Genomic DNA, 1,153,433 nt, shown 5'->3' on the forward strand with positions numbered 1-1,153,433 from the left:
CCCATGAAATTTGGGAGATGTTAGGATGCCTTGGTTATATAAGGAAACCTCTGATCCCCAGAAGCGATGTAGAAGGAACTTCCAGTGTTGTGTTGGTAACATATAACAGCCGGCTTTCCAGGGGAAAATCCATTTGCTGATTCCCATGGTATGAATACTCCCACAATGGCTGATTTTTAAGCTACCAATGTGATGTCACGGAGCATAATCATCTTTGGAAAGCCACGCATGTTGGCTGCAACATACTGCTGGAGTTTCGTTCATTACAGGATGGTGAGCACTCCAGCTGGAGGTCTCAGCCACAGGGAGGATGGCCACTGTCAGGGAGGAGACCCCTATATCTATGGCCTCTCTCAGCTCCTTCTCAGTGCAGAAAACTCAACCTATGTATGATACTTCTCCCATCATCCTCAGCCTAGAGGGCAGGACTGTTTGCAGATCTCAGGGAAGCTTCATCTGGGGCTAAGTTTGGAAACTCTACTCTTGGAGAATTTCAAATTTCCATGTCACTGTGTCCAGTTTTACCGTCCTCTTGAAGTTTTGCAGTCTGAAGTGCATTTTCGATGAAAACTTAGGGGGTCTATGTTGGTTAGAATGATTTGAGCACAAGTAAGACAGCACCCTTACCCAATTTGCTTAAATGATGAAAAAATAAATACTCAGAGAATGAAAAATCCCAATATAAGAAAGCACCAAGATTGATTAACTTAGAGGATCAAGTATGTCAAGAGTTTTGTCTTGAGCAGCTGGATGTATGGTGATAAAATTTTCTGAGATGGAGATGGCCAGGGATAAGAGTCGCAATTTCAGATGAGAAGTAAGGAGTGGGAAGAAACGCAGGATGAATCCCAGATTTTGACTTGTGGGTCATTCTTTTAGACTAAAAATACAGAAAGTGAACTAAGCTCAAGGAAAAAAACTGAATTCAGTTTTGGACAAGTTGAGTTCAAAGTGCCCATTGAGACATCAAAAATATATGCAATTATCCAGGTCTAGAATTCAGGAGAGATTTCTAGATGTAGATAAAGATATGGACTTGGTGATTATAGTAAAGCCATCCAGGTAAATAAGAACATACATAAGATGAAAAGGGCAGAAAAAGACCAATATCAAAACTTTTGGGAAACTGATATTTATGAGGAAGAGGTGCCCTAAAAGGAAATTGAAAAGGAATCGTCAGAAAGGTAAGAATATCAGGAAATTATATGAAACAAGGAGCATCATTTTAATCAAGGCAAGAGTTATAAGAAGTGAGCAATACATTGAGTGACAAGTAGGAGCCAGATGCTGGAGATCCTTAAATGCCAGGGAACACATCCACTGAAAATAAAGGGATGAAAAAAGATATTCCATGCCAATGGAAACAAACAAACAAAAAAAAGAGCAGGAGTTGCTATACTTCTATCAGACAAAATAGATGTCAAGAAAAAAACAACTATAAGAAGAGACAAACAAGGTCACTATACAATGATAAAGGGGTCTCAGGAGGTGGAGGTTGCAATGAGCTGAGATTGCACCACTGCACTCCAGCCTGGGCAACAGAATGAGACTCTGTCTCAAAAAAAAAATGATAAATAAGTCAATTCAGCAAGAGGAGATAACAATTTTGAATAAATGTGCACCCAACACTGGAGCACCCAGATATATAAAGTAAATATTGTTAGAGCTAAAGAGAGAGCTAGGCCCTGATACAGTAATAGCTGGAGACTTCAACACCTCACTTTCAGCACTGGACAGATCTTCCAGACAGAAAATAAACAAAGAAACATTAATCGGCACTATAGACCAAATGGTTCTCATAGATATTTACAGAATATTTCATCCAACGGCTGCAGAATACAATTCTCCTCAGCATGTGGATCATTCTCAAGGATAGATCACATGTTAGGTCACAAAACAAGTCTTAAAACATTAAAAAAGTTGAAATAATATCAAGCATCTTCTCTGACCACAATGGAATAAAACTAGAAATCAATAACAAGAAGAATTTTGGAAACTATACAAATACATGCAAATTAAACAATATGCTCCTGAATCACCAGTGGGTCAATGAAGAAATTAAGAAGGAATTTGAAAATGTCTTGAAACAAATGATAATGAAAACACAACATACCAAAACTATGGGATATAGTAAAAGCACTACTAAGAGGGAATTTTATAGTTAAAAGTACCTACATTGAAAAAGAAGAAAAACTTCAAATAAACAATCTAACAATGCATCTTAAAGAACTAGAAAAGCAAGAGCAAAACAAACCCAAAATTAGTAGCAGAAATGAAATAATAAAGATCAGAGAAGAAATAAATAAAATTAAAATGAAGAAAACAAAAGATAAAAGAAACAAAAAGTTGTTTTTTTTAAAAGTTAAACAAAACAGAGGCTGGGTGTGGTGGCTCATGCCTATAATCCCAGCACTTTGGGAGCCCAAGGCAGGAGGATCACTTGAGGTCAGGAGTTTGAGGCAAGCTTGGGCAACATGGTGAAACCCTGTCTCTATAAAATATACAAAACTCAGCTGGGCGGGGTGTCCATGCCTGTAATCCCAGCTACTTGGGAGGCTAAGGCAAGAGATTCACTTGAACCTGGGAGGCAGAGGTTGTAGCAAGCTGAGATCATGCCACTGCACTTCAGCCTGGGTGACAGAACAAGACTACGTCTCAAAAAAAAAAAAAAAAAAAAAAAAGGCAAACCTTTAGCCAGATTAAGAAAAAGAAGATAAACAAACAAATAAAATCAGAAATGAAAAAGGAGGTATTACAACTGATACCACAGAAATTCAAGATTATTAGTGGCTACTATGAACAACTATATGCCAATAAATTGGAAAATCTAGAAGAAATGGACAAATTCCTAGACACATACAACCTCCCCAGGTTGAACCATGAAGAAATCCAAAACCTGAACAGACAAATAACAAGCAACAAGATCGAAACCATAATAAAAAGTCTCCCAGTAAAGAAAAGCACAGGACTTGGTTTCACTGTTGAATTCTATCAAACATTTAAAGAAGACACAATATCAATCCTATTCAAACTATTCCAAAAATAGAGGAGGAGGGAATACTTACAAACTCATTTTGAGGTTAGTATGATACCAAAACCAAACAAAGACACATCAAAAAAAAGAAAACTACATGCCAATATCTGATTAATATTGGTGCAATAGTCCTCAACAAACTACTACCATACCAAATTCAACAATACATTAAAAAGATCATTCATCAGCTGGGCGTGGTGGCTCAAGCCTGTAATCTCAGCACTTTGGGAGGCCAAGGCGGGCGGATCACGAGGTCAGGAGATCAAGACCATCCTGGCTAACACGGTGAAACCTCGTCTATACTAATAATACAAAAAATTAGCCGGGCGTGGTGGCAGGCACCTGTAGTCCCAGCCACTCGGGAGGCCTAGGCAGGAGAATGGCGTGAACCCGGGAGGCAGAGCTTACAGTGAGCCGAGATCACGCCACTGCACTCCAGCCTGGGCGACAGAGCGAGACTCCGTCTCAAAGAAAAGAAAAATCATTTATCATGACCAAGTGGAATTTATCCCTGGGATGCAAGAATAGTTCAACATCCACACATCAATCAATGTGATACATCATATCAGCAGAATGAAGGACAAAAATTATATGATCATTTTAATTGATGCTGAAAAAGCATTTGATAAAATTCAACATCCTTTCATGATAAAAACCCTCAAAAACCCAGATATAGAAGGAACATACCTCAACATAATAAAAGCCATGTATGACAGACCCACAGCTAGTATCATACTGAACGGGGAAAAACCAAAAGCCTTTCCTGTAAGACCTGGAGAATGACATGGATGCCCACTGTCGTCACTGTTATTCAACATAGTACTGGAAATCCTAGCTACAGCAATCAGACAAGAGAAAGAAATAAAAGGCATCCAAATTGGAAAGGAAGAAGTCAAATTACCTTTGCTTGCAGATGATATGATCTTACATTTGGAAAAACCTGAAAACTTCACCAAAAAACTATTAGAACTGATAAATTCAGTAAAGCTACAGGACAGAAAATCAATACCCAAAAATTAGCTTTTTTAGTAGCATTTCTATATGCCAACAGTGAACAATCTGAGAAAGAAATTTAAAAAGTAATCCCACCTAATAATAGCTACAAATAAAATCAAATACCTAAGAAATGGAGAGGCTCGAGGAGCGGGGGCGGCCGAGCGGCGGGAGACGGGGGCGGGCGGCACAGGCGGAGCCGGGGCCATGGAGCCGCCGCTGCCGGGCTAGGCAGGTCCTGCCCCGCCGGGCCCGCGGCGATGTCGGGCTACCCGCGCCGCCCGGGCGCCACCCTGCTGTCCCGAGCCCGGAGCCTCGCCATTCCCGACGATGACAAATTTGAAGATCTTGAAGAGGCAAATCCATTCTCCTTTAAAGAGCTTCTGAAGACCAAGAACCTCGGCCTGTCAAAAGAGGACCCAGCCAGCAGCATTTATGCAAAGGAAGCCTCGAGGCATTCACTGGGACTTGACCACAACTCCTCAGCCTCCCAAACCGGGGGGGTATGGCCTGGAGTATCAGCAGCCATTTTTCGAGGACCCGACAGGGGCCGGTGACCTCCTGAATAAGGAGGAGGATGAGGACACCTGATGGAGTGGGGCCTACCTGCCGTCCGCCATCCAGCAGACTCACCCCGAGAGGGTCCCTGCCAGCACGTGGCCCTGCAGCACATACCTTTCCTTTTTCTCCACCCCGTCGGAGCTGGCAGGGCCTGAGTCTCTGCCCCCGTGGGTGTTGAGTGACACTGATTCTCGTGTCTCTGGCCTCTCCGGCAGGGAGTCCTAGCGCAGACTTTGCGGCTCATGGAGAGTCTCCGGGATACAGGCGCCTGCGGACGCTGCAGATAAGTTACGACGCACTGAAAGATGAAAATTCTAAGCTGAGAAGAAAGCTGAATGAGGTTCAGAGCTTCTCTGAAGCTCAAACAGAAATGGTGAAGACACTTGAGCGGAAATTAGAAGCAAAAATGATCAAGGAGGAAAGCGACTACCACGACTTGGAGTCGGTGGTTCAGCAGGTGGAGCAGAACCTGGAGCTGATGACCAAACGGGCTGTAAAGGCAGAAAACCACGTCGTGAAACTGAAACAGGAAATCAATTTGCTCCAGGCGCAGGTCTCCAACTTCCAGCGAGAGAATGAAGCCCTGTGGTGCGGCCAGGGCACCAGACTGACAGTGGTGAAGCAGAACGCCGACGTGGCCTTGCAGAACCTCCGCGTGGCCATGAACAGCGCACAGGCTTCCATTAAGCAACTGGTTTCCAGAGCTGAGACACTGAATCTTGTTGCCGAAATCCTTAAATCTATAGACAGAATTTCTGAAATTAAAGACGAGGAGGAAGACTCTTGAGGACCCCTGGGTGTTCTCAGCATGAAGCTCCGTGTATGCCCTGAAATCACCACCGCTTGATCTAAATGTGCAGTTGTGTCCTTAAATATGCAGTCTTCACCCAGAGTAAAGTGTTTATCGCAACAGTCCAGTGTCGTGCCCTCAGCCAGTTCTTGGCCACCGCAATGGGAGCAGCCCTGGCCGAGCTGCCTCTGTGGTTTCTATGCAGCCCTTCTTGGCGAAATTCCTGCGATCTTATAGATTCTAATGAGGAAGACATTGTCATAAAAACCAGCGATTTTAAGAAAAAGAGCGGTTCTGGAATCAATGTTTTCCAATCCCATCCCAGAATATCAGTTGTAAGATAAGTACAATTGATTGTCCTTGATTTCATAAGTAGAACAAACACTAAATGTGCCTCTGGGATGGCCACCCTGGGCAGGGACCTGTGCCTTCCGCCGACACTCAGGGCTCCCTCTGGCTCCCAGGTCACTCTTGTGGCCCCCAGCGGGCGGTCCCTGCGGTCATGGCCCGAGTGCGCAGGGGCCACCGTGTGGCTGCTGCTGTCTTCCCCGCGTGGCTGCTGCTGTACTCCCCCAGGACCCACGGGGACCGAGGTCACACATTCTGTGCTGTGAAGCTGTCCAGATGCGCCTCTTTGGCTGGGGGTTCTGGTGGACGTTTCAAGTGGCATTTTGTACAATGCAGTTTAGAATTCAGGAATTTCAGGTATGTGCAGAGCCCACCCGGATCTGTGAGGTCCCAGCTGTCTTTCTGACGCCCTCCCGCAGAGGGAAGGCAACCAACACTAAATGCCTTTTTTCCTATCGATTTTTTTTAAACTTTTTTTCCCTCCTGTTCCAATTGATAGCTTTCTTCTTTAATAAATTCTGTAGTTCACAAAAAAAACCTAAGAATTAACCAAAGAAGTGAAAGATATCCATAATAAAAACCATAAAACACCAATCAAAGAAATTGAAGAAGACACCAAAAAATGGAAAGATATTCCATGTTCATTAATGGGAAAAATCAACATTGTTAAAATGTCCATACTACCCAAAGCAATCTACAGATTCAAAACAATCCCTATCAAAATACCAGAGACATTTGTCACAGAAATGGAAAAAATAATCGCACAATTTATAAGCAAACACAAAATACCCAGAATAGCCAAACTGTCCAAAACAAAAGGAACAAATCTGGAGGAATCACATTACCTGACTAAAAATTATACTACAAAGCTAAAGTAACAAAAACAGCATGGTATTGGCATAAAAACAGACACATAGACGAATGGAACAGAATAGAGAACCCAGAAACAAATTGACACACTCACAGTGAACTTATTTTTTACAAAGGTGCAAAGAACACACTGGGGAAAAGACAGCCTCTTCAATAAATGGTGTTAGGAAAACTGGATATCCATATACAGAAGAATGAAACTAGACCCCTATCTCTTGCCATACACAAAAATCAATTCAAAATAGCTTAAAGACTTAAATCTAAGACCTCAAACTATGAAACTACTACAAAAAAAATTGGGGAAAATGTCCAGGACATTGGTCTGGGAAAAGACTTCTTGAGTAATATCCCACAAGCACAGACAATCAAAGCAAACATGGACAAATGGGATCACATCAAGTTAAAAAGCCTCTGTGCAGCAAAGGAAGCAATCAATAAAGTAAAGAGACAACCCAACAAATGGGAGAAAACATTTGCAAACGACCCATCTGACAAGGGATTAATACCTGGAATATATAAGGAGCTCAGACAACTCTATAGGAAAAGATCTAATAATCCAATTTTTAAAAGGGCAAAAGAGCTGAATAGACATTTCTCAGAAGAAGACATATAAATGGCAAACAGACATATGAAAAGGTGCTCAACATCATTGATCATCAGAGAAATGCAAATCAAGACCATAATGAAATATCATCTCACCCTAGTTAAAATGGCTTATATCCAAAAGACAGGCAATAACAAATGCTGGCAAGGATATAGAAAGAAGAGAACCCTTGTACATGGTTGGTGAGAATGTAATTTAGTACAACCACTATGGATAACAGTTTGGACTTTTCTCAAAAAACTAAAAATAGAGCTATCATATGATCCAGCAATCCCACTGCTGGGTAGATGCCCTAAAGAAAGGAAATCAGTATTTCAAAAAGGCATCTGCACTTCTATACTTACTACAGCACTGTTGACAATACCTAAGATTAGGAAGCAACCTAAGTGTCCATCAACAGAATGAATAAAGAAAATATGGTACATATATGGAGTACTTCAGCCATAATAAAAGAATGAAATTCTGTTATCTGCAACAATGTGGATGGAACTGGAGGTCATTATATTAAGTGAAATAAGCCAGGCACAGAAAAACAGACATTGCATGTTCTCACTTATTTCTGGGATCTAAAAATCAGAGGATGATTAATGGGTACAAAAAAGTTAGAAAGAATGAATAAAGTTGAGTGCAGTGGCTCATGCCTGTAATTCCAGCACTTTGGGAGGCCGAGGTGGGCAGATCACTTGAGGCCAGGAGTTCAAGGCCAGCCTAGCCAACATGGTGAAACCCCGTCTCTACTAACAATACAAAAATTGGCCAAATGTAGTGTACACACCTGTAATCCCAACTACTATGGAGGCTGAAACACGAGAATCACTTGAACCCAGGAGGCAGAGGTTGCAGTGAGCCAAAATCACACCACTGCACTCTAGCCTGGGCGACAGAGAAAAAAAAAAGAATAAGACCTAGTATTCGATAGCACAACAGGGTGACTACAGTCAATAACAATTTAATTGTACATTTTAATATAATTGAAAGAGTATAATTGGATTGTAACACAAAAGATAAATGCGTGAGGGGATGGGTGCCCCATTTTTCATGATATGACTATTATGTATTGTATGCCTGTATCAAAACATTTTATGTATCCTATAAATATATATGCCTACTAAAACCCACAAAAAGTAAAATAAAAATATTTTTAAAATAAAAAAATAAAATAAAATAAATGCCAGGGAAGAGGTTGACTCTTTACCCAGCTCCTCCATGATGAGTAGTGATGATGGGTGTATTGGATGTGCTGGCCATTGACGGCTGAGCCTCCCACCTCTGCAGGGGAATTAAAAAACAATGTGGGCCAAGGGTCCAGAATCTGAGATTTGGAGGAAGGAAGCAGAGAATGACCTTTTAAGAATATGTTTCTCATCAAAAATATGTCATATAAACCAAATCACCACTGACTTGGATAAGCTGAAGAGTAAAACCCAGAATTTCAAGAGCTGTCATTATTTTGCTTGGTTCTTCTAATCAGACCTTCAGCAATGACAGAGGACAAAAAAACATCCCCCAGGAATCCTGCTGGTCTAGCCAAGTCTAAAACTAACCAAGGCTCATCCAATAGCCTCTACCATGAGCCTCTGTTGTAGAGCTTTGGCGCCACATGGACCATGAAGCTTTTTGTTTACGTTGCAGAAGGAGCCGTCAGGCAAGTGCAGAGAAAGATCTGTCCACCTTTCCATTACAATGTTCCACAAGAAGAAGAAGACGGCCTGAGGCAAGGGGAAAGCAGACATCATGACTCTCTTAAACTTTGGCAGCCTTACCTTCTACCATGCCACTGTGGTTTTGGGAGAGGTTTAAAACTAAGCTTCAAAAACAATTACAAAGGAAGGATCTGGCTAAATATAACCACACAGGGAGACAGAGATGAGGCGGGTCTGTGCAGAAGACATTGGGGTGCATGGAGAGTGTGTGAGCATGAACGTGGGGGAAGGCAACTCGGCTGACGTCTTAGTGGATAGCGTGTATTAGGGAGCCTGTGTGTCACCAGAATATGTGCCTCTCTGTTTGAACTGGAAAAGCAAATAGCAATTCAGACTGATAGAAAGATGGTTGGTAACTGGCAGCGTGTTTATGAACATCTGCATGAAACTGTGCTTGGCATAAACACATTGCAGACACACAATGTGTGGTTGCTTTCAAACAGTCCTAAAGTTCCAAACACTGACAGAAGCCAGAAGCTGCAGAGACTCAACTGAGGGATGAACTGGATCCATCTGCTGCCCCAGGAATGGCTGGCCTGAGAACTCCGTGCTTGAGAACCTGGCTGGGGAGACAGAGAAGAAAGAGCAAGGTAAACACAGCTGATGGGGAAGTTCTTTGATCAAAGCTTTGGCCAACCTTCCCCCTAGCCCCCAGTGTCACTCCACACTGGGTTCCTCTTCCCAGTGGAAGGTGAGTGAATAGGCAGAGAAATCTTAAAGAGAGAGACCACCTCCAGGGATGGAAAAACCAGAGCCTGCACAGCCTTGATATCCTGAAGCTCAAGAAGCTGTGGGTGAGCTGAGCCCTCTACACTTCCTTTCCAGTGGAAGAAGACAGGCCCCTTCTTTCTCTTGGCTTGGTGGTGAGGCCTAGTGTCTCCAGTGGGATCAAAGAGGCAAAGAAAGAAGGTCACAAGTGAAGAGGAACCAAGAAGGGGTCAAGGATAACAATTAGTCCTAAAAGTAAGGTAGGTCTAAGGCTAAAGGTATGGCACCAAAGCCAATGGAAGAAGAGGAAGATCTACACCAAAGAGACAACCTCTGCTAGCTCTGTCCAGTCCTGCCCTGTCCAGCGAACTACTGCTGGGTGCTACAAAAGCCAAGAAGACATGATTCGTAAGCTCCTGAAGCTCACTGGTTTCTAGACAGCAGGCGATTACAAAGCCTAATAATATATGAGTGCCAGAGGTGAGTGCAGGGTGCTAGGAGCAAACAGAGGAGCAATCCTAACCTTGCCTGGAGTCCCGAGGAAAGCCTCCTGGAGAAGACGGATATAGGTTCTTTGAGGGCAGGAACAATATTGTGTACATGCATGCACACGCATGTACACATGTGTGATATGCACCCTCCTCATCCCTGCACAATATTTTGCATATGGCAGATACTTAATAAAGGCGAATCCTAATTCTTGAGTGAATTCAAGAATTAATTATTTTTTCTACTATGTCTGCGAACATTCCTCTGCTGTCTTCCTAAATCTTGTTCCTCTTGTTTTCCTTTGCTGGAAATATCCAAAGAGCTTCATTTGGGGGTAAAATCCAGCAATCTGAGTGTCAATAAGTTATAGAAATGGCCATTTTATGACATTAGACAAAATGAGAGAAAAGTATACATGTAGCCCCCAGTTAGAACGGGAAATTACCATCATTATGCTCATAATAGAGCATTTGTTGAATACTCACTGTGTGCTAGTTGCTGTTCTAAGTGCTTTAAGTATGAATTTTGCTAAATCCTTTAATCCCCACAGCAGCCCAGTGAGGTGAGGAGTATCGCAGGTTTAGACTCTTACACACAGAGGGGTCGTGTAACTTGCTCAAGGTCCCAGGGCAAGCAGATAGTGGAGCCAACACAGTCTGGCTCCAGAGTCTGTAACTTATACTACATCCCACTCTCAGGACTGAAAACTTGAAAATTCAAGCATCTGGAATTTTCACTCTAATGTATAGACCAGAGATCACTCATTATTTAAAAACCTTTTGTGGCCGCATAATCTCCACCAGTTCATTTTTCTCTAACACCCTCTGTTTCCCTGTAGGGACTGACAAGTCCTAAATTCAAAGAGCTTTATAGTTGGTCTCTTTTTCCCAGGCTTTTATTCCAGTGATAATAAATGTACAGCATAAAAAAAAGATACTGTTAGAACCATGGGACTCATCCTTTTCTCCATCGGATAGTAGGGACAAGTCAAAATCCTACTGCATTCTGGCAATAGGAGGTCAAGAAGGCCTGGGCACCAGGATAAAAGACCATAATAACAGAGCAAGCTTTCCTGGCCCCAGGTAAGTGTTTGTGCTTTGGTCTCACTATCTGAAAAATGGAGCGGATGATCTTTCAGCCTCATTAGTGCACTGCAAAGTTAACAAACCCATGTCGGTATCTGAGAGGTCTATATGCTCTCAGAGGAAACAAAGATGACTAAGATGTAGTAACCCAAAAAACATCATTAACAGTGACTAGTGTCAATCTTCTTTGATTCTTTCTAAGTATTAAAATCAACATGGGCCAGGCACAATGGCTCACACCTGCAATCCCAGCACTTTGGGAGGCTGAGGTGGGCAGATGACTTGAGCCCAGGGGTTCGAGACCAGCCTGGGCAACATGGAGAAACCCTGTCTCTACAAAAAAATACAAAAGTTAGCCAGGCGTGTCCCAGCTACTTGGGATACTGAGGTGGGAGGATCACCTCAGCCTAGGGAGATTGAGGCTGCAGTGAGCCGTGATCATGCCCTTGCACTTCAGCCTGGGTGACACAGTGAGAGTCTGTCAATAAATAAAATCAACATGAATCAAAACTCAAACTATTACTATAGAGCGGTAAAGAATAACCAAGTGAGGCAAAGGGGACAAAGAGGACACTGTGAAAGGCCTCTGTGGTAGCTATGGACATCCACATACACAAACGTATTCAGTAGGGAAGTATCCATGTGTGGGTCTGTTCCCTCATCTCCATTACATCAGCTTTTCCTATGGGTCACCATTTCCCTTCATTACTGAAACAATTCTTCTTTTCCAGAAGCAGACACTGTGGTTACCTAAAGCATGGGGCTGAGGTTTTGTACAGAATCCCAGCTCAAACCCAAGTGGGAGTCACAGCCTGATGTCAAACCCCAAGGACAGATTTCAGACATATGAGATGAGTCTAATTTCTACTTTGCTGATTATCATAATCTGTAAGATTATACCACACATAACATAAATCCTATTCGGTCTTTCCACAAGTATTTATTCAGTGTACATACCATGTGCTAGGGATTGTTCTATGAACTGGGGATACAGAATTGAACAAAATAGCATAGACTCTGCATCATCACCCCTGCCCTTATGGAGTTTACATTTCTAGAGGGAGAGACAAATTAGCACTCCCTGTAATAGAACATAATATGGTTTGGCTGCGTCCCCACCCAAATCTCGTTTTGAATTGTAGTTCCCATAATCCTCACGTGTCATGAGAGTGACCCGGTGGGAGGTAATTGAATCACAGGGGTGGTTACCCTCATGCTGTTTTCATGATAGTGAGTGAGTTCTTCTGAGATCTGATGACTTTATTAGGGGCTTTTCCCCCTTTTGCTCGGCACTTCTCTTTCTTGCCATCATGTGAAGAAGGATGTGTTTGCTTCCCCTTCCACCATGATTCTAAGTTTCCTGAGGCCTCCCCAGCCCTGCAGTACTATGAGTCAATTAAAGCTCTTTCCTTTATAATTACGCAGTCTTGGGCAGTCCTTTATAGCAGCATGAGAATGGACTAATACAGAAGGAAGTCAATATTAACAAAGTATTGATCTGTAGTCCTATGAGAGGAGTAAATGCATTCATGATAGTTTGTCTTCTTCATGTATCATTTAAGAAATTAACACTAGATTTCTCAGTGCTGTACAGGATTCTAATGAACATTAAAACACGACCCTGCAGCTTGTGTCGTATGGAAATTGAGTGATTTAGGTAGTTACCATCGTACTTTTTTTCTCTCTTCTCCTCTTCATATAGAACAGAGACACCAAGGGTATCAGTTCACTATGAATTATATCCAAGGGAGACGAAAAAAAAAATCCAAATGGAATACTGAAAGCAGAGGTCCAGCAAGTAGAACTCAATCCTGTACATCATTTGATCAAAAAGGGGTTTACTGAATGCTGAATGCCTACGATGTGCCTAAGGCTTGTGCTGTGTGCTGTGAGAAACCCCAGAAAGTGTTATGGCATGAATTCCACCCTCAGAGACAAAACAGGAAACAATTAGTGAATAACACAGAAAAATTATTTTAGCTCTTTATGACAGCACAAAGCAAAGGATACAAAAATGCATCTAGAGGTAGTTTTCATTTTCCTTTCTAAGGTAAATCGGGACAAAATGCTAATTCACCTGGTTTGATTGACAACTGATACTCCCAGCAGGAGACCAGGCACATTCAGGGACATTTTTCTTACTCTAGCAGCAGTTAGCCTGAAGGCAAGGGATGGGTGGAACTTAAGGATCTCTGGGTTTTCTAGATCAGGGCCCGGGAGAAAGCTGTAGAGGTCTTTTTGGCAAACGTGGAATATAAACGGAGCATGCTGTCTCTGGCTCCTTCCCAGCCCCAGCATGGACTACAGACACAATAACATGGTACACACTTCTACTGCTCTAGGGCTGCCGGGTGACCTGCAGGCTCACCTGCACTGTGTATCTTCTGCAGAAAAGGACATCAGCTTTGTGCTGGTATCATCAGGATGTGCCCTGTAGCTTTGCAGAAGTTTTCTACTCTTGAATCCTATTAACTTATGGCTCTTTGATATTTTTGTCCCCATGGCTACTAAAAGCAATGCATTTAAGCTAAATTGCTATTAGTAACATTTTCCCTTTTCATTAGATGGCATTGGAATTTGGAAAAACCAGGAAGACGAAAAAGAAAAGAGAATAAGGAGAAATGATGTGAAAGAAAAGGCTGCTTTCCTATCAACTATTTCCCCCAAATGAAAATTTGTTAAGGATATTGCAAAGAAAATGGGTGTGGCCTCATCCCTGAAACCACATGAAACATTGTGTTTCAGGCAGCTGGGAGGGAGTGCCTTGAAGGTCACTGAGTCAGATTCAAAACCTCAAAGTGCAGGCTTTCCTCGGGCAAGGGATGAGAGAGGCACCCACACAATGGTAAGTGAGCAACAGAATCAGCTGGACGCTCAAAAAGACCATTGTCTTGAGCACCGAGGCAGCAGAAAAAGAGAGCGCTGCTGGGGCTCTCCTGGAGCTCGGCTGATGCAGGAGGTCTGGAATCCACAAAGGCCAGGTAGCTCCGGAGGTCCTCATCTATTCAGGCAGCAGGCAAGGGCTCTCTTGGCCCTTCCAGAGGACTGCAGAGTGACCATGTCTGCTTGGCTTTCAGCCTGCTGTTGAAGATGTTGGTGAATATCACCTTATCGACATCATCCAAAGTTTGCTGGGTGTTGGTCCTGGGCAGGGCAGAATCCTTGATGTTAGAAACACAGAAGTCGGGCTTCACCTCTGGCCTCTGGACTTGGCTTTCTTACTAAAGGGATAAGACATATGCTTTACAACTGTGTTTTATTGATTTTTATTTACTTATTTTTTTTTTTTTTTTTTTTGAGACAGAGTCTCGCTGTGTCCCCCAGGCTGGAGTGCAGTGGCGCGATCTCGGCTCACTGCAAGCTCCGCCTCCCGGGTTCACGCCATTCTCCTGCCTCAGCCTCCCGAGTAGCTGGGACTACAGGCGCCCGCCAACACGCCCGGCTGTTTTGTATTTTTAGTAGAAACGGGGTTTCACCGTGTTAGCCAGGATGGTCTCGATCTCCTGACCTCGTGATCCGCCCGTCTCGGCCTCCCAAAGTGCTGGGATTACAGGCGTGAGCCACCGCGCCCGGCCTTATTTACTTATTTTTTTGAGACAGAGTCTCACTCTGTCGCCCAGGCTGGAGTGCAGTGGCGCAATCTCAGCTCACTGCAACCTCTGCCTCCCGGATTCAAGCGATTCTCCTGCCTCAGCCTCTCCAGTAGCTGGGACTACAGGTGTGTGCCACAACGCCTGGCTAATTTTTTTTTGTATTTTTGGTAGAGACAGAGTTTCACCATGTTGGCCAGTCTGGTCTTGTACTCCTGACCTCAAGTGATCCACCCACCTCGGCCTCCCACAGTGCTGGGATTACAGGTATGAGCCATCGCGCCCAGCCACAACTGTGTTTTAGAGAGGCTCATGAAAGCCCTTCATGCCCCCTATTGTCCTCTTGAGGATACTTTTGCTCCTCTCCTCTGAAAGACAGAAAAAGTTATCCCCATCATCACTGTAAGTGTGGTCTTTGCTATGCCTGAGAAAAGTGAGATCAAAGTGCATTTTCTTCTACAATACTAGACTAGCAGGTTGTATCCATAGAGGCTGGACTTGAGGGGCAAGTCCATGAGCAATGAAGAGAGAATTTTGTGCCAGTCCAGTCCTTTCCCATTCAGTTTGGCAATGTTTGGTTAGGACACGGTCAAAGGTAAGAAGTTGACTCATCTCATTCTAATTTATGAGCCCCTTCTACATACCAGACACTCTGCTAGGAACTTGCATATTAAGTTGAAAACCACACATTTCCTCAGGGAACTTTCAAATGGGTTGAGGAAATTAATACAAATATAACACTAAAAGAATTGTATATGAATAGATCCGTCTCTCCTTTCCTGACTTTGACTTCCCTCAGATTCTATATGAAATTCTAGTAAATATGGGCTTACCTTTGTACATCTCTTCAGAAATGCAGAATAGTCAAATCTTGTGCACACAAATTATAAGTCATTCTTAAAGCGGTAAATGAGGAAAAAAGGAATGGAGAGTTGAAAATAGGAAAAGGAGGTAAAACAGGGAGTGTAAGAAGTAGACATGTTTGCATTGAAGTCTTGACAAAGTTAAAGTAGGTGAGTGTGGTGCAGTGAATGACGTCCACTCCAAAGTCATGTCACTCACAATCTTAGAATGTGACCTTATTTGAAAATCGGGTCGTTAAAACATGATGAGGGTAAACATTGAAATACGATCATACTGGATTAGGATGGGCCCTAAATGAGAAGGTTCTATTCAGAGACAGAAAAGAACACAGAGTCACACACAGGAAAGCAGGCTGGGTGAGGACAGAAGCACAGATTGGATGCTGCTGCCACAAGCAAAGGAACATCAGCAGTCACCAGAGGCTGGAGGAGGAAGAGGCAAGACAGGGTTCTCCCCTAGAGCCTTTGGAGGGAGCGCAGCCCTGCTGATAGCCTGGCTTTGGACTTCTGACCTCCAGAAATGTGAGAGGATAATGTTTCGTGACAATTTGTTATTGTGGCTGCAGGAAACACAAGGAGGAAGGGTAACCAACCAGGTCCTTAGCACTGGGAATTGGCCTGAGAGGAAGGAGGTTGCTAAGATGGGAAAGAGGAGTTGACAGGTGTGCTTCTGCACACAGATACCAGGGCCATGCCTGAGGCGATAAACCCCGGGAGCTGGGTAGAAGGGCTGACAATTACCCACTGAGCTGGGCCTCATTGGTTAAATAAGATTATCCTAAACCTTTCTATCTCAAGCACCAACTTACTTAACATCTCTGAATCATGACAGAATTATAAAAATGTAATGCAGCCACAAGCCAGGGAGCCCAACCTGGCAAACCTCATGGGCTGAGAGTCAGGCCCATGTGCCCCCTGGGCCAGTCACAGTCCTATGATCCCAACCTGCACACTGTAGCCAGTGGCCCGGCAGGCAGAACTAGAGGGGTGGAAAATCAACAATCCTAAGTCTGCAAGGCAAGAAGACATTGAATATGCGGATGGAAAATGAGACTCAGAAATGGAAAACCTCTCTGCATGCATATTATCTGCAACAAGTCACAATAAATAAGCAAGCATCTCCTTGAGACTGCAGGAAAGAAAATTTAACACTTTTTTTGAAGTCAGGAATGGTAAGTGAAAATTGAGTGCTATATCCACTACTACTAATTTAAAATGTGCAAAATATCAATCGCATTGTCTTTATTTAGACATCAGCTTTGATGATTAAAGATGAGTTTCCATAAATTTACCCCCCCTCAGAGCCTTATTTTTCCACGTGATCTCAAGTTCTGCAAAAGAAAAATGTCCTTTCTCCTTACCAAAACCCCTGTAGTGATTCCAGCCTGATGAAAAAATGCATTCAGGCCCCTAAACTTAGGCAAGCTAACTAAAACATTTACATGGGACTGTGTTGACATGTGACATATTCTGCAACACTACCTCCCCCTATCTTGTCACCTGCTCCTCACCTCCTTGGGTGACAGGAACTGGTATGTGCCTGTGTTCAATTAAGCATTTGATGAACTAAAGGGGACGGAATGGAAAGGCTGGCAGAAAGAAAGCCTTCGAGAGGAAGAACCACTGAAGGGGAAATGACAGATGAACAATCCAGGGTGGTCAGAGGTGTTTATGGGGAGAGATGGAAAATCACGGTGCTGCAGGCATTGACAGCGATCATAACATCACGTTAAGGGGTTTAAACTTTATTTTGTAGGTGATAAGGAGCTACCAGAAATGAGTAGTTGTCATCCTAGAAACTTCACTCTGGCAGCAGAAAAGGATGAATGCTTTTGTGCGAGAGATGACGGGTTAAGTTTAAAAAAAAATAGGGAGAGGCAAAAGAGCAGGTAGGAGTCCAGTTGGTCCTAGTACAGAGAAGAGATGAAGAGGGTCTGAACTAGGGGAGTAGGAGCAGGAATGGAAAAAATTAAAGAAACAATTTGAAGTAGAATCAACAAGATTTGGATGGTCGGTGGGAAGGGTTATTTTTTATCTGAGCCTGAATTCTTCCCACCACCCACAAAAGAAGAATCGCACGGTGGCTCATGCCTGTAATCCCAGCACTTTGGGAGGCCGAGGCGGGCGGATCACGAAGTCAGGAGATTGAGACCATCCTGGCTAACACGGTGAAACCCCGTCTCTACTAAAAATACAAAAAAATTAGCCAGGCACGGTGGCGGGCACCTGTAGTCCCAGCTACTCGGAAGGCTGAGGCAGGAGAATGGTGTGAACCCAGGAGGCGGAGCTTGCAGTGAGCCGAGATCGCGCCACTGCACTCCAGCCTGGGCGACAGAGTGAGACTCCACCTCAGAAAATAAATAAATAAATAAAATAAGAAGAATCCAGGACAGAGGTGTGTGTGCAATTTGTTTATTTGGGAGCAAGAGTGAGGGATCAGGGCAGTGGAACAAGAACAAATGAAAAAGAGAAACAAGGACGCCACTAAGTGACTACTAAGTTAGCAACTGCTGTGGCTGACTGGAGCTTGATGTCTCGCTAAGGCCTTCCAAGGAGCCTTATGAAATGTGTTATCCCTTGGCTTCCATCTCCATTGGTTTAGGGTGTCCCCATGGGCATCACTCCCCCTGCACTTGAAGCTATGCATACAAGACAGCTGAGCAGGCTCCTGGCTCCTCAGGTGTCCATACCAACACCAAAGAAGCCCCAGGGCAAGACACGAGAGGTTCCTGATGTGAACCCAAGGTGCGTGTCACTGCAGCTGGACTAAGCTGGTAGCAGCCTGCTTGGAAGTGGTCAGCCAGGCAGTAGCTGGAGCAAGAGGTTGGGCTAAAGACATGACAGAAAAGGAGCCAAAGGTGACTCCTATTCCCAGTGAGGCCATTCATCAAGACATAAGGCCTTTAGAACAGGGGAGGCAATCTGGAGGACAGTTTTTACTGAAGTTTGTGTGGGAATGTAAGGCCTTACATGGGCTCCCCCTGCGCCCCCAGTGTTCTGACCTCACCTACCTTCTTCCTCTCACTCACTTGGCTCCAGCTGCTGCCTCCCTGTTCCCCCTCAGACACACCATGCACACACCCCACTCACAGCCTCCATAGCTGCCATTCCTTTTGCCTGGATGTCCTTCCCCCCGAGCCTCCTCATTCCCTCACACCCTTAAGGTCTCTGTTCAAATGCTGGCTCATCAGAGAGCCCTTCTCTGACCACATTAGGTAACAGTACCTCCTACCATAATGCTCTTTTTACTCTGCTTTTTTCTTCATAGAATGTCTCCATTTGACACATAATTATTCATTTGCAAATGGCTCTTCCCCTTTCTCCACCACAGTGTAAGCTCCATGAGGGCAGGGACTGTGTATCCTGCTGCATCCCCAGCTCCTAGAACAGTATCTGACATGTAACAGGAACGTTCAATAAATGTTTGCTGAAGGAATGGATGCTTACTAGCTCAGATTGGTACATGTGGAGTTGAAGGAGCTCTGGCACCTGGGCAAAAAGGCTCATTGGAGATATAAGTGTGGACTGGGAAAATGCAAGTGGCTGAGATCATCAGAGCCTGTGACCTGGGCTGGCTTTGCAGGTATGTCATTCGTGTGTCACACAGCCCCTGCTGTTCTTGTGTGTTTGTGTGTGTCTGTGCATGTATCCCCGTGCCTTCAGGAGAGCCCTGTGCTTGGTTTAATGCTCTACTGTCACTATCTTGAAATTCTGAATCATTATGTTTTTGAATTTGTGTCTTGTAAGTGAGGTCCAGTGGGACAATGGAACATCTGCATGAGCAGAGGGGATACATGTGCCCATCGTTCCTTGCTGCTCCCTTTGTGTGATGCCCCATCCACGTGGAATTCTGGTGGCCCCATGATGTATGGGAGATTAATGGGACTCAGTGAGTCCAAGGTAAGAGTACTATGTCTATGACTGAGTCAGCTGGGGCACTGGCAGCCCCAAGAGGACACTAGAACTTGCTTCCTATACAAGAAGGCATTGACATTCTAAAAGGACAATAGTTCCTTTTCCTTTCAGTCCTCTCTTACTCATGAGTAAGCCAAAGTTAGAAGGTGCTGGTAGAATGTGCATGGATCAAGAAGTAAAATAAAAGCAACTGAGTTAGTTTTATGCAGTATTTTCACTGTTCTGGTAAGAACAAAACACACAAAGGCATATACAAGCAACAAAATAAAAATTGTATAATTTCACTGATTCTGCCTATGAGTTAAATGCTCTTACATCTGCACTGTGAACTGGCATTCCCCGATATGACGATGAGTGGTAAAATTGATGCTAATGATTTAAAAGTACATTTAATGATTTTGTTTTTCTTTACTTAGAACATTAATAGAAAATAAAAAAATCCCATAACAAGTCAAGAGTCCAGGAAAGAAAGGAAAAGGCTTCATATTTTACTACCTTTATCAGCACTTTTTTCCCTGCTTTTTGAACAAGAGGCCCTACATTTTCCTTTTGCACTGGGCCCTACAAATCACATAGCCTGTCCTGCCTTTGACTCCCACGAAGGAGGCAAACTCAGTCTCAAACACAGGTCCCACTTGACGATAGGCAAAGTGTCATTATTTTATTTGGGGGACAGCTGTGTGTGTGTGTCATTGTTTTATTTGGAGGACAGCTCTGTGTGTGTGTGTGTGTGTGTGTGTGTGTTCAGTTTGCATCAGGCCGTGTGTGTGCGAACCGAGGATGGCTGTGTGTTGGAACGCAGATGTAGTAATACTGCCATCTTGTGTTCAGCGTGGCGCACAGCACATAGCTCCATGGAAGGCTCACAGGCATGGGACCTGGGGCTGCTTCCGGAAGTGCTAAGGCCATCCACACTCTAAGGCCAAACCGGTAAACCAATAGGATTGCTATTCCGCTGGTGGCCTTTAATGAAGGCAGATGTGTAATGAGAACAGAGGTTTCACCCACTATCCATCACACCATTTCAGAGCCAGGGTTGAAATGCGTGTGTGTGTGTGTGCATGTGGTGCATGTGTCCCCGTGCCTTTTGCTCTCCTTCCACCAGTTCTTTTTCTTTATTCTCGCTTTCTTCCTCTTTGTAGTTCCCTCTCATAGCCCAAGAAGTCTGGTTCTTTTGAGCCATATCCAGCTGTCACGTGGAAGTCCCATGATGAAGCACCAGGGGAGTGCATTGGGGCGGGTGTTCAGGCCCAAGAATGCCAGTGACTCAGCTGAGGCCAGCTCAGAACAAGCACACACCAAGTAAACATTCTTACTGTGTGGCACCAGGGGCTGCAGTCAAGTTAGTTTTGTAACTTACCGGTTATAAAATAATGAAAAGGAATAATTAATTAGTCCTCTCAGAAAACAGAGAAGTTAAGGAAATGATCATTCCTGTATTAGGTAAAGATTAGACAGCAAAAGGACAGTTTACTTGATGGCATACACAGAAGCCACAGAAATGAAGACAAAGGGAAGAATGAATGGCTTGGTACTAAATATGAATGAAGCAAGCATCCCCGAATTCTTAATTTCTTGCTGCTTTGGTCAGGGTTCGGCCTGTGCCTGTCCCCAAGAATAAGCAAAGGATATGGTTGGGGACCAGGAATGACCCCTTCCTATATGCCCCTTGAAAAACAGATTTTTCAAATACTTTGGGTGAAATAATATAAATATAAAAAGACAAGAACAGGTTAATATTTTTAAATCAACACATACTTAAATCTAATAATAAAAATTATAGAGAAATTGGAAAATTTTAAAGACCATAAGAATAACCAGTAATCTGCTCATCTCTACTCTTAATATTTAAGAGTAGCCTTTTTTAATTTATCTATCTATTCTATACCTACACCTGTATCTGTAAATATATATATATTTTAAAATTAGAAACCCATCAGATTTTTAAATTTAGGATTATAACTTGATTTCTTAATTCATTTAACTCTCCACTTACTGTTATTTATTTGTTGTTATAGATAAGCCAATGATAAATGTCCTTTTATATAAAATTTAGAGTTTCTCAGTATTTCCTTGGAATAGATTCCTCAAAGTGGCATAATTGGGTCAATAGTTACAAACTTTGAAAAGACTTGCCAAATTGCTTCGCAGACAAGTTATGCCAATTTATATTCTTATCACTCAACTATGAAATTACCTATTTCCTTACACCTCTGACAACGCTGAATTTTTTTTAACCTTTGCTAATTTGCTAGCTTAAATAGATCTCATTATTTTAATTTGCATTTTCTTGGACACTAGTGAGGCTGAACACTTCTAATGTTATTAGACAGTCTGAAAATTGTATACTAAGATTTAAAAGTGTAAAAAATATATTCAGCTAGGCATGGTGACTCACATCTGTAATCTTAGCACTTTGGGAGGCCAAGGCAGGCGAAATGCTTGAGCTCAGGAGTTCAAGACCAGCCTGCGCAACATGGTGAAACCCCGTCACTACAAAAAATACAAAAATTACCCAGGTGTGGTAGCCCACACCTGTAGTCCTAGCTACTTAGGAGGCTGAGGTAGAATCACTTGGAGCCCACGAAGCAGACTGCAGTGAGCTGAGATCGCACCACTGTACTCCACCATGGGTGACAGAGTGAGACCCCATCTCAAAAAATAAAAATAAAATAAAACAATAAAAATTAAAAATATATTCATTTTTATTTTCTTCTGTTCTTTAAGCCTTTGTTAGTATTTACCTCTTTATCTAAAATTTGATATGTGGTAAGAGATGAAGATATAATTTTTCCCAAATCTTTACCCAGTTGTTCTAGTACTAGTTGTTTAACAATTTTTATGCTTCCTTTAATACATAACCAAATTCTAATTGCACTGGAGTTTCTATCTGGCCTATCTATTCTATTTCATGTAACTGTCTGTTGATTTTGGCACCAGTACCACATGAGCTCAATAACTATGGCTCTAAAATGTATGATATATTAATATCCGGTAGGGTAAGACTGTTCAGTACTTTTTTGTTTTCAAAAATGTCATGGGGTGTGGTGGCTCACACCTGTAATCCCAGCAATTTGGGAGGCCGAGGCAGGAGGATCTCTTGAGCTCAAGGAGTTTAAGACCAGCCTGAGCAATATGGCAAGATGAGACCCCATCTCTACAAAAAAAATACAAAAAATTAGCTGGGTGTGGTAGCGCTGACCTGTAGTCCCCGCTACTCTGGAGGCTGAGATGGGAGGATTGCTTGCACCTGGAAGGTTGAGGGTGTAGTGAGCTGTGAACCAGCCATTAAATCCAGCCTCGGTGATAGAGCCAGACCCTGTCTCAAAAAATAAAATAAAATTCATGGTTTTCTATGAGGGAGTTTCTACCTCTCTTCCATCCACTCATCTTATATATAATAAATATGTAAATATTTAATATGAATATCTATCAAATATGCAAATATTTAATATGAATATCTATCAAATATGTAAATATTTAATATGAATATATTAAATATGTAAATATTTAATATGAATATATTAAATATGTAAATATTTAATATGAATACATAATAAATATATAAAAATATATATAGATTAAAATAGATATATATTTATCTATTTCAGTATTTCCTTGGAAAAATTCCTCAAAGTGGCACAACTGGGTAAATACATATCCTTATTAAATATAGATAAGGATATACATTTAATATATATTTATGATAATAATATATACATATATTTATATAGATATATTAATAGATTATATATAATAAATATATTTAATATATAATATATTTATTTAGAGTAACATATTATATACTATATATTTATAAAATGTTTAATATATATTAATATATAAACACATATTTCTATATTACAGTATATTATGTATTAATAAATATATATTTATATATTTATAAGAAATATATTTATAAATACATAATATATATTTATATTTAACTATATATAACCTAAATATATTTATATATTTATTATAAATATATATTTATAGAATATATAGGAGTATTATATATATTGAAGTATTGACTAAAATGGCATGAAATCCATACACTAATCAATTGATACATTTTATAAGTAAGAATTCTGTGACAACAGTCAGGCCTTTATCCTGAGCCACCGTTCCTCCAGAGGACAACATGGAGAGAGGATTAAGGGCATCTGCCTTAATATAGACCGAGGCGGGTGGATCACGAGGTCAGGAGATGAAGACCATCCTGGCTAACATGGTGAAACCCCGTCTCTACTAAAAACTACAAAAAAATTAGCCGGGCATGGTGGTCGGTGCCTGTAGTCCCAGTTACTCAGGAGGCTGAGGAAGGAGAATGGCGTGAACCTGGGAGGGGGAGCTTTCAGTAAGCCGAGATTGCACCACTGCATTCCAGCCTGGACAACAGAGCCAGACTCAGTCTCAAAAAAAAAAAAAAAAAAAAAAAAAAGCATCTGTAACGTTCTTAGCTCAGCTGGCTTGGCAAGTTACCTAACCTCTCTATGCCTCAATTTCATTATCTATACAATAATTCTTATAATTTAATTAGGCCCAGAATAAATACAGCAACATAACCATCTCTCACAATCAAATTTAAAAACAATTAACTCTCAAATTTTATTTTATCCACCCAAAAAGTATTTTTAAGCCTCCAAAGGAAAGAATATAAGGAAAAGGCAAAGGTAATATAACTGTCCTTGATAGATAGCTCCACTTGTGTCTAAATCTATAATCCCCAGTGGAATTACAAGTATCAGAAGGGTTGGATTTTTTTTCAGTCTCCGACCTGACACATACTTACACATTCATATATAACAGGCATTTAGTAAATATTTTCTGAATGATTAAATGAATTATGATGGTTCTCCTGATTCTAATATTCCAGGACAGTAAAGACAATAGCCTTTCCCACATTCTCTTAAGTGGCCAGAGAGAATTAGAGACTCCTTGGGAGAATTCAAGGTAAACCGAGACTTCTTCAGGCCCTGCCAAGTGGCCCACACACTAAGGGGGGAGTGCACACTGGGGGGTCTGGGGGGAAATCTTAGGCTGTTTTAAAAAACCAATACAATTAATTAAAGAAGACCCTGGAGTCTTGTCTCAGTATTTCAGTTTCCTGCCTCACTCACACCATTAGGTTGCTTTAATCTCTTCTTCAAGTGAAAAACAGCCTAACAAGATCCTAATGCTGTTTAAGACATTTGTACACACATGTTCATAGCATTATTCACAACAGCTAAAAGGTGTAAGCACAGCAAGTGTTAATGACAGATAAATAGAGAAACAAAATGTAGTGTAGCCAAACTATGGAATATTACTGAGCCATAAAAAAGAATGAAGTGCTGAGACATGCTGCAGCATGGATAAACCCTGAGGATGTTATAAGTGAAAGAAGCCAGTCACAAAGACAAAACACTGCATGATTCCAGTTATATGAGCTACGTAGAGTAGTTGAATTCATACGGACAAAAAGTAGAATGGTGGTTGCCAGGAGCTGAAGGGAAGGGGGAATGGGGACTTATTGTTTAATGGTACAGTATTTCAGTTTTGGAAGATACCAAGTTCTGGAGATGGGCAATGATGACAGTTGCACAGCAGTGTGAAGGTACTTAATGCCCCTGAACTGTACACTTAAAATGGTGAAGATAGGAAAATTTATGTTATGTATATTGTATCACAATTTTTAGAAAAAAGTTACTCATGCTGTTTAAAGATGCTTTCAGAAGTTGCCAGATAGCTGAATATGTGGAGGTTTCTGGAAGATGGCCCCACCAGGAAAGGGCATGGATGCTCCAAGCCCCATCCCCCATACCTTGTCCTACACATCTCTTCCACTCACTGTTCATCTGTATCCTTTTCAGTATCTTTTTTTTTTGTCTTGCTGTGTTGCCGAGGCTGGAGTGCAGGGATGCAATCTTGGCTCACTGCAACCTCTGCCTCCTGGGTTCAAGAAATTCTCCTGCCTCAGCCTCCCGAGTACGTGGGATTACAGGCACCTGCCACCGAACCCGGCTAATTTTTGTATTTTTAGTAGAGACTGGGTTTCACCCATATTGGTCAGGCTGGTCTTGAACTCCTGACCTCAAGTGATACACCTGCCTCAGCCTCCCAAAGTGCTGGAATTACAGGTGTGAGCCACTATGCCCAGCCTCTTTTTAATATCCTTCATAAAATCAGTAAAAAGCCAGCAGGGCTGCACTAGCAGCTTCCAGGGCATGAACATCTCCAGCACCCAGAAGAGTTCTGGATCCTGGGCTACCTCTTCATCCAACAGTATTTTGCCATCTTTGAAAGGGCAAACGATCAGGTTGGCCTAACTCCCATGGCTTAAGTCTAAGTCTTTCTGACCACTTTCCAGGAAGATCTGGCCTAAGTCCTGTGCCCACTGTAGATGTATATAATTCTCCTGACTGTTCTTCCTATGGGATTGTAGAGGTGAACTCTTGCCCTGTTCCTGGTCAAACCAATAAGGTAGAATTATATCATAACCTATAACAGCAACAAAAAAGATGCTTTCAGAACTAGTTTTCCAGAAAGGAAGAAAAGACCAGAGTGCACAGAGCTAGCTCACCTATTTCATGACCTGCTTATAGAAGATGACCCCAACTGTGGGGAGGGAGAGAAGGGTATTACACGGGCTTGAGTTAGGAACAGATGCCTGCCTGAGGCCAGTCTAGTTTTCTGATTTTATCACAACAGGGTCTCATGTTATGTTTACCCGCCAGCTGGCCTATCAGACCCTCCCCATCCATTAGATATGGTCCGATACATTTGAACCTCTAAAGAAGAGTCTACATTCGGCTCTCCTTCCTCCCAGAAGGCTCCTGTGTAGCAATGCAGATATGTAATTAGCACATGGGCATCGCTCCACTTCATCCACCAACACATGGAAGATACGGGTACTTGCCAAGCTAATATATGCTTCTCCATACTCTTCTATCAGAACGGTAGGTGCGTGGTACTTGCCTTACATCCACACAAAGGAAAGTGGCCCCTCTAAGAGTTCATCGCAGAAGAAGGACAGCGGCTCTAAAGATGACCTGAGGGCTAGTTTCCTGTACTACAAACTGAAAATAGCAGTTTTTAAATGGCAGTGCCTCCACCAAGGACAAACAAAATGTTTACGTCCTTTTAACCTAAAATCCCAATACAGATAGTTTATATATACACACACACACATATATATATAAACCCAGACATACAAATGAACTATATCATTGCCATCGTCAACATCATCATCACACCACCATTATAGTGGAGAAAAGGGAGAGATTTGCAGGATCTATAAGAGAGACGGCAGAGGAGGAGGAGATGGCAATAATTCCTAGGTTTCTATCCTAAACCAAGTGGAGTATATAGAAGGTGCATGTTGAGCGGAATGGAGAATGCAGTGGAAGAGAAATTGGTGGGGGCAGACTGGTAGGTAAAGGCGGAAGGAAAGGAGGAGAGGAGAGACACAGGTAGTTTAACAGGGTGTGTAAAACGGAAGTCTTGTGCCCACTGTAGATGCATATAATTCTCCTGACTGTTCTTCCTATGGGATTGTAGAGGTGGACTCTTGCCCCTCTTCCTGGTCACACCAATAAGGTAGAATTATATCATAACCTACAACAGCAACAAAAAAGATGCTTTCAGAACTAGTTTTCCAGAAAGGAAGAAAAGACCAGAGTGCGCAGAGCTAGCTCACCTATTTCATGACCTGCTTATAGAAGATGACCCCACCTGTGGGGAGGGAGAGAAGGGTATTACACGGGCTGCAACACACGGGGAGAATCAGGCTGCGCCATCAGCATCAACGCGGCGCCTTCAGATTTGTCATTTGCCCAAGTTCCGTGAAATATCGCGAGAGCTCAGATCCCAAAACTAACCCCGCTTTCCTGTAGGCTACATTCCCACCCGCCTCCCTGCTCCGCCCCAGGCGGCCCAAGCCCCGCCCCTCGCGTCCTGCGCTATTCGGCAGTGTCAATAAAGTTGCAGCGGTTTGTAGTTTGTAGCGGACAACATGGCGGCTTTCATGCTGGGCTCGCTGTTGCGGACGTTCAAGCAGGTCAGGCCCCTACTTTTATCCACACCGCAACCCCTCACCTCTGAATCTCATAACCCACGGGTCCCCCACGGCTCTGCCACCTGTAGTGCTCAGTGAGGACCTGTCCAGGGGTTCTCCTTCCGCCCTCTTCCCCTCTGGGGCTTGGTTCAGGGGAGGTCCGAGCTGCAGATGTCAATTTGGTTTTCGTAAGCATATAACTAACTGGTATTGAAAGATGTGAGATTGACTCCGATTTATAAGGGAGTGAGTAGATAGGAGACGAGGTCCGAGGATTGAGCTCTCAGAGACTTGTAACGTTAAGAGATGAGAACCGTGCAAAGAAGACTGAAAGGAGCTGTCAGCTAGGCAGATGGAAAACTAGGAGAGTGGGATGGCCGGGAAGCAAAGGATGACAGAATTTCAAAGTGTAAGGAGTGGGCAACTCTGCTCAAAGTTGATAAATCAATTAAAAAGAAGTGCTGAGAATTGGTTGAAGAGTTTAGCAGTGTGAAGGTTGTTGGAACCTTAATCACAGCTGTTCTGATGGTGCTATAGGGACGAAAGCGTTCAAGAGAATATGAGGAAAGAAATTGGAGTATAGATAAGCCTTTAAAGGAGTTTTGCTGTAAAGGAGAGCAAAAAAGTGGGTCAATAACCGGGGCGGGGAGGGGGGTTGTTTTAACATGGCAGGGAAAACAGCATGTTTGTGTATGAAAGAGAAAGATCCCATAGTAAAAATTGATAATGTAGAAGAGGGAAGAATTGCTAGAGCTGTACCTTTATGTAGGCAAGAGGCAATGGAGGCTGGTTCGAGTGCAGTGGTGTTTACAACTAATTGATCACAACCAGTTACAGATTTATTTGTTCCTTCTCCACTCCCACTTTTTCACTTGACTAGCCCTAAAAAAGCCAAAAGCATTAAAAAAAAAAAAAAAAAAAAAAAAAAGAGAGAGGCGATGGGGTCATGTGCATGAAGTTTGGTCTTAGGAACCTGGACAGTTCATCTGTAGCAGTGTTGTTCATAGAAATATAATGTGAACCACATGTGTAATTTAAAATTTTTCTAGTAGCCACATTTAAAAAGTAAGAAATAGATGAAATTAAGTTTAATATAATATTTTATTTAACCAGGTATATCCAAAATATTGTGGTTTTAACATAGAATCAATATAACAATGACTTATGAAATAGTTACATTCTTTTTTTTCATACTAGATTTTCAAACACTTAAAGCATATCTCAGTTTGGATGCTAAATTTCCCATCATTAAAATGGAAAATATAGTTCTACCAAAATAATACAGTTGTTTAATGTTTACAATGCTTTGGTTTTGAATTTTAAATTAATTAAAATAAAGAATTACATTCCCCAGTTGCACTAGTTATATTACAAATGTTTAATACCCCTATGTGGTTAGTGGTTACTCTGTTGGACAGAGTGGATCTCTGATAACAGGAGCAAATGTAGAACATATGATACAGATGCTAGTAAGTGAGTCACTGTGATGGTGAGCATTTATAGAAATGCTCTTTTGATTTCTAATTTTATACTTAAGGAGAAAGTGAAGTCATCAGCTGAGTGTGAGGATGTGGGAGCAAGTGTCAGAGATTTAAGGGGAGAGAGACCCTGTAAAAGAGTTGGAAATGGACAGAAGGAATGGTCCGGAGAATTGGAGTAAGTACAGAGAAGTGAGAGAGGGGCCAGAGAGTTGATGGTGTATTCAGGAGAACACTGTATTTATAGAACAATGGAATCCAGGCTGGGTGAGAGAGGAAGACAGGAAATCAAAAGCTGAGTGAAAAAAAAGTGAAAAATGGTAGGATCAATGGATTGAAAGTCCCAGAAGGATTGTTATTAGGGTGTTAGAAGGAGCAAGCTGGAAAGAAGTGATAATGAGATATACAAAGTGAGATAATAGCTTGCACTTATTAATAATAAAATACCCACGACGTGGGCATGGAATTGAATAGTTAAACAAGAGTGGAGGACAAAAGTCATTGAAGGAGAGGTGTTAAGAAATCAGAGTGATCAGGGTATAATTTCATGTATATTGAAATCACCAGGAATTAAGATAGGAACAATATTGGAGAGAGTGACAGTAAGCCAGGATCCAAAATCATGGAAAAATGAAAGAGAGTGGCAGGGGCTTTGGTAAATGACTGCAACAATGAGAGGTAGTGGAAGGTAGTAAGCCCAATGGCATGAGTCAAAGCCAGGAGCTTTTAGGAAGGAAGGAGAACTGGAAGCTGCAATGAAGATCAAGGAAGACACCTATCCCATCTCTAGGCCTAGTTATGGAAGAAAAAGGAGCTACAGGAAAAGCTGTGAGGAGGGATTTAAAATTCGGCCAGAGCAAAAGGTGAAGGAGATGTCAAGAGAAGTTGAGAATTTAAAAGATTTGATGGTAGACCATGGATTGAGAGGGCCTAGTGGAAAGGTTTTAGGAGCTGAAGAGGGGTGAGAGATGGGGGCAGGATAAGATGTGTACAGAGCAGAATAGAGTGCGGCCTTAATCTATAAAGCACCATTATAAGCTGGTAAGGAAATACACCACAGTAGAAATGCAGACAAAGGACATAAAAACGTTCACAGAAGAAATAATATAATAGGCCAATAAATATTTTATTTTAAAAGTGTATTACTTTGGGATTTCAAGACCAGCCTGACCAACATGGAGAAACCACATCTCTACTAAAAATACAAAATTAGCCAGGTATGGTGGCACATGCTTGTAATCCCAGCTACTCGGGAAGCTGAGCCAGGAGAATCACTTGAACCTGGGAGGTGGATGTTGCGGTGAGCCACGATCGTGTTATTGCACTCCAGCCTGGGCAACAAGAGCAAAACTCCGTCTCAAAAAAAAAAAGGAAAAAAAAAAAACAGATATTGCTTTTCTAGTAAGAAAAAAAGGTATGCAAAATAGAGTGAAAGACTATTTTTAAAAACTAATAGAAGTCTTCTAGGAGAATTTGATTAGGAATACTTTGAAAAAGAATTCAAAGAAGAAATGCTTAATCTTGTTTTCTAAATCTCCTGTACCCTTAATTTCACAGGTAAAAGCAAACCCCACATTGCCCCTCAATGTGAATGGTTTCTTGCAGCCAGAATGATTTCTCCTTGGTCTTATGAATATAACTTGTTCTTTTCCATGTTTTGTTTGGACAGACTACCTTTTCTCCCCTCCCCTGTCCCCACTTTAGTCAAAATTCTGTCAGCATTTCAATGTTGAACTGCTGTCAAGGTTTCAAAGCCCCTCTTTCTGTGACAAGCATTTCCAGCCATGGTTACCAAGGCATTCACTGGACTCAGTCATATGCCACATCAATATTTAAATTCTATTCCTGCTTATCTTTTTTTCAAAAGGTGATTGCAGAATTGTTATATTTCCCCAGGGAACTTTTGTTTAGTAATGTGAGCACTGAAGATGTTCAATTTATCTTTTGTTAATAGATTGAAAAAATGGTGGCTTTCTATTTATAGTATTCTTATTTTCAGTTTTATATTCTGCTATACATATATTTCTTTTATAAACATCAGTTTTCGGAAGCCATCATTTTTCTGTAGGGGCAGTTTAATTAATATGTAATATTTCCTCTGGTTTGAGAGAGACTTAACGTTTCTTGTGATCTATACTCCTTTTGCCTGTACTGTCAGTCAGAACTATAAATTATCACCATGAAAATGTGAGACAACAAGGAATATACTGTCTTATTACTGGACAACTAGTGCTGAGAAGTATTAGGTCAGTGATAGTTTTAAAGTACCCTTTGACCTAGCAGTTTTGCTCCCAATAATTTATCCTCATTGGGCACAGTGGCTCATGCCTGTAATCTCAGCACTTTGGGAGGCCGAGACGGATGGATCACTTGAGGTCAGGAGTTCAAGACCAGCCTGGCCAACATGGTGAAACCCCGTCTCCACTAAAAATACAAAAAAAAAAAAAAAAAAAAACCAGCCAGGTGTGGTGGTGGGCACCTGTAGTCTGAGCTACTCAGGAGCCTGAGGCATGAGAATTGCTTGAACCCAGGAGGCATAGGTTGCAGTGAGCTGAGATTACGCCACTGCACTCCGGCCTGGGTGACAGAGCTAGATTCCATCTCAAAAAAGTAAAATAAATAAATAATAATATATCTTCAAGATATATAGGAATACATATGAAATGATTTCCAAGACATTATTCACTGCGGCATTGTTTATAATGATAAATAGTGAGGTCTGTCCAGCAATACATGGCAGGTTAAATTATGATGCTTCTATATAGTGGATTATGCAATATGAAGAAAATGGGGAAGCTTTTTACATTCAGATATTGAAAGATCTCTAAGGTATATTGTTAACTGAAAAGAGGGAATGAAAAATGGGAGGGGAGTATATACAGACAAAAATCTCTGAAGGATATACAAGAAACTAGAAACAGTGGATACCTGTGGGGCATGGGAGTCATTGGGCAGGTGAGGAATGAGGCGGGGGAAGACTTTTCACTGTGTGTCTTTTTATACCTTTTTGATTTTTGAACCATATGACTATTGGCCTAAGTACAGGTCAAACAGAATAATAAAAATTTCTGAAAATCTGTCTTTCACCTTCCAATACATATGTTATTGCATTATATTATTATGATTTTGACTTAATATACATCCATAAAAGTTATTTATTCTGAATTAGGAAGTCTATTATCTTAAATTATTAAACTGATCTAAAACAACTCTTAAAAGAATACTAGATGATAAATAGTGGCAGAAAGAGAATTGCAGGGTTGAGGAACACTCAGAATGTGGTCCTGGCTATCCTTCACTTGTCCCTTGTCTCTGTCTTTCAGATGGTTCCTTCATCAGCTTCAGGCCAAGTTCGAACTCACTATGTAGACTGGAGAATGTGGCGCGATGTGAAGAGACGAAAAATGGCCTATGAATATGCAGATGAGAGGCTACGTATTAATTCACTCAGGAAGAATACCATTTTGCCAAAAATTCTTCAGGTTAGCTCATTAAGATGAGTCCCTTTGTACCACAAGATCATTAACTCACATCAGATCACTTTTGATACTGTTGTTGTGACTTGGTATCAATATAATTTCTGGAGAATAAGATCCACATCAATATAAACAAATAGCCTTGAAACTGATTTTGTTGAGTTTCAAATTAAAGACTATTCACTCCTAACTAGCCTTACAACTGTTTCATTATGCCAGCCTTAGAAAGTACTGGTAAATTGGGTGGTTATTTTCACCTAAGGTCTCTCCCTGACTTCATCCCAATTTTTTTTTTTTTTTTTTGAGATGGAGTCTCGCTCTGTCCCCCAGGCTGGAGTGCAATGGCTCAGTCTCAGCTCACCGCAACCTCTGCCTCCCAGGTTAAAGCAATTCTCCTGCCTCAGTCTCCTGAGTAACTGGGATTACAGGCGCATGCCACCATGCCTGGCTAATTTTTGTATTTTTAGTAGAGACAGGGTTTCACCATGTTGGCCGGGCTGGTCTCGAACTCCTGATCTTGTGATCCACCCATCTGGGCCTCCCAAAGTGCTGGGATTACAGGCATGAGCCACTGTGTCCAGCCTCATCCCAATCTTTTAACTGGCAAGGCATTGGGAGGCATTGCTGATGTTGAAGTCTGTGTGCCTAGCACACGGCCTAAACTGTTCCTTACCCAGTACCATTCTGAGCCTGTCTTCCTGAACTCCCTTGCCCACCTCTGTGTGCTGAAGTGCCTTTCCATTAAGGCTTACTTTCTTGTCACCCTGCTTGGCTTTTTGAAGCATGAAGTCCTGCACCTAAGTGGTGATGTAGCATATCTGCATTCAAAAGGCTTATCAGGGAGATATAAATTAAACTCAAGGCCTCTCAAGTTATTCAGAACTCAGATTTTTAAAAAACTACATTTAGAGAAGTTGGCAGAATGATATACATCCTATTTATTACTATGGTTTCTTTTTAGTCTTGTCTGGATTAAGCCAGATGAGCAGAAAACTGAGGGCCTTGGACCACTGGGTTATGGCTTATACTAAAGTGGCATTAAGCTACTTTCCTACATTTAGGGAGTAATAAGAAGTGACAGGCCAGGCACAGTGGCTCACGCCTGTAATCCCAGCACTTTGGGAGGCCAAGGCCGGCAGATCACCTGAGGTCAGGAGTTCAAGACCAACCTGGCCAAACCCCGTCTCTACCAAAAATACAAAACTTAGATGGGTGCAAGTGGCACACACCTGTAATCCCAGCTACTCGGGAGGCTGAGGCAGGAGAATTGCTTGAACTCGGGAGGCAGAGGTTACAGTGAACCGAGGTCACGCCACTACACTCCAGCCTAGGTGACAGAGCAAGACTGTGTCTCAAAAAAAAAAAAAGGGCGGGGGGCCCCTGAGAAACTGAGCTCAAGACATTGATCATAGAGGCAGGGAAGCAGGATGGTGGTTGCTTGGAGCTAGGAGAACTACGGGGTATGGGGGGCAGGGGGAAATCAGGAGATACTGGTCAAAGGGTATACTTTCTGTTGTAAGATGAATAAATTCTGTGGAGCTAATGCACAACACCGTGACTATAGTCAATAGTACTGTATTGTGTACTTGAAATTGGTAAGAGAGTAGATCTGAAGTGTTCTTACCACACACACACAAACGGTAATTTTGTGAGGTGAAGGATGCATTCATTAACTTCATTGTGGTAATCATTTCACAATGTATATGTTTAGCAAATCATGACATTGTATGCCTTAAATATATGCAATTTTTATTTGTCAATTATACCATAATACAGCTGGGGGTGTGTTGTTTGAGTACCTTTATGAAGACACCCAGAAGACATGTCTCTGGTATGACTAGCAGCAATAACTGTGCAGAGTCTGTGAATCATGTAAACTGATCATGGTTCTCTGCTGCCTGCTAAGTAGCTTACAAGTCAAATTTATGTCCCAGTTCTAATTTCACAGCATGCACTTTTGTGTCCTGAGGCTTTTATCTTTTCTACTCTCATTTCTCTTTGCCCCAGTTTCCTCATTTGTAAACTGCCTTAAATCTTTCAGGGAACAAGAAGGGGTATGTATCAATCAATCAGTCAATAATTTCTAGCCATTCTTTAAGGTCCACCTCCATGAAACTTGGCTTCAATCTTCCTGCCCAGTCATTTCTCCTCTCTAGTTCCTTGTATAGCATTTATTGTTTACTACTCAATGGCTCAATCATGTTGTTTTTTGTTGTTGTTGTTGTTGTTTTTTGAGATGGGGTTTTGCTCTTGTTGCCCAGGCTGGAGTGCGGTGGCACGATCTCAGCTCACCACATCTGCCTCCTGGGTTCAAGCGATTCTCCTGCCTTAGCCTCCCAGCCAGATGGGATTACAGGCATGCGCCACCACACAGCTAATTTTGTATTTTTAGTAGAGACAGGGTTTCTCTATGCTGGTCAGGCTTGTCGTGAACTCCCGACCTCAGTTGATCCGCCCGCCTCGGCGTCCCAAAGTGCTGGGATTATAGGCGTGAGCCACTGCACCTGGCAATCATGTTGTTTTATGTAATTCTGTTAGTTCATAATGGTAACACATGCATAAGCTTTTACGTTAATTTTTGGCTTTTATATACTTTCATTTAATTTGTGTTATTTTAATGTGTTATTTTGCTTGCAGCACAGGGTCCATCTACTTGTTAGCACACTTATCAGATTAAAGTGAATGTTATGAACACTCACACTCTTGAACACATACATAAGAAGAAATTTCTACTGACAAAACCTGAGCCCTAGCTACTGCTATAATCCCTACTTTTCTCCCCTCAACCACTTTGCCCTTACCTGATTCATCCTCTGCCTTGCAAATGATTTTTTAAAAATATAAACCTCATCTGATCTCTCCCCTTTACTTCTCCAGTTGTCAGAATCTTTACCATAGACATCAGGGCTCCATCTGATACTCTCCTTCCTCCTCTAGTCTTATCTCAAGCCACATTCCCTCCTATTTGATCATCACCCCAGAGGTTTCACTTTTGTGATTCAAAAAACAGGAGGAGGCAACAGAAATATATACACATACTTTACAAATGAGTTAAACAAGAGTATGTAGCTGCACTATTTATATTCACTCAAATCGTAAGATGACCATCAAATGTAGGATGGATAAATGAATTATGGTACTCATGCAATGAAAATTACCTGCCAGTGGCCAGGCGCTGTGGCTCACACCTGTAATCCTAGCACTTTGGGAGGCCGAGATGGGCAGATTGCCGGAGCTCAGGAGTTTGAGACCAGCCTGGGCAACGTGGCGAAACCCTGTCTGTACTAATAATACAAAAAATTAGCCGAGTGTGGTAGTGCACACCTGTAATCCCCGCTACTCGGGAGGCTGAGGCAGGAGAATCACTTGAACCCAGGAGGCGGAGGTTGCAGTGAGCGGAGATTGTGACATTGCACAATCTGTCACCCACAGCCTGGGTGACAGAGCGAGACTCTCTCAAAAAAAAAAAAAAAGAAAAAAGAAAATTACCTGCAAGTGAGAAGGAGCAAAATACATGTGCAACAATGTAATGTGATCTGTGTAATAATGTGATTTCCCTTAGGATGTGGCTGATGAAGAAATTGCTGCCCTCCCCCGGGATAGCTGTCCTGTTAGAATCAGAAATCGGTGTGTTATGACGTCCCGTCCGCGTGGTGTGAAGCGGCGCTGGAGGCTTAGTCGTATAGTCTTCCGTCACTTAGCTGACCACGGGCAACTTTCTGGGATTCAGCGAGCGATGTGGTAAATGAGCTCCAGCACCTATTGAGCTTGCAGGGAAGCCAGTTCCAGCAAGCAAAGATTTTTTGAATAGACCAAACCCTAATCTCTACAGGGGCCCAGTACAGTTGTTTGGCCTACCTGATGCTATCTCTAAACTACTTTTAAAATGAAGAAATTTGGGCGTTTCATGTCAGTGAATTATCTTTTCTCTTGGACTTAACAAACATACTGTTCCCGTACATAGTGCAGAGTAGTATAATAAATATTTTCTGTGAATGTTTTTTATACCCTCCTTTTAAGTTTAATCTTTTAATAACATAGAGGGGTTTTTGTATTTTTAAGAGCATTATTTCATAAAATGTTATCTTATACATAATCCAACTAATTGACATGTAGCTCATTTATGGCAGTTTGTAATCCTGGGCTAGCTTTCCTGACCTGCAGAGCTCCCCTTACTATTATTGTTAGATAAGCAGTAGATAAACAGTAGATTGGATAGCAAGGCTGCTGTTCTGGATTATCTAATGCTCCACTTCTTCTTGTGATGGCTGAACAAAAGAACCACTAAGTGTTTTCTTGTCCATCCTTAAGGGACTTTAAAACAAATTATGCCTAAGTCCTTGACAGCCTCCATCCAAAGAGGAAAACTTTGTTGGAACAGTATATATTCCCTATTTTTATGTTTATTTAATCCATAACAGAAATGAGTAAGGGTAGCACAAAGTTCTCATTCAGTAACTCAACAATGTGATCAGCCCAGTGATGAAAATATACATATTGAATGGAAGTACCTACTTAACATCAGGAAAATATTCCTGGAGAACTTAATAAATCAGGAGGTGAGGGGTGAGATTTTTTTCTGCACACAGAGGGCACAAAAGCACAAAGAAGCAAAGGCACTCTGTAGCATCAGAAAACCACAGTCACTCCAGTAGATCAGAAATACGAAGCACAAGACAAGGCCCGTATTGTGGAGGATCTCACAAATCATGTGAAGGAATTAAGACTGACATACCAGGTATTAGAGTTTTAAGCACAGGAATGACATTATCAGTTTGTAATACAGGTAAGTGACAGCTGTGTGGCAGATGGCCATGAGAGGAAAAGGCTACAGGCAAGACAACCAGTTAGGAGGATGTCTTAATTGTTGAGGAAGATGGGGGCCGGGTGCAGTGGCTCATGCCTGTAATCCCAGCACTTTGGGAGGCCGAGGCGGGCGGATCACAAGGTCAGGAGATTGAGACCATCCTGGCTAACACTGTGAAACCCTGTCTCTACTAAAAATACAAAAAATTAGCCGGGCGCAGTGGTGGGCGCCTGTAATCCCAGCTACTCGGGAGGCTGAGGCAGGAGAATGGTGTGAACCCAGGAGGCGGAGCTTGCAGTGAGCCGAGATCACGCCACTGCACTCCAGCCTGGGCGACAGAGCGAAACTCCGTCTCAAAAAACAAAAACAAACAAAAACAAACAAACAAAAAAATTGTTGAGGAAGATGAAGGCCTGAACTAACATTGTGGTATTAGTAGAGGAGAGAGGACTGATTTTTAAAGTTATAGGAAAGAAAATTGGGCAAGACTGATTCTATCTAAGAGGTAAAGATGGTTCTCTGGGTTCCTGATAAGAGTGTCTAGATAGATGGTAGAGGGCAATTCTAAGAGGGCAACTCCAAGATAGAAAACTTGGAAAAAGAACAAATTTAGGGGAAACAGAAGATAAGCGAGTTCAGGTTCCAGTCATGCGGTGTTGGAGATGCCTGTGTCATCTGATGAAGACTAGTACGCAGCTGGATAGCAGAGTCCGAAACTCAGGTGGAGATGAAGTTGTGAGGGATTTATCACAATCTAGTTTGGATTCCTATTTCTTAAATATGTATGACAACTTACCAACTGGAATGTTCTAGCTAATATCTCAACTTAGAATCCATCTCACTACCAATGGGCAAACACTTGTGTTCTAAAGTTACTTGAAAGTAGTTTATACTGCCAACTTGATATATATACGTGCTATAGTTTGAACATTTGTGTACTTCCAAAATTCACATTGAAATCTAATCCACAATGCGTTGGTATTATTAAGAGGTGGGGCCCTTAGGGGTGATTAGGCCAGGAGTGCTCCTCACTCATGGATGAGATCAGTGCCTAAGAGGGCTTGAGGGAGAGAGTTTGTCCCTTTTACCCTTCCGATACTGTGAGAAGGCACCGTACTGGAAGCAGAAAGCAAGCCCTTACCAAACACCAATCTGCTGGTGCCAAATCTTAGACTTCCCCAGCCTCCAGAAGTGCAAGAAATAAATATTATTTATAAATTCTTAGTCTATGGCATTTTGTTACAGCAGCGGGAATAGACTAACACACAATGTGTTGATAGGTTTAGGGTCATGTTTTACTTTTTAAATCATGTTAAATTTTACATGGTTCTAAAGTCAAAACTCTAGAAAAAGTTACATTCACAGAGTAGCTTCCATCCTCATCTCCTTCCTTCCCGTTAACAATTTTTATTAGCTTTGGGTTTACTCAAGTTTCTTTTTGAAACATAAGCAAATACACCTATGTGCATACATTCACATTTCTCACCCTTTCTTACACAAATGTAGTGGGTGTACCATAAATGTTCTGCACTTTGCTTTTCCACTTACTGTATCCTGGAGACCATTTTACATTATATAGAAATCTTCATTGTTTTGTGACTTAAGTACTCCCTCATGTGGATGCACCATAATACATTCCTGTTAAATAGACACTTGGGTATTTCTAATCTTTTGCATATAGCATTCCAAATTTTTGTAAATGTACCTTTCAGAGCCCAGAAAGAAGTTAAAATTCTGAGTCAGAGGATAAATGAATATGTCATTCTGATGGTTATTACCAAGTACTCTTTTTGAGACAAGAATCTTACTCTGTCACCCAGGCTGGAGTGCAGTGGCATGATCTCAGCTCACTGCAACCTCTGCCTCCGGGGTTCAAGTAATTCTCGTCCCTCAGCTTCCCAGGTTCAAATGATTCTTGTCCCTCAGTCTCCCAAGTAGCTGGAATTACAGGCATCTGCCACCATGCCCAGCTAGTTTTTATTTTCAGTAGAGACAGGGTTTCACCATGTTGGCCAGGATGGTCTCGAACTCCTGACCTCAAGTGATCCACCCACCTTGGCCTCCCAAGGTGTTGGGATTACAGGCGTGAGCCGCTGCACCCGCCCAAATATTCTTGTTAACCAAAGTTTAACTTTTTCATTTCACTCCCATATATGTGTCCTTATTTCTCCACAGGCTCAACTCAATACTCTTGTTTTTAAACTTCTTTTTCAAGTGAAAGGTAAAAACACTGGTTTATTCTCTTCTGAACAAAGTGAGCATCTTTACATGTTAAAGGTCACTTACATTTCTTTTTGTATGAAGTATTCTTAATTATTGGAATCTTCTCAATACATTGTTTGCCTTGGGTTATGGTGGGTTTTTTCTTGTCCTATAAACATTTTTATGTAGTTAAAATTGATGAATAGTTTTATTTCTTCTAGGTTTTAAGTCACATATAATATAGTTTTCCCTCATTTTCTTCTAGTATTTGTATGCTTTCATTTTTACAATTAGATCTTCAGGCGGCTTGGACTGTATCTATATGCCTATTTTCACTTATCTTAGTATCATTAAAAACCCATCTTTACCCCACTTTTACCATATTCTGTAACTTTCGTATGCATTGTGTCTGCTATTCTATTCATGTGTCAACACCAATTACAGAGGCATAATATGTTTCAGTATTTACTTACAGCTATCCTATATATAAGCTGTTTCTGTATTTTAAATCCTCCCACTTCTTCCAAATTCCCATATTAATTGTAGCTTTAGTTTACCCTTCTGGATTTTTCCTGTGTGTCTAATGGCTTTTTTTTTTTTTTTTTTTAAATGAGACAGGTTCTCAATCTGTTACCCAAGCTGGAGTACAGTGGCATGATCATAGCTCACTGCAGCCTTAAACTCCTGGGCTCAAGTGATCCTCCAGCCTGAGTAGCTGGGATTACGGGCGCCAGCCTTCATGCCTGGCTTCAACTGCTTTCTCTGATCTAACTGTGTTGGCTAATACCTCCAGTAAAATATAGTAATAGAGATCACAGGCACTGGTCCTGACTTCAGGGGGAATAGGAGTAATTCCTACTAAAAGCATGATTTTTCTGACGTACTCCTAGACAAATAAATCATAAAACTGTTCTAATGAAGAAAAACTTAACTTTATTGAGCATAGGAATAGACGGGCTTTCAAATTATTTTTTGCTTTATGGTTATTACTTTTATAAACCATCTGATCCACGGCAAAACTAACTGGTACCATACAAAGATGTGTGTCTATTATTGTCATGTTTAGATTTAGTTTCTATTCCACATTCATTGACAAATACATTTAAATCTAGATAGAAACACCTGTGATTGAATTAGTGCATGGTAATGCATGGCATATACATTGCTTAAGGTGGTAATAAGGGTCAGATGCTCTATAGCAACCTTCAAGCACAGACACCGATTTGCATTTTATGTAAAACTTCAGGTTTTACTCAATTTTTACACTGGTGGAAGCTGATGTCAGTAACTTAAAGGCAAGCAAATACTTTTCCAATTCTTAGCTGAAAAAAAAAATACACACACTGTAGCGTTTTTATTGGGCAAGACTTGCTTTTTGTATTTCACATAAGAATGCAATATAACCCTTCCTTGAACGAAATGACCAGGGTACTAATAAAACCATCTTTGCAGGAGTGTTTAATGAGCCTATTTTATTTAAATAAATCCTCCAGTAGGAAATGGAGAATTCACTGCCTTTACTTAGAAGGCTATGTAAATAGCTATCTGTCAAATTTATATATGCAGCTCACCAATATTCCCTTACTGGAAACATCAGTATTTCCACATCACATCACAGTTCCAGAAGGACTTTAAAGTCTCAAAATTCCGTGTCTCCTTTGGCTTGCTTCTCTCTTGATTCCACCCAGGCTTTATTAATGGTTCGCTTCATATCATCATCTCCATCTTCATAAATTTTCTTTAGAACATTCATCAATCCCTCACTAGGATCTGTTTCAGTGTCATAGGAGGGCTTCCTTTAAAAAGAAAACATATACAACAATGGAGAAACGAAAGCACCGGAAGATACTATAATTCAGGTTGTTAACATTGGCAGGAAGTAGAGGGGTAAGAGGGAAGACAAGAGTACCCAAAGATATTCACAATCAAAACAGCACGCACAATTTCATCTTAATGAAAACAACACACACGTACCAAGCATGCACACACTTGGTGCATGAAAGAGGTCATCAAAATAGTAAGGGGCTATTTTTAGGCACAGGGATTTCCCATGGTTTTTTTTTTTTTTTTTGAGACAGTCTTGCTCTGTCGCTCAGGCTGGAGTGCAGTGGCACAGTCTCAGCTCACTACAACCTCTGCCTCCCAGGTTCAAACAATTCTGTCTGCCTCAGCCTCCCGAGTAGCTGGGATTACAGGCACATGCCACCATGCCCGGCTAATTTTTGTATTTTTAGTAGAGACAGAGTTTCGCCATGTTGGCCAGGCTGGTCTCAAACTCCTGACCTCAGGTGATCCACCTGCCTCAGCCTCCCTAAGTGCTAGGATTACAGGCGTGAGCCACCCCACCTGGCCTCCTGTGATTTTTAACAGGTAAAATAAGGATTTGATTTTCTAACTTGTTTTCATTTTTTAAAAGCATGTTTCCTCATAATTTGAAAAAAAAAATTGAGGGAAAATCATAAACATTACACATGGATGTACCCTGAAGCTCATGTATTTTTTAATTAGAAAAACTCTCCTCTTAAGCCTGAGATAGAGAGATCTGGGCCTGGGTCTTGAATTAATTTAGTCAGTACCTCTAGAAGATGAACTGACCTAGAATGCAAGTATCACTGAATAAACATTTTTAAAAGGTCATTATTAAGAAGGATAAAAATATTTTATCTTTTTCACTATAAACCAGTGACAATGAAAACTACGCATCACAAGCATCTGAGAAATTTAAAACATACAGGGGTACCTAAGCCTCTCTCGAACTACTGAAATAGAGTATCTGGGAATGGGCACAGTTATTTGTATAGAAGCACAACTGCGCCTAGGGTTAAGAACCACACTGAAGAGCCAACCCTTAACTACAAAGAACTTAAAAAGCAACTTGCTGGACACGCCCTCTTCAGTAGTTTCTGACAGTTGAAAGCAGAAATATATTATCCATAAAGACAAACTATTAAAAATCCATGATCTCAAACAATACACTAAAATTCTTTTAAAAAATGAAAGTAGACTCACTCTTTTTCTTTGCACTCTTTTTCAACCTGGGTCAGGTAATCCCACCTTGTGTTTTCCACTTTCTTTCTACACAATATAAGAACTGTATCAGTCTTGACCTGGAAGAAAAGCGGGAAAACAAATACAGCTTAGAAGACATGGAGATCAGCATGAATATTTAGAAAACAATTATTTATTAAATTGATCAAGTCCCTAGTATGTATAGACTTATTTTGGGTGCTAGTAATACTTGTATGAATAGGCCAAAATCTGAACATTCATAGTGTGAAAAGACCATAAATAAGTAAAACTTGAATACCATGATATCCTAGAAAGTGCTATCAAGACAAAGCGGGTGTTAATGGGGGTGGGGGCAGGAACTTCATTAGGAAGGCCTCTCTGAGGCAAAATCTGAGCTGAAGCCTAAGGTCAGGAGAAGGCAGTTGGCAGAGCATGTAGAATGGCTCCAAGATGGGATGATCTTGGTGTGTTTGAGGAGCAGGAGGAGTGGCTAGCTTTTAGTGACTGAAAAAGACAGTAATATAATAAGAGGGGTCAGGGATAGACAAGAAACCAAGTCACATAAGGCAGTAAGGGGCAAGATGAGGCATTTGAAAGTGAGAAAGAAGGGCAATGTACAGGTCTTTAAACAATGATCAATACGACTTCTAGGGATCTTTTGGTACTCTACCTATGGGACTAGTGGATGCAGAAGGGTGCAGTAAGACAGCAAATCCAACTGTATTTGAGTATCCCCCGTAAGCTGTTAAGTAATTATGTATTATAAAAACAGATGGCAGAATGGCATGTCTATATCCTAATGCATTAAACTTCATTTATCCAAATTAGGCAGAAAAGAGGGACTATCTGATTTAGTAAAAATTACAAAGAGTAGTTTTTAAAAGACAGTTTCCTTATTTTTTTTTTTTTTTGAGACAGAGTCTCGCTCTGTCGCCTAGGCTGGAGTGCAGTGGCACAATCTCAGCTCACTGCAAGCTCCACCTCCCGGGTTCACACCATTCTCCTGCCTCAGCCTCTCCAAGTAGCTGGGACTACAGGCGCCCGCCACCACGCCCGGCTAATTTTTTGTATTTTTTAGTAGAGACGGGGTTTCACCGTGGTCTCGATCTCCTGACCTCATGATCCGCCCGCCTCGGCCTCCCAAAGTGCTGGGATTACAAGTGTGAGCCACCGCGCCCGGCCTTCCTTATTTTTATAGCTGCTTCTAACTCCAAGGAGGCTAAGTGCTTAAGACCTCCTTTTATGTATACGAGTATTATGCACAATGCTAACACTAGCATTAATTTAAGCACTTTACACATGGTATTACACTTCAGTGTATCATTTCAACTTTGTGAAATAAATTATTACTATCGCATAAATGCAGAAACTGAGGCACAGAGTGATAAAGCTGCCAAAGGTCACAAACAATAAGCTGTAAACCTGGCATAAAACTCAAGTCTCACTCTTAACTACTTTCAAACGTTTACTTCCTCCCTGATTTTAATGGAATATTCTTACAATAGCCTATTCTTCTACAAAAGGAGTTGGCAAATGTTCTCTGTCAAGGGCCGCATAGTAAATATTTTAGGTTTCATTTAGGGCCATATGGTCTGCTGCAGCCACTTAACTCTGCCATTGTAGCACAAATTCATTCCAGTTCATCTCAGTTCTAAATCAGCCAGGTTCAATTTGGTAAGGTTTCACAATATTACAACCAAAAAGAGCACACTCACTTTTTTTGAACTGCCTTCCACAGAGATGGGTTTCAAGAGATTGTTCACAATCATGGAGTAACTCTTCCCATTTAGATTCTTTACCAACAGATCAAATGACCTGCAACACAATGGTGAATACATCATCTTTCTAGTTCTATGAAAGGTACTCTTACTCCATAGTTATTGTGGAAAAAAGCTGCTGGCTTTCTTTCAGGGTGTGCATTTGGCCAGTTAACGCTCACCTCTTCAAAGTAGTTGTAAAGGATAATTAATTCTAAATTTAAGAATTTTAAAAACTGCAAAGAAAAGAGTCTCAAGGCAATGTTGACTGTTAATGATCACTGTCTTTCCCATTATAATGAGAACTCACCTCTCTGTGAAATGCACCTGCACATTCTCAGGGGGAACTTGATGAACTCCAGTTAAGGTAATGTAGATTTTCACAAACTTATCTGACTGATCCCATCCTGGCAACGACAACAAAAGATGGGACGTAAGTAAGCCTCTGAAACTATCTTTAGAACAGCAAATGCACATGGCTCATAACTCAGGAAAGTAGAATTATGAAAATCCAGTCATATAAACATGAAAAAATTTGAAATATAAGAAACTTTTTAGGTTGAGAAATGGAGCCTCAAAGCAGTTAAGTACTCTACCCAAAGTTAGGCATCTAACAAGTGGTAGAATTCAGATTCAAATCCAGGTTTCTGAATACAAAACCTATGCTCTTTTTATCCCTCAGAATAAAAATATGATCACTAAATACATTCTTTAAGATTAGTTCATTTACGGCTTTTATGGAAACAATTTTGTCCTACATCTAAATACTGGTAGTTCTCCACTAAGCTGGATGGCTAAGTATCAATACTAATTCCATAACCACTTCTACTTCTGTAAGTAGTCTAACAAATGGAATCCTAGCTCTCTTAATTCCTTTCCAGGGCAAAGTAGAATGTAAAAGACTCCAATTCTTCATCCAAATCTGACAAACCTACTGGTATCTATTAAATGCCATTTCAGTATGTATTATCAAACTACCAGCACGTCTCTAACCTAGAACTCTGTCAATATAAAAGACATATATATATACTTCACAAAATACCATCACATCTGTAGAAAATAAAAAACTTCACAAAAAAGCATCTTCTGTTTATCAAGAATATATACATACATATCCCTATTCCTCACTTAGTCCTACAGAATAGAAACATGCCCCATCCTCCATGACGTTTTTCACATTGCATGCCTATCTCAAAACATCTCATGTACCCCATAAATAAATACACCTACTATGTACCCTCAAAAATGAAAAAGAAACATAGTGTTGATGAAAAAATGCCCTAGTGGGTTCCAGAGAACTTCATTTATTAATAGTTTCTCCCCATTCAGTCAGTCCATCCTCCGGATCGACAAGTTTCTCCCTCAACACAAATCTATGTTCCTGGTTAAAATACCATAATCCTCAACACCTTCAGACCAGTTTCCTATACTCAACTGAGTAACTGAGTACACAGTGCAATTTCCTATAGTACTATATAGCACATCTCTTAAGCACGACATACACATGCTTTTCACTATAACAATACTCAAAATAGATCATGCCTTCCAAGTCTCTATTCACGTCCTCTGCTCATGCTGTTCCCTTCCTTTTTGACTTGCTGAACGTACAACTCATCCTTCACACTCAAATCTAATTCTCCCTGTTCCTCACCTCCAGAATTACTTCCTCAGCTATGTTACCTATTATGTGCTAGACATTATTAGCACAAAGAAAAACAAGACTGTCCTTGGAGCTCATCACTCATATTCAACTTGCGCTGCCGCCAAAACAAAAAAGTGTATACACCATTGAAGGAAAACAGTATTACTACATTGTTACACTATGAGTTATACGTCAATGTCCCAACCACAACATGAGCAAGGATTGAGTCTTAGTCATTGTTGTGTATCCGTAAGTCCAAGCACAATAGTGATACACATTTAGGTGCTCAAAAATATTTTCTGAATTTAACTGGATTCCTCTCCTCAGTTAATTGTGGTGGTTGGCAGAGTGAAACATAAAACATGATTAAAAACCACCACCACCACCACCACCACCAAAGCTGTGCCTCATATATACTGAACAATTTCAGAATAAGTTTGTTCCTTGTTGTTACATTTTGTAGTAAATCACTTTACTCTTGTTAACAGCTTCTAGAATGCATCCTTTCCTATTTATATCTAAAAAAAGTTTTATTAAATAAAAACTGATGGGTCTTGCTCCAAGCCACCAAAAACACAGACTCAAAACTCACTGGGGATGAATTTGTTAGACCACTATGAGGAATAGGTTGCTCGGAGGCAGAACTGGCTATAAGGAAGCAAGTCATACCATAATTACTGATTTTCACCGTATAGCCCGTTGTAATGGGAGCAACCACAGCAGCTGGTTTTTCATTATCAAGAAGTTCTGCTTTCTTCTGTGATTTCTGTTGCATCTTGTTCTTGATTTCTGTCTCAATCTTGGATTTTTCAGCTGTAAGAGCATCACGTACTCTTTTCCTAGTAGCCTTTTCCAGCAACACCTTTACCTCTTCTAGATCTTTCTGTAGCTGTGTTAAGACAAAAAATAAGTTAGCTATGATAAATAAGGAAATGGCTTGATATTGTGCTTATCACTCATTTCAACTTACTGAAATAAGCACTAAGAATTAAGAGGTTCATCTAAATTTTCTAGGATTGAGTTGCAACTTCAATTCTTCCCTCTGGCTTATTAACTGTAATTAACTCAAGTTTCCTTTTTTTCAAAAGGAAAACTTTGAACAATCTTGAACAAACAATAAATAGGTCTTCAAACCTAAATTTTCCAGTTTATGTTTTAAAATATTTACAAGAAACGTCTGCGACTTAAAAAGTAAAACAAAGAATTTTTTTGACAAAGGATTCATAGATTTCCTTGTAACATCTAATCCGAGTGTCATTAGATGTTAGACACTTTTAAAATATTTAAGAGATGAGAGAACATGCAGTGACCGTGGTAAAATGCTATATAGCAAACTTAACTGAGGTAATGAATGCTCCACTTTCTGTCACTGATTGGTCTTCATTGATCTTCCCACCTCAATACGTCACATAAAAAAAGTCTTAATTTTTAAGACAAAAGATTAAAAAAAAAATTTCTGCTTTTGAGGAAGTCTTGCTCTGAAGCTGGGTCAGTCATACACTCAGAAGTGTAGGAGGTGGTTGCACAGAAGGTGACAAAAGACCGAAAATGCAACATACTCTTGGAAATTATCTTTTTAAAAAGCCACCACGTTCTCGTTTTCTTCTCATGCCAATCCATCATCTATTAAAGTCTACTACTTTCTACTTTCTAGAGATAGGGGCAACATTTTATGAAATTCAAGAGTTAAAGACAATGTTAGAAAATTATTGAGCCTAAGTTTTTTTTCCCCCAATTACCCTCTGACATACTGCAAATACACAAGATCTTTCCAAACAGCTGTTTCACTTTTCTTACAGTAACTTTACACTCTGGCTTGATACTAGCAACTTGACCAAAAAAATCTTGTGTCACAGCTTGATTATATCAAAAGCTCAATTTAAAAAAGTCTTTTAGTGCTTTATAACTTAGAATATCAGACGCACAACAGAGTTTGAAAGCCTGTTTCTTAATAGTCTTATAAAATGCAATAACAGAACTAATTCTTTTCTTTTACTACAAGTCTTTTATTATCTCATTTAACTCAGATGCCCTAGTTTTGCCTATCTATAACAGATGACATGGTATTAAAAAGTTCAACTCTGGCCAGGTGTAGTGGCTCACACCTGTAATCTCAGCACTTTGGGAGGCCAAAGCAGGTGGATCACTTGAGGTTAGGGGTTCAAGACCAACCTGACCAACATGGCGAAAGCCCGTTTCTACTTAAAATTCAAAAATTTGCCGGGTGTGGTGGCACGTGCCTGTAATCCCAGCTACTCGGGAAGCTGAGGCAGGAGAATCGCTTGAACCCAGGAGGCAAAGGTTGCAGTGACCTGAGATCGCGCCATTGCAGTCCAGCCTGGGCAACAAGAGTAAAACTCGGTCTCAAAAAAAAAAAAAAAAAAAAATCAACTCTGCCCAACCCTCTTGTCCACACTCTCGACCCTTCCAAGAACAGCTCATACTACTATGACAAAAAATATTGCAAACTCATCTTTTGAGCACAGAACCAAGATGTTTCAGTTCAAAGTAATATTTTTATTGTAATGGTTTCAAAAAAACGCTGATTCTACAACTCCTAATTCATAATAAAAATATTGAAATGTAAAATTAAATATATTAAGTCTAAGCAAGAGGTTTTGCTTTTTGACTGAAATAGGAATACTTTATCTAGCAGAATCAGAAAGGTACTTCGAATTAGGCAAGGGATTCCCCCAATGGCTGAATTCCCAAGCCCTCTTTATTGCCAGTTGTGACTCTAAAGTACTCTTTTTATTATGAAGTATCTACTGAAAAAACTTAAAACTCAGTTCCTCAGTTCTGTTATTGGCAGACTTGAAACCAACAAAGGTGATTCCTTTGATGCTTTTTCTGCACAAATACTTTAAGATGTCCTAGTTTCTTATCTAATTTATCATGTAATTTTCCTTGCCTTCTTGGCATGTATTTGTTTTACGTATATAAAAATTTTATTTTCCTTTTATCCCTACCCATAACGCATTCAAGCTTTATCTTCCTATTTCCTAATTTTTCACTGGGAGGCATTAATACCAATGTGTCTCAAAAATGGGCAAAGGAATTCAACACACATTTCTCCAAAGACACAGAAATGGACACCAAGAACATTAAAGATGCTCTACATCGTCATCATTGGGTAAACGCATATCAAATTCCCAAGATGCCACTTCACACCCAGTAGGATGGTATCATAAACCGAAAAAGAAAAATAAACACCCCAGAAAATAACAAATGTTGATAAGGATGTGGAGAAACTGGAAGCTTCAAACATTTCTTGTGGGAATATGATGCAACCACTCTGGAAATAGTCTAACAGTTTCTCAAAAAGTTACCATATGAACCAGTAATTCCACTCCTAGGTATATACCCCAGAGAACTGAAAACACATCCACACAAAAAACTTGGATACGGTACTCGCAGCAGCATTATTTATGCTAGTCACGAAGTGGAAATAAGGCCGGGCGCCATGGCTCACACCTGTAATCCCAGCACTTTCAGAGGCGAGGCGGGCGGGCGGATCACTTGAGATCAGGAGTTCGAGACCAGCCTGGCCAACGTGGTGAAACCCCATCGCTACTAAAAATACAAAAATTAGCCGGGCATGATGGCACGTGCCTGTAATCCCAGCTACTCAAGAGGCTAAGGCAGGAGAATCCTTTGAACCCGGGAGACGGAGATCGCAGTGAGCCGAGATTGCGCCACTGCACTCCAGCCTGGGCGACAGAGCGAGACTCCATCTCAAAAAAAGAAGTGGAAATAAATGTCCATACACGGATGAAAGGATAAACACAATGTGCCATATGCATATAATAGAATATTATTTAGCCATAAAGAGCATGTGTACTGATACACGCTACACCATGGATGAACTTGAAAATGTTAGTGCTAAGTTAAAGGGGCCAAAAAACAAAAGGCCACATACAGCGTGACTCCATTTATATGAAATGCCTAGAATAGGCAAATTCACAGAAAGTACAAGATGAGTAGTTGTCAGGGGCTGAGGGAGGAATGGGAAGCAATTGTTTAAAAGACACTAAATGGTTTCTTTTTGGAGTGATGAAAATGTTCTGAAACTAGACAGTGGTGACGGCTGCACTACACTGTGAATATACTTAACAAAATACCTGAATTGTACACTTTAAAATGGTTAAAAACTTGAATTTTATCTCAAACGAAACAAAAATGAAGTGCCCTTAAATGTATATTTCTAAGTACCTAAACTGAGAACGATCTCTACTTTCAAGAGGACTAACACTGAGCTATCCACCTACAAGACTGTGAAGTTCTCTCCTAGGGGCACATAGTACCCAAGACCTACCTTAAAAGACTTGTCACAAGATACCCAGATTAATACTGGAACACACAAACCTCATAGTTTTTCTTCATTTAAAGAAAAGATTTTGAGTTAAAACAAAAACAAAACAAAAGCTTGGGATTCCTCAGTACTTGTTTTCATAAAGCAAATCTAGTTAATACACACCCAACCCTTAACTGTGAATAACTGTCCCGTCTTCACCTCCCACTTAGGCCAGGAAATGAGCAATACAAATACTATCATTCCCATTTTCTAACTGAGCAAACTAAGTCTCCACAAAATTTAATTCTCCAACGTTCAGAGTTTACAGAGGTTTAACACAGGCCATTCGCTTTCTAACTATTAATTACAACTAACTTTCCAAGTTATTTATTTTAAAAATCACATATAGCAGATTGCTGTTTGCCAATCACTGACTTAAACACCTAGAAATCAGATTTTTTAACAACCCTATGAAATGGATGCTACTGCGACATAGAGAAGCTAAACAACTTGCCCAGAGTAACACAGCTCCTCGTGTGTAGAGAAAACATGACTAAGAGAATTCAAGTGCTAGCACCGAGAACTCACCTTCCAACCGCCCTCTACCAAGAACGACACTCATGTTTGCACCCAGCTTTGCTTGAATGAAGCTTCCTGTCCACTGGCTGGGAAACCAGGGCAGAAAGGGCCTGAGGAACACGCGCAAGGGGCCGCTCTCCCAGACCCACTCCCCGCACCGCCTGCACGGAGAATCGCCGCACACCCCCGCTCGGGCCGGCAGGCGGATGGGGTGCGAGGTCGAGGGGAAACGCGGCGGAGCCGACGGCGCAACAAGGCGCGAGTGAGGTGTCCCCCGGGAAGGCGGCGCACCGACTGCCGCGGGACCGGGTCGCCGCAGGGCGGCTCAGCCCACGGAAACGGCGATGGGGCAGGAGGCTGGCGCTGCAGGTCCAGCCGGGGGACATGAGGAAGATAGGGCCGGACCACTTACCTCTTCTGAAGCCATGGGGGCTGGGTCAGGCTGAAGGCCCGAGCTGCAGCCGCGCAGAGGAAGGAACAGGAAATGTCGCGCCGAGCCCTCAAACCGAGCGCAGACGCCTACCCACACGAGTCGCGGCGCCGCAGCCTGCGCGCACACCGACCCTGCGCGAGATCGCGGCCCGCCTCCGGCACGCGACGGATCTCGAACCTTCGCGAGGCAGCCACCGCCACCGCCCCCCGCGAGCACTCACAGCCCGCCAAGCCTAGCCCCACCCACCGTTCCCCGCCTCGCCGAGCCTGGCTCCACCCCGCCCCGCCCCGCCGAGTCTGGCTCCGCCCGCCTGCCGAATCTCCTAGCAACGCTCAAGTCTCGCGAGCGAACCCGCAGTCCGAGAAGAGTAATGTCTTCCTCTCCGCGCTGACAACTTTATGGATTATAATTTGACCGCGCTGGGCCACGCTGCGCAGTCGCAGCTCGGAACCGCTGCCTAAACCCAGCCCCGGAAATAACGTACCGATCTTCGGAGTCCAAGTCGGAAGTTGACTAGAGAGTCACCTGCTTCCGTCCGCTCTAGAACACCAGACACACCACGCAGCCATGTTGTGTAAGGTTAGTCTCTCAGCCTCCGCGAGAAGGCGGCAAAAAATGGGGAGGAGCAGCCTGGTTACGTTGAAACGAGAAAGAACGGATATGTTAAGCGTGGAGGGCTCCTGATGGTAGCGGTTTGATTTTCTGTGAGTTTGGCGCGGTGGAGACGTCACCGCGGTCTATCAGCTCCGACGTGGTGGCGTCATCACTGGCCGCCGTAGGAGGTGGAGCTGCGTTGGCCACGTAACCGGGCCCCGTAGCGGAAGCCCAGGTCAAGGCGCTAACAAAAGGGCTGGCCTATGGCCACAGTTTCAGGCCATCCTTTCTGTTGTGGACTGTTGAAGCACAATTTCCTGGTGCTTTCGCCCCTTTCACCGACCATTTCAATAGTCCGTAGTTCTCGCCTGGGTTTGGATTCGGTATAAGTGAGCCTGTTTACCATCAAAGAAAATGGTGAAATGCCTTCTGGAGATGATGTTCTCTTCTGGTTCTAACCCTGCCACTCAATGAGACCCCAGAGAAGCCTAGTTTTCAGATTATTCTAGTCCTTGGCAGGCTCAAGATGTCAACAACACGGTTGGAAACAACCCCTGAGAGGTCACATAGCGCGCACTCAGCTTTATAGATCGTCCAAGGCAGCGATTAGAATCAGCATCTCGGAGAGGAAAAAAAGCTGTTAGCGAAATGGAGGCTGACCATTATCTGTAGTAAAGAATCGGAAGTACAGTACAAAAATAAATTACCGAAACGCAACATGCGTGAATTTCACACAAAAAAATGAAGTTAAGGGAAAGAAGCCAGACGTAGAAGAGTTCATAGTGCGTGGGTCCATTTAAAAACTAGCCCATGGTGTTAATGAGCATAGTGGGGAGGACAATGACATGAAAGAGCCACCAGGGGGCTTTTGAGGTTCAGGTAATGTTTCTTGATTTGGACACTGATTATAGATAGGTGGGTTCACTTTAGAAATCTCATTGAGTTGTAAAAGTATATTTATGTACGTAGTTTTTTCTGTAGATTATGCTTAAGGCCCGGCGAAGGGGAATTTGCCCAGGTAATGGAAATATTACACCGATACATAGAATTGTCAAAGTTTATGGGATGAACTCCTAAGAGCTGTGTATTTTAGAGTATAAATTTTTTTAAGTGTCCAACCCATAGCCTGAAATTATTAAGTACATAATTATATAAAAACAAATATCTCATGGACCTAATGCAGTGAACAGTTACCTCGTTCTTTTAATTGCTCAGGCTAAGGAGTCATACCTGAGTCTTCTGTCTCAGGCCTTACATCTTATATAACAAGCCTTACTGGCTTAATCTTCAAAATATGTAGCGAATTAAACGACTTCTCACAACCTCTGCGTCTACCACCTGACGGGGTTTGGGACATGCTACCCAAAAATATGGCACCTAGACATACTGAATACTTTAAACTGAAGGAATTTAAGAAAGAACATATGCAGGAATGTCTCTAACTTTCTTGCACCTTTCTGTTCTGAAGCAGGACGTAATACCCTCATGTGAGAGTTGCCCTGTCTATACCTGGAATAAAAGTAACATCTTTATCTGTGAAAACACAGGGACATAGAGACGAATATGAACATCAGGCCTTGCTGAGTTTCCCTCCGTTTATTACCCTTAGATCACAGTCTTTTAGCCCCATCACATTTTCCCACAATTCTCCATTCTTCTTCAAACCTACTGTAAACAACACTAAGGTTAACTATTTATTTGGGTCTTCATTTCTTTATGAAGTTTCTATGTTACGTAAAACTAATATTAATATTTATGCTTTTCTTTTGTTAATTTGTCTTTTGTTACAAGATCCCCAGCCAATGAGCCTAAAATGGGTAGAAGGAAAGGATATTTCTTACCCTACACACCCAGGTCCAAGCCATCATTATTTTATCTGAAATTTATCTTCCTAACTGATTTCTCTGCTTCCCCATTGTGCCTTTAGAGTTAGTTTTCCACAGAGCAGCTCGAGATACCTTTTCAGATCATTATATCCCATTGCTTAAAAACCTCTAACAGCTTCCTATTAGGCTTAGAATAAAGTACAAACGCGTTAATGTGAACTTGAGTGTTTTACGTATCTTATCTCACCTTTATGAGCTTCATGTCAGAATCCATCTCTCACCACTCTTCCTTCCCTGCTCCCTGATTTAAACAGTGTGGCATTTTTCTTATTCATTGAACCCACTGAGTTTGCTCTTGCCTCCTAGTCTGTACCCAGCTTTCTCTCTACCTGTAATCCTCTTCCTCCAGTTCATCACACAGATCATTTCTTCACTCTATTTAGGTCTTTCAGAAGTAACACTAAGGGAGGCTTTTCCAGACAATATTATGCAAATATAAATGGACATGTGGCAAATACTTTATTCGACTCATTAATGTTACTGAGAGTGTATTTGAGTAGCCAGGTATTTATAGGCAATTTAATAATGTTGTGTTAGTATAAGGTGGCAAGGTTAGATACAAACCTGTTAATGTCTCACAGGGTAATAAACTATAACTTTTGGTGTTATCTGTTCCACTGGAAAGGAAGTAGGGATTTGCATTCTTACTGGACAAAAATCTACAAGTTAATGTATAGATTCAGTATAGGACTTTTAAATCAGTAGTGAACAATGAAATGAACAAAGTACAATCCCCTAGTCCTTGGTTTGACACTGAAAGGACATGCCACTCACCTTTTTGCCTTGTTTCCAAAGTTTGGAATAATTTTCCTTTCAAAGTGAAATTATTTCTCATTCAGTAGTCCTATTGCAGGCAGCCTTTACTGCTTCCCCGTTACTGTACCTGTCAAGCTTACTCATGATTTCCTAACTGCCAAATTCAATGGATATTTTGAATTTTTAATTTTTTTTGCTATGACTTATACTGTTCCCTTGGGGCTTGTCAGCAGATAAAGAAATGACCTTCTGGGGACTGTGCAAAATATGGAATGCTTAATGAATTTGTGTGTTATTCTTGTGCAGGGGACACACCAGTCTTCTCTGTAGATTACAGTTTTAGTGTATATGCTGTTGAAGTGAGCACTTCTGAGTAATTTTGATTGTTTTACTTTTTATGTGAAATTTCACATTGTTTAAAATACCAGGTGGGGGCCAGGCATGGTGGCTCATGCCTGCAATCCCAGCACTTTGGGAGGCTGAGGCAAGTGGATTGCTTGAGCTCAGGAGTTTGAGACCAGCCTGGCCATGTGGCAAAACCTTGTCTCTATAAAAAATAGAAATATCAGCCAGGCGTGGTGGTGTATGCCTGTAGTCCCAGCTACTTGGGAGGCTGAGGTGGGAGGCACTTGAGCCTGGGAGGTGGAGGTTGAAGTGAGCTGAGATCATGCCACTGCACTCCAGCCTGGGTGACAGAGCAAGACCGTCTCAGAAAACAAACAAAAAATACCACATGGCCAAATGAAAGATGTCTGTGGTCTGAATTTGGGCCAAAAGCTGTAATCTTACAGTCTTTGATTATTTGTTAATACATGCTGAATTCCAAGAGGAGCTGATCAATCTCTTGGGATTTCACTTGGGTTCCATGGATTCCCAGAACAAAATGCAAATGCAAATGAGATATGATTGGGATTCTCTGCACACTATCTCCACTTTCATAAGTGCCTCTGAAGTTTAGTTTGAATTATATAATATCTCCTATCTTGCTGTACCTTAAAGGACTAACAGCAGCTACCTGACCCAGGATTAGCCAATCATATTTTTTCCAGAATTTGTAATTGGAACTATTGAGATGGTAGTCTTCTGCTGGTAGTTTGAAGAGAGGATATGTAAACTTGGTAGCTGTGTACTTAGAAGCAGAGAAAGCCTGTTTTCAGAGAGAAGAATGAAGCAGGTAAGTGTCATCTGGAAGGACAAGCAGAAGCACAATTGTGGGAACAGTTGCTTTCAGAGTCCTGATGGCATTCCAGCCCCTTGTCCTAGTGCGTTCTGGCTCAAGTGTTTGGCCTTTGGGACCTATGATACAGATATCCTATTTCCTTTTAATTAATTGCCTCTTAAAATTACTATTATTAAGCTAGTTTGCAAGGGTTTCTGCTAGTTGGAATAAAGGAACCTCAGTAGAGAGGAAAATAAGGCGCTTTGTGGTGGTGCTGCACAGGGTATCATTTTGCAGGGTATATACTGTGTGTTTTCTAAGTTGACTGGAGTCTGGGGTCAGGTGTAAGAAGTGTTACATAAACATTGGGTTCAAATGAGTCAGAATAAACTCAACTAAAAAAAATAAAAAAGACATACATGGACTTCAGAACAAATGTTTATTACTGCTTAATGGGGCCAAAGGGGCAACACAAAGCATTGAAAACATCACTGGCTCACAAAAACAGTCACCTTGTTATCTTCTCAGTTGCATTTGTTTATTTCACAAGGCTTCATTCACACATAAAAACAAGATACTAATCCAATTCTTGTTCATAACGATTATAAAAGTAAACATTTGTTGGGACAATGTACAATAAATTGCACTTTTTAGACAAGCATTACATTTACATTTATAGAGTGTACTATACATAATACATGGAATTATGGAAACATCTAATTGGTCATTGTTTATAGAGGAAGAGGCTGATCACTAACGTTTATTTTGTAGTTAATTAGTACTGTTCAGACTAATCAACTCCTTTATTCTAGAACCTGTTTTCATTAGAGATGCCATGGACAAAATAATGGAATTCATAAAAATAGACAATTCAGAATCTCTGCTACCTCCTCTGCAAGGGAAAGGTAGGAGTTAGAAAGAAAGGAAGTGGGGCTGACTGAGAAACTTTGTCCCTCATTTGAACAAAGGATCCATGCATTATGCAAAATACCAAAAATAGAGAAACTGATACAAAAGGCTTTTGGGACATCTTGGATCTGGGACCATCTCCAGCCTTATTCTTGTGCTTTCATGACACCAAAGTCTTTCGATGCATTTATATTCTCACAATTCAGTCCACATATTTTATCCCATATATAATATATAGTTATTAAAAGTTACACAGTTTAATGGAAAAGATTTTACGTTAACTAATTGCCAATGAAAAAGGAAAATAACTTAAAATGTTCACCTTCTACTCAATGATTCTTTTTTCTTAAGCTTTTCAGAATACCACTAATGACAAACCAGAGATGGAGGTAGGAAAAATGGGATATATTAATGAAATGTTTTTATAGCAGGCAGCAAAGTCAAGTGGAGATAAGCTTGACATATGTAGTCTTTTAGATGCAAACTGAGAAAGGAATGCCAGACAGCTGACTGCAGTCACTAAAATCTCCTATATGTCCACTTTTCTCATTACAACTCAAGATCAGAATCTCCTACTGAGGTGCAGCCAAGGTTGAAGTCATCATTTTGGTCACTTTTGAAAGATAAAGAATTTGCTAAGGTAAAGGGCTTTGCCTGTATTAAATGGAAGCCATTATGAGAGAGGAAGAATGTGTTGGGACAGTTCTAGTTCAGTGTGACTATCAGCATGGTGACTAGAAAGAGTTTTATATCTGGTTGTAGGAAACAGGCTGCAGAGCTGTGGTCTGGCCTTCTGGCTTTCATCATCATTTCTTGAAATCTCAATGTGTATTTGGTTGTGTGGTACCCAGGTAAACAAAAGAAGCAGAGATACTCTATATAAAATTCTTCCAATTAAACACACATACAAACCTAATAGTGTTCAAATCATACAACAGAATTTCTTCACTCTCTCATTTGTAATTGGAGCAAAGGAGTCAGTATTTTGGAGTGTTTTTAAGGGGCAAGTTATATAATATAACATCTTGCTAATCAAATAAAAGTGCTCTTTCCCAGAAGATAAACAAAACCAAGGCATTTAATTTTTTAAATTTTTTTTTTTCCCTTAAAGGGGCCCCCTAATCAGGCAGCTACCTAAGTGTTTGATGCAAAGGTTGGTGGAAGAGTTAGTAGACAGATTTTAGTGAAAGTAAAAGGCGGCTTAAACCCCTACATCAGTTACACGTGTGATTCTCCTTCTGGGTGACTGGCTGACTCCTTTAAAGATCTAACTCTGTCTCCTCTGCCCAAATCTGTATTGTTTTCTGTTGGTTTTCTCACTTCAGCTAGGAAATAAAGCAACTAGTTATTAACTGGAAAATATTTTAAGAAAATGGAGCAGGGGTTGGAGAAAAATAAATATTAATACACCCTAGGAAAAAAATGAAAGAAGATACATACTATTAAATATCCCCACATCCATACAAAGGTTGCTTTTCTACTTTACTCAGGACATTTCAGAAAGCCAATGAAGAAGAAAGTACTAATTTAACAGCTGGGAGAGGGGCAGAAGACACTGGTTGAATGGCATTCCTATTAGTGTTCCTGATAGGCACTCATAAATAAACAGAACATTAAGTAACTGAGAATTTCTTTGCATTAAATTATATGTAACTAAATATAACCAAATTTTGACATGGTTCAGGATGTGGGAAGCTAGCAAACATATGCACTGCAAAATCCAGCTTGGTTTCTTTCAGATTTAAAGACGTGTTTAGATTCTCAAGATATAAAAGCTGATGAACTGAATTATGAAGTTGAATTTCATTCATTTAATTTTTTCTACAGAATTTAATGAAAATAGAAATGATCAATTCTTAGATACTGCAAATATTAGATTTTCAGAGGAATGTTTTATACAGAGTGCATCCTAGGAAAGGATGAAAAACACGAGAATGTTTTGAAACTTTCCTGGATATTTGGCTGGTTAATCTCTTCTAAATGAAATTCAAGAGAAGAGATGCAATTCTCAAATATATCTCAAAATAAGTGAAATTAAAACTAGGAGTTACTTCATGCTGGGATGCATGAGTTTTCCAACAATAGACAGTGAAGGACATATTGTTTGGAATATTGCTATTATAACATATTGTATGAACAATCATATCACATACCAAATTCTGAATTTTCTTTGTTTCTAGTCTTTACTATTGCTACTGACTCAAAGGCATTGCAGTGAAGGAGAGTTTAGGCTTATGGTACCAACAGGCATACCCAAGTATGATATGGGGCTGGAGAATAAAAAAAAAAACAACTATGTATTGCCCTCATAATGTTTTGAAAGAGCTAAAAGAAAACTCAAAAGATGGACTTATCAAACTTTGAGAGGTATGTACCTGGTGATTTTTCGAGACGGAATTTTGCTTTTGTCGCCCAGGCTGGAGTGCAATGGCGTAATCTTGGCTCACTGCAACCTCTGCCTCCTGGGTTCAAGTGATTCTCCTGCCTCAACTTCCCGAGTAGCTGGGATTACAGGCGCCCACCACCACGCCCGGCTAATTTTTGTATTTTGTAGTAGAGATAGGGTTTCACCATGTTGGCCAGGCTGGTCTCAAACTCCTGACCTTAGGTGATCCACCCATCTCAGCCTCCCAAAGTGCTGGGATTACAGACGTGAGCCACCATGCCTGGCCAGGGGGGGATTTTTCTTTTTAAAAGGAAAGGGACTATGAAGTTGAACAAGGTCTTCAGATAAGGGATTGACCTAGAGCCATTATGTTTCTCCCTCACCTACTATTATTTAAAGAAAACTATGCACTTTAGGCATTCTGTGGAATGTACTTATTTTTGTAAATTGAAACAAGCTCTGCACAGAACCATGAAATTCACAACACAAAAGAGCATCTTTAATTTAGCTGGCCATTTGATAAGGCAACTGTACAGGGCTTCTTGGAATCAAAGCGTAAAGTACCAGTAAAGCTAACAGCCTATACTAAATGATTTACAAAAACAAGTGCCAAGATAACATTTTCTAGCTATTATATTTTACAAAAAAAAAAAAAAATAGCTTATCTAGACCACCATGTAGAGAATGTTAAAGCCAACAGACACTTGGAACGCTGGGTTATGTTCCTTCCTGTTAAGAAAATAAATTTTGTAATGAAAGATGTCAGAACAACAACAAAAGATTTATGTAAGAAAAGTATTATCTGATGAGTATAACATAACAATCACATCAGTTTTATGGGCTGTAGAGAATATAAACACAGGTAAAGGGGATTTCACTTTTTAGAACATAAAAGATCATTTTAGAGGAAAAGATCCACTGTGAGCAACTTGGTGCATCCTCCTGGGGTGTAGATGGCTCTTATTTGATTCTTCTAAGGGTGTGTTACTTTTAATTGCAAAATATGGCACAGATGAGAATCATTCTGGCACTACAGAGTTTAAGATTCTTTGCAAATAATATGTTCAACAATGAGGCCAATGATGAATATCAACAAATGTAGTTTGGTTGGTGTGAAAGGATCAGAGGCCTCCAAAATAGTTTATAAAATAAAAATAGTTTGCTCTTATCAAATAATTTCCTGGAAGGACTATTTTTATAGGCATGTTAAATATAATTGAAAAAATATTTCCACTAATTTTTAAACAATAGCTTTACCTTTCCATGAGAAAGGTTTTATATTCAATCAAAAATGTTACAAATGCATTTGTATCTCTTTATGGGTACAAAGGACACATTTTCAGGGAACTACAGAAATCAGAAAAAGTTGCCCAGCATTAAACTAAGATGATGTGAGTCTGACCTCTATTTCCCATTTCAGTACTATGTCCTTTAACAAAGTTACAGTATTGTTAGTGTTTCCTTAGCAAGCATGTATCAACGTTAAATGAAATACTCTGTCTCTGGTTCTATATTCACTCTGTTCAGCACAATGGCTGAACCTGGGGCTTTTTAGGCGTCTCTGGTAAAGGCTCCCTAAGTCTGTAAGGCGCAATATCCACCTTTAACTTTATAATTGCCAGAAGTCACATCTGTGTCCATACTTAGGCATACTTAGGAACTCACAAGTCCCATGTGGAGTTCTTAAAAGGATCTGTTAGAATACCACAGCCCAAATGATCCTAACCTACACTTATTAAAATCTCAGTTCCTTTTACCTAGTGTATAGTCTGAACAGCCCGTCTATTCTTGGCACTTCATTTCCAGATGTACCGAACAGAAAATGAATGTAAACCAATGATCGCTGATTGGTTCTTTCCTTTGGACAGGATTATCACACCCCTGGGAATCAGGCTCAGGAGGAAACCTGAGAGCGGTCATGCCTGGCCCCACAGTGTGTTTTATCAGAATAGATCCTGAAAACTTAAGATGTTTAGGTTTCAATTTTTTTTTCCTGTGACAAAGATCTTATCACTTCAACCTTGGAATAACAGATGTCTCCATTTTTATGTAAGATAAAAATAATTATGAATAATTAGTTCTAAATAAGGATTTAGTTCTGAATTACTTATTTCCAACTAAACATCAGGCAAACAAAATAGTATGTAATACTATGATGGATCTGAACATGGCCTTCCATGAAGCTGGAAAATAGGTATTTAACATAGAACAGGTCAGTTTAAATAACATCCCTTTGAAAAGTGTCATACAGAAAGAGTGAGAGCTACTGAAAGATTCTGGCTTGTTTTCTGGCCTCCTTGACTTTCCTTCAAAGGGACACCAGGAAGAATCCTCCCAGATTTCCATTGCTTTGAACATTGTGCTCTTGTGCTTGGGTAAGGCTGGAACTATGTGCTCTCCTTGGGTGGCTGGGTGACCGGTGCTGGCTGCAATGGCTGGGTGCCCGTGGCCGTTTTGATAGAGTTTAGGGTTTTGCTAAACCAAGAGTTTTTCGCAGCTTGGATTTCATTCATAAGGGCTCCTCTCTGATGTTCAAGTTCCTAATTAAAGCAAGAAAATCATCTGAGTTTGTTTTCTCTTTGCCAATAAATAAATAAAAGTGTACAGCTTTTTGGAGTCTCAAGGTATATACTGCCAATTTTCCTCCCACAAAACCCAGGAGAGATTGAATTGGCTTCTTAGTACAAGGATAAAGTTAAGAACTAAAAGATATATCAAAAATCTAGAATTTGTGCTTTCTTTCAACAGTGAAAGAAAACCTCATTTTATTCTTTTTTTTTTTGCTGCAAGTTAGGTCCAAATTTAGATTTAGGTTCAACCCGAGATAACAGGTTTAAAAACCACAAATAAATGTAAACATATGGATGAATTTTTACTGATAGTATAAGCATGAATGAATTCCAGTTCCAAAGAAATAGGCTTTGCCCTAAGAATGTCCAAGGTCAGAGCAGACACATGGTGGAAGCTGGCTGGTGTGGTGGAGGCTGGCAACATGGCAGCCATGGTGCTGGTAGGGATCACTGGGAAAATGAAATGAAGAGTCCATCAGAAGCCAGGACTATTTCTAATTGTATTATGCTCCAATATGGAGAAAGGTAATGGGGAAAGGGGTTTGACAAAATGAGCTAAAGATAAAAAGAAGCTCTAAAGGAAAGAACAGGTGTCAGCCAATGTGTGACTCTCAGGGTAGACACAGCAGAGGGGGTTTGGTTTTTCATTTTCAGGATCAGCCACTGAAGTGACCACATTCTGTGAGAAAGGATGTAAGCAAAAAATCTCAGGGTAAAAAAACCAAAAAGCATATGCTTAATTAAGTTCCCATAAGATATAATTTTAATTATTAAAATTTCATTTAAAATTATATATTTGTTTATATCAGCGTTAAGAATACATGATATAAAATGTGATTATGCAGGACACATTAGCAGACAGAAAATGTATTCATCATACAATTCTAACCTAGATAGGTATATTCTGAAGTACTAGAGTATCCTGGACCATTAATTGTTTATTCTTTCTTGTTGTTCTTTTATCAAATCACCAACCTGAATTTTACACTTGGCCTCCACCAACTGCAGTTTGGTTTGTGCCAGTTCCAGTTCCATCTCTCTCAGCTGCTTCTTAAGTGAGTCCTTCTCATCATCCGTTTCAATTCCCTGGTCCCCTCTGCTTGTGGCTGCTAGTTTCAAAGCACCCTCCTTGCTGAAAATGTCACTGCAGTGTTTGCATGCCATCATCTTACCCTAAAGTATCCAAAAGAGATAACCAACATCAAACTATTCCATAGGCTAAATCACTTTCTGAAACAATTTATGACTTTTTTAGATGCTGCTTATTGTCATGGATGCAGGCCCATTTCTGAAGGTTATTTTTCTTGTGCTGCAATCAAAATCATTAGTCAGCCCGAACCCAACTATCCAAGACGGGTGCTCCTTTTTCCTGAAGTATCTCTAGAATTACCCTAGAAATAGAAAGTATTGTAGCATCTCTTTGAAATCTGTTCTAGAAATTTTATGCTATCATTATTCTTACTAGATGCCAAGCCCCACACCAAATGCTTTACTTGTAGTATTTCACTTAATCCTAGAACAACTGTATAAGTAAGCACTATCATCCTCATTTCATAAAGAAAGAAACTGAAGAGTTTAAAGAACTTGCCTATAGTAGACTGAGGAAGGTCATCATGACTAACCTAAATCTACCCTTGCAACAAAGCACATGTCCTGTTGTTGAGTTTTAAGCAAAGAAGACCCCTATTGTTAAAAGTAACAAAAGTAACTCCAGCCGGGCGCGGTGGCTCATGCCTGTAATCCCAGCACTTTGGGAGGCCAAGGCAGGCAGATCACAAGGTCAGGAGATTGAGACCAGCCTGGCTAACACGGTGAAACCTCGTCTCTACTAAAAATACAAAAAAATTAACCAGGCGTGGTGGCACGTGCCTATAGTCCCAGCTACTCGGGAGGCTGAGGCAGGAGAATCGCTTGAACCCGGGAGGCGGAGCTTGCAGTGAGCCGAGATCGTGCCACTGCACTCCAGCCTGGGCGACAGAATGAGACTCCATCTCAAAAAAAAAAAAAAGTAACTCTACCACATGCCCGCATTGCCAGTCGGGCACACAGCACTGAACAACAGCAACTGTTTTCCAGACAATAGTGCTGTTGTTTTCTTAAAACTATTTTCAAACATAATTCAGTGCAGATAAAAGATATTACACGCTATTTCTACTTTGATGCCCTACTGCTACAACAAGCTCAGTGTGTCCATCACCGTGCCCATCCTTCTCTCTTCACACACACAAAAAGCAACTCTCCACTACACTTCTGTGCCACTGGGCATGTCTCCACCATTGGGGCCTGAAGACTTTGGATCATCTTTTCATTAGCTCCTCTTTCATCCCATGTCCAGCTGACCATTTTCTTCCTCTTGGGCCAGGTGCGGTGGCTCACGCCTGTAATACCAGAACTTTGGGAGGCTAAGGTGGGTGGATCACGAGGTCAAGAGAGCGAGACCATCCTGGCCAACATGGTGAAACCCTGTCTCTACTAAAAATACAAAAATTAGCTGGGCATGGTGGTGCGCACCTATAGTCCCAGCTACTCGGGAGGCTGAGGCAGGAGAATGGCGTGAACCCGGGAGGCGGAGCTTGCAGTGAGCTGAGATTGCGCCACTGCACTCCAGCCTGGCGAGAGAGCAAGACTCCGTCTCAAAAAATAAATAAATAAAAATAAAAATTTCTTCCTCTGACATGTCTGAGCTCTTGCCATTCCAGGCCAAATCCCTAGGGGGTCACCTTCTCAGTACTCACTGGCTTCCTTCTCATCCCATCCATAAACCACTCTTCGTATTCCTGTTCATTAATATTCATTAGACATGTAAAAACAAAACTTATCACTCACTTAAGAACCTCTGAGAATAATTAGCCCAATATAGGCATATTGTAAATATTTGTTGTGTATTTACTGTTGACTAAAAATGTTAAAGAGATAGCTTTTGATCTGAGTCTTAAATGATTAAAGGTTTACTGAGCTGGCTAAGTAATTTTATTAGGTTGAACCACATGAAGAAATAGATTGATCACATAAGAGGGAGGATGACATTTCAGCAAAGAGAACACCACCATGTGCAAAGACATAGCATCTTCAGATAACTTAAAAGAATTTAAAATGGCTTAAGCAGAAAGTGATTCAACAATGAGCGAGATGAGAGATCCCTGTGGCCAGGTCATAAAGGTCCTTAAATGCCATGTTGCTGAATTCTGATTTTATCCTACAGAAAATGTATTCATTTACTCTACCGAGCCTGGTGTTACATGTGAAAGACAGAGCAATGTTTGACAGAGCTGCAGTCTGGCAGACCTGCTAAAATGTGGTGGATACTGCTGATTCTCACCCAATATCCATTACTCCTTCTTCCTTACTAACAGACCCTGAGTTTGAGCTGGCAGTGTGTCTAGATAAAAAGGTGACACTCCCTAAATTCCCTCAAAGCTGCTATGTAAGCAGAAGTTTAGAGGGGAGCTTATAAGAAGGCTGCTTAGAAAGAGCTCACCCAGGGGAATGAGGCCTTTATATCCTGCATCTCCTTTTGGACTAAAATTCTGCCATAGAGTATGGGTGTGATGGTGGGAGCTCTAGTTGAAAGGATTGGTTTTGGGCTGGGCACGGTGGCTCATGCCTGTAATCTCAGCACTTTGGGAGGCCGAGGTGGGTGGAACATGAGGTCAGGAGTTCGAGACCAGCCTGGCCAACATGGTGAAACCATGTATTTTGTATTTTTCTACTAAAAATACAAACATTAGCTGGGCGTGGAGGCACACGCCTGTAATCCCAGGTACTTGGGAGGCTGAGGCAGGAGAATAGCTTGAACCTGGGAGGCAGAAGTTGCAGTGAGCCGAGATTGTGCCATTGCACTCCAGCCTGGGCGACAGGGCGAGACTCCGTCTCAAAAAAAAAAAAAAAAAAAGGATTGGTTTTTAGTTGACCTTGAGGATACAAGTCCACATGAAGATGTAGGTCACTAATGACTGATTAGCTTGGGTTACTAATGACACCAAGGATATACCTTTCTAGTCCTAGGCTGCTTTTATGTAAAATAATCAACACTTTTTATGTTTAAGCCAGTGCTATTTTGGGTTCCCTATATGTGGCCAATCTAATTCTGCATTGATACACAGAGTGATAGTCAAATATCACTTTATATTTGGGAACACTCATTCTGATTATAGTGTAAAGGATGAACTGGGGGGTGATCATGACAAAAGAAGGTTATTACAGGAAACTGAAAAAACCAAAAGCTATTTATCATACCAAATGAGACAGAAAGAAGCACTAGAGAAAGGGGAGGTAGTATAGTCTAACAGCTAATGTTATTGACTTCAGAGTGTGACTTCCAGGCTTAAATCCTGGTTCTACTAGCTGTGTAACCTTGATCAAATGAATTACCCGTTTGCGGCCTTATCATCAATAAAAAAGAAGATATACTGTATTTTTCTTTTTTTTTTTTTTTAATTTTGTACCAGGCTCTGACTGTCACCCAGGATGGAGTGCCATGGCATGCTCACAGTTCACTGCAGCTTCAGCTTCCTGGGCTGAAGTGATCCTCCCACTTCAGCCTCCTGAGGAGCTGGGACTACAGGTACATGCCACCACATCCAGCTAATTTTTGTATTTTTTGTAGAGATAGGGTTTCACCAAGGCGCCCAGTCCAGGAGTTTCACCAAGTTGAACTCCTGGACTCAAGTGATCCACCCACCTCAGCCTCCCCAAACTGTTGGAATGACAGGCGTGAGCCTAGTTGTCTTCTTTATTCTGGCTAAGACAAGTTTACATTCCTCTTCCTGAATGTCATGGCCTTTCATTAGCTAGTCTTACCTACTTAGCTAATATTTTCCTCTGTTCCTTAATACTTATTCTAATCACATCAGTCTCTGTAATGAGACACTGAAATACTCATTCCTATGTTTGGGTCTTCACTCACATCATTTCTTCTATAATGTTCTGTTTAAACACTTCTCTCTAACTAATTTCTGTCCACCCTGCTTTAGTCCAATCTCCATAAAGCCTTTTTTGGTCTATAGTTCTCATGATTTTGTTTTCTCTACAACACTGATTGTCAGTGTGATCCAACTTAGCACTTTGTTTTTTGTTTTTTTGAGATGGAATCTCACTCTGCTGCTCAGGCTGGAGTACAGTCTCGGCTTACTGCAACCTCCACCTCCTGGGTTCAAGTGATTCTCGTGCCTCAGCCTCCCGAGTAGCTGAGATTACAGGTGTGAGCCACTATGCCTGGCTAATTTTTGTTATTTTTAGTAGAGACAGGGTTTCACCATGATGGCCAGGCTGGTCTTGAACTCCTGACCTCAGGTGATCTGCTCGCCTCAGCCTCCTAAAGTACTGGGATTACAGGCGTGAGCCACTGCACCTGGCCCAACTTAGCTCCCTTGAACTGCTTCCTAAGTTCTTAATTTGCATGTGTACATAACTTGTCCTATAGGAAAATTTTAAGCTCCTTTTCATGTGTAATTTCTATAACAAAATGGCAGTCTAATAACTATGCACATAGTATATGCTCAATAAAACCTTTACTGAATAATCAGTATAAATTCTCATTTTGTTACTGCCATAAAGATTTCAGTTTAGCATTGAGAATATATGGACACAGAAGAGGGGAACAACACTCACCAGGGCCTGTTGTTGGGGGTGGGGACTGAGGGGAGGGAACTTAGAGGACAGGTTAATAGGCATGGCAAACCACCATGGCACATGTATACCTATGTAACAAACATGCACCTTCTGCACATGTATCCCTTTTTTTTTTTTTTTGGAAGAAATAAAAAAAAATTCACTTCAGGAGAGTTAACCCCTTTATGCCATGACACTTCATCAACTGAATCTTGGTCAGTATGCCTATAATGTACAAAGCGTGGTAAGTGCTAACTAGAAAGAAGTGCAAAAGTAGATCAGAAAGGGAAGACACAAACAACAAATTTTAGCACATCAGAGAGGGAGACCACCAAACTCTATACTCACTAAATCTCTCATTGATATTTTGTAACATGAGTAAGAAGAAAATACTTTTGGAATACAAGGTCTTGTATGTCAGGTACTAATCTAAGCACTTTATATACACTATGTACTTTATATTCATTATCTTATTTAACATTCAGAATGATTTTTTGAGGCAGGTAATGTTATCTCCATTTTATAGAACACAAAATGAAGCTTAGAAAGGTTAAATCACTTCAAGATTGTTAAATTATATGCTAAATTACTTACTACACATTTATTTACTAGTATGAAACCTGAACATATTCAAATAAGATGATGTCAGTTTTCTGTAACACTGATCCCAAAAGTTGACTATGACAACATTGCCTCTTAAGAATACCAGTCCATTGGTTTACTGTTGTTTCTATGGAATAAGCAATCTGTTTTTTTCAAATAGAGCATCAACATAATGCATTTTACCACCAGGGGGCAGCAAGTAAACAAATGCCACAGGTTTTCTTTACAAATAAACCTCTAAAAACTTAATGCAAGAATCAGTTACCCAACACATGTTTTTCCAGCTGAGTTCTATATTGCCCATGGTGTTTACTTATAAAGAGAGTGATGGGATGATCCTACTGAGTCCCATACTGAAGCCAGATCAATGCAGGCTCAGTCAGATGTGGGCTGCTGAGGGTTCTCAGGTTCACACCACCCAAGAAAGCTACATGGCTCATCTCAAGCTCTGGGGCTTCTTGTGACAATGTCAAATCCTAACTTCTTTCATGTTAGCTGCCTCTGACAGTACATATGATTAATGGGAGCATCATAACCTTTCAGCTGGTAGGGAAGACAATCACACCTGGTCAGAAGAGAGGTATCCTAGTCTCCATAATTCCTGTTAATAAATCCTTTAATACAAAATGGTGGTGTTCAGGGTTCTTTCAGGTACTTACAAGCCTGTGTGACTTTGAAATAAATTTTATCACAGGATGATTTCACTCCTTACCTTTACCGCTTCCAGCTCCTCCTTGCTGGCTGCTTGCTGTTTCTCCAGCCTGGTACTCAACTGCGAACAGATCTAAGGATGAGAAAAGAGCCTTTTACTAGAAAACAAAACAACTCTTGCAGCATGTACACATAACTACTTATCAATTCATATGTTACGCTAGCACATCTGATCCTAGAAGGAATTTTACAAATGAATAGCACTGCAAATGCCAGTCATTTCGGAAATGAGCAGCAGAAAGCTGGAGCGTTCCATATGTAAAGCACACTCTACCTTAATTAGTAGAAACATACAGGGAGTAGATTTGGTTTCTTTCTGTCACTAGCCTGTGACTGGTTCAAGTGAATTCCTGGCCTCACTTTTGGAATTAACCTGTAGAATCTTTGCTGAGTATTCACTTTCTACAAGTTAGTATGCTGAGAAAATCTTGATGAAAAGAATTCTAGACAGAAATATCTCCTGTCTACTGTCATGGAAAGAACCTGCTTTCAATCACAAAAGTTTCCTTAAGAAGTGGCAGAGTGACGTTCTCACTCATATGTGGGAGTTGAACAATGAGAACACATGGACATAAGGAGAACATAGGGACATAGGGAGAACACATGAACACATGGACACCAGGGCCTGGTGGAGGGGTAGGGGACTAGGGGAGGCATAACATTAGGCGAAATACCTAATGTAGGTGATGGGTTGATAGGTGCAGCAAACCACCATGGCATGTGTATACCTATGTAAAAAAACTGCACCTTCGGCCGGGCGCGGTGGCTCAAGCCTGTAATCCCAGCACTTTGGGAGGCTGAGGCGGGCGGATCACGAGGTCAGGAGATCGAGACCATCCAGGCTAACACGGTGAAACCCCGTCTCTACTAAAAATACAAAAAATTAGCCAGGCGTGTTGGCGGGCGCCTGTAGTCCCAGCTACTTGGGAGGCTGAGGCAGGAGAATGGCGTGAACCCGGGAGGCGGAGCTTGCAGTGAGCCGAGATCGCGCCACTGCACTCCACCCTGGGGGACAGAGCAAGACTCTGTCTCAAAAAAAAAAAAAAAAAAAAAAAACAAAAAACTGCACCTTCTGCACATGTACCCCAGAATTTAAGGTATTAAAAAAAAAAAGAAGTGGCAGAGTGGATAAAACAAAGTTAAAATGACCAGAAAATAATACAGACTAAAACTCTTATTAAGTAGGTTTGGCAACATAGCATAGAAATTAAAAACTTAGCTGCTGGAGTTAAATGTGAGTTTAAGGCAGGCCAACTCCATTTCTTTATAGCTTTGTGAGCTTGGGCAAAGTCATTAATCTAAGACTCAGTTTCCTCATGATTAAAAAGTGCTGTGCTATAGCAATCAAGTGGAAAAAAAAGTATGCAAAGGGATTAGCATAGCACCTGGCCAATAGTAAGTGTACATTAAATAAAATATATTATTATTATTGATTCTGAAATAAGGTGCTAACAAGTATTAGAAATGGTAGAAATAGGTGCTTTCAAAGGAAAAAATCTAGATAAGTATTGGATGTTCAAATCCATTGTCTGAAATAAGAATCTTTTATTTTAGAAAAGTGGATGAAAGGTGGGAGGATCGCTTGAGCCCAGAAGGTCAAGGCTGCAGTGAGCTGTGTTCAGGCCACTGCATTCCAGTCTGGGTGACAGAGCAAGACCTTGTCTCACACACACACACACACACACACACACACACACACACACACACAAGATGGAATAACGGAATGTGAAATTTTAAAGTACAATTTTAGATAAAAACATATATGATCTACCTCTATTATCAAAACAGACATTAAAAAAAATCCCAGTCTACTCAAAAATAGCTCTGGAGATGAGGACTTGCTTGCTGAGTTCAGTTTGTTGAGTTTCATTCCAATTTCTCCAGATCCAAGCCTGAGGAACCATTAGTAGGACTGTATTGACTGATGTTAAAAAGAAGAGATCACCATGGTAGATTCTGCAAGCCTTAAACCCTTTTAAATAAACCAAAACATTATGCATAGAGCCAGTAATAGCCAATTCCAACTATAGAATGCATTTAGATTGTGTCTTGTATCCTTATCTTCAAACAGATGGGTCTGTTGCCTTTTGCATTATTTCAAGGGCTTGCCAGATAATATTCAAGAATAGTCCCCAGGATTACTATTTAAAGAGTGCTGCATTTGGTGGCCACCCATAGCATAATCTGGCAATGAAAAACATGCATTTGTAGCAATGGGAAATTCCATATTCCACAGCACATAGTCTTTAATGTTCCTTGTATTGGTTAATGATGTCTACCACCTCTTCTCCTAGATGCCCACATTCAACATCTCAGATCACCTTCAAGGTTTTCTCTTGTCTAGCAAAAAAAAAAAAAAAAAAAAAAAAAAGAAAAGACTCTCTTTTGTGTCTCCCTTTTCTCTATTTTCATTAGTTATTTAGTTCAGGGACCTGGTTCTTCTTACTTGGACTCTGGTATTCGTGGTCTGTCTCCTTGGTTCCACATTTCTTACTGGGACAGATTAGTGCCAATAATATGTCTTTGATTATGCCACTTTCCTGCTCAAAAAGATCCTACCACAAACAAAATAAAATCCAAGGTCCCAAGCCTAGTCCTGAAGACTTTCCTTTATCTGGACCCTAACGTCCCTTTGCTTCTCTTTTGTACCGGAATCTCTTACCAAATGAATTATTTTTCTCTTCACTCATCTACTTCTATGCCTTTGCACATCCTATTCTCTCTTTTCTACCATTTCCATCCTCTTCTTGATCTTCTTTATCTCTACAGATCCAAGTCTCATATCACCTTTGAAGCACAGCTCAAAAGGTTTCATTTCCCACATGTAGTAAGTTTCCCTTCCTCTTATTTCTACATAGGTATTACCTCCACATTATATGATAAGCTTCTAGAGAAGAAAACTTGAATTCATTCATCTTTTTGTCTGTCAAAGTATTAAGCCTCACAGAGAGCAGGCATTAAATAAACATATCTTGATTATCATGGAAGAGTAAAATAGCTCTAAAGTTTTATTTCTCAATCTTCTGTGAATATGCGGATTCCTTATGGAAAGATGTTCATAATGTATTAGTGAACTAAGGCTAGTTACAAAAAAATAGGATAATACAATTCATCCTGTTTATATATATTATAAATTTATTTATAAAGCATTTGTATAGCAACAATGCATATTCAATATATTACAATGATTATTTCTAGCTAGAAAGATTGAGGGAGATTTGTTTTCTTTATGCTTCTCTGCACTATTCTAATTTTCCACAAGAACACAAATTTAATTTATAAGCAAAAAAACACATTTTTTAAAAAAGTAAGTATCAGACTTCAGTGTCCTATGTGAAGTAGAAGACCCCAGGGAAATCTTTAGATCAGAAGATGGCATATGGTACTTTAATTCTAGAAACCTGGAATTTGAACAGATCACTCAGGGTCTCAGCAATGAGAGGAATCCTTGCCATGTCCAGCCAACAGGAAGGACAAGAAGATACCAGTAGATACCAGGAAAGGCCGCTTTCTGAGTCCACTCTGGTGATGGGGCCAGAAACATCCTCAAGAAGATGAGCCCTTGGTTAAAGGCATTTTAAGGTTCACAATAGAAAGCTTCCTGCTAGCATTGGCCTGCAGAGGGGAAGGCCACATAGCCATGTGGGAAAAAGAGTGCCTACCACATTCTGTACCGTGGTAGCAAAGGACACACTGATCCCCTAGCTACTGCCATTTAATACAGTAATTAAACTTCACAAAGAGGCAAATGTTCCGAGTGTGATCTGCTGGAAATTAGCTTCTGAGTAAGGCAGAAACAGGATCTCAGTAGTCATCAAAAGGTTTTTCTATTCCTCTAAATCTACCCAACACTGTAAATAACCAATAGATTGTTTTGGTCAGTTAGACCTCCCAAGTTATCAGTTATAAGTAATAAGCTATAAGTAATAAGTTATAAGTATGTCTAACCACTGTCTGCTTCAAAGGAGAGAGTGAGTCACCAAATTTAATAAATCTGGAAAACTATTCTGGAAACCTTAAAAACAAAAATATTTATTCCCCAAAGAAAAACAACAAAATAATTACTTTTTATTTTTATTTTTTTAGAGACAGGGTCTTGCTCTGTTGCCCAGGCTGAAGTGCAGTGGTGCAATCATAGTTCACTGCAGCCTCAAACTCCTGGGTACAAGTGATCCTCCTGCCTCAGCCTCCCGGGTAGCTGGGACTACCGGCACACGCCACTGTGTCTGGCTAAAAAAAATTTTTTCTTTGTAGATATGGGGTCCTGCTATGTTGCTCAGGCTAGTCTCAAACTCCTGGCCTCAAGCAAAAAAAAAAAAATTACTTTTATAGCAGCAAACTATAACTAGCTCTGTGTGCCACAGAAGTACATTACCTGTTTATACTCAGCAATGATAGCTGTAGTCTTCTTTATTTCATATTCTGCCTTCTCTAGCTGTTTCCTGAAGACTTCTTTTAGCTAGAAAGAATAGAATGAGAAATATCAGGATTCAGCCAAAATCTTAATAAATTTTCACAAACATCTATATTCAAATCTGTCTGATTCATAGTAACAATGGTAACAACGTTAACTATATAAATTATCTTCATGGAAGCTGCATCTTGATAATCTGAAAAAGTCAATCATCTGCAGAGATACAGAAACCTTACTTTCTTTTCTGTAAAATATGAGACATGTGAACAACACCATTATAAAATTGCTTATGCTTGCTACTTCTAAACATATTGCTAAATAAGTGTCCATTCAGAAGCTATCTTTATCCTTATAAGAGTCTAAAACAGGCCGGGCACGGTGGCTCAAGCCTGTAATCCTAGCACTTTGGGAGGCTGAGGTGGGTGGATCACGAGGTCAGGAGTTCGAGACCATCCTGGCCAACATAGTGAAACCCCGTCTCTACTAAAAATACAAAAAAATTAGCAGGGCGTGGTGGCGGGCGCCTGTAGTCCCAGCTACTCGGGAGGCTGAGGCAGGAGAATGGCGTGAACCCGGGAGGCAGAGCTTGCAGTGAGCCGAGATGGTGCCACTGCACTCCAGCCTAGGGGACAGAGCCAGACTCTGTCTCAAAAAAAAAAAAAAAAAAAAAAAAAAAAAGTCTAAAAACATCAAGGCAATACTGCATGTTAAATTTATTACTCTTGACGCTATAAATTACTGAAAAAAATCATTGTAGGCCTCCTTACTTATAGTCTACCTTTACTGCTGTTACCTCTCTGGAGGCAGAAACAAGAGGCTTTGGGGACTAGAGTTAGAAAAGATGGGGGAAGATAAGAGCTTTTGAGAAGGACAGGAGATTCAGGGACTAAAGAAACTGACTTTAGAAGGAGCTAAAGTGACACATAATGGCAGGTACTTGTTACAGTCACTGAAATGTTAAATTATGAATGCTATAGTTACAACCACAGTTATTTTTGTGGCCCAGCAGCTCTAGAATTCTAGGTATAGGGGAAAATTAAGGTGATAGAAAAGCTCAGGTGCTACCAGATACAAAAGAAAGAATTAAATTCTGCAAGTTGTTGAACAAACAAGTAATGAAACAAACAAAAAACAACTCTGCTTAAACTTTAAGTACATAATCAGAATAAAGAGATGCGTTCTGCACTAAAGCATCCCAAATTATTAATGGCATATACTCTGTAATTGCTAATTCATAAATTATTGCAATTTATAATTGTACTCCTCATTAGATTTCTGAATTTCTTCATATCTGTTAGATTCTAAAATTCTAAAAGCAATTGGTAAGTTATACTGATCTACACTCAGTTGTTTATATTGATCTTTATTCTCTATCCAACATAATTTAAGGACATAAACGATAACCTTCTCGCCTCCCACGATAAGGCCCCATAGATGTTAGGACAGACTTGGCTGGCTGAGAGTCTTTGAGCAAGGGTCACTAAATTTATCTAAACCATAGTTTCCTCATCTGAAAATGAGAATAATCCCTATTTTACAAGGGTACCATAATGATTAAAACAGTCACACACAAACAGACGCACACGGAGGGGAGGAACTGCAAAGCATCTTGGGTTGTTCTTGCAACATACTAGGTGAGTATTCAAGTGTCACATTCCTTCCCATTTTAGGTATCAATTGCTTACAGGCTAGTATATGTCTATGGAACCACGGAGCAGGTAGAACCTGGGTTAAATTTATTTGCCAAGAGCTTTATGCCTCATCTAGAGTAGCTTAAGTGGCCCAAAGATGGCAGGAAGTAAAGAAAAAACAAAACCCATTAAGGAGCCTAAATAATCTAAAACTGAGTAATCAGCCCCTGAAAATTTTTGAGTAGGTAAAAAATATATATCCTGGGTGGCTGTAAACGCCAAAGACTCATTAAATCAGATTCCAAGGAAAAAGAAACCATGGAACACTTTATAAAGTCTGGAAGGTGCTAAATGACACACTCCTCCACATGTAACTTTAGTGGAACTTTTTTTCTGGTTGCTTGGATGTAGATCTTTGAAATGCTTTATGCTGTGCTTTAAGTTTAGTATTACTGATGTCTCAGAATGAAACTCATTAAAATAAGCTAATCACGATTTGAGATGCTTCCTCACTTTATAAGTTAGCTATATTAGTAAAATTCAAACACACTCTTGGCAGAAGACTTCAATTGTTTGTGATGAAACTCTGACTCATAATCTAATCTGTGTCAGGTCCCTGGCTGGGACTGACAGGGGTAGAAAACATTGATGAAGCAGCATGTTCTTCCTTGGGGAAGCGGAGAGCTCCAATTCCTTGGGCCGATAGGCCTCTCTGCCCGTCCTATAGTGCTTTGCACTGGTGGCATTTTCTGGCTAATTAGCCTTACAGCTCCCATGAAGAGTGTAGGGTGCTAACTTCAAGGCTGGTTCCCAAAATGTTTCTTTATATTCCCCCAGGAAATAGGTTTGAAAGCAGCTCCAGGAATACTGATGCTGCTTAAGGTGTAAATCAGGAAAATGAAGTGTGACTGATTGAGGCAGGGGCTGTGTGGCAACTCCCAGCAGAGATCTCTAGGCTTTCGGTTTAACAATGCTCATAAACTACTTCAGAGAAGTCAATTATCTTGGAGATACAACACAAAATTTGCAGATTCGTCAAAGCTCTTGGATCATAATTCCAAGTTACTAAACTTAGAGAAAACTCAACACTCTTGCTAAATATCTCAGTAAAGGCAAATTCCTAAAAGCTGTTCAAGGGTAGAAATACTGCCTCCTCTTTTAACACCCTTCAAAAAAAAAAAATGTCAGAAATGTTGGACAAAAATGTTGAGTAAGTACACTCAACTACTTACATTACTGCTTTAACATCACCTTTGATTTAGAAGAAATTTAATTTTCCTTCTTTTTTATAGTATTAATTCCCTACCAACATACTTTTGTAAAGAAAAGCCTACATATTCCTTTTACCTGGGCAGTCTCTTCCTCTTGCTTCCTCTTCTCCTCTTCAGTCTCCACCAGCCTCTGTTTGGTCAAGAGGAGCTCCTTATTCAACACATCTGCCTTGTCTTCTGCCTGCAAATCATGGTACATCACAGTCATACAGAGGGTAAAGAAAGTGTGTGGAAACTTTCTCCAAACCCAATCTTCAGTTGCTGTTCCAAAATTATTGCAAGTCATTCTTTTCCCTCCTAGCTCAACCAAGGGATGGCTGCTTTCACTGAATGCCAACTATGTGCCAGCTAGTTGGCACACATTATTTCTAATCCACACACCAACAATAATTTTACAGATTATGACAGTGAGGTTTGGAAAGATCCAACAAACTGTCTGGGGTCACACATCTAATACAGTCATGATCTGAATTCAGATTTGAATAACATCAAAGTCCATCCTCCTTCTAAATGCTTCTTACAGATTTTTAGATGTTACAACAGCACTCACTCTGTATAGATGGATCTGATGAAGGGGTAGAGCCTCACATAGAAACTTTCAACTGATGGAGAATGGGGGTTGACTCAGAGAGGAGGAGCAGACAGGCTGGTCTGAGGACAACAATTAGGTGGCAAATTCAAAGACTAGCTGAGGTAAACCTGCCCACATGGCCACTCACACAGGGCAGTGAGTCTAGTAAGGAGAAATCAAGACCAAAAACCCATGATAGAGCCATGAAGAAAATGGAAATATGGACCAGGAACCCAGGAAGAAAAGATCATATTTCTAGAATGATGATGTCTATTTAACACGTTGGACTCTCACCTTTTAGGCCTTGGCTTCAAGTTCACATGGCAATGAAGCATGCCCTCAGCCCTGGCCCACTCACCCTCATCTAAATTAGCTCCCCTATCTAAATCTCTCATATTTCCCTTAATAGGACTGTAATGACAACTTACACATGGGATTTATTTGTCTTGCCCACTAGGCTTTAAGCTCCAGGAGACAAGATCTATATCTCTTTTGCTCATCACTCTATCCCAAGCACCAAGCCCAATGCCAAGTACAGAATAGGTGCTCCCTAAGTACGTGGTGAATGAAGAGGTGTGGCTAAGTCATTGCAGATGTAGACTGCATGCAGTGGAGATGGCAGAAGGCCACAGGATGAGTTCAGCAGGGAGAACCCAGACACAGAGGAGAGGCAATTATGTGAAGAAGCTATCCCTGGCTGACAGCAGCAAAATGTTATCCAAGTAATGGTGAAAACTGGCCGGATGGCCTTCTGTCCGTCTTCTGCCATATCTCCCACATGTCCAGATGGGCCAGGCCAGCTCAGTCTGCTGAGGACTGGCCAGGCGGCCTTCTGTCTGTTTTCTGCTGTGTCTCCTGCATGTCCAGATGGCCAGGCCAGCACAGTCTGCTGGTGACTGTAGAGAAACTGCATTCCAGCTGCTCTGCTTGCCCTGTCTTCTGGCTCCTGATGGCTCATAGCCCAGTGGTTAGAGCTCTGTTTGCAGATCATTTGAAACCGTTGGGTAGTTAAGGCGAAAAAGTCCCTTAAAAGTCTTTCAGACTCTAAAAATTGCTCTGATGCATTAGATGTTAGGGGGGAAAATCTAACAGCAAATTAACACACTAAAATGAGAGGTAGACCTTGAGAATGCAATATGAACACTGCAAGTCAAGTTTTCATAAGTTGTAAGTCACCTGATGTACATCATGAAAGCATGTGGCATAAAGTACAGCATTTTAAAAGAAAAAAGAGAAAAATAAATAAATAAACCATGGAAGCACAAAGCTTCCATTCTAGAGCCCCAAGCCAGATGACTGACTGAGGTTACTCACAAAGCAGGGAGACCCTCCCCAAAGTCTCTGACAGATAGGCACAGAGTGGCACTTTAAGAGCAGCTGTACAGCCGGGCGCGGTGGCTCACACCTGTAATCCCAGCACTTTGGGAGGCTGAGGCGGGCTGATTGCGAGGTCACGAGATCGAGACCATCCTGGCTAACACGGTGAAACCCCATCTCTACTAAAAATACAAAAAAAATTAGCCGGGCATGGTGGCGGCTGCCTGTAGTCCCAGCTACTCGGAGGCTGAGGCAGGAGAATGGCGTGAACCTGGGAGGCGGAGCTTGCAGTGAGCCGACATCTTGCCACTGCATTCCAGCCTGGGGGACAGAGCGAGACTCTGTCTCAAAAAAAAAAAAGCAGTTGTACTGCTCATTTCAGTGTTCTTAAAAACTGAACCAACTCTCTCCCTGTAACTGCAGCCCACTGGTTCACGTTCTACCCCAGAATGTTTGAGCCCTGCTAATAAAGAAGACTGCAACTAAGCCTTCCTCTTACAGGACCCACAGCAATTTCCACTTTGTGAAGAGACTGATCCTTTCATAATGTTCATCATGATACTGAAATAAATGGTTTTTTTTTTTCAGTTTGGTCTCTTGGAGAGCCATCTAAAATTTTACCATTTTGTAAAAATGTTTTAAAGTAAATGCTGGCCGGGCACGGTGGCTCATGCCTGTAATCCCAGCACTTTGGGAGGCTAAGGCGGGTAGGTCACCTGAAGCCAGGAATTCGGGATCAGCCTGGCCAACATGGTGAAACTCCGTCTCTATTAAAAATACAAAAATCAGCCAGGCATGGTTATGGGCACCTGTAATTCCAGCTACTTGGGAGACAGAGGCAGGAGAATTGCTTGAAACCAGGAGATGGAGGTTGCAGTGAGCCAAGATCACGCTATTGCACTCCAGCCTGGACTACAGAGCTAGACTCTGTCTCAAAGAAAAAAAAAAAAAGAAATGAAAGAAAAAGAAAAGGGGGAAAAACACTTCCCTGAGGAATTTTTTTCAAAAACACCTAAATGTTTATGCTAAGAAGACCTATTATTTTTATTTGCACATTTTCTGCCGAACAGTCTTCATTAGGTGAAGATTAAGGCAACTTCACTTATTTCTACTGTTACCATATACAACATCTGCAGCAATTGTTGTGGGTCCTATAGGGAAGAGTCCAGTTTTCCAGGAAGCTTAATCCACAGTTTCTCCTCTTATGTTAAACAGAAAAGTAGGAGCAATTGTTCTGTTCATCAAAGGAGGGCCGGATCTGAAATAACTTGAGTATCCCTCTAACAGTGGTCTTTTGAATCTTTGTACAGCCAACCACTATACCTCACTTAAGTAGGAATTAACTTTAATGTTAATGAATGAAATGCTAAACACAAATTCTACTTTTGAGCCCAAATTATAAAGCCTTCACCATATTTTTTTTTTTTTTTGAGACAGAGTTTCACTCTGTCGCCCAGGCTGGAGTACAATGGTGCGATCTCGGCTCACTGCAACCTCCACCGTCCAGGTTCAAGAGATTCTCCTGTCTCAGCCTCCCTTAGTAGCTGGGATTACGGGCGCATGCTGCCACGCCTGGCTAATTTTTTATATTTTTAATAGAGACTCGGTTTCACCATGTTCCCCAGGCTGGTCTCGAACTCCTAAGCTCAGGAAATCCACCTGCCTCGGCCTCCCAAAGTGCTAGGATTACAGGTGTGAGCCACTGCGCCGGACAGCCTGCACCATAATTTGGTAAGATTGAGAGAAACATTGTCATTATCAAGTCTAAATACTTACCAATATCTTATATTGTCTCATTGATACTGAAAGTTTTAATTGCAATCTAAGGCTTCTGCTACATATGTATGAGAGAAACAAGCACTGCAATGTGTGATTTAATCATGAATCAACCAATTACCTCAGTCCTAGTATCAGAAATGAGGATCTTTGAGAAATGATTTCTGAAAGAACTAACCAGGCCAGTCGTTCAACTTAAAATAAAACAAAATAATTTTCCACTTAGTCCATGTAGCTTCTGGTCTAACAGAACTTGCTATGGTGAGAGGGAACCTAGACCTCTGGTCCTCAGCAGGACAGTACTAATCATGTCTCTTCTCTTTTGTTCCTTGCAAATAGGGAAGGACAAGAAGGGCCTGAAAGCAGATAGCAAACAGAAACTGAAATGGAGATGTTGTGCTTTTTTTCACTTCTAATCACTGAGAAATCTTTATTTAAGGAATCCGAGAGGGCGAGTTCTCAGAGAGGAAGGCTCTGTCAGAGGGAAAAGCTGAAGAGCCTTTGGTGCCCAGGAAGCCTGAAATTAGCACTAAAATGGTCAGAGTAAGGAATGATTTATTTTTGCAAAGAACCTAATTTCCTAATTAATGTTTGTTTGCTTACATATTGTCTTAAATACAATCTGCTTTTATATTTGTTTAAAGTTTGCCAGTGTTTTGCTATTTTAATGAAGAGATCTGATTTTCATGAACTGGGAATGGGAAAGTACTGGGCAAACTAGGTGAAGGCCTGCAAAGCCAGTACTTTTCACTCTCAGGCTAGGGTCCTTCCTAGAAGACTGGTGGGGCAGGTCACTTCAACTGCAGGGACAGCTTTTTGGTAAGCAAATAAACCCCAATGAGGAGGAAACTGCAAAATCAGAAGTTAGGAGGAAATATGCATGAAATAGCAGTTTTTATTCTTTCATCTAGATTCTTTCATCTAGATAAAAAGCTCCAAAAGGGAGGGTCCAGGCCATGCTTACTTTTCTTAAAAGAGAGGGAAAGAGAGTCAAGGAGGGAAGAGAGAAGGGAGAGGAAGAATGAAGGTCTGATGGAACCTTTTCTTCAGGGGCTGTTATAGCACTCACATCATGAGTTACCCTGGTACTCAGTAATCAATTACTTCAGGAATAGCTATAATGGCAGTGACTCCAGACTGACTCAAATAAAGGATTCTCTTGGTGAAGAAATGATTTTTAAGATAATATTTTTTTCTGATTATTAAAGTTATATATATTAGTATTATATTCATATATAATATGTATATTATAATGTTCATTATTTTTCTGATTTTTCAAAGTTCTAATGCTCATTTTTAGTTAACCTATGGTGGTTAGGTAATTTAGGGTCTTTCTATAAATTCTAAATGGGAAAAAACTATAAAGATGAATATAAAAATTATATTTAATCTTACCACCCAGAGATTCATAGCAGTAACATTTTTATGTATTTCCTTGTGGGCTTCTTCCCTACCTAGGTATACTATGGTCCCCTTCCCTATAGGATAACCCAGTGCCAGCCAGTAGCCCTTGAAATTTAGATGCAAACATTATAAATGTTTACTGTTTACAGAAAAAAAAGTATTTAAAAAAATACTATATCATTATTTTCCCATTAAAAAAATTACTCCAGAAAGACATTTTACAGTCAAACTGTCATTCTCCCCTACTAGTGAACATAGATATAATATTTCTATTTTTCATTCTTATAAGTAACACTGCAGTAAACAACCTTGTATATACATTTTTTTAAACAGATTTTTTTTTTTAGGATAGCTTTATAAGTCAGAGGATCTCTAGTTTCCTCATCTATATAGTTTCCTCATTCATGAAATGGAGGATTAAAATAATAACTGCTTCCTGGAGTCATTAGGGAGATTAAATGAGATGATGTTTATAAACTGCTTTATTTAGTGCTTGGCACATAGTGAGTACATAGTAAAATTTAATTTTATTATTGCTTAAACCTTTTAACGTCTTAACACATATTACCAACTATATTTCCCAAACAACTTTGAAACTCTCCTTAGCTCATTTCACTGCATCCCCACTGAATCCAACTGTTTAAAAATTGTTTCGTTTAGTCAGCCATCCTAAGAAAATTATTAATGGATAAAAGATTCAAAATGGCAGAATCAAGTGTGAATCAAGACCATTTGGAAAGTTAACATAGAACCAAGACTTTCATTATAGCACTGACTTATCTCAACAGTCTCATGAATACAAAAATATGACCACTGAGGTAAGGCTGAATTGACCCTGATTGAATGGAGATCCTGCTACCTTCTTTGTTTCTGACTCTCCTAGTCACATATTTCTCATACCACTTCTCACAGCTTCCAAATGGGTGGGCTGAATGAGGTTTGTGGTTAACAGGGCCACAACTTTTTAAAAAAACCATTCTCTGGGCAGCTTTTTCTACCTTCCATATCCTGTGTCCCAAGCAACACAGTTTTTGTTTTTGTTTTTGAACTCCCTTTAGTGCCAGCTCTCTCAGTGTCCTCCTCTCCCAGATATAGCACTGTTTTCCTGAACATGGGTCTTATCTCCAACTTTACTATGGTTAGAACTTTTGAGCCACAGAATTGGCTATCTGTATGGGAAAAAAGAAATTGTGGCAGGGGCCATTTTCAGCTGTCCTTTAATTTTAAACATTTAAGCAGATTTATGTTATTAATGAATTTGTATTTTTAATATTGTCAATGCATACTTACACCACAGGTAATGACTCTTTTACAGATTCAACAGTCTGAGTGTCAGTTTTTCTGACCGTCCACTATCTGTTGGGAATATTTACTTTATAGAAGTCAGAAAATAGAGTGGTAATTTTAAATCTGCACGAGACTGCTTCTATATTGCCAATACTTCTGAAAATGCTAGCAAGAAAAAACAGGAGATCCTAAGACTGTCACCTTAGTTGGAAAGAACAAGGGATGCTAAACAATTTAAGGTCTTCCTAGCAACAGCTAACATTCAATGAACACATACTATTGAAGTGCCTTACTTATTTAATTGTTATCTCTATGAGATAGACACCTTTTTATACCTATAGACAGCTTAAGAACTGCTCAGGGTCATATGGTTCGCGGTGGTGGTGCCAGCATTCACAATCAGGCAGTCTGGCTCTCAGCCACTCAGATGCCTATCAATCTAACAATCCAACTCTTAATGTAGGTACTTCATGTAAAAGTTCACATTTATTATGGAGAAGAATTCTTACTGGAACAAAAAGTAAGGCACCTACTGTTAGAGTGGCATTAGTACAGGTATATTCTTGGTGACTGATGTTCTCAGATAATTATGCTGACAGTCATTGGTTCAGGAAAGGTATCAACAAAGACATAACAGAGTTTAGAGGTATAAAGAAAGTATGCCACACATGCTATTTAGAAATGACCCAAACCGTTCTCAAAGGCTTGTGTTTTCCACTCTCTCCAATTAACACAAACTATCCCTGCCACTCGTCCATTCATCAAGAACAAAGTCGAGAACAAAGCAAGTTTGTGGGGACGGTGGTGAGGGCAAATTGGTCTTTGCCCTGAGGAAGTCATCATAGTCTCATTTCTAAAGTTTACCTGATCCAAGTCATTCCGTAGAGCAATTTTGCTTGTTACTAGTTCATGGGCGAGGTCATCATTCTCTTGTTCCAACCTCATGCTGGCCTCCTGTAATCTTCGGTTCTCCCTCTGCAGAAGAAGAACAATAGCCGGAGGTGGGCATTAGTGTCTGGACATACAGAAACGAACAGAACTGGTGAGGAAAAACAAGCAACAAAGTGAACTTTCAAAGGTGTAAAAAGGAGAAGGCGCAAGTGGCACAGGAAGGCAGGATTGCTGTCTGGGAAACAACAGTGAGTTTAGCTAGCGATGCAGCTGCAGTTCTCTACCCGGTGAAACTTGTCCCTTAAACTCTCAAGATGGAACTTCATTATAAAAAATGTGCCACAAAGAGCAAACTTTCTGAACATATCCCCCCCGAATCCTGTGAGGTTTTTACATAGATCTAGAACACAGACACAAACAATTCTTTATTTGAAACATGCACAGTAGTCTCACCCTTGACCTCAAGAGAAACCACAAGACACAGTAGGAATGAAACAGGGGAAAACCACTAGACATTTCTTTAATTGTTTTTCTAAGACAGGGTTCATATTGAGTATATTTAAGAGCACTAAATCAAGAATCATGACACATGGGTTCATGACTTTGCTAACAGCTGACATTTTTATTCTTTAAGAATATATTTACTTTTCTGAACCCTATTTTTGTGTGAGAGCAACAGTCTTAAGATACCTAGTTTTTTTGTTTTTTAAAAAACTTCAGATTAAAACATTCTGGGTAAAATAAATTACTGAGGATTTCTGCTCCCAACGTTGAAAAATCTGAAACAAAGTTACATGATATAAAACCAAAAACAAACAAAAAAACGAAAAAAAAAAAAAAAAAAGAAAAAAACCAAGTCACTAATTCTTATGAAGCAAGGTCTTTCCTTAACTAAACACACTTGGTGTGTTCACAACTATTTTCAGAATAGCTATTTCATGTCTTCCATTCCAAAGTACCAAAATTGCTTTCTTTGCTACTGTTAACAGTTATAGGAGATTCAAAAGAGAGCTGACAGGAAAGACTAATGTCATGAGACCTTCCTGTTTTTCAGATTTACACTTCTAACAGTGTTTTCTGCAAAGGTGGCAAAAACTCAGACAAAGCAGTGACACAAAACTAGAAGACAAATATATGTTTTGGAAGACAGTTTATCATAGCATACCAGGTAATGTGAAGTTAATTTTATCTTCTATATAACAACCTGGTGTTTGTTATATTGAAAGAGAAGACGATTTCTTTCTTTTTCCTGTTTTTTAAAACAAGGGTTAAGAAACACATGGTAAGGGCAAAGTCTGAGGGTTTCACAGAGGCAGAGGATCCATAAACAGGGAAGGCCATCAGAGAAGTTACAGGATGAAACTGCACCTTGATTATACCAGCCACCAGGGCCCATTTCTGTCTTTTTTTTTTTTTTTTTGGAAAAAAATTAGAATAGTTGGAGAATGTTAAAACATTATTGAAAAACATATCTACTAAAAAAGAGAAAAACAATCCCAAATCACTTTAATACTTTAAATAAATTCACGATAGAATTCTACTCAGTGTTAAAATACTGGAGAAGGCTGGGTGCAGTGGCTTATGCCTGTAATCTCAATACTTTGGGAGCCTGAGACCAGAGGATTGCTTGAGACCAGGAATTCAAGACAGCCTCGGCAATATGGCAATACCCCATCTCTACAAAAAAATTTTTTAAAAATTAGCTGGGTACAGCTGGGCGCAGTGGCTCATGTCCGTAATCCCAGCACTTTGGGTGGCTGAGGTGGGTGGACCACTTGAGGTTAGTTCAAGACCAGCCTGGCCAACATGGTGAAACCTCATCTCTACTAAAACAAAATACAAAAATTAGGCGGGTGTGGTGATACACACCTGTGATCCCAGCTACTCAGGAGGCTGAGGCAGGAGAATTGCTTGAACCTGAAAGGGAGAGCTTGCAGTGAGCCAAAATTGCACCACTGCACTTCAGCCTGGGCGACAGAGTGAGTGAGACTCCATCTCAAAAAAAAAAAAAAAAAAATTAGCTACGTGGTGTGGTGTGCACACATGATCCCAGCTACTGGGGAGGCTGAGGTTGGAAATCACTTGAACCCAGGAAGTGAAGGCTGCAGTGAACTGTGATCATGCCACCGCACTCTAGCCTGGGTGACAGAGTGAGAACCTGTCTCAAAAAAAAAAAAAAAAAAAAAAGAAAGAAAGAAAGAAAAAAAAATATAATAACAGGAAATGCTTACACTGCCTTGTAGGGGGAAAAAAACCCCGATAAATAACTGGAGAATCTCATTATAACAATATAAACAACAAATATTAACTGTAGGTAGTGAATTTTCTTTATTGTTGTCCTTGTCCTTTTAAAAATGTTTTCAAGTTTTCTACAATGAATATATATTTGTAATAGGATTTTAAAAATAGTTTTATTAAGAAAAAAAGCAATTCAGAATTTTAATTCCATTGGAAGGGATAAGATGCCAAAATGAGAAAAAAAATTTTAAGTCTACTTCTGTTAGAAGGTCATATTCTACACAAAACCATATTGGATCCTCGTTTTTGACCAAGATATAATGTAACCCCTCAGAAGTGGTGCCTTGTGAGGAACTCTTTCCCTAGATGTTCCTGAGAAAACTGTGATGCTCTTGTAAAGGCAACTTGTACTCATCAGATTCTGTCTGTTCCCTCAATCTACAGAAGTTCCACCCTCCCACAGAAGCATAATAAATGTGGAGACTAAAAAACAGATTTCTAAAAAGCCAGAGCTTCTACAATGAAATCTTTCAATTTTTGCCTAAGTAACACAATTTCTAGCAGGGGCTGGAGAGTTAGCCTTTATTTCTGATATATCTATTACTCCTTTTCATGGAAAAAGAAACATATAGGAAACTTAGATTAAAAAAAAAGATTTGAGAAGCTTTTTCAATAAATTTCCTCCTAGCCAGGAAAGAGTAACAATACCAGCACAATTTCAACATGACATATTTCACAATGCAGGCTACTTAGCCAGGGAAGAGATTTTTCTCATTTCTTGATAAATCTCTTCAAGAAACTAAGATAAGACTACTTCAATAGGTATTCCTGAGTTAAGTGTCCTATTGCTATTGAAATTGTACTTGTATAACCCCAAAGTACAAAAAGCTCCCTCGACTATTATGTACATTACATTCATTTGTCACAAGTGAAAATGTTGCCACTACCAGTTTTTCAGGTTACAATTACGTGCTTAGAATTGAGTTAAAGTAACCTCCAAGTAAAGTCATAGGATGTTCATGGAAAAGTAGTTTGTTCAAGTATTTAGAAATCATACCAGGTAGCTACTTCACTGTTGATTAGAGATAAATGTCTAATGGATTATCTGTTATATAAGAAAGAGGTGTGAGTTCAGCTGAAATTCTGACTAGTAATTTCTCATTACAATGACTGTTGCAACTGAAACCCTTCCTTACAGACACACAGCTAAAGGGGCAAGGGCAAGGGTGGGAAAAGATTTGGGAGAAAAACTGAGTGTCTCAGGGTACCTGCAAAGCAAAATAGCCTAGAGGGCACGCCTACTGGCTTTTGCTTTAGCAAGAAGCTTCAATTTGGTGTCTGCAAAGCAAGCAGCACAGTGGGAAGTGTCAGACTCCTGCTCTGCACTCACAGACAAGTGGGAAAGCAAGCTATGGGACCAAAAATGCAGTATCATCCTCCAAAGTATGAACCCAGGGTGAGTGCTACTGAGCACTACAGTGAGACCCTGCTATGAGATGGAGATTTTCTACAAAGAACTTGCCCACACTTACCTACTGAGGGCTAAACAGAGCTTATATTAACTTGGCTGTCTTTTACAGTTCTTCTCCAGGAGCCAAAACCGTTTTCAGTACTGACCGATTCTAGAGAAAGTTTGCCTGTATGCTAGAATGGAGAAGAGAGTTTGGTTTTGATGGTCTTAGGAAAGGCAGTAACCCTGCTTGGTTCATTTTGAAATGTTGACAAGGGTTGCCCGTGGGAGACAGATTTAAAGTCAGCCCCAATAACCTAGTCAGCCCAGAGAAATTCACATGCTGTAAGTTTGCACAAGCAGATGTGCTGAATGCTCAAAGCCTGTAAACAAAACAGGCAAACTGGCTCCCTCTTGCCTTTCAGAAAAGATTACAGGAGACACTGCTTACATAACTCTTAAAACTCACATCACACTGTCTGAAACATATACTCCCCATCTCACACAACTGACACCGTTTGAACAAAAAGCAGATAACAACTGTCCTCATAGTTTCACCCCTTATGGGTAGGAGATTGTACAGCTGGGAAAGTTTGGTTAGTAACTTTTGGGAGGAGGATACTGCATTTTTCAGAGACAGACACGGATGTTACAGACATACATAGATTAAAAAAAAAACTTACCTCCTCAAAAGTCATAGACCAACTACCGTTTTCAATCATAGGTACAAAGACAATTAAAAAAAAAAGAATATCCAATGAAATTGAACACCTACTAAAATTTTTATAAAATGGCAATAACAAAACAGACACTTCTTAATGCTCTTTTGCTTTTCCTTCGAGTGTCATATAACTCTAAGTTCTCTCTGTGACTGCAAACATTCAATGGAACAAAGATACTTGAGGCAGCCAGTGGGCAAGTCTCAACTCAGGAAGACTCATATCCTCAAACTCCTCCCTCTCCACATTGCTGTTTACAGTTTGCATGAATGACTAAAATGCTGTATGTGGAACTATTAAGGAACTACGGTGTGAGGTGTTGATACTGTGTTGTTAAAGCTGGGTGGAAGGAACTTCCTTATATGACAAGGTCAGAAATCTTGCAAAATAGTTCATCTTCAGACAAAAGAATGAAATTGCTGGGCAGGGCAATGCAAAAGAAAAATGGATCCTGGATCTCATGTGTACCTGGGGGCTGAAGTCTGGGTGAAGCAGTTCAAGGGATTGTGAACGTTATTTATTTCAAGATGAGAAACCAGAGAAATGTAAACTGGTAATTAAAAGTAAAGAAACTAAGCTTTAAAGGAAAAAAAGATGAGGAGGGAGGCGGCTTTATAAACCCTAGCTCAATATTTTGGGTGTTGTCTGCTGCTATGATGAATTCTTGGCACATGTTTTTAAAGACTTTTAAGGGTCAGGAGAAAATGTTTTCCTAAAAGACTCAGTGCAAATTTATTAGCAACAACACTCTCAACTCTCACATATTTTCTTTTGGATACCTCTTTTAAAAGAGTTGACAGCTATCATATTCAAGTTTTCAAATGCCTACAGATAAAATGTTTAAATATCTATGTTGTCCATAATGAAGATCTGAGAAAGAAAATATGGATATTTGAAGCTTTTGTGCTTCCCTCCTTTACTCATCACATCCAATTTTATCTTTGTAGTGGAAAATTTCAAATTTTTAAATGTCAAACTAAAAACAAAATCTTGTCAGTAATAAATGACAGCTGGCCAAACAGACTGCATTTCTTTTAGCGCTTAAAAAACTATCTTAGGTTATACTCTTGCACAGGGATCGGCAAACTTCTAATGTAAATTGCCAGACAGTAAATATATTAGGCTTTGCAGGTCGCATGGTCTATGTTGAAATTTCTCAGCTCTACCAGTGTCATACAAAACCAGCCATACACAATAAATAAATAAACAGGTGTGGCTGTGTTCCAATAAAACTTGGTTTACAAAAACTGGCAGTGAGCCAGATTTGGCCTATAAACCACAGTCTGCAGATCCCTGCTCTACTCTAGTACACAAATCAAATTTTCAAAAAGCAAATGCATTCTAGATGATAAAGAAACATATTAGTGTCAGGTAATTTTCTCAGTAATACTTAAACAGAAAAGAAAACTTTCTAAAAATTAAAGTTTCTTGAAAACTCTGAAGATCATCAATAAACATACTAGAAATTCTTAGTGTGCCTAAAGCATATTCTTCCCCCAAGGGTTAAGTATAAGGGACTCAGTAGAGCAGCATTGTTAGAAATCGCCCACTCCTTATTAGCTATATTGCTTGAGAAGCCAAAAGGATTTAGTTTTGCATCTTCACCATCCTATAACAATGAACCCTCTGGGTTATCCAAGCTCAAAGACAAAGTGGAAGCCTTCTGAAGTTTATCATTAAGTTATCATAGGCATATATAAACCATCGTTGTGTCTATTACTATTCCTTAAAAGCACATTATTTCATAACATAATATTTCCAAGAGCCAACACAGTTTTTGGGATGTGAAAAAATAATAAAATGTAAGTTTATTTGCTATGGCAGAAAAACTTTTTTTTTTTTTTGAGACAGAGTCTTGCTCTGTCACCCAGGCAGGAGTACAGTGGCACGATCTCTGCTCACTGCAACCTCCGCCTCCCAGGTTCAGGAGGTTCTCCTGCCTCAGCCTACCGAGTAGCTGGGACTACAGGTTATGTGCCACCACACCTGGCTAATTTTTGTATTTTTAGTAGAGACAGGGTTTTACCATGTTGGCCAGGTTGGTCTTGAACTCCTGACCTCAAGTGATCCACCCGCCTCAGCCTCCCAAAGTGCTGGGATTACAGGTGTGAGCCACCCCGCCCAGCCAGAAAAACATTTTTCAAAGACAGATTCACTTATCTTGACTCCCCTGAGTAAGAAAGGGTCCAACAGTTTTTTTTAAAGTCTACTCCCTCTTTTTTATAGGTAAGAAATGTATCCTAATTTAAACTTTTCTTCATTTGTCAAGTTTAAAAGAAATGTGAAAATTAAACTATTGCATTAGATATTTAAGGATGGCAAAAAAGTGGCCGGGCGCGGTGGCTCACGCTTGTAATCCCAGCACTTTGGGAGGCCAAGGCGGGCAGATCACGAGGTCAGGAGATCGAGACCATGGTGAAACCCCGTCTCTACTAAAAATACAAAAAAAAAAAAAAAAAAAAAAAAAAAATTAGCCGGGCGTGGTGGTGGGCGCCTGTAGTCCCAGCTACTCAGAGAGGCTGAGGCAGGAGAATGGCATGATCCCAGGAGGCGGAGCTTGCAGTGAGCCAAGATTGCGCCACTGCACTCCAGCCTGGGCGACAGAGTGAGACTCTGTCTCAAAAATAAATAAATTAATTAAAAAAATTTAAAAAAAATTAAAAAAAAGGATGGCAAAAAAGTACAATTAAGCATTATTTCAAATATTTCATTTGTATTATTTTTACTATGCATAATAGCTTAATTTGAAATTACATGTAGGAGCAATTGCTGTACAAAAACCAGTATGTGCAAGAAAAAACTCTGTGGAAACATAGAGGAATCATTTTCTTTGTTTAAATTACATTTTGATTTTAAAAATTACTATGTTTAATCTCAAGAATGAGGTTAAACATTCTAAATTTAATTGTACTGAGCATGGATAAGACACTTCAATTAGAAATTATGTATTTATAATAATATCTGTGTCCCAAACCCAAGAGAGTTTAAGCATTCCAGTTTCTTTTTAGTATTTTCCCATCTAGAACAGGTAGCCTTTATTATGCTTTGGGAGATTCACTGAATTTAATTAACTAGCTGTGTGTGGGTGTGTGTATTTTTTTTTTTTTTTTTTTTTTTTGAGATGGAGTCTCACTCTGTCGCCCAGGCTGGAGCGCAATGGCGTGATCTTGGCTCACTGTAGACTCTGCCTCTTGGGTTCATGCCATTCTCCTGCCTCAGCCTCCCAAGTAGTTGGGACTACAGGTGCCCGCCACCACACCCAGCTAATTTTTTTTTTTTTTTTTTTCAGTAGAGATGGGGTTTCACCATGTTAGCCAGGATGGTCTTGATCTCCTGACCTTGTGATCTGCCCGCCTCCGCCTCCCAAAGTGCTGGGATTATAGGCGTGAGCCACTGCACCTGGCCCTTTTTTTTTTTTTTTTTTGAGACCGAGTCTGGCTCTATTGCCCAGGCTGGAGTGCAGTGGCATGATCTTGGCTCACTGCAACCTCCCCCTCCCAGGCTCAAGCGATTCTCATGCCTCAGCCTCTCGAGTAGCTGGGACTACAGGTGCTTGCCAGCACACCCAACTAATTTTTGTATTTTTTAGTAGAAGTGGCGTTTCACCATGTTGGCCAGGCTGGTCTGGAACTCCTCATCTCAAGTGATCCACCCACCTCGGCCTCCCAAAGTGCTGGGATTACAGGTGAGAGCCACCATGCCCGGCCAATTAGCTGTGTTTTTTAAGGCTTAACTCACATTTGTGCAAGTAGTTCTTTAATTAAACCAGAAAAGCATATCAGTCTCCAAAGGTAGATGAAGGCTACAGATCTCCAAAAAGTACCATCAACTGATACCATCACTAGAAAACTTTCCTCACAATAGAAACAATTCATCTCTTTAAGATAGAAAATATTTTAATTTCTGAAATTGGTAACTTTGCTTCTTAAGGGCTTAGTTACTGGTTTCTGAAATATACTAAAACAGCTACACATATTGATAAACGTGTGTTTTCTGGGAACCTGTATAAAAATGAAAACATGCTTATTCTACAGCCAAATCTTTATCCTAATTTCACTTCATTAGAAATCAATCACTAAATTTACAAACCAAAATGTTAGAGTAGACAAAGAATTTTACACAAACCTGGTCAGGTGCAAGTTAAGAAGGAAGATAAAAGGGATTTGAAATAAACATTCTACATTGTTCTTTCAAAAAAGTTTCCTTTCTGTCTCTTGGAATCTAGTCATGAAGAGAAACAGAAAGAGTAAAGGCTATAAAGAAGTCATTATGGTGTTCACTGAGTTTAAAATATAAACTGATGCCAAGACCAGGTAGCACAGGCAGTGCATATATGTGTGTGTATTACCTACTTATATATGTTTATATGTGTGTATACATATAATGTACAACATATGTTCTATCTGGAAATTAATGGGCATCACTAAAAATTAATGTACCACCCACTGTGTTGGCTTTTATTCTACAAATATGGACACACAACAGGAAGCTGTCCCTCCTGCTTCTAAACAGGTACCTCTGGTGTGTCTTAGGGTTCATGAAAGGAAAAGGGTAGGCTAAATGACAATCCTCCTGGAACATTCTGCTTTTTTTTCCTTTGGAGATGTAATTCACATACCATAAAATTCATGTTTTTAAAATGTGCAATGTAATGATTTTAGTATATTCACAAAGTTGTACAATCATCACTACTTCCTAATTCCAGAAGATTTTCATGATACATCGAGTTTTAAAATTTAAATTTATACTGACATTATTTCATCTCTTTCTTTGTGGTTGAGATTTAAGTGTTGAATAAAGGTGACTACAGGGATATAACCTGAGCATGAAGATATCTGCATATGTCATAAAAATAGACATAAAACACATGTTTACATAGATACAGCAAGAAGTATGACTGTTGAGAGCTACCTCTACATTGCTGGATATTTATTCCCACCTCTAGGTTCCCTGTGATAGCCCTTTTACGTATGCCACCATGTCTAAAAGAAATAGCATTGAACTGAAATACCTCTTAAAATATCTTATTATATAACATATGTGGGCTTTAAAAAATAAATTTCCCACAACCTTCTAACTCTCTTGTCATATGGCAAGCAAGGGTGCGGAAATGACTTTTTAAGCAATATAGATTCTAATGTTGAGGAGGGGTTGTTACTGAACTGGTGCAAGTTCTCACTCAGTGCCCTCAAAGATCTTCCCAAGTCAGTCTTTAAGAGTTTACATTAACTGGGTTCCCAGTCCAAGATCTATGAATTACAAAGTGCTCATTCCCAGGACAGAGATCTTATTCTTCACAGGATTAAATTTAGAAGATGTAAAAGGTATTTTCTAACTTTGCTACTTTAATTAAGATAATTATAATATGGCTTCTTAAACTACATATTGATCATCTTACAAACCAAACATGTTGATGGTTAGAAACTTATGTTGTTGACTGCCACCTTGAAGATGTAATTATAATCTAAGAACTATAAATTTGCCAAGTGTATTACCAGGACAAATGCCTAGACATTATTAAAAGAGTACAGAGACATTCGATGAATGTACTGACAAGTTATCACAATAATCTAAAAGAAATAGCAATAGAGGGTATCAGATATGGGCAAATAAGAATCAACAATACTTGAACTTAAAACGTAATGGCTGCTTTCAAAACAAGAAGTTTAATCCTACTTTGATCTCTCAATAAAAACTATACATATTGATAATCTTACATGTTATAAGTACTTTAAAAATAATGTATATCTTACTATTAATGTATACATACCTGCTTTGTCACAAAAAAGGATTTAAGACACAATAACAAGTTCAATTCCAGCCTGATTTTAAATGTACAAGTTTGGTCTTCCATTTCTCTCTTATTTTAAAGCACTCTTCACAGAATTTATTCATAATAATGGTAGTAATAAGAAAATCAGAATGATATTAGCAAAAGGAGAGCTTCATTTTGGATGCTTAATAATAGTTTATAATTACTACCTTCAAGCCTTTCTAAAGCAGCATGCTATGTGATTTACATTAAAAGCTGGTTTTATTGAGGGGATGTTGGTGGTGAAAATTAGCTTCAAACATTATCTGTTAATAAATAGTTATCTGCTATAGAAGTATGTAGGATTTTATAATCAGATCTTGAACCACTTCTATAAGCAAGGGGAGATTATTGGTTGGCAATACTTGAGAGAAATAAGATCAATCAATAAGGGACTAGAGGGGAAGACCCACATAAGGTGGCATTATTCTAGTAATAATTGCATAATCTGTAGTAGTAGGCTTCATAAAATAACAGCCATTTATTGAACACAACTATGAGCTGAGTCCTTAACATACAGCATCCCTCATCCTTGTAACAATCCATCAAGGAATCAGAAACACTATACCTTTTACAGATGAGAAAGAGGTTCGATAACTAGTCCAAGATGCCGAATGATGGCATAGGGATTAAAACCCTCAATGTGGAGTCCAAATCCTGTGCTCTAAAAAATGAGCAAGATTTGAGTTCAGGTCTGACTACAAAATCTACATACTCCTACCATGTTCCTCTGCACACATCCCATGCTATTCAATTCAGCAACAGAGATAAGATATTCTGTGTGACTATGCTGCCTATGTCCAGCTCTGACCACATAAAGATAACTCTAGTTACAAAAGTGGAAGTCATCCCAATGTGGGTGATTTAATTAATAATGCCACACAGTCCATTTCTTGGCAGGAGATTTTGGCACTGCTGCTCAGTGCTGACAATACAGTATTTTTTTATCTTAGTGTATTGATGTGGAGGGAGAAGGAGCTATTACGTATCTGTGTGAGTCTGAAAAGTTAAAGCATGTTGAAGAGAGACGATATTTTACTTGGAAAAAAATAAGTTGGAAATAAGTGTTTCCCAACACTGCATCCTGGGAACAGTGTTGCTAATTACCATTGAAGAGATTCACAATTAATGAACGTATTAAAATGAAATTATTTTGATTTTGAAACTTCATACTTTAAGTCAAATATCACTGTTGTTATAAATTCATTTGTGGAAATAAATGTTGCAACAAACACCATTACTGTGCTCAATATACCTTTGTGATTTTTATTTTTCCTTCCAAGTGAGTTGGTATTTTTAACATGTGCTACAGACAGAGGCAAGTTTGAAACATCCTTGTGTCAGTCTTGGAACAGTTCACCTGCTAAAAGTCTTTGTGGATATGATCATGCACAGCTAAAACAGTACTTTGCCATTTTTCCTTTTTGTTTCATTTTTGAAAGTAGAAAGCCACTTTCTTTTTCCCCTCTCTTTCTCTCAGCTTCTTATGAAGATTCCCAGTATAAATGCAACAGCTGGAGTTACCTACAAATATACAAACTGAAAGAAAAGAAATATTATGGTTGGCTATTTGGGAGTCTCCTGAAATGAAAACATACCTGGACAGTTAGCATGATCAGAGTGCGTCTAAATCAATCAAGGAGGAACAGAGGGAATTGAACTTGCCACAACTGCTGCTTTAAGAGAAAAAAAAAAAAAGGTACTTTGCTGGGAATGGTGGCTCGTGCCTGTAATCCCAGCTACTTGGGAGACTGGAGTGGGAGGACTGCTTGAGGCCAGGTGTTCAAGACCAGCCTGGGCAACACAGCAAGACTCAAGTCTCATTTAAAACAAAAAAGAAGGTACTTTGATAGGTGCAACATATTTCTCATACCTTGTATCTATCCATTGGGTCTTCCTGTTGCAGCTGACTCTCTCGCATTGTCTGATATTCTTTCTCATATTTCTTCAGCTTCTTGGTTGGTACCTGCAGGGATTTGAGGAAAACCATGTTAGACAAGGACACCATTTATGAAAAAAAATTCAGGTGTGTTTGCTAGTTAAATTTCTGGCATTCTAAGGAAACATGCTCAACTGAAAGTTAGGAGAAAAATAGAGATTCCAGAGTAGGGGTTGGCAAACTTTTCCTGTAAAGGTCCAGACAGTATATATTTTAGGCCTTGTGGGCCATATAGTCTAAGTTGCAAAGATTCAACTCTGTCATTATTACACAAAACCTGCCATGGGTGATACCTAAACAAATGAGCCTGGCTGTGTTCCAAGAAAATTTACAGAAACAGGCTACAGTTTGTCCACCTCTGTTATAAATAATATTGCTGATGTCACAACCTTCTCTTGTTAATGTATTTAATAGTGCTATTAATTTTAACTTTCTTAAGTATAATTCATTCATATCCTTCTATTATGTTGAAAATGAAAATTATTATTTTATACAAGTAAAAAATTGAGCTACAAGAAATATTCTAAAATGGCCTGGGCGTGGTGGCTCATGCCTGTAATCCCAGCACTTTGGGAGGCTGAGGCGGGTGGATCACTTGAGGTCAGGAGTTCAAGACCAGCCTGGCCAACATGGTGAAATCCCGTCTCTACTAAAATTACAAAAATTAGCGGGGCATGGTGGTGGGCATCTGTAATCCCAGCTACTCTGGAGGCTGAGGCATAAGCCTGGCTTGAACCTGGGAGGCTGAGGTTGCGGTGAACCAAGATTGTGCCACTGTACTCCAGCCTGGGTGATACAGCAAGACTCAGTCTCAGAAAAGAAAAGAAAAATATTCTAAAATGGTGTTAGTATACTGAAAAGAAAGGAGGTTTTAGTGTGTGACAATGAAAACTCAAATATAGAATCATTATGCTGTATGAGATAATAGAAAGTCATCTAAACAACTCATTTATTTCTTGCTAAAATTATGTCATCCATAAAAGACAGTAGTTTACTCTTTTCTGAAAAAAGACTAGATTCCAATGGACTCTTAGAATTTTAAAAATAAACAAATAAGCACAGCGTAGTATAAAAGCCCTCAGTAAACAGATATTTAACCTCTCTTTAGGGGACAGTGGTGCACGTCTATAGTCCCAGCTACTTGGGAGGTTGAGACGGAAGAAGTGCTTGAGCGCACAAGTTCCAGGCTGCAGTGCACTATGACGGCCACTTACTGTAGCCTGGGCAACAGAATGAGACCCTGTCTTTTAAAACAAACAAACAAAAAAACTCTCCTAGCCTCACTTTCTTCATCTATAAAATAGCAGGTAAACAAAATTTCTACCTCATAATGGTGTCAGGAGAATTAAATGAGTTAACAGAGAAGTTATCTAAAACAATGCCTGGTTCATGGACATTTAAAAAAATTTTTTTTTAAATAAGTATTCAATCAAAATTAACATATTAGAACTTATTCTGTTCCATAATACATATTAAATCTACTTTTAGCCTTTCTTTGGACAATCAAAGTTATAGAATTCCTTTACTTACATTATTTTATTTTAACTTTTGTAGAGATGGGGTCTGGCTATGTTGCCTAGGCTGGTCTCAAATTCCTGGGCTGAAGCGATCCTCCTTCCTCAGCCTCCCAAAGCATTGGGATTACAGGCATGAGCCACTGTGCCTAGCCTATGATTCCTTTAAACAGCAACACCTTTCCTTAATGTTTTTGTTGGGTTTAAGATTACAAACGTGCTATGTTGCAAACTTCTTGCGTACTCTGAGAAGGCAAGGATGATGTGTTGCCCTCAGTATCTGCCATAATACCTAGCGGTATTTGGCTCATACTAGGCCCTCAACAGATTGTTCCTTGTTGAGTTTAAGATATGGTATTTAGAAAACATATACATATGAGTGAGAGAGCAAAAGAGAATGGAAAGCATCTAGCATGAATATAAAATTATCTCACAATTTCCTTATTTTCATTAAAATGAGGACAGTACTAATTCTCTGGCATCTGGCCAGATAATTTGTTACATAAAAAACAAAGACACCAGGTGTCATTCCCCATCTTATTCTAATTACTTTGTTCTTCTTATCCAGGAACACTATGAAGTACTAGAATTATCTGCTTCTGACCACAATTGGGAAGTTTCACAAATTCAGTCCAAACCTGATAGATGATACCAGTCAACAACCACATTATGAGAATATTCATCTGGCTGATGGGGGAATGTCTCCCCAGCCAAACAAGGAGTGAGGACATTTTCCAGGGTGTAACTGAATTGCAAAGCCACTGTTGAATATTGTTATGAGAAACACGAATCCTTTATTACTCCATCTCCAGAGACCTCTAACAAGTATACTGTGACCAACTAGAGTGCAATAGAAAGGAAAGCACCACCTGCCAACTGTGTAGCCTCACAGATCATTAGATAAACAAGGGAAATATACACAATCGTGTTAACAAAATGACGACATTATTTTTCTTGGCTTTGATAGCAGTCTCAATTTCTTTTAGTTTTATTTTCTCTCTATATATTAATCATACACTGAGAAAACCAAAAATAGACTCTGAAGAAGTAGTTGCAAATCACTAGCACTAAAATAGCCCTGGAGCTATAGAAAAAGGGGAAGCTTCAGGGTTTTAAGCAGTAACAAGGTGTCTCCAATGTTTCCCTAGGAGCAGATACAAGGGCCAAGGGGAGCAGCTAAAGGTATTGTGAGGAGACAGCCTACTCCAGGAGCCATTTTCCCACCAGATCGGAAGTATTCCAGTATTTTTACAGCAGGAATACCATACCACTGGACACCAGGCTGAGTATTAATTAGTCCCATGTGGAAGTATTTTCTACATGGTTCTAAAATGGATCTACTCACCGGTGACTGAATTACGTACTGGAAGCTTGTGCCTAGAGAATTCTGAAACTATAGTTTTAAACTTCAAACTATTATCAATATTTTCTTTACATGTAAGAGAAAAAAAAGTCCTTTTAAAGGGATATTTTTACATGTCCTTTTAAAAGTCACTTTTGCTACTTATATTAAGAGGTTCATTTCAAAGTGAAATATTAAAAAAAAAAAAGGCAATAACACTCTCAATAAGCTAATCCTTTCCCATCTGGCTGAGATTCTAGGATATTTGGCTTCATCTTGTTCAGGGAAACAGAGCAGGTTCCCAGAACAATATGTTGCTAGGAAACCTTCCAAGCTTATTTATCTTGTGTGTGGGGTGATACTGAGCATCCACCTGTGTGATTGGCACAATGTAAAAGAGGGGAAAAGGGTGGAGGAGGAAGAGACAGGGGAGCTGATATGAAACTCTTGTTATTTATGAGGTAATCAAAGAAAATAGATTTTCAGTTTTTAAACCACATTTCAGGACAAACTTGATTTTATTTTAGGGAATACTGAATGGGATACAGACGCTTGAAATTTTTCTTTCTGGAGAAAGAAATTTAAAAACCTCTCAGGTAATTAACATTTATTGTTCCCCTTTCAGGGGGACTATCCCCACGGATGATCAAAGGTCAGTTCCTGGTCAACATAAGTAAACAAGCTTGTTTAAGATAAATTTCCCTACACTCCCTTGTACCTACTCCTTGCCCAATGCCTCAGGGTTATAGAATAGCTGCCTTCAGCTATTCTCCCCCGGGGCTCTGCAGAACCTTCTGACCTTTCAGAAGGTTTGTGTCCTTTCCCTATAGTTTTTCCCCACCACTCTGACCGATATCCCACAGTGTCCGCTCATATTTTCTATTACGTTTCATTGTATTCCACAGTGATTTCGCAGACCCTCTAAAATGATTTCATAACCAGCAGTTTGAAGGACACTGCACGAAATGAAATGGGCTTTTTCATCTATTCCCCTGATGATAATACTCAGAGCGTTATAATTCTAAATCACTGGAGAAGCTTTATTAACTCTACTTATTATCAATACCCTCACCTGTCATTACAGATCAGAGTGGGTCCTTGTCAGCTGTTATCAGGAAATACAAAGAATAGAGCTTAATGAATTTAAGGCAAAGGGGAATGGTAGGGGAATGGCGAGGGAGTGTTAAACAGTGACCTTCAATAACAGTAAAAGACAGAGCACAATAATTACTTATTTGCCTTACTCAATATTAGTCATGCTGGCCTCAGATGGAGATATGGGAGGGGAAGACTGAAAAGAATATACCCAACTTTCTTCATTCTCCATGTTTTCTCTCTTCTTCTCATTTAAGGTGTTTATTTCATATTTGTATATATGACTCTTGCAGATTGAATATATATTAATTGTGTTGTATATCAATAATTATCGGAAGAATTTGCCTTAATAATCTTCATCTCACTAATCATATCAACCAGTGATATCATCCTATTTTGTATTCTTACTTTCATATCTTATTTTGAATACTTACTAATATTTGAATTTCACATGCATTAGTTTTTCGTTTGTTTTTTTTTTTTTTTTTTTTTGCACGCCACCATGCCTAGCTAATTTTTGTATTTTATTTGAGATGGAGTTTCCCCACGTTGGCCAGGCTGCTCTTGAACTCCTAACCTCAAGTGATCTGCCCTCCTCAGCCTCCCAAAGTGAGTTATTTCTAATAAAACTTATTTTGGCCAGGTGTGGTGGCTCATGCCTATAATCCCAGCCCTGTGGGAAGTCAAGGTGGGTGGATCACTTGAGTTCAGGAGTTCAAGACCAGCCTGGACAAAATGGTGAAACCCTGTGTTTACAAAAAATACAAAAATTAGCTGAGCATCGTGGCACATGCCTGTAGTCCCAGCTACTTGGGAGGCTGAGGTGGGAGGATCACCTGAGCCTGGGAGGCTGGGTTGCAATGAGGTAAAATCATGCCACTGCACTCCAGCCTAGGTGACAGAGTGAGACCCTGTCTCAAAACAAAACAAACAAATAAAAACATATTTATTTACTTACATATAAGATTTGGTTAAGTTTCCTGATTATCAAACTCAATCTTTTTTTTTAAGAGAGAGGGTCTTGTTCTGTTGCTCAGGCTGGAGTGCAGTGGTGCAATCACAGCATACTGTAGCCCCGAATTCCTGGACTCAGGTGATCCTCCCACCTTAGCTTCCTGAGTAGCTGGGACTATAGGGGCACACCACCATGCCTAGCTTTTTTTTTTTTTTTCGGTAGAGCCAGGGTCTCACTATGTTGTCCAGGCTGGTCTCAAAATCTAAGGCTCAAGCAATCTTCCCACCTCAGCCTCCCAAAGTGCTGGGATTACAAGTGAGAGCCACCATGCCTGACCCAAACAAGATCTTTGTACATTTAGGAGTTCAAGGGCTTTGTATATTTAGGAGTGCTTTTCAACACCACAGATCTTAAACTTCGGATCATAATTAACGGAATAACAGAACTCTTAAATAACAAATTTGAAACTCACTGTAGTAACTTGAAAAGAACTTACACACAGAAAAGAGAGAAATAACAGAATACACATGTAAAGATTTTTCAAGTTGGTCCATGCTCTGTAACATATATGGCATGATCTTTGGCATATCCTGACTTTATGAAATAGTATATTAATTTTGTGAAAAGTTGGTTTTGCATTTAAGAAGAGAAAAGAACCTGGGCACTACCAGTGTTTCTCAAGGTAAGATATTATTGGCATTTTGGGTGGAATAATTTTTGGTGTAGACTCCGCTCTCCATTTCTGAGCCCATGGCATCCCTGGGTCCATTTATGATTTCACCTATTAAATGTCAGTAGCGGCTGCCTGTCACTGTGACAAACAGGATGCCTACAAACCTTTCTAAACCAGGTGTGGGTGTTGGGGGCTGGTAGGTTTGAGGGGTACATGCTTGAGAAGATGTGGGATTCATACTAAAAGCCTCTGAGCTAAACTATCAATAAAGACAAGAGGAGAGGCCTGGACCAGTGTGCAAGGTTTTTAGCACTGCACTGATGTATTCAGATGTCCACTTCCCTCTGCTTTGTTATTTGTTAGCAGTTATTGGCACTAAGTATGGAATTCTTTCATGTCAAAAAATTTCCTAACAGTTTTAAGCCTATAATTTAGAAAAATCTATATTTAATCCTGCCAGCAACTCCATGAGGGAAGTATTATTTGGATTTTACAAATAAGTTGAGGATAGGTAACTTTCCCAAGATCATACAGCTGGTAAATAGTCAGAAATGAAATCCAGTTGGCCTCCAGAGCCTGCCCTCTTTAACTACTTTGCTCTACTGCCTGGGACCAGATGATTAAAGTAAAGCTGTTCAAGAAGTTGCCAGTCTAGACATAGTGCCAAATATGTGTCTAGTTATCATCTAGTTTCATAAGCGCAATAACAGATATTTATAAAAGGTACAAAGATGATCAAGAAGAAATTTGTGGGACAGAGGGTTGGAGAGGGAGAAGCACCTCAGTGAGGAGGATTTTCATGATGACTGGTTTATGCAAGCTTCCTTGCCCAGTTAAAACACAGAGCATTTCTCCTGTGCTCAGTTTTAACATTGGGCCAGTCACTTCTAAGAGCTATCATTCAAGGTTTGATGAATCAGCTTCTGTAATTCAGAAATGAAAGATACAAAAATATTAATTTATGGATGCAAATACTGGTAAAGTACATCACTGTGTTTTTCTTTTTTAAAGGCTGATATGACCCAAGTTAACATTTTCTGAAGTGAAGACTCCTGGTGCTCAGTTCAGGTGACTAGAAAATTAATAGGCCAAAGGTACTAGCCATTATGTGCTACTCTTGCTCACTTCAGACAATTTCTTAGGATGAATATAAATTATTTCATTTAATATATTAATCAATGGGCAGAGAAAAAATAGATATGTAATATAGTATCACTTTCCTTGGAAATTTGGGGGTTGCTGAGAGTTTCCAAGTCAGAGTCACAGTTATTTTTGCAAGGACTTATCAAGAGATCTGGACATAAAGTGGATCAGTGGCAACCAAAATTCTAACAGTCAGTTTGCAGTAGTATAATGGACTCGAGAAGAAACAGATGAAAAGGAATCAGGAGAAGGCATCCATCAAGAGGAGGGACACGTCCTATAGGCTTCACTTAATCCTCTTCATAGTGGTCAGCAAAAGAAGTCACTTTGACTCCTTTTAAGCTTTTAGCACTAGGAGGAGAGGGAACTTATTAAACAATGATATTTTGCCCCATGTGTCTTGAGTGCAGGAGGAAAACCTTCAGAGAATGTAAGAGCCTGTAAATAATTATTAGTTGTATTCTAATACTTAAGGAACATAATGGTTTAAGGGGTGGGGACAAAGGACATACTTATCTCTTGCAACTCTAATTTCCAAGGCTTATTACAGACATCAAATTCCCAGGCATTCCCCTCCTGAATTCATACTAACATACAATCTATGGTGCTGTACTTGTTTTAATCTCATCTGACATGTCTAGCTTTCCCAATTACTCAAGCCTAGTGGTGTGCACACTTGTGACATGTACCTGGACCTTTATTCATGAATAATTATATGACATGAGCCACTTTCCAATGTTTGTGGCTTACTCCAGAATGTAGCATACTCATCAAAGTATCTTTGAGAGCTTCTGAAATACTGATTTGTACTTTATTTGCCACATTCTAGTATAAGCTGTGGTCCCAATGCTGTAGCAATTTTGGGAGACTTGCATTTTATAGAATCTGCTTACCTGTTCATTTTTAATTCCTCATCTTCAGTCCTGTAAGTCTAATCTTGTATAATATTTTTTGGAACTCCTTGGCACTTCTGCTTTAGGTATTTCCTATCAATAAATAATATCTGGAGGTAGAGGTAGGACAACTCCTAAATTTATAGTTTTCAGCCCAGAACTTCTACTAAGCTTAGCCTGCATATCCAATTGTGAACTTCCTATCATCATTTGGATGGTTAACATTCAAGACATTTAAACCTGGACTAATACCCCACCTTCTACCCCCAATTTGTTCTTCTCCCACGGTTCATCTTCCATCCAGAAGCTCAAGCCAGAAACCCACAAGTCACCATTTTCTGCTCCCTCAACAAATGCTCAGGCAATCCATCACTAGATTCTATACTGTATGCCTCCAAAATATCTATCTTGTTTTTCTTTTGAACTTCATTGGCAATGCCCAATTCAAGCCATGATCACCTTTCATCAGAACTAGTGCCATAAATTCCAAAGTGGACTCCCCATGATCATAGTTGCTGTACTAAATCTTTTTGCCATTGGGCAGCCAAAGTAATTTTTTCCAGGATGCAAATCTGACATCATTTTCCTTCCTAACATTTTCCAATTGCTTCCTATTGCACTTAGGATAGAGAAATACTTGGCTCTGCTGGTCCTATAGAATCTAGTCTCTATCTATCTCCCCTTCACTCTCTTTGCCTATATTGTGCAAAAGTGTGGTTTGTCCATCCCAGGAAGTACATAAAACTATCCAAATAGGTACAGAAAGCAAAAGGTGATTATTAGAATTTCATGTTCTGTTTTTAGAACATGAAAATAGTCAGGAAGGACTGTTTTTATTTCATCTTTTAAAAAATATTTGTGCTTATTGTAGTACAGGTAGCTAATTTATTTAAAAATGAATATACATATATTGGTGGTATGGGCTCATATGACTTTCATTCACAAGGATCACAATCAAGAGTTTAAAGACAACCAGTCTCTGCTCCAGCCACACAGGACTTCTTTTAGTACCTTTACTACATCATGCCCTCCCCTGCCTCAGGCTTCTGCTGGGATGGATCTAGCACATTCACCCTAAAATTCTGATTCAGAAGATCTGAGGTATGATCAGGCACCTCTATCTTTTTTTTTAATCTTAATGTTAATATTTGTGGATACATAGTAATTTAATATATATATGGGGTACAAGAGATAGTTTGAAACTGGCATGTAATGTGTAATAATCAAATTAGGCAAAATGGGGTAGCGATCCCCTCAAGCATTTATCCTTTGTGTTACAAAGAATCCAGTTACACTCTTTTTTTTTTTTTTTTTTTTGAGGCAGGGTCTCGCTGTGTGGCCTCGGCTGAAGTGCAGTGCCACTCACTGTAGCCTCGACCTCCTGGACTCAAGTGATCTTCCCACCTCTTAGCCTGTAGCTGGGACTACAAGCACCTGCCACTATACCTGGCTAATTTTTTTGTATTTTTTGTAAAGACAGGGTCTCGCTATGTTGACCAGGCTGGTCTTGAAACCCTGGGCTCAAGTGATCTGACCTCCTCAGCCTCCCAAAGTGCTGGGATCACAGATGTGAGCCACTGCACCCAGCCCAATTATACTCTTTTAGTTATTTTTAAATGTACAATTAATTATTATTGACTGTCGTCATCCTGCTGTGCTATCATACATGAGGTCTTATTCATTCTTTCTCATTTTTTTTTTGTTCAAGTACCTTTATCTTTACAAAGCTACTCAGGCAATTTTGATATACTGCCCATCTGAAAACCACTGAACTAAACATTAAGCACTAGAAAGGGAGAAGAGACAGGCTAGAGAAGCTTTTATGAATTGGCCTGAGAACACAACCACCACTTCCTAAGGGAATATCCATTCTGAGTTTCAAACAACCAATTTATAAATAAATTTTAGGAGAGAAGAAATTTGTAAGATCAGGAATGACTATTTTACTGTCCCAAAATATTTCAAGAATCTATGTATATAAGCAGCTTGGTTATAAGAATAAAATCAAGTTTTAAAGAAGAGAAAAACCATATTCTTCAAGCACAATTATTTGAGCAGCAGTTTCTCTTTGATACTTTATTTGGGGTGGTTTAGAAATTAAATAGGCTGGCTGGGTGCGGTGGCTTACACCTGTAATCCCAACACTTTGGGAAGCCGAGGCAAGTAGATCACCTGAGGTCGGGAGTTTGAGACCATCCTGGCCAACATGGTGGAACCCCATCTCTACTAAAAATACAAAAAAATTAGCCAGGCATAGTGGCTCATGCCTATAATCCCAGCTACTCAGGAGGCTGAGGCAGGAGAATCGCTTGAATCCAGGAGGCCGAGGCTGCAGTGAGCCAAGATCGCGCCATTGTACTCCAGCCAGGGTGACAAGAGCGAAACTCCATCTCAACAAAAAAACGAAAGAAAGAAAGAAATTAAACAGGCTTGGCTGGGCGCGATAGCTCACACCTGTAATCCCATAATCCCAGCACTTTGGGAGGCTGAGGCAGGTGGATCACCTGAGGTCAGGAGTTTGAGAGTTTGAGACCAGCCTGATCAACATGGTCAAACCCCTTCTCTACTAAAAATACAAAAATTAGCTCAGCGAAACTCTGTCTGAAAAAAAAAAAAGAAAGAAATTAAACAGGCTTGCATTTGAAAACTTTCTCTGCCAAATACTAGCTATATAATTTTATGAGCAATTTACTTAAACCTCTTACTCAGAACTTGAATTGTTTATGTTTTGTAATAGGGTAACACAAGCAACTACCATGACCATCTTTTTTAATTGAGCACAAAATGCATGCCGCAGCACTGGCCTAAGCACTGAGCACATATAAATATAAATATAAATATAAATACAAATATAAATATATATATATATTTTTTTGAGATGGAGTCTCGCTCTTTTGCCCAGGCTGGAGTGAAGTGGCGTGATCTCGGCTCACTGCAACCTCTGCCCCCTGGGTTCAAGCAATTCTCCTGCCTCAGCCTCCTGAGTAACTGGGATTACAGGTGCCTGCCACCACACTGGGCTAATTTTTGTATTTTTAGTAGAGACGGGGTTTTACCATGTTGGCTAGGCTGGTCTCAAACTCCTAACCTCAGGTGATCCACCTGCCTCGGCCTCTCAAAGTGCTAGGATGACAGGTGTGAGCCACAGCGCCCAGCCATCATTTAGCATTTTTTGTATTTCTTAAGCCTCACAAAGAAACTGGGGTGTTACTATATCCATTTTATAAATTGAGTAAACCAAGAAAGACTAAGTAACACACATAGGCCCCATAATAATGACTGACCCTACAGGCTTTTGTTTTAAGAGATTGGGTCTCACTATGTTGCCAGGCTGGCTATGAACTCCAGGGCTCAAGGAGTCCTCCTGACTCAACCTCCCAAGTAGCTGGGACTACAGGCACATGTCCCTGCACCCAGCTACCCAAAAGGTCTTTTTGACACCAAAGTTAAAGCCTTAATCATACACTATGTTACTTGACTATCATCTACATTGCCTGTCATCTAGCCAACATGCATAGCTCTCAAACCTAGGACCTTTGATAAGCCTCATCAGTAGCCTGCAGCAGTTAACTGAGCTAATCAACTCAAGGATGGAGGTGCTGTTAATGCATAACTGAGAGGTAATGAACCTAAGATATCTGCCACATTACCAGGCATAACGTAGGAGATTAAAAAAAAAAAAGAAAAAAGAAAAAGAATACCTTTACTTTGATCTTTCTGGGCAAGCTAGGAAAAAAAAAAAAAAGAGAGAGAGAGAGAGATGGCCAAATAGACTCTGGGGTGGTTGAATCAGGAATTTAACTCTGGGAGAAGCCTGCTTAAAATTCCATAAAGTCTTAAGAGGGGGCAGACTGAAAATAATACATTTTTCCTCCTCTCACAGCCTTCTGAAAAGAAAGCATTGAGAGCATAAACCACTCAGAAGATTTACAGCTTAAAGCAGATCACCTTAAGGTACTGGAATCAGTCAGTGCTTAGATGGAACATTTTTTGAGGTCTACATCTTCACTGAGTGCCCTTCTTCTCTATTTCCTATACTTCCTTGTTTCTTTCTGTTCCCACTGTGTCCCATATGGATTTGTACAAATAATGCTGGGTTCTTTTGTTCACCCACATGCAACAGTTGCTGCTGGATCATAACCATTCCTTCTATTGGTTTTAAAATCTGTTTTTCTCCGATTCCTTACACTTGAAGGAAAAAAAAAAAAGGACATTTAGCCTGTTTTTCTTTTAAGCAATAAAAATTCTTCTCTCACTGTATTGATTATTCTCAATGTGGGGCTAAATTGTGGAAATTCTGATTCTTTTCCTCTTTGCAAAAATTAAGAAGCAGTAATATCAAGTTAGTATACCATGTTGGATGTTTTTTATTTCTTTTGGGGGAGGTGCTCAAAATCCATTGTAAATCTCAAGTAGAAATCTATTTGTAAATGAGTTTTTGGTTAGAAATTTATCACTTAAAAATTTTAGTACAGTATTTGGAGAGTAATGGAATGACTACCAAGCACTAAAAATTGAGACAGTAAGATGGCATGCATTAAATCTGGTTACATGTTGAATTGTATTGGTCTGATTCCAGGGAGTAGAATAACCAGATATAGTTCCAAAATTGGACCACAGAAAGCTGATACAGCTATGCATTCAGAGTGAGTTAATTAAGCTTATTTAAACACAGACAATAAGAGAGGAGAGAAAGAATGATGGGAAAACCAAGTAGGACACTGTTCTCTATTATTATCAAGTGTTAACTTCATTATAATAGTACTGGCTTTTCCACCATTAAATGCTAAGAAACCTGAAGCATTACTTTTATGTCAGTTGTCGCTGGCAATTAGATCAAAAGTAAATACATATCGCTTGCTAAAAATACAAGAGGCAGAAGGCTGTAGACATTTATGCTCTAAGAAATTTAATTTGAAACTAATGTATAAGACAACCTGAGTAAATCTGACTTTAGAGAGATTCAACTTTACTATACCAGATTATATGAGAAGGACAAACAGTGGAAAAGAAAAATGGAGAATTTTACTGTATTCATCCATCTATAAAGACAGTAAGTAAAACTGGTTAAAAGTCATCACTAGCAATATTAAATTGCATGAAGATTGCACTGACTTTTTTTTTTTTTTTTAATTTTTTGAGACAGGGTCTTACTCTGTTGCTCAGGCTGGAGTGCAGTGGTACAATCACAGCTCACTTCAGCCTTGACTTTCCAGGCTCAAGAAATCCTCTCACCTCAGCCTCCTGAGTAGTTGGGACCACAGGTATAAGTCACCACGCCTGGCTAATTTCTTTGTAGAAGTGGGGTTTCAATGTGTTGCCCCAGCTGGTCTTGAACTCCTGGGCTCAAGTGATCTGTACACCTTGGCCTTCCAAAGTGCTGGGATTACAGGTGTAAGCCACTACACCTGGCCTTGCATTGCCATTTTTATACATCAACTTCTTAGCTTGGGAAGATAAGCTTATCCATACAACTTTGCTTTTGTTTTTTTTTGTTTTTTTTTTTTTTGAGACAGAGTCTTGTTCTGTTGCCCAGGCTGGAGTGCAGTGGAGTGATCTTGGCTCACTGCAAGCTCCACCTCCTGGGTTCAAGCGATTCTCCTGCCTCAGCCTCCCGAGTAGCTGGGATTACAGGTGCACACCACCATGCCTGGCTAATTTTTTTATACTTTTAGTATAGAAAGGGTTTCGCCATGTTGGCCAGGCTGGTCTTGAACTCTTGACCCCAAGTGATCCGCCCACCTAAGCCTTCCATAGTGCTGGGATTACAGGCGTGAGCCATTGCATCTGGCCACAACTTGGCATTTCTAAAAATGATTTATTCATTCACTCACTCAACAAGTATTTATTTACCATTTACTATGTAGCAGGCAAAGCCGTCCTGGAACAAAGGCACAGTCTATCACCTGGAGGATTTTACAGTCTGGTGGGGAGAAAGTCTTTTTTTTTGAGACGGAGTCTCGCACTGTCGCCCCGGCTGGAATGCAATGGCGTGATCTCGGCTCACTGCAACCTCCACCTCCTGGGTTCAAGGGATTCTCCTGTCTCAGCCTCCTGAGCAGCTGGGATTACAGGTGCCCGCCACCACATCTGACTAATTTTGTATTTTTAGTAGAGACCGTGTTTCACCATGTTGGCCAGGCTGGTCTCGAACTCCTGACCTCGTGATCCGCCTACCTCAGCCTCCCAAAGTGCTGGGATTATAGGCATGAGCCACCGCACCCAGCCTGGGAGAAAGTCTTAAAAGAAATAATCACAGTATAAATAAATACCGTATTTACAAAGTAAGTTAAGTGCTCTGAGGGAGAAGAAAAGGTGGAGGGATACTAATACATGGCTCTAATTTTTATTGCTTCTCTGAGGAATGACAATGAAGCTGAGCCTTGAAGAGTAGGTTAGCCAGTGAGGATTAGGGAGAAGGGGTGTTCCAGGCACAGGGAACAATGAGCACAGGATGACCAAGAGCAAGACTGGGTACATAATTTGCAGGCTCAGTGCAAGGTAAAAATTGAACACAAAAACTAAGAATTTCAAGCTAGTGATAGAGCATTCAACCAAGTATGAGGACCTATGTGACTGCACAGGTCACACACACATTAAGCCAGTTTTGGAAAAGGATGCATGTTTAAGGGACTTAAGGCCAGTTGCTGGAGCACAGTGAGGGGAGGGATTGCTAGCTGAAGAGTATGAGAGGTACACAGGAACCAGTCCAAGGTGCAGGGCCTCCAGGGACCAACCTCACAGAGGTTCATAGTTTCCCCAGATAGTTAGCAAAGAGCTATTGTGTAAGCAAGGCTGTTACGTAATCATTCTGCTGGGTGCTAAGAGGAAGACAAAGAAGATAGTTTCTGCTTTTAAGGAGCTTACAAATAATTATATAATTTAGGGTAGAATGTGACAGGTTCCACAAGAAAGGTATAAGCACCAATATATGGGGGCTTCAAGGCATGAGGATTACTCAGTTGGAAGTGGAGAACTGCAAAGCACACAGACAGAAGGACTGCACGCTGACTGAAATTAGCATACTTCTGCCTTTGGAGCTATGATTTAACCATATCACTGCAGGAACAGCAAACACATCCAGCACTTCCTATGTGCCAGGCACTGAGTGCTATATGCTTTATATGTATGAATTCATTTTAGCCTCACATCTCTGAAGTAGGTGCTATTCTATCATCTTCATTTTACAGAAGAAGAACAAAGGCACAGAAAGGTTAAATAGCTTGTCCAAGGCCACACAGCTAGTAAAGTGGGGATTAATTTGATCCAGGCAGTCTGGGTTTAATATCCTTGTTTTGAACTATTATACTATACTATCATCTTACTAACATTAAGTGTTTTATTTTGCTTTGGTTTTTAAATCTGTGTGCTATAATTGCACCTCCTTTACTTTTCTCCTGGTGTACTTGGTTAGTTATATATACTGCTTCAAATTGGCTAGGAAATACAGAACAAGAGAAATAATTGTCCTAAATATTTGTCCTTCTTTATTATCTAGAGGCAGATTTGGCCGAACAGCAGTATGAAATACATTTAGGTATGAGTTTCTGAAAGAAGACAACATAGACAGCACTACTTTCCTCTGCTGTTGACGTCAGTCCTAGTGTGTCTTTGCACTAATGGCTAACTAGAGCCATGTAGTTATGGACAGTTACTCCTGACTCCCTTAGAACTATGAACAGTGAATTAATGGAACTCTAAGAACTCACACATTGGCTCCCAGTGTCCCTATGACCCAAAGCTGGATCTGTTCCTTACAGAATTGGTAAGTACATGCATGTGCTCATTATAACAAATATCTACTGTGTACAAGGCACTATGCCACATGCTATGTGGGATACAAAGAAAGTTATGACACAGTCCTTTCATCAAGAAACTTACAATAAATTTTAAAATTTTATTAATGCCATAACAGAAATATAAGCCTCATTCTATGATGGTGTAGAGGAGAATGAGTTCACAAATCCATCAGGAAATTTAGGATAGACTTTAAGGAAGAGATAGCATGTAAGCATCGTCCTGGAGGGAGGTTTTGCTATTGACCATTCCGAAGTGTCAGGGTTTTTTTTGTTTTGTTTTGTTTTGGTGGCAGGAGGAGGAGGGTATATATCAGTGCCTCCAAAGACTGAAGATAGGCATGGCCATAGGTCTCCTCACTACGTTTCTACCAGGTAGGAAGCATCTTCTGTTAGGTGATAGTCAACAGGCCCAAACAGTGCTCTGCCTCGGGTGACACTGTGCAGGCATTAGGCTACCTGGCTTGCCAGAATCTTATGTGCAGTTCATGTGCCAGAGGAACCTGTATGGTATTTCTAAGCAATCCAATTTGAAATTATTTCTGACATCCTTTATGCTAACTAGAAAACTCTCTGGTGTAGATTTAAAGATAAGCAGGTTAAATTTACAGTAGTTATGTCCTCATTAGGGTATTTCCAATGCCAAACAAATACCCTTACATTATGTATTCCCATATCAGTGTTTCAAATGTTAATCAGTCGTGTCCAGGGTGTAGACTAACTAACACACTGTGTAGACTGAGGTGTTTTAATGTAAATTACAGATAGTATGAAAGTAGGGTAGGGCTATGAGAGGGGTACAGGGAGGGACAAGATGTTCCAGATGGAAAGAACAACTTGTTATTGCTTATATCTTTCCTCATACCTAAAGGAAACTTCTGTAAGCAAAGGCATGGAGCTACAAAATGTGGGCCTACTAAATGTGCTAAGCAGTTAGTTCTGTTTGTTTGGGTGAGGAGCTAGATGACCTGGCATAAGGTACCTGCAGAGCAGGCCGGAAAGAATACACAAGCCAGATTGAAGACTGTCTAGGTTGCTGCCAGTCGCTGAAAGCATGAACCTATTTTGGTAGTTGCTAGCGCAGTGACCATATTTTCTGAAATAAAAACCAGGCAGATGGTCTTAACAGATGTTTGCATCCATTCTGGATATGAGAAGCAATTTGGAATACGAAAGAACCTAAAATACTAAAAGTTTTTGGATTGTTTTAGTAGCCGGGCTTATAAGGCAGAATATCTGACGTTAGAACTGTCTTTTAAAAGAAAAGTCTTGTCACAATGATGTGAAGAGATCACTGAGGTTTTAAAATAGTAAAAGGATCAAGACTGTTTTTACAAATATGAATCTGGAAATCATGTATATGCTAAAGTAGAAGGGAAGATAAAGAAAAGAAGAAAGGGTTAGGTGTAGTGGCCACACTTGCGATTCTAGTATTTTGGGAGGCTGAGATTAAAGGATCACTTAAGCTCAAGAGTTCAAGACCAGCCTGGGCAACAAAGCGAGACCCCATCTCTACAAAAAATTAAAAAAAAAATTAGCCAGGCATGGTCAGTGGTGTGTGCCTGTAGTCCCAGCTACTCCAGAGGCTGAGGCAGAAGAATCCCTTAAGTCCAGAAGTTTGAGGTTGCAGTGAGCTATGATCGATCATACAACTGCATTCCAGCCTGGGTGACAGAGCAGGATCCTGTCTCAAAAAAAAAAAAAAAAAAAAGAAAGAAACAAACAAACAAAAGGAGAAAGGTAGCAATTGAAAGGACATTTAGGAAGTTATGAAAATAAATCAGGAGAAAGGGACTTTGTGAAAAAGGCGACAGTAGAAAGGGAAAGGAAACAAGTTTTCCTAGTCATGGGAATCAGTCTATGTCACTCATGTAATAATCACATATGGCTGTTATGAGCTATTCCTGGGGTATGAATTTTCCAAACTCCACTGGGATGCCTTAAGGAAAAAATTCAGCCTTACTTACAGTTGGTATCTACTGCAACCCAACATAAACCTAAAGCAGATTTATTCAATTACGCATATTCTTACTGTCTCGTGATTCAAATGGAATTTGTTAATTAGTTAAATGTTGGAATAAAAGAAACAGATAAAGACTATGCCTATACATTTTCCTCAAGTACGGGTGTTACAGGAGATATGTGATGACACAGAGCTGATAAGTGGAAAAACACAGAAATGCACTTAATATAGGATATTCTTGTTACCTAAATGAGAAAATTGTGATAACCAATTAAATTTGGCAGTTTTCTCTGATATGTTTGACAGAGCCAATAATTACCTCTGTTCTGTGGGGCAATTTCTAAAATAATGCATAAGAATAAGACTATTTGAGAAGACCTTTTATACTATGCAATTGGAGCATTCCCTAAATCAAAACTCATTTCTTTTTTTCTTTCTTTTTTTTTTTTTGTGAGACAGAGTCTCGCTCTATCACCCAGGCTGGTGCAATCTCAGCTTACTGCAACCTCCGCTTCTTGGGTTCAAGCAATTCTTCTGCCTCAGCCTCCCAAGTAGATGGGATAACAGGCACGCACCACCACACCCAGCTAATTTTTGTATTTTTTTAGTAGAGATGGGGTTTTGCCGTGTTGGCCAGGCTGGTCTCAAACTCTTCACCTGAAGTGATTTGCCTGCCTCAGTCTCCCAAAGTGCTGGGATTACAGGCATGAGCCACCACACCTGGCCCAAAATTCATTTCTTTAATCTTGGATAGAACAAACATGACAGGAAAGTTAGAACACCAAGCTTGCTAGATTTTTAACACATAAACAACAGATATATACCTATCAATCCATCAAAGTATGTTCAAGATAATTCTCATTTCAGAAAAAACGGTAATATCAAACTTTCTAAAAATTGATTAAAAAAACGAATCATTTTTTATGTACAGAGTAAATCAAATGAGACTCTATCTGAAATTAGGCTTGGCCAAACACAAGTAAAGGAAAGACCCTAAGATTAGCTTATTTTGTGTGCCTCTTTAAGGTCCATCTACTGCAGTTTACACATAAACGATTGCTCTTCAAAGTCTGGGGTGGGGTGTTATTTATGTTCCCATTTCTATGGAAACTGTGGGGAGGCATAAAAAATATGGTATGGGAAAATGTGTATTTCAACCCTCACTTCCCTTCTACGCGTCCAGCCCAGCCCTCCTCATTTCCAGGGGAACAGGAGTTGAAAGACCTCTGGCAGCTGAAAGTAAAAGCTCACTAACGGATTGCAGCTGTTTGACTGTCAGCTGAGAACTGCAAATGACAGTTTATGGCGGCTGTTAAAATTTTTAAATGATGTTTTCCCTAATAAATCCCCCACTGTAATAATTTACAAGGGGGAAACTGACTATATAACTAGTGCAAGGAAAAACACTCAATGGGATCTTCTGAAGCCGAGTCTGTTGCTGCCTTTCATAATTCCAATGTCATTGATCATTTTTCAGAGAATGACTGCAATAGGAAACACAGTGAAATCAAAAGTACCCTCATCAACTCACTCTGTCACAAACTTCCTCCAAATGGTGGGTGTGGAAAAGTACTCGGTAACTAATTAAACTGAGGATGGATGGAGAAAGGGAGAGGGAGGAAGAATCTAATTTAACATTTAAACACTATTTAATTATATTTTATTACAAGAAACTATGTGAAGATTGTCAGCTACCCACAGGGTGGGAACACTAATCCTGGTGAATGTGCTAAAATCTAGACATAAGCCTTAGCAGAGAAATCTACAGACATCCAGTATTGCTATCCAAATCACCTGAATTCAAGTAGTGAGGTATACCTGTTATTTCTTTAGTAATTGAAAAGGACAGGGTAAAACTTGCTAAAAATCACCCATTTCCCCTCTACATCCAAGGGCTTTGGAATACATATGTAAAATTATTTATAGATGGAAATCTGTGTTATATGCTTTTAGCTCAAGGGAAATATCCTCATTAATAACCTGAAATGTGACAGGCACAGTGGTTCATGCCTGTAATACTAGCACTTTGGGAGGCTAAGGCAGGCAGATCACGAGGTCAGGAGTTTGAGACCAGCCTGGCCAACATGGTGAAACCCCATCTCTACTAAAATACAAAAAAAAAAAAAAAAAATTAGCTGGGCTTGGTGGCGGGCGCCTGTAATCCCAGCTACTTGGGAGGCTGAGGCAGGAGAACCACTTGAACCCAGGAGGTGAAGGTTGCAGGGAGCTGAGATCGTGCCACTGCACTCCAGCCTGGGCAACAATGTGAGACTCTGTCTCAAAAATAATAATAATAATAATAACCTGAAATGAATGCCCTCATATAAAACACATACAAAGTTTGAAAAAGAAAAAATACATAATTCTTTTTGTTTTACATGTACATAGGTCAACTGTGTCTCTGAGCTACTTTTCATTGTTTTTGGAGAGGTTACTATCCCAAATTCTTCACTCTAAGTTGGCTTCTACTCACACATGCATCAGGCAAATACAAAACCTGAATATTTTCTTTTTTTTTTTTTTTTTTTTCCGAGACAGAGTCTCGCTCTCTCACCCAGGCTGGAGTGCAGTGGCCGATCTTGGCTCACTGCAACCTCTGCCTTCCCAATTCAAGCAATTATCCTGCCTCAGCCTCCAGAGTAGCTGGGACTACAGGCGCGTGCCACCATGCCCGGCTAATTTTTGTATTTTTAGTAGAGACAGAGTTTCACCATATTGGCCAGGCTGCTCTCAAACTCCTGACCTCATGATCTGCCCTCTTCGGCCTCCCAAAGTGCTGGGATTACAGGCGTGAGCTGCTGCACCTGGCCAAAACCTGAACATTTTCTAATGTGATTCCAACAAAATGGTGTCAAGAGTATTAACTAATAGGATAAGGGGGAAATATTCTAACAGATCTTTGGGGCCAGTCTTCTTATTCTTACCAAAATCTCTAAGGTGGTATTTCCAAGATAAGAACAAACTGGAGGAGCTCCAAGTTAGGACCTCTGGTTTTTCACTGTTGATTTTAGTATAGTCTTATTCTGTTTATTTCAAGAAGCACATGTTGAGAACCTACTTATCAACCAGCACCAGGCTGGGCACTGTGGCTCATGCCTGTAATCTCAGCACTTTGGGAAGCAGAGGCAGGTGGATCATTTGAGGTCAGGAGTTTGAGACCAGCCTGACCAACATGGTGAAACCCCATCTCTACTAAAAATACAAAAAAAAAAAAAATTAGCTGGGCCTAGTGGCACATGCCTGTAATCCCAGCTACTCAGGAAGCTGAGGCAGGAGAATTGCTTGAACCTGGGAGGTGGAGGTTGCAGTGAGCTGAGATCGTGCCACTGCACTCCAGCCTGGGTGACAAAGACTCCATCTCAAACAAACAAACAAACAAAACAAAACAAACCAGCACCAAGCACTGTAATACATTTATGACAGTTTCTAACTGCAAGATATATATATATATATATATTTTTTTTTTTAATGAAGTATTGCTATTTAAAAATTAATCTTGGGCTGGATGCAGTGGCTCATGCCTGTAATCCCAGCACTTTGGGGGGCCAAGGCAGGTGGATCGCCTGAGATTAGGAGTTTGAGACCAGCCTGGCCAACATGGTGAAACCCCGTCTCTACTAAAAATGAAAAAAATTAGCTGGGCGTGGTGGCAGGCACCTGTTATCCCAGCTACTCGTGAGGCTGAGGCAGGAAAATCGCCTGAACCAGGGAGGCAGAGGTTGCAGTGAGTCGAGATCACACTAATGCACTCCAGCCTGGGCAACAAGAGCAAAACTCTGTCTCAAAAAGAAAAAAAAATTAATCTTGGCTGGGCTTGGTGGCTCAGGCCTGTAATCCCAGCACTTTGGGAGGCCGAAGTGGGTAGATCACATGAGGTCAGGAGTTTGAGGCCAGCCTGGCCAACACGGTGAAATCCTATCTCTACTAAAAATACAAAAATTACCCAGGCGTGGTGGCAGGAGCCTGTAGTCACAGCTGCTCGGGAGGCTGAGGCAGAAGAATCACTTGAACTCAGAGGTAGAGGTTGCAGTGAGCTCAGATTGTACCACTGCACTCCAGCCTGGGCAACAGAGCAAGGCTCCATCTCACAAAAAAAGAAAAACAAAAACAAATTAATCTTATAAAAATTATGGTCCTTTTTCATTCTCACTATAGACCTTGATGTACAGATGGTTGTCCTAAGACAATTTTTTCAAATGTCACTTATAGTGTAACATATAATTATATAAATGAAGCTATAAAATGCAAATTAATAATTGAAAAAAATGAAAGTGACTTATATAAACATGGGATCAAAGTAATAAGCTCTGGTACTTTCTAATTCTTAGTAAAGTTTCATCTTTTCATAAGCAAATATTTACTGGCTAACATCTTGATTAGGTTAGTGTTAGGGAGCACTTTGTTGTCTCTATAAGGTGTACAGTAATTTAGGTTCATAACATAAATCTGCCAATTTAAAGAATGCTTCAATTTATTTATTTATTTTTTGAGAGAGGGTCTTGCTGTTGCCCAGGCTGGAGTGGCACAGTGACATGCTCATGGCTCACTGCAGCCTTGACCTCCCAGGCTCAAGTGATCCTCCCACCACAGGAGCTGGGACTACAGGCATGCGCCACCATACCAAGCTAATTTTTGTATTTTTTGTGGAGACAGGGTTTCGCCATGTTGCCCAGGCTGGTCTTGAATTCCTGGGCTCAAGCAATCTGCCTGCCTCAGCCTTCTGTGTAGCTGGCACCACAGGTCTATGCCAGCACTCCCAGCTAATTTTCTTATTTTTAGTAGAGACCGGGTCTTGCCACATTGCCCAGGCTGGTCTCGAACTCCTGGACTCAAGTGATTCTCTTACCTCAGCCTTCCAAAGTTGTGAGATTACCAGTGTGAGCTACTACACCCAGCAGAAGCTGCTCTTTCCTTGCTAAATATCATCATGTCCTTGGACTTTGTGATCTCATCAATTCTAATATCAGCACTAGTGGTTGGCTTTTTTTCTGGATATATTTTCTACCCAGAAACAAAGTTAAATTTAAATCTACATACTGCAAAAACAAGTGTGCTTATCAAGACTTACTTTTTTTTTTTTTTTTTTTTTTTTTGGTGAGACATAGGTTTACTCTTGTTGTCCAGGCTGGATTGCAATGGCGCAATCTTGGCTCACCACATCCTCCGCCTTCCAGATTGAAGCGATTCTCCTGCCTCAGCCTTCCGAGTAGCTGGGATTACAAGCATGTGCCACCACGCCCGGCTAATTTTGTATTTTTAGTAGAGACGGGGTTTCACCGTGTTGCCCAGGCTGATCTCGAACTCCTGATCTCAGGTGATCCGCCCGCCTCGGCCTCCCAAAGTGCTGGGATTACAGGCGTGAGCCACTGTGCCCGGCCAAGACTTACTCTTTACCAACCCTCACTGGGCATATATTGACAATCAGGACTTTTACAAAATTACAAAGTGTTACAGTGTCATGGCTCTTAAGGTAATCTCACAAAAATGTTGAAATCACAAATGATAATAAATTAAAAAGTCTACTATGTTATAATTTTCAGAATTTTAAGTCTTTCATGTTTCCTTTTTCAGTGTTAATGATTTTCTGAGACACATTTTCAAAGGATTATTTATAAGAACGAGACAAAATTAAGCCAAAGTCCATATTACATGAAACTTCATCTCCTAGGCTTTGTAAATGTGAGTGGGTATATGTTTATGTGTCTTGTTTCTTGTCTGGAAAAAGTCAGAAGTACTATATCTAGATATTCTCAAAACCTTAATCACATAAACTCAGAAAAACAGAACTCAAAGATATTTACAAAAATTTTGCAGTAAGACAATAAAAGCCTCCTTGAGAAGAAAGACAATGAAAAATCATAAATATGAATCACCTTTAAGAAGAGAATCAGCTTTAATTCAAGGGAATCTTTAATTTAAACTGAAACTATTTTAAAATTCAGGTTCTGTGTCCTAATTATCCCTTTTTGCTGACAGAAAAGCTAAAGGATACAGGACATATCTGACCCAGGAATCTAAGCAAATAACATACTACCTGGCTAATCCAGTTGAGGTGAAGGTCACAATACTGAATTTGAATATGCTGTGTTCTCTACTGTAAATAAAGTATTTTGTTTATCTTTTCATGCCACTCAAGAAAAACAGATAAAACTTTCTTATTCTCAAATTGCTTTATACGGAGCCTATCTTATTTACCTGAAATGTAAGCCTCCATGTCTATATATAAGTAAAATTTGTGAAGCATATATATGTATACACACACACACACACACACACACACACACACATATATATGAATGAGATAGGATATCACTCTGATTCCTAGGCTGGCGTGCAGTGGTGTGATCTCAGTTTACTGAAGGCATGACCTCCTGGGCTCAAGCCATTCTACCATCTTACCCTCCTGAGTAGCTGGGACCACAGGTGCATGCCACCACTAGTAGCTAATTTTTGTATTTTTTTGTGGAGATGAGGTTTTGCCATGCTCCCCAGCTGGTCTCGAACTCCTGGGCTCAAGCAGTTGATCCACCTACCTCAGCCTCCCAAAGTGCTGGGATTACAGGCGCGAGCCACCATGCCTGGCCTTGAAGCATATTTTTGATACTGTAGAAAACACAGCCAGTACAGGAGAGTAACGGTTCATTAATTGTACATTCTTACATCAGATGTGAGCTTAAAATAAGTAAAAACTGTACACCTTTCGGCCGGGCGTGGTGGCTCATGCCTGTAATCCCAGCACTTGGGAGGCCAAGGCAGGTGGATCACCTGAGGTCAGGAGTTCGAGACCAGCCTGACCTACATGGTGAAACCCCGTCTCTACTAAAAATACAAAATTAGCTGGGCGTGGTGGTGCATGCCTGTAACCCCAGCTACTTGGGTGGCTGAGGCAGGAGAATTGCTTGAACCCAGGAGGTGGAGGTTGCAGTGAGCTGAGATCGTGCCATTGTACTCCAGCCTGGGCAACAGAGCGAGACGCCATCTCAAAATAACAACAACAACAAAAAAACAAAAACAAAAACTGCAAAACTTTTATTTCTTTGATATTAATTTCTGGCCCTTCCTTTAACTATTTATTAACTGTAAGGATTTAATTAAAACGTTTCTATACCAAAAAGACAAAGCACAGTTTAATTCGTGTATAATTCCTTGATTTTCCCTAGAGGACTGGGTTTTCCACGGATGGTGGGTTGAACTGGATAATTATTCCAGTCTTGATCCATATGGGAGGACTTCATTTCTAGGATGGCTCCAAAGCCCTAAAAAATGGTACCAAGACCTTGACAACCAAGGAGTCTTCATTATGCCAGAGATAACCTAGATGCAGGATAGAATACTAAGTTGAGACTCTATCTCTCCTTCGGATAGTGGGTCTCAAACAGTAGTATGTGCCAGAATTCCCTAGAAAGCTTGTTAAAGCACAAATTGCTGGGCCCCATATCCAGAGTTTCTGATTCAGATCTGAGATGGAGCCTAAGAATCTGCATTTCCAAGAAGTTCCCAGGGGGTGCTGATGTTCAGATCACATTTGGAGAACTTCTGCTCTAGTTTCTCCCTTTAAGGTAAACTCTTCAGTACTTTTCAGTCATTCAATTTTCTTTGGTATCCAAACCCATGAAAACAGTGCAGTTTTTCATGTGCTTGGGGAGACCTGGCTCAAGCAACGTAATGAGGGCATTTATGAACAGTGGCAGCCTGACACGGATGTGTTGGAGCCCAAGCACAATGTCAGAAAGGCATGTATGGAAGGGTGCAATCTGGCATGTAGCATTTTAACAGGGTGAGGAGGGCAACCACACAATTAAAGAGGTGGCTACTTGGCAAACACTGGGGGATTTATCAGTAAGTTCAGGATCCAGAAAGATGAAAAACTAGAATGAGCTCTGTGGGGTTGAAGAAATACAGGTGCAAATGCATATAAATGTATGTATGTGTGTGTGTGTGTGTGTGTGTGTATGTATGTATGTATGTATGTATGTATGTATGTGTTTAGTCCCTAGTTCTGTCTGCTGAGAAGATCTAGAAGCAACAATACATATCCAGAAGCAATGAGCAAATCTGCTGCACAGATCTTGGTTGCTATATATCAGTGTCTACTAAAAAGAACCAGGGCTAGTTGGAGAAATACCTGATTCTAGGGCTAGTGCCAGGAAAGTACAAAAAGAGCCTGGAATATCTTGCTTTTCCAAAAGCAAGTTACGCTTGAAGAATAATGGAAACATGTCAAAAGGACACAAAATCCATCCTGAAGGAGCTCCCAGTGGCCAAGTAGGGGATAATTTCAGTATTAAAATAAATAATGGTAGCATAAGATATAATACTGAATAAACAGGAAATCATGATTCTATATATAAGTGAAATAAATTGAAAGTTTTATTAGGAATTGGATATTTATATAATTTCAAAGTACTTCTCCACAAAATTCTTATTAGTCATGAAGGGAAGCAGAGCAACTTTACATAAAGAACCCTGCAGAAATCACCTTGGTCAAATGATCAGAGTAAGCATCACCAGCCAATGAGACAAATTAAAATCATACTCCATCTGATAGAATGAATGGGATGAGAAAAACAGCATCACTTCTATAATATTCTTGCTCATGATACATATCCTAAATCTAATCTTAAGGAACCACCAGACAAACTCAAATGGAGAAACATTCTACTAAATAACTAGCTTGTCATCTTCAAAAGTATAAACATTATAAAAGTCGAAGACTGAGAAACTATTCCAGGCTGAGGGTGACTAAGGAGAGAGTTAAACACAGCATCAGGCTCAGCATTCTTCTTAAAAAAAAAAAAAAAGTATTAAATAAATGAATAAACATCCCTCTTTGAAAACTTTAGAGAAAAGGATCACTTCCTGGAGTGGTTTCCTTCATCCTATATGAAAGAAAAGTGCCAGATGATTCCTCTGGGTCCTTTCTAATTTACCAATTCTACTCTGTTTACTATCTAACTGCTTATCTGTCATTCAGAGCTCAAGGTATAGTCAGCGTTTTGAGCAAGTATAGCTCAAAACTTCACTGGACAGGCAAAAAAAAAAAAAAAAACATACCAAAAAAGCAGTCTAAGGAAATTTTATAATTTAAATCTTATTTTAAATGGTAAGCAGGCAAGCCTCAAAAATCTACCCCTATGTACAAAATGGAAGGCAAACAATGTCTTCTACCAGAGAAGCCAACATGTACAATCTTTCACATGGTATTTCTCCACTTGACTGTAGGTTCAAACAGGAAGTAATAAAAAGCAATATATTTAATTTTTTTAGGTGAAATATTAACAAAGACTTCTGGTATAAAATAGAAGTCATCTTTTGCTTTCTTTAGTGCACAGGAGACCAATGGCAAGTGGTAAACGCACATCTAAAGTACCATCAGTTTATTTTATAACTGAACTTGAGATGGCTACAGCTTACAAATTCATTAAAATTTTTAATACCTTTAGGCAAAGAGCAAAATAGAACTACGTGGCTGAGATGACTAATATAGCCTAGTAAAACATATGACAATAACTGTTTCTTCCCTAGTCTCTTTTTAAAAAAACATGCAAGTCTTTCCAGGGCTGAAGCTAGGTTTAATTTGGCTCAGAAGTACTGGCTTCTATTTAGCTTGAAAAGCCTCACAAAGAAAATCTCTGAAAGAGGATCAGTGAAACAAAGCATTATCTGTTGGAAGTCATAAGGAATGACTTCCCTTATTCAAAGCATTCAAAGCTAGGCTTAGAACTAGGGTATTAGAATATCAGTCTCACCATTAGCAGCAGGGATTCTGATTTTTATTTTCAGAATATAATGCAAAGAATATCCCATCAGCTTTGCCTTTTAAATAAAATGAGAAATATTCATCATATAAGAAAATACCAAGTTTTGCTGGACACATATTCATTCCCATCACCCACAGTATATTGTAAAATACCCTGAGAATAAAATTATAAATTAAGAGCATTCACTCTGCTTACTTTGTTACTCTGTTTTAAAAGAGGGGACAATGATGGGATGATTTTTAAATGTTTCTGGCTAAAGTAACAAAAAAAAAATCCCACTAAATTTGGGGTTAAAAGCCAAACTATCCCCTACTTGGTAAATTAGAACATGGTAAGTTCCTTTACTTGGAATCTGGTTGTTTCATATTCATTTGAATTTTAAAAATGCACCCACTATTAGATTATTAATTTCAGTGGGTCTGACATCAATATTATGGTTATGATTTTAAAGTCCTTATGTGTTAAGATATATACTTAAGTATTTGAGTAAAATGATATGTCTGAAATTTTTACTTAATACTCCTGCAAAAAAAGTTGGGGAGAGATAAAACAAGAAAAGCATGAGGCTGAAGGTTACTGAAGCTGGGTGATGACTACATGGATGTTCACGGTGCTCTTCTCTCTACTTTTGTGTATGTTTGACAACTTAAAAATGGGTTCATAGGCTGGACACAGTGGCTCATGCCTATAATCCCAGCATTTTGGAAGGCCAAGGTGGGAGGATTGCTGGAGCCCAGGAGTTTAATACCAGCCTGGAGAACACATTGAAACCCCATCTCTACAAAAAATAAAAACAAATTAGCCAGGCATGGTGGCATGTGACTGCAGGCACAGCTACCAGAGAGACTGAGGTAGGAGGACTGCTTGAGCCCAGGAAGCCAAGATCCTGCCATCTGACACTGTACTCCAGCCTGGGTGACAGAGCAAGATCCTGTCTCAAAAAAAACAAAAAGTTTGATCTGGGTGTGGTGGTATATACACTTGTAATCTCAGCTACTTGAGAGGCTGAGGCAGGAGGGCTGCTAGAGGCCAGGAGTTCAAGGCCGGTCTGGTCAACAAAGTGAGTCCCCATCTCATAAGTAAATACATAAAATAAAAATTTTTAAAGGAGTTAAAGAAATTACTTTTAGCAGCCAGCCATGGTAGCTCACACCTGTAATCCCAGCACTTTGGGAGCACAAGGTGAGTGGATTGCATGAGCCCAGGAGTTTGAGACCAGCCAGAGCAACATGGCAAAACTGTCTTTACAAAAAAAAAAAAAAAAAAAATCTGGCATGGTGGTACTCAGGAGGCTGAGGTGGGAGGATCACTTGAGCCCAGGAGTTTGAGGCTGCAGTGAGCTGAGGTTGCATCACTGCACTCCAGCCTGGGAGACAGAGCAAGACTCTATCTCAAAAAAAAAAAAAAATTTATTAAATTTTGCTTTAAAATCAGTAGAGATGAACACACTTCCTAAATTTCTTATTTATTTATTTATTTATTTAATTATTTATTTACTTATTTTTTGTAGAGACAGTGTCTCCCTCTGTCACCCAGGCTGGAGTATAGTGCAGTGATATGATCATAGCTCACTGTAGCCTCAACCTCTTGGGCTCAAGCGATACTCCTGCCTCAGCTGCCTCGTAGTTGGGACTACAGGCGCATGCCACTACACCTGGCTGATTTTTAAAATTTCCTTGTGGAGATAGGATCTCATTATGTTGCGCAGGCTGGTCTCAAACTCTGGCCTCAAGTGATCTTCCCTCCCAGCTTGGCCTCCCAAAGTGCTGGGATTACAGGCATGAGCCACTGTGTCTGGCCCCTAAATTTCTAACTAATTAAAGCAGACAAACCAGTCATATTTTTTTAGCTAACTGAGGAATACAATCCTTCAATACTGACAGTTGAAAGTGAGGAAGAGAGTAGTAAATAAACCAGGAGAGTGTCATCTCAGACAATTTCCTTCCAGCATCCTATTCTCAGTTACTTCCAGTTATTCTTTTGTTTACCAAATACAACTGTTAAAACCCCAATAAACAGCCAATCTTCTTTTTCATTATTATTGTATTTTAAGTTCTAGGGTACACGTGCACAGTGTTCAGGTTTGTTACATATGTATACATTTGCCATGTTGGTGTGCTGCACCCATTAACTGGTCATTTACATTAGGTATATCTCCTAATGCTATCCCTTCCCCCAGCCCCCACCCCACAACAGGCCCCGGTGTGTGAGATTCCCCTTCCTGTGTCCAAGTGTTCTCATTGTTCAATTCCCACCTATGAGTGAGAACTTAACAGCCAATCTTCTTTACAAGGTGGGGTTCATAGTGGAAAAACATGACAAGAGAATTAGGATAGATATTTAAAAATCACTGCTATATTTGTTTGTTTACATGTTTGTACCCCAGCCAGCCAGAGAGATCCTCCAGGGTAGAGACAGGCTCTAACTAGTTCCCAGCACTAGCACTGAGCCTGGTATATAGCAGGTAATCAATAAATATTAACTGACTGAATGAATTCAAAAGAAAGAAAATCCCCAAAGAGAGGAAAATAGAAAAAGCTTCTTCATAAAGAGAGAAAAAAAGGCAACAAATTTGCAAAAGATTGCAGGTCAATCTGTTTCCCTCAATCAGTAGACAATCATTGCAATCATTTCCGGAGTTCCCTAAGGCTCCACCCAGGACTCAATGTAGATAATGAAATTAACAGTTAACAAGGCTTTTGCTTTCATTATTTTCCTTTTGGAATAATCCCTTTCTCTTTTATCTCAATCATTGCCTGTCTGCTTATTCTTTTGTTTATTCATCTATCCCTTCTACGTGAACTGAATACCTTCACTGTGTTAGAAATACAATGGTGAATAAAATAGTCACAACCTTCAAGATACTAGATACAACTCTAGTAGATGAAATAAATATATAAATGAATAAAGACCACACAATTTCAAAAGATTACAGTTTATATGGCATAGGAGGGTGTACAAAGATTCAACGGTCTACTCTATCTGGAAGTTAGGACATATATTATGGAGGTAGATAAGGCTTGGCTGGGCCTGGGAAAATGAGTAACTGCTTGACAGCTAGACAAAGAGAGGAATGCTAAATAAAGGCCCCAAGGAATGACTGATTTGCTGGCAAATCAGTGGGAAGTAGAGTGCACAAGAAGGGTCTTCAAGGCTGGCGAAGGAAGGGCCAGATCTTGAAGGGCCTTATAGGGCACAGTAAGGAGTTCAAATTTGTGAAGGCTACAGATTAGGGAATCACTGAAGGATTTTAATCAAAGGAATTTTCTGCTCTGGCAGGTATATGGAGAATAATTACGCAACAAAGAAAGAATAGAGAGGCAAGGACAATATTGACAATGACAGGATCTGGTCACTGGGCAGCTGTGAGCAATGCCTAGATTAGCTCCTACGATTTTAGGCTGAATGGTACTATTCTTTGAAACAGGGAAGTGAGATGAAAGAGTAGCTTTAGAGGGGTTCAATTTTACATTTCAGATTTTTTAACAGCTTCATTTTTACTATTTAAAATATTATTTTAAAAGAAGAAACATCATCCAGCTGTGGTGGTGGGCATCTATAGTCCTAGCTAGTTGGGATGCCAAGGCAGGAAAATCGCTTGAACCCAGGATTTCGGTGCTATAGTGCGCTATGATCACGCCTGTGACTAGCCATTGCACTCCAGCCTGATCAACATAGCAAAACCATGTCTCTAAAATGTCTTTAGAAAGAGAGGAAATATGGCTTGGTGTGTTGTCTCATTCCTGTAATCACAGCACTTTGGGAGACCAAGGCAGGAGGACTGCATGAGCTCAGGAGTTCAAGACCAGCCTGGGCAACACAGCGAAACCCTATCTCTAATTTAAAAAAAGAAGAAGAAATATTACTATAATTCACATATTAAAGGATAAAAATCACAAATTCATCAACAGATACACAAAAAACACTTAATAAAACTAAATACCTATTAATACTAGGTTGGTGCAAAAGTAATTGCAGTTTTAATAATTAAAAATCTTGGCAAATTAGTAGAATTTGAATAGACTAGAATAGACTATTAACTATTAACCCAACATAAATTATCAGTCTGAACCTAAAGCACACAAAATCTTCAACAGTGAAATCTTAAAAACCTTCCCTTTAAAATCAGGAACAACATAAGGATGCTTATTGTCATGGCCTCCCCCTTTTTTTTTTCCTTTTTTGAGACGGAGTCTTATTCTGTCACCCAGGCTGGAGTGCAGTGGTGCAATCTCAGCTCACTGCAACCTCTGCCTCCTGGGTTCAAGCGATTCTTCTGCATCAGCCTCCGGAGTAACTGGAATTACAGGTGTGTGCCACCATGCCTGTCTAATTTTTGTATTTTTAGTAGAGACGGGGTTTCACCATATTGGCCAGGCTGGTCTCAAACTCCTGACCTCGTGATCCACCTGCCTAGGCCTCCCAAAGTGCTGGGATTACAGGTGTGAGCCACCGTGTCCAGCCGTCATGGCCGTTTTAACAGAGAAGTTACTGTTGATGCAGTAAGATGATATAATAAATATAAAGTTAAAAATTAGAAAAGGCAAAAATCTTCATTTTTTACAGATGATTGTAGTCATTTAATTAGAAAAATCTAAAACAATATATTGATAAAACAAAACCATTTAGAAAGACGTTAACAAGTTTGATACAAGATTAATTTACAAAGTTAATAGTATGTCTATACACTAGCAACAACCAATTTAAAATGTAATAAAAACAGAGCCCATTCATTCTTACTACAGAAACTTAAGGTCTTCGGAAATAAATCTAATGATAAAACCTCTATGCGGAATTTTCTAAAAACTTTTGTTAACATAAAAGAGGGCTTAAATAAAATGGATGGGGAGACTGAACAATATTAAGATATCAATTCTTCCAAAATTAATTCATAAATTTAACACACTTCTATTCAATATCTCAAAGGATTTTTAAAATATGAGCCTTGACAAAGTGATCAAAAAATTCTTACTGAAGAGCAAAGGACCAAGAATAGTGAAACAATAATAAAGGAAAGGGCATTTGCTCTACTAGACATCAAAGATTTATAATAAGTTTCACTAATTGAAACTGTGACATACTAGCTCAGGAACAGGTCAACAAATCAGAATTAAAGAGCCCAGACACAAAACTAAGGCAGTATTATTACAAATTGGTGGGGAAAAGATAAGTTATTTAATAAATGTTGGTCAGACAACTGGCGATCAAAATGAGAAAAATAGGCAGGGTATGGTGGCGCACACCTGTAGTCCCAGCTACTTGGGAGGCTGAGGCATGAGAATCACTTGAACCTGGGAGCAGCGGTTGCAGTCAGCCAAGATCACACCACTGCAGCCTGGTAACAGGAGTGTCTAAAAAAAAAAAAAAAAAAAACCCAAAAAACCAAAATAACAAAATGAGAAAAATCAGGTTCTCTATCTCACATTATATTTTTTTAATTGCACAAAAAACTAAAAATCAAAATAAGAAAAACAAATATTCAAAAAAATTTACATATAGAACATTTTCATCTTTATGAAAATCTATAAATTCAGTTTTTTTGTTTGTTTGTTTGTTTTTTTGAGACGGAGTCTCGCTCTGTCGCCCAGGCTGGAGTGCAGTGGCCCAATCCCGGCTCACTGCAAGCTCCGCCTCCCGGGTTCACGCCATTCTCCTGCCTCAGCCTCTCCCAGTAGCTGGGACTACAGGCACCTGCCACCAGGCCCGGCTTTTTTTTTTTTTTTTTTGTATTTTTAGTAGAGATGGGGTTTCACCGTGGTCTCGATCTCCTGACCTCGTGATCCGCCCGCCTGGGCCTCCCAAAGTGCTGGGATTACAAGCGTGAGCCACCGTGTCCGGCCAAATTCAGTTTTTAAAAAGAGGATAATTAACAATTCTTCTCCTCCTCCTCTTAAGTCCTTATCATCTATGATTCATAAGGAAGAAATTTAAAATATGAGACCAAAAGTACAAATCATAAAAGAATTACAGACCAAATGCCTTGCCATGGCCTACAAGGCCCTCCCCTACCTGGCTCGCTTTCTCCCCCGCTATTCTCCATCTGGTCTCCTCCACTCTCCTCTTATCTCACCATGCTCCAGCCTCCTTGTGGTTCCTCCAGTACATCAGACATGTCCTGCCAAGGTTTTTTCACCAGCTGTTTTTTTTTTTTTTTTTTTTTGAGACTGAGTCTCAAGTCTTGCTCTGTCTCCCAGGATGGAGTGCAGTGGTGCGATCTCGGCTCACTGTAAGCTCCGCCTCCCGGGTTCACGCCATTCTCCTGCCTCAACCTCCTGAGTAGCTGGGACTACAGGCGCCCGCCACCACGCCTGGCTAATTTTTTGTATTTTTAGGAGAGACGGGGTTTCACCGTGTTAGCCAGGATGGTCTCAATCTCCTGACCTTGTGATCCGCCCCCCTCAGCCTCCCAAAGTGCTGGGATTACAGGCGTGAGCCACCAGGCCCGGCCCACCCGCTCTTTTCTCCTTTGAACATTCTTCCCTCTATCTAGCCATGTAGATGGATCACTCCCTTGCTTCAGTCAAGTCCTTGCGCAAATGTACCTTTTCAGTGAAATCTACCCTTACTACCCTATTTAACACTGCAGTCTTCCAGCACTACTGATCTTCCTGACCTTGTCCTATTTTTTCCATATTAGTTATCTTCTAATATACAGTACTATGTATCTTTACTTAGGTATTGTGTTTATTGCCTGTCTCTACTTAAACTTAAGCTCTACTAAGTAGGGAATTCTCGGGGTCTGTAATAGTGACTGGTTTTTCTTAATTTGAGAGTTAACATGTTCCAGGCTTAAGGAAAGTCATCATAAGTTGACACCATCGTGCCAGTTGAGATTATCCTTTGATGCAAGGCTCTGGGGAAGATGGGAAGGACCAGATCTAAAGCAAGGTTGACTAGATTAATGTTGAATAGCAGGGGGACAAAATCTTTTCTGGGCCTGGAGAAAAGTAATGCATCTGAGCAGAATCCAATTACCCTAAATGCTCTGGGAAGTAGGAAGCAAAGTCATCCTTTAGAGTTCTCCATAAATGCCATTTCTTTCTTGAAGTCCTCCCTTCTGATTCTGCAGTAAGAGATGCTCTTTCCCCTTTTCTAGATTTCCATAGTACTTTGTATCTTTCTTTCTTTTTTTTTTTTTTGAGACAGAGTCTTGCTGTGTCGCCACATTGGAGTGCACTGGCGCAATCTTGGCTCACTTCAACCTCTGCCTCCCGGGTTCAAGAGATTCTCCTGCCTCAGCCTCCCAAGTAGCTGGGACTACAGGCACGCACTATCATGCCCGGCTGATTTTTGTATTTTTAGTAAAGATGGGGTTTCACCATGTTGGCCAAGATAGTCTCAATCTCTGGACCTCGTGATCCACCCACCTCAGCCTCCCAAAGTGCTGGGATTACAGGTGTGAGCCATCGCGCCCAGCCAGTACTTTGTATCTTTCTTATGAAGCTTACTAGACTGTCCAGTAGTTTGAAAGTGAATGCTTACAAGACCTGAACCAGGTGTAATAGCATAGTCATATTTGCATCTCCTAATGAAACTACTCAGCAGTGTAAGTTTTGACTAAATACTTTCCTGATTAAATCTTAGAAGTGACAAAAGCTACAATTAAACAAACTGACTTTTTCTTTTTTTTTTTTTGAGACAGTCTCGCTCAGTCTCCCAGGCTGGAATGCAGTGGCATGATTTCAGCTCACTGCAACCTCCGCCTCCCAGGTTGATGCGATTCTCCTGCCTCAGCCTCCCGAGTAGCTGGGATTACAGGCACGTGCCACCATACCCAGCTAATTTTTGTATTTTTAGTAGAGATGGGGTTTCGACATGTTGGCCAGGCTGTCTCAAACTCCTGACCTCAAGTGATCCACCCGCCTGGGCTCCCAAAGTGCTGAGATTACAGGCATAAGCCACCGTACTTGGTCAACAAACTGACTTCTAAATGTTTGTTTATATACAATATCCTCAAATAATTAACATTATTATATAATTTGGCTATGTGTCACTTATCCAGACAGGGCACTAGGGTAAGGCTTTGAGCTCCAGTTCATTGAGGAGGTGCTGAAATAAACTATTTAAAACCTTTCATTGTTTTTGAAAAATGGTAATCTATTCAATAAAGCCTCCATATACACTTTATATGTCTTTATTACCCAATAAACATTCACTGAATACCTACTGTGCTTTACACAAATCAGTCTTAAGGTTGATTTCAGTTTTCTCCAATATCTAGATAGCCAATAAATAATGGTAATGATAATAATGACTAACATTTACTGAAGATTTCCTATGTCCCATGTGCTGTTATAAGCATATAACACAACTTACCTTATTTAATCCCTACAACTCTATAGATGTGCTCTACTTTTTTTTTTTTTTTTCTGAGATAGGGTCTTGTTCTGTTACCCAAGCTGGAGTACAGTGATGTGACCATAGTTCTGCAGCCTCAATCTCCTTGACCCCCCAAGTAGCTGGGACCACAGGCATGTGCCACCATACTTGGCTGTTTGATATTTTTGTAGAGACAAGGTCTCCCTATGTTGCCCGGGCTGGTCTCAAACTCCTGGGCTCAAGTGATTCTTCTACCTGGGCCTCCCAAAGTGCTGGGATTCTAGGCATGAGCCACTGTGCCTGGCCTATGCTCTATAATTGGCTACATTTTATAGAACAGGAAATCAAGGTTCAACAAGATTAAGTTGATTTGCCTAAAATCACACAGCTGGTAGCTGGCATAGAAGGGATTTGAACTAAGACAGAGCCCACACTTTTAACCACTACACTGAATTTCTTCACCAGAAAATGAAAAGTTTTAGTATACTTGAGATGTGAATATGCATGAGTTCCAGTTTTAGAAATAATGTTATCATTGCTCTTTTAGATAGAGGAGACCATGAATATCTCACAAAATGATCAAATCCCTGGTCTTTATTCAGAAACATTTCTCTTCTAATACATTGATAGGTTATGTTCTTAAACCCCAGGGTGAGAAAACAGTGGTGGGAGAGAGAGCCACTGTCTAAGGAACATGTCAGGAAAGAAGACTGTGGTTTTAAAAATTGAAAGGCAGCTCTTGGGTCCTTGCTTCCAAGATGACAAATAAAGAAGGAACAATGGTCATGCCAAAAAGAGCTGCAGCCACATGCTGTCTATTTGCTGCATAAACTGCGCCTGATGTGTGCCCAAGGACAAGTCCATTTTAAGAAGTTCATCATTTGAAACATAGAGGCTACAGCTGTCAGGGATTATTTCTGGAGTGTCTTCGACGTCTATGTGCTTCCCAAGATGTATGTGAAATTGCGTTACTGTGTGAGTGGTGCCACCCATAGCAAGGTAGACAGGAATTGTTCTTATGAAGCTGGAACACCCATTTTTAGGCCTCCAGGTGCTGCCCTACAACCACTACCAAGCCTGTGTAAGAAGCTGAGTTTTTAAGGACTGAAGAAAAGCTATCTTCTGGAGAAAAATAAAATGGAAATTATACTTTAAAAAATTGAAGGGCAGAGTGAATGTATCAAAACAGCATCCCCCATATTGATTTCAATAGTGTTTCAAAAGTGGAGTTTAGAGGGAAACTGTACACAAAATACCTAAATCTGAAAATCACAATTCAGTTTAATAGCATTTAGTGCTCACCTACAAATGCATTCATTACATTTTACTAACTAAAGAGGATTCAAAAATGTGCATCTTTAGGAAGCTCATTAGGGAGGCAAGATTTATATATATAACACAAGACAAAAAATTCAAACATGACAGATCATAATAAATAAATACATGGTTCAGAATGTAAATGCTATGTGATAAAGTTCAATTTTCGGCATATTTAGGCAGTTCGTTAGCAGCTGATAACTAGCTTTATAAAACTAGAGATTTCCACATTGATTTCCGGATTACTTTGAAACAATTGTAATTAATCTTGATCTTTGCAGAAAATAATCTCCTTAGGGGCTATTAGTTGATGCTCACATCTCAAAAGAGGGAAGAACTCTAATTTTATCCTATAGGAAAGACTATGCCCATGTGGAGGTATTTTTACCTTGAAGAATTGTACACCTTTATTATATGTCTCAGCATGTGATAATGGTAAGAAAGTTTGTAGGTCTATAAAAAACAAATGTATCTGTCCACAATATCTTCGTAAGAGAGAGGGCAATCGGAAGGACAGCACTAAAGTAGGCTGATTAAAACAGGTTTAAACAAAACAAAACAAAACCCAGATATGCACATTAATAATGTGCTATTGGCGAGGTGCAGTGGCTCACGCTTGTAATCCCAGCACTTTGGGAGGCCGAGGCGGGCGGATCACGAGGTCAGGAGGAGACCACGGTGAAACCCCATCTCTACTAAAAATACAAAAAAATTAGCCGGGCGTGGTGGCGGGCGCCTGTAGTCCCAGCTACTCGGAGAGGCTGAGGCAGGAGAATGGCGTGAACCCGGGAGGCGGAGCTTGCAGTGAGCCGAGATGGTGCCACTGCACTCCAGCCTGGGCGACAGAGCAAGACTCCGTCTCAAAAAAAAAAAATAAAAAATAAATAAAAAATAATGTGCTATTAGTGACGTTATTAGTTTGCTAGGGCTGCCATAACAAAGTACCACAGACTGGGCCGGGCGCAGTGGCTCATGCCTGTAATCCCAGCACACTGGGAGGCTGTGGCAGGCGGATCACAAGGTCAGGAGTTTGAGACCAGCCTGGCCAACATGGTAAAACCCCGTTTCTACTAAAAAAATACAAAAATTAGCTGGGCATGGTGGCATGTGCCTGTAATCCCAGCCAGTTAGGAGGCTGAGACAGGAGAATTGCTTGAACCCGGGAGGCAGAGGCTGCAGTGAGCTGAGATTGCTCCACTGTACTCCAGCCTGGGCGACAGAGCAAGACTCCGTCTCAAACAAACAACAACAACAAAAAAGCAAAGTACCGCAGACTGAAGGGCTCAACCAACAGAAATTTCTTTCCTAACAGTTTTGGAGGCTAGAAATCCAAGATAAAGGTTGTTGGCAATGGTTGTATCTTCTGAGGCCTCAATTCATGGCTTGTAGATGGCCATCTTCTCCGTGTATCCTCACATGATCTTTCCTTTGTGTGTGTCTGTGTCCAAATTTCCTCTTCTTACAAGGACACTAGTCATATTGGATTAGAACCTTCCCTAATGACCTCCTTTTACCTTAATTTCCACTTTAAAGACTCTATCTCTAAATATAGTCATATTCTGAGATGCTGACTATACTCCAAATATAGTCATATTCAACATATGAGTTAGGGATGGGGTAAAGACAATTCAACTCATAACAGTAGTTGATATGGTTTGGCTGCATCCCCATCCAAGTCTCATCTTGAATTGTAACTCTCAATTGAATTGTAACTCTCACTTGAATTGTAATTCCCACATGTTGTGAGAGGAACCTGGTCAGAGGTGACTGAATTACGGAGGTGAGTCTTTCCTGCGCTGTTCTCCTGATAGTGAATGAGTCTTACAAGTTCTGATGGTTTTAAAAATGGGAGTTTCCCTGCATCAGCTCTCTCTTTGCCTGCTTCCATCCATGTAAGACATGACTTGCTCCTCCTTGCCTTCTGCCACGATTGTGAGGATTCCCCAGCCAGGTAGAACTGTGACTTCTCCATTAAACCTCTTTCCTTTGCAAACTGCCCAGTCTCAGGTATGTCTTTATTAGCACGTGAAAATGGACTAATACAGTAGTTAGGCCACTAACATTGGAGTTAGATCTGTTTTGAGTCACAGTTCAGCCACTTAGCATTATGACCTGGACAAGATGCTTAACTTCTCTAAGCCTTGGTTTCTGCATAAGGCTGTTGTGAAGAATAAATCACATTATAATCCACAAAAGTGCTTATGGTCCAACGCCAAGCATACAGTATACACCCAATAAATGCCAGTTTTAAGTTCCTGGTGACCCCAAATAAACTTTTATAACTCTACTTACCTGATACTTAACACTTTTCATTAATTTGGTTTTAATAGTTCTTTTTGTTTTGTTTTGTTTGTTGTCCAGGCTGGAGTGCAGTGGCATGATCATAGCTCACTGCAGCCTGAAACTCCTAGGCTCAAGTGATCCTCCTGCCTCAGCCTCCCAAGTAGCTGGGACTACAGTCATACACCACTGTGCCCAGATAATCTTTTAATTTTTTTTTTGTAGAAACACTGTGTTGCGGCCGGGTGCGGTGGCTCACGCTTGTAATCCCAGCACTTTGGGAGGCCGAGGCGGGTGGATCACGAGGTCAGGAGATCGAGACCATGGTGAAACCCCGTCTCTACTAAAAATACAAAAAAGTTAGCCGGGCGTGGTGGCGGGCGCCTGTAGTCCCAGCTACTCGGAGAGGCTGAGGCAGGAGAATGGCATGAACCCGGGAGGCGGAGCTTGCAGGGAGCCGAGATCGCGCCACTGCACTCCAGCCTGGGTGCCTGGGTGCCTGGGTGACAGAGCGAGACTCCGTCTCAAAAAAAAAAAAAAAAAAAAAAAAGAAACACTGTGTTGCTTTGTTTCTCAAGCTGGTCTTGCATTCCTGGACTCAAGCAATCTTCCCACCTTGGCCTCCCAAAGTACTGAGATTACAGGAGTAAGCCAGCATGCCTGGCTTAAAAATAATTTCTTAATTTTTTTATTACACTAAAATATTTTTAATTACTTTATAAGATAAAAACTTCCCCTTGGAGAACACCAGTTCTTAGAACTCTGAGCTGCCATATAAGACATTCAGGGCACCATGCTGTGAAGAAGCTCAAGACATATGGAGAAGCCTAAGTAAGTGTTTCAGTTAATGGTCCCAGCTGAGCCCTATCTTTGAAACATCCCACTTCAGGTGCCTGACACAAGAGTAAAGAACCATGGATTGGCCGGGTGCGGTGGCTCACGCCTGTAATCCCAGCACTTTGGGAGGCCAAGGCAGGCAGATCGCCTGAGGTCGGGAGTTCAAGACCAGCCTGACCAACATGGAGAAACCCCATCTCTACTAAAAATACAAAATTAGCTGGACATGGTGGCGCATGTCTGTAATCCCAGCTACTCGGAAGGCTGAGGCAGGAGAACCACTTGAACCTGGGAGGTGGAGGTTGCAGCGAGCTGAGATCGTGCCATTGCACCCCAGCCTGGGTGACAGAGCAAGACTGTCTCAAAAAAAAAAAAAAAAAAGAAAAAAGAAAAAAGACAAGGTCTTGCTCTGTAGCTTAGGCAGATGCAGTGGCACGATCAGAGCTCACTGCAGCCTCTAACTCCTAGGCTTAAGCAATCCTCCCACCTCAAGCCTCCTGAATAGCTGGGACTACAAGCACGTGCCACTGAGCAAGACAAATTTTTAAATTTTAATTTTGAATTTTGTGTAGAGATCGGAGGTGGGGGTCTCACTTTGTTGCCCAGGCTCTGAATCCTTTTCTTCTTTTTTGAAAAAAGATCTTGCTCTGTCTCCCAGGATAAAGTGCAGTGGCACAATTTTGGCTCACTATAGCCTTGACCTCCTGGGCTCAAGCAACCTCAGCCTCCCAAGTAGCTGGGACTACAGGTGCACAGCAATATGCCTGGCTAATTTTTAAACTTTTTTTCTAGAGACGAGGTTTCACTATGTTGCCCAGGCGGATCTCTAACTCCTGAGCTCAAGCAGTCCTCCTGCCTTGGCCACCCAAAGTGCTGGGATTGCAGGCGTGAGCCACCATGTCTGGCCCTGTGTGAATTCTTGCTCCGCAGATTCTGTTGAGCATAACTCCCATTGTTTCATGACACTGTTTTGAGGTGGTTTACAATAAATACTCTAGGACTACAGATTAAAGATAACTGGAGCTATGGAATCAGAAATGTACAGATTATAGATAATAAAGTATATTTCACATAAATATATACATTATAGATAACTAGGGCTACAGAATCATAGAAACAAAGGAGACTATAGAAACTAAAATATATAATAAACTCCTTCATTTTAAACCTGAGGAAACTAAGGTCAGCCCACAGTTGCCTGATGAGTGACATACACTTAAGTCTCTTTGCATCCAGTCCTGGGATTTTTCCAAAACATAATTACTTCATTATAAGTTCTAAATTATAAAGGCCTCTTATATTATTATTCAAACTGCAATATTTCAGGATGAGAAGACTCTGCTTTCTGTTTGAGGCCAAACATAATTGTATTTCTGGTTACAGACAACTTACCCCTGTATCCCTGACACATGACAGGCACTCAATACACGTATACATGTTTTTTGGGCTTTTTTTTTTTTTTTTTTAAGACAAGAGTCTCACTCTGTCGCCCAGGCTGGAGTGCAGTAGCACGATCTCAGCACACTGCAACCCCCGCCTCCCAGGTTCCAGCAATACTCCTGCCTCAGCCTCCTGCATAGCTGTGATCACAGGTAATCGCCAGCATGCCTGGCTACTTTTTGTATTTTTAGTAGAGATGGGGTTTTGTCATGTTGGCCAGGCTGGTCTTGAACTCCGATCCACCCACCTCAGCCTCCCAAAGTGCTGGGATTATAGGCGTGAGCCACCACGGCCAGCCTCAATACATATTTTTTGAAGTGAAGAATTACTATATCAAGGTAGCCACAAAAACTGTAAATAGTGCAGCTTAGATCTGCAGTGGTTGTGTTTGGAAAATTAAAATGGCATTTTCAGTTTAGAAATAACATTTATAAAGTCATAACACTATAACTGCCTCCCCTTCCACCAGTTGTTAAATTCTGGAAATCTCACTAAAGGCAGTCTTTGCAATCACCACAACAGTGTCTCCAATGTAAGTCCTCAATGTTTGTCTTCTGATGTATACATAATATCAACATATACATACAATACATTATATATTCTGATGTATATATAATATCAACACATATTTATAAATCTATAATACTGATATAATTGGAAGCACAACCTGCCAATTTCCTCTAAGTGTGCATATTCCCTGATATGAACTGAATGTTTATGTCCTCCCCAACCCACTCCCACACTGAGATACTGAAGCCCTAACAGCCAATGAGATGGTATTTGGAGGTGCGGCCTTTGAGAGGTAACTAGGTTTTGATAAAGTCATGAGGGTGGAGCCCCCAAGATTATTAGTGTCCTTATAAGAAGAGGAAGAGAAACCAAAACTCTCCCTCTCTGCCATGTGAGAATACAACAAAAAGGTGGCTATCTGCAAGCCAGGAAGAGTTCTCACCAGGAACCAAATCTGCTGGAACACTGATCTTGTATTTCTCAGCCTCCACGACTGCAGACATAAATATTCATTGTTTAAAGCGATACTGTATATGGTGTTTGGTTATGGCAGTCTGAGTTGACTAAGACACCTGCTTGTTATTTAGTAATGTAAGTCTTAGTTGGGCACATGGCCTTCAGCTAAAGATTATGCTTCCAAGTGCTGTTTGCATCTAGGTATGGCCAGTGACAAGTTTTCACCAATGGAATGAAAGAAATTAATATGTGAAACTTCCTTCAAAGGAAGAGATATGCTCTCCTTTGAGATGGTAGAGCGAGTCTGATTTCCTGACTTCAACGCAGCCACCGTATCAAATTTGGATTGTGTATACTGAAACTGACACTAAAAGACAAAAATGAAGATCTTTCTTGTTTAAGCAACTGTCTGGTTAGATCTCTTTGTTAATTTGTTGTATTTTAATACCAAAAGACTTCATATTTGTGACTATCATATTTTCCCTTTTGGCCCTTTTCCCCTCTTGGTTGACATGCTTATCTTCTATTTATTTATCTGGCTTATGAATATAAAACTTTGTTAAGCTTCTGGATCACTCTTTTCAGCGATGTTTAAGTGTTATGAGGTCATTTCAGGTCCCATCATTGGCAAGATTGCATGTAAAAGCAAGAAGGTGAATTCAGAAACATTACTGTGAAAGTCTTAACAATCTAGCCAGGTAAAGAGAGACATATAGATTAACAGAACAGAATTGAGAGTTCAGACATAAACCCTTACATTTATGGTCATCTGACTTTCAACAAAGTTGCCAGGGAAATTCAATAGGGGAAAGAATAGTCTTTTCAACAAATAGTGCTGGGATAATTGGAGGATAGCCCTATACAAAAAAAAAAAAAAAAAAAAAGTATGTAGACCCTTATCTCATACCATACAAAAAAAAAAAAAACTAAAGCAAAATTTATTATAGCCTTAAATATAACAGTGAAAACTATAAAACATTTAGAAGAAAACATAAGAGAAAGTCTTTGCAATCTTGGATTAGGCAAAGATTTATTAGATGACACCAAAAGCATAATCCATAAAAGAAAAAAATTGCTAAGTTATTAAAGCCTTTGCTTTTCAAAACACACCATTAATTTTTAAAAAGCCACAGATTGGGAAAAAATATTTATAAATCATATATGTGATAAAGGACTTATTTCTGTAATATATAAAGAACTCTCATGACTCAATAGGAAGACAAATAACCCAATTTAAAAATGGGCAAAGGCTGGGCATGGTGGCTCACACCTGTAATCCCAACACTTTGGGAGGCCAAGGTGGGCGGATCATGAGGTCAAGAGATCGAGATGATCCTGGCCAACATGGTGAAACCCCATCTCTACTAAAAATACAAAAATTAGCTGGGCGTGGTGGCGTGTGCTTGTAGTCCTAGCTACTCGGGAGGCTGAGGCAGGAGAATCGTTTGAACCTGGGAGGTGGAGGTTGCAGTGAGCCGAGATCGCACCACTGCACTCCAGCCTGGTGACAGAGCAAGACTGTCTAAAAAAAAAAAAAGAAAAAAGGGCAAAAACTCTGAACAGACATTTTACCAAAGAAAATATACAAAGGGCATGAAAAGGGGCTCAACACTGTTAGAAAATATAAATAAAAACCTCAAATGAGATACTACTACACACCCACTAGAATGGCTATAGAAAATGATTGACATCAAGTGTTGTTGAGGATATGGAGAAACTGGAATCCTTATACATAGCTGGTGGGAATGTAAAATGTTATAGCCACTTTGGAAAATAGTATGGCAATTTCTTAAAAGTTAAACATAAACTTACTATACTCAGCAATTTCACTCCTAGGCATCAACCCAAGAGAAATGAAAACATATGTTCACAGAAAAACTTGTGGGGAACATTCATAGGAGCATTATTCATAGTAGCCAAAAACTAGAAACAAGCAAAAAGTCCATCAACTGGTAAATGGATAAACAAAATGTGGGCTATCCATACAATGCACTATGCAACAAAAAGGAACAAGCTACTATTATGCAACAAAAAAGAAGAAATAACTGTTACTTACTACAGCAGAGATTAACCTCAAAATCATTAGGCCAAGTAAAAGAAGCCAAGTACAAAAGACTAAATACTGTATGGTTCCATTTATACATACATTCCATTTATATAAAAGCAGATTAGGGGTGACTGGGTCTGGGGGGTAGGATGAGGGCTGACTGCAAATGAGCATGAAGGAATTTTAGGGAGGTGTTCGAAATACTCTAAAACTGGATGTGATGATGGATGCATAACTCTGAACTCTACTAAGTTGTATAAACAGGTGAATTTTATACTATATAACTTATACCTTTATAAGGCTGTTGAAAAAGTAAAAAAAAAAATCTAGCCAGAATCTTTCTGCAGACAGTAAAGAAAGGGAAACCACTGTATATTAATATAAAGCTTCACCAGTCCTTTGTAGGACTGTTCCTACAGACTCATATGTATGCATTTAGAGGTATTATTGTGGCAGAGACTCCTAAAGTTGTACTTCAGCATCCACTCTGCTTCTTCCTTTAGTAATAATCCTTCCTGTCAACTGGGCTTGTGGTTATCCATCTAAAGATGATCATTCCCAGCCATCCCTGCAGCTTGGTATGGCCATATGATTAGGTCTGGTTGGTAAATAAAAGTGATATATGTCATTTGATACTTGTGCCCCTAAAAGGGAAGGGATGTGTTCTCTCTTCCTTTCCCCTGTTGGCAGGGAGATGGTAAAAGCTCTAACAAATCCCTGAACCCATCGATGGAAGCAGCTTGAGAGGAGGCAGAGGCACCCACCATACTGGCCTTGGACCCCTCAATCCTAGACTGTATGTGAGAAAAACCACTGGATTTTAGGATAATGCAATCACAGTTTAGAAAATAAAGAATGGAGTTCATCCCTTAACTGTACGTATGATAGGCAGCAACTATCTTTACGGACTGTTTGCAGACCAGCCATAAGAATGTTCTTATGTAATTGCAGAAAAATTTATGCAACAACTTCTGTTAGTTTTCAATATTTAAGATCTGTGGTAGATAAATATACTGGGAAATCTATCCTGGACAATAGTATGTATCTAAAGTCTATGTATTTAAAGAGTGTTCCTCAAAGTTATTAAAGTTTGAGAATTTGTTTCTTTTGAGTGTTAAGATCTATTTTCTGAAACAATGAGTGGCCAGTCATTTTTATTGCATACAAACACTGGCATTAACACAGCACTAAATAAAAATCTGTTCTTTTTCTTTTCCTATAGTTACTCCGTTGAAACTTTATGACAGTCATATAGTACAAAGAAACCCTTTGCAGACAGCTCATTTATAGGTAAGTATTTATTTACTTGCTACTCAATTTAAAATACGACCATGGCAGGCAACCAACCGGAAGAAGAGCTAAAAGTTTGAAAGCACTGCCCTTTTCTCTACTATAGAAGTTACGGGGTCAAGCCTTGGAAAATTTCCACAAAATAAGGCTTTGCTAAACATATTTACCTTATCAGAAAGATTGTATCTCAAAAAAGGTATGTTGTTCTTCAGGCAAGACAAGAAAAACTGCCTGTCCTAATCGACACTACACAGGGACAAACTTCTATCGCTAGAAACACAAGGTTTAGTGCTGCTATCCTTCTCACACAGCAATGATATGCAAGGCAAAGGCTCTGGAGGAAACCATCAAAATCTGTGTAGTTATATTGTTTTATTATATAGCTCTTAGAAATAAGCACGTAGAGGTCGGGCGCAGTGGCTCACACCTGGTAATCCTAGCACTTTGGGAGGCCAAGACGGGCAGATCACTTGAGGTCAGGAGTTCGAGACCAGCCTGGCCAAAGTGGTGAAACTCTGTCTCTACTATAAATACAAAAATTAGCCAGGCGTGGTGGCATGCACTTGTAATCCCAGCTACTCAGGAGGCAGAGGTGGGAGAATTGCTTGAACCTTGGAAGCGGAGGCTGCAGTGAGCTGAGATTGTGCCATTGCACTCTAACCTGGGTGACAGAGTGAGACTTCGTCTCAAAAAAAAAAAAAACAACCAAAAAACAAAAAACAAAAAACAAACGAAAGAAATAAGCATGTAGACAGTAAACTATGCTGGATATCCCTACTTACACCCAAGGGTACTGTCTGTGCCATATATAATAAAGAGACAAAAGCTTTCACACAGTGCTACACAATAATTAAACTCTGGTTACTGGTGCTGCTTAATGAGGAATATATCACATGATGATGGAATAAAAGCAATCAGAAGCTGATACTATTAAAATGGCACATATTTCAATAATTTTCAGGGTTTAAAAAGTCTAAAAACGTATGACTACATATATCTGGATTAAATTTTACTGTTAAATGAATCCCTTTCTGACAATCTAGAAGAGACCAGAATTCAGTGATTTTCAACAAATTAGCCTCATCTAAGATTCACACACATTTTCCATATGAAATAAATTTTTCAGATTAGACACAGCTGGCACTCTACCAGATTCCATTTGTGCCCTATTAATATGCACTTGGTTATACTTTGCTTTTTAAGTCATAAGACATTTCTAGATATGAGTATGTTCTTTTCTGAGAATACTGAAACTTCGTGAAATTGGCTGGGTGCAGTGCTCATCTGGCCTGCAATCCCAGCACTTTGGGAGGCCAAGGTGAGAGGATCACATGAGGCCAGGAGTTCAAGAACAGCCTGAGCAACAAAGCGAGGCCCTATTTCTACAAAAAAATGAAAAAGTTAGCCGGGCATGGTGGCATGCACTGGTAGTCCCAGCTACTCAGGAGGCTGAGGCAGGAGGATTGCTTCAGCCAAGAGTTCAAGGCTGCAGTGAGATATGTTAGCACCACCACTGCACTCCAGCCTGGGTGACAGAGAGAGACCCTGTGTCCAAAAATAAATAAATAAATAAATAAAAGAAACTTAAATCAAAGACTACATATTTTTTTCTGATATTTCTTGTGATAAGGCATGATACATCCTAGCCACTTATAGATAGTTCCAGCTTATCGAATGATGAAACAAGTATCCAATTCTTTGGGCATATCTTTGAGTTACTTTAACAGGGCAATAGATGTGAGCTGATCTGTCCAGATTCTCTTGCTTGGTTCCTATGGTGTGACAAATGTGAGAGGCTACTGGCAGAGAAAAGTAGTAAAATCTACAGAACAGAACACAGTCATCTGTTTCATTTGGATATGGAGCATATCCAAAACTCTGAGAGGAGTTTAAAAATCACTGTTTCCACAGTCATCTTTATGGCCATTCTACGCCATCAAGGCAAGCATAGTGCAACTCTGGAAGCAGTAAGCACCTCCTACTGCTCAGTCATGTGTCTCTATGTTCAGCAGCTTAGAAGAATCATAGGATCATCAAGGGAGCTTTAACTTCTATAACAATAATAATTAGATTACATATATGAGTATTTGAATGGGCTATATTTAACACCTTAAAATTTAATAAGATGGACGGCTGGGCGCGGTGGCTCACGCCTGTAATCCCAGCACTTTGGGAGGCCGAGGCGGGTGGATCATGAGGTCAGGAGATCGAGACCATCCTGGCTAAGTCAGTGAAACCCCGTCTCTACTAAAAATACAAAAAATTAGCCGGGCGAGGTGGCAGGCGACTGTAGTCCCAGCTATCGGGAGGCTGAGGTAGGAGAATGGCATGAACCCGGGAGGCGGAGCTTGCAGTGAGCCGAGATCGCGCCACTGCACTCCAGCCTGGGCGACAGAGCCAGACTGCATCTCAAAAAAAAAAAAAAAGAAATTTAATAAGATGGTGTCATTACTAACTAGATAATAGGCTCACAAAATTTATCTCCAGTCTCCTAAGCACATTCTCAGATTTTATAAGTTTTAGTGAAAAATCCCAAAATATCCTTTATAGGTGAATGGGACCCTATTTCATAGAAAGATAAAGCTTAGAAAATGTAACAAAGTTATTCAATTCACACAAATTTGCATTAAATTTAGCTATTATTTCTGTGTCAACAAAGCCATTTGCACTCATTATTACATAAAAGTTTGCTTTCTTTAAAAAAAGCAAAAATAGTGAGACTTCAAGCAAGTTTAAAACTTTTTTAACAAAAACACTTTCTTGAAAGTGAAAAGACAACCTGCAAAATGGAAGAAAATATCTGTGTCATGTAGCTGATAAGGATTTGCTGTCCACAATATATAAAAAAGCTTACTTGACAATAAAAATAAAAAAATTAAAAAATAGGTAAAAAAATCTGAATAGATATTTCTCCAAAGATATACAAATGGCTAATAAGCACAAGAAAAGATATTCAACATAATTAGTCATTAAGGAAATGCAATCCGAATCACAATGAGATGCCACTTCACACGAACTAGGATGGCTAGAATCAAAAAATGGAAAATAACATGTTAGTGAAGAGTGGAGAAATTAGAAACTTCTACATTGCTGGTGATAATGTAAAATGGTTGAGCTGCTGTGAAAACAGTATGGTGGTTTCTTAATAGTTAAATATAGAATTATTTAAGCAAGCAATTCCACTCCTAGGTATATACCCAAAACAACTGAAAACAGGGACTCAAACAGATACTTGCACAGATCGTCTCTGACTTACAATTATGATTTTTGTATGTTGATTTTGTATCCTGCAACTTTACTGAATTTGTTTATCAGTTCTATCAGTTTTGTGGTGGTGTCTTTAGGTTTTTCTATGAGTAAGATCATGTCATCTACAAACAAGGCTAATTTGACGTCTTCCTTTCCAATTTGGATGTCCTTTATTTCTTCCTTTTGCCTAATTGCTGTGGCCAGGACTTCCACTGTTATGTTGAAAAGAAGTGGTATAAGTGGGCATCCTTGTCTTGTTCTGGTCCTAGGAGGAAAGGCTTCAACTTTTCCCCAGTCAGTACAATGTTAGCTGTGGGTTTGTCATTTATGGTCTTTATTATTGAGGTATAATAATTCCATTATTATTGAGGTACATAATCATTCCTTCTACTTCCATTTTGATGAGGGGCTTTATCATAAAGGGATGCTGAATTTTACCAAATGCTTTTTTGGCATCTATTGAAATAATCAAATGGTTCTTGTTATTGGTTCTGTCCATGTGATGTACCACGCTTATTTATTTGCATATACTGAGCCCTCCTTGCATCTCCATCTCTTTGATGGGAGACTTTAAACTACAGCTTTGATCTCATTACTTGTTTTTTTTGTTTGTTTTTTTTTTTTTGAGACAGACTCTTGCTCTGTTGCCCAGGCTGGAGTGCAGTGGCGCGATCTCAGCTCACTGCAAGCTCCGCTTCCCAGGTTCACGCCATTCTCCTGCCTCAGCCGCCTGAGTAGCTGGGACTACAGACACCCGCCACCGTGCCCAGCTAATTTTTTGTATTTTTAGTAGAGACGGGGTTTCACCGTGTTAGCTAGGATGGTTTCAATCTCCTGACCTCGTGATCCCACCTCGGCCTCCCAAAGTGCTAGGATTACAGGCATGAGCCACCGCACCCGGCTGATCTCACTACTTGTTATTGGTTTGTTGAAGTTTTCTATTTCTCATGGTTCAGTCTTGGTAGGTTGTATGTGTCCAGGAATTCCTCCACTTCTAGGTTTTCCAGGTTGTTCATAACAGTCTCTAAAGATGCTTTGTATTTCTGAGGTTTCAATTGTTACATTTCCTTTTTTGTTTCTGATTTTATTTACTTGGGTCTTCTCTATTTTTTTCTCAGTCTAGCTAAAGTTTTGATTTTATCTTTGCACAAAAACCACTTTCATTTTGTTGATCTTTTCTATTGTTCTTATAGTTTTAATTTATTTTATTCCATTTTCATTTGTTTCAAAAAATTTTTAGGATGGGCACAGTGGCTCATGCCTATAATCCTAGCATTTTGGGAAGCCAAAGTGAGAGGATAGCTTGAGCTCAGCAGTTCAAGACCATCCTGAGCAACACAGTGATACTTCATCTCCACAAATATTTAAAAAAATCAGTCAGGTGTATGGTGGCACATACCTGTAGTCCCAGCTACTTGGGAGGCTGAAGTGGGAGGATCACTTGAGCCTGGGAGGTAGAGCTTGCAGTGAGCTGAGATCATGACACTGCACTCAAGCCTGGGTGACAGAGTAAGACCTTCTCTCAAAAAACAAAACAAAACAAACAAAAAAAACTTTAAAAAAAATTTCCTTTTTAGTACTTTTTTTTTTTTTTTTTGAGATGGAGTCTCACTCTGTCGCCCAGCTTGGAGTGCAGTGGCACGATCTTGGCTCACTGCAACCTCCGCCTCCTGGGTTCAAGCTATTCCCCTGCCTCAGCCTTCCAATTAGCTGGGACTATAGGTGCGTGCCACCGCACCTGGTTAATTTTTTTTTTTTGTATTTTTAGTAGAGATGGGGTTTCACCATGTTAGCCAGGATGGTCTCAATCTCCTGACCTCGTGATCTGCCCACCTCGACCTCCCAAAGTGCTGGGATTGCAGGTGTGAGCCACTGTGCCCGGCCCCTTTTTGGTACTTTCATTGACCCATTGGTTGTTCAAGAATATCTTGTGGCCAGGCGCAGTGGCTGACGTCTGTAATCCCAGCACTTGGGGAGGCCAAGGTGGGCGGATCACCTGAGGTTCGCGAGTTCGAGACCAGCCTGACCAACATGGTGAAACCTCATCTCTACAAAAAATACAAAAATTAGCTGGGTGTAGTGGTGGGCACCTGTAATCCCAGCCACTCAGGAGGCTGAGGCAGGAGAATTGCTTGAACCCAGAAGGCAGAGGTTGCAGTGAGCCAAGATCACATCATTGTACTCCAGCCTGGACAACAAAGTGAGACTCCCTCTCAAAAAAAAAAAAAAAAAGAATATGTTGTTTAACTTAACTTATTTAATGTGTTTGTGTATTTTTGATGTTCCTCTTGTTACAGATTTCTAGTTTTATTCCATTGTGGTTGGAAAAGATACTTGATATGATTTCTTTTTTAAAAAAATATGTTCAGATTCATTTTGTGGTCTAAGATATGGTCTATTCTGGGGAATATTCCATGTGCTGATGAAAAGAATGTGTATTCTGCAGCAGTTGGGTGAAATGTACTATAGATGTCAGGTAGGTCTAGTGTGTAGTTTAACTCTACTGTTTCTTTGCTAATTTTCTGTCTGGATCATCTGTTGCTGAGAGTGAGGCTTAAATCCCCTACTATTACTGTATTGCAGTTTACCTCTCCTTTTAGATTTAACATCTGCTTCATATACTTGGGAACTCTGGTGCTGAGTGCAAAAATATATAATTGTTATATCTTCTTGCTTAATTGACCCTTTTATCATTATATAGTGACCTTGTCTCTTTTTACATTCTTTGATTAGTGTACTATTTTATCTGATATAATTGTAGCTATTCCTGCTCATTTTGGTTTCCAGTTGCATGGAATATATTTTCCCAACCCCTTCACATTCAGGCTATGTGTGTCTTGATAGGTGAAATGGGTTTCTTGAAAGCAGCATATAGCTGGGTCTTGTTTCTTTATCCATTCAGCCACTGTATGGCTTTTAATTGAAGAACTGAGACCATTTATACTCAGTGTTATTATTGATAAGTAAGGATTTACTAATGCCACTTGTTGCCTGTCTTGTGGTTGCTTTGAGACTCCTTTCTTCCTACCTAATAGGTAGTAAATTTGTTGCTTTTATTTTTAGTGAATCTATTATAGGTTTTTTGCACTGTGGTTATCATTAGAAAAAAAGCATCTTATAGATATAACAAATTATTTTAAAAAGATGACAACATAGGGGCCAGGTGTTGTGGCTCATGTCTGTAATCCCAGCACTTTGGGAGGCCGAGGTGGGTGGATCACTTGAGTCCAGGAGTTTGTGACCAGCCTGGGCAACATGGCAAAACCATGTCTTTACAAAAAATACAAAAAAATGAGCCAGGTGTGGTGGCACACACCTGTAGTCCCAGCTACTTGGGAGGCTGAGGTGGGAGGAAAACCTGAGCCCAGAAGGTCAAGGCTGCAGTGAACCATAATCATGCCACTGCAGTCCAGTCTGGGTGACAGAGACCCAATCTTAAAAAAAAATTAAAAAGATCACAAATAAAAGAACAGAAACAGGCCAAATAAAAAACATGACAAAATTCTACTCTGCCTCCCCCTTTTGACTTTCACTTGCCTCATTTTATATATTTTTCATTATCTAGCTCTTAACAGGCTGCTGTAGCTACTGCTACATGACAGTAACAGAGTATTTTGGGTTTATCTGTATACTTAATTTTACAAGTGTGTTTTATATCCTGAAAACTTTTTTTTTTAACCCATTAGTGCTTTCTTCTTTCAAATCAGAGAGCTCTCTTTATTTCTTGTAAGATGAGCCTGGTGGTGGTGAATGACTCAGTTTTTACTTGTCTGGTAAAGATTTTATATCTCCTTCATATGTGAAGGATAATTTTGCTGGGTACAGTATTCTTGAATGCAAGTTTTTTTTTTCTTTGAGCACTTTGAAAATGTCATTTCATCCCCTCATGGCCTATATGGTTTTCCATTGAGAAGTCTATTGCCAGCCAAACTGAGATCCTTCATATGTTATTTACTTCTTTTCTCTTGCTGCTTTTCGAATCCTCTCCCTATCCTTGATCTTTGAGAGTTTACTATATCCCTTGGGATATCTTATTTGGGTTGAATCTGTTTAGTGAGCTCAGGCTTTCTTGTACCTGGAAAGTTTTCTATTACTATTATTATTATATTAATTTTTATTTTTTGAGATGGAATCTCATTGTGTCACCCAGGCTAGAGTGCAGTGGCGCCATCTCAGCTCACTGCAACCTCTGCCTCCCAGATTCCAGCAATTTTCCTGCCTCACCCTCCCCAGTAACTGGGATTATAGGCATCTGCCACTACACCCAGCTAATTTTTGTATTTTTAGTAGAGATGGGGTTTCACCTTGTTGGTCAGGCTAGTCTCGAACTCCTGACCTCATGTGATCCGCCTGCCTTGGTCTCCCAAAGTGCTGGGATTTCAGGCATGAGCCAATGTACCCAGCCTATTATTATTTTTTGAATAAGCTTTCTAGGCTAGGCGTGGTGGCACATGCCTATATTCCCAGCCCTTTGGGAGGCTGAATTGGGTGGATCACTTGAAGTCAGGAGTTCGAGACCAGCCTGGCTAACATGGTGAAACCCTGTCTCTACCAAAAAATAAAAAAATTAGCCAGGCAAGTTGGCACATGCCTATAGTCCTAGCTACTTAGGAGGCTGAGGTGGGAGAATGGCTCAAACCTGGGAGGCAGAGGTTGCAGTAAGTGGAGATGGTGCCACTGCACTCCAACCTGGGTGATAGAGTGAGATCCTGTCTCAAAAGAAATGAGTAAGCTTTCTACCCCTTCTTTGTTCTGCTTAGCTCCCTCTTGAACACCAGTAATTCTAAGATTTGGTCTTTTGAGGCAATTTTCTATATATTGTAGGCTATCTTTTCATTCTTTTTCTTTAGTCTCCTCCATGTATTTTCTTTCTTTCTTTCTTTCTTTTTTTTGACAGAGTCTCACTCTATTACCCAGGCTAGAGTACAGTGGCGTGATCTCAGCTCACTACAACCTCTGCCTTGTGGGGTCAAGTGATTCTCCTGCCTCAGCCTCCTGAGTAGCTGGGATTTCAGGCACCTGGCACCATGTCCAGCTAATTTTGGTATTTTTAGTAGAGATGAGGTTTCACCACGTTGGCCACGCTGGTCTCGAACTCCTGACCTCAAGTGATCCACCCGCCTTGGCCTCCCCTAAAGTGCTGGGATTACAGGCATGAGCCACCACACCCAGACTCCTCTGTGTATTTTCAGACAATCTTCAAACTCACTGATTTTTTTTTTTTCTTCTGTTTAGTCCATTCTACTGTTGAGCACCTTTAATGAAGTCTTCTGTTCAGGAAATGTATTCTTTAGTTCTAAGATTTCCATTTAATTTTTTATTATTTCAATCTTTGCTAAACTTCTCTGATAAATTTCTGAATTGCTCTTCTTTGTTAGGATGGTGATCACTGAGTTTCCTTAAAACTGCCATTTTGAATGCTAGGTCACAGATCTTACAAATCATCACTTAAGGCTAGTGACTGAATTTTTGCTCTGTCTCTTTGGAAAGGTCATGGTTTTTGCACTGAAGGATTAGTTATTTATTCTAGTGTTTGCATTGAAGAATTAGTTATTTATTTCAGTATTTTCTGTCTGGCTTGTTTTGGTTTTTTATTATATATATATAGTTCCTTAGCAAATCTTTACTACTAGGTCACTTCCTCCTTTTTGGCTCTTGTGGCACCTTAAAGCCTAGGTTCACCTTGACTCTAGTGCATGATTGGAGTGCTGCCTGTCCCAAACTAGGGAGTTCCCAAAGAGATTAGACCAGCAGTGTGAGAAGGCTGGCTAGAGGTTCCTGTCCAAGGAACCTATGAAATATACCTCTCTCTTCTCATGCCTGTCATCCCAGCACGTTGAGAGGCTGAGGTAGGAGGATCCCTTGTGCCCAGGAGTTTGAGACCAGCCTTGGCAACATGGCGAGACCCTGTCTCTACAAACAAATTTTAAAAATTAGCTGGGCGTGGTGGCACCCACCTGTAGTCCCAATACTCAGGAGGCTGAGGTAGGAGGACTGCTTGATCCCAGGGAGTTGAGGCTGCAGTGAGCTGTGTTCATGCCACTGCATTCCAGCCCGGGTGACAGAGGAAGACACCCCTCCTCCCCCAAAAAAAAGAAAAGAAAAGAAAAAAAGAAAGAAAGAAATGTACCTCCTATAGAATAGTGCTACTGAACAGCCATTTTTATGTGGCATCTCCTTTGGCCTAGTTACAAAGCAGAGTTTTCAGAGCTAGGGATGATAGTCCCATTTCTCCCCTTTGTCTGCCTGTCCTTGGGGGAATATTCTTCCCTTTAGGCAGTCATGATGCTTCCTGTGGGTTAAGGCAAGAATAGGTCTCCTGCCAGGTAACCCAGTATGGTGGGAAAAGATGGTTGATCAGCTCAATCTCTCTTTTTGTTTTAGAGACATGGTCTTGTTCAGTCACCTAGGCTGGAGTGCAGTGGTACAACCATAGCTCACTGGAACCTTCAACTCCCAGGCTCAAGTGATCCTCTCACCTTAGCCACCAAAGTACAGGGATTATAGGCATGAGCCACCACACCCGGCCTCAATCTCACTTTTTCTAGTGTAGAAACTGTAAGTTGGGGAAAGATTTTCCTCAAGCTTATTGCCAGGCAGAATGGGGGAGAGAGCAGAATCTTGGATACGGAAGTTCAGTTCTCCTACTGACTGCTCAGAGTTGTTGCTAGCAAAAATGTTGGCGCTATGTATTTGTTTTTGGTTTTCTGTCGGGGAAGGGGAGAGTGGAGGCAGCTTGCTTCCATGTCACCATTTTAAAATCAGAAATCTCCCTAGGAATTTTTTTTTTTTTTTTTTGAGACAGAGTTTCCCTCTTGTTGCCCAGGCTGGAGTGCAATGGCGCGATCTCAGCTCACCAAAACCTCCACCTCCCGGGTTCAAGCAATTCTCCTGCCTCAGCCTCCCAAGTAGCTGGGATTACAGGCATGCACTACCATGTCCAGCTAATTTTGTATATTTAGTAGGGATGATGTTTCTCCATGTTGGTCAGGCTGGTCTCAAACTCCCGACCTCAGGTGATCCACCCGCCTCAGCCTCCCAAAGTGCTGGGATTACAGGCGTTAGCTACTGCACTCAGCCAGGAAATTTTTTTATCCACTTCTTATCCACCTATATCCAGTGTTATATGGCTTTATATGGTTTTATATTCAAATCCTCATGCTATACTGCTTTATATTCTAATTCCAATTCATTTGCTCAGAATTCTCTTTCCCCATCCCCCACATGAATGTTTTTTTTCCCATATGCACTGTCATACATTACAAAGTCCATTGTCAAATACCCAAATAGAACAGCAGAATTTGTGGAAGGTCTGTGATAAAGAAAAATGCATTATCTGTATTAAAAGAAGTTTCTCTTTATATTATACTCAGACACACATTCCACTCATAATCTGAAGACAAAGGCTCATGTATTTCACCAGATGCACATTTCATAAACCCAGAGTTGTAATGAGACAACTCCAACTACAGAATGATCTGTATTTCTATGGCATATCGGGGTGTTGAAGCTTTAGGCACCCAGGTGAAGGCAAATGCCTTTGGAAGGATATTTACACTTATGGTACTTGTGTGTCTTGGAATTCTAGGAAGTTTCCCAAACTCTCCAGGAAACAAGAACTGGTCTGTTGCCTCTATATCTCTAATATACAGGATAATTTATTTTAGAAGATGCATACAATGGAAAAAAAATTACAGCCGCTGGAATCAGAGACTGGAATTTGGAATATAAATCCCAGCTTTGTCACTGAGTCCTGATGTCTTAGCCAGTTTCCTTAACTTCCCATAACCTTAGTTTCCTCACCTTTTAGATTAGTTTCAGAGATCAATCCAAGATGGCCAATTAGAAGCAGCTGCGGTCCATTACACTCATGGAGAGGAATGAAAAAGGAACAGTGAATTCAGCACTGAAATATCCAGGTGGTTGCACTGGGACTGACTAGGCAAACCACCTGACCCAGAGAGAACAAAGAAAAGCAGGGTGGGGCCGGCAGGGCAGTGACAGCCCACCCAGGAGTGGCATGGAGCCAAAAGAAACTCCATCCCCAGCCAAAGGAAACAGTGATTGTGCAACCCCACCTGGGAAACCACACTTCTCCCACAGATCTTTGCAACTCACCAATCAGGAGAGTCCCCTCATGAGACCATGCCACCAGGGCCTTGGGTCTGATACACAGAGCTATGTGGAGTCATGGCAGAGTAGCCACTTAGGTACATGCAGAGACTCAGGAGTTTTAAATACTCCAGCCCCAGGATTCCCAGAAAGGTGGGAAATCCATCTGTTATATCCCTAGGAAGGGAGCTGAATCCAGGGAGTCAAGCAGCGACTGTGGGCCCCACTTCCACAGCACCTCACAAGTTAAGACCTACTGGCGTGGAATCCCAGCCAGCCAATGGCAGTGGGTTAGAGTCCATCAGAGACAGCTCTGAGATCCGGGGTGGGGAGGGGCAGCCACCATCTCTATGGTTCAGTCAAGTCAGCCGCTCTAGTCTGCTAGCTGTGGAGAATATAGGTGGTCCAAACAAGGAAGTGACCTCCTCCAACACAGCATACCTGCTCTACCAAAAAGCAGCCAGACTGCTTCTTTGGGTGGGTCCCTGATCCCGTTCCTCCTGACTGGGTGACAATTCCCAGTGTGGGTCTTCAGCCACCTCCTACAGGTGTGTGTGGGCTGGCAAAAGGTCAGTATCCCCCTAGGATGGAGCCTCCAATGGAAGGAGCTGGCTGCCACCTTTGCTTTTTCTCAGCCTACACTGGTGATACCTCCAGGTACAGGAAAAACTGAGGCAACTCGGGTCTGGATTGGACCCCCAGCAAACCACAGCAGTCCTACGATAGATAGAGTGGCCTGATTGTTAAAAAGAAAAACAAACAGAAAACTACAACAATATCAACAAAGACCCCACAAAAACCTCACTCAAAGGTCAGCAACCTCAAAGATCAAAGGTAGATAAGCCCACAAAGATGAGAATCAATGCAAAAATGCTAAAACCTCAAAAAGCCAGAGAGTCTGTTCTCTTCCAAATGACTGTTAACACTTCTCCAGCAAGAACACAGAACTAGGCTGAGGCTGAGATGGCTGAAATGACAGAAGTAGGCTTCAGAAGGTGGGTAGTAATGAACTTCACTAAGCTAAAGGAACATGTTATGTTGTAACCTGATATGGTTTGGCTGCGTTCCCACCCAAATCTCATCTTGAATTGTAGTTCTCATAATCCCCAGGTGTCATGGGAGGGCTCAGGTGGAGATAACTGAATCATGAGGGTAGTTTCCCTCATCCTGTTCTCATGATAGACAGTTCTCATGAGATCTGATGGTTTTATAAGGGGGGATTCCCCCGTTACTGGGCACTCATTCTCTCTCCTACCACCACGTGAAGAAGAACATGTTTGCTTCCCCTTCTGCCATGATTGTAAGTTTCCTGAGGCCTCCCTAGCCATTCTGAACTGTGAGTTAATTAAACTTTCCTTTATCAATTATCTAGTCTCGAGTATGTCTTTATTAGCAGAGTGAGAACGAATTAATACATAACCCAATGCAATAAAGCTAAGAATCACGATAAAACAATACAAGAGCTGATAGCCAGAATAGCCAGGTTAGAGAGGAACATAACTAACTAATGGAGCTGTAAAACACAACACGAGAACTTCACAATGCAATCACAAGTATAAACAGCGGAATAGACCAAGGCGGGGAAAGAATTTCAGAGCTTGAAGACTGTCTTTTGGAAATAAGACAGGCAAACGAGAATAGAGAAAAAAGAATAAAAAGGAATGAACAAAACCTCTGAGAAATATGGGATTATGTAAAGAGAATAACTATTAACCTATGACTGACTGGGGTACCTGAAAGAGATGGGGAGAAAATAACCAGGTTGGAAAACATACTTCAAGATATCATCCAGGAGAACTTTGCCAACCTAGCAAGACAGGTCAACATTCAAATTCAGGCTGGCACAGTGGCTCACACCTGTAACCCCAGCACTTTGGGAGGCCGAGGCAGGTGGATCACTTGAGGCCAGGAATACAAGACTAGCCTGGCCAGCATGGTGAAACGCTGTCTCTACTAAAAATAGAAAAATTAGCTGGGTGTAGTGGCTCACACCTGTAATCCCAGCTACTCAGGAGGCTGAGGCAGGAGAACAGGGCCTGGAGGCAGGGAACACAAGGCCGATCTACACTGATGTCCTAAAACTGTATCAAGTGAAAGCACTTCAGTAATGACAGGAATGTGAATGGCTTTGCAACTTCACTTCATCCTCTCCACAACATTTACACTTTGTAACTTCACGTTCATCCTCTCCATTTACCTAGACCACACACACACCAAGCAACATCCTCTCCATTTAAAATAGGGCACAGTCTGAGTAAATGACTCTGTGACTTCATTCTCTTCATTTACATAGAATATATGCCAAGTAACCAATGGGAAACCTCTAGAGTATTGAAAGTCCAGAAAATTCTGTAAGCGGGGCTCTTATGCTCAGGCCCGCTCCCACACTGTGGAGTGTACTTTTGTTCTCAGTAAATCCATGCTTTTGCTTTCCTCACGTTGTGTGTGCATTTTGTCTAATTCTTTGTTTGAGATGCCAAGAACCTGAACACCTTCTACCGGCAACCTTCGCGTACATGTAGTAATTTACTGGAATACCTATGGGCATTCAGAGGAATTCACTAATTTTCTGGTGGACAGTTCTAATTCCTAGTTTTGTTTTTCCCAAATTGAGTTAAAATCTGTATCTCTAGTAGCTTCTACTCATTAACCGTAATTCTGTCTTCTATTTCAACTTCTGCACTATAGTCCTTCAGGAATCTCAAGATTATTCTACCCCCCAAACATTCCCCTCTCCCAGTAATCGCTCTCTCCTCTCATGGGATTTGCTTTACCAGCCTGACTTCCATTCTAGTTATATCCCATGGGTTTCAGTATCATGACATCCATGATTATGATTGCTTTCTTGTTCATTTTCGATGCTTAAAAAATTTTCTATATTACCTTTATAATGACAAAATGAATTTTATTTCAAAAAAATACACATAGGAGTCATTAGAATACCTTCTCCAAAATACTGACTAAAATATACCTCACGACAAAATTGATATTGAAATCTGAAAAGAAAAGGAAAAGAACAGAGAGCAGGATGGATGAGGATACTCTGTTACTTCTTTCTAGACATGATACTCTCAGGGTGCATAAACTCACATTAGGAATCTTTGATCTGAAAGGGCTAATCCAAGTCCCCTACTCTAAAAATGAGAAAATTTAGAACTAGGAAGATCAAATGAATTGCTCAAGTTTAAATAATTGGCCTAATGTTTTTGATAGAGCCACAAAATTAATGACTGCCCTGCTTAAAATCTTTTGAACAGTTTTCCACTGCCCTTTGCATAAAGCCCAATTCCTTATCATAAATAGCAGGGTTCTTCATAATTTAGTTCCTAACGTCTTTTCCAGCCTAATTTTAAGCCCCTCCTGAGCTCTTGAGCTCTCCTCACCTTGCAGTCTATGATCCATTTATCTAATTTCTGTAAGCATTTTTTTTGTCTGTTTGGTTTTTTTGTTTGTTTTCTCCCCAAAGTCTCTGCAGTTTAAGTTCTTTTTTGCATATCTCTGAGGCTGAATATATTTCTCTTCTTCCTAGAACACGCTTTCCCATAGCCTCACTCTCTTCAGCTGACTAAATCCTACTCATTCTTCACATCTTCTCTGACCCCTAACTTGGATTAGTTCTTGCTACATGTTCCCAGAGAACCTAGGGCTTCAAATTTAGATGAGATCAGAGGATGTTCCCAGAGGATTTAGAACTCCCTCTCTTTAAAAAACTCATACCCTTTTTTTGAGTATGTGTTTAATATCAATCTTGCCTGCTAGACTGTAAGCACTGTGAAGGCAGGAATGGCATTTGCTTTGCTCTTTTAGTCTTAGCACTAACACATTACTAGGCACAAAGTAAATAATAAATATTCCATTTTAAAAAGGCTTAAGTTAGCTCATAATTGCTAAAAATGCTTATTAAAACATTGTCAACATGCTATACAGTCACTATTTAGTATCCTTGCAATAGACCAAGGCTCCCTTTCCATGTATAAAGCACAAAGCCCAACACAGAACTGCTGTGATTCAGGCAAACATAATTACTTTATTATCCAAATAGTTAAAAGAAAGTAAATAAAAATCTGATAACAATGTCAATCATTGTTAATCATTCACCTTCAAAATCCATGCTCCAAAAATAAAAGAAACTCTAATTATAGATTTGACATCTAACTTATCACCTTCCTAAGAAACTGTTACAGTTTAGAAAAGTTCAGATTCTGATCATCAAAGGGATATATAAACAAAGGAATATTGTATGTAACATCTAATGAGGGAGTACAAAGCACAAATGCCATGCATTTGGAATAATTATTAAGAGCACAGCCCTAAAGCCAGAAAGCCTGTGCTCAAATCCTGACTTTACCATTTTCCAGCACTGTGACCTTGAACAAGTAACTTAATCTGTGCTTCAGATTTACCACCTGTAAGACAGGCCTGAAAAACTGTACTTACTTCATCCAACTATCATTTTATTTTGTGTCTGTATTAGTGCTATTAAGATGAAACCTAGGCTATCATACTGCAAGATTTATGGACTCTGCCTTTTACGTTCTTCTTATGTCAGTTCTGTTTCATCTCAACTTGTTCGTATAATTTTCTTTTCCTACTCCAAATCTCCTCATTGAAGTCAGTGAGAATCAAAAAATGAAATTAATTATCTCCCTTTTTTTTTTTTTCTTTTTTTTTTGAGATAGAGTCTCACTCTGTCATCCATCCAGGCTGGAGTCCAGTGATGCAATCTCAGCTCACGGCAACCTCCACTTCCTGGGTTCAAGAGATTCTCCTGCCTAAGCCTCCCGAGTAGCTGGGATTACAGGCACCTGCAACCAAACTGGCTAATTTTTAATAGAGACACGGTTTCACTATGTTGGCCAGGCTGGTCTCAAACTTCTTACCTCAGGTGATCTGCCTGCCTCCCAAAGTGCTGGGATTACAAGTGTGAGCCACCATGCCAGGCCAATTCTCTCCCTTTGAAGAATATCAAACACACCAACAGGCAAGTACATTTTAGTGTTATATGGGAAAGTCTCTAAAAGCAGAGTAAGACTGAATCTACAGAAGCAGATGTGCCATGGAGACACTTAAAGCAATGTGGTCAGTACAATGTCAGCAACACTGCTGCCAGTCATCATGGCTTTTATCTTAGCATAGGTGGGTCCAGGCTCCTGAGGTCAGAAACAGGCTGAAACCTATTGGCTTGGCTTAAATAGATCAGAGATAAGTGAATATTTCAGTATAAATTAATAATGATTTCATATGATTTTCACACATGTTTAATATATAAGCAACTACTACATTAGTTAGTAGATTAAAGAATTAGAGTAGGCTCGTCTTAGCCCAAAATCTCCTCAAGCTGATTAGCAATTTCAGCAAAGTCTCAGAATACAAAATCAATATGCAAAAATCACAAGCATTCGTATACACCAATAACAGACAGAGGGCCAAATCATGAGTGAACTCCCATTCACAATTGCTTCAAAGAGAATAAAATACCTAGGAATCCAACTTACAAGGGATGTGAAGCACCTCTTCAAGAACTACAAATCACTGCTCAACAAAATAAAAGAGGACACAAACAAATGGAAGAACATTCCATGCTCATGGATAGGAAGAATCAATATCCTGAAAATGGCCATACTGCCCAAGGTAATTTATAGATTCAATGCCATCCCCATCAAGCTACCAATGACTTTCTTCACAGAATTGGAAAAAACTACTTTAAAGTTCATATGGAACCAAAAAAGAGCCTGCATTGCCAAGTCAATCCTAAGCCAAAAGAACAAAGCTGGAGGCATCACGCTACCTGACTTCAAACTATACTACAAGGCTACGGTAACCAAAACAGCCTGGTACTGGTACCAAAACAGAGATATAGACCAATGGAACAGAACAGAGCCCTCAGAAATAATACCACACATCTACAACCATCTGATCTTTGACAAACCTTACAAAAACAAGAAATGGGGAAAGGATTCCCTATTTAATAAATGGTGCTGGGAAAACTGGCTAGCCATATGTAGAAAGCTGAAACTGGATCCCTTCCTTACACCCTATACAAAAATTAATTCAGGATGGATCAAAGACTTAAATGTTAGACATAAAACCATAAAAACCCTAGAAGAAAACCTAGGCAATACCATTCAGGACAACAAAAGCCAAAATTGACAAATGGGATCTAATTAAACTAAAGAGCTTCTGCACAGCAAAAGAAACTATCATCAGAGTGAACAGGCAACCTACAGAATGGGAGAAAATTTTTGCAATCTACTCATCTGACAAAGGACTAATATCCAGAATCTACAAAGAACTCAAACAAAGTTACAAGAAAAAAACAACCCCATCAAAAAGTGGGTGAAGGATATGAACAGACACTTCTCAAAAGAAGACATTTATGCAGCCAACAGACACATGAAAAAATGCTCATCATCACTGGCCATCAGAGAAATGCAAATCAAAACCACAAGGAGATACCATCTCATACCAGTTAGAATGGCGATCATTAAAAACTCAGGAAACAACAGATACTGCAGAGCATGTGGAGAAATAGGAACACTTTTACATTGTTGGTGGGACTGTAAACTAGTTCAACCATTGTGGCAGACAGTGTGGCGATTCCTCAAGGATCTAGAACTAGAAATACCATTTGACCCAGTGATCCCATTACTGGGTATATACCCAAAGGATTAGAAATCATGCTGCTATCAAGACACATGTACACGTATGTTTCCTGTGGCACTATTCACAATAGCAAAGACTTGGAACCAACCCAAATGTCCATCAATGAAAGACTGGATTAAGAAAATGTGGCACATATACACCATGGAATACTATGCAGCCACAAAAAAGGATGAGTTCATGTCTTTTATAGGGATATGGATGAAGCTGGAAACCATCATTCTTAGCCAACTATCACAAGGACAAAAAACCAAACACCACATGTTCTCACTCATAGGTGGGAACTGAACAACGAGAACACTTGGACACAGGAAGGGGAACATTACACACTGGGGCATGTCATGGGGTTGGGGGGGTGGGGAGGGATAGCATTAGGAGATATACCTAATGTAAATGACGAGTTAATGGGTGCAGCACACCAACATGGCACATGTATACATATGTAACAAACCTGCACATTATGCACATGTAAGAACTTAAAGTATAATAATAAGAAAAAATCTTCCAAAAACAACAACAAAAAAGAATTAGAGTAGGCTGAATGCCATTTCACCCTCGGTGGAATTATTACTTTTGTCTTAAATTGTTTTTATTTGTTTGCCCCTTCTAGATTATTTAGGGGAATGTAACAAGTGGCACTTAATAGTGGGATACTAATAGCACTTCAAATTTGTATAGCCTATAAATATTTTAAATACTTTATTCTCAAGTTGAATGGTTTCCATTATTTTCTCTAAACAAACTTGAATGAATGAATAATTTTCATTCACTTATTCCATTTACTTATTTGACAATTTTAGTAGAATATCTACCATGTTTTGACCTGATAAGGGTTCAGAGGAAGTCCTCGTCTTTTGGCAGGTGTCTGTTAACAAACAACTTGGGGCCAGGCGCGGTGGCTCACGCCTGTAATCCCAACACTTTAAGAGGCCGAGGTGGGCAGATCACTCGAGGTCAGGAGTTTGAGACCAGTGTGGCCAACATGGTGAAATCTCATCTCTACTAAAAATACAAAAATTATCTGGGCATGGTGGTGGGCACCTGTAATCTCAGCTACTCAGGAGGCTGAGGCAGGAGAATGGCTTGAACCTGGGAGGCGGAGGTTGCAGTGAGTCGAGATCGTGTCACTGCACTACAGCCAGGGCGACAGAGCAAGACTCTGTCTCAAAAGCACACACACAAAAGAAAACAAACAAACAAAAACAACAAAAAACCCAACTTGGTTCTAGTCTCAACAGTCCTCTCCTGCACCAAATGTAGTGCTCCAAGCTCCATTTCGATCCATAATCAGGAAATGTGAGCACACATTCTAACATAATAGGTGAAAGTCTTTCCTAAGAGAAAAATGAAATTGAGAGCTTAGCCAACTCAGTCATGCCCTGTTAGATAAAATATATTTATTTTCCAGCCTTCTCTTTCCTTTTTGCACCCTTCCCAACACTACAAAAGGTAGTCAATGAAAACATTTAATTCTTGTGTAACAATCTTGAGTGCTAAAGTTAAACCTTGTTTCTCATATCTTTGAAGAGTTCAAGTCAATAACAAATTGGACTACACATTTACAGATGCCATTAATACTTTAAATGGAAGATATATTTCCTGTCTCTTTAGTAAGAAGGAAGCTGAGCAGCCTACACCCAAGCAATTTGTACCTTTCAGGCAGCAGCAATAAAAATGATCCTTTTACGTGAAGGAATAAATTAATGTGTGACTGTTAGGTTGGAAAGCACTGTAGAACTTCTGGTTAAATGTTAACTATTTAGAGGAATTATCCTGATTCTAGCATTTATCACATATTGTGTAGTTTTAACACTGCCTCGCAGATATGGAATCCCAAATTATCAAAATTGTGGTCACAATCTATTAGCTTGGTGGACTTTGACAGATAGCTCAGTAAATGCACCTGGGACCTTCCCTCCACCCCAGCCCTCCCTCCAGTGTAATTTTTAGGATGTAATTACAGAGGAAAAAAAGTTTTGAATGTACCTTAATGCACTTCCCTAGCAGCAGGATGCATGTGCTCAGAGTATCAGTGACTTGGAGATATTAACTCGTATACTCAAAGAACAGTCTAGGAAGGATTTGTCACAAACTGTTCCAACAGGCCCTACAAGTGGAAGACTTGCTATTAATAATATTAGGATTCTTCCAGAAGAGGGCTTTTGAGTATGAAAAGTTAACCTCCTTCCAAGTATTCTATGTGGCTGATAGTTGTCGAGATCCTGATTAGGAAGTACCTGCTAGTGAAGTGTTGCAAAGAGGGAAAGTAGCACATGTTATTTGGATCTATCTAAAAGGCTTGTAGTGAGGCCCTTAAAGAAAATAAAACAGTTCTTTCTGTCTTTAAAAGACATTCATATATTTTAGAGAAGATATTTGTTGTACAGCTCTAGGTCAACAATTATGCTGTAATTTATGCAAGTATAGGCATCACTTTTGTCTTTTTCTTTCTTCCTAGAAGGAATCACAAGAATCTCTTAACAAGTGATTGTCTTTGGAAACCGCTTTGTATTTTCTATTTTATTTTAAAGGCATAAAAGTCCAAAGAGAAAATAATAGTCACCCCACATAATTAAACATTCAGCTTGCCAATCCACGCACAGCCAGGCTAAGCCTGTGATTTCAGTGGCCAAGAGAACTGAAGCAGTTTTTAAAACATTTATAATTATTTGTATTGTGATTCCAAATGGGTGATCTGGAGAGATGTTTCGATATATCTGATTCTTGAAGAAATTATGCCAAATTAAACTTCGTATTCACTAATATCAGTATAAAGTGGTATGCATACAGGGCCGCACAATGATGTATTATAAAAAATTTGTCACCAATCACTTTCCAATACAAAATGATAATGGACAAATCAGAAATGAGGTAGCCTGGCTGGGCATGGTGGCTCATGCCTGTAATCCCAGCACTTTGGGAGGCCGAGGCTGGCGGATCACCTGAGGTCAGGAGTTTGGGGCCAGGCCAATGTGGTGAAACCCTGTCTCTACTAAAAATACAAAAAAAAAAAAAAAAAAAATTAGCTGGGTGAGGTGGCGGGCGCCTGTAATCCCAGCTACTCGAGAGGCTGAGGCAGGAGAATCACTTGAACCTGGGAGGCGGAGGTTGCAGTGAGTCAAGATCGTGCCATTGCACTCCAGCCTGGGCGACAAGAGCAAAATTCCATCACAAAAAAAAAAAGAAATGAGGTGGCCTGAAGCAATAGCAATATTCACGTTTGCAAGTGATGGATCATCCCAAAGTGGATCAGCTTTAGCAGCCTCATCAGATAAGAAAATGTACAGGCCAGGAACACCAACCACCAAAGAATGGCATGTAAATACTACCCTTGAGTTCCATTCAATCTTCTTTTCAAAGCTGAGACTATTGAAACTTGGAGAAACTTTTGTGAAAACCAGTAACTTACAAAGTAGAAAAGAAGCTGGAAGGTGAAAAAGCTGGCACAAATAATGCTGATGAACAATTTCGTGTTGATATTCATATTTCTTCAACCAGGGGTTATAGTGGTGGAGCTGGAAATAGAAACTAATTTCTCCCTCTGACTCTCCACCTGGTTCCTTCCCACTAGACTTTTCAGCAATCGTGGCTAAAAATGGGACCCACTTGATAAGTGTAATGTGTCCCGGGGTGAGTCACTCACGGGCGGAGGCTGAGTCCAGGCGGGAGAGGGCAGTGGGTAGCTACAAGCCTCTGGTCATCCGGCCCGACCCGAGTGCTGGAGCTGGCCAGAACCACCACGCGAGATGCTTGCAGGACCCAGGGAAGCCGCGGGCTCTGGGCCGGTTGGAGGTGTAGTCGCAGAGGCTCCAGCTACCGCCGCTGCTACCGTGCCCACCCAGACTGTGGGCCACTTTGTATTTTCTAACCCACCTAATACATATATTGATTTTCTTTTATTGTTTTATAGACAACAGGAATTATTTGGATAGGGAGATTACCTCAGAGTAGTAAACTTATGAGTAACTTCTGTATTTTCTTTCTGTGTTTCAGTTTTTATTTCTATGTGTTTTCAAAATTTCAAAAAGAAAACCTCATTTAAATCCAAGAAAAGTCTGAGTGTGGTGGCTCACGCCTATAATCCCAGCACTTTGGGAGGCTGAGGCTGGAGGATTGCTTGAAGCCAGGAGTTCAAAACCAGCCTGAGCAACATAGCGAGACCCTATCTCTATAAAAAATGTTTTAAAAATTAGCCAGGCATGGTGGCATGTGTCTGTAGTACCAGCTACTTGGGAGGGTGAGGTGGGAGGATCAAACCTGGAATTTCGAGGCTGCAGTGAACTATGATCTGATCACCACTGCACATGACCCTGAGCAACAGAGTAAGACCCTGTCTCCAAATAAACAAACAAAAAAAGCAAGAAGAATCTTTAGGGACTACACCTTTTTGGCAAACTTCAATTTAAATAAATACACACAAATAGCTGTTCTTTTAATAAAATATATTAATCAACCTTATTATATCATTTCCCTACTCAAAACCTTCATTTATAGAATTTAAAATAACAGTTACTCAGCATTACATACAAAACCTATCATGATCAACTCCCACTCTCTATTTCCTGGCTTACCCCCCACATTTTAGCCAGATGGAATAAGTTAAAAATTCCTCTTGTGCCATCTTTCTACCCTGTGCCTCTCAAAGTGCTATTCCGTCTGCCTGGAACATCTTTCCCGTCACCTGACAACCTGATAAATTCCTATTTTTTCTTAGATTCCTGTTCAAAAGTTTCCACCTTTAAATAGGCACAGATATACACTGCTGGTGGGTATATTAACTAATATAACCTTTAAGGAAAACAATTTGGCCTTATCTATCAAAATTACAAATGAATGTATCCTTCAACCCAGCAGTTCCACTCCTAGGAATTTAATCTACAGATATACTCACACACTTTTGTGAAATGTTATATAAGATTACTCACCGCAGTATTGTAGGAGCAAAATATTGAAAACAACCTACATACTCAGAGTGGGAGGGAGTTGGTTACACATATTATAGAAATCTATACAGTGAAATACTATGCAGCTTTCAAATGAACAAGGACACCCTTCGTGAACTGACATAGAAAAATCAACACATACTGTTAAGTGAGAAAAGTAAAGTACAGAACATAAAAGGGACACCAAAAGCTCTGTAAAAAGAGAACACATATAAATTTGCTTGTATGTATAAAAATATTTATAGAAGGATCCTTCAAAAAAACTACTGAAACTGCTGGGAAAACAGGAATGGGTAGGTAACTTCACTGGATATCATTTCATATTTGTTGAAATTCTGATACTGTGTGCATGTATTATTTATAAAGTAAAATTGTAAGAGCTTAAAAATCTAAACCTGTACTTTAAAAAGTGTCTACATCTTTATGAAAATATATCTAATTATCTCCACCACTCCTTTATTCAATAATTAGAACCCTACTGGCTGCTGACACTATGTGCCAGGTACTATGGTAGGGAGAGAGAGAAGAAATAAAACAACCCACAAGGAAAATGAACTTCAGTGTACAACTCAGAAAAGCAGATAGAATATCCCATTTCAGTTAGTGCACAGGATGCAAGGTGTGACAGGAGCATATAGGAGAAACAGCACCTACACATTTCTAACAGTGCTCACATCACTGACTCATACATGGCTGTTTACATGGCTGTCTCCCAAACTGGACTGTTATCTCTTTGACGATGTCTCAAAGCTTAACACAGTGCTATGCAAGTAGAAGGTATACATGTTAAATGAACCACTAAATAAAGGTATAACAGAAATAATCACTGCATTTTTTGGTTTGTTTGTTTTTTTGTTTTTTGAAACAGTTAAGAGCTAATTAAGGCTGGGAGTGGTGGCTCACACCTATAATCCCAGCTCTTTGGGAAGTCAAGGCAGGAGGATCACTTGAGCTCAGAAGTTCGAAACCAGCCAAAGCAACATAGTGAGCCTCCTTCTCTACAAAAAGAAAAAGGAAAAAATTAGCTGGGCATGGTGGTGTGTGCCTGCAGTCCTAGCTACTTGGGAGGCTGAGGAGGGAGAATCACTTGGACTCAAGCATTTGAGGCCGCAGTGAGCCATGATTGCACCACTGTACTCCAGCCTGGGTGACAGAGTAAGAGACACTATCTCAAAAAAGAATAGAAAGGCTGGTCACAGTGGTTCATGCCTGTAACCCCAGCACTATGGCAGGCTGAGGTGGGAGGACTACTTGAAGCCAGAAGTTCAAGACCAACCTAAGCAACAATGTGAGACCCCCCCCATCTCTACAAAAACAAACAAACAAAAAAATTAGCCAGGTGTCGTGGCATGCACCTGTAATCCCAACTACTTGAGAGGTTGAAGCAGGAGGATCATTTGAGCCCAGGAGTTCGAGGCTGCAGTGAGCCATTATCACGCCACTGCACTCCAGACTGGGTAACAGAGGAACCCTGTCTCAAATAAAAATAAAACAAGGCCGGACACGGTGTCTCACGCCTGTAATCCCAGCACTTTGGGAGGCTGAGGCAGGTGGACCACAAGGTCAAGAGTTCGAGACCAGCCTGCCCAATATGGTGAAACTCTGTCTCTACTAAAAATACAAAAATTAGCCAGGTGTGGTGGCAGGCATCTGTAGTCCCAGCTACCCGGGAGGCTGAGGCAGGAGAATGGCTTGAACCCAGGAGGTGGAGGTTGCAGTGAGCCGAGATCACGCCACTACACTCCAGCCTGGGTGACAGAGCGAGACTCCATCTCAAAAAAAAAAAAAAAATTAAAATTAAAAAATAAAACAAAAATTTAAAAACAGAAAACAAAAGAACTAATTAAGTACTCAGCTAGACTCTAACCTGATTCCACAATCATAAGAACTTAGTATATGGGTCTAAGGATAAAAAGATTTAAAAATAAATTCCATATCTTATGCATACACACACACATAAATGTATTTAATTGTCACAAACATACTGAAGATTATGATTATAACTATGTGGGATTTCATCTTCCCCCAATATATTCATTAAATATGTACAGAGTGTGTATAATTCCCCTAGGCACAATGCTGGGCTGGAAATACAATGTTAAAAACAGAAATAGCTGGCCGAGCATGGTGGCTCACGTCTGTAATCCCAGCACTTTGGGAGGCCAGGTGGGTGGATCACTTGAGGTCAGGAGTTTGAAACCAGTCTGGCCAACATGGGGAAACCTCATCTCTACTAAAAAAATACAAAAATTAGCTGGGCGTGGTGGTGCACACCTGTAATCCCAGCTACTTGGGAGGCTGAGGCATGAGAATCACTTGAACTCCAGCCTGGGCGACAGAGTGAGATTCTGTTTCCAAAATAGAAAAACCTGACATAGGGAAGTTATACGTTAATAAGAGATTAATTAAATAATCACACAAGTAATTTTCTATACCATTAAGAGGAAGAGAGAAAGTGGAAGGCACGATCAAGATTTCTCCTAGCCCGCTGTAAGGAAAGAAAAGACTTGTAAAAATCTTTGTGTCTCAGACAGTATCAGATAAAGGTTATATTAGGGGTATGTGGAGGGAATTCTTTGAATTGAACTTAGATGGAAAAAAACCCTTTATTTTCCTGAACCTCTAACTGAAATTTATCAATTCCTTCCATTATAAATGTAGCCAATAATCCACTGTGTTATTTGTGATTTTGCCACCTATAGATATCACAGATATTTTCATTCACGTTATATGTATTACATATATCTCATAATTATTTTGCAATTATAGTAGCCTCACTACCATTTCTTGCTATTTAATGTGTTTAATAAAGAAGTTCTTATTACTATGTCATAAATCTGATTTCTGTCTATTTTTGTAATCATATTTTTTTTTTCTTTTGAGATGAAGTCTCGCTCTGTCCCCTACGCTGGAATGCAGTGGCGTGATCTCAGCTAACTGCAACCTCTGCCTCCCAGGTTCAAGCAATTCTCTTGCCTCAGCCTCCCAAGTAGCTGGAATTACAGGCGCGTGCCACCATGCCCAGCTAATTTTTGTATTTTTTTGGTAGAGATTGGGTTTCACTATGTTGGCCAGGCTGGTCTTGAACTCCTGACTTCAAGTGATCTGCCCCACCTCAGCCTCCCAAAGTGCTGGGATTACAGTGTGAGCCTCTGCACCTGGCCTATTTTAGGAATTGTATTTAAATACAATTGATTTCCTTTGTAGTCTTATCTATTTTATTTTACGCATTTAAAAACATTTTTTTCTGATAAGGGGTCCATGGACTTAATCACACTGCCAAAGGAATCCACGACTCCCCCCAAGTTTTTGCAGATCCCTGGGCTATAAATATGGATCAGGTTGAGACAACAATGTTGGCATACCCTAGAAACATTGGCAAGAGATTTCTGTTTCTTAATTACCTTTGGAAGGGAAGGGGAAAAAAGAGTGCCAATTCACTTTAAAGTTTCAAGTAAAATGAATAGTGGTAAAAGACTGGTAAGTCTGAATTTTCAATTTTATCCCATTTTTCAATGAGTACATGTCATTTTTTGATGATGAATCTGTGGATGTGCAATTTTTATGAATATTATGTAAGTGTACTATTGAGAAACACAGTGCTTATATATTTTACACAGCTAACCTAACCATGGTGATCATATGAAGGGTCAATTAGGTCAATTATATATGTGGTAGACTATTGTTCAGCAAATATTCACTTTCCCCTCCCACAACCCCTATTGTGGAGTACACTTTTCTTCTCCAGTATGTTGGAAGTGGCCTTTTGATTTGTTTGGTCAATGGAACATGGACAAAAGCCAAAGCGTGAAGCCAGGCATGGTGGCTCACACCTGTAATCCCAGCACTTTGGGAGGCCAAGGTGGGCAGATCACTTGAGGTCAGGAGTTTGAAACCAGCTTGGCCAATATGGTGAAATCCCATCTCTACTAAAAATATAAAAATTAGCTGGGTGTGGTGGCACATGCCTGAAATCCCAGCTAAACAGGAGGCTGAGGCAAGAGGATTGCTTGAACCTGGGAGGCGAAGGTTACAGTAAGCCGAGGTTTCGCCATTGTAGTCCAGACAGAATGAGACCCTGTCTCAACAAAAAAGAAAAAAAAAAAAAATTAAATGGTGGCAATGCTGCCATAAAAAATGTAAAGAAAAAAGTTATGAAAATCTCTATCAAATTTGCCCTTAGACTGCTTGACACATTTATTAATTTACTGCCCCTCTTAAGAAAACTGAAACTAGAAGGCATATGGATTTCAGAATTCCGATGCAAACAAAGAGCATTAAAGGCCTTAAAGCAAAATTGATAATGGAAGTTTTAAGTAAAAACAAATGTTTAAGTTAGTATGTAGCAATTTTTATCCTTCTTCTCCTGAACCAACTTTTTCTATAAACCAGCTACAGCCCTGACTGTGTCGGATAAGAGGGCTTCTCCCCGTCTCTACAAAAAATACAAAAAATTAGCCGGGCGCAGTGGCGGGCGCCTGTAGTCCCAGCTACTCGGGGGGCTGAGGCAGGAGAATGGCGTGAACCCGGGAGGCGGAGCTTGCAGTGAGCCGAGATTGCGCCACTGCACTCCGGGCTGGGCGAAAGAGCGAGACCCGTCTCAAAAAAAAAAAAAAAGAGGGCTTCTATATTTCAGCCTGCTAGAAATCCTACTGTGGTTATTACAATTATAGGGCTATACTGTTTTATTTTGTTTGCTGTAAATCCTGTTTGTAAATAAGCTTGAAGTCCTTGCAATGAGTTTGAGTACTACAATTTGATTACATGTTGAGCTTGCGCACTGTGATGAGTTTTGATGTAATATTGGTTTCTCGCTGGGTGCGGTGGCTTACGCCTGTAATCCCAGCACTTTGGGAGGCCAAGGCGGGAAGACCACCTAAGATCGTGAGGTCAAGACCAGCCTGACCAACATGGAGAAGCCCTGTCTCTACTAAAATTTCAAAATTAGCCAGGTGTGGTGGTGCATGCCTGTAATCCCAGCTACCCAGAGGCTGAGGCAGGAGAACTGCTTGAACTTGGGAGGCACAGGTTGCAGTGAGCTGAGGTCATGCCATTGTACTCCAGCGTGGGCAACAAGAGCAAAACTCTGCCTCAAAAATAAAAAAAATTGGTTTCTCTAATAATTTAATCACCATTTTGTTTTTATTTTTTTTGAGATGGAGTCCCGCTCTGTCGCCCAGGCTGGAGTGCAGTGGTGTGATATCGGCTCACTGCAAGCTCCGCCTCCCAGGTTCACGCCATTCTCCTGCCTCAGCCTCCCGAGTAGCTGGGACTACGGGCGCCCTCCACCATGCCCGGCTAATTTTTTGTATTTTTAGTGGAGATGGGGTTTCACTGTGTTAGCCAAGAGGGTCTCGATCTCCTGACCTCGTGATCCACCCGCCTCAGCCTCCCAAACTGCTGGATTATAGGCGTGAGAACTACGCCTGGCCTTAATCATCATTTTAAATTTCTGTTAACCAGGCCAGGTGTGGTAGCTCACGCTTGCAATCTCAGCACTTTGGGAGGCCGAGGAGGGAGGATCACTTGAGCTCAGGAGTTCCAGATCAGCCTGGTCAACATAGTGAAACCCCATCTCTACAAAAACAAAAAATTAGCCGGGCATGGTGACACGCACCTGTACACCTAGCTACTTGGAAGGCTAAGGAGAGAGGATCACCTGATCCCAGGAGGCTGAGGCAGCAGTGAGCGACAGACCTTGTCTCATTCATTCATAAATAATCAATTTGGAATAATAACTAACATACACATGCCACTTTCTATGTGCTAGGTATCCAGTGCTTTACATATATTGACTTAATTTTCTTAAGTGCTTTACATATATTACTGATTTAATTTAAATTTAAACTTAATTTTGATTTAATCTTACAGGTACTACTAACATGATTCCTGTAAGAGTTAAAGAAAGAGGAAAGAAACACGAAACACGGCTTGGCAGTTAAAGATAGGTTTACTTTAGATACAACATGAGAGGGGCTTCTGGCCAATTTCAGTCAGGAGTACTTTCTCTTACAGACTCCAATTTTACAGATGAGAAAAATGAAGTTTGAGATTAAGTAATCTGCCCAAAGTCATAGAGCTAATTGCAGATGAGGTAGGATTGGACCCAGGCAGTTTAGTTTGAGTGTGTGCTCAGGGGCTCTGCTCTATACTATCACAAAACTCACCTAACATTATTCGGTCAGATTCTCACCAAAGAAATATGTAGTTGTGATTCAGATGGTAGAACTATAAATGTGGACGCTGTGTAGCAGCAATATTCTGCCATAGAAATAAAGAAGCCGAGAACTTGCAGACAGAGAAATAAAGTAGATGTCAAGAGAGAAGTTTTAATTAGATGGCAAGAGATAGGGAGAATGGTTGCCAGCATCAGTCCAGTACCAGCTCTGTTGCCTAGATGAACTGCCCTTGCATTTAAAGGAACACACCTTGTTGTCCACGTGATAAAATCCCTTTCTTGTTTAAGATAGCACAAGATTTTATTACTTGCAACTATAAGAACCTTAACTCATTAGAACTGAAATTGATAAAGTAGTGCCAAAATATGCACTTGCTATGTAACAATGAGAATAAAAAATATTCAGATAACATTTTTAAAAAATATGGATGAATCTTAATTGTTATGTTTATTCTAATCAATATTTGAAATGTATATCTAGTAAAGATTTAGAAATAACAGTATTGATTTTATTGTTTTCTCCATCTCTGACATATGGAATTGCTCTGAATTTTGTTTTTTAATTTGGCATGCTTGATGAAATCTGTGCCAATCCGATAAGGAGGAAGTAATTACAGAATGCTTACCCTCATCTCCCATTTATAGAACAGAGAAACTGTAGCTCCAAGAAAGAGCTCCCTTCCTTTGCTGGCACAGTGCTGCTATTTTGGTTTCTGTCAGTTAAGAATAGCTATCCAGTGCCAATATAGTATAGCCATGTGTTAGTCTGGTTAAATGGCTTTTGTTAAAGGGCAGTGTTCTAACCACTGGACAATCAATTCTCTTACCGTGATACTGTGACCTTGAATTTCTAGATGTGGAACATGGTAAAGCCAGAATGGGTCATTTTTCCTCCATTCTATTCTTGATAACCTAACTTTCCCATTCCCAAAGGCTTTTGACACTATAACAATCTCTACTTTTGTATGGCTGGAAGCTTAATTTTCAACTTATCTCAACCATTTACTCTTCTCATAACATCAGTTGCTGCTTCTTCCTAAATAATATTCATGTATATTCCCTTTGTGAGAACTAACCAACATGTGTAGACTAATTTCTTTATTTACACTCCCACTGTCAAGTGTCTAAGTCCAGACGCTTGTCATGTCTTTTTACTTGCATTGCTCTAATGTCCTTTACAATTTTTTTCCTTGGTCAATGTGGGCCCTGCCAGTCCATTACTGCAAGATTCCTGCTGCAGTAATTGAGCTCATCTACTCATCAGAAGGTTTGACCTATACATACTCCCTTCTATTGGTTCTACATTCCCTTCCCACCCTTCTGAGCTCACACCTAGGATCTTCAGCACCATCTTCAGGGCAGAAGGCTTCAAGTTTCCTGTAGGACTGGTATCCTGATAGTGATTCCCTAATTAAGCAAAGTAATTCTCCAGGGTAACCCAACTAGTTCATTGTCTCCTTTTGTCCTCCCCACTCCTCCTGTGTCTCCAGGGTGCCTTATCTATTCATCCCACTTCTTCCTTTAGACCTTCTCCAAATAGTCTGATTAGCTCCTCCCTTATTAGAAAAGGAGACAATTAGTTACAGCTTTCACTGTGCTAAATACTTTACAAGTGCTCTCAAATAACCTCACGGTATTCCAGTGAGGTAGTCCTATTATGTCTCTCAGTTTTCAGGCGAGAAAACTAAAGCTTTGAGAAGTTACTTAGCTCACTGGTAAGTAGCGAATCTAAAACTTGAACTGAGAACTGTGTAACTTTAAAGCCCCCAGTAGAGGCCAGGCATGGTGGCTCACGCCTATAATCCCAACACTTTGGGAGGCCGAGGCAGGTGGATCACCTGAGGTCAGGAGTTCGAGACCAGCTTGGCCAACATGGTGAAACCCCATCTCTACTAAAGATACAAAAATTAGCCGGGCATGGTGATGTGTGCCTGTAGTCCCAGGTACTCAAAAGGATGAGGCAGAATTGTTTGAACCTGGGAGGCGGAGGTTGCAGTGAGCAGAGATCAAGCCACTGCACTCCAGCCTGGGTGGCAGAGCCATACTCTGTCTCCAAAAAAAAAAAAAGTTCTTATGTTCTGCTAGTAGTGACTAGGCTTTTGTTTAGTTTATCACAGTAAACAATATTGGTCTAGGTAATTTCTTAGTTTGCTCATGTGTGTATGATATGGAAGATGTAAGAAGTTATGCTTGGCTTCCTTATTTTTTTTCTTATCTGTAATTTATGTAAAGGGGTCTGTGATTTTCTTGCATCATCATTCATTTTTAAGGACTCAATAGGATATAATCATATTTTCCAAAGTGTGGATAGAGAGATTTCTGAATTCAATTTAGTGGGTCATAAACAATTAAAGCCTTTAAACAATTGAATAGAACAGAAAAATCCCCTTCACACGTAACATGTGGCAACAGTAGGTATTGTTTAGTCAAATTTTCTTTCAGTTTTGTGTATGTAACAGCTTGCAATGTATATTTTACTACAGATTCCTATCAATAACCTAAGAAAGGCACAGGGTTACTTGTGAATAAGAAAAAAATGCAGTATCCACACCTGAGAACCACTGTATTTAATGGGATTTTTACCATTCAAGGAATCAAAACACCTCCCATTATGCAACAAAGTCCAATTACAGAAAGATATTTAATTAAGCCTGTACTAAGAAAGTTTCTAAATACCCTTAATAATGAACCCAAACCTAAGGAGGATTTTTATAAGTTAGCAAGAGTGTGATTTGCTTCACAGTGCAGTTATCAGATTGAGAAGCAATTTTATCCTGTAGAAAATCTGAGAATTTCTTTCATTTGATTTAAAATGTCCATCTTGGCTGGGCGCAGTTGCTCACACCTGTAATCTCAGCACTCTGGGAGGCCGAGGTGGGCAGATCAACTGAGGTCAGGAGTTTGAGACCAGCTTGACCAACATGGAGAAACCCCGTCTCTATTAAAAATACAAAATTAGCCGGGCATGGTGGCGCATGCCTATAATCCCAGATACTCAGGAGGCTGAGGCAAGAGAATCTCTTGGACCCGGGAGGCAGAGATAGCGGTGAGCTGAGATCGTGCCATTGTACTCCAGCCTGGACAACAAGTGCGAAACTGCGTCTCAAAACAAAAAAACAAAATGATGAAAAAATGTTCATCTCAAAGCAAAAAATTCAATATGGAATTAAAAGCAAATGAGGCCAGGTATGGTGGCTCACACCTATAATCCCAGCACTTTGGGAGGCTGAGGTGGGTGGGTCACTTGAGGTCAGAAGTTCAAGACCAGCCTGGCCAACATAGTGAAATCCTGTCTCTACTAAAAACACAAAAATTAGCTGGGCATGGTGGCTAGCACCTGTAATCCTAGCTACTGGGGAGGCTTAAGCAGAAGAATTGCTTCAACTCAGGAGGCAGAGGTTGCAATGATCCCAAATTGTGCCACTGTACTCCATCCTAGGTGACAGAGCGATACTCCATATTAAAAAAAAAAAAAAAGAAGCAAATGATATATATTTTTATCTTGCACAATTTTAGAATAACTTTTCCAGATGAACCAAACCCAAATATTACCTCCAAAAGACGATTTTAAATTTCAAATCTGATAAAACTAAATATCTTCAGAAAGTTTTATAATACCCCAAGATCTGCATTATTTAAAAGTTTGATATATAAAACAATATTATGTGTTTCTATCAGAACTCCAAGGCTTTTCCATATTAGTCAACAAATTCTATTTAAAAATGAGCTACAGGGTTGGGAGTGGGAATTCCCTTTGGTGCAGCTAGGGTTGCATTGAGGCATAACACACACACAATCTACAAATGGAAGAGTGTTTCCTGGTAAACACATTTATATTAATTCATTCATTTTTTTTCTCCCTCCCAGTCTTTTATGTGCCTGCGTCCATACACATACACACACACAATGTCCTATACTTATTGAGCATAGGATGTTCCCTATGACTTGGTCACTGTCCACCTCTTCGGCCACCACTGTCCTCTACACTCTGCTACTTCACATCTCTGTATTTGTTTCTTCTCTCCTTTGGCCTAGAAAACTCCTGTTAGTTTTTGGCCTAGAAAACTCCTGTTAGTTTTTGAAGACTCAGCTCAGACCTCTTAAGAGGCTCTTGGCTGGGTGTGATGGTTCATACATGTAATCCCACCACTCTGGGAGGCTGAGGTGGGAGGACTGCTGGAGCCCAAGAGTTCAAAACCAGCTTGGGCAACATAGCAAGACTCTACCTCTTTAAAAATAAAGTTAGCCAGGGGCAGTGATGTGCACCTGTAGTCCCAGCTACTCATGAGAGGCTGAGGTGAGGAGATTGCTTGAGCCCAGAACTTTGAGGCTGCAGTGAGCTATGATCACACCACTGCACTCAGGCCTGGGTGACATGGTGAGACCTTGTCTCAAAAAACGAAGAGAGGGAGGGAGGAAGGAAGAGAGGGAGGGAGGGAGGAAGGGAGAAAGAATGAAAGAAATTAAAAAAAAAAGAATTCAGAATTCTGTTTCATTTCTTTATGATGGTCCTGTCAAGATCCTTTTTTTTTTTTTTTCTTTCTGTAGAGATGAGGTCTCTCTATGTTGCCTATGCTGGTCTTGAATTCCTGGGTTCAAGGAATCCTCTTCCTCTTGTATTGGCCTCCCAAAGTGTTGACATTACAGGCATGAGTCACAGCACGTGGCCATAATTCTGAATTCTCTGGATAAGCTTTCATGGTGGAATATTGTAAAATCAATGACTAAAATAAAATTTAAAGATTATCTACAACCGTGGATTATCCTATCCTGATTCAGTTATAGTGTATATTGTAGTTAACTAAGGGGTTGGCAATAATCTTCATATAATATATGTAATTATAAAAACATAAATTATGTATATTATACAAGGAAAGCATGCAACAGGCCAGATGTTTCTCTATTAACACTTCCAGAAATATATTATGTTTTTTTTTTTTTTTTTTTTTTTTTGAGACAGAGTCTTGCTCTGTCTCGGCTCACCATGACATCCACCTCCTGGGTTCAAGCATTTCTCATGCCACAGTCTCCTGAGTAGCTGAGATTATGGGCATGCGCCACTATGCCTGGCTGATTTTTGTTATTTTTAGAAGAGACAGGGTTTCACCATGTTGGCCAGGTTGGTCTTGAACTCCAGGCCTCAAGTGATCTGCCCGCTTCAGCCTCCCAAAGTGCTGGGACTACAGGCATGGTCCACCACACCTGGCTGAGTATATTACAGTTTTATTGAGTATATTACAGTTTTATATCTGTTTTGCTTTTTGCAAATCTTTTTGCTTTTTTTTGTCTTCCAGCTGATTCTTTTAAACTGCATCTCTACAAAAGTGGAGAGAATATAATGAATCACTATGTATTAATACTTATCACCCAGTTTCAAAAATTATCAACACATAATCTACTGGTTCATTTTGAATCTCTGCAGACATTTCATCCAAAACTATTCAATATGTATCTCTAAATGACCATTAAAAAAAAATCATAGTATCAGCTGGGTGCAGTGGCTCACACCTGTAATCCCAGCACTTTGGGAGGCCAAGATGGGTGGATCATGAGGTCAGAAGTTTGAGACGATCCTGGCCAACATGGTGAAACTCTGTCTCTACTAAAATACAAAAATTAGCTGGGCATGGTGGTGTGCACCTGTAGTCCCAGCTACTCGGGAGGCTGAAGCAGGAGAATCACTTGAACACGGGAGGCAGCGGTTGCTGTGAGCTGAGATCGCACCACCGCACTCCAGCCTGGGAAACAGAGCAAGACTCCATCTTTAAAAAAAAAAAAAAAAAAAAAAAAAAAAAAAAATTAGCCGGGCGTGTTGGCAGGTGCCTATAGTCCCAGCTACTCAGGAGGCTGAAGCAGGAGAATCACTTGAACCTGGGAAGGTGGAGGTTGCAGTAAGCCGAAATCACGTCACTGCACTCCAGCTTGGGCAATGAGAGGGAGACTCCGTGTCAAAAAAAAAAAAAAAAAAAAAAAAAATCAATGCACAAAAAATTACATAATTCTCTTAATATCATTATTAAATACCTAATGAGTGGTCAAATTTTTCCCAATTATCTTACAGATCTTTTTATACTTTGTTCAAATTAGCATTTAAACAAGGTTGATTTATTACATCTGGTTGATAGAACCCTTAAGTCTTTAAAAATCAATCTACAGCTTTCTCCTTTATTTTTTTATTTTTATTTTTTGTAATTTGTTGTTTCAAGAAATAGCCATGTTTTTAAGGTTCCTGTGCCTTAAAATAGAGAAGTAGGGCTTCATACTAGTTAGGTTTAAATGTTATGATATACTCTTTCATTCTGTTGTTTGTGATGAGTCCTATTAAATATAATAAACAAGAAGTTACTACAATTGTAGTTAAAAAGTTGATTTTGGGGGCCGGGCGCAGTGGCTCATGCCTGTAATCCCAGCACTTTGGGAGGTGAGGCGGGCGGATCACCTGAGGTCAGGAGTTTGAGACCAGCCTGACCAACATGGAGAAACCCCATCTCTACTAAAAATACAAAATTAGCCAGGCATGGTGGCGCATGCCTGTAATCCCAGCTACTAGGGAGGCTGAGGCAGGAGAGTCGCTTGAACTCAGGAGGCAACAGTTGCGGTGAGCCAAGAACGTGCCATTGCACTCCAGCCTGGGCAATAGGAGCGAAACTCTATCTCAAAAAAGTTGGTTTCAGAGTAATAGATCGTTGATATCTTAAACTCAATAGCCATTATAATGATGACATCTAAGAGAAGAAACAATAAACACTTGCAAGAACTTCCGTTTTTGATTATGCCAGGACATGCACACACACTAAGATCCTTAGAGAATGGTAAATTTTTTTACAAATATTAAAGCCAAACTAAAATTGTACTGTTATTTTCCTAACAGTTCTTCTTAGTAATAATTTACGACCCTGAAAGTTACCTGATTTTTAGGTAGCTCAATTCTCAGTTGATGTTATGACTCACTGGTAGAAATGTTACACTTCTATGAGCCTCAGTTGTATGCTATGTAAATATAACTAGCCCCTACCTGATAATTATATACATATTTACAAGGCAGAAACTTAAGACAAAGTGATATTTGGCACTCTAAAATTCCTCTCAACCTCATTATATATGAAAGCATCAGCCTAACATTTTAAGTGTGCTACTGTTATATGAGTGTTTAATTATGTAAATAAATCTTTGAAAACCTGTAGACATAACACAAAGCCAATAGCAAGTTATGCCTCAGTTGCTACAGGAGTATAGATATCATGTTAGAAAAGAAAATACAGTCCCAGAGTAGTGTGCAAGGCACCACCTACCATAGACCTGGGCTTGCTGATGGCCACCAGACTAGTGAGGAAGTCTTCATCGTGCAGCTGGCTGAAAACATGGGCGTCATAGGCTACCATAATGGAGATTTCTTCCATCATCTTGCCAGCTGGCCTTTCCACAGCAGCAGCTGCTGTCCCAGCTCCAGACCAGACTATCCAAGGAAAAATCCTACTGCAGCTCAGTGCCAGTGTACACACCCACCTGAGTTCGAGGGGGTGGAGTGTCAAAAATCCAGAAAGAAAGAGAGAGAAAGAAAAAAAAAAGCGGCTGCTATCACAGGCTTGGCTAGCAATTCACCCCCAGTAGGAAACTAAAGGAGGTTTCTTATCTATGCAGGAAGTATACACTATAAACACCTTCTGCATTTATAACAGAGAAGCTGGAAAATTCAAGTTTTGGAACCCTTTAAACTTCAAAAAAGAAATAAAGTTTCCTAACTAGAAATATCCTGTAGCAGTAACAACAACAAAAAAAACTGATTTGTGTTATGTTCTTGGTAATTAAAAATTTTCATAATAGCTCATCTTCTTACTGCAGTATTATTACATGAAGATTGTTCTTGGAGGAGAGGTAAATTTTCTTAGTGTTCTTACCGCTTATTTTTTTGTAACCTTAGAAAATAAACAGATGAAAACCATTTTAATTTCTCAGAATTTAAAGAATTCATAGTACAGTTACAAATGACCTCCTGAAGTATGAAAAAAAAATTTTCCCCTCTGAGTATTTCTGTTAAAGAAAAAAATGCCAAAACATAAAAATGAAACAGGGACAGCGGTATCAATTAATAATCATTATCCCTTTTCCTACTAAAAAAAATTAAGTATTTTAAGCATAATTTAGTTTTGTGTTGTTATTCAGAAAGCAATACAAGGGTCTCATTTATAAACTGGTTGTTTTGCTCCCATAGATAAAAGTTCTCTTCATCTTTTATCTTTAAGGCTAGAGGTTTCTTTTAATTATTCAAATCAGTAGATAGCCATTAACTGTTGGTAGCTTAACCGTCAGTAGTGCTTTTTAAATTACAACTGGAGACCATAAATGAACTGCCATATTTCCAGATGAAAAGTTTGAAAGCTGCCCATAATCACCATTACAAAGTTGCTTGATCAGGAAATATAATGTATACTAATTTCATGGAAGAAGGATTAAGCAAATAAAAATGAGGGGAAGACAGATAAGGCTTCTCTGAAGTTGTTTTTCAATATTCCTAATTAAGCTAATATCTTCCCTGCTTTTTCTAGATCACGACACTGCAGTATTTACTATGAGAAATATTATTTGTTAGAACTAGAAATTAATTTGGCAATGTTTGTCTAAAATCAAAAGAAATAAGCTACTGGTTGAAATGTTTAGTCTTCATTACCAATAGCAGGATTATGTTATCTAAATTTGTTTGCTTTTCAGAAAACAAAACTCAGAATGAGATCTATAGTGTTATTTTCCCATGTTTTCCAAAAGTATTTTTTTCATCTATGTTAACATGATTACTGATATAACACTTTGTCCCATTTAAATGTAATTAGTAGAGTTTTACAACTGCTATAGCATTCTAGCTTATAAGAGCGAGCACAAGGAAGGAGGGAAAAGCACCTTATTTGCTAGGAAACAAGCAAATCTAATAAGCTTATTTAAACCAAAAAATGCAATATTTTAAATAAATCCGCAAGATTAAAACAGCTTCAAACTGTGTTTGACCCTTGTTGGAGTCAGTAAAGCATTTTTACTTCATTTTTGTTCTACAGCGCTGCTTTGTCTGTTAAGCATTATTTTCATTAACATTTTTTTCCTGCACATTTATCCTAACGCTGACTAACTAGGTAAAAATTAAATGATAATCAAAAGACAAGGCATTATAAGGTGTCCAGGCAGTTCATACCTTTTAAAAACTCCTTATCTTTTCAGAAGTACTTTAAAAGATACTGTGAACCTCTTCATGCATTCACCAGCACCAGAAGATTTCAGATTATCTTGCAACATTTTCTAGATGTGAAAGCAATTCCTCTTGCTTTCATATTTTGCTTTGCTATACAGTGACTCAGAGCTTCCACGCATGGATATCTGAATAAGGTGCACTGACAAAGACACCTGTTGTGGAAGGTAAAGAAAGTACTTCCCACAATGCCTTACTCCCTGCTGGCAACCACTCAGGGGCAAACAAGAGTTATAACCGCAGCTGAGCAGCGCCTATGCACCCTGGGAGAATGCATTCAGCGTAACCATAGGTAATCTTCTTGGTTACGAAGAACCCTTATAACCCAAAAGAAAAGGACCAGAAAAAACAGTTTTAAATAGCACCTAGAGGTGCTGCTGTACATTAAACTCATAAAACGTTTATGGCATCAGGCTATAAGCATGCAAAAACATTTTTAGAAAAATAATCAAAGGCTGTAAAAATAGTTTAAGTTTACATACACAAAAACTACTAACTTCAAATAATTCAGTCCTTTTAGAATTCTACACAGGTTCTTAGATGTTTTTAAAAGCTTCTATAATTTATTACCTTCAACAGATTGTTCTAATTAGCCACAGTGACTAGAATTATTAATAACATGTCATTTCTAAACCCAAGTGGTCCTCTATTGCAGCTGCAGTGCACAGATTTTCTTGAGCAAGGACACTGTAAGTTTGATTTGCAATCTTCACCTTTTGTCACCCTTAAAATGTTCCTTAAAGTTTACTTTACTTTTCAGAGTCTGGGAAGGAAAAATTCAAGGTTTCGTTTCCCCTTATTAAGTGTACTATATTTGCGGTTCCAACAAAAAACATAAACTTCGAAAACTGATGATTAGAGAAACTGTCACTCTACTGTCATTTTCTCCAGTCTCAGAAATAACAGCTACACCAATACCCTCCAAAACTTCAGAAGCCATCGTACACAGTCCTGTCTACGAACTCTTGTTTTACCATCCCCCCAACCCATTGATTCCCTGAGTTGTTTACACCTGAGTTTCTGCAGTTATCGCCTTCACACCACACAACTGCATTGGAAAAAAAAAAAAAAAAAAAAAAAAAAACAGGAGGTAGTGGTGTGGAGAATTACCTGAGATCAAGGGCTGTGGTGTGGACAATACCATTTGTCGCTAAAACTTACCAGGAGAAGAGTATCAAACAGGCAACAGAAACCAGCCACACTCCCGGTAACCAAATAGATGGTCCCCAGTTCAAGCAGGAACTAGCTAGCTGTCTGTCCCCGGGCAAGTCATTTAACTTCGCTAGGTTTCAGTTTCCTCATGGTCATGTAAATTGAGAGGGAGAGAATAAATCCCTGGTTTCCACATGGGTATAGAAAGTCAAAACCAATGTGTCCTATTCCTATTTCTTCCTATCAAATAGGTTTATTTGATAGAAGATAGAAATAGGTTTATTTGATAGAAGATATCAAATAGGTTTATTAGATAGAACCTATCAAATAGGTTTATTAGGTTTATAAGCCCTTTCTGGATCTTATTAGAAAATGTTTACGAATAAAATATCTCCAATGATTTTTTAAATGCTGTTCTGAGATTTTACACTGAAACAGTATTCCATACTAGTAGCTAATTTTGTCCCAACAGTCATCCTTCTAGAACTATTCTTTTTAACAAAAGCATACCTGGGTCATACTATGAGTCAAATAAACCATCTATTCTCAAGTGTCAAATTTAGAAACAGCCAAAACAAAAATCAAGAAAAGCTTGAATAAGATGTGCTATTTTTCTATTGTTGTGTTCTCTCCAATGCAGCAAAGCAGCTTCATTATGGGAGTAGCATTTTTTTACTCATCAGTCAAAGCAGCAAGTATAAAAATTATCTCACCTCACCGGGCACAGTGGCTCACACTTGTAATCCCAGCACTTTAGGAGGCCCAGGTGGGTGGATCACGAGGTCAGGAGTTCAAGACCAGCCTGGCCAATACGGTGAAACCCCATCTCTACTAAAAACACAAAAATTAGCCGGGCGTGGTGGCACGCGCCTGTAGACCCAGCTACTCGGGAGGCTGAAGCAGAATCGCTTGAACCCGGGAGGCAGGGGTTGCAGTGAGCCAAGATTGCGCCACTGCACGCTAGCCTAGGCAACAGAGGGAGATTCCATCTCGGAAAAAAAAAAAAAAAAAATTATCTCAACTCAGGAGAGTAGCAGTCAAGACCTTTTTCCTATATCTCATATTCTACTTATTGAATATTCTCATCACGTCAGCCATAAAATCAGGATCAGATGGAAAGAAAGACAAAATAACTACAAGAGAAACACGGCTTAGGCCAGGCACGGTGGCTCATGCCTGCAATCCCAGCACTTTTGGAGGCCGAGGCAGGTGGATCACGAGGTCAAGAGTTGGAGACCAGCCTGGCCAACATGGTGAAACCCTGTCACTAATAAAAATACAAAAAAATTAGCCAGGCATGGTGGCGTGTGCCTGTAGTCCCAGCTACTTTGGAGGCTGAGACAGGAGAATCGCTTGAACCCAGGAGGCAGAGGTTACAGTGAGCCGAGATTGCACCACTGCACTCCAGCCTGGGCAACAGAGCGAAACTCCGTCTCAAAGAAAAAAAAAAAAGAAATATGGTTTAGAGGACAGAAAGGTCTTCTGCAACCCCCATATAGATGGGTAGTGCCCTGGAGAAACTCTGTTCCTCCTGCATGACTGGCCCTCCTCTAATCTTTCATGAACATTCTTCCAGATGTTCCTAAATAACTCTATGCAAACATTCACAAAGAATACATGACTCAATGTTAAGGATCTCCAAAATGACAAAACGTTCACAGTGTTCACAGTGAGATAAATAACTATAAGAAAGGCTGGTTGTGGTGGCTCACACCCATAATCCCGGGGGGCTGAGGGAGGAGGACTGCTTGAGCCCAGTAGTATAAAACCAGCCTGGGCAATGTCAGGCCTCTGAGCCCAAGCCAAGCCATCTCATCCCCTGTGACTTGCATGTATACGCCCAGATGGCCTGAAGTAACTGAAGAATCACAAAAGAAGTGAAAAGGCTCTGCCCTGCCTTAACTGATGACATTCCACCACAAAAAAAGTGTAAATGGCCGGTCCTTGCCTTAAGTGATGACATTACCTTGTGAAAGTCCTTTTCCTGGCTCATCCTGGCTCAAAAAGCTCCCCCACTGAGCACCTTGCGACCCCCTACTCCTGCCCGCCAGAGAACAAACCCCCTTTGACTGTAATTTTCCTTTACCTACCCAAATCCTATAAAACGGCCCCACCCTTATCTCCCTTCGGACTGAGCCCGCCTGCACCCAGGTGATTAAAAGCTTTATTGCTGACACAAAGCCTGTTTGGTGGTCTCTTCACACGGATGCGCATGAAAGGCAACATAGTGAGACTACATGTTTACAAAAAATTAAAAAATCAGCCAGGCATGGTAGCAAGTTCCTGTAGTCTCAGATATTTGTGGGGAACCCAGGAGGTTCAGGCTACAGTGAACTGCAATTGTGCCACTACACTCCAGCCTGGGTGACAGAATAAGACGCTGTCTCTTAAAAAAAAAAAAAAATAGAACTATAAGAAAGATAAAATTCTATAATACATTCTTAATTACAGAAAATCAATATTCCAAGCAGGTTTCTATCTACTCTTAGCAGTGTACATTACAAAACCCATGTGCTCTAAGTGAGATAACAAAAGAGAAAATATGAATGAGAAACCATAGAAATATCAGAAGAAAGCTTTTCAGAATTTGTATTTCAGAATAGTCTAGTAACACCTACTGAGTTTTTACAATGGGAAAAGAACAAGTAAAAGATAAGTAAACTTGTTCTCTTTAAAATTATGCAAAGGTAAATAAAGAACACCATTATTCTTGTGTTGAATACCAGCCATTCAGCTCATTATCTTTCCTATCTCTCCTAGCAGTTGCTAGGAAAATTCAAAACCTCAGAAAACAGATTGTTCAAAAAAAGAAAAAAAAAAAACCTAGCATTAAACTAAAAAAAGAAAAACCAGTGGGACATAAATACTTGCTTAACAGGTATGCTGGGTATCTTGCTGCCTCATTTGCAACTCACCACAAAGAATGAGGGTGAGGTAGATTCCAGACTATGAAAGAATAGATGCAACTCTTTAACAATTCAGCTTTTTACCTCATTTGAAACTGAAATCCACCGCCATCACATTCACATTAAATTTTACCTAACCAAAAGTAAATGTTTCAAGTGCTTGTAAGCATTCACTGATATTTGTTATCACCCAAAATAAAGAGAGTTTCATACTTACCTGAAAACATGAGTAATGCTTCACTTTGTCTCATTTTAAGCAGAGTGCACAACTGAATTCTAATTACAAATAACGATATATTAATTTTTTTTTTTTTTTTTTTTCGAGACAGAGTCTCGCTCTGTCTCCCAGGCTGGAGTGCAGTGGCGCAATCTCGGCTCACTGCAAGCTCCGCCTTCCGGGTTCACGCCATTCTCCTGCCTCAGCCTCTCCAAGTAGCTGGGACTACAGGCGCCCGCCACCACGCCCGGCTAATTTTTTTTTGTATTTTTAGTAGAGACGGGGTTTCACCATGGTCTCGATCTCCTGATCTCGTGATCCGCCCGCCTCAGCCTCCCAAAGTGCTGGGATTACAAGCATGAGCCACCGCGCCTGGCCAATACATTAATTTCTAAAGCATTCAAATAATTATGTAAAACATTTCACTAACAATCAAATGAAATGAAACCATTTCACATGATATTCGTTTTTTCATAAGATCAGAGGATAGGTTTAGGAAACAGCAATAGGATTTCATGCAAGTGCCCATTTCTCTCAAGTTTTTCTCCCAGCCTGGATAACTCCCTTTCCAATGGGACCTCACATGCCTGCATTATGTTATGTACTGGCAGCTTGCAGCAGGGCACTTGGTTAAATCCTGCAGTTAAAACTTGACAAGTTTGATGGTATGTGAATTAAATCTTAATTTATTTTAAAAAAGCAACTCAGGCCAGGCGTGGTGGCTCACGCCTGTAATCTCAGCACTTTGGGAGGACAAGGCAGGCAGATCACGCTGTCAGGAGTTCGAGACCAGCTTGGCCAACATGGCGAAACCCCGTCCCTACTAAAAGTACAAAAATTGTCTGAGCGTGGTGGCACATGCCTGTAATCCCAGCTACTCAGCAGCCTGAGGCAGGAGAATCACTGGAACCCGGGAGACGGAGGTTGCAGTGAGCTGAGATCGCACCACTGCACTCCAGCCTAGGCGACAGAGCAAGACTCTGTTTCAAAACAAGAAACAAACAAACAAAAAAAACTCAAAATTTACTAAATGCTTATAATGTGCATAAGGGGGGTTACAGATTTTGTAATCTAGCAATACAAATAATCTATAACAATGAATATTTACTAAAAATGTTATAGTCGGCCGGGCATGGTGGCTCATGCCTGTAATCCCAGCACTTTGGGAGGCCGAGGCAGGTAGATCACGCGGTCAGGAGATCGAGACCAGCCTGGCTAACACGGTGAAACCCCGTCTCTACTAAAAATATAAAAAAAATTAGCCGGGCATTGTGGCAGGCGCCTGTAGTCCCAGCTACTCGGGAGGCTGAGGCAGGAGAATGGCATGAACCCGGGAGGTGGAGCTTGCAGTGAGCCAAGATCACACCACTGCACTCCAGCCTGGGCAACAGAGCAAGACTCCATCTCAAAAAAAAAAAACGTTATAATAATGGCAGCTAATATTTAACAAGTATTCACTATGTCCTAGACACAAAATCTCATTTCATCTTCACTGTAAATCAATAAACTAGATACCATAATTATTCCTTTTTTGTAGATAATTAAAATATGGAGAGGTGGCCGGGCGTGGTGGCTCACGCTTGTAATCCCAGCACTTTGGGAGGCCGAGGCGGGCGGATCACGAGGTCAGGAGATCGAGACCACGGTGAAACCCCGTCTCTACTAAAAATACAAAAAAATTAGCCGGTCGTAGTGGCGGGCGCCTGTAGTCCCAGCTACTCGGAGAGGCTGAAGCAGGAGAATGGTGAGAACCCGGGAGGCGGAGTTTGCAGTGAGCCGAGATTGCACCACTGCACTCCAGCCTGGGCGACAGAGCGAGACCCCGTCTCAAAAAAAAAAAAAAAAAAAAAAAAATATATATATATATATATATATATATATATATATGGAGAAGTTTTGTGATTTGACTCAATACCTACAGCTAGAAATAGAGCTGCTAGGATAAAAAAAACAGGTATCAGGTGTGTCTGTTTCTAGTGTGCAAGCTAAAGGATAAGGGAAGTAGGCAAACATATACCAGAATTAGCCATGTGCCAAACACTGCTGCTTCTCAAACACTGATGTCTCCTTCACACACATACATAGGTTACAGACTATAAAAAAAGCTATGTCTGTCATGTAATACAATAATTAGTGATATAGGACTGTAATAGAATGAAGTCCCTCTGCAGATGGGGAAGCCTTCATGGAAAAGGTGGATTGAATTTAGATAGGCAAAGTAAAATAATTTTTTACAGGGAAAAATGAATTTAGAATGACCATAGTGGTAAACTGATACTGGACACAGTAGAAGTTACGAAGGCAGATTTAAATTAGCCTATGGTAGTTTGCAAATATCAGGTCAACAAATTAGGCCAAAGCCAGTCATTGAAGATTACTAAATTCCTGCTTTTCTAGCTTCAATTTATGCTGTTAGAGAAAGGAAGTGTGGGCTCCAGAATTTAGAATAACCTGGTTTAATATTTGGCTGTACCACTCACTGGCTATTTGACTGTCTTAGTCTGTTTGGGCTGCTACTAGAATAAAATACCATAGACTGGATAACTTATACACAACAGAAATTTATTTATCACATTTCTGGAGGGTGGAAGATTAAGGTGCTGGCAGATTTGGTGTCTGGTGGGAGCGTGTTTTCTAGTCACAGGCAGAGGTCTTCTCTCTGTGTCCTCACATGGTAGAATGAGGAAGGGGTCTCCTTGGAGTTTTTTTTATAAGGGCACTAATCTCATTCAAGAGAACTTAACTCGCATGATCTAATCACCAGTCAAAGATCCCGTCTCTTAATATCATCACATTCGGATATTTCAACATGTGAATTTTGGGGGGACACAAACATTCAGTCTATAGCAGTGACCATGAGCAAATTACATAAGTTGTCTCAGTCCTTGGTTTTCTCATCTGTATTAGTACGTTTTCACACTGCTAGGAAGAAAAACCCCAAGACTGGGTAATTTATAAAGGAAAGAGTTTTAATTGACTCACAGTTGTACATGGGTGGAGAGGCCTTGGGAAACTTACAGTCATGGCGGAAGGTGAAGGGGAAGCAAGGACCTTTTTCACATGGCAGCAGGAGAGAGAAGGGAAAGCAAGGGAAATGCCAGACGCTTATAAAACCATCAGATCTTGTGAGAACTCACTCACGATCACAAGAACAGCATGGTGGATGCTGTTCCACTCACCTCCCATGATCCACTACCCCATGATCCACTCACCTCCCTCCCTGGACATGTGGGGATTACAATTTGAGATGATATTTGGGCAGGGACACAGAGCCAAACCATATCATCATCCACAAAATGAGAAAATAGTAACAATGCAGTGAGGTACCTGACTCTGGAAAGCATTTGATGGATGTTGGTTGTTACTATCAATATTAATAAAAATGATGTACAGGGGGCAAAATTATTTGATGAAAACTAAAGAGAAGAGGGAATTGTAACCTTTAGAAATGGGGCAGGGAGTGAGGTTCTCAGTATACGAGAACACAACCAATGCCTCCATTTTTTTTTTCGTATTTCCTTGTCCAGGAGAGACGAATAACAGTGTCACACAATTTCAATCCTCTACCAATTTTCCATAAACAACTACATCTTTCTGGACGCTGATTTATTTGGGAGTAATTTGGTAATTTACACGAGTCCTTCTGTTAGAAATGACTGAGACAGGTTAGTGGAGGTGAAGTCTTGATAGGGAGGCCTGTGGGGTGGTGGGGCACAATCTCCTACAGTTTGCTGCCCTCTCCAGTTTCCTGACTACAGTGCAAACAGAATTTAATCAATTACCTCTCATTAAATTGAGCAACTATGAGAAGAACAGGGAAAAAAGAGCATTTGTTATATAATGATATTAATCTATTGTAACTTGATCAACAAAACACCATTACTATGGGCTATCATGTGAAAATAAATAATCCTTCTTCATAACTATATTATAATAAGGTTTTCCACAGTTCATTTTTATCTTGAGTCAAAAGAAATACCTTGTGCAATGGTTTAGAGCAGCAGCTAAGTCAGAAACTAAGAACTGACCAACAAACCACTTCACTTCAAAGATGTCAACTAAGTTTCCATCAGAGGTAAATGGGGAAGGGGGAGAGAAATAACACATATTTAAAACCTACTGTGCTAGGGAGGAGCCAAAATTTCATTATCTCTTTTAGTTCTTACACAATACTTTGTAGCAGGTTTTATTATCCCAATTTCACAGAAGAGATACTTACTCTAAGAGTTTAAGCAATTTAGGCTGGGTGCGGTGGAAATCATGCCTGTAACCCCAGCACTTTGGCAGGCCAAGGTGGGTGAATCGCCTGAGGTCAGGAGTTCGAGACCAGCCTGGCCAACATGGTGAAAACTCATCTCTACTAAAAATACAAAAAAAATTAGCTGGTCATGGTGGTGGGTGCCTACAATCCTAGCTACTCGGGAGGCTGAGGCTTAACCCCAGGTGGCGGAGGCTGCGGTGAGCTGAGATCATGCCACTGCACTCCAGCCTAGGCGACGGAGCAAGACTCCATCAAAAAAAAAAAGAGTTTAAGCAATTTAAAGTCACACTACTTTGGCTGGGCTCAGTGGCTCATGCCTGTAATCCCAGCACTTTGGGAGGCTGAGATGGGAGGATCACCTGAGATCAGGAGTTTGAGACCAGCCTGGACAACATTGTGAAACCTCATCTCTACTAAAAATATAAAAATTAGCCTGGTGGCATGCACCTGTAATCCCAGCTACTTGGGAGGCTAAGGGAGGAGAATTGCTTGAACTCAGGAGGTGGAGGTTGCAGTGAGCTGAGATCATGTCACTGCACTCCAGCCTGGGCGACAGAGCAAGACTCTGTCTCAAATAAATAAATAAGTCACACTACTACTAAATGAGAGTTATGATTAAACCCAAACGTGATTACAAAGGCTCAGGTTTTTTCCCATCTACATCAGGTTTGTCACAAATGAAAGCAAGAGAAAAGACAGGAGATTCAATTCACTTTTGAATAGCCCATTTGGAAATCCTGAAATAGAAGTTTTAAAATTTCTAATGGTAGACTCTATATTTCTCTTATCTTAGTATTTTGCTCTTAATGTTGTATCCCTATATAATGAAAATATGGGCTGAAAACTTATATTGCATCCAACAGTATCTATCCATCTTTTTTTTTTTTTTTTTTTTGGCGTGATCTTGGCCCACTGCAACCTCCACCTCCCAGGTTCAAGCATTTCTCCTGCCTCAGCTTCCCAAGCAGCTGGGACTATAGGCGCACACCACCACACCCAGCTAATTTGTGTATATTTAGTAAAGACAAGGTTTCACCATGTTGGCCAGGCTGATCTCAAACTCCTGACCTCGTGATCCGGCCACTTCAGCCTCCCAACATGCTGGGATTACCGGCGTGAGCCACCGTGGCCGGCTATCTATCATTTTTGAGACAGGGTTTCTTTCTGTTGCCCAGGCTGGATTGCAGTGATGCATTTACAGCTCACTGCAGCCTCAACCTCCTGGGCTCAAGTGATCCTCCCACCTCAGCCTCCACAGTAATTGGGACTACAAGTGCCACCACTCCCAGCTAATTTTTAAATTAAAAAAAATATATATATTTTTTGAGACAGGGTCTCACTATTGTCCAGGGTGGAGTGCAGTGGCACGATCACAGCTCACTGTGGCCTCGACCTTCCAGGCTCAGGTAATCCTTCTCCCTCAGTCTCCCAAGTAGCTGGAACTACAGGCATGCACTACCAAGCCTGGCTAATTTTTTATATTTTTAGTAGAGAAGGAGTTTCACCATGTTGCCCAGGCTGGTCTCGAATTCATGAACTCAAGCCATTCACCCACCTCAGCTTCCCAAAGTGCTGGGATTACAGGTGTGAGCCACCATGCCTGGCCTGTAGTAGGATTTATTATATAAGGCATTTGCAAATATGAAGAGAAAGAAGACTGAAGGCAATTTATCAATTCCTCCTCAAGTTACTGATGAATGCAATACACATTAACAGACTGCTATAATAGAAAATATACCATGTGAATTGAGGCGACATTCTTGTCAGTGATGGCTTCCATGATGTTAAAAATTGGCTTTATGTATGCTTTAAGAGCAATAGTAAATTGCTTAATGGTCTAAAATAAAATAATAAAAAGTTTTTCATAATTTTAAAACAGCTGTCATAGTGGTGGCAGTGGCAATGCCCAGAACATTCTAATTTCATTCATTTGAATGACAGTTTATTTTTTACGTTAAATCTAAAATATGTTTTTATATTTCTGTAGATAGATATAGAGGGAAAGATGAGAGAAGGAGAAAAAATAAATGTTATGGTTGAAGTTTAAACTCTTTGAATACTGGCAGGCTGGCATCTCTCTCTCTCCCTCTCTCTCTCTCTCTCTCTCTCCCCCTCTCCCTCTCTCTCTCTCTTCCTCCCTCCTTCCCTCCCTCCCTCCCTCTCCCCTCCTCTCTTTCACTCTCTCTCAAACATACATATCTCTTAAAAATTATTTTTGTCCTAAACTATTTGGCAGATATTGTCTTTGTATCAGATTACTTACTAAGTATGAATCTTTAAACTTCACTCTAGTTATCCCACATTGTTCTCTTTGTAGAGTGGTTGACAATACAAATGAGATATGAACACAGTTGAGATGTGAACATGATACATATAGTCTTACAGATTGCAGTTTATAAATAAGCTCTATATTAGTCAATTGTAGATGAAATGTTCTATTATTTATAATTACTATAGCTACTAATAATCTAATATTGCCTTTTTAAAAAAGTTACAGGTTCTAGCTATGTTGCCCAGGCCAGACTTGAATTCCTGGGCTAAGCAATCTTCTCACGCAGCCTCCCGAGTGGGTGGGACCACAGGCACAAGTTACTGTGCCTGGCAATACTGCTTTAAATACACTTTATTTTATGATAGGGTAATGTCTTACTGAAGATACTCCATTAAAACAAAAAAATCTCTGATATGTATAGATGATAATTAATCATTACACAAAATGATATCTTAGGAGTTCTTGCCTGTGAAAGAAAATATGCTATAAATTTGCCCAAAGCCTCTCTGCAAGATAGAATTCTAATGCAGCCATTTTGTAAAGGAGCTTCATTCTGAGACAAAAGTAACTCTTTGAAAGCACAGTTTCTCTTTAATGTAGACTCGCTTAACACTATTAATATAAGTTGCCTGTGTTCTTTTTTGAGAGGGAGTCTTGTTCTGTCACCCACGCTGGAATGCAGTGGCACCATCGCGGCTCACTGCAACCTCCACCTACTAGGTTCAAATAATCCCCTGCCTCAGCCTCCCAAGTAGCTGGGATTACAGGCGTGTGCCATCATGCCCAAGTATGTGTTCTTTTTACTGCTAATATTTTTGTGCAAGTGGCAAGTGGTCTTCTTTTATTTATTTATTTTATTTTTTTGAGACGGGGTCTCACTCTGTCACCCAGGCTGGAGTGCAGTGGTGCGATCTCTTGGCTTACTGCAGCCTCAAACTTCCCAGGCTCCGGTGATCCTCCCACCTTAGCCTCCCAAGTAGCTGGGACCACAGGTGTGTGCCACCACATCCAGCTAATTTTTGTATGTTTTGTAGAGACAGGGTTTGGCAATGTTGTCCGGGCTGGTCTCAAACCCTTGAGCTCTGGTGATCCTCTCCCCAGGCTTCCCAAAATGCTGAGATTACGGGAGTGAGCCACCACACTAGCCTGATGCAAATGGTCTTTAATGTCTCAATACCACAGAATGCAAAGGGCGCAGTAAGCAAATTTGCTGGTATTTTGTTTTTACTTCAGGGCAGTTGAACAGAAACACAGTTGATATGGTTTGGCTGTGTCCCCACCCAAAGTCTCATATTGAATTGTAATCAAAATTGTAATTCCCATGTGTTGGGGGAGGGACCTCATGGGAGGTGATCAGATCATGGGGGTGGTTCCCCCAAGCTGTTCTCATGATAGTGAGTGAATTCTCATGAGATCTGATGGTTTTAGAAGGGGCTTTTCCCCATTTTGCTCGCATTCTTCTCCTTCCTGCCACCATGTGAAGAAGAACATGTTTGCTTCCCCTTCTGCAATAATTGTAAGTTTCCTGAGGCCTCCCCAGCCATGCTGAACTGTGAGTCAATTAAACATCTTTCCTTTATAAATTAACCAGTCGCTGGTATGTCTTTATTAGCAGCGTGAGAATGAACTAATATAAGAGTGAAGAAAACAGGTCTGAGATTTGGATAATAATACAGCTTTATATGTCATAATGGGGAGACTTAACCTCAGACAAGTAAACACACCAAGGCTAAATTAAGTATGACACGACATTGCAAAATGACAGCACCACTCATACCCTCAAACCTTAGAAAACCCTTAGCTCAGATGACGCTTCTGAGATACTTCTGCATCAAACAACCAAAAGTAAAACCATCACATATAAGTAATAGCAATGACTTCAATTTAATTTCTAAATTCCTTCTCCTAAAACCTTAATATATTTCCTCTAAAATAATTAGCTTACCATTAAAAAGAAATATGATAGAATTCTGTATCCAGTGAATTAGAAAACTTTTTTTTTTTTTTTCTGTGACAGAGTCTTGCTCTGTTGCCAAGGCTGGAGTGCAGTGGCATGATCTTGGCTCACTGCAAACTCCACCTCCTGGGTTCAAGCAATTCTCCTGCTTCAGCCTCCCAAGTAGCTGGGATTATAGGCACACACCACCACTCCCAGCTAATTTTTGTATTCTTAGTAGAGACAGGGTTTCACCATGTTGGCCAGGCTGGTCTCAAACTCTTGACCTCGTGATCTGCCTGCCTTGGCCTCCTAAAGTGCTGGGATTACAGGTGTGAGCCACCATGCCTGGCCAGAAAACATTTCTTTTTTTTTTTTTTTTTTTTTTTTTTAAGACAGAGTCTCGCTTTGTCACCCAGACTGGAGTGCAGTGGCACGATCTTGGCTCACTGTAAGCTCCGCCTCCCGGGTTCACACCATTCTCCTGCCTCAGCCTCCCAAGTAGCTGGGACTACAGGTGCTTGCCACCATGCCCGGCTAAATTTTTGTCTTTTTAGTAGAGACGGGGTTTCACCATATTAGCCAGGATGGTGCCAATCTCCTGAACTCATGATCTGCCCGCCTCGGCCTCCAAAGGTGCTGGGATTACAGGCATGAGCCACCACACCCAGCCCAGAAAACATTTCTTAACTCAGCAAATATCATTGATAGGGTATTCTGTTAGAAAAGATTAACTAAAGTAAATGACAAATACAGCAATGCTACTAAGAGGTTGAAGGGAGAAAAAAGAAGTTCCCGTTAAATACACTGTTTTTCTTTCTTTCTTTCTTTCTTTTTTTTTTTTTTTTTTTTGCTACAAACAACTCGTGTACAAATTAATTATAAAAATGCAGGCCAGGCACAGTGGCTCACCCCTGTAATCCCAGCACTGTGGGATGCCGAGGTGGGTGGATCATTTAAGGTCAGGAGTTCGAGATCAGCCTGGCCAAGATGGTGAAACCCCATCTCTACTAAAAACACAAAAATTTGCCAGGCATGGTAGGTGCACCTGTAGTCCCAGCTACTTGGGAGGCTGAGGCAGGAGAATCACTTGAACCCGGGTGGCAGAGGTTGCAGTGAGCCGAGATCAAGCTACTGCACTCCAACCTGGGCAACACAGCAAGACCCCATTTAAAATTAAAAAAAAAAGAATTAATCATAAAAATGCAGAAATCCGAAGAAATGCCAAAGTGAAACAACTTCCTCTTGGATTTGATGGTTAATACACAAATATATAAATTTAAAATAAGTAAATCCTCCAAGCCTTTACTAGATACCTAGGTCTATAAGTTATTTAGGCAGCTGCTAAGCAACATCCTCTTCCGTAGGGCTAAAGTGCATGAAATTAGCAGGTTTTCAGGAAAAGATAAATTGAATAAAAAATTAGGGAACAGCCAAAGGAAAAAGCATTAACTTGCTAATTAGGCTGTAAGAGAGGTTTAGTAAGATTTTTAGCAATAGTTTTTATGCATTTCATTTTCTACTAGCACCAAATGAGATGGTACTTTAACATATTAATATTTTAATTCATAAAATTAAAATTAATATTTTATTAATTTTAATTTTATGAATTAAAATATTAATTTTAATTCATCATAATTAATAAAATATTAATTTTAATTCATAAAAATCACTGTTATGAAACAGTGATCATTATATCCACTTCTACACTTAAAAACTTAATTATATAATTAAGGTATTGGATCAGGATAACTGGGGTATCCTGATCCAATGCCCCAATTACTACTACTAACAATGATCTCCATAGATCCCTTTCTCTAACAGTACTGTTTTTCAAATCACCAGTTTCAGGGTATGTCACACCCCTGGGTTTGTGCTTAAAAAAATTTTGTTGTAACATGAAATCAGTAAAGATACAGCTTCATGATGCTGCTTAGAAACTACTAGATCTCTCTTTGACAAGGGCACCGAGGAGAATACACAATGGGGAGAGGACAGTCTCTCCAATAAATGGTGCCGGAAAAACTGGATCTCCACATGCAAGAGAATGAAACCGGACCCTTATCTTATACCATAACAAACATTAACGTGAAATATTTAAAGACTTAAATTTAAGACCTGAAATCACAAAACTCCTAGAAGAAAACTTAAGGGAAAAACTCCTTTACACTCATTTTGGCAATGATTTTTTGACACAAGCACAGGCAATAAAAGCAAAAATAAACATGTGGGACTACATCAAACTAAAAAGCTCTGCACAGCAAAGGAAATAGTCAACAAAATGAAAATGCAACTTAGAAAATGGAAGACAATATTTCCAAACTATATATCTCATGAGGGATTAATATCCAAAATATTTAAAGAATTCATATAACTCAACAGCAAAACACCAAATAACCCAGTTTAAAAATGGCCAAAGGATCTGAATAGATATTTTCCCAAAGAAGTCATAAATATAGCCAGCAAGTATATGAAAAGGTACTCAACATCATTAATCATTAGAGAAATACAAATCAAAACCATGAAATATTACCTCATACCTGTTAGGATGGCCATTATTTAAAAAAAAAAAAAAGATAACAATTGTTAGCGAGGATATGGAGAAAAGAGAACCTTTATACACTTTTGGTGGAAATGTAAATTGGCCCAGCTACTATGAAGAATAGTACAGAGGATCTTCAAATATAAAAAATGGAACTACCACAGCAATCCAACTTCTGGGTATGTAACCAAAGGTAATGAAATCAGCATAGTATCTCGAAGAGATATTTGCACTCCTACATTCGCTGCAGAATTATTCATAATGACCAAGATATAGAAATATCCTAAGCATCTGTTGATGGATGAATGGATACAAAAAAGGTGGTATATATATTTATATTTATAGATATACATAATAGAATATTATTCAGTCATAAAAAAGAAGGAAATCCTGCCCTTCATGACAACATGGATGAAGCTGGAAGACATTATGCTAAGTGAAATAAGCCAGACACAGAAAGACCAATATTATATGACTTCAGTTACAGATGGAATCTAAAAATGTCAAACTCACAGAAGCAGAGAGTAGAATGGTGCTTGCTCCTTGTCGAGGGATAAGACAGATGGAGAGATGTTGCTCAAAGGGCCCAAATTTCAGTTATAAGATGATAAAGTTCTGAGGATCTAATGTACAGTATGGTGACTACAAGTTAATGATACTCTACTGTATACTGAAGTTTGGTAAGGGAGATGTAGATTTGCTAGATCATAAGTGTTCCCACTGAGAGGTGACAGTGTGCTGGCAGTCCTCACAGCCCTTGCTTGCTCTCGGCGCCTCCTCTGCCTGGGCTCCCACTTTGGCAACACTTGAGGAGCCCTTCAGCCCACCACTGCACTGTGGGAGCCCCTTTCTGGGCTGGCCAAGGCGGGAGCTGGCTCCCTCAGCTTGCAGGGAGATGTGGAGGGAGAGGCACGAGCGGGAACCGGTGCTTGCGGGCCAGCTGGAGTTCCGGGTGGGCGTGGGCTTGGCGGGCCCCTCACTCAGAGCAGCCGGCAGGCCCTGCTGGCCCCAGGTAATGAGGGGCTTACCACCCAGGCCAGCGGCTGCGGAGGGTGTACTGGGTCCCCAGCAGTGCCAGCCCACCGGCGCTGCGCTCGATTTCTCACTGGGCCTTAGCTGCCTTCCCACAGGGCAGGGCTCGGGACCTGCAGCCCACCATGCCTGAGCCTCCCACCCGCTCCATGGGCTCCTGTGCGGCCCGAGCCTCCCCGACGAGCGCCACCCCCTGCTCCACGGCGCCCAGTCCCATCGACCACCCAAGGGCTGAGGAGTGGGTGCGCATGGCGCGGGACTGGCAGGCAGCTCCACCTGCAGCCCCGGTGCAGGATCCACTAGGTGAGGCCAGCTGGGCTCCTGAGTCTGGTGGAGATGTGGAGAACCTTTATGTCTAGCTCAGGTATTGTAAATACACCAATCGGCACCCTGTGTCTAGCTTAGGGTTTGTGAGTGCACCAATGGACACTCTGTATCTAGCTGCTCTGGTGGGGCCTTGGAGAACCTTTGGGTCGATACCCTGTATCTAACTGATCTGATGGGGATGTGGAGAACTTTTATGTCTAGCTCAGGGATGGTAAACGCACCAATCAGCGCCCTGTCAGAACAGACCACTGGGCTCTACCAATCAGCAGGAGGTGGGTGGGGCCAGATAAGAGAATAAAAGCAGGCTGCCCGAGCCAACAGCGGCAACCTGCTCGGGTCCCCTTCCACACTGTGGAAGCTTTGTTCTTTTGCTCTTTGCAATAAATCTTGCTACTGCTCACTCTTTGGGTCCACACTGCTTTTATGAGCTGTAACACTCACCACGAAGGTCTGCAGCTTCACTCCTGAAGCCAGCGAGACCACAAGCCCACCGGGAGGAATGAACAACTCCAGACGTGCCGCCTGAAGAGCTGTAACACTCACTGCGAAGGTCTGCAGCTTCACTCCTGAGCCAGCGAGACCACTAACCCACTAGAAGGAAGAAACTCGGAACACATCTGAAAATCAGAAGGAACAAACCCTGGACACGCCGCCTTTAGAACTGTAACACTCACCGCGAGGGTCCGCGGCTTCATTCTTGAAGTCAGTGAGACCAAGAACCCACCAATTCCGGACACACCACCACACACATACACACACACACACACGTTAACTATATGGGGTATTGGATGTGTTAATTAGCTTGACTGTGGTAATTATTTCACAATGTATGCATATATCAAATCATCACGTTATATACCTTAAATATAAATAATTTTTATTTGTCAATTATATCTCAATAAGGTTGGGAAGGAAGGAAACTATTAGATCCCTAAAAACTTTGTTCTTTACTATCAGCATTTTGGAATAACTTTTTTTTTTTTTTTTTTTTTTGCAGATCTTACTATATCAATTCAATAAGTAAAGAAGAATGTTGTTTAAACTACTGGGTATAACAATGGAAACTCATTAAAAAGGAAATAGGCAAATAACTGAAGGGAAAATTACTGTGGAATTTCAAATGTTGTGAAGGAGATAGAAAGTGGAATATACAGTTTTATTATTTTGAGGACTCAAGGGAAAATTCCCCACCCTACCTCTCTCTACTTGTCCTTTACTTCATTTTTAAAAAATCATTTGATTTTTTATTTTTTTTGAGACAGGGTCTTGCTCTGTTATCCAGATTGGAGTCAGCTCACTGCAACCTCAACTTATCTTGCCTCAGTCTCCCAAGTACCTGGGACAGTAGGTGTATACCACTGGGCATGGCTAAGATTTACATACATAAAATATCCTTCCACCTCCGTCTCCCTAGTCATTTTTTAATATTGTGTTGCAAGTTGTGTAAATGGTGCCAGGATACAATTTCTAATCCCCTTATTCACTAAATCATTTCTTTCCTGATTTTCGTAAAGTCCACATTGAGCAAACCTTGATGCAAAAGCTAGTGAGGGCCATAAAAAAACCACATAAAGAACCTACATTTGTGATGAATTTTGTCATGAAGGAGGTGCCTTGTGTCTGGATTGTGATCATGTAATCATGCCTCCTCGTATTAATCCTGCAACCAATATACCATGTGAGCTTAGATAGTGAGGCTCTTACTTTATTTGGAAAAAAAAAAAAAAGCACTAGACTAAATGATTGGTCAAGTCTACTGAAGTTTAACAGTCCATGACATCATTTTAAAGCATACTGCTATATAAAAATTGTTATTTTTAGTTTTCTTTTTCTTTTTTAACTTTTAAGTTCAGGGGTACATGTGTAGGATGTGCAGGTTTGTAACACAGGCAAACGTGTGTCATGGGGCTTTTTGCACAGATTATTTCATCACCCAGGTATTAAGCTTAGTATCCATTAGTTATTTTTCCTGATCCTACCCTCTGCCCTCTGGTAGTCCCCAGCGTGTGTTGTTCCCCTCTATGTGACCATCATTTAGCACCCACTTGTAAGTTAGAACACACAGTATTCGGTGTTAGTTTGCTAAGGATAATGGCCTCCAGCTCCATCCATGTCCCTGCAAAGGACATGATCTCATTCTTTTTTATGGTTGTATAGCATTCCATGGTATATATGTACCACATTTTCTTTCTTTCTTTTCTTTTCCTTTTTTTTTTTTTTTTGAGACAGAGTCTCGCTCTGTCTCCCAGGCTGGAGTGCAGTAGCGCAGTCTTGGCTCACTGCAACCTTCACCTCCTGGGTTCAGGCCATTCTCCTGCCTCAGCCTCCCAACTAGCTGGGACTACAGGCACCCGCCACCACGCTCAGCTAATTTTTTTTGTATTTTTAGTTGAGATGGGGTTTCACCGTGTTAGGCAGGATGGTCTCGATCTCCTGACCTCATGATCCGCCCGTCTCGGCCTCCCAAAGTGCTGGGATTACAGGCGTGAGCCACCGCGCTTGGCCTCACATTTTCTTTAAACAGTCTATCACTGATGGGCATTTAAGTTGACTCTATGTCTTTGCTATTGTGAATAGTGTTGCAATGAATATACGCATGCATGTGTCTTTATAACAGAATGATTTATATTCCTTTTGGTATATACCCAGTAAAGGGATTGCTGGGTCAAATGGTATTTCTGTCATTAGGTCTTTGAGGAATCGCCACACTGTCTTTTCCACAATGGTTGAACTAATTTACACTCCCATCAACAGTGTAAAAGTATTCCTTTTTCTCAACAACCTCACCAGCATCTGTTATTTTTTGACTTTTTAATAATAACCATAATTGTTATTTTTCAAAGATTCTTTGATCTTTAAACCTGCTCAGATGAGACATTTATTACCAGATAGTAGGATCTTTTGCTTTCTTTTTTGTTTTCCTGTAGTAATAATAAGTGTCTCAGGCCAGACTTAAGAATCTATTGTGAAGGTCTAATAGTCTAGGTAAGGATAAAAGGCCAAGAGTCAGCAAGCAGTTGGTAATGGTACACATGGCTGAACTATGACATTATAATGACCTTCATTTTATTTTCACAACCTCTAGAATTAAATACAAGAAGACTCTCCAAATCATAGAACTCAGCTGAGTCACAGAGTCACATACGGAAGAGTTTTTCAATCTTGGCACTATTAGTATTTTGGAATGGGTGATTTTTGTTGTGGGGAGCTATCCTATGCATTTAAAGATGCTTTGCACAATCATTGGCCTCTACACACCAGATACCAGTAGGATCTCACAACCCAAGGTTGTGGCAACCAAAATTTCTTCCAGACATTGCTAAATGTCCCCTCAGGGCAAAATCACTCTCTGTTGAGGACCATGGATATACAGTATATTAAAATTACCAGTCTAGTGTGTGGCTTATGCCTGTAATTCCAATACTTTGAGAGGCCAAGGGCAGGAGGATCACTTGAGCCCAGGAGTTCAAGACCAGCATAAGTAACATAGTGAGACCCCATCTCTACAAAAAAGTTATAAAAAATTAGCCAGGCATGGTGGCACATGCCTGTAATCCCAACTACTTGGGAGGCTGAGGTAGGAGGATCATTTGAGCCTGGGAGGTCGAGACTGCAATGAGTGCCACTACATCCCAGCCTGGGTGACAAAGTGAGACCCTGCCTAAAAATAAACAATAAAATAATTAAACAATAAAACAATAAAATTAAAACAATAAAATAAAATACCATTATAGAGAGGAGTTATTTTTCACCCCAAATTAACTTTTAACTATTAGACTCTTAAAAATATTTTTTATGATTTCAGACCAATCTGATATTGTTTCTGACCCTACTGAAAATTGTCAGTAAATGAGTCACTGAATTAGTATCCGTGAAAAACTTTCTTTCATTTTGAGAAGGTTCTTGCTCTCATAGATTACAACAAGAATACACACACTCTTAAAATTAGGAAATCACAAATCAGTTACTGACAAGTCAGCTGTGGGTGTCTCATTGTTATCAATATTATCAATACATATCATTATTAATTATATGTTGGTACAGATATTATTGAAATTCATCAATCAGTTCTATATAGCAGTATCTGTGAATTTCAGAGATAGGAGGGTTATAAAGGGTTTTCAGATTCTTATGTATTCCAATCCATGGTTTATTGATGAATTTATCATCAAAAAGATGATAACTATATTTACTCATAAATATAAGATACAATGACTTCACAGAGTATTGGAATTGGCTTTAGAGATTATTATCTACTGCCTGATTTACAAATGGGGAAATGAAAGCCTAAGTCTGAGACAAATGAAAAAGCAAAAATAAATTTCATTTTTAAAAATGAGGAAAATAGGAAATGGAGAGCATAGCAACAGAAGGAAGCAGATACAAAGTCAAGAGAGAAAAATGTCTCTAATAGTGTGTGCAGGGTGTGACAAACCAAAGCATCATAAATGGCGGCTTTCAGGCCCTGGGACTCATATAGAACAAGAACAAGGCAGGTGCTGGGTATAATTTTACAGCTCTGAACAAAGTCAGTACTTCCTATCAAGGGAAGTTGTCTCTGGTGCAGTCCTGTAAAAGCAGATGACAGTGGGCAGACAGAATTTCCCTGGGGCAGTGGTAGAATTTGCTATTTTATACCACTTGATTTAACTTGAGATGTTGTTGTTTGGTTGGGTGGGAAGAAGGGTGTACTGAGCACATTTTACACTTTTAAATTTTGAAAGTTTTTTTCATGTGTTTATCCTGGGGCTTTTAAACCCAAAGGTCTAACTTTTTTTTTTTTGGAGACGGAGTCTTGCTCTGTCTCCCAAACTGGAATGCAGTGGGGGTGATCTCGACTCACTGCAACCTCCGCCTCCCGGGTTCAAGTGATTCTCCTGCTTCAGCCTCCTGACTAGCTGGGATTATAGGTGCGCATCAGCACGCCCGGCTAATTTTCGTATTTTTAGTACAGATGGGGTTTCTCCATGTTGGCCAGTCTGGTTTCAAACTCCTGACCTCAGGTGATCTGCTCACCTCAGCCTCCCAAAGTGCTGGGATTACAGGTGTGAGCCACTGCACCCGGCCTCAAAGGTCTAGCTTTTAATGTAAAATACATAAAATAGAAAAGTAAAAGGTATGTCCAGTAAAACAGTGGTTGACCTTTGGATGCTTCTGTTCAAGTTTAAGTTGTATTTTAAAACCATCTAGGTATTCCAAAGTATAATTGGCTAGTCTAATCTGAGAGCATTTGTATGGGGCTAGAAGTATATATTTTAAAAATATGAGCACAAGTTGTCTTTCTTTCTTTTCTTTTTTCTTTTTTTGAGAGGGAGTCTTGCTCTGTCACCCAGGCTGGAGTGCAGTGGCATGATCTTGGTTCACTGCAACCTCCGCCTCCTGGTTTCAAGAAATTCTCTGCCTCAGCCTCCCGAGTAGCTGGGGTTACAGGCGCCTGCCACCATGCCTGGCTAATTTTTTGTAGTTTTAGTAGAGATGGGGTTTCACCATCTTGGCCAGGCTGGTCTTGAACTCCTGACCTTGTGATCCACTTGCCTTGGCCTCCCAAAGTGCTGGGATCACAGGCGTGAGCCACTGCGCCCAGCTTGTCTTTCCATTTTAACTGGCCAACTGAAAAAGCTACGCTCTGCCAGTACAAACAAAAATAAGTCATTGCATGAATACCAAGCCATCATTAAAAATAGACTTAAAGAAACTTCAAATACTAAAAAGTAGTTTATATAACTTTACCTTTTCAAGTGGGACTTCAGTTAAATTCAAGAGAACACACAAGTTGCTAAGTGCTTCCTATGTACAAAGCAGAGTGCTACACATCTGGGGTAGCAGAATGAAAAACTCAAGAACTCATATTTCTATAAATAGTCTATAGTAACAAACTGAAATTTCTATACATAATGAAAATAAGTGAGTTAATCCCACATTCTCCACACACACAAAAATACCTTTTAATCTAAATCCACTTCAAAATTTCTTTGACTTGAGACTTTCTTTTCAAAAACCTGCTGTAAACAGGCTCTCAAGAACCATGTCTTTGCTTAATAGGGGCAGAAAACGGGGCCCATAGAAGTGGAATGCTTACTTAAGGATCCTATGAAATCACAGGTGGAATTTAGACTTACGTAAGAGCTGGACAGGCCCTCTGGAGTCTTCTAACTTAACTGCTTATGTCAAAGGCCTGGTATCACATAGCTATTCAGTGGCAAAATTAAGATGTGTAGCAGCCCTTCTGACTCTTTTTTTTTTTTGAGACGGAGTCTCGCTCTGTCGCCCAGGCTGGAGTGCAGTGGCGCAATCTCGGCTCACTGCAAGCTCCGCCTCCCGGGTTCACGCCATTCTCCTGCCTCAGCCTCTCCGAGTAGCTGGGACTACAGGCGCCCGCCACCACGCCCGGCTAATTTTTTGTATTTTTAGTAGAGACGGGGTTTCACCATGGTCTCGATCTCCTGACCTCGTGATCCGCCCGCCTCGGCCTCCCAAAGTGCTGGGATTACAAGCGTGAGCCACCGCGCCCGGCTTCCCTTCTGACTCTTAAGCAAAGGCCCTCATGGAAACTAAAACCATGTCTTGCTCTTGGTTTATGTCTAGGATACAGTTATTCCTAGTGTTCCACAGAGCACAACTGAACTCTTGGAGCTAAATAAGGTGGGAAGAAGCTTCCTCCAGTGTCTTTCAGACTGGAGAAGCTCTAAGCTTGAATGGGGCCTTCAGAGTGGTCTACCTGGCTGCCTGGTTCAGACTGGCTATGACCCTCCGGAACAAGGCAGAAAATAGATTGGTCTCTACTACTAGAATATATGACCTATGCTCAATGGTAATTTGACTTCCCACACTTAATATAAAATAAGGTTCCTGACTTTATGTAATTTGTTCTTTATTGAGAATATCATAGGGAAAAATATAACTTGAAAAGGGTTTACATAGGAAAGAAAGAGGGAGCATTAAAAAAGGCATTTATGGGCTGGGTGTGGTGGCTGACTCCTGTAACCCCAGCACTTTGGGAAGGTGAGGCGGGTGGATCACTTGAGGTCAGGAGTTCAAGACCAGCCTGGCCAACATGGCGAAACCCCGTCTCTACTAAAAATACAAAAATTAGCCAGGTGTGGTGGTGCGCACCTGTAATCCCACTTACTCAGGAGGCTGAGGCAAGAGAATCACTTGAATCCTGGAGGCAGAGGTTACAGTGAGCCAAGATCGCTGCGCTCCAGCCTGGGTGACAGAGTGAGACAACGTCTCAAAAAAAAAAAAAAGCATTTATATTGAGTCTACTGCAGTTATAATTTAAAAAGTAAAAGTTTTTTTTTTCAAATTCACTGGTGGAATCTATAAATCTGTCACTCATTTCCTGCTTGCTTAGGCCCTTAAGGGTCTAACTCATTTCCTGAGCTGAAACTAGGTAATGGAAAATACTTAGAATAATAATCATCCAGTGAGATGGGCATTTGGCATCTATGAACCCAAAATATATTCTTGCTCGTAATTCCCTTCAGTAATTTATATGGTTTCTAAAGGAATAATCTCACTTTTACAATGAAAGGTCTTCGCTTAATAAAACATAGTAAGGCATTTCCCCTAGTGTTTTATGAATAAGGGCATGCCTCTGTGACATTCTCTAGCCTCAACACCTATGTAATATAAAGCCTGGAAGTGTATTACCTGCTTTCCTGCCAAACAATTCATTTATGAAGTCAATGAACAAAAAATAAAAACAAAAACATGAAGTCAATATTATTACTGTGACAAATCTGAGATTTTTATATTTAAGTGATAGAAATCTGTTATTTAAGCTTATTATACCACCTATTTGCAGTACTGTCCCGAAGCTGCAGAGGCCCAAATTAGTTAAGGCAAACTACAGTGTGCTGATGCTGGATGTACTATGGGCAGCCTGCAATCTGACATTCATTATACTTCTCAAAGTCTCATTCCCACCAATTTCTTTATCTCTGTGGACCGTACATCATTATTGACCATAAGCATTCCTCTGTCACATCTGTTGTAAGATGGAGGGTTCAAACTGTATTTAGCCTAGGAGAAGCATTATTCAGAAGATAAACACGCCAGAGGAAAACCCCAAATGCAGAGAGAGCCAAACATGACTTTGAGGTGATCTGTACCATACCCCCCTTTCCTTTAGCAAAGCTCATCAAGAGTTATCTTAGAAAATAGTCTACCAGAGTCAGGTTTGGGCTTTGGAACAAAGCTAGCCTTTTTGTTTTTTGTTTTTTTTTTTTGAGACAGAGTGGAGTCTCGCTCTGTCACCCAGGCTGGAGTGCAGTGGCGTCATCTCGGCTCACAGCAACCTCCGCCTCCCAGGTTCAAGCAATTCTCCTGTCTCAGCCTCCTGAGTAGCTGGGACTACAGGTGCGTGCCACCATGCCTGGCTAATTTTTTGTATTTTTAGTAGAGACAGGGTTTCACCGTGTTAGCCAGGATAGTCTTGATCTCCCGACCTCGTCATCCGCCCGCCTCAGCCTCCCAAAGTGCTGGGATTACAGGCGTGAGCCACTGCAACCAGCCCAAAGCTAGCCTTTGAAATGAGACCTAGGTTTTCAAGGAACTCACCTCACACAACTCACTTGTGAGTTATATATAACTCTGAAACCTAAGCTCAGAAATTTCAATTTCTTTTAAAGTAGTATCTGTAAAATATGGTTTATACAGAAAATAAAGCTCAGTATAATATATAATTTGACTAGATGATGTCAATCATGTTTTACTGGATGTTAAAAAAAAACAACAACCCAGCCTCCTTTCTTTCAAGTGGCATTCTTATCATATTATGCAAATTATTACCTTTTTATAATTGAGACACCAATCAGTGATAAAGCTATTTTATGTGTTTTGGCACAAAGCATTAATATAATTTTTGCTACTCTAAATGCCTCAATCCACAACAGAATCAGCAATAATACAGTTTCATTCCTTTTAGAAACATTAAAAACAAAACAAAGCAAAACATTTAATTTCATTTCCTAAAGATAAATAACCAACTTCTGCTAAAAATGATCAATATTATCTTTAAAGAAACTTGACTATCCTAACAATATAGAAACATTTTTCTACTAGTGACATGCCTTTACAGTCATTAAAATCAGTTGTTTAAATTTTTCTTCATGGGTTCTGCTTTTTTTTTGTTTTTATTTTTTTTTGAGACCAGCTGTTGTTCTGTCACCCAGGCTGGAGTGCAATGGCATGATCTCAGCTCACTGCAGCCTCTGTTTCCTGAGTTCAAGTGATTCTCTTGCCTCAGCCTCCCGAGTAGCTGGGATTACAGGCCCACGCCAACACGCCCAGCTAATTTTTTTGTATTTTTAGTAGCGATGGGGTTTCACTATGTTGGCCAGGCTGGTCTCGAACTCCTGGCCTCAAGTGATCAGCCCGCCTCAGCCTCCCAAATTGCTGGGATTACAGGTGTGAGCCACCATGCCTAGCCGGGTTCCATTTTTATCACAGATAAATCTTTTTATAATACACTGTACATAAGGCAGAAGCATTCCTTGAGCTCAGCAGGCTTACAAGTCCCTGAAGTCATCTAAGAAAGAAAAAACTGGACCATGTAACTTACTGGCAAAAAGAAAAAGCATCAAAACTCAGTAACAGAGAGTCACAGTCTTATTGCACTTGATGATGGGTGCTATGGACTCCTGATGCTGACTTGCAGCATTTCTGTTGTGTGCTTTTCTACTCAGAATGTGAAGTGATGGGAATCACAGAAACAATTCCCCACACTCTTGAATCCTCTGACACTCTTCAGAGACCTTAACCAATATGTTTCTTCTCTGTGGTTCTCAAAGTTACTTTTTCCAGGTAAAAGTTTACAAAAGTACAATCAATTAAATAAAAAGTAAATAACAGCTTTCCACACCATTAAATTAAAAGAATTAATTGAAAGGTAAGTTCTAGTGTACAGCAACTTAAAAGGTAAACTACCTTTATTCAGTCTTGGATAAAATTGCCAATGGAACAAAATTGGGTTAATTTAAGTGAAACTCTAGAAAAACTAAAGTAGTCAAAGAATTCCAGTGTTACTTGATTGCACTATCATATCAGAAATTTCTCTCATGACCATTTAAATCCAGGTCACATAAACCCAGGAATTTTTAGAAAGGTAGGAGTTAATTTCCTAAGACATCCAAAGAAAAGGCCAGGTGTGGTGGCACACATTGTAATCCCAACACTCTGGGAAGCCGAGGTGGGAGGACTGTTAGAGCCCAGGAGTTCAAGACCAGCCTGGGCAATCACAGAGAGACTCTGTCTCTATCAAAAAAAAAAAAAAAAAAAAAAAAGGCTGTGCATGGTGGTGTACGTCTGTAGTCCAAGCTACTCAGGAGACTGAGATGGGAAGATTGCTTGAGCTTGGAAGGTCAAGGTTGCAGTAAGTGGTGACTGTACTCCAGCATGTGCAACAGAGCAAGGCCCTGTCTCAAAAAAACAAACAAAAAAGAAATGGCAACTTCTTCATTGAAAATACAAGATTATTTAAAACAGAAATGCCAAAAAATTGCTTCTAAGACTATAATCTGAAAGAGGGAGACAGAGACAGGTATAAAAAATTCATTCTCTACACAATTGGAGTAAGTAATGAAAAGGGAGCAGAGCATATTCTACTTATGTCACCAGTGGAAACGATGCAGCCTCTGGCTGACACATGACACCATTCCACGGGCTCTGCAGCTGCTTGCTTTGACACTACCCATCACACCCAGACTGGAGGGAATATGGCTCCCATCTCTAAAGCCTCTGAAAGCCCACATGTATTAAAGTTTTAGAACGTAATTTTGCTCTATTAGTTTCTATTCCTATATAACAAATTAAGCAGCTGAAAACAATATCCATTTATTATCTCACATCTCTGTAGGTCAGGAGTCCCAACTGGGCTCTGCTCAGGGTATCACAAAGCTGAAATCAAGAAGCCTGTTGGGCTGGACTCTTATCTGAAGACTGGGGAAGAATCCACTCTCAACCTCTTTCAGGTTTTTGACAGAGCTAGTAGTTCCTTGAGGTTGCAAGGATTTGGCCAGTTCCCTTGCTAGCTGTCAGCTGGGAGCTGCCCTCAGCTCCTCAAAACTACTTGCCTTCTTTCTCAAGTGGTCTCCTCCACTTTCAAAGCAGCTATTGCACATTGAATCCTTCTCATACTTCCAATCTCTTTGACTTTCCCTCCTGCCATTAGCCAAAGAAAGCTCTCTGCTTTCAAGGCTCATATGATTTGATTAGGCCCACTCAGATAATCTAGGCTTAAATTCCCCATTTTAAGGTCAACCGTGCCATATGGCAAAACATAATCACAGAATCAGTAATAGAGCATCATATTCATCATGATTCCAGGAATTATGGTGGGACATCTTTGGGGAAGGGAGGTATTTAAGAAATTATGCCTACTACATTTACTGAAAATTTAAGGTAAACATAATAACAAAAGCCAAATAGTGTTGTCAACTTGTTCAAATGTAAAACAAAGATGTTCTAAATTCCTCATACTTGGATGAGTACCATATGCAAATGGTACAAAATACAAAAGGTATAAAAGATATACAGGAAAAAGCAAGACTTCTTTCTAATAATGTCCTTCAGCCCCAGTTCTGTTCCCTGGGAATAATAACTGTTTACTAGTTTCTCATGTGTCCTTCCAGAGATATCAACATTTATTAAAGCATGTGTATTTGGGAGGACTGGGTTGATTTATTCCTGAAAGGTTTGGTAGAATTCCCCTGCTAAATCACCAAGGCCTCAGTAGAAGAAAGTTATTCTAGGGTACCCCGGAGGTTTCCTGCGCTGGTGTTCCCACGTGTGGCGTGAACTGAGGGCATCATGTTATGAGGAGATGGGGGCTGCGGTGACTCGCAGGATCAGGAATTTCAACCTAGAGAACTGAGCGGAATGGGAAATCAACAAGATGAAGCCCTCTCCCGCTCCCAGACACCCCTCTACCAATAGCCTCCTGCGAGAGCAGATTAGTCTCTATCCAGAAATTAAGGGAGAGATTGCTCATAAAGATGACAAGCTGCTGTCATTTCTAAAAGATATGTATGTTGATTCCAAAGATCCTGTGTCTTCCATGCAGGTAAAAGCTGCTGAAACACGTCAAGAGCCGAAAGAATTCAGACTGCCTTTCGGCCATTACTTTAATATGAGAAATATTAAGATCATTCCCAAAGGCAAAATTTCCATTGTAGAAGCATTGACACTTCTCAATAATCATAAACTTTATCCAGAAACATGAACTGCTGAGAAAATAGCCCAAGAATACCATTTAGAACAGAAAGATGTGAATTCAGAAGTCAAAATCTTCCCTCCTGAAGACAAGAAAACAATACAATCAAAATGAAGAAAATCACAACAATTTCCTATGTGTACTTCTCATCCTGTATATTTTCTCATTTTTCACATATTAAGTTATGTTAATTACCATATGTTTAATGCTAATTGTGAGAGCATACTCTTAATATTTATTGAGCTCCCTGACTTTTCAGGATTGCCATAGAATGTATTTTGTTTTCTTTTAATTTGGCATAGGCATATTTTATATGTACATGTCAGCATGACTAATCAGTACATCTGTACCTTTATTATAAGTAAAAGAGTTAGCATGTTATTTTAGGCACATCATACCAACTTTTAAATTGGTCATATGGTCCCTTGGGAAATATCCTGAATCCCTCATTCAAGTTTTACTTCCAGTTTAGGAGTTTAGTTCATTCTTCATATATGATAGTGAAAGTAAAAGCTTTCCTGACTCTTAAGACTGTGACATTTTCTTGTTAGGGAAAGATACTTGATAGTGAGGTAGACTAACAGTATTTCCCAAATAAAGGCACACAGGAAAAAATTACGAATCAATAGAATCTGATTAAAATTACTACTCCAGGGAATAAGAAGTATCAAGGATTTATTTTATTTTGAATTGGTTTTAAGTATGGAATAATTGTTTTTACAGTTGTAAAAAGTAATTAGTGGTGTTTACAAAATGTTGGGAATTTTTGCTTTGACAAACAAATAGGTAAGTCCCATGGCCTTCAGAGAGGCAGGCAGCAGCAGAAACTTTGGAAAAAGTAACACTTCTCTGGATTTAACATGGAAATAGAAAAATTTAAAGAATAATTAAATAAGAAAACCACGGTAAATGAAATTTAGTGATTATATATAGTTTTGGATGTTAATGCTAGTTGAGAGAAGAGAGAAAAAACATCAAGTAGAAGCAGAGAACAGGATCATTGGAAGGGACCTGAAAAACTGCTGCTTCATCCATTTTAGCAAACTTATGAGCACACCATGTACTAGCACTAGGATCTTGAGTGAGATTGTGTGAGTTTAGCTCTGCCTAATATATTACTATTGTGGGATCTTTGGGAGACTGTGTATCCTCTTTGAGATTGAATTTCTTCTATAAAATGAGCATACTGCTACCTTACTTAAATTTAAGGGTTATCATGAAGATAAATGAAACAGTAAAGGACTACAAAGGGCCAAGCAAATATGAATTATTTATGCAGTGGAGAAACAGGCACCTGGGGAGAATATATGATCTACAGTTCTGTAGTTTATGACCTAACCAGTCTCAGAATTTAGGTTTTCAAATCCTAGTAGTGTGTTTTTTCTGTTGTGCCAAAAAGTAGCACACCTCAGGAGAGGGAAAAGGTGTGAACTGTGGGTATACTGGGGTTATCAGTGCTTCTGAGGGAAGACAGGCATCACTACTTCCCAGAGATGCCCCTGGAAATGATATAGAAGATGCTGAAGAATTCAACATGATGACGGAAGGAGGCATTTGTAGTAATGCTAAGAATAGGAAAATGGACTAAGTGGAAAATTTGTAAGCATGTTTTGAATGTAGATTTGTTATGTGAACAAATTATATACCTAGTTTATTTTTGGTTTAACATAATAATTCTTTTGAGAAAACATGAAATAACTACTCAATATAAAATGCATTTTAAAACTCGTATAAATCAGTCAAAACTTTATTCCTTTTATCATAATGGTCACTATTTGGGTCACTAGTGCTATTTCTGAGCCATCTCCTATTGGTATCTACATTGTGGTTAGGCAGCTGTTATATGGTTTCACATGACAAAATAAAGGACTTCCTATATCAAAAAAAAAAAAAAAAGAAAGAAAGTTATTCGGTGATAATAGTTTAGATTTTCTAGTTATCTAAAGTTAGTACTGATTTTTTCAATTTTCCTAGAAAATCATCCATTTCTTCTAGGTTCTCAAATTAATTTGCACAGGATTCAGCAAAATGTTTTCTTTTTTTTTTTTTTTTTTTTTGAGACGGAGTCTCGCTCTGTCGCCCAGGGTCGCCCAGGCTGGAGTGCAGTGGTGCAATCTCAGCTCACTGCAAGCTCCGCCTCCCGGGTTCACGCCATTCTCCTGCCTCAGCCTCTCCGAGTAGCTGGGACTACAGGCGCCCGCCACCAAGCCCGGCTAATTTTTTGTGTTTTTAGTAGAGACAGGGTTTCACCGCGGTCTCGATCTCCTGACCTCGTGATCCGCCCGCCTCGGCCTCCCAAAGTGCTGGGATTACAAGCGTGAGCCACCGCGCCCAGCCGAGCAAAATATTTTCTTAGGATTCTCTTCTATTTTTATCATTTCCCCATTATTTCTTGGTTTATACTCTTTCCTGTCTATTTTTTCATTTTATAAACTTAATATCCTATTTAAAAACATAATCAGCTCTTTTATTTAGCTGATCAATTTTTGTCTAATTTATTAACTTTTATTCCCTTCTTTTGCTTTTTTATGTTTATTGATAATTTTTCTAACTTTGAGGTAGATATTTAATGGAGTTATTTTCTTTCTTCATTAAGATAAGTGCCTCTGAACTCTATTTTAGCTCCATCCCACAAGTTCTGATATGTAGTGTTTTCATTATGCTTTTGTTTTAGATTTTCTATAACTTGTTTTGTTTCTTCTGATCTAAGAATTATGTTAGTAGAAATTTTAAAATGTCCAGGTGATGATATTCTTTTTCCTAAGTTCTAGTTTTATTGCAATGAGATCACAGAATGCTGTATATATTTACTTTGCCTTTTGAAATTCTTTGAAATTTTCTTTACGGTCTATTTTTGTGAATGTTTAATTTGACATTCTTAGTTTTCAGGATACAAAGCTTGACAAATCTCAGATATTTACTTCATTATTTTATTCAGGTTTTCTTTCTCTTAGTTGTTGTCCACTTGATCTCTTATGAACTAAGAGAAGTGAATAAACATTCTTATCACTACTATGTAACTATTATTCTTTATATTTTCTGTAGTCACCTGTCTTAAACAATTAGGATTACATACATTGCTTTTTGCTATTCAAGGTCAATATGTTCTTGGGTGGCCACAAAACTGCTATTGTTCATCAGTCCTTGCCCTGGTAACAGAGCTAAAATAATAAACATTGAACTCATAGAGCAGTTATACAAATTAGGATCCTTTGACCACAAAGAATAGAGACTCAGTAAAGTTGTCTCAAGTATCTGTGTGTGGATGTGTATGTGAGAGGGGTAACTGGGAACAGTTACTGTAAGGTTTCATATGAAAATAAGGAACAAAGGTATGTTTTGTGGCTAGGCCTTATGGGAACTCATGGAAAGTAGTTTAACCAGGTCTCATGAAAAGTATAGGAACATAGATGGAGAATTTCAAGTTGTAATTTCAAGTTGTTCAGAATCCAATAGATAAGTAATGATGTAATTAGTTCTTTATTCCCTTGGCAGCAATAATTTGTTGACCATCCTCTTCCCCCACTGATACAATTTAAATATACGTATCTACCCCAATCCCTACCAACATACACACACACACACACACACACACACGTAAAAAAGTTCATGACTTAGCTCCTACTTACTTGCCACTCTTGCTTACTCATGGCTTGTACTGACTCATGTCATTCTTGTCTGCCTCTTTTTCTAGTTAAGCAATTGGTGTTTGCTCCTATCAAATAATACTATTTCAAATTAAAAATTTCCTAAGAAAGAACATCTGATCAGTCCACTATGTCACTATCATCACTTAGATAAAACACTTGTACTAGGTCGTTAAATCTGTCAGCCTTCAAGCTACCTGAGTGCTTTAGATCAAATGTTCTGAGATGTGGTCAAGATGGTAATGTCATGCAATATAGAACATGGCCATCTATATGTATCTAGCTAGAGTTGGTATCCTTAGCAAGAGGCTACAGGTAGGACCCCTTAGGAAAGGACTCTGGGTATACAGATACTCTTAGATTTCGCCTATCCAATATAGTACAATTGTTAAGCTTTCCTCAGTTCTGATGACCAACATTATGCATTTTATCCTAGGTTCTCTATGATTAGCAAGAAACATTAGTCTTGAAACAGATATGCTCATTTTATTGCATTTTAAGTATTTCTTTTATATTTACACATAATCACTGCCAAGATAAATGTCCATATGCTATACCACAAAGGCATGAGAACTTAGCCTGGCCAGCTAGAAACTTTTTGGAAAGAGCTATATCAAATAGCTACTACTGCTAGTTTTCAAGGGGTTAAAGGGATTAATATATCTACTTCTATAAAGAGACTATCCATTCACTAGGCTCAAGCACTAGTATACCTAGAATAAATTAGGGCTTACTTATAATTACATTTCTGCCACCTAAGACCACACAGACAAAAGATTTTTTATTTCACTTTTGACAAATCAGCACTGAATTTAGGTCTGCTCATAACAATCCCTATGAGAATAGCTTTTATTATCATCCTATAAAATGGGAAAGAAAATAATTCTAGATGCTAACAATGCCATCATTCTAGATTAGGGGTACACTAGATTAAGAGAATAAACTCCTATTGTTTTAGAATTTCAACCAGGACACAGCTGTAAATTTCAGCCTGGCTTGGCATCTGAACTGAGGCAATAAATGCCATATTTGGCATAGCATTTGTTTGCCCAAATCTAACCATATGCCACTGGAATTGAAGAGGAGGCAATTCTCCACAGGGCCAGAATGTATTCCTTTAAAGCTCCCGTGGGGGCATGCTCTTCCACCTGTCCCTGTGTGTGAGATTTGCCCAATTCTTGTAAAACTATAAACTCTACCAATCATAAAAATAATCTGATAATTTTTTAGAGTACACAAGTTGAAGATACATTCATCAAACAAAGGTGATAAAAACTTAAGATCCTTACACAATAAATATCATAATGAGAAGTTTCTCATAAAATTATTTTCAATTTCCAGGTAATGACCTATATCTTATAGACATATATTGATGTGGTTAAAAATAAATTCTTTATAGTGAATAATACAGAAAATTCATTCTACAAGGAACTTTTTTTTTTTTTTTTTGAGACCGAGTTTTGCTCTTGTTGCCCAGACTGGAGTGCAATGGCACGACCTCGGCTCACTGCAACCTCTGCCTTCTGGGTTCAAGCGATTCTCCTACCTCAGCCCCTCAAGTAACTGGAATTACAGGCATGCACCACCACGCCCAGCTAATTTTTGTATTTTCAGTAGAGACGGGGTTTCACCATGTTGGCCAGGCTGGTCTTGAACTCCTGACCTCAGGTGATTTGCCCACCTTGGCCTCCCAAAGTGCTGGGATTATAGTCATGAGCCACTGTGCCCCACCTGGAACATTATTTTTATTAGTCAGATACATACCACACTACTTTCAGCATTCATTTGGTTTTCATCCAAGGAGTTACAGAGCACTTATAATATCATTTTGCCAGCAATCATGCTGGGTGTTCAGCATATGGAACTGAATGTACCTCATACCTTTCCTCAAGAGAAGGAGCGATGAAGCCAACAATGCAAAAATACTGGTAAGTAAATATAACAGAGAACAATGTCAGAGTATGTTTAACCAGCTAATCCATTGGCCAAAGATGCAGAGGGCACATTCTGGCTTCAGCATGTCCTATCAGAGATATGTCACACTTTTCATAATCTCAAAAGCGTTTACCTCAAGAGATATTATGAAATCTACTATCAGATGTACAAAGGAAGAAAACATATTTCTCATCTTTGATTTATGATTATTTTGTATCCCAGTGTAAAAACTTGATTATTAAACTGGGCAAGAAGAGAGAGATCAAGATTGTCATCAAGTCTCTGTTTTACAATGAGGGTGCTATTAGCAGGTGGAAAGAAATAGCTATAGAAGAATACATCTTTGAAATGAATTACTGGGTCAGACAGAGGGAGAGAGAAAAACAGATTATCTGATATGGAGCATAGAAAGAAAGTATATCCTTCAACTCCTCTCTCATATCTCAAACATCTTAGCTTCCCTCACTCCCTGTACAAACCTCCTAACATCCTAATCTACTCAAGTTGCCTGGTCATGCATGACAGAAAATATATGTTGAAAAAAAAGAGAAAGAAAAGAAATAAATGGGAATAAAATTATGTTCTTGATACCACCTTGAAATAAAATTAACATCTTTTAATATATGCTAGCTGCTGAAGCAGTTGAATTACAGAATCTGAATGATTTAAAATAATAGTTTTTTTTTTGTTCATGCAAAGTTAAGATGGCAGAAAAGTAGGCATGGGGATTCTGAACCATGCAGTCATTTTAGGAATTTCAACTGAAGGTGGTTCTGCCACCCTCAATGTGTGGCTTCCGAGGTCACTTTGGGTGCCAATATCCAGTTGACATAAGGGATAGAGAGCATGACAGCTGCATAAGAAATTTTTTTTTTTTTTACATAACCAGACCAAAGGAAGAAATGTACATCACTTTTATTCCCATTCCTTGGCCCAGTCTCAGTCACATGCCTATACTAATAAAAATGAATTTTTATTTCACTTTTGACAATTCAGAACTGATTTTAGCTTGCTCATCACAATCCCTATGAAAACAGGTTTTATTATCATCTTATAAAACAGAAAAGAAAATAATTTTAGTAGCCAGAGGAGGCTTGGAAATATAGTCCAGCTGTGTCAGCAGAAAGAAAAGAAAATAGATTTGGTGAACAGTTAGCCAATCTCTGCCACAGTGTCTCTCTCCGAATATTTTACTTTATCTGCAAATTCATCCAGCTCTTCTGTCCTAGGAATGTCAATTTAAATAAATGGTGTATTTATTGCACTGAAATTCTACTACTTAAAAATTTGCCTCTCAGTGAAATTTACTATAAATTGAATTGCCTATAAAAGGGAAGTTTTCATTATCATTACATCCTGACTTGTTCGATTATGAGTTCAACTAAGAATATTTTAAAAACCTCTTTAGTTCTATTATATCAAACAGTGGTACTATCTCCATTAGCATTCTTTATTTATCAAACTTAATATTTCTAAAACTGAACTCTTGATCATTCCCCCCTCCAAATTTCCTCCTGACTTCCTCAGCTCAGAAAAAACGACTTCTGGACAAGCAGTTTTTCAAGTCAGGTGCTTAGGAATAACCCTTTATATTTTACTCACTCTCAAGTCTTTCATCTAATTTATCAGCAGGTTAGATATATTTTACCTTCAAAATGTATCTTTAATCCATTCATTTCTTCCAGTTTCCTCTAATCCAAGTCAGATCTCCCTCTCACCTGGATTACTGCTACAGTTTCCTCTCTCCTTCCATCTTTAGAGAAGAACCCTTCAAAAGATTTGCAGGATACAATTCAAACTCTTTTTTTTTTTTTTTTTTTTGAGACGGAGTCTCGCTCTGTCACCCAGGCTGGAGTGCAGTGGCGCAATCTCGGCTCACTGCAAGCTCCGCCTCCTGGGTTCACGCCATTCTCCTGCCTCAGCCTCTCCGAGTAGCTGGGACTACAGGCGCCCGCCACCACACCCGGCTAATTTTTTGTATTTTTAGTAGAGATGGGGTTTCACCGTGGTCTCGATCTCCTGACCTCGTGATTTGCCCGCTTCGGCCTCCCAAAGTGCTGGGATTACAGACGTGAGCCACTGTGCCCGGCCACAATTCAAACTCTTAACCAAGGCCTTTGAGGACCTGCATGAATCTGGTCCCTGGCTTCATCTCCAACCTCATTTTCCAGCACTTATTTTGTTCTATGTGTACCAGCCTTTTATTTTTTTGGAAAAGGCTAAATACCTTTCTTACTGAGGGCCTTGCAATACAGTATTGCTTGTCTAGAGAGTTTTATGCTTTTCTTTTTATGATGAAATGTACTTGCAAATAAAAATATAACTGATATATATGACTCCCACCCATTCAAGCACTAAGGCCAAGACAGGCAATTATCCCAACAGCATGTCTGTGGGAAGAACAGGTTTATGGAGGGGATGGGCTTTTTTCTCCTAGTTCACCTATTGACAGAGAAGTCTTTGAGAGTCCTGGCTTTGCCTTTTGTCCCCTGCACAAGATCTATTAAAACCCATGGTTTTGGCCACCAGGGATTGACAAATGCCCAGAGAAAAAAAAAAACAGATTTAGAATTTACTTCTTTTTTTTTATTTTTTATTTTTTTATTTTTTTGAGACAGTTTCACTCTTGTTGCCCAGGCTGGAGTGCAATGGTGCCATCTTGGCTCATTGCAACCTCCGCCTCCCAGGTTCAAGCGATTCTCCTGCCTCAGCCTCCCAAGTAGCTGGGATTACATGCGTATGCCACCACACCCTGCTAATTTTGTATTTTTAGTAGAGACAGGGTTTCTCCATGTTGGTCAGGCTGGTCTCAAACTCCCAACCTCAGGTGATCTGCCTGCCTTGGCCTCCCAAAGTGCCGGGACTACAGGTGTGAGCCACCGTGCCCGGCCTAGAATTTACTTCTATATCAGGATTCAGACTTTCTCATAATTCCTGGCTTCTAAAAATATTCCTTATTTTCCTACTAAGCCACACACGAAAAATTTTTAATTATTTTAGGCAGAACTTATATTGACACCAAGTCTACTATTTTTCCAGAAATAAAAGCTCCTCTAAAAGCATACTTAATTATTCCTCTTCAGCTGGTTAGCTCCTATTGGTCTGTTAGGGCCTCAACTTAAAATGTCACTTCCTCAGAAAAGTTCTCCTTGATCATCATTCCTCAATCTAAGTTAGCATCCCACTATTTTCTATCTTATAATAACTTTCTGTTTCCTTTTGTAACATTTATCACAACTTGCGATTTTATATTATTTTTGTGTTATCTGTCCCTTCCATTATCCTGAAAGCTTCAGGAGGATAGGAATATTTTCTGTTGTGATCATAACTGAATGGAGTGCCTACTGCAGTACTAGGACCTAGTGGGTACACAATAAGTGGTAAAAATTAAGTGAAAGAATGAGTGGATGCCATGTAAATGATGATACTGCATTAGAGCAGTTTTAAATTCTGTTACTGGGCTGAGCGTGATGGCTCACGCCTGTAATCCTAGCACTTTGGGAGGCTGAGGCAGGTGGATCACTTGAGCCCAGGAGTTCGAGAACAGCCTGGGCAACATGACAGAACCCTGTCTCTACTATATATATATATATATATATATATATATATATATATATATATATACACATACACACACGCACACACACACGCAAATTAGCTGGTTGTGATGGCATGCGCCTGTAGTCCCAGCTACTCCAGTGGCTGTGGTAAGAGGATCTCTTGAACCTAGGAGGTTGAGGCCGTAGTGAGCTGTGATCACACCACTACACTCTAGCCTAGGTGATGGAGTGACACCCTGTCTCAGAAAATAAAAATAAATACATTATGCGACTGATAAATACTGGCAGTAATAATCCACTTTTAAATTTTGATTGCCTTCAGAAAATATTTAGTAAAGTGTAAGATTAGTACAAAAATAGTGAGTAAAAGAGGTAGTAAAGCAAAGACTCTGAAACCATACTGCCTGGATTCAAAATTTCGCTTTGTCATTTATTAGCCAAGTAACCTTCATTAGGGACTTACACATTCTAGGCCCGTTTTCTGATCTATAGAATTGGGTCAATAAGAGTATTTACTTCATGGTGTTGTGATGATTAAATGATAAACATGCCAGGCATACAAGGAAGCAGGACATAATTGCTATGGTGGTTGCTATCATTACAAAGTTATTGTTAACCAACGCACTGCTTTCAAACAAAAATGGCAAACAGCGTAGAATCATAAGGGAAAAATATGTAGGAGTGGCAAACTGGAGAAAGGGACCTTGGGTTACAGATGTGCCAGCAAAAGTCATGAACACACAGAGACAGCCAGGAGGAAGGTAGCCTGTAGTGGCTGTGGGTGTGCCAGCACATGGATGTAACTGACATAGAGGTCAGAGGAGAAGGGGCTGCTGGAGGGAGCCTGAAATGGGTCTGTGATCTCCTTTTGCAACATGCTCATAGCACTTAGTTCCTAAGATCCATCACCAACTCTCTGTGGGGAAGGATATCTTTGGATCTCTTTTTGGGCGCAGTTCATCTAGAATAGTGGGGAACATCAGCCAAAGAGACAAAATGAAGTTGTGCACCTTTTGACAGCAGCAAGTATCTCTGGGCATTAAAGGCAAGTTTTGTCTAAGGTAGTAGTTTTCCTGACAAATGCAGTACTCTACTCATGGATCTCTTTTTTCTTTTTCTTTTTTTTCTTTTTTGAGACAGAGTATTGCTCTATTGCCCAGGCTGGAGTGCAGTGGCATGATCTCGGCTCACTGCAACTTCCACCTCTCAGGTTCAAGCGATTCTCCTGCCTCAACCTCCTGAGTAGCTGGGATTACAGGTGCCTGACACCACACCTGGCTAATTTTTGCATTTTTTATAGAGACAGGGTTTCACTATGATGGCCAGGCTAGTCTCGAACTCCTGGCCTCAGGTGATCCGTCTGCCTTGGCCTACCAAAGTGCTAGGATTATAGGCATGAGCCACCGCACCTGGCCTGGATCTTATTTTTCAAGACAAAATACTAGATCTTTTGAATTTTCTTTTGTATTCCTTCTTGTTTCCACCGCATTTTTCTCCAAATACTGAGAATGTATTACATGATCTCCTCTCCTGTGCTTACCCCCAACTCCACTCTCCTACCTTAGGTCTTAGATAAATCTAAAGTTAAGTCACTAGAATTTGGATCTTGTGATATTTCATTGACTATACAGGTCTGATTATTTTATAAGGAACAAAGTGGTAGCCTTTTGTCTAGATATAAACCTAGTTCTTTTTTAGTCACCTAGAGGTTCTACCTGTTAACCTTCATGAAAAATTTACATTAAGATGAGTCTAAATGTATTATCCATAGAAAGAATCTAAGGTTATATCTGTTGGCATAAAATGACTAATACTGAACCTTGAGATGAATTAAAACAAGAACAGATTAACTAGGGCCAATCAGAGTCTGTCTATAGCAAAACACTGAATAGTTAGGTTGATATTATATGGAAAGCTTTTATTTGGTTCTCTCATATTTTCAATTGGTCAGTGTCAGAGAAAGAATTTCCAGTTGTCCTTTCTTTAAGACAAGGTGGACTCATCCTCAGGAGAAAAAGGGAAACATTTACCCTGAAAAACCAATTGCAATATTCAACTTTAACTTCCTATTTAAATTGGAATATATGAATTTAAAGGTCAGCTGCTGCTCTATCTTGGCTAAGATGTAGGTACTTTGGGAGACTCAGAGTACTCTCAGTCTTTGATTGCAATATTCTCAAGTGCTATTTTCTTTTTTTTTTTTTTGAGATGGAGTCTCGCTCTGTCGCCCAGGCTGGAGTGCAGTGGCGCAATCTTGGCTCACTGCAAGCTCCGCCTCCCAGGTTCATGCCATTCTCTTGCCTCAGCCTCCCAAGTAGCTGGGACTACAGGCGCCCGCCACTACGCCCGGCTAATTTTTCTGTATTTTTAGTAGAGACGGGGTTTCACCGTGTTAGCCAGGATGGTCTCGATCTCCTGACCTTGTGATCCGCCCGCCTCGGCCTCCCAAAGTGCTGGGATTACAGGCGTGAGCCACCGCGCCCGGCCCTCTCAAGTGCTATTTTCTTAAGAAAGTGTTCATGTTCATTTTGGCAAATGTACTCTCTTCCTCCATTGATTTATGTTGTCTAAAACATTCTTTTTAGAGTTAGCATTGTTCAATAGAACAATGAACCAGCACAACCAAAAGATACCAAAGTATTGTCAAATTAAAATAAAGTTAAATAAACAAAATTGAAAATTTCCCTCAAATCTCCTATAAATTATTAATAACCATGAGATAGACAACTTAAACAACTTTGAGCCTTCTCTGAACTCTGGAAACCCACCTTTCTGATGTATGATAGAATCAGTATCATAGGTTAGATGTTCCTTGTAATCAGAGTATCTCTACTCAAATGTTATTACCAATTCATAATCATCTACTGTTTCTGCTATCAGAGACCCTAAACTGATGCCAGGTTCACTCATTCATTGGTTTTGTGAAGTATTTTTGTTTTGTTTGAAAAATAACAGCTCACCAGGTGCGGTAGCTCATGCCTGTAATCTCAGCACTTTGGGATGCCGCGGTGGGCAGATCACCTGAGGTCAGGAGTTCGAGACCAGCCTGGCCAACACGATGAAACCCTGTCTCTACTAAAAATACAAAAATTGGTGAGGCATGGTGGCACATGCCTGTAGTCCCAGCTAGTTGGGAGGCTAAGGAAGGAGAATCGCTTGAACCTGGGAGGCAGAGGTTGCAGTGAGCCGAGATCGTGCCACTGCACTCCAGCCTGGGAGACAGACTGAGACTCTGTCTCAAAAGAAAAAAAAGAAAAATAACACCTCATGGCAAAAAAAATTCAAATTATATAAAAGGAAATTATTAAATCACATTATAAATAAAAATAAATAGATTAAATTAAATAAAAAGTATTAACGAGTAAAAGTGAATTTTATTGAATGGCAAGGAAGTCTCCTTTCCACACCAGACTTTCAGCTCTCTCCTCAGAAACTAAGTTAATTTTTTTTTTGTGCTGAAACACAAATTTTCCATGCATGAATGTGGCAGATTGTTGCAGGAATGGCTTCTAATCAGTCATGACTCCTGGTATCCCTTTCCCTTGTGGTGTGTTTGAAACAGCTTGATAAGTGTTTGTGCACTGGGTCTTGCCTTCTTGAGAACATGGATCACAGTATTGTAAAGACACTGAGCATGAATAAGCATGGGGAAAGAGGGGCCCTGTTCTAAGCTGTTCCAACAGTTGAATGCTACCACATGAGGGAATCCAGGAGATACCAACAGAAGAACCACCTAGCCAACTCAAAGAATCATGAAGAATACTGTTTTAAACCTGTAAGTTTTGGGATGGTTTGTTATACAGCAATAGATAATTGATACAATGTGCAACCATAAATACGCAGATATACTCATGACAGTCTTTGAATTTATGAAGAAAATAAATGGATAATTATGAAATGCATAAAAGAAATTGTACATCAAAATATAAAATGTGATTATAACTTCATACATAAAGACGGAACTAACTAGTCTATCATTTGTGATCTATTAGTAATCATATTACATTAGTAATATTAGTAATCTTTTGATTATAAACTCTTTTAATCTGATATTCTACTCTGTTTTAAAGTCTGTGGCATATACATCTTAGCCTCAATTCTTTCAACACAGTTATTTTGATCACACACGACTAAATGCAAATGAAACTTGAAAAAACTTTTAGTATCCTAAAATCACTGTATAATAATCCAAAAAAATCTAGTAGGGATGAGGAAGGGCATCTGGTTATCCACAACATCAAGGAAGAATGATGACCTTCTATCTAAGTCTTAACAGTCTGGAATGGTGGAAAATTCACAAATTTATATTGCATGATCCCTCTAAGCTACACAGTATAATAAACACCACTCTTAAAAGCAAAATTCAGACAGATTTCACTTTTTATTTCATTTTTCTATAGGAATAAGCCTGGAATACCACTCAGTGTAACACTTGAGGATTTTCCTGTTTATTACCAGAAGTATTTTCAGGGAAAATGAAAAGCCCAATATTCTTCATCTTCTGTAAACAGGGTTTGCTACCTCAATAAATACAAATAAATAGTAGATGGACTCTTTGATTCATCTACTATGCTAGGTGTTGGTTCAGGCATCTAGGGAGGGGCAAGGAAGAGTCACAGCCTTGAGGACCTCACAATGAGAGAAACTAGAGTCATAATGACTAACTTGGTTGTACACTAATTATGGACTGCATTGTGCCAAGTTTCTTATTCATATTATCCTATTTATAATCTTGATAGCAATCCTATTTCATAGAAAATAGGAACTCCATTTTACAGAAGAGATAACTGAGGTACAGTAAGTAACGTGCCAGAGATTAAAGAGCTACTAATTAATCGGAAAAGGCTAAATTTAAACTCCAACAATGTGGCTTCAGAAAACCACGTTCTTAACGCCAACAGTGGTGCTCTAGTGTAGGAATTGCCAGAGTCAGAATAAATAACAGCCTAGGTTTCCAGAGTGGGTGATGTTTGACCTGCATCCTAAAGGGTAAATAGGAGTTTGCTTGACTACATGGCTACAACAAGGAATTAATTTAGCCAATGCTTCACACATGTGTTTAATTTAATTAATTCTTACAACATCTCTGTGCAGTAGGTGTTAGCTTTTCACGATGAGGAAGCTCATACTCAAGGAGATCAAGTAACTTTCTCAGGATCACTCAGTAAGAACTGGAGCCAGAATTCAAACCTAGACTTGTCCACTCCCAAAGCCTCTGCCTTCTCCAGGCACTCCACAGACAGAAAGCAACCTAGGCAGAAGAAACAGGATGTGACAAGGCCATGGCATATTGGTATGAGTGAAAGGGAAGTGTGCCAACCTGAGGTGTGTGGGATTGTCTTGCAGGTAACAGGGAGCTTCAGTGTCCTCTGAGGAGTGATAAAATGAGGTTAGTTTTCCAGACAGACAACTCAAATGGTAGTCTGCAGAGGAAACTAGAGGGGACAGAAACTAAAGCCAGAGAGACCAGTTATGAGACAGTTAATGGCACTCCAGACAAGCAATGTCAGGAACCTGAAATTACAAATTCTGATGGCTCTAAGAAGATCCTACTATGTCAGACAATCTTCAAACTGTTTCCTTCACAGAAGCAATGTCTGCCATCTGGCTTCTTAAATAATGGCCATCCTAAAATTTGGTCAAAATTTAGGGATAAAAGTTTTTATGTAAATAATTCTAGAAAGTAAACTAAGTCCCTGTGTCCTATATAGTATTCAACATATGTTGTTGCTTAAAATACTCTATTATAATACAACATAGACTTTCTTCTACCACTGGACATTGTGCAAAGATATAACTTACTTGCACAATTCACTGCCTCTCTTTTAGGAAAAGAGAGGAATAAGGGAGGTTGTGGTCGGCATAAGATAGGATACAATATAAAAGCAGGATTATAAGAAAGTTAATGCAACAAGACCATACTAGAACAGGGTATATAAGGTAAATTAGAACTTCTAACAAGCTATCATGCATGCCAGAGAAAATTCCTTGCCAACCAAGTGGGCTGATAGAAGTGGAGGGTGGAGCTGTAAAAAAAATAGGATCTTTTAGATCATCTGAGAGTTTAGAGAAAATGGGTGATGTTGGGTATGCTGACAAAAATAGGAAACTGTCATGTGTTATAAGATATTGGAGGTATAGCTCAGAGCTGCCAAGCAAGATTCACGTTCAGAAGAGAATGTTTTCAGAGAAATTGAGAAGAAATGTGCACTCAGTTACTATGAGAACAACACTGTTATGGGGCGAATTGTGTGCCCCCCCAGTTAATATGTGGAAATCCTAACTCCCAGTACCTCCAGTATCTGTATTGGGAGATAAGGCCTTTAAAGAGACAATTAAGTTAAAATGGGTCCTTAGGGTGGGCTCTAATCCAATATGACTGGGGTCCTTATAAAAAGAGATTAGAGCTGGGCACAGTGGCACATGCCTATAGTCCTTGCTACTCAGTAGGAGGCTAAGCCATGAGGATCGTTTGAGCCCAGTAGTTCAAGATTGCAGTGAGCTATGATCACACCTGTGACTAGCCACTGCACACCAGCCTGGGCAACATGTTGAGACACCATCTCTTAAAAAAAAAACAAAGAGAGAGAGAGATTAGGACACAGATAATATAGACAGAGGAATAATCATGTGAGGATACAATGAGATGGTGACCATCCCATGTGGAAACCAAGAAAAGAGGCCCCAAAAGAAATCAACCCTGCCAACATCTTGATCTTGGACTTCTAACCTTCAGAACTGTGAGAAAGCAAATTTCTGTTGTTTAAGCCTCCCAGTCTATGCATCCAACCAGCCTAAACACATATGAAGAAATGCTCATCATCACTAATCATCAGAGAAATGCAAATCAAAACCACAATGAGATACCATGTCACACCAGTCAGAATGGCTTTTGTTAAAATGTCAAAAAATAACATGTTGGCGAGGCCTCAGAGAAAAGGGAATGCTTATACATTGTTGATGGGAATGTAAATTACTCTAGCCACTGCGGTGAACAGTTTAGAGATTTATCAAAGAAACGTTGAATTACCATTTGAACCAGCAATCCCATTACTGGGTATACACCCAGAGGAAAATAAATTGTTCTACCAAAAAGACACACGTACCTGTATTGAGTTCACCACAGAGCTATTCATAACAGCAAAGACTTAGAATCAAGCAGGTGCCTATCAACGGTGGACTGGATAAAGAAAATGTGGTGGCCAGGCGTGGTAGCTCACGCTTGTAATCTCAGCACTTTGAGAGGCCGAGGCAGGTGGATTACCTGAGGTCAAGAGTTCGAGACCAGCCTGGCCAACATGGTGAAACCCCATCTCTACTAATAATACAAAAATTAGCTGAGGATGGTGGCACACACCTGTATTCCCAGCTACTCAGGTGGCTGAGGCAGAAGAATCACTTGAACCCGAGAGGCGTGAGCCAAGATTGCACCATTGCACTCCAGCCTGGGCAATGAGAGTGAAACTCTGTCTCCAAAAAAAGAAAAAAATAAAACTGAAATCACGTTTTCTGCAGCAACGTGGATGCAACTGGAGGTCATTATCCTAAACAAACTAATGCACAAACAGAAAACCAAATACTACATGCTTTACTTATAAGTGGGAGCTAAACATTGAGTACACATGGACATAGAGATGGGAACAACAGATACTCGGGACTACTTGAGGGAGGCAGGAAGTGGCCAAGAGCTGAAAAACTACCTGTTGTGCACCAAGCTCACTATCTGGGTGAGAGATTCCTTTGTATTCCGAGCCTCAGCATCTCGCAATACACTCATGTGACAAACCTGCACCTGTACCCTTGATTCTTTTTTTTTTTTTTTGAGACAGAGTTTTGCTCTGGCGCCCAGGCTGGAGAGCAGCGGTGCCATCTCCAGTCACTGTAACCTCTGCCTCCTGGGTTCAAGCGATTCTCCTGCCTCAGCCTCCCGAGTTGGGATTACAGCTGGGATTACAGGCATGCGCCACCACACCCGGCTAATTTTGTATCTTTAGTAGAGATGGGGTTTTGCCATTTTGGCTAGGCTGGTCTTAAACTCCTGGCCTCAAGTGATCCACCACCTTGGCCTCCAAAGTGCTGGGATTACAGGTGTGAGCCACCACGCCTGGCCATACCCTCGATTCTAAAATAAAAGTTGAGTAAAGAATCCTTCCAGTGTGTATTTATTTTGTTAGGGCATCCCTAGAAAATGAATGCAGATGTAAAACAGCAGACATGAGAAACAGAAACAAAAGTATGGCCTCTTCACGAACCAACTTTGTAAGAAACTTCAGCTAAAATTTTTCAGGATAAAAATAGCAAGAGTTGGCTGGGCGCGGTGGCTCACGCTTGTAATCCCAGCACTTTGGGAGGCCGAGGCGGGCGGATCATGAGGTCAGGAGATTGAGATTGAAACCCCGTCTCTACTAAAAATACAAAAAAAAATTAGCCGGGCGTGGTGGCGGGCGCCTGTAGTCCCAGCTACTCGGAGAGGCTGAGGCAGGAGAATGGTGTGAACCCGGGAGGCGGAGCTTGCAGTGAGCCGAGATTGCGCCACTGCACTCCAGCCTGGGTGACAGAGCGAGACTCCGTCTCAAAAAAAAAAAAAAAAAAAAAAGTAGCAAGAGTTAGTAGGAAGTATGGTGACCCTACGGGTTAGGGATAACGGGATAAGGCAGTGCCTGGAAAGGCTAACACACTGATAAATCTGTTGAACTTGTGCCACAATGAGAACGTGACGCTTCTCCTAGCCTAAATTACTAACAGAACACTATGTTTTACCACCTCTTTATATCGTTTGTACTCCAAGATTCCCTCACATTATAAACACCAAAAAAGCAAAACCAATAATGAGTATTTAAAAGAGACTATATTAACTACATATGCAGTAATGATTTGGGTAGGAAGTGCCTCAGGCTGAGAAAAAAGGCAAAAGGTAGATGTTCTAGATGAAAGAAATAGCTCTGTTCCTCTCACAGGTTGAAGTAACAAAATCCCCAAGTCAGAGGGTTTGGCAATGAGAAAAGAATGCCCATTTAATCACAACTATTAACTACAGCAAGGAATATAATTTCCTCCTTAGTAGTTTGTCTTTAAGTGGAACTTCAGAAGGCTTGACAAACAACAGTTGGAGATATGTGAACAACATTTAAAATATTTCGCTTTTTTTTGGTTGCTATGGTCATTTACATGTTGCTTCCACCATTTCAAAAAAAAAATTTTTTTAGGAACAGTAGGGGAGAGAGGAGGAGAGAAAAAGGCCCAAGAGTAAAATAAGCAATTTCTCTAGAATATTAATTAGATTTAGTTATTTGCAAGGTAAATGGATCCGAGTTGGAGAAATGAAAATATGAATAATTACTCAGCAAATCTAATATAATTACATTTTATATTCCCCAGAATAGAGGCATTGGTATCTGAAACAGTTGTGCTTTAAGTGTTTAGAATATACTAAACCCTCAGGATCCAATGCCCCAGCCTTCCTAATGTAACTTATTTGAAACACCTAAGACATTTAAGTTTATTTCTTATTTATTTAGAGACGGAGTCTTGCTCTGTCGCCCCGGCTGGAGTGCAGTGGCACGATCTCAGCTCACTGAAACCTCCCATCCTGGGTTCAAGTGACTCTCCTGCCTCAGCCTCCCAAGTAGCTGGGACTATAGGCATGTGCCACCATGCCCAGCTAATTTTTGTACATATATATGTAGATATGTATATATCTATATATATATATTTTTTGAGACGGAGCTTCTTTCACTCTTTCACCCAGGCTGGAGCGAAGTGGAGCGACCTCAGCTCACTGCAACCTCTGCCTTCCAGGTTCAAGAGATTCTCCTGCCCCAGCCTCCCTAGTAGCTGGGATTACAGGCACGTGCCACCACACCTGGCTAATTTTTGTATTTTTAGTAGAGACGGGGTTTCACCCTGTTGGCCAGGCTGGTCTCAAACTCCTGACCTTAGGTGATCCACCCACCTTGGCTTCCCGAAGTGCTATGATTACAGGTGTAAGCCATTGCACCTGGCCTAAATTTTGTATTTTTAGTAGAGACAGGGTTTCACCATGTTGGTAAGGCTGGTTTCAAATTCCCGACCTCAAGTGATCGGCAAAGTATCCCAAAGTATTGGGAGGCAAAGGCAAGTATTACAGGCATGAGCCACTGTACCCAGCCAATTTCTAATTTATTTTTACTGATACATAATAATTGTACATATTTATGGGGTACATGTGATATTTTGCTCCACGAATGCAATGTGTAATGGTTACATCAGAGTACTTAGGATATCGATCACCTCAAACATGTATCAATTCTTTTTGTTGGGAACCTTTTGAATCTTCTATTTTGAAGTACACAATAAATTATTAACTATAGTCACCCTGATGTGCTACTGAATACTATAACTTATTCCTTCCATCAAAGTGTATGTTTGTGTGCCCATTAACCAACCTCTCTTCATTTATTTTTATTGTTGCCTAAAAGAATGAAATTAAGGCCGGGTGCGGTGGCTCATGCTTGTAATCCCAGCACTTTGGGAGGCCGAGGCGGGCGGATCATGAGGTCAGGAGATGGAGACCACGGTGAAACCCCGTCTCTACTGAAAATACAAAAAAATTAGCCGGGCATAGTGGCGGGCGCCTGTAGTCCCAGCTACTCGGAGAGGCTGAGGCAGGAGAATGGCGTGAACCCGGGAGGCGGAGCTTGCAGTGAGCCGAGATTGCGCCACTGCACTCCAGCCTGGGCAACAGAGCGAGACTCCGTCTCAAAAAAAAAAAAAGGAATGAAATTAAATTATTTCCAGGGAGAAGCAACAAGGGTTCAGAGGAATGTTTTCTTCTGTAAATCAGATCCCCAAACACAAATCATGAAGCACACTTTAAACATAATCTTAATATGAATTCAAGTGATAATAAATAAATAAAATAATTCAAAGAAATGTGGAATCACGGTAAATAGTTGCGTGAAAATTATTGATTACTGCTGTTCCCAATAGTGAAGACAAGTTCTAATGTTATGGTCAACTCTGATAAATATAAATCACAACTACTGGATAAAAGGTAATTGGCAAAACACTTCAGAAAGGTAAACAAAATATGGAAACTCTTATTTAAGAGCATAATCATTAGGTTTTGATCCATTAGAAGACTGCTGGGTGTGAATTAGGTGCAGGGAAAAAAGAAAACAAAGTTTTTGAAGAAAAATAAACTACTAGGTGAGATAGCAATTCTGATGTTCTTTTTGTTGTTAATTATGCATAGAATGCACATAGTTCCAATTTTGGAACGTCTATAAAGGCATAATGCTCTATTCCTATGGTTTACTATTTCGTTTTCTAAGAAAAGAGTTGCCCAAATATAAATCAATTTTTATATCCATTAGTTTACCCATAAAGTTAATTTTAAAATGTATGCATGGCTTTCTTTTTAATGAACTGCCAGAAAATGACTGGCAGAAGTAGGTATAGGGTAGAAATAAAATGGCAGAAGCAAATAAAGGAGACAAATGTGTTCTAGCTCTGGGGTCCCTACCACCAGGCCAGTGGACCAGTACCGGTCATTAGGAACCGGGCCACACAGAAAGAGGTGCCTCATGGGAGAGCAAGCATTACCGCCTAGGCTCTGCCTCCTGTCTGATCAGCAGTAGCATTAGATTCTCATAGGAGCGTGAACCCTATTGTGAACTGCACACGCAAGTTCTAGGGATCTAGGCTGCTCCGTCTATGAGAATCTAATGCCCTCCCCCTCCACCATGGAAAAATTGTCTTCCATGAAAATGATCCCTGGTGCCAAAAAGGTTGGAGACCACTGTTCTAGCTGATTAGGAAGGGCCACAAAAGCTGAGTTTTTTAAATGTGGAAGGTGCCTGATGCCTAAGCATCTGGAGCTCTGACCTGTTTCCTCTGCCTGTTATCAACTGTTTCAGAACGTGTCCAACATTAACATGTTCCCTGCTCACTGGGAATAAAACAAAACAATACCCCAATCTAAGGTGCACTGAAGACTATGAGTGTTAATAGAAGTCTCAAAGGCAAACAGTGGCAAATGCTTTGATATAGAAACTACTTTATTATCAATTTTTTTTTTTTTTTTTTTTTTGAGACACAGTCTTGTTCCGTTGCCCAGGCTGGAGTGCAGCAGTGCAATCTCCGCTCACCACAACTTCCGCCTCCCGGGTTCAAGTGATTCTCCTGCCTCAGCCTCTCAAGTAGCTGGGACTACAGGCGTGCACCACCATGCCCGGCTAATGTGTATTTTTAGTAGAGACAGGGTTTCACTGTGTTGGCCAGGCTGGTCTCCAGCTCCTGACCTCATGATCCACCCGCCTCAGCCTCCTAAAGTGCTGGGATTACAGGCGTGAGCCACCGCACCCAGCTTTATTATCAATGTGTTAATTATCACATCTGTATCCTATAACATGACAACATTTCTCCAGCATAAGATTATGACACTAAACCTAACAACTCAAATGTGGTTGTCAACATATAGAGGTCTTTATAGAAAAGGAACACAAGATGTGTTTTAATCAAAAGTGAATCTTTTCAATGGTGTACATAAAAGCACACATTTTAGATCCATGAAGTTGACAAAAACTTCTGCAGGACCTCAGTGCTAATTCAAAGAAAGCCTCTATTTCAGAGAGTACATTCTTGTTCACGTACAGCAACAACAGCCAGGAATAAATAGCAAACAGCATGAAGAAATTAGAGGTAAATTGCTTTTAATGCAATTGTTCTTTACAGTTTTGCTCTACTGTGAAAGTTATTTTCAAAAACATTCAAATCCAGTTACGAATATGGAGGTCTTAGAAGAAAAAAAATTAAATTCTACATAAAGGAATCTACCACTGTCTCATTAAAAACATGATTTGTGAGGGGTAAGAACAAATTGTATTTGCAACTTTGGAAGAGTAGAAAATAGTCCAGCACAATATATAGGTAATTGAGCTGGAGCAGAGCTTAGAATTTTCTGAGGCAAGTAGGTGATAAGTAACATCTTATCACTGGTAGCTACCTCTCTAGCATGGAGTAGGAAGACAATTTTGGTGTGTGAGAAGATGCTGGGTCAGGATTCTGTTTTTAACCATGAGTGCCCTTCCTCATTCCCTCATTCCCCCTACTGCACTGCCTCTGCCATCTTTGTCTATTCCTCCCACAATGCATTTCCAACCCTTAATCATGTGATCAGAGTAAAATGGTAGTGATGGTAGCAGAATTATTAGGACAAAGAGAAGCAAATCATAGGAGGTGGCCATGAATGCCAAAATAGGCCAAAATAGTAATTGGCATGGTTTTGCTGCGATCACTGGAAATTATGAGCACAGGGCAGTTTTTTTTGTTTTTTTTTTTTTGAGATGGAGTCTCACTCTGTCGCCCAGGCTGGAGTGCAGTGGTGCAATGTCAGTTCACTGCAACCTCCGCCTCCCAGGCTCCAGCAATTCCCATGCCTCAGCCTCCTGAGTAGCTAGGATTATAGGCACGTGCCACCATGCCTAGGGAAATTTTTGTATTTTAGTAGATACGGGGTTTCACCATGTTGGCCAGGCTGGTCTTGAACTCCTGAGCTCAGGCGATCTGCCCGCCTCAGCCTCCCAAGGTGCTAAGATTACAGGCGCGAGCCCAGGGCAATATTACTTTCTAGTATCAGAAAGCTCTCTTTAAAATATATGAATTTTTGAGAAAAAGATGCTTTTTATCTTGGGCAAACACCAATAAGTGAATTAATCTCCTCTTCCACCATTCTTCCTGAGTCCAATAATTCTTTTTTTTTTTTTTTTTGAGACGGAGTCTCGCTCTGTCACCCAGGCTGGAGTGCAGTGGCGCAATCTCGGCTCACTGCAAGCTCCGCTTCCCGGGTTCACGCCATTCTCCTGCCTCAGCCTCTCCGAGTAGCTGGGACTACAGGCGCCCGCCACCAGGCCCGGCTAATTTTTTGTATTTTTAGTAGAGACGGGGTTTCACCGTGGTCTCGATCTCCTGACCTCGTAATCCGCCCGCCTCGGCCTCCCAAAGTGCTGGGATTACAAGCGTGAGCCACTGCACCCGGCCCTGAGTCCAATAATTCTTTGTTCCCTTCTCCCAGGCCCTTTTCTTGTAGTCTTTCAGTCCCATCTATCTTCACTCTCTTTTCTATTAATTAGACTCCATTTCCCATCATGTCAACCACTCTCCTGCTATTAGCCTCATCTCCTCAACCCTGTGGTGTACCAGTGTCAGAAACTACCAGCTCAAAAGTGACTCTTAATATTCAGAAATTGAGTGGGGCGGTTAAGTCATTGGTAGCTTGAAATTTGGCCATGGTGGGAGTATTCATACCATGGAAATGGGCAAATGCTACAAATCAGGGATACCTCTTTCTCTACTACCTCTTACTCCCCAACCCAATATACGGTTTATTAGCACGACACTGCCTGGCCCCATGTCCTTCCTTTGCCTCATATTGGCAAACCTCAACTGTGGTTAAAATAACTGTCTGTCTTCTTCATATATACATTTGGATTACTAAATGTTTCTAGAGAAAATTACAAAACACTGCAGATTTTTGCCACTATGAACTCATAGTCTACAACAATATAGAGTAGCTGTTCTTTTGAGTTTTTCCAGTCTAAAAGCTCTTCCATGTTTCTCAAAGCTGCCACTTTACTGCATTCCCTTCATCCTAGATCCTGTTTAACAGAAACAACAGAAAACTTCACATGAAATATCCTCAATTTCTTCCTCACCAAACTACACATTTACCATTTTCCCCATCCTTCCCTTGCCTATTCCCTCCAGCTTGTAATGAAAGGTCCATTCTTTTGAGATTAATCCCTTACCTCCTTAGTCCTTTTCCTGTTAATATATTTCCCTTTCTTTATTTAATCTTTAACTTTTCTCTCTCTGTGGGCTTTTCCTTCTTATTGGTAGATGAAGTGGTTTGGTCCCTGGATATCAACCGTCATCATTCTCTGAACTACAGTCACACTGGCCTTCTCCTAGTTTCTACAACTTACTGTATTCTCTCCCTCTTCACAGGCTTTGCATATGCTGCTTTTCAGTCTAGAATACCTTGTAATCTCAGTTCAAGAACGCTTTTCCTAGATCATTGAGTCAAAGTCAGGTTCCTTTGCTCTCATATATCTTTATTATATCTCTTCTGAATATTTATCTCACTCTGTAAGTATACATTTATTAAGGTGATTAAATTAACACCGTGAATTCCATGAGCTCTGAGAGCATATGAGTTTTGCTCAATCTCATATTCCCTGGGTCTATCTGGTACAATGCCTGGCATATAGTAGGTGCTCAAAGAAGAAATTAAGATTCATTGAAAATTTTTTAACATTAAAGAATCATCTTTCTCATCCTCCAAAAATCCATCTTAGTCTCAACATCCTCTTATCTCTCTCTCTTGTACTTACTCATCTCTCTCTCTCTCATACTTACTCTCAGGCTTGCTATCTCTTTTTTTTTTTTTCAGAGACAGGCAGGGTCTTGCTCTGTCACCTGGACTGGAAAGCAATGACACTGTCATAGCTCGCTGCAGCCTCCAACTCCTGGGCTCAAGCCATCCTTCCACCTCAGCCACTCCAGTAGCTAGGACTCCAGGCATGTGCCACCATGCCCAGATAATTTTTGGGGTTTTTTTGAGACAGGGTCTCACTCTTGTCACCCAGGCTGGAGTGCAGTGGCATGATCTTAGCTCACTGCAACCCATGCCTCCCAAGCTCAAAAAATCCTCCCATCTCAGCCTCCTGAGTAGCTGAAACTAGACACATGTCACCATGCCTGGCTAATTTTTTTTTTTTTTTTTTCTGGTAGAGACAGGGTTTCGCCATGTTGCCCAGGCTGGTCTTAAACTCCTGGGCTCAAGTGATCCACCTGTCTCAGCCTCCCAAAGTGCTGGGATTACAGGTGTGAGCCATCACACCCGGCCTTTTCAAATATTTTGTAGAGATGGGGTCTCACTTTGTTGCCCAGGCTGCTCTCAAACTCCTGACTTCAAGTGATCCTCCTACCTCGGCCTCCCAAAGTGTTGGGATTACAGGTGTGAGCCACCATGCTCAGTCCAATTACTGGCTATCTCTTCCATTTTCCATCCTCTCCCCATAGTAACCTTCTTAGAAAAACAGTCTCATCTTCATTTCTCCATTTACTCACCTGCTATTTATTCCTTGAATCATTGGCTTTTATTTGTCATAACTTAACTGAAACTACTTTCATTAAGACCATTAAGGATGTCTTTTCGTTAAATATTGCACAATAGCCACTTTCCACTTCTCAGTACCTTATACATGACCTCTAGGTACCACTGACACTTGTTCAACTCCTTCCTTCTTGAAAACAAACACCTTTTCCCTTAGTGTTCACATTCATACTCTTCTGGGTTTCTTCCTGCCTTCTAGTCTCACCAGCTTCTATTACCTTGTCTGTATTTTACATATGAATGCATCTATCCTCCACCCTTCTCTCTGCTCATTGTGTATACTCCTCTATAAGAATTCACCCACTCCCATGGTTTCAATGCTGATGACTCCCAAATGTCTACTTTTAGCTCAGATCTCACTTCAGTATCCACCTGCCTATTGGATATTTATATCTACTTGGATATGAGTTGTGGATATGTACCACAAACAACATATTCAAAACTTAACTCATTATCTTTAGTGCTTATAATTTGTTCTCTTGTTTGTTTCCTTTCTCAGTGTGATTTCCACCAAGTTGCTTAAGTAAGAATCCTAAGTGCTATCGCTGGCTCTCTTTATCTGCCCTGATGCTCACATGTAATCATTAAAATCTGTTAATTTTATGTCTTGAATATCTCTGGAATTCATCCATAATTTCTTCAGCCCATTACAAAAACTCTGGTCTCTTCTCACCTAGATGACTGCAACAGTTCCTGAAATGGTCTGTCATCAACACCGAATCTTAAACCTTTCAATCCATTCCCACACAGCAACCAGAATGACCTTCCTAACAATAACCTGATAATTTATGTTTCCTATTTTAAATCTTTCAGTGCTTGTCACTCCCCTCAGGATAAAATCCAAATTGCTTACCATGGTTTACAAGGCTCTGCACAAGCTGGCTGTCTCCTGCTTACCTCTCTAGTCTTTTCTCTATCTGCTCCCCTAACTCCCTCTCCCTCCTTGCAAGCTACTCTCCAGTCATGACCTACATTCAGGTCTTGGGCAACTCCATATTTTTTTTTACCTATGGGCTTCTGCATACTCTCTGCATGCAACATCCTTCTCCCTGCCTTGATACACTCCTTAACTCCTAATAATCTTTCAGATTTCATTTTAACTCTTACTTCCTCTGAAAAGTCCTCTTGGCATAGTCCCTGGGACACAACAGGCACTCAATAAATAACTTTTCTTTCCTAATTTTCTTCCTTTAGGTTAATGTCAGATTTTGCATTTTAATTTTGCTCAAATTATTTTACTAATAAAATACAAGTGAAATAAGCTAACATATTTTAAAAAGCTCTATTATAAAGCTCTACCAACAGAAAATTTTGGATGATTGTGCTTATGAACTTTGCTACTACTGAAGTCCATTGTAAATACGGTACTTGGAACATTATTCCAAATAAAAATCAACTTAAAAACAAAACAAAACAAATAAAAGGACTGACCGAGTGCAGTGGCTCACACCTGTAATCCCAGCACTTTGGGAGGCCAAGGTGGGTAGATCATGAGATCAGGAGATCGAGACTATTGTGGCCAACATGGTGAAACCCTGTCTCTACTAAAACACAAAAAATTAGCCAGGCACGGTGGCACGTGCCTGTAGTCCCAGCTACTCGGGAGGCTGGGCAGGGGAACTGCTTGAACAGGGGAGGCGAAGGTTGCAGGAAGCAGAGATTGTGCCATTGCATTCCAGCCTGGTGACAGAGCAAGACTCCATCTCAAAAAAAAAAAAAAAAAAAAGACTTGTTTCTTAACCTTTGGAGAATAATTCTCAGGAAAAGTTTACATGGCCATAGAGCTAAGCTACATATGCACCTATCTGAGCTGTAAGGAGGCATAAAATACTGAATCATAAACAACCAATCAAATACCTGACGGTTTCTGACCAACAGGAATGGTAATTTCATCAATTCAACCTGATACAATATAAATGGTATTGAATAAAAATATGTAGAAAAACAGGTAATCAGGTCAAGAATTATAAAGATTATGTGTATATGCACTTATTATGAGGCCTGGTGCGGTAGCTCATGCCTGTAATCCCAACACCTTGGGCGGCCAAGGTGGGTGGATCACCTGAGGTTGGGAGTATGAGACTGGCCTGATGGAGAAACCCCATCTCTACTAAAAATACAACATTATCCGGGTGTGGTGACGCATGCCTGTAATCCCAGCTACTCAGGAGGCTGAAGCAGGAGAATTGCTTGAACCTGGGAGATGGAGGTTTCAGTGAGCTGAGATGGCACCATTGCACTCCAGCCTGGGCAACAAGAGCAAAACTCTTATCTCAAAAAAAAAAAAAAAAAAAAAAAAAAAAAAGCTACATATTATGTTACTAAGAAAAACAAAATGCTCATATGTTCATACAAAGAAATTCAAATTTCTGGTAATTCAGAGTCTCTGAAGCCAAAATCCAAGTTTAAGAAGCTCTGCAATGGCAGCATTTTTAACTATAAGGCAAAAATCAAATTGTGATATTTAATAAAAACTGACTCCCTGGGAAAATACAGGATATTTATATTAGGCACTTTAAACATCTTTTATTTAGGTCTTGATTTCAATATTAAAAGTAACCAAATGACTATTCAAAGTAAAGCCTGATGGGTCAATATGTTTTCTGATTTTGGCCTAGTTGAAACCATAGGAACAGAAGGGTATTAGAATAACTTGGAGTCACATTTGTTAAATTACCAGTTTAGAAGCTATTGAAAATGTTCCTGATATTTAATGTCATACAAGTTTTGGAAAAATAAAATTATTTATCCAATCGAATGTGCTTTATTAACAAATCTTGTTGGTACACTCACAGAAATAAACCACATACGGAGTTAACAAGTTATTTTTTGCTTGCAACTGCTGCATCTATTTTAAAGCCAGTTTCAGTTTCACTGAAATCACTGGTTACAGTTCCTTAAAATTAAAGGAAAGTGATTATTTTGGGGGGTAATTAAATGGGAACATGTCCATTCAAAAAAGGTACAACTATATACAACACCAACTTTGAAAATAATTTAAAAATTTTTAAAACTTGATTACTTTTGGCAGAAATTTTATCTTTAATCTTAAACAGGCTATGGATAAGGAGTTAAACTTTCTTGCCTATTCCATGCCTGCAGTCACCTTTGTCCACGAATGCTTTGTCTAACACGTAAGTCTCAGTCTATAGGTCCATCATCTCCTAAAATTTCCAGCTGCCAGCACAAGCTGCTGTAATGATGGCATGATGACTCACATCCTTACCTACACATGCACTTCCATTATTCATTGTAACACCTTGTCATCTACAGCCTCTCATGGGTTGTGGTAGAACAGAGTGGGGAACGGGGAGGTGGTAGGAACAGTGGGATAGGTCTTAGTGTTTTTTCAAAACTACAAACTATTGTAAAATCGATTTAGTGGGTTGTGGTCAGCCTTTTGGTTTGGGGATTTTCTTGGGATCCGGGGAGAAGTTTAAAATAGAATAGAATACAATATAATAGGTTGGGCAATGGTGGCTCACACCTGTAATCCCAGCACTTTGGGAGGCTGAGGTGGACGGATTACTTGGGGTCAGGAGTTTGAGACCAGCCTGGCAAACATGGTGAAACCCTGTCTCTACTAAAAGTACAAAAATAGCCGGCTGTGGTGGCACATGACAGTAGTCCCAGCTACTCAGGAGGCTGAGGCAGGAGAATTGCTTGAACCTGGGAGGTTGCAGTGAGCAGAGATTGTGCCACTGCACTCCAGCCTGGGCAACAGAATGAGACTCCATCTCAAAAAAAAAAAGGAAATACAATACAATAGAAAAAAAACATCAGAGTGCCTCAGTGTAAGGGTAAGTATCTCTTCAGTTATGCATGTATATAAGTATGTACATATAGTCATGGTCTTGACATAAAAGCAACCAAAATATAGGTCTTGGTTTAAAAACAATTTTAGACCTTTGGATTGGAGACCTACATTCTAGTCCCAGCACAATCCCAGCCCAATACTGGACTACTTATGTCTTCCTTCTTTCAGTTTCACCTCACATCTGCCTCGCAATCATTCACTCTACAATTATATGTTATAAATGAAATGGTGTCCTGTGGATACTGTCTTAAATATCCAAGACAAAGGCATTCTCCTTAGATAATGCAAAGAAAACCCCACAAAAAACTATTAAAACTTTACAAATTATTAAATTATTAAAAATTTTTAAATTATTGAAACCTTATTAAAAGCTTTAAAAATATTCATATTTACCTATTCATGTCCAAAAAATTTATTCTGGTTGTACCCAGCACTTCCCTTCCAGGAGCAGTCCATTTGGATTATATTTTGAACTTGTTTTCTAACATTTTGTGCTTCTCCATCTCTCAGATCCCATGTTTCTGGACTGATAATAACTAGCCACCTCCAGGAACTTCATAAATTATATTGGAGAAAAAATTTTTCCCTATACATTTCATGTTTTTCAATTGTTTTCCTGGGTTTCTTTTGTCCTCAGTGACTTGCCAATCCTTTGAGATTTCCCTTGAAAACATTTAACTTTTCACCTTACCTGTACCTCTTATTTTCTCTTTTTTTTACCTCTCTTTTATTTCCTACTCAGTATTATTCATAAATAAAAATTAGGTTGCCTTAACAGGCATTGACCCAATTTACAATACTCCTCACTGGACAAGATCGTCCAAAAAAAAAAAAAAAAAAAAAAAAAAAAAAAAAAATACAGCATTGACCCAATTTACAATACTTCTCTCTGGCATCTCCGAAACAATCAGTTAGCTGAAGCCTACCTTTCAAACTCGCCACCGACAAAATCAGTCAAAGGCATCATGCCCACTAGAATATACTTTTAAAGTTACAAATAAATGTGGCTTAGACTTTGGCCAAATAAAACAATCAATCGTGAAGGCTTTAAAGAGTTTGCATTTCAGAATGAAAACTTCAGAAATCCATCTTTCTTATGATAGCTTTGGAAAATGATCTCTTTGAATATAAAGCTCACTTGAAAGACAAAATAATTTTTTTCTGCCCAGTTACTTACTTTCAGTGTTGAACTGTACTTTTTAACATTTATAATTTGATTTAAATTTAAAATGATTGTGTTATACCAAAAAATGTTACAGTGGCTCTGGTGCCTAAAAGAAGTCTGTGTCAAAGTAACATTTAAGTAATATGCTTAATAAGTTGATGGTGACTCTTATCTCCTAGTTGCGTAGTTCAAAATCGGTGCAATCATTTTAACTCTTCTTTTCTTCTCACACTCACATTTAATATATCAGGAAATCTTATTGGTTCTCTTTCAAAAATACCCAGGTTCCAACCACCTCCATCTTCACTCCATCTCTATCTCCACTGTTAACACCCTGGTTCAGTTTATCATCAACTCTCAAGAGGATTATTCCAAAATCTCCTGTCTGATGTCCCTACTTCTCTTACCTTCCTATGGTTGTTTTTAACAAAATAGCCGTTGTGATCCTTTAAAAACCTCAGACAGATCATATCATTGCTCCAATAAAAACCCTGCAAGAGCTCCCTGCTTCACTCAAAGTAAAGCCTAAATGCTTACAATGGCCTACATTTTCTGGCTCTTTGTGAGCATTCCTACTACTCCCATTTCATTCACTTCACTCCTGCTGCACTGGCCTTCCTGTTCCTGAAGCCCACCCAGGCATGAGACAGTCTCTGGGCCTTTGAACTGGCTATTGCCTCTGCCTAGAAAGCTTTTCCCCGGGACATCCCCATGACTAATCTCTCATCTCCTTCATTGACTCAGTGAGGTCCACATTGACTATCTAATAACAATCGTAACCTTTGCTCCCCCACCAATCCAATCTCCCTTTATCTTCCCCTACTCTCTTTTTTTTCACAGCTATTTATCACATTCTAACATGTTAAATAAATAATATATTTATTATGTTGCTTATTGTCTGTTTCCTTCTGCAAGAATGTAAAGTACCTAAGACCAGGATCTCTGTTTAGGAAAACAATTTATATTTATGTTATGGTTAGGTAAAAAGATACCCTGCTATATTGTAGAGGTATAAGAATTAACATCAGTAAATTGGTTCCAAATATTTTAAGAGTGCTCTCTCACCTTAATACTATAACTTTCTGGAAGAGTTTTCACTTTCAAATTGATTTATAAAATGTGTTTAGTTTTATCAGACATGTGACATGGACCAATGTATTCACAGATATTTGGCAGGTGTGGTATGGGAATGGGCAGATCAAGACTCAAACTTTCCAAGTCACTTAGAGAAATGAACACATTGCCTAAGCAAGCTTTTCTTGCTTTGTCCTAAATAATCTTAAAACAGATGGCAAAAGCTAAATACTAAGTCTGCTTCCATGGAAACCACTATCACAGCAGCCCACTCTAGAGCCCCACCTATGAGATAAATGTTTGTCTTCCTATTGTTATAATCTGAGCCTGCCAACTGTCACTCTAAGTCCTACTAAAAGGTACAGCTACTATACACATATTAGCCTGACACATCTGGGAGAAACCAGTTCATACACAATCTAACCTTAAACATAATCAAACCTTGCAACATATAAAAATTTTTTTTCATAATTTGCCATATTATTCTGCACTCATATTTTACCTTTATTATATAAAAACTCATGTTCTTACTTTAATATTGCAAGCCTGCTCCATCAGTCTTCTTGCATTTTCCTCTGCCCTGTATCTCTTTGGAAGCTGAACCCTGAAGAACTTTAAAGCACCTTCAAAATCAGCCTGCAGAAGGTCTTCCTTTGAGGTCTGCAAAATAATCATCAAGAATCGTCATTACATTTCAGCCTGCTTTGAGAACAAATATATTTCAAAAAGAATTTATATTTTCTTGAATATACTTTTATAGCTAAGATCTAAGTTAGTTCCAAACATTTTAAGAAGATATTTCTAACATTTCAATATTTAGATGATGTTGCTATAAGCTGAAATAAATCATCATAAATCACAGAAGCAATCTAAGAGTTAATGAACAAACTAACATACTGAATTCATATTACCTGAAAATTAGAATGATGGTTCCTGGCAAAGCTTACTAAGTTATAGCTCTGAGAAAAGAATAAGGCTAAAAAAGGAAAAGAAATTGAACTCTAGGTCTAATCTGTGACTTCAGCTCAATGAACATTTTAAGGATATTATTAAAAAGCTGGCTGAAGACATAGAAAATGCAACCAAAATACATCAGTTACACAATAAACATCTAATGGGAAGATGGCTTTTCAACTAATGACAGCAGCAGTTCAAGTGAAAAGAATAGGAAATTGATCCCATACCTTGAAGAATGCTATGAAAAAGTAAATGAAACAAACCACCTAACTACTGATCTCTTATGAAAACTATTGTTTACCAAATTTACTTCTTCAAAAAATAAAAAACCATTTGGAAATAAATATATCTGCGCACAGAAAAAAGACTAAAAAGAAAACAAAATGTTTATCTGTATAGTGGAATCATGGGTTACTACTTATTTTTCCTTTTTTTTGAGACAGGGTCTCCTTCTGTTGCCCAGGTGGGAGTGCATAGTGCAATCATGGCTCCCTGCAACCTCAACCTCCCAGGCTCAAGTGATCCTCCTGCCTCAGCCTCCTGAGTAGATGGAACTACAGGCACACACCACCACACCCAGCTACTCATAATTTTTTTTTTTTATAGAGATGGGAGTCTCACTCTGTTGCCCAAGCTGATAACTCCTGGGCTCAGGGTATCTTCCCACCTCAGCCTTCCAAAGTGCTGGGATTACAGGCGTGGGTCACTGTAACCTGAAGGTTATTTTTTCATTACATTTTTGTTATACTTTCTGTATAACGCTTTTATAATAAGAAAGACAATAAATATTTTAATAAACAGCTATAAACAACTTTGGCAAACACTGTGATACATATTATAGATTTAGGAAGATGAGTACACAGAAACCAAAAACAAATTAGATGTTTTACAGTCAGTACTTAATAGTCAAAAACTTCAACAATTAAAAAAAGCACCCAGAAATCACATAACTATATGCTATGTCAAAATATTACTTTATTTAAATTAAAATGTAAAGCTGATTAAAGACTGCACTGAAAAAGTAGGCACGAAGCCAGAGAAATTCCTGCTTGTAACAGGGTTTCAGTTTTCGTCATCACCACCCTGGTCCAAGTCATTATCATGACTAGCAAGACATGTAGTCCAATCCTAGCAACATCCTTGTAATCTAGATTTTAGCTCAATGTAAGATCTGAGTGAGACCTTCTCTGAGCACTTAAATTCTTCCTCCTAGCCCATTCGCCACCAATTCACTTTCCAGTTTTACATCTGTTCCCCTTCTCTTTTTTTTCTTTTTTTTTTTTTTTTTTTGAGACGGAGTCTTTCTCTGTCCCCCAGGCTGGAGTGCAGTGGCGCAATCTCGGCTCACTGCAAGCTCCGCCTCCCGGGTTCACGCCATTCTCCTGCCTCAGCCTCTCCGAGTAGCTGGGACTACAGGCGCCCGCCACCACGCCCGGCTAATTTTTTGTATTTTTAGTAGAGACGGGGTTTCACCGTGGTCTCGATATCCTGACCTCGTGATCCACCCGCCTCGGCCTCCCAAAGTGCTGGGATTACAAGCGTGAGCCACCGCGCCCGGCGCCAAGGCCTAATTTCAAATCCAGCATTTTAGCACATACAAAAGCAGATAGATTGGGATCAAGAATGAGGAATCCTACATTCTCACACACCGGACCTCTAGTCAAGCAGGGATGGCCATGTAGGCAGAGATGCTGCTTAGGAGAGGCTAATAGCCTCAGGGAGGGTACAACAATGGGGTTCCCACCAGGGTGGGGCTGAAGCCCAACTCAGGTTAAGTCTCTGGACATGAGAAGCCAGAGTTCCCTGTGGCTGTCCTTTCCTAGACATTGTTGGTGTTGATATTGCTGCAAATCACATGGATTGCCCAGCTCAGTTAAGCTCAAGAAGAGAGGAGATCTGGCAACCATGGGGCAGGGAGGCTCAAGTACACACAGGTGTGAAAACCGCATCTTACTCAATTTGCTAACCTCAGCCTCTGGAGTACTTGACACATTAAAGGTACTCAGGGTTGCAAAGGATGTAATAAATTCATTTTAACTTCAACTTTGGCAAACTTGTAGTGCTATGTAAGTTTTCCCATTTTAAAAATGGGAATATCTTTAATCACAAGTATTTGAGAATGAGGCCATGCTTGGTGGCTCATGCCTGTAATCCCAGCACTTTGGGAGGCCGAGGCAGGTGGATCACTTGAGGTCAGGGGTTCAAGACCAGCCTGACCAACACGGTGAAACTCCATCTCTACTAAAAATATAAACAAAATTAGCAAGGCATGGTGGCGCATGCCTGTAATCCCAGCTACTTGGGAGGCTGAGGCAGGAGAATTGCTTGAACCTAGGAGGTGGAGGTTGCAGAGAGCCGAGATTGCACCATTGCACTCCAGCCTGGGCAACAAGAGTGAAACTCTGTCTCAAAAAAAAAAGAAAAAAAACACACACACACACACACCAAAAAAACAAGTATTTGAGAATGAAATAATTTAAGGCATAAGAATGCATTTTTTGAACTCCAAAAGAAATATAAGGGGTGATAGTATCTATGTTGCTCAAATATGCTCAAAAATAGATATCTTAGTGGCTAAAAGCAGTACCTTGTTCGCACTGATTTTTTTGTTTGTTTTTTGTTTTTTGAGACAGGGGCTCAATTTGTTGCCCAGGCTGGAGTACAATGGTGCAATCATAGCTCACTGCAGCCTCGAACTCCTGGGCTCAAGAGACCTTCCCACCTTAAGCTCCCGAGTAGCTAGGACTCCATGCGTGTGCCACCATGCCAGCTACGTTTTAAGAATTCTTTTTTGGCTGGGCACGGTGGCTCATGCCTGTAATCCCAGCACTTTGGGAAGCTGAGACAGGCGGATCATGAGGTCAGGAGATTGAGACCATCCTAGCTAACACAGTGAAACCCCATCTCTACTAAAAATACAAAAAAAAAAAAAAATGAGCCACGAGGTCAGGAGATTGATACCATCCTGGCTAGCATGCTGAAACCCCATCTATACTAAAAATACAAAAAAAATTTTGGCCGGGCGTGGTGGTGGGTACCTGTAGTCCCAGCTACTGGGGAGGCTGAGGCAGGAGAATGGCATGAACCCAGGAGGCGGAGCTTGCAGTAGGCCGAGATCACGCCACTGCACTGCACTCCAGCCTGGGCAATAGAGTGAGGCTCCATCTCAAAAAAAAAAAAAAAAAAAGAATTTGTTGTTGTTGTTGTTGTTTTGTTTTGTTTTTGGTAGAGATGGGGGTCTCACTATGTTGCACAGGCTGGTCTCAAACTCCTGGCCTTAAGCAGTCCTCCCACCCAGGCCTCCCAAAGTGTTGGGATTACAGATGTGAACCACTGTGCCTGGCCTCACTGATATTTTTAATTCCATAAAGTGGGCAGTCTAAGTTGGAAGAACTTATATTTTTCTTATGGGCTGCAATACAGCTAATTTCATTGTGAATGAAAACAAAAATGCCAGTAAAAAAAAAACACATAAAACAAAAACCTTGCTTGCCAGTATTCTAGAAGACAACCTGTAGTTAGTCCTACTTTGATTCTGATGGGGTTTTTCCTCCAATTTTCTATCTTCGAGAGACTTCCATAATCATTAAGTATTACCTCAAATGCCTTTGTAATGCCATAAGCAGATTATAAGCTTACAGAGATAACTCTTCATTTGCTGACAACTGTATCTAAGAGGTTTTTCCCTCTACAATCGAGGGATAGACACTTCTTGTTCTGCAAAGATTGGATGTTTTCTTGTTCTGCAAAGATTTGGATATTTCACTAAGAATTTATCAAAACTTGTTTGGCTTTTTTTTAAAAAGAATACTTTTCCAATCATAATTCGTACATATGTATGTGTATTGTCTACATGGTGGGGTCATAAACTTTTTCTTGATTACATATTCATGGCCCAAAATAAAAAATTTTTTAAAAGCCTAACATAATGTCTGACTATAGAGATAAACATAATTAATATTTTATTACATTATTTATAGTCCTTTCCCCCATCATTACATACATATCTTACACATATTTAACAAAATTTGAATCATCCTATACATACTATTTTGTTAAATATATATGCTTTACAGGCCAGGCATGGTGGCTCATGCCTGTAATCCCAGCATTTTGGGAGGCCAAGGTGGGCAGATCACTTTGAGGTCAGGAGTTCGAGACCAGCCTGGTCAACATGGTGAAACCCCGTATCTACTAAAAATACAAAAATTAGCCGGGCGTAGTGGCACGCACCTGTAATCCCAGATACTCTGGAGGCTGAGGCAGGAGGATTGCTTGAACTTGGGACATGGAGGCTGCAGTGAGCTGATACTGCACCACTGCACTCCAGCCTGGGTGACAGAGTGAGACCCTGTCTCAAAATAAATAAATAAATAAGCTTTATGAATGTCAAGCATTAATGTAATGTTATTAGTCTAAAATACAAGTAGTAGTGCTGTTTATGAAAAGAAAACATGGCTTCAACCAGGGCTCCAGAACCAGTTCTCACCATCCTAGTGCTACTATCTCACCATCTTAGCACTAATTATTGTTATTACTGTTGTTACTTTTTTAGAGGCAGGGTCTTGCTCTGTCATCCAGTCTGGAGTGCGGTAGCACAATCATAGCTCACTGGAGCCTCAAACTCCTGGGCTCAAGCAATCTTCCTGTCTCAGCCTTCCTAGTAGCTTGGACTACAGGCATGCACCACCACACCTGGCAAATTTGTTTTTTTGTTTGTTTCTTTTACAGATGGGGTCTCGCTATGTTGCCCAGATTGGTTTTTAACTCCTGGCCTCAAGCCATTCTCCTGCCTCAGCCTTCCTAGTAGCTAACATTACAGAAGTGAGCTACCAGGCCTGCACATATACTAATTATTAATGAGTTGGCTATGCAGATAATTAGTGCTTATAATTGAGTTTATAATTGTATGAATACTAAACCCTTACCCTGACAATGAAGAGGCTTAATGAATGATCTTGCGATCATAAGATCTATGCTTTAAAAATGTACCCCTAAAAGGCAGACTAACACTTCAAAAACCAAACCAAGTACCCAAAATAGGTTGTGCTGGCTTCTGGTTTACAATTATACATCTGTGCTCACTGTACAAAATCCCTTCAGACTAGAAAAACTGATTTCAACTGGAAAGGCTGTTCTTCAACTGGGAAATTCTTAGAGCTTTTCTATATTGCTTTCAGAACAATGGCGAGGGAAGAGTAAAATAATGAAAATGCAACTCCTTTCCCAACATTAGTTAAGTAATGTTAGCCAGAAGATAATACGAATAAGATTTAGACAATTTCAATAAGCAGAGGCATGTTTCCTTCCCTTGGAAAATAAAATAACTTACCAGCTTTTAAATAAGAACTAATAGGCCAGGCGCAGTGGCTTATACCTGTAATCCCAGCACTTTGGGAAGCCGAGGAGAGTGAATCACTTGAGGTCAGGTGTTCGAAACCAGCCTGACCAACATGGCAAAACCCCATCTCTACTAAAAATACAAAAATTAGCTGGGCGTGGTGGCGCGCGCCTGTAGACCCAGCTACTTGGGAGGCTGAGGCAGGAGAATTGCATGAACCCAGGAGGTGGAGGTTGTAGTGAGCCGAGATCATGCCACTGCACTCCAGCCTGGGCAACAGAACGAGACTTTGTCTCCAAAAATAAAATAAAATAAGAATAAAGGATAACTTTTTGAAATTAGTGGCTCTACTACACAACCATCTTTTGCTCCCTGAGCTTTCTGACAAATCCTTTTAAATAATATGAACCATGTTTACCAATTACATTTCAAAGGTGACATTACTTCTTTCTTCATTTGAATAGAACTATATAAAAAGATAAAAGTAAAGTCATTTAAACAAGTCCTACTTCTTTTTCCTTTCAAGTAGGTAGGAAGAAATATCCAGAGGGAAAGGCAAGTAGAATGTTAGTGTAAGTATCCTCTGCACTTACCCCAGTGATATGAATTAAGCAAATTGCCTGGCACATAATAGATATCGACATAAATTTGTTCCATGAATTTATTAAGGCTCCACTTCAAGCACATCCAATATTCAAAAGTCAAGATGTATACAATGGAAATTATGGAGTATATTTAGGACTTATTTTCATATAAAAATTGACTTTTAGATTTTTTGGGGGGGTATCAGAAGTATACATGGCAACTTCTGCATTTGGGTTTTTAACTTCTGTTACAAGTTGTAATCTCTCTTTAAAGAGCAATCCTTGCAGCTGTTAACAACAGAGGTAAAAAGGGAAGACACATTCTCCTCTGCTCTTTCATCCTCCGTTAAACATAATGTTTTAAGAAAGTCTACAAAGTTAAAAACAAACAAGATTAGTATGCAATTTATCAGCATAAGTAATTTGATCAAAATGAAACCTTAAAATGGCTACGAAAAGGGACAGCTAGATCATTTGTGTATGTATAATCAACCCTCCTTCAATTCACTGTGGAAAATGAGTAGCTGTATTCAACCTCTAGCTAACACTAATTTTAACATATAATGATCTGATAACTTCTTATGGCATATAGTAGCAAAAATTAAAAATCCCAAGGAAGGCCGGGCACGGTGGCTCACACCTGTAATCCCAACACTTTGGAAGTCCACGCTGGAGAGATCGCTTGAGCTCGGGAGTTTTAGATCAGCCTTGGCAAGAATTTGCCAGGTGAAAAACAGCCTTTCCAGTTTTGTAGAGATGAGATGAAACCTCAGCTCTACAAAAAATACAAAAATTAGCCAGGCATGGTGGTGGGCGCCTGTAGTCCCCAGCTGCTCAGGAGGGTGAGGTGGGAGGATTGCCTGAGCCTGGGAGGCGGAGGTTGCAGTGAGCCAAAATCACACCAGTGCATTCCAGCCTGGGTGACTGAGATCCTATCTCAAAAAAAAAAAAAAAATCCAGAGGGAAAAGGGGAGATTTTGAATACGAGCAAAGTCAAAGTTTCTCCTCCTTCTCCAAATATCACACACTTACAGAGTATGGACTCTGGCCACATGCCACTGCTGATACCATTTTCAGTGTGTTTTTCCCACCGAAAAATTCAGTGCAAGAGTATCATATTTTAAGGTGATTTTTTTTTTTCTTTTTTTTAAGACAGAATCTCATTCTGTCACCCAGGCTGGAGTGCAGTGGTGCAACCCGCCGTCCGAGTTCAAGTGATTCTCCTGCCTCAGCCTCCCAGAGTAGCTGGGATTACAGGTGCCCACCCCTACACCTGACTAATTTTTGTATTTTTAGGAGAGATGGAGTTTTGCCATGTTGGCCAGGCTGGTCTTGAACTCCTGACCTCAGCTAATCCGCCTGCCTCAGCCTCCCAAAGTGCTGGGATTACAGGTGTGAGCCACTGCGCTTGGCCTGATTTTTGTTTTGAAAGAGGTAGGGTGGGTGGAAATACTTCCACTGTTTGAGTATTAGTTCCAGATGCTTCTATTCCAAACTTCTCACTATTCTTGAATAAATCTTTCTTTAAGGGCCTCTAATAAGCAGTAGATTCTAGGTTTGATTCTTTTAGGGGACTATTTGAAAAAAAAACTAAATGTGATTCTCTTTCTTATCTTCACTATTTTTATCCTAAATGGCTTGTTTTTCCTTTAGTTACGGTATCTAACAGAATTTTTATTCAGCTAAAAATTTCTGGAGGTCGGAGAATCATTTGAAAGCAGAGGCTTTAGAAAAGGGAAATACCACTTAGCTGATGTCTAGGATATTTGCATCTCCTGTTTCAGTATTTTAATTTCACAAAAGAAAAACATATTTGGTGAATCTACATATAGAATTTAGGCCTTGTGGTAATATCTAAAATAGCATGCTTGTACCTGATTTATTAAAGGAAAATTGCCCTTTACTGGGTGTACCTTTGAAGGGTAACAAGTAAAAATTCCAAATGTGCATCCTCTATTATATCAGTAACCTTCTTCTAACTGAAGGTTATAGAAGCCTAGAGTTCTAATAGTTTGATGATCCCTCTGTGAATCAGGGAACAATAACTAATAAGGCTCAGAGACCAAATCCACAACACTGTCTTGGTAAATCTTCATTTATTTGATTTTTTTTAAAAATGACTTTTTTATAATGAAAAAAAATACTGGGATCTTAAAAGTAAAATAAAGTACTTGTATGTGCTTAAGCCACAAGCATTCGTGTTTGAAACATAACTAAAAAGGTAAAGAGATGTTTTACACTTTAGTACTTCCTCTTGACTAGAAATGAAAAGATTGCAATACTGCGTGTGCAGGATTCCTCTTAGGAGTGCCCTGTGCAGATTAGCCATTGATCCCACATCATTAGCCAGTTCAATAACACAAGGCTGAACAACTTCCCCCTGGTATACATGCTAAACTTTGAGCAGTAACTTACTGAATAGCAGATCCCAACTCACAGCCATATTGCTAATTAAAGAACTTGTAATTTCCCAAAATGTAGAGTACCCTGGTATTACGAATAATTTTTCAAGTGCAACTGTGTAAAACAAAGCCAGAGATTTTCAAGTGCCCCCAAGATAAATCAGCATATGCTTTTCTTTTTCTTTTTGAGATGGAGTTTAGCTCTTGTTGCCCAGGCTGGAGTGCAATGGCACGATCTCAGTTCACCACAATCTCTGCCTCCCAGATTCAAGCAATTCTCCTGTCTCAGCCTCTCAAATAGCTGGGATTACAGGCACACGCCACCATGCCCGGCTAATTTTGTATTTTTAGTAGAGATGGGGTTTCTCCATGTTGGTCAGGCTGGTCTCAAACTCCCGACCTCAGGTGATCTGCCCACCTCGGCCTCCCCAAGTGCTGGGTATACAGGCGTGAACCACTGCATCTGGCCTAGCATATGCTTTTCACACATAATGCAAGTGGCATTATTACTTAGGCTCTAGCTGATAGAGCCTAAGTAAGGACTCAAGACCACCTGAGAGATGCATTACTTCAGATGCCTAATTTGGCAACCAAACAGAGTTGGTACAATTGCAACACACAGATATACATGACCTCCAAAGAGCTCAAGCTTGAGAACCCAACTCCCTGTGGATTTTATTGCTAATTAATTTTTTCAGACTAGAGGCAGTTTAAATTCATCCCTAATGCAGAGTTGAATATGCAAAATATTCTTAATTACCAATTTATGTTTTCCTTCAAAACACTGAAAATGTAAATGCCAAAGAGAGGTGGCACCAAATTACTGGAAAGTTACCATTGGAAGCCTTTGAGTCACAAAGTTAAGTAGTCTTTAGGATGCAGAAATATATTAGACCAACCCTGATTCCTCAGAGATGTAGAGAATTTGTTGAAATATAGTTTAGCACTTCACAATATCAAAACTTCTGAAATAAAATGCTTCTCATTTCACTTACAAAAAAAAAAAAAAACAAAACTCCTTTCTAAATAGAATCATGAATCCTTAGTTTTCTCCTTTATTAAGAAAAAGATGGGGTTCAGGGAAATAATGACTTCACCTGGACATTGAAACACATGTCTTCAGCTCTTTTTATTTCTTCTTTAAATGACAAAGGAACTATATTTCTCAAAAATAACCCCCCTATAATTGTATGCTAGTCATTGCATCAAACTTTGTTTTGCAATGACAAATAGACTTTCCTTAGGATGGGAAATTTCTTATTTACATGGCTACCTAACATGTCTGTTATGATTGTACAGAAGAGATTATATTTGCATGTAAATACATACATAAAGACTGAACTAGTAATTGTAAAGATAAGTATAAATAGAGATGAACTATAGTGAAGGGAGATATGGGAGAGAAAAGAGTTAAATTCAGTCATGTAAATACTGTACTGAAAAGACTTTAATATGAGAGAACCATAATGAGGAAATAGTCTAAAATGGTATTAAACTCCATTCTATAAAACAGACAAGACTAAACTATTCTTATTCCATTACCACATAATGGTATAGGACTACTGTAACCCAATTACCTTATAGAATAGTTGCTAGGTATAGTTCTCAAGCCTGCAACAGCGATTGTGGGTATTTAATTTTAACCCTTAGTAGGAAATGAGGAAGGGTGATTTTTCTCTTATTCAGGAAATCAAATAACAAGCAAGTCAGACTTCCCAGATTCACAGCACAGAAGCCAGCAGCTTTAAGCTGTTTCACAGATAAACAGTTCAATCATTTTAGGAGAGAAATCTACAATTTCCTACCAAAGTATTTTTAGGTGGTAAAATTCTCTATCAAAAAACAAAACAAAACAAAACAACAATCAAATTGGCAATCAAATGGGGAGGTTAGAAAGCAAACCACAAGCAGTCTAGATAAGTTGCTATGTCTGTTGTAAAATTTAACCCTTTGGAGATATAAATAACAGAATGCCTACATCAAGCACTTGGGTATTCTGCTTTATTGCTGAGCCTAGCCAGGCAGAAAGCCATTTTTTTGCTGCCACAGAGATAATGCCACTAATGTGACCCTGGGCTCTGAGAAAAGAGCCATGATCTCCTCTAACCAATTAAGGGGTGGTGTGGACCAGGCTCCAAATGAGCTGCACAGCAGTGGCCACTCAGCATTTCCTTCTCGGCAGAATGGAGAGAAGAAGAAAACTAGAGACCACAAGCCTCTTTCAGAGATACAAGGAATTTTCACAGAGGATAGCAGATTCCCTACAAATGAAGTTCAATGAAAAACAATCTCACCGCCAGAAGCCGAGGCACAAACAGACGATGCCCCATCCCCAGAAGTTCCAGCACTCGACACGCATACTCATTCACCAGCTTGCTCCTCTCGTCGTGCATGTCCTGGGACTTTTTGACAGGAGGTGTGAGCTTAGCAGCTGGGGCTGGGCAGGGCACCCCTTCTTCCATGAGCACTAAGTAGGTATCCAGAATGAGAAAGATGGATCTCTTATCCACAATTTTAAGAACTGCGGTGGGAGGGAAGCCAGGTTTAGGTCTCCCTAGGAGGACGTACAAGCCAGTCTGTGGTGGGAATTGTCAGCTAATGTCTCCACAAGAAAAACATTTTGGCTAAATTATCCACTGCGAGAACCCCAAAGTAGACTGGAAAATGAAAATGAAATCAAGTACTGATCTAAATAAAAAACGGCAAAAGCAATCGAATGCGAGAAAATGGCCAAGAGTGATGCAGGAGAGTTCAGATACATGTGTAAAAACGGACAAGCTGCTTAGAAGGGTCTAGCATGTGAGAATGTGTGAGTGTGTGTATGTGTGTGTGAGAAAGGGTGTGTGTGTGTCTCTATGTGTGAGAAGACAGCAGCAGCAGTAGCCAGGAAGCCAGGGCAGTTGTGAAGCTGCAAGGAGAAAAGGATGAGCTCATTGCAATCCTCGATTCGTGACAAGCAGCGCTGTTGTTGCTGCTGCTGCTGCTACTGCTGCTGCTGCTGCCTCTCGCTGTGAATCAGTAATGAAGGGGTAGGAAAGGAAGGGGAGGGAAGAGGAGGAGGTAGGTGAATGAGCATGCAGTGTGTCTCAGGGGAGAATGCTGTAATAAGAAGCCAATGGCGAGCCATTGGACAGATGCGCTTCCCCCTCCCAGTCTACCTTCAATCAGTGTTAGTCTGACAGCTTCTGCTGTTGAATCCTAAGCCACAGAGAGATGAACTAGCTTTTCCTAACATATTATGCTCACAGAAAAAAATCAGACAGGCAGTCATCTGAACGGCTGACCTTTATTCACTCTTGCTTTCTAACAACGAGAATAGATCTTATACTTGTATTTAAAGTGGGATGTCCCAATCCTTATTAGATGACTGAAACTGCTACAGAAGAGAGGTGTTAGGGTAAAATGATAGAGTATGGACAGAAGAGCCAAAGACCAAGCATCCAAGAAATGACACACCCTCAAGTTGAAGTGTTTATGCAATAATAATGACTTTTTGCAATGCAAATACAAGAAGCATTTCAGGATTCTGGGAAGGCTGGCCATGATTAAAAGGAAGATTTTTGTAAACAAGCAATATGATAAATAATAAAAACCTAACACATATTAAGAGTATACATTGAAAGAACTATTAGAATTGAAATTCTCAAAGCAAAAATAACTTTTGTATGCCACAGACCTTGATAAACACTCAGCTAATAGTTGAAAACATTGTTCTGATAAATCTCTAGTCAAATTAATCCTTCCCCAGTAATATAAAAATTATCCATAGTTCAAAATTTTACAATCTTAGTGCTAATATGTTATATTAATTTACTTGTTGTGAATAAATAGGTGTAGCCAAATGAAGGCAAAATGACAAAATCACCATAGGGACAGTCTCAACTTTATCCTAACAATTAACTAATCCATATTCAGCATCTTGATTCTGTGGTTCTGTAGTTGCTCTCTTAAGTACCAGGCTGGTTTCTCCATACAAATTATAGCATGGTACAAAGAGAAACAAGGCTAAGAGAGCCAGAGCATGTATTTTGTGAGTCTTAGTTTTCTACTCTGACAAATAAGAGTTACATATCTACAAATAACCAAATAGAAACATATTTATTGATGTATGTCTGTGGGCCTAAAGAAATAGATTAATTATGAAAATGAGCTTAAAGAAATAGGAAGCAAGATTCTGCCTCCCTTAACAATATATTATTTGGTTTCATTTTTCCAAAATCTTAGAAAAACAAGAATTTTAAGAAATTTAACATTTAAAGAATTATTTAACAAGTTATTGTACATGGAATATTTATATGTTGCTGTCAAGCCTTTTATTTCTTCCAAAAATGATTTTTTTAAAATTTATTTGTTTGAAATGGATTGTTGCTCTGTCGCCCAGTCTGGAGTGCAGTGGCAGCATCTCGGCTGCAAGCTCTGCCTCCCGGGTTCATATCATTCTCCTTTCTCAGCCTCCCGAGTAGCTGGGACTACAGGTGCCTGCCACCACACCTGGCTATTTATTTTTTTTTGTATTTTTAGTAGAGATGGGGTTTCACCGTGTTAGCCAGGATGGTCTCGATCTCTTGATCTTGTGATCCGCCTGCCTCGGCCTCCCAAAATGCCAAAATGATTTCTTAACAAACTAAATAAAGTAGAGCTAGGCACAGTAGTGTGTGCCTGTATTCCCAGCTACTCCAGAGGCTGAGGTGGGAGGATCCTTTGAGCTCAGGAGTTCCAGGCTGTAATGTGCTACGTTCCTGCCTGTGAACAGCCACTACACTCTAGCCTGGGCAACATAGTGGAACCCCATCTCTAAAAACAAAATCAAAAAACTATGCAAAGTAAAGATCTTAATGTAAAATGATCATAAGCATAGAATATTACATATATACAAATAAATTTCAGGTCCCTAAAGTTTTGGAGTAAATGTTTGATGTACTGCCTAGGATGAGGATAGGTTCAGCTGGAAGAGGAAGACCATAAGAAGGAAAAGGTTCTGGACCTTTCATACTTTATCCCTAAACACACACGCACACCCCCCACACACACACATATCCCCCCACACCTCCCCACATCCCACACACACTCCCCACACACACCCACATACCCACACTCCCACTCCACACTATACACCCACACAACACCACATACACCCCCACACATCACACCCCCCACACCCTCCTACACACACCCACAGACACACCACACACACACCCCCTACACACACATCCCACACACCACACACACACCCAACACCACACACATCAGACACACACACACCCCCTCAGCTCCATTTTTACCTTGCATATATACTGGTGTTCTGCATTAAATTTTGTTTGATAGGACTCTGCTACTGCTATGTACAGCACTGCCATAGACATTTCACATTTAAGAACAAGGGAACATCCTGAATTGCTCTTAAATGTGAAAGAAGAATTCAGTGACTTCTTAGGTTATAGGATTTTTTTCTAGTTGACTTTTTAAAGGGTAGGGAAGATGTTTCCACTCAACTAACTTGGCCTTGAAAAGTACTAGCTGAAGCATTTTTTTCTTACATAAACCAGAAACAGGACTTGCCCAGAAAGATTCCAGTAAAAATAAGTAAAAATTAATCAAATGATTTTGGAACTGTATGGTTTGGCTCTGATGCTCACAAAAAGAAGTTAAAATGAAATATACTATATATTAAATGTAATAATTAATATATGATTTTTCTTTTTTTGAGACAGAGTCTCGCTCTGTTGCCCAGGCTGGAATGCAGTGGCGCGATCTCAGCTCATCGCAACCTCCGCCTCCCAGGTTCAAGCCATTCTCCTGCCTCAGCCCCCCGAGTAGCTGGGATTACAAGCATGTGCCATCATGCCCGGCTAACTTTTGTATTTTGAGTAGAGACAGGGTTTCACCATGTTGGCTAGGCTGGTCTTCAACTCCTCACCTCATGATCTACCTGCCTCGGCCTCCCAAAGTGCTGGGATTACAGGTGTGAGCCACCGTGCCCAGCAAAATATGTTATCTTAATGAGCAAACCAAGTTTCACTTAAAACATTTAGGTACGTTTAACAAAATGCTGTGTACAAGGCACTACAACAAGTGGTCATGTATTTCAGTTTCCCCATCAAAAATCCCTCATGCTTCCTTTATGCTTCCCCTCAAAAATCCTTGCATTCAAAATTTCCATCATTTCTGCCCTGGTCCTTTTTTCAGGATATTCTTTCAGAATAGAATGTTCATCAATATCAGGTAAAATGATTCTTCTAGAACACTACTTGGTGAAATGAAAAAAGAGATTCTAGGGATTTTTGAAGCCCTAAAAGCATCACTCATTTCAGTAAGCTTTTCCTCCTCTTCCTCCCCAAATCCCAAATACTTTTTTTTATTGTTGAGATTCAGTAATAAATCACAAAACAATCACAGAACACTCTTCTTTTGAAATGGGGTCTTGCTATGTTACTCAGGCTGATCTTGAACTCCTGGGCTCAAGGGATCTCCTACCTCAGCCTACTGAGTAGCTGGGATTATAAGCATGTACCCAATAGAACACTTCACAGAAAACATTTCTGAGTTATAAAGTAGTCCATAAAATGGAATAATAGAAAAGAAACTCTTCTGAATTAACTAGTTAATAATGCATGATTTCTCACATTTCTTTTGGATGAATCACTTATAGAGGAGAAAAACTTATTCCCTCTATCCTCCTAGGTTCTCTGCCTGGGGCCCTGCAAATAAGTCTGAGACAATACAGGTTAGCAAGATAAACATAAACAGAACTTTATTAACACACGTAGTATGCACACACGTGGGAGAAACTCAGTAATAACTAACTCAAAGGAGTGGTTAGTACTTGGGGCTGAGGCCAGGCACAGTAGCTCACACCTATAATCCCAGGACTTTGGGAGGCCAAGGCAGGCAGATGGCTTGAGCCCAGGAGTTCAAGACCAGCCTGAGCAACATGGCAAAAACCTTGTCTCTACAAATAATAATAATAATAATAATAATAATAATAATTAATCCTGGTGGCACACACCTGGAGTCTGAGCTAACCAGGAGGCTGAAGTGGGAGGATCACTTGAGCCTGGAAGGCCAAGGCTGCAATGAGCCACTATTGTGCCACTACACTCCAGCCTTGGTGACAAAGTGAGACCCTGTCTCAAAAAAACAAAAACTTGGGACTTGGGGTTTATTAGCATGTTAAGAAGGAACAGTACTTCTGTAGAGAAGTGATAAAACAAAGGAAAAGGACTTTGAGCTTCTAGGGTGACAAATTGTAGGAAGGCAAATAAATGGGGAAACTTATGACAGATAAAGACTAGTTAATAAGGTTTGTTTGTATAGACTCTTTCTTGGTGCCATCTCATCTCCATTTATAAGGTTGCTATCCCTTTCCTGGTATGGAAAGTGAGTGGTGAGGCACCTTCACAAGAAGAATTTATGTTTGACTTTCAGGCACACAGGGGATGGCAGAGAGCTCATCCTGTGTCTGCTTTTCCTCAATCGCCTTTACCTCAAAATAATCCTTATGCCACAGTGATATATGGCGGGGGTGGTGGTGGTGGTGACATATACTGAATCCTTTCATACCCAATTAGAGAGAGTAAGAGAAAAAACCAGGCGATGGTCCCAAAGCCATGGTCTAATGACTAGAAGTGTCATTCTCTGGAGTACTGGAAGTAGGTGGTCAGTGCTGCAATCCCAATTAGAGCCTTGCACTTGAGAATGCTCTTCCTGAACCACTCCACTGTGTCATGGTTATCAGACATGTTCAGGACACATATAGATTTCCATAGTAAAATGAAAAGCACATTTGACTTAATTCATGGACCTATAATTAAGAAAACTGAATGTAACAAAACATGCCAGGTAGTTATTTCAGTAGTTAAAAAATGAAAAAGGAAACACTTTCTGACCTGCAGGAGCTTAAAATCAGGGAGGTATCCAAATACAAAGATAAAGTAGGGTGTGATGGACACTATAAAAGGGGTGACACACTGTGTGCTATGAGGTAGGTATGTCTTTGTTGTCCACAGTAGATGCAGACAAAAGTGGGTTTATACTACTGGGACGGGCCTAGACAAAAATCCAAGAGTAAGGAGAATTAAATATATCTCTAAGACCAAAACAGGGCATTGCTTATTACATCATCTTTTAGTCACATTTACTAGCTGTATGACATGAATAAGTTACTTAGCCCTCTGAGTTTCTGTACGGCAACATCACCTAGCTGGCAAAGCTCCTCTGAAAATTTAATGAATTAATGCATACAAAGGAATCTCTTGTAGTGCCTAGCACATGGTAGGTGCTCAATAACTAGTAGTTTTTTTCATTCTTTCCAGGAAGTCACGTAGAAGAAAAGAAAATGTGTAAAAATCATTGCGTTTATCTGGGTTAGGGTTTAGAAAGACAAAAAGAACTTTGGATATATTCACAATAGAAAGAGAGTTAGTCAAATACTGAAAAGACATTCCTGTCAGATCACCTGCCTCTTCGGTTCACTAAGACACAGACACATCAATAAGTAGCAAAGGATCCATGCCCTTCTTGACTAGGAGAGCAAAACCTAATTCTCCAGCTATTCTTTGCGTGATTGACTATTTTTAAAAAGATGAACCTTCAATGATTTTGCAAGTTCCTAAGATCCAGCAAACAGGTCAAAATACAGATGACACAGTGAGTAGTAGTGCCATTGTGGTACTGTAAAATCCTGCACAAATCACACTCTTTCTTTCATTCAAGTCTTGATTCTGGGCCGGGCATGGTGGCTCACGCCTGTAATCGCAGCACTCTGGGAGGCCGAGGTGGGCGGATCGCTTGAGGTCAGGAGTTCGAGACCAACCTGGACAACATATCATAAACCTGTCTCTACTAAAAATACAAAAATTAGCTGGGTGTGGTGGTGCATACCTGTAATCCCAGCTACTGGAGAGGCTGAAGCAGGAGAATCGCTTGAACCTGGGAGGCAGAGGTTGCAGTGAGCCAAGATCATGACACTGCACTCAAGCCTGGGTGACACAGTGAAAATCCATCCCCCCCCAAAAAAAGTCTTGATTTTGCTCAGTACTGTACTACATGCTTCTGGATATAGAAAGACAGATCAGATGCTGCTTTCTAACTTTAAGGATTATTCAAGCTACTTAAAGAAAAGCTAAAGTGAAATGTAATGAGACTGAGCTTACAAGTTATATCACAGGGAAATGAGTCTCATTATTTTATAGTTGGAACTCAAACATCAAAGAATTAGAGTACAATATAAAAGATACTGTGCAGTTACCTGACATTTTGGTGGGTGGTTGAGGTCACATGTTTATAGCATCTCTGTAAAATATTGTAGACTTACCTAGCTTTTTAGGAATGCTCTAACCTTGTAAAATTTAAGGCATAACTGTTAAAGAAGGTTTTTTGTTTTTAAATAGAAAGGAGAACTTTCCCCTACCAAAAGCAATTTAATAACATTCTGAATAGTCTTGGTAGCATCACTAATACCTATTGCTAATCCTTGTGATCAGATTCTACTGTAATGCCTTTATTAATGTAAGAATATCTTATGGTCTGTAGAGTGTCATTTTGTTTCTACTTGGTTTTTCTTTTTCTTTTTTTTTTTTTGGAGATGGAGTTTCGCTCTTGTTAACCAGGCTGGAGTGCAGTGGCATAATCTTGGCTCACTGCAACCTCTGCCTCCTGGGTTCAAGTGATTCTCCTGCCTCAGCCTCCCAAGTAGCTGGGATTACAGGCGCTTGCCACCACACCCTGCTAATTTTGTATTTTCTGTAGAGATGGGGTTTCACCATGTTGGTCAGGCTGGTCTCGAACTCCTGACCTCAGATGATCCACCCGCCTTGGCTTCCCAAAGTGCTAGGATTACAGGCCTGAGCCACCGCGCTGGCCTGTTTCTACTTCTATGTCATTATTGACATGTAGCTCAATAGGCTGCTTATTTTATTACTGGACATTTAGGAAAGTGCTATACTGTACATAGTAAGCCAGACATCTGAAACTTCTAGTAACTAGACTCAGTTATATATAGTTTTAATTGCTTTATTGAGTATGGCTGACATACAGAAAGTTGTAGATATTTTATATGTATAATTTGATGTACTTTGCCATAAGTACACACTTGTGAAACTATTATCACTATCAGTGCCATAAACTTATCCATCATCTCTAAAAATTTCCTCCTATTCCCTTTGTTTTGTTTTGTTTTTCCTTTTGTGGTTAGAGCACTTCCTATAAGAGTCACCTCAATTAAATATTTTATAGCAACACAGACTAAGTCTACTTCTTTTCTTCCATGCGACATTAATTAAAATATTCAAAGACGGTCTTAATTTTCTTTTCTCTAAGCTAATCATCCCTGCTGCTAACTGGGTCTCCTATGAGCTGGTTTCTGGACCATTCTAGACTATTCACAATCATGTTTGCTGCTTCAAGAACACACTTTGGGCCAGGCGCGGTGGCTCACGCTTGTAATCCCAGCACTTTGGGAGGCCGAGGAGGGCGGATCACGAGGTCAGGGGATCCAGACCATGGTGAAACCCCGTCTTTACTAAAAATACAAAAAAAAATTAGCCAGGCATGGTGGCGGGCGCCTGTAGTCCCAGCTACTCGGAGAGGCTGAGGCAGGAGAATGGCGTGAACCCGGGAGGCGGAGCTTGCAGTGAGCCGAGATTGCGACATTGCACTCCAGCCTGGGTGACAGAGCAAGACTCCGTCTCAAAAAAAAAAAAAAAAAAAAAAAAAAAAAGAAATTTAAAAAAAAGAACACACTTTGCACAGTATCTCTCATAGGGCTGCCCACACTAAAACAGATACTCTAGATATAACAGAATAATAAAGTAATGAAACCTTGTTAGACCCTAGAAAACACCAAAGTCTAACATGTTTATCCTATTGAAAAGACTGAGGCAGTAGATAAGTGACTGCTCATGATCATAAAACTTGTCAGAGGCAGAGTCAGGAAGCCAAGATCTTCAGAGCACAGATGCACGGCAGGGAACCTAGCATTTCCTGCACTGTAATTTGGTCTTTCAATTAATGTAGCCCATAAAGAACCTATCTTATTAGAAAGATTATGCTTCACCACTTTATTCACATGGAACTGATCCGGAACCTGAGCCTGCCATCTGGTAAGAAAGAATCTAAGATTCTTAGGTTGAGTTGAGAAGGGGTATCCACAAGTCTGCCTTGAGAACTGTCACTTCTAAACACACAGTTGTTATAATAAAGCACATCTGCCTTCTCAATTTTTAACTGATAAGCACTCTCTTTTCCAAATGAGCAGTTCAAGGAGCTACATCCTTGGCAGCTCAGCCACAGCGTCTCTGTAAGAGCTGCTTTCTTGAAGCCATGTTAGTGGCAAAGGCTTGAAAATGGAATGCTATCTCAGTTCATTCATCCCCTTTCCTGGACAGTGCAGATAAAGCTCATATTTATTTTCAAGCTTAAGCAGAAGGTATAAACATATGTTAGCAGAAGCCTGTTTTTAAATTTTGAATTGATCAGATTAAATTTATCGTGTATAGAATCTAGACTATTCCCTGATCCTCTCAAGCTAGACCAGCATTTTTTTATCTTTATGTGTGTGTATTGTCATTGCTGTTAAAAAATAATGAGGTGTCGTACTAATCCTAGTAAGTTGTGAATTGTCTCTACCTTCTTCCTATGGTCCATCCCCAATTCCCTATTAAATTTGCAATCTCTAACATCTTCATCTTCATATTACACAGAATGTTAGGTATAGTTTAACAGCTGTCACTGTAAAAAATAATATTTTCAATGGAGGAGTTATATGGGCCAACCACGTATTAGCAAGTGAATTTATTTCTACAAAATTAATATGTCAAGATAGGGACATTCATTTTTTTCTTTTTCTTTTTTTTTTTTTTTTTTTTGAGATAGAGTCTCTCTTCTTCACCCAGGTTGGAGTGCAATGGCACGATGTTGGCTCACTGCAACCTCTGCCTCCTGGGTTCAAGCAATTCTCCTGTCTCAGCCTCCCAGGTAGCTGGGATTACAGGCACATGCCAGCATGCCGGGCTAATTTTTGTATTTTTAGTAGAGATGGGGTTTCACCATGTTGGCCAGGCTGGTCTCGAACTCCTGACCTCAAGTGATCCACCCGCCTCAGCCTCTCAAAGTGCTGGGATTACAGGCGTGAGCCATCACGCCCAGCCTCATTTTTTTTTTCCTGAAATGGACAAGTCCATGTTGTGAAACAAAGGTGGTAATAGACTGCACAGCCTCCTCGTACTCTAGCTCTCCCACCATACATAAACACATACCCACCCCACCACACACACACTCATGGCTTCAAATGGATTCAGCAGAATTTCAGAAGGGCCTCTGCACTGTTTTTGCCGCCGATCTTCATATGGCTAGCTCTACTGCATCATTCAATTCCAGTGCCATTTTGCTCATAGAGGCTTTCTCTTTTCTTTTTTTTTTTTTCACTCTTGTCACCCAGGCTGGAGTGCAATGGTGCAATCTCAGCTCACTGCAACCTCTGCCTCCTGGGTTCAAGCGATTCTCCTGACTCAGCCTACTGAGTAGCTGGGATTACTGGCATTCAAAAATAGCCAGCCACCATGCCTGGCTAATTTTGTATTTTTAGTAGAGACGGGGTTTCACCATGTTGGTCAGGCTGGTCTCGAACTCCTGACCTCAGGTGATCCACCCACCTTGGCCTCCCAAAGTGCTGGGATTACAGGCATTAGCCACCGTGCCCGGCCCAGAGGCCTTCTCTCTTACCATCTTTATCTAATGAAGGGCAGTAAAAAATTTGTATTATTTCTTTTATGACATTTATCACCGCTTGAAGTTGTTTTCTTACTTCTTTGTTATGTATTCTCTCTCTCTTTGTTTTTTTTTTTTTTTGAGACAAAGTCTTGCTCTATCTCCCAGACTGGAGTGCAGTGGCGTGATCTCGGCTCACTGCAACCTCTGCCTCCCAGGTTTCAGTGATCCTCATGTCTCAGCCTCCTGTGTAGCTGGAACCACAGGTGTGAGCCACCACACCCAGCTAATTTTTTTGTATTTTTAGTAGAGATGGGGTTTCACTATGTTGGCCAGGCTGGTCTTGAACTCCTGGCCTCCAGTGATCTGCCCACCTCAGCCTCCCAAAGTGCCAAGATTACTGTCACGAGCCACCACACCCGGCCAGTTATATATTATCTCTGTACCTGATTAGAAAATACCAGGGCAGGCTTACAGTGGAGAAGAGCAAGAGATTCAAAAAATCTTAATTGACAAGGGTATGAGAGGAAAACAAACACAAAATAAGATCCTTGTCTCAGCTTCTTCTATTAATTCATTCGTTTTCACTTTGAAATATTATAATTTTACAGGGCCTTAGAACCTCTGTTTCCTTTAGCAACCAAGAGTCAACCACAGTGACCCCTTGACACATTTACAGATTTAATATTTATTGTTTCTGTTCTCCCCAGGAGAACCCACAGAGACACAACACAGTAACTTGTGGGTTTGCTGAGCAATGAACTGAGTCACTCCCATGTAGCAGATGGTGAGTAAATTTAGCTAATAGTCTTTGCCCTTCTCAGTTATTATACAGTCTTATGACAAGGCAGTTATTTTATATCAATTTCATAAGTAAAGAAACTCTGTAAAAAAAATCATAGCAGTATTGAAAAATCAGGGAATGTAGGAGCATCTGAAAATATATCCTTCATGAATGTTGAGTTGTTTTTATCCCCTGAACCCATGTTTTTACATACTAAAAAAACAGACAACAGTCCAACTAAATTGGTCTACCTGGTTACTTGCAGTGATTCCTTAAGAATGCCATGATTAATACATAATATTATGCTTCCAAAAAGGCTATTACTGATCTATAACCATCATAAAGACTAGCCACAGAAAAATGCAGAGACCATTTTAGACATGCAAGTAGCTGAGTCACTGTGGTTTTTGGTAAAGAGGAGAAAGGTTTCTATATTTAAAAATAAAGATATCATAATATTGGTATTTAGAGTGTCCTGTGAACTTTGGATAATACATGTTATATAACAGTCAACTACTTTAGGAAAGAGAAGGAATTAAAAGCATAAAACAGGCTGACTGCAGTGGCTCACACCTGAACCCCCAGCATTTTGGGTGGCTGAAGAGAGAGGATGGCCTGAGCTCAGGAGTTCAAGACCAGCCTGGGCAACATGGTAAAACCCTATCTCTACTAAAAGTACAAAAAAATTAGCCAGTTGTGGTGGTGCACGCCTGTGGTTCCAGCTACACAGGAGGCTGAGGCACGAGGATCACTGGAACCTGGGAGGTGGAGGTTGCAGTAAGCCGAGATCACGCCACTGCACTCCAGCCTGGGCAACAGAGCAAGACTTCATATCAATGTGTCCAATAAGGCCAGTAGGTACATCTGAGGCCAAATTATGATGAAAATGGAATGCCAAAAGGATGGGCACTGGGCAACAAGCAGGTGAGGAATGCTAGCTACGAAGATAATCTTTTAGAAAGATTAATCTAGTAGCAGAGGGCAGGACAGCTTAAGAGAGGAAGAGACTGAAGGTAGACAAGTCAGAAAGCTCTTGTAGTCCATCGAATGTGAGAAAATGAGAGCCTGGACTGGTGTGCTATGGAAATAGAGCCAGGCTTGAACCTGAGAAGTACCACAAAGAAGAAATACCTCTTCAGTGTTTCTGTGTTAACTTTCTAAAGTACAGGTGGTTTGCTATGACCTCCTTTGTATAACTCACTAATACAAAACTGCCAGAGAGACAATATTCTTTACCAAGTTAGGGAATGGCACACCACAGAGGAAGCAGAATGCCTCCTGATAAATGAACACAGTGGCTCTCTCAAAGTTCCGGGTGCTGAGGCAGAAAGTTGATTATAAGATCACTTGAACTGGTTACTTTCATCGCAAGTCTAATTATTAATGAAGTTCAAACAATAATACATTAAAGCTGTACCATGCAGAAGCTGGTCTGGTATGACTATTCAATTGCTTAGGGACACCCTGGTTATCACTAAATGCCGTAAGTGAGAACATGTAAGGTCTAGTAAGCTTCTTTCTCTATAAAGCACACATTTTAGCAGCTCTTTTCCTGAAAATTAAAGAGACGCCAGGACAGGGAAGTTTTTAAAAGGAAGATAAAAGAAAAGTGGAGGATAGTAATGACTCACTATTCGTTGTCTCACATATCCAACTGTACCCAAGTTCCCTACAGTACCTGGGAAATGCTGCTCAGTTTGCCCCTCTACACCCGTATTGTTGCAGCCTTGGTTAAAGAAGCCTTCATTATTTCTACCCCAGACTATTCTAATAGTATCCTAACTATTCTCCACATGTATTACCAGTACATTCACATTTCAGTCTTTTTGCCTCCAAATTATCTTCCTAAAACAAAATATTTGATCATGCAATTGTTTGAAAGTATCCATATCCTCTGGTCCACAGGTTCAAAGCACAAGACATCCTTCAGACAAGCTAGATCTATCCTACCTTTCCAATTGCATCTGTCACCTTGACCCCTCCTGCCCAAGGTCCTCATGAAACTTCTCATTATTTCCCAAATATGCTTTTTAAAAATTATGCTTTTCTTATCTACATATATTGTTCTTGTTGCCTAAAACATCATTCCTTGTTTTCTCTTGCTAATCTTTCAAGAGTCAAATGTCACTCTCTCTCTCTTTTTTTTTTTTTTGACACAGAGTCTCACTCTGTTACCCAGGCCAGAGTGCAATGGTGCAATGTCAGCTCACTGCAATCTCTGCCTCCCGGGTTCAAGTGATTCTCCTGCCTCAGCCTCCCAAGTAGCTGGGATTACAGGCACACACCACCACGCCCAGTTCATTTTTGTATTTTTAGTAGAGACAGGGTTTCACCATGTTGGCCAGGCTGGTCTGGAACTCCTGACCTCGGGTGATCCACCCACCTCGGCCTCCCAAAGTGCTGGGATTACAGGTGTGAGCCACTACATCCAGCCTCACTTTCTCTTTCAAGTCATCCCTGTCATTACCTCCCTCCTCTGGCTTTGCATCCTGTCTCATTCATGACCCTACAATAACAACTCTTCTATGACAATTATTTGTATACTTGTCTGTCTCCCCTACTTCCCAGTGAAACTCTAAGATTAAGCACACAACACATTCATTTTCACACCTCTAGTACCCAACAGTTTTTAGTCACTGTGGTCACAGATCATTTAAATAAATATTGAGTAAATGGACAAATGAATAAATGATGCTCACATGAAGAAATAAAATTAAAATATCAGCTTAATTTTTAAAAATATATATATTAAACTAGGGGATAATAAGCATATATGTCTCTTTAATGTCTAAATTAGTAAGAAGAAAGTTCAAAATGAAAGGAAGTGCAATGTTTATGGATTTCTAAAAGAAGGGAGGGATACTGACACATAGTAAAACAGCATAAAATCCATAAGAAAATAAATAAAGCTCAATGTTATTTAGCAAAGTGCTCACTACCATTTGGTGTTCCTTCAGAAACATGTAAATTTGATTTGGGGAATGTGGGGGTTCTCATGATGATGATCTAGTTCTCTGGAAGTAAATCAGTGAACAAACCCATATGCTTTGCAGGATGGACACAATTGGAGTTCAGAAGTTATTGGCTTCCGTTTGGATTTTACTGTGTACAATATTAATAAGGAGGGGAGTGTCAAATAAAACAATATTTTTCATTTCACAAAGAAACAGAGTATGGGTGTTGATGGAAGTAGTAACGTAGTTGGCTATAACTAATAAAGTATCATAAAATCCGATCGTTAAAGTTCCCAAAGTTTTTTAAACAATGTCCACATGAACCTAAACTAATATTAACAAAAAATATCCCTGTTAGAAAATATCTGATTGACAAGTTTATTTGCTCAAAAGGGCAGATACGTAGAATTTACCAGTCACAAGACTGAAATCAAACTCAAGAAAATGACATAGAAATCACTTTGGTAAATGGAAGACTCTTCCACACTCTTCCTCTACAAGTTATTATATTTAGAGAAGATAAAAACTACAAGTAAATGCATATGATGTTTGAAATGGAGTTAGCCAGACGGTATACACACATTAGTCAAATAATAGAGTTCAAATTTCCATTTATTTTTACATTTACATATTTACATACTTTTTTTACTATTTCTTTCCTATCAGTGATACTCCAGGTTATAATGCTCTGATCATGGGATGCTACAACATTTAAATGAAAGATGAAATACCTAGCCAAAATTCAAGAACTAAAAGTCTAATATATAAGCATTCTGCTGTATTTAAGGCAAAGGGGCCTAAAAGCAGCTGTCACCACTGTAGGGCTTATGGTCTGCACATAATGGTGGAGAAGCAGCGTGGGTTATAGACATGAGAGTGAGCAGTTGAATACACATGCTCAAAAGCTCCTACAGGGCTCGAATGGTCCCGTTCTTAAAAGAAGTATCACTCCTTTAGCTCTCCAAATACCAGAGTCAGCTTTGCTGTCTTTGCTCTGAAATGAGAATGCATTATTTTCCAACAAGAATGCCTAAGCAGCAAGTGTGCTAAGCAAGAGCTTTTGATTTCTTCTCTTTACTCTAAAATTGCCTAAACATAGCACAATATACCAAGCCAAGATAACTACAATTATTGTTCCTTTACTGGAATTATTTATTTTACCGAAACAGTAGCTGAACAATAAGCTAACCCTAATCTCAGAACAAGACAATTCTCTATTTTAAAATCACTCAGGGTGAGTGCAGTGGCTCACGCCTGTAATCCCAGCACTTTGGGAGGCTGAAGTGGCTGGATCACCTGAGGTCAGGAGTTTGAGACCAGCCTGGCCAATACAGTGAAACCCTGTCTCTACTAAAAATACAAAATTAGTTGGGATTGGCAGTGCATGCCTGTAATCCCAGCTACTCAGGAGGCTGAGGCAGGAGAATTGCTTGAACCTGGCAGGCAGAGGTTGCAGTGAGCCAAGACTGCACCATTGCACTCCAGCCTGGGCAACAAGAGTGAAACTCTGTCTCAAAAATAAAAATAAAATAAAATAAAAAATCACTCATATGGAAATATTGTATTGTGAAATACTGTAGTATATTCTCACCCCCAAAACATACCTTTTCATTTAAATGCTACTGAGAATACAATGGGTCCTATTTAAAATATGCCATCTTTCATTATTTTTTAATTAAGGAGGAGTTGCTTATGATGAATAATCAAGAAGAAACTGACTGGTGGCTTCTGCTCCAATACTGATTCTTCAGAATGGAGCTTCCTCAACCATGCAAGGGCTTGTAGAACACGTAAAAGTCTAGTACCAGGTAAACACCCATGTTGCTCTCCACACACTACCCTCACCCCCATTTCTAGGCTGCCTTCCTTTACGCTCATTTTGATTTTGCTTTCCTGCAGTTTGGTCTATTCTTGGCTTTGTACTCCGATTCCTGACATGCCCCTCAGGCCAGTCTTGCTTGATGGCCCATGCTTGTCTCAGTTACCTCCTTCAGTTCATCTACTCAACTCAACCTTTACAAAATAAAACATTACCATGTCTGGGTAGAAGATGTTCCCACTACCAGTCCCACGCTTGCTGGGGTAAACCTCTCCCACCTCCCACCACAATATAGGAGGGACTGCACACTGGTCATATAAAAGAAAGAAAAGAAATCTGAGATAAGATAAATATAATAAATTGACAACAGAGCACTAAAGAGAAGGAAGAACAGAGAATAAGCAGGTAAATCTATAGTTATCCAAATAAAAGAAGAAAAACTTGGTCCGGGCGCGGTGGCTCAAGCCTGTAATCCCAGCACTTTGGGAGGCCGAGGTGGGCGGATCATGAGGTCAGGAGATCAAGACCATCCTGGCTAACACGGTGAAACCCCGCCTCTACTAAAAATACAAAAAAATCAGCCGGGCCTGATGGCGGGCGCCTGTAGTCCCGGCTACTCGGGAGGCTGAGGCAGGAGAATGGCGTGAACCCGGGAGGCGGAGCTTGTAGTGAGCCGAGATCGCACCACTGCACTCCAACCTGGGTGACAAGCCAGACTCCGTCTCAAAAAAAAAAAAAAAAAAGAAGAAGAAGATAAACTCACCGCCTGTAATCTCAGCACTCTAGGAGGCCGAGGCGGGCGGATCATGAGGTCATGAGATGGAGACCATCCTGGCCAATACGGTGAAACCCCGTCTCTAGCAAAGATAAAAAAAATTAGCTAGGCATGGTGGCTTGCGCCTGTAGTCCCAGCCACTAGGGAGGCTGAGGCAGGAGAATCACTTGAACTCGCGAGGTGGAGGTTGCAGTGGCCTGAGATCACGCCACTGCACTCCAGCCTGGCGGCAGAGTGAGACTCTGTCTCAAAAAAAAAAAAAAAAAAAAAGAAGAAGAAAACATACCAAAGATGCAAAGATGTTCAGTAACCTCTCAATTATCAACAGAGAATGGCAGTACTAATTCCAAATTGAGGATGAATACAGATTTGAGTAAGTTGTTGCAATTCTATTTGAATATCTCTTATGTATTAGGCATTAACTTGAATAATGAAGTCATTACAAAAAGAACTAGCTCAGGAAGACCTAGGAATGTATTTAGATTTCTTATCTGGTACTGCCTCATACTGTTACGGGCGGCGGGGGCAGGGTGGGTCTTTGTTCTTAGAGTTCTTAAGATGGTGACAGCCGCTCCCAACATGGTAGGAAGCCTTTTGTTCTCTGACCTGGGGTTCTTGGCCTCACAGATTCCAAGGAATGGAACCTTGGGCCATGCGGTGTCATAGCTCTATTAGAAGCCGTGAGTCACGGAATAGAACCGTTGAACCCAGCGACTAGTGTTTGGCTAGATTAGGACGAACCTGGGCACTTAGCCACGCAGGAACAATGGCAAGCCTTTAGCCCCATTGGGAGGGGCGGTGGGCGCCTCACTGGATCAGGAGTGCAGCGGACACCCTGCCGGATCCAGAGGGGTGGAAGTCAACGTTGGGTCTGCAATGGTAGCATTCAGCAGTGATGAACGGTGAGCAAAAGCTCAGCTCCAGCCGGAACAAACATGGACCAGAAGAGTGTGCAGTTGTAAGATTTAATAGAGTGAAAACAGAGCTCCCATACGATGGGAGGGGACCCAAAGGGGGTTGCCCGATCCCAGCTGTGGAATGCCTGGGGTTTATACCGCAATCATTGTCCTTCACCCTGTGCTCTCAGATGATAGATGATTTGACTATTTCTTTGCCTCCTGTTTTTAGCCTAATTTGTATTTTAGTGAGCCCTCTTTACTACCTGATTGGTCGGGTGTGAGCTGAGTTACAAGCTCCCTGTTTAAAGGTGGGTGTGGTCACCGTCCACAGCTAGGCTTGGGAATTCTTAGTCGGCCTAGGAAATCCAGCTAGTCGTGTCTCTCAATATCACTACCTCAATCCACTGTACCCACAAAATGTCCATTCTTTCCTGTGATGCAAAGTGACATCCCATGCGGAAATGCAGAGCTGCTCCAGAGAAGAGTAACAAAGGAAGAAAAATTTCAAAGGGCATCCACCAAATTCTTTAAATAGCATTTAAGTAAAGCAGGTCCCTGATTGCAGATGACATGATTGTATATCTAGAAAACCCCATTGTCTCAGCCCAAAATCTCCTTAAGCGGATAAGCAACTTTAGCAAAGTCTCAGGATACAAAATCAATGTACAAAAATCACAAGCATTCTTATATACCAATAAAAGACAAACAGAGAGCCATATCATGAGTGAACTCCCATTCACAATTGCTTCAAAGAGAATAAAATACCTAGGAATCCAACTTACAAGGGATGTGAAGGACCTCTTCAAGGAGAACTACAAACCACTGCTCAATGAAATAAAAGAGGACACAAACAAATGGAGGAATATTCCATGCTCATGGATAGGAAGAATCAATATTGTGAAAATGGCCACACTGCCCAGGGTAATTTATAGATTCAATGCCATCCCCATCAAGCTACCAATGACTTTCTTCACAGAATTGGAAAAAACTACTTTAAAGTTCATATGGAACCAAAAAAGAGCCCGCATCGCCAAGTCAATCCTAAGCCAAAAGAACAAAGCTGGAGGCATCACGCTACCTGACTTTAAACTATACTACAAGGCTACAGTAACCAAAACAGCCTGGTACTGGTACCAAAACAGAGATATAGACCAATGGAACAGAACAGAGCCCTCAGAAATAATACCACACATCTACAACCATCTCATCTTTCACAAACCTGACAAAAACAAGAAATGGGGAAAGGATTCCCTATTTAACAAATGGTGCTGGGAAAACTGGCTAGCCATATGTAGAAAGCTGAAACTGGATCCCTTCCTTACACCTTACACAAAAATTAATTCAAGATGGATTAAAGACTTAAATATTAGACCTAAAACCATAAAAACCCTAGAAGAAAACCTAGGCAATACCATTCAGGACATAGGCATGGGCAAGGACTTCATGTCTAAAACACCAAAAGCAATGGCAACAAAAGCCAAAATTGACAAATGGGATCTAATTAAACTAAAGAGCTTCTGCACAGCAAAAGAAACTACCATCGGAGTGAACAGGCAACCTACAGAATGGGAGAAAATTTTTGCAATCTACTCATCTGACAAAGGACTAATATCCAGAATCTACAAAGAACTCAAACAAATTTACAAGAAAAAAACAAACAACCCCATCAAAAAGTGGGCAAAGGATATGAACAGACACTTCGCAAAAGAAGACATTTATGCAGCCAACAGACACATGAAAAAAGGCTCATCATCACTGGCCATCAGAGAAATGCAAATCAAAACCACAATGAGATACCATCTCACACCAGTTAGAATGGCTATCATTAAAATGTCAGGAAACAACAGGTGCTGGAGAGGATGTGGAGAAATAGGAACACTTTTACACTGTTGGTGGGACTGTAAACTAGTTCAACCATTGTGGAAGTCAGTGTGGTGATTCCTCAGGGATCTAGAACTAGAAATACCATTTGACCCAGCTATCCCATTACTGGGTATATACCCAAAGGAATATAAATCATGCTGCTATAAAGACACATGCACATGTATGTTTATTGTGGCACTATTCACAATAGCAAAGACTTGGAACCAACCCAAATGTCTAACAATGATAGACTGGATTAAGAAAATGTGGGCCGGGCGCGGTGGCTCACGCTTGTAATCCCAGCACTTTGGGAGGCCGAGGCGGGCAGATCACGAGGTCAGGAGATCGAGACCACAGTGAAACCCTGTCTCTACTAAAAATACAAAAAATTAGCTGGGCGTGGTGGCGGGCGCCTGTAGCCCCAGCTACTCAGAGAGGCTGAGGCAGGAGAATGGCGTGAACCCAGGAGGCGGAGCTTGCAGTGAGCCGAGATTGCGCCACTGCACTCCAGCCTGGGCGACAGAGCGAGACTCCGTCTCAAAAAAAAAAAAAGAAAAGAAAATGTAGCACATATACACCATGGAATACTATGCAGCCATAAAAAAGGATGAGTTCATGTCCTTTGTAGGGACATGGATGAAGCTGGAAAGCATCATTCTCAGCAAACTATCGCAAGAACAAAAAACCAAACACTGCATGTTCTCACTCGTAGGTGGGAATTGAACAATGAGAACACTTGGACACAGGCAGGGGAACATCACACACCGGGGCCTGTCATGGGATGGTGGGAGCGGGGAGGGATAGCATTAGGAGATACACCTAATGTAAATGATGAGTTAATGGGTGCAGCACACCAACATGGCACATGTATACATATGTAACAAACCTGCACGTTGTGCACATGTATCCCAGAACTTAAAGTATAATAAAAAAGAAATATATATATATCGAAAGCATGTACTTTAGCAAGTAAACCATAATACAACAGTATTCCCTGTGAGTTATCTCTATTTAGGATGATAATGTAAAAATAGAGGAAGGTAACTGATGATCAGGGGTTACATAGGAGCTAGACTTGAAAAACATGAAATTTAGGAAGGCTGGAGGAAGGCTATTCCCAGACAGAAAGCAGGCAAGCGTAAGGTATGTGTGGCTAACCTTGAGTCTACTTCCAGTTTAGGTAGAGCAGAGATCCATGGTGAGGTTGGAATCATCCATCTGAGCAGAGTACAGAGGGAGGATTTCGAGGAATAAACTATGTATTTGAACTCAATTTTCAATATTCTGGAGTCAGTGAGGGCCTATTAAATAAGGGAAAAGCAGGATGGAAACAATGTGAGGCCATACCCAACACTGGTAACACTGAGGGAAATTTTAATTAGGGCTTATTTATTTATTTATTTATTTATTGTGAGATGGAGTTTCACTCTTGTTTCCCAGGCTGGAATGCAGTGGCAGTATCTCGGCTCACTGCAATCTCCCCCTCCTGGGTTCAAGCAATTCTCCTGCCTCAGCCTCCTGAGTAGCTGGTTTTACAGGTGCCTCCCACCACACCAAGCTAATTTTTGTATTTTTAGTAGAGATGGGGTTACACCATGTTGGTCAGGCTGGTCTCAAACTCCTGACCTCAGGTGATCCAGGACATGATTGTTTAAATAAAAACTAAATTTGGGAAATATGGGGCTTTTGTATTCAAAAGAAAGGAGTTCAGTATACATAATGTATGTGAAGAGACCTTTATTTACCATATAAACAATTAACAAATATTAATCAAATGAAGTAAGGGTTAGTATGCTTTCTTTCTAATACAAAACTTCAAAACCAAGCAGAAATCAAATCTTTAGGGAAAAGTCCAAACTACTTCAAACCCTGTTTTAGATGGGGTGTAATTTGCTTAAATAGAACAACTGGAAAAAAGCATAAGGTTAATAATCCTTTGGCCTTTTGCTACTTTATGCATCAATTCTGGAATTAGGGATGCTTGCTGAACATGCAGAACTTCACTTGCTCTCCTAGGGGATAAATAGCCTCACACTGTCTTTAAAAAATAAACAGTTTAATTGAAGAATTCAAGACAAGACATACACATATGAAACATCTAAATAACAACAAGACAGCATTTTGGTGTCATAATGAATCACACGTGGTATAATCACAGTAGATGTTCACTTTGGGCAGAAAGAGTTTAGAACCATCCTTTAAAGAAGGTGGGGCTTAAGCCACAACATAAGGGCTAGGAAGGCTCAGTATTATACAAAGAAAAGGGAAGATGATATATGAGATAAAGATGTTTTTAGGAAACAGTACTCAAGTTCAACTCAAATACTTTTGATGGGAGAGTGAAAAGGTGAATGCAGTGTTATAATCAGAAACATGATGTACAGATGTGCAATCATAGTCTATGTGCAATCAGCAATCCCTGAAGTTGTGCTGTACACAAGTTGCCTGGCCCACTGAAGATTTTATATAGAATCACTAAAGTTATTAAATTGGAAGTTGGGTTAGGACAAAAACTAGAAATTACTTTTTTTGAAAAGTGTATTTACGACTTCTCCAAAGGCAATAATGCATATAAAAATGCAGAAGGTGGCCGGGTGCAGTGGCTCACGCCTGTAATCCCAGCACTTTGGAAGGCTAAGGCAGGTGGATCACAAGGTCAGGAGTTTGAGACACGCCTGGCCAACATAGTGAAACCCTATCTCTACTAAAAATACAAAAAATTAGCCGGGCATGGTGGCAGGCACCTGTAACTCCAGCTACTCGGGAGGCTGAGGCAGGAGAATTGCTTGAACCCAGAAGGCAGTGGTTGCAGTGAGCTGAGATCACGCCATTACACTCCAGCCTGGGTGACAGTGTGAGACTCTGACTTAAAAAAAAAATGCAGAAAGTTCAAGGACTTATTGTTGAAAGCTACAGAGGAAGAGAAACCTACCAAAGTGATAAGCAAAGAAAGGACCTGAAGAATACAGAATTGTATTCTTATTATATTTTTACCCACATAGGTAGGTACCATTTGCCATGCTCCCCAATTCTTTTGCATAGAGCAGATTCATATTTCAGTGAAGTATTATTTTTCTTCTTCCTTAGGACTTCCTTTAACATTTTCAGTAATCCAGATCTCCTAGTGATGGATTCTTTTAGCTTTTGTATGTCTATAAAAGCATTTCACCTTAGTTTTTGAGAGACAGTTTTGCTTTTTGTTTTGTTTTGTTTAGTATTTTTAACATGTGGTCCCACTGTCTTATTGCTGGCACTGTTTCTAAGGAGAAATCTGCTGATGTACTTTGTTTCTTTACACATATTATCTTTTTCCTTTGGATGCTTTTTAAGATTTTACCTTTATCACTGGTTTTGAGCAATTTCATCATAACATGCCTCGATGTAGTTTTCTTCATATTTCTTTTGCTTGGAATTCACTAAACTTCTTGGGTCTATAATTTTCATCAAATTTGGAAAAATTTTCATCAAATTTGGAAAAATATCAGCCATTATTTCTTCAAGTGCTTTTTGCCCACCGTTCACTCCCCTCCTTTCCTTCACGTCCTCCAATTACACATTCATTAGGCCTTTGGAAGGATTTCACAACTCACTGATGCTCCTTTCTGTCTTTTTTTAAATTTGCTTTTTCTTTGTATTGAATTTTGAATAGTTTCAATTGCTATGTTTTCAAGTTCACTAATCTTTTCTTCTGCAATGTCCCATCTGCCCTTCTCCTATTCAATATATTTCTTAGTTCTATCAGATATTGTACTTTTTATCTCTTAAAGTTTAATTTGGTTCTTTTTAAATATCTTGCATTTCTTTACTTATTTTTTTGAACATATGGAATAAAGTTACAGTATTAATGTCTTTGTCTGCCAATTACAAAATCTAGAGTGATTTCGAATGATTGATTTTTCTCTTCATTATGGATCAAAATCTGCTTTGATCATGCAGATGACGATGAGATCCTAGGCAACTATAAAGCAATGATTCTCAACCGGGGTGATTTTGCCCCCAGGGGAACATTGCGCAATGTCTGCAGATGTTGTTTGTCTCAACTGAGAATGTCCTATGGGCATCCTGTAGAGATGAGGGGTACTGTTGAACATCCTGTAATGCACATGACAGCCACCTATAACAAAGAATTAACTGCCCCAAAATGCCAATAGTACTGAGTATGAGAAATACTGCTGCAGAACAATAGGATGAAAAGAACACAAGTCTGTGAATGATCTCACGGAGCTCAGATGTATAAAGGTCTGGACCATGTGCTATCTCTACATACCATCACATAAAAAGAAAAAAAATTCTTATTTAAGGTATTATATTTTGGGATAGGTAACCAGAATTGATATACTGCCAAAATAAAAACTTAAAATGTCAATGTTTCTTGGCTTTGTGGCTGAGTAAAGGTCAAGGTGAAAAAACCAATATTGCAGTCTGGAAAACTAATGATCCTTTTTATGTCGTGTCACAATATTTAGTAAAACTATTGCTTTTGATAACTTGGAAGGTAGACTGTGTGCCTATAATACCTGTCACTTCAGAGAAAGTGGTCTACAATCTAAACTGATTAAGTACACTAATTTAAGGATTCAGGATTAGAAAATCAAACTACTTGTCCCCAAACAGAAGGATTTAAAAGGCTGTACATTTTTCATAAGTATCTCTCATTAAGACTTAGCCAAAACATACAGCCAGCTAAGAGGCAAAGATCACATTAATGGTATTGCCTTCTGACTCAAGTTTGTGATTTTAGCTAGCCTCAGGGTAACCACCATTAAAATGGAGGGAAAAAGGATGGGCCATTAAATGCAAACAGGTAAACAAATAAATGAGAAGACTTAGGAACTAAGTCTAGAAGAAATCTTTAGACCTGTTTACTCAGAAGGAACTGAATGGAAGAAAAATAACCACAAGTCGACAGAAGTATTCAGAGAATTATTTCCCAAAAGAAATCAAAATTGGTCTAAAAAAGAGTCCTTTGACCACTATCACAACTCTTGGGCTTCCAAATCTCCACAAGTAGCAAGTTTTTGAAAGTGTGCAGCTCCCTAGGGGGATGTACTATTCTCTAACACCAACTTTATTATTATTATTTTTTTTTGAGATGAAGTCTCACTGTTTTGTCCAGGCTGGAGTGCAGTGGTGTAATCTCAGCCCACTGCAACCTCCATCCTCCAGGGTTCAAGTGATTCTCCTGCCTCAGCCTCCCAAGTAGCTGGGAATACAGGCGCCTGCCAGCCCAGCTAATTTTTTTTTATACTTTTAGTAGAGAAGGGGTTTCACCACGTTGGCCAGGCTGATCTTGAACTCCTGATCTCGAGTTATCTGCCTGCCTTGGCCTCTCAAAGTGCTGGGATTACAGGTGTGAGCCACCGCACCTGGCCTCTAACACCAACTTTAGATATGGCCATGGAGGACAATGGAAAATGGTGTAGTTCTTAGAAATTAGAAACAGGGGACAGCTACACAGGCTAACCAAGAAATCTCCTCTACTGAAATAGCAAGAATCCTGGAAATTCCTATGGACTGACTGTGACATGTTCCCCATTCTTCCATCTTCTGAATGACAGCTTTTATTGCAGTTATATTTTTCCTACCACTTTTGTATACTGGATGTGAGATGAACAGAAAACACGTTAGTGAACTGTGAGAGACCATCATCGACCTGAAAGTCAGGAATGTGCATCATCCGGGTATTTTTGACTTTGAGCAGATGAAGTAATCCAAGGGAGCCTTGGAATGTCTCCCTTGGGAGAGAGGGAGTATCTATGTGTGAGAATAAAGGTAATCACAGACACTGAAAGGTCAGTAGAGTAGACTATGATAGACTGCTGATTGTTTTCTTAAAAAGTTTTCTCCTGGCCAGGCACAGTGGCTCACATCTGTAATCCCAGTACTTTGGGAGGCCAAGGTGGGCGGATCTCCTGAGGTCGGGAGTTCGAGACCAGCCTGACCAACATGGTGAAACCCCATCTCTACTAAAAATACAAAATTAGCCAGGCGTGGTGGTGCCTGCCTGTAATCCCAGCTACTCGGGAGGCTGAGGCAGGAGAATCTCTTGTACCTTGGAGGTAGAGGTTGTAGTGAGCCGAGATCACGCCATTGCACTCCAGCCTGGGCAACAAGAACGAAACTCAGTCTCAAAAAAAAAAAATAAAGTTTTCTCCTGGTTCCATAGATATAATAATTAACACGGCACATGGCTGCTGAATTTCAGACAATTATTTCCTAGTTCCCTTGCAGCTAAGTGTGGCCGTGGACAAAATTTTTGTCAATGGAATGTGAATAAAAGTGATGTATGCAACTTCCTCACTATTTGCTTAAAAGGAAATTGCCTTCCCTCTACTTCTGCTTGAAATTTCCCTCTTCCTCTGAATTGAAAGATGTGTATGACTTTAACTATGTACATGAGGACAACATCCTAAGAGATAATTGAACAAATTCATTATAGAATCTGAGTCCTTGAATGATCTTACGTAACTGAGCTATCTGCCTTTTGGGGCTGGTCATTTTCTCTCTAGATTAATATCTGTGGGAGAAATACACCATCTTTTTTAAGCCATTATATTTTTTATGGTTTCTTTCTTTTTCTGAGACAGGGTCTTGCTCTGTTGCCCACACTGGAGTGCAGTGCATAATCATGGCTCACTGCAGCCTCAACCCCTCAGGCCCAAGTGATCCTCCCATCTCAGCCTCCCAAATAACTGAGACTACAGGCACGTGCCATCGTGCCTGGCTAATTTTTGTATTTTTTGGAGAGATGAGGTCTCTTTGTGTTGCACAGGCTTCTTTCAAACTCCTAGGCTCAAGCGATCCGCTTGCCTTGCCCTGCCAAAGTGCTGAGATTACAGGCATGAGGTACTGTCCCTGCCTATGGTTTCTCTTTTATGCACTCTCTTTCATCTCACACCAGTTAAAATGGCCATCATTAAAAAGTCAGGAAACAACAGGTGCTGGAGAGGATGTGGAGATACAGGAACACTTCTACACTGTTGGTGGGACTGTAAACTAGTTCAACCATTGTGGAAGGCAGTGTGGCGATTCCTCAGGGATCTAGAACTAGAAATACCATTTGACCCAGCCATCCCATTACTGGGTATATACCCAAAGGACTATAAATCATGCTGCTATAAAGACACATGCACATGTATGTTTATTTCTGTACTATTCACAATAACAAAGACTTGGAACCAACCCAAATGTCCAACAACGATAGACTGGATTAAGAAAATGTGGCACATATACACCATGGAATACTATGCAGCCATAAAAAATGATGAGTTCATGTCCTTTGTAGGGACATGGATGAAACTGGAAATCAGCATTCTCAGTAAACTATCGCAAGGACAAAAAACCAAACACCACATGTTCTCACTCATAGGTGGGAATTGAACAATGAGAACTCATGGACACAGGAAGGGCAACATCACACTCCGGGGACTGTTGTGGGGTAGGCGGAGGGGGGAGGGATAGCATTAGAGATACACCTAATGCTAAATGACAATGGGTTCAGCACACCAACATGGCACATGGATACATATGTAACAAACCTGCACATTGTGCACATGTACCCTAAAACTTAAAGTACAATAAAAAAAAAAAATCTTCCTTTGTTTTTTCGAGACAGGATCTCACTCTGTCACCCAGGGCTGGAGTGCAATGGCGTGATCACTGGAGTGCAATGCCATGCCACTATGCCTTGCTATTTTTTTTATTTTTAGTTTTTGTAGAGACAAGATCTCACTATGTTGCCCAGGCTGGTTTTGAACTCCAAGACTCATGTGATCCTCCTGCCTTGGCTTCTCAAAATGCTGGGATTACAGGCGTGAGCCATGGCTCTTGGCCATAAAAACCTTCTTAATCAAGCTTATGTATGACACAAATAAATGACTTTATTCTAAATTCATTTAGTTACCAAAATCAAATTCCCTTAGTCAAGGAAAAGCAATAAAAGATAAAAAACATCAAGGCTATGGGGGTTTTAGTTATTATATTTCCAGCAAAAGGAGCATATTTCAGCCTTTTCTCAACCTGCATAAACAATATATCAAATAAAACTGTACATGCTTCAGTTATATTTCCTCTACTGGTTATATTATTGTGATAAGATCAATTGATTCCCACAGTGAGTTATCAAACTATCAACACTGTAATGGACAAAATTAGTCTATTTCATTCTAAAAAGCAATACCAGCAACTCTTACAGATAAAAAGGGTCATAAAAACATATTGGGCAGTGACATCCTCTGACAAGTCTCTCGATAATAGCTCCTTATGATCAGCTCACATACTCTGATTGGTCAGAGTGAAATGGAGTTTAACCAGAGCATTAAACAGTATTCAGGGATGACTTCATATATCTCAAAGATTATGACAGAATAAGTGGAAAGGCAGAACTCAGGAATCAAATATTATTCCAGCCAGTCAAGAGCAGAGAATATTTTAATTTCATGATGATTTTTGACAGTGAGTTCATTTTCATTAGCCTAAATTCAATTATTTGTTGATATAGCAATGGCTCTTTGTAGCTCTGGCTCTGCTTCTGTCCTATTCAACCAAGGTCATTTTTAAATTGGGACAACTATCTTTGAACATACAATAGAATATGCTTAATTCAAATAACTTGAATTAAAAAACCTCTTTTCACTCATAGTATGATGTCAACATAGATTTGTGGAATGGAGACTGATTTAGCTATAATTTAAGGGTCTCCTGCTGTATAATGTAAAAAGGCATGGAATTTTTAGTGAGAGCCACCTGGCTTTTATTTATTTATTTGTTTATTACTTTTTAGGTAACAGGTCTCACTATGTTGTTCAGGCTAGTCTTGCACTCATGGGCTCAAGTGATCTTCCCACCTTAGCCTTCCAAGTAGCTAGGATTACAGGCATGTGTCACCATGCCTGGGCTTTGAGTATCAAGTAGGATATAATCTCTTCTTCACAGAGCAATTGTAAGGTTTAAAATAAACACGCACACACACCCCATAGCTTAGAAGTTAAGAACACTGCCTCTGTAGTAAGACAGGCCTAGTTGTGACTGTGGTATGTCATTTGCCTAACTGAATGACTTTAACCAAGTTTTTTAACTTTTTATAAGTCTTAGTTTCCTAATCTGTAAAATGAGCGTATTGATTCATACCAACAAGTCAATACAGTATTAATAGTAATAGAATCACTGATAAAATAGTAATACAATATTAACAGTAATAGAATTATTGTTAAAATTAGGATTTCTTTTAATTAATGTCAGTAAAAAAATTAAGGGTCATACACTATGCTAAGTGAAATATGCCAGAGATAAGACAAATACAATATAATTCCACTTACATGAGGTACCTAGAGTAGTCAAATTCATAGAGACAGAAAGCAGAATGGTGACTGCCAGGGGCTAAGAGGAGAAAGGAATGGGGAGTTATTATTTAACAGGTGCAGAGTTTCAGTTTTGCAAGATGAAAAAAAGATCTGGAGATGGATGGTGGTGATAGCTGCACAACAATGTCAATTTACCTAATGTCACTGAACTGTGTACTTAAGAATGGTTAAAACTGTACTTTTTTCTTTTTTTTTTTGAGATGGAGTCTTGCTCTGTTGCCCAGGCTGGAGTGCAGTGGTGCGATCTCGGCTCACCACAACCTCTGCCTACCGGGTTCAAGCGATTCTCCTGTATCAGCCTCCTGAGTAGCTGGGATTACAGGTGTGTGCCAAAACACCCCACTAATTTTGTATTTTTAGTAGAAATGGGGTTTCTCCATGTTGGCCAGGGTGATCTCGAACTCCTGACCTCAGGTGATCCACCCACCTTGGCCTCCCAAAGTGCTGGGATTACAGGCCTGAGCCACTGCGCCTGGCCAAAATTGTACATTTTATGTTATGTATATTATACTACAATAAACAAAATTAAAGGTAGTGAAGATTAGTTGTTTTTGTTTTGTTTTGTTTTGTTTTTGAGACAGAGTCTCACTCTGTCGTCCAGGCTGTAGTGCAGTGGCATGATCTCAGCTCACTGCAACCTCTGCCTCCCGGCTTCAAGCAATTCTCTGCCTCAGCCTCCCGAGTAGCTGGGATTACAGGTGCCCACCACCAGGCCCGGCTAACTTGTTGTATTTTTAGTAGAGATGGGGTTTCACCATCTTGGCCAGGCTGGTGTTGAACTTCTGACCTCGTGATCCACCTGCCTCGGCCTTCCAAAGTGCTGGGATTATAGGCGTGAGCCAACATGCCCGGCCGTGAAGGTTAAAGTGCTTAGCACAGCATCAGATACATTTTAAGTACTCAATAAATGATAGGTGTATTACTATTAATTTTATTTATTAAACATTTTAAAAATGCATTTGAGAGCTCATTACAAACTGTTTAAATGCTACACAATTATATTGTTATTGATGGTAGCTGTCAGATTTTTTTTTTCTTTTTTTTTTAGACAGTCTCGCTCTGTCGCCCAGGCTGGAGTGCAGTGGCGCAATCTCGGCTCACTGCAAGCTCCGCCTCCCGGGTTCACGCCATTCTCCTGCCTCAGCTTCTCCGAGTAGCTGGGACTACAGGCGCCCGCCACCACGCCCGGCTAATTTTTTTTTGTATTTTTAGTAGAGACAGGTTTTCACCGTGGTCTCGATCTCCTGACCTCGTGATCCGCCAGCCTCGGCCTCCCAAAGTGCTGGCATTACAAGCGTGAGCCACCGCGCCCAGCCTGTCAGATTTTTTTTACATAGATCCAACACATTGCTTGGATATCTAGAAATACCTGATAGAATGATCACAGTGCAGAGGTGTGAGTGCTAGACACATACCCTTACACGCACACAAATACACACACTAACATTTCACTAATGTAGAACAAATGGGTTGTTTATATTCAAGCACGGTTATAAAGAGATTTTTCAGTTGAAAACATTTTGGTGGTATTCATCTTGAAATATAACAAATAAAATATTCCTTTGCTCCTAATTTTATTACATTGTTCTGTAACCACTTTTTTTTTTTGGTAAAAGAGACAAAGATAAATTTAGCCAGGCACTTAAACAACAAACATGCAAATTATACAAAGATTCTTATCTACTCACTAAAGGACTGAAATGGTTATATAAGACATACAAACATACACACATATACACACACCTATAACACAGATTGACACAGTTGGCACGATGGAAATTTAGAGCATGTTTCCCTGTCTCTTTATTTTATAAGTTAGGAAATTAAGTGTTAAAAGGTTAGATGATTTGATTAAAATCCCACAATAAATTGATGGCAGAAATGTAATTAAAGCCCCTCAGAATCGCATCCTGCGCATCCCCCTCAAATGTGCCATGGCAAAGGACTTGCCTCAGCCATTCTTCCTCATTCCTCTTCTACATGCTGTTCACTCTCACTCTCATGTCCTATTCTCAGGTTAGATGCCACCTTTGGAAAATGTTTCCTAGTTTCCCAGAATGAATTTGGCATCCTGCCTTTAGGCTCCCAAAGATCCCTTTTAAACCCCAGGATCAATCACACTGAATTCTCACTGTCTGTGTGCCTCCCCTATTAGATGTGACAACTTCAGGACACAGAATGTCATCTCTGTATCCCCTGACACCTAACCCAGGGACTGTCAATAGTGAGTAGCTGTTGAATAAGTGAACTAACTAACCATCACAGGCTTCTCCAAAGAGAGGCAGGAAAGATGACATCAAGGACATAGTGAGGAAGTTAGCCTTGGAACCGGGGCAGAACAGACCTTCATTAAAGACAAGAGCAAAGCAGAAGAGGAAGAAGACGGAGAGAGATTTTTAAGTAAAAGAGATGGAAGCTTAAATGAGTACTTATTTTGCTCACAAAAATAGAACAAGGAGGAAACTGGATTTTATTGTTCTGTTTGTTCTGTCAAGGGAGCTTGTATTTCTTAGGGTACACTAAGTTCAATTTAATCACTGACTACTTGGAAATGGTGTGTTTATTCAACTGTCTTCCCTTCTTGATATTTTGGATTGTTTCATGAGAAATAAGTAATGAGAAACTGCTTCAACAAATTTAAGGTACTATATAATACGTACATGGTACTGTGATGATATACTTTTTTCCTGATACAGATCCCTATTTCATAAAATGTATTATTTCTGAAACTTTAAAACTTTAAAATTCCTTGAGTATCCTAATTAGAAGCCCAGTATTTGTGTTTGTTGGTTTGTTTTAGCATTTACTAGATAGCATCTTGAAACTAACCTATCAGCAAACTGAAGATGCACTAGAGAAAGTTAAAAACAAACAAATGAAATATTCAAGTAACAAATGATGTTAGTAGAGGAAACTGAAATAAAGGAATGTCAATGTCACAGAATTCAAAGTGCTACATCATTATAGTCCATTTCCATATCCAGGAGTGGTGTTTTACTGCCACCAAGAGGACAATAGGCATTCCTTCACGACAGTTACAAAACTAATGGAATGTACAAAATCATTGCAAATCCAAAAAAAAAAACGTTTATGAGTTGTTTCATTTTTTTTTTTCAGGTGTTTAGACTTCTATTTTTGTAACATGAATATTAACTACAGAAACTACATTCCCAACTTCAGTTCTTCCTTAAGTCACTATCTTCAAACACAGAAACAAGAACTTTTAACCTGGGCCGGGCGCGGTGGCTCACGCTTGTAATCCCAGCACTTTGGGAGGCCGAGGCGGGCGGATCACGAGGTCAGAAGATCGAGACCACGGTGAAACCCCGTCTCTACTAAAAATACAAAAAAATTAGCTGGGCGTGGTGGCGGACACCTGTAGTCCCAGCTACTCGGAGAGGCTGAGGCAGGAGAATGGCGTGAACCTGGGAGGCGGAGCTTGCAGTGAGCCGAGATTGCGCCACTGCACTCCAGCCTGGGCGACAGAGCGAGACTCCGTCTCAAAAAAAAAAAAAAAAAAGAACTTTTAACCCAAGTTGGTACATCAAAGACTAGGGAGAACTGAAATCCATTTTCCAGTTTCAAGGTCTTTTGCTTTTCTTTTCTTTTTTTTCTGAGACGGAGTCTTGCTCTGTCGCCCAGGGTGGAGTGCAGTGGCGCGATCTCGGCTCACTGCAAGCTCCGCCTCCTGGGTTCACACCATTCTCCTGGCTCAGCCTCCTGAGTAGCTGGGACTACAGGCGCCCGTCACCATGCCCGGCTAATTTTTTGATCTGATCTAGCCAACTCCCCTCTTGCCTTTAGCCTTCAAGCTGCCATTCATTATTCCTGGGCTTAACCCAAGCTAACTTTGGGAAACATTTAGTTTATAGTTTAAATGATAATAGCCTTTCCCAAAACTCAACCGACTTTGTAAAGCTAATGAGAGACCACCAGGCTAGGGGGATAGAGGAGCTTGAATTCTGCTATGGTGTGGACATGATTGTCAGCCATTATTCTGGAGGTCACAAGATATGCAACTTCTCCAATTACTCCTGTAGATAACATCACTGTTATAGAACCTAAGATTTGCCTTTTGGGATATCTTTTCAGGTTTTTTGCATGACACCAATGGCTCCACCTGGACCCATCAACTGCTCCTGTGGCCCCACCCAGAAGCAACTCAGCACACAAGATGACCGTTTTCCACACCCCTATGATTGCACCCCCAATCAACAGCAAGTATCCATTGTCTAGCCACCTCCACCCCTTCTTCCAAACTACCTTGGGAAAATCCCTAACCTTCAATGAGATTGATTTGAGTAATAACTCCATCACCTGCAAAGTGTGGCTGTCCTCATATCAATTAAACTCTTTCTTTACTGCAATGCTCCATGAATTGATTTTTTTTGTGCAGTGCGCAGGAAGCACCTGTCAGGTGGTTACAGTGATAATGGTAGTGATAGTAGAAATCCAGAAATGAAGTTCTAAGTAAAAAAAAAAAAAACTTTTCTGAAAGAGGTAAAAGAGATCAGGAACAAGACAAAGATAATTACTCTTGCCACTTCCATTCAACATTGTACTGTTAACAGTGAATCTGTACAGGTCTGCAGCAACTCGATTCTTGCCTCCTCAATAAAAAGAATTTGTCCAAGAGGGCAGAAGGCAGAGTGAGAGATCAAGGCAAGTTTCTGAGCAGGAGTGAGAATTTATTAAAAACTTTTAGAGCAGGAATGAAAGGAAGTAAAGTATTCTTGGAAGAGAGCCAAGCAGGCAACTTGAGAGTTCAAGTATACTGCCTGACCCTCAACTTAGGGTTTTATACATTGGCATGATTCCAGGGTTTGTGTTTCTTCTCCCCTGATTCTTCCCTTGGGGTGGGCTGTCCACATGCACAGTAGCCTGCCAGCTCTTGGGCGGGGCCACATGTACAGTGTGTTTACTGAAGTTGTGTGCATGTTCATTTGAGGTATTTTTCCCTTACCAGTCAAGTGTTCCCAGAGGAGGGTCATATACCAGTTAAACTCCACCAGTTTGCCTCCTGGTGGGCATGCTTGAGCCTACTTGCCCAAATCCTGAGGTCTTATTAAGAAGCTGCTGATCACCAGCTTCAGGTGTTTTCTTTCTATTGGGAGACAGCCTTTCCCTGGCGCAAGCTACAACCATTATGTTAGATAGTTTAACAACTGCCTGACCATTACCTGATGGTCACCTGACATTCCTGGGGAGGAGGGCCCTCTCCTGTCCTGTTCATGTCTGCCTAGTTACCTATTCTACCAGTACTGGAGGTTTTAGTCAGAGGAATTAGGCAAGAAAAAGAAAGAAAATGCATCCAAATAAGAAAGGAAGAAGTAAAAATATGTCTACAAGATGACTGATACAATTTGGCTTTGTGTCCCCACCCAAATCTCATCTTGAATTGTACTCGCATAATTCCCACGTGTTGTGGGAGGGACCCGGTGGGAGATAACCGAATCGTGGGGGTGGTTTCCTCCATACTGTTCTCATGGTAGTGAATAAGTCTCACAAAATCTGATGTTTTAATAAGGGGAAACTTGTTTCACTTTGTTCTCATTCTCTCTCTTGCCACAGCCGCGTGAGACGTGCCTTTCACCTTCAGCCATGATTGTGAGGCCTCCCCAGCCACATGGAACTGTAAGTCCAATAAACCCCTTTCTTTTGTAAATTGCCCAGGCTCGGGTATGTCTTTATCAGCCGCATGAAAATGTACTAATACAATGACATCTTGTATTTCAAAAATCTTGGGAAATACACAATACACATACATGAATATTAAAGCTGAAAATGAGTTCAACAAGGTTGCAGGTTATAAGATCAATATAGATAAGTTGGTTGTATTTAACCCGGGAGGCGGAGCTTGCAGTGAGCCGAGATTGCGCCACTGCACTACAGCCTGGGTGACAGGGTGAGACTCCGTCTCAAAAAAAAAAAAAGGAGAGTCGGTTGTATTTTTGGATACCAGTAATGACGATGCAGTGAAAATGAAATTAACAATTCAATTCACAATAGCATAAAGCAGAATAAAAGTTAGAATTAAATTTTTAAAAGTGCTTTAAGACTTTTGTATACTAAAAACCACAAAGTATCATAAAAAAAAATTAAATAAGACCTAAATAAATGTGAAAAAAACCTCATGTTCATGGATCACAAGTCTCAATATTGTTAATGCCGATGAAGAGTCAAGCTCTGTAAAATATTTGAAGAGGTTTATTCTGAGCCAAATATAAATGACCAATGGCCCATGACACAGCCCTCAGATCATGAAAACATGTGCCCAAGGTGGTCAGAGAACAGCTTAGTTTCATACATTTTAGGAAGACATGAGACATCAATCAAATACATGGAAGATGTACATTGGTTTGGTCCAGAAAGGTGAAACAACGGGGAAGTGGGGGCTTCCGGGTCACAGGTAGATTCAAAGATTTTCTTATTGGCAATTGGTTGAAAAAGCTAAGCTGTTGTCTAAAGACTTAGTTAGGAATGTCTGGGTTAAGATAAGGGTTTTGGATACCATGGTTTTATCATGCAGGTGAAGCCTCCAGATAGCAGGCTTGGAAAGAATAGATTATAAATGTTTAACAGACTTAGCAAGTCTGTTCTATTGGTGATTCCAAAAGGGAAGATGGCATAATGAGGCATGTCAGACTCCCACCTTCCCCCATCATGGGCTGAATTTGTTTTTTCAGGTTACCTCTGAGATGCCCTTGTCAAGGGGCTGAGGTAAAAGGATGGTCAGGGGGCTTAGGATTTCATTTTTGGTTTACATTCAGATGGCATTACTCCTCAATGGATACAGAGATTCAAAGCAATCCCTATTAAAATCCTATTGCCTTTTTGGCAGAAACTGACAAACTGATCCTAAAATTCATATCAAAATTCAAGGGACCTGGAATAGCCAAAACAATCTTGAAAGAGAAGAACAAAGCTGGAGAACGCACACCTCCTTATCTCAAAACTTATTACAAAGCTAGAGTAATCAAGACTGTGGTACTGGTGTAAGAACAGACACACAGATAAGGGAATAGAGAGTCCAGAAATAAAACTGTCTATGGTCAACTGATTTTTGACAAGGATGCCAAGACCATCCAAAGGAGAAAGAAGAGTCTTTTCAACAAATGGTAGGGGGACAAGTAGATAGCCATGTGCTAAAGGATGAAGGTGTACTCCTAGTGTATGGTATGCTAGGGCTGCCATAAAAAGGAATCAGACTGGGTGGCTTAACAACAGTGATTTATTTTCTCACAGTTCTGGAGGCTAGAAGTCTAAGATCAAGGTGTCACAGGGTTTGTTTCTCCTGAGGCTACTCACACTTTGGCTTGTAGATGGCTGTCTTCTCCCTGTGACTTCGCATGGTCTTCTCTCCATACATGTCTGTGTCCCAATGTCCTCTTAAGGATACCAGTTATATTGGAATAGGGCCCACCCTAACAAGCTCATTTTAACTTAATTACCTCTTCAAAGACCCTATTTCCAAATACTGTCACGGTCTGAGTAACTAGGGGTTACGACTTCAACATATGAATTTTGGGGGTGGGGGAAAACACAATTCAGCCATAATGTCCTGCCTTACATAATATACAAAAATTAACTCAAAATGCATCAAAGTCCTAAATGTAAAAGCTACAATTATAAAACCCTTAGAAGAAGAAATTTTCGTGACCTTAGATATGACACCAAATGCACAAACAACTAAAGAAAAAATAAATTGGACTTCATTAAAATTAAAAATGTTTGTGTTTCAAAGGACATTATCTAGAAAATGAAGACAGTCCACAGAATGGGAGGCAATACCCAGCACATATAAAGAACTGTTACAGCTCAGCCTGGGCAACATAGTAAGACCCTGTCTCTAAAAAAAAAAAAAAATTTTTGCTGGACATGGTGGCACACACGTAGTCCCAGCTACTTGGGAGTCTGATGTAGGAGGATCCTTTGAGCCCAGGAGTCTGAAACTGCAGTGAGCCATGATTATGCCACTGCATTCCAGCCTGGGCAACAGAATGAGACCCTGACTCAAAAAATATATATCTTTTACAACTCAACAATAAAAGTGCAGGAAACTCAATTAGAAAGTGGGCAAAGGATCTGAACAGCCATTTCTTCAAAAAAGATACACAAATGGCCAATAAGCATATGAAAATAGGTTCAGATGAGATCGGGCGCATTCGGGATGGTATGGCTGTAGACTTGAAAAGATGTTCAACATCAGGAGAATGCAAATCAAAACACAACAAGATGCCACTTCATGCCCACTAAGGTGGCTATAATAAAAAATAAAGTAGACAATAACAAGTGTTAGCAAGGATGTAGAAGAATCAAACCCTCATTTTTTTGATTGTCTCCTATTCACCCTGCTAATATGGGAGGAATTCCTGCCCTACAATTGCAGCCATGGTCAAACACACCTGACACAGACAGATGAGATTGACAGTAGTTTATTAGTAACATGTATTCACATCCCCAAGGGAGGAAAACATCATAGAAGGGCTGGATTAAAAAACAGTGAACAATCAGGGGCTGTGGGAGGCAGGCTTTATGGTATCAAGAGAGTGGGGTGCCCCCTAGCTCCCCTGGGATGATGTGATTGGCTTGTTTGAATAATGACACAGGCTGGCAAGGAACTGAAGCTTGCTACTCTAAGAAAGAACGGTGCCACTGGGTATAGTGGCTCATGCCTACAGTCTCAGCTACTTTGGAGGCTGAGGCAGGAGGATTGAGTCCAGGAATTGGAGGTTACAATGAACTATGATTGTGCCACTGCACTCCAACCTGGGCAACAGAGCGAGACCACAGGCCTTAAAAAAAAATCAAAGAAAAGAAAAGTGCCTCATCCTTTGGCTAAGGAGGGTTGTTTGGCTAGGAAACCTTATCCACAGGAGCAAAATAAGGAGGAGACCTTGCACTTAGGTGACTGGAGACCTTCCTGATTTCTGCCAGATGTTGAGGCAAAACATCATATTGGGCTTTAATTTTAGGCCTTACAACATACTTATATGTTGCCATGGGGGATGTAATGGTGCAGCTGCTTTGGAAAACTGTTTGGCAGCTCCTCAAAAAGTTAAACACAGAATTACCATATGATCCAAGAATTCTGTTCCAGGCATATACCCAAGAGAACTGAAAGCGTATGTTCACAAAACCTTGTACACAAATGTTCACAGTAGTATTATTCATAACAGTCAAAATGGAAACAACTGAAATGTTTATTAACTGATTAATGGATAAATAAAATGTGGTACATTTGAACAATGGAATATTATCTAGCAATAAAAAGGAATTAAGAACTGATACATGCTACGACATGGATAAACCTTGAAAACATTATGCTAAGGAAAAAAAGCCAGTCACAAAAGACCACTTATTTATATGATCCCATTTATATGAAATATTCAGAATAGGTAAATCCACAGAGATAGAAAACAGATTAGAAGTTGTCAGGTGGTGATAGGATGGGGAAATGGGAAGTGGCTACTATGTTTATGGGGTGATAAGAATGTTCTAGAATTAGATAAAGGTGATGGGTGCACAAGTTTGTGACAATCCTAGAAACCACTAATTATACTTTTTTTTTTTTTTTTGAGATGGAGTCTTGCTCTGTTGCCCAGGCTGGAGTGCAGTGGCACGATCTCGGCTCACTGCAAGCTCCGCCTCCTGAGTTCACGCCATTCTCTTGCCTCAGCCTCCTGCATAGCTGGGACTACAGGCACCTGCCACCATGCCTGGCTAATTTTTTGGTTTTTAGTAGAGACGGGGTTTCACCATGTTAGCCAGGATGGTCTTGATCTCCTGACCTCTGACCCACCCGCCTCGGCCTCCCAAAGTGCTGGGATTACAGGCATGAGCCACCATGCCCAGCCACTAATTGTACATTTTTAAAGGGAATTTTATGACACATAAAATATATCTCAATAATGAAAATGAGAGAAGCTAAATACTGGGGACAAGAGCAATTAATTTCAAGGTTTTTAAAAGCAAAGGAGGCCAGGCACGGTGGCTCATGCCTGTAATCCTAGCGCTTTGGGAGGCCAAGGCGGGTGGATCACTTTAGGCCAGGAGTTTGAGACCAGCCTGGCCAACATGGTGAAAGCCTGCCTCTACTAAAAATACAAAAATTAGCCAGGTGTGGCGGTGCATGCCTGTAGTCCTAGCTATTCCAGAGGCTGAGGCACGAGAACCTCTTAAACCCGGGAGGTGGAGGTTCCACTGAGCTGAGATAGAGCCACTATTTAGCCTGAGCAACAGAGCTAGAATCTATCTTAAAAAAAAAAAAGAAAAAAAAAAAGCAAAGGAGACCCGGGTTGAAAAAGCTCCTATCCTGGCAGAATTCTTATTCATATACACATAGGAGGAAGTGAGGGAAAAGAAAACCTATGCTTTCTCAATTTGACTCTAAGTCAGTAGTCAATAAATATTTAAGTGCCTACTATGTGCCAGCAACTCCAATAAAAAGGCAAACTAGTGGGCAGACCCCACATAGAGATTAACTACAATGAGGAAGACAACAACCAACCAACCATTTAATCAGGTATCAGTCCCAGGTGTGCAAAGGACTGTCAACTAGATATCCTAGAAGACAAAGGGAGCCTGTGTTTTCACTGTCTAACCTAAGTTTGCAGAAGGCACAGAAAGTTCCTAACATAGTGAAGCTAAATGGAAATTAGCTTATTGAAGAGAGGGAGACAGAGCATTCCTGGCAGAGGAAACCAGTATATGTGATGGCTCTTAAGTGAAAGACAGATTGGTCTATTGGGAAAACCTGAAAGAAGTTCATCATAGCTTGATTGAGACAGTGCAAATGAGAGGAAGGGAAGGGGCAGTTGAGGATGGAGAGGTAAGTTGTGCCAGATCATAAAAACTATGTGGACTGTGTCAAAATTGTGAACTTTATCCTAACAGCAATGGAGGCCTTTAAATAAAGGACTTTAAGCAAGAAAAAATTAACTTCTCTGACCTCATCTCCTACTGCCCTTCCCTCACTCTCTTGTTGTAGCCTCGCTGGCTTCCTTCTGTCCCTCAACACTCAGTCACACTCCCAGCACAGAGCATCCCCTCACTACCTGCAGTCTTTGTCCAAATCTCATCCTCTAGTTGGGGCCTATCCTGACTACCCTATTTAACACTGCAACCTACCCGTAACTCCCATCACCCTGCAGCACTTTTCCTTTTCCCCATAACACTATAACTTCTAATATACCATATTTATATATTTATTATGTTTATTGTTGATATGGTTTGGCTGTGTCCCCACCCAAACCTCATCTTGAATTCTAACTCCCACAATTCCCATGTGTCGTGGGAGGAACTTGGTGGAAGGTAATTGAATCATAGGGGTGGGTCTTTCCCATGCTGTTCTCCTGGTAGTGAATAGTCTCATGAGATCTGATGGTTTTAAAAACGGGAGTTTCCACCGTCTGGGAAGTGAGGAACGCCTCTGTTCAGCCCTTGTCCGGCCCCCCCACTGTCTCCGTCTGGGAAGTGAGGAGCGCCTCTGCCTGGTGGCCGTACCATTTGGGAAGTGAGGAGCGCCTCTGCCTGGCAGCCGCACCTTCTGAAAAGTGAGGAGTGCCTCTGCTAGGCAGCCTCACCGTCTGGGAAGTGAGGAGCACCTCTGCTGGGAAGTGCGCAGCGCATCTGCCTGGCCCCTGCATTGTCTAGGAAGTGAGGAGCACCTCCGCCTGGCGGCTGCACCGTCTGAAAACTGAGGAGCGCCTCTGCCTGGCCGCCCCACCCTCTGGGAAGTGAGGAGCGCCTCTGCCCGGCTGCTGTGCAACCATCCAAGTGTGAAGTGGCAGTCTTGTGTGTGATCTTTCTGGCCTCCTCAAGTTTGCATTTTTGACATTAAAGTTTACTTTTAAATTAAAATAAATAAATAAATAAATAAATAAATAAATACAAGAGTTTCCCTACACAAGCCCTCTCTCTTTGTCTGCTGCCATCCATGTTGGATGTGACTTGCTCCTCCTTGCCTTCCTTCATGATTGTGAGGCCTGGCCCAGCCACATGGAACTGTAAGTCCATTAAACCTCTTTCTTTTATAAATTGCCCAGTCTTGCGTATGTCTTTATCAGCAGTGTGAAAATGAACTAATACAATTATCAACTGTCTCTTGCTAGAACATAATTTCCACAGAGGCAAGTGGCTTTGTTACTTTAGTTCACTCATCTCTATTCAAGCACATAGAACAGTACCTGTCTCTAAATAGGTGTTTAGTAAATATTGTTGAATAATGACTAAAATCTGCTTTAATAGTATTAAAAAGCCAAAAAACAACAGATGCTGGGTGAGGGTGCAGAGTAAAGAGAATGCTTATACACTGTTGGTGAGAATATAAATGAGTTCAGCCACCATGGAAAGCAGTTTGGCAATTTCTCAAAGAACTTACAACAGAATTACCATTTGACCCAGCCATCCCATTACTTTGTATATGCCCAAAGGAATATAAACTGTTCTACCATAAAGACACATGCACATGTATGTTCATTGCAGCACTATTCACAATAGCAAAGACATGGAATCAATCTAGATGCCCATCAACAGTACACTGGTTAAATAAAATGTGGTAAACACCATAGAATACTATGCATCCATAAGGAGAATGAGATCATGTCCTTTGCAACAGCATGGATGCAGCTGGAGGCCATCATCCTAAGCAAACTAACACAGAACAGAAAACCAAATACCACATGCTGTCACTTATAAGTGGGAGCTAAACACTGAGTACACATGGACACAAAGAAGGGAACAATAGACATGGGGCCTACTTGAGGGTGGAGGAGGGTGAGGATCCAAAAACTACCTGTTGGGTACTATGCTTATCACCTGGGTGAAGAAATAATCTGTATTACCAAACCCCCATGACACAAAATTTATCTATATAACAGACCTACACAAGTACCCTGAAATTCAAAGTAAAAAAAAAAAAAATCTGCTTTAAAAAGACTACTGGCAGTGTGGCAACGGACTGAACAATGGTCAAGAGTATATGGGGAAAGCGCAGTCACCCACTTCTGTCAGTTCCACTGCTAACACTCAAATCCGAGCCACCATCTTCTCAAACCTCTTTTATAAACCTCCGCATGATCTAAACTAATCATATTGATATGGTTTGGATGTTTGTCCCCTCCAAATCTCATGTTGAAGTGTAATCCCCAATGTTGAAGGTAGGGCCTAGTGGGAGGTGTTTGGGTCATAGGGGTAGATCCCTCATGAATGGCTTATTGGCATCCCCTTGCTGATCAGCTCGTTCTCACTCCGTGAGTTCACATGAGATCTGGCTGTTGTAAAAGAGTCTGGGACCTCCCCCTTCTGTCTCTTGCTTCTCCTCTTGTCAAGCTCCCCTTGCTTTCTGCCATGATTGTAAGCTTCCTGAGGCCCTCACCCGAAGCAGATACCAGTACTATGTTTCCTGTGTAACCTGTTGAACTGTAAGCCAAAATAAAACCACTTTTTTTTTCTTTTTGTTGTTTGGAGACAGAGTCTCACTCTGTTGCCCAGGCTGGAGTGCAGTGGTGCAATTTCGGCTCACTGCAACCTCTGCCTCCCAGGTTCAAGCGATTCTCCTGCCTCAGCCTCCTGAGTAGCTGGGACTACAGGCGCATGCCACCATGCCTGGCTAATTTTTATATTTTTAATAGAGACAGGGTTTCACTATGTTGGCCAGGCTGGTCCCTAACTCCTGACCTCCAGTTATCTGCCCACCTTGGCCTCCCAAAGTGCTGGGATTACAGGCATAAGCCAATGTGCCTGGCTGAAACTTTTTTTTTTTTTTAAATAAATTACCCAGCCTCAAATGTTTCTTTATAGCAATGCAAGAATGAACTAACATACATATTCGTTTCTTTGTTTAATTACTATCTTTCTCTCATTGGAATGCAAGTTCCATGAAAGCAGGGTCTTTCCTGGTTACTACTTTATCTCCAATGTCTAGAACAGTACCTGGCACTTCATAGGTATCCAATATTTATTACTACAGGAGGTCCTGCAATAATCCAGGAGGCCATCATCTTCCTGGAAAATTTGGTGGCCTAAAAGCTACCAAAGTAAGAATAGGAGAAAAGTGGGAAGATTCTAAAAATTTTCAAGAAGTAGAATCCACAGGACTTGGTGACTGAACTGATATGGGATATTAAGAAGAGAGTTAAGGATAACTTCTAGGTTTCTGGTTTGAGCAGCTGGGTAGAGTCCTTACTGAAGTGGAGGTTACTAGATGAAAAGTACATTTGGGAGGGCGCATTATTTCAGTTTTGACTTTTGATGTGCCTGTGAAACATCCAAGCCGACATGTTCAGTCCACAGCCAAATATGTGGGTTTGGATTAAATAAAAATGAGAGTAAACATCAACCTAAGTGCCCATCACCTGAGGAGTAGATGAGAAAATGTGATATATTAATATATACACCATGGAATACTACTCAGCCATAAAAAAGAATGAAATAATGTCTTTTGTAGCAACTTGAAAGAGAAGGTCATTATCCTAAGTGAAGTAACTCAGGAATGGAAAACCAAATACCGAATGTTCTCACTAAGTGAGAGCTAAGCTATGGGTATGCAAAAGCATACAAAGTAGAAAATGGACATTGGAGACTCAGAAGGGGAAAGGGTGGGAGGGTGGTGAGGAATTAAAAAAATAAAAATAAATGAGAGTAAACATTTATAGATGAAACCAGGGGAATGAATAGGATCGACAAGGGAGAAGCAATAAGCGACTTCCTAGAGGCTGGAGATTTGTAGAACTCCAAGCTAATGGCTAGGGGGGAAAAGGAGTGAGAAAAAAAAAGACAGAAGTAGCAGAGGGGGAGATAAAAGAAAGGACAGAAACCAAGGGAAGATGTTTCCAAAACATAAAAAAAGAAAGGGAAAAAAAAGGAAGTGTTGTGTATGTCATTATGCTGTTTTGACAACTGTTGAAGGATCAAGTAAGATATTAAAAAAGCTTCAATGGAATGGTAAGGAAAAACCATAATGCAAAGGGCTGAAAAGCCAAAAACATCAAAGATATACTTCAGAACTTTTTTTTTTTTTTTTTTTTTTAGATGGAGTCTTGCTCTGTCGCTCAGGCTGGAGTACAATGGTGCGATCTTGGCTCACTGCAACCTCTGCCTCCCGGGTTCAAGCGATTCTTGTGCCTCAGCCTCCCAAGTAACTGAGATTACAGGTGCCCACCACCACGCCTGGCTGTTTTTTGTATTTTTTAGTAGAGACAGGGTTTCGTCATGTTGGCCAGGCTGGTCTCGAACCCTTGACCTTAGGTAATTCACCCACCTTGGCCCCCCAAAGTGTCAGAACTTTTATATAAGCCCCTCCAAACTAAGAGAAGGTCCAGTCTTCTAGAATTTAGCCATGATCCACTGCTTCCCTAAAGAAACTGGATATTCTCCTCAAAAAAGAAAATACTGGACTCTTCAAAGCTGGCTGAAGAGCTTTATTTATATGATTTAGTAATAAAAAATTACTAAATCACTACTTTTAAATTGCTTTGTTTTATATTTATATTTATTATACTTATGTATAGATACATAAATTTATATATTTAATATATTTATATATTATATTTATATTTATATTTATATTTATATTTATATTTATAACTTGCTTTCGATTTCCATAAAGGTGCTTGTTTAGAAATTTTTCAAGAGTATGGGAAAATGCACTCTCACATTGCTAGCAGAGAAGAATTTTGTAATATGTATTCAAAATTAAAATTTGGTTACAATTTGACCTAGCAATTCCATCTCTAGAAATGTACCCCAGGGATATCAGATAAGCATGCAAAGATGCAAGTTTAAGGATATTTGTTACGGTTTTATTTAACAGGAAATTCTGGAAACAAACGTCCATAAAACTAAATATAAAATTGGTTAAATAAATTATGGTACAGGGGAAAGTTCTAGTGGCTTGAGGTATTGGCAGGAGCAGCCGGGCGGCAGGAGGAACCCTTACGGGAACTGAAGCTGACGATTAAACCAGAACAAGATTACAACCTCCCAAAAGCACTGAGACTTTGTGGCAGAGTCCGTGGGGGAAAAGCCAGTAGGGAGCCTGGCCGGGATTGGTGAAGTTATGGACAAGAAGCTGGAGGAAAGGGGCTTTGACAAGGCCTATGTTGTCCTTGGCCAGTTTCTGGTGCTAAAGAAAGATGAAGACCTCCTCCGCGAATGGCTGAGGGACACTGGTGGTACCAACACTAAACAGTCCCAGGACTGCTTCGGATGCCTTCCTGAGTGGTGTGATGCCTTCTTGTGATGCTTTCTGGGAAGCCCTCAATCCCCAGCCCTCATCTGGAGTTTGCAACCCAGCAGGGACTCCTCCCCTGTCCTCAACACAGGAAAAGACTGCTATTGTCCTACTCACCTCCATTGTACTCCAGGATCTTTTGGGAGTTTTCTCTCCTAATCATTTTAACTTTTTTGGATTCTCGCTCTTGCATGCCTCCGCCTTCCTTTTTCCCCTGCTACTTCCCTGGGGACAGTCACCAGCTTTCCTGAATGGATTCCTGGCCCCGTCCCTCACCCCCACCCTCACTTTCAGTCCGTTTGATACCATTTGGCTCCTTTTTTGGCAGAAAAGTCACTGTCCTTGTAAAGTTTTTTAGATCAATAAAGTCAGTGGCTTTCAAAAAAAAAAAAATATATATATATATGGTACAGGGCAGGGCACGGTGGCTCACGCCTGTAATCCCAACACTTTGGGAGGCTGAGGCGGGTGGATCACCTGAGGTCAGGAGTTCGAGATCAGCCTGGCCAACATGGTGAAACCCCCGTCTCTACTAAAAATACAAAATTTAGCAGGGCTTGGTGGCTTGCACTTGTAATCCCAGCCACTCGGGAGGCTGAGGCAGGAGAATCACTTGCAACCTGGGAGGCGGAGGTTGCAGTGAGCCAAGATTGTGCCACCGCTCTGCAGCCTGGGCAACAGAACCAGACTCTGCCTCAAAATAAATTATGCCACGTACAGTAGGATAAAAACCAGTCAAAAGAGAAATTCTGTCTCTAACAATAGCACCTCAGTACACTGTAGTACTGAGTTCTAGGCATCAATCATATATTAACTCATTAAACTCTGACAACAATCTTATGAGACTGGTATTACTAATATTCCCCCATTTAAAAAATGGAGAAATTGTAATTTACCTAAGACCATTGGATAAATTGTTTTGAATGAATCTGAACTTAAGTAGTCTGACTCCAATGTCCACATGCTTTTAACCATTACATGTATTTAGCGACATGGAAAGATATTCACGATATACTAAATGAAAAAGAGTATTGTTCAACAGCATTTTTTGAAAGAAAATAAATTTATGTGCATCCTTTCACACTGTTCTTCTGGATTTTCTCCCACTTTCCCATCTTATCTCAAACTCAGATTAAAAATATACATACATACATACATACATACATATATACATATGTGTATAGGTAGGTAATGCATACTTACATAATCATAGACCAAAGCATGGGATAAAGGTTTTATACCAAGTTTTTATTATGGTTATCCCTGGGAACAGGATTATGATTGGGCTTTCTTTATCTCTGTTGTGCCTACATACACATGTAGGACACGAAATGAGCATATAATACTTTGGGAAGGCCAGAGAAAAACACTCTGTCATTTGCTTTTAACCACGGACAACAAACAAAAAACCTATTCTGACTGAAAAATTTCTGTGCCCAACATGAAGTGGCTAAGATCAATTCTGACTGATCACCTCCAGTCTATTAAATCTATTGAATGTATTCTATGACTACCTAATGTTTCATATAAGTAAATAAATTACATTTGAAGGAATATATCTGACCGACTTACTGGACACAAAATGATTTCATGATGCTGCTTAGTATTGTGAATCATTCTTTTAGGTCAATAGCTTTTTAGCTACCTGATAGGCTATTACTAACCAAAAAGAAGCTGGTCCCGTTCAGAAAGTAGGTGTCTTTAAAACCTAACGGAGCAACAGAGAATTCATCCTGTATCTATCCCATTCAAAAAAATTATAAATCCAACTTTCCCGCTACTGAGACAAAAGTCTTTAGGTGATCTTGGGCTTTGATCTCTCAATTATCAACTAGGGGCTGGGGGAAGAATTAGATGTTTTCTCTGGCTAATACCATTGCTATTCTACAAATAACTCCTAGACATTTAATGTATGTTAATGAGATAATCTGTTAGTACTTAACACAGAGTATAAATGTTCAAGAAATGTTAGTTCTGTCCCCTCATCACAAGAAATGCTTATAATACAGAGAAATCTGAAGTCTCTCTGTAGCTATACTGAAAATTCCTTAGGCTCAATTCATAAGCACTTTGAGGGCCAGGCTCATTGGCTCACACCTATAATCCCAGTGCTTTGGGAGGCCAAGGCAGGAGGACTGCTCGAGTCCAGGAGTTTGAGACCAGCCTGAGCAACATAGTGAGACCCCTGTCTCTACAAAATTTTTAAAATTAGCTGGGCATGATGGCATCTACCTGTAATTCTAGCTCCTCAAGAGGCTGAGGAGGGAGGATCACTTGAGCCCAGGAATTTGAGGCTGCAGTAAGCTATCACCATGCCACTATACTCCAGCCTAGGCAACAGAGTGAGCAGAATAAGACCCTGTCTCAAAAAGCAAAAAACAAAACAAAACAAAACAAAACAAAAACCCCAGCAATTTGAACTTCTCCAAAGTTTTTTATTTTGATACAAATAATACATATTATTTTATCTGGTATACTACACTAGAAGCTGAAAGTCAGTGACTGTCACATACGTTTGCGTATTCTTGTTTTCCAAGTGGTGGCAATAGATCATTAAAGTACACTTCAGTTTAGTCCCATATATACTCTGTCTATGGGGGGTCAGCTTCAGGATTCATATAAGGAATTTACATAAATATAGGGCACTAGTGGTGCGAAGACTCTTTTTATCTTCTCTAACTAGTAAAATTCTCTAAGATGAGGCTAGAAGAGTGCCCATGTATTGCTAAAGAAGACAGGCAAAGCCTTCCTGCCCAGTGGCCAGAGAATGTCCTCTGTAGAGGCCTTGTCTGGGTTAACATGGACAAAATAAATGAAAATAATATGAACAAGTCAACATGTCAATCAAGAAGATAATTTACTAATGTATATAGTATTAAGTTGACACAGGGTATAGGTCTGATATCCAGAGAGGTAGTCCTGGGTTACTCAAAAGACAGATTAAGCATGCAGTGAAAGCACTAGTAAAGATAAGTCACCAAAAAAATGAGGAAAGGCATTTTGGGAAACACATAATATCTGAGAGTTTAAAAAATTAGATATAATATGAGAAATCAGAACTTTCTTGGACCTCCTTATACTTACTTTATGTTTTAATATTGTTTTTAGTCTGAATTACATATACTTTCAATGCTTAGGCATTCTAAAAGTCTTATTCCAGCCCTGTTGAGAGGACATGTTGGAAAGTTTCGGCTTGGATTTGTTTTAATGAAAGAAAAAAATTAGAGGTCAAAACCCATGACTTCATTAAAGGACATAGCAAATATGTTTCTGTTATTTTATTTAAAATATTTTTCTATTTTCTAAATAGCTTTGGCATAAAAAATATATAAACACAAATGATTTAATTTTAAAAAGTGCATTTTATGAACTTCACAAAGAGCAAATGTTTAAAGGAATAAGAGACGAGGAATAGAGATCCACTTACTGAGTTGCAGAAGGTCTGTACTATTTCATGCCTTTGTTTAGAATCAAGGTTATGTTAATGGTTAGGTATGGTTAAGGCTCTCCTAACATATCAAGAGGTCCTCCTATGATACCATGTCATTATCTTTTGAGAGATTCAGAAGAATGATAAGGGATCTAGGAACACATTCTGAATCACCTTGTGAAGAACAATAATAATGACAGCTAACATTTACTAGGCAGTAAAATGTTCTAGATACTACATTAAGGACTTCTTTGATCATCTCAAGTCTTTTAACAATCCCATAAATTAATTTCTATTATTATCTCAAAACCCAGACTCTGAGCACTTAGAATAATTTGCCTAAGGTCATACGGTAGGGCTGAAATTAGAAGAGAATCTGTGTCCAGGTCTGCCATTTTAACCACCATGTCACACTGAGGAAAGGGTAAGCCTGTGCCTTTGAGGCAATTATCGCCTTTAATATCAGAATGTTTTCTTTGACTGAAGGACAAAAACCAGCTGGGTTATCTTCATCAACTCTGCAGCAAATGTCTTGCAGTTACCACATTATTAAAGCTGTATGATATGTTGACATAAAATCCAACAAGGTAGTTACAATAGAATTCTAAAGCGTTTTATAAATTTCTAATTATCATGGAAAGAACTGCAAATTGCAATGTAGCAGTTTCTTTTTTAGTCAGTATATTATAAAAACTTTTAGATAATTCAATTATATGTTTAGGTAGCTCCAGAGATGTTATAGTAAAAAGTGTTTTAAGAAAAAGCAGGCATCATTTTGACAGAAAACAATTTTTAACTTTTTCTCTTATATCATCCAATTCATATGATAAAAAGATACTTTATGTTACTGGAAAAAGCTCTATGATAGTACCATTAAATAAATGGATTATAAGAAAAAAAAAAGACTCCAAATAAACAACAACAGAAAAGGACAAGGGGAGGGAAGAGGATCAGAGTTTCTCAGAGAAGTCATCTTTTTTTGTGTGTCTGAGAAACTAAAATGAGTCAAAGATTGTAAATTGAATTATTCGTCCCAAGGGCAAAGAGGTAAGAGAATTTGGTGACTTAAGATTAAAAAAAAGACTTACCTTTAGGAGAGCCAAAGCTACGTGAAAGATTATGTTCAAACCCTGAAATAGAAAAAGAAAGTGAAAATTAGTACTGCCACATATATCACTATTTTATTATTTCCCCAAGGCTTCCATATATATTTAATAAAATTCCTAATTGCTTTCATCTTCACAAACAATAATTAAACCATGAGTTTTTTTTAAAAGGTATTTTCTTTCCCTGAGTGGCTTGTTGTAAATTTTAGGTGCTATTTAATCAGTGTTCACATAAAATTGTTTTTACAATAAGTTATTTCCCTTCAGTCAATTTCTGGATTATTCGCATGTGCCTAAGTCTTGTGAAAGTCAAGTTTCTTGCTCAAGCTGGCATAATGATACAGAAGTCTAAAATTATTAATTGAAATTCCTAACCCTAATCTGGACATCTCGGTGTTACAGTTCAACTGCAAGTAGCAGACAGAATAAAATAAAAAAAAACAAGGCGGTGTTGCTGATAAGTGGGACAGATTGTGTACCGGAGGCTTTAAGTATCACACTGCATTTCCACTACTGTTCTTACTGTTTTCTTATTTGTTTTAGCAATTGCTTTCAAGTATTATTTGTATAACTAGAGGTCTGCCAGACTTCCTTTTCTTTTCTGAAAACCATAACAATATTTCTTTAGAAATAAACAAATTAAATTGTTCCTTAAGAAGCTATTCTAGAACTGAATTTTGAACTCCGGGTTCTGCCCAATTGCTCTGAAGAGATGTTGAGTTATTAAATTCAAAAAATAGAGAATCTTATATGATAAAGATAACAATCAGAAACGTTTGCTACAAAATGTGCTGTTTCCTTGCCATGCAAGTCATCACACATAAGAAAAAAGATATTTCAAGTATGAGTTGGCATAAGTCCCTTAAGTCCAGGGTCTATTTGATGTGCCCTCTTCATCTTGGTCACTGATACATTCTGGCTGGCTTTTGGATATGGAGCTGTACCAAATGTGCTATCCAAAAAACTTATAATAAACCATGCTTTTTCTGTCTCTGAAATAACTCCAGAAGCAAGGATTAGGCCCAGATATTTAGAGTGTATTCCTGTTATGATTTGCTAACATAACCTTTCACATTCAGCTACCAGAAATATGACATAATGATGGAAGGAATGAATGATAAACACAAATATTCAGTTGGTTAAAATATAAACCAAATATTTTTGGTTTGGGGTTTACTCAGCTAATTCTTTAAGAAACCAAAAGCAATAAGAAATAAGTATAATCACGCCAGGAGATAAAAGCAAATGAACACAGTTCATCACCATACTAAGCAATTATCCTAGACTGCTTTTGATCAAAATTTACCAATTAGAAAAACGAAAGACAATTACAGATTTTAAAATGTGGGTTACAATTAAGCAAAATTTGCTTTCTGAATCAAAGTTTGACTTCTCACCCACTAGCTGCTGCCCACCTGCCAAAACTTAAAAGCCAATATAAAAAAGACCTACTGCCCTGTTCTTCTCCAGCTCTGTTCACCACCACATCACAACCGCTAGGCAGCAGTGAATTCTCACAACCCGAGTGCTTATCAGCTTGCCATCAGAACCTGATCCACTGTTTCTCTGGTCCTTGTTTTTTCAGTCACTGCTCAAAACGTAAATCCTCTCATCTCTAGTTCTCTCATCTTCATAATGCTCTGGTCCTTTATCCTAAGCCAGTTTGCTACTCCTCCTCTCCTTCCCAAATCGTTTCATGGTAGCCTTTGGAAACTCCACTCCATGTTCAGCTACCTTGGCTGTATTCTTAACCTCCCTGTCAAACATTCCCCCCAAATTCCTTATATTCACAGGAATAGTGAAATTTCATTGATTCTTAAAATAACCTATACAATGATTCTCATTTTTTAGAGTATGAATGTGACTAGCCAAATATTATACATGTGAAAACCAAAAAGAAAATTCTAAGCCCTCCAAATGACTAAATGGAGGACCAAAGGGACGCAACTAAACCTGAAAAAATAGTTCAGACCATGACAGGAAGGGGGAATCACACATGCCTCATTATACTCTCCTCCCTTTGGAGTTCAGGCACACAACTGACCAGCATTAACATTAAAAGAGAGATCCTAAGACAGACAGAAAAGACCTTGTAGCAATAAGATACCAAATTCCAACCTGACTCTAAGTATAGCATCACATAGCAATTAGCAGGGCCCTGAAAGAAACCAAACTATTTTATCCCAAAAGCACTTTGGGAGACCGAGGTGGGCGGATCATGAGGTCAGGAGATCGAGACCATCCTGGCTAACACGGTGAAACCCGTCTCTACTAAAAATACAAAAAATTAGCCGGCGTGGTAGCGGGTGCCTGTAGTCCCAGCTACTTGGGGGGCTGAAGCAGGAGAATGGCGTGAACCTGGGAGGCGGAGCTTGCAGTGAGCCGAGATGGCGCCACTGCACTCCAGCCTGGGTGACAGAGCAAGACTCCGTCTCATAAAAAAAAAAAAAAAAAAAAAAAAAAAAAAAAGATTCCTTGAACATATTTCGAAATGGTCCTACAAAGCTGTCTCTTGTGGGGAAAATTTACATTCTATAGAGGATTCCCTTCTCTTTCCAGGTCATTTTCTGATCCTGAAGAGATTGGCTGAGAGTCTAGAGCCTTTTTAGGATGTGTAAAGGAAACATTTGCCATTTATTGCCTCTGGGAGTGGTTACCTATGAGACTTCATATACATAATAAGAACCCTAGTCTTTACAACCCCTTATCTTAACCCAGACACTCCTTTCTATTGATTCCAGGTTTTTAGATAATAACTTAACTCTTTCAACCAATTGCCAATCAGGAAATCTTTGCCAACCTGGGCAACAAAGTGAGACTCCATCTCTAGAAGAAAGTAAAAAAAAATTAGCCAGGTGTGGTGGTACACACCTGTGGTCCCAGCTTCATGGGAGGCTGAGGCAGGAGGAGTGCTTGAACTGAGGAGGTTGAGCTGCAGTGAGCCAAGATCACACCATTGCACTCCAGCCTAGATGACAGAGCAAGACCCTGTCTCAAAAAACAAACAAACAAAAAGAAAGAAAAGAAAAAAAAAGATAACATTTTTGAACCCACCTATGACCTGGAAGCCCCAGCTTTGAATTATTATTGCACTGAATGAATGTATGCTTCACATCACATGTATTAACTGATTTTTTTTTTTTTTTTCTTTTTGAGACAAGAGTCTTGCTCTGTCACCCAGGCTAGAGTGCAGTGGTGCAATCTTGGCTCACTGCAACCTCCACTTCCTGGGTTCAGGCAATTCTTGTGCCTCAGCCTCCCACGTAGCTGGGGCTACAGGCCCTGCCACCACACCTGGCTAACTTTTGTATTTTTAGTAGAGCTGGGGTTTCACCATTTTGGCCAGGCTAGTCTCAAACTCTTGACCTCAAGTGTTCTGCCCGTCTTGGCCTCCCAAAGTGCCGGGATTACATGTGTGAACCACCGCACCTGGCCTGACGTCTTTTATTTTAAGAACAGAGTCTCGTTCTGTGGCCCAGGCTGGAGTGCAGTGGCACAATCAGAGCTCAGTGAAGCCTTGACCTTTTGAACTCAAGCAATCTTTCCACATCAGCCTCCCAAGTAGCTGGAACTACAGGCATGTGCCACCACACCAAGATAATTTTTTTTTTTTTTTGGTAGAGAAGGTTTCACTATATTGCCCAAGCTATTCTTGAACTCCTGGCCTCAAGCAACCCTTCTACCTCAGCTTCCCAAAGTGCTAGGATTAAGGGCATGAGCCACTTGCTTGGCCATGGATTAATATCTTATGTTTCCCTAAAACATATAAAACCAATCTGAAACCCAATCACCTTGGGCACATGTTCTCAGGACCTCCTGAGGCTGTGTCACGGATCAAGGTCCGTAACTTGGCAAAATAAACCTCTAAATTGATTGAAATCCATCTCAGATGCTTTTTGGTTTACATGTATGTTTAGTAATAGGCTAGAATCACCCCCTCAAGCCTCCTGATGTCTAGTCTAGTGAGATATTCTCACACAGTGCTGGTATAATGTGCATAGTAAATGCTTCTGAATGATTAAACTACACTAGCTTTCCCAAATTTTCTGGGGTTGATTTATTTCCCTGTGGACCCAACTAGACCAGTTTACAGAATTATCATCAAATTATAGTAAGAACCCCTTTCTTCAATTATCTCAAAATCAAATAATTAGAAAACCAAGCTGTGCAAAACACAAAGAACTTACAAGTAAAAATTAAATAAATAAAGATCTCTAAATAGCCAAAATAGCTCTCACAAACACCAAGAGAAAACTTTGCTCAACTTTTTATTCTATACATACTTCCAGTTAGTTTGGTGATATGATTTTGAAGCTTGTAGATATTAGAAGTAGCAAACCACAAGATAAAGTATGTGCCAGATGGGGTCAGGGATGGATAGCCTATAGAGACAGTTGTCAGAATTAAAATATTAGATCTCACAGAAATAGAAGACATATATTAAAAAAAAAAAGATAAAATGCATGGCTCTCTGGGTCCACTTGGGGGAGCCAATAATCTTCAATAGTTCATTATTAACTACTGTTGATTATCATTATTAATAATGATAATCCAGCAGGATTAATGAATGCTTATATCATATTATAATACTGTGCTTAAGAAGGGAGGTGAGTGTGTGTTTTAAATAAAAAGTAGATAACGATGTTTTGAAGTTTGGGAAGCTAAAGAGGAAACTTTCAGTTACCAGAAAAATTTACATATGTAAATTCTTTAAACAAGTTCAGAAAAATAAGGTATTACTATATCTGCTTATATGAAGCTCTAGACATTACCCATAAAAATAAAGAAAAGTAAAGACTTCATAAGCCTTGAACTAAAGTAGAACAGAGTGGCTAGACGATGCAAACAAATACACTTTAAGACATCCGAGTTGATGGAATTCAGAAAAGAACTTGCTATTCTATCAGGTTTTTTTTTTGTTTGTTTTTGAGATGGAGTTTCACTCTGTCATACAGGCTGGAGCTCAGTTGTGTGATCACCACTCGCTGCAGCCTCAATCTCCCAGGCTCAAGCAGTCCTCTCAACTCAGCTTCCAAGTAGCTGGGACTACATGTGTGTGCCACCATACCTGGCTACTTTTTAATTTTTTCATAGAGATGAGGTATCCCTATGTTGCCCAAGCTGGTCTCCAATTCCTGGGCTCAAGTGATCCTTCTGGCTTGGCCTCACAAAATGCTGGGATTACTGGCATGAGACGACACACTCAGCTTTGAAATGTATTTTTAAAAGCAAAATATGTCATACATTTTCAAGATGCCTCCCATTTTTAGGAATATGTAATCCCCAGCAATTTGTTTGTTCTTAAGGGGAAAACATGTACGTAGTAGGAGTCAAAGGTTTGGAGAACTATTAAGAGTGAAAAATAAGTAAACATGTTATGGCCACTTACCATTTATAGTACAAGGTCTAACTCCAAATGCAAAATAATAACCAACATCTACTGAGTATTTTGTATGTGCCAAGATATGAATTAATTACATTAAAGGCATGTCCTTATTTCATCCCACAACCACCTAAAATTCCATTTTATACACAAGGAAATCAAGATTTAGAGAAATCAAAGTAACTTTCCTAAGTCCAACAGCTAGTAAGTGCAGATCTAGGATTTTAACCTAAGCAGCCTAATTCCAAAAGTGATACTCTAAACAATTAAGTTAGAGAAGATGATTCAATGAATATGTGAATGAATGAATAAATCTCTTATTTGGATATTATTTAATGTGTCCTCTACTTCCTAAAGGATTAAAGTGATTCTTTCCATTTAAAGGCAAGTAAATTCTGAGAGCAGAGAGTAAAAAGATAACAAATAAGTGACTTCTACCAGAACTAAATTCTATTACTTGTTTCTGTATTGAAAACACTCATAAAAAGTAGCTGACTGCTTGCAGTATATGAGGCAACAAAAACCCAGCTTGCTGTGGGAAGAAAGGGTCACCACCTTCCTCTAATGACAACGAATTGAGATCAGCCTTGCATGCATGAATAAGTAGCTTTTTAACTGATTTGGATACTGCTATTTCAAAATTCAATTACATTCTGGCAACATCTTTGCTTTAAAGAACACCTACAAGTAATTGCCCCAAATTGAATAATTGCTCCAAAGTGCAGATCATGGTGTTCTTGGGTAGGCCAAGGATTAAGCACCCACAATCTTGCATAAAATAACGGCTGACAGTAGAGCACTCACTGAAACAAAGACACTGAACATTCTGGCTCTGATAAGCAGGCAATCGTGGGTTCAGAGGGAGCTGACAGATTGTGTGAGAAGCTGTCAAAAACTTAAGCTGACAGCACTGAGAACAAATGCTGAAAAGGTAGTGTCAAAAAGTACCAAATGTGCATCAGCACCTGCGTTCTTAGGGATCAAAATAAAAGGGAAATAATGGAAATCCTAACAACAAGTCAATAAACCAAATTACCATATTATCAAACCAAAAATGGCCAAAGTAAATGGAGCGGGTTCACAGACAAAGCTAGAGGAAATGGGGTTCTGTCCTTTCTGACCCATCCAAAGGAAAACATACCACCCTAGGAAGAGATAATCACTAAATGAGATAGCATAAATCAAGTGAACTGAGTATTTGGTAAATATTCGATAAACACTAGCAACTATTATTAGGTTCATGTATTTATTGCCTATTATATCTAGTATTTTATATTTTTCACTTAATCCTCTCAACAGCTCTATGGCATATGTATTATTGCCACCATTTTAGAGATGACTAAACTGAAGCTCAGAGACAGAACACTGTTAGTAAATGGTAAAGCCAGGCTATAACTCAGGTCTATCAGACTAAAGCAAATCCATGCTCTTTTCTACTAATTCCATCTTGAGTGCTAACTCAGTGAGACTTTTGTTAGATATCTGCGATGGATTAAAGAGTCACAATTCTTTGATGCTTCTCCCATTGAGAGTTAGGGTCACTGTTCTCTCATTTCAACCTGGGCAGACTATGGTACTGCTTTTACCAGTAGAATATGGTGGAAGTGATGCCATGCTAGTTTATGTGCCCAGGCCTTCAGATATTGACAGCTTTCATGTCCAGTCTCTTGGAGGACTCACTCTTGGAAGCCAGCTACCATATAAGAAGTGCAATTATACTTATACCCCCATGCTCTCTAAGGAACCAAGCAATCACAAGAAGGCCTGGAGGACCAGATTTCATCAGCAAAAAAGAAAGACCAAGAATCACCAAGGTGGTAGATGTGTGAGTAAAGAAGTCATCTGGAAGTGAATCAGGTGGTCCAGCTGATGCCAAGCGGATCAGAGATGAACCACGCAGTTGAATTCCAAAATTTCTGACTCATGAGATTGTAAAAAAATAAATGATTGCTTTTAATTATTTTTTTCACTTGGAAATAATTTCAAATTTAGAAAAAATTTGCAAAAACAGTTCGAAGAAGTCCTACATATCCTTCACTCAGTTTCACCCAAACATTAACATCTTACATAACCACAGTACAATGATCAAAACCAAGAACTATTATTTTTATCAAATGCTCCACTAATGCCCTTTTTGTGGTCCAGAATGCATTTCTGGATTATATATTGAATTTGGTTGTAATGTCTCCTTAGTCTCCTTTCATATGGGACCATTTTCAGTCTTTATTTTTCATGACCTTGATGCTTTGGAAGAGGATTGGCCAGTTATTTTATAAAATGTCCCTCAACTCGATATGTCTGCTGGTTCCTTACGGTTAAATTCAGAATATATATTTTGGGCACAAATACCACAGAACTGATGCTGTGCCCTTCTCAGTGCATTCTATCAGGAGGTTACATAACATCACTATATGTCTCACTATAAAAATCATTGTCCTTTTAAAGCCACTCAGTTTTCGTATAGCTTGTTATATATTACAGGTAATCAGAAGAAAATCCCTTTGGCTTCTCTTTGATAAATTTCTTGCTGCTATGATCTATAAAGCAATGCATTGTTTCAAAGAGAGTAGTGAAAGTGACAGATAATTAACATGCAAAAAGAAATAAGTTAATACTAGCTGCTCTTAAATATAGGTTCTACAGCAAGAATATTTAGAATATTAGCCAAAAATTCTTTTACTTTATTCTGCTTCTCATGTTTTAAGCTCTTTGAAAGTTTAGGCCGGGCGCGGTGGCTCACGCTTGTAATCCCAGCACTTTGGGAGGCCGAGGAGGGCGGATCACGAGGTCAGGAGATCGAGACCACCGTGAAACCCCGTCTCTACTAAAAATACAAAAAATTAGCCGAGCGTGGTGGCGGGCGCCTGTAGTCCCAGCTACTTGGGAGGCTGAGGCAGGAGAACGGCGTGAACCCGGGAGGCGGAGCTTGCAGTGAGCCGAGATTGCGCCACTGCACTCCAGCCTGAGCGACAGAGCGAGACTCCGTCTCAAAAAAAAAAAAAAAAAAAAAAAACAAAGAAAGAAAGTTTAATATTTTCGCTTGGCTAACGGTGCTTGATGGAGTAACTAAATAAAACGATGTGATGTTTGGGTTTTTGTTCTGAATGTCCACTAGAGGTCAGGATTGCAGCACTGAAAATCAATCGCTTTTTTTTTTTTTTTTAAGTATTTCACAGACCAACATAGTAGCCTTGTATGCAAATTAAGACATGCTGTTTTAAAATCTTTATGGCTAAGTCCTCCCTTATTTTTACTATTAATTTACTAACATATACCAAAAAAAGGATGATTCCCACCCTTCCTTTCCTCCAGCTTAATTATATATTTTCCATTTTATTATAGAGTTATTTGTTATACTTTTTTTTCATAAATGACTAGTGAATGAGAAAGAGTTCAAGAATGGGTAGGGATGAGAGATAAGTTTAACATGAATGCATCTGTTTAGTCATGAGTAATTTTAAAATATTTTCTTCATTTATACTTGTTTGTACAGATTAAGTAGTAAAATACCTACAAAATCTAAAAGTCTTTATCATAGGTGACTCTGAGAAGAATTTTTTTAAAAAAACATAGTTTTGCTGTTATTTATTTATTTACTCATTTATTTTAAACTTTTATTTTAGGTTCAAAGTATATGTTCAGGTTTGTTATGCAGGTAAACTTGTGTCATAGGGGGTTTGTTGAACAGGGAAAGAATTTTAGAGGTTTGTGACATCTGAATTACATAAAACTTTCAGAAACAAGGCAGGCAAAATGAGATAATGAAATCAAATTAGAGGTTTTAACATGAGTTTCAAACTGACCCAATAGTCCAAAAGATAGTTTTTTGGATAAACATAGAAATTGACGTTTTTGGTCTTGAAGCTTGAACCTTAACACTTGCTTTATCTGATTCCTTACTCAACAAAGGATCTTCAGGTCTCTCAAAAAAAAGTATGGAAGAAATGAAACTCACCAGATCACCGTATCCAGACAATGAGATGAGGGCCCCTCATTCATCATAATTGCTTCCTTGCCCCTCCCTAGTTCCTGTTTCTTACACATTGTTATATCTCTTCCCTGCTATATAAATCCCTAGTTTTAGTTTGTCAGGGAGATGGATTTGAGACTGAGCTCCCATCTCGTCTCATCTGCTGCAGCCCCCAATTAAAGCCTTCTTCCTTGGCAATAATCATCATCTTAGTCATTGGCTTTCTGTGCTGTGAGCAGCAGGACCTAGACTGAACCCCTGGTGTTGTGGTAACTTATTCATTATATGTCAAGCATTTTGAGGACATTTACAAAGATGGATAAGTCATCCCTACACTCAAAGGACTCCCAGATTAGGATAGCAGATAAAAATATAAACAGATAACACACCACCCAGGGAATGATGGGGAGGTATGACCTGAACATTAGAGCACTGAAGTATTGCTATAAAGTCCCTATACACCTGTTCCATTGGCCATTGAACACTGGCATTCACCTTTCTGTTCTTCTCAAATTCTCTTAAGTCATGATACACATTGGATTACATCGTTTTACAGTTACAGTTATCAATCAACCATCCCAGGCTGCAGGGATGTTTTTGATACTCTTCATAATGACAAAGGACTTCTTATCAATTACCATTAGCTGATCTTGACCTTCTCCTTCCTCCAGGCTTCTGCCAGTTTTCCATTAACCCAATCCATCCAGAAATCTTTTGTTAGAGTTCTTGTGCTCATACCCCTTTTCTTTCTTTCTTTTTCTTTTTCTGAGATGAAGTCTTGCTCTGTCGCTTAGGCTGGAGTGCAGTGGCATGATCTCAGCTTACTGCAACCCCCGCCTCCTGGGCTTAAGCAAATCTTCTGCCTCAGCCTCCCAAGTAGCTGGGATTACAGGTGTGCACCACCACACTCAGCTAATTTTTGTATTTTTAGTAGAGATGGGTTTCACCACATTAGTTAGGCTGGTCTGGAACTCCTGACCTCAAGCGATCCACCCGCCTTGGCCTCCTAAAGTGCTGGGATTACAAGCTGAGCCACCACACCCAGCCCACTTTTCTTTCTTCTTTTTTTCTTCTTTTTTTGAGACAGAGTCTTGCTCTGTCATCCAGGCTGGAGCATAGTGGTGCTATGATGGCTCACCACAGCCTCAACCTTCCAGGCTCAAGCAATCCTCCCACCTCAGTCTCCCAAGTAGTTGGGTCTATAGGCTTATGCCACCATGTCTGGCTAATTTTTCTTTCCTTTTCTTTTGTTTTTTTTTTGTAAAAACAGGCTTTTGCCATGTTGCCCAGGCTGGTCTCAAACTCCCCACTTAAAAAAAAACTTTAAAAATGCCACAACGTGGTATAAAAGTAGGCACATAGACCAGTAGAACAGAACACAGAACTCAGAAATAAAGCCACATAGTTACAGCCAACTGATCTTCAACAAAGCAGACAAGAACTTATGCTGGGGGCCGAGTACAGTGGCTCAAACCTGTAATCCCAACACTTTGGAAGGCTGAGGCAGGAGGATTGCTTGAACCCAGGAGTTCAAAATCAGCCTAGGCACAGAGTGAGACCCCATCTCTACAAAAAATAAAAAACTAGTCAGGTGTGGCAGCGAATGCCTGTAGTCTGAGCTACTTGGGAGGGTGAGGCAGGAGGATCATCTGGGCCCATGAGGTTGAGGCCACAGTGAGCCATGATCATGCCACTGCACTCCAGCCTGGGTGACAAGGCAAGACCCTGTCTCAAAACAAAAACAAAAACAAAAAAACTTACTTTGGGGAAAGGACAATCTCTTCAATAAACAGTGCTGGGAAAATTGTATAGCCACATGCAGAAGAATGAAACTGGACCATTATCTCACCATATACAAAAATGAACTCAAAGTAGATTAAAGACTTAAAAGTAAAACCTGAAACTATAGAAATATTAGAAGAAAAAATCTAGGGAACCCTCTCCTGGTCGTTGGTTTAGGCAAAGAATTTGTGACAAAGGCATCAAAAGATCAGGCAACAAAACCAAAAATAAGTGATTTGGACTTAAACTAAAAAGCTCCCACACAGAAAAACAAAACAAAACAAAATCAACAGAGTGAAGAGACAACGTGTAGAATGGGATAAAATATTTGCAAATTATTTATCTAACAGGGACTAATATCTAGAACAGATAAGGAACTCGACAGGAAAAAAACAAATAATCTCATTCATACTTGGGCAAAGGATATGAATAGTCGTTTCTCAAAAGAAGAAATACAAACAGCCAACAGGTATATGAAAAAATGCTCAACATCATGAATCATTGGAGAAATGCAATCAAAACCACAATGAGATAGCAGACCTCAGCCAGAATCCCTATTATTAAAATTGACAAAAAGCAACAGATGTCGACAAGGAAGTGGAGAAAAGGGAACTCGTATACACTGTTGGTGGGAATGTAAACTAGTACAGCCACTATGGAAAACAGTATGGAGATTTCTCAAAAAACTAAAAATATAATTACCATTTGACCCAGTAATGCCACTACTGGGAATCGACTCAAAGAAAAAGAAGTCAATATATCAAAGAACTCACAAATATACAGTCAGGAGGCTTTAAAACACTCAAGAAATGGTATGTAATTTTGCCTGGAAACAGTTGATGAATTGAGCAAGCGGCTTTACCGAGACTGACACACCAGGCAATGCTATGCATAGTAAACTTTCATCCCTCCAACGGGTGAAGTCCTAGGTTTATATCATGTTGGGAAACCAGTAATGAGCATATTCATCTTTGGGGACCCTTTCTCTTATGTCCTCATCCATTTATATATAGGTAAATGTTAGTGAAGCTTAAACACTAGGGAAAGCAGAGACAGAAGTGATTTAAGAGAAAAGCATCGAAAAAGAGTACACAAGAGAGGGTTTGTAAAGTTAAATCATATGAACGACTCCACAGCTACCAACCATGTCTCTGTGAAGATGTAAGAAGGATGTTACTAATTATATGAACTCACAGTTTAAAAAAAATCACCAGCAGGGGCAACTCCACCTTTCCTCTACATTTTCCCCCCTGTCACCTAGAGACACTAGCAGCCTGGTACACATAAAAATACAGAGTGAACTTTAAGAACCATAATGATATACCCTGAGGATCGCTAAGTAGCCTAAGTTTCTTTCTGCCTCAGGGGATCTAGCATCTTTCTGCCAAGAAGTACAAAAGACAAAACATACCACTTCACAGTAGCTATTGCGTAGTAAATCTTAATTGCTATGCCACCATCTGTATAACACTTCACTGCAAATAACTTTTGAGTATATAGTTTCATTCAACTGTAAAAATATTAATCAGGCATATAGGCCATTATTAATTACCTCCATTTTAGAATGCAAGCTTAAATATGTTAGATGATTTACCTGAGTTCACAGAATTAAGACTGGAATGACAAGTTTCCTGATTATAATTCAGTTCTCTTTCCATTAGAGCATTGGCTCTCAACCATGGCTGCTTATTAAAATCACCTGGGGAGCTTTTACAACACACAGAGGCAGGAGATCCATCAAATAAATAGAAATTTCTCAGGAGTAGAATGCGGTCACTTGTATTTTTAAGAACTTCCTGGGAGTTTCTAGTATGAAACCAGACTGAGAACTGAGCATTACCAAGTTTTCAAGCCAATTGTTCATTAGAATCACCCAGGAAACTTTAATAATATTCCAAAGTCTAATTTAACTAATCTGGGGAGGGCCCAGGCTCTCCACGTGATTCTAATACGCAGCTAGGTGTAGCAGTCACAGCATAACACCTCTAACAAGCACATCTAAAAATTCTTTAACTTAAAATCTTATAGTTTTAGTATTTAAAATGTTTCTAAAGGTTACTTGTGTAATCACTAAAAATAATGTGAATTTTAGATTAATTCATTAAGGGGTACAAAATCTAGCTGAAAATGATAACAGCAGAAGGAACTAATATATTTTTAAAAATAAGACATATTTATCTGTACTTAGAAGAGTGTATGGCTTCTTTTAATTGGGGTGGGGCAAATGAAGATATTACATTTCTCTGGAACCTGTTAATGAAGATCATGGAACATTATCAAAATGTAACATACTAAATTCCCTAATAAATAGTTAGGAAATAGCTTTCAGGTAATATTCATGTAGGTAATAATACAATAAGAAAAGGTAATTGATGTTTCCCACAGTGAGTAAACTAGTATATTAGATCTTATTTGAATCATGCAAAAAAATCTCCTAAAGTATCTAAAATATTAATATTACATGTTATATATTTGAAAATGAATATATATCATGAAAATGAATACTAATCATCTTATGAAGAGATGATTAATAAAAATATTAAAGTTGGGATGCACTGCAGGCTAGTCTTTATATTCTCAAGATCATTTGCCAGCAGCAAATAATGATGAGTGACCACCTTGAAAGTTGTTGAAAATAGGTTATTTGTATCAAATTTCAGAAGTGTCTTCAGTAATTTATGTCTGTGTGCATGTAAGTACACATGTGCATACAGGTGGCATTTCATTTTAATAGGGAGTTACACAACAGGCTACTTGAAAAGCTACAGGAAATGTAATGAGTTAAGCTTAATAAATATGTGATAAAATTTTGAAAGATTAGTGGTGGAGAAAACCCCAGCATATGATGAAAGCTAAACAAAAAAAAATTCAACTCAGCAGATTAATTTTAAGAAACTGGTGACAGAAGAGATTTCAGAGAAAACAAGCTATCAATATTGTTTAGTTAAAAAATTCCATTGTCCTACTACTAGGTATTTAGCCAAAGGAAAAGAAATCAGTGCATTAACAAGATACCTGCACTCACATGTTTATTGTAGCACTATTCATGACAGTAAAGATATGAAATCAATCTAAGTGTCCATTAATGGAAGGATGTGTAAAGAAAATGTAGTATATATACACAATGGAATACTATTCAGCAATAAAAAAAGAATAAAATGTCATTTGCGGCAACATAGATGAAACTGGAGGGCATTATGTTAACTGAAATAAGCCGGGCACAGAAACACAATTATGTTCTCACCCATATGTAGGAGGTTAAAAAGTTGATTTCATGGAGACAGACAACAGAATGATAGGGCTGGATGTGGTGGCTCTCACCTGTAATCCCAGCACTTTGGGAGGGCAAGGTGGAAGTATTGCTTGATTTCAGGAGTTCAAGACCAGCCTGGGCAACACACTAATAAAAATAAAAATTTTTTGTTTTGTTTTGTTTTTGAGACAGTGTCGCTCTGTCACCCAGGTTGGGGTGCGGTGGCATGATCTCGGCTCACTGCAGCCTCCACCTCCCAGGCTCAAGTGATTCTCCTGCCTCAGCCTCCCGAGCAGCTGGGATTACAGGCGCCCATCACCATGCCAGGCTAATTTTTGTATTTTTCGTGTAGACGGGGTTTTGTCATGTTGGCCAGGCTGGTCTCGAACTCCTGACCTCAGGTGATCTGTCCATCTTGGCCTCCCAAAGTGCTAGGATTACAGGTGTGAACCCCGTGCCTGGCCAAAATTTTCTAAAAATTAGCTGGGCACAGGGACGGGGTGCTGGACGTGGAGGCCTGAAGGCAGGGTGCTGCGTTCTATGCCCCCGGCAGGGAGCCAGTGCCCATGCTGCCGGCCAGCCTCTGCCAGGACATCCTCAGCCTCCTGCCTGGCCAGGACTGCCTGGCCATCTCCCTGTTCCTCACCATGGAGAAGGCCAGTGGCCAGTTGAAGAGCCTGTGCTTTGCACCCTCCGTGGTCCGCTCTGACCGCCAGCTGTCCTACAAGGAGGTGATCAGGCAGCACCCGGGTGCGGGCCGTGAGCTGCTGGCCCGCCTGGACTCCATGGACGCCTGTGTCGTGGCCGCGTGCTCCTTCTCTCGGCTGCTGCACCGGCACCGCCTGCAGTCTGACTGCTTCTATGAGCAGCCGGACGAGGACAGCACCCTGGGCTTCCGAGCGGCCCACATCATGGTGAAGGAGTACATGATTCGGTTTAACAGGCTCGTGGCTGAGTTCCCGGTGGGCCGTGAACGCACGCGGACGGTCACGCCTCTGAGGTGGCAGCCAGCACCCCGCAGCCAGCAGCTCAAGGCCATGTGTGAGAAGCACGGGTGCCCCTGTCACTGCACCTCGGCCGGGTGCCCCTGTCACTGCACCTCGGCCACCACCTGCACGGCAGCAGGGGCAGTCCCCTTGACACGCGGCTGCACCTCCTGGCCTCCCTCTGGAAGCAGGTCCAGTTTGCTGCCCGCACCCAGGACTACGAGCAGACGGTGGACTTAGTCACCACGGATGACATGCACCCGTTCCTGGCTCCTGCAGGCTGCGACATCCGCAAGGCCCTGGAGCGCTCGGCGTTCGGCCGCTGCGCCCGGGGCCACCAGCAGCAGGGCGGCCACTACTCGCTGCAGGTGGACTGGTACACATGGGCCACCTCGCCCATCCGCAGGTACCTGGACGTGGTGTTGCAGCGGCGATCCTGCTGGCGCTGGGCGATGGGGGCTCCGCCTACTCTACCAGGGACATCGATGGGCTCTGCCAGGGCTTCAGCCTCCAGCACACGCTTGCCCAGAGCTATCAGCAGCGGCCGCGCAGCCTGCACCTGGCCGTGCAGCTCAAGGCCCAGCCTCTGGACAAGCTGGGCTTCGTTGTGGACGGGGAGGCAGGCTCCCGCTGCTTCCGGCTGCTCTTCCCCAGCAACCGGGAGACGCTGCCTGACCCCTGCCCCATCCCCTATGGCTCCCTGCAGCTGGCCGAGCACCCCCACGCCCTGGCAGGCCGGCTGGGCCTGCAGCTCCTGTGGCTGCGCCGTGTCTACTCAGTGCAGGGATCCAGCCCGCCCTTGCCACTGCCCGGCACTGTGCTGGACCTACACACCTGGGCCGTGGAGACGGCCCTGTGGAAGCAGCTGCTGGCGCTGGTGGAGCTGCAGCGCTGGCCGGAGGCGGCTGCTCTCATCCAGGAGAAGGGCGAGGCGTCCCAGCGGTGGGAGCTGGTGCAGGTGCAGCGGAGCCGCTGTGGCCATTTTCTGGAGGTGGCCCGGGAGCTGGGCAGCGGGGACACCCTGCAGGTGCAGCTCGGCGCCAGCCTGCAGCACGGCTTCCTGGTACCGAGCCCTCAGCTCTGGACCATGGCACTCGGCTTCAGCCTCTGCCTGGAGCACGTGGAGCGGCCCGGAGACTGCTTCTCCGGCCATGTGTACCAGGCCCCGCGGGACCGGTACCGCGACGTGGATGAGTACGCCTGCGTGTGGGAGCCATTCTGCGCCCTGGAGTCGGCCACCGGCGCGGTTGCCGAGAATGACTCTGTCACACTTCAGAACCTGAGTGTTTCCTGGGAGGCGTCGCGGACGCCGCAGGGGCAACTGCAGGGCGCTCTCCGCCTGGAGGCCGGCTTCCTCGAGGAGAACTGTGCCTACATCAACTTCAGCTGCTGCTACCTCCGCATCCGGCTCGAGGGGCTGCCGGCTCCCACAGCCAGCCCACGCCCCAGGCCCAGCAGCCTCGGCCCTGGCCTGAGTGTTGACCCCGGCACGTATACCTGGGTGGCCCACGGGCAGACGGAGGACTGGGACCAGGAGCGCCGGGCAGACCGGCAGGAGGCTCTCAGACGGGTGCACCTCTTCGTCCACCACATGGGCATGGAGAAGGCACCGGAAAAGGTGCTGAGGCCGGGCACCCTGTTCACCGTTGAGCTGCTGCCCAAGCAGCTTCCTGATCTCCGCAAGGAGGAAGCCGTGCGTGGGCTACAGGAGGCGTCCCCGTTGGTCACCAGCATCGCACTGGGCCGGCCTGTCCCGCAGCCCCTCTGCAGAGTGATCCCCAGCAGGTTCCTGGAGCGGCAGACCTACGACACCCCCGGAGGCCACCACAAGCTGAACCCCAGCCAGAACGTGGCGGTCAGGGAGGATCTGGAGAAGCCTTTCACGGTCATCCAGGGTCCACCAGGTACAGGGAAGACGATCGTCGGCCTCCACATCGTATTTTGGTTTCATAAATCAAACCAGGAGCAGGTGCAGCCCGGAGGCCCCCCCTCCGTGGGGAGAAGCGGCTGGGGGGTCCCTGCATCTTGTACTGCGGCCCCTCCAACAAGTTGGTAGATGTCCTGGCAGGACTGCTCCTGAGAAGGATGGAGCTGAAGCCCCTCCGTGTGTACAGCCAGCAGGCTGAGGCCAGCGAGTTCCCAGTGCCACGCCTGGGCAGCAGGAAGCTGCTCAGGAAGAGCCCCCGGGAGGGGAGGCTGAACCAGAGCCTCAGGAACATCACCCTGCACCACCGGATCCGGCAGGCCCCCAACCCGTACTCGTCGGAAATCAAGGCCTTTGACACCTGGCTGCAGAGAGGGGAGCTCTTCTCCAGGGAGGACCTGGTCTCGTTCAAGAAGGTCTTGTGGGAGGCTCGGAAGTTCGAGCTGGACCGGCATGAAGTCATCCTCTGCACCTGCTCCTGCGCAGCCTCTGCCAGCCTCAAAACCCTGGACATGAGGCAGATCCTTGTTGAGGAGGCAGGCATGGCCACGGAACCTGAAACCCTCATCCCCCTGGTGCAGTTCCCACAGGCCGAGAAGGTAGTTCTTCTCGGAGACCACAAGCAGCTGCGGCCTGTGGTCAAGAATGAGCAGCTGCAAAACCTGGGTCTGCACCGGTCTCTGTTCGAGCGGTACCACGAGGACGCACATATGCTGGACACTCAGTACCGCATGCACAAGGGCATCTGTGCCTTCCCCTCTGTGGCGTTCTACAAGAGCAGGCTGAAGACGTGGCAGGGCCTGAGGAGGCCACCCAGTGTCCTGGGCCACACTGGCAAGGAGAGCTGCCCTGTCATCTTTGGCCACGTGCAGGGCCACAAGCAGAGCCTGCTGGTGTCCACGGATGAAGGGAATGAGAACTCCAAGGCCAACCTGGAGGAGGTGACTGAGGTGGTCCGTATCACCAAGCAGCTGACCCTGGGGAGGACCATAGTGCCCCAGAACGTCGCCGTCTTCACGCCCTACAATACGCAGGCCTCTGAGATCAGCAAGGCCCTTCCGCAAGACGGCATCGCCGGGGTGGCCATGTCCTCCATCACCAAGAGCCAGGGGAGCTAGTGGTGCTATGTGCTGGTGAGCACCGTCCACACCTGTGCCAAGAGCGACCTGGACTAGCAGCCCACCAAGAGCTGGCTCAAGAAGTTTCTGGGCTTCATTGTGGACCCCGACCAAGTGAACGTGGCTGTCACGCGGGCCCAGGAGGGGCTCTGCCTCATCGGAGACCACCTCCTTCTGTGCTGTTGCCCCCTCTGGCGTAGCCTCCTGGACTTCTGAGAGGCTCAGCAGACCCTCATGCCTGCCGGCCAGGTGCACCTCTGCAGGAGGCCAACTGTGCCTTCCTGAAGAGCCCTCCCCACCTGCAAGGTGCCAGGATTCGGAGGGAAAGTCCAGGGCCACCCCCACCCTCCCCACCACCCTCCGCCATCAGCCTTCCTGGGCCAGCCTGCCTCCTGGCCTCAGGCTCTCCCTGGGGCGGGAAGTGGGTGGACTTGGAGGAGGAATGGCGAGGGCCGGTCCCCACACCCCTGCTTCTCCTGGGCATCTGGGGACAGGGACACCTCTCAGGATGGCCAAGAGGGGCTTCCTTGGGACCAGCACAAGGAAGTTCTGCTGTCCCTGGAAAGTCTCAGAACCAGGAAGGAAACCTTGTGGAGGCTGCCCTTTGACCTTTGGATGCCACCTGTGATCACTCTGGATGGCGTCTGTGGAGTTCAGGTTTATTTTCTATTTAAATGAACTAAAAGCCAGCATCCTGCCGGGCGCAGTGGCTCATGCCCGTAATCCAGCACTTTGGGAAGCTGAGGCAGGTGGATCACCTGAGGTCAGGAGTTCGAGACCAGCCTGGCCAACATGGTGAAACCCCGTCTCCACTAAAAATACAAAATTAGCCGGGCGTGGTGGCGTGCGCCTGTAATCCCAGCTACTGGGGAGGCTGAGGCAGGAGAATTGCTTGAATCCAAGAGGCAGAGGTTGCAGTGAGCTCTGATGGCACCACTGCACTCCAGCCTGGGTGACAGAGCGAGACCTTGTTTTTTTTTTTAAAAAAAAAAAAAAGGCCAGCATCTGTTACTGGAACAGAGACCTCAGCCCAAGCTCAGGACAAGGAGGCCTCCCTGGCAGAAGGGGCCTTTTTCCCACCACCACCGCCTGTGTCCTTCAGGGTCTGCTGGAGGGCAGCCCAAAGCCAGGGGCCCACCCCACCCCACCCGGCCCCACCCCGCCCTCTGAAATGTGAAAAGCCTGCACTCTTCCCGTGGTCTGCACAGTGGGCTTGGGGGCTGGGGGGTGCCGGGGCGATGCTTCCACCCTGGACTGAGCGTTCCGGGGCAGCCTGCTGGGCTGTATCTGTTTCTCGCGCACTCACCCGCTTCAGTGCGGCTCTGTCCCTGCTGTGGCCTCCAGTCCTGAGGGAGGGGCTTGCCCTACCTTCTACATTCCAAGTTTTATATCTTTGAATTATGTGATTAGATATTAATTTAATGATAAAACCACTCTGAAAGCTCAAAAAAAAAAAAAAAATTAGCTGGGCATAGTGGTGTATACCTGCAGTCCCAGCCATTGAGGAAGCTGAGGTAGGAGATTGCTTAAACCCAGGAGGTTGAGACTGAAGTGAGTTATGATCATGCCACTACACTCCAGCCTAGGTGACAGACTGAGATCCTGTCTCAAAAAGAAAAAAAGAGAGAGAGAGAATAGAATGATAGATACCAGAGGCTAGGAAGGGTGTTGGGTAGGGGAATGGAGAGAGGTTGGTTAATGGATACAAACATACAGTTAGATAGAAGATAAAAGTTTTAATATTTGATAGCAGAGTAGTATGACTATAAGTAGCTAGAAGAGAGGACTTGAAATGTCCCCAGACACAGAAAAGATACATACTTAAGGTGATGGATACCCCAACTACCCTAACTTGATCATTACACATTATTTATGCATGTAACAAATACTCATATGTGCTCCATATATAGGTAAAATATTATATATCAATAAAAAAGTTCTATTGAAAAATCAATGTTTGCTCATAAATTATAAGTATGTCCACAAATTTTAACATAAATATATATATTACTTGGTTCCCCAGAAACTACATTCCTTACTAGAAGAGCTTTTGTAACTACTACTAATTTCTTACTATAATCTGAAAATGTGTTTATAAAACAACACGAATGATATAAACTCTTAAATATAACAAAATATTCTAATTATTCTGATGAGCAATTGATTTTTCTTGAATACTAACAATATGTATAAGTCGGTAAAGGTCCGATTTCTATAGCTTTATGATGTCCCTATTTAGGCAAAAAGCACAGCAATCATGATAATTTAAGAGCATAGTTTTCCTATTTGCACTTATCCATCTATACATCAGGGATATGTAAAATCTACAACTTCTAACTAGTGAATCATAATTATCAACTTTTTTAGAAAGCATAAATAAGCTTCTAGTATATTTTCAGTTAAGTAATTTATCTAGCAAACCATTTTTTATTAGTAATTAGCTTTTATGGAACAAAATATCCACAACTTTGGGTACTATAAAGTATATCTAGTCACATTTAACTGTAAAATTTATTTAAACCGTACAATGGATGAGAGTGCTTGTTCCTTTATTAGGAGCCAAGCAAGAGAAAGGTACCTATCTAATGGAGGCAGATAATTAAATCACTCATGTTGAAAGTTCTTTCCTAAGTAACCCTGTCCTCACATCAAGAAGTTATACTAGAAATCACAGATCTTCCTGCCATAGTGAGGAGGCGATATCTCCATTTAAAAAAAGATGGAAGAATTAGTTTAGTTAATTGCTCTCAGATCTACTAAATGACAAAACAAAAACAATTTAAAAGTGAGAGCTACAACGCAAAGCGACCTAATTAGCAAAGAACATTGTAGCAACAGTAATATAGCGGTTGCTGCAAAAATTTTACAATTATGGGGAAAGGCTATATAAGCCCTGTGAAATTCATTCCCATTTAAACATAGTATATTAAGCCTAATATTAAACAGTCTGCAAGTTCACAGTAGAAGTTCATTAATACTATACTATAAATCAAAAGCTTTAGAGCAGGAGTTAGAAGATCCATATCACAGTTCCATTTCTGCCACCAACTAGCTTAGTTAAGTGTCTCAACCTCCCCCATGTGTAAGATTCCTAAACAATAAATTGAGGAGTACCAGTTAAGAATAACAAAGGAGATTTGTTAAAAGTTCAGATTCCTGGATCCCACCCTGGATAATTCTGATTCAGTAAGTCCAAGACGGGTATTAACATCTACTGTATTTTAGTGCCACCCACCCCACTCTGCAGACCCTAGAAACCACTGATTTCTATATCTTTTACAAGGTAAGAGAAGTCAAATTTAAGAAAAATGTAGAAATACTGGTATAGGTCAACCGAGGAGGGCCTTATACAAGTAGGCCTGAATTCCAATTCCTTATTCCACCATTCCTGCTTTTGCCCCTGAAATTCATTGCAGCAAAACTGCTGGGGGGAAAATCACCAGTGAAGTGTCTTTCTGATTACTTCCTGAGTGTCTTCCTATTTCTCTAACTGGGATTTAATTTCCCAGGCGCCTTGTGGCAGGGACCCCATTTCTTTCTCTCAGATGGCCAACTGACCAGGACAGCTCAGTTCAAGGTAATCTCCTCCTTGAAACATCTCCTAACTTCCAATCCTATTAGAGATGTATTAATGTCAGCCCATGATGCCACCAAACATGGTGGGGATGTTTGTCCATTCCAAATCTTATGTCGAAATGTAATCCCCAACATTGAAGGGGGGACCTGGTGGGAGGTGTCTGGATCATGGAGGTGGTTCCCTCATGAATGCCTTAGCACCTTCCCCTTGGTGATGAGTGAATCCTGGCTCTGGTAGTTCACGCAAGATCTGGTTGTTTAAAAGTGTGTGGCACATCCCCCATCTCTCTCTTGGTCCCGCTCTTGCCATGTGATATGCTGGTTCTCCTTCACCTTCTGCCATGATTGTAAGCTTCCTGAGGTTCTCACCAGGAGTTGAACAGATGTTGGTGCCATGCCTGTACAGCTTGCAGAAACATGGGCCAAATTAAACCCCTTTCTTTGAAAATTACCCAAAGTCTCAGGTGTTTCTTTACAGATGTGCAAAAATGGCATAACATAAAAATTGGTACCAAGGAGTGAGGGGTTGCTATTAATACCTGAAGATGTGGGAAGCAGCTTTGGAATTGGGTAATAGGTTGAGGTTGGAAGAATTTGGAGGGCTCAGAGGAAGAAAGGAAGATGTGGGAAAGTTTGGAACTTCTTAGAGACTTGTTAGGTGATTGTGGCCAAAATGCTGATAGAAATATGGACAGTGAAGGCCAGGCTGAGGATGTCTCAGATGAAAATGAGGAATTTATTAGGAACTGGAGAAAAGGTCACCCTTGTTATTCCCTACCAAATAACTTGGCTGCATCGTGTCTGAGTCCTAGGGATTTGTGGAAGTTTGAACTTAATGATAACAGGGTATCTGGTGGAAAAATTTTCTAAGCAGCAAAGTGTTCTAGAGGTAGTATGGCTGCTTCTAACAACCTAAATCAGATATGGGAGTAAGGAAATGACTTAAAGTTGGGACTTATATTTAAAAGGGAAGCAGAACAAAGAAGTTTGGAAAGTTTGCAGTCTAATCATGTGGCAGAGCATGAAAAAGCATTTACAGGAGATGGATTCAAGCAGGCTATGGAGCAACTACTTGCTAAAGAGAGTAGCATAACTAAAAGGGAGCCAAGTGCTAATACCCACGACAATGGGCAAAAGGCCTTGAACGTATTTCAGAGATCTTGGAGACAGCCCCTCCCATCATAGGAAGAGAGGCCTAGGAAGAAAGAATGGTATCAGGGGCCAGGCCTGGGGCGCCATTGTCCTGGTCAGTCTCAGAACATTGCTTCCCCCATCCCAGCTGTTCTGGCTCCAGTCATGGCTCAAAGTGCCCCAGGTACAGTTCAGTCTGCTGCTCCAGAGGGTGCAAGCCATAAGCCTTGGCTGCTTCCATGTCATGTTAAGTCTGTAGGCACACAGAATACAAGCATGAAGGATGCTTGGCAGAATCCCCCTAGATCTCAAGACATGTATGAGAAAGCCTGAGTGCCCAGGCAGAAGACTGCCACAGGGGCAGCTCCTGCACAGAGAACCTCTACTAAGGCAATGTGGAGGAAAAATGTGGGGCTGGAGCCCCCACACAAAGTCCCCCACCAGGGCACTGCCTAGTGAAGCTGCAGGAAAGAGGCTGTTGCCCTTCAGACCACAGTATGGTAGCGCCATGGGCAGCTTGAATCCTCAGCCTGGAAAAGCCACAGGCATTCCATCTAGTGAGAGCAGTCATGTGGGCTGTACCCTGCAAAGCCAGAGGCAGAGCTGCCCAAGGCCTTGGGAGCATACCACTTGCACCAGTGTGCCCAGGATGTGGCACATGGAGAAAAGGACTATTTAAGAGCTTTAAGGTTTAATGTCTGCCCTGCTGGGTTTCAGAACTGCATGGGGCCTGTTACCCTTTTATTTTGGCCAATTTCTTCCTTTTGGAATGGGAATGTTTACCCAGTGCCTGTACCACCATTATAACTTGGAATGGTTAAGTTGTTTTTAACCTCATAGACTTATAGGTAGAAGGATCTCATCTCCAGATGAGGCTTTGGACTTGGGACTTTTGAGTTAATGTTGGAATGAGTTAAGACTTAAGGCAACTATTGAGAAGGGCCGGTTGGATATTGCAGTGTGAGAAGGACATGAGATTTGAGGGTTTGAGAGGCCAGGGGTAGAATGACATGGGCTGGATATTCGTTCTCTCCAAATCTCATGTTGAAATGTAATCCCCAATGTTGGAGGTGGAGCCTGGTGGAAGGTGTTTGGATCATGGAGGTGGATCCCTCATGAATGGGCTTAGCTCCATCCCCTTGGTGATGAGTGAATTCTGGCTCTGGTGGTTCACAGGAGATCTTGTTGCTTAAAAGAGTGTGGTATCTCCCCATTCCCTTGCCATATAATATGCTGCTCCTCTTCACCTTCCACTATGATTGAAAGTTTCCTGTGGCCCTCACCAGAAGCAGATGCTGGAGTCATGCTTGTACAGCCTGTAGAATCACAAGCCAGTCAAATCTCTTTTCTTTATAAATTATCCAGTCTCAGGTATTTCTTTTTTTTTTTTTTGAGATGGAGTTTTGCTCTTGTTGCCCAGGCTGGAGTGCAATGGCGTGATCTCGGCTCACTGCGACCTCTGCCTCCCGGGTTCAAGTGATTCTCCTGCCTTGGCCTCCGAAAGTGCTGGGATTACAGGTGTGAGCCACTGCGCCCAGCCCTGGTCTCAGGTATTTCTTTACAGCAATGCAAAAACCACTATTCCCTGTTTATACATCTTTAAGAATTAATTTAATTGAGTTGACCCTATTATCTAGCTGACTGGAAACTGGGAAGCTTTCTATTCAAGGGAGAAGCTTCCAGCCTTTCAGTTTCTTAAGGAAATGAGAAGGATTATAAAAAAATAAGATGGCTGAGCATGGTGGCTCATGCCTGTAATCCCAGCACTTTGGGAGGCTGAGGCAGAAGGACTGATTGAACTCAGGATTTGGAGACCAGTCTGGGCAAGCTGGCAAGACCCTGTCTCTATGAAAAAACAAACAAACAAACATGTTTTTTAAATTAGTTGGGTGTGGTGGTGCATGCCTGTAGTCCTAGCTACTTGAGAAGCTGAGGCAGGAGGATTGCTGGAGCCCAGGAATTTGAGGTGGCAGTAAGCTATGATTGTGCCACTGTACTCCAGTCTGGACAACAAAGTGAGACCCCATATCTTAAAAAAAAAAAAGAGAGAGAGAGATACTGATTTCCCAAATTAAATGAGCACACTTCCCACTTAAAAAAAAAAAAAGACTAAATAAGCATAAATGTGACCCAAAGCAATCTGAAGAATTAGTAGGAAAGGTGAAAGAATTTTAGGCATATAAATAAGCAAAAATTGTTTGTATTTTAAATAATTCTATTTCTACTGGACATGATGAACAAAGGTCAACCTATGATCTGCCTCCAGCTCTGGTTGACTCATGGTGTAAAGAATGATCTGGCACATGGTCCCAGTGGAAAAGTAAAGAGTTTTACAATCCAACATTCAAGGTGCTGAACATCAATATATGTTTGATTACATCCTATCTCTGATCTTGTGCCTCATTTAAAATAAATGGCATTTGACTTTCTCCTAAGATCAAGTTTCTGTCTCCTAATTGAGTTCTGGTTCTGGATTCTTACCTTCTTCTAGTTGCTGTCCTGAGAACTTGCTCAAATCTCCAGGCCTGTTTAGAACAAGCTTTCATTTCACTCTTTTCAGTTCCTTTTTTTTTTTTTTAAATGAGGTCCTGACTCTAAATTCTGTCCCTTTGGCTGGGGCTTTGAAAGCTTTACTGAACTACCTTTTGCTCTGAATACTACCATCTCCCAAGTTCCCTATGGTCATACCTGGTCCTCAGCTAGCTTTCTAGGTGACCCCATCAAGTCTTGTGGCTTTAAATACATAGCATACACTAATAACTCCCAAATCAACATTTTAGCCTCACTATCTCCTCTGAAGTCCAGAATCATATATTCAACTGTCTGAAGATCTCTACTTGGATGTCCTAATGGGAATCAAACACATGTCAAAATCTGAATTCCTTATTTTCCCCATAAACCTGTTCTTCCTCCAATCTCTTCTACCTCAGTTAATGGTAAGTGCATTCCTCTAGTTGCATAAGTAGAAAATCATAGAATTATCCTTTCTTTCTCTCACAACGAACAGTTAACCCATCAGCAAATCTTTTTGGATCTACTTGGTAAACATATCCCAAATTCAACTACTTCCTACCACTCCCACTGCTCCCACTCTTACCTAAGACATCATCACCTCCTGATCTGGATTAATACAACAGTTTCCTGGTCTCCTCACTCCTGCTCTTGACCCCCCACAGCCTATTCTCCAGAGTGACTCCTTTTCTCTAGAATGACAGTAGCCGTAGTGATCCCTTTAAGAGAGACATCAGATCCCATCATTTATCTTCCAGATCTTTCTTTTCTTCCCCACTTAGATATTATGTTTTATTAGGTCAGAAATTTGGACTGACTGATTTCCTCAGTGTCCAGAATAGTGCTTGGCACATAGTATGCTAAATAAATAGTTGTCAAATAAGTGATGAAAGTACAAAAAAAGGAGGGATATTTAGGGGACATGGGGAGCCCAAAGGTAGAAAGATCAGTACTTCTTGGGTAGACTTGGAAATGTTTCACAATGCAGTAGATGCTTACAAAGCAGTTTTGCCTGAAAGAGGTAGAGAAATAAATACAAATTGGTCAAGTTAAAGTATTGGGAAGAAAGCAGTGCAAACCAAAAGCACAGCATCTGTAAAGGCAGACAGAAACGAAGCAGCCAGAACTGCCTGTGATCTGGGAGGGATGGGACCACGAAAGTGCATGTGAGGGATGAAGCTGGAGAGGGAGGCAGGTGTTTCACTGCTTGCTGGCTCTCCTTGACCCCTGCAGCCTGCTGTATCTTGGTCCCAGCTGTTATCGATCTAGGGATATCTGGGTAAAATAAAAGAAATTTTATTTCCCTTGAAGTCTGACCCCTTCCTCCTTTTATTCTTTTTTGGAGAGGCAATAAAGCATGCTGGTTATGAGACAGACTCGGAGTCAGCCTTCCTAGGTCTGAATCAACTTTGCATCTCCTCCTAACTATATGACTTAAGTGTAGGGACATGGATGAAAGTGGAAAACATCATTCTCAGTAAACTATCGCAAGGACAAAAAACCAAACACCACATGTTCTCACTCATAGGTGGGAATTGAACAATGAGAACTCATGGACACAGGAAGGGGAACTTCACACTCCGGGGACTGTTGTGGGGTGGGGGGAGGGGGGAGGGGGGAGGGACAGCATTAGGAGATATACCTAATGCTAAATGACGAGTTAATGGGTGTAGCAAACCAACATTGCACATGGATACATATGTAACAAACCTGCACATTGTGCACATGTACCCTAAAACCTAAAGTATAATAATAAAAAAAATAAAAATAAAAAATAAAAAAAGAGTTACTTTAATTCTCTCTACCTCGGTTTCCTTACAGACACCTCAGAGGATTTTTTAAGAATTAAATGAGTTACGATACGAAAAACACTTAGAAAAGTGTCTGACACACAGTTAAGCACTATATGCCCTGACACATTATTATGTTAAAGGCCCCCAAACAGTTTATTAAATAGACCATGAAATATCACTAAACAGGACAGTCTTGGGAAGTGCATCCATTCGTGCGTTTGGATGCTAAATCCCAACCACAGTAAAAAGATATTGATAATAAGCAGAGAACTTGAGGAAAATAACCAGGAAGGCAAACATCCCTCCTGTTCTACTGTTTACCAGCTTCATTGTGTGGATTTGCCTCACACCTAACTGCTACTGTTCTTTTTATTATATTATGCCTTTACTTCCTTTTGTACTATCCTAAAAAAAAACAGAGTAGAGAACACTTGGTTGAATTTTTCATGTTACTGAAGATGCCTTTGAAGGTATCCTTTTTAAGGAAATATTCTTTTTTTTTTTTAACATGAGTTTTTTTTTATTATACTTTAGGTTTTAGGGTACACGTGCACAATGTGCAGGTTTGTTACATATGTATCCATGTGCCATGTTGGTTTGCTACACCATTAACTCGTCATTTAGCATTAGGTATATCTCCTAATGCTGACCCTCCCCCCTCCCCCCACCCCACAACAGTCCCCGGAGTGTGATGTTCCCCTTCCTGTGTCCATGTGTTCTCATTGTTCAATTCCCACCTATGAGTGAGAACATGCGGTGTTTGGTTTTTTGTCCTTGCGATAGTTTACTGAGAATGATGGTTTCCAGTTTCATCCATGTCCCTACAAAGGACATGAACTCATCATTTTTTATGGCTGCATAGTATTCCATGGTGTATATGTGGCACATTTTCCTAATCCAGTCTATCGTTGTTGGACATTTGGATTGGTTCCAAGTCTTTGCTATTGTGAATAGTGTGGCAATAAACATACGTGTGCATGTGTCTTTATAGCAGTATGATTTATAGTCCTTTGGGTATATACCCAGTAATGGGATGGCTGGGTCAAATAGTATTTCTAGTTCTAGATCCCTGAGGAATCGCCACACTGACTTCCACAATGGTTGAACTAGTTTACAGTCCCACCAACAGTGTAAAAGTGTTCCTATTTCTCCACATCCTCTGCAGCACCTGTTGTTTCCTGACTTTTTAATGATGGCCATTCTAACTGGTGTGAGATGGTATCTCATTGTGGTTTTGATTTGCATTTCTCTGATGGTCAGTGATGATGAGCATTTTTTCATATGTTTTTTGGTGCATAAATGTCTTCTTTTGAGAAGTGTCTGTTCATGTCCTTTGCCCACTTTTTGATGGGGTTGTTTGTTTTTTTCTTGTAAATTTGTTTGAGTTCATTGTAGATTCTGGATATTAGCCCTTTGTCAGATGAGTAGGTTGCGAAAATTTTCTCCCATTCTGTAGGTTGCCTGTTCACTCTGATGGTAGTTTCTTTTGCTATCCAGAAGCTCTTTAGTTTAATTAGATCCCATTTGTCAATTTTGGCTTTTGTTGACATTGCTTTTGGTGCTTTAGACATGAAGTCCTTGCCCATGCCTATGTCCTGAGTGGTACTGCCTAGGTTTTCTTCTAGGGTTTTTATGGTTTTAGGTCTAACATGTAAGTCTTTAATCCATCTTGAATTAATTTTTGTATAAGGTGTAAGGAAGGGATCCAGTTTCAGCTTTCTACATATGGCTAGCCAGTTTTCCCAGCACCATTTATTAAATAGGGAATCCTTTCCCCATTGCTTGTTTTTGTCAGGTTTGTCAAAAATCAGATAGTTGTAGATAGGTGGCATTATTTCTGAGGGCTCTGTTCTGTTCCATTGATCTATGTCTCTGTTGTGGTAGCAGTACCATGCTGTTTTGGTTACTGTAGCCTTGTAGTATAGTTTAAAGTCAGGTAGCGTGATGCCTCTAGCTTTGTTCTTTTGGCTTAGGATTGACTTGGCCATGCGGGCTCTTTTTTGGTTCCATATGAACTTTAAAGTAGTTTTTTCCAATTCTGTGAAGAAAGTCATTGGTAGCTTGATGGGGATGGCATTGAATCTATAAATTACCTTGGGCAGTATGGCCATTTTCACGATATTGATTCTTCCAACCCATGAGCATGGAATGTTCTTCCATTTGTTTGTATCCTCTTTTATTTCATTGAGCAGTGGTTTGTAGTTCTCCTTGAAGAGGTCCTTCACATCCCTTGTAAGTTGGATTCCTAGGTATTTTATTCTCTTTGAAGCAATTGTGAATGGGAGTTCACTCATGATTTGGCTCTCTGTTTGTCTGTTATTGGTGTACAAGAATGCTTGTGATTTCTGTACATTGATTTTGTATCCTGAGACTTCGCTGAAGTTGCTAATCACCTTGCGGAGATTTTGGGCTGAGACAATGGGGTTTTCTAGATATACAATCATATCATCTGCTAACAGGGACAATTTGACTTCCTCTTTTCCTAGTTGAATGCCCTTTATTTCCTTCTCCTGCCTGATTGCCCTGGCCAGAACTTCCAGCACTATGTTGAATAGGAGTGGTGAGAGAGGGCATCCCTGTCTTGTGCCAGTTTTCAAAGGAAATGCTTCCAGTTTTTGCCCATTAAGTATGATATTGGCTGTGCGTTTGTCATAGATAGGTCTTATTATTTTGAGATACATCCCATCACTACCTAATTTATTGAGAGTTTTTAGCATGAAGGGTTGTTGAATTTTGTCAAAGGCCTTTTCTGCATCTATTGAGATAATCATGTGGTTTTTGTCTTTGGTTCTGTTTATATGCTGGATTACATTTATTGATTTGCGTATGTTGAACCAGCCTTGCATCCCAGGGATGAAGCCCACTTGATCATGGTGGATAAGCTTTTTGATGTGCTGCTGGATTCAGTTTGCCAGTATTTTATTGAGGATTTTTGCATCAATGTTCGTCAAGGATATTGGTCTGAAATTCTCTTTTTTGGTTGTGTCTCTGCCAGGCTTTGGTATCAGGACGATGCTGACCTCATAAAATGTGTTAGGGAGGATTCCCTCTTTTTCTATCGATTGGAAGAGTTTCAGAAGGAATGGTACCAGTTCCTTCTTGTACCTCTGGTAGAATTCGGCTGTGAATCCATCAGGTCCCGGTCTCTTTTTGGTTGGTAAGCTATTGATTATTGACACAATTTCAGAGCCTGTTATTGGTCTATTCAGAGATTCAACTTCTTCCTGGTTTAGTCTTGGGAGGGTGTATTTGTCAAGGAATTTATCCATTTCTCCTAGATTTTCTACTTTATTTGCGTAAAGGTGTTTGTAGTATTCTCTGATGGTAGATTGTATTTCTGTGGGATCGGTAGTGATATCCCCTTTTTCATTTTTTATTGCATCTATTTGATTCTTCTCTCTTTTCTTCTTTATTAGTCTTGCTAGCGGTCTATCAATTTTGTTGATCTTTTCAAAAAACCAGCTCCTGGATTCATTAATTTTTTGAAGGGTTTTTTGTGTCTCCATTTCCTTCAGTTCTGCTCTGATTTTAGTTATTTCTTGCCTTCTGCTAGCTTTTGAATGTGTTTGCTCTTGCTTTTCTAGTTCTTTTAATTGTGATGTTAGGGTGTCAATTTTGGATCTTTCCTGCTTTCTCTTGTGGGCATTTAGTGCTATAAATTTCCTTCTACACACTGGTTTGAATGTGTCCCAGAGATTCCGGTATGTTGTGTCTTTGTTCTCGTTGGTTTCAAAGAACATCTTTATTTCTGCCTTCATTTCATTATGTACCCAGTAGTCATTCAGGAGCAGGTTGTTCAGTTTCCATGTAGTTGAGCGGTTTTGAGTGAGTTTCTTAATCCTGAGTTCTAGTTTCATTGCACTGTGGTCTGAGAGACAGTTTGTTATAATTTCTGTTCTTTTACATTTGCTGAGGAGAGCTTTACTTCCAACTATGTGGTCAATTTTGGAATAGGTGTTGTGTGGTGCTGAAAAAAATGTATATTCTGTTGATTTGGGGTGGAGAGTTCTGTAGATGTCTATTAGGTCCACTTTGTGCAGAGCTGAGTTCAATTCCTGGATATCCTTGTTAACTTTCTGTCTCGTTGATCTGTCTAATGTTGACAGTGGGGTGTTAAAATCTCCCATTATTATTGTGTTGGAGTTTAAGTCCCTTTGTAGGTCACTCAGGACTTGCTTTATGAATCTGGGTGCTCCTGTGTTGGGTGCATATATATTTAGGATAGTTAGCTCTTCTTGTTGAATTGATCCCTTTACCATTATGTAATGGCTTTCTTTGTCTCCTTTGATCTTTGTTGGTTTAAAGTCTATTTTATCAGAGACTAGGATTGCAACCCCTGCCTTTTTTTGTTTTCCATTTGCTTGGTAGATCTTCCTCCATCCCTTTATTTTGAGTCTATGTGTGTCTCTGCACGTGAGATGGGTTTCCTGAATACAGCACACTGATAGGTCTTGACTCCTTATCCAATTTGCCAGTCTGCCTTTTAATTGGAGCATTTAGCCTATTTACATTTAAAGTTAATATTGTTATGTGTGAATTCGATCCTGTCATTATGATGTTAGTTGGTTATTTTGCTCGTTATTTGATGCAGTTTCTTCCTAGCCTTGATGGTCTTTACAATTTGGCATGTTTTTGCAGTGGCTGGTACCAGTTGTTCCTTTCCACGTTTAGTGCTTCCTTCAGGAGCTCTTTTAGGGCAGGCCTGGTGGCGACAAAATCACTCAGCATTTGCTTGTTTGTAAAGTATTTTATTTCTCCTTCACTTATGAAGCTTAGTTTGGCTGGATATGAAATTCTGCATTGAAAATTCTTTCCTTTAGGAATGTTGAATATCGGCCCCCACTCTCTTCTGGCTTGTAGAGTTTCTGCTGTGACATCAGCTGTTAGTCTGATGGGCTTCCCTTTGTGGGTAACCCGACCTTTCTCTCTGGCCGCCCTTAACATTTTTTCCTTCATTTCAACTTTGGTGAATCTGACAATTATGTGTCTTGGAGTTGCTCTTCTCAAGGAGTATCTTTGTGGCATTCTCTGTATTTCCTGAATCTGAATGTTGGCCTGCCTTGCTAGATTGGGGAAGTTCTCCTGGAGAATATCTTGTTTGTTTCTTTTTATTCTTTTTTCTCTAAACTTCCCTTGTCGCTTCATTTCATTCATTTCATCTTCCATCACTGATACCCTTACTTCCAGTTGATCGCATCGGCTCCCGAGGCTTCTGAAATCTTCGCGTAGTTCTTGAAACTTGGCTTTCAGCTCCATCAGCTCCTTTAAGCCCTTCTCTGCATTGGTTATTCTAGTTATCCATTCGTCTAATTTTTTTTCAAAGTTTTTAACTTCTTTGCCTTTGTTTTGAATTTCCTCCCGTAGCTCGGAGTAGTTTGATCGTCTGAAGCCTTCTTCTCTCAACTCGTCAAAGTCATTCTCCGTCCAGCTTTGTTCCATTGCTGGTGAGGAACTGCGTTCCTTTGGAGGAGGAGAGGTGCTCTGCTTTTTAGAGTTTCCAGTTTTTCTGCTCTGTTTTCTCCCCATCTTTGTGGTTTTATCTACTTTTGGTCTTTGATAATGGTGATGTACAGATGGGTTTTTGGTGTGGGTGTCCTTTCTGTTTGTTAGTTTTCCTTCTACCAGACAGGACCCTCAGCTGCAGGTCTGTTGGAGTTTGCCAGAGGTCCACTCCAGACCCTGTTTTGCTGGGTGTCAGCAGCGGTGGCTGCAGAACAGCGGATTTTCGTGAGATCGCAAATTCAGCTGTCTGATAGTTCCTCTGGAAGTTTTGTCTCAGAGGAGTACCTGGCCGAGTGAGGTGTCAGTCTGTCCCTACTGGGGGGTGCCTCCCAGTTAGGCTGCTCGGGGGTCGGGGACCCACTTTAGGAGGCCGTCTGTCTGTTCTCAGATCTCCAGCTGCGTGCTGGGAGAACCACTACTCTCTTCAAAGCTGTCAGACAGGGACATTTAAGTCTGCAGAGGTTCCTGCTGACTTTTTGTTTGTGCCCTGCCCCCAGAGGTGGAGCCTACAGAGGCAGGCAGGCCTCTTTGAGCTGTGGTGGGCTCCACCCAGTTCAAGCTTCCTGGCTGCTTTGTTTACCTAAGCAAGCCTGGGCAATGGCGGGCTCCCCTCCCCCAGCCTGGCTGCCACCTTTCAGTTTGATCTCAGACTGCTGTGCTAGCAATCAGTGAGACTCCATGGGCGTAGGACCCTTCAAGCCTGGTGCGGGACAGAATCTCCTGGTGTGCCGTTTTCCAAGCCCGTTGGAAAAGCGCAGTATTAGGGTGGGACTGACCCAATTTTCCAGGTGCCGTCTGTTACCCATTTCTTTGACTAGGAAAGGGAACTCCCTGACCCCTTGTGCTTCCCGAGGGAGGCAATGCCTCGCCCTGCTTCGGCTCACGCACAGTGCGCTGCACCGACTGTCCTGCACCCACTGTTTGGCACTCCCTAGTGAGATGAACCCGGTACCTTAAATGGAAATGCAGAAATTACCTGTCTTCTGTGTTGCTCATGCTGGGAGCTGTAGACCGGAGCTGTTCCTATTCGGCCATCTTGGCTCCCGGACAGGAAATATTCTTAATTCCTTTGATCTGTTCTCATGCGTACTAATTTTAAATTCGTTTGTTCACCTATAAACTATCTTCAAGACTCTTATAAATCATCTAAAAAATAAAGCTAGACAGAATTCTGTAGCATAGGTCCAAATACCACAGTCTACTATTAAAGAATTACCTAATCTACTTAGAGTATTAACTTTAAGCCCTAATGCTAAGCTAAACTATGTACTCCAGCTTTAAGCTTGAGATCAGTCATGGTTCTTATGACTTTTACTGTCATACTTAAGTTCTCTTCTTTTAAATAAGGGGTATTGGCTTAAACTACCTGTAGAGCTCCTTTCAAGTCTAACAATCCATGATTTTTTTTTGAGATGGGGTCTTGCTCTGTCGCCAGGCTGGAGTGCAGTGGCACAATCTCGGCTCACTGCAACCTCCACCTTCCAGGTCCAAGCCATTCTCCTGCCTCAGCCTCCCAAGCTGGGACTACAGGCGCGCGCCAACACACCCAGCTAATTTTTTGTACTTTTAGTACAGACAGGGTTTCACCATGTTGGCCACAATAGTCTCAATCTCTTGACCTTGTGATCCATCTGCCTTGGCCTCCCAAAGTGCTGGGATTACCATGCCCAGCCCATGATTCTTTATGATTTGAATATAGTAGAAACATAGTCCTTGTTTTTTCTGATTTTAAAACAAGAACAGATTGAATAGGTGTACATAGACATGGAAGTCCTCAAGTTCTAGTTCTCAGAAGATGTAGCAAGGAAGGCAACAGCATTACCATGACTAGGTCTGAAAACCAAGAAGCACTTACAGTATATGCCTATAGAATCTAGCCTTTTAAGACTGGAATAATTGCCAGAGATCTTGCAAAGTTAAAGAGAGGGTGAGTCTACAAATGACAGTGAAGATGGAAGCCAGGAATGGCAAGGAAAATAAAATTCTCAAGTTGGAGTTCCAGGGTATAACAGGGTTTTTTGTTTGTTTTGTTGATTTTGCATTCAGATTATCCACTAGAAAAAAATACACCTCAAAAGTATTATAATGATCTATTTTTCACAGATGTAAAAGCAAGAGAATTAAAAATCATGAAAAAGTTATCAAAGTACACTGGGTAAATTCCTTTTCTAGACATCTGAAACATGACAAGTATCCAGATAGGATGATAGTGCAACCTGTCCATACAAATCCTAGTAGCTTTCATGACATTTGTGTAGTCTTACAGCAATGCTTGTGAATGCACTGGGCTACCCTAGATAAAATCAAGATACTGGCTGGACACGGTGGCTCACGCTTGTATTCCCAGCACTTTGGGAGGCCGAGGCGGGTGGATCTGTTGAGGTCAGAGTTTGAGACCAGCCTGGCCAACATGGTGAAACCCCTTCTCTAATAAAAATACAAAATAGCCGGGCATGCTGGTGCGTACCTGTAATCCCAGCTACTGGGGAAGCTGAGGCAGGAGGATCGCTTGAACCCAGGAGGCAGAGGTTTCAGTGAGCAGAGATCACACCACTGTACTCCAGCCTGGGCAACAGAGCGAGATGCTGTTTCAAAAAATAAAATTAAAATAGCAAGATACTCCTCACCATCACTTCAGGGGAGGGAGGAAGAAAGGGCAGTATTGTCCTTATACGTAAGATTTCACTTGGAAAAAACTTTCTACTCATTAAGTTTTTTTTCTAGGCCACAATTTTTACTTTTTAGTCAATCTATACATTTCTGAGAAGTCATTTTACGCCTCTTTTAATTTCCTTTAGGACCCTGAACTTGTGTAACTAGGCTGGATGATTCCTCAGGTGTGAACAACTCCATAACTCTCTGGCTAAAACTAAAGGATTCCTTCTCAGAGAATACTGTGGATAGACACTTTACCCTGTTGAACCCACACTGGTGCACTGGACTTAAGAGTATTCAGTTTTAAATATAATTAACCAGTTTCAGGGAAAATCCAAACATAAGAGAATAGCATTGTATATCCAACTCACCAAAAAAAGGTCTTATTGGAGTCAAGTAATTACTCTAGAATTTACAGTCTATAGACTTTTGTCAGATGCATGGTTTGCAAATATCATCTCCCATTCTGTAGGTTGTCTGCTCTGTTGATAATTTCTTTTGCCGTGCAGAGACTCTTTAATTTAATTAGGTTCCACTTGTCAATTTTTTGTTTTTGTTGCAATTGCTTTTGAGGACTTAGTCATAAATTCTTTCCCAAGGCTGACGTCCAGAATGGTGTTTCCTAGATTTTCTTCTAGGATTCTTATAGTTTGTGATGTCACATTTAAATCTTTAATCCTTCTTGAGTTAATTTTTGTATATGGTGACAGGTAGGGGTCCAGTTTCATTCCTCTGCATATGGCTCGCCAACTATCCCAGCATCATTTATTGAATAGGGAGTCCTTTCTCCATTGCTGATTTTTGTCAACTTTGTCAAAGATCAGATAGTTGTAGGTGTGCATCTTTATTTCTGGGTTCTCTATTCTGTTCCTTTGGTCTCTGTGTCTATTTTTGTACCAGTACCATGTTGTTTTGGTTACTATAGCCTTATAGTATATTTGAAGTCAGGTAATGTGATGCCTCCAGCTTTGTTCTTTTTGCTTTGGATTGCTTTGGCTATTTGGGCTCTTTTGGTTCCATACGAATTTTTTGAATAGTTTTATTTAGTTCTGTCAAAAATGACATTGGTGGCCAGGCACGGTGGCTCACTCCTGTAATCCCAGCATTTTGGGAGGCTGAGCTGGGTGGATCACCTGAGGTCAGGAGTTCGAAACCAACTTGGCCAACATGGTGAAACCCTATCTCTACTAAAAATAAAAAATTAGCTGGGCATGGTGGCGTGCACCTGTAGTCCCAGCTACTCAGGAAGCTGAGTCAGGAGAATCTCTTGAACCTGGGAGGCAGAGGTTGCAGTGAGCCGAGATCGCACCACTGCACTCCAGCCTGGGAGGTTGCAGTAAGCTGAGATCACACCACCGTACTCCAGCCTGGGCAACACAGTGAGACTCCATCTCAAAAAAAAAAAAAAAAAAAAAAAGACACTGGTAGTTTGATAGGAATAGCATTGTATCTGTAGGTTACCTTGCGCAGTATGGCCATATTAATGATACTGATTCTTCCAATCCATGAACAAGAAATGTTTTTTCATTTGTTTGTGTCATCTATGATTTCTTTTAGCAGCATTTTGTGGTTCCCCTTGTAGAGATCTTTCACTTCCTTGGTTAGATGTATTCCTAGGCATTTTGTGTGTGTGGCTATTGTAAGGGGGATTGCATTCTTCATTTGGCTCTGAGCTTGAACATTATTGGTGTATACAAATGCTACTGATTTTTGTACATTGATTTTGTAACCTGAAACGTTACTAAAGTTGTTAATTTGTTTAGCTTTTCATTTTTTAATGCTTTAAAAATTTAAAGACAATTTAAAGAGGAAAGAACTAGGCAACAAGTTACAAATAGAAATAAAAGTTGTAGTTGAATTTTAAATGGATCCCAATTAAGTATTTGTAGGTCATAATGCTTGGACAATAAATAACTGGGTTTTGAATATAATTCCCTTTAATAATCTCTCTCAGTGATGTTACTGCTGTATAACATTGGTAGAAATAACAAAATGTAACTGCTGACTAATAAAATTTAGTGCTGAGAGTAAAGAATAAGAAATTAGTCTGGAATGTCTTCTGGAGACAGACTCTGGATTCCCTTCCTCTTCTACAAAGAAATACAGTTCTGATGATTGGCACATGAGATTACCCAAAAAAGAAAATCAGATTTTGGTGGATTATTTTTCTTTTGTTTTTTAAAAAAATTTATTTTAAGTGACACATAATAATTGTACATATTATTGGTTACAATGTGATGTTTCAAAACATATACATTGTGTAATGTTAAAATCAGGCTAATCAGCATATCCATCACCTGAAACGTGTCATATTTTTGTGGTGTGAAGACACAGAACCTTTTATTCTTGTCATTTTAAGATATACAATAACGTACTGTTGACTATAGTCACCCTACCATGCAACAGAATATCAGAACTTGTTCTTTCTTTCTAATTGTAATTTTATACCTTTCAGTCATCCTCTTCTCATCCATCTCCTTCTTTACTAATTGTTTTTCTGTTTGTCGTTTTCCAAAGTTTTGCTACAGAAAAGGTATTCTGTGGGGGCAGTATCAGCAATGCTTAAGTAAAAGTTAGATGTGCAGACTATCAGGTTCCATATCCTATAACCACCAACAAAATCCAAATCAGCATTTAAATAGGATCACCATGTGATTCAAATGCATGTTAACATTTTGAGACCCACTTACTGAAGTTCCTTCTGGCTCAAAGAGTTTATGATCCTATGGCAATGAAATCTGATTCTTAACAAAGGTGTCTTTGAAATAAGGTAAAAGGGAAACTCACTGAACCTGGAAATAATATTTTAGTGAAAGGAAAGGATTGTGCTATGCATATGACAAGTGTTATCTCATTTAATCCTCACAACAACCTTAAGAAATTGATATTATTATCTTCTTCTTACAGAGAAGGAAACAGAGGTGCTAAGAGCTGAAATTATTTGCCTAAGGTTGCATAGACTGTAAGCAGCAGCTTACAGGAAAGGTGCCTGAGTAGTCACAAAAAACAAACCAAATGAGTCAACCAACAAATGTTTACCGATTACTTCTATTCTGAGCAAAAAACAAAATTAAGACAGAATATGATGAGTACAAAATCTTGTGATTCATGTAAGTACTAAAAATAATCAGATATAAAAATAATTTTTACATAAAAAGAAACAAGCCACAGACCACAAAGTTTCAAACGGGCCACACTTCTACTTTTTTCATTTCATCTATTTTGGCATTTTTCTTTTAGACACTGTATTTCTATTATGTGTAGTGTTTCAAAATATAAGATACTTCCCACAAACAGCAGATGGCACCATGCATCAGTGAAGGAATGACAAAAAGTCAGAAAAATCAAGCTAACAAAATTTCTATCTCTTAGAAAATGACTTAAATTTTCTAACTAGCCTTATAATAGTAATAGATAATTTAAAAGACCTCATTTTGATAATTCACTAATGATGAAGTTATTTTTTTCCCTCTCTTTATCTTAGCAATTAGACCACCAGGAAAGGAAGTTACTTTTGATTCAATCTTGCTGATAACAAAAACAAAATTATGTGAAAAAATAAAAAAAAAAGAGGTACCCTAATTTATAAAAAGTCTGCCAAGGCTGAGCATGGTGGCATACACCTGTAATCCCAATGAGTTACTTCGGAGGCTGTGGAGAGAGGATTGCATAAACTCAGGACTTTGAGATTGGCCTGGGCAATATAGAAAAAAAAAATCTGCTGAAAATTAACTAATAAGAAGAGCTAGAAAGATGTTAGCCCAAAAGTCACAATATGAAAACTCCACCCCCGCAAAGATTTCTGGAAGAATAAAAATTCAAAGAGAAAATTCAAAGTGCTAAATTATTAAGCAAACATAAATCTAATACAAAAGGACCATAAAATAATTATTATACCCTCAGAATTTATTTCACTCAATAAAGATAATTCATGGTATTGAATTATCATGGGAATTTTGTTTTTGTGTCACTCAAACTCATTGCAATTCTTTTCTTTAACTCCCAATGTTATAAGCACTGTCCCAGAACACAATAAAAAACTCAGAGGCATGCTAAATAAAAACACTGTTACAGTATAAACGAGCCCTTCCTTTTCTTTGACCCAGCAAGCCAGCAAGCTAGCAAGCAAACAGATAGTACTTCAGAGGTTATTTCATTCTTGGACACATAAGGTACCTGCACTCTTTTTTTTCAAAGACAAGAAAGTTATAGAAGGAAAAAGTGAAAGATTAAAAATGAAAATAAAAAGTAAAGTGAGGCAAAAGTTATACATTAATTCTTTCAGTTTATAATTCCACTAAATCTCTTTTCCCAAATAGAAAACTTGTTGGGGAGAAAAATGGAAACCATATTTTGGAAGTAAACAACAACAACAAATAAACCTCACCAAAAATTTCCCTGCAATATATTCCTCTTTCTCAACCTTTACACTACGTATTTAGTCTTTTGGGGATGATGTTTCCTATTTTCCTAGACAGGTATTTTTCTTGGGAGACACACCACCAATAATATTCTTAAGAGTTTAATTTATAGTTAGCTTTGACCTTCAATTGCAAGTTCATTGCTGATACATTCAACTAACCACCATCAACTCTAACCCGAGCAGTAGCTCCTAACTGGTTTCCTTGATCTCCTTATCCCCTTCAATGCATTCACAACAGCCATAGTCATCTCTGAAACACTTAAGTCAGTCCATCCAATTCCAGGCTTAAAGATCTTCGATGGCTTTTTCCTGCAGTTAGAATGAAATCCCATGTCCTCCTCAATATGGCCACCAAGCTCTGGTATAATTTGGGTCCTACCTACCTCTTGGCCAACTGCTCTTGTGTTCTAGAAAGTCTGGCTTTCTTTTAGATCCTGCCACCCAAGAGCCTCAAGCATGCACTTCCCCTACGCATCACTGTGATTTCTCCTACTCATCTCTTAGATCTCAGCTTTAAATGTCACTTACTCAGAGAGACCATTCTTGAAACCCTAATCTAAAATAGATTTCCTTGTTACCAAATCTTGAAGTAACTTGTAGTTTCCCTTCATAACATTTATTATAATAGATAGTCATATATATTTTTTGTATTTATTATCTGTCTGCCCATTAGTGTATTAGCACTATAGATGCAAAGACAACATCTGTTCTATTAACCATATGTTATGTTAGGACTATTTCAGTGTCAGCACATTAAAGTGTTCAATATTTAATAAATGGATGAATAATTGAATGAATAAAAAGCATTCCTTTCAGTGAATATCTCTGGTCCTGCAGATGTTAAATTGATGAGATATTAGCTATTTTTCTAGAGAAAAGACAAAGCCTCACTTCAAAACAATTTGGAAGCATATGCTGCTCCCTTTTTGGCTTCCCTGGCATCCTCCAAACTGCTGTAAGTACTAGTCTGTCTCATATTCATGTCTGGAATTAGATAGTCACCCACTTTCTCACTCCTTTCAATGCCTTTAAAAGTAATTACTCATGAGTCTTTTTAGATTCCCATATAAGCCTTTAATAACTTAACCTTTAGAAATCTAGTTATCTGCTGACATCATGTAACATATTAATGTATTCTATGAATTCTTTTTTCCTCCAAATATAAAAAGCCACGTCATGTAAATGGCTATAAAAGAAAATCTAATATAAAATTTTAAATATATATGATCCCTCCCCCCAAATTCCACAAAAGTGCTAGGGGACAAACTTACAAAAGCAACAAATAATCCACAATGTCAGCATTTATCCTTAATGTTCAATTTTTAATGCATATATGCCAGTTGCTATCACAACACAACTATTTTGACTCTCTCAGAATTACTTTTCTCACACATCAATTTCACCATGGCATTACCTTGATTTAAACTTTCAGTGGCCTCCCATTTATATAACTACGCATCCCAAACTGTGGTATAACAAACCCCTGAGGTACAAAGAGCTGTGTGTAAGAAAAGGGAAAAACAAGGCAAATATGCTATATCTCTTTGGACAAGTTTTACTTAAACATGTGAAAAAAAATATTTGTACTAAGACAACTATGGCTCTATTGTGCAGCAAAATGCAAAATTTACATGTATTTTAAATATATGATATGCAACTTCAAAGAAGCTTTGAGATTGGGAGACTACTAGATACATAATACACACTGAATATATGTGTCGAAAAGACATCACAGAAGACTTCACTCACTTATTATATAAACAGTGACTACTATGGCCCAATAGTGGGATTGAAGAGTAGTTAATTTCCCAGTTTAGATTAGGTATTACCTGTTCTTATGACCTTATCTCCAACATATCACTACTCTCAGTATATTAGGATGCACCATAGGAAACTGCCAATATTCAAAAATTTTTGACTTACAAAAATTTTGGATGGGCACAGTGGCTCATGCCTGTAATCCCAGCACTTTGGGAGGCTGAGGGGGGTGGATCACCTGAAGTCAGGAGTTTGAGACCAGCCTGGCCAACACGTTGAAACCCCGTTTCTACTAAAAATACAAAAATGAGCCAGGAGTGGTGGTGGACACCTGTAATCCCAGCTACTCGGGAGGCTGAGGCAGGAGAATCGCTTAAACCCAGGAGGTGGAGGTTGCAGTGGGCCGAGACTGCACCATTGCACTCCAGCCTGGGCAAAAAGAGCGAAAACTCCATCTCAAAAACAAACAAACAAAAAGATCAAATTCCTATGGGTCAACATAATGCAAGAGTCTGTCTATCTTATTTGTATTGCATCACCCCAACATGCCTCCTTTTGAAAATGTTTATCAGTTCTGTGTCTCCACCACGTACTGTGACTTTCCTAATATAAAGCACAATATATTGGCTGAGGCCAAAATAGAGCCAAAATATTGGCTGAGGGTGCAGCCTTGGGCAAATACCTGAAGTTCTATATTTTGGAAGAAAGAAGATTGGTAACAGAACCCATCTCCTTCAGGCTAAGGCATAGAAGATTCTTGCTAGCCACTTATCACTACTGGTAGAAGCTTGAGATAAAGGCCAGGTGCGGTGGCTCATGCCTGTAATCCCAGTACTTTGAGAGGCCGAGGCAGGTGGATCACCTGAGTGAGATCAGGAGCTCACGACTAGCCTGGATAACATGATGAAACTCCGTCTCTACTAAAAATACAAAAAATTAGCTAGATGTGGTGGTGGGCACCTGTAATCCCAGCCACTTGGGAGGCTGAGGCAGGGGAATCGCTTCAACCTGGGAGGCGGAGGTTGCAGTGAGCCGAGATCGCACCACTGCACTCCAGCCTGGGCAACAAGAGCGAAACTCCGTCTCAAGAAAAAAAAGAAGCTTGCGATAAAAAAGGAAAAATGGGAAAAGCTAGTCATATTCATGTTCCCAGACCCTAATTAAACAAAGTACTTTTCCTACAGCTTACATACAACAAAACGATATAATATACCATTCATGTAAGTGTAGAATCTTTTAAGCTTAATAATCTATTTCTATTGTTGAAGAAATAGGATTAGCCAAAGTAAGTGTGACTGGCATCAACCATAAAAAAATTGAGTATCGGCCAGGCGTGGTAGCTCATGCCTATAATCGCAGCACGTTGTGGGTGGGGCGGGTGGATCACAAGGTCAGGAGATGGAGACCATCCTGGCCAACATGGTGAAACCTCATCTCTAATAAAAATACAAAAATTAGCTGGACGTGGTGGCGCATGCCTGTAATCCCAGCTACTAGGGAGGCTGTGGCAGGAGAATCGCTTGAACCAGGGATTCAGAGGGTGCAGTAAGCCGAGATGGCGCCACTGTACTCCATCCTCGCCACAGAGCAAGACTCCATCTCAACAACAACAAAAAAATTGAGTATCAAATCCTACTTTCTCTTTAAAAAAGGTATTTGTGAATTTGATGTTTTAAAACCTTGATAATTTAGAAAAAGGAGTAATTTTAGATTTTCAAAAGAGACTTACAGTTTAATATTTATAGGATACTATTGATGATCATATACCATTTATCAACTCAGTGAAAGTAAAACTCTGAATAAGCCCCCAAATACTTTGTATTGGGAAATTGCAGATCTACCTTCATTCCCCTATTTGGTAACTGCTAACTCTAAAAAGTTCCATCTTGTTCTTCCCCTAAATCTTCATGAAATAAAATACCTGCCTATTTTTAATTATAATTTATCCTGCTGCAACACTGCTGTGAAACAAATCTGATCCAGATACTATTGCTGAGGAAGTTTAGTTATTAAAATATGCATCTGTTCTCTGTCAACTTGGCTTTGTTGAAAGGCCCACAGTAACATATGACCAAGAAAGCCTTGAGAAAAATCAACACACCAAGGTTTTCATCCCCAAAATAAACACTAAAAACAAAGCGACCACAGAAACATTGCTGGATATTTCCCTTAAGTTTTGTGCTTCTCTGAATTCATTACCTTGAATTATTATCTTTCTTCCCAGAATTTGCCAAAGTAACAAATTCAAAGAAATGAAAAAGTACACCATTTCATGCTTCTTGTTCCTCCAGGGAAAGCATCACACCTATATCATTTGATAACTCTCATATGGGACAGAAAGTAATACCACACAACTCTTCGCTGCTGATGATTAAAACGATCAAAAAGCACATGTCCTTTAGCCTAAACACATTTCAATGTACAAGTATACACAACTGTTAAATCAGTATTTCTTAGTCATTATTAGGAAATAAACCTGAGTATATTTGTTAAACCTGTAGATTTCTAGAGCCATATCCTCAAAGAAGCTTGAGTCTAAGATGACCTCTAGAATTTTTATCTTTAATGAGCAATCTCTCCTGCTTTAAGTTATTTTGTTAAATTGAGATATAATTCAAACACCATAAAATTTGTTCTTCAAAAATGTACAGTTCAGTTGGTTTTTAGTATATTTGCAAGGCTGTACAACCATCATCACTATCTAATTCCTGAACATTGCATCATCTCCAAAAGAAAACTTTTTCCTATAAGCACTCACTTGTCAATCCCTCCTCTCTTCAACTCTAGGAAACTAATATACTTTCTATCTCTATGGATTTACCATAGAGGTAGGGGTACAACTTCATTCTTTTATATGAAGAGAGGGTTGTGAAGTAGGGGTGCAACTCCATTCTTTTATAAGTCAATATCCAGTTACCAGCCGGGACCGGTGGCACAAGCCTGTAATCCCAGTACTCTGGGAGGCTGAAGTGGGCGGATTACTTGAGCTCAGGAGTTTGAGACCAGCCTGGGCAACATGGCAAAACCCTGTCTCTACAAAAAATTTGAAAATTAGCCAGGCCCATGGTGGCATGCACCTGTAGTCCCAGCCACTCAGGAAGCTGAGGTGGGAGGAGTGCTTGAGCTCCGGAGGCAGAGGTTGCAGTGAGCTGAGATCGTGCCACTGCACTCCAGCCTGGGCAACAGAGCCAGACACTGTCTCAAAAAAAAAAACAAACTATCTATCTATCTATCGATCGATCTATCTATCTCTAGCTATCTATCTATCTTCAGTTATCTCAGGAACATTTGTTGAAAAGGCTATTCTTTCCTTACTAAATTGTCTTGGCATTCTTGTTGAAAATCAAATGCCCACAAATACGTGAGTGTATTTCCATTCTGTTAATCTATAGATTTACACCTATGCCATTACCATGCAGTTTTGATTACTATAACTTTGTAGTAAGTTTTGAAATAGTCCCTCTCCCACCCCCCCCCAAATTATTCTGGTGAAAGTTGCTATGAACTACACTTTGAGAAATACTGTCTTATGCTTCTAGGCATAATTATACTCTTTTATAAATATATGTTATAGCCATCATAAATACAAGTCTTGCAATATGGGCTTCTAAAGTACAAATATATTAATTTATTATGATTTGGAGTCACTCCTACCACCTCCAAAAATCCCAACCAAATAATAATATTTCATCTTGCTATCTAAATCAGAGGTCACAAACTGCAGCCTTTAGCTGAATTTGGACTGATGATATATTCTATTTGGCCTTAACTTTTTATGAAAGTTGAATTTTAGTTCCTTTACATGAATATGTACTCTACAGTTCATCCCAGTCCTCAATACTCCGTATTGTGTTATACCTAGCACATTTCACTCATTTTTGTGCATCTGAGTTGGCCATATCTGACCTAAATAAATCTTTAAGTAGCCCCATTAAGGAAAAGTAGAAAAAGTGTAACCAACACCCAATTTTTTCAAGGGTTTTATCCAAATGCTAGATTAAATTAAATAATCTTTTCTTGAACTTACAAAGGTTTAATAGATGCTTGTTGACTGAGTAGTTCTACACTTGAAAGGTTGTGAAACTCCACTGGGTTCAAAATACTATATGATATCAAGTCTATTATAGATTTGAAGGTTGAAGATAGGAAGACAGTTAATATATTAGGTAACATGTAATTCAGGTTTATCAGTACATTTCAAATAAAATCCAAATTTATCTTTAATTACTAAAGATATTTTTAAAAGCAGCTAATAATTACTGGAGAAAAATAGATAAAAAATCTTAATTCTGGTACAATTTTAAAAATTCATTTTTAAGACTGGTATAAAGAAGGCCTCAGAAAACCTACCACACTATAGGCCGGGTGCAGTGGCTTGTGCCTGTAATCCCAGCACTTTGGGAAGCCGAGGCAGGAGGATAACCTGAGGTTAGAAGTTTGAGACCAGCCTGACCAACATGGAGAAACCCCGTCTCTACTAAAAATACAAAAATAGCCAGGCATAGTGGCACATGCCTGCAATCCCAGCTACTCGGGAGGCTGAGGAAGGAGAATAGCTTGAACCCGGGAAGCAGAGGTTGCAGTGAGCCGAGATGGTACCATTGCACTCCAGACTGGGCAACAAGAGCAAAACTCTGTGTCAAAAAAAAAAAGAAAACCTACCACACTATAAAGGAGTTCCCCCATCTGAGGGAACACTGGTACTTCAGTCCACCATTCTGGCTGTGGCTGTAGTTTCATCCTGACTTTCTCTCCTCTCCTTCCCATGGAGGGTTTCAGGTAAACCGCTTTGGGTCTCCACCATCCTTACACTCAGCCTGATACAGCTGGAGGAACATTTTATTATTAAAATAGTACATGATGACGAATGATGCCAAGGGTCTCAAAAATAAATGGGCTTATTAAACATTAAGAACTGGGTAATATCCAACGGAGACATAAGACGAGCCAGGATAAGATTTTTCTTCCTCTATCATCCTTTCTTGGGGCACAGCACATTCCTTCTTTTCCTTTTGAGCTTGGGCACTTATTGATCCAGGATAATAGAAGGGGGTCTTTTATAATACAACTCAAAGCAGAGAAGTGAGGTAGAGACTCTTAGGAACAAAGTTATGCCAACAGATAAGCATTCTGGCAGAGGAGAATGTCTGTTTGGCTTATATACGGTAGATCCTGAGGGACTAGTGCCAAGTGGTTTTCGTTCCCTTTCTTCTTCAATCTGATTGGATCTCAAAAATTTTCCCAGGTGAAATTAGGTGAGATTGAATAACCAAAACTCAAACCAAAAACCCAAAAGGAAGGAAGACCACAGGGCAAAGGAATAAAAGAAAAAGACAACAGAAGAATAAAAGAAGAAGACAACAGAGTCTCGAGGGATAAGTAAGGAGAAAGAAAGCTTCACAGAGGTTTCCTGAGGTACTGAGAAAGATGGCTAAGAAGACTCAGGTGTTACTGTTGAGGAGCAGCTGGGACAGGAAGCAGCAGACAGAGGAAGCCCACCCCATCTGCTTCCCTACCCAAGATTAGTTCCGTGTGAACTATAACAGTTTGAAGTTTGGAGAAAAGAATTACTTGATATGTTCTTCAAGATTCACTGGTATAATTAACTAACGTAGTTCCTTTTTCTTTCAGTATTGGACTGTTTCACCATGCTCTTCTGATAGTAAGAAAAAGACTCTCATAGAACCAGCAGTACTTGTAAAGTTACCATGCAGTTCACTACCAAACATAAACAGAAAGCAACTATACTGATTTTGGAAAAAAATATAAGGTCTAAGACAAGAATTAGATCATACATCTAGATTGGTGAATAGGCAAAGTAAAACCTGGCATCTAAAGGTGACCTGTTTTTTGTAAAAATTTTGCATGTTTTAAGGTTGACTCATATTAGTTTCAATCTTAGTCACTTATTTTACGCTGTTTTTCAGATTGAAAGCTTATACATTATTAGATAAAATGTGCTTTGATTTTATTTAACGGGGACAAAAAAGGCACTTAAACGAGAGGTTTAATCAGTACTATTGGATATTTATCTTTCATTCTTTTACAGTCATACATTTGTTTGTTTTTGAGACAGGATCTCATTCTGTTGCCCAGGCTGGAGTACAGTGGCGCTATCATAGCTCACTGTAGCCTCAAACTCCTGGACTCAAGCGATCCTCTGCCTCAGTCTCCTGAGTAGCTGGGAGTACAGTTGTGCCTACCATGCCTAGCTAAATTTTTTAACTTTTGATAGACAAAGGGTCTCACCACGTTGATCAGGCTGGCCTCAGCCTCCTGACTTCAAATGATCATCCCACCTCAGCCTCCCAAAATGCAGAGATTACAGGCCTGAGCCACTGCACCTGGCCTAAAAGTCATATGTTAATATTAACGAGGGATCTTTTACATATATTTGCAAGGTAACAGAGATGATAAACACTAAGAATGCACTAATTCTTCTCTGTATTAAGGATTCTTATGGACAAAATGGATTCTTGCCTGTCAATGAGCATAACCAAGAATCTTTAGAGTCTACAAAGAAGGATGTACCTACTTCATTAGGATATTAGGAGAACTACACGAAGTAAGTAAGTAAACAAACTACCAGGTGCTTTAAGTGCCTTAAGAAATAATTACCAGACATGATGTGGTCCAAGCTGAAATCCAATAGGTCAATGAGCCAGAGGACCAGCAGGAAATTGTTCTATTCAATTATGAAAAATTTTCTGGCATATTCCTAAGAAGAGCAAAATGGGCTATACTACTAGGATGAGGACAAGAAGCAAAATGTCAAGTGGACTTCTAAAAAATAACAGCTTTCATACCAAAGGTATTGAAAGAAAAAAATAAAAAATAAGAGCCTCTGAAAGCCCTGGTGAGACAACCCAAAAAGTTGGAGACCGGAAGGTCCTATTATGCCTCCTTTTTAACAAATGCAAACAGCAGTTCTAGTACTGGTAGCTAAATATTGTATGTTTAGATATGGTTAAGAAGCCCTGGATAAATAATAAAAAGGTTAAACTACTCTTTGGTTAAAAATGCCAAACAGCTGGGTACAGTGGTGCGTACCTGCAGTCCCAGCTACTCAGAAGACTGAGGTAGGAGGCTCACCTGAGCCCAGGAGTTCAAGGCTGTAGCACGCCGCTGTGATGATAGTGTCTGTGAATAGTCACTGCACTCCACTCTCAGCAACATAACAAGACCCTGTCTCTAAAAATACTACTACTGCTAAATGCCAAACAATGGATGCAGACAATTAAGTTCATTTGCCCTCCCTATCGGTGGATTCTGCATATGTGGATTCAAACAACAGATGGAAAACTGCAGATGGAAAATATCTTTAAAATAAAAAAAATAAAAATAACGTAAACATAAAAACAACAATTATTCACATACCATTTACATCGTATTATGTATTATAAGTTATCTAGAGATGATGTAAAGCATATGGAAGGATGTATTAGGTTATATGCAAATATTATGCCATTTTGTATAGGGAACTTGAGCATCCTCAGATTTTGGTATCTGTGGGGGATGAGGGGATCTTTAAACCCTGTGGATACCAATGGAAAACTGTGCCTGAAAGGTGAAGCTGGAAAAGAATACAAGGATCATCAGGTGAAGGAATTTAACATGGAGAAGTCTTGCCAGACCATAGGAGTACCTGGGATATGAGATCAACAGAGTCGAGTCTTGAACCGAAAGACCCAAAATGATATTGGGAATTGATTACGACTTCTGTCTTAAAATGAGAGTAGATAATGAGGATGTCTTAAAAGAGACAAAGACCATCTGTTATTTGCTAAGGGATATGAAGGACAAGGATAATCACAGTGTCTGCCCATGTGAATTGAAAAAAGTTGAAAAACCTATTTCTAAATTGGGCAACTGTATGAGGGGTGTGAAGGGCTGCAGTCTGTTTGGAGAAGGTAAGAATAGTGTGACAAGGTATGTAAATCTTTTAGTACAGTGTGTGGCCCAGAAATACTCTCCAATAAAGCCTGCCAGTATTCTGTCCTCAAATATTTGAGACTTAAACAGTAAGTCTGAAAGTTTATCAGCTAAAGTTGGATATTTATAAAACAAAGTGGTAAAGGGAAATAACTACTCTTCAATGCAAGGTCTCATTTTTAATCCACTTCCACTGGTACTGTATGAGTTTCTTCTCTTTTGTACAATATGGACAATTTATAAATTGAAAGAATGTTGTTACTAATAATTACAATAGAGGTCTTTCAACACTTATTACTTAGAAGATGCCTTCCCAATACAGTTTCTAGACAATGGGAAGCATTCAAATATTTCATATACTTTTGCCAATAATCATTAAAATTATTTATATGGGTCAAAATTGCACACTGCTTTTACTTATAACCTCACCTGCAAATGTATACTATGAAAATGATTTGGATCCAGCTACCACTTCAACCCTGAGGACCAAATTATAATTTTAAAGATTAAAATTATATTTTATATTTTAAACTATATTAAAATTATGCTATGCTCCACTCTAATTAAATAAATTCCTATGCCAAGCTAATATATAGCTTGTCTTGAGATGCATTAGAATTTTACTTATTACATTTATCAAATGTCTACTTTCAATGCAGTCAACATTCAGAATTTTAGTCTTAAATTACACGCACACTAGAAATATTTTATTGTATAAGATCCATCGATGACCCTTCTCAGGAAATCTGCCCGTGTACAATTCCTGTTGAATGGATTGTAGGTAATGTGACTCACCCAAATCCTATTCCTTGACCACAGCACAATGGATGAGAGATTGACAACTGGCCTAAGGTAACCTATGACTATGCAGACTTTATTTTAAAATATGTGCAAAACCAATCAGGCTCTCCCTTCAGTAATTTTATCTAAGGACACATAGGGAGATTACCAGGAGCTTTGGTATTAGAGTTAAAACATCATGTAGACTTTTATGAGATCTTTTAGGCCCTGTAAAAAAAACAAAGCTACAAAGAGGTAGGTCAGGAAAGAGGGGAGAAAATCTGATCCATAGAGATTGACAGAGAATAATACAGATGAGTGTCTAGGTTAACTTTGGTGCCTGTCCTTCCTGAAGTCTACTTGCTCAACTTCTCCTGGATTTCCTTTATCTTTACAATAAACCCCCACTGTACTGGAGCTACTATGTCTAGGTTTCTGTTTCTTAAAATATCTAAACTAAAACAACTTATTTTTTCCTCTTAAAACTCAAGAGCAAAGTTATTTTTCAGCCTGTAGAATTTAAATGAAGATGATAAAAATAATTATGTCCATTACTTCTTCATTCCTATTTTCCTTCAACAGATACTTCGAGTATGTCTACCATATGTGAAGTTAGATACTAGGCATTCAGCTGCACACAAAAAAGACATAGCTCTTCCTTTCAGAAATTTATAATCTGGTGGGGGAAATAGGCATTTTAAAAGCAATACAAAGTAAGTCAATAAATAAACCCCAACCACAGGGTGCTAAGAGAGAAAGGAAAAGGATGTATCCATTTAAGAACGGGTGATCAAGGAAAATTTCTTAGAGGAAGTAGCTAGCAACGTAGAGTGAATAGTTCATTCCAAGCAAAAAGAGGAAAAAATGTTTTTCTTTTTTTAAAACTAACATCCCTGCTGTCCTAAAAAATATACAAATGTTTTCAATCTGAAAAGATCTTAAATGTTCCAGAAACTAAAAGAAGACCAGTGTTCCAGTACAAAGAGCAGGAGAAAGGCTGACCTTTGGATACCACCGGGGAGGAAGGAAGGGAATAATTGCAGGCCAAATGAAACAACGTGAGTTTTATTTAGTGGGAAACCACAGAAGGGTTTTCAGTAGAGGAATGTAGTTGGTTATGTGTTTTATAAAATCCTCTCTGGATGCCATGGGGAATAATGGGAAAAAAATGACAGGAGGACAAGTGGGAAGAACAGATAGGAAGTTACTGAATAGGAGATAATGCTGACTTGGAGAAAGAATAAAGGTTCAAGACCTATTTTGGAGGTAGACTTGATAAACTAGTGAGTGTGTGTTAGTCTGGTTCATGCGTTGCTATAAAGGAACACCTGAAGCTGGGTAATATATAAAGAAAAGAGATTAATTTTTGCAACCTACTCATCTGACAAAGGGGTAATATCCAGAATCTACAATGAACTCAAACAAATTTACAAGAAAAAAACAAACAACCCCATCAAAAAGTGGGCAAAGGATATGAACAGACACTTCTCAAAAGAAGACATTTATGCAGCCAAAAAACACATGAAAAAATGCTCATCATCACTGGCCATCAGAGAAATGCAAATCAAAACCACAATGAGATACCATCTCACACCAGTTAGAATGGCCATCATTAAAAAGTCAGAAAACAGGTGCTGGAGAGGATGTGGAGAAATAGGAACACATTTACACTGTTGGTGGGACTGTAAACTAGTTCAACCATTGTGGAAGTCAGTGTGGCGATTCCTCAGGGATCTAGAACTAGAAATACCATTTGACCCAGCCATCCCATTACTGGGTATATACCCAAAGGACTATAAATCATGCTGCTATAAAGACACATGCACATGTATGTTTATAGCAGCACTATTAACAATAGCAAAGACTTGGAACCAACCTAAATGTCCAAGAACGATAGACTAGATTAAGGAAATGTGGCACATATACACCATGGAATACTATGCAGCCATAAAAAATGATGAGTTCATGTCCTTTGTAGGGACATGGATGAAACTGGAAACCATCATTCTCAGCAAACTATCGCTAGGACAAAACACCAAACACCACATGTTCTCATTCATCGGCGGGAATTGAACAATGAGAACACATGGACACAGGAAGGGGAACATCACACTCTGGGGTCTGTTGTGGGGTGGGGGGAGGGGGGAGGGACAGCATTAGGAGATATACCTAATGCTAAATGATGAGTTAATGAGTGCAGCACACCAACATGGCACATGTATACATATGTAACAAACCTGCACGTTGTGCACATGTACCCTAAAACTTAAAGTATAATAATAATAAAATTAAAAAAAATAATAAAATAAAAAAAGAAAAGAGGTTTTATTTTCGCTTACAGTTCTTCAGGCTGTACACGAAGCACAGTGCCAGCATCTGCTTCTGGTGAGGGCCTCAGGAAGCTTACTATCATAGTGGAAGGAGAAGGGGGAGCCAGCACATCATACAGTGAAAGAGGAAGCGAGAGCAGGGTTTGAGGGAAAGGTGCCACAGTCTTCTAAACAACCATATCTCCCATGAACTCAGAATAAGAATTCACTCATTACCAAGAGGATGGTGCTAAACCATTCATGAAATATCTGCCCCCATAATCCAATACTTCCCACAAGGCCTCACCTCCAGCAATGGAGATTACCCTTCAACATGAGATTTGGAAGGGACAAATATCAAAACCATATCAGACTGCAATAATATTTTTCAAATATTTTCAATTATAAATTGTCCAGAGATACACACATATGTAGTAAAAAAAATAGACATGGATGGGAATGATTAACACTAAATTCTTCATAATAGTTCTCCTGAGGAAGGCCAAAGAAGGTGTAGTCAGGAAGAGGTATATATAAAGCTTCTAATCTCATTGACATTGTTTTACTTCTAAAGATAAGATACATAGCACTTCAATGTATGTCTCAATGATATAGGATAGGGGCAAGGAAGTGCTGGGAGGAGAAGGGTTGGGTTCCTGGCAAGGGCTCCACCCCTGGGCCTGTGCCATCGGACCTAAATCAGGACAGGCATTTCTGTTTTCATCCCCAAATATTGCATTTCCCAAGACCACCCTGGCCCGCCACACCCCCATCTTATGTCTATAAAATCCCCAAGACCCTGGGGGCACAAACACAAGCAGCTGGATGTTGGGAGGAACACACACCAGCAGAAGAACACACCAGCAGGCACCGGCAGACACCAGCAGGCCCCTGACTGATGGAGTGACGCGAAGTTTGGCTGGGGAGGTTGGAAGAGTAAGTCAGTCAGTCAATAAATAAACACCAACCACATGGGGCTGAGAGAGAAAGTAAAAGGATATATCCATTTAAGAATAGGTGATCAGGGAAAATTTCTTAGAGAAAAGAAGCTAGCTGCTGGGCAGCCCGACTGCAGGGGAAAACCACTGTGTCCAGAATTGGTGGGTTCTTGGTCTCACTGACTTCAAGAATGAAGCCGCAGACCCTCGTGGTGAGTGTTACAGTTCTTAAAGATGGTGTGTCCAGAGTTTGCTCCTTCAGATGTTCAGATGTGTCTGGAGTTTCTCCCTTACGGTTCGTGGTCTCACTGGCTTCAGAAGTGAAGCTGCAGACCTTCGCGGTGAACGTTACAGTTCTTAAAGGCGGCGCGTCTGGAGTTGTTCGTCCCTCCCAGTGGCTTCGTGGTCTCGCTGGCTTCAGGAGTGAAGCTGCAGACCTTCGCAGTGATTGTTACAGCTCATAAAGGCAGTGCGGACCCAAAGAGTGAGCAGCAACAAGATTTAGCGGGAACAGCAAAAACAAACAAACCTACCACACGGTGGAAAGGGACCCAAGCAGGTTGCTGCTACTAGCTTGGGCAGCCTGCTTTTATTCTTATCTGGCCCCACCCACATCCTGCTGATTGGTCCATTTTACAAAGAGCTGATTGGTCCATTCTACGGACAGCTGATTGGTCCGTTTTACAGAGAGCTGATTGGTCCATTTTGACAGGGTGCTGGCTGGTGCATTTACAAACCTTGAGCTAGACACAGAGTGCTGATTGGTGCATTTACAATCCTTTAGCTAGACACAAAAGTTCTCCAAGTCTCCACTAGATTATCTAGACACAGAGCACTGATTGGTGTGTTTGCAAACCTTGAGCTAGACACAGAGTGCTGATTGGTGCGTTTACAATCCTCTAGCTAGACATAAAAGTTCTCCAAGTCCCTGCCCAACTCAGAAGCCCAGCTGGCTTCGCCTAGTGATCTCGTGCTGGGGGCGCGGGTGGAGCTGCCCACCAGTCCCACGCAGTGCGCCCACACTCCTCAGCTCTTGGGTGGTCGGTGGGACCGGCCCCCGGAGCAGGGGACAGCGTCCGTCGGGGAGGCTCGGGCGTGCGGGGGCTGGGGGGTGCTCACACATGGCGGGCTGCAGGACCTGAGCCCTGCCCTGCGGGGAGGCAGCTGAGGCCCAGCGAGAATTCAAGCATGGTGCAGGCAGGCGCACCCTCCACAGCTGCTGGCCCGGGTGCTAAGCCCCTCACTGCCCAGGGCTGGCAGCACCTGCCAGCCGCTCCCAGTGCGGGGGTCTGCCGAACCCGCGCCCACCTGGAACTCGTGCTGGCCCATGAGCCCTGCGCACAGCCTTGGTTCCCGCCCACGCCTCTCCCTCCACACTTCCCTGCAAGCAGAGGGAGCCAGCTCCGGCCTCGGCCAGCCCAGAGAGGGGCTCCCACAGTGCCCCTGAGGGTGGGCTGAGGGGCTCAAGTGCGGCCAGAGTGGATGGCGAGGCCGAGGAGGTGCCAAGAGCTAGCGAGGGCTGCTAGCACGTTGTCACCTCTCACCACCATCTTCCCCTTCTGGTCTCCCCATCCATCTTTCTGAGAGTTACCACCACTCAATAAAAAACCTTGTACCCATCCTCCCAAGCCCACGTGTGATCTGATTTTTCTAGTACACCAAGGCAAGAACCCCAGGATACAGAAAGCCCACTGTCCTTGCAATAAGGCAGAGAGTCTAATTGAGCTGATTAACACAAGCCGCCTGCGGACAGCTAAACTGAAAGAGCACACTGTAACACACCCACTGGGGCTTCAGGAGCTGTAAGCATTCATCCCTAGCTGCTGCTGTAGGGTCAGATCCCCAAGACCTGCCTGTCTGCATGTACCCCCTAGAGGTCTGAGCAGCGGGGCACTGAAAAAGCCACACTCCCACCTCATGCTCTGTGAGGGGGTTAAGGGAACTTTTCCCATTTTAACAATGCTTTCTTGTATGTTTTAAATATTTAATCATAAATTTTTTAAAACTTCTCTAGTCATTTTATTCAATCAATGTACACAGTTTAACTACTATGAGTTTTTCTGCACCAAAAAATACTATGAAGTAACTTTAGTTATTCCAACTCATAAGGAAATGGACAATTTTTATTAGGAAAAAAAATCCTATAACTTGAAGTCAGTGATCCTTGTTCTGATCATGAGAACTAAACACACAACAACTGAATATAGTGAAGGTTGTTTAACAGGTCTAAGTCTTTATGAATCTTCAAAGTAATATGGGTCTGATTTTATTGGAGCAAAATATCACTCCTATTTTTAGAAATAAATATGTACCCTTATTTAAAAGCATTGGTTTTGACATGCTTACTCTCCTGTTGTTCATCTTCCATAATTATTCCACTATTTTTTATTTAGAGATGCAAATATTGACCTTAAACGTTCCCAAACATATCCAAACCTGCTTCTAGAATAAACATTGCAGAGCTATTGCAATCTGAGCATTGCCAGAACAAAGCAGATAACAATAATATTCTCCAGTCACTTCACAAAATCATCTTTTACAAGATGCTCCTAGAAGGGTAGAAACCACAAAACCAGCCACCCTGCTCTCTCACTACCACATTAAATGAGAACATGTAATTAATAAAACGTACCCCAGTCGATCCATCAGCACATTCTGTTGCGGCTACCTTTGAAACTTCTCCAGAATCCAACCACTGTCCCTACCTTGGTCCAAGCAACCATCTCCCACCTAGATTACTGCAACTGCCTCCTAACTGGTCTCCAACTTCTCTCCCTGATCTCCCCACAATCTTTGTTCAACAATGAAACTGGAGTGATCAGAATAAAATTGTATCAGTGTGTGTCACTCCTATGCTCAAATCCCCCCAATGGTTTCCTATCTCAGGTCAGTAAAACCTAGTCTTTACAATGGTCAAAAAAGGTCCTGTTATGGTTGGGTGTGGTAGCTCATGCCTGTAATCACAGGACTTTGAAAGTTGAGGCGGGAGAATCGCTTCAGCTCAGGAGTTTGAGGCCAACCTGGGTAATACAGGGAGCCCTTGTCACTTTTAAAAATAAAAATAAAGTAGCTGGGCATGGTGGTGTACCCCTGTGGTCCCAGCTGCTCGGAGGTTGAGGTGTAAGAATCACTTGAGCCTGCAGTGAACCATGATCATGCCACCACACTCCAGCCTGGGCAACAAAGTGAAACCCCCATCTCAAATAATAATAATAAAAATAATAAAAAGGGCCTATTAATATTTGCTGTATCTTTTCCTTCATTATTCTCCATGGCACTTTTTATGTCTGGTTATATATTCTACTTAGTCATTTGCTTATTATCTGTCTCATCTACAAGGACAAACACATTATGAGAGCAAGGATTTTATCTGCTTTTTACTTTTTGTTTATCCCTCAACTGCAATAGTGCTAGAGACTTGGTTAGATTTAGGTTTATGTAAATTTATTTATTTCAACAAATGTTGATTGAATGAATGGATGTTCCTCTAAAAGTCATAAGAAGCACAGACAATGGTTCTGCCATTTTAACTTGAGATTTCTCCCTTTCTCTGTAATACCAAAATTAATAAAAGCACAAGACAGAATTATAAGTCAACTGATGTAAGAACCATAAGGATTCTTGTAGGTGGGAAAGAGTTGGGGTCCAGAAATGAGATTTTAGAGAGACTTTTCCGGCAGTGAAAATTTCTGTTGGTAAGTATAACTTTACAATAGCCTATATGGTTTTTATTGGTTTAGTCAATGCATTTTTTTCTCTACCTTTGTGGCCAACTACAACTGCTAGAGTTTTCAGAAACATTTATATTTATGTCAGAGACTTTAAAAATTTTTTTAAATTTAAATAACTTTTATTATACTTTTACTTTAAGTTCTGGGATACACGGGCAGAATGTACGAGTTTGTTACATAGGTATACATGTGCTATGGTGGTTTGCTGCACCCATCAACTCATCAGCTACATTAGGTATTACTCCTAATGCTATCCCTCCCCTTGCCCCACACCACCCGACAGGCCCTGGTGTGTGATGATCCCCTCCCTGTGTCCATGTGTTCTCATTGTTCAACTCCCACTTATGAGTGAAAACATGCGGCGTTTGGTTTTCTGTTCCTGTGTTAGTTTGTTGAGAATGATGGTTTCCAGCTTCATCCATGTCCCTGCAAAGGACATGAACTCATTATTTTTTTATGATTGCATAGTATTCCATGGTGTATATGTGCCACATTTTCTTTATCCAGTCTATCATTGATGGGCATTTGGGTTGATTCCAAGTCTTTGCTATTGTGAATAGTGCTGCAATAAACATACGTGTGCATGTGTCTTTATAGCAGAATGATTTATAATACTTTGGGCATACACCCGGTAGTGAGATAGCTGGGTCAAATGGTATTTCTAGTTCTAGATTCTTCAGGAATTGCCACACTGTCTTCCACAATGGTTGAACTAATTTACACTCCCACCAACAATGTAATAGCATTCCTATTTCTCCACATCCTCTCCAGCATCTGTTGTTTCCTGACTTTTTAATGACTGCCATTCTAACTGGTGTGAAATGTTATCTCATTGTGGTTTTGATTTGCATTTCTCTAATGACCAGTGATGATGAGCTTTTTTTCATGTTTGTTGCACGCATAATGCCTTCTTTTGACAAGTGTCTGTTTATATCATTTGCCCACTTTTTGATGGGGATTTTTTTTTCTTGTAAATTTGTTTTAAGTGCCTTGTAGATTCCGGATTTTAGCCCTTTGTCCGATGAATAGATTGCAAATATTCTCCCATTTTGTAGGTTGCCTGTTCACTCTGATGAGTTTCTTTTGCTGTGCAGAAGCTCTTTAGTTTAATTAGATCCCATTTGTCAATTTTGGCTTTTGTTGACATTGCTTTTGATATTTTAGTCATGATGTCTTTGCCCACGCCTACGTCCTGAATGGTACTGCCTAAGCTTTCTTCTAGGGTTTTTATGGTTTTAGGTCTTACGTTTAAGTCTTTAATCCATCTTGAGTTAACTTTTCTATAAGGTGTAAGGAAGGTGTCCAGTTTCAGTTTTCTGCACATGGCTAGCCAGTTTTCCCCACAGCATTTATTATATAGGGAATCCTTTCCCCATTGCTTGCTTTTGTCAGGTTTGTCAAAGATCAGATGGTTGTAGATGTGTGGTGTTATTTCTGAGGCCTCTGTTCTATTCCATCAGTCTAGGGGACCAGTACCATGCTGTTTTGGTTACTGTAGCCTTGTAGTATAGTTTGAAGTCAGGTGGCATGATGCCTTTAGATTTGTTCTTCTTGCTTAGGAATGTCTTAGATATACGGGCTCTTTTTTGGTTCCATATGAAATTTAAAGTAGTTTGTTTCTAATTCTGTGAAGAAAGTCAATGGCAGCTTGATGGGAATAGCACTGAATCTATAAATTACTTTGGGCAGTATGGCCATTTTCATGATATTGATTCTTCATATCCATGAGCATGGAATGTTTTTCCATTTGTTTGTGTCCTCTCTTATTTCCTTGAGCTGTGGTTTGTAGTTCTCCTTGAAGACGTCCTTCACATCCCTCGTAAGTCGTATTCCTAGGTATTTTATTCTCTTTGTAGCAATTGTGAATGGGAGTTCACTCACGATTTTGCTCTCTGTTTGTCTGTTATTGGCCTATGGGAATGCTTATGATTTTTGCACACTGATTTTGTATCCTGAGACTTTGCTGAAGGTGCTTAGCAGCTTAAAGAGATTCGGGGCTGAGACAATGGGGTTTTCTAAATATACAATCACGTCATCTGCAAACAGAGACAATTTGACTTCCACTCTTCCTATTTGAATACCCTTTATTTCCTTCTCTTGCCTGATGCCCTGGCCAGAACTTCCAATATTATGTTGAATACGAGTGGTGAGAGAGGGCATGAATACCCTTTATTTCCTTCTCTTGCCTGATGCCCTGGCCAGAACTTCCTGTATTATGTTGAATAGGAGTGGTGAGAAAGGGCATCCTTGTCTTGTGCCAGTTTTCAAAGGTTTCCAGCTTTTGCCCATTCAGTATGATATTGGCTGTGAGTTTGTCATAAATAGCTCTTATTAATATGTTCCACCAATACCTAGCTTATTGAGAGTTTTTAGCATGAAGGGGTGTTGAATTTTATCAAAGGCCTTTTCTGAATCTATTGAGATAATCATGTGGTTTTTGCCATTGGTTCTGTTTATGTGACGGATTACGTTTATTGATTTGCATATGTTGAACCAATCTTGCACACCAGTAGATTAAGCCAACTTGATCGTGGTGGATAAGCTTTTTGATGTGCTGCTGGATTCGGTTTGCCAGTATTTTATTGAGGATTTTTGCATCGATGTTAATCAGGGATATTGGCCTGAAATTTTCTTTTTTTGTTGTGTCTCTGTCAGGTTTTGGTATCAGGATAATGCTGGCCTCATAAAATGAGTTAAGGAGGAGTCCTTCTTTTTCTGTTTTTTGGAATAGTTTCAGAAGGAATGGGACTAGCTCCTCTTTGTACCTTTGGTAGAATTCGGCTGTGAATCTGTCTGGTCCTGGGCTTTTTTTGGTTGGTAGGCCATTAATTACTGCCTCAATTTCAGAACTTGTTATTGGTCTATTCAGGGACTCGACTTCTTCCTGGTTTAGTCTTGGGGGGTGTATGTGTCCAGGATTTATCCATTTCTTCTAGATTTTCTAGTTTATTTGTGTAGAGATGTTTATAGTATTCTCTGATGGCAGTTTGTATTTCTGTGGGATCCGTGGTGATATCCCCTTTATCATTTTTTATTGTGTCTATTTGATTCTTCTGTCTTTTCTTCTTTATTAGTCTGGCTAGCGGTCTACCTATTTTGTTACTCTTTTCAAAAAACCAGCTCCTGGATTCAATGATTTTTTTTCTTTTTTTTTGAGATGGCATCTCATTCTATTACCCATGCTGGAGTGCAGTGGCATGACCATGGCTCACTGCAACCTCCGCCTCCCAGGTTCAAGCGATTCTCCTGTCTCAGCCTCCCAAGTAGCTGGAACTACAGGCACACGCCACCACGCCCAGCTAATTTTTTTTGTATTTTTAGTACAGATGGGGTTTTGCCATGTTGGCCAGGCTGCTCTCAAACTCCTGACCTCAGGTGATCCGCCCACCTCAGCATTCCAAAGTGCTGGGATTACAGGGTTGAGCCACTGCGCCTGGCCAGATTCACTGATTTTTTTGAAGGGTTTTTCATGTCTCTCAACTCCTTCAGTTCTGCTCTGATGTTATTTCATGTCTTCTGCTAGCTTTTGAATTTGTTTGTTCTTGCTTCTCTCGTTCTTTTAATTGTGATTTAGGGTGTCGATTTTAGATCTTTCCTGCTTTCTACTGTGGGCATTTAGTGCTATAAATTTCCCTCTAAACACTGTTTTAGCTGTGTCCCAGAGATTCTAGTACGTTGTGTCTTTGTTCTTATTGGTTTGAAAGAACTTATTTATTTCTGCCTTAATTTCATTATTAAGTAGTCATTCAGGAACAGGTTGTTCAGTTGCCATGTAGTTGTGTGGTTTTGTGTGATTTTCTTAATCCTGAGTTCTAATTTGATTGACTGCACTGTGGTCTGAGAGACTGTTAGTTATGATTTCATTCTTTTGCATTTGCTGAGGAGTGTTTTACTTCCAATTTTGTGGTCAATTTTAGGATAAGTGTGATGTGGTGCTGAGAAGAATGTATATTCTGTTGATTTGGGGTGGAGAGTTCTGTAGATGTCTGTTGGGTCTGCTTGGTCCAGAGCTGAGTTCAAGTCCTGCATATCGTTGTTAATTTTCTGTCTCATTGATCTAATATTGACAGTGGGGGTGTTAAAATCGCCCACTATTATTGTACGGGAGTCTAAGTCTCTTTGTAGGTCTCTAAAAACTTGCTTTACAAATCTGGGTGCTCCTGTTTTGGGTGCATATATATTTAGGATAGTTAGCTCTTCTTGTTGCATTGATCCTTTACCATTACATAATGCTCTTATCTTTTTTGATCTTTGTTGGTTTAAAGTCTGTTTTATCAGAGACTAGGATTGCAACCCCAGTTTGTTTTTTTTTGCCTTCCATTTGCTTGGTAGATCTTCCTCCATCCCTTTATTTTGAGCCTATGTGTGTCTTTGCACGTGAGATTGTTCTCCTGAATAGAGCACACCAATGGGTCTTGACTCTTTTATCCAATTTGCCAGTCTGTCTTTTAATTGGGGTATTTAGCCCATTTACATTTCAGGTTAATTTTGTTTTGTGTGAATTTGATACTGTCATATGATGCCAGCTGGTTATTCTGTCCATTAGTTGATGCAGTATCTTCATAGTGTTGATGGTCTTTACAATTTGTTTTGTTTTTGCAGTGGCTGGTACTGGTTTTTCCTTTCCATATTTAGTGCTTCCTTCAAGAGCTCTTGTAAGGCAGGCCTGGTGGTGACAAAATCCCTCAGCATTTGCTTGTCTGTAAAGGATTTTATTTCTCCTTCGCTTATGAAGCTTAGTTTGGCTGGATATGAAATTCTGGTTGAAAATTATTTTCTTTAACAATGTTAAAAATTGGCCCCCACTCTCTTCTAGCTTGTAGGGTTTCTGCAGAGAGATCCACTCTTAGTCTGACAGGCTTCCCTTTGTGGGTAACCCGACCTTTCTCTCTGGCTTCCCTTAACATTTTTCCTTTATTTCAACATGGGTGAATGTGACGATTATGTGTCTTGTGGTTGCTCTTTGCGGGGTTCCACAAAGGAATAGTATCTCTGTGGTGTTCTCTGTATTTCCTGAATTTGAATATTGGCCTGTCTTGCCAGGTTGGAGAAGTTCTCCTGGATAATATCTTGAAGTGTGTTTTCCAACTTGGTTCCATTCTCCCCATCACTTTCAGGTACACCAGTCAAACGCAGGTTTGGTCTTTTTCCAGTCCCACATTTCTTGGAGGATGTGTTTGTTCCTTTTCATTCTTTGTTCTCTAATCTTGTCTTCTTGTTTTATTTCATTAAGTTGATCTCCAATCTCTGATATCCTTTCTTCCACTTGATCAATTTGGCTATTGATACTTGTGTGTGTTTCACGAAGTTCTCGTGCTGTGTTTTTCAGCTCCATCGGGTCATTTATGTTCTTCTCTAAACTAGTTATTCTAGTTAGCAGTTTCTGTAACCTTTTATCAAGGTTCTTGGATTCCTTGCACTGTGCCTTTAGCTCAGAGGATTTTGTTATTACCAATCTTCTGAAGCCTACTTCTGTCAATTTGACAAACTCATTCTCCGTCCAATTTTGTTCTCTTGCTGGCAAGGAGTTGTGATCCTTTGGAGAAGAGGCATTCTGGTTTTTGGAATTTTCAGCCTTTTTGCGCTGGTTTTTCCTCATCTTCCTGGATTTATCTATCTTTGGTCTTTCATGTTGGTGACCTTCAGATAGGATTTTTGCATGGGTGTCCTTTTTGTTGATGTTGATGCTATTGCTTTCTGTTTGCTAGTTTTCCTTTTAACTGTCAGGCCCCTCTTCTGCAGGTCTGCTGGAGTTTGCCAGAGGTCCACTGCAGAACCTGTTTGCCTGGGTATCATGAGCAGAGGCTTCAGAACAGCAAAGATTGCTGTCTGTTCCTTCCTCTGGAAGCTTCATCCCAGAGGGGCACCTGCCAGATGCCAGCCAGAGCTCTTCTGTACGAGGTATCTGTCAACCCCTCCTCAGAGGTGTCTCCCAGTCAGGTGGCATAGGTATCAGGGACACACTTGAGGAGGCTGTCTGTCCCTTAGCAGAGCTCGAGCACTGTGTTGGGAGATCCACTGTTCTCTTCAGAGCTGGCAGGCTGGAACGTTTAAGTCTGCTGAAGCTGCGCCCACAGCCACCCCTTCCCCCAGGTGCTCTGTCCCAGGGAGATGGCAGTTTTATCTATAAGCCTCTGACTGGGGCTGCTGCCTTTCAGAGATGCCCTGCCCAGAGGAGCATGAATCTAGAGAGGTGCTATGGCTACAGCAGCTTTGCTGCACTGCGGTGGATTCCACAACTAGTTCGAATTTCCTGGAGGCTTTGTTTACACTGTGAGGGGAAAACTGCATACTCAAGCCTCAGTAATGGCGGCACCTCTCCCCACACCAAGCTCAAGCATCCCAGCTCGACTTCAGAATGCTGTGCTGGCAGTGAGAATTTCAAGCCAGTGAATCTTAGCTTGTTGGGTCCCATGGGGGTGGGTTCTGCTGAGACAGACCACTCAACTCCCTGGCTCCAGCCCCCTTTCCAGGGGAGTGAACAGTTCTGTCTCACTGGCATTCCAGGCACCACTGGGTTAAAAACAAAACCAAACAAACAAAAACTTCTGCAGCTAGCTTGGTGTCTGCCCAAACGACTGCCCGGTTTTGTGCTTGAAACTCAGGGCCCTGGTGGTGCAGGCGCCCGAGGGAATCTCCTGGTCTGCAGGTTGCAAAGACCATGGGAAAAGTGTAGTATCTCGGCTGGATAGCACCGTCCTTCACGGCAGAGTACTTCACGGCTTCCCTCGGCTAGGGGAGGGAGTTCCTCGACCCCTTGTGCTTCCCGGGTGAGGTGACGCCTCGCCCTGCTTCTGCTCGCCCTTCATGGGCTGTACCCTCTGTCTAACCAGTCCCAGTGAGATGAACCGGGTACCTCAGTTGAAAATGCAGAAATCACCCGCCCTCTGCATTGGTCTCATTGGGAGCTGCAGACCAGAGCTGTTCCTATTTGGCCATCTTGCCAGCTCCCCTATGTCAGAGTCTTATCCTGCTTGTATTAAGCTCACTCTGATGAGTTTTTCTGTGGGGGAGAATGGGGATAAGGAGGGAGAATATTGTGTAATAAATAATGAATCTACTCTTCAGATAACAACTTCTGAAAACTGCTTTGAAAGAATTATACCTGGTGATATTTAATCAAATAATGTGGTACTGTCATTTTTTCAACATCCTAAGAAGAAAAGAGAAGCAGAAGATACACTCTAATTTGAAGGGTCAATGATTTCCTTAAATTTCATGAAAATACCAAGTTACTATATAAAGCTGAACATATTTGGTACTCTAAAAACTGAACTATCTGGGAAGAGTCAACTTCAAACACCGGCTGTCAGTTATTCTGTGAAGACTAAAAGAAATACCGGTATTTTCCTTATGTCTTTTGAACGAATGTGGAGGAGAAGCAAAAAACACTTTTAGAGCAGTACTTGAATCACTACTGAAAAAGAAAATAGAATGAAGCTTCCATTAAGGTTACTCACTTAAAATTTTGCTTTTACCAAAGAAGCATCTCAACCACTGGGTGATGGAGGGGAAGGTGATTAGAAACCTAGATAATTGAATAAATTAAGAAGCAACTAAATGGGCTATACAGATGGATGGAGCAGACTGAAGGGCAATGTTATTATTAATTGAATATTTGCTGTATAGTAGGCAGAGTACGTAAGTACTTGGTATCATAATCTCATCTAATTCTTACACTAAACCTGACAGACAGGTATTGTTAGTCTCATTACACAAATAAAGAAAATGAGATTTACATAGGTCAAGTAACTTGAACAAGGCTGTCTAGGAAAGGTTGACTAAAAAGTCCAATATCCTAACTCAAATGTCATACCGTCTCTACATTGCTCTTTGTAAGACTGAAAATACTTTGCTGGATTTTCCCCATCATAGTAACTTCTCTCAGAAAAGCACTAAAGGGACTCTACTTTTAGGTCCAGTTCTTAGTTTTCAATCTGTCTGTATGCAACTTCAGAGATCAAGTGAATCATTCCAATCAACAAATGAGTTTCATTTTGTTGCATATTCATGGACTCTAATCTGACCCATTATCTGCGACCTAAAAAACAAAACAAAACAAAACAGAACAAAATCTTGCCCTTGATCACAAGAAAGGTCTTTATTGAATAAAAACAACTCAAAGTTAATGCTCATGCTATCTTGGAAGGCTGTTTGGCAGTATCCATTAAAGCTGAATGTATGTCCATCCTAACCCAACAATTTTACTCCTTGATGTGTACTCACAGAAGTGCATAGGTACGTTAACTAAAAGACAAGTTCAAGAAAGTTCAAAGGATTCACACAAAGCACTATTCATAATGGCCTTCTGGAAACTAGAAACAACTCAAATAACCATCAACAATAGAATGGGAGAATGGAAAACTAAACCATGCCTAAATGCAATGATATGGATGAATCTCACAAACATAATGATGACGGAAAAAAGTTAGACAGAAAAGAGTTCATATTCTACAATTCCATATACATAAAGTTCCAAAACAAGCAAAGCTAAACTATGGCATTAAAAGTCAGGAAAGTGATTACTCTTCAGAGCGTAGTTACTGGAAAAGGGCAGTAAACAGGAAGAGGGTTTCTGAAATACAGCTAATGTTCCTTTTTGTTCTTTTTAAAATCTGGGTGCTGGTTACTTCATTATGTCCATTTTTTGAAAAATCATTAAGTTCTACATTAATATTTGCAAATTTTCTTTTATCTGTTATTATACTTCAATAAAAAGTTATTTTAAAGACTGCAATGTTTTATTATTGGTAGGTTAATAGCATAATATTTACACTATAAATGTTAATACATTTAGACTCTTATCTTGCTAAACAGATAAAGGCAGATAATAAGATATAGGTTTGTTTTTTTAAAAATGATTTTCATTTCAGTTACTGACTAAAAGACAATCAAAAGAGATTTTCACTCATCTTAACATAAGAAAATGTATTTTTAAACTCCAGTTTCAAATCCCATTGCTATCCATCATTCTGGAATTAACTAACCCATGTTATCATATATTCAGGTTTAAGCAAATAGTTTAAATAAAACTATTAATAATTAGCAGTTGTTCACTCAGGCTGCATTGTCAAGGTCTATAAAATTCTTCTCTTTTCTGCTAAATTAACTTTATTGGCTTAACCTCAGAATAAATGAAGAAATCTTTAAAATAATATAGCTTAGGAAAGCATGTCATGATACGTCTTCTAAGCATAAAGTTTCAAACTCAATGTCTGTCTTTTTCACTTTGCAATGGGATCTTTGAGGAAACATGTTGCATGTGTTAAAAATCAGAATGTAAAACTTTGAAAAGTCAACACTTTTCTACCTGAGAGTTTCCTATCCTTCCATTTTTAACTAAACATTGAGTCATAACCTCAAAATTTAAATTGTTTTCTTAAAAACAGAGGAGAGGAGATGACAAAAACAAATACCTATGGATAATCTATCTAAAACTGTGTTACCAATTCTTGGAATATGTCATCACATATGAAATAATAGCTTTTGATATAAATATTTTATAAACTACAAGAAGGAAAGGGGCAAAAAGAAAACACAGACATGCAGGAAGTAAAAGTTTATTCAAAAATTTCCTTTGTAAAATAATTCTTGACAAAGATGAGTTAGTGGAAAGAATAAATATCCTGAGGCACACTACAATATTGTTTCCAATAGATTATTCTGAAAAGCAACTTTACTGGTAAAGGATGTTACCATTTACTTCCCTGAACATCATGATGCTATGATTACAACCTATGTTTTGAAAAGTTTTCCAACTTCCTTAAACACTATAGAGTACGGGTTTAAGGGGAGGAAAGGTAGTATCTATGATGTTCTTATTAATGAACATTATGACCTTTCAAACACTGATTATAAGTCACAGTTGACAAGTGATGGGAAGGCTAATAAATTTATTTATCTTTTCTGTAGCACAAATGTTGCTAGTTTTCTTAACTGACATTAGAAATTCATGTATCTTCAAGATAAAATTTGAATCTAGGTTCCAGAAAACCCGTGGACAATGTTCCAATGCCACGGGTGCCACCATTCAGGCAGACAACTTTAGAAAGTCACCATCCCAGTGAACTGAAGGGCAGAGATACCACTCTAGGAAAAGTGACTGAGAAATCACATTTAGTTGGTTATGATTAAGCACATTAATTTTATTCTCTTTTCTATAATGAACACTATAGAACCAATCTAGTATGAAATTAATCTTTCTGCAAAAATTATGAAGCAGTAATAAATATTTGCAAGCTCATACTATATATAACTCAAAAACTGTTAAAATGTCATACCCCCACTTTCCTATTTTTATGAAATACTAAACTCAGCTCAGTACATAAAAAGTCTATGAATATTTGTCAAAACTTTTAGCATTAGCTTATTTTAATATTCTAGAACTCGAAGATGTGAATTTGGTTTATACTTTCAAAGAGTACCGCCCTATAAAATAGCAGAGTTGGAACTGTTCACTACACCAATTTGGATAATCAGGTAGAGTTTTTGGTACAAATGACCCAATATGCTTTGTGAATATTGTGATCACACCATGTTGACTTTGAATAAAGTTTTAGCTTCTAATTCTGAATTCTTCCTTTAAGATACATTTAGAAAGGCATTTTACAAACTAATTTGTAAGTAAAACAAGTCAGAGAATTAACATATTATAAATCAGATTCTCTAGCTGTTACATATTCAGGATTTGGAAACCTATTCTGCAAGCCTGGCAAGTCACTGAACCCTTATTTATCAAACTACAGTACAAATGATTAAAACTCTTACATGCTTACAAATGACTTGTGACCTTCAGGTATTAGGCAAGTACTAACTAAAGCCATTGAAGAGCAAAAGACCAGCCTTGCCTGCATGTATAATTGTTACTGTTTTAGTAGGCTGAGAAATAACATTTTTATGCTTTATATAGCTTATACATCGCATCTTTTTAAATCTTATTTTTACATTTAAACTTCTAATTCCTAGTGTGATTAAAATCATTAGACTTTCCTTTTAAGAAAGAGGAATCTGGCCGGGAGCAGTGGCTCATGCCTGTAATCCCAGCACTTTGGGAGGCTGAGTTTGAGACCAGCCTGGCCAGCATGGTGAAACCCCATCTCTACTAAAAACACAAAAAATTAGCTGGGCATGGTGGTGTGTGCCTGTAGTTCCAGCTACCCGGGAGGCCGAGGCAGGAGAATTGCTTGAACCTGGCAGCTGGAGGTTGCAGTAAGCTGAGATCGTGCCACTGCACTCCAGCCTAGGTGATAGAGTGAGACTCCATCTCAAAAAGAGAAAGAGAATAGAAAAGGAAAAGAAAAGAAAAGAAAGAAAAATCTTTAAACAACTCAATGACAACAGAAAAACCAACTAGCTCCATTAAAAAGTGGGCAAAGGACATAAACAGACATTTTTCAAAAGAAGATATACAAATGGCCAATGAGCATATGAAAAAATGTTCAACATTACTAATTATCAAAGAAATGCAAATTAAAATCATAACATGATATTATCTTATGACAGTCAGAATGGCTATTATTAAAAAGTCAAAAAATAACAGATGTTAGTGAGGATGTAGAGAAAAGAGTCCACACTGCTGGTGAGAATGTAAATTAGTATAACCTCTATGGAAAACAGTATGGAGATTTCTCAAAGAATTAAAAATAGAACTACCATTCAATCCAGCAATCCCACCATTGGGTATCTATCCAAAGGAAAAGAAATCATTGTATAAAAAAAAGATACGTGCACTTGTATGCTTATCGCAGCACTATTTACAACAGCAAAGATGCGAAATCAGCGTTAAGTGTCCATCAGTGGATGATTGGATAAAGAAAACGTGGTATATACATACAATGCAGCATTATTCACCCATAAAAAAGAGTAAAATCATGTCATTAGCAGCAACATGGATGGAACTGGAGGCCATTATGTTAAGTAAAACAACTCAGAAAGTCAAATACTGCCAAATAATGTGTATACGTGGACACGGAATTTGTAATAATAGACATTGGAGACTCACATGGGACAGTGAGAGGGGGGTAGGGGATAAGAAATTATTCAACAGGTACAATGTGCATTATTCAGGTGATGGTTACACTAAAAGCCTAGACTTAACCACTACACAATATATCCACGTAGCAAAACATCACTTGTACCCCTTAAATTTATACAAAAAATTTTTTTTAAAAGGAAGGATGTTTACCTTAAGAAGCATAGTAATACAAAACTGTCTAGATTATATATTAAGCTTATAATCACGTAGATAAGCTTATACTTTTGATTAGTCCTGCTTTTTAAGATAGCTATATTTTATATGCATTTATACTGCCATTGAAAATATACACTTCTTATCTGGCAAATTCCCTATTACTGCTAAGATAGTCAAACATTTTGATGACCAATATAAGTCGTATATATGCATAATACTGTTTGTTTCTTTAAAAGAGTAAATAAATACAGCCATCTAAGGAACTAAAAACAATAAAATACACAAATATAAACACCTAAGAAATTTTACAAACTAATTTTTGAAATATTCTACTGAATAAAAATATAATTATATGACATAATAGCTTTAGTTTATCATTTGTCTCATCATTTGGCAGCAGTCCCAAACATGATAAACAGAAAGATATCTGATGATTTGAGAAATTAGTTATTATAAAAATCTCATTTATATTCACTTTTGCAGTATAACTGCATTAATATTAAAAAACACCCAATTCTAAATTCATTTATTTAGCCTTAAAGGCATTTTATACTGGTAAAACATTATTATACAGATATAGGCTTATTATGAATTTAATTATGCAAATTTAATCACCCATTTTACTTTGTAGGAATTATATATGCCTTAATATTTTCATTCCTCAGAAATAATAAAATTACAATTAAAATAGTTTTTACTGAAAATTCAAATACAACTTTTTGGTCAGTGAGTATTTATGGCTAATGTCACAGGCAAAAACAAAAGGAAGAAAACTGTAACCATTTTTAGTAGAAACTACTTTCTATTTTGGCTTAGTGAAAGATGGGAGTCACTCTACCTCACAAAGCAGTAAGTCAATGATGTGGAACACCATGCAGAGTGGGAACTTGGCAGTAAAAAGAGTGAGAAACCACTGGGATGCATACATATGAGCTTCCAGGTTCAGATCAGAAAAATGGCTATGCAGGTCCGGTAGCTGTTCCTAAAAGTCAAAGTGGAAAATTAGGAAGAGGAGCAATGAGAAGCTTGCAGCAGAACAATGAAGTTCCTGCCACAACTGCAACTTACAAACAGCTTTCTATGATCGCTGTAACTCTATTCTAGTATTGGTTGTCTTTTATATAATTGCACAGAAGTGATGACAGCAGATGAGAATTAGGGATATGACAAATAATTAAGGAAAATAAAAACAGACATTATAAACAACTAAGAAAGACCATCTCTTGCTCACTTGACTGTTCTTGATTCTTGCAAAATTCTCATTCTACCAGAGCATCCGTAGTCTAATGAGTATCTTGACTCCAGGGTCAAGTCATAGCATCCCCATTCAGGGTAAAATTTTTTTTTTTTTTTTTTTTTTTTTTTAGATAAGAGTCTTGCTCTGTCATCCAGGCTAGTGTACAGTGGCATGATCCTGGCTCATTGCAACCTCCGCCTCCCAGGTTCAAGCCATTTTCCTGCCTCAGCCTTCCAAGTAGCTGAGATTACAGGCACCCTCCACCAGGCCTGATTATTTTTTGTATTTTGTACTAGAGACAGTGTTTCACCATATTAGCCTGGCTGGTCTTGAACTCCTGACCTCAAGTGATCTGCCCGACTTGGCCTCCCAAAGTGCTGGGATTGCAGGTGTGAGCTACTGTACCCAGCCCAGGGTTCAATTCTTAACTAGCTAGAAAAGAAATGTATCTTCTCTTTGGAAATCATCTAATGCCAACATTATCTGGGGTCTATGATGTTTCAGTATATTTTTTGAACACTTAGAAAATTCCAAGCCATGACAAACTATTTAGAAATCTGTCTTCAACATATTAAAAATGGCAAAGCAAAGAAATTGTGCAAAGGTATAATATATAAAATTGGATATCTCCTAAAAATGCCTTTATGGTAACTTTATTTTTTTCCCCCAATTTAAACAAGCAAATAGTTTTCAAAAGCATGAACAGCAAGGTACAAAGTATTAGCATAGCTATTACCATAACTGAAAGACAAAGGCCACCTTCAATTTGTTTTCATAAATAGACCACAAAAAGAAGAATAAAAAACAAAATAAGCCATTTCTTGAACTACATGCTCTCTTTGAAAAATAGCCAAATGTGCCCGTTAGGTACTTCAAATGGAATGTCCAAATGCTCATTCAGTTAACTGAAAAAAAAGTGCTAATAGAAAAATGTGGTTGAGGTTCTTCACAGTACCACAAATTTGTTATTTATTAGGTATATTTACTTGATTCTCAAAGCCCTTAGGAATACTGACCTTTGAAAATATATGAACTTTTTTGTAAATAAAAGGCAAAAAGTGAGCAATCCCAAATATTTACTTGGTAGAATTAAATCGTTAAAAAGGAGCTTATTGCTGTTAATATCCATACTTACCAGATTCTTCTACACAGTCTTTTTCCTCCTTGCCCATTTGTCATTGTACTTATGGCTCATTTTCCATCCCTCCCTCCTTTTCTTTTCAATTTTAAAGTCTTCTACCCTCCTACATTCCCTTCTCCCAATAAACTGTTCCTTTAACCTCACTGCAAATTCATCTTCTACTGCCCTGTTCTTCTAATCTTTCAGTCTCCTATTGGCTTCACTTCCCTCTTTAGACACCTATGGATCCCCTGGCAGTTCATATCAATGAGCTCCTACTAGCATCTTCTGCTCTCACATTCCACGAACCTCCTTCCTCAACCATTTTACCCTTCCCAAATATGGAATCAATCCATCCGTGTACTTCCTTCACATTTCTCTTGGATTCCCAAAACCCCTTTTGGGAATAAACATGCTACATAGACCCATTATAAATTTAAGATTATCAACTTCAGGTGGAACTCCAAAGCTAGTTAAAAATTCCTTTTGTCAGCTCTGGTCAATCACTTTGCCTGTGGTCACAATCTTTTTTACTATGTAATATTTGGTATATATAAAAGGATGCATGTTTCTCACACACATTTATAAATACATATTATCAAGCACAACAACATTGAGATTAGGAATTATATTTAAAAAATTTTAAATATATCCCTACAGTATTTTAGGTATGTTTTATTCTCTTATGAATATCTTTCTGGCTTTTCCAAGTGTTCTATGTGGACTCACATAAGGAAGTGGTGCTAATTAGTATGGAGAAAGCTCTTAGGTATTTCAATTTTTACTCTGTAAATATCTTCATTCCTCTACAAACAATACTTAGCAATCTCTTAATGATTAAACTCATTAGATTCTCACTTCAAAGTATATTTAACTTGAACATTTAAAATGTGAGATATTTTTAAAACAGTAAAATGGCTAAATAAACATATTATGATAGACCATTGTAGATGATGGTCTGAGACTAAATCCATTAAATTTTCCATAATATTCCATTAAACTTCTATAATTCATTATTGCTTACCAACTCTATTAGGCTTTTTCTATGACTCAACAAATCCCTGAGTGATAAAAGTTCCTAATTTTTATTTACCTGCATTAGTCTTTCCAACTGGTAGAATTTGCAATGAAGATCTTCGAAGTTGTTTTTGTAGAGGTCTCTCAAACCATAGTCATACATGATTTTCACCAAAACACAGAATGCTTGTTCCTCTGGCATCTACAGAAAAATATATACATATACAATATAAATAAGTGGCATTTTGCCAGAATGTCAGAAAAGTTCCTTCATGTTATTAGTCCTCTGCATAAATAGCTAAAGGCCTGGAGCGAATGAAGTCCTTCAGAGCCAGTCTTTGGCAGAGTGACATGACCTCCTTACTTGAGATGAATTATCCTCTCTTGTTAATTTTAATCATGTTGTCATTCATTTATTGGGCTATCTTTAAAAATAGGCAATACACTCATGATTAAAAAACCAAAGCACACTTTGGGAGGCCAAGGCAGGCAGATCACTTAAGCCCAGGAGTTTGAGACCAGCCTGACCAACATGGCAAAACCCTGTCTCTACAAAGAATAAAAAAATTAGCCAGGTGTGGCAACATGAGCGTGTAGTCCAGCTACTTGGGAGGATAAGGTGGAAGGATCGCTTGAGCCTGGGAGGTGGAGGTTGCAGTGAGCAAAATCACGTCACTGCATTACAGCATGGGTGACAGAGCGAGACCCTGTCTTAAAAAAAAAAAAAAAAAAAGAAATCAAAACAATGTAAAAGGATCTAAAGGTAAAAGTCTCACTCCTCTCTATCATTATATACAAACTAATCCCTGGTACCTACACTCCTTAATCTCTTTTGCATAGCCTCATATCTACTCTTAATAATTTCTCCTGTATTCTGCCACTGATTATCTATGCAAATAAAATAATAACATTTTTAATTTTATTTTGTCCCATCCCACATAAAAGATAAGATTCTATATATATTGTTATACATCTTGATTTTTTTCCTTAACAATATATGTTGGAAATCTTTCTATCTCAGTATATAAAGAGTTGTCTCTTTATTTTTTTTAAAGCAATTACACAGTAGTCCATTATCTAAAAGTACTATAGTTCATTTAACCAGTTTCCTATTGATACTGGAGATGTTCCTAATTTTTTAATCATATAAAGCTTCAATAAACCTTGTAGATGCATCATTTTGTACATATGCAAAAATGGGGTAGGGTAGAGCACATTCCCAAAAGGGGGAATGCTGGGTGAAAAAATAAATGCATTTTAAATTTTGGTAAATAGTGTGAGACTATCCTCCCTGACTTTTCTTGATGTTGCTACTTTCTGTAAAATATAGTTTGCAGGGAAATGGCCAGTAAACTCTAACATATTAGCTTTCTCAGAGGTGTTTTTATCTGAACAGGGAATAAAGTCTGAAGTCAATGGAACAAACCTCTAAACAGTGGTATCAACAGGTGAAAGAATATGGAAAGGGACATATCTAATATTCTAGAAATTACACCAAGCATACAGAAAAGTTGTACTTACTCAATGTCCTAGGATGTAACTATTATATAAACATCTACTTTAAATATTACTTCCTTGACAATTTACATTTGGTTGATTATGCTATTTCATACATTTGTTAGACTAACTTTATACTTCAATAAGTGAATCAAGTAGAGTTCCATTTATCCACTTAGAAATGCAGTTGTTTAAGATTTTATACAAATCAGCCACTTTTATTTTCTAATTATAAACCATAAAATACCCAAATTTGTTAAATAACATCTCCTGAAGTTAAATAAATACACTATAGTGTTTTCATTTTGATTCTTTAAATATTTGCTTATTTTCTTTTTATCTATGAGTTGTTTGAGACCTTTTCAAAATTTCTGGCCACTGACCTCAGCTATTCAAGTTAGCAACTATTTTTCAGCTTCCATTTGGTTATTTAGGATACAATTACAACGTATTCTTTACTCCTTTGTCACCAAAGCCTCAAGTGACACTAACTTGAACATATATGGCTAAGAATACTTCTCTTACCAAGGTGTAAGCCTCTTCATCTTCCTCTCAGATCTCTACTCAAATGGCTATACAAAACAGCTGCATGTAAGATAACTGTAGCCAGGCCTGGCACGGTGGCTCATGCCTGTAATCCTAGCACTTTGGGATGCCAAGGTGGGTGGATTACCTGAGGTCAGGAGTTCGAGACTAGCCTGGCCAACACGACGAAACCCCATCTCTACTAAAAATACAAAATAGCTGGGCATGTTGGTGTGTACATGTAATCCTAGGTACTGGGGAAGCTGAGGCAGAAGAATTGCTTGACCCTGGGAGGTGGAGGTTGCAGTGAGCTGAGATCATACGACTGCACTCCAGCCTGGAGTTTTGAGACTCTATCTCAAAAGAGAGAGAGAAAAAAAAAGATAACTGAACTGTAGCCAGTCCTAGAGATACTAATTCACTTAAGTCTCTCTCTTTCTAAGTAAATGACAATTAGTTGAATGTCTTACCATCTGATATCTTATAAAGGGAATATGTTTTTATTCTTTGAATGTGGTAAAATCATTAGGCCAAATAAAAGGTTTATGTGCCTTTTGGCATTCATACATATAGTCACTGAACAGATGAGGTGTAGATCCTGTTCTAGGCTTTAGGGATACAGAGATAAAGGTATAGTGCCTCCCTAGGGGAAGAGTAAACAGGCAACTCTACTTGAGTTTCATAAGGATGCAGAAGTCCTAGACTAGGGAATGTTGGGTGTTGGAAGTAAAGGTAAACATCAGAGACAATTTTGGAGGAGGCAGAGCTAGATGGCCAAATAGCAATCATCCTTCAGCAATCATCCTCCCTCAAGAACACCAAATTGAACAACTATCCACGCAAGAAACACCTTCATAAAAACAAAAAATCAGGTGAGCAATCACAGTACCTGGTTTTAACATGATATCAAGGAAGAAGGCACGGAAGAGGGTAGAAAAAAACAGTCTTACATTGTCTACACCACACCTATCCTATCCCCCCAGCATTGTATAGAGAAAGAATCCATGCACTTGGGAAAGGGAGAGAGCAGAGATTGTGGGACTTTGCATTGGTACTCAGTGCTGCCCTGTCACAGCAGAACACAACACAGGGCAGAATTTAGCAGGCACCCAAGAAGGAAGGATTTAGACTGGCCCCAGCCAGAGGGGAAGCCCCCTGGTAGACTAAAGTGCCCTGGTGTCCTGAACAAATTTAAAAAGCAGTCTAGGCCACAAGTATTACAATCTTCCGGCAAGTCTTGGTGCTGTGCTGGGCTTGAAGCCAGTAGACTTGGGGTACATACGATCCAGTGAAACACCAGCTGGGGTAGCCAAGGGATCAAATAGAAACAACAACAAAAAAGTAAGAGTGGCTATACTTACACCCCTTCCCCAACTCCAGGCAGGGCAGCTTGGGAGATACCCCTTTTCTGCTTGTGGAAAAGAGAGGAAAGAGTAAAGAGGACTTTGTCTTGCAACTTGAGTACCGGCTCAGCCACAGTAACATGAAGCAGAGTCCTGAATCCCCTGAGTCCAGACCCTAGCTCCTGAACAGCATTTCTAGATCCATCCTGGGCCAGAGGAAACCTGCTACCCTGAATGGAAAGACCCTGGGGCCTTGAATAAACACTAGCAGTAGCCAGGCAGTAGTTATCAGGTACCATGCTGGCTTCAGGTGTGACCAAGTGCAGTTGCAGCCATAGTAGCCAGTCCCAGCTGTGGTGGCTACTGCTTGTGTCACCCTGCTCCTCAACTCCAGGAAGCCCAGCATGAGGTGAAAAAAACACTATTTATTCAGGGGAAAGTGAGAGAAGAAAAAAAGAGATTTTAGGAATTCTCTCAGATCTTACCCAAGCCCACCAAGGCTATATCTCTGCGAGTCTGCAAAAATTGCAGCATTATTTGGCTTGGGGCATCCCCTAATGCAGATATGGCTTCAGCGACTAAAGACTTAGATCACAATACTTAATTCCCTTTGGAAAGCCTTCTCAAGAAGGATGGGTATAAATAAGTCCAGACTATGAAGATTAGAATAAATACTTAACTTTTCAGTGCCCAGACATCAATGAATATCCACAAGCATCAAGAATACCCAGGAAAACATGACCTAATCAAATGAACTAAACAAGGTACCAGGGACATATCCTGGAGTGAGAGATATGTGACACTTCAAGAGAATTCAGAATAGCTACTTTGAGGAAGCTCAATGTCTTCAAGACAATACAGAGAAAAAATTCAGAATCCTATCAGATAAAGTTAACAAAGAGACTGAAATAATAAAAAATAATTAAGCAGAAATTCTGAAGGTAAAAAATTCAACTGACAAACTTAAAAATATATCAGAGTCTCTCAACAGTAGATGATCAAGCAGAAGAATTAGTGAGCTTGAAGACAGGCTGTATGAAAATACATAGTCAGAGGGGAAACAACAACAAAAAGAATAAAAAGACATTAGGCATGCCTGCAAGATCTAGAAAATAGCCTCAAAAGGGCAAATCTATGAATTATTGAGTGTAAAGAGGAGGTAGGGGAAGAGATCAGAGTAGAATAACAGAAAATAAATAGACTGGAGTTGAAAAGTGATGCATAACAGTAGAGCTGCAGCACACCATTATATACCATTTTTATCATACAGATAAAACAGACAATGTAAATAGTTCAAGAGCACAGACAACAATAAAAAGTGGCAACATAACTAGAAAGTGATGAATTTTGAGTACTTATTACTTTTGTTTTTAACATGAGTTATTTAACTGTAAGATTTATCATTTAATTTTTAAAAATGGCTGTGCTTAACAACTGGTTCACAGAATTCCTGAAAATTTAACAATTGGCCGTCAAAAACTGGTATGATCTGGCTGTAGCATAGCACTGATACGACCATGATAAAGAGTTAGGAATGTATTCTAAGTGCAGTGGGAAATCAGTGAAGAGTTTACAGCAGCGGATCTGATTTTTATTTTTAGTAAGGTCACGCAGCTATTAGGTGCGTTTATACGCACTAATACGAACTAATGAGGAGTTATACCAATTCCTCATTAGTTCCCAATACTGAGGGACAACTATATTTTGGTTTACTAAGAATCTATCACTTTTCTTTTGTATAAAGGTATAATCTAAAAGAACCTATATTCAATCATTCCCCTCAAAACTTTGCCCAGAAACAGATCATGAATATACAAAAGGCGCTGCAGGGGAAAAACATGATTTTGGAATTATACCAATAGATGTTAATTTCAGGTAAGGTTTTAATTACTCGCTGGGTGATCTTGAGCAGGCAACCTCTTTTAATGCCTAAGATTTTTTTTTTACTTCTAAAAAATTAGAAATAATAATACCTATGTCATACAGATGCTACAAGTATTAAATGAAATATATTTAAGAGACAACATATGCATATTGTTGGCAATCACTAAATGTGAATTTCTCTTCTCTTTCCTGCCTTAAAGACAGAGACTCTGTCTTATACATTGACAATTACCAAAGTGCCTTATACAAGGATACTCAAAAGAATAAACAGATGCATAGGTAAAATTTTTACTCTAAGATCTTTCTGTTAAAATGATTTGCTGGAATTTAAGTTCTTAACATGAAGTAACAAAAATGTGCTGCTTTTCACATAAATGATAGCATTTCTTCTGTATCACTAGGAAGAATGTCCCCCTCCTCCTCCCCATGCTTTTTATGACTCAAATAGTGACAAACTGCACTTTCAAGGTTCTCCACATAGTTTTGTATACAAGCTCAGAGGGAATAACTGGGTTGGGGTATACTCTATAGCACAGCTCTGCCTTTAAAATATTACTGATCTTTTAAAACTGATCATAAGTGGCACTTTGTTATTTCCCTTTAACGTGAGGAGACCCCTGCTTTCTCTGAATCCCAAAACTCTTTGTTGTATACCATTATAGTTATTTGTGCGCTTCTAACTTTTAAACACTACTTTAATGTTGTACCCCCCGCTCCACAACTCTTAGCATAGAACCTTCAATAAATATCAAGTGTTAAATATTTCTTTAAGATAAACTAGCAAAATTCTGAATATATCTGCCTTTTTAATGAAGTCATACCACACAAGTAGAGCAATCTGTTGGTAACTGCCAACAAAAATGTAGAAGGAAAGTATTGGTGTGAAGGCTAGAAGCAAGGGGCAGCCAAATGCAACCATATTAGCACTTGATTTCCTGTAATTCTATTCCAAATGCTAAATATAAATAGCTTTTATATTATCTATATTTTGTGTTGACTATTCAGCTTATCCCTCAATCGGCATAAAGAAAATCAACCAAGATGTGAGATGCAATGCTAGGTTGTACTGTCAAACTTCACCTTAGTACATGCAGTTCCTCCACTAGGTAGTACGGTGGTACCTACCTACTTAACGAAAAAGCACTAAAATGACTATTTAACTTATTACAATGATTAACGCTTCATAGAATAAGATAATCCAATTTATCCAATTTATGCAATTGGTCTAAAGTTATAATAAAAATAAATAATTGAACAACATATCTTTAAATTAAATATTAAGGTGTTGGAATATGGTGAGTCTCTAAGACTGAATGTCCATTTTTGCTGTGCACAGAAACTTTATCAACAGTGTTATTTCATTAAGGAAAAGAGGGGATAAGCAATAAAATATTATAATTTAAGATATCAAAATATCATCCATGGCTTTATGAAATACAAAACAAAAATATCTGCCTCACATGCATAATTGAGAGTTGAGTGATGTAATCACTGTTTGGTAATAAATGTTGATCATGATCTGCCATCTGTACTAATTGTGATGATCACTGAATGGAGACAATCTCCAAGCCCTCAATACTTCTTTCCACAATAAACTATAAAACAAAGCAGTGTTAAGTATTACAAGTCTTTAAGATGCACCTGAAATCATTTACATCAAGGTATTTTTTGAAGTAAAACTACATTTTGATAATTTAAAGTAATTCCCATAGTTAGTGTAAAACTAAATTGCCTACTTCACATGGTGTGTTTCACATCTTTTTGGAATGATCTACCTTTCTCTATGAAGGAGATGAACACTCTACTGATATTCCCAATTTTCTTCAACAAAAATGAATGGGCCCGGCATGGTGGCTCATGCCTGTAGTCCCAGCACTTTGGGAGGCTGTGTGTGATCACTTGAGGTCAGGAGTTCGAGACCAGGCTGGCCCACATGGTGAAACATCATCTCTAATAAAAATACAAAAATTAGCCAGGCATGGTGGCATGTGCCTGTAATCCCAGCTACTCGGCAGGCTGAAGCAGGGGAATTCCTTGAACCCAGGAGAAGAGGCTACAGTGAGCCAACATCTCGCCACTGCACTCCAGCCTGGGTCATGGGGTGAGACCGTGTCTCAAAAAAAAAAAAAGATGAATGCTAGTGAACCTTGAAACTCAAGGTTATTTATCATGTCTTCATTTTTTGTGTACATATTAAAAAGCAAATAGAATGAAAACTTCTAGCCATTTGTCTATTCTCCCTTTAAATCAAATAGCTTAATACATTTAAATTGAATGTCAATGTATAAGCCATAAAATTCTATCATTGTATGATATATTAGTCTCCTATGTGTAATCCATTCAAATTAGTTGGACCAGGGACCAAAAGAAAATTGGCTGGGCAAATAATTATTAATTTAAAAGCAAATAATTATTAATTTAAAAAATAACAGCAACAGTTACCATTATTAGACATATTCATTCATGACCCCATTTGATCTTCACAAAAATCCTGCAAGGTAGGCATTATTTTTACATTGTAAATATAATACTAGTGAAGTTCAAAGAAGTTAAATGACTTGCCAGTAACTATAGGTCTATTAAGTAAAGCCTGGTTTTAATCTCATAACTGCATTATTTTTGTGCCAGGTACAAAATATGTAAGACTCCTTACACTCATCAGAAGGTACTCAATACTCATAATAAGCCTAGAAGGATGATAACAAGAAACTAAAGCTCAGCTGAAGAAACTTGCCCAAAGCCATATAACTTGAAAGGTATTAAACCACAATCCAAATTCACAGTTGTACTTTTCAGTATCGTTTGAAAGAGTTCAGCTTCAAAAAGGCAGAGACATAAGACAGTAGTTAAATATGTTTTAAATAGGTAAAATGTTTGTGTATATTAGGACACAGGGAGATGTTAGAAAATGGCTCAAAAGCACTTGATAAGAATTAACTTGGAATAGGAAAATGAATGCCTCTTTCTCTTGAACTAGAAGGAAAAGTGATTTGGAAGTATAGGACTTATTTTTTAAATACACTAAAAATCTTGTAGTAAGTATATCACTCAAGATGATGTGATGTACCTGTTTAGCATCCTATTGTCCCATCATCTGATATCAAAACCCCTCTTCCTATAGGAAGACCATTCCGTTGTTTAGGAGGGGCTGATGGAGTTCACTGATTTGGACTAAAGACCTGGGCTGTGACCATTAGAATGCCCTACCCAACCAGGCCAAAGTCCAACAGGAAGAAAAACAGAGGGAGTTGTTGTTGTGTATCATTTTAAATAAATGCAGGAGCTATAGCAAAAGACAGTCCCTTTTGAACGAGGTAGCAAAAAATAGTCCCTTTTAAATGAAATTGTCCTGGTCATATGAACCCAGCCAGCCAACAGTCATTTTGCTCACGTTTTTGTCTACTAACATAATTAAGACAATAAAATTCAAGAAAAGCAGAGATACAGATTCTCGATGACAAAATATGAACTCTGGAGTCCAATCGTGAAAAATCATCTCTGACCCTAGATTTCCCAGTTATATGAGTCAATTTTGTCACATGCAGCAGAAAGAGTCTTGAATAATATAATGCCACAAATACTTAACATATATATATATATGCTACAAATATATATATATACAATAGAGACTTCAAAATGAAGCCTTTATCTTGTCACCTTGGACTCTGGAATCTGTAATAGGTGGTTCTGCTTCTTATTTACTTCCATTGGTTAAGTCTTATCCCAAACCTGTCTTTTTGGTGAGAAATATTTTAAAATTTATAATTTTTAATTTTATTTTACTCTGAAATACAACAAACAGAAAAATGCATAAAAGTTAAATGTACACTTTAATTAATACTTGATTATAAACTAAAAAAATTTACAAAGGTTGCATGTAACCACTATCTAGGTTAAGAAAGAGAATACTGTCGACAGCCCTGAAAATCCCTGTGTCTTTTCAGTCATGATTCCCAGTTTCTCCCTAGAGAAATCACTTTCCTAACTTTAACAGTTATCACTTCATTGGTGTTCTTTATAGTTTTTTCCATCTATTTAGCATCCTAAAAATAGAATTTAGTTTTGCCTGTTATTGAACTTTATGCAAAATGGAATCATACCAAATGTAATGTTGTACTTTGCTTTTTTAAACTAAATCTTATGTTTATATGATTCATTTATATGAATCAATGTAGTGTGAAACATTCATTTCCATTGCTGTATGGCATTCATACTCTAAGAATACCATAATTTAGCCATCTTACTGTCTAATTACAATTCTAATATTGGACATTTTAGTAGTGGACATTTGAGTTGCTTCAGTGTTTTGACTGTTATAAACACTATTAATTAAGACAAAAGTAATACATGTATTTTGATGTACAAGTGCATAAATTTGACTAAGGTATGTCTAGGAGCAAAACTTCTGGGTGTGCATATCTTTATTAGACAAAGCCAAACCGGTTTCGAAAGGATTTGTGCCTAGTCATAGTTTTTTAAAAAAGTTCAATAGTTTTAAACATGCTAGATTATTCAAACATAATCCTTCCTGCAGTTGGAAAGCTTCTATAAATGCCAATATTAGTATACATACAGTAATTTAACCTTAAAAATGAACATAATCTTCTGAATGTCTAAAAAGGTACATGTTCAATTAAAAAGTTTAAAACTTCTAACAATAAATATTGTAGAAAAATTATTGGGTTACAAATTATCTAAAATACTTTATATAATTTTTAGAGTAAGTGAAATATAATCAGGTCATAATTTATTAAGACTAAGAGATAAAGACTAACATGATTATGAAATTACAAATTATTATTGTATATTTGATTACAAAGGCAGTTGAACATTATGATGGTTGCAGGCAATCTGTACTATAACATTCTCCAACTGTAAATGACAAATTTCTTGTAATTTCATAAATGGATGTAGGAGTCTACTGTGATAAACATTTAATTCTTCCATTGTCTAAACTACTAAATGTTACAAAGCTATTGTCAAAGCATCTAGAAATTTCCAAGTACAAGGAGAGGCTAATTATTTATTTAAACTACTTAGACATGAAAAAATCCTAAAAATTCAAAACTGTTTTTGAACATACTTTCATTTTTGGTCTCACTTTCTTCTCAGGCAATGAATGTGAAATATAAATGACTATGGGTGAAGAAAGGACAGAAACCCAAAAGGAAGCAGGCTCTGACAGTGATTAATATGGAGCTTCCAAAGATGTCTGGCAGCAAAAAGAAGCAATAGCTTATGTAACTGATAACAAATTAGTCAGTAAGACCCTAATAATGTATGTCCCTGGAACCTGAGATAGTGTGTTTGATGAATTATTTAAACCAGTCCGTATTCTTCTATTTGTTTAAACCAGGGAGACAAAAATATAGTAAAAAATAAATTACAGTTAACCTTCTGTTGTTCAAATTGGTTGAATGGATGGGTTGGTCAGTTAATGGAATATGCTAATTAACAGAATTATCAAACATACTGCCAATTAAAAATTAGAATATAATATGTTTTTCATTAACAGAATGCTGAATATCAGTTCATCTTTCTTTAAGGATTCTAAAAGGATTTCTATATTTCAAGTTATTTTTATAAAAGCCATGACAACACTGAATAATTCTATTAATGTAGAAAGTGTGAGAGACTAGACTGAATTTCTGTTCCTCTTGTAACATACACTGGAAGCTATCTTGTTGCAGTTCACAAAGGCTGACTCACCACATGGCCCTTATAATAGTAGAGTACATAATGTAGAAAAAATATTCTGGGTATTTGAGCTCTCTAGTTATTTGAATCTCTCTCTCTCTTTGTGGGTAGGGGTGGGAAGGGTGTTTCCAAATAATTATGAACTTACAATTGACCCAAACTTCTATCAAATCCAATTTCGCAGAGAGATATTCTTCTCACTGAACATTAATAAATATAATATGTTAAACAGGGCTACAAGTAAAAAATGCTGAACTACGGTATGTTCAAAGATCACTTTGTGGCCGGGCGTGGTGGCTCACGCCTGTAATCCCAGCACTTTGGGAGGCTAAGGTGGGAGGATCACCAGGTCAGGAGATCAAGACCAGCCTGGCTAACATGGTGAAACTCCGTCTCTAATGAAAAAAAAAAATAAAATTAGCTGGGCATGGTGATATGCGTGCCTGTAGTCCCAGCTACTCTGGAGGCTGGGGCAGGAGAATCGCTTGAACCCAGGAGGCGGAGGTTTCAGTGAGCTGCGATCGCACCGCTGCACTCCAGCCTGGCAACAGAGTGAGACTCCATCTCAAAAAAAAAAGATTACTTTGTTCAAACCAAAGCTTCACCACCCATGTCTTGAACTTCAGCTTCTCATTCAAGTAATTATAAAGGCTTCCTTTAGAAGAAAGATGGCTCTGAACCTTGAAGAAAACATCCATGTCACTGGGTATGGTCTCCAGCCTCTTAGGGAAATGACCTGACTATTCTAGATTCTAGTGGGTTTAGAACGGGAACAAGGGCCCCTGAGAATTTGTGACTATAAAGTAACTGGTCATCACAGGAAATCCCAAAAAGGTGAGATGTAGAGATATCAAAGAAAGAAGGATAACAAGAAGACAGAAATTGTCATAAACAGATAATAATGCAACAGAGGGAAAAAAAATCATCAACCTCAAAGTGAGACAAAGTGAAATCATAATAGAACTATTATAATTAAAATCAGGTTTTCAGAATTAGGACCATGAATCTACTATAATTGCTCTTCACTTCCAGAATGCTAAACCTCAAAAAAACAATGCAGTCTTTTTAAACTTGTTGGGCCTCTTGTTACATTCGACACTATTCATTGCTTCCTTCCTACTGAGAATCTGAACTTCTTTACTGATTTTACTTCCTCATCAGCCCTTCAAATGTTTGCTGTCCCTGGGATTTAATCTTACTCTATTCATTCTTCTAGATGATCTGATGTACTTTCATGACTTCAGCTTTCATTTCTCCTCCAGCATTAATCTCCAGTATGCAACTGGCTGCTGAACATATATCTCCACCTAGATGTCCCAAGAATATCCTGAACTCAAATAATTAGAAACAAAACTTATCATCGGATGGGTGCAGTGGCTCCTGCCTACAATCCCAGCACTTTAGGAGGCCAAAGCAGATGGAACACTTGAGGTTAGGAGTTTGAGACCAGCCTGGCTAACATGGGGAAACCCCATCTACTAAAAATACAAAAATTAGCCCGGTGTGGTGGCGCATGCCTGTAATCTCAGCTACTTGGGAGGCTGAGGCAGGAGAATCACTTGAACCCGGGAGGTGGAGGCTGCAGCGAGCTGAGATCATGCCACTGTACTCCAGCCTGAAAGACAGAGGGAGACTTCATCTCAAAAAAAAAAAAAAAAAAAAGGCCAGCGTGGTGGCTCATGCCTGTAATCCCAGCACTTTGGGAGGCCAAGGCAGGTGGATCACGAGGTCAGGAGATCGAGACCATCCTGGCTAACATGGTGAAACCCCGTCTCTATTAAAAAATAGAAAAAATTAGCTGGGTGTGGTGGCGGGTGCCTGTAGTTCCAGCTACTGGGGAGGCTGAGGCAGGAGAATGGCATGAACAGGGGAGGCGGAGCTTGCAGTGAGCCAAGGTTGCACCACTGCATTCCAGCCTGGGCGACAGAGTGAGACTCGGTCTCTAAATAAATAAATAAATAACTCATCATCATCAACTTCTAAACTTTTTCCTTCATTCAATCTCCATAGATATATTTTCTATCTCAACTCAAAATACAACACTCATCCAGTCACCAAAACCAGGAAACTAGATATGTCACCTTTGACTGCTCCTTTGCCAATCCATCCACAAAACCTAACAATTTTGCTCCCTGAATGTTTCTTAATTCTGCTTTTCTCTGGGTTCTCAACATCTCTCATTTAAATTGACATTTTCTTTTCCTTTTTATTGTTGTTATTTTTTTGAGACAGGGTCTCCTTCTGTTGCCCAAGCTGGACTGCAGTGGTGCAGTCAAGGCTCACTGCAGCCTTGACCTCCCAGGCTCAAGTGATCCTCCCACTTCAGCCTCCCAGGTAGCTCACCACCACTACGGGGGCTCACCACCACACCCAGATACCTTTTGTGTGTGTGGTAGAGATGGTGTCTCATTATATTGCCTAGGCTGGTTTTAAATTCCTGGGCTCAAGTGATCCTCCTGCCTCAACCTCCCACAGTGTTGGGATTACAGGTGTGAGCCACTGTGCCTGGCCATATTGATGTTTTCTACCTGGTCTCTCTGCTGCTGTCTGTTTCCTTTAATTCTGCCCTTTACACAGGTATGAAAAGATTTATCTAAAATGATCATATGACTGTATTATTCCCTTGCTCCAAAGTGATCAACGGTTCCTCATTAGTTCTAGAATAAAGCCTGCATTTTTGACATATTACAAAATCTTCACAATCTCCCATCTTACCACTTTTATGTCATACCACTCCCCGTGTACAATTGGTAGAGTAAACTGTAATTTCATATTGTTCCCTTTGTATGCTGTGCCCTATCATATTTCCATACATTTTCTCATATTGTGACTTTTGTCAATAATTCTTTACCCCTCCCTTTCCCCTCTCACCTCCAATCTCATTTCTGTCTTGACAAAGCTGCCGCCTCCTCCAGAAAGTCTTTTCTGAAAGTTCTGGCAGAGCTTGATTGGGTAATTCTCCTCTCTATTCTCTTAACCTGTGTATCACTTTCACTTAGCATACTGTAAGTTATTTAATGAATATGTATTATTTTTGTCATCAGAAAAATAAAGACACATAAAAGAGAATAAAAATTATAAGTACATGCCTACATTATCTGTGCCCCATCCTGGACTACGAAGTCTTTGAGAACACAAATTATAAATGATTCATCTTTATAACCCCACTTTCTAGCCCAGTACCTGACAATTGATGCTCAATAAATGATCTGTCAAATGAAGGTAACCGAAAGGAAAGAGGATATATAAAAATACATCACAGAAACGATAAAGGACTTCCTTGTCACAGTATAGTGGGTCTTAATGGTCCAGGTCCTGATATTTGGGCAGTTACACTGACTTCTTTAATTCCAGAGGATTCTAGTTAAAAATAACTCCAAATAAGCAATTTATCCTTTTCTAGCCAACAAAACTAATTCCATTGAGAAACTGTCCTATTTTTGACATCATATCTCTTACTTTATCACCTAACGTACATTTTAAAAAAGATATGCCATATGTACTCTCCATCAGGTGAATGGGAAATAAGAAGGAAGAACAAAGCCAGTAGAAAGTAAAATAAACTTGGCAGCACTGTGCTATTTATCACATGACTGTTACTTACATGCAGCAGTAATACAGCAGCAAGAAAAGACTGCCCTTGACAGTACCCAATGTCTTCATCATACACAGAGTAGGCCTAGAGAAAAGATGAAAAGAAAGAAATATGGTAAATAGTCACAGATTTTAACTTAAATGTTAGCTCATACCAGGCTCCTGCTTGTTCCTGTCCCTGGGCTGTCCACCACAATTCCACTGGTCTTTCAACTTGAATGCGTATACCACTAGCACAGTGAGATCCCCAAAGAGGCTGTGTATTTCCTAAAGCAGCTCTATGTCCCTTTATCCCAGGTTCATCTTTAAAATTTTGAAGTAAAGAGATGCTCAGAGGACCTAAGTTAATTTTAAAAGATCCATTATGGTTTAAGATCAGCTGTATGAGGCCCACAGGAGGCAGAGGCAAAGGGTAGGAAGAGTAAGAAGATTCTTTCTAAGGTTGAAGTGTGGGTTCAAATGCACTAAAAGGGGGAAATCTTGATACTGCTGAGACTGAAGTGCAGATCCACTATTCTGAAAACCCCACGCAAAAAAAAAAAAAAAAAATACCCTTTAGAACCTCCAAAACTTCTCAAAGACCTTTTAAACTACCTTGCCATTTTCCATGAAGGCTGAAGAGTAAAAATGGTTCTCCAATCTATACCACTGGGGCAAACCAGAAATATTTAGCATTGCCCCATGCTTTTTGCAAAATGGCTGAGAGCCTCATGCTACATATATAACTGCTATTTCAGGTGCTTTGGCTATTCCACAGCTTTAACGTCATTCTAACCAGGCCATCTGGAATACAGCCAAAGAGGCCAATTTGTAAGAAATACAGCATTCCTTGGGAAGTAGCTATCATATCATTCAACTTAACATTCCCTCTTAGTTTTCAGAGGAAAGGAAATAAGGCTGTATGCTTAGTGTATACTAATTAGTACTTCAAACATCTAGGATTCCCTAATGCAAACAAAAAGACAACATGTTAGTTTTTGAGAGGCTGAATCAGTTACAGTAGGTAGAGTGTGCAGATCAAAGGGTAAAGAATAGGAGTTAGAAAGCTTTTTCTGTAAAAGTTCGGATAGTAAATATTGTAGACTTTGAGGAACACTTATAGTACCGGTTGCTTGTTTTTTTTCTTAAAGGACAGGACTTTTTTTTTTTTTTAAACAACTTTTTAAAATGTAAAACCATTCTAACATTGGGGCAGTACAAAAATAGGCTTCATGGTCCAGTCACTGAACCCTGAATTAGAATTTTTTAAAAAAATTTAGATGTTTCGATGTGTGTGTGTGTGTATGTGTATATATATACACATACACACACACACACACACACACACACACACACACACACACATATATATATATATATATATATATATATAGAGAGAGAGAGAGAGAGAGAGAGAGAGAGAGTGTTTTGCTTTGTGTCCCAAGCTGGAGTACAATGGCACGATCTCGGCTCACTGCGACCTCCGCCTCCCAGGTTCAAGCTATTTTCCTGCCTCAGCCCCCTGAGTAGCTGCAATTACAAGGGCCCACCACCACACCCAGCTAATTTTCATAGTTTTAGTAGAGACAGGGTTTCACCATGTTGGCCAGGCTGGTATTGAACTCCTGACCTCAGGTGTTCCTCTCACCTCAGCCTCCCAAAGTGCTAGGATTACAGGCATAATCCACCATGCTCAGCCTGCCAAATATATTTTTAAAAGACTCTCAAAGAATACTACTGAAATCCAGGATCTGTATCTCATCTCATGTATTCCATCTATCTGTTGTACTTCATTTTAGTGAGGAGATTTCCATTTAATTTAATAGAATGTATTTTGATTTTGTCAGTATAAAAATTGTCTCTGTCTAGGACAAGGCTTATCAAAGATAACTAGGAAGGCTTAACTTATGGAGGGTAAGTGTAGTATTCCCCATGTGCCAAAGTTGTCAGAGCACAGAGTCTGGAACTCCCTTTTACTCAAAAATATAAACTTTATTGATGTATGGTTTATACTCAGTGAAAGGCATACATTTTAATTGTACAGTTCCTTGAGCTGGAGCACTTGTGTAGCCCTGCCATTATAAATATTTCCATCACTCCAGAATGTTCCCCCATGCCTCTCTTTGGTCAAACACCTCCATTCCAGGCAACCACAGATCTGAATTTGATCAGAATATATTAGTTTTGCATTTAAAAAAATTTCATATAGGTGGAATCATACAATAATGTACTCATATCATATGTATGCTTTTGTGTCTAGCTTCTTTTACTCAGCATAACGTTCCTGAGATTCTTTCATGTTGTTGTGTGCATCGGTAGTTCATTCCTTTTCATTATTGAGTAGCATGAATACATACTGTATGAATATCCTATGATCTGTTTATTCATTCCTCTGTTTCCAGCTTTCAGCTACTATGAATAGAGCTGTTAATATATACACGGCATTTGTGGATACAGATTTTCATTTTCCTTGAATAAATACCTAGGAATGGAGGTTCAAACTTCAAATGTTAAATGTAAGTTTATCTTTATAAGAAATTGCCAAATTGTTTCCCAAAGTGTTTATACAATTATTATACCCCTGGCAGCAACATATGAGAGTACCCCTTGCTTCACTTCCTTGTCAATACTTGATACTGTCAGTCTTTTTCCTTTTAATTAATTCCTGTAGTTTTGACTTTCATTTCCCTGGTGGCTAATGGTATAGAAAATGTTTTTATGTACTTTTAGACAATTGATACATATTCTTTCGTGATTGTTCAAGTTCCTGCCCAATTATGTTTTGTTGATTTTTGGTTTTTGTTTTTTTTTAGAGGCAGGGTCTGGCTCTGACACCCAGGCTGGAGTGCGGTGGCATGATCACTACAACCTCTACCTCCCAGGCTCAAGCAATCGACTCACCTCAGCCTCCTGAGTAGCTGGGACTACAGGCTGCCCCACCACACCCAGCTAAGTTTTTAGTAGGGATGGGGTTTTGCCATGTTGCCCAGGTCTGGAGCTCCTGGGCTCAAGTGATCCGCCCACCTCAGCCTTCCAAAGTGCTGGGATTACAGCCTGCCCAATTGTTTAATTGAGTTGTTCATCTCATTATTGTTGGTTCCTACGAGTTCTTCATTCTGTATATGTTCTGTATACAACTCTGTCTGAGTCCATTCTGGATGCTATAACCAGAATACCACAGACTAGTTAGCTTATAAACAAAAGAAGTTTATTTCTCATAGTTTTGGAGGCTACAAAATCCAAGATCAAGGCACCAACCAATTCAGTCTGATGAGGGTCAGTTTCCTGGTTCACAGAAATTGTGCCTTTTCATTGTCTCCTCACATGGTGGAAGGGGCAAACAAGATCCTTCTGGCCTCTTTTATTAAAACACTAATCCAATTAATGAGGGTTCCGCCCTCATGATGCAATCACCTACCAAAGGCTCCAGCTCTTAATAGTATCGCCTTGGTGGTTAGGATTTCAACATATGAATTTTGAGGGGACACAAACAATGGGACCATTGCCAAGTCCACTGTCAGATATGCATATTACAAATATGTTTTCCCAGTTTATGGCTTGCATTTTCATTTTCTTAATGCTGTTTTTCAAAGAGCAAGTTTCAATTTTGAAAAAGTTCAATTTAATAGCTTTTGTCTTTTATGGTTCATATTTGTGTTTGTGCATGCCCTGTTTTTGTGTCATGAATATTTTTTCCTATGTTTTCTTTAGAAGTTTTTTTGTTTTGGCATTTACATTTAGGTCTGTAATCCACTTTGAAATAAGAAGTTTTAAAAACCTGGTAAGTCTATGTTCTATAACTTAGATCTTTTGCAAAACAGTTTATTCTAGATTCCTTGCATTTCCATATAAATTCAGGAACTAATTTACTGTCTTCCCAGAAATGCCTACCGTGATTTTGACTGGGATTGTGTTGAATCTATAAGTAAATCTGGAGAATGATATCTTCACAATACAGAGTCTAAAAGTCATGAACCTGATATATCTCTCTCCATTTATTATTTCTTAGGATTTTCTACATGCGTAACCATGTTGTTTGTGAATGTTAGTTTTACTTCCTTTAGCCATATGCCTTCTTTTCTTGCCCTACTGCACTGACTCCAGTACTATATTACAATGTATTCCAATACAATGGTGAATATAAGTGCTGAAAGAGGAAGGACATCTTTGTCTTCTTCCAGATCTTAGAAGTCAAACATTGTCTTTCACCATGAAGTATAATGTTAGCTATAGATTTTCCATAGATATCCTTCATTAGGTTTAGAAGTTTCTCTCTATTCTTACTTTGCTGAGCATGTTTTATCTTCTATGGGTACTGAATTTCTAAAATGCCTTTCGTGCATCTATTGCAATTGAGAGACAGCACTAGCTGGATTTCCTAGGCCAACTAAGAATCCCCAAGCCTAGCTGGGAAGGTGACTGCATCTACCTTTAAACATGGGGCTTGCAACTTAGCTCACACCCGCACACCCGACCAATCAGGTAGTAAAAAGAGCTCACTAAAATGCTAATTAGGCAAAAACAGGAGGTAAAGAAATAGCCAGTCATCTATCGCCCGAGAGAACAGGAGGAGAGACAATGATCGGGATAGAAACCCAGGCATTAGAGCAGGCAACGGAAAGCCCCTTTGGGTCCCCTCCCACTTTATGGGAGCTCTGTTTTCACTCTATTAAATCTTGCAACTGCACTCTTCTGGTCTGTGTTTGTTACGGCTCAAGCTGAGCTTCCGCTTGCCATCCACCACTGCTGTTTGCCACTGTCACACACCCGCCGCTGACTTCCATCCCTCCGGATAGGGCAGGTGTCCGCTGTGCTCCTGATCCAGTGAGGTGGCGTCCAATTGGGCTAGAGGTTCGCCATTGTTCCTGTGCGGGCTAAGTGCCCGGGGTTCATTCTAATGGAGCTGAATAGAGCTATAACACTCACCACATGGCCCAAGATTCCATTCCTTGGAAGCCGTGAGGCCAAGAACCCCAGGTCAGAGAAGAGGCTTGCCACCATCTTGGAAGCAGCCCGCCACCATCTTGGGAACTCTAAGAACAAATACCCACCAGTAACACAATGATCATATTACTTTCTCCTTTATTCTGTTAATGTGGTAAAATATATCGATTTTCAAATGCTGGATCAACATTTTGTAACTGGGTCAAGAGTTATTATCCTTTATATTACCGGATAAAGTTTGTTACTCTTTTTTATTTGTTTTGTTTTGTGGGGTTTTTTTGAGAATATTTTATGAGGAATATTGGTCTGTAACTTCTTTGGTAATGCCTGACACATTTTGGTATAGGGTTATGCTGGCCTTATAAAACAAGTGTGTCAGTGTTCTCTGTCACTCTGCTTCTGAAAGAGTTTCGTGTAAGACTGGTATTAATTCTTCTTTAACCATCTGGGCCTAGAGTATTCTCCTTGGAAAGGTTTTTATTATGAATTAAATTTCTTTAATGGAAATAGAGCTATCCACATTTTCATTTTCTTTTTGTTTCAATTTAAATAATTTGTGTTTTTCAAAAAATGCTTCTTTTGTATGTAAATTGTTAAGGTTACTGATACAAATTTGCTCATAATGGTCCCTAATTGACTTTTTAATACCTGTATATGGTTTATCCTCTTTCATTCATAAAAGTTTAAACTTATATTTTCTCTTTTCCTTGATTAGTCTTGATAAGGATTTATTAATTTTATTAATCTTTTCAAAGATCTGGCTTTTGGTTTTATCTTTTTCTTTTTTAAATACATTTTCTATTTCATTTATTTCTGTTCTTTATTATTTCTTTCCATCTATTTACCTAGGCTTTAATTTGCTCTTCATTTTCTAGCTTGTTAAGATAGAAACTTAGATCTATCTTCTTTTCTAATATAGGCATTTAAACCTATAAACTTGCCTGTAATTTCTTGACACCTTTTAAAAATACCGATAATGGTGCCAATCCTGGCCAACTGTCATCATCCCCAAATATGATAGGTCAGTGGGGTGGTATATACCCAGCTGTCTGTCAACCCAGTAGATTTCAGCATAATAGTTTCTGTGAAGATCTAGGCAATTCCAACTCCAAGGCTATAGCCTCAGAAAAATTTGGGGTTATGCTACAAAGGCAAAGGTTCAAAACTAGGACCACTGTGGCAACAACCTTAGCCATAAGAAATGAAGTGGGGTACATGGCAAAAGCAGGTCTACCCCAGCTTCCTTTTTAGGGCTCTTCCTTCAGATGAAATTAACTAGATAATTTACAAATGCCTCCAGTAATTTGTAACAGAGGTGTTATGCTATACATACGCTCAAATGTTAGGCATAATTAATCCTTGAGTTGTTATTAATGGTTTATTATAAGTTCTAAAAGCAAATGAATATGTATCTTCCCTGATTCTTGTTTGTTTGTTTTGAGACAGGTCTCCCTCTGTCGGCTCACTGAAGCCTCCACCTCCCAGGCTCAAAAGATTCTCCCACCTTAGCCTCCCAAATAGTTGGGGCTACAGGCACATGCCACCATGCCCGGATAATTTTTTTTTTTTTTGGTAGAGATAGGGTCTCACTATGTTGCCTAGACTGGTCTCAAACTCCTGAATTCAAGTGTTCCTTCTGCCTCAGCCATCCAGAGTGCTTGGATTACAGGCATGAGCCACCCCATCTGGCCACTTCCCTGATACTTACGCCATAAGTGGGACAAATGTGGAAACAAATATTAAAATCTTGATGTTCTATCCATCTGTCCAACTTTAACATAAACCATCTACAGACGACTCCTTTAGAAAATGATATCCCCTCGGATTAAGCTATCATAAACTTTTTGAATCCAGTATCTGTTCAAATTATGAGAGGAAAGAGGAAGGAAGGAAGGAAAAATTCTATTTTATGTAACATAAAAAATAAAATCAGATTAGTATAGATACCACCATATCTATTAATCTATTACCGCCAGTTCAATTAATCAAACCATATGATGGCTGAAGCTAACAGTACCCAAAGATGTTGGAATACTACTGACCATGCTATCGCTTCAGTAGAAGCAGTCACCAAAATGTAAACTTTCATTGGAAAATAGATACATTTCTTCATTCATACACAAAGCACATGCTTCTCAAATAATCCTTTTATATTTTAAAATCAGGAATCTTTTCACTTAGAAGTTGAAACTCCAAACGTTAAAATATTTGATCAGCTGCTTCAATCCAGGGAGAACTTCAGTTTGCTTTGTTTTTGCTTTGTCACAAAAACTATTTAAAATCTCTATGGAAGAACATTTTCTAATACTCACAAACTGAATAAGTAACCTAGTGAATTCTACAGAAACAGTTTCATCTGACTTTTTACTACCAGGAGAAGCCTCTCAAAATCTGTAATGAAAAAACTGAAACAGTAAATCTAGTATGAATTCCCTAATATTTAAAAGGGCCATCTTCATCAACTACACTCAGCAAATCTATTAAAAAGCCTTCTTAGAATAATATATTGTAGTCTCAACAATACACAGATCTATAAAAGCTTCTGTTTTGTCAATTAAAATCAGAACTTCCACAGGATAACTAAAATATTTTATGGATAAGGTCGTCAGTTAATATCCCATGCCCTAAATTACTTTTCAGGCTGCAGTCACTACTCCCAGGCCGTCCATTACAGACATGTGGTAAATCAAGGTAGTATTTGTGTAAGTACCTGCTTCAAAGCTGCTTTTTCTTTCTTTTACTTCAAAAAAAAAAAACCTCAGTGTTACTTGCAGTTACCTCTGTTATCCACCACTGTGCTAAAAAGGTTTTTGTTACATATGAAGAAGAATACAAATCTGGCTCTTAAAATTTCACAAAAGGATAATGACAATATGCTTCTTTCAAAAACGTTCCTTATTTTAGCCAAAAGCTTATATTAGGAGAAGTATAAGAGCTACAGGGGCTTTTAAGTACCACTATGTTTGGGTTATAATTCAGCACGTGGCCAGAATCACATAGATTTCATGACATCTAAGAACTAGATGATAGCAATGCAGTCTTTCAGCTATTAAAAACTCTGAACACTCAAAAACAATTTATTTTATTACAAATCATGTTTATGGAGGTATAATTTATATGCAGTAAAAGTCATCCTTTCCTCATTTTCCTTGAGGAAGACATACTATGGGATTTACTGATGACAAATACTTCCACAATCTTTAAATATTATCTCTGTGTGAAGCTAAATAATTAGGTAGCAAAGTACCATATTCCACAGAACTATCTTTACTGAGTTAGCATTTGACATTACATATTCAGGCTTTCAGACTTCAGCATGCTCAAATCTAGAACCCCAGTCCATATAAGAATTTTGATTTAGGTACCACATATGCATCTTTTATAAAAGCACACTGAAGTCACTGTCTACCATATTACTCCAAATTCCCATACCTAGTATAACCATGTATCTCTGGTTATATTTTTCCAATTCTGTGCCTGAAAAATAAAAAAAATGGTGCCCTTATTTTTTAAAAAGAATGCATTAAGAGACATATATAATTTAGCATTTTCTTTTTGCTTTCATTAGCAGAAATTAATAATCAAATTCATTACTCAACTGTACAAAATAGCTCATCTCAGGTACTTGAAAGCATCTTTGTCACTGTGTTTATCTATTTTTACATGAGTTTTAATTTTGTAAACTCTTTCAGATCTTTTAGTAAATAGAAAGGCAATCACTCAGTCTAAAAAAAAATCACATTATGGTCCATTGTTCTCCTTTAACTTTTTCTGCTAATGATATTATCATTCTCTGTTCAAATGAGAGAAAAATTAGATCACGGGAATCGTTATCTAATGAATGTGAAATGACCTTTTCTTCATTATCATCAGTTTCCAGACCTCTGCCTAATCTTGAAAGATCAATTAGTGAACTCAAACAAATTTACAAGAAAAAAACAAACAACCCCAGCAAAAAGTGGGCGAAGGACATGAACAGATACTTCTCAAAAGAAGACATTTATGCAGCCAAAAAACACATGAAAAAATGCTCATCATCACTGGCCATCAGAGAAATGCAAATCAAAACCACAATGAGATACCATCTCACACCAGTTAGAATGGCCATCATTAAAAAGTCAGGAAACAACAGGTGCTGGAGAGGATGTGGAGAAATAGGAATACTTTTACACTGTTGGTGGGACTGTAAACTAGTTCAACCATTGTGGAAGTCAGTGTGGCGATTCCTCAGGGATCTAGAACTAGAAATACCATTTGACCCAGCCATCCCATTACTGGTATATACCCAAAGGACTATAAATCATGCTGCTATAAAGACACATGCACACGTATGTTTATTGCGGCACTATTCACAATAGCAAAGACTTGGAACCAACCCAAATGTCCAACAACAATAGACTGGATTAAGAAAATGTGGCACATATACACCATGGAATACTATGCAGCCATAAAAAATGATGAGTTCATGTCCTTTGTAGGGAAACGGATGAAACTGGAAATCATCATTCTCAGTAAACTATCACAAGGATGAAAAACCAAACACTGCATGTTCTCACTCATAGGTGGGAATTGAACGATGAGAACACGTGGACACAGGAAGGGGAACATCACACTCCGGAGACTGTTGTGGGGTGGGGGGAGGGGGGAGGGATAGCATTAGGAGATATACCTAATGCTAAATGACGAGTTAATGGGTGCAGCACACCAACATGGCACATGTATACATATGTAACAAACTTGCACATTGTGCACATGTACCCTAAAACTTAAAGTATAATAATAATAAAATAAAATAAAAAAAGAAAGATCAATTAGTATCCTTTTACTTATTTTTCTTTGATTTATATAGTTATATTTGATTGCTTAATTTGTACTTTGATCTAGAGCTCATGGGTGTATGTGAGCTCATGGATGTGGAGGAAAGGGAACCCTCATACACTCTTATGTGTGTGTGTATTAGGGGTTGGAAGTAGGATAAAGAGAGAATACAGAAAGAAAAAAGGAAAGAAATTATGGAAAAGTTTGAATCCTATCCCTATTTGGAATATCCCTGAATACAGTACCTGTCTGTTCCTTTTCTATGAACTAGGAACTCTGAGATTTGTTGATAACAAAGCATGTTACATAAATGATAAATATATTCTCAAGGCTTCCCCTTTCCCATGAAAGACGTCTAAGTGCAGGAGTCCTTAAAACTGTAGATCTCCAACCGTAGTATAAAACTAGAAATCAGTAACAGGAGGAACGTATAAAAATTCACAGGTACATGGAAATTAAACAGCATGCTCCTGAACAATCAATAAGTCAATGAAGAAATTATAAAGAAAATTTAAAATTTTTTTGAGAAAAATGAAAATGAAAACACAACATACCAAAACCTATGGGATGCAGCAAAAGCAGTTTGAGAGGGAAGGTTACAGCAATAAATGCCTACAAAGAAGAAAGGTTGCAAATAAAAAACCTAATCTTGGATCTCAAAGAACTAGAAAAACAAAGACAAACTAAGCCCAAAATTAGTAGAAGAAAGAAAATAAAGATCAGACCAAAAATAAATGGAGTGGAAAGTAAAAACAAAACAAAACAAACAAACAAAAACCTGTAATCCCAGCTACTCAGGAGGCTGAGGCAGGAGAATCGCTTGAACCCGGGAGGCAGAGGCTGCAGTGACCAGAGATTGAGCCACTGCACACCAGCCTGGGCGACAAAGGGAGACTCCATATCAAAAAAAAAAAAAAAAAAAAAAGAAAGAAAGAAAGAAAAAAAATCAATGAAATGAGTTGTTCATTTGAAAACATAAACAAAACAAACAGCTAGACTAAGAAAAAGTGAGAGAAGACTCAAAATCAGAGATAAAAAAGGAGACATTACAACTGATACTACAGAAATTAAAGGATCATAAGAAATTAAAATGCTCATCATCACTGGCCATCAGAGAAATGCAAATCAAAACCACAGTGAGATACCATCTCACACCAGTTAGAATGGCCATCATTAAAAAGTCAGGAAACAACAGGTGCTGGAGAGGATGTGGAGAAATAGGAACACTTCTACACTGTTGGTGGGACTGTAAACTAGTTCAACCATTGTGGAAGTCAGTGTGGCGATTCCTCAGGGATCTAGAACTAGAAATACCATTTGACCCAGCCATCCCATTACTGGGTATATACCCAAAGGACTATAAATCATGCTGCTATAAAGACACATGCACACGTATGTTTATTGCGGCACTATTCACAATAGCAAAGACTTGGAACCAACCCAAATGTCCAACAACGATAGACTGGATTAAGAAAATGTGGCACATATACACCATGGAACACTATGCAGCCATAAAAAATGATGAGTTCATGTCCTTTGTAGGGACATGGATGAAACTGGAAAACATCATTCTCAGTAAACTATCGCAAGGACAAAAAACCAAACACCACATGTTCTCACTCATAGGTGGGAATTGAACAATGAGAACACATGGACACAGGAAGCGGAACATCACACTCCAGGGACTGTTGTGGGGTGGGGGGAGGGGGGAGGGACAGCATTAGGAGATATACCTAATGCTAAATGACGAGTTAATGGGTGCAGCACACCAACATGGCACATGGATACATATGTAACAAACCTGCACATTGTGCACATGTACCCTAAAACTTAAAGTATAATAATAATAAAAAATAAAAAATAAAGAAATTATTATGAACAATTATATGCCAACGAATTAGATAACTTAGAATGGATAAATCTGTCTACATATGCAACTGATCAAGGATGAAATATTACTGATTCAGTCTCCTTACTCATCTATTTCTTCATGTAGATAAGGAGACTGAATCAGTAATAAAAAGTCTCCTATCAACAAAAAGCCAGATAGTTAAAAAAACTACCAAATATTTTAAAATATAGCTGAATTCTACCAAATATTTAAAACACTAACACCAATTCTTCTCAAACTCTTCCAAATAATTGAAGGGGAGGAATTACTTCCAAACTCATTCTGCTAGACCAGCATTACTCTGATACCAAAACCACACAAAGGTACAACAAGAAAAGAAAACTACAGGCCAATATATATGATGAACATACATAAATATCCTCAACAAAATACTAATAAGCCAAATAGAACACCACATCGAAAAGATCATCAACCACGATCATAATTAATCCCAGGGATGCAAGGATGATTCACTATATGTAAATCAATAAATGTGATACATCACATTAGAAGAAGAAATGATAAAAGTCAAAGTCATTTCAATAAATGCATTAAAATCATTTGACAAAATTCCACATCACTTCATGATTTAAAACTCTCAAATAAGATGTAAAAGAAATGTACGTCAAAACAGTTATGGCCATATATGACAAACTCCTAGCTAACATCATGCTGAATGAGGAAAAGCTGAACTGGAAAAAGATAAGGATGTCCATTCTCACTTCTACTCAACACAGTACTGGAAGTCTTAGCCAGAGAAATTTGGCAAAAGAAAGAAAGAAAAGGCATCCAAATTGGAAAGAAAGAAACCGAATTGTCCCTGTCTGCAGTTGACATGATTTTATATATGGAAAACCCTAAAGACTGTACCAAAAAACTGAGAATGAATAAATGAATTTAGTAAAGTTGCAGAATACGAAATCAACTTATAAAAGTGTGTTAGTAGCATTTCGATGCACTAACGGTGAACTATTTAAAAAAAGAATAATGAAAACAATTCCATTTAAAATATCTAGAGGTTTATATCTGAAAGACAGGCAATAACAAATGCTGGCAAGAATGTGGAGAAAAGGGTACCTTTATACACTGGTGGTGGGAATATAAATTAGTACAACCACTATGGAGAACAGTAAAATGGAACTACCATATGATCCAGCAATCCCATTGCTAGGTATAACCAAAAGAAAGGAAATGAGTATATTGAAGAGATATCTGCACTCCCATGTTTGTTATAGCACTGTTCATACTAGCCAAGACTTGGAAGCAACATAGAGTCCATCAACAGACGAATGGATAAAGAATATGTGGTACATATAAACAATGGAGTACTATTCAGCCTTAAAAAATAATATCCTATCAATTGCAACAACATGGATGGAACTGGAGATCATTATGTTAAGTGAAATAAGCCAGGCACAGAAAGACAAACATCACATTTTCTCACTGATCTGTGATATCTAAAAATCAAAATAATTGAATTCATGGACATACAGAATAGAAGGATGGTTACCAGAGGCTGAAAAGGGTAGTTGTTGGGAGAATGCAGGGAAAAGGTGGGGATGATTAATCAGAAAAAAAGAAGAACGAATAAGACCTACTATTTGATAGCATAACAGGGTGACTATAGTTAATAATAACTTAATTGTACATTTTAAAATAACTAAAAGGGTGTAATTGGATTGTTTACAACACAAAGTATAAATGCTTCTGAGCATGAATACCCCATTCTCCATTATGTGATTATTTCACATTGCATGCCCACATCAAAACATCTCATGTAACCCATAAATATATACACCCACTATGTACCCACAAAATTTAAAAATAAAAGATAAAAAATAAAATAGCTATAAAAACATTTCGGAATAAAATTAACCAAGGAAGTGAAAGACCTGTATATTAAAAACTATAATATATTGATGAAATAAATTGAAGACACAAATAAATGGAAAGATATTCCATGTTCATGGACTGAGAAAATTAATATTGTTAAAGTGCCCATAGAGTCCAAAGTGACCTATGTATTCAATGGAATCCCCATAAAAATGCCAATGACATTCTTCACAAAAATAGAAAAATAAATCTTTAAGATTATAGACCTTGAATAGCCAAAACAATCTTCAGCAAAAAGAAAAAAGCTGGAAGCATCACATGACTTGGCTTCAAAATACACTACAAAGCTATAGTAACCCAAACAGCATAGGATTGGCATAAAAACACAAAGCTAGACCCAAGAAACAGAATAGAGAGCCTGGAAATAAATTCACACATTTACAGCCAACTGATTTTCAACAAAGGTACTAAGAACATACAATGTGGAAAGAACAGTCTCTTCAACACATGGTTCTAAGAAGACTGCATATCCACATGCAGAATAATAAAGCTAGACCCTTATCTCTCACCATTTGCAAAAATAAACTGTAAATGGATTAAAGATGTTAAGACTCGAAACTATGAAACTACTAGAAGAAAATAAAGAGAAAACGCTCAAGGACATTGGTCTGGGCAATGATTTTTTGGATATGACTTCAAAGGCACAGACAACAAAACTAAAAATAGACAAATGGGATTGCATCAAACTAAAAAGCTTCTGCATCGCAAAGAAAACAACCAACAGAGTGAAGAGACAACCTACAGAATGGGAGAAATTATTTGCAAACTATACATTTGATATGATTTGGCTGTGTCCCCACCTAAAATCTCATCTTGAATTGCAATACCCAAAATCCCCACGTGGCAAGGGAGAGACCAGGTGAAGGTAACTGAATCAGGGGAGCGGTTTCCCCCACGCTGTTCTCATGATAGTGAGTGAGTTCTCATGAGATCTGATAGTTTTATAAGTGTTTGGTAGTTCCTCCTGCATTCATTCTCCTTCTTGCCGCCCTGTGAAGAAGGTGCCTTGCTTCCCCTTTGCCTTCCACCCTGACTGTAAATTTCCTGAGACCTCCCCACCATGCTGAACTAAGAGTCAATTAAACCTCTTTCCTTTACAAATTACCCAGTCTCAGGCAGTTCTTTATAGCAGTGTGAAAATGAACTAATAAAACATCTGATGAGGGGTTAACAATGAAAATTATATGAGGAACTCAACTCAATAGCAAGAAAACAAACAACCCAATTTAAAATGAGCAAAAGATGTGAATAGACATGCCTTAAAAGAAGACATACAAATGGCCAACAGGAATATGAAAAAATGTGTCACTAATTGTCTTGGAAATGCAAATCAAAACCACAATGAGATATCACCTAACTCCTGTTAGAATGGCTATTATCAAAAGACAAAAGATAACAACTGCTGGCAAGGATGTGGAGAAAAAGAAACCCTTGCACGTTTTTGGTGGGAACGTAAATTAGTAAAACCATATTCAAAACAGTATGAATGTTCCTCAAAAAATTAAAATTCGAACTACCATATGATCCAACAATCCTACTACTGGGTATATATACAAAAGAAATTAAATCAATATACTAAAGAGAGATCTGCACTCCCATGTTTATTATAGCACTATTCCCAATAGCCAAGATATAGAATCAACCTGAGAGTCTATCAGCAGATCAATGGATAAAGAACATGTGGTATATATATATATATATACATATATATACACACACACACACACACACACACACACACACACACACACACACACAATGGAATGCTACTCAGCCATAAAAAAGACAATCCTGTCATTTTCAACAACATGGATGAAACTAAAAGATACTACATTAAGTGAAGTACACCAGGCACAGAAAAACAAATACCACATGATCTTACTCATATGCAGACTCTAAAAAAAGTTGACTTCACTGAATTAGAAAGTAGAATGGTGGTCACCAGAGGCTGTGGTGGTCAGGAGGAAGGGAGTGTTGAGATGTTGGTCAAAGGATACATAATTATAGTTAGATAGATGGAATAAACTTAACAGGTCTACTGTACAGCATGATGCCTACAATTAATGGCAATATAGTATATTCTCACAAAATGCTAATTCTAGAATCTAGGTGGCAGGTTTTTGGATGTTTACCTTGTAATTCTTTCAATTATTCTGTATATTTGAAAATTTTCATAATAACAGTTTTGGGGAAAAAAAATCTTTGGTTGTACCCCGTCCCTCCTCCTGCTCTGGACTACAGACTACTGTGCTCCCAAGAGTAATTTATACCTTCATTCAGCAAGTGAGTATTTACTGAGCACCTATTGTATATCAAACACTGTGCTTAGTAAGGCATATACAAAGTTGAAAAGACATAGTCCATGCTCCTCAGCATTTAGCCCTGTGGAGGAGGTCAACATGTACAATGAAATTGTGCACAGTGAGAGATACATAGAAGATATATGGAAGCTCAGAGAGAAAGAGTAAATAACCAGGTCATAGCACAGGGAATAGAGTTAAAGGCAAGGAAGGCATCACAGACAAGGTGATGTTGTCTTAATTTCAAAGAAGATGGCATGACCAGAAGTGCTGCAAACTTGACCACCTGTTTTTGAAGGAAGACTATAGAAATTATTCAGGCATGCTGCAGAAAAAAGGGCATGTACAAAGGCATGAAAGAACTTGACAGATTTATTATGTGCCAGATGGAATGCTAAGTTCTTTTCTATGTTCTCATTTAATCTCATAAGTCCTATGAGATGCAAATAGGTTTAGGGAAGGTACCTAACTTGGGCAAGGTCATATAGCTAATAAATGGTAGAATCAGCATTTGAACCCAAGTCTGTTCCAACATAAAGCCCATACCCTTATTACCTTCACTATATCACTTAGATTCTCTCTGTGTTGAATTATCCTTCTTAGATATTTGTGTTTGTGTTCATGGAAGATGGCGGTACCTATGTTCTGATTTGCCTTGGGTTTCAATAGAGATGGAGGATATCCTATCCTCAAAAGGAAAAATAACAATCTGATCAAGGGAGGCTTAATCCTTTTCATTTTCTGTCTTCTGGGCTTAGAAAGGAGGACTTTTAATTTCATTATGTAACATATTAATTATCATGCTGACCATAGGATAAAACTTAGGAAACACAGAGAGTTGATAAGGCTTAATATTTCTGCTACTAACATTTATACATAATGTAAGTTCTCCTTAATAAAATAAATATGGAAAATACTTGACTTTTTTTTTTTTGCCTTGTAACTGTTATCCATTGATAGGAATGCTAACATTGAAAATAAATTTTCACAGGGCAGTAGGAGTTTCTTGGTTAACCCGAAATACACAATGACTACTACTGCTCTTGACTTACCTTAAAATTATTAAAGAAAGTTTTTAGTTTTCCAACTAGATTATACCCAAACATTTACAATTCTCTTTTCTCCAAAATGCTCCCTCACACACAAACCTTAACTGGGTTGCTGTAAGAAATACAGGATGTATTTCTCTTTTGTCCCAGGAATGGGCAACATGCAGTACTAGTTGATAAGATAAGCACATTTATAGGTAAAAAGGAAAGTTCAGACTCACAGGAAGAATGAAAAGGGAAATCAAAAGATGTTCTCTAACAAGATAAAGAGGCTGCCATGTGAGAGTGCAAGCATGGGTCAAACTTCTAAAACATTCCCATTCAGCTTCTTGGTACTGCTAATATACTGACATATTTGCCAATTTACTTGCTATTGATAAACAGTGGCAAAGTTCATCAGTTTTAACTCTGACACGTGTTTCTCCAATTTCTAATGCAAATATTGAACTGTCACGATTTTTTCAGTACAGATTGAATAGCAACGCTGAGAAGAGACAATACTAACACAGACCTCCTTTTTACTTAAACAGGAGTTTGAGATTTACGTAAAGCAATTTGCCATTTATTAGACAAACTGTTTCATCTATAATCTACAAAGAACTTCTGCCAACATGAGGCTAAAACACATAAATTAGCCTTTGGATTATCATTTTTGGCAGCAGTAGCCCTTAAATGAGTATGTCGGGGGAACAACCAAGTAAAAAATATGTGGAATAAATTTATTTACAAACTAAGAAGAGATCTGTTCTCACATAAGCTGGGAGACACAAAGAGATACCAAGGAAAGCCTAATTTTCAGTAATCCCACAATCAGCTGAATAGAAAGAGGTCACAGAGTGACAAAAATCATAAGACACTAGTTGTTTAAAAGAAATTACAGAAACATTTATAGAAAGATTACTTAATATAGTATGTAAGAATACAAGTGGCTTTCAAAGAATTCTTTGCATTAATTTCTCTACCTGTTAAATAACTAACATTTATTTATTAGTTACTACTACTCTACTGTTCCATTTATTTACATATATTAATTTATTTAATCATTGTAACACCCCTCTGGGAGTAAGTACTCTTATTATCCTCAATGTTATAGATAAAGAAGATAAGGCTGGGCGCGGTGGCTCACGCCAGTAATCCCAGCACTTTGGGAGGCCAAGGCAGGCGGCACCTGAGGTCAGGAGTTCAAGACCAGCCTGCCCAAACATGGCCAACATGGTAAAACTCCATCTCTACTAAAAATACAAAATTAGCTGGGCACTGTGGTGCACGCCTGTAATCCCAGCTACTCAGGAGGCTGAGGCAGGAGAACGCTTGAACCCAGGAGGCAGAGGTTGCAGTGAGCCAAGATTGCACCATTGCACTCCAGCCTGGGCAACAAGAGTGAAAGCTCTGCCAAAAAAAAAGAAAAGAAAGAAAGAAAGAAGAAAAAGAAAGAAAGGAAGGAAGGAAGGAAGGAAGAAAGAAAGGAAAGAAAGAAAGAAAGAAAGAAAGAAAGAAAGAAAGAAAGAAAGAAAGAAAGAAAGAAAGAAAAGAAAGAAACCATAATCACAAAATTCACTAGAGTGTTTTACTCTGGTAGGGAAAGACTGGATCTAAGAGGAGCACCTGGAAGGTATTAAAAAATATTGGTAATGTTTCCTAAGTTGTAGGTTCAAGGATGTTACTTCTGTTACTTTTTCAAATAGTACATTATTTTTATTCATTTGAATGTATATTACACAATTTAAAAAATTAGTTAAAATATTTTGAAAATTACTCACTAGTAATCATCCATTCAATGGTTTGTGTGCACATTGTGCACATGTACCCTAAAACCTAAAGTATAATAATAAAAAAAAAAGATTTCAATTTGGGTGCTTTCTCCAGAATATAAATATATTGAAGACACATCTCAAGGCTTCACTGGAGGTTAATGTAAGATTCAAATAGTGAAGTAGTTAACAAATGACAACTATTCTTGGGAATAATTGTACAAAGTATACAAATTGTGCAAACTGTGTGCAAATATATACAGTCAATTCTCATCATTCTTAATACTCATGTTCTATAAAGGTGCCCCAACACTGAATAAGCAAACATTTAATTACTACCCCTAGGGGATAATAGAGGGTTAGGCTCCTGAGAACCCCTGGTCACAACATTTTCAGCAACAAATCAATACACAAAGTTGTTTTAAGTGTATTTCTGTTTAAAGATACCTTATTTAATATATATTGTTGTTTCATTAATATTGAACTCATGGCCAACATTACTGTAATTCATGCCTCAACGAAGCTTATGTAATGTGTATTTTCTTTGCAAGGCACATCACAGCCTCCGAGTCCCTAGAAACACTAGACAGCATTTCAGCACTGCACCTAGAGACCATTTCAAACAGAAAAATCACCAAGAAGCACAAAAATGCAAAAAACATGACGGTAAGTATATAGCAGGAGAATACTTGTTTACAGTATGAGAGATGAAATAAGAAGGCAGAGCATCAACTTGTTCCACCTGAACTTGAAATAAGTGCATAAGGTGACTCAAATTTTTTGACACTGCATATTCACATATCAGTGAATAACCATAAAAGTATTGAGAGTATTGATTTTGTGGTTACAAATAAATTTAAGTAAGTAGGTGAATTTGCAAATACGGAATCTGTAAATAATGAGAATCAACTACGTGTGTGTGTATGTGAGTATATATACATATAAGCACAGGCATTCCCCTTCCTTAACGACAGGAATACGTTCTGAGAAACGTGTCATTAGGCAATTTTGTTGTTGTGCAAACATCATAGAGAGTACTTACATAAACTTAGGTGATACAGCTTATGACACATGTAGGCTATATGGTATAGCTTGTTGCTTCTGAGCTACAAACTCGTACAGCATGTTACAGTATATGCTATTTAGTCTTATGGACTGAATAGCAGGCAATTCTTTACTGGGTTGCTACACGAAACCATGTATGTGCTATAGTTTTATACAACAGTATGATAATTATTTGAGTGTCTAAACATAGAAATGGTACAGTAAAAATGTGGCATGAAAGATTAAAAATGGCATGCCTGTATAGGGCACTTACTGAGAATGCAGCTGGCAGGACTGGAAGTTGCTCTGGGTGAGTCAGTGAATGAGAGGTGGGTGAATGTGAAGGTCTGGAACATTACTGTACACTAATGCAGCCTTTATAAACACTGTACACTTAGGCTACAATAAATTTATTTTAAAAATATTTTTTTTCAATGATAAAATCTTAGCTTACTGTAACTTTATTTTTAATTTTTAAAACCTGTTAACTTTTGTAATAATACTTTGCTTAAAACTACATTGTACAGCTATACAGAAATATTTTAATATTCTTTCTTTCTATCCTTGTTCTATAATATTTTTCTACTTAAAATTTTTTCATGTATTTGTTTTTACTTTTTAAGCTGTTTTATTTAAAATGAAGACACAAATATCCACATTAGCCTAGGCCTATAGAGGGTCAGAATCATCAATATCACCATCTTCCACCTTCACATCTTATCCCACTGAAGGTCTTTTTTTTTTTTTTTTTTTTTTTTTTGAGATGGAGTCTCGCTTTGTCGCCCAGGCTGGAGTGCAGTGGCGCAATCTTGGCTCACTGCAAGCTCCGCCTCCCGGGTTCGCGCCATTCTCCTGCCACAGCCTCTCCGAGTAGCTGGGACTACAGGCGCCCGCCACCACACCCGGCCAATTTTTTTTTTTGTATTTTTAGTAGAGACGGGGTTTCACCGTGGTCTCGATCTCCTGACCTCGTGATCCGCCCGCCTCGGCCTCCCAAAGTGCTGGGATTACAAGCGTAAGCCACCGCGCCCGGCCCCCACTGAAGGTCTTCAGGGACAAAAATATGCATGGAGATGTTATCTCCAGTGGTCAAAATGCCTTCTTGGCCAGGCACAGTGGCTAATGCCTGTAATCCCAGCACTTTGGGAGGCCAAGGCAGGCAGATCATTTGAGGTCAGGAGTTCGAGACCAGCCTGGCCAACATGGTGAAACCCCATCTCTGCTAAAAATACAAAAATTAGCCAGGTGTGGTGGCGGGAGGCTGAGGCAAGAGAATCACTTGAGCCTGGGAGGTGGAGTTTTGCAGTGAGCCCAGATGGTGCCACCACACTCCAGCCTGGGTGACAGAGTGAGACTCTGTTTCAAAAATAAACAAACAAACAAACAAAAAACAACAACCAGGCCAGGCGTGGTGGCTCAGGCCTGTAATCCCAGCATTTTGCGAGGCCGAGGTGGATGGATCACCTGAGGTCAGGAGTTCAAGATCAGCCTGACTAACACGGTGAAACCCCGTCTCTACTACAAATACAAAAATTAGTTGGGCGTGGTGGCACACATCTGTAATCCCAGCTACTTGGGAGGTTGAGGCAGGAAAATTGCATGAACCCAAGAGGCAGAGGTTGCAGTGAGCCGAGATTGCACCATTGCACTACAGCCTGGGCAACAGAGCCAGACTCCAACTCAAAAAAAAAAAAAAAAGAGCCTTCTTCTGGATACCTCCTGAAGGACCTACCTCAGGCTGTTTTATGGTTATTTTATAAGTAGAAGAAATGCATCCTAAAATAATAATTAAAAAGCACAGTATAGTAAACACATAAACTAGTAATATAGTTGTTTACTGTCCTTACCAAGTGTTATTTACTGTACATAATTGTATATGCTATACTTTTATACACCTGGCAGCACAGTAGGTTTTATACCAGCATCAACACAAATAGGTGAGTAATGTGTTGCACTATAATGTTATGATGCTATGATGTCACTGGGTGATAGGAGTTTTTCAGCTCCATTATAATCTCATGGGACCACCATTGTAAATGCAGTCCATTGTTGACTGAAATGTCGTTAAGGGATGCATAATGGTATATCTTAATAGATACACACATACAGCCATATCCAGAACTAGAACAAAAAAGTTTATTGCTGCATTAGCCTATAAAAATCATAACAAAATATTTTTAATTAATAAAACCAAAATTGCTATCGATTATAATAATGAATTATTAGTTTTAGGAAGGCCCACAAGCATTGGAAAAATTAAGTCAGTAAAATATTAATATAGGTATATTCCCAGACTACAATTTTACATTTAAAAAATTGGTTCTAAATAAATATTTTTATTAAAATTTTTCAGTAGCCAATATTCCTCATGTTCTTTTTTCCTCAAGCCTTTAGAATCATTATCAACTACATGTTTTCTTACTCCTTTAGTATTCAGTACAAGTAGTCCACAGTGATGAACAGATCATTTTCTAAAAGTTCTTTACCAGTTTTTCTTTGAAACTCAGCATGTATTTTCCCATAAAATCAATACGGTTATGAGGTTCTTAGATTAGCCTAGATCACAAAATTGGCCCCTTAATATACAGCCCAGAACAGTAACTAGTTGATAGTACTTTAAAATCACTGTTTGTTAAAAAATTTACTTAAAAGTTTTCTAATAGTAGTTCTGAATGCCAAACATCTCAAATTCCAGCTCTGCCACTTACTAGAATCACTTAACTTCCCTAAACTTTCATTTCTTTCACTGAGGCAACACATATTTATTATCTATCATGTGGAAGACTAGGGTAAGCAATGAATAAAATGGACAAAAAATTGCTCTCATATAGCTTATTTTCTAGTGGAAGATGATAGACAATGGCCATAATAAATAAATAATGTATATAGTATCTTTGAAGGCAATAAGTGCAATGGTGACAAAGCAGAGAAAAGGGCTGAGGAATGCTGAGCTAAGAAGAGGTTCCAATTTAAAAGAGTGGTTAAGGTAGGCCATATTAAGAAAGTAACACTTGAGCAAGGGATTCAGAGAGGTTAAAAGGCAAGCCATGTAGATTTCTTGGATAAGTGTTCCAGGCAGAGAGAACAGCCAGGGCAAGGGCTCTGAAGTGTGAGCAAGGCTGGCAGTGTGGCTGGGACAGAATGCATGATAGAGAGAATAGTCATACATGGAGTTTACAGCCTGGTAAATCACCATAAGAATGTTGGCTTTTATACTAAATGAAAAAGAAACCCACTGGAAGCAAGGTGAACGGGTAGGAGATATGTTAGTTTAGACCAGGGTAGTTACAGTGAAGTGGCAAGAAATAATCAGATTCTGGCTATGTTTTGAAGGTGGAGTCAGTAAGATTTCCTAAAAAATTGGTTGTGTGGTGCTGGGCAAGGGAATCGTGTGCAACCTGTTGACCATTCCATGGTTGCAAAAGAATATGCCTTGGGCCTGGAATAGTTTCTTACATGAAGATCAGGAGCCCTCACAGCCTGTGCTGGGATTATTATTACCTTGTTTAGGAATTTCTTTCCCTCTTCTGAGTTTGGTTTATACTTCTTTGTTCTGCTTAAGTGTGTGTCATATGGTGCCTGGCTTACCCTACTGCTATTTCTGTCCCTGGTGGAGAGTGAGCAAGGTCCTTCACTTGCAGCACAAGAGGGGTGTATACAGATCATTCCCTGCCCTGGCTGTGAGACAAGATCCACTGACACTTACTCCTGATACTGTTGTTCTGTCTATTCTCTATGTGAGTAGAGTGTTGTTCCATCCAGTGCCTCTGTGAGTCATGTTTTTCTTGGCAACCCTAATACCTGCAAACCGTGTTGTGGGTTAATATCCTGGGATTGCTGTTCTGGTGGTAGGCAACAGGTATTACCTACTCAACATGTAGTGTAAGAGGAAGAAATTAGCAGCAAGGATGATTCAATGTTTCTAGACTGAGCAATTGAAAGAATGGAGTTACTGTTAGCTGAGATGGGGAAAAAAAAAACTACAGGTGAGCAGCTTTTGTGAGAAAGATCAAGCATTCTGTTTTACATAGGCTGTATTCGAGATATCTGTTAGAGCTCTAGAGGAGAAATCAAATAGGCAACTGAATATATAAGTTTGAAGTACAAGGAATTGCTTGGGGTCAGATATATAAATTTGGAAGTTATCAATGAATGCATGGTGTTTAAAGCCATGAGACTGAATGAGGCTACCAATGCAATAAATGTAGATAGAAAAAAGATGTCCAAAGACTGAAATGAAGAAGTTGAGAAAAAGAGAAAGCATGAACAAAAGTGACTGCAAGAAAAAAAGAGAGTAGTAGAAGCCAAGTGAAGAAAGTGCTTGAAGAACAAGGGAGTGATCAACAGGTGCATGATGGTGCTGACAGGTCTGGAGGAAGAAGACTGAGACTTAATAATTAGAGTTATGATGTGGAATACATTTGTGTTCTTACCACACCATTTTCAGAAAAGTGGTATAGGTGAAATCCTAAACGAAAAGGGTTTAATAAAAAGTAAGAAGAGAGGAATCAGTAACAGCAACTATAGATCAATCTTTTGAGAGTTTTTTTTTTTTTTTTTTTGTAAAGTAAAGCAGGTATCTTCATCTGAAACACACAGGTAAAAATAGAAACCACCATACAAACTTAAGGATTAAACACAATGCCTAGCACACAGGGATGTGCTGACTAAATGGCAGTAATGACTGGCTGATGTCAAGGAAAATTACTATGTCTTTCTTTCAAATAACCCATTTGATTTATCATCAGGAATGAATATGGAGCTGCCTGGATAGGGTCTTACTAATTGCTAAAATTCTTATGGATTCTTAGATTCACCGCCTTCTTGAAAATAATCAGTTTTTCTTTACAGGTGCCTAAAACAAAAATCAATTTGTTTACCAGTTTCGTGTACCTTCCTTCCATTCTTGAAGACAGAGATATCGATTTAGGTCTAACACATCTTTGCAAACTCTCATAAGTAAAACTCATGAAGAACAGAAAGGGTAATAAAATTCATCTTTAAAAAGTAATTAAGCTTCCTGTTCCCTTCTTGAAACCATTAGGCAGAGCAAGATAGAACATTCACACAGGGATGGCCTGGTGTGGAGTGTCAGACCCTAAAAAGAATGACAAGCCCACCCAGGTGGGGATGTGGGTAGCCAAGAATGGAGAATCATTGTATGACAAGATGAGTTCACCTAGGGTGACATCCTGGCACAGGGTGTTAGAGATTACTATGGTAAGGAGGGCATTTGCACACAAGAGAACTGGCAGCAGTAATGGGAGACTGGTTATATAGAGAGATACTGCTCAAAAAGATAAATATATTAAGGATAATGGGAGCTACATTTCTCCCTGTCAGAGAAGTTAGTTACAAATATAGGAAGGGGAACACTAGATTAATCTTCTGGTGTTGGACTGGAATTGGAAATACTGCTATGAATCCCTAGTTTTTAACACAAATGGTTATATATAGAAAAAAATATGGGCAGTGGCATCAGCAAAAAGGCAGAGCAAGAATCACCAAAAACTAGCTCCTCCACAATAGCAGGAAATATCACAAAAATAATCAGCATCAACTTTTTCAGAACTCTAGAAATTGACCAAAGACCTGCAGCTGCCTGGAGGGTAATTATTCCAGAAAAATAACTGAATCTTGGTAAGAACAGGGAACTTTGTGGCATTTTTAACTTGCTTTGGTGCCATCTCCCACCCTCCAGCTCCATGATAACCTTGAAAACAGCTTGCATTTGCAATGACAAGCAGTCTGGCAGGCATCAGAGACAGTGAAATGCAAAGCCTTATTCCCAGAGAATTATCATTATTTGACCTGAATGGTGGTTCCCTGGAACACTCCACTTGCAAGACTCACCCAATATGAAAAGCCTTTTTCCTGGGGGCATTTGTCAAAAGCAGTTACAGGCAACTGTTTAATTTTGTGGCTGTCTGAGGAGGTAGATACAAATTGGGGCAAATGACTATACAAGCAGTATGGAGTTTCCTAAAAAAACTACAAATAGAACTACCATATGATCCAGCAATCCCACTACTGGGAATTTATCCAAAGAAAAGGAAATCAAGATGTTGAAGGGATATGTGCACTCCTTTATTCACTGCAGCATTTACAATAGCCAAGATATGAAATCAACCCAAGTGTCCAATAACAGATGAATGGATAAAGAAAATGTGGTATATATACCAAATGGAATACTTTAAGCCACAAAAAAGAATGAAATCCTGTCATTTATGGCAACATGAAAAAGGAGGACATTATGTTAAATAAAATAAGCCAAGAACAGAAAGTTAAATACTGCATGTTCTCATTCATATGCAGAAGCTAAAAAAGTTGATCTCATAGAAGAAAGAAGTAGAACAGAGGATACTAGAAGCTTGGAAGGGAAGAGAGAAGGGGGTGGAGAGAAAGATTTGTTAAAGTATACAAAATTACAGCTAAATGGGAGAAATAAGTTCTAGTGTTCTATAGCACTGTAGGATGACTATAGCTAACAATAATAAATAGTTTCAAATAGCTGGAAGGAGGATATTGAATGTTCTCAACACAAAGAAATGATAAATATTTCTGATGGAAATGCTAATTACCTTGATCTGAGTACTTTACATTGTATGTATCAAAATACCACTATGTAACCCTAATTATACACAATAAAAAATTATGGCAAATACACTAATCAAAAAGCTTAAAAGGAAATGCTGGGGAATGAGACATCCATAAAGGCTTTGAAAGACTCAGATATATTTCTGAGAACTTAAGAGAGCAATGCTCATGTGCAGGGCTATGTACATGCTCAAGGCTTTGTGCATTAGGAAAGTCCTGAGAAGGCTCTACACTCTTGCCTTTGGCTGACTTTGAAGTTCTATACAAGCAGGAGGTGAAAGCAAGACAGAGTTTTCAAATGAATGGTTGAGCAATAGAAATGCATGTTCAAACACACACAGAACTCCTTGGCAAAGACCGGTAGACTTACTGGTTCCAGAAATTTAAGGACATGTCTATTCAATCATTAGCCGACCACCAAGCAGAGATTTCAGTGGACAGACATGACAAAGAATACAAACTCTACAGAATTAGTTCACAAAAGTCAGTAACCAATCAAACAACTGCCACAACAAACAATAATATCACCAGACAAATCCATAAAAACAGAATGTAAGTTAATGATTGCCAAGGGCTGAGGGCAGGGGTAATAAAGGGTGAGTGACTTGTAATGGGTATAAGGTTTCTTTTTGGACTGATGGAAATGTTCTGAAATTAAGCAGTGGTAATGGTTGCACAACTCTGTAAATTCTAAAACTCACTGAATTGTACATCTATTCTATTCTATTCTATTCTATTCTATTCTATTCTATTCTATTCTATTTTTTGAGATGGAGTCTCACTCTGTTGCCCAGGCTGGAGTGCAGTGGCATGATCTTGGCTCACTGCAACCTCTGCCTCCCAGGTTTAAGTGATTCTCCTGTCTCAGCCTTGCAAATAGCTGGGATTACAGGCGCCCATCAACATGCCTGGATAATTTTTGTATTTTTTGTAGAGACAGAGTTTCATCATGTTGGAACAGGCTGGTTTCGAATTCCTGACCTCAGGTCATCCACCCGCCGTGGCCTCCCAAGGTGATGGGATTACAGGCGTAAGCCACTATGCCCGGCCTGAATTGTACATTTTAAAGGGGTGAATGTTATGTGAATTATGTATTAATAAAAAAGAAAATATGGGCACAAATATATGTTTGTATGCACACACACATGCATATATGTATGTATATACATATAGATTCCTTAGTTCTATACAATGAGATGATTTGTAAGCAATGACACCCCTATAACAATAAACACATTTACCATCCAGATCTTGGTTTCTTAATATTTTGACTAAAGGAAACAAGGCTCTTTGGAGAAAGATCTAATTCTAGAGCTGGGACAGAGAAATAAGCCTGGAACATATTTATGAACCATAAAGAAAGGCAAGGCTCAAAGGATGATAGAATATATTAAAAGGACACAGAAACCAGCTTGAAGTCTTCCCATTGGACAATATGGGGACAATTTGAACACCAAAACAAATAATGATAGCAAGGAAATACAATCCATTGAATAAAATGAGAATTCATAAGTCCATATTGATATAACATATAAATAAATTAATAAATTGAAAGTCTGATGAGAAATGGGGCAATTAAATAGTTACAAAGTATCTCTACACAAAATACCTATTAATTACAATGGGTAAAAGAGTAATTTCATAGTGGAGTAGCCTGGTAGACACACCTTATTTATGTGATCATACTAATCATCACCAATAATGGGAAAAAATGAAACTGCATACATATTACCTGAGTGGAAGAAATAAGAACAGATTATTCTTTCTGTGTTGTTCCTGCCAAAGATGTATAACCTGAATCTAACCATGACAAAACATTAGACATGCCCAAATTGAGGGATATTCCAAAAAATGGCCTGTAATCTTCAAAAGCATCAAGGTCAAGAAAGTGAATGAAAGAGTAAGAAATGGTTCCAGATTGAAGGGAATTACAGACATGACAACTTAATGAAATGAGTGATTCTGAACTGGATCCTTTTTCTATCCTATCAAGAACATTTGGATGATTAGTAAAAACTGAATGATGTCTGTAGATTAGGTAGTACTGATTTGGATGTTGCATTATGATTATGTAGAAGAATATTCTTGTTTATAAGAAAAACATCCTAAAGTATTTGGGGGTGATGAGGCATTATGTTGGCAAATCACTCTCAAACAGTTTAGGAAAACAAAATTCTGTACTTGCAGCTTTTATGAGTTTGAGGTTGTTAAAAATACATAGAAATCTGGAAATATATGTATATATAAATTTAACAGTATCATTTTCTCTGTTGAATCTAATAATAAAAAAATGAGTTTAAAAAAGGTTATTACATTTGTCCTATATGCTGGGGAAAAAGGAGAGTATCAACATAAGCTCTAAAAATAGATTCACCAATGTGAAATAAACACTGGAGACAATAAATGTAGAAAACTAGATGTACTCACAAATATTCACTCACAAAGCAATTTTCTTATCTAACATAGCTGGCAAAATTCCTATATGTAAGTTTCCTTTTACGTAACATTGTAAAGAAGAAAAGGCCTTTGGCAACAATTTAAAAATGAATTCACATACTTTTTTTAAAGACACAGAAATGTAAAACAACTAGAATACCATATTCTTTTTTAAAAAATTGTCATGTCCCCGTTACAAGTAAACTACTATCTGAATACGGTAAATTACTCAGAGTGTTTAGTTTACATTCTTGGACTTTTGATTTTTAAATAGGGTCTAATACAGGACACCACTCATGAACTATACAAAATAAAGAAAAGCTATAGCCTTGTCCTAAGGAATGTAGCCTGAAAAGTTTTTATGAATAAAAGTACTTCACAGAAGAAGTGATAGAAATAGAATGCTCTTTTAGGGTTTTTTTTGTTTTTTTTTTTTTTTTTGAGACGGAGTCTTGCTCTGTCGCCCAGGCTGGAGTGCAGTGGCGCAATCTCGGCTCACTGCAAGCTCCGCCTCCCGGGTTCACGCCATTCTCCTGCCTCAGCCTCTCCGAGTAGCTGGGACTACAGGCGCCCGCCACCACGCCCGGCTAATTTTTTGTATTTTTAGTAGAGACGGGGTTTCACCGTGGTCTCGATCTCCTGACCTCGTGATCCGCCCGCCTCGGCCTCCCAAAGTGCTGGGATTACAAGCGTGAGCCACCGCGCCCGGCTCTTTTAGGGTTTATATGCATTAAATTTTCATCTAAAATATCTGTATTCTGGCCGTAAAAATACACATTAGGTCTCCAACAGAAAAGGCTGTAATTGAACAAGGGCCCAACTGACTGCTATGCTATAAAATCATTCCTGCGTTTGCACCAAGGCCATAGTTCCCATGAGGTTCCCAGGAACTGTGACTAAGCACAGCAGGAATATTAAGGTGGGCCAGCTTCTGAAGAAATGGGACCTAATTAGTAACTTTGGCTGATGACTCACTATTGGTCTTTTCAAATGTTCCTCAGAAATAAACTACATCTATAATATTTGCACCTAACTTTCCTTTCTTTTTCCCTTGGAGTCAGACTTACGTTGTGATCCAATGGCTCTCTGGGCCTCTCCCAGCTCCTTCCCTATTTTCTCTTACAGGCATTTCCCATAATACATTTCTTACACACTTAATCCTGTCTTGGTGACAGGCTTCTCAGAGGATCTGAACTAACATACTCATTTTCATCAAGTCAAGTTCACAGAGCTAATTATATTGACACAATGTGACTAGTACTACACTTGGCTCTCTAGGACAAAGAAAATATCAGATAGCTTCTTCCCTCAAAGACTGAACACAATGCAGAAAAGACTTAAATGAAACTAATCAGATATTGTTCAAAATATGATACATAGGGCTGGCAAGATGGCCAAATAGAAACAGCTCCGGTCTGCAGCTCCCAGCGAGATCAACGCAGAAGGCGGGTGATTTCTGCGTTTCCAACACAGGTACCGGCTCATCTCATTGGGACTGGTTAGACAGTGGGTACAGGGGGCAAGCTGAAGCAGGGTGGGGTGTCACCTCACAAGGGAAGTGAAGGGGTCAGGGAACTCCCTCCCCTAGCCAAGGGAAGCCATGAGGAACAGTGCAATCCGGCCCAGATATGACACTTTTCCCATGGTCTTTGCAACCCACAGACCAGGACATTCCCTCGGATGCCTACACCACCAGGGCCCTGGGTTTCAAGCACAAAACTGGGTGGCCGTTTGAGCAGACACCGAACTAGCTGCAGGAGTTTTTTTTAATGCCCCAGTGGCACCTGGAATGCCAGCGAGACAGAACCGTTCACTCCCCTGGAAAGGGGGCTGAAGCCAGGGAGCCAAGTGGTCTAGCTCAGCAGATCCCACCCCCATGGAGCCCAGCAAGCTAAGATCTGCTGTCTTGAAATTCTCACTGCCAGCACAGCAGTCTGAAGTTGGCCTGGGATACTCCAGCTTGGTTGGGGGAGGGGCGTCCACCATTACTGAGGCTTGAGTAGGCGGTTTTCCCCTCACAGTGTAAACAAAGCCTCTGGGAAGTTAGAACTGGGCGGAGCCCACTGCAGCTCAGAAAAGATACTGTAGCCAGACAGCCTCTCTAGATTCCTCCTCTCTAGGCAGGGCATCTCTGAAAGAAAGGCAGCAGCCCCAGTCAGGAGCTTAGAGATAAAACTCCCATCTCCCTGGGAAAGAGCACCTGGGGGAAGGGGAGGCTGTGGGCACAGCTTCAGCAGACTTAAACACTACTGCCTGCCGGCTGTGAAGAGAGCAGCAGATCTCTCAGCACTGCGCTTGAGTTCTGCTAAGGGACAGACTGCCTCCTCAAGGGGGTTCCAGACCCCTGTGCCTCCTGACTGGGAGACACCTCCCAGCAGAGGTCAACAGACATCTCATATAGGAGAGCTCCGGCTGGCATCTGGCGGGTGCCTCTCTAGGACAAAGCCTCCAGAGGAAGGAACAGGAAGCAATCTTGCTGTTCTGAAGCCTCTGCTGGTGATATACAGGCAAACAAGGTCTGGAATGGACCTCCAGCAAACTCCAGCAGACCTGTAGCAGAGGGGCCTGACTGTTAGAGGAAAACTGACAAACAGAAAGGAACAGCATCAACATCAAGAAAAAGGACATCCACACAAAAACACCATCCGAAGGTTACCAACATCAAAGACCACAGGTAGATAAATCCATGAAGATGAGGAAAAACCAGCGCAAAAAGGCTGAAAATGCCAAAAACCAGAACACCTCTTCTCCTCCAAAGGATTGCAACTCCTTGCCAGCAAGGGAACAAAACTGGATGGAGAATGAGTTTGACAAATTGACAGGAGTAGGCTTCAGAAGGTTAGTAATAACAAACTCCTCCGAGGTAATGGAGCATGTTCTAACCCAATGCAAAGAAGCTATGAACCTTAAAAAAAAGTTACAGGAACTGCTAACTAGAATAACTAGTTCAGAGAACATAAATGACCTGATGGAGCTGAAAAACACAGCACAAGAACTTCGTGAAACATACACAAGTATCAATAGCCGAATCGATCAAGCAGAAGAAAGAATATCAGAGAATGAAGACGAACTTAATGAAATAAATCATGAAGACAAGATTAGAGAAAAAACAATGAAAAGGAACAAACAAAGCCTCCAAGAAATATGAGACTGTGAAAAGAGCAAACCTACACTTGATTGGTGTACCTGAAAGTGACGGGGAAAATGGAACCAAGTTGGAAAACACACCTCAGGATATTATCCAGGAGAACGTCTCCAACCTAGCAAGACAGGCCAACATTCAAATTCAGGAAAAACAGAGAATACCACAAAGATACTCCTCAAGAAGAGCAACCCAAGACACGTAATTGTCAGATTCACCAAGTTTGAAAGGAAAAAGAGAGTGTTAAGGGCAGCCAGAGAGAAAGGTCGGGTTAACCACAAAGGGAAGCACATCAGACTAACAGCTGATCTCTTGGCAGAAACTCTACAAGCCAGAAGAGAGTGGGGGCCGATATTCAACATTCTTAAAGAAAAGAATTTTCAACCAGAATTTCATATCCAGCCAAACTAAGATTTATAAGCAAAGAAGTAAAATGCTTTACAGACAAGCAAACGCTGAGGGATTTTGTCACCACCAGGCCTGCCCTAAAAGAGCTCCTGAAGGAAGCACTAAATACAGAGAGGAAAAACTGGTACCAGCCACTGCAAAAACATGTCAAATTGTAAAGACCATCAACACTATGAAGATACTGCATTAACTAATGGGCAAAAGAACCAGTTAGCATCATAATGACAGGATCAAATTCACACATAACAATATTAACCTTAAATGTAAACAGGCTAAATGCCCAAATTAAAAGACACAGACTGGCAAATTAGATAAAGAGTCAAGACCTATCAGTGTGCTGTATTCAGAAGACCCATCTCATGTGCAAAGACACATATAGGCTCAAAATAAAGGGATGGAGGAATATGTACCAAGCAAATGGAAAGCAAAAAGCAGCAGGGGTGGCAATCCTAGTCTCTGATAAAACAGACTTTAAACCAACAAAGATCAAAAAAGTCAAAGAAGGGCATTACATAATGGTAAAGGGATCAATTCAACAAGAAGAGCTAACTATCCTAAATATATATGCACCCAACATAGGAGCACCCAGATTCATAACGCAAGTTCTTAGAGACCTACAAAGAGACTTAGACTCCCATACAATAATAGTGGGAGACTTTAACACCCCACTGTCAATATTAGACAGATCAACAAGCCAGAAAATTAACAAGGATATTCAGGACTTAAACTCACCTCTAGACCAAGTGAACCTAATAGACATCTACAGAACTCTCCATCCCAAATCAACAGAATATACATTTTTCTGAGCACCACATCGCACTTATTCTAAAATTGACCACAAAATTGGAAGTAAAACACTCCTCAGCAAATGCAAAAGAATGGAAATCATAACAGTCTCTCAGATGACAGTGCCATCAAATTAGAACTCAGGATTAAGAAACTCACTCAAAACCGCACGACTACATGGAAACTGAGTAACTTTATCTGGAATGTTTACTGGGTAAATAACCAAATTAAGGTGGAAATAAATAAGTTCTTTGAAACCAATAAGAACAAAGACAAAATGTACCAGAATCTCTGGGATACAGCTAAAGCAGTGTTTAGAGAAAAATTTATAGCACTAAATCCCCACATCAGAAAATGAGAAAGATCAATAATTGACACCCTAACATCACAATTAAAAGAACTAGGGAAGCAAGAGCAAACACATTCAAAAACTAGCAGAAGACAAGAAACAACTGGTATCAGAGCAGAACTGAAGGAGATAGACATGAAAAACCCTTCAAAAAAAGCTCAATGAATCCAGGAGATGGTTTTTTGAAAAGATTTACAAAATAGATAGAATGTTAGCCAGACTAATAAAAATGAAAAGAGAGAAGAATCAAATAGACACAATAAAAAATGATAAAGGGGATATCACCACTGATCCCACAGAAATACAAACTACTATCAGAGAATACTATAAACACCTTTACACAAATAAACTAGAAAATCTAGAAGAAATGGATAAATTCCTGAATACATACACCCTCCCAAGACTAAACCAGAAAGAAGTCGAGTCCCTGAATAGACCAATAACAAGTTCTGAAACTAAGGCAGTAATTAATAGCCTATCAACCAAATAAAGCCCAGGACCAGATGGAGTCACAGTTGAATTCTACCAGAGGTACAAAGAGGAGTTAGTACCATTCCTTCTGAAACTATTTCAAAAATAGAAAAAGAGGGACTCCTCCCTAACTCATTTTATGAGGCCAGGACCATCCTGATCCCAAAACCTGGCAGAGACACAACAAAAAAAGAAAATTTCAGGCCAATATCCCTGATGAACATCGATGCAAAAATCCTCAATAAAATATTGGCAAACTGAATCCAGTAGCACATGAAAAAGCTTATCCACCAAGATCAACTCAGCTTCTTCCCTGGGATGCAAGGCTGGTTCAACATATGCAAATCAGTCAACGTAATCCATCACATAAACAGAACCAATGACAAAAACCACATGATTATCTCAATAGATGCAGAAAGGGCTTCGATAAAATTCAACACTCCTTCATGCTAAAAACTCTCAATAAACCAGGTATTAGTGGAACATATCTCATAATAATAAGAGCTATTTATGACAAACTCACAGCCAATATCATACTGAATGGGCAAAAGCTGGAAGCATTCCCTTTGAAAACTGGCATGAGACAAGGATGCCCTCTCTCACCACTCCTATCCAACATAATATTGGAAGTTCTGGCCAGGGAAATCAGGCAAGAGAAAGAAATAAAGCGTATTCAAATAGGAAAAGAGGAAGTCAAATTTTCTCTGTTTGCAGATGACATGATTATATATTTAGAAAACCCCATTGTCTCAGCCCAAAATCTCCTTAAGCTGCTAAACACCTTCAGCAAAGTCTCAGGATACAAAATCAATGTGCAAAAATCACAAGCATTCCTATACACCAATAATAGACAAACAGCCAAATCATGAGTAAACTCCCATTCACGATTGCTACAAAGAGAATAAAATATCTAGGAATACAATTTACAAGGGATGTGGAGGCCCTCTTCAAGGAGAACTACAAACCACTGCTCAAGGAAATAAGAGAGGACACAAACAAATGGAAAAACATTCCATGCTTATGGATAGAAAGAATTAATATTGCAAAAATGGCCATACTGCCCAAAGTAATTTATAGATTCAATGCTATCCCCATCAAGCTACCACTGACATTCTCCACAGAATTAGAAAAAACTACTTTAAATTTCTCATATGGAACCAAGAAACAGCCTGTATAGCCAAGACAATCCTAAGCAAAAAGAACAAATCTGGAGGCATCATGCTACTTGACTTCAAACTATAATACAAGGCTACAGTAACAAAAACAGCATGGTACTGGTATCAAAACAGATATACAGACCAATGGAACAGAACAGAGGCCTCAGAAATAACACCACACATCTACAAACATCTGATATTTGACAAACCTGACAAAAACTGGCAATGGGGAAAGGATTCCTATTTAATAAATGGTGTTGGGAAAACTGGCTAGCCATATGCAGAAAGCTGAAACTAGACCCCTTCCTTAAACCTTATACAAAAATTAACTTAAGATGGATTAAAGACTTAAATGTAAGACCTAAAACCATAAAAATCCTAGAAGAAAACCTAGGCAACACCATTCAGGACATAGGCATGGGCAAATACTTCATGACTAAAACACCAAAAGCAATAGCAACAAAAGCTAAAATTGATTAATGGGATCTAATTAAATGAAAGAGCTTCTGCACAGCAAAAGAAACTATAATCAGTGAACAGGTAACCTACAGAATGGGAGAAAATTTTTGCAATCTATCCACCTAACCAAGGGCTAATATCCAGAATCTACAATGAACTTAAACAAATTTACAAGAAAAAAACAACCCCATCAAAAAGTGGGCAAAGCATATGAACAGACACTTCTTAAAGGAAGACATTTATGTGGCCAACAAACATATGAAAAAAAGCTCATTATCATTGGTCATTAGAGAAATGCAAATCAAAACCACAATGAGATACCATCTCACACCAGTTAGAATGGTGATTAAAAAGTCAGGAAACAACAGATGCTGGAGAGGATGTGGAGAAATAGGAATGCTTTTACACTGTTGGTGAGAGTATAAATTAGTTCAACCATTGTGGAAGCTTCCTCAAGGATCTAGAACTAGAAATACCATTTGACCCAGCAATCCCATTACTGGGTATGTACCCAAAGGATTATAAATCATTCTACTATAAAGACACACGCACATGTATGTTTACTGCAGCACTATTCACAACAGCAAAAACTTGGAACCAACCCAAATGCCCATCAATGATAGACTGGATAAAGAAAATGTGGCACATATACACCATGGAATACTATGCAGCCATTAAAAAGAATGAGTTCATGTCCTTTGGAGGGACATGGATGAAGCTGGAAACCATCATTCTCTGCAAACCAAACACCGCATGTTCTCACTCATAAGTGGGAGTTGCACAATGAGAACATATGGGCACAGGGAGGGGAACATCACACACTGGGGCCTGTTGGGGGGTGGGGGGCTAGGGGAGGGATAGCATTAGGAGAAATACCTAATGTAGATGACAGGTTGATTGGGTGCAGCAAACAACCATGGCACATCTATACCTACGTAACAAACCTGCATGCTCTGCACACATATCCCAGAACTTAAACTATAATTAAAAAAATATATATAATACATAATCTAAATTTTACAAAATATTAAAAAAATAAACTTTATTGTATTTGTGGTTTACAACACAATGTTATGGGATATATATTTATATTTAAAATGGTTACTACAGTGAAGCAGAGTAACATATCTATCATCTTACGTACTTTTTTGTGTGTGTAACAAGAGCATCTAAAATCTTCTTAACAAAAATCCCTAATACAATACAATTTTATTAACTATAGTGCTCATGTTATACATTTGATCTCCAGGTTTGTTTTAATTTATAAATCACTGTGGGTATAGTGGGTAGGACTACCTTTATAAGGGAGATGGGCAACTAAGATTTAGACAGATGGGAAGGAGGAGTAGGGCAATTTAGATTCACATTATTTCTAGGGAGAAAGGACGAAGGGTTCTGGGTAAAGAAGAGGCTTTAAAGGTGAGGGAAGAGGAGGCTTCAGTTATAAAAATATTGTCAACTGCACAACAATTAGTAACCAGGAGATAAATCCCCATAATTCTGTAACATATAATAATCCATTCAAGAATAATTACAAGTTTTTGTCTAGGATATTTAAGCCATTTGAATCTAGTATAGAAATAGATCTCAAATATGAAAAAAAATCAAAATTCAGGAGGCACCATAAACAGCATTTTATTTGAAGGTTCCCGGTGTTTCATCTTTGCAGGTTAGTTTTTTTTTTTTCTTTTGTATTTTAGATAGTAATCTTACTTTCCTTTTCCTCCTGAAAGAGTAATGTTTTTTAAAAAGAGTGACTATAATCAAACCCTTAGGCTTCACACCAATCCCTTTATTCTAAGTTTATCCATTTTTATCATCCTCATAATCCCACCCTTTCTCTTCTGTATCCTAGTAATAGTGTGATGGCTTCAATTAGGCTTTCAGTTGAAAGACTGCAGGCTTCACAGAAACTAAAAAGCTATTTCAAGGAAAGCTCTTATGGGACTAAGACCATGAAGAAATTTGAAAATCTCTTTAGGCACTCTGAAGAGTATTATAAATCACTCATTCTCTTTCCAGGACTCCAGCTTCACAAACCCTGACCTTTTCATTGTTACAGTCTCAGAAGAAAAATCTATATTTTAAAATCGCATTATATCTTCTCAGTTGAGCTGTGACTCATAAAGTCTATCCTACTAATATGTATATTAAAGAGGACCAAAAAAAAAAAAAAAACCCAAAATAACCCTTCTGTATGACTATAATGATACTAACAAATACAATAAATGATTTTGAAGTTTTATGAGTAAAGGGTAAGTATGAAATTAACCCCAAACATACATACACACACACACACACACACACACACACAAACACACACACACACACACACCCCTATATAAGTGAAGCTTTTCAACTTTGGGTTGCTAAGATTTATTTATATGTGTGTGCATATATTTAGTGTTCTAAATAGATATAAACATAATTGTTCTTGGCAATAAAGCAGAATTGGACAATTCATCTAAAATGAATAATATGAAAAGATTTAAAAAGAAAAAAACTAAATCAAACTCTGACTCTAAGAGATTAATATTTATCAGTATGCAAATTTGGTACCTCCTTTATTCTAATGGAGTAACTGTGGGGATCAAATAACAACATGCAAAAAATGCTTTCAAAACCACAGGGCTTTACAAATTTTTACTATTACTGTTATGATTATGTTGATCCACAGTAGGATGGTTCTCCAAGTCTTCCTTATAAGACCTGAAAAAATTCACTGTTCCCTAAGGAAGTTAATTTGCTTTGAGAATATGCTGCTGTCCCTAGGTGTCTGTTAAAATCACTTAATTCACTGCTCGTTAGAATGTGTTGGCAAAGCAGGTGGCCCCAGGGGTTCAAAGGATTCCTTGGCAGCCCATATTTGGATCTGCATTAGAAGGTTGCCATAATTCAAAGCAGCTTACTAGGAAATCAAGGGAGAGATAAGAAATACACAGAGAATAGAAAAATCTGCTTGATTGTCCAAGTGCTTCCTGATTCCTCAAAAGCACTGCTCCAAACTAAATCCTTTTGGATCCATCTAATCCAAGAACACCTATCATCCCACAACAAAGGGCTCTTACTCTGGAATCCATCCGATTCCAAAGATATGAGTGGAAGGAGTTCCACAGAAGTAGGAGGAGCGCTTAGTCAGTGCTATGTAAAGAATAGGGGGCTGGGCGGCTGGGCACAGTGGCTTACGCCTGTAATCCCAGCACTTTGAGAGACTGAGGCAGGCAAATTGTCCGAATTCAGGGATTCAAGGGCAGCCTGATTGACATAGTGAAACCCTGTCTCTACTAAAAAGACCAAAATTAGCCCAGAGTGGTGGTGCGTGCCTGTAATCCCAGCTACTTGGAAGGGTGAGGTGGGAGGACTGCTTGAGCCTGGGAGGCTGAAGTTGCAATGAACCAAGATTGCACCAGTGCACTCCAGCCTGGGCAACAGAGCAAGACCCTGAAGAAAAGAAAAGAGAAGAGAGAGAAAGAAGGGAAGGGAAGGGAAGGGGAGGGGAGGGGAGGGGAGGGGAGGGGAGAGAAGAGGGGGAGAGGAAGAGAGGAGGAGAGGAAGGGAGAAGGGGAGAAAAAGAAAAGAGAGAGACAGAGAAAGGAGAGGAAAGGAGAGGAGGGGAGGGGAGGGGAGGGGAGGGGAGAGGAGAGGAGAGAGGACTATAATTTGTTCAGTAAATGCTGACATTCCAACTAGGGCTCATTCAGACACATCAAGAAAGAGTTGAATTAAAAGTAGTCAAATGGCTAGAAAATTGTATTGAAAATAGTATCAACTAAGTGAAAAATAATTCATCCTCATAATCACAAATACTCCCTATGTCTAGAAAACAATATAAATAATGTATGATTACATGTCATTTTAAGAGTCAGTGATTGTTTGCATTCTTCAAAATTATGCAGCAGATAACTCACCATTAGTATCAAAACAATACTTTAAATGCTCTAGTTTTTATAATAAATCCAATCTTTTTGATAAAAATATTTGGTAAAATTAGGGTTAAGTTTATTTTTGTCCTCCTATAAACCATTATGCTATCAAATTATTAATCCAGATAAACAAAGGTATTAATCCCTCTATAATATATTCAATCTCTCCCATTAAGTTAATAGCAGTGTCCCCTTTTTTCAGAGAGCATTTACACCAAACAAAAAATGAGAAAAAGCAATATGTACAAATTAAATTGTACACCAAATATCACTTCAAATTATATTGTTCTGAATAATATTTTAGCTGATTACTATGACTAACTGGTCTTAGGTCTTATAAAGAGATGTATATCTAAAAGTAAACTATTAATGCACTCCATTTGATGTAACAAACCGAACACTGTAACAGAAGGCCAGGTAAAATCTTCAGGTTTAAGGAGAAGACCCTTTTACATCTTTAGTATTGAGAGCCAGAGCTAATAACTGACACAGGATTTAACTGCTAAATTCTGCATTTATGTGTTATATGTCAGGAAAAAAAAATTTAAACAACACTGAGAATCACAGAACATTGGAACCGGAACAATCTTATCAGACACCACACTCTCACAAATTTCCCTCATTCTTAGATCTACTTAGTGAAAGAATCAAAACCAGAACCAGATTTCCTGATGCCCAGTGCTTTAAACTATACCCACCTGTCTCCCAACTTACAGCAGATTTTTACATCCCATGTTAAATAATAAAAATGCGAAATATATTTGGGGTGGTAGTATATTCTTCCCTGTCTCATGGACATTCTTTTAAAATATGTTACTGACCTAACCAATAGGAAAGACAGGGAGAGAAAGAGGGAAGAACCAAATTTGCAGAAACTTTCATTTGCAGAAATCTATTAATTTGCAAACATTTTCATCTGCAGAAAATGAATTCTACTAATACTTTCAGCTCAACTTCCCCCATATAAATTTATGAACAGAAGAAGTTTGAACCATTTCAATTTCCTCCTACTCTGAAGAAAGATATTAAGAGGCAAAACTGGAATTGACAGGGCCATTAAAACATGACAATGAGTTTTTAACAGTCTTCCCTCTAATGTGACAGTTCAAATCATTTCTCCTTTCACCAGAGCCATAGAAAACTTCAACTACAAAGTCAGATTGTTGTATCCTTGAAAACAGAGTTGATTTCTAAACTTATTGTCATTGAAATTCTCTTAACTTCTGCTCAATTTAAGAGCACAGCATATTATATCTCTAGTGTAGGCTCCACTGATGAGGAATTGTGAAAAATAAATGAGGTAATATATGTGAAAGTACTCTGCAAATGTAAAATTATTTTAACATACAGAAAACATTATTATTTTTTTTTTTTTAAAAAGGCCTACGATTGTGTTGCTGATGTGAAGAAGATGCAACTTTCTTAGTGGTTAATCATTAGATGCATTTCCTTTAAAATCAGGAGCAAGAAAAGGATATCTGCTATGATAGCTTTATTTGAACACTATACTAAAGGTGTGGTCAGTGCAATAAGACAAGAGACAAATAGGAAAAGAATAAGGATTGGAAAAGGAAAAGCAAAACTGTCCTTATTTACATATAGCAAAGCAGCTGAGATAAGATCAAGGTGTTATTAATGTTTATTCAGTTCTGCGCGGGGTGTCCAGAATAGAAACTCAAAGGTGGACTGCTGAGTGTGAGGTATAATGCTAGTTATTATTCTAGAACCAATGTTTCTAGAAACAATGTTAGAACAGTTAGACTACACAGTTAGACTACCTTTAAGCCTTATGCTACCTTTAAATGGTTAGACTACCTTTAAGCCTTAAAGGTTACACATAGGCAGCTTTTGGGAATATGGGATGGGGGTCATAAAGTAAAAGACTGTGGTTCAAATTGGATACAAAAAGCAAAGAAAAGTGGATGTGGAAGCTTGAGAATAATATTCCACTCTAAATTACTAAGACGTACGCTATACTAAATTACTCATAGATATGCTATCCTATTTGTGAGCTATCATCAAACTTAAGGTTTCCTGGCATGAGCACTGGATTACTAAATAATAGTAAATCAAGATGAGAAGGAACCGGGTCAATCACAAACCAAGTGGTCTACAAGGTAAGATGTATACATCTCTGCTCACATCCATTATCAGAGACTGTTGTGAAATTATTTTTATGTATATACAGCTCAGTACAGCACTACAATCCTTAAAAACTTTTATTACTTTTATTTAATACTATGTCTAATGTAATTTTGTTTTCTACATCTTCACAAAATTTAGTGTGATTTAAGCTACTTGTCGATAATAAAGCATCTCAGATCTACATTTTACAATATTCTTCATTCAGAGAGTTTTAAAATGGTTTAGTTATGTTGTAAAACCTATACTGATAATCTAAAATGGCCACATGAGCTCTGCCAATGTACTGATGAGTATTTTCAAATGAATTCAAAGTTACATTATTATTTGCAACACCAAAGCAAAGTGTATCAACTATTTAAAAGTGCCAATCATTCAACTTTTATTTTTGTGTTTGGTAATGTTTCAGATTATTTCCCCTCTAAATATTACATAACAAGGCAAATACTATTTTTACTACAATGGAGTAAAATGTTAAGTCAGAAGCCGCAAGCACATTAGGACCATCTGTTTTAGTTATGTGAAGAAAGTACCTAGTATCAATCAGAGAAAAGCTGAGGGGAAAGTCACTGACTGGCTGAAAATATACTATATGCTAGGGGAAAAAAATGTTCCATATGCCATAAACCAGACCCTCTTAAATAAACTTGGAAATGATATAAATTTTCCTAACCTCTTTACACAAGCCAGTGTTAATCAGCTTGCAGAATTTCAAAGTAGTAGAAAAATGTTTTAAATAATTACTTTCGTCCTTTACAAGCATATAATGAACATATACCTTTTTTGTGGCATCCAATGGTCTTTGGTACTTTTCAAAGTAGATGATATATCGCTTTCTAAAGACCAGTATACTCTCAGATTATAAGTTATATATTTCTAGCTCTGAATGACACATTCATATAAAAATAGATTTCTGATCAGCATATATTTATAATCCTCAAAAATGGTTAGATAAAAAAATGAGAGAGAGAAAAAGTAGAAAAAAAGAGGAGTGTGAAGAGGCCAAAACCACCAACATGCAAGGACTTTAATGAAAGTTGTGCCATTTGCAGAATTAAACATTAATCCTACTTGGTTAGAATATGTAGGCGAGTGCTTTTATAAGTGCTCTTTTTAAAAAACAGTAAATATAAAATGAAATAGATTTGTGAATATACTTCTGACTACCTACTGGCTAATATTTGCTACTCATTACAAAGGCTAAATTGGATTATTCAGGAACTGATTACCTAACTTACAAACTAGCCATGATGTTTGCCTTTTTCCCCATATTACTACCAAATTTTTGTGCAGTTCATTATTCATTAACCATCTCCTTAGAATGGTAGATATCAACAATGTGAGTATACCCACCACACTTCATTCTGCATTTTTGATAAAATTAATAACTTGAGGGCTATTCTATACTGACAGAGACAGAATCTTCTGTATCCAAGCAGAGCACATTTACTGAAAATCTGGAAACAGGTTTTTTCCAGGCCTACTTATAATGAGGGAGAAAAAAGATTTCAAAATAGGATATAAAAACCGTACAAAAATATATGATGTGACATAACCCAGAATATATCAACAACATCCAATAATTTGCCAGTATTCAACAATAAGCACACTGATTCTTACATTTGCCTGTTGTCGGAAAAATGGAGACAATTGCTGCATGATCTTGTCAGAAGGACAGAGTCATCTGAGACTCTTTTGAGCTTTTACAGCATAGCCTGAGAGGACCTTTTGTTCCTTTCCTGTTAGCAGGAGAGCCAAACTGAGGCTATGCTGCACCTCCTCCCTCATGAGGAGGCACGAAACATGCAACCAAAAAGTCACCTTCTGGGATCAGTACTGAGGATCTCACAGCGTGTGTGCAAAGCAGAAAACATGGCATAGTGCAAATAAGAAATGAAGACAGAGTAAAAAAATGCTTAAATGGGTTTCTAAAATATAGCTCTGTAAAATAATTTAGAAAAGTGAGGTAGAGGGTCCTACCTTGCAGATCTTATAGAGCGATTCCTGACCATCTCCTCCAGTATCTTTAAAGTAATCATGTGCGGGAAATGTACGATGAATATCTCGAGTAATAACACTCTCCTGGGCTGAGTCCTAAAAAAGAAAAAAAGTAGACCTGGTTATTAAATTTTTTCCCGGTTATGAAATATAATATATATACATGGTAAAAAAACTCAAACAGCAAGAAAAGTAAACAACAGAAAAACATAAAAACTTCTCTTCTATCCCAGACCCATAGTCCTATACCCAAGATAAGCGCTACCAACAGCTCCTTTGTATCTTTTCACCCATCTATCTATACATATTTGTGTGTGTATGTATGTTTATATGGGGAGAAGGGGCAGGGATGGAGGGAAGTTGTATACATACATCTCCATAGAAGCAAACTAGACTGTTTCTTTCACTTAATGGGATAACATAGAGTGTTCCTTATCAAGACATGTACATATAGTTTATTCTCTGTAGGAGTGGTTACTTTTTAAAAATAAGGTATATCTGGATATACACATATCATAATTTACTTAACATTCTCCTATTAATGACCATATTCTTTGCATTTTTTTCTATTTATATAACAATATCATAAGGAATATTTTATACATTTCTTATGCACACGTTCAAGGATAAATTCCTTGAGGTTTAATTGCTAAGTCAAAAGTTACATGCATTTCCAATTTTGATGAACACACTCTCTCTCTCCAGAATTGTCATTTCAATACATACTCCAAACAATAGTAGAGTATGTATTTCTCACCTGTCTAATACCACAAATTATCTAATTTTTAAATCTGACAATCTGATAAAAACTCAGAACATGGTCATTTAAAAAGTAAAAATACTATCAATCTTTCCCAGGTTAATTACCCAACAAACTGATCCCACAAAACAGGAAGCTACAGGCTACTATACTAAGATGATCTCTTTTTTTTTTTTTTTTTGAAGCAGAGTCTCACACTGTTGCCCGGGCTGGAGTACAATGGCATGATCTCGGCTCACTGCAACCTCCGCCTCCCGGGTTCGAGCAATTCTCCTGCCTCAGCCTCCCAAGTAGCTGGGATTACAGGCGCCCGCCACCACGCCCAGCTGGTTGTTTTTTTTTTTTTTAGTAGAGATGGGGTTTCACTGTGTTGGAACAGGCTGGTCTCCAACTCCTGACCTCGTGATTCGCCCACCTTGGCCTCCCAAAGTGCTGGGATTACAGGTGTGAAGGATGATATCTTCTTTAAAGATAAGCCTAGATACTTGTTGAAGACAAATTTAGAAACCAAAACCACAAATTGAGTGAAAATCTAGCCCTATAAAAATGATTAAACATTCTCTTGATTTTATTTTATTCCTGGAAATGTTTGTTTTATCTTTTTAAATGTCAAGAAAATAGTATGGGGCTACTTATAGCAACGCTGATGGTGAAAATATTTTGTACAATTCACATCAAACTACTAATTGCAAATTAAAAGAATTGCTTAATGTCTTATTTCCATAAAGATTTGAAGAAATCTTCTCTTCAGTCTCAAATCAAGAAAGAAAAAAACTTCAATATATATTATTGTAACGAATGCCATTTCTCTTTCTCTTGATAGCTGCAAAGTATACAAGAACGGGGTGGTTGATTAGCTCTAAGGTAAGCCATTACCCTTTCTTGCTGCCTTCATTTCAGTTGCTATTTCATGCTGGGTGGTAAACAGATCTCATATACAGAAAGAGAAGAAGCAAACCAAAAACTTCCAAATTTGCTAGCAACATATTACAATATTACAAATTACAAATTTGTAATATTACAAATCGAACATATTACAAATCGATCCAGAAGAAATTCTGATGGCTTACAGGAATGAAATGCTAAATCTGAATTAAAATAGAGCCTTAAAAATCACCATAACTTAAGTAAAAGGATACAGAGAAAATTTATATTTGCCAAGGTAAATATAGTTTCTAATGATAAAGAAAACTGCAGGGTGGGGTGGGGGTATAGAACAAGGTAAGTATAAAGGTATTGTACAAAGGGATATCTTATGAAACATTTGTTTTATCTTGTCTGGAGTCTTGAGTACAAAAATCTGGTAACCAGGCAGACCAAAGTTTTCACTGCCAGGTTTTCTCCAACAGAAGAGCTCTCTTCCCATAAGTTAATAGTTTCCACTTACAAACTACCTGAAAGATGAGGAATGAAAATGTTACTACTGCCATTGCTGAACTATTTCAGGGGCAAATATGTCCCCACTGGCCCGCAGGATAACTCTTTTTATACTTTTCAGGACATTAAGAGAGAGAAATCATTGCACTGTATTCCCTAGAAACTGATTATGCATTTAGCATTATGCTGTGTTTAAATGGTTCCAATAGTCTGATTCAGGGAAAGAAAAATTGGTAAAAAGAAAAAAATCTAGAGAGTAAATTTGCATAATACTGAGTAATTTTTTTCTATGCACACTTGACCTTCCATATTTAAGAAATAAAGGACAAAATCAAATGAAAATAAAATCACCTTGTCCTTACTTAATAAAATTTCCTGGCCAGGCACGGTGGCTCACGCCTGTAATCCCAGCACTTTGGGAGGCTGAGGCGGGTGGATTGCCTGAGCTCAGGACTTCGAGACCAGCCTGGCAACACAGTGAAACCCAGTCTCTACTAAAAAATACAAAAAACTAGCTTGGCATGGTAGCACATGCCTGTAATCCCAGCTACTCAGGAGGCTGAGGCAGAAGAATCACTTGAACCTGGGAGGTGGAGGTTGCAGTGAGCCCAGATCGTGCCACTGGGTGACAGAGCGAGACTCTGTCTCAAAAAAAAAAAATTAATTAAAATAAAATTCCCCTTCCTAGGATTACTTTTAAATGTTTAATACATATGTGTTCCTAGAGTTTTCTTCTTATACAGTGCTCTCAGTTGGCTAAGGGAATAATTTCTAGAACTTCACTTTATAGACTAAATAAGGTATTTTGCTACATTATTCACAGATTCATATCATGTAAGTGAAGGTCAACAGATAGAACAGTCTCGTAAACAGCCTAATAGGAATGAAATTGTGTACTGAAATTGTGAAAATCAAAAGAAAATAATTGTGTTTTTGAAGCAAAAGCTAATGTCAACCCACCTTCCAATTACCCATAACAGTTGAGAGTAGAAACAGTTTATGTTTCAGGAATGTACATCTAATCATACAAATTCACTCACTCACTCATTCAACAAATATTTGAGTCAAGAAAGTTAAAAAACCTAACGTTCTGCAAAAAGAAAACAAAACAATTTTTCTCCTCAATATTAATTCCTTTCTTTTTAGACGTAATTCTGATTGTAGTGGTCAATTTTTACAAGAAATAAAATTAAGAAAGAGGAAGGACAAAAAGAGGCTCAATAATTCATCATCTACATATCTGGAGCTAAGGGCTTTCTTATGACATTTTATTTTTATAGGGCTAAAAACATTTTATAGCACAATCAAAACTGATATGAATTCATTTTCTGAGAAGGTTCCCATATATGCAGGAGCTTCCTAAGTCCTGCCAGTTTTCTCCAGAATGAGAAGAGGGAACAAGTCATTCCTTTGGCGGCAGCCACTTCACCAATATCCAGACGCATAAATTGCTCCAGAACTTACTACTCAGCAGGTGTATCTCCAATTTTGTACCTCAGATTTCAATACGATATTTTAATGGCCTTGAAGCCAGATAAACCCATTGATTCTATTTCCACTTTCCTCACTTAATTCCTATAGGATCTCAGACAAGTTTTTTTTTTTTTATGCTTTAGGTTTTAGGGTACATGTGCACAATGTGCAGGTTTGCCACATATGTATCCATGTGCAATGTTGGTGTGCTGCACACATTAACTCATCATTTAGCATTAGGCATATCTCCTAATGCTATCCCTCCCCCTCCCCCATCCCCACACCCCACAACAGTCCCCAGAGTGTGATGTTCCCCTTCTTGTGTCCATGAGTTCTCATTGTTCAATTCCCACCTGTGAGTGAGAACATGCGGTGTTTGGTTTTTTGTCCTTGTGATAGTTTACTGAGAATGATGTTCTCCATTTTCATCCATGTCCCTACAAAGGACATGAACTCATCATTTTTTATGGCTGCATAGTATTCCATGGTGTACATGTGCCACATTTTCTTAATCCAGTCTATCGTTGGACATTTGGGTTGGTTCCAAGTCTTTGCTATTGTGAATAGTGTGGCAATAAACATACATGTGCATGTGTCTTTATAGCAGCATGATTTATAGTCCTTTGGGTATATACCCAGTAATGGGATGGCTGGGTCAAATGGTATTTCTAGTTCTAGATCCCTGAGGAATCGCCACACTGACTTCCACAATGGTTGAACTAGTTTACAGTCCCACCAACAGTGTAAAAGTGTTCCTATTTCTCCACATCCTCTCCAGCACCTGTTGTTTCCTGACTTTTTAATGATGGCCATTCTAACTGGTGTGAGATGGTATCTCATTGTAGTTTTGATTTGCATTTCTCTGATGGCCAGTGATGATGAGTATTTTTTCATGTGTTTTTTGGCTGCATAAATGTCTTCTTTTGAGAAGTGTCTGTTCATGTCCTTTGCCCACTTTTTGATGGGGTTGTTTGTTTTTTTCTTGTAAATTTGTTTGAGTTCATTGTAGATTTTGGATATTAGCCCTTTGTCAGATGAGTAGGTTGCGAAAATTTTCTCCCATTTTGTAGGTTGCCTGTTCACTCTGATGGTAGTTTCTTTTGCTGTGCAGAAGCTCTTTAGTTTAATTAGATCCCATTTGTCAATTTTGGCTTTTGTTGCCATTGCTTTTGGTGTTTTAGACATGAAGTCCTTGCCCATGCCTATGTCCTGAATGGTACTGCCTAGGTTTTCTTCTAGGGTTTTTATGGTTTTAGGTCTAACATGTAAGTATGTAATCCATCTTGAATTAATTTTTGTATAAAGTGTAAGGAAGGGATCCAGTTTCAGCTTTCTATATATGGCTAGCCAGTTTTCCCAGCACCATTTATTAAATAGGGAATCCTTTCCCCATTTCCTGTTTTTGTCAGGTTTGTCAAAGATCAGATAGCTGTAGATATGTGGCATTATTTCTGAGGGCTCTGTTCTGTTCCATTGATCTATGTCTCTGTTTTGGTAACAGTACCATGCTGTTTTGGTTACTGTAGCCTTGTAGTATAGTTTGAAGTCAGGTAGCATGATGCCTCCAGCTTTGTTCTTTTGGCTTAGGATTCACTTGGCGATGCGGGCTCTTTTTGGGTTCTATATGAACTTTAAAGTAGTTTTTTCCAATTCTGTGAAGAAAATCATTGGGAGCTTGATGGGGATGGCATTGAATCTATAAATTACCTTGGGCAGTATGGCCATTTTCACGATATTGATTCTTCCAACCCATGAGCATGGAATGTTCTTCCATTTGTATGTATCCTCTCTTATTTCGTTGAGCAGTGGTTTGTAGTTCTCCTTGAAGAGGTCCTTCACATCCCTTGTAAGTTGGATTCCTAGGTATTTTATTCTCTTTGAAGCAATTGTGAATGGGAGTTCACTCATGATTTGGCTCTCTGTCTGTTATTGGTGTACAAGAATGTCTGTGATTTTTGTACATTGATTTGGTATCCTGAGACTTTGCTGAAGTTGCTAATCAGCTTAAGGAGATTTTGGGCTGAGACAATGGGGTTTTCTAGATATACAATCATGTCATCTGCAAACAGGGACAATTGGCCTTCCTCTTTTCCTAATTGAATACCCTTTATTTCCTTCTCCTGCCTGATTGCCCTGGCCAGAACTTCCAGCACTATGTTGAATAGGAGTGGTGAGAGAAGGCATCCCTGTCTTGTGCCAGTTTTCAAAGGGAATGCTTCCAGTTTTTGCCCATTCAGTATGATATTGGCTGTGGGTTTGTCATACATAGCTCTTATTATTTCGAGATATGTCCCATCAATACCTAATTTATTGAGAGTTTTTAGAATGAAGGGTTGTTGAATTTTGTCAAAGGCCTTTTCTGCATCTATTGAGATAATCATGTGGTTTTTGTCTTTGGTTCTGTTTATATGCTGGATTACATTTATTGATTTGCGTATGTTGAACCAGCCTTGCATCCCAGGGATGAAGCCCACTTGATCATGGTGGATACGCTTTTTGATGCGCTGCTGGATTCGGTTTGCCAGTATTTTATTGAGGATTTTTGCATCAATGTTCATCAAGGATATTGGTCTGAAATTCTCTTTTTTGGTTATGTCTCTGCCAGGCTTTGGTATCAGGATGATGCTGGCCTCATAAAATGTGTTAGGGAGGATTCCCTCTTTTTCTATCGATTGGAATAGTTTCAGAAGGAATGGTACCAGTTCCTCCTTGTACCTCTGGTAGAATTCGGCTGTGAATCCACCTGGTCCTGGACTCTTTTTGGTTGGTAAGCTATTCATTACTGCCACAATTTCAGAGCCTGTTATTGGTCTATTCAGAGATTCAACTTCTTCCTGGTTTAGTCTTGGAAGGGTGTATTTGTCGAGGAATTTATCCATTTCTTCTAGATTTTCTAGTTTATTTGCATAGAGGTGTTTGTAGTATTCTCTGATGGTAGATTGTATTTCTGTTGGATTGGTGGTGATATCCCCTTTTTCATTTTTTATTGCATCTATTTGATTCTTCTCTCTTTTCTTCTTTATTGGTCTTGCTAGTGGTCTATCAATTTTGTTGATCTTTTCAAAAAACCAGCTCCTGGATTCATTAATTTTTGGAAGGGGTTTTTAGGTCTCTATTTCCTTCAGTTCTGCTCTGATTTTACTTATTTTTTGCCTTCTGCTAGCTTTTCAATGTGTTTGCTCTTGTTTTTCTAGTTCTTTTAATTGTGATCTTAGGGTGTCAATTTTGGATCTTTCCTGCTTTCTCTTGTGGGCATTTAGTGCTATAAATTTCCCTCTACACACTGCTTTGAATGTGTCCCAGAGATTCTGGTACGTTGTGTCTTTGTTCTCGTTGGTTTCAAAGAACATCTTTATTTCTGCCTTCATTTCATTATGTACCCTGTAGTCATTCAGGAGCAGGTTGTTCAGTTTCCATGTAGTTGAGCGGTTTTGAGTGAGTTTCTTAATCCCGAGTTCTAGTTTGATTGCACTGTGGTCTGAGAGACAGTTTGTTATAATTTCTGTTCTTTTACATTTGCTGAGGAGAGCTTTACTTCCAACTATGTGGTCAATTTTGGAATAGGTGTGGTGTGGTGCTGAAAAAAATGTATATTCTGTTGATTTTGGGTGGAGAGTTCTGTAGATGTCTATTAGGTCCACTTTGTGCAGAGCTGAGTTCCATTCCTGGATATCCTTGTTAACTTTCTGTCTCGTTGATCTGTCTAATGTTGACAGTGGTGTGTTAAAATCTCCCATTATTATTGTGTGGGAGTTTAAGTCCCTTTGTAGGTCACTCAGGACTTGCTTTATGAATCTGAGTGCTCCTGTGTTGGGTGCATATATATTTAGGATAGTTAGGTCTTCTTGTTGAATTGATCCCTTTACCATTATGTAATGGCCTTCTTTGTCTCTTTTGATCTTTGTTAGTTTAAAGTCTATTTTCAGACTATATTTCAGACTTTATTTTATCAGAGACTAGGATTGCAACTCCTGCCTTTTTTTGTTTTCCATTTGCTTGGTAGATCTTCCTCCATCCCTTTATTTTGAGTCTATGTGTCTCCCTGCACCTCAGATGGGTTTCCTGAATACAGCACACTGATGGGTCTTGACTCCTTATCCAATTTGCCAGTCTGTGTCTTTTAATTGGAGCATTTAGCCCATTTACATTTAAAGTTAATATTGTTATGTGTGAATCTGATCCTGTCATTATGATGTTAGTTGTTTATTTTGCTCGTTAGTTGATGCAGTTTCTTCCTAGCCTTGATGGTCTTTACAATTTGGCATGTTTTTGCAGTGGCTGGTACCAGTTGTTCCTTTCCATGTTTAGTGCTTCCTTCAGGAGCTCTTTTAGGGCAGGCCTGGTGGTGACAACATCACTCAGCGTTTGCTTGTCTGTAAAGTATTTTATTTCTCCTTCACTTATGAAGCTTAGTTTGGCGGGATAGGAGATTCTGGGTTGAAAATTCTTTTCTTTAAGAATGTTGAATATCGGCCCCCACTCTCTTCTGGCTTGTAGAGTTTCTGCCGAGAGATTAGCTGTTAGTCTGATGGGCTTCCCTTTGTGGGTAACCTGACCTTTCTCTCTGATCACCCTTAACATTTTTTCCTTCATTTCAACTTTGGTGAATCTGACAATTATGTGTCTTGGAGTTGCTCTTCTCGAGGAGTATCTTTGTGGCGTTCTCTGTATTTCCTGAATTGGAATGTTGCCTGCCTTGCTAGATTGGGGAAGTTCTCCTGTATAATATCTTGCAGAGTGTTTTCCAACTTGGTTCCATTCTCCCCGTCATTTTCAGGTACACCAATCAGACATAGGTTTGGTCTTTTCACATAGTCCCAAATTTCTTGGAGGCTTTGTTCATTTCTTTTTATTCTTTTTTCTCTAAACTTCCCTTCTCGCTTCATTTCATTCATTTCCTCTTTCATCACTGATAGCCTTTCTTCCAGTTGATCGCATCGGCTACCGAGGCTTCCGAAATCTTTGCGTAGTTCTCAAAACTTGGCTTTCAGCTCCATCAGCTCCTTTAAGCCCTTCTCTGCATTGGTTATTCTAGTTATCCATTCATCTAATTTTTTTTCAAAGTTTTTAACTTCTTTGCCTTTGTTTTGAATTTCCTCCCGTAGCTTGGAGTAGTTTGATCGTCTGAAGCCTTCTTCTCTCAACTCGTCAAAGTCATTCTCCGTCCAGCTTTGTTCCGTTGCTGGTGAGGAACTGCGTTCCTTTGGAGGAGGAGAGGTGCTCTGCTTTTTACAGTTTCCAGTTTTTCTGCTCTGTTTTTTCCCCATCTTTGTGGTTTTATCTACTTTTGCTCTTTGATGATGGTGATGTACAGATGGGTTTTTGGTGTGGATGTCCTTTCTGTTTGTTAGTTTTCCTTCTACCAGACAGGACCCTCAGCTGCAGGTCTGTTGGAGTTTGCTAGAGGTCCACTCCAGACCCTGTTTGGCTGGGTGTCAGCAGTGGTGGCTGCAGAACAGCAGATTTTCGTGAGACCACAAATTCAACTGTCTGATAGTTCCTCTGGAAGTTTTGTCTCAGAGGAGTACCTGGCCGAGTGAGGTGTCAGTCTGTCCCTACTGGGGGTGCATCCCAGTTAGGCTGCTTGGAGGTCAGGGACCCACTTTAGGAGGTAGTCTCTCCGTTCCCAGATCTCCAGCTGCGTGCTGGGAGAATGACTACTCTCTTCAAAGCTGTCAGACAGGGACATTTAAGTCTGTAGAGGTTCCTGCTGAATTTTTGTTTGTCTGTGCCCTGCCCCCAGAGGTGGATCCTACAGAGGCAGGCAGGCCTCCTTGAGCTATGGTGGGCTCCACCCAGTTCGAGCTTCCTGGCTGCTTTGTTTACCTAAGCAAGCCTGGGCAGTGGCGGGCTCCCCTCCCCCTGCCTGGCTGCAGCCTTGCAGTTTGATCTCAGACTGCTGTGCTAGCAATCAGCGAGACTCCGTGGGCATAGGACCCTCCGAGCCAGGTGCAGGACACCATCTCCTGGTGTGCCGTTTTCCAAGCCCGTTGGAAAAGCGCAATATTAGGGTGGGACTGACCCAATTTTCCAGGTGCTGTCTGTTACCCCCTTCTTTGACTAGGAAATGGAACTCCCTGACCCCTTGCGCTTCCTGAGTGAGGCAATGCCTTGCCCTGCTTCGGCTCACGCACAGTGCGCTGCACCGACTGTCCTGCACCCACTGTTTGGCACTCCCTAGTGAGATGAACCCGGTACCCTCAAATGGAAATGCAGAAATCACCCGTCTTCTGTGTCGCTCACGCTGGGAGCTGTAGACCAGAGCTGTTCCTATTTGGCCATCTTGGCTCCACCTCTCAGACAAGTTATTTAATCTTGCTAAATTACAGTTTCCTCATGTGTAAAATGGGATGATAATATCAAATGCATAATGTTATTTAAAATAACATTATTTAGAATGTATGTGAAGTACTTAGCATATTGCCTAGTATAAACTAAGTACTTGTTAAATAAATAAAATTATTAATTAATGACAAGAAACATTTTTCCCATTTCCATAAGAATCATTATTCAACTGTTTAAAATTTTTGGTGAATACACATTTTAGACATCCTTCTGTATGTGTATACCTAAATAAACAACTCTTTTCTGTTACATTATGATTATGAAACCAATTCCTTTAGAGATTAACAACACAATGATGGATTAATGCACACACACTCTGTTTAATTTCCAATCATGTATTTTATGTGTCCTAAAATACCCTTTTTTCTATGAATCCATTCATAAAAGCAACAGTGAACAACTATTCAGATAAAGTACTGCTTTTATCAACTAATTCACACTCTGCCCCAGCTTTGCATGTAACCCACACAATAAAGAAAGATGTACACAAATATGTCCAGAAGAAGGATAGGAAGGACAGGGTACAGTAGAATCTAAATTTGCCAGAGCAGTCACCATTTCCATCATTACTTTAGAATTTAGCTTTTAAAGATAAAAAAATAGTTGAAGTCATGTATGGAAAGGACAAAAACCACTATCACAAGTATATGCCTCCCTTCTGGACCATCACCACCAAGAATGTAACTCATAGGCAAAGTCCTTGAGAGTATCCTTTCTCCTGCCTTAGTCGGGTTGGTCCATAAACAAAAGCTGACTCAGATCACAAAGTAGAAAGAAGTTTGTCATAAAGTCTGAAAAACTGAGTTTTATCTCATATACTCCACGCCCTTGACATTATCATCACAGAGAAACTAAATCTGCCTTTCAAGGATTCTCTTTAATTTCCAAACCATTAGGTAGTAAGACTAAACTTATTCTCAAAAAAAAAACATTGATCTCTACTGGATAAAATCATAGTCCAGCAGAGAATACAATTTAGCTTGTTGACGATCAGCTTAAAACCACCTCTATGAGATATAAGCAGCTTGCTTAACTTTTGATCAATTTACAGTAGGTTCAATTTAGTGCCTATTATCAAGAGTATTACACGAACTGTTCTCCCAGTATAACTTATATACACTGACATGTTTGCAATTCTCTTAATTCTTATTCAAAGAGAATCATCACTTACTTGCTCATTGTGAGAAAGAAATGAATGCAGCATTGAAGTGTCAACAAGCATTAGGAAGACAGCTTTGTATGACCACAGCCTATTATTTTTTATGAACCAATTTCGGGGCTGTCAACAACTAAAAAGGTATTTTAGCGAGGAAGACTGTTTTCAAACATAACCTTAGCAGTGGCAGAAGTGTAAAAGTAATATCCTGTCAAATGAACACTGTGTACCTTGATTTGCCACGTTTTAAAAATTGTGACAGCATCTTTTTTTTTATTAATTCCTATTATCAAATCCAAAGTGTAAGCTGTATTTTCACTTTACGTCTACCACAAAATCATTTCAACTTTGTAAGTATTATACCGTACCAATCTGTTAGTGCCATTAGAAAGGCCAATATAGACTGTCCCTAGCACAATCAGTAGGCAGATAAATAATTCAAAGCTGAAAAACTCTTTGACCTTAGACTTTGCCTTCTATTCTTACTCCACAGGGAGCCTCCTTTAGTTCTATGTTGGATGATAAAACATCACAAATTGGTCTGCTACCATGTTCCTGAAAGCAGATGGGTTTGCAGTGGTCGGTCTGATGTATTCACCTTGATGTTTGCCAAAAATCCATAGAGGCAGAGATGAAAAGAGAACATATAAAAGTGTACTCTAGTTTCAAACATGCTACTAAAATCATGAACTAGAAACAATAACACAAAAGGGCTGGGTCATTGCCAGCCTTTGTTCCTTGAATATGGGGTGGGGGGAGCCTTAAGTGTGGTAATACAGAAGCAAAGGAAAAAACCTCAACAAAATCATATTGTGAACAAACTGCTTCCCAGTCACTGCACACAAATGCTGCCAAACACTTCAGAATCAAAGCCTGACACAAAGGTCAAAAATACAAGCCATATTCTAGCTTCAGGTAGAAACAAATCTCTTCAGGGAAAGAAGCTACAATGAGAACTAAAGGGGGGTGGGTAGAGAGGAGAGGAGGAAGCGTATTTCAAGAGCAGTCAATATTCATGATGTGTACCTTGTTCTTGAAGGAAGTGCTGGGATTCCAGTGGAAAGTATTTGAATAGAACAAAGCATTCTTTCAAGACTATAAGACTAGGAGGCACTGAGGCCTATGGGCATAGCCTGGATTTCCCACAGATCCTAAGTAATCTAGGTCAGAGTTCCAGATGACTGTCTACGACAAACATGTGGGGTTACTTTTAGACTCCAGTTACACCTACCCAATATTCCTGTGGTTACATTTGGATATGCCTTCGTTCTCAGGGTTGCTGACTGCTCATTGTTCCAACTGGGGAACTTGACATTTTTGGAATTCATATCAACAGGCAATAATGAAACTTGCAACTCCTTTTAGGATAAAGCACAATAGCTGAACTCCATGCTGTTATTTTCCGAAGTTATAAATATTTCTCACTTTGCATTATCTTTAAAATTGTGATTTTCATCAAAACAGCTCTTTGAACTCTTTTGAAATACATACAAATTTTAAGAAAGAGCTCCATATTTATTATCCACTGTATAAAAATAATATTCTTTTACTTCTCTGAAAAACTTTTAAGGAATGCCTCGATAAAACTAGGGTTTGATAAACATGCCTATTTTAACATAATTATTACAGTTTATAATTTTATAACTTTGACCATGTGTGCATCCATATATGGCCAAAGTTAATAATTGTTTTTATAAGCTGAATAATTTTTAGTAATTTTAGAAAACATTCTACCACTTCCTCAACCACTTTAGATGCTTCTCTTTGAAATTCTTCAAGCTCAATTACATTTTCTTAAATTGAATAATACAAAAAGTGACTGTACGACCAGGTGCATTGGCTCACGCCTGTAATCCCAGCACTTTGGTAGGCTGAGATGGGAGGATCACTTGAGCCCAGGAGGCTGAGGCTCAAGTGATCTGAGATCATGCCACTGCACTCCAGCCTGGGCAACAGAGTAAGGCCCAGTCTGAAAACAAACAAACAAACATACACACACCACCCCACAAAAAGTGAACATATATAAAAATTAAGCTTTCTGTTTGCTGAATAGTACAAACTCATTCATGTATTCAACAAAAACTTTTCTTAGCACTTACTAAGAATCAGGCACTATTCTAGATGTAGAAGATAAAATTTTTAGCAAGAATAAGTCTCTGACTCTACAGAGCCTATAATCTGGTAGTAGGCAAGAAAGACATTAAGCATACAATGTTGATTAGTTAGTAAAAAGTAATATAAAAATAAAGCAAGATAGGCCAGGTACAGTTGCTCATGCCTGTAATCCCAGCACTTTGGGAGGCAGAAGTGGGTGGATCATGAGATCAGGAGTTGAAGACCAGCCTGGCCAAGATGGTGAAACCCTGTCTCTACTAAAAAAAATACAAAAATTAGCCGGTTGTGGTGGCAGGTGCCTGTAATCCCAACTACTTGGGAGGCTGAGGCAGGAGAACTGTTTGAACTCAGGGGGGTGGAGGTTGCAGTGAGCCAAGATTGCGCCACTGCACTCCAGACTGGGTGACAGAGTAAGACTCCGTCTCAAAAAAAAAAAAAAAAAAAAAAAAAAAAAAAGGCAAGATAAAGACATAGTGAGGAAATGGCTGACCTATTAGGTAGGGTGGTTTTGCCTCTCTGAGTGAGATTATTTAGAAAAATATTTAGAGAAAGAGTATTACAGTCAGAGGGGAAAGCAATGTGCAAGGCCTTGAAGTGGGAGTGGAATGGCAATACTTCTCTTAACATTTTCCAGCACTTTTCTGATCTTTATGTTTCCAGTGTCTTCAATGAATTGCCAAAAATGATTCCAATATTTTTCTGAATTAACTTACCTCAGAAATTTATAAGTATAATTTACATCATTTTTACAAGATGATTTAATTCATATATTTGAATAATATACTCCTAGTTGCATGTCTATATGAAAACTTACCATTCAAATATTTATTTAACATTTGTTATGTGCAAGACATTGTAATAGGATCTGGGGGCTCAAAAAAACACAGGGCATAGTCCATTATTTCCTTAAATTGCGAAAGGCTTAAGATCAACTTGTAAAGACAAGATATAGGTATACATATCGATGGAAAGAAATGTATGCTAACAGCCAAAAAAAATTATGTGGGCAATGTTAGCTATGGGAAATCAGTGGAGAAATGGCTGCAAAAGTGGTAAAGTGGTGAAAGTGGACTTCCACAGGAGATGGGGCCTGGGCTGGGCTCAACAAAACCTACAGATCATGAATGAATATATTAACAGCAAGTGTGGTGTAAACAAACCCTCCAAAGCAGGAAAGCACTTGGCATACCCAGTAGATGTGACTCTAATTGACTGCAGAAGGGAATTCATAAAAGAACAAGTTGAGAGAGAACCAGAATATAGAAAGGTGATCTTCAATGAAAACATTTTAACTTAATCCTGTGGACAATATGCAGCCATTTCATCTGTCATAGTCTGTGAAGTCTCAGTTTTGTAAGCCATTGGTTCCAGTTTGGTCTCATCTGCTTTTACTATCTGAATGACATAGAGTGTAGTGAAAAATTAACCTTACTCAAAGAGAAGTTTGGCCTTTGCCATTGGCTAGTAATAGGTGACTTCTAGCCCATGGAACATCATGCCTGATGGGGGGGTCTTTGCTTGCATGGGGGCCTTGGCCACTGAATAGTCTAACAATGTTATTTACGACTAAGTCTTTGGACCATGCCATACAAGTTTTACCTACAGAGAGGCTGGAGAATAAAGGTCAGCAACATAGGTAATATGTGACTGAGCCTCAATAAAATCTCTGGGCAACAAGGCTTGGGTGAGCTTCCCTAGCTGGCAATACTCCATGTGTATTATCAAACACTGATGCCAGAAAAGTAACATCCATTACTCATGCGGACAGGACAAAGGAAGCTCCATATTTGGTGCTTCTTCTGGACTCAGCCCTTTGTGTTTCTTCCCTTGGCTGGCTTTAATCTCTATTCTATAGTTGTAATACACTGTAACTATGAGTATAACAGCTTTCTGTCAGCTTCCATGAGCACATCTAATGAATTATGAACTTAAGGGTGGTTTTGGTAACTCCCTGAAATTACAACTGGTGTCAGAAGTGAGGGCAGTGTGGATTGTATTCTCCCTAACTTGCAATTGGTCAGACTCCACAAATCAGCCATCAACAAATTTGAAGATCTCACTGTGGTATTCTCACCAGTAAATTTTCTCTATTTAGATATACATATCATTGTTCAACTTTTCCTCCGTCATTAACAAAATATTATTCATAATAAAATAGTTCCTCTAGACTGTGTTAATTATGAAAACTTTTTAAAAATAACCTTTAATGTAGAACCTCCAAAGCTAAATATATTAGAACCACTGTTGACCATTTTACCACTTGTTCACTGAGGTTGTGAAAAATCTGTATCAGATCAGTGCAAGGAAGAATATTAAGCGAAAAGTTGATCACATAACTATTAAAATGATCTTGGAATTCCTTTTCTTAAAGTATCACCTGACACTTGAAAGGAGAGTGAATGCATTCCAGTTGCTTATCCATTTCAAAAAAATTGAATAACTACATACCTACAAAAATTTCAGTAATATATATATATATATATATATATATATATTTTTTTATTATACTTTAAGTTTTAGGGTACATGTGCACAACGTGCAGGTTAGTTACATATGTATACATGTGCCATGTTGGTGTGCTGCACCCATTAACTCGTCATTTAGCATTAGGTATATCTCCTAATGCTATCCCTCCCCTCTCCCCCCACCCCACAACAGACCATGGTGTGTGATGTTCCCCTTCCTGTGTCCATGTGTTCTCATTGTTCAATTCCCACCTATGAGTGAGAATATGCGGTGTTTGGTTTTTTGTCCTAGCGATAGTTTGCTGAGAATGATGTTTTCCAGCTTCATCCATGTCCCTACAAAGGACATGAAGTCATCCCTCTTTATGGCTGCATAGTATTCCATGGTGTACGTGTCACATTTTCTTGATCCAGTCTATCATTGTTGGACATTTGGGTTGGTTCCAAGTCTTTTCTACTGTGAATAGTGCCGCAATAAACATACGTGTGCATGTGTCTTTATAGCAGCATGATTTATAATCCTTTGGGTATATACCCAGTAATGGGATGGCTGGGTCAAATAGTATTTCTGATTCTAGATCCCTGAGGAATCGCCACACTGACTTCCACAATGGTTGAACTAGTTTACAGTCCCACCAACAGTGTAAAAGTATTCCTATTTCTCCACATCCTCTCCAGCACCTGTTGTTTCCTGACTTTTTAATGGTGGCCATTCTAACTGGTGTGAGATGGTATCTCATTGTGGTTTTGATTTGCACTTCTCTGATGGCCAGTGATGATGAGCATTTTTTCATGTGTCTTTTGGCTGCATAAATGTCTTCTTTTGAGAAGTGTCTGTTCATGTCCTTCGCCCACTCTTTGATAGGGTTGTTTGTTTTTTGCTTGCAAATTTGTTAGAGTTCATTGTAGATTCTGGATATTAGCCCTTTGTCAGATGAGTAGGTTGCAAAAATTTTCTCCCATTCTGTAGGTTGCCTGTTCACTCTGATGGTAGTTTCTTTTGCTGTGCAGAAGCTCTTTAGTTTAATTAGATCCCATTTGTCAATTTTGGCTTTTGTTGCCATTGCTTTTGGTGCTTTAGACATGAAGTCCTTGCCCATGCCTATGTCCTGAATGGTATTGCCTAAGTTTTCTTCTAGGGTTTTTATGGTGTGAGGTCTAACATTTAAGTCTTTAATCTATCTTGAATTAATTTTTGTATAAGGTGTAAGGAAGGGATCCAGTTTCAGCTTTCTACATATGGCTAGCCAGTTTTCCCAGTGCCATTTATTAAATAGGGAATCCTTTCCCCATTTCTTGTTTTTGTCAGGTTTGTCAAAGATCAGATGGTTGTAGGTATGCAGCATTATTTCTGAGGGCTCTGTTCTGTTCCAGTGGTCTATATCTCTGTTTTGGTAACAGTATCATGCTGTTTTGGTTACTGAAGCCTTGTAGTATAGTTTGAAGTCAGGTAGCGTGATGCCTCCAGCTTTGTTCTTTTGGGTTAGAATTGACTTGGCAATGCAGGCTCTTTTTTGGTTCCATATGAACTTTAAAGTAGTTTTTTCCAATTCTGTGAAGAAAGTCATTGGTAGCTTCATGGGGATGGCATTGAATCTACAAATTACCTTGGGCAGTATGGCCATTTTCACAATATTGATTCTTCCTACCCATGATCATGGAATGTTCTTCCATTTGTTTGTATCCTCTTTTATTTCATTGAGGAGTGGTTTGTAGTTCTCCTCAAAGAGGTCCTTCACATCCCTTGTAAGTTGGATTCCTAGGTATTTTATTCTCTTTGAAGCAATTGTCAATGGGAGTTCACTCATGATTTGGCTCTCTGTCTGTTATTGGTGTATAAGAATGCTTGTGATTTTTGTACATTGATTTTGTATCCCAAGACTATGCTGAAGTTGCCTATCAGCTTAAGGAGATTTTGGGCTGAGACGATGGGGTTTTCTAGATATACAATCATGTCATTTGCAAACAGGGACAATTTGACTTCCTCTTTTCCTAATTGAATGCCCTTTATTTCCTTCTCCTGCCTGATTGCCCTGGCCAGAACTTCCAACACTATGTTGAATAGGAATGGTGAGAGAAGGCATCCCTGTCTTGTGCCAGTTTTCAAAGGGAATGCTTCCAGTTTTTGCCCATTCAGTATGATATTGGCCATGGATTTGTCATAGATAGCTCTTATTATTTTGAGATACGTCCCATCAATATCTAATTTATTGAGAGTTTTTAGCATGAAGCGTTGTTGAATTTTGTCAAAGACCTTTTCTGCATCTATTGAGATAATCATGTGGTTTTTGTCTTTGGTTCTGTTTATATGCTGGATTACGTTTATTGATTTGCGTATGTTGAACCATCCTTGCATCCTAGGGATGAAGCCAACTTGATCGTGGTGGATAAGCTTTTTGATGTACTGCTGGATTCGGTTTGCCAGTATTTTATTGAGGATTTTTGCATCGATGTTCATCAGGGATATTGGTCTAAAATTCTCTTTTTTTTTGTTGTGTCTCTGCCAGGCTTTGGTATCAGGATGATGCTGGTCTCATACAATGAGTTAGGGAGGATTCCCTCTTTTGCTATTGATTGGAATGGTTTCAGAAAGAATGGTACCAGCTCCTCCTTGTACCTCTGGTAGAATTCGGCTGTGAATCCATCTGGTCCTGGACTTTTTTTGGTTGGTAAGCTATTAACTATTGCCTCAATTTAAGAGCCTGTTATTGGTCTATTCAGAGATTCAACTTCTTCCTGGTTTAAACCGTCTTGGGAGGGTGTAAGTGTCGAGGAATTTATCCATTTCTTCTAGATTTTCTAGTTTATTTGCGTAGAGGTGTTTATAGTATTCTCTGATGGTAGTTTTTATTTCTGTGGGATTGGTGGTGATATCCCCTTTACCATTTTTTATTGCATCTACTTGATTCTTCTCTCTTTTCTTCTTTATTAATCTTGCTAGTGGTCTATCAATTTTGTTGATCTTTTCAAAAAACCAGCTCCTGGATTCATTGAGTTTTTTTTGAAGGGTTTTTTGTGTCTCCATTTCCTTCAGTTCTGTTCTGATCTTAGTTATTTTTTGCCTTCTGCTAGCTTCTGAATGTGTTTCCTCTTGCTTCTCTAGTTCTTCTAATTGTGATGTTAGGGTGTCAATTTTAGATCTTTCCTGCTTTCTCTTGTGGGCATTTAGTGCTATAAATTTCCCTCTACACACTGCTTTGAATGTGTCCCAGAGATTCTGGTACGTTGTGTCTTTGTTCTCATTGGTTTCAAAGAACATCTTTATTTCTGCCTTCATTTAATTACGTACCCAGTAGTCACTCAGGAGCAGGTTGTTCAGTTTCCATGTAGTTGAGCGGTTTTGAGTGAGTTTCTTAATCCTGAGTTCTAGTTTGATTGCACTGTGGTCTGAGAGACAGTTTATTATAATTTCTGTTATTTTACATTTGCTGAGGAGTGCTTTGCTTCCAACTATGTGGTCAGTTTTGGAGTAGGTGTGGTGTGGTGCTGAAAACAATGTATATTCTGTTGATTTGGGGTGGAGAGCTCTGTAGATGTCTATTAGGTCTGCTTGGTGCAGAGCTGAGTTCAATTCCTGGATATCCTTGTTAACTTTCTATCTCATTGATCTGTCTAATGTTGACAGTGGGGTGTTAAAGTCTCCCATTGTTCTTGTGTGGGACTCTAAGTCTCTTTTTAGGTCTCTAAGGACTTACTTTATGAATCTGGGTGCTCCTGTATTGGGTGCATATATATTTAGGATAGCTAGCTTTTCTTGTTGAATTGATCCCTTTACCATTATGTAATGGCCTTCTTTGTCTCTTTTGATCTTTGTTGGTTTAAAATCTATTTTATCAGAGACTAGGATTGCAACTCCTGCCTTTTGCTGTTTTCCATTTGCTTGGTAGATCTTCCTCCATCCCTTTATTTTGAGTCTATGTGTCTCTCTGCACCTCAGATGGGTTTCCTGAACACAGCACACTGATGGGTCTTGACTCTTTATCCAATTTGCCAGTCTGTGTCTTTTAATTGGAGCATCTAGCCCATTTACATTTAAGGTTAATATTGTTATGTGTGAATCTGATCCTGTCATTACGATGTTAGCTGGTTATTTTGCTCATTAGTTGATGCAGTTTCTTCCTAGCCTTGATGGTCTTTAAAATTTGGCATGTTTTTGCAGTGGCTGGTACTGGTTGTTCCTTTCCATGTTTAGTGCTTCCTTCAGGAGCTCTTTTAGGGCAGGCCTGGTGGTGACAAAATCTGTAAAGTATTTTATTTCTCCTTCACTTATGAAGCTTAGTTTGGCTGGATATGAAATTCTGGGTTGAAAATTCTTTTCTTTAAGAATGTTGAATATTGGCCCCCACTCTCTTCTGGCTTGTAGAGTTTCTGCCGAGAGATTAGCTGTTAGTCTGATGGGCTTCCCTTTGTGGGTAACCCGACCTCTCTCTGGCTGCCCTTAACATTTTTTCCTTCATTTCAACTGTGGTGAATCTGACAATTATGTGTCTTAGAGTTGCTCTTCTCAAGGAGTATCTTTGTGGCATTCTCTGTATTTCCTGAATTTGAATGTTGCCTGCCTTACTAGATTGGGGAAGTTCTCCTGGATAATATCCTGCAGAGTGTTTTCCAACTTGGTTCCATTCTCCCCATCACTTTCAGGTACACCAATCAGATGTAGATTTGGTCTTTTCACATAGTCCCATATTTCTTGGAGACTTTGTTCATTTCTTTTTATTGTTTTTTCTCTAAACTTCTCTTCTCGCTTCATTTCATTCATTTGATCTTCCATAACTGATACCCTTTCTTCCAGTTGATCGAATCGGCTACTGAGGCTTGTGCATTCGTCACGTAGTTCTCATGTCTTGGTTTTCAGCTCCATCAGGTCCTTTAAGGACTTCTCTGCATTGATTATTCTAGTTAGCCATTTGTCTAATTTTTTTTCAAGGTTTTTCACTTCTTTGCCATGGGTTCGAACTTCCTCCTTTAGCTTGGAGTAGTTTCATCGTCTGAAGCCTTCTTCTCTCAACTCGTCAAAGTCATTCTCCATCCAGCTTTGTTCCATTTCTAGTGAGAAGCTGTGTTCCTTGGAGGAGGAGAGGCGCTCTGACTTTTAGAGTTGCCAGTTTTTCTGCTCTGTTTTTTCCCCATCTTTGTGGTTTTATCTACCTTTGGTCTATAATGATGGTGACGTACAGATGGGGTTTTGGTGTGGATGTCCTTTCTGTTTGTTAGTTTTCCTTCTAACAGTCAGGACCCTCAGCTGCAGGTCTATTGAAGGTTGCTGGAGGTCCACTCCAGACCCTGTTTGCCTGGGTATCAGCAATGGAGGCTGCAGAACAGCGGATATTGGTGAACAGCAAATGTTGCTGCCTGATCGTTCCTCTGGAAGTTTTGTCTCAGAGAAGTACCCAGCCGTGTGAGATGTCAGTCTGCCCCTCCTGGGGGGTGCCTCCCAGTTAGGCTACTCGTGGGTCAGGGACCCACTTGAGGAGGCAGTCTGTCCATTCTCAGATCTCCAGCTGCATGCTGGGAGAACCACTACTCTCTTCAAAGCTGTCAGACAGGGAAATTTAAGTCTGCTGAGGAATCTGCTGCCTTTTGTTTGGCTATGCCACGCCCCCAAAGGTGGAGTCTACAGAGGCAGGCAGGCCTTCTTGAGCTGCGGTGGGCTCCACCCAGTTCGAGCTTCCCAGCCACTTTGTTTACCTACTCAAGCCGTGGCAATGGTGGGCACCCCTCCCACAGCCTCGCTGCTGCCTTCCAGTTTGATCTGAGACTGCTGTGCTAGCAATGCGCGAGGCTCCGTGGGCATAGGAGCCTCTGAGCCAGGCACAGGATATAATTTACTGGTGTGCCGTTTGCTAAGACTGTTGGAAAAGTGCAGTATTAGGGTGGGACCGACCTGATTTTCCAGGTGCCGTCTGTCACCCCTTTCTTTGACTAGGAAAGGGAATTCCCTGTCCCTTGCACTTCCCATGTGAGGCGATGCCTCACCCTGCTTCGGCTCACACTTGGTGCGCTGCGCCCACTGTCCTGCAGGCACTTTCCGACACTCCACAGTGAGATGAACCCAGCACCTCAGTTGTAAATGCAGAAATCACCCGTCTTCTGTGTCCCTCACATTGGGAGCTGTAGACTGGAGCTGTTCCTATTGGGCCTCTTGGCTCCACTCTCCGGTAATGTATATTTTTTAAAAATCCTTCAGGATCAACATTTATTCTATTTGGGGGATATGGATTTTGAAAAAGACAATTAATTTTTATGCCAATTCAGGTTATATAATTGCCATTGTGTTCCTTTTTATAACAGCACATTTCCATTAACATAAGGTTTTAGTCACCTAAAAGTAGAAGATGCATGGATCACAACAACATCAATACAAAAGAATAGGAATGGCTAAGTACAGAAGGATTTGTTCCTGAGAGACTATAATAGTTCTAGTTCTCAATTATAAAGGTCACTTCAGTAAATTAAATATCCTCATTCCATCTAGTAACTGTATGATGGAGCATTTTTTGTTTTACAAAGCCTGGTTAATATTACAACTTTCTTTTCTGATACTCTACTTTCTTCATTTTTCTCTATTTGAGAGGGTAAGTTGCTGTTTCTGCTATGGATTTTGTGCTTATACTTCCTCCAGAAGTAGGCAAAATATTTTGGAGATAGGGCAAAGTTGAAACTTAATTAATCCCTTTTAGAATAAAGCCAAATCATAAATAGCAGTCTAGAGATTTTTCTTCTACATTTTTTCTCTATATGTCAATTCAGAAATAAGGATTACCATTCTAAGAATTAGAAGACTCAGGTAAATATACGTCCTAGCTCCTGGACACAGTATATTCCTTTTTAGTTTCTTTGCTGGCTCCTTCTCTGCTTACTTCTTGTCTTCTGCTTTGCTTACTCTCCACACTTTCAAGGGAAATCTTATCCATTCCTGTGACTTCATCTACCATTTATTTTCTCTCTCCTGGATCTTTATTAAAGTAGGTGTCATACCTTACTGATTATTAGAATCAGTTGAGATGCTTTTTCAGAACACAGTACCTCCAGTCAATCTGTACTTTTAACAAGTGTCTATGTAGCCAACAGCAAAAGGCCACAAACTGTTACTTGAGAATTACTGGTCTAACAGAACTTTCATTCCACATTTAAAACTGAAGTATAAAACTCAATTCAGAATTATCCACATAGTCAAGTATCCTTTTTATTCTCAACCGCAATGGAGTGAACTCCCACTCCCATCTCTGAGCTGACTACAAAGAATGATTGTGGAAGTCTTCTCTCCCTTTTCCTCACTTAATCAATTAGTCCTCTGGGCTTTCACTCTGCTATTTTAATTAACTAGTGTCCATGTCTGAATACCCCCATTTGATTGCCACCTCTAGGTCGACCATGACCAATTCTTATTTACTTTGTTTCCCTGGTGCCTGAGACTTTAGTAGGCACTAGGTAAATGAGTACTGAATAAATCAGAACTAGAGAAGCAGGCAGGGTAACCATCTATTCCCCAAGATGGAGACACACTCAAGTTTTAAAATTTTTGCTTTGAAATTTAAATTATCTCCCAACATCATTTAGTCAACAGGAGTAGCAAAAGGTAACAATTTGTACCATAACCAAAGATAATGACAAGGATTCACAGACTTCCAAACCAAAATTTCACAGCAAAACGCATACCAAAATGTCATTTCTAATATCAAAGATGATATATAAAAATAATTTTACATAGTATATAAACTATGAACAAAACAAAATGGATATCTATCTTAAAACAGAAATAGAAAATCCTACTATTATTTGATTCATCCAAAATAATTTAAAAAACTGTTTAGGGTTTGCTCATTGAGTTTTACTTCATTTTATATGAAAAGAAGTAAAAAAGATAAAGACATATTCAATCCCTGCATTATTTTAAAATCACTCTTACTAAAGTGACAGATGAATTACATAATTAATGTGTATAAAACACTGTTAGAAGCAAATTACAATAGATTTTGTTTTTAAATCTCAGGTATCTTAGTTTACATGTTAACTTTTTCACAGAAAAATAGCTTGAAGTAGTAGATTGATATCAAGGTTAGGTAAGGATCAGAAAATTCCCATTCAGTGTACCTCTGGATTATAGTGCTTAATAGGCTCAGGTTCTTTGCTGTTCTTAATACCATATGAGACAGAAACAGTTTATGGTTAAGGTCCTTATCTCTTTTGAAATTCCCTTCTACCCCTTTAATCAATATACATATTTGCTTTTGATATGTATGTCATGAGGAACAATTATTTTTATGTAACTTTTTCCTAAGTGACTCTCATGCAGCGAAGAGAACATTTTTAAAGTCTGAATTTGTAATAAAAAGAAAGCAAATGCAACTGCTGTTAAAATTAAGAAACTGTAAAAGTAACTTCACTTATTCCTTAAGTATTAAGTTGCCATTTGTGGAAGGTATTTTGAATTGATTCAGTGGCTCTAGGGCTAAAAGAAGGTTTCTTTCCAGGAATTTGTCTGGCCTTGCCTTTTTATTTAGACCCAGTTCTACAAATAAAAACTCTTTCATTTTTCCAAAGTTTTAAGTGGTTGATAACAAATTACATACACAAGACTGTTCTTACTTTGCACAGTGATTAGTTATAAGTGCTAAGGTAATTAGGCATAAGTGTTAAGTAGTTCACAATATGAAAATATGGTTAGTGTTAAGGTAATTCAGTGTAAGTGTTAAGTAGTTCACAATATGAAAATATTATGAAAAATAGACAATATTATTCAATATATTGTCTAAGTAGACAAACCAACCACTGATTGGGCCAGCTAAACCATGTGTTCTTTTTTGGCACTACCATCTATTAATCGGTCAGGATATTACCACTTTATGCCTAAACTATTTCAAATAATCAATTCCCTAAACTTTCTGCCCTTCAATCAGTCTGTACAGTACTTTTAGGTTAATCTACCTGAAGCACTATTTTGTTCCCATATACCATTCAACTCCATCTATAATATTGTCCCGTTACCCTCAAATAGAAAAAAAGAACTAATTCCATTCCATCTGAATCACATTCCATTCTGCAAAGTTGTGCTTTTCTTTAAGCTTCAAGGCTTTTGTGCAATTTCCTCTGTCTGAATGAATGATCCTACATCCCACATTTTCCCCTACTGAAATCCTGCTCATCTATATAGATCATCAGATTCCTTCCACAGTGCTTTCATAATGTAAAACACCCAAGTAAAAACACCTTTTTCCCTTATGTTACTATAATACCAAGTTGTATATACTTATATAACACTTTTTTACATACTGCCTTAGGCTAAAACATATCTTACTTCCACTAACTGAAAGATAAGCTCCTGGCCACTACAGGCAGCACCTTATAGTAACACATCTAGTACCCTAAATGTAGTAGGGGCTGAACAAATATTTGTTGAATAATTATTATTATAAATGATCCATATGATAGAAAGAAGAAAATGGTGAACCAAGGCAGAAAGGCAGAGTATGAAGAAAGAGGTTATATCGCTGCTTAAGTGGAAGGTGAGTCATGCCTCACACTGATGCACATATGAAAGCTAGGATGGGGCAAATTTTTCTTTGTTGGGCACTCACATCTGCCCTGTGAAATGCTCTGAGCTGTCTCCCTAGGAAGAGAGTTTATAAAATCCATTGTAAGGCAGAATGTTATCCAATGGAACTACTGCCATAATCAATGCCATGGTTCACGACATTTTTACCCACATGAAACAAATTATCTCATTGTTCAAAATCACACTTTCCTAAGGGTTGCTTGGAGGTAACCCTGGAGCAAGTCATCACATTGTAGTTCTCAATACTATCTTCCTGATGTATAGGAAAGAAGAACCAAAGAAGATTTTACACAGGTTTATAAAACACACATTTTGCTTAAATCTTTATTCAACTCAGCCTAGGCTAAAATGCTTTATGAAGAGGATGTTATGCTCCAATTATCCAAGTAGCCACTGGAAATAGCACTCTTCCAAGTTAGTATTTCCTGCTAATCATGGCTGTGATATTGTATTCAAGCTCATAATGTAAGTGATACAGCCCTGAAATAAAACTGGAATAGTGTAAACCAGATAATTTTTCACAAATGCAGCAAATTTGAGAACCACAGAGAGTACAAAGGAGTGGTGGCTGATTTTGAGTCTTTAAACAACAAAGACGCAGCATTGTGATCCTGAGTATCAGCCCAGAGGACACCTCTGCTTTTGCCACCAGAGGAATGTCTGTAACTCAACAGTTAGGGAGAGATGGAGATGAGACTGGGCTAAGTGGGGCAAAAGAGTGGTCTGGCCCTACCCTCTGAGAGCAGGTATTGCAACACCACAGGACCACTGCCCATAGAGAATGAAGGAAACTTTGGCAAAGTGATGGGGCAAAAAGATTACATAAGTGGGGGGCATGACAATATTTCATAAAAAGAATTCATAATTTGTTAGCTCTTTGTTTCTATTTTACTAAAGGATTTCAGTAGGGCAACTACTACAAGAATCAATGCCCCTATGAAGAAAATTTAGGGGTGGCAGCTAAAATATAAAATGCCCAGTGAAACCACATGGAATTTAACACTGCATTGAACATACTGATATTAAAAATTAGTCATTAATTATATGAAACTAAAATATAAGTGGGTGTCTTGTATTTTTATTTGCTACATCTGGCAGTCCTACCCAGATTACTAATATCATAGTGTTGGGAAAAGCAATTCCCGAGTATCTTCATAAATGGTTTTATTCTTGATTAAACAAGTTTAAATATTTATGTATGAAAGTTACCATATTTGATATAAACTAGTCACATTTTACTTCAGACGCTAGCTGTGTTACATTTATTTAATTAAGAGGCAAAAATACTAGTTAAAAGCTACAAATACTGCTATAAATAGAATCAGAAAAATCTGATCTCAGCTGTAAAAGACTGAGAGGAAAATGAGGACTTTCAGATAACAACGGATAGACATCATCATTAGTGAGAATACTAAGCCTGTGAGGCACAGAAAAACTGAATTTTGGCCTGGAAAATAAGATCAAATTAAGATATACCAGACTTGTCTGAGGTTACCAAAGACATGAAGGCAGAGAACAGATAAAGATTCCCAGTAGTGAATAAATGACAAAGACGCTGAAAATGTCTGCTTTGTCAACATTGTCTCTCCTCCGATCAAATGCCAAATAAAGACCAACCAATTAATGTCTGAAAAAATCTTCTGGTCACAGAAGAAAGTAGCTTTAAAATTGGCATAATGAAATAAACCCGTGGTATGCCTTATCAATGGACAATTTATTTCTCTAGTATTGTCACTGCAAATAATGATGTGAAGGAGTATCAAGGCACAATCTGAAAGACAGTGGGTGTGGCAGGCTAGGGACAAGCACCTTTATATACGACAATGAATTCAGGAAAAATCAAAATTTATGAGTTGCATATTTTAAACAAATTGTTTTTTAATTAAAAATGTCTAAGATAATAAATATTAACATCTACACTTAGCCATTTGTAATTATTTTTTCTGAAGGGTTTTAAATTTTTATTGAAATTTCATAAACTAGTAGGTACTATATGAGGGGTCTTCAAAATGTTGATGGATAGTGTATATTATTAAAAGCTATGCATGAATTTCAAAAAAATTTGCACTAAAATAAATTCTCCCTAACTTGTTATAACATGTCTGAATAGGATCTAGTTTGAGGCACTAAGAAGAATAAGACGTAAATTTGAAAAGAGCCCCTTTCAGTGCAACATTAATTCCACCAAAATTGAAGCATGAACAAACATCAAATTCAGGGTGAAGACTGAGTGGAAGAATGGTGAAATCAATCATGCTTTATGAAAAGTTTATGAGGACAATGCCCCCAAATAAATAATCAATTTACAAATAGAAAATTCACTTTAAGAAGGAATGAGATGATGTTAAAGATGAAGCCTGCAGTGGCAGGCCATCCGTATCAATTTGCAAGAACAAAATTATCTTGTTTGTGCTCTAATTGAAAGGGCCCAACAATTACTTGCAGAAACAAAAGCCAACATCACAGACATCTCAATTGGTTCAGCTTACATAAATCTGACTAAAAATTAAAGTTGAGTAAATATTCCATGTGATGGGTGCCAAAACTTTTGTGACCAGATCTGCTTCAGACAAGAACAGAGATTTCAATTAAATTTTGAACAAGGGGGATCAAGATCTGAAGTATTTCTTCGAAGAATTGTAATAGGAGATTAAAAAAAAAAAGGCTTTACAAGTATAATCCTGAAGACAAAGCATAATCAAAGCAATGGCTACCAGGAGGAGGAAGTGGTCCAGTAAAAGCAAAAGTAAACCAGTCAAGAGCAAAGATCATAGCAACAGTTGTTTGAGATGCTCAAGCCATTTTGCTTGTTGACTTTCTGGGAGAGACAAAGAATAACATCTGCTTATGAGAGCGTTTTGAGACACTTAGTCAAAGATTTAGCAGAAAAATGCCTAGGAAAGCTTCATCAGAGGGTCCCTCCTCACCATGACAATGTTCCTGCTCATTCTTCCCATCAAACAAGGTCAGTTGTACAGGAGGAGTTTTGTTTGTTTGTTCGTTTTGGTTTGGTTTGGTTTGATTTTGAGACAGGGTCTCACTCTGTTGCCCATGCTGGAGTGCAGTGGTGTGATCTCAGCTCACTGCAACCTCTGCCGCCCAGGTTCAAGCGATTCTCCTGCCTCAGCATCCTGAGTAGCTAGGATTACAGGCATGTGCTACCACGCCCAGTGAATTTTTGTATTTTTGGCAGAGACAGGGTTTCACCATGTTGGCCAGGCTGGTGAAATCCTGACCTCAAGTGATATGCCTGCCTCAGCCTCCCAAAGTGCTAGGATTACAGTTGTGAGCCACTGTACCCAGCCTAATTTTACAAGAGTTTTGATGAAACATTATTAAGCATCCACCTTACAGTCCTGATGTGGCTACTTCTGACTTCTTTTTGTTTTCTACTCTTAAAGTAAAGAGCACCCATTTTTCTTAGATAATAATCTTACAAAGATGGCATTGACATGGTAAATTCCCAGAATCCTCAGTTTTTTAGGCACGGACTAAATGACTGGTATCATCACTTACAAAAGTGTCTGGAGAGAAGGTGGCGGAGCAAGATGGCTGAATAGAATCCTCTAATCATTATCCCCTCCACAGGACACCAAATCGAACAACTATCCACATAATGAAGCACCTTCATGAGAATCAAAAATCAGGTACACAATCACAGTGCCTGATTTTAACATCATATCAAGGAAAGAGGCACTGAAGAGGGTAGAAAAGACAGTCTTGAATTGCCAACAACATTACCTCTACCCCCTAGCATTAGCTGCATGGCACAGAGAGAGAGTATGTGTGATAGGCAGAGGGAGAGGACAGTGATTGTGGGACTTTGCATTGGAACTCAGTGCTATCTGTCACAGCAAAAGAAACACATGGCAGAATTCAGCCAGTGCCAATGGAGGGAGCATTTAGACCAGCCACAGCCAGAGGGGAATCATCCTTCCCAGTGGTTGGTATCTGAGTTCCAGCTAGGCCGACTGTGAACTAAAGTGCTTTGGGGTCCTAAATAAACATGAAAGGCAGTCTAGGCCACAAGGACTGCAATTCCTGGTCAAGTCTTGGTGCTATGCTGGACCCTGAGCCAGAGGACGTGGGGTACACACAACCTATAAGACACCAGCTAGGCCAGCCCAGGAGTACTTGTGTCAGCCCTTCCCCAACACAAGGCAGCACAGCTCACAGCTCCAGAAGAAACTCCTTCCTTCTGCTTGAGGAGAAGAGAGGGGAGAGTAAAAAGGACTTTGTCTTGCAATTAGCACACCAGCTTAGCCACAGTAGAATAGGGCATCAAGCAGTGTCCTGAGGCCCACATCCCAGGATCTAGCTCCGGGATGACATTTCTAGATACATCCTGGGCCAGAAGGGAACCTGCTGCCTTGTAGGGGAGAACCCAGTTCTGGCGGCATTCATCATCTGCATGGGCCTTGAATAAATATCAGTTGTAACCAGGCAGTAGTTGCTGTGGGCTTTGGGTGAGAACTAGTGCTGTGTTGGCTTCAGATGTGACCCAGCACAATACCAGCTGTGGTGGCCATTAGGACAGGCTCTTTTTACTTGAGGAAAGAAGAGAAAAGAGTGGGAAAGACTTTGTCTTGTGGTGGCGGTACCAGCTTGGGTGGAGTAGAATAGAGCAGGAGGTAGAATCCTAAGGTTCCTGATTCCCGGCCCTGGCTCCCGAATGGCAATTCTGGCCTTGAATGAAGATTGGCAATTACCAGGCAGTGGTCGCCTCCGAATTTGGACAAGACCCAGTACTGTGCTGGCTTCGGGTCTGACTAACCACAGTCCAAGTGATGGTAGCCACCAAGTGCTTGTGTCACCCCTTTGCCAATACCAGGCAGCTCAGGATGAAGAGGGAGACTCTGTCTGCTTTGGAGAAAGTAAAGAAAGAGAACAAGAGTCTTTGCCTCTTGTTCCAGAAAATTCTCTTGGATCTTATCAAAGAAATCAAGGTGATCTTGACAAGTCTGCAAGAGTCACAGTGTTACTGGTTTGAGGTGCCCCCTAATGCAGATATAGCTGTAGTGATCAAAGACTTAGGCCACAATACTCAATTCCTTTAGAATGCTTGGAAAGTATTCTCCAAAAAGACAGGAACAAACAAGCCCAGGCTGTAAAAAATACAACAAATACCTAACTCTTCAATGTCCAGACTCTAACAAACATCTATAAGCATCAACACCATCCAGGAAAACATGACCTCAAAAAATGAACTAAATAAGGCACCAAGGACCAATCCTGGAGAAACAGAGATAGTGGCTTTTCAGACAAGAGAATTCAAAATATCTATTTTGAAGAAGCACAACAAACTTCAAGACAACCCAGAAAAAGAATTCAGAATCCTATCAGAGAAATTTAACAAAGAGATTACAATAATTTTTAAATATCAAGCAGAAATTCTGGAGCTGAAAAATTCAACGGACACACCGAAGACTGAATCAGTCTCTCAATAGTAGAATTGATCAAGAAGAAGAAAGAATTAGAGAGCTTGAAGACATGTATTTAGGTGGGGGGAGGGGGGAGGGACAGCATTAGGAGATATACCTAATGCTAAATGACGAGTTAATGGGTGCAGCACACCAACATGGTACATGGATACATATGTAACAAACCTGCACATTGTGCACATGTACCCTAAAACTTAAAGTATAATAAAAAAAAAAAAACTACACAGAAGCATTCTGTGAAAAAAAAAATAATAATAAATAAATAGTCAGGCAAAAAAAAAAAAAGAATAAAAAACAATGGAGCACGCCTACAAGATCTAAATAATAGGATCAAAAAGGCAAATCTAGCCTGATATAGTTTGACTGTGTCCCCATTCAAATCTCAACTTGAACTGCATCTCCCAGAATTCCCATGTGTTGTGGGAGGAACCCAGGTGGAGGTAATTGAATCATGGGGGGATGGTCTTTCCCCTGCTATTCTTGCACAGTGAGTAAGTCTCACGAGTTTCCCCTGCTATTCTCGTGTAGTGAATAAGTCTCACGAGATCTAATGGGTTTATCAGGGGTTTCCGCTTTTGCTTCATTCTCATTTTCTCTTGCTGCTGCCATGTAAGAGGTGCCTTTCGCCTCCCACCATGATTCTGAGGCCTCCTCAGCAATGCGGAACTGTAAGTCCAATTAAACCTCTTTTTCTTCCAAGTCTCAGGTATGTCTTTATCAGCAGCATAAAAACAGACTAATAGAGTAAATTGGTGCCCGTAGAGTAGGGCGTTGATGAAAAGATACCCAAAAATATGGAAGTGACTTTGGAACTGGGTAACAGGTAGAGGTTGGAACAGTTTGGAGGGCTCAGAAGAAGATGGGAAAATGTGGGAAAGTTTGGAACTTCCTAGAGACTTGTTGAATAGCTTTGACCAAAAGCCTGAGAGTGATATGGACAGTAAGGTCCAGGCTTAGGCGGTCTCAGGTAGAGATGAGGAACTTGTTGGGAACTGAGGCAAAGGTGACTCTTATTATATTTCAGCAAAAAAACTAGTGGCATTTTGTCCCTGCCCTAGAGATTTGTGGAACTTTGAACTTAAGAGAGATGATTTAGGGTATCTGGCAGAAGAAATTTCTAAGTAGCAAAGCATTCAAAATGTAACTTGGGTGCTTTTAAAAGCATTCTGTTTTAAAAGGGAAACAGAGCATAAAAGTTCAGAAAATTTGCAGCCTAATGATGCAGTAGAAAAGAAAAACTCATTTTTCTTATTTATTTATTTATTTTAGTTGTAAATTATACTTTAAGTTCTAGGGTACACGTGCACAACATGCAGGTTTGTTACATAGGTATACATGTGCCATGTTGGTTTGCTGCACCCATTAACTCATCATTTGCATTAGGTATTTCTCCTAATGCTATCCCTCCCCCTGCCCCCAAACCCACGACAGGCCCCGGGGTGTGATGTTCCCCACCCTATGTCCAAGTGTTCTCATTGTTCAATTCCCACCTATGAGTGAGAACATGCAGTGTTTGGAAAAACCCATTTTTCTGGGGAGAAATTCAAGCTGGCTACAGAAATTTGCATAAGTAGCAAGGAGCCTAACGTTAATTTCCAAGACCATGGAGAAAATGTCTCCAGGCCACGGCAGAGACCTTCACAGCAGCCCCTCCCATCACATGCCTGGAGGCCCAGGAGGAAAAAGTAGTTTTGTGGGCTGGGCCCAGGGTACCTGTTCTGCATGCAGCCTAGGGACTTGGTTCCCTGTGTCCTAGCCACTCCAGCCCTGGCTGAAAGGGGCCAATGTACAGCTCGGGCTGTGGCTTCAGAGGGTGGAAGCTCCAAACCTTGGCAGCTTCCATGTGGTGTTGAGCCTGCAGATGCACAGAAGTCAAGAATTGAGGTTTGGGAACCTCCACTTAGATTTCAGAAGATGTACGGAAATGCCTGGATGCCCAGACAAAAGTTTGCTTCAGGGGTGGGGCCCTCATGGGGAACCTCTGACAGGGCAGTGCAGAAGGGAAATGTGGGGTCAAAATCCCAACACAGGCAGTGCCCACAGGAGGACTGCCTAGTGGAGTTGTGAGAATAGGGCCACTATACTCCAGACCCCAGAATGGTAGATCCATGGACAGTTTGCACCATGTGCCTGGAAAAGCTGCAGACACTAAACACCAGCCTGTGAAGGCAGCCATAAGGGAGGCTGTACTCTGCAAAGCCACAGGGGCGGAGCTACCCAAGATGATGGGAACCCACCTCTTGCATCAGTGTGACCCGGATGAGAGACCTAGAGTCAAAGGAGACCATTTTGGAGCCTTAAAATTTGACTGCCTCACTGGATTTTGGACTTGCATGGGCCCTGTAACTCCTTTTTTTTTGGCCAATTTCTCCCATTTGGAATGGCTGTATTTACCTAATACCTGTACCCCATTGTATCTAGGAAGTAACTAGCTTGCTTTTGATTTTACAGACTCATAGGTGGAAGGGATTTGCCTTGTCTCAGATGAGACTTTGGACTGTGGACTTTTGGGTTAATGATGAAATAAGACTTTGCGGGACTGTTGGGAAGGCATGATTGGTACTGAAATGTGAGGAGGACATGAAATCTGGAAGTGCCAGGGGCAGAAAGATATGGGTCAGCTGTCTCCCCATTCAAATCTCAACTTGAATTCTATCTCCCAGAATTCCCACGTTGTTGTGGGAGGGACCCAGGTGGAGGTAATTGAATCATGGGGGATGGTCTTTCCCCTGCTATTCTTGTATTGTGAGTAAGTCTCACAAGATCTGCTGGGCTTATCAAGGGGTTTCTGCTTTTGCTTCTTTCTCGTTTTCTCTTGCTGCTGCCATGTAAGAAGTGCCTTTCGTCTCCCACCATGATTCTGAGGCCTCCTCAGCCATGTCGAACTGTAAGTCCAATTAAACCTCTTTTTCTTCCCAGTCTTGGGTATGTCTTTATCAGTAGCATGAAAACAGATTAATACATGGGGCCTTAAAGAGGAGGTAGTGAGAGGTAGACCAGGGTAGACAGTATTATTCAAAGAGATAATAACAGAAAACATTCCAAACCTAGAGAAATATATCAATATTCAAGTACAAGAAGGTTATAAAACACCAAGCAGATTTAACCCAAAGAAGACTACTGCAGGGCATTCAATAATCAAACTCCCAAAGGTCAAAGATAAAGAAACAATCCTAAAAGCAACAAGAGAAAAGAAACAACATACAATGGAGCTCCACTAAGTTTGGCTGCAGACTTGTCAGTGGAAACCCTACAAAACAAGAGAGAGTGGCATGACATATTTTAAGTGCTGAAGGAAAAAAAACTTTTATCCAGTGAAAATATACTTCAAATATGCAGAATAAAGACTTTCCCAGACAAACAAAAACTGAGGGATTTCATTAATTGAAGACCTGTCCTACAAGAAAAGCTAAATGGTGTACTTCAGTCAGAAAGGGAAGGATGTTAATGGGCAAAAAGAAATCATCCGGAGGTCCAAAACTCACTGCTAATAGGAAGTACACAGACAAATACAGAATATGATAACATTGTAACTGTGGTCTGTAAACTACTTATATCTTCCATATAAAGATCAAAAGATAAAACTATCAAAAATAACTACAACAATGTTTTAAGACATAGTGTAATAAGATTTAAATAGAAACAAGAAGTTAAAAAGTGGGAGAGATGAATACAAGTGTGAATTTTTATTAGTTTTCCTTCTGCTTTTTTGTTTGTTTGGTTTTACAAGCAGTGTTGTCATTAGTTTTAAATGATTGGTTACAAAATGTTATTTGAAAGCCTTGTGGTGACCCTGAAATACCTACAACAGATACAAACACACAAAAATAGCAAGAAATTAAAACATACCGTCAGAGAGGAGAACCTTCACAAAAACAACAGAAGGGGAAAAGGAAGGAAGGGAAGGAGAGAGAAAGAGAGGGAGACAGGGAGGGAGGGAGGGAGAAAAAGGGAGGGAGGGAGAAAGATCATAAGGCAACCAGAAAACAAACAACAAAATAGCAGGAGTACGTCCTTAGTTTATCAATAACAATATTGAATGTAAGTGAATTAAAGTCTCCAATAAAAAGAAATGGAGTGGCTGAATGGATTAAAAAAAAAAAAAGAACCAATGATCTGCTGGCTACAAGAAATATTTCACCTATAAAGGCACACATAGACTAAAAATAAAGGAATGGGAAAAGATACTCCATGCAAATGAAAATCGAAAAAAGGAGTAGCTACACTTATATCAGATAAAATAGAATTCAATATGAAAAACTATGAAAAGAGACCAAAAGGTCATTATATAATGATAAAGGGGTCAATTTGACAAAAGGATGTAATAGTTATAAATTTATATGCATCAACACTGAAGCACCCAGATATATAAAGCAAATATTATTATAGCTAAGAAAGAGACCCCAATACAGTAATAGTTGGAGACTTCAACATCCCACTTTCAGCATTGGACAGATCATCCAGACTGAAAAAGCAACAAAAAAATTGGACTTAGCACTATGAACCAAATGGACCTAACAGATATTTCATCCAGCAGCTGCAGAATACATATGCTTCTCCTCAGTGCATAGATCTCAAAGACAGACTTTATTTTTTTTTCTTTTTTTTGAGACAGAGTCTCACTCTACTGCCAGGCTGGAGTGCAGTGACGTGATCTCGGCTCACTGCAACCTCTGCCTCCCGGGTTCAAGGGACTCCCCTGGCTCAGCCTCCTGAGTAGCTGGGACTACAGGTGTGCACCAACATGCCCAGCTAATTTTTTGTATTTTAGTAGAGATGGGGTTTTCTCATGTTGGCCAGGATAGTCTTGATCTCCTCACCTTGTGATCCGCCCCCATCGGCTTCCCAAAGTTCTGGGATTACAGCCATGAGCCACCACATCTGGCCTAAAATGTTTTTAAAACCTGAAATCATATCAAGTATCTTCTCAGACCACAGTGGAATAAAACTAGAAATCAATAACAAGAGGAATGCTGGAAACTATACAAACACATAGAAATTAAACACTATGCTCCTGAATGACCAGTGAGTCAACGAAGAAATTAAGAAGGAAATTTTAAAATTCCTTAAAACAAATTAAAATGGAAACCCAACACACTAATATCTCTGTAATACAGTGAAAGCAATACTGAGAGCAAAGTTTATACCAATAAGTGCCTACATTAAAATGTAGAACAAAGAAATAACTAAGATGAAAGCAGAAACAAATGAAATTGGAAAGAGAAAAATAACAATACACAAGATTAACAAAAGGTTAGTTTTTTGAAAAATTTTTCGAAAAGTTTGAAAAGTTTTTTGAAAACAAAATCAACAAACCTGTAGGAAGATTAAGAAAAAAAGAAGACTTAAATAAATAAAATCAGAGATTTAAAAAAAATTACAACTGATTCCACAGAAATTCAAAGGTTCATTAGAAGCTACTAAGAACAACCATATGCCAATAAATCAGAAAACCTAGAAGAAATGGACAAATTCCTAGACACATATAACCTATCAAGATTGAACCAGGAAAAAATAAAAAACTTGAATAGACCCATAACAAGTAATGAGACTGAGATGTAATTAAAAGTCTCCTATCAAGAAAAGTCCCAGAAAATGATGGCTTCACCGCAGAATTTTACAAAACATTTAAAGAACTAATATCAATCCTTTTCAAACTATTCCAAAAAATAATGGAGAAGGGAATACTTCCAAACTCATTCTATGAGGGCAGTATTACCCTGATAACAAAACCAGACAAAGACACAACAAAAAAAGAAAATTCCAGGCCAATATTTCTGATGAACATTGATACAAAAAATCCTCAACAAAATACTAACAAACCAAATTCAACAACACATTAAAAACATCATTCATCATGATCAAGTGAGATTTATCCCCAGGATGTAAGGATGGTTCAACATATGCAAATCAATCAATATAAACATCATATAAAAAGAATGAAGGATGTAGACCATATGATCATTTCAATTTATACAAAAAAACCATTCAATAAAGTTCACCATCTCTTCATGATTAAATTTAAAAAACCTAAAAAAAACTGGATAGAGAAGAAACATACTTCAACACAATAAAAGCCATATAGAAAAGAACCACATCTACATATGGGTAAAACCTGAAAATGTTTCCTCCAAGATCTGGAACAAGACAAAGATGCCCACTTTCACCACCATTATTCAACATAGTCCTGGAAGTCCTAGCTAGATGAATCAGATAAGATAAAGAAATAAAGGTTGGCCGGGTGCGGTGGCTCATGCTTGTAATCCCAGCACTTTGGGAAGCCGAGGCGGGCGGATCACGAGGTCAGGAGATCGAGACCACGGTGAGACCCCATCTCTACTAAAAATACAAAAAAAAAAAAAAAAAAATTAGCCGGGCGTGGTGGCGGGCGCCTGTAGTCCCAGCTACTCAGAGAGGCTGAGGCAGGAGAATGGCGTGAACCCAGGAGGCAGAGCTTGCAGTGAGCCGAGTTTGCGCCACTGCACTCCAGCCTGGGCGACAAAGCGAGACTCCATCTCAAAAAAAAAAAAAAAAAAAGAAATAAAGGTCATCCAAATTGAAATGGAAGAAGTCAAATTATCCTTATTTGCAGATGATGTAATCTTGTATTTAGAAAAACCTAAAGACTTAATCAGGAAATTATTAGAACTGAGAAGTAAATTACAAAAAATTACAGGATATAAAATCAATATACAAAAATCAATAGCATTTAAATATGCCAACAATGAACAATCTGAAAAAGAAATTTAAAATTTAAGAATCCAATCTGCAACAGCTACAAATAAATTATCTAGGAATAACTTAACCAAAGAAGTGAAACATCTGTGCAATAAGAACTACAAAACACTGATGAAAGAAATTGAAGAGGTCACAAAAAATGGAAAGACATTCCATGTTCATGGATTAGAAGAATCAATATTGTTAAAATGTCCAAAGCAATGTGCAGATTCAGTATCAGAGTATCTATCTCATTCTTCACAGAAATAGAAATAAATAATCATAAATTTTGATGGAACCCATGAAAGACCTGGAATAGCCTAAGCCATCCTGAACAAAAAGAACAAAACTGGAGAACTCACGTTACCTGACTTCAAATTATACTACAGAGCTACACAACCAAAACAGTATGGGACTGGCATAAAAAGAAACACATAGACCAATGGAACAGAATAAAGAATCCAGAAGTAAATCCATACATCTACATAGAACTCATTTTTGACAAGGTGCCAAGAACATACATTGTTGAAAGGAGAGTCTCTTCAATAAATGGTGCTGGGAAAACTGAATAATCCATATGCAGAAGAATGAAACTAGACCCCTTTCTCTTGACATATGTAAAAATCAAGTAAAAGTGGATTAAAGGCTTAAATCTAAGTCCTCAAACTATGAAACTAACACAAGAAAACATTAAGGAAACTCTCAAAGACAACAAGCTGGGCAAAAATTTCTTCAGTAATACCCCACAAGCACAGGCAACCAAAGAAAAAATGGACAAATGAGATCATATCAAGTTAAAAAGCTTCTGCACAGCAAAGGAAAGGATCAACGAAGTGAAGAGATAATCTACAGAATGGAAGATAATATTTGCAAACTTCACCTGACAAATGATGAACAACCGGAATATATAAGGAGCTCAAACAACTCAAAAGAAAAAAATCTAATAATCCAATTTAAAAACGGGCAAAAGATTTGAATAGACATTTCTCAAAAGAAGAAATACAAGTATCAAACAGGTATATAAAAAAGTGCTCAACATCATCAATCACCAGAGAAATGGAAATTAAAACTACAATGAGATATCATCTCACCCAAGTTTTAATGGCTTTTATCCAAAAAATAGGCAATAACAAATGCTGACAAGGATGTGGAGAAAAGGGAACTCTTGTACACTGTTGGTGGGAATGTAAATTAGTGCAGTCACTACGAAGAACAGTATAGAGGTTCTGCAAAAAACTAAAAACAGAACCACCATATGATCCAGCAATCCCACTGCTAGGTATATTCACAAAAGAATAGAGGTCACTATGTTGAAGAGATACCTGCACTCCTATGTTTACTGTGGTACTATTTGCAATAGCCAAGATTTGGAGGCAACCTAAGTGTTCATCAACAGATGAATGGATAAAGAAAATGTGGTACATGTACACAATAGAGTACTATTCAGCCATAAAAAAGAAAGAGATTCTGTCATTTGCAACAACATAGATAGAACTAAAAGACATTATGTTGAATGAAATAAAACAGACAGGAAAAGACAATCTTCTCACTCATTTGTGGGAGCTAAAAAAAAAAGTTGAATTCATGGAGATGGAGAGTATAATGATGGTTACCATAGGCTGAGAAGGGTAGCGGGAGTAGTGGGGGCAAAGTGGAGATGTTTAATGGGTACAAAAATATAGTTACATAGAATGAATAAGATTTATTATTTGATAGGAAAACAAAGGGACTACAGTCAACAATAATTTATTGTACATTTAAAAATAACTAGGCCGGGCCGGGCATGGTGGCTCACGCCTGTAATCCTAACATTTTGAGAGGCTGAGCCAAGCGGATCACCTGAGTTCAGGAGTTCGAGACCAGCCCGGCCAACATGATGAAACCCCCATCTCTACTAAAAATACAAAATTTAGCCAGGCATGGTGGCACATGCCTGTAATCTTGGCTACTCGGGAGGCTGAGGCAGGAGAATCACTTGAACCCCAGAGGCGGAGGCCACAGTGAGCCAAGATCATGCCACTGCATTCCAGCCTGGGTGACAGAGCAAGACTGTCTCTAAATAAATAAATAAATAGGCCAGGCGTGGTGGCTCATGCCTGTAACCCCAGCACTTTTGGAAGCCGAGGTGGGTGGATCACTTGAGGTCAGAAGTTCGAGACCAGCCAGGCCAACATTGCAAAAATCTGTCCCTACTAAAAATACAAAAAACTTAGCCAAGCCTGGTGGTGCACACCTGTAGTCCCAACTACTCGGGAGGCTGAGGCAGGAGAATCGCTTGAACCCGGGAGGCAGAGGTTGCAGTGAGCCAAGATTGCGCCATTGCACACCAGTCTGGGTGACAAAGTGAGACTCTGTTTCAAAAAATAATAAATAAATAAATAAATCTAAAGAGTATAATTGGAATGTTTATAACACAAAGAAATAAATGCTTGAGATGGTGAATACCTCATTTCTCCTGATATTATTGTCATGCACTGTATGCCTGTATCAAAATATCTCAAGTACCCCATAAATATATATACCTACTATGTACTCATAACTTTTTATTTGGGAAGTGTCTTGACCCTGATGGAGCTTATGTTGGGAAGAAAAGTTCATATTATTTTATTCTTTTAATTGCATTTTCCCACAAACTTTTTGAATCCTTCTATAGTGTCTGATTATAATGGTACACAGTTGAACAAATTCTTGGTCTTTCTTTGATTAATTCATATTATTTAATTGAAAGATGTGATTTTCCTTCTTCTCATATTGTACTTTTTAAAACAGATAATTTGGCCAGGCACAGTGGCTGACACCTGTAATCCCAGCACTTTGGGAGGCCAAGGCAGATGGATCGCCTGAGGCCAAGAGTTCGAGACCAGACTGACCAACATGGTGAAACCCTGTCTGTACTAAAAATACAAAATTAGCTGGGTGTGGTGCGCATGCCTGTAATACCAGCTACTTGGGAGGCTGAGGCAGGAGAATCGCTCGAACTTGGGAGGTGGAGGTTGCAGTGAGCCAAGATAGCGCCATTGCACTCCAGCCTGGGCAATGAGAGTAAAACTGTATCTCAGTAAATAATACATACATACATATATACATACAGAGAATTTTAAAAAATAATTTCTTTTTTTTTTTCTTAAGTTCTGGGGTACATGTGCAGGATGTGCAGGTTACATAGGTAAACATGTGTCATGGTGGTTTGCTGCACTTAACAACCCACCACGTAGGTATTAAGCTCAGAATGTGTTAGCTCTTTTCCCTAATGCTCTCCCCTACCCACCCTCCCCTGACAGGTCCCAGTGTGTATTGTTGCCCTCCCTGTGTCCATGTGTTCTCATTGTTCAGCTCCTACTTACAATACGAGGTGTTTGGTTTTCTGTTCCTGCGTTAGTTTGCTGAGGATAACGACTTCCAGCTTCATCCATGTCCCTGCAAAGGACATTGATCTCATTCCTTTTTTATGACTGCATAGTATTCAATGGTATATATGTATCACATTTTCTTTCTCCAGTCTATCATTGGTGGGCATTTGGATTGATTCCATGTCTTTGTTATTGTGAATAGTGCTGCAATCAACACAGGCATGCATGTATCTTTTTAATAGAATGATTTATACTCCTTTGGGTATACACCCAGTAATGGGATTGCTGGGTTAAATGGAATTTCCATTTCTAAATCTTCAAGGAATCACCACACTGTCTTCCACAATGGTTAAAATAGAGAATTTTAAAGTAGAAATAATTTAAGCAGAATCTTCTTTAATAAAAACACACACATAGACATGCACACATGATACACTACTTCCTCTGAAACAATTTGCATTGGCAACTTCTATCTTTTTGCCTGCAATCAGTCAACCAACCACTGAAGGAGTATAGCTCCCAAGGCTCAGGTATTGACAACGTGCCATGCCCCCACTCCAGGGTGGACTTATCAAGGGCTTGGTCTTTGGAAGTATATCACACAGACTAAGCACATGCTTAGCACATCAGGGAAACAGTGCCCTGAAAAGGAGCAAAACTGTCTTGGAAGAATTTGATGTTTCAAACAAAAACAAAACCACTGAAGTACTCATAATGGGAAAAATGTAAAAATGTGAACTTTCCTGTACTTTCTTCAAGTTACTTTACAGAATATCCTCAGCAAATCTACTGGATCTGGGCCCCACCAGTCTGGTGTCCCACCCCATCCAAGACCATCTGTTCTCACTTCCAACTGGGGAAAACTTGATTTATTTTTATGTGCCTTACCTGTCCAGTAAAGCACTATATACTCTTTCAAGCTGAGGTAGCGGGTGGACAGGAAGAAAAGGCTGGGCAAAATTTAGCCCTCTTTGGGTGGGGGGTGGGGGTCCTAAAATTAGATAATGAGCTGTATTCCAAAGCATGGCTGGGTAGGGTAGCTGCAGTATTGCCCTAGAATCAATACTGTCAAAAAGAAATATAATACAACCACAAATGCAAGACAAATATGTAATTTAAAATTTTACTGTAGCCACATTTTAAAAAGTAAAAAGAAACAGGAGAAATTTTAATGACATTTAATTCAATGAATGTGAAATATTATCTTAACATGTAATCTATATTAAAAACTATTAGTATTTTACATTCTCTTTTTAATACTAAGTCTTTCAAATATAGTATGAAATATTTTACACTTACAACACTTGTTAATTCTGACTTTTCACACTTTAAGTGCTTGCTAATACATGTGGCTAGTGGTTATTATATTGGACAGGGCAGGACTGGATTTTAACAGAGAAGCTACATCCTATACCTTAGCTCCCTTTGCCACAAGCTTTTCTCTCTGTAGGAGGGATTAAAAAAAAACATGTACACATACATCTTTTGAGTAGGGGAGTAAAAACAGAGAAGAAAAAAATGACAGAAAAGAAGTTCTTAAAACCTGCCTCCAAGAGTCTTAAGTTTATTGGCCTCACAACTAAACATTACAGAGAAAAACGCTCATGGTTTTGCTTCTTCTATCTATCATCTGAGATACCAAGGTTTCTTATAAAGTGGTCAAGCCCATCACCAAGAATGATATATATATTTTTTGACATATGAGCTCACTCTGTCACCTAGCTAATTTTTAAGTGTCACTGTTGAGATGGAGTCTTGCTATGTTGCCCAGGCTAGTATTAAACTACTGGACTCAAGCAATCCTCCTGCCTTGGCCTCCCAAAGCACTAGGATTGCAGGCATAAGACACTGTGCCTGACCCAAGAATGATATTTCTTAGCCATGTTTTCCTATCAGTTATAATCAACAAGGATTGATCCTATCACTCCAGGCTAATAGAGAAACACCAGTAAAAAGCACAAACGGGCATGGTCTTAAACATTCTTTATAGACTTCGGCTTAAATGAACTCCACATATGATTGTACAGATCTCAGCGATAATTTTTACCCACAGACTGCCAAAAAATATGGGAGCAATTTTATTTAATCCTGTATTGTGATGGCAGTGATCTGATTATGTTGACATTGCCAGAGTTCTCCATTTAAGCAGTGAGAATGCGTAAAGGCTAGGCTATCCAAGATGATTTTGGGACTTCCCCGCCCCACCCCATGTTTCTCAATCTTCTTTAGGCACAATAGGGGCAAGCACTGAGGCTGACCCTTCATAATGGAATGCCTGTTTCAGAAAGCTTATGGAAGTGAAAAAAAACTTGGGTTTTAAAGCCACCTACACACTGTATATTCTTAGACAAGTTACTTAATGTCACCAAGCTTTGTTTTCTTCATTTCCCCTACTAACCCACCAAAATTGTGATGCTAATTTTAATTTTCAAAATTGTTTTAAGATTAGATATTATCTATACCAATCATAGCACCTGAAACATAGTAAACATAGTAAGGTATTATTAAGCCTAAAATTTTTTTGCTCTTTCTCTACAGCACAAGGGCAATAAGTCTAGTATCTGGAAATTGGGCAACTCCTAGAGCATTCTGATGTTACCAGGAAGCTAGATCACACCTAAAACTTCTAAGATGCATTCACGGTGAACAAATTAGGGGTTAGCAAATACATGGCCATTCCTGGGACTCCTCTATGAGCTATGGGAACTTTAAGTCTCCATTGGTGAATCATGATTATGACCTACTACTCAGCATGCTAGCTCATAACAGAATGAAAAGGAAAAAACACATAGTGAATACCATAGCATCTCATAGAATAATTACTGAAAACTTTTGCTTCTGACTCACAGGCAAACATACATATATGTATGGGGAGCGTAAAAAAAAGTTTGATCACCACTACCTTAGAACACACTAGAATTTCAAGGAACCCCAAAACTCACTTCCTAGGAGATGCAGATGGGCAGGAAAGAAGAGAGCCTTTGACTCCCTTGAAATGGAATTTTTAGGGCAATCATGAGAGATCTGTAAAAGATGGGCTTTGAAATGTGGACATAGAATAAGGATATAATGATCATAATTTTGGTCAATATGTCTGTGTTAAGTCCAAATACCTTCAAATGACTCTAAGACAAAGTATAATTTGCTAACTAGATGACATGAAATCTTCACTGAATAAAACAGTCATTTTTTCCTTAATGACCATTTCTTCATAAAAGCACTTGGGAAATATAAGAGTTAAGGCTCTGGAAAAAGGAATTTTTCTGACTTCATAAATAGAATCTGATATAAATCCTTTTTGTTTGTTAATTTAGATATTTACATAATTTGAAATCCCTAATACAGTATATAATACATATGCCATAGTTTGCATTGCTATTTTTGGTTAAGAAAAGAAAAACCAACCTGAATTAAAGCACATGTGATTTCTAAACAATGAAACACCATGGTTTGGAAATGCTTGGATTAAAAGAAAAAGTCCTAGTAGTAAGACACAAAAGGATTAGGGAAAACAAGTTTGTCTTTTATAAACTTGACAATATCCTATCTTTAAAGAAATCCTCCTTTGAACCCTTCTAGATTATACCCTCAACACTCCACTGAAACTGCTCATTAAGGTTACAGTGACCTCTGAATTGCCACGCACAAAGGATATTTTTCAGTACTCATATTGTATGAAGTGGACAGCGATTGACAAAGCTAAACATTCCCTCCATCTCTCTCTTTTTAAAGAGATGGGGTCTTGCTGTGTTGCCCAGACTAGCCTCAAACTCTAGGGCTCAAGCAATTTCTCTCGCCTCAGCCTCCTCAGTAGCTGGGACTACAGGCACGCACCACTGCCAGGTTCCACTCCATTCTTCTTGAACCTCTTCCTTCATGGGCTCCCGAATACCTCTTGCCTGATTTTGCAGCTTCTCATACACAAAGCCTCAACTTCAAGATGTTCACTAATGATTTTTTTCAAAGCATGTCTCTAGGCTTCAGACCTACATTTTTTATTTTTATTTTTCTAAGACAGGGTCTTCCTCTGTTGCCCAGGCTGGAGTGCAGCATGCCACCACACTCAGTTAATATTTTGTATTTTTTTGTACAGATGGGTTTTTTGCCATGTTGCCCAGACTGGTCTCAAACTCCTGGGCTCAAACAGTCCACATGCCTTGGCCTCCCAAAGGGCTAGGAATACAGGTGTGAGCTACCTCACCTAGTCTCGGACCTACATGTTAAATTGCCTACTGAGCGTCTCCACCTGGTTGTCCCACAGCTAACTCGAAGTCAGCCTACTTAAAACAATAACTCATCATCTTTTCCCCAAACCATTCTTTCCTTTCCATATTCCTACTCCACTGTGGTAATGGCACCATTCTCTATCTAGCCCTGCTAGCCAGAAATCTAGGAATTATCATATATGCATTCTCCTTCCTGACTTTTAGTGTCAAAGCAATTTAAAAAATTTTACCTGTTCTTTCTTATTATCAACCCTCAAATCCATCATCATTGCTTCACTTCTACTGCTCCTACCTTATTTCAGGACCTGAGCTTTGTCTCCCAGAAATATTATAAATAATATTTTTGTTTAAAAAATAAATTTATTAAGATAAAATTCACATACCAAAAAATTTACCCATTTAAAACGTACAATTCCATGACTTTTTGCATATTCAGAGTTGTACATTTGTCACAAGTCGAGGTTTAAAACATTTTCATACCTCCAAAATAAACATCATATCTTTTTGTCATCACCCTCCAATAATTCCAATTCTCCTACTGAAAGCAGAGGCCATTGGTAGCCTCTACTTTCAGTCTCTCAAATAAATTTGCCTATTCTCAACATCTCATATATGCAGAATCATATAAAACGTAGTGTTTGTGACTCATTTCATTTGCTTAGCATCTTTCCAAGGTACATCCACGTTGTAGCATACATCAATGCTTCATTCCTTTTTACTGCTCAGTAATATTCCTTATATGACTATAACGTTTTGGATGTGCTATGAATGGATGAGTTATCTCTTCATCACTTTATGAACATTTTGGTTGTTTCCACTTTTTTGGCTATTATGAACAATGTTCCTATATAGATTTGTGTAAAAGTTTTTGTGGCTTTGCTTTCAATTCTCTTGGCTATATACCTACAAATAGAATTGCTGGGTCATATGGTAACTATATATCTAATCTTTTGAGGAAGTGTCAGCTGTTTTCCAAGGCAGCTGCAGCATTTTGACATCCCAACCAGCAGTGTATAAGGGTCCCAATTTCTCTACATCCTTGCCAACACTCGACTTTTTGATTACAGCCATATTAGTGGGTGTGAAGTGGTATCTCATCGTGGTTTCCATTTGAATTTCCCTGATGACTAATGGTGTTAAGTATCTTTTCATGTGCTAGCTGGCCATTTGTATATCTTCTTTGGAGAAATATTCTCTTTGGAGAAACATTGATTCTAATTTTTCAGTTGGGTTACATTTTTATTGAGTTATAAAAATTATTGATATATTCTGAATACTTAATCTTTTTATTTTATTATACTTTAAGTTTTAGGGTACATGTGCACAACGTGTAGGTTAGTTACATATGTATACATGTGCCATGTTGGTGTGCTGCACCCATTAACTCGTCACTTAACATTAGGTATATCTCCTAATGCTATCCCTCCCCTCTACCCCCACCCCACAGCAGGCCCTGGCGTGTGATGTTCCCCTTCCTGTGTCCATGTGTTCTCATTGTTCAATTCCCACCTATGAGTGAGAACATGCGGTGTTTAGTTTTTTGTCCTTGCGATAGTTTGCTGAGAATGATGGTTTCCAGCTTCATCCATGTCCCTACAAAGGACATGAACTTATCATTTTTTATGGCTGCATAGTATTCCACGGTGTGTATGTGCCACATTTTCTTAATCCAGTCTATCATTGTTGGACATCTGGGTTGGTTCCAAGTCTTTGCTATGTGAATAGTGCCGCAATAAACATACGTGTGCATATGTCTTTATAGCGGCATGATTTATAATCCTTTAGGTGTATACCCAGTAATGTGATTGCTGGGTCAAATGGCTGAATACTCAATCTTTATCAGAGATACGATTTGCAAATTTCCTCTTCTCTTGATTGCCTTTTCATTTTCCTGATGATGTCCTTTAATACAACAAGTCTTAAGTTTTAAGGAAGTCCAGTTTATGTTTTTTATTTTGCTGCTCGTACTTTTGGTTTCATATATAATAAACCACTATTAAATCCAAAGTCATGGCTGGCCACGGTGGCTCATGCCTGTAATCCCAGCACTGTGGGAGGCCGAGGCAAGGCAGATCACCTGAGGTCAGGAGTTCAAGACCAGCCTGGCCAACATGGTGAAACCCCGTCCCCACTAAAAATAGAAAAATCAGTTGGGCATGGTAGCACACACTGTAATCCCAGCTACTCAGGAGACTGAAGCAGGAGAATTGCTTGAACCCGGGAGGTAGAAATTGCAGTGAGCTGAGATCGTGCCATTGCACTCCAGCCTGGGCAACAGAGTGAGATTCCGTCTCAGAACAAAACAAAACAAATCCAAAGTCATGAAGATTTACCCCCTTTGTGTTCTTCAAAGAGCATCACAGTCTTAGCTCTTAAAGTTCATTTTTGCATATGATGTGAGATAGTGACCTGTGGTCTTGCTGCCAAAATGATCTTTCTTAAAAAGCAAACAACCAACAATTCTTACTCCATCATCACATAATTAGAATCTCTAATTGGATGTGTCATATCTACTGCAGTGATTCTTAACTTTGTGGAATTACAGAATCTAATGAAAACTACAAACCCTTTCCACAGCACGTGTGTTCAGTGGATGCAGACATACAAGTGCATATACATACTAACACACATACACATATGTAATTTAAAGAGATTCACAATGGACTAAAGCCCATTCAAGGACTCTCAGACAAAAGAATAAAATATAAACTCTTGTGGACTCCCCTTTGCCATTCAATGTCCAACAGGAACTGCCCTAACCCATCATTTTAGCCTACTAGTCATCTGGTCTCCAACTCCCTTCCCACAGATTAGCATTAAAAACTCTCTGACCCTATCCAACGTGTCATGCTCATTATAATCAAATATCTTTGTACCTACATGTTATTCCTTCTGCTTGAAACGCATATCTCCAGTTTACAACATTGTATTCAACATTAAATATAACTATGCAAATGTGTATGGCATATAGAAGGCATAATGTTTGCTAAATCTGAAAAAGGACATAGCAAATATACTTGGGAAAGCAGGTCTCCATATTTTATTTCTAGAAATTTGAGTGACTTAAATGACTGTGTTCTATATGTATTTTTTCCATTCAATAGCTGTTATTGGAAAGCCTCATATGTATGAAAACTATACAGCACAAATAAAACAATTTCAAAGAAATAATAAGCCTAAGGGAGAGCTAACTGTTGACAAAACTATCTTCTCTATGTTCTTATAAATTTAAGAAAATCACATTGACTGTAGTATCCATTTTAATAAAGTAATAATATAACATAGAAGAATTTATCTTGGAAAATACAATGTTCTATTTCTTCAAAAAATTCAATTAGAAAGGTCATTAAATTTTCACCTATATATACCTTTTCATTCCACTACATAAACTATCTTTTCTAGGTAACACTTTACAATGGATCAGTTTATTTATATTTTGTTAAAATTAACCTCTTTACAAATGTGTTGCCTCTATTTGTAATGTTCTGTGTGGAAGAAAATAAAGTGATACTACAAAGTCATATCGTAAGTAACGGTCATTCTAAACATGAAACATCCTATGTTTCTTATGCTTATTTTCCAATTAAAAAAAAAACAAAAAACTTCTGCCTAGGCTTGGTAACTCACACCTGTAATCCCAGCACTTTGAGAGGCCAAGGTGGGAAAATTGCTTGAGCCCAGGATTTTGAAACCAGCCAGGGCACATAGTGAGACCTCATCTCTATAAAAAAATCAAAAAATTAGCAGGGCGTAGTACTGCGTACCTGTTGTCCCAGCTACTCAGGAAGCTGAGGCAGGAGGACTGCTTGAGCCTGGGAGGTCGAGGCTGCAATGAGTCCTGATCGCACCACTGCACTCCTGCCTGGGTGTCAGAGAGAGACTGTCTCAATAAAGAAAAAAGAAAAAAACTTAGTTTCACAATGTAATTTTTTTACTGTGTAATTTTTTTAAAAGTATAGTGGACAAATGAAAATACTCAAACAGGCACATATGCACTACTTTTTAAAATTTATTTCTTTTTACCACTATACTTATTTCAACATATAAAAGAATGGTGTTCCCAGTACTTAAGCTATTTCCAATCAGACAATGTTTTACTCAACATTTATCCAAGTGCTGGCAATTGAAAAAAGAGAAGATCAGTGTGATTGGTTAATTAAGATTTCAAAGAAACTGCTGTTCCCTAGAGGGGTGGTTAATTTCTCATTTATAAGCCCATTTATAACTCCAGCTCTGAGGAATGGTCCTAATAAAATTCACAGTTAAGTAGGCCTTCAAATGCATACCAGCCATTAACATTTGGGCTGCCTGCTGCTAGCAAAATGTTAATATTTGATGCCACAGCATTTTCATTTTATAAATCTCTTTCAGAGTCTTATGAAACAGCTTTCTTCATGTGTTAAACAGATTATGCTCAGATTTAATGGTTGGTTTTAGAATGACTTCAAAATAGCCTATAGCTACTAGGAAACTATACATTTTAGATTATTGGTCATATTATTTCCAATAACTGCAAGAGGATATACTATTTTTAGGACAAAGACAACTTATCATAGAATCCTCTGCTGGATCCTCAGTGGTGTTGGTGGCAGTAACAGTAAACACTTAACATATCACTTACCAGGTTGTCAGGTACTGTTCTAAGCACTTTATATGTGTTTTTTAATATTTTTAATAACCCAGTGAAGTTGTACACTTAGGGACCAAAAATGTATGGAAATTCTTCCATTGACTATATGTACATATTTATATTGACTATATATATAAAAATATATTTATATTGACTAAATTCTTCCATTGACTATACATATGACTGACTCTCAATGTTTGTGTGTGTGTGTGTGTGTGTGTGTGTGTGTGTGTGTGTGTGTGTATTTTTCCCCCCCCTAACAGACAGGGTCTCACTCTGTCACCCAGGCTGGAATGTAATGGTGCTATCATGGAGCTATCATAGCTCATTGTAACCTCTAACTCCTGGGCTTAAGGGGTTCTCCTTACCTCAGACTTCTAAAGTAGCTAGGACTATAGGTGCATGCCACAATGTCCAGCTAGTTTTTTTTTATTTTTTGTTAAGATGTGGTTATGTTGCCCAAGCTAGTCTCGAACTCCTGGCCTCAGGCAATCCTCCCACCTCGGCCTCCTAAAATGCTGGGATTACAGGCATGAGCCACTGCACCCAGCCAACAATATTCTTTACCAGTTTTCATTCCTGAAGAGAGCTCTGTTATTCAGCAACTAGATTTTTCTGCATAACCTTTACAGATCCATGAGAAGACATTTTCAACATCAGTGGTTAGAATTAATTTACACAGTCAATGAATCATAGGATGTTAAATCTGGAGAAAGCTTTAGAGATCTAGCTCAGTTTTAGCAGTGTGATCTATTAGGTGGGCTCTCAGAGAACCATACTTAAACATAAACAGCATAAATAAATAGGGAAAAAGTTATAAATATATGTAGGGAGACCCCCTGAAACTATTGCTATGAAATAAAAGATGAAATGCTTCTGATTATTGTAAATATAAAATTGCATGCAGGATTGTGTAAAGACAATGCCAGGCTGGACTGCCAGAATGAGCCAACAGCATGTGATGTACTTCCCCCCGCAGACAGCCTATGAATGGATGTGCAGTCAGGGAGGTTTCACATCACCAAGATTCCTATCCCAGAAAATCAGATGTTCATAGCTCTGGGAATAGAATGTGACCCTTGTGGAGAGCCTATAAACGGACGCATGAGGGGCACCTCTTCATATGGATAAGATAGGGCTATAAATGCCCTCATCTTGCCACGGCTCTTCTAGGCCTCTTTAGGGTTAAGGCATACTCCCTTCTGAGTATTTCTGGTCTAACCAGTTGTCTAGCTTCATGTCCTGTTTCTATGGATTGTTTGTAACCAGCTTTTGCTGCAACTGTTACCGCTGATTAATATCTTGCTAATCATAGGTTACGGAAAGACTGTGTTTCTGTTTTAAGGCTCTGTTAGAAATTACTGATGCACACACTATATTGTAAATTCTTATCTCTGTATACTGTACTTCTGCACACTGATGTTATGTTAAAGAATTACTTCATCCCCATGTGACCATCTCACCTCATAATCAAACGACCCTAAATCCCTCACTAACCTACCCCTGCCCTCACTAAACTTAATAATAAATGCTGGTATATCCAGTGCATTGGCAGCATCGCAGGACCAGAAGGCGATGACCCCCCTGGACCCAGCTTTCACTATCTTGTGTGTGTCTATTATTTCTCGACCTGCTGATCTGCCTGAGAACAGAGAGAGAGCCCCGCTGCATTGCGGGCTGCTGGCCAAATCCCACAATAAATACAGTAAACCATTTATAATTACTTTGGTGCTCAAATAAAATGTCTTTTAAATATGGATGTCTCTATACATCACAAACAAGGGAGCAATGCATTGTTATCCTTGGTTGTCAATGACAAAAATACCAGTAATATCTCTCAGCTGCATTTTCTTTTTTCAACAGTTTTCCCATCTATAAAATTTATATACAAGACCTTGCTTAAAACTTCCACATTTCACAACTGATAATGGGTCTTTCAGATACACAAATCTGGGGATGGAATGAGGTTCCTTCTGGCTTACTTCTTGCCTTCCGTGAATAGGCAAAACTCAAGACTTCCCCCTAGTAGTCTCCATGGATAGAGCTGCTAAATAATTAGAAGGGTCAAAACAACAACTGAAATGATATGAACACTTTGGAAAACTGTATGTTTTTACCAAATATATTATCCAGGTAAAAAGTAATCCCATCTGGAAAAAACTATAAAAACTTTTAAAAGAGGCCGGGCGCGATGGCTCATGCCTATAATCCCAGCACTTTGGGAGGCCGAGGCGAGTGGATCACCTGAGGTCAGGAGTTCACGACCAGCCTAATGAACATGGAGAAACCCCGTGTCTACTAAAAATACAAAATTAGCCGGGTGTGGTGGCGCATGCCTGTAATCCCAGCTACTCGGAAGGCTGAGGCAGGAGAATCGCTTGAACCGGGGAGGCGGAGGTTGCGGTGAGCCGAGATTGTGCCATTGCACTCCAGTCTGGGCAACAAGAGTGAGACTCTGTCTCAAAAACAAACTAACAGACAAACAAACTTTTCAAAGAAAGAGGCAGACAGATCTAAGAGAAAATCCAGTCTACTCTTCCTTCCACCTGATGAAAAGCTTCACTGATTTCTTAGGTACAATGAAGTCTGAGCCTTACACTATTTTCATCTCTGTTTGTGCCATTTAGGTATTAGGAAAAGTAAAATATGACCAAAAATTAAATGGCCAAACAATCAGTTGTTTGGTAATGATATCTAAGAAGAATATTCTAACAGTTGAGAAAAAGTGCCATATAAACGTGCATAATAATAACTATACAGTACTCATTTTAAGTTAAAAAAAACATGCCATTTTAATATCTGATTGTTGTACTCACAGAAAAACAAAACTTGTACAATTTAAATATGGGCATATTCTTTGAAAAAATGGTACTGGTATCTCCCTTCTGTTTAAAGCTTCAATTTTTTCATCAATAGGAGAGACAAATTTCTGTCTGTTCCATTGAAGAATAAAAAGACTAGACTTAAGACCTAAGAATACTATGTTGACTTTCATTAAGAACAAGATCGATATGAGCCTTCAGACGTAAATCGATTAAAAAAAAACTAAAAGGGATTTTAAAGTTTCTCATCAAAATGAGAGTGGAAAAACTAAAAAGGATGATGCTTTCTAATAGAGTCACCATCTTTCTTTTACACATATCAGTATCTATTTTGTATTATATATCAGGAAATGTGTGGATATTTGCTAAAAATCAATTGTTTAATAAGGGCAATTCCATGAGAAAATGAGTTAAATCTATGGAATTTCTAATTATAGAATAATTGTAAAGAAAAGCAAATTTATTACTTTCAAGTTCTACCCAGTAACAGAAAGGTCCTGGGGGACCTGCTGTAATGACCCGATAAGGCTGCCCGTAATTAGCATGCCTCTTATGTGTATGTTAATCAGCATTCTCAACTACTGAAGGCTGGCTGCTCAGAGAGATTTTGTTCTTTTAACTATTGAAAACATTCCCTTTCTAATCTTGTTCACATTATTATTTTGCATAGGCAATTAAATAGAATTCTGGTTCCAAAACTAAATTTCAGTTCAAGTACTGTTCACAATCCTTCTTTAATAGAGTTTAAATTAATGAGGTCTTTACTGGGTTTGGTTTTACTTTTTTCTAAATATTTCTCTGTTAAGCACTTACTACTCTCAGCAACTTTATTTTTTTTTTGCATTCAATAGTTCATTATGATAATTGAAGATAAAACAAGTTTGACACCAAGAATGGCCATTTCTTATGATTTCTACACATATCTACCACATTTCAGAAGCAGAAAGAAAAAAATCATAATCACTGTAAGGCAAAAATATACCATAACATACTAATAGATCAAATCTCTCAAGGATAAGATTTTCAAAAGAAAAATCCCAATGCCTTGAAAAATACCTAACATAAAAATTGGTAGGCAACAATTATTAATATTTTTAAATCACAAAATACTTCTGTGTAAACCAAGGGCAAGGACCTTCTCTTATATAATCGCAGTACAAATATCAAAACCAGAAAAACACTTAATGACTTTTGATGGTAACACTTTTTGAAGCCATTTCAAATGGTCTCTTGACACTGGAAAATAACATTAAAAGTTATATATATACACACACACACTAGTTATGTGTATATATATATTTTTCATCTTTTTTTATTTTTTATTTTATTATTATTATACTTAAAGTTTTAGGGTACATGTGCACAATGTGCAAGTTTGTTACATATGTATACATGTGCCATGTTGGTGTGCTGCACCCATTAACTCGTCATTTAGCATTAGGCATATCTCCTAATGCTATAGTTATGTATCTATATACACACATACATATAAACATATATAGTGTGTATATATGTCACACATATACACACATACATATATAGTGTGTATATATGTCACACATATACACACACATATATAGTGTGTATATAGATACACACTAAAGTCAATGATTTTAAAAATATACACACATATATAGTGTATACATATATACATACACTAAAGTCAATGATTTTAAAAATACTGGCAAAGTGAAATAGCCACTAGCTTGGAATTCAAGAGGTTCTGCCTTTTCTACAGTTAACTAGATAAATGACTTTGGTAAAGTTGATTAATCCCTGGATCTGAGTTCACTTAACCACAAAATGAAGGAATTGGCTTAATTAATTGCCAGCATTTCTCCCAAGAGGGATGAGATGATTCTGCTATGATTCTGGATAGGGCTGCTAAATGAGAAAAATCACTGTTTGTTTTTAAACTCAAAGGTATAAGATCTTTAACTTACTTTTCTGCCTTAAATGTGGCTGCCAAAGCAGTAGAGCACGTTTCAACTTAGTGCATCCATTTTCTTGAGTTTCTAATATTTGACTTGAGAAATAAAGGCTTTTAAAACCATATGCTCTAACATTAACGTATTTAAAAAGCAACGTTGGCCGGACGGGGTGGCTCACGCCTGCAGTCTCAGCACTTTGGGAGGCAGAGGAGGGCAGATAACAAGGTCAGGAGTTCGAGACCAGCCTGGCCAATACAGTGAAACCCCATCTCTACTAAAAATACAAAAATTAGCTGGGTGTGGTGGTGCATGCCTGTAGTCCTAGCTACTCAGGAGGCTGAGACAGAATTGCTTGAACCCGGAAAGCAGAGGTTGCAGTGAGCCAAGATTGTGCCACTGCACTCCAGCCTGGGGTGACTGAGCAAGACTCCGTCCAAACAAACAAACAAACAAAAACAACATTTAGAGGCTTTAAAGAAAATTTCAAGATATAAGATGTTAACAAGAAAACAGGTCAAGCGTAATAACATTTAACATTTCTTCCTTAAGGAACTTTCACATTACTTCATGTAGTCTTCTCAACAAGATGGTGAGCTGTTATTTTCCAATTTTACAAAAAAAGGTCAAGTTCCAAGATGGTAGAAGGACTGGTCTTACTCCGTAGTCCATGTGAGACTTCTTACTTGACAGTCCATGCTCTATTAGACCATACGATCTCAAATGTCCATGTAAATCCCCTGCATTTCAGTTTGATTTAGCAGGGAATGTTTTTGAAAATGTTTCATTGTAAGCTGTCACTGTCCCATCAGATTAGGGAAGCAGAGCAAAACTTTGCCAAGAGTACAATATCAAAATTTCTTATATTTTATTTGTGAGGCGTTCCTAAAGAAAGATTTAGGATAAACTTAAACTTAAGTATTTGGGACTAATCCTGAAAAAAATGATAAGAATTTCTGTTTGCAGCTAAAATGGAGCCACTGTGTTGAAGCAGTGTAAACATACTTTATAATTCATTTGGTTCCCAGCACTGAAACTACATAATTCGTAATGAATTTGGAGTTAATCACATTATTTCAAAATTTTATTGCCCTTTTGAGATTCTGCACAAATTTAGACTGTATAAGAAGCTCTTGTCTGAAGAGCTTTGGTATAGTATGTGACTTAGAAAGACCATATGATCTTGAAATCCTCTAGGAACAAGCATTTATATTGCATGCATACAACACTGATTATGAAACATAATTTATTTTTAAAATTTTTTTATTTTTAATTTCGTGGGTACACAGTAGATATATATATTTATGGGGTAATTGAGATGTTTTGGTACAGGCATGCAATGCACAATAATTACATCATGGAAAACTGGGTATCCATCCCCTCAAGCATTTATCCTTTCTGTTACAAACAATCCAATTATACTATTTTAGTTATTTTAAAGTGTACAATTAAATTATTATTGACTACAGTCTCTGCTGTGCTCTCAAATACTAGGTCTTATTCATTCTTTCTAACTATTTTTTTTGCCCATCCCCCCTCCCCCGCAACCCTGCCTCCCAAAACTACCCTTTCCAGCCTCTGGTAACTATCCTTCTATTCTCTATCTCTATGAGTTCAATTGTTTTGATTTTTAGATCTCAAAAATAAGTGAGAACCTGTGATGCTTGTCTTTCTCTGTCTGGCTTGTTTTACTTAACATAATGATCTCCAGTTCCATCCATGTTGTTGCAAATGACTGGATCTCCTTCTTTTTATGTCTGACTAGTACTCCGTTGTGGAAATGTACAACATTTTCTTTCTCCATTCATCTGCTCATGCACACTTAGGTTGCTTCTAAATCTTAGCTATTGTAAACAGTATTGCAACAAACATGGAAGTGCAGGTATCTCTTCCATATACTCATTTCCTTTCTTTTGGGTATATACCCAGCAGTGGAATTGGTGGATCATATGGTAGCTAAATTTTGAGTTTTTTGAGGAATCTCTAAACTGTTCTCCATGGTGGCTCTACTAATTTTGTACACCAACAGTGTACAAGGGTTCTCTTTTCTCCACATCCTTGCTAGCATTGGGTATTGCCTGACTTTTTTATAAAAGCCATTTTAACTGGGATGAGATGAAATCTCACTATAGTTTTTTTGTCTTTTTATTTATTTTTTATAATTTCAACTTTTATTTTAGATTCAGAAGGTACATGTGTAGGTTTGTTACATGAGTATATTGCACGATGCTGAGATTTGGGGTATGATTAATCCCATAATCTAGGTAGTAAGCATAGTAACTAACAGTTCATTTTCAATCTTTACTCACCTCCCCTCTTCCCCTCTCCAGCAGTCCCCAGTGTCTATTGTTGCCATATTTATGTTCATGTGTACCAAATGTTTAGCTCCCACTTATAAGTGAAAACACACAGTGGTAGGTTTTCTGTTCCTGTGTTAATTCACTTAGGATAATGCAAATACAATCTCTTTAACCACTAGTCACTAAGATATAAAGCTCTGTGGTCACTCAACCTGTCCGGCATAGAGGCAAAATAAAAACCCAGTCTATCTGAAAACCACCCTGCATCACCGTTATACCTCTATGCATAGTGATGATGACAGAACTGTTTGCTTTAGAAAGTACTTAAGTTGAGAATATCCATGAATATATAATGCTGGTAACCTCTTATCAGTCCCAGCCAATACTTTAGAATTGCCTGTCAACAACTGGTCAACTGGTATAATTTCAACATCTTTTTGTTATTGCTCAAAATAAAAATCATAAAATAACATGCAGCATCTAAAAGCACATTTACCTTGTATCAATGATTTTACAGAATTCACTTCATTCCATAATAGCTACACAGGTTCTTAACTTAAAGTTAGATATCATTTTTTCCCAAAAGCCATTTATACATCATTGCTCTTGATAATTAAACAAACTACCCTTCAACTTCTTTCCTTATCTGCCAAGGTTACTTTTCTCAAAATTAGAGATATTTATGCAAAGCAAAAAGAAATGCAAACAATCTTGCCTAGCAGAAGGCAGAAGAAGCAGAGCTTTCAAACTTCTCTACTTCGTTGATTTTTACTCAAGAAAGCTGAGAAAATATACCACTGGATTCCTGAATCCATCTCTGAACATGTGCCTAACTTCAGTAAATTTGGCTTTCTGAGCTACAACACAAGAGTTAGATCTTTACAATTCCTTATAAAAACTGGTGGGCATCTGAGAGTAGCGAAGGTAAAGAGTATACACTGTGGATGAGAGTGCCCTCTGATCTTTGTTAGTAAGGATTCGTGTCAGGTGAAAAAGTAAGAGGAAACCCCAGAGAGCAGCTTATTTTTCTTTCTAATGTAAATGCCCAAAGGTTGGCAGTACAGGATTGGTGTGGATGCTGTTTTCCAAGTTCCATAGAGATCCAGCTCCCTCCCTGCTTTATGCTCTATCATTCTAGTGTTGCAGCCCTGGCCTTCATGATCTAAGATGAGCTATGACTGTCACATGTCTGTAACAGGAGGAAGGCAGAATAAGGAAGGGAAGAAGGTCAGATGGTACAAGCCAACTCTCAAAGTTCTCCAAAATTATTCACAACTCTTTTTTTCAGGGGTGGGTGGGGTACACAACACAGTCATACTTCACTGCAAAGGAGATTAAGAAATGTGGTTTTTCACTTGGAGTCATCACGTGCCCAGATGAAAATGCTATTACTATGGGGAAAAGGTGAGAAACGATTTGGGGATACTAGCTGTCTCCACCACACTATCTGTGTGACCGTAACCACTTTATGTCCTTGATTTCTCATCTATAAAATGGAGACAATAATAGAATCTTCCATTATAAGGTTACTGTGAACATGAAATGGTAGTAATCAACATAGAGAGGTTAGCAAAGTGCCTGGCATACAATTAAATACCCAACACATATAAACATTTTTCTTCAGATTTTTTTCTCTTATTAATTTCCTTCTAATTGTTAAAAATTGTATAAGCAATTTTGTTCCCTTTTGTTTATCTATTCTTTTCCAAATCCCAAATTATCTGCATAGTGTAAACAGATCTTTTCAAATCACTGCTTTCAGCAAGGCCCCTCTTCTTATTAATGTTCCTGCCAAAATACACGAACATGTACACACACTTACACAAACACACAAATACACACACACACCACACACATTCTCTCTTTCTCTCAAATAAAACTTTAGTGGCATCCCACTGCCTAAATTCAAGTGCACACTCCTATTTTAAAGGTATGCCATAATCACTTACAACTCCTCTTTCTTTATTTCCCTAATACCTTTCCAAAGGTGTCACCCACTATGAGCCAATGTGGATAATGCTAATGGTAACAATGACAAAAAATGGTAACCACCAAAAGTATTAAATTAATAGAGGCTATCACTGTTTGAAAGCTTTTTTCATTGCCAGGTAACATGCCAAGTGTCTTACTCATTTTAATTCTCATAAATAATCCTTTGATGTTATCATCATTATTATCCTGATACGGTCTATATGTTTGTTCCCTCCAAATCTCATGTTAAAATATAAGCTCCAGTGTTGGGGTGGGGCCTAGTGGGAGGTACTGGGTCATGGGGGCAGACCCCCTTAAATGGCTTAGCACCATCCCTTTGGTGATCAGTGATTTCTCACTCATCTAGGTTCACAGATCTGGCTGTTTGAAAGAGTGTGGTGCCTCTCCACCCTGCTTGCTCTCTTTCATCATGTGATGCACTGGCTCCCCTTCACCTTCTGCCATGATGGAAAGCTTCCTGGGGTCCTCACCAGAAGCAGATGATGGTGCTATGCTTCATATACAGCCTCCCGGATCATGTGACAAAATAAACATACTTTCTTTATAAATTACTCAGTTTCAGGTATTCCTTTATATCAACGCAAGAATGAATTAACACATATCCACATATTATAGATGATAATTAAAGCTTAGAAAGATTATATTCCAAGTCAAACAGTAAATATATGGCAATGCTGAGACTGGAGCACAGGTCTGTTGGTCTCAAAAGCTATGTGTTCAACGAGTGTGACATCTTTCTTATTGTAAAAACATGCCATCTGCTTTCTCTCTACATTTACCTTAAAATTCTTTTTCTAATCAAATCCTGCAGAGTTGCATTAAGGTCTGCCTCATTTGTGATCTCTACTATGAAGCACTCATCAACTAATAATAATGATGGCAAACAGCCAAATAGCACTTATACTGTTATAATACTACATTGTTGTTAAGAAACATATACTAACTCTTTAATCCTCAAAACAACCCCTATAACTTAGACCATAATTATCCTCATTTAAAACTGCTAAGCTGTATTACTACTAATTCATCTTCCATAATTCATTTCCCCTCTAACAAAATATACTCTTCCTGTATCCCTTATTTAGATATTAAATCACAGCCTTTTATTATGAAACCATTTTATAAATTAAAATATAAGGCACGAGATAAATGGTGAACCCAAATGTGATCTTTATAAATTACCCAGTTTCAGGTATTCCTTTATATCAACGCAAGAATGAATTAACACATATCCACATATTATAGATTACGATTAAAGCTTAGAAAGATTATATTCCAAGTCAAACAGTAAATATATGGCAGTGCTGAGTGAGACTGGAGCACAGGTCCATATATATATGTGTGTGTATATATATGTATATATCTATACATATAACTGAATAATATTCAGACATAAAAAGAAATTAAATTTTGACATATGCCACAACATGGATGGACCTGGAAAACATTATGCTTAGTGAAATAAGGCAGATATAGAAGGAAAATAATGTATAATTGTACCTATATGAAGTACTTAGAATAGACAAATTCATAAAGACAGAAAGTAGGGTAGGTTACCAGGGGCTGTGGGGAGAGGTGGAAGGGTGGGAGTTATTGTTTAATGGGCATAGTTTTTGTTGGGGATAATGATAAAGTGTTGGATATAGATAGTGGTAATGGTTATACAACACTGCTAACATATTTAATGTCACTGAATTATACACTTATCAGTGTATAATATGTATACACAGAGTATAATGATAAATATTATGTTTTACCACAATAAAAAATATCAGGCACATTACATTATAGTCATACTTCATAGACTTTTGAAGGCTGATGAAGCTCTTCTGGGACTGGGAGATGCTAGAAAATTTTCTACATAGTTGTTTCATACTCTTTTCAAACCTGTGGCCAATAGCAAATGAAAACTATCATAGCTGTAAAACACCTAAACAATAAATCCACTAACCATGCCTTGCTTTCCCAACATGATCAATAGTGCCTTCAGGAAAAAATTCTTGCACATACACACAAAAGACTCTTAGTAAGGTCTTGTTTAATTAAACTCTATGTTCAAGGCCTCGCAAAGACTCAAATATGTATGGAATTTTTGCAATTACTTCAACAGGTATTCAAGGACAAGTCTATAATCTCCATTTTATAAATGAAGAATATAAGGCATAAAGAGAAGAAGTGATACTGTCTCAGTCACTCTGTAAGTATACACTGAAAGCTATGGTTTCTTGCCTAACAGGGAATCATAAGTTGCTGGATTATGCAGTCTTAAAAAATGCCACAAAACATCAACCATGACACTCATTCTATCAGAGACTAAAGCAGAGCAGAGTGAATAACAATTACCACCAGAAGTTCTCCTCCACCTTTCCTCCCTATAGCATCCACCAAGCTCTCCAAATTAAAAGAAAAAACAAAATTAAAAAAAAAAAAACAAAAAAAAACTCATTGTAGGTGAAAGCATAGCTCTCCAGCCAGATCATTCTCCGTCTCCCACCCCTCACTTCCTCTCCAGTTACTGACAAACGGCAAATTGGAATTTCTTCTCTTGCTCTCTGCTTAACTTCTCTTGGTGATACAAATAGCTAACAACAATGAAATTACCAAAAGCTTGACACTACAGAAAAAAGATGCAATAAAAAGTAAAGTATTAGCCTGGGCAACATGGTAAAACCTAATTTCTACAAAAATTAGCTGGATGTGGTGGCGTGTGCCTGTGGTCCCAGTTACTTGAGGAGCTGAGGTGGGAATATCACTTGAGGCCGGGAGGTCAAGGCTGCAGTGAGCAAGATATTGCCACTGCACTCCAGACTGGGCAACAGAACCAGACCCTGTCACAAAAAAAAAAAAAAAAAAAAAAAAAAGTAAAGGATTCACCAGCTGTATCACTGAGATATCTTTGTATTTTTTGGAATGAACTGTAAAGAAATTTATCCTAATCAGGAATGAGAAATTATTAATATAATGTTATACCATAAATCAACACTTACCTGTCTGAAAACATTTATTGCATTTTGCATTTATTCAACAACTAAAGAAAGTTCAATTTTTAGATACACATGGAAAAGAATTCTACCAAAAGCAGCCAAATCTTCACTACATTTTTCATGTAGTGAATGGATCTGATCAGCTTCCTGAAGGATATCATTCCCCCAACCTCTTTTTTTTTTTTTTCAACTGTAGCACTTTACCTGCCTCAGAAATAATCTGTGCCCAGGTTCCCAATGCAAAACAACCAAGACATGGGGAAATGAACCTTGGTATAATTTCTTCAATTGTGACTGGTGTTTAAGCTATACAAACCAGCACAACTTTGTTTGGTATTTAAAATTTAACTTCAGATGTGCTAGGAAAATTCCAAACTGTGTCAAGTCCAGATAATGAAAAACTTATAAATATTATGACAATCAGCTTAATATTAACATACATAAAGGAATTCAGGGGATAACATAAGAGAAAGTAGAAGCCAAGATAAGCTACAGACAGGGGTCATAAAAGAAGAAGAAAGTAACTAAACAAAAAAACAAGTGGGGCAATTAGCTGGAAACCAAGAAAGCAGAGAATACTGCAATGAAGTTATTGATAATTAAAATCTAAGGAAGCAAAACCCCTCTATTGGGAATAGATGATATAGTATGTCAATGTACAGCTGCGTATATTAATTAAGTGGAGTGAAAGCAGGGAGATATGGGGAAAGCCACGTTTCATTACACAGGTGTCTTAAGAGCAGAAGACATCTGTTACATTAGAATAAAATTGATTCCAGCCCCAGCTCTTTTACGTTCTCATGCATAAAACACTCATGACTTTAGAAAACTCACATATCCCACCAAACCCATCCCATCTAATAATCCCTTCTTCTAATCTATTAAACCACGAATCCCCCACTAAATGTGACCTCTATCTTCAAAGCATACTGCCTACATACTCTATAACAAATGCTCTCTGTCCTTTTAAAAAGAATTATTAAATTTATGGCAAATATTTTATATTCTAGGAGAAAATGATCACAATACTCAAGAAGATACATAGCATGATATTATAAAATAACTTTTTTCGGGGGGGGATGTTGTATTTGGGAACTAGAAGACAGTTAATCCTTGGTATGTGTTCAGGGTGGCCCACCTTATTCAGGTATACTACTTTTAAAACACTTTTCCTATCCACAGGATCTAGAGAATTCTAAAAATATTAAATAAGTTTTTTTCTCCTCTAATTTTACACATATTTCACCTCTCTGAAGTTGACATCTCTAAGCCAGCAAAATGCTTTCCAAGGCACTTGAGCCGCCTGAAATCCAACCAGAGTCCCTGAATTACTCTATCTATTCTGCCCAGGGGATCTGAGGTGTTTCAAACAAGCAGGAAAACGAGTACAAGAAGCAGAATAAGAGTCATTGAAAACATTAGAATCAGACACAGTCAAGTTTAACCCTGGCAGGCTACTATGCCAGATGTGTGATCTGAAAAAGTTACTTGTCTTCTCTGTGTTTCACTATATATAGTTGTAAAATGGTGATAATAATAGTTGTATCTCGTGGGTTGCTGTGAGGATTAAACAAAGCAACACATGTGAAGCACGTGGTAGAGTAGCTGATACCCTAAATGGTTAATAAATATTAACTGCATACAAAGGAGTTCAATGATTAGTTGCAAGCTGATCAATCATAATATATGTGACAGATCTAACAGAACCAGTATGTCTCAGGGAAAAAAAATGGGAATAAAAATTTTGTCTTGAGATTTACCAATCTTCTGTTTTTGGTTTTCCAAAAAGAAAAATAAGGAAATGATAACTGTTAGATATTATACAAGATTAAAAAGATTTATAATCATCTTTGTGTTTTGGGAAAAATGATATACCATAAATAGAAAATTATACTAAAATGTGCATTTCTAAGAAGCAAGAAGAGGAGACTTGCTGGGGCACACAAACTCTGATGGATACCCCTTATTACTACAAGGCAGAGCTTTGCAGGAGCTGGAGTAACCATCCCAGGGAAGACATTGAAAGTAATAAATATTTTGAAAAAGGCATAATTTTTTTTAGAGGTCATTTGTTTTCTACTAGTGGCAAGACCTGGGGTAACAACATTTTTTTCTGTGACTTGTAATCTCTGGCCGGAGTTAAACGTGTAGCCTGGCTACATGCCAGTTCAACAGCTTTCCCCCATTTCATTCATTTCTGCACAATTTTGCAGAGCAGAACAGAAAAGGTATATTCTGTGCCGCTGGAGATGCTAGCATTAGGGAAAGAAACAAATTAAGTGAAATCATTTTCCCCCATTTTACTCTGAAAACAACTATTACACATTCACACCTTTGTACTTCATTGCTATGTAATGAATTAAAGAGGCCAAAAATTGAGTTGATTTTGGAACCCTTCGGTTATCACAGTAATAATTAGTGTTTATTACATGGAAAACATTTTCTACATGCTTTGCATATGCTAATTTATTTAGCCCTTGCAAGTTTTAATATTATCCTCATTTTACGGTTAAGAGAACCGGGGCACACAAAGGGTAAGTGACTTGCCTTAGATGACAGAAAAGTAGAGCCAGGATTTGAACCAAAGTAGTCTGGCTCCAAAGTTTCTGCTCTTTTAATTAATGTACTATATTGTATATCCATATGGCAGCCAGCACAAATATATGCAATAACTTAATTTCATATCTAATTTTCATACTTGTGCAAATTGAAATGTTTTTTCATCAAAGCTTTCACATAAAACCAAACATTAATTTTAAGTTTAAGCACTCACTACAGCTCATGGCTCAGTGCATAGCAAAGGACGCACTGTCAAACTCTAAAACACTCTAATATGTTGAAAAACTTTTGTGGTAAAGAGCCAGATAGTAAATATTTCAAGCTTGGTGGCCAGTATTTACATCTACAGGAATTACTCATCTCTGACTTTGCAGCACAAAAGCAACTATAGATGATATGTAAATGATAATATCAAACTTCATTTTTATTTCTTTTTTATTATACTTTAAGTTCTGGGGTACATGTGCAGAACATGCAGTTTTGTTACATAGGTATACACGTGCCATAGTGGTTTGCTGCACCCATCAACCCATCACCTACATTAAGTATTTCTCCTAATGTTATCCCTCTCCTAGCCCCCCAGCCCCTGACAGACCCTGGTGTATGATGTTCTCCTCCCTGTGTCCATGTGTTCTCACTGTTCAACTCCCACTTATGAGTGTGAACATGCAGTGTTTGGTTTTCTGTTCTTGGTTAGTTTGCTGACAATAATGGTTTCCACATTCATCCATGTACCTGCAAAGGACATGAACTCATCCTTTTTTATGGCTAAATAGTATTCCATGGTGTATACATGCCACATTTCTTTATCCAGTCTATCACTGATGGACATCTGGGTTGGTTCCAAGTCTTTGCTATTGTGAATAGTGCCACAATAAACATATGTGAGCATGTGTCTTTATAGCAGAATGATTGATAATCCTTTGAGTATATACTCAGTAACAGGATTGCTGGGTCAAATGGTATTTCCAGTTCTAGATCCTTGAGGAATCACCACACTGTCTTCCACAATGGTTGAACTAATTTATACTCCCACCAACAGTGCAAAAGCGTTCCTATTTCTCCACATTCTCTCCAGCATCTGTTGTTTCCTGAGTTTTTAATGATCACCATTCTCAATGGTGTGAGATTGTTATCTCATTGTGGTTTTGATTTGCATTTCTCTAATGACCAGTGATATGAGCATTTTTTTCATATGTTTGTTGGCTGCATACATGTCTTTCTTTTGAGAAGCGTCTGTTCATATCCTTTGCCCACTTTTTGATGGGGTTGTTTGTTTCTTGTAAATCTGTTTAAGTTCTTTGTAGATTCTGGATATTAGCCCTTTGTCAGATAGATAGATTGCAAAAATTTTCTCCAATTCTGTAGATTGCCTGTTCCTTCCGATGATAGTTTCTCTGTCTGTGCAGAAGCTCTTTAGTTTAATTAGATCCCATGTGTCAATTTTGGCTTTTGTTGCCATTGCTTTTGGTGTTTTTGACATGAAGTCTTTGCCCATCCCTATGTCCTGAATGGTATTTCCTAGGTTTTCTTCTAGGATTTTTATGGTTTTAGGTCTTACGTTTAAGTCTTTAATTCATCTTGAGTTAATTTTTGTATAAGGTGTAAGGAAGGGGTTCAGTTTCAGTTTTCTGCTTATGGCTAGCCAGTTTTCCCAACACCATTTATTAAATAGGGAATCTTTCCCCCATTGCTTTTGTCAGGTTTGTCAAAGATCAGATGTTTGTAGATGTGTGGTGTTATTTCTGAGGCCTCCGTTCTGTTCCATTGGTCTATGTATCTGTTTTGGTACCAGTACCATGCTGTTTTCATTACTGTAGCCTTGTAGTATAGTTTGAAGTAAGGTAGCATGATGCCTCCAGCTTTGCTCTTTTTGCTTAGGATTGTCTTGGCTATGTGGGCTCTTTTTTGATTCCATATGAAATTTAAAGTAGTTTTTTCCAATTCTGTGAAGAAAGTCAATGGTAGCTTGATGGGGATAACATTGAATCTATAAATAAGTTTGGGCAGTAGGGCCATTTTCATGATACTGATTCTTCCTATCCATGAGCATGGAATGTCTTTTCATTTGTTTGTGTCCTCTCTTATTTCCTTGAGCAGTGGTTTCTAGTTCTCCTTGAAGAGGTCCTTCACATCCCTGTAAGTTTTATTCATAGGTATTTTATTCTCTTTATAGCAATTGTGAATGGGAGTTCACTCATGATTTGGCTCTCTGTTTTTGGTGTATAGGAATGCTTGTGATTTTTGCACATTGATTTTGTATCCTGAGACTTTGCTGAAGTTGCTTATCAGCTTAAGGAGATTTTGGGCTGAGACAATGGGTTTTTCTAAATATACGATCATGTCATCTGTAAACAGAGACAAACTTTATTACAAAACATGAGGCAGGCCAGATTTGACCTCAGGGCCTTGTTTGTTACCCTGGCTCTAAATTTTATTTACACACATAAGTAACTCCACTGTGGCAAAATTAGACTAACTGCATTATAAGAAGTATGTTTCCTTAAATAATTTGTGATTTAAAGCAGTGGTTCTCTGAAATCATGTCCTTTTGAAGCAACATGGATGCAGCTGGAGGCCATTATCCTACGCAAATTAACACGGGAACAGAAAACCAAATACCACATGTTCTCACTTATAATCGGGAGCTAAACACTGAGGACACATGGGCATAAAGATGGGAACAATAGACACTGAGGACTACTAGAAGGGGGAGGGTGGTAAAGGGAGGATGGTCGAAAAACTACTTATTGGGTACTATGTTCACTACCTGGGTGATGAGACCATTTGTACATCACACCTCAGCATCACACAATTTACTCATGTAACAATCTGCACATGTATCCCTTGAAGCTAAAATAAAAGCTTTAAAAAGTAAATAAATAAAGCAGTGGTTCTCCATCAGCAGCAATTCTGCTCCCCAGAATCATCACAATTAACACATGACTTACAAAGTAGATTCCCCTTCCCCTATTCTCAGCTTACTCATTTACTGTGTCACCCACCAGTCCCAATATTCTTTTCTATTCACAGTTCTTAAATTCTTAACTCATAGGATGGGGCACTCACCAGTTGCATAACTTTGATGTGACTGAAAAAAGAACTGATATATGGGACTACTATGAATACTACACTTGGGTATATTTTGAGGGGTGAAGGTGGAGATACAGTTTAGCGCAGTCTGCAGGATGTGGAAACATGGTAGAAAAAAAAGTCTTCTTGACACAGAAACCCAAATGGGAACTGCAATTGTCAATCCTGAAATACAGCTTTCATAAAAGGAAACTTTTTTTTTTTTTTTTTTTTTTTTTTTGAGACACAGTCTCGCCCTGTTGCCCAGGCTGGAGTGCAGTGGCACAGTCTCAGCTCACTGCAACCTCTGCCTCCCAGATTGAAGCGATTGCCTGTCTTAGCCCCCTGAGTAGCTGGGATTACAGGCATGTGCCAACACACCTGGCTAATTTTTTCTATTTTTAGTAGACACAGAGTTTCACCATGTTGGCCAGGCTGGTCTCGAACTCCTGACCTCATGATCTGCCCGCCTAGGCCTCCCAAAGTGCTGGTATTACAAGCGTGAGCCACCACACTCGGCCAAAAGGGAACTTTTTTTGGATACATGTGCCTGCTCTATTCTCACAGTGCCAGAGCCACTGGTAGGTGGACTTCTGGCAGAATCAATAACCCATTATTGTTCCCAGGTCATGTTTTTGGCTTTACTAACCCTGTTTCTCATCATGATGACTTCGATAGAACCAGAACCAAAAGAATTGACCATTTAGGAAAGACGTGAAATGGAATGGCTCAAATGGAATTATTTCTTCCACTCAATTCTCTAGTCTTATCTTCAACCTCACTCAATAGTACAAGAAAATGGACTTCTACCATCTTGAAATTTAAAATATTTTTAAAAGGTAATATTTCCATTGAGAGAATGTTTTAAGCATATTCTTAATATGTTACCAGTCCAGCACAGTTTGCTGTCCAGCACATAAAAAGGTTATTTTAAGATACTCCATCCTAAATTATCAAAGATGCGGATAAGTCCCTTGACAATACAGTGATCTGAAGCCCCTATACACTCTTCTTTTTGATAAAGTAAATGTTCTGTGTGTGTATATACATATTTTTATGTGTGTGTCAATGCTTGGTTTTCTACAGTCTGGGCAGACCAAAGTTGAAATTTTTGTTACCTTGAATAGATAAAGTTCTAAGACTTACGATAATATGATAATATGAGCAATAGAAAACACAGTACCTATTTCAAAAACATATTAGTAAAATGATACTTTCAGAATATAAAACATGATAAAACACATGGTATTTACATTTCAGTGAATGTAAGTAACTTAAGTAACAAAAGTAACAAAAGCATAGCTTGGAAAGGATGACTGACTAGATAACCCATTTCTGGAAAGGATGCCTAGGTGACCCATTCTTGACATTTTGGCAGAATCATTCATTTTAACTTACTCTGACAATAAAACTATACTGAACAGATTATTTCCAGATAGGTAATTCCTTCTTTCTCTGTCAACAGAGAGCTAACTTGCTACCTTCAGGTTTCTTCCATCACTTGCTCTAAGAGAAATATATCTACATTTGTCTAGAATGCAAGACTCATAATGACTGAGAAAAAACCAAAGAAAGTATCTGCCTGAACCATAAGCCTATAGATTTGTCATGTCTTTGTTTTCTTCTAGCCTCATATAATGCCCATGGGAATGAACCTCCCAACACCATGTTACTAGTAACTTTTCATTATCAGGAATGAGACGTATAAGGTATTAATTAGCATGTTATGGATAAGCAGCAGCATTTGTTTAAGAGACACAGTATGGTTAAAAAATATTCAAGAGTATCATCTCCAAATGTAACTTGAAAGCTTTTATTTGGAGTAGAGGTCCAGATACTTCTACCTTTAACCATTAATTGGTCTTCCTTTGTTTAGAAAGATCAGCCAAATCAACCATGAAGGTCAATAGAATGATAGATGACAGAAAGAATATTTGTCTCTCTAGGGTAACTCTTGGCAAACCTTGAAAATGAGACAAGATTAAACTGGGTAAAGCAGCAAACTTATTAAACTATATATATTGATTCAATGGCAATTTTAACTTACTCTGGCAGTAAAGCTATAAAACAGCACAAAGAATTTCCTTAGGCTGAGAGAAAACACCATGGCTTTTACAGAAAGCACCAAGTTGGCTGGCATGCAGCCCCGGGCTGGACCTTTTGAATGAAAAAGGTCAATACAACTGAACTGTGGGAAAATTAACACAGATTTTAATTGAGACCTATCCATGCCTCAAAGAGTGATAGGGATGAACTGCCCTTGCCTTTATCTGATGACTTAAAATTTTTCTCTCTTCAATTTTCAAGGGAAACTCTTCAGGGAAAGGAGAATGTTTTCCTTATCCCATTCCCCTTCAGGGGATAAGGAAGTGGCTGCAAAAGGCTGCAGTGTAACTCTTTAAACTGGGAATAGTTAAAATGCAAGGATTAAGCTGGAGTGCTCTCTTTTTCTTCTGAAGAAGAGTGCTCAGGTGGTAGCACTGGAACTGCCTGCCCTCTGATAACCCTGACTCCAAGTTGATGTGGTCCATGTGCTTTCCACGGCCGCATCATCTTTCTCAATCAAAAAGCAGCAGCCCTCCTGGCAGAGCAATTGTTCTTTTCCAATGTATATCCTGAAGGATGTAAACCTCTAACTCCTAAGAATGAGTCTGTACTCCTACAAGGATTTAGACAGGCAGTTTAGTCTCCAGAGGCTTAGAATTCTTAGGCAACATCTCTAGCTCATTCAAGCTTCATATAAAGCTAAAGAAACCACTGGGATCCTAGCTTGGGCTGGCTGCCCCCATATCTGGCCATGAGAACAACAGGATGATATAATTCAGGTACAGTCTCTGATCTGATCTAAGTGGGAATATTCAGTGGGGTGCTAGCACCTGCTCTTACATCAAGGTTATGGTGGAGCCACAGTTCCTCAAAGTAGTAGAAGTAGAATGACGGGGATGGGGTAGGGTCACAGATGTAAGGAGAAGAATTTCTGGAGGATACTCTGGTGGTATACAGCCTATGACTGGTTCAGGCCAGAAATGCTACCTAAGCAAGAGATACACATGGCCATCAGAGTGACAGAAGTGATATTTGTATCCAGCAGATACACACTGGTATCACGCAGCCTCAATCAAGGCATCAGCAAGGCAGTTGATAATTTCCAAATTGAAGATATTAGACCTGCCATAGTCCTGAAGAGTTCACGGGGAATCTCAGGCTTGATCTTGAGTGGAACCTCCAAGCTACACTTAGGAAAATCATGGGCAATTCACAGCATTATCAAACAAGGGCAATGGCAAAAGTTGCTGCACAAGCCAGTCGGGCTGACCTTTCTAGCCACAGAAATTTGCATGCAAATGCAAGTTAGTCCCTTTGCACTAGTCATAAATGTGCCAGTTTATGTCATTCAAGAATATATATAGATGAGATAAGATCCTTTGCAGACATATGGCATTAAAGGATGTAACAACCTACAGCTAACTGTTAGCCAGAAAGATTCCGTGACATGCTCAATTTTGGGATGGTTGAAGAATTCAGAGATGTGAATCTCCCTCTACAAAAATGCCACTAACTCATTAGTACAAATCTCCAGATTCCTTCTTCTCCCCACCAATAATGTTCCCATAAGTCTGTACTTGGAAAAATGTACACTTATCAAACTGCATAAAGCCATCACCAAAGTTGAACTTACTTCATCCATCTACGAATATTTCCAAATTTCTTGAGCCCTCACTAAAGGACTTCCTCAAGACCCAGGAAAGAAAAGTAATGTATAATGTCTATTATTTCAACTGTGTAACCTGATCCCAGAGTTACTATTCAGGCTGCATCCTTCTTTTGGCTCTGACTCCTCAAATTTCAAGCTTCGGCCACCAGTACAACCATCTGATAAAAGAGAAGAGTACAGGATGGGGAAGAGGGAAAGAAGACTACCAAAACAGCCTCCTAACTGGCCTCCCACCTTCAGTCATCCTTTTATTTCATCCATCCTGGATAACATCAAATAAGTATTTCTAAAAACTTTCATTTTGTGTTATTGTTTTCTACTTTTTCTTCATCAGTATATTCTAATCTTTCTAAAATGAACATATGTAACGAAATAATTTTTCAAAGTCAAAAGAGGCCAGGAGTGGTGACTCACGCCTGTAATCCCAGCACTTTGTGGAGCCAAAGTGGGCAGATCACGAGGTCAGGAGTTCGAGACCAACCTGGCCAAGATGGTGAAACCCCGTTTCTACTAAAAATACAAAAATTTGCCGGGCACAGTGGCGGGCACCTTTAATCCCAGCTACTCAGGAGGCTGAGGCAGGAGAATCGCTTGAACCTAGGGGGTGAAGGTTGCAGTGAGCCAAGATCGTGCCACTGCACTCTAGCCTTGGTGACAGAGCAAGATTCCATCTTTAAAAAAAAAAAAGGGCAAAAGAACTCAGCTTTTATATTTCATTCCCACTATATGATCCAAACATAGTCCTACAATATCCAGTCCCTAATGCCTTTCTTTTCTAACCATTCATTCATCTACTATGATGAACTTTGCACTCCAAACAAACTGACATAGTCACTTTCCCTGAAAAAGAATAGGAGACATATTCTTTCCCATTCCTATAATTTCACTCTTGGTTCTCTACCATAACGTAGTCCCTAAATCCTTCCTTTATCAAAATCATCTTTACACAGAGATTCCATCACCTTTGAGACTATCAATATCCACTGCAAACCAAAAGTCATCTTTTTTTCTCTTCAAAACTCTTCCCCAAATTGAGAGTCAACACTGATAATTTACTGCCATGAATTATTAGTTGTCTTTCTATGTATACCTATATCTTCACTATTCACAGTAAACATTAAAGGGAACATACATTTTTCTTGTTACATTATAAATGCTCGACAAATGTTTGCTGAATGAATCCTGAGACATACTTACAACACTACATATAATTAGACCAGGTGATCAATAAATATTTGATGCTTACATGATTAAGGGAAATAAATGATTGCAAGGGCTTTTGCATAAAGCTAATGATGGGTATTCTGTCTATATTAAAAACACATTACAGAATGTTTTAAAGCTTAAAGAATGTTGTTATTACTCAAGAGTAGGTTAAGCAGTGATGAGTAACAGCTGAAATTGAGTATGAAAGATAATTTGTACCCTGGCATACATGTAATCCTTTTTAAATGGCTCTAAATTTATAGTCTATTCCACTTACTTAATTTGTGTTATACTTTTCAATGTACTTCTCTAAAAATAAGAATTCTCATTTATACAGAAAATATAAAATTGTGAAAGAATTCCTGCTGTTTTCTTTATTTGCATTAACCATAACTAAGGCAACTCTATCAGGACACACTGCAATGTCATAGATCAGGCATCCTTTTGCTTATTCTAACTGTTGGAAACCTAATTAAAGAGCAATTCCTTACATGTTGGCCTTGGAAACTCCAAGTGTAAGCTTAATTACAACAATGCAAAAAAGATTAGGAAACTATCATTGTTTATTATTACCTCAAGTGTTATTAAGTATCAAAAAGTAAACATGCTTTCTGTTTATGTCACCAACTAAATTTAAAGATGTCTTTCATTTTCTTCCTTTAAAACAAGTATGATCTGTGATATGTGATAAGACTCACCCCCCACAAACATTTTATTTTCACAGGAAATTAACTCCTTAATTTAGACAGAAAATGTTAATTTTAAACTTCTAGGAATGTGCTTTGCCTAAAACTGAGATATTATTTTAAAAATAAGTCTTTTCAAAGAAGGTGATACAACATGTAATTATAGTGTATAAATAAAAAACAAACACTTCATCCTATAAATCATATTATGGCATATTTTACTTTGAAATAAAAGTACTGATATTTTAAAATGTACCAATACAAAATTTCAAGGAACTCATTTACAAATGCCAAAGGGACACAGACATACTAAGATTATTTTAACTCACAGTGATTTCAGTTTTACAGCCACCAGGTTATCAAGAGGAAAATTTAACCTAATTATGAGCACATTGCCAGAAACACTTCTAGATACTTGAAAGGGAGGTAAACTTCAGATTAAGTAGGTTCAACACGCTAAAAAATAGAAAATCAAAGAAAAGGGAAATAGGCTTTCTCAAAATAGGCAAATGATAGAAGGCTCAACTTTTTAAATTGCACCAAGAATTTGGTCCAATTTGCAAAAGTACTTATATTTGAAAAACACTGATGACAAATGAAACTGTAAAAACCTACTGAATTTGCCTTAAGTCAATTCATTTTCAGACTATAGGAGAAGGAGTAACTAAAACAGCACGGAATTGAGGTTGCCATTAAAGTGCCAGTCTTTATTATTCTTGAAGAGGAGGAATATTGATTGTAATTCCTTCTAATTCTATGCTTCTTTGTTTTTTTGAGACAGGGTCTCACTCTGTCACCCTGGCTGCAGTGCAAGTGGCATGATCTCAGCTCATTGCAGATTCCACCTCCCTGGCCCAAATTCCATCACCTCAGCCCTGCCAAGTAGCTGGGACTACAAGTGTGTGCCACCACGTCCAGCTAATTTTTGTAGAGCTGGGATTTTGCCATATTGCCCAGGCTGGTTTCAAACTCCTGGGCTCAAGAAATCTGCCTGCCTCTGCCTTCCTAAGTGTTGGGATTACAGGCATCAGCCACTGTGCCTGACCCTAATCCTATGATTCTTGTTGAGGATTTCTGCATTATGATTCTTACTGAAAATGTTTACATGTACATTTGTGAGAAATAATGGTCTATAGTTTTATTTTCTGTACTATGTCTGTTTTAGAGTAATAATATTAGCTTCATAAAATCAGTCAGGAAGTGTTCCCTCCTCTTCTCTTTTCTGGAAGAGATTTTGTGAACTTGAAGTTAATTTCTCCTAAAATGTGTGGTAAAATTCACTAGTGAAATATCTTGGCTGGGATAATTGGCTAGCCATGTGCAGAAGATTGACACTGGATGCCTTCCTTATACCACATACAAAAATCAACTCAAGATGGATTAAAGACTTAAATGCAAAACGTAAAATTACAAATGGCAATACCATTTGGGGTGTAGGCACAGGTAAATATTTCATGACAAAGATGCCAAAAACAATTGCAAGAAAAGCAAAAATCAACAAATGGGATCTAATTAAACTAAAGAGCTTCTGCCTGGCAAAACAAACTATCAGCAGATTAAATAGACAACCTATAGAATGGGAGAAAATTTGTGCAAACTATGCATCTGACAAACGTCTAATATCCAGCATCTATAAGGAACTTAAATAAATTTATAAGAAAAAAACAACCTCATTAAAAAGTGGGCAAAGAACATGAACAGTTACTTCCCAGAAGAAGACACATATGTGGCCAAAAATAATATGGAAAAAAGCTAAACATCACTGATCATTACATTAGAGATATGCAAATTGAAACCACAATGAGATACCATCTCACACCAGTCAGAATGGCTGTTATTAAAAAGTCAAAAAATAATAGATGCTGGTGAGGTTGTGGAGACAAAGGAACACTTATACACTGTTGATGGGAGTGTAAATTAGTTCAACCATTATGGAAGACAGTGTGGCAAATCCTCAAAGACCTAAAGACAGAAACACCATTTGACTCAGCAATCCCATTACTGAGTATATACCCGAAGGAATATAAATCATTCTGTTATAAAGACACATGCACGCATATGTTCATTGCAGCACTATTCACAATAGCAAACACATGGAATGAACCTAAATGCCCATCAGTGATAGACTGGATAAAGAGTATTGGTATTTCACAGTGTATAGGATCTCACGCTTTTTTATCTCATTCTTTCCATGGTGTACATATACACCATGGAATACTATACAGTCATAAAAAAATGAGATCATGTCCTTTGCAGGGACATGGATGGAGCAGGAGGCCATTATCCTTAGCAAACTAACACAAGAACAGAAAACCAAATATCTCATGTTCTTACTTATAAGTGGGAGCTAAATGATGAGAATACAAGGACACATAGAGTGAAACAACATACTGGGGCCTTTTGGAGGGTGGAGGGGGAGGGTGGAAGGAGGGAGATAATCAAGAAAGACAACTAATGAACACTAGGCTTAATACCTGGGTGATGAAATAATCTGTACAAAAACCCCTACCACACAAGTTTACCTACATAACAAACTTGCACTTGTACCCTTGAACTTAAATTAAAAAATCATTTATCACATAAAATATAAATCCAGATGAAGATCATGTGCCATGCCAAAATGGAAAGGATAAAATGAATGCTATTAAAGATGTATTAATATCTTTTTTAAAAAAGAAGAACTATCTTGACACAGTGATTTCTTTTTCAGGAGCTTTTAAATTACTTAATCAATTTCTTCAATGGTTAAATAGCTATTCAGATTGTCTATTTCACCTTGGTTGAATTTTGGTACTTTGTGGTTTTCAAAGAATTGATTCATTTCTTCTAAATTATGGGTATCAAGTTGTTTATAGTGTTTTCTTGTAATTTTTTAATGGCTGCAGGATCTGCACTGATATCCACTATTCCATTTCTGATATTGGTGATGCAGGCCTTCCCTTTTTAGATTTTTCTCTTGTCAAAGGTTTACCAATTTTATTAATTTTTTTTCCAAAAATAGCTTTTGTTTCATGGTTTTTCTCTGTTGTTTTTGTATTTTCAATTTCTTCAATTTCTGTTTTTGTCTTCATTATTTATTTATTTATTTATTTATTTATGCTTACTTCTGATTTATTTTATCTTCTTTTTCTAGTCTCTTACATAGAAACTTAGTAGTTCCTTAAGAAAGAAACTTACACTACTGATCTGAGAACCTTCCTCATTTCAAAAGTGAGCACTTACTGCTGTACACTTCCCTGTCAGCACTGGTTTAACTGCCTCCCACACATTTTGATATATATTATTTTCATTCAGTTGTATGTATTTTTAAATTTCCTTTGAGACTTCCTCTTTGACCCATGGATCATTATTCCCCTGTTGTCTGTTACTGATTTCTACTTTGAATCTACTGTGGTCAGAGAACATACTCTATATGATTTCAATTATTTTAAATATGTTGAGGCTTGTTTAATGGCCCAGGATGGGATCTACCTTGGTGAATGTTCCACTCATATTCTACTCTTATTGGGTAGAGTGGTTTTTGTTTTGTTTTGTTTTGTTTTGCTTTTTGAGATGGAGTCTTGCCCTGTCACCCAGGCTGGAATGCAGTGGTGCGATCTCGGCTGACTGCAACCTCCGCCTCCCGGGTTCAAGCAATTCTCCTCCCTCAGCCACCCGAGTAGCTGGGACTACAGGCGTGTGCCATCATGCCAGGCTAATGTTTTGTATATATATATATTTTTAGCAGAGATGGGGTTTCACCGTGTTAGCCAGGATGATTTCAATCTCCGGACCTCGTGATCCACCTACCTTGGCCTCCCAAAGTGCTGGGATTACAGGTGTGAGCCCCAGCGCCCAGCTGGGTAGCAGGTTTTATAAATGCCAGTTAGATTCTGTAGGTTGGTTGTGTTATTCAGATCTTTTATATCCTTGCTGACTTTCTATCTAAAAGTTCTATCAGATGCTAACTAGGAATTTTGGGTCAATTTAGATCCTGGCCTCTAAAGCAGCCACATCAGACATACTTTGTTCTTTTGTCCATTGAATTTTTAATGACAAATAATGAGTCAGTATGCAGAACATACAGGAGTAGTCGCTGGCTGACTTTCAGAAGCCTAGGACTATCACTGATTTGCTAATTTGCAGAAGATAGTTACTGGAGTAAGGCTGTTGTTGACTGGATGATTTTCAGAAGCATGGCCACTGGAGTGAGGCTGTCACTGATTGGCTGATTTTCACATCATGTGTACTGATCAAAAGTGATGTCTAATTACTGGTGATTACTTATTCATGACTTGGGACTTGTTCAAAGAATAGTATTTTCCTTTCTTGAATGTAAAAATTAACTACGTTTAATTACCAATCCTCCTTTTGGTTTTCCTCAGAAAAACCTGCTAGAGACAACATAATGGATTATCTAGATGTATATTTGTGGAGGTAAAATTCTCAACTAGTGTTACCATTTTAAGTGACTGAAGTACCAATTACTATAGTAGAAAAATAATTCTAAATGTGAAATTTTAATAATTTATTTTAAAATGTTATTATTATTGTTAGAGATGGGGTTTCACTCTGATGCCCAAGCTGAAGTGTAGTAGCTATTTACAGTATGATCACAGTGCACTGCAGCCTTCAACTCATGGGCTCAAGCAATGCTCCCATCTCAGCCTCCCAAGTAGCTGGATCTACAGGGAATGCCACTGCACCTGGCTTACTCTCAGTTATCATAAGATTATTTCCAAAACCTTGGGGGAGGTTGAAGGAAGGGATTATAAACTGTCTTGTCTTCTATAGCTTGTCTTCTAGCTAGTTTTAATCTCAAGGGTTTCAGACTGGTATAGTGCTCAACCCCTCTTTAATGGCAATGTTAATTCTTCTATACTATTTGTAGGAAAAAATCAAGCTTCTGAAATTATTCTTGGTTTAGGGAATTCAGCAACAAGTTGGCTTGGCTTTTCAATAGTTTTACTTCTTCAGCTTGTTCCATTTCTTGAGATCTCAAGAGCTATTACTAAAAGTCTCAGATTTTTACTTCATCTCTACATACTTCTAAAATTTAGCCTGGAATGGTGGCCAACTTTGTATAGACTTGCAGTGGCTTTTCTCTTTACCAGAATGCTATGTTACAATATCTAAATAGGATTGCATTCCAATGTTTAAAATCCAGTCTCCTCCTTTAATGCTTTCTTATGTTATCTTTCAGTACCTACAGCCACCACTTTCCCATCCTCTGAAAGAAAATTTTGTTGAGTTTTACTTTCTATAATTTACATTATGAAAAAATTGAAATAGTCAAAACAATACTCTACCCTGGGGAAATAACCCTGCTTCTTCTATCTCCTTTTGAAATCTACTAGTGAACTGAGAAAATGTAATCTCTTTAAGAAGTATAGGGTACAGGATACCAATAAGTGTCAGCAGAAATTGCTAACATAGTAGCCTCTGGCTTTCCTGTCATTTTTGAGTAGGATATAACCTATCAGATGAATCTGAGGGCATTAATCTAGTTTTCAGTATCCACTTTGCACTCACACAGGACCCAAGTTCATGGTTTTAGATACACTGAAAATAACATATGCTGTATCCTACCTACCTATACAATTTCAGATATCGGCCACTAAATTTTTAAATCTTCATGGGATAAGCACGATAGTAAAACATTTTCATAGTTGAAAACTCATTAAAAACTTTAGATCACTATTGTAGTTTTAAATTATTTTCTAAGCCCTTTTTGGTACTTCCAACAAAGCTTGTAAATATGCTACCTAGAGATTCAGGTATACTTTTAGTGTTACTTAAACATATGCAGCTAAAATAAACATCAAATAATTAAGAATGTTAAACATAAAAATCAGGAAAAGTGGTAAGGATATAGAATCTGAAGTTTCAGTAGCAGTTAAACGTTCCAACCAAAATGAATAATTAAGCAAAATGAGGGGAACCTAGCCAAATACTGAAATATTGGAAGATGGGTGGTATGCAGAAGCCCTCTGCAAATTTCTGTGGGTATCAAAAAAGTACATCTCACAAAAAGATGAAAAATAGTGATTTTACTGTTTTGAAAAATTTACAGAGTAATTTCATTTGCACACTGCCATGAGAAAATCAGGTTATAAAATTTATCTCCAATCTTAGGCATATAATATGATATATCCATATATAAGCAAAACAAGTTCAGAGTTTCTGCATTATTTCTACTTATAGTTTTAAATATATGGTAGACAGGACTTTTAAAGTAAGGGTAATAGAGCACTTTAGTAACAAAAACTATCATTTTATAAATAGATAAATTAAGAGGGTAAACAACTTAACTAATGTTATACAGCAAAGAGTTTAAAAACAGAATCTTAGATTACTTGGCTTCAATTCTGTAGATCATGCTTTCTCTTAATTACCTTCACCCTGAGAGATTATGCACACAGGTTGTAAAATGAACATACGTAACATCAACCTGGGAAATGATCCATAAAGTCGCTTCTAAACTGCAACCTCCCATGCAAAGAAAGCACTCATGCTAAGCTGCCAAGAGCACTGATGCATTTAACAGGCATTAAGCCTCTTAATTAGTTGGTGTTTTAGGACATATTTGTACAATTGAGGCTCAGGAAAGGAACTAAAACAAAAAGTATAAGTAATCAGAACATCAAGTCTAATGTCAAATTGCAGCTGGTCATGGAGACCTTCAAAGACCCTTCATATTTAACTAGGTGAATAGTCTGTCTCGGTGTAAGACTAAATTTCATCTGTTGCTAAAAGACAAAATAAATATGATTATTTTCAAATACTACGTAATAGGTAATAAACTGATGCATCTAAGGTCAATTTAAATACAAATACAATGACTCCATATCCAAACTTTGCAGATAAATTCCCCGTGTCTAAAAGAACACAGAATTACTTTCAATTTACACACATTTAAAGAAAGTTAAGCTCTATGGTATAAGATATACTTCTTTTCTTTCTTCTTTTCTTTTAGACAGTGTCTCACTCTGTTGCCTAGGATGAACTACAGTAGCACAATCACAGCTCACTGCATCCTCAACCTCCTGTGCTCAAGCAATTTTCCCACCTCAGCCACCTGATTACCTGGGCGTACAGGCACACACTATCACATTCAGCTAATTTTTTATTTTTTTGAAGAGATGAGGTCTCGCTACATTGCCCAGGCTGGTCTCAAACTCGTAGGCTCAAGTGATCCTCCTGCCTCAGCCTTCCAAAGTACCAGGATTACAGGTGTGAGCCACCGCACCCAGGCTTACTTGCTCTTTTCATCAGCTCTACCATCTTAAAAATAACCAATGCTTACATTCACTGAGAACTGGTGTGCTAAATGCCAGGTGGTAGCAGGAAAAGGCTACTGTTATTATACCCCTAACGTTTTACACAGAAAGAAACATCACTGCTAGCAAGATCAAGAATGAAGATTTGAATACAGGTTTGTTTAATTTTAAATCTCTATGTCAAAACTCAGTTTTAAAAAGGGAATTTAATAAAATCCCAATTGGCCTTGGTTTAATTTAACTGTTTTATCTTAATGCAAAGGATGCAATTTACTAAAAACAAATAGCTAAACAAATCATCTCTATAATCCTTTTCCTCAATTTTTGTAAAGCAATTCTAATGGTTCTAATTCCCTTAGCTAACAAGGACTGAAAGAAGCATCTTTAAAAGCACCTTCTATGGAAAAGGATTCAGAGCAAAGTTCCTATTCCCTCTTATCACAAATGGCACATTACAGGAAAGCAAAGAGCTGATAAATTTACAGAACTGAGTGTTATCTAAATTATATGAACAACAAATATCTAAACTTCGTTTATACTAAAACTTTGGCTTAATACAGCCATTCTCTAGAGGAGTGGTTTAATAGTCAATTTTTTAAAAACAAAACTGAGTCACTATCTCAATATATTTATATCTAATAGGCTACCAACATACACTACTATCAACCTGTACTTTAAAAAATTTTAGATAAAATATATGTGAGTGAATGGTCTAATATGTTCTCTCACCCACTTGGTTATAGTATACTCTTCACTTTGGACATCATTGATCTAAAGATGTGAAATTTTTCCAGCTTCTACTTTTTCTAGTATTGCTTTGAGACCCAACTTTAGAGCAGCTTAAAGGACTTTTTTTCCTAATGCTCAGAAGAGCTACTAGAATATAAAATTCAAGAGTCTAAAAGAGTTTACAGGCTAGGTCTAAAAAAAGCCTTATTTTCTTTAAATTTCCATTTAGATTTATCTTCTTAAGATTCTTTCTTTATGACAGAACCTTTCTACTTAAAACTTTCTACTTTAATGCTAAAATAGATGCCATACAGATTGGAAGCAACATGTGTGAAAAAGAGAAATAGCAGAACACTGCAAGTATAACCAAAGCTAATATTTATTAAATAATACCATGCACAAAGCAATACGTTAAGCATTCAAAATGTACTATGTCATTCAATTCTCAAAAAATCCAACAGGCTGGGAAGCAATTAGGTAACTTCTACAAAATTACATAGGCAGTAACAGGAAAAGTGAGTATTACAACCCAGGTTTGAACCGAGGTTCCAAGATGGCTGAATAGGAACAGCTACAGTCTACAGCTCCCAGCATGAGCAATGCAGAAGACAGGTGATTTCAGCATTTCCAACAGAGGTACCGGGTTCATCTCACTGGGGCTTGTCGGACAGTGGGTGCAGCCCACGGAGCAGGGTGGGGCATCGCCTCACCTGGAAGTACAAGGGGTTGGGGAACTCCCTTTCCTAGCCAAGGGAAGCCATGACAGACAGTACCTGGAAAATTGGGATGCTCCCACCCTAATACTGCGCTTTTCCAATGGTCTTAGCAAACGGGAACACCAGGAGATTATATCCCGCACCTGGCTTGGAGGGTCCCACGCCCATGGAGCCTCACTCACTGCTAGCACAGCAGTCTGAGATCAAGCCACAAGGTGGCAGCAAGGCTGGGGGAGGGGCATACACCATTGCTGAAGCTTAAGGAGGTAAACAAACCAGCAGGGAAGCTTGAACTGGGTGGAGCCCACCACAGCTCAAGGAGGCCTGCCTGCCTCTCTAGACTCCACCGCTGGGGGCAGGACATAGCTGAATAAATGGCAGCAGAAACTTCTGCAGACTTAAACGTCCCTGTCTGACAGCTTTGAAGAGAGTAGTGGTTCTCCCAGCATGCAGTTTGGGATCTGAGAATGGACAGACTGCCTCCTCAAGTGCGTCCCTGACCCATGAGTAGCCTAACTGGGAGACATCTTCCAGTAGGGGCCAACCGACACCTCATACACCCAGGTGCCCCTCTGAGATGAAGCTTCCAGAGGAAGGATCAGGCAGCAACATTTGCCAATCTTCAATATTTGCTATTCTGCAGCCTCCACTGGTGATACCCAGGCAAACAGAGTCTGGAGAAGACCTCGAGCAAACTCCAACAGACCTGTAACAGAGGGTCCTGACTGTTAAGAAGGAAAACTAACAAACAGAAAGGACATCCACACCAAAACCCCATCTGTAGGTCACCACCATCAAAGACCAAAGGTAGATAAAACCACAAAGATTGGGAGAAACCAGAGCAGAAAAACTGAAAATTCTAAAAATCAGAGTGCCTCTTCTCCTCCAAAGGAGCGCAGCTCCTTGCCAGCAACGGAACAAAGCTGGACAGAGAATGACTTTGACAAGTTGAGGGAAGAAGACTTCAGACGATCAGTAATAACAAACTTATCCGAGCTAAAGGAGGATGTTTGAACCCATCGCAAAGAAGCTAAAAACCATGAAAAAAGATTAGACGAATAGCTAAATAGAATGAACAGCACAGAGAAGACCTTAAATAACCTGATGGAGCTGAAAACCATGGCACGCATGCACAAGCTTCAGCAGCCGATTCAATCAAGTGGAAGAAAGGGTATCAGTGACTGAATATCAAACGAATGAAATGAAGCAAGAAGAGAAGTTTAGAGAAAAAAGAGTAAAAAGAAACAAACAAAGCCTCCAAGAAATATGGGGTTATGTGAAAAAAACAAATCTACACCTGATTGGTGTACCTGAAAGTGACGAGGAGAATGGACCCAAGTTGGAAAACACTCTGCAGGATATTATCCAGGAGTACTTCCCCAACCTAAAAAGACAGGCCAACATTCAATTCAGGAAATACAGAGAATGCCACAAAGATACTCCTTGAGAAGAGCAACTCTAAGACACATAATTGTCAGATTCACCAAAGTTGAAATGAAGGAAAAAATGTTAAGGGCGGCCAGAGAGAAAGATCAGGTTACCCACAAAGGGAAGCCTATCAGACTAACAGCTGATCTCTCGGCAGAAACTCTATAAGCCAGAAGAGAGTGGGGCTGATATTCAACATTCTTAAAGAAAAGAATGTTCAACCCAGAATTTCATATCCAGCCAAACTAAGCTTCATAAGTGAAGGAGAAATAAAATCCTTTACAGACAAGCAAATGCTGAGGGATTTTGTCACCACCAGGCCTGCCCTAAAAGAGCTCCTGAAGGAAGCACTAAACATGGAAAGAAACAACCGGTAACAGCCACTGCAAAAACATGCCAAATGGTAAAGACCATCAAGGCTAGGAAGAAACTGCATCAACTAATGAGCAAAATAACCAGCTAAAATCATAATGACAGGATCAAATTCACACATAACAATATTAAACTTAAATGTAAACGGGCTAAATGCTCCAATTAAAAGACACAGACTGGCAAATTGGATAAAGAGTCAAGACCCATCAGTGTGCTGTATTCAGGAAACCCATCTCACATGCAGAGACAAACACAGGCCCAAAATAAAGGGATGAAGGAAGATCTACCAAGCAAATGGAAAACAAAAAAAAGCAGGGGTTGCAATCCTAGTCTCCGATAAAACAAACTTTAAGCCAACAAAGATCAAGGAGACAAAGAAGGCCATTACATAACGGTAAAGGGATCAATTCAACAAGAAGAGCTAACTATCCTAAATATATATGAACCCAATACAGGAGCACCCAGATTCATAAAGCAAGTCCTTAGAGACCTAAAAAGAGACTTAGACTCCCACACAATAATAATGGGAGACTTTAACACCCCACTGTCAACATTAGACAGATCAATGAGACAGAAAGTTAACAAGGATACCCAGGAATTGAACTCAGCTCTGCACCAAGCGGACCTAATAGACACCTACAGAACTCTCCACCCCAAATCAACAGAATATACATTCTTCTCAGCACCACATCACCCTTATTCCATAATTGACCACATAATTGTAAGTAAAGCACTCCTCAGCAAATGTTAAAGAACAGAAATTATAACTGTCTCTCAGACCACAGTGCAATCAAACTAGAACTCAGGATTATGAAACTCACTCAAAACCGCTCAACTACATGGAAACTGAACAACCTGCTCCTGAATGACTACCAGGTACATAACGAAATGAAGGCAGAAATAAAGATGTTCTTTGAAACCAATGAGAACAAAGACACAACATACCAGAATCTCTGGGACACATTTAAAGCAGTGTGTGGAGGAAAATTTATAGCACTAAATGCCCACGAGAGTTAAGCAGGAAAGATCTAAAATTGACATCCTAACATCACAATAAAAAGAACTACAGAAGCAAGAGCAAACACATTCAAAAGCTAGCATAAGGCAAGAAATAACTAAAATCAGAGCAGAACTGAAGGAGAGAGACACAAAAAACCCTTCAAAAAATCAATGAATCCAGGAGCTGGTTTTTTGAAAAGATCAACAAAATTGACAGACCGCTAGCAAGACTAATAAAGAAGAAAACAGAGAAGAATCAAATAGATGCAATAAAAAATGATAAAGGGGATATCACCACCGATCCCACAGAAATAAAACTACCATCAGAGAATACTATAAACACTTTTAGCAAATAAACTAGAAAATCTAGAAGAAATGGATAAACTCCTTGACACATACACGCTCCTAAGACTAAACCAGGAAGAAGTTGAATCCCTGAATAGTCCAATAACAGGCTCTGAAATTGAGGCAATAATTAATAGTTTACCAACCAAAAAAAGTCCAGGTCCAGATGGATTCACAGCCGAATTCCACCAGAGGTACAAGGAGGAGCTGATACCATTCCTTCTGAAACTATTCCAATCGATAGAAAAAGAGGGAATCCTCCCTAACTCATTTTATGAGGCCAGCATCATCCTGATACCAAAGCCTGGCAGAGACACAACAAAAAAAGAGAATTTTAGACCAATATCCCTGATGAACATCGATGTAAAAATCCTCAATAAAACACTGGCAAACCGAATCCAGCAGTACATCAAAACGCTTATCCACCACGATCAACTTGGCTACATCCCTGGGATGCAAGGCTGGTTCAACATATGCAAATCAATAAACATAATCCATCATATAAACAGAACCAAAGACCAAAACCAGCTGATTATCTCAACAGATGCAGAAAAGGCCTTTGGCAAAATTCAATAGCCCTTCATGCTAAAAACTCTTTTTTTTTTTTTTTTTGAGACGGAGTCTCACGCTGTCACCCAGGCTGAAGTGCAGTGGCACCATCTCGGCTCACTACAAGCTCTGACTCCCAGGTTCATGCCACTCTCCTGCCTCAGCCTCTGGAGTAGCAGGGACTACAGGTGCCCACCACCTTGCCTGGCTATTTTTTGTATTTTTAGGAGATACGGGGTTTCACTGCATTAGCCAGGATGGTCTCAATCTCCTGACCTCGTGATGTGCCTGCCTTGGCCTCCAAAAGTGCTGGGATTACAGGTGGAGAGCCACCGCGCCCGGCCTAATAACTCTTAATAAACTAGGTATTGATGGGACATATCTCAAAATAATAAGAACTATTTATGACAAACCCACAGCCAATATCATACTGAATGGGCCAAATCCGGAAGCATTCCCTTTGAAAACTGGCACAAGACAGGGATGCCCTCTCTCACCACTCCTATTCAAAATAGTGTTGGAAGTTCTGGCCATGGCAGTCAGGCGGGAGAAAGAAATAAAGGGTATTCAATTAGGAAAAGAGGAGGTCAAATTGTCCCTGTTTACAGATGACATGATTGTATATTTACAAAACCCCATCATTTCAGCCCAAAATCTCCTTAAGCTGATAAGCAACTTCAGCAAAGTCTCAGGATACAAAATCAATGTGCAAAAATCACAAGCATTCCTCTACATCAATAACAGACAAACAGCCAAATCATTAGTGAACTCTCATACACAATTGCTACAGACAACAAAATACCTAGGAATCCAACTTACAAGGGATGTGAAGGACCTCTTCAAGGAGAACTACAAACCACTGCTCAATAAAATAAAAGGGTACACAAACAAATGGAAGAACATTCCATGCTCGTGAAGAGGAAGAATCAATATTTTGAAAATGTCCATATTGCCCAAGGTAATTTATAGATTCAATGCCATCCCCATCAAGCTACCAATGACTTTCTTCACAGAAGTGGAAAAAACTACTTTAAAGTTCATATGGAACCAAAAAAGAGCCCGCATTGCCAAGACAACCATAAGCAAAAAGAACAAAGCTGGAGGCATCACGTTACCTGACTTCAAGCTATACCACAAGACTACAGTAACCAAAACAGCATGGCACTGGTACCAAAACAGAGATATAGACCAATGGAACAGAACAGAGCCCTCAGAAATAACACCACACATCTACAACCATCTGATCTTTGACAAACCTGACAAAAACAAGAAATGGGGAAATGATTCCCTATTTAATAAATGGTGCTGGGAAAACTGGCTAGCCATATATAGAAAGCTGAAACTGGATCCCTTCCTTATACCTTATACAAAAATTAATTCAAGATGGATTAAAGACTTTAATGTTAGAACTAAAACCATAAAAACTCTAGGAGAAAACCTAAGCAATACCATTTAGGACACTGGCATGGGCAAGGACTTCATAACTAAAACACCAAAAACAATGGCAACAAAAGCAAAAATAGACAAATGGGATCTAATTAAACTAAAGAGCTACTGCACAGCAAAAGAAACTATCACCAGAGTAAACAGGCAACCTAAAGAATGGGAGAAAATTTTTGCAATCTACCCATCTGACAAAGAGCTAATATCCAGAATCTACAAAGAACTTGAACAAATTTACCAGAAAAAATCAAACAACCCCATCAAAAAGTGGGTGAAGGATATGAACAGACACTTCTCAAAAGAAGACATTTATGCAGCCAAAAGACACATGAAAAAATGCTCATCATCACTGGCCATCAGAGAAATGCAAATCAAAACCACAATGAGATACCATCTCACACCAGTTAGAATGGCCATCATTAAAAAGTCAGGAAACAACAGGTGCTGGAGAGGATGTGGAGAAGTAGGAACACTTTTATACTGTTGGTGGGACTATAAACTAGTTCGACCATTGTGGAAGACAGTGTGGCAATTCCTCAATGACCTAGAACTAGAAATACCATTTGACCCAGCCAACCCATTACTGGGTATATACCCAAAGGATTATAAATCATGCTGTTATAAAGACACATGCATACGTATGTTTATTGCGGCACTATTCACAATAGCAAAGACTTGGAACCAACCCAAATGTCCATCAGTGATAGACTGGATTAAGAAAATGTGGCACATATACACCACGGAATACTATGCAGCCATAAAAAGGGATGACTTCATGTCCTTTGTAGGGACATGGCTGAAGCTGGAAACCATCATTCTGAGCAAACTATCGCAAGGACAGAAAACCAAACACCGCATGTTCTCAATCATAGGTGGGAATTGAACAATGAGAACACTTGGGCACAGGGTGGGGAACATCACACACCAGGGCCTGTTGTGGGGTGTGAGGAGAGGGGAGGGATAGCATTAGGAGATATACCTAATGTAAATTACGAGTTAACGGGTACAGCACACCCACGTGGCACACGTACACATATGTAATAAACCTGCATGTTGTGCACACGTACCCTAGAACTTAACGTATAATAAAGAAAATAATAAAAAAAAGAAATGAAAAAAATAAAAAATAAAACCCAGATTTACCTGATGCTAAGTTCTTTACCACTAAGTTTAACCTCCAACTAAGCCTATATATGATTTATCTATGAAAATATAATAAAAAAAATATGTATTTACTATGTGCCAGTATTCGATAATTTATTCTTGAAAACTATACTGTAAATAGGAGCTCTTATTATTCTGAATGATAAATGAGGAAACCTAGGTTCAAATCACTCTTTAGTCTTTTGTGTGACCCCAGGCAACTTATTTAACTTTTTAATGAACGTAGGCAGTCTATCTCTAGTGCCCAGACTCTCAACACTACACTAATGTTTTTCTGTAACAATTTTGGCCTCCTAAAAAATTAGAAGACAAATTTACCACAGCCTACTATCACACTACAAAATGAGGTTATAAACATGAAAGATTATACATACATACACATATATACCTATGTGGTATTACGGGACTTACAGCTCCAGGTTACTTGGCATTTAAACAAAATTATCTCTAAGTTGTGCCACATGTCAGAAGTGAAATTCTATAATGGTTTTCATATATTTGACCATTTGTCTCCCAGGGAATTCAAAGTAGTTCTTTGAAAGATAACATAACAATTTTATAGTGCACAGTGAAATATCATTATAACCACCTTGTGGGTTAAAAAAAACTAAGTCATAGAAAAATTAAATGTCAGGATGCAGTTCAAAGAGTACATGGTAGCACTGAAAGAGTATACAAACGTCCCTAGATTAGTGGTATGTCTGTAGGGTTATACATCAAAGTTTAAGATCAATTCAGTAGACATTTACGGGGCACAAACTATACAGGATACAGAGTAGACAATGTTGGGTTTGGGAACATGTGAAAGATTATTCTTATGTAGTTTATATTCTGGCAGAGAACAAAAAGATGTGTAAAGAACTATAAGGGAAGGGTTAAATACTAATAAAATTTAGAAGAGATTTACAAAGAAACCAAAAAAGAGGAAAATTACTCCTAGGTTGAAAAGCAGGAGAAAGCCTAAGAGGGACTAGGCATTTGATCTGGACTTTAGAAATAGTTCAAATGTTCATAGCAAAGAGAAATGGAAGCACCAACATAAGCAAAGAAATGGTTTTCCCAAAGCAGGGTTCAGAGATTGTTGTACCACAGCACGTATGACAAGAGAAATGAGGTCTAAGATTGGAAAGGGAGGTTCAGGGCAGATTGTAGACCGCGTTACCAGGCAAGCTAAGGACTTCTGAATTTGTTTCTAAAGAAAATAAGGAAATTACATAACAATGTGAGCTTCAAGGACATTCAACTGGCAGCATTTTTAAAAGGTGGATTAAGGAAGAGAGTAACTAACTGGGTAAGTCCTTATTGAACAATACTCTTGCATACGGTATGTGAAGCCACTAGATATTCATGGAAGATCTTCCTTACATGTCTAAAACACCAAAAGCAATGGCAACAAAAGCCAAAATTGACAAATGGGATCTAATTAAACTAAAGAGCTTCTGCATAGCAAAAGAAACTACCATCAGAGTGAACAGGCAACCTACAGAATGGGAGAAAATTTTTGCAACCTACTCATCTGACAAAGGGCTAATATCCAGAATCTACAATGAACTCAAACAAATTTACAAGAAAAAAACAAACAACCCCTTCAAAAAGTGGGTGAAGGATATGAACAGACACTTCTCAAAAGAAGACATTTATGCAGCCCAAAAACACATGAAAAAATGCTCATCATCACTGGCCATCAGAGAAATGCAAATCAAAACCACAATGAGATACCATCTCACACCAGTTAGAATGGCCATCATTAAAAAGTCAGGAAACAACAGGTGCTGGAGAGGATGTGGAGAAACAGGAACACTGTTACACTGTTGGTGGGACTGTAAACTAGTTCAACCATTGTGGAAGTCAGTGTGGCGATTCCTCAGGGATCTAGAACTAGAAATACCATTTGACTCAGCCATCCCATTACTGGGTATATACCCAAAGGACTATAAATCATGCTGATATAAAGGCCCTTGCACACGTATGTTTATTGCCGCACTATTCACAATAGCAAAGAGTTGGAACCAACCCACATGTCCAACAACGATAGACTGGATTAAGAAAATGTGGCACATATACACCATGGAATACTATGCAGCCATAAAAAATGATGAGTTCGTGTCCTTTGTAGGGACATGAATGAAACTGGAAAACATCATTCTCAGTAAACTATCGCAAGGACGAAAAACCAAACACCGCATGTTCTCACTCATAGGTGGGAATTGAACAATGAGAACTCGTGGACACAGGAAGGGGAACATCACACTCTGGGGACTGTTGTGGGGTGGGGGGAGGGGGGAGGGACAGCATTAGGAGATATACCTAATGCTAAATGACAAGTGAATGGGTGCAGCAAAACAACATGGCACATGGATACATATGTAACAAACCTGCACATTGTGCACATGTACTCTAAAACCTAAAGTATAAAAACAAAAAAAAAAAGTTAGTTTCACTGGAAGATTTTAGAGTTGAAAAAAATTATAACTTTTTTGTGTTCTTTAAAAGATATTGATACATGCATCAGAGAAATACTTTTCCACAATGACCACAAACAACGCAGAATAATATGGAAAATTCACACGATGGCAGATCATTAGCGTTATGCTCTCAGGTAGCACCACTCTACACCTCTCTCCATAGTAACTAGCTTCCTCTTCTTTACTGGCTGTTGACAGCTCCAAGTTGGATATGTCTGAGAAGTACTGTATATGGTTGTAATAATCTAAGTAGGAATGTCTAAAGTATGGCAATTACAGAAAAAAAAGGGAAAGCGGGGGGATGAATGGGATAGATGTTAGGGGTAAAGCAAGGGTAGTCAGTTTTTCCTCATCCTTCTGCCACGACTTGATAAGATGCCTATGGTATAGGCTCCCATAGAATACTACACACTGCTGGCCGGGCATGGTGGCTCACGCCTGTAGTCCCAGCACTTTGGGAGGCCAAGGCGGGTGGATCACGAGGTCAGGAGATCAAGACCATCCCGGCTAACACGGTGGAACCCCGTCTCTACTGAAAATACAAAAAATTAGCTGGGCGAGGTGGCGGGCGCCTGTGGTCCCAGCTACTCGGGAGGCTGAGGCAGGAGAATGGCGTGAACCCCGGGGGGCAGAGCCTGCAGTGAGCCAAGATCCTGCCACCGCACTCCAGCCTGGGCGACAGCGAGACTCCGTCTCAAAAAAAAAAAAAAGACTACTACACACTGCTAGCTCAGCACTTATCACATTATATCATAACTTCCTGCTTTCCTGTTTATGTATAACTCTCCTCAACTCATAGCATCTCAAGGACTGCCTTGGTTATAATTGTATCCGAAGTACTTAACACAGTTTCTGGCATGTAGACAATATTCAGTACATATCTATTGACCAAATGATTCTAGCAGCAAATACATGAAATGACATCATAATTTTTCTACTTTTCATTAAGAGAAAGAAGTAATCTGCCCATTCTACTTAAGGATCCCATTCTTTGATCAAGGATTTAATTAGGTGAAAAGTGAGAATGTGCTCAGAGCCACGGTGACAAGTGCTGTCAGCAGAGTAGGAGATACCCCGACCTTCAAAATTTCCAAAGAATGCTTAGCAGTAGCCTCTGGGTTGTCCTTCTGGTATCTCTAACCACCTCGGTGAACACTACTGAGTTGGGTAGCATGCATGCACTGATGTTGCATACAACGCAATAGCATGTGCATGGAGACTGGGAAAGTAACTTTGTGTAAAGTAATGGAGGGACACCAAAGGCAACCCCTGCTGTGCTGATGAGACTGGCTCTGGATTCAGTGGGCCAAAGAGTTAATGTTGTTTTATCTGAATGCGAATATAAATTTCACATTTATATGTTTATGTTTATTTAGTCTAGAGGTACTGGTTTCAAAGTAACATTTCTTAATGAATAGTAAACCACTTATAAACCTAATATATCAGTAACTCCATATAAGATTATAATATTCAAAATTCCTCCTTAGGGTCACATTAGTTATATAAAACAGTTTTATTTTCAATAAAATCTTTATCAAAACATAAACATACAGTTCAAAAACTGTATCTTAATAAGGGTCAGAAATATTTAAAACAGAATTTTTAAATTAAACAGCAATTTTTACAATCTAATTACATAATGTATAATTTAATTAAAGTTATAAAAAAGACTTAGAGAAAATGTGACTTCAAGTTAAATTTAATCATGATGGAGTTTGAAAATGAGGCACTTGTTAAGAAATAATCTTGCTTCTTCTCTTCCTTCCCTACTTATTTCCTTTCTTGAATCATTAAAAACAAAATAAAAACAAAAAACTTATCAAGCAGCTACTTTCTGCCTGTGAGGCATAAAAGGCAGACTGGATCCAATCTTCCTAGAGCTCAGAGCTACCTTAGGTGCTATGGTCTGAATATGGTTTGTTTGTCCCCACCCAAATCTCAGGTTGAAATTTAATCTCCAGTGTGGTGGTAGTGGGAGGTAGGGCCTAGTGGGAAGTGGATCCCTACTGAAGGGCTTTGTGCCCTCCTTATGGTAGTGAGCTTCCGCTCTGGAGAGACTGATTTTGTTCTCACAGGAATGGATTAGTTGCCCCTGAGAGCGGGTTGCCATAAAGGCAAGATGCCTCTTGGATTTGGTCCTTCTTCATACATGCTCACTTTCCCTTTGACATTCTCCATCATGTTTTGATGCAGTACAAAAGCCCTCACTAGAGGCCAACCCAATGCTGGTGCCAGGCTGCTTGTTCAGCCTGTAGAACTCTGAGCTAAATAAATCTCTTTTCTTTATAAACTACCAAGCCCCAGGGCATTCCTTTATAGCAACACAAAATGGACTAAGATACTAAGTAATGTTGTTAATAATGATGGTAGAGCAAATAACCAAAGTTAAAAGTAATCTGTAAAAATAAACAAAGGCTATGTATGAGTGGTCCATTAAGTCCTACTAACCTTTATCAAGAACACAGTTTTTAGAAGTTTACCACCTCAGATACTTAAAGTGGGCTTCTGGAACTATTTCTTTCCCAGCATGCAGTAATAAAAATAAGAGAAAATGTTTTCTTTGTATGTCATTGTAAAAACTCAGCATATAGTACTTTAAAAAGTAAAAAGTGATTGTATACTTCATGGTAGAATATTACAAATTATATCCAGAAGTAGTACTCAGCAATAGAAAAATGTTAAATACATAATAGCCTTATGATAAAAACTTATGCCATCATTATGTTATAGAAAATATTTGGAGGCATGGGAAAATGTTCACAAGGATGTGTTAAATGAAATTAAAATATAGGTTACAAGCAGAATATAGCATATACAAAATATACAAGATTGATTAGGGGAATGGTAACCCTACTTCCTCAAGAATCAAAAGCCTTTACTGTAACGTAGGGAAAATAAACAGAGGTTTCCGTTTCCTGTGTGAAACCCGTAGTTGTTCAACTCTGGTTGTGTATATTTTCATTCTGAACAATCAACATTTTATTTTGAAAGTGTTCATTATAGGCAGGAGAATGAAACCTGTCCATTTCTCCTACCCACAGCTCCTCCTAGAAATGAGAAAATAAACCCAATGCTTGTATACTTTCTCCAATATCTGAATTGTCATTATCCAAATAAATTTTATTAGCCATTTCCTAATAAAAACAGAGTTGCCAACTTTCCTCCTTTTAATTCTCCTTTTCCTATTTTTAGTTGCCAGTGTTCTGTAAATGGAAACCTTTTCTTAAAATAGAGGCCAGTAAAATGCTGTTTGCCCTCCTGCTCAATACCAAAGCTTAATGTCCAATGGCACATTAATAATAGACTATTAAAACTGCTTGGTCTACAAACAGATACTCTGTAACACTCCAAGCCTCCATTAAGAAATAGAGTCCAGGGCTGGGCACAGTAGCTCACACCTGTAATCGCAGCACTTTAGGAGGTTGAGGTGGGTGGATCACCTGAGGTCAGGAGTTGGAGATCAGACTGACCAACATGGAGAAACCTCGTCTCTACTAAAAATACAAAATTAGCCAGGTGTGGTGACATGCATCTGTAATCCCAGCTACTCGGGAGGCTGAGGCAGGAGAATCACTTGAACGTGGGAGGCAGAAGTTGCAGTGGGCCAAGATAGTGCCACTGCAATCCAGCCTGGGCAACAAGATTGAAAATGTCTCAAAAAATAAAAATTACAAAAAGAGAAATATGGAGTCCAGAAAATGGCAGAATCAGATTAAGAAAATTCCATAAAGGAAGAAAAAATCTAAACTTTCTTTCAGGAACAGGAGGAGCAAGAATTGGATGATGCTGTATACCATTTATTAAGCACCTCTTCTGAGATTACCTGTAGAGGATGGGAAAATACAGACCAGACTTGATATTCCCAAGACCTTTTACCAATATCCACAAGTGGGAAAGCAGGGTGTTCCTTAGGAAAATAGGTTCTTAGTAGCAGTAGGATAAGGGTTACAGGCTCCACTGATTTCTCCAGTAAAACTTTTGTACCCTGAGAGAAAGGCATGTTCCTTTATACCCAGCATAGGTTAAAGAAGGGTAATCATTAGTACTGATATAGCTCTATGTTTCTCAAATTCTGTGAAGCTACTTTGCATTTGATTCAACCTCATAATATGAACTGTCATAGCAACTCATTCAACTGCCACCCACATATAAGTTTATAGTCTATTTTTAATTGAAACTCCATCTAAGTCAGAAAAATTAGCAAAACCCAAAAGCTCAACTAAAAAGAGGTTTATGAAATTATCTTTATAGTTGGGTGTGGGAGAGAGAAAAGGCAACCGACTACTTCAAAGAAACCAGTAAATGAGATTGTTGGCCTTTTAAGTCAAATAACCAACTTCAGATGTAGCAAGAAAAATTGTCAGTATCTACTTATGCTCTACAACTTTAAAATTTCCTTGGTTTTACAACAATTTTCACCCTATTTTTCCCAAAGAAAATTGTTTTAAAATGTAAAATAAGCATCCAATATCTAAATGTGTCCTTTTCTCTATTAAAAGGAAAAAAGGAATTATTTAAAAGGTCTAAGGTAAAAACGTATTTGTCATTAATGCAGGTACTCCACCTTCTGTTGAAAATAATTAACAATATTTTTCCCTTCCTAATGTTAAAAATTTCCTTGAAATGACTAAGAAAAATTTTTATTTTAACATGATACACAAAAGATGATTTCCAAAAGATCTTTTCCAAAGATGGGTTTTCCCTTCTAATCAGTGACTTAGGCTATTATCTAAAAGCAGTTATCAGCTTGATCTAAAAATTATTATGTATTTGTTAAAGCTATTATTGCTTGTTTTCATAAAAATCAATTTCTTTAAAGGAAAAAAAGCATAATTCTTCCCACATAAAATAAGAATGCTTATTTTTCTTTTCACTTAATTTATCATTCTTAGTTATCCTGGAAATGTGTCAAAATTTCATAGAAAGCACATTTCTCCCTCTCCCTCTCTCAATCTCCCAACCCTCCCTTCTTCTATCTTTCCCTTTTTCCATCTTTTTTTCACACACACAAACAAACATACACAGTTGCAGAAAGTTAAAATTGTTTTTACTTTGGAGTATTTCACTTTCAAACTGTCCTTTGGAAAAAAAAGTGATATATACACTTAAAAAAAACCATACATTACATTTCCAGAGGGTTTTTTTTTCCCTGATACTGGAATTATTCATTTTGAATAAATGTTCCAAGTGCACACCTTATCAGTAATTAAAATACCAATCAAAAGATATTTGCAAAGAGGAAAAAAATGTTATGGTAAAAACCTGAGGTGAGATAAGGACAAGATTTCCTACAGAAAACACAAATATACATTAATTCAGCAATGATGAATTCCAATAACATTATGCTATCACATTCATTTCACAAATCTTCACCAAGTGCCTACTAACGTGCAGGCACTGTCCTGTAACAGAATAAAACTGAAGAAAAAAATTTTCAAGGTCAAACCTTTTTTCTTCTTATAAAATTATACATATTTAACTTAATTTTTAAATATGCTCAATTTTTCTATAAAACTCGTGACATTTTGAGCTTTCTATTTTAATGAAAAACTAAGAAGCAATTCTGAAAGCTGACAGCCTGTTGTCAGTGCATTTTTCATAACTACAATTAATATATTTTCCTTTGGAATTATTAATCTTTTAGGAACTGAATGTCTTATAAAACTAATTATTTCCCCTAAACTATGAAAGCATGACTTCCAGGAAGGAAAAAGGTTGAAGAAATTGGGAAATGAAGGGCTGTAAATCTGTAAATATAGAGGATCCAAGATGTCTCCACTGAACTAAACACTTCAGTTCTTTCAAAAGTATTCCGAATACCTAGCAGGCAAAAAGTGCAGCTTCTAGGATCCTCTCTTAATAGTAACTACCCAGGCTGAAAATAGACTTCCCCTGGCAAATCACTCACTGACTAATTGGGCATCTTTGCTTGCTGGCTATTACATAGTTCGTGCAGTTTATGCCACCAGCAATCATTGCTGATTGAGTACCTATAATATGCAGAGCATGCAGTTCTCAGAGATTCTCACAGTCTAGACCTGCAGAGTTTCAGGCCTCCTAGACCATCATGAAATTCTAAGATATGAAGAGATTTTCATTAAAAAAAATAAATAAAGACAAATTCTTTATTTTTTACTTCACACAGTTCAATTTTGACTCGTGACATTTCAAAAGAGAAAATTTTACAGCTATACCTAAAAGATGCATACAAATTGTCTTAATTGCAACAGATCAAGAAAACAAAACAATACTTAACCTTATGGTGTCAAGTTGAACAGTGGCATTCAAAAACTTTTATTTTTTCCTGAGAACAAGGAGATATAAACCATTCCACTTTCATCTTTTGACCATGATGTGAGCATAACCTCAATGAATCAAACCACACTGCATACATTAATCCTTAGTCACTTTCTGGGTTACCATTCAACTGTCAACAGATCGACTGTCATCAGATCAACTATTACAATATCACAGTGCTATGTTCAAGTAACCCTTATTTTCCCTAATAATTGCTCCAAAGTACAATGTACAAGATTAGTGATAATGGCATACTATTCTAATTATTCTTTTTTTTTTTTTTTTGGAGACAGAGTGTCGCTCTGTCATCCAGGCTGGAGTGCAGTGGCATGAACTCGGCTCATTGCAACCTCTGCTTTCCAGGGTCAAGCAATTCTCCTGCCTCAGCCTCCCGAGTAGCTGGGATTACCATGCCCGACTAATTTTTGTATTTAGTAGAGACGGGGTTTCACCATGTTGGCCAGGCCAGTCTCCAGCTCCTAACCTCCGGTGATCCGCCCACCTCAGCCTCCCAAAAAGCTGGGATTATAGGCGTGAGTCACCTCGCCTGGCCTGCTCCAGTTATTCTATTTTATTATTAGTTATTGTTTTTAATCTCCTGTGCAAACATTATAAATTAAACCATCATAGGTACACATGTATAGGAAAAAGCACAATATATACAGGATTTAGTACTAATCTAGTTTTAGACATCCACTGGGGGTCGTGGAATGTAATCCCCATGAATAACGGCAGGGGGATTACTGCAGTTTTTTTGTTTTGTTTTGTTTTTAAACTATTGAGCTGTAAAAGCAAACTGTAGAAGATCATATTTAATATACACCATTGATATAAAGTTTAAAAACAGTCAACTTGCTAAATATTGTTTAGGGACATACACACACACACACACACACACGGTTGACCCCTGAACAATGCAGGGGTTGGGGCACTGGCCCCATGCACAGTCAAAAATCCATGTATAACTCTTGACTCCCCAAAAACTCAACTACTAGTAGCCTACTGCTAGCCAGAAGCCTTGGGGATAACATAAACAGTTGATTAACACATATTTTGTGGGCTGGGCATGGTAGCTCACGCCTGTAATCCCAGCACTTTGGGAGGCCGAGGCGAGTGGATCACCTGAGGTCAGGAGTTCGAGACCAGCCTGGCCACCATAATGAAACTTCATCTCTAATAAAAATACAAAAAATTAGCTGGGCGTGGTGGCGGGCACCTGTAATCCCAGCTACTTGGGAGGCTGAGGTAGGAGAATTGCTTGAACCCAGGAGGCAGAGGTTGCAGTGAGCTGAGATCATACCATTGCACTCCAGCCTGGGCAACAAGAGCAAAACTCCATCTCAAAAAACAAAAACAAAAACACATATTTTGTATGTTATATGTATTATATACTACATTGGCACACAAAGTAAGCTAGAGAAAAGAAACTCAAAGAAAATCATAAGGAAGAGAAAATATATTTACTATTTATTAAATAGAAGTGGATCATCATGAAAGTCTTCATTGTCATCATCTTCACACTGAGCAGGCTGAGGAGGAGGAGGAAGAGGAGGGATTGGTCTTGCTGTCTCAGGGGTGGCAGAGGTAAAAGAAAATCTGCACGTAAGTAGACCTGCGCAGTGCAAGCCCACGTTGTTCAAGAGTCAACTGTATGTAGTATAAAGACGTATGCAGAAATGACAAGTATGGACTTTAAAACAGTGGTTACCTTCAGACAATGACGAAGAGCGATAGTACCAGAGGGGAGCGCACGGGAGGATTCCATTATATTTGTTCGTTTGTTTATTTATTTTTGAGACGGAGTCTCATTCTGTCGCCCAGGCTGGAGTGCAGTGGTGCGATCTTGGCCCACTGCAACCTCTGCCTCCTGGGTTCAAGCGATTCTCCTGCCTCAGTCTCCCGAGTAGGTGGGATTACAAGAGTGCCCCACCACGCCCGGCTAACTGTTTGTATTTTTAGTAGAGACAGGGTTTCATCGTGTTAGCCAGGATGGTCTTGATCTCCCAACCTCGTGATCCACCCACCTCGGCCTCCCAAAGTGCTGGGATTACAGGCGTGAGGCACTGCGTCCGGCTATAATGTTTATTTCTTAAGCTTAGTTGTGGATATATGGATATTTATCATGTGTTGTATCAGGTTTTAGAAATACAACAAAACTTGTTATAAGTGGTATTAGTGGCAACTTGTTTTTCTTACTCCCCATTTTTTTTTTATGTATCTGTGATTAACTCCTCTTTGCTGCTTTATAGTATTCCGTTATATGTAACACACTATCTGGATGAGATATTTCTATTAATAGAGTCATGTAGTTACATAACCCATTCACGGCTGGATAATATAATATTGTCTTTCCATTCCATTTCTCACAGTTTCCTCCACAGTTCATACCTATCTTGTTTTTTGTTTGCTGTTTTCTATGTACTCAAAACTGTCCCCCAGCTTTATAAATCTTCCCTGAATGTGTTTAAATACTCTCAATATTTATCAATTTCATCTTCTTGAAAAACATCTGGCTGAGCGCAGTGGCTCATGCCTGTAATCCCAGCACTTTGGGAGGCCGAGGCAGGTGGATCATGAGGTCAGGAGTTCAAGACCAGCCTGGCCAACATGGTGAAACCCTGTCTCTACTAAAAATACAAAAATTAGCCAGGTGTGGTGGTGTGCGCCTGTAGTCCCAGATACTCAGGAGGCTGAGGCAGGAGACTTGCTCGAACCCGGGAGGCAAAGGCTGCAGTGAGCCGAGATTGCTCCACTACACTCCAGCCTGGGTGACACAGCAAGACTCTGTCTCAAAAAAAAAAAAAAATCTCCTGTGATCCTTCTGACTTCTGATCTAAACTGCTTTCTCAATAGGCTCTCTATTCAGCTGTCGAGTTGGAATTTTCCTTTCCCCCTTCGCAAGGGTTCCTTTCACCTCTCTCACTCATACTAGATTTTCTAATTCCTATATCTTATGTCTTCCTTTCTACTTGTTTTCTTACTTTTGGCAGCGAACATACTACAGTAGCTTCTTCAGAAAAGGTGAATGGAGATGTTCATAATTGGTAATTTTGCTAGGTATAAAATTCTATGTTGGAAATAATTTTTTCTCAGATATTGAAGATGATGTTCCATTGTCTCCTTTCTTCCAGTATTTCTATTGAACAGCAAAACCTACTTTTTTCTCATCTGGACATTTGTAAGATCTTTTATTTATTCCTAGGGTTCCACAATTACTCAATAATATGTTTTGTTATATCTCCCCCCCCCCCCCCCCCCGAGACAGTATCTCACCATATTTTCTGGGCTGGAGTGCAGTGGCTAATCAGAGGTGTGATTAAAGCACACTACAGCCTCAAATTTCTGGCCTAAAGCAATTCTTTCACCTTGGCCCCCCAAGTAGCTTGAACTAAAGATGCGACCAGCTGCCTCTGGCTGGTATCTAAGCCACACAGTCATTTTTATTGAATTTTATTCAATATGCTGGATAACTAGTGTGCCCTTTCATTTCGAATACTTGTCCTCAATACCAGAAAACATCCTTGATATATTTCTTTTTTTCTGCCCTATATTTTTCCTATTTTTATCTAATTCCGAAATTATTATTGTTGAACTGTTGTGCATCTTAGACTGCTTCTCTGATTTTTTCCTTCTCTATTATTTCAATTGTGTTTATAACACACAATAAGCAAAACTTAAGTATATAGCACAAATAATTTTTCCATGTGTATACACTTGAACTACAATTTATCTTCCTGTATTATACCATCTCTGATAGGTATATGAATCAACCCATCTTCCTGTGTTATAACCAACCTGTATTACAGCCATCTTTAATAGGTAGCCACTATTATGACCATGACCATAGTGCTATCTATTCTTAAACTTCACAAAAATGAAAGCACCTACTATATACTCCCTTGTGAATGGTTTCTTTCACTCAATAATTCACCCATGGGGTTACGTGTAGCAAGTCTGTTCTTTTTACTGCTATGAGTTCTCTAATTTTATTGTCTATCCTATTTCCTATCTCTCTGTACTGTTTTCTAGAGATACGCTCAACTTCATTTTCTAACCCTTTATTATATTCAATTAAAATTTTTTTCTGGTTAAAAAAAATTCCACAAGCTGATTTTAATACCCTGCATGTTCCTTACAGGAACACATGTATGTATGTATGTATGTATGTATGTATAAAAATCTTGGTTTTGATTGTCATACTTGCTTCCTCCACTAAGAAGAACCAAAATAGTGAGTGAATAGTCATACTTCAAATAGATCATCCAAGAGAGAACACTGGGATTTAAAAGAAAGTGACAGGAAATACCTAAGGCAAGGAAAAAGGAAGGGAGGCAGACTGCTTGGCAGGGATCAGCTGGGAGCTGAGAGCTACTCCCCAATGTGGGGAAAAGGTAATTGAAAAATCCTCAGTAGATCACATTCCCACCATGGACTCCTGCAATCCTAGCTTTGGGAGAACCCCTCAGTCCTTACAGGCTCTGAAACTAACAGAGGGTAATGCCATGAGATTGTGCAACAGCACTGCTCCAAGGAGAGGAAAGAGCTCATGCTGGGTCCTACACACTCCCTGAGACCTAAACAGCTACAGTAAGGTACCATTTTTGAGTGCTGTCTACAACAGATTATGTACTGTCCTGGAACCCAACAGTGCCAGGGCTGAAGCTCAAGAGAAGCATGGCAGCTGCCTATGTGGCTTAGACATGAGCAAATATGGGCTACTGCACAGGAGGCTGAGGCACAAGCACCACTGGGGCTGAGGTGCAAGTAGTACACCCAGTGACAAGGCAGTTGTGCTGCTGCCTTGCCACTGGAGAGGCCTAGGCTGCCTGCCACTGAAGGCAGTCCCGCCCTTCCCAGTGGCAAGGCAGCAGCACAACTGCTTCCTCCCACCAGCTGAGCATTCTGACAGTAGCATGTGCATTGAGCCACTCCTGCGTAACACAGCTGGTACCTGCACTCACTATCAGAGGGCCTAAGGACAAGCCCACCTGGCCAAGCTTTGCCTTCTCCATGCCAGAGCAGAGTCTGGGGGTCAGGGGAGTACCCAGCCCAGTCCACCATTGTTGGCATCTGAACACTACTCCCATGGGCCTGAGGGTGGGCCTTTCCATCCAACTAATACCACTACAACTAACATCTACAAGCACATGCTGCCTGCGGGCTTGGAGACTGGCCTGTTCATCCCATTGCAGCAACCCAATATGAAAGCAAACTGCTCAGGAACCAGAGGGTTGTCCCGCCATTGTCACTGTCATGGCCCAAGCCACACTAGTTGCCCAGAGGCCTGAGAACCTGCCCACTTGCTGGAACCAAGGCTTCAACACCTGGGTAAGTCACCTGGAGGCCCAAGTATTGGACCACCTAGACGTGCCAACATCAGTGCTGGTGTATGCAACTCTGAGGTCCAGGAACAGGCACACCAAACCTACCACTGCCACCACTAGGGCCCAAATACTGAACTATTTGGTATCCAAATCCCCATAGAAACTCCAGCACAACCTCCACTAATAACTACACCCTAAGCCACTAAGGAAATCACAGATACCACTGATGTTGTTTACAATTGAAGAAATCATACAAAGATTATACTACTAGCCTGCACCCAGAATCAAAGCCAAAGTGTCCTCACCAACCAACATCATAGATACATTTTCAGGAAAAGTCCTCCTCTATAAAAGCCAGAAATTCAAAAAACTGAAAGAAGCAACTGTTATATGAGATGTATAGATATTAATGTAGTAACACAGAAAAGATGGAAAAGCAAGGAAATATTAATACCTCCAAAGAAACACAATAATTCTCCAGAAGCATCCCAATCAAAAAGAAATTCATGAAATCCCAGAAAATGAAAACTATCAGTTCTAAAGAAGTTCAGTGAGATATAAGAGAATTCTGAAAACAAAAAACAAAAGATAATTCAGGACATGAATGAGAAATATACCAAAGAGATAGATATCATTAAAAAAAAAAAAGAACCAAATAGAAGTTCTGGAACTATAGCTTCAACAATAGAGTAGAACAAGCAGAAGAAAGGTCTTTTGAAATAACACAGATCAAAGATAAAAAAGAATGAGTGAAGCATTTGTGACATGTGAGACATCATAAAATGACCAAAATCTGAATTACCAGGGTCCCAGATGGCGAAGGGAGAATGAAAGGGTTAGAAAACCAATTTAATGAAATAACAGACAAGTATGGCAAGATATTTAGAAATCCAGATACAGGAGACTCTCAGATCCCCAAGCAGATACAACATAAAAAGGTCTTCATAGCATATTATAGTCAAATTATCTAAAGTCAAAGACAAGAAATACTTCTAAAAACAAAAGGAGAAAAGTGTTTAGGCACCTATAATTTAAAAAAAAAAACCCATCAGACTAACAATGAGTTTCTTTGCAGAAACCTTACTGACGAGGAGAAAATGGGATGATGTATTCCAAGTGCTGAAAGAAAAAAAAAAAGGCCAGTCAAGGATACCATAGCAAACAAAATTATCCTTAAAAAATGAAGAAAAAGTAGTCTTTCCCAGACAAACAAAAGCTGAGGGAATTCATCACCACCAGACCAGACCTACAAGAAATGCTCAAGGGAGTCCTAAACCTGGAAGCAAACTGACAACCATCTATCATCATGAAAATACGCAAATGTATAAAACTTAAGCACAAATGAGGAGGAGAAAGGTACAACTACAGAAAACTACCAAAACACAATGACAAACAAGAAAAGAGAAAGGAACAAAAAATATACAAAAGAACCAAAAACAATTGACTATATGACAGCAACAAAATGTTATATATTAATAACCACCTAGAATACAAATGAATTAAACTCTTCACTTAACAGATATAGGCTCACTGAATGAATTAAAAAAATGACCTAACTATTTGCTGTCTACAAGAAATGTACTTTACCTGTAAAGACACATATAGGATGAAAGTAAAGGGAATGGAAAAAGTCTACTCAAATGGAAACTAAAAGCAAGCCAGAGTAGCTGTGCTTACATCAGATAAAATAGACATTGAGTCAAAAAAAGGTAAAAAAAAAAAAAAAAAAAAAAAGACAAGTATATAATGATAAAGTCATTATTCCAGGAGGAGGATAAGAGGATATAATGGTTCTAAATATATTAATATATGCACCTAACACTAGAGCACCCACATTCATAAATAAAATATTACTAGATATAAGGAGACAGAGGCTCCAATACAATAGTGGGAGACTTCAACACCCCACTCTCAGCATTAGATAAATAATCTAGACAGAAAATCAGTAAAGAAACATCGGATTTAAACTGGACTTCAGACCTAATGGACCTAACAGACATTTACAGAGATTGTTATCCAATAACTGCAGAATAGACATTATTTTCATCAGCACATGGAACATTATCCATGACGGGCCATAGGTTAGAGCACAAAACAAGTCCCGATAAATTTGTAAAAATAGAAATCATAGGCCAGTCACGGTGGCTCATGCCTGTAATCCCAGCACTTTGGGAGGCTGAGGTGGCGGATCACCTGAGGTCAGGAGTTCGAGACCAGCTTGCCCGGCCAACATGGTGAAACCCAGTCCCTACTCAAAACACAAAAATTTGCGAGGCATGGTGGCAGGCGCCTGTAATCCCAGCTACTCGGGAGGCTGAGGCAGAGAATCGTTTGAATCCGGGAGGCAAAGTTTGCAGTGAGCCAAGATCATGCCACTGAACTTCAGCCCAGGCCACAGAGTAAGATTCTGTCTCAAAAAAAAAAAAAAAAAAAGAAAACAAAATAGAAATCATACATTTTCTCAGACCACAATGAAATACAACTAGAAGTTTTAACCAAGAGGAATGTTGAAAACCATAGACTCAGGGATGTTGAACAAAATGCTCCTGAACAAACACTGGGTCAATAAAAACATTCAGATGGAAATAAAAATATTTATTGCAAGAAATGAAAATGGAAAAACAACATACCAAGACGTGTGGGATACAGCAAAAGCAGTACTAAGTGGGATATATAAAACAATAAATGCCTACATTTAAAAAGTAAAAAGATTTTAAATAAACAATCTGATAACATACCTCAAGGAACTAGAACAAGAACAAACCAAACACAAATTGGCAGAAAGGAAGAAATAATAAAGATAAGAGCAGAGCTAAACAAAATAGAGACTAAAAAAGAATACAAAGCATCAATGAAGTGAAAAATTCGTTCTTTGAAAAGAAAAAATTGATAAACCACTAGAGCTAGACTAACCAGGAAAAGAAATGACCCAAATTTTTAAAAAATGAAAAAGGAGACTTTATAATTGATACCACAAAACTACAAAAGATCAAATAGACTATTATAAGTAACGATAACACTAACAAACTGGAAAACTTAAGAGAAAATGGATAAATTCCTAGAAACATACAACCTACCAAGATTGAATCAGGAAGAAATAGAAAACCTGAAAAGACCAGTAAACGAGAACTTGAAGCAGTAATTAAAATGTCTCCCAACAAAGAAAAGCCAGGACTGGAGAGATTCACCGCTGAGTTCTACTGAACACACAAAGAACTAATATCAATCCTCCTCAAACTATTCCAAGAAATTGAATAAGAGCAAATTTTCCCTAACTCATATCATGAATCCAGCATTACCATGATACCAAAACCAGACAAGGATATAATAACAACAAAAAACTATAGGCCAATATCTTTGAAGAACACAGACGTAAAATCCTCAACAAAATACTAGCAAACCATAACTCAACGGCACGACAGACAATATTTGCAAACTATTCATCCAACAAAGGACTAATATCCAGAATATGCAAGAAACTCAGTCGACAATAGAAAAACAAATAATCCCATTAAAACATGGGCAAAGGACATGAATAGACAATTCTCAAAAGAAGACATACAAATGACCAATGGGTATATGAAAAAATGTTCAACATCACTAATCATCAGGGAAATGAAAATCAAATAACACATCATGATCAAGTGGAGTTTATACCAGAGATCCAAAGATGATTTAATATATGCAAATCAATCAGTGTGACACATCACATCAACAGAATGATAGACAAAAACCATACGATCATTTCAACTGATACAGAAAAAAAGTGACAAAATTCAATGTCCCTTCATGATAAAAACTGTCAACACACTAGGCATAGAAGGAATATACCTCAAAATAATAAAGACCATATATGACAAACCCATAGCTAACATATACTGAAGAGAAAAAAGTTGAAAGCCTTTCCTCTACAAAATGAAACAAGAATGCCCACTTTCACCACTCCTGTTCAACACAGTACTGGAAGTTCCAGCCACAGCAATCAGTCAAGAGATAAATAAAAGACACACAAATTGGAATTGAGGAAGTCAAATTGTCCCTCTCTGCAGATGACATGATCTCATATTTAGAAAAACTAAGAGTCCAACAAAAAATCTCTTAGAGTTGATAAGCAAATTCAGTAAAGTTGCAGAATACAAAATCAACAAACAAAAATCAGAAGCATTTCTAGACACCAATAATGAAATAGCCAAAAAAGCATGAAGGAAATCCAATTTACAATAGCTAAAAAGTAAAATAAAATACTTAGGAACACACTTGACCAAGGAGGTGAAAAATCTCTACCAAAAAAAGCTATAAAACACTGATGGAAAATATTGAAAAGGGTATAAACAAATGGAAAGACAACCCATGCTCATGGATCAGAAGAATTAGGATTGTTAAAATGACCATCCTGCCCAAAGCAATCTAAAATTTAATTCGATCCCTATAAAACTACAATGTAATTTTTCACAGAGTTAGTAAAAAGAATCCTAAAATATGTATAGAACCAAAAAAGAGCCAGGATGGCCTAAGCGATCCTGAGCAAAAAGAACAAAGCTGGAGGTAGCGCACTACCTGACATCACATTATATTACAAGAGCACAGAATCCAAAACAGCATGGGAATAGCATAACAACAGACAAAAAGACGAATGGAACAAAACAGAAAATACAGAAATAAATCCACCTATTTACAACTAACTGATTTTTGACAAAGGCACCAAGAACATATGCTGGGAAAAGGATACACTCTTCAATAAATGATGCTGGGAAAATTGGATATCCATATGCCAGAGAATGAAACTGGACCATTATCTCTCATCACATACAAAAATCAATTAAAGATGGGTTAAAGACTTAAAAGTAAGACCCGAAACTATGAAACTAATAGAAGACAACATAGTGAAATTACTTCAGAACACTGGTCCAGGCAAAGATTTTATAGCTAAGACCTTGAAAGCACAAAAAACCAAAACTAAAATAAACAAAGGGGACTATATTAAACTAATAAGCTTCTGCACAGCAAAGGAAATAATCAATATGGTGAACAGACAACTTGTTCAACAGGAGAAAATATCTGCAAACTATTCACTCAACAAGGGATTAATATTCAGAATATCCAAGGAACTCAAGAATAAAAAAGCAAATATCCCATTAAAAAGTGGGCAAATGACACAAATGGACAATTATCAACAGAAGACATACAAATGACGAACAGGTATATAAAAAAATGTTCAATATCACTAATCATTAGGGAAATGCAAATCGAAACCAGAAAGAGTTATCATCTTACCCCAGGTAGAATGGCTATTATTAAAAAAAAAAGATAACAGATGCTGCCGAAGATCTGGAGAAAAGGAAACTCTTATACACTGTTGGTGGGAATGTAAATCAGTACAACCACTATGGAAAACGGTATAGAGATTTCTTAAACAAACAAACAAACAAAAAACCATAGAGCTACCATATGATCCAGCAATCCAACTACTGGTTATCTGTCCAAAGGAAAAGAAGTCAGTATATCAAAGGGATACCTGTACTTGCATGTTATCACAGAACTGTTCACAGTAGCAAAGATATGGAATCAACCTAACTGTCCATTGACAGATGAATGGATAAAGAAAATGTTGTACATATATACAATGGAATACCACTCAGCCATAAAAGGAAGTCAATCTTGTCATTGCAGCAATGTGATTGTAACAGGAGGTCATTATGGTATGTGAAATAACCCAAGTAGGGAAAGATAAATACCATATGTTCTCACTCATATGTGAGAGCTACACAACTTGATCTCACAGAAATCGAGAATAGAATGAGGTACCAGGGGCAGGGAAGAGTGTGATAGTGGGAGGTAGAAATGAAGAGAGGTCAATGAATGGGTACAAACCTACAGCTAGATAGAAGAAATAAGTTCTAACACTAGATATTAGACTAGAGTGACTATAGTTAACAACAGTATTATCATATATTTCAAAACCGCTAGAAGAGGGGACTTAAAATGTTACCAAAACATAGAAATGACAAATTGTCAAGGTGATGATACCCAAAATATCCTGACTTGATCATTACACATTTTATGCATCTAAAAATACTTACATGTACCCCATAAATACATAACATATTATGAATCAATAAATGTTTAAAAATCTTCATTTTGTTTCATTTTCTATCATCTCCCCAGATATTAATCTTAGTTTAGCTTCTTTTGATGTTTTTTTTTCCTCTTCCCTGCATAGTCTTATGCAAGTTGTTTTTATTTTTTTGTTTTGGTCTCTAAAAAAAAAGTCAAATGCTGTCTTCCAATGCCTAATGATATTTGGCTGTATGCTCATATTTAAGAATAGGGCACCAAAAGGCTAAGTGGAAGGCCAGTAGAACGGATAGGGCTTGTTGACAGTTGTGTTCATTGAAAGATGACGTGACTGAGCTACATCCTTGGGGAACTCCCGGGGAATTTGTAAGTCTTTCTTTCTTGGACTTCTTAAATTTGGCATAGAAAACTCTTCTAGTCTCTTACCTTGATTATATATACTTGATTACCAATATGCTGAGGGCTAACAGAAGACTGAAGTCTCAACACTCAAAAGGCAAAAATTCCATGTACTATCACTGATTCAATCTAGTATTCACCAGCTAATATCGTCTGGATGTGTGTCTCGGCCCAAATCTCATGTTGAAAAGTAATCCTCAGTGTTGGAGGTAGGGCCTAGGCGGGAGGTGATGGAATCATGGGAGCAGATTTCTCATGAATGATTTAGCACCATCCTCTTCGTGCTATCCTCACAATAGTGAGTTCTCATAAGATCTGATCCTTTAAAACCGTATGGCGTTTCCCACCTCTCTCTCTCGTTCCTGCTCTGGCCATGTGATATGCTTGCTCCCGTTTCATCTCAGCCATGATTGTAGGTTTCCTCAGGCTTCCCCAGAAGCTAAGCAGATGCCAGCATCATGCTTCCTGTTCAGGCTGAAGAACTGTAAGCCAACTAAAGCTCTTTTCTTTATAAATCACACAGCCTCAGGTATTTTTCTTTTCCTTTCTTTTTTCTTTTTTTTTTCCCTTCCCTCCACTCCCTCCCCTCACCTCCTTCCCCCTCTTCTTTTTTCTTTTCTTTTCTAGACAAGGTCTCAACCACCCCGGCTCAAGTGATTCTCCCAGCTAAGCTTCCTGAGTAGCTGGGACTACAGGCACATGCCACCATGCCCAGCTAAGTTTTTGTAGAGATGGGGTTTTACCATATAGCCTAGGCTAGTCTGGAACACCTGAGCTCACATGATCACCCGCCTAGGCTTCCCAAAGTGTTAGGATTACAGGTTTGAGTCACTGTGTCTGGACTCAAGTATTTCTTTATAGCAACGCAAGAATGGCCTTATACACCTGCCTCTGCCTTCTGCTGTTCTGCAATATCCATGGTCCTGGCAACCATATTTTACCCTCTACAGAATATATGCCTTTAGTTTTCTGCCAAGTAGGAGGGGCTTTACTGTATGACGGCCCAGCTGTATGAGGAGGATGAGATCTTGAAAACCAACTAATACTTTTTTTTTTTTTTTTGAGACAGAGTCTCGCTCTGTTGTCCAAGCTGTAGTGCAGTAGCAACCATCTCGGCTCACTGCAACCTCCACCTCCCAGGTTCAAGCGATTCTCCTGCTTCAGCCTCCTGAGTAGCTGAGATTACAGGTGCGTGCCACCACATCTAGCTAATTTTTGTATTTTTAGTAGAGATGAGGTTTCACTATGTTGGTCAGGCTGGTCTCGAACTCCTGACCTCCTGATCCACCCACCTCAGACTCCCAAAGTGCTGGGATTACATGTGTGAGCCACTGCACCCAGCCACCACTTTAACTCCTACTTCCAAAAGTCCCTAGTGTTTCCAATTTCTGAGTTGTATAAGATGCTGGTATATACATCAGATTTTTGTCAGTTTTCCCCACTACAAACTTATAATTAGGATTCCTCAGGTCTAAATTAGTTAGCACTCATCCACCTGCCTTCCAGCTTCCAAATTTTATTACTTATCTCCTCGCTAATTTTCTTTGCCCTTGCAATTTTATTTGTTTAAAAACTTCTTTACTTTTGGAGGGGCATTGGGAAAGACCTGAGCTATCTGCATATCTTTGTATCTAACCAGAAGTCCTTTTTGCTTTTTGCTGTTATTTTGAAAAGAAACATAAAATTCATGAAGCAAGAAATCTGATTCTAAATTTAGATTGTAGCTGTACCTTTTCAAACCTAGTTTTCTATAAGCTTCTTCTATCAAAGGATAAGCCATTGAAAAAGTGAAAATTTCCAATCAACTAATCATTTCATCTAAATAAAATCAATAAACTCACATGACAGATTTTACCTGATTTGAAATGAACAGATGCTTTGCAATAATTTAGAATATTACTAAATAAGCTGCTAGATTCCAATACATCCAATCAAAATATTTTTCTTTAATTACGATGATTGAATCAAATTAATTTCTTTAGCCTATAATTAAGGTTTTTATTTTCTGTGGAATATAAATTTTATTAGCCACTATCATAACTTGCTGCTATATTTCAGATTATATGAACCACCTGGGTTCTTCAATATGATGTTTTAGTTATCACCACAATATGTTCTTGAAACTAAAACACTGTTTTTTTGAGAAAGAGTCTCACTATGTCGCCATGCTGGAGTGCAGTGGTGCGATCTCGGCTCACTGCAAACTGCGCCTCCTGGGTTCAAGCAATTCTCCTGCCTCAGCCTCCCAAGTAGCTGGGACTATAGGCATGCACCACCACGCCCAGCTAATTTTTATATTTTTAGTAGAGACGGAGTTTCACCATGTTGGCCAGCATGGTCTCAATCTCTTGACCTCGTGATCTCCCTGCCTCAGCCTCCCAAAGTGCTGGGATTACAGACCTGAGCCTCTGTGCCTGGTGGAGACTAAAACACTTTTCAAATCAGATGTCTAGAGGATAAGAAAGCCTAGATTATTCACACGCCATTTTAATTTTGAACACAATGTTTATCTCAACATACTAACTGATATTCTAAAATATTCACTGGAGTTTCAAACAATGAATTTTTTAAAACAATATAAAGAATCAAATGTGAAGTAGAGTTATTTTGTGCTGTTTCTATAGCAGTCAAGAAATGATTAGTGAGAAAGTAAAAACAATTCAGTTTATATATTTGATGTTGTTAAATAATTAGTTTTTATCATAAGCCTATTTTGATCTTAATAATTAAAATTCACTCTGCATCAGTTGCTATAGCAGCACAACTTCACTGAACAATGAATTCCTCAAGTTCTGCTGTGAAGTCACTGCTGGCCTGAAGTCTTTACTTTGAGACTAGAGAATTAAATATATAATTTTCTAGTTCATAAATGTCTAGTCAATATTTGGAATTGCTTTGCAATCTATAGCAAGAGTTTTGCTCTCAGAGTCCTGAGGACTGAGGCTTTTTATTTGGCTTTCATTTCCTATCCCTTTAATAAATGAAAACATTCTTGATAAGAACCATTTCAGCAGGGCTCACCTCAGACAGATTGGCTACAACTATAAATAGTAAAATCTGCCATCTGCCTTTCTATTCTTGTGCTGAATGCAGTGCTGGCATTGTGTTCATACTTCACTGGTGCCAGGCCTGATGCTGTATAGCCAGCAGCAACAAAAAATAATAGTGCAAGACAGAGATAATGAAGTGAAGAACAGAAATGGTACTACTATAATTAACTGCTGTTTTGATATTCACCACAGTAAAGAATACACAATGGGGCTGAGAGACTAAAGCCACATTTTGCCTTAGCCTCTTTAATGGGTTTGAAATCAAACTGTTGTTAAAGGCCAGTGATTTTTACATCACTGATAATTAATTAAAAGGTAAAGAACCTATGCAGAGTTAGCAATGTATGTTTGCCATGTTAGCAAGAGACTCAATAGATGTACCATGTATTCTTTATTCTAATAGCATTTAATGAGGATCTCTTTTTACAATCATGGATATTTTCCTGTTCTATTTTAGAAAGATAAATGTTATGGTTAATACTGAGTGTGAACATGACTGGATTGAAGGATGCAAAGTATTGATCCTGGGTGTGTCTGTGAGGGTGTTGCCAAAGGAGATTCACATTGGAGTCAGTGGGCTGGGTAAGGCAGACCCACCCTTAATCTGGTGGGCACAATCTAAGCAGCTGCCAGAGAATATAAAGCAGGCAGAAAAACATAAAAACGTGAGACTGGCCTAGCTGCCCAGCCTACATCTTTCTCCCATGCTGGATGCTTCCTGCCCTCAAACATCGGACTCCAAGTTCTTCTGTTTTTAGACTTGGACTGGCTCTCCTTGCTCCTAAGCTTGCAGACAGCTTGTTGTGGGAACTTGTGATCATGTAAGTTAATAAACTCATATACATAAATATATATATATGTGTGTGTATATATATATATGTGTGTATATATATATTTACACATGGAAGTTGATACAAAAATACAAACAAAAAGTATATAAATATATATAACGTGTGTGTGTGTGTGTGTGTGTGTGTGTGTGTGTGTGTGTGTGTGTATGTATATATATATTAGTTCTGTCTTTCTAGGGAACCCTGCCTAATGCAATCAGCTTTCTATAATACTTCCATAATCAGCAATGATGAAAAAGTTATACTGAACCATTTCCCATGCTCTTAGTTCTGAAACCTCAAGCAAATTTTAATTTCATACACAGCTCCCATCATTCCTGTTGGGAACTGAAATCCTCAGCTACTGTAAAATACAGACTTTTTCTGGTCTTGCTGTTGTATACATCTGGCCAGTTTTAAACAGAGAGTGACTGTCAAGGCAATCATTTGTACAGTGGAATTGAAGAAGGCTACTGCCATAATGCATATTCCTCTAACAGCAATTACTGAAGCCATTAGCTTATTTATACAACTAGCAGCCAACTTCCAGAAGGCACCATTCATTCCTGAAGTGCCATTCACATAGAACACAATGTGAACGGCATCTCCTTGAACTGTACAACATGGCTGTACTAAATGTATATTTAACGCCCAAGAGGAGATGAATACAGAATACAATCTACCCTCCAATCCATAGGTTCTACATCTGCAAATTCGATCAACCAGTTATTGAAAATATTCAGGAAAAAATAACAATACAGCAATAAAAAATACAAACAAAAATACAGTTAACAGCTATTTAAATAGCATTTACAATGTATTAGGTATTATAGGTAATCTAGAGATAATTTAAAGTGTACAGGAGGATGTGTGTAGATTACATGCTAATACTACACCATTTAATATAAGAGACTTGAGCATCCTGGAGGTTGGTGTCTGTGGGCGTCCTGAAACCAATCCCCCCTAGATACTGAGGGAGGCTTTATACGGATAGTTCAATCCTGTGACTGTCAAACCTGGTCACATATCAGAAACACCTGGGCAGTAATTTAAATATACTCTTGCCTGGACCTTGTCCCAGACAAGTTAAATCAGAATCTCAGATGACCAGAATCTCAGGTCCTGGCATTGTTTTCTGTTTTTCATTTTTTAATGTGCATTTTTGTTTGCTTTTAACTTCCCTTAGGCAATTTTAATGTACGACCATGGTTGAAAACCACTGATATAATGATATCAATTCTGATTAAGTCTTTCAAGACAAAGACAAATGATTTAACCTTCTGTATCCATTGACACCACAAAATATTTTACCTAAAACTCTTAACTAGCTTTAACATTAAAAAGAAACTTAGCAATATGCTTAACTGCCAAATGTTAACAAGCATATATAAAGAACGATGTCAATGAAAATATAAAGAACTATGTCAATGCAAAATAACATCCAAAACCATATCAACTGTGTAAAGGTATAAAATAATAAGAAGGAATTTCAATGTGATACATTAAAGACAAACATTCTTCAGGAGTGGAACACATTGCTTCGTGAAAGAAACAGAGGTACTGAGTAGAATGGGGTACATCTGGAAGAGTCTACAATAATCAAATAGTATTTACATTCAATAGCTATAGTTGATTTTTTTACCTCATAATAAGGAAGGGAGAAGTTTAACAGGCACAGCTCTGACTTCTACAGTGTATTTCTACAGAATCTACTTCTATGGATACAGGCATTTTTTAAACTTCCCTTTCTAGAAATTATATCAATAGCCCCCCTAGAACTGCAGTGATATAATTTGTTCACTCCAGATCTATAATGTTTTATCACTGGTCTAGTCACTTTCCAGGAGAGAATCTCTAGCTCTCTTAAACATGGAGGCTTTTAACAAAAAATTTTCAGGGATATAAAAATATTCCAAAAGATGTGTTTCTCTCAAATTATGTCCTCAAAATGATTTAACCAAATCCTTTTAAATTTCTCCCTACAAAACATATGAAATAAATACTTCCCATGAATGTATAACTCATCAATGTAATAAAAACGCTTTTAATAACATATGGTTAAGTTACATTGCATCCCCATAATATCTCATTAATGCTAATAATCTTATACCTTAGTGAAATATTATTCACATCTGTATCTGAGCTTCTCCCCTTAGTGAAATTTTAGGAACTTTATAACAAGTTTCTCTTTGGAATAATTGATGAGCTCCACATTTTAAAATAATTGTGTGCTAACACTTGAATACAGGACTACATTAACAACAACGTTTCAAAGCACCAATAATTTATTTTATTTATCAATTTATTTATTTATTTTTGAGATGAAGTCTCGCTCTGTCACCCAGGCTGGAGTACAGTGGCATGATCTCAACTCACTGCAACCTCTGCCTCCCCGGGTTCAAGTGATTCTCCTGCCTCAGCCTCCCAACATCAATAATTTCTTAAAAATTACCGTTCAAATTCTTGGGTTCAACTCTCAGCTCTGCCACTTAAGTAGGAATAGTTATTAAACCTTGGTAAGCCCTAATTATAACACACTTGTTTTGAGGATTAAATGAGAAAATGCATACAGTATGTATCACAGTGCTTGGCACACAGTGTGTACTCAGTAAATATTATCTACTGTAATTATCTATTGAGTCTCGATAAACTCTAAATTTGGCCTTTATACTCAATTAATAGTCATTGATTCAAGGATGTTCTTCAAATTAATATTGAAAAAGATAGGGCCAGGCATGGTGGCTCACACTTGTAATACCAGCACATTGGGAGGCCAAGGAGAGAGGATCACTTGAAGCCATGAGTTCGAGACCAGCCTAGACAACATAGGAAGACCCCCATCTCTACAAACAATTCAAAAATTAGTCATATTTTTGTATTTTTTGGTGAGAAGTGTAGTAAAGGGATAACTCTGGAAATTACATGTATAGGCATATTTGGCATATGCCTATAGTCCCAGCTACTCAGGGAGCTGAGGGAGGAGGATCACTTGAGCCCAGGAGGTCAAGGCTGCAGTGAGCTGTGATTGTGCCACTCTGCACTCTAGTCTGGGTGACACAGCGAGACCCTATCTCAAAGCGTGTGTGTGTGTCTCTGTGTGTGTGTGTGTCTCTCTGTGTGTGTGTGTGTGTGTGTAGAGCTTCAGTTTTCATCCCTTGATTTTCATAATAATCTATATTGTTAATAAAAGTTCTTAAGTTTATTTTGCAGTTGAATATTTGCAAGTGATTTTCCAGGAACTATCATTATTACTGTTTTTTAGACACTTCTATTAGAAGCTTGGCTTGTATTTTGATTAACAAATAACTAGCAGTTACCTAAGAAATGTCTCCAAGTGATCTAAGTTACAAATATCATAATAGGACCCAACTTAAGATACAGTGCTCATTCTATCATTTTTATTTTAAAAATAAAAATAATTTCCAGAGTTATGCCTTTACCACCATTATCAGCAATAAGAAGGACTATTTCTATTTATAGTAACCCTTATCTACCAAGTATGGGTCAGTAAATATGCAGAGAGCACTTCAATACAATATACCTAGTCACGGTGGGCTACTCCAGATTTTTAAAATACCATCACTGTTCTTAAGGAACTTGTAATTCAATGAAACACGTAAGTATGGTTGCAGCAATAACAAACATTTAGAAAGTAACTAACACAGGTATTAAGGTCTGTATGTGGAAACCAACCAATTTGCAAATGTAACAAATCAGTCTTCAAACTACAGTATAATACTTAAGATCTCTCAAAACTTATTAGACTTATTACCTCAAACTGCAGATAAGCTAGAAAATCAACACTCCTGCCAAGTGGGAACAAGCCCTGTTTCTGAATAAATTATACTTCAGTGTGTGTGCATGCACAAACACAGGGACACACATTTTCAAAGCTGTAATAGCTCAAGTATCATCTAATTGATTTTAAGATTTTATCTAATCTTATTACAAGAGCAGATAATTTTACTTCCCAAAAGTGGTGGATATTTTGAATGAATTAGAGTTGTTCTTAATATTTGTCAATTTTCCTAGATTATCTGTAATTACAGTAACTACTTCATAGGATACAAAATTTCAGTGGGAGTAAACTCAAGAGAGCTGTTGTACAAAATCGTGACTATAGTAAATAACAACGCATTGAAAATCGCTAAGAGAAATTTTTTTAATCGGAAAAAATATACACTCTTCTCCCTCAATTATTTGATACTGGAAAATAGTAACTTTTTCAGAAAAATGTTATATTAATATATAATTGGATTAATAATGTTATTTTAAATGAAGTAAAAACATTTTTTAAATTTCTTAGGTTTGATTTCTAATATGGAAAATATCAAAAGACAAAACCTACAAAAACAAAAATTATCAGGGCCCTCAATAATTTTTAAGCATATAAAGCAGTTCTGAGACTAAAATGTTTGAGAAGTACTGCAACAGACTGAATTAGATTCTCAGGGCCCAGCCTGCAAATTTGGATCCAATCAAAAACCCATCAGAAAGAATTGTGATTAAAAAGAGTGTGGTGTGATTGAATATGCTGTGTGAAAACAAAGAAAGAAAATCATCTTGGTCTAGAAACCAAGGTTAGCTAAGAAAAAAGGATGAGGAAAAGCAAACATTTGCTGAGGGAAAACTCCATAGTGAAACTGAGGCTCCTGGGACTGTAATTTTGGCCTCAATGTTCTTATGCATCTACTTAACAAATGTAAATGGCAGTGCAACGTTTAAACAAGTACATATATTTAATTCATGATAAAAATCAGCAAACTGTGTAAGTTATAACTTATAGCAAATTACCTTCCTCTATCTCGTGGTCTTTAACTGATACATAACTCTTTCAGGTCAAGCTTCTTGAGGAACTGGTCTATGGCTGCTGTTCTACTTCCTTTCCATTTCTTGTTTCCTTAAAGTCTGCCTTCTATCTCACTCTCCTTACCAAAATTTTTAAAGGTGGAAAATGAATCCTACCAACACGAAGATCCCTCCCCAGTTTTTTTTTTTTTTTGGCTTAAAATATAACACATGCTTCATGATTTAAAAATCCAGTATCACAAAACAGCCCATGATTCCACTGTTGTCATGAGTCCACTTTCGAGAAGCAACTTATCATCTAATAGTAATAATTATTCCTAAATAGCCATATGCTTATATTGCTATTTCTTGATTTATTAATTTCAAATTTTGCCCTTAGGTTCCTGCTCTGATAGCTGAACCTTCATCTTTAAAAAACAGCAGCATTCAGTGCTATCACTTTCCAGTCTTCATGATACTCTCCTCTTGACTTTCATGACACTGTGTCATCCCAAAATAATCACGATTTTGTTAGTTTGGCTTTACAATTTCTCATATGGAGTGTGCTTCAAATTTATTGCCTCTTAGTTACAGATCTAACAAAGATGTTATTTGTACTATACATTTTAAAGAAATTTATCTAAATAAAACTATTTTAGATAATGTTACTATAACATTAAGAGAAACTCCATATCAAAATAAGCTGTGAAAAATGTTAAGTTGGAAAAGCATTTGTTACATTAATCAAAACATGTCAGTAATATGGTATAGCCTATAATAATGATTTAGTCTAGAAAAGTGGCAAATGACAACAGCCACTAGGCTCAAATTTTATTTATTTATTTTTGAGGGGATAAGGTCTTGCTCTGTTGCCTAGGCTGTAATGCGGTGTGATCATGGCTCACTGCAGCCTCAACCTCTTGGGTTCAAGTGATCTTCCTACCTCAGCCTCTGGAGTAACTGGACTACAGGCATGTCACCAAGCCTGGCTATTTTTTTTTATTTTAATTTTAGAGACAGGGTCTCACTATGTTGCCCCAGCTGGTCTCAATCTCCTAGCCTCAAGCGTTCCTCCTGCCTCAGCAATTTTAGTCTCCCAAAGTGCTAAAATTACAGGCATAAGCTACTGCATCTGGCCTCAAAGTTTATTTTTTCAGGTAGTAAATAATCCAATAAATGGCAGATATTATATTTCAAACCAAATACAAGTAAATAATACTTAAAATTATATTGATAAATATTATTGAGTGATGTTATAGAATCAAGATTTTAAAAGCATGGGAAAATATAAATGAAAGTGCTTACTAGATGCTATTTGTGCCTTTTATGAATGATTAAATTGGAATAAAAGCATCATTTGGCTATAATATTAACAATTGTCATAAAGTATTTACTTAAGGCATTTGTGGGACCCTCTAGCATAATGGTACTATAACAGAAACTTATTCTCAGGGAGAACTGCGGTTACCAGAGAGGCTTCATTTCATTGCATTACAGCACTATAGCTGAAGAATGTAAGCAAGAGCTAGAAAATCTGTATGTATATCTCTTTATTTAAAACATACATTGAACAGCATATATAATTTTATATGTGTACATGTGTAAATAATTATTCTTCTCTGAGAAGAATTACCTAGGCTAAAGCAATGTCTTCAGCATTTTGGGCTCCAGAAAAGTATACATTTAACATGCTTGTCATAGAGGCCTCCCCTAGTACACCGGGTGAGGCATACAAATCCAGATAATGAAAATTCAGATTTACCTGGCTGATCTATTCTGAATGTCTGACCTGTTACCCATGTGCAAATTTAAAGAAGATTAGAGAAAGAGTGAAGGCTTACAGTGTGGTCATTATGCTTTGAAACATGTCTTTTTATACATGGCAAGATGATACATTTCAGTTGTCCCCTTTACTTCAAAGAAGGTGTTGTGCTAGAGTATAACATGTAAATTTTAGTATGGGCTTAAGCAGTCACTTCTTATGTACATGTTTATCTTCCTTATGTTCCTATTTTGAAGTAAAACAGGCTAAAACACCTACCACCATACATTTCAGACATTATGTAAGTGTTAATTGGAAAATATATAACAAGAACATGTTTGCTGGAAGGCAGTGACTGGAGTAGGAGCTATAATAGTGGCAATACTACCACTACTACTGTCCCTGAGAATAATGTCAGTTATTAGCTATCACCATGAATAGAATACTACGGTAGAAATGTTGTGTCCCAGATGGTAAGTCTTATCTTCTCATAAGTACCCTTGTGTTGTGCATAAATATAATGAAGAATTCTTTGTTTTTCCTAACTAGTTACAAATAAGATCAGTTTATTATTCATTAAAAATCATCTAGTTTGAGACAATGGATATGTTAATTATCCTGATCACTATATGTTATGTGGATCAAAATATCATTATGTACCCCCATGAATATGCACAATTATACTTTTTCAAGCAAAATATTAAATAAATAAAAGATTGGAAAAAATCATCCAAAACACTTCACAACATGTAAGAAAATCACATGCTATTGAAAAGGACACAGCCGGGCGCAGTGGCTCATACCTGTAATCCCAGCACTTTGGGAGGCCGAGGCGGGTGGATCACCTGAGGTCAGGAGTTCGTGAACAGCCTCGACATGGAGAAACCCTGTCTCTACTAAAAATACAAAATTAGCCAGGCGTAGTGGTGCATGCCTGTAATCCCAGCTACTCGGGAGGCTGAGGCAGGAGAATTGCTTGAACCTGGGAGGCGGAGGTTGCGGTGAGCCAAGACTGCGCCATTGCACTCCAGCCTGGGCAACAAGAGCAAAACTCCATCTCAAAAAAAAAAAAAAAAAAGAAAGAAAGAAAAGAAAAGCCCACTAGGAGAGAATTAGTTTTAACCAGGGCATAGACTGATACAGAGTCAAAATTAAATCAAATGAAAGAAGCATGCTCAGTATACCTACAATTACTCCAGTAGTCATGAAAAAAAGTATGAACTTTTAATTTCTCTTAAGCAGAAGTTATGGCTTAATTTGTTTTAGTTTCTTGTGTTCTAAATTTGTGCTTCTTAGAGTAAGCTTACTTAATTATAAACATTCAGCATCACCTATGAGCCTCTGAATCTTTTATAACCAAAGAAAATTACATATTTATCAGCACCTATGTTTCACTGAAAACATATATTTCTGCGTAAGTGTTTGGTTGGTAAAGAAACAGGTCCCATCCTTCTTAATCTGTAGCCTTATGTACCTTATAAACACATTTATTTCTTGACTTTGTTTTTAAAATCTAAGCTGTCCTTTATCTATCACATTCTTCCACATAACTGAAGCTATGTAGTTGGCTTTTAAAGGTGTTTCAAACGTCTATTCGAACCTGAAAATACTTTATCAGGTTATGAATCTGGAGTCCCCCATCTCAGGTCTTGATTTCTTAAGAAACATAACTAGTAGTTAAAACTTCAAAGTTTTGACATCACATTTTCATCATGATTCTGCTTTTGCTTCTTGCCTCAAGTTTTGGTCATTTATTAAGAAAATGAATGTGGATAAAAAATATTGGGGATAGTTTTCTTGTGGCCTGACAAACAACCAAATTAGTTTGCCTTGAAAATCAACTAATTAGTATATAAATTAGTATCCTAGGATAAATATTTCTGTAATTAATACATGACTCTCTTATTAAATTTCTTTGTTACATGCAACCAAAAACATAGTATTGTTGTTCCATTTAAAGCAGGATGTTTCTTCCTTCAGCACATGTTTGGGTAGTGGGATATCTGACTTTTGAGTAGGGTTTTGTTCATTTATGATGTGTGAATGACAAAGCAAAGCTGAGAGTAACCTTTTCAAAATGAAACAGGTCTCTAAACCAAGTCCCTCTATCCAAGTTACCATTCTAACTTTTTTATGCTGTCTCAGTAAAGTATCATTAGATTAGAAGTAATATAATTCACTTAAGTTAGCATAAACAAAGAAAACTTACTGAGAAGATACAGGACTCTTGCTCAGAACCCAAAGTCAGAAAGGAATAGGTGAGTCTCATGAAATATATCTTCCAATTCTTCTTCTATCCATTTACTTACCTATTCATTCAGCAAATATTTACTGAGTACCTGCTAGGTGTGACATATAGGTTTTACTTGCTACGGATAAAACACTAAACAAAACAGATTAAAAGAAAATCATTGTCCTCATGTACATATTATGAAAAGACATATGGATGGAAAATAACGTAACATATCTGAGGGGGAAAAATCCATTCCATTTTTCTAGAATATGGCATATGCGTAAAAGGAGGCTAAAGAGCTAAACTGGGACAGGCCTTGCAAATAAGGCTAAAAATTCTGGTCTTAGATTAAGAGGCAGTGAAGGTCCAGTGGAAGTTTTTAGAGTAATGGCATTACCAGTTCAGATCTTAAGAAAGCACATCTATGAACTGTGGGAAGAATGGACGGGTGAAGCAGCACGTGAAGATCAAGAGCAACTGCTATATTCCTGGCGAGAGGACATGTGGGCCTGAACCTCAGCAAGGGCAATGAGAACAGAATGAAGGAGATAAATTTGATGATGTTACATAAGTAGAATGGACATGACTTTAGTTGGATGTGTAAAATGCGGCAAGTTGTTCAAAAGTGACTGATGGTGTCATGAACTGAGGTAGTGAAGGCTGTGTGAAGAGGAGGTGGGATGATTAGACGGAATGGAGAATGATTCTTGACTTTGAAGTCATTTAGTTTAAGATGTTATTACATTTCAAATATAGAAGTCCAGGCAACAGCTGGAAATGCAATTTTGGAGTCCAGGAGACTTGACCAGGAATATATGTTTGGGAATCATTGCATAAAGTGTTATGGTGGGAATAAAGGTTTACCAAGGCATGGATTCCAGGGGGAAAAAATGGGACTGAGCCAACTCATTGAAAGATGCCTATATTTAAGATTTAGGGGGAAAAAGGGCAAGAAATGATTTGTCAGAGAGTTAAGAAGAACATAAAAAAATCCAGCAATCTCGATTTTTGTTACTATAATGTATTATTGTACATTACCTGAGTAAGAAGGAAGAAAGAAGAGGAGGTAGGAGCTAGGAGATTATGTATATAAATATACATAAAGTTGACATAAGACAAAAAAGAAGAAAAACGAATGTTTTTAATTTATAAGCTGTTATGTTTCTAGATAACATGCATTTCCCTTTTGCAAGGATATAGAATAGGTATTACAATTTATCTCACTCAGTAGTACTTAATGAGCTAGTTTGATTACATAGAGATTTTATTTGAATGTATGGCATTGAACTTAAATGAAGAAAGGGTATCTGAGCAAAAGGTTTTCATCATTATTCTTCAGGACTTAATTGCCTTACTCCAACATTGAGACTAGCTATTTTTACTCAGAGATATTCTAGCCAAAGATGCTCTAATTACCTTGCCCTGAATAGACTCTTCTCATTCCTATTTATATAGTGCACTGAACATTTAAAATTTGCCAGTAGTTTTTAAAAGATAGTATAATACTATACCACAAATTAATTAAATGCAAAATGCAGGTGTGCTGGGTTTTTTTTTTTCATTTCTAGCTAAATGAACACAACAGGACTTGCTTATTATATAGAAACAATAAAATAGGCATTGTTTATATATCAGAGTCATAGATCACTAGTCACACAATGTTTTTAATATCATCATTTCCAGGATGAGAAGAAAATAAGTTTACAAATAAAAATATGTGGCACTTGTTCAGAAAGGACAATCATTTCCATGAGATATCCCTGATCTAGATGTGTCTCACAGATACATTACTATGAATACTTTTTCTAAGGAATTATGCTATAACAATTTCTCTAGCACTTCCAGGAGGAAACATCTCTCTCAAATAGGGAACTGGGTAGAATACACAATTGCAAATGACATACCAATTCATTAAATATCATCAGATCTTAGCCACTTTTTCTCCAGCTGTGGTACCATTTAGCTAAAAAGCAATCAACAGTCTTCCAAAAAGAACATGGCAGAAATGATTGAAAACTATATTGATAAATAAGAAAATAATCCTGACGTTTAATAACAAAGGAAATCGTGTAACTGTATTGTTCAGAGAAAATGCAGAAGACTGAAACAAAAGTACTTAACAGATTTACTAAACCCATATCTGAGACACATTGAAGGCTGATTGTATAAAACCACATTAAAAAGATGTTCTCTCACAGGATGGTGGAAAATAGAAAAAATAACAATGAATCGATAAGAGGTCTCAGGGCTTGTTTTACAGCAACAACAACCTGAAATTGTTTGTAGAGAAGATAAGCGTTCCTCTTCCAAGAGTGAAAAATGGAAGGGTCTTTATTATCACTTAGCACGAATCATACACATATGCGAAATCAGGAAACAGAAATGCTTCCATTTGTTTGAACACTCATAATACTCATATAATTTTTTATTCACTTACAAATTTAAGACTCTTTTGAAAATCAACCAGAACAAGCTACTCAGTAGTGAAGATCCATTCATATTATTAAAGCATGCCTTTACTGGGCACCTACTGAGTCCAAACACTACCCTGTAGAAGATACAAAACTAAATAAACCATGGTTTTTACATTTAAAAATCTTGCATTATATGAAAAGATAACTCTATTTGGTGAATATAAAATACAGTACATTAAAGATACTTAATAGTAAATCAAAATTCAGCAACATTTTATCATGTACCGTCAGGTTTTAAGGTTCACTGACCCTCAGAAGTACTCGTCTGATTCACTTTGAGCCAATTCACTACTCCTTTAATTTTTTTCTCCTCTGGTTTATTACCATCACCAAAAGAGTGTGACAATATAGTAAATCAATTTTCTTTGGTTTGTTTTTTTTCTTTTTTGCTTCTCATTAGCAGCTATGGTAAAAAGAAGTTGCTATATGTAAGTTTTGAAACCACTAATAATACTAAAATAAGAGATGGAGGTTATTTGCATCAATTACCTATTACAGTTATATCAAAAAGCATATAATAAAAAATTGATACTATAGGGTGTTTGAAGGTACTGGTATTTTTTAACATATGTTTTTTTTTTTTTCCATGGTATCTCTGATGCTTTCTTTTTAAATACAGTATTTGGTGAATTATGCATCAGTATAACATGGCAACCCTACACCAACAAGCCTAATTCTAACAGCTACCTTTTCTTAATTTTCTAAATTTAATTTTTAAAAATTGTATTAAAGCAATACATGTATATGGTTTTAAAACGGTACTATACTATTAGGCTTAAATGAAAAGCAGCAGTATTCTGTCCCATTCCTCTGTACTTCAGACTCTTACTCACCTTAGGTGAACACTGTCAATTGACTAAGCTATTTCTTCTCATATTTTCAAACCTAGTTCCTTAAATTCTTTTTCAATTGACAAGTAAAAATTAAAATTATGGTGTATAAGGTAAGTTTCCACCTCCCAGGCTCAAGGGATCCTCCTGCCTCAGCCCCCCAAGTAGCTGGGACCACAGGCACGCGCCTCCACATCCAGCTAATTTTTGTATTTTTTGTAGAGATGAGGTTTCCCCGTGTTGCCCAGGGTGGACTCGAACTCCTGAGCTCAAGCAATCCAACCACATTGGCCTTTCAAAGTGCTAGGATTACAGGTGTGAGCTTTTTTTTTTTTTTTAAATTTCAATAGTTTTGGGGGAACAGGTGGTTTTGGTTATATTAATAAATTCTTTAGCAGTGATTTCAGAGATTTTGGCACACCCATAACCCAAGCAGTGTACACTGTACCCAGTGCGTAGACAACATGATGTTTTGATATATCTATACACTGTGAGGAGGATGAATCAAGCTATTTAACACATGCGTTACCTAATATACTTATCGTTTTTTTGTTGTATAGAGATCTTTCACCTCCTTGATTAAATTTATTCCTATTTTTTGTAGCTATTGTAAATGGAATCATTTTCTTCATTTCTTGTCAAACAGTTCCTTGTTACTGTACAGAAACACAACTGATTTTTGTATTTACATATATATTTCTAAATGACGTACTGCTATTTCCTGATTTTTTAAATTTGTTTTAATTATTGTGTATCACAAGGCTGTTTTCTGTAAAGGGCCAGATAGTAAATATCTTAGGCTTTGTGGGCCGTATAACCTCTTTCTTGACTATTCATCTCTGCCATGGTAGCACCAGAGTGGCTGTAGACAATATGTAAATATCAAATATACTCTTAGCAATGTTCAAGTATACAATATATTATCATTAAGTATAATCACCATGATATACAATAGATCTCTTGAACTTATTCCTCCTATATAAATGAAATTTTGTGTCCCTTGACCAACATCTTCCCAATCCTCCAGCCTCCAGCCTCTGGTAATTACCATTTTACTTTGTTTGTATGAGTTCAACTTTTTTAGATTGCATGTAAGAGATCATGTGGTATTTGCCTTTCTGTGCCTAGTTTATTTCACAGAATATAACATCTTCCAGGTTCATTCATATTTTTGTATATGACAGAATTTCTAACTTTTTAAAGGCTGGATGGTATTCCATTATGTATTCACATTTTCTTTTTCCATTCATCCACTGATGGACTCAGGTTGATGCCATATCCTGGCTATTGTGATTAATGCTGCAATGAACATGGGAATGAAAACATCTCTTTGACATACTGATTACATTTCCTTTGGATATATACCCAGTATTGGGATTACTGGATCCTATGGTGGTTCTATTTTTAATTTTTTTAGGAACACCCATGCTGTTTTCCATAATGGCTGTACCAATTTATATTCCCACCAACAGCGTGCAAGGGTTCCCTTTTCTCCATATCCTCATTGACACTTATCTTTTGTCTTTTTGCTAACAGCCATTCTAACAGGTGTGAAGTGATATTTTGGTTTAGATTTGCATTTCCCTGATGATTAGTGATGTTCCGCATTTTTTAGTATACAACTTCCTGTGTTTATTGCAAGTATTTTTCAGTACAAGCAAAACTTCAGAACACATTTTGTACAAAAAAAAAAAAAAAGGTCTTCACAAATGCCCATGTAAAGTTTGCTAGACTTTAAAATATGTACCAATATAATGTTTTGGGAATAAAGTTTGGGCCAAAATTTGAAAAAGAACCAGCTAGAGTAAACGAAATATTCTTGACTACCCTGATTCTAGGAAAATAAAATAAAACCTGACACTGTCTGCTGTTTACCAAAAATCACAATCTAACAGCAAATGCCAGATGGATTTTAAATCAGATTATGGCTTTTCTCAATCTGAAAGGTAAGGTTCCTCAAGGAGTCAAAGGACAATTCTGCTTGTTGAGCTTTCCCAGCCATTTGCTTTGATCACTGCCAAATCTGTAAAGGTATGCAAATTCCTCTTACAGCACTGAAAATTTTTTTTATATACCTGCTGGCCATTTTTATGTCTTCTTTTGAGAAGTGTCTATTCAGGTATTTTGCCCGTTTTTAAATCAGGTTGTTTTCTTACAATTGAATTGATTCCTTATATATTTTGGATATTAACCCCTTATCAGATGTATGGTTGGCAAATATTTGCACCCATTCTGTAGGATGTCTCCTCACTCTGTTGTTTCTTTTGCTGTGCAGAAGCTTTTTCATTTGATTCAATTCTATTTGTCTACCTTTGCTTCTGTTGCTTGTGCTTTTGGAGTTACATCCAAAACATCATTGCCCAGACCAATGTCATGGAGCTTTTCCCCTACACTGTCTTCTAGTAGTTTTACAGTTTCAGATTTTACATTTAAGTCTTCATTTTGACTTGAATTTTTGTATATGGTATGAAATGAGGCTCTAATTTCATTATTCTGCACATGGATATCCAGTTTTCCTAGGACCATTTATTGAAGAGACTGTCTTTTCCATCTTGTGTGTTCTTGGCATAGTTGTCAAAAAATCAATTGACTATAAATGTATTTACTTCTGGGCCCTCTCTTCTGTTTTATTGGTCTGTGGTTCTGTTTTTGTGCCAGTACCTATTTGTTTTTTTTTTTTCCTCAAGTTTGCTTTGGCTATTCAGGGTCTAAACAGGATTTAAACAAATAAGATTTAAACAATCCTAAAACAAGTTTTAGGGTTATTTTTTCTATTTCTGTGAAAAAAGTTATTGGAATTTTGATAAAGGGTGTTGAGTCTGGCCAGGCGTGGTGGCTCATGCCTGTAATCCTAGCACTTTGGGAGGCCAAGGTGTGCACATCACTTGAGCTCAAGAGTTGGAGACCAGCCTGGGCAACATGGCAAAACCCTATCTCTACAAAAAAACACAAAAACTAGCCAGGCATGGTGGCTGATACCTGTAGTCTCAGCTACTCAGGAGGCTAAGTTGAGAGGATGGCTTGAGCTCTGGAGGCGGAGTTTGTGGTGAGCCGAGATTACACACCACTGCACTCCAGCCTAAGTAACAGAGCCAGACCTTGTCACAAAAAAAAAGAAAAAGAAAAAAAAAAGAGTCTATTGAATCTGTAGATTGTTTTGGGTAGTATGGACATTTTAACAATATTAATTCTTCCAATCTATGAACACAGGATATATTCCCATTTGTTTGTGTCCTCTTCAATTTATTTCATCAATACTTTATAGTTTCCAGTGTAGAGGTCTTTCACCTCCTTGGTTAAATTTATTCCTGAGTAATTTTTTTGTAGCTATTGTAAATGGAATTGTTTTCTTCATTTCTTGTTTAGATAGCTCCTTATTACTGTATAGAACACAACTGATTTTTTTTTGTATTTACATTTTTTTTTCTTTGGACGAAGTCTCGCTCTGTTGCCCAGGCTGGAGTGCAGTGGTGCAATCTCAGCTCAGAGCAACCTCCGCCTCTCGGGTTCAGGCAATTCTTCTGCCTCAGCCTCCCCAGTAGCTGGGACTACAGGTGCCCGTCACGTCCGGCTAATTTTTTGTATTTTTAGTAGAGATGGGGTTTCACTGTGTCAGCCAAGATGGTCTTGATTTCCTGACCTCATGATCCACCCACCTTGGCCTCCCAAAGTGCTGGGATTACAGGCATGAGCCACCGTGCTGGGCCTTACATGTACATTTCTAAATGATGTACTGCTATTTCCTGATTTTTAAAATTTGTTTTAATTATTGTGTAGCCAGATAGTAAAATCTTAGGCTTTGTGGGCCATATGGATTCTTTCTTGACAATTCATCTCTGCCATGGTGGCACCAGAGCAGCTGTAGACAATATGTAAATAAATAGGAGTAGCTGTGTTCCAATGAAACTTTATTTTGAAGTAACAGTGGGCAGCTGGATTTGGACTCCAGGTCATAGTTTGCAAACCCCTTATCTACTGACTTCCCAATGTGGAAGATAAGAATATAGCACTTACCCATCCACCAACACATATGCCCATGGTCATGTCTGCACTCATGTATGTATGTATGCACAAGCACATGAATGAACACACATACACACACTCTCTCTCTTCTACTACATCTATTACCCTAATATCATTATATCTCCAATTTAGGTTAATCACTATTTACTGTCTTATAACCACATATCTATTATTCACAGTTAGGCCATATAATGTTCTATAATTATGTATTCTTGTTCAAGCTTGGTTTTTCCTAGAGTTAGTAACTGTGTCATTTTTGCATTTGAAAAGTTTCACTAATCCATCTCATACTCTCTGAAAGAATTTCTGGAATATTCCGGAATATACATATATACATATATACATATATGTGTGTATATGTATATATACATATATGTGTGTGTGTATATATATACACATATACACACATATATGTATATATGTATACATATACACACACATATATATGTATATATGTATACATGTATACACACATATATATGTATATATGTATATATGTATCTATTTCTGTGAAAAAATATATGTATATACATGCATACATATATATACATGCATATATATATATATATATATATATATATATATGCCGTGTGTTTTCTTCTGCATTATCTCTGTTTCTCTTGAGTTGTTGTTTCCTGGGTTTTCTTTTTTTCTGTTTTGTGTTATTTGGTTTTCATTCACAATAAAGGTATTCTTTGAAAATCTAGTAATTCTAGACTATTTTATATATTAAATACTAAAGAACTAAAAGAACTAAAAATGTGATTAGAAGCTCTGTGGACTTCAGTGGGGTTTGTTCAAGGGTGTGCCTCATTGTCAGTGGAGCAGTGACCTGGCCAGCTCTTTGGGATTCTTTTCTTTTGGAATAGTCAGTTTTTCCAGAGAGGAATCTTTCAAATTCTTGTCTATGTAATATAAATTTGGTCGCTAATATTCTGCCTGGTGTTCTAGCTGCTTATAATAATTAATGAACTTTTTGCATACTTGTTGCTTATAAAAAGTTCACTATGTTAGCAAATTTATTTTTATATACATTTCAGTAACTACAAAGAGCACTAAGTTGTGATGCATATTATAATTTTCTATTTATAATTTTCATGGTTTCTGCCTAATATTTTATACATTTTTCTTTCTTTTAATTAAGAGTTTCCAAAGATAATAGTAGTTCTAGTAAAACAGCAGAATTTTAGAAATGAAAGAAACCTGTAAACCTAGATCACCTCTATTTATAAAACTGAAAGTTAAAAAAAATCACAGGTATCCTAAGAATCCCAGAAGGATATTTTCCTCTAGAAAGAGAGCATATATGTCATATCAAATATTCTCTAAATGGGTATTTTTTTCCCCACTGAAATCCTATTTGGAACCAAGAGCAATCAAGTGTTTTAGAAACACTTACTAACACCTACTAAGTAATGGATTTAAAAAAATGTTAATAAAAAGATACTATCGCTTTAAAAAAACAAAAAAGGAAAGTGATGCAATGGAATTGTTAGTACATGGCAGCTCTTCCAAAAATTATCTTTTTAAACCAGCGATAAAAATGACAACTTACTACTGTCATTGAACAACTAATCTTTTCACAGTGCCTTAAATGCCCGTCAGTGATGCAACTAAAAGATTTTAAGAAGGCACAGCGGGAGAAAAGCAAGTAATAAAAGTAAACAAAGTGAGGCCAGGCACGGTGGCTCATGCCTGTAATCCCAGCACTTTGGGAGGCCGAGGCACATGGATCACTTTAGGTCGGGAGTGCGAGACCAGCCTGGCCAACATGGTGAAACTCTGTCTCTGCTTAAGGAGGTTGCCTGTAGTCCCAGCTACTCAGGAGACTGAGGCAGCAGAATCGCTTGAACCCAGGAGGCAGAGGTTGCAGTGAGCCGTGATGGCCCCAGTGCACTCTAGCCTGGGTGATAGAGTGAGACTCCATCTCGAAAAAAAAAAAGAGTAAACAAAGTGAGAAAATCAAGTTAAGTTTAGAAAATGTAGGGTCTCAGAGGGCATGGAAGATTCTGTTTTTCCCAAGCTTTTGGCCTTGCCCTGGATTTTTGACTCCAGAAATATTAAGAAAACTGAGAGAAGTACATTTACAACAGGAAATGCTTATTCCTCAGTTTAGATGACTAAGGTTATTCTGTTAAGAAATTAGAAAATTTTTAGTTTCTTCTACTCAATTAAGGTAATGAATTTGTAAAAAAACAAAGGACAAAAAAAACAACTTGGTCTTTAATGTCAGCTGCAGGTAAAAAGACAGAGTCTCAATGATTCATCATTCCCATTTAATTATCAACCAATATCTACCAAATCTTTTATAGAAGGCCCATGTCCTTGTGAGCACTGAATTTTTTACTGGAACTCAGGGATACTGTGCCTCCTTCCTTCCTTCTCAATCAGGGGCTGAGCTTTGACATGAAATAAGAAATTATGGATAATAATATCTATATCAGAAGGTTATAGCATTTAATGAGTATATGGGAGTTACTTGTCATATAGACACTTAATAAACCACGGTTCCTATCCCTTTGTTTTCTTTTAACTGTATTTTACTATACCCTATTTCTACAATACTTATCACACTACTGTGATTGTCAATCAGTTCCTTTCACTATGAATATTTGCAGGGTAGGAACTTTATATTTCTCATTTCATGCATAGTACCCAGTGCATAACAGGGTCTCAAGTGAACCAATCAAACTAACAGAGCCTCACACTTTAAATGAATGATACATTGAGGGGGCCAGTACAATGAACAGCGTTCCACTTATAAGAAACCCACCGGCTGAGCTCAGTGGCTCACGCCTGTAATGCCAGCACTTTGGGAGGCCAAGAAGGGTGGATTACCTGAGGTCAGAAGTTCGAGACCACCCTGGCCAATGTGGGAAAACCCTCTCTCTACTAAAAATACAAAAATTAGCTGGACGTGGTGGTGTGCGCCTGTAATCTCAGCTACTCTGGAAGCTGAGGCAGGAGAATCACTTGAACCCGGGAGGCGGAGGTTGCAGTGAGTTGAGATCGCGCCATTGCACTCTAGCCTGGGCTACAAGAGCAAAACTCCATCTCAAAAAAAAAAAAAAAAAAGGAAACATGCCACAAGTAATTTATACTGGTTAAATCACTTCACTACTCCAAACATAATTTTCTTTCTTGTAAAATAAGAGGTTTGGACTAAATGATCCCCAAATTCCCTTCAGCTCTAAAAGTTTATGATTACGTAACTATGATTCTAAACAGTTTAGAAGTTATTACGGTCTAAAATTAATAATATTATAATATATGAACTTAAAAGAGAGTCCCAGGAACAGATATTGAAAACAGAGAGAGAAAGCTGTGAAAGTGATGTGATATATGTTTCAGATTTGATTTTATTTTTTCACACTAAACAACACTAGAACTGTTGTCATTGCTACAATTAGCAATAACTACCATTTACTAACCCTCAACAAGTACCAGGCACTATGCTAAACATTTTATCATTTCATCTTCACAACAATTCGTTGAGATAATTGCTATCACTCCCATTTTATAACCAAGGAAACTGAGGCTCGGAATGGTAGCCCAAGGTGACATTGCTTGAAATGGATGAAGCTCTGACTCAGGCCAATGTGTGTTTGATGCCAAAACCCACCACTAAGAATCCATGTTTCTAGGTATCCAAGCTTTCTAATACTATATAAAATAATCTCAACACTTGTAAACATCAAATTGAAATCCAACAAAAAAGTAAAAACAATAATCCACATTTTGTTATTTTCTATGCCAAAATATACCTGTAGTTTTCCTAAATGTTCTAAGTCATATGAACGGTATACACTAATTTGAAAATCTTTGAAGATTACAATAATCTTTCTACTATGCTATTACTTTTAAAATTAATCCACATAATCAAGTTTTTTAACTTAAATTTCTAAGTTCTGTAAAAGATTTCATCAAGAATATATAAACTATAAGAATATATGAACTGTAAGCCACTCCCCATATCATAATGCATTATATGTGGTAGCAATTTTGCATAAAGAAACTCATTTTTAATTTTCCCCCCAGTTCTACTGGAGATGTTCATTGTGATATTTTGGCCTTTTGTAAGATTGAAAAAAAAATGAGGGGGTAAATAATTACAACTTACTAATAATTAGAAAACCTATTCCACTTATTAAAATAATTCCTAATGTTATCCCAAACGAATTTAAACTATAAACAAAAATTCTCTACGGAAATCAAAGAAAATAATATCAAATTTATTTTGATAGATAACATATCAAAGAGTCAATTCTTGGCTTTTTGAGCAGAAAGTAATGCTAAAAAGTCACAATTAAAATTTTGTTTCAGGCCGGGCGCGGTGGCTCACACCTGTAATCCTAGCACTTTGGGAGGCTGAGGCAGGTGGGTCACTTGAGGTCAGGAGTTAAAGACCAGCCTGGCCAATATGGTGAAACCCCATCTTTACTAAAAATACAAAAAAAAAAAAAATTTAGCTGGGCGTGGTGGCACGCACCTGTAATCCCAGCTACTCAGGGAGCTGAGGCAGGAGAATTATCTGAACCCAGGAGGCAGAGGTTTCAGTAAGCCGAGATCACATACCACTGCACTCCAGTCTGGGCAACAAAGCAAAACTCTCTCAAAAAAATAAAAAATAAAAATAAAATAACGTTTTGTTTCAGTTTAAATATATGTATTTCCCATATCCATAAGTTCAATAGACCTGGTTTTTCAAAGTCGCACAGTAATAATAACAAATCATTAAAATGAAGTTTGTAAAACCAATTCAAATTCAACAAGATCTTTTTATTAATTAGCATTCCTAAGCAATATGTGAATATTACATACATAATCACGTATGGTTAATATTTATGGAAGCATATGCATATTTCTATAAACATATGTAGTTAGGTTTACATATACATTCATATATTACTGCACTCTTCTTTTGTTGAATGACTATACTCTTCTCAATTATCATATTTCAAATCTAAACAAAAAATACATATCAGTGAATTCAAAGCTAAAAAAACTTAAAGGCCTAAATGATATTATCTTTTCCAAGCATAATTAGAACTTTAAAAATGTGAAATAAAAAAATAAAACTTATTTTAAAATAAGCCTCTAAGGTAATGCACTTTCAGGGATTTTATCTTTCCTTTTGGGAGGTATTATAGTGATCACTCTATAGATAAGAACTCTGAGATAAAATCAGTCAGTAAAATTAATTTGAAGACAGTCACTGTCAGAGCTTCTACTACTGTAACATGTAACTCCCTGACATTAATAGAGATACTCAACAACAGATGAAGTAGCTAATCAGTTTCTTCAGTTAAGCAAATCAATAACCAACCTACACAGGGTTCTTGGAATCTTTTGTTCAAATGACAAGGTCTCTGCTCTTTATAAGCAGTCTCTGTAGGACTGAGAGAGAGAAAATAAAAAGAGCAAGGGAATCTGTAAGAAGCTGCCAATGACAAAAGGGCAAAGAGTGAGAGGGAAAGAGGAGCATAAGAACAGGCTCAGAGAATCAGTGTGCCAGAAAGACCTCAGGCAATAAAAGGAGGGAAATAGAATTCATGCAACAGAGAAGGACCAGAAAACCAAATGGGACAAGAGAGTGGGGGAGAAGGAACATGGGAAGACAGAATTTACACAAACACAGTAAGGTTTTGAAGGACAGGGCTGAAAACAAAAATGCAAGGCAGTGGAAGGCAATATAGCTTCCTTATTTAAGAGAATGAACTTCAAAGTACACATAGAAGTTCCTTAACTTGCAGTTTCCTCATATACAGCGCATTGATCCTCGCTAAGTATTACATATGGGCACAGTGTTGGACACATAATAAACACTCACTAATGTTAGCTATTACTATACTTGATAAAAGGAAAAGAGATCATATTTAAGTTATTGTGATATGGTGAAGATATGATGGAATATTTCAGTAAAGATAGCTACAGGCAATCAGAAGTTGCTATACACTCACACAGAATTCTATTAATATTAAAGCCAATAGAAAAAATATAGAAACTTGTGTATGTTGCAATATGATTTACCCCTGGGTATGCCTTACATGTGGTAGAAGAACTTAGAGAGATACTCCCCAGTAGTGTGTGCACATGTGTGTGTATGCTGGAGAAGGATGATAAAATTTATACACAAAGACTGAAACATTCAAGAAATATATAATTTCATTTCTACATTTTATATCATTTTTCTCTGCAGCATCGAGTTCCTCTAATAGTGATGGGTGTGGGTAGGATGGGGAGTTGTCACAAATTTACCAACTAAACATAACTTGGTCTCCTAGTTTAAAGCAGTCTCTGATGGTAGTTTCTTTTGCTGTGCAGAAGCTCTTTAGTTTAATTAGATCCCATTTGTCAATTTTGGCTTTTGTTGCCATTGCTTTTGGTGTTTTAGACATGAAGTCCTTGCCCACACCTATGTCCTGAATGGTATTGCCTAGGTTTTCTTGTAGGATTTTAATGGTTTTAGGTCTAACATTTAAGTCTTTAATCCACCTTGAATTAATTTTTGTATAAGGTGTAAGGAAGGGATCCAGTTTCAGCTTTCTACATATGGCTAGGCAGTTTTCCCAGCACCATTTATTAAATAGCTACCATCAGAGTGAACAGACAACCTACAGAATGGAAGAAAATTTTTGCAACCTACTCATCTGACAAAGGGCTAATATCCAGAATCTACAATGAACTCAAACAAATTTACAAGAAAAAAACAAACAACCCCATCAAAAAGTGGGTGAAGGACATGAACAGACAATTCTCAAAAGAAGACATTTATGCAGCCAAAAAACATATGAAAAAATGCTCATCATCACTGGCCATCAGAGAAATGCAAATCAAAACCACAGTGAGATACCATCTCACACCAGTTAGAATGGCCATCATTAAAAAGTCAGGAAACAACAGGTGCTGGAGAGGATGTGGAGAAATAGGAACACTTTTACACTGTTGGTGGGACTGTAAACTTGTTCAATCATTGTGGAAGTCAGTGTGGCGATTCCTCAGGGATCTAGAACTAGAAATACCATTTGACCCAGCCATCCCATTACTGGGTATATACCCAAAGGACTATAAATCATGCTGCTATAAAGACACACGCACACGTATGTTTATTGCGGCACTATTCACAATAGCAAAGACTTGGAACCAACCCAAATGTCCAACAACGATAGACTGGATTAAGAAAATGTGGCACATATACACCATGGAATACTATGCAGCCATAAAAAATGACGAGTTCATGTCCTTTGTAGGGACATGGATGAAGCTGGAAACCATCATTCTCAGTAAACTATCGCAAGGACAAAAAACCAAACACCGCATGTTCTCACTCATAGGCGGGAACTGAACAATGAGAACTCATGGACACAGGAAGGGGAACATCACACTCTGGGGACTGTTGTGGGGTGGGGGGAGGGGGGAGGGACAGCATTAGGAGATATTCCTAATGCTAAATGACGAGTTAATGGGTGCAGCAAAACAACATGGCACATGGATACATATGTAACAAACCTGCACATTGTGCACATGTACCCTAAAACCTAAAGTATAATAATAAAAAAAAATAAAGCAGTCTCTTTCAGGCAAACAATCTTTCCACAAAAAGTCCAATTTCTTTAAGGAATCTCTCTACTCTCTCTTCATTCCTGGGATGGCGACTAGGTACAAGGAGGAGGCTGAGTTGCTTCATGGTCATGGTGGAGAGGACACGCGTGCTAGTTCACTTGCTGTAGGTCAGGCAACTGGCTGCCTTCAATTGAGATATTTACCACTCAACCTGGTCACTAAGTATCCTGTGCTTGTTGTGTTCACTGAGATTTGGCTGGTCTTCTTGGCAACCACTACTGATGCCCTCAAATTTTGCTGTATCTTCTGGTTTTAAGGTCCAAGTATTCTGCAGCCTCCATGCTCTGTTTATAGGCTTTGGCCAGTCTACCAGTGCTCTTAGAAGTTCTCTATCCCTTAGAGGGTCTTCTTTCTCAGACAATCTTGCTGTTCTCAGATTCTCTCCTGAACCTAACTGACTGTTTTCACTATTACTATCACTATCACTGTCAATACCTCCCTGTTTCCTACTTTTGAAGTTCAGCTCCTGAAAAGGTATACAGGGGAATAAAGACACTGACCTATGGCTCTTCTTCTCAACATTGGAAAGGATTTTCCTTCTAATGTGGCAAAAATTGTCCATGTATCATCTTCAGTCCTTTCTACACCATGGTTTATAGTGGAATTATGTACAGATTTTCAAATTTTGTTAATACATATTGTGAAATTTCTAGAATTTAGAAAATCTTCATTTGTTTCCGGAAAAAAAACCCTAAACTTTCATGTCTACGGTTTGACATAGAAAAAAAAATTTTAAACTCAAAGTTAAAAACACTAGTCTTGGCTGGATGTGGTGGCTTACATCTGTAATCTCAGCACACTGGCAGGCTGAGGCAGGACAAATGCTTGTGTCCAGGGTTCGAGAGCAACCTGGGTAACACAGCAAGATCTCATCTCTAAAAAATAAAATAAGTCTTTGACCTAGTAATTCTACTCCTGGGAATTTATCCTGTCGATAAACTCATGTGTGTGCAAAATGATGTGTGGCTAGGGGTTTTCACTGCAGCATCATTTGTGAAAGCATAAGATGAGGAACTGAAATAATATCTACCAGTAAGATATGATTACTATAACTAATTAAAAACAATGAGGTAGTTTAATATGTACCAATCTAGAACTATAGCAAAGGTATTACTTGAAAAAAGCAAGGTGTACAAGAGTGTAAACAATGTACTCCTACATTTTAGGCTGTATCTACCTTTCTCCTGAAATAATGAATGCAAATGATTCCTTAGGTGAATGGGAGAAGAGCCAGAACAAGAGGAGCAAGGGAAAACTTGGGGGAAAAAAAGTATATTGTTTAATAACCTCTAAAGATTACTCATATCCTCATAGAAACTAAGTTAAATTTCACTCTCTGACTTTCACTCCATGAATTTGTGAGACTAGAAGTTACACTGAAACAATGAGAGTTCATGATATGTATCTTCCAGAGGGAGGCAGTTTCCACCAGACACACCACTTTTTACCATTCTTATGGTAAAAAGAATCCCCAGACTAGGGCAAACACTCATCATAAGCCTTACAACCCAGGCTGGAGAGTACTACATGCTTTGGGGAAGTTAGAAGCTACTCACAGGCAATTCAATTATTCTAAAGGAGGATAAGGGATTGATAAGGGGATCAATGCTAGAAGGTGATTATTTCCTTACCAAAGGTGTTTTCCTTGCCCTGTAGAAACTGAGCAACCCTCAGTAGGCAGGACTTGGAAAAGACTTATCAACTTGATGCACTCAAGTCTCCCCAACTTTGACTTGTTTGTGTATATTCCAACACCTTCTCCCCTTTTTCCTGGTTATGAAAGAATGGGTACTAGTATTTCCTGCACCAGGTACTTCCTGCAGCCCCTAGTAACCTAGGTTCCAGGGTGAATGAAACCCACAGTGAAAGGTAGAGTAGGAGCAAATATGTATAAGAAGATGAGAGAAAAGTGGTTTAAAATGACATTCTAAAAGAACCAGAGATTTTGGCTGTTAGGAATTCTTTCTACTGGCCACCTAAAAATTTTACATTAGTAATGAAAACAGAGAAAATAAATTAGCTTTAACTTTAATCATCTAAATAGGAGGCAAAACAATTAATGATTAAGACTCTGAAACCAGATATTCATAGGCCCAAATCTCCAGAAATAATTTCATTTCACATGGAAAAGCAAGAAAACTTTGTAAATTGTAACTACTTTGTAGGAATTATCTCCAAGGAAAACTTTTCCCTAATAAAACAACAACAATAATTCAACTGAGGATGAGATGAATAGAGTGTCAAAGTCTACTAAGCAGGTCTGTGGTGCTTTAAATAGCAGCAAAACAGAACAAATTTCCTTTCCTATCATATTTTTACAAGAAACAGCACCTATTGTCCCAAGGGAAAAACAGAACATCGACACAAAAGCAGCATGGCTGAAGATGTCTGTGGCTTTATCTGCAGGAGCCCATCAACAGACATAAACCCATTTACCTCTACATAAACCTTTCCAAACCACCAACAGAGTATTATTTTCAAAAGGCAAGAAACATATCAATGCCATTTTCTTTCTTAAAAAACTATACACAATGTTCTAAATATATGCTCCCAAAATTACTAGGCTCCAAAGAAGGAAAGTCAGAAAAAATCAAATTATTTGTTTGGAAAATACCATCTAACTGAAAAATGGCAACTGCCAAAAAGTATTTAACTTCAAATATAAATGTGAAACAATGTCAACATGTCAACTTTGAACTTTCGATAAACCTCAAATAGTTTACTTAAAAGAAGATTTTGCTGTTACAGGAGGTTACATTCTGCCTATACTTTTTTTTTTTTTTTTCAGACAGGGTCTCACTCCCATTTCCCAGGCTGAAGTGCACTGACATGACCTTGGCTCACTGCAGCCTCAACCTCACGGAGTCAGGTGATTCTCCCACCTCAGCCTCCCAAGTGGCTGAAACTACAGGTGCACACCACCATGCCCGGCTGATTTTTTTGTATTTTCAGTAGAGACAAAGTTTTGCCATGTTGCCCAGGCTGGTCTTGAACTCCTGGACTCAAGCAATCCACCCACCTCAGCCTCCCAAAGTGCTAGGATTATAGGCATGAGCCATCACATCCGGCCGAGCCTATAAAATTATCATCAACTTTAATATTGGGTAGGGTTATGACCTTCAACAAATGAGCTAATAAACAACCTGAAAACAATATTTATATCTACCTAGACTGAGAGTATTATTTTGGACACATCTGAGATTACTAGTAAATTTCATGAACGTTATTCTAGATATAAATTTTCTTATATATTTTTCTCTGCTCTGTTGCCCAGGCTGAAGTACAGTAGTGTGATTCTAGCTTACTGCAGCCTCAAACTCCTAAGCTCAAGCACCTCCCCACCTCAGTCTCCCAAGTAGCTAGGACTACAGGCATGTACCAACACACCTGGCTAAAATTTTGTTTAACTTTTTGCAGTGACAGGATCTAGTATGTTACCTTGGCTGTTCTCAAACTCTTGGGCTAAGGCAAACCTCCTGCCTCAGCCTCCCAAGTGCGAGATTACAGGTGTGAGTCACTGTGCCTGGTCTAAATATTTATTAAATATACATTATGCCAAGCCTGGGAATGCAATAATGATGAAAAAGAGACATAGTCCCTAACCTCATGGAGCTTACAGCCTAATGAAAAAGATAATTAAATGGACAATAATGCTGCAATGTATTAAGGCTACAATGGAAGTACAAGGTGCTATGGAAACAAAAAGCCAGTATACCTGCTTATACATATGGAAGAGGGGAAGGAAAGGCAGTGAGTGATGAAGGAAGAAACCCTTCACAAAAGGCTTAAGATTTAAACCAAAATTTTAAAAATCACTAGGACTTATTCAAAGGGAAGGAGAACAAAGCCTTCATGTAATGGAAGTATTATTTGTATAAGAGAGGAGGAATAGGGAGAGTACAGTTGAGGCAGGGTGGGTGGAGATAAGAATACAGTGCATTTGAAGAATTAAAAGTAGACCAGGCACGGTGGCTCATGCCTGTAATCCTAGCACTTTGGCAGGCTGAGGCAGGCGGATCGCCTGAGGTCAGGAGTTCGAGACCAGCCTGGCTAACACAGTGAAATCCCGTCTCTATTAAACATACAAAAGAATTAGCCGAGAGTGGTGGCATGTGCCTGTAAACCTAGCTACTCGGGAGGCTTAGATGGAGAATCGCTTGAACCTGCGAGGCAGAAGTTGCAGTGAGCTGAGATCGTGCCACTACACTCCAGCCTGGGTGACAGGAGCGAGACTCCATCTCAAAAAAAAAAAAAAAAAAAATTAGTCAGGCATGGTGGTGTGCACCTGTAATCCCAGCTACTCGGGTGGCTGAGGCAGGAGAATTGCTTGAACCTGGGAGGCGGAGGTTGCAGTGAGCCAAGATTATGCCACTGCACTCCAGCCTGAGCAATAAGAGTGAAATTTTGTCTCAAAAAAAAAAAAAAAAAAAAGTAATTCGACATAGAGGGTGGAGCAAGATGGTGGAATAGAAGGCTACACTGATCGTCTTCCCAAGAGGAATACCAAATTTATTAACTACACCAAAAAAGCACCTTCTAAGAACCAAAAATCAGGTAAGCATTCACACTACCTGGTTTTAACTGCATATTACAGAAAGAGGCATTGAATAGGACAGGAAAAGGTCTTGAACTGCCAACACAATCATTCCCTCATCCCCCAGCAGTGGCTGCATGGCAAGAAGAATCTGTGCATCTGAGGAGAAAGAATGCAGTGATTGTGACACACTGCACTTAATTCAGTGCTGTCCTGTCATAGCAAAAGCAGAACCAGGCTGTACTTAGCTGACACCCACTCATGGAAGGAGCATATGGACTGGCTCTAGCCAGATGGGAATCACCCATATGAGCAGTCAAAATCTGAGTTCCAGCAAGCCTTGCCACTGCAGGCTGGAGTGCTCTGGGCACCTAAATAAACTTGAAAGGCAATCTAGGCCATAAGGACTCTTAAGTCCTAGGTGAGTCCTTGTGCTGGGCCGCTGTCAGAGCCAGTGGGCTGGGGGGACATGTAACTTACTGAGACACGAGACACAATGGTTAATACAGTGCTTGCACCACCCTCCTCCAGCTCCAGGCTGCGGAAGAGACCCCTTGTGGCTCCAAAAGGGACCTCTTGCTTCTGCTTGAGGAGAGCAATGGGAAGAGTAAAGAGGATTTTCACTTGAATCTTGGATACCAGCTCAGCCACAGTAGGATAGGGTACCAGACAATGTTGTGAGGCCCCCATTTCAGGCCTTAGCTCCCAGAAAATATTTTGAGAAACTCCCTCAGCCAGAAGGGAACCCACTGACTTGAAAGGAAGTACCCAGTCATGGCAGATCCCACCACCTGTGGACTAAAGAACCCTTTGGCTCTGAATAACCAATGCAATACCCATGGAGTATGCCATGGGTTTTGGGTGAGACTCTGAGACATACTGGCTTCGGGTGAGACATAGCACTTTCCCAGCTGTGGTAGCTATGATGACAGACTCCATCTACTTGAAGAAAGCAGAGGAAAAACTAAAGAGGACTTTGTCTTGCACCTTAGGTACCAGCTAGGCCACAAAGAGATAGAGCATGAGGCAGGTTCTTGGGGTCCCCGATTGCAGGCCTTGGCTTTTAGATGGCATTTCTGAGTCTGCCATGGGCCAGAGGGGAGCCCACCACCCTGAAGGGTGAGTCCCAGGTCTGGCAACATTCACCATAAGCTGACTAAAGAGCACTTGGGTTTTAACCGAACATTGGTGGAAGCCTGGCAGTACTCCCCATGGGCCTGTGTTGGTGATGGCCCTGGGCTGAGGTTACTCTACCTGTGGAAAGAGGAGGGAAGAATGGGAAAAACTGTGACTCGTAGCTTGAGCTCATCCACAGTACAATGGAACATCAGGTACATTTAGAAGGTTTTTCACTCTAGTCCCTAGCACCTGGACAGCTACTCTAGACCCGTTTGGGCCTGAGGGAACTCACTACCCTGAAAGGAAAAACACGAGACTTTCTGGCATTGCTACCTGCTGACTGTAGAGCCCTAGGGCCTTCAGAGAACATAGGCGATAACCTGGTAGTGGTTATACTGGGCCTTGAGTGAGACACAATGCTATGCTGGCTTCAGGTCTGACCCAGTGCAATCCCAGTGGTGGTAACCACAGGGGCACTTGTGTCAACCCACAGCTCCAGGCAGCTCAACATAGAACTCTGTTGGTTTGGAAGAAAGTAAGGGAAGAGAACAAGTGTCTCTGCCTGGTAATCCACAGAATTCTTCCAGATCTTATCTAAGACCACGAAGGAGGCATCTTATGAGTCTGTAAGAACCACAGTGTTACCGGGCTTGGGGTGCCCCTTCATGCAGGCAGTGCTTAGATCACAACACCCAAGTCCTTGAGAACTCCTGGAAAGCCTTCCCAAGAAAGAATGTTACAAAGAAGTCCAGAATGAGAAGACTACAATAAATACCTAACCCTTCAATGTCCAGACACCAAAGAATATCTACAACCATCAACACAATCCAGGAGAGCATGACCTCACCAAACAAACTAAATAGGGCACCTGGGACCACTCTTGGAGAAAGAGATACATGGTACCTTTCAGACAGAGAATTCAAAATACCTGTTTTGAGAAAACACAAAGAAATTCAAGATAACTCAGAGAAGGAATTCAAAATTCTATCACATGAATAGAACAAAGAGATGAAAATAATTAAAAAGAATCAAGCAGAAATTCTGGATTTGAAAAATACAGTTGAATGGGAGTTCACTCATGATTTGGCTCTCTGTTTGTCTGTTATTGGTGTACAAGAATGCTTGTGATTTTTGTACATTAATTTTGTATCCTGAGACTTCGCTGAAGTTGCTAATCAGCTTAAGGAGATTTGCTTCAAAGAGAATAAAATACCTAGGAATCCAACTTACAAGGGATGTGAAGGACCTCTTCAAGGAGAACTACAAACCACTGCTCAATGAAATAAAAGAGGATACAAACAAATGGAAGAACATTCCATGCTCATGGGTTGGAAGAATCAATATCGTGAAAATGGCCATACTGCCCAAGGTAATTTATAGATTCAATGCCATCCCCATCAAGCTACCAATGACTTTCTTCACAGAATTGGAAAAAACTACTTTAAAGTTCATATGGAACCAAAAAAGAGCCCGCATCGCCAAGTCAATCCTAAGCCAAAAGAACAAAGCTGGAGGCATCACGCTACCTGACTTTAAACTATACTACAAGGCTACAGTAACCAAAACAGCATGGTACTGGTACCACAACAGAGACATAGATCAATGGAACAGAACAGAGCCCTCAGAAATGATGCCGCATAGCTACAACTATCTGATCTTTGACAAACCTGACAAAAACAAGAAATGGGGAAAGGATTCCCTATTTAATAAATGGTGCTGGGAAAACTGGCTAGCCATATGTAGAAAGCTGAAACTGGATCCCTTCCTTACACCTTATACAAAAATTAATTCAAGATGGATTAAAGACTTATATGTTAGACCTAAAACCATTAAAATCCTACAAGAAAACCTAGGCAATACCATTCAGGACATAGGCGTGGGCAAGGACTTCATGTCTAAAACACCAAAAGCAATGGCAACAAAAGCCAAAATCGACAAATGGGATCTCATTAAACTAAAGAGCTTCTGCACAGCAAAAGAAACTATCATCAGAAAAAACAGGCAACCTACAGAATGGGAGAAAATTTTTGCAACCTACTCATCTGACAAAGGGCTAATATCCAGAATCTACAATGAACTCAAACAAATTTACAAGAAAAAAACAAACAACCCCATCAAAAAGTGGGCAGAGGACATGAACAGACACTTCTCAAAAGAAGACATTTATGCAGCCAGAAAACACATGAAGAAATGCTCATCATCACTGGCCATCAGAGAAATGCAAATCAAAACCACAGTGAGATACCATCTCACACCAGTTAGAATGGCCATCATTAAAAAATCAGGAAACAACAGGTGCTGGAGAGGATGTGGAGAAATAGGAACACTTTTACACTGTTGGTGGGACTGTAAACTAGTTCAACCATTGTGGAAGTCAGTGTGGCGATTCCTCAGAGATCTCGAACTAGAAATACCATTTGACCCAGCCATCCCATTACTGGGTATATACCCAAAGGACTATAAATCATGCTGCTATAAAGACACATGCACACGTATGTTTATTGCGGCACTATTCACAATAGCAAAGACTTGGAACCAACCCAAATGTCCAACAACAATAGACTGGATTAAGAAAATGTGGCACATATACACCGTGGAATACTATGCAGCCATAAAAAATGATGAGTTTGTGTCCTTTGTAGGGACATGGATGAAACTGGAAAACATCATTCTCAGTAAACTATCGCAAGGACAAAAAACCAAACACCGCATGTTCTCTCTCATAGGTGGGAATTGAACAATGAGAACTCATGGACACAGGAAGGGGAACATCACACTCCGGGGACTGTTGTGGGGTGGGGGGAGGGGGGAGGGACAGCATTAGGAGATACACCTAATGCTAAATGACGAGTTAATGGGTGCAGGAAATCAACATGGCACATGGTTACATATGTAACAAACCTGCACATTGTGCACATGTACCCTAAAACCCTAAAGTATAATAAAAAAAAAAAAAACATTAAAAAAAAAAAGAATAACAAAATAAAAAAAAAAAAAGCAAAAAAACACAGAATGGGCTTAGTTGTTTATTATCTTTTCATTTTTTCACTATGTTTACTTGTCTGTTTGGGTTTGCTACCTATTTTGTGTCAATTATCATTAAAACGTCCCTTCACAAACAGTCTATTCCGTGTAGATTTTCCAGTCTTATTGGCATTGCTTTGTATAACTTTTCTTAAAAAATTTTAAATCATCTTTGTTTATGTCCCCATCTCATTCCCAATGTTGTTTGTATTTTTTCTATTTCCCTTGATGACAATATGACAAATGTTTCTCTATTTCCTTAAGAGTTTCAATGATATAGCTTTTGGTTTTATTAATATATTTTACTGCATCTTGTTTTCCATTTCATTGATATCTCTTTATCTTTAATAAAATGTCTACTTCCTTTAAAAAAAAAAAAAAAAAAAAAGAAAAATACAGTTGATCAAGCAGAAGAAAGAATTAGTGACCTTTAAGATAAACTATTTGCATAGTATTCCATAGGGTATATATGTCACATTTTCTTAGTCCAGTCTATCATTGATGGACATTTGGGTTGGTTCCAAGTCTTTGCTATTGTGAATAGTGCCGCAATAAACATATGTGTACATGTGTCTTTATAGCAGCATGATTTATAATCCTTTGGGTATATACCCAGTAATGGGATGGCTGGGTCAAATGGTATTTCTAGTTCTAGATCTTTGAGGAATCGCCACACTGTCTTCCACAATGGCTGAACTAGTTTACAGTCCCACCAACAGTGTAAAAGTGTTCCCATTTCTCCACATCCTCTCCAGTACCTGTTGTTTCCTGACTTTTTAATGATGGCCATTCTAACTGGTGTGAGATGGTATCTCATTGTGGTTTTGATTTGTATTTCTCTGATGGCCAGTGATGATGAGCAATTTTTCATGTGTCTGTTGGCTGCATAAATGTCTTCTTTTGGGAAGTGTCTGTTCATATCCTTCGTCCACTTTTTGATGGCGTTGTTTGATTTTTTCTTGTAAATTTGTTTAAGTTCTTTGTAGATTCTGGATATTAGCCCTTTGTCAGATGGGTAGATTGCAAAATTTTTCTCCCATTCTGTAGGGTGCCTGTTTACTCTGATGGTAGTTTCTTTTGTTGTGCAGAAGCTCTTTAGTTTAATTGGATCCCATTTGTCTATTTTGGCTTTTGTTGCCATTGTTTTTGGTGTTTTAGTCATGAAGTCCTTGCCCACGCCTATGTCCTGAATGGAATCATGTCCTTTGTAGGGACATGGATGAAGCTGGAAGCTATCATTCTGAGCAAACTATCGCAAGGACAGAAAACCAAACACTGCATGTTCTCACTCATAGGTGGGAATTGAACAATGAGAACACTTGGCGACACAGGGTGGGGAACATCACACACTGGGACCTGTTGTGGGGTGGGGGAAGGGGGGAGGGCTAACATTAGGAGAAATACCTAATGTAAATGATGAGTTAATGGGTGCAGCACATTAACATGGCACATGTATACATATGTAACAAACCTGCACGTTGTGCACATGTACCCTAGAACTTAAAATATAATAATAAAAATAGACAAAAAAGATAAACTATTTGAAAATACACACTCAGAGGACATAATAGAAAAAAAAATGAAGCACACCTAGAAGATCTACAGAATAGCCTCAAAAAAGCAAAGCTAAGAGTTATTGGCCTTAAAAAAAATGTAGAGAAAGAGATAAGGTTAGAAAGTTTATCCAAAGAGATAACAGCAGAGAATTTCACAAACCTAGAGAATGCTATCAAAATCCAAGTACAAGAAGTTAATAGAACACCAAGCAGATTTAACCCAAAGAGGACTACTTCAAAACATTTAATAGTTAAACTCCCAAAGGTTAAGGATAAAGAAAGTATCCTAAAAGCAGCAAGAGAAGAGAAACAAATAACATACAATAGAGCTCTAAAAAGTCAGACAGTAAGCTCAGTGGAAACCTTATGGGCCAGGAGAGACTGGCATGACATATGTAAACTGCTAAAGAAAAAAAAAAAAACTTTTATCCTGGAATAGTATATCTGGTGAAAATATCCTTCAAACATGAGGGAGAAATACAGACTTTCTCAAAGAAACAAAAGCCGAAGGCCTTCATCAACACTAGATCTGTTCTACAAGAAGGGCTAAAGAGAGTACTTCAATCAGAAAGAAAAGGACATTAATGAGCAATAAGAAATAAACTGAAAGTACAAACTCACTAGTAACAGTAAATACACAGAAAAAAGCCCACAGAATTATTACAAAACTGTAACTTCGGTGTATAAACTACTCTTATATTAAATAGAAAGGTTAAAATATGAGCCAACAGAAAATAATAACTACTACAATTTTTGAAGACAGGCAGTATAATAAGATATAAACAAAAGCAACAAAACATTAACTAGCTGGGGGATGAAGTTAACATGTAGAGTTTTTACTCAGTTTGCTTTTTGCTTGTTTATACAAACAGTGTGAAATTGTTATAGCTTAAAATAATGGGTTATAAGATATTACTTGCAAGTCTCATGGTAACCTCAAATCAGAAAACATACAACAGATACACAAAAAAATAAAAAGCAAGAAATTGAATCATACGAACAAAGAAAATCACCTTAACCAAAAAGGAAGACAGGAAGGAAGGAAAGAGGGATAAGAAGACCACAAAACAACCAAAACCAAATTGGCAGTAGTAAGTCCTTAATTACCAATAATAACATTGAATGTAAATGAACTAAACTCTCCAATAAAAAGACACAAAGTGGCTGAATGGATAAAGAAACAAGACCCAATGATCTGTTGCCTACAAGAAAAACACTTTACCTAAAAAGACATATGTAGACTAAAACCAAAGGAATGGAAGAAGATATTCCATCCCAATGGAAACCAAAAAAGAGTTGGAGTAGTTACAGCTCTAACAGACAAAATAGATTTCAAGACAAAACCATACGAAGAGACAAAGAAGGTCACTATATAATGACAAAAGGGTCAGTTCTGCAAAAGGATATAACAGTTTTAAGTATCTATGGACCCAACACGGGAAAACTCAGATATATAAAGCAAATATTATTAGAGCTAAAGAGAAAGATAAACCCTAATAGAGTAATAGCTGGAGACTTCAACACCCCACTTTCAGCATTACACAGATCTTCCAGACAGAAAATCAACAAGGAAACATCACTTTAATCTGCACTACAGAACAAATGGACCTACTAGCTATTTACAGAACATTTCATTCAACAGTTGAAGAATACACATTCTTTTCCTCAGCACATGGGTCACTTTCAAGGACAGATCATATGTTAAGTCACAAAATAAGTCTCAAAACATTAAAAAGAACTGAAAAAATATCAAGTGTCTAACCACAACAGAATAAAACTAGAAATTAGTAACAAGGAATTTTGAATACTATACAAATACATGAAATTAAACAATATGTTTCTGAATGATGAGTGAGTCAATAAGGAAATCAAGAAGGAAATTGAAAAATATCTTGTAAAAAAAGATAATACAAGGCTACAGTAACCAAAACAGCATGGTACTGGTACCACAACAGAGACATAGATCAATGGATCAGAACAGAGCCCTCAGAAATGATGCCACATATCTACAACTATCTGATCTTTGACAAACCTGACAAAAACAAGAAATGGGGAAAGGATTCCCTATTTAATAAATGGTGCTGGGAAAACTGGCTAGCCATATGTAGAAAGCTGAAACTGGATCCCTTCCTTACACCTTATACAAAAATTAATTCAAGATGGATTAAAGACTTAAATGTTAGACCTAAAACCATTAAAATCCTACAAGGAAACCTAGGCAATACCATTCAGGACATAGGCATGGGCAAGGACTTCATGTCTAAAACACCAAAAGCAATGGCAACAAAAGCCAAAATTGACAAATGGGATCTAATTTAACTAAAGAGCTTCTGCACAGCAAAAGAAACTACCATCAGAGTGAACAGGCAACCTACAGAATGGGAGAAAATTTTTGCAATCTACTCATCTGACAAAGGGCTAATATCCAGAATCTACAATGAACTCAAACAAATTTACAAGAAAAAAACAAACAACCCCATCAAAAAGTGGGCAAAGGACATGAACAGACACTTCTCAAAAGAAGACATTTATGCAGCCAAAAAACACATGAAGAAATGCTCATCATCACTGGCCATCAGAGAAATGCAAATCAAAACCACAGTGAGATACCATCTCACACCAGTTAGAATGGCCATCATTAAAAAATCAGGAAACAACAGGTGCTGGAGAGGATGTGGAGAAATAGGAACACTTTTACACTGTTGGTGGGACTGTAAACTAGTTCAACCATTGTGGAAGTCAGTGTAGCGATTCCTCAGGGATCTAGAACTAGAAATACCATTTGACCCAGCCATCCCATTACTGGGTATATACCCAAAGGACTATAAATCATGCTGCTATAAAGACACATGCACACGTATGTTTATTGCGGCACTATTCACAATAGCAAAGACTTGGAACCAACCCAAATGTCCAACAATGATAGACTGGATTAAGAAAATGTGGCACATATACACCATGGAATACTATGCAGCCATAAAAAAGGATGAGTTTATGTCCTTTGTAGGGACATGGATGAAACTGGAAAACATCATTCTCAGTAAACTATCGCAAGGACAAAAAACCAAACACCGCATGTTCTCACTCATAGGTGGGAATTGAACAATGAGAACTCATGGACACAGGAAGGGGAACATCACACTCCGGGGACTGTTGTGGGGTTGGGGGAGGGGGGAGGGACAGCATTAGGAGATATACCTAATGCTAAATGACGAGTTAATGGGTGCAGGAAATCAACATGGCACATGGATACATATGTAACAAACCTGCACATTGTGCACATGTACCCTAAAACCTAAAGTATAATAAAAAAAAAAAAGATAATAAAAATATAACATACCAAAACCTACGGGATACAGTACTGAGAGGAAAGTTTACAGACATAAGAGCTTACATCAAAAAAGAAGAAAAACTTCATATAAACAACCTAACAATGTATCTTAAAGAACTAGAAAACCAAGAGTAAACCAAACTCAAAACTAGAAGAAAGATGTAATAAAGATCAGAGCAGAGGCTGGGCATGGTGGCTGATGCCTGTAATCCCAGCACTTTGGGAGGCTGAGGCGGGCAGATCACAAGGTCAGGAGATCGAGACCATCCTGGTGAACACAGTGAAACCCTGTCTCTACTAAAAATACAAAAAATTAGCCGGTTGTGGTGGCAGGCGCCTGTAGTCCCAGCTACTCAGGAGGTTGAGGCAGGAGAATGGCATGAACCCAGGAGGTGGAGCTTGCAGTGAGCTGAGATCACACCACTGCACTCCAGCCTAGGCGACAGAGTGAGACCGCGTCTCAAAAAAAAAAAAAAAAAAAAAGATCAGAGCAGAAATAAATGAAACTGAAATGAAGAAAACAGAATAAAAGATCAATGAAACAAAAAATTGTTTTTTTTAAAGTTAAACAAAATTGACATTTAGCCAGACCAAGAAAAAAAGAAAAAATAACCAAATAAATAAAATCAGAGGTGAAAAAGGAGATATTATAACTGATGCTGTAGATGGTCAAGGGATCAACAGTGGCTACTATGAGCAAACATAATGTCAATAAATTAGGAAATCTGGAAGAAATGTATAAATTCCTAGATATATGCAACCTACAAAGAGTGAACAAGGAAGAAACCAAAAACCTGAACAGACCAATAACAAACAGCAATACCAAAGCTGTAATAAAATGTTTCCCAGCAAAGAAAAGTCCAGGACCTGATGGCTTCACTGCTGATTTCTACCAAAGATTTAAAGAAGAAATAATACCAATCTGAATCAAACTGTTTAGAAAAATAAAGGAGGAAGGAATACTTACAAACTCACTCTACAAGCCAGTATTACCCTTATACCAAAATCAGACCAAGACATATCAAAAAAAGGAAACTACAGGCCAATATCATTGATGAATATGGATGCAAAAATCCTCAGCAAAGCACTAGCAGACCAAATTCAACAACACATTAGAAAGATCATTCATCATGGCCAAGTAGGATTTATCGCTGGAACGCAAGGATGATTCAACATATGCAAATCAAAAAATGTGATACATCATATCAAAGGAATAAAGGACACAAACCATATAATCATTTCCACTGATGCTGAAAAAGCATTTCACAAAATTCCACATCCCTTCATGGTAAAAACCCTCCAAAAACTGGGATAGAGGGAACATACCTCAACATAATAAAAACCACATACAACAGACCAACAACTAGTATTATACTGAATTGGGAAAAACTGAAAGCCTTTCCTCTAAGATCTAGAACATGACAAGAATGTCCACTGTCACCACTGTTATTCAACATAGTACTGGAAGTTCTAGCTAGAGCAGTCAGACAAGAGAAGGACATAAAGAGCATCAAAATGGAAAGGAAGCAGTCAAATTACACTTGTTTGCAAATGATATAATCTTACATTTGAAAAAACTCAAGACTCCACCAAAAAACTATTAGAGCTGATAAACAAATTCAATAAAGTTGTAGCACACAAAATCAACATACAAAAACCATTTTTATAACAGTGAACAATCTGAAAAAGAAATTTAAAAAGTAATCCTATTTACAATAGCTGCAAGTAAAATTAAATACCTAGGAATTAATCAAAGAAGTAAATGATCTCTACAATGAAAACTACAAAACACTTTTGAAAGAAATTAAAGAGCACACAGACACACAAATGAATAGATATTTCATGTCCACGTATTGGAAGAATCAATCTTGTTAAAATGTCCATATTACACAAAGCGATAACAGATTCAGTGCAATCCCTATCAAAATACCAAAGATATTCTTCACAGAAATAGGGAAAACAATCCTGAAATTTACATGATGGCACAGAAACTCAGAATAGCCAAAGTTATCCTAGGCAAAAAGAACAAAACTGGAGGAATCACATTACTGACTTCAAATTATATGACAGAGCTATAGTAACCAAAACGGCAAGATACTGGCATAACAACAGACACACAGACCAGTGAAACAGAATAGAGAACCTAGAAATAAACCCACACATATACAATGAATTGATTTTTGACAAAGTTGCTCAGAAAATACATTGGGGAAAGGACAGTCTCTTCAATAAATGTTGTTGGGAAAACTGATTATCCATATGCAGAAGAACCCTATCTCTCACCATATACAAATATCAAATCAAAATGGATTAAAGACTTAAATCTAAGGTCTCAAATTATAAAACTGCTACAAGAAAATATTGGGGAAACTTTTAAGGACATTATTCTGGGCAAAAATTTCTTGAGTAATACCACACAACCACAGGCAACCAAAGCAAACATGGACAAATGGGATCACTTCAAGGTAAAAATCTTCTTTATAGCAAAGGAAACAATGTACAAAGTCAAGAGACAACCCACAGAATGGGAGAAAATATTTGCAAACGACCCATCTGACAAGGGATTAATAACCAGAATCTATAAGGTTCTCAAACAACTGTATAGGAGAAAAATCTAACAATCTTATTAAAAAATGGGAAAACATCTGAATAGACATTTCTCAAAAGACGACATATGAATGACAAACAGGTATATGTAAAGGTAATCAATATCACTGATCATCAGAGAAATGCAAATCAAAATTATGAGATATCTTTCACCCCAGTTAAAATGGCTTTTATCCAAGACAGGCAATAACGGATGCTGGCAAGGATGTGGAGAAAAGGGAACCTTCCTACACTGTTGGTGGAAATATAAATTAGTACAACCACTATGGAGAACAGTTTGGAGGCTCCTCAAAAAACTAAAAATAGAGCTACCATATGATCCAGCAATTACATTACTAAGTATATACCCAAAAGAAAGGACATCAGAATATCAAAGAGATATCTGCACTCCAATGTTTATTGCAGCATTATTTACAATAATGAAGATTTTTTTTTTTTTGAGATGGAGTTGTCGCTCAGGCTGGTGTGCAGTGGTGTGATCGTGGCTCACTAGAACCTCCACCTTATGAATTCAAGTGATTCTCCTGCCTCACTCTCCTGACTAGCTGGGATTACAGGCACCTGCCACAATGCCTGGCTAATTTTTGTATTTTTAGTAGAGATGAGGTTTCACCATGGTGGCCAGGCTGTTCTCAAACTTCTGACCACCTTGGCCTCCCAAAGTGCTGGGATTACAGGAGTAGAACAGCCAAGATTTGAAAGCAACTTAAGTGTCCACTGACAGATGAATGAATAAATAATATGTGGTACATATCCACAATGAAGTACTATTCAGCCATAAAAAAGAATGAGATACTGTCATTTGCAACAACATGGATGAAATGTGAAGTTACTATGTCAAGTGAAATAAGCCAGGCACAGAAAGACAGACATCGCATGTTCTCACTTAACTGTGGGAGCTAAAAATTAAAACAATTGACTCAGGAAGACAGAGAGTAGAAGGATGGTGACCAGAGGTTGAGAGGGGAAGTTGTGGCAAGGGGTGGGAGAGAAGTGGGGATGGTTAATGGGTACAAAAATAGAAATTATGAGTAAAACCTAGTATTTGCTAGCATAACAGGGTAACTATAGTAAAACAAAAATAAATTTTACATTTTAAAATAACTAAAAAGGGTATAATTATATTGTTTGAAATAAAAAGGATAAATGCTTGAGGTGATGGATACCTCCACTTTCCCTGATGTGATTATTACACATTGCATACTTATATCAAAATACCTCATGTAATCCACAAATATAGACTTACCATGTACCCACAAAAATTAAAAATTAAAAAAATGCTAAAGGTTAATTTGTTTCTTAGAATGAATAAAGACATTTTCTCTTTATTCATCAATTCTATTTTTTCATTCATTCAATACTTACTGAGCTCCTACTATGTAGCAGCCCCACTGAACAACAGAGGTATCTTTTTCTTTTTCAAGTTATGAAGCTCAAATAAAAAGGAATCAGAAAGCTGTGTATATGTACCAACTGATTTCTTTTTGGCTGAGGGCATGGTGGCTCACGCCTGTAATCCTGGCACTTTGAGAGTCCAAGGAGGGAGGATTGCTTGAGCCCAGCAGTTCAAGACCGGCCTGGGCAACATGATGAAACCCCATCTCTATAAAAATACAAAAATTAGGTGGCACACTTGTAATTCCCAGCTACTAGAGGCTAAGGCGGGAGCATTTCTTGAGCCAGGAGGTAGAGGCTGCAGTGAGCCCAGATCATGCCACCGCACTCCAGTCTGGGCAACAGAGCAAGACTCTGTTTTACAACATAAAAAAAGAAAGAAGAATAAATCAATATATCTTATCTGGGCCCTTTCTTCATTGGGATAACTATATCATATAGAATTCCTTCGTAAAACAACCAAAAAACAGTGTAATAATGAACAAATTACCTCTAAAGGGAATTAAGCAAGTCTTGGAATAATGAGTTTTATTTGCCTATTTTACTTATCCCTTTGTCTCTGAATTTTTAGTATTTATTTTATAATTTGGTAAGTCGTAAGTCTGACATGGGTCTCGCTAGACTAAAATCAACACGTCAGCTGCATTCCTTTTGGAGGCTCTGGGGGGAAATCTATTTTCTTGCCTTTTATTTGCCTTTCCTAGTTTTTAGGGGCTTCCCACATTCCTTGCTCATGGTTCTTTTCTTCCATCTTTAAAGCAAGGGATGAGATCTCATATGGTATCACTCTGACTCTCTCTTCTGACTCCCTCTTTTAAAGATGTTCGTGATTACAATAGGCCCACTAGCATAATCCAGATTAATCTCATTTTAAGATCAACTGATTAACAGCTTTAATTCCAACTTAATTTGACTTTGCCATGTAACCTAACATATTCTGTGGTTTCCAAGAATAAGACATGGGGATCTTTGGGGTGCCATTATTCTCCCTACCACAGTATATTAAGAAAAATATTTAAAGATTTCTGATAATGCACAGCATTGTGGAAGCTACAGTGATGATCTCTCTCCTCCTTTTTTTATTTTTTAACATCTGCTGGAGTAGATAAGAAATGTGTACAAAATCATACTATCAAGGAAACACTCATCCTAAAAGTGCTCCAAGTAAAAATTAGATTAAAAACTACAGAACTGAGAAAACATTCTAGCTCAAAGATTTAAAGGGAAGATGGCCTATGAACCAGGCCTTACAGCATAGGTAGGATCTGTTAAATAGGCAGAGACGAGTATAGACGGTGGGGGCTTTGTGCGACTAAATGGAAGGAAAGTAGAAAAGGAAGACATTTAACAAGTACCATTGAGGTAGCATGAGAAGCACTCAACAGAAAGCAGCACGAGCTGAGAATTTCAAGCAAAAAGTGGTCAATGATTCAATTGTGGCAGAGATGAAGGAACGCAAAGCCAGATAAGTCACTGGAGTTTTAATTAGTGTATCACTGATGATCTTCAAATAAGCACTCATAGTCAAGTGCTGGTGGCAGAAGCTAGATTGCAGCTGTTTCAGAGTGGGCTGGCATCAAGTGTAAATGACTGTTTCGATAAATTTGTAGTTAAATAAAGTAAAATTTAAAAAAGTTTGAGAGGACAGAAGGTTAAAGCTTTGGTAGTATACAAAGGCAACTGGACAGATAAAGAACGATAAGAGTAAAAAATCAGGTCAAAGACACAGGCAGTGCAAATTGTTTAGGTCTACTTTAAAAATTAGTAGAGTCTTTTTCCTCCCCAATCCTAAGTACCTTGGTTTTGAGAGGTACGAACACTATGGACTATAAGGCACAGTTCTTGGGTTATTAATAAACTAGAAAATTCACAACAGAAAGGCACCCCAAAAAGGTCATTTGTTCCAGTATTCTCACCCATGGAAGAGTTATATGTTAATTGCCCCTATGGCATGTTTGCCATCTTTTCTCCTTTCCCTTCAGACAGAACTAATCTCTCTGTGACCATACAGCATTTTGTATGATAGATATCCTTCTCACATAGCACTAACTACATTTGGTCATGGTGATCTTCAAATCTATTTCTGATACAAAACTTTAAATCCCCAAGGGCAAGAGAGACCTCACAGCATAGGGGTTGGAACAAAACCATCCAGGGATAGCATAAAGAAGCTTGCTCTTAAAGGCAGAGGAGCAGAAAAGGAGTGATGTAACCACAGCTCACTAATCCCAGGCTTCTGTCCAGAGCTGGCCTTGATTGCATTGCAGTTTGCTTTAATTCAATTTATCCTGTAATCCATTTTGGGGTACATCACTGTTTGCTTAACATTTCTGAATTGCAAAGTCATATGCAAATTAGTGAATAAATGAGATAATAAATTTAAGCAGATGATGGATTAATCCTAAATAAAGCTTTTAAATCACTTTGGCTGACATTAAACAGTTTGCTGAACCAAGTATTCTAAATGGCACTGTTTCTGACAAGATTATCTAATAACTATAACCTCTACATAACCCTTTTGTTTAAAATACTTTTTATAGAATCAATTAGGAATTATATAAATACCACCCACATCCTTAAAACAGAGACATGAATAGAAGAAGAATCAATCTTAAAGTTATTAAAAGATATAATTTTTAAAAATTCACTTTGAGTGACATACTTTTAGAATTTAACTTCTGTCTTAAATGAAAATGACAAACAATTCACTGGTTATCCGAATTCCCTTTAACAAAAAACATGAGAACCAACTCTGTATTTTATATGTGGAACAGGCTATTCTTGTGACAGTTAGTAAATATAATAGCAAGTAACATTAAAGATATAGATGTTTCCGAGAGAGAGAGTAAATATCCTGGTCAGAATCCAAGACTAGAATCAATACTGACCATCAATTCAACATTTAATATACCTACTCATCTACGATTTCTAACCAATTATCCAATTAAGACTCCTCTAGGGTTAATTAAGGAGTGAATAAGCTATGGTCTTCACCATTGATATATTACAATAAATTATACACCTAGTAAATTATATTGCCTGAGGCAATGGAATAGAAAAGAAAAGCATGCAAATTTATACTACTGCTTCCCCATTAACCAAATACTACACTGGCATTCAAAGCAATCTCCTTTCAGATGGGCTTTTCACTATATCCTTGCTTGGCTTTAACAAGCTGTCATTCCAGAAGGGACCATGAATTTCTATAGCAATTCCAAACTTTAAAGTATCAGTTTCTCAAATTGTGGTGTTAGGCCATATGCATCAAAATCTGAGGAGTTTTCAAAAGTGCAAATTCCTGGGTCCCAAAGTCCCACCAAAATAGACTCTGATGAGTGGAGCCCAAGCGTGTAAATTTAGAGCCAACATTCTCCCAAGTGATTATCATGCATGCTGAAGTTTGAGAACCACTGCCTAAGAACAAGTTAGACCTGTAACAATGGGCAAATGCATTAGGAAGCACTAGACATATAGACATAACCCATACTTTCTCCCTAAGGTATGGTACCTAGACCAGGAGCAGTGGCAGCACAAGGGAGCTTGTTAGAAATGCAGGATCTCAGGCCCATGCCAACCCTGCTTAATCAGAACTTACAGTTTAGCAAGATCCCCAAGTGACTGGTATTTGCATTAAAGACTTAGACACATTGATCAACAGCAGTTATTCTTGGATGCAGGTGTTTCTGGAGTATGATTTTACATCGGTCAAACAGCAAAGCATATTTAAGGATATTGCAGCAAACATGTGAAACACACTTTATAGTAAAATAAGCAATTGAAGCCAAGGCCCTGTTGAAATGCAGACAGAAGATTCCGAATATCTTTTGGAAACTTAAAAACACTCAGGCCAATATCATTTCCATTCTACTCTTTCCAGTATTATGTTAATGATAATGATGGAAGATGGAAGTTACTCAGAATACAATTGAGAAGACACAAAAGTTGAAAAAGGTTTCATAGGGAGCAACGGTTTGTGAGTTGTATTGGTCTCTAATTTAAGACCCACTTAAGATATAAATAATAACAAAGAACTTCTTCATTTATAAATTAGACACATTCAAAAAGTTACATTTTCCCCATGTATGAATGCATTTGAGGTTGGGATATAGTTTCATATTTAATAAAAAGACTTCCTGAAAAGAATTTGAAAACCAAGGCTGAATGTGGTGCCTGGTTTTTAAATAATCCCAGCACTCTGGGAGGCCAAGCTAGAGGATCAGTTGAGGCCAGGAGTTCAAGATTAGCCTGGGCAACACAGTGAGACAACATCTTTAAAAAAAAAAACTTTAAATTAGCCAGGCATAAAATTGACAAATGGGATCTAATTAAACTAAAGAGCTTCTGCACAGCAAGAGAAACCACCATCAGGGTGAACAGGCAACCTACAAAATGGGAGAAAATTTTCGCAACCTACTCATCTGACACATGGCTAATATCTAGAATCTACAGTGAACTCAAACAAATTTACAAGAAAAAAACAAAGAACCCCATCAAAAAGTGGGCAAAGGACGTGAACAGACACTTCTCAAAAGAAGACATTTATGCAGCCAAAAAACACATGAAAAAATGCTCATCATCACTGGCCATCAGAGAAATGCAAATCAAAACCACAATGAGATACCATCTCACACCAGTTAGAATGGCCATCATTAATAAGTCAGGAAACTGCATAAATGTCTTCTTTTGAGAAGTGTCTGTTCATGTCCTTCGCCCACTTTTTGATGGGGTTGTTTGTTTTTTTCTTGTAAATTTGTTTGAGTTCATTGTAGATTCTGGATATTAGCCCTTTGTCAGATGAGTAGGTTGCAAAAATTTTCTCCCATTCTGTAGGTTGCCTGTTCACTATGATGGTAGTTTCTTTTGCTGTGCAGAAGCTCTTTAGTTTAATTAGATCCCATTTGTCAATTTTGGCCTTTGTTGCCATTGCTTTTGGTGTTTTAGACATGAAGTCCTTGCTCAAGCCTATGTCCTGAATGGTATTGCCTAGGTTTTCTTCTAGGGTTTTTATGGTTTTAGGTCTAACATGTAAGTCTTTAATCCATCTTGAATTAATTTTTGTATAAGGTGTAAGGAAGGGATCCAGTTTCAGCTTTCTACATATGGCTAGCCAGTTTTCCCAGCACCATTTATTAAATAGGGAATCCTTTTCCCATTGCTTGTTTTTGTCAGGTTTGTCAAAGATCAGATAGTTGTAGATATGTGGCATTATTTCTGAGAGCTCTGTTCTGATCCATTGATCTATGTCTCTTTTGTGGTACCAGTACCATGCTGTTTTGGTTACTGTAGCCTTGTAGTATAGTTTGAAGTCAGGTGGCATGATGCCACCAGCTTTGTTCTTTTGGCTTAGGATTGACTTGGCGATGCGGGCTCTTTTTTGGTTCCATATGAACTTTAAAGTAGTTTTTTCCAATTCTGTGAAGAAAGTCATTGGTAGCTTGATGGGGATGGCACTGAATCTATAAATTACCTTGGGTAGTATGGCCATTTTCACGATATTGATTTATTTATGAAGCCAAAAAACACATGAAAAAATGCTCATCATCACTGGCCATCAGAGAAATGCAAATCAAAACCACAATGAGATACCATCTCACACCACTTACAATGGCCATCATTAAAAAGTCAGGAAACAACAGGTGCTGGAGAGGATGTGGAGAAATAGGAACACTTTTACACTGTTGGTGGGACTGTAACCTAGTTCAACCATCGTGGAAGTCAGTGTGGCGATTCCTCACGGATCTAGAACTAGAAATACCATTTGACCCATCCATCCCATTACTGGGTATATACCCAAAGGATTATAAATCATGCTGCTATAAAGACACATGCACACGTATGTTTATTGCAGCACTATTCACAATAGCAAAGACTTGGAACCAACCCAAATGTCCAACAATGATAGACTGGATTAAGAAAATGTGGCACATATACACCATGGAATACTATGCAGCCATAAAAAATGATGAGTTCATGTCCTTTGTAGGGACATGGATGAAACTGGAAACCATCATTCTCAGTAAACTATTGCAGGGACAGAGAACCAAACACCGCATGTTCTCACTCATAGTTGAGAACTGAACAATGAGAACACATGGACAGAGGAAGGGGAACGTCACACTCTGGGGACTGTTGTGGGGTGGGGGGAGGGGGGGACAGCATTGGGAGATATACCTAATGCTAAACGACGAGTTAATGGGTGCAGCACACCAACATGGCACATGTATACATATGTAGCAAACCTGCACATTGTGCACATGTACCCTAAAACTTAAAGTATAATAATAAAATAAAAAATAAAATAAAATAAAATAAAATAAAAATTAGCCAGGCATAGCAGTGTGCACCTATAGTACAAGCTACTAAGGAGACTAAGGCAGGAAGATTGCTTGAGCCCAGGAGTTCAAGGTTACAGTGAGCTATGACTGCACCACTGCACTCTAGCCCAGGCAACAGACTGAGATCCTGTCTCAACCACACACACACACACCCCAAAAACAAATAACAACAACAACAAAAACAGGAAAAAAAGTTAAGAGACAGTCCCCTTGAATTTCTTTGAAACAAGGTGGGGTACAAATCAATCACAGAAGGGACTAAAGTTCAAAAAGATATACTTGAAAACTAGACAGGGAAAATAGAAGGTAATATGCATATCCTAGATAAATATTATTCTTTGACAAAATATGCTGCCTCATAAATACTTCATGTACATATTACAAACTTATTTTTTAACCACAGAATCATATTAATTATAAAACTTATTACTAGTTTATGACATTATTACCACTCAGCTATGAGAATCCTATCTATATTAGCAGCGTATTTATAAAATATACTATGCAGGTTTTATATAAATACTTGAAAAAATCTCTAAAGGACTGATCTCTAAACACTCATTTAAGCACTAATTGATCTCAAAGCACTTACTGGAGATCTTATTAATGTAGATAAGGTAAAAACTTATTTTGTATAGAGTCAAATACAAAATAAATGTCAATATGCTCTTAAATAAATATAATTTTACCATTTCACACATTATATAAGGGTTCCTATTGCACACTACAAGGCTGCCTGATTACATTAGTTTTAAACATAAAATAGTTATCACAGTTTATGACAATGCTGTCAGAAAAAAGATGTCCAGATGTCCAGTATTTCTCCCCCATATGAGAACCTTGACTTTGAAAACAATGCTATAGAAAGCAAATACCAGAAAATTATGTGAAATAGCCATCACCTATTTCTTGACTTTGAATCAACACTAAACTGAAAAATTTCTCTATTTCCTTTCCTACTTTCTACACGAGAAATAAGATAAAAATTCAATGCTTACTTGATTGCTCAGAAGTCCTAAATGTTAAACATTGATGATTACTATATATGAACATCTTAACAGTAGCCACAACCAAGAAGAGAACAGCTCTAAGATGCTAAGAAGCACAGTGAAGGTTATTTGCTTATGAAAAGCATAATTTTAGCTTGCAATGCTATTTGTTCACATACTTTAATTGTCTGGCTGCCATTTAAACATATAGATTAGCTAAGGAGATTTGTGACAGCAGCCTACCCAGTATTAACTTCCAGCATTTTATCTGGTACCCGAATAATATTTAATTATAATAACCTGACTGAGATTACATGCATAACTTTGATATCTCAGCACACCCAGTTCTGCTCCTGGGACTATGGTACACAAGCAGTACCACCCTTATGTCTAAGAAAGAGGGGACCCTGCCACAAACCCTATGTTTCAGAGGGCCGTAGCTATCACAAATAACCCAAATTAGATTTGCTGAAGAACACATGAACGTTTTCTGCCACTAGGATCTGGCCCTCAGACTGACACTGTATGATCTGTAACCTTGAACATCTACTCTCACAAATAACATCTTCAAGCCCCAAAGAAATGCTTCTGTACATCTCTTGCCCTATGTCCTCAAAATAAAAAGGGATCATGTGTCAGAATGCTCTCAAGGTTTGGTTTGTGCTGCTGCTGAAGACAGAGATAGATACCACTTTGGGACTTCTGGAGGATTTGACTGATGAAATCACTTAGGTAAGAGAAAAGACTAATTAACTTGTCAAATCTTTCCTCTCAAATACCATGTATGCAATAAAGCACTGCTTAACCAAGTATCATTTCCCAATAGTGCCAAATGTCCATTTCCTTACTTCATGTTTTAATTTGTTGTTGTGGAGGTACTCACAAATTAACATGGTATTTGAAAGAGTTACACATAGTGGCTGAAGAATATAATATTAAAGAATTCATAAATCTCTTGTGTTTTGTCTTTTACTTTAATAGATAATTTTGCATAAATTAGAAAAAACCCTGAAATTATTGTTTAAAATTTTTTACAATTGCTTTACTTATATTTTTGTGAAAATATATTCAAATTTGAATGAAATATCTTAAGATATTCAGCTGGCCAGTAAATTGCTCCAAAACTTACTATTAAAATCTTATTAACAAAATTAATACAATTAAAATAAAAATAGCATAGGCAACATTAATTTTTCAGAGCATTTGATAGTTTTACATTTAAACTCAGAATGCTAAAGGTTATAAAATTGTTATAGGTAAGATCTTCTCTTACATAGAAGACTGAGAACTTTGTTGAAAAGTTATTTTTATAAAGTATCATGAATGCATGGAAAAAGTAAGAATTAACTCTCACCTTTCCAAGGTCACTCTGCTAACCTTCGTTGGAGCCAAACCCAGAATTCACATCTCCTGACTCCCACTCTATTGTTCTTTCAACTTCAACTTAGAAAGATTTACAATCTTTCTAAATAATAAGTTATAATGTTATATACTGGTATAATGTTAATTATACATATATAACGTTCTAATAAGTTATAATGTTCATCTAACACTGCGGATTTAGGTTTATACTTTCCATTATTGGCCTGTAGATAATTATACAGCAGAAGCAAATGGCCAAAGAGCTGATCTGTCTTTTTTTTTTTTTTTAAAGACACGAGGTCTCAGTCTGTCACTCAGGCTGGAATGCAGTAGCACAATCATAACTCACTGCAGCCTTAAACTCTTGGGCTCAAGCGATCTTCCCACCTCAGTCTCCCAAAGAGCTGGGATTGTATGTGTGAGCCACCACTCCTGGCTTGATCTGCCTTAATATGCCATAAATCCTTGCTTGGCATCCTTTCAAATTCAATAAACCTATTTACCTACAAAAGTAGATAAGATCATCGTGTTTACCTTAATTGTTTGCCCCTAATATTTGGATATACAGCACTACAAAATATTTTTAAAAATACTGTGTCCCTGGCATTGTAACAAAAAGGAAGTTTTCAAAACAAAGCACTGGATGAGTCTAAAATATTATTGTTAACTACCTTAGAAACAGTCACAATATCTGAGAAGATATAAAATAACTGCCAAAGACAGTCCAACCAATCATTCAACATATGTTAAAAGAAAAAAAACATAACATGGGAATCTTGAATACTCCAGTGCCTGCTACGCCCGTGTGGTCTGTAGACTACAGCATCAGCAGCACCTAGGAGTTTATCAGAAATGGAGAACTGCAGGTCCTAACTCAGACGTATTAAACCCGAAACTGCAATTGAACAGGCTCCCAAGGTGATCTTTACTCATGTTAAAATTTAAACACCACCAGCAGGTTCATCACATCTGCTTATATATGACATCAGCTATCATTTAAATATTAATAAATGATATTTATTAATATTTAAATATTTATTGTAACATACATTACATTTAATATAATCATACATTAAAACACACAATATGTTCTTCCTTTACTTATCATAAGGCAGATATTACTTTCCCTGCTTTACAGATGACAGAAATAAGAATCAGAAGGCCAGGTGCAGTGGCTCATGCCTGTAATTCCAGCACTTTAGGAGGCAGAGGCGGGTGGATCACAGGGTCAAGAGATGGAGACCATCCTGGCCAACATGGTGAAACCCTGTCTCTACTAAAGATACAAAAATTAGCTGAGCATGGTGACGCACACCTGTAATCCCAGCTACTCGGGAGGCTGAGGCAGGAGAATCGCTTCAACCCGGGAGGCAGAGGTTGCAGTGAGCTAAGATCGCGCCACTGCACTCCAGCCTGGCAACAGAGCGAGACTCCATCTCACAAACATCATAATAATAATAATAATAGGTTCAATATTATGACCATGGTCAATAGGTAGTAAGTGGTAGATCCTGGAGACAAATTTATTTTATTTCAGTTATACACTGCTTCTTTACATACTGGCCTCATAAAAGAAAGAGCAGAGCACTCTTACTAGTTCACATCAGGAATATTTTGAGAGGTAGCAAGAAGGAAGTAAAGCTACAGTTATCATGACATTTTCTATGGAATTCTCTTTGGTTAACCAAAATACTCCTATTATTCTAGGTTTTATGTTGGGGAGTAGGCAATAAAGATTTTTAAAAAGCTGACAGTGTAGTTGAATAAATAAATGACCTCAGAAATTAACAGAGAACCATTCGAAATTCAGATATCAAGAATGCAAAATGATACTACAAATTGAATAAATAATTTCCAAGGAAAGTATTGAATAAATTTATTCATTTTAATGCAGTATTTATTAACTACCTACTATATACTAGGATTACATTAAGCACTGAGGATCTAAAATTAATTTTAAAAAATAGACTGAGGTTAGGGACTCTGAGGGAGACAACACAAACATTTATGTATAAAACAAAATGATAAGCACTATGTTTATATAAAACGTTACAGGAACAGCTACAGGAGAAAATGGGGTTAGTCAAAGAAGTTCTAGAAAAGGGTTTGTAAAGACTTGAAAGAACTAATTGATATAGATTAATTTCCTGATCATTCATTTTCTCATCTCTACTACAAGGGAGTTAGAGGGGAGAAGCAATCTCCAAGAACTTGTAAGATTCTCTGCAGGAGCTTTAGGGGCGAATGATTGCAGGACTCCTCAGCTTACTTCAGCTCAACCTGCTCAGCAGCTGAGCTTTTACATGTTTTACATATGTGGATTCTAAACAAGATGTGGTTGGCATTAAAATAAAGTTTGAGAACTTTTAAAGTTTAACATAATGTAATTATATGTGCCAAATTATGCTTACCTCAAACCATACCTAGAATTTGTGGTCTGCCCCAAAACTATCTTTCTATTAACTAGCAAGAGAAACCTCTAAGGTAACATGTCAAGGAAAGAAAGGGCCACACGTGGTATAGGAGAGGAAAACACTGTCAGGGCATCCTGTTTTCTGGAAGCTCCTGAACCTATGCTATTTCTACTTCCCACTTCCAACTGAGACTTGTCTAGTGCTCTGGGCAGTAGATGCTCTACCAAAATCAAGAAAATAAGATGCTGCTTTAAAAATCTCTTTGAACCTGAAGTACAAAGTAGGAAAGCTTTGGGATTGTGCACCTGACATATGAGGAATTCTGCACACCAGCAAGGTTTACAGAGATCCTATGTCATCAAGAGATGGTGCTTTCAGCAAAGACATCTTACCTCTTTGAGCTCTCCAGGTATTTATTACTAAAGATACTGTGTGTATAACTCTTACTCTATCGGAGAATATAACCTAAAATTATGTTCCGTGGCTGACTTTAAACGCATGGCAACATTTCATTGTATTCAGAGCTGTTTTTCTCTTCCTAACACTTCTCAAAAATATCCTTTTGTGTGGCCAACTGAAGACAATAATTAGGGTTAAAATGTGTTTCTATTATGCATAAACTTCATTAAGAAAAACAGAGTGACATATATTTAATGTTCCCTTTCTAGTTTAAAATATTACTGTGCAAAAAACAGTTAACATTGTAGGTCTGAGACTGCTATTCTTAGAATGAAATGCTTGAAAGGTTAGCCCTTTGCTGGCAACTGGAAACTTGAATTTCAGCACAGTTGCCATTATTCCCTGATAAGTGTGGTTTATTGTACCTAAACTGTTGTACAAACAATGTGATTCATGTTAAACTCCTTCTGAGAGTCTGAAATTTTGGTATATTCTAGGCAAAGGGTGCCTATGTGACGGGCTCTGGATAAAAACCCTGAACTCCTGGGCTCATGCAAGCTTCTCTGGCACATAACACTTCACCATACTTTCACAACTTGATACTGGAGTAATTAAGCTCATCCTGTGCAACTTAACTGGGAGAAGATTCGGAAGTATGTGCCTGGTTTCCTCCAGACTTTGCCCCATGTGCCTTTTCCCTTTACTGATTTTGCTTCATGTATTTTCACTGTAATAAATATAGCAATGAGGACTATATGCTGAGTCCTGTTAGTCCTAGCAAATCACCAAACCTGGGCGCCTGGAAGGCAGAACCCTCAACAAAACTGGACTTAAAAAACTTTTCCCCACTTTGGGAAATACAAATAATATACGTCATCCTTCATCCCCACATGCTGTCAGCCACTAGGTCCCATGGACTCTTCTCTTACACCATTTTCTTTCCTTTCCCACTATACCCGTCTCATTGCTGTCTTTCCTGATGCCACACTCCTCACCACCTCAAGCTTAGATTATGACAGTGTTCTCTGTCTCAGTCTCAGTCTGCCCTGGCTGCAACAAAAACATACAGCTGGGTGTCTTAAACAACAGAAATTTATTTCTCACAGTTTTAGAAGCTGGAAAGTCCAAGATCAAGGTGCTGGCTGATTCCATTCCTGGTGAGGACTCTTCCTGGCTTGCAGACAGCCACTTTCTCTAGCATGGTGGCTTATACATACCATGCATTACACACTTCTCCATTGTGTCTTCACATTGTAGAGAAAGAGAGCTCTGATGTCTCTTCCTCTTCATATAATGGAATCAGCCCTATCCAATCAGGGCCCCACACTTATGACCCCATCTAACCTTTATCACCTCCTCATAGTCACATTGGGGATTATGGGTTCAATATAAGAACGCCAGGAGAGGGGGACACACATGCATTCAGTCCATAACAGTCTCCTATCTGGTCTGACTCCTGCAATAAATTCTGCACGCTGCAGCCAGATTAAGTAAGATTCCTAAGAGAATGCAATCATTATGAGTTTCTACTGTTTCAAAGTCCGCCAAGGAGGGGCCTCCAACACCTACAGTATATAGAACAACTACTTCAGAGCCAATAGCTAACACCTCAATGTGGTTTGCTTGAAGGTGAAAAAATTAGAGCTATTTGTGGCAGTATTTAGCTCCGATTTGGATATGTTCAATTCCTTTGAAAAACAATTTCCTAATATTAAATTCTGATAAATACTGACTTTTCTAAGATTTTGTTTAATGTGGCAAAATTTCTAATATATGAAGAGACTATTACCTTCCTAAATAAATTACTAACAGGTATACTGGGTATTCAAAAGCAAGCTGAATAGTTTTACTTTCCCTGTTGAAGGGGATGAACATTGTCTTAATACCATCATTGTATCACCAGCCTGAGGCACATCATAGGCTTGAATTAGAAAGAAGTACTAATTCTTCAAAACAACTAATATACCATCAATGCAATAATCACATTCGATCAAAAGGGAGCTTCAGTAAGAAGATGGGTAAGTGATAAGTATGACTGAACTCAAACACAAAAACATACAAGAATATATAAATAGAAATCATAGTAAACCCTTCCCAAAGAAATCCATGCAAAGTAGCTGAACTGCCCTTGTATTGAAACATAATCAATATCAATAAATCAAAGTGTGTTTTTTTTTCTAAATACCTGCAATGTATAAGCCACCATGCTAGTTAGTTACCCCAGGGGATACAAAAAAGCTTAATACGTAATGTCAGTACTCTTAATTCTTGACTGAGAATATGAAACACAGAGGCAAAATCCAACTTCTGAGGCTAGTTAATTTGGCTAGGGCAAAATGCCAGTCAAGTCATGGATTTAATTTATGTAAAAATTAATTGGTATGGTCTGTTCTCTAACTAAACACTGTATTTTATTTTTTATTTTGATTTTTTTTATCCAGACAGACAAAGTCTTGCTCTGTCCACCCAGGCTGGAGTGCAATGCCGCCATCTTGGCTCACTGTAACGTCCATCTCCCAGGTTCAAGCTATTCTCCTTCCTCAGCCTCCCAAGTAGCTGGGACTACAGGCATCCACTACCACATCCAGCTAATTTTTGTACTTTTAGTAGAGACAGGGTTTCACCATGTTGGCCAGGCTGGTCTCGAACTCCTGACCTCAGGTGATCCACCTGTCTCACCTTCCCAAAGTGCTGGGATTACAGGCCTGAGCCACTGTGCTAGGCCAAAACACTGCATTTTAGAATGCCCCTGAATTCAAGGAAGGCCAGAGATTACAACATGGATGCATGAATAAAAACTCATCATTACTTCTGGAAATTTAATTCAGTATCATCACCTTTGTATATAAAAGGTAGCATTACCACTTCTCTGACACAAACAAATTTACATAGAATGTACATATGTAAAATTACATTTTTTCTAAACTGGCTTTTGAGGGGCTAGAAAGTAAGAGTTCCTGATTTAAACCCTGAAATTCAAAATCAGTTTATAGCTGATGACAGAGAAGTGAGAAAAAGATGGATCAATACATGGAATGACATTGTGAGATGGGGAGATGCATTTGGTACCCTGCCAAATGCAGTAGTAGCCCTGTGCAAGTGGTAAAATATTCAAGATGGGTCATGGCTGTAGAGAGGATTTGATCATATGGTCAAGATCTCATATACAAGGAATTTTTAGGCTGAAATTCTCATAGTACCAGAGAAAGCTCTGCTCTTGTAGACCTGAAAAAAGTAGAACTTTTTTTTTGTTTCCTCCAGTCAGCTCAGTTCTAGAGTGCCTAGTTCCTCACTAGGCTTCAAAGGGGTAAAGCATTTTTGGCAGTGACAATCCCCGATGAAGGCAGCTGAGACATTTCCTGGGATGTTGTCAGGAACTGGAACTGAGTGCAATTTTGTCTGCTTTCAATATTGGTCTAGTGAGCAATTTTGATGTTCTTGTTTTGTTCCAGTCCAACAGCTTTTGGAAATAATGTACCTTTGGCTGTAATTCAAACTGACACAATCAGTGTCTTAAGACTGACTACTTTGGAACTTAAATGGGCAGAGAACTTATAGTTAGGGATTTCTTCTGTAGAGCTTCCAGGATGGAACTCCTCCCAAGGGCAAAGACACTTTCAGGAAAGTTTCATACTATGATTCTCAAACTTCTGATTGCAGAGAAATCATATGCAGAGCTTGTCACAAATTCAGAGACTCACATTCTAGATATTCTGATTTAGGAGGACTAAGGTAGTTTCTGAAAATCTGTTAATTTTAATAAGCATTACCAGTGAATCTGATGTAAACTGTCCACGTTTACACTTCTGAGAAATGTTGGATTAGTGGCTTAAAGGATTAATTCACATCAGAGAAAATACCTGATTTACTAGAAAATAGTGGCCTTGTTACCAGAAAGATACAGGCAATAATATGAAACTTTCTGATATTTGATAACCAAAATAATTTCCCTTGTCAGCAATATATTCATATACAATTATATATAAGCACAAAGATTTAAACCTATTACCTGGGACTATAAATCAAAGCAACACTTACCTAACCCTTAGCAATTGATGAGAGACAAAATACAGTAACAGCCACATTTTTCTATTAATAGATAAAAAGACATGAACATAAATACACATAACCATATACTTACCACAAATATAAACATTCTGTTGACTTTTGTATTAAACATTTTGCTAATGGCATCTAGAAATTCAGAGGTGGAAAAAACATAAACCCTCAGAAATATTCAAGCAAAACTCTGAAATGATTAGCAGTGTAATCTACTCAAAAGAAAAAATATTCCCCTCATTTTTAGTATATAACATTTATCTGCAAAGCCAACACAGTCTGCCCCCAAATATTTACTGAACATCTACCATGTATGGCATCCTGCACCAGGTGGTAGAAACACAGTGGGGAAAGTGACATGGAATTTACCGTTCTAAGCAGAAGAAACTGGAATGATTTTACAGAGAGAGAAAGAGAGAGAGAGAGAGAGAGAGAGAGAGAGAGAGAGAGAGAGAAAGAGAGAAGAGGTAGATACAGATGTAGTGTCTATGATTTCTTCTCTGGGTTTAAACTTTTTTATCTTTAGGGATATAATGCTTAATATTGGTTTAAGAAATTAACTACTATTTGAAATTCACTGTTTCATACTACACAAAAATATCTGCCCACGCTGCCATATGGAATGTGTTTAATTTTACTTCATCAATAACATTTAAATTTGAAGTGCATAATAACTATAATTTGTACTACAACACCAGCACAATCACAAAACCAAGGTAGAATGTGAATTCATTATTGAACAATGATCAGGATGAATTATTATAATAAAGCAGAATTATTTAATATGAAATCAGCCTATTTGTATACACGTCTTGCAAGCAAAACTCTCTTCTAGTATTTTGGTATAAGCCATAACAGTCCCTCTATTATAAATTAGAGCACTAGGGCATCTCTTACATGTGGAAGAATTCTGAAATCTCTATTTGTTTATCCTAATGGTTACACACAAATGTTTGTGTAACCATTAGACTACACAAAAGAAACTGTTAAAATACAAAGTGAGGTAAATAAATAAGTAAACAAAAGCAACAATTTATCTTAAATCTCAAAATATTACAGATACAGCAATAATAAAATTAATTCTTTATAATATAATCCCACATATATAATTGCTATGTGGCCAGAAAACAAAACTCATAATCAAGAAGGTTTCTTCCAACCCTAAGATTTCATGATTTTATAATATTTCTAAAATGCTAACATTTTCCTATTGAGGGAAATTTGCCGAGTTTACTCATGGATCCTCATCAATTCTCTGCTCTAGAAGTATCTTCTATAGCAAAAAAGCCTTTATTAGCTTCTCTTTATATAGTTTCAGTTTAATATACATGTCAGTATAATGTTAACTGCCAAATAGTAGGGGAGGTAGCATATATTAGGTAGAAAGGACACGGTTTTGGTGTCAGACAAAACTGGATTCAAATTCTATAGATTCTACCACTTAGTAGAAGTGTGTTAACCAAGATATTTAAATACTGATGCTCAATTTTCTCACCTATGAAAAGGAGTTGCTAAAAGGATTAAACATATTATATGACATGAATATATAATATAAATTTACAGTACTTGTCATACAGTAGCTTTGTTATTTAGTATTTATTAGTGGTTACTTTTACATTTATTTAGTAGAAATGTTATTTCTCTTCCCTGGTATAGATAATTTTACTCTTTGTCTAACAAAGACCTGAGAATCACGGCTAAGTGAAATACCCAGGCAATTCTCAACTTTATTTTCAGCCTCTCATGCCCATGTCTTATTTTTAACTAGGCTCAAACAAAGAAATATCAAAGTAGCTACTAGAAGATCTCATAGTATTATTAATCTTTGAGAAACTGTAGACTCCTGAAAAGATGATAAATGACTACAGAGAAGACACATTTTAAGCTTTCAATAAGAACATATGGATTTCAGAGATGGTAACATTGATGCTTCATCTAGTAAAATTCTAGACAGATGGCATATAAGATTTAAAAAATAAAGATGTTTTTACTGTGTCCATCCCTAAGAATAAATGGCAGAAAACTAGCTGTGTATATATTTGTGTGTGTGCACATGCCCTTAAAGGGTTTTTAAGATCTGGAAAGCCCAAAATAGACTATATTTAATTTCTGTGAGCCAGGAACAACAATGACTACAGCTGCTATTGCTAACATTTATTGGACTTTTCTATATGCCAGACACTGTGAGGGGTGATTTATATATCATTATTTCACATATCCCTATAAAGCCAATACAATTATTAGGAAACCAACAGTCAGAGAGGTTAGGTAACATGCCCAGTATTACACAGGTAACAAGTGACGAATAAAAATTTCAGTTTGACTCTAGAGGGCAGGCTAAACCATTATGCTTCACTCTTTTTTTTGGGGGGGGGGTGGGGGGGGCTGTGGATAAAGTCTCACTCTCTCGCCCAGACTAGAGTGCAGTGGCGTGATCCTGGCTCATTGCAGCCTCCGCCTTCCAGGTTAAAGCAATTTTCGAACCTCAGCCTCCTGAGTAGCTGGGATCATAAGGGTGTGCCACCACGCCTGGCTAGTTTTTGTATTTTTAGTAGAGATGGGGTTTCACCATGTTGCCCAGGCTGGTCTCAAACTCCTGACCTCAAGCAATCCACCTGCCTCAGCCTCCCAAAGTGCTGGGATTACAGGCGTGAGCCACCATGCCCAGCCTATGCTTCACTCTCTTTAGCAAACATTTTATAAAATATTTGAAACAACAGGGAAAAAATGGGAACTAGATATTAACACGTTCAGGTACAGTTTGAGGTAGACATATGGCCTTACTCAAAATGTGCTAATTAAATAAATCAATTTAGAAGAAAGCTTTTTAGTAAGTTCTGCCTAGGTACTCTTCTGTTTACATCATTTTTGCTAACTTTAAAGACAACAGGGAACCTAAGCTTTCTAAATCTATTAAAAACATTAGAAAAGATCACATTAAAGTAGAAGGAAGTGCTGAGTAAGTAAGGAATAACTGCAAAGCCCTGCAACTGTGTTCAATAAACTGATTTTCCAAGTTCCAAACAAGTGAGATCTAGACCTAAATAAGTTCACTACAAAACTAGCGTGACCTGTTGTTGGAACAGCTGATTACATGTGGAGCTGCACTAAGGGAAGCACATTGTCCAAATATGGCAACTACTCATCCCACTGTTAGAGCACACTGAGCGAGAGAATACTGCGTCTAACAATAACTGCAAAAGGTCTAAATTTTTTTGTCTCCTTCTTTAATAGTTCCCTCACTGATGTAGTTCAGACAGCTTCATCTCCCACATAACTAAGAAGCTCCATACTTTCCTATGTACACAGAGGACATTAGCAGATCAGAAGTCTTTCACCATAAGAATGTTAAAAGTGCCAAGTCCATGCATGTTGTTGTGGTGGAAGGCAACAAAACTGATGAGATATTTGTAAACCAAAGTTCATGGAGAAGCTGCCTCCCATCTCTATCACTTCTCTATCCTGATGTCCTGTTCTATTCTTTTCATGGCATTAATCATAATCTGAAATTATCTTATTTTGTTTTACTTGCTGACTTCTTAATCTAGAATACTTTTTATCTCTATTTGGATGTAAGCTCTATGAGAAAAGAGTTTATCATTCCTGTTCACCAGATTCCAAATACCTAAACAATGACTTGCACGTAAAAGACGCTCAATAGGCCGGGAATGGTGGCTCATGCCTGTAATCCCAGCACTTTGGGAGGCCGAAGCGGGCGGATCGCCTGAGGTCAGCAGTTCGAGACCAGCCTGGCCAACATGGTCAAACCCAGAGCCTACTAAAAGTACAAAAATTAGCCGGGCATGGTGGCACACGCCAGTAGTCCCAGCTACTCTGGAGGCTGAGGCAGGAGAATTGCTCAAACCCGGGAGGCAGAGGTCACAGTGAGCTGAGATCGTGCCATTGCACTCCAGCCTGGGTGACAGAGCGAGACTCCGCCGCAAAAAAAAATGCTCAATAAATATTTGCTGAATGAATGAATTAGCAATGTGTTAAAGAAATAAAGATGTTTAATCTGAGAAGAGAAGGCAGATATAACAGTAGTTTTCATATGCCAGAAGAGCTACATCATAAAGGGAGACTTATTTCTGTGTTTCCACAGAGATATGACATAGGATCAAATGGTGGACATTTGATCCTATGTCAATAGGATCAATAGGAAGATTTTGAGGCTCATTAATTAGGAAGTATCTTCTAAGTCACAGAACTTTATAATAATTGAAGAGGCTACCTTGATAGTTATGAAAGGAATTTTAGCCATGGTAGGAGGCTGTATCCATAAGTTATCAGTTAACCTAAAGTTATCATTCAAAGCACATACAGAATATAATAAAACTACACATAAAGATTCCAAAAAAGAAGGTAATCTTTCTAAGGAAGAAGCGAAAAAAGGTGATCTGGTTACCCAGAGAAGGTATCTTAAAAGACAGTGAAGAATGAAGTATACAAACTGGATTCTAAATGAAATAGTGATTAAGGTATAAGAAAAAATCCAGATAGTCTTTTTTTCAATTAACATTTATTAAACAGACAGGGCTATAAAGTGGAAATATAAGAAGGCAGTGGTACCAATGACATTAACAATAACAACAACAAAAAAAGAGATGAGCAGTGTAAGGAATAAGAAACGGTGATAATGATTTTCCTTTGAAATTGTTCAGGTATCAATTTTTATGGAAAATCCAGAATAAGAAGGCTCATTAAAGGCAGCATAGTACATGTTCCTGGAGAAAAGGTACAAGGCCAGATTTGGAGAGTTCTATTTTGGAATACTTGGCAAAAGGATGATAGTTTAATCTCTGAGAGTAGATGGGCTTTCTGTGAAAGTAGTTAAGGAGAACAATTAATTAAGGATGGGGAAAGCATCACAAATTATAACTCTGTAAGGATTACTTTGAAAAGTCATCCATTCATTCATTTGTCCTTGGGCAGAACTGCACTAAACCGCAAAGGTTATTATCTTTCATTTTACAAATCTCCACTAAAAGGCATTCTTGAAAATCTCTCTGTAAAATATGTCCCAAATACTAAAGGTATCTGTATTAAAATCTTTCCAAATTTTAAGTGTAGTTATGGAATACAAATGGTAATATTTCTTAAAGTAAATGCTATCAAATAATCATACATTAAATTATACTTTGGTTGCTAAATGGGTAAACAGAAGGCCTTTAAAAAATTTATAATCCAATATGTAGTATAAGCTTAGAAAATTATTCTCATCTGACAAATCCAAATATCTGGATTATATCAAATTAGATGTTATAAAATAAGCATTAACAGTATGTAAGTGTTACCTTTTCTCTGCAACCTCACCAACATCTGCTTTTTTTTTTTTTTTACTTGTTAGTAATAGCCGCTCTGGTGTGAGATGGTGTCTCATTGTGGTTTTGATTTGCATTTCTCTAATGCTAAGTGATGTTGAGTATTTTTTTCCATATCTTTGTTGGCCACACATATATCTTCTTTTGAGAAGCATCTGTTCATGTTCTCAGATGTAGGTAGAGGCCATTATCCTAAGCAAATTAACTCAGGAGCAGAAAACCAAACATCACATGTTTTCACTTATAAGACAGAGCTAAACATTGGTACATGTGAATATAAAGACTGGAACAACAGACACTGGGGACCACTAGAAGGAGGAGGGAAGGGGATGAGCGTTGAAAAACTACCTATTGGGTACTATGCTCACTACCTGGGTGATGGGATCATTCCTACCCCAAAGCTCAGTGTCTTGAAATTTCCCCAAGTAATAAACTTGCACATATAGCCCCTGAACCTACAATAGAAGTTGAAAAAAAATGTATATCACATTTGCAGAAGTCAAAAGTTTAATGACTGTATTAGAAATGGAACAAAGGTTTCAGAAATGCTAGAAAAACTGAGCCAACTCTAACAAGATGAAGTTGAAGGGAGATAACAATGTAAAATTTGTTTTTAAAAAACCATTGTACATATATGGAGAAGGAATATAAATTAAGCAGGTGTAAAACAGACATATAGATTTATTGAAAATAAACTCGATATATTAAAGGATAAAATATAACTACCAAAATATGTAATTTATTTCTGGCCTGAGTAAATAGCAGAATAGTTTATAAACCAAGGGAAAATGATAGTCTCGCTCTCATCTATTACTAGTCATATCACACACGTAACATTTTATTCAGCTCTGAGCACCACTAAAAGAAGTATTATTAGAGCACAGTCAGGGAAAAGTTGGTGATTAGCTTCAAAACCATATTTTACAAGAATGGTTCAAGATCAAGAGAAGCCTGGACAGAAACAATGCTTTTACTAAGGTATATAGAAGGTTCTTGGGTAAAACAAAAATTCTCATTCTTCCTATATAATCACAATGGGAATAAGCCAAAAATATATTCATTTCAGCTGAATATAAATAAACATTATGGAAAAAACCTGAGCTACCCCAAAGTGTATTCACCCCCCTTTAAGATGCATATTCAAGAAGAGCCTGTAAGTCCACTGAATGTCAATTGTGGAAGGAAAAATGCAATTAAAGTGGGAAGCTATATTAAATGATAGGTATATTAAATCATCATTCAACTCTCCTAAAATATTCTTTTCCATAGCTTCCCAAGTCGGTAACAGCAAGGCACTGGGGAAAATAATCTTGAAGTAATCTTCAGTCCAACCATACCCTCAAGTGAGCTGGAGGTGAAAGAACTACTGGAAGAGACCCAAGAAATACTGTTAACTCTGACAATTAAATTCAATTCGGCTCAAGAAATAGATGACTTACTATACAGAGAGCACTCTGTACTCGGCTCAACAAATAATTGAGTAGCCACTATATACAAAGCACTCCTAGGAACCAGAGAGATGTAAAAGACATAAAGAAGAGAAATAGTACAGACTTGCAAGCATGCTTGCTTGTTAGACAACCACATCAGGTGTGACTTTTCTAATGTGAAAGCTGATTTGCTTACCACAGCTCTAACACTATGGATAGTATTCCCATGGTTCTGCAGGTTAGGGAAATCCGAAGTATCAATACCAGGCCTGGGGTCAGTGCTTAACTACTGAAATCTTGATATTCACAAACTCTCCAAGGACACAGGCCTCAAAATTTTCTGCTTAGGAAAATATCCTCCCCTACCTTGAAAGGCCAGTAGAGATATCACTGCAACAAAGGCAGAAGAATGCAATAGAAGAAAATTTCGAAGCCTTTCTCAAACACAATATCTAGGTGGTTGTGTGGCACACACAAGATACAATGAAATAGACAATGCTGAAGATAGCAGTAATAATGGGAGAACAGCATTGACAGAATTCAGTGTTCTTAAAACAATGTATGGCCTTAAACAACAAAGCAGCAGCAGCACAGAGTAAATGGTGAGATAACAATAGTGAGAAGATTATCTGAGTTAAAGACTTCTGAAATAAAGAATTTGAGATAATTTGGTTTAAACGAGGCTCAGCAGATCCATCCTAGTTCATCCATCCATCCATCCATTCATTCATCCATCCATCCATCCATCCATCCGTCCATCCATCTACCTACCTACCCACCTACCTACCTATCTATCTGTTTTAGCGTAGGGAAGAAAAAAAAATTGCAAAGAACTAAACAAATTCCGTATAGGGGCTGGGAAAAAATAAGTAAAAAATCAAATTCCTTTAATTTATTTATTAATGTAGAATTGCTGCTAGCAAGTTTGCAATGAATCATCATAGTTTGATACATTATTAGTGTGAAGATAAACTGATCACTCCTTTGGGAAACCAATTTGGTAATATACATAAATAATCTTAAAATACCTTCATACTGTTTGCTTCAGTATTTCTTCCTTAAAAATTGTGAGAAAATAATACTAAATGTGGAAAAGCCTTATTTACAAAAATATTCATAAACAATATGCAATAATATGGAAAAATGTTTAAGTTATAAATACCCATATTTAAAAATCCTTTAGAAAAAGCTCTAATCCATAGGGGGGAAATGGAAGAAAAGAAAACCAAAATCAACAGTCATTATCATCACACCTAATTATATTTGGGTAAGAGAACTATGCGTAATTTAGTCTCTTTTTTTATCATTTTAAACATTCCCTAAATTTCCTTTATGAGCAACTATTTCTTTGACAATTAAAAATAAAAATAACTAAAATGAATGAGGAGGAAAAAAAGGAAGTTAATTATGTGGAAGGGATGAGATTAGAAACATTTGAGATAAGTTAATAGTGATTTGCTATAACTCATCCTTTTACAACATTGTCAGAAATTAAAAGGTGCCAATTATGGAAGGGCAAGCTGGTGGGCATATAAAAAAGTGGAAACAATACCTTGTCACTCAAATTATCTCTATAAGAAATCCCTGAGGTCTTTTCTTAAGACCCTTCAGTCCGTTGACTGTTCTGAAAAAGGCAGAAGGACCTAATGATTCTCTGAAATCTTTCTCTCAAAATCAAACTAATGGAAACCTAACCATTTACAATCTTTTAATACACAATTTTACCTAAAATTATTCTATTCATTTGTTTGGGAAAACATACAATAAACATTATTAAGGTATTCACTCTGACTATATGGGTTCTAATGATGGCTCTACTAACTATCTCAGTGACATTAAACAGTACTGAAAGCATAAAAGCACATACAGTCAGTCCTCCATATTCATAAGTTTCACATCCATCGATTCAACCAACCACTGCTTGAAAATACTCAGGGGAAAAAAAATGGATGGCTGCATCTGTTTTCAACACATACAGACTTGTACATGTACTTGAAATGTATTTGTACATTTCTTGTCACTATTCCCTAAACAATACAACTAATTATATTGCATTTACATTGTATTAGATATTGTAAGTAACTCAGAGATAATTTAAAGTATATGGGAGGGTGTGTGTAGGTTATAGTATGCTATTTTATAAAAGGGACTTGAGCATCTGTGGATTTTGGTATCCTTGGGGCATCCTGGAACCAATCCCACACAGACAATGAGGGACAACTGTGTAAGTGTTTCCTTTTATTCTAACAGACTCCGTGAACTGTATTTTTAACAAAAACATCAAGATCATTTATTCGTTTTCTTACTGATTTACTAAACTTGAAGAAAACCAAAACTTCCCAATGGATTATTAATAGTTTAAAACAATAGTACTGCCAAGGCAAATATTATTAAATAATGTATCAAATACCTGTGATTAACTGAATCATCAAGATTTTTCAAACCGCTTAATTTTGTGTAAATATAAATTGTGGCTCTTTAAAATTGCTTTGTATTTTCATTCATTAGTTGACAATGACAAAAAACATAAAACTCCTAGCACTGCCAATACATCTTAGCTAAGTGTATGACTATAACCATTTATTTTCTAACTTATATATTACCAAGAGCCTATTAATAATGTCATAGATTGGTGCTGAATTATAAATTCTCTTAAGTCATATATGTTTTAGAGTTGCATGTAAATTTAACTCTTATACAGCTAGATCTTCTGTGTTTTAGTTTTTTGTTTTACTGCCTATTGGAGTACTACAAAAGAGGCATGCTTACTTATAAGTAAATTAACTCTTTTAGACTATGAGATTATCATTTATTGATGAGAAGTTTAACAAATGCTTCTGAAGTCTGAAGACTACATCCAATGTTAATTATTACTGACTCCATGCTTAAAGGTAAAATACGATTATGCCATATTAGTAGTTAAATAAAGAAACTAGACACTAAGTTTGATATGCAAAGAACTTTACCTGAGTAGGAAAAATCTAAATATAAGTAATGTAGATTAACTATATAATAGTAAGAACTAATTAGAAAAAGTAGATTTGTGTTTCATTTACAGACAGGTATATAGTTGACAAACCACTGGAATCATAGAGGAGGAATCAATATCTAGGTCCTTACTCATATGCTAGAAATTTTCCTGATGCCTGACTGAATCAGGTTGAAATCACTCCTTCGTATGAGATCCTTTAGCAAACATAAAAGCACAACATTCTATTGTGAGTAGCATACAAAGGGCATTATAATGTCTCATACCAGGCGTCAGCAAATTTTTTTCTGTAAACGGCCAGACAGTAAATATTTAGGTTTTGTGGAACATAACATCTCCATGACAACTACTCTCTACCATTGTAGCACAAAAGCACCCATGGGTAATATATAAATGAATGAGTGCTGCTATGGTCCAGTGAAATTATATCTACAATAGTCAGTGGACTGTAATTTGTCAGCTCCTATCTTGCCCTATAGTTATCCATATAAAGTCCATATAGCCCCTTGTAGTCTAAGTGCTCTTGGAGAACTGAAAATCTGTTTTACTTAGAAACCTCCTTATCTTACACAGAATTAAGAAGAGTCCCTGGCACACAATAGCAACCTGATAAATAATTCAATGAAAGAATGAGTGATTCTATTATTCAAAAAATATTAGGCCTACATCTTATGATTAACTTAATTGACAGAGAAGTTAAAACCTGCCTGTCATAATAGCCTGCATATGGTGACATTCACTTGTAATCACAAGACAAATATCAGGAAAACAACTCTAGAAAAAGTGGTCTAAGAAGATGCCTAATGCCAGGCATGGTGGCTCACACCTGTAGTCCCATCACTGGAAGACCAGGGCAGGTGGATCACGTGAGTTCAGGAGTTTGAGACCAGCCTGGCCAACATGGTCAAACCCTGTCTCTACTACAAATACAAAAATTAGCTGCGCATGGTGGCACACACCTGTAGTCTCAGCTACTCGGGAGGCTGAGGCAGGAGAATCACTTGAACCCGGGAGGTGGACATTGCAGTGTGCCAAGATCACTCCACTGCCTGGGTGACACTCTGGTCATCACTCTCCAGCCTGGGTGACAAAGCAAGACTCCATCTCAAAAAAAAAAAAAAAAAAAGATGATGCCTGAGTTGGTAGAACATGTCCTATGTGCAATCCCTCAAGCTACTTCTACCCATGTTAATATTCTTGTCCCAATCTCAAAGCTTATAATTTATACCTAAAGTGATGATTTTACTCTAATCAGATATAATCCACATAAAGAATATTTTCTTTTTCTTATACTGCATTCCAAAGTTATTGTGTATTCTCCCCACAACACTTTTGTACTAATCTCAACATTGAACATTTCCTCTCCTTTCACTTTAATAACTTCTCAAATATCCTGTGGTATCCTTTAGAACTATAGCATCCAAACACATGGCTAAATATTGAAGCCAATTCATATTCTAAAATGCATTAATCCCTCTAATGCTACAATGTACTGCATAGTTCCTATGACTTTTCTGCAATCTCTCCCTCAAATTCTAGAAATTAATTTTCCTGCTTATTGGAGTCACACAATTCAATGAGTTACTCTTAAGAGTCCAGGAATATTATAGAACCACAATTTATGCCCTTAACATAGCATAATCAATAAATATTTATTGACCTAATTTATTGATTTGAAATGCAACAATATCTGGTTAATTCAGATCAAAATCCAAATTTGGACTTTGCAATGATTCATCCTACAAACTCTTTAAATGAGTAGCATAAATTGTTATGGAAATTTTACATATTTAAGAGAATAAACTTTTCAAATAACTCAGTGGAACTCATTTTTATTCAACTGATACAGACACTAGAAATGACTTAAAGAAAGATTTCCTCTAAGGACACTTACAAGGCAATTTTGTATTTGCCTAATTTGAGTTCCTTTAATTTTTCTGTAACTATATTTATTTCATTGAAATAAAACTGAATTATTTATTTAAAAGGTTTTATTTAATATATCACTAATTCAAACTAATCACTGATTCCCTGACTGATATTTTATAGATTACAAACATACAAAAGCACTATAGCCTGAAACATCAAAATCTTGTCCATCATAATGATTGAGAAAAATCCAACCTATGATGACTCAACAACATGGCAAATCTATTACAAAAAAATTCAAAACATAAAGTACATGACTATGAAATTAGTACTTTCCAAAAGTAGGTACATGAATATAATGTGATTTTGATGTCTTCATCATTAAGGTTATAGTTTTTAGAATACACAGCAAACACTGTTCAATTTATTCTACATATCTCAATATATTCAGTAGATGACTGCTGTGTTTTCAAAACGAGAGGTAAATTTTTTATTACCCTCTATAGATAAAAAAACTGTTTAAAGAAATATTAAAACACTGATCAAGGCTGATAATACATCTTATTAAAAATTTCTATGATCTCAAAAATCACACCTCTAACATAAAGTTAACTTTAAAATAATTTTTCCTATGTCATGAATGAAAAGAAAAAATTTCACTTAGAATTTCTTCTATATCAAATAAGTAAGTCTTCATTTTCTTCTCAAGAAAGAAATATCAGGTCACTCTATTACCAGCCATCTATAAATACATTATTCAAGAACTTTATCACAGGCAATATTATTGTCACACAAGATATGTGGTCAGTAGTATCTTTGTCAAACGACATGATCTTGTTAGGGTCACTTAAAAATCTTATCTCAGACACCTATATGTGAAATGAGATAGTGTTTACTCACAGAAGCTTTTAGAATAGACCTCGTTAATAATGTCAAGAGCATTACATATGTTCAAAAGCATTATAAGTGTTTCCAAATTTCAACTTGCAGTGTTTTCCAATAATTTCTTACCAATTTAGCATTTTTAATTATAAAATTCCTGAAAAAGTAAATGAATAATTGTGAAGAGGTTATTTGTATAAAAATATGCCATCTACTAATAATTATATTAAACTTAGAATTCTATTAAGAACATAAGTGAACATCTTAAAGCTATACTTTACAGAGTATGTACATAAACATTCTTTGTGTCATGTATAATCTCAGACAAAATTACTGCACATCTCTTGCTACAGTCCACATTTTATCCAAAAATAAATTAAAAAATCTAAAGAACAGGTCATACAACTCTGTACCTTGTTTGTGCTTTGCAATTAAAATAATTGAATTTATAATAAATATTTTGCCATTTTTAACTGGCATCAACCTTACTTACAATTGCTTAAGTAGAAAATAAAATAAAACTGGGGTCAAATGTTTAAGTCAATGATAGGTATTTCTTTTGTATAAAGTATCATTTTTGGAAGTTTTCAAAATTTTGCAAATTATTTTCATTTCATGAATTCTACTATTATGTACTATGTTTCTTGATATTTATCACCTTAAACCTTAGAATTTTAGAATCTCAAAAACTAATTTGGCTCCATTTACTATAATGAAGGTGGTGATATGTGCCTTTCATGTTAAATATTTATCAGACATAACAGACTCCTGCTAAATTTATTACTATTATTTTCTTCACCTTTGTAGAAAATCATATATAAAAGCAGAATAAAAGTTACCATTAAAAAGTATAAATATGTTCTTTGGAGAATTCTGCCTATGTAGGAAATGCAGGTAACGTACCAGCTGGAGCCTATTTCCTAATGCAGGGCCATCTTTTTGTTGTTTAAAGATGTGAAAAATGCAGAAAGGTGCCATCAATGATGCATTTAAAAATCCTACAGTGGGCCGGGGCAGTCGCTCATGCCTGTCATCCCAGCACTTTGGGAGGCTGAGGCGGGTAGAACACGAGGAGGTCAGGAGATCGAGACCATCCTGACTAACAAGGTGGAACCTCGTCTCTACTAAAAATACAAAAAATTAGCTGGGAGTGGTGGCGGGCGCCTGTAGTCCCAGCTAGTCGGGAGGCTGGGACAGGAGAATGGCGTGAACCTGGGAGGCGAGCTTGCAGTGAGCGGAGATAGCACCACTGCACTCCAGCTTGGGCAACACAGCGAGACTCTGTCTCAAAAAAAAAAAAAAAATCCTACAGTGATTGAGATCCATTTCAGATCCATCAAGTAATACCTCAAACTGTTTACATTAAAGCAAAAATAAGTCAAGAACATCTACTATTGCAAGTAGGTTGTCAAGTTTATTGGAAAAATCTACCTGAAATAATAATAATGACAGAACTCAGAAAAACTATATAACTTATCTTTATAAGACAATATTGAGACATTATTGGATAGTGTTATTTGTAGTATCAACATAAGCTGTTTTGTGAAATGTTAAAATATTTTTTAAATATTCAGCATTCTTCGTTTTGTTTTGTTTTGTTTTGTTTTGTTTTGTTTTGTTTTGTTTTTGAAATGGAGCCTCACTCTGTCACCAGGCTGGAGTGCAGTGGTGCGATCTCGGCTCACTGCAACCTCCGCCTCCCGGGTTCAAGTGATTCTCCTGCCTCAGCCTCCCGAGTGGCTGGGACTACAGGTGCACGTCATCATACCCAGCTAATTTTTGTATTTTTAGTAGAGATGGGATTTCACCATTTTGGCCAGGATGGCTTTGATCTCCTGACCTCGTGATCTGCCCGCCTTGGCCTCCCAAAGTGCTGGGATTACAGGTGTGAGCCATTGCACCCAGCCTTCAGCATTCTTTTTAACCAAATATTAATTTTCCTGATTATAAAAGAAATGTTTACCAATGCTCATTGTAAAAAATTAAAACAAAATAGTCATGAAGAAAAACCTTAATTCCATCATGTTAATATTTTAAAAAAACACTTTCACTATTGAAAAAAGTTATGAATATTTTAAAATACAGAGCAAGACTAGCACTGAATCAAACTTCCATTTATGAGAAATCATGAAATGGGAACTGTTTTCTCTATTCTAGCCATTTTGTTTTCCTCAATATCTATGTATTTGGTTACAGGATTACCACTTTCTACATATCCCTCTTAGTCTAAAATAAAATTAATTTCTGCTCAAGGAAAAGAGAATCTTTTGGAACCTACACGTCAGAGTATAGCACTGACTCAGTAACACATACATGCTCCTATGCACCAAAATGGCCCTACCTACACATACATCATGCTATCTATGCTCAGAATGTTACACCAGCAGATTTCTCACATCTAAATCTTTTTTATCTACTTATTATGTAATTGTATCTTTTTCACATCTAATGATTACCTTCTAGCGTGGGGAGAAAAAGAGGAAAGGTCCTTTAAGGCAACTTCATTTATCTTTAAATTCACATAATTTATGTTATCTATGGAGCAAATCAGCTTATTGATCATTGTTTCTCCCAAGAAATAGATATATGACAAAATACTTCAAATCCCATTTTAATAAATGAGGAAAATTAAAGTGCAAAGACAAATGACAAGACATCCCTGGACAATCCTTCCTATTATTACTTCCCTAATGAGAATAAAATGTTTAAGCATATTTAGTGTAATAAAGTAAGAGGTAAGTTAATCTCAGAATCATGTCTGACTGTCTCATCTCAACATTTGCTTGCTGGATATCTTTAATCTCAAATGATGTCTTCATGAATAACTATTCCTGGGAAACAAGCTTTCAGAAATATACTTGAAATATCTGAGTTTAACCCCAAAATTTGAGTTTAAATAGATTTGCAAAAAGAAATGCTATCTTAGAAAACCCTAATGCTCAATGGTTTATTTCTGTTTGAATTGGGATTAGTGACCTTTAAGTTGTGATGTTAATAAATATGGCACCCACAAAGATAATAAAACAGCAGCTACCGGCCGGGTGCAGTGGCTCACACCTGTAATCCCAGCACTTCAGGAGGCCAAGGCGGGCAGATCACGAGGTCAGGAGATCAAGACCATCCTGGCTAACACGGCAAAACCCCGGCTCTACTAAAAATACAAAAACTTAGCCGGACGTGGTGGCAGCTGCCTGTAGTCCCAGCTACTCGGGAGGCTGAGGCAGGAGAATGACATGAACCCAGGAGGTGGAGCTTGCAGTGAGCCGAGATAGTGCCACTGCACTCCAGCCTGAGTGACAGAGCAAGACTCCACCTCAAAACAAACAAACAAACAAAAACAGCAGCTACCATATTCCGAACATTTTTTATGTGCCAGGAGCTATGCTGGGCACACAGACTACAAAATTTCATTTAGTCCTCAAATTCAGCTGAACAGGGAGCTACAAGTCTCTGACTTAATATTTTTTAATCAATGCCAAAACTAAGGTTTTAGAGCATTTGGTATCTTACCTAAGGCCAAGCAGTTTATGAGGGCCTGGATCTCAGCCCAAGTTTCATATACTAACAGTGTAAATTATGAAGCTTTCCAACACTCTATAACTCTAGAAACAACTATGCAAATAATAGAACCCTTAGGAAAGAGAATACAGAATGCATTGTTTTTTGGCTGTCTTTTATAGCGAAACTGGATAATTACCATAAAATATAATATAATGAAGAGAAAAATGATTATGCTTCCTATTCTTAAAATATATTATCTAAAAAGAGAGGTTTCAAAATAAGGATTAGCTTATTATATAAACACATTAAAATATGACAAAAGGAAGTTAAGTGGTTTGCCCTAGAGTTGTATATAAAATACTATAGTAAATAAAACTAAACTTAGAATTTGCCTCATTCAGCCTCTTTCGGCCTATGATAAAGCCTTTCTTTTCTACTCTTCCTCTTCAAAACAATTTTTTTCCAAAAAGAAATTGATAGAGATTTCAAAAAGGTATTCAAGGGAAATAACAAAAGTAAACCAAAGTAATATCAACAATTTCAGTTTGATTACAGACTAAACTGGTAAGTTTGAGCTTATCAGATTGCTGTTTTAATAAAAGAAACTTGTAAGATCAAAGAAAAAGACATCACAAGAAAAGAACTCAAGCAAAAGTCTTACGATGAGAAAAAAATAAATAAAACTCAGAGAAATACTGTAAGGAAAAGGTACAGAAAGAGGTATAAAAATTTAAAGGCTTTTGAAAAGAAAGCAGTGCAGCCTACTGGTGAAGCAGACAGGCTTTGGCCCAGGCCTACTGGATGGGCGGGAACCTCTGCCATTGACTAGTTAACTGACGAATAATCATTTTTCTTTCGTTTCCTTATCTCTGGAGTGGAAATAATAACTATTATCTCAAAAGGTTGTAGTGAGGATTAAAGGTATAACACATGTAAAACTGAACAGTGAGCCTGGCATATAACTGTTATTAATTACTATGGGGAAAACCCAGAAGGGGAAAATGCAGTAAGCATGGCCTCAGGCTTTCTGTACACAGAATCCACTGGGTCCTTTCTAACTATATTTATACCTCAAAGAAATAAAAATACGATTCCCAAATAATATGTATAATTTTGAAGTCTTATATGTGATATCTGAAATGTTAGCAGTACATTTCCTTGAACTTTGTTTTTCTTGAACTGGTCTGAATTTAAAAGGCACATTTAAACCAAGATGCCACTGGCAAACAGGGGACAAGAATAAATATAAACCCAAGCTACAGAAGTATAAAACAATTAGATTTTGATTCCCAAAAAAGTAAACTCTTGTCCTAAGCATTTTATTAAACTGAGGCGAAGTCTCATTTTGATATATAGAATATTATTTTATTCTTTATTTTAAATCTTTCTTACATGTTTAAAAATATACAGGGGTTCAGAACAACCTCAATAAAATGACAACATTTCTACTAAAAGACCTTTGAAGCCAAACCACCAGGGTGCAAACATGGTTGGCTTCTAATTTGAAGAGTCATAGGCACATTTTATTAAATGCATTTCATAAAACAAAGAAATCAAAAATGCTGAGAAGAAAAATACTCAGTAGTTTGATATAAATTTTAAAATATCTTTCAGGCAAGAAACTTATGGTAAAAAAGTAATATTTAGATGTTTTACTGCTCATACCTGCTTCACTAATTCCCCAAATGCTACTTTGCTACATCTAAACCCCTGACAATTTATCACACAATCCCATGTAGTGCGCAAAAAAATAAGTTGATCTCTGCATTTGAAAACAGATCATTACAAAAGAAAATACTGTCAGCTCTTATCTGTATTTGATAATTAAGTATATTATATTCTCAGCAGCACTAAAAATGCAGCTTTGTCTAATATAAATATCTAAATAACAATTACACAAAAGTATTTTTCTCTTAAAATAAGTTTTTGTATATACTTTTTCCAATGTTGACAACTTAAACAACATTGATCTATATATTTTGCTAAGAAAACATCAGGCACAGATAACATAATTTATATTTTCTTTGCTGTTGAAAATATAGTATGTGCAAACGCATATCACACAAATGACTAACTGGTGGACACAACAGTAAACTATTGCAGACCTAACACAAAAAAGATTCATGTTTTATTTTATTTATTTATTTTTAAAAAGGGCATTCTAAGAACCCTTATGAGTAATACCTCACTGCTGGGTGAGTACCCTGCATCTGCATTACAATTACTAGTGGGTTTTCTTAAAGAAAAACAAAGCTTTACTATAGCAAAAAAAGACATCACTTTTAAGCACATGAACTAATTTAAAAGGAACCAGATAAAAATGTTTCCAAAAGCCATTAAAAATATTTAATAAGCTACCAGATTGCTTTGCTGGAAGAAATACATTATTTAACATTATGGATGCTCTATACAGTAGATTCTTTCAATAGCTAAGACACTTCTAAAGTAAGGTACCAATGGATGCAGATCAAGAAAAAGAGATAAAAAAAGCAGGAGACTGTTAAGAAACCGGGGAAAAGCAAATGTCATTTTACCCAGAAGAAACAAAAATACTGTTTCTATTTGTTTGTAGCAGAAAAATTGTGCTGCAGAGAAGATTATAAAAACGCAAGCAAAGGGGTTGTTTGGCAAATAATAAAATGCAATGCTTACTGTGCATCCTCCATGAAGAGATCACCTATGGATTATAGATTAGTGTGATTAAAGGTACACTTTGATGCAAAAGATTATACTTTGCCACATATATAATATGTAGCACTTTTCTACAAAGGGCAGTTTATGTAAGTAATAACTTCCACAAAGAGTGAGAGAAACATGGACAAAATGAGAAAGACAGAGGCAGGGTACAGTCAGACAGAAAGACAGAAACGCCGAGCCGAGGGGCTTGCTCATGTCCTGCAGAAGATTTGAGATATTCTTTTTTATCTCAGTGCTTAATTTTTCCTGTTACTGCACACTAATACTCACATGCTATAATTATTTCATGAGATAACCCTCTATACATCCTTCCCTTTAGTTTCTTCCATGAAAAAGAAAAAAAAAAGAGAAACTTTTAGTCTCATACTTCATTTTATAGTCAACTATTCAAGTAAATATTTCTCTGATGGCAAATTTCCAGATGAATCTAGAATATGATCCAAAACCACTGTCAGATTACATTTGATTTACTATGTAGCTCTCTTCAAATGGAGCAAGAATTAGCCCGTTTCCTAGGTTTGGGTTCTTGTGCTTCCTGATCCTTCACACACATACAGGATGTGCACATTGTCTCAGACAGTCTTCGGAGGCCTAGCCGGAAAACACTGTTGGAGAGGCTGTATATTACACAGTTACAAAAACTATTACTTATTGCAAGCCAGGTTGTTAAGAAGGACAGAGTTGGATTGTCCAAGACCCGGGAGCTTTCCAGAAGAAAGTAAATTATATAGGGGAGCCACAGCATATAAAATACACTGGTTATCCTAAACAAAACCATGGCGTAGCGACGGTCAGGGCTGTGTCCAGTCTCTCTGGAAGAATCTACCTCATGACTAGGGAATCGGGCTCTTCGGTCATTTATCTCTTTGGTGTGCTGACGGCAAATTTTGAAAATGTGGAAGTAAGTGAAGCAGACAACAAAGGCAGCAGGAGCATAAAGTAAACAAACAATAAAGCCAGTAAAATAGGCACTGGTGAGCCAAGAGGTGGCACACCATTCAAAAATGTCACCATGGTAACCAGGTTTCCCCCAGCCAAAAAAGGAAGGCAAGAAAATTAGGCAGGAGTAGATCCAGATCAAAATAATGCAAATTCTCAAGCGACAAGGGGTGACCAGTTGATTGTAGGAAAGAGGCTTGGTTATTGCAAGATAACGATCCACACTGATGCAAGCAAGACATGCCATAGAAACACTTTTTAGAACTGAGATGATATATCCAAAAACCTGGCAAGTCAATGACTCGTGGACACCTGTGGAGTAGTGGAGAAGTGAGAGAGTAGGAACCAAGCAGCTAACTCCAACGAAAAGATCAGCATATGCCATCGTCTGAATGAAATAGCTGGTAGTATAATGATGTAACAGTGGAGCACAATGAAAGACAAAGATAACTGTTAGATTCCCAGCAATGATCAGAAATGTCAGCAACACAATAACCACTGTCTCGAAGATGCAGACATCCACCACACTGTAGTGGCCAAATCCAAGTGGGCAGGAGTGACGCTCGGACACATTCACAATGCCACTGCTCATGTTCAGGATCCTCCATTCAGTCCACCTGGATTCATTCATGGCTTGGAAATTTAAAGATACCTGCAGACTTGGCTACAGCAAGCAGGTGCCCTGCCCAGCATCTGTTAAACACCACACATGAGTGTTTCAGAACCTGCTTCAGTAGACAGTGTCAGTGCTTCTGTCACAGCTGAGAGTCCCAGAGAGTGCTCAAGTCTCTTCATCAGCCTCAGTTCAGCAGTGACACACCTCAGCTTTCGGGCGGGGGGTGGGGGGGGGGGGACGGTAAGAGGTGGAGAGAAGGGGGTAAGCTAGAAAGGAGGTGAAAAGAGGTCACTAATTAGTTTCCTCTGGTGCCCTCAAAGAACTTTTTGCAGACATAAGGCACTTCTAGAGAAAATAGACTTATTATCTTGCACTATGAAAAATTAAATCTGTAAAAAGAAAAAAAAATAAATTGCCAAAGGAAGAAAAGCTTCTGTGGGCTGTTCTCCTCAGTGAGGCAGTTTCTTAGGGAGCAACTGGAAAGAATGAGAAAAGAAAAACTCCGAAACTGTCTCAGGCTTCCTGCTTTATCTATGATGAAAAATGCATTCATATTTTAGATTTTAAATAATTTAAGAACTCAAATTTGGTTGAAAAGCTAAGAAAAAGTTCATTGTGACAAAGACTGTCTTTGGGCTTAGTTCAGGGATTGATGTTGGGAGGGTCAAATTTATAATCTATTTCTCATTTTTCTAAAATCTAAGAAAAACAACTCTATCAAAGTTAATTTGAAAAGATTCATCTCTACATGGGCAGAATAGAGGTAACAAACAGACTCTAGATTGCCCTATAACTCTCATGAGAAAAAAGTATTTTCCAATAGAAAAGATAATATACAATTAATTAATGAATTAACACCTGGCAAAATATAATAAACTTCTGAAGTTTTAATTCTGCATGCATTTTTAAAGCATTTAGATGAAAGCAGTTTTAGTCCATTACAGTTACTGGTGGTACTAACAGCAACGTAACTTATACCTCTTCCTTTTCAAAATGAAATTATTTTTGCTATTAATTTGGTATCTATAACTTAAAATAACATTTATTATTTTATATACCACCTTCCTTATAATGGAGCATAATAAAATATATAGCTCACAGTTATTTCTCACCTTTGCAACTGTACACCCATATCTCATATATATGTAAATATAAAGTTAGACAATAAAACTTTCCAATATACTCTGAGCTTATTTGACCAGAAATGCTGCCATTATTTATTACTTAGGTATTTCTAACAGGCTTCATATTCTATTTTGCTATACCTTTTCTATTTTCAGTAGATGATTTAACACATTAAATCATTACTTCAACTATATCTTCTGAAAGTGGAAAATTACCTTGTTTATTACATTTGCAGTTATGTAGCAGCCATATGTTAAAAAATGCCTCTTCTATTTCTGTATTCTATTTTGAGCAAGTGCTCAATTAACACAGGGGCCATTAGGTTGGTTGCAAGATAGTCTTATTTTAAAATACCTCTAAAGTATCAAGATGAGTTTAAATCCTAGAGTTTGAAATATTGCAAGGCTGCCAGGATAGAATCCATCCAAAATGCTTCCAAGGTCATTTTGATATCAGGTTAACATTTGCCAAAGTATTTTTTAAAAGTAAAGTCATTTCAGAGAGTCTCTTGTCATTGTTATCCTATCTTTTGAAGAAATAACATGCATTAGAAATAACATTTCCTCCAGGAACAATGCAGCAGCTTAACAGAAAGCATTCTTCTGAAAGTTATTTTCTGGTGCACCACCAAGTCATTCAGGCAAGTCCTTCTTCTGTTATAATAGCCATAGGATATTTCTTCTTGTACATTCCTAGTTTCACTTATCACAAAATAGTTCTCTTGTTATAGGAATAAGGTAATGCTTCTCACCTACATTCACTCTTATCAGCTGCTAGGCTGGGCTGCTTGATTCAGAAGTCCGATTTACTGTGATGCAGCTACAAGGATGCTGTCAGTATATTCTTCACAATCTCTCAGCATCAATGCCTCCACCTGAGCCCAAGCCCTCCTCCTCCTCCTCCTCATCCTGGGCTGATGCAGAAAAACTCACCATCAGAAAGGTGACTCGGCCCTCCTGCCCCAATCAACAGCACAGCCAATGGCTACTGCAGCTGAAACTGTCACTAGGTAACAGTTGCCAGGCACATGCAGGCTTATAGACTTACTCGGCAAGCTCCGATCAAGACTGACAAAAGAAGACAATGGAACTGACCGATCTTTATAATATATTAAGGCATTTATGAACTTCTCAAGGTATTCTCCTTATAGCATTTGAAAAGATTATTTCCTATGGACAGCACAGAAAAAATAAACTGCCATACTCCTGTAAACCCTGTAAAGAAACTACTACAAGGTACTATGACACTAAAAAGTCAGCAGTAATCTAATGCTCATTGGCAGAAAAAACTTATTAATTATTAAAAATCTGCCAAGTCTTCATGAACTAAAGTGATATGACTACTAACTTCTCTCTAAAATACATAGTTATATTTTAATTAACAGAACTTAGAAATCATTTACTAATCTCTCCAATCCCCACCACCCCCTCAAAAAATTGCTGAGTTTGATGTATTTAACTGTACAAACAAAGCAATAGAACTAACACTACTGTACCAAAATCTATTCAGGGCAATACTGAAGGTCAAATATGATCTCAAAAGAGCATAGAAATTAGAATAAATAGAAACATTGCTTATCCACTTTTTATCCTAGTATGAAAAAAAGGTCAAATGATCAAAGAAATTTGTTCTAAGTGCTTGAGCTACACATACCTAAATTAGAACAATGCAAATTAATTTAATCAAATATTTGATGGACATTAAAAACATTTCTGATTATTTTGACTTACTACAAACAAACATTCACTATTTTAAACTTCTTATGGGATCAGAACTTTTCTTAAAAGTGACTTAGAACTAATTTACAAATTATGTCAGAATTAAAATACACCAGGAAAATTAAGATAAAATGGAAGATAACTAACATTTGTTGAGTACTTTCTATATGCCAAGCATTGTGCTATGTGCATTATATACTTTTCCTTTATAAAAATCTTAAAACTCTACGAAGTAGGTATTATCATGATCATTTTCAAAATGAAGAAAGCAGATACTAGAGATAGTAAGTATAACTTGCCTATAATTACAGACTTGTGAAAATGGGACTGAAATAGGTTATTATTATTCTTAAGGCTAAAAATCGCAAATCAAAACCACAATGAGATACCATCTCACACCAGTCAGAATGGTTATTAAAAAGTGAAAAAATTACAGATGTTGGCAAGGTGGTGGAAAAAAGGGAACACTTATACAATACTGGTAGGAATGTAAATTAGTTCAGCCACTGTGAAATGCAGTTTGACGATGTCTCAAAAATACAAAACGGAACTTCCATTCAACCCAAAAGAATAGAAATCATTCTACCAAAAAGATACATGCAGTCATATGTTCACTGCAGCGCTATTCACAATAGCAAACACATGGATCAATCCAGATGCCTATCAACAATGGACTGAATAAAGAAAACATGGTACATATACACCATGAAGTACTATGCAGCCATAAAAAGAACAAAATCATGTCCTTTGCAGCAACACAGATGCAGCTAGAGGCCATTATCTTAAGCAAATTAATGCAAAAACAGAAAACCAAATACTGCATATTCTCGCTTATAAGTGGGAGCTAAACACTGAGTACACATGGACACAAAGAACAATAGACACTGGGCCTGACTCCACAGGGAAGGTGGAGGGTGAGAGGACTGAAAAACTACCTACTAGGTACTACGCTCACTATGCTCACTACCTGGGTGATGAAATCATTTGTATACAATTTACCCATGTAACAAACCTGTACATGTACTCCCTGAACCACAAATAAGCAAAAATACAAGAATCAAACAAATAAAAACCCCACTCTCTTCTTTCTTCTGATGGCTGCTGGTCAGAAAATGTCTTAGAATAATTTCAGATTTTATAAAAATGATTTCCAGCATATCAAGTATCTTACTGCAATGGAAAAAAACTAAAAATCACAAGAGGAGCTTTGGAAACTGTGCAAATACATGGAAATTGAACAATATGCTCTTGAATGACCAATGGGTCAATGAAGAAATTAAGAGAAGAATTTTAAAAGTTCTTAAACAAATAAAAATGGAAACACAACATACCAACACCTATGAGATGCAGCAAAAGCAATAATAACACAGAAACTTATAGAAATAAATGCCTAACCAAAGAAGTAGAAAGACTTCTAATAAATAACCTAATGATACACCTCAAAAAACTATAAAAGCAAGAACAAACCAACCCAAAATTAGTAGAATGAAAGGAATAATAAAGAGCAAGACAGAAGTTGAGATCTAAAAAACATAAAAAGATCAACAAAACAAAAACTCGATTTTTTGAAAAGATAAACAAAATCAACAAACCCTTAGCTAGACTAAGCAAAAAAGAAAGCAGACTCAAATAAATAAAATCGAAGATGAAAAAAAGACATTACAATTGACTCCATAGAAATACAAAGAATCATTGGAGACTACTGTGAAAAATATATATGCCAACAAACTGGAAAGCCTAGAAAAAATGGCGAAATTCCTGGACACATACAATCTACCAAGATTGAACCACGAAGAAACAGAAAATCTGAACAGACTAATAATGAGTAAAGAGATTGAAGCAATAATAAAAAGTCTCCCATCAAAGACATGCCCAGAACTTGATGGCTTCACTGCTGAATTCTATCAAACACTTAAAGAAGAACTAATACCAACTCTACTCAAACTATTCTTAAAAAGTTAAGAGGAAGGAATATTTCCAAACTCATTCTATGAGGCCAGCATTATCTTGATACCAAAAGCAGACATGGACACATACAACAAAAAAAATTATAGGAGGCGAATATCCCTGAGAAACATAGACGCAAAAATCCTTAACAAAATACTAGCAAACCAAACAACACATTAAAAAGATATGCCATGTTCATGGATTGGAAGAATTAATATTGTTAAAAGGACAATATCACCCAAAGCAACATACAGATTTAATGCATTCCCTTTCAAAATAACAATGACATTCAAATAAATAGAAAAAAAAACCCTAAAATTCGTATGGAACTACAAAAGACCCTGAATAGCTAAGGCAATCCTAAGAAAAAAGAACAAAGCTAGAGGCACCCCTCTACCTGACTCCAAATATACTACAAAGTTATAGTAACCAAAACAGCATGATATTGGCATAAAAACACATAGACCAATGGAACAGAACAGAGAACCCAGAAATAAATCTACACATTTATAGTCAACCTAAATTCAGGAAAGGCACCAAGAAAATACACTGTTGAAAAGACAGTGTCTTCCATCAATGCTGCTGGAAAAACTGGATATCGATATGCAGAAAAATAAAACTAGACTCCTATCTCTCACCATATACAAAAATCCAGTTAAAGTTGATTAAAAACTTAAAGGTAAGACCTGAAACTATGCAGCTAATACAAGAAAACACTGGGGAAATGCTTCAGGACATTGGTTTTGGCAAAGACTATTTGAGTAAGACCTCAAAAGCACAGGCAACAAAACAAAAATAGACAAACAGGATGATATTAAGCTAAAAGGCTTCTGCACAGCAAAGAAAATAATCAATACAGTGAACAGGCAACCTAAAAAATGGGAAAATATTTGCAAACTATCCATCTGACAAGTGATTAATAATCAGAAAAAAAACTATTAAAAAGTCAGCAAAAGATCTGAATCGACATTTCTCACAGGAGGACATACAAATTGCCAAGAGGTATATGAAATATTACTCATTTTGCATCTGGCAAACGCAAATCAAAACTACAAAACTATAATGAGATACAATCTTACCTAGTTAATATGGCTATTATCAAAAAGACAAAAAGTAACAAACGCTGGTGAGGATGCAGAGAAAACAGAACACTCATACACTATTGGGGGAATGTAAAACTAAAATAGCCATTATGGAAAACAGTATGGAAGTTACTCAAAAATTTAAAAATATAACTATCATATGATCCAGCAATGCCACTGCTGGGTATATATCCAAAAGAAAGGAAATCAGCAATGTCAAACAGATAAATGCACTACCATGTTATTACAACACTATTCACAATAGCCAAGATATGAAATCAACCTAAGTGTCCATCAAGACATGAATAGGTGGGGAAAAAAAGCAATATGTATACACAATAAAATATTATTCAACTATAAAAAAGAATGAAATTCTTACATTTGCGGCAACATGATTGGAACTGGAGGACATTATGTTCAGTGAAATAAACCAGGCACAGAAAGACAAATATTGCATACTCTCACTCACATGTGGGAGTTAAACAAGTTGATCTTATCGAAGTAGTGAGTAAAATGATTGTTGTCAGAGGCTGGGAAGGGTAGGGAAAAAGGAATGAAAAGAAGCTGGATAATGGTTACAAAAATGCAGTCAAATAGAAGGAATAAGTTCTAGTGGTTGTAGTGGGGAGATTATAGTTAACAATTTATTGTATATTTCAAAATAACTGGAAAAGAAGTTAGAATGCTACCAACACAATAAGTCATAAACGTTTGAGATGCTAGATGTCCCAATTTCCCTGATTTGATCATTACACATTGTATGCATGTATCAAAATATCACATGTACCCCATATATAACTATTATGTATTATTAATTATAAAAATGATCTCTACTCCCTGATTCTAAAATAAAAGTTGGAAAAAATTATTTCTAAAGAGTAGAAGGTCCTATTCTTTCCTCCATGTTGAACTGCCTTTCAGAGAAAACCATGTTACTGCCAAAATCTTCGGAGGTTTAGGTGAATATAGAACGGTAAGTGTATTTCTCATTACCAGAAATGAGACGTTTGTAAGATACATTAGAATAACGATTTTCAAGTGAATATTATGTTTAAGGATGAAAAGGCAATATTTAAATTTTATACAAAAGGCTAGAAAGTCCTATTTTATAGGGAAATATTTTGACTTTCAGAGATAATAGTATTAAAATCAATCAAAATCAGATATAATATTCTCTAGCACAAGAAAAATAAATATTTAAAATAAAATTATATTTGATAAATATTCATGAATGTAGATAGGTCCCACATTCCTTGTAAAGAAAAGTTAAATGCTAAGCTTTACTACCAAACCATTGAAAAAGTATAGCCATTACACATATTTGAAGCAGTTTTGAATCATAATATTTCTAAAATTAGGAAAATGGCAAAAAATATCATTCAGAAAATTTCACATACTAAATCCCTTTAGTTTGTTTCCAAAAATAATCACTGGTAGCTATTTGAATCTACAAATACTGTAAATAATCCATAATTGCACATGCTTCTAAAGGGAGATGAAAACATGAGATGAAGAGTTTCAGAAGTAGTGCCTTTGACCCACTAAGCCTCCCTCTTTCTTTCCACCAACTTAAAAAAAAAAAAAAAGCTTCAGCAGCTCAAACAAAGTAGTTTTTTCTTTTTAGCAACTGACTGTACTAGCTACTTTTTTTTTTTTTTTTTTTTTTTTTTTTTTTTTTTTTTGAGACAGAGTTTCGATCTTGTTGCCCAGGCAGGAGTGCAATAGCACGATCTCGGCTCACTGCAACCTTCGCTTCGCCTCCCAGGTTCAAGCAATTCTCCTGCTTCAGCCTCCCAAGTAGCTGGGATTACAGGCACGCACCACCACACCTGGCTAATTTTGTATTTTTAGTAGAGATAGGGTTTCACCATGTTGGTCAAGCTGGTCTTGAACTCCTGACCTCAAGTAATCCACCCGCCTCGGTCTCCCAAAGTGCTGGGATTACAGACGTGAGACACCACACCTGGCTGACTGTACCAGCTTCCTTATTTTTCTTTCTTCCCATACTTTTTTCCAACAGGATTATAATATGAACACATTTATAATGTGAAGCTTTACTGACAAAAGAGTACTAATATATATTTACATAGTTTCCTATATAAAGCATTCTTTGTTTTTAAATTAGGCATAATTCTCTTCATTTTCGGGGTCATTAGGTATCTTATTATTGCCATTTTTTTTTTTTTTTACAATCATCAGCTGCCTCCTTCTGCTTTCAGCTGATGAATGCTAATCAGAAAATATCTAGGAGGAATCATTATATAGAATTACTTGTAACAGCCCAAACTGTATAACTTTATTACATGATACATCACAGGCATTTAATTTTTTATTTATACATTAGATATGTTTATTCTTTTATATATATATTTATTATACTTTTATTCTTGTATATTTATCAATATTTCATTATTAAAACATCCAGTCAATTCAAACTACTCCTCAATAGAACTTAAACAGAAAAGCAAGAAAGGACCATTAGCCATCAATGGCAAATAGGATAAATAGTAGGCAATGCCTATCAAAGAGAACTATACAAGCAATATAGTATTAAAGAAAGTAAACAAATAGAGGCCAGTCAGGGTAGCTCACACCTGTAATCCCAGGACTTTGGAAGGCCAAGGCAGGCAGATCAACTTGAGGTCAGGAGTTCAAGACCAACCTGGCCAATATGGTGAAGCCCTGTCTCTACTAAAAATACAAAAAATTAGCCAGGCATGGTGGTGCACACCTGTAATCCCAGCTACTCAAGAGGCTGAGGCATGAGAATTGCTTACAGTGAGCAGAGATCGCACCACTGTGCACTCCAGCCTGAGGAACAGAGTGAGACTGTCTCAAAAAAAAAAAAAAAAGTAAACAAATAGAGACTAAAGTAAACCTGTTGTCCTTTACTAAATTTAAAAACGTACCAAAAGGCTTACGCATTCAGAATTTACCTATTGCCTCAACTACTTCTCCTACCTGGTAACTTTTCTCCATCTTCACTATCATTACCCTAGCAAACCAGCATCATCTTGTGCTTAGACACCTGTAGTGGCTTCCAATGTGGCCTTCTTGAGTTGTTTGTAGTCTCTCTTCAATCCATCATTCACAAGAGACAAAATATTTTTTTCCACAATGCAAACCAGATCATGTTGCTTCTGTTTTAAAATACTTCACTGGTTTTACATTGCCCTTATGATAAGATCCTAATAGGTGCTATAAAAACTGGTCTGCAGCTGGGCACGGTGGCTCACGCTTGTAATCCCAGCACTTTGGGAGGCCAAGGCAGGCGGATCACGAGGTCAGGAGATCGAGGCCACCCTGGCTAACATGGTGAAACCCCGTCTCTACTAAGAAATACAAAAAAAATTAGCCGGGCGTGGTGGCAGGCGCCTGTAGTCCCAGCTACTCGGGCGGCTGAGGCAGGAGAATGGCGTGAACCCGGGAGGTGGAGCTTGCAGTGAGCCGAGATTGCGCCACTGCACTCCAGCCTGGGTGACAGAGTGACACTCCGTCTCAAAAAAAAAAAAAAAAAAAAAAAAAAAACTGGTCTCCATGCATCCATCCAGTCTCATTTCTCTTCTATGTTGTTTAGGATTAGCTAAACTACCTCTACCTCCCCACCAACTCATATCCCTCACCCACCAGTCACAAATATACTTGCTATGTTCCCTACGGCCTCAGGATATTTATAACTGCTGCTTACTAGGCCATCACACTTCTTTTTATTTAATTCAGATGCAATCTTTAGGTCCCAGTTTTAATACCACTTCCTCTGGGGAATCTTCCTTGAGTTCTCACAGGGAACCAGACCAGATTCTACACATATTATAGTTTATAATTATTTACTTCATTCACCTTTGTCTTCTTGACTAGATTACAAGTCCCATGAGGAGAGCAACATCTGCTTTGTTTGCCATTGCATCTCAAGGGCCTACACTGTGGTGCTAGACACAGAATAGGTGTCGAACAAATAAGTGTTTAACATAATTTTAATATAAAGCACATAAAATAGCTAAAACAGTCTATCAAAGGACTGAAAAACAGTAACATCCAGTCTATGTGAAGCTCAGAATACACAAACTTCACAAGAAAAAGCTAGAAAATGTATTTCCCAATTGTGGGAGGGGGGAATTAACCTCCTAATATATTCAAATAAAGGTTAGTATTAGTTATCTGTAAATCTCCCTAAACTAAACTAGAGTATTTCACTAGTGCTTTGAAAAGCCCTATCTAGCAATTGACAATGATTATTTAATTACTTATCATCTAAAAAATACCAAACGCTGCAAAATACAGTATCAATGCACTTTAAATGTACTATTAAATGTAGTATTAAAGCAACTTGGTCTAAGTGCCAAGAATCAAATAAACCCTCTGAAGTGATACATATCACAATCTACTGATTTAGTGACCTCTCAAGAGCAGAAAACAATTTCATGTTGTCAATTTCATTTCATTATGAGACAAATTATTAGCAACTAAGAAAATTAAAGAAAAGTTAATTTAGTGGCACTACAAAAGAAAACGTCCTCAACCTGATAAAGACACTATATGGGAAAACCTACATCTAGCATAATATTTAATGGTGAAATATTTAATGGTGAAATATTAAATGCTTTCTTCCCAAGATTGGGAAAAAGGGAAGGATATCTGCTCTTACACATCTATACACATTGTACTAGAGGTCCCAGCCAGTTTAACAGCCAAGAAAAAAAAAGCCATACAAAAAAAGGAAGATATAATTGTGCACATAAGAAATACTAAAATGTCTTCCCAAGAGCCCACTAGAATTAATGAATAAATTTTGTCGGAACACAGGTCAATATATAAAAATCATTGCATTTCGATATACTTGTAAGAAACAATAGGAAACAAAATTTAAAAACAATAAATCATTGAAAATTGCCTTGAAAAACAGAAAGCAGGTGAAAATGTATAAAACCTCTACTCTGAAAACTATAAAATGACATTTGAGAAAAATTAAAAAGTCCTATATATATATATATATATACACACACACACACACACACACACACTTTTTTTTTTTTTTTTTTGACTGAGTCTTGCTGTGTCTCCCAGGCTGGAGTACAGTGGCGTGATCTCGGCTCACTGCAAGCTCGGCCTCCTGGATTCAAGTGATTCTCCCGCCTCAGCCTCCCAAGTAGCTGGGATTACAGGTGCCCACCACCATGCGCGGCTAATTTTTGTATTTTTAGTAGAGATGGGGTTTCACTATGTTGACCACCTGGTCTCGAACTCCTGAACTCAAGTGATCACCTGCCTCAGCCTCCCAAAGTGCTGGGATTACAGGCGTGAGCCACTGCGCCCAGCCTACTATCTTTATGCAATGGAAGAATCAATATTGTTAAGAACATCAATTTTTCTCAAATTGATCTTTAGATTCACTGCTATTGCAATTCAAATCCAAGCAGCTTTTTGTAGAACTGACAAGCTACTAATTCTAAAACTTGTATGTAAACACAAAGGATCTAGGAGAGCTAAAACAATCTTGGGAAAAAGAAAAAAAAAAAACAAAGCTGAAAGACTGGCACAACCTGATTTCAAGACATACTATAAAGCCTTAAGAGTTAAGATGTAGCTCGTTAGTTGATGCAGTTTCTTCCTAGCCTTGATGGTCTTTATAATTTGGCATGTTTTTGCAGTGGCTGGTACCAGTTGTTCGTTTCCATGTTTAGTGCTTCCTTCAGGAGCTCTTTTAGGGCAGGCAGGCCTGGTGGTGACAAAATCTCTCAGCATTTGCTTGTCTGTAAAGAATTTTATTTCTCGTTCACTTATGAAGCTTAGTTTTGCTGGATATGAAATTCTGGGTTGAAAATTCTTTTCTTTAAGAATGTTGAATATCAGCCCCCACTCTCTTCTGGCTTGTAGAGTTTCTGCCGAGAGATCAGCTGTTGGTCTGATGGGCTTCCCCTTGTGGGTAACCCGACCTTTCTCTCTGGCTGCCCTTAACATTTTTTCCTTGATTTCAACTTTGGTGAATCTGACAATTATGTGTCTTGGAGTTGCTCTTCTCGAGTAGTATCTTTGTGGTATTCTCTGTATTTCCTGAATTTGAATGTTGGCCTGCCTTGCTAGATTGGGGAAGTTCTCCTGGATAATATCCTGCACAGTGTTTCCCAACTTGGTTCCATTCTCCCATCACTTCCAGGTACACCAATCAGACGTAGATTTGGTCTTTTCACATAGTCCCAAATTTCTTGGAGGCTTTGTTCATTTCTTTTTATTCTTTTTTCTCTAAATTTCTCTTCACGCTTCATTTCATTCATTTCATCTTCCATCAGCGATACCCTTTCTTCCAGTTGATTGCATCAGTGACTGAGGCTTGTGCATTCGTCATGTAGTTCTCGTGCCGTGGTTTTCAGCTCCATCAGGTCCTTTAAGGACTTCTCTGCTTTGGTTATTCTAGTTATCCATTCGTCTAATTTTTTTTCAAAGTTTTTAACTTCTTTGCCATTGGTTCGAACTTCTTCCTTTAGCTCAGAGTAGTTTGATCTTCTGAAGCCTTCCTCTCTCAACTCGTCAAAGTCATTCTCCATCCAGCTTTGTTCCATTGCTGGTGAGGAGCTGCGTTCCTCTGGAGGAGGAGAGGTGCTCTGATTTTTAGAGTTTCTGGCTTTTCTGCTCTGTTTCTTCCCCATCTTTGTGGTTTTATCTACCTTTGGTCTTTGATGATGGTGACGTACAGATGGGTTTTTGGTGTGGATGTCCTTTCTGTTTGTTAGTTTTCCTTCTAACAGTCAGGACCCTCAGCTGCAGGTCTGTTGGAGTTTACTGGAGGTCCACTCCAGACTCTGTTTGCCTGGGTATCAGCAGTGGTGGCTGCAGAACAGTGGATATTGGTGAACCGCAAATGCTGCTGCCTGATCGTTCCTCTGGAAGTTTTGTCTCAGAGAAGTACCCGGCCGTGTGAGGTGTCAGTCCGCCCCTACTTGGGGGTGCCTCCCAGTTAGGCTACTCATGGGTCAGGGACCCACTTGAGGAGGCAGTCTGCCCGTTCTCAGATCTCAAGCATAGGCATGGGCAAGGACTTCATGTCTAAAACACCAAAAGCAATGGCAACAAAAGCCAAAATTGACAAATGGGATTTAATTAAACTAAAGAGCTTCTGCACAGCAAAAGAAACCACCATCAGAGTGAACAGGCAACCTACAGAATGGGAGAAAATTTTTGCAACCTACTCATCTGACAAAGGGCTAATATCCAGAATCTATAATGAACTCAAACAAATTTACAAGAAAAAAACAAACAACCCCATCAAAAAGTGGGCAAAGGATATGAACAGACACTGCCCCAAAGAAGACATTTATGCAGACAACAGACACATGAAAAACTGCTTATCATCACTGGCCATCAGAGAAATGCAAATCAAAACCACAGTGAGATACCATCTCACACCAGTTAGAATGGCCATCATTAAAAAGTCAGGAAACAACAGGTGCTGGAGAGGATGTGGAGAAATAGGAACACTTTTACACTGTTGGTGGGACTGTAAACTAGTTCAACCATGGTGAAAGTCAGTGTGGCGATTCCTCAGGGATCTAGAACTAGAAATACCATTTGACCCAGTCATCCCATTACTGGGTATATACCCAAAGGATTATAAATCATGCTGCTATAAAGACACATGCACACATATGTTTATTGCGGCACTATTCACAATAGCAAAGACTTGGAACCAACCCAAATGTCCAACAATAGACTGGATTAAGAAAATGTGGCACATATACACCATGGAATACTATGCAGCCATAAAAAATGATGAGTTCATGTCCTTTGTAGGGACATGGATGAATCTGGAAACCATCATTCTCAGCAAACTATCGCAAGGACAAAAAACCAAACACTGCATGTTCTGACTCATTGGTGGGAATTGAACAATGAGAACACATGGACACAGGAAGGGGAACATCACACACTGGGGACGGTTGGGGATTGGGGGGAGGGGGGAGGGATAGCATTAGTAGATATACCTAATGCTAAATGACAAGTTAATGGGTGCAGCACACCAACATGGCACATGTATACATATGTAACTAACCTGCACATTGTGCACATGTACCCTAAAACTTAAAGTATAATAATAAAAAAAGAGTTAAGATCTTGCATAAAGGATACACAAAATGATCAGTGAGAAGAAGAAAGTCTAAAAATAAACCCATACTTACATGGTCAACTGAATTTCAATTAAAAATTCTAAAACAAATCAAGGAAAAAGGAAAATTTTCTCAGTAAATGGTACTAGAAAAATTTGAATAATCTTCTGGGGAAAAATTAACTTACACCATGTCCTCACAATATATAGAAAAATTTAAATGATATGGATCATAGATCTAAACAAAAAAAATTGAAATTGCAAATATATAGCTTCTAAAGAAAAACATTCTAGAAGAAGAATGTCTTCATAACTTAAGGATAGACAAAGATGAACAGGTGCAGTGGCTCACACTTATAATCCCGACACTTTGGGAGGCCTAACCAGGAGTATCACTTGAGCCCAGGAGTTCAAGACAAGCCTGGGCAACATAGCAAGACCTTGTTCATATCAAAAACAAAATTTAGCTGGGTGTGGTGGTGCACACCTGTAGTCTCAGCTACCTGCAAGCTGAGGCAGGAGGACTGCTTCAGTCCAGAGTTCTAAGCTACAGTGAGCTATGATCATGCCAACACACTCCAGCCTAGGTGACAGAGTAAGACTGTGTCTCTTAAAAAATAGACAAAGACTTATTAGGATACTGGAAGCAATAACTATAAAAAAGTTTAATAAAATATACTTAAAATAAATGCTCTGCTTAGCAAAAGACATCATTAAGAAAATCAGCAAGCCAAAGACAGTATTAGCAAAACATATGTCTAACAAAGGACTTGCATCCAAAATATATAACTGACTCCTACAATTTGTTAATATGAATACAAATAATCCCATTAAAATGGTGAAAAAACTGGAAGACACTTCACAAAAGAAGATAAACAAATAACCATTAAGAAAATGAAAAAGTGCTCAGCATCCACAGTCATCAGGAAAAGGCAAAATAGATGAGATACCAATATACACCCACAATGAGATACCAATATATGCCCACTAGAATGGCTAAAACTAAAAGACTGACAGAACAATGTTGGTAGGGATATAGAACAACTGAAACCATACACTGCTGGTAGTAGTGTAAAATGGCTCAACTTTCAAAACTTTGACAAACAGTTTGAAATTTTCTTATGACATTAAAAGAAAATCTACCCTATCTCTCCCATCAATTCCTTCCAATAGAAAGGAAAACATATTGTCCACAAAAGACTTGCATAAAAATGTTCATAGCAGTATGTATAAAAATGAAATAGCCAAAACCAGAAACAGCCCACACACATCCATCAACAGGGGAATGAATAAACAAACCATGATATTTCCATACAATGAATATAGCAATGAAAAGGAACAACACTATAGACACACATAACATGGATGAATCTTAAAACTGAAGGAAAGAAGCCATACATTGAAGAATACACATTGCATGATTTTATATGAAGTTCTGAAATGGGAAAAACTAATTTTTGCTGAAAGAAATCAGAACCCTAGTTGCCCCAGGCAGGGTGTGTGTGTGTATGTGTGTACACATGCGCTCATGTGCACACATGTATCAGTCAAGACTGGCAAGAGGTATGAGGGAACTTTCAGGGAAGAGGGAAACATTCTGTATCTTGATACGTGTGGTTACACACATGCATGCATGTCAAAGCTCATTAAAATGTAACATTTAAGACCTGTGTAAGTTATAGCTGAAGAGACTGAAAAGGCTGTGATGGCATTTGCATGTAATCAAGTGTTCGACTTCTGTGTAAAGCCACGAAATGAGAGACCTAAATTATTTGAGTGAATTTTGAGGCATTGCCATGAAATTATATAGTATAATGATATTTAAAAAGAAACATACCAGAATCCTTTGTAGCAATGTGCCATAAAGAATGAGAGCTACTAAAATGTCTAAAAGAACAGATACTGGTGGATGGGGTAAGTATATCCAGCCTGCGCATACTTTCACACTCAATCAGTATATCTGACTCATGGCTCAGCGTTTGTACTCAAGACACAACAGCCCAGCTGCAAGTGAGACACTGAGAAAAGACATACTAAATGCCAGTTATACAACACTTTGAGGCTGCCCTAGCTAGCTGAGATCTAAGACAATGGGCCAAGTAAGCAAAACCTTTAAGAGGTTCCATTATGTTTCATCAATCATAAAGAAAAATGGAGAAAAAAATACTAATTTACGTGTATATTTACCACCTTCTTAGTGGGAGAAAGTCTCAAACACAAAATATGTGTTTAAAACAAAATTAACAGGTCAAAACAGTATGCAGAGCAATAAAATAAAACCATACACAGTATGATCTTTCTTCTCATATTTTCCCCTAGGTATGTTATTACCTTTAATAAACGTTTATTAAGTTTGAAGACAAGGAGATACTATGACTTAGAGGAAAGAATGTAGGCTTGACCCCTAGAGTCAGACAGATTTGGGTTGGCAAGATGGCTGCACCACTCATTAACTATGAGGCCTTGGGTATATCTTTCTCTCCATGTATCTCAGCTTCTATCTTTAAAATGGAGATAATAATACTTACCTTTAAAAGTTGATTATGAAAATTAAAACTTAAAGCATGTAAAGCATACAGTGGCTATTCATTCAAAGCTCACTGATAGTAAGATACGCCTATTATTTTACCATCAGTAAGATTTTTGTTTAATCATTTTTCCTTCAGAAACTACATCCACAGGTAACATGCTGAGTTTTGGAAATTAATAATAACACTTTCTCTTTTCTATTGAATTGCCAACTCCCTCATCATTCCTTTTTTAAAGTACATTAAAGAAAAGAAATATCAGCCAGGCACGGTGGCTCACGCCTGTAATCCTAGCACTTTGAGAGGCCGAGGAGAGCGGATCACGAGGTCAAGAGATCGAGACCATCCTGGCCAACACGGTGAAACCCCGTCTCTACTGAAAATACAAAAATTAGCTGGGCATGGGGGTGCACGCCTGTAGTCCCAGCTACTAGGGAGTCTGAGGCAGGAGAATTGCTTGAACCCAGGACGCAGATGTTGCAGTCAGCTGAGATAATGCCATTGCACTCCAGCTTGGTGACAGTGAGAGACTCCTTCTCAAAAAGTAAAAAAGAAAGAAAAGAAAAGAAATATCATTGTCTGAACCTGACCATGCTTTTTAGGAAAATCCTGTGATTAGCAATAAAGTAACATGAAAATTACCAAGGCTTAGTCTACGAAAACCTAAGGTATGTGGATCTTACATTTCCCAGATAAATGAGGGGCTTTTTAAAATTGATTTTTAATATTATGTTTTATGCTAGTGGATTGGATAAAGAAAATGTGGTACACAGACAACATGGGATACTACACAGCCATAAAAAATGAAATCATATCTTTTGCAGGAGAATGGATGCAACCAGAGGCTATTATCCTAAGCAAATTAATGCAAGAATAGAAAACCAAAAACCCATGTTCTCACTTGTAAATAGGAACTAAACATTGGGTACTCATGGACATAAAGATAGCAACAGTAGATGCTGGGAACTAATAGAGTTGGGAGGGAGAGAGGAAAGTAAGGCTTAAAAAACTATGGGTACTATGCTCACTATCTGGGTGAAGGGATCAACCATACCCCAAACCTCAGCATCATGCAATATTCTGATGTGACAAACCTGCATGTGTATCCCTGAATCTAAAATAAAAGTTGAAACTATTTCTTTAAAAAAGAAAAAGAAAAATGATCCCAAGTTTAAAAAAAAATTGTTTTACTCTATTACATTAGGCATCTAAATTCTTATAAGATGTATTACCTATTCCTCTGTCTTCTTAAACCAAGAATTCTGACATTATTTAATATTTGGTAGCCTAGGATCATCACTATTAACATCAATTCAAATATTGTCTTCTGATACAATCATACCTTTGTAGCTGCTGGATTTGTTTGATTTCCATAAGAATTAGGTACCTTAAAAATAATACATAGCTCTCTATATTTTATGAATCTATGTGCATAGCAAACATAGCAGTAGCCCCTCCTTCCTGTTCTAATTTGCTGTCCATATTTTCTAGAGGCTTCCGTATCAGAAACTAAGCTTATAAGAATTTTTTCTCAAAGAGCAAATAAAGGTAACTGCTCTATGAGTAAAGTGCCATAGCTCAGGCTTAAGCTGTCAGTTATTTCTAGATAAGTGAGGAGGTAATTGTTTTAGTATGGCAACAGGTATGAAAATACACTTAAAAATAACACAGGAGAAAAGGAAATTTCAATGTTTCTTACATCTCCCATGGCTTACAGCTATGCATCAATCAAGATCTTTTCCTGCTTTATAAACTAACAAATCTGGAAATTAAATTTTTTATATCATTTCATTTTTATATCAATGAAATCCCATAAAAATTAGAATTATCTCATAGAAAAGGTTCAGAACAGCTGTATCCCTTCAACTTTTGTACAGTAAAAACAGAGAGAGAAAAGTTGAACCTTAAGACATTTCCTACAAAAGTCTGTTAAAATTGTATGAAAACAGAAGAGCACAGACCTATTTTAAATAATGGGTTCACATTATAGGAAAGAAATGTTGGTTCACATTCATTTTTAATTAAAAGAAAATTTTCTCTTATAAAATAAAATTGCTATTTTTTAGGATATCTTATTGTTATGGCAACTGAAGTGCTAAAAATAATAAAGAAATATCAAAGTTGTTATAGCAACTAGAATTTTAAAAAGCCATGAAGTATAGAATGATCAAACCTTGGCTTGAAACGCAACATCTATGACTCAGTTTTCAAAAGAAAACTTGAAATACTCATGCTCTTGTCTTTATGAGTTGTCTCTGCAATCCAAGTTAAAAAACAAAAAACAAAACCTTAAGCATAAGAGTTTAATTATTTTTTATATCACTTATATCTTTCATCGTTCTACACATATTCAACAATGTGACTTTAGACAACCCTACATATTACTGACTTCCAAGAACAGTGAGAAATGTTGAGCACTCAATAAATGTCTGTTAAACTGAACTCTAAACTATTAGGTTTGTGTGAAATTTGGATTTTTCTGCTCTTCTAACTTGCTTTCATACCTCCAATCTTGAATGCTCTGCCCTAGAATACACTAAAAATGGAAAAGATTTACTTACTGCCAACATGTTGTGCCCAGATTCGTGCAATTAGAGTTCAATTAAATTAAAATGTTGATGAAGGTCTATTGCATGCTAGGTATTGTTTGAGGTCTGGAACCCTATTCTCACAGAAAAAACAAAATCATGAAGGTGCTATAAGAAGTGGTAAGGCCTTTGAAAAAAAATTTTTTTTTTTTTTTTTTTTTTTTTTTTTTCAGACAGAGTCTGGCTCTATCATCTAGGCTGGAGTGCAGTGGTGTGATCTTGCCTCCTCCGGGCTCAAGCAATCCTCCCACCTGGGCCTCTGGGACTACAGGCATGTACCACCACACCCGGCTAATTTTTGTATTTTTTGTAGAGATGGAGTTTCAACATGTTGCCCAGGCTGGTCTCATCCTGAGCTCAAGCAATCTGCCCGCCTCAGCCTCCCAAAGTGCTGGAATTACAAGGGTGAGCCACTGCATGCAGCCCTGTGAAGGATTTAAGCTAAGAAGTAACACAAATTAATTCATTTTCCCCAGAGATGTCTTATTGGGAAATACAATTTTAAATTTACATGCTTTGTATCAAAAAATCAAGAAGCATCTTTAGTTTCATATGTTCCTTGCTAATAACTAGTGACCAAAATTCAGTAACAAACGTAGTAATATATGTTGCTAACATGGCACATTTCCCCAGCATTTATAGACTAACTTGGCTGGAAATGGCCGGAAACAGACCCCTATGTATGTCTCTCCATACCTTTCAGCTTTATTTATACCCTCTATCTGTCTCCTTTGTTTCCCCCTAAATCCATTGGTTTATCTTTTTTTTCTTTTTTTTTTTTTTTTGAGATGGAGTCTTGCTCTTGTCACCCAGGCTGGAGTGCAATGGCACAATCTCGGCTCACTGCAACCTCCACCTCCCGGGTTGAGGCGATTCTCCGGCCTCAGCCTCCCGAGTAGCTGGGATTACAGGTGCCCACCACCATGTCTGGCTAATTTTTCTATTCTTAGTAGAGACGGGGTTTCACCATGTTGCCAGGCTGGTCTCGAACTCCTGACCTCGTGATCCGCCCGCCTCAGCCTCCAAAAGTGCTGGAATTACAGGCATCAGCCACCATGCCCGGCCCTCCATTGGTTTATCTTATGAGCTAGTAAAGAAGACTTGAGAAGCTGGGCTTGGTGGGAAAGAGTGCCATGGATTTTTCCTAGACCTAGAAAGGGGCTTGTTGGTTAGGGAAAGCCTGTTATATATATTATAGATCCTCATAACTCTGTAGAAATATAATGCCTTCAAAAAACACAAATGCCCTTCCTTTAACTATGTTATCCAGTGAAGAATATGACTAGTGATGACCACTATTATTTTAAAGCTAGCCTAATATAATTATATTGCCTTTCATTAAAAGAAATATTACTATCCTTTAGATTAATGATTTACAATACCCTGCTTTATTCTACTCCATGCTTACCAGCATCATACAATAAAATCTTAATTGTCCTAGTTTTTAAAAAAGGAATTGCAAGCACTGAAAAAGCACCAGAAAAAGAATCTAATTTAATTTTACATAGCTGTAATAGTGCTTTTTAAAAGAAAGCTCAAAAAAAAAATCTGTGTTGTAGCTCTCAGTATCACATTCATACTGTCAGCAGTAATTTATTTTCTGGAAGACAACCTAATTTATAACATTAGATTAATATGGCAAATATGCATTTTTATCGATTTTATAGTTTGCTTCTAATAGATTATGGTCATGAGAGTTAAGAGTATAGTTTGCATTTAATTGTATATCTCCATATATTTAGATAACACTGGATAAAATAAACACACCCAACACTGGTAAAAAGAGGGTCTTTGAGGACTTTTTTTTCCTAATGAAATGGTTTGGCATATTATTCAAAATTGAAAACCCTGACACAAATAGTAGGATTTTTTAAAAATATCTCTTAATAATGATTAAGTACTCTGGCAATGCAAGTGAAAGTGAAGGCAAAGCTAAAGAACACTATTTAAATAAGTTGATAATAAACTAACTTAATTTTTGAGTTTACAGTGCCCACTGAGCTTTGGAAAATCTCCAACTACAAATCATTATGAAGAGATAAAGGGTTAGAGAGAATAAAGTTAATAATAAGATTCTCATTTAAACATACATTTGCTCTGTACAAGAAAGCACTAAAGAAATGTCTTAACTGTTATGCCCTCCTCTACACTTCTCCCATACCTCATTTCCATCCAATACACTGCATTGTCAGCTCCTAGACCTAGACAACTGTCTCACTTATCTCTGTATCACTCAGGTAGCCTAACGCATAGTGCTTCAATCACAGGTACTCAGTGCATGTTTGTTGAAAGGATAATGTTTCTGTTGACTCAGCATTTCTGTCCCAAAGATCTTACAATATGTTGTAACAGACATTACTAACTTTATAAAAATGATGTATGGCTTACTCAAGATTATACTGTATTAAATATATGATGAAAGATGAAATGCCAGCAGAAAGAAATGGTATGAAAACCTTCTAACTCTCAGACCAGGGATGTATTCACTAGAAGATCAATAAGACCCTACAGCAGGGACCTGAAATAATTTACTAAGCAATTCCATTGACTAACCAACAAAGGTCTGAGTGTGCTTGATCATCTTCTTCACTAGGCAATGGAGCTCCTCTGATAAAATATTTCATTGCTGTTATCCTCAGTGGCAAGTACAGTGCCTGGCACACAGTAGAAGGTAATACTATTTGCTAAATAAATCAGGTGGACTGATTAGAGTCCCTTTCCTCTTGAACATCAACATAAAATATTATTTTATATAGTAGGTGTCTTATCTAGAATAAACACCAGGATTCTTTTAAAATATCAGAAATTGGGGTGGCTTAAAACCACCCAGAATATAAAGCTGTTTAAAAGAAAGCTAAAAATATAAAAATTTCTTATTATTCTATCTAGAGGAATAAGAAAAATGAGAAATCAAAGGAATTGACCTACATATGCCAGTACAACTTCCTTTTTCATCAGGCAGTTTCAAAGCTAAGTGGCTAAAGTGATTAGGTAGCATAGGGAACAACTCAGAACACTGAACCTTTGACAGAAATCCCTTTTTAAGAGACAGAAATTGGGAAAGGAACGAATAAATATATTAGGCTGTTTCTAAGACATGCTTAATAGAGAAATGAATGTTGCTAAACTGGCAGAAGCCCAGTAAGAAATATCTCTATTGAGAAGGAGTCAAAATCAAAAAAAGAAAATTTGATTAAAAACTGAATTAGAAGATCGAAGTTGGGATCAGCAATCATCTTGGGTAATTTTTGGCCCACTAAGCAGCACAATGCAATGTTAATAAACTACAGACTTTAGAAATAAAATCAATGTTCACACACACACACACACGCGCGCGCGCACGCGCGCAGAGGTTTATGTTAAACACAACTTTCATAGAAGTTTATATTACAGAGGTTAAATGTTACTGTTAATCTAACACTAACATCTCCACCATGCCAGCTTCAAACCAGCAATGCTCTAGATTTTTTCAGTGATGACCATAACACAGGCTAAAGCTTTGATAAGTGTGGCTCTGCAACATGGACCCATATTACATATTGTTATGATTAACTGATCTTCCCATTCACTTTCTGTTGTGTATCTCTACTTTCAGATGCTGAAATAACTAGGTACATACGCAGCATAAAATAGAAAAATGACTCATAGCAACACTTATTAAAATAGTACAGGTTTTTTCAAATAAATATAATTTTTTCAGAGAAAAATATGACTGGTTAAAAGTACATTCTCATAGGATCTAAATGTACTAATAAGATGGTAAATTGGGTACTTAAAAATCAGAACACTAACACCAAGTAACTTATAGTCAACATTTACTCTAGGAAAAAAATGCTCATAAAATGTTATTCACTATCCAATATTCTGATGTTGCTTATAAGATAAATCGACTTCTAGTTCTTTTCTTCTTTCATTATATATAAAGCATTTCCAGTCTATGCTTTTTGAATAATATCAAGATCTTGGGGTCTCAACTCCCCAATATTTTATCAGTTTTCATACGGCAAAGACATATATTAAGATATATTTGTAATATAAAAGTTTTGGAAAATTTTAGGAAACCATTTATCTAATATCTATATTATGTTTTTCTACTTGTAGACTTGATAGCCTTAATAGTTTAAATGCTTACATATGCAAGTATTATCGGGCTACCAAAAGACAGCTTCAGAAATGTGAGAGAATCTAGTTATAGTAATGGGTTGAAATTACATTTTCCTTAATAACTACTTTTATAAATGTACCGCCCAAGCTGAATGTCATTATGGGACTATTTATAATTTAAATCTTTCTGTCAAGATAATTTTATGTCCTGACATGGCACTGAGTAGGCTGGAAACAGCTGTATGCCCTGAAGGGAAACAAAATTATTGGTGGTGTTCAAGTGTAAAGGTATTAAATAGGCAGTATTTCCTACAGAACTTTATGAGAACAATGATGATTGATTGTAACATAGCAAAATTGTATCACTCAAGTAATTACAACGATATTCAACAAATAACTTTTCTTCCCTCTAAACAGAAGAAACTTATTTATAAATATTATTGCGGCACTACTCACAATAGCAAAGACTTGGAACCAACCCAAATGTCCAACAACGATAGACTGGATTAAGAAAACGTGGCACATATAAACCATGGAATACTATGCAGCCATAAGAAATGATGAGTTCATGTCCTTTGTAGGGACATGGATGAAATTGGAAAACATCATTCTCAGTAAACTATCGCAAGGACAAAAAACCAAACACTGCATGTTCTCACTCATAGGTGGGAATTGAACAATGAGAACGCATGGACACAGGAAGGGGAACATCACACTCCAGGGACTGTTGTGGGGTGGGGGGAGGGGGGAGGGATAGCCTTAGGAGATACACCTAATGCTAAATGACCAGTTAATGGGTGCAGCACACCAACGTGGCACATGGATACATATGTAACAAACCTGCACATTGTGCACATGTACCCTAAAACTTAAAGTACAATAATAAATAAAAAAAAATCCTTTGAACTTACTAATAAACTAGATGTATGGCAGTTACAACTAACATTTGTTTATATGTGTATGAAATGGGTGTTTAAAAAGTTTTGGAAATTTTCAGAAGAACCATCTACCCAATATCCCTGGAATGTCTTTATATCTGTAAATTTTAACTTCACATAAAAAATGGTTTTAACCAACATAAACAGAGTTAAAAGAAACTTCAATTATTAAGAAATACAGGCATACACTGTATTAGTGGAAAATATGTCTAAACCTCATCATTAATAAAAGATAACAGACGAGACAGTGAGACTAAGGTGTTTCTGTTTTGTTTTACTTATCTGGTTTTATAAAACTCTGTTAGTATAAAGACCATTAAGTTATGTCTAATTTGTTCCTCACATTTTGGGGGATTTCATGAGAATCTAAGTTTGTGATGAATTCTAAATTCACTTGTTGCAAATATTCTTCATATCTTAGCCAAACACTACTGGAAATAACAGAAGAAAGTTCTAGTCCACTTATTCCCTGGATGACAGGGAGAAACTCACGACTTCTCCCAGTCCTAAATGCCTATCTGTCTCATTTTTTAAAATGACACGCTTACCACCTGAAGCATGCAATAGCAAGATTAGATGTCTTTGTTTAAGTTCTTGAGAGCTCTGAAATGTTTACATTCAAAAAGGTGCCTGTTAAGATGTGCAGATATTATAAATGTGGGCTGAGACACAAAGACTGTACACATAATAGTTACAGAAAACTACTGGTAAAGAATAACATTCTATACTATCTGTTGGTTATACAGGTCAAATCCAGTTACAGCAAATGCTACAACAAATTCCAATGAAAAATCTCGGCATGACCAAAAGATTCCCAGTGCTGTAGTTTATGATATACACATCTCAAATAGTATTTTGTATATAATAATGTTCTATACCAACCAAAACCAGCAACAAAATAAAATGTAAAAAATCCTATTACTTGCTTGTTCTGATCAATAATGACAGTTTAACCCATTCTGTTCTAAATGCTTAATGATAATCCTATTGTTGGCTTATTTTAAGTCCACAAAAAATTTGGATCCAATTGTATATTACAATTTTATAATAGTAATAATGCCAATAAAGTGTTAATCATGTGTACAAATAAAATATAAATTGTGTCATGAATGATGTGACATACAAGTCAATAAAATGTGCTAAATTCAGCTTCAATTTTTCTCTAGAAAAAAAGAATAAATGTATTAACGACTAAAATTTATTCCTGTTTTTCATAGTAGCAATAAGACAATTCAGAAAGTGTGTGATTTCCAGGTGATTACTACATTGCATGTGGTTAAAATTACTCAGCACCTTCTTCTAGCAATTTCTACAAAGAAAACAAAAAGCCAACTGCTGCCCAACTTTGTTTTAAAACATGGTTATTGTTAGAGGTCCTAATTAAAGTTTGAAATATATATGACGAAAATGTTCCTAAAAGCCAATGCAATGTATATTTTTATCATATTATCAAAAGGCATTTAATAACTACAGAAAAACAGAAATGACTTACATTTAAGGAAAGAAATAAAAGTCTGCATTTCACTAATTTTGAACATCACACTGAGAACAGAAAAGTAGCAAGACTTAAAGCTATTAGCCAATATCTCTACTTAACCTAAAGGCACAAAGTCTGAAAATAAGGCACATAAAGGTTGGTATTGTCATACCACAGTACATCTTATTTTAGGTCAACACGACTGAAGACAGGAATTTTATAACTCTTCTTTGGTAGTGGGTCGGAAAAAAAGAAGATATATCCTATATGCTAGGTAGGCCATAAAAATCATAGACACATATTTGCCTTCATCATTCAGTAAACTTCTTTCTTGAAAGTCTACTGTATGCTATGCTTTCTTTGTGATCTCCTTTGGTCTTGGTCAACTTCTTGGCCTTTGTACCACTCTTATAAACTGTGGTAATTTTTCCTTTAGAAACCAGGGGGCTAACTTGTCAGATCATTTGCCTCTGGCCTACATATCCCAAAATATTTTTTTTCTCTGTTTCTAAAAACAGAGAAAGTTTGGTTCCAAACAGATGTCATACATAAATCAAAAGTAAAATGAACATTAAATCTATCTTCTGTACTTAAATTACCTACAGAAGTTGTTGTTCCAAAATTAGATTTGAGGGTTTGGCAAAAGATAGAATATAGCTTTTACAGAATAGCATTCCCTATAAGAAAGGGAGGAAAGAAGGAAGGGAGAAAGCGAGCTAGGTAGGAGCAAACAAAGAAATCTTCAAAAGACCTCCAAAAGAGTTTAGAGAAAATTGGTTAAATATAAATATTTATGTGTTTTCATCCCAAGGCATATTACTTAGCATGTAAATAGCCCTTTTGGCCCAGAAGTCTTTCAAATTTTTTTTATCAGTTGACTCATAATTCAAAATACAGGTATATGGCATTTTGGAAATATTATGCAGTTCATTTTGAGATTAGAGAAAAAGCAGTTTTATTCATAGTACATTTTCCAGAACAAAATAAAGAAGCAAAAGTCCAAAGGACATCAGATGTTGCCAAAAGATATTTTTTACATTCATTATTTGTTGACTCAATAAAGTGTTCAGTGCTTCCTACAACATCAGATGCAGTCTAAAGACACAAAGTAAAAATACTGGTGAGCTAATAATAAATGTATATTGTATATTGTTGAATTCATCTGTAAACAACAAAAGATAGTGCAATATTAAAAAAATGGACACAGAATTTAGAGTTAGAGATTTGGGCGATAGCTTTAGATTCTACATTACTTATGTAACCCATACAAATAATTTTTTGTACCTTTAGATTTTTTTCATTTCAAAAAAGGGAAATACACCAATGATACTGCTTATATCAGATGGCTAGCTGAAAGGTTAAATGAGATTATATTTATGAAACATTTTGGGAAAAAAATTATAAAGTGTGCTAAAAAATGTCACTATTCACTATTTTTAGCTATAATGGTTCAAGAAAAATTTTTTTTTTTAGACAGAATCTCACTCTATCACCCAGGCTAGAGTGCAGTGGCATGATCTCAGCTCACTGCAATCTCCACCTCCCGGGTTCAAGCAATTCTCGTGCCTCAGCTTCTCAAGTAGCTGGGATTACAGATGTGTGCCATCCCACCAGCTAATTTTTGTATTTTTAGTAGAGACAGGGTTTCACCATGTTGGCCAAGCTGGTCTCAAACTCCAGACCTCAGTTGATCCGCCCGCCTTGGCCTCCCAAAGTGCTGGGATTACAGGCATTAGCCACCACGCTCAGCCAGAGAAAAAAAATCTTAAACTAGATTTTAATCAGAGAGGAACGGTTACCTGACTGATTTAATTCATATAACTTCTCTTGGGCCTGTATTTGCATATCAATAAAAGGGGACAGAATTATTACTGGCCTAACTCATAGGGCTTTTATAAGGATAAAATTAGAAAGTATATGGAAATAACCTTATAAACTATGAATGTCTGTGAAATATAAATGAGTATTCTTATTATTATAAATTTTATTTTCTATTCCTAAAAACTGTTTTTGGAAGTCGGTCAAATGTTTAAAAAAAAATCTACTTAAATCTTCATGATCCTTATTAATCTAGCACAGGCAGCCTAGATACAAGACAATTCTTGCCCAATAGGCAGAGAAGATTTTCCGGTTTGTTTCATGTATAATATATATAAAATAGATGAAACCACAGAATCAGTGCAAAACGAAAATACAGGGCCCTTGTTCAAAAGCCATTAAGCATATCAAGACAGCAATAGCAGAACATTTGATGAAACACAGGATCCTTCTAAGTACAGGTACCTATGCAACCACATAGGTCACATGCCTATGAAACCAATCCTGGAATGATGATAAACTTTCATCAGAGGCTGGGCGTGTTGGCTCACACCTGTAATCCCAGAACTTTGAGAAGCTGAGGCACGCAGATCACCTGAGGTCAGGAGTTCGAGACCAGCCTGGCCAATATAGCGAAACCCTGTCTCTACTAAAAATACAAAAATTAGCCGGGCGTGGTGGCACACGCCTGTAATCCCAGCTACTCAGGAGGCTGAGGCAGGAGAATCACTTGAACCCGGTATGCAGAGTTTGCAGTGAGCCGAGATCGTGCCATCATACTCCAGCCTGGGCAACAGAGTGAGACTCCGTCTCAAAAACAAAAACAAACAAAACAAACAAACAGCAACAAAAAACACAAACTTTCATCACGAAGTATGAAGACTAGAGGGCAGTGGAACATTTTCAAAATGCTGAAAGCAAAAACTGTCAACTCAGTAGTCCAGTGAAAACACCCTGCAAGAATAAAGAATAAAGGCAAAATAGAGAATGTGCAAATAAAGGAAAACTAAGAGAAGTTTTCACCAGCAGACCTGAACCATAAGAAGTGCTAAAAAATTATTTCAGGCTCAAGAGAAATGACAGCAGAGAGAAACTTAGATCTTTAGGAATGAATGAAGAACACTGAAAATAGTAAAAAAAATTCTGGATTTTATTCTATATCCTGAATATGTCACTGAAACGTTTTTAAAAAGGGTTCTTCGGCTGCACTGTAGAGAACAGGCTATAGGGAAGGAGTGTGTAAAAAAACAAAGATGGAAATGTGAATACCATTTTGAAAGCTGTTGTTGCCTAGGAAAAAGATGTACGTAAGACTCTAAAGGTAGCAAAGAAGATGGAGAAGGCCCATTTTTGAATCCTAGCTGTAACATAAGCCTATGCTCTTTCCAAATATAGTGGACTACCCTTCAAGATAAAAAAAATATGAAGTGTCGTCTCAGTTTGTGATAGTAGCAGAAGATGAAGCTTAGCTTATCTTCATTCTGTCCTGGAAGGGTCCCTAGAAACACATTCACATCATTATATACTTTTGTAAAATTTGCACCCACACCCACAAAGGGATCTTGTCCTTAAAGAGCTGTTGCCTCCAACTTATATAAGCTTCACGCCCTATAAAACCTGAATCCGGCCAGGCACGGTGGCTCACATCTGTAATCCCAGCACTTTGAGAGGCCGAGGAGGGCGGATCATGAGGACAGGAGATCAAGACCATCCTGGCGAACATGGTGAAACCCCATCTCTACTAAAAATACAAAAAATTAGCCAGACGTGGTGGCGGGCACCTGTAGTCCGAGCTATTCGGGAGGCTGAGGCAGGAGAATGGCGTGAACCCAGGAGGCGGAGCTTGCAGTGAGCTGAGATTGCGCCACTGCACTCCAGCCTGGGCGACAGAGCGAGACTCCGTCTCAAAAAAAAAAAAAAAAAAAAAAAACCACACCCAGAATCCACACTGGATACTCAAACAAAACTAAGCAGCATAAAAGACATATCAGGAATGAAATTAAAAGCTAGTTTATACATCCTTTTGATAATTTAGAATAATACTAGAGATGTCTTAAATGATGAATGTCATTTAAAAAGCAACCCAACAAATTAAATTAGTTAACATTCAACCTAATGTTCTCTAAGTCAACAATCTAGATTGGTAGATTGTACGTTCAAGATTTATATCATTATCTCTGTCAGTAATCAACTATATCATGAATAACATCTTAACTCTTTTTCTTCTTGGGAATGATTTCTAAAAGGTAGTGAAAACAAAGAGGCTGAGTTAATGCTTTTAGTATGTGCCACTACATTTCCACAGCAAAAACACTGGCCAGGTTTTCCCAGAGAGCTGTTTGTCACAATACCTTTCTAGCTTTCTGGCTACATCTCTATCCATTGAAAAAAAAAAAAGGAGGTTGGGCCTCCAAGAACCTTAAACTCTGTGTTAAACTACTAGCTCCATGATAGAACATTTTAAGTTAATGTGGTTGGCTTTTTCATTAAAGCCCTCTTCTCTCAGTATAACCCGAGAGAAGGAATGGGAAACAAAACTTATCTTCCTGGGAAGCAAAATGTATTATGGTTTTAACTGTGTTGAATATTAATAGTACAAGAATGAAGATTCATGGAAGTAAAATCTAATTCTTGTTTCTTGGGGTCAAATGGAAAATCTAAATGCCTCTATACATGTGAAAAGTTAAAGAAGCAGCCTGAATCAAAAATGAAAGCAGACAGCCAAAACCCGAGAGAAAAAAACATTCAGAAGAATCATCTTCTGCTTCTTTGATTCTCTGACTTTTCTTCCTGCTTTCACATCACATAAAAGACAAATGTCAGATGATTTAGTTGTTACATAAAGCATGAATTAAGAAAAAATAACTTCAACCTTATAAGGCAAGTAACTTTAGCCCACTTTCATAGTTCATTTTATATTTATTTACATAATATTCTTTTGATAGTGAACTGTAACTATTTTAAGTTTTAAATTATGTGTCCATATTTTTACAATAACAAATTATGCTATGAACTCTCTATTACAATGAAAGCAAACCATAGTTACAGAAAATTTTAAAAACTGTTTTATAGAAAATAGTAAGATATAGTGTACATTTTTAGCGTATTTATTTTCTTAAAACTAAAGCGAGCCAGAAATAATCTCATGAATTCACTGAGCTAATAATAATCCAAAAAATGTTTCAGAAACATTCTAGAGTTTACAGTCTATGATCCAAAAAATGTTTCAGAAACATTCTAGAGTTTACAGTCTATGATCTAGACCCTTGGTTCAAAGTGAGATCCCTAACTAGTAGTAGTGTTGACATCGCCTGATAGCTTGTTCGAAATGAGAATCCCAAGCTCTATCCCAGATCTACTGAATTTGCAATTTAACAAGATCCACAGGTGGTTTGAATGCACATTAAATTTTGAGATCTGTCCTAGGTAATGTTTCTGACAAATAAAAGGTAGCAGTAAAATTAAAACTGAATGTAAATAAACCAAGAATAGATTATCAAAAACTAAGTACTCTAACCATTAAATCAAGACGTTAATGAAGAGAGATATGGAATTGGTACCTTAGATTGTATTCTTAATTAATTAATTTATTTAGAGATGGAGTCTCACTCTGTTGCCCAGGCTAGAGTGAAGTGGCACAATCTTGGCTCACTGCAACCTCCGCCTCCTAGGTTCAAGTGATTCTCCTGCCTCAGCCTCCTGAGCAGCTGGGATTACAGGTGCACACCACCACGCCTGGCTAATTTTTGCATTTTCGTAGAGACAGAGTTTCATCATGTTGGCCAGGCTGTTCTTGAACTCCTGACCTCAAGTAATCCACCTGCCTCAGCCTCCCAAAGTGCTGCGATTATAGGCATGAGCCACCGCACCCGGCCTGTATTCTAAAATCTAGACACTACACAGGATTAAAATGACAAGATGTTGGTGTATCATTTTCCTGCCATATTTTCATGGGACTAAGGACTCATTAAAAATTGCTTGGAGTGCCCCTGAAGCATCATAGAATCCTTAAAGAACCATTAAAATTACCAAGGTAAGACATGTGTTTCCCTCATATTTCAAGGACACTCCACTGCTACAGGCATTCTTACAGACTATCTCTATCCAGGATAAAAAGACATCATCACGATTTAATTATAACCATTCTCTCAAAGCATTAATGTGCCATCACAGGAACCTTACATTCAAGAATTATCCAGTGACTTAAGACACCATGGAACTGGTCCAAACTGGATAGAATTTAGCAACAAGATAATTTTTCCTCTTATATGGTAAAAAATCATTCTACATTGAGTTCCATAAACAATATCTGTGGAAATAATATCTACTACCTCACTGAAACTGAACAAGACATGTTACCTTAGGAAAGGAGGTAATTCAAGTGTCAAACTGGAATCAGTTTAGCGTCATTTTGGAGTGATGAACAGCTTTCATCCATTGCCTCACATACACCAAGGAAGACAGGTACTAAGCACTGGTAAGCAACACAACCAACAAACAAAACAAGTTCTGCATATGTACAGCCATGCCTCAGCATTTGAAATTTCACCTCTGGAAAGCCAGTAAGTTGCCTCTTAGTGTTTAGTCTATGGAAGTACTATTTATTAATGGCAACTTTGATAAGCAATTGTATCACAATATAAAAAAATTCTCTATGATATTATGCTCTAAGTAATGTTCAGTGGAAAACATTAAAAAGAGTTAGAAATCACAGATAAATTATTAGTAACTCCCATTTCTATTTCCAGTTCTAAAACACATTTTCTATTTGACTTGGGCTGGGTAATTAAGCTTTTAGACTTCTATGTTAACTGTAATATTATTATTTGAAATCAATATAGTCCACTAATGAGTCACAAAAGTAATATGTGATTCTTAAAACGACTCTGTTAAATACACACACAACAATACTTCCAGTAAGGTGAGTATTTGAGTAATTAAGTTATAGCAATTAATACAAATCCATATACCCAAAGTTTAAAACAAACTATTAAAAAAATAAGCCCAGAGATATAAAACTTGAATAAAACCCATGGCTCTAGGCTTTATCACTGTTCTTGTTCAAGATACTGTCTTGTTTCCATTAGATGCATCACATATAAGTTGGGCATTTAATAAGTTTCTTCCTTTGTTTAAACAAACAAGCCAGTAGAACTGCATCTACCTATTAAAAAGCAATTACCCCCAACATTCGCAAGATTGTTTGCCCTGGCTAAGGATGCCATGAAGTTTGTAAACATTAGACTGTATTGCAGCATCATTTGTACAAGATTTAGCACCTTGAACTATAACTGATTTGAAATATTACAATAGCACAGAATAAATTAATCCCCAATGGGCCACAATTCAGATTGGCTTCATAAAAATATGCTCAGAGTATATGTATTATGTGTCAGTGGTTGGGGACAGAAGGGTGGGAAGGATACAAGAAGAGTAAGTTACAATTCCAGTCTTCACTGAGAGTAGCTTTCTAGTTGTTACTAAGCTGGTGCAAAAGCAATTGTGGTTTTTGACATTGAAAGTAATGCCAAAAACCTTCCTAATTGATCCAACTTCTTCCTTATTTTAGAAACTAATAAATTTGTGATAGTGTATATGTATTAGGACAAACATCAAAAAAAGAAGAGGTAAAATTAACTAAAACAACATCAAGAACAATTATAAAATTCTCATTAGTTTATAATCAATTCCCATTTGGTAAATTAAGAAACACCTCAAATCCTAGGTATAATAATCATCTTACAAACACAAACCAGCCTGGGAAACAACACATATAACACATACGTAATGCACATACTCTTGTTAAGTTAAAATACTCTCTTATACAGTAATTCTCTAAGACTTCAGTTAAGCCAAATAAACTAGTAAATTAACAGAAATGCCAGTATGATTTACTTAACTCAGTAATAGTTAGATTTTTAAATTTTCATCTTGCAAGACAAACACGTCCGTTTATATATATTTACATACACACTCAAATGCTGTCCACTACGATTATACGTAAGCAGCATGGCTTGTTCCAGGATTTAAAATGTGGTAAGATTAGAAGTTAAGAAGCCTTCCAGATTGACCAAAATATTCTAACCCAATACTTTTTTTTGTTAATTTACACTCAACAAGTCCATTAATATTAATTTAATATTAAAGTTTATCACTACAAAATAAGGTCTGCTAAAAATCCTTAAATTACCTCTTTTAACTGGGACATAAGCAGTTAAAGAATGATGCTACAAGATGGAGTCCAAGTAGCCAGGTCTACAGTGTCTTTCTGTGGAATAGCCCAAGCAGGCAGCTGATGAGCAGTTTCCTTTTCAATAACAGTTGTTTCCTGATTAATTAGTCCCAGAACACTTAATGCAAGACTACAGTGTGCCACTGGGATGAACAATTATTCTCTTCATAGTAATAGTTAAGCATTATCTTTTTCCTAGTATTAAGCTCAATCTATTTTTTGACCAAATGGGATACGGTCTGTCACAGCAGAAGTGAGTTGGAAAAACTGCAGCTCACAGCAAGAGACACATCATCAGGCCAAACAGGAAAAAAAAAATGTGTGTGTGTATGTATATATATATGTATATATGTAAATTATCTAGGGAAATTCCTTAAGTACTTAATTTAAGGTTCTGGTATAGTTTATGCAGAAAATCTTGATTTTAAATACTATAAAATAAAGATCAATAAGCATTTTGAATCCAAGGTCAAATTTACAGGACTGAATGAGTCAAAAATTGTGTGAACATACCCAAATCACCCCTGCAAATACTTGAGCTTTGAAAATAAGATCTGAGGTCCCTGGAAAGTAAAGAAAGCAAGCTACAGTAACATCGATTAAAGAATCTCTATGAAGAAATGGAGCCTTACTTAGAATATCTAAATGCCAACTAGACAGATGGGTAGAAAAATTAAGATCAGCTTTCAATCCAAAATTGCCATTTTACTTCACACCAGAACTGAAGATATAAAGAGCAAAATGAAAATTGTTCCTTTTCACATCATTTGTGCAGGTATCAAGGTAGAAGCATCATGATGCTGTCTTCAAAAAATTTGTCACCTATTAAAAGATTAAGCAGTTTTCATAAACATGTCAGAGATCAGCTTCTCAAAGTGCAAAAGTGACTGAATTTTCCTGACTTTAGTAACAATTAAAGCTCTCTTCTATGGAAAAAAAAGTACGCATATCCATGATATTCCAATCCAGCAATACAAACATTCTTAGCAACTTTTACTGAGCCTATTCATCACTTCCTAGGAATAAAAATGTTTGTATGTAGAAAATTGAAGTCTATTATGTGCTTAATAGAAGTATTACTGATAATTTTATCAGTAATAAATTGTTAATCTAGAAAACGTAAAGATTTAATACAGGGAAAAAGGAACTGAATAAAGAATCCTAATAAAATGGTATAGTTATTATTTTAACATTACAACATATTGAATTAATTGAAATAGTTTGAAACAATCTAACGAATAATGTTAAAAGAACAATATATTAATTAAATCACAAGCCAGTTTATGGAATAAAGCTTTGAAGTCTAAAAAGATTTTAGAGTATCAATAATATCCCCAACATGGTATTTACATAGAATATTTTTGAAGAAGCTCAAGAAATTTCACAGAGGAACTGAATTTTTCCAAGGCCAACAATAATCTTAAATTTACTCAGTGGCTTTCCATTAAATGGTTTTTCCATTTATTTTTTTCTATTTGATAGAAAAAAGCAGTAAAAACTAGGAAACCAGTTTTCAATACATGTATGATAGGTCATATTTTGAGGTGTGCATATTAGCAACTACATTTCTATTTCATAAGTAGTAAGTAATTATAGTGAAAAAAACTAGTCTGTATCTGGTCCCTAGGAACTACTCATTAAATGTGGTGGAAAAAAGTAAGACTTCAATTAATCAGCTATAGTATATAACTTAAAGTTTTCTACCAAAATTTGTAACTTTAAATCAAATTATTCAATTACAGTGCCACAGACAATTCACTTCTCCTTTAAAAAAAAATCATGGAACACTAAGTTTAATTCATAGAGTCATTCAATGCTTATTTATTAAGGGCTAGTACCAGGCTCTGGGCATATAAAGTACAACGAAAGAACACAGTTTCTCTGTGATGACATAGCCTACTATCCTGTCAATCTAAAAATCAACTAAAAATCATATAACTGAAAAGCAGACTAATCTGAAAAATTGAAAGGGAAAGTAAAACTCAGCAAATAAAAAACAACACATAATGAATATCACTTTTCAGAACTACAGTTGACCCTTGAACAACATGAGTTTCAAACAAATGTGTCCAATTATATGTGGATTTTTTTCAAAAACTGTATTGGAAAATTTTTTGAAGATCTGTGATAACATGAAAAACATGCAAACCATGTGGCCTAGAAATATCAAAAAAATTAAGAAAAAGTTAGATCATGAATGCATGAAATATATGTAGCTACTAGTCTGTTATAATTTACTGCTGTAAAATATATACAAATCTGTCATTAAAAATTATAATTTATAAAAACTTACATATACAAACACTTACAGATCATACATGGTATCATTCACAGTTGAGAGAAATTTGAGTGCCTGCCATTAGGGGACGTGTGGGCAGATGTGCTGGTCCAGCCCTGCCCTTCATGGCCTCTGTTCTATGGTAGCTAAGCAGGGAGCTCAGACCACTGTGCATTCAAAGAATCAGTACACTGCCTGACACAACAGAGAGCTTCTGAAAATAAACAAGAATCAAGTACATACCCAACTGCATTGGCCACCTAGCATCATCTACTGGCTTGTACATTAAACTGCACGGCCCAATATAAAACTTGCCCAAAGAAGTACATAGGGCTATAGAAGCAAAGCCAAAAGACCCTAACCAGAATTTTCTGCAGTCTCACCCATAGGGAAAGGGGGGGAAGGGGGTGCAGAGAAAATAAAATAACATTATAGGGAAATAAAGAAAGAAAAACAATCCTACCTGTGAGAAAATAATGACAAAAATTAGAAGTACCAGTGTCTTCAGATGAGAAGGAACCAGTACAAGCATTCCGGCACCATGAAAAATCTCAATGTAGTGACACTACCAAGGGATAGAGCTGTCAAGCAATGGTCCCCAACTAAAATGGAAACTCATAAATGACAGAAAGAATTCAAAGCATGGACTGCAAGGAAGCTCAATGAGATCCAAGACAAGGTTGAAAATTGACACAAACGTCTAAAGCAAGCCAGGAAATAAGAGAGAAATATCTTTAAAAATAAATCAATGAGAGCTTCAGTCATTAAAAAATTCACTTAAGGAATTTCAAAATACAATTGAAAGTGTTAGCAACAGAAGAGACCATGCTGACGGAAGAATCTCAGAGCCTGAAGACCAGTGTTTTGAACTAATACAGTCAACAAAAATAAAGAAAACAGAATTTTTAAAAATGAACAAAGTCTTTGACAAAAGTGGGACTATGTAAAATAACCAAATCTATGAATTACTGGCATTCCTGAGAAAAGAGAAAAAGTAAACAATCTGAAAAACATATTTGAGCGAATAATTCAAGAAAACTTCCCTAATCTTGCTAGAGAGGTAGACATCCAGATACAAGAAATCTAGAGAACATCTGTGAGATACTACACAAAATGAACATCACCAGGATATACAGTCACAAGACTGTCCAAGCTCGATGCTAAAGAAAAAAATTTTAAAGACAGCTAGAGAAAAAGGTCAGATCATGTACAAAGGGAACCCCATCAGGCTAACAGTGGACTTTTCATCAGAAACATTACAAGCCAGGAGAGACTGGGAGCCTTTTTTAAGCATTCTTAAAGAAAAAAAATTCCAACTAAGAGTTTCATATTCTGCCAAACTAAGCTTCATAAGCAAAAGAGAAATAAAACCTTTTCCAGACAAGCAAGTGTAAGGGAATTCATTACCACTAAACCAGTCTTACAAGGGATCCTTAAGATATTTCCATACATGGAAATGAAGGAAAGATACCTCCTACCCAAAAACACACTTAAGTACATAGCCCACAGACCCTATCAGGAAACAACACAATAGAAACTACAAAGCAACCAGCTAACAACTTTATGATAGCATCAAAATCTCACATTATCAATATTAATGTTGAATGTAAATGGTCAAAACGCCCCACTTAAAAGGCACAGAATCACAAGTTGGATAAAAAGATTCATACATCTGCTGTCTTCAAGAGACCCATCTCACACATCACAACACCCAAAGCCTCAATATAAAGGGATGGAGGAAGATCTACCATGCAAATGGAAAACATAAATGGGCAAGGGTGGCTCTTCTTGTATTAGATAAAACACATTTTAAGCCAACAAAAGTAAAAGTGAACAAATAAAGGTATTACATAATGATAAAGAGGTCAATTCAACAAGAAGACTTAACTATATTAAATATATACACGCCCAAATTTGGGGTATGAACAAGTATGTCTATACCTATGAAAAGACTTAGCCACACAGTAATAGTGGGGAACTTCAACACCCCACTGGCAGCATTAGACACATCATCAAAGCAGAAAACTAACAAAGAAATCCTGAACTTAAACTTGACACTTGTCCAATTGGACTTAATAAACACATCTACGGGATACTCTACCCATCAACTACAGAATATATATCTTTCTCATCTGCACCCAGAACATACTCCAAGATCAATCACATGCTCAGCCACAATGCAAGTCTCAATAAATTTTTTAAAAAGTCATACAAACCGTACTCTTGGACCAGAGTGGAATACAAATAGAAATCAGTATCAAAAACCTCTCTCAAAACCATACAGTTATATAGAAATTAAATGACCTGCTCCTGAATGACTTTTGGGTAAACAATGAAATTAAGGCAGAAATCAAAAAATACTTTGAAGTAAATAAAATCAGAGCCAGCATCAACCTGATACCAAAACCTGGCAAAGACACAACAGAAACAGAAAACTATAGCCCAATATCCCTAGTTAACATAGATGGAAAAATCCCAAACAAAATACTAACAAACCAAACTCAACAGCATATCAAAAATTTAATAAATTTGATTGAACACAAACAGAATCAAAAACAAAAACAAAAGCCATGTGATCATCTCAATAAATGTGAAAAAAGCTTTTGATAAAATCCAACATCCCTTCATGATAAAAATACTCAAGAAACTAGGAATCAAAGGAACATACCTCAAAATAACAGGAACCATTTATGACAAACCCACAGCAATCATCATACTGAACAGGTAAAAACTGAAAGTATTCCCCTTGAGAATGAATGAGACAAGGATGCCCACTCTCATCACTCCTATTCAACATAGTAATGGAAGTCCTACCCAGAGCAATTAGGCAAGAGAAAGAAAGGCATCCAAATTGGAAAAGAAGAAGTCAAATGATCTCTCTTCACTGATGATGTGAACCTATACTAGAAAACCCTAAAGACTCTGCCAGAAGCCTCCTGGAACTGATAAATTACTTCAGAAAAGTTTTAAGATACAAAATCAGCACACAAAAATCAGTAGCATTTCTATATAGCGATATCATTCAAGCTGAGAGCCAAATCAAGAACACAATCCCACAATTAGCCACACACACAAAAATATACCTAGGAATACATCTAACCAAGGAGGTAAAAGATTTCTACAAGGAGAACTACAAAACATTGCTCAAATAAATCTGAAATGACAGAAACAAATTTAAAAAAATTCCATGATCATGGATTGAAAGAATCAATTTCATTAAAGTGGCCATACTGTCCAAAGAAAGCAAGAGATTGAATGCTATTTCTATTCAACTACCAACATTAGTTTTCACAGAACTAGAAAAAAACTATTCTAAAATTCATATGGAACCAAAAAAGGGCCCAAATAGCCAAAGCATTCTAAGCAAAAAGAACAAAGCTGGAGGCATCACATTACCTGAATTCATACTATATATAAGGCTACAGTAGCCAAAACAGCATGATAATTGGTACAAAAACAGATACATAAACCAACAAAATAAAGAACCCAGAAATAAAGCCACACACCTACAGCCATCTGATCCTCAACAAAGTAAACAAAAATAAGCAATAGGGAAAGGGCTCCTTATTCAATGAATGGTGAAAAGACTTAGCCACATATTATCCCTGCTATTACGGGATAGTTGGCTAGCCATACGCAGAAGAAAGAAACTGGACCCTTATCTGTCACCATACACAAAAATTAACTCAAGATGAATTAAAATTTTTAAATGTAAGACCTCAAATTCTAAAAATCTAGAAGAAAACCTAGGGAACACCATTCTGGACATCAGCCTTGAGAAATAATTTATCGGGGGAAACCACCCCCAATATTTCAACGTAGGTTCTTTATATTTTCCCTAAGTGTCGGCCAGTCTGAGAAATAAAGAGAAAGAGTACAAAGAGAGGAATTTTACAGCTGGGCCTCCGGGGGTGACAGAGCATATCTGTAGGACCGTGATGCCCACCTGGGCCGTAAAACCAGTAGGTTTTCATTAAGGACTTCAAAAGGGGAGGGGGTGTATGAACAGGGAGTAGGTCACAAAGATCACATGCTTCAAAGGGCAAAAATGAGAACAAAGATCACATGCTTCTGAGGCCAATAAAGATCAGATGGCAAAGGGCAAAATCAAAAACTCCTGATAAGGGTCTATGTTCAGCTGTGCACGTATTGTCTTGATAAACATCTTAAACAACAGAAAACAGGGTTCGAGAGCAGAGAACCAGTCTGACCTCAAATTTACCAGGGCGGGGTTTCCCAATCCTAGTAAGCCTGAGGGTACAGCAGGAGACCAGGGAGTATTTCATTCCTTATCTCAACTGCATAAGACAGATACTTCCAGAGTGGCCATTTATAGACCTCCCCCCAGGAATGCATTCGTTTCCAAGGGTCTTAAATATTAACAGTCCTTACTAGGAAAAGAATTCAGCAATATCTTCCCCACTTGCACAGCTGTTTATAGGTTCTCTGCAAGAAGAAAAATATGGCTCTATTCTGCCCGACCCCACAGGCAGTCAGACCTTATGGTTGTCTTCCCTTGTTTCCTGAAAATTGCTGTTATTCTGTTCTTTTTCAAGGTGCACTGATTTCATATTGTCCAAACACACGTTTTACAATCAATTTGTACAGTTAGATACAATTATAGTGGTCCAGAGGTGACATACATCCTCAGCTTACGAAGACAACAGGATTAAGAGATTAAAGTAAAACAGGCGTAAGAAATTATAAGAGTATTATTTGGGAACTGATAAATGTCCATGAAATCTTCACAATTCATGTTCAGAGATTGCAGTAAAGACAGGAATAAGAAATTATAAAAGTATTAATTTTGGGAACTGACATATGTCCATATTAAAATGAAATCTCCATAATTTATGTTCCTCTGCCACAGCTCCAGCTGGTCCCTCCTTTCAGAGTTCCTGACTTCCTGCAACAATAATTTATGACTAAACCCTCAAAAACAATTGCAAGAAAACATATATTAACAAGTGGGACCTAATTAAACTGAAGAGCTTCTGCACAGGAAAAGAAACTATCAACAGAGTAAACAGAAAACCTACAAAATAGGAGAACATACTCAGAAACTATGTATCTGACAAAGGTCTAACATTCAGAATCTATAAAGAACTTAAAAAATTCAACAAGCACAAAACAACACCATTAAAAAACAGGCAAAAGATATGAATAGATACTTCTCAAAAGAAGACAAACAAGCAGCCAACAAACATGAAAAAATGCTCAACACCACTAATTTGAGAAAGGCAAATCAAAATCACAATGAGAAACCATCTCATATTAGTCAAAATGGCTATTACTAAAAAGTCAAAAAAACAACAGATGCTGGCAAGGCTACAGAGAAAGGGGAATTAACACGTAGACACTGTTGGTGGGAATGTAAATTATTACAGCCACTGTGGAATGCTTTAGAGATTTCTCAAATAACTACCATTCTACCCAGTTCAACCCAGCAATCCTATTACTGGGTATATATCCAAAAGAAAACAAATATTTCTATTGAAAAGACACACATGTTTGCATGTTCACTGCAGCACTATTCACAATAACAAAGACATGGAGTCAACACAAGTGCCCATCAACAGTGGGTTGGAAAAAGAAAATGTGGTACATATACACGATAGAATACTATGCAGCCACAGAAAAGAATGAAATCATATCCTATGCAGCAACGTGAATGCAGCTGGAGGCCATTATCCTAACCAAATTAACAAAAAAACAGAAAACCAAGTACCACATGTTCTCACTTATGAGTGGGAGATAAACATTGGGTACTCATGGACATAAAGATGGCAACAACAGACAATGGAGGCTAACAGAAGGGGGAAGGAGACAAGGGCTGAAAAACTAAGTACTGGGTACTATGCTCATTACCCAAGTGATAGGATCATTCACACCCAAAACTTCAGCATCATACAATACATTCAGGTAACAAACCTGCATATGTACCCCCTGAATCTAAAATAAAATTTGAAAAACACAAAACAAACATAAAGATGCAGTATTACATCAAAACTATATAAAGTTAAATGTAGTACATACTATGCAACCGTAAAATTTTCAACCCCATCTCAGGTTGCTATTGTGGTGAGTGTATCTGCTTGAAATGCCGTGTAATGCTAATCATCTCCATGTGAGCAGTTCATCTCTCCAGTAAATTTTATCATTGTAAAAAGTGATCATGGTTCTCACATATTTCTCATTGTTTAGTGCAATACCATTAAACTTGAATAACACCACGGGACCCATATGAAGTGCCACCAGTGAAGCTAAAAGTGCTTTCCAGAAGCACAGAAAAGTCACATTACAAGAAAAAGCTGAATTCTGAATCAGTACCACAGACTGAAGTCTGCAGCTGCGGATATCCACCACTTTGAGATAAATGAATCCTGCAAAAGGACAATAGTAAAAAATAATGATAATAATAATAATAATTAAAGAGGAAATTCATGAAGCTGTCAATGCAGCCACATCAGCACATGCAGAATCCTTGGACTTTTTGCATAATACAAGATACATGTTAACTGACTGTCTATGTTATTGGTAAGGCTTCCACTCAACAATAGGCTATTAATAGTTAGGTCTGGGGGGAGTAAAAGGTTATACACAATTTTTCAACTGCCTTGAGGTGGAAGCCAGCCACTAACCCCTGCATTCTTCAAGAGTCAACTCTACATTTTGGACAATTAAGAAAGGGTGGCAGGTAAAAAAGAAAATTGAAGATACAATGGAGAGACAAAAAAAGAAAACATAAAGAGACACAAAAATAAAAGAAGATACTGAGAAACAGATTCATGAAGCAATCAAATAAGAGGCTGCAAAATGGAACTGTTACCAAAACATGTGCAGAAATGTATAACATGTTGGGGCAGGAGGTAGGTGCCTCATGGGTATCAGCTGCCTATCTCTTTTTTCACCTCAGCCCTAATCAATAGTAAACACATCTAAACATAAATTTCATAAATTTAACTGGAAAAGTAAATCAAAGACAAAGCCCCTAGAGAAAACTCACCACACCATATTACCCAATGAAACATAAATTAAATATGTTCTAGAAATATGTGCTAATGTCAATAAAGTTATTATGAAATTGGAATACAGGAGTGTAATCCCAGGGTCTTGAAAATATGAGACTAGGTTGGTGCAAAAGTAATTGTGGGTTTTGTCATTAAAATGGCAAATGGCACAATCACAGCTCACTGCAGCCTCCTAGGCTCAAGTGATCCTCCCACTTCAGCCTCCCGAGTAGCTGTAACCATAGGCATGTGGCACCATACCCAGCTAATTTTTGTATTTTTTTGTAGAGAGAGCGTCTTTAACTCCTGGACTCAAGAGATCTTCCTGCCTTGGCTTTCCAAAGTGTTGAGGTTACAAGTATGAGCCACCATGCCCAGGCAAGTACTGATTTTATTACTGATTAAAGCCTACAAAACTACACAAGGGGATGACAAAGAACACAGCAGTCATATAATTAAGCAATCCTCTGACTCTCGGTGAAATCTAGTATTGTTATTTGACTAACACTGCCTTAAGTTTTTAAAAAGTAAACCATGTAAGCCATGAAATGATCTATGCTCAACAATAACCTCTAAAATCTTTCTTCAAAACAGTATACTCCTACTCTAATTCCATAATATGAAAATGAAGGTAATATTAAAAAGTTCTACCTTCCTTAATTTACCTCAAAACTATTAAACACATTTGAAGGGTAACAAAAACTATATTTGTTACTAATAATAGAATATATCACTTAAGTACATGAAAATACTTACAGTATATTTTAAATTTTATACACAGAGTTGGAGAGTTGAGAAGAAAACTGTTACTTCTCAAATTCACATATAATTACAGTTTTTATACATGTAGATATCACTATAGACAGTAAATGAAATATCTCAAAGGATGGGGATCAAGAAAATTTGATTTAAATTATTCTGTAAAAAAATTAACCATAAGCAAATATATAATTATGTAAGAAAAGAGAAAATAAATTGTATATTTTCTTAAAGAATCTCCTTCATTAATTCTTAGTTTCTTTTTCTTTTTTCTTTAATTTTGATACAGGGTCTCGCTCTGTCACCCAGGCTGGAGTGCAGCGGCATGATCTTGGCTCACTGCAACCTCTGCCTCCCAGGCTCAAGTGATCCTCCCGCCCCAGCCTCCCAAGTAGTTGGGACTACAAGCATGTGTCGCCACACCCAGCTAATTTTTGTATTTTTTGTAGAGATAAGGTTTCACCATGTGGCCCAGGCTGGTCTCGAACTCCTAGGCTCAAGCAATCAGCCCACCTCAGCCTCCCAAAGTGCTGGGATTACAGGTGTGAGCCACCGCGCTCAGCCAATTCTTAGTTTATTTTAATAAAGATCTTCCAGTACCTACATATTCAAGGCATTTGCGTTACAACACAATGAGTACTCTTTATTCTCCTTGCCTGCCTCATTGTTTTGGTTAGTAAATTTTTAGTAACTATAAATTTTCTGATGAGATCTTTGTAAATTTTATATTTCTATCAGTAATGTGGTTTTTATACAACAGCCTGTGGTTTTTATAAATACCAATGGTACAGACACAGCTGGAATAACCTCATTCTATCAAAAAGCTCAATGCCTACACCTAGACAAGGTGATGACAGAGAACAGAGCAGCCATATAATTAAGCAATGCTCTGACTCTCAATGAAATCTAGTATTGAGTGTTATTTGACTAATAAACTGCCTTAATTTTTAAAAAGTAAACCATGTAAAGATAAAGCAAATATTTACTTGGCTACATGACCTACAGGATTTAATTTAGTTTTGAAACTTATCAAATAAAAAACGATGTAACAGATATCACAATTTGACTTTTCAATTATTCACCAAACGTTATTCAATCAAAAGAAAAATACAAATTAAACATCACCTCTTGAGAACTTCCAATATTATCATTATAATACATTCTACCAACCCAGAGTAAAAATTCTTCTTTAGCTAAATGTTTTATTAAAAGCCATCTGCTACAATAATACACTGGAGAACAGAAAGAAGACAGGCTTTACTCTGAGCAGTACCAGTAATCCGATGTGAATAAATGCAGGGAAAATTTATCTGTCCATATAATGCTCAAGAAAGCAGAGAATTTTCAGAATCTTAAAATAGGCCATTCTTGCAGTTGTTTTTTATTATTTCAAAAAGAATTTTTGCCAGCAACTACCAAATTAATATTTGCAACTATTGCCCTTTTTGCTGTCTGATACAGGTTTAAACAAATGCTCTCCAGAGTTTATAAAACAGTGCTGCTTCTTTGCAAGTTTATATTGTTTTACTTTAGTCAATTGATATTTTTTCAGTTAATTAATTTAAAAAATTAATATTATTATCCTAGCACAGTACCTGCCACACAATAGGTACTTAAAGATTAACTAAATAGATGCTTTAATAGATTAAAATCTTATTACATCAACCCTAGATCACCAATTAAATATTCTTTTGTGCTATCATTTTGCCATGACATATATTTCCCGAGGCTTACCATGATATGTATTTGTTCTAACAAGAATAAACTTATATTAAGTTTCTATTTAACGCATTGATGCATAAATAGATGAAGCTGGCCAACTAGGATGAGAGTAGGGGAAGGAAGGAACATACTGATTTAACTCTCAAAGGCTTTCTGGATAACCCAAGCTAACTCATTAAATGGAAGCTGAAAAACTACATAAGCCACTCCCTATACTACATGCCCTCTCCTATCCTGCTCAGAAATATTCTTCAAGTCCCACCTCAGATATTCTCTCCTCTGTGAAGTCTTCCCTGGCTCACTCAAGCAGAGCTGTCATTATCTCTTCTGTATTCTACCCATTTGATTAAGACAGTTATTATAACTTGTATCATAATAAAGTTATCTATCAGTGCATAAGCCTGGCTTTCCCTAGGCTGGACTCCTCAAGGGTGTGAAGTCTTTTTATCTACATAGCCCTAGAAACAACAGAGAGCCTAGCCCATAAAAGTTGATCAATCAAGAGTTAGTGAATAAGTGAATTAATAAGCGAATGAGATTAATACCTGCTTTCCAGTCTTGATTACATCACACAGTATTTAGGGGTGATTTTTAGAGAATATAATTTGACTTTAGTATATAGTTGAATTTGCATAATCACTAAAATAATTCATATAATCAATACAAAGTCAAATTTAAGAATGCAAATACTACATGATATTCACCAACCAAAAAAAAAAATCCCAAACCAGAAAAATACAAATCTGACACTTCGTATTTCAGTATAATCAGCTGTTATACACATTATGTGCTCTTATAAAAACTGTGTAACTGGAAGTTATCTAACACATGTATTAAATTAGAAACATACCCTGACACCAATATCCATTATTAATATTAACATTACTATTACTGTTGTTCATGATGTAAATCACATTGATAAAGATAGCAAAAGCTAATCATGAGTACTTACTATACGCCAAGCACTTCATCATTTTATGTAATTTACACAAAAATCCCGGTAGATACTACTATTAAGCTTGCTTTAAAAATGATGAAACTGAGGCTTAGAATGTTGGGATAATGTTCCAAGATCACAAATTAATACATGGGAGAGGTGAATCTTAAATCCAGGTCTATCAAACACTAGCACTTAAATCCTTTTAAAAGAATGAACTGCAGTGCACTATGATCACACCTGTGAAGAGCCACCACTCCAGCTTGAGCAACACGGTGAGACCCTGTCTCTTAAAAAAAAAAAAAAGAAAAGAAATGGTACACACATACACATACACACACACACACACACACTCATATATAAACACATACACTTTTGAAAGAAAAGATTCATTTGGGAGAAAAACAGGATTTCAAGTGGTAGAGAGAAACAGCTCATGGCATTATTACCTCTAAAAGCTTATCAATTAAAAGCATCTTTTGATTTTAACAAAGTATACAGTACACATGTTACATACAAGATCATTTTTACAAAAGAGCACACAACTACAATCTAATATTTCCTATGTTATATAAACCAGCAGAAGTGATAGGCAAACTATACCATATATGTCATATAATTACTGAAAGTACACACACAGTTCTGTTATGCTACATAAAATTTGAGTTGCCCTAAAACATACACAATCCGCATTTCAAATGGCTAAGAATATGTGAAAATGTGATCATTGCTTAGTGGGTCCTCAAGTCAACAATTAAGAAGTACTCATTTCAGAAGCTCTAAATACTGTTTGCTTGTTTCTACACAGGAACAAGGTCATGATCCTTCTATTGTCATTTCAGATCACCTCAAACGTTATGAAAAATGCAGCTTAATAGGAATAATAAAAACAACTCAATGATAAACAATAAAGGACAGAGGATTTCAGAAATATGTGGTAAAAGTCTTCCAGTGATTCATCAGCAGCAGTAGTACCCTACATCTCAGTGGCAGGAATCATGTAACAACAGACAGTGGTTGACAGCTCAAGACTCATCTTAAAAGAGATGACTTGAAGTTAGGCGCTTTAGAACTTCTTTCTTACTCACTGACTTCTAAGGTTTATACGTGTTTCCTGATAGAAAAAGAATAGTTTCTAAATTATAAATTTTCATTTCCATACAATGAACAGTATATAGAAATGAGATAGTGCTTTTATTTCTTCAACTTTTTCTTTATTACTCTTAATAACTGATGATCAGAAAAATATAAAGAGATTTTCCTTTAAAGGATCTTTACAAGACCAAAAGTAGGGATGAGCTGTACCTTTCATTCTAGTTTTGGGTTTTTGAGTTCACGGATTCTACTATTTAGTAACCATGTGACAGTTTTCTTGACGGTAAAAATGGGAATCACATCACAGAAGCTGAGGCTTACATGGAAAGAATATATGAAAGCACTAGACATAATGTCTCCCACATACCCCATTAAATCCTTCAGGAAGCGTTTAGCATCTACTGAGGGGCAGTCCTAGCATTAAGTACTAAGGTTAGAGCAGTGAGCAAAACCCAGATACCGTCTTTGCTCACTTAGACTGTAGAGTCTAGGGTACCCCCATGGGTTATACTGAACTTCTCACAGCCCCTGACCATGGCAGGACCTTTCACAACTCTGTGTCTTTATGCATGGCATTGCCTCAGCCTAAACACATACTCCCATTCTCTGTTCCTAGGCAGAAATGGCTCTATCCAGTCTCTGTCCTCACTTGTCACTTTGCTCATACCTGTGTCACAGTGCTTAACCATGTTATCGCTGCTTCTTTGCCTTTTTGACTATCTTCCCCCACTGGGCTGAAAACTCCTCAAGGATAGGGTATAGGTATTATTCTTCTTTACATATCTAGTGCTTAGCATAGGCTCTGATACAGAAGAGACGCTGTTTGATAAATAATGAATGAATTAGTGGTACAAGTAGATAACAGGGTGCTACACACTTCCTGTTTTCTTTCTCCCCATTTCTCAGATCAATGTCCTGAAACCTGCACGGACCTTAAGAGCCCACAGTAATCTCCATATTTCCTGTAGTACTTTCTGATGATGTTAATTCTGAAAGCTTACTTCAAACTTCATTTATGCATATATTGCTTTATAATTTTCCTCATTCCCCATCACTGGTGAGTGCTTATCATGTATTAGGCATGCATTGAGTGCTTTATCTAAATTATCTTATTAAATTCTCACAACAATCCTGTAAAATACATATTATTATGCCTATTGTACCAAAAAAGGAAGTGAGACTGAAGATAGTTAAGGAGCTTGCCCAAGGTCACAAACCAGTAAGTAGCAGAATTTGAGATTCGAACCCAGGATCTTCCTGCATAGTGAGCACTAAAATCTCCTCCTAAAGCGAAGCTACCACTGTTACCAAGGCAAGGTGTGCCTGAAAGCTCCTTCTGAAGTGGAGAGTGATTCAACATGGATTTATACATAACAGCTCTTCTGACTGGTCCTACTTGGTCCTGGGTTCCAGACTGAGGTTATCAGTTGGTCTACAGCTCCTAACCTGCTTCATTTTCACTTGAATCTCATCCAAAGATTTTCACCCTTTTTTAAACTTTGGTCCCTAGAGTCATTTACTACCAGCCAAAATGATATGAAAAACTTTATTTTCTACAGATTATAAAACCAACAAGACCATATAAAGTATAATTGTTCCACACTGTAATCCCAGCCCTATTCTATGTTCAATATTACTGTCTATCCTACCATGGTAAGCCAATCATTGACCTACCATGATTCAAGGTGACTCAATCTACATGACCCACTACCATTGCAAAATTCTCTAGGGTACTAATTCTTAATGGCTGCTACCTCCTACCTGGCAAAAACAGAAAAAGTTAGTTCAACAGGAACCGCTGCTCAAATTGACCCATTGCTTATAGCTCTCTCCAACAAGATGAATAGGTTTCCTATAAAAAAGACATTGCTTCATACTTAAAAGCTTTATCCAGGACTTAACACAATATAAGGCTATAGTTGATGGAAAGAAAAAAAGAATAAATAACTATACAAATAAGTCAACTATGACCTTGTGCTCCTCTTAGGAGGGACAAAAATTTTATTTATCATCTAGAATGTGTCAGGCAGGCCCTATGCCAGGCATAAGCTATCTCATAAAGAGCAACACAGTTGTGGTCTTTGCTCTTCTGGATTTTAAAGTCTGCTGGGGAAGCAGACATTAATCAATTGCAAGCACACTGTGAAAGCCCCCTCCTCTGAAGCAAGCAATGGCTGCTGACATAGTATTATAATGGAGTCACAAAATCAAATATATTTGAGGACCAAACAGGCATTAAAACATATAAAAGATAGAGTAAGTAATAGAGTAATATGCCCACGGCAAAAGAAAGTATAAATTTCATCCATAAGTGTATACCATTCTTTGATGTATTGATAGCTATACAAAGCATATTTGTAGGCTCCACCTAGCCTGCTGGCTGTATATTTGCCATCCCTGAAAGAATGCTTCAGAATGTGATTTGTGGGTTCAAATTCTAAACCAGTACATTCCTACTATAGATTTAAATGGTAGACTACTTTTTCATGGAAGCCAAACCTTAAGTAAGTTTTCTGAAATATGATATGGCTTGGCTGTGTCCCTACCCAAATCTCATTTGAATTGTAGTTCCCATAATCCTCATGTGTTGTGGGAGGGACCAGGTGGAGAAAACTGAATCATAGGGGCGGTTTACCCCACGGTGTTCGCGTGATAGTGAGTTCTCACGAGATCTGATGGTTTTATAAGAATCTGGCATTTCCCCTGCTCATTCTTCTCCTTCCTGCCACCATGAGAAGAAGGATGTGTTAGCTTCCCTTTCCGCCACGATTGTAAATTTGCTGAGGCCTCCCAGCCCTGTGAAACCGTGAGTCAATTAAACCTCTTTCCTTTATAAATTGCCCAGTCTCAGGTAGGTCCTTATAGCAGTGTGAGAACAGACAAATATAAAATACTTCACATTCCTTCTTCCCTGTGTAATCTGAGGCCTCTGGTAGAGTTTTTATAAAGCAATTGTTTGTTCAAGCTGAACCATTTCATTAACTAACCTTGAAATCTTGCCATTCCCTTAATGACAGGAAAAATTAACTGGACCAAAAGAAAGGACAAACAGCTGCTGAACCATGACCAACAAGTGCCAAATATGCAGGCACTTCTTACAGAAAATCCTCTTGAGTGTTCATGCCCTTTCCACTTAGTGACTAGTAAGCTCAGATGTATTCACCACCAAAGTACCTACATACACTCTTGGCTACAGGCACTTGTTATCTCATTGCTACCCCAAGGACAGTGAAAGGAAAAAATCATTTTTAGAAAAAATGACATTATTCATTTTAGAGCCATACATCTCTATATTGTTTGTATGAAAATGTTTTTGATAACTGTATTAACAATAGAAATAACATTAAAAACTTTAAGTTGTCATAGATTTATAAGCTGAATGTGAAAATATTTATTATACTAACTGAATTACACATTGCTAATCAATCTCAAGTGGCAATTAGTAAATATTTACAGTTCTAAAGTAAATTAAGTTTACATATATTTTGAGAATAATCCATTCCATAATAGATCTCAACTAGTGTCACTATTAAGAGGCAATTGGGGAACAGAAAGGTAGTTCTCTACTCAATACCTATTTTCTCTTTCCTGTTTACAAAAAGCCTAGATTTTGGGGGGTAGAGGGGTGAATCAATGTGTCTATCTTTAAAAAAACATTTCTAGTTTTCCATGAAGATAGTAGCCAGAATCCTGGTCAAGAATATATAAATGGAGTTGTTGCTTGGTGCTTAAGAAAAACTCTTTAAAAGGGTGATAGACTTGGTTCAGAAATGCCAAAGAGAGGTCTAGCCTTTTTTCCAACCCACGGACGGTAACCTTTTAACCCTTGAAATTTCCTGAATGACAGGATTGTTATTTGTGGTGGGCCCCTCTAACCACATCTGATAGTTTATGTTAATCAGATGATTCATGGTAAGCCCCCAGATAGCTTACACTAAGAATAAGACTCATGACGTAGGCTGGCCAAGCCACAAAGACCAACCATGTGATTAGAGCACTGGGGCTTTGAGCCACACAACAGCCCCAATGTGATATGGTTTGGCTGTGTCCCTACCTTCTTTTCCTCTGGGGAGGAAAGAAGGGGAGCCTAGAGATTGATTTCTACCAGGTAGGTAATGATCCAATCAATCATGCCTATGTAATAAAACTCCATTAAAAACTCTGGACACCAAAACTAGGTGAGCTTCCTGCTTGGCAATACTCCAAGTGTATATTGCTACATATTGATGCTAGGCAGGTAATGAGCCCTTGAGGATAATGCCAGGAGGGTAACAACCGTGAGAATAATGGAAGCTTCACATTTGGAATCCTCCTAGTCCCACATTCTGCCCTATACATCTCTTCCTTTGGCTGGTTCAGATTTGTATCTTTTTGCTACTAAAAAAACAAACAAAAAAACAAACAAAAAAAACACTAAACTACAATTGTAAGTACAGCACTTTACTGAGTTCTGTGAGTTATTCTTGCAAATTATCAAACCTGAGGAAGTCTGTGAGGATCTACAAGTTTGAAGCTAGTTGGTCTGAAGTTAGGGTGGCACTAAGAACCCCCAAATTGTGGCTGATGTCAGAAGTCTTGAACAAAGCTGGCAGTCTGGAGGACTGGGTTCTCAGCCTCAAGTTTGGCTACCTTGAGTAGATTTTGTTTTTCTTTTCTTCTTTTCTAAATGTAATGCTGGATGTAGAAAAGCCATCTTGTGAAAACAAGTAGACAAATATATGCCAAGTGTATCAGACAGGGTTTAATCAGGTAAACTATTTCAAAAAAGATGTAATGCAGGAATGAAGGTCCGTAAACACTGAAAGAGCTGGAAGGGCAAAAGACTGAAGACTGAACATCCTGCTGTAGCAGTCTTTTGCCCTTCCAGCTCTTTAGGTGTGTCACCACAGCTATAGTCCAGAGAATCAGGAGGTTGCTGTGGCCACTCAGGATAGGAAACCACAGGAAACAGGAACCCCAGAGTGAAGGCAAGTGATTGAGAATGAAATGCCCAGAGGCAGATGCAAAAACCTCACAACTGGTGAAGCCCAGGTATCTGCCAACCACACTGCCAGAGAAAATATGGCTTTTGCCTCCCTGCAATCTTCACTGGCAGAAAGTAAATCACAGCTAGAACTCCAGAGGGAAGAAATCTAAAAAATGTAATTTATCAGCCTCCAAGTATCTTCCATATATTTTATTCAGTGAAAATGATTTTTGCCATTCTGTTTTTTGTGGTTTGAGACTGGGTCTCACTCTGTCACCCTAGCTGAACTGAAGTCTGATGGCACAATCACAGCCCACTGCAGCCTCGATCTCCTGGGCTCAAGCAATCCTCCCATCTCAGCCTCTCAAACAGCTGGGACCACAGGTATGTGCAACCACACCCAGCTAATTTTTTTTTTTTTTTCTTTTGTAGAGACAGGGTCTCACTATGTAGCCTAGGCTGGTCTTGAAATCGTGGGCTCAAGCCATTCTCCCACCTCGACCTTCCAAACTGTTGGAATTACAGGCATGAGCCACTGAGCCCAGCCCTATCTCTTGATCTTAAAGTATTTTTTGCAAGTTGTATAGTTAAAACTACCATGGTGTTTGGTATAAATGATAAAAATTTTCTCACTATATGAACATACACTGTTTATCAAGAATTCATAGATAATATCATGCGATGGTATTCTTTATATTTTTCCCTTAAAATTTTTAAAAGTATGATTTATGAAAGCCTCTTAGTGAAAAAACGGGTATGGCAGTTACCTCCTACCCCATGGCAGCCAATAAAAGTATATAATTTAGTTTATTATTTACATGAAAAAGTAATCTGATACCCAGAGTTATGATCTCTGAAAATTTCAATCAGATACTCCATCGATAAAAACTTCTAGGCATAAATATCTAACATATATATATTTATCATGTACAAGTGCTACTATACTAATATATTATAAAGCACAGAAATTTAGATAGGATGTAAAAAAGATAATTAAAAATGCTATAAAATACTATTCAATATTGAATATGGATCTTTTTGTGTGTAAAATTTTTCTATTGTGTTAAACATAACATAAAATTCACCATTTAGAAGTGTACAATTCAGTGGTTTTTAGTATATTCATAATCTTGAGCAACTGTCACCACCATCTAATTCCAGAATATTTCCATCATCTAAAAACAAACCCCATATATCTGTTAGCAGTGACCCACAATTCCTTTTTCCTCCAACCCCTGGCAACTATTAGTCTACTTTCTGTCTCTATAGGTTTGCCTATTCTAAACATTTTATATAAAAATAATCATAAAATATGGGTCACTATTTTTAATATATTATAGCAGTTTATAAAACAACAATGAAAACTTGTTTCTGCATCAGTTTTTTGATTCATGGTTTTGTTATCATACTAAAAAAGACAAAGATCCACAGACCCAAGTAGACGTACATCATTTTTTCAGTCCCACTCATCAATCATTTTGTTGAAAGTTGGCTAGGAAATATCTACTTTCTCTAGGTAACCTTTCTTTCTTTTTTTAGAGACAGGGTCTTGCTATGTTGCCCAAGCCAGAGTGTAGTGGCTAGTCACAGGTGCAAGTTCCTGGCCTCAGGCAGTCCTCCCACTTCAGCCTCTCAATAGCTGAGACTCCAGGCATATGCCACCACACCAGTTTCTAGATATTCACATGAACAAATCAGAAGGTGTTGTGTTTATATGCTTTTAACAATCAGCTCCAAATTCTCTGCAACTACTTGTATAAGTTTTAAACATATTTAAAGTTTCTGATTCCAGGTTTTTAAGTGTGAAGATGTAAGAGTTTTTATAGTGATGCATGTTATTTCAATGAAAAAAATCACAGAGGTGTTTAAATTGCCATGTTTCAAAATGTCCATCTCTGTAACATGAGTTTGTTTCCAAAAGTAGTTGCTTTGTCATTCATTATCATAATATTAATTCTTCCCTGAAGGAACATATTAAATTAAAAAAAAATTTTACATGCAGCATCCTGTGATAGTAATCTTTTTAAGCCGATCACACATTTTATGACGATTAAGTTACACCTAGATAACCTGTAAATCCACTTAATCTAACACATGCAAACTGCAAGAAACCTGTAATATTTTGGAAGTTGATATACGAGTGTGAGCCCCACAATTATTCCTCCAAAGTGTGCAAGTTCTATTCTTCCCTAAGGTCACTCCTGAACCATATGGGACCAGTGGCCACTGGACCCAAGGACCTCATAAAGCCTCAGTACTATGGCACTCCAAATATTAGTACAGCTTAGTATCCTTTGGTGTACTTATTTAAAAAAAATACAAATGGAACTTTGGACATTTTTTCCCACACACCAATGGATCATCCTGCATATTCCAATGTAGAGGCCATCAATCTTAAAAAAAAAAAAGTTAAATTAAAAAAAAACTGAATTCAGCAGTGATAATTATACTAGGCACTCAGAAAATATTTATGGAAGGGAAGGAGGCAAAGAGGAAAGAAAAGTAAAAAGAAATTACAGCAGATAAAAAGTTCTAAAAGTTCATACAGTCTGAGGAACAAAGTCTTGATTGTAAAAATCTCATTTATGAGTAGAGGTTCTTTTTTTTTTTTTTTTTTTTTTTTTTTAAGACGGAGTCTCGCTCTGTCACCCAGGCTGGAGTGCAGTGGCGCAATCTCGGCTCACTGCAAGTTCTGCCTCCCGGGTTCACGCCATTCTCCTGCCGAGGAGAGGTTCTTTTAAATGAAAAAACAAAATTTACTATTATTTTAAAATACAGTATTTAGAGTAGATTAAGTAATTAGGTGGTGAGACCTAGGGTGGTGAGTACAGGGTCAAGACCAACACCTACCTTTACTTATGCTCTAAAACCAGGTATTTAGACATAAGCAAAGGAATTTACAGTGGAACCAAGGGCCCCTGACAGAAAAAGGGCAAGTATCTACATTATTTAAATGTAAGGTGACATAAGCACACAAGAATTTTTAATTTCATTTTAATGTTATTGTAAAATTACACTAGAGTAACTATGTATGATTATAACTATATAAATCTCATACAATTAAAAAAGGTTAATTGAAAAGTTAGAAAACACTTGAAATATAAATATATTCCAATTTGGTAAATAGCTATTATAAAATCACTTGAATGAAAAGATAAAAACCAACGCATACAGTGTTCATAGATGACTAAGTGCATTGTTTACCACCACAAGTGTTCAGAACAAAAGGTAGAAGTACTGACTTCACGACCTCAATATATTCATGAAGAAGCTCAAAGCATTTATGGCTTATGGGAGCTGTGAAAACTAGGATTTATTTAATAGGTCATCCAATGAAAATAATATGAAAAGAACTTCCTACCTTTGTGATAAGAATTCGGTATCTATCCAGCATTGCCTGGTTGTCATGGCAGCCTGCCAATAACTGCCATACCTCTGCCCTCAATGCTTCAGGGACACCACTCTTCACCAGAGTAGACAGCCCTTTTGGTCGTGCGCCAAGGTTACTGTGCCTGAGAAGACAAGAAAATAATCCATTCACACTCCCTTTACAACTCCTGAACTGCTGTTGCTATGAAAAGTATACTAGTTTATATAAAAGTGTAAGCTTGGGTCAAGAGAAAACGGTTTGTGGGGGGGGCATTAAACAATAGTACTGCTTAAGCTCAGTTATATCTTCAATTTTTTTCTTGATCTCATCTTCTTTTTGGTGAACTAGGTAATTCTACCTCTAGGAAAAGCTTTTTCCTCTTCTCATTTACTTTTAAAAATCATCCTATGGACTTACTCATAATAATTAATGTGTTAGTTATATATTGCTAGGCAACATTTCAAGGCATAAAAAGAACCATCTGAATCCCCTGAAATGAATGTACAGCAAGCTGAACAATGATGTGTGGTAGGAAATAGGGTTCAGGAAATGATGTTAAAAACGGATCATAGGCCTATCACACCTTGACTATACCCACTTCTCTGAGGCCAAGCTGAGCTGGGCCAAGTACCAAGGACAGGCTCCACAGTACAGAAGGCATAAGGCATACATATTATAGTCAAGTTTTACGTGGCGGCCACATCCTGACTCCAAGGTCCTCCAGGAAGCCCTATCTCTTGATGACCTAACTTGGAATTCTTTGTTCCAGCATAAACTTAGATATCAATGAACCTCCAAGTTAAAACGACCTAAGATAGGTTTTCTAGTAAGAAGAGTTCATTATTGTTTACATGTCTGAATTTGTCTCCCTGACTTGTTACAACAGCAAGTGCTCATTAAAGGAAGGACCTAACCCTTTCCTACAATCACCAGAACCTACAAAACAACTCCAACTTGCTGGGGAAGCAACATATACTTATCAGGCTTTACCACATCCCAAAGGTGTGCAGCGTCAGAACAAAGGCAAAGATCTCTCCTCCTAAAATCAATGATCACAACATAGTAAATATGCTACTATGCCCATCTGACCAAGAAACTGAATTGCATATCTCAATATTGTGAATATAATTTCATTTGTCATCTTTTTCCTGGTGCCTAGCTTGAATCTGGAACTATACTCTATGCCTTTTTGCTCAGACTTTACTTCTATTTGCCGCTCACTTTTTATCTCTTAGAGCTGACTCTGGTGCAACCACTGGGACTCCAAACCTTGACAATGTACTCTGGTTTGATCTAACACCCCAGGCTCTGGTTTCAAGTTTTGAGCCTCAAAAGTCATAGAATCCAAATGTCTATTTTCTGAAACTGGCCTCCCACCTACTTCACTAGATTATACACACTCTTCTACCTCTAGCTCAAATCCCACTATTGGCATACCTTCCTCTGAAAATATATTCCTTGCTTTCCCCATACTGTCATAATTGGGCTATTTCAGAAAAAAACTAAAACTTCCACAACTGAAACAAGTTCAAGTAAACTCATCCCATTAATAATTTTAGTAAACCATCAGATTTAATGGTTTCTTTTAGCCTTTTCTAGCTAAGCTTTTGTATTGTTGGGTTAGAGAAACTAAGTTGATAATACTGATGGGCTTGAAGCAAAAATAAACTAGAGAAAGGCAGAGTTTATATGATTTAACATGCTACCATACCTTAAAATAACAGTTATGCTGCCAAGTGACAAAAGCAAGTTTCAAATTAGTAAATAGGTGCTAGTTTACATAACCACTATTTTGAAACCTGCTTTTAGACATGCATAGAAAAATAATATGGAAGAACATACTCCAAAATATCTGTGTAATAGAATCAAGAGGCAAAGTAGCCCTTTTATTTTCCCATGCTGTTTGAAATATTTATAATGATTTTAAACTCTTTTATAATCATAAAACACAAGAAGTCATTTCAATTCTTTAAACTTCTCTCATGACTTTAAATTAAAACATAATTTTAGTTAATTTGGAAAAACATCATAGATAATGATGCTTCACAAAATATGTCAAGTAGAAGAAGAGTATTAATTATTCTTCAGAAGACTTCCACCTGAATAAACTATTTGACAAGGAATATTATGCCACAAGAGAGCCAGGATTAGTCATAAAAGGATCTTTTGGTAATTTAACATTTGGCTCTGATTATACTTTTGAATAGGAAAAACATATGGGTTAAGGGTATTAGTATAGAAAAATGGGTTAATTAAAAGCAATGATGTACAAAGAGCAAAGGTCATTTCCTCTCAAATTAAATGCAGAATATTCTGAATTATGAGTCCAATAATTTATAATATCATGTAAGGGAAATCCAAAGTAGTTAAATATAGTATATGTTACATGTTATATAGAGATCAGCAAGTCATCACTGTGTCTCTACAGCTATTAAAACTCCAATAAATTAAATTAATTAAAACTCCATGTGAAAGAATCCTTTCTTGGCTGGGCACAGTGGCTCATGTCCATAATCCCAGCACTTTGGGAGACCAAAGCAGGCAGATCGTTTGAGCCCAGGAGTTCAGACCAGTTCCAGACCAGTTTCAGACTGGGCAACAGTCTCTAGCAACCCCATCTCTAGAAAAAAAAACAAAATACAAAAAACTTAGCCGGACATGGTGGCATGTGCCTGTAGTTCCAGCTACTTGGGAGGCTGAGGTGGGAGAATCACCTGAACCTCCGAGGTTGAGACCAAATGAGCTAAGATCGCACCAGCCAGGGCATCAGAGTGAAACCCTGTCTCAAAATTTAAAAATTAAGAACATTGAAAAAAATCCTTTCTTCAATGCCATGCATAATTCTCCATCATACTCTTACCCTGTGCAACAAATTTCAAGAGTTGGTATAGAAGCACTATCTCTATTTCTTCCCCTCCAACTCCTACCTCAATTCAGTTCAACATGGCTTCTGCAACTCTCCTTGAAAAATTTTCACTTAAATGATCTATGACTTCTCTCCATGCCCCACTGGATTCAAGACATATTTTCAGTCCTTTCACTTTGACCAATCTGTTTCCCTTGGCTTCAGTGACAAAGCACTACCTCTTTATCCACCTTCACAAATTCCATTGTTGATTGCTTCTCCTCTATTAACCTCTTAAGGGTTTAAAGTTCTCTCTCTTTACTCTTGCCCTTCTCTTTCATTCTCTTGTCTGTAGGCATTATCACCTATAAACATGTATCCCAAGTTCCAGAAGCTCAAAGGCACCTCAAAGTCAGTATGCCCAAGTCTGAACTCAGTTTCTTCTCCCTAAACCTGGTCGTTTTCCAGGGTATTCCACCTCAGAAATTGTTACCACACTCCACCCAAACTGGAAACCTAGGAATTATTTTTGCCCCATCATCTATTACTAATCCACCACCAAGTCCAATATATCTTATTTTCTCAACCTCTACAAAGTTCATGCACTTCCATCTCAACTGCAACCAACTTTATCCTCCCCAGACCTTTGCAATAGCCTCCTAACATTCACTGGACCTACTACAACATATTTCCAACATTGTAGGCAGAATGAAGATAACAAGCAGCTTGATTAAATATTCGGTTGGCCCAGATTATTTTGTATAATGATTTAACTGTGATATTTCATATAATGATATATAATAATATAATGATTTAACTATATTTTAAAGTTTGAATATCTCTTCCTAGACATGCATACACACATACATACACATACTCCTTAAGATTAATAGTCAACAGTCCCCAATGAATACTTTAGCATAATATAATCTAACTCAATTGACATTCAGTTTCTAGCTGACCCTCAGCCACTTGTTTGGCCAGGCATAATGAAAATGTCTTTTCTCCTCTCTTAAAAATCAAAGCACTATTTATCTTTGGAGACTTACATTTAAAAAGAACTGGGTCACTCATAACACTGCTTAATTAACAGCCTTATTTTACTGGTTATCCCAAGTAACAGTACAGCAATTATACTGCATACAGCACCCTATCACTTGAGAAGTACTAATAAATATTAAGCCAGATGCTGCTAGGATATATCTATGACCAGAGAAGATCCAAATAAACAAAACAGAAATGTATAAAAATAATCATTGCTTTCAATATTTCTGATTAAAATGTAATTACACATTGCCATTGCTTTGATACATTAACTGCAGCTATCAGGAACTTGAAAATAGGCAACTAGTTATGATACATGCTGAACTCTATCCTAGAAACAAGATGGATACCTAATACAATTATTTTTAAAGTCATACATAAATCAAATATCTATTAATCATACAGTAATTGGCTAGGTTTTAATGCATGAATAGAAACTCCACAATGGCAAGAATCTTTGTCTTCTTTACTTATATATCTTAAGCACCTAAAAACAGTGCCCCACATATAAAAGGCATTGAATACATTTTTGGTAAGTGAATGAATATAATTATGAAATGAAATTAATATGTCAATTACTAAAGCTAAACAAAAAAGAATGCTTTTTTAGAAGCAAACATTCTCACTGAATTTAATAGGATCAAAAAAATGTCATGGACTCATCTAGTGGATTTCCTTTGCTTTCAAAGAGGATTTTCTTGAAACTACTTAGGCATAAAAGAACTCTACTTTTAAAGGTGTCTATTGGGGGGATAAAATTTCAAAGGGAAAGAGTTATTTCTAACAAAAACAGCAGAAAAAGCAAGAGATGAGGGGGATAAAAGTCATTGAATGTAACCACTGAAAAGTCACCAATGGAATTAGAGAAATTTTGATAGGAGATGGAAGTAGGTGGCTATGTATCAATTTTCTCTTATTCAATAAAAAAGAATGACCTATTTGAAGGTGACTTTACTTGATGTAATAATCCAATACCAATTTTTTTCCTCCAATGTTCACTTAGTCTTTTTGGTTAGAAAATCTTCCTGCATATTCTTCCTGCTAAAAGTTGACTTATGGCTAAGTATTCACAGTAAGCACTATCTCTGTTTTTGTCTTTAAACTTTTTCAAGTTTTCCATGCATCTCAAAACCTGAAGCAGTTGGCCGGGCGTGGTGGCTCACGCTTGTAATCCCAGCACTTTGGGAGGCCGACGCAGGCGGATCACGAGGTCAGGAGATCGAGACCATGGTGAAACCCTGTCTCTACTAAAAATACAAAAAATTAGCTGGGCGTGGTGGCGGGCACCTGTACTCCCAGCTACTCGGAGAGGCTGAGGCAGGAGAATGGCGTGAACCCGGGAGGCGGAGCTTGCAGTGAGCCGAGATTGCGCCACTGCACTCCAGCCTGGGCGACAGAGCGAGACTCCGTCTCAAAAAAAAAAAAAACAAAAAACCTGAAGCAGTTTTCCAGATATTATTCTGCCTAATCCTTTAAATTATTTAAATAATAGTTAAATCATCAGCATTACCATTCTGAATATATTCAACATATAAAAGAAATCTTGCTACCACTTTTAGTTTTGTTTTTACAAGTTCTCCTATCCCAAATGTTTTCTCTCTCTCTCTCTCAACCTTTCTTTCTTTAGCTCATGTGCTTTCTTCATGTAGTTATTTCTTCAATACACCTTTATCTCCAGTCTGTTATAAGGACCTCCAGTACTGAACTTTTTATACAGTCTGTTCTTAGTTTTCTTTTCTATATTATTTTATTTTTTTCTAATGATTTCAAATTAGTATTGAAATGTTTTTCCTTTACGTCTTTCTGATAGTGCATTTAATTATAAGAATTCTGACTTTATTCATGTCTTGCTTTTTTAATAGAATGATCTAGCTATTTAAGAGTAAGTTCAAAATATTTTCAAACACGTTTAAAATTTCACTGAGCATATATACTGTATCCAAACTTTAAAAAATATTTCCCCAAAGCACAAAGTGTAGGACTCCACATGACAGGTGCTTTACCTACATAAATCACAAAAATGTCTACATGTAAATGCCTACCTATTTTTCCCGAGACTTAGGAAATTTCTGAATCGAATGTTTCAAAAAGAAATTTGAGCACAATTAAAAATAATTGACAATCCTTGTATAAAAGACTTAGGGCCGGGCGCGGTGGCTCACGCTTGTAATCCCAGCACTTTGGGAGACCGAGGCGGGTGGATCACAAGGTCAAGAGATCGAGACCACGGTGAAACCCTGTCTCTACTAAAAAAAATACAAAAAATTAGCCGGGCGTGGTGGCGGGCGCCTGTAGTCCCAGCTACTCGGAGAGGCTGAGGCAGGAGAATGGTGTGAACCCGGGAGGCAGAGCTTGCAGTGAGCCGAGATCGCGCCACTGCACTCCAGCCTGGGCGACAGAGCGAGACTCTGTCTCCAAAAAAAAAAAAAAAAAAGACTTAGTAGTTTATACTTCCATAGTTTACACAAATGCTACCCTTTTCATATCATGACATAATTATAATAATGGCCCAAATAAAAAAAAATTTGAATTGTAAAAAATCCAACAAGTTTTCTAAAGGTCTAAGAATCAATTATGTTAGTTTTTTAAAACAGTTCCCTCAGACCTTTAAATAATTTCCTCAAGTCCATTAATAAAAATATTATTAGAAATATTTTATTTCTGAAAAAAATGTACACTGAATTTCAGCTGAGAAACCCTGTCAATTCTACCTCAAAAGTCTTTTCCCATTTGGAGCCTCGTCTCCATACATAGGGCCAGTGAGTTTGGTATAAATATCATCAACCCATGCAATTACCTCCCAATTTGTTTCTCTGTTAATCAATGTTCTTCCTACTCCAATATTACCTTCCAAAAAAAAAAAAAACCCAATGGGAATCTCAGCTTAAAGAAATTTGTTGGATATTGTCTTTATTGAAGTTGGGCAGTGGGCACATGAGACTTCATTGTATTATTTTATTTCTGTGTACATTCAAAAATTTCCATTGGGTCTACAATGCTTACAGAAGGATTTATTGATTATATCACAATTTTTCTGTTTAAAGGTCTACATGCCTCTATAACATGGTAAACCTTGAGGGTAGAAACTATCCTTACTCATCTTTAAATCAGCAGTGTCTGTTAAAGTCCCTAAGAAAGAATAGATGATTAAGATTTAAAAGTTGAATGAATGAATGAATGAAGTGACTTGTTTTATATGAAAAAAAGTGGTCAAGAAATGTGAAACCGCTTCAGTGTTTCAGTTACTTTATTAAATAATCTCTTATGAGTATGCATTCCCACCTACATTGATTATAAACCTCAAAGGTAGAAACTATGTTGTTTTCTATGTATCTCTAAGAGTCTAAGATGATGCCTCATAAATTTATATTGAAGCAAGTAGTAAATCTTGCATTTTAGAAACTGAGTGGAGATCTCTATTTGGCTGTTTATTTAGTCATCAAAATATTTTGTTTTCTTACCCACCATACTGCCATTCTCATAATCTCTCTTCAAAATCATGACTAGAAGCTTCAAGCACTGCCTGGGCCAGGGTATCGATTTTCCTAGTTTATTCACTCACTCACTACAACTTCTACATGCTCTTATAAAAACTAATCTAGGCCGGTGCGGTGGCTCACACCTGTAATCCCAGCACTTTGAGAGGCCAAGGCAGGCAGATCACGAGGTCAGGAGTTCAAGACCAGCCCGGCCAACATGGTGAAACTCCGTCTCTACTAAAGATACAAAAAATTTAGGTAACAGACTGTACCAATATCACTTTAGGTCAAAAGCAGTCTCAGTTCAAACATTAGAATGTCCATTTCCCAACCATCAAAACATAAATGTTACATTTTCTCTTTTCTCCCATCAGGTCCCGTTGTATTGGGATGGGAAGGGCCTTGTCGTTCCCACCCTATAATATTCCTCCATTTTTCCCAGCTCGCTGTGTTTTGACTTTTCCAGGGGCAGAGGGAATTAAGGGGAAAGAATACAGTCTTTACATGCAGTCAGAACCGGCTACATAATTTTCAGGGCCCAGTACAAGCATGACATGTAGAGTCCCTTGTTCAAAAAGAAGGAAAAATATGTCCCTAAAAGTACTCAAATATAAAGCTTTTTCTTGTCTATCACAGTCTGTCTCAATTTTACATGGTATTTTTCTTTGCTATTTAATGTCATCCTAAGAAAAAAATTAAATTAGTGTTATTTTACTATTCGTCTTTACATTTTGCAATGCCTATTTTCAAAGCAAATGTAAAAGCACTTAACTTGTATGCACAGTTACTGAAATTATACAGCTTGCATTTTGCAGCTGGGACATACATGTATAGAACCATGGAAACAGTGTCCAAAACTAACTCCACTGTTTTATTCCACTTCCTGATACATGTACGTCCTACCAACACTCTCTACCTTGGGCTTATCAATGAGTAAGGAAAGATTGAAAGAAAAAGGAATTATGACTTTCTCTGTCTTTCTCTTTCCTTCTGTGTTATCATTTTTAGTGTAAATGGTTAGCTGATTCAGAAAAGTGAAATGAGTAAGAAGGAACAACTACAACCTATGTGATAGAGTTCCTTGGTTGTTTGTGTTTCTTTTATTATTATTATTATTATTATATTATTATTATTATACTTTAAGTTTTAGGGTACATGTGCACAATGTGCAGGTTTGTTGTATGTATCCATGTGCCATGTTTGACGTAAAGTGATATTGGTACAGTCTGTTACCTAAATGTGAGCAAAAAATTAATGGAATCAGCCCTCTACCCAGGGGAAACGGGATTTACTCCACTAAATAAATTTTAAAAGAGCAAAAAATAAAATAAAATAAAGATACAAAAAATTAGCCAAGCGTGGTGGCCCACACCTGTAATCCCAGCTACTTGGGAGGCTGAGGCAGGAGAATCGCTTGAACCCAGGAGGTGGAGGTTGCAGTGAGCCGAGATCGCGCCATTGCACTCCAGCCTGGGCAACAAGAGCAAAACTCCATCTCAAAAAAAAACCAGAAAACAGAAACACATACACACACACACACACACACACACACACACACACACACACACACCCTGTTCTGGCTCTAAAACCAGAGTGGTTTAGATTCAAAAACTGGCTCTGTCATTTACTTGATATGATCATGGGCAAGTTATTTAGTTGCTGCCATTATGTTTTCTGTATTTTTACACTAGCTACCTAACACAGCTATGCCTCAGTTTTCTCATCTCTAAAAGGAAGATATAATAATACCTACCTCAGAGAGCTGCTGCAACAATTAAATTAACTAACAAATGAAGAGTGCTTAGAATAGAACCTGGCACATAGTAAGTACACTGAACTGTCAGTTATTACCTCTGTAGCCATGCCTCACCTTTCCTTCTGTTACAATGAGCTATCTCTGCTCCCAAATCCAACCCCTCCACTAGTCAACATACACATCTTTTCTTGCCTGTTCATCAACTTATCCTACAATTATGTCCTCTTTCTCTGATGCTATCGAATTTTCTCTGTTACATCCTTTCTAACAACATACAAACATGTTATATTACACATTTTAATAAAAAACTCTCAACCCACATCCACTTACTAATGTGTCCTCATTTCCTATCATCCTTTTATAGCAAAACTATTTTTAAGAGCTATCTATATCTGCTGATTTCCAATCCAGCTGGGCTTTCATTCCTGCCTCTCTATTGAAACTGTTCTTAAGATCACCAGTGACACCTAAATTGTTGAATCCAGTGGATTTCTAGGCTTCATCGGACTTCACCTATCAGCACTTCATTACTGTCTCCTTCTTGATAGACTTAGTTTACTTGATTTCTATCTTGATTCTCCTCCTACCTCACTGGTTGCGCTCTCTTGGGCTCCTTTGCCTGATCCTCCTCATACTTCCAACTCCCAAACACTGGAGTGGTCAAAGGTGCAGTCTTTGGATGATGTCTTCATCTAAACTCACTCCGTAAGTAATCTCACCCATTTCATTCTAACAGCTTTAAAAACCATCTATATACTGATGACTCCCAAACTCATATTTCCTTCCCTATCTTTTCCTTGAACTCAACGTTATATGAAATTAACGGACATAGTCACTTGGATGTCTTAAATGCATCTCAACATCTCCAAAATCTTGATTTTATCCTCCAAAGCTCTCTTCTATATTTGAGTAAACAGCAAGTCTTCTAGTAGCTCAAGCCAAAAACTCTGACATCAGTGGCCAGTTATTTATTTTTCTTAGGCCACACAGAAAACAGAAGCAAATACAATCAGTACTCTCTTAAAATATATCCAGAATCTGATCGCATGTCACCCTCTGCTACCAGCCTGGTGCAAGACATAATTATCTCTCCCCTGGATTATTTACAATAGCATTCTACCTATTCTGCCTGCTTCCATCTTTGTTCCCTTATATTCCATTTTTCACTGGGCAGTCAGAATGATGTTTGTAAAATGGTTAAATCAAAATATCTCACCATGACATGATCAAGACACAAATTAGTCAAGTAACATTCTCAGGGTTCAAGATGAAGCCAGATACAAGATAAATGAATCTATGTGCAACCTAATGGAGAATATTATAACTTAGATTTCTTAAAACACTGTATAAGACAAAAATAATTACCAAATATCGATATATAAAATGTTCATAAAATTGGACAGAAATCTGTAGTGGTAAGAGATATTTCATCCAAAAATTCAGTAAATAAATATGAATTGAGCACCTACTATACTCCAGGAACTGTAGGAGATGTCTCTAAAACAATAGTGACTTTAAGGAGGTCATGTGTATTTGACACAACTTTGCAGGATAAGAAGAGAAAAGTTAAGACAGAGTTACCTATAATAAATATTACAAAATAAAGAGAGAAAAATGGATCTGCAAGGTATAATGAAGGAACTGTTCTGACAGGAGAAAAGAACACACTTCAAATAGCCATCTATGTATAAGACATAAATTTCCTTTTTTTTTCCTTTTTTTCCTTTTTTTGGCTTAGTGATACTATTCTTGCTTCAGTACCTACTAGCAGTTAAGACTCTGGGCTTTTTTTCTTTTTTGCTATTTATTTAAGGCACAATCTATACAGAGTAAAATTCACTTTTTTAGTATACAATTCTGTGAGTTTTGACAAATGCATATAGGTGTGTGAGCGCCACCATAACCAAGATATAGGATAGTTCCCTCATTCCCCCCACACCCAAATTCCCTGGACCCTCTTGTGTCAATACCACCAGTCCTTAACAACTACTGACATGCTTCCTATGATGATAGTTTTGGCTTTTCCAGAATTTCATACAAATGGAATAACATAGTATTAAGTCACTTGACTTTGGCATAGGTCACTTAACATGATGCACTTGAGATCCATCAGTTGTAATGTATATCAGTTCATTCTTTTAATTGCTCAGTAGTATTCCACAGAATGAATATACCACAGTTGGTTGATCCACTTACTTTTGAAGGACATTTGGGTTGTTTGCAGTTTGGGGTAATTATGAACAAGGCTACCATAAACATTCACATACAGGTTTTAATTTCACTTTGGTAAACACACAGCAGTGGGATTGGAATTGCTGGGGTGGTATAAGAAGGGTCTTCAATTTTATAAAATACCATGCTATTTTCCAAAATGGCTGCACCATTTTGTATTTCCACCAGCAACATATGAGAGTTGCAGTTGCTATGCTACGTTTTCAATGTCTCCACATTCTTGCCAACACTTGCTATTATCCATCTTTGTAATGATTGACATCATAGTGGGTATAAAGTGGTATCTCACTGCAGCTTTGATGGGCATTTCCCCGATGGTTAATGATATTGAGCATCTTTTTATGTGCTACTTGGCCATTTGTATGTCTTCTTTAGAAAACGTCTGTTTAGATTGCGTGGCTCTATTTCTGAACTCTGTTTTCTATGCCACTAATTTCAGTGTCTATCCTTGTATCAATACTCTTGATTACTGTAGTTCTACAGTAAACCTACAAATCAGGTAATATGCCTTTCCATTGTGTTCTTCACTTTCACAACTGTTTTGGCTATTCCAGTTACTCTGCCTTTCTATATAAATGTAACAAACCTGCACATTGTGCACATGTACCCTAAAACTTAAAGTATAATAATAAATAATAATAATAATAATAACTAAATAAATAAAATCAGCTTGTTGGTTGCTACCAAAAAATCTACTGAGATTTTTATTGGAATTGCACTAATTTTAAGATCAGTTTGGGAATAACTGAAATCTTAACAATACTGAGACTTTTTCATTCCATGAACATAGCATATATCTTCATTTATTTGTCTTCTTTGATGTCTTTGATTACTGTTTTCTAGTATGTCAAAGTATGTATCTAGCTCACAATATGTTAGATTTCTCTCTATTTCATGGTTTTCTTTTATGGTGCTTTTTTGTTTCAAAATTTCTATTTCCAATTTTTCACTGCCAGTATATAGAAATGAAACTGATGTGCACATATTGATCTTGTATCTTTTAAAAATGTAAAACTCATTTATTAGATCTAGGAGTTTTGTTTGTTTGTTTTGTAGATTCCTTGGGGTTTTCTACACAATCACATCTCTACAAATAGACACAGTGTTATATTTTCATTTCCAATCTTGTTTGCCTTTTATTTCTTTTTCTTGCCTATTATACTCGCTAAGACCTCTAGTACTAAGTTGAGTAAGAGTCATGAGAGTAGATATCCCTACCTTATTCCCAGTCTTGGGATCTGCCATTCTTTTTTTTTTTTTCTTTTTTTATTATACTTTAGGTTTTAGGGTACATGTGCACAATGTGCAGGTTTGTTACATATGTATCCACGTGCCATGTTGATTTCCTGCACCCATTAACTCGTCATTTAGCATTAGGTATATCTCCTAATGCTGTCCCCTCCCCCAACCCCACAACAGTCCCTGGAGTGTGATGTTCCCCTTCCTGTATCCATGAGTTCTCATTGTTCAATTCCCACCTATGAGTGAGAACATGCGGTGTTTGGTTTTTTGTCCTTGCGATAGTTTACTGAGAATGATGTTTTCCAATTTCATCCATGTCCCTACAAAGGACAGGAACTCATCATTTTTTATGGCTGCATAGTATTCCATGGTGTATATGTGCCACATTTTCTTAATCCAGTCTATCATTGTTGGACATTTGGGTTGGTTCCAAGTCTTTGCTATTGTGAATAGTGCCGCAATAAACATATGTGTGCATGTGTCTTTCTAGCAGCATGATTTATAGTCCTTTGGGTATATACCCAGTAATGGGATGGCTGGGTCAAATGGTATTTCTAGTTCTAGATCCCTGAGGAATCGCCACACTGACTTCCACAATGGTTGAACTAGTTTACAGTCCCACCAACAGTGTAAGAGTGTTCCTATTTCTCCACATCCTCTCCAGCACCTGTTGTTTCCTGATTTTTTTAATGATGGCCATTCTAACTGGTGTGAGATGGTATCTCACTGTGGTTTTGATTTGCATTTCTCTGATGGTCAGTGATGATGAGCATTTCTTCATGTGTTTTTTGGCTGCATAAATGTCTTCTTTTGAAAAGTGTCTGTTCATGTCCTTTGCCCACTTTTTGATGGGGTTGTTTTTTTTTTCTTGTAAATTTGTTTGAGTTCATTGTAGATTCTGGATATTAGCCCTTTGTCAGATGAGTAGGTTGCAAAAATTTTCTTCCATTCTGTAGGTTGCCTGTTCACTCTGATGGTAGTTTCTTTTCCTGTGCAGAAGCTCTTTAGTTTAATTAGATCCCATTTGTCAATTTTGGCTTTTGTTGCCATTGCTTTTGGTGTTTTAGACATGAAGTCCTTGCCCACGCCTATGTCCTGAATGGTATTGCCTAGGTTTTCTTGTAGGATTTTAATGGTTGTAGGTCTAACATTTAAGTCTTTAATCCATCTTGAATTAATTTTTGTATAAGGTGTAAGGAAGGGATCCAGTTTCAGCTTTCTACATATGGCTAGCCAGTTTTCCCAGCACCATTTATTAAATAGGGAATCCTTTCCCCATTTCTTGTTTTTGACAGGTTTGTCAAAGATCAGATAGTTGTAGATATGCAGCATCATTTCTGAGGGCTCTGTTCTGTTCCATTGATCTATGTCTCTGTTGTGGTACCAGTACCATGCTGTTTTGGTTACTGTAGCCTTGTAGCATAGTTTGAAGTCAGGTAGCATGATGCCTCCAGCTTTGTTCTTTTGGCTAAGGATTGACTTGGCCATGCGGGCTCTTTTTTGGTTCCATATGAACTTTAAAGTAGTTTTTTCCAATTCTGTGAAGAAAGTCATTGGTAGCTTGATGGGGATGGCATTGAATCTATAAATTACCTTGGGCAGTATGGCCATTTTCACGATATTGATTCTTCCAACCCATGAGCATGGAATGTTCTTCCATTTGTTTGTATCCTCTTTTATTTCATTGAGCAGTGGTTTGTAGTTCTCCTTGAAGAGTTCTTTCACATCCCTTGTAAGTTGGATTCCTAGGTATTTTATTCTCTTTGAAGCAATTGTGAATGGGAGTTCACTCATGATTTGGCTCTCTGTTTGTCTGTGATTGGTGTACAAGAATGCTTGCGATTTTTGTATATTGATTTTGTATCCTGAGACTTTGCTGAAGTTGCTAATCAGCTTAAGGAGATTTTGGGCTGAGACAATGGGGTTTTCTAGATATACAATCATGTCATCTGCAAACAGGGACAATTTGACTTCCTCTTTTCCTAATTGAATACCCTTTATTTCCTTCTCCTGCCTGATTGCCCTGGCCAGAACTTCCAGCACTATGTTGAATAGGAGTGGTGAGAGAGGGCATCCCTGTCTTGTGCCAGTTTTCAAAGGGCATGCTTCCAGTTTTTGCCCATTCAGTATGATATTGGCTGTGGGTTTGTCATAGATAGCTCTTATTATTTTGAGATACGTCCCATCAGTACCTAATTCATTGAGAGTTTTTAGCATGAAGGGTTGTTGAATTTTGTCAAAGGCCTTTTCTGCATCTATTTAGATAATCATATGGTTTTTGTCTTTGGTTCCGTTTATATGCTGGATTACATTTATTGATTTGCGTATGTTGAACCAGCCTTGCATCCCAGGGATGAAGCCCACTTGATCATGGTGGATAAGCTTTTTGATGTGCTACTGGATTCGGTTTGCCAGTATTTTATTGAGGATTTTTGCATCAATGTTCATCAAGGATATTGGTCTGAAATTCTCTTTTTTGGTTATGTCTCTGCCAGGCTTTGGTATCAGGACGATGCTGGCCTCATAAAATGTGTTAGGGAGGATTCCCTCTTTTTCTATTGATTGGAATAGTTTCAGAAGGAATGGTACCAGTTCCTCCTTGTACCTCTGGTAGAATTTGGCTGTGAATCCATCAGGTCCTGGACTCTTTTTGGTTGGTAAGCTATTGATTATTGCCACAATTTCAGAGCCTGTTATTGGTCTATTCAGAGATTCAACTTCTTCCTGGTTTAGTCTTGGGAGGGTGTATTTGTCGAGGAATTTATCCATTTCTTCTAGATTTTCTAGTTTATTTGCATAGAGGTGTTTGTAGTATTCTCTGATGGTAGATTGTATTTCTGTGGGATCGGTGGTGATATCCCCTTTTTCATTTTTTAGTGCATCTATTTGATTCTTCTCTCTTTTCTTCTTTATTAGTCTTGCTAGCGGTCTATCAATTTTGTTGATCTTTTCAAAAAACCAGCTCCTGGATTCATTAATTTTTTGAAGGGTTTTTTGTGTCTCTATTTCCTTCAGTTCTGCTCTGATTTTAGTTATTTCTAGCCTTCTGCTAGCTTTTGAATGTGTTTGCTCTTGCTTTTCTAGTTCTTTTAATTGTGATATTAGGGTGTGATGTTAGGCTGTCAATTTTGGATCTTTCCTGCTTTCTCTTGTGGGCATTTAGTGCTATAAATTTCCCTCTACACACTGCTTTCAACGTGTCCCAGAGATTCTGGTATGTTGTGTCTTTGTTCTCATTGGTTTCAAAGAACATCTTTATTTCTGCCTTCATGACTACCCAATAGTCATTCAGGAGCAGGTTGTTCAGTTTCCATGTAGTTGAGCGGTTTTGAGTGAGTTTCTTAATCCTGAGTTCTAGTTTGATTGCACTGTGGTCTGAGAGACAGTTTGTTATAATTTCTGTTCTTTTACATTTGCTGAGGAGAGCTTTACTTCCAACTATGTGGTCAATTTTGGAATAGGTGTGGTGTGGTGCTGAAAAAAATGTATATTCTGTTGATTTTGGGTGGAGAGTTCTGTAGATGTCTATTAGGTCCACTTTATGCAGAGCTGAGTTCAATTCCTGGATATCCTTGTTAACTTTCTGTCTCGTTGATCTGTCTAATGTTGACAGTGGGGTGTTAAAATCTCCCATTATTATTGTGTTGGAGTTTAAGTCCCTTTGTAGGTCACTCAGGACTTGCTTTATGAATCTGGGTGCTCCTGTGTTGGGTGCACATATATTTAGGATAGTTAGCTCTTCTTGTTGAATTGATCCCTTTACCATTACGTAATGGCCTTCTTTGTCTCTTTTGATCTTTGTTGGTTTAAAGTCTATTTTATCAGAATTGCAAACCCTGCCTTTTTTTGTTTTCCATTTGCTTGATAGATCTTCCTCCATCCCTTTATTTTGAGTCTATGTGTGTCTCTGCACGTGAGATGGGTTTCCTGAATACAACACACTGATGGGTCCTGACTCCTTTGATCCAGTTTGCCAGTCTGTGTCTTTTAATTGGAGCATTTAGCCCATTTACATTTAAAGTTAATATTGTTATGTGTGAATCTGATCCTGTCATTATGATGTTAGTTGGTTATTTTGCTCGTTAGTTGATGCAGTTTTTTCCTAGCCTCGATGGTCTTTACAATTTGGCATGTTTTTCCAGTGGCTGGTACCGGTTGTTCCTTTCCATGTTTAGTGCTTCCTTCAGGAGCTCTTTTAGGGCAGGCCTGGTGGTGACAAAATCACTCAGCGTTTGCTTGTCTGTAAAGTATTTTATTTCTCCTTCACTTATGAAGCTTAGTTTGGCTGGATATGAAATTCTGGGTGGAAAATTCTTTTCTTTAAGAATGTTGAATATCAGCCCCACTCTCTTCTGGCTTGTAGAGTTTCTGCCGAGACATCAGCTGTTAGTCTGATGGGCTTCCCTTTGTGGGTAACCCGACCTTTCTCTCTGGCTGCCCTTAACATTTTTTCTTCATTTCAACTTTGGTGAATCTGACAATTATGTGTCTTGGAGTTGCTCTTCTCAAGGATATCTTTGTGGCATTCTCTGTATTTCCTGAATCTGAATGTTGGCCTGCCTTGCTAGATTGGGGAAGTTCTCCTGGAGAATATCTTGCAGAGTGTTTTCCAACTTGGTTGCATTCTCCCCGTCATTTTCAGGTACACCAATCAGACGTAGGTTTGGTCTTTTCACATAGTCCCAAATTTCTTGGATGCTTTGTTCATTTCTCTGTATTCTTTTTTCTCTAAACTTCCCTTGTCGCTTCATTTCATTCATTTCATCTTCCATCAGCGATACCCTTTCTTCCAGTTGATCGCATCTGGTACTGAGGCTTCTGCAATCTTCGCGTAGTTCTCGAAACTTGGCTTTCAGCTCCATCAGCTCCTTTAAGCCCTTCTCTCCATTGGTTATTCTAGTTATCCATTCTTCTAATTTTTTTTCAAAGTTTTTAACTTTTTTGCTATTGTTTTGAATTTCCGCCCGTAGCTCAGAGTAGTTTGATCGTCTGAAGCCTTCTTCTCTGAACTCGTCAAAGTCATCCTCCATCCAGCTTTGTTCCGTTGCTGGTGAGGAACTGCGTTCCTTTGGAGGAGGAGAGGTGCTCTGCTTTTTAGAGTTTCCAGTTTTTCTGCTCTGTTTTTTCCCCATCTTTGTGGTTTTATCTACTTTTGGTCTTTGATGATGGTGATGTACAGATGGGTTTTTGGTGTGGATGTCCTTTCTGTTTGTTAGTTTTCCTTCTACCAGACAGGACCCTCAGCTGCAGGTCTGTTGGAGTTTACTAGAGGTCCACTCCAGACCCTGTTTGGCTGGGTGTCAGCAACGGTGGCTGCACAACAGCAGATTTTCGTGAGACCACAAGTTCAGCTGTCTGATAGTTCCTCTGGAAGTTTTGTCTCAGAGGAGTACCCGGCCGAGTGAGGTGTCAGTCTGTCCCTACTCGGGGGGTGCCTCCCAGTTAGGCTGCTCAGGGGTGAGGGACCCACTTTAGGAGGCAGTCTGTCCGTTCTCAGATTTCCAGCTGCGTGCTGGGAGAACCACTACTCTCTTCAATGCTGTCAGTCAGACAGGGACATTTAAGTCTGTGGAGGTTCCTGCTGACTTTTTGTTTGTCTGTGCCCTGCCCCCAGAGGTGGAGCCTAGAGAGGCAGGCAGGCCTCCTTGAGCTGTGGTGGGCTCCACCCAGTTTGAGCTTCCTGGCTGCTTTGTTTACCTAAGCAAGCCTGGGCAATGGCGGGCGCCCCTCCCCCAGCCTTGCTGCCGCCTGGCAGCTTGATCTCAGACTGCTGTGCTAGCAATCAGCCAGACTCCGTGGGCATAGGACCCTCCAAGCCAGGTGCGGGACACAAACTCCTGGTGTGCTGTTTTCCAGGCCCATTGGAAAAGCGCAGTATTAGGGTGGGACTGACCCGATATTCCAGGTGCCGTCTGTTACCCCTTTCTTTGACTAGGAAAGGGAACTCCCTGACCCCTTGCGCTTCCCGAGTGAGGCAATGCCTCGCCCGGCTTTGGCTCGCGCACAGTGCGCTGCACCGATTGTCCTGCACCCACTGTTTGGCACTCCCAAGTGAGATGAAACCGGTACCTCATACAAATGCAGAAATCACCCGTCTTCTGTGTTGCTCAGGCTGGGAGCTATAGATTGGAGCTGTTCCTATTCGGCCGTCTTGGCTCCACCCCCGTGATCTGTCATTCTTAAGTTAGATGTTAGCTGCAGGTTTTTCATAGGTACGTTTTATCAGGTTAAGAAAGCTCCCTTGAGGCCGGGCACGGTGGCTCACGCTTGTAATCCCAGCACTTTGGGTGGCCAAGGCAGGCGGATCACGAGGTCAGGAGATCGAGACCATGGTGAAACCCCGTCTCTACTAAAAATCCAAAAAAAAAAATTAGCCGGGCGTGGTGGCGGGCGCCTGTAGTCCCAGCTACTCGGAGAGGCTGAGGCAGGAGAATGGCGTGAACCCAGGAGGCAGAGCTTGCAGTGAGCCAAGATTGTGCCACTGCACTCCAGCCTGGGCGACAGAGCGAGACTCCGTCTCAAAAAAAAAAAAAAATAAAGCTCCCTTGTATTCCTAGCTTGCTCAGAGTTTTTTTTGGTTTTTTGGTTTTTTTAAATCAAGAATGAATGCTGAACTGGGTCAAATGCTTTTTCTGCACCTATTGAAATGATTATATGGTTTTTCTTCTTTAGCCTATTGATATGTCAATAACACTGATTTATTTTCAAATGTCGAAGCAGCCTTGCATTCCCAAAATACGTCCCACATAGTCATGCAACATTATTCTTTTTTAAATTTATATATTGTTGGATTTGATATGCTAGGACTTGTTGAGGCTTTTTTGGTCTATATTCATGAGGGACACTGGTCTGCAATTTTCTTTTTTGTAATATTTTCATCTGGTTTTGATGTCATGGTAAGCAAATGACATAAATTAGCTGGAAAGCATTGCCTTCACTTATATATTCTGGAAAGTTTATGTAAAATTTATATATATTTTCCTTCCTTCTTTTCCTTCCTTCTTTCCTTCCTTCCTTCTTTCCTTTCCTTCCTTTCCTTCCTTCTCTTTCATTTTCTTTCTTTCTTTCTCTTTCTTTCTTTCTTCCTTTCTTTCCTTCCCTTTCTTTCCTTCTTTCTTTTCTTTATCTCTCTTTCCTTCCTTCTCTTTCTTTCTCTATCTCTCTCTCTCTTTCTCTCCTTCCTTCCTTCTTTCCTTTTCTTTAATTTACTTTACTTTCTGACAGTCTTGCTCTGTCACTGGCTGGAGTGCAGTGGTGCAATCTGAGCTCACTGCAACCTCTGCCTCCTAGGCTCAGGCAATTCTTCTGCCTCAGCCTCCCAAGTAGCTGAGATTACAGGTGTACACCACCATGCCTGGCTAATTTTTTTGGTATTTTTAGTAGAGACGGGGTTTCATTATGTTGGCTAGGCTGGTCTCAAACTCATGACCTCAAGTGATCGGCTCGCCTCAGCCTCCTGAAGTGCTGGGATTATAGGCATGAGCCACTGTGCCCAGTCTTATTATTTTTTTCTTAAATATTTGGTACAATTTGCCAGTTTGGCCTCAAATTTTCTCTATTGAAAACTTTTAAACTATGAATTCAATTTTGTCAGCTAATATAGGACTATTCAGGTTATTTATTTCAAGTAAGCTTTGGAAATTTATGACTTTCAAGTGTTTGTTGATTTCACCTAAGCTTCTAAATTTATAGACAGTGAGTTTCTTGTAATATTCTTTTATATCCTTGTAATGTCTGTAGTGATTTGTAATGACGTAGCCTCTTTGATTCTTGTATCTGTGTTTTCTCTCTCCCTTGTTTTTCTTGATCAGTCTAGTTAGATGGTTATCTTTATCAAATATATTAATCTTTATAAAAATCAGCTGCAGTTTGACTGATTTTCTGTAGCGTTCTTCTCAATTCCATTTATTTCTGTTCTTATTTCCTTGCTTCTGCTTGCTTTGGGTTTTTCTCTTTTTCCTAGTATCTAAAGATAGAAGCTTAGATCACTGACAGACTAGTTTTCTAGTATAATATGCCATGAATTTTAAATCTATTTTGAAATAAGAACATGCAAAGGCAAAAAAGAAAAGCATAATATTTTTTCTATATTAAATTTTGTTTATAGTTTTAGAATATTAACTGCCATGTAGAAAATGTAATGAATAAATAATTTAAAATCAAAAGAAACTTGACTGACAAAAATCCAATGTCTGTCTCTACTTCCCTCCCCAAACATTCTCACCTTGCCATTTCTCCCAATAAGCGTGTGGACTTTTAACTAAATTTCATCTAAGAATCAAGAAAGTGAGATGTTTGTACATATTCTCTTAAATGAAAGAGTCCAGACTGTTACTGTAAATTCCTCAAGAATGGTGACATAATCCCAAACCATAAAAAGACAATAAAAATTAAGGTATTTTCTCAATCTAAGGGCTAGGAAAAAGAAAAACAAAACACGCAAAAAAACTTTGCAAACATTATTCCATTTCTGAAAGACAACGCATGCATACATGAGCAAGTTTATAAAAGCTTCACTGGAAAAATGGAACCCAAAAATGTTAAATAACTTGTACAAGCTACCTATCAAGTTAGCACTACAACTGGAAGTCTAATTCAGTTCTGAGTTTAAGCATAATGTATTTTTCCCACTAAATTATATTCCCCTTCCATAGATCTTATCAAGTTGAAATTATTTTGCCTTTGGGAGTAAATTACGGACAAGAAGAAACATCTTATCCAAAGAAAATTAGTTTCTACAATACTTATATATATAGATATCTAAGAGCTGTTTTGCCGATTAATTTCAATTGGAGTATAAGGTATTAGTTTTAGGTGTTGTGTATTTTGCTATACTAGAAAGAATGTGCTGGGCCCGTAAAAAGTAAGCACCCAATTCTCAGTAATGAGAGATCCAGTAAGAAGGGAGCCCTTGTTTTATGCAGTGGCCACAATGGAAGACTATGCCCCTGTTCTTCACCAGAGAAACAGGGAAAAATAAATTCTGGCCAGAGAGTAGAGTTGCCACAGGAGACACGTTGCTTATTTCTATGGTGCATGGAGGTCCATGTAAATTCCTAAGCCTTCCCCCAGCAAATAACTTGAAGTGGGAAAGGAAGAAACCATGTAACAGTAGAAGCCAAGCCGTGGTATCAATGCATATGCTACCATTATATCCAATGCTATCAATCACATCCATATGGTTGGACCATAAAAGTTCACTTTCAGACCAAAAATGGAGAAGATTAGGACAAGTTGTTGGTGCTGTTTTGTTTTGTTTTTTTCTTATCAGTGCTCCTAATAAATAAATCTCTATCTAAAAATGTTGGGTATTAGGAAAGCATAATTGAATTGGCCCAGATAAATGGGTAAATGAGAATTAGGCCCAGCTTTTACCCTTTTGTAGTCATTTACCCACTGCTATCAGCTACAAGTCCACCCTTCTGTATTCTGCTCAAAGATGTAAGGGCTGAAAATCTGCAGACTACATATCCCAAACTCCCTTGCCCACTGGCTTCCAGGTTAGGTTGTGCCCATGAGTAATAGTCATGTACAGTTGGAAGGCAGAAGAATGGAAGAAGGAATTCCATTGCCAGCACCAGCTATACCGTTAACTCCTGAAAAATACTAATACTAGCCAGGCTAACAAGTACCAGCACCAATGATGTGGTCCTCCCCACCCGCTCCAAGATCTGGGTATCTCTTCAGAAGTGTGGAACTAAACAGTTGTCCCCTGCCCTGACAGTTCTTTCTAAACACTAGCTGCTATGAGGATCCGCATAATTCTAAGCAACCAGGATGCAGCCCTCTTCAGAGATCCCTGCATCAGCTCCTCAGACCTCCTCTGAGTTCCTAGGCTCTGGTAACAATACTTCTTTCATTTTATTTCTCCAGTCCTATAGGCCATAGCTGTTTCCTACTACTTGGGTTACTCCAATCATAATGTCTCCTTTCTGCTCTCTCAACCTTCTAACACATTGTAAGCCAATTATCTGTATTAAAATGCTTCTGTTTTAAAAGTTTAGCATATTTCCTGTTTCCCAGCCTGGTCTGAGACTGAAAAAGTCATCTGCCTCTAACTAGAACATACTCTACCATCTCACTTCCTGCCGCCCTCCATCCCCCATTGAAGCTGTCCCAACTCAGGACCATCTAAAAAGAGAACTGTTCATCTTAAAGTAAAGGAAGAGAGTAACCCTAAATAAAACAGATAAAAACATATGAGATAGATTTAGGTGGACAATGCTTGCAAATGAGTAAATTATATCCTGGATATAGTGTGGGGTAAAATTGTGTAAGATTTTTGAAATGGACAAAATGATTACTGAACATCATTTCAATAGAATGGCTGGAACATCCAGGAATTGGGTGACAACATAGAAGTGTGTGCCTTTGTCTTTGACTAGGCTAGTTTACAAATCTCAACATATATAACATAATGGCAATGCAAAGTTTACTGTCCATAGCTATGCAAATGACTCCCATTCATGGCAGTGCAAATGAATTGCCAGGTAAAGAAAATAAATCTCTAAATCAAATCCTTATTTTGATTGGCTCTAATACCTTATTGGTGCTCCATGTGAAAATAAAACCTAAAAGCTGTTGAAATAAAAAAAAAAACAACACTTTAAGTCTTGAGAGAGATGTGACTGTTATCTGAGTCACATATGGTTACAACTTCTGTTCTTGGATTATACATTAAATCACATTTTTCTTGTTTTGTACAATAACTAGAGAGAATTAAATGATGTCAAGGACCAAAACCTCCTGCCTTCTTCATTAATGACCCTTGTTATAGATTAACATCCCTTTTGTCATTCTGCTTCACTTAGACCAAATAACAGAAAACCTATGATTATTGTACCCTCTATAAAAAAAGTTAAAAAAAATTTTTAACATCCCCCCGCCAAAAAAAGCACTGCCTATAACCAACCAAACTGCTGTAACTATGCACCAGCCCTGTATGAATAATGTCATAATCCTGCTAAAAACTCTTGTGCCTCTGCCTATATAAATGAAATCTTAACTTCCCTACTTTGGACCACTGACTGCATTCCTTTAGAGGTGGTGTTTCTGGGTGGTCCATGCTCATATTTTGCTATTGAATAAATTACCTTTAAATTAGATTCTGACCCTTTTGATTATTTTATGTTGACATTCATTAATGAGTTAAATAAATTCTCTGAAATGTGTTCATTTTATGTGATATGTATAAGGATAAATAAAATGAAATTTTCTTTGCTTAAAAAGGAGAAGCAGCTGGCCATTCAGGGTTTATCTCCTTAAAAACAGTAACAGGCCCAATACTTTGGTCCAAATTTGATAAACCTAATCTCCAGATTTTACAATGAAAAATCATCAGTATTCCAACCGTTGGAACTGTAAATACATATTTCCTAAATTACAACTAAGGAAACTCTCAGGATGCATACAGACTATCATAAAGAACATCCACTTTTCTCTTGAAAAGAGAAAAGAGGTTTACATTATTCTTTCTTCTACTGAACTGTGAAATTCTGCCCAGACTTTGTAGTCTCCCCTGGACTATCTACATGCATGTAATCTGATATGCATATTCAACAATAAATTGAATTTCTATGTCTATACTAATATGGGGAAGTATTTTGTTGGCAGGATTTTTTTCATTACACCAACATACATTTAAAAATGTATTTATCATAAATATAAAAAGTACTTACTATAATATAAACAGAGTACTTTTTTTGTAATTCCACATAAAATACGCCAAAATTTAAAGTAATAGTTTTAGTCAGAAAGAATGAAACAAGCTTTGTCAGTTAACAATCAGTGTAAAATAAGAAATTCTAAACTATACAGCCCGTTTTAGTGGTAATAGACTTGGTTTTAAAAAAATGTAACCCTTTAACAGTAGACATTTAAATGCATTGGCAATATAGCATGAAATTGACTGTGCTAAATGATGTGAAATAATAAGACAAATAATAAGGTCTGAGTGAAATAATAAGACAAAGACGTCTTCTAAAAGCAAGTTAAATAAAACCATACTTGGGGGGAAAACCTAGCCAAACATAAAGAGTATCTATAAATTATATTTTAATTTTTAATTTTTAAACAACATTAAGATATTAAGATAGATTTTAGTATTAATCCTTTAAAACCTATTTTAACACACAGATTTTAACACAACAAATTAACATCAACTATGTAAATATAGAATTTTCAGTATGAAAAATAAAATTTTACCATTTTCCTAGCAATTCTCCCCAAGAATACAGGATCTTCTCAGGACAATCCTTAGACACATCACCTGTTCCACTTGAGAGTTCATTATCACTCTCTGCAGAAGAAACACAAAAACCAACAAACATTATTTTACATATTACAGTAGATACTTTATATATCGTACAACAAGAAACATGACTCCGTGTCTAATAAAACCAGCTTCTCTTCATATTATTACATGCATTGCAAAAATAACAGTAAGAACTTCATTAATTTACCTTCAATGCCTAGATATTTTAAAAGAACAAACTTCTATGGAAATCTCATATACAGTTTACATAACATGAAATGGAAAATACCTATAAATAAATAGCTGTATCCAAAGAGCAATGTTTAAAGGCTAATGGTAGCACAACTGGAAATTCCTATATGGTGTTCTACTCACCAGATATTCTCAAATTTTATTAATGGGACCAACAAACATAAAAATTAAGGGTCCAACATATATACCTAAATGTAACACTGAGAAACATATATATTATGATATAAACACACAAACAACCAGAAATGTAAAAAAAAAAAAAAAAAAAAAAAAGTTAGGTTTCTTAAGATGTATTCGTAAAAAAAAAAAAGATATTTTTAACTAAAGGAAAATTGAAACTGGCCTTTTTATATGGCAATTTTACAAAACACCTCAAAATGTAAAATAATAGTTTAAGAAAGAATATGGGTTGATTTACAGTTTACAATCGGTGGTGAAAACGACCAATACTAAACTCTATAAACCTTTTAAGCAGTAGCAGAGGCAGTAGAGAAAGGAAAGAAAGAACAATAGACATAATTTACCTAATATAAAATAGTCTTTGACACAGTACTACATAAGAAAAGGCTGGAGAAGTACTATCGGAATAAAATAAGATAGCTGAAAATCTATCTGGCAGATAACAAGTACCAAAGTTTTATCAACACTGTGACAGTATAATAGGGATTGGCATTTAGTGGCTCCCACAGGGATCTGTATTACTTAGCATACCACAAAATCCAATGATCCAAGTATATGCAACATCAGAAAACATTAACGTAATAAGTAATGGTTTATTTGGCCAGGTTAAAACATTAGGTCATAGCCATACAAAAAAGATTTGATGACATATTTAGTAAAATATAACCAAAATATGTCCACATACAGAGACAAATGTTTCATCATCTTTAAAGCAATACTAGGTAAATAAGAATTATAAGGGACATTTAATGCAAAAAGTGAACATTATTCTGGTAATTAAAATGAAGGCAAACAGAGTACACACTAGCATGACTTCACATAAGCAACTATATGAAGCTTGTAATAAGTTCATCATGAAAATAACAGATATTTTAAAAGTTAAAGCAAATGAAATATTACTACTATAGAAGTAATGTAAATAGAAACAACTAAAGCTTTAGTGTTACAATACCCTGAGGAACTATCCCACGTAAACAACTATCTTTTATAACATTTATAATTTTTTATTTAAACTGAGGCACTTTCTATAGTGAAAGGGGACTATTAAAAATTATTCTCAGTCAAGTGCAGTGGCTCAGGCCTGTAATCCCAGCACTTTGGGAGCTCAGGAGTTTGAGACCAGCCTGGGCAACATGGTAAAACCCTGTTTCTATCAAAATTACAAAAAATTAGCTGGGCATGGTGGCGTACTCCTATACTCCCAGCTACTCAGGAGGCTGAGATGGGAGGATCACTTGAGCCTGGGTGGCCACAGTTGCAGTGAGCCAAGATTGTGCCACTGCACTCCAGCCTGAGTGACAGAGTGAGACCTCATCTCAAAAAAAAAAAAAATTATTCTGGAAGACAGGTTAAACTCAGACTATGTCACGCAAACAAGGACTGAAAGTTGGCCCACTTATAAACTGGTACCAAGTATAGGTACTTATAAATTGGTATTCAATTAAGCAGGATCCAAGATCATCCCATCTAATACTCTACTCTGATCCACAGTAACTAATAATATGCCAAGGTTTCAGGCTATTTGATGATGTTGTACATGCCAAATTAGAGACCAAAATCTAGGAACACAATGAAAACAAAAAAGAGAAAAGGAAATAAACATTCCTGGATATTATAAATCTTGATTATAATAAAAATTAGACAATAATACTGACGACAAAATCTTTCAAATTAGTAATACTCTTGTTGGGAAAGGAATTCCTAAGCATAAGAACAAAATCAAGATACCATTAAAAAGATTTAAAAATCTGACTATAATTTAAAAAAATCTATGACTGTATAGAGTATGCATATTTTTTAAAAGCAAAAAAAATTTCCAACATTTGACAAACGGCTATTTTCACTAATATATCACAATCTTACTAATCAATAGAATAAAGAAAAATCCAACAGAAAACTGAGCTAAGGATATCAACACAGTACAGGTCAAAATATGTTAAAACATGACTAAAATAAAAATGTTATAGAAAACCCCATTTCATGAATCTTTTAAATGCAAATTAAAACAATGAAACATACCTACCAATTACATTGACAGAGAGTATAAAAATTGATAATACTTAGTTTTCCTAAAAGCATAAGGAAACAGGCAAGAAGGTTGATGTTTAAATAAGAACAATCTTTTTGAATTTATTAAGATGCTAAGTTAATATATCATTCGATCAAATTTATTCTCCAGAAACACATAACTCGAAAGACATATTTGTAACAGGATTTTTAGTGTATCACTGCTTGTAATAGTAAGAAACTGAACTATCAGCAATCCATCAATATGTTTTACTAACTAAATTATGGTATATTCAAGAGTATTCCAGAGAACACGATCAAGTAATTTAAAGGAATGGGATAAATTGGTCTATGCTGGCAACCACGGGTGGGAGGACAAGGATACTGCCCGGTAATCTGCTTGTGTGCGTGCATGAGAGGTGGAAGGCCTCCAACTCTGGCCTTCCGCACTGACTGTTCTAGCACCACATTTCCAGCCATGAACCAGTTTGGTACCCAGTTGGTAGAAGCCACAGTGACCTTGTCACAGCTGCTGAAAGCCCGCGGCAACAAACACCTTGACAAAATTGGTATGTCTTTGGATGTTGAAAGAAACGAAAAAAGCAGAATTTTCCAAAACTAAACAGAAGACTCCAGCAATTTAGGATGAGAATACAATGGGTACTCCAACAGAATTCTGGTTTTGGTAAACCAGTCTAAGCTGCAGAGGAAGAGTAATGCCTGGAAAGAGACATCCTCATGGATAATCATTGGCCTTGCAGTTAGAAAGTCATCTGGAATTGGAAAAGGAATTAGTCCTATGAATTGTCCACATCTAAGTGACAAGAATACAGAACACTATTTTCCAGTGTTAAAAAGAAAGGCAAGCCTTCTGAAACAAAATGAAGTGCATAGAAAACCAGCTGCAGTTCTCAAGAGACCTAACCAGCTAAACAGAAAAAATAACATTATGTCCAATTTTACCAAGAGAGGAAATAAATTAAGCCATCAGAAAGACACTTCACAGGTAACTTTTCTTTTCGGAAGAGGCCTGAAGAAGGTTCAGGCCCAGTTGAACACGGAACAACTGCTAGATGATGTAGTAACAAAGAGAACTAGTCAGCACCAGACTTCTATCACAAACACAGGAATTTGACTGTATCTATTGATAACTCTGGAACAGTACCATGCCCAGCAACTGAGAAACCATGATTAATTCATATTGCTATACCTTCATTCTTTAAAACACGGCAGCAAGAGAATGTAAAGAAAGTTCCAATGGGTGTTCCCCTACAATTTGACATAAATAGTATTAGAAAACAGATAGAGATGGCTTTGAATGAGCAGTTTGGGATCCTGAGAAAACAAAGAGCCACTCTCACATATAACAAAGGAGGAAGTCACTTTTTAACTGTGGAATAAATCCCACGTTACAGGGACTATTGTGTGACGACTGTGTTTGAAAAGCTGAATTGCTTGAAGGGTTCTTCACAGAAATTCAGAAACTTTACTTCAAAATATTTATAAGGCTAAGTAACACTTATTTTTCAAGGTTTAAAAAAAAGGATAAAATAATGCCCTGAAAGAATAACAGGGAGTATACGTATCTGTTCTTAGACTTCACAAATGGCTCAGGCAGAACCATTATCTGTTTGACTTCTTTAGCTCCTTGAGCAGAAGAAAATGGCAGAAAGATATTGCTAGTGCTAAACATTTTTTTTTTCCTCTGGAGATGGAGTCTGGCTCTGTCGCCCAGGCTGGAGTGCAGTGGCACCATCTCAGCTCACTGCAACCTTCACCTTTTGGGTTCAAGTGATTCTCCTGTCTCAGCCTCCAAAGTAGCTGGGACTACAGGGGCCCGCCACCAAACCCGGCTAATTTTTTTTTTAGATTTTTAGAGATGAGGTTTCACCATTTTGGCCAGGTGGGTCTCAAACTCCTGACCTCAAGTGATCTGTCCACCTCAGCCTCCCAAAGTGCTGGGATGACAGGGGTGAGCCACCACGCCCCGCCTAGTGCTGAACTTTTAACAAGAAATGTGGTTGCAGGAATTAGTCTCAGTTTAAAATGTTAGTGTTTAAAGGCTGTAAATGCATATTTACAAAGTTGTCCGATAGGGCCTTGGAGGAGAAGGTCCAATGTAAAAATCTGAAAATTTGGTTAGTAAAAGAAAGCATAAGAGGAAGTAGTAACTTGAAGGACAAATAACTGAGACGAAAAACTCAAAACTCAGGTTCTAGGTATACTGTTTGGATTTAGTGTAGTCTTGAGTCTAGTGTCCACAAATAATTCTTCAAATGATGTTTAGAAGAATTATAATTATTAAAATGAATTCAGTACCCTGGATATTTTGATAGTAAAATTAATAGCCATAAAGTGCTAGACTTCTTACTTGAGAAGTTAAATTTTATAAGCTTTAGAGCTTGCTAAATTAAATAATTTATAGCTCCAAAGACAAAAATATACTGACATTTGTCACCAAAAAAAAAAATCAAAATTTATAATAGAGTTACATTGTAACCTTGTTGTTTACCTTTCACTCTGATTTCTTGTATGGTATAAATTAAAGTTCAGAGAGCAGAGTAAGATGACAGAATAGAAGCCTACACCAATCACACCCCCACACTCCCTGGAACACCAAATTTTAACAACCATCTGCACACAGAAAAACACTGTCATAAGAACCAAACATCAGGTAAGCAATCACAGCGCATGGTTTTAACTTTGTATTACCAAAAGAGGCATTGAGGAAGGATGGCGAGACAGTCCTGAGTTGCTGATACCACCCCACCCACATCCTTCAGCAGCCACCGTGTGGTGCAGAAAGGCAATTTGTGCACTTTGGGGATAAAGAACACAGCAACTGGGGGACTTCACATTGAATTCACTGCTGCCCTGTCACAGCGGAGGACAGAGCCATCCTAGGTTCAGCTAGCTCCCACACACAGAGGGAGCATTTGGACCAGCCCTAGCCAGCAGGGAAACACCCATAGCAAACACCCATCGCAGCAGATGGAACTTGAGTTGCTCAGCAAGCCTCAACACAGTGGGCTGAAATGCTCTGGGATCCTAGGTAAACTTGAAAGCCATCTAGAATGCAAAGACTGCAATTCCTAGGCAACTCCTAGCATGAGGCTTGACTTAGAGCTAGTGAAATAGGGTGGCATGTGACCCAGAGAGACACCAGCTGGCACGGCTAAGGGAGTGCTTGCGTCACCACTCCCCCAACCCCAGGCAGTGAAGCTCCCAGCAAGAAAGTGTCTCCTTCTTTCTGCTTAAGGAGAGGACATCAAAGAGTAAAGAGGACTCTGTCTTGCATCTTGGACACCAGGTCACTCACAACAGACTAAGGTAATGGGCAGAGTCATGAGGCCTCAATTCCAGGCCCCAGCTCCTGGACGACATTTCTAGACACACCCTGGGCCAAAAAGGATCCCACTGCCTTGAGGGAAGAACCCAGTCCTGGAAGGATTTATCATCTGCTAACTAAAGAACCCTTGGGCCCTGAACAACCACCACTGATACCCACGGAGTACACCATTGATCTTGGGCTCTGAGACATGCTGGTTTCAGGGGTGACCCAGCACAATGCAAAATAAATAAAATTGGAGATAAAAAAGAGACATTACAATGGATACTGCAGAAATTCAATGGATCATTTGTGGCTACTATGAGCAACCATATGCCAATAAATGGAAAAATCTAGAAGAAATTAATAAATTCCTAGACATATACAACCTACCAACATTGAACCATGAAGAAATCCAAAAGCTGAACAGAACAATAAGAAGTAACAAGATCGAAGTCGTAATAAAGCCTCTAAGTAAAGAATAACTTGAGACTTGATGGCTTCACTGCTGAACTCTATCAAATATTTAAAGAACTAATACCAATCCTACCCAAACTATTCTGAAAAACAGAGGAAGAGGGAATACTTCCAAACTTACTCTAGGAGGCCAGTATTACCCTGATACCAAAACCAAAGACATATCAAAAAAGGGAAACTGTAGGCCAATATCAGTGATGTACACTGATCCAAAAATTGGCAACAAAATACAAGCAAACATGAATTCAACAATACATTAAAAGGATCATTCATCATGACCAAATAGGATTTATCCCTGGGATGTAAGAATGGTTCGACATATGCAAATAAATCAATGTGATCCATCATATCAACAGAATGAAGTACAAAAATCATATGAGCATTTCAATTAATGCTGAAAAAGCACTCAATAAACTTCATCATTCCTTCATAATAAAAACCCTCAAAAAAATGGGGATAGAAGAAACATACCTCAATATAACAAAAGCCAAATATGAGAGACCCACAGCTAGTATCATACTGAATGGGGAAAAACTGAAAGTCTTTCTTCTAAGATCTAGAACAAGACAAGGATGCCCACTGTCACCACTGTTATCCAGCAAAGTACTGAAAGTTCTAGCTAAAGCAGTCATACAAGAGAAAGAAATAAAGGACATTCAACCTAGGAATACAGCCAACTAGGGAAGTGAAAGATCACTACAAGGAGAACTACAAACCACTGCTCAAAGAAATCAGAGATGACAAAAACAAATGAAAAACATTCCACGCTCATACACAGGAAGAAGCAATATTGTGAAAATGGCCAAACTGCCCAGTGCAATTTACATATTCAATGCTACTTCTATTAAACTACCATTGACATTCTTCAAAGAACTAGAAAAAACTATTTTAAAATTCATATGGAACCCCAGAAAAGCTTGAATAGCCAAGGCAATCCTAAGCAAAAAGAAACAAAGCTGGAGACATCATGCTACATTACTTCAAACTATACTACAGGGCTACGGTAACCAAGACAGCATGGCACTGATATAAGAACAGACACATAGACCAATGGACCAGAACAGAGAACCCAGCAATAAGATCGCACATCTACAACTATCTGCAACAAATCTGACAAAAGCAAGCAATGGGGAAATGATTCCCTATTCAATAAATGGCACTGGGATAACTGGCTAGCCGTATGCAGAAGATTAAAACTGGACCCCTTCCTTACACCATGCACAAAAATCAACTCAAGATAGATTATTGACTTAAATGTAAAACCCAAAACTATAAAAACCCTTAAAGACAACCTCAGCAATACCATTCGAGACATCAGCACAAAGATTTCATGATGAAGATGCCAAAAGCAACTGCAACAACAGCAAAAATTGATAAATGGTATCTAATTAAACTGAAGATCTTCTGGCACAGCAAAAACAACAGTAACAACAAAACACTATCAACAGAGTAAACAGACAACCTACAGAATGGGAGAACATTTTTGCAATTTATGCATCTGACAAAAGTCTAATATCCAGCATCTATAAGTAACTTAAACAAATTTACAAGAGAAAAACAACCCCATTAAAAAGTGGGCAAAGGACATGAACAAACGTCTCTCAAAAAAAGACATACATGGGGCCAAGAATCAATGAAAAAACCTCAACAACACTGATCATTAGAGAAATACAAATCAAAACCACAATGAGATACCATTTCACACCAGTCAGAATGGCTATTATTAAAAAGTCAAAAATAACACATGCTGGCGAGGTTGTGGAGAAAAAGAAATGCTTATACACTGTTGGTGGAAGTGTAAGTTAGTTCTGCCTTTGTGGAAGACAGTGTGGTGATTCCTCAAAGACCTAAAGACAGAAATACCATTTGACCCAGCAATCCCATTACTGGGTATACCCAAAGAAATATAAATTGTTCTATTATAAAGACACATGCACATGTATATTCATTGCAAAACTATTCACAATAGCAAAGACATGAAATCAACCTAAATACCCATCAATGATAGACTGGATAAAGAAAATGTGGCACATATACACAATGGAATAATATGTAGCCATAAAAAAATGAGATCACGTCCTTTGCAGGGACATGGATGGAGATGGAGACCATCATCCTTAGAAAACTAATGCAGGAACAAAAAACTGAATAGTGCGTGTTCTCACTTACAAGTGGGAGCTGAATGGTGAGAACACATGGGCACATAGAGGGGAACAATACACACTAGGGCCTATCGGATGGCTGAGGGTGAGAGGAGGCAGAGGATCAGGAAAAGTAATTAATGGGTACTAGACTTAATACCTGGATGATTAAATAATCTGTAAAACAAACCCCCATGACACACATTTACCTATGTAACAATCTGCACATGTACCACAGAACTTAAAATAAAAGCATTTTTAAAAAAGTAGAAATAAAGGACATTCATACTGCAAAGGAAGAAGTCACATTAAACTTGCTTGCAGATGATACGATCTTATATTTGGAAAAAACTGAAGTCTCCACTAAAAAAACCACTAGAACTGATAAATTCAATAAAGTTTCAGGATATAAAATAAACATACAAAAATCAGTAGCATTTCTATATGCCAACAGTGAACAATTTAAAAAGGAAATCAAAAAAGTAATCCCATTTATAATGGCTACAAATAAAATTAAATACATACAAATTAACTCAACCAAAGAAGTGAAAGATCTCTATAATAAAAACTATAAAATGCTGATGAAAAAACTGAAGAGGACGCCAAAAAATACAAATATATTTCATGTTCATGGACTGGAAGAATCAATATCCTTTAAATGTCCAGACTACCCAAAGCAATCTACAGATTCAATGTAATCCCTACCAAAATACCAATGACATTCTTCACAGAAATAGAAAAAATATCCTAAAATTTATATGAAATCACAATAGACTCAGAATAGTCAAAGCTATTCTGAGCAAAAAAAAACAAAACAAAACTGGAGCAATCACATTACTGACTTCAAATTATACCACAGAGCTACAGTAACCAAAACAGCATGGGACTTGCATGAGAAAAGACATAGAGACCAATGGAACAGAAGACAGAACACAGAAACTAAGTCCACGCATCTACAGTGAACTCTCTTTTGACAAAGATGCCAAAAATATACATTCGAGAAAGGATAGTCTCTTCAATAAATGGTGCCGGGAAAACTGAATATCCATAGGCAGAGGGATGAAACTAGGCCCCTAACTCTTACCATATACAAAAACCAAATCAAAATGGATTAAAGACTTAAATCTAAGACCTAAACCTAGGAAGCTACTACAAGAAAACATTAGGGAAACTCTCGAGAACATCAATCTGAGCAAAAACTTATTGAGTAATATCCCACAAGCACAGGCAACCAAAGCAAACATGAACAAATGAGATCATATCAAGTTAAAAAGCTTCTGCACAGCAAAGGATACAATCAACAAAGTGAAGAGACAACCCACAGAATGGGAGAAAATATTTGCAAACTACCCAACTGACAATGGATTAATAGCCAGAATATATAAGGAGCTAAAACAACTCCATAGAAAAGAATATAAAAATCCAATTTAAAAATGGACAAAAGATTTTAATAGAAGTTTCTCAAAAGACATACAGATGGCAAAGAGGCATATGAGAAGGTGCTCAATGTCATTGATCATCAGGAAAATGCAAATCAAAACTACAATGAGCTATCATCTCACCTCAGTTAAAATAGCTTATATCCAAAAGTCATGCAACAGCAAATATTGGTGAGGATGTATAGAAAAGGGAATTTTTGTACACTGTTGGTGGGAATGTAAATTAGTACAGCCACTATGGAGAACAGTTTGGAGTTTCCTCAAAAAAACAAAAATAGAGCTACTATATGGATCCAGCAATCCCACTGCTGGGTATACACCCACAAGAAAGGAAATGAGTATATTAAAGAGATATCTGCACTCCCATGTTTACTGCAGCACTACTCACAACAGCCAAGATTTGGAAGCAACCTAAGCTGCTTTATCCATTCATCAACAGATGAATGGATAAAGAAAATGTGGTACATATACACAATGGAATACTATTCAGCCACAGAAAAGAATGAGAGTCTGTCATTTGCAACAACATAATTGGAACTGGAGGTCATTTTGTTAAGTGAATAAGCCAGGAACAGAAAGACAAACATCAAATGTACTCACTTATCTGGAGGAGCTAAAAATTAAAACAACTGAACTCAGGGAGATAGAGAATAGAAGGATGGTTACCAAAAGATGGGAAAGGTAGTAGGGGGACAGGGTGGAGGTAGGGATAGTTAATGAGTTAAAAAAATAAAGTTAGAAATAATGAATAGAGGCCAGGCATCGTGGCTCACCTGTAATCCTAGGACTCTGGAAGGGCAAGGCAGGCGGATCACCTGAGGTCAGAAGTTTGAGACCAGCCTGGCCAACATGGTGAAACCCCGTGTCTACTCAAAATACAAAAATCAGCCGGATGTGGTGGCGCACGTCTGTAGTCCCAGCTACTCTGGAAGCTGAGGCATGAGAATTGCTTGAATCTAGGAGGAGGAGGTTGCTGTGAGCCAAGATCACACCACTACACTCCAGCCTGGGCAACAGAGCGAGACTCTATTCCCAAAAAAAAAAAAAAAAAGGAGGCCAGGCGCTGTGGCTCACGCCTGTAATCCCAGCACTTTGGGAGGCTGAGGTGGGTGGATCACCTGAGGTCAGGAGTTCAAGAACAGCCTGACCAACATGGAGAAACCCCATCTCTACTAAAAATACAAAATTACCTGGGTGTGGTGGTGCATGCCTGTAATCCCAGCTACTCAAGAGGCTGAGGCAGGAGAATCGCTTGAACCTGGGAGGCGGAGGTTGCAGTGAGCCAAGATCGAGATCTCACCACTGCACTCCAGCCTGGGCAACAAGAATGAAACTCTGTCTCAAAAAAAAAAAGAAATAATGAATAAAATTAGTAGTTAATAATACAATAGGGAGACTATAATCAATAATAATTGTACATTTTAAAATAACTAAGAGTATACTAGGATTGTTTTAACACAAAGGATGTTTCAGATGATAGATACACAATTTTCCATGATGTCATTATTATGCAATGCATGGCTGTACCAAAATAGCTCATGTATCATATAACTATATACAGCTACTATATATCCACAAATTTTTTTTTTTTTTTTGAGACGGAGTCTCGCTCTGTCGCCCAGGCTGGAGTGCAGTGGCGCCATCTCGGCTCACTGCAAGCTCCACCTCCCGGGTTCATGCCATTCTCCTGCCTCAGCCTCCTGAGTAGCTGGGACTCCAGGCACTCACCACCACGCCCAGCTAATTTTTTGTATTTTTTAGTAGAGACGGCGTTTCACCGTGTTAGCCAGGATGGTCTCAATCTCCTGACCTTGTGATCTGCCTGCCTTGGCCTCCCAAAGTGCTGGGATTACAGGCGTGAGCCACCGTGCCCGGCCAAAATTTAAAAAATAAATAAAATGAATAAAAAAGGTAAATATCAAGTCCAATATTAAAAGAGGAGATGAAAACTAGAAAAAGTAGTTAATTAATTAAAAATCAACAATTTATGGGGAGAAAAGAGTTCCTCCCTCCACTTCTGATGGGATGGGAGGAGTTAGTCTGTTGTGCCAAGATACTGCTAAAAGTCCTCAGATGTTGTATACTGTAAATTACGGTATAATGCCAAATGCACCAAAATACTCCAGCTACAAGTTATATGTTTGGTCATTTTGAAGCTTGGCATATTAGCTTACTATAATGTTAAAAACATCTAAGTAAGCGTTAGTTTCTCTAGAGCATATTATTAGGGTTGACTTTTCCTGCAAAACAAAACAAAACATTATCATTCTTATTTTCATAAATAATGTAACTTTTATGACTATACAGATCTTTTTTTAAAAACTGTAAGAAATTATGCCAAACTATTAATAGCAATTATGTTTCAGTACCTCCAACAGTATCTTATCACATAGCAAGCACTAAATAGTTAGGGAATACTTCTTTTATTTATGAGTTTTATATTTCTGAAATATCCTAATCTCTTATAAGTATGCATAATGATAAAAAGCATGGCAAAAAAAATTTTAACTTTTGAACAATCCCTATTGCTATATGAAACAAAAACCTATTATTATAAACCCCAACGATAAGCCATAAAATCTCACTGTTAACAACAATTATTGTCTTCCTGACAATCTCCCAAATTATTTTCCACTACAAAAGGATATTAGAACTATAAAAACCTAGATTAGCAGACGAGAACCACAGGAAAATAAAAGATAATAAGCACAATTTGAAGTAAAACCAGATCCCTGATGAACAAGTAAGGGAGAGGCAACAGCAAATCAGGGGCCAAACAGTTGGATGGAAAAACAGTACTTGGCAAAAGAGGCTGGGAACCCCAGGCTCTTATGAAATGTCTTCCTTTTTTATCTATATTCCACTCACTGTTCTAAATTTTAAAGGCATTAACCCATTTAATCCTCTAAAAACCTAATGAGGTAGTCACTATTAGTTTGCCCATTTTAAAAATTAGAAAATTGAGGCAGAGAGAGGTTAAGTAACTTGCCCAAGGTTACCATGCTAATAAATGATAAAAGGTTAGAATTCAACCTGTGTTTGAATCCAGAGTCAAATACTACCTTCCCTTATAATTTTTCCCATCATGTTTTGTAAAGGAGGCTGTATCTGGCATTCAGCAGATACCAGTCTGTGTGCCAAGTGCCAATATCCAGTAAATGTTGGGCACTCATGCCAAAAATAGAAAAGCTAGGCACATTAAAGGAACATGCCCAAGAAACAGTAAATTGGGGGCAAGATTTAATTGAGAGACTTCAAGGGGTAAAATTCCCCTTGATGCCCAGAAAGAACAAAAATGAAATGAATATCCCAGTGACATCAAGCGTATGACCCAGATCTATCTTCCTCTCTGAAGAAACCAACAATCATGAATATTTTAAACACTTGGCAGCCTGCCAGAGAGGAAGAAAGGAGCTGAAGAAAAGTAAATTAAATTTCCTACTGTAGTAGATAAGACAAGTTTCTAGATAGGATGAATAAACTAAAAAGGAAATAAGAATGAAAAAGACACTGGAGACCAAAGTGCAGTAAAATCCACACCGAGAAAGCCTGCAAGTAGAACATGACAAAGAAGAAAACAGAAGGAACAATGCAACCGTGCAGATATGTAAACGGGTAATTGAAGGTTTTGAAAAAGCAACTGTATCCCATTATACATAGAAAAAAATAGGGAGGACAAATAATAGAAAGAAGCTTAGCTAAATCCTACTTTTCCATCATAATTCAGGTTAGGGGTTACCCTTTTCTGGCTGGGTTAAATACTGCCCCCTCTAGGCCCATATCATCATAGCACTTAGCATGTCATATTATAATTATAATTTTCCTCTACATTTTCTCCCATCATACTATGAGTTTCGTGATAGTAATGGCCACTTTTATTTCTGTATTTTCAATGCTAGATTAGTACTTGGCGATAAGAGTATTCAAAATTTCCTGAATGAGTGAAGGGAGAGGACAAAGGAAAACCCATTAAAACTAGGAAAAATATATGCCTTGGAAATAAATGAACTTTAGTATATAAGCATTTGTGTGCAGACATGGGTAAAAGGCAACTAGCTTCATTCAGTCTGTTAAAGTATACCCCTATCCAACAGACAAAATGGACTCCCTGTGGCTAACTGATATGCTCAAAATTAAGACAGCACAGGCGGCCATGCTGGGTGAAGGAGCAGTCATGTACTCTGTGTTCTCAGAAAGATGTGAAAGTGTCACAGGCCCTCCCTTTCTATAATCAAGTCAAACCAGTTCCTGATGTCTGTGCCAAGATAAATAAACCAAAAACCCTACACCACCCGCCAGCCATTTGAAAGAAACATCTGACAGAGACCTCTGGTTTAGAGCTTGGAAACCAACCAATCAGGACTCACCTGCCCCAGCCAATTAGGGCTCAGCTGTAGCAACGACTCAGAACTCCACTGTGCCAACTATTCAGAACTACATGAATTTAAATCTTTCATTTGCATAAATGGACCTGATTGAGAACTTGGGAAGCATATTTTTCTATAAAATCCAAACCTTCTCTTTGTTCTCTGAAATGCATTCGTCATTTTACACTGAAGCCTATGTTTCCCTGGTTTGCAAACTGTTCACTGGAAAAAAAAAAAAGTCCCTTTTCCTCGAATTCCTTTTTAGAGAATTTTGTTCGCGAGTCACTCATAACGCATAGGTCCCAAAGCCAAACGGCCTAGATTTGAAGCCCAGTTCCAACATTTATTAGTTGTGATACCGGTCAAGGTATTTAACCTCTCTGTGCTTCAGCTGTCTGTATCTAACACGGGGACGATAACAGTACTTATCTTAAAGAGTAGCTGTAAGAAATAAGCAAGTTACTATACGTGAAACATGTTACTAGGGTGCCTGGCAAAGGGCAAGAGCTCTATAAATGTTAGCTATCATAAGCCATTACCATTTAACAAACATGAATGCCTACTGGCACAGGTTTGAGGAATACATGAACCAAAAGTGGAGACATTAAATGTATGCTTTTCTTTACCCAACGCAGGAAATATAGAAAGATGAGAGACAGGTTAATATAGCTAAAGAGAATTGCAGAGTCAATTCAAGCCTTATGCTCCCTTTATCAACCACCATTTCCTGGAAAACTGGCCAGTCCTTCCTTTTTGCTCCTATGTAGACTTCTACTATAATACATATAAAACTATATGAAAACATGTTTGGTTTTATTTACTCGTGTGTTTAATATGTACAACATTCATGTTTACATGTCTTTTCTCTTTCCTAGAATCCAGGCTCTTTGAGTGCTGAGACTATATCTTATTTGTCTTTACATAGTAGCATCTAGTATATGACACTCGAATGTGAAATAAATAAAAGAATTTTTTTGTTAGTGCTTTATTTTTGGAATATGTTCACACGCTTAGGGTGAGGAAAAACAATAGAGAGACAAAGACAAAGAATTGTGTACATTCCTTAAAAATATGAAAGTGCCCAGATTTGGGGATGTGACTGATCAAGAGGGCACTTTATCTTTTGACTGGGACTTTGGGAAAGTATGAAGATGTTAAGAAAGGAAGTTAAGAACATTCTTAACTAGCAGTCCCAACTTCCTCTATAAATTTTAACATTAGAAGAGATCTCTGAGAGACTACGCTTAACTTAGGGAGCAGAATTTGGTGAAGTCTCCTTTAATAGGCATAACTTCAACTCCCTTTCATGAACATTTTCCTCATCTATTGCAGTTTACTGTTATCCTTCCAAAAGCAGTACTACACAGAGTATACAAGATGTCAGCGGACCCATACAGTAGGACTATCACTTTCTTCAATCTAAACATGTGCTGCATGGAAATAATAGTCTTAATTACATAGTGTTGTCAAAATTAAATGAAAATATATATGAAGTACTAAACATAGTAACTGACACACAGTAGTACCAAGTGTTAGCTATCATTCTTTGAATTACTATTATTGTTATTGAGTCTTCTGTTTTATGCCTATCACTTCAAAGGTAACTAAAAACACATTCCCAGTTTGTTTTATCTCTTATTATCCACTGATTTTTAACATGCAGAGATCAGTAGCTAATTGTGCAACACCAAAATAAGATACAATAGATGTAAATTTTTAGATCAAACAAAATAAATATGTATGATACTTCAATCAAAATAATTTCAGGGCTGTTTCTCTCAACTTTGGTCACTCCCTGCTTTGAAAAAAAATTGTGTTTCTATTAGCAATGCTTTTCATCCTAATAATAAAAGGAAATTTTCAGAATCAGTATTAATTGACATTATAAAAGAAGTATCTATACACACAATTCTTTTTTGTTTTCAAATAAAGTTAAAAATAAATCACAAAATTGGGGCAAAAATACACAAAATCTAATTTTTTTTCTTTTTTTAACCAGAGAATTACTTTAAAAGCTACCAAGTAAAACACAAATAAAATGTTGTGATTGAGGGTCTTCAGAGATTTTTCTCTTAATTTTACTGTTTTTAGTAAACAAATCCTTGCTTAAAATAATATAGGCAACAATAGGTTCTATAAACTTTCCTCTAACCACACTAGAGGAAAAAAACCCAAAACCTTATTAATCATGCAAACCTTTAGGAAGAAGCACAGATCTGAAAAGGTAATAATGATACTTGTCTAACTAGAATAATATAAAAGTGATCTATTTTCATTACCTCCATGTAAATTAGGTCATTTTGGACTGTGAAAGACTAAAACCACATGTGTATGACCTTAAATGCAATATAATCTCTCGTTTCTCAAATGACAGAATCAGAATACTATACTTGTTCTACAGAAAAGCTGACATACAAATGTAAACCATTAAAGCTAACACAAATCATCTTTAATTTCTTAAATATTATAACATTTCCCACTGTCAAAAGCAGGGTGATTTATTATAGAGAGAAGATTCAAGGTAGAAAAGACCACAACTCAAATGATTTCTTTCCCAACTTAAGCATCATCACTGTCATTCTGAATCTAATAACAAGTTTTTAATTAAAAAATCCCTGCAGTTGCTAAGCATAAGTGATTAATAAAAACATATCATTAATCATTGAAACCCATCAAAAATACTCGAGACCTAGGGCAGTCAAATATCTTATCTGAAGAACAGTTAACAATATTAAGGAAAATGCTTTCTTAATCATAAGGGTAGCATATGGCTATCATTCAATAATTCAGGAATGTCTATTTGAATTTATTATCTATGACTCTTTTTTTAAAGTAAATTGAGAAGTGGCAAAGGAGAGAAGCACTTTGCAGATGATAGGAAAGAACATACATAAATAGCTACAGAAAGAATTAGTTTTAAACATATTATTCAAAGAACGGCTTTTTATAAGGCAGCCAATCGATTAGTATAAAAAAATTAAGCAAGTGTTGGAGGTAACTAGAAGCAAAGCTTCCTTTGAGCTGGAGCTGCAAGGTAAAAATTAATTAATTAATAAAATTAATAAAAATTAAATTGAATTAAAAAAAAGAATCAAAGTGGTGGAAGAGAAGAAAGAACCCATCAAGATAGCTCAAACGTAACTAATGGATGAAAAAGAAGCTTGTTAACATCTGTTAGATGTTAGATGTTAGAGCCCATCTCTAACTGGGCAGATCACTGTCTTCAATCAAGCATGGAATTCTAAAAGGGAAAATACAATGCAATAATAAAAGAGAAATGCCCACAATACTAGCCAAAACAGCAACATGAAATCAGATGGTCAAGGAAGTAACAGTGAGACCACGTTCATGTCTGCATTCAGATTTTTGTATAATCCCCTCCTAAAGTCTATTTGTACTCCTGAAAAGAACCAAACTGAGTTACTGAGCAAATTCGAATACCAGACATGGTAAAGACAGAGTAGCTATCAAAGAAAGAGGCACTGGAGTGAGGAAAAAAGACAGTCTTGAACTGCCTACACCATCACTCCCTCATCCCTGGATAGTGCCTGTGTGTTGCAGAGACAGAATCCGTGTACTTGGGGGAGACAGAGCACAGTGATTGTGAAACTTTGCACTGGAAATCACTGCTGCCCTATTACAGCAGAAAGTAACACAGGACAAAATTCAGCCCATGCCAAAGGAGGCAGCATTTAGACCAGCCCTAAGCAAGAGGGAATCCCGGCAGTCAGTGAGTTCCAGGTAGACCCACCACCACGGGCTAAAGCACTCTGGGGTCCTAAATAAACTTGAAAAGCAGTCTAGGCCACAAGGACTGTAATCCCTGGGGAAGTCCTGGTGCTGTGCTGGGCTTGGAGCAAGGAGACATGAGGTGCAAGTGACCTAGACAGACACTAGGTAGGGCGGCCAAGAGAGTGCTTATGTCACCATTCCTGTAACTCTAGGCAGCGCAGCTTGCAGCTTTGGTGGATACTCCTTCCAATTTGAGGAAATCAGAGGGGAGAGTAAAGAGGACTTTGTCCTGGAACTTAAATACCAGCTGAGCAATAGTAAAATAAAGCACCAAGCAGAGTCCTGAAGCCCCCATTCCAGGCCCTTGCTCTCAGATAACATTTCATGACACACTCTAGGTCAAAAGGGAAAAGGGAATCCACTCTTGGGAGGATTCATCACCTGCTGAATGAAGAGCACTTGGGCCTAAAATAAACATCAGCAGTAGCCAGGCAATAGAGCCACAGGCCATGGATGAGACCCTGTACTACGCTGGCTTCAGGTCTGATAAAGAACAGTCCCAAAGGTGGTGGCCACCAGAAATGATTGTGTCACCCCTCCCCAAACACCAGGTAGCTCAGCACACAGAGACAGACTCTCTTTGGAGAAGAGTAAAGAAAGAGAACAAGAGTCTCTTCCTGCTAATACAGAGAATTTTCCTGGATCTTACCGAAGACCACCAAAGAGGTACCTCTAAAATTCCACAAGAATCATTACATGGCTTGGGGTGCCCTCTAATGCAGATATACCTGCAGTGACCAAAGACTTAACTCACAACACTCAATTCCTACTGAATACATGGAAAGCCTTCCCAGGAAGAACTGGTACAAATAAATCCAAACTTGAAGACTACAATAAATACCTAACCCTTCAATGCTCAGACACCCAACAAACATCCACAAGCATTAAGATCATCCAGGGGCCGGGCGCGGTGGCTCACGCTTGTAATCCCAGCACTTTGGGAGGCCGAGGCAGGCGGATCACGAGGTCAGGAGATCGAGACCACGGTGAAACCCGTCTCTACTAAAAATACAAAAAATTAGCCAGGCGTGGTGGCGGGCGCCTGTAGTCCCAGCTACTCGGAGAGGCTGAGGCAGGAGAATGGCATGAACCCGGGAGGCGGAGCTTGCAGTGAACCGAGATTGCGCCACTGCACTCCAGCCTGGGTGACAGAGCAAGACTCCGTCTCAAAAAAAAAAAAGATCATCCAGGAAATCATCAACTCCCAAATGAACTAAATGAAGCACTAGTGATCAGTTCAAAAGTAACAGAGATATGTGACCTTTCAAACAGAGAATTCAAAATAGCTGCTCTGAGAAAGTTCAAAGAAATTCAAGATAACAAAGAGAAAGAATTCAGAATCATATCACATAAATTTAATGAAGATACTGAAATAATTTTTTTAAAATCAAGCAAAAATTCTGGAGCTGAAAAATTCAACTGACATACTGAAGAATGAATCATAGTCTTTCAACACCAGAACTGATCAAGCAGAAGAAAGAATTAGTCACCTTGAAGACAGGCTATTTGAAAACACACAATTAGAAGAGATAAAAGAAAAAAAGAATAAAAAAGAATGCACCATAACTACAAGGTCTAGAAAATAGCTTCAAAAGGGCAATTTAAGAGCAATTATCCTTAAAGAGGAGGCAGAGAGAGAGAGAGAGATCAATTGCAGAATGCGTATTCAAAAGGATAATAACAGAGTACTTCCCAGCCGGGCGTGGTGGCTCATGCCTGTAATCTCAGCACTTTGGGAGGCCGAGGCGGGCGGATCAGGAGGTCAGGAGATTGAGACCATCCTGGCTAACACAGTGAAACACTGTCTCTACTAAAAATACAAAAACAAAAAAATTAGCCAGGTGTGGTGGCAGGCGCCTGTAGTCCCAGCTACCCAGGAGGCTGAGGCAAGAGAATGGCGTGAACCCAGGAGGCGGAGCTTGCAGTGAGCCGAGATGGCACCACTGCACTCCAGCCTGAGCCACAGAGCAAGACTCCATCTCAAAAAACACACACACACACACAGAGAACTTCCCAAACCTAGAGAAAGATATAAATATTCAAGTATAAAAAGATTATAGAACACCAAGCAGATTTAACCCAAAGACAACAACCTTAAGGTTGTCTAACACCCAAAGGTCAAGACACCCAAAGGTCAAGGTTGTAGAACACCCAGAGGTCAATCTAACACCCAGAGGTCACGAATAAAGAAAGGATCCTAAATGTAGCAGGAATAAAGAAGCAAATAACATACAATGGAGCTGCAATATGTCTGGCAGCAGACTTCTCAGTGGAAACCTTACAGGACAGGAGAGAGTGCCACGACATTTTAAAGTGCTGAAGGGAAAAAAAAATCTTAGGATAGTATATTCAGTGAAAATAGCCTTCCAACATGAAGCAGAAATAAAGTCTTGCACAAATCAACAAAAACTGAGAGACTATCAACACCAGACCTGTCCAACAAGAAATGCTAAAGGGAGTTCTTCAATCTGAAGGAAAAGGACATTAATGAACAATAAGAAATTAGCTGAGGATACAAAACTCACTAGTAATAGTAAGTACACAAACACAGAAAATGATAATACTATAATTGTGCTTTGTAAACTAGTAAACTACTCATATTTTGGGTAGAAAGATGAACCTGTTAAAAATAACTACAACTTTTCAAGAGTTAGACAAGATAATAAGATATAAATAGAAACAACAAAAAGTTTAAAAGTGGGGCAAATGAAGGTAAAGTGTAGATTTTTTATTAGTTTTCTTTTTGCTTGTTTGTTACTTGGTTGGTGCAAAAGTAATCACAGTTTTTGCTATTGAAAGTAGCGGTAAAAACTGCGATTACTTTTGCACCAACCTAATAGTATGTTTGTTGTTGCAATCAGTGTTAAGCTGTCATCAGTTTAAAACAGTGGGTTATAAGATATTATTTACAAGCTTCAGGGTAACTCAAGTCAAAAAACATACAAAAGATCACAAAAAATAAAAAGCAAAAACTCAGAGCACACCACCAAAAAAAATAACCTTCACAGAAAGGAAGATAGGAAGAAAGAGAATACCACAAAACAACAAGAAAACAAATAACAAAATGTCAGGAGTAAGTCCTCATTTATCAATAATAATACAGAATGTAAATGGACTAAACTCTCCAATAAAAACACATAGAGTGGCTAAATGGATTTAAAAAATAAGACTCAACCATCTGCTGCCTACAAGAAACAAACATCACCTGTAAAGACACAAAACAGACTGAAAATAAAGGGATAGAAAAGATATTCCATGCAAATGGAAGCCACAAAGAACAGGAGAAGCTATAATTAGACAAAACAGATTTCAAGAGAAAAACTGTATGGCTCATGCCTGTAATCCTGGCACTTTGGGAGGCCGAGGCAGGCAGATCATGAGGTCAGGAGATCGAGACCATCCTGGCTAACACGGTGAAACCTCATCTCCACTAAAAAATACAAAAAAAATTAGCCAGGCGTGGAGGCGGGCGCCTGTAGTCCCAGCTACTCAGGAGGCAGAGGCAGGAGAATGGCATGAACCCGGGAGGTGGAGTTTGCAGTGAGCCAAGATCGCACCACTGCACTCCAGTCTGGGCGATAGAGCGAGACTCTGTCTCAAAGAAAAAAAAAACACACACACACACAAAGAGGGGTCACTATGTAATGATAAAGGGGTCAATTCAGCAACAGAATATAATGATTGTAAATATATATGCACCCAGCATTGGAGCACCCAGATATATAAAGCAAATATTAGAACTAAAGAAAGAGATCAGCCCCAATGCAATAGCTAGAGACTTCAACACTTCACTTTCAGCAATGAACAGATCATCCACACAGAAAGTAAACAAAGAAACATGGAACTCAATCTGCACCACAGTCCAAATAGACCTAACAGACATTTGTAGAACATTTGATCCAGTGGCTACAGAACATGCATTCTTCTCCTCAGCTCATGGATCATTCACAAGGATAGGTCATCAGTTAGGCCAAAAAAAAGTATTAAATTTATTTTAAAAATTGAAATTATATCAAGTGTCTTCTCTACCCACAACTAAGTAAAACTAAAAATCAATAACAAGAGGAACTTTGAGAACTACACAAACACATGGAAATTAGACAACATGCTCCTGAAATGACCAGTGAGTCAATGAAGAAATTAAGAAGGAAATTTTAAAATTTCTTGAAACAAATGAAAATGAAAACAGAACATACTAAAACCTATGGGATACAGTAAATGCAGTACTAAAAGGAAAGTTTATAGCTATAAGCACCTACATCAAAAAAGTAGAAAAACATCAAACAACCTAACAATGCAACTTAAAGAACTAGAAAAGCAAGAGCAAATCAAACCTAAAATTAGCAGAGAAAAAAGAAATAATAAATATCACACCAGAAATAAATGAAAAAAAATACAAAAGATCAACAAAATAACAAGTTATTTTTAAAAGATAAACAAAATTGATAGAACTTTATCCAGACTAAGAAAAAAAAAAGAGAAGCCCCAAATAAATGAAATCAGAGATAAAAAGAAGACATTACAACCAATACTGCAGATATTTGAAGGATTATTAGACTTCTATGAGCAGCTATGTGCCAATACGTTGTAAAACTTAGAATAAATGGATAAATTCCCAGACACAGTCAACTTACCAAGATAGAACCATGAAGAAATCCAAAACCTGAATAGACCAATAAGAAGTAATGAGATCAAAGTCGTAATAAAAAGTCTCTCAGCAAAGAAAAGTCCAGGATCTGATGGCTTCATCACTGAACTTTTACCCAACATTTAAAGAAGAATTAATATCAATCCTATTGGAACTATTCCAAAAAAAGGAGGAGAAAGGAATACTTCCAAACTCGTTCTACAAGGCCAGTATTGCCCTGATGCCAAAACCAAAAATACATTTAAAAAAGAAAATTATAGGCCAATATCCCTGTTGAACAATTATGCAAAAATCCTCAACAAAATGCTAGGCAAACCAAACCCAGCAACACATTAAAAAGATCATTCAACATGACCAATTGGGATTTATCCTCGAGATACAAGTATGATTCAACATACACAAATCAATCAATCTGATACATTATCAACAGAATGAAGGAATGATACATTATCAACAGAAGACCATATGAGCATTTCAGTTGATGCTTAAAAAATTTTGATAAACTTCAAAATCCCTTCATGATAAAACCCCTCAAAAAAAAAAAACTGGATACAGAAGCAACATATCTCAACACAATAAAATCCATATACAAAAGACCCACAGCTAGTATCATTGTGAATGGGTGAAAACTGAAAGTCTTTCCTCTAAGATAATGGAACACAATAAGGATGCCCAACTTCACCACAGTTAATCGACATACTACTGAAAGTCCTAGCCAGAGCAATTAGACAAAAGAAAGGTATAAAGGGCATTCAAATTGAAAAGGAAGAAGCCAATTATCCTTCTTTGGAGATGATATGATCTTATATTTGGAAAAACTAAAGACTCTACCAAAAAAAACTATTCAAACTGATAAATTCAGTAATATGCAGAATGCAAAAATCAACATAAAAAATTGGTAGCATTTCTATAAGTCAAGAGCAAACAATCTAAAAAATAATTAAATACCTATGAATTAACTTAACCAAACAAGAGAAAGACCTCTATAATGAAAACTATAAAATACTGATGAAAGAAATCAAAGAGGACACCAAAAAATAAAAATATATTCCATGTTCATGCACTGGAAGAATCAATATTGTTAAAATGTCCATATTACCCAAAGCACTCTACAGATTCAACGTAATCCCTTTCAAAATACCAATGACATACTCCACAGAAATAGAAAAAACAATCCTAAAATTTATATGGAATCACGAAAGACTCAGACTAGCCATGGCCATCCTAAGCAAAAAGAACAAAACTGGAAGAATCACATTACCTGACTTCAAATTATACTAAAGAGCTATAGTAACCAAAACAGCATGGGGTTGGCATTAAATAAAAGACATGTAGACCAGTGGAACAGAAGAGAGGACACAGAAATAAATCCATACGTCTATAGTGAACTCTTTTTTGACAAAGGTGCCAAGAACATACATTGAAGAAAGGACAGTCTCTTCAATAAATGGTGCTCGGAAAATTGAATATTCATATGCAGAGGGATGAAACTAGGCGCCTCTCACCATATACAAAAATCAAATCAAAATGGATTAAAGATTTAAATCTAAGACCAAAACCTATGAAGCTACTACTACAAGAAAACATTGGGGAAACTCTCGAGGACATTGGTCTGGGCAACAATTTATTGAGTAATACCCCCAGAAGCACAGGCAACCAAGGCAAAAATGGACAAAAGGGATCACATCAAGTTAAAAAGCTTCTGGTAAGTGGATAATTCACAAAGTGTTTCATACATATTTTCCTTATTATTAATAACTAGAAAGTGGAATTAATTCCATTGTGAATCAGTCACTCAGCCTGTTTCCACAGTGGCCAGTGCACTCACAAGGTATTACAGGGATTCTATTTCAGAAAAAGGGAAGCAGTAGATGACTCTATCTCTTCTAATTCAAAGATTCACTGAAAATATGCAGCTGTATCACTATCACCATGATGTGTGAATGATCACACCAAGGTAATCACTAAATCATTTTTTTAGTCTGAATCCTAATCACTAAATAGGCAGCAAAAGAGGGTAAAATGGCTATGCAAGCACTCCTAGACACAAGGTCCCTAAAGAAGTGGGCTTTGTGTAGCTGCAGACCTTCTACAACTACTTATGAGAATGAAAGTCCAAAGGCCAGAAAGTACTTCCTCACACTATGGAGAACAGATGTAAAATGCTGACAGTAATCCCAGGCATGTGTAAATGCTCAATAAAAGCTAACTCCTATTGTTGTTATTATCCTTACAGAGAGCATTCTCCAGAGATCACCACGAAAATAAGTTTCAAGTACTGTATGCTTTTAGACACCCTATATACCTTAACATTCTTGACAAACTATAAGGTCTCCAGCTCTCACTAGAGATCATCCTCAAGAACATTTATATTTCTTAGGTCAGTTGAAACATGATTAAGATGTCTTACTCTAATGGCACTACATTTTTATTTGATTTATTGCCACCACACCAAGTAAAGCTGGTGTCAGTCAGGGATGAAACAGGCCTAAATGGCCAGCAGCCACAGTGCTGGCAGAGAAGACACTCAATAAACATCTAAGAGAAAGGAAGAGACTTCTAGGGGAAAGCACAAATCCCCTCCCCTCAAACAGGATGGATTATTTCTGGTTTTCCTAGTAGTTTTGATCTGTAAATCTATAATGTGCTGAGAGCCCAAAACAATATAGACTGCTTAACAGATAAAAATCCAAAAGGAGTACCCACTCCTTTTGAAGGTTAAGAAGGAATGATTTTTCATGGCTCTTCCCCTACTTTTCTGACTTTCCTTTAGACTAATATGCAGGCAGACTAATAAACCAAATCAGATTTTTAAAATTTGACTATAGGTATTGTCAAATTAAATCTCTGACAGAAAGAGCAGTTCTTAATGAGGTTTTACAGCATATAGGCTACCTAAAAAATCAAATGTATTAGCCCGATAAACATATAAAACTTGCTAAGCCTCACTTGTAATCAGGGAAATGTAAACAAAATGAGATATTTATTGTGAACCAGAGTGGCAAACCAGTGTCCAAGCTGGGTGTGGTGGCAATGCCTGTAGTGTCAGCTCTTTGAAAGGCTGAGGCACTGTTGTGGGTTGGGGGGAGGGGGGAGGGACAGCATTAGGAGATATACCTAATGCTAAATGATGAGTTAATGGGTGCAGCAAACCAACACGGCACATGGATACATATGTAACAAACCTGCACATTGTGAACATGTACCCTAAAACCTAAAGTATAATAATAAAATAAAATAAAATAAAATAAAAATAAAAATAAATAAAAAAAGAAATCAAAGATTTTCACCCAATTCCCAATTATTCTATGAATTACATTAAGTAGAAAAAAGGGATTTTAATGGACAGGAAAAATTCCATTTCAGTTCAAACTTCAGGGATTTTAAATAAAACATCTGTGCAAAACATGTACTCTGAACAATGTCAATAAAATACATGAGTAAGCAGTCAAGTTTTCATCCAAGTTGTTAAACTGAACTTCCCTCCTACTTATAATATTCTCTCCTATCCAATTCCATCCTATTCTACAACATTTACAGAAATGTTGATAAAGAAATCATACAACCAACATGGTGCCAATGTCTCTAAGATAAATTATAAATTAATTTTAATCTTCATCTTTCAAGCAACATTTTGTAACATGAAGCATGGCAAAGAAGCATCATATTAGTTGGCATTCAGAATTTGGAGAGTTGAGAAGTGAGGCACTTATCACACTGACGTTAGAAAAATGATGGACAGTTGTATACACATTATCATCACATGGAAATAACATGAATTAAGAAAGAACTATCTATCCATCTGACAACAATCTCATATCCAGAGTCTACCAGGAACTTAAAGAAATTTACAAGAAGAAAACCCCACTAAAAAGTGGCAAAGGACATGAACAGACACTTCTCAAAAGAAGACATTCATGCAGCCAACTAACATGAAAAAAATATCAACATCACTGATCATTAAAGGAATGCAAATCAAAACCACAGTGAGATATCATCTCATGCCACTCAGAATGGTGATTATTTAAAAGTCAAGAACAACAGATACTGGCAAGGTCATGAAGAAAAAGAGACGCTTTTACGCTGTTGAGAAATTATTTCAACCATTGTGGAAGACAATGTGGCAATTCCTGAAAGATCTAGAAGAAGAAATACCATGTGACTCAGCAATCCCATTACTGGGTATATACCCAAAGGAATATAAATCATTCTATCGTAAAGATACATGCACTGTATGTTCATTGTACCACTATTCACAACTAGCAAAGACATGGAATCAACCCAAATGCCCATCAAGATAGACTAAATAAATAAAATGTGGTATATATACACCATGGAATACTATGCAGCCATAAAAAGGAACGAGATCATGTCCTTTATAGGAACATGGATGGAGCTGGAAGCCATTATCCTCAGCAAAGTAATGCAGGAACAGAAAAGCAAACACTGCATATTCTCATAAGTGGAAGCTGAACGATGAGAATACATGGACACATGGCAGGGAACAACACACACTGGGGCCTGTCTGGGGAGTGGGGAAGGGGGAGCATCAGAAAGAATAGCTAATGGATGCTGGGCTTCATATTCAGGTAATAGACTGATCTTTTCAGCAAATCATGTGCACATGTACCCCAGAACTTAAAAGCTGAAGAAAAAAAGAAAAGGAAGAACTAAGGATAACATTCCATGGGGTACTGGCTAATTCAGAACTAATTTCTTAACTTCCCAAAGGAAGAGTTTTAAACAAATTTGAAAGAAATAAAGAGAAACATGTTCACTTAATTCTTGGCAATGTCTCTTTACATTAATAATGCTTCATATCATGTAAATAGTGTATCTACAAAGTACTAAGTGAACTAAATTTGACATTAGTGTGCAAACACCAAAAGAAAAGAGAAAAAGAGGTCACCAAGAAAAACTAAACCTAAAAAATTTAATAACCAAATAGAAGCATTTAAAAATAAACCTTATTAACTCTTCTAAAAGCATACAATACAAAAAGTCACAGTCACAACTCATATTTACTATAAAGTTGAAACTTAAGCTTCATACAATATTTTTACATTCAAGGTGGCTCACACCTGTAATCTCAGCACTTTGGGAGGCTGAGGTGGGTGGATCACTTGAGGTCAAGAGTATGAGATCAGCATAGCCAACACAGCAAAACCCCATCTCTACTAAAAATACAAAAATTAGCCAGGCATGGTGGTGCACGTCTGTAATTCCAACTACTCGGGAGGCTGAGGCAGGAGAATCAATTGAATCTGGGAGGCAGAGGTTGCAGTGAGCTGAGATCACACCACTGCACTCCAGCCTGGGCAATAGAGTGAGACTTGGTCTCAAAAAAAAAAAAAAAAAAATTAGATAAAATTGCCTTCAAAGAGTATTAACAACACTGAAGACTAATCCTTCCTCAACTAACTTATAAGCAATATAAAAATATTCTTATGATCTTAAGATGTACTTTATTAGACTGTCCACTTATGATAGCCTGAATTACACATTTGGGACTTGCCATAATACCCAAATGTACAGTTATAGCCTTGAATACTGACAACATGTTTAGGCTCACTTAAATGACCAAATGAGAAAACTGGGTGCCTGCCATCACACCTGTATAATGAAATACTAGCTTCACCACGCTTTTCTTTTTCTCTTGCTACTTCACAAATTTCCTTTCATACAGATTTTCTGTTAAGAACAAAGTCAATCTATGAAATTTGAGTTTTTGCGCTGACTGTTTCAAAATGCAAAAAACCTTTAATTTTTTAAAGATATTTTCTACTAGAAATACACTAAGACTTCATTATAACATACTATCCATGTAAAAAGTTTTATAAGAACTGTTTATTTTGAAGCACTAATCCAAAGAAAATTTATTATATAATAAAATGTACCAAAGTAACATGATATGTACGCAAGAAAAGTATAGTCATACAGCACATTTCACGGACTTTCAGGAATTACATAAAACATACTTAAATCTATTCACAAACATGCTGTGACTACTGGGGTCAGCCAGCTTTCCTATAAAGAACCAAATAGTAAATATTCTCAGCTCTGTAGCACACTTTTCTTCTTTTTTTATTACAACCTTTTAAAAGTACAAAAACCATTCTTAGCTCAGGAGTCCTAATTTGACAACCCGAGGCTCCTTTCAGAGTACCAATTCATATTTTATTTGCTTCAAAAATGTTAAATATGAAAGAATTTTAAGTGTCCAATATTACACTTCTCCAAAGGAACAATTTCATTAAAAATGAGAGTATATTTATAGCAATAAATAAATATTATTAATTATAATAAAATACCAAACTATATACCTTACAATTTAATATAATAGAAATCACTTCCCAAATACACTAAATAGGTTAAAATCAGATTTCAATCCACCAAATTCAAGAATAGTACCACTTAAAAAAAAAACACACTGCATTTCAGTAAATTTTCCACCAGTTAAAAACAGGATAATAAACTCTCCAGTGACAAAAACATTGCTAGAGGAGTTGATTAAAATATATTCTTTGTCAAACTGAAAGGTCAATTTCTCCTTAAAACTGCATGAGGATTTTTACTGGTAAAAGACATACAACCCAGACACCTGAAAATTTAAGATACTTTCGTTGAATGCTGTCGATTGTCACTCTTAAGAAGCTGTTGTATTTTTAAAATACATAATGATTATATATGATTGAGGCTAGAATAAGATTAAACCTTAACAGACTATAATCATAAATTTAACATTGCTATTTTGTATTTCAGAGCTTTAAACCAAATACAAATTACAGGGGAGAAAATTCACATTAAATGCTTGAGTCCAGTTGATATGAGACCCTATCATACTCAAGCACGGTTAAATTGTTTTTTGAAATACCACTGGTTATCTGTAGAGAAAAAGTTCAAGAGTCCAAATAATACTCTTAATTAGTCCCACAGCACTTAGGATCTAAGCCACGCATTTGGCACGTACTATATTTGAGTCAAATGCAACTCAAACTGCAATGTTTCACAGTAGTCCTTAACTTCTGTAATGATTTAAATTGTTTATTCCTATTTAAAATATAAGCAATCTTAAAGGAACTTTTTGTCATCTCAGAATCAAACATAGTGTTAAAAATATAGCAGGTACACAAATATTTTTTAAATGAATAAAATTAATTAATACACAAATATAGCCTCTTCCAGGGCAAGCTAACCCAGAACTGAGTCCTTGAATATGGCAATTAAAGAGAGGTCTGACTCAGATACCTTTTCATGTCAATAATTTTCTTAAAATCAGTCATTTTCTATTTCTAGGGCCAGTACCCTAGTTCAGGCTTTTATCCCCTCAAATGAGACTTACATATCATAGGTTCTTCTCTGTTAACTACATTTTACAAAGCTTACTTCCAGCTTAATCTTCCTCACGAAAATCTTTGCTCATGCTATGTCCTAGCTCAAATCCCTCCAGTGATTTTCCATTGCTTTACACAATTAAAGTCCATAATGTGCTATGTTTCTGTGGAGGCTCTTCATGGCCTGCTTTCAGTCTGCCTCTCCAACCTCAAACACTGCCTCATAACCATACTTCATATTCTGCTTGCGCCTGTAATTCTTGTTTTCACAAATGTCAAAATGTTATCCTTTCTACTTTCTACTCTTCCCTGAGATTTTCTGCTGACCTTGAATATGCAAGCTACTATGGGTTCTAAAGCCACAAGGAAATGAATTCTGCCAAAATCATGTGAGCTTTGAAGAGCACCCCAAGCCTCAAAGAGACTACAGCCCTAAATAAAACTGATTACAGCCATCTGAACTCTGAATGGAGGACTCAACTAAGACATGTCCAGACTCCTGACCCATGGAAACTGTGAGCTAGTAAATGTGTGATGATTTAAGATGCTAAATTTTTTTTGGTAATCTGTTATGCAGCAATAGAAAACAAACACAAATACACCACTTTTTCTCAAATACTCTTCCTTATCAGATATATTTTTAATCATTTTAATTTGTCAGAATACATAATGTAAAAATGCAATAATAAAACCATACTTTAAAGTCCTTCCTCCTCCATTGTTTCTCTCTCACTCTCTCTCTCTCACACACACACACACAGACACACACACACACATACACATTTATAAACACTGAAATTATCTGACTAGTAAAGAAACAGCATCTATCATGCCAAGATTATTTCATGGAAACATATTTCCTCATCTATAAAATGGATATAATAATTGTACCTACCATATAGGATTGATAAGAGGATTAAATGAGCTAATATAGGTAGGCAATTTAAACTGTTGTTTCTCAAAGCATGGTGTAACCAGGAGCAGTGGTATCCGGACATTTTTTAGAAAAGCAGACCAGGCCCTACCCCTGCTATAAAATAAGGCTTCATTTTAACAAGATCTCCAGGTAATGCATGTGCACATTTAAAGTTTAAAAAGCATTTCTTTAACCAGTGCCTGCCACACATAAGCACTATATGATTATCTTTTCTTTAAAAGTTCATTTCTTTTCTATATCCTCTAGTTCCTTTTCATCCAAATATAAACAATTTTCAGCCAGGGATGGTGGCTCACACCTGCAATCCCAGCACATTGGAAAGCCAAGGCAGGAGGACCACTTGAGCCCAGGAGTTCCAGAACAGCTTGGGCAACACAGGAAGATCTCGACTGTACAAAAAATTTAAAAATTAGCCTGGGGTAGTGGCACATGCCTGTGGTCCTAGCTACTCAGGAGGCTGAAGCAGGAGGTTTAATGAGAGGTTCACTTGAGCCCAGGAGTTCAAGGCTACAGTGAGCCATGATCACACCATTGCATTCCAGCCTAGGCAAAAGAGTAAGACCCTGTCTCAAAAAAGAATCTTCATTTGCAAACTTGTTTCTATAGTAAAAGCTATGACAACTCAGGGGGGAAATTTTTTTAAGATAGCATTTTAGCCAATACAAACATAAAAACAACAACAAAAAATGCAGATTTTACTAAACCTAAAAGGTACAACAAAGTGTTAAGCTTACCTCATGTTACCATGAACCTGGACACTTAAAATTACTTTGGTATATGTCTTCTAAGCAATAGAAATAGAATTATTTTGTCATCTCCCAGAATCAAGCATAGTGCTAAAAATACAGCAGGTACACAAATATTTGTTACATGAATCAAATTAATACACAAATATGCCCTCTTCCAGGGCACACTAACCCAGAACTGAGCCTTTAGGATAGCACAATGTATTAGCCATTTGTTCTCTTCAAATAGTTTCTTCCTGTAGTTTACTATCCATGTTACAAGTAACTAAATGCAAGTATGAGATCAACAAACAGAAAGCCAGTTTAAAATTCGGATGAAGCAAAACCAGGCATCCCTCTAACTTCAAGAGGCAATCCAGAACATGTGGGAGTATATACAGGTGACAAAGTAATTTTAAAATAATCCTTATAAAGCAGTATTGGTGGACTTAACTTTCTGCTAAGATTATTGGCATTCAAATTAATACCCTTTAACACACTTCATTTTTTGAACAGCATTTGAAACATAGGCAAAGATACCTTAATTCATTTTACTTTAGATCTCTCCCAGAAAATTAAAAGCAACTTCAAATCTGTATCCCTTTTTAGTTAAATTACAGGCTAAGGCAAGACAATTTAGAATGACTTGAACTTCCACTTTTGCTTTGACAGGCAAATTGTTGAAAATAATTAAATAAAAGAATACTCTAATTCCCCACAGCAGGAAAGCATTTTTATGCCACCTCCAGCTCTAACTTTTGATGTTTGCGTTGACAAAATGTCAATTACAGAACTAATAATAAAGTGTATTGAAAATGTATGAAACACCTGATATATAAAAGAAAAGAAACTATTACTTCCTACTCTGTAATTTTCGTACTTTTTTTTATATAGGTGATGGCTAATACATATTTCAAAAGACAAGGTGACATCTCAAATAGTGAAAAACTGTTAAGAACAGAAGTGAAAAAATTTTAAGAGAAAAACAAAAATTCAATGACTTGCTCCTGTTTGGACCATATATAATAATAATTAATTGAAAATTTTATTTTGTGTTTTTCATGTTTTCAAGTGCAATTCCAGAAATGTTATCTCTGCTTTTCTAGTCTTTCTCATTATTGAATAATTTTAAGGTATTTTAAAAGAAAAACATTCATTCACATTACTATCCATTTAATGCTATTCATTCATTCATTTATTATTATTCACACTATTTACTGAGCTGGCAAGATTTCAGTGAGAAGATAGCATTCACAGAAAGACTGGAAAAAGAGGAGGGAAAGAACCATGTGCCTATTTGGTGGAAAAAAAAGAGCTCCAGGTAGAGAGGGAAGAGCAAGTGCAATAGCCCAGAGGCAGCAGTTCATCTGGTTTGTTTGTTGGAAGAACAGCAAAAGGACAAGTGTGTAATTTATGAGGCTGAGAGTGGTAGAAAATTAGGTCAGAAAAGTAAAACTCAAACAGCAAGATTATGTATGGTTTTGTGAATCATGGTAAACAGAACTTTAGCTAAGTAAAATGAGAAGCCACCAAAGGATTTTCAGAAGAGGAATAATGTCATCTGACACATTTCAAAAGGATGACTATGGCTGGTGTGTGGAACACAGACTGCAGGGGAGGGAACAAGGGTGGAAGGCAAGAAGACCAGTTTGAGGTATCACAATAATCCAGTACAGAAAAGATAGGGTCAGACAGAGGTTGGATTATAAATTCCTATACTTGGAGTCTAAGAGCCGCCACTTACTGACAAGAAAAGACTGTAGATTTTGTGGGAGAATCGGGTGTCAGTCATTTCCTGGAGCACAGATTCTCTTCATACAACAGAAAAGAAAGAAGCAAAACTATTAGGGACAGAATTCTGGAAACATGTCTGCACTGTACATGTGCAAGGTTTCAACATGGACATATGACCAGTTAGGCAGGCCCTCTCCGGTTTCTCCTGAGTGTGTGCAGAGCCTTGCACATATAGAGAGCCTTCCAGATGACCAGTGATAATTGTAAGATCTCCACTAATTCCTCAGATCTCCGTGTTAAAAATCCTGGCCAATCTGTAGCTTTCCCCAACCAGGATTATAATCTCATGCTACTTGCAACACTGAGCTTCCCATTCTTTTGCTACAAAAATCACTACTGTTTCTAACAATACTGTGGAAACATAGGGTTGTTCCATGCTCTGCTCCAAATCAAGTGAGCCTTCCCTAGCATCAACAGCAAAGTTACTGGTTTCCACAGGTTGCCCTACCCTAATAAAAACTACCATGATAGTAAATCAGTGGTGAAAATGAGCATAGTGGGAGCAGCCTCAGGGGCTAAAACATGATAGACATAAGGTTCAGTAGTTTTTCGTGAATAATTGCTTCTCAATCTGTTGTATAATTTTAGTTGCTTTCCAAAGTCCTGAAATGGCTGTTTTTGACAGTTTAATCCACTTTAATCGTCACTTTGGAATAAGTGGACTTGCTGAGTTCTTCACTCAGCCACTCTGCATTAAATGCATTTTTATTTTACTTATTTTTGTTGACATGTAATAATTACACATATTTACGGAGTACAATGTGATGTTTTGATGCATGTATACATTGTGTAATGATCATATTATGGTAATTAGCATATGATCACCTTAAACGTTTATCATTTCTTTGTTGGGAAAGCATTCAAAATCCTCTGTTCTAGCTATTTGAAATATCCGATGCATTACAGTTAGCTACAGTCACCCCACTGTAAAACGGAGTAGCAGAATTTATTCCTCTTACCTAACTGTAACACTGTACCCACTGACCAGCCTCTCCCCATCTACCCTCTCCTCATTCTCCCCAACCTCTGGTAACCACTATCGTACTCACAACTTCTAGGAGATCAATTTTTTGGATTCCACATATGAGTGAGATCATGAAGTATTTGTGTCTCTCTGCCTGGCTTATTACACTTTGCATAATGCCCTCCATGCTCATCCATATTGTCCCAAATAACAGGATTTCATCCTTTTTATGACTGAATAGTATTTTATTGTATATGTTTAACACATTTATTTTCTTTATCCATTCATCCACTGATGGACATTTAGGTGGACTCTGTATCTTGGCTATCATAAATAAACATGGAAGTCAGCTGTCTCTTTGACATACTGATTTCATTTCCTTTGGATAAACACTCCAGTAGTGAGACTGCTGGATCAGTTTTTTTTTTTTAACTTTTATAATTTTCTGAGGAACCTCCACACTGTTTTCCACAATAGCTGTACTAACTTACCTTCTCACCAATAGTGTATAAGAGTTCCTGTTTCTCAGCTGAGCACGGTGGCTCATGCCTGTAATCCCAACACTTTGGAAGGCCGAGGAGGGTGAATCACTTGAGGTCAGGAGTACAAGACCAGCCCGGCCAAAATGGGAAAACCTCATCTCTACTAAAAATACAAAAATTAGCCAGGCGTGGTGGTGCAAATCTGTAATCACAGCTACTCGGGAGGCTGAGGCAGGGGAATCGCTTAAACCCAGAGGCAGAGGTTGCAGTCAGCCAAGATCATGCTGCTGCACTCCAGCCTGGGCAACAGAGTGAGACTCCGTCTCAAAAAATAAATAAATAAATAAATAAATAAATAAATAAATAATTAGATAAAATTGCCTTCAAAGAGTATAAACAACACTGAAGACCAATCCTTCCTCAACTAACTTATAAGCAATATAAAAAATACTCTTATGATCTTAAGATGTACTTTATTAGATTGTCCACTTATGACAGCCTGAATTACACATTTGGGACTTGCCAAAATACCCAACTGTATAGTTATAGCCTTGAATACTGACAATTTGTTTAGGCTCACTTAAATAACCAAATGAGAAAACTGGGTGCCAGCTGTCACACCTATATAATGAAATACTAACTTTACCATGCTTTTCTTTTTCTCTTGCTACTTCACAAATTTCCTTTCAAACAGATTTTCTACTAAGAACAAAGTCAATCTATGAAATTTGAGTTTTTGGCACCACTGCACTCCAGCCTGGGAGACAGAGCAAGACTCCATCATTCTCAGCAAACTATCGCAAGGACAAAAAAACAAACACCGCATGTTCTCACTCATAGGAGGGAATTGAACAATGAGAACACATGGACACAGGAAGGGGAACATCACACACCAGAGACTGTTGTGGGGTGGGGGAGGGGGGAGGGATAGCATTAGGAGATATACCTAATGCTAAATGACGAGTTAATGGGTGCAGCACACCAACATGGCACATGTATACATATGTAACAAACCTGCACGTTGTGCACATGTACCCTAAAACTTAAAGTATAATAATAAAAGAAAAAAAGAGATTTCCTCTTTCTCCACATCCTCACTAACATTTTTTTGTGTGTTTTTGACAATAGACATTTTAATCACAGTAAGGCAATACCTCATTATGGTTTTGATTTGCATTTCCCTGACAGTGATGTTGAGAGTTTTATCATAAACCTGTTGACTATTTGTATGTCATCTTTGGAGAAATATCTATTCAGACCTTTTGCCCATTTTTAAATCAGATTATTTGGGGGTTTTTTGCTATTGAATGCACAATGTGCAAATATTTTCTCAATATCATAGGCTGTCTCTTCATTGTTGATTTTTTCCTTGCTGTGCAGGAGCTTTTTAGTTTGATGTAGATCCATTTATGTTTGCTTTTGCTGCTCTTATTTTTGAGGTCTTGTCTAAAAAAAGTCTTTGCCCAGACCAATCACATATAGTGTTTCTCATATGTTTTCTTCTAGCAATTTCATAGTTTCAAGTCTCACATTTAAGTATTTAATCCTTTTGAATTGACTTATATGTATAGAGAGAGAGGGGCCTAGTTTCATTCTTTTACATGTAGCTATCAGTTTTCCCAGTTCCATTTACTGAAAAAACTGTTCTTTCCCCATTGTGTTCTTGGCACCTTTCATAAATATCAGTTGGCTGTAAATGTATGAATTTATTTCTGGACTCTCTATTTTGTTCCATAGATCTATGTGTCTGTTTTTTATGCCAATGCCATACTGTTTTGGCTAATATACCTTTGTAGTAGATTTTGAATCAGGTAGCATGATGTCTCCAGCTTTGTTCTTTTTGCTCAAGATTGCTTAGCCTACTCAGGGTCTTTTGTGGCTCCATATGAATTTAATTTTTTTTTCTATTTCTGTGAAGAATGTCATTGGAATTTTGATAGAAACTGCACTGAATCTGTAGATTGCTTTGGGTAGTATAGACATTTTAAAAATATTAATTCTTACCATCCATGAACATGATATATCTTTCAATTCATTTATATTGTCTTCAATTTCTTTCATCAATGTTTTATAATTTTCAATGAAGAGATCTTTCACTTCCTTAAATTTATTCTTAGGTAGGTGTTTGTTTGTTTGTTTGTTTGTTTGTTTGTTTAAAGACAGAGTCTCACTCTGTCATTCAGGGTGGAGTGCAGTGGAACAATAGCAATTCACTCCAGTGCCAAACTCCTGGGCCCAAGCAATCCTCTTCCCTCAGTCTCCTGAGTAGCCAGAACTACAGGTGGGTGCCACTGTGCCCTATTAATTTTTTTATTTTTATTTTGGTAGAGACAAGGTCTCCCTATGTTGCCCAGCCTGGTCTCAAACTCTTGCCTTCAAGAGATTCTCCTGCCTCAGCCTCCCAAAGTGTTGGAATTACAGGCATGAGCCACTGCATCTGACTTGTAAATAGGATTTCTTTCTTGATTTTTCAAATAGTTTCCTATTGGTGTATAGAAATGCTACTGATTTTTGTATGTTGCTTTTTGTATTCTGCAACTTTACTGGATTTGTTTATTAGTTCTAAGAGTTTTTGGTGGAGCCTTTAGGGTTTCCTATATAGATAATCATATTGTCTGCAAACAGGGACAAATTGATTTCTTCCTTGTTAATTTGGGTGCCTTTTCTTTCTTTCTCTTGCTTAACTGCTCTGGCTAGAATTTCCAGGACTATATCGAATATTAGTAGCAAAAGTAAGCATCCACATCTTGTTCCAGAAATTGGAGAAAAAGTTTTCAACTTTTTTTTTTTTTTTGCAGGAGACCAAAGCTTTATTATTATTCAAATCAGTCTTTTCTTAAAAAAAATATATATTATTATGAAATTTTCCTTGTTTAATATGATGTTAGCTATGGTTTTATCATATTTAGCCTTGTTTATGTTGAGGTATACTCCTTCTGAACATAATTTGCTGGAAGCTTTATCACAAAAAGATGAAGTCTGTCACATGCTCTCTCTGTGTCAATTGAAATGACCACAGTTTCATCCTTCAATCTGTTAATGTGATGTATCACATTTACAGATTTGCCTATGTTAAACCATCTTTACATTCCTGGGTTGAATCCTTCTAGATAATGGTGAATTACCTTTTTAATGGGCTTTTGAATCCTTATTGCTAGTATTTTTATTTTTTTTACAACTATACTCAGCAGGAAAACTGGCCTGTAGTTTTCTCTTTTGCTGTGTCTTTGCGTGGTTTTCAAATCAAGACAACGCTGGTCTCATAAAATGGGTATGAAAGAGTTCCTTCATTTTCAGTTTCTTAGAATATTTTGTGAATAATTTGTATTAGTTCTTCTTCAAATGTTTTGTAGAATTCAGCAGTGAAACCATCAGGTCCTTGAACTTTCTTTGATGGGAGGCTTTATTACTGCTTCAATCTTGCTACTCAACATCAGTCTGTTCAGATTTTCTATTTCTTCTTGACTCAAGCTTGGTAGGTTGTATGCATTCAAAAATTTATCCATTTCTTCCAGGTTATCCAACTTGTTGGCATGTAATTGTTCATAGCAGTTTCTTATGATCCACTGCATCTCTAGGTTATCAGTTGTAATGATTCCTTTTTCATTTCTAATTTTATTTAGTCTTTTATTTTCTTAGTCTGCATAAAGGTGTGTCAATTTTATCTTTTCAAAATTAAACTTTTGTTTCCTGTGGGGTTTTTTTTGTATTTTAAAGTCTTTATTTCATTTATATTTGCTCTGATCCTTATTATTTCTTTCCTTCTCTCAATTTTGTTTTCCTAGTTCCTTGAGATGCGTTCTTCTTTTCCTAGTTCCTTGAGGTGGATAGTTAGGTTGTTTATTTGAGATCTTTCTTCTTTTTTAATGATGGCATTTATTACTGTAGACTTCCCTCTAAGGACTGCTTTTGCTCTTTTGGTATATTGCATTTCCATTATAATTTGTCTTAAGAAACTTTTATTTATTTATTTAGAGATGGAGTCTTGCTCTGTCGCCCAGGCTGGAGTGCAGTGGCACAATCTCAGCTTACTGCAACTTCCGCCTCCTCAGTTCAAGTGATTCTCCTGCCTCAGCCTCCCAAGTAGCTGGGACTACAGGTGCTTGCCACTACACCCAGCTAATTTTTATACTTATAGTACAGACAGGATTTCACCATGTTGGCCAGGCTGGTCTTGAACTCCTGACCTCAAATGATTCACCTGCCTTGGCCTCCCAAAGTGCTAGGATTACAGGCATGAGCCACCGTGCCTGGCCAAGAAATTTTTAAAATTCCCTTTTAATTTCTTCATTGGCTCATTGGTTGTTCAGGAGTATATTGTTTAATTTCTATGCATCTGTACAGTTTCTAAACTTCCTCCTGTTGTTGATTTCAACTTTTATTCTATCACAGTCAGAAAAAACACTTGACATAATTTCACTTTTTTTGAATTTGTTAAGCCTTATTTTGTAGCCTAAGATATGATCTATTCTGGAGAATGTTTCATATGCAGTTGAGAAGAATGTAAATTCTGAAGCTGTTGGACAGAATGTTCTGTAAATGTCTGTTAGGTCCATTGGGTATACAGTACAGTTTAAATCCAGTTTTTCTATGTTAATTTTCTATCTGGATGATCTGTGCATTGTTGAAAGTGACGTGAAATTCCCTACTATTACTGTATTCCAATATATTCCATTAGATCTATTAATGTTTGCTTTATATATTTAAGTGCTCTGATGTTGGGTGTATATATATACATAGATTTACAACTGTTATATCCTTTTGCTTTACTGTCCCCTTTAACATTACATAATAGCCTTGTTTGCCTCTTTTTCTAATTTTTTACTGGTATTCCATTTATCAGATAGAAATATAGGAATTTCTGCTTTCTTTTGGTTTATGTTTGCAGGGAATACCTTTTCCTGTCCATCATTTTCAGTCTATACATGTTCTTAAAGGTGAAGTGAGTCTCTTGTGGGCAGCATATAGTTAGGTCTTATTTTTCTATCCATTAGCCACTCTGTGTCTTTTCAAAGAAGAATTTAATCAATTTACAATCAAGTTAATTATTAATACGTAAAGACTTGATGCTGCCATATGATCAACTTGTTTTCTGCTTGTTTTGCAGAACCTTTGCTCCTTTCTTCTTACTGTCTTCCTTTCCAGGTAGGAGGTTTTCTCTATCAGTATGTTTTGATTTCTTACTTTTTATTTTTATTGTATCTATTACAGGTTTTGCTTTGTAGTTACCATGAGACTTACAAAAAACATCTTACAGTTATATTATTTTAAGCTGACAATTTTGTTCAGAAAAAGAAAACACTAACTCCATTGCTCTCCCATACTTCATGTTTTGATATCATAATTTACATCTTTTTTTTTATTATACTTTAGGGTTTTAGGGTACATGTGCACAATGTGCAGGTTTGTTACATATGTATCCATGTGCCATGTTGATTTCCTGCACCCATTAACTCGTCATTTAGCATTAGGTGTATCTCCTAATGCTGTCCCTCCCCCCTCCCCCCACCCACAACGGTCCCCAGAGTGTGATGATCCCCTTCTTGTGTCCATGAGTTCTCATTGTTCAATTCCCACCTATGAGTGAGAACATGCGGTGTTTGGTTTTTTGTCCTTGGTGATAGTTTACTGAGAATGATGTTTTCCAGTTTCATCCATGTCCCTACAAAGGACACGAACTCATCATTTTTTATGGCTGCATAGAATTCCATGGTGTATATGTGCCACATTTTCTTAATCCAGTCTATCGTTGTTGGACATGTGGGTTGGATGCAACTCTTTGCTATTGTGAATAGTGCCGCAATAAACATACGTGTGCATGTGTCTTTATAGCAGCATGATTTATAGTCCTTTGGGTATATACCCAGTAATGGGATGGCTGGGTCAAATGGTATTTCTAGTTCTAGATCCCTGAGGAATCGCCACACTGACTTCCACAATGGTTGAACTAGTTTACAGTCCCACCAACAGTGTAAGAGTGTTCCTATTTCTCCACATCCTCTCCAGCACCTGTTGTTTCCTGATTTTTTTAATGATGGCCATTCTAACTGGTGTGAGATGGTATCTCACTGTGGTTTTGATTTGCATTTCTCTGATGGCCAGTGATGATGAGCATTTCTTCATGTGTTTTTTGGCTGCATAAATGTCTTCTTTTGAGAAGTGTCTGTTCATGTCCTCTGCCCACTTTTTGATGGGGTTGTTTGTTTTTTTCTTGTAAATTTGTTTGAGTTCATTGTAGATTCTGGATATTAGCCCTTTGTCAGATGAGTAGGTTGCAAAAATTTTCTCCCATTCTGTAGGTTGCCTGTTCACTCTGATGATAGTTTCTTTTGCTGTGCAGAAGCTCTTTAGTTTAATGAGATCCCATTTGTCGAATTTGGCTTTTGTTGCCATTGCTTTTGGTGTTTTAGACATGAAGTCCTTGCCCATGCCTATGTCCTGAATGGTATTGCCTAGGTTTTCTTGTAGGATTTTAATGGTTTTAGGTCTAACATATAAGTCTTTAATCCATCTTGAATTAATTTTTGTATAAGGTGTAAGGAAGGGATCCAGTTTCAGCTTTCTACATATGGCTAGCCAGTTTTCCCAGCACCATTTATTAAATAGGGAATCCTTTCCCCATTTCTTGTTTTTGTCAGGTTTGTCAAAGATCAGATAGTTGTAGATATGCGGCATCATTTCTGAGGGCTCTGTTCTGTTCCATTGATCTATGTCTCTGTTGTGGTACCAGTACCATGCTGTTTTGGTTACTGTAGCCTTGTAGCATAGTTCGAAGTCAGGTAGCGTGATGCCTCCAGCTTTGTTCTTTTGGCTTAGGATTGACTTGGCCATGCGGGCTCTTTTTTGGTTCCATATGAACTTTAAAGTAGTTTTTTCCAATTCTGTGGAGAAAGTCATTGGTAGCTTCATGGGGATGGCATTGAATCTATAAATTACCTTGGGCAGTATGGCCATTTTCACGATATTGATTCTTCCAACCCATGAGCATGGAATGTTCTTCCATTTGTTTGTATCCTCTTTTATTTCATTGAGCAGTGGTTTGTAGTTCTCCTTGAAGAGGTCCTTCACATCCCTTGTAAGTTGGATTCCTAGGTATTTTATTCCTTTGAAGCAATTGTGAATGGGAGTTCACTCATGATTTGGCTCTCTGTTTGTCTGTGATTGGTGTACAAGAATGCTTGTGATTTTTGTACATTAATTTTGTATCCTGAGACTTGGCTGAAGTTGCTAATCAGCTTAAGGAGATTTTGGGCTGAGACAATGGGGTTTTCTAGATATACAATCATGTCATCTGCAAACAAGGACAATTTGACTTCCTCTTTTCCTAATTGAATACCCTTTATTTCCTTCTCCTGCCTGATTGCTCTGGCCAGAACTTCCAGCACTATGTTGAATAGGAGCGGTGAGAGAGGGCATCCCTGTCTTGTGCCAGTTTTCAGAGGGAATGCTTCCAGTTTTTGCCCATTCAGTATGATATTGGCTGTGGGTTTGTCATAGATACCTCTTATTATTTTGAGATACGTCCCATCAATACCTAATTTATTGAGAGTTTTTAGCATGAAGGGTTGTTGAATTTTGTCAAAGGCCTTTTCTGCATCTATTGAGATAATCAGGTGGTTTTTGTCTTTGGTTCTGTTTATATGCTGGATTACATTTATTGATTTGCGTATGTTGAACCAGCCTTGCATCCCAGGGATGAAGCCCACTTGATCATGGTGGATAAGCTTTTTGATGTGCTGCTGGATTCGGTTTGCGAGTATTTTATTGAGGATTTTTGCATCAATGTTCATCAAGGATATTGGTCTGAAATTCTCTTTTTTGGTTAAGTCTCTGCCAGGTTTTGGTATCAGGACCATGCTGGCTTTGTAAAATGTGTTAGGGAGGATTCCCTCTTTTTCTATCGATTGGAATAGTTTCAGAAGGAATGGTACCAGTTCCTCCTTGTACTCTGGTAGAATTCAGCTGTGAATCCATCAGGTCCTGGACTCTTTTTGGTTGGTAAGCTATTGATTATTGCCACAATTTCAGAACCTGTTATTGGTCTATTCAGAGATTCAACTTCTTCCTGGTTTAGTCTTGGGAGGGTGTATTTGTCGAGGAATTTATCCATTTCTTCTAGATTTTCTAGTTTATTTGCATAGAGGTGTTTGTAGTATTCTCTGATGGTAGATTGTATTTCTGTGGGATCGGTGGTGATATCCCCTTTTTCGTTTTTTATTGCATCTATTTGATTCTTCTCTCTTTTCTTCTTTATTAGTCTTGCTAGCGGTCTATCAATTTTGTTGATCCTTTCAAAGAAACCAGCTCCTGGATTCATTAATTTTTTGAAGGGTTTTTTGTGTCTCTATTTCCTTCAGTTCTGCTCTGATTTTAGTTATTTCTAGCCTTCTGCTAGCTTTTGAATGTGTTTGCTCTTGCTTTTCTAGTTCTTTTAATGGTGATGTTAGGGTGTCAATTTTGGATCTTTCCTGCTTTCTCTTGTGGGCATTTAGTGCTATAAATTTCCCTCTACACACTGCTTTGAACGTGTCCCAGAGATTCTGGTATGTTGTGTCTTTGTTCTCGTTGGTTTCAAAGAACATCTTTATTTCTGCCTTCATTTCATTATGTACCCAATAGTCATTCAGGAGCAGGTTGTTCAGTTTCCATGTAGTTGAGCGGTTTTGAGTGAGTTTCTTAATCCTGAGTTCTAGTTTGATTGCACTGTGGTCTGACAGACAGTTTGTTATAATTTCTGTTCTTTTACATTTGCTGAGGAGAGCTTTACTTCCAACTATGTGGTCAATTTTGGAATAGGTGTGGTGTGGTGCTGAAAAAAATGTATATTCTGTTGACTTGGGGTGGAGAGTTCTGTAGATGTCTATTAGGTCCACTTTATGTAGAGCTGAGTTCAATTCCTGAATATCCTTGTTAACTTTCTGTCTCGTTGATCTGTCTAATGCTGACAGTGGGGTGTTAAAATCTCCCATTATTATTGTGTGGGAGTTTAAGTCCCTTTGTAGGTCACTCAGGATTGCTTTATGAATCTGGGTGCTCCTGTGTTGGGTGCATATATATTTAGGATAGTTAGCTCTTCTTGTTGAATTGATCCCTTTACATTATGTAATGGCCTTCTTTGTCTCTTTTGATCTTTGTTGGTTTAAAGTCTATTTTATCAGAGACTAGGATTGCAACCCCTGCCTTTTTTTGTTTTCCAGTTGCTTGATAGATCTTCCTCCATCCCTTTATTTTGAGTCTATGTGTGTCTCTGCACGTGAGATGGGTTTCCTGAATACAGCACACTGATAGGTCCTGACTCCTTATCCAGTTTGCCAGTCTGTGTCTTTTGGTTGGAGCATTTAGCCCATTTACATTTAATGTTAATATTGTTATGTGTGAATCTGATCCTGTCATTATGATGTTAGTTGGTTATTTTGCTCGTTAGTTGCTATAGTTTCTTCCTAGCCTCGATGGTCTTTACAGTTTGGCATGTTTTTGCAGTGGCTGGTGCCGGTCGTTCCTTTCCATGTTTAGTGCTTCCTTCAGGAGCTCTTTTAGGGCAGGCCTGGTGGTGACAAAATCACTCAGCATTTGCTTGTCTGTAAAGTATTTTATTTCTCCTTCACTTATGAAGCTTAGTTTGGCGGGATAGGAGATTCTGGGTTGAAAATTCTTGTCTTTAAGAATGGTGAATATCGGCCCCCACTCTCTTCTGGCTTGTAGAGTTTCTGCTGAGAGATCAGCTGTTAGTCTGATGGGCTTCCCTTTGTGGGTAACCCGACCTTTCTCTCTGGCTGCCCTTAACATTTTTTCCTTCATTTCAACTTTGGTGAATCTGACAATTATGTGTCTTGGAGTTGCCCTTCTCGAGGAGTATCTTTGTGGCGTTCTCTGTATTTCCTGAATCTGAATGCTGGCCTGCCTTGCTAGATTGGGGAAGTTCTCCTGGATAATATCTTGCAGAGTGTTTTCCAACTTGGTTCCATTCTCCCCATCATTTTCAGGTACACCAATCAGACGTAGGTTTGGTCTTTTCACATAGTCCCAAATTTCTTGGAGGCTTTGTTCATTTCTTTTTATTCTTTTTTCTCTAAACTTCCCTTCTCTCTTCATTTCATTCATTTCATCTTCCATCAGCGATACCCTTTCTTCCAGTTGATCGCATCTGCTACTGAGGCTTCTGCAATCTTCGCGTAGTTCTCGAAACTTGGCTTTCAGCCCCATCAGCTCCTTTAAGCCCTTCTCTCCATTGGTTATTCTAGTTATCCATTCTTCTAATTTTTTTTTCAAAGTTTTTAACTTCTTTGCTATTGTTTTGAATTTCCTCTCGTAGCTCAGAATAGTTTGATTGTCTGAAGCCTTCTTCTCTCAACTCATCAAAGTCATCCTCCATCCAGGTTTGTTCCATTGCTGGTGAGGAACTGCGTTCCTTTGGAGGAGGAGAGGTGCTCTGTTTTTTAGAGTTTCCAGTTTTTGTGCTCTGTTTTTTCCCCATCTTTGTGGTTTTATCTACTTTTTGTTTTTGATGATGGTGATGTACAGATGGGTTTTTGGTGTGGATGTCCTTTCTGTTTGTTAGTTTTCCTTCTACCAGACAGGACCCTCAGCTGCAGGTCTGTTGGAGTTTACTAGAGGTCCACTCCAGACCCTGTTTGGCTGGGTGTCAGCAGCAGTGGCTGCAGAACAGCGGATTTTCGTGAGACCACAAATTCAGCTGTGTGATAGTTCCTCTGAAAGTTTTGTCTCAGAGGAGTACCCGGTTGAATGAGGTGTCAGTCTGTCCCTACTGGGGGGGTGCCTCCCAGTTAGGCTGCTCAGGGGTGAGTGACCCACTTTAGGAGGCAGTCTGTCCGTTCTCAGATCTCCAGCTGCGTGCTGGGAGAACCACTACTGTCTTCAAAGCTGTCCGTCAGACAGGGACATTTAAGTCTGTGGAGGTTCTTGCTGAGTTTTTGTTTGTCTGTGCCCTGCCCCCAGAGGTGGAGCCTACAGAGGCAGGCAGGCCTCCTTGAGCTGTGGTGGACTCCACCCAGTTCGAGCTTCCTGGCTGCTTTGTTTACCTAAGCAAGCCTGGGCAATGGCAGGCGCCCCTCCCCCAGCCTCGCTGCCGCCTTGCAGCTTGATCTCAGACTGCTGTGCTAGCAATCAGCGAGACTCCGTGGGCATAGGACCCTCCGAGCCATGTGCGGGACACAATCTCCTAGTGTGCCGTTTTCCAGGCCCGTTGGAAAAGCACAGTATTAGGATGGGACTGACCCGATATTCCAGGTGTCGTCTGTTTCCCCTTTCTTTGACTAGGAAAGGGAACTCCCTGACCCCTTGCGCTTCCCGAGTGAGGCAATGCCTCGCCCTGCTTCGGCTCGCGCACAGTGCGCTGCACCGACTGTCCTGCACCCACTGTTAGGCACTCCCTAGTGAGATGAAACTGGTACGTCAAGCAGAAATGCAGAAATCACCCGTCTTCTGTGTCGCTGGGGCTGGGAGCTGGAGACCGGAGCTGTTCCTATTCGGCCATCTTGGCTCCACCCAATTTACATCTTTTTATATTGCTTATACCTTAGCAAATTATTGTAGTTGCTATTATTTTTGTTTTGTCTTTTAACCCTTCCTAACAATGAAGGTTAAACCATAAGTAGTTTATGTCCCACAATCACTGCATTAGAGTATGCTGAATTTGCCTGGACACTTACTTTTTCCTGTGGGTTTTATATCTTCAGATTTTTTCATGTTACCCAGTAGCATCCTTTTCTTTCAGTTTGACAAACCATCTTTACCTTTTTTTGCAAGGCAGATCTGGTTATAGGGAATTCCCTCAGCTTTTGTTTGAGAATGCCTTCAGATTTCCTTCATTTAAAAAAAAACTAGCTTTACTGTGTACAGTATTCTTGGTGGACAGGTTTCTTGTTTGATTGTTTCCCCTCAGCACTTCGAACATATCATTCCACTCATTCTCACCTGTCAGGTTTCTGCTGAGAAGCCTGCTTCCAGGAGTATGGGAATTCCCTTATTTGTTATTTGCTTTTCTCTTTCTGCTTTCAATGTCCACTCTTTGGCAGCTTGTTTCTAATAAGTCTTATGGTTGTTTTATTTGGGTTAAACCTGATTGGTAAATCTAGTCTTCTGATACCTGGATATTTGTATATTTCTCCAGTTTTCAAAAATTTTCTTTTATTGCTTCTTTGAAAAAGCTTTCTATACCCTTTCCCTACTCCAGTCCCTCTCAAACATCAATGATACACAGATTTGCTCTTCTGATGGTGCCCCATAAATTTTCTTCATACCTTCTAATCCCACTTTTCATTTTTCTCCTCCAACTATATAGTTTTGAAAAGCCTGTCTTCGAGCTGATTTTTCATCTGCTTGATGAATTCTACTGGTGATGCCCTCTGTTGCATTTTTCATTTTGTTTATTATATCATTCAACTCCAGGATTTCTATTTGATTTTTTATATGATTCCCAATTTCTCTGTTGGATTTATCTGATAAACTTCTGAATTGTTTCTCTGTTTTCTAGAAGATCACTGAGTTTTACTCAAAGAACTATTTTGAATTCTTTGTCCACAGATCATTCATCTACATGTTTTAGGATCAGTTGTTAGGACCTTGCTTTGTCCTTTTGGTGAGGCCATTTTTCCTAGTATATTCCTATTATTTGTGGACATGCATCTCTGTCTACTCTTTGACAAATTAGATATTTATTCTAGTCTTTGTAGTCTAGGTTTGTTTGTGATCAGTCTATTTTAGTGGGCTTGTTTAGGAATCTGAGTTGACTGCTGTATTCTATTTCAGCGCTAGAAGGCACCCTAAACCCAGGTTAGACACGAGTCTCACAATGGCTCTGTCACTGATTCAAAGGATGGACCCATGGAAGGTCCACGAAGGGCCCCTAGGCCATGTGGGAGAGCCAGTCAGGCCCTCAAGTGCAGAGGATCTGTGGAATGTGCTTCTTGCAGCATGATGCCCATAAATGGCCTCTTTAGTGCAGTTCCTATGGCAGGTATGATGAGCCACTTCCAAGTTCCACACACCAGCTGCTGCTAGTCCCACATCTTCTGTTTGTTCCTAGCTGGCCTCAGATGATTGAGCCCCATCAGGACTTGTGTTGCTCCCATTGGGCCAGTGCAGAAGTGAGTCTCCTGTGAAAGGACCTGGGATTGTGGGGAAGCCAAATGTGCAGCTGCAACTCATTTTTTCCAGTATAGAAACCATGAGTCCAGGAGAAACTTCCACATGTGGTACTGTAATGCCTTGTAGAAAGAGGCATCTTAGTCACAGAGAACCAATACTCTTATCTTCCAACTACAGTTTATTCATCTTTGCCGTTCATGGGGGCTTTACAGCCTTGGTTGCATATTCAGGTTCCCTTAGCTTTTGTGGTACTTTCATATGTGGATAGTTGTGCAAAATGATGTTTCTGTGGGGGTACTATCAGTGGAGAGAGAAATTCTGCCACCTTGCTCCACCCACAATGCATTTTAAATATAATTTGCCAAAATAACCTACTAAAAAGGTCATAAAAAATATTTTGAAAGATGTCTGAGAAACTGCCACGATGCTAAAATTACTTTCTTTCCCCCACTATTAACATGCCTTTGTTGAAAAAACTCTAAGCAAAGTAAACAGCATTTGCTAAGACACAGAAGCATGTCAGGAAACTGTACGGTTAAGTGCAGGATGGGTGAACTTCTCTCTATTTTTAGTTATTCTTTTCTAACCACAAAGAAGCTCAAGTCTTTTACACCCTAAAATTGTCCTCTCTTGGCAAGAAATAATTCAGTATTCTCAATCTAATCTCTTTCCTCTTCTTATATTTCTTGAGAGTTACTCAAACACTGTTCTCTCCTTCCTTATCTTTAGTCAATCCTCAATGCACTACAATGAGGCTTCTTTCCCAGTTTCATTAAAATCACCCTTGTAGAGGTTCTATAATCCCCCCAAACTAGCCAACTCCAAAGAACAGATTTTGGTCTTTATCTTATTAAACCTCCTTGTTTATTTGACACCACTGAAGATCACTTCTTCTTTGACAATCTCCATCCCTTATTCTATCCCTGTCTTGGCTCTCATATTGTCATCATTTTTCTGCAGATCCTTTAGCTAGAGCTTTCTCTTCCTGGACCTACCCCTTAAATGTTAGTGATGTCCTAACATCTACTTTTAACCCACCTCTCCCACATTTTCCTCAAAGGTAATTTCAGCCATTCTCATTGCTTCATACTGATGACTCTCAAGACTTTATCTCCAGTTGTAAAGTTTTTCTCACAGTTTAAGACTATTTCTAATAACTGAAAAATAGTTCCACTTCAGTGTTCCACAGTGAACTCAAACTCATCAATATTTAAAACTGAATACATTTTCCTCCCACCTCCAAACCCACACTTCCTCCCCCTGTGTTTCCTATCTCATTTGCTGGCATGAAGATCATCCAGTTACCTAAACCAAAAATTGCAATATAACCTTTGATTCTTTCTCCTCCCTTTTCTTCTGCCATCTATAGTATCCAATTCATTTATAAGCCTCACTAATTTTATCTCCAGAATATCTCTAATCTATCTCTTCTGCGCCCCTCATTTCTTATATTTTGAGGTAGTCATTTCAGTGCAACTGTTTCAAGACAACTGTCAAAATGGCCATGAGAAAAAATGAATATTGATTTGATTTAGCTCTTTGCTAAGACTAAAAAAACAAATGACTTTCCAATGATTCACCTACATGATTTTAAGATCCTAGCAGTTGATGTTTCTGGATAATTCGCAGGTTAATAACATGCCAAAACTGTGGGGTCATTTGGCTTGCCATTTACTTCTAAGTTTATCAGTTTACTAGTAATGTTGTTTTTCATAAGTAAACAACTCTTCCATTATAGAGCATATCTACACAACTTTCAGATTTCTTCACCACTAAAGTAATTATCACTGGATCATAAATACCTTTTCAAGTCTTTAATAACATTGAGTAATTTATCATACAAAATGCATGGTGAATCAACTAAAGGTGTATTTGTTGTCTAAAAGACATTTTGAAGAGAATATTTTGGTTTCCAGTTGTAGATTTTTCTACAACTGATCCTTTAAAGAAGTGTATGTGGCTTCTGGATGACATAATTTAAAATAATCTATACCTAGAGTTCATTGATAACATATTAGTTTATTTGCATGCTTGAAACCACTTTGCAAAAATGCTTCCAAGTATGATGAAAGCTCTCTAAACAATAGTGGAAGATACGGTTTCATGTTCTATTTTCATATTATATTCAATTATATCTTTCTATCACAAGTCTGCAATTTCAGACAGATTCAGAATATTAAGAATATATAAGATCTAGAACGTCTCATCTGGAAAGGGAACATTAAAAATACTATCTTTTAAGCAATTAAGAGTGTAGTTATATAGATCCAGTGATTTAAAGGAGAGTATCTTTATTTTATCATGAAAAATCATGGGCTTTCAGGTGAGATTTACATAGATTTGAATTCTGTTTATTATCCCTATGATCTCAAATGATTTACTTAAATTTTTTTAATCTTCTTCCTTATATATAACATGCAGATGATAATAGTTATTTCTCAGGGCTAAAATGAGTAAAATATAAATCTAGGTATATTAAATATCTAATATATATGCCACAAAACAGATTCTTAAACCATATCAGTTATCTTTCTCCAAACACAGTAGGACAGAAGTGAAAACCGTTTTTCACTAAATTAGAGCAAAAGGCCAAATGATGTGATATTAAAGTGTATATATATTCTTATTGAGTAGCACCTGTCATATTACTAATTTTATTCTCTCTCAATTCTAGTTCCATGTATTTTTCATTTCTAAAGAAAATGGCATTTTTGTATGACATTACCTGAAATCTTGTTTTCAAGTAACTTTCTGGTAGATGCTTCTCATACCTATTTATTCTTCTCCTTGAGCACACAGCTCAATTACATTCCCCAACTGCCCCTGTGGTTCTTGCTTAGCAGAAAATAATATGCACAGCTTCTAGATCTGCCCCCAAAATCTCCTGCATGTGATCTCTTCTCTTTACCCATTCATGTCAGCTTAGAGATGACCCCATCACTGTTCTTGGAAGTCTTCTATAGAATACAGTAGAATCACAAAATGTAAATAAGGGCTTAACTCTGTGACCTACAGAATACTGTGTAAGTAATACTGTATGACTCTAAGGCTAGGAAACATAAGGCACTGAAACTTTCACCTTGGTCTCCTGGGTTGCTCTCTCTGGCAAAAGCTAGACATTATATCATAAGGACAAACAAGCAGCCTCTCCGAAGAAACTTACATGAAGAGAAACTGATGTTACTTTCCAACAACCTGCATCATTTTGACTGCTGTATGAGTGAGCCCTTTTGGAGATTCTTGCCCCACCCAGTCAAGTGTTCAGGTGACTACATGCCCAGACAGTATCTGATTCTTCATGAGAAACTCTTAGCCAGAATTGCCCAGACAAGCCACTCCTTAATTCCTAACCTGCAGAAACCATAAATGTTTTCTGTTTTTTAAGCCAAAAAACAGGAACTTTAACCTCTACCTGCAATTATACATAAAAACAAATAGATAACAGACCTATATGTAAAATTTAAACTATAAAACATCTAAAGGAGCAAAGGAAAAAAATCTTTGTGACATTGAGTTAGGCAAGGATTTATTAGAACACAAAAGATATAAATCATAAAGGAAAAAAATTGCCAAATTAGACTTCATGAAATTAAACTTTTACTCTTCAAAAGACATTTTTCAGAAAATGAAAACAAATTACAGAATCAAAGAAATATGTGCAAAACGTATCTGATTAAAAAATTTGTCTAATATATATAAAGAACTCCAACAAATCAGTAAGACAACTAACAGAATTTACAAATGAGCGACATATTCAAATAGACACTTGACCAAGAAGATATACAAATGGTAAATAATCACATGAAAAGATACACAAAAACATTAGTCATTAGGGAAATGCAAATTGATACCGCAATATACCACAACACACACACACCAGAATAGCTAAATTTTTTTTAACTAGTAAGGCCAAATGCTAACAAGGGTATAGAGCAACTGATTCATCTATTGCTGGTAGGGATGGAAAAGTAGCTTGGCAATTTCGACCCAGCGAACCTATTCGTAGGTATTTTTCCAAGTGAAATGGAAGCATATACTTGCCAAAAAAATTGTAATCAAATTCATTATTCATTATCGGAGGAACTACCCCCAATATTTCAACGTAGGTTCTTTTCTATTTCCCTAAGTGTCGGCCGGTCTGAGAAATAAAGGGAAAGAGTACAAAAGAGAGATATTTTAAAGCTGGGTGTCCGGGGGAGACATCACATGTCGGCAGGTTCCGTGATGCCCCCCGAGCCACAAAACCAGCAAGTTTTTATTAGCAATTTTCAAAGGGGAGGGAGTGTACGAATAGGGTGTGGGTCACAGAGATCACATGCTTCAAGGGGAACAAAATATCACAAGGCAAATGGGGGCAGAGTGAGATCACAGGACCAGGGCAAAATTAAAATTGCTAATGAAGTTTCATGTGCCACTGGGCACACACTGTCATTGATAACATCTTATCAGGAGACAGGGTTTGAAGGCAGACAACCAGTCTGACTAAAATTTACTAGGCAGGAATTTCCTCATCCTAATAGGCCTGGGAGCATTACGGGAGACCGGGGCTCATTTTATCCCTTATCTACAACCATATAATTCAGACATTCCTAGAGCGGCCATTTTAGAGACCTCCCCCTAGGAACACATTCTCTTTCTCAGGGCTGTTCCTTGCTGAGAAAAAGAATTCAGTGATATTTCTCCTATTCACTTTTGTAAGAAGAGAAATATGGCTCTGTTCCACCTGGCTCCCAGGCAGTCAGACCTAATGGTTATCTCCCTTGTTCCCTGAACATCGCTGTTATCCTGTTCTTTTTTCAAGGTGAACAGATTTCATGTTGTTTAAACACACATGCTTTACGAACAGTTTGTGCAGTTAACGCAATCATCAGAGGGTCCTGAGGCAACATACACCCTCAGCTTACGAAGATGACGGGATTAAGAGATTAAAGTAAAGACAGGCATAGGAAATCCCAAGAGTATTGATTGCGGAAGTGAAAAATGTCCATGAAGTCTTCACAATTTATGTTCAGAGATTGCAGTAAAGACAGGAGTAAGAAATTATAAAAGTATTAATTTGGGGAACTAATATATGTCCATGAAATCTTCACAATTTATGTTCTTCTGCCATGGCTTCAGCCAGTCCCTCCATTCAGGGTCCCTGACTTCCCACAACAATTCATGATAGCCAGTAGCTAGAAACAACCCAAACATCCATTAACTCATGACTAAACAAACTGCAGCATATCTGTACAACAGATTGCTACTCAGCAATAAAAAAGAACCTACTGCTAACACAATGTAGATAAATCTAAAAGGCATTATGCTACGTAAAGAAGCCAGATACAAAAGACTATGTACTAAGTGATTCCATTTATATGAAATTGAAGAAAAGGTAAAACTATAATGACAGAAAATAGATCACTGGTTGCAGGAACCACAAGTGAGGGGAAAGGATGAGTTATAAAGGGCATATAAGAGAAAGTTTCTAGGGTGAGAAAATGTTTCATATAATAATTCTGGTGGTGATTATATAGATGTGTAACACTTTTCAAACTTGGTGAACTACCACTCAAAATACATTCTTTCTACTGTATATAATTTATGCCTTCATACTGTTTATTTTCAATGGTTCTGTATCAAAACCCACATCAAAATTTTTAGACAAAAATCAGTCAAATGTCCTGTTTTTGAAGAGTGAGCAAGCTGAAGGCAGGGACTTCAACTGGTGGTTCATATATTAAAGATGCAAAAACACAGTGATCCAAGATTTTTATTTAGGGAACAGATGAAGCAAAACGGCAAGGCATGAGAAAGAAAAGAGTGCCAACTAAATAACCACAGAGGAACATTCAAAAATCAATTAATTACTGTATCACATCAACAGCTAAAGAAGAAAAATCCTAAGATTGTATCAATAAAAGTAATTAACAAAATCCAATACTTATTCATGATAAAAACTCCCAACAGACTAAGAATAGAAAAGAACTTCCTCACCTTGATAAAGAACACCTATGAAGACCTACAACTAATATCTTAATGTTAATAGTAAGAAACTAGATGCTTTTTTTTGAGACGGAGTCTCGCTCTGTTGCCCAGGCTGGAGTGCAGTGGCACAATCTCGGCTCACTGCAAGCTCCACCTCCCGGGCTCACGCCATTCTCCTGCCTCAGCCTCTCCGAGTAGCTGGGACTACAGGCACCCGCCACCACACCCAGCTAATTTTTTTTTTTTTTTGGATTTTTAGTAGAGACGGGGTTTCACCGTGGTCTCGATCTCCTGACCTCGTGATCTGCCCGCCTCAGCCTCCCAAAGTGCTAGGGTTACAAGCGTGAGCCACCGCGCCCGGCCGAAACTAGATGCTTTTTTGCTATGATCAGGAAGAGAACAAGAATGTCCCCTCTCACCATTCCTATTAAGCATTGTACAGGAAGTCCTAGTAAATGCAGTAAGACACTTAGAAAATAAAATGAAAGCTATGCAGATTGAGAAGGAAGAAATAAAACTGTCTTTATTTTCAGGTGACATAATGACATAGGTAGAAATTTCCAAAGATTTGATAAAACAAACAAAAGCTTCTTAGAATTAATAACCAAGAATAGTAAGGTTACCTGTATACAAAGTCAACATACAAGAAGTCAACTGCTTTTCTGCATACCACAAATAAGCCATTGAAATTTTAAATTTAAAACTCAGTATCATTCATATTAATAACAAGAAGTACTTAAAATTAATCCAATAAAATATGTACATGATCTATGAGGAAAATTATAAAACTGATGGAAAAAAATCAAAGAATATCATGTCACCAGATCTGTCTTACAAGAAATGCTAAAGAGTTCTTCAACCTGAAAGAATGTTAATAAGTAAGAAAAACATTTGAAAGTATAAAACATACTGATCTGAAAGTATAAAAGTTACTGAAAAAAGTAAGTACAAATATGCAAATATGTAAAATATACAAAATATGCAAATATTGTAATGGCAGTATGTAAATCACTTACATCTTCAGTATGAAGGTTAAAAGACAAAACTATTAAAAACAATAATAGCTATAATAATTTTTAAAAGAATACACAGGCTAAAAAGATATAAACTGTAGTATCAAAATTGTAAATATGGGAGAAGGAGATGAAGTGTAAAGTTTTTTTTAATGCAGTTAGTTAAGCTGTTGTCAGGTTAAAATAGCCTTTATAAGATGTTTTTCATAAGCCTCATGACAATGCAAAAGTATAGCAAATACATAAAAGATAAAAAGTAAGGAAACAAAGTGTGCCATTACAAAATATTATTAATCACAAAGGAAGATTAAAAGAGAGTAAGACAGGAACAAAAAGTCTACAAAAAAAAAGAAAGAAAGAAAACAATCACCAAATGGCAGTAGAAAGTCTTTATCTAAAGATAAAGATAAATATCTTGAATATAAATGGATTGAGTATTTCAATCAAAAGACATTTCTGAATGGAAGAAAAACAAAACAAAACAAAAACACAACACCCCAATTATAGCTCCCTACAAGAGACTCACTTTGCCTGTAAGGAGAAAAGTTTACCTGAAACTTACCTGAGATTCACTTTACCTAAAAATGTAGTGAAGAGAAAAGTTATCCCATGCAAATAAAAACCAAAGCAGAGCAGGAGTAGCTATTTTTATATCAGACAACACAGACTTCAAGTTCAAAAGTGTAAAAAGAGACATGGGGAGAGGTAGGCGGAGGAAGACAGGGAATAGAAAGCTTCACCAATTGTCCCCTGTGCAAGAACATCAATTTAACAACTATCTACACAGAAAAAGAAAACCTTTGTAAGAAGCAAAAATCAAGCGAACACTCATAGTCCTGGTTTTAACTTCTTATTGCTGAAAGAGGCACTGAAGAGACAGAAAAGGAAAAAACAGTCCTGAACTGCCAATACCACTCCTCTATAACCCCTGGCATCAGTGACATGGTGGGGTAAGCATCTCTGGGCACAGTGGGAGGGAGAACACAGCAACTGTAGGGCATTGAACTTAGTGCTGTCCTGTTAGAGGAGACAGCAAAATCTAACCAAACTCTTGCTGATGCCCACCCATGGAGGGAGCACTTAAACCAGCCCTGGCCAAAGGCAAATACCTGACCCCAGCGGTACAAACTGAGTTCCTGCAAACCTTGCCACCAAGGGCTACAGCGCTATGTACAAGTAAATGTGAAAGGCAGTCTAGACCATAAGGACTGCAACTCTTAGGCAAGTCATAATGATGAACCAGGCCTACAGACAGTGGACTGGGGGGAAACATGACATACTGAGACATTAGCTGGGGCAGCCGAGGGAGTGCTAGTATCACCCCTCCCCTAATCCCAGTCTGCATAGCTCATGGCTCCAAAAGACACCCTTCCTCCACTGGAGGAGAGGAGAGGAAGAGTAGGGAAGACTTTGTCTTACATCTTGGATACCAGCTCTGCCAAAGCAAGATAGGGCACCATCAGAATCATGAGGTCCCCATTCCAGGCTGTAGCTCCCAGACAACATTTCTAGACACACCCTGAGCCAAAAGGGAACCCACTTCCTTGAAGGAAAAAACCCAATCCCAGCAGTGTTCATCACCTGCTATCTGAAGAGCCTTGGACATGAAATAACCAGCAGTGATACCCAGGTACGACATAAAGGGCCTTGGGTGAGCCTCTGAGACTTGCTGGCTTCAGGTGAAACTCAGCACATTACTAGCTGTAGTGGCTATGGGGCAAAACTCCTTCTGCTTGATAAAAACAGAGGAAAAAGTAAAGGTGACTTTGTCTTGCACCTTAGGTTCTAGCATGGCCACGGGGAAGTAGAGCACTAAGTGGGCTCTTATAGTCCCTGATTCCAGAACTTGACTCTTGGACAGCACTTCTAAACCTACGCTGGCCAAATGGGGAGCCCACTGCCCTGAAGGCTGAGTCCCAGGCCAGGAAGCATTCACCACAAGCTGACTTCAGAGCCCTCGGACCTTAAAGGAACATTATGGTAGTCTGGCAGTACTCCTCGTAGCCTGGGTGGGTGGTGGTTATGGGGTGAGGTTCCTCTGCCTTTGGAAAGTAGAGAGAACAGTGGGAAGGACTGTGTCTTGTGGTTCGACTGCCAGCTCAGGGGCAGTATGACAGAACAACAGGTAGAATTCTAAGGTTCCTGACTCCTGGATGGCACCTCTGAACCTCCAACCCCAGGGTCTGAGGGACCTCCCCACTCTAAAGGGAAGGACACAGGCATGGCTGGCTTTGCCACCTGCTGATGATAGAGCTCCAGAGATTGAGTGAACATAGGCAGTAGCCAGGGAGTGGTGACAGCAGGCCTTGGGCAAGACCTAGTGCTGTGCTGGCTCCAAGTCTGACTCAGTGTAGTCATAGTTGTGGCAGCCACAGGGGTAACTGTGTCATTCAATCCCCAGATTTAGGTGGCTCAGGACAGAGAGAGAGAGACTATTTGTTTGGGAGAAAGTAAGAAAAGAGAACAAGAGTCTCTGAATGGTAATCCAGAGAATTCTCCCAGATCTTATCCAAGACCATCAAGGCAGTATCTCTATGAGTCTGCAAGAACCATAGCATTACTGGGCTTGAGGATCTCACCCCTAAAGTAGATACAGCTTAGATTAACACCCAAGTCCTTTCAAATATCTGAAAAGCATTCCCAAAAAGGACAGGTACTAATAAGCCCAGACAGTGAAAACTACAATAAATACCTAACTCTTTGATGCTCAGACACCAAAAAACATCTACTAGCATCAACACTACCCAGGAAAATATGACCTCACCAAATGAACTCAATAAGACACCAGGGACCATTCCTGAAGAAACAGAGATATGTGAAACTTCAGAAAGAGAATTTAAAATAACTGTGTTGAGAAAAATCAAAGAAATTCAAGATAACACAAAGAAGGAATTCACAAATCTATCATAGAAATATAAGAGAGATTGAAATAATATTTTAAAATTAAGCAGAAATGCTGGAGCTGAAAAATGCAATTGGAACTAAGGAACAGATCAGAGTCCTTTAATAGCAAAATTGATGAGGCAGAAGAAAGAATTAGTGAGCCTAAAGGCAGGTAATATGAAAATACAGTCAGAGAAGCCAAAAAGAAAAAGAATAAGAAACAATGAAGCATGCCTACAAGATCTTAAAAAAGCCTCAAAGGTGCAAATCTAAGCATTATTGACCTTAAAGAGAAGGTAGAGAAAGACATAGGGTAAAAGTTTATTGAAATGGATTCCCAAACCTAGAGAAAGATACCAATATTCAAGTACAAGAAGGTTACAGAACACCAAGCACATTTAACCCAAAGAAGACTATGTCAAGGCATTTGATAATCAAACTCCCAAAGGCTAAAGATAAAGAAAAGATCCTACAGCCTGGGCAACATGGCAAAGCCACGTCTCAAAAAAAAAAAAAAAAAGGCAAGAAATGAAATCATAGCAACAGAGAAAATCATCTTCACTAAAGAAAGACAGGAAGGAAAGAAAGAAGACCAGAAAACAAATTACAAGATGGCAGAAGTACGTCCTCACTTAGAAATAATAACAATGAATGTAAATGGACTAAACTCTCCAATCAAAAGACACAGACTGGCTGAATGAATGAAAAGGCAAAACTCATTGATCTGTTGCCTACAAGAAACAAACTTCACCTACAAGGACACATATAGATGGAAAATAAAGAGATGGAAAAAGATATTCCATGCTAACTGAAACAAGAAAACAAACAAAAAAGAGCAGGAATAGCTATACTTATAGTGGAAAAATAGATTTCAAGACAGAAAACTCTGAGAGACAAAGAAAGTCGCCATATAATGATAAAGGGATCAATTCCGCAAAAAGATACAACAATTTTAAATATATCTGCCCTCAGCACTGGAACACCAAGATATACAAAGCAAATATTATTGGAGCTAAAGAGAAAGATAAACCCCAACACAATAATACCTGGAGACTTCAAACCCCCACTGTGAGCACTGGACAGACCTTCTAGACAAAAAATCAACAAAGAAACATCAGACTTAATCTGCACCATAGACCTAATGGACCTCATAGATATTTACAGAATATTTCATCCAATGGCTGCAGAATACATATTCTTTTCCTCAGAACACAGATGATTCTCAAGAACAGACCATATTTTAGGTCAGAAAATAAGTTTTAAAACATTCCCAAAAAACTGAAATAATATCAAGCATCTTCTCTGACCACAGTGGAATGAAACTAGAAATTGTTAAAAAGAGGAATTTTGGAAACTATACCAATACAGAGAAATTACACAATACGCTCCTGAATGACCAGTGGGTCGATGAAGAAATTGAGAAGGAAATTGAAAAATTTCTTGAAATAAATGATTAAGGAAACACAACATACCAAAACCCAGCAAAAGCAGTACAAAGAAAGAAGTTTATAGCTATAAATGTCTACATCAAAAAAAGGAAAAACTTCAAATAAACATTCTAATGATGCATCTTAAAAAATGAGAAAAGCAGAAGCAAACCAAACCCAAAATTAGTTGAAGGAAAGAGCTAATAAAGATCAGAGAACAAATAAATTGAAACTTTAAAAAATGAACAATCAATGAAACAAACCACTGGTTTCTTGAAAAGTTCAACAAAATTGACAAACCTTTAGCCAGACTAAGAAAAAAAGCAAAAAGATACAGATAAATAAGATCAGAAAAGAAAACAGAGACATTATCACTGAGATGGCAGAAATTCAAAGGATCATTAGTGGTTACTATGAGCTACTATATGCCAATGAATTGGAAAATCTAGAAGAATGGAACACATTCCTAGACACATACAACCTACCAAGATTGAACCATGAAGAAATCCAAGACCTGAATAGACTAATAACAAGTACTGAGATTGAAGCAATAATAAGAAGTCTCCCACTAAAGAAAAGCCCAGGAACCGATGACTTCACTGTTGAATTCTATCAAATATTTAAAGAACTAATACCAATCCAAATCGAACTACTGCAAAACAGAGGATGAGGGAACTCTTCCAAATGTCCAGACTCGTTCTACAAGGCCAGTATTACCATGATACCAAAACCAGAAAAACACATCAAAAAAAAGAAAACTGTAGGCCAATATCTCTGATAAATACTCATGCAAAAATCATCAACAAAATACTAGCAAACCGAATTCAACAATACTTTAGAAAGATCATTCATCATGACCAATTGAGATTTATCCCTGGGATGCAGGGATGGTTCAAATCAATCAATGTGACACATCGTATCAACAGAATAAAGGAAAAAAACTATGATCATTTGAATCGATACTGAAAAGGCATTTGATAAAATTCAACATCCTTCATGATTAAAAACCCTCAAAAAAAGCTTGAGATAGAAGGAACATACCTCAACATAATAAAAGCTATATATGACAGACCAACAGCTAGTACCATACTGAATGGAGAAAAACTGAAAGCCTTTCCTCTAAGATCTGGAACACAACCAGGATGCCCACTGTCACCACTGTTATTCAATATAGCACCAGAAGTCCTAGCTAGAGCACTGTTACCAGTGTTAATCAACACAGTACTGCAAGTCCTAGCTAGAGCAATCAGACAGGACAAAGATATAAAGGGCATCCAAATTGGAAAGAAAGAAGTCAAATTATCCTTGTTTGCAGATATATTTCCAAATATAAATTTGGAAAAACCTAAAGGCTCCACCACAAAACTATTAAAACTCATGAACAAATTCAGTAAAGTTGCAGGATACCAAATTACAATACAAAAATTGGTAGCATTTACATATGCCAATTGTCAACAATGTGGAAAAGAATTTTTAAAAATAATCCCATTTATGGCCGGGTGTGGTGGTGGCTCATGCCTGTAATCCCAGCACTTTTGGAGGTCGAAGCAGACAGATCACAAGGTTAGGAGATCGAGACCACCCTGGCTAGCACGGTGAAACCCCGTCTCTACTAAAAATACAAAAAATTAGCCAGGTGTGGTGGCAGGCACCTGTAGTCCCAGCTACTTGGGGGGCTGAGGCAGTTGAAGAATCACAACTGACTTCAAATTATACTACAGAGCTATAGTAACCAAAACAGCATGGGACTGGCATAAAAAACAGACACATAGATCAACGGAACTGAAGAGAGAATCCAGAAATAAATCCATACGTCTACAGTGAAATCTTTTTTGACAAAGATGCCAAAAACATACATTGGAGAAAGAACAGTCTCTTCAATAAATGGTTGTGGGAAAACTGAATATCCATATGCAGAGGGATAAAACTAGTCCCCTCTCACCATATACAAAAATCAAAACAAAATGGATTAAAGACTCAAGTATAAGACTTCAAACCATAAAACTACTATAAGAAACACTGGGGAAAATCTCCAGGACATTGGTCTAGGCAAAAATTTCATGGGTAATACCCCACAAACACAGGCACCCAAAGCAAACATGAACAAATGAGACCATATCAAGTTAGAAAGCTTCTGCACAGCAAAGGATACAATTAACAAAGTGAAGAGATAACTCACAGAATGGGAGAAAATATTTGTAAACTACCTATCTGACAAGGGATTAATAACCAGAAAATATAAGGGACAGCTCAAACAACTCTGTAGGAAAAAATTGAATAATCTGATTAAAACATGGGCAAAAGATTTGAATAGACATTTCTCAAGAAAAAAAAAGACATACAAATGGCAAACAGGCATATGAAAAGATGCTCAACATCTTTGATCATCAGGGAAATGCAAATCAAAACTACAATGAAATATCACCTCACCCCAGTTAAAATAGCTTACATCCAAAAGGCAGGCAATCACAAATGCTAGTGATGTTGAGATAAAAGAACCCTTGTACACTGTTGGTGGAAATGTAAATTAGTACAACCACTATGGAGAACAGTTTGGAGGTTCCTCAAAAAGCTAAAAATTAAGCTACCACATGATCCAGCAATCCCACTGCTGGGTATATTTCCAACAAGAAAGGAAATCAGCGTAGCAAAAAGATATGTGTACTCCTGTGTTTGTTGCAACACTGTTTACAATTGCTAAAATTTGGAAGCAACCTAAGTGTCCATCAACAGATAAATGGATAAAGAAAATGTGGTACTTACATGCAACGGAGGACTATTCAACCAAAAAAAGAATAAGATCCAGTCATTTGTCAGCTGGGCATGGTGGCCCATGCCTGTAATCCCAGCACTTTGAGAGGCCAAGATGGGTGGATCACCTGAGGTCAGGAGTTTGAGACAAGCCTGGCCAACACGGCGAAACCCTATCTCTACTAAAATACAAAAAATTAGCCAGGCATGGTGCTGTACAACCGTAATCCCAGCTACTCAGAAGGCTGAGGCAAGAGAATCACTTGAACCCAAGAGGCAGAGGTTGCAGTGAGCTGAGATCGCACCACTGCACTCCAGCCTGGGCAACGAGAGTGAAACTCCATCTCAAAAAAATAAAAATAAAAATAAAGATCCAGTCATTTGCAACAACATGGATTGAACTGGAGATCATTATGTGGAGTGAAATAAGCCAGGCACAGAAAGACAAACATAGTATGTTCTCACTTATTTGTGGGATCTCAAAATCAAAACAATTGAAGTCATGGACACAGAGAGTAGAAGGATGATGATATGGTTAGGCTTTGCATCCCCCACCCAAATCTCATCTTGAATTATAGTCCCCAGTTGTTGAGGGACAGACCTAGTAGAAGGTGACTGGATCATGGGGGCAGTTTCCCCCATACTATTCTCATGATAGTGAATGAATTCTCATGAGATCTGATGGTTTTATAAGGGGGCTCTTCCCTTTTCTCTCTCTCACACTCTCTCCTGCCGCCTTGTGAAGAAAGTACCTGCTTCCCCTTCTGCCATGATTGTAAATTTCCTGAGGCCTCCCCAGCCATGCAAAACTGTGAGTCAATTAAACCTCCTTTATTTATAAATTACCCAATCTTGGGTAGTACCCTTACAGCAGTGTGAGAACAGACTAATACAGATGGTTACCAGAGGCTGGGAATAGTAGTGATGGGTTGGGAGGGGGAGGCAGGGATGGTTAATAGGCACAAAAAAAATTGAAAGAATGAGTAAGACCTAGTATTTGACAGCACAACAGGATGACTATAGTCAATAATAACTTAATTGTACAACTTAAAATAACTTAAAAAGTATAACTGGATTGTGTGTAACTCAAAGGATAAATGCTTGAGAGAATAAATACTCCATTCTCCGTGATGTGCTTATTTCACACTGCATTCTTTACCAAAACACCTCATGTACCCCATAAATATATACACCTACTATGTGTCCACAAAAATTAAAATTAAAAAAATTTAAAGAGACAAAGAAGGTGATTATACAATAAAAAGGTCAATTCAGCAAGAGACTATAATAATTGTAAATATATGCACTCAACATCAAAGTACCTATATATAAAGCAGATATTAATAGATCTGAAGAGACATTCTGCAATACAAAAAATAGTAAGAGATTTCAACAACCCACTTTCAGCAATGGACAGATCATCCAGACAGAATATCAATAAAGGAACATCAGACTTAAAGTACACTCTAGACTAAATAATATATAAGACATTCCATCTAACAACTGCACAATATACATTCTCCTCAACTGTGTATGAAACATTCTCTACAACAGATCATATGTTAGGCCACAAAACAAGTCTTAACAAATTTAAGAAGACTGAAATCGTATCAAGTATCTTTTTCAACCACAATAGTATAAAACAACAAATTAATAACAGAAAAAACTTTGGAAAATTCACAAATACATGGAAATTAAACAACATGCTCCTCAACACCAAGGAGACATTTCAACTGATACAACAGAAATACAAAGAATCATAAAATACTGTTATAGACCATTAAACAGTTAAACAACCTAGAAGACATGAATAATTCCTTGACACATACAACCTACCAAGATTGAATTATCAAGAAACAGAAAATCTGAACAAACCAATAATGAGTAATAACACTGAATCAATAATAAACAGTCTCCCAACAAAAAAAGAAAGCTCAGGACCTGATGGCTCCATTGCTGAATTCTACCAATGACTGAAAGATGAATTAATACCAACTGTTCTCAAACTTTTCCAAAAAATTCAAGAGAACAGAGTAATTCCAATCTCATTTTATGAGGCCAGCATTACACTAATACCAAAGCCAGACACAGACAAGGATACTACAAAAAATGAAAACTACAGGCCAATATTTCTGAAGAACACAGATGCAAAAAACCTCAACAGAACACTAGAATACCAAACACAACAGCACATTAAAAAGATTATTCATCATGATCAAGTGGGATTCATCCAGGAGATGCAAGAATGAGTTAACATATGCAAATCTGTAAATGTAATGCATCACATGAACAGAATGAAGGATAAAAATCATATGATAATTTCAACTAATACAGAAGAAGCATTTGACACAATTAAACATCCTTTCACATGAAAAACCCTCAACACATTAAGTATAGAAGGGATATACTTCAATAAAATAAGGCCATATATGTCAAACCCACAGCTAACATTATACTGAATGGGCAAAGGCTAAAAGCTTTTCCTGTAAGATTCAGAACAAGACAAGGATGCCTATTCTTGCCGCTTCTATTCAAAATAGTAATGAGTCCTGGCCAAAGCAATTAGGCAAGAGAAAGAAATAAAAGGCATACAAATTGGAGAAGAAATCAAATTGTCCTGGTTTGCAGATGACATGATCTTATTTATAGCAAACCCTAAACACTCCATTGAAAAACTGTTAGAATACATAAATTCAGTAAAGTTGCAGGATACAAAAATCAGTAGCATTCCTACAGAGTAACAGCAAACTATCTGAAAACTAATTTTTTAAACCCCATTTAAATCCCATTAGCTACAAAAAGATAAATACTTAGAAATAAATTTAACCCATGAGGTGAAAGATTTCTCCACTGAAAACTATAAGACATTGATGACAGAAATTTAAGAAGATACAAATAAATGAAGTGATATACTGTGTACATGGATTGGAAGAATTAATATGTTTAAATGTCTATACTACTCAAAGCAATCTACAGATCACAATGCAATCCCTAACAAAATTCCAATGACACTCTTCACAGTAATAGGAAAAAAAATCCTAAGATTCATACAGAGCCACAAAGGATCCCAAATAGGTGAAACAATCTCGAGCAAAAAGAACAAAGCTGGAAGCATTACACTATCTGACTTCAAAATCTATTGCAATGCTAAAGTAACCAAAACAACATGAGATCAGCATAAAAATAGACATATAGACCAATGGGATAAAGAGAACAGAAATAATTCCATGTATTTAGAGCCAACTGATATTCAACAAAGGCGCCAAGAACATACAATGGGGAAAGAACAGTCTCTTCAAATAAATGGTTTTGGAAAAACCGGATATCCACAACAGGCAGCAGAATGAAATTAGAGATTAGACATTTATCTCACACCACCATACATAAAAATAAACTAAAAATGGATTAAAGACTTAAATTTAACTACTAGAAGAAAACAAAGGGGAGCAGTTCCATGACACTGGTTTGGGCAATGATTTTTTGGATACAACCCCAAAAGTATAAGGAACAAAAGCAAAAATAGATAAATGGGATTACATTAAACTAAACAACATCTGCAAAACAAAGGAAACAATCAACAGTATGAAAGGGCAACCTACAGAATGGGAAAAAATATTTGCAAATCACATGTCTCATAACAGATATGCATATATGTATATGTGTGAATATATGTATAGATATGTATATTGCCTGCATATATATATATACATACATACATAAATACACATATATATGTGAATTTTGCACAACTCAATAGCAAAAAAAAAAAAAAAAATTTAAGTGCACAGGGGACCTAAATAGACATTTCTCAAAAGAAGACATGCATATGACTAACAGGTGTATGCAAAGGTACTCAACATCACTAATCATAAGGGAAATGGAAATCACAACCACAATGAGATATCATCTCACACCCGTGAAAACGGCTATTATCAGAAAGCAAAGTAAGCATTTCCAAGGATGTGGAGAAAAGGGAACCCTTGAACACTATTCGTAGAAATACAAATTGGTACAACCATTATGAAAAACAGTATAGTGGTTCCTCAAAAAATTAAAAATAGAACTACCATATAATCTAGCAATCCTACTACTGCATATATATCCAAAGGAAATGAAACCAGTATGTCAAAGAGACAGCTGCACTCCCATGTGTACTGCAGCATTGTTCACAATAGCCAAAATATGGAATCAACCAGTGTCCATTGAAAGATGAATGGATAAACAAAATGTGGTTTATCTAAACAATCAATTATTATTCAGTCATCAAATGGAATGAAATACTGACACCTGCTATATCATGTATCAATGTAGATGAAACAATATGCTCAAAAAACTGTGCTAAGTGAAAGAAGCCAGACACAAAAAGTCACTTTTTCTATGATTCCATTTATATGAATTATGCAAAATAGGTAAAGCCATAGAGATAGAAAGCAGATTAGTGGCTGCCACGGGGAAGGGAAAGGGGAGAACAGGGAGTGACTGCTTTATGGGTATAATATTTCCTCTTGGATGACAAAAATGTTTAAGAACTAGATAGAGGTGATGGTTGCCCAAAATTGTGAATGTACTAAAATGCCACTGAGTTGTACATGTTTAAATAGTTATTTTCATGTTATGTGAATTTTACCTTAGTTTTAAAAGTGAGTTGTTTTCATGTTTTAGTCAACTGGCTAACTTGACCGAATAATGTCATAGTTACAAGTACAAATCTTAAAGTCAGAGAGCCTGGACTCAGATCTCAGCTTTGTCACTTTGAGCTAAGCGAGCTTAGCAAGTGATTATGCTCTCTGTGTCTCAGTTTCTCATCCTTAAAACCAAGTTAATAAGAGTATTCATAGGATTGTAAGATGCAAATAAGTTAACATATTTGAAATACTTGGAATGTTCTTAGCATATAGTAAGCACTAAATAAATATTAGCTAAAAATAATTATTATGTTTATGGCAATCAAAGAAAAAAACAGTTTCATACAGAAGCAAGACTGAGAATTCTAAGATGCTTTTTTCAAAGATAATAAAAATTAAGAAATTTACTGTTAATAAACCATACCCTAGAAGCACATGATACAAGGTCTTAAAGTAAACATCTGTAATTTACCTCTAGTTTGTATAAAAAGAGTATTGAGCACAGAGCCATATGATGTGTGCTTTTTGTGAGGTCAGTTATCTCTCAGCAGCAACCATGTAGTAAATAGAGCAGATACCCCACTATTTCCAAAAAAGCAGTGGTAAGAGGTACAGCAACAACAAAAAACAAGTAAGAATTGAATGATGTCAAATGAGAAATAGGACATGACATAACAATCATGAAAATTCTAAAATCACAGGAGATCATTTGAAACTTCTCATTAGATACTTCAAGAAGACATTTATACAGCCAACAGACACACGAAAAAATGCTCATCATCACTGGCCATCAGAGAAATGCAAATCAAAACCACAATGAGATACCATCTCACACCAGTTAGAATGGCGATCATTAAAAAGTCAGGAAACAACAGGTGCTGGAGAGGATGTGGAGAAATAGGAACACTTTTACACTGTTGGTGGGACTGTAAACTAATTCAACCATTGTGGAAGTCAGTGTGGCGATTCCTCAGGGATCTAGGACTAGAAATACCATTTGACCCAGCCATCCCATTACTGGGTATATACCCAAAGGATTATAAATCATGCTGCTATAAAGACACATGCACACGTATGTTTATTGCAGCACTACTCAGAATAGCAAAGACTTGGAACCAACCCAAATGTCCATCAATGACAGACTGGATTAAGAAAATGTGGCACATATACACCATGGAATACTATGCAGCCATAAAAAAGGATGAGTTCATGTCCTTTGTAGGGACATGGACAAAGCTGGAAACCATCATTCTGAGCAAACTATCGCAAGGGCAAAAAACCAAACACTGCATGTTCTCACTCATAGGTGAGAATTGAACAATGAGAACACTTGGACACAGGAAGGGGAACATCACACACCGGGGCCTGTTATGGGGTGGGGGGAGAGGGGAGGGATAGCATTAGGAGAGATACCTAATATAAATGACGAGTTAATGGGTGCAGCACACCAACATGGCGCATGTATACATGTGTAATAAACCTGCACGTTGTGCACATGTACCCTAGAACTTAAAGTATTAAAAAAAAAAAAAAAATATATATATATATATACACACACACGCATACAGGCAAAGAATAAAATAGAAAAAATAAAATAGAAAAAAATTAAAGGCTATAATTACAACTAAAAAATTTAAAAAAATTAATTGAGGGCAGATGCAGTGGCTCACGCCTGTAATCCCAGCACTTTGGGAGGCTGAGGCGGGCAGATTACTTGAGGTCAGGAGTTCGAGACAAACCTGGCCAACATGGTGAAACCCCATCTCTACTAAAAATACAAAAAAAAAGTAGCCAAGCCTGGTGGCACACACCTGTATCTGGCTACTCAGGAGGCTGAGGCAGGAGAATTGTTTGAACCCGGGAGGCAGAGGTTGCAGTGAGCCGAGATTTTCCACTGCACTCCAACCTGGGTGACAGGGGAGACTCCATCTCAAAAAAATAAAAAATAAAAATAATTGAAATAAAATAGAAACAACAACAGCCAAGTGATGCTGTCAAATTTAAATAGTTGCAAAAGTGGCACTGGGGACTATGCAACTTAGGAACCAAATGAACCAAATTCTTTTCTGCATCTTGTAGAATCTGGCCTCAGGGTAACAGAAGTTAGGAATAACCACCACTTCTCCCCACAACACACACACCTCCTCTGAAGACTGTAAGTAAAGCAGCTATACATACAGAAGAAACTGATTAAGTCCAACTTCTTACCCTCTTCTGCTTCATCATCCTGGGGTGACATTGGACCCCCTCCACTAGTAGGAGTGACTGGTTCTTCCTTGTCAGACTCTCGCTGTAGACTCACCACCTCATATATTGCATCTCCAGCATTGGTATGGCCTTTTCCCTCAGACTGAGAAAAATATAACAGTGTATTTAAGTATTAGAAATCTGAAGGAAACATTGATAGTATTTAAATAGTTCATTCAAAAGAGCTGCAAGGAAGAATAGCGTGTCGTGTTTGATCTACAGCATGTCTGAGGTTCTGAAAACTTTTAAGGTGCATTGTCTTTCACAGGATATTCTAAATTTATGTTCCTCTAGTATTATTTTTAACTAATATGATGAAACCTACTAATTATTTTTGGAGAACTCAATTTCTTTTCATCAGAAAAACCTGAAACACCAGAGGTTCTAGGAGAGACAGATAAGCAAGTGATGCTAGACTCTTTTTTTTTTTTTTTTTTTTTTTTTTTTGGAGACAGGGTCTAGACTCAACTAACTACCTTACACAAAACTAAAGTATACAGCTCAAAGAATTTTTACAACTGTATACAGTTGGGGAACCACATGCGTACCAATATGCCTTCCTATATTATACCCATCCCTGATAGGTAGCCACAGATATAGTTGTTATATTTTTTGTTAAAGATATATTTGTTATATGTATAAAAATATACATGTGGGTTACATATATCTATACGGATTTAATTTGTTAATCAAATTATAAATTATATATATTAGCAAATCAAATCATTTTATACATATACATAAAACAAATTCAAATAAATATATATTCAAATATATTTCAAATCAAATATATATAAACCAAATTACAAATTTTATACATATACACATACAAAATACATCACAACCAATAGGATTTAGTTGGGGAATGCCAAGATGGTTCAACATTGGAAAAATCAATCAGCATAATCCCCTATATTAATAGACTAAAGAAGAAAGAACTTATGTTCATATCAATTAATGTCATCTCAAAATAAAGGGCATTTGAGAAAATTCAGCATTCATTCATGTTAAAAATGCTCAGTAAACAAGTAATACAAGCAAGCTTCCTCAACCTGATAAAGAGTATCTAAGAAAAATCTACAAGTAACACTATGTTTAAAGGTAAAAGGCTGAATAATTTCCCCCTGAGATGGAGAAAGAAGGAAGAAAGTCCACTGTCACCACTCTCATTCAACATCCCATGAAGCCCTGTCCAGTGCATTACAGTAAGAAAAAGTATACAGATTGGAAATAAAACTGTTCTTATTTACAAACAATATAACTGTCTTTCTGAGAAGTTGACAAACGTTTTGTATAAACAACTCAACTCTGATGTTGTAGTACAAAATTGTACAATAGTGGTAAAATATTTCATCCGCACTTAGTTTCCTATACAAGCAGAATCTGAACTACTTTGATCTCATATAGAATCTAAATATTGCACCTGGAAACTGAGTTTCAAATAAGCATATTTTTATTAAAAAACACTACTTGTTCCCAATATTCACATATTTTAGATAACTAAAAAATCAATCTGTATTTATAAAGAAAATTGTCTGGTTCATATTAGCGTTCATTACAGCTTAGCAACATGTAAATAGGAGCTCAATAAATGAGGGTTGGCTAAGCCACATCACAAAGATTCATCACATTTATGCAAATAAATTCTAAAACCTTTTTTCAATATGGCATGCCATCATCAAATATTAAATACAAAGTACAATATGCTGATATCTCTATAAATTCTCTAAAGTTACAAGTCTCGACAGTGGCTATAAATGAGGAAACCAGACCTGAGGCTTTTTATATTTTAAACACTAATGCCTAATCCTTAGGGCAAGATTTAGGAATCTGGATTTTTTTTTTTAAGGTTCATAAGTTATTCTGATGCAAAGCTGAATTGAGAACTATTACCTACAAGACCTGTTATTTTCAACAAGAATGTCTATATAAAACACATAACAGAATCAAATATTCTCACTAAGCTACAGATACATAAAATCACAAGAAAAAAATACATTTCCAAGCAGCTTCTATTTACCTCTGCAGAGGTGACAATAAAGAACACCAATGCTAATCAGAAGCACTAAGTTAAAAAAAAAAAGAAAATGCCCCCAACAGATATTTTCTCACAATTTTATAAGTACTCCACAACCTTGTTAATTTTCATCTTTCTGCAGTTAGGATAGTTATTATTCGGTTACTTTTGGTTATTTACTGACTGATCATACTTTGATTTAAGTAGGTTTAAACCAACATGCATCTTCAAATGGGAATTTTCCTTTTATGCTTTTTAACTTTAATAGTTGATTAGAAGTTTTGCCTCCAACTTAAAGGAATGTTAAGGCACTCAAAAGCAAAGAAGATATTTGGAGGAGAGGGCAAGAAAACATTTGATATTTTAATATCAAACCTACACTTAGCACAGATCAAAAAAGTAGCTTACTTCCCTGTATTGAAAGTCAAGTCATAGAAATTTCTGAGAACAGCTAACTCCTGTCCTGATCTGAAGCCGATCCTTTTCTTACGGGCAAGCCTCTTCCCTCCAAACTATCTCTTGTCTGAAGGCAAAAAACAGGAAGTTGGCATGTGGAAAACAGATTTATCAAGAGAAAAGTTTCTGCTCCCCCTTAACTCTTCACCTGAAGTACCATTTCATGTCTTTTTACCATTATGGCTCCTCTCAATTCATTCTAACTTTCCTTCCTCTCTTGTTTCTTGAGACCTCTCTCTTTTCTGAATCCAAATTCTGTCCCAAGCCAGACACAAAAAGCAAGTAAAGTATTTAGACAAATGCTCAGCACACAGTAATAACAAGTTATTTCTTGTTATCATTTTGTGCTGTTGATGTTAGTTAACACTATGAGGAATGAGAGAGTCTAACCTATAGTACAATATGCAAGTAATGTTCAGGAATAATGAAGCAGCAAAAGTGGCTTCTGTGTCCTAGTCTAGCACTACTCTGGAAATCCTGCAAAAATAATTACTATGGCAATAACAATAAGGATAGCAAGAATTCAATCCTAACAACAATCCAAGCTTGTCCGTATCTTAGAACTTTTACATTAGCTGTTCCTTTGAAAAGTCTTTCCCTGGATCTTTATATTGACAGTGGCAGGTGGCAGACAAATCCTAGGCAGACAGGGGCAGGTCCCCAGTGAAACCCCACCTTCAAGCCAAAAGGCAGTTTAAAGCCTGAAAGACAAGTTACAAGTCAAATCCACAAACCGGACTGAGAATCTGTCTTCCCATTTGGCACACTTTCCTCTGATTGATCCCCAGCCTTCACCTATTTTACATATACCTCCCCTTCCCTAATTGACTTTTTACACTGTCATGCCCAACTTTGAGTGGTGCCTTTGTTTTAATCTTTTTGCATTCACAAACCAATCAGCATACACTCCCCAATCTGAGCCCATAAAAGCCCTGGACCCAGCCACAATGGGAGAGAGGCCACCTGACTTTGGGTAGGGGACCACCCTCATGTCCCCTCTCTGCTGAGATCTGTTTCATTGCTCAATTAAATTCTCCACCTTCCAGCCGGGCACGGTGGCTCACACTTGTAATCCCAGCACTTTGGGAGGCCGAAGCAGGTGGATCACGAGGTCAGGAGATCGAGACCATGGTGAAACCCCGTCTCTACTAAAAAAAATACAAAAAATTAGCCAGGCGTGGTGGTGGGCGCCTGTAGTCCCAGCTACTCAGAGAGGCTGAGGCAGGAGAATGGCATGAATCCGGTAGGCGGAGCTTGCAGTGAGCCGAGATCGCACCACTGCACTCCAGCCTGGGTGACAGAGCAAGACTCTGTCTCCCAAAAAAAAAAAAAAAATTCTCCACCTTCCTCACTCTTCAATTCTCAGTGTGATCCTATTCTTCTTGGATGTGGGACAAGAACTCAGGACCCACTGAAAGTGGGTACACAGAAGGCTGTAACATTGTGGCCCTCAGCCCTCTGCCCTCTGCTGGCAGAGGGCAGCTGCCCCACACAACAGAAAGCAGCAATGGGGCTGAGCCAGGCCTGCAGCCACAGGCCAAACTGGGGCAAGGGGCTGAAAGAGCAGTTAACACACCGCCATCTGGAACAGATAACCGCTCTTTCAGCCCCTTGAGCTAATTAGCATGCTGTAACACCCCCTCAGGGGCTTCAGAGTCACAGCACCCCATCCTGGGTGCTGTGTCCTCTATCTGGACATCAGAGACCATCACAGGAGTGTCTTGAGACATGCCTAGTCCAGCAACAAGCACTGCACAAAGCCTGCTTCTGTGTCAGCACTTGGAACAACTGGCCAGACCCCACACTTGCTCGCTCACACCCCACCTCCAACCAGAGGCTGAACACACAGTCACAGTGGCCATGGGATCCGTGACAAACTGCAGGCCGGGCATGAACTGGCAGGTCAAGTGTGGGGCATCTCCTGTGGTAAACCCAGGCCCAGCAAGGCCCGCACAGGGGCGTTACCAACCAGAGGTCTCCGACTGGCAAAGTGACCAAGAAAAATCCTGTGTCATTATGGTGAGTTCCTTCTCGTCATTCAGTTCTCAGACATTCATTCATTCATTCATTCATTCAAGATAGAGTCTCACTCTGTCGCCCAGGCTGGAGTGCAGTGGAGCCATCTTGGCTCACTGACACCTCTTCCTCCCAGGTTCAAGCAATTCTCTGCCTCAGCCTCCCGAGTAGCTAGGATTGCAGGCGCCCACCACCACGCCCAGCTAATTTTTGTATTTTTAGTAGAGATGGGGTTTCACCCACCTCAGCCTCCCGAGTAGCTAGGATTGCAGGCGCCCACCACCACACCCAGCTAATTTTTGTATTTTTAGTAGAGATGGGGTTTCACCCACCTCGGCCTCCCAAAGTGCTAGGAATACAGGCATAAGCCACCAGGCCTGGCTTCAAGTATTTTAAACCTTGAACATTTAACAGCTTTCCCAAATTCAAACTTCAGTTTCAAAACCGCGTTCCCTGGCACCTCATTTTCTTCTCTTTTTTTTTTGAGATAGAGTTTCACTCTTGCTACCCAGGCTGGAGTGCAATGGCACAATCTCGGCTCACCGCAACCTCCGCCCCCCCCCCCCCCGCCCCACCAAGTTCAAGGGATTCTCCTGCCTCAGCCTCCCAAGTAGCTGGGATTACAGGCATGCACCACCACAACCTGCTAATTTTGTATTTTGAGTAGAGATGAGGGTTCTCCATGTTGGCCAGGCTGGTCTCAAACTCCCAACCTCAGGTGATTCACCAGCCTCGGCCTCCCAAAGTGCTGGGATTACAGGCATGAGCCACCACTCCCAGCCAGCACTTGGCTTTTCAAATACTTCAGGGGACCCTGAAGTGTCCAGAAAAAGAGAGGTAAACTGTATTATTTGACATGTTTAGGTACATGGGATTGCCAAAATGATGTTCTGTCTTCTTTAGGTTATATTTTTGTGAATAATGCTAATATATGTTCAAAAATCATATGGGATTTCTAAAATTCTAATGTCTAAGTATATGCTGTCAACCACAATCAATGTTAAGTTATCGTAAACCACAGAAATAACCACCCTTCTTTGTCAACTGTGTTTCTAACTGTAACTACCCTGGATATTTTGCTACTCACAGATAATTGTTGTCTTATTTTAATCCTTTTCAAAAGATGGTTTATAATAAGCTATAGAACTTTAACAGTTGCTCTCAAACACAGACTTCTGATAACTTTGGAGACTGTGACATTTTAATAAAGGAAAATGTACAGGACTCATGAAGAGCTGAAATATTCATGAATATCAAGCAAAACAAGAGTTAACTAAATGCACTGAACTCAGAAAGCCAAAGCAACCTTTTTGACTTTTACTTGGAATACTGCTGAACCTTGCTTTGTTTTTCAGAGTCAAGGAAACTTATTTTGAACTATTTATGTCCTTTAATAATTGAGTAAGGTATATTCCTATGATCAAGATTTGGAGCGTGTTTGTTTCTCTCTGCCTGGTTCCACCAGAATTTGGAAACTATCTGTGAGCCTTCTTATGGCAACATAGTTGTTTGCATCAGTGCAGTAAGAATTCATTTTTCTTTTGCAACAGAACACAATTAGAGAAAGTGGTTATTTTACTGAGGCTGAGTCAATCTCAAATTGCAGAGGCCATAAAAGCCCAGTGAGAAACTGGCCTCCTACCCTTGTCTACACAGTCCCCGTACAGAGTTCCTGACCTGTGGTCAGTAAAGAATGTCACTTTGTAACAGGTCCAGGAGCTCCAGGTTTATCCTGGGACCTTAAGAGGAGAGAATCACCCAACTCACAGGTGTTTGAGGATACAAACCCATGACTGGGCTTGGCCTTAAAAGGTCTTATGTGAGATTCCTTGTGGAAGAAACTTCCATCAAAACCAATCCAAAAGGTCTATGTAGAAATAATTATTCTCGCTGCACTTTACGCAAATAATCAGGCCAAGTATAAAACTAAAGTCTATTTTGCAAACCACTCAGTCCTATGACGATTTGTTTTTTAACAACATGAGGACTAGACAGAAATCATGTTTCAAAACTTGTATTTCCCATTAAATTCTAAACGCACTAGTTGTTTTTCTCACCTACATTTTAGACTAACCCTGCTTGTTCCTGTGAACCAACCAGCAATTTCTGGCTGCAGCTCAGAAAGAACAAAAGGGATGGGTAATGTACAAGTCTGGATCAATATTCTAGTTCTGAGCAATTATCCTGCAAATGCTACCAGATGATGGGAATAAATAGGATGCTCATCACTCAGAGGTTTCCTTTTGGGAAAGTAAGACCAAGGGAGGTAAACAAAGCCAGGCACCATGTACCCAACTCTTAGCACCAGTTATCTGGGTGTGTCACAAGCCATCCTTTCCTCTCCCTTGTTGGAGGAGCACTCAGTTCCACAGTTTCACCTTAGCATTTGGCTTATGATAAGGAGTCTATTCAACCCCCTTAAGATACATTTCTGCCCCAGACTCAATTCCAAACTTTGGGTCAAAGCCATAGGAAAGAAAATTGGATCTGAGGGATCCGAAGGCAGACAATAAGGGAAGTTAAAAGGCACAGCGCAGGTGAGTGTGGCTGATTCCTTCCTATTAAGCCAAGCCCAAGCTTCCTATTTGGATAAAGGCCACATCAGTATCCGTGGCATAAATCAGGTCTAGGGAACTCCAAGGCTACTGACAGTAGCTGGGAAAGAGACATAGGTGAGAGCAGATAATTCCTATTCTCTAGGTCCCCCTGTTTCATGGGTGCAAGCAGCTTTGGTACTCATGGCGGCACCTGCCAAGGTCACCAGAACTCGGGGATGCAAGGACAGAAGTCAGAAAGAGGATGCTCTTCCCTCTCTCCCTCAGGTACTGTGGGTATCTGCTAGGAAGAGAAGGGAACCAGGGATGCCTGCTACCCTCTTTCTAGATGGGTAGCCATTTATCTTCAGTCTGTACCCCTTTAAAATACACCCTGGACCCCTACGAGTCCTTTAAAAGGCACCCTCTTTTTTCCTTTTTTCTCCTCTGTCCTCTCTTCACTGATAGGTAATTGTGTCTCTGTACTATGGGACACTTCCCTCGGATGTATCCTGCAAAGAGTTAATTTCCCAGCCTTTACACTGGTTGGCTTAGGATTGGCCTCAGGGAAAGGGAACCCAAAAACCCAACATGCCAGCAAAAGGGTAAAGTGTTTTTGCCAGTCAGGCTTTTGCCCTCTGGCCTCGGGATTTTTGAGCTGCCCTTAACTGTCCCCTTGTTTCATTTTGATATATGTCTTCTAATAACCCGGTTTGTCTGTTCTTGCCTTCAGGCCATCAAACGCCAAACAATCATGCAACCAGAGCCTCTGACGATGGCCCCTTCTGCTGGAAACCCTTAGATAGGTCTCTGAGAGAGCTCTGCTATTTCCCCAAAACAGCGCCCCCATCAGCAGGAAGCAGTTAAGATCAGTAGTAGTCCTTATCCTTAATCTAACAGCAGTTAGATATACTTCTTTTTTTGTTGTTTTTAATTTTATTATTATTATACTTTAAGTTTTAGGGTACATGTGCACAATGTGCAGGTTTGTTACATATATATACATGTGCCATGTTGGTGTGCTGCACCCATTAACTCATCATTTAGCATTAGATATATCTCCTAATGCTGTCCCTCCCCCCTCCCCCCACCCCACAACAGTCCCTGGAGTGTGATGTTCCCCTTCCTGTGTCCATGTGTTCTCATTGTTCAATTCCCACCTATGAGTGAGAACATGCAGTGTTTGGTTTTTTGTCCTTGCGATAGTTTGCTGAGAATGATGGTTTCCAGTTTCATCCATGTCCCTACAAAGGACAGGAACTCATCATTTTTTATGGCTGCATAGTATTCCATGGTGTATATGCGCCACATTTTCTTAATCCAGTCTATCATTGTTGGACATTTAGGTTGGTTCCAAGTCTTTGCTATTGTGAATAGTGCCACTATAAACATACGTGTGCATGTGTCTTTATAGCAGCATGATTTATAATCCTTTGGGTATATATCCAGTAATGAAACGGCTGGGTCAAATGGTATTTCTAGTTCTAGATCCCTGAGGAATCGCCACACTGACTTCCACAATGGTTGAATTCGTTTGCAGTCCCACCAACAGTGTAAAAGTGTTCCTATTTCTCCACATCCTCTCCAGCACCTGTTGTTTCCTGACTTTTTAATGATCGCCATTCTAATTGGTGTGAGATGGTATCTCATTGTGGTTTTGATTTGCATTTCTCTGATGGCCAGTGATCATGAGCATTTTTTCATGTGTTTTTTGGCTGCATAAATGTCTTCTTTTGAGAAGTGTCTGTTCATATCCTTTGCCCACTTTTTGATGGGGTTGTTTTTTTCTTGTAGATTTGTTTGAGTTCATTATAGATTCTGGATATTAGCCCTTTGTTAGACGAGTTCTTTAGAGAGGGGAATGAGACAGCCAGGTGGGAGGGCCGCCCCAGAAAAACTCCAACCATAATGCTCATTGGGGTGGAACCTCAAGAAGTTCGCCCTGTTTGCAGTGGGAGGAACCTGGCCCTTCCTCTTCCTGTATGGAACCTGGAATTTGAAGAGCTGGCGGGAGGTGCTCTAGCACTCTGGCCTAGCGAGAGTCCCTGCTTCCCCCTTTTCTTCCTTTTCACCCAATAAAATCCTGTTTTACTCACTCTTCAAACCATCTGCAAGCCTAAATTTCTGTGGCGTGGGACAGACAAGGACTCCGTCTTTAGCTGAACTAAAGAAAACCTGCAACACTATGTCATGTAAAACTTAAATAAATTTCTATGTTTTTCTCTTGTTATTCTGTCTCTTGTTATAGGGGGTCTTAGCCATAAACCTAAGACACTAAGAAATGTTTTCTCCCTTACAACTTACTGCAATACAATATGGTACATACTCAGAAATAAGTAGTAGCAGCTAAATGTGCCTGGTGTCTTATCATTGTTTTGCCTAAACATCACCAGCAGAATATAGAATTATTCCATAATTCAAAAAATTATGCAAGGTAAAACAAAGCAAACCAAAACAAAACAAATACTTAAAAAGGTATTTGTTTTTTATTTGTATTATAATCAGTTCCCTATCAAAGAATCCTGTCACTAAACACCTTATGGATAAAGATACATGACATTTATTTCCAGTAACAGGAGAAGAAATAATAGCCCATTAAATCATTTCTTAAGCAATTTATCAGAGTAGCAATAGCTGGTATCAACATAAAGTTATGAGTATTTCCAATATGAATTCTATATTGGGGTCCTTAAAAACTCATTTAAAAAACTTTGAATTGACATGTTAAGCACATAAAATTGAAAGCAAGGGAACTTTCCAAAATTCTCATTTTTCTTTCAGCTGTATTCAAAGACCTTCAATAAATTACAAAAAAAGAAAATACCAAGTGATGCATAATTTCTGAATTACACCAAATCTGCCAAAGAAATTAACTTCTAAAATATCTGCTATGCTATTCCTATAAATGTTGGCGACAAGCAGTTTTTACACTTGAGTCCATAGTTTAATGGAAAGCTCATTCAGTAGTATCACTAGCAGAAGAGTTTGGCTTCCAAACTCAGGAAAAGTATAAGAAGAGAGTAAATTACATAAAATAAAGTAAAATCTATCCTAATACTTTGGATTTGTACCCAGCATCTCTTTTGTCCCCAGATGCTCTGAGGGCTGGGAGTTAAATCAACTAATGCTAAATCAACTGCAATATGACTTCGGTCCCACTATTCCTCAGAAATTGTCCAAGTCTTAGAGTTTAAGAACACTGTCTCTTATTTACCAATTAAATCCCTAAATAAGCTCCTTGCAGTAACTGATACTTCAGGCATTCTCTCCTGCTGGAAACTATTTCCTCTCTTGCCTTTCCTAACATCATGTTCTTATGATTTTACCCCCAGATCTGTGTTACCCTTCTATATTTATTTGGCTCAATCCTCCTCCTCTCCAATTTTTTAAATGTCTGCGTTTCCCAAGGCTTAGCCTTCACTCCTCATTCAATACTTAGGCTCTGGGTGATTTCATGTACTGCTCTTCATCATTCTCAACACTGACCACTTTTTAAATCTTTATTTCCCAAGCTTAGGTTACAAATATCCAACTGCTTGCTAAACATCTCTACCTGGGAGTCACACAGGAACAATAAATTCAGCATATCAGGCCACTTGTGGGAGCTCATGCCTGTAGTCCCAGGACTTTGAGAGGCCAAGGTGGGAGGATCACTTGAGCTCAGGAGTTTAAGACCAGATGGGACAACATAGTGAGACCCCACTGCTACCAAAAAAAAAAAAAAAAGAAGCTGGGTGCGGTGGCTCATGCCTGTAATCCCAGCACTTTGGGAGGCCAAGGCAGGTGGATCACAAGGTCAGGAGTTTGAGACCAGCCTGGCCAACATAGTGAAACCCCGTCTCTACTAAAAATACAAAAAATAATTAGCCAGGCATGGTGGTGGCCACCTGTAGTCCCAGCTACTTGGGAGGCTGAGGCAAGAGAATCACTTGAACCCGTGAGGCGGAGGTTGCGGTGAGCTGAGATGGCACCGCTGCACTCTGACCTGGGTGACAGAGTGAGACTTCATTTCAAAAAAAAGAAAGAAAGAAAAACTAGCCAGGTGTGGTGGCACACACCTGTAGTCCCAGCAACTTGGGAAGCTAGGCAGAAGGACCACTTGAGCCCAGGAGTTCAAGGCTGCAGTTAGCTATGACTGCGCCACACCACTCCAGCATGTACAACAGTGAGACTTTGTCTCAAAAAAACAAACAAAAAAAAAAGTCCGGGCACAGTGGCTCATGCCTGCAATCCCGGCATTTTGGGAGGCCAAGGTGGGCGGATCATGAAGTCAGAAGATCGAGCCCATCTCTACTAAAAATACATCTCTACTAAACCCCATCTCTACTAGTGAAACCCCATCTCTACTAAAAATACAAAAATTAGCCAGGCATGGCGGCGCGCGCCTGTAGTCCCAGCTACCCAGGAGGCTGAGGCAGGAGAATCACTTGAACCCGGGAAACGGAGGTTGCAGTGAGCCAAGATCACACTACTGCACTCCAGCCTGGGCTACAGAGGGAGACTCTGTCTCAAGAAAAAAAAAAATTCAATGTATCAAAAATTTCACTACCTTTCATCACCTCAAAACTTTTCTTTCAGGAGCTCTATCTCAATCAAGAACATCAACCACCATCCAGTTACCTGAAAATAATCATACCTTTCTTGCTTTCCCTCAACCTCACATGAAATCAGACACCAAATCTTGTTTATCTTTACTTCCCTCAAATTTGTCTTTTCCACCATCCCCACTGCCACTGCCTTTCTTGAGGCTATCATCATTTCTTATCTTGACCACAATAGCCTCCTTACTTTTTATTTACCAGTCACGATATCCTTTTCACTGCAGTTAACAGTGACCTTTCTAAATTAAAAATCTAGAGTCATTCAGAAGTTAAAAGCCTTCAGTGGTTCCTCCGTACCTGAGGATAGTCTCTAAATTCCTGACATGGTAATGACCTATCTATCTGTTCAGAGTAATTGCCTACCCAAGTCCACTGATGTTCCATCGGTATCTGATTTCCCACAAATCCTGAATATACAATGTTGGATCAGAGATTTATGAAGTTACCCAACTATTGTCTCTGACTTAAATCCCCTTCTTTGCTTTGTCACACTTCAAACACCTGACCTATCCACCAGAATTAGTTCTTCAATTCATTGATTCATTCATTCATTTATGTTAGGCTGAATACACAAAGGACTCTGCCCAAAAGGAATACAGACTAGATAGAAGACAAACAAGTAGGTAGCCAATTAATAATACTAACAACAATAATAGCTAATATTTGTTGTTTATCAGGTGGCAAGCATTGTTCTAAGGGTCTTAAATGAATTAGTATTTATTCACTATGACAATCTTTTGGGGTGACATAATTATAATCCCCATTTCAGAGACTACTAATATCTTGCCTAAGGTTATACAGCTGTGAAACACACACCAGAGTAAACTGGATACAAGCTTAGGATGTCTAACTGGACTCCAATAAGGGTGATAAGGGTGATTAGTGATTGCTGCTTCTGAACTATGTATATACTTCTATTGTTCCATTATCATCTAGTATTGTAACATTTTTACCAGTATATTGTTTACTGTTTTAGAACAGAGAATAGATAATACTCATTCAAATATCCCCAACATAGCATAATGCCTATCACATAATGCATAATGCCTACCACACTGTAGGCACTCAATAAGTGTTTAATAAACTAAACTAAACATTGAAAATCATTTCTAAAATGAATACCGGCATCTCAGTGAAATTGTAAGTGATACAGGACTTTGGCCTTTCCTGCTATGCCCTCTTGATTTCTTTACCTTGACCCCTAATAAAACCTAGACTAAAGGAAAGAATCTTATTAAAGTCACTACCAGTAAGGACAATACAAGTAGTAAAAGTTATTATGACCTATTTCCTGGGGATGTTGACATTTTAACAACCAGCAAAGCTTTAAGCCAGTGGAGTTAGCATGTAACAAGAAAATACCAAATGTTCATTCATTTAGAAAGGCTTTTAGAGCAGAAATCTTTTTGGCAAACAGTTTTCAAATAACCCCATATGAGCAGAGTGCTCTTCTTGGATCAGGATCATAAATCACTGAATTTTACCAGCCAAGAGCCTATTTTGTTAAAGGAGTAAGGGCAAGTACACTGTCAGTGTTTCCAATGTTACAAGTCCTTAAATTTTCTTTACAAACTCTTCATATAACTAATTTAAATAGTGCTATCAACATCAAGATGGTGCAAGTAAGGAAAAACCAAGATGAAGAAGAATATAACCAAAAAAAAACTACTGCTCATGAAAAAAGTTTTCAGGAAAAAAAATCCTAATTTTAGTGTTAGACTATCATAATTTTCCATTTCCCATAAACACTGTATGTGTAAGTTTTAGGGTCAAACTGCTTAGATTCAATTCCTGGTCTACCACCTAATAACCTACCTGTGCCTAGGTACAAATCCAGAAAATGGAGGTAATAATGGCACTTACACCTCAACAGAGTTTACTGAAGATTACACAAATTAATCCATGTAAAGTGCTTAGAAGAGGGTATGGTATGTAGTAAACTAATTAAAAAATAATTAGTAGTGGCAATTACTACTATTGCTTACAGTAATAGTCATAGAAATTGTTGATCTACTGAGTAAAGATCACAGGAAAATCTTATTATAGAACTTGACATAATGGACATTTATAGGATGCTCCACTCAACAACTGCAGAGCACACATCCCTTACAAGTGCTTTTGAAAAATTCACAGTAGACCATATGCTGAGTCATAAAATAAGTCTGAACAGTTTAAAAGAATTCAAATCATATAGAGTATACTCTGTGACCAAAACAAAACTAAATCAGAAGTCAATAGCAAAAAAAAAAAAAATGGAAAAATTAAAAATATTGGAAAATCAAACAATATGCTTCTGAATGACCCATAGGACACATAATAAATAACAAGGGAAATTAGAAAATATTTCAAATATAATTAAAATGAACACACAATATATTATATTAAGGTTCATGGAATGCAGCTAAAGCAGTGGTTAGAGGGAAGGTTTAAACCTTAGAAATAAAAAAGTATTAGGAAAAAAGCAGTAAAATAAAAAAAAAAGATTAGGTAGGTGCAATGGCCCACACCTGTAATCCTAGCACTTTGGGAGGCCAAGGCAGGAGAATTGCTTGAGCAATTTGAGACCAGCCTGAGCAACATAGCAACACCCCATCCATACAAAAATAAAAAGCCAAGCATGATGGCATGTACCTGTAGTCCTAGCTACTCAGGAGGCAGAGATGGGAGACTCGCTTGAGCCCAGGAGTTCGACACTACAATGAACTATGGTCGTGCCACTGCACTCCAGCCTGGGTGACAGAGCAAGACCCTGTCAATAATAATAATAATAATAATAATAATAATAATAATAAATGGTCTAATCTTCACATGAAGCCAGAAAAAGAAACACAAGTGAAACCTAAAGCAGGAAAAATAATGAAACAACAAAGGGAATAAACCGAAGAGAAAACAGAAAAAAAAAATAAGAAAATCAAACCACCCCAAATCTGGCTCTTTGGAGGGAAAATATCAGTAAGTTACAGACTTCTACCTAGACTGATTAAAACAAAGGGAGAAAACAAACAAATTAACCAATGTCAGGAATATAGGAAGATCCTACAAATCCTATAGACGTTTAAAAAAATAGGGCAATATTTTGTGCAACAGACCAGATAAAATTGAAACATTCCTTGAAAGACAAATCACCAACATTTCAAGAAATTAAAAAAATAATAAATGGAATAAATCCAATATCTACTAAAGAAATTAAATTCATAATTTAAAAGGCTTCCCACAAAGTAAACTATAGGCCCAGATGGTTTCACTGGTGAACTCTATCCAACAATTAAGGAAGAAATAATACAAATCTTATAAAAATTCTCCCAGCAAATATAGGAAGAAACAATTTCCAACTCATTTTTTGAGGTACCATACTACATGAACACTAAAATCCAACAAAGACATTATAAGAAAACTATAAACCAATAAGTCTCATAAAAATGGACATAAAAATTATTTTTTAAAATATATTACTGGGTCAATAAAGTGATATATAAAAAGAATACCATCATGACCAAGGGAGACTTATCCTAAGGAATGCAAGGTTGACTTAATGTTTAAAAAAAAAATCAATGTAATTCAATATATTGATAAGAAAAAAAGGGGGAAAGACCGCAAAGATGCAGAAAAACATTTGACAGAGTTTCAACACTGTTCACGGGGAAAAAAAAAAATAAGCAAGAGAAGAAAAAGAATGTATAGGCATTCAGATAGAAAGCTACCTTTATTGGCAGACAACATGATCATATATAGAGAAAGCATTAAGAATCTAAAAGAGCTGGGCACAGTGGCTCATGCCTGTAATCCCAGCATTTTAAAAGGCTGCAGTGGGAGGTTTGCTTGAGTCCAAGGGTTCAAGACCAGCCTGGGCAACATAGCAAGACCCCACCTCTACAAAAAAATTAAAACTTAGCCAGGTGTGGTGGCACATGCCTGTAGTCCCAGCTACTCGGGAGGCTGATGCAGGAGAATCGCTTGAAACCAGGAGGCGGAGGCTGCAGTGAGCTGATATCTCGCCATTGCACTCCAGCCTGGGCAACAGGAGCGAAACTCCGTCTCAAAAAAAAAAAAAAAAAAAAAAAAAGTTAATTTAGCAAAGTTGCAGAAAATATGGCTAATATACAAAAATCAAGTCTTTATGTATTCTAAAAATAGACAATAAAAAACTAAAATTTAAAGAATACAATTTATAGTAATATCAAAAACGTGTGTTCTGAGGAATGACATCAGCAAGATGGCAGAATAGGAGGTCCCAAGCTCTAGTCCCCATCACAGAAATACCAACTAGCAACTATCCAAATACAAGAACATCTTTGCAAAAATTACAGAAGCACAAAACTTAGATAAGTTGTATTGGAAGTATAAGTGGAGCAATTTCAATTTGATGATGTTGCCACCACCCCAGGCCAATACAGCCTCATGCCAAGAGAGATTGCTGAGTCTATGGTTTCGCCAGCAGCACAAGGTGAACATCTGGCTTCCCAAATATTCCAGGGTGCTTCCCAAAAGGCCAAATTATATCTCTTCTCCTACAGAATATTGAGAATTGTCAGGACTAGACCACATGCAACAAGCACATGTATCTTGGCAATAGCACCACACATCCCTGCTGACAGCTTCACCTGACAAGGAGCCCAGGCAGCACTCCTCCCACCTGCAGAGCAATCCTGGCACCCAGTCTGGCCAGGGAGTATGGTTGGCAGTACTGAGTGTCTGCGTTTCCCAGTCAGCAATCCAGCCCAGCTGCAGAGCACCAATGGCAACCATGCCCAGGCAGGGAACCAAGCCAGCAGCCCAGAGTATAACCTGCAGTCCCACCCAACCAGGGAGCCTAGCCAATGACTACATCAAATAGTGGGGCACAGCCTCCAGCCCCAACCAATTAGGGAGTCCAATCAGTATCCCCACCTGACTGTAATGCCATCCAGCTGTAGAGCCCAGCCAGCAACCCCACCTAACTTTGGGGCACAGCCTGCAGCCTCACCCAACAAGAGGCAATTACAAAGCCCAACCAACAGTCTCATTTGACCTCAGATACCAGTCAGTGGGCCTGCCCAACAAGAGTGCTGCACCCAACCTTAGAGCAATGGCAGCAGCCCCATCAGATCAGAGACCCCAGCCTCACTTACCTGCATATGCCATCAGCTGGCCCATCCAGAAGCCCAGGCTTGGCAGACTAGTAAAGACCTTTCCTTGCCAAAGTGAACATGTAAAGGCTAGAAGAGGTGATCACTTCCTAAATTGTGCAGACACTAATACAATGATATGAGGATCACAAAGAATCAGGGAAACATGATACTACTAATGGAAACTAATAAAGCTGTAATAACTGACCCTAAACAAATGAAGATATGTAACTAACAAAGAATTTAGAATAATACTCTCAAAAATCAGTGAACTACAAGAAAACACAGACAACTAAACTAATCAGAAAAACAATACATGAACAAAATAAGTTCAACAAAGTAATAAAAACCATTTTTTAAATCCAGCTAGGCACAGTGGTTTATGCCTATAATCCTACCACTTTGGGAGGCCAAGGCGAGAAGATCTCTGGAGACCAGGAATTCAAGACAAGCCTAAGCAAAATAGCAAGACTCTGCCTCTACAAAAGTTATTTTTAAAAAATTAGGTGGGTGTGGTGGCCCATGCCTGTTGTCCTGGCTATTTGGGAGGCTAAGGTGGGATCATCACTTGAGCCCTGGAGTTCGAAGTTACAGTGAACTATGATTGTGCCACTGCATTCCAGGGTGGGTGACAGAGTGAGACCCTGCACCCTCTTTAAAAAAATCATAAAGCTGAAGAATACAATGACTGAATTTAAAAATTTAATATCATGCTTCAACAGCAGACTTGGCCAAGCAGAAGAATAAAAAAATCAGTGAACTCAAAGATGAGTCACTTAAAATTATCCAGTTAGAGAAGCAAAAAGAAACAAACAAAGAGTGAACAAAGTCTACAGGATATCTGGAACACCATCAAGTAAAACAACATAAGCATTCCAGAACTATCCGAAGGAAAAGAGACAGATAAAGAGACTGAAAAATCTATATAAAGAAATAATGGCTGAAAAGATCCCAAATTTAGGAAAAGAAGAGGACAGTCTAATTTATGAGACCCAAAGATTTCCAAACAGGTTGAAAAGTCTACACCGGGACATAGTATAATTAAATTGTCAAAAGTCAAAGACAAAGAGAGAATTATGAAAATGGCAGGAGAAAAGCACTTTGTCACATACAAAAGAGCCCTTGTAAGACTGTAAGTGGATTCCTCAGCAGATATCTTGCAGGGCAAGAAACAGTGGAATAATATATTCAATATATTGAAAGAGAAAAGAAACCCTCAACCAAGAATACTATACCTGGCAAAGCTGTACAGCAGAAACGAAAGAGAGAGAAAGACTTTCCCCGACAAAAACTAAAGGAGTTCATCATCACAAAGATCTGCCTTATAAGAAATGCCAAAGTTCTTCAAGTTGGAATGAAAGGATACTAATTAACAATGTATAAACATATGAATGTATAAAACTCACTGGTAAAAGCAAATAGATAGTCAAAATCAGAATTCTCTAATATTCTTGTGGTGGTATGTATATCACTTTCAACTCTAGTATAAAAGTTAAAACATATTTAAAATAATTATAGCTAAAATAATTTTAATGGGCACACAATATTAAAAGCTGTAACATCAATAACCTAAAATCTGAGAGATAGGGGAGTAAAAGTGTAGAATTTTTGTATGCAAACACAGTTGAGTTGTTACTGGCTTAAAATAACATGTAATAATTATATTTTATGTAAGCCTCATGGTAATTACAAAGCAAAATCCTGCAGTAGATACACAAAAGATTAATAAAAGAAATAAAAGCCTGCCATCACAAAAAGTCACCAAATTATAAAGAAAGACAGCAAAAGAGAAAGAAAGGAACAAAGGACTACAAACCATTTTAAAAATTAATAAAATGACAATAATAAGTCCTTACCTACCAATAATTAAATGTAAAAGGATTATTCAATCAAAAGATATAGAGTAGGCTGGGTGCTATGGCTCACACCCATAATCCCAGCTCTTTGGGAGGCTGAGGCGGGCAGATTACTTGAGGTCAGGAGTTCAAGACCAGTCTGGCCAACATAATGAAACCCTGTCTATAATGAAAATGCAAAAATTAGCGAAGTGTGGTGGTGAACACCTGTAATCCCAGCTACTCAGGGGGCTGAGGTAGAAGAATCACTTGAACCCAGGAGATGGCAGTTGCAATGAGCCAAGATCAAGTCACCAGTGCACTCCAATCTGGGCAACAGAGTAAGACTCCTTCTCAAAACAAAAACAAAAAGAAATAGAGTGACTGAATGGATACAAAATTAAGATCCAAGAATATGCTACCTACAAGAGACTCACTTTAGCTTTGAGAACACGCAGGCTGAAAATGAAGGGATGGGAAAAGATAGTCTATGCAAATGGTAACCAAAAGAGAACACAGTGGCTATATTTATATCAGACAAAGTAGACTTTAAGTCAAAAATTGTCAGAAGAGACAAAGAAGATCATTATATAATGACAGAGGGGTCAATTCATCAAGAAGATTTAACTATTGTAAACAGTAATTACATCTAACATCAGGGCACCTCATTATAAAGCAAGTATTAAGAGAACTTCAAGGAGAAATAAATGACAATATAATAATAGAGGGGACTTTATTATGCCACTCTTGACAGTAGATAGATCATGCAGGCAGAAAATCATAAGGAATCAACAGATTTGAACAACACTATAGAAAAAATGGACCTAACAGACATAGAAAGAACATCCTATCCAACAGCAGCAAAATACACATTCTTGTCACACACAGAACATTCTTTAGAATAAATATGTTAAGACACACAAAAAAAGTCTTAAATTCAAGAAAATTAAAATCATATCCTGTATCTTTTCTGACCACAATGGTATAAAACTAGAAATAAAAACAGAAGGAAAAATGGAAAATTCAGATATATAGAAACTAAAGAACACAATCCTGAGCAATCAATGGGTCAAAAGGAAATTTAAAATATATCTAAGACAAAACAAAATGGAAATACAACATACCAAAACTTATGGGATAAAGCAAAAGAAGTTCTAAGTAGGAAAGTTTATATCGATAAATGTCTAAATTATGGGGAAAAAAAGACCTCAAACAACTTAACTTTACATCTCAGCAAACTAAGGGGAAAAAAAACTGGACCCAAATTAGCATATGGAAAAAATAGCAAAGACTGGAGCAGAAATAAATGAAATAGAGAATAGTAAAACAACAGAAAAGATGCACAAAACTAAAAGCTGGTTTTTTGGAAAGATAAACAGAACTTGACAAAACTTTAGCTAGAATAACCAAGAAAAAAAGAGAGAGGACTCAAATAAATAAAATTACAAATGAAAGAAGAGGCATTATAACTGATACCACAGAAATACAACAGATCATAAGAGACTATTATGAACAACTATATGGCAACAAAATGGATAACCTAGAATAATAAATAAATTCCTGGAAACATATGACCTACCAAGATGAAATAATGAAGAAACAGAAAATCTGAAAAGACCAATAAAGAATAAGAAGACTGAATCAGCAATAAAAAGTCTCCCAGCAAAGCCAAGCCCAGAACCTGATGGTTTCACTACTGAATACCACCAAACATTTAATGCCAATCCTTCACAAACTCCTCCAAAAAAAATTGAGGAGGAGGAAATACTTGCAAACTCATTTCATGGGGCCAGCATTACCCTGATACCAAAGCCAGACAAAGACATCACAAGAAAACTATAGGCCAGTAATCCAAATGAACACAGATGCACAAAAGTTCTCAACAAAACACTAGCAAGCTGAAATCAACACCAGAGTAAAAAGATCATACACATGATCAAATGGTATTCATCCTTGGGGTGCAAGATGATTCACTATACACAAATCAATAAATATGATAAACCACATAAATAAAACATAAAAATCATATGATCTTCTCAATAGATTCAGAAAAAGACAAAATTCAACATCCTTTCATGATAAAAATGCCCAGGAAATTGGGTCTAGAAGGAATGTACCCCCAAAAATAAGAAAGGCCATACATGACAAGCCCACAGCTAACATCATTCTCAAAGGTGAATAGTAACAAGGGTGCCCACTCTCACCACTTCTATTCAACATAGTACTGAAAGTCCTAGCAGGAGCAACTGGGCAAGATAAGGCATCCAAATTGGAAATGAAAAAGTTAAATTGTTTGTAGATGGCATGATCTTATTACATAGAAAATTCTGATGACTCCACCAAAAAAAAAAAAACTGTTAGAACAAACAAATTCAGTAAAGTTACAGGGTACAAACTTAACATTCAAAATTTGCTTATATTTCGATACAAAATTAACAAACTATCTGAAAAATAAATGTAAAAAATAATCCCATTTAAGTAGCATACCAAACAAAAAAAATCCCTTACAAATAAATTTAACCAAGGCAGTGAAAGATCCATACACTAAAAACTATAAGACATTGGCCGGGCACGGTGGCTCATGCCAGTAATCCTAGCACTTTAGGAGGCCAAGGCAGGCGGGTCACCTGAAGTCAGGAGTTTGAGACCAGCCTGGCCAACATGGCAAAACCCCGTCTCTACTAAAAGTACAAAAATTAGCCAGGCGTGGTGGCAGGCGCCTGTAATCCCAGCTACTCAGGAGGCTGAAGCAGGAGAATAACTTGAACCCAGGAGGCAGAGGTTGCAGTAAGCCAAGATCATACCACTGCACTCTAGCCTGGGCAACAAGAGCAAGACTCCATAACAAAACAAAACAACAAAACAACAAAAAAACAAAACTGTAAGACATTGATGAAGGAAACTGAAAATGATACAAATAGGTGGAAAGTTATCTCATGTTCATGGATTAGAAAAATATTGTTGAAATGTCCATACTATCCAAAGAAATCTATAGATTCAATATGATCCCTATCGAAATCCCAATGGCATTTTCCACAATCCTAAAATTCATATAGAACCCAAATATCCATAGCAATCTTGGGGAAAAAAAAAGCTGGAGACATCACACTTCCTTATTTCTATATATTACAAGCTATAATAAGCAAGACAATAGTGTATTGGCATAAAAACACACAGACCAATGAGACAAAACAGAGCCCAGAAGTAAGCCCACACATACATAGTTGTGTAATAAATGATGATAGGAAAACTAGATATTCATCTGCAAAAGAATTAAAATTAGACTCCAATCTTTTATCATTCACAAATATTAACTCAAAATAGACAAAAGACTTACATTTAAGACCTGATGCCATAAAACACCTAGAAGAAAATACAGGGGAAAAATTCCTTTACATTGGTCTTGGCAATTATTTTTTGAATATGACCCCAAAAGCATAGGCCAAAAAAAGCATAAATAAACAAGTACAACTACAGCAAACTAAAAGACTTCCGCATAGCAAATATTCAACAAGATGAAAAGGCAACCTATGGAAGTGGGAAAATATGTGAAACCATATATCTGATAAGGGGTGTGTGTGTGCATATCATACAGTTCCATGGCAGAAAAAGCCAAAATTAAAAAATGAACAAAAAACTTGAATAGACATTTTTCCAAGGAAGACATACAAATGGCCAACGGATACATGATATGGTGCTCAATATCACTAATCTTCAAAGAAATAAATGCAAGTCAAAACCACAATGAGATATTACCTCACACCCATTAGAATGGTTATTATTGAAAAGACAAGAAATATGACCAGGCACAGTGGCTCCTGCCTATAATCTCAATACTTTGGGAGGCCAAGGTAGGAGAATCAGCTTAGCCCAGGAGTTTGAAACCAGCCTCGGCAACATGAGACCCCATCACAAAAAAAAAAAAAAGACAAGAAATAACAAATGTTGGTGAGAACAGAACCCCTGCACACTGATGGTAGGAATGTAAACTGGTATAGCCAGTATGAAAAACAGTACAAAGAGTCCTCAAAAAATTAAAAATAGAGCTACCACATGATCTAGCTATCACACTGCTGGGTATATATCTGAAGGAAACAAAATCAGTATCTTGACATATCTGCACTCCATGTTCATTGCAACATTATTCACTAGACATGGAAACATGTCTGTCAATGAATGGATGAATATATACACACATACTTGCACATAATGGAATATGACTCAGCCATAAAGAAGAAGAAAATTCCGTCATTTGCAGTAACATGGGTAAAGGTGGAGAGCATTATGCTAAGTAAAAAAAAAGCTAGACTAGAAAGACAAATACTGTATGATCTCATTTTTAACTAGTCTAAAAAAGTTAAACTCATAGAAACAGAGTAGAATGGTGGTTGCCAGGAGATGGGGTTTGGGGGAAAAAGTGAGATGCTGATCAAAGGGTAAAAACTTTCAGTTATAAGATGAATATGTTCCATGGTGACTATAGTTAACAATATTGTATTGTGTACTTGAAATTTGCTAAGATAGTAGTAGATCTTAAGTGTTCTACACACACACAAAAAGGTAACTTATGTGAGGTGACAGATGTGTTAACTAACTTGATTTTGGTAATCATTTCACAATATATATGTATCAAATCATCACATTGTACACCTTAAGTCTATTCCATTTTGTCAATTATACCCTGAGATGAAAAATTCATGAACTAGGTAGAGATAACTTAAAGTATGTGTAAAACCTGTATACTAAAAGTGACATAACTGCTGAGATAAATTAAAGAAGAGCTAAATAAATGAAGTGATATTCCATGAGATAGGCCATGTTTATTGAAGACTCACTCTTCTTAAGACAGCAACTCTTAGATGACAGGTGCAGTGGCTCACGCCTGTAATCCCAACACTTTGCGAGGCCGAGGAGGGTGGATCACTTGAGGTCAGGAATTCAAGACCAGCTTGGTCTACATGCCAAAACCCCATCTCTACTAAAAATACAAAAATTAGCCAGGCATGGTGGTGGGTGCCTGTAGTCCCAGCTACTCGGGAGGTTGAGGCAGGAGAATCACTGGAACCTGGGAGGCAGAGGTTGCAGTGAGCTGGGATGGTGCCACTGCACTCCAACCTGGGCGACAAGTTGAGACTCCATCTCAAAAAAACAAAACAAAACAAAAAACAAAACAGCAACTCTTCCCAAAATCATATACATATTCCAGGCATTCTCAGTCAAAATCTGGGAATGCATTTTTCTTTTTTTTATTATTTTTTAGAGATGGGGTGTCCTCTGTGGCCCAGGCTGGAGTGCAAGTGGCATGATCATGGCCCACTGAAGCCTCAACCTCCTGGGCTCAAGCAATCCTCCCACCTGAGCCTCCTGAGAAGCTGGGACCACAGGTGCGCACCACCACGCTTGGGTAATTTTATTTTACTTTTTTTTACAAACTGAGTCTTGCTATGTTGCCTACACTGGTCTCAAACTCCTGGCCTCAAGTGATCCTCCTGCCTCAACCTCCCAAAGTGCTTGGACTACCAGTGTGAGCCACTGCGTCCAGCCTGGGCATGCATTTTTCTACAAACTGACAAACTAATCCTAAAATTCAGATGGAAATGCAAAGAACCCGCAACAAATAAAACAACTTTAAGAATGAGAAAGGTTGAGAAGCTTACAACACAGACTTTAATACATAATATAAAGTTATAACGAGCAAGACTGTGTGGTACTCACATAGAGTTCAATGGAAGAGAAATAGTGTCCCAGAAACAGACTTATACATCTACAGTCAATTAATTTTAGACAAACTAATTCTATAGATAAGAGTCTTTTCAACAAATGATGCTGGAACAACTGTATACCTATATGAGACAGGTGTGGGAAGATGACCTCAAGCCTTCATGCCATACATACAAATTAACAGAAAATAGATGATAGGCCTGAAACTATAAAGTCTCTACAGGAAAACGTAAAGAACATCTTCACAACCTTGAGGTAGGCAAAATTTCCTTAGATAGGACACAAAAAAAGCAAAAACAATAAAATAAAATATTAATATGACTTCATCAAAATGTAAAACTTCAGTTCTTCAAAAGACATTATGAAAATAAAAAGGCAAGCCACTGTCAGGAAGAAACTATCTGAAATATGTGTATCTGACAAAAGAAAATATATTCAGAAAATATAAAGAACTCTTGCAACTCAGTAAGACAAACAAAAAGTGGACAAAAATTTTAGATAGACATTTTATAAAGAAGATATATGAATGATTAATAAGCATAAGAAAAAAATACTCAAAATCATTACTCAATGTGAAATGTAAATTGACATTGCAATGAGATACATCTACACACCCCTAAGAATAGCTACAATTTAAAAGACTGACAATACTAAGTGCTAACAAGGATGAGGAGAAACTGGGACACACATAATACTGCTGGAGGGAAAATAAAGTGGTCAAGCACTGTAGAAAACACTTTGGCAGTTTCTACTTACCATACCACACAGCAATTCCATTTCTTGGTATCAACCCAAAAGAAATGAAAATCTACGTCCACAGAAAGACACAGCAGCTTTAACCACACTAACCAAAAACAGAAACAACTCAAATTGCCAACATATGATCTAATAAATGATGGTACAGCCATAGAAAGGAATAACATTCAACAATAAAAAGATTAACAACTGACATACAACATGGATGGATCTCAAAAGCATTGTTACATGAAGAAAGCTTTTACATAAAAGAAGCGTATGATTCCAGTTACTGTAATGACAGAAAGCACATCAGTCATTGCCTGAGGCTGACGGTGGGAAAGATTAGCTGGCATGGACACTATAAAACTTTTAAGAGTGAGGGATCTTAATTTTGGTGGTGATTATTCATGTGTATAAATTTGTCAAAACTCATCAAAATGTACTATTAAATGGGTGCATATTACTGTATGCTAACTACCTCAATAAAGTTGATTTAGAAAAGAACACTGAACGTGGACCCAAAGTTTCACATGGCCAGGGGCCTACTTGCCTTTCACCATCAACTACTGTGCTTCCCAGGCTTTCTAGTTCTCTGGGCATTTATACTTGGTGTTTCCCACTTACACCTAATTAATGTCTACCCCCGTTAAACTCAGGTCAAAGTGAGAGGTGAAGCCAGCTGGGCTTCTGGGTTGGGTGGGGACTTAGAGAACTTTTCTGTCTAGCTAAAGGAGCGTAAATGCACCAATCAGCACTCTGTAAAAACGCACCAATCAGTGCTCTGTGTCTAGCTAATGGTTTGTAAATGCACCAAACAGCACTCTGTAAAAACGGACCAATCAGCACTCTGTAAAATGGACCAATCAGCGCTCTGTAAAATGGACCAATCAGCAGGACGCAGGCTGGGCCAAATAAGGGAATAAAAGCTGGCCACCTGAGCCAGCAGCAGCAACCCGCTAGGGTCCTCTTCCACACTGTGGAAGCTTTGTTCTTTTGCTCTTCACAGTAAATCTTGCTGCTGCTAAGTCTTTGGGTCCGCACTACCTTTATGAGCTGTAACACTTGCCGCGAAGGTCTGCAGCTTCACTCCTGAAGCCAGCCAGACCAGGAACCCACCGGGAGGATCAAACAACACCAGACACGCCACCTTTAAGAGCTGTAACACTCACTGCAAAGGTCTGCGGCTTCACTCCTGAAGTCAGCGAGACCACTAACCCACTGGAAGGAAGAAACTCCGGACGTATCTGAACATCTGAAGGAACAAACTCTGGACACACCATCTTTAAGAACTGTAACACTCACCGCAAGGGTCCGTGGCTTCATTCTTGAAGTCAGCAAGACCAAGAACCCACCGGAAGGAACCAATTCCAGACACAAAAGGACTTTCTCTACTTTACTTTCCCAGCCTCTAATTTCCATCCTCTTGTTAAGTGCTCTCCTTGCTCCCAGTAAATGGACAATGAATGAAATGAAATGCCATTTGGCCCTGAGTGGACACTAAACAGGAACAAAGCAGACTTTCATACATCCCCCCCGCCCACACATAAAGTCCTGCTATATTTGAGAGAAGAAAGCTGCCAAGAAAAAACAGTTTGGGAATAGGGCATCTCATGTACTTTGGTGTTGTCCCCAGGAGTCTGGTCTAATCCTGTCTGGGTACAGGACAAGTTCTGGTTTCATTCAGTAAGTCCAACACTCTCAGACTGAAAGAAAAAGTTCTAGGTGTCTAAATCATTTAGAACTGAAATCAATGCATTCTCTATTTCTTTAAAGTAGTAATGGCCTAGACCCAGATTTTCAAAGGTTACTTTGAATTGCATTAGGTAATCACCTAATTCATTCTTTCTACCAATGTTGTATAGTGTAGACCAACATCTCCAGATTACCATTAACCACCCCAAACCAACCCACCTTCTGGAGTTGTAGAAAGAAGCTAGTCTGGCCTTACAGCAGCATATTCTGGCTTAAGGTAAGGAGTTATAGTCTCGGGTCTTGCAATAATTACTTACATGAATTTTAACAATTACTTTAATCTCTCTGTCTCTCTCTTTCTCCAGGCAGACAGTCAAAAGTACTAGAACTGGGAAAAACCTAACATTTTCTCAGAACTCTAGGAGGTATAATTTACATTATAATTTATAATTTGTCATCATTAGAAGAATGACAACTTTCTACACAGCTCCAGCCCCTTTATTCACGATTATGCAACTATGAATAATTCTTTGGCTCAAAATGAAGAATTATTGGATAGTCATAACAACTAAGCTATTTTTTTTAAAAAGAAGGATGGAGAGGAAGGAAGACAGGGAAAAAAATCTCATAATAAAATATTAAAAGATGCTCAGGAGACTGAAGTTTGAATATTGCTCACATAACCTTCATTAGAATATGCTATAAAAGCAGTTCACACAGTAATAAAAACTGAGTCAAATAACAGCCATAATAATTTTATGAAAGATTTTTTTAAAACCACGATAATTTCCAAGTACATAGTATATGAAGCCGAAATGCGCCATGGCAAGTTTTTTTTATATGAAAATGGGTAAGAGGCTTCTATATTTGTTTCCTGTGCTGGTGGCTGCTTTTATCACACAGCAGTCCACATATTATAGTATATGAGGCAGCAAGCATTTTAAAACTTGGGAGAATGGAAGTACTAACAAAAACAGCATATAAAAGATGTTCATTATTCTAATGGAGCATTTTTATCCTGATTTTTTAAAAACTCACACGATTAGCATTCGAGTTATGTTTCATTATTATCTGCTTCCTTTGCTATAATACAAAAGTTACATATTTTATCTACTAATACTGCCTAATTTGAGGATATCATAGAAACCATAATTTTGTTCATTTAATATTAAAATAATTTTATAACCTCACTGATGAGTCAAACAAGATGTTCATATAATATTGTCTATCTAATATTACAGGTAGAAATAACTATAGAAATTAGGTATTTCTTGAAAACATTTTCATTAAAATTTTATAAGCATATGATATTTCTGTGCACTGCCTTTTTGGTTTTAAGTAATTGTTTATAAAAGGCAGAAACGCTGTTTTATATGCAGAGTCAATATTTGTTAAGAAGGTTCATACATTACAGGTTTCTAGGGAAAAAGTATATAATTATTAAACTAGCTGGGTTTTTTTTAGCTAATATTACCTAGATGTGACTTTTTCAAACACTCTATTGGTTGACTTCAAATATCATTTGATTTCTTTGAGGAACTGTATTGTTTTGCAACTTCAGTTATTATCTTGGCATTAAAAAAGAAGTGTGGAAAGAAAAATGTTTGTTACTATATATGAAGAGAACAAAAAGGTCCTACCTGTTTCAATCTCATGAAGAAAGTCTCTGTGAAAGTCTTTCTGCTGAAATACCAAAATCGCTCATTTGCAGGGTACACACGAACTACTGTCTCCAGGAGAAAGCGAACAGGCTCCACCACCTCTGTGACTACCATATCCACTGCCACAGTCATGTATACTCGCTTATCTGTAGTAGAAATTTTCTGGGTTTTATGCTAGCTTTATTATTCATTGACTACTTTAAACAAAGTTTCCTCACTTATGAAAGAATTAACATTCGTTACAATTGTAATACCTTCTATGTTTATTTTTAAATGTTCTATGAACATTTTGATTAAATAAGTATGCAAGTATTCCAAGCATGTTTCTTAGGAACTAATAATCATAAGTGTCTATTAATAAATCACCTGACAATTTTTCTTTTTTCATTCCCCAAATTAGGTCTTTAATACAAAAATAAAAAATACAATAATAAAGGATATCTTTTACTCTAAAACTATCTGATTTCCCAGAGAATCTCTAGAAAATCACAGGGATTTGTCCCTTCATCTTATAAAAAAGATATTTGAAATTACTAGGTTTGTTTAATGAGTTGCATGGGAAGGACTGTCAAATCAAAAGAGACACTTGGCCTTCTCCATGTTAAACTTGTACACATAAAATGTGATTGAAAGCTGGGCGCAATGGTTTACAACTGTAAAAAACTTTGGGAGGCCAAAGCAGGCAGATTGCTTGAGTCCAGCAGTTCAAGACCAGCCTGGGCAACATGGCAAAACCCCATCTCTACTAAAAATACAAAAAATTAGCTGGGCATGTTTGTGCCCACCAGCTACTCAGCAACTCAGGAAGCTGACGTGGGAGAATCACCTGAGCTCAGGAGGTTGAGGCTGTAGTGAGCTGTGATCGCACCACTGCACTCCAGCCTGGGCAACCAGAGTGAGACTCTGTCTCAAAAAAGACAGGTCACTGATATAAATACTTCCATGCTGTACGCTTCAAGAAAAGTCTCCAGAGATTTTTCAGTACCCTCATTGTTGTAATACATATTTACCCTCAGGAAAATCATTAATCAAAGTTCCAAAGAAATAGTCCTGTGTAGTTTTCATATCTATATATTTCATATATATATGTATATACATATATATGTATATACATATAAATATTCGTGTGTGTGTGTATACACACATATATCAGAGTCCTGACAAGTACTTTTAGACATAACAGTATTTGTCATCAGCCAAAATTCTAGTTATGATTTGAAATATTTACTAGGCCACAGCCTTCCTTTAATTTGAATCTAGAATCATCTAGGCCAGTGTCTATAGGTTTTCTTCAGTTTCACTATGAGAGGTTAAAACATGAATTTCATTTTATTTACTCTGCTTGATACTCACTGAGGTTTTTTATTTGTTTGTTTGTTTTGAGACAGAGTCTCGCTCTCTCACCCAGGCTGGAGTACAATGGAGCGATCTTGGCTCACTGCAACCTCCGCCTCCAGGGCTCAAGCAATTCTCCCGCCTCAGCCTCCCAAGTAGCTGGGATTACAGGCGCCTGCCACAACAGCCAGCTAATTTTTAAAATATTTTTACTACAGACGGGGTTTCACCATGTTGGCCAGGCTGGTCTCAAACTCCTGACCTCTGGTGATCCACCCCCATCAGCCTCCCAAAGTGCTGGGATTACAAGCGTGAGCCACCATGCCTGGCCTCATTGAGGTTTTTGAATCTATGGCCTGGTCATTCCATACGATTTTGTAATTTCCTCATTCCTTTTTAAATATTTTTTAAAATTTATTTTCTTTACAATTTTTAGTTCTCTGTTAAAGGAAAGTCCAAACAACCAAGGCCACCATTAGAAGAAACCCTCAATAGTGTTTTTAAATATTATATAACATTCAGATTCATCAACTGCTTCTCAAATTCAATAACAATTTTATTACATTCTTACTAAATACAGTCTTACTAATAAATACACCTGCCAATTCAAGAGAAACTAAAATTTGTTAGACATTATACTTGACCTGGAGGACCATAGAGAAAGGAGTAAGAATAACACAAGACAGAATATAACATTCAACTGGATCTTAGTGCAGTGGAAAGATCCAAGACTTTTCATCTCTCAGGGTCTAAACTTCTTCCATAAAAATCAAACTTTATTTGATCACAAATTCTATGAGTAATGTGTAATTTCAAGGACATAATTTAGAAATTTTAAAAATCAGGGCAACATTTTTGTGTGGCAGATGAGATAATTTTAAATTTAAAATGTATACTTTGGGTCAGAATATTATAATACACTATTATATAGTTTATTTTAATAGAATAAATTATAAATAAATTTTATTTGTGGACCAAATAAATATTTTATTGCAAAATAAAACTAAACTAGGTGTTACATTAAAAACATAAAAACTATTTTTATAACTTGATATGCAAAATTCTTATATTTTGTTCTTCGAAACTGTCAACTGGCTTATTTTTATCATTTTTGTGGCTTCCTTCTGAACAAGTATAAGAAAGAAGTTACAGGTATTTGCAAGCCTGTCTCCAGAAATAACAAATTGTGGGTCTAAATTTATTTACTGCTAATAAATGAAAAGTTAAATTTTATATAATCTTTTTTTTCTGTTTAGCCCTTATTTTTAGACAGCTTAATATGTGATCAATGTATGTGATTTACATAAATGGTGAATACTCTAAGGAAATGAAAGAATAATTATCATTTTAATACCCTTCATTAACATATTATACTTTCATATCAGTATTCATGAATGCTTCCTGTCATTAACCAAAAGTCTACTGTGGGTATAAACTAAATAATATAAAATTAATGATAAAACAAACTGATCCATTATATTCTAAATATGAATTAATGGTTTAATGACAGTAAAGCATTTAGGGTAGGAATATAACTCGGCAGGTAAAATTTTAAATTTAGTTTAAAAGTAGATGATGAAGGGCAAAAAACAGGCAATTAACAGCTATCTGGATGAAGTAGGAATGAAAAAACACAATGGAACAACGAAAAATGTGACTACTCAACTTTATACATTCTGTTCAATACTAGACATGATAAATAATATGAAAAGTTAAAAAACTAAGAAAAAACTATTTGCTACAACTGAAATATTTAATAGATATTACTAGCATCCCAAAGGCCAAAAGACTGGAGCCAATAATTAATAAATGAAAAACTATAAGTAAACCATAATGCAAAAATAGTTAATAATTTAAAAATATTCAAAATGCCAAAATATTTCCTTTTTATCATTTTCTTTAATATTTCTCCATCACTAGTCTCCATAAATGAAATAACTCTATAGTGGTATATGAAAAACAAAGCCCAAATGCTTTCTCTATAATCTAATAAAATTAATTCAGGCCAGGTACGGTGGCTCACATCTGTAATCCCAGAGCTTTGGAAGGCAAGAAGATCAGTTGAGGCTAAAGGTTCAAGACAAGCCTGGGCAACAAAGCATAACCCCATCGCTACAAAAATAAAATTTAAAAATTAGCCATGCATAGCAGCACACACCTGTAGTTCTATTTAATAGCTACTCAGGAGGCTGAGGTGGGAGGATTGCTTGAGCATGAGAGTTTGAGGTTACAGTGAGCTATAATGCCCCTATACGCTATCCTGGACAACAGAGTGAGACCCTGTCTCTTAAAATAATAACAATAATAATAATTCACATAGCTTTTGGGGAGGATTTTTTTAAATAGTAGAGATTTCCCCCATAGAAGCATAAAGAATAAAAATGAACCTCAACTTCTCAATAGAAAGAATATGTCCACTTTGAGATCCAAATTTTTTTAAAAACATGATGAAACAACATTGTTCATTATATAAAATGTAAAGGAAACAATAAGGGATCTTTTAAGAAAAGTCACCTTTTGGGGTTTCCTCATTAAGTGCCAGAAATATTGGTGCATTGGGGTTCCACATGCCAGTGATGACATAAGCTCTCCCATCATAGCTCTTTCCCATGGATTCCTATAAAAATCCAAACAGTAATTACTGATAAAAGACATCAAAAAAATCACTACTTTAAATTACATCTTACTTTAAGCAATACAACTTATTAAAATTTGGATTTACAGTCAAGCAGGAGCTTTATATTCATTGTAAATTCTTTTCATCCTACAAAAGCATTTATTTAAATATTAAATTCTTCTACAGCTTTCCTCCAGCACGGTTTCTATTTAAAGACACGTACCCTTTAATAAAAGGAGGCATATACTTACATGCTGAACCAAAAAAACATAATATTGTTACAAAGTTATATTTAACTTGATCTTGATGCCAATTGTCCAAATCTCATATAAACATAAGAATGTATATGGTTTCTATTAAAACAATAATATAGAATTAGCTGAAGACAGTTAAACTGAACTAGTAGCTAATCACAGTAGGGGAAGTTAATATTTTTCTTCTAATATTCTAATTTTTAATGAATTCTTAAAATATTAATTGTTTGTAGCAATTAATACCTTTAAAATTAACACTTATCATTTTCTATATGTCAGATATTTGTATACTTTCTTACAATCATAAATTAGTATTAGGAGACTAATTTTTGGTTTGTAAGCAACATCCAAGTGTATTAACTCTCTCCCTCTACTGTTACACTTACTCCCTCTTTCTTCCCTTCTCTCCTTCCTCTTCTTCTCCTCCATTCTTTAAGACTACCAAGCCAGCTCTTGACTCTCACTAAAAAAGCCAGCAACTCCTATGGCGAAAGCAAGGCTACTTATAGCTTGTGTATATGTGTGTGGAGAGAGGAGGGGTAGAGGTTGTCCCATGAAAGAACAACACACAGCATACAAGTATTTCCATATGCAAATGAACAGTATCTACAATATTTCAGTTTTTGTAGCAATTTCCTCACATTATGAATAGAGACTTAAAAGGGTCAGACTAAAACAAAGAGAAAAACTTTTCTTTTTTCATTATTACCCATTCACAGATGTTTCTCTGAACCCCCTATAAAACTGTGTCAGTCATTTGGTAATTACTATGTATATTTTTCTAGTGTATTAGTAATACTTCACTAATCAGATTGTGTAGCTTGAGCACAGGGACCATGCATTCCAGAGATGAAACACACTCAAGGTCACTTGTAAACGAAACCCTCTCAGCAGCCCCAACACACTCATACGTTAATGGTCTCTTTCTCCACTCTACACACACACACAGACACACACAGACACACACACACACACACACAGGCACGTACACAGGCCCCTATCTTCCATCTCTGCTCCCTAATTAGGGCTCCATTTGGAACAGGAATGGGCTTCTGACCCAAAAAGAATTCAATCCATTTCAAGATCAGAACTTGTGGATGTTTGAGTGCTCAAAATCTCTTTCAATTAACAAATACCAAAAAAAGTGGGCAGTCACCAGTGGAAGCTAAAAGGTTTTCATGAGAAGTCAGGCCATGATAGGCCACATATAAGACAAAGTTACAACAATTATGAAATAGGCAAAAAATATATAAAGTACAACAGCGTATTAGAAAACTGTTAAGTGGTAAGAGAAAATGGAGAAAACAAACATAAAAAACCCTTAAAAATTATAAATTATACAGACAAAAAACAAAAGCAGATACTGGGAGGCAGGAAGGGGGGCAGGGAGCAAGTGGAAGAGAAAATATCAGAAATCATCATACATGTAAAACTGTTTCATGAAACTTTTGCTTTTTTGCACATACACCACACATTATGAGTATTCTAGATTACAACATAAAATGTATTTTTAACCGTGGGTACAGCTACTGGTCTAGTGTTAATATACGGTTAATTGTAAAGATCCATGAACTTTCTGAGGAATCTCTAGGACTTTAATTTAAAATTTTAAATTGTGTTCCAGTTCCAAGAAACCTAGTTCTACTGAGTTTTCTGCTTTTCTTGGTACCTTGCTGTTAGGCTTTTCCCAAGTATCAATGACTGTGACGAGTTAATGGGTGCAGCAAAACAACATGGCACATGGATACATATGTAACAAACCTGCACATTGTGCACATGTACTCTAAAACCTAAATAATAAAAAAATAAAAATTAAAAAATTAAAAATAAAAAAAAAATTCTCACTTTCGGCTGGGCGAAGTGGCTCACACATGTAATTCCAGCACTTTGGGAGGCCAAGGCAGGCGGATCACCTGAGGTCAGGAGTTCGAGGTCAGCCTGGCCAACATGGCAAAACCCCGTCTATACTAAAAATACAAAAATTAGCTGGATATGGTGGCATGCACCTGTAATCCCAGCTACTAGGGAGGCTCAAGCAGGAGAATCACTTGAACCCTCAAGGCAGAGGTTGCAGCGAGCCAAGATTGCACTATTGCACTCCAACCTGGGTGACAGAGCAAGACTGTCTCAAAAAAATAAAAAATAAAATTCTAATTTCCGTATTCCTGCAAGTATCTTGACCAAAAATATCCTCATTATTGGAAGAAAATGGAGTCTCTATTACTTATACTCTCCCAAAAAACTAATTGTGTGTGTATACACACACACACACACACACACACACACGGAGTCACCTGTTGCTTAATGATAGGGATACGTTCTAAGGTATGTGTCATTAAGTGATTTCTTTGTGCAAATAGAATACACTGTACTTATAAAAACCTAGATGGTATAGGTGCTACACGCCTAGCCTGTTGCTCCAAGGCTACAAACTTGTACAGCACGTTACTGTACCAAATACGATAGCAACTATAACAATACTATTTGTGTACTGAAACACAGAAAAGGTACAGTAAAAATACATTATAATCTTGCAGGACGACCGTCTGGGAAGTGAGGAGCACCTCTGCCTGGCCGCCCCATCTGGGATGTGGGGAGTGCCTCTGCCCGGCCGCCCCGTCTGGGAGGTCTACCGCAGAGGCCAGAAGCAATGTGGGGGCTAGATGTGGTGGCTCACGCCTGTAGTCCCAGTACTCTGGGAGGCTGAGGCGGGTTGATCACTTGAGGCTAGGAGCTCAAGACCAGCCTGGCCAACATGGCAAAACATATGAAAAATACAACTGTTGGCCAGGCGCGGTGGCTCACACTTGTAATCCCAGCACTTTGGGAGGCCGAGGCGGGTGGATCACGAGGTCAGGAGATCGAGACCATGGTGAAACCCCGTCTCTACTAAAAATACAAAAAAATTAGCCGGGCATGGTGACGGGCGCCTGTAGTCCCAGCTACTCGGAGAGGCTGAGGCAGGAGAATGGCATGAACCCGGGAGGCGGAGCTTGCAGTGATCCGAGATTGCACCACTGTACTCCAGCCTGGGTGACAGAGCAAGACTCCGTCTCAAAAAAAAAAAAAAAAAAAAAAGAAAGAAAAATACAACTGTCAAACCAACGAACCAAGCGACAACAAAACAGGTCTACCCTGGAGTCATACTCTAATTTTTTCTATTTTCCTCCCTTTCTGATCCTTTATCCCACTTTCTTTTTCTTCCACTTCCTTATCCTTCTTCTTTGTCAAATAGAGGATTGAGTTATTATCATTGATCCATACAAAGTCCCTCTCTCATTTTCTTTAATTCCCACCCCCCATTTCTATTCCCCATCTTCCCATGTGCAGCCTTCCTAATATGTTTGATATGCATCTTTTTGTTCGTATGTACTTTTAGAAAATGTTTATTGTTTTGTGTGCAAAATAAAATAAAACAAAATTAAAAAAAAAATCTTGCAGGACGACCTTAAAGTATGGGTCCATCATTTACGGAAATTTTCTCACTCAGCACGTGACTGTTATATATAAGTAATCTGGCCATTTCACTGAAAAATAGATCTTCATTTATAAATAGGACTTTCCTGTCATGATGATCACATGATATTTGGGAGTGCCATAGGAGTAAAAGTATTAATATCTTGTTCTAGAGGGCAGAATTAAGACTAATTAGGCCAAGTTACAAGAACTATGATTTCAGGTGATTATAAAAAAATAACTTTGTAACAACCAGAACTGTCCCTTAGACTTTAACATAAGCTAATGAGTTTCTTTTCATTAGAAGTAGTCTAGCTGAGGTTCAATGTCCACTATGAAGATTAACAACACTGGGTAATAACAAATCACAACTGCTAATCATTGCAAATACAAGCCTCTCATTTGCCCAACTATTTGTTGCAAGTAAGCCCCTTCTCTGTCTGAGAGCATGAATGCTCACAACTCTTTTGATTTAGATATTGACTCAAAGGTGGGGAGGACTGTTCTGAAAGTTAGACAGACATAGTGAAAGGGACTCAGAAGTTTATACCAGTTCTATAATTCTGTAATCTGAATTTAGGTTTTATGGACAAATCTCTGCAGTAATTCATCTTAGTCTTTTAAACTCTGAAAGACCATGATTAATTTGGACCTAGGATCTTAAAAGTTTTTAATATTTCAATCCTCCTAATCTACTTCCTCATGGAATTTTCAGAGCTCCAAAATGCTAATGGCTTGCCTTAGGTAAAACCACTTTCATTACTGATATGTGTTAAAAAAAAAAAAAAGATGTAAGAGACATAGATCAATAGCTAATTTATGTTTTAATAGTCAATTTAACTGGTTGTCCTTACCTGACCTATTCAGGCAGTGCTTCCTCTATATTTCTGTGGCTTGTAGTACCACCAGATACTAAAAAGTTTGTTTCCCACAAGACCATGAACCCACAGATGGCAAGAGCTATATTTTACTTATATGCAAAACCTCATCACTTCACACAACACTTAGCAGACAAACAAGTACCCAAAAGCCTGAATAAACCATTCCTGTACTGCTATAAAATCAGTATTGATATTACCATGAAATTACTCAAAAAAAAGTTGACCTAATTAGTAATGTTTAACTGATATTTGCAAAACACAGCTGAAAAGAAGAAAGCATATAGTGCTTATTATCACTAAATATAAGAATCTCAGTTCAGTAAGAAACTTTATACTTACTCTAAGATGATTATTTTCCTATAACATCTCCAAATCACAAATTAAATGTTTTCACTAACTGCAATATTAGAAGGTATTTCTATTTGAAAGTTAAAACAGCTTGCTACTTTTACACTAAATATCAACTGTTAAATATATATTAACCTTGAAGGCCATTCCTTAAATAAATATTACTCCTAGAATAAGTGTACTTTGCTAAGGACAGGTAATCAAGAAGAAATTCAGAAAGGGAAACGCTTTAAAGAAAACAAAAGTACCCATCACAAACTCAAATTAATAACAGTGCATTAAAATAAATGAAAGGCACCATATTCACTCTGGAGATGCTTGTTATAATCATGTACTTGTTACTACAGGTTCAAAGAAAAGACATCTTTCTAAGAAGCCAAAAAAATAAATGGACATTGTCATAATACAATCCTTTTATTTGTTGCATATGACTGTTTTGGTGGAAATTGTCCTGAATTCCTCTTTCACAAGTAATTTTAAGTTTGCGTTTCCAAATTTAATTATTACTATCACACAGCTGCAAAAAATGATTTTGACAATATGACAAAATTTGTAAATAGAAAATACTTGTCAAATATAAAATAACTATCATCTATACTTGGTTAAGGTGCTTAAGATTATCATTACCATATCCAGTAAATGCATGTCACTGTTCTTCACGTTTCGACCTGGGCTTAATAACATTCCAAAACATCTGAAAATATTGGGGGAAAAAAAGGAGAAATAAGGTATCAAGAATATATAGAAGCCCAGTGAGCAAAAAGCCTTTTTACAATAACCATATAACCTGAGCTCTGTATTTATAAGCTTTAGTTTTTTTTCTAAGAACACCAGAAATAAGTATTTATGAAGATAGATAATAAAATCACACAGAAATAAGTCATCTAAATTTCCAGATCTGTATTTGCATGTAAAATATTACCAATGATAAGAAACTGCCATAAAAGTGGCCATAAGTTGTTAATTGAAAGAAAATATGGTACTGAGATACAAATTAGTTTCTAGGGAGATAAGAGATTTTATTTGCCTTAGACGTATTCCAAACATATAGGTCGAAATCGATTAACCCAGTTAAACCAAAAAAGAGGTTTTTAAAAATAAGAAGATGACACTATGCTCTCTTTGCATCAAACCAGATTAAAAAGAAAGCAAACTATTACCCTGGCCCTCCACAGTCATGTTCACTAAGTAGCATGTTAATACTATATCCTCAGTTTAAAAAAAAAAAAAGTTATACAAACTTTATTACTAAATGTGCTATTAGTGAAGATATATCCAACATATTTTTAATATACTGTTAACTATTTAATATTGTTCTGTGCTTCCTGATGCCAGAGAAGCTTTAGGAATCCCATCAACACTGCTACTTTATTTGTAAAGGATTTGCATAAGCTCTAAAATTCAGCTAACTCTAAGATTTTTATGTTTGTTAGGCTATTATTAATTCCACTTTACATGTAAGCAAAGTAAAGTCCAGAGAAGTTAAGCAATTTACCCAAATTCATATTGCTATATTATAGGTCTCGTAACTTGAGAAGCAATGTAATCTGTCCACAGGGTCCCTCTGCCAACAATGCATACCCACACACAAGAATGTTTTTATTGTAGTTTCCCAAAACTTCAAGATATGCTATGTAACAATTTATAGAAAGGATGAAGAATATAACTACATTAAACATAAGACTTTTTCAATTTCAAAATAGTGGCAGCTAACCACTCAACCACTATTCTGATCCTGGTTGTTTTTCAAAGGTTTACTCTCCTAGTATCATGGCTAATGCTTACATGAGCAAGATCATTGGTCCTGTCCAAATGTAAGCTTAGTAAGGAGTAAATATATACTTCCTGTAAGTGCTTGAGGATCACTTGCTCAAGACTTCCTTCTGGCACCCAAAAATGATCAGGTACATAGCAAAGCTAAAGTTGGTAAGCTCTGAGGATAACTTTTCAAATACAGAGAACAAAATATAATCTACAAGAGAAATAATTATACTCTAGCATTCATAGTTTCAACTATATACTGCTATGATCTCTCTCCTATGAGTTCTTGTAATAAACACTGTCTACTTAAATTAAATAATAATTAATCATGCAATTCACTGTACTATTTCTTATACTACTGCCCTAAATTCTTGCTAAAGAAGAATAAAAGATTTAATTCTTTTTTAGAAATAAAATTTGGACTCTCTAAAAAGTTAGGTCAATGAGAACAGATTTATCTCACACATCCCTACATACTTTGCTTCAGCTTGCATCTCTAATGGTTTTTTGTTTTAAGAACAATGTTCTATATTATAGGGTTTAAATTACAAACCCATTATATAGTCACCATAATAAGTTAACAAATACCAAAGTATGTAAAGAAAAAATAATTTCTCCCTTCTCTCAGCCTCCTTAGGAAATAATGCTAACAGTCTGGAAAGTATACTCTCTTTCTTTTTGTTCTTTTGGAAAATTTAAAGGATTTTTTTATTTTTTAAGGCAGAAAAAGATTTCTTATGTTTTTTTAATTTTTATTTTTTGATTACAAGTGCAGATTTCTTACATGTATACATTATGTAGAGATAAAGTCTGTCTGGGCTTTTAGAGTACCCATCAACCAAAGACTGAACATTGTAACCAATAGGTAATCTTTCAACCTTCACCCCACTCTCCCACCCTCCTACCTTTTGTAATGTCTAATGGCTAATAAAAGTTAAAGTTTATGTTTCTCAAGCACTTCCAGGTGAATGATAAAATTTCACCTTTTCTTAGCATAATATTTCTATATTACATTATACTGCAAAAGTAGCCTTAGAGGTTTGGATTTTTCTTAAGTAGCAATACTCATCACCTTATTTTGATAATCTTTAATGCACTAATCTTTCCTTGGCTTGAAAAAAAAAAAAAGGCCTGCCACCAACCAGCATGACCTTAGAGAAAGCACCTAACCCCCTGGGACTCTGCTCCCTCTTCTAGCAAACAGGAAAGGTATAATACATGAACTTTAAGCACTTAAATTACATAATTATTTTCTGTCAAGCTGTATTAGTCATTTTCAAAATTACACTTCATTAAAGCACATCAGGATTCCTATGGAGGCCAGCAAGATCTGTTAGGAATAATGTGTCAGAAATTAGATAGATATTATTAGTAACATTAACACCTAATAGGAGTATTAAGTGTTTCACTGGGGAGTTCAAAGCATTCAACAGTCTCTTATTAACTCTGTAGATAAGGTAAAAAGCAAATTGCTATCCCACCTATTTTCTCAAGGAGTTTACAGTATAGTGGGGGGGAAAATAAGTAAACAGGCAATTAGAATCTGATATCATTAGTTCTAAAATACCTGTAAGTACATAATATTAACAAAGTATAGAAGAGACATCCAACATAATTTATAATATAGTGAATAGCTGATTTCACTGAAAAATTGAAATCAACCTCCTGAGAATGAGCTGATGATGCTATTATATCAATTATTATCATAATAACAGATATTGTTTACTGAATGTCTTAACTTTAAGCCAGGCTCTACTATACTGTTACATTTAAATTTCAAGGCAACCCTCATACAACAAATGATAAAACTGATTTTCAAAAACAATGGCTTTGCCCAAAGCCACATAGCTACTAAGTTACAGGACTGGGATTCATGCCCATGTCTATCACTACAAAACTATATCGTCTTTTACATTACAGCCGGCCAAGGGCTATCAGTAAAAGACTATAAACTCCCTGAGAGACCCTGGGCAAATTGCAAACCTCAAAGTCTCACTTTCCACATTTCTAAAGTACAAATACTTGCTTTCATGCTCATTACGTCAATGTGAACTCAACATGAAAAAACTCCTGGCCGGGCATGGTGGCTCACGCCTGTAATCCCAGCACTTTGGGAGGCCGAGGCGGGCGGATCATGAGGTCAGGAGATCGAGACCATCCTGGCTAACAAGATGAAACCCCGTCTCTACTAAAAATACAAAAAAATTAGCGGGGCATGGTTGCAGGCGCCTGTAGTCCCAGCTACTCAGGAGGCTGAGGCGAGAGAATGGCATGAACCGGGGAGGCGGAGCTTGTGTGAGCCGAGATCACGCCACTGCACTCCAGCCTGGGCAACAGAGCAAGACTCCATCTCAAAAAAAAAAAAACAAAAAAAGAAAAAACTCATGGTGAAAGGGCACTGTAAACTATAAAACAGTTGATAATTATAAATCATTATTATAATTGCCATTATCATTAAGAAGAGAAAGCTCTGCCTTTCATAGTAGTACTTAGTGAGTGTTTACTCAAAATAGAACTTTAAGCAGCTTTTAACACCAAGTTAACCTCTAGAACAAATACCAAAAACTCTGTATCACTAATATGGCTTTAGACTTAATTGCAGGAAAAAGTGAGAAAAACAGATGTTGTATTAATGTCTTGCAATATGAAACTAATTTTTTAAAAACTTTTACCTTTAGTCTATCAAATCATTAGGAATTACATATATCTCCATGAAGATAAAAATGGAAGGTAGGGAAGGAGAGAGAGAGGAAAAGAACACGGTCTCTTGCTGTACTAAACTTTTATTATTAAAAATGAAAAAGTGGCCGGGTGCAGTGACTCACGCCTGTAATCCCAGCACTTTGGGAGGCCGAGGCGGGCAGATCATGAGGTCAGGAGATCGAGACCATCCTGGCTAATACGGTGAAACCTCCGTCTCTACTTTTTAGCATTTTTTAATACAAAAAAAATTAGCCGGGCGTGGTGGCGGGCACCTGTAATCTCAGCTACCGAGAAGGCTGAGGCAGGAGAATGGCGTGAACCCAGGAGGCAGAGCTTGCAGTGAGCCAAGATTGCGCCACTGCACTCCTGCCTGGGTGACAGAGCAAGACTCCGTCTCAAAAAAAAAAAAAAAATGAAAAAGTGACAGCATAATAGAAGGGGAAAAACAGAACTGCAAATAAGAAAATCTATAATACAATCATAGTTTTTCAAAACTTTATGCAAAACACTAAAACTAAATAATTTCATAAAAGTTGGAATCTCAGTCAGTCTCCCCAAAGGGGCTAAAGCAAAAAGATAATTGGGCAAATCTTCTATTGTGTCAATGAGACTGTTATTTCCCTTACTAAAAAGACTGAAGTAGAGAAAGATACGCAGGCATTTGTCACTATGTACAGTGGTGTGGAACCACAAAAACAACCATATAAGCAAAACTGTATATAAAATGATCATATTTTCAAGGGGAAAAATTACTCTTCAGTAACCTTTAAAAATTTTTGTCCAAACTTCAAAAACTCTCTTACTTTCAGTTATAAATGTATAGGACAATTGTTAAAAAGTTAAACTATTGTTTATTTAGCACTTCGTTGTTTCAAGCACAAAAATTAAAGTATTTTAATTATTTGAAAAAAAAACTTATCAAGAATATATTGAACAGTGCTTGCTGCCTTCTCATATAATTTACAATACGAAGTATCTTTTCTATCTTGGCAGACTGTCATATTCCTTTCTAAGTTTGGATTAGCTTCCAAACTTTATCCTTTGCATGTTCAATGTTGTGAAATAACTCCAAGAGTTCCTTTAATGTGAAAAATTTGCCAGAGTCATTTCCCCTGGAACATTCATCCTTTTCATCACAACCACTTTCCTTATTTACGTTGATAAGTTCATCTTCACAAAGTTCATCTGGTTGCATATCTAGAGTCCACTGAATAGCAACAGGGTCAACACTCCCACAGACAGCTATTTCTTCTACATCTCCGTTAAGTGTCCTATTCAGATCCTTCAAAGTTACTTCTATAGCAAAGTAAAAGTTTGCTATACTACAGACATAATATTCATTGTTGTTCCCTGAAATGATGCCTTCAACTGCATGCTTTATGTCATATTTCTCCCAAAATTGAGATGAAGAAATTGCATAATCTCCAGTCTCCTTATAATTACTATTTCCTTTTGATGTGGCATCTAACTTCAATATTTTGGCTGACATGCTAGCAAAACTGGAATTTTTGTTTATTACAGTCTTCAATCCAAAGCAGAAGTACATGCTTCAGTTAAACCATAAGCAGCTTTCTGTTCCTAGTGAAACTTAAACTAAAGGATGTTGGAGTGATTTTATCATTTTTTTAAATTTATCATACTTCTTCAATATGGTTCATATCACAACTTTATACAGGCCTAGGTCTCATCCTGTCTTCATTTTGCTGTTGCCATTTGCAAATCTGCTAAGACTGTGCATCTTCTAAAACTACATGCAATTTCACTTTCAGCATTATGACTTTTCATTTCTTTGTAGCACTGTTAGCTTTGTTGGCCAATTTCCTCTTTGGATTATCCATTTTTGTAAAATGTCAAATGGATTTATTACCGGGGACAAAGAGGCAACACAACCACATACTTTGCTATCTGTAAATAAAGTGAATAACAGATACACAGTGACCAATCACCAACAGACTTTGGAAGAAGTGACATGATTGGTCACTAATCATGTATGTACATAGTGACTTGTGGACTGAACAGCAGAGTTTGTTATGCAATTACTCTGTTAATATACTATGGTAACAGAAATTTGAACCATGTGTTTGGGAGACTAGTGTTATAACTGAACCATGGTAAGAGAAAATAATGTATACCATAACTACAAAGCAAGGACTGCCTGTATATACACATAGGTTCTAAAGAACCCTAGCCAAGATTTTGCCTTCCGACGGTAGCAGTCTACTCTGATTTTGCAGGTTACTTACTTCTGATTATCACTCAAAAAAAAAGACCAATAGTCTTAAAATCTTAACTGTGGTTGTTGTAATAGTATCCCTAACAGTAATAATAGCATGCATTTATTAAGCATTATTGTGAACACTTTACAGTTACTTGCTAATCTTCTCCCCACAATCTTCAGAGGTAAGTTTTATTCACAATTTACAAATTGCAAACTGAAGCACAGAGAAGTTAAATAACTTGACCAAGATCACTGTAAAGCCAAGATTCAAACCCAGATGAGGGTACTCCGTAGCTATTTATCCTAAAAATTTCACTCTAGTAGCTTCAGTGATATTAGTAATAGGAAGGAGGAGTCTCTCCAGATTTAAAAATTGGTTACTCTTTTCATTCATCAGGTAGGAAATCGTTTTATCTATCTATCTATCTATGTAACTAACTAACTATCTTAGATTTCCTAGAACACTAGGAAAAATCACCAAGAAAAAAAATAACCTAAAATATCTTAGGACTGCCATAGAGCTGCTACCAGTATAGAGAATTTAAGATGCAGATAGGCTATAAAAGAAGAATATCTTAGGTCCATTTTTTTTTTAATTTTCAACCAATAAATTTCAAAAACAAAAAAAAAATACCAGTACAGAGAAAATAACATACAGAAAGAAGAATATTTTGGGTCAATGTTTTTAAAATTTTTCACTGAATAAATTTGAAAACTAAAAACAAAAAACCCTCCATACCATCCTTAGCAATAATATTCCCATTAATTCTCACATTAATAAAGGGTCAAAATTCAAAATGCAGAATAACTCAAATATGAGTGCTTTCCTTCTTCTTTTTTTTTTTTTTTTTTTTTTGAGACAGGCTCCAGCTCTGTCACCCAGGCTGGAGTGCAGTGGCACAATCTCAGCTCTGCAACCTACACCTCCTGGTTCAAGCCATCCTCCCACCAAATATGAGTACTTTTACTAAGTCCCTTCAAACACAAAATGAGAACTTAGCTACAGTCAGATTTTAAAATATATTAAAAATGATCATAACAAGAAAACCAATAAATTTCAAAGTCTGACATGGTTTAATCCCTGCTTAAAACATTTAAAATCAATAATTTTGCTTTTCCATTTCAGTAAGACTAATACAGGACATTCAGATAGTGATACGTTATTTGGGCTTTTGCAGATACTAGGTATACGCATCAAAATAAACAGGTGCTAATTTACAAGTATTTTTACAATTGAATATATTTGTAAACACTATTCAAAAACATCTAAAAGCATAAAGAAAAGGATTATCTTCCCCTGTATAGCTACAGCTAATTAACAAAAGTCCATTTTTCTCCTTCATAAAGGCTGATTTTGCAGGCTACTGATTCCTGATTATCGCTCATAAAACACATGTAGATAGGGCTGAACCAAACATGGGCAAAAAATGATGAATTCAATTTTATGAGAAAATTTACAGCAAAAGTACCTACATTAACTTTTGATAAAATAAGAATACTAGTGATTAGACTTGGAGTTCCCATTTCTTTTTCTCTTGATTGTCATTTTTTTTCTAATTTTTTTCTTTTATCTACAGTCTACATTTTTTCCCATTTCTATTCGTATTTTTTCTTTAATCCCTTTCCTCTAGGGTTTTATCTTTCTTTACACAGTTGGAAGTAGAACTAATATGACTTAATGAAGAATTAGAGGTAGAGTGAGAGAAAAAGGAGTTGAAAATGCCAAGTTTTTCATCTACAATAATTGGAAAGATCAAGTTACAAATTAAAAAGACTGTGAGAAATTACAGGAGGAACAAGTTTGGGACAGTGTCAAACTTGATTTTTTAGTTTGATTTTTGAACATATTAACTTTGAGATGCCAGATGAAGATCTGAAGTTGTTGAATATATAAGTCTGGAGACTTCAGATCAGAGATAAACATTTGGAATCATCCAGTTATAGATATATTTAAAGTCATGAGACTGGATGGGCTAATCTAACAAGCAAGTGTGGTAGAAGAAAGACTGCTTAAACAATGTCTTTGAGATGGCAAAATGGAATAAAATATAGTATACAAGTAGGAAATTAGCCTTAAAAGCATGGACATTTCATATTATAAAAGAATTAAGTTTCTTGTAGTACAGTGGAATAATGAAATAATTCACCTAAATATATACAACTTTAAAATTTTTAAAATAACAAGGAAATAAAAAGAATGAGTAAATTTATTAAAATATACTGAAAATTTTAAAAATCAAATATTTAAAGCACAAATACAAAATTTCACCTATAAGACATATTTAACTTTTAATTAATTGCTTAAAGTCCTACTAAAAAAAAATAACATTTTTAAGTCTTCCTCCCTCTTCCCTTCAAATGATCCAAAGATCTTGAAAAGGGAATAAAACAACTATGCTACTATTACAAATACAGATAAAATATGAGTAACTAAACAATATTTACTAAAGAAATAAAATAATCATATCCTATTTATAGGTACTTAATACTGACCCCTGCAAACATCCCCCAGCCCCAAAAAAAGAACGAAAGTCATACAGAAGAGTCAAATGAAAAGGCTTTAGGAAGAATAGCAAGATGGTCTTGATTCAAATACTTGTGTTGCCAATTATAAGCTAGATTTCATAGCAAGGCAAAATAAAATGCTTTAGCTCCCTACTCTTCATTAAAAAAAAATAATAAAAGATAATCTGCTTTGCAGGGTTTCTTGCTTTAGTATGAATAAGGCTGTGCGTGGAATGGAAATAAACATATGGTAGAAATAATAGTTGTTTTTTCCTTGCCATTATTGTGACAGTAAAAAGATTATCTAAAATAACCACTTTTTTGTTTTTCCTGGAAAAATATCAGAAACTTTATGGACTGCTTAATATCATTATATATTAATTCAATTAGATATTGTAAGTCAGGATTTGATTAGGACAGAAAACACAGTAAACAGGGAAAATTTACTATAAAGAATTATTAACTGTCACAGTAGAGTAACTATAAAGACAATTCTAACCCTAAAGCTAAGGGAGAGTACCACAAGAAGAACTAACTTGGAAGTTGCGTCCTTTCACCAAAGCTGGTATTCAGACCTCACTGGAGAAGGCAGGATTACAGCCCAATGAATAGCAAAGAAGTTTGCTGGACTGCCCAGGCAAAGCTAGACCAAAGGCAAGCAGGAAACAACCCTCTGGGCTGCAGCCAACAAAGGCTGGCAGGCAGGTGGGCAAAGGAAATCAGGGCTTCCAGAGTCAGCTCACTGGCAGGGTGGTACGAGGCCTGGGGCACGCAGTGTCTGTGTCAGGAGGGCTGTAGGAGGGCCTCACTGAGACAGAACCAAAGCTATGAGCTCACGGAGGGACTGCATGCACTGGGTGCACAGCTGGGTTGAACCAAACATCAGCAAAAGCACAGCATCACTGGATGTCCCTGGATCTTATAATAAGCAAGAGAAAGAAAACAATAAATGTAACACATCAGAAACAAAAGAAACCCCATCTTTCTGCAGTGTCCCTGCAACACCCTCTACTGGCATAATTTAATATTGTGCTTGCTGCAAAGAAGAAATGTTTAAAGCTCCATTAATGCAGATCAGGTAAGAGGACAGATTTGGAGCCAAGAGGCAATAACCTGGTAACTGGGTAGGATATGGTTAAAATATCCAATCTCTTCTAATTAGCAGCCAGGCTACATATCCAAATTTCTTAAACCAATAAATTAAATGTTTATATTATAGAAGTATACTGTGATTTATTAAAGGATTCAAAAAGAGCTGCAATACAGGTCTGCAAATTGTACCAATGCCAATTTCCTAGCTGTGATACTGTACTATGGTTATGTAAGATGTTACCATAGGGGGAAATGGGGAAGCATACATGGAGCATCTCTACACTATTATTGCAATTTCTTGTGCATCTACAATTACTTCAAACTGGAATTTTTTTTAATGAGCTCCAAAACATCTAGAATCAATCAACTCATGAGAACACATTACAGACAACAATATATGTTTTCATTGCTCATATTTTAAAAGTATTTCTTAAAATACGATGCTAAAAAGGTAATAGTACTACATCCATATTTAATACTTAAACCATGATGCCGCCTCTCCCCACTTGGTGCCAACAGAAGCCAGCAATGAAAAGATGCTGAAAATTCTGTCCTGTTTACAAGTTTCAGTTCAAAGGCTGAGAGTCAGATAGAAGCTTCCAATTATCCACTCCCCAAATTATTCACCTGAAAATGCCAACAGCTTTCTATCAATTGTCACATGAAATCATTAACAGAGAACAATGAAAGTACTTTCATATAAGTAAGTAATACCTGTTTTCCTATGGAAAAAGAGAGTTATCCTTCTACTGCCTTAAAAGAAAACACAAAAAGGACAAGTGAGTAAGCTCACAGGGTAGCTTTTAAAATATTATGCAGAATATGGATCATCCCACTAATCTATTCCCATTTTCAGGAAGGGGAGGAATGATATCCTCTAAGAGAAATTATTATAACATCTAAAATTCTTTATTTTGCTGTAAAAGTTCATAAATGTACTAATTCACATAAGAGAATAAAACATCCAAATCAGACTAACATCTAGGCAACTTCAAGACAGTAACTTGATTTTTTACCTAAATAAAACTGTAACAACTTGCTAAGGCAAAAGTAAAAATAAGTACTAAGTAAATTCAGCAAAAGACCCTCAGAATGGTCTAACATCAAGTTAGAGCAGTCAAAAAATAATAATTCAAATTCTACTGTCCATCAAATTTAGTGATGTCAAATCACACTAAAAAACTGTTTCGTGAGAAGAAGAGAGTCCCCGGGTGATTTTTTCAGTACTCCTTGTCTAGGATGTCTTTTCCTCAAGAAAATAACACAAGGAAAGGTACTATCAACCACCCATGCTACACGGTATGGTTCTTATCACTTCAGTTTCTCATTATATAGATTGTGCTGCAAGCCAGCAAGCACAAATTGAAAACTGAAGCAAAATTGCTACCGAAAGAGGCATATCACTGAACCCTCCAAATGATCAAACTACATGATCTGATATGATCACTGCCTTTTAGAAATGATGTTTTTCTAATGTATGTATAATGATTGTATCCCCCCAAATCAATGTGAGATAGAAGTGGCTCATGGAAATCCTTCTTTTCCAACAGTGTTGGCCCATGTTACTCCCTGCAAATTGAGTTGTGTGCTTATAACAACTCTAATCATTATATTCTGCTTGCTGTATCACTACTTCATTCTGGTTAGCACAAGTATTAATATGAGGGCAGACCCCTGAGAACAGAGTGATAGACAGACATAAAACCTGGTGCCAAAAATCGCTTCCCGATTACCCTTCCCCAAGGCCTGAAATTACCATTATTGGAACCTCTTCATGTTAAGGAATAATAAAGAGGCCCATTTTCTAAATGTATATGGTATTATTTGTCTTGAATCATTTTATCCTGAAATAAGAAGTAATACTTGGCAAAAAAAATCAACTAGACAGAGCATTAATATGGCAAAGACTGAAAAAATTTTCCCTTCTCTTTTCTCACCTTTGGAATATTGAGCATAGCAAACTATTCAAAGCATCCAAGTGGGTGCTAAGTAATAGTGCTAGTAATAGTGCATTTAGGTAACAGTGCCAGTAATAATGTATTTTAAACACTATCAAGGCTTTAAAAATACATATCAATGTGTTAGTATGCAAGAAATCTTTTGCAATATTTCTGTATGTGGTGATACCAAAACCCATAATAATGGCAGCTAGTCAGGGAGAGAAATGATCACCATTTCTGTTTTGGGAACACCAGAAGAGCCTGATCTCATGTACACACACTTTAACATCTCAGCTGGAGGCCCTCAATAAGCAAGCTTCGCCCTACCACTCCTCACACATTTCATATACAATGATCTTGCTTTCTCCTCTTAGTTGTTAATGTCGGCTTTCTCTTCTACAAATCGGCTTTTCTCCCAAGGCACTGAGGGTTTGAAATTCCTGAGCAATCACTTGACTGCCCTAACACCTAAGTTCTCACTTTTAAATTCTGCTGAAAAGATACCAAAGAATACCAATTCATTTATCTTCAAACTGGCTTAATTTTAAACATAGTATATAATCAAGATTTAATTGGGTTTAGCCTTTAAGAGTACACACTCAGAAATCAGATGACCCTGGTTTAAATCCTGGCTCTACCAGTTTCTGGCCAAGTAACCAAAGTTACTTAACCTGATTAAACCTCTGTTTCATCATCTATAAAATGGAGTAATAGGCCAGGCGCGGTGGCTTATGCCTGTAATCCCAGCACTTTGGGAGGCTAAGGCGGGCAGATTACAAGGTCAGGAGTTCGAGACTAGCCTGACCAATATGGTGAAACCCCATCTTTACTAAACATACAAAAATTAGCCAGGTGTGGTGGCGCATGCCTGTAGTCCCAGCTACTCGGGAGGCTGAGGCAGAATAATTGCTTGAACCCGGGAGGCAGAGGTTGCAGTGAGCCAAGGTCACACCACTGCACTCCAGCCTGGGCGACAGAGTGAGACTCTGCCTCAAAAAAAAAAAAAAAAAAATGCAGTAATAATAACAGTACCTTCCTCACATGTTAAGACAAGTTGTTCAATGGCCATCAAATAGTTAAGTGTTCATTAAACGTTGGCCATTATTATTGCTCTTTTATATCCAGTTATTAAATAAAGCTTAATATGTGATATCCAACATGGGTAATCAAGAAAAGGAAAAGAATATTAAAAGTTTTCATGACTTGAGAACAGTTTTCATACATTCTCTAAAAAATATAGGATTTTATTGGTGCAATATGCAGTTATTAATTCCATATTACACAAATTTAGCCAATGCTCTAACTTTATAAAATTTTATATACTTTTTATTGATTTAGTCAAGTATTTAAAAAGAAGCTGTAGAGAGTAAGAATATGTGTTCTAGTACTAGATGTACTTAGTTAAAAATTAATTTTATAGCCTTGGTCAAGTTATGTAACTTTTGTAGCTCAGTTTCCTCAACTGAAAAATGAAGATAATAGTACCTATACCTCATAAATACCACTTAGAACAGTGCCTGGCACTGAGAAAGTACTAAGTAAGGAGTAAGTAGCTAAGTATAAAGCTCCGTATTCCAAGCACTATAGTAGATGCTGGGGATTCTGGGATAAACAACATAGTGCTTGTTATCAAACGGGTCAAGACAGACAACTGCAGTATAATTTGCAAAATATCTAGATATAAACAACCCTTAAACCCTTGGATGCACATAGAAATGGCTTCTTTCATAATATATTTTTCAAAAAAAAAAAAAAAAAAAAAAAACAGAATATTGGCCAGGCATGGTGGCTCACACTTGTAATGCCAGCACTTTGGGAGGCTGAGGCAAGAGGATCACTTAAAGCCAGGAGTTTGGGACCAGCCCAGACAACTAAGCGAGACCCCATCTCTATGAAAAATAAATAAGACAAGATAAAATTAGCCCAGAGTAGTGGTGGGCACCTGTAGTCCCAGCTACTTGGGAGGCTGAGGCAGGAGGATAGCCTGACCCCAGGAGTTCAAGGCTGCAGTGAGCTATGATCACATCACTGCACTCCAGTCTGGGCAACACAGCAAGGTCCTGTCACCAAAAACAAACAAAAAAAACCCAGAATGTTGATAATTTTACATAATTTAAAAAATGATTTAAAAAATTTTTAATGATAAATTTTATTTTCTCGTTCAGAAGATAAGCAAAAATTATGTAATTTGAAGGATTTTCTTTCACACCAATGTTTTTATATTACAAATTAACTTAGCAGCAGTTATTAAAGATTTGGGTCAGGCACAGTGGCTCACACCTATAATCCCTTTGGGAATCCAAGCACTTTAGGAGCCAAGATCACTTGAACTCAGGAGTTCAAGACCAGCCTGGGCAGCATAGGGAGACCCCCATCTCTCCAAAAAAAAAAGTTTAATTAGCTATGAATGATGGCACATGCCTGTAGTCTCAGCTCCTCAGGAGGCTGAGATGGGAGGATCACTTGAGTCTAGGCAATGAAAGATGTAGTGAGCCATGATCACACCACTGCACTCCAGTCTGGGTGACAGAGTGAGACCCTGTCTAACAAAAAAAGATTCAGAAGTGTTCAGAATTTTCTTGGTAAGGCTGCCACCTGCTGGACTACCTTAAATTCCACTGTTTACAGTCTGATTTAAACATTAAATACCACATTTAACCCAATAAAATGCAAACGTTTCTTTTACCAATATAGACAAATCCAAGAATTTACTAAATCTTCTGTATCACAGGTAATTTGGTTTGTTATGCTGAACAAAGTATTGTTTAGGGAAGAGTCATTCACCTGAAGAAATCTTAGTCAATTAACATTTGGATGTTTACAGAGATTATCTGACAGAATCAGTGGAAAAGGAAGCAATGAAATTTAACATGGATTCAGTAATTACTGTTGGCTATATGAGTCCATGGTTGCAAGTGTTAGATACTAGCATCAGCAAAATAGTTATGTTAAAATAAAAGCAATGTAATTTAGCCATTCCACAAGTATACATATCTCAAAACATGTACACAATAATACAACTCTTCTGTGTCAATTAAAAAAGAAATAAAACCAATATAGTATTTATGTATTCAAAGTAACTTTAAAAACAATTGTCCTAATGTGTACAAATGTGTACTCGTGTTTTTGGTAAAATATCCAATGTTAGTAGCATATACTGATTCATAAGGCATTTTCTCTCAACTCAGGCAGAAGTTGACATAATGTGCTCTGGAAAAAACGCCTTAAAATTATTCAAAAAGTAGCTTTAACGATGATGAAGACATTGATATTAAAGATTATGAGAGTCTGATAAAATTGTTTTATGAATATAAGGGTGGGCAAAAAGTAACATTTCTCAGTTATTGTTTTGTGTAATATATTTAAATGTGTGTGCAAATGTTCTACCCAGTTAGCAAAGAACATATATATAATTAGGCATTCAACTATTTCACCTATATTTGTCTAGGTTTCTATATTCAAGTTGATCAAACTTGGAACTTACTGAGAAAAGGAAGGATTGCATTCCTTTGCATTTAGGCACAGTTCAGGCATAATATACCACTTAATCATAAAAGTCCAAGATTTTAAAATAACGCTTATTCAAAGTTAAATTAACTCAATACCTAGTACTTCTTTGTCTGTGTTGCTACAGACTTGTTAAATTGAAAGATGCTTTGTTATGCTAAAAAGGAAGTGCTCAAAAAAATGATGCAGGCATGTCATAAAGACAGGGTTTGAAGGGGCTCCAACTGGTTGATTCTAGGGCAATTTGAACACCAAAATAATCAGGTACTTCAGTCAATTATGTAGTACTGGGGGGAGGAGGTGGGGTTAAATTTAGGAATCTATCAATAACAAGTAGTTAAATGGAAGAAAAGAGAAAGCTCTGGTTTACATCAGAATGCCAAGAACTGAATACAAAATGTAGAGAGAAGGCAAGAGTTGAGAAATTATTCATTTTGTAATCATCATAGTACAGACTAGATCCAATAAGAATCATAAAAGAATGTTAAATTAAGGAGGAAATTTTGATGAGGAGCAGGATATATTTTCGTGGTTGGTTTTTTTGTTTTGTTTTGTTAAGACGGGATCTCCCTCTGTCACAAGGCTGGAGTGCAATGGCGTGATCTTGGCTCACTGCGACCACCACTTCCCGGGTTCAAGTGATTCTCCTGCCTCAGCCTCCCAAGTAGCTGGGACTACTGGCACCCACCATCACGCCCAGCTAATTTTTGTATTTTTAGTAGAGACGGGGTTTCGCCATGTTGGTCAGGATGGTCTCGATCTCTTGAACTCATGATCTGCCTGCCTTGGCCTCCCAAACTGCTGGGATTACAGGCGTGAGCCACCGTGCTCAGCATATTTTCATGGTCTTAATGTGTTTCCTCACAGACTACTGGTTGCAAGGAAGAAAAAAAGTAATCACAGAGGGAAGAAATCAGACATCTTAACTATGTAATCAAAATTAACATCATCATCAAGGGACAGATGGCTATCAAGCGCCTCCAGATGTGATACTCTGTGAAGGACACATAACCTATGCAGCAATATATAGTCTGAATATAGTCACAAATATTAAACAAAGCCAAAAATGGGCAATGTTATATTAAAAAGAGGAAAAATGGATGTATTCTCCAAAAACGTCCAAGTCTTAAGAGACACAGGAAGGCTGTGGAAATGTTCCAGGTTAAAGAAAGCTAAAGACATATGGCAACTAAATGCAATATCTAATCCTAGAATGAATCCTGAACGGGGCGGGGGGAGGAAGATATTATTAGGTTAACTGGCAAAATAGGACGGCAAATGGCAGGTTAGATTAAAAGTAGTGTATGAATGCTAAATTCACATATGTTGATAAGTATATTGTGGTGATGTAAGCGATATCCCTATTCTTGGAAAATATACACTAAAGCACTTAAGGGAAAGGGCCACGATGTATTTAACTCACTCTTAAAAGTGTTCAGGAAAACAACTGTGTGTGTATAGGGAGTAGCAGGGAGAAGAGAAAGAGAATGCAAGCTGGGCGCGGTGGCTTATGCCTGTAATCCCAGCACTTTGGGAGGCTGAGGCAGGCAGATCATTTGAGGTCAGGAGTTCGAGACCAGCCTGACCAACATGGTGAAACCCCATCACTACTAAAAATATACAAAATTAGCCAGGCGTTGTAGGGCACACCTGTAATCTCAGCTACACAGAAGGCTGAGGCAGGAGAATAGCTGGAACCCAGGAGGTAGAGGTTGCAGTGAGCCAAGATCAGGCCATGGCACTCCAGCCTAGCTGACAGAGCAAGACTTTGTCTCAAAAAAAGAAAGAGAATGCAAAGCAAATTAGGTAAAATGTCACCAATATCTGAGATTTTGGTAACACTGGTAACACTGAGATATTGGTAACCATCTTGGTAAAGAGTATACAGGTCTTCTCTCTACTAGTGTTATTGTTTTTAACTCTTCTGTAAGTTTGAAATTACTTCCAAAGAAAAAGTTTAAAACATTGCTATATATAATGCTTACCCCTAAAAACTAAAAGGTTCCTGTATGTAAAATCTAATCATATTCTTTTGGAACTGTAATATTCAACATCAAAAATACTGTATCTTCAGCTCTTTTTCATCAATTTTAAGAAAGCCATCAATTTTAAGACTCACCATTATTTTTTGTATCTCATGAAAAAAAGGTGACAACTATAATTATAAGATGCCTCTCAAAAGAAGACATTTATGCGGCCAACAAACATATGAAAAAAAGCTCATCATCACTGGTCATGAGAGAAATGCAAATCAAAACCACAATGAGATACCATCTCACGCCAGTTAGAATGGCAATCATTAAAAAGTCAAGAAACAACAGATGCTGGAGAGAATGTAGAGAAATAGGAACACTTTTACACTGCTGGCAGGAGTGTAAATTAGTTCAACCATTGTGGAAGACAGTATGGTGATTCCTCAAAGATCGGGAACCAGAAATACCATTTGACCCAGCAATCCCATTATTGCGTATATACCTGAAGGATTATAAATCATTCTACTATAAAGACTCATGTACACGTATGTTTACTGCAGCACTATTCACAATCGCAAAGACTTGGAACCAACCCAAATGTCCATCAATGACAGACTGGATAAAGAAAATGTGGCACATATACACCATGGAATACTATGCAGCCATAAAAAAGAATGAGTTCATGTCCTTTGCAGGGACATAGATGAAGCTGGAAACGATCATTCTCAGCAAACTAACACAGGAACAGAAAACCAAACACCACATGTTCTCACTCATAAGTGGGAGTTGAACGACGAGAACACATGGACACAGGGAGGGTAACATCACACACCGGGGCCTGTCAGGGTTCGGGGACAAGGGAAGGGAGAGCATTAGGATAAATAGGTAATGCATGTGGGGCTTAAAACCTAGATGACGGGCTGATGGGTACAGTAAACCACCATGGCACAGGTATACCTATGTAACAAACCTGCATGTTCTGCACATGTATCCCAGAACTTAAAGTATTTAAAAAATGCCATCAATTATAAGACAAACTACAATTTCAGAGATGTTCAATATGAAAACACATGCATCTTAAAATTTATAAAAGATGGTTTTTACATATGGCCAAACTTTGCAAGCAATTAAAAACACATGCATGCATCACTGTACCAAGATGCTGAATAAAACTTTTCCTGTTGCCTGGCAGGATTCAAAGATGGGAACAAAGTGGAGCTAGATAGCCTACCTTCTAAAAAAAAAACTGCAGATAATTGGGGGCCAGATACCTTCTCCTAGATTTAAGAGGAACAGAAGTGGCCATGATGCCATCAGCCAGCGCCTCAATTGCCTCCCACCCTCATCCCAGTCTAGAGACTAGAGGGAAGACAGAGGGAATCTATTTATTATTGGAATTTTATTTCCAGTAGCACAGATTCCCTAGAATAAGACATAGTATATAGCAGTCTTGATGAAGAGGCTTTTATTTCTCTTGAGCATCACCAACTTCCCTTGCTCCTTGAAGCCAAATAGGCATCTGTGTTTCCAGTTTTTGCCACTAAAAATAATACTTCAAAGTTAAATTAATAAACATCCTTTGTTGTTTGACTGAAGTACTGATTGACTTCAGTACTGACTGATAATTGACTGAAGTACCTAATTATTTTGTTGTTCAGATTGCCCAAGAAGTAACCAGTTGAAGCCCCTTCAAACCCTATCTTTATGATATGCCCGCATCATTTTTTTGAGCACTTCCTTTTTGGCATAACAAAGCAACTTTCAATTTAATAAATATCTAGCAACAAAGACAAAGAAGTACTAGGTATTGAATTAACTTTGAATTAAGTTTATTAATAAACATCGTTACAAATGTCCTTAAATAGTGATACTTTTATTTCCAATAGCACAGATTCCCTAGAATAAGACTTCTGTGTCCAATTATAGGTATTTTTAAAATCTTTATATATGTTGCCTAATTGGTTTTCAAAAAGGATAGACATACATTTTACATTTCCATTAACAGTATGAGAATTCCCTTTTCCCCATACCCCCACCATCACTACATATTTTTGCAATCTGTTATCTTAAGGTTACTATAATTCGCATTTCCCTATCTTTGTGTGAATCAGGACCTCTTTACATGTGTTTCTTAGCCATCCAATAGCTTTCTTCTGATTTATTTATACTCTGACCTGTTTTTCTCCTCTGCTTTCTGCCAATTGTTAAGAGATTTATGTATATGGTAGACATTACCTTTTCCTGTCATCTGCATAACGAATATTTTTTCCAGAACTATCATTTCTTATTGACTTTATCTATATCTTTTGTCCTACCATTCCTTTGTTTTATGAATAGTTTTCCTGTGAATTGACACACAAGTATATGTGTATGTATTTATATATTTTAAAAATGTGTATCTATCTTTTAAAGTTTCTGAAATTCCAGCAGCTAAGTGGAAGAGTAATCAAAAGTGACTGAAAAGTTAAAAGTATTTATGCCATATGTAAATAAGGAACAAGAAAAAAGGATGTGAACAAACCCAGTTGTAGCAGTTATGACTGAAAAACTAAAGCCATTTCATGTTTACTTACCCCAGCAATTGAGATTTTCAATGAACCAGTTACATCTAACTTAAAGTAGAGAAAGTATTATTAATTATCCTCATTTTTAATTGGAGAAAATGAAGTATAGTGAAAAGCCACACTGAGCAATGCATCTGAGACAGTAACAATGTCAATACAAGTTTTTGGTAGCATTTAGGAGCAAGCTGCTTACCTTTCAATAGCTAATTCTTTGTTAGAAAGTTGCTGCACTGTAATCACAACCTTCTTCTCTATTCCTTGCTTTAATTTGAAGTAAAATTTATCTCTATCCTTAGGCACAGGGCTGAAATATTCAAAAGGAATGGGAATTACCAATAATCTAATAAAATGATAACCTATTCCAAGGTTAGAACAAAACAACAAAGTATTTAAGCAACAACACCCTTATTCTTAAGATATACTAAACTCTCACCTTGCCACAGGCAGCAAACTATAAATTTTATTTGACTGTAAATTTTATAGTCAGCAACACAGTCATTATTAGTTTTTAAATTGAGTTTACAAGAGCCTTTGTCTGCTAACCAAAGTTAAAAGCAAGATCTTAAGAAAGACAACATGGCCAAGCGTGGTGGCTTACGCCTGTAATCCCAGCACTTTGGGAGGCCAAGGCAGGCTGATCACTTGAGATCAAGAGTTTGAGGCCAGCCTGGCCAAGATGGTGAAACCCCATCTCTAACAAAAATACAAAAATTAGCTGAGTGGTGGTGCATGCTTGTAGTCCCAGCTACTTGGGAGGCTGAGGCAGGAGAATTGGTTGAACCCAGGAGGCAGAGTTGCAGTGAGCCAAGATTGCACCACTGCACTCTTGCCTGGGCAACAGAGCAAGACTCTATCTCCAAAAAAAAAAAAAAAAATGACAACATGATACATTTCAGTTTTAAAACAAATTTAGGAATAATGTTTACTTAAAGTTGTTAAGACTGTCACATGCCTGGTTTAGCTGGTTGGGTGGTCATAAGTGCCTGTAAAACAGTGAAATCCAAAGCAAAGGAAGTGAGAAGAGCATACTTTTAGTCACATAGAATTTGAGATGACTGTGATGTATCCATGAATATATAAATAAAAGATGGAAAAAGAGATACATAACAGGGACAAGTTAATCAAATTCTAGCCTAGGCTAGACTATTCTTACAAATTAATTCATTAAAACAATCAATGTATAAAATATGGCTTGTCTTATCTAAGAAGAAAAAATATCTTGAGCAATATCTTTGACATGACCTCAATTTCTATGTCTGTAAAACTACAGATAAAATACCTAGCTAGCAACTACTCTTAGAATTAAAGGCACAGCTAAGGAACAAAGTTGAGCATTAAATAATATAACTGTTTCCTATTATCTGTCTATATCTGAACTGGAGGAAAACATTCTAAATATACAAAAAAAAGAAATGGTTAATTAAGTGGTGGTCAAACCATATATTATCAGTTACTGTTAAAAACAATTTTGATAACACTTAACATAAAGAAAAAAAGGTATATATATACAATTGCGTAAAAAGTCCCCTAGAAATAAACAAAGGGAACAGACCAAATGTTAAAAGTGACTGTGGCTGACAAGATCATAGTTTTTATTCTACTTTTATTATTTTACTAAATTTTCTATAGTATCAGTATTTTTTAAATCATTAAGAAAATAAGTATCTGACTGGGTGCGGTGGCTCACACCTATAATCCCAGCACTTTGGGAGGCCAAGGAAGGCAGATCACCTGAGGTCAGGAGTTCGAGACAAGCCTGGCGAACGTGGTGAAACCCCGTCTCTCCTAAAAATACAAAACTTAGCCAGGCATGGTGGCAGCCACCTGTAATCCCAGCTACTTAGGAGGCCGAGGCAGGAGAATCACTGGAACCCAGGAGGCAGAGGTGGCAGTGAGTCAAGATCGTGCCATTGCACACTCCAACCTGGGTGACAAGAGCGAAACTCCATCTCAAAAAAAAAAAAAAAGGAAAGAAATATCTGACAAGCACAAGAATAAAAAATATTAATTCACCAGCCAAATATTTATCAGTTTGAGGCTTTATGCCAACACTGTATAGTTTCTTGAAACTTTATATGTGCCTATATTATACTCCAGACACAATGCTAATTTTTAATCTTTCCAAATGCCTCACCTAAAGTTTCCTTTTCCATCGTCTTCTTTTACCTCCAAGGAGACACTGAAGGTAAACACATCACTGTCGGGGGTAGGAATAACCGAGTCTTTAACATCAGACACTTGTCTGGAAGAACGTTTGAATGCTGTACAGAAACTGTACAAAATTCTGCTTACCTAAAAGAATAAAAAAGGAAATACCATTAGACAAAGGTTTTAATTGCATTCTGATATCCTTATCTCCTAACTCTTGAATCTATAATTTTCCAAGACAATTTTCTTTAGCAGAATATATATATTTTTTATATATAGTCTAAGTATTTATCAGTGGTTTAGATATTACATGACAACATTTTCATCACTTGTGCGTTAAAAAAAGAGGGAGTAAACAACTGTAGATGGTAAATGTAGACCATCCAAACTCTGAATTATTACAACCTAAAAACTATCATCAATGTGAAGTCCAAGAAGGGAAATATTGCAGAAATATCACTTAAGAAGTAAATTAACAGATTTTTTTACTTTGAAATTAATAATGGGGTATCATTTCACTTCATGGAAACTTAAGTTCAAATCTGAGGAGGGTTTTCAAATATATACAGATAAAGTTCAACAGTAAGCACCACCAGCATACATACTGGAGACCAGAAGAGAACTATGATTTAGGAGCTGCAACTAGGATCTGAGCATCTTAAGAATGAAGAAGGGCAATAGGACTGGGCACAGTGGCTCCACGCCTGAAATCCCAGCACTTTGGGAGGCCAAGGCAGGCAGATCACAAGGTCAGGAGTTCAAGACCAGACTGGCCAGCATGGTGAAACCCCATCTCTACTAAAAATACAAAAAATTAGCGGGGCACGGTGGAGTGCGCCTGTAATCCTAGCTACTCGGGAGGCTGAAGCAGGATAATTGCTTGAACCTGGCAGATGGAGGTTGCAGTGAGCCATTGCGCCACTGCACTCCAGCCTGGGCAACAGAGCAAGACTCTGTCTCCAAAAAAAAAAGAAAGAAAGAAGGAATTCCTTTTACTTTAAAAAAAAAAAAAAGCTATCTTTCAAATATTTGTTTGCTTCTCACAACTCTGACATTTAAACATGGTGATAAAGATATTGAACTAATTTAAGTTCACAAGATAAACTATATTTATTTATAGAATTTCTAGGCTTCAAAATATACAAGAAATTGAATGTATCCTAAGATAATTTACTAAAATGATGTTGGTATCTGAATCTTCCCAATACTCTCTCACAAACAAGGTTTTAGCCAAGTCTCCAAGCTCTCTCTTCACTTCCCTCAGCCTCTGGGGCTAGATATAGAACCATAGAATAAAGCAAAGACTGTCTTTAGCAATACAGTCAGTAACATAAAGAGCTACCAGTATTTTTACTCAATGTTGTTGTGCTATAAAAGTGTTGGGTTCCCAGAATGAGTGCTGAAATAGTCTTATTCTTATCTATTCTATCGGTATTAGGCCACTCTAGTGACTACTTTTATACATACATACATATATATATATGTATACACATATGTGTGTGTATTTGTGTTTATAGCTCATATTCTTTCCTTAAAGTGAAGAAGTACTCTAAATCCAACACTTCTCCAGAAGTTATTCTCCCTCTTGGTTCCAAAAGAAGCATCAGATCAGAGGTTGACAATGAAAACAAGGTGAAATGTGAAGGGTTAAAAAAATATTTTCAAAATGTCACACTGGGAAGTACAGATAAGAAGAATGCTGTGAATATTAATAAATCCCTCACTTTAGATAAAGTGAATTCAAAGTACTTGTTGAACTGTATTAGTCTAGGAATACAATATTTGTAACTTGCTTGAAACAGGAATACTCCCTATAACAGAAGAGTCTGTTAAAGTATGAGGTCTTTTGTTTTCCTTTGTTTTATTCACATATTCCGCCACTTTTTCTTGTACAAGCACACACAGTCTAACGCATTCAAAAACTTCCAATTGCCACATTTATACGCATTAATCAATGATTACCCTAAAGTGCCTTCCCAATGCCAAATTAACAGTTTAACTTCTAACAACTATACAGAAATCCTACCTGCCAGTCTAAAGTTCAACTTCTGCAGTAGCACCATATTTATATCATAATGTTCCTAAAATTTCTTCAGTATTTTACCATGCTATCCCCATTTTAATCTTATATGAGTAAAAATTTAAAAAGCAGCAAAGGATTTATGCTAATAAGAACTGTAGGCCTCAAAACTTATACAATTAAGACAATAATAAACTCATTCAACAAATATTATTTGAGCACCTTCTGTATACCAAGTATTAGTCTAGGTGCCAGAAATACAAGAGAGAACATACAGCCTATACTCCAGCAAATGTAAGTTGAATGTGCTTGGGGATGTATGAGAGGGAATCACTAGATAAGCTAAAAGCAGAAAGGTTCAGCCTCAGCTGGATACTTACTGGATTTAGCCCAATAATTTAAGTGTTTATAGAGGAAAACAGAACCAAAGAATATGCTAGAAATATGTCAATGAAGACTATGCCTACAAGGTCAAGTGTAAATAGAGGCTTTAAACTACTTTTAGTTCTCTGGGTATTCTCCACTTCCTACTCCTAAATGAAATATAAAGTCTACTGTCTGTTTTTTATACATTTAACTTCAGTGTATATTTAGTTTTGTTTTAAGGAGCAGGGAGTTTAACAGGCAAGAAAGAAGGGCAAAGAAAAAAGCAGCTCCCCTATACAGAGACAGAGGGAGAGGGGCTCCAAAGTCAAGAGACAGAACACCACCTGCCATGGATACTAACCAGGTATATATGCAGAGGCTGGAGGAGGTGATGTCTGATTTGCACAGGGCTCATGGGATGGGTTTTACTAGGCATGCAATTCACGTAGCAGGCGCAAAAAGCTGGCCCTCCCACCCAAGCTTTTAATATGCAAATGCAGGGCACCATGATGCTCTCCACACGCAAGGATATGTGTGGGCAGCCATGTTGCCAGGAACATGTGGGGCAAGGGCAAGAAGGCCCTGGGAATTGCCATGATGGGTGGACCCGGTTTCTAATGGCTGGCATTTGTATATCATAGGTTGCTGGCCTGGCTCTAAGAGCTGGGGCTTTACAAGAAACTTTTCCAGAGATGCTTTAAAAAATGAAAATTTCCCAAGGACCCCTTTTCCTCTCTATATGCCTAAAATAATTTCTTAATAACTCCTACAACATTCCCCACTGTGGAAAGGCCACACTAACTGCTGTTGGGGGTTTTGGGCCATGACTCTTTCTAGCTACTTCCGGACTTAAGCATATTTTTAAGAAAGCACTGTATGTGAAAACAGGAGAACACTTCTATGTAATTTTGTATACACTGGTAGTTAAACCCCACCCATATTTATTCTTTTTTCCACTTTCCCATCTCTTCTTTTCCACATTCTTTATGTTCAGATCAGCCAGCTTGTCACATCAGAAGGCTATATCAAAAAAAGTCAAAGAACTTGGCAAATTCTAAAGCATCTGGCAAGGCTTCAAGAAATTCTTTATAGAAGGGTTAAGTGTATGGAGCTGAGCCAGAGTGATAGAGAATGATGGAGAAAAAAAATCAGACTCCATCTATCTCTCTTTTGGAGAAAGAACACGACAGTACATTAATTTCATTAACAGCAATCAAATTGCATTTAATACTATTGTCTTACAAGTTGCCATTTCTACCAAAAGAGTTAAAATAAATTGTGAATTCTAGAGACTGTGAATAAGCTGAAACAGTAATCCAAGAATTAACAAGATAAACTTCGGAAACAATGACTATCAGTATCTTAGAACAAACTGGATAACCAATTACAGTTGTCCTTTAATACCCATGGGGAATTGTTTCCAGGACCCCCCAAAACTCCCAGATACCAAAATCCATAGATGTTTAAGTCCCTTATATAAAACTGTGTAATATTCCATATAGCCTACACACATCTTTCCATATACTTTAATCTCTAGATTACTTATAATACCTAATAGAATATAAATGCTATGTGAATGGTTTTTATACTGTATCTTTTAGGAACTAATGACAAGGAAAAAAGGCTATAGATATTCAGTACAGATGAAACCATACATTTTAATCAAATATTTTAAAGCCATGGTTAGTTGACTCCATGGATGTAGAATCCACAAATATAGAGGGCTAACTGTACATCAAGAAAGGAAATGAAAAACACATTGCATGGCAAACACTTCAATATACGTCACACTTATTAAAACACATACACACACAAATAGTCTTGAATGGGCATTTCTTTGCAGAAGGAAAAGGTTTATTGATAAATAATATACTCTTTCTCCAGAAAACAGTATCTATAGAAAATACTAAACACAAAACTGTCTATCCGTTTGAGTTTGTTGCTGTTGTTTTTGAAGAGGCAGGGAGGAGAGCACATGTAGATATCTGGAATGGAGACACACCAAAATCTTAACTATGGCGGAATTTTAAGCACCTTTTATTTTCTTTTTTATTTCAATATTTTCCAAATTCTCAAATATGTATTATATCTTAAGAGTCCAAACACTGTTATTAAGTAGCAAAGGTATTTATTTAAAATAAATAACATAGCTAGTTTCTCCAAGATGAAGTCTTTTCATTAACACTGGTGAAAGATAACTCACTATTTTAGAAACACCATATACCAAGAAAATGTTCACCCAAGGACAGGCATGGTGGCTCACACCTGTAATCCCAGCACTTTGGGAGGCTGAGGCAGGTGGATCCTTTGAGGTCAGGAGTTCAAGACCAACCTGGCCAACATGGTGAAACCCCGTCTCTACTAAAAACGCAAAAATTAGCCAGGCGTGGTGGCGTGCACCTGTAATCCCAGCTACTCAGGAGGCTGAGGCAGAAGAATCGTTTGAACCCAGGAGGTGGAGATCATAGTGAGCCGAGATCACGCCACTGCACTCCAGCCTGGGAGACAGAGTGAGACCTGCCTCAAAAAAAAAAACAGAAAGTTCACCCAAGAAATAAATGTGAAAAATCATTCTATGAAAGGCACCTTGAAAGGTATGTATTAAAATTTTTAAAACAACTAGCTCAAATACATTATTCACAGGAAGGAGCTAAAAGAAGAGGCACATTACCAGGAAACTTTTTAAAAATCATAAAAATCAATTGATTTAAGGAAAACAAAACACTAACTAGATAACTTCTGAATTATCTTCCAAAATGAGGCATTTAGCTAACATACCAATTAAATAAATACTTGTTTAGAAATGATATTTTCCACTGGGTGTGGTGGCTCACGCCTGTAATCCCAGCACTTTGGGAAGCCCGGGCAGGTGGATCACCTGAGGTCAGGAGTTTGAGAGCAGCCTGACCAACATGGTGAAACCCTGTCTCTACTAAAAACACAAAATTATCCAGGTGTGATGCATGCTTGTAATCCCAACTACTTGGGAGGCTGAGGCTGGAGAATCACTTGAACCCAAGAGGTGGAGGTTGCAGTAAGCCAAGATCACACCATTGCACTCCAGCCTTGACAACAAGAGTGAAACTCCATCTCAAAGGAAAAGAAAAAGAAATTTTCCCATGCAAGGAACATGTTTTCTTTTATACAGTGTCATATCTGCAACCCCAAGAAAAAACAATGCAATAAGAATAAATATCTTCCCAATGATGCCCTTGATACTTATCAAGAAGTATCTGTGAATGCCTTTAACACTAGATGATAAAAAACATGCTTCTACAATGTAACACTCAGAGTTTCTAATACTGAATAGTATCCTAAAACATACAAATACCATCAAAATCTGCTTTGAATAGAATGGTTACACTGGCTAGTAGAAATGAAATCTTAAAAAGACTCAACACTTTAAAAAGCATCTTTTGAAAGTTTTATATAATATATCCACAAAGATGTGACAAGAACAGGTGCCTCCTTGTATTTTTTTTCACTACACTTTCTGATACCTTGCTTGGTCTGCAATTCTTCAGCAGAAGCCTAGCATATCATTCTCCTTATACAAAGATCATTGACCTCAAGATACTTCTGGCTGGATTGTCCAACTCTTTTGCCATAGATTATTGAAATCTACTCCAGCACAGTCCTGCAGAAGCACATCCAAGTGTTGCAAGTCCAATGTGTCCTAACCCTTCTGTGGGACCTCCTAATCCTTGTGTCACAGGTGTCCAAGAGGGCCATCACCCTCACTGGGATTCCCTTCTACCATTGTTGATGCCTGCAGTTTGAGGGGTTTTATAGTGAAATAAGCATCACAGTGACAGTAGTGGCAGCCATGCTGCTATTCCTGCTTCAGAAATCTTCCTTTAACAACAAACCTCTTCAGCTCTCATCCACGAACTCTGTGAAAATAAAAATAAAAATAAAAAAATAAATTTGTGGCATTGCTGCACAGTACATACTTAAGCAGTAAGAATATTTGTCACCTGGTTCCTGAACTATCTGCCAACTGTTTGTGCCCATCAAGAGGGACTCAAATACTAACGACTAAAGGTGTTTATCAAAGAACAGAAAACTTCTGGGAACCAGACAACCAGATGACCAGTAAATGTAACTAGAAGACTTCAGATTAATTAAAAGCATAATTATTTTTTAGGGCAGAGAGGAAGATGTTGGACATCTTCTGTAAAAGGGTCAGGTAAAATACAAAATGTAAATGGAATGCACGCTATGTTACCAATAAATCCCTTTATAAAACATAACTAAAGTTTGAAGTCAGGTAGTGTGATGCCTCCAGCTTTGTTCTTTTGGCTTAGGATTGACCTGGCGATGCGGGCTCTTTTTTGGTTCCATATGAACTTTAAAGTAGTTTAAAAAACTTTAAACTTCCAATTCTGTGAAGAAAGTCATTGGTAGCTTGATGGGGACGGCATTGAATCTATAAATTACCTTGGGCAGTATGGCCATTTTCACGATATTGATTCTTCCAACCCATGAGCATGGAATGTTCTTCCATTTGTTTGTTTCCTCTTTTATTTCATTGAGCAGTGGTTTGTAGTTCTCCTTGAAGAGGTCCTTCACATCCCTTGTAAGTTGGATTCCTAGGTATTTTATCCTCTTTGAAGCAATTGTGAATGGGAGTTCACTCATGATTTGGCTCTCTGTTTGTCTGTTATTGGTGTACAAGAATGCTTGTGATTTTTGTACATTGATTTTGTATCCTGAGACTTTGCTGAAATTGCTAATCAGCTTAAGGAGATTTTGGGCTGAGACAATGGGGTTTTCTAGATATACAATCATGTCATCTGCAAACAGGGACAATTTGACTTCCTCTTTTCCTAATTGAATACCCTTTATTTCCTTCTCCTGCCTGATTGCTCTGGCCAGAACTTCCAGCACTATGTTGAATAGGAGTGGTGAGAGAGGGCATACCTGTCTTGTGCCAGTTTTCAGAGGGACTGCTTCCAGTTTTTGCCCATTCAGTATGATATTGGCTGTGGGTTTGTCATACATAGCTCTTATTATTTTGAGACATGTCCCATCAATACCTAATTTATTGAGAGTTTTTAGCATGAAGGGTTGTTGAATTTTGTCAAAGGCCTTTTCTGCATCTATTGAGATAATCAGGTGGTTTTTGTCTTTGGTTCTGTTTATATGCTGGATTACATTTATTGATTTGCGTATGTTGAACCAGCCTTGCATCCCAGGGATGAAGCCCACTTGATCATGGTGGATAAGCTTTTTGATGTGCTGCTGGATTCGGTTTGCCAGTATTTTATTGAGGATTTTTGCATCAATGTTCATCTAGGATATTGGTCTGAAATTCTCTTTTTTGGTTATGTCTCTGCCAGGCTTTGGTATCAGGACAATGCTGGCTTCATAAAATGTGTTAGGGAGGATTCCCTCTTTTTCTATTGATTGGAATAGTTTCAGAAGGAATGGTACCAGTTCCTCCTTGTATCTCTGGTAGAATTCAGCTGTGAATCCATCAGGTCCTGGACTCTTTTTGGTTGGTAAGCTATTGATTATTGCCACAATTTTAGAACCTGTTATTGGTCTATTCAGAGATTCAACTTCTTCCTGATTTAGTCTTGGGAGGGTGTATTTGTCGAGGAATTTATCCATTTCTTCTAGATTTTCTAGTTTATTTGCGTAGAGGTGTTTGTAGTATTCTCTGATGGTAGATTGTATTTCTGTGGGATCGCGCTACCTGACTTCAAACTATACTACAGGGCTACAGTGACCAAAACAGCATGGTACTGGTACCACAACAGAGACATAGATCAATGGAACAGAACAGAGTCCTCAGAAATGATGCCGCATATCTACAACTATCTGATCTTTGACAAACCTGACAAAAACAAGAAATGGGGAAAGGATTCCCTATTTAATAAATGGTGCTGGGAAAACTGGCTAGCCATATGTAGAAAGCTGAAACTGGATCCCTTCCTTACACCTTATACAAAAATTAATTCAAGATGGATTAAAGACTTAAATGTTAGACCTAAAACCATTAAAATCCTATAAGAAAACCTAGGCAATACCATTCAGGACATAGGCGTGGGCAAGGACTTCATGTCTAAAACACCAAAAGCAATGGCAACAAAAGCCAAAATTGACAAATGGGATCTAATTAAACTAAAGAGCTTCTGCACAGCAAAAGAAACTACCATCAGAGTGAACAGGCAACCTACAGAATGGGAGAAAATTTTTGCAACCTACTCATCTGACAAAGGGCTAATATCCAGAATCTACAATGAACTCAAACAAATTTACAAGAAAAAAACAAACAACCCCATCAAAAAGTGGGCAAAGGACATGAACAGACACTTCTCAAAAGAAGACATTTATGCAGCCAAAAAACACATGAAGAAATGCTCATCATCACTGGCCATCAGAGAAATGCAAATCAAAACCACAGTGAGATACCATCTCATACCAGTTAGAATGGCCATCCTTAAAAAAGCAGGAAACAACAGGTGCTGGAGAGGATGTGGAGAAATAGGAACACTTTTACACTGTTGGTGGGACTGTAAACTAGTTCAACCATTGTGGAAGTCAGTGTGGCGATTCCTCAGGGATCTCGAACTAGAAATACCATTTGACCCAGCCATCCCATTACTGGGTATATACCCAAAGGACTATAAATCATGCTGCTATAAAGACACATGCACACGTATGTTTATTGCAGCACTATTCACAATAGCAAAGAGTTGGAACCAACCCAAATGTCCAACAATGATAGACTGGATTAAGAAAATGTGGCACATATACACCATGGAATACTATGCAGCCATAAAAAATGATGAGTACATGTCCTTTGTAGGGACATGGATGAAACTGGAAAACATCATTCTCAGTAAACTATCGCAAGGACAAAAAACCAAACACCGCATGTTCTCACTCATAGGTGGAAATTGAACAATGAGAACTCATGGACACAGGAAGGGGAACATCACACTCCGGGGACTGTTGTGGGCTTGGGGGAGGGGGGAGGGACAGCATTAGGAGATACACCTAATGCTAAATGACGAGTTAATGGGTGCAGGAAATCAACACGGCACATGGATACATATGTAACAAACCTGCACATTGTGCACATGTACCCTAAAACCTAAAGTATAATTTAAAAAAAAAAAACATAACTAAAATACAAAAATCCACATTTGTGTTTTATAATATGTAAGCAACAAGAAAGTTGTTACTGAAAACTGTATGGCTCTTCAAAGTCGAAGACTTCAACTTAAAACCCAGCTCTATCACCCAGTCTCTTAGCCACAGGATAAACAAAGGGTAACCAAACAATTTATCATCCAAACCACAACACTTTTGAGAATAAAAATGAGGGTATTAGTAATAACCTGGACAATAAGCATAAAGTAGAACTGCTCCAGGCAAACAGAAACATAAAGTCACTTGTCTAATAAGTCCAACCTGGTCATGGGCTGTTATGAGTATCAAATTAATGCTTAGCACAGTGCCTGGCATAAGCTCTCTATTTATACTGGGTTATTCCTCATTTAGAACTGATGTCTCATTCATTACCTGGAGGAGGATTTTTAAAATTTTTTTAAAAAGAAATAATGCCTCATAATAAGGTTTAATGACCACTGTCATGTATTTCTCCTTCAAACAATATATTTTACCACTAATGCCCCCATAATGTAATACTTTCTAAAATGCACTCTAAAAAAATTAAATAATAGATGGAGATAACTTTCTTACAATGTGCAATGGAAAAAATATGCTCTATAGAAACAGCATTTATTCAATACTATATCCAAAATGGTCTGGCCAAGAATTTCCCACGGTTTTTTCCACTGCTTACCTACCATGATAAGCTCTCAAAAATAACAAACATTTCCCCTGCTCTAAATCCAAGTGAATGCTACAATCCAAAAGACAGTTTCATACCATTAGTTATGGAAACCTCTTGCAGCAATTCAGTTTATTTCTGCAGCAGCATTTCTCTCTCTCCAAGCAGCAGGTTCTCCAGGTCTTCAAAGTTCATTTCCTTGCTGTTGAGCTCCAGTGATTCAGAAATCACACAGGTGTGTTAAATGATGGCTGCCAACATGAAATGCCAGTATTCTACCATCTGCTTCCCCACCTCTGTAGTGGAGTTCGTAAGGATCAGAAATAGCCCCCCCCCCATTCACAAAAACATACATATTCCTTCAGCATATTTATATTCACTGTCTACTATATGCCAGGCACACTAACAGCATACTTATACTCATTCACTCTCCTATCAGACCATTTTGAACAAGAAGTCAGTATACACATAGATATATAAGTGCTGGGAAAAAAATAGATAAAGCCTTATCTAAAAAACAAAACACAAAACTTCAACTTCTTTCAGAAGGCATGGGTTCTGATAAAGAATTTCTACAGTTACAATCTAAATTATATGTGTCTGTGCATGTTCAGTTTAGTGTAAAGCAAACTGATCACCAGGGCACAAGAACTGACATAGCCATCATGCTTTGTATCAAACTCACAGAAATCTACATTTCCATTAATTCCCATTTTGTGGCCAGAAATAAACTCAAAACTCCTGTTAATAGAATGATTTATTCACGTTTCATGATAGAGGCTAGAATTACTATTGCTTTCAGCATTTTCTGCTGATAATTTATTTTGTCACAAGCAAACATACCTGAGACATTGCTATGCATACCCATTTATGAATGCCTTTGAAATGGGTTTAGGTACTGTCTAACAGTGCAACATTTTAAAATTGGGGATATTTCAATAGATGTAGAAAAGAAGATTTCCCTATGTATTTAACTGCATTTAATCTAAACCATTTCTCCTAACAATAATCTACCAATTAATAATTTCTATAAAAAAACTTACTAGCATTTTCAAAGGACTACAAGTTGTTATACCTGCTCTATGTGAGCATTTTAATTTTAATTAAGCCAGTTCTCTGGAGCAAAATATAGCCTCTGAGCAAGAAAGCACAAAACAAATAATCACCAATGAAAACCACAGAGATTGATAAAATAATCTTAATACAATATCTAAATGAAAGCAATATGCAACTATCAAGCCCATCAGAGAAACAGGTATCGTTATAGGCACTTTTTTAAAATCACACGGACCAATCTACTAGGGCAAAATAATAAGAGAGCTGCAAAAATAGTCTCCCTTCTGAGCATAAGCAATTTACTACCATGGTAAGGTAGAAAGGCAACTCATCCAGTTGTATTTTTCTATGACAACTGCTAAGCTGTGAAAGTGCCCTACCTACGCAGATACACCAGACTTGGCTTTCCACATTCAGTTCTATGTCATTACAAATATTAATTTTGTCTTTAGAAATATACTCCAAATTTATGTAATGTCTTTATACAACAGTGAAATTAGAGCTCGAAAATATTACCCTAATTCATCTCTATAGCAAATTGCTATACTATATTATACTTACTGCCTCTTTAATTTCACAGGAGAAAACATGTATCTGAAACTCTTCTGAACCATGGGAACTCTCTGTAAATGCAAAGCAATTGCTCTCTGTTGTTCCGTCATGTCCACGTGCACAGAATAACACTTTATAGATTGGAAAAGATGCTATCTCCACATTGCTGGATTGGTCTATGAGTCTGTAGAACAGTAATGAAAAGTTAGATAAAATATCAATTCTCGAAGAACAAAGACATATTTCCAGTTAGGTTTAAAAAAAAAAAAAAAAGAACAAATAGTTTTACTATGACAATATACGATATATAAACATAACTATCTTGTTGGGGTTTTTTTTTGTTCTTTTTTTTTTTTTCGAAACACAGTTTTGCTCTTTCCCCCAGGCTGGAGTGAAGTGGCCCAATCTTGGCTCATTGCAGCCTCCACCTCCCGAGTTTGAGCGACTCTCCTGCTTCAGCCTCCCAAGAACCTGGGATTACAGGTGCCTGCCATCACACCTGGCTAATTTTTATATTTTTTGTAGAGAGAGGGTTTTGCCATGTTGGCCAGGCTGGTCTTGAACTCCTGACCACAGGTGATCCACCCTACATTGGCCTCCCAAAGTGCTAGGATTATAGGCGTGAGCCACCACACCTGGCCAAACGTAACTATCTTAAAAATCACAAAAATAAACTGGAACTAACAATGCAAGAGAGAACAAATTGTCTTCATATTCACAATACACACACACACGCAAACACCCACATACATACAAATTCTTTATTATCCTCTGACAATTTCTTTATTCTCGTGTTTCCTATGATCCAACTCATTTACTCCAAAGCTAAGTATACATGTCTGGTAACATCTGTATCACCCATCCCTAAATCTAGTCTTTTTCAGTTATGGCAAAAGGAATGCCGGTCTAGAATAGTATAGACTATCCTTGGAAAGCCCACTTCTATACAGAGCAGCACTTATTAGTTTATCTAAGCCCCAATTCATTGTTCAACTGAGGCCCTTTCTACCACAGAAAAGGTCAGGTGGTTCCAAAGATGAATTCAACAACGGAATACAAAAGCTGAAAGGAGTCTGTGGGATTTGGAAGCAAATAATTATCTGACTTTCCCTACATAAATCCGAAGTCCTGGCTGGGCGCAGTGGCTCACGCCTGTAATCCCAGCACTTTAGGAGGTCGAGATGGGTGGATCACTTGAGGTCACGAGTTCAAGACCAGTCTGACCAACACAGCGAAATCCATCTCTACTGATAAATACAAAAATCAGCCAGGCATGGTGGTGGGCACCTGTATTCCCAGCTATTCAGGAGGCTGAGGTATGAGAATCACTTGAACCCAGGAGGCAGATGTTTCAATGCGCCAAGATCGTGCCACTGCACTCCAGCCTGGGCAACAGAGTGAAACTGTCTCTCAAAAACAAAAACAAAAACAAAAACAAAAACAAAACAAAACAAAACAAAAAAATCCTAAGTCCTGGATTGGTCTACACATTCAAGACCCCTTTGAGATCTCAAATTAAGAAACTGAGGGGTAAGGGGATAACCCAAGGAATAAAGAGGCAAGTCAAAACACTAAATCCATGTCAAGGTGTGTTTGGCAAATTGAAGCTAAACACATAGCACAGAAGACATTTTGAAAACAATTTTTCTTTAAAAAGATATTTTGACATTTTTAGACGATAACATATAAATAATATACATGCAAACCCTTTCCTGAAAAATTCAAAGCATTTTTACCAAAATTTTCTAAATTTATATTGCTATTATGTTGGTACTTGGAACTTAGCAAAAGTTTTCCCACATTCTAAACTTTAGAGAATGAGGCAAATCAGAAAGGGTTTTTAAAAGATTAAAGCAACTTTCAGAGAATATTCCAAGCTCCAGACAAATTCAACCTCATTTCCTTGACCTGGTCTGCTTATTTGTTCATTCAGCAAATATTTGCTAAAATCTTGCAATGAATCACTTACTTCCCTAGCCACTGAAGCTACAGCAGGGAAAAATATAAAGAAACTATTCTCACAAGCTTATAATCTAGTGAGGAAGATATCCAATAAACTAATAAGCAAATAAATATAATATCAATTCAAAGAAAAGTGCTATGAAGAGAAAAAAAAAAAGCCCAGCATGACGAAAGAGAGTTACATGATGTAACCAAGGAAGGCTTCTTATGATAAAATGTTTACTAAGATGAAACAAAAAACATTGGAAAATCAGGGAAAGATTTACTTAGGGAGTATAAAGATAATATGCCAAGGTCCTGGGGCGGGAAATGTGACTGATAAGTCCTATAAGAATGAATACAGAGGCTAGTATAACTGGAATGTAGTGAATGAAGACAGAAAAAGGGAGAGGAAAGTGGTACTAATAATGCAAGTAAACAAATTATCTTCATATTCTTGCATATCTTACACACATACACACAAATCTGCATCTTCTTTTGATGAATGAAGAGAGAGAAGGGAGGAGGGAGACAGAAGGACAGAGAGAGAGAGAGAGAAGGGAGTCCTCTTGAATAAGATTAGTATCCTTATAAAAGAAACCCCAGAGAGCTCTTACACTCTCTTCCACCATGTAAGAACACATGAACCAGGAAGCAGGCCCTCACCAGACACCAAATATGCTGGAGCTTTGATCTAGGAACTCCCAACCACAAGAACTGTGAAAAATAATTATCTGTTGTATGTAAACCACCAGTCTATGGCAGTTTGTTATAGCAGCCCAAACAGGCTAAGAAGAAAAGAAAGAAGGAGGAAGAGGGGAAGAACAAGTTGGAGCAGTAGGTCAACAGTGCCTAACCATAATAAGGATTTCAAATATAACCACAAGTGTGACTGAGGGAAAGCCTGAATGTAGGAGAATAACATTATCTGACTTACTTTTTTTTTTTTTTTGAGATAGAGTCTCACTCTGTCGCCCAGGCTGGAGTGCAGTGGCGCAATCTCCCGGGTTCACGCCATTCTTCTGCCTCAACCTGCGGAGTAGCTGGGACTACAGGCGCCCGCCACCATGCCCAGGTAATTTTTTGTATTTTTAGTAGAGACGGGGTTTCACTGTGTTAGCCAGGATGGTCTCGATCTCCTGACCTCGTGATCCACCCACCTTGGCCTCCCAAAGTGCTGGGATTACAGGCGTGAACCACCGCGCCCAGCCAATTTTTTTTTTTTTTTTTTAATTGAGATGGGGTCTCTGTCACCCAGACTGGAGTGCAGTGGCGTGATCTCGGCTCACTGCAACCTCCATCTCCTGGGTTTGGGCGATTCTCCTGCCTCAGCCTCCCAAGTAGCTGGGATTACAGGCGTGCGCCACCACATGTGGCAAATTTTTATATTATTTTGCCCAGGCTGGTTTCAAACTCCTGACCTCAAGTGATTCACCCGCCTCAGCCTCCCAAAGTGCCGGGATTGCAGGTGTGAGCCGCCACACCTGGCCCTGACTTACATTTAAAGAAACTAAAGGTTCAGCTGACATAATGTATTATTCCTAATTAAGCATAAGAGGAAAAAGCCATTTTGCTTCTTTCCAGTCTAATGTAAGTAACTTAAAATCTATGGCTCACTCCAGTTTCTTTCAACCACTATTACTTGACAAGTTGAAGGCAGATTTTTATGCTCATTCAGGATAGAGAAATAAATATTACAAGTATTTTTACAGTTTTATTTCTATTTACAATATTCTAAGCATAATTGTTGATATGGGTTTGGATCTGCAGCCCTGTCCAAATCTCATGTCAAATTGTAATCTCCAATGTTGGAGGTGGGGCCTGATGAAAGGTGATTGGATCATGGGAGCAATTTCTTATGAATGGTTTAGCACCATTCCCTCGGTGCTGTTCTCATGATAGCAGTTCTCATGAAACCTGGTTGTTTAAAAGTGTGTGGCACCTCCCCCTTCTCTCTCTTGCGCCTGCTCCTGCCACATAAGACAATTCTGCTTCCCCTTGCCTTCTGCCATGATTGTAAGTTTCCTGAGGCCTCCCTCCCAGAAGCTGGGCCAGCATCATGTTTCCTATACAGCCTGCAGAACCAAGAGCCAGTTAAACCTCTTCTCTTTATCAATTATCCAATCTCAGTTATTTCTGTATTGCAGTGCAAGAATAGACTAATACAATTGTTCAAATGCCCCTTTCAAACAATGAACACAGTCTAAGCCCAAACATGTTTATTCTGCATGTCTACAGTGTGAGTTCACAGTAAGTTCTAACCTGATGATGCTATAACATCTTCGCCACCACCCAAAAGACTTAATACGTGTCTAAAGAAAAACCAATTAGAGCTTACCTCACAGAACCTTCTGGAACATTTGGTACATACAGGGTAACAGGAAAGGGGTATTGACTGGAAGATTTCATGGTTGCCATTGCCCGTAAAGCCTCTACTTCATTACGTGGGGAAGAAACCTTCATACATCCTAAGTAGGTCAGTTTATTAAATAAAACACTATCTTCTTCAGGTAGTCCACCTGGAGAAGATGGTCTGGGTGTAGAAATTTCTGAAGAAACAAAAAAAGAAACACTCAAAAGTCATTGCAAAACTCCACCATCATTATAATCTTGCCAATGCCCAAAAAGAAATGAAATATTTCAAACAAAATCTAGGTCTCTCTGTATTTTCACTTCTTTTATATTTTAAAATTTTAGGATTTAAAATCTAGGATTCTAGGATTTTATAATCCTAAACCTTATGTCAGAGTTCCAGAGCCAGCCATTTCATACTTTCAAATCTCTCAAAATATTATCTTACTTAGCTGCAAGTTCTTCAGCTGAGAGGAAAAAAATTGTTTTATATTAAAAAAATCAAAAATATAGAGTATAAGTATGTAAAAGAAAACAGAACCTCTGGTCCCCAAATTGACTATGCCAAAGCAAAAGATAAGCTTGGGAACCAAGTCACGCAATACTGCCTTCTTTTTGTTCCCAGATAGCTGTAAATTCACAACCCTGTGTCATAGCCTCATCCATATGCCAGGTTCCCACAACGATAGAAGGGCACATATCTCCCCAGATGGCTTCCCTCACAGATTACTCACAAGGAATTTCCTTGTGAGCCCCTAAATCATTTAAGATATGTATCATCCCTATAAACTAGCTCTAAAGCTGGGTTCTGTCAAATCTCAAACTCACAATGTCAATTATCAGCTTATCTTCACAGACACAGGAAAAGACCAGAAATTGTCCCTTCACCTACACTAAGATGAATGCATAATTGATTTTTCCTTTTTTTTTTTTTCTTTTTTATTATACTTTAAGTTTTAGGGTACATGTGCACAACATGCAGGTTTGTTACATATGTATACATGTGCCATGTTGGTGTGCTGCACCCATTAACTCGTCATTTAACATTAGGTATATCTCCTAATGCTGTCCCTCCCCACTCCCCCCACCCCACAACAGGCCCCGGTGTGTGATGTTTCCCTTCCTGTGTCCATGTGTTCTCATCGTTCAATTCCCACCTATGAGTGAGAACATGCAGTGTTTGGTTTTTTTGTCCCTGAGATAGTTTGCTGAGAATGATGGTTTCCAGCTTCATCCATGTCCCTACAAAGGACATGAACTCATCATTTTTATGGCTGCATAGTATTCCATGGTGTATATGTGCCACATTTTCTTAATCCAGTCTATCGTTGTTGGACATTTGGGTTGGTTCCACAATGAGATACCATCTCACACCAGTTAGAATGGCCATCATTAAAAAGTCAGGAAACAACAGGTGCTGGAGAGGATGTGGAGAAATAGGAACACTTTTACACTGTTGGTGGGACTGTAAACTGGTTCAACCATTGTGGAAGTCAGTGTGGCGATTCCTCAGGGACCTAGAACTAGAAATACCATTTGACTCAGCAATCCCATTACTGGGTATATACCCTAAGGATTATAAATCATGCTGCTATAAAGACACATGCACACGTATGTTTATTGCAGCACTATTCACAATAGCAAAGACTTGGAACCAACCCAAATGACTTTTTCCTCTACTCCCTCTTTTCACATGTAAAGTGTAGATTTATTGAGGCTAGTCAGAGCCTCACAAGAATGCAACCATTTGCCTCACTGCCTACCTTTCCCTCTTTTTTAACCTGTGCTTACCCTTTCCCCTTTAAACACTGAAGTTCCCAAAACCCCTCTAGAAAAGCACAGGTCACAATTGCTCCTGTGGCTTGTTTTTCCCAGGCACATACTAAACCCTTGACCAAGTAAACCTCTATGGATTGAGACCTGCCACTTTTTGGTTAACAAGTGATACAGAACAATAAGGAGGAAAAACTATACTAAAGATACTGTGAATTAGCCCCAAAATAATCAGGATTAAACAAAAGTAAATCAGCTAAAAGTTTCTCTTGATTGTAAAGATCCTTCACTGCACCACATTTATTAAGCAGCCTAACTTCCTAAGCAAAAAAAAACAATGTTAAAATGTTACATCTCATACCAACAAGTGTCAAGCTCCTTATTTCCCTCATTCCTGGTTTGCTGGCTACTATGAACTATATAAATGTTCCAATGGAATTTTTTTCCTCAAAATAATTATTTTTGATGAATGAATCTATGATTGCTTCGCCCAATTCCACCCCCATCATAATGAATTTCTTAAAAAAAAAAAACTGTTCATTTTATTCTAAGAACAGCAGGCAGCAAAGGTCCAATTGTGGTTAGAGAGCATCCATCTGCGTATATCAGGTAGTATAACATTCTCCCTTCATGCCCCTACCTAAAATCCACGTTCTGCTTGGCTTCCCCGCTGTTACTTACATTCATGCTGCACAAAATTAAGCATACATTTATCACTTGAATTAGGTCCCTGCAGCATTTTCAGACTGCCATTACCAGGATTCCTCTTGTAGGATAGGATTTTAATAAATAATTCACAAAAGCCATTTCAAATTCCCCAACTACAGCTCCTAAATATTATACTAAAATATGCAACTTCACCACTGACTTTTTTGTTAAGGAACTAAAGCCATTCAAAATGAACTACTTCATCTACCATGTTCTTCAACCACTGAAACATGTTTTTCTCCCTTTTTCAGTCAGTTCAATAAAATGTATTTTAAAAGGGATAAATAAAAAGCTACAAATACATTGTAATATGTTTAAATTATTTTGTATTATATTATTATATACATGTATGTTTTTACATACTTTTCTTAATGTAGCAAGCACTTATGCAGCAACAATAAGACTGAGGAGCCTGGGTGATTAAGTAGTTCAAGTGGTCTAACATGTGTAACTAGAGTCTTAAAAAAAGAAAAAATTTAAGATGAATGTGAACCAGGGAGAAACAACAAAAAATAATATAAATAAAAACAGAAAAGAGGAGGCCGAAAAGAAGTTGTTTGAAGAGGTATTTTACAAACCTGTGTAACCCAAGATTCATGACTCTATAGATTCCAAATATAAAACAGTACAGAAACTGATCCAAAAATAACAAATGATAAAATAGGCAAAGAAGGCCTATACAACGACTATTATAAATATGATCAAGGATTTAAAGATAAACATCTAACAAAATAAGAAGAAAAATAAAAGACATAAAAAAGAACCAAAAGAAATTCTAGAGCTGAAAAAATACAAGATCTGCAGTAAAATATTCCCCAGATGGATATAACAGCAGTTTCTAAATTGCAGAAGAGGAATGTTAAAGGAAGTTCCTTGGGCTACAGGAAAATGATACAGAGAAAACTGAAGAGCACGAGAAGTTAAATATGAGAAAAAGACCTATTCCTTGCTCTTTAATTTCTTCAAAATATAACAGACTAAAGCAAAAAAAAAACAGTATTTTGTAGAATTTGTAACACATGTATTAGCGAAATGAATGAGAGCAGATGCATAAAAACTGGAAGGTAACAAAAGATCCTTACAACGTACATAAAGTGTTACGATATTATTAGAATGTACATGAGTTAAAGACTTGAGTTATAAACTCCACAGCAACTACTAAAATAATAAGACAAAATTATATAGGTAATGTGCCAATAATGGAGATAAAATAGAACATTAAAAATAATCTAAAGGCAGGAAAGGAAGGGAAAAACAAAAACAGAAGAGACAAAAACAGCAAGAGAGTAAGTACATTTAGATCCAAATATATTAAAAATTACATTAAAAGTAAATGGTCAGCTGGGCGCAGCGACTCATGCCTGTAATCCCAGCACTTTGGGAGGCCAAGGCAGGCAGATCATGAGGTCAAGAGATCGAGACCATCCTGGCCAACAGGGTGAAACCCCATCTCTACTAAAAAAAAAACAAATTTAGCTGGGCATGGTGGCATGCACCTGTAGTCCCAGCTACTCGGGAGGCTGAGGCAGAAGAATTGCTTGAACCCAGGAGGTGGAGGTTGCAGTGAGCTGAGATCATGCCATTACACTCCAGCCTAGGCAACAAGAGTGAAACTCCATCTCAAAAAAAAAAAAAAAAAGTAAATGGTCAGCTTTTTCTGTAAAGGGTTATATGATAAATATTTTAGGTTTCGTGGGCCAAGAGACAAAATCTACAATATTATGCAAGTATTTGTACAAGTGAGAAAAAAACCTTCCACATATTTTTTGACAAAATTTAAAACTTAATTATGGATACTAAAATTTGAATTTCATATAAGCTTCATGTGTCACAATATTATTCTCCTTTTGATATGTTAGAGCCATTTAAAAATGTAAAAACCATTTTTACTTTGCAAGCCACACCATAAACAAGTACAAAGTGGAATGTGGCCTACGGATAGTAGTTTACTTACCCTAGTCTAAACCCAACTAAAAGACCGAGATTGTCAAACTGGATTTTAAAAAGGTATCTATAAGAAAAACTCTTGGCTTGAGCCAAGATAGCTGAATAGGAACAGCTCCGGCCTACAGCTCCCAGTGTGAGCCACACAAAAGATGGGTGATTTCTGCATTTCCATCTGAGGTAACGGGTTCATCTCACTAGGGAATGCCAAACAGTGGGTGCAGGACAGCGGTGCAGTGCACCGTGCATGAGCCGAAGTAGGGCAAGGCATTGCCTCACTCAGGAAGCGCAAGGGGTCACGGAGTTCCCTTTCCTACTCAAAGAAAGGGGTGACAGACGGCACCTGGAAAATCGGGTCACTCCCACCCTAATACTGCGCTTTTCCAACGAGCTTGAAAAACGACACACCAGGAGATTGTGTCCCGCACCTGGCTCGGAGGGTCCTACGCCCTCGAAGTCTCACTGATTGCTAGCACAGCAGTCTGAGATCAAACTGCAAGGCGGCAGCGAGGCTGGGGGAGGGGTGCCCACCATTGCCCAGGCTTGCTTAGGTAAACAAAGCAGCCAGGAAGCTCGAACTGGGTGGAGCCCACCACAGCTCAAGGAGGCCTGCCTGCCTCTGTAGGCTCCACCTCTGGGGCAGGACACAGACAAACAAAAAGTCAGCAGTAACCTCTGCAGACTTAAATGTCCCTGTCTGACAGCTTTGAAGAGAGTAGTGGTTCTCCCAGCACGCAGCTGGAGATCTGAGAACAGGCAGACTGCCTCCTAAAGTGGGTCCCTGACCCCTGAGCAGCCTAACTGGGAGGCACCCCCCAGTAGGGACAGACTGACACCTCACTCAGCCAGGTACTCCTCTGAGACAAAACTTCCAGAGGAACTATCAGGCAGCTGAATTTGTGGTTCATGAAAATCCGCTGTTCTGCAGCCACCGCTGCTGACACCCAGCCAAACAGGGTCTGGAGTGGACCTCTAGCAAACTCCAACAGACCTGCAGCTGAGGGTCCTGTCTGGTAGAAGGAAAACTAACAAACAGAAAGGACACCCACACCAAAAACCCATCTGTACATCACCATCATCAAAGACCAAAAGTAGAAAAAACTACAAAGATGAGGAGAAAACACAGCAGAAAAACTGGAAACTCTAAAAAGCAGAGTGCCTCTCCTCCTCCAAAGGAACACAGTTCCTCACTAGCAATGGAACAAAGCTGGACAGAGAATGACTTTGACGAGTTGAGAGAAGAAGGCTTCAGACGATCAAACTACTCAGAGCTATAAAAGGAAATTCAAACCAATGGCAAAGAAGATAAAAACTTTGAAAAAAAATTAGATGAACGTACAACTAAAATAACCAATGCAGAGAAGTGCTTAAAGGAGCTGATGGAGCTGAAAGCCAAGTTTCAAGAACTACATGAAGAATGCAGAAGCCTCGGTAGCCGATGCAATCAACTGGAAGAAAGGGTATCAGTTATGGAAGATCAAATGAATGAAATGAAGTGAGAAGGGAAGTTTAAAGAAAAAAGAGTAAAAAGAAACAAACAAAGCCTCCAAGAAATATGGGACTATGTGAAAAGACCAAACCTACATCTGATTGGTGTACCTGAAAGTGAGGGGAGAATGGAACCAAGTTGGAAAACACTCTGCAAGATATTATCCAGGAGAACTTCCCCAATCTAGCAAGGCAGGCCAACATTCAGATTCAGGAAATACAGAGAATGCCACAAAGATACTCCTCGAGAAGAGCAACTCCAAGACACATAATTGTCAGATTCGCCAAAGTTGAAATGAAGGAAAAAATGTTAAGGGCGGCCAGAGAGAAAGATCGGGTTACCCACAAAGGGAAGCCCATCAGACTAACAGCTGATCTCACAGCAGAAACTCTACAAGCCAGAAGAGAGTGGGGGCTGATATTCAACATTCTTAAAGAAAAGAATTTTCAACCCAGAATTTCATATCCAGCCAAACTAAGCTTCATAAGTGAAGGAGAAATAAAATACTTTACAGACAAGCAAATGCTGAGAGATTCTGTCACCACCAGGCCTGCCCTAAGAGAGCTCCTGAAAGAAGCACTAAACATGGAAAGGAACAACCGGTACCAGCCACTGCAAAAACATGCCAAATTGTAAAGACCATCGAGGCTAGGAAGAAACTGCATCAACTAACAAGCAAAACACCAGCTAACATCATAATGACAGGATCAAATTCACACATAACAATATTAACTTTAAACATAAATGGGCTAAATGCTCCAATTAAAAGACACAGACTGGCAAATTGGATAAGGAGTCAAGACCCATCAGTGTGTTGTACTCAGGAAATCCATCTCACGTGCAGAGACACACATAGGCTCAAAATAAAGGGATGGAGGAAGATCTACCAAGCAAATGGAAAACAAAAAAAGGCAAGGGTTGCAATCCTAGTCTCTGATAAAATAGACTTTAAACCAACAAAGATCAAAAGACACAAAGAAAGCCATTACATAACACTAAGGGATCAATTCAACAAGAAGAACTAACTATCCTAAATATATATGCACCCAATACAGGAGCACCCAGATTCATAAAGCAAGTCCTGAGTGACCTACAAAGAGACTTAGACTCCCACACAATAATAATGGGAGATTTTAACACCCCACTGTCAACGTTAGACAGATCAAAGAGACAGAAAGTTAACAAGGATATCCAGGAATTGAACTCAGCTCTGCACAAAGTGGACCTAATAGACATCTACAGAACTCTCCACCCCAATTCAACAGAATATACATTTTTTTCAGTACCACACCACACCTATCCAAAATTGACCAAATAGTTGGAACTAAAGCTCTCCTCAGCAAATGTAAAAGAACAGAAATTATAACAAACTGTCTCTCAGACCACAGTGCAATCAAACTAGAACTCAGGATTAAGAAACTCAAATCCGCTCAACGACAGGGAAACTGAACAACCTGCTCCTGAATGACATTGGGTACATAACGAAATGAAGATAGAAATAAAGATGTTCTTTGAAACCAACGAGAACAAAGACACAACATACCAGAATCTCTGGGACACATTCAAAGCAGTGTGTAGAGGGAAATTTATACCACTAAATGCCCACAAGAGAAAGCAACAAAGATCCAAAATTGACACCCGAACATCACAATTAAAAGAACTAGAAAAGCAAGAGCAAACACATTCAAAAGCTAGCAGAAGGCAAGAAATAACTAAAATCAGAGCAGAACTGAAGGAAATAGACACAAAAACCCCTTCAAAAAATTAATGAATCCAGTAGCTGGTTTTTTGAAAAGATCAACAAAATTGATAGACCGCTAGCAAGACTAATAAAGAAGAAAAGAGAGAAGAATCAAATAGACGCAATAAAAAATGACAAAGGGGATATCACCACCGATCCCACAGAAATACAAACTACCATCAGAGAATACTACAAACACCTCTACGCAAATAAACTAGAAAATCTACAAGAAATGGATAAATTCCTCGACACTTACACCCTCCCAAGACTAAAGCAGGAGGAAGTGAATCTCGGAATAGAACAATAACAGGCTGTGAAATTGTGGCAATAATCAATAGCTTACCAACCAAAAAGAGTCCAGGACCTGATGGATTCACAGCCGAATTCTACCAGAGGTACAAGGAGGAACTGGTACCATTCCTTCTGAAACTATTCCAATCAATACAAAAAGAGGGAATCCTCCCTAACACATTTTATGAGACCAGCATCATCCTGATACCAAAGCCTGGCAGAGACACAACAGAAAAAGAGAATTTCAGACCAATATCCTTGATGAACATTGATGCAAAAATCCTCAATAAAATACTGGCAAACCGAATCCAGCAGCACATCAAAAAGCTTATCCACCATGATCAAGTGGGCTTCATCCCTGGGATGCAAGCCTGGTTCAACATACGCAAATCAATAAATGTAATCCAGCATATAAACAGAACCAAAGACAAAAACCACGATTATCTCAATAGATGTAGAAAAGGCCTTTGACAAAATTCAACAACGCTTCATGCTAAAAACTCTCAATAAATTAGGTATTGATGGGACATATCTCAAAATAATAAGAGCTATCTATGACAAACCCATGGCCAATATCATACTCAATGGGCAAAAACTGGAAGCATTCCCTTTGAAAACTGGCACAAGACAGGGATGCCCTCTCTCACCACTCCTATTCAACATAGTGTTGGAAGTTCTGGCCAGGGCAATCAGGCAGGAGAAGGAAATAAAGGGTATTCAATTAGGAAAAGAGGAAGTCAAATTGTCCCTGTTTGCAGATGACATGATTGTATATCTAGAAAATCCCATTGTCTCAGCCCAAAATCTCCTTAAGCGGATAAGCAACTTCAGCAAAGTCTCAGGATACAAAATCAATGTACAAAAATCACAAGCATTCTTGTACACCAATCACAGACAGAGAGCCAAATCATGAGTGAACTCCCATTCACAACTGCTTCAAAGAGAATAAAATACCTAGGAATCCAACTTACAAGGGACATGAAGGACCTCTTCAAGGAGAAGTACAAACCACTGCTCAATGAAATAAAACAGAATACAAACAAATGGAAGAACATTCCATGCTCATGGGTTGGAAGAATCAATATCATGAAAATGGCCATACTGCTCAAGGTAATTTATAGATACAATGCCATCCCCATCAAGCTACCAATGACTTTCTTCACAGAATTGAAAAAACTACTTTAAAGTTCATATGGAACCAAAAAGAGCCCGCATCGCCAAGTCAATCCTAAGCCAAAAGAACAAAGCTGGAGGCATCACGCTACCTGACTTCAAACTATACTACAAGGCTACAGTAACCAAAACAGCATGGTTCTGGTACCAAAACAGAGACATAGATCAATGGAACAGAACAGAGCCCTCAGAAATAATGTCGCATATCTACAACTATCTGATCTTTGACAAACCTGACAAAAACAAGCAATGGGAAAAGAATTCCCTATTTAATAAATGGTGCTGGGAAAACTGGCTAGCCATATGTAGAAAGCTGAAACTGGATCCCTTCCTTACACCTTATACAAAAATTAATTCAAGATGGATTAAAGACTTACATGTTAGACCTAAAACCTTAAGAACCCTAGAAGAAAACCTAGGCAATACCATTCAGGACATAGGCATGGGCAAGGACTTCATGTCGAAAACACCAAAAGCAATGGCAACAAAAGCCAAAATTGACAAATGGGATCTAATTTAACTAAAGAGCTTCTGCACAGCAAAAGAAACTACCATCAGAGTGAACAGGCAACCTACAAAATGGGAGTAAATTTTCACAACCTACTCATCTGACAAAGGGCTAATATCCAGAATCTACAATGAACTCAAACAAATTTACAAGAAAAAAACAACCCCATCAAAAAGTGGGCGAAGGACATGAACAGACACTTCTCAAAAGACGACATTTATGCAGCCAAAAAACACATGAAAAAATGCTCATCATCACTGGCCATCAGAGAAATGCAAATCAAAACCACAATGAGATACCATCTCACACCAGTTAGAATGGCAGTCATTAAAAAGTCAGGAAACAACAGGTGCTGGAGAGGATGTGGAGAAATAGGAACACTTTTACACTGTTGGTGGGACTGTAAACTAGTTCAACCATTGTGGAGTCAGTGTGGCGATTCCTCAGGGATCTAGAACTAGAAATACCATTTGACCCAGCCATCCCATTACTGGGTATATGCCCAAAGGACTATAAATCATGCTGCTATAAAGACACATGCACACATATGTTTATTGCAGCACTATTCACAATAGCAAAGACTTGGAACCAACCCAAATGTCCAACAATGATAGACTGGATTAAGAAAATGTGGCACATATACACCATGGAATACTATGCAGCCATAAAAAATGATAAGTTCATGTCCTTTGTAGGGACATGGATGAAACTGGAAACCATCATTCTCAGTAAACTATCGCAAGGACAAAAATCCAAACACCGCATGTTCTCACTCATAGGTTGAACAATGAGAACACATGGACACAGGAAGGGGAACATCACACTCCGGGGACTGTTGTCGGGTGGGGGGAGGGGGGAGGCACAGCATTAGGAGATATACCTAATGCTGGGTGATGTGTTCGTGGGTGCAGCACACCAACATGGCACATGGTTACACATGTAACAAACCTGCACATTGTGCACATGTACCCTAAAACTTAAAGTATAATAATAATAAAAAAAAAGAAACACTCTTTAAAGATAAAAATAGACGCAAATTTTTTTTAAAAAAGGAAAAAATATATATACCATGCAAATACTAATCATAAGAAACCAAAAGTGGCTATATTAATATAAGAAAAACTAGACTTCAGGACAAGGAATTTTAACAAAAAGAAAAGGGATATTTCACAAGGCTAAAATGGTCAATTCATTAAGAAAACACAAAAATTCTAAGCAACTATGTCCTTAATAGCTGAACTTCAAAACGGTAAAAAGAGACTCAAGATGATTGAACTGGACCAGTCAAATTGAAGTGATAAGTCTGTTATAATTTCTCTCTCCCACTGTTATAAGTTATCTCTCCCACAGATTATACCTGAAAACTCTTGACAGAATGTAAAAAGCAACGACCGGAGGACTCTTTCTTTCTTTCTTTTTTTATTGAGATTGGGTTTCGCTATGTTGCGCAGGCTGGTCTTGAACTCCTGAGCTCAAGTGATCCGCCCACTTTGGCTTCCCAAAGCACTGGGACTACAGGCGTGAGCCACCACATCCAGCCTCTTTTTAAAAAGTAAACAGGAACAGCCAGATTGGAGAGGAAAGTGAAAACCTGAACCTCTGTTACAGTGGTGAGTTTTCCATTTTTGTCGTCATCACCTCCCAGCTTTGACCTAAGGGCAGTCCGAGTTGCAGAACAGCAGTGAGCAACAGAACAAAGAAATCCAATCTTTCTGGCCAAATAACATAAAAAGAAGTCCCTGCAAACTAGAGAGCATCTCAGAAATCATGACTTGTTTCTGTTTTGCTTTCTCTCCCAGTTCTACCACTAGCCCCGACCACAGAACTACCTGAAATACTGGTAGTGGTGGTGGTATGGTAAGCATCTACAATCTGGAGGAAAAGAAATGTGTCTCAAAGGCTAAAATACCAAAGCAAAGAGGCCCCTATAACCCAAAAATGGAAAAGAAAATCTCTATCATTTTTTCCTCTCTTTTCTCTCACCAGTTTGTCATAAAGTGCTCCAGACATGAGATTCTGCAAAACAGCACAAAGCAGCAAAAACTCTAAGAAAGAAACCTGTCTTTCTAACACAGGGGTAGAAGGAAAATGGCCCAAGGAAGCCAGAGAGTGTGGGGAAATCTCAGAGAGGAGAGAGCTGAAGAAGATAATCCCCTAATTCCGTGTGTAAACTAACAAACTGTGTATGCATGTGGAACAGACTGAAGAAGCACAGCAAAGGTTTTAAGAATTGAAAATACTTTGGAACCAGAAAGCAAGACAGATCTTGCAGTCTGGACACAACCAGGTGGAATGTCTGCTTTTTTTTAAAAAAAAAAAAAAAAAAGTCAACATTCTTCAGACGATTTTAACAAGAAATAGTCTCAAAACGTAAGATTCAAAAAATCTGGGAACAAGCCAATTACTCAACAAACATAAAAGGGTGATCTATCCTCAAGTGAAAAAATAATCCACAGACCAATCCCAAGATGTCCCAGTTACTCCATAAATACTCCATAAAATAAATGTGAAAACACCTGTAATGAATAAAAATATCAAAACTATCAACAGAGAAACAAAAAAACTTTAAAAAACAATGTAAATTTAAAAACAGAAAAATACAATATCTAAAATTAAAAATTCATCAGATGATCTCAATAGCAGAATGGAGATTAACAAAGTAAAAAGTCAGTGAGCTTGAACATAGGGAAAACAATGAAAAGAGCCTAAGGAATTGTGAAAACAGTATGGAAATGTCTACCATTTTTGTCTACTGAGTCCCAGAAAAGAAAGAGATTAGCGTAGAAACAAAACAATTACCAAGAAATAATGGGTGAAAACTCCCAAATTTGGTTAAAGATATAAATTTACAGATTCAAGAATCTCAGTGATCCAAAAAAAAAGATAAACTGAAAGAAAACCACACACAGATAATCAAACTGCTGAAAAGAAAACAATGAAATAAAAGTACCAAAAGCAAAGAAAAATAACACATTACAAACAGGAGAACAATGATTCAAATCACTTCAGATTTGTTATCAGAAACAATGGAGATGAGAAGACACTGGAAAAGCATTTTTAAAGTGCTCAGGGAAATACACGTATGGCTGTTGAAAGCAAAATTATTAGACTGGTAGGTTTTTCAATGTTTGTATATGTAATACATGTCAATATCAGGAATGAGAGGATATTAATACACATCCTGCAGACATTAAAAGGATAACAAGAGAATATTACTCTATAACAGAGAAACAACTCTATCCCCATACTTAGGTGAAATTGACCAATTACTTGAAAGATGAAAACACCTAAGTACACTCAAGAAGAAATAGATAACCCGAATGGTCTTTTGCACTCAGATTTAAATTTTTTTTTTGAGATGGAGTCTCACTCTGTTGCCCAGGCTGGAGTGCAGTGTTGTGATCTCGGCTCACTGCAACCTCCGTCTCCTGGGTTCAAGCGATTCTCCTGCCTCAGCCTCCCAAGTAGCTGGGATTACAGGCGTGAACCACCATGCCCAGATAATTTTTGTATTTTAGTAGAGATGGGGTCTCACCATGTTGGCCAGGCTGGTCTTGAACTCCTGACCTCAAGTAATCCACCCACCTTGGCCTCCCAAAGTGCTGGGATTACAGGTGTGAGCCACCATGCCCAGCCCAGACTTAAATTTTTCTATAATGATATGCAACTATCTTTTCTGTTTCTGATTTGGCTTTTCCTACCCTGACAATCACAAAAATATGCTCCATTGTTTTCTTCTTAAGGCTTATTTTTCACTTTAAATATTTGATTCACTAAAAATAATTTTTATGTACAACTAAGGAACCTAATTTTATTTTATTCCACTCAAAAATGCAACTGTCCCAACACCATTTACTGCATAGTTACCATTCCCCCAGTGATATGTAAAGCAAATTCTGTCATATACTGAAATCCTTTATATACATAGGTTTGTTTCTGGTACCCTGTTCTAGTGATTCACTTCTATAACAAGCCAATACCACATTGGTTTGATCACTGTAACTCTGTAGTCTATCTTAATACATAATGTTCTTTTTAAAAATTTTCTTAGCTACCTGTGTACCTCTACTTGTCCAGATACATTTCAGAATGTTTATAAAAGTAACTGAAAACTTCAAATTCCCACCCAAGTTACAGACTAATTTAGAGATACGTTACATCTTTTCAAGGTTGACTCCTATCAATCAACATGGCATCTCTCCCCATTCATTCAGGTGTCCATTTCCTTCAATAACATTTTATAATTTTATTAAAATTTTACATAAATTTTTGTTTCTTCCTTGATACCTATTATTTTTCTTGGTATTATGAATGGCAATTTTATTTTCTACTGTTGCTGCTAACCTTCCTAAAAGTCGTTAAATCTTTTTTTTTTTTTTTTTTTTTTTTGAGATGGAGTCTCACTCTGTTGCCCAGGTTGGAGTGCAGTGGCATGATCTCAGTTCATTGCAACCTCTACCTCCTGGGTTCAAGTGACTTTTCTGTCTCAGCCTCCTGAGCAGCTGGGATTTCAGGCGTTCCCCACCCTGCCCAGCTAATTTTTTTTTTTTTTTTTTTTTTTTTTAGACAGAGTCTCACTGTCACACAGGCTGGAGTGCAATGGTGCGGTCTCGGCTCACTGCAACCTCCGCCTCCCAGGTTCAAGCGATTCTCTCACCTCAGCCTCCTGAGTAGCCAGGACTACAGGCACGTGCCACCACACCCAGCTAATTTTTGTATTTTTAGTAAAGATGGGGTTTCACTATATTAGCCAGGCTGGTCTTGAACTCCTGATCTCGTGACTGGCCCACCTTGGCCTCCCAGAGTGCTGGGATTACAGGCTTGAGCCACCCCGCCCAGCCATTTTTGTATTTTTAATAGAGATGAGGTTTTGCCATGTTGGCCAGGCTGGTCTCAAACTCCTGATCTCAAGTGATCTGCCCGCCTCACCCTCCCAAATTGCTGGGATTACAGGCGTGAGCCACCATGCCTGGCAAAAAGTCTTTAAATCTAATAGCTTATCGATTCACTTTCTTAAATACTTTACCAATCATGAGAATTTTTTCACTTTTTTTCTTATCACACTTCATTTCTTTTTCCTGTGATCTTGCATTGGCTGGATTCTTTAGTACAATGTCAAAGAGCTATGGTGATAGCTATCATGCCCTAACTGCTCCTGTTTCAATATATCTTGATGGTAATGCATTTTAAATTTCAGCATAAAACATAAGACTGATAGATATTTGGTTAAACAAGTTTCCTTCTAAGTTTTCCAAGAACTTTACATGTGCGTACACATGTAAAATTTTAAATTTTATCCAGTGCTTGTTCTTTATCTATTGATACTTTTTCGCTCTTCACCACTTTATGTGGTAAACCACACTGAAAGATTTTTCTAATGCTTAATCATCCTTGTCATGGAAGGCATTGTGATTACACTCCCTACACAAATGCATCATAGTCCTATTGTATAAGTTTGGCCATACCTATACTTACCCTGTACCAAGGTTCATTTGGTTCAGAAATGAATCACCAGTTCCCTAAGCCAGTTAGGATAATCCCATCCCCTCTGTCAGAGTGACTTATTTAGAGGTTTGAATGTAACCCAGGCCTACAGCTATCAGTTCATGTCATTTCCCTCACCACTAGAAAATGGTTTCACTGGTCCAAACAGAGTGAAACCCAGAACTTTTATTTAATCCGTAAAAGAGGCTAGGGATGGGTGCAATGGCTTGCACTGGTAATCCCGACACTTTGGGAGGCTGAGGTGGGCAGATCGCCTGAAGCCAAGAGTTCAAGACCAGCCTGGTCAACATGGAAAACCCCATCACTACAAAAAAAAAAAAATTTAGCTAGGCACGGTAGTACATGCCCAGCTACTCAGAAGGCTGAATGGCATCACTGCACTTCAGCCTAGATGACAGAATGAGACCCTGTCACCAAAGAAATTTTAAAAATCAGTAAAAGAATGAAGACTTTCTCTTTGCCACCAGGCATAAATAGGTCACCTTCCCTTACCTACCAGTTTCTGCTGGTAGCTACTTTGTAACCAGCTAAGGAGAAAGGTAACATAGAGAAGATCAGAGCTGAGTAGTTTACCAAAAAAACACCATCAGAGCCTAGATCAAACTATACCTGTGGTGTTTAAGCCAGCTGAAGTTGGAGTTGGTTTTGGTTTTATTTATTTTTGCCCAAAAGCATCTTGACTTATAAGCTAGTATTCAAAGTACAAATCCTAATTATTCATAGATGTATTTATCATTTAATACACTGCTGGAATTGATATATTTTACTTAGAGTTTTTACTAAATATCACTTTAAATAAGTGTAGTGAAACTGAGTAAAAAGGCACATCATATGAAAGACTATCTCCATTACACTATTCTGTGATGCCCAAGTATTTACTCATTTGTTCAGTAAGTATCTGTTGAGGACCTACCATGCATGAAGTACTAGGGGTAAAATGAGGACCCAGACATAGTCTTTGTTCCCAAAGAACATTAAGACCTGATTTTTATAGGCAAAGATATAGGCAGAAACATAACACTGAAGTGGAAACTCAACAAGAACAGAAAGCTTGAAAAGAGCTAACAATTTTTTCTGATTTTCATCTTAAACTTTTCACTATTACTTTATCCCATTTCTTTAATAGTTTCTAAGAATTCAATACAGTACCTGTGTTAGACGGATCCAAAACTAACTGAAGAGATGGCTTATTTGTTTGGCTGGCTGGAATATCTCCAAACGAATGGTCTGAAATCTCACTGGAACTTTGACAATCAACAAGAAGACTGCTTTGCCTTTTCTCGGAATCTCTCAAAATCTCTTCCATGGCTTTTTCCAATTGTTCATCACCATTAGAAACTATCTACGGACAGAGCAAGACAATTCTGTTTCAATTCTACCATAGTTCTGAAGCTAAATTTTATGAAAATATTTCATTTCTAGAAGAAATTAAAACAATCTAAATATTTAAATATGGTTACTAAAATACTACGACGTTGTTTCACACATATAATACATTAAAATCCCGGTTATAAAACTAAATTAGAGGAAGATTATCAGTTTCACAAGAGGATTCTTTATAAAATACTTGACAGTTTCCAACTACATTTTATATAAGATCCTATTTACAGAGATGTATTTATCTTTTTTCCCCTTTCTTTTTAAAGACAGTCTCACTCTGTCACCCAGGCTGGAATGCAGTGGTGCAATCTCGGCTCATTGCAAACTTCGCCTCCTGGGTTCAAGCAATTCTCATGCCTCAGCCTCTAAAGTAGATGGGACTACAGGCATGCACAACCACACCCAGCTAATTTTTGTATTTTTTGTAGAGACGGGATTTCCCCACGTTGGCCAGGCTGGTCTTGAGCTCCTTACCTCAAGCAATCCGCCCACCTTGGCCTCCCAAAGTGCTGGGAGTACAGGCTATGAGCCACCACGCCTGGCCCTTCTTTTTCTTTTTCTTTTTCTTTTTTAGGAACACATCCTAAAAATCAGATAACCTTAAATTTACATGTCTAAAGGAAAAAATAGGTAAATTTAAATCGGGTCTATTATGAATATCATTTAAAAGGTTATATTTCTTGTTAGCATAGCATAACCATATTTCTGATTTCTTTACAAATTGTTTGCTAGCTCCCAAGATGAATATTGCTAATTTCCTTACACTTAAGTTGACTCATAGTTTTCTCAAAGGCAGGTGAAACACAAAGCCTAAACAAACAAAGGATGTCTTAAACACAATAATGCTAAAATACAGGTATCTAAAAATAAAGCCATTGATTATTTAAATAAAATTATAAAACAATATATTCTCAACATAAACATTTAGTAATCTCATCTTCAGAATATATTTTATTAGACTGACATATTAATATACCTTTGATGCCATAGTTAATACTAAATAAAAGTCATAAATAATATATAGCGCTTTTAACTACTTTTCCTATTCCTATTTCTGGAAGATAGTTATACCATTTTCAAGCCTATATAACTGAGTTTACTTGCTTCCTTTTCTTTGACTTAGAAAGTGCAACACAAAAGTGAAAAAGGGACCATATCTAAATAAAAACTCAAATGCTAAAAATACATGCTTTAAAAACATTCAGACAAGTCGACTGTTAAATCACACAATGGAACGTTACCAGCTGATTTAAAACATAAAAATCATAAAGAAAAAAAAGTCTCTCAAGTGAAAGCAAAACATTTAATTAACTTCTAAAACCCAGCAGTAAGAGAAACAAAAACATCCAGATAAAGTAATGTAAAATTTAACCATTATGTCTAATTCACCAAAAAATCCTTTCTCTTCTTTTTCCTCTTTTATTCTTCCCGCTAAAATTCCAAATCAAAAGGTAAATAACCAAAAGCAAGAAGTTTTTAAAATACACAAACCAAATAATTAGGGTCTGGATAAATCAAACATTGATTTTATTTTGAAAGTCAGCACTTGAGAAAAACCTTTGCATTTTACACATCTCCTGAGATAGGTTTCAAAGTTTTTTTTTTTTAGTTAAAAATTATACCATATGTAGAAAAGAAAAAAATACCTTCAGTTGAGGTTTCTCTTCATGTTTTGTAGAATTATCATCTGCATACTGAGGAACCAAAACAAATTCTTCACTGTTCATTGTAGCCACAGAATCAGATGATCCACTAACCTTCTGTAACGAAGCTCTGACCTCCATTTCAGTTCTGCAAACTTCTCTTCCCACATCCACCTGGAAAAACGAAAAGATTAAAAAAAAAAAACCTACTGATTAAAAACATGAACTAATTAAAAACTGAACTAATAAAGCTTTAAAAACGGTTTATGTGAAGAAGAATCCTGCTGGCTAGATAATTATCTCAAAGTTAGGGAGGCTACCTTCTTGGACTGAGCCACTTAATGGAAATGTACTCTCTCTTCATCCTAAGTTTCCAGACTAACAGAGCCATATTGTTACCTAAAAATTTACACAAACCAGTCCATATCTCAACCAGATTTATCACTGTTTACCTGACACATTCACTCTCATTTCTCTTAGAAATACTGTTTTCTTTCCTTTTTAATAGAGGAAATAATTAAATGATACTAGAAATACCTACAAATGCACACACAGACACAAAACCATATTCACTGACACTGCTATATTAATTAAATCTAGATGCTTCAAAAAAAAAAAACTTATCTCAAGACCGAATATTGTACCTGCAAATATTTTTTCTGAGTAACTAAAGTTGACTAATACAGAATTCGACATCCTAAGACATATAGCTTCTCTTTCCTGACACATTATCACTTATTAACACCAAAAAGAAAAAGAAAAAAGCTTCTATATTGCCTTCACATAGCAAATAATGTTTCAATAATCAAACACAGTGTAATTGTTTTCTGGATAGATCTCCACAGCATAGAAACAACACACACTATCATATCCAGAAGTTCATGTACTCACACAAATAAGTTTAAATGCAGACATACACTATATAATAGACACAACTCAGCCCTGAGGTTACCTAAGTGAATAAGGAAAACAAGTAGCCTGCACTTCTGGGGCTTACATACTAGTAAGAAAACAAACAAAAAAGTGAGCAAATGGTGATTCCAGGTCACTCGAAAGGCTATGCAAAAAATAAACACGTTAATGTGACAAACAGTAGCTATGGGAAGTATAGGGACAAATTAAGGTGGTAGGAAAAAGCTGAGAGGAAAATATCTGAGCCAAAACCTGAAAGACAAAAAAGAACCCTACTATTACACAATCTGCTCAGTGACCAAATGAGTGATGTGATAAGAGGGGCAGGACAAGCAGGCTAGGGCTAAAGAACACAGGACCTTGTAAGCCATAGTAAGTCTACTGATCCATGCCTAAAATCCCCCCAGAAATGTTATTTTCTTTCTAATTAGGTTACCTTTTTCATTATAGCCTATAAGTATAGCTGCAATATTCCATTTTGCCATTAGGTGACACTAACACCATTACTCTTGGCAATAAAAAGAATGATTCTAGCTTCAATTTACATGTTTATCTTTTAAAAAGTAATTACTTTCCAACTTTATAAAAAATCAAAAACTTCAAGAATATCAAAATAAAAAATAACCATACTCCTGGACCAGTGTAATTAGCTAGCCATCATTTATTTCTGTTATGCATGTTAACACCCTTCCTTCATAAAACCCTTCAAGCAACATTCATCTGTCCTCCGAAGGTTTTTTTCTCACTTTGTATATTACGTTTCTAAAAATGCAGAATGTATTACAAGCCATGTCTTTACTCTTCCAGACTGCACGATGAATCCTTAACTGCCAACATACCACATATTCCAGATGTCTTTCTTTGGTCAATCCTTCAAGTCTTTCTCAGGTTGCTGCTCCTCTACCTGATTTCTAAATGTTGGAAATTCCCTGAGTTCAGATCCTGACCTTCTCCCTTGTCACACACTCTAAGTAATGTCTCTCATTGTCATGGACGAAAATACCATCTACAGGCTAACAGTCTTCCAAATTTCTATCCCAACTCAAATATCTTCTCTAAATTCCTGCCCTGAAATCCACCTCTCTACTTAATATTTCCATGTGGAAGTCTTATCAGTATCTTAAATGAAACATGACCAAAATGGAATTCCTAATGTCTCCTCCAAACTTGTTTGCAGTCCCGATTTACCATTTCAGTAAATAACACCACCATCTTCTACAAAGTTACTTGAACAAGAAACCTGGATATCATCCTTGATTCACCTCCACTTCTTTACTCCTCACATCAGCAAGTCATGTTGGACCCACTTCCAAAATAAGCCTCACATCTATCCATTTTTCTGTCTACTACTACTACCACTCTAGTCCAAACAATGCTCTTATCTACTGTAAAAGCCTCCTAACCTATCTTCTATTTCCAGTCTTCTTCCCTCAATCTACGTCACTGTTCACAAAGCTGCCAATTTATTTATTTAATTTTTTTCGGAAAATAAATTAGATTACATGAAAACTCCAGACCAAAACCTTTTCACTAAAATTTAAATAAAATTCAAACTGCTTCCCAAGACTTACAAGGCCCAATACACCCTTGTCCCCATCACTTTCTCATTATAATTCCTTAATCACACAAGTCCAACACAAGCAAAAACCAAGAAAAATCATTGCCAGCACATCTGACTTGAAAAAAAGATTAAAAGTAGTTCTTCAGACAGAAAGAAAATGATATAGGTCAAAAATGTGGATCTATGTGATAAAAGAATAAATGTATTGGATGATTATACCACATGGATAAAAAAAACATGACAGCAATGGCAAAAAAAAGGGAGGGGTAGAGAGAGAGGAATTGGAAATACCCTGTTAAAAGGTAATGGCACTACTTGTACATGGGTTACATGCAGTATAAAATTATTTAAAAATTTACTTTTTTACTCCTTTATTTTTCATTTTTGTGGGTACATGTGTATATATTAATGTTATGTGAGTAGGCATGAAATGCATAGTAATCACATCAGGGCAAATGGAGTATCCATCACCTCAAGCATTTATGCTTTGTGTTAGAAGCAATTCAATTATTCTCTTAGTTATTTTTAAATGTCCAATTAAATTAATTTTGACTACATTCACCCTGTTATGCTAGCAGATACTAGGTTTTATTCATTCTTTCTTTTTTTTTTTTTTTTTTTTTTGGGATGGAGTCTCACTCTTTCGCCCAGGCTAGAGTGCAGTGGCGCGATCTCGGCTCACTGCAAGCTTCGCCTCCCGGGTTCATGCCATTCTCCTGCCTCAGCCTCCCGAGTAGCTGGGACTAAAGGCACCCGCCACTGTGCCCAGTTAATTTTTTGTATTTTTAGTAGAGACGGGGTTTCACTGTGGTCTCGAGCTCCTGACTCCGTGATCCGCCTGCCTCGGCCTCCCAAAGTGCTGGGATTACAGGCGTGAGCCACCGCACCCGGCCTGGTTTTATCATTCTAATTATTTTTTCATACCTATTAACCATCCCCATGTCCCTTCCCCATCCCACCTTCCCACTACCCTTCTCAGCTTCTGGTAATCATTGTTCTAATTCTCTATCTACATGAGTTCAATTATTCCAATTTTTAGCAATCAAAACCACATGATTATCTCAACAGATGCAGAAAAGGCCTTTGACAAAATTCAACAACCCTTCATGCTAAAAACTCTCAATAAATTAGGTATTGATTTGACGTATCTCAAAATAATAAGAGCTATTAATGACAAACCCACGGCCAATATCATACTGAATGGACAAAAACTGGAAGCACTCCCTTTGAAAACTGGCACAAGACAGGGATGCCCTCTCTCACCACTCCTATTCAACATAGTGTTGGAAGTTCTGGCCAGGGCAATCAGGCAGGAGAAGGGAATAAAGGGCATTCAATTAGGAAAAGAGGAAGTCAAATTGTCCCTGTTTGCAGATGACATGATTGTATATCTAGAAAACCCCATTGTCTCAGCCCAAAATCTCCTTAAGCTGATAAGCAACTTCAGCAAAGTCTCAGGATACAAAATCAATGTGAAAAATCACAAGCATTCTTATGCACCAATAACAGACAAACAGAGAGCCAAATCATGAGTGAACTCCCATTCACAATTGCTTCAAAGAGAATAAAATACCTAGGAATCCAAATTACAAGGGATGTGAAGGACCTCTTCAAGGAGAACTACAAACCACTCCTGAATGAAATAGAAGAGAATACAAATGGAAGACCATTCCATGTTCATGGGTAGGAAGAATCAACATCGTGAAAATGGCCATACTGCCCAAGATAATTTGTAGATGCAATGCCATCCCCATCAAGCTACCAATGACATTCTTCACAGAATTGGAAAAAAACTACTTTAAAGTTCATATGGAACCAAAAAAGAGCCTGCATTGCCAAGTCAATCCTAAGCCAAAAGAACAAAGCTGGAGGCATCATGCTACCTGACTTCAAACTATACTACAAGGCTATAGTAACCAAAACAGCATGGTACTGGTACCAAAACAGAGATATAGACCAATCGAACAGAACAGAGCCCTCAGAAATAATGCCACATATCTATATCTATCTGATCTTTGACAAACCTGACAAAAACAAGAAATGGGGAAAGGATTCCCTATTTAATAATGGTGCTGGGAAAACTGGCTAGCCATATGCAGAAAGCTGAAACTAGATCCCTTCCTTACACCTTATACAAAAATTAATTCAAGATGGATTAAAGACTTACATGTTAGACCTAAAACCAGAAAAACCCTAGAAGAAAACCTAGGCAATATCATTCAGGACATAGGCATGGGCAAGGACTTCATGTCTAAAACACCAAAAGCAATGGCAACAAAAGCTAAAATTGACAAATGGGATCTAATTAAACTAAAGAGCTTCTGCACAGCAAAGAAACTACCATCAGAGTGAACAGGCAGCCTACAGAATGGGAGAAAATTTTTGCAACCTACTCATCTGACAAAGGGCTAATATCCAGAATCTACAATGAACTCAAACAAATTTACAAGAAAAAAACAAACAATCCCATCAACAAGTGGGCGAAGGACATGAACAGACACTTCTCAAAAGAAGATATTTATGCAGCCAAAAAACACATGAAAAAATGCTCATCATCACTGGCCATCAGAGAAATGCAAATCAAAACCACAATGAGATACCATCTCACACCAGTTAGAATGGCAGTCATTAAAAAGTCAGGAAACAACAGGTGCTGGAGAGGATGTGGAGAAATAGGAACATTTTTACACTGTTGGTGGGACTGTAAACTAGTTCAACCATTGTGGAAGACAGTGTGGCGATTCCTCAGGGATCTAGAACTAGAAATATCATCTGACCCAGTCATCCCATTACTGGGTATATACCCAAAGGATTATAAATCATGCTGCTATAAAGACACATGCACACGTATGTTTATAGCGGCACTATTCACAATAGCAAAGACTTGGAACCAACCCAAATGTCCATCAATGAAAGACTGGATTAAGAAAATGTGGCACATATACACCATGGAATACTATGCAGCCATAAAAAAGGATGAGTTCATGTCCTTTGTAGGGACATGGATGAAGCTGGAAACCATCATTTTCAGCAAACTATCGCAAGGACAAAAAACCAAACACCGCATGTTCTCACTCACAGGTGGGAATTGAACGATGAGAACACATGGACACAGGAAGGGGAACATCACACACAGGGGACTGTTGTGGGGTGGGGGGAGGGGTGACAGATAGCATTAGGAGATATACCTAATGCTAAATGACAAGTTAATGGGTGCAGCACACCAACATGGCACATGTATACATATGTAACAAACCTGCACGTTGTGCACATGTACCCTAAAACTTAAAGTATAATAATAAAAAAAAGAAGAAAAAAACAAGTAATAATAGCATGAGAAGTAGTTTAACAAAAAAAGAAAAATACAAGCATACATTCCCTTTAGAACTAGCACATTGTGTAGCATCTAAATAAAATAAACGATGATAGAATAAAGTACATATCACAGCTAAAGAATAGTTTCTAGGCCGGGTGCGGTGGCACCTGTAATCCCAGCCCCTTGGGCGGCCAAGGTGGGTGGATCACCTGAGCTCAGGAGTTCAAGACTAGACTACCCAACATGGTGAAATTCCATCTCTACTAAAACAAACAAAAATTAGCCGGGTGTGGTGGTGGGTGCCTATAATCCCAGCTACTCGGGAGGCTGGGGCAGGAGAATCACTTGAGTAAGACTCCATCTCAAAAATAAAAAAAAAAATTCCTACACTGGGTGTGGTGGCTCACACCTGTAATTTCAACACTTTGGGAACCTGCAGCGGATTACTGCTTGAGGCCAAGAGTTCAAGACCAGCCTGAGCAACAGAGTGAGACTCTGTCTCTACAAAAAAAGAAAAATTAAAACTAAAATTAAAAAATAGTTTCTATAAACTACCATAATGATAGGAGCAGACTAAAACAAAAATTAATGACCAAAGTGAGCACCTCTTTCTGAATGAAAGAAAAGTGACATGTAAAACGATGGCCCTGGTGGTTGCTACTGAAGGGACAAGAAAACAAACTTGTTTAAACAGACAAAGCCACAGTGACTTCAGATGTGGATAACTGAAACCAAATGGGGACACACTGAAAAAGTTTTTCATCTTTTTTCAAGACAAAAGACACTGTACTTTATCCTATAAAGGTTATTTATATAAATGCAAAAAATCAACAGGGACAAGAGAACATAGCTAAAATTGTATGTCTCAAATAATATTGCAGCATAATTATTAGAAAAACAAGGTTCAACGTGACTAGAAAACAAATATAGCAGGAAACAAACACGATCTCAATCCCATAAATGTCAAGTAAACAAAAAAGCACAGAAAAGTTAAACCTTAGAAGTATCAAAGTGGCAAAAACTAAATATAACACAATTTGTAATCTTCAAAATATAACTTGTGCCACCTCTGGAAGCAGTTTCAACAATCTCCCCAACTGATTAAATCTACTCTAGTAAAATATGATTATTCTATAGGTTTATGGCAAAAACATCTGTATATACATGTTTTCTAGGAGCCATCCCTCTACCTCATATACAGATTTCTTTTTAATTTTTACTCACATTCAGGTAACTGTAGATAATAACCTAATGGACTAATCAAGTACAAAAAGGTATAAAATTTTCCTGTCAAGAATAGAAGCTGTTATGCCAGCTTACTTCGCTAATTTGCCAAAGAGTAAGATATATGTGTTTCACATTTTAGGAACACCAGACTGTTAGCTAACACCTACACAAGAACTTATATAGATCCTTTTGTAGTTCATACGCGTGATAACTGGGTTTTCACACACGTATGAGATGTGCCTCCCTCAAACCTTGCTACAGCATTGGTACATTATCTGTCCAACATGGAAAAAAAAGACATCTCAGGTACCTGTTTTAGCTTATTTGATTTTTACTTCCCTCTTACTCTAACTTGTTAGAAAAATCTCGAATCTTAATGAAAACAGTGAATATGACTTAATATTTATTTTCTCTTTAAAGAAATACCTGGATTTAAATCTATAAACCTCATATTTGTTTCCTATGAGTAATCATGATTAGAGAGAACCTAAGAAAGTATTTTTTAGAGCCAATAATTCTAAGAATAGCTATTACTTCCTTCATGGATTTTTCAATTTTCCCTCAATCACCCTCACTGTTATTTCCCTGAAGCATTGTGCCAAACCACATTATGAGGGAGGGGAGACAAGAACCATCAACACTGATTTTTGAATCGTGGAAATCCAGAATAAAATTTACCCTATTTAAGATTTTCAAAAGACCATTAGAGATACTGAATTGGCTCTCACAATCATGAAGGAATATACTATTAAGGAAATAATGAACAAAACAACTGATCTTTTAAAACAGAATGTTTTAGAATTGAAAAACAATGTATGGGCCGGGCATGGTGGCTCACACCTGTAATCCCAGCACTTTGGGAAGCCAAAGTAGGCGGATCACTTGCGGTCAGGAGTTCAAGACCAGCCTGGCCAAAATAGTGAAACCCCGTCTCTACTAAAAATACAGAAATTAGCTGAGTGTGGTAGTATACGCCTGTAATTCTAGCTGCTCAGGAGGCTCAGGCAGGAGAATTACTTGAATCTAGCAGGCAGAGGTTGCAGTGAGCCGAGACCATACCACTGCACTTCAGCCTGGGCAACAGAGCGAGACCCTGTCTTAAAACAGAAAAAAAAATACATGAATAAAATTGCCTCCACTAAAATATATGACTCAAGACCCTACTGGTCAAGTGTGTAAAATAACATAAAATTCAGGTCTGATATGTCCATAATTTTCATATCCCATAATTTTAAGTGTTTATATTGAAAGCACTGAATTTTTAAATTTTCCTCAGTAATATGAACTTTTTCTTTTGTTGAGATGGAGTTTCGCTCTTGTTGCCCAGGCTGGAGTGCAATGGCACAATCTTGGCTCACTGCAACCTCCGCCTCCCAGGTTCAAGCGACTCTCCTGCCTCAGCCTCCCGAGTAGCTGGGATTACAGGCATGCGCCACCATGCCCGGCTAATTTTGTATTTTTAGTACAGACGGGGTTTCTCCATGTTCGTGAGGCTGGTCTCGAACTCCCAACCTCAGGTGATCCACCCGCCTCAGCCTCCCAAAGTGCTGGGATTATAGGTGTGAGCCACCATGCCTGGCCCTGGCCCTCATCTCTTTTCCCATTAATGCTGGAGGGGGAGCCTCACAAGCCAAGACACCTGCTAGTTGTTGGACTCACTCACCCTTGATGACCAAGGTGCCCAGCCAGTAATATGAACTTTTAAATATTACTTTACATCAATTCCCCAGTACAGTGCAATGCATGCTGCTGCTGATCAGAAAATCTCATTTCCAATGCACCCTGTTGCTATCAGAAAATCCTCATTCGATTACTAAAAAGATTTTCATTTTGGAAAGACTTATTTTCATGTAACCTCAACAATCATCTTAAATCAAATAAATCAAAATACTAACCCAGAATCCAAAGAGCTTAAAAATTCAACTATTCTCAATTTACTCTGATTAAGTCAATTCCCTGAATTTAGGGATTATTTACTGTGCGTCCTTCTCTCTCTAAAAGCCAAGAGTAATATCACAAATCTGCAAAGTCATTGTGAGGCTGGTTTGGTACAGTAAATAACTCCAAAATGAACTCGACAATAATGTATTTATTACTTCAAGAAACTCCTGATGGCCTTTCTCTGTATATTATAAACAAGATCTAAACCATATACACTATGGATTTGGACATTTTTATCATTACAGCATGAATATTTAAAAATCAAGAAAAGCAGCAATTATTTACCAAGAACTATTCAATCGCTTTAATAGTCTCCAAATATAATCAACTTAGAACAGTGTTTCTAAGTCATAATAAGCATCTGTATTTCAAAAAAGGTTTCCAGCTGATCATGATACATATACCCAACTACTTTAAATATGCGCATTTTAGAGGAGTGTGCTATGTAATCTCCTTATCTAATTTAATTCACACAACATTCACACAACCAATAATTACTGGGTCCATCTTCTGTAACAGGAACTATGGTTGATTCTGAAAACACATTCATATAAAATGGGTTTTTCTGCACTTCATGAAAAGGTGTCAGCTACACGCCCAGACCTCCAAGAATATCTACATAACACACACCATAACAGATTTTTTTTTTTTTTTAGATGGAGTTTCGCTCTCGTTACCCAGGCTGGAGTGCAATGGCGCAATCTCAGCTCCCTGCAACCTCCGCCTCTTGGATTCAAGTGATTCTCCTGCCTCAGCCACCCGAGTGGCTGAGATTACAGGTGCCTGCAACCATGCCCGGCTAATTTTTGTATTTTTAGTAGAGACAGGGTTTCGCCATGTTGTCCAGGCATAACAGATATTTTAAAAACAAGAGATCAGATGTATTGTGCTACGCTTAAGAAACAGAGAATCAAGCAGTGTGACAGAGGGGTTGTGAATGAGCAAAATTAAGGAAATAAATTCTATGATTTTCCAAGTGTATTACGTGGAAACTCAGGGGCTCCTTTCACCAAGAAGGATCTAAACACATCTTCTACTGACCATCATGATTAAGATCGGGCAGTGTATCAGTTTGAAACTAAACCTACTTATAAGAGTTCAAGCCCTTTGGGATATTGACGAGAGGCCATTAAAACCTAACTATTTGACACTCAACTGCTGGAGTCAGACACACTTGGGTTTAATCCTGGCTCTACTATTTATGAGCCTTATGACCTTAGGTGAGTAAATCTCTAAACTTCAACTTCGTTAAGTTTACAGGAAAAATAGTATCTACCACAGAGTTGTTGAGAAAGAGTAAAGGATATAATTCATATGTAAAGCACTGGGCACAGTGCCTGGCACATTTTAAAAAGCTAAATAAATATTAATGTTTATCACTTATTGTTCTCGTTTATGATATTATGAATCCCAGATCAGTCATTCCTGGGGCTTCAAGAAATATTGCCACCTTTCATTTTTCTTAAATCAAAAATTTAATATGATCTACATCTACCTTTGTTATAAAACATCTCAAATTCCACCTTATGCTAAGACTAATACTAAGCTGGCAGAGATCTCCCACTATAAAAATGAGCAGAAGACAAAGTTGATGTCCAAAAAAATACCATAATTCAAATTATGGGTACTAGCCTAAACAATGAATGCACATTTCTTCAGAAACAGATTTACTATAAGATACAGTAAAACATGTTTATAAAATTTCTAATTGACGTTCTCAGGACAATCCAAGAGAAGATTACAGACAGGAAACTAGAGCTGGAAGTTATGATGAGGAAACAATCTAAGATTTGGAGAAATTGCAGAGAAAAAATAATATGAAAACAACAGCAGAACTGGCCAGCAGATTAGGAACTTCAGTAAATAGAAAAAAGAAAAAAGATAAAAAACTCAAAAAATTTTCCCAGAAAGAATAGAAGGATTAAGAAATATAAATGCTGCTCATGCCTGTAATCCCAGCACTTTGGGAGGCCGAGGCGGGTGGATCACGAGGTCAGGAGATCGAGACTATCCTGGCTAACACGGTGAAACCCTGTCTCTACCAAAACTACAAAAAATTAGCCGGGCATGGTGGCGGGCGCCTGTAGTCCCACCTGCTCGGGAGGCTGAGGCAGGAGAATGGCGTGAACCCAGGAGGCGGAGGTTGTAGTGAGCCAAGATCGCGCCACTGCACTCCAGCCTGGGCAACAGAGCAAGACTCCGTCTCAAAAAAAAAAAAGAAATATAAATGCTGACGAAAGAAAAATATGGAGATCATATCCAAAAGAGGCAATCTAAATAAAATAATTCCACAAGAAGAAAATAAAAAGAACTACAGGCCGGGCGCGGTGGCTCATGCTGGGAGGCCAAGGCGGGCGGATCACGAGGTCAGGAGATGGAGACCATCCTGGCTAACAAGGTGAAACCGTGTCTCTACTAAAAATACAAAAAATTAGCCAGGCATGGTGGTGCACACCTATAATCCCAGCTACTCAGGAGGCTGAGGCAGGAGAATCAGTTGAACCCAGGAGGCGGAGGTTGCAGTGAGCTGAGATCACGCCACTGCACTCCAGCCTGGACGATAGAGCGAGACTCTGTCTCAAAAAAAAAAAAAAAAAAAAAAGAAAGAAAGAAAGAAGAAAGGAAAGAAAGGAAAGGAAAGGGAAGGAAGGAAGGAAGGAAAGAAAAGAAAAGAAAAGAAAAGAAAAGAAAAGAAAGAAAGAAAGAAAGAAAGAAAGAAAGAAAGAAAGAAAGAAAGAAAGATAGATAGATTAAGAACACTCCAGCCTGGACGATAGAGTGAGACTCTGTCTCCAAAAAAAAAAAAAAAAAAAAGAAAGAAGAAAGGAAAGAAAGGAAGAAAGGAAGAAAGGAAGAAAGGAAGAAAGAAAGAAAGAAAGAAAGATAGATTAAGAACACTACCCAAAGTCACTAGTATCATAACAGGAATTGGAAACCAAACAATCTGGCTCTTCAGTCTGCGGTCTTAAACATATTACACTCTCAAAAAAATACGAGAAGGAAATTTTTCTAAACTGAAGAAAAATCTGAATCAGAACATGTACAGATTTTGAGTATATGGAGAAAAATTAATTAAAACATGCCAATATCTAAATACAGCCTAATAAAAACATTTTTTAATCCTACAGAAAAACAAGAAATCAAAAAAGATTACAAAGAGGAAAAAAGGAGAAATGGATAGGAAGGGCCAAGAGGAATCAAGTTAATCTCAGACTTCGTCTGGAAAACTAAAAGCCAGATTATAATGGATCAACCCTTAAACTTTCCCAGGGAGAAACATAAAGATCAAAATCTGAGAATCCCGTATCTGCACATGTACATAATCAAGTCCTTCTCAACTGGACAAGAACTCAGAAAAGAGATCACTCATATAATATACTCTTCCTGAAAATAATTATCCAAATATATATTCCAGGTTATCAAGAAAGAGCCAAAATTTTAAAACAAACACTCAAGGAGGGGGAAATTAGTCTATAAAGAACTAAGAGTGAACAATAAAATCAATTCACACCATATTAGGGTGAAATCACTTGTGATTCAATGTAAAGACCTCCTGAAAAACCTGATTTTATAAACTGGAAAATAATAATTTGTGTCAATCTAATTTCAAAGCAAACCCTGCGCCAACCAGCAGTCACTACCCATTCCCCCATTCCCCCAGTCCTGGCAACCACCTATCTGTTGTCTGTCTCTTCCTGTTGCTTTTTCTTCTTATAACTTTTTAGACATTCCTGGCTATTCAAGAGACTGTGGCCAAGGCGTGCCGGCCCACCAGGTGGCGGGTAACTGATAACAATCTTAGCACTTTTCCTGGGAGCAATACAGAGCCAACAGGTCACTTTCTCAGAACTGGTCTCTAAGATTTAAAATCCTACTGACAGTCCCAGGCTTCAGAATTAACTGAAGCCAGCCAGGCACGGTGGCTCACGCCTGTAATCCCAGCACTTTGGGAGGCCGAGGTGAGCAGATCATGAGGTCAGAAGTTTGAGACCAGCATGGCCAACATGGTGAAACCCCATCTCTACTAAAGATACAAAAAATCAGCTGGCATGATGGCGCACACCTGTAATCCCAGCTACTTAGGAGGCTGGAGCAGGAGAATCGCATGAACCCAGGAGGCAGAAGTTTCAGTAACTTGAGATCGTGCCATTGCCCTCCAGCCTGGGCGTCTCCAAAAAAAAAAAAAAAAGAATTAACTGAAGCCTAATCCTGTAGATTCTCCACCACCACCACCATTAATTACCACAAGGGAGATGAGAATGGTTACTAGTGACTGAGTGCTTAGTACGAATGCAATTAAAGAGGTACCAAAGCCAAGCAGGTCAGTGTTGACCCCAAGCTGGGCACTAAGAATGCCTGGTTTTGAATTATGGCTTCTACATGAATCAGTTTAATGACCCTGAACACGTAACTTGATCTCTCCATGCCTTAATTTTTTTCAGATGGAGGATAAATATTCCCATCTCGCAGGATTGTTGTTAACATAAAATGAGTTACCATAAGTGCTTAGAACAGCACACATAAAATTATTGCTCCTATTACTGTAGTAATCATTGAACTATGTATATGTATATCAAAATATCATGTTTTACACCTTAAATATATACTATTTTAAAAGCTCCTATTTCAAATGACAGGTATTCACTAATGTACAGTTGACCCCTATTAATACTCCCTTCTCCAAAACACATGAAGAATATTTCTGACATTTTATTTTGACAAGAAAATCTAAACCTATACCTGGCATTCTGTGTAATGTTCCTATAAGGGCATATCGGCATAAAGGTAGTCTTTTGTTTCCTGAAATGAGTAGGTCAGAGAAACAATATTAGTTTAAGGAAACAGGTTTTCTATTTTTCGGGTTTTTTCTGAGACAGAGTCTTGCTCTGTCACCCAGGCTGGAGTGCAGTGGTATGATCTTGGCTCACTGCAACCTCCCCTTCCCAGGTTCAAGCGATTCTCATGCCTCGGCCTCCCGAGTAGCTGGGATTATAGGCATGCACCACCATGCCCAGCTAATTTTTGTATTTTTAGTAGAGACAGGGTTTTGTCATGTTGGCAAGGCTGGTCTTGAACTCCTGACCTCAGATGATCTGCCCACCTGGACATTCCAAAGTGCTGGGATTACAGGCATGAGCCACCGTGCCCAGCCAAGTTTTCTACTTTTAACAGCACAATTTAAGAATGTAACAAATGTGGCAGTTATAATTTTTAAAGATGTAAACATTCAAGGTTTGATTTGTTAAGAATAACTGTTAAGGATAACAGTTATTCTTTTATTACTGCTATTTGCTAAACCAGAAACTACTACTATAAACCAGAAAGTTCTGGGCATTTTAGTCATGTTTATGTTCGCAATCATCACTCAAATAACTGTATTCCCACCTTACAAATGAAGGAATACGTTCAAAAGGGTTAATTTGTTTTATTTAATATAGCTAATTAAAATACATAATTCAGTCCAGATCTGAAGCAACCATATCAATCTTACTTTGTGGTGGTCTGTCTCCTACAGTAACGACAGCATTGTCAGGTGCCCATCTGAAGCCCAATGGTGATATGCCTGCCTAGTTTCTTGCCCAAAGTGTTTATCTGAAGGGACTCTGGCAAAAAAACTTATTCCTTTGTTCTCCTATTTTCATGTGGGGGCTTTCACTTTTTGCTAGGAGTGCAATACTGTAATATTCACCACATTTTCTAACTCACCTTTACCAGTAATGAAGCTCAATACTTTATTTGGTCCATGTTTGGCTTATTGTTTCCCTTCTCTGTTAAGAAATCAGAGGCTGGGTGCAGTGGCTCACGTGTGTAATCCCAGCACTTTGGGAGGCCAAGGCAGGTGGATCACCTGAGGTTGGAAGTTCGAGACCAGTCTGGCAACATGGTAAAACCCTGTCTCTACTAAAAATACAAAATTTAGCTGGGCATGGTGGCAAGTGCCTATAATCCCAGCTACTCGGGAGGCTGAGGCACAAGAATCACTTGAACCTGGTAGGTGAAGGTGCAGTGAGCCAAGATCATGCCACTGCACTCCAGCCTGGACAACAGAATGAGAGACTCCATCTCAAAAAAAAAAAAAAAACACCTCAGAGAGGTGGATAAGTGGATAAGTGACTTAATTAGACTCTCTTGAACCTCCAACTGCCATGTGTTACGCAGTTAGAGAAATAATCAAGGTTTGAGATCAAGCAGATATAGTTAATGAAACACACTGACAACATAGAGAGAACTACAGGGATGAGTATTATCATTTACAGAATAAAACCACTAACATAAATGTGCTATGTTCAATTATAACATTTCAGAGATAGTCTATTCTTGAACATACCTTTACTTCCATCTATGAAATTTTTAGACCATTCAGTCTAATACTCTAACCACTTTGAAAAAAACTAAGTCAATATCACCTGCTCTTACTGCTGCACAGAAAGCAGACTCCATGTATAAATGCATTCAGTCCTACATTCTGATTCCAATTTTTAGTCTGGCCCATCTTTCCACTGATTAATATAGATGTCTTTCTAGACCTTTGCTTACTCTGATAAGCTAAATCTGAACATTTCCCTGTGCACTGACTGTTCCTGAGTCAGTGTGTCTCTATTATTCCAGGAATGTCTCAGCATATGCCCCAAGCATCTTCTAGCATTATTCTCTATGCACTGGCTAATAAAAACCAGCAGGGCAGTAAGCAAGCTGATTAAAGCATACCAAGCAGTTATAAGACCTGGGTTAAAGCCAAGAAGAAAGCAACAGGAATGTGGCAGGAAAAGGAGGAAGCAGCTAATAAATGTTTAATTAGCAGCTACTATGTGATCCCCTCCCAAAAAAAAGTATGGGTACACATTATTGGCCCAATTTATGAGGGTAGCAGACTCAAATTAAGTAATTTTCCCCAAGGCTATACTACACATAAGAGGGAGAAAAGTAATACAATGTTTCATGATCTGACTGACCAATCTTTTTTTCTCAAACTGGTGACGTACATCTTCAGGCATAAACTGAAACATACCAGGGATATACTAAGAAAAAGAAAGTGCTAAGCCAGGTATGTAGTGTCAGCTCTCTTCATTCACCCCAGTTTTCAAAAATTAATAGACAAACAGGAAATGATTTTTCTTTTTCTCGCAGTAATTCAAATATTTCTATATTTATATTAACAGTATGCAATGAAATGCAAAATCCACACACATTCCTGAGATAAAACACAGAATTTAAGAAATTTTCAAGCTATTATAAGGTACAGGCATACCTCATTTTATTGTGCTTCACTTTATCATGCTTTTTCATTATTATTCTATCTGTTCTGGTGATCTGTGATCAGCGATCTTTGGTATTACTATTGCAATAGTTTACAGGTGCCACAAATCGCACCTATCTAAGACAGCGAACTTCAGAGTTTAAAGGCTGTGTGTGTTCTGCCTGCTCCACCAACTAGTCATTATTCCATCTCTTTCCCTCTCCTTGGGCCTCCCTATTCCTGAAACACAACAATATTGAAAATAGGCCAATTAATAATGCTACAATGGCTTCTAAGTGTTCAAATGAAAGGAAGAGTTGCAAGTCTCTCACTTTAAAGCAAAAGCTAGAAATGATTAAGCTTACTGAGGAAGGCAACATGTTGAATGCGGAGACAGGCCAAAAGCTGGGCCTCTTGTATCAGTCAGTGAAGTTTGAATGCAAAGGTAAAGTTCTTTTAAAAAATTTAAAGTGCCTGTCCACTGAACACACAAATGGTAAGAAAGTGAAGCAGACTTTTGCTGCTGAGTAGAAAGTTTTAGTGCTTTGGATAGAACATCAAACCAACGAACCATTGTCTTAAGCCAAATCCCAATCCAAAGCTAGGCTCTAACTCTTCAATTCTAAGCAAGGATGAAAAGGGTAAGGAAGCCGTAGAAGAAAAGTTTGAAACTAGCAGATGCTGGTTCATGTCATTTATCTTAGTCTGCTTTCTATTGCTTATAAAAAAAATACCTGAAACTTGGTAATTTGTAAAGAAAATGATTTCTTACAGTTGTGGATGCTGAGAAGCCCAAGGTAAATGGGCAGCATCTGGTGAGGGCCTTCTTTCTTTCTTTCTTTTTTTTTTTTTTTTTTTGCGACGGAGTCTCACTCTGTCGCCAGGGTGGAGTGCAGTGGTGTGATCTCAGCTCACTGCAACCTCCGCCTCCTGCGTTCAAGTGATTCTCCTGGCTCAGCCTCCCAAGTAGCTGGCACTACAGGTGCATGCCACCATGCCCAGCTAATTTTTGTATTTTTAGTAGAGACGGGGTTTCACCATGTTGGCCAGGATGGTCTTGAACCCCTGATCTCATGATCCACCCGCCTCAGCCTCCCAAAGTGCTGGAATTACAGGTATTAGCCACTGCGCCCAGCCAAGGGCCTTCTTTCAGGTGAGGACTCTCTGCAGAGTCCTGAGTAGAATGGCAGAACAGGGAATCACATGGCAAAGAGGCTGAATATGCTAGCTCAGGTCTCTCTTCCTTTTCTCTTTTTTTTTGGAGACAGAGTCTCATTCTGTCACCCAGCCTGGGACTACAGCTGGCACTACAGGCACACACAACCACATCCAGGTAGTTTTTTTTTTTAGTTTTTATAGAGACAGAGTCTCATTATGTTGCCCAGGCTGGTCTCAAACTTCTGGGATCAAGCAATCCTCCTGCCTTGGCCTCCCAAAGTACAGGGATTACAGGCGTGAACTACTGCATCCAGCCCCTTTCTCTTCTTAAAAAGCAACGAGTCAGTCTCACTCCCATGATAATCCATTAACACATTAATCCATGAATGAATTCATGAGGGCAGAGCCCTCATGACCCAATCACCTCTGAAAAACCACACTTCTCAATATTGCCACAATGGAAATTAAGTATCAACAGAAATTTTGGAGAGGATAAATATTCAAACCATAAGCAAGGTTTAAAGAAAAGCCATCTCCATGACATGTAAGTATAAAGTGAAGCAGTAAGTACTAATACAATAATAGAAGCTGCAGTAAGTTATCCAGAAGATCTGGCTAAGATAATCGATAAATGTGGCTTCATTAAACCACAGATTTTCAATGCAAACAAACAATCTTCTGCTGAAAGAAATGCTATCTGCCAGGCGTGGTGGCTCAGGCTTGTAATCCTAGTGTTTTGGGAGGCAGAGGCAGGCGGATCATGAAGTCAGGACATCAAGACCATCCTGGCTAACATGGTGAAACCCCGTCTCTACCAAAAATACAAAAAATTAGCCAGGTGTGGTGGTAGGTGCCTGTAGTCCCAGCTACTCGGGAGGCTGAGGCAAGAGAATGGTGTGAACCTGGGAGGCGGAGCTTGCAGTGACCCAGGATCGCGCCACTGCACTCCAGCCTGGGCGACAGAGCAAGACTCCGTCATACATACATACATACATACATACATACATACATAAATGCTATCTAAGACTTTCATAGCTAGAGAGAAGTCAATGCCTGGCTTCAAAGCTTCAAAGGACATGCTGACTCTCGTTAGAGGCTAACACAGCTGATGACTTTAAGTTGTAGCCAATGTTCATATCCCATTCCAAAAATCACAGGGCCCTTAAAAATTATGCAAAATCTACTCTGCCTGTGCTGTATAAATGGAACAACAAAGCCTAAATGACAGTACATCTGTTTAGAGCACTGTTTACTGAATATTTAAGACCATTGTTGAGACCCACTGCTCAGGAAAAAAGATTTCTTTCAAAATATTATTGCTCATTTACAATGCACCTGGTCACTCAAGAGTTCTAATGGCAAAGTACAAAGCTAAACAGGAAAAAGAGAAGACACAAAAGTGTTAAAAACCCTAATAATTAGATATGTCTGGATTAACAAATCTGTAAACTTTCTCCAACTCTCCCAAAGAATCAATCACTCCCTCTACAGTGCTTATACAACACTTTACGTAATTTATATTCCTACTCTAGCATTTATCGTATCACATTATTTATATGTATCTCATCAATTACAATTATTTCCTCTAAGACAACCACCATGCTTTATTCATTTTTGTATTCCCCGAAAAGTATAAGAAACATACCAGCTGATAACACTTATTTTATGAACAGGTTAAATTTATACACTTCAAAGACCAAAATAATTTCTGTTAGAGAAATTTTGATCTTCCTAAGATCATTTCAGCACAGAGAATTTTAAAAGATTTGAATTAAATTAGTCAACCAATACAAATACCAAATCCAAATCCACTTTACAGTTAATGGAATTTGAAAGGCTAATTTCCTCACCCATAATCAAGAAATCACACTCTATAGACCTAATATAAAGACAAACACTAAACACTTACTGCCCATAGTCTTTATATAAAGAATACCCTGCCATATCAGAGAACTTCTGGTCATGCAAAAACAAAAGTGGGATTAAAGAAGAAAACCTTTACAAATGATGCCTTCCTTTTTGTTTATCCCAGCAAACCTTATTAAGGCCAACAGATCTTAAGACATAACGATTAGAATTATAGTATATTAGTTTAGTTTTAATTACCTATGCTCCAGTTCTGTTTCTGTACTTCAGGCCCATTTGGCTCTCCAGAGAGCAAATATCATTACATTATATAGGGTCACAAAGAAAACTCTAATTTAGAGGAAAACAATTCTATAATTATTAATAATAGTGCCTATGACCTTCCTAGTTTTTCTAAGTTTCCTACAAGATGATCAGAATTCTCAAGATAGTGAATGAAAAATAAATGACTATTTTTAAAAAGATAAGCAACATTGCCCCCATGTTTTAAAAAGGGTCCTAATTATTTTAGTAAATTTGCATTATTCTCTCCAGTATTAGCATCTGAAAACTTTTTTAATGTCCCATATTTCATTAAATGCATACTTGGATGTACACACTTCCATTTTAAAATGTACTATAGGCTATCGATGAGGTGACTAAGTGGCATTTTACTAAGTAATGTCCCCCACAGTGCCTGACACTTTATATATAAATAATAAACATTTGATTAAGTCTACAAATATTTAAGCTTCTTATTACGTAGCAGACACTGCTCTAACCAAAGGCTATTACACTATGATAAACCCAACATATATGGATGTCCCTTGCCTTCACAAAGCCTTCAGTCTTGTAAAAAGAAAATCACCCTGTTCACTTCCTTCACTCCACTTGCCACATTTGGCAGGCAGAGTGAAGGAAGAGAAAAGGGTGATATTAGTGGGCTTGTGGGGAGGTTGGGGTTATCCTACTTTACACTGGAATATTATCTAATATTTACGAAGCCTCTCTGAGGACACAACATTTGAGAGGAGACCTCAAAAGATCTGGGCAGCCAAGGATTTAAAGAAATTATCATTCCAGGTTATGGGAACAATATGTGGAAAGGCCCTGAGGCAAGTTTCGGAAACTGAAAAGTCAGTAAAACTTATCACAGAAAACCTGAGGATAAGTAGATTTCGAAGAAACTGGCAAAGAGCCACATAATGTACAGTCTTGTACCACATTTAAGGATTTAAAGTTATAAGTACATTGAAAAATCTACAATGAAGCATTATAGGGGAAATGGATGAAAGAAAGACCAAGATATAGAATGCCACAAGGCCTTGGCCCAACATCAAAATCTTGGTAAATAAATGTATACATCGATTTCAAGTTAAAATAAAATGTTTAAAGTGTATGTATGTTATGTTTTTATGACTCCTGACTTTAAACAACTCTTTCAATTAACCCATCATTTACTAGATCTGATCACATTCTCTCCCTTTCCTTTACATGTCCATACTAGCAGATGTAGAACTGAGTAGTAGTAACAGGTCAAATATGGAGAATAAAAGTACACAGATAATAACAAACTGGGAAATCAGCCTCTGAATAACTGAGCTGACTAGTTTTTCTACAGGTTGGTGTGGAAGGGGAGCAGGGATCTATACAGTAGATAAATAACATTCTGAACTCTTTAAATTTTAACCACATGCATTCTTTTTAAATCAAAGCATTGACTTTAATTATTTCTCACTAGAAAGCAGTTTAAAATAACTGCTTGCCAAAACATTGCCAAATCACCCAGAATTAGCGATTATTAGCTATAACTTTGTGAGATTATCCTTGCATCTTCACCATCTACCTGAAATTCAGCTACGCAGAGAATTTCCTTGGGAGTTTCTATGTCCAATATTCTATTTGGTAAACATCTTTCATCTTTATCAAAATAAGTTTGAGCATCAGCACCCAAAAAGCACTAGAAGTCAACATAAAACTCTCTTAGAATTAAAAGAAAATTTTTAAGAAAAAAGATTTTTTTTTTGAGGTGGAGTTTCGCTCTTGTTGCCCAGGCTGGAGTGCAATGGCGCGATCTTGGCTCACCGCAACCTCCGCCTCCCGGGTTCAAGTGATTCTCCTGCCTCACCCTTCCCAAGTAGCTGGGAATACAGGCATGCGCCACCACGCCTGGCTAATTTTGTATTTTTAGTAAAGACGGGGTTTCTCCCTGTTGGTCAGGCTGGTCTCAAACTCCCGACCTTAGGTGATCCACCCACCTCAGCCTCCTCAAAGTGCTGGGATTACAGGTGTGAGCCACCATGCCCGGCCTTTAAGCAAATTTTAAAGTAAATGTACACAATGATCCAGTGATCCATCTGCAAAATTCTGTCCCAGAAAAATACTTGCCAATATATGAAAGTACAATTACAAGGACACACGTCAGCATTGCTTTCAAAGGGGATGCGGGGAGGAGGGAATCTAAACATTTAACAATAAGGAGACAGTTAATTACGTGGTATTATGCTGCCACAGAAAAATATCCAAAATATACTCAGCCCATTATAAGGTCATTTTTTAAAAGGCATATGCTTATTAAACAATGTACAGGGAGAAGTAGAATTGCACTTTTTACTTGTATTCTTTAAATGTGCTACAACTATCACATACTAACCAGCATTTTAAAATAAAGGAGAAAATTTCAAGAAATAATTATTTGAATGTATAATTTTATATTTATTTAAATAAAACCAAAAAATCATTTTAATTATAAATAAAACCTTCTAAAAGAAGTAAAATTTAAAATTACCCTTCACTGTACTTTAGCTCTAAAATTCTCAAACCAAGCTGCCTACACTTTTCTCCATCTCAGCTGGTATATTTACTTGCTTACTGAATGATCCCTAACCAGTAGATTTTGAAATTATTAACGGCAATCACTTTTCCACCAACCTAATAGATCTAAAAGATTATAAGGCATCTTAAGGTCTCCTCATATTTCACAGATACTGTCACTACAAACAAAAGGATAGCAGAGAGCACTGACAGATCTCTCCCAGCTTCCTCCTATCCCTAGAAACACATCATTGAAATCTATAACCCAAAGAGGTCACGAATCATTGCCCTATAGAGCAAACAACAAGTTAAGCAGGGAAGGGTTGCCACCACAACTGTACCCCAACCTTGAGTGACCTTTAGAAACACCTCCCACACCACTTAGAGGTTGAGCATCTTCTTAAAGTAGACATTGCTAGCATACACCTGCCAAAAATAAAATCTAATTACCTTTGGCTACTAGGAATTTAAGAAATAAATAAAGAGACTAGGTCTTAGTCTGGGAATATGAGTTTCTAAATCCATAGTTTACAAAGGATTAACACTGCAGAGTTTCACGAAACTTCTGTATTAGCAGAGACTCTAGGCAAGAACAGCTACCACAAGACTTCATTTTTTAGTTTTATATGGAAGATCCCAGGCAAAGATCAACCTGCAAAGATCAATCTACAAAGCCCCAATTTGTCTGGGACATTCTGAAAGTACTCTGGAGGTTAATTTCCTGAGCTTAAAAGTGTTTTGTTTTTATTTTAATTTATTTTTTTAAAAAATGCTGACAGATTTCATTTTGGACATTTTAAGTTTAAGTGAATTTAAATTTATGATGTCATTTCATTCACTGCTAGTGGGGATGCAAAATAATACAGCTACTTTGGAAGACGGTCTGACGGTTTCTTACAAAACTAAACACAGTCTTACCATATGACCCCACAATTGCACTCCTTGGTATTTACTCAAATGAGTTGAAAACGTATTCATACAAAAACCTGCACATGGATATTTACAGCAGCTTTATTCATAACTGTCAAACCTTGGAAGCAGCCAAGATGTCCTTCAGTAGATGAACAGACAGACTGTGGTACTTCCAGACAAAATGTAATACTATTCCATGCTAAGAAGAAATGAGTTACAAAGCCACGAAAACACACAAAGGAACAGTAAATGCATTTTACTAGGTGAAAAAAGCAAATCTGAAAGGGCTGTATACTCTGTGACTCAACTATATCACATTCTGGAAAAGGCAAAAGTATTGAGGCAAGACAAACTAGAGTCCAGGGAGGGAGGAATAGGCTGAACACAGGATTTTTAGAGCAGTGAAACTATTCCATATGATACTAATAATGGTGGACACATGTCATTATACATTTGTCAAAACCCATAGAACGTATAACATCAATAGTGAAACCTAATGTAAACTACAGACTTAAGGTGAGGAAATGATGTGTCAAGTAGGTTCATCAGTTCTAACAAATTTACTACCCTGATGTATGAATGTCAATAGTGGGGAAGGCTGTGCATGCTGTGTAGGGGCAGGGGTAGGCAGGAACTGTCTACTTTCTGCTCAGTTTTGCTGTGGGCCTAAAACTGCTTTAAAAAATAAAGTATATCTTTAGGCCGGTTACGGTGGCTCACACGGTGGCTCACACCTGTAATCCCAAGACTTTAGGAGGCCAAGGCTGGAGTATCACTTAAGCCCAGAAGTTCGAGACCAGCGTAGGCAACAAAGCAACACCCCAGTGAGCCATGATCTTCACCACGGCATGGCCTGGGCAACAGAGTGAGTTGAATAATTTATGTTTTTATTGGCATCCATTTTAATAAAATTTGGAAGAAAACGCTAATGATAGATCAAGAAAATATATAAATTGTATCTACAACTCTCACCTCATCTTTATGTGAAGTACATCAATTTTTCGAGGTATATAAAGATGAAAACAATAATATATGCCTTAAAGGGGCTCACAGTCTAACAGGAAAGAGACAATAAAGGAACTATTATAACTCAGTGTTATTATGCATGCTGTTATGAAACTACAGAGTCACACAACTCTAAAACACATGCATATAAAGAAATAGCTTTAGAAAAATATTACAACATGTTCACAGAAGTTATTTCTGGTTTTCTATAATAAATATAAATAACTTAGTGGGAAAAAAATGTCTTAAGAAACTTTAAATAGCCATACTGAGAAAGGCAACATGAAAAAAAAATCAAAATAGTTGATGTATTTGTCAGGGCAACACATATTTGCAGTTCCAATTTTTTAAATTCTACACTGTTGTAGAACTGTTTGCGGGGGGAAGTAAAAGTCTTAAATGCTAACAAAGATTCACTCAAGTGGGGAGAGAGGATGGGATGGGAGGCAGGACCTTCAGGAGCTTGACTGTGGAAATATTCAGACTCAGAATTATGTCCCAACTCCAACAGCTTCAAAAATGGCTTAAACTATAATTTCACTGCTTAAACTATAATTTGTGATTTATGGGTCTTGCCTTTTCACTTCATCTTTTGACTAAAACCTACAGTTGGCCCTCTTCCCCTGAGATCCAATGTTTAATAACCTCTACAGTCAGAAAGCTGTTCTTTACCTCTAACCAAAGCATTTTATTATAATCTCAATTTCCTCTTCTAGGAATTGAAGGGGTGGGAGAGACAGGAGCCATTTTGACTTAGAAATTTTACAAGCTTGAAAACTATTAAGGTCACTTACTAACTTTCTCTCAACCAAAATACAGAGAAATTCCACTAATTCTGGTAATTAGCTTAGAAAGCCTATGCTTCATCTCCTTAATGCATATTTCATTTTCTTTTCCCTGAATCTCCTCAGTTTCTTCCCATAGCCCTGAAACTACACAGCTAAACCAAATTATTTAATATGAAGTCAATTAGGGTTAAGTAAAGCAAGTGGTTACTCATCAGTCCACGGAGGACACAGTTATATTAATTCAACCCAAAGTTGCTTTCTAACATGACCTGTATTACTTACCCATCTGCATCAGAACTTAGACTACCTAACCACTGTAACTGTCAAATCTCCATAGGATTTCTTCTATCCTGAAATTTATTACCATTTATATTTCTCCCTTATTTATGCTTTTTATTTTAAAATATCTTCTTAAATCAGGGAGGGAGTACAGTATAGTAGTGGTTAAAAGACACAAAGGAGCAAACACTCTTTGTTATCTATGTAAATAATCATTCCTACCCACCTCCCTTCTTTCTGTTGGCAGAGCTCTTAATTTGTTTAAGCTGTCTCCCTTACTGGCATATGCTTAGGAATAGTGACCTTATACACATACTCTCTCTTCACAGCCCTACTAGTAATGGTGGTTACAGTCCCTTGGTATCTGTGGGGGCTTGATTCCAGGATCCCCAATGGATACCAAAATCCACAGATGATGCTCAAGGCCCTTGTACAGGCTGGGAACGGTGGCTCATGCCTGTAATCCCAACATTTTGGGAGGCCGAGGCGAGAGGATCACGAGGTCAGGAGATCGAGACCATCCTGGCTAACACGGTGAAACCCCATCTCTACTAAAAATACAAAAAATTAGCTGGGTGTGGTGGCGGGCACCTGTAGTCCCAGCTACTCGGGAGGCCGAGGCAGGAGAATGGCGTAAACCTGGGAGACAGAGCTTGCAGTGGGCCAAGATCACACCACTGCACTCCAGCCTGGGCGACAGAGCGAGACTCCGTCTCAAAAAAAAAGAAAGACCCTTGTATAAAATGATTAGTAGCTGGGCACAGTGGCACATGCACATAATTCCAGCTACTCAGGAGGCCAAAGTGAGAGGATCACTTGAGCATAGAAATTCAAGACCAACCTGGACAATACAGCAAGACCTCATCTCTTTAAAAAAATTAAAATAAAATAACATGGCTTAGTAATGGCATATAACCTATACACATCCTAAGTTTAAGCTACTTTTCTGGTGTTAATTGAAGCAAAAAAGAACCTAATAGAAAAGAGTTTACATCTCAGTTCTGCCACTTATAAACCATATCATATAGGACAAGTTACTCAATCTCCCTGTATCCTGTTTTCTCATCTGTGAATTAAATGTAAGAGAAGTACCCACTTCACATATTGATCTTAAATGAAATAATGCAGGTAAAGCATGAAACAAGTACCAGGCACAGAGTGTTTTAATAATTATTAAATTATCAAGACTGAATATATGAACACAAATAAGCAAATTTTAAAACACAACAAGAAATATATATTATTCAGAGGCTACCAGGTACTATTTTCACAAAATAAAAGTAAAACTTGGCCTGATGCGGTGGCTCATGCCTATAATCCTAGCACTTTGGGAGGCCAAGGCACGAGGATAACTGAAGCCCAGGAGTTCGAGACCAGCTTGGGCAACAAAGCGAGATCTTGTCTCTACGAAAAAATATAAAAAATTAGCCAGGCATGGTGGTATGTGCCTTCAGTCCCAGCTACTTGGGAGGCTAAGGCAGGAAGATCCCTTGAGCCCAGGAGTTCAAGGTTGCAGTGAGCTATGATCACACTATTGCACTCCAAGGTAGGTGACAGAGTGAGACCTTGTCTCAAAAAAACGTACAACTTAAGCAAAGTTTATCAATTATGGCTTTCAAATTTTAGTTAATGGAGGAAATAGCAAGTTTCCACTTGTCATGATTACACGCATCACTATCATTGTATCATTATTCTAGTACTAATGAAAGACCTCAAGAACGTATAAAGCGGCAGTAAAGAGTGCTAAGAAATGACAGTGTGGTCACACCAACTTGCCCAAGGTCACAACAGTGGAGTCAGGGTTCAAACCAGGTCTATCTGGCTCTAGAGCAACTAGTTCTCTGCTACTCCAAATCCTGTGTGTGTGTTTTCACTAAACTATTTTGTCGTTTATAGATCTGAATTGGAAGCTATTCTTACACAGGATCAGTACTCTGAACTTAGCAACTGATAAAAAGGTATCCCTTACGGAAATCTCAACTAATTCTTTATTCCTTTTAGGAAGAAGAGTCTTAAGAATATACATTATAAAACATGTTTCAATAAAGTTATTTAAAAAATGTTTGCTCCAGCATACTCTTACTCTGAGACTTTAACAAATGTCCAAATTCTTGAATACTACTAACATATTATTTTCTACATTAAATGCATACATAAGATGAAAAAGTAACATTGAACAACAAATTGCTGGGCTTATACAGGGCTTGCTCTATTCCAGCTGTTCCCAAAGTGTGGTCCATGGACCCCAGAAGTCCCACAAGACCCTTTCAGAGAGTTCATAAGGTCAGAGCAATTTTCCTAATAATACAAAGACATTATTTGCTTTTTTCACTGTGCTAATGTGATGATGCAAAAGCAATGGTGGGTAAGATTGCTGGTGTCTTAACACAAATGAAACAGCAGCACCAAAGTATAATGGTATACTCTACAACCATATATGCTCAGTTAAAAAGTGTGTGTGTGTGTGTGTATGTGTGTGCTGCTTATGACTGTCTTTAATGAAACAGTAAAAATTATTGTCTCTAACCTTTTGAGCACACATCTTTTTAACATTCTATGTGACAAAGTAGGAAATACACAAAGTATTTCTGCCACACACTGAAGTATAATAGTTTTCAGAAGAAAATGCACTTGTGCAATTGTTTGAGTGGCAAGTTAAATTAACCATTTTCTTCACAGAGTACCATTTTTACTTTAAAGAACAACTAACTGACAAACTATAGTTGTAAGGACTCGGGTATTTGGAAGACATTTTCTCTAAATGGAACAAGCTAAGACAGTCAATTCGAAGAAAACAACTGACAGTATTTGTTGCCAATGATAAAATTTTAGCTTCAAGCAAAAATCAGCTTAGGCTAAGGCAAGAGGATCGCTTGAGCCTAGGAGTTTGAGTACAGCCTGGGCAACACAGCAAGACCTGTCTCTAAAAAAAAAAAAAAAAAAACTAACTTAACAGCCTCACACTACTTAAAAGACTTTTCTGGGATTTTTTTGTTTTGTTTTGTTTTTGTTTGTTTGTTTTACTTTAAGTTTTGGATACATGTGCAGAATGTGCAGGCTTGTTACATAGGTATACATGTGCCATGGTGGTTTCCTGCACCTATCAACCCGTCACCTAGGTTTTAAGCCCTGCATGCATTACCTGTTTTTCCTAATGCTCTCCCTTCCCTTGCCTCCGAACCCCCAATAGGCCCCAGTATGTGATGTTCCCCTCCCTGGGTCCATGTGTTCTCATTGTTCAACTCCCACTTATGAGTGAGAACATGCGGTGTTTGGTTTTCTGTTCCTTTGTTAGTTTGCTGAGAATGATGGCTTCCAGCTTCATCCATGTCCCTGCCAAGGGCATGAACTTATTCTTTTTTATAGCTGCATAGTATTCCATGGTGTATATGTGCCACATTTTCTTTATCCAGTCTATCACTGATGGGCATCTGGGTTTGTTCCAAGTCTTTGCTATTGTAAATAGTGCTGCAATAAACATACGTGTGCATCTGTTTTTATGGCAGAATGATTTATAATCCTTTGGGTATACACCCAGTTATGGGATTGCTGCATCAAATGGTATTGCTGGTTCTTATCCTTCAGGAATTGACACACTGTCTTCCACAATGGCTGAACTAATTTATACTGCCACCAACCATCTCAGCCCAAAAACTCCTTAAGCTGATAAGCAACTTCAGCAAAGTCTCAGGATACAAAATCAATGTGCAAAAATCACAAGCATTCCTATACACCAACAACAGACAAGCAGAGAGCCAAATCAGGCCATTCACAATTGCTACAAAGAGAATAAAATAACTAGGAATACAACTTACAAGGGACATGAAGGACCTCTTCAAGGAGAACTACAAACCACTGCTCAAGGAAATAAGGGAGGACACAAACAAATGGAAAAACAGTCCATACTCACGGATAGGAAGAATCAGTATCGTGAAAATGGCCATATGCCCAAAGTAATTTATAGATTCAACGCTATTCCCATCAAGCTACCATTGACTTTCTTTGTAGAATTAGAAAAAACTACTTCAAATTTCATATGGAACCAAAAAAGAATCCATATAGCCAAGACAACCTTAAGCAAAAAGAACAAAGCTGGAGGCATCATGCTACCTGACTTCAAACTATACTACAAGGCTACAGTAACCAAAACAGCATGGTACTGCTACCAAAACAGATATACAGACCAATGGAACAGAATAGAGACCTCAGAAATAACACCACACATCTACAACCAGCTGATCTTTGACAAACCTGACAAAAACAAGCAATGGGGAAGGAATTCCCTACTTAATAAATGGCATTGGGAAAACTGGTTAGTCATATGCAGAAAACTGAAACTGGACCCCTTCCTTACACCTTATACAAAAATTAACTCAAGATGGATTAAAGACTTAAATGTAAAACCCAAAATCATAATAACCCTAGGAAAAAACCTAGGCAATGCCATTCAGGACATAGGCATGGGCAAAGACTTCATGACTAAAACATCAAAAGCACTTGTAATAAAACCCAGAATTGACAAATGGGATCTAATTAAACTAAAGAGCTTCTGCACAGCAAAAGAAACTATCATCAGAGTGAATAGGCAACCTACAGAATGGGAGAAAATTTTTGCAATCTACCCATCTGACTGTGGTCTAATATCCAGAATCTATGAGGAACTTAAACAAATTTACAAGAAAAAAACAAACCACCCCATCAAAAGTAGGCGAAGGACATGAACAGACACTTCTCAAAAGAAGACATTTATGCAGCCAACAAATGTAAGAAAAAAAACTCATCATCACTGGTCATTAGAGAAATGCAAATCAAAACCACAATGAGATACCATCTCACGCCAGTTAGAATGGTAATTATTAAAAAGTCAGGAACCAACAGATGCTGGCAAGGCTGTGGAGAAATAGGAACGTTTTACACTGTTGGTTTTGTTTTGTTTTGTTTTGTTTTGAGAGAGGGTCTTACTCTGTCGCCCAGGCTGGAGTGCAGTGGTGTTATCTCAGTTCACTGCAAGCTTGACCTCCTGGGTCCAAGCAATTGTCCTTCTTCAGCCTCCCGAGCAGCTGGGATTATAGGCGCCCACCACCATGCCCAGCTAATTTTTTTGTATTTTTAGTAAAGGTTTCACCATGTTGGTCAGACTGGTCCCAAACTTCTGACTCAAATGATCTGCCTGCCTCAGCCTCTCAAAATGCTGGGATTACACACGTGAGCCACCATGCCCAGCCCTTAGAAGACTTTTCTGATGACATTGATGGCAGTATTAACAAACATTGACTTTTTTTTTTTTTTTTTTCCTGAAAAAGGGTCTCTCTCTGTTGTCCATGCTGGAGTACAATGGTGTCATGTCAGCTCACTGCAACCTCCGCCTCCTAAGCTCAAGTGATCCTCCCATCTTAGCCTCCCAAGTAGTTGGGACTACAGGCATGTGCCACCATGCCTGGCTAAGTTGTTTGTATTTTTGGTAGAGACAGCGTTTCACCATGTTGCCCAGGCTAATCTTGAACTCCTGAGCTCCAGTGATCCACCCGCCTCGGCCTCCCAAAGTGCTAGGATTACAAGCGTGAGCCACCATGCCCAGCTTGATTTCTTTATATTGTATAATAAGATGTGCCAATATTATAAAGATCTGCATAAATCAGTGAACCAATGCCTTACAAATGACCAGTTATAAAATTATGCATAGATAAAAGATCCATTCAAACTGCAAGACAGACCAGTGGATTTTAAATGTAACAGGTTACAAAAAGTTCATTAATGTGACGTAAGATTTCACATGGCAACTAACCATTAATATAAAACTACCAACTGTAGAATTCTGGTGTGATATGAAAGAAAAATATCGACATTATCTTTAAAGACTATTAAAATACTCCTCCCTTTACAAGCTACATATGAGGCCAGCTTTTCTTTGGATACTTCAACCCAAAAAGCATACTGCAATAGGGTGAATGCAGTAAGAAATACGAGAATTTGTCTGTCTTCTACAAAGCCAGACATTACACAGGTTTGCAAAATCTGAAACAATGCTGTCTTCTCACTAAACTGTTAGTAATACAGGACTATTATAAGAATTACATAATACTGGATGGGCATGGTGGCTCATGTCTCTAATCCCAGCACTCTGGAGAGGCCAAGGAGGGCAGATCACCTGAGGTCAGGAGTTCAAGACCAGCCTGGCCAACATGGTGAAACTCCATTTCTACAAAAATACAAAATGTAGCCAGGCATGATGGCGGGTGCCTGTAATCCCAGCTACTTGGGAGGCTGAGGCGGGAGAATCACTTGATCCTGGGAGTCAGAGGTTGCAGTAAGCTGAGATCGCACCATTGCACTCCAGCCTGGGCAACTGAGCAAGACTCCGTCTCAAAAAAAAAAAAAAATTAGCCGGGTGTAGTGGCATGTGCCTGTAGTCCCTACTCAGGAGGTTGAGGTGGGAGAATTGCTTCAGCCCAGCAGGCGGAGGTTACAGTGAGCCGAGATCGCAAGACTCTGTCCCCAAAAAAAAAAAAAAAAAAAAAAAAAAAAGCCTGTAGTCTAATGCAGAAACAGACAAGTTGCAATACAATGTGATTAGTATGACGACAAAGAGGAAAACAGAAATGCTTTAAAAGCACAAATGAGAGATTTCTAACAGAGACCACAGTCTCAGGAAAGGCTTTTTAAGATGATATCTATGCTCAGACCCCAACTTCATGCCATCCAGAACAAAAAGACGACATGGTTCATGCTCTCTAAAAATTCTTGGTACCCAAGTGGTTAAGAACCATAACTCTGGTATCTTATATAAGTAATTTCTAGCTACAGTTATATAATGCTGTACTGAACAATGTCTAGTATTCCATAATCTGCAGGTCTGTATGTGTCGTATACAAGAAAATTAAATCTGTGGTTATTCAAAGCCTTTTAGAAATCAATCATGCTGAATAAAACAATTTGATAACTGTACTAAGTTTACCCCCTGGTTTTCATCCTATTTCACATTTTAAAAATCTTAGTAATATAAACATTTTGATACCTTCATAAATTTACTTCATAAAATAGCTAGTTTTAGTTGTCAACTTGACTAAACTAGGGGATACCCAGATAGCTAGTAAAAGCATTATTTCCACATTTGCCTGTGAGGGTGTTTCCCAAAGAGACTGCCATTTGAATCAACAGACTGAGTAAGAAAGATCTACCCTTACCCAGTGTGGGCAGGCACCATCCAATCTGCTGGGGGATAAGATAAAATAAAAAGGCAGAGGAAGGGCAAATTCACTCTCTCACTCTCTGTTCTGGAGCTCAGACATTTGTCTTTCTTGCCCTCTGACCTCAGAACTCCAGGTTCTCCAGCTTTTGGATTCCAGGACTTACATCAGCAGCCCCCTAGTTTTTCAGCCTTCAGCCTCGAATTGAGAGTTATTCTGCAAAAACCTCAATCACTTTTGCACCAACCTAATACAATGTTGGCTCTGCTGGTTCTCAGGCCTTTGGACTTGAATTAAGCTGCTGGTTTCCCTGGTTCCCTAGTTTGCAGATGGCCTATCACGGGATTTCTCAGCCTCCATAATTGTGTAAGCCAATTCCAACAGATCTGTATCTACACATAGCTATCCTATTGGTTCTGTTTCTCTGAAGAATCCTGACTAATATATATACTATACAGGACATATATTTCATATTTTCTTGGTAACTGAGAGCACAGCAAACTTTCATTATTATTCTATAGTATTACAAATACATTTGATAACCTTAAAGCTAATTTAGTTGTCCAAGGATGTTTTCCTTGTATTATCTATGACTTATTCGGTTGTGTGTATATGTGTGTGTGTGTATTTTTTTTCCAATTTCTTCATTGTTATCATGTCAGAAATCTCACTGTCTTGTTATCAGTATGTTTACTGCAGCATCTTGCTGCTTGTAAATTATTCCTCCTTAATCTACTACAACCTTAGAAACCCTAAGTATCATATATAAAGTAAAAATAAGTTCTCAGTGACAGCCTAAAGAGCTTTATTTATAAAGGATTTCTTAATAAACTGACAACTATTTGGGGGCTTTTGTAATGTTTCAGAGAGATGAGGTACTGCCACTGGGTCTCGATAGGTAAAGACTTACTATTTCGGCCGGGCGCGGTGGCTCACGCTTGTAATCCCAGCACTTTGGGAGGCCGAGGCGGGCGGATCACGAGGTCAGGAGATCGAGACCACGGTGAAACCCCGTCTCTACTAAAAATACAAAAAATTAGCCGGGCATGGTGGCGGGCGCCTGTAGTCCCACCTGCTCGGGAGGCTGAGGCAGGAGAATGGCGTGAACCCAGGAGGCGGAGCTTGCAGTGAGCCGAGATTGCACCACTGAACTCCAGCCTGGGCGACAGAGTGAGACTCCGCCTCAAAAAAAAAAAAAAAAAAAAAAAAAGACTTACTATTTCAACTATATCTAAAATATCCCTCTTGCTTTCTGTAAACTCAACTCAGATATCAGACAGCCTTACTTGAAACCCAGACCAGTTTACATATCCTTCTGAAGACACATCTTGTGGTGCCCCTTCCTTGCCACTCTCTATTCTATTTATCTGTTTCCCCAATAAGACTGTCAGCTCTTCAACAATCTCTCATCTCTGCTTCTCCAGCACAAAACCCATATTCTACCTTATAAATAAATGCTTGGTGATAAAAACAATGACAGAGAATGAAACCAACTGTATAAAAAGCCATAAACTTATAACACTACATAAAATTAAAATGATCTTTCATATATATAATGATATTAAGTTTCTTCTCAAAATGCACACTCAGGAAATCCAAATTTAAGAGGAAGTCATAAGAAATGCATTAAGAACCAAGTATGTAATAATGTAATATTAAGCCATTTCACCCACCCAGCCTCTAAAAAATGTTAACAGCCAGGTGCGATGGCTCACGCCTGTAATCCCAGCACTTTGGGAGGCTGAGGTGGGCAGATCACCTGAGGTCGGGAGTTTGAGACAAGCCTGACCAACATGGAGAAACCCCATCTCTACTAAAAATACAAAATTAGCCGGGCATGGTGGCGCACACCTGTAATCCCAGCTACTCGGGAGGCTGAGGCAGGAGAATCACTAGAACCTGGGAGGCAGAGGTTGCAGTGAACCAAGACCATGCCATTGCACTCCAGCCTGGGCAACAAGAGTGAGACTCCATCTTAAAAAAAAAAAAAAAAAAAAAACTTTTTAACTTGGAGGGGAAAAAGCAAAACACCATAGCTGCATCTTACTCAGATAATTATACATCTGTATTCAGTCTAAGTGCAACTGACACTTAAAGAATGTTCGCTAAAATAGTTTAAAGAAGTACACATTAATATCTATAATAAAACCTTAAAACCCCTAGAAGAAAACACAAGGGAAAAGCTCCCTGATATTCTTCAGCCTTGGCAATGATATTGGTGGATACTACACCAAAAGCTCAAACAACAAAAGCAAAAATAAGTAAGTAGGACTATATCAAACTAAAAAGATTCTCCAAAACAAACAACAAAATGAAAAGGCAGCCTATGGACTGGGAGAAAATATTTGCAAACCTATATATCTGGTAAAGGGTTAATATCCAAAATACATAAGGAACTCTCACAACTCAACAGCAAAAAACAAAACAAAACAAAATAACCCAATTAAAAAATGGGCAAAGAACCTAAAGAGACATTTTTGCAAAGAAGACATACAAAGGGCCAACAGGTATATGAAAAAGCACTGAAAACATCACTAATTATCAGCGAAAAGCAAATCAAAACCACAATGAGCTAACACCTCACACCTGTTTGGATGGCTATCATCAAAAAGACAAAAGTGTTGGCCAAAGTGTACAGAAAAGGAAACCTTGTACACTGTTGTTGAAAATGTAAATTGCTACACAGACATTATGGAAAATGGTACAGAAGTTCCTCAAAACATTAAAAATAGAACTGCCTATGATCCAGCAATCCCTCTGCTGGGTATACACCCAAAGAAACTGAAATCAGCACCTCATAGAGATATATGCCTTCACATATTCATTGCAGCATTATTCACAATAGCCTAGATTATGGAAACAACCTAAGTGTCTATCCTAAGATGAACAGATAAAGAATTTGTGGCATATATATATACATATATATTACATATATATTATATATATTACACATATATTATATATTCCATATAAATATTATATATATTACATATATATAATATATATTACATATATATAATATATATTACATATATATAATATATATTACATATATATTATATATATTACATATATAATATATATTACATATATTATATATATTACATATATAATATATATTACATATATATTATATATATTACATATATATTCCATATATATTATATATATTACATATATATTATATATATTCATATATTTATTTATATATTTATATTATATTTTATATTACATATATATTATATATATTATATATATTATATATATTATATATATATTATATATTACATATATATTATATATATTACATATATATTATATATATTACATATATATTATATATATTACATATATATTATATATATTACATATATATTATATATATTCCATATATATTATATATATTCATATGTATTATATATATTCCATATATATTATATATATTCATATTATTATATATATTATATTATTATATTATATTATTATATATTATATATTTATATTACATATATATTATATATTACATATATATTATATATATTACATATATATGTACACACAAGGGAATATTACTCAGCCTTAAAAAAAAAGGAGATACTGTCATTTGAAACAACATAGATGAACCTGGAGGACATTATGTTAAATGAAATAAGCCAGACGCAAAAAGAAAAATACTACATGATCTCACTTATATATGAAATCCTTTTTTTAATTTATTTTTTATTTTTTTAGATGGTGCCTCACTGTCGCCCAGGCTGGAGTGCGGTGGTGTAATCTCAGCTCACTGCAACCACCGCCTCCCAGGTTAAAACGATTCTGCTGCCTCAGCCTCCTAAATAGCTGGGATTACAGGCACATGCCACCATGCCTGGCTAATTTTTGTATTTTTAGTAGAGACAGGTTTTCACCATGTTGGTCAGGCTGGTCTCGAACTCCTGACCTCATGATCTGCCTGCCTCGGCCTCCCAAAGTGCTGGGATTACAGGCGTGAGCCACCACGCCCAGCGACATCCTTTTTTTTTTTTTTTTTTTTTTAAAGCTGAATACGCAGAAACAAGAGTATAGCCAGAGTTACCAGGGGAAAGGAGGGAGACGAAATGGGAATAAGTAGGTCAAAGGGTACAAACTCGCAGTTATGTAGGATGAATAAGTCTAGAGAGCTAATGTACAGCATGAGGTCTATAATTATCAATATTGTATAGTATATATAAAATTTGCTAAGACAGATTTTAGATGCTCATACCACAATTTTAAAAATTATAGAAGGAGATGGATAGGTTAATTTGCTTAACTGTAGTAATCATTTCATGATTTGGTATCTGTATATCAAAACATACAAATCATTTCATGATTTTGTATCTGTATATGTTTTGTATATGTATAGCAAAACATCATGTTGTATACCTTAAATGTACACAATTTTAGAAAAGGACAAAGAAAGAATGGTGATTATTGATGATCTAAGCTAAAATAAAATTAAAATGCTCTTTTGGGCATATCTCGCTAATTTGAGGATATTCTAACAGAAAAGAAGTAACCCTTAACAAAGACTCATAGATTATTGATGTTGGAAGGATCTTATAGGTCACCTGTTATTTACATATACTCCTCATTGCAGAAAGAATTCAGGCTGCTAGAGATCATCTGATCCACTTTTTATAACATATCCCTACATTTCTGCCTTCCTCTACCTTTCACTCACAGCCTTTCACTCACAGATCCCTTGAATCCACACAAAATATGTATTTATAGATAACTTTTCAAATATTCATCTGTTCAACTTATTTTATAGCATTACTGATTACAAACTAATATATGTGTACAAGACTTCAAAGATTTCTTTGGTGTCTCAAATATTATCCAATAAAATGAATACACCAGAGACATCTGTGTGTTCTTTTGTACATCTTATCTTTTTTGATTCTCATAACCACCCTATGAAATGTGCAAAGCAAGTATCATCCCATTTAAAGATTGTCAATACAGAGTAGTAGTAGTAGAGAGTCACTATGAGACAGATTTAGAAGCAAGAGATAACTGCCTCTCACAAGCTACGTGATTTTTTTTTTTTTTTTTTTTTCTTGAAACGAAGTCTCAGTCTGTCACCAGGCTGGAGTGCAGTGGTGCAATCTCGGCTCACTGCAACCTCGGCCTCCCTGGTTCAAGCGATTCTCTTGCCTCAGCCTCCCGAGTAGCTGGGATTACAGGCACATGCCACCACGCCTGGTTAATTTTTGTATTTTCTAATTTTGTAGAGATGGGGTTTCACCATGTGGCCAGGATGGTCTCAATCTCCTGACCTCGTGATCTGCCCGCCTCGGCCTCCCAAAGTGCTGGGATTACAGGCGTGAGCCACTGTGCCTGGCTATGTGATCTTAGGTAAATTACTGAAGTTCTCTAATCCTGCTTCCTCACCTGCAAACTGGAGATGATGATATAATCGTTCCTACCTCATATGGTTACTGTGAAGATTAGCTAGATAATGTACATTTTCTTATGTAATAACTACCCCATGTAAACACTCAATATTAGCTCATGGTTAGTGTGCAAAGAGGAGAAAAAAGTTGTGTCTAAATCACTTATTCTCTCTGAATTTCACAGCAGCACTAGATCAAGAATTAAGATCCTATGTTCTACCTACACTGTCTCCCACAAAACCAAAAATGTTTATAGTTACTTGCATTTTAACTATGTTTTCCACCCTTGGATAACTGATATAAATGACTAAAAACTACTATTATCCTCCTCTAAGTGAAATTCTCAAAGTTGAAAAACTGTGCAGGGTTTAGTGGCTGACATCGGTAATCCCAATGCTTTGGAAGGGCTGAGGCAGGAGGATTGCTTAAACCCAGGAGTCAGGGACCAGCCTGGGCAACATAGGGAGACTCCCATTTAAAAAATTAGCAGAGTGTGGTGGTGTAGTCCTATAGTCCCACCAGCTACTCCTGAGACGAAAGTTGGAGAATCGCTTTGAGCCCAGGAGTTCGAGGCTGCAATGAGCTATGACCGTGCCACTGCACTCCAGCCTGGGCAACAGAGATACCCTGTCTCCAAAATATGAAAAAAAAGAAAAATTGTTAAAGGTCTGTCTTTAGAAAAGTAAATACTCGGTGGAACATAATGAAGTTAGCATGCAACACAATGAAATTTATATTCAAAATAGGAAGTATTAGATTAACTGATAAACTGGTTTATCTTTCCTATTATTACTAGATTATCTTTTAAAAAAACTTTATCTGGGCCAGGCCGGTCACTCATGCCTGTAATCCCAGCACTTTGGGAGGCCAAGGCTGGGGGATCACGAGTTCAGGAGTTTGAGACCAGCCTGGCCAACATAGTGAAAATACTACTAAAAATACAACAATTAACCAGGCACGATGGCATGTGCCTGTGGTCCCAGCTACTCAGGAGGCTGAGGCAGGAGAATTGCTTGAACCCAGGAGGCAGAGATCAGAGGCTGCAGTGGGCCAAGATCACGCCACTGCACTCCAGCCTGGGCAACAGAACAAGACTCCGTGTCAAAAAAAAAAACACACCTTTATATTTTCAAATGGTAGGGATGGCTAATTGTGTGTGATACCAACTGCAACAGGAGAAACCTGTTTCATCTATCAAAAGTATTGATAATGTTGACAAGAACTATAAAATGCATGTCAGAATGTTTTTTAACTTAAGAGGCCTACATTATCATATGTAAAATAACTCAGAAACAGAAAGTCAAATGCCGCATGTTCTCACTTATATGTGACAGCTAAACAGTGGGTACACATGGACATACAGAATGGTGGATATTCAGGTGATGGGTATACTAAAAGCCCAGACTTCACCACATCTATACATGTAAGAATCTATACATGTAAGAAATCTGCACTTGTACCCCATAAATTTTTTTTAACTTTTAATTTTTTAAACTTAAGAGGCCTAGCCTCAGTGAAAATTTAAGCTGCATAATTCATGCTGAAAAATTTTGTATGTTCATTAGTGTTGGCAAAAAGGTCATCCTAGGATTTGAATAACTGTAATATTTAATTTCATTTTCCCATTAACTTTGCCAGGAATCTTACACTAGTGTTAAGGTAACTTCTAGAATATGGAAGGAAAAAAGGAATGGAGAGAAGAAGACATTAACTGAATTACCATTCAATACCAACTTGATAATGCAACTTGGTAATAGATCTTTGCACAGACAACGGCAAATCAAAACATTAGTCCAAATATGACCACTGACTGCAGGGCAAATATGAGAGATTTAAAATGAAAGAATACAGTTCATGAGATTTTTAAAAAATGGAAAAAAGCAACAATAAATGAATGAGGTCTGGTGATAAAACAGCTGCTGAATAACAAAATTATTCTAAAACAACATCAGAAACCCTACTGTCTGCCAATATATATATAACCTCCCTTCAATGGTTGGTTTTTCAACGGTTGATTTTTCACTAAAGTAGTATACTCTATTCAATTTTTTTTTTTTTTTTTTGAGACCGAGTCTCACTCTGTAGCTCAGGCTGGAGTGCAGTGGCACGATCTCGGCTCACTGCAACCTCCATCTCCCAGGTTCAAGGGATTCTTGTGCCTCAGCCTCCCAAGTAGCTAGGACTACAGGCAAGCACCACCACATTCAGCTAATTTTTGTATTTTTAGCAGAGACGGGGTTTCAACATCTTAGCCAGGCTAGGCTCAAACTCCTAGCCTCAAGCGATCTGCCTGCCTTGGCCTCCTAAAGTGCTGGGATTACAGGGGTGGGCCACCACCCCCGGCCATCAATGTATGCAAGATAAATTGACTACAGAAAAATAAACTATCCAAAGAAACACCTAATAACCATTCTAACAACTATGCCTTTATACAATGCTCTCAGCAAAAGGCCTCCCAATGACAATTACAACATCTTGAAGCACAGAAAACACTCCATGTAGTTTATAAAAAAAACTAGTGATATGTGTCTCTTAAACCTTCATAACTCAAAACCACAGGTTTGTATTTTTTCTAAAAATCATATTTATTTGCATCACTTGTAGTAGAAGTCTGATTCTTAAAGTCTTATAATTTTGCTTACTGCTAATAATGAGGACGGTAAATGGGTGTATGTATGGGGTAAAGGAGAAATTGAGAAATTCCTCACTGGTATATGAATGAATTCCATACTTGTCTTTTAAAATGTGCTCCTTTCTTGAAATTGGGCATACAAAAACTCCCTTTGGGTTTGCATTACTTTCATATTTGTGAATACTTCACATGGTAGTCTTCAAAGAGCTAGAACACTTGTTTTCAGTCATTTGCCAGGTGGGTTTATTTTCACCACAAATTCCAAGAACTAATGATATGTAAACATATATGTACGTATGTCTACACATACATATACACACACTATGTGTATGTGTATCTTTACAAATGTTTACATAGTTTAATTAAGGGCACCATCATCATACTTTTTACCACACACAAAAAAAAAAACGGTGGCAGAAAATCTGGAAAGATTCTAATAACCTCAATTCGTGAAAACTAACATGCCTCAAAAAAGAGGGGGAAAAAACTTTAAAAAAAACACTGTGCTGACATGATTAGCTTTATCATTTAACTGGTGTGAGGCATCTGGGCCATGCCGTATTTGAACTCTTATCGTGGTGTTTGGGGTGTGCTATATTGTGGAACAGTTCATAGGAAACTGCTGACACCTTCTAAAATGATAGGACAACAACATTTACATATTAGGAGCTTACATAACTGAAGAAAATCGTATGGCAATGACACAATTCATATTTATTTTAGAACCAAGGCTCATCTCAAAAACTCTTTATCAACTATCCAGAAGTAGCCCAGCTTTTTACCAACCAAGTAATTATTTACTATAGCAACTTCTTTACCAACATTTCCAAAATTTTCCACACACTTCCATGATGAGCTATTAAGCAGTCTCTGTATGTGTTGTTACCTGGGCAACACTCTAAGAAGGCTTTTACCTTTACAGAACTGGTGGGTCAAAGAGAAGGCTTCTTCAAATTGACTATACACTATTTAATTAGAAGCAGTAAGTGTGAAATCATCAGCAGACAGAAAAGCTTGAGAAGTGCCACCAGTACTTCAATTTGATTAACAGACACAACTTACTGGCATTTACCTTCATTTCTAGCCACCCAATTCTCCTGTGAAACAAGGCAAGCTCCATCCAAGACTTCAAAACATCTTCAGTCATACAGGCTGTCAAAGACATAAATGCTGAAATCTAAGAAAATTCTTGGAATAAAGAAGCCATCAATCCCTTACAAGTGGATTTTGTATAAAATACCCTGCTTTGTTGCCCTAAATTCTAAAAGCTACTCAGCTCAGCTGCAGATCTGTATAAAATACCCTTCTGCCTGAACTAAACCCGCCTCCAAAAATTAAGATCCAGTCATTTAGAAATCACATTTTAGAAGGCCCTTGTAAAAACTTTCAAAACTGCTTCCTGTTCTACTACAGCCAATCTGATACTATTTAATGAAGAAAAAAACAAAAACAAACAAACAAAAAAAAACACTGTCTCTCCTTACAAATAAAATATTTTTCATTTTCCAACACTTTTAGGATTGCTAAACTCAAGGTTGCTTCTCTAACACTAATAATTTTTCCCTTCAGCTTCTACTCTAAGGATACTTATGTGCTCTCTGGATCATACTTTAATCACAATATATAAATCTTGTTTAATGTTAAGAAGTACTAGATTACTCCAGAGTCAAAAATGAAAGATAAACCGAAAAGCAGAAAGGAAAACTGGCATTCTAGGCTCTTAACCATCTGGTGCTAACTGACTCCTTCTTGCCTAGCTCTTTCACTACTCATTTTTCCCCGTCTATGCTTGTATGCCTTTGATCACCCTGGCCCCTGGCCCAGAAAGGCCTTTCTCTCATACTAGTTGTCCTATTTCCACATGTCCAAATCCTATCCATTCTTCAAAGCATAGTTCAGGGGCCGGGCATGGTGGCTCACAACCGTAATCCCAGCACTTTGGGAGGCCAAGGCAGGAGGATAGCTTCAGTCCAGAAGTTCAAGAACAGCCTGAGCAACATAACGAGACCCCGTCTCTACAAATAATGAAAAATTAGCCAAGCACGTTGGTGTGTGCCTATATAGTCCCAGACACTTGGGGGATGAGGCAGAAGAACTGTTAGAGGCCAGGAAATCAAGGACGCAGTGAGCTGTGATGGCACCACAGCACTCAGTTTGAGTAACGGGAGTGAGATGCTGTCTCCAAATAAAAAAAAATTAAAAAAAATAAAAACATAGTTCAAATGTCACCTCTTCTTTTCGCCTTAAAACTAAAAGTAGGCTGGGCACGGTGGCTCAGTCCTGTAATCCCAGCACTTTGGGAGGCTGAGGCGGATGGATCACCTGAGGTCAGAAGTTCAAAACCAGCCAGGCCAACACGGCAAAACCCCGTTTGTACTAAAAATACAAAAATTAGCCGGGTGTGGCAGTGGGCGCCTGTAATCCCAGCTACTCAGGGAGGCTGAGGCAGGAAAATCACTTGAACCCGGGAGGCAGAGGTGAGATTGTACCACTGTACTCCAGCCTGGGTCAAAAACAAAAAACAAACAAACAAACAAAAAAAACTAAAAGTAATTTCTCCCTCCTCTCTAAACTCTTATAGTTCCTTATCTTTATCTTTTTACCACCCATTACTTTCTGCCTTTCATTATCATTGTTGTTTCCATATTTAATCCCCCACCTAAGCATAAAGTCCTCAGGGTCAAGGTCATCTTTATTTAAACTGATTAACACAATCCCTTATACATACTAAGCGAGGTTAGGAAAGAAGCCCACCAGAAACAACTCCAGATTGAGTCCAGAGCCCTGACTTTGCTAATAACTCACTATCTGACCTTGGACTTGAGGCTTTTAGTATGTTCCTTCACTTACAAAGTTAAGAGGGTAGGCTAAACTAGTTGTATTTGTTGTTAACTGTAGGCTCTAATCCATTAGCTGGGTGTAAAATTAATTTGGAAGTCAAAACCCAGCATTTTTAAAATGAAATGAAATAACAGAATACATGTGTGTTATAAGCAATGGGGTGCTATAAATGTTTAACAACTACCTATGAGGAGGGAAGCCCTGAGAATACCATTTGCTGAATTTCCCAGTGTAAATATTCCCACCATGACCAATTTTGAGCTACTAACATGATGTCACTGGACATAGAACTAGATAGGAAGAGATATGCACAACTGGTCTTGCAAGCCATTATAGCCAACTCAGCAGGGCCCTGAAAAGATAAATATTATTTCACCAAACTTTCAACTTTGTGTGTGTGTGTGCTTGCTGAATCAAGAAGTAAAATGTATTTTTGACTGTGGGTCACAGTCAAAAGAGTTTAATAAATGTTCAGGTAAACAATCTCCTGGTGTCTTTCATGTGTACTACATAATTTGATAAGTCTTACTCTTGGTGACAGATGTCTCTTCACCACAATTCATATTTTTCTTCAAAAATGGGAGTAACGAATATCTACTGATATCACCAGAAGGCAAATTACACAGAGCAGGAGTTTGGTTTATGGAATATCAGCCAAGTGCCAAGGTTTTTAGCATTTGTTCAGCCCTACATACCTGAAGGATATTATAACACACTCCTACTATCAATGGCTCACTTAGCAATGGGTTGGGGGGCAGGCAGGGGGTAAGAGGAGGAAATCCACAGTATAAAAAAAAAATCCAGATAATTCTAGTATTTGTGTTCATGTTCCCACCCCACTGAATACCCAGATACAGAGAAAATTAGAGCAGCAAAAAGTAAATGTTCCATGCCTGATGTTTCCCAATCAAATTCCCTTGCATCCCTCAATGAGACCTCCATTACTAAGAATCCCCTACTAGAACTAAGCTTTTACCATGGACTAGGGATGCATAGTTCTTGCTGAATTTAGAATAGGCAACAGGGAAAATAACACAGCAAACAGTTGTTAGGCTTCATATTCTGGGAAAATCAGGCTTTTATTAAAAAAAAAAACTGCCTTATTTTCCTCTTATTTAAGCTTACTAAACTGGGTGAGAATTTTCTTAAATATATTTTTGGCTGTACTATGTCTATCACAACACAGCCTGTAACCAGATTTTTCATGAGTATTTATAAAGAATTGTGTTGTTGTTGGGTTTTTTTTTTTAAGCCCAACAGCATTGGCAAATGTTTTCTATTTTAAAAGCTATTTAGAAAATAAGAAGGCTCAGAATTTCAAGTATACTAATAATCTTTGCCCAAATCTAACTCTAAATCAACTGAATATATGCCTAGAACTTTCCCAGGAAAATCCCCAAAAAGTACACCAAAAAACACCAAAAGATAACAAAAAAGAGTTAGCATGCGCATAAACTTGCTATACTCAATTATGCCATCCTATCTGTTGAATAAGAGTAATATGGGAAGTAAACGAAGTATAAAAAGAAGATGTTCAGAGATGCAAGTTCTGCTTAATTCATTAACTCTTCCTTATTAGGGTCCACTGATGTTCATACTTATACCCGATTCAAATACTGACTATAAAGTCAAAATTATTTCCCATTCTGAAAGTCTATGAGTCAAACAATGTCTTTCTCTATAATATCAACATTAAAACTCTCCTTTAAAAATGAGTATGTTTTACCATAACTCAGGCTCAAATCCGTACTTTCTCGGCCTCCACTTTTTGTAATGGCAAAACGCTCATCAGATCATCTCCACAAAAAACCCCTTAGCCATCTTTGAAATACCAGCACCTGGAATAACCTTGGGCTGCTGGTCATCCTCAGACTCAATGGCTGACCCATTTATAAAAGTCAAGAGTTATAAAAATATAGAACTCATTAAAGACATAAGCAAGCTCTGTGCCTGGGAATCCCATAGGCTTACAGCAACAACTTCATTCTCCAAACCCCCTCTAACCAATCATCATGATCCATACCCCACTTGAAGACAACGGTAGGTTGGAATGCAGGCCCAGTTCTACACCTTCAATATAGGAAATTTTTGCTACTTAGCTACTACTCTCTTCAAAGTCAATCTCTTGAAGCCTAGCTATCTCCCACACATATTTTTACTTGGCACAACAGAATTCCTTCTTTTGATTACTCCAAAAGAATGGATAAAAGGACCTTCTGATTCAATGCTGTATCATCTGAGAGTTCAAATAAATATACAACGGCTGAGCAAATTCAAGTTTGGGTTAAGGCAAAGAAAAAAATTCAAGTTTTTTAAAAGTCACAAATTTAGAACTGGTGAGCTGATCACATGAAAACTCCTGTTTCACATGCCTAATAAAATTCTTTCATTCAAAGGAAAAAAAATCATAACTACCAGGGTAAAAACAAAACATCTAAATCATGAAACAATTATCAAAGAAACAAAAATTCTCAGAACATCACAACTGTAATATATAGAAATTCCCATCAAATAACTCAGGTGAAAAAAAAAAATGGGACAAGCATGGTTGGCTCAGGCCTGTAATCCCAGCACTTCGAGAGGCCGAGGCGCAAGGACCGCCTGAGGCCAGGAGTTGGAGACTAGCCTGAGCAACATGGTGAGACCCCTGACTCTACAAAAATAAAACAAAAAATTAGCCAGGTTTGGTGGCATGTGCCTGTGGTCCTAGCTACTCAGGAGGCTGAGGTGGGAGGATCTCTTGAGACCAGAAATTCGTGGCTGCAGTGAGCTAGGACTGAGCCACTGCACTCCAGCCTGGGCGCCAGAGCGAGACCTTGTCTCTTTTAAAACAAACAAACAAACTTCATATATTTACCGTCACACTTTTTTTAGGTTGGTTTGTATATTCACCATATGCCCCAATAGTACTGAGACTTACTAACTTTTTCCAGCTTTCTAGAGGACAATGTAGGTTATATAATATGTTCACATATAAGCTCTACCCTACTTCATCTACTTCTCCCCAGATGACTGAATAATACACATCAGAGGCCGGGCGCGGTGGCTAACGCCTGTAATCCCAGCACTTTGGGAGGCTGAGGAGGGCAGATTACCTGAGGTCAGCAGTTCCACCAGCCTGACCAACATGGAGAAACCCCGTCTGTACTAAAAATACGAAATTAGCCGGGCGTGACGGCGCATGCCTGTAGTCCCAGCTACACAGAAAGCTGAGGCAGGAGAATCGCTTGAACCCGGGAGGCGGAGGTTGCGGTGAGCCGAGATCGCGCTGTTGCACTCCAGCCTGGGCAACAAGAGCGAAACTCCGTCTCAAAAATAATAATAATAATAATACACATCAGAGCAAATGTAGGCTACATAATATGTTAAAATATAAACTCTGCCCTGCTTTATCTACTTCTCTCTAAATGAATAATACATAATATCAGCGCATTCATTGAACCGATTTAGTACAGACACCAGTCTAACTCAAAGTCTAGAGCTAACCCCTCAGGCATGTGTACATTTAATACAATGTGATGATAATGTATACATAAAGTTCAACTAGTCTTTCTTCTTGGAAATCTCATTGTCAATTTCATAAGGGACGCTCTACTGAGAAAATGAATCACAGGCCAGTTTTCTAGTACGAGGAGCTTGTGAACCAGTATTTTCCATGAACAAAATCCACTTCCAATGTGATCACAAGCAAACTTCACATCCATATCTTCTGACATCATAACTAATGGATATTCTACGGAAGAAGCCAAATATAAACACACTACTGTAAGAAAAGTCAGAAGGTTTTCATGAAACTGTTTTCAGAATTTTAACAAGCAACTACTTACCTCCCACTATGCACGAGGAAATTTAAATGTATTAAAAATCCCTAAACCCCTCTAGTGCCAAAAATAAAGGCCTTAAAATCATTTTCCAAACTGCGCTGAAATCTGTCAGGCAAGCAAAAGTTCTCCTTACCATTAGTGTAATAAGGCTGGCATTTCAGTTCACTTGCATGAAACCAATTTTGCAAGTGACCACCCAAGTTTTGGTACATATTCTAATATAACCCTATCTGAGAGATCCAAGGACCTGGACACACTCCCTAGTATCTGAAACCCGTCAGTTCAGCTCCCATGCACCCGGCCACCTCCCGCTAGCCGATGGCCCCTTTCCACATGCTGACGCACTGCCCAGCCCTGTACCGTTGGCGACCAGTGCAAAGTACTAGCCCAGTCTCAGAAACTTTGACTCAGTTATCAGGACACTGAGCACTCACAAGCTGGGTGGGGGTTGGAGGGAGGTGTTTGTCTTGGCTCAGGAGGTCAACTTTGAAGCGGGGCATTCCCTACAGGTAGGGATCTGCCCGGAACGCATCCCATCCCAAACTGCAAAACCACAAGCATCAACAGCAGGAGCCGAGCAAAGTGCTCGGTGGAGGAAGAGGAAGGGCGAGGGAGAGAAACGGTCTAGTACAGAAGCCTGCGTGTGGGTAAGAAAATACCCTAACCACTCGCCCACCGGACGCAGGGCGGCTGGGACAGCGAATCCAGCAGCAGCCACAGCGTAGCAGCGGGCGGCAGCCGCCGAGGCAGCAATGTCAGGAAGGCACAGCTGGAGGAGGCGGCCGCCGAAGCCACTACCCCGCCCCCAGGTAAGGGCGCCGACCCCGCCCGCCCTAGCTGCGAGGAGCGGCCACCTGGGAGAACCGCGGCGTCCGGGAGGCGGCCGACAGTCCTGAACCCGCCCCGTACCCTCCTTCCCGCGGTCCTCCTGCATCCCAGTCCCGGGCCGGGGCCCCATCTCGACCCTCTCCAGGCTCAGCCCGACGCCAACACACCCAGGCAGCCTCGGCCCGCGGATCCGGGCCGCCGGGCCGCCCTCGTGTCCCTAGGAGGCCGCCCTCGCCTCACCTCTTCACGTCTCCGCGGGCGCTGCCGAAACAACAACTCCTTCAGGCGCCCGCGTCCCACCCGCCACCTCGCGCTCTGAGGCCGGGCCGGTCCCGTTCACTCAGCCACCGCTGGAGCCTGGGGAGGGCGGAGGGAGCTGAGAGGGGAGGGGAGAAGGGCCGCCTGGCAGGAAGAGGCGAGGGAGGGGGCGGGCCGAGAAGGAGGGGAGGAGGAGGAGGCGGCGGGTCGGAAGCGCGCTCGTCCAGGCCCCTCTGCGCGGCGTGCGCGCTCCTGATGTCGGAGGCGCCCACTCTGCCGGGCGGCGGCGGCGCACACGCGCGTGCACGTCGCTGCCTGGCCGCGGTTGCGCCGGGAGTGGAGGAGTGAGGTCCTGACAGAACCAGAGCTGTTAGAGCAGGGACGCGCGAAGGGCGGGAGTACGGGCAGCGCTGGAGAACCTCTGCGGCGGAGGGGCTGGGGGTGGGACCGGGCCCGCGAGCCCGCCCTGACCGGGGTGCGTTCTGCTGGCAGTTGCTGAGTTCGAAGATTAACTCTCAATGTGGAGAGATTATTTTCTTGCTCGTAAACCTGGCTTACATATTTTCATTCTTAATGCTCAGTAATCTTAAGGAAAGTCACCTGAAAGAATACTACTAACTTTTTCACTAAGTACTCTTCTGCGCCTCTTTGAAGGTGTCTGTGTGCTTGTGAAGCGCTCCGTTGTTAGTTCCTTCTGTGAGACTCGGGGGAGACTGAAGAGGGAAATCACCTGCGGGGAATGAACAGGAAAGCAATAAGTAAGCACCATTACGTATTATATGAAGAAAATGTGCCCTCATTTGCACCTTTTTATCCTTTGGGGTCAAAGATGTTGAGGTACAAACTAGGTAGAGGTAGAATAAACCAACGCTTTTTCGCTACGAAGATTGTACTAATCCTTGAATTGTGGACATCCTTCTAGATTTTGCAACCAGAAATGACCTGTAAATTTTCCGAATCTCCTTAGCACTTTGTTCTGTAGTTTTGTGGCACCTAACATGTCAGGCTTATCCAGGTTGCCCTGTGCAGCATTTTATACCCCTAGACAACCGCTGTGGACCTGCTTCATTCATTTGTATCTTACACTGTGCACCCTGCCTAACTCATAGGAAGCACTCAATGAATGTGATTGCATGGATAAGTGAATATAGTGTCCAGTGATTGGAGCCATAGAATGACTTTAGTTTAAATATCTCCCTTCTATCCCACTTCAATTCCCCTGCCCTTATTTTCCCACCCATATCTAAAAGCTACTCTGAGAAACGTCACATTTGTCCAAACGGCCCTCCCTCACAAATTCCTTCCCTCCACACCCCCCCCGCTTTTCCTGATGTCAATGTCTATAGATGCTGAGACATATCAAGAGTGTTGTAACTATTTTTTTGTTTCCCCTACCTTCTGGGATCCTTCCCTTATTAACTTCTGTATCTCAGGAGCCTACCTAGCCCTGGGCCTGACAATAAATGCTGAAAGTTTTTATTATATTTAATAAAGTTAGGGTTAGAATAACATAAATCATCTGTTGATTTCCTGAGATGTACAGGAACTATTAATAAATCTGCCAACAAGTAAGTACTAAGCCTCTACTAAATAAAGTACTAGTAAATTTACACTGCGCGCCATGAGGAAATCAATAGTTGACAAAGCCACAGTTTCTGCCTTCAGGTATCTTCTAACTGGAGTGAAGCTTTTTGACAAAAAATGGATACGGTAATTATGGGCATTCAATAGGTAACTTAGCCAAAAAAGAGTTAAACAAAAATGGCAAATCCAAAACAAGTTTAGTGTTCCCCAAATTCAGTTCCATATGTCTTTGAAAGCAATAGTGGACACCACTGGCCACTGCGAGTTAATTCTTCTGTTTAAGTGGAGCATGCTATCTTCATGTGCCAGCTTGCTATAAGGAAAAGAAAAATCCTGTCCCATGGCCACATGTAACACCTCTGATCAACAGGGGTCATTCTTTAAAACTGAACTTTTCCTCACAGTACAACATAGATAAGAGACAAGTCACGAGAGAACCTAGATAAAAGACAATGAAGGTGATCTGGTGCAAACTCATCCTTACCACCAGAAAAACAATTCTAAGCACATGCCAAAAAATTATTAACAGATCTTCAATCTTTTACTCAAGAAACTAAAAGGAATAAAAAATTAATAACAAAGCATTCTTCATGTGGTATGTGCTGCTCACCTCTCTTTCCTCTGTGGCTTCATTTGCATTAAGCGTATCCTAGCAGCCCTGGTCCATGAAAGGACTGAAACTCTCACTTTGAGAGACGGTGTTATAAAATACTCCAGCATGATTCATAACATGACAAACTGGTGCCCCAGGTACAAATCAAACCCACAGACATGTTTTGTTTGGCATACATGGTACTTAAAAAAATATATATCCAAAGTTAAAAACCAGAAGATTATACATGCATTTTGGGCTTCTCTTTAAAAAGTGGAAGATTTGGTAACAGTGAGCTTACATTATTACATGACAACAATCAGCTGCAGGACATGCATTCTCTCTTTTGCCAAAATCTCAACACTCTCTATTGTATCTTACAGTGTTGTTTCTCTCATTTATGTCTGCAACTCCTAGTTTAAAATGTAATATCAAAAATTGGAAACAGACCAGGTGCAGTGGTTCATGCCTGTAATCCCAGCACTTTGAGAGGCCAAGGCAGAGTTGCTTGAGCCCAGGAGTTCAAGATTAGCCTGGGCAACATAACAATACCCTGTCTCCACAAAAAAGAAAAAAAAATTAGAAACAAGTTAAACATTGGACAATAATGTAAGAGTTTAAACTGGTATCTAATGGTACAGAATATCATATTGATTTTATAGTGGGCATTATATTGATTGATTCCCCAGAATATATTCCCACCCCTCTGCAATTGCAAGACAGCCAAGGATCTGATTAGGCCCATCTCCCGCTCCAGGTGTGGACAGTGATTGTGATAATCAGCCTAATCCCATCCTCACTTGACCTGTCAGTATTCATTGATAGGCACTGACATGAGTCTAAATTGGTCCCAGTCATATGGAAGGCTATATCTTGCGTTTGTTGGGAAATGAAAAGTGCTCTTTTTCTTACTCTGGCTAGTGCGATGGGTAGATGTGAGTCCAATAGTTACTGCAGCCACTTTGCTACCATGAGGAAGCCAGCCTGAGGATGAAACTGACACATGATGGAAGCACTCAAACCCAGCTTGAAGCCTACCCCTTCCTCTGAGACAATAAATTTTCACAGCTTTTTTTTTTTTTTTTTTTTTAACAGTCTCACTCTGTTGCCTAGGCTGGAGTGCAGTGGTGCAATCTCGGTTCACTACAACCCCTGCTTCCCAGGTTCAAGCGATTCTCCTGTCTCAGCCTCCAGAGAAGCTGGGATTACAGGTGCCCACCACCATGCCCAGCTAATTTTTGTATTTTTAGTAGAGATGGGGTTTCACCATATTGGCCAAGCTGGTCTCAAACTCCTGACCTCAGGTGATCCACCCGCCTCGGCCTCCCAAAGTGCTGGGATTACAGGCTTTAGCCACTGTGCCGGCCTGATTTTGACAGCTTTTTAAGAAGGTTCGAGTTTGGCTTTGTATTTCTTACAGATAAAGCTAAATCTTTCCATGCATACTATGGAACAAAGAACTTTAGTTGCATTGTATGACTCTTCCAAGGATACATTTCCAATGATAGAAAGGTAACAACCTGTCTGGCAAGATTTTACAGGATCTTGAAAGGAATTTGACCACACCAAAAAATCCTTCCCTGACTGGGCTACCTGATGCCTGAAAGCCCATCGTTACACTTTTTTTTTCACTTTGACTTAAATCCTGTGCCCTATTTAAATCAACTTTGCCCAAGAAGAGCACTTCATGACTCGAATCACTAATCTTGTATAAATGAGTTTATCACATGATTTTTTAGTCTTTTACTAACAGGAAGATTTGGAAAAGAGGCACTGGCTACTTGAGGAAGGGGGAAATCACAGAGAGAGCGAAAGATGTAACAGGTAAAACTGGAGATACAGAAGAAAACCTTTTTTATTTCACGGTTTTATGTAGGGCTGAAATTCAGAGTAATCTGGACAAGTCATACTGAGCTTATATGATAAACCAAACCTGTGTTGCAATCGCCCATTTAAGACTAAGAACACAATAAAACAATATGTATATAGGGAGCAGAAAATTTCCTCAGCAGCAGAAGAGGCAGGCAGAGATCTAAATGCCTGTTTTATTTTATTTTATTTTTTGAGACAGAGTTTCACTCTTGCTGCCCAGGCTGGAGTGCAGTGGCGCAATCTCGGCTCACTGCAACCTCCGCCTCCTGGGTTCAAGCAATTCCCCTGCCTTAGCCTCTGGAGTAGCCGGGATTACAGGCGCGCACCACCACGCCCAGCTAATTTTTGTATTTTTTTTAGTAGAGACGGCGTTTCGCCACGTTGGCCAGTCTGGTCTCGAACTCCTGACCTCAGGTGATCCACCCGCCTCAGCCTCCCAAAGTGCTGGGAGGGATTACAGGCATGAGCCACCGGGCCTGGCCCTAAATGTCTCTTGAGGAAGAATAGCTAGCCTACTACTTTTATTTATTTATTTTTTATATTTTTTATTTTTTGAGACGGAGTGTCACTCTGTTACCCAGGCTGGAGTGCAGTGGTGTGATCTTAGCTCACTGCAACCTCCGCCTCCCAGGTTCAAGTCACTCTCCTGCCTCAGCCTCCCAAGTAGCTGGGATTATAGGTGTCTACCACCACACCTGGCTAATTTTTGTATTTTTAGTACAGACGGCATTTCACCGTGTTGGCCAGGCTGGTCTCAAACTGACCTCAAGTGATCTGCCCACCGTGGCCTCCCAAAGTGCTGAGATTATAGGCATGAGCCACCATGCCTGGCCCCTACTACTTTTAGAATTTGATACTTAATGTAAAGGACACCTATCAAAAATGGTTTTTCCCATACCTTGTGGTAGGTGTCTGAAATTCATCTCATCATAGGAGTCCTTTTCTTTTATGTGGGGCAGTGATCCTCTGTAGTGTATAACAAAATCACCTTGGGAGTTTATAAAAATGCATATCTCTATGCTCAACCCCCAAGAATTCAGTACCTCTAAGATAGGCCCCAGGACTTCTTTCAACTTTTTCTTATAAAAAACATTTAAGCACATAAAAAGTAGAGAGAAGAGTATAATGAGCCTTCACAAGTCAGTCATTCAGCTTGAACAATTATCAACATGTGGCCAATCTCCTTCCTCACCCCTCACATGGATATCACCCATAAAGACTTCATCATATAAAGCTCTAAAAGATAAGAATTCTTGACCAGGCATGGTGGCTCAGGCCTGTAATCCCAGCTCTTTGGGAGGCCAAGGCAGGAGGATTGCTTGGGCCCAGGAGTTTGAGACCAGCCTGGGAAACATAGCTAGACCCCATCTCTACAAAAAATTTAAAAATTAGCCAGGGGTGATGGCATGCATCTGTGGTCCCAGCTACTTGGGAGGTTGAGGTAGGAAGACCGCTTGAGCCTGGGAGGTCAAGGCTGCAGTGAGCCATAATGGTGCCAGTTGCACTTCAGCCTGGGTGACAAAGCAATACCCTGTCTCAAAAAAAAAAAAAAAAAAAGATAAGGATTCCTTTTTGCAATCAATAAAATCCAGAATGTGGGAAACTCTATAGGACATACCACCAAGTTTCTTCAGCAAATAAATTGCATACATATAAGTGAGAAGAAGGATCTGTTGAACTTGCTTGGATGTTAATTTTGTTTGTCCTTTTTAACATCTTCATGAGATATAACTGACATACAATAAGCTATTCATATTTAAAGTGTACACTTTGACAAGTTTTGACATATGTATGCAACTGTGAAACCATCACCACAATCAAGAGAGTAAACACATCCATCATGCCCCTTTGTAATCTCTCCCTCCTACTCTGACTCATCCCCCTCCATGTCCTCAGGCACTCACTGATGTTGCTAGAGATTTGTTTGCATTTTCTAGAATTTTCTATAAATGGAATCATATCGTATGTATTCTTTTTTTGTGTTGCTTTTTTCACTCAGTATAATCATTTCAGGATTCATCCATGTTTTTGCACTTGTCAATAGTCTATTCCTTCTAAGTCTTTGAGTCTCACAACATGTATCAAGTTCCAGTATTCATGTGAGCCACTGGGCCTCAGTATATACTTGCCTTCAGCTTCCCGTAATGCTCTGGCTTTTTGTCCTTTTTCTAAAAGCTAGTGATTTCCTTTTCTTTTTTCTTTCTTTCTTTTTTTTTTTTTGTTGTTGTTGTTGTTTCAATGGCTAAAAAAAAATTTCTTTGAGACCGGGTTTTACTGTGTCGCCCAGGGCAGAGTGGAAGTGGCATGATCACAGCTCACTGCAGCCTCAATCCCCTGGGCTCAAGTGATCCTTTCACCTCAGCCTCCTGAGTAGCTGGGACCTCAGGTGCACGCCACCATGCCTGGATATTTTTTTTATTTTTGATAGAAATGGGACATCTCTATGTTGCCCAGGCTGGTCTTAAACTTCTGGGCTCAAGTAAGCCTCCTGCCTCAGCCTCCCAAAGTGCTAGAATTACAGCCACCATACCTAGCTGATTTCCCTTGCTTGCTTTCAAGCTTGACGAAATACATTTTTTCAATTTTTAAAGTTATTATCCCGCATTTGTATATTTTTGTAAAGGTAGGGAGTCTTTCCTTGTCAGCCTAGCTAGCCATATTAGTCTGAATTGTATTAATTTTTTAACAATGTAAAGAAACTATACAAAGAGGGAGGCTGCTTTTCTATAGATGTGGTATCTTCCTTCATGATGCTTTCCCTGCACAAGCCTTTCCAAACAGAGCTTTGGCAGTAAACTCCAAGTTCCTTTGAAGTACTTACCATAGGCCCACTAAATTGCAGGTTTTGAACATATAAGAAATATTCCTTAAATACATATGTTTTATAGAAAAAGCTACTTCAAAAATTACAAATACTTTCATGGTAAAGGGAGGAAAATTACCACTTTCCTCTTCTGAGTCAAGGGAAGTTCACGCCCTCTCCACCACACCCTACCCCTCCCTCCAAGACATTTTTTTAGTCCTTTTCCCTTTGCCACATAAAAAATAAGCTGCAAATTTGAAAAAAGATTGTGTCCAATTCTAAGAGACTCTCTAATACAAAAGTAAATGAGAATTATAAAATGACAAATGCCACTGCTTTAGAATATATTAAAATATTCCTAAAACTTTGTCTAACACTTTCAATTTCAGGAAAATTCTTACTATTTAATTCTCTGATTTGGTGACGGTGACAATAACAACCTCTTTGTGGAAGATTTTTAGTTTTTGACATACCTACATACATCATTACTAATAATTTCAAACTGCATATGAAAATCAGAATTGTATCTTGTAATTATATTCAAAATGTCGTTTCATAGGCAGATGGTGCATAAATTGATAGCCATTGTGTTATTCTCTGTACCTTTTGATGTATTTTAAATTATGTAATCATTTTTAATTGAATTCCACCATCAATGTATGCCTTACTTTGGATGCATACCCTTTAATCTCATTTTTGTGCAATTGCTATCTTGCTCTACTGTACCCCACAACACCAGATACATATGTTTTTACTGCACCTATAACACTTTCATACATTTAAAATTTTTTATCACTATCTTTTTCTACCAGATTGTGAACACTTTGAATTAAAAAATTATGGGTTTTTTTTCCTAGTACCTAGGCATTCGGTATGTTTATTGTATGAATAATTGAATGAATGTATTTACAAATCTGTGTTAGAATTTGCTGAGATGCTTCTCTTAGTGAAACAGAGAGCTTAAATAATAGAACAAATCCCTGATTACTAACCATGAGTTAGTCTTTCTTTGGTTGCAAGTGACAGAAGTGTTCTCTACATAGAGAAAGCAAGCATTTAAAGAACATTGAATCTACAGTACAATTAAAGATCTTTACCAATAATTCTAACTTATTAGTAATTAATGTCAGACCTAACCATCATATTAAAAGAAATATATTTAAGTGTGTATGCCAGAGACTCCTAGTTGCTTGCCTTAACATCCATTTTCTCCTTCCATCTTAGTAAAAGAACCCCAAATTTATCCAATATTAAACTATGCACAGATAAAAGACTATAATTCCTGGCTTCCTTTGCAGCCACATATTCTGGCAAATGAGAAAAGTAACTGTGAAATTTTCTTCAAAGAGAGAGACTGGCCTCTTCTTTTCCCTTTCTTCCCTCCTACTACCTGGGACATAGATGTGATGGTTGAATCTAGCAACCATCTTCAGCCAGAGGATGAGGACCACCCTAGGTATGGTGGAGTGACCAACCAGAAGGAGTTTATGTCCATGATGACTTTGTGGAACCTCCATCCCACCTGAAATCCCACCTGAAATGCCAATTTCCGAACTTATAGAGAATGAAACCTTGTGTGTTTAATCCATTCTTTGTTATTTTTAGCTTTACTCACTTGCAACTGAACTTTAACTACTATTTTTACTCTTAAACCTTATCTTAGGGTCATATTCCTTCTTAACTGATTCACATGATTTCTGAAGAGATTATAATTTATAATTTATGGGATTATTAAAATAATTTCAGAAAAATATAATTCTAGCACTCTGGGAGGTCAAGGTGGGTGGATCACTAGAGCTCAGGAGTTCAAGACCAGCCTGGGCAACATGGCGAAATCCCATCTCTACAAAAAATACAAAAATTATCTGGGTGTGGTGGTGCCTGCCAGTAGTCCCAGCTGCTTGCGGGGCTGAAGTGGAAGGATTGCTTGAGCCAGAGAGGTGGAGGCTGCAGTGAGCAGAGATCCCGCCCCTGTACTCCAGCCTAGGCAACAGAGTGAGACCCTATCTCAAAAAACAAATAAAAATTCCTAGCCAGGCATGGTGACTCGTGCCTTGAATCCCAGCACTTTGGGAGGCCAAAGCAAGAGGATCACTTCAGGCCAGGAGTTTGAGACTAGCCTGGGCAACATAGCAAGACCCCATCTCTACCAAAAAAAAAAGTTTTAAATAGCCAGACACAGTGGCACACGCCTGTGGTCTCAGCTACTGTGGAGGCTAGAGCAGGAGGATCACTTGAGCCCAGGAATTTGAGGTTATAGTAAGCTATGATAGCACCACTGCAGTCCAGCCTGGGTGATAAAGGAAGACGGTGTCTCTAAAAATAATAATAACAATAATAATAATTCCTTTAAAATTGAAATTCTTCACTTGGGTGCCTCATATCTAGAATGATAGCTGATATAGGAAATTTAGATAAGAATTTCAGTAATTATTTCATCTTAATAACCATGGCTAAAGGGTTGTTGTTGTTTTTTAAGTCCTTTGTGTTTTGATAATCATTCTACTGAAAGTACACTGCATATTTCCCTGTCTTAGAAAGACTGAATTTTTTTTTTTGAGATGGAGTCTCACTCTGTCACCCAGGCTGGAATGCGGTGGCGTGATCTCGGCTCACTGCAACCTCTGCCTCCTGGGTTCAAGCGAGTCTCCAGCCTCAGCCTCCAGAGTAGCTGGGATTACAGGCGCGCATCACCACGCCCAGCTAATTTTTGTATTTTTAGTAGAGATGGGGTTTTACAAGGTTGGCCAGGCTGGTCTCAAACTCCTGACCTCAAGTGATCCGCCTGCCTCAGCCTCCCAAAGTGCTGGGATTATAGGCATGAGCCACCACACCCGGCCAAAAGACTGAATTTTTTGTCATTCAAATTTTTAATTTATTTCTTTCATAAATTTTGAATATATACATTTTATTCACTTCGGGACTTAGTGTAGTGATTGGTGAATGAAATTAATATAGGGATTGTAAAATTTTTTATTTCATAAATTTGAGCTTGCAATGCTCTTTTCCTCTTAAGACATGTACCTGCAGGTTCTGAAAGGTTTCCACCAACTGTGTAGCAGAAAATCTGCATATTCTCATTGCATTGAGCTAGTGTGACTTGTAAAATATAATCAAAACATAACTATTCTCTTAAAACTAACTCAGTGGGGTTAGCTTTTTCCCCTGCCACAAAGATGAAAATTCCAGCAAGTCTCATGACTTTCCTGCCCACTTGTAGAAATCATAAGGTCTTAAATTTTTAAGGTCACAAAATTCAGCCTCATTTGAAAGGGAGGCTTCTGAGAAAAGAAACGTGTTCAGCTCTTCTCTCTTTCCTGTTCGTGTTCTCACCTACTCAATGGCTGTTGTCAGTGACTCTCTGGGTTTAAGTGCAGGGAGGGAATAAGAGAAAAGGGAGCAGAAAGGTGTTCATTGACTGGAGCTGTAGTGAGATGGCTTTGTACTCTCTCATATGTTAGCTTTAAATGAACAGATATTTAAAGCTAACTCTTTGTCTTACACGCACTTTTGTGACTTCCTCAGAGACTCACATGCTTGGTCAGTCAAGCTACAACTCCTCCACCTTCCGTGATACAGGCCATGTATTCTATTCCTCTTGCTGCCACTTCTCCCTAGCCTCAGATATTTTGTAGAAATCCATACCATGTTGTTTTCTGTTAGACCCCAACTGACATCTCAGGCAGTTCCCTTGTGCAGCAGTCACAAAGAGCTCCAGCCTGGCTCTTTATCCCTTGTGTGGCCCACATCTGGTCCATGGGAAGCATTATGCATCGTTTGTGTTGAGAAACTCTGAGTGAGCTGGTTGGTCCTAATGCAATTGGATATATCCTCTCCAATAATGAAGAACCTGCCAGGCATTCTCTTTCTGGCCCTCTAGATTTTTCTGGGAGGAAGCAGTCAGACAGCATCCCAACCTTCCCACTGCAGTTCTTTGAACAGGTCTGTAAGAAGCCCTGTTCACTAGACCTGAGGTGGAGAAGCAGGCACCCTCCTCTCCTTCACCCTAGTGAGAGGGACATAGGATGTAAAGCATGGCTTTCTCTAAAGAACACCTCTGACAAAAAGCAGTCTCAATTCTACTGTCTGACATGTGTGATTTTTCAAAACCTTCTAACTAGTGGAAACTTGTTTTGAAATTGCTGCTTATTAGTCTGGTACTTCACTGAGAAATGTCACATCTATTGCATTGGAATGCTTAGGCCAAAATTTTCTATGCAGTCTTCTGTTATATTTGTTACATCTTCAGGATTCGAACAGTCAGACTTCTCAGATATGTTTTGCCGAGAGATTAGCACAATTTCCCAATAAATTATGCTTTTAAAATTAGACTCCTTTATTAAAACAACAGGAATATAAACTGATCATAGTAATCACAAACTAGTCAATAACATGAAAAGTAAAATTGTTATTTTTCTCTCTCATTGGTAAATATCATCCCTAGTTTCTTTTAATTCCTATATCCTCTTCCCCACCGCACCATGAATTCCTTCAGACCTAAGAAACTCTCTCCTAACAAACCCTCAATTCTTCTCCTCAGAGTACAAAAATCTTTCAGAATAGATATCAAACTGCTCTATTTAAAAATCAAATACCACTTTAAAAATCAAATGCCCTTCTAGATGTATGTAGAGCTGCACCAGTTTGTGGAATAATTCCAATGACTGACGACTTTACACTGACTATTTTACTCAATATTTTGTTACTGAGTTATACTTCTACATTTTAGCTTTCTCTTCTCCAAAGATTTTCCTTGGCTTCTAACTGGATAAGCAGAAAGGAGAAAAGGGAAATGTAGACATATAAGACTTTTGTCCCTGGCATGATTCCCTTCTTACTCCCTCCCACCCCCCACCACCAGAATAAGAAAAACGATCTTTACTTACCCCCCAAAATTCTTTCTTGCTGGGTGCAGGGGCTCACACCTATAAATCCCAGAACTTTGGGAGGCCGAGACGGGCGGATCACTTGAGGTCAGGAGTTCAAGACCAGCCTGGCCAACATGGTGAAACCCTGTCTCTACCAAAAATACAAAAATTAGCTAGGCATGGTGGCACGTGCCTGTAATCCCAGCTACTTGGGAGGCTGTGGCAGGAGAATCATTTGAACCCAGGAGGCAGAGGTTGCTGTGAGCCAAGATCGCACCACTGTACTCCAGCCTGGGCAAGAACAACAAAAACAAACAAAACAAGAAAAGCAAATCATTCTTTTAAGGGATATTATCTCAAAGTGCTCCCCCTTCTCTTTTGATCAGAGCTTACCACATAATTTTCATATGTTCATACTGGTTTAATATTAACCATTTCCATTCATTCATTCATTCATTCATTGAACAAATATTTATTGAGTACTTCTTAGGTAAAAGGTACTGTTTTAGGTATTGAGGATACAACAGTAAACACAATAGAAAAAGCCCAAGCCCTCATGGATACTCATGGAAAACAGCAGCAGTAAACAGATAGATAAATAAATAGATGTTATAATATAACGTCAGGTGGTAATAAATGCAATGAAGAAAAATAAAACAGTATAAAGAAACAAAGTGCCATTTTGGAAAGGGTAGTCAGGGAAGGCCTCTCTAAGGAAGTATGTCTGGATAGAAATTCTAATGAGGTAATGGTTAATTGGTACAAATGCCCTAAGATGACAGACTCCTTGCTGCATTCTAAGAACAGCAGGGAAACCAGTATGATTGGGGCCAGTGATTAAAAAATAGTAGGAGGTGAGTTTGGGGTAATAGCTGGTGGCTAAGATGATAGAGAGCCTCATAGACCACAGATTTTGTTCAAAACTGATGGAGGGATCAGTTTAGAGATCAGTTCCGTGCTTTAAAAAGATCAATCTGTCTCCATTGTTGAGAATTAACAACAGAGAAGCAAGAGTAGAAACAAGGAGACCAGTTAGAAATCTAGTTTGAAAGACCAGATAAAAGATGATGGTAACTTGAAATAGAGTGGTAGTGGGAGAAATGGAAAAAAGTAACTGAATTCTGGATGTATTTTGAAGACAGAGCCAACAGGATTTGCTGAGGATACAAGAATTAAAGAAGAGTCAAAGATTTTAAGAGTTTTTGCCTAATCAACTAGGTGAATGGTGGAAACATTGGGAAGGAGTAAGCGGAGTTAGGGAACAGATACATAATCTAAAGTTCAGTTTTACTTTTTTTTATTATACTTTAAGTTCTGGGATACATGTGCAGAACATGCAGGTTTGTTACATGGTGGTTTGCTGCATCCATCAACTGTCATCTACATTAGGTATTTCTCCTAATGCTATTCCTCTCCTATGCCCCATCCCCTGACAGGTCCTGGTATATGATGTTCCCCTCCCTGTGTCCATGTGTTCTCATATTTCAACTCCCACTTATGAGTGAGAACATGTGGTGTTTGGTTTTTTGTTCCTGTGTTAGTTTGCTGAGAATTATGGTTCCCAGCTTCATCCACGTCCCTGCAAAGACATGTACTCATCCTTTTTTATGGCTGCATAGTATTCCATGGTGTATATGTGCCACATTTTCTTTATCCAGTCTATCATTGATGGGCATTTGGGTTGGTTCCAAGTCTTTGCATTGTGAATAGTGCTACAATAAACCTATGTGTGCATATGTCTTTATAGTAGAATGATTTATAACCCTTTGGGTATATGCCCAGTAATGGGATTGCTGGGTCAAATGATATTTCTGGTTCTAGATCCTTGAGGAATTGCCACACTGTCATCCACAATGGTTGAACTAATGTACACTCCCACCAACAGTGTAAACGCATTCCTATTTCTCCACATCTTCTCCAGCATCTGTTGTTTCCTGACACTTTAATGATCGCCATTCTAACTGCTGTGAGATGGTATCTCATTGTAGTTTTGATTTGCATTTCTCTAATGACTAGTGATGATGAGCTTTTTTTTTTTCATATGTTTGTTGGCTGCATAAATGTCTTCTTTTGAGAAGTGTCTGTTCATATCCTTTGCCCACTTTTTGATGGGGTTTTTGTTTTTTTCTTGTAAATTTGTTTAAGTTCCTTGTAGATTCTGGATATTAGCCCTTTGTCAGATAGATAGATTGCAAAAATTTTCTCCCATTCTATAGGTTGTTCACTCTGATGGTAGTTTCTTTTGCTGTGCAGAAGCTCTTTAGTTTAATTAGATCCCATTTGTCAATTTTGGCTTTTGTTGCCATTGCTTTTGGTGTTTTAGTCATGAAGTCTTTGCCCATGCCTATATCCTGAATGGTATTACCTAGGTTTTCTTTTAGGGTTTTTATAGTTTCAGGTCTTAAGTTTAAGTCTTTAATCCATCTCGAGTTAATTTTTGTATAAGGTGTGAGGAAGGGGTCCAGTTTCAGTTATTTGCATATGGCTAGCCAGTTTTCCCAATGCCATTTATTAAATAGGGAATCCTTTCCCCATTTCTTGTTTTTGTCAGGTTTGTCAAAAATCAGATGGTTGTAGATTTGTGGTGTTATTTCTGAGGCCTCTCTTCTGTTCCATTGGTCTATATATCTGTTTTGGTACCAATACCATGTTGTTTTGGTTACTGTAGCCTTGTAGTATAGTTTGAAGTCAGGTAGCTTGATGCCTCCAACTTTGTTCTTTTTGCTTAGGATTGTCTTGGCTATACAGGTTCTTTTTTGGTTCCATATGGAATTTAAAGTATTTTTCTTAATGCTGTGAAGAAAGTCAATGGTCGCTTGATGGGAATAGCATTGAATCTATAAATTACTTTGGGCAGTATGGCCATTTTCACAATATTGATTCTTCCTATCCATGAGCATGGAATGTTTTTCCATTTGTTTGTGTCCTCTTTTATTTTGTTGAGCAGTGGTTTGTAGTTCTCCTTGAAGAGGTCCTTCACATCCCTTATAAGTTTTATTCCTAGGTATTTTATTCTCTTTGTAGCAATTGTGAATGGGAGTTCACTCATGATTTGGCTGTTTGTCTATTGTTGATGTGTAGGAATGCTTGTGATTTTTGCAGGTTGATTTTGTACCCTGAGACTTCGCTGAAGTTGCTTATCAGCTTAAGGAAATTTTGGGCTGAGACAATGGGGTGTTCTAAATATAAAATGATGTCATCTGCAAACAGAGACAATTTGACTTCCTCTCTTCCTATTCGAATACCCTTTATTTCTTTCTCTTGCATGATTGCCCTGGCCAAAACTTCCAGTACTATGTTAAATAGGAGTGGTGAAAGAGGGCATCCTTGTCTTGTGCCAGTTTTCAAAGGAAATGCTTCCAGCTTTTGCCCATTCAGTATGTTATTGACTGTGGGTTTGTCATAAATAGCTCTTATTATTTTGACATACATTCCATCAATACCTAGTTTATTGAGAGTTTTTAGCATGAATGGGGCATTGAATTTTATCCAAGGCCTTTTCTGCATCTATTGAGATAATCATGTGGTTTTTGTCATTGGTTTTGTTTATGTGATGGATTACGTTTATTGATTTGCATATGTTGAACCAGACTTGCAAACCAGGAATGAAGCCGACTTGACTGTGGTGGATGAGCTTTTTGATGTGCTGCCGGATTTGGCTTGCCAGTATTTTATTGAGGATTTTTGCATCTATGTTCATCAGGGATATTGGCCTGACATTTTCTTTTTTTGTTGTATCTCTGCCAGGTTTTCGTATCAGGATGATGCTGGCCTCATAACATTAATTAAGGAGGAGTCCCTCTTTTTCTATTTTTTGGAATAGTTTCAGAAGGAATGGTACCAGCTCCTCTTTGTACCTCTGGTAGAATTCGGCTGTTCATCCATCTGGTCCTGGACTTTTTTTGGTTGATAGGCTATTAATTACTGCCTCAATTTCAGAACTTGTTATTAGTCTATTCAGGGATTCGACTTCTTCCTGGTGTAGTCTTGGGAGGGTATATGTGTCCAGGAATTTATCCCTTTCTTATAGATTTTCTAGTTTATTTGCCTGGAGGTGTTTATAGTATTCTCTGATGGTAGTTTGTACTTTTATGCAATCAGTGGTGATATCCCCTTTATCATTTTTTATTGTGTCTATTTTATTCTTCTCTATTTTCTTCTTTATTAGTCTCTCTAGCGGTCTATTTCATTAATCTTTTCAAAAAACCACCTCCTGGATTCATTGATTTTTTGAAGGCTTTTTTGTGTCTCTATCTCCTTCAGTTCTGCTCTGATCTTAGTTTTTTCTTGTCTTCTGCTAGCTTTTGAACTTGTTCGCTCTTGCTTCTCTAGTTCTTTTAAATGTGATGTTAGGGTGTTAATTTTAGATCTTTCCCACTTTCTTCTGTGGGATTTTAGTGCTATAAATTTCCCTCTAAACACTGCTTTAGCTGTGGCCCAGAGACTCTGGTACATTGTGTCTTTGTTCTCATTGGTTTCAAAGAACTTATTTATTTCTGCCTTAATATTGGTAATTTTCCTCCATCCCTTTATTTTGAGCCTATGGGTGTCTTTGCACGTGAGGTGGGTTTCCTGAATACAGCACACCAATGGGTCTTCACTTTTTATCCAATTTACCAGTCTGTGTCTTTCAATTGGGACATTTAGCCCATTTACATTTAAGGTTAATATTGTTATGTGTGAATTTGATCCTTTCATTATGATACTAGCTGGTTATTTTGCCTGTTGGTTGATGCAGTTCCTTTATAGTGTTGATGGTCTTTACAATTTGGTATGTTTTTGCAGTGGCTGGCACTAGTTTTTCCTTTCCATATTTGGTTCTTCCTTCAGGAGCTCTTGTAAGGCAGGCCTGGTGGTGACAAAATCCCTCAGCATTTGCTTGTCTGTAAAGGATTTTATTTCTTCTTAGCTTATGAAGCTTAGTTTGGTTGGATATGAAATTGTGGGTTGAAAATTCTTTTCTTTAAGAACGTTGAATATTGGCCCCCACCCTCTTCTGGCTTGTAGGGTTTCTGTAGAGAAATCCACTGTTAGTCTGGTAGGCTGCCCTTTGTGGGTAACCCGACCTTTCTCTCCAGCTGCCCTTAACAATTTTTCCTTCACTTCAACCTTGGTGAATCTGACAATTATGTGTCTTGGGGTTGCTCTTCTGAAGGAGTATCTTAGTGGTGTTCTCTGTATTTCCTGAATTTGAATGTTGGCCTGTCTTGCTAGGTTGGGGAAGTTCTCCTGGATAATATCTTGCAGAGTGTTTTCCAACTTGGTTCCATTCTCCCCATCACTTTCAGGTACACCAATCAAACGTAGGTTTGGTCTTCTCACATAGTCCTATATTTCTTGGAGGATTTGTTCATTTCTTTTCATTCTTTTTTCTCAAATCTTGTCTTCTTGCTTTGTTTCATTAAGTTGATCTTCAATCTCTGGTATCTTTTCTTCCACTTGATGGATTTGGCTATTGATACTTGTGTATGCTTCACGAAGTTCTCGTGCTGTGTTTTTCAGCTCCATCAGGCAATTTATGTTCTTTTCTAAACTGGTTATTCTAGTCAGCAATTCCTCTAACCTTTTATCAAGGTTCTCAGCTTCCTTGCATTGGGTTAGAACATGCTCCTTTAGCTCAGAGAAGTTTGTTATTACCCACTTTCTGAAGCCTTCTTCTGTCAATTCATCAAACTCATTCTCCATCCAGTTTTGTTCCCTTTCTGGTGAGGAGTTGTGATCCTTTGGAGGGGAAGAGGCGTTCTGGTTTTTGGAATTTTCAGCCTTTTTGCACTGTTTTTTTCTCATCTTCGTGGATTTATCTACCTTTGGTCTTTGATGTTGGTGACCTTCAGATGGGGTTTCTGTGTAGAAGTCCTTTTTGTTGATGTTGATACTATTCCTTTCTGTTTGCTGGTTTTCCTTCTAATGGTCAGGCCCCTCTGCTGCAGGTCTGCTGGAGTTTGCTGGAGGTCTAATCCAAACCCTGTTTGCCTGGGTATCACTAGTGGAGGCTGCAGAACAGCAAAGATTGCTGCCTGTTCCTTCCTCTGGAAGCTTCATCCCAGAGGGACACCCACCAGATGCCAGCCAGAACTCTCCTATATGAGGTGTCTGTCGACCCCTGCTGGGAAGTATCTCCCAGTCAGGAGACACGGAGGTCAGGGACCCACTTGAGGAGGCAGTCTGTCCATTAGCAGAGCTCGAGTGCTGTCCTGGGAGACCTACTGCTCTTTTCAGAGCTGGCTGGCAGGAATGTTTAAGTCTACTGAAGCTGTGCCCAAAGCAGCCCCTTCTTCCAGGTGCTCTGTCCCAGGGAAATGGGAGTTGTATCTATAAGCCCCTGACTGGGGCTGCTGCCTTTCTTTCAGAGATGCCCTGCCCAGAGAGGAGGAATCTAGATAGGCAGTCTGGCTACAGTGGCTTTGCTGCCCTGCAGTAAGCTCCACCCAGTTCAAACTTCCCGGCAGTTTTGTTTACACTGTGAGGGGAAAACCGCCTACTTAAGCCTCAGTAATGACAGACGCCTCTCCCTGCACCAAACTCGAAGTCCTAGGTCAACTTCAGACTGCTGTGTTGGCAGTGAGAATTTCAAGCCAGTGGATCTTAGCTTGTTGCGCTTTGTGGCAGTGGGATCCACTGGGCTAGACCACTTGGCTCCCTGGCTTCAGCCCCCTTTCCAGGGGAGTGAACAGTCCTGTGTCGCTGGCAGTCCAGGCGCCACTGAGGTAAGAAAAAAAAAAAAAAAAAAAAACCTCCTGCAGCTAGCTCAGTGTCTGCCCAAACAGCCGCCTAGTTTGTGCTTGAAACCCAGGGCCCTGGTGGTGTAGGCACCCGAGGGAATCTCCTGGTCTGTGGGTTGCGAAGACCATGGGAAAAGCATAGTATCTGGGCCAGAATGCACCATTCCTGATGGCTTCCCTTGGCTAGGGAAGGGAGTTCCCCAATGCCTTGTGCTTCCCGGGTGAGGTGACACCCCACCCTGCTTCAGCTTGCCCTCCACGGGCTGCACCCACTGTCTAACCAGTCCCAATGAGATGAGCCGGATAACTCAGTTGGAAATGCAGAAATCACCCGCCTTCTGCATTGATCTCACTGGGAGCTGCAGACTGGAGCTCTTCCTATTCATCCATCTTGCTAGCCACCCTCAGTTTTACATTTTAAGTTTGACAGTGATTAGACATCCAAGTGAAGACTTTTTATTTTATTTTATTTTTTGAGACACAGTCTTGCTCTGTCACCCAGGCTGTAGTGCAGCAGCATGATCTTGATTCACTGCAACCTCCGGAAGGCCTCCCAGGTTCAAATGATTCTCCTGCCTCAGCCTCTGGAGTAGCTGGGATTACAGGCACCCACCACCACACCTGGCTATTTTTTGTATTTTTAGTAGAGATGGGGTTTCACCATGTTGGCCAGGCTGGTCTCAAACTCCTGACCTCAGGTGAAACACCTGCCTCAGCCTCCCACAGTGCTGGGATTACAGGCATGAGACACTATGCCTGGCCTTCAAACTTTCCATGTATTAAATTTATTAATTTATGTTTGTATTGACTCATCATTTTTTAAATGAGTGTAATCTGTTTCCATCATTAATTCTCAAATCATCTCATCCCATGATTTGAAGAAGTCTAAATAAATAAATATCCAATTGTCCCAGATTTGGTCAGTAAAAAGCCCCTCAAGCTGGCTTCTCTCTTTCTGATATACCCCCATCATTCTTAGGGCACTTTTTTTTCTGGTTCAGCAGATGTTCCAGGGTTAATTTGTACTTTTGCTGGCCCAGTACTGGAACCAGCCATTTCTCAAAGAACCCTGGTTATTTTTGTGGAGAATGATACTTAGAAGTCAAAATCTGGGGCTAGATATGCTCAGTTGCTACTGGGGTGTAGCTACTCCCAGGCTCTGTCAGTGGTCAGAAATGAGGAATATAGAGACAAAAATAGAGATACATGAAAACATATACACTTTTACATCTATATTTATTTCTATAACTATATATCTCTATCAATCAATCAATTTAGATATATAACCATAAATTCACACAAATATCTCCTATTCTAATCAAACATCACAAGGTTTATTCTAGTATTCTTTTCCATCTGACAATAGGGAACCTGGCTCTAACTTTTTAATATATTTATTTATGTAATTAAGCCCCCTGTAATAACAGATCATTGATTGTCACCACCACTCTCTTCTAGGCACAAATGTCCTCCTCAGTCCACTCAGTCTCTGACACCCATACCTGTCTACCCCTGCCATGTAAATGTCTTTCTCATTCTGCTTAGGCTTTGACTCCTCGTGCATGACCAGTTTTCTGTGTGGATACCCAGTAGCCCATACTATGCTGCCCCTCTCCTTGGATGTCCTTCTCACTCTGCTCAGGCTATAACTATCCTTGCTACACAGTCCTCTTATGCAAGCATCCTCCTTTCCCAGATTGGGCTCCAAAATCCCAGTTGGCCTCTGTGATTCTCCCCAACTCAGGCCCAATTCCAACCTTGCTTTTTCCACCTAATGGCTTTGGGATCAAATCATTTAAGAAGAGAAGGGAGAGAAAGGAAAGGGGAAGAGAAAGATATATATATATATATATATCCTATATCTATAACTATATCTATATCTCTACCTAGATATCCTATATCTAAAACTATATACAAACTATATGTATGGAACTATATATATACATGTATATATGTATGGAACTACATATATACACACATATACATGTGTATATATATAGTTTTTGAAGCCACAAGACTGATTGAAAGCTCCTAGGGAATGAAATGAGGGTAGATAGAGAAGAGGAGAACTGAGCTAGCTGTGGGGAACTCCAGTTTTGACATTTACTTGTCAGAGTAATAAAGAGGAATCAGCAAAGTAGACTCCAAAGAAGCCAAAGAGATAAGGGAGAAACAAGGAGAGAGAGGTTTTTTTGGAAGCCAATATAGAATGTGTTCCAAGAAGATCAACTGTGCTGAATACTGCTAAGAGGTCAACCATGATATCATGAAGACTGATAATTTGGCATTGAGTTTAGTGATATGGAGGGCAATGGTATACTTGATGAAAGTATTGCCAGTGGAATAGTGAAGGCAAAAAGGCTTATTAGAGTGGATTCAAGATAGAATGAGAGATGACCGAGGGACAACAAATTTAGATAATTCCTTTGAGATTTTCTGCAAAAAGAAGTGGAGCTGTGGCTAAAGAAGGATGTGAGATCAGGATAGAGTTTCTTTTATTAGGTGGGAGATATTCAAATATATATTATATGTTGATGTTAATGATTCTACAGAAAGAGAAAAGTTGATACAAGAAAGAGATAGGATAATTTTGGGAGCAAAAGAGGATAGGACCAAGGGCACAGGAAGGAGGGGTTAGACTCAGACAGAAACAGGAATATTTCAACCTTCATAGTAGAAGGGAAAGTAAGAGGCAGGTAAGTGAGTAGAATTAGAGGTGAGAAATTGTGAAGGTTCTCTTCTAGTTGCTTTTTTTTTTCAGTGAAGTACTAATAGAAAGCAAGATCATCAGCTGAGAGGGAGGAGGAAGAAAGAGGCTTGAGGGGAACAGCTTCATCTGAAGAGTAGAAGAGTCAAATGACTATGGAATTATAAAGAATTGCTGGGCAACACTGAGAACCCACTTGAGGCTTGAGGTCATAATTTTAAAGTGAGTCCAATTAGCATGATAATGTGTTCTTCTCCAGTTGATTAGATGTAGGCATGGAGTAGGTGGGAAGTTGCATTTCAGCAGGCTTGGAGTTTTGCCAAGCAAGTACCAAAGGAGAGAAGGGCATGGGTGTTGAGAGTGTGAATTCTCTGTACAAACCATAGGTGGTTACCTCATGAAGTATTTTATGAAGCATTATATAATGCTTAAAGTGCATTTTAATAAAAAATTTATAAAGTAGTTTCATAATAGTGATACATGTATATATGTGTATTTATATTGAAAAATATATAAATATGTAAATAAAATATTATCTTAACTATAATTGCCAATAAAATTTGGAGATAATATTGTTTATGTGTCCAGGAATGACAAATACTAAATAAATTCAGAAGGCAATTTTATCATCATCATCATCATGATCATCATCAATATTTTCACTAAATGACTATGGACTCTATAATAAATGGCTGTTGTTCCTTATCTATGAAGTGAATGCAGTTTAGGAAATACTGAGCTAAACTTTTACCTTTGCATCTAGGGGGCTATTAACTTAAGTATTTCAATCCTCCTCACCCCTCTGTTTTGTCCTGAGGCACCAACAGCTTAACTATTAGTTCAGTAATTTCATTATCTCTTTCTAAGATACTATAACTAAGCCAATAGGTGAATACATTAGCTGATATCCAGATGTTCCTTAGGCCTTAATCCCTTTTAGAACTGCGTGGGCCAACGCCTTCATGTGTTCATTCATTCACTCACAATTACTCAAACAACCGCCATATATTTGCTCAGTGGGGGAATATAAAAGCTAATACGCTAAATTTTCTACCCTCAAGAGGTTTTCTCAACAGTAGGCCAGATGTGACATGCACACAAATAATTCTATAAAGCAATATGTAATGAGTGTTAGTTATATTGTTATACAAACTAAATGCTATAGTTATATAGATTGATTGTTAATTCCAGGTGTAATGAAAAAGAAGGTATTAAGGAAGACATGGTATTTGAACTGGGACTTGAAAGATGGCAGAGTTTTGAAAGATAGAGAATAGAATAAGAAAGCATTCTAGAGGCTGGGTGCACTGGCTTACGCCTGTAATCCTAGCACTTTGAGAGGCCAAGGTGGGAAGATTGCTTAAGGCCAGGAGTTCAGGATCAGCTTGTGAAACATAGTGAGATCCTATCTCTACAAAAAATTAAAAAATTAAAAATAGGGAGCCAAGATGGCCAAATACGAACAGCTCCGATCTACAGCTCCCAGCGTGAGCGACGCAGAAGACGGGTGATTTCTGCATTTCCATCTGAGGTACTGGGTTCATCTCACTAGGGAGTGAAAAACAGTGGGTGCAGGACAGTCAGTGCAGCGTACCATGCACGAGCCGAAGCAGGGCAAGGCATTGCCTCACTCAGGAAGCACAAGGGGTCAGGGAGTTCCCTTTCCTAGTCAAAGAAAGGGGTAACAGACGGCACCTGGAAAATCAGGTCAGTCCCACCCTAATACTGCGCTTTTCCAACGGGCTTGGAAAACGGCACACCAGGAGATTCTGTCCCGCACCTGGCTCGGAGGGTCCTACGCCCACGGAGTCTCGCTGATTGCTAGAACAGCAGTCTGAGATCAAACTGCAAGGCGGCAGCGAGGCTGGGGGAGGGGCGCCCGCCATTGCCCAGGCTTGCTTAGGTAAACAAAGCAGCTAGGAAGCTCAAACTGGGTGGAGCCCACCACAGCTGAAGGAGGCCTGCCTGCCTCTGTAGGCTCCACCTCTGGGGGCAGGACACAGACAAACAAAAAGACAGCAGGAACCTCTGCAGTCTTAAATGTCCCTCTCTGACAGCTTTGAAGAGAGTAATGATTCTCCCAGCACGCAGCTGGAGATCTGAGAACAGGCAGACTGCCTCCTAAAGTGGGTCCCTGACCCCCGAGCAGCCTAACTGGGAGGCACCCCCCAGTAGGGACAGACTGACACCTCACTCGGCTGGGTACTCCTCTGAGACAAAACTTCCAGAGGAACTATCAGACAGCTGAATTTGCGGTCTCACGAAAATCCGCTGTTCTGCAGCCACTGCTGCTGACATCCAGCAAAACAGGGTCTGGAGTGGACCTCTAGCAAACTCCAACAGACCTGCAGCTGAGGGTCCTGTCTGGTAGAAGGAAAACTAACAAACAGAAAGGACACCCACACCAAAAACCCATCTGTACATCACCATCATCAAAGACCAAAAGTAGAAAAACCTACAAAGATAGGGAGAAAACAGAGCAGAAAAACTAGAAACTCTAAAAAGCAGAGCACCTCTCCTCCTCCAAAGAACGCAGTTCCTCACCAGCAACGGAACAAAGCTGGATGGAGAATGACTTTGACGAGTTGAGAGAAGAAGGCTTCAGACGATCAAACTACTCCGAGCTACAGGAGGAAATTCAAACCAATGGCAAAGAAGTAAAAAATTTTGAAAAAAAAAATAGATGAATGTATAGCTAAGATAACCAATGCAGAGAAGGGCTTAAAGGAGCTGATGGAGCTGAAAGCCAAGTTTCGAGAACTACGTGAAGATTGCAGAAGCCTCGGTAGCCGATGCAATCAACTGGAAGAAAGGGTATCAGCGATGGAAGATGAAATGAATGAAATGAAGTGAGAAGGGAAGTTTAGAGAAAAAAGAATAAAAAGAAACGAACAAAGCCTCCAAGAAATATGGGACTATGTGAAAAGACAAAACCTACGTCTGATTGGTGTACCTGAAAGTGACGGGGAGAATGGAACCAAGTTGGAAAACACTTTGCAGGATATTATCCAAGAGAACTTCCCCAATCTAGCAAGGCAGGCCAACATTCAGATTCAGGAAATACAGAGAACGCCACAAAGATACTCCTTGAGAAGAGCAACTCCAAGACACATAATTGTCAGATTCACCAAAGTTGAAATGAAGGAAAAAATGTTAAGGGCAGCCAGAGAGAAAGCTTGGGTTACCCACAAAGGGAAGCCCATCAGACTAACAGCTGATCTCTCGGCAGAAACTCTACAAGCCAGAAGAGAGTGGGGGCCGATATTCAACATTCTTAAAGAAAAGAATTTTCAACCCAGAATTTCATATCCAGCCAAACTAAGCTTCATAAGTGAAGGAGAAATAAAATACTTTACAGACAAGCAAAGGCTGATTTTGTCACCATCGGGGCTGCCCTAAAAAAGCTCCTGAAGGAAGCACTAAATATGGAAAGGAACAACCAGTACCAGCCACTGCAAAAACATGCCAAATTGTAAAGACCATTGAAGCTAGGAAGAAACTGCATCAACTAACGAGCAAAATAACCAACTAACATCATAATGACAGGATCAAATTCACATATAACAATATTAACTTTAAATGTAAATGGGCTAAATGCTCCAATTAAAAGACACAGACTGGCAAATTGGATAAGGAGTCAAGACCTATCAGTGTGCTGTATTCAGGAAACCCATCTCACGTGCAGAGACACACATAGACTCAAAATAAAGGGATGGAGGAAGATCTACCAAGCAAATGGGAAACAAAAAAAGGCAGGGGTTGCAATCCTAGTCTCTGATAAAATAGACTTTAAACCAACAAAGATCAAAAGAGACAAAGAAGGCCATTACATAATGGTAAAGGGATCAATTCAACAAGAAGAGCTGACTATCCTAAATATATATGCACCCAACAGAGGAGCACCCATATTCATAAAGCAAGTCCTGAGTGACCTACAGAGAGACTTAAACTCCCACACAATAATAATGGGAGATTTTAACACCCCGTTGTCAACATTAGACAGATCAACGAGACAGAAAGTTAACAAGGATACGCAGGAATTGAACTCAGCTCTGCACAAAGTGGACCTAATAGACATCTACAGAACTCTCCACCCCAAATCAACAGAATATACATTTTTTTCAGCACCACACCACACCTATTCCAAAATTGACCACATAGTTGGAAGTAAAGCTCTCCTCAGCAAATGTAAAAGAACAGAAATTATGACAAACTGTCTCTCAGACCACAGTACAATCAAATTAGAACTCAGGATTAAGAAACTCACTCAAAACCGCTCAACTACATGGAAACTGAACAACCTGCTCCTGAATGACTACTGGGTATATAACGAAATGAAGGCAGAAATAAAGATGTTCTTTGAAACCAGTGAGAACAAAGACACAACATACCAGAATCTCTGGGAGACATTCAAAGCAGTGTGTAGAGGGAAATTTATAGCACTAAATGCCCACAAGAGAAAGCAGGAAAGATCCAAAATTGACACCCTAACATCACAAGTAAAAGAACTAGAAAAGCAAGAGCAAACACATTCAAAAGCTAGCAGAAGGCAAGAAATAACTAAAATCAGAGCAGAACTGAAGGAAATAGAGACACAAAAAACCCTTCAAAAAATTAATGAATCCAGGAGCTGGTTTTTTGAAAAGATCAACAAAATTGATAGACTACTAGCAAGACTAATAAAGAAGAAAAGAGAGAAGAATCAAATAGACGCAATAAAAAATGACAAAGGGGATATCACCACCGATCCCACAGAAATACAATCTACCATCAGGGAATACTACAAACACCTCTACGCAAATAAACTAGAAAATCTATAAGAAATGGATAAATTCCTCAACAAATACACCCTGCCAAGACTAAACCAGGAAGAAGTTGAATCTCTGAATAGACCAATAACAGGCTCTGAAATTGTGGCAATAATCAATAGCTTACCAACCAAAAAGAGACCGGGCCCTGATGGATTCACAGCCGAATTCTACCAGAGGTACAAGGAGGAACTGGTACCATTCCTTCTGAAACTATTCCAATTGATAGAAAAAGAGGGAATCCTCCCTAACACATTTTATGAGGCCAGCATCATCCTGATACCAATGCCAGGCAGAGACACAACCAAAAAAGAGAATTTCAGACCAATATCCTTGATGAACATTGATGCAAAAATCCTCAATAAAATACTGGCAAACCGAATCCAGCAGCACATCGAAAAGCTTATCCACCATGATCAAGTGGGCTTCATCCCTGGGATGCAAGGCTGGTTCAACATACGCAAATCAATAAATGTAATCCAGCATGTAAACAGAACCAAAGACAAAAACCACGTGATTATCTCAATAGATGCAGAAAAGACCTTTGACAAAATTCAACAACCCTTCATGCTAAAACCTCTCAATAAATTAGGTATTGATGGGACATATATCAAAATAATAAGAGCTATCTATGACAAACCCACAGCCAATATCATACTGAATGGGCAAAAACTGGAAGCATTCCCTTTGAAAACTGGCACAAGACAGGGATGCCCTCTCTCACCACTCCTATTCAACATAGTGTTGGAAGTTCTAGCCAGGGCAATCAGGCAGGAGAAGGAAATAAAGGGAATTCAATTAAGAAAAGAGGAAGTCAAATTGTCCCTGTTTGCAGATGATATGATTGTACATCTCGAAAACCCCATTGTCTCAGCCCAAAATCTCCTTAAGCTGATTAGCAACTTCAGCAAAGTCTCAGGATACAAAATCAATGTACAAAAATCACAAGCATTCTTGTACACCAATCACAGACAAACAGAGAGCCAAATCATGAGTGAACTCCCATTCACAATTGCTTCAAAGAGAATAAAATACCTAGAAATCCAACTTACATGGAATGTGAAGGACCTCTTCAAGGAGAACTACAAACCACTGTTCAATGAAATAAAAGAGGATACAAACAAATGGAAGAACATTCCATGCTCATGGGTTGGAAGAATCAATATCGTGAAAATGGCCATACTGCCCAAGGTAATTTATAGATTCAATGCTATCCCCATCAAGCTACCAATGACTTTCTTCACAGAATTGGAAAAAACTACTTTAGAGTTCATATGGAACCAAAAAAGAGCCTGCATCGCCAAGTCAATCCTAAGCCAAAAGAACAAAGCTGGAGGCATCACGCTACCTGACTTCAAACTATGCTACAAGGCTACAGTAACCAAAACAGCATGGTACTGGTACCAAAACAGAGACATAGATCAATGGAACAGAACAGAGCCCTCAGAAATAATGCCGCGTATCTACAACTATCTGATCTTTGACAAACCTGACAAAAACAAGCAATGGGGAAAGGATTCCCTATTTAATAAATGGTGCTGGGAAAACTGGCTAGCCATGTGTAGAAAGCTGAAACTGGATCCCTTCCTTACACCTTATACAAAAATTAATTCAAGATGGATTAAAGACTTACATGTTAGACCTAAAACCATAAAAACCCTAGAAGAAAACCTAGGCAATACCATTCAGGACATAGGCATGGGCAAGGACTTCATGTCTAAAACACCAAAAGCACTGGCAACAAAAGCCAAAATTGACAAATGGGATCTAATTAAACTGAAGAGCTTCTGCACAGCAAAAGAAACTACCATCAGAGTGAACAGGCAACCTACAAAATGGGAGAAAATTTTCACAACCTACTTATCTGACAAAGGGCTAATATCCAGAATCTACAATGAACTCAAACAAATTAACAAGAAAAGAACAAACAACCCCATCAAAAAGTGGGCGAGGGACATGAACAGACACTTCTCAAAAGAAGACATTTATGCAGCCAAAAAACACATGAAAAAATGCTCATCATCACTGGCCATCAGAGAAATGCAAATCAAAACCACAATGAGATACCATCTCACACCAGTTAGAATGGCCATCATTAAAAAGTCAGGAAACAACAGGTGCTGGAGAGGATGTGGAGAAATAGGAACACTTTTACACTGTTGGTGGGACTGTAAACTAGTTCATCCATTGTGGAAGTCAGTGTGGTGATTCCTCAGGGATCTAGAACTAGAAATACCATTTGACCCAGCCATCCCATTACTGGGTATATACCCAAAGGACTATAAATCATGCTGCTATAAAGACACATGCACACATATGTTTATTGCGGCACTATTCACAATAGCAAAGACTTGGAACCAACCCAAATGTCCAACAACGATAGACTGGATTAAGAAAATGTGGCACATATACACCATGGAATACTATGCAGCCATAAAAAATGATGAGTTCATGTCCTTTGTAGGGACATGGATGAAACTGGAAACCATCATTCTCAGTAAACTATCGCAAGTACAAAAAACCAAACACCGCATGTTCTCACTCATAGGTGGGAATTGAACAATGAGAATACATGGACACAGGAAGGGGAACATCACACTCTGGGGACTGTTGTGGGGTGTGGGTAGCGGGGAGGGACAGCATTAGGAGATATACCTAATGCTAAATGACGAGTTAATGGGTGCAGCACACCAACATGGCACATAGATACATATGTAACAAACCTGCACATTGCGCACATGTACCCTAAAACTTAAAGTGTAATAATAAAAAAAAAATTAAAAATAAATAGAAAAAAGCAAGGTAAGCAGAAGGGTTAAAAAGAGCATCTGTATTGTAAGAAAATACTTGAGTTGTTGCCAGGTGCAGTGGCTAACACCTGTAATCCTAGTACTTTGGGAGGCCAAGGCAGGTGGATCACTTGAGGCCAGGAATTTGAGACCAGCCTGGCCAACAAGGCAAAATCCTGTCTCTGCTAAAAATACAAAAATTAGCTAACTGCAGTGGTGCAAACCTGTAGTCTCAGCTACTTGGGAGGCTGAGGCATGAGAATCACTTGAGCCTGGAAGGCGGAGGTTGCAGTGAGGTGAGATCATGCCACTGCACTCCAGCCTAGGTGACAGAGTGAGACTCTGTCTCAAAAAAAAAAAAAAAAATTACTTGAGCTGGAATAAGAAGACCTGAGCTTGACTCTCAAATCTAACATGCATTACCTGTGTGATTTTCTTTTGTAATGCTTACTCTCTGTATATATTTTTGCCTCATCTTTACAGCACTGTTAGTGATACTGTTAGTAATACAGGACTATTATAAGAATTAAACAGTATTTGGCTGGGCACAGTGGCTCATGCCTCTAAGCCCCGCACTTTTGGAGGCGAGTTGGGCATATCACTTGAGATCAGGAGTTTGGGACCAGCCTGGCCAACATGGTGAAACCCTGTCTCTACTGAAAATACAAAAATTAGCCGAGCATGGTAGTGGGCGCCTGTAATCCCAGCTACTCAGGAGGCTGAGGCATGAGAATTGCTTGAACCTGGGAGGCAGAGTTTGCAGTGAGCCGAGATTGCACCACTGCACTCTAGCCTGGGTGACAGAGTGAGACTCTGTCTCAAAAAAAAAAAAAAAGAAGCAATATTTATTATGAATATTTATATTTCATACTTATTATGAAAAATTCTTGAAAATCATAAAGCCTTATATAAAGCCCCAGGATTAAGGGAAAAGAAAGTAGTCCAGATTTGGTAATTCAGATTTTTTAAAAATATAGTAGACTGCATGATGGATTAGAGCAAAGAACATGGAGTCACTGTTCTTTGCTCTAATCCATCATGCATTCTACTATATTTTTAAAAAATATAGAGATATATTAGGAAGCCATACAAATAGTCAGTGAGGGTGTGGCACCAGCTTGTAGCAGGGGTAAGAGACAAGAAATGCAATAGTATCAGTAATAATAAAATCAGGAGATATTAGTATTAGAAGTAGGATATTAATAGAATTAGATAAGGAAGTGGATATGAAAGTAATTTTGAAACTTTATGCAATATGAGCCATCCCATGCAGATTCATTTCTCTTTTGGGTAATTCTTCAGATGCTGAATAAATCTATGAAAAAGGGAGAAAGGGCCGGGCACGGTGGCTCACGCCTGTAATCCCAGCACTTTGGGAGGCCGAGGCGGGCGGATCACGAGGTCAGGAGATCGAGACCATCCTGGCTAACACGGTGAAACCCTGTCTTTACTAAAAACACAAAAAAATTAGCCGGGCATGGTGGCGGGCACCTGTAGTCCCAGCTACGCAGGAGGCTGAGGCAGGAGAATGGCGTGAACCCGGGAGGCAGAGCTTGCGGTGAGCTGAGACCGAGCCACTGCACTCCAGCCTGGGCGACAGAGCGAGACTCCGTCTCAAAAAAAAGAAAAAAAAAAAAAAAAAGAAAAAGGGAGAAAATGACACTTCATTCAAGAATACCCTTCTGGAACCCAGGAGGGGTTCAAGAATAGCCTTCTGGAACCCAGGAGCGGAAAAATAATTGGGCTCCTTGCATATGAAAGTCTTCTGAAGGAAAGAAGACACAAAAATGTTAAAATAGTACTTTTGAAACAGAATTAGCCTTTTGGGAGAAGACAAATTCGTTTGTGAGAAGTACAGTAGATGGCCAAATATGATATTGACTGGCATAAAAAGACTAACTTGCCTAACACTGTATTCCCCAGTAGTCATGCTACAATGGCCAATGTTTACTGTTTTGAATTTTGAAATACTGAAGGTTTCTGTTATACGTATATACATAACAGAAAGTTATAAATATATATAAAACAGAAAGTTATATATATATAACAGAAAGTTACATATATAACAGAAAGTTTTATATATGTATATATGTAAAATTTTGGAATAGTTCTTCAAGGAAATTAATGGAACTTGCTATAAAATGCCAGCAGAGGAACCCACTAGTAGACAGGGAGCTTTTAAGGGCACAAAGCTTGTTGAAAAGGTATCACCTTAAAAGTAATTAATGTATCATTTGTTTTTACCCAGAATGATGAGAAGAAAAAGCAATATAGGACAGGAGAATTTTGCTGAAGAGGCAGGGGACCATGAATGGTCTCATACTGGCATTGACAACATCTGGCATTGTTATACTGTGACAGTCTCCCACCCTTCATTCCTGGTTGCTATTTGTAATATGAGGCAGAATAATGGGCAATACCTTAGGAGAATTGCTCCCTAAATATTAGGTCCTTCTAGCAGTGCATGGTACTAGAAAGAGGAATTCTCATATACTGAGATAGCAAAAATTTTAGAAGGAGCAACTTCCAGGTGGAAGAAGGCAGACTCTGGAGTTAAACTTTAGATGCGTAAAGGTTTAGATGCCTATTAAGTATCCCAACAGAGATGTCAAATCAGCAGTTAGATTTACAAAGTTGGATTTATTAAACTGGAGTTCAGGAGAGAGGTCTGAGATAGAGACAAAAATCTGAGATTGCCAGTAATAGGGAAGTTATTTAAAGCCATGAAACTGAATGACATCACCAAGGGAAAGAATGGAAATGAAGAGAAAAGGGCAAAGGGCTGAGCCCTAGATCACTTCAACATTTATAGGCTGAGGAGATGAGGATGAACTCTCAAAAGAGACTGTGGCTGATGAAGCAGACAGGAAATTAGCAAAGTAATGCTATATAGGAGCCAAATAAGGATAGTGTTTCAAGGAGAAAGGAATGATCAGCTGGTATTGAATGGTTAAGAAGAAAAGAAGTGAGAATTCCAATATCAGTCCTGGATTTCAAGGAAATGAAGATAACAAAGATTTTTTGTTTATTTGCCAGCTTCCTTTTAAAAATCACAGCTAGGCCGGGTGCCGTGGCTCATGCCTGTAATCCCAGCACTTTAGGAGGCCAAGGCAGGCGGATCACGAGGTCAGGAGATTGAGACCATCCTGGCTAGCATGGTGAAACCCCGTCTCTACTAAAAATACAAAAAATTAGCCAGGCGTGGTGGCGGGTGCCTGTAGTCCCAGCTGCTCAGGAGGCTGAGGCAGGAGAGTGGCGTGAACCCAGGAGGTGGAGCTTGCAGTGAGCCGAGATTGCACCACTGCACTCCAGCCTGGGCGACAGAATGAGACTCCATCTCAAAAAAATAAAATAAAATAACAGCTAGAGAGGTAATGATTCTTACTGCCTTTAAGATAGACATATCTTTATGAAGATATGAACTATCTTTATAAAGATTATAATCAGATTATTCATTGAAATTACACTTCCAAAATAGTCACATTTACCTATTGAGTTCCTCTCATGAAGAAGACTCTGTGCCAGTTGCAGGAGAAAAAAAGATAAGTAAAATATGGGCCCTATCTCAAAAAATAATTATTGCTACCATATTCTGTTACCTACTATATACTTGGCATTATGCTAGGCACTTTACAAATATTACCTCAAATATATAAACAAATATATAATTACCTCAATATATAATTATATATAACAAACATATTACCTCAATTATATATAACTATATATAATTATATAACAAATATATAATTTCCTCAAATATATAAACAAATATAGGTATTTTTATAATCATTTTAAAGATGAGAAAATTGAGGTACTGACAGGTTAAATGACTTGACCAAGTCATTTGGGTACTAGTAATAAGAGGAGGAACCATGTGTTCATGTGTGTGTGAAAGAAAGAGACCATTTATTTAACTCAGCAGTTTTATGGTTCAGTAATTTGGGCTGGACTTGGGTGGGCAGCTTTTCTGGTCTCAGTTGAACTGGTTTATGCATCTGCAGTCAATTTCCAGGAAGCTAAGAGGTTCTGCTTTTAGAGTTTAGCAAAAAGCAGCCAGGAGATGGGGATGACTGCACTATATGTCTCTCATCCTGCATCAGGCTAGTACCAGTTTATTCACATGGACTAGCAGGTTTCCAAGCAAAAGTACGCAAGTCTCGTAAGGCCTGGACTCAGAACTGGCACACAATATTACTTCTTCCACATTGTATTGGTCAAAGCAAGTCACAAGGACCCCATACAAGGTGTGGGGAAACTGCCCAATAAATATGCCCACAACATCTTACACTTAGTAGATGCTCAGTAAGTGCTTATTGAACAAATGATGACTTCAGTCTTTTTTTTTCTTTTTTTTCCTTTTGAGATGGAGTCTTGCTCTGTCACCCAGGCTGGTGTGCAGTGGCACGATCTCGGCTCATTGCAACCTCTGCCTCCCAGGTTCAAGCAATTCTTATGGCTCAGCCTCCTGAGTAGCTGGGATTAAAGGCACGCCACCACACCCGGATAATTTTTCATATTTTTAGTAGAGATGGGGTTTCACCATGTTGTCCAGGGTGGTCTCTAACTCCTGATCTCAGGTGATCCGCCCGCCTCGGCCTCCAAAGTACTGGGATTACAGACATAAGCCACTGCACCCAGCCCACTCCTATTTTTCGTTTCAGAATAGCAAATGATAAGCACAAGAAATGGGGGCAAGAGGCGGCCCCAATGAGGACCACAGTGAACAAGCTTAGCTGGCCCCAAAAAAAGCTCCTCTAAAGAGACCCAGGGCATCCTCAGAAAGCTAGTATCTGGCCCAAGCCTGGCCACCTGAATTAGAAGTTACATGCCCTTTGTTATGGGTAGAGAAAAACTTCTAAACTTTTGTCAGGGCATGGAAACAGTCTCCTTTGACTCCCCCACCCCCCAAATTTAACAACTTTATTAAGATGTAAATGATGTAGAAAAAATTGCACATATTTAAAATGTGCAAAAAATCTTTTGAGGCAGGGTCTCATTCTGTCATCCAAGCTGTAGTGCAGTGGCATGATCATGGCTCACTGCAGCCTCAATTTCCCAAGTGCAAGCCATCTTCTGCCTCAGCCTCCCAAGTAGCTGGAACTACAGGTGTGAGCCACCATGCCCAGCTAATTTTTTAAAAAGTTCTTGTAGAGATGAGGTCTCACTATGTTGCCCAAGCTGGCCTCAAACTCCCAAGCTCAAACGATCTACCTGCCTTGGCCTGCCAAAATATTGGAATTACAGGCATGAGCCACTGTGCCTGGCCGAAAGTGTGCAATTTGATACCTTTTGACATATATAAACACCTGTGAAACTATCACCACCACCAAGATAATTATATCTATCACCCCAAATTTTCTCATGCCCCTTTCCCTCATGCCTCTGTCTATTCCTTCCCAGGAAACCACTAATTTGCTTTCCACCACTACAGATTAGTTTGCATTTTCTAGGATTTTATTTAAGTCAAATCACACACACTTTTTTGTCCAGCTTCTTTCATTCAGCATAATTATTTTGAGATTCACCCATGTTGTTGTGTGTATCAATACTTCTTCCTTTTTATTGCTGAGTAATATTTCTCTGTATAGTTACTCTTCAATTACAGTCATCCCTCAGTATACTTGGGGACTGGTTTCAGGATTCCCACATTTACCAAAATCTGCACACGTTCAAGTCCCACAGTCAGCCCTGCAGAACCCTTGTATAAGAGAAGTTGCCCTGTTGTATACATAGGTTTTGCATCTCTTGAATACTGTATTTTCAATCTGCATTTGGTTGCAAAAATTCATATATAAGTTCACCTGCATAGGTCAAAGCCATGTTGTTCAAGAGTCAAATGTTTTTATCTGTGTACTTGCTGATGTACTTTTTGGGTTGTGGTAGCCAATTTTTTGTTGTTGTTCAATTAACTTATTAATTTATTTTTTTGAAGGAGTGTCTCAGTTCGTTTTCACTCTGCTATGAAGAAATACTTGAGACTGAGTAATTTATAAAGAAAAGAGGGTTAATTGGCTCATAGTTCTGCAGGCTGTACAGGAAGCATAGCAGCTGGCATCTGCTGAATTTCTGGAGAGGCCTCAGAAAACTTAAAATCATGGCAGAAGGCAAAGGAGGAGTGAATGCCTCACATGGCCAGAGCAGGAGGAAGTCGGGGAGGTGCTACACATTTTTAAAAAACCAGATCTTGTGAGAACAAAATCACTATACAATACAAAGAGGGGACAGTGCTAAACCATTAGAAACTGCCCCCACTGGGGCCAAGGTGGCCGACTAGAAGCAGTGGTGATTGGAGGCTCCCATCAAAAAGGACCATAATAAGCATGTGAATCCTTCACCAGCAACCAAGGTATTCAGGTTCTCATCAGAACGGACTAGGGGACTGGCGTGACCCACGGAGAGGAAAGAAGAGCAGTGTGGTGCGGTGGCCCACCTGACAGCCACACAGGGCAGAGGAGCCCCCAGCCCACAGCCAAGGGAGGTGGTGAGTGAGCATGGTACCCAGCCGGGGAAACAGTGCTTTTTCCACAGAACTGAGCGGCCCACAAATCAGAAGATCCCACTCGCAAACCCATGCCACTGGGGCCTAGTGTCCCAACCCCAGAGCCGCACATATTCTCAATAGCCTCTCAGCTGGAATCTGCTTAAGCCTACCAAGCTCCTGGGGGGAAGGGGCAACCAGCATCACGGTTGCAGCTGCCTGCTGTCTAAGCCATTTGAGCTCCTTGGGGGAGGAGCAGCAGCCAGCACTGGGACTCACAACTGCCTAACACACTGAGCTCCCTGGGCAGGGGAAGGATGGCAGCCATCTGTATGGCTCCAGGCCACACTTTTCCCCTGCTGGGACCAGGAAGGCTGGACAGCTTGGTCCCAGGATGTGTCCCCCACAGCCCAACACACTGGCTGTGACATATTGTGTCCAGAGTGCCTCTTCAAGCCTGACCCTGACTCATCCTTCCTCACTGGGCAGGGCTTCCCCACAGGGACTCCAGTAACTCTAGCCAGAGGCTCAGGGACAGAACCCGGATCTCCCTGGGCCTGAGCCCCTAGGGGGAGGAGTGGCCACAGTCTCTGGACCAGCAGACTTAGCCTTTCCTCCTGGTAGTTCTGAGGAATCCAGGCAGCCCAGAGGAGTGGGTTTCCCACCCAGCAAAACACACCCCTCCACCAAGGGACAAAGTACTTCATTAAACAGGTCCTGTTCCCCATGCCACCCAACTGGTGATACCCTCCAACAGGTTCTGTCAGACACCCTATACAGGAGTGATCCTACTGGCATCAGTTTGGTGCCCCTTGAGGTCAGAGTTCCCAGAAGAAGGAGCAGGCACTCATCTTTGCTGTTCTCCTCCTTGAGTGACATCTCCAGGTGCAAGAACGAACCAGATGAATAGGGCCTGAAGTGGAACCCCCCAGCAAATTGCAGTATCCCTACAGAAGAGGGACCTGACCATTGAAAGAAAAACAAACAAACAGTAACAACAACAGCAAAAAGCCCCCACAAAAACCCCATTGAAGGATCAGCAGCCTCAAAGATCGAAACTAGACAAACTCGTGAAGATCAGAAAGAATCAACAAAAAAATGCTGAAAACTGAAAAGGCCAGAGTGCCTCTTCCCCTCCAAATGATCACACTGTCTCTCCAGAAAGGGCGCAGAATTGGACGGAGGATGAGATGAATTAATTGACAGAAGTAGGCTTCAGAAGATGGATAACAAAAAACTATGCTGAGCTAAAGGAGCATGTTCTAATTCAATATGAAGAAGGTAAGAACCTTGATAAAAGGTTAGAGGAGCTGCCAACTAGAATAACCAGTTTAGAGAGGAACATAAATGATCTGATGGAGCCGAAAAACACAGCACGAGAATTTTGTGAAGGATGCACAGTATCAATAGCTGAATTGACCAGGCAGAAGAAAGGATATCAGAGTTTGAAGACCACCTTGCTGAAATAAGGCATGCAAACAAGGCTAGAGAAAAAAGAATGAAAAGGAGTGAACAAAGCCTCCAAGAAATATGGGACTTCGTAAAAAGACAGAACCTATGATTGATTGGAGTACCTGAAGGAGATGGGGAGAATGGAAACAAGCTGGAAAACACACTTCAGGCTATTCAGGAGAACTTCCCCAACCTAGCAAGAAAGGCCAACGTGCAAATTCAGGAAATACAGAGAACACCACCAAGATACTCCATGAGACGATCAACCCCAAGACACATAATCATCAGATTCTCCAAGGTTGAAATGAAGGAAAAAAATGTTAAGGACAGCCAGAGAGAAAAACCAGGTCACCTACAAAGGGAAGCCCATCAGACTAACAGTGGAGCTCTCAGCAGAAACTCTGCAAGCCAGAAGAGATGGGGGGCCAATATTCAACATTCTCAAAGAAAATAATTTTCAACCCAGAATTTCATATCCAGCCAAACTAAGCTTCATAGTAAAGCAGAAATAAAACCCTTTCCAGACAAGCAAATGCTGAGGGATTTCATTACCACAAGGCCTGCCTTGTAAGAGCTCCTGAAAGAAGCACTAAATATGGAAAGGAAAAACTGCTACCAGCCACTGCAAAAACACAACAAAATATAAAGACCAATGACACTATGAAGAAACTGCATCAACTAGTGTGCAAAATAACCAGACAACATCATGACAGGATCAAATTTACACATAATAATACTAACTTTAAATGTAAAAGGGCTAAATGCCCCGGTTAAAAGACACAGACTGGCAAATTGGATAAAGAGTCAAGACCCATCAGTGTGCTGTATTCAGGAGACCCATCTCATGTGCAAAGACACACATAGGCTCAAAATAAAGGGATAGAGGAAAATTTACCAAGCAAATGTAAGGCAAAAAAAAAAAAAAAAAAAAAAAGCAAGGGTTGCAATCCTAGTCTCTGACAAAACAGACCTTAAATCAACAAAGATTAAAAAAAGACAAACAAGGACATTACCTAATGGTAAAGGGAATGATTCAACAAGAAGAGCTAACTGTTCTAAATATATATGCACCCAATACAGGAGCACCCAGATTCATAGAGCAAGTTCTTAGAGACCTACAAGGAGACTTAGACGCCCACACGATAATAGTGGGAGACTTTAATACTCCACTGTCAATATTAGACAGATCAATGAGACAGAAAATTAACAAAGTTATTCAGGACTTGAACTCAGCTCTGGATCAAGTGGAATTAATAGACATCTACAGAACTCTCCACCCCAAGTCTTCTCAGTGCTACATGGCACTTATTCTAAAATCAACCACAGAATTGGAATTAAAGCACTCCTCAGCAAATGCAAAAGAACTGAAATCATAACAGTCTCTCAGACCACAGTGCAATCAAATTAGAACTCAGAATAAAGAAACTCACTCAAAACCACACAATTACATGGAAATTGAACAACCTGTTCCTGAATGACTACTGGATAAACAATGAAATTAAGGCAAAAATCAAAAAGTTATTTGAAACCAATGAGAACAAAGAGACAATATACCAGAATCTCTAGGCTACAGCTAAAGCAGTGTTAAGAGGGAAATTTATAGCACTAAATACCCACATTGGAAAACTAGAAAGATCTCAAATTGACACCCTAACATCACAATTAAAAGAGGTAGAGAGGCAAGAGCAAACTAATCCAAAAGCTAGCAGAAGACAAGAAATAACTAAAATCAAAGCAGAATTAAAGGAGATAGAGACATGAAAAACCCTCCAAAAAATCAATGAATCCAGGAGCGGATTTTTTGAAAAAATTAACAAAATAGACTGCTAGCTCAATTAATAAAGAAGAAAAGAGAGAAGCATCAAATAGGCACAATAAAAAATGATAAAGGGGATATCACCACTGACCCCATGGAAATACAAACTACCATCAGAGAATGCCATAAACACCTCTACAAAAATACACTAGAAAGTCTAGAAGAAATGGATAAATTCCTGGACACATACACCCTCCCAAGACTCAACTAGGAGAAGCCCAATCCCTGAGTAGGCCAATAACAAGTTCTGAAATTGAGGCAGTAATTAGTAGCCTACCAACTAAAAAAATTAAAAAGCCCAGGACCAGATGGATTCACAGCCAAATTCTACCAGAGGTACAAAGAGGAGCTGGTACCATTCCTTCTGAAATTATTCCAAATAATTGAAAAGGAGAGACTCCTCCCAAACTCATTTTATGAAGCCAGCATCATCCTGATACCAAAACCAAGAAGAGACCCAAGAAAAGAAAGAAAACTTCCGGCCAATATCCCTGATGAACATCGATGTGAAAATCCTCAATAAAATACTAGCAAACCAAATCCAGCAGCACATCAAAAAGCTTAACCATCATTATCAAGTTGGCTTCATCCCTGGGATGCAAGGCTAATTCAACATATGCAAATCAATAAACGTAATCCATCACATAAACAGAACCAATGACAAAAACCACGTGATTACCTCAATAGATGCAGAAAAGGCCTTCGATAAAATTCAACATCTCTTCATGTTAAAAGCTCTCAATAAACTAGATATTGATGGAACGTATGTCAAAATAATAAGAGCAATTTTTGGCAAACCCACAGCCAGTATCATATTGAATGGGCAAAAGCTGGAAGCATTCTCTTTGAAAACCAGTACAAGACAAGAATGACCACTCTCACAACTCCTATTCAACATAGTATTGAAAGTTCTGGCCAGGGAAATCAGGCAAGAGAAAGAAATAAAGTGTATTCAAATAGGAAGAGAGGAAGTCAGATTGTTTCTGTATGCAGATGACATGATTGTATGTTTAGAAAACCCCATCATCTCAGTCCAAAACTTCCTTAAACTGATAAGCAAATTCAGCAAAGCCTCAAAATACAAAATCAATGTGCAAAAATCACAAGTCTTCCTTTACACCAATAATAAACAAGCAGAGAGCAAAATCATGAATGAATTCCTATTCACAATCACTACAAAGAGAATAAAATACCTAGGAATACAGCTAACAAGGGATGTGAAGGACCTTTTCAAGGAGAACTACAAACCACTGCTCAAGGAAATAAGAGAGGACACAAACAATTGGAAAAACATTCCAACTTCATGGATAGGAAGAGTCCATATCTTGAAAATGGTCATACTTTCCGAAGTAGTTTATAGATTCAATGCTATCCCCATCAAATTACCCCTGACATTCTTCACAGAATTAGATAAAACTACTTTAAATTTCGTATGGAATCAATGAAGTCCCTGTATAGCCAAGACAATCCTAAGCAAAAAGAACAAAGCTGGAGGCATCGTGCTACCTGACTTCAAACTATACTACAAGGCTACAGTAACCAAAACAGCATGGTACTGGTACCAAAACAGACATATAGACAAATGGAACAGAACAGAGACCTGAGAAATAACATCATACATCTACAACCATCTGATCTTCAACAAACCTGACAAAAACAAGCAATGGGGAAAGGATCTCCTATTCAATAAATGGTGCTGGGAAAACTGGCTACCCATATGAGGAAAATTGAAACTGGATCCCTTCCTTTCACCTTACACAAAAATTAACTCAAGATGGATTAAAGACTTAAATGTAAAACCCAAAACCATAAAAACCCTTGAAGGAAACATAAGCAGTACCATTTAGGACATAGGCATGGGCAAAACTTCATGACAAAAATGCCAAAAGCAATTGCAACAAAAGCCAAAATTGACAAATGTGATCTAATAAAACTGAAGAGCTTCTGCACAGCAAAATAAACTATCATCAGTGTGAACAGGCAACCTACAGAATGGGAGAAAATTTTTGCAATTTACCCATCTGACAAAGGTCTAATATCCAGAATTTACAAGGAACTTAAACAAATTTACAAGAAAAAAAAAACAACCCTATCAAAAAGTGGGCAAGGGTTATTAACAGACACTTCTCAAAAAAAGATTTTTATGCATCCAACAAACATATGAAAAAAAGCTCAACATCAGTGATCATTACAGAAATGCAAAACAAAACCACAATGAGATACTGTCTCATGCCAGTCAGAATGGTGATTATTAAAAAGGCAAGAAACAATAGTGGTTGGCAAGGTTGTGGAGAAACAGGAATGCTTTTACACTGTTGATGGGAATGTAAATTAGTTCAACCATTGTGGAAGATAGTATGGCAATTCCTCAAGGATCTAGAACCAGAAATACCATGTGACCCAGCAATTCCATTACTGGGTAAATACCCAAAGGAATATAAATCATTCTGCTATAAAAACATATGCACATGTATGTTTATTGCAGCACTATTTATAATAGCAAAGTCATGGAACCAACCCAAATGCCCATCAATGATAGACTGGATAAAGAAAATGTGGTACATATATACTATGGAATACTATGCAGCCATTAAAAGGAATGAGATCATGCCCTTTGAAGGGACATGGATGAAGCTGGAAGCCATCATCCTCAGCAAACTAACACAGGAATAGAAAACCAAATACCGCATGTTCTTACTCATAAGTGGGAGTTGGTCAATGAGAACACATGGACACAGGGAGAGGAACAACACACACCAGGGCCTGTTGGGGGCATGGGGTGAGGGGAGGGAACTTAGAGGATGGATCAATAGGTGCAGCAAACCACCATGGCACATGTATACCTATGTAACATACCTGCATATATTCTGTACTTGTATCCTGGAACTTAATGTAAAAGAAAAAATTTTAAAAAAAAGAAAAAGAAACTGCCCCCATGAGCCAATCACCTCCCACCAGGCCCCACCTTCACCATTGGGGATTACAATTTGACATGAGATTTGGGTGGGGACACAGATCCAAACCATATCATTCTTCCTTTGGCCCTTTCAAATCTCATGTCCATCTTACATTGCAAAATACAATCATCCCTTCTCAACCATCTCCCAAAGTCTTAACTCATTTCAGCATTAACTCAAAAGTCCAAAGTCTCATCTGAGACAAGGCAAGTCCCTTCCACCTACAAGCTTGTAAAATCAAAAACAAGTTAGTTACTCCCAAGATACAATGGGAATACAGGCATTGGGTAAATACTCCCATTCCAAAAGGGAGAAATCAGCCAAAAGAAAGGGGCTACAGGCCTTGTGCAAGTCCAAAACCCAGCAGGAAAGTCATTAAATCTTAAAGTTCCAAAATAATCTCTTTTTACTCTGTGTCCCACATCCAGGGCACACTGGTATGAGGGGTGGACTCCCAAAGTCCTGGGCAGCTTCACCCCTGTGGCTTTGCAGGGTTCAGCCCACACAGCTGTTCTCAGGGGCTGATGTTGAGTGCCTCTGCCTTTCCCAGACACAGGGTGCAAACTGCCAATGGATCTACCATTCTAGGATCTGGAGGACAATGGCCCTCTTCTCACAGCTCCACTAGGCAGTGCCCCAGTGGAGACTCAATGTGGGGGCTCCAACCCCACATTTCCCCTCTCCACTGTCCTAGTAGAGGTTCTCTGTGAGGGCTCTACCCCTGCAGCAGGCTTCTGTCTGAATATCCAGGCTTTTCCATACATCCTCCATACATACATAGGCAGAAGCTCCCAAGCCTCAACTGTTGCATTCTGTACACCTACAGGCTTAACACCACATGAAAGCCACCAAAGCTATGGATTGAACATTTTGAAGCAGCTGCCTGAGCTGTACCTAGGCCCCTTTGAGCCGAGGCTGGACCTGGGGCAGCTGGGACACAGGGAGCAGTGTCCCAAGGCTGTGCAGAATGGTTGGGCCCTGAACCTGGCCCAAAAAGCCATTCTTCTTTCCTAGGTCTCTGGGCCTGTGGTAGGAAGGGCTGCCACAAAGATCTATGAAATGCCTTCCAGGCCTTTTCCCCATTGTCTTGGCTATCAGCATTTGCTTTCCTTTTACTTTTGCAAATTTCTGCAGCCTGCTTGAATTCCTCCCCAGAAAATAGGCTCTTCTTTTCTACCACATAGCCAGTCTGCAAATTTTCCCAACTTTTACATTGTACTTCCCTTTTAAACATAAGTTCCAGTTTTATGTCATTTCTTTGCTCATGCATATGAGCATAGGCTGTTAGACACAGCCAGGCCAAATCTAGAATGCTTTGCTGCTTAGAAATTTCTTCCTCCAGATACCCTGGATATCATCGCACTCAAGTTCAAAGTTTCATAGATCTCTAGGGAAGGGCCACAGTGCCTCCAAGTTCTTTGCTAAAGTATAACCAACGTGACCTTTGCTCCAGTTCCCAATAAATTCCTCATTTCTATCTGGAGACTTCCTCAGCCTGGCCTTCACTGTCTAGCATTTTGACCACAACCATTGATCACTACCAGCATTTTGACCACAACCATTCAAGTTTAGGAAGTTTTTAAACTTTTCCTCATCTTCCTGTCTTCTTCTGAGCCTTGCAAACTGTTCCAGCCTCTGCCTGTTACCCAATTCCAAAGCTGCTTCACATTTTCAGGTATCTTTATAGCAATCCCCCACTCCTGGTACCAACTTTCTGTATTAGTCTGTTATCACTGCTCTAGATAAATACCTGAGACAGGGTAATTTATAAAGAAAAGAGGTTTAACTTGCTCACAGTTGTGCAGGCTGTACGGGAAGCATAGTGGCTGGCATCTGCTTGTCTTCTGGGGAGGCCTTAGAAAACTTACAATCATGGCAGAAGGCAAAGGGGGACTGAGCACCTCACATGACCAGAGCAGGAGGAAGATGGGGGAAGGTGCTACACATTTTTAAACAACTAGATCTTGTGAGAACTCACTGTACAGTACCGAAGGCAGATGGTGCTAAACCATTAGAAACTGCTCCCATGATCCAATCACTTCCCACCAGGCCCCAACTCCAACACTGGGGACTACAATTCAACACGAGATTTGGGTGGGGACACAGATCCAAACCATATCAGGGAATATCCATCACCTCAAGTGTTTATCCTTTGTATTACAAACAATCCAATTATACTCTTTTAGTTATTTTAAAATGTAGAATTAAATTATCAACTCAGGTCACCCCATTGTGCTATCACATACTAGATCTTATTCATTGTTTCCGATATGGTTTGGCCCAAATCTCATGTCAAATTGTAATCCCCATTGTTGGAGGTGGAGCCTGGTGGGAGGTGACTGGATCATGGGGGCAGTTTCTCATAAATGGTTTAGCACCATCAGCCTAGTGCTGTTCTCATGAGATCTGGTTGTTTAAAAGTGTGTAGTACCTCTGCCCCTCTCTCTCTTCCTCCTGCTCTGGCCATGTAAGACATGCTTGCTTCATTTTCACCTTCTGCCATGACTGTCAGTTTCCAGAGGCCTCCCCAGAAGCCAAAGAGAAGCCACTATGCTTCCTATACAGCCTACAGAACTATGAGCCAATTAAACCTCTTTTCTTTATAAATTACCCAGTCTCAGGTATTTATAATAGTGCGAGAATTGACTAATATAGTTTCTAACTATTTTTTTTTACCCATTAACCATCTCTACTTCCCCCACATTCCCCCACAACCCTTCCCAGCTTCTGGTAACTATCATTCTACTCTCTATCTCCATGAGTTCAGTTGTTTTAATTGTTAGCTCCCATAAATAAGTGAGAATATGTGAAGTTTGTCTTTCTGTGCCTGGCTTATTTCACTTAACATAATGACCTCCAATTTCATCCATGTTGTTGCAAATGACAGGATCTCATTCTTTTTCATGGGTGAATAGTACTTCATTGTGTATAAGGACCACATTTTCTTTATCTGTTCATCTGTTGATGGGCACTTAGATTGCTTTCAAATCTTAGCTATTATGAATAGTGCTGCAATAAACATAGGAGTGCAGATATGTCTTTGATGTAGTGATTTTCTTTCTTTTGAGTACGTATATTCCTAGCAATGGGATTGCTGGATCATATGGTAGCTCTATTTTTAGTTTTTTGAGGATCCTCCAAACTGCTCTCCATAGTGGTTATACTAATTTACATTCCCGCTGACAGTGTACAAGGCTTCTTTTTTCTCCACATTCTCACCAGAATTTGTTTTGTTTTTTAGAAACAGGCTTTTGTTCTGTCACCCGTACTTGGAGTGCAGTGGTACAATGATAGCTCACTGCAGCCTCAAACTCCTGGGCTCAAGCAATCCTCCCACCTCAGCCTCCCAGGTAGCCAAGTTTTTAAATCCAGTTTTGTTTGACTTGAATGTCTATGACTTTATCAACTACGGAATATAGTTTGTTATGGGCTGAATTGTGTCTCCCCCACCCCCAATTCATATGTTGAAGCCTTAACCCCCAATGTGACTGTATTTTGAGATACGGTCTTTAGGGAGGTAATTAAGGTTAAATGAGGTCCTAAGGGTAGGTTCCTAATCCAACAGGACTGGTGTCATTACAAGAGGAAGAAACCCCACAGTGCATGCTTATGTACACCTCTCTCTCCCTCTCTCTCACCCGCACACAGGAAAAAAGGCCTTATGAAGACATTGCAAAAGGACAACTATCTGCAAACCAGGAAGAAAGACCTCACCAGAAATCAACCCTGCTGGTGGTACCTTGATCTTAGACTTCCAGCCTCCAGAACTATGAGAAAATAAATATCTGTAATTTAAGTCACCTGGTCTATGGTATTTTGTTATGGCAACGCTAGCACACTAATGCACACTTCAATTGAAAGAATTAGTGATATCTCAAATTCAACAAGTGCAAAATGAACCCAAGATCTTCCCCACCAGAACTTGGTCCTCTGTTAGCATGCTTGATCTCTCTGAATGACAATATTTAACCTGTTATGGTAGCCTAAAACCTAGACATTACTCTTCACATTTTTCTCTCTCTCTCTCACCTGTTCTCTCATTTTTCAGTTTATCTCTCAGTTCTATCAATTCACTTCTTGACTATTCCTTAAACCCAGACATTTCTGTTTTCCTCCACTGCCATCTCTCTACTTCATGTTACCATTCTCTCTTACCTAGACTAGCCATAGTGTCCTAATTGATCTCTTTTTATTCATTCTTGCTCCCCTATAACTCATTCTTCACATGATAGCCAGAGTGTTATAGTAAAAACCAAAGCCAGGGCCAGGCAAGTTGGCTCACACCTGTAATCCCAGCACTTTGGGAGGCCAAGGCAGGCGGATCACCTGAGGTCAGGAGTTCAAGACCAGCCCGGCCAACATGGCGAAACCCCATCTCCACCAAAAATACAAAATTAGCTGGGCATGGTAGTGCATGCCTGTAGTCCCAGCTATTCATGAGGCTGAGGCAGGAGAACAGCCTGAACCCAGGAGGCAGAGGTTGCAGTAAGCCGAGATCACACCATTGCACTCCAGCCTGGGCAACAAGAGCGAAACTCCGTCTCAAAAAAAAAAAAAAAAAACCAAAGCCCGATATCAACCTTCCATCAAGAACAGTGCCCAGTACTATTAGAATTAAGACCAAATTTCCTAACATGATCTACAAGGCCCTTTATAAGCTGACCCCTGCCTCTCTCTCCAATCTGTTTCACTAGTTCCCCTTATTCTCTGTACTTCAGCCACACTGGCCTTTCCATTCCCTAAATGTGCTTACTTCTCCCAGTCACAGGGCTTTTGAACATGCAATTTCCTCTGTCTGGACTCTCTCTGCCCTTCTGGCTGACTCTACCTCAATCGTCCTTTCACTAGAGAAACTTTCTGGGACCTCTCTGCCTAAAGTAACTCAACCTATTATGGATCTAACATTACAATGTTAATTTTACATATGTCTGTATGATTCTTTGATTAATGTCTATTTTCCCAGCGCCTAGCACAAATATAAATATGATAGGAATTATTGTAAAATGCAGAAATCTTCTAGAAAGGTGTGTGTATGCCCTGAAACTATGTAAAATTCTTTGTACATTGACTGGGTATGTCTTTACTTGCAGAAAAGGGCCACAGTTTATATCATACTTTCATTTATTAGGGGGAAATTAGGGTCAGCAAATGGCCCATTTTTAAATTTTTAGTTGGCCTGGACTTTCCTATTTAAAAGCAAAAGAAGGCCGGGCATGATGGCTTATGCCTGTAAGCCCAGCACTTTGGGGGGGTGAAGTGGGCAGATCACTTGAGGTCAGGAGTTTGAGACCAGCCTGGCCAACATGGCAAAACCCCATCTCTACTAAAAATACAAAAAGTAGCCTGGCATGGTACTGCAACATAATCCCAGCTACTAGGGAGGCTAAGGCAGGAGAATTGCTTGAAGCTGGGGGGCAGAGGTTGCAGTGAGCCGAGATTGCACCACTGCACTCCAGCCTGGGTGACAGATGGAGAGTCCATCTCAAAAAACTAAATAAAATAAATAAATAAATAAATAAATAAATATGTAATATAAAAGCAAAAGAGGAGAGGGGGAAAATGAATTAAAGGCCTAATGCTGTTCACATTATAAGGCATAGCTCTAACTTCATTGCATACCAGGGCTGTGTTACATAGAATAGTTAGGAAAATGTTTATTTTCCTCCTTATTGATGCAGCACTGAAAATTGATCTCTGTCCTTGGGAGATCAATGTGTATATATGTGCCTGATCCAGTAATTGTCTCCCAGATCCTTAGACTGCCAAAACTCTTCCCTAGGCTCTAAACTATGCAACTGGACTTAAGAGTGTAAAGCCCACCAGGAACCCCATCCTTTCCCTATGGTGTTATTCTAGACTAAAATGTGCAAGGTGAGGCAATGTGCTGCTAAAGATACTCAGATCCATAGACTACCAGGAGACGGGAGGAAGATGTAGACTACAGTCTATGGCTCAAACCATTTGCAGCCGAAAAATGAAGAGTATCCTCTAACTGGGCAGAGAAGCCTTCCTGAGCAGCAGAGTGCAGGTGGGTTAAACCCATAACAGATGTGGAGCAACCCCTTTCACCTCCACTTTTCCCAACCCTACCAAGAAGGCAATCCTAATCGGTGAGAGTATCATCTAGGGAGGAGGACTGTGAAGGAAGGCTTCCCAACGGAAAAGACATCTGAGCTACATTTTGAGCTAATAAAAAATTTTCATAAACTATTATGTAAAACTAATAAAAATCTTCATGAGCAGAGTTCAAGGAACTGAAGCATAAGCAGGTAAATACATTTCCCCAAAGAAAATATGAAGCATATGGCTTGGCAGCTGATTTGGCAACAAGACAGAATATTTGAAATTGAGACTCTCCAGAAAATAGAGAGCATATGGTCACTCACAGCATAGGGTGTAGCTTGGGAAAAGGTTCTAAGATGTGAGAGGAATGAGCCAAGGAAAGAGTACACTGAGATTAAGCAAATGTCTAATGTCATCAGTGTTGATTGCAGGGAGTTAAAAATAGAGCTAAGATATGGAAGCCAACAAGAACCCCTGAAGAGTTTCTCTCTTTACTCTGGTGTGATTGATATTAACAGCCTCCAGCAATGCCCAGTGGGTAGGCTTTAGAAGAGAGTGATGATGGATTTTGAGGTAATATTGGACATGAAGGTCAGCAAAAAACAGCAAAGCAGTTAGGAAACAGGCAGCAAATACTGCTGCAAAGATACTGATTGCACTTCCTCTAAACTCCCACCTTGTGATAAATGCCAGCATCGTAAGTATTTTTATTTAATAGTTTATATGTTCTTTAAATAGAAGAAAAGCTGGGCACAGTAGCTTGCACCTGTAGTCCCAGCACTTTGTCAGGCTGAGGCGGGAGGATTACTTGAGCCCAGGAGTTTGAGACCAGTCTGGGCAACAAAGTGAGACCTCATCTCTAAGTAAATAAAATAAATAAACAAATAAATGAAAAAGACAAAAGATGTAATTTTTTTCTTTTTGAAAGGGAGAAAATATTTTTAACCTAAAGAAAAAACAGATTGATTAGATAAATTGCATTTTGGTACCACCTACTTAATTCCTTCCTATACAAGGTATACATTTCCAAGCACCCATATTTAAAATAGATAATTCACTCTGAGTATGATACTTTTAGGAGTAAAAGAAAATAAATTTTGAAAATCTAAACACTTCTTGAGAATGAAATAAAAGAGTGAAAAATCAACTAGAAAGCTATTTCAGGGAGGAAATAATTTGTAAAAACCAAATGGCTAGATGATGATGACAAACCAAATAATGCGAATTAATGAAGGGCATGATAATTACTTCAGAATGTGAGTTTGCTTCTCCGCATTTCAAGATGGAATTAAGTGGTTAATCTCATGTATCTACAATGAAGAAAAACAAACACTTGATAGGAGCAGATAATTCACAAAAGAAGAAATACAAGGCCAACAGATACATTAAAATGTTAGCCTCACTTGTAATCAATAAAACAATGAGATATCTCTTTGTTTATCCAATTAATGATGATTAAAAAGAATGATAATACTCAGTGTTGTTGAGGGTGGAAGTAGTCTCATAGCTGACTGGTAAGAGCATAAAAAAGGCACAACTTTTCTGGGAGGCAATTTGTCAAGATATAAGAAAACCCTCAAGACTGGTTTTCTTGGAGAGATACCAAGACTGGTATCTCTGGTGTAAAAATTCAATTTCTAATATTTATTTTTGAGAAATAATCAGAAAAACATTGAAGGATAAATACACAATTTTGGCAGTATTATTTATAAAGACTAACAATGTTTAACAAAATTCAATGATAGCCTGGGAGTGGTGGCTCACGCATGTAATCCCAGTACTTTGGGAAGCCAAGGCAGGAGGATTATTTGAGTTCAGGAGTTCAAGACCATCCTGGGCAACACAACAAGACTTCTTTTTACTAAAAATCACAAACATTAGCCGGGCCTGGTGGTGTGCCTGTAGTCCCAGCTACTCAGGAGGCTGAGGCTGGAGGATCACTTGAGCCCAGGAGATTGAGGCTGCAGTGAGCTATGATTACACCACTGCACTCCCCCCTAAAAAACTCAATGATGGGCCAGGCGTGGTAGCTCACGCCTGTAATCCCAGCACTTTGGGAGGCCAAGGCGGGCGATCATGAGGTCAGGAGTTCGAGACCAGCCTGGCCAACATGGTGAAACCCCATCTCTACTAAAAATACAAAAAATTAGCTGGGCATGGTGGCACATGCCTGTAATCCCAGCTACTCAGGAGGCTGAGGCAGGAGAATTGCTTGAACCCAGGAGGCGGAGGTTGTGGTGAGCGGAGATCCCACCATTGCACTCCAGCCTGGGTGACTGAGCAAGACTCCATCTCAAAAAAAAAAAAAAAAAAAAAAAAACTCAATGATGACATGTTATGATACTTCTATACATTGTAAAAGTGTGCAATCATTTGAAATTATATCTATCTAGAAAGAAATCCACAATTCTACCAATAAAGCAGGTTCTGAAATAGTATGCATCATTTGACCCCCCCAAATTTTTAAAAATTGTATAATTAAAGATATGAGTGTTTACAGAAAAGAATATCGAAATGTTAGTAGTGGCAGAATTATGGATGCTTGTTTCTATTTGTCTTCCAGTATTTTTATTTTATTTAATAAAGATGTATTGTTTATGCAATAACATTGTAATAAACATTTTAATGAGCAGGAGTATCTTTATTGAAGGTTTCCTCTCCAAAGGATGGAAAATCAAAGTGCAGGAATATGAGGATGTTAGGAAGGTGAAGCTGGTGAGAGGTGGGTGTGTTCAGGAGAGATGCCTGTCAGCAAAACAACAAAGAACTTTTATATATGGCCCAAAGATGAATAGTTAAATGGGTTTTAGGTTACCACTTTCTTCTATTGCCTTGACCTTAAAAATTCTTCATCTTGATAATTAAGCATTCATAAATTTGGAGGTTATGGAATGGGATGGAGAAAATCTAAGATTTTCTGTCAGCACCTTTATTTTTAAGTGATTTTACATTCTGTCAATGTTTGTTTGTCTCATCACCAGGGAAAAAATGGTTCATGGTAGTCTCAACCATCAGAAATACCTCAGGATTTCAAAAATACAATAAGAACACTCATTACTGATGCTTTTTCAGAACTTTTCGACATGCTAAAAAGTTCACTAACATCAAAGAGGGTCTGTAATAACTATATGAGCTGAATTAAGCCAGTATGACTCATAGGGTCATTGTGAAATATAGAAGGTTACCAAACTGCTTATACACAAAGGTGTCTGTTTCAGTCAAAGTTCTTGGTAAGAATAATTGAGACCAATTCTCTTTGATTTAAGCAGAGCAGTAGTTGATTAAAAGGGTATTGTCTTAGTTATTTGGGTTTCTATTACAAAATACCACTGACTGAGTACCTTACAAACAACAAAAATTTATTTCTCACAGTTCTGAAGTCTGAGAAGTCCAAAATCAAGGGACTAGCATATTTGGTGTCTAATGAAGGCCCCTTACTTCAGCCGTGGATGGCACCTTCTTGTTGTATCCTCACATGGTGTAAGAGGCATTCTTTACAAAGAGACTCAGCTTTCTTGGGGCCTCTTTTATAAGGGCACTAATTTCATGCATAGTGGCTCTGTTCTTATGACCTGATCACCTCCTAAAGGCCCCACCTCCTAACGCCATCACATTGGTGATTAGGTTTCAACGTAAGAATTTGGGAGGATACAGACATTCAGACCATAGCAGATACTGAGTTATACTTCCATTAATTTTTTTTTTTTTTGCCAGATGCAGTGATTCATGCCTATAATCCCAGTACTTTGGAAGGTCAAGGCGGAAGGATCCATTGAGGCCAGGAGTCCAAGACCAACCTGCACAGGGTAGCAAGACTCCATCTCTACAAAAAAAAAATAAAAATTCGCCAGGCATGGTGGTGCGCTCCTGTAGTCCCAGCTACTTAAGAGGCTGATGTAGAGGATCGCATTATCCCGGAGTTCAAGGCTGCAGTGAGCCGTAATGATGCCTCTGCACTCCAGCCTGGGTGATACAGCAAGACTTTATCTCAAAAAACAAAAATTTAAAAAGATATCAGGTAGCTCATAGAATTGTTGAGAGGGCTGTAAAACCGGGCTTGAACTTAAACAGCAACAATAAACCACCTACAGAACGGACATGATGAAGAAGCTGGCTAATGTTAACAACTGTCCTGTCGTTTTTGGTGACTGTAGTTTCCAAGGATTCAGATCCTTCCATGCCAAAATCTGAAAAGTGCTGGGCAAAGTATGACTGACAACGTGGTAATCTTACAGCTACCACTAGAGACATCAAGCACTAGACAACACAATTTGCCCTTTGGCCACTTGTACAATGGGAACTCACGCTTGCAGTAACCTCTACTGCCACTAGGAGAGAGAGAGAGAGACAGAAGGAGGAAGGGAGAAGGCAGAGAGAGGAAAAAAACTGTTGCGTGTCTCTTTAGCTCTGAGTCAAAGGTCTAACACACATGTCTGGCTGCAAAGCCTAGATCACATGCCTGTACCCCAGAGAAAGTATGTGACATCTTCTGCTTCCATTATGAGAGACAGCCTTTGCTTGTCAAAAAGATTAACATGGTGGAAGGGAAGCTAAACATAGGGAAGCTGTTGAAGTGGCCCAAATAATGACCAATTTCTACTAATTTGTATTAATATCCAAATTACTTTTAATTCTCTAATATTACTTAAATACAGTGAGGCAACCATTCATTGGATATATAATGGTTTCTTTGATTTCAAAAATCTTTTTTTATGTAATAGATGTCTGAAGACCATCAAAATTAATTCTTAAAGTCAGATTAATAGAATGTTACTTATAATATTATTGTAATTATTTGACCACATAATAGTTTACACCCATTATATACTATGCAATTGTATGATGGAAATAATACTGTACTTTGTTTGTAAAAGTTTAATTATCCTGACCTTTGTTCATCATAAAGAATTGCTCCATTTCTATTATTTATCCAGGAAAAAAATTTCTCTCTTTTTGTTTTTAATATGTCATGAGGAGAAGAGTAGTTACACATAGGCTAGAGTGTTTGCCAAGAAGAAATGGATTTTAATGGGAACCTTTTATCTAAGACAAACTTTAAGAAGAGCAGTAATGGACAATGTGTTCTGTGCAAATCTTCAGCCTTCAGTCTCACGTTCATTGCGGTCAAGTATTTTCAGCAAATAATAACAAGTCAGAGTTTGTGTATATTTTTCATAGCTGTCATTCTCTTACAGAGTAACCTTGAACAAACCTCTTAAGATTTTTGCTTTATCTTCATATACTGAAATACAAGATGGGAATGCCTATATTTAATCAAAGATATAATTTTTACTGATAGTAAAGAACAAAACACTGGAACAAGAATTCCTGTCCTGCCTTTCACAATGTGGTCTTGGGGCCTTGGCCATGTCACTTAAATTCTCATATCTGTTTCCTCAGTCTATAAATGATCATAATACCTGCACTATCTGTCTCAAATTACATATGTGAAAGCATCTTAAAGGTACAAAACAATAAGTACAAAGCATTATTATTAAATTATTACACCTTCCAGCATTTAATGCTAAAAATGTCAAATGCATCCTTTGGTTATATGTAGGAAATATGTCTCGGAAAAATCAATTTAAAATTATAGAAGCTAACAGGTAAGTCATTTTAAGTGTGTGGTTATCTTCTGCATGGCAGATTTTTAAATGGTAATTATTAATGAAGTTTTCTTGTACTTACTGTTTCCAAGACTCCATTCTTTCCAAAGTTTTCTGAATTATACTTACCATCCCTTAAGTCTTAGGGATGCTCTTCTGAACTTTTAGGGTTTGTTTAATTGGTATGTCATAGTTGTACATATTTTAGGGGTTCTTGTGATATTTTGATACATGTATATAATGAGTAATGGTCAAATCAGAGTAATTGGGATATCCATCACTTCGAACATTTATCTTTGTGTTGGGAACATTAAAATTCTTCTCTTCTAGTTATTTTGACATATGCAGTGAATTATTGTTAACTATAATTTCCCTACAGTACTATCAGATACTAAGACTTATTTCTTCCATCTAGCTGTATTTTTGTACCCATTAACCAACCTCTCTTCCTTCCCTTCCCAGTCTCTGGTAATCACTATTCTACTCTCTACTGAGGTTTTTTAAACCTAAGATACCAAAAATAAGCTTCCATACAGGAGACAACAATTAATACAGCAAATAGAAAGTAGAATTGTTCTACATAAAATAATTACACCTTCTTAGAGGCATAGAATATGACTCTATTTATAATAAGAGGGAACAAATGAAGAGGAGAAGAATGTGTTGAAAGATATTTTCTTGACAAATACATCGTATCTACTTTGTAAAATTACCAAGTGCCTAAGGACTAGTAAAGTACTCAAATAGCCCCTATAAAGAGGTTCCTTTGTTTCTTTGATCTCTGGCCCTTTAAATAATGTCTGGATAATCTCATATTAACTCCTGAGAGCTGTGAATTTATAGATTTAAAACTGCTGATGCAGGGCAGCTATGCAATTAATCGAGACACCAAAAATACAAGCAGGCAGACAAGATGCTTATTCTGGCAGCTCCACAATTTGGACTCTTCAGTAGGAAAAAATATCTCAAACCTACTCCTTTAAAAAAGTTCTGTTTCTCAACTTTCACTGTCTAAACCTAAATAGAATTCCTTTCTATTTTTAATCCCCTTTCAACAAAGTGAAAGCTGAATTTACACACCAGTTTTTGTCTTTTATCCATCAACACTTTAGTTGAAGACAAACTACACTGCTCGTTAATCTCAAGTGGGATAAACCTTTCTGACTTTTTCCTCACACCTACTCAGTGTGTATTTTTCACAAAAGTTTAGTTTAGGGTAAATAATCTGAAGAGGTGGTATGCCTGATTCTCCGGGTGACCTTGGCAATCTCTCAGATTCTTTTCCTAGAGAATGTAACATAGTTAATAAATATAGTAATCCACTTATTAAAGAACTATATGTACTGCCGAGTGCAGTGGTTCATGCCTATAATCCCAGTACTTTGGAAGGCCAAGGCAGGTGGATCACTTGAGCTCAGGAGTTCGAGATCAGCCTGGGCAACATGGTAAAACCCTGTCTCCACAAAAAATACAAAAATTAGCCAGGCATGATGGCGTGCTCCTGTAATCCCAGCTACTTGGTGGGCTGAGGCTGGAGGATTGCTTGAACCTGGGAAGCAGAGGTTGCAGTGATCCGAAATTGTGTCACCACTGCAGCCTGGATGACAGAGTCAGACCCTGTCTCGAAAAAAAACAACTATTATGTACTATAATTGATTTTTGAAACTATGTTATCTGTCTTGTCCAAGATAAGTACTCCAAAAAAACTGCTGATTTATCTTCATCTATTTATGCCACTATTACAGATACCACAGACTAGGTTATTTATTTATTTATTTATTTATTTATTTATTATTTTTTTTATTTATTTTCAAGACAGAGTCTTGCTCTGTCTCCCAGGCTGGAGTGCAGTGGGGTGATCTCGGCTCACTGCAACATCCACTTCCGGGGCTCAAGTGATTCTCCTGCCTTAGCCTCCCAGGTAGCTGGGATTACAGGTGCAAGCCTTCATGCCCAGCTAATTTTTGTATTTTTAGTAGAGATGGGGTTTCACCACGTTGGCCAGGCTGGTCTCAAACTCCTGACCTCAGAAGATCCACCTGCCCCAGCCTCTCAAAGTACTGGGATTACAGGCGTGAGCCACCGCGCCCGGCCAGACTAGGTAATTTATAAACAATAGAAATTTTATTTCTCACAGTTCTGGAGGCTGGGAAATCTAAGATCAAGGCAACGGCATATTTGTTGTCTGGTGAGGGTCCAGTCTCTACTTCCAAGATGGTGCCTTGTTGCTGCATCCTCTGGAGGGCAGGAACACTGTGTCCTCACATGGTGGAAAGCAGAAGGGCAAAGGGACCAACTGCCTCCATCAAGCCTTTTTACAAGAGCATCCAATCCCACTCACAAGGGAGAAGCCCTCATGGCCCAATCACTTCTTAAAGGCACCACATTGACAATACCTGAATTTTGGAGGGCATATATTCAAACCACTGCATTGTTGATTTCTTGATTGGGAGGTAATGTTTCGACTCATAGCAAGGGAAAAAGCAGATCTCATTTGTAAAGTGAAATATTCCACTCAGGATTGTTTATACATTAACTGAGACTAAAAAGCAATTTGATTTGGTTCTTCTTGAGTCTTATACACACAATATCCTACATACTAATAAAAATACAATGCAAATAATGCCACACTGTGTCCTGAAGTATAAGAAAGAAGTATAAGAAATAATCCCTGATCTCAATTTTACAGACTGGTAATGGCTTATAACTTCTGACACATTTAAAAGGATTCCATTCAAAAAACAATTAAGTGTCTTTATCATGTACAAGGCATGGTAAACAAAATAACTATTTTGGTGTCCTAAGTAATGCCTCTGAAATATTGTGATTATAAATTAACTTTGTGTCTTTATTTTTAAAAGTCAACAAATTTTATGAGATATGTTAAAATAAAGAACAGCTCTCAATTGTTCTTCCACCCATCATTTCCCTGTGTCCAAAGACAACTACATTTACCTCTAAATGATTCTCTTCATATGTACCTCCATACTCTAGATGACATGTTTGTCTTGCCATGTCATATTCTTTTAGTTGTAGGCATTCCCTATGGTCTTTCCTCTCCACACCACAATTAAACACAGACATACAAAGCAGTTGTCATTCTTATCACAATATAGTGATATAATTTTGGTTACATAAATAATAGTGTTTCTATTATTATGACTATGCTTTCAGAATGGAGCAATATAGTCAACTATAATCATTTTCCTTTCCTACAAAATATTTTGCTTTCCCTACAGCTAATAATTTGTGTGTGTGTGTGTTTAACTTTCTAATTTCTAATTCAATCAAACTCTCTTACAGTTGTTGAAGTTCATATATTCTATCAATTTCATCTTCCTAAATATTTCTGTCCCAGGGTTTATGACCTGCCTTAACTTTGACTTGTCACATAGCTGTCATCCTAGGGTCTCCCTTGATAAACATCTTGGAAAATCCTTTCACTTCTCTCCTAGGATAGAGCTCCTGTTTTGATGATGCACACCTTTGGTAACTTCCTCAGAGAGAATGTATGGGAAATAAATTTTTTGCATACTTGCATGTCTGAAAATGTCTCCTTCCTCTTTTTAAAAAACATACGTACTGGGTGTAGAATTCAAAGTTGGAAATAATTCTGCTTCAGAATTTTGAGGCCATTTCTCCTTGTCTTAGTCTGGTATATAAGCTATGCCATAGACTGGATAACTTACAAACAACAAAAATTGATTTCTTACAGTTCTGGAGGCTGGAAAGTCCAAGATCAAGATGCCAGCAGATTCCAAGTCTGGTGAGGGCTGCTTTCTGTTTCATAGGTGGTGCCTTTTTGCTGTGTCCTCACCTGCTAAAAGGGGCAACACAGCTCTCTAGCATCTCTTTTCCAAGGGCACTAATCTCAGTCATGAAGGCTCCGCTCTCATGACTTAATCACCACTTAAAGGCCCCACATCTTAGTACTATCACATTGGTGATTAGGTTTCAACATATGAATTTTTGGGAGGACACAAACATTGAGACTACAGCAATATGTCATCTCTCAGTTTCACTGAGGGAAATGAGAAGGAACTAGCAAAGATATTCTGAGAAGAAATGATTAAAGAAGGAAAATCAAGGAGGAGTGGCACTTGGCCTCCAAGGTGTCTGCTTGGCTCTCTTCCAAGTGTACTTTCCTTTCTTTCCTGCTCTAAAGTTTGTTTTTTGTTTTGTTTTGTTTTGTTTTGGTTTTGGTTTTTTTGTTTGTTTGTTTGTTTGAGACAGGGTCTTGCTCTGTCACCCAGGCTGGAGTGCAATGGCACAATCTCGGCTCACTGCAACCTCTGTCTCCCAGGCTCAAGCAATTCTCCTGCCTCGTTCCCCCGAGTATCTGAGATTACAGGCATGTGCCACCATGCTGGGCTAATTTTTGTATTTTTGGTAGAGACGGGGTTTCACCATGTTGGCCAGGCTGGTCTCAAACTCCTAACCTCAGGTAATCCGCCCACCTCAGCCTCCCAAAGTGCTGGGATTACAGGCGTGAGCCACCTCGCCTGGCCTCTAAAGCTTTTTTAATCAACCTCAACTCCTGCTCTGAAACTTGCCTCAGTCTCTTTTTCTGCCTTATGCCCCTCAGTTGAATTCTTTCTTCTCAGGAGGCAATAATTGAGGTTGCTGCAGACCCATACAGGTTTGCCACCAGTAACTTATATTCACCACTGCAAACATATTTTGGTGCCGTGTGACTCAGACACATTCCCTAGTGATGAGAGATCTCTATGCCTCGCCCTCTTCGGCTGGAGGCATTTGACCCCTGTGCACAATTTTCTTCTCCCCCTTCTCTCTCCTGCTTACTAACGAACCCCCAGAACAATTCCTCTTGGCCATAGATGACTCTGCTCCCCACAGCTGATTTCTTAGCTCACCCTGACAGGTGGCTCATGGGGGTGGAAGGGACCTTAGAGTCAGCACCGAGTAGATCTGAGGCACTAGTGGTTCTCCTGGACAGGAGACTCGCAAGAGTGTAAGGCCAAAGCCTAAACCATGCAATGTCTGGAGCTGCCTCTGCTTTTTCAACTTAAAAAAAAAAAAGAGGGGTGCCTTAGAAGTCATTGAAGAATGTTTTTCAAGGAGGAAAGAGAGATGAACTGTGCCAAATGCTCGTGATAGGTCAAATAAGATGTGCATTGAGATCTTTTTCATGCAATATCACGTCAGGGGCTTAGGGCTTGTTGCTGCTGCTAGAAAATGGGGCACTCAGCAGAGGCAGCCGCCATAGTGGCCTTAGTGAGAGGACATGCATGTCGCTGACCCGACTCATAGCCATCATCTGCTGCAATGGCCACTTTTGCAGGTACTTGGCTGCAGAAAGAGGTTGAGTGACATCTATAGTATCAGTCATTTTATCCACTTCGTTATTGAGATGGTCCTCTAAAGTGGGCATCTTTTGTGGTCATTCTCATGGGACTCAAATATTCTAACATTCTGGACCCATTCTGAGAGATCCAGCCTTATACCACATTTCTAAAACTCCTTGTCAGCAGCTCTTCAGTCCATTTACTCCCAAGACCCTGACCATTCAGTGAAATCTTTCGTTATTTTCCAGGAATCATTGTACTTATTTATCTAATGTCATCTCTCCTTTTAGATAAAGTGGACAATGAGAAGTCTTCATTAAAGTGTCATTAACTGGGGGATTTCTTTTTTCCATTACTTTTCAGGATCGCATCTGAATTAAGCTATCATCAAGTCATCTTCCTTGAAATTCACATTCATATATCCAGCTAAAGCCATCTCCACTTGGATTAATAATATATATCTTAAACTTCATTTAAAATTAAGCCCCTGACCTGCTTTTCCAGCTGAATGAAACTGTAAGCTTTTCATTTGGTACCAATGAAACCTAAATCTTTGTAACCAAGTTGGATTTTTTTTTCCTCCCCATGATCATAGAGAATTCTACACAAAGCCCTTAGGTATGGGCTGAGGAAGAAGCAACAGAAAAAATGCTGTAAATATGAGACATCTTCACATGACACTTACTTGTATCTTGCTTGTTTCTGGCCCTACATACACACTGCTTTCACTTGATAGAATGCTGCTGGCAACATCAGACTGTATGGCTAGGTAGGTCATACAACACTTGTTTCATGGAATGTTCCTCAAAATCCATGGCTCCTCGGTACCTTATGGTGAGGTGCTCGGTTTCTATCAGAAACCAGTATCACAACAAGAGTTGCTTATCAAAAATAGAATAGTCACTTGCCAAAAAGGGTATAGTTTTCTCCCAAACCATCAGGTACCTCCATTTTGACTCCTTTACTAGAATTTGCCATCATCTCACGGGGGTGGAAGGGACCTTAGGGTCCGCACTGAGTAGATCTGAGGCACTAGTGATCCACCATGGATTAGGGAGTAATTCCAACTTTCAAGTCTTATTACCTAAGAAGCACATTTCGTAAGGCTGTAGCTGCCATAGATAGTGATTCCTCTGGTGGATCTGGGCAAAGTCAATGGAAAACCTTATGGAAAGGATTCACCATTCTAATGGCATTAAAAACATTTGTAATTGATGGAGCCTGAAGATTAACTGCAATGCTGCAATCTCACAATAAAACTTGAACAGATGAAAAGTTGCTTTTTATGGATGAACAAAGAAAGTAGTTTCTTGAGATAGAATCTACTTCTGGTGAAGATGCTGTGAACACTGTTGAAACGGCAACAAGGGATCAAAAATATTACATAAGCTTAGTTAATAAAGCAATGGTGGGAGGTTTTGAGATGATTATCTCCAATTTTGAAAGAAGTTCTACTGTGGGTAAAATGTTATCAAACAGCATTACAGAGAAATCGTTCATGAAAGGAAGAGTCAGTCAATGTGCCAGGCTTCACTGTTGTCTTATTTTAAGAAATTGCTGCAGCCACTCCAACTTTCAGCAACCACCACCCTGATCAGTCAGCAGCTGTCAACATGGAAGCAAGACTCTCTACCAGCAAAAAAATTAGGATTTGCTGTGGGCTCAGATGATTGTTAGCAATTTTTAGCCATAAAGTATTTTTAATTAAGGTATGTACGTGTTTTTTTAACATAATGCTATTGCACACTAGCAATGGACTACAGCGTATTGTAAATAATAACTTTTATACGCATTAGGAAACAAAAAAAATTGTGTGACTTGGTTTATTGCCATATCCACTTTGTTGTAGTGGTCTAGAACCAAAACCACGTTATATCTGAGGATGGTTTCCACCATCATCAAGTGGAAACAATGTAAACAGGACCAGACCCAACAGGTCCAAAGTCACAAGAAAATTGCACATGCAGATGGCTCACACTGCAGCATGGCTTTTCTGATTTCACTGCCACACTTTCCATATCCCACTCCTGTGGAATCACGGATACTTCCTTATGATCACTTGCCTGGGGAGGAAAAAAAAAAAAACCTAACCAAATTTATAGAAATCTCGGTATGGTGTGATAGCTCTTGCCCTAAATGGATTTCTGTAGCATTCAGTTCCATCTAGGTAGACCCTGAAGGATGGTGGGAAAGGGATATCCTCCCTGTGGGAGAAACTTCAAGAACTGTAACTCACTGGGTAGTCTGCTCCTTGCAAATGAAAACATCCTATGTGATGTGAATTTTCCATGCAACCTTGCTTCATTGCTTCAACAAATGAACTCTGTCAGTCAATATTCTGATACTCATTAGATTTACAGGTCTTATCTTGCACCCCATCAGCCAGAAGGAGTTGATGTTGATCTTATAGAATAGTGACATGGCTATCAAAAACTCAGTTACATTGCCAGCTCTCAGGCCATGCTATATTGGGGTGTGAAGCTGGGATGTGGTCCTGCGGGAAGAGGTAAATGCTCAGAACCTTTGAATAATACATAGTGCAGTTTCTCTTCTCCAGGAACCAAAGAAGTATAAATGGGGTTGTGCCTCCAAAAGTTTTATCAGCAGCCCTTGCACAAAATGTTTGTTTCCTGTCCTCATGACTTTGGTCTTTGATAATTTAGCAGTTTTAATAATTAAGGTAAGAGTACACACACCATGGATACAATAATTTTGTGGGATAGACAAGTAGAAATGTCTTATAGTCAGAAAATACAGGGTCACAATTTAAATGAGAAGATAAGACTAGAGATAACAGTTTGAGAGTCTTCAGGTGTCCGATGTGAAGGTGTAAGAGTAAATTGGTCCTCTAAAGGAGAGTGCAGACTGAGCAGCCAGCCAAAGACTGCACCCTGGGAAATCCTATAGTCAGAGGCTGAAGAAATGAACACAGGTTGAAGCAATCTAAAATAAAAATCAATGAGGCATTTCTAGCTTTAAACAGTATTTGGCTAGCAGCCCTGCCTCAGGGTCTCTCAACTGCTGCCTAAAACACATAAAAAGGTAAAGAAAAATGACAAAATTAATCCTAACACAGAGCATAAACAATGACAAGCTGCTTGCTCATTACCAGGAGGAATTGCCCTAATTTATGAGGCTAATGGAGGTGGATTCAGAAAAACAGTTGTTGGCTTATCCATACTCTACTTCATGGTACAGAACAGATCCACCCATCTGAAAGAAAGTTTGGCATCTGAGCATCCCTTTCCCACTGTCTGCTCACTGAATTGGAGAGCCGGTGTCCATCAGAGCTGCAAACTAAGCAGCTGGCCCTCTTTGGACTCTGTATTAGCCTGTTCTTGAATTGCTGTAAAAAAAAATTACCTGACACTGGATAATTTATAAAGAAAAGAGGTTTAATTGGCTCATGGTTCTGAAGGCTATACAGGAAGCATTGTGGCTTCTGCTTTTGGGGAGGCCTCAAGAAGCTTCCAAGCATGGCAAAAGGCAAAGGGAGAGCAGGCATCTTACATGGCAGTAGCAGGAGCAAGAGAGAAAGCAAGGGAGGAGGTGATACACACTTTTAAACAACCAGCTCTCACGAGAACTCACTATCAAGAGGCATGGTGAAGGGGATGGTGGTAACCGTTCCCGAGAAATCCACCCCTGTGATTCAATCACCTCCCACCAGGCCCCACCTCCAACACTGAGGATTATAATTCGACACGAGATTTGGGCAGAGACACAGATCCAAACAATATCAGCCTCTCGAATCTAAAATCCTGCTTTGAGAGGTGGTTATGATACTGTTAGAGACTATCGTCTTTATGCATGTAACTGGGGACTGCAACTTCCGGAATTCAGTGGGGAAAGATGGGGTGGATGGAGAGACAGGTAATTGTCCATTTGCCCTGTCACATTTGTCCCTATGAATAGAGTGTACGGGGTGAGTGCTGGTCGCAGTGCTTGCTGAAATGATAGCTGATCATGGATTCCATTGGTTTAAGGCAATGGAATAAGAAAAGGCCCTGGGAATTACTCTTACATGGGCATATCAATCTGGACTCTACTTAGAGATCTAAGAGTGGAGCCGAAGGAAATCCACATTTCCTATCTGAATAGATGACTGACATACTGGATATAGATGAGAAAATAAAGAAGGGGAATACCTGTCCAAACTGACCTAAGATCTTAATTCTCTCCACATCTAGCAGTATGAAAAGCTACCACATCCTTGTGTATTTTATTTCCTCAAGTTAACATTCCTGGCTGTCTCCAGATTCTACTAGCTAAGGTCCATCTTGCCTGACAACCTTTGAAAAAGATCCAGTTCTTGACTTCATCTTCCCTCAGAGATTTGAAGTTTCAGGTTATTGTTTGCTTCTCAAGGCTGCTTGGCAAGGCTCTTAGACTTCGACTCCCCTTTGTTCCCTGTCCACAGCTGGTGGTCAGCTCTGCTTACTTGCACATGACCTGTCCCAAGTCCTTGGAACCTTGGTCCATATCAGACTCCCAAGCCCTCTTCTTGTCCCAAGAAAAACATAAAAAATAATATACAAAAGGGAAAGGATCAGAATACAGAAGATTCAGAAGATTTGCTTATCTCTGAAAGTGATTTTCTAAGGAAATAGATAACTCTTTTAGAAAATTTACATTCTCAGGAAGAAAGCAAGAAGATGAGGCCTGTATGAAACAGAAGCAGAAAGACAAAAGAGATGAGATAAAACCCAATCTGAGAATTACAAGTATGTTTGAGGAGTAATCTAGACTAATTTAAACAGAAGTAATAGCAACTCAAAGGCAAATTGAATAAAAATATCTAGACTTAAAAGAAGACCTAAAAGTAAAGAAAAAGGTGACATGAGATTAATGGTCAAAGATCCATGTCCAGACATATCCTAGGGGGCAGAGAAGATAACAAGGAGTTTGCAAGCATTCCGGTAGACTAAAACAGATTACTTATAAATAACTAAAAATCAGATAACCCTCATTTAGAGCTTCCTATAACAAAGTTTGTAACAAAATTTGGATGGATAAAATTTAAAATTTAAGCTACTGTTTAAGTGCAAACTAATGTGTTTATGTATGATGGCAAGAGAAAACATGAGAAGTTTCAGAATAAAATAATACCCATATTTTCTTCTTTAAAAAAGTCTTGAGCATAGCCGAGCACGGTGGCTTTTATCTATAGTCCCAACTACTCAGGACTCTGGAGGCTGAGGTGGGAGGATTGCTTGAGCCCAGGAGTTTGAGGTCAGCCTTGGCAACATTGTGAAACCCATGTCTAAAAACTTTTTTTTAATAAAAAATAAATCACATTACAGCTCTTTTAAGATTTGTCTAGCAGGTTTTCTGGTCTTTACCAGAAAGTCCCCCACAATGCAAAAAATTTTTGTAAGAAAAATAAATTTTAAGAAATAAAACTTGGCTGGGAGCGGTGGCTCATGCCTGTAATCCCAGCACTTTGGAAGACCAAGGTGGGAGGATCACTTGAGCTCACGAGTTCAAGACCAGTCTAGGCAACATGGTGAAACCTCGTCTCTACTAAAAGTACAAAAAAAAAAAAAAAAAAACTAACTGGGCGTGGTGGCCCACGCCTGTAATCTCAGCTACTCAGGGTGCTGAGGTGGAAGGATCGCTTGGGGCAGGGAGGTCGAGGATGCAGTGCGCCAAGATTATGCCACTGCACTCCAACCCAGGCAACTGGAGTGAGACTCCATCTCTAAATAAATAAATAAATAAATCTTGAGTATCTTCAACTGACTAAGAAATCAGAATAAGAATTCCAAATGAAGGCCAGGTGTGGTGCTCATGCCTGTAAACCCAGCACATTGGGAGGCCGAGGCAGGCGGATCACCTGAGGTCGGGAGTTCGAGACCAGCCTGGCCACCTTGGCAAAACCCTGTCTGTACTAAAAATACAAAAATTAGCCAGGCAGGCACCTGTTATCCCAGCTACTCAGGAGGCTGAGGCAGGAGAATCGCTTGAACCTGGGAGGCAGAGGATTCAGTAAGCCGAGATAACACCATTGCACTCCAACCTGGGAGACAGAACGAGACTCCATTTCAAAAAAAAAAAAAAAGGAATTCCAAATGAGGAAGTTGTGCTATAAAATAGGAACAATGGACATTAAATCCTATTAAGTGCTATTTATTCAATTAGCAGATATTTATTAAGTATTTTTACTATGTACTAAGCAACGGAAATGCAACAGTGAACAAGACTGTTTATTCCACTTGAGGGAAATAAAGACAATTCAATAAGTAATTATAGGTCGGGCGCGGTGACTCACTCCTGTAATTCCAGCACTTCAGGAGGCTGAGGCGAGCGGATCACCTGAGATCAGGAGTTCGAGATCAGCCTGGCCAACATGGTGAAACCCCATCTCTACTAAAAATACAAAAATTAGCCAGGCATGGTGGCCAGTGCCTGTAATCTTAGCTACTCAGGAAGCTGAGGCAGGAAAATCACTTGAACCTGGGAGGTGAAGTTTGCAGTGAGCCGAGATGGTGCCACTGCACTCCAGCCTGGGTGACAGAATGAGACTCTGTCTCAAAAAAAAAAAAAAAAAAGTAATTATGATCAAGTGTGTGCTATGAAGCATATAGTGGAGGTCGATGGCCACCCAGAAGTGCAATGTTAAAACGATGCTAGAAATTAGCCAGGCAAACAAGAGCAGGGAAGAGAATATTCTAGACAAAGTGAAGAGCCTCAAGCAAGAGAGAGCATTTGAAAAATGGAAATGTGTTCAGTGGGCCTGGAGCTTTGAGATCAGGCTACCAAGGTAGTCAGGGGCTGGATCATGACTGTAAACCATACTAAGGGCTTTGGTTTTTATCGTAAAGGTAAGGCAAGGGATAGATACTATAGAAGAGTTGATCAGGAAAAAGATGATCAGATCTGAGCTTCAGAAAATACTCTTTTTTTTTTTTTTTTTTTTTTGAAACAGGGTCTCCTTTTGGTCACCCAGGCTGGAGTGCAGTGGCACCATCATGGCTCACTGCAGCCTCGAACCCCCCCAGGCTCAAGCAATCCTCCCACCTCAGCCTCCTGAGTATCTGGGACCACAGACTTGCACCACCATGCCCAGCTAGTTTTGTTTGTTTGTTTGTTTGTTTGTTTGTAGAGACAAGAATTTCGCCATGTTGTCTAGGCTGGTCTCAAACTCCTGGGCTCAAGTGAGCCGGCTGCCTGGGCCTCCCAACGTGCTCGGATTACAAGCATGAGCCACCATGCCCAACCATATTTTTTCTATATAGAAAATGGATTAGACTGTAGTAGATAAGTGGGTGGATTCATAAGATGTTTGCAAAAAAAGATAGGAAATCAAATCAACAGGATATGGTGAGTGACTGGAAACAGCAGGTAAGGGAGAGGAGAAGTTAAGAGCAACTTCTAAGTTTCTAGCAGGGGCTGTGAGGTAGATAATGGTGCTGTTACTGAGAAGGGAGATCTTGCAGGAGGACCAGGTTTAAGGGAAGGGCTCAGTTTGGAATATTTTGAGTTTGAGGAAGCTAGGAATCATTCAAGTAGACAACTAGGTATATGAATCTGAAGCTAAGGGACAATATCTTTCTCAGTGTACAGGTCTTGGAGTTAAAAACAATTGTCAAAAAGATTAGCCTAAGAATGTTCATAGAAGCTTTATTCACAAAAACCAAAAACTGGAAACAATCCAAATGTTCAATGGGAGAATGAATATGCATACTGTGGTACATTTGTATTATGGAATACTACTCTGTAATAAAATAATAAACTATTGATATATATAATACAATAGGTGACTTCAAAACAACATCATATTAAGGAAAAAAAGCCAGAAAACACTACATATTTTATTATTCTATTTGTGTGAAGATTAAGACTAGTAAAACTAGTCTATAGTGATAAAAATCAAAATAGTTGTTGCCTGGGGTTGTTGGGCAGTAGGAGGGGTGTTGGTGGCAAGGAGGAGGATGAGGGGATTAACTGGAAAGGGGCTGGAGGGAACTTGCTGTATTGACAGAAATGTTCTGGGTTTGTCTTGACCGGGGTGTTTTTTACACAGAAGGGTACATTCGTCTTAACTCATCAGATTATATACAAAAGATCTGTGCATATTACTGTATGCAAATTATATCTCAGTAAAATTAATTAGTGAAAAATAAATAAAAAGCACCCAGGAGAGAATTTCCACAGGTTCCTACCATCATCATATCTATCCATCCTATATCTGTGCCCAGGTACTGCCTTTCCTCCTGTTTATAAAAATGAACTATCTTTTCTCCTAAAGCCACTCTTCCATTGCAGCACTAGATCCCATTCCTTCTCATCTCACCTCATTGAGGACATTACTCTGGTAATTCTCCCTTCACCCTCCTGCATCAGTTTTTCTGTCTCTACTGGATCATTCACACGAGCACAGAAACATGCTGAAAAATCCCCCATTCTAAAAAGAGAGAGATGTCCTCCTTTGACCTGACATCCTCCTCCAACTTACATTCCATTTCTCTACTTTTGTTACAACAAAATTCTTCATAAGTGTTGCCTGTATTTTCCATCTACAAGTTCCTTCCATGTCTTCTCTTAAACTTACTCCAGTTAGGGTTTTGCCCTCATCACAATTCAAACTGCCTGCTAAGGTCACCAATAACCTTTATGTGCCTAAATCAAATGGTTAACTCTCAGACCATTGATCTTTCTTTTCTCTGCTAAACACATTCTACGCTTGCTTCAGGATTTGTTTTCTTCTTACCTCATTGGCCGTTCTTGCTTTGCTGATCCATTTCCCTCAACCCCATCCCTAAGTATTGGGTTTGGCCCTTGCAACTCTTTTCTTTCCTATCTATGCTCACTGTCTTGATGGTCACATCCAATCTTGTGGCTTAAATACAATCTATATTCTGACAATATCCAATTAAAAAAAAAAATTCGCTCCTCAAGACCTGCATCAACTCCAAACTCACAATAATAATTAATTCCCAGTATAGCTCAGAGGGAAAATTGCAAGGTCTACTGAATGAGAGAAAATACTACATAGACAGAAAATGCAGCAGTTGAAGGATAACTTGTATTGTCAGAAATTTGGGGAGCAATATTGACAGTATATTCTAAAGGTATTAGTCCACAGAGAAAAAAAATATAAGGTTGGATCTGGCTAAATTTATTAACATAAATATGGGGATTTAATATGTTTAACTGCCTAGGTGTAACTAACAATTTGCTTGGCTGGTTAGCAGGACTGACTTCAATAGTGGCCTATAGTGAATGAAATTGAGATGCCATCCCAGCACTTTGGGAGGCCGAGGCGAGTGGATCATGGGATGAGGAGTTCAAGACCAGCCTGGTCAAGATGGTGAAACCCCGTCTCTACCAAAAATATAAAAATTAGCTGGATGTGGTGGTGCACGCCTGTAATCCCAGCTACTTGGGAGGCTGAGGCAGAAGAATCGCTTGAACCCGGGCAGTGGAGCTTGCAGTGAGATGAGATTGCGCCACTGCACTCCAGCCTGAGTGACAGAGTGAGACTCTGTCTCAAAAAAAAAAAAAAAAAAAAAAAAAAAAAAAAAATTGAGATGCCAATACATCTTTGGTATGCTCTAGGAATTAAACCTCAGGCTTAGGGAAATAAGTATGTTAGAGCAGATATGATCACCCATATACCAACCATACCTCCTGGAGGCCTAGATGGTATTTCCTTCACCAAGCCATTAATAAAGTAATAAATATGAAAAATTAATCATTTAATAAATGCCTGGGTTGGGAGCCTCAGTATCCTTTTAAAGCTCTGCATTGGCTGTATTCTGTAGGTCAGTGATGATGGTCAGAAATGTTGCCATGAAATTAGGAATCCCTGATTTCAATGGAATAATAGAATCCCGGTGTGTAGAAGGCCAGGTGGCAGCATTAATCATCAGAGACAGGAGAGATGCAATTACCACACTAAGCTGCAGAGAGGAAATGTTAATCGAGTGCTTTAACCCAAGAGATTTGTGGCAATAATTAATAATTACAAGGTTCCTGGGAATGAAACAGGTGGGCAGCCCAACAAAGTTTTGCTTTAGAAAAATTCTAGGTCTTCCCTTCTTGCCTCCTGGTTATCTTGGCAGCTGCTTTTGTTTGGGGGCCATCCCACACCTAATGCAGGAAGATGGTGGCTGCAAAGAAGATTAAAAAGTCAGTGGAATAGATCAACTCTAGGCTCCTACTTGTTAAAAAGTGGAAAGTACATACTGGTGTACAAGTAGACTCTAAAGATGATCAGGCAAGGCAAAGCAAAATTGGCTATCCTCACTGAAAACTGCCCAGCTTTGAGGAAATCCAAAATAGAGTACTATACCATGTTGACCAAAACTGGTGTCCATCACTACAGTGACAATAATTTTGAATTGGGCATAGCATGTGGGACATACTGCAGAGTATGCACGCTGTCTATCATTGATCCAGGCAATTCTGATATCATTAGAAGCGTGCCAGAACAGACAGGCCACCACCTTGGCCATTCAGGCTTCTCAGCTAGTCCAGCCTGTGGGCCTTGGAGAGCCCAAACTGATCAGGGGCTGAAAGGTTCTCCAATACAGCACAGCTGCTCTACCAAAAAGTAGCCAGACTGCTTCTTTAAGTGGGTCTGTGATCCCGTTCCTCCTAACTGGGTAAGACCTCCCAACCAGGGTCTCCAGCCATCTCCTACAGGTGCATTCAGGCTAACAATAGATCAGTACCCCCCTGAGATGGAGCTTCCAGAGGAAGGGGCAGGCTGCCATTTTTGGTGTTTCACAGTCTTCATCAGTGATACCTTCAGGTACAGGAAAAACAAAGGTGACTAGTGTCTGGAGTAGACCCCCAGAAAACCATAGCAGCCCTATGGAAGAGTGGCCAGATGGTTAAAAGAAAAACAAACAAACAAACGGAAAACAACAACAACAAAGAAAGCAACACAAAAATCCCAACAAAGGTCAGCAACCTTGAAGATTGAAGGTGAATAAGCCCACAAAGAAAAGAAAGAATCAATGCAAAAACAATAAAAACTCAAAACGAAAGATGACACAAAAACAAATGGAAAAACATTTCATGCTCATGGATAGTAAGAATTAATATCATGAAAATGGCCATACCACCCAAAGCAATTTATAGCTTCAACGCTATTCCCAATAAACTATCATTGACATTCTTCACAGAATTTTAAAAGAACTATTTTAAAATTCATATGGAACCAAAAAAGAGCCCAAATAGCCAAGACAATCCTAAGCAAAAAGAACAAAGCTGGAGGCATCATGCTACCTGACTTCAAACTATACTACAAGCCTACAGTAACGAAAAGAACATGGTGTTGGTACAAGAACAGACACATAAGCCAATGGAACAGAATAGACAACCCAGAAATAAAACCGCACACCTACAACCATCTGATCTTCGACAAGCCTGACAAAAACAAGCAATGGGAAAAGGATTCCCTATCTAATAAATGGTGCTAGGAGAACTGGCTAGTCATATGCAGAAAACTGAAACTGGACCCCTTCCTTATATCATATAAAAAAATCAACTCGAGGTGGATTAAAGACTTAAATGTAAAACTCAAAATCATAAATACCCAAGAAGAAAATCTAGGCAATACCATTCAGGGCATAGGCACAGGCAAAGATTTTATGATGAAGATGCCAAAAGCAATTGCAACAAAATCAAAAATTGACAAATAGGATCTAATTAAACTAAAGCACTTCTGCACAGCAAAAGAAAAGATCATCAGAATGAACAGACAACCTACAGAGTGGGAGAAAATTTTTACAATCTATCCATCTGACAAAGGTCTAATATCCAGCATTTACAAGGAATGTAAACAAATTTACAAGAAAAGAAAACAACCCCATTAAAAAGTGGGAAAAGGACAAGAACAGACACTTCTCAAAAGAATATGTACATGTAGCCAACAAACATATAAAAAAGAGTTCAACATTGCTGATCATTAGAGAAATGCAAAACAAAACCACAATGAGATACCATCTCACACCACTCAGAATGGCTATTGTTAAAGTCAAAAAAAAAACTGATGTTGGCAAGGTTATGGAGAAAAAGGAACACTTTTACACTGTTGGTGGGAGTGTAAGTTAGTTCAACCATTGTGACAGACAGTGTGGCGATTCCTCAAAGACCTAGGAGCAGCAGAAATACCATTTGATCCAGCAATCCAATTACTGGGTATATACCCAAAGGAATATGTCATTCTTTTTTTTTTCTTTTTCTTTTATTTTTTTTGAGATGGAGTCTCACTCTGTCACCCAGGCTGGAGTGCAGTGGTGTGAACTGGGCTTACGGCAACCTCCGCCTCCCAGGTTCAAGCAATTCTTGTACCTCAACCTCCCAAATAGCCGGGACTACAGGTGCATGCCACCATGCCTGGCTAATTTCTGTATTTTTAGAAGAGACGGGGTTTCACTATGTCAGCCAGGCTGGTCTCAAACTCCTGACCTCAGGTGATCCACCTGCCTTGGCCTCCCAAAATGCTGGGATTACAGGCATTAGCCACTGTGCCCAGCCCTCATTCTATTATAGATACATATATGCATATGTTCATTGCACCACTATTTACAATAGCAAAGACATAGAGATGCCCAGCAATGATAGACTGGATAAAGAAAATGTGGTACATATACACCATGGAATACTATGCAGTCATAAAAAAGGAATGAGATCATGTCCTTTGCAGGGATATGGATGGAGCTGGAGGCCATTATCTTCAACAAACTAATGCAGGAACAGAAAACCAAATACTGCATTTTCTCACTTATAAGTGGGAGCTGAATGATGAGAACACATGGACACATGGTGGGGAACAACACACACTAAGGCCTGTTGAGGGTGGGAGGAGAAGGGAGGAAGGAGAGCATCAGAAAGAATAGCTGATGGATGCTGGGCTTAATACCTAGGTGATGGGATGATCTGTGCAGCAAATCATCATGGCACATTTTTACCTATGTAACAAACCTTTACATCTTGCACATGTATCCCTGAACTTTAAAAAAAGACATAAAAAAGAGAGAAATGCAAAACGTAAAAAAAAAAAAATTACATGAAATGTAGACCAGGCATGGTGGCTCACTCCTGTAATCCCAACACTGTGGGAGGCCAGAGCAGGAGAACTGCTTGAGTCCAACAATTTAAGACTGCAATGAGCAATGATAACACCACTACACTCCAGTCTGGGTGAAAGCGAAAGACTATCTCTAATAAAAATAATAATGATAATTACATTAAATATAAATGGTCTAAACATAGCCCATTAAAAGGCAAAGAGTAGGCTGGGTGTGGTGGCTCACGCTTGTAATCCCAGCACTTTCGGAGGCCAAGGTGAGCAGATCACAAGGTCAGGAGATTGAGACCATCCTGGCTAACACAGTGAAACCCCATCTCTACTAAAAATACAAAAAATTAGCTGGGCATGGTGGTGGGCACATGTAGTCCCAGCTACTCAGGAGGCTGAGGCAGGAGAATGGCGTGAACCTGGGAGGTGGAGCTTGCAGTGAGCCGAGATTGTGCCACTGCACTCCAGCCTGGGTGACAGAGTGAGACTCCATCTCAAAAAAAAAAAAAAAAAAGGCAAAGAGTAAGATTTCAATTATATCCTACCTGCAAGAAGCCCACATTAAATATAAAAATACAAATACATTAAAAGTAAAAGAATAGAATAATATATAATATGCTTACACTAATCAAAAGAAAACTGGAGTAGTTATAGGCAAATATTTCAGCACTTAAAAAGTACTACCAGAGATAAAGAAGATGATTTTTAATGATACAGTAGTCAATTCGTGAAGAGGAAATAATAATCCTAAATTATGGACCTAATAACACATTTTCACAGTACAAGGAGCAAAACTGATAGAACCGAGAATAAATAGATGTAATCCTCAACTATAGTCAGAGATTTTGATATCCATCTCTCAATATGTGATAGAACAAGTGAACAGAAAATTAGCAAAGACACAGAGTTGAACAACACTATCAAATAATTTGACAAAATTGAAATTTATAAAACACTCCACTCAAAGACAACAAAATACATATTTTTTAAGTGCAGATGGAACGTTTACTAAGACAGATGATATTGTGAGCTGCCCCAAAATCTCAATAAATTTAAAGGATTCAAATCATATAAAGTATGTTTTCTAACCAAAGTGGAATCAAATTAAAAATCAAAAATAGAAATATCTGAAAAAAACCCTCAAAATAGTTGTAAATGAAATAAGACACTTCTAAACAACCCATAGGGTCAAAGAAGAAATCAAAAAGGGAAATCAGAAAACAATTTGAGTTGAGTTAAAAAAAAATGACAACATATTGAAATTTGTGAAATGTAGCTAAAGCAGTACTCAGAGGGAAATTTATTGCACCAAATGCCTATATTAGAAAAAAAGAACCAAATCAGTGTCACCAGCTTCCTCCTTAATAATCTAGAAATGAAAAGAGTACATGAAACCCAAAGTAAGCAAAAATAAATAAATAAATAAATAAGAAGAATAAAGAGCATAAACAGAAGCAGAAAAGTAATAGAGGAAATTAATGAGACCAAAAGCTGTTACTTTGTGATCAACTAAATTGATAATCTTCTAGCCAGGCTGATCAGTAAAAGGAAGAAAGGAACTGCAGTGTGTATTCTGGATGTAAAAGGAGGAGGAAGAGAAGGAAAAAGAAAAGGAAAAAAAGAAAGAAGGAAGGAATTAAAAGAAAAATAGAGAGGATACAAATTGCCTATGTCAGGAATAAGGACGTGATATCAATACAGAATCCACAGGTATTAAAAGCGAAACAAAGGAAATTAGGAGCAATGTCATGCCAATAAATTCAACAATTTAGATGAAATGGACAAATTCATTGAGAGATACAAGCTACCTAAGCACACACAAAAGAAAGAGAATCCCAAATAGCACCATTTCTATTAAAGAACTTGTACTTGTAGTTAAAATCATCCTATTAAAATAAAACTACTCCGGGCTCATATAAATTCTTTGGTGAGACCTAAAAACAGAAATATCATTTGATTTAGCAATTCCATTACTTGGTATATGCCCAGAGGAATATAAATTGTTCTGTTATAAAGATACATACATGCATATGTTTATTGTAGCACTATTCACAATAGTAAAGACATGGAATCAACCTAAATGCCCAGCAATGGTAGACTGGATAAAGAAAATGTGGTACCTATACACCATGGAATACTATGCAGCCATAACAAAGAATGAGATCATGTCCTATTAAGGAACATGGATGGAGCTGGAGGCCATTATCCTTAGCAAACTAGCAAAGGAACAGAAAACCAAATACTGCATGTTCTCACTTATAAGTGGGAGCTAAATGATAACACATGGACACATACAGGGGAACAACACGCACTGGGGCCTATCAGAGGGTGAAGGTTGGAAGGAGGGAGAGGATCAGGAATAACAACTAATGGGTACTGGCTTAATACCTGGGTAACGAAGTAATCTGTACAACAAACCCCCATGACATGAGTTTACCTATATAACAAACCTGCACATATAACCCTGAACTTAAAATAAAAGTTAAAACATAAAAATTAAACAAATTTTAACAATTAAATTATTTGGTGAATTCTACCAAACATTTAGGAAATAAGACCAATGCTATGCAAATTCTTCCAAAAATTTGAGAAGAATAAAATACCAACTCATCCTATGAGACTAGAGGCTAGCATTACTCTGACACCAAAATACAACAATTACAAGACTCAAACAAACATACAAACAAACAAAAACTAAGGACCAATATACCTCATGAACATAAATGCAAAAAGAGCCTTAACAAAATTTTACCGAGTTGAATCAAACAATGTCCAAAAATGGTAATACATTATGCCTAACTGGAATTTCCCCAAGTTTGGTTTAACATTTGAAAATCAATGGAATTTACCATAGAAGAAAACCAAAACCAAACCAAACAAAAAACGAACCTGCTATATGTTCATCTCAGTAGATGCAGAAAAAGATTTCACAAAAATCCAATATCTGTTCCTGATTTTTTTTTTTTAAATCTGCCAGGGCCAGGTGTGGTGGCTTGCGCCTGTAATCCCAGCACTTTGGCAGGCACAGGCGGGATCAGGATCACCTGAAGTCAGGAGTAACCAGCCTGGCCAACATCGTGAAGCCCCATCTCTACTAAAAATTCAAAATTAGCCACGAGTGGTGGCGCATGCCTGTAATCCCAGCTACTTGGGAGGCCGAGGCAGGAGAATCACTTGAACCTGGGAGAGGGAGGTTGCAGGGAGCCAAGATTGCACCATTGCACTCCAGCCTGGGCAACAAGAGCAAAACTCCATCTTAAAAAATAAATAAGTAAATAAAAATAAATAAAAAATCTGCCAGGTGTGGTGGCTCATGACTATAATCCCAAAATTTGGGAGGTCAAGGTGGGAGGATCACTTGAGCCCAGGAGTTCGAGACCATCATAGGCAACATGGCAAAACTCCATCTCTGCAAAAAATTCCAAAATTAGCAGGGCATGGTGACATGTGTCTGTAGTCCCAGCTACTCAGAAGACTGAGGTGAGAGGATTGTTTGGGCCAGGGAAGTTGAGGCTGAAGTGAGCCATGATTGCATCACTGTACTCCAGCCTAGGTAACAGAGCAAGACTGCCTCAAATAAGTAAACAAACAAACAAACAAATAAATAATAGAATGTTATCTAACTAAAAGGAATAACATTTCCTCAACTTTATAAAAGTCACCCCTCAAAATCTGAAGCTAATTTAATACTTAATGGTGAAAGACTGAATGTTGCTCCCTAACATTAGGAGTAAGGCAAGCATGTAAGTTCTCACCACTTGTATTCAACATTGTACTAAAGAAAGCCAGTATATTAAGGCAAGAAAAATCAATAAAATATATCCAGATTGGAAAAGGAGACATTAAATTGCCTTTACTTGTAGATGACATCATTTTAAGTAGAAAATTCTACAGAATGTACAAAAAAGCTGCTGGAACTAATAAATGAGTTCAGCACAGTTGAATGTTACAAGATCAATTTCAAAAATTAGTTGTATTTCTAAATACTAGGAAGAAAAAATCAGAATTAAAAATTGTAAGGCCCAACATCCACAATAGCACTAAAAGACATGAAAGACTGGCTGGGTGCGGTGGCTCACACCTGTAATCCCCGCACTTTGGGAGGCCAAGGCGGGTGGATCACCTGAGGTCAAGAGTTCAAGACCAGCCTGACCACCATGGTGAAACCCCGTGTCTACTAAAAATACAAACATTAGCCGAGTATGGTGGCATGCGCCTGTAGTCCCAACTACTCTGGAGGCTGAGACAGAATTGCTTGAGCCCGGGAGGCGGAGGTTGCAATGAGCCCAGATCGTGCCACTGCACTCCAGTAGGTGGGACTACAGATGCATGCCACCATGCCCTGCTAATTTTGCAATTTTTTGTAGAGATGGAGTTTCGCCATGTTGCCTAGGATGGTCTCGAACTCCTGAGCTAAAGTGATCCTCCCACCTTGACCTGCCAAATGCTGGGATTATAGGCATAAGGCACCGCACCTGGCAGATTTTTTATTTATTTTTATTTATTTATTTTTTGAGATGGAGTTTTGCTACAGATTCATTCTTCCGTATGTGGCTTGCCAATTATCCCAGCATCATTTGTTGAACAGGGTGTGCTTTCCCCACTTATGTTTTTGTTTGCTTTGTTGAAGATCAGTTGGCTATAAGTAGTTGGCTTTATTTCTGGGTTCTCTATTTTGTTCCATTGGTCTATGTGCCTATTTTTATGCCAGTACTATGATGTTTTGGTGACTATGGCCTTGTAGTATAGTTTGAGATCAGGTAATGTGACCTCTGGATTTGTTCTTTTTTTTTTTTTTTTTTTTTTTTGAGATGGAGTTTTGCTCTTGTTGCCCAGGCTGGAGGTGCAATGATGTGATTACTGCAACCTCCACCTCCTGGGTGCCAGCAATTCTCCTGCCTCAGCCTCCCGAGTAGCTGGGATTAGAGCCGCGTGCCACCATACCCAGCTAATTTTTTGTATTTTTAGTAGAGATGGAGTTTCACCATGTTGGCCAGAATGGTCTCGAACTCCTGCCCTCAGGTGATCCACCCACCTTGGCCTTCCAAAGTGCTGCGATTACAGGTGTGAGCCACCGTGCCCAGCCCGATTTGTTTTTTTTGCTTAGTATTGTTTTGGCTATGCAGGCTCTTCTTTTTGTTCCATATGAATTTTAGGATTGCTTTTTCTAGTTCTGTGAAGAATGACAGTGGTATTTTGATGGGAATTGCATTGAATTTACAGATGAATAGAATGTATATTCTGCAGTTGTTGGGTAGAATGTTCTGTAAATATCTGTTAAGTTCATTTGTTCTAGGGTATAGTATAAGTCCATTGTTCCTTTTTTGGCTTTCTGTCTTGATGATCTATCTAGTGCTGCCAGTGGAGTACTGAGGTCCCCCACTACTATTGAGTTGCCGTCTATCTCATTTCTTAGGTCTAGTAGTAATTGTTTTGTGAATTTGGGAGCTCTAGAATTAGGTGCATATATGTTTAGGATTGTGCTATTTTCCTGTTGGACTACTCCTTTAATCATTACATAATGTCCCTCTTTGTCTTTTTTACCTGTTGTTACTTTAAGGTCTTTTTTTTTTTTTTGTCTGATATAAAAACAGATATTCCTGCATGCTTTTGATGTTCATTTGCATGGAATATCTTTTTCCACCCCTTTACCTTAAGTTTATGTGAGTCCTTATGTGTTAGCTGAGTTTCTTGAAGACAGCAGACACTTGATTGGTGAATTCTTATCCGTTCTGCAATTCTATGTCTTTTAAGTGGATCATTTAGGTCATTTACATTCAACGTTAATATTGAGATGTGAGATACTATTCTGTTCATCCTGCTAGTTGTTGCCTGAATACCTTATGTTTGTTGTTGTTGTTATTGTTTTAGAAGCACTGTGGGATTTATCCTTTAAAGTGGTTCTATTTTGGTGTATTTCGAGGTTTTGTTTCAAGATTTATAACTCCTTTTAGCGTTTCTTGTAGTGCTGGCATGGTAGTGGCAAATTCTCTCAGCATTTGTTTGTCTGAAAGAGACTTTATCTTTCCTTCACTTAATGAAGTTTAGGTTTGCTGGATACAAGATTCTTGGCTAATAGTTGTTTTGTTTAAGGATGCTAAAGATAGGACCCCAATCCCTTCTAGCTTGGAGGGTTTCTGCTGAGGAATCTGCTGTTATTCTGATAGGTTTTCCTTTATAGGTTACCAGATGCTTTTGCCCTCACCGTCCTTAAGATTCTTTCTTTTGCCTTGACTTTAGATAACCTGATGACTGTGTATCTAGGTGATGATCTTTTTGTGATGAATGTCCTGGGTGTTCTTTGAGCTTCTTGTATTTGGATGTCTAGATCTCTAGGAAGGCCAGAGAAGTTTTCCTCGATTATTCCCTCAAATAAGTTTTCCAGACTGTCAGATTTCTCTTCTTCCTCAGGAACACCTGACGGCAGTGACAGGTCTCATCCAGCTCCCATGCAGCCAGCAAAGCCAATCTCACTCCCACCATGCCCCACCAACAGCATGGAGTTTATATCCAGGTGAGCAGGACTGAGATCTTGCCCCAGGCTACAAGCTTCCCTGCTGAGAAAGCAAGCAGGGCTTTCACGCCCTGCCTCTCCCTGCCTGCTGTGGCTTCCATGCTCTTATCTGCACTTCCTGTTCACGCCCCTCTCCATTTTGCCCAGGAAAATTCACGCTTGGTCAAAATTATTACAAAGTTCAGCTTGAAGTTTCTTTCCCCCTGTGGTCTTTTCCCAGTTCCACTGGCAGCCCCCCAACAAAGACCGCTGTGAGAAAAAGTCAGAAATTCCTTTCCTGGCCTTCCTGGGGATGAGGAGTGCCTATAGGGCTTTTCCCACTGCTTCTTCTACCTTCATATTTCACTCAACTCTCTAAATTTGTTTCAGCTCTAGGTTAGGTTAAATCCTTCTCCCGTGATCTGGATTTTCAGGTTCTCCAGTGAGGATGTGTGTTCAGAAGCAGACTTTCCCCTCTCACACATTGGCCACTCACAGTTTATTTACCGTCTCATGGAGTTTAGAGCAGCAAGTTGCTTCTTTCAAAGGGTCTGTGAATTTTTTTGGTTTGTTTTTGTTTTTTGTTTGTTTTTGCTTTTCTTTTTCTTCTTTTTAAACTCTACAGAAAAGTACCCTTACATCTGTTGGTGGACAGGTTGTTTACAATCTTGGCTATCGTGAATACTGCTGCAGTAGACATGAGAGTGCAGATATCTCTTTGATATTGATTTCCTTTCTTTTGGATGTATACCCAGCAGTGAGATTGCTAGATCATATGGAAGATCTATTTTTAGTTTTTGAGGATTCTCCATACTGTTTTCCTTTACATAGTGTAATAGTGTACAGCCACTGTAATAGTAGCTGTATTAATTTACATTTCCACCAACAGTATGTGAACATTCCCCTTTCTCCACATTCTTGCCAGCAAATGGTCTTTTTGACAATACCTATTTTAACTGGAGTGATATGATATCTCATTGTGGTTTTGATTTGCATTTCTCTGATGACTAGTGATGTTGAGCATTTTTCCATTTACCTGTTGGCTATTTGTATGTCGTCTTTTGTGAAATGTCTACTCAGCTTATTTGCCCATTTTTAAATCAGATATTTGGTTTCGTTGTTGTTTTTGCTATCGAGTTGTTTGAGTTCCTTATATATTCTGGTTATTAATCTATCATCGGATAGATAGTTTGCAAATTTTCTCCCATTCTGTAGGTTGTCTCTCCACTCTGTTATTTCCTTTGCTGTTTAGAAGGGTTTTTTGTTTGTTTGTTTTTTAGCTTGATGTAATCTCGTTTGTGTATTTTTGCTTTGGTTGCCTGTGTTTTTGAAATCTTACTCAAAAAATCTTTGCCCAGACCAATGACCTGGAGTATTTCCCCAATGTTTTCTTCTAGTAGTTTCATAGTTTCAGGTCTTACATTGAAGTCTTTGATTCATTTTGATTAGATTTTTGTATATGGTCAAAAGAGATAGGGGTCTAGTTTCATTATTCTGCATATGGTTATCTAGTTTTCCCAGTACTATTTATTGAAGAGACTGTCTTTTCCCCAATGTATGTTTCTGGTGCCTTTGTTGAAAATGAATTGGCTATAAATGTATGGATTTATTTCTGAGTTCTCTATATTCTGTTCCATTGGTCTATGTGTCTGTTTTTATGCCACTACCATGCTGTTTTGCTTACTATAGCTTTGTAGCAGATTTTAAAGTCAGATGATGTGATGCCCCCAGTGAGGACTAATATCACTTTGGAGAAAAAATATTTATTTGTAATTCAGTAATTTTTTTCAGTTTTAAAATTTTCCTTTTAAGTAAATTAAATAAATTTTAACAAAGACATATAATATAATCACATATAAAAATAAAGAGTTTTTCTTTTTTCTTTTTTTTTTTTGAGACAGAATCTTGCTCTGTCACCAGGCTGGAATGCAGTGGCACGATCTTGGCTCACTGCAACCTCCGCCTCACAGGTTCAAGTGATTCTTCTGCCTCAGCCTCCTGAGTAGCTGAGACTACAGGCACGCCACCACGCCCAGCTAATTTTTGTATTTTTAGTAGGGACGGTGTTTCACCTTGTTGGCCAGGATGGTCTTGATCTCTTGACCTCGTGATCCGCCTGCCTTGCCCTCCCAAAGTGCTGGGATTGCTGGCGTGAGCCACTACACTCAGCCTTCTGTTTTTTACATGTATATATTCAGGGAAAGATGTTTACCTAATGTCAATGATGATTATTTCTGAACAGTGAAATTTTAAGATAACTATTAGTTTCTCCTTTATAGCTTCCTGCATTGACTTCCTATTAAACATGCCAGTTTGAAGCAAGTGTTCATTTCGTTGCTTATACCAAAATGTCAGAATTTTTTTTTTGAAAAGGCATAAGCTCAAAAGCACTAAAAGCCTGGGAGAGGAGACTATAATGGCTAAGATGTGTCAGTAAAATTTTGGAAGCTGAAAAGTGGATCGACTAGACAGAACTGACTTCAGAGAACTGAAAAAGCCAAAATCTAAGCCTAAAGTTGTGTGTGTGTGTGTGTGTGTGTGTGTGTGTACGTTGGAGGTGGGGGTGTGAATCCAGAAAGGAGTAAGCTTAATTTTGTTGCAGCACCCTGCAATGGTTCTTAAATTGAAGGCACAGCTATCTCCAGAGGAGGGGTAAGTATGGTATTGAAAATAGAAGAACTGGTTGAATTATAAGGAGGGAAGGTCATTTGTAGATGCCTTCTTTCAACCCACATAGGCTGTCAATCAGTAATCTCAAAGTGAGGTCTCTGTACCAGCAGCAATAGAAAATTACAAATACAAATTATCAGGCTTCACCCCTGACTTCCTGAATGAGAAACTCTACAGATGGTGTCACCGGTAGAGAGTCATGACTGCAAGTTGTCCAGGTTCTTGGTGTTTTGAACAAAGAATTGGAAGAAACACCCAGTAAAGCAAAGAAAGAATGAAGCAACAAAAGAACGAAAGCAAGGATTTATTGAAAAAGAAAGTACACTCCACGGTGTGGGAGCAGACCCAAGCAGTGGCTCAAGGGCCCAGATACAGAATCTTCTTGGGCCCCCTAGAAGTTTCCCATTGGGCACTTCATGCTAACCTCATGTAAATGAAGTGGTATCCCCCGCTCAGTCTGATTGGTTGCAGAAAGCAACCATTCAGAGGCTGGAGTGAAGTTACAAAGTTGCAAACAAAGACTCTACCCGCACTCAGCATGATTTGTTGTAGACAGCAAATTTCCCATCTGCCACGCAGAAAAGATCCAAGGGAGTAGCCTCTGCTCTTTTTGTTACTTAGGTGTGCAAAGTTAGGATTTTCCTTGCAATTTAGTTCCAGGAAGTCAGAGTGAAACAGCCTTAGGTTCCCTGCCTCCAGACCCTATTCTCCTGCCTCAATGGGATCCAGCAACGTGTGTTTTACCAAGCCCTCCATGGGATTCTAGTACATGTTAGAATTTGAGAATCACACCATTAGATTGGAGGTTTATTATCTGGAAAGTTTGAAGCAGAGAAAAGGTAGACTCAGAGACACCAGGAATATCTGAAGGTATGAGTAATTTACTGAAATTAGTAAATGTGCAGCAAGTGAAAATCTACTTATTCCAAGTAATATATTTAACCTCCAATTGAGCTCCATGATGTTGGCATCCAGGGTTTCATTCCTTAGAGAGCGATTAACACGTTGCTACCCAATGTTTGGTTCACAAACTGGTATTCATTATTGGTCTACAGCAAGATATGGAATTTGTGCAAGAATATAAATCTACTATGTCACTAAGTGCACTGTGTGGTTTGGCATACTTTTTTTAATTACAGAACTCTCTGAGGAAATTAACTAGGAATCTGAACTGTGATATCCCTACAGTGAAACCCACTAGTTTTGAAAAGCTTCAAACACACTAAGATTTAAGTGAGCATTTTTATCTCTAACTCTTAACTATAAATGAACAGCCAAGAATCATCAGACATTTGAAGAAAGTCTAATATGGAAGAAACCAAAAGAATAGTCAAAAGGAACTTGGAGAAAACTGAGACAAGTAGTAACAGAAAAAAAATTACAGTTAAAAAAAAAACCCATACTTTAACAACTTCAAAGAGATAAAAGGAGAGATAGCATCCCTATGCTATGCTAGATGATAAAGCTATTTTTATTTTTACAGTTTTCTTTTTTGGAGAGAGTCTTGCTCTGTTGTCTAGGCTGGAGTGCAGTGGCATCATCTCTGCTCACTGCAACCTCTGCCTCCCAGGTTCCAGTAATTCTCCTGCCTCAGCCTCCCAAGTAGCTGGGACTACAGGTGTGCACCACCATGCCTGGTTAATTTTTGTATTTTTAGTAGAGACAGGGCTTTGCCATCATGGCCAGGCTAGTCTCGAACTCCTGACCTCAGGAGATCCACCCGTCTCAACCTCCCAAAGTGCTGGGATTACAAGTGCGAGCCACCGTGCCCAGCCTTTTTTTTTTTTGAGATAGGGCCTCCCTCTGTCACTCAGGCTGGAGTGCAGTGGCACTATTTTGGCTCACTGCAGCCTCGACCTCCCGGGTTCAAGCGATTCTCCTGCCCCTGCCTCCCAAGTAGCTGGGACTACAGGTGTGCACCGCCACGCCCAACTAATTTCTGTATTTTTAGTAGAGACGAGGTTTCACAATGTTGGCCAGGCTGGTCTCAAACTCCTGAGCTCAAGTGATCCACCCACCTCAGCCTCCCAAGGTGCTGGGATTACAGGCATGAGCCACCACACCCGGTCGATAAAACTATTTTTCAAAAGACCATTATGGCCAGGCATATATAGATAATTTAGATATCTATCTATGATAGATAATACATGCATATCATATCATATATATTGTGTATATATATTCTGTTTCTCAGGAGAACCCTAATACACCAGCTAAAAGGCTTGAAAGAGTGATTGCTGGGGAATGGAGGGAGGGGGCCATTTTGGGGGAGGGATGGGACAAGGAACTCCATTTTTTACAAGCCTTATCATCCTTTTTGGCTTTTAAAACTATGTACATGCATTAATGTGATAAAAATTTAAAGTAAATTTAGAAAACACAACAAACCCAAGATGTTTCCTTTGTTAAAATTAAATTATATTAAAATGTGACCAACTCCTTTAAACTAGTATAGTGAAATAAACAATAAAAACTTGTTTGTTCCTGTCTTGTTCCATTTCAATGATTCCCAAGTTTTTTCTCTGTGCTCCAGGTTCCTCACATTGTATTAAATGAAGACCGTTTTACCATCTTCACAAGGAAGGAGGAAGATCTAATAAAAAATGGTTGATAAGTGTAAAGAGGCCTGAAAGGATAAGGAGTCTAGGGCAAATCTTCTTGGCTGAAAATTGTTAGAATGTGAGATATGAAAAATAATTATAGATAAAAGCTAGCAATTACTGACCAGTTGCTAAGTGGCACGTGTTGTGCTGGGCCCTTTCTTTGCATTACGTCATTTAAATCCTCACAATGATCCTATAAGTTAGGCTATTTTCCCCATTCTACAGATAGAAACCCTTTTAAAGGATGAGTAATTTGTCAAAGAAAATGGCAGAGCCTGGATTTAAACTCAGATCTGTTTTACTCAAAAGTCTAAGCTCTTGGAAACTTCCTGTGTATTTTGAGCAAAACCAAAATAACAATCTGGGGGGTGGGGGTGGGGAGAGATGAGGAATCACTATGGCTGCCAAGTCTCAACACGGGGCTATAGGAGTACAAGTGAAAATTACTCAAGACTAATTGAAACTGTAAAAGAATGATCCTACTTCACAAAGGAATGCCACAGTAGATTGTCACATGAGCACCACTAGAATAAACTGAAGTATATGTACATTAATTCACCAAACATTTATTAAATGTCCTATGAGTTGGCCACTGAGTTAGGGACTACTAATATAAATTCTTCATTTATATAATCTAATACACTTAGATATGAGGAGTTTCTTGAAGAATTACTATAAAATTAGGGGGGTTTTCTATCCTGAGACATAATATCAATATTCAGTTGCTTAGAAGAAATTCGTTCCTCTATTACTAATTTGTTATACTATGACTGTTTCAGCAGAGGGCACTAGGTAACCAAGATAGTTTTGAACTTCATGTGGCAAAATAGTTAATAAAAGTATCTTTCTGAACTGTATCTAAAAACAGAGTCGTGATTTTTAAAAGCATATCAAATGTTTCAAAACTGGAATAAGCCATGAACCAAAGAAAGGAGGCTTGAAATATGAATATTGGCAAGATCACTCAGGTCAATATTCGAGATGCTTACACAATTATAGATTTTTTTTTTAGTGTTTCTGCTTTTAAAATGACTTCGATTATTTATCTGCAAGCCTCTATTAGTGCTACCAGGAAATGTCAGTTTATCATTTAGCACTTATGAGAGAGATGGCTTAGGGTAGTGGAATAAACCCTGAGCCGGAAGCAAAAAATCTGGAGTTTGAGAGCACCTCTCTCCACTCACATTGCCTTTTACTAATTCTGTGACCTGGAGCAAAATACTTGATACTTTAAAGGTGTTGTTTCCACACCTCTACAAGAGTGATAATGTCTCCCTTGCTTATGAATGTGAAAATGTGTTGCAAAATGTTGTAAATGCATAAGGTATTATTAACATATAAAATGTCAAGCTGCTAGAAAAAGAAATTCTAGAAACAAAATGCAATCCTACATAATATCCTTTTGATTCCAGGCCTGTAACAATTGGCTTTGGAATCTTCTGGTAGTAGTGTATATCTTATTAGTCCAAACAGAGACAAAAAGCAGCAACCTATAGTCACGATTTTAAGATTATTTTCTCCAGCCCCTTAAGATTTTACAAGTCCATTTTTTCCTTTTTTTATACAGGGTCTCACTTTGTCACCCAGGCTGTAGTGCAGTGGCGCAATCTCACCTCACTACAGTCTTGACCCGCCAGGTTCAAGCAATCCTCCTACCTCAGTCCTCCAAGTAGCTGGGACTACAGCCTATGCCACCATGCCCGGCTAATTTTTGTATTTTTAGTAAAGACAGGCTTTCACCGTGTTGAGCGCAAGTGATCCGCCTGCCTAGGCCTTCCAAAGTTCTGGGATTACAGGCGTCAGCCACCCTGCCCCAACTACTAGTCCCTTTTCCACATCAAAGAAGAAATACAAATTAACTCATAAAGATTTGCTAAAGGATCTTTTCATCATGTGATCATGCACTGTCCTCAGACAAACTGCCACTGGTTTTCATAGAGAGATTTCTCAGTTTTCAGGGAGAAGGCACATCCGGCTGTATGCGTTTCATTTTCTTAAATGTATTCACACACACTGTTTGCATGCCTGACTAGAAGTGTGGCCACTCATCATCACTTCCAAATTGCCTTTATGAGTAATGTTTCCATAAACCAATTAATAGGGTATGATTATATGTTACTTATGTGTGGGAAACTAAAGAACAAAAGGATCAAATGTGTAAGTGGGAGCTAAACATTTAGTACATATAGACACAAAGAAGAAAACAAAAGACACTGGGACCCACTGGAGAGTGAAAGAGGGAGGAGGGAGATTATGCCTTCTGACAATCATAGAACCACCGGAAACCACTGGAACCACTTAGAGCTACTAGAAAATTAGCATTCTGCCAGCGAGGTGGCTCATCCCTGTAATCTCAACACTTTGGGAAGTCGAGGCAGGTGGATCACTTGAGCTCAGGAGTTTGAGACCAGCCTGGCCAACACGGTGAAACCCCGTCTCTACTAAAAATACAAAAATTAGCCAGGCGTGGTGGCACGCGCCTGTAGTCCCAGCTACTAGGGAGTCTGAGGCAGGAGGATTGCTTGACCCTGGGAGGCGGAGATTACAGTGAGCTGAGATCATGCCACTGCACTCCAGCCTAGGCGACAGAGCGAGACTGTCTCCAAAAAAAAGAAAAAGAAAATTAGCATTCTATCTTATTACTCTTTTGTTTACATAATCAAATATATTTTGAACAGTTACTACATGCGAGGCCCTGTGGGAGATGCTAGAGATACGTTAGGGAAAAAACAAAAATACAAAACCAGCTCAGTCCCTGCATATTTGTGGAGCTTATGTGAGGGGGCGGGGCAGACCAAAAAATGAGGAGAGAAGGAAAATAGTTGTGAGTTGTGAACATTTTGTAAAGAAAGTAAACATGAGGGTGAAATAATAAAGAACAGAGGAAAACGATCGAAGGCAGGCTGTTCAAGAAGTCAGGTCAAGAAAAGATGCTGACATTTCAGCTGAAACCTGAGGAGAGGCAGCGTTTCAGGGGTTGCAGCTCTCCCAACAGAGGCAATAAATAGCATGCACAAAAGCCCTGAGAAGAGAAAGATCCTGATGTGCCTGACGAACTGCAAACAAAACAAAACAAAACAGAACTGAACTGAACAAAAACCAGATGCTCACAGCATAGCAAGCAAGGGGAAGAGAGCCTTTAAAAAACGAGGTTGAAGAGTTAAGTAGGGGTCAGATACCAGGTTTTGTGGGCTATGGTCGGAGTTTGGATTTCATTCTAAGGAAAATATAAAGTCACTGAAAGATTTTAAACAGAGAAATAATTGGATTTGTATTTTAGGAAGATTCTTGCTACTTTGAGAAGAATGGGTTGGAAAGAAACAAATAGCAACAGGGAGATAAAATAAAAGTCTAATGCAATTTTCCCTGAGATAGATGACAATGAACTCAATAAATGTGTTGATGGAGATGTAAAGTTGTTCATAAATTTGAAATGTATTTTAAGAGATACTGATAGTTCTACTGGTTATTAGTAAAGTGTTTCTATGCAAAATATATATTGGAAAATAACTCAAAGTATAATAATTTCATTTGACAGAATGAGTTCTGTTAACTTTTAATGAACTCAAAGCTGTTATCAAGCACTTTAATCATTTCATTATATTAATTGAATATCTTTGGAGTGTACAGAAATGAAATTTGAGGCCAGGCGTGGTGGCTCATGCCTATAATCCCAGCACTTCGGGAGGCCGAGGCGGGTGGATCACCTGAGGCCAGGAGTTCAAGACCACCCTCGCCAGCATGCCAAAAACCTGTCTCCACAAAAAATGCAAAAATTAGCCAGTTGTGGTGTCAGGAGCCTGTAATCCCAGCTACTCGGGAGGCTGAGGCAAGAGAATCGCTTGAACCCGGAAGACGGAGGTTGCAGTGAGCCGAGATTATGCCACTGCACCCCAGCCTGGGCAATAGAGAAAAAAAAAAAAAAAGAAATTTAAGAGATATCCTTCTTCCTTAAAATGCTTATCAGTTTGGAAATCAAAAGCTTCCTGAATAAACCAATTGGAAAATGACCTATTGTTTAACATAAAACTAAACTGTACAGGGCAGAAAATAAGCACTCAGAAAGGATAGAGATTAAAAAATAATTTGGACTATCAAGGAATTTTTATGGTCTCCAAATTGGAGATTCTTCTTGGGCTTTTAAGGAGGGATAAAGTTTAAGTAAACCAACAAGTTCAGTTAGGGAAAGGATTTGAGCAAGATCATCGTGGTAGATACTTGAGGGTTTCTGCTCATCTCAGAATAATTTCTCCTTTTTCTCTCAGAACTGGCTCTCCCTCCACAGGAATGGGCACCTGGTGGACATCCAGTGCAGTCTAATCAATCTTGCCACGAGAGAAGTAATTGCACTGGATGCTTGACCCAAACCAAGTGAAGCCAATCAAATTCTGTCTCAGAAATTCTGAATTGAGGTTCAAAATAGGGAGGTAGTTCCCTAAGCATGGCTGGAACTGTACCACATAACATCAGGAGCCATAGATGGGTAGAGAAGTGGGGAAAGCTAATCTGCAGAGATAAAAAGAGAAAAAAGAAAATCCTGAATTCTTGGTTCTAGAACCTACTAGATGCTTCCAGAGTCTCTTACTACACTCTTGTCCTTGAGTTCTGTGAGAAAACACCATATCCTTAAAATAATTTCCCTTTTTGCTTAAATCACTTTGTGCTAGTTGCTGTTATTCAGAACCAATGTACCTTATCCAAGCCCAGTAGTCATAAAAATAAGAATAAGCATGATGAACAGATAGGACTAACTGTAACAGAATATCATTCTATACACAAAATATTGAGGAAAAATATAACGCTAGACACCATCTTTAATAAACATACATTTAGTGGAGTATGATAAACAGCATACCAGAATTACAATGACACCTCATGGATACTGATATCAAAGATTCTTCAGGCAAAGAATGTAAATGATGTTATCAGACAGGAAAAGTAGTGATGAATTACGGACTCATAGTTTCAGGTGAAAGCGTTAATTCTGAAGATTAATTTGGCAATATCTATTAAGATTCTTCAAATGGATGTAGTACTTCTTTCAAGAAACAAGGATTTCTCAAGTCCTTAGTGTATATCACGTGCATGTCTAGGTAGTGGAAATAAAGTACTAAACAAGAAAGGTAAATTCTCTGCCCTGTGGAACTTACAGGGAGAGGGGGAAGAAATAATAAATTAATTACAAGATTGCCCATAATTTCTAGGAATTTGACAAGGTAAACAATCAGATAAATATACACAGATACAGGCACAAACATGTTGACACATTATAATGTTACTTATAATTTTTAAAAATTGGAGGCCAGGTGCAGTGGCTTACGCCTATAATCCCAGCACTTTAGGAGTCTGAGGCCAGTGGATCACCTGAGGTCAGGAGTTCAAGACCAGTCTGGCCAACATGGTGAAACCCCATCTCTACTGAAAATACAAAAACTAGGCTGGGCGCGGTGGCTCACGCCTGTAATCCCAGCACTTTGGGAGGCCGAGGCAGGCGGATCACAAAGTCAGGAGATCGAGACCATCCTGGCTAACATGGTGAAACTCCGTCTCTACTAAAAATACAAAAAAATTAGCCAGGTATGGTGGTGGGCGCCTGTAGTCCCAGCTACTAGGGAGGCTGAGGCAGGACAATGGCGTCAACCAGGGAGGCGAGGCTTGTAGTGAGCCGAGATGGTGCCACTGCACTCCAGCCTGGGCGACAGAGCGAGACTCCGTCTCAAAACAAAAAACAAAAAACAAAAATAAACAAAAACTAGCCAGGCATGGTGGTGGGCACCTGTAATCCCAGCTACCTGGGAGGCTGAGGTAGGAGAATTGCTTGAACCTGGGAGATGGAGGCTGCGGTGAGCCAAAATCGCACCATTGCACTCCAGCCTGGGCAACAAGAGTGAAACTCAGTCTCAAAAAAAAAAAAAAAAAAAGGAAACAACCAGCCAGGTGCTTTGGCTCATTCCTGTAATCCCAGCACTTTGGGAGGCCGAGGTGGGTGGATCACCTGAGGTCAGGAGTTCAAAACCAGCCTGGATAACATGGCGAAACCCCGTCTCTACAAAAATACAAAAATTAGCCAGGCATGGTGGCGGGAGCCTGTAATCCCAGCTACTTGGGAGGCTGAGGCAAGAGAATCACTTGTAACCTGGGAGGTGGAGGGTGCAATGAGCCGAGATTGAGCCTCTGCACTCCAGCCTGGGCGACACTCCATCTCAAAAAAAAAAAAAAAAAAAAAATTGGAAACAATCTAAGTGTCCAATAATAAGGAATCAATTACATAAATTATCGTATATCCAAATAATGGTGTGCTATGTTATGACTTAAAATATTTTAAAATAGTAATGGCTAATGTCCATTCAGTGCTTACTATGTGTGAGGTAGTGTTGTGTTTTATATCCAGTAACTCATATAATTACTCATTTAATAAACACAAAAATCCTGAAGTAGGTATTTCATTATCATCTCCATTGTATAGATAAGGAATCTATTGCATGGAGAGGCTAAGTAACTCACCCATAATCGTATAGCTAATAAGTAGGAGAAGTGAGATTTTAATCCAGAGAAGAGTTTAACTTTAGAAACCTTGCTCTTAACTCCACCATTCCCTGAGAAACATTCCTATATGGAAAAATATCCATAATATAGTTTTAAGTCAAAAAATGCAATATATTAATCTAATTTCATATATAATTTTTAAAAATAAATTATGTATATACTTTTATCCAGAAAAAAAGGAAGAGATTCCAAAATATTAATAAATCAATTTCCCTGAATAGTAGGATTACAAATTTCAATCTTCTTCTTGGTCTGTTTTATATTTCCAAAACTTTTTTACTTAACATGGATTATTTAGTAAAGAGGGTATAATTTGCGCTGAGGTTTAAAGGATGAAGAGAAATTAAGTGAGAATTACGAGAAAAGTAAATGGGAGGAGGTTTAAAATTAGCTACCATAATCTCTATAGTGAATCAGAAAGCAGGAGATAATCTAGCTTCTAGAAGTTGCATCTTCCAAGATGTTTTTTTTAAAAAATACTTGATGACTAACATTTAGGACATTTTATTTGCCATTTTTACAAAATGAAACTGATACCATGAGAAAAAAAAGTAACATGTCCACCAGAATTAATATGGAGCTAGAAAGAGAAAAAAAAATTCCGATAATCCAGCCACTTGCCTACATTGTTAATATTGAGAAAATGGCTTTTCCAGGTTTTTGAGAGTCTCTTTGTTGAAGAAAAGCATCAGGATGCTCAGGAAATTGCAGAATAAGTAAACAAGGCAGGTATAACAAAGTGTTATGGTGATATAAAACACATTTTAAACAATTACTAAGGTGGGAGGGATGACTTCTAGGCAGGTCAATAGAACTTAGCTATGAAGAATGGTAGAAATTCAACAGACAAAAAAGAGAAGCAAAGAATGCATTCTAAGTACTCTAGCAGGTGTGGAGGCAGAAAACCACAGGATGTATTAATGCTGATGCCACACAGAGGATTTTGAATTCCAGGCGCACTGCCAGAAATATACACCCTAAGTTTTTATCTTCTACTCAGCTCTAACAAGCTGAGAAATAGGCCAACAACCTCTAGGCAGGAGATGTGAAAGGCTTTAGGATGTCTATTCAGGACTATCTGAGTTGTTCAAGAGGAAAGACTTGAAGATAACAGCATTGTGAGTTCCTTAGCATAGTGGCCAAAGCAGCTTACTCTACAGTAAATTTCACAGTTGACAAACTGTACTCATGGGCACAGAACTTCCTATCAGCCTTTTAGTGGTTTGAAACAGATGAGCAAAGATTGCAGTTATCTAAGGAAAGCCTCTAACAAATATATAAAAGTAACTTGGAGGAAACAAAGACTATGTGGAGAGAAGAATACTCTCTAAAGAAAACCCTCATTAAATATCCTCAGAGATGCCGGGTATGGTGGCTCATGCCTGTAATCCCAACACTTTGGGAGGCTGAGGCGGGTGGATCACCTGAGGTTGGGAATTTGAGACCAGCCTGGACAACATGGTGAAACCTCCTCTCTACTGAAAATACAAAAATTAGCCGGGTGCGGTGACACTCACCTGTAATCCCAGCGACTTGGGAGGCTGAGGAAGGAGAATCGCTTGAACCTGAGAGACAAAAGTTGCAGTGAGCTGAGATAACGCCACTGCACTCCAGTCTGGGTGACAGAGCAAAACTCTGTCTCAAAAGAAAGTGAATAAATAAATAAATATCCTCAGAGAAATAGGAGAAAATGTTGCAGCCATTAAACAGACCATGATGCCATACAGCAGGAACATTTATGATACAAATAAACAAAATAAAACCAAAAAAAATCAGCTCTGGTAAATTAAAACTTTGAGAACCTACATGAAAAATTCAATATCTGGAAGATAATGCTGAGAAAAAATAAGTAAAGTTAGAAATGAAGGACGAAAAAGCCAGTGGAGATTAGAGGATTAATCCAGACACACCAATATGCAAATAATTACAGTTCCAGAAACAAGAACAGAAAAATGAAAGGGAGAAAATAGTTACTGAAAATATTCAAATTAAATTGAAGAATGTGAGTCTCCATACTGAAGTGGTTTATATAGTGTACAGCACAATAGATAAAAATAAGTTCATACAAAGGCATATCATGAAATTTCAGAAACCTGAGGACAATGGGAAATTTTATAAGCATCCAGAGGTAAAAATAGGACATATAATATAAATCACAAATCAGAATAATTTTAGACTTCTGTGGTAGGCAGAATTCTAAGATGGCCTGCAAGAGTCCCCACCCCCTGTGGACATGTCTCTGGTACCATAAATGTCATGGATTTCACGACCATAATTAGGTTGTTATCATGACACAGTTGGCTTTGAGAAAGGCGTGACCTAATTAGCCTTATGAGGGGCTGAGAGGACTCTTCCTGGCAAAGGAGATTCTCCATAGCTGGCTCTGAAGATGAGCAGGCCACAGTGCAAAGAATGCAGAGGCCTGTAGGAGCTGAAAGTGGTCCCTAGCTGATAGCCCTCAAGAAAATGCTGATCTTGGTCTTACAACCACAAAGCACAAAATTCTGCCAACACCCTGAGTGAACCTGGATGCAAATTTTTCCCCAGAGTCTCCAGACAAGCCTTCAATCCAGCTAACACCTTCATTTCAGCCTTAGGATACCCTGAACAGAGAATCCAGTCATGCTCTGCTCAGATTTCTGACCTATGGAACTGTAAACTAACACATGGGTATTTTTTTAAGCTGCTAAATTTGTGGTGATTTATTAACAGCAATAGAAAATGAATACAGCTTCTCAACAGCAACAACAGAAGCTGGACAACAACCATGATACTCAAAATTCTGAAGAGAAGTTACGTATTTTTAAATAAAAATTTTTACCTTTAATTTTTGTGGGTACATAGTAGTGTATATATTTATGGGGCACATGAGATATTTTGATAAAGGCATACGATGCATAATAATCAAATCAGGGTAAATGGAGTATCCATCACCTCAAGCATTTATCCTTTCTTTGTATTATAAAACGATCCAATTCCACTCTTTTAGTCACCTTAAAATGTACAATGAATTATTGTTAACTAAAGTTACCTTGTGCTAACAAATACTAGATCTTATTTATTCTATTTTTTGTCCCATTAACCATCCGCCCGCCCTCCTCGCCCCAACTACCCTTCCTCTGGTAACCATCATTCTCCTATCTCCATGAGTTTAATTGTTTTAACTTTTAGCTCCCACAAATAAGAACACGCAGTTTGTCTTTCTGTGCCTGGCTTATTTCACTTAACATAATGACCCCCAGTTCCATTCATGTTGTTGCAAATGACAGGATCTCATTCATTTTTATGGCTGCACAGCACTCTATTGTGTACATGTAACAAACTTTCTTTATCCATTCACCTGTTGATGGACACTTAGGTGGCTTCCAAATCTTGGCTACTGCGAACAGCTCTGCAACAAACATGGGAGTGCAGATATCTCTTTGATATACTGATTTCCTTTCCTTGGAGTACATACCTAGTGGTGGGATTCTGAATCATACGGTAGCTCAATTTTTAGTTTTTTGAGGAAACTCCAAACTATTCTCCATAGCAACTGTACTAATCTACATTCCCAGCAACAGTGTACCAGGGTTCCCTTTTCTCCACATCCTTGCCAGCATTTGTTATTTCCCATCTTTTAGATATAAGTCATTTTAACTGGGCTGAGATGATATCTCACTGGAATTTTGATTTGCATTTCTCTGATGATCAATGATGTTGAACACCTTTTCAAATACCTCTTTGCCATTTGTATGTCTTCTTCTTCTTCTTCTTCTTCTTCTTCTTCTTCTTCTTCTTCTTCTTCTTCTTCTTCTTCTTCTCCTTCTTCTTCCTCCACTTCTTCTTCTTCTTCCTCCTCCTCTTCCTCTTCCTCTTCTTCTTCTCCTTCTCCTTCTTATTATTCTTCTTTTTTTTTTTAAATAATGGCGTTGTATACCTGATACTGCCTAACATCTGACAGCATATAATGTCTAGTTTTCTCACTCGTTTCTTTGTTTTGAGACAGAATCTCACTCTGTCACCCAGCCTGGAGCACAGTGGCATGATGATGACTCACTGCAGCCTCCACCTCCCAGGTTCAAGTAGTTCTCATGCCTCAGCTTCCTGAGTAGCTAGGATTACAAGTGGGTGCCACCACGCCCACTAATTTTTGTATTTTTAGTAGAGACAGGGTTTGGCCATGTTGGCCAGGCTGGTCTGAAACTCCTGACCTCAGGTGATCTACCCACCTTAACCTTTTTCCAAAGTGCTGAGATAACAGGCGTGAGCCACCACACCCAGCCCATTTGTATGTCTTCTTTTGAGAAATGTCTATCCAAATCTTTTGCTCATTTTTATCAGATTATTAGATTTTTCCTATAGAGTTGTTTGAGCTCCTTATATATTCTCGTTAATACCCTGTCAGATGGGTAGTTTTCTCCCATTCTGTGGGTTGTCTCTTTACTTTGTTGTTTCCTTTGCTGCGCAGAAGCTTTTTAACTTAATGTGATCCCATTTGTCCAAATTTGCTTTGGTTGCCTGTGCTTTGGGGGTATTACTCAAGAAATCTTTGCCCAGTCCAAGGTCCTAGAGTGTTTGCCCAATGTTTTCTTTTAGAAAAGTTATTTCTAACCTAGAATTATATATCTGATCAAACCACCAATTAGCTGTGAGAGTAAATTAAGGAAATTTTCAGACATACAAGGTCTCAAAAAATTTACCTCTTATGTACTCTTTCTTAGGAAGCTACTGGTGTGTGCTTCACCCAAATTAGGGGGAAACATAAAACAAGAAAGAGGAATATGTTGTATAGAAGTGTGAGGACGCCAGGCGTGGTGGCTCACGCCTGTAATCCCAGCACTTTGGGAGGCCGGGGCAGGCAGATCACCTGAGCTCAGGAGTTCGAGACTAGCCTGGGCAACATGGTGAAACCCCATTTCTACTACAAATACAAAAATTAGCCAGGCATGGTGGTGGGCGCCTATAATCCCAGCCACTCGGGAAGCTGAGGCTGGATAATCGCTTGAACCCAGGAGGCAGAGGTTGCAGTGAGCTGAATTGCACCACTGCACTCCAGCCTGGGCAACAGAGGGAGACTCAGTTTCAATAAATAAATAAATAAATAAATAAATAAATAAATAAATAAAGGGAGATACTGAAAGGGACCTCTACAATTTAATCAGATGCAAATAGCTTTCTTGGGAGGAAAACAGACAACCCTGTGATCATAATGTTTTCATGTTAGTATCCATTTTAAAAGGCAGAGAGTTTTTTATTTTATGTGTCAAACAATGGAGCATTGTTGTAATTTATTATTATTATTTTTTTTAATGAGACAAGGTCTTGCTCTGTTGCCAAGACTAGCACAGTCATGGCTTACTTCAGCCTCAACCTCCTGAGCTCAAGCCATCTTCCCACCTCAGCCTCCATAGTAGCTGGGACTACAGGGGCATGCCATCATGCCTGGCTACTTCTTTTCTATTTTTTATAGAGACGGAGTCTCACTATGTTGCCCAGGCTGGCCTCCAGCTCTGGGGCTCAAGCGATCCTCTTACTTCAGCCTCCTAAAATGCTGGTGTTGCAGGCATAAGCCACTGCACCCAGCCTGTTATAAATTTCTGAGCAGAAGAGATTCATTCATTATGGCAAGTGGGGACGGAAGGGAGTAGATTAAAAATATTTTTTGAAATATCAGATTCAATAGTACCTGGTGATTGATTGCTAGATGGATGGAAGGAGTGACAACATGGGTGTGAGGAAGGAGGGAAGAGTCAAGGATGGTTCCCAGGTTTCTGCCTTGGAATACTTGGGTGGATTGTGGTACCCTTTTCTGAAATAAGAGAAATAGAATTGGAAAGACAGGAAAGAATGCAAGTTGGATTTGAGACATCATCAAATAAAGTAGCTATGCGACATTCAGGCAGAGAAGACAGGTGGCAACTAGATATGAAAAAGTTCATAAGGGATTTGGCCTGGAAAGAGAGAATCAGGAATGCAACAATATGAATAAGACAATGAGGGGAGAAGAAGCAGGAGAATCCTTCCCTGGGGACAGTCCTGCTTTGATTAAACCCATTTAGAGAGACTAGGCTTCAAAAGTCATGGGAAGGTTGGCAAAGATAGAGAAATCAAAAAGTGCTAAATTACTCTAAGAGAGGGTGTATGAAGGATTAGGCGAGAGCGAGAGACTGGCTGGTAGCATTTTGGGGAGAGGACAAAAAATGTTCAACTGGAAACTTTAAGTCATTTGTGTGTGGTGTGCCTTGTAAATTCTTCGCCTTTTTCTTTCCATAAAATCTGTAGTAAAACCTGGCTCTTCTCAGTATTTTGTGGAGCAGAGTTGTGGGTGGGAGGTAGGGGAAATGTGACAAAAAGATAAATTGTGTCTTGAGGTTTTTACAGGGAGAAGTCCGACATGATCCAGGGAAGGATGGCTACATGACTATAGGTATAGCTAGCATAGTGTTAGGGAAACATTTGCAAATGCCTCTGGCAAAGACCAAAACAGAACAGCACCCAAAGAGGTCACTGTGGTAGGAGCCGATTATAACCCTGAAAGACAAAATCCTGAACACCATAATCCTGAATGTTGAAATCTCAAAAGAGCAAAAATGAAAATATAATTCTGGAAACATAATTCTAAAAATTTTAAAGATATTTATTTACATATTTAAATGGGGACTTATTAGAGAAACATAAAAACACAGCAGAAGTAGGCCAGGCGCGGTGGCTCACCCAAGTCATCCCAGCATTTACAGCTGAGGCGAGTGGATCGCTTGAGCCCAGAAGTTCTAGACCAGCCTGGGCAACATAGCAAAACCCCATCTCTATTAAAAATATGAAAAATTAGCCAGGTGTGGTAGCACCTATAGTCCCAGCTACCTGGGAGGCTGAAGCGGGAGGCCTGACCCCAGGAGGTGGAGTTGTAGCGTTCACGCCACTGCACTCCAACCTGGGTCACAGAGTGAGGCCCTGACTCAAACAATAACAACAACAAGCAGAACACTTTATAGACCACTTTACACAATAGATTAGGCATTAAGATACATATTTTTGCAAGCATAAACACTCAGATATTCTAAAAACAGTCACTTGGGTGTAACATTTATGAGCAGATGAATCATATTCATAAAGAACTATGGCCAGGTGCAGTGGCTCATGCCTGTAATCCCAGCACTTTGGGAGGCTGAGGCAGGCAGATCATTTGAGGTCAGGAGTTTGAGACCAGCCTGGCCAACATGGAGAAACCCCATCTCTACTAAAAATACAAAAATTAGCTGAGCTAATTTTAGGTGCATGAGGTAAAATTAGGGGCATGCCTGTAGTCCCAGCTACTCAGGAGGCTGGGGCAGGAGAATTGCTTGAGCCCAAGAGGCAGAGGTTGCAGCAAGTGGAGATTGCACTACTGCACTCCAGCCTGGGTGATGGAGCAAGAACCTGTCTCAAAAGAAGAAAAGGAAAGAAAGGAAGGAAGGAAGGAAGGAAGGAAGGAAGGAAGGAAGGAAGGAAGGAAGAGGGAGGGAGGGCGGGCAGGCAGGCAGGCAGGCAGGAAGGAAGGGAAAAAGAATAAAGAGAACTTATATAACTTCAATAATCTGATATCTCGTGGTGGAGCAAGAATCTGTCTCAAAAGAAGAAAGAAAGAAGGAAAGAGAGAGAAAGAAAGAAAGAGAAAGAAAGAAAGAGAGAGAGAAAGAAAAGGAAGAAAGAAAGAAAGAAAAGAAGGAAGGAAGGAAGGAAGGAAGGAAGGAAGGAAGGAAGGAAGGAAGGAAGGAGGGAAGGAAGGAAAGAGAAAGCAAGCGAGCTTATATAACTTCAATAATCTGACATCTTGTGACGGGCAACCCAAGTCTTCTGATGAGGTTGATCAAAAACTATGATGTTCACCACTGCAGATGCAGTCATCCAAAGAGCTGAACTCTTGAGAAATTTTATCTTTCACTAATGCAAATGCACAAAATGAACATCTCTTCATTTTTTGAGGACATTTCAATGTTTTTATGTACATGCACATGCTTATACACAAATGCACCTTTGTGGAGACAAATTTGCAAAAAATGCATGAAAAACTCAGGAGGCTGAGACAGGAGAATCACTTGAACCTGGGAAGTGGAGGTTGCAGTGAGTGGAGATTGCGCTATTGCACTCCAGCCTGGGCGACAGAGCAAAACTCCATTAAAAAAAAAAAATGAGGCCGGGCGCGGTGGCTCACGCCTGTAATCCCAGCACTTTGGGAGGCCCAGGCGGGCGGATCACGAGGTCAGGAGATCGAGACCACGGTGAAACCCCGTCTCTACTAAAAATACAAAAAAATTAGCTGGGCGTGGTAGTGGGCGCCTGTAGTCCCAGCTACTTGGAGAGGCTGAGGCAGGAGAATGGCGTGAACCCGGGAGGCGGAGCTTGCAGTGAGCCGAGATCGCACCACTGCACTCCAGCCTGGGTGACAGAGCGAGACTCCGTCTCAAAAAAAAAAAAAAAAAAAAGAATTAGAACTCTGAAAGTCTTTGCACAATTTATACATCCAGTATTGGAAATGATGCAAAGATGAGATACAAATCATAGAGACTTCTAAAAAATAATGCCAGCAATTTAAAATAGCAGGAAAAAAAAAACTAAACTAAACTAAACCAAAAGCTAAAAAAACTGACATACAAAAAAGTGCATTACAGAGATAGACTATGAGTAACTGCACAGAGGTAGTCCATAAGAGCTGAACAACTTTAACAATCATTGACTATGTTTTGAAGTCTTACATCTCAATGAATACCTGCTTTTTTTTCTTTTAGGGGCATGAGTCTCCTTGAAAAATACGTTTACATTCATTTTCTATGTGACACTACTCTTTTTGGAATTTTTCTATGATTCTCTATACATAGACACCAGCATTCCTTATTATTTTTTCCCATGCCATGCTTCTATGTTGTTTTGGCCATGTGGAAATCCATTTCACATGCACTCATATATAGATCACAGATTTGGTGAAAACAATAATGGTGATCAAACAGCAATAGCAGGCCAGCGAGATGGCTCACACCTATAATCCCAGCACTTTGGGAGGCCGAGGCGGGTGGATCACTTGAGGTCAGGAGTTCAAGACCAGCCTGGCCAATATGGTAAAACCTCATCTCTACTAAAAATACAAAAATTAGCCAGGAATGGTGGCACGCACCTGTAATCCCAGCAATTCGAGAGGCTGCGAAACAAGAATTGCTTGAACCCAGGAGCCAAAGACTACAGTGAGCTGAGATTGCGCCACTGTGCTCCAGCCTGAGCAACAGAGCAAGACTCTGTCTCAAAACAAAAAACAAAAAAACCTCAGCAATACCGTTGAGTGTCTTCTCATCCTACCACGTACATAATTATTTTTTAACTAGTCAGTAACTTCACTGGCTTCTTCAGGCAAATGTGGCTTTAATTTATCAAAGGCTCCTGGAATGTCATCATCTGGAAGGAATATCAATGCAGGCAAATGACACAGTTTTTAAACTGAGGTTTTCATTGTTCCCTTATTGCCTGGCTAATCCACTCATCGAATTTTCCACCAAATGCATTGGACTGAATGGAAAAAACAAATTTTATTAGTAATACCTTGAAATTCACTTTTAGAAAACTTGATTAGTCCTAATTCCAAACCTGTCATTATGGTTTGAGGATTCAGTTGAAATCCATTTTCTTCTACCAAGTCCACCAAATCTACAAATACGGTTTTATAAAGTGCCTCACTTTTTTCAGTCATCAATACGTAAACAAGCAAATAAATTCTAGAACTTTTGGATTTAACAGGGGCATAAATTGCATATAATTCATTAAAAAAGAAAAAACAGTGGGGACAGTTCTGAAAGTGCCATCCATTAGCCAAAGATAAGCATGTGCTGATTTTTCTGTTAGATTTACGGGAAAATATAAGAAGTCTATCTTCTTCAACAGTCAAATCCTGAATTCAGGATAGTTTGCCATTCAATATCAGCAAATAACTTTGATTCAGAAGGTTGCCGAGCTTGTTGAATTATTTTTATTCTCTGACAAAGGACATTCTTTAAAGGTAAGAATGGTGCTGTGTATGAAGGGGCAAAAGTTGTACATGATTGAATAATTTGGCAGGGGAGACTTGTGGATTTTTTGCCTGTGTTTTCACTTCTGTAATCTTCAAAATACTCACTGCACTTGTATTTAAAGAGTGGTTGTGGTATAAATTTTTTTTTTTTTTTTTGAGATGTAGTCTTGCTCTGTTACCCAGGCTGGAGTGCAGTGGCACCACCTCGGGCTCACTGCAACCTCCACCTCCTGAGTTCAAGTGATTCTCCTGCCTCAGCCTTCTGAGTAGCTGGGACTACAGGCATGCACCACCACGCCTGGCTAATTTTTTTTGTATTTTTGGTAGAGACAGGGTTTCGCCATATTGGTCAGGCTGGTCTCGAACTCCTGACCTCAAATGATCCGCCTGCCTCAGCCTCCCAAAGTGCTGGGATTACAGGCATGAGCCACCGCACCCGGCCTGCAAATTTCTAAAGTATATGCTGTCCATTTGAAACTCGGGTTATTGCTCAGCCATTGCAATTAAGCGATTTTCTGCTTTCACAGCATCAATAATAATTAGCTTTTAGACTTTTATATTTCATCATTAAGCAAACTCATACAATTATCACAGCCTTTTTGTAAGGAAACAATTTCACAGATCTTTTCCATTATGTTGTGAGAAAGTCAGTAAGGGGGAATCATATTCAGCTTCCTCAATACTGAGTCTGTATTAGTCAGGGTTTTCCAGAGAGACAGAACCAATAGGATATGTGTATACATATAGGAGAGAATATTAGGGGAATTGACTCATGCAATTATGGAGGCTGAGAAGTCCCACGACATCTGTAAGCTGGAGACCCTGGAATGCCATTAGCATGGCTCAGACCAAGTCTGAAGGCCTCAGAACCAGAGAAGCCAAGGGTGTAACTCTCAGTCTGAGGCCAAAGGCCTCAGGGCTCAGGGGCCTGATGATGTAAATCTGGAGCCCAAAGGCTGGTGAGCCTGGAGTTTTGATGTTCAAGGCGGCAGAAAAAAAAAAAAAAAAGCTTGGCCCAGTTCTAAGACAGAGACCAATTCACCTTCTGTGTTTGTTCTCTCCAGGCCGTCAGTGGATTGGGTGGTGCCCACGAACACTGAAGGCAGATCTTTCCCACCTAATCCACTCCGACTCACACTACAGTCTCCTCTGGAAACACCCTTCCAGACACACCCAAAATAATACATTACCAGGTTTCTAAGTATTCTTTAATCTAGACAAGTTGACACCTAAAATCAAGTCCAAAAGTTCACCCCTCGTTAACTTGGAACCCATACAAATCTCCTTAAATATATTCAATTTCCAAATAAAGACAATAACAGGCCGAGCACGGTGGCTCATGCCTGTAATCCCAGCACTTTGGGAGCTGAGGTGGACGCATTCCTCGAGCTCAGGAATTCGAGACCAAACTGGGCAACATGGTGAAACCCCGTATCTACAGAAAATACAAAAATTAGCCAGGCATGGTGGCATGTGCCTGTAGCCCCAGCTACTCAGGAGGCTGGAGGTGGGAGGATCGTTTGAGCTGAGGAAGCTGAGGTTGCAGTGAGCTGAGACTGCACCATGGCACTCCAGCCTGGGTGACAGAGTGAGACCTTGTCTTGAAACAAACAAACAAATGTAATTGCTATCAAAATATCAATGACATTCTTCACAGAAATAGAAAAAAAAAATCTTAAAATTTATGTGGAACCACAAAAGACCCTGAATAGCCAAAGCCATCCTGAGCAAAAAGAACAAAGGTGCAGGCACCATATTACCTTGACTTCAAAATTTACTACAAAGCTATAGCAACCAAATCAGCACTGGAGTGGCATAAAAACAGACACACGGACCAATGGAATGTATAGAGAACCCACATACAAATCCAGGCATTTACGGGCAACTCTGACAAAAGTGCCAAGAATATACAATGGGGGAAGGACAGTCTCTTCAATAAATGGTGCTGGGAAAACTAGATAACCATATGCAGAAGACTGAAACTAGACCCCTCCCTCGTACCATATACAAAATCAAATCAAAATGAATCAAAGACCTAAATGTAAGACCTGAAACTATGAAGCTACTAGAAGGAAACATTGGGGAAAAACTCCAGGACATTGGTATGGGCAAAGATTTTTTTTTTTTGAGATGGAGTCTCACTCTGTTGCCTAGGCTGGAGTGTGGTGGCACAATCTTGGCTCACTGCAACCTCCATCTCCAGGTTTCAAGTAATTCTTCCTGCCTCAGCCTCCCAAGTAGCTGGGATTACAGGTGCTTGCCACCATGCCCAGCTAGTTTTTGTATTTGTAGTAGAGACAAGGTTTCACCATGTTGGCCAGGCTGGTCTTGAACTCCTGACCTCAGGTGATCCGCCTGCCTCTGCCTCCCAAAGTGCTGGGATTATAGACATGAGCCACTGCATCCGGCAAGGGCAAAGATTTTTAGGATAAGACCTCAAAGGCACAGGCAACCAAAGCAAAAATAGATAAATGGGATTGCATCAAGTTTAAAAGCTTCTGTACAGCAAAGGAAACAACCAATAAAGTGGAAAGATAATCTACAGAATGGGAGAAAATATTTGCAAACTACCCATCTGACAATAGTCTAGTAACCAGAATATATAAGGAGCTTTAATAACTCAATAGCAAAAGAAGAAATAATCTGATTAAAAAGTGGTTAAAAGACCTGAATAGGTTGGCGGGGCTCGGTGGCTCAGGCCTGTAATCCTAGTGAGAGGCGACAGCATGCTGGCAGCCCTCACAGCCCTCGCTCGCTCTCGGAGCCTCCTCTGCCTGGGCTCCCACTTTGGCAGCACTTGAGGAGCCCTTCAGCCCGCTGCTGCACTGTGGGAGCCCCTTCCTGGGCTGGCCGATGCCGGAGCCGGCTCCCTCAGCTTGCGGGGAGGTGCGGAGGGAGAGGTGCCGGTGGGATCCGTGGCTGCATGCGGTGCTTGCAGGCCAGCACAAGTTCCAGGTGGGCGTGGGCTTGGCAGGCCGCTAACTCAGAGCCCCCGGCTGGCCCCGCCGGCCCGGACAGTGAGGGGCTTAGCACCTGGGCCAGCAGTTGCTGTGCTCAATTTCTTGCCGGGCCTTAGCTGCCTTCCCACCGGGCAGGGCTTGGGACCTGCAGCCCACCATGCCTGAGCCTCCCACCCACCCACCGGCCCCCGCTCCTGTGCGGCCCGAGCCTCCCCGACAGCCCTGCCCCCTGCTCCAGGGTGCCCAGTCCCATCGACCACCCAAGGGCTGAGGAGTGCAGGCACAGGGCACAGGACTGGCAGGCAGCTCCACCTACTGCCCCAGTGTGGGATCCACTGGGTGAAGCCAGCTGGGCTCCTGAGTCTGGTGGGGACTTGGAGAGCCTTTATGCCTAGCTAGGGGATTGTAAATACACCGATCGGCACTCTGTATCTAGCTCAAGGTTTGTAAACACACCAATCAGCACCCTGTGTCTAGCTCAGGGTTTGTGAATGCACCAATCGACACTCTGTATCTAGCTACTCCAGTGGGGACTTGGAGAACGTTTGTGTTGACACTCTGTATCTAGCTGATCTAGTGGGGAGGTGGAGAACCTTTGTGTCTAGCTCAGGGATTGTAAACGCACCAATCAGCACCCTATCAAAACAGACCACTTGGCTCTCTGTAAAATGGACCAATCAGCAGGATATGGGCGGGGCCAGATAAGAGAATAAAAGCAGGCTGCCCGAGCCAGCAGTAGCAACCCGCTCCTGTCCCCTTGCACAGTGTGGAAGCTTTGTTCTTTTGCTCTTTGCAGTAAATCTTGCTGCTGCTCACTGTTTGGGTACACACTACCTTTATGAGCTGTAACACTCACCGCGAAGGTCTGCAGCTTCACTCCTGAGCCAGCGAGACCATGAACCCACCAGAGGGAAGAAACTCCGAACACATCCGAACATCAAAAGGAATAAACTCCAGACACACCGCCTTTAAGAATTGTAACACTCACCGCGAGCGTCTGCGGCTTCATTCTTGAAGTCAGTGAGACCAAGAACCTACCAATTCCGGACACACTAGCACTTTGGGAGGCTGAGGCGAGCAGATAACCTGAGGTCAGGAGTTGGAGACCAGCCTGACCAACATGGAGAAATCCCATCTCTACTAAAAATGCAAAATTAACCAGGAGTGTTGGCGCATGCCTGTAATCTCAGCTACTTTGGAGGCTGAGGCAGGAGAATTGCTTGAACCCAGGAGGCAGAGGTTGCAGTGAGCCGAGATCCACCATTGCAACAAGATTGAAACTCCATCTCAAAAAAAAGAAAAAAAAAAAATCTGAATAGGTTGGGCGCAGTGACTTACACCTGTAATCCCAGCACTTTGGAAAGACAAGGTGGGCGGATCGCTTGAGGTTAAGAGTTCAAGACCAGCCTGACCAACATGATAAAACCCTATCTCTACCAAAAATTACAAAAATTAGCCAGGCGTGGTGGTGCGCCTGCAGTCCCAGCTTCTCAGGAGGCTGAAGTGGGAAAATCACTTGAATCCAGGAGGTGGAGGTTGCAGTAAGCTGAGGTCGTGCCACTGCACTCCAGCCTGGGCAATAGAGTGAGACCTTGTCTCAAAAGAAAAAAAAAATCTAAATAGACATTTCTCAAAAGAAGACATACAAACAGCTAACAGGTATATGAAAAAATGCTCAATGTCACTAATCATCAGAGAAACGCAAATCAAAACTTCAATGAGATATCATCTCACCCCAGTTAAAATGGTTTCTATCAAAAAGGCAGCCAGGCATGGTGGCTCACGCCTGTAATCCCAGCACTTTGGGAGGCTGAGGCGGGTGGATCACCTGAGGTCAGGAGTTCGAGACCAGCCTGACTAACAGTGAAACCCAGTCTCTACTAAAAATATAAAAATTAGCCAGACGTGGTGGCAGGTGTGTGTAATCCCAGCTGCTCAGGAGGCTGAGGCAGGAGAATTGCTAGAACCTGGGAGTTGGAGGTTGTGGTGAGCTGAGGTTGTGCCATTGCACCGCAGCCTGGGGGGACACAGTGAGACTCAGTTTCAAAAAAAAAAAAAAAAAAAAGACAGGCAATAACAGATGCTGGCGAGGATGTGGAGATAAGGAAACCATCATACACTGATGGTGGGAATATAAATTAGTATAGTCACTATGGAGAATAGCATGGAGTTTCCCCCAAAAAAATTAAATTAGAACTACCATAAGATCCAGCAATTCCACTACTAGGTATGTCTATCCAAAAGAAAGGAAATCAATATATGGAAAAGATATCTGCACTCTCATGTTTATTGCAGCACTATTTACAATAGCCGTAGTATGAAATCAACCTAAGTGCCTTCAATAGATGAATAAAGAAAATGTGATAGATAGTTAGATAGATAGATAGATAGATAGATAGATAGATACACACACACACAATGGAATATTATTCAGCCATAAAAAGAATGCAATCTTGTCATTTGCAGCAACATGGATGGAACTAGAGGCCATTATGTTAAGTGAAATAAGCCAGGCACAGAAAGACAAATATCACATGTTCTCACTTACATGTGAGAGCTAAAGAAGTGGATCTCATAAAGACAGAGAGTAGATTCATCGTTACTAGTGGCTGGGAAGGATAATGAGAAAAGGGAATGAAGAGAAAGAAGTTGATAATAATGAGTACAAACAAACATTCTGCTAGAAGAAATAAGACCTATTGTTATATAGATTAGTATGGTGACTATAGTATATTTCAAAATAGCCAGAAGAGAAGAATTGGAATGGTTCTAGCATAAAGAAGAGACAAATATTTAATGTGATAGAAAAAAATTTTAATGATCTTCAAATTAAAATAAGTGGGAAAAAGCTAGTTATCAGGGAATTCAAGTCCAAGGAGTATAATAATATATAAAGATTTTCTAAGTAATAATCATTGCTCTCATTTATTGAGTTACGAAGTAGGTATCAGGTACTGTGTGAAGCACTTAACCTGACTTACCTAATGTAACATTTGAAACAACAATTATTAATCCCTATTTTGTAAAAAAAAGAAGCTAAGTTCCCAAAAAGTTGGAGAACTTGCCCAATCTGGCCAATGTCTAACCTGAAGTTCAAATTCAGGTCTCAGAACTCAGGGCCTGTGTCCTTACGCACTCTGTGATTTGACCTCATAATTTTTTTTTTTTTTTTTTTTTGAGACAGAGTCTTGCTCTGCCGCCCAGGCTGAAGTGCGGTGGCTCGATCACAGCTCATTGCAGCCTTGACCGCCCAGGCTCAAGTGATCCTCCTGCCTCAGCCTCCTTAGTAGCGGAACTACAGGTACACAACACCACGCCTGGCTAATTTTTTTTTTTTTGGTAGAGACAAGGTCTCACTATGTTGCCCAGGCTGGTCTTGAACTCTTGGGCTCAAGCAATCCTCCTGTCTTGGCCTACCAAAGTGCTGGGATTACAGGGGTGAGCCACTGTGCCTGGCCACTTCATGAAATTAAAACAATATTTCCACACTAGATTTAAATCTCTTGAGACCAAACCAAATTATCTACCAGATCCTGAAATTATTGAAGTGATCTCTGTAATTTTTTAAAAATTAGGAAAAATGGGCTAGGTAGTAGAAGGCTGGTGATAGATACACGTATTTGTGATTTTTAAGAAGAATGAACTGTATAATAAGGGGCCATACAACTATGTAGTTTAGTTGTACCATGTCTATAACAATCTTGGCATTTGAAATACCTTTAGACTAGGAACTTCAGTTTGTATATGACCCACCACTTCCAGTTTTCTTCCAGACATTTTACGTTTCAATTTTCTGCCTGGCCTTCAGAGAAACTGCAATGTGTAAGCCCTAAAAACTACAGAATTCTGTCCCAGGAGAAATTTGAGGACACACACATTGTTTAGAATCACTTTGAAAAGAAGTAGTAATCAATTGTTAAGCATCAGCAGAGGTTTATTATAAACTCATAAGACTAAATTCGTTTTCTAAAACAAAGCTATTATATATATATTGATACTTAGGAGGTTGTGGCCGCAAAAATATAAAGTGTATATTTTAAAAACCTACACGTTAGAATATTTTAGCAGCAAATAAATACTCCAGAAACTGGAAAAAACGTTTGCCTTTGGGAAAGGAACAGGGAATTTGGAGGACAGAGGAGGAAGGCTTATTTTTCATTGCCTATCCGAAAGTAAATTTTATCGGTCCAAGATTTCACAGTTGATGGATCTCTCTTTGACACAAAGACAGGAACAACTGAGCATACGGAATGGAATTCAACCGAATGAGCCTAATCTCCAGGAAAAGTTTTCTGAAGATTCTCTGAGATGATGCTGAAGCCACCCCTCTCCCCACACCATTTCGGAGCCTTTATTATGACACAGAGAAACCAGCTGCCTTTGTTCTCAATTCCCACATGATACTAAATCCAGCTGCCTGTTGGAAGTGAAGCTCAGTTGTTCCAATACATGACGCAGCCACTGCTTGGCTTCACAATGCGTCTTGTCATACTGAACCCAATTAAGTCACCACCAAATGAAAACTTGCTCCCTCCCTCTTTAAATGTCTTGGGTTATTTGATTAATGTTCTTCAGTTTCCCAACAACAATGGAAAATTGATTCTTAGGCTGTGAAGTTCCTCTCTCTTCTTTTACCTTCTGTTTTCCACAGATTTTAAGCTTAAGAGAGCAGAATTAAAGTTCAAATCATTGTTTCCCTTAGCTTTTTGTCTTGAACGACTTTTATATATCTTTGCTTAGAAAATATTAAATTGCTAACTTTTTAGCAACAACAAAAGATATTAAAAGATGTTACTGCCAGGCGCAGTGGCTCATGCCTGTAATCTCAGCACTTTAGGGGGCCGAGGCTGGCGGATCACCTGAGGTCAGGAGTTCAAGACCAGCCTGGCCAACATGGTGAAACCTCGTCTCTACTAAAAATACAAAAAAAAAAAGTAGCGGGTGTGGTGGTACATGCTTGTAATCCCAGCTACTTGGGAGGCTGAGGCAGGAGAATCGTTTGAACCTGGGAGGTGGAGGTTGTAGTGAGCTGAGATTGTGCCACTGCACTCCAGCCTGGGCAACAGAGCAAGACACCCCATCTCAAAAAAAAAAAAAAAAAAAAGATGTTACTAAATTTCCCTACCTTTTCCAAGAAATACAATGTAATTTTAGAGATAAAATAACATACATAAACCCTAAGTTGGAGAGAGGGGGAGAATAAAAAACAAAGAGAGAGAGAAAAAAAAACTGGGTCAGGTTGAAGGTGGAAACACTTTAATATACTAAAAAAAGTTTTGTTCTCCACGTTCGTTTATTTATTTATTTTTGAGACAGGGTCTTGCTATCTCTCAGGCTGGAGTGCAGTGGCACGATCTTGGCTCACTGCAGCCTCAACCTCCTAGGCTCAAGTGATCCTCCCAGCTCACCCCACTGAATAGCTAGGACTACAGGTATGTGCCACCATGCCTGGCTAATTTTTTTTCTTTTTCTTTTTCTTTTTTTTTTTCTTTTTTCTTAGAGATAGGGGTTTCATTATGTTGCCCAGGCTGGTCTTGAACTCCTGGACTCAAGCAATCCTTCCAAAGTGCTGGGATTACAGGAAGTTCATGCCCGAACTTCTCTGTATCTTTAAAGACTTAACTATTTTAGTATACTTACGTCACTATTTTTCTCTTTCTCCCTAAATACAAAGCAAAAAATTAGAATTTTTGACTATTACTTTTCCATACCTGTTAACTGAAGTTAAAATACATGCCGAGTGTTTCTTTCTCCTGTAAATATTGAGAAAAATTTGAACTTCCCCCAACTTAGTACTATAAACCTAAACATAATGACTTTGGCTTCATATTTAAAACTTAAGAATGATTGTTAAACAAAGGAAATACGCCCAAGATGCAAAAATAGCATGAAATAAAATAGCTAAACTCTTCAAAAGTTTATTCCATTCATTCTGTTTCTTGGATGCTAATTATCTAGTTTACAGACTAAACAGGTCTTTGTACCTTCTCAGTTCAAACATAGTTTGTTTTCTCCTCCTGTAGGTATCTAGAAGAAATGAAAGAAAAATACAGTATTTCAGCTCATGAACTTTCAAGAGATCAGGTACTACTTTATGTAGTCTAGTGCTATAGCCCCAACCTTTCTGGCACCAGGGACCAGTTTCATGAAGACAATTTTTCCGTGAACCAGTAGCAGCAGGGATGATTCAAGCACATTATATTAATTGTGCACCTTATTTCTATTAGTATTACATTGTAATATATAATGAAATGATTATACAACTCACCATAATGTAGGATCAGTGGGAGCCCTGAGCCTCTTTTCCCATCTGAGGGTGATGGGAGAAGTCCCATCTGGGGGTGGTCCCATCTGGGGGTAATGGTCCCATCTGGGGGTGATGGTCAGTGGTCAGTGACAGATGATCAGGCATTAGATTCTCATAAGGAGTGCACAAGCTAGATCCCTCGCATGTGCAGTTCACAATAGGGTTCACGCTCTTAAGAGAATCTAATGCCGCCACTGATCTAACAGGAGGCAGAGCTCAGGCAGTAATTGGAGTGATGGGGAGTGGCTATAAATACAGATGAAGCTTCGCTCGCTTGCCCACCACTCACCTCCTGCTGTGCGGCCCAGTTCCTAACAGGCCATTGACCGGTACCAGTCTGTGGCCTAGGGGTTGGGGACCCCTGGTCTAGTGGATGCTGTGGTCTGGCACCCCGGCTGCCAGGTGTATTGATTGCTGGATCACAGCTGCAAAACTCTGGAGACTGCTGTCAGCTGAAGAGAGGAACTTCACTGAAGTCCTGACCCCAGAAGTTCATGTCCTTTCTTGGGGATAGCTCTTATCCAACAACTGGTCAATGTGAGGTTAGAAAGTTCTGGCTTCTTGCCTCAAAGTGAGACAACTCTGAAGGAATTCCTAGTTCCAGAGCTTCTTGTGGGATCAGCTGAGGCCTCTGTTGTGATTGTATCACAGGTCAACTCCTCCCCCTGCCCTTACTCCCTTGCAGGTGTTGTCCTTCAGAGCACTCCCCAATAAACCTTTCTTTTACAGACCAGGTGTGGTGACTTATGCCTATAATCCAAGTACTTTGGGAGGCTGAGGTGGGCAGATCATTTGAGGCCAGCCGTTCAAGACCAACCTGGCCAACATAGTGAAACCTGTCTCTACTAAAAACACAAAAATTATCCTGGTGTGGTGACACACGCGTAGCCCCAGCTACAAGGGAGGCTGAGGCAGAGAATTGCTTGAACCTGGGAGGTGGAGGTTGCAGTGAGCCAAGATTGTGCCACTGCACTCCAGCCTGGTCAACAGAGTGAGACTCTGTCTCAAAACAACAACATCAACAAAAAGACTTTCTCTTACCAATCTCCATCTAAAATCCACGTTCTGGGGAAATGACCTAAGTAAGACAAATGGGCTGATTTTCTCCCCCAGAAGAAGTAAATTGATGTATAGTGATATGTCTGTACTATTTTTCTCTCTATTTTCCTTTAATTTGCCAGTATTTTTTGTTCCTTTTATGTTCCTTTAGTAGCATATAGAATTTCATTAGGACATAGAGTCCTAACAGCAGCAATAAAATGAAAGCTGGATTATTGTTGGCCTATAAAATTGACAAGAAATAATCCAACTTTCATTTAACAGCTGCTGATAGCTACCCAAAATAACATTTATAGCTTCCCAAAATAACATTCTTGACCTTCTCTGTGAGTTAGGGGAGAAGATGGAGTCCATGAAATTAAGTAAGTTTAATTAAACTCCATGGAGAGCAAACTCATAACCTTGACATTATTTTGCCTGTCCAACTGGGCTAATAGGCTTAGATAGAAAGCTTATTAAAAAGCGAAATTTAATAAAGATTATTTCTATAAACCTTCCTACTCCTACTAATGACAATCATCAAGAGGAATCTAAAGATTGTATATGTGAAAGCCTTTCTATTTCTCTCGTAGATTCTGGTTGAAGATGGCAGATTGATCACATGAAATTATCTCCTCTCCCACCTAAGACCCCACTAAAATTAAAAGACAACTTATTCCACAGAGCAAAAACTGAAGAACCCCTGAAAAAAGATGGCCCTCAAGTGAAACGGCTGGTTCCCACCTAATCATCCTAAACTAAATAAACAGAACAAAAGGACCCAGGGAAGACAGCGGTAACATAGAAAAGAAGAAACCCTTTTTAAAACTCTAAAATTTTCTGAGAAGAGATTATATGATACCCATTTTAAAACAAAAACAGAATGCTGTTTAAAAAATAAGCAGAGAGCACAAAAGATATCTTAGAAATTAAAAATGTGATCCCTTAAAGTAGGGGTCACCAGGGACTGGTTTTGTGGAAGAGTTTTTCCATGGACAGTGGTGGGGGAGTTGCGGGGATGGTTTGGAGATGAAACTGTTCCACCTCAGATCATCAGGCATTAGATTCTCATAAGGAGCAAACAACCTAGATCCCTCACATGTGCAGTTCACAACAGGGTTCACGCTTCCATGAGAATCAAATGCTGCCACTGATCTGAGCTCAGGCGGTAATGCTCGCTTGCCAGCCACTCACCTCCTGCTGTGCAGCCTGGTTCCCAGCAGGCCACAGACCAGTACCAGTCCATGACCTGGGGCTTGGGGATCCTTGTAAAGAATAATATGCTTAGAAGGGTTAAAAGAGAAAGTGAAATCTCTCAGAAAACAAACAGTAGAAAATAGAAAATAAAAGAGATATAAAGGATCAATCTAGAAAGGCCAACATCCAAGCTGTAAATTTCTGAAAAACTAAAGAGTAGAGAGGAACTGTCAGAGAAATAATACTAGAAATTGCCCTGACCCACAAGACAGTAGTCTACGAGTGGAAAAAAAAAAAACCCAAATACCTTGAGCAATGACTGAAAAAAGTAATTCACACAAGGATTTGTCATTGTGAAATTTTAAAACTCCACAGATAAAGAGAAGATTCTAAAGCTTCCAGAGAGGAAAAATGGATCCTATTCAAAAGAGCAAGAAAGAGAACGGTATCAGAATTCTGTCGTCAATACTGAATGCTAGAAGATAATTGAAGCAATGCTTTCAGAATTCTGAGAAAAAAAAATATCTTTCAAACTGGAAGACAGATTTAGAGACATTTTCATGTATTCGAGGACCCTGAAAATTTATTTCTATCTTTCTCTGACTTTCACTAAGAATACACTTCAATAAAAACGGGATATAGATCAAGACAGAGAAAAACATAGAATCTAGGAAATAGTACAATGCAATAGCAAAGAAGCAGGCCTAGAGAGCAATCAATACAGACAGAAACAAAACAGCAGTTTCCACATGAGGCTCTAGGAAAATAAGAAAATTGACTGCAGCCAGGTGCGGTGGCATGTGCCTATAGTCTTAGCAATTAATGAGGTGGAGGCAGAAGGATAGGGGTAGTTAGAGGCTGCAGTGAGCTATGAACGCTCCTATGAATAGCCAGTGCACTCCAGCCTAGGCAACATAGCAAGAACCCATCTCGAAAAAAGAAAAAAAAAGACTACTTTTCTGACATGTATGAACATTTGGGGGTAAGCTAGTGAAAAAATGGATTGGGATTCTAATTAGGTTGTTAACAACCTGCTATAGTCTGAATGTGTCACCCAAAATTCATGTTGAAACTTAATTTCCAGCGCGATAATATTAAGAGGTGGGGCCTTTGGGAGGCAATTAGGACTTGAAGGCACCTCCTTTGTGAATGGGATTAGGGTCTTTATAAAAAAGAAGTTTCACACAGAGTTCAGCTCTTTTTGCCCTTCTGCCTTCCTTCTGCCATGTGAGGATGCAGCAAGAAGGCCCTGACAAGATGCTGAATGCCTTGATCTTGATCTTCCAGCCTCCAGAACTGTGAGAGAGAAATATCTACTGTTCATAAATTACTCAGGCTGTGGTATTTTGTTATAACAGCACAAATGGTCTAAGGTATTCAAGAGTTGCAGAAAGAAGAAATATGATTATAGTACAGTTTAGAGCAACACAGTGAACAATATCTACATAGACAAACATAGATGATTAACTAAAATTATTATGTAATTATAACAGAACTATGGGAAATGGATGGAAGGATTGTAAAAGGGTCTAATCTACTTGACTGCAAGTTCCACAAACTCAAGGCGTTGTCTGTTTTGTGCCTCTGGCACCCCCAGCACATAGAGCAGAATTTGTCGTATAGTAGTTGTTCAATTAATATTTGTTGAACAAGTAAACTCTTTCTACTATGCCAGGAAGTCAACTGATAATTTCTAAAAGTGATAAACCAAGAGGCAGTTTTATAAAGATATTATCAAGAATATGGGCATAAATCATAAAGAAACAGGTAAAATGGAAAAAAAAAAAGAGGGGAGATTGTTTCTAGGACAAATATTGGGAAGTAACTTGGAGGAATAGGTCAACAAATTATTGTTTGTTGACCAGGCGGGGTGGCTCACACCAATAATCCCAGTACTTTGGGAAGTTGAGGCAGGTGGATCACTTGAGGTCAGAAGTTCAAGACCAGCCTGGCCAACATGGTAAAACCCCATCTCTACCAAAAATACAAAAGTTAGCCAGTGTGGTGGTGCACACCTGTAATCCCAGCTACTCGGGTGGCTGAAGCACAAGAATCACTTGAACTCCTGAGGCGGAGGTTGCAGTGAGTTGAGACTGCACCACTATACTCCAGCCTGTGTGACAGAGCAAGACTCTGTCTCAAAAAATAATAATAAATAAAAATAAGAATAAAATTTAGGCCGGGCGCAGTGGCTCATGCTTGTAATCCCAGCACTTTGGGAGGCCAAGGCAGGCAGATCAAGAGGTCAGGAGATCGAGACCATGGTGAAACCCCATCTCTACTAAAAATACAAAAAATTAGCCAGGCGTGGTGGCGGGCGCCTGTAGTCCCAGCTACTCAGGGAGGCTGAGGCAGGAGAATGGCGTGAACCCAGGAGGCGGAGCTTGCAGTGAGCCGAGATCGCGCCACTGCACTCCAGCCTGGGCGACAGAGCAAGACTCCGTCTCAAAAAATAAATAAATAAATAAAATAAAATAAAATTTAGCTTTCAGGATTCCATGTGACCCTTTCAGATAACTGTGCTGTTGTCAAACCAAGGGACTGGGAATTTCTGCAGTGTACATTACATGACAATGTTTGAGTAAGAGGAGCTGAGATAACTGCTAGAGGTGAGTGGTGGGTACTTGAGGTTTTTATTAATTCTTTTTTTTTTTTTTTTTTGAGACAGAGTCTTATTCTATTGCCCAGGTAGAGTGTAGTGGTGCAAAATCAGCTCACTGCAACCTCTGCCTCTCCGGTTCAAGCAATTCTTGTGCCTCAGCCTCCTGAGTAGCTGGGATTGCAGGCATGAGCCACCACACCTGTCTAATTTTTCTGTATTTAGTAGAGATGGGGTTTCTCCATGTTGACCAGGCTGGTCTTGAACTCCTGACTTCAGGTGATCTGCCCGCCTCGGCCTCCCAAAGTGCAGGGATTACAGGCGTGAGCCACTGTGTCCAGCTCTGAGGTTTTTATTATATAATTCTATCTACTTTATGTGTACTTGAAAATTTCTAAATAAAAAGCTAGAATAAAGATGAGCTCCCAATAAAAGAAAAGGTCTTAAATCAGTTTCCCTGAGCAAAGCATTTGTTGGTACATATTCTTGATGTTTCAGTGAGTCAACTTAGAAAAGAAGGAAGCCATTTTCTTGTAAATATTTTCCTTTATAAATTATATTTCTGATTTTGTTTTTGTTAAAGAGAGTGGCCTAAAACACAATAATGATTTCATCTCTTTTCAGTGAGAGAAACTCAGGGGAATCTAGGTAGGAAGCAGAGTGTTGATGAGTCAGCCTGTGGCACACTTTCTTTGACTGATACTAAATCAAAGCTGCAGTTAATGACTAGGCCTGCTTCCTCTTTGCCAAAGTGCTTGTTCTGGGAGTGACAATAAGACTGAAGGTATAGCTATTAATAGACTCTAACGCCTTCTTTTTCTGATAGTGTTTGTTTCAAAAGTCCAAGTTTTGCTTGTGGACACTTAGATAAGTCATTATTTGAATAATCATTTTCTTATTGAAACTCCATTGGTGGTTTCAGTTAAATGAAAAATGATGTCTTCTTTCCTGACCTAAACTATTTGAATAGGTTGTTTATACATTAAGTTGTGCCAAGCCTAGTCTTCCCTCACAAAGGCTGTGCTTTGCTGGTCTTTGGGTGATTCATTTACTATACGCACATAAAAATTATAGTTCACAAAGTTGTTGTAAGAATTAATTAATGTTTGCTGTGCACTTTATGATCCTCAATGAAAGGCACTAAGGAAGTGCAGTGTGTCTACATAAAATAATAAGACCAGTACACATTATAGAGAATGTTGGGATCTTTCTGAAAGGTAGAGCATTAAATCTAAGTAACTCTAGATAATTCTAAAGTTATCTTTGTTAGTGTTTGCAGAAGAATCAAACAATATTTGGAGGAATATAATGAAACTCAAGAGATTTTCAGGTGTATAGGTAACTAGCAAAAAAAAAAAAAGTAGTATCCACAGTGGCTCATGCCTGTAATCCCAGCACTTTAGGAGGCTGGAGTATTGTTTAAGCCCAGAGTTCAAAACCAGCCTGGTCAACACAGTGAGACCCTGTCTGTACAAAAGAAAAAAATATATATATACATGTATGTATATATATATATGCATATATATATATACACACACACTTATATGTATATATACACACATATATATATATTTTTTGAGATGGAGTCTTGCTCTGTTGCCCAGGCTGGAGTGCAGCGGCGCAATCTCAGCTCACTGCAAGCTCTGCCTCCTGGGTTCACGCCATTCTCCTGCCTCAGCCTCCCAAGTACCTGGGACTACAGGTGCCCGCCACCACACCTGGCTAATTTTTTTGTATTTTTAGTAGAGACTGGGTTTCACCATGTTAGCCAGGAGGGTCTCGATCTCCTGACCTCGTGATCCGCCCGACTTGGCCTCCCAAAGTGCTGGGATTACAGGTGTGAGCCACTGCACCCAGCCAAGAAGAAAAATTTGTTAATTAGCCAGGTGTGGTGGTGTGCACCTGTAGTATCAGCCACTTCAGAAGCTGAGGTGGAAGGATTGTTTGAGCCCAGGAGTTCAAGAGGTCAAGACTGCAGTGAGCTCTGATTATGCTACTGCACTCCAGCACCAGCCTGGGCAACAGAGCAAGACCCGGTCTCTGAAAAAAAAAAAGGTAGTATCCAACAATTCTCTTGTAGACTAATAAAATACATCCTTTTTGCCTTTGGACACCTGAATATAAAAAAGAAAAAAAGAAAGAAGTGAAAAAAAAAGTATATGCTCAATGTTCAAAGAATGCAGCCTAAAAACAATAATGAAGATTCTTGATTCTTGATATTTTTTCCTATTGAGATATGCACTTATTAACTAGTCAAAAAGAATTTATAGGAAGTATTTGAGCCAGACACAGTGGTTAATGTCTATAATCCCAGTGCTTTGAAGGCTGAGGTGGGAGGATTGTTTGAGGCCAAGAGTTCAAGACTAGCCTGGGCAACATAGCAAGACCCCTCTCTACAAATAATAAAAAATTAACACCGGGCATGGTGGCTCATGCCTGTAATCCCAGAACTTTGGGAGGCCAAGTGGGGTGGATCACCTGAGGTCAGGAGTTCGAGACCAGCCTGACCAACATGGAGAAACTCTGTCTCTACTACAATTATAAAAATAGCCAGGCATGGTGGTGCATGCCTGTAATCCCAGCTACTCAGGAGGCTGAGGCAGGAGAATCACTTGAACCCGGGAAGTGGAGGCTGTAGTGAGCCGAGATCGCACAATTGCACTACAGCCTGGGCAACAAGAGCAAAACTCCGTTTCAAACAAACGAACAAAAACAAAAACAAAAACTTAGCCAGGCGTGGTGGCACGCTACTGTAGTCCTTACTTGGGCATCTTAGGTAGGAGGATCATTTTAGCCCAGGAGCTCAGGAGGCTGCTGTGAGCCATGATCATGCCACTGTACTCCAGCCTGGGTGACAGAGTGAGGCATTGCCTCAAAAAAAAAAAAAGAAAGAAATATTTGATCTGATTTCACTCCTCAAAGTTTTACATGCGAGTTGGGGGAAGACAGTTCAATGAAAGGGGAGGAAGAGAGAATTGGGTCAACATGGCCAGCACGGTGGCTCATGCCTGTGATCTCATCACTTTGGAGACTGAGGGGAATGAATCACTTGAGGTCAGGAGTTCCAGATCAGCCTGGCCAACGTGGTGAAACCCCATCTCTACTAAAAATACAAAAAAATTAGCTGGGCGTGGTGGCACATGCCTGTAATCCCAGCTACTCAGGAGACTGAGACAGGAGAATCGCTTGTACCCAAGAGGCGGAGGTTGCAGTGAACTGAGATTGCACCACTGCACTCCAGCCTGGGCGACAGAGTGAGACTCTGTCTCAAAAACAAACTAACAAAAAACTGGAGACCAAAATGCTTGAGATTAGACTTTGGATTTTTTCTGGATTTTAAAATATTTGGGCCAGGCACAGTGGCTCATGCCTTTAATCCCAACACTTTGGGAGGCTGAGGCGGGCAGATCACCTGAGGTCAGGAGTTTGAGACCAGCCTGACCAATATGGTGAAACCCCGTCTCTACTAAAAATACAAAAAATTAAGGTCAGGCGTAGTGCCTCACACTTGTAATCCTAGCACTTTGGGAGGCCGATGTGGGTGTATCACGAGGTCAGGGGTTCAAGACCAACTTGGCCAAGATAGTGAAATCCGTCTCTACTAAAAATACAAAAAATTAGCCAGGCATGGTGGCGGGTGCCTGTAATCTCAGCTACTCGGGAGGCTGAGACAGAGGATTGCTTGAACCTGGGAGGCAGAGGTTGTAGTGAGCCGAAATTGTGCCACTGCACTCCAGCCTTGGCGACAGAGTGAGACTCTGTCTCAAAAAAAAAAAAAATTGTGTATGCATAATGAGATCTCTCAGGGATAGACCTAAGACTAAATATGAAATTCATTTATGTTTCTTTTCTTTCTTCTTCTTTTTTTAGAGAAAAAAAAAAACCTGTCAACCAGGCTGGAGTGCAGTGGCATGATCACAGCTCACTGCAGTCTTAAGTTATTAGGCTCTTGGGCTCAAATGATCCTTCTGCCTTAGCCTCCCAGTAGCTAGGACTACAGGTACAAGCTGCCACACCTAGCTAATTTAAAAAATTTTTTACAGATGAGGTTTTGCTACATTACCCAGGCTGATCTTGAACTCCTGGCCTCAAGCGATTTTCCCATCTCTGCCTCCTGAGTAACTGGGATTATAGGAGCTAGCCATGGTGCTCAGCTCATTTATGTTTCATACATACTTTATACACAGAGCCTGAAGTAATTCTATACAGCATTTTAAATAATTTTGTGCATGAAACAAAGTTTGTGTACATTGAACTGTCAGAAAGCAAATGTGTCACTGTCTTGGTTACCCATGTGAACAATATGTGTTTGTTCGGTATCACCATCATTCCTGACTCAAAACTTATGTGCTATTGATAAACAATAATTTTCTGACACTTATTTACACAAAAGTAAGTTCACACACAAGTGGGAGGGTCTTGTTTCCTTTGAGGATGCTGAATAAACTGTGTTGTGCATCTGCATTTTGACTACAACCCATTATATGAGATCAGGTGTAGGATTGTTCACTTGCGGCATCATGTCAGTACTGAAAATGTTTCAGATTTTGGAGTATTTTCGATTTTGGATTTTCAGATTAGGGATGCTCAACGTGTATTACCTCTCAAATTTTCTACTTCCCTTGCTACAATTCCATTCTCACTAGCAAACTCTCTGGTTTTCCAGGGCCCCTGATGGCAGGAAGAGAGAGCCCCAGAGAGCAGTAAGAGTTTCCAGACGCTGGAAAGAGAAATGTCTTATGACATTATGGCCAGTATATAAGTGTCCTGAGTTTGGTCAGTGTGAATTGCCTCCAAGACACTATTCATATCTGGGTAATGGAGAAAATCCAGCTTACGAATCTCCAAAGCTGAGGAGCAGTCACCAAGCAGTGGTGATCTTGCCAAGTATTCTGCTAAGGAGAGCCTGCCAGAACAGTCAACCCTTAAGCCATACTTCCACTCAGTGCCCCAAATTGTTACACACTTCCACTTGACAACCATCTGTCCTGATGTGACCACACTAGAGAAGCCATATAGTGCAGTAGTCAAGAGAGTAGACTTCAGAGCTAGGCAGCTGCAGTTTGAATCATGACTCTGTTATTATTCATTGTCACCTTGGGCAAGTAGCCAGCCCTTCTGTGCCTGTTTCCTCATATGAAATAGGATGCTAACTGTGCCTACCTCACAAGGATGTTATGAGGAGCTAGGATAAGTAAAATGATTCAGACAGTGCCCAGCGTATAAGTGCTCAAAAAATAACAATTATGCAAAAAGCAAGTTCCAGGTAGGACTATGATAAAACTAGTTTAGCCCCAGTCTATTAACTCATTTTGGTAAAATATTAGGAAAAAATTGTAGAACTTGTTTACATTTTGTGATTATTTGTTGCTTCCCCATTTTCGTCTGTCTTTTGCCTGCAAATGTTTCCCCATAGCAATTAACAGTGATTCCCTCCCTTCCTTCCTTCCTTCCTTCCTTCCTTCCTTCCTTCCTTCCTTCCCTCCCTCCTTCCCTCCCTCCCTCCTTCCCTCCCTCCCTCCTTCCTCTTTCTTTCTTTTTTTCTTTTTTCTTCCCTCCGTGGCCCAGGCTGGAGTATACTCAACTTGCTGAACACTCCCTGCGTCCGGCTCCCGTGATTCTCCTGCCTCGGCCTACAGGCTTCCTGGGATTGCGGGCGCGTGCCACACCCCTGCCTGCTTTTTGTCCTTTAGCTGGAGGCGCGGTTTCGCCATGTTGGCCACGCTGCTCTCCAGCTCCTGACCTCGACTGGTCTGCCCGCTTCGGCCTCCCGAGGTGCTGTGACTGCAGACGGAGTCTCGCTCACTCGGTGCTCCGTGCTGCCCGGGCTGGAGTGCGGTGGTCTTGGCTCGCTGCAGCCTCCGCCTCCCAGCCGCCTGCCTTGGCCTCCCAGGGTGCTGGGATTGCAGCCTCTGCCGGGCCGCCGCTCCGTCTGGGAGGTGGGGAGCGTCTCTGCCTGGCCGCCCATCGTCTGGGAGGTGAGGAGCGCGTCTGCCCGGCCGCCCCGTCTGGGAAGAAGTGAGGAGCGCCTCTGCCCGGCCGCCCCGTCTGGGAAGCGAGGAGCGCCTCTGCCCGGCCGCCCCGTCTGGGAAGTGGGGAGCGCCTCTGCCTGGCTGCCCTGTCTGGGAGGTCTACCACGGAGGCCAGACGCAATGTGGGGGCTGGACGTGGTGGCTCATGCCTGTAGTCCCAGCACTCTAGGAGGCCGAGGAGGGTTGATCACTTGAGGCTAGGAGTTTGAGACCAGCCTGGCCAACATGGCAAAACATATGAAAAATATAACAGACAAACCAACCAACCAACCCAGCAACAACAAAACAGGTCTACCCTGGAGTCATACTCTAATTTTTTCTATTTTCTTCCCTTTCTGATCCTTTATCCCACTTTCTTTTTCTTCCTCTTCCTTCTCCTTCTTTGTCAAATAGAGGATTGAGTTATTATCATTGATCCATACAAAGTCCCTCTCTCATTTATTTTCTTTAATTCCTACCCCCCATTTCTATTCCCCGTCTTCCCATGTGCAACCTTCCTAATATGTTTGATATGCATCTTTTTGTTTGTATGTATTTTTAGAAAATGTTTATTGTTTTGTGTGCAAAAAAAATTAATAATAAAACTGGCATGTCTTCAGGAAAAAAACAAACAAACAGTGATTCCTTAAAAAGGGCCTCTGGGCTTTTTTTCTAAGGTAATCGAGGATGGTTAGAGAAGGCTGAAGAGATGGTTTCTCAGACAGCCTTGTGAGGAGAAACATAGATGGTGTGGTGGCAACTGTGTAGAACAAAGGAATGCAGGACAAATTACATAAACCCCTGAGGGAAGAAATAAGTGTCCAAAGGTGTTGCTGGATCTCAAGATCTGTTTTTTTTTTAGAGACAGGATCTCGCCACGTTGCCCAGGCTGGTCTTGAACTCCTGGGCTCCAGTGATCCTCCCACCTTGGTCTCTCAAAGTGTTGGGATTACAGGTGTGAGCCAGCATACGCCCAGCCTTCATGATCTCCTTATGAACAAGAGCTGATTTAAGCTTGGCCCAGTGCTAACTCTCAGCCTACAAAAAGACAGTCTCCAATTCAGTAGATAAAGTTGTTTGTAATACAAGTAAACTTTTGGTTAATACCCAAGGATGTGCTTTTTTTGGTGGCTATTTTCCTAGGGTATCGAAATACATTGTATCCCATATATTCTTTGGGTGATTTAGAACACTGATGAATTTTTTAATTCGCTCTGACCTTCAATAAATTTCTATATTTTATTTAGTTTTTAGAGACAGTGTCTCACTCTGTCACCTAGGCTGCAGTGCAGTGGCACGATCATAGCTCACTGAAGCCTCAGTTCCTGGGTTCAAGTGATCCTCTTGCCTTAGCCTCCCAAGTAGCTAGGATTACAGGTATACATCACCATGCCTGGCTAATTTTTTTTTTATTTTTTGTAGAGTCAGGGATCTCACTATGTTGTCCAAGCTGGTCTCAAACGCCTGGCCTCAAGCAATCCTCTGGCCTCAGCCTCTCAAATTGCTGGGATTATAGGCATGAGCCACTGCACCCAGCCCAGTAAATATTTCTGAGTCTTCAATCTCTTATGAAGGTCAAAACCAAACTGATCTCTTGGATTGATTCCAAAATCTCCACTGAGTATACTGGAAAATATGTTTTTGCATATTCAACAATATTGGGTAATTTTTCCTCCTACTCTTTAGCAGGACGACTTCACAGTCCAGATCCTGCAGCAGATTGCCAAGCTCAGTTTCCAGCTCTACCACAGTTTTGATGAGTGACTGCTGGGCGATAACTTAACCTTTCTCTTTCCTACATTTCCTCATTTGTAAAATGGTGATAATAATAATAATACCAATTTATAAAGCTGTTGTAAGAATTTAAATGAGTTAGTACATTTAGAACAATGCCTGACACAACCTCAGCACTCAATTAAGATTAGCTGATAGCTGGGCATTGTGGCTCACGCCAGTGATCCTAACACTTTGGGAGGCTGTGGTGGGCATATCACTTGAGGTCAGGAGTTCAAGACCAGCCTGGCCAACATGATGAAACCCCATCTCTACTAAAAGTTAGTCAGTCGTGGCTGGGTGCAGTGGCTCACGCCTTTAATCCCAGCACTGTGGGAGGCCGAGGCAGGTGGATCACGAGGTCAGGAGTTCAAGACCAGCCCGACCAACATGGTGAAACCCCATCTATACTAAAAATGCAAAAATTAGCAGGGCGTGGCGGCATTCACCTGTAATCAAAGCTACTCAGGAAGCTGAGGCAGGAGAATCTCTGGAACCCAGGAGGTGGAGGTTGCAGTGAGCTGAGATCACGCCACTACACTCCAGCCTGGGTGACCGAGCAAGACTCCATCTCAAAAAAAAAAAAAAAAACAAAGTAAAAAGAAAAAAAAGGATGGAAAAAATCTAAAGATGCCTTAAAAACTGTTTTAGGTTTTTATATCAGTTGCAGGAAACATAAGCACACTCAGATTATATCAAGTAGTAGACGGTTTACTAAAAAGATATTCAGGGAAATTTTAAAAAGAAAATAAAGACGAATCTTAGCCACAAATCTCAGCCAACCAGGAAAATAGGAAATGGCAAGATCACTGGATCACACAGGAATAATATGAATCTGAATACAGCTGAACTAGACAGAGTCAATACTGTGGTTTCTGAACTAAAAACTTCTTCAGGATTCAGCACAAATAAAGCATCCCCTCTGCTGCAAGAACTTGCCAACATTTCCTAAGTGCTCAGCTATTGACATCGTATCTTTTCTCTACGATTCTGTTTCTCTCAGGGTGACTTTCTGCCCTTGCTCCCAATACCAACTAATTGACCCCCTAAATCTATAGATCAAACACCAGATAGATTGTTGCTAAGGACCTGATGACAAAGCTCTCACTCCAAGTTCTTTCATAGGAAGCCAGCCAGTCAATCATTTGCTGTTCTTGGGCCAATGGCACTCACCTGGTCCAGTCAACAGGAACAAACACATCCACTTATTCTGATACCCAAGGATATCGCATTGTTAAAGATTTCCCTAGAAAGAGGCTGTGGGTACAATTACCCTTCCAGTGAAATAGACTGTTCTTTGAATATATATACATAAATATACGTATATGTATATATATCAAAACAGGGTCTCACTTGATCACCCAAGCTGGAGTGCAGTGGCACCATCTTGGCTAACTGCGGTCTTGACCTCCCAGATTTCAAGCAATCCTCCTGCCTCAGCCCCATAAGTAGCTAGTACTACAGGCGTGCGCCAACATGCCTGGCTAATTTTTGTGTCTTTTTGTAGAGATGGAGTTTCACCATGTTGCTCAGACTGGTCTTGAACTCCTGAGCTCAAGGAATCCGCCCTCCTCGGCCTTGCAAAGAGCTAGGATTATAGGCATGAGCTACCATGCCCAGCCCTGTTCTTTGATTATATTTGAAGCATGTAAAAATGTGTGGTGGTATTATCAATGAGAGAATTCAAAGCTTTAAGCTAAAAATAATAATAATAGTAGTATTTTTAGGCTCTCATCTGTAAGATTAGAGATTATCAGAATGAGAAGAGAGGTCCTTCAGTCCAAACTAGCAATATCCTATCCATGACACTGGCCAAGACAATGTCCATACCAGGGTCTTATCAGGCTTGTGGAAGGTACTCTAAATATTTAAAACAGACAAAGTTTGATGCACAGAATTAGTTACATAGGTGTTAGGAGGGGCAATCCAGAGATTAGCCACCAACAACACTAGTTTAAAGGGACAAAGAGAGGAAAACGTTTTATGGGGCCCAGGAACTAGGGTTACCTGGTGGAAGCCTGCTCAGCCTCGGCTGGGGCCATGAAGGAAATAGCTGTTGCCCAGGATTCCACCTGAAGCAGGAGGAAGAGAATCAGCAAGAAGTAACTTGGCTTCTTTTTCCTCCTTCTTAGCCAAACACACCAGGAAGGCAGCTGACACAGGAAGGCCAGTCCTTACTGTGATTCGGGGATCAAGTAAAGCAAGAAATGGATCTGGAGGTAAACAGTCTCAGGACCAGCCCTGTATCTTATCATTAACTGAGTCAAATGGGTTATTACTATCATTAAAAAAAGAAAGCCATTCAAGCTTTAGATTAGCTAAATTTACTTGAGATATCTGAGAGTCAGCACTGTTATAATATAGACTGAGTACACTGGAATGAGTAGAACTGGCTTTGAATCCTAGTTCTGCTATGTACTCTGTTTTATCTGGAGTGAGTTATTGAACCATCCCAAACCTCAGTTTCTTATTCTGTAAAACGGCAGTAATAATATCCATCTTCCAGTATTGTAAAGATTCAATATAATGAGTATAAAGCTTCTAGATGTGGGGGATGCTTTCTTTTTATGATGGTGGTCTTAAATACCTGGGCTCAAGAGATCTGTCCTCCTCAGCCTCTCAAAGTCCTACGATTACAGGCATGAGCCACTGCGCCTGGCCAACAGGGAAATCTTGCCATGTCCCTCTTCAGCCTTTCAGACTTTGCTCTTAAAATAGAGAATAGCCCAGTGAGGTGGAGCTTGCCTGTAGTCCTAGCTACTAAAGAAGTTGAGACAAGAGGATCACTTAAGCCCAAGAGTTTGAGGTTACAGTGAGCTATGATAGTGCCACTGCACTCCAGCCTGGAGTGAGACAGAGTGAGACCCTGTATCTCCTAAATAAATAAATAAGGAGTAGGGTTGCCAGATTTAGCAAATTAAAATATGGGATGCCCAGTTAAGTTTGTTTTTTATTATTTATTTATTTATTTATTTATTTATTTATTTATTTTTGAGACACAGTTTCACTCTTGTTGCCCAGGCTAGAGTGCAATGGTGCCATCTTGGCTCAGGGCAACCTCCACCTCCTGGGTCGAAGCAATTCTCCTGCCCCAGCCTCCCAAGTAGCTGGGATTACAGGTGCCTGCCACCACGCCCAGCTAATTTTTATATTTTTAGTAAAGATAGGGTTTCACCATGTTGGCCAAGCTGGTCTCAAACTCCTGCCCTCAGGTGATCTGCCTGCCTCAGCCTCCCAAAGTGCTGGGATTACAGGTGTGAGCCACCGCCCTTGGCCTAAATTTAAATTGCATATAAATAATGGATGATTTTTTCAATTTATGTTCCATGCAATATTTGGGACATATACTAAAATACTATTGTTTATTTAAAATATAAATTAGTTTAACATCCTGTATACTATCTGGCAAACTTATCTTAAAATAAAGCTCAAATGATTTGAAGATATTGAAAAAGTAAATTAAATAAAGTTCAAAATTCCTACTTTGGCTTCCAAGGTCTACCTGCTGGCCTCTGTGGCATCTTCTTTGTTTGCTAGCCTCCCTCTGAATCTGTATACTTTCTTCAGCCAAACTGGATTTCTGTTAGTTCCTTGAATATACCACACTTTTTCCTACCTCAGAGATACTGCACATGCTATCCTCTGCCTGAAACATTTTATCCCTCATTTGCCTAGCTAATTTCTACTCATCCTTTCACTTCAGCTTAAACATCACTTTCTTGAGGAACCTTCTCTGTTCATCAGACTAGGTCAATTCTTACTGCTAAACATCCCATGTACTTTGGCCTTCAGGACACTTAACATACTTGTGGTTATTTAATTATAAGTCTTCTGTCTTCCACACTAAACTATAAGCCTCTGAGGGAGAGACCCTGTCTGTTTTGTTTACTGTTATATCAACATAGCACGGTTGGATGCAGTGGCTCATGCCTGTAATCCCAGCACTTTGGGAGGTTGAGGTGGGCGGATCACCTAAGGTCAGGAGTTCAAGACCAGCCTGGCCAACATGGTGAAACCCTGTCTCTACTAAAAATACAAAAATTAACCAGGTGTGGTGGCAGGCGCCTGTAATCCCAGCTACTTGGGAGGCTGAGGCATGAGAATCATTTGAACTCGGGAGACAGAGGTTGCAGTGAGCCAAGATGGTGCCACTGCACTCCAGCCTGGGTGACAGGAAAAAAAAAACCAAAAAACCAAAAAAACATAGCACAGTGTCTGTGGTGTTATGTGGCACAAAGGAGGTTACCAAATATTTGTTGTGATTGTAATAAAGTGAATGCAAATTAATTTTGTTCTGTGACTTTTATATCATCACTTGAGAACATTTGTGACTCAATTAGATGTTGCAGAAACAAGGTTAAGTATCTTTGCAGAAAAAAAAAAACATAAATGAACATTTCAATTTTGGTAGTTAAAATATTTTTGCAAAAATGTAGAAAATAATTCTTTTTCCATGTAATTTTAGCAAGGAAGGCTTTGATTGCTTGATTGCCCCAGATGAAATGCTTGATTAGAAAAATTCTTCTGAGATCACGCCACTGCACTCCAGCCTGGGTGACAGAAAGAGACTCCATCTCAAGAAAAAAGAAAAATTCTTGTTAGGAATTCAAGAAAAAAACATTTATTTTTTGTAATAGTTTTTAGCCAAGAAAGAGATTATTTTATTCTTCTTTTTCTCCCCTAGGATATAAATCCTGACTAAGAGAGAAATTGATATGGAGACTTTCCCCTTGAGAAATAAGTGCAATATTAGTTTTAAAGTAGACACTGAACATTCTTGACAGATGGGTAAAAAGTTCAAATCAAAAGCTTGAAAGGAGGGCTTATTATTTGGGAATAATAAATGAACTGAGTTAACAGAAGGAAACATGTCATTTAGGATACCTTCACTTCAATTTAAGTGAAATGGATATAGATGTACCTTGAAGTTTTGAGACTCTGACAACTGCAATCATAAAAATCAGGGCACAGAAAAAGAAAAAGCATGGATAAGTCCTTTAAACTGAGTAAAGGGTGCCTGTATTAGAAATAGAAAAATAGATTATTTCTGCAGTCCCTTGATTTCTACACTCTTCCTCTTATAGGTCAAACTATCTCAGTGGCTAACGTAAGCAGAATAGGAATTTACTAGGAGCAAACTGAGTAGCTCAAAGTTTTTTTGTTTTGTTTTGTTTTTTTGAGATGGGGTCTCACTCTGTCACCCAGGTTGGAGTGTAGTAGCATGATCTTGGCTCACTGTAGCCACTACCTCCCAGGCTCACGTGATCCTCCCACCTCAGCCTCCTGAGTAGCTGGGACCACAGGCACGTGCCACCATGCCTAGCTTTTCTTTTTTTTTTTTGTATTTTTGATGGAGAAGGGGTTTAGCCGTGCTGCCCAGACTGGTCTTGAACTCCTGAGTTCAAGCCTCCCAAAGTGTTGGGATTACAGGCCTGAGCCACCGCGCCCAGGCAGTTCACAGTTTTGAGGAACAGGAATTGAGAGAACCTAGATAGCCAGAATCACAGCTAATGTCAGCCTTGAAATGCCCTGATAAGAGTACCATTGCCACTGCCAGTGGATGCTGGCCATCACCTCAGGGATTGCTGCCATCAGACTCTGATGTCCCACCAGACTCTTGGTACCAGCGCTGCTAGTGGGATGAATTCTACCTAATTCTGTGTAACTCACTGCAGATTCACAGTCCCAACTAACAGCATCTATAGTTGACCAAGCTTAGATCACTTTCCTTCAGCCTAGTTGGGTGTGTATTTTGTGTTTGGCAGATTGGGGGAGGGCATTTAGGCAAGTATCTGACCTTTCCAGTCCTTATAGTGGGAGAAGAGACCCTGCCATCCACTAAAACTCCCAAATGGAGAATTCCCAAAGAGAGGGAGGAGAGAGTCAGATGCTGGGCAGCCACAATTACTAATGTTCACAACACTTGCCCATCCCTTCAGGGCTATATAAGAAACTTGCCCTATGCAACAGCTACTACTGCGTCCTTTCTACCATTGTAGGCAGTAGGTTACTAAATTACCAATAGTTTTATTTAAACATACCTATACACACTTGCACACACATCCACACAAACTGATTTACTGACTTTTCCTTTAAGTTTACTATTCCTATTGAGACAGAAGATATTTTTCTTTGTTCCAGGTTAAAGGTAATGAGCACTGATATCATTAAACTTAACCATAATATAGCCCCTAAACTCAGAGGATAAATCTGACAATAATATATTTTGATGAAGAAATCAGTGTTGAGAGAAGGTAAATTCAGCCATGTGGAAAGCCATGAAGTACTATTTAAAGGATCCCTTTTTAAAAGATGCTCCCTTACAGCCTATTGCTGAAAAAAGGGAGCTACTCTGGGGCATCATTCTCCTCTTTACATTGATTCCTGAATGAGTCCTTATGTTCCTTTTATTTTATCTGATATTTGTAAATGGAAGCATTAGGAGAATCTGGCCATTCCTGAACTCAGTTTCATATGTAGTCTTGTATAGTCATTTGTTTATGTGATAATTACTCATGCAGGATTACTTGTAAATATTAAGTCTGTGTTGTTGTTGTTTTGAATGACTAATTCCTTGGAGGGCAGGAGCGTTGTCTATTTAATTAACTGTGTATTGCACCAAACACTGTAAGGCTTTTAATATCACCATTGAATATAATAATAATATACTTTCTCTGGCTATAGCAAATAAAAAAAATCTCCCTCCACATAAGAAAGTGTTGGCAAGCAATTGTCTGGGGACCAAATCTGGCCTGCCACTTCCTTTTGTCTGTTTTTATAAATAAAGTTGTATTAGAAACACTCATTCTTATTTGTTTACATATTGTCTATAGCTGCTCTAACACTGCAGTAACAGAGTCAAATAGCTGTGACAGAGACCATATGCCATGTAAAGCCTAAAATATTTACTATCTGGCCATTTACCAAAAAGGTTTGCTGACCATTGCCCTATGTCAGTGGTTCTCACCCAAGAAGACAGGATAAAATCACCTGTAAAATCCAAAAAACATAAAGATGCCTGGCCCCACACCAACACTCCAAATCAGAATTTCTAGGGTCAGAGCTGGAGATACACAGTTTTTTGTTGTTGTTGCTTTGTTTTTGTGACAGGGTCTCACTTTTTGTCCCAGGCTGGAGTGCAGTGGTGCAAACACGGCTCACTGCAGCCTTGACTTCCCCAGGCTCAAGTAAACCTCCCACCTCAGCCCACCAAATAGTTGGGACTACAGGTGTGTGCCACCACACCTAGCGAATTTTTGTATTTTTTGTAGAAACGAGGTTTTGCCATGTTGCCCAAGCTGATCTTGAACTCCTGAGTTCAAGTGATCCACCTGCCTCAGCTTCCCAAAGGGCTGGATCACAGGTGTGAGCCACCATGCCTGGACCATAGTTTTTAAAAGTTCGCAGCAAAATTGAGAACCATCAGCCTAATGCAATGTACAGTACCTAGTATAATTTTAATAACTCTCATTCATCAAGTACCTAATAGATGTCAGGCATTGTACTAGATGTTCTACATATATTTTCTCATTTTAATCTCCATAAAATAAATTTCACAATCCTTGTATTTTACATTAGATATGTTTGACAAATCTTATACTAAAGGAAAGTGAACATTTCTAAGGTTAACTTGTACAAGATCACACAGCTAGTAAGCAGTGGAACAAGGGCTTGAACTAGATCTTTCTGCCTGTCCCAGTTTGACAACTGAAAAAAAATATCAAGATGGAGAAGGACTCTGACTCTTTTTTCTTTTTTTTTTTTTTTTTTTTGGAGATGGGGTCTTGCTCTGTCGCCCAGGCTGGAGTGCAGTGGCGTGATCTCGGCTCACTGCAAGCTCCACCTCCCGGGTTCAGGCCATTCTCCTGCCTCAGCCTCCTGAGTAGCTGGGACTACAGGCGCCCACCACCTCGCCGGGCTAATTTTTTTTGTATTTTTAGTAGAGACGGGGTTTCACTGTGTTAGCCAGGATGGTCTCGATCTCCTGACCTCGTGATCCACCCGCCTCGGCCTCCCAAAGTGCTGGGATTACAGGCGTGAGCCACAGCACCCGGCAGGACTCTTGACTCTTAACCCGAGTGATTTGCTTTTCCTCTGGTGGAGCTCTAGGTATTTCCCATCACTGGTGCTATACTGGCCCAAGTATGGTTGCAGAACTCTCCCATTAATAGAAGATTAGCACTGAGAAAAGACTACAGCACTCAAACACTTTATTCAAACGTAGAGGATAACAAGAAGAAAATAAACTCATGGAGTAACATGAAGCTGAATATTCATCTTCAATGAGGAACCTACTATACAGACATTTTACTGCATGGTTCATGAATGGCTTCCAAGTGATAGGGATAATCTTTGGTCCCTAACCTCCTAGAAAAACAGAAAACTCTAAAGACTCCCCCGAGTCCAGATCATACAAAGTAAAGTATGGAGCAAAAGGAAGTTTCTTCTCCATATTGCTTAAAGCATTACGTTTCAAATTCTAGTTTCCTGAATGATATACATATGAATGTCCAACTTTTTCTTAACTGATATTCATGATCGGATAAACCTAATATTGCCCGATAGATGTTGAATATACATTTGTGCTAGAGGACATCATTTGGTTACAAAGTATATTGAACTCAGTATATCTAGAATTGTATGCTTAGACAGACAGAGCCCCACACGAGTTTCCAATAATTAGTTATATAAACAAACAGTCATCTTTCCCTTCACTTTCAGTCTACAAGAGTCCTTTAAGGCAATGATCCCCAACCTTTTTGGCACCAGGGACCAGTTTCTTTGAAGACAATTTTTCCACGGACAGGCCAGGGGTGGGGGATGGCTTCAGGATGAAACTGTTCCACCTCAGATCATCAGGCATTAGATTCTTGCATGTACATTTCACAATAGAGCTCGTGCTCCTATGAGAATCTAATGCTGCCACTGATCTGAAAGGAGGCAGAGCTGAGGCGGTGATGCTCTCTTGCTAGCTGCTTATTTCCTGCTGTGTGTCCAGGTTCCTAACAGGGCACAGACTGGTACTAGTCCATGGCCCAGACGTTGGGGACCCCTGCTTTAAGGTGAAGTGAGTCTTATGTAGGCAGCATATACTTCGGTCTTGTTTTTTGTTTGTTTTTAGAGATAGGGTCTCATTCTGTTGCCCAGGCTGGAGTATGGCAGCAGAGTCATAGCTCACTGCAGCCTCCAACTCCTGGGCTCAAGCGATCCTCCCACCTCAGCTTCCTGAGTCACTGGGATTACAGGGGTGAGCCACTGTGCCAGCTCCAAGGGTCTTTTTTTTTTTTTTTTTTTTTGAGATGAAGTTTCACTCTTGTCACCCAGGCTGAAGTGCAATGCACGATCTCGGCTCACTACAACCTCTGCCACCTGGATTCAAGTCATTCTCCTGCCTCAGCCTTCTGAGTAGCTGGGATTACAGGCGCCCACCACCATGCCTAGCTAAGTTTTTTGTGTTTTTTTGAGATGGAGTTTCGCTCTTGTTGCCCAGGCTGGAGTGCAATGGTGTGATCTTGGCTCACTGTAACCTCTGCCTCTTGGGTTTAAGCAATTCTCCTGTCTCAGCCTCCTAAGTAGCTAGGATTACAAGCGCCTGCCACCATGCCCAGCTAATTTTTGTATTTTTAGTACAGACAAGGTTTTGCCAAGTTTACCAGGCTGGTCTCAAACTCCTGACCTCAGGTGATCTGCATGCCTTGGCCTCCCAAAGTGCTGGGATTACACACCTGGCCTCTGAGGGTCTTGTTTTTGTTTTTGTTTTTAATCTATTCAGCCACTCTATGCCTTTTGATTAGATAATTTAATCCATTTACATTCAAAGTAATTACATATAGGTAAGGACTTATAAGTGCCATTTGAAAAATTGTTTTCTGTTTTTTTTTTTTTAATTATTGTTTTGTTATTCTGGTTGATTTGTAGTTTCTTGTTCCTTTCTTCCTCTGTCGTTTTCTTCCTTTATGGTTTGATGATTTTCTATAATGGTATGATTGAAATTTTTTCTTATCCTTTGCATGCATATATATATATGTTTGTTTTTAGACTAAGTCTCGTTCTGTTGCCCAGGCTGGAGTGCAGTGGCATGATCTTGGCTCACCACAACCTCCACCTCCCAGATTCAAGCGATTCTCCAGCCTCAGCCTCCCGAGTAGCTGGGACTACAGGCGTGCACCACCATGCCTGGCTAATTTTTGTATTTGCAGTAGAGACAGGGTTTCACTATGTTGTCCAGGCTGGTCTTGAACTCCTGACCTCATGATCCGCCAGCCTCGGCCTCCCAAAGTGCTGGGATTACAGGCATGAGCCACTGTGCCTGGCCTGCATATCTATTATGGGCTTTTGCTTTATGGTTACCCTGAGGCTTACATAAAACATCTTATACTTATCCCGGGCAGGCATGGTAGTTCATGCCTATAATCCCAGCTACTCAGGGGGCTGAGGTAGGAGAATTGCTTGAACCGGGGAGGCAGAGGTTGAGGTTGCAGTGAGCCAAGATCATGCCGCTGCACTCCAGCCTGGGCAACAGAGCGAGACTCCATCTCAAAAACAAAACAAAAGTCTTATACTTATCCATTTTACACCAATAATAACTTAACATGCTGCCATGTGGGATTACGTTTAAAAAACAAAAAGCCACCCAGACTGTGGCATTTGGTGGGATAGCCCTAGCAAACTAATAGTGAAAACAACAATATTCCAGTGAGTTTTGCCACTGGAAAAGTGGAGCTGCTTTCTCTTAACCCAACTGCCTAGAAAGGACCACTTTGCTGAAAGTTGTTTGACGTCTCCTTTGTAAAGGCGTTCTGTTTATCATTGGCTTCAGATAAGTCTCTGAGGGTCAGCTGAAGTTCAGACAGCTCAATGTTGGGCTGGAGGCCTTTATGGAAGGCAGGCCAATTTAGAAGCAATTTCATGTAAGACTCAGAAACATCATTTTACTTAGCTCTTTCAGAATCTCAAGTCTACAGGAACCTAGCTCTTGAAATCTCAGAACTAAATTGGGCTATGTTTGCCATGTGATTATCACCCTGAACCTACAGCAACCTCTTAGGCTTAATTTGCAGATGATGATTTGGGTCTGATTTTGGACTTGACTCTAAAGGTGTAGGGTAGGTCAGACACCATCGGTTTCCTCATATTTCTATAGTGTATTGCATGGGACATCTTCCTGTGCTTCTTATTTTTTAGTGTTTTATTTTTAATGAAATTTTAATAGGAGGGGTACAATATTGTGGACTGGGGAGGAAGTAGGAGGTCATGGAGAATCTTTGTATAAGAGTAAGAGAGGATAGTAAGGATGGAGAAGACAATTAACTTCCCACTCTTACGTTACCTAAAGCAGTTCAGAAAACCCAAGTGGCTCAGCTCCAGTACTCCCTATTGTGTGTGTGTGTGTTTGAGGATGTCATTTCCTCCCCTTACATAAATTATTTAGACTGGAGAGGTCTCAGGTCCCAGCTGTACTTTAAACCAGGTTTTTTAGTTAATCCAGACTCTACTCTCATACCTTTCAATTTCTCCTTCCTTATCCTCCTTCATCCCCCTGGTGTCCCAAGTTGAGAGCTGATTGGATTTCTATGCCCCAGGTACGCATCTGATACCACAGAATTGCCACCTGTCAGAAGGTAGGTTCCATGACATTAGAATGATTTTAACTCTCAGAGGACCTTGTACTTACTTTCTTTCTTTTTTTGAGATGGAGTTTCACTCCTATTGCCCAGGCTGGAGTGCAATGGCACAATCTTGGCTCACTGCAACCTCTGCCTCCTGGGTTCAGGCGATTCTCCTGCCTCAGCCTCCTGAGTAGCTGGGATTATAGGCGCCAGCCACAATGCCTCGCTAATTTGTGTATTTTTAGTAGAGACAGGGTTTCACCATGTTGGCCAGGCTGGTCTCGAACTCCTGACCTCAAGTGATCCACCCGCCTCAGCCTCCCAAAGTGCTGGGATTACTGGCATGAGCCAACGCACCTGGCCTGACTTTGTACTTTCTATGCACTAATCACTAAGGTACTTTATATTCTAGTTTACATGAATATCTTATTGTATTGTTCCTACTAGGTTATTCAATTTCTCTAAGGCAGGGATACATACCTCATTCATCTTTTCACCTCTTTTCCCAGCCCTCTTTGCTCCCTAACCCCCTCCTCAATTACATGGTGTTTATCTATAAAGAAGTAGTTGGGTAGGTAAGTGATCTATCCAGTCTTTCTTACTCTCAGCTTCGACTGTTGAAATAAATGAGTATCTAAGGTCATTTCTAGCCTTAATATGACAAACAGTGTGTTAGGCTGACATTTACACATTCTAGAACAATTTTAAAGCATGTAATAGGTTAAAAAGTCATACAGCATAACCTAAAAAGCATTAAGTTATTCTAAAAAAAAAAAAAAAATCACAGGAGGCCAGGCACGGTGGCTCGTACTTGTGATCACAGTGCTTTGGGAGGCCGAGGTGGGAGGATCATGAGATCAGGAGATTGAGACCATCCTGGCCAACATGGTGAAACCCCATCTCTACTAAAATATAAAAAATTAGCTGGGCATGGTGACGTGCACCTGTAGTCCCAGCTACTCAGGAGGCTGAGGCAACAGAATCTCTTTTTTTTTTTTTTTTTTTTTTTTTGAGACAGAGTCTCTCTCTGTCACCCAGGCTGGAGTGCAGTGGCGCAATCTCGGCTCACTGCAAGCTCCACCTCCCAGGTTCATGCCATTCTCCTGCCTCAGCCTCCCGAGTAGCTGGGACTACAGGCACCCGCCACCACGCCCAGCTAATTTTTTGTATTTTTAGTAGAGGTGGGGTTTCACCGTGTTAGCCAGGATGGTCTCGATCTCCTGACCTTGTGAACTGCCCACCTCGGTCTCCCAAAATGCTGGGATTACAGGCATGAGCCTGGCCGAGGCAGGGGAATCTCTTGAACCCGGGAGGCGGAGGTTGCAGTTAGCTGAGATTGTGCCACTGCACTCCAGCCTGGTGACAGAGAAAGACTCCATCTCAAAAAAAAAAAAAAAATCAGAGGAACAAATAATATAGTACAGGCATATCAGAAAATACAGTATAGGCATATTAGAATATATATTGAAAACATAAGGCATTATTTTAACTGATTTGTGTATGATCTGAAAAGTTGCATTAATCTTTTTTTAGGGTTCATGCAAAGAGCAAAAATGTATTTGATGACTTGCCATTCTTATCTGACTGATTAAGAAACAAAAGACTATAATAACATATGCACAAAATGAATTTGAAAAAAATTCAGTACTTACTACATGCCATGTACTGATATTTTATATGAAATGACTCATTTGATTTTCATAGTATATCAGTAGTGGAAGCCAGGGCAGAGTCTAAATTTCTGGGTACTCCACATCAGAATTACTAACAAAATAAGAGATAAAACAATTTGTTTAAGTTGTCTTGAAGCTACAAAATAGTGATTTTTTTTTTTTTTTTTTGTGAGACAGGGTCTCACTCTGTAGCCCAGGCTGGAGCGCAGTGGCATGATTTCCATTTACTATAACTTCTGCTTCCCAGTCTCAATTGATTTTTCTACCTCAACCTTCTGAGTAGCTGAGTAGCTGGGACTACAGGCACGAGCCACCAATACCCAGCTAATTTTTGTACTTTTTGTAGAGATGGGGTTTTGCCATGTTGCTCAGGCTGGTCTGGAACAACTGAGCTCAAAGCAATCCGCCCACCTCAGCCTCCCAAAGTGCTGAGATTACAGGTGTGAGCAAAATAGTGATTTCTGAGCACAAATGGCTATGAAACATACAAGCTGTTTAAGTAATATACTCTTAATTAACATATGATCTAAGCTCAAGACTCTTCTCAAACACTATTTCAGTGTATTAATACGAGTTTCAGTGGATTAAAACAAATTTTAAGAGTTCTGAGGTTTAAATATATATAATTTAAATTTCAACATAATGTCTCATTAATCTTTTTTTTGAGACAGAGTCTTCCTCTGTTACCCCAGCTGGAGTGCAGTGGCGTGATCTCGGCTCACTGCAACCTCTGTCTCCCGGGTTCAAGCAATTCTCCTGCCTCAGCCTCCTGAGTAGCTGGGATTACAGGCATGTGCCACCATATCAAGCCAATTTTTGTATTTTTGGTAGAGATGGGGCTTTGCCATGTTGGCCAGGCTGGTCTTGAACTCCTGGCCTCAGGTGATCCGCCTGCCTCGGTCTCCCAAAGTTCTGGGATTACAGGCGTGAGCCACCTCGCCTGGCGTCATTAATCTTTTATAAATTTTTTAAAAAATTAAATAGAGACAAGGTCTCGCTATGTTGGCCAGGTGGTCTTGAACTCTTTTTTTTTTTTTTTTTTTTTTTTTTTTTGAGACAGAGTCTTGCTCTGTTGCCCAGGCTGGAGTGCAGTGGCGCAATCTCGGTTCACTGCAAGCTCCGTCTCCCAGGTTCACGCCATTCTCCTGCCTCAGCCTCTCCGAGTAGCTGGGACTATAGGCGCCCGCCACCACGCCCGGCTAATTTTTTGTATTTTTAGTAGAGACGAGGTTTCACCGTGGTCTCGATCTCCTGACCTCATGATCTGCACGCCTCGGCCTCCCAAAGTGCTGGGATTACAAGCGTGAGCCACTGCGCCCAGCCTGGTCTTGAACTCTTGGCCTCAAGCAATCCTCCTGCCTCAGCCTCCTAAAATGCTAGGATTACAGGCATGAGCCGCCATGCTCGGCCTCATTTAATCTTATTTGTATTAATTCACAACAAATCTGAATACTCTAACAAGAGTAAAAACATTTTAAATAAAATTTTTTAAAAGAGCTTATTTCCCTAGCTAAATTTTCAAATAATTGTTAATTTAGGAATAAAACCCAGAATATCTTTTCTCCCCCTTGCTGAATATTCATATTATCTTTATCTTAAATAGACTCAGTTTCAAGAGATAAATTATCCTCTGTATCTTTTTTTTTTTTGAGATGGAGTCTTGCTCTGTCGCCAGGCTGGAGTGCAGTGGCGTGATCTCGGCTCACTGTAACCTCTACCTACTGGGTTCAAGCGATTCTCCTGTCTCAGCCTCCCAAGTAGCTGGGATTACAAGCGTGCACCACCATGCCCAGCTAATTTTTGGTGTTATTTTTGAGACGCAGTTTCGTTCTTGTTGCCCAGGCTGGAGTGCAATGGCACGATCTCGGCTCACTGCAACCTCCACCTCCCGGGTTCAAAGGATTCTCCTGCCTCAGCCTCCCTAGTAGATGGGATTACAGGTGCCTGCCACCACGCCCAGCTAATTTTTTTGTATTTTTAGTAGAGACGGGGTTTCACCATGTTGGCCAAGCTGGTCTTGAACTCCTGACCTCAGGAGAGCCACCCTCCTCAGCCTCCCAAAGTGCTGGGATTACAGGAGTGGGCCACAATGCCCGGCCAAGACCGAGTCTCGCTGTCATCCAGGCTGGAGTGCAGTGGTACAATCTTGGCTCACTGCAGCCTCTGCCTCCCGGGTTCTAGTGATTCTCCTGCCTCTGCCTCCCGAGTAGCTGGGACTATAGGCGTGCGCCACCATGCCCGGCTAATTTTTGTATTTTTGGTAGAGACGGGGTTTCACCATGTTGGCCAGAATAGTCTCCATCTCCTGACCTCGTGATCTGCCCGCCTGGGCCTACCAAAGTGCCGGGATTAAAGGCATGAGCCACCGCTCCCGGCCTTATCCCCTGTATCTTATACTTCTAGTCTGACTGGGGAGTTGAAAACATATGACTTCTCACAGATTAGTTTTTTATTTTTTTATTGTAAGCATAAGTGTTTTCTTCAAAGCTGCTCTTCTTTTTCTGTCAAATGCGTCTTTATATCACTAAAATGAATTTGGGTTTGGGGAAGCGCCTCCATTTTTAACTTTCTTTTTTTTTTTTGAGACAGAGTTCAGCTCTTTTTGCCCAGAATGGAGTGCAATGGCGCGATCTAGGCTCACTACAACCTCCACCTCCCAGGTTCAAGTGATTCTCCTCCCTCAGCCTCCCGAGTAGCTAGGACCATAGGTGCACGCCACCACGCCTGGCTAATTTTTGTATTTTTAGTAGAGATGGGGTTTCTCCCCGTTGGTCAGGCTCCCGACCTCAGGTGATCCGCCCCCCTCAGCCTCCTAAAATGTTGGGATTACAGGCATGAGCCACTGCATCTATCTGGCCTTTAACGTATTTTTAATTGAAATATTGACTAGATAAAAATAAACAACTTAAAAATCATTTTGCTTAAGGGAACCTTTAAGGAGCCTTACCAACTGTGGTACAACTATTAATAGTTCAAAGAAATTACATTATCTAGGTTACTTGTAATGGAAGTTGAGTTACTTGCTTCACCTAAACAAGGAAGTTGGCATGTTTGCCTAGCAACAGTCGCTAAAACCTTCTGTTGTGGAAGGTTCCCTAGGAGTGAGAAGAAGGGAGGAGGAGGAAAAGCAGGAGGAGCAGATTAATCTGTTTTTCCTAGCAGGGTACAGAGGCCTGGTCTGAGGAAGGAAAGGCTTTAAGAGATCCCTTTAGATTGGCACATACTAACCTAAATCCCCCTGTGGTAGTTAGAAATTCACTCTCTGTAGAACTGGGGTTACTATTTAGTAGGCTGAAAAGACGATTACAGATTAAACCCAGTTCAAAGGCAGCAAATTCCTATCAGTAGAAAGACATCAATAGGTCTTCTAAACAGAAGCTGGGATCTCAGTAGCAGGAGGATGTTAACAACTAAAAAGAATTCTTCTCTTTCAAGAGTTTAGGAAGGTGTGTGATATTTCTTAAAAATAATACAAAAACACTATCTGTGATAGCGATTCCAATGTATCAAGTTAAAGGCGGAAGTGCTTCTCTTGGGGTACTGTGATGTAAACAGTGAAGAAAGGACAGAAAAACATAATCTCTGCTCTCTTGGTCAAGTCCTGAAGCAAAAAAGGTGATAGCACCGAGTAGAGAGTATTAAATGGTTGTTTATTTGGGGACTCTCTCTCTCCTCTATTCTAGATGATTTATTTTGAAATTAGTACTGTATGGTGTTACAATATTCCCATTTCTTTCCCTTCTCAAAAGCGAGGGTTTGGCTAAAATGAATTGTCTGAAGGGACCTCCCATTCCCCAAAACCAAAACGGCACCTTTTCCACAAGGGAAAAGAAACTTTTAAAGAGTCTCAAAGTTAGATTTCAGGAGCTCTTCTATGGGCCATATCTTTTTCTGCCGTCCCCAAATAGCTCTCATTGTTCACACAGCCCAGGAGAGACGTTTTGGAGTAGCGTGTCCGGGCCTTTGGGCTGTTTCACAGCCTTAGGAGGCTGAACTCCGAGAGGGGTGACGAGCACAAAGCTGATGAGATCCAGAATCTGGACAATATGGAAGAAGAAATATGGGGTGGGGGACAAGACGTGAAAAAGAAACAAGAGTTGGGGGACAACGGCTGAGAAAGCCAAAGAGTAGACGTAGTGCGGGGTTCGATGGAAACGACAGAAATTCCCCCAATTTACTCTCGCCATCTGGCCAATGGCCCGCTGAGCCAAAAGGCGCCGGTGCGGGAGGGCAGGCCGGACGGAGGGACCGGTTCCTCTGCTCAGGGCGTGTGAGACTTTGGGTCGCGGCGGAGAGCGTCGCCGGTCTCCCTCTGGGCGTTGGTGGCGGGTGACTCAGAGCTTTGCTCCTGCGCCCGCCCCGCCCCTCCGCCCGCCCCGCCTCCTGAGGGAGGATCCTCGCCCTCGTCTCCGCCCCAGTCTCCGGGGCGGGCCGGAGCCTGAGGAAGAGGAAGGGGACGAAAACAACGAGCGACTGGGCGGCGGAGGACGAGGAGGAGGAAGAGGAGGCCGAGCAACAAGATGGCCCCTGCTGCAGGAGCAGCCTCAGCAGCAGCAGGTGGGAGGCCGGAGGCGGTGCTGGCGGTGGCGGCGGCAGCCGTGGCCCGGCGGCCTGGGACAGAATCAGAGTCAACGGTGGCCTCGGCGGCGGCGGCAGCTGCCGCGGCGGTGGCGACGGCCGCGGGGACTCGGAGCTGAGAGGAGCTGCTGCTCGGACCAGCGCGGTGAGCGAGCGGCGGGCGGCGACTTGGGGAGCGGGGCTGCAGCGGCCGAGGCCTCAGTCGGGAACAATAGGCAGCTGTGGTCTGGAAGGGTTTGTCCTCGCCCGCCCTCTGCTCCTCCGCGGCAGCGGCCGCCCGGCCGGCCCCAGGCTCCTCAGGGCCCCCGCTGGCTGCTCTGGGGCTTGTCAGTGGCCGGCGTCCTTTAGGCCTCAGGCCTCTGCCTGCCGCCTGGAGCGCCTGTCGGGATAGGTAGGCCGAGAGGAGGGCGAAGGGAGGCTCGGACCAGTGGGAGGGGGCGAAAGGGCTGCCTGGCTCCTCTGGTACTCCCAGGGCGTGGGCCAGGCGGGGAGTGCGCACGGGAACTGCTTTTTGGACCCCTCGTCTGTGAGGGTGGGGGAGGGCGAAGGCGTCTGTAAACAGGCGCCGCCTCGGCCTCCCAGCACCTCAAGGCTGCTTCCACCCCCAGCCCCTGAAGCGCTCCCCTTCTTTGGCCAAGTAGATTTCACGGTGTCTGTTTCCCTGAAGCCCCTGGAGATCTAGCCTGGTAGTCTTCTCCCTGCTGGCGATGGGAAAATTGTGTGTGTGCAGGTGTCTTTAAAAAAAAAAAAAAAAACTTAAATGCAACAAAAACATACAAAATCTGGTTATCGATAAAGGATGGAGTGGTAAGGGATGCGCGCCTCTCTAAACATCTCTAAGCATCAGTTCTGTAAACATCAGTTATGCCCGCCTCCCTGGTGAGAGTGGATTGAAACAAGGGCTCTTTTGGAACAGTAATGATACAACTCTTGACATACCAGAATAGCCTATGAAACTGGAAACAAACACTTACTGGCAACGCGGAGACCAACTGTAATGTTTAAAGAGGACTTTTATTCCAGCTAGGCGTTTTGAATTATAACTTGCAGTATAAGAAGCAACATTTAACTAGCACAAAGTGGACCTCAGGAAGCACTTCTAAAGGAGACAGAGGTGGTTCGTCTCCGGCCGTAGAGCTTCTTGTGCCTTGTCTCGTGTTTCAGTAATTTTTCCTGAAACTGTTCAAGACCAGTCTTTTCTCTGAGTTTGAAATTTGATTTCGTTTTTGTTTGTTCTTGTTTTATTTTGCGACGGAGTCTTGCTCTGTCACCCAGGATGGAGTGCAGTGGCACAATCTGGGCTCACTGCAGCCTCCACCTCCCGGATTTAAGCGATTCTCCTGCCTCACCATCCAGAGTAGCTGGGATTACAGGCGCCCGCCACCACGCCCGGCTGATTTTTGTATTTTTAGTAGAGACGGGGTTTCACCATGTTGGCCAGGCTGGTCTGGAACTCCTGACCTCAAGTCATCTGCCCTCCTCGGCCTCCCAAAGTGCTGAGATTACAGGTGTGAGCCACCTCGCTCAGCCTTAAACTTAATTTCTCAAGGCTTCTACCACATTTTCTTACAAGTGAGGGAAAAGGTAGATTTATTTCTAAAGTACTTTCTACCTAGGTATGCAGAAATTTATATTAAAATTGCTTGGATACATCCAAGGAGATCGCTTTTCACTTGTTAACATTCAACTGCAAGGCCTAAGGATTATAGGTTGTGTTCTTTTCAGCACTGACCTGTGCTGAAAAGATGCCAGTTAATATCTTTCACCTCTTTTAAGGGTAAATTTCTAAGTAGAATTGGTCCAAGTCTGTTATAATTAAAAACATTATAAACAGCACTAGTCTAGTTCTTAGTTCTTCCACAACAATTGATACTGAATAGACTAGCAATTGAATAAACATAAAGGTTGAATTATCTTGTTTAGGATTTGAAGTATAGTGAATGAATATCAGGATTGACCTTCATTTTATGCTTAGCGTAAATAATGTTGGAAATGTTTTGATTTTTTTAGTGATGGAGAAATAACAACTTCCTATGGCTCCTGATGTTGTGACTTTTCTGCAGATATTTCAGAAAGGACACCGTTTTTCAGGTGCTCAAATCTGTGATTTTTTTTTTTTCTGTGCTAAATTTTGTTAGGTCAGCACAGATTCCAAATAAAGTCTGTGTTATAATGATATTTAAATTTATGTGTGGCCCTAAACCTATTAGAACAATTGTAGTAATTTATAGGTTGTAAGTTTTAAGTGGTTCATGTGCTGTGTTATGAAAAAAATCTCACCGTGTTATGTCAAGGGCAGATTTACCTCATTTAATATCATTTTCCTGAAAATAAATATTTTTAAGTGGTAAGGTTTTGTATTTGAGATTGGTTATTGACCCAGCAATTTATGGGCTTAGTCTGGGTCTGTATTTCTGTTTAATAGGAAAAAAATTTAGGGAATTGTTCTTATTTATTTTGTGTCAAAACAGTTTTAAGATATGATCCCTCAACTGTCCCGTCTTCAGTATCAATACTTACTACTTAAGTTCATATTTTCTCAGGTAATAAAAATTTGCTTCTAAGAAGTTTTGGAACCAGAGCTTAAGAATTAGATTTATATTTTCTTGGTAATATTAAAAGTTAATATATGTTTGATTTATTTGAAGAAATTAAAAAGGGTAATTTTGTACACAATAATAAAAATTTAGTTTTTCAGAACATATTTGTTGAATGAATAAAAATATTTAAGCTTCCTCATTATACTGCAGTATTAGTTCTGTTGTCCTCATTTTTTTCATATGAAGAATCTGAAGCTAAGAGTAGCTACGTAACCAGCAAAAAGATCACATAATTAATAGGTAAAAGAGCTTACTCAGACCCAGGTCTTGTGACACAAATTAGATTCTTTGCCACTACCACATGTGTCACAGTTAAACTTTGAAGCATCTTCTGTGTCGACAGATTCCTTTTTTTGCCTGTGAACTTACGCTATTATCCTTATTTGTATCCTGTCAGATATCTACTTGTAAGACCAAGAAAGTATTTGTTCATGTGAATCATAAAAGAAACACTTAAATTTTTGTTTTTAGCATATCTGAATGCTATAAAATATAAAAACTCATACTGTTTACATAGGCCAGATTTATCATACTGCTATAATTGTTTTCATGGTTCATTTGTTACATAGGCAATTACTAAATTGTGCCTTTGAAATACTTTATAAATTTTTTTAAATAATTAAAGATATTCAATGATGTTAAAGTTGGATCAGCTAATATTTGAAGTTCTTAATTTATAATTTTTTTTCTTTAAGCCATAGATAATTTAGAATTCTGCAGTATTTTTCATCTCCAGATCTTAGGGCTTGAAATGGATTTTGATGGGTCTGATCAGTCCACTCTTGTATATATCTTGAAAATGGTCAGCATCCAACAAAGTGAAGAATAAACTGATAAATGATCCCTGTTTGGTGAACACCTCGGATCAGGATGTTCCTTGGCAGGGTATTCTGACCTGGTTTAGCTTTGGCCCCGTCTGTGCTCAGGGTTCAGGTATTCTTCAGGATTGGGTTCAGAGGGATTAAAATTCTCAGATTGGCCTGTATCAAAACAGTCACAGATTTCAGTCAGCCTTTTCCCAGAACCGTCTCCAAGATTTTTTCTTTTGTGTAATTCTGGAATCTAGGCTGGATTTGGACTAGCTTTAGAGGTTATGATAAAAGATTAATTTTGTCAGGCATTTATACAGAGGAGTTTTTCTTACTACAGAGTTTCTTAAGGTAGATTTCTTCTATTTTTGAAGTGTGACGTTTACCAATCTGAAGTAATGTTGCCCTACATCCCCAAGACAGTTAACTTTAGCATATTTATGTCTGTCCATTTTTGGTCAGGATTCTGCCTGTTTACTTCTTATATAATCTTGTTTACTTTTTGTTTATTAGATACTTCTTATTAGTTTATGATGTTTTCCTGATTGAGGCTTGGGGAAAGAATTTTCCGCAAATTTAAAGTCACCTTACTTATTTACAGATGTATGTCAGAGCAATATTCTTTTAAAAGTTATCAAGCATTTTAGCAATGCTGTATGTATATATGTATGAATGAATGACAGAGTCACTCATGGTCTATCACCCAGGCTGGAGTGCAGTGGCACTATCATAGCTCACTTCAGCCTCAAACTCCTTGGTTTAAGTGATATTCCTGCCTTACCTGGCTACTTTTTTAAATTTTTATTATTTTTATAGAGATAGCATTTTGCTATGTTGCCCAGGGTGGTCTCAAACTCCTGGGCGCAAGTGATCCACCTCCGCCTCCCAAAGTGCTGAGATTACAGGCATAGCAGTGTTTTAAACTGACACTGGTATACCTTCACTGATTATTACTGTGCACATGTGGTAATAATTTAACTTATAATTGCATTTTATCTAAAAACTTTCCAAGATCTAAATAGCATTTGAACATGGTAGCAGTTTTTTTTTTTTTTTTTTTTGAGGAAGAAAAGAGTTCTAAAGGGGTCATTTTTATCTACAGATTAACATAATTTTTTTTATTGAGGTTAAGTCACATAACATAAAATTAATCATTTTAAAGTAAACAGTTTAGGTGGCACTTTGTACATTCACAATGTTGTTCAACCACCAGCTCTAATTCCAAAACATGTTCATTACCCCAAAAGGAAACACTGTACCCCTTAAGCAGTTACTCTGTATTCCCCTCTTCCCTAATCCCTAGCAAACCCATTCTGCTTTCTGTCTCTAATTTGAGCCAACATCGAGGAAGAGTACTCTGTACAATTGAAATTGCAGAAAAAACTTTGGGATGTGATTGTTAGGAATAAAAAACCACCTAATTCTTTGCATGCTTCTCTAAGTACAGTAGACATGCTGCCAGGGACTCTTTATGGAAGAAAAGTTGAGAATCATAGAAGTTTGCAGTTTTGTTTTGATCACTCCAGAGGGTTTTGCTCAAACTCTTAGACTCATTTGTATTTCTTCATTGGGTTATAAGAACTAAAATTTAATGTTCTATACAAATGTGAACAACTAATACTTAGTCTCCTATCTAGAACTCATTTGCCTTTTAGATTTTCTTAATGTATGGAAGAAACTAGGAATATTCACAAAGGATTTATTTGAAGTTACACTGGGAAACGATTTTTAGAATTAGGTTGAAGCTCTTTGATCCCTGTAAATCTAACTTTATGACTTTTTTATTCAGCTAATCTTTGAGAATATTTAGAGTTTTGATTTGTCTGACACTCCGCTTTTAATCCCTCGTTGAAAGTGTTAGAAACCTTGATCTTGGCCCTATACCTGATCACCTCTAAAAACATGAACATTGTTACAAAGGCAGTTGTTTAGTAAGCTTTTTTGGATTGTTTTAATGGGCTGACTGAGGGAGGCAAAATTAGTTTGTTTTTTTTTTCTTTCTAGAATAAAGAGTAATAAACTTGGACTTCAGAGTTACTGCTAAGATTGACGTTTCCATTTGGGGCTTTGGAAATATATCGTTATCTTAAATTCAAAATGGTACTTTATCTAATTGAATTGAAATATTAAAATTTATGAGAAACAAAAGTCACTTTGTGTTCTTAGTAAAGATTTCTAATGGGGTTATAGGAGATCTAAGTAGAAAAAAATAATTTAAAATTTTGTTATTAATCTCCCTTAAGGAAAATTTTATTAATATACATAATTATAATTTAGTTATAAGAACAACTTAAGTTGGGTGCAGTGGCTCAAGCCTGTAATCCTAGCACTTTGGGAGGCCAAGGCAGGAGGATCTCATGAAGCCAGGGGTTCCAGACCAGCCTGGGCAATAGAGTGAAACCCCACCTCAAAAAAAAAAGAAAAAAGAAAAAAGAAAACTTAAAAAATGATAAGGAAAAGGATTATATCAAAATATTTAGAATTCTGCAGTAAAATTTCTGGTTTTCTGTAATGTTTTTCAGGAAAATGTCAACTTTTTGTAAATACATGTTTCTGTGTTTTTATATATGCCTCGTTAATTTTTTAGAGTAACATTTAGTGGAAAGCTAATGTACTCAATTAATACATTTAAGTTATAAAAATAACTTTTTTTTTTTGAGACGGAGTCTCGCTCTGTCACCCAGGCTGGAGTGCAATGGCATGATCTCGGCTCACTGCAACCTCTGCCTCCTGGGTTCAAGCAATTCTTGTGTCTCAGCCTCCCAAGTAGCTGGGATTACAGACTCACGCCACCATGCCCGGCCAAATTTTGTATTTTCAGTAGAGACGGGATTTCACCATGTTGGCCAGGCTGGTCTTGAACTCCTGATCTCAGGTGATCTACCCGCCATGGCCTTCCAGAGTGCTGGGATTACGGACATGAGCCACTGCACCTGGCCGAACTTTTATCTTGAAGTAGATAGTGTCAACAAATACAAAAATAAAAATAATGTCTTTAAATGAGGTGATGTTTAGAGCTATATCCATGAAAAATATGGGATAGGCTAGGAGGCGGTGACTCATACCTGTAATCCCACCACTTAGGGAGGCCGAGGTGGCAGGATCACTTGAGGCCAAGAGTTCCAGACCAGCCTGGCTAACATAGTGAGACCCCATCTGTATTAAAACATATATATATATTGAAAAATATGAGGCCAGGTGCGGTGGCTCACGCCTGTAATCCCAGAACTCTGGGAGGCCGAGGCAGGTAGATCACGAGGTCAGGAGTCAAAGACCAGCCTGGCCGAGATGGTGAAACCCAATCTCTACTAAAAATACAAAAAAATTAGCCGGGCATGGTGGCGGGCACCTGTAATCCCAGCCACTCATGAGTCTGAGGCAGAGAATTGCTTGAACCCAGGAGGCGGAAGAGGTTGCAGTGAGCTGAGATCATGCCACTGCACTCCAGCCTGGGCGACAGAGCGAGACTTGTCTCAAAAAAAAAAAAAAGTGGAGTGGAAAACTTTTGAATGAAACAATCAGTAAATTCTTAGCTTTATTATAGAACAGTATTTAATTTGTCCAGGTCTCAGTTTAGATTAAGAAGTAGGCAAAAAAAAAAAAAAAAAAAAAAAAGGCCTGTAATTGTCAGAAAAATTAATGAACTAAATCATCTGCACTAACACATTGGTTTAGAAGTTCTCTTGCTTTGTACATAATTCAAGGAATTTGATTATCTATTTTCTTGTCCCACAGCAGATTAAAAGGTGCAAAGTAGATGTTGGAGTAGAGCCATCTAGGTAGGATGGAGGGCCAGCTGGGTGGCAGGAAAAAAGTCATATTAGCCTGAGGCTGTTTAAAATAGGGACAGCAGTTACCTATACAACACCTCATTAGACTCTGAGTATATCATTAACTGTTGTATTGTGCTATATATAAAGTATTGCTCCTGATGGAAAATTCACTGTGGGAAAATTATGTTTGTAATTTTGGGAATCATAAACATATATACAGTAGAGTGGTGTATATTAGAATATAGACTTTGCTAAAAAAAAAAATAGAACATAGACTTTGGAGTCCAGTATATCTAGGTTCTCATCTTTTATGACTTAAGCTTTGTAATTCCTCATCTCTAAAAACAGAAATAGTAATACTTTTCTCTAAAGGTTGTTTGGAAATGTAAATGATAATATCGTTAGTATAGTACCTGACACCTTTAATAAATGTTATTTTCCTCCTTAAATTCTGTTTAACAAAAATTAGAAAGATATTCATCCAGAATATTTTTGATCAAGTTCTACTGTAAAATGTTAATATAGAAGCTGCATATAAAACCTTATATAGTTTAGGGTTAACTGTGTGTGTACTTTTGGGAGTGGTAGTCAGAAATGAAGTAATTCTTCATATACCATTCTCATTTTCTTCCCACATCAGTCTATTTATATGGGCCTATGCTGTTCAATACTGGCCACTAACTATATGTGGCTATGTAAATTTGAGTTTTTTGAAAGATTTTATTTTTTTAGAACAGTTTTGGATTTACAGAAAAAATGTACAAAAAAATACACAGTTCCCATCTATACTCTCCCCCACAGTTTCCTCTGTTAGTATCTTGCATTAGTGTGGTGTGTTGGTTATCACTGATGAACCAGTGTTGATACATTATTAACTAAAGTCCATAGTTCACATTAGGATTCACCCTTTGTGTTGGACAGTTCTAGGGGTTTTGCCGAATGCATAACATTATATATCCACTATTCTAGAATAGTGCAGAATGGTTTCACTGACCTAAAAATGTCCCATGTTCCACTTACTCATCTCTGCCTCATCCCTCTGAACCCCTGGCTACCACTGATCTTTTTACAGTCATAGTTTTACCTTTCCAGAATGTCATGTGGTTGGAATCATAGTATATAGTCCTTTCAGACTGGCATCTTCACTTAACAATATGCATTTAGGTCCCTTCTTGAATACGTTCTTCTTTTGTTTTTGTTTTTGTTTAAAATAGAGACTGGTCTTGAATTGCTGGGCTCAGGCAGTGCTCCTGCTTTGGCCTCCCAAAAGTGCTGGGATTATAGGTGTGAGCCACTACGCCTGGCCCTCTTCATGTCTTTTCATGGCTTCACAGTTTATTTTTACCGCTTAATAATATTCCATCGTGGCTGGGCACAGTGGCTCACGCCTGTAATCCCAGCACTTTGGGAGGCCAAGGATCACGAGGTCAGGAGATCAAGACCATTCTGGCCAACATGGTGAAACCCCATCTCTACTAAAAATACAAAAATTAGCCACGCCTGGTGGTGTGCGCCTGTAGTCCCAGCTGCTTGGGAGGCTGAGGCAGGAGAATTGCTTGAACCCGGGCGGCGGAGGTTGCAGTGAGCTGAGATCGCGCCACTACACTCCAGCCTGGCGACAGAGTGAGACTGTCTCTCAAAAATAGATATATATAATAATAATAATACTATTCCATTGTATGAATACATTTAAATTTTATTTAAAATTTGAAATTTAATTCTGCCGTCTCACCAGCACATTTGAAAGGCTCAATGGCCACATGTAACTAGTGGCTACCATATTGGAAAGCACTGATATATATGATTCCCCCAAGGTTCAATTCTCCACTTCCATTCACTCTCATAGAGAACTTTCCTGTTTATATGATCTCAATTTCTCCTCAAGCCTACATTTTCAGTGCATTGTCTATTTTGTTTTGTTGCTTGTACTATCAGCAACCCTCAATTGGATATTTAAAATCCTTTACTCCCCCAAAGAACCATCCTTTTCAAATGTTGTCCATTATAGTATGGTTTCCTAGGTTTTCCATCACAGCATCATCTCTTTTTAGTCTGCTGGTCTTTTTTTAAATTTTTTATAATTTTATTTTGTTTTTGAGCCTTCATTTTTAAAAAAAATTTATTTTATGTGGCAGCATTCTATAAGTCTGATCCTTTTTGTCCTTAAAATCTGGAGTCATCTTTTTGTTTTTTATTTTCCTCTATACCTTTTGAATATTTAGCAGAGGTGTGCAGATCTCAGCACTAATAAATGGCAGAGTTGGTATTAGAATCTAGATCTCCTTATTCTAGTTCTTTTCTTTTTTTCTTTTTTTTGAGACAGAGTCTCACTCTTGTCGTCCAGGCTGGAGTGCAGTGGCGTGATCTTGGCTCACTGCAAGCTCCGCCCCCTGGGTCCACGCCATTCTCCTGCCTCAGCCTCCCGAGTAGCTGGGACTACAGGCGCCCACCACCATGCCCAGCTAATTTTTTTGTGTTTTTAGTAGAGACCTTGTTTCATCGTGTTAGCCAGGATGGTCTTGATCTCCTGACCTCGTGATCCACCCGCCTCGGCCTCCCAAAGTGCTGGGATTACAGGCGTGAGCCACCGTGCCCGGCTCTAGTTCTTTCTTGGGATCACCACTAGTTGGGGCTACTTTTAGAAGTTATTTTGAAGAGGGTATTGGAGACTGGTTATGTAATATGTGATTTAAAATATTTTTATAAGTTAAATCTATAGAAGCTATAGCTATAGATTTCATAAACATATTATTTATAATTCTTTAAACAATTAGAAACTAAAATGAGGAAATTTATCCTAATCAGCTAAATAGCTGGTTCTCTCGATGGAAAAATATTTATCTCTTCATATGTTACCTATTTTATTTTTTGAGACAGTCTCACTCTGTTGCCCAGGCTAGAGTGCAGTAGAGGGATCAGGGCTCACTGCAGCCTTGACCTCCCAGGCTCAAGTGATCCACTGACCTCAGGCCACCCCTGCCACCTCATCCCCACCTGGTAGCTGGGACTACAGGTGCGTGCCAGCACACCCCGCTAATTTTTGTATTTTTTTGTAGAGATGGCGTCTCGCTGTGTTGCCCAGGCTGGTCTCAAACTTCTGGGCTCAAGCTGTCTACCTTGGTCTCCCAAACTGCTGGGATTAGTCATGAGCCACCATGCCTGGCTGTGACCCACTTTAGATGACAAAAACTAATTTTCAATACTAATACGAATTGGTTGTTAAAGGTGAATAGAATTAAACTGAACATTATTGGCATCCTAAATCCTTTATTGGCCATAATTTACCTTTGGATTCTATTCAAACTACACTTTGATCTGTAGAACCCAAATTGGTTACTATATGAACTTGCATCTTCCTAAACTCATCATGTTAAAAATTTTCACAGCTTGAAAAATGGAGGTCCTCGTATCAGTCTCTTGATTTTCTTTTGAGGTAAGCTGTCCCTCTGTGCTTAGTCCTTGACTAAAAATAATCGTACTGCTTATGGTCTTGATTTGACTTTTCTGTATACTGGTTACACTGGCTCAAAAGTCCATTTTTGTGGAGACTCTTTTAAAGAGTAGTAGTCTTCCACATTCAAGTACTGTACTTGAAAAAAAAAAAACCTGGATTTCAGCTTTCATTTAGAAATGCTTTCCCTGTAATTACTACTTTTAAAACCCATATTTTATATGTCAATTTTTACATTAATTACCCCATTGATAGCAGTTTTTGAATGGTTTTAGTTAAAACTGTCAATCTTCTTTGCTTGAATCTAGCCTGTCATTAAGTTTATCAAAAACTTTAAAAAGTAAATGTAAGACTCTTCATATAGTGTTTTTTTAATTGAATTATGGATTTTTTGGATTTATTCATTATCTGGGTTAGTTTTTTCAGAAATGTCTTCTTATTTTGTAGGTCTGTGGTTGATGAAAACCTGTTCATGAGGGCACAGAAGACTCTTCCAGTTTATTCTATCACTATAAAATAGAATTTGATGGGTTTTGAAGTAAGAAAATTCTTAGAATAGAAAATAGGATGGTAAATCTCTTTAAATGCATATGAGTAATTAGAATATCATAAGGCTGGTACAGATAATATTCTTACAAAGGCATCCATAAATAATGAAGTGGTAGCACCTATTCCCCCATGATTGACATTCATTAATTAATCCATTGTACCCAGAGTTTTAAGATGAAAAGTTTTAAGTACCTTCTTCCCCTCATGAGTAATCGCTCCTCAGTGAACATATTATATGCTTATTGCCATTTGAATATCCTTTTCTGCTCAAGTGTATCATCCTTTTTAAAAATTGAGTTGTCATGGAAGAATTTGATGTAGGTAAGTGACTATCAGCTGTGAGGAAGGTAGAGGAAGGCAAGAACTATCCTGAGGACAGAGATCAGTTAAACAGTTGCTGTGTGGTCAGGTGTGATGGCTCACAATACCAGCACTTTGGGAGGCCAAGGCAGGAGGATCACTTGAGTCTAGGAGTTTGCAACCAGCCTGGGCAGTATTGTAAGACCCCGTCTATAAAAAAAACTAAAAAAACAGCCAGGCATGGTGGTGCATGCCTGTAGTCCAGCTACTGGGGAGACTGAGGTGGGAGGATTGCTTGAACCTGGGAGGTCGAGGCTGCAGTGAGCTCTGATCATGCTACTGCATTCTAGCCTGGGTGACAGAGTGAGACCTTGTCTCAAAAATTGAAAAAAGAAAAAAAGGTTGCTGTGTGATGTAGGTGATGAGTCTGTATTCTGTATGAGAGCAAGGACTATTTCATTCAGGACTATATCACTTTCTGGGACACTGGCATGTAGTAGATGCTAAATAAGTAGTTTTTGAATGAATGACTAAGGGCCTCAATCAAGAAAGTGGAGGTGAAAAGGAAGTTATAGATACAAGAGGTAATTTATTATTATCATTTTACTTATTTTTAATTTTTGTGGGTACACAGTAGGTATGTATATTTATGGAAGATTTTTTTTTTAATGGAAGGAAAAAGTGAGGATGTCAGGCATGATTACCAGAAATGTACATTGTCTAGTGGTATCACTAAAGAAAGATTACAGAAGGAATCACCAGCTCAAAAATAAGAATAAATTTAGTTGCCAAGTGACCAGCATATTACCTAACATCTCTGTTACAGTGTTCTCGGCCCTAAAATTAATAATGAGACCAAACAGGCTCATTGCAAGGATGAAGTGTATGCATGTGATCCACATAAAAGACTTCCTGGTACATAGAGTGTACTCAAAAATAGTTAAAGATAGAAACAAAAATCTGTTTGTTTGTTTTTGAGACTGAGTCTTGCTCTGTGGCCCAGGCTATAGTGCAGTGGCGTGATCTCGGCTCACTGCAACCTCTGCCTCCCAGGTTCAAGTGATTCTTGTGCCTCAGCCTTCCAAGTAGCTGGGACTACAGACATGTGCCACCATACCCAGCTAATTTTTTGTGTTTTTAGTAAAGATGGGTTCACCGTGTTGGCCGGGCTGGTCTTGAACTCCTAACCTCAAGAGATCTACCTGCCTTGGCCTCCCAAAATGCTGGGATTACAGACACGAGCCACTATGTCTGGCCCACTTTTAAGGAGCTAATATTTCAGTAGCGATGGGTATATGCCGTAACAAAATAAATATAAAACATAGATGTTGGATGAGAAGTATCATTGAGAAAAATTAATCAGGAAAGAGATGGGAAGCATGCAGTATAACATGTGGTTGGATAGCAGAGGGCTGGGGAGGGATTGAGATTGGGACATCTATTTGAAATAAGATGATCAGGGAAGGCCTTCTCTGAAGGAATTCATGTATTAATGCCTATATAGAAATGGGGAGAAGGTTCAGGGTTGGAGGAAGAGTAGGACAAACTGTATTCTTAACCATGGTCCCTGTTTTTACCAAGTAATAAATAGACTTATCTGTTTATTGTGCAATCCACAGTAGTTAGACTTGTCTCAACCTTTCATTTCCTCTTCCCTATAACATGCACACTATACAAACTTAAGCATGAATTTAATCCCCGAAAGATCATCATTACATATTTTGGAGGAAGTGTCATATTTGATTCTGATACAGCAGCAGCCAGTCAGTAGGTTCTCTAACATTCGCAACTACTTGGGAATCAGCAAAACATCTTTTTTTTTTTTTTTCCAGACAAAGTCTCACTCTGTTGCCTAGGCTGGAGTGCAGTGGTGCAATCTTGACTCACTGCAACCTCCACCTCCTGGGTTTGAGTGATTCTCCTGCCTCAGCCTCCCAAGTAGCTGGGATTACAGGCGCCCGCCACCACACCTGGCTAATTTTTATGTTTTTAGTAGAGATGGGGTTTCGCCATGTTGGCCAGGCTGGTCTCAAACTCCTGACCTCAGGTGATTTGCCAGCCTTGGCCTCCCAAAGTGCTGGGATTACAGGTATGAGCCACCGTACCCAGCCAGAACATCCCCTTTTGCAATTTATTTCCTGTTTCAAACCACTTTATATAAAGATAAAATAATAATACAGTATAAACAAGATACATTGTGGCTATAGGATTCTGTGTTTGGAGTTCATGTAGCAATTTTTTCATTCTTTTAAACCCTTAAAAGTGGAATTTTGCTTGCAATAGTAGTTGAGAAATAATTCTAAAATGGAAAATGAATCAGCTCCTCCTCTTCCTCCTTCTCTTCTTCCTCCTCCTCCCTTCCCCTCTTCTGCTTCTTCCTCTGCTGCTGCTTCTGCTTCCTTCTTTCTTCTTCTTTCTTCTTTTCTAAGCACTGTTTTTTAAGTATCTGCAATTAAAAGTCTCTGTGACATTGTTTTCTGGAAATAGTTTGAATTCTAGGAGGCATATTTCAAAACAAAACAAAGTAATGAAATGTCCTTAAGACCTAAGAGATTATGGGGAAAATACATTTTAAAAACATTGATGTTATTGCTATTATTATTATTAAATATACTAGGTTTTTAATGCAAATAAAATTTCTAAGTCAGAATATATAATTAGATATGTACCTATTGTGAATACATCTATATGTTTCTAGAATTAGTCAGAACATGATGGCAGCCACCAAATGCCACAAGGAAGCCTAAAGCACAGGATCATTGGGAAAAAGAAATAGAAGCAAGTAATAGGAGCAAGAAGCAAGTAATAAGAGACTATTAGTGTGTGACACATATGCTGTGTGATGCATACACTGTTTTCTTGAGTAAAGAGATTTTTGTTGTCTACTTTTTTTATTGACACCCATTTTTGTTCCTCCCAGTTCAACATGAGAAATCTGCAGCATTCAAAATCTACAAGTCATCATTGCTCCAAAAATAAGTTCATAAAGGGTAGCTTCCTAACTGTGATCATTTTAACTGGAGTGCTTTGTAACAGTTTAAAATGTAGTAAATGCTGGGAAAAAAAATCTAACAAAAATAATATTGTGTGGGCTGGACGCGGTGGCTCACACCTGACATCCTACTGATCTGGGAGGCTGAGGTAGGAGGATCACTGCCTGGGCAATATAGCCCATGTCTGCAAAAATTGTAAAAAGTAGCCAGGCATGGTGGCCCATGCTCATAGTCCCAGCTCCTCAGGAGGCTGAGGTGGGAGGGTCGTTTGAACCCAGGAGTTCAAGGCTGCAGTGAGCCATGATCATGCCACTGCACTTCAGCCTCGGCGATAAAGCAAGACCCTGACTCAAATAATAACAACAACAACAACAACAACATTGTGTGAAAGAAGCCAAGTACAAAAGAATACATACTGATGATTTCGTTATATAGATTTTTTTTTTTTTTTTTGAGATGGAGTCTCGCTCTTGTCGCCCGGGCTGGAGTGCAGTGGCGTGATCTTGGCTCACTGCAAGCTCCACCTCCTGGGTTCACGCCATTCTCCTGCCTCAGCCTCCCAAGTAGCTGGGACTACAGGCGCCCGCCACCACGCCCGGCCAATTTTTTTGTATTTTTAGTAGAGACGGTGTTTCCCTGTGTTAGCCAGGATGGTCTCGATCTCCTGACCTCGTGATCTGCCCGCCTCGGCCTCCCAAAGTGCTAGGATTACAGGCATGAGCCACTGCGCCCAGCCTGTTATATAGAATTTTAAACCAGGCAAAACTAACCTATTGTGTTAGGAGTTAGGATAGTAGTGATATTTGGGGAAGAATAAAGGAGTAATCATTGGGAGGGATGGTGAGGGGGCCTTTTGAGATGCTGATAATGTATGTCTTAAGTATGCAGGTGTGCTCACATTGTGATAATTCGTTGAACTGAACACTCTTGATCTGTATGTATGTTATACTTCATCTTAAAATATCAGTAAGGTGTCTTAAGATACATGGTTCATTTTATTTTAGTTCCCTTCTCATTTCTCAGTGAAATATTTTAATAAAATCTTCAAGACAAAGTTATCCTTTTGGTTCTCTCCAAAAGAAATACAGTAGTTGCTGCTACAACCTAATTTTTTCTTTTTAATAAACAAGTAGATTTAAACAGTTCCAGAGTTCCTATTTAAAACCAGTCATGCTCAGATTAAACCCAAAACAGGCATCATTTAATTGATATCTTTGGTTATGGCTCACTAATAATTATTAAAAAGTATAATAAAAAGTTACAAGTGCTCAAAGTTGGAAGGCATGGTGTTATAGTGGAAAAAATACAGGTTTTGGAGTCAGATAGATGTGGGTTCAAATTATGACTAAATCACTAAGTTAGCTGAGTAACTGAGTTTTCTTTCCTTCCTTCATCAGTAAAGTAGAGGTAATAATATCTATGTCAGAAGGTTGTTGGAAAGATTAAATGAGATAGTGATTGGCAGCCAGACGCTCTTCTTTTCCTCCAACAGTTTCAAGATAGAGAAAATATTTGTGGAGTATATGAAGATAGTTGTAGGTAGGTAAAAAGTATAACTTGCTGAAGATGACCAGCCTTAGCTAATGATGGTAAAGAACAGTCTTTATTTATTTATTTATTTATTTATTTATTTATTTATTTATTTTGAGATGGAGTTTCGCTCTTGGTTCCCAAGCTGGAGTGCAGTGGTGTGATCTAAGGTCACTGCAACCTCCACCTCCTAGGTTCAAGCAATTCTCCTACCTCAGCCTCCCAAGTAGCAAGGATTACAGGCACCCACCACCATGTCTGGCTAACTTACTGTATTTTTAGTAGAGACGGGGTTTTGTCAGGTTGGCCAGGTTGGTCTCGAACTTCTGACCTCAGGTGATCCACCTGCCTTGGCCTTCCAGAGTGCTGGGATTACAGGCATGAGCCACCGCGCCCGGCCAGGAATGGTCTTTAGATTGTCACCAGTAAGGACTGACAACATCTAACTTGGAAACACATGAAACATTATCAGTATTAAGAGTTAATAATGCTACTTTGGCACATCAACATAGAGGACTGTTGCATGGATCACAGCTTAAGTATGTTGAGCTGGATTATGATACATTTTATATAGGTTTAAATTAAGCACAAATGGTACATATTTTTAAGTCAAAAGGGGTTCATTGCCCGTGTTGTGCTTTGAAAATGTATCCTTTTGCTTTTCTGTTACTGATAATTTATGATGCAGGATTGAGGAGCCAAATTTAGGCATGTTGTGTTTGTGAAGGTCCATCAGTATCTTAGTGATTTTTGGAGCCTAAAAAAAGATAAATATGTTCTGTCAAAAAGGTTATGATTCAATTGAGAGAAACTTTCAAATTCCTACATCAATATTACGTTTTCTCAAAAAACTATAATGAAATTTATACATGTAAAACTATCTTAATTATATAATCACCAGATAATCTATTATTAAATAACAAACCACTCTAAAGTTTAGTTGCTTAAAACAACCATTTTATTCGCTTACAATTCTGTGAGTCAGCAATTTGGACTGAGTTTAGTTTGGTAGTTCTGCTAGTCTCCCCTGAGGCCACTTGTGTAGCTGCAATCATCTGACAGCTCAAATTAGGACTGGTTTTAGGGATCTGAGCTATTATAAAACAGCTCTTCTTTGTTTCGTGTACTCTTGTCCTCAGACAAGCTAGTTCAAGCTTCCTGCAAAGTCTCTTGAGACCTAGGCTCTGAAACTCTCCCAGCATCACTTCTGTTGCATGCAACTGTTGAAAGTAAGTCAGGGCCACCCAGGTTGAAGGATGGGGGAAATAGACCCCATGTCACTATTTTCTCTATGTTTTTTAATACTTAGGAAGCTGTCCTATATATGTTAGCAAATCTATCAAGCTGGAGTATTCATGTATTCTCTAATAGAAAGTCAACTGACTCCTGTCCCCCTGCCCACTCCCCTCTAAAAAAAAGCTTTTGGGCTAGTGGGAAACTGTTAGGGAAGAAACCTAGGGCCTTTGCATGTTACTCTGAATGGTAAGACCCTATCTTCCCTGGCAGCTTCCCATTAGCCCGATAGACTTTTTTCTTTTCTCTCTTTTGTGATCTCGGCTCACTGCAACCTCTGCCTCCTAGGTTCAAGCAATTCTCCTGCCTCAGCCTCCCTAGTAGCTGGGATTATAGGCACCTGCCACTATGGCCAGCTAATTTTTTTTTTTTTTGTATTTTTAGTGGAGATGGGGTTCCACCATGTTGGTCAGGCTGGTCTCGAACCCCTGACCTCAGGTGATCCACCTGCCTCGGCCTCCCAGAGTGCCTGGATTATAGGCGTGAGCCACTGCCCCTGGCCCTGCCAAGTGACATTCTCTTAAAGAACACATAAATACTCCAGCTTGATTGATTTGCTAACCCATATAGGATAACATATGTATTTGTGTATTAAAACCATAGAGAAAATAGGGCCAGGCACAGTGGTTCACGCCTGTAACTTCAACAATTTTGGAGGCTGAGATGGGAGAACACTTGAGCCCAGGAGTTTGAGACTAGCCTGGGCAACGTTGTGAGATCTCATTTCTACTAAAAATTTTTAAAAAACTAACCAGGTGTGTTGGTGCACACCTATAGTCCTGGCTACTTGGGAGGCTGAGGTAAGAGGATCACTTAAGCCCAGAAGGGTGTGACTTGAGGCTGTAGTGAGCAGTGATTGTGCTGCTGACTCCAGTCTGGATGACAGAGCAAGACCCTGTCTCAAAAATAATAATAAAAATAAATAATATATAATAATAATATAATTATATATGATATATATGATATGTAATAATATATCGTATATATAAAATAATTTTAAAAGAAAGATTAAAAAAACTTCAGTGACTGAGTGACATACCAGTTACTGTGATAGAAGCATGGGGAATTGCCGGGCACAGTGGCTTATGCCTGTAATCTCAGCACTTTGGGAGGCCGAGGTGGGCGGATCACAAGGTCAGGAGATCGAGACCATCCTGGCTAACACGGTGAAACCCCGTCTCTACTAAAAATACAAAAAATTAGTAGGGCGTGGTGGTGGGCGCCTGTAGTCCCAGCTACTTGGGAGGCTGAGGCAGGAGAATGGCGTGAAACCTGGGAGGTAGAGCTTGCAGTGAGCTGAGATTGTGCCACTACACTCCAGCCTAGGGGACACAGAGAGACTCCGTCTCAAAAAAAAAAAAAAAAAATTCTCTGATTTTCCGGAACTTACAGTCTAGTTGTTATAGCCTAGCTTTGCTGTATTAGGGATGTTTGTTACCAGGGATACCAGTTAAGAAATTGTCACAGTGATCCAGGTCAGAGATGTTGGTATTGGGAATGGATGAGAAGGTTTTAAGAAACATTAAAGAAATAATATGTACATGGTGATTGATGAGTTGATGGGTAGGGGTGTGAGAAAAGAGAGTAGTCAAGGATGATTCCCATATGTGTGTGTGTGTGTGTGTGTGTGTGTGATGGGAGTCTTGCTCTTGTTGCCCAGGCTGGAGTGCAATGGCTCAATCTCGGCTCACTGCAACCTCCACCTCCCGGGTTCAAGCAATTCTCCTGCCTCAGCCTCCCGAGTAGCTGGGATTACAAGCACCCACCACCAAGTCTGGCTAATTTTTGCATTTTTAGTAGAGACGGGGTTTCACCACGTTGGCCAGGCTGGTCTCAAACTCCTGACCTCAGGTAATCTTCCACTTCAGCCTCCCAAAGTGTTGGGATTACAGGCATAAGCCACCGCGCCTGGCAATTCCCCATGCTTTTATCACAGTAATTGGTATGTCACTCAGTCACTGACAAAGAGAACGAAAGGTTTGGTGGGGAGGAGATGAACATGAATGACTTAGTAGTCAACTGGTTATATGGCCCTGGCACTCAGAAGAAAAGTCTGAACTTGAGAGAGAGATTTGGAAGTCAGCAGGATCTAGTTGGTAGTTGAAAACATAAAAACAGATGAAATTACTCAGGGAAACTTTCTAGGGAAGAGAACTGGGGAAGGAATTCTAAGAACCAACACTATTCCAAGGATGAATAGAGAAGAAGAAGCCCTCAATAGATATGGGCAGGAGTGGCCTGCCAATCATTGGACAGTATGTTATATAGAAGCCAGAAAAGGGCAGCTTTTGTAGGAGTAACTGTTTAATGTTATTAAATGCTATATAGAAAGAAGTAAAATAAGAATTGAGATATGACTCTTGAATTTCATAAGGTTCTTAATGTGCCTGTTAAGAGTTATTTCACAATAGTGGTGGATGGAAACAGGGACAAGGATTGAATGACTTTTTTATTTTTTATTTTTTTTTATTTTTTATTTTTTATTTTTTTTATTTTTATTTTTATTTTTTTTTATTATACTTTAGGTTTTAGGGTACATGTGCACAATGTGCAGGTTTGTTACATATGTATCCATGTGCCATGTTGATTTCCTGCACCCATTAACTTGTAATTTAGCATTAGGTGTATCTCCTAATGCTGTCCCTCCCCCCTCCCCCCAGCCCACAACAGTCCCCGGAGGGTGATGTTCCCCTTCCTGTGTCCATGAGTTCTCATTGTTCAATTCCCACCTATGAGTGAGAACATGCGGTGTTTGGTTTTTTGTCCTTGCGATAGTTTACTGAGAATGATGTTTTCCAGTTTCATCCATGTCCCTACAAAGGACACGAACTCATCATTTTTTATGGCTGCATAGTATTCCATGGTGTATATGTGCCACATCTTCTTAATCCAGTCTATCGTTGTTGGACATTTGGGTTGGTTCCAACTCTTTGCTATTGTGAATAGTGCCGCAATAAACATACGTGTGCATGTGTCTTTATAGCAGCATGATTTATAGTCCTTTGGGTATATACCCAGTAATGGGATGGCTGGGTCAAATGGTATTTCTAGTTCTAGATCCCTGAGGAATCGCCACACTGACTTCCACAATGGTTGAACTAGTTTACAGTCCCACTAACAGTGTAAAAGTGTTCCTATTTCTCCACATCCTCTCCAGCACCTGTTGTTTCCTGCTTTTTTAATGATGGCCATTCTAACTGGTGTGAGATGGTATCTCACTGTGGTTTTGATTTGCATTTCTCTGATGGCCAGTGACGATGAGCATTTCTTCATGTGTTTTTTGGCTGCATAAATGTCTTCTTAACTAAAAAAGAGCCCGCATCTCCAAGTCAATCCTAAGCCAAAAGAACAAAGCTGGAGGCATCACGCTACCTGACTTCAAACTATACTACAAGGCTACAGTAACCAAAACAGCATGGTACTGGTACCACAACAGAGACATAGATCAATGGAACAGAACAGAGCCCTCTGAAATGATGCCGCATATCTACAACTATCTGATCTTTGACAAACCTGACAAAAACAAGAAATGGGGAAAGGATTCCCTATTTGATAAATGGTGCTGGGAAAACTGGCTAGCCATATGTAGAAAGCTGAAACTGGATCCCTTCCTTACACCTTATACAAAAATTAATTCAAGATGGATTAAAGACTTAAATGTTAGACCTAAAACCATTAAAATCCTACAAGAAAACCTAGGCAATACCATTCAGGACATAGGCGTGGGCAAGGACTTCATGTCTAAAACACCAAAAGCAATGGCAACAAAAGCCAAAATTGACAAATGGGATCTCATTAAACTAAAGAGCTTCTGCACAGCAAAAGAAACTACCATCAGAGTGAACAGGCAACCTACAGAATGGGAGAAAATTTTTGCAACCTACTCATCTGACAAAGGGCTAATACCCAGAATCTACAATGAACTCAAACAAATTTACAAGAAAAAAACAAACAACCCCATCAAAAAGTGGGCAAAGGACATGAATGACTTTTTTAGATGAGACAAGTTGGAGACAAATTTCTTTCAGCTCTTGAACAAAGATTTAAGCATGCCAGTGAGGAAAGAACTAATAATGAAGGACAAGTTGAAGAAACAGAATATTAGTGCCATCCTCTAAAATGTCTCAATTTCATCATATTCCTTACGATTCTATAGGATAGTATTTAATAACCCGAAACATAAATTTATTAGGCACAGGTTTAGATTTTCTTTTCATTTTGATTATTTGTCCCTGTATCCCACATTATTATTTGCCAGTCAGATTTGTGTGTCTCAAAATAACTGGACAAGAGGAGTAAACTTCCTTTATAAAAATGAACCATTATTTCAGCAAGAGGACTGATTTCAAAAGATGACCTGGAAAACTGTTTAGTCTTTTTAAAATATTTGGCCTCATCTTCAAAATGTATTGATGAATCTTTCATTTTGGGACTGAAATATCTTTCTGATTTGGAAAAGAAGCTTGATTAAGAAAGAGATATCAACTTTTACCTCCCCCGCTCCCAACAAAAAAACAGTTTCAGAAATTTATGATTAATTGAAAAGCAGTTAAGATAATAAACTATTTTGTAAAATTTTTTGAGGGTAATGAGTAAACTGAAATGCTCAATGTATACTAAAAATACTCCTTATCTTAGTAACCAGTTTTTATTACATCCTTAGTGTTTGTACTAACACTAAATTGGTGATTATATATTTATTTACTTGATAGTATAGTATATATAATATTCAACAGTGTTAATGCAAAAACTGAAAAAATTAGAGGATTTTACTTTTTTGCTTAATTGGTAAAATTTCCTTGCTACTACCTTTAAAGATGATGCTTTTGGCCGGGCGTGGTGGCTCACGCCTATATAATCCCTGCACTTTGGGAGGCTGAGGCTGCTCACTTGAGGCCAGGAGTTTGAGACCTGGCCAACGTGGCGAAACCCCATCTCTACTAAAAATACAAAAATTAGCCAGGCATGGTGGTGCATATCTGTAATCCCAGCTACTCTGCATGAGAATGGCTTGAACCTAGGAGGTGGAGGTTGCAGTGAGCCAAAATTGTGCCACTGTACTCCATCCAGCCTGGGCAACAGAATGAGAATCTGTCTCAAAAACACAAAAACAGGCCGGGCGCGGTGGCTCACGCTTGTAATCCCAGCACTTTGGGAGGCCGAGGCGGGTGGATCACGAGGTCAGGAGATCAAGACCACGGTGAAACCCCGTCTCTACTAAAAATACAAAAAAAAAATTGGCCGGGCGTGGTGGTGGGCGCCTGTAGTCCCAGCTACTCGGAGAGGCTAAGGCAGGAGAATGGCGTGAACCCGGGAGGCGGAGCTTGCAGTGAGTCGAGATCGCGCCACTGCACTCCAACCTGGGTGACAGAGCGAGACTCCGTCTGAAGAAGAAAACAAACAAACAAACAAAAAAACCACAAAAACAAAAAAAGATGATGCCTTTGAGTCTGGTCACATCATTCTGCCACCTGTTTGATAATTAATGAGGACTAATGCCCTCTTTAGTGTAGCACATTTATATGTAATGCATAACTTGAACCTGGAGATTCTAACTACATACGTAAAGTTAAAGACTGTCTTACTTTCTCTGGCTCTCTGTTTCAAACTCAGGTTAGGCGACTTCTCCATGAATGATTTTGTCCTTTCTTACTACTTCTCCTAAATCTGGCATTAGGTTGGAGATAGAAATTTTTCGTTTTGCCTCTGAACGCTGAAAAAGTAAGCAACCTGAATTAACCCCTTGAACTTTCCTCGACCTTTCTTTATCAAGTTCTATTTTTCAAGCTATTTTTCCCTCTAACTCAGAAGCCCTTCTCTTTATGCCTGTCCCAAGTATTTATCCATTTGTACTAACATAATCATATTAAATTATTTATATCCAGGATGTTGTGTATATAGGGTTACAATTCAGTCCATACATTTTGGGAAGAGGTATTTTTACAATCAAAACTGGGTCTTTGTTCACAAGATATTATTGCTGGAAAAACCTTGAGCCTCCTCAAATTTTAGACTCTATTTCCACTGTAAATTAGTTGATGCTCTGCTGAGGATTAAAAAATTGTTATAATAGGCCTTCATTAGTTTTCTTCTTTGTGTTTTTATCTCCTGCTTCTAGCTTCATTTTTCAAGACAGTGAAACATTTTCTCTTCTCTGATGTGGCCCTACATGCTGGTTGCTATGGAAATGTTCCAGAGAAATGAAAAATTAAGTTAAGGTCAAGAATAATGAGTTAAAATCTCATCTCATCGGGCATGGTGGGAAGAGAGCCAAGATTTTCTTCTTACAGACAGTGTGGTTTTGTTTGATAAAACATTTTTCACAGGCCAACTTATACTTCAGATATGTAAGACCTGGTGTTAATCCCAGCTCAACAGTTTATTGATTTGGGGCCATTACGTAATGCCACCAAACCTCGAGTTATCGTCTGTAAAATGGGCATAATAATGCCTCAGAGGAGTGCCTGGCTCACAGTAGATACTTGAATTTTAATTTCCATTTTTCTCTCTCTAAATCAGGAACATATAAAAGGAACCTATAATAGAGGAGATGGTAATAAATGTGTGATACGTTTAAATGAAATCTTCACAGCAATGTAATTTAGCTATTTAATAGGGTTATTGCTGTGCTTATAGAACAGATTTGAATAGTTTCTATGTTTCTACATTATTACTTAACATTTTTGAAAACTAAGACTATTAAAAAGCCCTTAATGACTATTTTAGCAGCTTTATTGAAGTATAATTTACATGCCATAGAATTCACTTATTTTAAATACACAAATGAATTTTAGTAAATTTACAGAGTTGTGCAACCATTACTACGATACAATTTTAAGACATTTCTGTCACTCCCAAGAGCTCCCTTGCCATAATTACTATAAACTTTTATTCGTGTGGTGGCACACATTATAGAGTTTCAAAGTACCAGCTTGGGAGTTTGGCTGGCCTGAGTTTGAGTCTTAGTCCTGCCACTTTCTAGCTTTGTGACTTGGGTACTTTGGTTTCCTTATCTTTAAAATGGGCATAATAACTACATTAATTAGATACTGTATATAGAGCACTAAAAGTATAGTGTCCTAGTTTTTGCTTCACAAATGTTGGTTATTGGTGGTAGTTCACATTGTGGACATTTAAATAAGAGAAACATCTGAAAACAGCACAGTGACTGACACATGATTGATTTTCAGAAAACAAAGCTGTTTTACATCTTTCCAGATGCATCATGTCATCACAATTTTATCTGTAGTAGTTCATTGACAATGTTTTAATCATACTTAAACATCGATGCTCACAATATGTAGTTATTTGTTATTTTGCAGAGGTGTACATTTGAGTTTAACAGCTAAGGGAGCTGTAAGACTTGGAGTTTGATATCTACAAACTAGTTACTTAGCTGGTGGACCCAGGCAGTAGCCTTGTTGTTTATAATTCATATCTTTCTTTCTCTCTCTCTTTTTTTTTTTTTTGAGGGAGTTTTGCTCTCGTTGCCCAGGCTGGAGTGCAATGGCACAATCTTGGCTCACCGCAACTTCTGCCTCCCAGGTTCAAGTGATTCTCCTGCCTTGGCCTCGCGAGTAGCTGGGATTACAGGCATGTGCCTGCAATTTTTGTATTTTTAGTAGAGACAGGGTTTCTCTATGTTGGTCAGGCTGGTCTCAAACTCCCAACCGCAGGTGATCTGCCATCCTCAGCCTCCCAAAGTCCTGGGATTACAGGTGTGAGCCACCACACCCGGCTTTTTTTTTTTTTTTTAGAGATGAGGTTTCACTGTGTTGCCCAGGCTGCAGTGCAGTGGTGTGGTCATAGCTCACTGAAACCTTGAACTCCTGGGATCAAGCATACCTCCCACCTCAGCCACCTGAGTAGCTGGGACTACAAGTACGTGCCACCACACTCTGCTCATTTTTTATTTTGCTTATAGAGACAAGGTCTTGCCTTGTTGGCCAGGTTGATCTCAAACTCCTGGTCTCAAGTGATCCTCCCACCTCAGCCACCCAAAAGTGCTGAGATTGCAGGTGTGAACCACAGCACCCAGCCAAAATAATTTTTTTATTTTGATAATAAGATCTTTATTTCTTTGTTAAGAAAAAAAAAACTGAGTAAAGTCAAATGGTAATATTAGTGATAAAAGTTTAGAGATTTAAGAAAGTGGTGGTTCTTAACCAGAATTTAGACATTGGGATAAATTAATAGTGAAATATCAGATGTGATATTCTGTACTGTAGCTTCAGTCAGTGCCATGAACAAGGCATATAACCAAATAAAGCAGTCTTTTCAGTGTTTTCTATGAGCACTCTTTAGTGGTGTAAAAATATGTATATATAATTGGGGAAATTATATGTTCTTTTTGAACTTGGGTCTTAGATCAGACCCTTGAACTGATTGCTATTTAATTATCATGTATATTCTGTATTAGCAATTATCAACAGTAAAATCTCTGTCATTTTTGTAGGAGAGGAGTCCTTATTTAAACTGATGGGGAAACCATTGCTTTCATACTTGAGCAGCAGTGTCACTCTTTTGAATCTTTTTGGAAATAAAGAGGGCTCATCATTTGTCTTCTGTTTCAATTAGGAAGGTTCCAGTAGAAATACTCGTAATGAACTAGATTTGACCTGACCCCCAGCAGTTTATCTGCAGGCCTTGAATGCATGTGCTTTGATTAGTAGAATTATTTACAGCTGTTTTTGTTTTGTGGCCTTTTTTAGTTTGCTGACATACCTTGTTCTGGGGAAGTTCAAAACATCTGGATGTTGGTATATTAATAATTTTATTTCATATGTTTACTTTTGACTGAAAGAATGCTTATTATATTTACTAAATCATGTCTTTTGTGGTTTAGATACATGTTGTGGTTGAAGAGTATATAAACTGTCTTTGAGAAGCTTGGAGAATGTTTGGAAGAATGCGTTTAGAGAAAGATACTTAAAGAATGAGGAAATGGAAATTCTTCTTAGATCTACGATCTACAATTAACTGACACTTTGAGCATCAAAAAAATCTTTGCCTTGTGATTTTTTAAGTCCTGAAATAGGGTCATCTAAGAGTGACTTTCTGTTATTAATCATCAAATTTCCCAAAAAAAGTCAAGCTTTAAGAATATTATTTTCCCCTTGGTCTCTCAAACCTGTATTTATGGTCAAAATAATGCTTCTATTTTTAATGAAGAACTGATTGCTGATTTTTGTATTTTTATTCCATCAAGTTGTTTATAGTTGTGTCAAAGAACTAATTTACTAGAAAATTTAAGAGATTAACAACTACATACCTTACTTTACAAGTTAATAGAGATGGAGGTGATAAACAAAATTAATAAAGGAATGCTAATTCTTTGAAGGGATAAGTTACAAACTATTTTAAGCTTCTTAAATTTTGAAAAGAACTAATAAGTTTTGATATTTGGCTATCCAAATGTGTAAAAGAAGATTAATAAGGACAAATGTTTTGAATCGTTTTAGAGTGATTATCTTAAGCTTAAATTGTACTCTAAGTGTACTCTAGCTTTGTGTTACTCTTTCAATTTATTTGTACTTATATAAGTAATTCATGATTACATACTTTTGTAAGTTGCCCAACTGTGTAACTGCCATTAAGTTTTTTTGTTTTGTTTTGTTTTAGACAGGGTCTCGCTCCGTTGCCCAGGCTGGAGTGCAGTGGAGCAAACATGACTCACTACAGCTCTGACCTCCTGGACTCAGGCAATCCTCTTGCCTCAGCCTCCCATACAGCTGGGACTCCAGGTGCCCATGTCCAGCTAAATTTTTTATTTTTCTGTAGAGACAGGGTCTCACTTTATTGCCCAGGCTGGTCTCAAACTCCTGGGCTCAAGAGATCCACCTGTCTCCACCTCCCAGAGTGCTGGGATTACAGGCATGAACCACCATGCCTGGCAGTGCCGTTAAGTTTTGTTACCCAAAAAAAAACAGAGTTCCTTTGCCTTTCAAGTAACAAATGACTCCACAAGAACACAGATTTTGATCAATAGAAGTTTTATTACTTGCCACAAGTAAGGAGAGCACTGGGAGTATTCTCCAAAGCAGTGGCTCTCTGAGGGAAAGTGAGAGGAGGGTTTTATGGGGCGATGGAGAGGGAAGGGAGGGTATGTCACTGCATGTAGAGGAGGGGTCCCAGTGGTGTACATATAGTGAGTCTTTATGCCCGGACGTAGGTCACATGCTGTGGTAGTGAAGCTATAGCTTCTTCCAGGATAGAGACTTTAGCATGGTAATGAGGAAAGTTCACTCAGGTTTATCTATGAGTTGCCAGGGTCTGTGAGGAACTGGTTCTAGCTGTCTAGGTGACTGCATTCTACACAGAGTTTAGGCAAAAATAGGCTGGAAGGCAGGAGGCTATAAAACAGGCTGATTGTTCAAGTTGATTAATTCCTATAGTCCATGAAGACCTTGCTGTCTGCTTACAGCTTGTTGAGTGTCTTTTCAGACCCTTTTCTTCCATTCATTTACATATATTAATACGCAGACTAATATATAAGTGTTCTTTTCCCTCAGCACAAATGATGTCATATGTATTGGTCTGCAAGACTTGTTTTTTTTACTTAATGTATTTCGAGTCTCTTTCCATACATTTTCATAGCACTGGGGTATGTCTCTGTTTATCTAGAGTGCAACGGCGTGATTTCGGCTCACTGCAACCTCTGCCTCTCAGGCTCAAGCAGTCCAACTGCCTCAGCCTCCCGAGTAGCTGGGATTACAGGCGCCCATCACCACGCCTGGCTAATTTTTGTATTTTTAGTAGAGATAGGGTTTTACCATGTTGGCCAGGCTGGTCTCAAACTCCTGACCTCAGGTGATTTGCCCAACTCGACCTCCCAAAGTGCTGGGATTACAGGTGTGAGCCGCCACACCCAGCCCAATTTTTTCAATTACATAGATTTCTAGTCTTTTAACTTGGTAAAGTTTATTATCTTTCTGTAATATGGACAATCACTGTAACCAATCTGTTTTCCATATTAGAGTTTTTACATATCAGGTTTTCTTAAAGTAAGCATCATGCTGGTGTAGCAGCATATGAGTGCTTTAGGGCCCAGGAGTGAGAAAAGACATATATAGTTGTTACCTTCCTAGTTGAGCCTTGAAGGAGATCATAGTGGACTGTGTGTGATTGGTGAGAATAATATCACAGGAGAACATTCAAAACAATAAAGTGAGTCACCTCCTGCCCCTTCAGTGGCTTTACACTACTCTTCATATAGTAACCAAATACCATCATATAAGTTAGAAGATCCTGTGTTCTTTGGTCCTTGCTAATTCTTTTTTTCTTTTTCTTTTTTTTTTTTTTTTTGAGATGGAGTATTGCTCTGTCACCCAGGCTGGAATGCAGTGGTGTAATCTTGGCTCACTTCAAGCTCTGCCTCCCAGGTGCACACCATTCTCCTGCCTCAGCCTCCCAAGTAGCTGAGATTACATGCGTTGTGCCACCATGCCTGGCTAATTTTGTATTTTTAGTAGAGATGGGGTTTCTCCATGTTGGTCAGGCTGGTCTCGAACTCCTGACCTCAGGTGATCCACCTGCCTCGGCCTCCCAAAGTGCTGGGATTACAGGTGTGGGCCACCATGCCCGGCCTCATCTGTACTATATTCTATCTAGTCTCAGAATCTATGGTAATGCCGTTTCTTTACCCAGAATCTATACCACACATATTAAACATTATTCTTCCCTTAACTTTCATTCAGCAGTCATCTTTAAAATCTTACCATAAATATCACTTACCTGTACATCAGCTCCACCCTAATTTGGTCAGGTTGCCTCTGTTATATATGCTTGTATCTCCCTGTACTTTACCTACATATCACTTACCATAACTTGGAATCATATATTTAGTTGTGTGATTGCTGTTTATATGTTTAGTGAAAGAAACAGTGCAAGCTCCATGTGGACTTAGAATGACTTATCATTTTTTTATCCCTAGTACTGAACACATAGTAAAGACCAATAAAACATTTTTTTGTCATCTAACTAAATTTAATTTTTCCTGGGAATGGAATAAGCTTTCTTTTTTTTTCCTTTTTTTTTTTTTTTTTTTTTTTTTTTTTTTTTCAGATGGAGTCTTGCTCTGTCACCCAGGCTGGAGTGCAGTCATGTGTTTGTGGCTCACTACAGCCTCAAACTCCTGGGCTCAAGCGATCCTCCTACCTTAGCCCTTAGCTTCCTGGGTCGCTGGGACCACAAGTGCATGCCACCATGCCTGGCTAATTTTTGTAGAGACAGGGACTCCCTATGTTACCTAGGCTGGTCTCAAACTCCTGGGCTCAAGCAGTCCTCCCATCTCAGCCTCTCAAAGTGCTGGAATTATAGGCATGAGCCATCACACCCAGCCTGAAAAATTTGTGTGAGTCTGTCGAGATTGTGGTATAAATACAGAGGAAACATATGTTTATATAAATTGTTTCTACTTTTAAAATATTCTTATGTTGTCAAAAGTTTTGTTTGTTTGTTTGTTTTGAGATGGAGTCTCACTGTGTCGCCCAGGCAGGAGTGCAGTGGCGGATCTCAGCTCACCGCAACCTCCACCTCCTGGGTTCAAGCAATTCTCCTTACTCAGCTTCCCGAGTAGCTGGGATTACAGCCATGCACCAGCACACCTGGCTAATTTTTTATATTTTTGGTAGAGACGGGGTTTCACCGTGTTGGCCAGTCTGGTCTCGAACTCCCAACCTCAAGTGACCCTCCCGCCTCAGCCTCCCAAAGTGCTAGGATTACAAACCTGAGACACCGCGCCTGGCCGTCAAAAGTTATTTGTGTCTTGTACAGTAATTCTTCCCTCCCTCTACCCCCTTCCCCAACAAAGCTTTTTTTTTTTTTTTTTTCTGAGACAGAGTTTCGCTCTTGTTCCCCAGACGAGTGCAATGGCACTATCTTGGCTCACCACAACCTCTGCCTCCTGGGTTCAAGCGATTCTCCTGCCTCAGCCTCCTGAGTAGCTGGGATTACAGGCACCTACCACCACGCCTGGTTAATTTTTGTATTTTTAGTGGACATAGGGTTTCACCATGTTGGCCAGGCTGGTCTCGAACTCCTGACCTCAAGGAATCTGCCCACCTTGGCCTCCCAAATTGCTGGGATTACAGGCATGAGCCACCGTACCCAGCCAAGATTATTTTTTAGATATATTTATTTTTAAAAAATTAGAGATTTAGCTGGGCGTGGTGGCTCACACCTGTAATCCCAGCACTTTAGGATGCCAAGGCGGGAGGATCATCTGAGGTCAGGAGTTCAAGACCAGCCTGACCAACATGGAGAAACCCTGTCTCTACTAAAAATACAAAATTAGTCAGGTGTGGTGGTGCATGCCTGTAATCCCAGCTACTTGGGAGGCTGAGGCAGGACAATCACTTGAACCCAGGAGACAGAGGTTGCAGCATAGCACTGCAGCCTGGGCAACAAGAGCGAAATTCCGTCTCAAAAAAAAAAAAAAAAAAACTTAGATAAACTTAAGAGACTAGGGTCCCGGATGGAACTTTATTACTAACTTCAAGTCTCCTCTCAGGCAGGGGACTACTTCCCATCTCTAAAATGAGGGAATGGAAATAGATGTTTTATCATGGCTCTAATTCTGTAAAAGTATAAAAAGATGGATTACAGTGATATAAATGTGGTATAAAAAGTTGTGGGATAAGACTGGACTTGTGGTTCTTTTTCAACAGTTTAATTGAAAAGAAAGACTCAATTTTTTTCCTTTTCCTTTGTTTTCAGGTTATATTTCACACTATGTGCTGACTGTATCTACAGAAGATATTTAAAAAAAAAAAAGATAAACTTTTTTTCAAAGATTTTGATTCCAGTGGAATCTTTGCTTTAGATTTGTGTGTGTGTTTGTGTTCGTGAATTGTAACTCCAGAAGCAATGCCTGTACAAGCTCCACAATGGACGGATTTCCTCTCCTGCCCAATTTGCACTCAGACTTTCGACGAAACAATTCGAAAGCCCATCAGTTTGGGTTGTGGCCATACTGTCTGCAAGATGTGCCTGAATAAACTCCACCGCAAGGCTTGCCCATTTGACCAGACCACTATCAATACAGACATTGAGCTCCTCCCTGTGAACTCAGCATTGCTGCAGCTCGTGGGTGCTCAGGTAAGATGGGTGACTTAATACTTTAAAATTTTTCTCTCTCTCTTTCTCTGTGTGTGTGTGTGTGTGTGTGTGTGTGTGTGTGTGTGTGTTGTGCGTGTTTTTCTCCTGACAGAAACCTGTTGAATTAAAATTGAGTAACACTGCCTTCTATTTAAATAGGTATAATTCTGTTTGGTACTGTAAATCCTTTATTTCATCATGTTAGATTTATTGTGGTAGTCCAGTGCTTTTTAGTCATAGTACAGTAACATCTATTTAATCTTGTCAGATATTCAATAAACCTAGCTATGCAGATCACTAGAGAAACCCAAGGCCGGGTGTGGTGGCTCATGCCTATAATCCCAGCACTTTGAGAGGCCAAGGCGGGTGGATCATTTGAGGTCAGGAGTTCGAGACCAGCCTGGCCAACATGGTGAAACCCTGTCTCTACTACAAATACAAAAAAATGAGCTGGGTGTGGTGAAGTGTGCCTGTAATCCCAGCTACTTGGGAGGCTGAGGCACGAGAATTGCTTGAACCTAGGAGGCGGAGGTTGCAGTGAGCCGATATTGTGCTGCACTGCAGCCTGGGTGACAAGAGTGAGATCCTGTCTCAAAAAAAGAAAAGAAACCTAAGAGGTAAGTCATAAGGAGCTTTTTTAACATTGAGAAAACTATTGTTCATAAAACCACTGCACTTTACTCAGTAGGGAAGGTGCAGCTGCTTCAGGCAGTTTTACTCAGTAGACATTAACTGAAATGAAAGATGAGAAAGGTAACAAAAACTATAGCACAACGTTTGGGAACCATTAGAACACACTTAATGCTTTATAGACCTAAAAATGGTTAAGATGGTAAATTTTGTGTTATGTATATATTATCACAATAAAAAAATAAAATTTTCCCAAATTTTCCTTTCATCCAAAAGGAAAAAGAAAAAATAAATTAGACTTTAAAATATATAATCACCAATTTCTCCTAGGAATGTAAGGTTGACTTAACATCTACAAATCAATTAGTGTAATTCACTGTATCAGTAAAAGTTGCAAAATTGCACACATATGATCATCTCAGTAGACACAGAAAAAGCATTTGGCAAAATCCAATACCTTTTCATAATGAAAGCACTGAAACAACTAGGAAAAAAACTTCTTCAACCCAAAGGACATGGATGAAAAACCCACAGCTAACATACTGAATGGTGAAAGACTAGATGCTTTTTCTTTAAGATCAGGAACAAGTCAAGGATCTCCACTCTTAACTATTTCTGTTCAACATCATACAGGACTTTCTAGCCAGGGCAATTAGGCAAGTAAATGAAACCGGTGACATTCAGATAAGAAGTAAAAAATAAAAACAATCTCATTCACAGATGACATGGTCTTATATATAGAAAATGTTAAGGAATCTACAAAGAAAAAGCTATTAGAAACAAAAAACTAGGCAGAGCTGCAGGATATGAGTATATAAGTATCAGTTGTCTGAAAAAGCAAAAGTCTTTCTAAGTTGTAAAAATGTGTTTACAATGTTTCATAGTTTCTTTCTTTCTTTTTTTCTTGCTCTGTCACCCAGGCTGGAGTACAGTGGTGTGATCTTGGCTCACTGCAATCTCTGCCTCTCAAGTTCAAGTGATTCTCATGCCTCAGCCTCCCAAGTAGCTGGGATTACAGGTGTGCACTACCATACCCAGCTAATTTTTGTGTTTTTAGTAGAGACAGTGTTTCGCCACGTTGGCTATGCCGGTCTCAAACTCCTGACCTCAAGTGATCCACCTGTCTCGACCTCCCAGAGTACTGGGAATACAGGCATGAGCCACCGTACCCAGCTAGTGTTGCATACTTTTATCCACAATATGTTAATAATAGTTTTCTTAGGCCGGGCGCAGTGGCTCACGCCTGTAATCCCAGCACTTTGGGAGGCCGAGGAGGGTGGATCACGAGGTCAGGAGATCAAGACCATCCTGGCTAACACAGTGAAACCCCATCTCTACTAAAAATACAAAAAGTTAGCCAGGCGTGGTGGCAGGTGCCTGTAATCCCAGCTGCTTGGGAGACCGAGGCAGGAGAATGGCATGAACCCAGGAAGCGGAGCTTGCAGTGAGCCGAGATTGCGCCACTGTGCTCCAGCCCGGGCAACAGAGTGACACTCTGTCTCAAAAAAAAATAAAATAAATAATAATAATAATAGTTTTCTTACACACGTAAGAGAGACTGTCTGGCACATAGTAGGCCCTTAATAAAGATTTGTTAAGTAATATATATGTTTTATTTCTATACGCTAGCAATGGACAATCGGAAAATAGATCAATTTCATCTACAAGAGCATAAAAAAATATTAAGAATATATTTAACAAAAGAAATGTAAAATTAGACCAGTGCAGTGGCTCATGCCTGTAATCCCAACAGTTTGGGAGGCCAAGGCTAGCAGATCTCTTGAGGCCAGGAGTTCCAAGACCAACCTGGCCAACATGGTGAAACCCTATCTCTACCAAAAAAAATACAAAAATTAGCCAGGTGTGAAGGTGCCCACCTGTAATCCCGGCTACTCAGGGGGCTGAGGCATGAGACTCGCTTGAACCCAGGAGGCGGAGGTTGCAGTGAGCTAAAATCACACCACTGCACTCCAACCTGGGTGACAGAGCAACTCTGTCAAAAAAAAAAAAAAAGAAAGAAATGTAAAACTATGTTTTGAAGACTACAAATCGTTGTTTAAAAGTAACTTAAAACTTGAATAAACATTTACTCTATTAACTCAAAATGGATCAAAGGCTAAATATAAGAACTAAAACTACCAAACCCTTAGAAGAAAATATAAATATAAGTCTTTATGACCATGGAGTAGGCAGTGGGTTTTTTTAAGATGTGACACCAAAAAGCACAAGGAACAAAAGAAAAAGATAAGTTGAACTTCATCAAAATTAAAAACTATGTTTCAAAGATAGGAACAATTGGCTGGGCACAGTGGCTCACGTCTGTAATCCCAGCACTGTGGGAGGCCAAGATGGATGGATCATTTGAGACCAGCCTAGGCAACATGGCAAAACCCCATCTCTACTGAAAATACAAAAAAAAAATTTTTTTGCTGGGTGTGGTGGCACATGCCTGTAGTCCCACCTGTCTGTGAGGCTGAGGTGGGAGCATCACCTGAGCCCAGGAGGCCAAGATGAGTGGATCGTTTGAGACCAGCCTAGGCAACATGGCAAAACCCCATCTCTACAGAAAATACAAAAAAAAAAAAATTACTGGGTGTGGTGGCACATGCCTGTATTCCCATCTGTCTGTGAGGCTGAGGTGGCAGCATCACCTGAGCCTGATCACCTGATCGAGGCTGCAGTGAGCCTGGATCGCAGCACTACGCTGTAGCTTGGGCAACAGAATGAGACCCTATCTCAAAAACAACAGCAACAACAAAAAACAAAGATACCAACAAGAAAGCAAAAAGAACAACCTACAGAATGTGAGAAAACAATTGTAAAATCCTATTTCTGATAAAGACTTATATGTAGAATATATAAGGAGCTCTTACAACTCAGTGATAAAAAGACAACCCAGTTTTTAAAATGGACAAAGATCTGAACAATCACCTCGTCAAATAGATTATACAGATGGCAAATTGGCAAAATGAAAAATAGCTCAGCAGTTTGTCTTTAAGTAATTGCAAATTAAAGCAAGTGAGATACCACTACACACAAAAATTAAACACAAATTAAAATGGCAAAATCCAAAACATTAGCAACACCAAATGCTGGTGAGGATATGGAGCAACAAAAACTCTCATCTTTTTGGAAATGAAAAATGGTATAGCTACTTTGAAAGACAGTTTGGCAGTTTCTTTATAAGCTTAACATAGTAGGTATTTACCCAGTTAACTTGAAAATTTATGTCTACACAGAAACCCTCACATGACTATTTATAACAACTTTATTCATGATTGCCAAAAAATGGAAGCAGTTGGGATATCTTTTAATAGGTGAATGGATAAACAGTGGTCTATCTATACAATGGCACATTGTATAAAATGAAATAATAAAAAGACATAGCTGTCAAGTCACAAAAAGACATAGACACATCTCAATGTATATCATTGCTAAGTGAAAGATACCAGTATGAAAAGGCCACATACTGTATGATTCCAATTATATCTATAAAAGGTAAACCATAGCAACAATAAAAGTATCAGTGATTGCCATGGATTCAGGAGTAGGGAGAGAGGATGGAATTGGTGAAACAGTATTTCTTAGGGCAGTAAAACTGTTCTTTATGATTCTGTAGTCGTGGCTATATGACACTCTGAATTTGTCAAAAACTGTAGAACTTTACAAAGATTATGGAAAACAATCTGAAGTATATGAAACAATTTCACTAAAGGGGTGGAGGAGAAAGGTAGATTGTGTAAGATTAAAGATAGGGAAAGATATTATCTATAAGCAGTGTACTCTAGTCTTTTCCCATGGGGGTACGAATTAATTCTGATACTGCTGTATGTATAATACATAATAAAATTGAACAGTTAAGTAAATGAATGGGAAATGGTTGGAGCCAGTTAACAGATAAACAAGGAGGAAGAGGTTAGAGTGATTCATGTGATAATGGATTGGAGTTGGAGGCATCAGTATGAACTCATTTTTAGCTTGATATGGATACAGATGGTTATATACAGAAATAGATATGTGTATATCTCAGGTTATTACAGTGACATATTTCCTTGCTCTGTCATCTAAGATGGCCTAGAAGGAACAACACCTCAATAATAATGTGCATACATAGCATTCATATCTTGGTTTCTGATACCATTCTCCAATAAAAGGAACCAGAGTTCCTTGGAGAAATGGCTAATTCTAAGACTGGGACAGGAAATACACAAAATGAGTCTGGAGTAGCTTGTAGCACTGGAAAGTATAGAGAAGTATTCAAAACACACACAGACACATACACAGAGTAATGGGGGCTATATCAGAGGCACACAGGAGCCAACTGAAAGAGCTGTCAGTGGCCAAAGCTAGAACAGTTTGAACAACAAAATAAGTGGAATTGGATTATAACCCAGGTATAAGATAAATATCCTTGAGTCTACATGATAAAATTAAATGATCGAATAAATAAATCGAAGAAAGAAACAAATCTCCCATGCAGAATTCCAAATTAATTACATAGATATTCTGCTCTCAAGGATGTAGAATGTGTGTGGGCTACGCATAGTGACTCCTTCCAAAAAGTACAGTTTGGAAGGTGGGAGATTATGTAACTTTATAGTGGAGAAACCTGGTAAACACTGACTAAACCAGCTGATCAAATTTAACATCAGCAATAATAAGTTGTGTTGGTGGTGTGTAGCTTTGATATGATGTGATAAAAATGGCACTTTCCCCCTATGATCTTCCAAAAATCCATAACCCCACTATACTCATGAGAAAAATGACAGATCCCAGATCCCAGTTTAGGGGCATTCTACAACATACCAGACCAGTACTCCTCAAAACTGTCAAGGTCATTAAAACAAGAAAAGTCTGAGAAAGTGTCCAAGCCAAGAGGAGCTTAAAGAGATATTGCAGGGCCAGCACAGTGGCTCACACCTGTAATCCCAGCGCTTTGAGAGGCCAAGGTGGGCAGATCACTTGAGGCCAGGAGTTGGAGACCAGCCTGGCCAACAGTGAAATCCCATCTCTACTAAAAATACACAAAATCAGCTGGGTGTGGTGGCGCATGCCTGTAATCCCAGCTACTCAGGAGGCTGAGGCATGAGAATCTCTTGAACCTGGGAGGTGGAAGTTGCAGTGAGCCAAGATTGTGCCACTGTACTCCAACCTGGGCGACAGAGTGAGACTTTGTCTCAACTTTGAAAAAAAAAAAAAAAAAAAAAGGGAGAGACATGCAGGGAGAGAGGGAGGCCGAGGTGGGTGGATGGCTTGAGCCCAGGAATTCCAGGCCAGTCTGGGCAATGTAGTGGGACCTCCATCTCTACAAGAAAATACAAAATTAGCTGGGTGTGGTGGCGTGTGCCTATAGTCCTAGCTACTCAGGAGTCTGAGGTGGAGGATCACTTGAACCTGGGAGGCAGAGAGGTTGCAGTGAGCCCAGCTGCTGCCACTGCACTCCAGCCTGAGTGGCAGAGCGAGACTCTGTCTCTGAAGACTAAGTGTAATATGGTATCCTGGATGGGATCCTGAAACTGAGAAAGAACATTAGGTTCTAAGGATATCTGATTAACATATGGATTTTAGTTGTTAATTATGAATATGTTGATATTGGCTCATTAATTTTAACAAAGGTACCATACCAGTGTAAGATGTTAATAATAGGGGAAACTGTTAGCCGGGTGTGGTGGCTCGCTCCTGTAGTCCCAGCTACTTGGGAGGCTGAGGCAGAAGAATTGCTTGAACCCAGGAGGCGGAGGTTGCAGTGAGCCGAGATGGTGCCACTGCACTCCAGCCTGGGTGACAGAGAGAGACACCATCTCAAAAATAATAATAATAATAGGGGAAACCGAATACAGGATAATGAGAATTCTGTGTACTATCTTTGCTGTTTTTCTGTAAATCTAAAACTGTTCTACGAAATAAAGTTTACCAGGCAAAATGGGCAAAGGATTTGAATAGATATTCTTCCAGAGAAGATACACAAATGGATAATTAGCATATGAAAGGATGGTCAACATCATTAGCTATCAGGGAAATACAAATCAAAACCACAATGAAGTGGGAGGAAGGTAGGTGGAAAGAAGAGATAATTATCAAAGAATACAAAGCTTCAGTTAGACTGGAGGAATGCCTTTAGTGATCTATTGCACAGAATAGTGACTATAAATAGTAATACATTGTATGTTTCAAAACTGCTAAAAGAGTAGATTTTATTTAAAATCTACAAAAAAAAAGTGAGGTGATGGATTTGTTAATTAACCTGATTTAGTTATCTCACATCGTCACATTGTACCCCATAAATATATGCAATTATTATTAATTTAAATAAAATTTAGAAAAACCACAATGAATTACTACTTTCCACCCAAGAGGATAGCTATAATAAAATAGATAATAAGTAGAAGAATTATCTTCCTACATAAAATGTAGAAGAATTGGAACCCTTATACACTCCTGGTAGATATATAAAATGCTACTCTGCTTTTGGAAAATAGTTTGGCAGTTTTTCAAAAGGTTAAATACAGACTCCTAGATATATACCAAAGAGAAACAAAAACTTTTGTCTACACAAAAACTTGTACCCAGATGTTCATAGCAGCATTATTCATAATCGTCAAAAATAGAAACAACCCATATGTCTGTCAACTGATGTTTGTATAAATAAAAGTGTGATATATTTATACAATGGAATTTTATTCAGTGATGAAAATGAAGTACTGATACAACCTGGAAGACCCTTGAAAACATTGTTAAGTGAAAGAAGCAAGTCAGAAAAGACTATTTATAGTATTGATTTTGCTTATATAAAATGTCCAGAATAGGCAAATCCATAGAAAATAGATTCATCTTTCCAAAGGTTGGTGGATGGTTGGGAAGAAATAAGGGGTAATTGTTAAAAGGGTACTGTGTTTCTTTTTGGGGTGATGAAAAGGTTCTAAAGTTGATTGTGGTTATGTTTGCACAACTGTGAATATACTGAAAACCATGGAATTGTATATACTTTAAACCAGTCAGTTGTATGGTATGTGGATTATATCTTAATTAGGCTGTTAGATAAACAAAACAAAGGAATGCAAAGATACATGTTAATAGGAAAGATCTTTTGAAAGAATTCAGTAAATTTAGTGGGCGTTTTGATGTTACCAGTGTTAGCATTATGAGTGCATAAACTATACTAAATAAAACATTTAATTAATGAATTGAGCATTCATACAGATCTTTTCTTTTGGCCCCCAGGTCCCTGAGCAGCAGCCTATTACTTTGTGTAGTGGGGTTGAAGACACAAAGCATTATGAGGAAGCCAAGAAATGTGTAGAAGAATTAGCATTGTACTTAAAACCGCTCAGCAGTGCTAGAGGTAAGTTTTTGTTTCTTATTTAAAGAGTAAAATTGCTTTTTTAAATACTCAGTACATAATCCTATATATTATAAGTCCTGAGGAATTCCCAAAAAATCTAACTAGAGGTAAATTTGATGCAATTATCCATACTAAGTAAATGTCTACTAAAGAAACTTGTTACCATAAAAATTGTGAGCTATTAAGCAAATGTTAATGAAATTTACCTATTGTAAGCTAAACTCATTTTGTGCTAAATATCATTACACCAACCACATCAAATCGTGAATTTTGAGTTTATGTGATGATGGAAACATTATTCGATGATAATAAAAGCAAATATAGCTACTTACTTCAGAAGTGCTTTCCATCATTTGACTATTCTGAATGGTTTGCCTTCTATCCAGTTTTATATGCTATGCTATAGGCAGTATAATAAATATAGAAGTTGCCATTACTGCACAGAAAGGGCTTGCTATTTAGTTAGGAAAATAAGGTTAACCACTATGAAATAATTTACCAGAACTCTTAGGACCTCAAGATTTACATTATAAACTAATTATCAACATTGTCTAGTCCTTTTTTCTTTCTTCCTCTGTGATTAAAATGAGTAATGGTATATTTAATGTCATAATGAATGCTAAGTGCACATGAGATAACTCATGTATACATTTGTATACTTTAAAAATGTATACTTAAGTAAGCTTTACATGTGTGGTTTTATTTGTTGCTTATTTTAAATACTCTAGTAAGACCCAGAACTAGTCACATACCCACAAGTTAACCCAACAGAAGAATTGCTCCTGGACTTTAAAATTGCATTGTGAACCTAGGAATAACTTCTTTACTCTTTTAAAGGAGTGGGTCTGAACAGCACTACTCAGAGTGTTCTGAGTCGCCCAATGCAGAGGAAGCTTGTGACTCTAGTCCACTGTCAACTAGTAGAAGAAGAAGGCAGGATTCGTGCCATGAGGGCAGCTCGATCTTTAGGTGAACGAACAGTTACAGAGCTCATTCTCCAGCACCAGAATCCTCAGCAACTCTCTTCCAATCTTTGGGCAGCAGTAAGGGCTAGGGGATGCCAGTTCCTTGGACCAGGTACATAATTAACTTTTGGTATTTATTCTGCTGGTAATTCTAAAAGTGTGATGTAGGAATTATAAGTGATGTACAAAGCCTAGTTCTTTGCAGTATTTTATTGTTACCAAGTAATGTCTTGTTTGATGTTCATGGCTTGGGCAATTCCACGTAACTTAGTGGACTTACTAGGCGAACTTAGTGAACTTAGAACTTTTCTCTTAATGCCAAAAGTTGTTTCTTTTTAAAATTTTTTTATTTTTCCTTTTTTTCACACCTGTAGCAGGAAGTTCATTCATTTTGATAGAAGTTTTTCTTAAATGTATTAATCACTTATCTGTTTTCTTTATAAAATATATAGAATGTAATACAAAATTGCTCACAAAAATGGTGTAAAAGCATGTTGCTGGTTAATCTTAACTGTATTGCCAGTTAATTGAGTGAATAGCTGCAGAAATGGTTAAATATTCCCCTTCTAATAAATGGATTTATCTTATCTGTGTACTTGATAAATTTTGGTTTTGCCCAACTTTCCCTAGCAATGCAGGAGGAAGCTTTAAAGTTGGTTCTGCTGGCCTTAGAAGATGGTTCTGCTTTGTCAAGAAAAGTATTGGTTCTCTTTGTGGTGCAAAGATTGGAGCCACGGTTTCCTCAAGCCTCTAAAACTAGCATTGGGCATGTTGTTCAGCTCCTTTATAGAGCCTCCTGTTTCAAGGTATGAACCTACATTAAAGCTTAGCTTGAAAGGAAACATTGTTCTTTCCCCAAAGTTAAGCAGTAAAACTTTGAGTTTAATAAAGTTGCCTGTATCTTTTCAGAAAATTTCAGCAATTTTTCTTTATTCTTTTAAAGAATGTAGATGGTGTCTTATTATAGTTACATCCTATTATATTGAATTTTTGTATGTTTGATATTGAATAACATAGATCAAGTCAAGGTTTATCGATTTTTGTATTTCAAGAGACTAAGAAACTATATCAATTTCTTACCAAGACTGTGCAGAATTGGTCTGAAGAGAGAGTTATTGAAGCACAAATAAATTTTATTTATTTTTATTTTTTTGAGACAAAGTCTTGCTGTCGCCCAGGCTGGAGTGCAGTGCACGATCTCGGCTCACTGCAACTTCCACCTCCTGGGTTCAAGCGATTCTCCTGTCTCAGCCTCCCAAGTAGCTGGGGTTATAGGCAGGGCCACTGCGCCTGGCTACTTTTTGTATTTTTAGTAGAGACAGGGTTTCGCCATGTTGGCCAGGCTGGTCTCGAACTCCTGACCTCAGGTGATCTGCCCGCCTCAGCCTCCCAAAGTGCTGGGATTACAAGCGTGAGCCACCGCGTCCAGCCAAATAAATTTTATTCAGAGATTTTCTCCTAGTGTAATTCCACATATACAGTAATGAAGTTCCATTTGCCATTTCAGTTTATATGATAATGCTGGACATAGTCTCTTACCCCAAATTGAATAAGCACCGCCTCAAACATTGCTTCTCACTATGTATCATTTATTGTTCATCCAGTATTATTTTTCTGACTTTTTTTTGAGATGCAGTCTTGCTCTGTCGCCCAGGCTGGAGTGCAGTGGTATAGTCTTGGCTCACTGCATCCTCTGCCTTCTGGGTCAAGCAATTCTCCTGCCTCCAGCCTTCTAATCATAATCATGATTATTCTAGTCTAGCATCTCACACTTTACACTTTCTGGTAGTAGCCCATCCCACAAAACTCCATGGAGAATTAAGCCAGGTACAAATTAAATCATTTTTAGAATTACACAGCATCTGAAGCTCTACAGTCATCAGTCCCACCTAGCTCATTGTCAGGCAATCTCAAGAGTCATAATCCACATTTATGGAGAAGAAACATTGTTTTTCAGAATATAGAGTTGTATTAGTATTTTTTTCTTTTCAAAAATACATATACACACACATACACCTTAAACTGAATGTATATGTTAAAGTCTGTCAAATCTTTGGATTTCATTCCAGCACATACAGATTGACTATACAAAAATCCAAAATCCAAAACTTTTTGAACATCAACATGATGCTCACACACTCATTGGAGGATCTCAGATTTTCAGAGTAAGGATGCTCAAGTGGTTTAATGCAGATATTCTAAAATTTGAAAAAATCTGAAATCTGATAACACTTCTGGCCCAAGCATTTTGGCTAAGAGATTCTCAGCCTGTATTTATTCTTTCTGAAAGACCTATCCAGAAAATGTTGGCCTACATCCAACTTGACTCAGAATGGGATGATAACAATATACCTACCTCAGCAAGTTGAGGAGAAAGTATTTTGCAGGCAAATGGTATATTCATTTAATCTTGCTGTTGCTGCTAAATTTGTTACATTAAAAATTATATGTTCGTATAAAGCATAAACTCATTTTTTTGACTTCATTATGAGATTATTTGTGTCTTATTAGGTCACCAAACGTGATGAAGACTCTTCTTTGATGCAGCTGAAAGAAGAATTTAGAACCTATGAAGCTCTGCGGCGAGAGCATGACTCCCAGATAGTGCAGATTGCTATGGAAGCAGGCTTACGAATTGCACCAGACCAATGGTCCTCTTTGCTTTATGGAGACCAATCTCACAAATCTCATATGCAGTCCATTATTGACAAGGTAGGACCTTTTTTGTTCCTTATTCTTAGACTAATCTTGGCATTTTGGTAATTCATTTAACAAATGTATATTAAAGTGAATACTGTATAGCTTTTGTAAATTGTGTTTATAGCCAGTGTCATGTCATAACCAATCACATTATAATACCACTTTGTTCATTTAAAGATTTGATTAGTTTGTATTTTTTATTTTATGTATTATATGTTTTATTTTATTTTATTTTTACTAGAATCACAGAGATGAAGTCCAGCTCTAGAGACCACTCTACATTTAATTTAGAGAAATAGAGTCAAATAGTAAGAGTAACCTTAAAAAAAAAAAAATTTACTAAAATCTTAATATGTATCTAGTGGTTTTAAATAATTCATTTAATCCTCTCAACAGCCCCGTATTATCCATTTTAGACAAAGACAAAGGGAAGTTAATATGTTTTCCAGCATCACATAGATAATAAATGACAGAAGTGGATTTGAACTTGGCCATTCTCACTGTAGAGTACACTAACCTTTTACTAAACTATTCCTCCCCACCTTTTTTTTTTTTTTTCTATTTCTGAAGATAGAGTTCCTTGAATGGGTAATACAGTGAGAATTGGGAAATATGTTTTTTAAATGCTTGGTGTAGGGTGGGCACAGTGGCTCATGCCTGTAATCTCAGCACTTTGACAGGCCAAGGTGGGGGGATTGCTTGAGGCCAGGAGTTCAGGCACAGCCTGGGAAACATTGGGACACTCATCTCTACCAAAAAAAAAAAAAAAATAGCCAGATGTGGTGGTAGGCGCCTATAGTCTCAGCTACCTGGGAGGCTATGGTGGGAGAATCCCTTGAGCTCAGGAGTTTGAGGGTGCAATGAACTATGTTAGCACCTCAGCAACAGAGTGAGACCCTGTCTCTTTAGGGGGGAAAAAAAGGCGGTACATAATTTTCAGTTACAATGTAGGTTGTTTGCTCTGCCCTGTAAGTCTTCCCTGGATACCTTTAACCAGACTTTACCTGCAACTCTTAGGTTTGGACAGGAGCTTGTATCGGAAGTTTTGCAACTGATTTATAATTTACAGAAACGCTTAATGCTTAGTAATGATCTATTAGAGGAGTACCTTTCTACCTCTGAAGAGAAACTTGGCTTTTTTTTTTTTTTTTTTTTTTTTTTGAGACAGAGTCTCACCCTGTCACCCAGGCTGGAGTGCAATGGCATTATCTCGGTTCACTGCAATCTCTGTCTCCCAGGTTCAAGCGATTCTCCTGCCTCAGCCTCCCAAGTAGCTGGGATTACAGGCACGTGCTACCACGCCCAGTGAATTTTTTGTATCTTTAGTAGAGACGGGGTTTCACCATGTTGGCCAGGCTGGTTTCGAACTTCTAACATCGTGATCTGCCCACCACAGCCTCTCAAAGTGCTAGGATTACAGGCATAAGCCACCATGCCTGGCCTGGCTTGTCTTTTATAAAGATTCTACAAGGTGGTTAATCTTCCTGTCTGAACTGAACTGTGTAACTAGGTGTATATCCTGCAATAATTTTCTCACATCACGTGCAGTGCTTTGAATTTAATATCCAGAGACCTTTGTACAACAAGCTGGTAAACTTTGCAGTGTGTGTGATATTTTATAGAGCAATAGAACTTTCTGTAATCATGAAAATGTTCTGTGTATGCACTGTCCAATATGGTGATCACTAGTCACACACGGCCATTAAGCACTTGAAATGTGACTTTTGCAACCGATGAACTGAAATTTTTATTTCATTTAATTAACAAATTTAAATAGCCACATATTGCCAAGGTTACCATATTGGATAATACAAAAGCGAATTTATTAAAAGTGATGAGAAAAGCACTAATTCTAGTAAATTAATGGGGAGAGAAACAGGAATTAACAATTCACAAAGATGACTCATCAGTATATCTAATTGACGGTAGGCTGAATTGAGAGAGGTCTCACATTTGAAGAATGTGACAGCAGAGGCAATACAGTACACAATGTGCCAAGCTCTGGATGCAGAGAAGTACAGAATTTATTTGGGTAGCAAGTAATCTACTCTGGCCGAAGTGTAGGGTATATGGGAAGATAAAAATTAAATTTAATAAATCGCAAAAATGATTGTGATATAAATAATCTTTATAATTAAAGGATTATCTGACCTTTGGGAAAGTTAACATTTATCTTTTTTAAGTTGCAGACCCCAGCCTCTTTTGCACAGAGTGTTCAGGAACTAACAATTGCTCTCCAGCGGACTGGAGACCCAGCAAACTTGAACCGACTAAGACCCCATTTGGAGCTGTTAGCAAACATTGACCCTAGTCCAGGTAAACCCACGGGAAATTAATGGGCTATCTTATATGTGCCTTTCGTGCTACTCAATGATTCTTTAATTATCTTTTGTTATTCCTCTAGGGTTTCCCAAAGTAGTTACTCCAGATCTTTTTTACAGTATTTTAAGTTTCCATTTTAAATCTTTTCACTCTTTATCTCAGGTTAGTTCACTTTAATATTTATTTAATACTTTTTACACTGTTGCTCATTTCATCAGGAAAATAGATTTCTCTGGGCTTCTTTATGTTTCTTCTTTCTCCCGTCACAAAATTGTGTTGTATTTTACCATTCTTACCTCTTCCAAATCTTGTTTTTCTCATTTTTTTCTGTATTATGTATCCTTAGTTGCATTTCCTTGATCCTGTTTTTGCCGTCTCTGTGATATCTTGTTCCTTCAAATATCCTCTCTTGTATATCTTTACGTAGGCTTTTTCTGCTCCTTCTCCTTAACCTGAAAATATACCCAACCTTCATTTTTCAACTTATACTTACATCTAAGTTATTTTAGCTTCTCTGTGTTTATTCCTACTGCTGATCTGAAGCTCTCTTAATATTCGCTAGTAGATTCCCAGTCTCTGATTCCAGAAGCTTTGTCTTAGTTTTTAAATCACTCCCATTTGTTTTCAGCATTTGGATAATGTTGTTGAGCACTTTTTTGATATCTTTCTGTGATCCCATAGTTCTCTTCTGACCTGAGTGCTACTTCTGTCTTATTTGTACCATGCTTTCCCCTCCTGCCCACTAAAGAGTAGGCAGGTTATGCTCTTGGAATTTTGTTTCCTCTACATGCTCTGATGGTGGTTATTCATTCTTAGCATCAGGTATTACCTTCGTGTAGAATACAGACTCCCAAATATCTCTATCACTATTATCTCTGCATCACTCCAGATACATCTCCCAGTGCTTGCTGAGATTCCCCATCATCTCCTCTGAGTGCTTCAAAGCAAGCTCATCATTACTTGATACTTGCTCTTCCTTTAATGTTTCCTCTTTCTGATAATGACCTCATTCTCTGAGGTATGTAAGTTTAAAACCTTAATGTTTTGTCTTGCCTCATCTTTTCCTTTCACTTGTTCTACATACTGTTTCATACAATACGATTTATCTGTTCTTCTTTCACAATATCCCTGTATCCCCTGCTTATAATTACTTCCTTTGAGAGCCTCCTTTTCCCTGAGACTGAATGTCTTCCAAGTTCCTCTACTCTGAGTTCCTCCAATCCAGTCTACTTACTGCTGTAAAAGAAATCACATCTCTGGCCGGGCACAGTGGCTTACGCCTGTAATCCCAGCACTTTGGGAGGCCGAGGCGGGTGGATCACGAGGTCAGGAGATCGAGACCATCCTGGCTAACGCGGTGAAACCCCGGCTCTACTAAAAATACAAAAAAAATTAGCCGGGCATGGTGGCGGGCGCCTGTAGTCCCAGCTACTTGGGAGGCTGAGGCAGGAGAGTGGTGTGAACCCGGGCAGCAGAGCTTGCAGTGAGCCAACACTGCGCCACTGCACTCCAGCCTGGGTGACAGAGCGAGACTCTGTCTCAAAAAAAAAAAAGAAATCACATCCCTGATCTTGCTTCCACACTCATAAACTTTCATTGTTTGTAGAATTGCTTACGGAATAAGGTTTGACACTCTTGACTATGGCATTCAGAACCCTCTTAGTTTTTTATCAGCCTGCTTTTATAGATTTGCTCCCAAAATTGATTAGTAAACCAGATCAATGTTACTAGAATATATAGTGATTTTTTTCCCTGACTGCTGTGCTTTGATCATCCTGAGCAGTCAAAAGAGAACATCCATAAGTTCCTAAACCATTTTTGACCCCGTTTCTCATCTACCTACCACTTCATTTCTTTTTTTGGCACTCTGTTGAACTCAACTCCAGTCAGGCATGTATCTCCACTGCTCTATCCAAACTTACTTTGTCAAGATCATAAATTACTTCCATGTAGCTAATTCCAAAAGTCAGTTCTCAGTTCTTACTCTACTTGATTTAGCAGCATTTAACTTTTTTTTTTTTTTTTTTGGAGACACAGTTTCACTCTGTCCCCCAGGCTGGAGTGCAATGGCAAGATCTCGATTCACTGCAACCTCTGCCTCCCAGGTTCAAGCAATTCTTGTCCTGAGTAGCTAGGATTACAGGCATGCACCACCACATCCAGCTAATTTATTATTATTATTTATTTTTAGTATCTTTAGTAGAAACAGGGTTTCACCATGTTGGCCAGGCTGTTCTCAAACTCCTGAACTCAGGTGACCCGCCTGCCTCAACCTTCCAAAGTGCTAGGATTACAGGCATGAGCCACCATGCATGGCCATTGTTCTGTACTCTCTCTTCCTTGAAATGCTTTTTTCTTGGCTTCTAGGTTACTAATTCTCTTCTTACTTTATTGGACTCTCCTCAGCGTCCTCTGCTTTCTCATCTCCATATCCTGTACTCTTTGGAGTGTTCTTAGAGTTTAATCCTATACCTGTTTCCTAGATAATCTTATCTATCCCATAGCTTCAAATATAATTTATGTAACTCACAAATTTACTGTATTTTTATCAGTTCTGAGGTTCATAATTATTTCAGATCTTAGCATTTCTGAAATTGGAATGCATTTGTTTGAAGACATAATTAACAACCTTTTTTTTCTTTGTTGGCACATAAAGTAATATGTATTACAATTGATAGTCTTTTAGAGTTTGAAATATATATCCAGCCCATGCCTTTTTCCTGAACTTGTATATAAAACTGTTTTCTTGGCCGGGTGCAGTGGCTCATGCCTGTAATCCCAACACTTTGGGAGGCCAAGGTGGGCGGATCACAAGGTCAAGAGATCGAGATCATCCTGGCCAACATGGTGAAACCCCGTCTCTACTAAAAATACAAAAACTAGCTGGGCGTGGTGGCGGGCGCCTTTAGTCCCAGCTACTTGGGAGGCTGAGACAGGAGAATCGCTTGAACCCAGAAGGTGGAGGCTGCAGTGAGCAGAGATCATGCCACTGCACTCCAGCCTGATGACAGAGCGAGACTCCATAAAAAAAAAAACAACAAAAAAAAACTGCTTTCTCAGCATCTATCATCTTATATCTGATAAGCATTTCAAACTGAATCTGTCTAAAAATGAGCTCTCCCCTGCCATCCTGTTTGTGGCAACTCTATCATTCCAGTTGCTTAGTCCAAAAACCTCAACTCTTCTTTCTCTCATAATGTATATCTGATCCATTAGCAAATTCTGTAGGCCCTACCTTTAAAATCCATCCAGAATCCATCTACCTTCACTGCTGCCATCCCCATTTCTCAGGGGATTATGGAATAGCCTCCTGTTGTCCGTCTGATTTTAACAAAAGAGCTGGAGTGACCCCGTCACCCTCTGCTCATAAATTCTCCTGTGGCTTTCTATCACTCAGAGTAAAAGCCAAAATCTTTCCCATGATCTATAGGGCCTCGTGGTCTGGTCTTTCATTACCTCTCTCAAACCTCATTTCCTACCCTTTTTTTCACTTAATTCCCTCCTCTCTGATTCCACCTCCATGCAACATGCCAGGCACACTTCTTACATCAAGGACTTTGCACTTACTCTTTCCTCTAACTTGGATGTTTTTCCCTTGGTATATTATTCTGCATGTCAAGAAGAATTAGTTACAGAATATTCTTTGATTATAGGGCCTTTTGTAGTTTTTGTGGTGTGTTGTATGGAAACATACATATAGCTGTATTGAACATTGTACAAAACAAATATTAGAAGATAATTTATATATTTGAAAGTCTCCAGTAGGCACACTTAAACCCTTCTTTCAGGTCTTTAATGAAATGTAACCTTCTCAAGGAGGACTTTTCTGGCCTCTGTCTAAATTTTTTTTTTTTTTTGAGACAGCGTCTCCCTCTGTTGACCAGGCTGGAGTGCAGTGGTGCGATCTCAGCTCACTGCAACCTCCGCCTCCCAGGTTGAAGTGATTCTCCTACCTCAGCTTCCCGAGTAGCTGGGACTACAGGTGTATGCCACCATGCCCAGCTAATTTTTTTGTATTTGTAGTAGAGCGCAGTGGCTCATGCCTGTAATCCCAGCACTTCGGAAGGCCAAGACGGGTGGATTGCCTCTGTCTAAAAGTTTACGCATTGGCCCCACTTCTCTTCTTAGCTCTGTTTTTTCAATTCAACATTATCTAAATACTACTCTATATTTTGCTTATTTGTCTTGGTTATTATCTGGCTCTTCTCCTTGAATATAATGGGGATTTTTGTTTTAATCACTATTGCTTACCCAACAGCTAGAACAATAACTCAGATTTAGCAAGTGTTCCAAAAACTACTTTTTTGAATACTTGTTTTCTTCACCTTTTTTCCTTTTCAGATTCCATGTGTCCATCAAAGCCCGGTTCAAATGCCATCCCCTAGAATTCTTTCAGGGTGTCTGAGCAAGAAGTTATCTCTACGTCTCTCTTCTTGTTTCATTTTATCTATTTCTTTTAAAGGATATATTTAGCCTTATAGTTAATTTTTCTTTTATAAATCATAGTGCTGGCACTGGGCAAATACCTACTAAATGAAGACATGTAGCAGAGTTGCTTTATATAATAGCTCTTCTATTAAACTTTTTTTTTTTTTTTTTTGAGACGGAGTTTTCGCTCTGTCACCAGGATGGAGTGCAGTGGTGCGATCTCGGCTCACTGCAACCTCTGCCTCCTGGGTTCAGGCGATTCTCCTGCCTCAGCCTCCCAAGTAGCTGGGACTATAGGCGCATGCCACCGTGCCTGGGTAATTTTTGTGTTTTTAGTAGAGACGGGGTTTCACAATGCTGGCCAGGATGGTCTCCATCTCTTGATCTTGTGATCCGCCCACCTCGGCCTCCAAAAGTGCTGAGATTACAGGCCTGAGCCACTGTGCCCAGCTTATTAAACTTTTTAAGCTTTTTGTTTACCAAAACTTGATTTATATAAAAGTTAAAAATAAACATGCAGATTGACTAACTATAGGCAGTCCTCAGTTTTGTTTAGTCCACACAGTGTTGGTCTGAGCAATGGTCTAAATTTCTTAGATGCCAACATTTTAAAACTGGGAAATTTTTATTTAAAAATCTCAAGTTTCAGGTTTCCCTGGGAAACAGTGAATGTATCTGGCAGTGCCAGCCTTGTATCATCACATAACAACAATCATCTAAAGCTGAGTTATAACCATACTCTTAGATGAGGGACATGCTCTCCAGTTCAGCAGTCCCTGTCACTTGTTGTCTCCTCAACACTAAGAGTCTAATGACAGTTACCACTATTGTGTGGCCTATTTACCTCTTTCATGTTACCTTTCTTGTTCCTATGGTTATTTCAGTTTGCAACCCCAGCTTTGAAAGAATATGTCCATTCCTTTAAAATGATGGTTAGGTGAATAACCTATTATCTAAAAAGCTAAGGTGTGAAGCTTGATTTCACTGAAATGTTGTCAACTAACTCTTTTATTAATTTGATATTAGGGAAAATATTGAGTAACATTAGAGTTTAAAACATTATCATTGGTTGTATAGATGCTCCTCCTCCTACTTGGGAACAGCTGGAAAATGGGCTGGTTGCTGTGCGTACAGTGGTACATGGGCTGGTTGATTATATCCAGAACCACAGCAAAAAAGGAGCAGATCAGCAGCAGGTAAGGAAGCTGTTTAAAACTTAGAGTTACCCCACTGTGGATATGCCTTAAAACTATAGGTAAACCACTGTGGGTATACCTACAGATACAAAGCCAAAAAGATGACATGAATATTTTGAGACTCTGACTATAGAAACTATAAATTACCTTGGCATGGTTAACAGTTTACTGCATTAGGCTGGTAATTTTATCTGACAATATTGACATTAAGTAATCCTTATTGATCTGATGTCATGCTAGGGTCAGTCTTCACATTGGATGTGGCAGCATTTGATGGAGAAAATGGATTCAGTGCTGAAGTTTATTCCATTTATATAAGATTATTATTCTCTTTAGTTTGTTTAACATTTTGGTTTGACAATAAGTATCACTTTTTAGTGCTAATACTGTGTCTTTCCAATGCTGTTCAAATTTCTATATATTTTCTTATTAATATTTTAAGATTTTTTTCATTCATAATGTCTGTTATGCCATTGGGCCAAATTTCCCTCAAAGTTTTTAGATGAAATACGACTGTAGAATATAATAACTTCTTATAGCTAGAGTTTTAAATTTTATTCCCAGTAATTTTATTTTGCTCTCAGGATTTATATTAGGTTTATTAGATCTTTTATTTTGCAGTAGTAAGCCTGTGAACGTAAAACTCTTAATTTACCTGGTTCAGGTAAATATCAATAGATTACTCAGTATTCCTTTTTGCTTAAGAGGCAAGAAATATAAAAATTATCCTGCTAAGTAAAATAATCTGGATATGATTTTCCTAACCTGTCTAACACAGGTCAAAGCTTTATTTATGAATAGGCATAAAAGAAAGGAGAACCTACAGTTTTTAACTCTCTGTTTCATTGGACATCTTGAAGAAAATAACAAACGTAATGAGACTAACCTTTAAAATCTGCCATGTAGTGATAAAATACACTAAATTTCGTCCAATTTAGTGTTGTGTCTCATATTTCATTAACTTTCAAATCCATCCTCCTGCCTTATCCTTGAATTGTAAATAATAAGTGTCATTTGTACTTTTGGAACTATTTTAAGTTCTTCGTGTATTATTCTGCATGTCAAGAAGAATTAGTTACAGAATATTCTTTGATTATAGGGCCTTTTGTAGTTTTTGTGGTATGTTGTATAGAAACATACATATAGCTATATTGAACATTGTACAAAACAAATATTAGAAGATAATTATATATTTGAAAGTCTTAAACTACAGTGGTTTGTTTTTTCATTATAAAATGAGGAAATGGGCTGGGCACAGTGGCTCACACCTGTAATCCCAAGCACTTTGGGAGGCTGAGGCAGGCGGATCATCTGGGGTCAGGAGTTTGAGACCAGCCTGGCTAACATGGTGAAACCCTGTCTCCACTAAAGATACAAAAATTAGCCAGGTGCAGTGGTGGACACCTGTAATCTCAGCTATTTGGGAGGCTGAGGCAGGAGAATCGCTTGAGCCAGGGAGGCAGAAGTTGCAATGAGCCAAGATTGCACCACTGCCCTCCAGCCTGGGCAACAGAGTAAGACTCCTTCTCAAAAAAAAAAAAAAGTGGAAATGAGATCATAGTGCCCCCATGAGCTTTCTTTTTCCATATAAAACAAGTATAAGAATGCCTATGAGATTAAAGAATTTATATGATGCTACTTGTTTGAGAATTAATATCAACATATCAGAAAAATTAGGACTACCTTCTTTGTTTTTGCTTTATTTATATTTGGACTTTGAAACTTCAGACAGAAGGGCACTTTTGCTCTTGGTAATCTAAATAAATATGTGAATTATTTATCTAGATTATCAAGATCCTAAAATGACAACACAAAATTTATGTTTTTTTTTGTGGGGGTTATTACACATCTAATGTTTTGATTTTGGTTTTAGCCTCCACAGCATAGCAAATACAAAACATACATGTGTCGAGATATGAAGCAGAGAGGAGGATGCCCTCGTGGGGCCAGCTGTACATTTGCACACTCACAGGAGGAACTGGAAAAGTAAGTGTGAAAGTCAGGAGACTTTGGAATAAGGTATAAGTGGAATAATTTGCCGACATACAGAAATACAGAAAGAGTAGTTGCTTTATCTTAAACAAATAGGACATTTTTAGAATGTAACACAGCTTGAACATTCCTATTCTGAAAATCGGAAATGCTTCAAAATCCAAAAATGCTTGAAAGCCAACTTGACACCACAAGTTGAAAATTCCACACCTGACCTTGTGATGGATAGCAGTCAAAACTTCATGCACAAAATTATTTAAAATGTATAAAATTACTTTCAGACTATGTGTAAAAGATGTATATGAAATATAAATGAATTTTGTGTTATATATTTGGGTCTTATTCCCAAGACATCTCCTTATGTATATGCAAATATTGCAAAATCCAAGACGAATCCAAAACTTGAAACACTTCTGGTCTCAAGCATTTCAGGTAAGAGATATTCAACCTGTACATAATTTTTAAAAATGAAAAGCAGTTTCTTCAGTTTTTATTGCATCATGCCTATAGATAGGAAACTATTTTATGATTAGCTAAATCTAAAAGTGGGTCATTTTCACTACAAAAAATTAAAATTCTAATAATTTTAATCAATTTTAATTTAACTAATTGCATAATGTATTTCCAGTGGAAAATTTTGCCCTTGGCTCAGTTTAACAGATTCTTTTAAACTTCAAGGACAAGATAATTTCAGGGATGTTAAATTTTTCAGCTCATTGAAGAAAGAAAGGAAAAGCCTCTTAATTTTTTTATTTTTATATTTTATTTTATTTTTTAAAAATAGAGACAGAGTCTCCCTATGTTGCCCAGGCTGGTCTCAAACTCCTGCGCTTAAGGGAGCCTCCTGCCTTGGCCTCCCAAAGTGCTAGGATTACAGGCAGGAGCCACCACACCCACCACCTCTTAATTTATTTATAAATCCAATGTAACACTTTCATTAAATTTGACAAAGATAACACAATTAAAACTGCAAATCTATCGCACGTGTTAATATTAAAAATCTCAAAAATTTAAATATAATTCAGTAATACATTACAATAGATGCCATGTCTATGGGCATAACACCCTGAATCCACCTGAGCTCATCTGATCTCGGAAGCTAAGCATGGTCAGGCCCAGTTAGTAGTACTTGGATGGGAGACTACCTGGGAATATTGGGTGCTGTAGTTTTTTTTTTTTTTTTTAATATAAATAATATAATTTTTTTTAAAGAAAAGAAAATAGATGCCATGAGTCTGCAAAAGTAGTACAATATACTTCTCACAACTTAGAAAATAACATGATAATGTCCAAAAAATGCCAAAGACTTTTGAATAAAATTGAATGTCAATTAAAAATCAAATTCCAGCCAGGCGCCAGTGGCTCACACCCGTAACCCCAGCACTTTGGGAGGCTGAGGCAGGCGAATCACAAGGTCAAGAGATTGAGACCATCCTGGCCAACATTGTGAAACCCCGTCTCTCCTAAAAATACAAAAATTAGCTGGGTGTGGTGGCATGCGCCTGTAGACCCAGCTACTTGGGAGGCTGAGGCAGGAGAATTGCTTGAACCCTGGAGGTGGAGGTTGCAGTGAGCCGAGATTGCGCCATTGCACTCCAGCCTGAATGACAGTGCGAGACTCTGTCTCCAAAAAAAAAAAAAAAAAAATCAAAATTCCTTAATACAACAGAAATATCATACTTTCTCAGCATGGTAACAAATTATATTGTAAATCAGAAGCCAACATAATAGTATGATGCTTAATTAGTAAAATATTCAATTCACTCTCTTTAAAGTCAAGGATAAAGCAAAATTTTCTGCTAGTAATTAGTAGTAAAATTTTCTACCACTGTTATTTAACATTGTGGAAGTAGTAGCTAATGTATGTAAGAAAGAATAAAATAGCCATAAAATTATTGGGAAAAATTTTAGTTCTAGAAACAAAAGAAATGAGAATTTAGTAAGATGGCAAATTTTAAAAATCACAAAAATGAATTGCCCTCATGTAAACTAAAAAGAGAAACATAACCAATTTAAAAATAAGTTAAAATTAAGGATCTCTTCCAGGGTATATATAAATTGAACCAATAAATTACCTAGGAACATAAGAGAAATATTGAGTAAACATACTGTGTTCTTGGATAAGGTTTGACGCTATAAAAGTTTCATTTTCCCATAAACAACAAATTCCAAGAAATCCTAATTTAAATCTCACCATGATAATGTTAAGATCCTATCAAAAATTCACTTGTAAAGAATAAATAGGTACAAATAGCCAGGAAAATTCTGAAAATTCTGAAAAAGAAGTTTTCGACTGGAACTAGACTAATAACTATTAACCTGTATTATGGACTACAGTGAATAAAAGACTATAGCCTTTTGCGTAGGAATAGATAGATTAATGAAATGCAATAGAGAATCTAGGAGGAGTTTGAGATGCATATAGGAGCTTAGCATATGTGCTAAAAGGTGGCATTTCACATCAGTGACCAAATGAATGATGGAAAATAACTCACCTATTTGAAAAATAGAGCTGGATTCTTACCACAATCTTTATACTAAAATGAACTCTAGGTGTATAAGAGATTTAAATATTTAGGAAGGCAAGAAACTACAGAGTAGTAAGAGGGTTTTTGTTTGTTTTTAGTTATTAAATAAGGAAAGAAGGAAAGATTTTTTTTAAGAACTGCAACCCAGCATCCATAAAGGAAAAGATTGATACATTTGATTACATAAAAATTATAAAACTAAGATATGGTACAAATACAGTTTTTTATAAAAAACTTGATGAGGAAATGACATACAGAGGGCCGATACCCTAACATAAAATGAGCTCTTACAAATCTAAGCAGGAGAGGAACCAATAGATTTATGGATCATAAACATAGTTTACAGAAGAAATACTAATGGCCAATTATCCTGTGAAACTATGTTCAATCTCACTAGTTGTTAAAGAAATGCAAGTTAAAGCAACTTAGTATTTTTGGACTACCAAATTAACAAGACCAATACTACCCAGTATTTGATGAGGTTTTGAAAGACATTTTCCTTCATGATCAGTAGGACTTAAAACAGTTTTAGAGAGCAGTATGACAAAAATTTCTAATTTGCGTGCTCTTTGACCTCATTCTGCCTTTGCTTATTTGGTTATTCACACAAGGTGCAAGTACATGTTCATAAATATCTGTTACTTTTTTTTTTTTTTTTTTTTTTGAGACAGGGTCTCACTCTGTCTCCCAGGCTGGAGTGCAGTGATGCGATCATGGCCCACTGCAGCCTCGACTTCCAGGCTCCAATGATCCTCTCACCTCAGCCTCCTGAGAAGCTGGGACCACAGGTGCATGCCACCATGCCCAGCTAATTTTTGTATTTTTGGTAGAGACAGTTTTCCCGTGTTTCCCAGGCTATTCTTGAACTCCTAAGCTCAAGTGATCCACCCACCTCAGCCTCCCAAAGTGCTGAGATTACAGGCGTGAGCCACTGTGCCCAGCACATTATTTTAATAGCAAAAAAAACCCAACCAGCCTAAAATGAACTGACATAAAGGGATATCTAAGATTAGTAAGTGGAGGGAAAAATTAGCAGTAATATATGACTCAACTGCTGCAAATAATAATCTTATATGAATATAAAGCTAATGTATAAAGGAACAATTCCATATACTGATATACCAGACTTTCAACAATAATTATCCCCGAGGGATAGTTTTCTCCCCAACCTCAGAAATTTGTCAGTTGTGGGAAATGTGGAAAAATAGCATTATTACTCTGATGGGGTTTTATTTATTTTTTTATTTACTTTTTTTTGTTTTTTGAGACAGGGTCTCGCTCTGTCGCCCAGGCTGGAGTGCAGTGACACAATCTCTGCTCACTCACTGCAACCTCCGCCTCCCGGGCTCAAGCAATTCTCCTGTCTCAGCCTCCTGAGTAGCTGGGACTACAAGTGCCTGCCACCACACCTGGCTAATTTTTGTATTTTTAGTAGAGATGGGGTTTCACCATATTGGTCAGACTGGTCTCGACTCCTGACCTCAGGTGATCTGCCCGCCTCATCCTCCCAAAGTGCTGGGATTACAGGTGTGAGCCACCGTGCCAAGCTGAGGTTTTATTTTTGAAAATAAAAATGTATTAGCAGTTGTAAATGGACTTGCTTTCATTGTTGAGGAACAAAGATCCTGGAGTCTGATGGCTTATATTTTTTCCTTTGGTTAGATTTCAGAATCGATGTGCTTGTTGTACCACAGCATCTGTTTAAACTTAGGCAATTATTCTGTATTGGTTCCATTAACCTACTTTTAAAATAACTTTAATTTTGTATTGGCATACATAACATCAGCATCTCTGAAGCAGTTCTAATAAAAGTCACTATCCTTAATTGCTTAAAATTTTTTTTTGAAACAGGGTCTCACTGTGTTGCCCAGGCTGGAGTACAGTGGTGCAAACTTGGCTCACTGCAACCTCTGCCTCAGGCTCAAGTGATCCTCCCACCTCAGCCTCCCGAGTAGCTGGGACCACAGGCATGCACCACCACACCTGGTTAAGTTTTTATATTTTTGGTAAAGACAAGGTTTCACCATGTTGCTCAGGCTGGTCTCAAACTCCTGAGCTCAAGTGATTAGCCCACTTCAGCCTCCCAGAGTGCTGGGATTACTGGTGTGAGCCACAGTGCCTGGCTGCTTAAATTTTTTAACAGAGTAAATGATAAATGTTTCACAGTGCATACTGGCTTTGTTTTTCTTTTATTCCTAATTTTTAACATTGGCTCATTGTATCCCAAGGCATTTGAGGGAGAGCTGAAGTAAAATATTTCAGAAGCTGTCTTCTAAAGATTTTTCTACTAGCTTCTCCAATAAGTTTTAGAAATACAAATGTCCACAGAAATATATTATAGCAAAAATATTAATAGCATAATTTATAATATGACAAATGTTACTCTTTTTTTTGAGACAGAATCTCGCTCTATCGCCAGGCTGGAGTTCAGTGGTGTGATCTCGGCTCACTGCAACCACTGCTTCCCAGGCTCAAGCGATTCTCCTGCCTTAGTCACCCGAGTAGCTGGGACCACAGGCACATGCCACCACACCCAGCTAATTTTTGTATTTTTAGTAGAGACGGGGCTTCACCATGTTGGCCAGACCGGTCTCAATCTTAACCTTGTGATCCGCCCGCCTCGGCCTCCCAAAGTGCTGGGATTACAGGCGTGAGCCACAGCACCCGGCCTATGTTACACATTTTTATGAGGAATTTTATACTTAATATGTCTTGCTGCTAGAGATTTTATGCAAAATATACACACTGATAGAGTTAATGTTTCAAGAGAGAATATTTCTAAAAAATAATGTTAAGTACATTTTAGTTCTTGGTTTTGCTTTTATATTTGCTTTTTGATATGTGCCTATGCTTTTTATATAGATTTCGTAAAATGAACAAGCGCCTGGTTCCGAGAAGACCCTTGAGTGCCTCTTTGGGTCAACTTAATGAGGTGGGCCTGCCTTCAGCAGCTATCCTTCCAGATGAAGGTGCAGTGGATCTCCCTAGCAGAAAACCTCCTGCTCTGCCAAATGGAATTGTATCAACAGGGAATACAGTAACACAGCTTATTCCACGAGGAACAGACCCCAGCTATGATTCTAGTCTGAAACCAGGAAAAATAGATCATCTGAGCAGTAGTGCTCCTGGATCCCCTCCTGACCTGTACGTCATTTTTCCTAACTCTTATTTCAAAATTTCTTCTTCATAAAGTCGAAGGAAGATAGAATAATTAATGTTTGGGATTAAAAAAAAAAAAAAACATGATTTTTTTTTTTTTGGCCTTTATTTTGTTGCTTTTTTATTTCCCATGCTAGTGTTTTTTAAGAAACAATTAGCATAGCCAGGCATGGTGGCTCGTGCCTATAATCCCAGCACTTTGGGAGGCTGAGGTGGACGGGTCACTTGAGGCCAGGAGTTCGAGGCCAGCCTGGCCAACATAATGAAACCCATTTCTACTAAAAATACAAAAATTAGCCAGGCATGGTGGCACATGCCTGTAATCCCAGCTACTTGGGAGGCTGAGGCATGAGAATCGCTTGAACCTAGGAGGCGGAGGTTGCAGTGAGGCGAGATTGCATCACTGCACTCCAGCCTGGGCAACAGAGCCACAGAGTGAGACTCTGTCTCAAAAAATAAGAAAAGAAACAATTAACATAGGGGAAATAAGATTAAAAAATTGAAATTTTGTAGAAGGGAGGACTATTAGAATAAGTGAGTTTCCCAAATTGTAGCAATCTTTTTTACTTGTAACAATTTATGCACATGAGAAGTATTTTTTAAACAACTTCCATAATATTATTCCCTTAGGCTAGAATCTGTTCCTAAGAGTATTTCTGCCTTACCTGTGAATCCACATCCTATACCTCCAAGGGGGCCAGCAGATCTGCCTCCAATGCCTGTTACCAAACCACTTCAGATGGTACCTCGAGGTTCTCAGTTATATCCAGCACAACAGACAGATGTTTATTATCAGGATCCTCGAGGAACAGCTCCACCATTTGAACCAGCACCTTATCAGCAGGGTAACGATTTTTCATTTACATTGCTCACTTTTCTTAGGAATTATCAGAACTGTTCAGGTCAGAGTGATCATTTACACAGTAGCCTCTTTAAGATAAGTAAATGTATAAATGCATTTTTTAATACTTCGGAAAAATTGAGATTTTATGATTAGCTAAATACTATTAAATAAATGAAACAAAGTAATAAAAAACCACCATATCTACTAAAAGCAGTTGCATAATACATGTGTTCATATATAATATTTATGGAAATAACAAGTCACACAAATAGGCAATGGAAATTTGCTGAGTAAGGCAGCATATATTCTCCTGACCAAAATTTTCTTCAAGCATGAAAAAAGAATTAATATTATAGTGTGTGTAAATTAAACACCCACAGTACATTTTTCTTCCTTTTAATTATTATTTTTCTGGGCCCTATAATATATATGAAAAAATGCAGCAAACACACCTTTAGAGAGTTTACAGAATAGAATAAATAATGGTAAAGAATAGAAAACTGTTTATATGCGTGAGTAGTAGATGCGTGTGTGTGGTGTTTATGTATGTGTTAAAAATTAAGTGATCTGTTGTGGTTAATATTAGCTTGATAGAGATTGACTGAAAGACTCAAGGGAGATCATTGAGAACTTGAGGAATCAAAAAGACTTAATGGAAGAAATGCCCTAAATAGAGGTATTTGGAATAGAAAAAAAAATTATGAATGGATTGGAAAAATGAAAGTTGAGTTAGGAGACTGTTAATCCTGTTGTGAGTATTGAGGAATTAGTGTGATGGGAAAGGAGAAGAAGGGATTTCAAAAATAGACAAATTTGAAAATTAGCCAGCTTTAATGATAATACCAGGTATGGAGAATGAAGGAAAGAAAATAAACTAACGTTTTACATATACAATTTATATGTAAAATAAACACTGAATGATTTTAAGTGTTGGATCTCTCTGTCAGAGGCAGTATAGTACCATAATTTTTAAAATGGGAATAGATTAAAAGTGCCCTCTTCTTTTTCCGAGTCTGTCATTTAATTTTGAATCATGTTGTCTTCTCTACATTCATTCATGAGAATGTTTTTTAATTGATATGGCATTACTAATTCATGCAAAATATGATAAAACGTGATTTGTATCTTCCTTTTGGCCATCCATTGTAGGAAAAATGCAACTATTTTTTTGTAGCCTGGTTTCAATTTTAGGTAAATTATTTTACCTATGTTAAGCAGAAAGAGATTTAGTGCAGGAGTTAGGTGCCTGCCATATTGGTGGAGGTACTAAAGAAGCAAACAATGCTCCAGAGCTAGCTGCCAAGAGAACTTGTTACAATGAGGAAGCAGTAGAAGTAGAAACTTCTGTCCTAACTACTTAATTCCAAGATCATGTCATTTGAGGCAAAAGTCTGAAAATTGAGAAACTATTGCCACAACTGTTGTCTCAAGAACTGTAGAGCCAAGCAGTAGCTACTAATCTGCACCAGCAAAATTGGCCTTTTGTGTTCCATGTCCTCCCAGTCATTTCAGTTTCAAATTCAGAACTCATGCAAGTGATTGATTTGTGGAACCTGACTTCAAGGATATCTGGGAAATGTAGTTTTTTTTGTTTTCCCATGTCTTCATTGCATTAAGACACACCAGAAAGAGGGTCAAACAATGAGAGCCAATCTACTATTACAGATTATAAGTAGGGTAGTTTTTTCAGTGACTTTTACAGATAATTTTTGCTTATTTTTTAAAAAGCTTACCTGATTATATAAGCAGATGGAAAACTTCTAAAGAAATAAGTAGATTACCAATACTTTAGTGTTTCAGTATTTTAAAAGGTAAAATCTTACATAGAAAACTAAATTGGCTCATTATTGCCTTTGGGTCCCCTTTTGTATTATACAGGTATGTATTATACTCCACCACCACAATGTGTGTCCCGCTTTGTCCGACCTCCACCATCTGCTCCTGAACCTGCTCCTCCCTACTTGGATCATTATCCACCCTACCTCCAAGAACGTGTTGTAAACTCTCAGTATGGCACACAGCCACAGCAGTACCCACCTATATACCCATCTCACTATGATGGCCGTCGAGTGTACCCTGCTCAGTCTTACACGAGAGAAGAGATATTCCGAGAAAGCCCTATACCCATTGAGATTCCACCTGCAGCAGTACCATCGTATGTACCAGAATCCAGAGAAAGATACCAACAGATTGAGAGTTACTATCCAGTGGCTCCTCATCCAACTCAGATCAGACCTTCGTACCTCAGAGTATGCTGTATTTTTTTTATTACATAGACTTAATTTAACTATTGCTTGCTGTGATTCCTTACTTTTTATGCAATGACAATAACCCTTTGATGACTTCTTTTTTATAAGAGAGGTTTTTTTTTTTTAAATCTTTTCATAATTTGGGTAGGTTTTTTTTTTAAACTATATAATGAGAAAAAAATCTGCCTCCTCCCCCTCAATTAACCTTTCTTAGTTTCTGAACTTTAGATGGTTTAATTAACAATTCTAGATCTACTTGGAAATTATGACCAAATAAAAGAAACCTAAGTTTAGCTATTTGGAAGATCTTGAGAGTTTGGGGGGTTTTGTTTTACTTTGTTTTATTAAGTGTTGGTGTTCCCAAATGCTAAGAAGGGTATACAAGCTGTTTCATAACTTAAAATATATGCTGAGTATATTAAATGAATTAATCTGTCCTGAAATTCTCTTTCAATTTTAACTAATCTTTCTATTTTTAGGAACCTCCTTATAGCCGGCTTCCTCCTCCTCCCCAGCCTCATCCTAGTCTAGATGAACTACATCGCCGACGAAAGGAAATAATGGCCCAGCTAGAGGAAAGAAAGGTTATCTCTCCACCTCCTTTTGCACCTTCACCAACCTTGCCTCCTACCTTTCATCCGGAAGAAGTAAGCAAATCATTTTTAGTCTCATTTATCAGTGTTTTTGTGTGTGTGTCCGGTTTAAGTCATCTTTGCCTATTCCCAGTGGTATGAAGATTTTTTTCCTGTTTTCTTCTAAAAGGTTTATTATCATTTAGCTCTACAATCCATCTAGAACTGATTTTTGTATGTATGTAATGTAATGTATTAGGAGTCAAGATCCCTTTTTTTGTTGTTCCTGTAAGGCATTGACTCAGCACAATTTAATGAAATCGGCATGCTTTCCCTGGTGTCCTGTTTTATCATAATCAGGCGACCACACACGTGTTTCCTGACCCTATTCTTTTCCATCAGTCTATTTCTATCCTTGAACCGATGCCACATTCTCTTCGTGTAGTTTTATAAGTCTCAATATGTGGTGGTTATATTTTCTAGTATTGTTATTTTTCAAGAATCAGCATGTTGATTTCCACAAAAACATCTGCTCCAGTTCTGATTAGGGTTACATCAGATCTCTAAATCTGTGCTGTCCAATATGGTAGCCACTAGCCACATGTGGCTGTTGAACATGTAATATGTGGCCAGTTTAAGTTCAGGTGTAGTATAGTCATCAAATACACACTGAATTCAAGGATTTCATACCAAAAATGTAAAATTCATTAATATTTTTGATATATTGGATTAAATAAAATTATTAAAATTAATTTCACCTGTTTTTGTTTTTAATGTGGCCATTAAAATGTTTTAATTTTATATGTGGATCCCATTATATTTCTATTAGACAGTGTGGCTTTATTTTTTTTTTTGAAACAGAGTCTCACTCTGTCACCCAGGCTGGAGTGCAATGGTGCATTTTTGGGTTCACTGCAGCCTCTGTCTCCCAGGTTCAAGCAATTCTCATGCCTCAGCCTCCCAAGTAGCTGGGACTGCAGGTGCACACCACCACTCCTAGCTAATTTTTGTATCTTTTTTTTTTTTTTTTTGAGTCGGAGTCTCACTCTGTTGCCCAGGCCAGAGTACAGTGGTGCAATCTCAGCTCACTGCAACCTCCACCTCCTGGGTTCAAGTGATTCTCCTGCCCCAGCCTCCCAAGTAACTGAGATTACAGGCACGCACCACCACGCCCAACTATAATTTTTGTATTTTTAGTAGAGACAGGGTTTCACCATATTGGCCAGGCTGGTCTCGAACTGCTAACCTCAGGTGATCCTCCCACCTCAGCTTCCCAAAGTGCTGGGATTACAGGCGTGAGACACCACGCCAGGCCTAGACAGTGTTGTCTTAGATCAATATGATGAGAAGTGACGTCTTTCTTTTTTTTGATACAGAGTCTTGCTCTTTCGCCAGGCTGGAGTGCAGTGGTGCGATCTCAGCTCACTGCAACCTCACCTCCCGGGTTCAAGCCATTATCCTGTCTCAGCCTCCCAAGTAGCTGGGACTACAGGCATGAGCCACCATGCCCGGCTAATTTTTTGTGTTTTAGTAGAGACGGGGTTTCACAATGTTGGCCAAGATGGTCTTGATCTCTTGACCTCAGGTGATCTGCCCGCCTTGGCCTCCTGAAGTGCTGGGATTACAGGCATGAGCCACCACGCCCGGCTGAGAAGTGACATCTTTCTAATATCAAGTCTCTATGAACATGATATACCCCTTCATTTATTTGGATTTTCTTTATACTTCATACTTCAGTGTCTTGTGCATCTTACATTGAATTTATTCCTAGATAACCAATGTTTTTTGAAACTATTTTAAATAGAATTGTTTGGAAATTTTTATTTTATATTATTAATATAGAGAAATTAAACAGATTTTTATGTATTGACCCTTCTATTCAGCAGGCTTGCTAAATTTCTTTATTAATTATAATACTATTAGTAGATTCTTTTGAATTTTCTGTGCACACTATTATGTCTTCTGAATATTCTTTTTTCCCCTTTTTTATCCTTTTGTTTTGTCTTTGTCTTATTATTTTGGACTCCAGCATAATACTGAATAGAAGTGATGATAACACATATTCTTGACTCCTTTCTAATCTTTGAGTAAATGGAGCTTTTAATAATAATTTACCATTACGATGTTTGCTGTAGGCTTTTTGGTAGAAAATCTTTGTCATATTTATGAAGCTTTTCTCTAATCCTAGTTTCAGAATTATTTTAAATAAGAAAGAATATCAAAGATTTATTTAACTCAGTAATGAGGAAACCAGCCAGAAGAGTTGGTTTAATGAATAGGAAAGAGCAGGTAAATATAGATAGTGAAAATCAGAAAAAAAAAAAACAGTCAAATAAGATTGCTTTAAAAAAAAACTGGTTAATGTATCACAGGGCAATAACCATAATTTGGGGAGTCAACTTCTTTGTATTTCTGTATGACAATGCTAGTAGTTATAGTGAATAAGTGTTGTCTTATTATCTTAATGTCTATATGGTCTACAGTGATGTTTGTTTTTCTATTTCTATATTGGTAATTTTTTTTTGTCAGTCCTGCTATGGATTTATCAATTTTATTCATCTTTTCAAAAAGCCAACCTTTTTTTTTTTATTATTTTGTGAGACAGAGTCTTGCTGTGTCACCCAGGCTGGAGTGCAGTGGTGTGATCTCGGCTCACTGCAACCTCTGCCTCCTGGGTTCAAGTGATTCTCCTGCCTCAGCCTCCCCCAGTAACTGGGATTACAGGCATGTGCCACCACACCTAGCTAATTTTTTTGTATTTTTAGTAAAGATGGGGTTTCACCATGTTGGCCAGGCTGGTCTCTAACTCCTGACCTCAAATGATCTGCCCGCCTTGGCCTTCCAAAGTGCTGGGATTACAGGCGTGAGCTACTGTGCCCAGCCCAAAAAATCCAACTTTAAAGTGATCGTATTTGTTTTGTTGATTGTACATACTGCTTTAGCTTATAGTTTGTGTTTTTTTTTTAAATAATCAAGTAAGGTTTCTCAGGATTACAGCTGATACTATGTAAGGAACTTGTCTTGCATCCTTTATGTATAGAATTATGATTCTAAACATTGCTAACTGACAAATCATGAATAATAAATGAAAATTGAGAAGTACATCACACATAGTAAATAGTATCTTGTTGGGTGTATGAAGGAAGTCTACTAAATAGAAGTTGTTCACAATATCTAGTTTTCCCACCTAAACACTTTGGATGAGTTTTCCACAAAAATGTAGGTTATTAGTAAAGTCACAACATCTTCTACAAATGTAGTTTTTTTTGTTTTTTTTTTTTTTTGAGACAGAGTCTCGCTCTGTCGCCCAGGCTGGAGTGCAGTGGCGCGATCTCGGCTCACTGCAAGCTCTGCCTCCCGGGTTCACACCATTCTCCTGCCTCAGCCTCTCCGAGTAGCTGGGACTACAGGCGCCCGCCACCACGCCTGGCTAATTTTTTGTATTTTTAGTAGAGACAGGGTTTCAACGTGGTCTCGATCTCCTGACCTCGTGATCCGCCCGCCTCGGCCTCCCTAAATGCTGGGATTACAAGCGTGAGCCACCGCGCCCAGCCATATTAATGTAGTTTTATTTGTAAAGTAAAAACAGCCAGGTGTGCAGTAGCTCACACCTGTAATCCCACACTTTGGGAGGCTGAGGTGGGAAGATTGCTTGAGCCCAGGAGTTCAAGACCAGTCTGAGCAACCTAGTGAGACCCCATCCCTACAAATTTAAAAATAAAAATTAGCTAGGTGTGGCGAGACACGCCTACGGTCCCAGCTACTTGGGAGGCTGAGGTGGGAGGATTGGGAGGATCGCTTGAACCTGGGAGGTCCGTGCTGTAGTGAGCTATGATTGTGCTACTGCACTCCAGCCTGGGTAACAAAGACCCTGTCTCAGAAAAATTAGAGAGGGGAAAAAAAAACAGGTGTGATATTTTTTCAAAAATGCTTTATCAGAGTACACCCTGGAACTTTGTTATGCCATACTGTTTTGTAAGAAATATGGAAAACAATATGACATTGTAAAAAGTGAGCAGTTTTTGGTATCAAACTTTCTAAACTTTGAGGTTCAGTTGTGTCCTTCACTGTGTGATCTTTTTAAAATTACTTAGCCTCCCTGAACCCTGAGGTGCACGTTTCTTCATTTATAAATCAAACATAATAAAGCCTACCTCATAGTGGTATGGTGAAGATGAAACAAGGCATCTGGTATGTAGCAGGCATTCAGTAAATAATTCATATTTATTATTGTTATTTTTACTCATAAAAATTATAATAATGTCTGGCTATTAAGGAACATTATCTAGAATCATTGTAGTTACTGAGATGCAAAGATATATATTTAAACCTCAGTTCTGATTATAAACAACCTGAATACAAAAATTAGCCCGGCATGATGGTGGGCGCCTGTAATCCCAGCTATTCAGGAGACTGAGACAGGAGAATTGCTTGAACCCAGGAGGCAGAAGTTGCAGTGAGCCAAAATCGCACCAGTGCACTCCAGCCTGGACGACAGAGCGAGACTCCTTCTCAACAACAATTTAAAAATAAATAAATAAAACAACCTGTGTATAGTTGTACTAAATTCATACGTTATAGAAATACATGATATAGAAAGAGAAGTTTCTCCAAAATCTCATTTTCTATAACCACTGTTTATTATGTATTTAAACTTCTTATATATATTTCACCTTCTTTCTGTGCATGAACTAACATCTTTTTAGTAGACACATTATAATTGTACAAGTTTATGGGATACAGAGTGGTATTTCTTTCTTTTTTTTCTTTTTTTTTTTTTTTTAAATTTTTTGAGGTGGAGTTTCGCTCTTGTTGCCCAGGCTGGAGTGCAATGGCGCAAACTCGGCTCACCGCAACCTCCGCCTCTTGGGTTCAAGGATTCTTCTGCCTCAGCCACCCGAGGAGTTGGGATTATAGGCATGCACCACCACGCCCAGCTAATTTTGTATTTTTAGTAGAGATGGGGTTTCTCCATGTTGGTCAGGCTGGTCTCGAACTCCTGACCTCAGGTGATCCACCCACCTTGGCCTCCCAAAGTGATATTTCAATACATATATACAATATGCAATGATCAAAGCAGGGTAATTAGCATATCATCTCAAACATTTATCTTTTATTTATATTGGAACATTCAAAATCCTCTCTTCCTTGGACAATTGTGTATGTGATACTTGCTGCTGGAAGGTCAAGGTTACAGAAATGCAGGATGCTTCCAGAGAGTTTCAGATCACCCTTTGACTGGTAGGCAGGTAGCATTTAAGTCATTCAGAACAGTCATCCAACCTTTCCTTTCTTTTTTTTTTGAGACAGACTCTTGCTCTGCTGCCCAGGCTAGAGTACAGTGGCACGATCTCGGCTCATTGCAACCTCCACCTCCCGGGTTCAAGCGATTCTCCTGCTTCAGCCTCCTGAGTAGCTGGGATTACAGGCATGCACCACCATGCCAGGCTAATTTTTGTATTTTTAGTAGGGGCGGGGTTTCACCATGTTGGCCAGGCTGGTCTCGAACTCCTAACCTCAAATGATCTAGCCACCCCAGCCTCCCAAAGTGCTGTGATTACAGGCATGAGCCACTGTGCCTGGCCAGTCATCCAACTTTTCTTTGAAGAAGAGAGCAGTGTTATATTTTAATTGTAAATTTTTGTATTATATAACATTGTAGAAATAACATTCTTCCTGTGGGCTAAATAAATATCTCCTTATGGTTTTCAGATTTTATTTCAAGGAAAAATGCTGGGCAGATCTACTGTTGTCCTTGCTTTTTGTATCTACAACATTGTTGACATAGTGTTTATCTCAAGATTCCTTTATGAATTGGCCAGGCGCAGTGGCTCACACCTGTAATCCCAGCACTTTGGGAGGCCACAGTGGGCAGATCACAAGGTCAGGAGATCGAGACCATCCTGGCTAACACAGTGAAACCCCATCTCTACGAAAAATACAAAAACAAAACTAGCTGGGCACCTGTGGTGGTGGGCACCTGTGGTCCCAGCTGCTTGGGAGGCTGAGATGGGAGAATGGCGTGAACCTGGGAGGCGGAGCTTGCAGTGCGCCAAGATCGCACCACTGCACTCCAACCTGGGCGACAGAGTGAGACTCCTTCTCAAAAGAAAAAAAAAAAGAAAAAGCCAACATCTCTTACTGCAGACCTGATGTTGTTGTTGTTGTTGTAGTATGAAGATTGTGGTTTCTTTTTTTTTTTGGAGACAGAGTGTCACACTGTCGCCTGGACTAGAGTGCAATGGCGTGATCTTGGCTCACTGCAACCTCTGCCTCCCGGGTTCAAGCGATTCTCCCACCTCAGCCTCCCGAGTAGCTGGGATTACAGGTGCCCGCCACCATGCTTGGCTAATTTTTTGTATTTTTAGTAGGAACGGCGTTTCACTATGTTGGCCAGGCTGGTCTCGAACTCCTGACCTCGTGATCTGCCCGCCTCGGCCTCCCAAAGTGCTGGGATTATAGGTGTGAGACACCACGCCCAGCCTAAGATTGTGGTTTCTTTCTTCATCAAATCAAAAATCATTTTGTTGATATTCCTTTCTTTTGTCAATCTATCCTAGATAGTTTCCATTATTTTGACTTTCAAGATCCTAAGTAGAAAATTTTTTTTTAATGTTTCTATTTTCTTAAAAAAGAGACAGGGTCTTGCTGTGTTGCCCAGGCTGGTGGTCTCAAACTCGTGGGCTCAAGCAATCCACCCACCATGCCCCGTCCAAATTTTTTATGTCATTTGTAAATAAGTAAATACACCTGGATTGAATTGGTCTGTAGAAATAATGAATAAAATTGTATATAAAGATCAGTTTATGATGTTAAAAGTTTTCTTCAAAAAAAACATAATTTTTTCAAATCAGGAAAAACAATCCTCTCTTCTAGCTTTTAGAAAATATATAGTAAATTATTAACTGTACTCACCCTGCAGTGCTATAGAATGCTAGAAAGTAATTCCTCCTGTGTAGCTATAATTTTGTATCTGTTAACCAAGCTCTCTCTCTCCTTCCCTCCCTCCATTCCCTTTCTAGTCTCTCATAACCACAGTTCCACTCTCTACTTCTGTGACTCAACTTTTTAGCTCCCACATATGAGTGAGAACATGAAATATTTATCTTTCTGTGCCTGACCAATTTCACTTAATGTGATGTCCTCCAGGCTCATCTATGTTGCTGCAAATGACAGGATTTATTTTTTTATGTCTGAATAGTATTTCATTGTATATATACCACATTTTCTTTATCAGTTCATCTGTTGCTGGATACCTAGGTTGATTCCATATCTTGGCTATTGGGAATAAAACATGAGGGTGCAGATATCCCTTCATATACTGATTTCTTTTCCTTTGGATGAATGCCCAGTAGTGGGATTGTTGGATCTCTTTATTATTTTTATTATTATTATTTTTTTTGAGACGGAGTCTCACTCTGTTACCCAAGCTGGAGTGCAGTGGCACAAACTTGGCTCCCTGCAACCTCCGCCTCCCAGGTTCAAGCAATTTTCCTGCCTCAACCTCTCAAGTAGTTGGGACTACAGGCATGCACCACCACGCCCAGCTAATTTTTGTATTTTTAGTAGAGATAGGGTTTCACCACCTTGGCCAGGCTGATCTTGAACTCCTGACCTCAGGTGGTCCGCCCGCCTCGACCTCCCAAAGTGCTGGGATTACAGGCGTGAGCCACCTTGCCCAGCCTTATTATTATTTTTTTAATAGGATCATTTAGTAAATACATCTTGGTTTTATGTCTGTTTTGCCTTTTTGTTTTTACCTAATCCATTTTCCTGGCCATCTTTGTATGTCAGTATATAAATTTATCTCATTCATTTAAATAGCTGCATATAATACACTACAGTCAGAGATTTTAAAAAGGAGCACTCTTGGCCAGGCGTGGTAGCTCACACCAGTAATCCCAGCACTTTGGGAGGCTGAGGTGGGTGGATCACCTGAGGTCAGGTGTTCCAGACCAGCCTGGCCAACATGGTGAAACCCCTTCTCTACTAAAAATACAAAACTAGCTGGGTGTAGAGGTATGCACCTGTAATCCCAGCTACTTGGGAGGCTGAGTCAGGAGAATGGCTTGAACCTGGGAGGCAGAGGTTGCAGTGAGCGGAGATCATGCCACTGCACTTCAGCCTGGGTGACAGAGAGAGACACCGTCTCACAAAAAAGGAGCACTGTAATTGGTAGGTCATGTGTTTTAAAAGTTAACTGTTCTATCTAAAGTTAGTAAGTAGAAGAAAAATAAAAAAGGATAAAAATTTTTAAAATAGTAATAGGACAAAGAAAAGGAAAGAGGTTATGAATAATAGAAACAGAAGAGTGGTTGACAGTGAGTGATATTAGTGAGCAGCAGATCCTATGTCAATGCAGAAGGCCAATAATGATGACTCAGAAAAGAGATGTTTTTAGTATAGCGGGAGGCATAGGTCCACTTAAATGAACCAATACAAATGAACACTGATACCCCTAGATATATCAGTGTATATATGTCTTGTGATAAAATGAAAGAAACATTAAAGTTATAGTCCTAGCACTGCCCTATACTGGTATAGCCTTGGTCATATCACCTGTGTTGTCTATCATGGATTTAGGAGCTTATTAGGTAGTATACATGAAAACACTTTGAAAATGTAAAACATTTTTATAAATGTGAATGTTGCCATTTTAGTGAAAATGCATTAGCCTTAGAATAGCTATTCTGTTATTAGACTGGAGAACTATCTTGAGAAGGTAAAAATTAGACATCCTTTTCATCTCATTGAATCAACCTAAGGAAAAGAATTTATTCAAGATATGAATTATTGCTATTAAAGAGATTTCAGTAAAAATTTACTACATCATCGTGTACTATAAAAATCAAAATTTTTAATGTTCTTGTTTACCTTGATTTTATTGAAAGAAACATTGAGGCGGGTCTAGCAAAACTATGGCTTGGTACATATATGCTTAAATGTTTACTGATCTAATGAAGAAAAGGATGAGCAAACCCATAAAATCCTAGCTTGATTCCTGGAAGGATATTGAAATACCTTTTTTTTTTTTTTACCTTCTGCTAAGGTAAAACAACAACAACAACAAAAAACCTGAAAACTAAAAATCACTCTTCACTTATTTTATATTTTTCATAGTTTACAAAAATCTTCTATTGTGGCACTTAAAAATCAAATAATCATCATGTTGCTTCAGCAGGATGTTCTAAGAAATTCCCTGCTTTCTCTGTCTTGTTACTCATAGACCCATTTCCTGTTTTGTTTCTTTCTTTTTTTTTTTTTTCTCTCCATCTGTAGTTTTTGGATGAAGACTTGAAGATAGCTGGGAAATACAAAGGAAATGATTATAGCCAATACTCTCCCTGGTCATGTGACACCATCGGCTCCTACATTGGAACCAAAGATGCAAAACCCAAAGATGTTGTGGCAGCAGGGAGTGTGGAAATGATGGTATGTGTAATAGCTAAGCAATAATTAATACAAATTAAGATAAACCAAATAAATTTTTACCCATTACCATTTAGGCACAAATAATTCAGCTTTGCTTAAGAGTTTCAGACCGTATTCTATACTCTGCAGTTGAGTTATCTTTAAACAGTATAGGTTTTTGATTCATTTAGATGTAAATAAAAATATTTTAATATGGAGACAGACCATTTATTATATTTCTGTGCAAATAGCAATTTATCAACAATTGTTTAGAACCCAGATTAAATTATTTTACATAATTAATTAAGATCTTGGACTTCACCAAATAAGTTAAAATTCTTTTTCACAGAGAATGGCATGAACCCGGGAGGCAGAGCGTGCAGCGAGCCAAGATTGTGCCACTGCACTCCAGCCTGGGTGACAAAGTGAGACTCAGTCTCAAAAAAAAAAAAAAAAATTATTTTTCACAGCTCTGAAGTTTAAATAACAAAGTTGAATCTAGTGAACAAGAGTAGTATTTGAGTCAGAATTATAGCTGCTCAGCTTCAAGTGAACTCTGAGATGCTGAAATTTAATACTTGGGTTATTTTATTCTTTAGTGAAAAGTCATGTAACACCAGTGTTTCTAATAACCAAGTTTAAAATATTATCAAAATCTTATCTCTTTTTTTTTTTTTGAGACGGAGTTTCACTCTTGTTGCCCAGGCTGGAGTGCAATGGCGCGATCTCGGCTCACTGCAACCTCCGCCTCCCAGATTCAAGTGATACTCCTGCCTCAGCCTCCCGAGTAGCTGGGGTTAGAGGCACACGCCACTATGCCCAGCTAATTTTATATTTTTTAGTAGAGACGGAGTTTCTCCATGTTGGTCAGTTCTCCCGACCTCAAGTGATCCACCCGCCTTGGCCTCCCAAAGTGCTGAGATTACAGGCATGAGCCACCGTGCCTGGCTTCATCTTCTCTCTTTTTATAGAGATAGGATCGATCTTCGTCACCTAGGGTGTAGTGCAGTGACACGATTATGGTTCACTATAACCTCAAACTCCTGAACTCAGGTGATCCTCCTGAGTACCTAGGACTACAGGTGCTTGCCACCACACCCAGCTAATTTTTTAAAAGAAATTTTGTAGAGATGGGGTCTTGCTATGTTTCCCAGACTGATCTTAAACTCCTGGCCTCAAGTGATCCTCCTGCCTCTCCCTCCCAAAGTGCTGGGATTACAGGCATGAGCTACCCTACCTGGATAGTATCTTAATTCCCTTTTTATTTTTTAAAGAAATAAAATTTTCAAGAAGTAGTTATATCCCCCTGTATAAATTTCCCAAGTCTCATTTTTCTCCCTCTTTCATTCCCTCCAAGTAATCTCTATCCTGAGTTTAGTATTTATCATTTTCATGGATAATTTTATTTCCCCTAAGACAGGATCTCCCTCATGCTGGAGTATAGTGTCACAATCACAGCTCACTGCAGCCTCACACTCCTGGACTCAAGTGATCCTCCCACCTCACCCTCCCAAGTAGCTGGGACACAGATGTGTGATACTATGCTCAGCTAATTTTTTTTTTTTTTTTGGTAGAGATGAGGTCTTGCTATGTTGACTGGGCAGGACGGGCTGGTCCTGAACTCCTGGGCTCAAGCAATTCTACTGCTTCTGAAAGTGCTGTAGTTACAGGTGTGTGCCAGTATGCCTGGCCATAGATAATTTTACACTGTTCCTAAACAATGTTGTTTTATATGTTTATAGACCGTATGTAAATTATACACTTCAGCTTGCATGTTCATGTTTTCACTTAGCATTGCTTTTAAGATGGGTACTTTTTTTTTTTTTTTGAGACGGAGTTCCACTCTGTACCCAGGCTGGAGTGCAGTGGCGTGATCTCAGCTCACTACAACCTCTGCCTTCTGGATTCAAGTGATTCTCCTGCCTCAGCCTCCCAAGGAGCTGGGACTACAGGCGCATACCACCATGCCCGGCTAATTTTTTTGTATTTTTAGTAGAGATGGAGTTTCACCATATTGGTCAGGCTTGTCTCGAACTCCTGACCTCAGGTGCTCTGCCCTCCTCGGCCTCCCAAAGTGCTGGGATTACAGGTGTGAGCCACCACACCCAGTCCGTATTTATATCTGTAGCTCAGGATTATTGATTTTAGCTGCTTTTACGAGATATTCTGTATAACTGATACCATACAATGATTACTTTTTGTATTGGTGGACATTTAGGCTATTTCTGATCTTTCACTATTATGTATGGTACTCCAACAAACATTCTTATGTATGTCTTCACGTATGTGAAAGTTACACTTAGAAATGGTATTGCTGGCTGGGCACTGTGGCTCATGCCTGTAATCCCAGCACTTTCGGAGGCCAAGGCAGGTGGATCACTTGAGGTCAGGAGTTTGAGACCAGGGCAACATGGTGAAACCTCATCTCTACTAACTACACAAAAATTAGCTGGGCATGGTAGCAGGAGCCTGTAATCCCAGGTACTTGGGAGGTTGAGGCAGGAGAATTGCCTGAACCTGGGAGGCAGAGGTTGCAGTGAACCGAGATTGTGCCACTGCACTCCAGCCTAGACAACAGAGTAAGACTCCATCTCAGGAAAAAAAAAAAAAAAAAAGAAATGGTATTGCTGAAAGGTATGCCTTGACTATTATTCTTAACCCATTTGTCCTTATTAACTCTAACAGAAGTTTCCTAGGTTATTATATAGATTTTCATAGATAAGTACTTTTCCAGGTGGTTAAGAAAAGACCAGTATTTGCAATAAAAAAAGATTTGGATGCTGATAACCACTGTAAATGAGTGAAGTGATATCTAATAGCATAAATATGATTATATGCCAGCCCCACCCCCACCCCCAAAAATAGAGAGTTTTAGAGGAAGAAAAAGCAAAATAAATCTTTTTTTTTTTTTTTTTGCAGTTGGATTACAGAAGCATTGTTTTTAGCCTGAGTAAGGCTCTTATTGGAACGAAATAAGTGGAAATTAGGCAAGAATCTTTGCCTTGAACTTGGCTTTCAAAAGGAAAGGGTTATCATATTAAAGTAACATGAGTATTAGCAAAATAAAACTCATTTTCTTAAATCAGTAAAGAATTAAAAAGTTTGGGCCAGGCATGGTGACTCAAACCTGTAACCCCAGTACTTTGGAAGGCCAAGGTGGGAGGATTGTTTGAGCCCAGGAGTTCAAGACCAGCCTGGGCAACATGGCAAGACCTCATCTCTTCAAAAATTTTTTTAATTAGCCAGGTGTGGTGGTGCACGCCAGTCCCAGCTACTTGAGAAGCTGAGGCAGGAGGATCGCTTGAGTCCAGGAGGTTGAGGCTCACACACCACTGCAGTCCAACCTGGTGACAGAGCAAGACCCTGTCTCAAAAACAAACAAACAAAAAGTTGCAATCCAATCTAGAGGTAATTGAAAACCTCCCAAATAGGTGAAAGAAGTCTAACCTAGTATTTCTCAAATGTTAATGTGCATACAAATTATATATTTGTGTGTCTATATATATGTGTAACATTATATAGGGATAAATATATATTTGTATGCATATATATACTAGATCATTATATATATGTATTTCTTAAAGATTGAATTGTCTTTTATTAGTGATTGATTAATCAGGAAGCATTTCATCTGTGAAATAGAAAGATGCTCTAATGAGCTAAACAGAGAAAAGTAACAAAACTCAGATTAGTTGTTTCAAAGTTATTTTCCTTATAGGACTAAAGCAGAAGGAACTTACCAGTTCAAATTGAGTGGTCCTCTTATGATTGATTGCTGTGAATCTCCTGTTTTTTGGAAAACTGGCCCATTTTCAAGTTCAGTTTGATTTTGTGGCATCTAGCACAAGTGATTACATTCTGCTTTGATCTGGTGTCTTGGGGCTTAGTGCGGGAGCTTAGTCCAAAACAGTGGCCTCTCATAAATTTTAAAAATATATTTCTTAGGCCAGGTGCAGCGGCTTATGCCTGTAATCCCAGCACTTTGGGAGGCTGAGCTTGAGGCAGGAAGATTGCTTGAGCCCAGGAATTTGAGACCAGCCTGGTCAACATAGGGAGACTTCATCTCTATAAATAATCAAAAAAAATTAGCTGGGTGTGGTGGTACATGCCTGTAGTCCTGGCTACCTAGGAGGCTGAGGTGGTGAAAGGATCACTGGAGCCCAGGAGGTTGAGGATGCAGTGAGCCATGAGAGTGCCCCTACATTCCAGCCTGGGCCACAGTGTGAGACCCTGTTGCCCCTCACCTCAGAAGTTTAAAAACCAGTGTTACATAAAAACAACCAAAGGTAACTAATGATTTTAGTCTTACCAGTAAGAGTGTTGTACTCTTCTTTAACCTTATTACAGATCTAGAAAAAATTAGGTTACAGAGCCATCTGAGTGTGGGGTAATTTCTTATTTTGCTTTTTTATCAGAATGTGGAGAGTAAAGGAATGAGGGACCAGCGATTAGATCTTCAGAGAAGAGCAGCAGAAACCAGTGATGATGACCTCATACCATTTGGAGACCGACCAACAGTGTCTCGGTTTGGTGCCATCTCACGAACTTCCAAAACTATGTATCAGGGTGCTGGTCCAATGCAGGCTATGGCACCTCAGGGAGCTCCTACAAAATCTATTAACATTTCAGGTAAGAATCTCACAGGTAAGCTGACCTAAAGGGTTCATAATCTTGACTTTCAGCATTACTCCTGCTCCCCATTTACTATCAGTGTTTTTAGTAATCTTGCAAGGCAGTAATTTTCAAACTTTCCATGGAATCATCCCTGTAAGAAAGGTAATATAACCCAGAGAATTTTAGGTATATAAACTGAAATTAAATGTCTATATGTGAAGCTTTCCTAATGTTTCTTCCCCACTCCACCCCCCACCCAAAATAGCTTAATTGTTATTTGGGGGAATAACATTCTCATTATACAGTAATTTGGAAGAAAAACTACAAAGACTGAAAGTTCATTGGGGGAGAAACAAACATACCAGCACCCAGCATCATGCTGCCTGACATTTAGAAAAACAAAGTTAAAAAATTTTTAAAATCTGGCCATTTAGGGTAGATGCCAGATATCTGTGTATGCAATATGCTGATGTCTTTCAGATTATGAGTACCTTAAAAGAAGAATCAAATCTGTGAATTATACCATAATAAATCATTCTCTTACAGATTATAGTCCATATGGAACCCACGGTGGCTGGGGAGGTTCTCCATATTCACCTCATCAAAACATACCTTCTCAGGGACACTTTGGTGAGAGGTATGAGTCATTCATTTTACTTGAACAAACATGTAGAAACCTTTAAAATTAGGCAACTTCTTTTTGTTTTTCTGGTCAGTAATATGTTAACAAAATGAAACGTTAAAATTTACTTCACACTTTCTTTCTAACCAAAGGGAGAGAATATCTATGTCAGAAGTGGCCAGTCATGGAAAACCCCTTCCATCTGCTGAGAGAGAACAGCTACGACTAGAATTGCAGCAATTGAACCATCAGATTAGCCAGCAGACCCAGCTACGTGGACTAGAGGTACCAGCCTAGAGAGCTATTTTTATTCCAATTTTTGAAGGGTTCTCAGAGATTTTAAATAGGAACTTTTGAGGCACTGTGAACAAAAAACTTTAAGGTCTATTTCTTAGGAGTTAGTGTAGGTTTCCATTCTTCAAAGAATTCAATACTGGATTTAGCTCTGGGACAAGAGAAAACATAAAATTTCTACTACCTAAGAATAGAAAACAGATTACCTAAAATTTCCCAACAGGATCTTATATTCTCTGATGGCACATTTAAGTTTTTTTTGTTTGTTTGTTTGTTTGTTTGTTTTGGTTTTCTTTTTTTGAGACAGTATTGCTCTGTTGCCCAGGCTGGAGTGAGGTGGCGTGATCTCGACTCACTGCACCCTCCACCTTCTGGGTTCATGCAATTCTTCTGCCTCAGCTTCCTGAGTAGTTGGGATTATAGTTGTACACCACCATACTCAGCGAATTTTTGTATTTTTGGTAGAGATAGGGTTTCACCCCTGTAATCCCAGCACTTTGGGAGGCCGAGGCAAGCAGATCACCAGGTCAGGAGTTTGAGAACAGTCTGGCCAACATAGTGAAACCCCGTGTCTACTAAAAATACAAAAAATTAGCCGGGCATGGTGGTGTGCGCCTGTAATCCCAGCTACTTGGGAGGCTGAGGCAGGAGAATCGTGTGAACCCAGGAAGCAGAGGTTGCAGTGAGCCAAGATCACGCCATTGCACTCCAGCCCAGGCTGCAGTGTGAGACTCCATCTCAAAAAAAAAGAGAACTTTGACTTAAAAAATAAAACATAGTTCCGGTGTAATAAGAATAATAACACTTTTCATTTATGTAGTTCTGTACCATTTAAAAATCACTACCACTTATCTTATTTGACCCTTACAATATCCCTGATAGGTTAGGCAGGTGGTATTGTCCTCCTTTTTTGATTGAAGTATATGAGTTTCTCAGAAGTTGAAACATGAACCCAAGTCTTCATACTCCAGATTTAGTGTTCTTTCCATCATGCTGCCTGACACTTAGAAAAACAAAACTAAAGAATTTTTAAAATCTGGCTGGACGTGGTGGTTCATGCTTGTAATCCAAGCACTTTGGGAGGCCAAAGCAGACGGATTGCTTGAGCTCAGGAGTATGAGACCAGACCTGGGCAACATGGCAAAATCCCTTCACTACAAAAAGTGCAAAAATTGGCCAGGCATGGTAGTACACGCCTGTAGTCTCAGCTACTCAGGAGACTGAAGGCAGGAGGATCACCTCAGCCCAGGGAGGTCGAGGCTGCAGTGAGCCCTGATGGTGTCACTGCACTCCAGCCTGAGTGACAGAGTGAGACCCTGTCTTCAAAAAACAACAACAACAAAAACAAAAAAAACCACAGGAATTTAAAAAATCTTTTAAGTGCCACATAAGGAAGACTAGGTTTTGTTTATACATCATCCTTTACATTGGAACATATTCTTTGAATATGGAAAACTGAAGACATTCTAATGATAAACACATTGTCCTTTCTGGAGGAAAAAATGGTACTGTTAGAACATTAGTCTCTCTTTCTACCATAATCTTTAATAATAAGTAAGCCATCACTTTGGGGGGAAAAAGTTATAAGACAGACTTTCTTAGTAGACCTTCTTTTTAGGAAGACCAGTAGGAGATTGTTTTTGGAACATATAGCTGGCTTGTGCCCCTATGTATGCAATTAGATTTAGCAATTTAAAAAATCTATGTAATATTTAGATTTTGTCTGCTTTTGCCATTGCTTATTTACATTGATTCAGAACGTCTTGCTGATTCCTGTCATAGAAACAGAATGCCATGTTTGCTTATGGCAATCTTTCGTTCATTAACTTTTTAAAGATTCAGACGTTCAACCCAATAAGGCATTACTCCATATCTTCAAATGCATGGTTTTTCATTTGTTTTTTTTATATATATATATATACTTTAAGTTCCAGGGTACATGTGCACAACGTGCAGGTTTGTTACGTATGGTATACATGTGCCATGTTGGTGTGCTGCACCCATTAACTTGTCATTTACATTAGGTTTATTTCCTAATGCTATCCCTCCCCTCTCCCCCCACCAAATGCATGGTTTTTTGTTTTAAAGTTTCCAGGAGCATTTTCTGTCCAAAAAAACTATCAGTATTATTTAGAAACTTGCCACATATTTAACTCAGTACATTTAAAAGTCCTTGCCATTACTGAGGTTTCATTGAAATAAGTTATAGGATTTACTTCAGAGAAAATTACCATTAAAAACAGAGGGGGAAAGATGCACATCTGTAGTTGACTTGTTTTTCTTCCATTTCCTTTTTTTTTTTTTGAGAGACAAGGTCCCACTCTATTGCCCAGGCTGGAGTGCATGGAGTGCAGTGTCATGATCGTAGCAGCTCGCTGTAATCTTAAACTCCTGGGCTGAAGTGATCCTCCCTAGTAGCTAGGACTACGGGCCCACACCACCATCCCAGGCTGATTTTTTGGTTTTTTTATTTTTTATTTTTTGTAGAGGCGAGGTCTTGATATATTGTCCAGGTGGATCTCAAATTCCTGGCCTCAAGTGATCCTCCCACCTCAGCCTCCCAAAGTGCTAGAATTAAAGGCATGAGCCACCATGCGTAGCCAACTTCTCTTTCGAATCAGAAAATACAAGGAGCAATTTATACTTAAGATGAAATTACTGTTTACTAAATTTAAATGTCCCTATTTTGTAATTTTTTTGTTCAAATGGTACTCAAAGAGAACAGTGCCTTACAGTTGCATTATTTTTGTTGCAAACAGCTGGGTGATAAGCTACTCAAGGCTGTGGTCTGGAATTGAGCCTGGTTATTCTGTGCATGGTGTGAAGTGTGTTGAGTTTTCTGTGTGCTTGGCTTTATGCACTAGGCTGTTAGTAACAGGCTGGTGTTGCAGAGGGAGGCAAACACCCTGGCAGGCCAGTCACAGCCCCCACCACCGCCACCTCCAAAATGGCCTGGGATGATCTCAAGTGAGCAGTTGAGCTTGGAACTGCACCAGGTGGAAAGGGAAATCGGGAAGAGAACACGGGAACTGAGTATGGTGAGTGTTATGGTGGGGAAAGAGAGGGAAGGTGAAATGAAATCTTTCATGTGGCTCTAGAATTATCTAGAGGTACAGAATCGTCACTTCAAGGCACTCTGATGAGTGGTTAATATTTAAAATAATTCTCATACAGGTGGGCTACCTTCCGATTTTATCATTCCCTTCCTCATTCTCTTTTGGTTTGGGTGTGTTCTTTGTCTTGGAATTCTTCGTTAACTTTTAGGGAAAACAAGGTTTTAATGCTCCTTTAATTTAAGAACTTAATGGAAGTTCTTAAATTTCTGTTTAGCATACTGATTAGGGAAGCAAATAGGATGGTGTTTACTATTTTGCAATGACAACATGTTATATAAAGATATATTCACCAAATAACATTCTAGTTTCATAGCCTTTATAATGATGACCTATTTTTGCTATGAGTGATATGCAATCTGCACATTCTTTCCTGTATCCATTATATATGCTTAGGAATAACTATATCCATTAATATGCTTAGGATTTGCTTCATAGTGCACGGACATTCATTTTAGTAAATTTTGAATCTTAGGGGATTCCTCAGGTTGCATGATATGATTTTTTTTGTTGCATAGTTTTCATAATCTTTCTAAGCAAATAAGTTGAGTATGCAGGGTTTTTTTGCTTTCAGTAAGTATGTTAAAGATATTTATTGTACTTCGGTTTGCTTTTTTTTTTTTGAGACTGAGTCTCTGTCACCCAGGCTGGAGGGCAGTGGTGCAGTCTCAGCTCACTGGAACCTCCACCTCCCATGTTCCAGTGATTCTCCTGCCTCAGTCTCCCGAATAGCTGGGATTACAGGTGCCTGCCACCACACTAGGGTAGTTTTTGTTTTTTATTTTTATTTTTTATTTATTTATTTATTTTGAGACGGAGTCTCGCCCTGTTGCCCAGGCTGGTGTGCAGTGGCACGATCTCAGCTCGCTGCAACCTCTGCCTCCTGGGTTCAAGTGATTCTTCTGCCTCAGCCTCCCAAGTAGCTAGGATTACAGGCGCCTGCCACCACGCCCAGCTAATTTTTTTTTTATTTTTAGTAGAGATGGGATTTTGCCTTGTTGGCCAGGCTGATCTCAAACTCCTGACCTCAGGTGATATGCCCACCTCAGCCTCCCAAAGTGCTGGGATTACTGGTGTGAGCCACCATACCTAGCCTTTTTTTTTTTTTTTTTCCTTTTTTTGAGAGGGAGTCTCACTCTGTCACCCAGGTTGGGAGTGCAGTGGTGCAATCTCAGCTCACTGCAACCTCCATCTTCTGGGTTCAAGTGATTCTCCCCCTTAGCCTCCTGAGTAGCTGGGATTACAGGCGTGTGCCACCACGCCCAGCTGATTTTTGTATTTTTAGTAGAGACGGGGTTTCGCCATGTTGGCCAGGCTGGTCTCAAACTGACCTCAGGCGGTCCACCTGCCTCAGCCTCCCAAACTGCTGGTATTACAGGCATGAGCCACTGTGCCTGGCCGCCTTTCTAGGTCATTGTTTTTTTCTGAGAAATTTTTTTTCATGTTAGCTTGAGGCGTTGTCTCTCTTATTGTCCAGCTTGGTTAGCGAGCAAGTGGGTTGTATTCTGTTATGTTTTTATGTATGTCACTCTTTTAGTCTGCCAGTTTCTTTGGTTATTTTACAAAATCAAATATGATTTCTGGATCATCACGTTGTACTATCTGTAATTTGGTCTCTCCCATTAACACCATTAAATAGACGATAACTGATTTTATTTCCTTCTCTTTCAAAGGAAAACCAGTGTTCTCTGGACATGAAAAGCAAACTGAATACAAGTAAGCAAGCAGAAAATGGACAACCAGAACCACAAAACAAGGTTCCGGCTGAGGACCTTACATTGACATTCAGGTAAAGAAAAGGAGATTTTCGTAGCCATATTAAATTACACACAAAAGAGAAACTATTATATTATCCAGTCATATCAGAAATACCCTCATAAATATAATTTGATTCTTAAAATATCACTATTTTGTGTACATAAAGAATATTTTTGTGGCCGGGCGCAGTGGCTCACGCCTGTAATCCCAGCAGTTTGGGAAGCCGAGGCAGGCAGATCACGAGGTCAAGAGATTGAGACCATCCTGGCCAGCATGGTGAAACCCCGTCTCTACTAAAAATACAAAGATTAGTTTGGCGTGGTGGCACGTGCCTGTAGGCCCAGCTACTCGGGAGGCTGAGGCAGGAGGATCGCTTTAACCTGGCAGGGGGAGGTTGCAGTGAGCCAAGATTGTGCCACTGTACTCCAGCCTGGCGACAGAGTGAGACTCGGTCTCAAAAAAAAAAAAAAAAGAATATTTTTGCATAAATCTGGAGTTACAAAACTTCGATCCAACGTTGAATTATCTGTTAATACCTAACAAAGGAAAATTTCTGGTTATGTTTCCATCTTCCCCTTGTTTTTAAATTTATTTCGAATACGGCCTTATATCTTTGCATTATAAAAGTACTATATGCTCAATATAAAAAAAAAAAGAAAAAACAAAAAGTCACTCCCCCATCTTAAATATGTTATAAAAAACTAGCTTTAGGGAATGGAAAATTTTAGAAAAGGGCAAATTTTAAAATTGCCTGTAGTTCCAATATTCAGAGATACCTCTTGTTAACATTTTGGTGTATTATATTATCTTTCCAGTACTTTTTTTTTTTTTTTTTTTTTTTTTTTTTTTTTTTTGTGAGGCGGAGCTTTACTCTTGTTGCCCAGGCTGGAGTGCAATGGCATGATCTCGGCTCACCGCAACCTCCGCCTCCCGGGTTCAAGCAATTTTCCTGCCTCAGCCTCTGGGATTACAGGCATGCACCACCATGCCTGGCTAATTTTGTATTTTTAGTAGAGATAGGGTTTCTCCATGTTGGTCAGGCTGGTCTCAAACTCCCGACCTCAGGTGATCCATCTGCCTCAGCCTCCCAAAGCACTGGGATTACAGGTATGAGCCACCGCACCTGGCTCTTTCCAGTCTTTTTAAGTGTGTAGGCATTTAGCCTCTTGCTAGTTTTACAAACCCAGCACTCCATCTCCCTGGTTTTTAATTCAGTCTATCCTGTATCATCCAATATTATTCTGCAGATATGGAAAGATACATATCAACTACCATGAACAACCCTACAATAAACAGTATTAATACTTTGTTTGCATATCTTAAATTATTTTCTAAGGCTGTTTTGAGGCTTTTGAATGCATAGTCCTAAGTTGCCCCCCTGATGATATATAACAAAAATTTCTAATGCTTTCAGGCTTGGATTTTGACTATTTTATTTTAAATTCATGCAGTATCTTGGATTCTTTTTTTTTTTTTTTTTTTTTTTTTGAGACGGAGTCTCACTCTGTCACCCAGGCTGGAGTGCAATGGCATGGTCTCGGCTCACTGCAGCTTCTGCCTCCTGGATTTAAGTGATTCTCCTGCCTCAGCCTCCCGAGTAGCTGGGACTACAGGCGCGTGCCACCACACCTGGCTAGTTTTTGCATTTTTAATAGAGATGGGTTTCAGTATCTTAGCCAGGCTGGTCTCAAACTCCTGACCTCATAATCCACCCGCCTCGGCCTCCCAAAGTGCTGGGATTACAGGCATGAGCCACCATGCCTGGCTTTTTTTTTTTTTTTTTTTTTTTTTTTATAAAATCTCATTCTATCACCCAGGCTGGAGTGTAGTGGTGCGATCTTGGCTCAATGAAACCTCTGCCTCTCAGGTTCAAGCAATTCTTGTGCCTCTGCCTCCCTAGCAGGTTTTTACAGGCACGCACCACCAGGCTAATTTTTGTATTTTTAGTAGAGACAGCATTTCACCATGTTGGCTAGGCTGGTCTCCAACTCCTGAGCTCAAGTGATCCACCTGCCTCGGCCTCCGAAAGTGCTAGGATTATAGGCATGAGCTCAAAATTATTTCTTATAGTAGCAAACCTGCTAAATCAGGGATAAGTCCTTTTCTTAAAGGCCAGGTAGTATTTTAAGATATGGGCCTTACAGTTTTTGTCACAATTCTCAACTCTGCTCTGTAGTTTGAAAGCAGTGGATAATACGTTAAACAAATGACCAGGCTATATTCCAATAAAACTTTAGTTACAAAAATACGCACCTGAAAAAAAAAATACGCACCTGGCTAGCTTTAGTTTGCCAACTGTGTGCTAAAACATGGATAAGGGGCTGTAGATTAAAATGTGGAAGCCATTTATATATTTTTTATCATGCTAAATTATATTCCCTGTTGATTTTATTGTACTAATCATTTTTCTGTCTCTCCTTTTTCAAAATTTTAAAATGTCACCAGTGATGTACCAAATGGATCAGCCTTGACACAAGAGAATATCAGCCTCCTATCAAACAAGACCAGCTCTCTGAACCTATCAGAGGACCCTGAGGGAGGAGGGGATAATAATGACTCCCAGAGATCAGGAGTTACTCCCAGTTCTGCTCCTTAAAATATGAGGAGTCCTACTTTTATCTTCTGCTCCTAATCAGTTTGTCGGGCATAGGGGTAGGAGAATGCATAACTTTTTCTCTTAAGAGCGGTCAGAGAAATCCAGGAAATTCACCAGAGGCAATGTGCACAAACACCACTACTAAAAACAAACCCTGCACATAGTTCACATTAATGCATTTTTTTAATTTAAAGAAAAAGAAAATTAGCAGTATCTGCAAGCAATTCAGATTAAATTTGTTTTTGTTCTGTGAATGAACTTTATTTTAATAACTTTGGACGCCTTGGATCCAGGGCTTTAAAAAAAAAAAGATATTATATATACACTCTGTTTGATTAATTGTATGATCTTAATGAAGTAGGTTTTCTTGTATTTTGGTATTACATACCCAGTGTATAATTTGTATAATTCCTTACCCCCAATCCTTATCAATTCTCACCACTCCATAAACTTAAAACAGACCAAAAACGTCAGCTTTCGGAGAATTCTGTGGTGCTTGAGAAACAGACAGTACTAGACTGAGTTATTAGAAAATGTGCAGCAAACCAACTTTTCCCAGAGCTGGTATTTGGAATTCTTTATCCCTTTCTAGATCACTAGCTTCATTGAATAGATATGTTTTTCTTGACATTGAAGCTTTTTGTTTGTTTGGGAGGGTTTTATTTCTTGTTTTTATTTTCAATTTTTCAAAGAGAATTACCAAATTTTGAAGTCCTCATTTTCATATTAAGGATCATTTGCATTCTCTTAATATAATCAGAAAGCTGATTCAGTGTTTAATTAGATTTAAATGTTGATCAAGAATTAACTGTAACTTATTAGCACTGAAAATACATGTTTGGTGTTTCGCCTGTGTTCAGCTCATGGTTGGAAATTTGAAGCAGTGCTTTTCAAATTAAACTTTTGCTGAAATCATAGGATGCTCAAAAACAAGGACAATCAACTGTTTTAAAACTGCAACATTTGATTTGAACTTAAAATGAATAGAGCCACATTATTTTAATGGATGTTTTTGTTTTACTTGTAAACTGATTGAGTCTTAAGGATAGTTTATGAATTGATCACTTGTTGTTCAGAATCATTAGTATAAGTAGGTAGGAAATAGTTTGAAGTCATTTTTCATAGACTTAGCTGTCCAATGTTGAAAATGTTTCTTCATGAAAATGTTGAGAAGAGTAAGGACTTTTTTTTTTTTTATTCTGCTGCACATATTCTGATGCCATGTGTCTGTGCTTAACTAAGACCCTGTAAAACGTGTTTAGTGGGGACTGTTTGATATAGTTGCCCTCTCCATTCCTCTATTTGCCTGATTTTTTCAGTTTCCCTTTCTGGGTTTTACTACTAAATTAGAAAGCACTGGTTATGTAATAAGTTACTACATTGCTTTGGTTGGGTAAAAACAAGAGTTTATATTTTTCTTGTTTCTTATTTTCTTAACCCTTAACTCCTGCTGAGGTCATAACAACCTCAGTCTAAGCTCTGTGTCCATCATACTGTTAACTTAAACAAATGGGTGGTGGGGGTGGGAAGGGTAATACAGTCCTGCCATTGCCTACCAGTAGGAGAGTCCAAACAGAACACTCTTTTGAGTAGCAATTATTTAATTTGCCCAGTCAAGGCACCGTGTTTATATACTATTTCACATTGAATTTGATTATGCCCTACAGACCTGGCTGGTCAAGGATTTGATATACACATATTGGCTTGGGATTCGAGCTTTCTTTTTTATTTAAATAAAAATTTATATATATATTATATATATACATATATACATAGCTATATCTGTATATATATTGGGTATGTTTTAAGGATTTTTTCGCATGAGCGCAGCTGTTGCGATAAATTGACCGATTGGGAGGTGGTAGAAGCACTAAATGAAGGTGAGGCTTTTTCTTTTTTTTCCAGTTTTCTTATACATTTTTCTTCTTTTAAAAAAAATATATATATGCTTTTGCTTTTTTTTTTTTTTTTTTTTTGCTTTTGTTTGCTTTTTGACTTTTACTTAAAACCCTTTTACATTTCCACTTTAAATGCCTATTGTTTATTGGGAGAAGGAAAAAAAACTTTTGTATGTCTGACAGAGTCCCAAGGTTTTTCATTTCTCTGCATAACAGTAAAAGGCAACATTATTGGCCTCCAACCTTCTTTTTCTTTTTTTTTTTTTTTTTTTTTTTTGAGAAGGAGTCTCCTTCTGTCACCCAGGCTGGAGTGCAGTGGGTTGATCTCAGCTCACTGCAACCTCCACCTCCCGGGTTCAAGCGATTCTCCTGCCTCAGCCTCCTGAGTAGCTGGGACTACAGGCACGCACCACCACGTCCAGCTAATTTTTGTACTACAACCTTCTTATAGGCAGATTTGGACCAATCTTCTCCTTTGGATATGTCAGATCATCCCAAATTTTACAAGCAGTTGATTCACTTTGGAATTCAGAATGATTCTTGTATTAGAAGATAATTTGTGGGTATTAATTTTTGTTTAAGTTTAGAATGAAAGTAAAGATTTATTTTGGATATCAGTTGAAACCTCTTAGTAACTCAGTTTCTGTTATTCTTGTTCTTATTTCCTTTAAATACACTTGTTCTTGGCTTTCACCATTTTTATTCTGTGAAGTAGGCAGGAGCAGGGATTAATTTATACAGTATTCCTGTTCTGAACAAAACCAGAAAAGTCACTGTATAAACGACTTAAAATAGTATCATTCTCTTTTCATGTGTTTTCATTTGGGGGAAGAAAATCTCTTTAATTGTAACCTGAATTCAAGCTGTACCCCTCCATGGTCCTACACTCTAGAACTAATCTGGTTGGGCAGAAAGGCAGAAGGATGGTATATTGTCCCATTGTGCCTATAATGTATTTTAAATTGGTCATTCCACCTTACCTAATGGAAATTCTTGCACTTTCCTAGTGCTCATCAGCAGTTTTAGGAATTCACTAACACCCCCAAAATTTGTTTTTTGTTTTTTGTTTTTTTTCCTTCCTTTTCTGTGTGATATCATGAGCCTGTAAGGACAAATGGCATATTTGGGCATAACTGCTTGACTCTGTAACTACTTTTTTAAAATCAAAATCTAAAAGATATTAATTTCTTCTGGCTTTTTAATTTTGTTTTTTTTAGAGACAAAGATGAAACCAGATAGGAAATACAGTTTCTATGTTTTCTACTTATTAAAATATTAGTTTCTTCTAAATATTACTTTATTTGTATTTCACTAAATTCAAAAGCAAAAATTGGATATCTGAGATGAACAATTTTGAATGGGTTAAGGTAGGAGTAATAAGCATTGTGTTCACTCATATAGGTGAGGGAATTTTATTTATAGCGAGAAATATAAAAGTATTTTGACTTATTCTTTTTTCAAGGAGTCTCTAGGAAAGGGTAGAAGAACAGAGAATAAGACATCTAGATTCCATTTCTGGTTTATATGTAGCTCTTTTGCCTAACTTATGTATAATTTTGTCATAAGATAAGTCCAGTAACTGTCCTGTCTTAGATAACTTACAGAGGCTGAAGTGACCAAAGATCCATTCCTTATTACTTTTCTAATTAAAAGAAGAGTTAGCTAGATTTCTAGTAGTAGTATTCTAGATATTGATAAGACATTATTCCTAATGCCAACTACAAATATTCAACTACTCAGAATGTATTTAAAAAATTGTTTGGTACAGCATTAATGTGGTGATTCCTTTCTCCCATCTTATTTCCCTTCCCTTCTATTCTTTCCCATGTATTTCTTTTGCCTAAAAGAATATTGATATGATTCTCATTTGCTACTTTGAGTATATAACTCCATCAGACTTTCCAGAGTTCTTCAGGGATGGAGCTCAAAGTTTACATTTTTCCATAAATGTCTTTTTTTTTCTTGACCTTTTTCCACCCTGTAATTTCCCCTTGACTTACCCACTGCCCTCCCCAATCTGCAACAGTGACAGTTTGCTGCCTCAAAACAGAGCATTCAAATGAATTCGCTTAGCCAATAACTTCTGTGAAGTTGCCTTTTCTAATGGTGTTATTACTCAGTGATGCACAAATGTGGTATTTGCCCTACTGGTAGGCAAACAAAGGTCTGGTTAAGAATGGTAACCTGCTGTTTTCTTTAAAGGAGAGCCAAAGACTTGTGCTTTACTCTGTTTTGGTTTTGGGGGAAGTAGTAGCCATTTTGATCATGAAACCTTTTAGTATTTGTGAGTTGATTGTACTGTGTAAGTAGATTTATCTAAAGTTAACTGTTAAAGTTAGCTAGCCTTATAAAATGTAAAAGTAATGAAAATTGATCAGTTTCTCTAAGCCAGTGAATGTCATCTTTTATAATATTGTGTATAAGCATTTGTGCCCACCCCAGCTTCTGCTATCACTGTGGTCAAGTCATGGGTCTGAGTAAAAGAATTCTTGAGTATGTGACTGGTGAGAAATAACTAACTATAGTCAGTACATGTACAGATTGTTAAAATTCAAGACAAAATATTTTCACTAAAAAAAAGGATTCGTCTCAGTAAAGAAGTATTCAGTTGCTGTCACTTATATACAAATGGTGGTGGGTAGCAGTCTCACCATTTTTCTACTCTCTTTTTGCTCGTTTTAAATAATTGAGTAAAGGTTTTATTTGTAAAATCTATCTGTAAAAAGCACCTGTAATGATTTATATGTCATTGAAAGGAACGGCCCAGTTACTTTTTAGGAGAGATTAATAACCTACCTGAAAATTAACTACAGTGTTTACTTAGATTTTTTCCCCCTAGTAAGAGTCTAAGTGTGTTAAATTTTTAACTGATGATATGATTACAGTGTTGCAAGGTGATCTCTTCTCCTGAAAAATCTGCCTATCCTTTTAAGAAAAATTAGACCTACTAAACTAAAGCAAATTTTACTTTCATCATTAGCACCTGAACAAGCAAGCAGTCTGCTACTATCATCATTTTACCTGAGTGCCCATTTTGCTGATCCACATTCATACCTTTATACCTTGGACAGCTATGATTTTTGTATTTATTTGTTGCTTCAGCTCAGGTTTATGAAATTTTCCTGCTGAAATGACTTATTGGGAGTTATAGGTTGATTATAGTTACTATTAAACATTTTCTCAATTTAGCTTTTCTGAGCCACTTCAAAAAGAAAGCTGTTTTTGTCAAAAGGTACTATTAATTGTAGCAAGTAAATCTTAAGATTTGAATTTTTAAGATTTTATTTCTGTGTTCACTAAAGATCTTTTCACAAGTAATAGATTATAATTGATAAGTAATACTAGCTATAGTGTTAATAAAGAACAAGACTATCACCACCAGGAATAAGTAACACCTTTTAATAATAAATCTATTCCTAATAGGTATGTTTTCAATACTGCACTGAACAAAGTGGGTAAAGAGCCCTTTGAAATCCTATTGTAATAAAGGGACTTACCTCACCACTGGAATCCTTGTTTTCAGAGCCTCTGGATTTTCAGCCAAACACTGAATTTCTCCTAAACTTTATCCGTGAAACATCCCTAGAGAACAAACTTTATTTTCACAAGAAAATAAGGCACAATAAGGGGGAAGAACTTAAACCTCAAGATAATATTGTGTCCAAAAATGTGTATTTAGAAAAATAAAATCCTGTGGAGTTTGTTATCCTAATGTTTATTTTATACTAGATAAGGTGACTTGTTTTCTTGTATTGAGGTCTTACTGTTTCGGATTTGTTTTTGTTTCTGTCCTAATTCTAATCAGAGCTCACAAGTCTTTGGCATCCATTTGAGGTTGTACACTCAGAGTCATCTTATAACTGGAAACTGTCAGGTGGTCCCCCACCCCAGTGAGTGTATGGAAGGGTCAGGAAAAAGATTGGAAACAAACTATTGGGTGAATAATTGGTTGCTCTATTATTATTATTATTATTATTAGCCTGGTTTTTTTTATCACCATTTATTTGTGTAATCTTTCTCCATTGATTGGCTGTCATTCTTATAATATCTGAACTACCCCATAAAATAGTTCTCTGATTTAAAGGCATTTAGCTTTTGCTTATCGTTTTTACATCCTCTGTTCAACAAAGACACTGTCCTGAGAATTATTTTTTCCAGATGGATCGTTGGCCTAAATTTTCACACTTCTCCCCCGTTCATCCTTTTTCCTCTTCCCTGCTTCCTGGGAATAAAAGGAACTTTTTTTTTTTAATTAATTAGTCCACAGGCCTCATTATCTTTCTTTATGATTAATCTATGACTTTTTGGTACAAGAACAATGGAAAAAGTGAATTAAGGTAATGAACAAAACCTTTCACCCACTTAAACATTTTCCAGTTTTGAGATTCCTCTTCGTGTGTGTGGTCTCTTCCCCTTGTTACCCCTTCTGCCCTTTTTCTCTGACTATTTTAATTTGGTCTTTAGGCTCATACCAGTCTCCCCGAGACATTCTGCAGTCATTATCACCTTTTTGGGTGTATTTTATTTTGTTTTATTTTGTTTTTTAAAAAAAATAACTTTTTAACATTGGTGCATATTTGCTTGGGATAGAGCTTGTGTAATTTACCAATCGTATTGATTGTAAGTGATTGTGCCCTGCAGAGGTATATTTAACAAGACAAAAATAATCTTGGTTAATAAAGGAGCCCATGAGATTTGAGTCAGGTTATAAGTGACTATGAAATCACTTACACTTTTGGATAGAATTTATATCTCCTGTTCTTATAAATCAGTGGTAGACTTACCATTTTTTAAAGTTTTCTTGCATTTTTTGTTTTTTTTATTGCCACAGCTCCCTATTCTTTCTTGCCTGCCGCCACCCACCTGTTGAGGAAAAAAAAAAAAATTGAGCCTTAAAGTGACAGCTGATTTTTTAATTGCTGAATTTTGTGAAATTTTACTTTTTCCAAGTGTTTCCAACTTTAAAAAGAGAAGTGAAGACAAATAGGTTGGAATGGTGAAGACAAATGGATTGGAATTTCACAGGCTGTGAATAATTCCTTAGGATCTGGCAAACTGTGAAGTCTTATTTGAAGACCTTATCTTCTGAGAGTTCTTTTGGAGTAGGAAAAAGAACCCTATTTGAAATAGACCGTTTTTCTCTTGTTTTTAATCTCTTTAATATTTCTGATTTTTAAACAGCTTTCAAAACAAGTGTGGTGGAAAAAAAGAAATAGTAGTAGGAAGATGTTTAGGGCAGCAGAACTCTGGGTCTAAATAAGTACATGTTCCCACTTGTTGCTGATTTTTGAGAGTACTAGAGCCATCTTTCTCATTTTTGTATTATTTGTGTGCATGTTTATATCAAAGATGCCCATTTTGTTAAAATGCTATTTCCTTTATTACCTTGGAAACTGACTCAGCCTCATGTTGCTCCTAATTAGTGTTTAAGGCTCCCATGAGTTGCAGATAAAACGATTTATTTTAACAAATAGAAGGAGGTGATTCACCTTTTGGATTGTAAATATATGAAAGTGTCTACAAGGTCTTTATCTGCTTTCTGTCAGCATTTATATTAAATGATAAATTAATGAGGAACATGTGTATTCTTTTTTGTAAATGAGTGTGTGCCATCTTATTCTAATCTTGAGATTACTTTCTTACACCTTTTTAATGGAGGGGGCTTTTTTAGGTGAAAAATAAAGAAATGGCTAATCCACATGAGCAGACACATACTTGGAGTAGCCAATTTTGTGTGGACATCACAGGAATTAGTCCAATCTTAAGCTACAGTCAGATTCCTTCATTTGTCACACAGTGATTGCACATTAGGAGTGAGGGTAGTGGTTCTGAGATACTAGCATCAATTCAGTGAGATTCCATGGCTAACATCCAATGTCTTGGTTTTTATGGCTTCTCTGAAAATTAGGACCATCTTTATGCTTAAGTGAAATGGACTTGTCATAGTAACTTCCTGATGCAAAATGTTTTTTGTCTTTCCATTCTTTTTTTTTTTTTTTTTTTTTTTTGAGATGGAATCTTGCTCTGTTGTCCAGGCTGGAGTGCAGGGGCACAATCTCAGCTCACTGCAGCCTCTGCCTCCTGGGTTCAAGCAATTCTCTTGCCTCAGCCTCCCAAGTAGCTGAGAATATAGGCCTGTGCCACCACGCCCAGCTAATTTTTATATTTTTAGTAGAGATGGGGTTTCACCATGTTGGCCAGGCTGGTCTCAAACTCCTGATGTCAAGTGATCTGCCCGCCTCAGCCTCCCAAAGTGCTAGGATTACAGGTATGAGCCACTATGCCCAGCCTTGTCTTCTCATTCTTACTGACTTCTGATTGTCCTGAAATCCCCACCCATTAGTCATTCCTCGCAGTTAGTAGATATAAGTAAGATTGTCTAATAGAGACCATACGTTAGTCAACACCTCAATGGCATGAAGAAGAAAAAGGAGGAGGTTGGGTGTGGTGGCTCGTGTGTGTAGTCCCAGCTACTCAGGAGGCTGAGGCTGGAGGATTGCTTGAAGCCAGGAGATCAAAGCTACAATGAGCTGTGATGCTTGATTGCACCACTACACCAGCCTAGGCAATGGAATAAGACTCTATTATTCTAGATTAAAAGAAATGTAAGAAATACAAAAATCAAATGCAGCATAGGTGATTTTAGCAAACCAAATATACAAAGACTTTTGTATACAGGAAAATTTGATTAAGTATTGGGCATTAGATGATACCAAGGAATGGCATTTTTGTTCATTGTGAAACATGATTATGTAAGAAAGCATCAATTTTTAAAATAAAGATGGATAAGCTGCAATTTCCTTTAAAGTAGGAACTAAATATTTTTAAAAAGTAAATAATGCAGCCACACACGGTGGCTCACGCCTTGTAATCCCAGCACTTTGGGAGGCTGAGGCAGGCGGATCACCTGAGGTCAGGAGTTTGAGACCAGCCTGGCCAACATGGTGAAACCCCATCTCTACTAAAAAAAAAAAAAAAAAAAAAAAATACAAAAATACAAAAATTAGCCAGACATGGTGGCGGGCACCAGTAATTCCAGCTGCTTGGGAGGCTGAGGCAGGAGAATCGCTTGAACTTGGGAAGTGGAAGTTGCGGTGAGCCAAGATCGGGCCACTGCACCCCAGCGTGGGCAACAAAGAGTGAAACTCCATCTCAAAAAAAAAAAAAAAAAAAAAATCAATAATTCACATTACCAGTGAAGGTTATTTACTACTCCTACCAACAATTAGCGATTAGGTGTCCATTGGTATATCTGACCTCAAGGGAAGGGACCATAGTAAAGAAAGTTCAGGGTATGAGCAGTGCTAACTGCTGCAGCCATCCCTGAATGATTATAAATTCTGGACTGGGAATTACAAAGCTAGCCCTGCCGTCTTTATCACCTACCTAGGCCTACCCTGCTCACAAGCAATAGGGTACATTCTGACCTCTTGGGCTGAAACAAAAATACCAATAGAAATTTGGTTTTTATGCCCATTAGTGCTTCAATCCCAATAACCAGCTAATCTTCAGTGATCGATTAGTAAACCCCTTTGCCTTCCAGCAAGATGACTCATTCAGTAAATGGCTGCCACCCTTATTTGGAACACCTACCATATAAAAAGTGGACTTGTCAAATACCCACTGAATACCCATTGAGTATTTACTAAAATGAGTACTTCCCATATGCACAGCCCTGTAGAGGACAAAGAGTTAGAAAATACTGTCTCCACCCTCAATTAACTTTAATTCTGGAACTTGACAAAACACTAAACAGAATTACCAAAGAATTTTTCAACCACACTTGTCCTCAGAAGAGCAAGGAGCAGTGAGATGGTATCCAAGGAAGACTTAACCTTGCCTGGCTGGTCAGGCTTTCCTGAGGAAGTTGCCTTGAAGATAAAACTTGAAAAATCATGGGGGAGGGGGAAAAAGGTGTGTGAGAGGCAAGAGGCTTGGTCAGAGAAAATAGAATGTGTGAATTCTCTAAGGGAAGAAAGAGCCCGAGGTGTGGAAACTGGAAGGAGTTCATTAAGACTAGAGGAAAATACAGTGGCTTGAGATGCACAGCCAGATAGATCATGGAAGCCTGTGGACCGTGCTTAAATGTTTGGATTTTATTCTGAAAGTAAAGGGAATGCAAAGAAGGGTAGTAAGCAGTGGAATGAAGGGACCAGATTTGTGCTTCTTGGGAGCTGATCATAATCCCAAAAGACAACCCCAAGTATTGAAATTCTGAAAGACAAAAGTTCCAAAGATATAATTTTGGGGAAAAAAACGTAAATTCTTTAAAAGGCATTTACTTTTTTTTTTTTCTCGAGACGGAGTCTGGCTCTGTCACCCAGGCTGGAGTGCAGTACTGTGATCTCGGCTCACTGCAACCTCCGCCTCCTGAGTTCAAGCAATTCTCCTGCCTCAGCCTCCAGGGGCACGCGCCTCCACCCCCGGCTAATTTTCGTATTTTTAGTAGAGACGGGGTTTCACCATGTTGGCCAGGATGCTCTCAATCTCTTGACCTTGTGATCCGCCCGCCTCGGCCTCCCAGCGTGCTGGGATTACAGACGTGAGCCACCCCGCCTGGCCCTATTTAAATTTTTAAAAGGAGATTTAGGGCCAGGCGCGGTGGCTCACGCCTGTAATCCCAGCACGTTGGGAGGCTGAGGCGGGCGGATCACCTGAGGTCAGGAGTTTGAGACCAGCCTGGCCAACTTGGTGAAACCCCATTTCTACTAAAAATACAAAATTACCTGGGCATAGTGGCACATTCCTGTAGTCCTGGCTACTCAGGAGGCTGAGGCAGGAGAATCGCTTGACTCGGGAGGCAGAGGTCACAGTGAGCCGAGATCTTCCCATTGCACTCCAGCCTGGGCGACAGAGCGAGACTCCCTCTCAAAAAAATAATAATAATAATAAAAGATTTACGGCCGGGCACGGTGGCTCACGCCTGTAATCCCAGCACTTTGGGAGGCCGAGGCGGGTGGATCACGAGGTCAGGAGATCGAGACCACGGTGAAACCCCGTCTCTACTAAAAATGCAAAAAGTTAGCCGGGCGTGGTGGCGGGCGCCTGTAGTCCCAGCTACTCCGGAGGCTGAGGCAGGAGAATGGCGTGAACCCGGGAGGCGGAGCTTGCAGTGAGCCGAGATCGCGCCACTGCACTCCAGCCTGGGCGACAGAGCGAGACTCCGTCTCAAAAAAAAAAAGATTTATTTGAGAAACAGGAAAACACAATATCCTGGGCAACAGTAAGACCTGTGTTTACTAAAACACAGCAGGGTGCATCCCTGTAGTCCCAGCCACTCAGGTGGCTGAGGCGAGAGGATCACTTGAGCCCAGGAAATGGAAACTGCAGTGAGCTATGATCACATCATCACACCACTGCACACCAGCCTGGGCGACAGACTGAGACCCTGTCTCAAAAAGAAAAAAAAAGACAATACTTCATAGGCCAATTTACATAATAAAATAGGCAATGATATATTTGTATTTAACAAACATGGGTATAATAACAGTCACATGGATGTAACGGTTAAGAGCAGACAAACCATATTTATAAGTAGGTCAAAAAGCAAAATGTATAAATGCATATCACTGTGGTTGGTTATTGTACCCAGCATTATAATCACAGTCATATGAAATATAGTGGCAGACAACTCCAAGAGTTGACAAAATCAATCAAAAACTACAATGAGCTGGGTGCAGTAGCTCACATCAGTAATTCCAGCACTTTGGGAAGCTGAGGCAGCTGGATCACTTGAGCCCAGGAGTTAGAGACCAGTGTGGGCAACATAAGGAGACCTCGTCTCTATAAAAAATAGAAAAATTAGCTGGTCATGATGATTTGTGCCTATAGTCCCAGCTACTGGGGAGGCTGACACAGGAGGATTGCTTAAGCCCAGGAGGTTGAGGCTACAGTGAGCCGTGATTGTGCCACTGCACTCCAGTCTGGGTGACAGAGTGAGACCCTGCTTCAAACACACACACACAATGGGTCACCACTGCATATACAGTCGTCCCAAAACCTGAGATCTCGAGAAATTTTACCTTGCATAAATACAGACATACAAAAAAACCTCTTCATTTATTGAAGAAGTTTCAACATTTTCACATTGAGAACCAAGGAAGTGACAGCCTCAAGACCCGGCAAGTCTCTGCTTTAAGTCCTGGAGTCCAAAGGCCTGTGAACTTGAAGTTCTTTATTTATTTATTTATTTATTTATTTATTTATTTATTTATTTATTTTTTTGAGACGGAGTCTCACTCTGTTGCCAGGCTGGACTGCAGTAGTGCGATCTCGGCTCACTGCAACCTCAGCCTCCTGGATTCAAGCAATTCTCCTGCTTCAGCCTTCTGAGTAGCTGGGACTAGAGGCGCACACCACCACGCCCAGCTAATTTTTGTGTATATATATATATATATATATTTTATATTTTTTTTTTTTAGCAGAGATAGGGTTTCAGCATGTTGGCCAGGATAGTCTCAATCTCTTGATATTGTGATCTGCCCCCCTTGGTCTCCCAAAGTGCTGGGATTACAGGCGTGAGCCACTGCGCCCGCCGAGCTTGAAGTTCTAATGTCCAAGGCAGCAGAAGAAAAGTCTGTCACGGCTCTCAGAGACTTCTCCACCTAGTCCACTCAGACTCACACACAAATGTCCTTGGGAAACACCCTCCCAGACACACTCAAAATAATGCTTTATCAAGTTTCTAGGTATCCCTTTATCCAGTCAAGGTGATACCTAAATTAAGTCCACAAGTCTACCTATTGTCAGCCTGGCACCAATGACACATCTCCTTAAACCATACTTAATTTCCTGCAGCCTCAACCTCCCAGGGTCAAGTAATCCTCCTACCTCAGCCTCCTGAAGTAGCTGGGACTACAGGCATGCGCCACCACACCTGGCTACTTTTTTGTTCATAGTGACGGGGTTTGGCCATGTTGGCCAGGCTGGTCTCGAACTCCTGAGCTCAAGTGATCCGACTGCCTCGGCCTCCCAAAGCTCTGGGATTACAGGCGTGAGCCACCGCACCCAGCCTCCCTTTGCTGTTTCTCTTTCACCACCTACAGCTTCCCAAACTAATATAAAAGCAACAAGCTTTGACCCCACACAACTCTCTTGCTCAGCCTCCAAAGAATACCCTTGTCCAATGTTTCTGTTCATATAAGGTGTCAATTCTTCTGGATGAGTAAGCATTTTTTACTTTACTTGATAATCTAAACTTTCTATTTGGGAGGAATTTAAAGTGCTGTATTTCCTGTTATTAAGTTAGCAGAACTATTCTGGACCTGGATTTTTTCAAACATGAATGTTTATCAAGTACCTGGTACATTGAACAGGACATGTTCAATAAATATTTGCTGTTTTGATTTGGTTTCCCTGAAGCCAAAACTGAACTTTCTAACAGGAGGATTTGGGCAAATTCCAACGAGATGCCTTGAGAGCCTCAGCTAAATGCTGCCAAATGATAGTGTAGGATTTATTTTGGTACGTTTAATTTCACCTTAATTAAAATGTCATGTTCACCTAGTAAACTGGGAACCCAAGGGAGTTGGAGACTGCTTTTTGTGCTAAATGTTTTGCCAAATTTCCATGGAAGGGTTAAGCTTTGAGTTATTCAGTAACCACAGCAGAAGCTGGGTGCTATCTCTTCCCTGCCAAGGTCTTACTCTTGAGTCCAAAGGAAAGAACAGAACAGCCCAGGATATGAGGCAATGGACATGGACCTGCTGAATTACCTGCTCATAGAAGTTACTACTGAACTGGAAGCAGGGCTAGGGAAAGAGGAATTGTATCACTGATCTTGAAGGAAGTACTAAAAAAAGAGAGGGTAATCAAATGCTATGTTCTCTCCTCTTCATGGTTCCTCAAACCTACTCCTAACACAGCAAAGCACAAGCCTTCCAATCTTTTCACTCAGAATTGAGAAAAACAGTGCCACACAGAAGTAGGGAGTCCTTTTCAAAAACTATTTTTTTTGTGATAAAAGTTCTTAAGATGTCTATCTCTTTCTAATATTTCCAGTTCTAGAAATATTAGAAATTTCCATGAAAATATTAATTTAAAGAAAAATTATTTTTCTTTCTTTTTTAGAGACAGGGCCTTGCTCTATTGCCCAGGCTGGCATGCAGTAATGTGATCATAGCTCACTGCAGCCTCAAAATCCTGGACTTAAGAAGTAGCTATGGCTGGCAGGGCGCGGTGGCTCACACCTGTAATCTCAGCACTTTGGGAGGCTGAGGGGGGTGGATCACGAGGTCAGGAGATCGAGACCATCCTGGCTAACATGGTGAAACCCCGTCTCTACTAAAAACACAAAAAATTAGCCGGGCAAGGTGGCAGGCGCCTGTAGTCCCAGCTAATCAGGAGGCTGAGGCAGGAGAATGGCGTGAACCGGGGAGGCAGAGCCTGCAGTGAGCCGAGATCGCCCCACTGCACTCCAGCCTGAGCAAAAGCAAGACTGCGTCTCAAAAAAAAAAAATAATAATAATAATAAAGAAGTAGCTATGGCTACAGGTGCACGCCACCACACCTGGCTAATTTTTTAATGGTTTGTAAAGATAGGATCTCGCTATGCTGCCCAGGCTATTCTTAACTCCTGGCCTCAAGCCATCTTCTAGCCTCAGCCTCCCAAATCATTACAAGCATGAGCCACCATGACCAACCTAAAATATCTTTATTATATTTAAATATACACAAAAAAATACTTTTCAGAATACCTCTGTGTGTGTAAGCACACACACAGTCACAAACTAGTTTGCCCAGCATACAAGCTCTTTTTTTCTTTCCCAGTCTAAACGGTATAAGATGAACCAACAGGAAAGGGATCTGGGATCATCCAAACCTTGATAGTATAATAAAAGCCAAGGGGAGCTGTGTGCAGAGTACCAGAGACTAGGCTGGTGGTAAAGACTCCCAGAAACCAATGAGAACTCTTGGGAGACCTGCCGGAGAAGCGTAGTGGAGAGGGCGACGCAGCCCGGGATCCAGCAGATGATCGCTGCACCCACTGTCCCTTGACTGTTTCCTGACTGTGTCTTCCTCCAAACCACTGATGGCAATGTTGGATAGGACAGAGTGAGGCACATGGCTTCTAGGTCCGGAAACATGATTATAGATCCACTTCTTTCATTCCAGGGCATGGGATCTCAGTTTCCCAAAAGTGCTGGGTCCAAGAGGTGAGAGGCAGGGAATACCCGGGCTGATAACTTCCAGGGCTTAGGATCAGTCTCATCTTCATCATGTGGCTTATAGACTGACCTGTGGAAAAAGAAAGAGCTAGTATGCTGAATGCCCAGGCTGAGATGTGAGTATGCTCGTTTGGGATGTGCATCAAATAAAATATGGATAGACAGGCCGACTGTGGTGGCTCATGCGTTTAATCCCAGCACTTCAGGAGGCTAAGGCAGGAAGATCGCTTGAGACCAGGAGTTCGAGGGCAGCCTGGGCAACATAGTGATTTCGATTCTACAAAAAACAAATTAGCCGTGTGTGGTGGAGCATACTGTAGTCTCAGCTGTGAAGGCTGTATATCTATATATAGCGATATATAATCTATATATAGATATAATATCTATATATAGCGATATATAATCTATATATAGATATAATATCTATATATAGCGATATATAATCTATATATAGATTTAATATCTATATATATCTATATATAGATATAATACCTATATATAGATATAATATAGATATATAATCTATATATAGATATAATATAGATATATAATCTATATATAGATATAACATCTATATATAGGTATATAGATATAATATCTATATATAGGTATATAGATATAATATCTATATATAGGTATATAGATATAATATCTATATATAGGTATATAGATATTATATCTATATATAGGTATATAGATATTATATCTATATATAGGTATATAGATATATAGAGACATTATATCTATATATAGATTATATATCGATATATATAGATATTATATCTATATATAGATATAGATATATATAGGTATTATATCTATATATAGATATAGATATATATAGGTATTATATCTATATATAGATATAGATATATATAGGTATTATATCTATATATAGATATAGATATTATAGATATTATATCTATATATAGATATGGATAGATATTATAGATATTATATCTATATATAGATATGGATAGATATTATAGATATTATATCTATATATAGATATATATAGATATTATAGATATTATATCTATATATAGATATATATAGATATTATAGATATTATATCTATATATAGATATATATAGATATTATAGATATTATATCTATATATAGATATATATAGATATTATAGATATTATATCTATATATAGATATATATAGATATTATAGATATTATATCTATATATAGATATATATAGATATTATAGATATTATATCTATATATAGATATATATAGATATTATAGATATTATATCTATATATAGATATATATAGATATTATAGATATTATATCTATATATAGATATACATAGATATAGATATTATATCTATATATAGATATACATAGATATAGATATTATATCTATATATAGATATATAGATATTATAGATACTATATCTATATATAGATATAGATATATAGATATTATAGATATTATATCTATATATAGACATAGATATATAGATATTATAGATATAATATCTACATATAGATATATAGATATATAGATATTATATCTCTATGTAGATATA

General features: G+C 38.7%; 5 protein-coding genes, 1 long non-coding RNA gene, 3 other non-coding genes and 5 pseudogenes across 23 annotated transcripts; 10 read left to right on the top strand and 4 right to left on the bottom strand.

Moving 5' to 3' along the window:
* Positions 1 to 4,219: 4,219 nt before the first annotated feature.
* Positions 4,220 to 5,498, top strand: LOC100579791 (annotated as a pseudogene). Its single transcript, XR_121236.4, has one exon. The product of XR_121236.4 is annotated as an endosome-associated-trafficking regulator 1 pseudogene (transcript).
* Positions 5,499 to 27,403: 21,905 nt separating this feature from the next.
* MRPS14 (mitochondrial ribosomal protein S14) lies at positions 27,404 to 36,549 on the top strand. Its single transcript, XM_030823944.1, has 3 exons — positions 27,404 to 27,594; positions 32,393 to 32,551; positions 36,108 to 36,549. The coding sequence occupies exons 1-3, from the start codon at positions 27,550 to 27,552 to the stop codon at positions 36,288 to 36,290; spliced, it is 387 nt and encodes a 128-aa protein (XP_030679804.1). The 5' UTR covers positions 27,404 to 27,549; the 3' UTR covers positions 36,291 to 36,549.
* A 3,915-nt stretch (positions 36,550 to 40,464) lies between these two features.
* CACYBP (calcyclin binding protein) lies at positions 40,465 to 52,643 on the bottom strand. Of its 3 annotated transcripts, none has more exons than XM_003258910.3 (6): positions 51,753 to 52,643; positions 46,632 to 46,851; positions 44,631 to 44,727; positions 44,279 to 44,378; positions 42,564 to 42,661; positions 40,465 to 41,350 (listed from the first exon to the last, which is right to left on the bottom strand). In XM_003258910.3, the coding sequence occupies exons 2-6, from the start codon at positions 46,735 to 46,737 to the stop codon at positions 41,194 to 41,196; spliced, it is 558 nt and encodes a 185-aa protein (XP_003258958.1). In that variant the 5' UTR covers positions 46,738 to 46,851; positions 51,753 to 52,643; the 3' UTR covers positions 40,465 to 41,193. The 3 variants fall into 3 exon arrangements, with proteins under 3 accessions (XP_003258958.1, XP_003258957.1, XP_003258959.1); XM_003258909.4 differs by lacking the exon at positions 51,753 to 52,643 and adding an exon at positions 51,248 to 51,552; XM_003258911.4 differs by lacking the exon at positions 51,753 to 52,643 and adding an exon at positions 50,845 to 51,230.
* Positions 52,644 to 54,765: 2,122 nt separating this feature from the next.
* LOC115837740 lies at positions 54,766 to 54,871 on the bottom strand. Its single transcript, XR_004032797.1, has one exon. It is a non-coding gene; the product is annotated as a U6 spliceosomal RNA (small nuclear RNA).
* A 1,212-nt stretch (positions 54,872 to 56,083) lies between these two features.
* RABGAP1L (RAB GTPase activating protein 1 like) lies at positions 56,084 to 912,793 on the bottom strand. Of its 10 annotated transcripts, none has more exons than XM_030823945.1 (26): positions 912,546 to 912,793; positions 864,696 to 864,755; positions 862,708 to 862,900; positions 846,413 to 846,623; positions 842,143 to 842,317; positions 830,319 to 830,476; positions 828,378 to 828,488; positions 808,549 to 808,615; positions 802,880 to 802,982; positions 799,010 to 799,176; positions 770,616 to 770,757; positions 701,719 to 701,812; positions 676,908 to 677,058; positions 431,687 to 431,800; positions 388,178 to 388,252; positions 373,704 to 373,829; positions 371,092 to 371,235; positions 300,591 to 300,632; positions 239,925 to 240,053; positions 95,107 to 95,199; positions 82,988 to 83,098; positions 75,845 to 75,949; positions 72,828 to 72,911; positions 68,454 to 68,525; positions 62,504 to 62,701; positions 56,084 to 61,498 (listed from the first exon to the last, which is right to left on the bottom strand). In XM_030823945.1, the coding sequence occupies exons 2-26, from the start codon at positions 864,720 to 864,722 to the stop codon at positions 61,346 to 61,348; spliced, it is 3,045 nt and encodes a 1,014-aa protein (XP_030679805.1). In that variant the 5' UTR covers positions 864,723 to 864,755; positions 912,546 to 912,793; the 3' UTR covers positions 56,084 to 61,345. The 10 variants fall into 10 exon arrangements, with proteins under 10 accessions (XP_030679805.1, XP_012366805.1, XP_030679807.1 ...); XM_012511351.2 differs by having other exon boundaries at positions 864,585 to 864,755; positions 912,546 to 912,783; XM_003258906.3 differs by lacking the exons at positions 56,084 to 61,498; positions 62,504 to 62,701; positions 68,454 to 68,525; ... (1 more) ...; positions 75,845 to 75,949; positions 82,988 to 83,098 and adding an exon at positions 94,471 to 94,772 and having other exon boundaries at positions 864,585 to 864,755; positions 912,546 to 912,789.
* On the top strand, positions 206,813 to 208,226 carry LOC115837604 (annotated as a pseudogene).
* LOC115837502 lies at positions 292,821 to 296,117 on the top strand (annotated as a pseudogene).
* Positions 305,923 to 319,309, top strand: LOC100594588 (annotated as a pseudogene).
* GPR52 (G protein-coupled receptor 52) lies at positions 617,566 to 623,467 on the bottom strand. The gene is made up of 2 exons (XM_030823953.1): positions 622,604 to 623,467; positions 617,566 to 621,390 (listed from the first exon to the last, which is right to left on the bottom strand). The coding sequence occupies exon 2, from the start codon at positions 621,137 to 621,139 to the stop codon at positions 620,054 to 620,056; it is 1,086 nt and encodes a 361-aa protein (XP_030679813.1). The 5' UTR covers positions 621,140 to 621,390; positions 622,604 to 623,467; the 3' UTR covers positions 617,566 to 620,053.
* LOC115837814 lies at positions 871,781 to 871,882 on the top strand. The gene has a single exon (XR_004032864.1). It is a non-coding gene; the product is annotated as a small nucleolar RNA U13 (small nucleolar RNA).
* A 122-nt stretch (positions 912,794 to 912,915) lies between the features above and the next one.
* On the top strand, positions 912,916 to 916,563 carry LOC105740617. The gene is made up of 3 exons (XR_001116686.1): positions 912,916 to 913,038; positions 913,218 to 913,321; positions 916,493 to 916,563. It is a non-coding gene; the product is annotated as an uncharacterized LOC105740617 (long non-coding RNA).
* Positions 916,564 to 976,282: 59,719 nt separating this feature from the next.
* LOC115837749 lies at positions 976,283 to 976,343 on the top strand. Its single transcript, XR_004032803.1, has one exon. It is a non-coding gene; the product is annotated as a U7 small nuclear RNA (small nuclear RNA).
* A 4,754-nt stretch (positions 976,344 to 981,097) lies between these two features.
* LOC100580224 lies at positions 981,098 to 1,051,634 on the top strand (annotated as a pseudogene).
* A 347-nt stretch (positions 1,051,635 to 1,051,981) lies between these two features.
* RC3H1 (ring finger and CCCH-type domains 1) lies at positions 1,051,982 to 1,144,302 on the top strand. 3 transcript variants are annotated; one of them, XM_030823956.1, is made up of 20 exons: positions 1,051,982 to 1,052,242; positions 1,083,112 to 1,083,492; positions 1,091,344 to 1,091,464; positions 1,092,302 to 1,092,541; positions 1,093,060 to 1,093,235; positions 1,094,941 to 1,095,141; positions 1,097,313 to 1,097,445; positions 1,102,957 to 1,103,075; positions 1,104,949 to 1,105,061; positions 1,110,458 to 1,110,739; positions 1,111,385 to 1,111,599; positions 1,113,477 to 1,113,847; positions 1,114,327 to 1,114,494; positions 1,123,699 to 1,123,851; positions 1,128,246 to 1,128,459; positions 1,128,991 to 1,129,081; positions 1,129,219 to 1,129,351; positions 1,132,225 to 1,132,398; positions 1,134,147 to 1,134,262; positions 1,136,677 to 1,144,302. In XM_030823956.1, exons 2-20 carry the CDS (start codon positions 1,083,262 to 1,083,264, stop codon positions 1,136,825 to 1,136,827), a joined length of 3,402 nt encoding a protein of 1,133 aa, XP_030679816.1. In that variant the 5' UTR covers positions 1,051,982 to 1,052,242; positions 1,083,112 to 1,083,261; the 3' UTR covers positions 1,136,828 to 1,144,302. The 3 variants fall into 3 exon arrangements, with proteins under 3 accessions (XP_030679816.1, XP_004089857.1, XP_030679817.1); XM_004089809.3 differs by having other exon boundaries at positions 1,052,162 to 1,052,242; positions 1,132,252 to 1,132,398; XM_030823957.1 differs by having other exon boundaries at positions 1,052,162 to 1,052,242; positions 1,097,319 to 1,097,445; positions 1,136,677 to 1,138,757.
* The last annotated feature ends 9,131 nt before the right edge of the window (positions 1,144,303 to 1,153,433 follow it).

Source organism: Nomascus leucogenys, chromosome 12 (genome assembly GCF_006542625.1).
Source record: "Nomascus leucogenys isolate Asia chromosome 12, Asia_NLE_v1, whole genome shotgun sequence".
In the NCBI taxonomy this organism is placed as follows: domain Eukaryota; kingdom Metazoa; phylum Chordata; class Mammalia; order Primates; family Hylobatidae; genus Nomascus; species Nomascus leucogenys.

Excerpts from the sequence above, each read along its gene's own strand:
- MRPS14 (XM_030823944.1), top strand. The coding sequence starts at position 27,550 with ATGGCGGCTTTCATGCTGGGCTCGCTGTTGCGGACGTTCAAGCAG. Across the intron at positions 27,595-32,392 it reads TGTTGCGGACGTTCAAGCAG|ATGGTTCCTTCATCAGCTTC; the intron begins GTCAGGCCCCTA and ends TCTGTCTTTCAG. Across the intron at positions 32,552-36,107 it reads TTTTGCCAAAAATTCTTCAG|GATGTGGCTGATGAAGAAAT; the intron begins GTTAGCTCATTA and ends GATTTCCCTTAG.
- CACYBP (XM_003258909.4), bottom strand. Across the intron at positions 44,379-44,630 it reads CAGGTGCATTTCACAGAGAG|GTCATTTGATCTGTTGGTAA; the intron begins GTGAGTTCTCAT and ends ATTGTGTTGCAG. Across the intron at positions 42,662-44,278 it reads TGGAAGGCAGTTCAAAAAAA|GTCAAGACTGATACAGTTCT; the intron begins GTGAGTGTGCTC and ends CTTTTCTTCCAG.
- GPR52 (XM_030823953.1), bottom strand. The coding sequence starts at position 621,139 with ATGAATGAATCCAGGTGGACTGAATGGAGGATCCTGAACATGAGCAGT.
- RABGAP1L (XM_012511351.2), bottom strand. The coding sequence starts at position 864,722 with ATGGAGGTCAGAGCTTCGTTACAGAAGGTTAGTGGATCATCTGATTCT. Across the intron at positions 431,801-676,907 it reads ACCGAATTCTTATCACAAAG|GACTCAGCCCAGGAGAGTGT; the intron begins GTAGGAAGTTCT and ends TTTCTTTTTTAG. Across the intron at positions 373,830-388,177 it reads CTGCTGTATTACTGCTGCAT|ATGCCAGAGGAACAAGCATT; the intron begins GTAAGTAACAGT and ends ATTTTTCTGTAG.
- RC3H1 (XM_030823956.1), top strand. The coding sequence starts at position 1,083,262 with ATGCCTGTACAAGCTCCACAATGGACGGATTTCCTCTCCTGCCCAATT. Across the intron at positions 1,129,082-1,129,218 it reads CAGGGACACTTTGGTGAGAG|GGAGAGAATATCTATGTCAG; the intron begins GTATGAGTCATT and ends TTCTAACCAAAG. Across the intron at positions 1,132,399-1,134,146 it reads GAACACGGGAACTGAGTATG|GAAAACCAGTGTTCTCTGGA; the intron begins GTGAGTGTTATG and ends TCTCTTTCAAAG.